Here is a 1,153,433-nt window from a genome sequence, read left to right as displayed (position 1 = left end):
CTTACTTAATTTCTAGCTTCTCCTCCTGTTACTGCATCTCATCAGCAGAAGTTATTGACAAACCTAAACACCTAGAAAAAACTTTAAAAAATATCTTTTTCAATAATCATAATAGTCATAATAATAATAGCAATAGTAATAATAATAGTAATAATTATAATAACGGAATTCACGAACCTGGAAATTCAATCACCTACGCTGCCACCATCACACCATGTGCAACCATGTGCGCCATATTTCTTTTGTCTCTTTAAATTTTGAAACAATTGAAAAACGCGGCGACAAATTTCGCGGGAACATGACGTCACGATATCTTTAGTTGTGTGTTAAAATCAGTGATACAAGCTATGCATGTCGAGAAGTGACATCAGCGCCTCCTGGTAGTGAGGCGTAAACCTAAAATTTGCATCAAAATCACAAGAGTGGAGCTTGGAGGGCCTGGGCAAGACAACGCCAGCGGAAGAGCGTTATTCGAGTTATGAATTGGAAGTGCTAGCGATTATTAAGTCCCTAAAGAAATTCCGCGTTTATTTATTGGTTATATCATTTAGGATTGTCACGGATTGTCGAGCGTTCGCGTTAACGATGCGAAAAAAGGATTTGTGTGTTCGGGTCGCCCGATGGGCATTGTTACTAGAAGAATTTGAATATACCACCGAACACCGCCCAGGTAAAAATCTTGTACATGTAGACGCCTTAAGCCGCAACCCTCTACCATTGTGTATGCTAGTGGGTGAAAGTGAAACTAGCATGAACAGGAGGCTATCTCGAAAACTACACGTCTGATCAAAAAACGTCATAGAACATGAATAGTAGGAAATTTAATTTCCTACAAAAAAGGTCTCTTAACATTTTGCCATAGCTCGCACCGTTTCCGAGACATTTGCAGATTTACCTCAAGCAAAGGGGCGTCGCGCACATATTACGAGATATTTCTTCTTCTTCTTGATCTTCTTCTGCACAGTTGCGCTGAAAGTGGCATTTACAGCATAGAATAGTGCAGAGTTACCTCAAAGAAAGGGGCCACGGTGTTTCTTCATCTTTATAATGTTGGTACGGCGTCGAACTTTGAAATATCTCGATATATCTCGAAAACTACGCATCTGGTCAAAAAATCTCATAGAACAGCAATAGTAGGAAAGTTAATTTCATACAAAAAAGGTCTCTTAACATTTTGCCATAGCTCGCACCGTTTCCGAGATATTTGCAGATTTACCTCAAGGAAAGGGGCGTCACGCACATATTCCGAGATATTTCTTCTTCTTCTTGTTCTTCATCCGCACAGCTGCGCTGGAAGTGGGTTTTACAGCTCGGAATAGTGAATACAGCTTAGAGTAGTGCAGAATTACCTCAAAGAAAGGGGCCACGCTGTTTCTGCATCTTTATAACGTGTGTACGTGTACGAATTTCGCACTTCAAACTCGTACGAATATCTCGGTCGGTAACAGGCGTCGATACTCCCGTCGTCACCAAATAAGTAAAAGTAATCGCTGCTGCGCTGTCTAACCACGGATCCGAGCGCTCGCCTATATTAAAACTCCTAAATTCGAACCGTTACGGCATTAATGCGAAAGCAATTCGGAGAGCGATTAACAAGCGACAACAACGACCAAGAGCTTTATCTTTACTCGATTTTAGAGCACTGTTAAATTCAATTCAGTGCCTTGTACCGCGAAGTCTGTGAATCGTGTAATCCCAAATTAAAAGGCAAGTGTGATTTTCACGACTCATTGTGTACAAATTATAAGTTATACACAATTAGTGACCGCTAAGCTGTGTCGTTCATCTTCTCCTCGACGCCCACGTCTTTGAAAAGACAGAATCCACGCCTTTTCCGAAAACTCGTACGAGAACACATTATTTCTAATGTGGATATAGTAATAATGATATTGTTATTAAATGTACATTGATCTGTATGAAGGAATCAATACATTACATTATTTCTAACGTAGATATAGTAATAATGATATTGCTATTAAATGTATATTACAAATCTAATGCAGATATAGTAATAATGATATTGTTACTAAATGTACACTGATCTGTAGGATGGTATCAGTATATTACATTATATCTAATGTAGATATAGTAATAATGATAATGATATTAAATGTACATTGATCTGTAGTAGGGAATCAGTATATTCCATTACATCTAATGTAGATATACTAATAATGATATTGTTATTAAATGTTGATTACATATTTAATTCAGATATGGTAATAATGATATTGTTATTAAATGTATATTACATATCTAATGCAGATATAGTAATAACGATATTTTTATTAAATGTACATTGATCTGTATTAGGGAATCAGTATATTACATTATATCTAATGTAGATATAGTAATAATGATATTGTTATTAAATGTGTATTACATATCTCACGCAGATATAGTAATAATTATATTGTTATTTAATGTACATTGATCTGTAGGAAGGCATCAAGATATTACATTATATCTGATGAAGATATAGTAATAATGATATTGTCATTTAATGTATATTACATATCTAATGCACATATAGTAATAATGCTTGGCTTTCTTAAACGCTCCTGTAAACACTTCACAAATCCACACACTCTACTTTGTCTCTATCTAGCACTTGTTGTGCCTAATCTAGAGTACGCAGCAATTATATGGTCACCTCGAACAGTTCGCCACCGTAACCTCTTAGAGGGTATTCAGCCCAAATTTCTTCGTTTTCTATCAACAAAAGCTGGAAGTCCAATGTGCCTGACCAATCACAATTATAATCCCATTACGTACAGATTTGGAGTTAAAACACTTGAGCACAGACGCACTGTAGCTGAAATTATATACCTGCATAAAATTTTAACAAACAAAATTGATTGTCCTGCCCTTCTCCAACTCATTAAACTTCACGCTCCGTCACGTACAATTAGACAAACAAACCTGTTCTATCCCACTCAGTTCTATTCTAGATATGGACACTTAGACACTATTACGAGAATATGCAACACAGCCAACAAATTACAACTTCATATTGACCTATTCGCGGATCCCATTGACAAAATAAAAACAGACGTCTACAGAGCACTGAATAGTAACGAAATCCAAGCCTAGCAGCGTAGTATGTATTTGCTTAGAATCGGTTTACGCTGATTATATTTGTGTATGTTGATTGTCGAGCGTCCTTCGTTTATGTTCATGTATATACTAGCATAAGTTTTCTTGAACTTTTATATTATACATTATGTACAAAAAGGGTTTTCGCCCGTTTAAAGTTAAATAAATAAATAAATAAATAAATAAATAAATAATGATATTGTTATTAAATGCATTGTTGTGCCCGGCAACGAGCATAAGGGTCATCGTACGACCATCGCCCGGCTAAAGAATGTCCGAATCAGCAGTACATACCGATAGCGAAACTCTGCAAGCTAGCAGAGCACGCGCCGGGCCGCACGACCTTTTTTGGTCATCCACACGCAACGCGATACGATATAAAAGAACGAACAACGGTAAAAGAGGCAGATTGTAAGAAGTTCGTTTTGGCAATAAACACTCGACTGTTACTCGAACACCGGTGAATTCAAATTCTTCAACCGCTCCAGAACCCGAAATCCCTAAAAATCGCCTGAGGGCACAACAAAATTGGTGGCAGCGGTGGGATTTCGTCAATTATATCGGGTTGAAAGTGCAAATCCAGTGAAAATTACGAAGTCGTGGTTCAACACCGTCGTAGACACTGTTTCGTAGCTGGCATCGCCAAACGAAAAGAGACTACCGTTTAGCTACTGAGGTGGCATCAAAGAGCTGACCCAGGACTGACTCTGAGGAGACGTTCATCAGCCCCATAAAGCGGCAAGTCAATATCAGGTCTGGTGTGGACCATACAACTAGGAAGCATTCGAAGACCGATCAAAGGACCGTCGATATCGAAGGAGGCATCCTGGAAAAGACACCCTCGAAGGTTCGAATCCAGACCTTTCTTCTCCATCAACGCCTGGAGCAAACGGGAGTTCGAGTAAAGGCAGCCATCAGCGACCCGAGGGCCATTGGCAGCAAGTTCGAAGGGTTCCACAACGAGCGACCTAGGACAACGAGGATGTGCAAGCGACAAATCCTGTAAGTCCCAATCTCACTTGAAAACGAAATTGTAAACCAGAATCTTGAATGTCGGAGCAAGGTGTCGATATAAATCGTTTCCGGTTACCCAATACTAGAACCTTTTCAAGATCGTTTGAATCAATATTTGACAACTACTTATCCTTTGACCGTAACGTTGTCTCAAATACACCTTTTTCCGACTCAGAATTACCAGTGCGTAGACTTATACGCGCGCCACGCATAGACTTCGACATCGATTCACCGAGCGGTAGTGTAAATTTCGAACAAATAACTGTAGAAAGAGAGTTCCCTATCGTTGAACACAATTTTAGTTTACTCGAAGCACAAAACATGGCAGTTCCCGTAATCAAAGCACATTCCTTAGTGAGGGAATTCGGGGGAGAATCCGCTAGTGAAGTAACTACGTTTTTAAAATCATGCGATATTGCGTCGGAGTTGGTCTCCGGGGCTGAACGACCCCTGTTGCTGCGAACAATTTTAGGTACAAAACTAAAGGGAAGAGCAGCTACAGAATTGAGTTACCGAGACATAGACAACTTTGACTCATTGAAGACGATACTGACTGCGCTATTCACGGAACAACGCTCCCTGTGTGCGGTACAGACAGAATTCAACGCCTGTCGGCAGAGGGACAGCGAAAACGTTAGGTCTTTTGCAACTCGAATAGAAAAACAAACTGTAGAATTGACTAATTAATTCCTAAACCAGGAAACAGTAACGAAATAAACATGGCTTTGGCGGATTCCGTAAACGAACAGGCACTAAATATATTTAGTATAGGATTGAAAGAAAAATTGAGGGTGATCATAAGGTCCACGAAGTTTACCACGCTTAGAGCAGCAATCTCAGCGGCTATAGAAAAGGAGCAGGCAATGGGTTTAAATACGACGCGTAGCTTCGGAAATCAAGGAAATTCCAGTTATTCGAGGGGAAGAATAGGGCAAAACTCCGGCGCGCTACAATGCGAGAGGTGCCACAGGCAAGGGCATCTGGCAAAAAATTGTTATGCACAACTGAGCGTACCACGGCCATCCTTACCACCGTCGAGACACTCGACTAGTGGTCAAGGATTCGGAATTAAACGAGAGGTACATCGAGCTTCTGTGATATGCAATTATTGCAGAAGACCAGGACATGTTCAACGCGACTGTAGAACGTTAAGGAGAGACAACGGAGGTTAACCAAGAAATAGTAATATTAAGCTAGCAGTCGTAAAACAGCGCGTCACGGACAGAAACAGAGAAAGAAACTCGAGAAATGACGAAGCGACAAGACCGCAAGAACCAGAAACGGATCAAGGACCGCCGCTCCGATCCTATGAATTAAATTGCACAGACGGGAATTCAGGTTTAAAAAATATAGTAGAAATAGAGGCAAAGGAATTAAAATTTCCCAAAGTACGAATGTTAGTGGATACTGGAGCAGATATTACCCTCCTAAAGTATAGTAAAATTCGTGGCGAAGTGCGCACCACTCGAGAAGTGGTAACCCTGAGGGGCATCGGTCGCACGGAAACCCCGACAGTTTGCAAGCTAGATTTACATATAAAAATAGGAAATGAATATATTAAACACCCATGTCGCGTAGTTAAAGATGATTTCCCGTTGAGGGCCGACGGAATTTTAGGGTACGACTTCATAACAAAGCATAGGGCCATCATTAGACCGGGGGTGCGAGTAGAAGTATTAGGAACGCACTGGCCTTTAATTCAAGACGACGAAATTCAACTTCAACCGCGTTCAGAAACAATAATACGGGCACTTACGGACAGGAATGGACAAGGGGTAGTTGAAAAACAAACAATAGGTCAAGGGGTATATATTGGATGCTGCCTGATAGATGCTAAAGATGGCATGTGCCCTGTACCCGTAGTAAATTTAACCGACTGTACGATACAGTTACGTCCGCCGACGGTGCAGCTGGACATGACTCCGATAGCGCTAGACACTGACCTACCCGATCCAGGGGACAAGGACCGCGAAGAAACGCTGACTTATGACATTAGAGCTTTAGTCGGAATGGACAGAATGAAATCGTTGCGAGACAGCATAAAAACAGAGCATTTAAATTCAGAAGAAAGGTCGAGTTTATTGGAACTTTGCGAAAAATTTAACGACATATTTTATTTAGAGGGCGACAAATTGGGTTATATGGACAAGGTCAGGCATAACATGCGGCTCATTCTAAACGCGAAATCTGCGAACGTTAAACCATACAGACTTCCGCAAATACATAAAGAAGAAGTAGAAAAACAAGTCACAGAAATGATCAAACAAGGAATAGTGAGCCCTAGCATGAGTGAATGGAACGCCCCATTGTTAGTAGTGCCCAAGAAATCCGATGATTCGGGCAAAAAGAAATATAGGGTAGTGATTGATTTTAGGAAGTTGAACGATTTGACGGTAGGTCACTCCTTCCCCCTACCCAATATAACAGAAATTCTTGACCAACTCGGCGGTGCCAAATATTTTACTACGCTAGATCTAGCCGCCGGATTCCATCAAATCGCCATGGATCCCGACGATCGCAAAAAAAACTGCATTCTCTACACCTTACGGACATTTCGAATTTAACCGGATGCCATTCGGCTTAAAGGGAGCGTCTCAAACCTTCCAAAGAGCAATGGAGGCCTTACTGGGAGGATTACGGGGCATAAAGTGTTTCGTTTACATCGATGACATAGTGATCCATGGACGCTCCCTACAGGAACACCAGGAAAGGCTGACGCAAATTTTTATCAGAATAAGAGATAGCGGGTTAAAATTGCAGCCCTCCAAATGCCAATTTTTACGTAAGGAAACCATTTATTTGGGTCACGTAATTACCGAAGAGGGTATTAAACCAGACCCTGCAAAATTAGAGGCAGTTAAAAAATTCCCAGTCCCGAAGAGCGTAAAGGATGTACAGTCCTTCGTGGGATTGGCAGGCTATTACCGTAAATTCATAGAACATTTTTCTAATCTTGCAAAACCACTAACCCAATTATTAAAGAAGGACACAGAATTCAGATGGACGGACCAGGAGCACGAAGCTTTCGAAATATTAAAAGAAAAACTAACAACAGCACCGATTCTACAGTACCCTGATTTTTCTAAACCTTTCACGTTGACGACTGACGCATCTGGTAAAGCGTTAGGTGCAGTATTATCCCAACAGTACGAAGGTAAGGATTTACCGGTAGCTTATGCAAGTAGGATACTAAACAAGGCGGAAATCAACTACAGTGCAACCGAAAAGGAGCTTTTAGCAATTGTATGGGCAACACAGCATTTCAGACCCTATTTATACGGGACAAAATTCGAAATAGTGACCGATCATAAACCGCTAACTTGGTTGTTCAGTGTTAAGGACCCCGGGTCTAGGTTAATTAGATGGAGGTTAAAATTGGAAGAATATGACTACAGAATTCGTTACAAAGAGGGAAAAAATAACCAAAACGCGGATGCTCTGAGTAGAATGTATTTAGTCAAACGCGGAAGAGGAAGGCCGCGAAAGCTGATAGATCAGCCGGAAGTAGATCAGCAAGTCGCAAAAACAGCAGACGAAGCTTGTGACGACAGCGACGTAGAGATCGGCGACCCGCTCACAGAAACAGACTCTGACGACTCAGCAATGACAACAATTAACACTCTCACGGAGGACGAGAAAAAACGTATACTACACGAATACCACGACGCCCCGTTAGGTGGTCATTTAGGAGTAAAACGAACCTTGAAACGGTTATTATTAAAGCATTCGTGGCCAGGAATGAAGAAAGACGTAGAAGAGTATATCGCGAAGTGCGTAAAATGTCAAAAAAATAAATTATGTAAGTCCTCTAAAGCCCCAATGGTCATTACAGCTACACCTTCAGAACCGTTTGAAAAATGCGCTTTGGACATAGTAGGTCCCCTCCCTGAAACGAACAATCGAAATAAATACATATTAACCTTTCAAGACGCGTTGACAAAATTCAGTAAAGCCTTGCCGATTCCAGATCAAGAGGCAAGCACGGTAGCAAAAGCATTCGTAACCAAGATAGTATGCGAACACGGAATTCCGAAAATACTGCTTACTGACCAAGGAACAAATTTCCTTAGTCAAATCTTTAAGGACACGTGTAAATTGCTAAAAATAGATAAAATTCAAACGACAGCTTATCACCCACAATCAAACGGAGCTCTCGAGAGGAGCCATAGAACCTTGGCAGAATATTTAAAAAATTTTATAAATGACGATCAATCAAACTGGGACGAATGGTTACCCTACGCGATGTTCACTTATAACACCACACCCCATTCTTCCACCGGTTTCACCCCTTACGAATTACTATTTGGAAGACAAGCGGAATTACCCTCATCCTTTTCGCGTGCACCGGAGCCAAACTACGTTTACGATCACTACGCGCATGAATTAAAACAAAGATTAAGATCAACTAACGCAATAGCCCGAGACGCTCTAAAAAACAGTAAATTACAATCTAAACGATGTTACGATAAAAAGACAAGGAGTCACAAATTCAATCTAGGTGACAGAGTGTTACTTCGTGACTATACAGTTAGACGAGGACGAGCGAAGAAATTAACGCCAGTCTGGATTGGTCCTTACACGATAATGCAAACGCACGACAACGAAAACTACACTATAAAAAAGGGTCACCGGACCATGCGTGTCCACACTAACAGACTAAAACATTTTGCGGCTTGAAATGCGACCAAACGAAAAAAAAAAAAACACCACTTAACTTCAAACTAATAATTAAAACCTATTCCTGCCACTGCCTTTCAGGATAGCTCTCCTGTTCCAAATAGCGACGAGCGAGTCACCGGAAGGTAGCCCCCAAGAAATCACGAAATTCTCACACCACCCTGGCATCTATTTTGAAGAATTAGGAAACCTGCACGCGTACAAGGATACTTGGAAGTTGGTACTCCACGTGAACACAACCCCACTGGCCGAGCGCCATGAAAAAATCCAAACAGCACTAACCGACACCCTGAAACAGTGTATTGATAAACACGATCATAGACTTGGTGGCTTTTGCAGAAAGTTTTCCACAATTTCTAACACGCTACTAAAACAAATAAATGCCAACCTAAACATTGTATTCCAAATTATCGGTACATCTAACCGCACACGCCGGGGTCTAATAGACGGAATAGGTTACTTGGGGAAAACACTATTCGGAACAATTGGCGCCGACGACAGGAAAACGATTAACAAACAAAATCAAATTTTGAGACAAGAAGGGAGTACAGTACGGACTTCACTACTGGACCAAATACAGGTGGTAAACGCCAACATCAAACTCTACAACGAGTCAATCTTCAACATAAATTATAACGAACGCACATTACTAGACGCAACAAATACTCTCAGACAATTACTAATATCAGAGACAGGCAATCATAATTTCCAAGCTGCAATAGACGAAAATGCGATAATCATCGAAAACATAATAAGGGATCTCGCAGGAGACGTAAAAAATTTATTAGACTTCGCCATAGAAATAAGAAAGGGAACTCTCAATCCACTAGTTATTTCGCCAACACAGATTATTGAATACCTAAATTCGGCTTTACCTCTATTACCTAAGGGTTTAAATTTTCCATTACCACTCTCCACCGAACACGTACACTCTCTATACGAACTGGTCAATCTAGCGGCCTATTCTGATTCCCAGTCAATCACCACAATAATCGAAATTCCCTTATTACATCCAAAAGTATGTAGATTAAGCAAAGTATATCCCGTTCCGACAAAGATAAACGAATCATTATACGCGTACTTGGACACTTCCGACTCTTACATAGCAGTTGATATATCGAGTCTAGATTTCATACGAATTAGCGACAAAGATTTAGACAAATGTAAAAGGTTAAACAACGATTACTTATGCAAAATGTACCATCCCGTTTTCAAGGCCATCCCGCAAGGCCCATGCGAAGTACAAATGTTCACAAAAGTAGTTCAGCACCCAAAAAATTGCAACATTAGATTCATAACCTTAAATCAAACAATCCTAATCGAACTGCACCACCCCGGCACATGGATTTATGTAACTCCAAAACCGATTCAGTTAGTTATCACATGCGAGCATCACACCACTCAGATAATTCAATTACAAGACTCTGCTTTTATAGCGATCAAAGCAAAATGTACGATTTCCACGACTGAATTTACAATAGAAACAGGAAAAATTTATAAATCAGGAAAAACTATAAGCTATTTACCTACTTATAATCTAACAGTACCCGACCTACCTAAAGTATTAGACATAGCACACCTCCAATACGTCCAACAATATAAACTACGAAAAATTATTAAACACCCCAAACAATTGCGTGCGATTAGTAAAAGTCTATTAAATGTAAAACCCGACCTCAGTGCAAATAATAACATTATACCAGTGGAATACCATAATAGCCTCATTTCATCGCTTTCAATAAGCGGAATAATTGTAATTATCGCAAGTATAGTAATTTTTTATAAATACGTTCCTAAAGTGAAATGTAATGGTAAAAACCAACAAACTAACAATTCGCAAATAAAAACAACAGAACAAACCCCAGATCCATCCCTCAACGAATCACAAATTGTCGTCACAGCGAAACGCAATAAATCGGATCAGAAGCGAACATTATAAATATTAACAACACGTTAAAGCGGCATATTAATAAACACTGTTACCTATTATAGGAGAAACCATATATACGATAAGTGATAAGTAAGTAATTGTAAGTCGAATAAGTGTAAGCGCACTCCTTCCACGGGGGGAGGGATGTTGTGCCCGGCAACGAGCATAAGGGTCATCGTACGACCATCGCCCGGCTATAGAATGTCCGAATCAGCAGTACATACCGATAGCGAAACTCTACAAGCTAGCAGAGCACGCGCCGGGCAGCACGACCTTTTTTGGTCATCCACACGCAACGCGATACGATATAAAAGAACGAACAATTGTAAAAGAGGCAGATTGTAAGAAGTTCGTTTTGGCAATAAACACTCGACTGTTACTCGGACACCGGTGAATTCAAATTCTTCAACCGCTCCAGAACCCGAAATCCCTAAAAATCGCCTGAGGGCACAACAGCATATTACATATCTAATGCTGATATAGTAATAATGATATTGTATTTAAATGTATATTACATATCTAATGCTGATATAGTCATAATGATATTGTATTTAAATGTATATTACATATCTAATGCAGATATAGTAGTAATGATATTGTTACTAAATGTACATAGATCTATAGGAAGGTATCTGTATATTACATTATATCTAATGCACATATAGTAATAATGATATTGATATTAAATGTACATTGATCTGTACGAAGCAATCTGTATATTACAATATTTCTAACGTAGCTATAGTAACAATGATATTGTTATTAAATGTATATTACATATCTAATACAGATATAGTAATAATGATATTGTTACTAAATTGTACGTTGAACTGTAGCAAGGTATCAAGATATTACATTACATCTAATGTAGACATAGTAATAATGATGTTATTTAATGTATATTACATATCTAATGCACATATAGCAATAATGATATTGTTATTAAATGTACATTAATCTGTATGAAGGAATCAGTATATTACATTATTTCTAACGTAGATATAGTAATAATGATATTGTTATTAAATGTACATTACATATCTAATGCAGATATAGTAATAATGATATTGTTATTAAATGTATATTACATATCTGGTTCAGATACGGTAATAATGATATTGTTATTAAATGTATATTACATATCTAATGCACATATGGTAATAATGATATTGTTATTAAATGTACATTGATCTGTATGAAGGAATCAGTATATTACATTATTTCTAACGTAGATATAGTAATAATGATATTGTTATTAAATGTATATTACATATCTAATGCAGATATAGTAGTAATGATATTGTTACTGAATGTACACTGATCTGTAGGAAGGTATCAGTATATTACATTGTATCTGATGTAGATATAGTAATAATGATATTGTTAATAAATGTACATTGATTGTAGGAAGGTATCAATATATTCCATTTCATCTAATGTAGATATACTAATAATGATATTGTTATTAAATGTTTACTACATATCTAATTCAGATATGGTAATAATGATATTGTTATTAAACGTATATTACATATCTAACGCCGATATAGTAATAATTATATTTTTACTAGAAGATACCCGCGACTTCGTCTACGTTGAATTTTTTATTTTATTTTAATATAACTGCAATATTTTGTTTTGATATAACTGCAAGATCTTATGTTAAAACATTTTTGTAAACTACGTTTTTAGTTTTGCCATCTTTTGCTAAAACATGAACATTTTGTGGGCTGGATGCTCGTGAGCACGCCACATACAGTTGCCCATGTGAAAAACAGGTTTTTTCTAAATGTACACCTGCTACTTTAAGTGTTTGTCCTTGAGCTTTGTTAATAGTCATCGCGAATGCTGTTTTGAGAGGGAACTGCACTCTTTTATACTGGAATGGCAACTCCGTCGGAATAATCGGAATACGGGGAATCAAAATATTTTCTCCTTTTGCTGTTCCAGTCATAATTATTGCTCTAATAATATTTCGTCCGAGGTGTGTAATTTGTAACCGTGTACCATTACATAGTCTTGGCGCATCCAGATTACGCATTAACAGGACTGGGCACCAACTTTCAACCTCAGCTTATTGGAAGGCACTCCTGATAATTCTAAAGAGTTAAGAAACTCTACGGGGTACGATGTTACCTGTTCTGTTTCCATGACGTTGTCTACCGAGAGATACTCCACAACGTCACCTTCCACATGTGACATTCCACAGAAAGGACTAAAATTGCCCTTTCACATAACCATTCTCTGTTCCCCATATTAGTTTGCAGATCGGGATAGACATTGTTTTCCAGATCTTCTGTGTTATGAACAACATTACAGAATTCGCAGTTTAATGTAATCAGACCGTTACTGTCTGTTGCTAAACGATCTTCGCCGATTTTTAGAAGAGCACCTGCATATTGTCCCGATTGTGTATCATTGTGCAGTTGTACTCGCATATTTGTAGTCAAACTAAATTTTTGTACATGGACCCATAATGTAGACGCCTTTAGACATGCATTTATTTCATCTGCCGGTGTGCCCCAAGTTATCACCGGCAGAATCTGTCTCAAATCGCCAGCTAACAGTACCACCATCCCTCCCCTGATACTTTGGTTGCCCTTAATATCTTTCATAGTATGATTTACTGCTTCGATTGCTCTTTTGTGGGACATCGTACATTCATCCCAAACCAACAGTTTACATTGCTGCAACATTCGTCCATACTCGCTGTTTTTACTAATATTACAAACTGGCATTTCCTCGTGAGCTAAGTTCAATGGCAGTTTAAGTACTGAATGTGCCGTTCGGCCACCATTGAGCAGCGTGGCGGCTATTCCAGAAGAGGCTACTGCAACAGCAACTCCTTTGTCTTTCCGGATTTGGGCTAAAAGCAGATTTAAAAGAAAAGTTTTACCAGTGCCTCCCGGAGCATCCAAAAAGAACAAACCACCATCACCGCTTTCGATTTTTTGCACAATATCATCAAAAATTAATCTTTGTTCTGAGTTCAAACGTGGAACGAACTCTGTTATTTGTTGTTGTAAAGAAGCGGTATCGTAATCCAGTTCTCGTATTAAATAATTACTAACTTCCCCGGTTCTATGTGGTGTTACTTTTCCAGTAATAGTTATCACTTGATCTTCAATCTTTGTTAGGGCCTCGTTGTAAATGAAATCATTGTGTGTGACATTTGGATTAGTTTCTTGTAACGTATGTAATATATCGTCGGTCATATCATTTTTGTACTTTTCCCACAATTGTTGAGGATTTAAAAGTCCACATGTCGCTATTAATGTAGCAAAAAGGTCTCTCACCTTGGCCGCTGATCTACATTGTGCAGCCTCTTCCAGTGTTACATCCCAGTGATTGTCATTCTCCAACAACCCTTTTGCCTCACATGCCTCTCTAAATGTTGAAAATTCCTGATTATTGTGCTTTTTGAGATCTTTGAATAAGGTTGGTCCTCGCACATGGTGTAGAAGCATTCTCAAACAAAAACATTCCATGTTACTCACATGGACCGTGTAAATTCTACCTAAAGCATGTCCAGATTTAACACCAGGCCAATTCTGAACAGGAGTTCCTTGAACTTGGCGTTTCCAATCTTCTCTTGTTGCGTTCCAGGTGTAATATCTCGGTACCTCAACATACAGAAGAGTCTTTGCAAAATCATCTCTTGTGCAAAGTTCAAAAAAAGCGGTGAGTGTAGTTTTTGGCGGAGCAGATACTCGTTCGCGGAAATTATTTTCAGTAAAATAGACCCGTTCACCATTCTCTAAGTGCACATTGAGGTGTGTAACGGCGGGATGCCTTTCGTGTAACGGAAACCCTAACAGCCGCCACCTGGCTTCGTTGCTACTGACATAACGACCAGACTGATATGTTTGAACTTCATCTACAGGATTTGCGAGCTCTGTGTTTTTGAAATTGAAAATAGCTTGATCGCTACCTTTATTAATATATTTACAGATATATTTTATTGCACGCACTGAACTGCAAGCCTCTACATTGATGTGAGCATTAAACATTTTTGATAAAATAGGCGAATAAGAGACCACCTAACTATTATCAACCGTAACGTAACTGCCATTTCGGAGTTTCACAGATGCTGTGGGACCTCCGTCTGCTGGCGCTCTTCTACGATACAGCGGGTATCCATTTTCATTGTGGACTGTCTCTTTCAGTAGCTTACGTGGAAATTTTTTAGTGCATTTTCCATCTTTCATGCAAGGGCACTGGGGATGCTCAGGTCCGCATGGTTCATGAATCATATTTTTAAGAATAATATCATGTAGTGCCTTGTCACTGCTTAGATTCGGTATTTCAGCGCTGATGATTTTATCAATTTGATCGGGTCTCAACTTGTCTTTAAACCATAACAGAATGTGGACATGTGGTAAACCACGCTTCTGCCACTCTATGGAATACATGAAGCACAGCACTTTCACAAATATTTTGCCTTTGGTAATAACAGTCATTAGTTTTTTAACTTTCAATCTAAAAACTCTTGCAACTATATCATGCCTATCAATCGCGCTTTGTTCCGGCATCAATTCATCGACTATTTCAGGCCATACTGGGTTACATATGAATGTAACAAATAAATCAGGGCGACCGTATGTGCGCACATAAGTGAATGCGTCCTGAGTATATTCGTGTAAGTATCGTGGGCTATTTACAAATGAAGAGGGTAAAATAACCATTCTGCCTAATTTAGTAGCATTCACATTAGCGTCATTTACTACAGCATCTTGAAGATGGATGTAATTTTCTGCTCTTAATTTAGTTTGATTCAATGTTATGTATCGTAGTTGTTCGGGATTAAGAGCGCGACGATTTAAAATAGGCACAGTTATGCCAAACGCCGAAAACCTTTCGGCGTTGTCAGCGCTCTAGTGATTATAAAAACCTCGACGCGGCGACGATGGGGCCTACTCTTTCGCACTTCACGACGAAAGCAAGTCTAATTTGTGTACGCGACGAATTCGCCCACGGTACTTCGATTGAAAGTACATATTCACGCAGTTTTGCCTTTACGAATTAAAGGCAGCATAGTGTAAAGTGACTAAACACTATCCTTTTTGTTCATTAAATTATATTACTTACATTACAAGTAATTCTACAAACTTTATTAAAACTCCTGCACGCTTTTCCCTTACCAAATTAACCGGCAATTTTGCCTAGAGCAAAATTAATACTCTACGCGCAACAGTAGTCGTTCGCTTTCAACCTTAACGTACATATCAACATAAAACTGATTGGCCAGTTGTCTGCATCTTGGTATCATATTAAAATCGTTTTCTCGTATTATCATATTGTAGGCATAAAAATCCATTCACAATACTTTTTTGTTGGGCAAGGGGAGGCCTGTTGCAGGACTGACTTGTGATATATGAAAGTGATACCCTTCTTGTCCCTTGGTAAATATTAGCGGATATTGCAACGCGTCATAAAATTTATGTGTATCAGGCACCCTGGTTAATATGTCATCACGGGTGTGTAAAACTATATCACGGGAAGCAAACTGTTCGCCTGAAACTATGGCTGCGACTTCATTTATTAACGGTCTATCATGTTCCCCACGTGGCGTACGGTCAGGGTGCATCACTAACTTATAATTTTCTCCCAGCATTCTTTCTAAAGCTGTTTTAAAAGTGTTGATGAGGCGGTTATGTTCATGTAATATTCTCTGTATTTTTAGAACAGTATCCTTTTCAACACCTTGAATATTTTGACACCTGCGGTCGACCTCGTTGTTCTCATCCCCCATGAAATAAATCTGTAGAAACTTGTGTTGTTCATTACACTGTCCAACAAATTTAAACATTTTCTCTGTTTTCCAATAGCCACTGGGTGATCGTTGTAGAGCTTCTCGTCCTGAACAAGAATCCGAAAACCGAATTGCTCTATCACCCTCAGTTTTCGAAAAACACGAGTTTTTGTAAAAACATGTATTCTGGGGGGAAAATGACCTATTACGCGGAAACTAAAAACGCTAGAACATTCGCATTAGTCTCATAAGATAGAGGAGAGTTTCCCGAATACATTGATATATATAGCTATTATATTACATGGTTCTAAATAGATGTAAATGTCGATGAAAGTTGAAAAAATAGCCGGCGCACGTATTTCCTACGTAATACTTTTGTATTTTTAAGAAAAGTTTTTTATCTAGCGCGAATTCTCTATACAGTACCGAATTCTGTAGACATTTCCGAAGAAGAAACTATATGGGGTAAGTATTGGAGCAGTATGCAATTCGAGTAAATCGAAAAAATATCTGCCGGTGACGCGTGCACGGCGTTTTGCCGCCAGGCGGCCATAGCTCGCTCTCTTCGCCTAGTCAGTGCCGTAGCTACGCGTAATCAACACTAATGGTGGGGTTTAATATACATTCACCTTTTATATCTATAATGTTTGATTTTTTTTGCTATTATTATTATTTCATAATTATTATTTCTCTTTTGTTGTTATTCATCATTATTGTTAGATACCAACAATAAAATGATAAAATACTTTAATTTAAAATTTAAAAATCGATTGACGAGCATTACGACTTTATCAATCGACACTCGATTGAAGACAATTTTGAAATTTGTTTATGATATAGAAAGAATAAAATGTATAAAATAAAGAATTACCTGCAGTAAACGAATATAAAAACATGGAAGTTTATTTATCATGGAAATATAATTTTCTACGCTATGATTTTCATGAAAATTATAAGAAGGTTTCTTGGAAATTCAGTATACTATTGAAAGCCTTTTCGAAATGATAGTGTAATACGATTTTCTCAGGCCTAGCGATGATGGGGGAGTAAGAGCGCTTGGCGTTAGCGCTCTTTCGAAATATAAACACCACTTGACGTTTCTTTCGAACACTCGATACAATCAAAGAAACAATAAATATCTTGAAATTTTCTGGCTTGCTATGCACTGTTGAAGTCTGAGTTTAGTTTCGTTTTGAAAATTGTCCGAGTCAGTCGTCCTAAGCAATTCAGAAAGTCTTCCGTCGTATAGAGTAAAAACGTGTGTTGGTATAGTGTTTAACATTTTATAAGTTATTATAGTTCATAGTATTTTGACACTTTAGTGCATAACATTTTATAAGTTACTTTAGTACATAGTTTTTTGACACTCTACTGCATATTTTATGACTTATTATAGTATATAGCATATTTTATGTGTTGTTATAGTGTAGGGTTTTGTAATTTATAATAGTGCATAGTACTTAGTGTTGTGTAATATACTTTTTATAATACTTAACAATGTCGCGAATGTGTAGAAATCCACCAGACTCTTTTTGTTATATTTGTGGGGAGGTAGTTTTAAACTCTGAGTGCAGAAGTATAACACCTTTAATAAGGTTTGCATACGAACATTATTTTGGATGTAAAATCAGTGACCAGGATAAACAGTGGGCTCCACATGTTTGTTGCCAACGCTGTGCCACAGTTCTTTTAGCTTGGGTAAGAGGTACACGAAAAGCTATGCCATTTGCGATTCCCATGATATGGAGGGAACCGACAAATCATGCGATAGATTGTTATTTTTGTTTATGCAAAATTTCTGGCATTAACAAGAAAGGGAAAAAAAACGATAGAGTACCCAAATTTACTTACTGCTATTCGTCCCGTTGCACATTCCGAAGAATTACCCATACCAACACCGCCATCAAATAAACCAAATCTATATGAAGACCAAACAGAAATAGAAAACGTTGAAACGGAAGAAAATGACAGAAGAACTCCCTCCCCCTTGGGGCCACATCTTTTATCGCAATCTGATCTTAACGATCTCGTACGAGATTTGCAGTTATCGAAAGAGCAGGCAGAACTTTTAGGATCACGATTGAAACAGTGGAACTTACTCGAGAACGCAACAAAAGTGACACATTTCAGAACTCGAAATCATGCGTTATTAGAATATTTCGCAACACACGAGGAACTTCACGTCTGCACCGATATTAACTCATTATTACGAACTTCGGGTTTTGAGCATGATCCGAAAGAATGGCGACTCTTTATAGATTCGTCAAAACTTAGCTTAAAAGCAGTTTTACTACACATTGGCAATATATATCCTTCCATTCCAATCGCATATACCGCAAAAATGACAGAATCTTATGACACTTTCAAAACACTTTTACTCAAGATTCAATATGATAAATATAATTGGAAAGTATGTGGAGATTTAAAAGTGATTGGCATATTACTCGGACTACAATCAGGCTATACCAAATATTGCTGTTTCCTTTGTGAGTGGGACAGCAGAGCAAGGGAGCAGCATTATATAAAAAAAGACTGGACACCGCGGCAACAATTAATCCCTGGCGAGAAAAATATAAAACATACAAATCTTATCGATCCTCAAAATGTTTATTTACCACCGCTACATATAAAATTAGGGATAATGAAAAATTTTGTTAAAGCAATGGATAAATCAGGACCAGGATTTGAATATTTAAAAACAAAATTTCCATTAATATCCGACGCAAAAATAAAAGAAGGAATATTCGTTGGCCCTCAAATTAGAAATCTGATGAATGATAAAAATTTCACAATAAAACTGAATAATTTGGAAAAATCAGTGTGGCTTGCATTCAAGAAAACAACACATAATTTTCTCGGAAACCACAGAGCAAGAAATTATATTTCCATAGTCAATAAACTCCTGAAAGCATGTAAAGAACTCGGATGCAATATGTCTTTGAAGATTCACTTCCTACATTCTCACTTAGACTTCTTTCCGCCAAATCTCGGTGATGTGAGTGACGAACATGGAGAACGTTTCCACCAAGACATTTTTAGAATGGAAAAACGGTACCAAGGAAAAAAATCATGTGCAATGTTGGCAGATTATTGCTGGACTTTGATGAAGGACAACAAAGATGTAACATACAAACGTCAAGCAAGACGAAAACATTTTTAAGTTCGTTTACTGCAGGTAATTCTTTATTTTATACATTTTATTCTTTCTATATCATAAACAAATTTCAAAACTGTCTTCAATTCAGTGTCGATTGATAAAGTCGTAATGCTCGTCAATCGATTTTTAAATTTTAAATTAAAGTATTTTATCATTTTATTGTTGGTATCTAACAATAATGATGAATAACAACAAAAGAGAAATAATAATTATGAAATAATAATAATAGCAAAAAAAATCAAACATTATAGATATAAAAGGTGAATGTATATTAAACCCCACCATTAGTGTTGATTACGCGTAGCTACGGCACTGACTAGGCGAAGAGAGCGAGCTATGGCCGCCTAGCGGCAAAACGCCGTGCACGCGTCACCGGCAGATATTTTTTCGATTTACTCGAATTGCATACTGCTCCAATACTTACTCCATATAGTTTCTTCTTCGGAAATGTCTACAGAATTCGGTACTGTATAGAGAATTCGCGCTAGATAAAAAACTTTTCTTAAAAATACAAAAGTATTACGTAGGAAATACGTGCGCCGGCTATTTTTTCAACTTTCATCGACATTTACATCTATTTAGAGCCATGTAATATAATAGCTATATATATCAATGTATTCGGGAAACTCTCCTCTATCTTATGAGACTAATGCGAATGTTCTAGCGTTTTTAGTTTCCGCGTAATAGGTCATTTTCCCCCCAGAATACATGTTTTTACAAAAACTCGTGTTTTTCGAAAACTGAGGGTGATAGAGCAATTCGGTTTTCGGATTCTTGTTCAGGACCAGAAGCTCTACAACGATCACCCAGTGGCTATTGGAAAACAAAATTCGTGTTGGACAGTGTTATCTGTAGGAAGCAAAGAGCCAATTCTATGGTAAATTTGACCTTGGATTGTAAAAGTAGGTGAAAATCTAGGCATAACGACTTCATTATCCACACCAAATGACGTCATTTGAAAGCAACAATTGTATTTCCTTATTCTGTTCAAAAAACGCCGCGATTCATTTCCATCTTACAAAAGTAAAGATTTTAGTGGATCCTCTGGCTCACCAAGTGATGGAACTGAAACTTTTCCATCAGAACAACACATACGCGGAGTTTCTTCTTTCCATTTCAATGCTACACAATGTCTACATTTTTTATTCATTCTCCCTATGATAACTAATCGATGGTTAACATAGTAAATCAATGGGTCAGGATGAAAAGCGGCATCGTTAAACGCCTCCCATGTACTAAGTGTAAACGCACGTCTCCTTTCTGACTGCCGTTCAGCAATTAAAACACGCCGTCTTTGTGACGCTTCATGGGTCTCTGCGGCTATCAGAGACGCGGGACGTTCAACATCGAAAATCTGCCGGGCTTGAGTCTGCTGAAAGGTCTCAGCAGCCCTGAGAGACGCGTGACGCTCAGCATCTAAAATCTGACGGGCCTGAGTTTGCTCTGAAGTCTCGGCAGCCCTAAGAGACGCGTGACGCTCCGCATCTAAAATCAGACGGGCCTGAGTTTGCTCTGAGGTCTCGGTAGCTCTAAGAAACGCGTGACGCTCAGCATCTAAAATGTGACGGGCCCGAGTTTCCTGTGAGGTCTCGGTAGCTCTAAGAGACGCGTGACGCTCAGCATCTAAAATCTGACGGGCCTGAGTTTGCTCTGAAGTCTCGGCAGCCCTAAGAGACGCGTGACGCTCCGCATCTAAAATCAGACGGGCCTGAGTTTGCTCTGAGGTCTCGGCAGCCCTAAGAGACGCTTGACGCTCAGCAGCTACAGCCAAATGGGCCTGAGACTGCTCTTCAGATTCTTTGGTTCTAGTAACTTTCGCGGCTCGAGCTCTGCTAGAGCTACGCGCTAGATCAGATTTCGCTTGCGAGGCATATCAAAATCCCTATAAAAAAACGAAACCAAAGGTTCGCGGTTGAATCTTGCTTATCTTGCTAGTTATTCTGTAAAGACACACGCATCAGACAAGGACCGTGCGCGCAGAGAATGTTATGTCACGGCTACAGCGCTCAGACCGTTGGAAAGAGGAACGACGGAGCGCAGCAACGCCGTTTGTTTCCCAAACGGTTAGGATTTAATATGTATATGTACATTGTACCCGAGCCTCGAGAGCGGCCAATGGGGTAAGCGCTGATCACAATATCGTAAGCGCGATATGGCACCACTCAGACCTGTCAATTCGTTAATTTTAACTGCTCGTATCTCCGAAACTAACAAAGACCGAGCGGCGGTAACATGTATAAAGAAAAGTTGCTTAAAATTCGGTCCTCTATAACAGACCTCGGAATTAACTGTAATTTTCTGCCGATTTTCAGATGTCACGCCTCCCTTCCCGCGCCGCGCGTTTTGGCCTCCACGGCGACCGTACTGCTTGGGTAACCTCAGGCGCGTATCATTATAATCGCACGTGACAAAAAACAACGCATCGATAATAGTATTTCATGGGTGATTTGGAAATCTATTATTACGGTTGCCGCCCTAATGCGCCACGCGCGATTCATATGATACGCGCTTGAGGTTATCCAAGCACTAGGGTCGCCGCGGGGGCCAAGACGTGCGGCGCGGGAAAGGAGGCGTGACATCTGACAATCGGCCGAGAAGAGCAGTTAATTCCGAAGCCTGATCTATAACATATTTGAAGCTCACGGAAATCTGTTTTTTTTATTTTTTGGAAAACAATAGGTAGCCTATGTCCTTCCTAAGGATGCAATCTATCTCCTTGCCAAGTTTTATCGAAATCTATTCAGCGGTTTAGGCGTGAAAAGGTAACAAACAGACAGACAGACAGACAGACAGAGTTACTTTCGCATTTATAATATTAGTATGGATTAAATGTACATTGATCTGTAGGAAGGTATCAGTATATCACATTATATCTAATGTAGATATAGTAATAATGATATTGTTATTAAATGTATATTACATATCTAATTCAGATATGGTAATAATGATATTGGTATTAAATGTACTTTGATCTGTATGAAGGAATCAGTATATTACATTATATCTAATGTAGATATAGTAACAATAATATTGTCATTCAATGTATATTACATATCTAATGCACATATAGTAATAATGATATGAATCTTGTATGAAGTTATTAAATGTACATTGATCTGTAGTAACGAATCAGTATATTACATTAAATCTATTGTAGATATACTAAGAATGATATTGTGATTAAATGTATGTTACATATCTAATTCGGATATGGTAATCATGACATTGTTATTAAATGTATATTACATATCTAACGCAGGTATAGTAATAATGATATTGTTATTAAATGTACATTGATCTGTATCAAGGAATAAGTATATTACATTATTTCTAATGTAGATATAGTAATAATGATATTGTTATTAAATGTATATTACATATCTAATGCAGATATAGTAATAATGATATTATTACTAAATGTACATTGATCTGTAGGAAGGTTACAGTATATTACATTATATCTAATGTGGATATAGTAATAATGATATTGTTATTAAATGTACATTGATCTGTAGTAACGAATCAGTATATTACATTAAATCTATTGTAGATACACTAAGAATGATATTGTGATTAAATGTATATTACATATCTAATTCAGATATGGTAATCATGATATTGTTATCAAATGTATATTACATATCTAATGCACATGCAGTAATAATGATATTGTTATTAAATGTATATTAAATATTTAACGCAGATATAGTAATAATGAGATTGTTATTAAATGTACATTGATCTGTATGAAGGAATCAGTATATTACATTATATCTAATGTAGATATGCTAAGAATGATATTGTGATTAAATGTGTATTATATATCTAACGCCGATATAGTAATAATGATATTGTTATTAGATATATACTACATATCTAATGCAAATATACTAATAATGATATTGTTATTAAATGTATATTACATATCTAATACAGATATGGTAATAATGATATTGTTATTAAATGTATATTACATATCTAACGCAGATATAGTAATAATGATATTGTTATTAAATGTGCATTGGTTTGTATCAAGGAATCAGTATATTACATTATTTCTAATGTAGATATAGTTTTTTTTTTTTTTATTGTAACCCCTGATGAAACCCATGCAATTTGTCCTGTAGGACATCAGGCTCGTCGTCATAGCTGTTGATTGTTGAGGGTGGCGTGTGGTTGCTATTCCCAACCGAATGGCACTGGTTCACAGATGTTTTTATCCCGGTTTACATTACTAGATCCTGTCGTTGTTTCTTCTTCAGTCTTCTTAGGGTGCTATCGGTGTATAAGTTGCTGGCCAGCGGGTTAGGGTGGTTCGTTGTTCTTGTTTTGTACCTATTGGATAGTCGGTGTATTTCTTGCAGCTTCTTGGATTGTCTGCGTTAAGTAGTCTACTGCGTTTTCGATGTGGTCCGGGGTTTTTAGTGGTATACTACAATTATACCCCTGGGAGATGATCTGTTGGATCCCCATTGCCAATGTTTGGCGTTATAGTCCCCGGCCGCTATGAATTTGTTTCCTAAGTTATTGAAGTAGTTCTCGTACTGTTCCATAGTGAGCTTGTGCTTTGGAGGCGAGTAGATGGCTGATATTTGTATTTCTCCGTTTGTGGTTTCTACTGTTATCGTTGTAGCTTGCAGGTATTCGTATTCGGTGTTGCTATGGGGATGGTGTTTAATGCTGTTTCTTATAATGATAGCGGTACCTCCGTATGCTTTTCCTGATGGGTGTTCCATACAGCTATTTTGATTGTGCGATTCATTATTTGTTGCTATTGACGATTTTCACTAGTAGTTCTATCATGGTAGTTATTTGCTGAGTTTGTTGCTGCAGCAGTGAAGTTTGTGTTGCTAGCATATTGGTTATGAGTTCTGCATTTTTAATAGATTGGATTAGAAGTTGTTTTATCTCTGAGGATTCTGTTTCGGTGGGGTAGTTTGGGTGAGTGAGGGAAATTTGGTTCTGGGTTTGATGGCCTGCGTTGTGTTCCGCGGTTACTTGCGCGTATGTTCTATTGCTTATGCCCAAGGGTTGGGCATGGTTGGATATGGAAGTTGGTAACGGTTTGTGTGCTTCGCTGATTGGCAAGAAATTATTATTTGTTTCTGTTGGGGTTTGCTCAGTTCTTTTTCTTAGTGTGGGGTATAGTTTTAACTGCAGTTGTTTCCTCACTATGCAGCCTTTGTAGTTTGCAGGATGTTTACCTTGGCAGTTGCTACATTTTACGTTTTCAATTTTACCTTGCTTTGGACACAATGTAGTCAGATGGTTACCTGCACACTTGACACAGACTGGGGATCTGTTGCAGTAGTTTTTCGTGTGTCCGTGAGTTTGACAACGGTGGCATTGCAGAATGTCGCGTTTCGGTCTTGGTGGTTCAAATTTAACCATGGTATTTAATAGTTTTTCTATGTTGTATATATCTTTGTTGTTATTGTTTGGTTCGAGTTCTATTATAAAGAGTGGCAGTGGTTGCTTGATATCGTATTTGACTATATTTTGTATTGTTCTGACAGAGTGGTTGTATTGTTTTAATTCTTCTATGATTTTACTCGTATTTGTTTTTGGGTGAATTCCACGGAGTATTACTTTGTAACTACGATCTGTTTTTGTTTGGTACGTGTAAAAGTTTGCGTTTTTGCTCTTTAAAGCATCCACTATTTTTCTATAGAGTTCAGACGACTTTAGCTGAATTTTTATTTCATTATCTTCTAATTGTTTTAATATATAGTTGTTGTTGCCTGCTTGCTGCTCTAGCAGTTCAGTTAACGGTTCTATGATTTGTGCTTGTATGTATATTGGAGGAGGTTTAGCTGTTTTAGTTCTATTGATGGTGTCGGTTGTGTCGGTTGATGTATTGTCTGTTGTCAATACGCTGTACATGTTATTAGTAGGAATTTCTTCTAGCCACGAGTTAGTTTGTGAGTGTGAGCAAAGGTCTATTATGGGGTCTAGAGTATCGATGTATGGGTGGATTTTCCTTTTTCTGCTATTGTGAGGGTTCTGTGTGGATTTAGCTGACTTACTTGTGGTCGTTTTATCGCGGCTGGTTGTAGGATTTGATTGGTTTTGCAAGGTGTATCTGTCCCCCGATTTTGTGATTTTTAACTGTATCGGTGCCATTTCCGGTTCGGTTTCCGTGCTGGTACACAGACACGGAATCCCACCAAGAAGGCCTAGGCCGTTGCTTTGTGTACACTTAAGTTTGAATTATACTGATGATATCTAACTATGTTTACAACTCGCGAACAGTACGAACAAACGCCTTGCCTGTTCGACCGCTTAACGAAGATTAATGTAGATATAGTAATAATGATATTGTTATTAAATGTATATTACATATCTAATTCAGATATGGTAATAATGATGTTGTTATTAAATGTATATTACATATCTAACGCTGATATAGTAATAATGAAATTGTTACTGAATGTACATTGATCTGTAGGAAGGTATCAGTATATTACATTATATCTAATGTAGATATAGTAATAATGATATTGTTATAAAATGTACATTGATCTGGACGAAGGAATAAGTATATTACATTATTTCTGATGTAGATACAGTAATAATGATATTCTAATTGAATGTATATTACATATCTAATGCAGATATAGTAATAATGAGATTGTTATTAAATGTACATTGATCTGTATGAAGCAATCAGAACATTACATTATTTCTAACGTAAATATCGTAATAATGCCAGATCAATGTACATTTAATAACAATCTCATTATTACTATATCTGCATTAGATATGTAATATACATTCAATTAGAATATCATTATTACTGTATCTACATCAGAAATAATGTAATATACTTATTCCTTCGTCCAGATCAATGTACATTTTATAACAATATAATTATTACTATATCCACATTAGATATAATGTAATATACTGATACGTTCCCTACAGATCAATGTACATTTAATAACAATATCATTGTTACTATATCTGCGTTAGATATGTAATATACGTTTAATAACAATGCCATTATTACTATATCTACGTTAGATATAATGTAATATACTGATCCCTTCCCACAGATCAATGTATATATAATAACAGTATCGTTATTACTATATCTACATTAGATTTTTTCTTTTTTTTTGCGAGGAAAAATTGCGGAAAAATCTTCAGGTCTAAAGATCCCCTGGATGGACCACCGCTCCCGGGGTATGTGGGATTCCTACCCACTAAAAAACCGCGATCCCTATTTGCGACTTCAATCCACCCCGTAACTGTTTATCACATGACTTCAGGGTGGAGTCGCCACTGCGCGCTATTTTGCGCGGTGCCCCTTATTTGTCCTCACTGCAAGAGGTGGTCCGTGAGGGGTCTGTGTGCCTTACCAGCGGATTCCTCTAAGCCAAAGCCTGAGCGTTCCACCGGTCCTCCTCTCTCTTCTTTTGCTGGAGCAGCCGTCGCACGTAGTTTGCGATTGCGTCCCACTGCTCTGGGTTGTCCAATATGATCCCTACGATGTTGTTGGATGTGACCAGGCCAAACTTTTGGAACAGGGCGTCCCGCTCTTCAGTCCAACGCGGGCACACGAAGAAGGTGTGCTCGGCACTGTCCTCGTCTTGGCAGTCATAGCCGCATAACGGCGAACTTGCCTTACCGATCATGTGCAGGTAGGCTTTGAAATAGCCATGTCCGGTCAGGAATTGGGTAAGGTAATACTCTACTTCCCCATGAGGCCGGTTGACCCAGGGGGCGATACTTGGAATCAGCATAGCTGTCCAGCGCCCCCGGGATTCCTCGCTCCATTTCTGCTGCCAACGATGCAGGGTGTCCAGCGCCAGGCGCTGAATCTTCCATCGGGTCGGCCAAAGGCCGGAACCCAGACACGCGTTGAGCATGTCCAGCATCGGTCGTGGGCAATGCTGGACGGCCAACTTCACGATCTCTGCTGGAATGCCGTCCGGGCCCGGGGCTTTCCTGTTGCGGAAGGTCCGGGCTGCATCTTGCAGTTCCTGCAAGGTGAAGAGGGGGAACTCATCCACCTGCTGCCCCGCTGACGGTCGCGCTCTTTCCGGGTGATCCGGGAAGAGAGCGTCCACTATCACCGATGCCTCGTCTGCGGGTAGGACCGTGGGGCCGTTCTGGGTGCCGATCTAACGGCGCACGATTTGGTACGCCAGCCCCCACGGATCTCGGTTGACCTCCTCGCGGAGGTCTTCCCAGAAACGCTGCTGGCTCGTGCTGATAGTGTGGTGGAGCTCCCTGCGCTTCGCCCTGTAGCTTTGCCAGAGAGCCTCCTCGTCGGGGGTTCGCCTCTTACGCTGTGCTGATCGCCGCAGATGCATGCATTCACTACGGAGGTTGGCGATGTCGCTCGACCACCAGTATACAGGCCGTTTGGCACCGCGTGGCTTTCCGCGGCTCGTGGATGCTTCGCACGCTTTTTGGACGGCATCCATGGTTGCGCCTACGAACCGCTCTAACGACAGTCGGGTCCAAGTCTCCCCTGTGAGCTGCGGTATGTTCTGCAGCCCAAGGCGGAGGGTCTCCTCGAACTTTTCCCGCTGGAGCGTCTTAAGGTTCCATCTTCGAAGAGCGGGTGGAACCGTGCCCCTCCGTCTTTTCCCGACTATCTGAAAAGCCACGTATTGGTGGTCACTCCCCGTGTAGTCATCGATGACTTTCCAGCCCTTAATACGGGGGGCGACAAGCTCAGAAGCCATCGTGATATCGATAATGGTCTCCTGGTAGCCAAACCTCCGAAAGGTCGTGGACGACCCTCGGTTGAGGATCACCAGGTTCCGGCGGGTCGCTAGCTCAACGACCAATCTTCCTCTGGTGTTCGGTTTAGACATTCCCCACTCGACAGCCTTCGCATTGAAGTCTCCCGCGATAACCCATGCGCCCTCCAGCTCGTGGATGTTGTCTTCGAGGACTTCAATCTTATTGCAGAATTCCGCAATACGATCGTTAGGGGAGAGGTAGACGCTAGCCAGTATCAAGCCTTCTCCCTTTACCCAGACGAAACCGGCGCCTGCTCCGTGCGACGGGATCCGAAATTTGGAGGGGTTCGGGATCCAGATTGCAGCTGTTCCCAACGTGTCGGCAAACCACGCTGGGCCCACCCGCGATTTGTAGGGTTCACTAAGAAGGAGGATGTCGATCTCCTTCTCGCGTCGCAACTGGTCCAAGAGAGCGTCCGCGACCTTACTCCGGTTAAGATTGTGTTACGTCCGGGCTGGATTTTCATCAACCCGACCTTGCGTTCCTCATCGGGTGTGTAGCACTTGAAAGTATTCCACGTGAAGGATGCAAGGAAGGGCCTGATTTTTCTAAATTTTCCGTTTCTGTTCGCGCTCCTCCGATCTCGTGCTTCTTCGTCGGGTGCGTATGCACGTGAAGGTATTCCACACGAGAACACGAGAAAGGAGTTTGAGATTTAAATTGACCTTTCTTTTCCTTTTACACTTTTATTTCATTCAATAGCTACTTTCCAGCATACCTAATTTGTGTGCCTCGCCGATGCGACGCACTTGGAAGTATCCCAGGAGAGGAACACAAAGAAGGCTATATTTGGCTCTTTCAAATAATATAAACTAATCTTCCTTGGGACGATTGCCGTTGGAACTACGTTTGGAAATGTACAGAAATTCGAAACCGTTGAGGTCAAGGAGAGGTATCATAAACATCCTTCGCCGCGCGGTTAAGCAGTGCGACGCACATGGAGGAATCCCAGCTTAAGTGCGCAGAATAAAGAAAACGCGATTTTCGCCCTATTTTACAAGCGGATACCTCTCATACCTGTAAAGCATGCGTCAGCCGTTCCTTCCACGGGCGAATGAGTGCCTTAAAGAATGAGAGTGATTTGTTTGAAATATTATAAAATGATCTGAATGGAATGAAAAGCGAGGTTTGCGTGACAACCACTGAGAGTTGAAAACGTCGACGAACGTTTAGGAACGTTCGAGACAACGGTCGACGGGATCGTAAACGCGTATTGTCACAAATAGGCAACAAAAACTGCCAAGCAATGTTCTGGAACGAATTCCAAGAACATGTTAACGGATATATGTATATTATTCGATATGCGTGAAATTATGAAAACGCGAATAAAATGTTCACGAAACTAATTGAATTTAAACATCAATCTCTTTGTCACGGAAGCCGGGAAACGCGTGTAATAAACAAACATCGATTATAAAAATACCTCGAATGAATCATACTATTATTACGCGAACATTGTAGTAATTGACATAAATAAAATGTTAATCGACACCAGAGATTCGTTTGTACAGACTTCGTTAATTAATTGAAAGCGAATAAGATAAAATTAAAGCATTTGGAAGATTCTAGAAGGCATAGAAATTGCGACGCACAAAATTCATGAAGCGCTGTAGGGGTAAAAGAGAAAGATGGTCAACTATTAGACAGAGTCAGAGGAAGGTCAGGGAGGGATGAGAACTCGGGAAACGCGCCTAGACGAAACCAATACGCGCGGGCTCTCCCCTTCGACGCGTACCCCGATTTGCCAAATGATGTCCCCACTTTGGGCCCATGATCGCGGGTCGAACCCTGAGATACGATCGCTTGACTGAGGCAAATCACTCTTCGTCGAAAAATCACAAGGTGTGTGTCGGGGAGCCCGTGTTCGCGTGGAGACAGAGTTGTCTCGATATCGCGTAATTAGATTGCTCGGCAAAGTTCCTCCGTGTAACGAGGCAGAGTGTCGAGAGTGTTTCGGTTCGCGATTTTCGTGGCAAGGACTCAAACGGATACGTAAAATCTTTCACACTTTTCAATATCCTATCCTTTTCTCTTTCTATTTTAAATCGTGCGTTAATAATAATATTTCTTCTCGCGTCGTATTTTGAATATCGTATTTGTATTTCGTATCCGTAACGCCGTAACGAAGGCTCAAACGCGAACGCGTAGTGCGTGTGCAATTGGTTCTCATCCTCTCTTCGATTTTCCAGATTTCAGACCATCATCACAGTATTAAAAACCCAAACTTATTGCAAATATTGTATTACATCGAATTGGTGAGTTGCACATTTTATATCTTCGTTAACACAACGAATCTGGTGTCGAGTGAGGGCAAAACGGCAATCTGAGGGACAGTTAGTCGCGGAAGTATCCAACTAGATTGTTCCGTTCAAAATACGAGGTAATCAATAAAATCATTTTTCGTTTACACGAGCGTGAAGACGGCCCACGAGACTGTTAGTCCTGGAAGTATCTTACTGGGACCGTCCTTTTTTTCGGATCGTAGAAAAATATAACAAACAAAACACCGAAGTTCGAATCGCGATCTTTAAAGTCAACAGTTTTGTCAATTTTCTGTTAAAAGTTCATTTCAAGTAACTACATTGATCTAATATTCATTCTAACCTGTTATTTTCTAATACTCTATTCATATATTTCATACAGCTCGTACACATTGTTAAATAACTATTTTTGTTGTAATTATTTTTCTTAGAATTATACACATCTTACCCATATTTAAATTTTTAATCATTTGCATTCAAACACCCTTAACATTTCCTTATTAATACGTCTACCTTCCTGCACGAATTCACACGAGGGGCCCGTATGGGACTAGAGCATTGACGGACTCAATTAATCAATTCAGAATCTTATTATAAATTAACGATTCTTTTAAAATTGTCCCGATCGTTATCGACCTAACATCGTCGAGCGCGATTGGGACTGGTGGCAGCGATAATACCGTCCTGATCCGTATCAATCATCAAATTTTCTAATTTAATATTTTTATTACTTTTGTACGTCGCGCGCCGTATCTCGCTCGCGACGTAACAATTGCCTTGAAGCACTTTAACCATTGTTCTTCTTTTTAGCTTCGGTTAAGGCGTCGCGAAACGCTTTGCAGGCGCCGGACCCTGTCACGTGCTGCGATTCCGCGGCTTTCAAACCGCTGCCGGCGCAGACCACGCATCTTGGGGCCTTCTGACAACCTGCTGCCACATGCCCCTTCTCTCCACAACGATAACAGCAGTGCTGCCTATCTGGCCCTTTGCAGCCGCGTGCCAGGTGCCCGAACGCGAGGCACCCGAAGCACCGCAAGACTGTGGTCCTCCTTCTGGGTCGGCACATTACCATGCCAACCCTTATTCGACCGCGATCCATTAACCTGGCCGCGACTCGCTCCTCGAGCTCGATAATAGCGAGTTTCTGTCCCCTGGTGTTCTCTCTGGTTACGGAGATCCGCACGTCCCCGAGGGGAACGCCCAGTTCCCGCTTAAGAGCCTCTTCCACTTCATTCACAGTGGTGAGGCTGTCTAAATCCCTCAGTTCTATCGTTTCTTTGGGCTCCATCCGCCGAACAGATCCCGCCTTACCAAGCACCCCTTTTATAGCTTCGCTGAATGAGGCCTTTTGCTCTGGCTTCGCCGTTCCAACGAGTTCAAAGAGCACTTCTCCCGATCGCGTCTGACGGATGGTCTTCACTTCCACCCCCGCTTCTTCCGGCTTGACCGCCGTACGCAGCTTTGCTAGCACCGCGGCGTAGCTGCTGCCTTCAGCTGATTTCACTACCACAGCTACCGTACGCGGTTTTCGCCAGGGCTTTCTTTTCTTCTTCTTTGGCTTTGCCTCCGGAGAAGAGGCAGTGATCGGAGGTGTTGAGGCGTCGGGATTTGTTGCACGTATGGGAGCACAGGTCTTCGCAGCTTTTGGTTTCCTTCTTGCCACCGCGATATTCCAGCCATTTTCCTCATCCCTCAGCCTCTTCTCGGCTGGGGAAGACTGGGACGCTGGGCTAGTCCTCTCCTCGCGCGCACGCTTCCGTGCGCCTGCATCCTGAGGACCCTGGTAGGGTTGGCAGCCTCGAGGGCGTCGGTCAGCTCCAGTAGTCGCGGAAGGCCGTTTTTGATGGCCATCGCGACATTACGCTGCTTCGTCGTGGCCGCCGTCATTTCGTTAATGACGTCGCGAATCTGCCGCACAAGGTCGTCGAACGCTCCTACCTCGTCACGTGGTTGAGCAGACTGAGGCGCCTGCGGTTCCGGGACCGCCTTCGCTGCCTCCACTCCTTCACTCACGACAAGTGGATCCTCACTGCCCAGAGTAGGAAACGTCCTGCCTGTTCGCGGAGGGCTCCGCGCCAAACTCTGTCTCAGTGTGAACGCCTGCTCTTCGTCGGTCAAGGTTTCTTCCAGTTCAAGATCACGGTCAAAATCTCTTTCCAGACGAGGACGTAAGATTCTCTCTCCTCCTTTGCTTGTGCTGGTGTTGATTATTTTGCATTCCATAGTTATCCTTCTGCTACTCCAGGGTACCAGGCCGTCTCCGAACGCGGTCGCCTCCGGATGTGGAGGGGTGATCACGACCGCAGCTACCTTCATGACTGCGGTAGCTTGTGGCTTGGGAGCGGGGATGTGGCATCCGTCCCAGCCGTGCACCTTCATCCTTCATCAGCCTCCTGGTACCCCCTTGGGTGCGGCGCGTTGACGCCGGGAACTTCCAGGATGCGCGCGCATTACGGATCACCCACAAATCTCTTTCGGGAAGTGTCACCGTAATCGCTACGCCTCCTGACCCATCAAGAAAAGCGGCCGCCCCTCACACCGGGAACAGACGCCGACCAGAACGCCGCACGATACGAGAACCGACGCGTTCTGGATTTCAAGTTCCTGTTTTGGTCCGCGGTCGGTATTTTACTTCCCGACTACCCTGCATATCTGCCGAGCATTCCCCTATCCGCCACCTGGGGACGCGTCCGATGGAGGACCGGAAACCCCGCACGGATAGATATGTAATATACATTTAATAACAATATCATTATTACCATATCTGAAGTAGATATGTAATATACATTTAATAACAATATCATTATTACTGTATCTACATTAGATATAATGTAATATCTTTATGCCTTCCTGCAGATCAATGCACATTTAATAAGAATATCATTATTACTATATCTGCGTTAGATATGTAATATACATTTAATAACAATATTATTATTACTGTATGTGCATTAGATACGTCATATACATTTGATAACAATATCATTATTACCATAACTACATTAGAAATAATGTAATATACTGATTCCTTCGTGAAGATCAATGTACATTTAATAACAATATCATTATTACTATATCTACGTTAGAAATAATGTGATATACTGATTCCCTCATACAGATCAATGTACATTGAATAACAATATCATTATTACTATATCTGCATTAGATATGTAATATACATTCAATAACAATATCATTATTACTATATCTACATTAGATATAATGTAATATACTGATCCCTTCCCACAGATCAATGTACATATAATAATGTACATATACATTGTTCGGTGGGAGGGAATCAGAATATTACATTATACCCAATGTAGATATAGTAATAATGATATTGTTATTAAGTGTACATTGGTCTGTGGGATTACATCAGTATATTAAATTACATCTGATGTGGATATAGTAATAATGATGTTGTAATTAAATGTATATTACATATCTAATGCAGATATAGTAATAATGATATTGTTATTAAATGTATATTACATATCGAATGCAGATATAGTAATAATGATACTATAGTAATAATGTACTAAATGTACATTAATCTGTAAGATGGTGCCCGTATATTACATTATATCTAGTGTGGATATATTAATAATGATATTGTTATTAAATGTACATTGATCTGTGGTAACGAATCAGTATATTACATTGTACCTAATGTAGATATAGTAATAATGATATTTATATTAAATGTACATTGATCTGTATTATTGAATCAGTATATTACATTATATCTGATGAAGAAATAGTAATAATGATATTATTATTAAATGTATATTACATATCTAATGCAGATACAGTAATAATGATATCGTTATTTAATGAATATTACATATCTAATGCACATATAGTAATAATGATATTGTTATTAAACGTATATTACATATCTAACGCAGATATAGTAATATTTATATTGTTATTAAATGTACATTGATCTGTAGGAAGGTATCAATATATTACATTATATCTAATGTGGGTATAGTAATAATGATATTGTTATTAAATGTACATTGATAGTAACGAATCAGTATATTTATTTATTTATTTGTTGATAAACGGGAATTAACTCTTTAAATACAGAATATATCCAAAGTAATTTAGAACAAAAACCTTCGTGCTTATTAAATAGTATTTGGTACAGGCGGCATACAGAAATCTGGTTGTGACTGCAATAAATTAGGCAGAGCATAATTTCGGAACGATAAAAAACTCTAACGCAATGTACTCTTCATAGCATCTCTTAGTGCGAAAGTGGATCTAGAGAAGATATCAATTTGTGTATGATAAGAGCTAACCGTTTCGCACACCCTATTTATCGTATCTAAGTGGCCAAATCTGGTTTTGTAGTTAACTATAAAAAATGGATTAATGCTTCTAGTGGCACGAGGCGGAACGTTAAAGCGAGCTAGGCTGAGGAGTTCGGAGCAGTCGATTTTAGATGTAAGGATATTATTAAGAAACAGTACCTTAGCAATAGTTCGCCTGCTTTGTAGAGGAAGGAGATGAAAACGTTCCATAATTGCGCTATAATCGTGATCGTCCCATCTCATGGGATTACCAGATTTATACGCCAAAAATCTGAGAAATTTATGTTGCACCTTTTCAAGTTCATTGCACCTTGCAATGCTTTTTTAGGCGCGGCTACCAGATAATTGCTGCATATTCCAGATTTGATAATACCAGAGACGAGTATAGCGTTAAAAGGGTGTGCGAGTTACGTAATTGAGCACAAGTTCGCTTCAGGAATCCAAGAGATTTGGATGCTGAGGCAGCAACATTCGCAATATGTTTGTTAAAAGTTAATGCAGAGTTAAAGAAAACCCCAAGATCCCTCACATTATCACAGACATTGTGTAGTTGACCATGTAGCGTGTAGTCATAGCAAATAGGAGTTTTAGCGCGATGGAAACGAACAATATAGCATTTGTTGAAGTTAAGCGAAAGTTGGTTGCACTCACACCAGTCCTCCAGTCTGCCGATATCTGATTGCAGTACGGCGGCGTCAGCAAGCGATGTTACAGACTTGAATATTTTTAAGTCATCAGCAAACATAAGAAATTTACTGCCTTTAATAGTAAAACGGATGTCGTCAATAAATACCAAAAAGAGAAGAGGCCCTAAGTGCGAGCCTTGTGGCACTCCAGATGATACATATATTAGTTTAGAGAGAGAGTCTCGAAATTTGACACATTGTTTGCGACCAGTGAGGTAGGAATAGAGCCAATTTAGGAGAGGACCGTTAATACCGAAGCATGCTAATTTGTCAATTAATATGAAATGATTAACTCTGTCGAAGGCCTTAGTAAAATCAGTGTAAACTGAATCAACTTGCTGATGTGATTCAAGAGCAGATGCCAAGAAATTAGTGTAGCAAGCCAGATTGGTGACCGTCGACCTCCCCTTGAAAAAGCCGTGTTGATTAGGCGATAACTGGTGCATTAGCATATCAGTGAGCTTTCTAGTTACAATAGCTTCAAATATTTTGGAGGCTACACTAAGAAGCGAAATAGGCCTGTAGTTGGTAATGGAGGCTCTGTCACCGTTTTTATACACTGGTGTGATAAGACCAATTTTCCATTTAGTTGGAAAAACACCAGAGGAAAGTGAGGCGTTATATATCAGCCAGAGTGGTCTGGCAATGATAAAGCTGCAATTCTTGAACAAGGCTGTAGGTAAACCATCCTCCCCTGGACTCTTATTAAGATCAAGAGTGTTAATTTCATTATAGACCTCAGATATATTTATACATAGATTATTTATGTTATGAGTTACCATTGAATAATGCTGACTAGTCGCTTGGTACTGCAGGTTAAAACCTCCGCTGTAATTAGATTCGAAAAAGTCCGCAAACATGTCGGCTATGGATTGCGCATCAGAGGACTCAGATCCATTGATCGACATACAGGAAGGCAGAGCATGTGAGAGTTTATTGGAATTTACGTAGTTCCAAAAGGATTTAATATTGCTGCGGATCTTAGCCTCCGTTTTCTCCATGTATTCTGCGTAGCATTTCTTGGTCAAAGAAACACACTTGGATCTGAGTTCGCTGAAAAATAGATAATCACAGCGATACAAATGCTTTTTGTAGACAAGATGAGCTGCCTTCTTTGCCCTAATGAGTGCGATAAGTTCACCAGTGAACCAAGGTGGGTAAGAATGAGATGCTAAGAGCCTATAAGGAACATATGTTTCAATGGCCTGAGAGAGCTTAGAATAAAAAAAGTCAGTGGCCTCATTTACATTTAGGCTAGAAAGAGAGGCATCCCAATTAATGGAGTTGAGGAAGGATGTAATGCCAGGGAAATCAGCACGGTTGAAGTCACGTCTAGACGAATGAGAGAAAGGGGGTGGAGATGAGTCAGACTGCAAGTCAACGTGAACAGAGAATGGTGGATGATATGGGTCAACAGGGAGAAGTGGATCTGTAGGAGTTAGTTCGGGTACCGATAGGATATTGGAAAGAAATAGGTCAAGGGTAGAGCCAGAACGGTTGCTGGTATGATTAAGTTGAGTAAGGTCGCAGGAATCTATTAACTCAATAAAATTATTATATATAGAGAGATGATTGGAGTTGGAGGTAACAGAAAGATGAGGTGAAGAAGACGGAGATGAAATAAATGGAGACCATGAGATAAATGGAGCATTGAAATCGCCTGCGACTATTAAAGAGGATGATGGAAATCTGGATGCAAGACTGTAGATACTATTGAAGTAGTCAAGGTACAATGAAGGAGATGAAGAAGGAGGGATGTAAACAGCGGAAATGATTAGGGAGAGTCCAGGAAGAGACAGCTTGATGAAGAGGTGCTCAATATGAGAAGAAGGAGGCGATAGTAAGGTACAAGAGAAAGACGAACGGATAGCAATGAGGACGCCACCTCCCCTGCTACATCTACGAGTTAAGTTAGATCGATCTGTACGAAAAACTGAATAACCATTTAGCCCAAGTTCACCAGAGAAAATACCGTCGTTTAGCCAAGTTTCAGTAATAATAATTATATCATAAGTTGTTGAAGACGTTGAAGTAGCGAGATGAAAGTCAGTTAATTTAGTTCTTAAACCACGCACGTTTTGATAATATATGCTAAGGGAAGTTCTCAGTTTTTTGAGGGAGCACTACGCTCCTTGATTTTAAGGTCTACAATTTTAGGAACCCCTCTGATGTAACGGATAGTCTTAGATGCGTACCCTTGAGCCTGGATGGAAGCTAGTTCCGATCTGAGTTCTTCCAAATACTCCTGCTCCATCAGCGTTTTATCCTCCGTGATCCTAAACGGGCTGGGAGTTTTATTCCTGTTGACAAGCAAATGACGAACCAAAGTAGGGTCCTGTAGAGTGACCCTAAGTAACCTAGGACGGGGTCCCTGACGTCCGAGACGGGTTGTCCTGATGCTGGAGTAGTCAGCTGGTGAGATGGCAGAAAGGATCTGCCTGGCGGTGTCCATGTCGTTATATTGCGTCGAAGGTTGGGCTGACGTGTTAGCTTGGAGAGAGGAGCCACTACTGATAGTTTCAGCAACACCATGGATAATAATGTTCCTCGCTCTAGATCCCCTGTCAGCAAGCTCCGTAAGAACAGATTGCGTGATCGCGATAGGAGACCGAGACGAAGCAGAGTTATTTTCAAGCATTTGAACCCTTCCACTTAGATTTGACACAGTACCGCGTAGGGAACGAAAGTCCTCTCTGATAGCAGCAATCTCGGATCTAATTACACCAAGGCACTCATGTCGAAAAGTTTGAAGCTCAGCGCGGATTAATTCGCGAATGTCATCAAGTGTAGATAATGAAGGAGTGCCACCAATTGCCGATAATAAAGGATCATTAGCAGGTGATCCCATAGATGGGGCAATAGGTTGTTTACAACTAAGGAGACGACCGTTACTCCAGGGATGTCCAGTTCGAGCGAGGCAACTGGCACCTGGGTAAAAGATAATGCCACAGTCCAGACAGGTGACCGGATTGACCACATTAGATTTACACACTCTGCACTTATCAGACATTGCGTTGAAGAAAGAAAAAAGCACAAATGCAGTGGAACAAATACAGTAGGCTAAATACAGGTCTAGAATAAAAAATATTATCACAGTAGTCACTTAGTCCAATCACTAGTAGAACAACGTCCAGACAACATGAGGTAAACAAGATGCACTATGAAAACCAGACAACTGAATGCACAAAATTACTGGTATTATAATCGGATTAGTTTTAACCGATTAACCGTTGACAACAGAGAAAGTACGTGTTTATAGCTTGATGATGATTCGAACATTACATTATATCTAATGTAGATATACTAAGAATGATATTGTGATTAAATGTATATTACATATCTGACGCAGATATAGTAATAATGATATTGTTATTAAATATATATTACATATCTAATGCAGATATAGTAATAATGATATAGTTATTCAATGTATATTACATATCTAATGCACATATAGTAATAATGATATTGTTATTAAATGTATATTACATATGTAACGCAGATACAGTAATAATGATATTGTTATTAACTGTTCTTTGATCTGTAGGAAGGTATCAAGATATTACATTACATCTAATGCAGATATAGTATTAATGATATTGTTATTAAATATACATTGATCGGTTGGTAGGTATCAAGATATTGCATTATATCTAATGTGGATATAGTAATAATGATATTGTTATTAAATGTACATCGATCTGTAGTAACGAATCAGTATATTCCATTACATCTAATGTAGATATAATAATAATGATATTGTTATTAAATGTATATAACATATCTAATGCACATATAGTAATAATGATATTGTTACTAAATGTACATTGATCTGTACGAAGGAATAAGTATATTACATTGTTTCTAACGTAGATATAGCAATAATGATATTGTTATTAAACGTGTAACGACCCGATAATCAAAAACCGTATCTTTTTTATTTAATTTCTTTATTGTAACTAATTTTTATATTTCATACAAAGTATTTTATTTAATTTTTATTGTTAATATTTAGTGTATAAAATTTCTATAATAAACAATTTCATTTTCGTCGATAACCGAGTCTGTTAAATACATCGATAAAAGTTTAGTCGATAAGTCGGACGGTAAAACACTTTACCGATAAATTATCGACGTCCGACCGCGTACGCGCGAGCGCAACCCCAGTAACCATACGGTGGGGTAGTATTCTAGAGTGGGGATGCTGGACCACCACGTGATGGGAAAAACCCAGCTACCCCAAGAACTCTATGCGGAAAAAAAGTGCCGACTCAGCAAAATCTGAGTATAAATAGAGGCGTTCCGCACAGTTTCATCGCAGATCTTCTCAGACTTCGGTCTGAAACAGACAACACTCTAATCAGTAGAGAAAAGCTTGCGCTGAACTGTCTAGGCAGCGATAGAGCGCGAGCTACAGCTAATTCCTACTATTCCACTGGTGGCGTGCAGGACTACGGATCAGTGGACCTCCTATTCGCGGTGCGCAACGTGTTACATAGGTGTTACGCTAAGCCAACACTCAAGTATAAAGAGCTAGCGATGAGCGGAGCTCCTTGAACGGCCAGCGTCTAACACGGCTCTGGTATAACCAGAAACCGATTGCGACCTATAGGAAGGGTTAACTTGATTCCAATAGTCTAGCACAAACCTCTGGAGTTTAGTTTCCATAATTATTGTTGAAAACAAACAGAGTGTTGACTGTATAAGAAGACCACGCCGCATTCGCGTTAGCGCTATCGATTATTACGATTAATTACAATTATTAATTTTTACTTACATATATTAATTACTAATTACATATTTTTAATTGTATTCCCAATCTAGGGCGAACTAATTATAATTTCTTATTGTATTCCAATTTCTAGCCGCACTTATTGTAATACTAGCGATTTTCTTTTATATTTCAATTCACTTACCTTTTATTCTTGAATAAACATATTTTCATTCAGTTTCTAGCACATTAGTGTTTGGATTTCACTCCTTAGCCGCACACCACACGAACCTATAATCCCTAACACACAAAATACGAGTCGCCTTCTAAGGGAACCGCTCTCCCTACAAGTCGGTGCAGTAACGTACTCACTCTGGGTCGTTACAAACGTATATTACATATCTAACGCGGATATAGTAATAATAATATTGTTATTAAATGTACACTGATGTGTAGGAAGGTATCAAGGTATTGCATTATATCCAATGTGGATATAGTAATAATGATATTGTTACTAAATGTATATTACATATCTAATGCACATATAGTAATAATCATATTGTTATTAAATGTTCTTTGATCTGCAGGAAGGTATCAAGATATTACATTACATTTAATGCTGATATGGTAATAATGATATTGTTATTAAATGTATATTACATATCTAATCAAGATATAGTACTGATGGTATTGTTATTAAGTGTACATTGATCTGTAGGAAGGCATCAAGATATTACATTATATGTGATGAAGATATAGTAATAATGATATTGTTATTAAATATATATTACATATGTAATGCAGATATAGTAATAATGATATCGTTATTAAATGTATATTACATATGTAATGCAGATATAGTAATAATGATATTGTTATTAAATGTATATTACATATCTAATCAAGATATAGTAATAATAGTACTGTTATTAAATGTACATTGATCTGTAGGAAGGCATCCAGATATTACATTATATCTGATGAAGATATAGTAATAATGATATTGTTCCCAGATAGCAATTTGCTTGCAGATTGGCAGCAGATTGGCAGCAGACTCTGCTAGAATCTGTCTACAAATCCATAGCCATCTGTTTCCGCATTTGGCTGCGTTTCTGCAAACAGAACCTGCGTACAGAATGATATAGCAGATTGGCGTCAGAAACCGAGCAGATCCTGCTGACATAACCTGTTGCCAAATTGGCGACAGAAACAAAACAGAGTCTGCGCGCAGACTGTAATGTCAGATTTGCGGCGGATTGGCAGCAGATCCTGCAACTTCAGCCATTTAAATTTTAAATGAACGTGCATATACTGGCATTTAAATGAGCTCTTTAAATTCTTATTATTACTTATTTTTTAAGGGAAAAAAAGAGATATTACAATATTTTTATTTTATTATTAATATACATATGTGCTAGTTATTATGAATGTAGTATAAGTCAAAATTTATCAGTTCTATTAAACGGCATAATACATAAGAACTGACAAGTTCAATGTTTTTTACATTTCTATTTACACCACTTTCATAATAACCGACATATATATATATATATGTATTTATTACTTTAAGATACATATTTATAATTTCGGTGTTCATTTTTATATTAACAATTTTTGTGAAGTATACTGTCAGTCAAAAATTTGAAATCAGGATTGTAAGTACCGCAAACAAAAAGAAGAAATGTGAAATTATATTACTTGTAATCGAATTCCAAAATTGTGACTGCTAGTATTTTATTTATTTCTTCTTTGTTGTGGTGATTCCTCTTCTCCACTGCATTTGGGCTGAAGCGAGAGTGCTCGTGTATGCACCGCGTATCCAGTTGCTTCTTCTTGAAACCTCTCCGTTACCGTACATGAAAAAAGAAAGTATACAATTCATTAGTATTAATGCAATGAAGAAGTTACTATGAACAATGAAATTTTTGAAAACGACAAAAGTACATATGTTAGTAAATTCATGTGTAGAACTTCTCAAAAAATCTCGTCGTTTGGTCCAATTTTAAATGAGGTGTTTCCAAACTTTTTGACGAGGGTTGGTTAGGTTAGGGTTAGATTAGGATAAAACATTTTAACAAGGGTTGGTTCCTAGGGTTTTTTTTTTGGCGAGGAGGGGGAAAATGCTTTTCATTTTCCCACAAGTCCCACAAGCCCAGTAGTGTGGGACTCCGTATACCCACTAAAAACCCTACTCCTCGTACTTACCTATATATACACCAGAACCGCCTGTGTCAGCATTGCTTTACCCTGATTCGTAGGGTAGGTTGTAGCTTCTGAAAATTGGTCAGAAAAAGTAGTTAATTTTCAAACCTGTCATATAGGATAATGGTAAGAATAATACTATAATAACAAAAACATTTAGTGGGTCATACCTTAAAATTAAAGCCGCTTCATCCTGGATATATTTCTTATTTAAACGCCATCTCCTTCCTGCGTCTTTAGTGTAGCCTGTAAAACCAATAACAATATTGAAAGAGATGCAGAGAGATGAATACATGTTGCATTTATTTATTTATTTAATGATTTCAAATAAATACTGTTCGTGTTTCAAAAGTTGGCAGTACGGCCGAAAATGCGTATGAGCCTAGATGGGGCACGACCGAACAAGCCCGCATTCCTTCCCACTGCCAACACTCGAAACGCTCACAGTAGGAAAATACATATATATACATATCGATCTTACATGTTGTCGGAATGTAGCATCACAGCCACGGCGTATTCTCTTCTTTCTTGTTCGTCCTCTTCATTGTCGTCCATGTTGTCTCCAGGAAACGGCATTCGGAAACACTTTGAACAAACACCGTATGGACTAATATTAAATTCGGGGCTCAAATGTCGACATTTATACAGACCTACCGCAGAGGATTTTATGCCGATATCAAAAATATCATCGACCTCTGTGAATTTCTGGACACCTAAGCGGAATGTATTACTGTGCTCGCCAATGGAGGACAGAATACATATGGCACCGTCGCGCAAGATGCAGCAATTATCGCGTACATCAAGACTGAACGACATGCCATTAAATTGTATCCTACGATACTGGAGGAAATCAGTACCGCAACCAAGAGGCACAGATACTTCAATATCAGAAGACGGAACGACCCTCACCCTATTTGCTCCATGAGCCTGAATCTCCGCCATTCTATTCACAAATTGTTGAAGAGGTAGGCCCGGCTTTCTACAATACTTTCTAAAAATTCGCATGTTGCTTTCAAACGGGAAAGCAGAAAAAGAATCTAAAGGACCAAGACGTCTTACATCATTGGTCAAATGCAGAAGACCATGTACATTATAGGAACAAAAATTTGGGCCATACAACTCTTCACTACGAAGAACAAATTTTTGCAGAGCAAGCTCTGCAAAATTCAAAAAGTGACTCGACGGAGATTGTGACGCTAAAATTTGAATACCGGTGTGAAGGAAAAGGAAATGAGTATATAAATTGTCATTGAGGAGCCCATATGCCACAACCGACACTGTATATAAAAGAAATTGCCTAAACTCTGTTGCTTTATACTTGGCATAATACACCAGAGATCTTGGGCGTCTTCCAAACTCAGAGGGGCAAAATTCTCTGAGTTTGTCCAGTCTTGCAGACATACGAGCAAGATGGCTACCTGACAATTTAGACAAACGTGAAAATTTTCCACTTATCCATGCAGATAATATTTTTTTCGTGACGCCCAAGCATACCAAATGCATATATTCAAATGGAACCTGAGAAACCATTCCAATAGGTAGTAATGATAAGGGACTGCAACCTTCTTTATGATGGTCCTCATCTACACATTGAGAGTATTGGTTGTCAGTCCTAAGCAGATGCTTTATGCCATTGAAGACATATCTACCTTCGCTGTGCGTACCAGACACTTTGCATTTGGAACAGGGCCGGCTGGATGTATGTCCACGGTGGTTAAGGATAAAAGCTCTTGCTGGTGCATCAGCAATAAAGCACCTTAATTTTATTGGTAGCTTAGTACCATTAAGATCTACACCACCGTTGGAAAGCATATGGGTAATGTTCATGATGAACATATTGAAAAGCCTATTAGGATCACTAGGCTTTTGCAATCCTCTATAAATGCCGACAACTATTGGCCTTGCATCAGGTATGTTCCTAATCATACACTGAATCGGCCATAGATGGATTGTTCCTGCTCTATCTAAAGCACATCCATCTGTGCTGAAATCTAATTCCAATTCCCTATCGGGTGAAAAAGAAGCATTCCTGATATATTTAACAATTTCAGCTTCGACATCAAAATGCACATACTCTCCCGGTTCTACAACATATGTTGCAACACAAGTTCGTGGAGTACCCAGGACAGTCCTAATATCCTCGGGTAGATGGCTAAAGCAGCTATGTGTTCGAAGAAGGGTAAGTAAATTGTTACCCTGAACATGATTAATATTGTTATCCACACAATATGAAGCCAAACTTTCCAGAAATGAAGTTTCAGGAACCGCTTCAGAACTACACAACACTGAAGAAGACAAAGAAGAAGAAGAGGAAGAAGAATTGTCATTCACATCTACACCATGGATGGCATCAATACCATCTGCGTAATCTGTTGAGGATGAAGGAACATCCGCCAGATTAACAGGGGCATTGATCTCTTCAATACAAGAAGAAGAAGGAGAAGCCAACGAAGGGACAACACTATTGGATCCTACCTCATTCCTTATGTTGCGTCTCTGTCTGGTCGATGATATTTTAAATATCGGTTTCCTCGACACAGATAACTTAAAATTAAAGGAACTCATAATTAAAATTACTAATTAAATTAAATGTATGTTAGGAATATAAATGTAAATATATGTATATGAAAAAATAAATGTAAGTAAAAATCATTTGTGGTTAATATATGAAAAAAATCAATATAATTCAAAAATGGAAAAAAATGGTTAGTAGATAATAGAAAAATGGTAGTTAGTAGTTATAATAGTAAATAAAATATATGAATAATTTATATTAATTAATATGCGATTCGAATAAGACGCCTGTTGCACTGCACTCTCGTTCGTTCAGCGACACAAAGCGAATGATATAAAACGGTTGAACGCTGTCTCTGGTATAAGTTTTTGCGGGAAACGCGTTTATTGGATGCGAATTTCCGTCACGTTGATTTCTGCAACCAATGTAAATACCTCCCGCGAAAATTGATGGATCGTCGTTTGTTTTATAACGGAACGACCGCACAGATGATTGTTATCCGTTCTGAGGCTCGTCGGAGACGGTACAGACTGCGAAATTCGGATACATTTTACTGCGATTTTTTTTCAATTTCTTTATAGGGACTACAGGAGAGAAGTGCAATTGCCAAGGATGAATTCAAATGTAAGTATGACTTTTATTCATTGCAATTACATGTATCGCGGATTCGAATGTATACATATTTTAAATTTTCTTACAATATTCATTTATTACAGATGGAAATGGAACACCGTCCGAAGAGGATGGCCAACAAGCCGGCCCGGTATCAAACCACGTCCTCCGACGAAGAACCGCGAAAGCGTTTAAAGGTGGCCCCCGGAAGTATCGTCGAGGACATAACAGACCTGAGGGCTACCTTGGAGGGCGTGAACGATGAAGTTCTATCTAATTATAGACAACACGAACACACGAACACATACACATCACTAGACACATACTCGCCATACACAAGCACATACACACCAACAAACATAAACATATACTCGCCACACACACCACCAAACACATACAGGCCACCTCCAACAGTATATGCACCACCAACGCAAAGTTTTCATATTTCAGATGCAGCGGAGAGCAGGCCTGAACCAGGGATGCAGCAAGGTACGGAACCTACAAATTTACAAATAAGGTTGTAACCGATCGATTAGACCGTCGATACGTCACATAGTGTAGGGGCCCATAGAGCCGGCCCCACTATCATGTCATGGTACGAATCGCGCAAGCGTAAGATTCCCCTTCGCTGCCTAGAGCACCGAGCGAGGTGCCTGCCGATCCGCGAAACGAGCACTTGTCGTCGAGGCTCCAATGCGAACAGACGCATCTTCAGCTCTTATAAAATTATCCGACTACACGCACTCACCGCAAGCAGATCAACAGCTATGAAGTATTGTGCTCTAGTCTCGCTTCCGAGATTGCTTCCGCGCCCATGAGCAACCTGTGTCATTTTCTCTAATCAACCGAATTCCTACTAATTCGCAAGAGAAGGGAATTTGAACTAGCGAGCCATGAGACGTGTGAGGGAGTCGGTGCCCGCGTTAGTATACGAATTTTCCATATAAAAAGGGACGGCTCGACGGCAAGTATCCACGCGCCGAGCAAAGCGTTAGACAAAACATACTTCTGCGGGAAGCCGTTAAATTCCGTTTCGCGTGCGAATTATGTTTGTCCCTCGCCTCGAACGTCAAGGACGGTCGCGTCTTTAAACTATTTGTACACAGCGTGCCGCTAACCGACGATCATGACCGTTAGAAAAGCACTTCGATGTAATGGCGCACCGCGATCTTCGTCGTAACAAGGAAAATAAAATGATTGTGATATTTTCCTCTCTTCAATCTGAGTGTTTCGTCCTTATTTTCTCTCCCCGTCTCTATCCTACGAAATCGTGCTCCTAAGGAAGAGCACGGTTACAAGGTAAGTTGCATCTTCATTCTTCTTCTATACAATATTGGGAATAAGAATATATTCCTCAATTTGTTACATGTTTAAGGACATTTTCTTACAAATATTAATGTTTACAGGGATCTATATACAAAAATTGGCAACCTGGAGTCCGTGGTAACGTAAATATTGATTGCATGTTATTAAAGTATATATAATTATCATTTATCTTTATAGGAAAACCCATTCATTATTGGAGAAGGTGGCGAAGCAGCAGCAGCAGCTGCTGCACCAGCATCATGGAATTCCGTCAAAGCCAGCGTTTCTACCAATTTCATCGCTGGCTGGAATGACGGAATTCCAAAATATTGATGAAGACAGCTACACGGAAGTTGTAAGTGAAACAGAAGTCTCATTTTATTTATCTTTATGTAACAAATGTTTGTGTCAGTTGTTACTTACTTTGTTTAGGTACACTATTTGGAGTACGTGGGCGGCTTCAACCTGAAGGAAGCAGTCACCCTCTCTTTTAAAGAATAAGTGAGTGACTGCTTGCTAACATCTTATTCCCGGTTGGGCCGCGAAGATAACAATCTCGCACTTTGCGAGACAAGAATTGTTCGTGCTATACACGGTAAGAATCACTGTTTATATAATTGTGATACTATTACTTCATATGGTATTCAGTATTCATATTATATGCTTACATTTGATTTTTAGATGCCGTGCTCCGGAATAGGCACTTCCTAAGGCCGTCCCGCAAGGATGTAGCGGAACACTTGAAAGCTGCGCTTCGCACTGCTAAGGAAGGAGTGCGAAGCAAAAGAAGAGGCCCCCGAAATCCTCAGCATGAAACAGTGGATAACTTTTGGACTGCTGAGGAAGAATCACGTTGAAACAGGAAGAGGTTAGTTTTGTATTATATTACATATATAATCATAACCTTGAAACACATGTACGTACGTATGTACTCGCAAGTACCTTCATGCCTTTTTTCATTCACTGCCATAAACTCACTTGTTGGATAAATAACTCTAATCCAAACACATCTTTTTGAATCTTTCTCTTCTCTTTCGCTTTCTCATAGCGAGCAATCCATCTATGGCCGATTCAGTGTATGATTAGGAACATACCTCATGCAAGGCCAATAGTTGTACGTTTTTATATGGGATGGCAGAGACCGTGTCAACTGTAAACTGCTCGAAACCGTGCTCCAAATCTTTTTTCTTTCTCTACGGCGCATGGCAGCTCTAACACTGCCCTCTAGCGAGAATGTACATATGTACATAAACATTTATACATATGCATAATATTTATAATTTGCAGCAGGCTGGGGTCAAGCCGTGAAGAGGAACTGAAGAAGAACTGAAGAGGATCTGAAGAGAAACTGAAGAGGACCTGAACATATAATTATTTTGTACACTTTTTTATTTTTATGAATTTATATATTATCTATATCAACATTTATATGTTGATTTGTTATGTATATTGTTGACATTGTAAATGTACATTTTTTGGTTGTGAATACTGATAAGGTTTTGGCAGTTTTCCTTATCCTATCAACAAATGTTGGTATTCTTATATTTATTCTGCCAAATAAAATATTTTATTTTTTGTTACATATTCTGTTTACAGTTCTTTTAGTATCCGTCCCTTTCCTATCCCCCCCCGAAAAGGACAAGTGTGAATGTATTGTATATATCTTATACATTCATTGTTCGGCCCTCGACGTTTTATTTTGTGTCAAGACCGAAGGTAGTTTATGACTTCAAGTGGCTCGGTGCGTAGACCACCATGAACAGCCTATGCCTCGAAATACGAACCGAGGCAGGGTCTTTGTTTAGTTCTCGCTAGGATCAGTCTTAACGTAAGCACGGCCAAGTCGTAAATTATCCAACGGTTTGTCATCGCCATTCCCGATAAATTAGAGAGCAAGCGAGAACGGAAATTAGCTCTTCGTTGACCTTTTTTTAATGCGTAGATTCTCGGGCGATCGACACTTATTAGGCAGTCTAAAAAGAAGCTTGCGACAGTTCAGATCGCGATCGACGACATGGTTCGTCCACGAGTGCAAGTTTAAAGAATTCTAATAATAACGTATATTATGGTCGTGACGACGACCCGTAGAGGTGGTTAAGCATGTATCTCTCTAATTTACATTATCACCTGATATCATGTAAGCTGTCGAGCGTCGACCTGCCGGGTTGGGTACTGCATGTAACCACCCGGACCCGTATTCGCTTACATGGTCAGGTATTATAATCGAACGCAATGACATTTATTGCACGCATTTCCACCGGTCATTAGTATAATCAAACGTAATATTAAGAAAACAAGGGGTTTTTTATGCCGACGGGCTTTTTCCCCATAAGCATGTAGAGCCAATAAACGATTATTAATATTTAGGCTCAAAATCGTCTAAATTCATTTATTAAAATACCCTCCTCCTCACACATATTATTTCCTATTTTTGAAACACGGGATCGCTCCATGTTGGAGAGATTTCGACGATACATTCATTTTTCACAATCTGATCATGACAATTTTTCAGAAGATTATATATAAATGTACATATACTGTATACATGAAAAATGTATAATGGTATCTTTCATTTTTCTTATTGAATAAAGTTAACGCATTATCAATTAATTGCAATTTATTAATTATCAATCATTTTATTTTATAATTTATAATTTTCTTTTTATTTCGTTCGTAGTATTACAATTCATGTTATTGAAAAAAAAAATCCTGTGCTCCTATCAAATTTATAGAGTTCTTATTTCTCAACACTCGTAGTTCGGAAAAAGATTTTAAATACCACTTATATGTATAGTCACTGATCCGTTTAAAATTTAAATGGCTGAAGTTGCAGGATCTGCTGCCAATCTGCCGCAAATCTGCCATCACAGTCTGCGCGCAGACTCTGTTCTGTTTCTGCCTCCAATTTGGTAACAGGTTATGGTAGCAGAATCTGTTCGGTTTATTACGCCAATCTGCTTTTGCAGGGCTTGTTACATTTCTGCCGTCAATCTGCTGCAATAACTGTATTTAACAGATCCTGCATCAAATCTGTAGCCATTCTGCTTACAAAACCTTGTAACAGGAATCTGACAGAATCTGCTATGCGCAGGTTTGGCTATCTGGGTTACTACATGTACATTGATCTGTAGGAAGGTATCTGTATATTACATTATATCTAATGTAGATATACTAAGAATGATATTGTGATTAAGTATATATTATATACCTAACGCAGATATAGTGATAATGATATTGTTATTAAATATACATTACATATCTAATGCAGATATAGTAATAGTGATATTGTTATTAAATGTATATTAGATATCTAATGCAGATATAGTAATAATGATATTGTTATTAAATGTATATTACATATCTAATGCAGATATAGTAGTACAGTAAAACTTGGATATATGCAACAGAAGTTTGTCTGGATATATGCAACATCGCTATCCCCTCCACTTGGGAGGATCCCCCTAAGCCGGACCGAGCCGCTCGGCGAAGAAACCGTGTAATATGATCCGACCGTAATATCGGTGTGACTAATACTAATTGAACGATAAAACTTTTTTATTTTTAACTTTTTCTTAATGAAACTTTTACTAACGCATTGGTGAGATTTTTCTGATTAAAATGATACCAAACACGATATGATTTGGCTACATATGTATAAGGCAGGCCGTACACCAAAGATACATGAAACACGCAACATGCAACATGCAACACGTCGCATGTTATGTACGAACGTAGAATAGGTAACGCGGCACGGTACAAACGATTTGTACGGACGCAGAATCGCCACCTCGCTTGGATATATGCAACATTAAATGCCCAGAATCGACACCTCGCTTGGATATTTGCAACGTTTAAATGCCCAGAATCGACACCTCGCTTGGATATATGCAACGTTTAAATGCCCAGAATCGACACCTTGCTTGGATATATGCAACGTTTGAAACCCGAGTCGACGCCGCAACCGGTTTTCATTTCCAATCCTCCTTTGCTTTTCGCCAACTTTTAACATCAATTTTAGCAAGTAATTATAATTCAAACTATATCGTGTTTGGTATCATTTTAATCAGAAAAATTTCACCAATGCGTTAGTAAAAGTTTCAGTAAAAAAAAGTCAAAAATAAAAAAGTTTTATAGTTAAATTAGTATTAGTCACACCGATACGTTTCGGCTCTTTCCTTTGATCATCGGACCTCTCTCTTTCCACCACTGTCTGTCCTTTTCTACGTTCACGCTTGGCTGCTCGTCGCGTGTAACTCGAGATTCGACACCTCGACTGGATATATGCAACGCCTGGGTCCCAATGTTTGTTGCATATATCCAAGTTTTACTGTAATGATATTGTTAATAAATGTACATAGATCTGTAGCAAGGTATCAGTATATTACATTATACCTAATGTAGATATAGTAATAATGATATTGTTATTCATGTACATTACATATCTAATGCAGATATAGTAATATCTATATTTTTATTAAATGTACATTGATCTGTACGACGGAATAAGTATATTACACTGTTTCTAACGTAGATATAGCAATAATGATATTGTTATGAGACGTATATTACATATCTGACGCAGATATAGTAATAATAATATTGTTATTAAATGTACATTGATCTGTAGGTAGGTATCAAGTTATTGCATTATATCCAATGCGGATATAGTAATAATGATATTGTTAGTAAATGTATATTTCATATCTAACGCAGAAGTAGTAGTAATGATATTGTTACTACATGTACATTGATCTGTAGGAAGGTATCAAGATATTACATTACAGCTATTGTGGATATAGTAATAATGATATTGTTATATAATGTATATTAGAAATCTAATGCAGATATAGTAATACGGATATTGTTACTAAATGTGCATTGATCTGGAGGAAGGTATCAGTATATTACATTATATCTAATGTAGATATAGTAATAATGATATTGTTACTAAATGTACATTGATCTGTTGGAAGGTATCAAGATATTACATTATATCTAATGTAGATATAGTAATAATGATATTGTTGCTAAATGTATATTACATATCATTTCAACGTTCCGACGCCGTACCAACATTATAAAGATGAAGAAACACCGTGGCCCCTTTCCTTGAGATAACTCTGACCTTTTCTAAGCTGTAAATGCCACTTCCAGCGCAGCTGTGCAGAAGAAGAACAAAAAGAAGAGGAAATATCTCGGAATATGTGTGTGACCCCCCTTCCTTGAGATAAATCTGCAAATATCTCGGAAACTGTGCGTGCTATGGCAAAATGTTACGAGACCTTTTTTGTAGGAAATTAAATTTCCTACTATTTATATTCTATGACATTTTTTGATCACATGCGGAGTTTTCGAGATATATCGAGATATTTAAAAGTTCCGAAGCCGTACCAACATTATAAGCAAGAAGAAACACTGTCGCCTCTTTCTTTGAGGTAACTCTGCACCATTCTAAGCTGTATTCACTATTCCCAGATGTAAATGCCACTTCCAGCGCAGCGGAGCAGAAGAAGAACAAGAAGGAGAAGAAATATCTCGGAATATGTGCGTGACGCCCCTTTCCATGTGGTAAATCTGCAAATATCTCAGAAACGGTGCGGGCTATGGCAAAATGTTAAGAGACCTTTTTTGTAGGAAATGAAATTTCCTACTATTTATGTTCTATGACATTTTTTGATCAGTTTTCGAGATATACCGAGATATTTAAAAGTTCGGAAGCCGCCCCAACATTATAAGGAATAAGAAACACTGTGGCCCCTTTCTTTGAGGTAACTCTGCACTATTCTAAGCTGTATTCACTATTCCGAGCTGTAAATGCCACTTCTCGCGCATCTGTGCAGAAGAAGAACAAGATGAAGAAGAAATATCTCTGAATACGTGCGTGACGCCCCTTTCCTTGAGGTAAATCTGCAAATATCTCGGAAGCGGTGCGAGCTATGTCAAAATCGTTAGAGATATTTGCAGATTTACTTCAAGGAAAGGGACGTCACGCACATATTCCGAGATATTTCTTCTTCTTCTTGTTCTTCTTCTGCACAGCTGCGCTGGAAGTGGCACTTACAGCTGGGAATAGTGAATACAGCTTAGAATAGTGCCGAGTTACCTCAAAGAAAGGGGCACAGTGTTTCTTCATCCTTATAATGTTGGTACGGCTTCGGAACTTTTAAATATCTCGATATATCTCGAAAATTACGCATCTGATCTAAAAATGTCATAGAACATAATTAGTAGGGAATTTAATTTCCTACAAAAAAGGTCTCTTAACGTTTTGCCATAGCTCGAACCGTTTCCGATAAATTTGCAGATATACCTCAAGGAAAGGGGCGTCGCGCACATATTCCGAGATATTTCTTCTTCTTGTTGTTCTTCTTCTGCACAGGTGCGCTGCAAGTGGCACTTACAGCTGGGAACAGTGAATACAGCTTAGAATAGTGCAGAGTCACCTCAAAGAAAGGGTTCACAGTGTTTCTTCTTCCTTATAATGTTGGTACGGCTTCGGAACTTTTAAATATCTCGATATATCTCGAAAACTACGCATCTGATCAAAAAATATCGTAGAACACAAATAGTAGGAAATTCAATTTCCAACAAAAACGGTCTCTTAACATTTTGCCATACCTCGCACCGTTTCCGAGATATTTGCAGATTTACCTCAAGGAAAGGGGCGTCACGCACGTATTCCGAGATATTCACACACACGCATTGCTCCAGCTCTCCTGTTTGAATGTAACTGTCAATCGGTAGTTATTGTTCTTGTAATTTTTCTCAGTTTTCCTAAACGTGCATAAGTGAAGACTTTTCTGAGTTACTCTCTGTGTTATACTGTGCAAGTGATTCTATTATTTGGGCATAATTTGGGCATCGTGAGCTGATAACTAGAAATAAACTGAGCATAATATCACGCATTATTTGTCGTATTTATTGAGCATTTCTATAGTCGATTACATAATGTCTGACAAGTGCAAAGGCTGTGCTAAACCCGCTACATCCAATTCTGCTAGATGCATGGGGTGTAGGATGATTTCGCATTCCGGTGCAAGCTGTCTAGCCAGGTCGGGTCACCCATAGCATAACGGGCGACTTTTAAATTGTAAAACCGATCCTCTGTCAACGACATCTGGCAGTTCATCGGTAGTCTCCTCTCCTGGAAGCTCACGTGCCTCAACACCAGGTGGCTCTTCCACGTCCTTTACCCTGGATGACATCAAGGATCTGTTTCGCAGCGAAATTCAAAACCTAAGGCAGGAATACGACAACATCATAAGGAATGAGCTATCTACAATTGTTGGTGAAATCACTGCTCTTCGCAGTGAAATTAACGATAGATTAACTGTACTCGAAAACTGCGGTGAGACCGGCCCTAGTAATACCTTATCCACTCCTGAGCTAACGTTCAATGTTGTGGCTGTATTGGCAGAGAAGGAGACTAGATCCAGGAATGTCCTCATTCATGGGGTTCCTGAATCTTCACCTACGAGTACCGGGTCGCAACAATCTTCACAATCTTCGCGCGACCATGACATTTCTACTGCTAAGCAGATTCTCAACAGTATTAATTCAGCTAATTATTCTTCTATCGTGGTGTCTCGCTTGGGGAGACCAGGGAATACGCCTAGGCTCTTGCGTGTCTCTCTCCAGGATGCAGAGGTTGCCAGACACATCCTAGCAAACAGAAGCAGGTATGGAGGGCCCTTCAAGATAACTGATGACAAATCACCGGCAGAACAGGTGTACCTTCGGGATCTACGGGTCAAACTCCAGGCTCTTCATAATCAGGGTGACACCAGCAAGAAGATCCGTTACATCAAGGGCGTTCCAAGGATTGCTGACTCACATACCAAAACCAGGACTGGCACATCATCATCAAAAAACTAATTAAACCTATTTCTATTTTATATCAGAATGTTCGTGGTCTACGTACTAAGCTTACTGACCTTAGTTCTGCTCTGCTTACTTCTGCAATGCATTAGGATATCATAATTTTTACTGAAACGTGGCTTAATTCTAGCTTCTTTACTGGTGAACTTGGCTTGGATAATTACACGGTATTTCGTAAAGATAGGAGTAATCTTACTAGCTCTTTCGAAAGGGGCGGTGGTGTACTTATAGCTGTCCACTCCAGTTTATTTTGCTCTCTTCTCTCCTCTCCTTTTGACTATCTTGAGCATCTCTTTATTAGAGTTAGCTCTCCTCTTTCATCTCATCAACTTATTGTCTCCACTGTTTACTTTCCACCGGGATCACCACCTTCGATCTATTCTGATCATTTCCATTGCATTTCGGAAATCTCTATTTCACATCCCTCGGCATCCCCCATTGTTACTGGCGATTTCAATATTCCCTTTCTAAACTGGTCACTCTATTCTCTAGATAATTTCTCTCCTCTTACTTCCTCCATTACTAATAGTAGATCTACTCAAATTGCTAACCTTGTGTCTGAACTCTTAGATCAGTGCGATCTCACTCAACTTAACCGCTTCACTAACTCTGTTGGCTCTATTCTTGATCTCATTTTCACAAACCATCCTAACATTCTCATTCAACCTCCCACTGAAACACTTCATCCTATTGACTCCTACCATCCCCCTCTATGACTCTCTACTCAACTATTTGCACCTTCTATCTTTTCTTTTTCTTCGTCTTCCATCACATGCAGACCTGACTATAGCAGAGCCAACTTCACTAACATGCTATCCTTCTTTAACTCTATTAATTGGGATGACTGTATGTCAGTGCTATCCGTTGACGAGGCAGTGGACTTCTATGAACACTTGTACTATGCAATTAATACTTTTGTTCCTACTGAATTCATTCGCCAAAGTAATTATCCGACCTGGTTCACCAGTGAATTGATTTCACTGGTAAAGGCTAAGAAAACAGCTCATAAGCAATATAAAGAGCACTTGCGGTATTTAGACTATTTACACTTCTGTCCACTCAGGAGTAGGTGTAACTTGCTCACCAGGGAATGCCATCGGAAATATATAGCTAGCGCGGAAGATAACATCCGTATCAACATAAAGGCCTTCTGGTCGTTTGTAAATAGGAATCGCCTGTCTCACTCTGTTCCTACGAATATGAGTTACTGTAACCATGAATCGAATGATCCTCTCTTTGTTGCTAACCTATTTGCGGACTCATTTGAATCTAATTTTTCCGCGCTTAATCTAGGCCTTGGAGACGTTCCTGTGTCTGGACAAACTGATCTCTGGATTTCCTCTCTTGATATTAGCATTGGTGATGTTTTTTTACAAATCAGTAAGCTTAATGATCACAAGAGCCCTGGGGAAGACGAGCTCCCCAGCTGCATCTTTAAACATTGTAATTTCATTTTGTCCAGACCTCTTTGGATTATCTTCTGCAAATCCCTTGAACTTGGCAAAGGGTCTAGCCGTATAAGCATAGTGAATAGGCCCCAGCAACACTTTCGGTTAATATTTATACCACATAATGCTTTTTGCCTAAACAACAATTGTATGCAATTTCAACCCCCTACCCCCTCTGATAAGGGAGATATGAGGGTAAAACCGAAAACCTTTATCATTTTTTTTTCTCGCAAACTATTTAAGATATTTGATCACATTAAAGTGCAAATAGTAGGTATTCATTAGCTGTATATCATACTTTTTTTTCAAAATTTTTATTCGATGATTAAGGGTTGAAAATTAATAAATAAATTTTTGAAAATGATTTTTATAAACAATCCCTTAGATGACACCCACCGAAAAAATTACGAATAATCCTTTACTATTTAACTATTATCTGTAAAAATTTCAAGAGTGTCGGATTGGTACATCATAGTTAAAAAAAAATAAAACCAATGCAACGCCCTATCATAAGGCAAAGCCGGCCTGAACGATAGAGGCGCTCAACCTAACCGACCTACAGGGGAATACGTAACGCTGATCCGCCACGTTTCTCGTACCAGAAACAGCTCTCAGAAAAGTATGAGCTCTTCTTTCCCTAAACTGTGTGTTAGTTAACAGTCATTTATTTAAATAATATATTAACAATTTAAATTTTTTAATTAAGTTTTCTGGTCCTAACTTTTAACGTCCGTGTTTTCACGGTGTTTCTCGTTTTAAGTATGTGGGAGCCCTAAATCACAGATTTATATCATGTCTTGAACAATGGCACTGTGTTAGATGCCATTAGTTGTCCTTTTAATAGTCGAAGAAGGTATCACAGGTATAACTGCAATATCATTCTATTCAACGCTGTAAAGAACATAGACTTCTATAACTATTTCCGTCTTTACCTTTTCACGCACGTATTACTTTTAATTAAATTGTAGCTGGTGCCTGTGAATAGTTGTAACTAAGGTTTTCCTCGTTTCAAGTATATGGTCGCCCTGAAAAGGGTTAATTATATTATAGCGTACCAGTACTACCTGGAAATGTACTAACATTATTCCAGTTATTGATGAAAATAGCGACGAAGATTAAAACTTATTTACAAGCGTGTTTTTTTTAAAAAAAGTTTTTGAGTGTTCTGTTTCAAATCATATACTTCAACCTGACAATACATAACACAATCAGCTCTTTTTAGGGCTTAATAATCAGCCCTTTTCAGGGCTCCCACATACTTAAAACGAGGAACACCTTAGTTGCATTTATCAAAGGGTGCCATTTGTAACGTACAACATAATCAGCTCTTGTTAGGGCTCCCACATACTTAAAACGAGAAACACCGTGAAAACACGGACGTTAAAAGTTAGGACCAGAAAACTTAATTAAAAAATTTAAATTGTTAATATATTATTTAAATAAATGACTGTTAAATAACACACAGTTTAGGGAAAGAAGAACTCATACTTTTCTGAGAGCTGTTTCTGGTACGAGAAACGTGGCGGGTCGGCGCTACGTATTCCCCTGTAGGTCGGTTAGGTTGAGCGCCTCTATCGTTCAGGCCGGCTTTGCCTTATGAAAGGGCGTTGCATTGGTTTTATTGTTTTTTAACTATGATGTACCAATCCGACACTCTTGAAATTTTTACAGATACTAGTTAAATAGTAACGGATTATTCTTAATTTTTTCGGTGGGTGTCATCCAAGGGATTGTTTATAAAAATCATTTTCAAAAATTTATTTATTAATTTTCAACCCTTAATCATCGAATAAAAATTTTGAAAAAAACATGATATACAGCTAATGAATATCTACTATTTGCACTTTAATGTGATCAAATATCTTAAATAGTTTGCGAGAAAAAAAATGATAAAGGTTTTCGGTTTTACCCTCATATCTCCCTTATCAGAGGGGGTAGGGGGTTGAAATTGCACACAGTTGTTGTTTAGGCAAAAAGCATTATGTGGTATAAATATCAACCGAAAGTGTTGCTGGGGCCGATTCACTATGCTTATACGGCTAGATCCTTTCCCACACGCTGGAAGAAGAGCATTGTTACACCTGTGTTCAAGGCTGGTGATAAATCTAAGGTTGAAAACTACAGACCTATTTCTTTACTTAATATTGCAGCTAAAATTTTTGAGGCCATAGTTTGTGGTAAACTTTCTGAATTTCTGCACAATTATATCGCACCTGAACAACACGGTTTCATTAATGGGAGGTCAACTACTTCAAACTTGGCATGCTACATTAGCTTTATATCACAAGCCTTAGATGCTCACACGCAGGTAGACGCTGTATACACTGATTTTGATAAGGCTTTTGACAGAGTTGATCACCATTTACTTGTTGATAAACTTTATTCCTTTGGTATTACTGGTAAGCTTTTACAGTGGCTCTACAGCTATCTAACAGGACGCACACAACAAGTCAAGTACGATGGCCAGTTATCGAAACCTATATTAGCAACTTCTGGTGTCTCACAGGGTTCCCATCTTGGTCCATTACTCTTCGTTATATTTATTGATGACATTAGGCATATCTTCGCTTCTTGTAGGTTCCTACTCTTTGCTGACAACCTTAAACTTTTCCGCACTGTCACCTCTATCTATGAAGCGCAGCTACTGCAGCAGGACATTTTGTACTTGGAAGATTGGTGTAATCGTAATCTAATGAGTCTCAATGTATCTAAATGTAAAATCGTTAGGTTTCATAGGGGTAATAATCCTATAATTTTTAATTACAAACTGCATAATACTAACCTAACTAACTCATCTAGCACCAGAGACCTCGGAGTGATTATTGATAATGCATTGTCCTTTGAGTTGCACATCTCTTCAATCACTAACTTAGCATCCAGGATGTTGGGATATCTCAAGCGCACATGTTATTACTTCAATGATCCCAGAACTTTACTGATGCTGTACTACGCACTTCTTCTCCCGCATCTAGACTATGCTAGCATTATCCGAGCTCCTCGGCTAGTTAAACACGCAAAAGCTCTTGAACGCATTCAGCATAGATTCCTACGTTTTCTATCCTTCAAAACCTCCTCTCCTATGGGACATCTTGATCATGAGTATAGCACTATTATGAATGAATTCAAAGTTCTTACACTCAGCGATAGACGTATCATAAATGAAATAATTTTTGTGCAAAAGATCCTCACCAATATCATTGATTGTTCATCTCTACTTGATCTTGTACCGATCCACGTTCCATCTAGAGTTACCAGAACTGCTACTCTTTTTCAAGAAACTATGTATTCTTCTAGATTTGGCCAACTAAGTACTGTCAGAAGATCCTGTGCCACTGTAAATCGCTTCAACTCAACGTGTGACATATTTGTTGACCCTATTAATATAACCAAACATAAGCTGCGTAATCAATTATGTAATACCAACTCAATGTAGCAATTCCTGCACACTGAACGTACACCTTGTCACCTTTTTTGAGCACTTTACACGTTTTTCTAACCTCACTAAATCTCTTTGACTTGCTATGCCTTTTCATTCATAAGAATGATGCACTTACGCTTCGACGCACATGTCAGGCAAGGTTTACGGCGCTTGTATATTACAGGTAGATTACTGCTGACTGGGGTCATGTTTATGTTTTCGCTTATATATATGTTCACCTCTATGCTTTTCTTAGTTTTTATTTATGTAATTATCGTATGTCAACTGACATGATCTGATTGTATTAATTATATTTCCTAGCTATAACTATGTACTACAAAGGGCTTTGCCCGTTTATGATTAATAAATAAATAAATAAATAAATAAATATTTCTTCTTCTTCTTGTTCTTCTTCTGCACAGCTGCGCTGGAAGTGACATTTACAGCTCGGAATAGTGAATACAGCTTAGAATAGTGCAGAGTTACCTCAAAGAAAGGGGCCACAGTGTTTCTTCATCCTTATAATGTTGGTTCGGCTTCGAAACTGTTAAATATCTCGATATATCTCCAAAACTACGCATCTGATCAAAAAATGTCATAGAACATAAATAGTAGGAAATTTAATTTGCTACAAAAAAGGTCTCTTAACATTTTGCCATAGCTCGCACCGTTTCCGAGATATTTGCCGATTTACCACAAGGAACGGGGCGTCACGCACATATTCCGAGATATTTCTTCGTCTTCTTGTTCTTCTTCTGCACAGCTGCGCTGGGAGTGGCATTTACAGTTCGGAATAGTGAATACAGCTTAGAATAGTGCAGAGTTACCTCAAAGAAAGGGGCCACGGTGTTTCTGCATCTTTATAACGTGTGTACGTGTACGAATTTCGCAAATCAGACTCGTAGGAATATCTCGGTCGGTAAGACGGGTCGATAATCCCGTCTTCGCCAAATAAATAAAAGTAATCGCTGCTGCGCTGTCTAACCACCGATCCGAGCGCTCGCCAATATTAAAACTCCTAAATCGAACCGTTACGGCATTAATGCGAAAGCAATTCAGAAAGCGAGTATCAAACGACAATAACGACCAAGATCGTTATCTTTACTCGAGTTTAGAGCATTTTTAAATTCATTTCAGTGCCTTGCACCGCGAAGTCTGTGAATCTTGGAATCCCAAATTCAAACACAAGTGTGATTTTTGTAGTCCTTAATTCACAACTCATTGTGTAAAAATTATAAGTTATGCACAATCAGTGACCGCTAAGATGTGTCGTTCATCTTCTCCTCGACGCCCACGTCTTTGAAAAGATGGAATCCACGCCATTTCCGAAAACTCTAATTCTCGCCGAGAACACATTATTTCTAATGTGGATATAGTAATAATGATATTGTTATTAAATGTACACTGATCTGTAGGAAGGTATCAGTATATTACATTATATGTAGTGTAGGTACAGTAATAATGATATTGTTAATAAATCTACATTGATCTGTAGTAAGGAATCAGTATATTCCATTACATCTAATGTAGATATACTACTAATGATATTGTTATTAAATGTAGATTACAAATCTAATGCAGATATAGTAATAATGATATTGTTATTAAATGTATAGTACATATCTAATGCAGATATAGTAATAACGATATTATTACTAAATGTACATTGATCTGTACGAAGGAATCAGTATACTATATTACAATATTTCTAAGGTAGATATAGTAATAATGATACTGTTATTAAATGTATATTACATATCTAATGCAGAAATAGTAATAATGATATTGTTATTAAATGTACATTGATCGGTATGAAGTAATCAGTATTTTACATTATTTCTAACGTAGATATAGTAATAATGATATTGTTACTAAATGTATATTACATATCAAATTCAGATATCGTAATAATGATATTGTTCTTAAATTATATATCTAACGCAGATATAGTAATAATGATATTGTTACTAAATGTACATTGATCTGTAGGAAGGTATCATGATATTACATTATATCTAATGTAGATATAGTCATAATGATATTGTTGCTAAATGTATATTAGATATCATTTCAAAGTTCCGACGCCGGACCAACATTATAAAGATGAAGAAACACCGTGGCCTCTTTCTTTGAGGTAACTCTGCACTATTCTAAGCTATAAAAGCCACTTCTAGCACAGCTGGGAAGAAGAAGCACAAGAGGAGGAGATATATCTCGGAATATGTGCGTGACGCCCCTTTCATTGAGGTAAATCTGCAAATATCTCAGAAACGCTGCGAGCTATGGCAAAATGTTAAGAGAGCTTTTTTGTAGGAAATTAAATTTCCTACTATTTATGTTCGACGAGATTTTTTGATCAGACGCGTAGTTTTCGATATATATCGAGATATTTCTAAGTTCCGACGCCATACCAACATTATAAAGATGAAGAAACACCGTGGCCCCTTTCTTTGAGGTAACGCTGCACTATTCCAAGCTGTAAATGCCACATCCAGCGCAGCTGTGCAGAAGAAGAACAAGAAGAAAAAGAAATATCTCGGAATATGTGCGTGACGCCCCTTTCCTTGAGGTAAATCTGCAAATATCGTGGAAACAGTGCGAGCTATGGCAAAATGTTAAGAGACCTTTTTTGTAGAAAATTAAATTTCCTAATATTTACGTTCTATAAATGTCCATCGATCTGTACGAAGGTATCAGTATATTACATTGCATCTAATGTAGATATAGTAATAATGATACTGTTATACAATGTATATTACATACCTAATGCACATATAGTAATAATGATATTGTTATTAAATGTACATTGATCTGTAGGAGGGTATTTGTATATTACATTATATCTAATGTAGAAATACTAATAATGATATTGTTACTATATATACATCGATCTGTAGTAACGAATCAGTATATTCCATTACATCTAATGTAGATATACTAATAATGATAATGTGACTAAATGTATATTACATATCTAATGCAGATGTAGTAATAATGATATTGTTATTAAATGTATATTAATTATCTAAGGCAGATATTGCAGTAATGATACTGTTATTAAATGTACATTGATCTGGAAGGTATTGGTAGGAAGGTATCAAGATATTATATTATATCTAATGTAGATATAGTAATAATGACATTGTTGTTAAATGTATATTATATATCTAATGCACATAGAGTAATAATGATATTATTATTAAATGTACATTGACCTGTATTAGGGAATCAGAATATTACATTATATCTAATGCAGATGTAGTAATAATGATATTGTTACTAAATGTACACTGATCTGTAGGAAGGTATCAGTATATTACATTATATGTAGTGTAGGTACAGTAATAATGATATTGTTAATAAATCTACATTGATCTGTAGTAAGGAATCAGTATATTCCATTACATCTAATGTAGATATACTAATAATGATATTGTTATTAAATGTAGATTACAAATCTAATGCAGATATAGTAATAATGATATTGTTATTAAATGTATAGTACATATCTAATGCAGATATAGTAATAACGATATTATTACTAAATGTACATTGATCTGTACGAAGGAATCAGTATATTACAATATTTCTAAGGTAGATATAGTAATAATGATACTGTTATTAAATGTATATTACATATCTAATGCAGAAATAGTAATAATGATATTGTTATTAAATGTACATTGATCTGTATGAAGTAATCAGTATTTTACATTATTTCTAACGTAGATATAGTAATAATGATATTGTTACTAAATGTATATTACATATCAAATTCAGATATCGTAATAATGATATTGTTCTTAAATTACATATCTAACGCAGATATAGTAATAATGATATTGTTACTAAATGTACATTGATCTGTAGGAAGGTATCATGATATTACATTATATCTAATGTAGATATAGTCATAATGATATTGTTGCTAAATGTATATTAGATATCATTTCAAAGTTCCGACGCCGGACCAACATTATAAAGATGAAGAAACACCGTGGCCTCTTTCTTTGAGGTAACTCTGCACTATTCTAAGCTATAAAAGCCACTTCTAGCACAGCTGGGAAGAAGAAGCACAAGAGGAGGAGATATATCTCGGAATATGTGCGTGACGCCCCTTTCATTGAGGTACATCTGCAAATATCTCAGAAACGCTGCGAGCTATGGCAAAATGTTAAGAGAGCTTTTTTGTAGGAAATTAAATTTCCTACTATTTATGTTCGACGAGATTTTTTGATCAGACGCGTAGTTTTCGATATATATCGAGATATTTCTAAGTTCCGACGCCATACCAACATTATAAAGATGAAGAAACACCGTGGCCCCTTTCTTTGAGGTAACGCTGCACTATTCTAAGCTGTAAATGCCACATCCAGCGCAGCTGTGCAGAAGAAGAACAAGAAGAAAAAGAAATATCTCGGAATATGTGCGTGACGCCCCTTTCCTTGAGGTAAATCTGCAAATATCGTGGAAACAGTGCGAGCTATGGCAAAATGTTAAGAGACCTTTTTTGTAGAAAATTAAATTTCCTAATATTTACGTTCTATAAATGTCCATCGATCTGTAGGAAGGTATCAGTATATTACATTGCATCTAATGTAGATATAGTAATAATGATACCGTTATACAATGTATATTACATACCTAATGCACATATAGTAATAATGATATTGTTATTAAATGTACATTGATCTGTAGGAGGGTATTTGTATATTACATTATATCTAATGTAGAAATACTAATAATGATATTGTTACTATATATACATCGATCTGTAGTAACGAATCAGTATATTCCATTACATCTAATGTAGATATACTAATAATGATAATGTTACTAAATGTATATTACATATCTAATGCAGATGTAGTAATAATGATATTGTTATTAAATGTATATTATTTATCTAAGGCAGATATTGCAGTAATGATACTGTTATTAAATGTACATTGATCTGGAAGGTATTGGTAGGAAGGTATCAAGATATTATATTATATCTAATGTAGATATAGTAATAATGATATTGTTGTTAAATGTATATTATATATCTAATGCACATAGAGTAATAATGATATTATTATTAAATGTACATTGACCTGTATTAGGGAATCAGAATATTACATTATATCTAATGCAGATGTAGTAATAATGATATTGTTACTAAATGTACACTGATCTGTAGGAAGGTATCAGTATATTACATTATATGTAGTGTAGGGACAGTAATAATGATATTGTTAATAAATCTACATTGATCTGTAGTAAGGAATCAGTATATTCCATTACATCTAATGTAGATATACTAATAATGATATTGTTATTAAATGTAGATTACATATCTAATGCAGATGTAGTAATAATGATATTGTTATTAAATGTATATTAATTATCTAAGGCAGATATTGCAGTAATGATACTGTTATTAAATGTACATTGATCTGGAAGGTATTGGTAGGAAGGTATCATGATATTATATTATATCTAATGTAGATATAGTAATAATGATATTGTTGTTAAATGTATATTATATATCTAATGCACATAGAGTAATAATGATATTATTATTAAATGTACATTGACCTGTATTAGGGAATCAGAATATTACATTATATCTAATGCAGATGTAGTAATAATGATATTGTTACTAAATGTACACTGATCTGTAGGAAGGTATCACTATATTACATTATATGTAGTGTAGGTACAGTAATAATGATATTGTTAATAAATCTACATTGATCTGTAGTAAGGAATCAGTATATTCCATTACATCTAATGTAGATATACTAATAATGATATTGTTATTAAATGTAGATTACAAATCTAATGCAGATATAGTAATAATGATATTGTTATTAAATGTATAGTACATATCTAATGCAGATATAGTAATAACGATATTATTACTAAATGTACATTGATCTGTACGAAGGAATCAGTATATTACAATATTTCTAAGGTAGATATAGTAATAATGATACTGTTATTAAATGTATATTACATATCTAATGCAGAAATAGTAATAATGATATTGTTATTAAATGTACATTGATCTGTATGAAGTAATCAGTATTTTACATTATTTCTAACGTAGATATAGTAATAATGATATTGTTACTAAATGTATATTACATATCAAATTCAGATATCGTAATAATGATATTGTTCTTAAATTACATATCTAACGCAGATATAGTAATAATGATATTGTTACTAAATGTACATTGATCTGTAGGAAGGTATCATGATATTACATTATATCTAATGTAGATATAGTAATAATGATGTTGTTATTTAATGTATATTACATATCTAATGAACATATAGTAATAATGATATTGTTATTAAATGTACATTGATCTGTATGAAGGAATCAGTATATTACATTATTTCTAAAGTAGATAATTTTTTTTTTTTTTATAATGGAGGGGGGAAAATGCTATTGCGCACCGTAGGGGACAGGTATTGTCGACCCCCGTGTGTGGGACTCTGCCGTTGGCATACCCACTAAAAACCCCAGCCTCCACACATTAGTGTGATCCCTATTGTTTGCACCCCGTATGTGAACCTCGATACTACATGTACTGTAGTACGTCTTCTTCCCTCTTTTTCCTTCGAAGCACCGCGTCTATAAAGAGGGCGGTGTACGTCCATACATCGAGGCTCTCCAGCATCAGCCCAATTATATTATCGGGCGTAATGTGTCCAACGACCTCTTCTAGGGCCTGACGTTCTGTTCTCCACACTTCACACTCGAAAAATGTATGAAGGGCATCATCGCGTCGGCTGTCGCAATGGACGCAACTGGGGTCAGGTGTCTTGCCCCTAGTGTGCAGGTAGCTCCGGAAGAGTCCATGTCCCGACAGGAATTGAGTGACGAAGTAATTTGTCTCTCCGTGTCGGCGGTTATACCACGCTTCAAGTTGTGGTATGAGTCGAGCGGTCCATCTACCCCGTGACTCGTTTGCCCATCGGTCCTGCCAGATTTAGTGCGTCCGTACTCTGGCCGCCTGTTTTGTCGCTGCGTGGTCGAAGGTAGCCTTGCTCCGGTGGACGAAACTTCGCTCCTGGGCGAGGAGGTCAATGGGAAGACACCCGCGATAACCATAATAGCTGGCTCGGAGACCGTGCGGTAGGAGCACGCGATTCGGAGCGCACCTCGTCGTTGCACTGCGGCTATGCAACTGCGATACTTTTCGTACCGCAACGCATCGGCCCACACTTCAGCGCCATACAACAGGATGGCTTCAGCAGTGCGCATTAGTAGTCGCCGCTTTCATGGCCGAGGCCCGCCGATGTTAACCATGACCCTGGTCAAAGATGCCGTTACTGCTGCTGCCTTGTCTGCAGTTTTCTGGATCTGCTCCCAAAAGGTGAGCCGTGTATCCAGAGTCACTCCTAGATACTTAACGGTCGCCTTAGTCTGGATCGCCGTGTCTCCCACCTGCATCGGTAGCAAAGCGGGAATGCGTTTCTTAGTCAAAAGCATAATCTCCGTTTTTGCTTCCGCGAGCTCCAGACCATGGTCGCGCATCCAGGATCGCACGCGCCGCATCACCTGGTCGAGGCGCATCTGAGCCTTTTCTATGTCCCGTGCGATAATGATGGCTGCGATGTCATCTGCGTATCCCACCAGTCGGGTGCTCTCAGGCATCTCCATACGTAGGATACCGTCATAGAAAATATTCCATATGTCCGGTCCCAGTATGGAGCCTTGGGCTGCGCCTGCCGTCAGCTCTCTTTCTCTCGGTCCGTCTTGGGTATCGTACACTAGATGACGGTCATTCATGTAATCGTCAAGTATTTGAAGAGGATACTCCGGTAGCCTGAAGTCGCGCTCCATCGCATCCAGAACGTCTTTCCACCTTACTGTGTTGAAGGCATTTCGCACATCAAGGGTGACCAGCAGACAGACTGGGCGGGAATAGTGGTTACCTCGCTCTGTACTCTTGGCTGCATCCACCACTTCCTGGATAGCATTTATCGTGGATCTTCCTGGCCTGAAGCCATATTGCCTCTCGCTTAAGTCGCCGGCGGCTCTCATTGCGGCATGAAGGCGAGGGCGCACAAGTTTTTCCAGGAGTTTTTCTGCAGTATCCAGCATGCACAGGGGTCTAAAGGAGGACGGAGCATCCGCTGGCCCCTTGCCCTTGCTCACTAGTACAAGTTTCCCGATCTTCCAGCGGGAGTAGAACATGCCCGCCTTCAGGTAGGAGTTGTACATGTTGAGCAGGAGCTGTGGGCGCCCTCTTGCTACAGCTTTTAATACCTCTGCCGGGAGTCCATCCGGTCCTGGTGCCTTACGGTTCTTCAGGGTGCTCACCGCTCCAAGAAGCTCTGGCTCCGTAAACAGTGGGACGTCCAACGGTTCCACCGTTGTCGGGCGGCTTGGCCTCTTTGGATGCATGGGAAAGAGGGCATCGACAATGCGGTCAGTCGTCGCCGCGTCCATGGGTGCGGTTTTTGCAAACATGCCCAATTTCCTGGTGACAGGTTTGTACTCTAACCCCCACGGGTCGTCGTTCAGGTCTTCGCCCAGCTTCTCCCAGCATCGATGCTGGCTAGTCTTAATGGCTCGTCGGAGCTGCTGCCTCGCTGTGTGGTAGGCAGCGGTGTTTTGGGAGTGCGTCGCGAGCTCGTTGTGCCGCTCGTCGAAGCTTAAGGCATCTTCGCCTAAGATCCGCAATCTCCTCCGCCCACCAGTATGCCGGGCGTCGATTATACGGCATTTTCTTCCTCGGTACTGCTTTTTGGCATGCCTGACGGATAAGTTGCATGGTGACGTTAGCCGTCACTTCTGCGCGTCGGTGCTTCGTTAGCCCGTTTGGTATATCGTGGAGGGCGTGCTGGCCGCGCCGTAGGGCCTCAGACAGCACTTCAGTGTTCATTTTCGCAACGTTCCACCTGGGGAGGCTTTGCTTATTTGCACAACAGACTGGCGCCCCGTCACGAACGCAGAACGTGATATACTGGTGATCGCTGGCTGTGTAATCAGCAATCACTTGCCAGTCCCGTATCTGTGCCGCTAGGCGTTCCGTCGCGAAGGAGATATCTATGATTGTCTCGCGATACCCGGGCCTCCTAAAAGTAGACGTGGTGCCAGTGTTTAAGACCGCGAGGCCTAACCTGGACACCATCTCAATGACACACCTGCCTCTACGGTCTGGCCGGGTTTCTTCCCATTCAACCGCTTTAGCATTAAAGTCTCCGGCCATTACCAACTCGCCCCTCATATCGCGTACGGCTTCCTCCATGGCATCGAGCCTGTCCTGGAACTCATCGATTCTCTCATTCGGTGTGAAGTAGCAGCTAATGTATGTAATATCTCTGCTGCTCACCCAAACAAAACCCGAGCCGGAGCCATGCCGATCGACGTGGAATCGGCTTGCGTCTGGCAGCCAGATGGCTGCGGTATCGCAGTTGTCCGAATACCAGCCTGGCTCATCCCTGCTTCGGTATTGTTCGCTAATAAGGACGATGTCAGCGTCCTTTTCCTGGCAGAGCTGTGTCAGAGGTCGTGGGCCAACCTGCTCCGGTGCATATTTCCCTGCAAAACCTTAGCCATTTCTGTTGGCATTGGTCAGGGCTTCCCGCAATACCTCGCAGGCTCTTGAGCCAGCAGCGTGGCTCCACTTTGAAGGATCGAGGCCCTTTTCCGCGCAGAGGAAGCACGTCGGGGCGGCCTGACATGCCGCTGCCTTGTGCCCTTCCTTGCCGCAATTGTAGCAAAGGGTACTGCGGTTTGGCCCTCCGCATTGCCTGCTTTCGTGTCCGAAGCCGAGACAGTTGAAACAGCGGGTCACCTCCTTGCGGCGCCTTATCCTGCAATTGACCCATCTAATCTTAATGCGGGCCGTTTCCAGGAGCTTCGTGGCGGCCGCTTCATCGACGGCTACGATCGCCATACGCTGCTCAGCCTTGTTCGGCTTCGTCAGCCTCACATTGAGGGCCCCATGGTACTCCTGCAGACTGTTAAGGAGGGCCCCTTCCACTTCTTCCATGGTCACGCAGCCATCGAGATCCCTGATCTCAAGGCTCGCCCTGGGAGTCAGTTCCCGGACGCTGGCGCCTGCGCCCACCACCTTCTTCAGGGCCTCATATAGCCCATTTCTACTCTCGGTTGTCGTTTTGGCCGAGAGTTCCAGAAGCACTTCCCCTGTTCGGGCTCGACGGATGGACCGAATGTCTGCACCAGAGTCCTGAGGATTTACGCCACGACGGATGGCGGTAAGCACGTCCGAGTACGACTTACCTTCTGACGGTTTGAGGACAATCGCGTCTGGCTTTAAATGTTTTCTCTTCACCTTTTTCTTTTTCCTCTTCTTCTTTGCGGTATCGCCGCAGGTTTTGGCACGGGTCTCGCCATTGGAGGGAGTCCGAGCTTCCGCGCAGCTCTCCTTTGCCTGGAGCTGAGGCTTCTGCCGGCTCTTTTTCAGTTGCACCGTCGTCCAGTTTGTGGGCTCGCATGCACCGTCAGGCCGCTTCTTGGTGATGCCTTCGGCCAAGGGCGGACTGCACGCCATCCTTTTGATGCCGCCACTCGCAGGTGAAGCCGCCAATCTTCGGAGCTCGGCTACAGTGGTGGCGCTGCACCTCTGTGTCGTCTCTGCCAACCTACGATGAGCGGTGAGACACACCTTACGTGTTTCATCTAGGCTATTCAGCATGTTTTCCAGTCTCGGTAAGCCATTTTTCACGTCATTGTTAATGTTTGGCTGCTTTTTTAGGGTAGCCAACATAGTATGCACAAGGGCACGCATTTGCTCCAACTGTCTCGCCGTCGTCTCCTCCGCCGCCTTTATCTGGGTACGGAGACCGGCGATCTCCTTCGAGTTCGCCTGCATGTCAACTCCGGTAGCGATCCAAGCCGTGTTCGTCGGCATCATAAGGTCGCCCGCTTCAGTGGCGGTAGCATCGGCCGTCGATACTTCACTTGTAGTATTGGATACTACGTCGGCCAAGTGGCAAACCGACGCAGTATGCGGTCACTGGTTAAGACGCACCGGGGCTCGCTTGCCCACCCCTGGCGTGCGCCGGTACTGGAGTATCCCTCCCCTGCACCGTAGACTCGTTTTTATTAATAAAACTCGCCATCTTTAGTTATTAGTTCGGGGTACCTTCCTCTAGCCCATTTGGTCCGCGACTGCTTATTCGTCACCTCGTAGTGAGGTCCTTATTTCGCAGCTAACCAGCATATCTACTGGCCGTTCCCCTATCCGCCACCAGGGGACGCGCCGGGTTGCGGAGGGCAACCGCCCCCGGTCTAAAGTAGATATAGTAATAACGATATTGTTACTAATTGTACACTGATCTGTAGGAAGGTATAAGTATATTACATTATATCAAGTGTAGATATAGTAATAATGATATTGTTATTAAATGTACATTGATCTGTAGGAGGGAATTAGTATATTACATGATATCTAATGAAGATATAGTAGTAATGATATTGCTATAAAATGTATATTACATATCTAATGCAGATATAGTAATAATGATATTGTTATTGAATGTACGTTGATCTGTACGAAGCAATCTGTATATTACAATATTTCTAACTTAGATATAGTAATAATGATATTGTTATTAAATATATATTATACATCTAATGCAGATATAGTCATAATGATATTTTTAGTAAATGTGCATTGATCTGTATTAGGGAATCAGTATATTACATTATATCTAACGTAGATATACTAATAATGATATTGTTATTAAACGTGTATTACATATCTAACGCAGATATAGTAATAATGATATTGTTATTAAATGTATATTACATATCTAATGCAGATATAGTAATAATGACATTACTACTTAATGTCCATTGATCTGTAGGAAGGTATCAGTATATTACATTATATCTAATGTGGGCCTAGTAATAATGATATTGTTCTTAAATGTATATTACATATCTAACGCAGAGATAGTAATAATTATATTGTTATTAAATGTACATTGACCTGTAGGAAGGTATCAAGATATTACAATATATCTGATGAATATATAGTAATAATGATATTGTGACTAAATGTACATTGATCTGTAGGAAGGTATCTGTATATTACATTATATCTAATGCAGATATACTAATAATGATATTGTTATTAAATGTATATTACATATGTAACGCAGATACAGTAATAATAATATTGTTATTACATGTACATTGATCTGTACGAAGCCATCTGTTTATTACATTATTTCTAACGCAGATATAGTAATAATGATATTGTTATTAAATGTATATTCCATATCTAATGCAGATATTGTAATAATGATACTGTTACTAAATGTACATTCATCTGTAGGAAGGTATCAAGATATTACATTACATCTAATGTAGATATAGTAATAGTGATGTTGTTATTTAATGTATATTACATATCTAATGAACATATAGAAATATTGATATTGTTATTAGATGTATATTACATATCTTATGCAGATATAGTAATAATGATATTATTACTAAATGTACATTGATCTGTACGAAGGAATCAGTATATTACATTATATCTAATGTAGATATACTAAGATCGATATTGTGATTAAATGTATATTACATATCTAACGCAGGTATAGTAATAATGATATTCTTATTAAATATACATTACATATCTAATGCAGATATAGTAATAATGATATTGTTATTAAATGTACATAGATCTGTCGGAAGGTATCAGTATATTACATTATATCAAATGTAGATATAGCAATAATGATATTGTTATTAAATGTGTATTATATATCTAATGCAGATATAGTAATAATGATATTGTTACTAAATGTAAACTGACCTGTAGGAAGGTACCAGTATATTATATTGTATATAATGTAGATATAGTAATAATGATATTGTTATTAAATGTACATTGATCTGTAGTAAGGAATCAGTATTTTCCATTACATCTAATGCAGATGTATCAATAATGATAATGTTATTTAATGTATATTTCATATCTAATGCACATACAGTAATAATGATATTGTTATTAAATGTATATTACAAATCTAATGCAGATATAGTAATAATGATATTGTTGCTAAATGTACACTGATCTGTAGGAAGGTATGAGTATATTACACTATATCTAATGCAAATATACTAATAATGATATTGTTATTAAATGTATATTGCATATCTAATGCAGTTATAGTAATAATGATATTGTTATTAAATGTATATTACAAATCTAACGCAGATATAGTAATAATGGTATTGTTATTAAATGTACATAGATCTGTATGAAGGTATCAGTATATTACATTACATCTAATGTAGATATAAAATAATAATGAGGCTGTTATTTAATGTATATTACATATCTAATGTACATATAGTAATAATGATATTGTTACTAAATGTACATTGATCTGCATGAAGGAATCGGTATATTACATTATTTCTACTGTAGATGTAGTAATAATGATATTGCTATTTAATGTATATTACATATCTAATGCAGATGCAGTAATAGTGATATTGTTATTTAATGTATATTACATATCTAATGCAGATATAGTAATAATGATATTGTTGCTAAATGTACACTGATCTGTAGGAAGGTATGAGTATATTACACTATATCTAATGCAAATATACTAATAATGATATTGTTATTAAATGTATATTGCATATCTAATGCAGTTATAGTAATAATGATATTGTTATTAAATGCATATTACAAATCTAACGCAGATATAGTAATATTGGTATTGTTATTAAATGTACATAGATCTGTATGAAGGTATCAGTATATTACATTACATCTAATGTAGATATATAATAATAATGATGCTGTTATTTAATGTATATTACATATCTAATGTACATATAGTAATAATGATATTGTTACTAAATGTACATTGATCTGCATGAAGGAATCGGTATATTACATTATTTCTACTGTAGATGTAGTAATAATGATATTGCTATTTAATGTATATTACATATCTAATGCAGATACAGTAATAGTGATATTGTTATTTAATGTATATTACATATCTAATGCACATATGGTAATAATGGTATTGTTATTAAATGCATATTACATATCTAATTTAGATATAGTAATAATGATATTGTTATTAAATGTATATTACATATCTAATGCTGATATAGTAATAATGCTGTTGTTATTTAATGTGTATTACTTATCTTATGCAGATATAGTAATAATAATATTGTTACTAAATGTACACTGATTTGTAGGAAGGTATCAGTGTATTACATTATATCTAAGAAGATATAGTAATAATGATATTCTTATTAAATGCTCTTTGATCTGTATTAGGGAATCAGGATATTACATTATGAAGGATTTTCGCGGGATCTGCGAGCTAGGGAAAAACGAAAGCGGAAGCGCAACCTAGAGCGCTCCTTATATGTATCTTTTCCCGCGCGTTCTTGTACTGTACAACATGGCAAAGGCATGTGCCTCGATTTGTTACATACTAAGATAATTACTAGATCATTTATTTCTTTATGTTTCTATTATATACGTTTTCATAGTTATATACTTGCATGAATAAACTTCTTCTATTTAACAATGGTTATGGGCCCAGAATGCGCAAAGAAACAGAACATAACCAAAAAGTGAACATGTGCGCAGTATAAATTGGTAAAAGATGTTTAGTGATAGTGCAAGAAGCGAAACCTATATAAATAAACTATCACAGCACAATTATAGAACATGGAAAATCGAAATGAAATGGCTTTTAAAGGGAAAAGGGCTACTAGATTATACTTTAGAAAACGTTGCTCGTCCAGAAAATCCTACTGCAGAGCAGAAGGCCCTGTATGCTGCGAATAACGATAAAGCACTTGCCATAATAGGACTGAACGTAGATGCAGACCAGCAAATACACATAGAGGACTGCAATGATGCACATGAAGCATGGATGTAACTTGAACAAATTTATGAACCCAAGTCTAGGGTACGTATAATGCAGTTAAAGAAGGCATTTTATCACCTCAAGATGAAGGATGAAGAGAACATGTCTGCATATGTGTCAAGAGCCAAGATAGGTGCAAATAACTTGAGAGAAGCTGGAGCGGAAGCTAAGGATGTGGACCTGGCTTACGCGTTATTGGCTGGCTTGCCAGAAAGCTACGAAAGCTGAAATATGTCATTAGCAAGCCTACCAGCTGACCATTTCAATTCTGCAGAAATTATAAAAGTATTACTAGGAGAATATGAGAGGCGACTTTCCAGACATGCAGATGACGTTAATGAACATAAAGAGGCGTTGCACACAACAAAAGGATCCAATAGACGACCAAATAGAGATGTGGAAAGAAACAAAGGTAAGCAATTAACATGCTTCAATTGCAATAAAACAGGTTATTTTGCGAAGGACTGCCGTGTGCGTATAAATAAGGGACGTAAAACGCCCAACACAAGAGATAAAGTGGATGTTGCATTTCTGCTGTCATTGAACACTGTGGCCTTGGATGATACATGGCTTCTTGACAGTGGTTGCACACATCATGTGAGTAATAGAAGAGACTGGTTCAGATCGTTTAAGGAATTGAATGTCGAGATGGTGAATACAGCAGCAGACCCACAAAAGTAAAGTGGAGTAACATTAAATGCTAAAGGTGTTGGTAAGATAATATTGAAAATGTATGTTGGAAATTCAGTACGGAGAATAATCCTAGATAATGTATACTATGTTCCACATATCCGTAAGAATTTGATGTCGGTCTCACAAATAGAAAAGAAGGGATACGAACTATTGATCAAGAATGGAACAATAAAAATAAGAAATGTACATACAAAGAAAGTACTATGTGTAGCGACTAGAAATAATGACTTATATGCCGTTAAAGGTGCAGTAGAAAGGAACGAGAATTGTACTAAAGGATCATATGCGTTAAATACAGAGTGCAAAACATTATGGCATGAAAGATTCTGCCATTTCAATTATAAAACCCATTTGTGACGATCATAAATAATGTGACGATTAAAAGGACCTTTCAGCTTAAGAAAGTTACTGGATACGAGAATACCAAAGTACAAGAAGATGGATGCGACGCATGCTATCTAGGGAAAGCAACCAGAGCAGTCTGCAAGCCAATTTTAAGCAAACAATCGAAGAATATATGCGAACTTATACACTCTGATTTGTGCGGTCCAATGCCGGTAGAGTCGATGTGAGGTAGTAGGTACTTTCTAACATTCACAGATGACTATTCGCGCAGAATAACCGTACGATGTATAAGATCAAAGACTCAAGTGAAAAGTTGTATACAAGAATATATTGCAGAAGTTGAAAGACAAACTGGACAGAAGGTCAGAAGATTCAGAAGTGATAACGGTCTAGAGTTCTGTAATAAAAAAATTATGGTATACTTCAATACATTAGGAATAAAACATGAAAGAAGTAATGCTGAAACGCTACAAATGAATGGCATTGCAGAACGCGCCAATAGAACATTATTAGACCTGGTTAGATCAATGTTACGCTCAGCTAGACTGCCACAAAAGTTCTGGGCAGAAGCGGTCACTGCAGCTGCTTATGTGAGAAATAGAGTCATCAGTACAAAACTTAATGATGTAACACCACTGGAAATGTGGACAGGTAAGGTACCTAGTGTTAAGCATCTGAAAGTATATGGGTGTTTGGCCTATGCAAGACTGCCAATGCAGGGCAGAAGAAAATTAGAAAATAGAAGCATTCCATGTATATTAGTGGGATATGCAACTAAGACGAGAGGGTACAGACTGTGGTCTCCAGAAATGCAGGATGTCATAACCACAAAACATGTCAGATTCTGCGAAACGAAGAAAGGCCATGATTACCTATACAATAATAATAATGTTGCCATTGATTTGGAAAATACGGATCAAGGCATTTGGCCAAATACGGATTATAATTCTGAAGGAGATACCAATGTACAAGATGAAACAAAATCGGATGAACCAGAGGAAACACATGAAGAACCAGAGCCCAAGAAGAAATGTAACCCGATAGTGGGGGTAGTAGAAGACTAAGACCAAGAGTTGGCGGGCGAAAGAAGATCATCCGAAATCCCTATGACCGTAAAGGTAAGCCAAAACCAATGCAAGATGATACAGAAAACCTAATGTCAACAGATGGAGAATCAACAGAAGTCGAAGCAAATCTACTAGAAATCGTTGAGCCAGAAAATGTAAATGAGGCATTGTCCTCACCTCAAGCGCGGCAGTGAAAGCAAGCCATCAAGGAGGAGATGGAAAGTCTTGAGAAAAGAAAAACCTGGACTATCACGAATCTACCTGAAGGCAAAAATTGTATCGGATGTAAGTGGGTGTTCAAGTTGAAGACTGATTCTGATGGAAGGCCAAGTAGATTTAAAGCAAGACTCGTCGCGCAGGGGTTTAGCCAGAAAAGGGGTAAAGATTATACTGATACCTACTCACCGGTAGTAAGTTTTTCGGTGATGAGATTGTTATTAACCATGACTGTAACACTTAAACTAAAAACTAGACATCTGGACATTAATTATGCCTTTCTGTACGGTTCGCTAAAAGAAGAAATATATATGGAATTACCTCCACTATACAAAGGAAAGGATGGATAAGTAGCCAAGCTCTTGCGACCAATTTATGGGTTGAAACAAGCCAGTAGAAGCTGGAACGAAGAATTAGATGGCTTTCTCATAAATTGCGGATTTAAAAGATTAGAAACGTCAAGCTGTATCTACAAACAAGAAGATGAAACGATACTAGTGGTATATGTAGATGACATTCTCATTTTCTCACGTGAAACAATGAAAATCAACAAAGTCGTAGAAGAGATCTCTAAGAGATATGAGACCAAGGACTTAGGAGAGATAAATCATATATTAGGAGTAAAAGTAGAACGAGACAATGAAGGAAAAATGCTACTTACACAAAAACCGTATGTGCAATCAATATTAAGACGATACGGAATGCAAGATTGCTGCGGTGCAAAAACACCATTGGAACCAGGAGTCAGGCTAGTAAAAAAGGCGCATTCAAGGACAACAGAGGAAGAAAAGAATACGTGCGACGCACCGTATAGGGAAGCGATAGGATCACTAATGCATCTAGCATTATACACCAGACCGGATATCCTATTTGCTGTGACAAAGCTATAACAAAGTATAATACTGAACCCAGCGAACAACACTGGTCACAAGTTAAGCATGTGTTAAGATATTTGAGTAAGACGCGGAACTATGGCATATTGTATGAGTGTAAGGAAGGTAAGGACATATCAGTTTTTTGCGATGCAGACTGGGGAAGCGACTTGGACGATAGACATTCTTTTTCTGGAGTGGTTGTAAAAGTAGCAGGTAATCTAGTTAACTGGAGATGCTCCAAACAAAGATGCATTTCAACCTCAACGATGGAATCAGAATATGTGTCAATGTCGTATGGTGCTAAAGAAATAATGTGGCTTAAAATGGGACTTACAGAGCTAAATCTATTACATTATTTTTCAGGGTTCAATATATTTTGTGACAACAGGTCAGCTATAGACTACTCTGAAAACAAGGTAGACAAGACGAGAACTAAGCACATAGACATATAATATCGCCTAGTACGATAAAAGTTAGAGGAGGGATTAATGAAGCTAAGATATATCCCAACAAATGAGAACCCGTCCGATGTTCTCACCAAAGGATTAAAACCACTCAAACACGATGAATGCGCAAAAATGATAGGATTAATAAATGTAAACTAAGAATAAGACTACACATAAGAAATGTGAGGTATATATTGTATATGCCGCGAAAGTGGGGGTTTGAAGGATGTTCGCGGGATCTGCGAGCTAGGGAAAAACGAAAGCGGAAGCGCAACCTAGAGCGCTCTCTATATGTATCTTTTCCCGCGCGTTCTTGTACTGTATAACATGGCAAAGGCATGTGCGTCGATTTCTTACATACTAAGATAATTACTATATCATTTATTTCTTTACGTTTCTATTATATACGTTTTCATAATTATATACTCGTACGAATAAACTTCTTCCATTTAACACATTATATCTAATGAAGATATAGTAATAATGATACGGTTGTTAAATGTATATTACATATGTAACGCAGATAAAGTAAAAATGATATTGTTATTAACTGTTCTTTGATCTGTAGGAAGGTATCAAGATATTACATTACATCTAACGTACATATAGTAATAATGATATTGTTATTAAATGTATATTACACATCTAATGCAGATATAGTAATAATGGTATTGTTATTAAGTGCATATCACATATCTAATGCTGACATAGTAATAATGATATTGTTATTAAATGTATATTACATATCTAATGCAGATATAGTAATAATGATATTTATATTAAATGTACATTGATCTGTATTAGCGAATCAGTGTATTACATTATATCTAATGAAGATATAGTAATAATGATATTGCTATTAAATGTATATCACATATCTCATGCTAACATTGTAATAATGATATTGTTATTAAATGTATATTACATATCTAACGCAGATATTCCGATAATGATTTTGTTACTAAATGTATATTACATATCTAACGCAGATATGCGATAATAATTTTGTTATTAAATGCATATTAATCTGTAGGAAGGTATCAAGATATTACATTATATTTAATGTAGATATAGCAATAATGATATTGTTGTTAAATGTATATTACAGATCTAATGCACATAGAGTAACGATGATATTGTTATTAAATCTATTTTACATGTCTAATGCAGATATGGTAATAATGATATTGTTATTAAATGTACATTGATCTGTACGAAGGAGTCAGTATATTACATTGTTTCTGATGTAGCTATAGTAATAATGATATTGTTATTGAATGTATATTACATATCGAAGCGGATATAGTAATAATGATATTGTTATTAAATGCACATTGATCTGGACGAAGGAATAAGTATATTACATTATTCCTAACGTAGATATAGTAATAATGATATTGTTATTAAACGTGTATTACATATCTAACGAAGATATAGTAATAATGATGTTGTTATTAAATGCACATTGATCTGTAGGAGGGAATGAGTATATTACATAATTTCTAACGTAGATAAAGTAATAATGATATTCTTATTTAATGTATATTACAAAACCTATTCACATATAGTAATAACGATATTGTTATTGAATGTACATTGATCTTTATTAGGGAATCAGTAGATTACATTATATCCTATGAAGATGTAGTAATAATGATATTGTTGTTAAATGTATATTACATATTTAATGCTGATATAGTAATAATGATATTGTTATTAAATGTATATTACATATCTAATGCAGATGTAGTAATAATGATATTGTTAGTAAATGTACATTGATCTGTAGGAAGGTATCTGTATATTACATTATATCTAATGTAGATATACTAATAATGATATTGTTATTAAATGTACATCGATCTGTAGTAACGAATCAGTATATTCCATTACATCTAACGCAGATATAGTAATAATGATATTGTCATTTATTGTATATTACATATCTAATGCACATATAGTAATAATGGTATTGTTATTTAATGTACATTGATCTGTACGAAGGAATCAGTATATTACATTATTTCTAATGCAGATATACTAATAATGATATTGTTATGAAATGTACACTCAGTCCCATCGAAGCTGTCGCAGTGAAGTTGCCGCGCTTACGCATTCAAGCCGCGGCGGCGTTAGCGCGCCAACTTCACTGCGACAACTTCGATGGGACTGAGTGTACATTGATCTGTAGTAACGAATCAGTATATTACATTATACCTAATGCAAATATACTAATTATGATATTGTTATTAAATGTATATTGCATATCTAATTCAGATATGGTAATAATGATATTGTTAATAAATGTATATTACATATCTAATGCAGATATAGTAATAACTATATTTTTATTAAATGTACATTCATCTGTATTAGGGAATCTGTATATTAAATTATATCTAATGAAGGTATAGTAATAATTGTATTGTTCTTAAATGTATATTATATATCTAATGCTGATATAGTAATACTGATATTGTTATTAAATATACATTGATCTGTTGGAGGAAATCAGTATATTACATTATATCTATTGCAAATATAATAATAATTATATTGTTATTAAATGTATATTACATACCTAATTCAGATATGGTAATAATGATATTGTTATTAAATGTATATTACATATCTAACGCAGATATAGTAATAATGATATTGTTAGTAAATGTATATTGCATATCTAATGCACATATAGTAATAATGATATTGTTATTAAATGAATATTACATATCTAATGCACATATAGTAATAATGATATTGTTATTAAATGCACCTTGAGCTGTACGAAGTAATAAGTATATTACATTGTTTCTAACGTACATACAGTAATAATGATATTGTTATTAAATGTATATTACATATCTAACGCAGATATCCCGATAATGATTTTGTTATTAAATGTATATTACATATCTAACGCAAATATGCGATAATGATTTTGTTATTAAATGCATATTAATCTGTAGGAAGGTATCAAGATATTACATTATATTTAATGTAAATATAGCAATAATGATATTGTTGTTAAATGCATATTACATATCTAATGCACATAGAGTAATGATGATACTGTTATTAAATCTATTTTACATGTCTAATGCAGATACGGTAATAATGATATTGTTATTAAATGTACATTGAACTGGACGAAGGAATAAGTATATTACATTATTCCAAACGTAGATATAGTAATAATGATATTGTAATTAAACGTGTATTACACATCTAACGCAGATATAGTAATAATGATGTTGTTATTAAATGCACATTGATCTGTAGGAGGGAATGAGTATATTACATAATTTCTAACGTAGATAAAGTAATAATGATATTGTTCTTTAATGTATATTACAAAACCTATTCACATATAGTAATAATGGTATTGTTATTGAATGTACATTGATCTTTATTAGGGAATCAGTAGATTACATTATATCCTATGAAGATGTAGTAATAATGATATTGTTACGAATTGTACACTGATCTGTAGGAAGGTATCAGTATATTACATTAGATCTAATGTGGATATGGTAATAATCATATTGTTATTGAATGTATATTTCATATCTAAGCACATATAGTAATAATGATATTGTTGTCAAATGTATATTACATATGTAACGCGGTTACAGTAATAGTGATATTGTTATTAAATATTCTTTGATCTGTAGGAAGGAGTCAGTACATTACATTATTTCTAACGTAAATATAGTAATAACGCCTGATCAATGTACATTTAATAACAATATCATTATTACTACATCTACATTAGAAATAATGTAATATACTGATTCCTTCATACAGATCAATGTACATTTAATAACAATATCATTATTACTATATCTGCGTTAGATATGTAGTATACATTTAAGAACAATACAATTATTACTATACCTTCATTAGGTATAATGTAATATACAGATTCCCTAATACAGATGAATGTACATTTAATAAAAATATAGTTATTACTATATCTGAATTAGATATGTAATAGTCATTTAATAACAATATCAGTATTACCCTTCCTTGCATTAGATATGTAATATACATTTAATAACAATATCATTATTAATATATCTACATTAGATATAATGTAATATAATGATTCGTTACTACAGATCAATTTACATTTAATAACAATATCATTATTACTGTATGTGCATTAGATATGTGCATTACATATGTGCATTAGATACTATTAAATAACAATATCATTATTACTGTATCTGCATTAGATGTAATGTAATATCTTGATACCTTCCTACAGATCAAAGAACATTTAGTGATAATATCATTATTACTGTATCTGCATCAGATATGTAGTATACATTTAATAACAATATCATTATTACTATATCTTCATTGGATCTGTTGTAATATACTGATTCCTTCCCACAGATCAATGCGCAGATAGTAACAGTATAGTAATTACCATCCCTACATTAGATATCTAATAAACATTTAATAACAATATCATTATTACTATATCTACATTACATATAATGTAATATACTGATCCCTTCCCACAGACCAATGTACATTTAATAACAATATCATTATTACAATATCCAGATTAGATAAAATGTAATATACTGATCCCTTCCCACAGATTAATGTACATATAGTAACAGTATCGTTATTACTATATGTACATTAGATATAATGTAATATACTGATTTGTTCCCACAGACCAGTGTTCATTTAATGACAATATCATTGTCACTATATCTACATTAGATATAATGTAATATACTGATCCCTTCCCACAGATCAATGTACATTTGATAACAAAATCGTTGATACTATATCTACATTGAATATTTAACATACATTTAATAACAATATCATTATCAATATATCTACATCAGACGTAATTTAATATACTGATTTAATCCCACAGACCAATGTACAATTAATAACAATATCATTAAGACCATATCTACATTGGATATAATGTAAAATTCTGATTCCTGCCCACCAATCAATGTATATGTACAATATTATATGTACATTGATCTGTGGGAAGGGATCAGTATATTACATTATATCTGCTGAAGACATAGTAAGAATGATATTGTTATTTTATGTATATCACATATCTAATGCAGATATAGTGTTGGGTGTATTGTTATTAAATGTACGTTGATCTGTAGGAAGGCATCAGGATATTACATTATATCTGCTAAAGACATAGTAATAATGATATTGTTATTTTATGTATATCACATATCTAATGCACATATAGTGATAACGATATTGATATTAAATACACATTGATCTGTTGGAGCGAATCAGTATATTACATTATAGCTAATGAAGATATAGTAATAAGGATATTGTTATTAAATGAATATTACGTATCGAATGCATATATAGTAATAATGATATTGTTATTAAATTTTTATAACAAATCGATGTAGATATAGTAATAATGATATAGTTATTAAATGTATATTACATATGTAACGCAGATGCAGTAATAATGATATTGTTATTGAATGTTCTTCGATCTGTACGAAGGAATCAGTATATTACATTATTTCTAATGTAGATATAGTAATAATGATAATGTTATTAAATGTATATTACATATCTAATGCAGATATAGTAATAATTGTCTTGTTATTAAATGTACGTTGATCTGTAGGAAGGCATCAGGATATTACATTATATCTGCTAAGGACATAGTAATAATGATATTGTCATTTAATGTATATTACATATCTAATGCACATATAGAAATACCGATATTGTTATTAAATATACATTGATCTGTTGGAGGTAATCAGTATATTACATTATATCTAATGAAGATATAGTAATAATGATATTGTTATTAAGTGTATATTACAGATCTAACGCATATATAGTAATAATTGTATTGTTATTAAATGTACATTGATCTGTAGGAAGGCATCAAGATAGTACATTATATCTGATGAAGCTATAGTAATAATGATATTGTTATTTAATGTATATTACATATCTAATGCAGGTATACTAATAATGATATTGTTATTAAATGTTCATTGATCTGGCATTATTACCATATTTACGTTAGAAATAATGTAATGTACTGATTCCTTCATACAGATCAATGTACATTTAATAACAATCTCATTATTACTATATGTGAATTAGATATGTAATATTCATTCAATTACAATATCATTATTACTATATCTACATCAGAAATAATGTAATATTCTGATTCCTTCGTACAGATTAATGTACATTTAATAACAATATCATTGTTACTATATCTACATTAGATATAATGTAATATACTGATACCTTCCTACAGATCAATGTACATTTAGTAATAATATCATTATTACTATATCCACATTAGAAATAATGTGTTCTCGTACGAGTTTTCGGAAAAGGCGTGGATACCGTCTTTTCAAAGACGTGGGTGTCGAGGAGAAGATGAACGACACAGCTTAGCGGTCACTAATTGTGTATTACTTATAATTTTTACACAATGAGTCGTGAAAATCACACTTGCCTTTTAATTTGGGATTACAGGATTCACAGACTTCGCGGTGCAAGGCATTGAATTGTATTTAACAGTGCTCTAAAATCGAGTAAAGATAAAGCTCTTGGTCGTTGTTGTCGCTTGTTAATCGCTCTCCGAATTGCTTTCGCATTAATGCCGTAACGGTTCGAGTTTAGGAGTTTTGATAAAAGCGAGCGCTAGGATCCGTGGTTAGACAGCGCAGCAGCGATTACTTTTACTTATTTGGTGAAGACGGGAGTATCGGCGCCTGTTACCGACCGAGATATTCGTACGAGTTTGAAGTGCGAAGTTTGTACACGTACACACGTTATAAAGATGCAGAAACACCGTGGCCCCTTTCTTTGAGGTAACTCTGCACTATTCTAAGCTGTGAATGCCACTTCCAGCGCAGCTGTGCAGAAGAAGAACAAGAAGAAGAAGAAATATCTCGGAATATGTGCGTGACGCCCCTTTCCTTGAGATAAACCTGCAAATATCTCAGTAACCGTACTAGCTATGGCAAAATGTTAAGAGACCTTTTCTGTGGGAAATTAAATTTCCTACTATTTATGTTGTATGACATTTTGTGATCAGACGTGTAGTTTTCGAGATAGCCTCCTGTTCATGCTACTTTCACTTTCACCCCCTAGCATACACAATGGTAGAGGGTTGCGGCTTAAGGCGTCTACATGTACAAGATTTTTACCTGGGCGGTGTTCGGTGGTATATTAAAATTATTCTAGTAACAATGCCCATCGGGCGACCCGAACACACAAATCCTTTTTTCGCATCGTTAACGCGAACGCTCGACAATCCGTGACAATCCTAAATGATATACCCAATAAATAAACGCGGAATTTCTTTAGGGACTTAATAATCGCTAGCACTTCCAATTCATAACTCGAATAACGCTCTTCCGCTGGTGTTGTCTTGCCACTCGCAAAATAAATGGGGTGTAACCGGCCATCGTTATCGTCTTTTTGTAACAATATTGCTCCATACCCTAAATTGGACGCATCAGTATGCAGTTCTGTTTCCTCGCCGACTTTATATAATCTTAGAACGGGTTTACTAGCCAGGGCAATTTTCAACTGCTTAAACGCGTGCTCCTGCTCATTACCGAATTGAAATCTCGCTTCTGCCTTCAACAAATTCGAAAGGGGCCGTGCTGTTAAGGAATAATGGGGTATAAATTTTCTAAAATATCCGGTAAGCCCCAAAAAACTTTGTATCTGTTTAAAATTCTAATGTTTCGGAAATCGCGCCACCGCTTCTGTTTTGTGCTCCGAAGAACGAACTGTACCGTCCTTTACTATATGACCCAGGTATTCTACTTGGGGTTGTAAGAATCTACACTTGCTCCAGTCAATTAGTAGCCCTGCCTCGCTTGCAACTTTTAACACGATTTTCAAATTGATTAACCCATTCTCGTAATCCATCGACGGAATAATTATGCCGTCTATATAAATTAGTACCATTTTCCTCGCTATTAATTCTTTGAATACTGAGTTAATAAATCTCTGGAACACTGAGGGGGGGGTTACAAAGACAGAATGGGACCCTCAAAAACTGGTACTGTCCGTCAGGCACGATAAAAGAAGTGTATTTCCTACTATCTTTACTCACTCTTACATGGAAAAACCCGTTTTTGAAATCGAGCGTACTGTGCATTTTCGGGCCCTGCAATAAGTCTAGCTGATCCTCAATGAGAGGAAGTGGGTACCGATCCCTGACGATCTTTCTATTTAGTAACCGATAATGTACGCAAAGCCTCGAAGACCCGTCCTTTTTCTTCACCAGCACTATCGGGCTAGCGTATTCCGAAAGGGAATGTTGGACGATTCCATCGCGCAACCATTCCTGTATTTGCATATTAACCGTATTCCTTTCTGACGCGGACAGTCTCCTCGCGCGCTGAAATACCGGCTCATCATCCTTCAATGTTATTGTCATCTTTACCTCGGTTTCGCGTGTTGCAGTAGGCTTATAATTATCGACCATCTCAGATAACATTTTTCTACGCTGGGTACCTTCGACGCATGAAATATCTATTTCGTTTACTTCGTGTTCTAAATTAATTTCGGAGATATGGGGAATCCCGCTCTTTTCTACTCTGCAAATAATAACCTGCCCCTGCTTAACACTCAATTCGTGCCTAAAAAATCCGTACCTATCAGGAATCCGTGGGTCATTAATCCGTCTGGTATCCCCCGAATTACTATGGGGTAGGAGTCCTCATCTATCCGCGCTTCCGTTCTAAACTCGCCGACTGCTTTATTCGCACTCGACCCGATGCCGCGAAAACAAATATCGCTATCCTGCAACGCAGGTACTCCCGGCCTAAGCCTATTATATTGATCGCATCGCATTAGACATACATCGCTACCGGTGTCGATTAAGGCGCTCACCTCACGCTCGCAAATAAACACCTTCTTAAAATATTTCTCATGTGGTATCCGTCGTAGGGCCAAGCTCTCTTCGGTTGCTGGTGTCTTCCTCGTTGGAGAGTTCGCTGCCATGTGTCCGAATTTCTGACACTCAAAGCACTTTGCTCCTCTGCTTCTCAGCGGGCAATCATAAAAAAAATGATCGCGACCGCCGCAATTGTAACACCTTCTTGGAACTGCATCCCGCGCCTCCCGTTGTTGAGTCTCGCCATTACGTCGCTGAATCTCGTTGCTTCGTCGCTGAACTCCGTCGTCGCGTCGCTGGATCCCTTCGTCCCTCCATCTGGGCACGTTATTCCGTCGCAGGGACTCCTCCCAACGCCGGAGTCCGGATGGCGCTCGCCACCCCGCCACACCATCCTGCTGCACTATGTTGTCGGACCTTTGCATCCTAGTTTCTCTGCGTTGCAACCCCGTATTTCTTCGCCAATCCTGCTCGCGTACATCCACGCCAAATCTTGCACCTCTGTATGCAGCTGGTAGCAAAGTTACTCCTTTAAATGCCTCCAATAGCAACGCTTGCGATTTAAATTTCTGCAGCTTTGCATGATTCCGTAGCGAAGGGTCCAGTATTCCGTCGATTAGATATTCAATCAATTCTTCTTCACCGACCTTGATACGGTTGGCCAAGATCATCTTGCAATGGAAATACTCGGCAAACGTCTCTTCCTTTTTCTAAATTCGACCCACGAATTCTCAGCGAGCCGCTATTCGATCCCGTTTGGCGCCGAAAATATCTTTTAATTTCTTCACCAGATCGTCAACGCACATTCCAACGTGCTCAGGCTTCGAGTGGAACCATTCGAGAGCCTGATTTTTCAGTCGCGAAACTACTAACAACTTTGCTGCATTGTCATCCAGTCGGTACGTCGCTCGTAGCAACGTCAATTGCCCCTCCCACGCGTCGATAGTTTCGCTGTTTCCGTCAAAATAGTGCAGCATCGCTTTCATTGACTCGTTAACCTTCACAGACGCATGTTGGCCTGAATGCACTGCCGTACGCTGTAACGTGGATGTTTCCCCGATGTTTAGTCGCTGCATTTCGCGCATCATTTCTACTTCGCGCCTCAGTAATTGCACTTCGCGCTCAGCCAAATCCCGCTCCTTCCTCAGAATGTCCATGGTCCTGGTATCAATTGCCTCGTCGGTTGCTGTACTTGGTGATCTCGGTAAACTCGCGCCGGGCATCGCGCCTACGTCCACATCTTCGCTCGTTTGCACGTTCATCCACTCACCCGTCGGATCGTCTAACATGAGGCTGTTTATTAGTTCTTGTTTCACACCAACTGCACTTAAACCCTTCGCCTTCAAAATTTCTTTCAATTGCGTCACCGTAAAATCACCCGGGATCTTAGTGATACCCATCGTACGCTACACACACAGTGCACTGAATATCACGACTTTCACAGTCCTCACAATTTAACACTTCTCGGCTTTCAAATGATCCACGCGATCCACACAGTCCGCTCTTACAATTACACGGCTTGATCTTGCTACTCGCTCAATCCCGGACGAGCCCCCAAAAGATTGTGGGATTAGAAGGTTTGGCAAAGTACAAGTGATCGTATAATTGTAATTTATTAATTTAAGCTAAACTAAATTAAACTAAACTAACTATACTACAACTAACTGCTCTATCTACGCTAGTCCACTCGGCTGTTCCGCCTTTCTCAACTCTCGGCCACGTTCTGCCTGCTTTCACCTCGATGCACACCCTCGGCATCGGTCACACTCTTCCACATTCTCTCTCTCTCACTTATACCCTTACGCCTAAACAATAAACTTAAAACTAACTCCGACAACGTCGTCACCGGCCGCCTACAAAACATCTGTTGAGTGGTCCCAGCCATAAACCCGGCGTCGAGTGACTCAGGTACTAGGCTGGGACCGTCGCAACCCACAATAGTAATAATGATATTGTTATCAAATGTACATTGCTCTGTGGGAAGGGATCAGTATATTACATTATATCCAATGTAGATATAGTATAAAGGATATTGTTATTCAATGTACATTGATCTGTGGGATAGAATCAGTATATTTCAGAAGATCTAATGTAGATGTAGTAATAATGATATTGTTATCAAATGATTATTACATATCTAGCGTAGATATAGTAATGACGATAATGTTACAATCCGTGCATTGATCTGTGGGAAGGCATCAGTATATTACATTATATCTAATGTAGATATAGTAATAATGATATTGTTATTAAATGAACATTGGTCCGTGGGAATGAATCAGTATATTACATTATATCTTATGTAGCTATAGTAATAACGATACTGTTATTATATGTACATTGATATGTGGGAAGGTGTTAGTATATTACACTATATCTAATGTAGATATAGTAATAACGATACTGTCAGCGAATTGCGTGGTCAGAGCGGACAGAGAAAATGACACGCCTTAACGTAACACAAACAGTATATTTACGATACAGAATATTTACAGAGTCACAGAGTCACAAACACTTGATGCGCGTGGTCAGCGTGTTCAACAAATGAAAATTATATACAATGAAGAAATTATACAAGTATGAATCCTACACACTAAATGGGATATAGTTATGCAGCGCGGACGATACAAAGAATTAGACAGCGTGGTCTGAAATCCTTCGCGTCGCGTGAACAGAAATACAATCTTGAATCGAACAGAGAGGACTGCGAGGCACGTGCGTACGCGTCGAACGGTCTATCAAGAAGAAGGAAATCAATCATGGCGTCGATCGTGCCGGTTCCGCGTGGAGATGAGACCGCGTGGACAAAGCGGGCCCGAGAGGTGCTGCCGCTATCGGTAACGACGCACCGACGAAATACTTTTGTTGCCAACTTCATGTTCTGCGACAAATTGGGGAATTTCGCCAACATTTCCCCCCGGCCATCAGCGACTGGTCGATGATGTGGTCTGCCTGTCCGCGTTGTCCTGAGAGGGCTGATGAAGAGGAGCCAGCTTGGCAATGGGCCGCGTGAGCGTTGTGGTGGCCGTCTTGAGGGTGACGACCCTGGTCAGTCCATCCTTTCCTGGCATCAGACTGAGAACCCTGGCCATGGGCCATTTCCCTGGGGGCAAGCGTTCATCAGTAATGAGAACAGGAGTGCCTACCTTGATCTCGTTGGACGGCTGATGCCATTTTGAGATGGCCTGGAGTCGCTACAAGTACTGCGTTGACCAGAGTCTCCAAAATTGTTGGGGCCGCGGCTGTAGAAATTGCCACCTTGACAATCTGTTGACTGAGATGTCGAGAAGCGTGGGCTCTGGCACTGCGTTGAGCGGCGATCCGATCAGGAAGTGTCCTGGTGAGAGGGCTGAGACGTCGTCTGGATCATCGCTGAGTGGTTCCAACGGTCTTGAATTGAGGATGGCTTCAATCTGCGCGAGCAATGTTATTGATTCCTCGAACGTCAATAAAGCATTTCCAATAGTCCTCTTCAAATGGAATTTGAGAGACTTGACCACTGCCTCCCATTTTCCACCCATGTGTGGAGCGTCAGGAAGGTTGAAGTGCCACTGCGTACCATCCTTGGCTAGTAGAGCTGCGATGTCTTGGTTTTCGCATGTGCTGTCCTTGAACTGCTTTTTTAACTGCGCGTCCGCTCCTTGGAAGTTGGTGCCGCAATCTGAGTAGAGAGAGGCTGCAGCTCCTCTCCTTGCTGCGAATCTGCGATAGGCTGCGATGAACGCGTCGGCTGAGTAGTCGGTGACAACTTCCAAGTGTACAGCTGATGTTGCGAAGCAGACGAATACACAAATCCACCCTTTCTGCGCCTCGGCTCCTCTGCCTTTCCAAGTCTTCAGCTTGAGCGGTCCTGCGTAGTCCACACCAGTGTGTGTGAACGGGCACGATGGAGTGACCCCACTAAGATGTAGTTGGCCCATCAGTTGATGAGCACGGATCCCCCTCTGCCGAGCGCACTTCACGCACCCCAGGAAATGCGTTTTCACTGGAGCTCGTCCACCGAGAATCCAGTAGCGTTGTCTGAGAAAACCGAGGGTGGATTGCGTACCTCCATGTATGGTCTGACGATGTGCGTGGTCGATGAGAAGCGCTGAGAATCTTGAATCACGAGGCAAGATGATAGGGCGTTTGCCGTCGTGTGAAAGCTCCGAGTGTTGGACGCGCCCGCCTACTCTGGCGATCCCTTGATGGTCAAGGTAAGCGGTGAGCCTCGTAAATGGATGCGTCGAATGAAGCGTTGTTCCATTGGCGAGTGCAGCGAGTTCATCTTTAAAGAATGTAGCCTGCGTGGCCTGAATCCTATAGATTCTGCCCCTTTCCATATCAGCTGCTGAGATGAAATGCGTGGGCCAAGCGTCCTGTCGTTTGGACAGCTTGTCCACCAATTTGAGGCAAAGAACGGTGATTCTGAGTAATCTGTTAACACAAGAATATTTATAGATTAATTCCCATGAATATTCCTTTACTGCGTTTGCCGTGTGGAGTGAGACGACAGCACGAGCTTCAGGGGCGCCCAACTCGTCTTCGTCGACACTGGTCTGCTTGGGCCACGTGTTCTGAGGTTGCGTAAGCCGCGGTGGTCCCCTCCACCAAAGAGAGTGCTGTTGAAGCTGTTCTGTCGTCATGCCTCTTGACGCGCAGTCAGCTGGATTCGATGATCCTGGTACATGCCTCCAGTGAAAGTTCTGCGTGATCTCCTGGATTTGGATTACCCTGTTGCGTACGTAATCCTTCCATTTGAAGGGGTGCGTTTTGATCCATGCCAGCGTAACTTCTGAGTCCGTCCACATAAATGTCTGAGAAACGGGCATGTTCAAAGTAGCGTGAACATGCCGCATCAGTTTTGAAAGTAGCAGCGCTGCTGTGTGTTCCAACCTCGGGATGGTCAGACGTTTGAGTGGTGTCACTCGCGTTTTCGAGCAGATCAGAGATGTGCGGGTACCCGTGGACGGTGAGTGGACAACGAGGTAGACGACGGCTGCCATTGCAAGGACTGAGGCATCAGCGAAGCCATGAAGTTCAACTGTCGACGTGGTCGTGGTGTTGAACCATCGTGGGATGGATAATTTGGCCAAGCTGGTTAGATCTTCCCTGATCCGTAACCATCGTTGAGTAATATGAAGCGGCAGAATGTCGTCCCAACAGAGTTCCTGTAACTAAAGCTCTTGAATAAGAATTTTCGCTCTGATAGATACAGGTGCAACAAAACTGAGTGGATCAAAGAGTTGTGCTACTTCTGAGAGGACGAGGCGTTTCGTAAACTGCGTGCGTTGCGTAGCTGATATGGTCGAGAAGTTAAGTTTGTCCTGATGTGGAATCCATTTAATTCCGAGAATTTTGGTTGCGCAGTCGTCGAATGAAGTCGTCTTCTAGCAACGATTTGCTCGTGGAATGCCATTTTGCCACTGGAAATCCACCAGCTTGACAGAGTTGCGACGTCCTGTAGATGCTCTGCTGTAACTGCACCACCAAAAATGACATCGACATACCTGCCGTTTTTGATGGGTTCAACAGCAAGGGGATATTTCGACCCTTCATACTCAGCGAGTTGCAAGAGTGTTCGGACAGCCAAGTACGATGCAGCTTTCGTCCCGTACGTGACCGTGGTCAGCTGGTACTAACTTCAGAACGCCATGATGCGGAAGAAAGTACTGAAACGGACTGATTATTGAGTCATTGTTCAGTCTTACCATGTGACCAAGCTGCTCATATTCGAGCATGAACTTGGTGTACAGCTGTTTGTACTGAGCGTCCTTGCTGAGTCGTCGAGAATCCATTGAAGACAGTTATGTGCCGTCTAACACGAATTGCCGAGTGCTCTTGGATGAAGTTTGAGCGGCAATCGCACGATGTATCTTCCTGCGGAGTCTCTTGAATGCGTGGACTTGAAATGATCTTCGCACTCCTGCTCGTCTGGCGTGAGCAAGGGTGCCGTGTCCTGCGATGGCTCTTCCTGCGTCCAGAAGCGACTGAGTAACTCACTCAATTGGCGATCAGTATTATTGTCTGCCACTTGATGAGAAGTCCTGCGAATTGTCTGAGTGCCCTCGAGGGGCCCGATTATGAGCCAACCGAAGATCGAAAGTTGAGCGATCAACGGTGATGACGTGTTCCGAATAATATTTGACTTGATGACTTGCCCGTATGCGTCTGCTCCGGGAATGATGTCCACCGGTCTGGAGACGAGAAATTCAGGATCTGCTACCCACAGATGAATGTACATATAATAACAGTGTCGTTATTACCGTACCTACATTAGATATGTAATATACATTTAATAACAATATCATTATTACTATATCCACACTAGATATAATGTAATATACTGATTCCTTCCCACAGATCAATGTACATATGATAACAATATCATTATTACTACATTAGATATAATGTAATATACTGATCCCTTCCCACAGATCAATGTACATATAATCACAGTATCGTTATTACTATATCTACATTAGATATGTAGTATACATTTAATAATAATATCATTATTACTATATCTACAACAGATGTAATGTAATCTGCTGATTTAATCCCACAGACCAATGTACATTTAATTGCAATATCATTATTACTATATCTACATTGGATCTAATGTAATATACTGATTCCTTCCCACAGATCAATGTAAATTTGATAACATTATCGTAATTACTATATCTACATTAGATATGTAATATACATTGTAACCGATCAATGTCCCATCGACCGTCACATAATGTTGGGGCCTAAGGCGCCGCCCTACCACTGTGCTCAGGTGCGAGAGCGCACGCGTAAGATCCCCTTCGCTGCCTAGAACACCGAGCGAGGTGCCTACCGATCCGCGGAACGAGCACTTGTCGTCGAGACACAAATGCGAACAGACGCATCTTCCACTCCTGTAAATTCGTTCGAATACCCGCACTCACCGCTAGCCGATCAGCAGCTACGAAGCATCGTGCGTTGGTCTTGCTTCCGAGATTGCTTCCGCGCCCATGAGCAACCGGTGTTAGCTTCTCCTATCTACCGAACTCTTAGGAATTCGCGAGAAAAGAGAATCTAATCACGCGAGCCATGCGACGTGTGAGGGAGTCGGTGCCCGCGTTCAAATAGATCGTTCCAGATATAGAGAAAGAACTCGACGGCAAGTTTTACATGTCTTGGAAGCGTGCGTGTGTGTATGCGAGGAATGAGCCGTCCGTTTCGCGTTCGGAACATGTACCGGTCGTACGCTCGAACCGAACGTCAACCCAGCCGTTAGATATTTTGCTCTCCGTGCCGGATTAACGATTGTGAACAAGGGAATCCGCGACTACATGTATATGACTCAGGTTATATGAAGACAAGAAGAATAAATTATTGTTAAATTTTCCTCTCTAGCAATCTGAGCGTGTCCTCTTTATTGCCTTCCCGCCTTTCTCCTCTGAGAACGTGCTCTGGAATAGGAGCACGGTTACAACATTTAACAACAATATCATTATTACTATATCTCCATTAGATATAATGTACTATACTGATCCCTTCCCACAGATCAATGTACATATAATAACAATATCGTTATTACTATATCTACATTAGATATAATCTAATATAGTGATCCCTTCCCACAGAACAATGTACATATAATAACAGGATCGTCATTACTATATGTACATTTGATATCTAATAAACATTTAATAACAATATCATTATAACTATATCTACATTAGATATAATGTTATGTACTGATTTATTCCCACAAGCCAATGTACATCCAATAACAATATCATTACTACAATATATCCATCAGATATAGTGTAATATATTGATTCCTTCCCACAGGTCAATGCACATATAATAACAATATCATTATTACTACATCTATATTAGGTATGTAATAAAGATATAATAACAACATCATTATTACTGTATCTACATTAGATATAATGTAATATACTGATCTCGTCCACAGATCAATGCACATTTGATAACAACATCGTTGATACTATATCTACATTGGATATAGTGTAATATACTGATCCCACACCGCAGATCAATCTACATATAATAACAGTATCGTCATTACTATATCTAGATTAGATATGTGATATAGATTTTATAACAATATCATTATCACTAAATGTCCATAGATCTGTAGGAAGGTATAAGTATATTACATTATATCTAATGAAGATATAGTAGTCATAATGATATTCTTATTAAATGTATATTACATATCTAATGCAGATATAGTAATAATGATATTATTACTAAATGTACATTGATCTGTAGGAAGGTATCAGTATATTACGTTATATCTAATGTAGATATACTAAGAATGATATTGTTACTAAATGTATATTACATATCTAATGCAGATATAGTAATAATGGTATTTTTATTAAATGTACATTGATCTGTATTAGGGAATCAGTATATTTCATTATATCTAATGAAGATATAGTAATACTGATATTGTTATTAAATGTATATTACATATCTAATGCAGATATAGTAATAATGATATTGTTATTAAATGTATGTTACATATCTAATGCTGATATAGTAATAGTTATATTGTTATTAAATGTACATTGATCTGTATGAAGTAATCAGTATATTATATTATTTCTAACGCAGATATAGTAATAATGATATTGTTATTAAATGTGTATTACATATCTAATGCTGGTATAGTAATAATGATATTGTTATTAAATGTATATCACATATCTAACGCAGATATAGTAGTAATGATATTGTTACTATATGTCCATAGACCTGTAGGAAGGTATAAGTATATTACATTAAATCTAATGAAGATATCATAGTAATAATGATATTCTTATTAAATATATATTACATATCTAATGCAGATATAGTAATAATGATATTGTTGCTAAATGTACACTGATCTGTAGGAAGGTATGAGTATATTACATTGTATCTAATGTAGATATCGTAACAATGATACTGTTATTAAATGTATATTACATATCGAATGCAGATATAGTAAGAATGATATTATTACTAAATGTACATTGATCTATAGGAAGGTGCCAGTATATTTCATTATATTTAATGTGGATATAGTAATAATGATATTGTTACTAAATGTACACTGATCTGTGGTAACGAATCAGTATATTACATTATATCTAATGTAGATATACTAAGAATGATATTGTGATTAAATGTATATTACATATCAAACGCAGATATAGTAATAATGATAGTGTTATTAAATATATATTACATATCTAATGCAGATATAGTAATAATGATATTGTTATTAAATGTACATAGATCTGTAGGAAGGTATCAGTATATTACATTATATCTAATGTAGATATAGTAATAATGATATTTTTATTTGTTCACGGATGCGTCGTGAAATTATCACAAAAATTTCTAATGCTCTCGGTCGATAACGCACGAGAGCGCCGTTAGCGACTTAACCAAAAGTTTGAAGATTAACAGTCGCTGCGGCGACTAGAGCGCCGCGATTACCGATTCCCATGTGGAACAGCCGCATCGGTTTTTAATAGTGCGAAAGCAATCAAGGCGATAACAGCGACCAAATATCCAAACCAGTTATAACCAGTTCATAATTAGTAAAGTTCAGTATAAGTGAACTGCTTTGTTTCAATTAACAAGTAAATTGACGAATTGTAAATTACACAAACGACGAGTAATATCTTTATTAAAGACACGAATTACAGTGATAGTGTTTTTAAATTTCTCCTGGAAGTTCCAAGTCAGTGATAAGACTTTATCAGTGCCTTTCCACTACCACTTCAAACAAAATTCCCACTGAATCGCCTCCATAAAATTGGTCCTTCGAGCCGGATTGGGATCGAGGAAAATCAACCAGGTACTCGTCCACCTACAATTCGAAAATTGAACCGTTAACGGCCATCAACACTCTCGAAGAGCTACTGCATAAGCAAATGCAAACCATGCGCTCAATTGACCGAGCGCTCACCAATTTCAAGAAGCTGGGGCAAACCAAGATGACCGCAGCAACAACCCAAAACCGGATGACCATGCTGAAAGAAGCATATCAGCAAAGTCAAGATCTGGACTCAAGGATCACCGCCTGTACCGACCAAAAGACGAGGTCCAGCCTACCGTACTTCGTGGAGAATCATTTTATCCAGGCCGAGGAGCGGTATCAGGAAGCAATGGACTTCATGGCGGAGATGCTAGCCCAGGTCACACCTACAACCGAGCCATCAGCTAACGTAAGTTTTTCAAATTCAATGACGTCACGACAAACGGATCACCTACCAAAGATACAATTGCCGTCCTTCGATGAAAAGTTCACGGAGTGAGAAAGTTACCGTGACCGTTTCACCTCCATGGTTATAAACAATGCTTCCTTAACGAACGTTGAGCGTCTCCATTTTTTGTGTTCCTCGCTAGCGGGCGAAGCGAGCGAAGCCGTGAGTCACCTACCTGTAACCGAAAACAATTTTGAAGTCGCGTGGAAAATAATAACAACGCGTTACGATAACAAACGTCGGTTAATCTCAACCTATTTGAATACCTTGTTTTCGTTACCGTCTGTTGCGTCCGAAACACCGAATGATTTGAAAATGTTACGTGACAAAATAAACGTTTCGCCTCAAATGCTCCGAAATTTAAACCGCCCGGTTGATACTTGGAGTGACGTAATCGTTTTTCTGGGAGCTCAATAATTAGATCGCGCGTCGCGAAAAGCATGGGAATTCACTCTCAGCGACAATACCGATTTTCCCACCTACGAAGAATTCGATGCGTTTTTGCTTAAAAGAATTCGTGCTTTAGAAGGTCTACCGGAAACCAAACACGACAAACAAAGCGAAGCGGAAAAATTTAAATCGATCAAACCGAAAAATATATCTGCGCATTCCACGACGTCGATCAAAATAATCTGCCCCGTCTGTAGGCAAAATCATTTAATATATCAATGTCCGTCATTTCTTTCAAAATCAAAATCTGATCGCTTCAATTTTATTAAGCAACAGAAACGGTGCGTAAATTGTTTTTCAATCAAGCATGCTGTCGCACAATGTAAGAGCACTCATCTTTGTAAAGAATGCAACCAACGGCACAACACATTATTACATTTTTCAACCGCCAAGGACGTTGCGCCGCCAGTACCGCAGACGAGCTTTGCTGCTTCCGAAAACGAAATTGAGATAAGTACCAATGTCGCTTCTGGTACACTTACTAATGCAAGTATTCTTCTCTCGACAGCACGCGTCCGAGTACATTCTAGCCAGGGCCGATGCATCAGTGCTCGAGCGTTGCTCGATCAAGGCTCAGCCGCTACACTCATAACGGATCATTTAGCTCAGTCGCTCCGTCTCGATCGCACTAGGCAGCACACACGCATTACCGGAATCGGTGAAAGCCATTCTCATGCTACTCAAGTGGCTGCTATTATTATCACGCCGGCTGAATCGAATGAACCTGCATATTCGACCACCGCTATTATAATGAAATCGTTAACTAGGTATGTACCCGCGCGAAAGCATGCACAAACTAATTGGTCTCACCTTGCAGATTTGAACTTCGCGGACAAGGAACCGATGAGCTCGGACCCAATTGATATCATCATTGGAGCGGATCTTTACGGCCAACTTTTGTTGCAAGGGGTGAGAAAGGGCCCTGCGTGTAATCCTGTTGCTCAAAATACCACGATAGGATGGATACTCTCAGGTCCTATCCAATGCGAATCCTCGCCTTCCTCAGTCGGAATTCACCACCTTTCAATCCTCGAAAACCTCGACCAGGATCTACGCCGGTTCTGGGAACTTGAGGACATTTTCACTCCTACGATCCTGACTCCTGAAAATAAGAATTGCGAATCACACTTCCAATCCACGCATTACCGCGCACCAAATGGACGCTATATCGTTCGACTACCATTTAAAACCAAACCTCCCATTATGTTAGGAGAATCACGATTCGGAGCATTAAAAAGTCTTCATTCATTAGAGAATCGTCTTCGTCGCGACTCATCCAATGCAGATGAGTATAAAAATTTCCTTGCGGAGTACCAATCTCTCGGACACATGAAAAAAATCAATTCTCTTCCACCAAATACTCGAAATTGTTACTATATACCGCATCATGCTGTTGTTCGTGAAAGTAGCGCCACAACTCGCCTTCGCGTCGTTTTTAATGCATCACGCAAAACGTCTAACGGGTCGTCACTTAACGACCATCTTTTCACCGGGCCGAAACTCCAACAAGATCTGGTTTCTATATTAATTCGATGGCGTCAATTCCAATTCGTTTATACGGCGGATGTTGCAAAAATGTATCGCCAGATACTCGTAGATCCTCAAGACCTCGATTACCAAAGGATTCTTTGGCGCGATTCTCCACTTGGGACTGTTGAGGAATATCAACTCCTCACAGTCACTTATGGGACTGCTCCAGCTCTGTATCTTGCCTTGCGAGTTTTGCAACAGCTCGTCGATAATGAGGGATCGAGTTTTCCCGACGCGATCTCAGTAATCCGGGACCAAGCATATGTTGACGATTTTCTTTTTGGTGGCGACAGCCTCGGATCAGTTCGCCAATTGCGAAATCAAATTACAATGCTTCTCGCCAAAGGTGGCTTCTCGTTACGAAAGTGGGCCAGCAATGACCCAGCCTTGCTCACTGATATAAATCCAGAGGATCACGGCCTCGCAACCAGCAAATCCTTGCAAGTTCATGAAACAATTTCGGTCCTTGGAATAATTTGGAATCCCGCTTTGGATCAATTTCGTTTTAAATTTTCAAACCAAATCCTTACAACCAACCCAGCCAACACTAAACGAACAGTCCTGTCAACGATAGCGAAACTGTACGATCCATTAGGGTGGATCTCTCCAGTCATCATTGTAGCAAAAATTTATATCCAGAAACTCTGGTCACTTCGTTGCGATTGGGACGATATTCTTCCAGCTGCCATTCTCACTGAATGGCAGAAATTCTGTATTCAGCTTCCCGAATTGGAAAAACTATCCATACCGCGAAAAATCGCTCCAAAAACTATTCGAACTCAGAGCCTGCATGGGTTCTCAGATGACTCAACCAAAGCTTACGCCGCGACAGTCTATTCACGAAGTATCCTGTCTGATGGTACCGTGACTGTCTCTCTATTAATAGCCAAAACGCGTGTCGCTCCGCTTAAAACGATTAGTGTTCCTCGATTGGAGTTGTGCGCCGCACTTCTTCTCGGCCAACTTTTAAAATTTGTATCCACCGCACTAAAAGAGCAATCGATCGAATGTCATTGTTGGACGGATTCTCGCGTAACTCTCGCATGGCTGAATCAATCAGCCACTCGATGGAAACCGTTCGTGGCAAACCGCGTTGCAAAGGTACAAAATCTTGTGTCACATGCGCAATGGCATTACGTGCCCACCAATGAAAACCCGGCCGATTGCGCTTCGCGGGGAATGCCAATCCAAAAATTAAAAGATTACCTGTTATGGTGGTCTGGTCCGCAAATGCTAAAAACGTCCTCGTGGCCCACCGACAGAAATTTATCGTCTCCAAACACGTCGCTTGAGGAAAAACAGTCGAGCCTCCAGAGCATGGCTACCTGTGTTGATCAATGGGAATTAACATTTCGATATTCTTCATGGTCGAAACTATTGCGAGTAACGGCATACTTATTTCGCTTCATCCAAACCCTTCGCGTGAGAATTAAAAGTCAACCTGACCAAAACCTTCCCACGAGATGCATTAAGGCATCTGCTTCATCAATAATTTTGACTCCAGATTTAGTTTATCAAGCCAAATTGTACTGGTTAAAAAGGCTGCAACAAGAGGCCTTTCCAGAGGAGAGGAGAGCCTTAAGATCATCCAAACCAATCCCAAAAACAAGTCCTCTCCTCTCATTAACTCCGTACTTAGACTCGGAAGGGTTAATCCGAGCACGGGGACGGCTAGCAAACTCCCAACTACAAAAAAATGCAAAAACACCGATCATTCTTCGATCACATCCACTCCTAACCTTATTAATTGAGAGCACGCACCGCAATTTGTTACACGCAGGTCCGAAACTCACGCTTGCATACTTACGCAATGAATACTGGATTATTCGAGCACGCGCTACAATCCGCAGTGTTTTATATAAATGCGTGGCGTGCACCCGGGAAAAAGCTTTAGTGCCGTCCCAGCTCATGGGAAACTTGCCCGTCTCTCGAGTCACCAAGGTAGAACGACCATTTATTAACACCGGGGTCGATTATGCAGGCCCAATTCAAGTCTGAACAACATCCGGTCGCGGTCACAAGGCACACAAGGCTTACATCGCGGTTTTTGTTTGTTTAACAATTAAAGCAATCCATATTGAGCTCGTCAGCGATTATAGCTCCGCAGCGTTCATGGCCGCCTATCAATGATTTGTGTCTCGCCGCGGCCTTCCGAAAGCAATGTATTCTGACAACGGAAGCACATTTCAAGGCGCGAATCGTGAGTTAACCGCTGCTTTTCGCTCGGCAACTAAAAACCCCGATTTTGGCAACCAATTAGCAACCGACGGAGTTGAATGGCACTTCTTGCCCCCGAACGCTCCCCATTTCGGCGGATTATGGGAAGCAGCAGTAAAAAGCGTCAAACACCATCTCAAACGCACTATTGGCTCGCATACTTTAACGTTTGAAGAAATGCTAACCTTATTGTGCCGAGTAGAAGCATGTCTTAACTCACGACCGCTCTGTGCTGAATCCGATTGTCTCGACGATTACAACACGTTGACACCGGGACATTTCTTAATCGGAACCGCGTTACTAGCGTCACCAGAACCGACCGTACTCGATGTCAGGGACAATAGATTATCGCGCTGGCAACTTATACAAAAAATCACCGAAACATTCTGGAAAGCGTGGCGCAACGACTATCTACACACCTTACACCAACGGCCGAAATGGAAAACTACGCAAAATCTTACCAGAGTAGGTCAGCTCGTTCTGCTTCGTAATCAGAACCTTCCACCAAGTCGATGGGAACTCGGACGAATTACTGCGTGTCATCCAGGAGACGATGGCCTTGTTCGAGTCGTCACACTAAAAACAGCGAATTCCGAATATAAACGTCCCATCTCCAAACTATGTTTCCTTCCGATCGCAATCAACGCCGAAGGCACAGAATCTACGACGCCAAATAATAATGCGTAATTACCTTTTCATGAGACGATACTCTATCACCACAATTTAATGCGTAGTTATATTTTCACGATACCACGATTAATACCAGTTAATGTATATCCGAGCGAATTCTTAAATTGTCATCACATAACTATTTAAACTTACCTTTATCGCCGACATCATAATCATCGGCAAAATTCCGCATTCCGATCACTAGTAATTTCCATTCACGTTCACTAAATTGCGTCACTCTTGTTGAATTAATTCATTCAACGGGGGGCGGCGTGTTCACGAATGTGTCGTGAAATTATCACAAAAATTTCTAATGCTCTCGGTCGATAACGCACGAGAGCGCCGTTAGCGACTTAACCAAAAGTTTGAAGATTAACAGTCGCATCGGCGACTAGAGCGCCGCGATTACCGATTCCCATGTGGAACAGCCGCATCCGTTTTTAATAGTGCGAAAGCAATCAAGGCGATAACAGCGACCAAATATCCAAACCAGTTATAACCAGTTCATAATTAGTAAAGTTCAGTATAAGTGAACTGCTTTGTTTCAATTAACAAGTAAATTGACGATTTGTAAATTACACAAACGACGAGTAATATCTTTATTAAAGACACGAATTACAGTGATAGTGTTTTTAAATTCCTCCTCGAAGTTCCAAATCAGTGATAAGAGTTTATCAGTGCCTTTCCACTACCACTTCAAACAAAATTCGAACTGAATCGCCTCCATTATTTAATGTACATTTATCTGTAGTAACGAATCAGTATATTACGTTATATCTAATGTAGATATACTAAGAATGATACTGTTACTAAATGTATATTACATATCTAAAGCAGATATAGTAATAAGGATATTATTATTAAATGTATATTACAAATCTAATACAGATGTAGCAATAATGGTATTTTTATTAAATGTACATTGATCTGTATTAGGGAATCAGTATATTTCATTATATCTAATGAAGATATAGTAATAATGATATTGTTATTAAATGTATATTACATATCTAATGCTGACATAGTAATAATGATATTGTTATTAAATGTACATTACATACCTAATGCAGATATAGTAGTAATGATATTGTTACTAAATGTACATAGATCTGTAGGAAGGTATCACTATATTACATTATATCTAATGTAGATATAGTAATAATGATATTGTTATTAAATGTATATTACATATCTAATGCAGTCATAATAATAATGATATTTTTATTAAATGTACATTGATCTGTATTAGGGAATCAGTATATTACATTATATCTAATGCAGATATAGTAGTAATGATGTTGTTATTAAATGTACGCTGATCTGTACGAAGGTACTAGTATTTTACATTATATCTAAGGAAGATATAGTAATAATGATATTGTTATTAAATGTACATTCATATGTACGAAGCAATCTGTATATCACATTATATCTAATGCAGATATACTAATAACGATATTGTTAATAGATGTACATTGATCTGTAGTAACGGATCAGTATATTACATTATATATAATGTAGATATACCATTAATGATAGAGTTATTAAATGTATATTACATATCTAATGCAGATATAGTAATAATGATATTGTTATTAAATGTATATTACATATCTAATGCAGATACAGTAATAATGATATCGTTATTTAATGAATATTACATACCTAATGCACATATAGTAATAATGATATTGTTATTAAATGTACCTTGAGCTGTACGAAGTAACAAGTATATTACATTGTTTCTAACGTACATATAGTAATAATGATATTGTTATTGAAGGTATATTACATATCTAACGCAGATATAGTAATATTTAAATTGTTATTAAATGTACATAGATCTGTAGGAAGGCATCAAGATATTACATTATATCTGATGAAGATAAAGTAATAATGATATTGTTATTTAATGTATATTACATATCTAATGCAGCTATAGTAATAATGGTATTGTTTCTAAATGTACATTGACCTGTAGGAAGGTGTCAGCGTATTACATTATATCTAATATAGATATAGTAATAATAATATTGTTATTAAATGTACATTGATCTGTAGGAAGGTATCAATATATTACATTATATCTAATGTGGGTATAGTAATAATGATATTGTTATTAAATGTACATTGAACTGTATGAAGGAATCAGTATATTATATTATTTCTAACGTAGATATAGTAATAATGATATCGTTATTACACGTATATTACATATCCAACGCAGATATAGTAATAATAATATTGTTATTAAACGTACATTGATCTGTGTGAAGGAATCATTATATTACATTATTTCTAATGTAGATGTAGTAATAATGATATTGTCATTAAATGTATATTACATGTCGAATGCAGATACAGTAATAATGATATTGTTATTAAATGTACATTGATCTGTATGAAGTAATCAGTATATTATATTAATTCTAACGTAGATATAGTAATAATGATATTGTTATTAAATGTATATTACATATCTAACGCAGATATAGTAATAATGATATTGTTATTAAATGTATATTACATATCTAATGCAGATATAGCAATAATGATATTGTTATTAAATGTATATTACATATCTAACGCAGATATTGCGATAATGTTTTATTATTAAAAATGCATATTAATCTGTAGGAAGGTATCAAGATATTACATTATATCTAATGTAGATATAGTAATAATGATATTGTTGTTAAATGTATATCACATATCTAATTCACATAGAGTAATAATGATATTGTTATTAAATGTACATTGATCTGTACGAAGGAATCAGTATATTACATTATTTCTAATGTAGATATAGTAATAATGATATTGTTGTTAAATGTATATCACATATCTAATGCACATAGAGTAATAATGATATTGTTATTAAATGTACATTGATCTGTACGAAGGAATCAGTATATTACATTATATCTAATGTGGATATAGTGTTACGTCGCGAGCGAGATACGGTGCGCGACGTACAAAAAAAAAATTAAAAATAATAAGAAAAAGGAAATTGATTGATGATTGATATGCGGATGAGAACGGTATTTTTCGCTGCCGCCAGTCCCAATCGCGCTCGACGATGTTAGGTCGATAACGATCAGAACAATTTAAAAAGAATCGTTTTATTTGAAGTAAGATTCTGAATGTAATTATTGAGTTCGTCAATACTCTGGTCCTATACAGGCCCCTCGTGTGAATTCGTGCAAGAAGGTAGCCGTGATATTAAGGAAATGTTAAGGTGTTTGAATGCAAATTATTAGGAAACTGAATATAGGTAAGACATGTATAATTCTGAGAAAGATAATTACAAAAATAGTTTGTTTAACAAAATGTGCGAGCTGTATGAAATATATGAATAAAATATTATAAAATAATATGTTAGAACGGATAATAGATCAATGTAATTAAACGGAAAAGAACCTTTAACAAAAACTGACAGGAAAAAGCAACTTGGTTTTTGATGATCGTGATTCGAACTTCGGTGTTTCGTTTTATTATATTTTTCTTTTACGATCCGAAGGAAGACGGACCCAGCTGGATACTTCCAGGAACTAACGGTCTCATGGGCCGTCTTCGTGCGCGTATAGACGGAAAATTATATTATTGATTACCTCGATTTTTACAATTAGAACGGGTCGATCTAGTTGGATACTTCCAGGACTAGCAGTCTCTTAGATTACCGTTTTGCCCTCACTCGACACCAGATTCGTTGTGTTAACGAAGATATAAAATGTGCAACTCACCAATTCGATGTAATACAAAAAGAAAAATATTTGCAATATGTTCGATATTCTGGATGCTGTGGTGATGGTCTGAAATCTGGAAAATCGAAGAGAGGATGAGAACTATTTGCACACGCACTACGCGTTCGCGTTTGAGCCTTAGATATTCACGGCGTTACGGATACGAAATACAATTAACAATATACGAAATACGACGCGGCGCGAAAAGAAATATAATTATTAACGCACGATTTAAAATAGAAAGAGAAAAAGGATAGAAATTGAAAAGTGTGAAAGATTTTACGTATCCGTTTGATGAGTCCTTGACACAATAATCGCGAATTGACACACTCCCGACACTCTGCCTCGTTACACGGAGCAACTTTGCCGGGCAATCCGATCTCGCGATATCATAGACAACTCTGTCTGTACGCGGACACGGGCTCCTCGTCACGTACCTTGCGATTTTTCGACGAAGAGTGATTTGCTTCAGTCAAGCGATCGTATCTCAGGGTTCGACCCGCGATCATGGGCCCAAAGTGGGGACATCATTTGGCAAATCGGGGTACGTGTCGTAGGGGGAGGCCCGCGCGTATTGGTTTTATCTAGGCGCGTTTTCCGAGTTCTCATCCCTCCGCGACCTTCTTCTGACTCTGTCTAATGGTTGACCGTCTTTCTCTTTTACCCCTACAGCGCTTCGTGAATTTCGTGCGTCGCAATTTCTATGCCTTCTAGAATCTTCGAAATACTTTTATTTGATCTTATTCGGTTCTTAATTAATTAACGAAGTTTTTAGGAACGAACTCTGGTGTCGATTAACGTTTTATTTTATGTTAATTGTTGTAATATTCGCGTAAATAATAGTATTAGGGCTTTGATTCATTCGAGGTATTTTATCATCGATGTTTATTTTATTACACGCATTTTCCGGCTTCCGTGACAAAGAGATTGATGTTTTAATTTCAATTAGTTTCGGGGACATTCTATTCGCGTTTTCGCAAGTTCACGCATATCTAATAATATACATATATCCGTTAACATATTCTTGGAATTTGTTCCAGAACATTACTTGGCAGTTTTTGTTGCCTATTTGTGACAATACGCGTTTACGATCCCCGTCGACCGTTGTCTCGAACGTCGACGTTTTCAAATTCTCAGTGGTTGTCACGCAAACCTCACTTTCAGATCGTTTCACATTATTCAAACAGATCACTTTCATTCTCTGTTGCACTCATTCTCCCGTGGAAGGACCGGCTGACGCATGATGCCTCTCATGCTTTACAGGTATGAGAGGCATCCGCTTATAAAGTAAAGCAAAAATCGCATTCTCTTTATTCTGCGAAGTTAAGCTGGGATACCTCCAAGTGCGTCGCACTGCTTAAGGGCACAGTTTCTTTGTGCCATGACCTGTATGCGTGCACGTACACAATCAACGGAAAGCATGCACGTATACGCCATGCGTGAGAGAGACACTCGATTTCGTAGATTCCATTTTTCGTCTCGATAATTGCATAAATGAAATTTTCGCGGATACACCACACACTGGTAGACCTTGCTAGAGGTCGGTCAGGTCCGCTTTAACGCTAATAAACACCATACGTTGAGAAAAATGGAATTTTCGGAACTGTACGATTGAGACAGACGCTGTTGTAAGCAAACAACATGGCTGCCGAATGCTGCGTTCGGCTACATTTTAGCGAATATTGGACGATTTAATCGTTTTTTTCACTGATAACAGAGCTGACCAACTTTCCTTGAACTAGCACAATATCACTGAAATTCGATTTTTCACAATTAATCACTTCTGGAAGACGTAAAATGGAATCTACGATTTGCATGCATCAGACGTCAAATAGACACAAGAATAGTTCACTGATTCTCCGTCAGAGGCACTGACAGTATATTTGACCACGTTATCATCAGGGTCGATAAACACACAAATCAGTCGATAACTGTAAATTCTAATTTGACACCACAAACGGCTACGCGAATATAGCCACAAGTAAGGCATAGTTGCCGCAACGTATCAAAACTTCTGTCACGCTGTTCACACCTGTTACAATCCTAATCATCAGCACAATGAATCAGCTCGACCCGATAAAGAGGTCTGAGAATGAAACAATACATAATGTGTGGCAAACCACAAAACTGTTTTATTAATATTTATAATCATGGTTTTTTATCAATGAAAAATATAGAGATATGCCAGAGAAATGAATTATAAAACTTGCACATTTCGCAATATTCTTTATGCAAAAAGATATAGAAGGCGATTGTTTGTGTATTTGCGCAATGTTCGCGCCGGTTATTTTTCTTCCCGGTGAGACTCCCGGCAATACATGTACTCACGCACGTCCAATGAGACAACCGTGACTCGTGGTAGGAGAAAGAAAGGACAGGCGTGGTGAACAAAATTAATTTCCCTTTAATGAAATGTCACAGCTCTGTTCAGCTTAATAGCAAGAAGACCACGGCAATAACCCCCACGACTGGTCGAACAATACCACTATACAGTCAACGAATTCCGCATTCGTTGTTGCCCAATTGTGTTCGATAAGAGTTCTCAGCTGCGACTCTCGTTTCCGATCCCCCCGCTTCGAACCTTTTGCTCCGATCGCGGCGCTTGGCTCGGTTCGTCAGGTGCTGTCATCTTTTCAGATCCGCACGCTAATTAGAGCGCGCGCGTTAATTAAATCTAAAAGACGCTTAAATCTTAAATGTAGGAACTAGAATCCCAAACAGCGATATAAATGTGCTGTTTATGTTCCTATTTATGTCTTTATTATTTACTGACAAGATTTTGATTCCTGCCGGACATACAAAAGGACAGCGCGAACGAAAGAGAGGTAGCAAGAACGAAATAATACACATAACGTACGCGACCATAAAACTTGTAGGAATGAAAAGTACAGGACATTAATAATTTCAGGAAAGTGAATCGGGGGGAGTGAGGATGCAACAGTTTTACACTAATTCTAAACGCGTCTATAAATAGAAAACAAATAATCGTCGGCCGATGCTCGTCGGTGACAGCTGATCGCGTGGACGGTGTAATGCGTACGAGTGCAAGTGAGAAAGCAAGATGACGATACCGGTGGCTTTGCGGGACAGACTGTGTTTTGTCGCACGGAACGACAACGATTTTGTCATCTTGCTTTCTCACTCGTACTCGTACGAATTTCTCTTCGCAAATATTCTCGCCCGCGGGTCCGTCGCGATTATTCGCCGGAGATTCGCAACGAAGGGAATAAGAAATAAAGATACATGTACTAATTTATCATATATTCCCCCTTTTATTAATAATTATAGTTTACAATAACGTTGCCCCCTCCTCCTCTGCCGCCGCCCCATCCTCTGCGGCCGCCCCATCCTCTACCGCCGCACCGTCCCCTGCCGCTGCCGCCGCTGCCTCGCCATCCTCGTCCTCCACGGCGGCCACCCCATTTTCTTCGACGGCCACCGCCGCCGCCGTACACTAGCTTTTTCAGCAATTTTTTTATCTGAAATATAATAATGAATTGTACTATAATTGTGACATTATTAAAAAAAAACAAAAGATAATCGTGTAAATTCATTTCCTACTATTGTAGAAATGATTTCTTTTCACGAAACTCTAATTCTGCCACATTCATTACATAGATAAATCAACGTTTTTACTTACTTGCGACGAGGACGGCTGTTCCTCCTTCTTTTCTTCTTTCTCTTCTTTACTTCCTTCCTTTTCTGTTACTTTTCCTCCTTCTCTTTCTTCTTTTCTTGTCTCCGTTACTTCTTCATCTATCTGCATCTATAAAGAAAGTAATTTATACATAAATAACGTAATATTATTGATATAATATTCTCCTGGCCGATTATACGCACCTTGCTTTCTGCCATTTTGGAATTTGATTGTCTTTTGTCGTTGATGCTGAAACCACTCGAATGTTGGTGGGGATCAGGACCGTGTTCACTGTTTTATAAAATAGACCCTTTCCTAATTTCTAATTTCTAATTGTACGGATTGAATTTGTATTTTCATGTTATATATTTTTTAATAATTTAAAATCATAATGTTATAAATGAATACAACTTTAAAGGTTTTTTTTTTAATAAATATTGACGTCATTGTTCTTTATTTTTCGTAGTCCTTAGAAACACTCCCCACCATGGTGCCCTATGTTTCTCCGTACTGCATTTTACGTTTTCGCGACAGTTGCATTCGAAGCAAGAAATAGATAGCATCATTGAATTTATTTCAAAGCTTTGAAAGTGTGAAGTGATTCAAGTGAGAGGTGAATATTGTTGTGTGATAGTGACAATGAGTGATAGTGAAAATGTTCTCATTGAAGTGATTGAAGATAGGAGAAATGAATGTGAATATCAATGTGTGGCGGATAATAGAAGTCGTCGGCCAAAATATACAACCAGTACGAAAAGATATTCGAAAAAAACAGCATGTCGCGAAAGAAGGCGGCGGTTAGCCCTTCAGAAAAGTTCCGTACAATCAACATCCGATGGACAAAGATACACGCCCGAGAAAATTTTTTTGCCTTTTGATGAAGAAACAGAAACGGCAAATTCGACCGAAATTTTTGAAGAAACGACGAATGAATTGTTGGCAATTTAAGAAAGAAACAATGCAGAAGATAGGGAAAATATTGAAGGCACAAATTCAGAAAATGAAGAATTGATGATACAGAAAGTTGTAACGAACGAGCCTGAACAACAATTCTGTATACCAAATGGCTTCAGTATCGTGGACATGCAGCACATTTTTGCTGAATTTCAGAAAATAGGCGACCATGCTAGAAACAGGGAGGACTGTGGAATTAGACACCTAAAAATAACCGGCATGAAGCGGTCGGGCCTGAGGACCACCCTCAGTGTAATATGCGAGATGTGCAAATATAAAGGTGAAATCCACAGTGAACCTGACGATAGCAATAAAATGGAAACAAACCAGTGTGCAGTTGCTGGAACATTTGTGAATGGAGGCAGTTATGCCCAACTGGAGGATTTCCTTGCAGCGATGAACATACCCTCCATGACGAAGAAAGAATTTAGAAAGCATCACGATAAAATCGTGAAAGCACTAATTGTTGCTGCAGAAGAAGAGATGGTAGCAGCGGCAGAGGAAGAAAAACGCTTGGCCATTGAAAGAGGCGATATTGTTCCTGGATTTGGAATCCCTCACATCCCCGTTGTGGCCGATGGAAGCTGGATGAAACGATCATATCGGACTGGAACGTACGATTCCGCGTCTGGAGTCGGCGTTATAATTGGATAGCATGAAGAAAGTTTTACTTATCGGTGTGAGAAACAAGGTGTGCCGGATTTGTCGATGTGCTGCGAAAAAGAAAGAAGAGCCACGGAAACACACCTGTTTCAAAAATTGGAGCGCAAGCCAAGCGTCAACGGCTATGGAAAGTGACGCTATAGTCGAAGGCTTCAAGACCAGCGTAGAAAAACGTGGGCTGATTTATTCAACACTGATTGCTGATGGGGACAGCAGCGTTTATAAAAAAATTATAGATGCGGATCCATATAAAACGCAGATTCGTGTAAAAAAAATTGAATGCACAAATCATTTGTTGAGAAACTTTTGTAGAAAAATGAAAGAAGTTGTAAAGATGACAACACCTGGTCCATTGAGAAGAATCGTTGAAAGCAGCATTCGGCGAATGCGTGCGGACATAGTAAAAGCCGCAGAGTTCCGATACAGTCAGCAAGTAACAACCGCTGAGAAAATTAAGAATTTGTATGCCGACATACACAATGTTCCTAGCCACGTTTTTGGTGAACACGCAGATTGTTCAAAACTACAATACTTCTGCGATGGAACGAGTAAAAAGGATGAAAAGAACATTGTTCCCGAATTGATGAAGATGGGAGTGTACGAACACATCAAAGAAATACTTCGACCTCTGTTGGCGCATGCTGAGAGTTTGCTGTATAACAGCAACAATAATGCCGTCGAAAGTTTCAACGGAATCATCGCAAAATACACAGGAGGAAAAAGATTGAATTTCGGCGAGAGAGGATCTTACACGGGAAGATGTGCTGCTGCTGTCGTACAGTATAACACAAAACAAGTGTTGTCGCGTCTGAATACGGCGATGAACAAGAAACCGCCCGTTATTTTACGCAAAATAGAAAATAGAAGGAAGAAAGAAAATGAGAAATACAGTGAAAAGAGAAAGGAAAAAAAAATTACAAAGCATATGCGGAAACAATTCCGTTCTGAAAAGGATTCCAATTACGGACCAAACGCTGAAAAGCCGGATATGGCTAACAATATTTATGAATTAGAGGAAAAAAAACATATGGAAATGTTACAGAATTGGCAAAATAGAAGAGATGCCATTGAAGAAGAAACCATCGGTCAAGCGAAAAACCCGAGATGGTTGAATTACAAGTCTAAATTATTGACGGCCTCTAATTTTGGAAGAATATGCCGTCGTCGAATTGGTACGCTCTGTGGAAATTCAGTGAAGTCGTTAGTGTATCCACGACTGATTAGTGCACCTGCAGTTCAATATGGACAGGAATGCGAAAAATTCGCACGTGAGGAACTTAGTGTGTGCATTGGTGTGGAAATTAAAGAATGTGGATTATTTATTGATAGTGCCATCCCGTTCTTAGGAGCTTCGCCAGATGGACTTATAGACGAAGAGGGCATTGTGAAAATCAAATGTCCCAAAACGGCGGAGAATTTATTGCCGGAGGAGGCAATCAAAAGTGTTGCAGTTATTCGGCGTATATTTGCAGACGCAGAAGGAAATGCACTGAACAGGAACCATTACTATTACTACCAAATACAAGGACAATTACATGTCACAGGTAGAAAATATTGCTTGTTTTGTATTTGGACCCGAAAAGGGTTAAAGTACATTAGAGTCGATAGAGACGATAACTTTTGGCAAAACAATATGGAGCCAAAATTAATTCAATTTTATTTATTGTGCATGTTACCGGAATTAATAGATAGCCGGTACAATAGGGGAATGCCCATTCGGGAGCCTCAATTTATAACAGAGGAGAGAGCAAGCTTACAAAAGCGCAAAAGGTCCCTCTCGAGCACGAATACTGCTACTGTCCGGCGTCGCACTGCACTGTAAAGTGCAGTAACACTGATTCAGTTAGTGGTTCACAATTGCATGAAATAGCAATTGTACTCGCGGGTCATACGATCTCGCGAGTTGTTCGACGCCGATGTACACATTTCAAAATAGTGACCTTTGAAAAGTGAAAAAAGATCTTATGCGGACAGTAATAAAAAATACTGCAACTGTCCGGCGTCGCACTGCACTGTAAAGTGCAGTAACACTGATTCTGTTAGTGGTTCACAATTGCATGAAATAACAATTGTACTCGCAGGTCATACGATCTCGCGAGTTGTTCGACGCCGATATACACATTTCAAAATAGTGACCTTTGAAAAGTGAAAAAAGGTCTTATGCGGACAGTAATAAAAAATACTGCTACTGTCCGGCGTCACACTGCACTGTAAAGTGCAGTAACACTGATTCTGTTAGTGGTTCACAATTGCATGAAATAACAATTGTACTCGCAGGTCATACGATCTCGCGAGTTGTTCGACGCCGATATACACATTTCAAAATAGTGACCTTTGAAAAGTGAAAAAAGGTCTTATGCGGACAGTAATAAAAAATACTGCTACTGTCCGGCGTCACACTGCACTGTAAAGTGCAGTAACACTGATTCTGTTAGTGGTTCACAATTGCATGAAATAGCAATTGTACTCGCGGGTCATACGATCACGCGAGTTGTTCGACGCCGATATACACATTTCAAAATAGTGACCTTTGAAAAGTGAAAAAAAGGTCTTATGCGGACAGTAATAAAAAATACTGCTACTGTCCGGCGTCGCACTGCACTGTAAAGTGCAGTAACACTGATTCTGTTAGTGGTTCACAATTGCATGAAATAGCAATTGTACTCGCGGATCATACGGTCTCGTGAGTTACGCGATGCCATACTATATTTCTTAATTTGTTACAGATTTTCGAAGAAAGGATTCCCGAGAAGAGGTTTTTTGGAGCTAAGCGGGCGTAGGACTCAAAATTTATTTTTTCAGCTGAAACAATTTTTTTCTTATTCCCTTCATGAAATTATTAATGTCCTATATCATCTATTTCCATTAACTTTTTCTTTTTTCAATATTTATCTTCATTCATCTTCATTCATCTTTGCATGAACATTTTTGTCGTTTAGAAATTAAAAACAGCATTTTCCTCTTCTCGAAATAAATTAAAAAATCATATATAGGTATATTCAAGAAAGCATTACCTACCAGGACAAATGGAATGCAAATATGCTGTATGATCATGTATAATCGGCAACTATAATCTTATATAATTAGTATTACGTTATCTATACATAAATTGCTTTCTTCACAGATGGACGAGGAAGAAGAAGAAGAAAAGAAAGAGGAAATGAAAAAGAAAGAGGATAGAAGAAACAGGAGAAAGAGGTCTAAGGAACGAAGTCGGATAAAAGGAAACAGAAAGGAGAATCCGAGGCCGTCAACGTCGCAAGTAAGTAAAAGCGTTGATTCTTCTATGTAATAAATGTGGCAGAATTAGATTTTTCGTGAAATGGAAATTATATCTACAATAGTAGCCACTGAATTTCCATGATTGCTTTTTCTTCTTATAAAACATTCATTATTACATTTCAGATAAAACAAATTCAATACCACATGACTGGGATGGCTGTCATGGTAATCGACGATGCAGACGCCGCGGAGAAAGAAAAGGCCGAAGCGGGCGGCGGGCGACGGGCGACGGACGACGGGCGGCCAATTATTGTTGATATATATTGATAATATTTCAATAAATAAATACTGTATATATAGATCAATTTACATCTGTTTATTTTCCATTCCTTTTCAGAAATTATTAATGCCATGTAGTTTTTATTCGTATAAGTTTTATAGTCGCGTACATTATGTGTATTACAGTCTCATTGCATCTGTCGTGGCGTGTGACTCGAACATATGTATTTCCGCCGATCGGTACTACGTTGTTTGATTCATGATACTCCTTCTCTTTCTATCGCGCTGTCCTTTTCTATGTCCGCCTGGAATCAAAATCACGCTCGGCTCGAGCGAATTCATTTTGCTAGATGGTCAGAATTGTCACAGATGTAGCAACACCGCGACAGATCTCTCAAATGATGTGATTCGACAACTACGCCACCTCACTTTCGTTTCTTATTCTGCATAATGACGTTAGATGTCGCACCGTCAAATGTCGAATTTGTACCCCTTAAGGGCACAGACTCCTTCAAGGCCTCCTCCGAATCGATGTAAGCGCCATTGGAATGAATCGGGCAATCGTGAAAACACATAATTGAGAAATTCGACGCAAATTGAGCAGTGCGACGCCGGACAGTAGCAGTATTCGTGCTCGAGAGGGACCTTTTGCGCTTTTGTAAGCTTGCTCTCTCCTCTGTTATAAATTGAGGCTCCCGAATGGGCATTCCCCTATTGTACCGGCTATCTATTAATTCCGGTAACATGCACAATAAATAAAATTGAATTAATTTTGGCTCCATATTGTTTTGCCAAAAGTTATCGTCTCTATCGACTCTAATGTACTTTAACCCTTTTCGGGTCCAAATACAAAACAAGCAATATTTTCTACCTGTGACATGTAATTGTCCTTGTATTTGGTAGTAATAGTAATGGTTCCTGTTCAGTGCATTTCCTTCTGCGTCTGCAAATATACGCCGAATAACTGCAACACTTTTGATTGCCTCCTCCGGCAATAAATTCTCCGCCGTTTTGGGACATTTGATTTTCACAATGCCCTCTTCGTCTATAAGTCCATCTGGCGAAGCTCCTAAGAACGGGATGGCACTATCAATAAATAATCCACATTCTTTAATTTCCACACCAATGCACACACTAAGTTCCTCACGTGCGAATTTTTCGCATTCCTGTCCATATTGAACTGCAGGTGCACTAATCAGTCGTGGATACACTAACGACTTCACTGAATTTCCACAGAGCGTACCAATTCGACGACGGCATATTCTTCCAAAATTAGAGGCCGTCAATAATTTAGACTTGTAATTCAACCATCTCGGATTTTTCGCTTGACCGATGGTTTCTTCTTCAATGGCATCTCTTCTATTTTGCCAATTCTGTAACATTTCCATATGTTTTTTTTCCTCTAATTCATAAATATTGTTAGCCATATCCGGCTTTTCAGCGTTTGGTCCGTAATTGGAATCCTTTTCAGAACGGAATTGTTTCCGCATATGCTTTGTAATTTTTTTTTCCTTTCTCTTTTCACTGTATTTCTCATTTTCTTTCTTCCTTCTATTTTCTATTTTGCGTAAAATAACGGGCGGTTTCTTGTTCATCGCCGTATTCAGACGCGACAACACTTGTTTTGTGTTATACTGTACGACAGCAGCAGCACATCTTCCCGTGTAAGATCCTCTCTCGCCGAAATTCAATCTTTTTCCTCCTGTGTATTTTGCGATGATTCCGTTGAAACTTTCGACGGCATTATTGTTGCTGTTATACAGCAAACTCTCAGCATGCGCCAACAGAGGTCGAAGTATTTCTTTGATGTGTTCGTACACTCCCATCTTCATCAATTCGGGAACAATGTTCTTTTCATCCTTTTTACTCGTTCCATCGCAGAAGTATTGTAGTTTTGAACAATCTGCGTGTTCACCAAAAACGTGGCTAGGAACATTGTGTATGTCGGCATACAAATTCTTAATTTTCTCAGCGGTTGTTACTTGCTGACTGTATCGGAACTCTGCGGCTTTTACTATGTCCGCACGCATTCGCCGAATGCTGCTTTCAACGATTCTTCTCAATGGACCAGGTGTTGTCATCTTTACAACTTCTTTCATTTTTCTACAAAAGTTTCTCAACAAATGATTTGTGCATTCAATTTTTTTTACACGAATCTGCGTTTTATATGGATCCGCATCTATAATTTTTTTATAAACGCTGCTGTCCCCATCAGCAATCAGTGTTGAATAAATCAGCCCACGTTTTTCTACGCTGGTCTTGAAGCCTTCGACTATAGCGTCACTTTCCATAGCCGTTGACGCTTGGCTTGCGCTCCAATTTTTGAAACAGGTGTGTTTCCGTGGCTCTTCTTTCTTTTTCGCAGCACATCGACAAATCCGGCACACCTTGTTTCTCACACCGATAAGTAAAACTTTCTTCATGCTATCCAATTATAACGCCGACTCCAGACGCGGAATCGTACGTTCCAGTCCGATATGATCGTTTCATCCAGCTTCCATCGGCCACAACGGGGATGTGAGGGATTCCAAATCCAGGAACAATATCGCCTCTTTCAATGGCCAAGCGTTTTTCTTCCTCTGCCGCTGCTACCATCTCTTCTTCTGCAGCAACAATTAGTGCTTTCACGATTTTATCGTGATGCTTTCTAAATTCTTTCTTCGTCATGGAGGGTATGTTCATCGCTGCAAGAAAATCCTCCAGTTGGGCATAACTGCCTCCATTCACAAATGTTCCAGCAACTGCACACTGGTTTGTTTCCATTTTATTGCTATCGTCAGGTTCACTGTGGATTTCACCTTTATATTTGCACATCTCGCATATTACACTGAGGGTGGTCCTCAGGCCCGACCGCTTCATGCCGGTTATTTTTAGGTGTCTAATTCCACAGTCCTCCCTGTTTCTAGCATGGTCGCCTATTTTCTGAAATTCAGCAAAAATGTGCTGCATGTCCACGATACTGAAGCCATTTGGTATACAGAATTGTTGTTCAGGCTCGTTCGTTACAACTTTCTGTATCATCAATTCTTCATTTTCTGAATTTGTGCCTTCAATATTTTCCCTATCTTCTGCATTGTTTCTTTCTTAAATTGCCAACAATTCATTCGTCGTTTCTTCAAAAATTTCGGTCGAATTTGCCGTTTCTGTTTCTTCATCAAAAGGCAAAAAAATTTTCTCGGGCGTGTATCTTTGTCCATCGGATGTTGATTGTACGGAACTTTTCTGAAGGGCTAACCGCCGCCTTCTTTCGCGACATGCTGTTTTTTTCGAATATCTTTTCGTACTGGTTGTATATTTTGGCCGACGACTTCTATTATCCGCCACACATTGATATTCACATTCATTTCTCCTATCTTCAATCACTTCAATGAGAACATTTTCACTATCACTCATTGTCACTATCACACAACAATATTCACCTCTCACTTGAATCACTTCACACTTTCAAAGCTTTGAAATAAATTCAATGATGCTATCTATTTCTTGCTTCGAATGCAACTGTCGCGAAAACGTAAAATGCAGTACGGAGAAACATAGGGCACCATGGTGGGGAGTGTTTCTAAGGACTACGAAAAATAAAGAACAATGACGTCAATATTTATTAAAAAAAAAACCTTTAAAGTTGTATTCATTTATAACATTATGATTTTAAATTATTAAAAAAATATATAACATGAAAATACAAATTCAATCCGTACAATTAGAAATTAGAAATTAGGAAAGGGTCTATTTTATAAAACAGTGAACACGGTCCTGATCCCCACCAACATTCGAGTGGTTTCAGCATCAACGACAAAAGACAATCAAATTCCAAAATGGCAGAAAGCAAGGTGCGTATAATCGGCCAGGAGAATATTATATCAATAATATTACGTTATTTATGTATAAATTACTTTCTTTATAGATGCAGATAGATGAAGAAGTAACGGAGACAAGAAAAGAAGAAAGAGAAGGAGGAAAAGTAACAGAAAAGGAAGGAAGTAAAGAAGAGAAAGAAGAAAAGAAGGAGGAACAGCCGTCCTCGTCGCAAGTAAGTAAAAACGTTGATTTATCTATGTAATGAATGTGGCAGAATTAGAGTTTCGTGAAAAGAAATCATTTCTACAATAGTAGGAAATGAATTTACACGATTATCTTTTGTTTTTTTTTTAATAATGTCACAATTATAGTACAATTCATTATTATATTTCAGATAAAAAAATTGCTGAAAAAGTTAGTTTACGGCGTTGGCGGTGGCCGTCGAAGAAAATGGGGTGGCCGCCGTGGAGGACGAGGATGGCGAGGCGGCGGCGGCGGCGCACAGTGGCGAGAATCGCCGAAAACGTGGACAAAATTAATATCTTAAAATGTGAGGTAAATTAATCAAATAAATTACAATATTATAATTGCGGAAGGATAATACTATATGTTTCTAATCAAAAATATTTTATTTTTATATAGTGTGTCTTGAAAGTTACATTTAAATTGTTAATTAGAATCGCACATCTTTTTTTATACGTGTAATATTAAAAAAATGAAAAGAAATGCATAATATAATACATATATACATTAATATATACAAAATAGATAATATTTACTCATAAACATACTTATATACATAAATTATTCTAAGTTACTTTCCTGTTCATCTTCTACTTCTTCTACTTCTTCTTCTTATTTTTCTGCTTCTTCTTCTCATCATCATCATCATCTTCTTCTTCTTCTTCTTCAGATTCGTTGATATTAGCAATATCGAAAAATTGAATTACATCTCGCAGATATGTTTTTCCTTTTTTCGGCCATACCATCCTCATACATAGAAAACTTTAAAGTCACACTATATAAACATACAATATTTTTCATTAAAAAAGTATATTATTATCCTTCCACAACTGTAATATTGTAATTTATTTCATTAATTTACCTCACATTTTTAAATATTAATTTTCTCCACGATTTCGGACAAATTCGTCACTGTGTGTAACTAACTTTCCTCCCCTGAAAATTTGAGTGAAAGAAGAAAGGGAGTTTCTGTAAACAGCTGCAAAAAGCAGTGCTAAATACTTTTATAACTTGACTGGTCCGTACGTGTCATGTACACTAATAGGGTGCGCGAGTGCACAAAAATGTGAATAACTCAGAAGACCGCAAATTACCGCAAGATATTTTTACAGATCCTTATTCAGGAACCTTCCAGCTTTAATTTAAGCCTAATTTGAACATGTAGATCCGTGTAGAACACAACTTTTACCATACATAAACATTAAATATATCCATTCTTTCTATTTCGTCCTATTTCACAGTTAAAAATAAACATTTTGTTGTGCAAATTACATAATTATATTCAAAAAGGATCATATAAAGTGGCAATGCTAGCGAAAGAACATAATAGTTGAAAAATAACGAAGAGCATTATGTTAAACTTTGCCTGATGAAACTGACTTCACCAAATCATCAACTTTGAAGGCTCATATCTGCTAAATGGTAATAATAAAATCATTAAAAGTGTCAGAACATTATGCACACATTCCTTATGAACAAGTTCCATTAAACAGATTTCAAGAATTCCGATTTTCATTTTTTGACTTTTGTCCCCGTTTTCGGCGATTCCCGCCACTGTGCGGCGGCAGGGGACGGGGCGGCGGCAGAGGATGGGGCGGCGGCAGAGGAAGGGGCGGCCGCAGAGGATGGGGCGGCGGCAGAGGCGGAGGAGGCAATGTTATTGTCAACTATAATTATTAATAAAAGGAGGAATATATGATAAATTAGTGCATGTCTCTTTATTCCTTATTTACTTTGTTGCGAATCTCCGGCGAATAATCGCGACGGACCCGCGGGCGAGAATATTCGCGACGAGAAATTTGTACGAGTACGAGTGAGAAAGCAAGATGACAAAATCGTTGTCGTTCCGTGCGACAAAACACAGTCTGTCCCGCAAAGCCACCGGTATCGTCATCTTGCTTTCTCACTTGCACTCGTACGCATTACACCGTCCGCGCAATCAGCTGTCACCGACGAGCATCGGCCGCCGAATATTTGTTTTCTATTTATAGACGCGTTTAGAATTAGTGTAAAACTGTTGCATCCTCACTCCCCCCGATTCACCTTCTTGAAATTATTAATGTCCTGTACTTTTCATTCCTACAAGTTTTATGGTCGCGTACGTTATGTGTATTATTTCGTTCTCGCTACCTCTCTTTCGTTCACGCTGTCCTTTTGTATGTCCGGCAGGAATCAAAATCTTGTCAGTAAATAATAAATACATAAATAGGAACATAAACAGCACATTTATATCGCCTTCTATACCTTTTTGCATAAAGAATATTGCGAAATGTGCAAGTTTTATAATTCATTTCTCTGGCATATCTCTATATTTTTCAATGATAAAAAACCATGATTATAAATATTAATAAAACAGTTTTGTGGTTTGCCACACATTATGTATTGTTTCATTTTCAGACCTCTTTATTGGCTCGAGCTGATTCATTGTGCTGATGATTAGAATTGTAACAGGTGTGAACAGCGTGACAGAAGTTTTAATACGTTGCGGCAACTATGCCTTACTTGTGGCTATATTCGCGTAGCCGTTTGAGGTGTCAAATTAGAATTTACAGTTATCGACTGATTTGTGTTTTTATCGACCCTGATGATAACGTGGTCAAATATACTATCAGTGCCTCTGACGGAGAATCAGTGAACTATTCTTATGTCTATTTGACGTCTGATGCATGCAAATCGTAGATTCCATTTTACGTCTTCCAGAAGTGATAAATTGTGAAAAATCGAATTTCAGTGATATTGTGCTAGTTCAAAGAAAGTTGGTCAGCTCTGTTATCAGTGAAAAAACGATTAAATCGTCCAATATTCGCTAAAATGTAGCCGAACGCAGCATTCGGCAGCCATGTTGTTTGCTTACAACAGCGTCTGTCTCAATTGTACAGTTTCGAAAATTCCATTTTTCTCAACGTATAGTATTTATATTCCGACTATTCGGAGTTACAATAAAATGAGGAAGGACATGAGGTGGAATTGGCGTCACCGGTAAATAAATAAAACAACTGATATATAATTAAAACAAAAGAATAACTTTAATAATTCAAAACCCTAACTGACTCTACTCTACGGGTACCGGCTGTAAAAAACCCCAGTCCAAAGTGGGGAAAAAGCCTGGTCCCAGCAAACAAATTATACTAAAAGAATATATACATAAAAGAATACAACAAAATATAATAGTCTAAAACGTGAAATAAAACTAGAAATTAAAACTAACATGCACTTGCATAATCATTCAAGCCGTACTATAACTTCGCACAATCGAGAGCTCTCTTACCAATCGTATCGGATGGTGTCTCGCCGACGTCGCAACAAATCGTCGTGGTCCTTACCAAAAAACTACAAACCCTGATCACAGGTAACGTCCCGGCAAAGAGGACAAAAGTGGCCGTAAAAAACGCACCACTAACTGCACGGCTAGCCAGGTGGGCAGAATCAACCGATCGCAGAACTGTGCGCACAGTTAGCCGTCTGAACCACCCACAAGATCGCCCGGCCGTGCAGATAAAATGACAGCACCTAGTTGCTTCAACAAGAGGACCCTCGCCCGACAGCCACAGCGCACGTCAACGAACACCACCAGTCCAAGATCCAAAACACAATTCACTCTTTAAAAGATTTGGGAAAACTCAGAAAAACTCTGGGAAAACACCCGCACAAATTGACCGATCACGGTTCAATGCGCGGGCCCGGTCCCGGGCCATACCCCGCCACCACCACCGACACGCCGCCCGCGCCTGCGCAGGGTTGCGTGACATCGTCCAACCGCAGACCCTCGCACAGCGCCAAATTTAAAAACAACCGCTCGAGCAAGTATGCAATCGCGCGACGCGAACAGTTTATTAGCGTTAAAGCGGACCTGACCGACCTGTAGCGAGGGCTACCCGTGTGTGGTGTACCCGCGAAAATTTCATTTATGCAATTATCGAGACGGAAAATGGAATCTACGAAATCGAGTGTCTCTCTCACACATGGCGTATACGTGCATGCTTTCCGTTGATTGTGTACGTGCACGCATACAGGTCATGGCACAAGGAGTCTGTGCCCTTAACCGCGCGGCGAAGGATGTTATGATACCTCTCCTTGACCTTAACGGATTCAAATTTCTGTACATTTCTAACGCGTGGTTCCAACGACAATCGTCCCAAGGAAGATTAACTTGTATTATTTGAAAGAGCCAAATATAGCCTTCTTTGTCTTCCTCGCCTGGAATACTTCCAAGTGCGTCGCACCGACGAGGCACACAAATTAGGTATACTGGAAAGAAGCTATTGAAAATAAAGTAAAGAAAAAGGGAAAACAGATCCTAGCCACGGGCGGATTATTAAAAATAATCCGGACGTAACAATAGTAATGATGATATTGTTGTTAAATGTATATTACATATGTAACGCAGATACAGTAATAATGATATTGTTGTTAACTGTTCTTTGATCTGTAGTAAGGTATCAAGATATTACATTACATCTAATGTAGATATAGTAATAATGATATGGTTATTAAATGTATATTACATATCTAACGCAGATATAGTAATAATGATATTGTTATTAAATGTACATTGATCTGTTGGAAGGCATCAAGATATTACATTATATCTGATGAAAATATAGTAATAATGATATTGTTATTAAATGTATATTACATAGCTAATGCTGACATAGTAATAATGATATTGTTATTAAATGTATATTACATATCTAATGCAGATATAGTAGTAATGATATTGTTACTAAATGTACATAGATCTGTAGGAAGGTATCAGTATATTATATTATTTCTAATGTAGATATAGTAATAATGATATTGTTATTAAATATACATTGATCTGGCATTATTACTATATTTACGTTAGAACTAATGTAATGTACTGATTCCTTCATACAGATCAATGTACATTTAATAACAATTTCATTATTACTATATGTGCATTAGATATGTAATATACATTCAATTACAATATCATTATTACTATATTTACATGAGAAATAATGTAATATACCGCTTCCTTCGTACAGATCAATGTACATTTAATAACAATATCTTCATTACTCTATCTACATTAGATATAATGTAATATACTGATACCCTCCTACAGATCAATGCACAATTAGTAACAATATCATTATTACTATATCTGCATTCGATTTGTAATATACATTAAATAACGATATCATTATTACTATATCTACATTAGAAATAATGAAATATACTGATTCCTTGGTACAGATCAATGTACATTTATTAACAATATTATTATTACTATATCTGCATTAGATATGTAATATATATTTAATAACAATATCATTATTACTATATCTGTGTTAGATATGTAATATACATTCAATAACGATATCATTATTACTATATCCACATTAGATATAATACAACATCTTGATACGCTCCTACAGATCAATGTACTTTTAATAACAAGATCATTATTACCATATCTACATTAGATATAATGTAATATCTTGATACCTTCCTACAGATCAATGTGCATTTAGTAACAATATCATTATTACTGTATCTACATTAGATATAATGTAATATACTCATACCTTCCTACAGATCAATGTACATTTAGTAACAATATCATTATTACTATATCTGGATTAGATTTGTAATATACATTAACTAACAATATCATTATTACTATATCTACATTAGATGTAATGGAATATACTGATTCCTTACTACAGATCAATGTACATTTAATAACAATATCATTATTACTATATTTTCATTAGATATAATGTAATATGCTGGTTCCCTCCTTCAGATCAATGTGCATTTAATAACAACATCATTATTACTATATCTGCTTTAGATATGTATTTCACGTTTAATAACAATATCATTATTACTATATCTACGTTAGAAATAACGTAATATACTGATTGCTTATTTCATATCAATGTACATTTAATAACAATATCATTAATACTATATCTACATTAGACATAATGTAATATACTGATACCTTCCTACAGATCAGTGTACATTTAGTAACGATATCATTACTACTATATCTGCATTAGATATGTAATATACATTTAATCACAATATCATTATTACCATATCAGTATTAGATATGTAATATACATTTAATAACAATATCATTATTGATTCTCTCGAGGGACACGGTTGCGTTGAGAAGTGCTAAAGGTTCGCTCAGTAGAATTTTAGAATAAACAGGATAAAGGAGGATTGGAGGGGCAGGAAGCTGCGCCAAGGGAGGCAAAAGACAGGAAAAGATAAGAAAGATAAGTAGTAAGAGAGAGGGGAGAGAAGAAAGAGAAAAGTAAGCAGAAGAAAAGGTGCAGTTGTAGGTTAGGAACAGAGAAGAGGTGACAGGATCGATAGAAATGGCGGGAGAGAGAGATATCTAGATCAAGAAAAGAAGAAGAGAAAAACAGAATAGCAGTCGGTAAGGAAGAGGCAGCGGCTAAGTATAGCAACAGGAGGGAGATGGGTGACAAGAAATAGGGAAAGAAGGCGGGGGAAGGAAAGAGCGAGCAGGGAAACCAAGAGAAAGGGGGAAGGAGAGGGAGACCCTCAATAGTAGAAACTCTGACAAGAGAAAGAACACAGAGTATAGGAAGCATGGAAAACCTAGAAGAAATATGGAAAAGGAAGAGAGAAGAAGAAAAGGAGGAAGAAGCAGAGAAGGAGCAAGGGGGAGGGGTCAACAGCGAAACAAACAACTGGACGTTTAAAGAAAGCATACTAACAGGGAGGTCACCAGAGAAGAAAAAGGAAAGAAAGGAATAGGGGGGAGGGATAGGAGAAGTAAAAGAGCTAATAAGAGAAATGGATAAAAACCTTGGAGGAATGATGGAGAGGATGGACGCAAATATGAAGCTACTAGGGAAGGATATAAGAAGAGAGATGGAGCAACTAAGAGAGGAAATGAGAAGAAGAGAAGAGGAATGGACGGAGCAGAAAAGAGACCTGGAGAGAAAGATGGAAAAGATGATGAAGAAAATGCAGGAGATAGAGAGAAGAGAAGTGGAGGACGCGAGATGGAAAGAAATAGAAGAAAAAATGCTCAAGGCAGCACAAGAGGCAGCAAGAAATAGAAGAGAGGAGTCAGGAGGGGTTAAAATAGAAGAGAAACTGAAGGAGATAGAAAGAAAACTGGAGTGGAAAGAGAAAGAAGAGAGAAGGAAAAACATAATAATCAGAGGAATAAAAACGAAAAGAGAGAAGATGAAAGAAAAAGCAGAAGAGATCTTAAAGGTCACGGGGGTAGAGGACGCAATAGAGGAGATAAAAGCGGTGGGACCAGTAGAGAAGGGAAAGGAAGTATATATGATGCAAGTAAAAGTAAAAACGGCCGAGCTAAGGAGGAAAATAATGGAGAACAAAAGGGCGCTAAAGGGAAGAGAAGAGAGAATAGAAGATGACTTAACTTGAGAAGAAAGGAGAACACAGTGGACATTAAGAAGAATCGCAAGAGAAGAAAGAGTGAAAGGAAAAAATGTATAGGTAGACTACAAGAAAATAAGAATAGAAGGGAAATGGTGGAAATGGGATGAAGACAAGGGAGCACTAACGGATGGGGAGGGGAAAGAATGGAAACTCACCCATGGAGAGGAGCAGAAGAAGGGGGAAGAGGGGAAAGGGACAAGAGGAAAAGAAAGAAAGGAGGATGGAAGCTGGACAGTAGGATTTTGGAACTGCGCAGGAGTATTAAATAAAGACATAGAATTTTGGGAGACAATAAAAGAGTGGGACGTGGTAGTGCTTATAGAAACTTGGCTGGAAGAGAAAGGATGGGACAAGATAAGGGACAGGATACAGGTGGGAAGCACAACTAGCGAAAAGGAAAAACAAAAAAGGAAGAGCAATGGGGGGGATGATAATGGGAATGAAAGAAGGAATAATGGGCGAGGAAGGGGGGATAAGGAAAAACAAAAAAGGAAGAGCAATGGGGGGGATGATAATGGGAGTGAAAGAAGGAATAATGGGCGAGGAAGGGGGGATCAGAGTGGCGGAGGGGAAAGAGGGTATAATAATGGCAGAATGCAAAGGGGGAAAATTGAACTGAAAGATCGTGGGGGTATACGTAAATGGAGACATGGAGACAAAGATAAAGGAACTCAGACCATGGTTAGAAGAAATAGGGGAAGGGGGAAGGACAATAATAGGGGGCGATTTTAATGCGAGAACGGGGGAAGAGGGGGAAAGCAAGACAGAAGAGGAGGACGAAGAAAGAGAAGAAAAGAGAAGGTCCAAAGATAAGAAGAGTAATGCGGAAGAAAACAGGTTACTGGAGACCCTGAGGGAGACAGGATGGTCTATTCTGAATGGAACTATAGAAGGGGATAAGGACGGGTAATTCACATATACAGGGGCCAGAGGAGAAACGGTGATAGACTATGTCATAGTAGAGGAGGAAGGAAGGGAGGAGATCAAAAGGATGCAAATTGGGGATAGGATAGAGTCAGACCACCACCCCCTGATAGTAGAAATAAGGGGAGGAGGAGAACAAACTATAGTAGAAGAAAGGAGAAGGAAGGCAGCACCAAGGGGGGACTGGTCGGAGCAGGGGAGGAAAGAATTTAGAGAAGGGTTAAGCTGGAAAAGATCGAAGAACAAGGAACTGAACGACGATATGAAAATAATACTGGAAGAGTTCAGGAAAGGGCTTGAGAGAGGAAGTAAGAAAGGACGCAAGAGCAAGAAAAAAGGATGGTGGGACGAGGAGTGCAAAGAAAGAAAAAAGGAAGTCAGGAAGATACTAAGAGAGTGGAGAAGTGGGAGCAAAGGGGGAGAAAGCTACAGAAAAGCAAAGAAAGAATACAACAAAATGTGTGAAGAAAAAAAGAAAGAAGAAAATGAAAAGTTCATAAAAGAGGTAGAAGGAGCAAAAGCGGACACGGACGTGTGGAGAATAGTAAATAGGGAAAGGAAAAAGAGAGGGCAGCCACAATCAAGCATAAAAGAAGAAGAATGGAAAGCACACTTTATGGACTTGCTAGGAGGAACGGAGGAAAATGTGGTAATGGGAGGAGAAAGAATAGCAGAAGAGGACGAAGAAGAAGAAATAACTAAAGAGGTGATAAGAAAGGCAGTGGCAAAACTGAAGGACGGAAAAGCAGTGGGGGGAGACGGAATACCAAACGAAGTTTGGAAATATGGGGGGGAGGAAGTATCAGAATGGGTATAGAAGACTTGCAATAGAGTGTGGAAAGGAGAAGGCTGGCCGGAAGAATGGAAGGAGGGGATAATTGCCCCAATTAAAAAGAAAGGAAAGGGAAGACATGCTAGTGACTACAGAGGGATGACACTGATGCCTACACTGTATAAGATATATACAGCGGTATTAACAGAGAGGCTGAGGCAAGAAGCGGAAAATAAGAGGATGATTCCGGACAACCAGACGGGCTTTAGAAAAGGAATGGGAACTATGGATAATATCTATGTATTGAACTACCTGGTGAATAGACAAATAATGAGGGAGAAGGGAAAGGTGATTGCCTGTTTCATCGATCTAAAAGCCGCCTTCGACTCGGTGGATAGAGGGGTGTTGATGGAGGTACTAAAGGAGAAAGGAGTAAGAAGAGGGCTCAGGGGAAGAATAAAGGAAGTGCTGAGGGAGGCTAGAAGCAGAGTAAGAACGGAAGAAGGGCTAACGGAACCTTTCTGGACAGCGAGAGGTCTAAGACAGGGGTGCCCACTGAGTCCGATATTATACAACCTATTGACAGCGGACCTGGAAGAGGTGATGAGGAAAGGAGGGATTGGAGGGATAAAACTAGGGGAGAGGAAAGTGTACACCTTAGCCTACGCAGACGATGTGGCTCTCCTGGCAGAGAAGGAGGAGGACATGGCAGCGATGATAAGAAAATTAGAAGGATATCTGGACAAGAAGAAGCTGGAGTTAAATAGAGAGAAATCAAAGGTAATGAGATTCAGAAAAGGGGGAGGAAGGTGGAAAAAGAGGGACTGGCTCTGGAAAGGAAAGAAAATGGAAGAGGTAAAGTCATTCAAATACCTAGGATTCGTCTTCAGAGGGAATGGAGGAAGTGAACTGCACATAAAAGACAGGGTGAGCAGAGCGAGTGCTGCGACGAGACAAGTCTGAGGGATCGGGAAAAGAAGATTCGGAAAAGACTGGAAGAGGAGGCTATGGCTTTGGGACAGACTGGTGTGGCCGATAATGGCATACGGGGCAGAAATTTGGGGATGGAAGGAGAGAAAAGAAATGGAAGGGGTACAGGAGAGAATCTTAAAACGGACGTTGGGGGTGGACTGGTGCACACCGGGATACATGATAAGAGAAGAAACGCAAAGATCGAAGGTGAGCCTAAAAGCGGGAAGATTAGCATGGGGATTTGAAAGGAGGATGTTGGAGGGGAGAGGAGGGGAATTAGCAAGGAAATGCTTGGAGGAGATCATATTCAGAGAACAAAGAGAGAGACCTAAAAGCAAATGGGAAGAGGAGAGGAAAAAATTCTTCGAAGAAAGAGGGATAGAACAAACAAAGCTGGAAGAGAAAAGGAGAAGGAGGGAAATGGGATTCGAAGAGATAGAAGAGGCAGATATACGGATGCAAGAAAAAGAAAGATGGGATAAAATACTGGAAGCAAGATACAACAAATGGTACAAAGAGATCAAAGAAAAGGGAATGCCTAAGTATTTAGAAAAAGGATGGAAAGAAGAAAGGTGGAAAAGAGTAGCAAGATTCAGGATGGGAAATGAGATTAACGGGGCTAAATACTGGGAAAGTGAAGAGAAAAGGAAATGTAGAATCTGCGAATGGGAACAAGAGTCGTGGGAGCACGTATGGGAAGGGTGCGGAACAAGCAAAGAGAGAAAAGAAGGATGGCAAGAAATAGTCAAGGTGCTGCAAGGAGAAGACGGAGAAGGGGAACGCTGGATGAAAGAAATGGAGAAGGAGAAAGAAACCGGAGAAAGACAGAGACGGTCGGAACGAGAGGGAGCAGCAATACCGACAGAGTAATGCGACTGCAGGAGAGTGAGAGGAAGACCTGGCACATAACGACAATGGGAAAAAATAAAAAGCAGGTGGCAACACTGAAGAAGCACATGGCGAAAAAGAGGGCGCCACAGTAAGAAACAACAGGTACAAGACATACAAGACAATCAGAAGTTAGTAAGAAAGGTGAGGAAGGAGTACAAGAGAGTAAAGAAACAGAGGAAAATATAAGAAGGAAAGGAAAGGATAAAGAGAAACTGTGAAGGTAGGAAAAGTAAAAGAAACGAAAGAAAGGAGAACACACGCGGAATATATAGCAACGGATAATGATAAGCATGCACGCGGTCAAGCGGATGGTAATATCTTACCATCATAATGAAGCACGCGGAAGATGGAAAGCGAATGGAGAAAAGACGTGTTGAAGGAGCTAAGAAAGATAGGAGAGAGCGTAGAAGAAATAAGAAAAGAACTGATGCGAGAAGCGGCAAGAAGAGAACAGGGAAGGAAAAGCACAGAGAAAATAGACAAAAGGGGCAACAGCAAAGGAACAGAGGAAGACGACTCAAAAGAGGGGAAAATAGAGAGGAAAGACAAGAATGAAGACAAGGGTTTCACACTGAGAGGAGAATATAGTGAGAAGTGTGTAGAGGAAGTGAAAGAGGAGGAAGGAGAGGAGTCGCTGCAGAAAAAAAGAAAAAACGAGTCGCAGGCAAAGGAGAAAGAAAAGGAAAGGACGGAGAATGGAACGGAAAAAAGAAGAAGAGAATGTGTGGAGGAGGGCGACGAGGTAAGGCTGGGGAGAAGCCTAGAAAAACAAACGTTGGGCGAAGAGGAGGAGAACGAAAAAGAAGCAGAAGGGAAGAACAGAGAGGACTGGAGGGAAAGTTGGGAAACAAAAATAGAGATGGAGAAGAAAGAAAGAAGAAAAAGAAGCCTGGTGTGGAAAGGAGTGGGAGGAAAAGACGCAGAGGAAAGAAGCAGGAGGGTTAACATAATGTCACAAATAGAATTGGGGAAAAAAGTGATGATAAAGAAGCAAACAGAGTTGACAGGGGAGGGCGGGAGAAAACTAATCCTGATGGAACTAGAAGAGGAGGAGGATAGAAACGTACTGCTAGGAAAAAAGAATGACATCTGGGAAAAATGGAGAGCGGTAATAGAAGAGGACCTATCCAGTGAGGAAAGAAAACAGAAATGGCGAATAAAAGAAAAAGCCAGAGAAGAACGATTCAAAGGAAAGAGAGTAGAATATAACAACAGAAGGATCTGGATTGAAGGAACAGAATGGAGATGGGCAGAAAAAGAAGGGAAGTGGAAGAGTGTGTAGAGACAGTAAGGGGAAAGGGGGGAAGGGTCAAGAAAAAACAAAGAATTCAGAAATAAAAAGGAGTGATAGAGAGAGTGAGAGGGAAATAGGTGGGGATGGGTAACGAGCAGAACTAGGATAAAACAAGAAAGACTGGGAGAGCAACGGGGAGAGGTTAATTAGCAAAAAACAAAGAAGCAGCAATTTAATTTAATTTAATGTAATTTAGAGCGGACGAGCTGAAGAGTAGGGCAGAACTGTGTCAAAGAAGGCCGAAGTTTCATAGTTATAGCATATATTTTGGTTTTGTGTCATTATTATAAGAGCAGGTTTATTTTAGTTTAAGAATGAAGAACATAGAACTACCTTAGGCCATTGACACAGTGTTGGGAACTCAAGCCCTACCAACTTCAGCTCCCGCTAGTAAAGTAAACGCGCCGAGATTATATTTTGTTCTATTACTATTACTATTAATAGGTGCAGTGGACTATCATTAGATTCTAGGTTTAGGTTATTTCTAGTTCTATTCTGCTTTTTTTCTTTTTCTTTTTTTTCTTTTGATTACTCTGTTTCACGAATTGAACTATACCAAAATGCAGGGTGCAATCACAGTTACTTTTAAGTTTAAGTTAGTAGTTAGTTGCAAGTATATTTTTAATTTGACTGTTATGTAGATATGCAACACAGCGGAGTCTTAGAGGATAAAGAAAGTAACTACTTTGTTTTGTTTGAGATATAATAAGAATTAGAGAGGACAGTGTAAGAGAAGCAAGGAAATAAAGAATGAAAGGATAATTGGGAGATGACCGAAGTGTAGTACAAGGGGAGAGCTGAAAATAACGGGGAGGACAAGGAGAAATAGATTAGATAGCGATTTAAGAATTAGGAGATAGCACAAGGTGACAAAGAGGAAAGACTGTAATAGAAATGTAGGTGGGGAACGCTACCGTTAAAGCGCCCCGCGATCCCGATAGGGAAGCGGTTCAAATAAATTAAATAAAAAAAAAACAATATCATTATTACTATATCTACATTAGAAATAATGTAATATGCTGATTCCTTCATACAGATCAATGTACATTTAATAACAATATCACTATTACTATATGTGCATTAGATATGTAATATACATTGAATAATAATGTCATTATTACTATATCTACATTAGAAATAATGTAATATACTGATTCCTTCGTACAGATCAATGTACATTTAATGACAATATCATTATTACTCTATGTGCATTAGATATCTAATATACATTAAATAACAATATTATTATTGCTGTATCTGCGTTAGATATGTAATATACGTTTAATAACAATATCATTATTACTATATCCACGTCAGAAACAATGTAATATACATATTCCTTCGTTCAGATCAATGTACATTTAATAACAATATCATTATTACTATATCTACATTACATATAATGTAATATATTGATACCTTCCTACAGATCAATGTACATTTAATAACAATATCATTACTACTATATCTACATTAGATATAATGTAATATACTGATACCTTCCTACAGATCAATGTACATTTAGTAACAATATCATTATTACTATATCTGCATTAGATGTGTAATATACATTTAATAACAATATCATTATTACCACATCTGAATTAGATATGTAATATACATTTAATAACAATATCATTATTAGTATATTTGCATTAGATATAATGTAATATACTCATACCTTCCGACAGATCAATGTACATTTAGTAACAATATCATTATTACTATATCTGCATTAGATTTTTAATATACATTCAATAACAATATCATTATTACTATATCTGCATTAGATATGTAATATACATTTAAGGTCGAAAACTTTACCGACAGACCCTAGAAAAATCCCTAGACGCGAGTTTTCAAAATACGTCCTCATTTCTAAACAGAATGCAAAGAAATTGCAGGGACATGTCCAGGAGTCCCTAAAGAATGGTAGTCTGGTCCTTATATTATCCAAATCGTCAAAAAATTATAAAATTTTAAAATTTATGTATGTCAACCGTCAAGAAAATGACGGATCGGACTCACCTGCATCAGTTTATTCGTAATATAAACATTTCTGCCAATAGTTTTTCCAAATGGGTACCAGACTTCCATTCTTTGGGTCGGATAAAACAAAACGAGCACCCAAGGGATGATGTACAAGTCTCCAGGAAGAAGTAATTTGAAAACTACGATTTCGTTGACTGTTCATTCGCCAAAGATGTGAACAAGGTAAAACAGACCAGAAATTTAGTTCCTCGTTTATTCTGTAGGGCGCAGTTCGTTCGTTTTCTACGGTCGACCGCGCGCTCATTCGCAGCTCGTATATCTGAATCTGTGTGCGTCGACCGAACCATCGACGACGATATAATGTATCGTGGAGAATGGGACGTTCGAGCCCGAAAGGGGCGATAGACTTTGACGCGTGAATTTCTTTTTCACGCGTCGTTCTATCGACTACGATAGCGATTTTCAACCCATATGTCATGAGATCATTATGTCTATCATTATTTGTTGTAGCTATTATTTTTTTGTTTTGGTAAAACTGCAGAATAAATACGTCCTTCCCAATTTCCGGATATGATATTCTATTCTTTTTTAGAAAAATATGAACGGCCAAGAATGGTTACTAATATAGTTCTCCAGGTATAAATGGGGTCATTACGAGGTCTGCTGGTATTGCTTTGAGACCAGCGGGATAGATAAGCGACCATATTAGCGGACGACTCGCCTACCTGAAACAGGGGTACACCGCGTTCTGTTCCAGCTCATTGTGACGCCAATTTTCATTTCTCGTCACTGATAGTGACGTCAAAAAGTGATCATTATTTGTATCATTATTTTTTGTTGCTATTATTATTATTTTTTTGTAAAACTGCAGAATAAATACGTCCTTCCCGATTTCCGGATATGATATTCTATTCTTTTTTTGAACAATATCAAGGGCCAAGAGTGGTTACTAATATATTGTAGTTCTCCAGGTATAAATGGGGTCATTACGAGGTCTGCTGGTATTGCTTTGAGACCAGCGGGATAGATAAACGACCATATTCGCGGACGACTCGCCTACCTGAAACAGGGGTACACCGCGTTCTTTTCCAGCTCATTGTGACGCCAAATTTCATTTCTCGTCACTAATGGTGACGTCAAAAAGTGATCGATTTAGCATGTAATGACTGAAAATCGATTTTTTCAACAACTTTTTCGTATACATATAAAGAGCGGTCTCATCTAGTTTCCGACATATTCGCAGAAAACTGCCGATACAGATGCATTGAATTCTACCTATAGTTGTTCATTTGTGACAGCATACATACGCGTCAGATTGGTTGCCATTTACCTTCCCTTTAGGAACGAGGGTCGAGCAGGAGTAAAGGTTCCGTTCACAACTACATATGCCAGACTCCAAGAAATGTCTATTCAAATTCAATTACAAGTGAATGTTATTGATGTAATAAGTTAGGTTAGGGTATATATCTACATCCGGCCGCCGCAAGGCGGTCAGCAACGCTTTTATTTAAATAATATATAATACGCATTTTTAATAGCTTTTGTTCATTTCTTAGAATTTCTTTTTATACTTCTTTTGATAATTAATTTATTATTATTTCAGAAAAACATTGCCGGCCGCTTTACGGCAGCCGAATTTAAATATACAGTCTTTCCTAACCCATTAGATCAATAATATTCATTTCTAATTGAATTGGAATACACATTTCTTGAAGTCTGGTATATGCAGTTATGAACGGAGCCTTTACGGTCGCCAACCCTCGTTTCTAAACAGAAGACAAATGGCCAGCGGATGACAACCAACACTTATACATGTGCTGTCGTAGGCCCTCATCTATAGGTAGAATTCAATATGTTATATCGAAAGTTTTTCGTAAATATCTCGGAAAGTAAGCGAGACCGTCGCTTATATGTTCCGGAAAAAATGGTTCAAAATATTGGTTGCTATAAAACATATCTAAAAATATTTTGCATTCAAACCGTTATATAATTTTTTATCTGAAAGCATGTATTTCATATACAGTAAAAGGTGGTATATGCAAGAGGGATTGTATCTTCGAAATACGTGGTTTCCAAATATTACTTTGGTTCTTCAATGATAAATGATAGAATTAAATTTACCTCATATGCATAATTACAGCTATAACTAATTGAATATGTTCAGTTCTGTTGTAATTGACGTTCCAACAACCTATTACACTATGGCTTTACATTTTAAAATAATGCTAAAATATTTTTGACCAGCTTTACGAGGCCAATGCAACAATAAAACCGTTGTACTTTTACCAATGTGTTAGCGACGGCTTATTTTTAAGGGTCGTCGAGGGCAATTAACCCGACTCTAGTTTGCTTTCGTACGCTTTATGATGGACACTTGGACTGCGTGAGGTCTTGAAAGAGGGTGAGTGAGACTAAACAGGCCTGGTGATCGAGGATGGCTGATGACCACGTTGGGTCTCTAGGAATCAAAGAATTGCTTGTTTGAATGGAAACTGTTTACAACAGGCAAGCGGCCCGCAGGAAAGTTCTTTCAGAATCGCCTGCAAAAACTGCTCAAGGCCGCAGGGTGAAATTACGATAGGTCTGGGCGCTGTGCTTTCGGAGTTAGAAAAATTGAAGTAGGCAAACGGTTGAGGGAGGCCATATGTATTTTGTCAGCGCGTTTCCCCTTCAAGGGAAAGTACCCAATCGAGCGGAGTGTTGTAAACAAAAGAGTATACATACTGTCGAAGACGTCCTCACGACCGAGGATTTTTGGGACAGCAGGATATCATTGTGTACGGTTGTCGTGTACGATTGTGCGAATAAAAGTTTAACATTTTATACGCCCACTGTTATTTAGTCACCCGCTCGGTTAGTCTTACAATAATGTACTTTATTATTGTTTGTAAAATACAATAATGTACTTCATATAGTTTGAATTATATTTATTTATTTATTTATTCAGAATATGCTGCGAAACTATTGACTAAAAATTAGGTGCTTTATGATGTTAGGAAAAGCCCGTGATGTACATGAAACCGGACAGTTTGTTCCTATTGAAAATTAAAGTAATTTACAAAGTAACAATAATAATAGAATAAACAACATAGAATCGACTCCTCGGCTGCATGTAAATGATGTGTACGGACGCAGAATCGACAGCTCGGCTGGATAAATGTAACCTTTGAAAACAGAGAGCCGACACCTCGGTTGGTTTTGATTTCGATCTCTCTGGCTTTTCGCCAACTTGTAACATCAATTTTAGCAAGTAACGACAATTCAAACTATATCGTGTTTGCTATCATTTTAATCAGAAAAATCTCTCTAATGCGTTAGTAAAAGTTTCAATGAGAAAAAGTCAAAAATAAAAAAGTTTTATAATTGAATTCGTATTAGTAACACCGATACGTCTCCGCTCCTCGCTTTGAATCCTTGGACCTCTCGCTTCACCACTATCTGTCCCTTTCTACGTTCAGGCTTGGCTTTCGCAGCATGTAAACACAGAATCGACACCTAGGCTGGAATGTAACTACTGTGTCCCAATCTCGGTTGCATTTATTCAGCCAAGATATCGATTCTGTGTTTACATGCGGAGCGACCCAAGCGTGAACGTAGAAAGGGGCAGATAGTGGAGGCGAGAGAGGTCCAAGGATTGAAAGCGAGGAGCCGAAACGTATCGGTGTTACTAATACGAATTCAATTATAAAACTTTTTTATTTTTGACTTTTTCTCATTGAAACTTTTACTAGCGCATTGGAGAGATTTTTCTAATTAAAATGATACCAAACATGATACAAGTTGGACTGTATTTACTTGTATTGACGATAAAAAGTTTCGGACTAAGAGAAGGGTAACGAATGAAAAAGACAGAAACTACGATCGTGATAATCGGCAGTCCCTCTTTCACTTGTTGTCCTTTTCTACGTTTGAAACTGTCAGCAAACTTCTAACAAGGTACGAACTGTGATCACCCGATCGGTGAGCGCCAACGGAGGAAATGCCTGCAATGTGTACAATGCTTTTATTGCAGTCAACTTTTAAAAACGTAGGCGAAACATCGACCGTTTGCTAGACGGTCAAGAGGATTACGACGTCAGGGCTAATCGCTTCCAAATGTTGGGAAAAGTCAAGGCCTGAGGGAAATACAGTGGGTCACAAAATTATTCGCTCACCAACCGAATATCTCATTGGATCAAATGACTTGAGGCTTTTTGAAAAGTTATAAAAATTAATGTACTAACAAGGGAACATTTAAATTTAAGTATCCACCACTTTCCTGCTTTAAATATTGGCAAATCAATGTTTTCTTTTGCTTCTAACGCCCATTTTCGAATATCAATATCATGAACTATGGATCCTCTTTCAAGAGCATCACGAAACATCGAAAGAGCAAAATCCGAATTTTTGAACGTGTTTCGGGAATAACATGTTTACCTTTTTAAAAAATATCATACGCCTACAATAAATGGCTTGTTATTGCGATTAAATCAAAAATTCCATCGGAATAATTAAAACAACTATACACTATAATACATCATTGAATTCATAATAAATAGGCGCTTTTATTGATTGAAAAAAAAGTACAGTTTTTCAAAACGGAGGGGGAGGGGAGTTCAATTTTGCAAAACGGACGATTTAAAAAAAAAACTTACACGCAGCTTTATAGACCTCAAGAAACGGTATAACTTTTATTTCAACTATTTTTTTATATCTTTCGTTGTTTACGATTTATAGACACGTATATAGAAAGGGCGGTTCGGATAAAAGGGTTGATATCTCCCTCAAAGTGAAAAACGGGCACCAACGAATTATAATTATCTTCATAAACAGATTTAATAAATATTTATGCAAAGTTTCATCAAAATCGGAGTGTATCAGTCCCCGATGTTCCCTTGTAAGATATGTACTTGTGCTATTTTAGAAAATTATAGTTTGTCGAAATCTTTGTAAAAAATAACAAAGGGTAATTTTTCAACTTTTTTATGTGAGTCTATAATGAAAATTTAAAATATGTCTTTCGTACATTCAAATAATTCACATTGACTTGACGACCTCGCTAATAAGCCTTATTTTTTTTTTTCTTTTTTTTTTCTTTATGAAAGAGGAAATACGTTTACGTACGCCCAAGACATTCCTTTTCGCACTCGGCTAAGGGAAAGCTCGGGCAGTGTGGGACTCATACCACCCAGAAGGGGTGATATACTACCCACTAAAACCTCTTCCCCTGCACTATCTTATTACTACCTTATTCTATCGGGAAGGGCGACAGTCTATTATTTTCAATAATATTCACGAAGTGACATCCCAGCCGCTGTATGTCATGGGAATAGTTTTCTAAGCAAGGGTTTCCACCCAAAACTATAGTAGTGATGTATGCCGCCGCGTATACACCACAACTGTAACAATCCGGTTGCGCCTGAACTCTTTCAAAAAGTATATCCTTTTTCAAATATGAGGAAATCGTAACGCAATATATTTTTTTTCTTCCTCTACGAGCTTCTCATATGCACAGCCAGGTAAACTATCGTATACATGGAGTTTGCGGCCGTTGAAATAGATACTTCGCCAGTGATCAGAACAGTTACCTCCAATTATTTGTACGCTTTTGTCACTGCGGCAGGGATTGATACATTTTGTAAACTGTAAGTATAGGACACTTTGTATTTTAAAAGGAGTAGTTTCTCTGACCACACGTAAAAATCGATCTAACGATTCATCGTTTAATTTACTTTGCACAGGTAGTACATTTTTCTTTACGTCAGTTACGGAACAAACAGCAGTTTCTAATATATAGTATCGTACAGCATCATCTGTGCAGTTTTCGTCCTGGACTGAATGACTGACAATGACACAGTCGCTATTTACTGCTTCAACGGTCATATTTGATGCTTCAACACTGTTCTGCAATTGAAACCTTCAGCAATAGCATCACTTTCCATGCTACTGGAACTGGCATAACGATCATAGTTTTTATAACATTTATGATGTTTTGGGGATGTAGCTTTTCGTTCCGCTATATCACATATTGTGCAATATTTATTTCGTATGCCGATAAACAGAACTTTTCCTGTGCGGAAACCTACAATGGCACCAACACCGGAAAGTGAATTATAATTCGTACCATACGATCTCTTCATCCAGCTACCATCCGCTATGACAGTTATGTATGGGATACCGTTGACGACTTCATTGTTTTCAAAAGCTAATCGTCTTTCTTCTTCACCTGCTGCCTGCATGGTATGCATTGCGCTTTTCATAAACTCATCTACAAGTTTTTCACGGTACCTGCGGTACGTCAATTTAGCCATGCAGGGCATGTTCAGGGCGGCGCATAATTCTTCTATTTGTGCATAGCCGATTCCGACTGTAACAGTTGCGGTCGTCATGGCCTCATTTACATTCATTATATTTGAATGCATAGGTTCCGACCAAACAGTATCTTCGTAATTGCACATTTGGCACTTGAAGGAAAACTGTGTGAGACAACCAATCTGGCGACTACCGATCATTTTCCAATCGCGAAAATGACATTCAATACCTCGCGCATGGTTGTCGAACGTTCTATGCATTTCATTCCAAAAGAACTGAACGTCAACAATGCGGCGGCCTTCTTGCACATTTTCCGAAACACGTCCCATATCTACGTGTCCGGCCTCTACGACAAGATTGTCGTCGATATCGTTCAGGACGTTTTGTACAGTGGGTTTTACACTTGTGAAATCGCATTGTTCAACGACAGTTTCGTTGTTTTCGCGAAGGACCTTTTTTGATTGTGGAATGGGTCCCGCATCTTTATTTTCGGTAAGGACCTTTTTTGATTGTGGGATGGGTCCCGCATCTTTATTTTCGGTAAGAACCTTTTTTGATTGTGGGATGGGTCCCGCATCTTTATTTTTGGTAAGGACGCTTTTTGATTGTGAGATGCGTCCCGCATCTTTATTTTTGGTAAGGACGCGTTTTGATTGTGAGATGGGTCCCGCATCTTCATTTTTGGTAAGGACGCATTTTGATTGTGAGATGGGTCCCGCATCTTTATTTTCGGTAAGGACCTTTTTTGATTGTGGGATGGATCCCGCATCTTTATTTTCGGTAAGGACCTTTTTTGATTGTGAGATGGGCCCCGCATCTTTATTTTCGGTAAGGACCTTTTTTGATTGTGAGATGGGCCCCGCATCTTTATTTTTGGTAAGGACGCTTTTTGATTGTGAGATGGGTCCCGCATCTTCATTTTTGGTAAGGACGATTTTTGATTGTGAGATGCAACCTATATGTTTATTTTGGGAAAGGACGCCTTTTGATTGTGGAATGGGTCCCGCATCTTTATTTTCGGTAAGGACCTTTTTTGATTGTGAGATGGGCCCCGCATCTTTATTTTCGGTAAGGACCTTTTTTGATTGTGAGATGGGCCCCGCATCTTCATTTTCGGTAAGGACCTTTTTATTATTATATTTACAAATTAGTTGGTGGCCAGACATATATGTCTGACTGACCTCCTTTACGTTGTTTATAAGTTTTCCCAAGAGAGAATTTCTCTCTTTGAAAACTGCAGTTGGTGGAATCATCGATGTCGACGATTGCCATTGTTCCTGTCGCCTGCAAAGTACAATGAATAACATTATAAACATCTGTTGGACAATTCACACAAGTTACTGAAATGTATAAATTGTAAGCACTTACAGTTTTCTATAAACTTTTTTGAGGGAGAACTTTCTCGCACCCGGAAACCTCTTATTTGTACCTTTTTTATTTACCATTTGTGCTTATTTTTTGCACAAATGGTTAAAAATCTTTATACAAATTTAGGTTTATGAGTATGCTTTTGGTGTGTCTTCGCCGATATCACGAAAACGTCTTAGAAAGAAGTGGATGGCAACGCGGGTCATGCATTGGGACCATGGGCCATTCCCCCACCACGCTGCGCACGAAACAAAAATGAAACGCCAACGCTGTGGCGTTTCCCAATTTCACTGGCAGCGACAGTTCACTGAGTGCATCGAACTAGTGAAGATGGATAAAGTTTCAGGCGAGTACCGAATTCCCAGTAAGTGTTGTTTTTCATCTTTACTTCCTAATTGTCATTGACAACTACATTCTATGAGCATTTGTAACAAAAATATTTTTCTCGGCATTTGCTTTTTTCATATATCGGGTCATCGAAATTGTCACATCTTCAAATTGAAATAAAACCGCAAAGTATTTGATTTTTGTGTCGTTACTTCATTTTAATACAAAGTCTATTTTATGACAAATTATGAAAAACAATATCATTGAACGGTCTTTCTTCATCAGTCTCTATTGATGAAATTGAAATCCACTTGTGTGAAAATATAATTAAAAATTGAGTGCAACGCATCCGGCTCGTGACAAAAGCCGAGGAGGACATTATAATATTGTCTTTGATAATATCATAGTTTGGATAATTGTATATATTCGTGCGATAACTTGTGCAGAGAAAATATTTGTCTTCCGGATTATTTTTCCATGATACATTGACTTTTATGTCAACTAATTTATTCGTATTTTGTAATTTAACTCAGTTCAATACATATAATTGTCAATGAACATTCATAATTTGTGGATAAATATATTTGAAATTTCTCTGCAGTATTATTTACGTTTTACAATCTTTTTTTAGAGGTCAAAAGAGGTCCGAAAGAATCGGAGGTTCCGAAAAAACCGGAGGAACCCCGACAACCGGAACCCCGACAAACGGAACCCCGACAACCGGAACCCCGACAACCAGAACCTCAGCGGCTGGAGCCCCAGCGGCTGGAGCCCCAGCGGCTGGAGCCCCAGCGGCTGGAGCCCCAGCGGCCGGAGTCCCAGCGGCCGGAGCCCCAGCAGCCGGAGTCAGAGCTGTTGCAATTGCAACAACAATTGCAGCAGCTCCATTTGCAGCAGCAGAATCCGCTGCTGCTGCAATTCCAGCAGCGTTTGCTGCAGCTGGAGCTGCAACGGCAGCCGCAGCAACCGCAGTATATCGTAAGTCGTTTTTTTACTTTCTTGTTCGTACGTTACTTCTGCTATTCATTTCTGTTATACATAATAACATAATATTTATTTTTCCAGCCTTACCAGCCGCAGCCGGCCCAGCCGCAACCTCACCAGCCGCAGCCGGCCCAGCCAAAACCTTACCAGCCGCAGTCGGACCAGCATCAAGCTGGATATACTGTAAGTCGTATTTTTATCCGACTTCGAAAAGGAGGAGGATACTCAATTCGATCAGTTTATTTATTTATTTTTTTTTTCTGGCTTTGTTCACCGATTACGCCGAGACGGATGGACCGATCGGAACGAAATCTTTTGCATCTTGTAGGATATGTCTTCCGATTGGTCCCGTTATAAAAACATTTCGAATTTTTTTATTCCGAACGGTTTTCATTATTGCAAAATACGTTCTGGTTCAAGGAATGCACCGATTGCGATGAAAGTTTTCACATTTCGTAGATCATTCCGTGATGATCCGACTTCCCAAAATTTATGTAACTTCTTATTGTTAATAACTATTGTTATTTTAATAAAAAGCCTATTCTTTAGGGTTACCCTCCAAGGAATATACCGATCGCGATTTTTCAAACTTGTCCCTGCAAGTAAACTTCGAATACTGCTCGTTCCACTAAAAAGTGTGAAATAAAATAATTTTTAACAAAAAAAAAATCCGACTTCAAAATGCACTAAAATGTATAAAATAATTTCCATTTCATTTATATCTATATTCCACAGCTATTAGCACAATCTACTTAATCATTAAATAGGATACTAAATATATTTCGAAGTTTTCGGAGGCGGCGCAAAATTAAAAATACCCGAACAAACGGTGCTGCCAATAACGATTTGATTGTGGTATGGCAAACTTGGTAATTAATAAGTCGTAAGAGAAAAATTATAGGTCCGGTTGAAAACATTTGTAATTGTAACGATTGTATGAGAAATTGTCAGCACTCCTGATGGACATGCACTATACTGCAGTTTACAAGAGACCATACTTAACTCGCGCCACTCACTAGGTCTAGAGAGATTTTTAATGACGTGTGTTATTCCCCTCTCCAGCTTGCTTCTTATTATACTTTGCGATCATATAAATGGTGGGCAGAAGTATATGACGTACGATAACTGAAAACCGGTGATGATATTGTAAAGTTTCACGATGAAATGAAAATTCTATTATTTTCCGGAAAAAAATGATGTGAACGCAAAGTAAGAAGCAAGCTGTAAAGGGGAATCACCCGCACTATTAAAAATCTCCCTAGACCTCAGTAGGTCACTAGCTGCGCGAGTTAAGTGCGGTCACTCGTGAACTGCAGTATAGTTAATTCGTAATGGGTATATTGATTCCCATTGAATATTGTTTACTTGAAATTATCAAATGGGTCATCTGTCACTGGTTGCCGACACCTGAACTAGGATCTTCCTAGTAGAGGAAAAGTTTTTAATTTTGCGCCGGCTCCGAAAACTTTGAAATATATTTAGTATCCTATTTAATGATTAAGTAGATTGTATTAATAGCTGTGAAATACAGATATAAATGAAATGGAAATTATTTTATACTTTTTAGTGCATTTTGAAGTCGGATTTTTTTTTGTTAAAAATTATTTTATCACAATATCATTCTTAGTATATCTACATTAGATATAATGTAATATACTGATTCGTTACAACAGATCAATGTACATTTAATAACAATATCATTATCACTATATCTGCGTTAGATATAATGTGATATACTGATACCTTCCTACAGATCAATGTACATTTAATCCATACCAATATTATAAATGCGAAAGTAATTCTGTCTGTCTATCTGTCTGTCTGTCTGTTTGTTACCTTTTCGCGCCTAAACCGATGAACAGATTTCGATAAAACTTGGCAAGGAGATAGATTGCATCCTTAGGAAGGACATAGGCTACCTATTGTTTTCCAAAAAATAAAAAAACAGATTTCCGTGAGCTTCAAGTATGTTATAGATCAGGCTTCGGAATTAACTGCTCTTCTCGGCCGATTGTCAGATGTCACGCCTCCTTTCCCGCGACGCACGTCTTGGCCCCCGCGGCGACCGTAGTGCTTGGATAACCTCAAGCGCGTATCATATGAATCGCGCGTGGCGCATTAGGGCGACAACCGTAATAATAGATTTCCAAATCACCCATGAGATACTATTATCGATGCGTTGTTTTTTGTCACGCGCGATTGTAATGATACGCGTCTGAGGTTACCCAAGCACTACGGTCGCCGTGGAGGCCAAGACGCGCGGCGCGGGAAGGGAGGCGTGACATCTGAAAATCGGCAGAAAATTGCAGTTAATTCCGAAGTCTGTTATACAGGACCGAATTTTAAGCAACTTTTCTTTATACATGTTACCACCGCTCGGTCTTTGTTAGTTTCGGAGATACGAGCAGTTAAAATTAACGAATTGACAGGTCTGAGTGGTGCCATATCGCGCTTACGATATTGTGATCAGCGCTTACCCCATTGGCCGCTCTCGAGGCTCGGGTACAATGTACATATACATATTAAATCCTAACCGTTTGGGAAACAAACGGCGTTGCTGCGCTCCGTCGTTCCTCGTTCCAACGGTCCGAGCGCCGTAGCCGTAACATAACATTCTCTGCGCGCACGGTCTTTGTCTGATGCGTGTGTCTTTACGGAATAACTAGCAAGATAAGCAAGATTCAACTGCGAACCTTTGGTTTCGTTTTTTTATAGGGATTTTGATATGCCTCGCAAGCGTAAATCTGATCTAGCGCGTAGCTCTAGCAGAGCTCGAGCCGCGAAAGTTACTAGAACCAAAGAATCTGAAGAGCAGTCTCAGGCCCATATAGCTTTAGCTGCTGAGCGTCAAGCGTCTCTTAGGGCTGCCGAGACCTCAGAGCAAACTCGGGCCCGTCAGATTTTAGATGCTGAGCGTCACGCGTCTCTTAGAGGTACTGAGACCTCAGAGCAAACTCAGGCCCGTCTGATTTTAGATGCTGAGCGCCACGTGTCTCTTAGAGCTACCGAGACCTCAGAGCAAACTCAGGCCCGTCTGATTTTAGATGCGGAGCGTCACGCGTCTCTTCGGACTGCCGAGACTTCAGAGCAAACTCAGGCCCGTCAGATTTTAGATGCTGAGCGTCACGCGTCTCTCAGGGCTGCTGAGACCTTTCAGCAGACTCAAGCCCGGCAGATTTTAGATGTTGAACGTCACGCGTCTCTGATAGCCGCAGAGACCCATGAAGCGTCACAAAAACGGCGTGTTTTAATTGCTGAACGGCAGTCAGAAAGGAGACGTGCGTTTACACTTAGTACATGGGAGGCGTTTAACGATGCCGCTTTTCATTATGACCCATTGATTGACTATGTGAACCATCGATTAGTTATCATAGGGAGAATGAATAAAAAATGTAGACATTGTGTAGCATTGAAATGGAAAGAAGAAACTCCGCGTATGTGTTGTTCTGGTGGAAAAGTTTCAGTTCCATCACTTGGTGAGCCAGAGGAACCACTAAAATCTTTACTTTTGTACGATGGAAATGAATCGCGGCGTTTTTTGAACAGAATAAGGAAATACAATTGTTGCTTTCAAATGACGTCATTTGGTGTGGATACTGAAGTCGTTATGCCTAGATTTTCACCTACTTTTACAATCCAAGGTCAAATTTACCATAAAATTGGCTCTTTGCTTCCTACAGATAATGAACAACACAAGTTTCTACAGATTTATTTCACGGGGGATGAAAACAACGAGGTCGACTGCAGGTGTCAAAATATTCAAGGTGTTGAAAAGGATACTGTTCTAAAAATACAGAGAATGTTACATGAACATAACCGCCTCATCAACACTTTTATGTTGATGACAATCACTGGGATGCAACACTGGAAGAGGCTGCACAATGTAGATCAGCGGCCAAGGTGAGAGACCTTTTTGCTATATTAATAGCGACATGTGGACTTTTAAATCCTCAACAATTGTGGGAAAAGTACAAAAATGATATGACCGACGATATATTACATACATTACAAGAAAATAATCCAAATGTCACACACAATGATTTCATTTACAACGAGGCCCTAACAAAGATTGAAGATCAAGTGATAACTATTACTGGAAAAGATTTATCACATTTTGGGATTACCCGACCACATAGAACCGGGGAAGTTAGTAATTATTTAATACAAGAACTGGATTACGATACCGCTTCTTTACAACAACAAATAACAGAGTTCGTTCCACGTTTGAACTCAGAACAAAGATTAATTTTTGATGATATTGTGCAAAAAATCGAAAGCGGTGAAGGTGGTTTGTTCTTTTTGGATGCTCCGGGAGGCACTCGTAAAACTTTTCTTTTAAATCTGCTTTTAGCCCAAATCCGGAAAGACAAAGGAGTTGCTGTTGCAGTAGCCTCTTCTGGAATAGCCGCCACGCTGCTCAATGGTGGCCGAACGGCACATTCAGTACTTAAACTGCCATTGAACTTAGCTCACGAGAAAATGCCAGTTTGTAATATTAGTAAAAACAACAAATATGGACGAATGTTGCAGCAATGTAAGCTGTTGGTTTGGGATGAATGTACGATGTCCCACAAAAAAGCAATCGAAGCAGTAAATCGTACTATGAAAGATATTAAGAGCAACCAAAGTATCATGGGAGGGATGGTGGTACTGTTAGCTGGCGAGTTTAGACAGATTCTGCCGGTGATAACTAGGGGCACACCGGCAGATGAAATAAATGCATGTCTAAAGGCGTCTACATTATGGGTCCATGTACAAAAATTTAGTTTGACTACAAATATGCGAATACAATTGCACAATGATACACAATCAGGACAATATGCAGGTGCTCTTCTAAAAATCGGCGAAGATCGTTTAGCAACACACAGTAACGGTCTGATTACATTAAACCGCGAATTCTGTAATATTGTTCATAACACAGAAGATCTGGAAAACAATGTCTATCCCGATCTGCAAACTAATATGGTGAACAGAGAATGGTTATGTGAAAGGGCGATTTTAGCACCGACGAATGAAACTGTGGGACAGATCAATGAAAAAATTATGTCACATGTGGAAGGTGACGTTGTAGAGTATCTCTCGGTAGACAATGTCATGGAAACAGAACAGGTAACATCGTACCCCGTAGAGTTTCTTAACTCTTTAGAATTATCAGGAGAGCCTTCCCATAAGCTGAGGTTAAAAGTTGGTGTTCCGGTCCTGTTAATGCGTAAATTAGCGGTTAATGCACAGCTTAGCGGTCACTAATTGTGTATAATTTATAATTTTTACACAATAAGTCGTGAATTAAGCACTACAAAAATCACACTTGTGTTTTAATTTGGGATTAAACGATTCACAGACTTCGCGGTGCAAGGCACTGAATTGAATTTAACAGTGTTCTAAAATCGAGTAAAGATAAAGCTCTTGGTCGTTGTTGTCGCTTGTTAATCGCTCTCCGAATTGCTTTCGCATTAATGCCGTAACGGTTCGAATTTAAGAGTTTTAATATAGGCGAGCGCTCGGATCCATGGTTAGACAGCGCAGCAGCGATTACTTTTACTTATTTGGTGAAGACGGCAGTATCGACGCCTGTTACCGACCGAGATATTCGTACGAGTTTGAAGTGCGAAATTCGTACACGTACACACGTTATAAAGATGCAGAAACACCGTGGCCCCTTTCTTTAAGGTAACTCTGCACTATTCTAAGCTGTATTCACTATTCTAAGCTGTGAATGCCACTTCCAGCGCAGCTGTGCAGAAGAAGAACAAGAAGAAGAAGAAATATCTCGGAATATGTGCGTGACGCCCCTTTCCTTGAGGTAAATCTGCAAATATCTCGGAAACGTAGCGCGCTATGCCAAAATGTTTAGAGACCATTTTTGTAGGAAATTAAATTTCCTACTATTTATGTTGTATGACATTTTTTGATCAGATGCGTAGTTTTCGAGATTGCCTCCTGTTCATGCTACTTTGACTTTCACCCACTAGCATACACAATGGTAGAGGGTTGCGGCTTAAGGCGTCTACATGTACAAGATTTTTACCTGGGCGGTGTTCGGTGGTATATTCAAATTCTTCTAGTAACAATGCCCATCGGGCGACCCGAACACACAAATCCTTTTTTCGCATCGTTAACGCGAACGCTCGACAATCCGTGACAATCCTAAATGATATACCCAATAAATAAACGCGGAATTTCTTTGGAGACTTAATAATCGCTAGCACTTCCAATTCATAACTCGAATAACGCTCTTCCGCTGGCGTTGTCTTGCCACTCGCAAAATAAATGGGGTGTAACTCGCCATCGTTATCGTCTTTTTGTAACAATATTGCTCCATACGCTAATTTGGACGCATCAGTATGCAGTTATGTTTCCGCGCCGACTTTATATAATCTTAGAACGGGTTTACTAGCCAGGGCAATTTTCAACTGCTCGAGCGCGTGCTCCTGCTCATTACCGAATTGAAATCTCGCTTCTGCCTTCAACAAATTCAAAAGGGGCCGTGCTGTTAAGGAATAATGGGGTATAAATTTTCTAAAATATCCGGTAAGCCCCAAAAAACTTTGTATCTGCTTAAAATTCTTAGGTTTCGGAAATCGCGCCACCGCTTCTGTTTTGTGCTCCGAAGGACGAACTGTACCGTCCTTTACCATATGACCCAGGTATTCTACTTGGGGTTGTAAGAATCTCCACTTGCTCCAGTCAATTAGTAGCCCTGCCTCGCTCGCAACTTTTAACACGATTTTCAAATTGTTTAACCCACTCTCGTAATCCATCGACGGAATAATTATGCCGTCTATATAAATTAGTACCATTTTCCTCGCTATTAATTCTTTGAATACTGAGTTAATAAATCGCTGGAACACTGAGGGGGAGTTGCAAAGACCGAATGGGACCCTCAAAAACTCGTACTGTCCGTCAGGCACGATAAAAGAAGTGTATTTCCTACTATCTTTACTCACTCTTACATGGAAAAACCCGTTTTTGAGATCGAGCGTACTGTACATTTTCGCGCCCTGCAATAAGTCTAGCTGATCCTCAATCAGAGGAAGTGGGTACCGATCCCTGACGATCTTTCTATTTAGTAACCGATAATGTACGCAAAGCCTCGAAGTCTCGTCCTTTTTCTTCACCAGCACTATCGGGCTAGCGTATTCCGAAAGGGAATGTTGGACGATTCCATCGCGCAACCATTCCTGTATTTGCATATTAACCGTATCCCTTTCTGACGCGGGTAGTCTCCTCGCGCGCTGAAATACCGGCTCATCATCCTTCAATATTATTGTCATCTTTACCTCGGTTTCGCGTGTTGCAGTAGGCTTATAATTATCGACCATCTCAGATAACATTTTTCTACGCTGGGTATCTTCGACGCATGAAATATCTATTTCGTTTACTTCGTGTTCTAAATTAATTTCGGAGATATGGGGAATCGCGGTCTTTTCTACTCTGCGAATAATAACCTGCCCCTGCTTAGCAATCAAGTCGTGCCTAAAAAATCCGTACCTATCAGGAATCCGTCTGGTGTCACCCGAATTACAATGGGATAGGAGTCCCCATCTATCCGCGCTTCCGTTCTAAACTCGCCGACTGCTTTGTTCGCACTCGACCCGATGCCGCGAAAACAAATATCGCTATCCTGCAACGCAGGTACGCCCGGCCTAAGCCTATTATATTGATCGCATCGCATTAGACATACATCGCTACCGGTGTCGATTAAGGCGCTCACCTCACGCTCGCAAATAAACACCTTCTTAAAATATTTCTCATGTGGTATCCGTCGTAGGGCCAAGCTCTCTTCGGTTGCTGGTGTCTTCCTCGTTGGAGAGTTCGCTGCCATGTGTCCGAATTTCTGACACTCAAAGCACTTTGCTCCTCTGCTTCTCAGCGGGCAATCATAAAAAAAATGATCGCGACCGCCGCAATTGTAACACCTTCTTGGAACTGCATCCCGCGCCTCCCGTTGTTGAGTCTCGCCATTACGTCGCTGAATCTCGTTGCTTCGTCGCTGAACTCCGTCGTCGCGTCGCTGGATCCCTTCGTCCCTTCATCGGGGCACGTTATCCCGTCGCAGGGACTCCTCCCAACGCCGGAGTCTGGATGGCGCTCACCACCCTGCCACACCATCCTGCGGCACCATGTTGTCGGACCTTTGCATCCTAGTTTTTCTGCGTTGCAACCCCGTATTTCTTCGCCAATCCTGCTCGCGTACATCCACGCCAAATCTTGCACCTCTGTATACAGCTGGTGGCAAAGTTACTCCTTTAAATGCCTCCAATAGCAACGCTTGCGATTTAAATTTCTGCAGCTTTGCATGATTCCGTAGCGAATGGTCCGGTATTCCGTCGATTAGATATTCAATCAATTCTTCTTCACCGACCTTGATACGGTTGGCCAAGATCATCTTGCAATGGAAATACACGGCAAACGTCTCTTCCTTTATCTAAATTCGACCCTCGAATTCTCTGCGAGCCGCTATTCGATCCCGTTTGGCGCCGAAAATATCTTTTAATTTCTTCACCTGATCGTCAACGCACATTCCAACGTGCTCAGGCTTCGAGTAGAACCATTCGAGAGCCTGATTTTTCAGTCGCGAAACTACTAATAACTTTGCTGCATTGTCGTCCAGTCGGTACGTCGCTCGTAGCAGCGTCAATTGCCCCTCCCACGCGTCGATAGTTTCGCAGTTTCCGTCAAAATAGTGCAGGATCGCTTTCATTGACTCGTTAACCTTCACAGACGCATGTTGGCCTGAATGCACTGCCGTACTCTGTAACGTGGATGTTTTCCCGATGTTTAGTCGCTGCATTTCGCGCATCATTTCTACTTCGCGCCTCAGTAATTGCACTTCGCGCTCAGCCAAATCCCGCTCCTTCCTCAGAATGTCCATGGTCCTGGTATCAATTGCCTCATCGGTTGCTGAACTTGGTGATCTCGGTAAACTCGCGCCGGGCATCGCGCCTACGCCCACATCTTCGCTCGTTTGCACGTTCATCCACTCACCCGTCGGATCGTCTAACATGAGTCTGTTTATTAGTTCTTGTTTCACACCAACTGCACTTAAACCCTTCGCCTTCAAAATTTCTTTCAATTGCGTTACCGTAAAATCACCCGGGCTCTTAGTGATACCCATCGTACGCTACACACACAGTGCACTGAATATCACGACTTTCACAGTCCTCACAATTTAACAATTCTTGGCTTTCAAATGATCCACGCAGTCTGCTCTTACAATTATGCGGCTTGATCTTGCTACTCACTCAATCCCGGACGAGCCCCCAAAAGATTGTGGGATTGGAATGTTTGGCAAAGTACAAGTGATCGTGTAATTGTAATTTATTAATTTAAACTAAACTAAATTAAACTAAACTAACTCTGCTACAACTAACTGCTCTATCTACGCTAGTCCACTCGGCTGTTCCGCCTTTCTCAACTCTCTGCCACGTTCTGCCTGCTTTCACCTCGATGCACACCCTCGGCATCGGTCACACTCTTCATCATTCTCTCTCTCTCACTCATACCCTTACGCCTAAACAATAAACTTAAAACTAACTCCGACAACGTCGTCACCGGCCGCCTGCAAAACATCTGTTGAGTGGTCCCAACCATAAACCCGGCCTCGAGTGCCTCAGGTACTAGGCTGGGACCGTCGCAACCCACAATAGTAATAATGATATTGTTATTAAATGTATATTACATATCTAATGTAGATACAGTAATAACGATACTGTTATTATAGGTACATTGAGCTATGGGAAGGGATCAGTATATTATAGCAGATCCAATGTAGATATAGTAATAATGATATTGTTATTAAATATACATATTTCTGTGGGATTACATCAGTATATTAAATTACATCTGATATAGATATAGTTGTAATGATGTTGTTATTAAATGTATATTACATATATAATGTTGATACAGTAATAACGATACTGTTATTATATGTACATTCATCTGTGGGTAGCAGATCCTCAATTTCTCGTCTCCAGACCGGTGGACATCATTCTCGGAGCAGACGCATACGGACAAGTCACCAAGTCAAATATTATTCGGAACACGTCATCACCGTTGATCGCTCAACTTTCGATCTTCGGTTGGCTCATAATCGGGCCCCTCGAGGGCACTCAAACAATTCGCAGGACTTCTCATCAAGTGACAGTCAATAATACTGATCGCCAATTGAGTGAGTTCGCTTCTAGACGCAGGAAGAGCCATCGGAGGACACGGCACCCTTGCTCACGCCAGACGAGCAGGAGTGCGAAGATCATTTCAAGATCACGCATTCAAGAGACTCCGCAGGAAGATGCATCGTGCAATTGCCGCTCAAACTTCATCCAAGAGCACTCGGCAATTCGTATCAGACGGCGCATAACTGTCTTCAGCGGATTCTCAGACGACTCAGCAAGGTCGCTCAGTACAAACAGCTGTACACCAAGTTCATGCTCGAATATGAGCAGCTTGGTCACATGGTAAGACTGAACAATGACTCAATAATCAGTCCGTTTCAGTACTTTCTTCCGCATCATGGCGTTCTGAAGTTGGGCAGCACGTGTGCGTGTGGTGTTCAACGGCTCCAGTCCAACTTCATTAGGATACTCGCTGAACGATCTTCTACATACTGGTCTAAATCTGATGCTGAATATCGCAGATCTGCTCATTTGGATACGCAGATACAAACATCTGTTTGCAACTGACGTCACGAAGATGTACCGACAAATCAAGGTGCATTCAGAAGACTGGAGCTTGCAGCAGATACTCTGGCTTGATGACACGCAGAAGGAAACGCAGCACCAGCTGACCACGGTCACGTACGGGACGAAAGCTGCACCGTACTTGGCTGCCCGAACACTCTTGCAACTCGCTGAGGATGAAGGGTCGAAATATCCCCTTGCTTCTGAATCCATCAAAAACGGCAGGCATGTCGATGACATTTTTGGTGGTGCAGATCTACAGGACGTTGCAAATCAGCTGACGCAACTCTGTCAAGCTGATGGATTTCCATTGGCAAAATGGCATTCCACGAGCAAATCGTTGCTAGAAGACCTCGCACCAGATCAGAACAACGCAGCAATTTCATTCGACGACTGCGCAACCAAAATTCTCGGAATTAAATGGATTCCACATCAGGACAAACTTAACTTCTCCACCATATCAGCTACGCAACGCACGCAGTTTACGAAACGCCTCGTCCTCTCAGAAGTAGCACAACTCTTTGATCCAATCGGTTTTGTTGCACCTGTAATTATCAGAACGAAAATTCTTATTCAAGAGCTTTGGTTACAGGAACTCGGTTGGGACGACATTCCGCCGCTTCATATTGCCGGAAAATCTAACCAGCTTGGCCAACCTATCCATCCCACGATGGTTCAACACCACGACCACGTCGACAGTTGAACTTCATGGCTTCGCTGATGCCTCAGTCCTTGCAATGGCAGCCGTCGTCTACCTCGTTGTCCACTCACCGTCCACGGGTACCCGCACATCTCTGATCTTCTCGAAAACGCGAGTGACACCACTCAAACGTCTGACCATCCCGAGGTTGGAACTCACAGCAGCGCTGCCACTTCCAAAACTGATGCGGCATGTTCACGCTACTCTGAACATGCCCGTTTCTCAGACATTTATGTGGACGGACTCAGAAGTTACGCTGGCATGGATCAAAACGCACCCCTCCAAATGGAAGGATTACGTACGCAACAGGGTAATCCAAATCCAGGAGATCACGCAGAACTTTCACTGGAGGCATGTACCAGGATCATCGAATCCAGCTGACTGCGCATCAGGAGGCATGACGACAGAACAGTTTCAACAGCACTCTCTTTGGTGGACGGGACCACCGTGGCTTACGCAATCTCAGAACACGTGGCCCAAGCAGACCAGTGTCGACGCAGACGAGTTGGGCGCCCCTGAATCTCCTGCTGTCGTCTCACTCCACACGGCAAACGCAGTAAAGGAATATTCATGGGAATTAATCTATAAATATTCTTGTGTTAACAGATTACTCAGAATCACCGCTCTTTGCCTCAAATTGGTGGACAAGCTGTCCAAACGACAGGACGCTTCGCCCACGCATTTCATATCAGCAGCTGATATGGAAAGGGCCAGAATCTATTGGATTCAGGCCACGCAGGCCACATTCTTTAAAGATGAACTCGCTGCACTCGCCAAGGGAACAACGCTTCCTTCGACGCATCCATTTACGAGGCTCACCGCTTACCTTGACCATCAAGGGATCGCCAGAGTAGGCAGGCGCCTCCAACACTCGGAGCTTTCACACGACGGCAAACACCCTATCATCTTGCCTCGTGATTCAAGATTCTCAGCGCTTCTCATCGACCACGCACATCGTCAGACCATGCATGGAGGTACGCAATCCACCCTCGCTTTTCTCAGACAACGCTACTGGATTCTCGGTGGACGAGCTCCAGTGAAAACACATATCGGGCGGTGCGTGAAGTACGCTCGGCAGAGGGGATCCATGCTCATCAACTGATGGGCCAACTACCTCTTTGTCGGGTCACTCCATCGCGCCCGTTCACACACACTGGTGTGGACTACGCAGGACCGCTCACGCTGAAGACTTAGAAAGGCAGAGGAGCCAAGACACAGAAAGGGTGGATTTGTGTATTCGTCTGCTTCGCAACATCAGCTGTACACTTGGAAGTTGTCACCGACTACGCAGCCGACGCGTTCATCGCAGCCTAACGCAGATTCGCAGCAAGCAGAGGAACTGCAGCCTCTCTCTACTCAGATTGCGGCACCAACTTCCAAGGAGCGGACGCACAATTAAAAAAGCAGTTCAAGGACAGCACACGCGAAAACCAAGACATCGCAGCTCTACTCGCCAAGGATGGTACGCAGTGGCACCTCAACCCTCCTGCCGCTCCACACATGGGTGGAAAATGGGAGGCAGTGGTCAAGTCTCTCAAATTCCATCTGAAGAGGACGCTTGGAGATGCTTTATTGACGTTCCAGGAATCAATAACATTGCTTGCGCAGATTGAAGCCATCCTCATTTCAAGACCGTTGGAACCACTCAGCGATGATCCAGACGACATCTCAGCCCTCTCAGCAGGACACTTCCTGATCGGATCGCCGCTCAACGCAGTGCCAGAGCCCACGCTTCTCAACATCTCAGTCAACAGATTGTCAAGGTGGCAATTTCTACAGCAGCGCCTCCAGAATTTTGGAGACTCTGGTCAACGCAATACTTGCAGCGACTCCAGGCCATCTCAAAGTGGCATCATCCGTCCAACGAGATCAAGGTGGGCTCTCTTGTTCTCATTACTGATGAACGCTTGCCCCCAGGGAAATGGCCCATGGCCAGGGTTCTCAGTCTGATGCCAGGAAAGGATGGACTGACCAGGGTCGTCACCCTCAAGACGGCCACCACAACGCTCACGCGGCCCATCGGCAAGCTGGCTCCTCTTCATCAGCCCTCTCAGGACAACGCGGACACGCAGACCACATCTTCGACCAGTCGCTCATGGCCGGGGGGAAATATTGGCGAAATTCCCCAAATTGTCGCAGAACATGAAGTTGGCAACGAAAGTATTTCGTCGGTGCGTCGTTACCGATAGCGGCAGCACCTCTCGGGCCCACTTTGTCCACGCGGTCCCCACTCCACGCGGAACCGGCACGATCGACGCCATGATTGATTTCCTTCTTCTTGGTAGATCGTTCGACGCGTACGCACGTGCCTCGCAGTCCTCTCTGTTCGATTCAAGATTGTATTTCTGGTCACGCGACGCGAAAGATTTCAGACCACGCTGTCTAATTCTTTGTATCGTCCACGATGCATAACTATATGCCATTTAGTGTGTAGGATTCATACTTGTATAATTTCTTCATTGTATATAATTTTCATTTGTTGAACACGCTGACCACGCGCATCAAGTGTTTGTAACTCTGTGACTCTGTAAATATTCTGTGTCGTAAATATACTGTTTGTGTTACGTTAAGGCGTGTCATTTTCCCTGTCCGCTCTGACCACGCAATTCGCTGACAGTATCGTTATTACTATATCTGCATTAGATATAATGTAATATACTGATTTGTTCCCACAGACCAATGTTCATTTAATAACAATATCATTGTTACTATATCTACATTAGATATAATGTGATATACTGATCCCTTCCCACTGATCAATGTACATATAATAACAGTATCGTTATTACTATATCTACATTAGATATGTAATATACATTTAATAACAATATCATTATTAATATCAGATTTACTTTAATATAATGATTTATTCCCACAGGCCAATGTATATTTAATAACAATATCATTCCTACTATATATGCATTGTAGTGAAGAGAAGAGAAGGAATAGTGGAAAAGAGAAAGTAAGAAGAAAGGAAAGGAAATGTTTAGGGGAGGTTGCGGGGTTGACGGATTTTGAGGGCCATTAATGGTGGAGGAGGGATCTTTAGGGGCATTAGGGGTGGGATCTCTGGAGTTTGGGGTCGTGAGGCGGGGGAGTATTTCGGGAATAGGGGTTCTGAGGGGGGATAGCGGGCTAGGGTCCGACGGAGGAATTTTAGGGATGGAGTTTTGGGTGGTGTCGTGGGGGTTGAGGAAAGGTTGCGGCCCTCCTGGGTTCTCAGGCGGGCTACTGCCGCCTGCCGTGTGGCCAGGTGAGGGTCGACGGGTGAGGTTGGGTGTGGGGAAGGGGTTGGGTATTGGGTCGAGTTGGGGATTGGGGTACTGGATGTCGGGCGTTGTAGTTTGTGGATTGCCGCTTTTATTAGTTGGATTTTGATGGTAGGAGTAGGGGTAGGGGTGTTAGTTAGGGAAGTTGGGGTTTGGGGAGGGGTTGAGGGTGCGGGTGTTTGGGGGAATTCGGGGATGGATGGGGTAGGGGGACGAGTAGGGGTTGCGGGAGGGATTTGGTACGCGGACTCCACCGAGTCAGTCTGGACCGCTGTCGCGGCGGTCTGTACTGGCGGCCGGCCTCTACACAGCCGCGGCCGCCGCGGCGCCGGCTTCCACCTCCGGGCCCTGCTCCCCCTGCCCCTACCGCCTCGCCTTGATGCAAACATCTGTTGGGGTATAAGTTTGTTAGTGGGATTTACCGGTGGTCATTTTGCTGGGGGTGGCTTTAGTGGTGGTGGGTGATTGTTATTTTTGGTTTCTGGTATCGCCGCTTACCGCTTACGCAAAAAAAATTTGTTCATGTTCGTTTTCCGGTTTTCCCGGAGGTTGAGCGCCAAACTTTATTTAATTATTGTTGATACTTAGGAGTGTTCTAGGTCGGAGAATAGGCAAGGACATGAGGGGTGGTATGGAGGGTTGGTCAGTTCTTATTACGTTTGCTGAAGGGTTTAGGGGGTATTTTCCGGGTCGTCCTCGTCCTCGACGAGGGGGTGGAACAGGAGCTTGTTGGGAGGGTATGATTTGCGTAGGGTTTGGAAGTATTTGGACCTTCCTTAGCCTCCCTCGTACTCTACGAGGGGATGGAGTAGGAGTGGGTGTTGGTATCGTGACTTGAGTATTATGTAGGGTTATCGGAGTTTTCCTCGGTCTCCCTCGCCCTCGACGTGGGGGTGGAACAGGAGTGGGTGTTTTGTTTATTATTTGTGGAGTATTTTGGGAGACTGGGGTCTTTCGGGGTCTCCCTCGTCCTCGACGTGGAGGCGGTGTGGGGATAGGCGAGGAAAGGGGGATTTGCGTGGGTGTCTGTTGTGGTATTTGTTGGGTGCAAATGTTGGGGTTTTGTAAAGAAGGTCTTGGTTGGGGAACATCATTAATATCTTGGCTTGAGGAAGGGTTTTCGGAAATTGAATCGTCAAAATTTGGAGGGGTTCTGAAGGGTTTAAGACTTTTTATGTGGACTTTGGGAATAATATTTCCAACGGAATCTTTTAATTCATAAACAACGGGAGAAAGGATTTTTGAAATGGTATATGGACCTGAAAATTTAGGGGCAAGTTTGAATGCGAAGTTGTGGGCAGCGGAGGAAACGATTCGTTGGCGTATCATGACGAGGTCACCGATTTGGTAACGCTCGTCACGGCGCCTACGATTATAGTAGGAGGCTTTCTCTAAATTCCGGTGGGCAATGTGATATAAAAGGGTTAGACGGGAAATGCGGTTGGACCATTCTTGGGGATTTCGAGGAGTTATTAAGGAATCTGATTTAATATCGTGGCGGAGGGTTTGGATGGAACGGGGGTTTCGACCAAAATTGAGGAATGCGGGAGAAACGAGGGAAGAGGAATGTACGGCGGTATTATAGGCAAAACAAAATTCGGAAAGGTGTTTATCCCAATTTCGGTGGTCTTCTCCAACAAACGTCGTGATCATGGTTTTAAGAGTTCGATTAACTCTTTCTACAAGATTTGCTTGGGTATGATAGGGAGGAATTGTCGTCTGTTCGTTACGTTTCTGTTGCAGAATTCTATACCGTTACCTGTAAGGAGGAATTTGGGGCATCCCCATCGGTGGAGGGCAAGGGACTCAAAGGCAGAAAGGATTGGTTTGGCGGAAGCTTTATGGAGGGGTTTTAATTCGATATATTTTGTGAAAATGTCTTGAAAAACGAGGAGATATTTGTTTTGGGATTTACTAGGAGGGAAGGGACCCATAATGTCAGCAGCCACGACGGTCCAGGGCGCCTCCACCGGGCGCTCCCGCATCAACCCCGCCGGTGGCCGCTGCAAAACTTTACTTTGTTGGCATTGAAGACACCGTCTGACAAATTGGACTACGTCCTGGAACATTCGAGCCCAGTAGAAGTCCTGCGTCAGACGGTAATAGGTCTTATCAATGCCAAGGTGACCGGATTGGGGAGGATCGTGGGCGTCAGAAAGGGCTTTTTGGCGTAAGGAAAGGGGAAGGACTAATTTTCAACCGTCAAGGTCGGAGACGGTGGGATCTGGGAGGGAGTTAGGACGGTGGTAATACAGTCTATTGTCTTCAATGGTCCAGTCGGGATATTTGGAGGGAGAATCACTTACATCACGAAGTTTATTGGAGTACCATGGAGCAGGATCGTTACCGACGGCCGCCACGCCGTCTATTGGGTCGCCGTACATTCGGGAGAGAGCGTCTGGCACGACGTTGTGGGTTCCCCTTCGGTGGACGATTTTCATGGGTTGACCCTGAAGGGCAAGGCCCGCCGGGCTAATCGTCCAGTAGGGTCCTTACGGTGGTGAAGCCACCGGAGACTATTGTGGTCCGTCACCACGGTAATTTCGGATCCTCCGATATAGGGGCGGAATTTTTGGGTCGCCCACACGACGGCCAGACACTCCCTTTCCGTTACGGAGTAGTTTCTCTCCGCGCGGGTGAGAGAACGGCTAGCGTAGGCTATCGGGTGTTCTTCGTCGTCTACGGTCTGTACGAGAACTGCCCCGATAGCCGTATCGCTAGCGTCGGTTTGGAAGGAAAAGGGAAGGGTAAAATCAGGACGAGCTAGGACGGGGGTTTTGGTGAGGGCAATTTTCAAGGTTTCAAAGGCGGATGCTTGCTCGGGACCCCATTCCCAAGCAATATCTTTTTGTAGGAAACGGGTAAGGGGAGTTTGGTCTTTGGAAACATCTTTTAAGAATCGGGAGTACCATTTTACCATTCCAAGGAAGTGTCGGAGTTGTTTAAGGGTGGTGGGTGGACGGTAGGAAAGGATGGGTTCTTTTTTTTCTGGATCGGCAATCATGCCGTCTTTATTTATTAGAAAGCCGAGGTATTGGACCCCGGAACAACAAAATTCGCTTTTTTCGCGATTGATTTCTAAATTCGCTTCTTTTAACCGAGTCAAAACTTTCGTAAGCCATTCTAAATGTTCCTCGTACGTGTCGGTCGCGATTACCACGTCGTCTAAGTACGCGAAAATGTGTGGCTCCCAATCGGGGGTGATTAGCTTGTCCATGATGCGTTGGAAGGTTGCGGGGGCGTTAGTGAGGCCATAGGGCATGCGGGTAAATTGGAAAAGGCCTCTACCGAGAACTGCGAAAACGGTGATTTCTTTGCTGGAGGGATCGAGGGGAACTTGGAAATAGGCTTGGCTGAGCTCTAATTTTGAAATATAATGGGCGGTTCGGAGGCTATCGAGGATACGGTCCATACCAGGGAGGGGACTTTTTTAGTGACTTTATTAACGTCACGGTAATCTATGCAAAATCTGTAGGAGCCGTTGGGTATGGGAATTAGGACGGGACGAGTGCACCAGGCACTAGAGGAGGGTTGAATTATACCTGATTGGAGCATGGAATCTACTTCTTTCTGTGCGGCTTCTAAGACGCGGGGAGCCATACGACAGGGACGTTGCTTGATAGGAGGGTGACCTTGAACATCAATGAAATGGGTTACGAGGGGAGTGGTTCCTAAGGTGGAGGATGGGGGTGGAATGAGGCGATCGAGAAGGGTTTGAATTCCCGAGATTTCCTCGGGAGTAGCTTCGGAAAGTCCGGCGCAAGCGGGGTTCATGGGAAAAGGGTTGGGTGAGGATTCAGGGTAGAAGGGGTGAAGAGGTCCGTTCGGAGTCCGCCACGACCTTAGATCTCCGTCTATGGTAATTCCAAATCGGGCGATAAAATCCATCCCTAGGACTACCTCATACACCAATGACTCGCTTGTGCGGAGGGGGAGGTTGTGGATTTCGTCATCGACCTGGATCGCGACGGTGACCTCTCCGAGGATTCTCTCTTTTATGTTGTTGGCTAGGATCATGCAGGCTTGGGACGGGGTTAGTTGGGGTCTAAATAATTCAGCGATTTTGGGACCTGCATAGGAATGGGTTGCGCCGGTGTCGAGGAGGGCTTGAAAAATGTATTTACCATGCTGTAAGCGGAGGAAAATGCGGTTATCACCGGGATAGGGTTCTGTACGGGATTCTACTAAGAGGGATTTCCTTGGAGTGGAGATAGGGGCGGTTTGAGGGGTGCTTGGGGGTTTCTGGACGCAGGATCCGGGGTGTTGGATCGGTTTTTTCGGGGAGGTTGCGTCGACCCTTACCGCCGACCTCCGTAAGCGTTTCCCGACAAACAGTTCGGGCATTCCGGTGCGATAACGTCGAACTTGCCGCACCGGAAGCAGAACTTCCTTCTCGGCTGCTGGCAAGCGCTGAACCAATGCCCCGTTTGACCGCAATTCCAGCATTGGCCGGGAAGGGAGGATTGGGTAGACGTAGCCGCAGAACGTGGAGGTAGTTGTCGGGAACCGGAGGTTGGTTGGGAGTAGGAAGTAGGGCGGTTGGGGATTGACTCATTCGTAGATTTTGGGACACAGTATCCGGCAGGGGGTGGTACCATGGGAAGGGACATTAAACTGGGGATTTCGGTAATGGTGAGAGGAGGAGGAGGCGTTACGGGATGGTAGGAGGTCGAGGTTTGGGGTCTGTTAGATGTTGGTGTATTTCGTGGGGTTTTCGGGATGGATTGGGACACTGAGGAAGGTCGGGAGTACTCAGCGGCTGCCGCGAGTTTTGGTCGCGGTCCTCCTGGCGGGGGCACGTACGCCGTTCTCGGGATCGTGAGGCTCTCCGCCGTCGGAGGGCCGCGATACTCCTCGCTGCTCCGCTGGGTCTCTTCCACCCACCTTCCCAGACGGATCAAATCATTAAAGGAATGGGGAGGGTGGGAGTCGACTACTAACTTGTGGCGAGTGTGGAGGTTGCGGATGGCTATCTCGAGTTGTTCTGACACGGGTAAAGGAGGTTCTAGGCGTCGGAATATCAGCTGTAGCTTGTAAAGGTATGTGGAAAGGGGTTCCCGCTCCCCTTGGGTGCGGGTAATCAGGTCTCTTTTTAGGCGATTTTGGTAGTTGCTAGGAGTATAACATAAACGGAAGTCGCGCAAGAATTCGCCATAATTGGCCCAAGTTTGGACCTGCGCCCCGCGCCCACGCTCGCGCCTCATCAGTTAGGCCAAAGGGAATCGCTCGCAGCATTTCGGATTCGGAGAGGTTCTGGGCCATGGCAAAGTCGGCCAATATTTCGAGGAATTCCTCCTCGTCTTCTCCGGGAGCTCCTGAGAAGGAATTTTTCCACTTTCGGAAAAGTTCCGCAGCGCGTCCCTCGCCTGCGGCAGGAAAGTGGGGGGGGGTTGGGAGAGATTTACTAGGGGATAATAAGGGTTTGTTCGGGAGAGGGATGGTTCGGCAAAGCGCGGGGGCAGCTGGGGAAAAGAGGGGAAAGATGGAGGACAGTAGGGGCGTTGGAATGGGTGTGGAAGGGGGTAAGTGTATTCCAGGGGATTTGGAACTTGAGCCGGTACAGGAATCGGTTGTGGCGAGAGGAAGGGATACTGGGTTTCGGGTACTCGTTGCGGGATATGGATGCTACTCAAGGGAGGCGGAGCTACTGCTGGGTTATTTCTGTACGGGTTGTAGATACTTGAAAGACGGGGGAGAGGGTTAAGGGGTGGACATTGGGATACTGGTATTATTGAAGGATTGTCAAAACGATTAAAGGGAGTTGTAGGTAAGGGAGTGGATTGTTCGCCGGGACTTGGATCGGGCGCGAAAGTAACCCGTTCGGGCCGTTCCCCGACAGGAGGGGACTGATTGAGATCAATCAATAGGGGTGGAGCGGGAGTTGGACGGGAAACAGAAGTTACCGTGACGGTTGTGGTGGTTGGGGTGGCGGTTGAGGTCAGGGTAGCGGGATTGGGGAAATAAGGTTGGGGTCGTATTTCGGAAAAGGATCGGTGGGAGGTTTCAGGAGCTGGTGGATCGGCCGTTTCGGGCTCAGGATCGTCCGATCGGCGGGAAGGAGGATCGGCGGTGGGATGTGGAGGGGACTCGTCGACAGTCGGGGTCGCCTACGCCGTGAAAAGAGTAAACGGAAGGCGATCCCCGGCTGTATCGTGTGTCACGTCCCACGGCGCGGCATCCGGGCCGTATATGCGCCGCACTTCCGAGCAAACGTACCGGTCCCGGAGATCCTCTAATTTTCCCCTTATATTCAATCGTGCGTGATCCATGAGCTGTATCAGCTCTACCACGTCGAGATCACAAATGTGCTCTCTCATTACCCGTGCCTCCTCAGAATCCATTTTCGCGGTGTTTTAAACGTGTTTCCGGAAGCAACGATACCAAAAAAACACGGGAAAAAAAACAAAAGGATTTTAAAGGATCCTGAAAGAAAAGAGGGATACAATAGCAAAAAAAAATAAAGCAATTCGACACAACAATATCCGGCTTTATTTGCAACGTTTTTGGTAAACCCAAAATTCGGTCTTCGGTGATTGGATCTGAAAAAAACGGGGCTGAAAAAAAGAAATATTTGAAATCGAAAAAGGCTCGATAGTGTGCTCACGGTCGGCAAAAGCACGGCCGGGCCCTCAATATCGGCAAATCGCGAACAACCTTTAAATTTGGAGGGGGGGGGGGACACACAATAGAAATATATTTCGGTTCAGATAATAATACCGTTTCACTAATTTCAATAGTAAGGACGGTTCGGTCGAAAACGGCGCACATGTCAGTTGCGAAGTGTTTATCGTCCTCTAGGACGTTGAGGATCCGATTTCAAACACTACGCCGCGTTCGACCGGCGACACTTGAAAAAAAAGACAACAATAGGCTCTCGGCAACGGGATTCGAATTTTAACGGTGGAATCACAAAAATGTTTCCTCTACGCGAGAGTTTTTTGAACTGAAAATTTTCCAGGCCCCACGTTGGGCTCCAAATTTGTGACTCTTTCGGGGGTTCACTCTATACACGCTTCCTTTACACAATTCTCTCTTATAATTGTTGGGCGCCAGCCACTCGCGGTGGCAATCGAAAATTTGGAAAAAGGGGAAGAATGGGGGTCGTTACAGGGGATGGGACTGGAGGCACTTACGTCCTTACAATCTCGCGGAGGAGTACGCAGGGAGGATTGTCTAGCGCTAGGCGAGATCTCAGGGCAGGGAAGGGTTCCAGGAAGTTCGTACACGTTACGCGTAGGAGGATTCTTGTGGACGGGATTAATAGGGGGCTGGACAAAAGGGTTTCGCAAAATATAACGCGGGATAACCGGCGCGATACGCGGACACGAAAGTTCGCAATCGAAGGTCGCCGTTGCCGAAACTCACACTTTTCTACAATGGTACGAAATGGGCTTACTTCAACTTCACGCTCACTCTATCGCTTGCTAGCTCCTCTCTTCGCACTCCGCTGTCTATATTGCTCTCTATATTATTCTCTATACGACTCTCTATATTACTCTCTCAAACTCGGTACTCAACGTTCTTTATTGGATAGCCCAGGCTCAATGCCGGCTCGTCGTCGCCGCCGCGACGACGGGACCGTCGCGGGATGATTTTTGGGGAGGGGGTGGGGAATAGGAAGGGGGCCTCTTCTGGCAACGGGATAGATGGGTTATCGATTGTCGATCTGCCGGTGTTCGGGGTCGATGGGGCTGGCGGATCTCCTGAAGTGGCGGGTGGGCTGAAGTCTTCGGGCTCGGCGACAGATGGCTCTGGGTGGACGTTTAAATCGTCTTCTGGGCCGCTTCGTCTATTTTCCGAAGTCCCGCGTTGCTTTTCCCTCTGGAAGGGTTGAAGGTCTGTCGCCGGCCTCGGAGCTCCTTTTTGGGGGTGGTCCTTGTTGCCTTCTGTCCGTCGCCTCCATCGGCCCGACTCCGGTGGGCAGGGGAAAGGGGTACGGTGTTGGAAGGGTTAAGGGTCATTTTTAGGTGGAGTGTGGGGTGGGAGAAGCGCAGCGATTGTAACGGGGGGGGGGGGGGGGGGGCACAGGTGCCACCACGTTACAACATTTAATAACAATATCATTATCACAATATCTATATCAGATGTAATTTTATATACTGATCTAATCCCACAGACCAATGTACATTTAATAACAATATCATTATTACTATATCTACATTGGACCTAATGTAATATCCTGATTCCTTCCCACAGATCAATGAACATTTAATAATAATATTCTTATTACTATATCTACATTAGATATAATGTAATGTACTGATTTGTTCCCACAAACCAATGTTTATTTAAGAACAATATCATTATCACTACATCTACATTAGATATAATGTAATATACTGATTCCTTCCCACAGATCAATGTACATATAATAACAGTATCGCTATTACTATATCTACATTAGATATGTAATATACATTTAATAACGATATCATTCTTAATATATCTGCATCAGATGTAATTTGATATACTGATTTATTCCCACAGGCCAATGTATATTTAATAACAATATCATTCCTACTATATATCCATTAGATATAGTGTAATATACTGATTCCTTCCCACAGATCAATGTACATTTGATAACAATACCATTATTGCTATATCTACATTAGATATAATGTAATATACTGATTTATTCCCAGGGGCCAATGTTCATTTAACAACAGTGTCATTATTACTATATCTACATTGGATATAGTGTAATACACTAATGCATTCCCACAGATCAATGCACATATAATAACAGTATCGTAATTACTATATCTATATCTGATATGTAACATACATTTACTAACAATATCATTATTACTATATCTACATTGGATCTATTGTAATATACTGATTCCTTCCCACAGATCAATGCACAGATTGTAACAATATATCGATATGTAACATACGTTTAATAACAATATAATTATTACTATATCTGCATTAGATGAAATACAATATACTGATTTAATCCCACAGACCGATGTACATTCAATAACAATATCATTATTACTATATCAACATTGGATCTGATGTAATATACTGATTCGTCACCACAGACCAATGTACATCTGATAACAATATCATTATTACTATATCTACATTAGATCTAATGTAATATACTGATTCCTACCCACATATCAACATACATTAGCTATCAATATCATTATTATATCTACATTAAATATAACGTAATATACTGATCCCTTCCCAAATATCAATGTACATTTAACAACATCATCGTTGATACTATATCTACATTGGATATAATGCAATATACTAATCCCTTCCCACAGATCAATGTACATATAATGACAGTATCGTCATTACTATATGTACATTAGATATCTAATAAACACTTAATAACAATATCATTATTACTATATCTACATTAGATCTATTGCAATATACCGATTCATTCCAACAGATCAATGTACATTTCATAACAACATCATTATTACTATATCTACATTAGTTATAATGTAATATACTGATCCCTTCCCACAGATCAATGTACATTTGATAACAACATCGTTGATACTATATCTACATTAGATATGTAATATAGATTTAATAACAATATCATTATTAATATATCTACATCAGATATAATTTAATATACTGATTTAATCCCACAGACCAATGTACATTTAATAACAATATCATTATTACTATATCTTCATTAGATATAATGTAATATACTGATCCCTTCCCACAGATCAGTGTACATATAATAATGTACATATACATTGATCGGTGGGAAGGAATCAGTATATTACGTTTTATCTAATGTAGGTATAGTAGTAATGATATTGTTATCAAATGTACATTGATCTGTGGGAAGCAATCAGTATATTAAATTACATCTGATGTAGATATGTTAATAATGATATTATTATTAAATGTATATTACATATCTAATGTAGATGTTGTAATAACGATACTGTTATTATCTGCACGTTGATCTGTGGGAAGGAATCAGTATATTACAGTAGATCTAATGTAGATATAGTAATAATGATATTGTCATTAAGTATTTATTACATATCTAATGTAGATATTGTAATGACGATAATGTTACATTCTGTGCATTGATCTGTGGCAACGGATCAGTATATTACATTATATCTAATGTAGATATAGTAATAACGATATTGTTATCAAATGTACATTGATCTGTGGGAAGCATTCAGTATATTGCATTAGATCCAATGTAGATAAAGTAATAATGATATTGTTATTAAATGTACATTGGTCTGTGGGAAGGGATCAGTATATTACATTATATCTAATGTAGATATAGTGACAATGATATTGTTATTAAATGAACATTGGTCTGTGGGAACAAATCAGTATATTACATTATATCTAATGTAGATATAGTAATAACGATACTGTTATAATATGTACATTAATCTGTGGGAAGGGATCAGTATATTACATTTTATCTAATGTAGATATTGTAATAATGATATTGTTATTAAATGTACATGGGTCTGTGGGATTAAATCAGTATATTAATTTACATCTGATGTAGATATATTAATAATGATATTGTTATTAAATGTATATTACATATCTATTGTAGATATAGTAATAGCGATACTGTTATTATATGAACATTGATCTGTGGGAAGGGATCAGTAGATTTCATTATATCTATTGTAGATATAGTAATAATGATATTGTTATCAATTGTACTGTTACGTTGCGCGTGCGACGGCGCAATGTAAAAAGGATAGAAAGAATAGTTGTTAAGAATTAATTTCAATTGGATGGTTGAAATACAATTCCCCACTCTTTCTCCCCTATTCTGAGCGCGATGGTTGGTATCGCTGCCACCAGTCTCGAGCGGGTTACCGCTCTTGGCTATTAAAAGACGAAGGACAAGTTTATTAAGATGTTAAAATTAGAATTTATAGTATTAGTCCTTCGTTGGGTTCTTTCAACGCTTTAGGTCCCGTACGGGTCCCTCCTTGAATCTGTATTTGATGGTAGGCGTGTATAACCGAAAGGTGTGAGGTGTGTTTGAAATGATATTTGAAACTGTTTAAGTACTGAAACTGGTTTAATTAAGAATAAAAATCGAGTAAATAGCAAAATATGAAATGCCAAAAATTGAGATCTAGTTGATTTGAAAACTCGTTACTGAAAATACCAGTTCATGCGTATTATTTAACAAGGGTAAAGATGCTTAGTATAATTTAAGAATATATATATATAAACGCTCTGATATCACACTTGAAGTTTTACGAATTATATAACAGTCGCGGGAAATGATTGTTACTATTTCGCTTTCCTTCGAATTAAGGTGAAATCGGCGTATTTTCGCCGTGAGGGTACACCCCAGCCGGAGATACTCTCGGCACCCTCGAAAGGGCTGGACTAAGGTGTCCCTTTTATATGATAGAAAATAGAAAACGAAACCGCAACACAATAATAGTCGAAAATATTACTTGATACCTCGTATGATGGAACGATCTGACCGGAGAAATTCTCGGAACCGCGAAGGGCTGGACCAGATCGCCCGTTTTGCCAATAGATAGACGTCGTGTTCAAAAATGTGATAAGATTGACTTACCGAAACGCTGTATAATTAATACAAGATAATATATTCGCTTGTGGTTTGCTATGTATTCGCTTGATGATCTGGAACACCAAGGTACGGTAAATTTTCGATCACTGCACTTGTCGCTGCGGTAATGAATTATTCGGACGAGGACGTCGACGAGAGACAGACGAATACGAAACGAATTACAAGAATCGAGAAAAATACATAATTACGCGAAATGAAGTTTAGTCGAAAAATACGCGAGCAAACGATTTAAAATCAGAAAGAAAGATAGAAATTTAGGTAGAAGGTTTTACGTGCGCGTCTATGAGTCCTTATTCAGAATTCCGATTATTTTAACCCGCACGGCACTCTGCCTCGCTACGCGGAGGGCTTTACCGCAGAGAAAATATCGCAAAACTTCCAAATAACTCTGTCTCTCGAACACACGGGCTCCCGATCACGTACCTCGACGATTGATCGATCAAGAGTGCCAAATTTTGCGCGAGATCGACGGTCGAAGGGCCCGTCGCGCGATCATCGTCCTTGGAGGGGACGGTTCGACGGATCGTGACACGTGTTCGGTAGTGTCGCGTGCCCGGTGATTGGCTAAGACGCGCGAGCTAGACGAAGATCCTTCATCCCCTTTCTTTGGTGTTCCTTTTTCTTTCTATTTCGTCGCCATGATAGTTCAACGGTTTTCCAGAAACTACGCAGTATTTCCTTTATATGTATAACTTCTAAATGCGGCTATTGATTTAGTTGATTATTAAATGATGAACTATTATTATTAAATGATACTATTGCTGCGATTGAAATACAAAATGAGTTTGAAATTAAAATATATAATTTAATAGATGAAGCCGTCATCCGTATATTTTCCCTTAACAGGATCAGAATTATTTACTTTCCTGATTTATAACAAAGATCTTATCAGCGTAAAAGCGGACAATGCATTTACGATAATCGCAATGCCGATTATGCATTCATTTACAATCTATTCGCATAATTACTTCGGTGGATTCGGCATTTCGTTTCCATGAATTTAGACATTCCTTCGAGAAGGTTCTTTTGTTCAAAATTTACCGTTGTCGCTAGGCAGTTCTTAGAATTTCTGATACAATAGTGTTTATTGCTTTGAACGACCCTTGATTTTCGAACGGCGGTCAAACGTTCGCGACGTTAGACTTTATAAGGGTTCTCATTCATCTTAGTTTTATCGTTTAAATACATATTCTTCCATTCATTCTTTTCACACTATCATTCGATCAGGTAATAATGATCCTAGTTGGAGCGGCAGACGCTTTGTGCAAATGAGAGAGAAAGAGTTTTCTTAGCAAAGAAGTTATTACGGTTTTCCCGTTTCTACGCAGTTACCAAGGGAAATTCCCGGAATGCGAAGCACTGGCTAACTGCGTAGCGCTGGTGTTATGCTAACGGCTCTCTCTCTCTTACGAGCTAAACGCGAGCTTTTGTGCGCTATATGATATTAAACTGTATTGTATTACTATGGTTGGCGACGATATGGTTCCTCGTGTACCTCGCATGAGAAATTCTCGGAACCCAAAGGGCTTAACAAGATACACGATTCCAGGGTAGAGTAGAATAAAGAAAAGAAAGCGATAGAATAAGTCAAAAATAGAAAAGAATTAAACTCAAACTCTTCCCTGTACACCCCTGCATGAGAAATCCCCGGAACCTCGAAAGGCTTGACAAGAATGTACAAGGTAGAGGAGGAATGAAAAGATTGGCGGAAAAGTGAAACACCCACCTCACGACCCTAACATGAGAAATCCTCGGAACCTCGAAAGGCTTGATAAGGGACGCAACCCGGATAAATTTCAAATTTTCCGCCGGGGCGTAACAGTAAATTGATCTGTGGGAAGGAATCAGTATATGACAATGGATCTAATGTTGATATAGTAATAATGATAATGTTATTAAATGTTTTTAACATATCTAAGGTAGCTATAGTAATGACGATAATGTTACAATCTGTGCATTGATATGTGGGAAGGGATCAGTATATTACATTATATCTATTGAAGATATAGTAATAATGATATTGTTATTAAATGTGTAACGTCCCGGAATTATTCGCGAGCACGCTACTGCACCGACGCGTAGGGAGAGCGGTTCCCTATGAGAAGGCGACTCGTATTTTATGATATATATATATTATGTATTAATTATAGGAAGGGATTATAGGTTCGGGTGGCACGCGGTAAAGGAGTAAAATCCAACGCTAGATTCTTTTCTCAAAATGATAATATGTGAATGTTTATTCAAAAAATTAAATGTGGTGTCTTGTGTATAATATAAAAATAAAAAAAGAAAGAAGGTAAGTAATATAAAAGAATATTGAACGTAATTAAATAATGTGATTAAATATTGAATTTAAATAATGTATTGAAGTAATTAAATATTGAATTGAATTAATGTAGTTAATTAACAAATGTTGCGCCCTGTGTTTGAAATACAAAAGAAAGTAATACGTATGAGTAATGTACAATGAGTACGCCCTGGATTGAAAAATACAAAGAAACTAACAATCGTGTTTGTGCCTAAATTGGAATACAATAAAAGAAAATTAGATTATTACAAAAATAATTCAACCTAAAATAAAAATACAGAGGAAAATAAATTGATTAGTAAATGCGGTTCTAGATACGATTATTAAACTTGAATTTATAATTTAATATAATTTAATATAATTTAATATAATATAAATGATTTGAATGAATTGTCGGGAAATTGGCCAAGATCCGTTCCGACGCTGTAGGAGTTGGCTCGTTCGGCCGCAGTTCGGTTTCTGGGCAACTTAGCCGTCAGTGAACAGGCCGCATCCAAGGAGCTTCTGCTTTCGCTCGCTCGTTAAGCTTGGTAGCGAACTCTGCAAAACGGTATCGTCGCTCTAGAGCCAGTGTACTGATAGGCCGCATCCAAGGAGCTTCGGCTTTCGCTCGCTCGTTAAGCTTGGGTGCGAACCTGACACGTAGGAGAACCGCTGCGAACCGATAGTTGAGCGCCCCGGGTCTGACGCGGAACCTTTGCCGCTTTGCCGACAAAAGAGTCTAAGATTACTGAATTCTATATAAATCGTATCATAGACCCGTCTCGGACTACGATCAGAATCGAAGTGAAAATTCTTTGCGCGTCACGCTCGTATTTATACCGGAGAACTGCTGACGCAGCAGTTTTTTTCTACCTGTGTTTTTGATACCGGAAGTGTTCGGACTTTGACCTGCGCGTACGTGACTCCGTGCGTCTCGTTATCTCTGTCTACGCGCTATTGCCGTCTCTTTCTACTCTGCGCTTGTTCCTATCTTTTTCTATTCGCTATTGCTGTCTTTCTCTATTTATTTCGCGCACTGTGTCGATCTTTTATCGACGCGGTAGAATTATCGACGCGGTAGAATTATCGACGTATATTTTAAAGTATATAAAATTTTTGTAAATATTAATAAATATAGAATTCTTTTTAGTTATTAAGTATGAATATAATTATTTGAAGCAATATAGTACAATAATAAAACGAACTGTTACACTTTGTAATTATATAAAAACGAAAAAAAAAAAAAATAAATATTTTAATAAATACTAATTATTAATTGTTGTTGTTCATTCTTCTTCTTGCTGGATGTTACAAATGTACATTGGTCTGTGGGATTAAATCAGTATATAAAATTACATCTGATGTAGATATAGTAATAATGATATTGTTATTAAATGTACATTGGTCTGTGGGATTAAATCAGTATATTCAATTACATCTGATGCAGATATATTAATAATGATATTGTTATTAAATCTATATTACATTTCTAATGTAGATATAGCAATAACGATACTGTTATTCTATACACATTGATCTGTGGGAAGGGATCAGTATATTACACTATATCTAATGGATATATAATAGGAATGATATTTTTATTAAATGTACATTGGCCTGTGGGAATAAATCAGTATATTACACTATGTCTAATGGATATATAGTAGGAATGATATTTTTATTAAATGTACATTGGCCTGTGGGAATAAATCAGTATATTAAATTACATCTGATGCAGATATATTAATAATGATATTGTTATTAAAAGTATATTACATATCTAATGTAGATATAGTAATAACGATATTGTTCTTAAATAAACATTGGACTGTGGGAACAAATCAGTATATTACATTATATCTAATCTAGATATAGTAATAACGATACTGTTATTATATGTACATTGATCTGTGGGAAGGGATCAGTATATTACATTGTATCTAGTGCAGCTAGAGGAATAATGATATTGTTATTAAATGTATATTACATATCTAATGTGGATATAGTAATAACGATACTGTTATTATATGTACACTGATGTGTGGGAAGGGTTCAGTATATTGCATTATATCTAATGTAGATATCGTAGCGATGATATTGTTCTTAAATAAACATTGGTCTGTGGGAACAAATCAGTATATTGCATTATATCTAATGTAGATAAAGTAATAACATTACTGTTATTAAATGAACATTGGTCCGTGGGAAGAAATCAGTATATTACATTATATCTAATGTAGATATAGTAATAACGATACTGTCAGCGAATTGCGTGGTCAGAGCGGACAGAGAAAATGACACGCCTTAATGTAACACAAACAGTATATTTACGACACAGAATATTTACAGAGTCACAGAGTTACAAACACTTGATGCGCGTGGTCAGCGTGTTCAATAAATGAAAATTATATACAATGAAGACATTATACAAGTATGCATCTTACACACTAAATGGCATATAGTTATGCAGCGCGGACGATACAAAGAATTAGACAGCGTGGTCTGAAATCCTTCGCGTCGCGTGAACAGAAATACAATCTTGAATCGAACAGAGAGGACTGCGAGGCACGTGCGTACGCGTCGAACGATCTATCAAGAGTAAGGAAATCAATCATGGCGTCGATCGTGCCGGTTCCGCGTGGAGAGGGGACCGCGTGGACAAAGTGGGCCCGACAGGTGCTGCCGCTATCGGTAACGACGCACCGACGAAATACTTTCGTTGCCAACTTCATGTTCTGCGACAATTTGTGGAATTTCGCCAACATTTCCTCCCGGCCATCAGCGACTGGTCGATGATGTGGTCTGCGTGTTCGCGTTGTCCTGAGAGGGCTGATGAAGAGGCGCCAGCTTGGCGATGGGCCGCGTGAGCGTTGTGGTGGCCGTCTTGAGGGTGACGACCCTGGTCAGTCCATCCTTTCCTGGCATCAGACTGAGAACCCTGGCCATGGGCCACTTCCCTGGGGGTAAGCGCTCATCAGTAATGAGAACAAGAGAGCCTACCTTGATCTCGTTGGACGGATGATGCCATTTTGAGATGGCCTGGAGTCGCTGCAAGTACTGCGTTGACCAGAGTCTCCAAAATTGTTGGAGGCGCTGCTGTAGAAATTGCCACCTTGACAATCTGTTGACTGAGATGTCGAGAAGCGTGGTCTCTGGCACTGCATTGAGCGGTGATCCGATCAGGAAGTGTCCTGGTGAGAGGGCTGAGATGTCGTCTGGATCATCGCTGAGTGGTTCCAACGGTCTTGAATTGAGGATGGCTTCAATCTGCGTGAGCAATGTTATTGATTCCTCGAACGTCAATAAAGCATCTCCAATCGTCCTCTTCAGATGGAATTTGAGAGACTTGACCACCGCCTCCCATTTTCCACCCATGTGTGAAGCGGCAGGAGGGTTGAAGTGCCACTGCGTACCATCCCTGGCTAGTAGAGCTGCGATGTCTTGGTTTTCGCGTGTGCTGTCCTTGAACTGCTTTTTTAACTGCGCGTCCGCTCCTTGGAAGTTGGTGCCGCAATCTAGGTAGAGAGAGGCTGCAGTTCCTCTCCTTGCTGCGAATCTGCGATAGGCTGCGATGAACGCGTCGGCTGAGTAGTCGGTGACAACTTCCAAGTGTACAGCTGATGTTGCGAAGCAGATGAATACACAAATCCACCCTTTCTGCGTCTTGGCTCCTCTGCCTTTCCAAGTCTTCAGCGTGAGCGGTCCTGCGTAGTCCACACCGGTGTGTGTGAACGGGCGCGATGGAGTGACCCTACAAAGAGGTAGTTGGCCCATCAGTTGATGAGCACGGATCCCCTCTGCCGAGCGCACTTCACGCACCGCAGGATATGTGTTTTCACTGGAGCTCGTCCACCGAGAATCCAGTAGCGTTGTCTGAGAAAAGCGAGGGTGGATTGTGTACCTCCATGCATGGTCTGACGATGTGCGTGGTCGATGAGAAGCGCTGAGAATCTTGAATCACGAGGCAGGATGATAGGGTGTTTGCCGTCGTGTGAAAGGTCCGAGCGTTGGAGGCGCCCGCCTACTCTAGCGATCCCATGATGGTCAAGGTAAGCGGTGAGCCTCGTAAATGGATGCGTCGAAGGAAGCGTTGTTCCCTTGGCGAGTGCAGCGAGTTCATCTTTAAGGAATGTGGCCTGCGTGGCCTGAATCCAATAGATTCTGGCCCTTTCCATATCAGCTGCTGTGACGAAATGCGTGGGCGAAGCGTCCTGCCGTTTGGACAGCTTGTCCACCAATTTGAGGCAAAGAGCGGTGTTTCTGAGTAACCTGTTAACACAAGAATATTTATAGATTAATTCCCATGAATATTCCTTTACTGCGTTTGCCGTGTGGAGTGAGACGTCAGCACGAGATTCAGGGGCGCCCAACTCGTCTGCGTCGACACTGGTCTGCTTGGTCCACGTGTTCTGAGGTTGCGTAAGCCACGGTGGTCCCGTCCACCAAAGAGAGTGCTGTTGAAGCTGTTCTGCGGTCATGCCTCCTGACGCGCATTCAGCTGGATTCGATGAACCTGGTACATGCCTCCAGTGAAAGTTCTGCGTGATCACCTGGATTTGGATTACCCTGTTGAGTACGTAATCCTTCCATTTGGAGGGGTGCGTTTTGATCCATGCCAGCGTAACTTCTGAGTCCGTCCACATAAATGTCTGAGAAACGGGCATGTTGAAAGTAGCGTGAACATGCCGCATCAGTTTTGAAAGTAGAAGCGCTGCTGTGGGTTCCAACCTCGGGATGGTCAAACGTTTGAGTGGTGTCACTCGCGTTTTCGAGCGGATCAGAGATGTGTGGATGCCCGTGGACGGTGAGTGGACAACGAGGTAGGCGACGGCTGCCATTGCGAGGACTGAGGCATCAGCGAAGCCATGAAGTTCAACCGTCGACGTGGTCGTGGTGTTGAACCATCGTGGGATGGATAGCTTGGCGAAGCTGGTTAGATCTTCCCTGATGCGTAACCATCGTTGAGTAATATGAAGCGGCAGAATATGGTCGAGAAGTTAAGTTTGTCCTGATGTGGAATCCATTTAATTCCGAGAATTTTGGGTGCGCAGTCGTCGAATGAAGTTGCTGCGTTGTTTTGATCTGGTGCGAGGTCTTCTAGCAACGATTTGCTCGTGGAATGCCATTTTGCCAATGGAAATCCACCAGCTTGACAGAGTTGCGTCAGGTGATTTGCAGCGTCCTGTAGATGCTCTGCAGTATCTGCACCACCAAAAATATCATCGACATACCTGCCGGTTTTGATGGATTCAACAGCAAGGGGATATTTCGACCCTTCATCCTCAGCGAGTTGCAAGAGTGTTCGGACAGCCAAGTACGGTGCAGCTTTCGTCCCGTACGTGACCGTGGTCAGCTGGTACTAACTTCAGAACGCCATGATGCGGAAGAAAGTACTGAAACGGACTGATTATTGAGTCATTGTTCAGTCTTACCATGTGACCAAGCTGTTCATATTCGAGCATGAACTTGGTGTATAGCTACTTGTACTGAGCGTCCTTGCTGAGTAGTCTGAGAATCTTCTGAAGACAGTTATGCGCCGTCTGATACGAATTGCCGAGTGCTCTTGGATGAAGTTTGAGTGGCAATCGCACGATGTATCTTCCTGCGGAGTCTCTTGAATGAGTGGTCTTGAAATGATCTTCGCACTCCTGCTCGTCTGGCGTGAGCAAGGGTGCCGTGTCCTGCGATGTCTCTTCTTGCGTCCAGAAGCGACTGAGTGACTCACTCAATTGGCGATCAGTATTATTGTCTGTCACTTGATGAGAAGTCCTGCGAACTGTCTGAGTGCCCACGAGGGGACCGATTATGAGCCAACCGAATGCTCATGAGCCGAAACCGTGATGACGTATTCCGAATAATATTTGACTTGATGACTGGCCCGTATAGGTCTGCTCCGAGAATGATGTCCACCGGTCTGGAGACGAGAAATTGCGGATCTGCTACCCACAGATGAATATACATATAATAACAGTATCGTTATTACTGTATCTACATTATACATATATGTAATATACATTTAATAACAATATCATTACTACTATATCTATATCAGATGTAATTTAATAAACTGATTTAATCCCACCGAAATATGTATATTTAATAACAATATCATTATTACTATATCTACATTAGATATGATTTAATATACTGATCCGTTCCCACAGATCAATGTACGTTTAATAACAACATCGTTGATACTATATCTACATTGGATATAATGTTATATCCTAATCCCTTCCCACAGATCAATGTACATATAATAACAGTATCGTTATTACTATATCTACATTAGATATGTAATATACATTTAATACCAATATCATTATTACACTATGTGCAATTAGATATGTAATATACATTTAATAACAATACCATTATTACTATATGTGCATTAGATATGAAATATACATTCAATAACAATATCATTATTACCATTACCACATTAGATATAATGCAATATCTTGATACCTTCTTACAGATCAATGTACATTTCATAACAATACCATTATTGCAATATATGCGTTAGATATGTAATATACATTTAGTAACAATATCATTATTACTGTAGCTCCATTAGATATGTAATATACATTTAATAACAATATTATTATTAGTATATCTACATTAGAAATAATGTAATATACTGATTCCTTCGTACAGACCAATGTACATTTAATACCAATATCATTATTACACTATGTGCAATTAGATATGTAATATACATTTAATAACAATACCATTATTACTATATGTGCATTAGATATGAAATATACATTCAATAACAATATCATTATTACCATTACCACATTAGATATAATGCAATATCTTGATACCTTCTTACAGATCAATGTACATTTAATAACAATACCATTATTGCAATATATGCGTTAGATATGTAATATACATTTAGTAACAATATCATTATTACTGTAGCACCATTAGATATGTAATATACATTTAATAACAATATTATTATTAGTATATCTACATTAGATATAATGTAATACACTGATCCCCTCCTACAAATCAATGTACGTTTAGTAACAATATCATTATTACTATATCTACACTGGATCTAATGTAATATACTGATTCCTCCCCACAGATCAATGTGCATTTGATAACAGTATGATTATTATGATATCCACACCAGATATAATGTAATATACTGTTCCCTTCCCACAGATCAATGTACATTTGATAACAACATCCTTGATACTATATCTACATTGGATATAAAGTAATATACTAATCCCTCCCAACAGTTCAATGTACAGATACAAACAGTATCGCTATTACTATATCTACATTAGATATAATGTAATGTACTGATTTGTTCCCACAGACCAATGTTCATTTAATAACAATATCATTATTACTATATCTACATTAGATATAATGCAATATAAAATAATGTAATATACAGATCAATGTACATTTGATAACAATCATTATTACTATATCTACATTAGATAAGATGTAATACACTGATCCCTTCCCGCAGATCCATCTACATATAATAACAGTATCTTTATTACTATATCTACATTAGATATGTTATATACATTTCATAACAATGTTATTATTAATATATCTACATCAGATGTCATTTAATATACTGATTTAATCCCACAGAACTATGTACATTTAATAACAATATCATTATTACTTATCTACATTGGATCGAATGTAATATACTGATTCCGTCCCACAGATCAATGTACATTTGATAACAATATCATTATTACTATATCTACATTTGATATAATGTAGTATACTGATCCCTTCCGACAGATCAATGTACATTTGATAACAACATCGTTGATACTATATCTACATTGGATATAATGTAATATACTAATCCCTTCCCACAGATCAATGTACATATAATAACAGTATCGTTATTACTATATCTACATTAGATATAATGTAATATACTGATTCGTTCCCACAGACCAATGTTCATTTAATAACAATATGATTATTACTATATCTACATTGGATATGTATTACACATTTAATAACAATCTCGTTATTAATATATCTACATCAGATTTAAATTAATATACTGACCTAATCCCCCAGACCAATGTACATTTAATAACAGTATCGTTATTACTATATCCACATTAGATATGTAATATAGATTTAATAACTATATCATTATTACTATATCTACATTAGATATAATGTAATATACTGATCCCTTCCCACAGATCAATATACATTTAATAACAATGTCATTATTACTACACCTACATTGCATCAAATGTAATATACTGATTCCTTCCCACAGATCAATGTACATTTGATAACAAGATCATTATTACTATACCTACATTAGATATAATGTAATGTAGTGATCCCTTCCCACAGATCAATGTACATGTAACAACATTATCGTTATTACTATATCTACATTAGATATAATGTAATATACTGCTTTGGTCCTACAGACCAATGTTCAGTTAATGAGAATATCATTATTACTATATCTACATTAGATATAATGTAATATACTGATTCCTTCCCACAGATCAATGCACATTTGATAACAGTATCATTATTACAATATCTACTTTAGATATAATGTAATATACTGATCCCTTCCCACAGATCAGTGCACAACGATGTTGATAACATCATCGTTGATACTATATCTACATTGGATATAATGTAATATACTAATCCCTACCCACAGATGAATGTACATATAATAACAGTATCGTTATTACTATATCTACATTAGATATGTAATATGTTCAATATAGGAAACCGACACACGGTTTTTATTTTTATTAAATGAACAAAACGAGCATGCACGTAGGTGCAAAAATCTTTCTTTATTTTAAACTTCTGTATCATAAACACGTGCTCTTATCGTTAGAAAACATTCACTCACATACAGGAAATAGGAAGTAAAAGATAGATAGCAACTAGGAGGCACGCATGCGCATCTCACTCTTTTTCACTAGTGCGTCATAGTATGCATTGGTTTATGCATGTTTGTCTCAATACTCCCCCTTCAATGCATACTAGATGCATATTTTATTATACAAATACTTTAATCACACTTTTGCATTCCCATATTCTCAATACAAAGATAATGTTTCATTCTACTAAGCGGCTTTGTCATTACATCAGCAATCATTAGCTCAGACGGTAGATATCTTAAATCAGACATTTGTTTATTTATGGTATCCCTAATAAAGTGGTGTTTTAAATCTATGTGCTTTGGCCTTTGATGGAAGACACTGTCACTCGCAAAGAATCTAGCACTTTGATTATCATTGTATAAGATAATATCTGGTTTGATCCCTAATTCCAACAATAAATTTCTTAGAAATAAGATCTCTGTCTCGACTTTTCCTTCAAGTTATGATAAATTTAAATAAATAAAAGTTGGCTGTGCCGAGCCCGCAGTTACCTTCAAGGCGAGGCAGCTCGGCGTCGATTTGCCGAGCGTACGTCCACAGCAGGCCTGGGTCACCACCACGTCTGTTAAGGTGAATTCTAAATTGATGTAGGAATGTGAATTTGGGAGAGGAATAAGAAAGGCACAATTGGAAGGAAAGAAAAGGATTTTAATGGGCATAAAAAACCTCCACTCAGTGAGTGGAGGAAAAAGCCGTCAAGGAGGAAAATTACAAATCTACAGTTAATACAATTTAGGTTTGGTGGTACTCGAATTCGGAAGCATACATGTTGTGTTAACGGAGCGCTCTTAATAACTACTCGGGTTCCAGAACACCACCAGCTCGGTGGGAAATACTGCACGGCTTGTAATAAGTGGGAGATGCCCCATGAAATCGTACCTGTGCAGACAACGCGACCCTGACGTCTCAGGAACGGGTACAGCCCTCGTCGCGTGTTGCTGTTTGGGCAATGAGATGCCGCCTGATTGGGTGCATCCCAGAGAGAGATTGGCAGGGCAGATCTCCTCTACGAAGGCAGCCAGTGCCTCGTCCAGCTGTGTTTCTGTCAAAGCCGCGGCCGCGAGCAGGAACCCGAACTTCGCCCTCATCCCGTCAGAAACGTTCTCGTCTTCTTTTAAATCGCCGCACACCTGCCGCCGCTCAGCGCATCGCCACGAACTATTTTTTTCCCATGACGAACGCGCTCGTCCCTACATGCAGGCCTCAGTCGATTGCTACTGATATCACACGCCTCCTAAACTCCCCGCGTGTTACAAATATATATCGAACTGTCTCGAGAGCGCGAAACGCGCGAACAATCTCTTTGGCAGACTCAGATATGGCAATGTATTCTGCTTCTGCAGATGACTGGGCTACTGTTCTCTGTTTTTGGCTCCTCCATAAAATGGTTGAAGTACCAATTTGAAACACATAGCCAGTGAAAGATTTTCTATCAAGGTCATTGGACCCCCAATCTGCATGCACATATCCTGCAACATTAAGGTCGCTCTTTTCATACGTTAAAGCAAGATTCTTAGTGTATTTCAAATATCTAATTGCTCTCCTAGCTGCATTCCAATGTACTTTTGAAAAACATGTATTAAATTGCGACAAGAATGTTACAGCGTGCATTATGTCTGGCCTAGTTGCTATTGATAAATACATGAGACTACCTATTAGTTCTCTGTATGGCAGCCGTTCATCAATTTCACCTTTATTTAATGTATATATTACATTTTCATTAGCAGGAGTCTCATGTATTTTCGCATCAACCAGCTTGTATCTTTCTATGATATCATTTATATGTTTTCTTTGATGGAGAAAAATCTTATTGTGTTTTCTAACTATTTCTATGCCTACGCAGTACTTAACTTCTCCTAAATCTTTGATTTCGACTTCACTTTTTATCTTATTTTTGATTTCATTAAGTCTTCTTATATCATTATATGCTATTAATATGTCGTCTACATACAGAACAATGATAATGGTATAAACATTGTTAATATCACAATACAGGCACGGTTCTGCTTTTGAAACTTTCAGATTTAGTTCTTTTAAAATGCTATCAATTTTTACATTCCAAACACGGCTAGCTTGTTTTAGTTCATATAAGGCCTTTTTTAGTAAACAGACTTTACTACCCTCTCTAATTTTATTAATCATATCTTGTATTTTGTATTTGACATCTTTATCTTCTTCATTTTCATTCGCATAGGAACTGTTCTAGAAAATCTGGAACTTTCATGTACACTTTTTCGTTTAGTTGGCCATTTAGAGACGCGCTTTTTATACCAATTTGGTTAATTTTTAAGTCTAGTTGCACTGAGAGTGCTATCAAAATTCGCAGTGACTCCAATCTTACCACTGGAGCAAATGTTGAAGAATAGTCAAGTCCATATATCTGTCCAAACCCTCTAGCTACTAATCTAGCTTTTCTAGTGATTGTTTGTCCTATAGAATCCCTTTTTTTCGTCAATACTAGTTTTGAATCTATAATATTACTTTCTTCAGGCTTCTCGACTACATCCCATGTATCAGTTTTCACTATTTGTTTAACTTCTTCACATATGGCGTTTTTCCATTCTTTACTAAATTTACCTGTTAAAGCTTCGTTCAGATCCACATCTGCATAATTGGCTTCTGCATCTTCAAACACATCATCTTGTACATCTTGACCATCTTCAACATTTTCATCTTCATCTAAAGTCTCTGTTCCTACTCTTGATCTGTATACTTTCCTTGGTCTTCCTGGCCTGCCAGTCCTAGCCAACGCTGGTCTGCCAGGTAAGCGCCTCTCGGTCAGCCTTCTTTCAGTCCCTCTTTTATTTTCTTTAGTTGGTTCTGCTATATCAATCTCAACTTCTTTAAAAATTTCCTTATTTGGATTATCATTTTGGGTTGGCCTTTTTAAATCTAAGTTTTCGTTGATAAATTTTACGTCTCTGGATATGACTACCTTTTTAAACACAGGTACCCAGACCCTGTAAGCCTTTGCCTCTTCTGCATATCCAACTAGTCTTCCTTCAATGGCACGTTCTGAAAGCTTAGATTTTTGTGTTTTGTTTAATACATAAACTTCAGAACCAAACGTTCTTATGTAGTTGAGATTTGGCACTCGACCATGCCACATTTGATAAGGAGTTTTTCCATTAAGGGCCACGGTTGGGCACATGTTACGAATATGATTCGCTGTCATTAAAGCTTCTCCCCAAAAGGATGATGCCATATTTGATTGAATTAACATACACCTCACTGCTTCCACTAACGTTCTGTTTTTTCTCTCAGCCAATCCATTTTGTTGTGGGGTGTAGGGTGCAGCTAGTCTCCTTGAGATCCCAGATTCCTTTAAAATTTGGTCGAATCTGTTGTTGCAATACTCCCCACCATTATCAGTCTGTAGGTATTTTATCCTTTTTCCTGTGATGTTTTCCACCATATTCTTAAACTGTAGGAATTTTTCAATGACTTCATCTTTACCTTTTAATAAATATACAATGCACCAGCGAGAATAATTGTCTATGAACGTCACAAAATATCTTGCTGCACTCAAGGTTGGTGTATTGAATGGTCGACATACATCAGAGTGAACTATTTCCAACAACATTTTACTTCTTTCACTTGACTGAAGAAATGGTTTCACAGTTTGTTTACCCATGGCGCATACCTCACAGTTTAAGATTGTTGCGTTTGTTTCAAAACTTATATCACTAGCTTCTTTCATTATTTGTCGCAAACTCTTCTCATTTAGGTGTCCCATTCTATTATGCCATAGCACTAATCTCGCTTTATCACTCATGTCTTTTGCATGCTGCACAATTTCAGTTTTCGATTTTTTCAGATAATATAGATTCCCAATTCTGTCAGCAAGCATCTTTATTTTTTTTGTTTCCTTGTTTCTCACGATTGCTGCATTATCATAGAATGTTACAAAATTGCCTTTATCAACAATCTTTGCTATAGACATGAGGTTTGTTCTTAAATCTGGTACATACAATGCGTTTTCAAGTTTAATAAGCTTCTCTTCTCCATTTTTATCTATTTGTAATTCTACTGTACCTTTTCCTTTGACACTTGTTGATTGATTGTTAGCTAGGTTTACTGTTTCATTTAATCTTAATATGTCTTTAAAGACTGAGTTATTATTACACAAGTGCGCTGTGCATCCACTGTCTAGAATCCATTTTTCATCATCATGATCTCTTTCAATTTTATCATTGTTGTTATTATTTCCTATAAAAGCAAAGTATGCATCATCTTCATCTATTTCTTGAACATTTTGTGTTTCATTCTGCTTTTCATATTTAGTTTCCCTTTTTGTGAAAGGATATTTTATTCTACATTTTGGTGCAGTGTGACCTCTTTTTTGACACCAATAGCATTTCATATTAGCATATTTGTTGGCTTTATTAAAATTTGTTTTATTATCTTGCTTTAAGTCTGAATGCTCATTTTGATTTTTAAAAAAACCCTTTATTTTTCTTTTCAAAGGATTTGTTGCTAGTAGAGGCCACCATGGCATTTGACGTACTACCTTTTTATCCGACTTCGAAAAGGAGGAGGATACGCAATTCGATCAGTATATATATTTTTTTTTATTTTTTTTTTATTATTTTTTTTTTCCTGGCTTTGTTCACCGATTACTCCGAGATGGATGGACCAATCGGAATGAAATCTTTTGCATCTTATCGGATATGTCTTTCGATTGGTCCCGTTATAAAAACATTTTGCATTTTTTTATTGCGAACGGTTTTTATTGCAAAAAAAACGTACTATTTCATGTACGTGCGGTGTATGTTCACCGATTATTCTGAGACGGATGGACCAATCGGAATGAAACTTTTTGCGTCTTGTAGGATATGTCTTCCGATTGGTCCCGTTATAAAAACATTTCGCATTTTTTTATTCCGAACGGTTTTCATTATTGCAAAATACGTTCTGGTTCAAGGAATGCACAGATTGCGATGAAAGTTTTCATATTTCGTAGATCATTCCACGATGATTCCATTTCCCAAATCTATGTAACTTCTTATTGTTAATAACTATTGTTATTATAATAAAAAGCCTATTCTTTAGGGTTACCCTCCAAGGAATATACCGATCGCGATTTTTCAAAGTTGTCCCTGCAAGTAAACTTCGTCAGTTTCTTTACCAATTGGTTGCTAATAAATATAAAAAATAATAAAAAGGCTTAGCTTCCTTCTTCACGTATCGGAAGCTGGCAGCCGATTTGGACTGTTTCTTTGCAAAAGTAACTGTCGTAATCTTTGCATTTCTGCGAGTGCTCTCTCGTCATGAGGTTTAACAAGGACTTTGTTTGGTGCTAAATCAAATAAAACTAGACCAGCTAAGCTTTTAACACGACTAAGTGCAACATAAATTTGACCTTTTGCAAAATTCTTTTTGCCAAGATCAATTACTGTTTTGTTTAATGTAGTTCCTTGTAATTTGTGCACCGTTACTGCCCAACTTAGAATAAGTGGTAACATTCTGCGCTCGACGTCTCCATAACCTTTCGTCGCTTGAAACGTTGCTACAACTGGAAATATTGGACTGTAACCGTCAATATCTTTGAATCTATTTCCAATTGACTCGTCGTCAAATTTTATAAGTACTGAGTCTGGCAACTCTCACTGTTCTAGTTGATCTCTTCGAAGTGCCGGCCATGTAAATTTCTTTACTATTCCCATTGCGCCGTTTATCAAACCATCAGAAATTGATATATTTCGTCGCAACATGATTCGTGATCCTTCAGTTAACGTTATTGTATGTAATAGTCCGCCACAATTATTTACATTTACAGGTATGACATTTGCTGGCGGCCTTTTTCCATATGTAGCTGCCTCACGGGACTCATCTATTGAATCAATGATGTACATTCGATGTGATTTTGCTAATTCATCAGTCATTTTTGAATTATATTCATCCACTAATTTTATCGTTGGGAATATTTTTACTGCTGCACCATCCTCGAACTCTCCGGTTAGGGGAATTCTTCTTCGTTCGCATAGTATTTCCAGTTGAGAAGTTGCCACTTCTCCAAACCGAAGGTTATTCAATAAATCGATAAACTCAACGTCATCTCTTTGTCGCATATTAATGGTGAGTTCGCAGAATGAAAATTGGTGCCATAAATTAATTTCTGCAGTACACCAATGTGGCTGTACAAAACACCAGTGTCCTTTTACTGGGGGCAACTGCATGATATCGCCAAGGAGAAGTATATTTACGCCACCAAATAGTTTATCATTTGTTTTGAATTCTTGCAACCTTAAATGAATTATTCGCAAATTCTCATAAGACACCATTGATATCTCGTCGATAATCAACCATTTTGTATGGCGCCACTTTCGTCTCTCCTGTTTGAGCCTTTGTCCTGTCAGTCGTCGATAGGTCATTGCAGTACCTTTTTCAATAGGTAACGAGAACAAGGAATGCAAAGTTTTTCCGAATATTTGACGGGCGGCGACGCCAGTCAAAGAAGCTACTTCAATGAAAGATGGTTTTATCATCGTATCAATTGTAGGATTATAGCAGCGTGTAACATGTTCAACAAGTAATTTTAAAATAAAGACTTACCGCTACCAGCTCCTCCGGTAATAAAAAGCAACATTTGTTCCCTATTTTCATCATTTTGTTTAATATCTTTCTCAATTACTGCGGAAACTGATTTCAATAAGTCTTTCTGTTGAATATTCAGACTTCGAATGCTATTAAGGAATACGTCTTCGGGCATTGCACGTGTTTCTTCTTGCTATTGATCTTCATATAAATCACCTTGATCATAAAATACTGTTTCGTCAGCATGAATTCTGACTGGTTCTCCTACATGTTCATTATTAGTTTCTTCTTCGTGTGCAACATTCAAAGCAACAGCCTGGGCGAGCGCCGCTTCGATAATGTGCTCTGCGTGAGTAAATTGTTCGACGGTTGCGTTACCCAACATAGGTTTCAACTCGCGTTGCCGTCGAAGAAAACATTGTTCCGAGGATTCGTTTTCAGACATAAGTGTACTTTCATCACGAAATGGAATGTGACACACTATTAAGTTATAGAAATATCCTTCCCTATCACTGTTTAAGGTATAATATCGGTGGCGAAGTACAGCTGGTTTTTTTCTTATTAGCATTCGGGTATTGTCCTTTAATTTTATAAACCTCGACCTCGATATTTCTTCATCGTCATTTCTAAGTTCTGCGTCTCCATCCTCTTCTGTCCAGAATCCACTTGAAACTGTTTCATATCGGACAGCAAAATCAGCTAAGCTTAAATCCTCTAGATTGTCTGGTCTCTTTACGTAACGATCGAATATGTTATTGAAAAATGATGTTTCATTTTCTTCGAATCGGAGAATTCTATATCTCTGTTCAGGCTGACAGCTGTTTATAAATACAGCTTTTCTCGAGCTCATTTTAAGGGGCAGATGGCATAACCGATGTGCACATTCTATAGCACAAACCACACGTTGAGATAGAATTGCCATAGATACCAAAAATAGTTGATCGCGGACGGTACCGCTCCGGCGTTTCGCTCGTAAAATGGCTTCTTTAATAATATTTTCTGTGTCCTGCGGCTCGCATTTACTTGCGTATTTAGCAATATAATATGCGACAGCTGTAACATTTCCGCATGGTTGAATATCCATGTTTGCTTCCCAAAGCTTTAAAAGAGTTGGGTTGTAATTGTTCACCATGATTTCGTTTCTTGTTCTCTTAAGTACGCAGAAACGTCCATTGTTCGCAAGTGTGTCATCTGGACCTAAGCACATCGTTCTTTCACTTATCGGTCTGGGGAATCCAAAACGACAACAACGATTATTACGATCTTTGTAACATGTAGCAGAATGTTTATGAATTTGGACTTTTTGAACTATGTCCCTCATATCTTGATTTTCTGCTTCCAATGAACAAGATACAACTTTCTCAATAACGTTGCGGCCCTCGTTGGTAAGGAAATCAGGTACATTTGCACACCAAAGAAGCATGTGCAAATGTGGACTTCCCCTGTTTTGAAATTCTAATCTATGCCAAAAATCGATAACAACGCCACCTAGGCAATCTGAGTTTCTCAAATATTGCATTAACGCGTTTACACGTAACGTAAATTGTCTTGCAATAACTACAGGGTATCTCTGAACCAACTTTAGTCGATCTCCAAAAGTTAGGTTTTCGAATTCGGTAATGGGGCGACCATCGGCTAGTAGTAATGCTTTCAACATATCTGGCCAGTTCAGATCATTGCAAGAGAACGTAGCAAACCATGTGGGCGGTCCAAGACTTCGGACCATGGCGATTAATTCCAAACAGCAGCGTTTCCAGTATGATGCTGATCCTCTTATGTTTCTCATCGTGAGGTGTATATATATTATCTACTAATCCCTGTGGACTATGTTCCCCTTGACGCATTTTACATGATACTGAAATGCTAGCTTTTGCTCGGTAGCATTCAACAACAGATAATGCGAAGAATAAGTAATCTGTTCGCTGGAATCGTTTGTCATTGCTCAGAATACGAGCTTGGAAGTAATCCAGTGGTGTTATTGAGATGTCTCTATGCTCTCCAAATCCATTTTTTCCATCCGGAAACATGAAGAACCAACACAGTTCTTCCATCCTTCTCTCCCTCTCTAGGTTCAAAGGAGGCGCTATTTTTCTATGTATATTCGCCAGTTCTATCCGGTCATTGTCTGCGTTATTATTAGTATTACTGACTGAGACGACACTATCGATGTTGGGAACACCTTCGTTAACCGAATGTAACATGCTTGTTTCGAATATAATTCGAAATGTCCCAAGTGACAGATGTTGCATTCTTTCTACCAGTGGAGATCTATTTCTTCCAGATACAATTGTTATAGGTGTTAATGAGTAGATATTTAATACATTGCTGTTGCCATCTTTCGCATACAAATTACGACGCAAGGTGGCCTGTAAAGCATCAATAGTAGTAAATTTCATAAAGCATGAGGCGCCCCGTAATGGTGCTTTATATTCTTTTGGACCTCGTGCATGGGAATCAAACAACCAATAGTAGGTGGTCTCCAACTGGTTGTTGCATGATACGGCTACTGATGTATAATTTGCTGTAAGAATTCCATACATATACTGTTGAAAAAACCTAATCAAACCATTTTTTAAATTTGGAAATCCTTCATCATCAAATCCTTCATTATCAACATCAATATGACCATTTACAGCCATTTCATACCCAATGTTAATATTGACTCTGTTGTTATTAAATGATATGTGTGGCAATAATTCGGTAACGGCTAAATAGTCGACATTGATTTCTCTGGGGTCAGGATTACTTTGCGCTTCAATGCAATCACGGTAATATTTATCTCCTACTAAAAGTACATAATCGACATCACTAGTACACCACGTACTAGGGTCGAGCAAATGAAACGCAACATATGCAACTGCAGCTATGCCAGTACATTGCTTACCGCGAGATTCAATACTGAAGCGATCGCTAGCTTGATGGCACGAGCCTCGTAAAATAGCTCCATTCTGTCCAACATTCACAAATCTACTGTTTGATTCAGTATTTCTTTCTGCAACTTCCATTTCGTTTCTTACAATACAAGGCTGTTCAACGACTTCAGCTATTTCCAAAATGTTATTGGTAATATTAGAAAAACATGGTCGCACATCTTTGTATAAAGCATTATTTTGTAATAGCCATTGTAAAGCTACACGATGTTTGCCAACGTCTATTTGAAATTGTCTTTGCCGCTCCAAATTTTCGAGGCTTTCCACTACAATCATTATACCGGTTTCGTTTAATCTAAGAGGAAGTTGCTCGGCTACTTCGAACACATCGCAGGCAAATAGGACTACCTGACCTTTGCACCAATCCTAACTGAAGCGATTCTGAATTTTCATGATTTTAAGAAACGGTACTATTCTGCACAACATTTGTTTTTCGATTTCCGATAAATCTGTTATCTCCAGAGGTACAGACATGAGTTCCATTTTATTCCAGAATGCCTGTAATGGAACTTTATGTTTTTTAAGATGATTTAGGCAACGAGAACATGTTGTTATCTTGTCTGATTCTAATAGATTTGCAGGAATTAGACTAGACAAAGGCTGCGTGTGTAAAGCGTAACGTTGCTGCGGATATAAAGTCTTGTAACACACTGCACACGGTACATTAGCAAAAATATTAATAGCCGATTTAAAGTAGTCTTCCTGAAGGAGAAGTTCTTTTCTCCGTTTTTTAGCTAGTTCACGCATATTTCTTAAACGAGTATTCCTTGATTCGACACGTTCATTTAGTAGTACTTTCCGCATACGATTTCTCACAACCATTAAACGTTGCGAACGTTCCTCAGTAGATTCGTTCGCTAAACGCCTGCGGATTAATCGGAAACGGGGTGACCTTTCCTCCGCAGATTCGTTCGCTAAACGCCTGCGGATTAATCGGAAACGGCGTAACCTTTCCTCCGCAGTTTCGTTCGCTAAACGCCTGCGGATTAATCGGAAGCGGCGTGATCGTTCCGTGGCAGATTCGTTCGCTAAACGCCTCCGCATTAATGCTAAACGACATGATCGTTCCGCGGCAGATTCGTTCGCTAAACGCCTGCGCATTAACGCCAAACGGCGTGACCTTTCTTCCGCAGATTCGTTCGCTAAACGCTTGCGGATTAATCGGAAACGGCGTGACCTTTCCTCCGCAGATTCATTCGCTAAACGGCTTCGGATTAATTCGATACGACGTGAACGTTTCTCGGTAGATTCGTTCTTTAAACGATTACAAATTCTGCTTAGTCGACGTTTTCTTTCGTCAATCGTTTCGCGGGATTCTTTCGAACTAGCGTATTTTCGCTTTGCAGACAATCTCGAACTGCGATCGTCAATAGTTTCTTCACGCCGTGCCTTTGCGTTCCTTTCACGTTCTTTAGAAACACGTAATTGCTTCACATCGTCCGATTCATTCGCACGATTCTTTCTCATACAGGATGCACCTTTTGTAGGTCTACCCATAGTTATATATATCGCAACTTTTTTATTTTATTTTATTAATTAGCCGCTTAATGTAGAATTGAACCCTCTTTATCCTTGTTTATATTTTCAGAAACAATGATTCGCTTGCAGTAGAAATTGTCCGTTTCTTTATATTTACTCAAAGCAGAAATGTTCTGTTTGTTTTCACAAACAATGATTCGCTCAAAGCAGAAATTGTCCGTTTCTTTAGATTTGTTCAAAGGAGAATTGTTCTGTTTGTTTTCGCAAACAATGATTCGCTTAAAGCAGAATTGAACCCTTTTCCTTATTTATATTAAATTAAATTTAAAAAAAAAGTAGTTAGAATTATGATAATATATTTGAATATATACCTATCGCTATCTTCAACGGAATGTATCATGAATTCAATTAATGACAGCGTCGCAATTCTAACTGATTGCTGATCGTCGTTCGTAACTTGTTCGAGGGAAAGAGTGTGCGTCTGATTGGTCGTGCCCCACCTGGGCTCACACGGTTTGTATGTGTCATAATCGGCGGGGTGTGCGAAGGATACCTCGTTTCCCCTGCGCCGGCTAATAACATTGTACGACATTGCCCTACTACATACTAATTTTCTCGAGTTCAGCGGAGCTTCGAATCCGTAAACACGGAAAAAGAATACGTATTACGCGAAAATTCGAGATAGATGTATTACAAAGGGATGCCGCGAGGAAAACAAATCAACATTCAGTAAGGAATATTACATTTGGACCATTTTTCGTTTTACCTTGGAAAAGATAGTACCGTTAGATTGTTGAGGTTCTTCTGATTAAAATGAATCTAAACACAACATAGATCGGTTTAATTACTTTACTTTAATTAGTTATTAATGATGGACTGAATCAATTTAAATTGATTAATAATAACAAAACTTGTCCGATTTACATCGTGTTTGGTCTTGTTTTAATTAGAATAAAATAATTTTTAACAAAAAATACAACCGACTTCGAAATGCACTAAAAAGTATGAAATAATTTCTACTTCATTTATACAAATACCCAACAGCTATTAATAAAACCTATTTACTCGTTAAATAGTATACTAAATACATTTCAACCTTTTCGGAGGCGGCGCAAAATTAAAAACTTTTCTTATACTAGGAAGATTCAGGCGTCGACAACCTATCAAATCATTATTGACAGCATCGTATATTCGGGTATTTTTAACTTTGCGCCGCCTCCGAAAAGGTTGAAATGTATTTAGTATACTATTTAACGAGTAAATAGGTTTTATTAATAGCTGTTGGGTATTTGCATAAATGAAGTAGAAATTATTTCATACTTTTTAGTGCATTTCGAAGTCGGTTGTATTTTTTGTTAAAAATTATTTTATTTCACACTTTTTAGTGGAACGAGCAGTATTTGTAGGATGCCGTAAGGTGGTTTACCGTTCTTATTGGTTAATTGCAACAACGATAGTTTTTAGCAATAACAAGTTCCATACAAGTTATAACAATAGTTATTAACAATAACAAATTGCATAAATTTTTGCAAGTGAGATATCGCGGAAATGTGAAAGGTTTCATCGCAATCGGTTCATGCCTTGGAGAGTATACATGTACACAAGAAACAGTAGAGAATCGGCGACTGCATGCTGACTCATATACCGGTAAAGACACGTAGGCATACGTAGAATTCAATGTAGTAGTAACAATAGGTTTTTACGAATATCTCGGAAACTAAAGCTTTCCGTTAATTATGCATAATGAAAAAGTTGTTCAGAATCATATTCCCGACAACATATTAAAAGGTCATTGAAATCGTCCAATTTTGACATTAAAAACTTCCTGTATTTTGCAATAACAATGAAAAAATGAAAAATTTTTTTTCAATGGGACCAACTGGAAGACATACCCTACAAGATGTAAAAGGTTTCGTTCCGATTGGTACATCCATCTCGAAGTAATCGGTGAACACACACAAAAAAAACAAAAAAAAAACATACATACTGATCAAATTGAGTAACCTCCTTCTTTTCGAAGTCGGTTAAAAATATGACAAATTTGTTCATAAAAGTTTCATAGCAAAAAATTAGAAATAAGCACGTTTCATCGTTGCATTAATACGGTTTTGCAGATATAGACTGGATTGTTTTCGCTTCGTACTCTTTTCACTCGCTGTCCTTATTTATTATTTACTAAACAATGTAAGAACTACACGATATTCGTGAATTCATACGACGCAAATATGTGCGATCCTGGAATGTGCCCCACCAATTCTGTTCCTCTCTTCCTTTAGAAGTCACAGATATTTGTTCAGTTATAATCGAAACGTTGTACAGTGAATATCGGTAAGTACCAAATTACAAGTACAAATTATTTATATTTTATAAAAAATATATTACTTTAGTCCTCATTGGTTGGTGGTTTGGTTGGGTATAATTCTGAAAATCACTTGCCCCGGATTTTCTTTTTTTAAAACAGTATTCTTGCGTGTTTTCTATACGTTGATTAGGAATATCATAGTGAATAAAAATTGCCGACTATTTGGCTATTGTAAGTCGGCCGGCAGCGCTTTGCCAAAATAATAACAAATTCTTTATCAAACAATATTATTATTTGTAAATTCTTGTGAGAGCGACGTGTGATGAAATTAAACGTAGATCCATTTATTCGATTACTTCCGGATATTAGGATTTGCTATTTTGTGGCAGTGCGGCTTCCGTTTGTGAGATGCAGTTGTATTTATTTCGATAAACGTAAAAAATTATAATTTTTATTTTACCATGAAAATCAAGTAGTAGCCAAATTTTAGTATATTTGTTGAATATCGTATATTCAAAGCCTCGATGTAACCGTTATCAGCTCGTCAACACAGTTCGACGTCCTTGTCCTTACGCGATTCGTCTCACGTCCCGCAGGTCTTTTTTTCATAATTCAATCCGAGTCAGGTCGTCATCGAAACATTCATTGTTCAGAAAAATCGTTCATCGAACTATCCCAAGTCCCGCGGGCTAGTTTATCCTTCTGTTTCAATCGGATCGGTTCAACAAAATATTAAATAAATTAGACCAAGACGAAACATAATGATGATATTCATAATCAGCGTATAAACCACGTAAGATTACTGAGTTTCAAAATAATAATAAAATAAAAACAAATAGGCGTGATTGCTTTTCAAATTTTTATCCACAAATGCGGATTGTTTTATTTTAATTTATTAATTAAACTTTTTTTTCACAGAAAAATGGAATCAACCTCTACTGATCGTAAGTATAACTCAAACTTTAATGGAAGATTAGCGAATATGCTGCATGATTTAAAAATATGCATGTAACACATATATTTCTTCTTTTTATTATTCTTTCAGATGAAGCGCAGACAAACGCCTTGTTGCAGCTGCAGCAGCAGTGGTGCTGGAGCAGCAGGCGGCGCTGCACCAACAGTTTATCCTGCACCTGCAGCCGCAGCCGCAGCAGCAGCAGCAACAGCAGCCTCAGCCGCAGCCGCAACAACAGCAGCAACAGCAGACGCAGCCGCATGACCTAGATAAACCTAAGCGCAGTATGTATCACAGATTTTATTATCGAACATATAATTTTCATTTGCGTCGTAAGTAATAAAAGAAATTAATTCTCAAATGGATGATTTATGTTAATATGTCGAATTTTACTTTACAGAAAGAGGAACAGCGGCGGGTACGCGTTGCCGGTACCCTCCCAAATGGCCACGTGGCGGGAGGGGCGGCGGCCCAAATAAATATATCATATGTTTTCAGTAAATAAAAATATTCCTTAAATTCTGAATTTGATTAATATATTTTTTTTTGGTTGACGGTTATTAGGTATCTAATAAAAATACAAAACATCCTTACGGTATCCTTCAAATACTCGTTCAACTGCTCGTTCCACTAAAAATTGTGAAATAAAATAATTTTTAACAAAAAAAAAAAATCCGACTTGGAAATGCACTAAAAAGTATAAAATAATTTCTATTTCATTTATATCTGTATTCCATAGCTATTAATAATATCTACTTAATCGTTAACCAGGATACCAAATACATTTCAAAGTTTTCGGAGGCGGCGCAAAATTAAAAATACCCGAACAAACGATGCTGCCAATAACGATTTGATTGCGGTATGGCAAACTAGGTAATTAATAAGTCGTAAGAGAAAAATTATAGATCCGGCTGAAAACATTTGTAATTGTAACGATTGTATGAGAAATTGGAAGCACTCCTGATGTACATGCACTATACTGCAGTTCACAAGAGACCATACTTAACTCGCGCCACTCACTAGGTCTAGAGAGATTTTTAAAACGTGTGTTATTCCCCTCTACAGCTTGCTTCTTATTATACTTTGCGATCATATAAATGGTGGGCAAAGATATATGACGTACGATAACTGATAACCGGTGATGATATTGTAAAGTTTCACGATACCATGAAATTCCTATTATCTGTCGCAAAAAAAAACGATGTGACCGCAAAGTAAGAAGCAAGCTGAAAAGGGGAATCACACGCACTACTAAAAATCTCCCTAGACCTCAGTAGGTTACTAGCTGCGCAAGTTAAGTGCGGTCACTCGTGAACTGCAGTATAGTTAATTCGCAATGGGTTTGTTGATTCCCGTTGAATATTGTTTACTTGAAACTATCAAATGGGTGATTTGTCATAGGTTGCCGACACCCGAGTTAGGATCTTCTTAGTAGAGGAAAAGTTTTTAATTTTGCGCCGCCTCAGAAAACTTTGAAATGTATTTGGTATTCTATTTAACGATTAAGTAGTGTAACGTGTTGACACCTGTGCCCCCCCCCCCCCCGTTACAATCGCAGCGCTTCCCCCACTCAGACACCCACCTAGCGATAACCTCTAATCCTCCCCTCACCTTACCCCTTTTTCCCTGCCCACCGCTGTCGGACCGATGGAGGCGACGGACTGACACACACCGAGGACCACCCTCACCAGGAGCTTCGAGGCCGGCAACAGACCCACCCCTCCAAAAATCGGAGCAACGTGGGACTCCCAAGGAATCTCCCAGAAGCATGAGATGATGCGGCCCAAATTGACGCAAACGTCCACCCGGAGCCATCTGTCGCCGAGCCCGAAGACCTCAGCCCACCCGTCACCGAAGGAAGTCCGTCAGCCCCATCGATCCCGATCACCGGTGTATCGAAAATCGATAATCGATCCATCCCGGGCCGGAAGAGGCCCCCTTCCAAAACCCCAACCCCTCCCAAAAAGATCCCGCGACGGTCTCGTCGTCGCAGCGGCGACGACGAGCCGTTAGTGAGCCTTTGGCTACGAGTCAGAGTGTTGTGTATTGAGATTTATAGAAGCGAATTTGAGATAGCGATTTTGAGCGAGAGATAGCGAGCCAGCGTGAAAGTTATAGAGTGAGTTTGGTGTGCAGTTTGGTGAGCCCTTTGATTATATTGATCGCATTCGATTACTGTTTGAGTGTTGGCAACGTACCCCTTCTCGTTTTGACCCCGTTCAATTATATAAGCTACGCGTAACGTAGAGACCCCCGCGAGAACCATCCCGACCCTGTACCTTCCCACCCCCAGCTATTTCCTCCTGGCGCATTCCCCCGCGAAAATTGTACGGACGTAAGTGCCCGAATCTCCGCTACTGTGAATTCCCCCAATATCCCTTTCTCTCTCTCTTTTTTGATTTCGATTGCCACATTACGTGGCTGGCGCCCAACCACTTTGTATTTTGCGACGTTCCCCCCTTTTATAGAGTGAACCCCCGAAAGGGTCACAAATTTTGGCGCCCAACGTGGGGCCACGGAAAATAAAAGGTCTAAAACTCTCGCGTAGTCTCCCGTTATATTTGAAAATTTTCAAAATCAGCCGAGAAGGTGCCCGTTGCCGAGCCTCTTGTTGCCAATTTTTTTTTGCTGAGTATCGCCGGTCGAACGCGGCGTGGTGTGCGGAATTTGTTTCTCGAGAGTCCCAGAGGACAAATAAACATAGCCGACCCGACACGTACGCCGTTTTCGACCGAGCCGTTACCGGTATTGATATTTGTGAATTTGAAGTACAATCTGTGCCAAAAATGTTATTTTCTTTTGTGTGTGCCCTCCAAATTCCAAAGTTTGTTCGCGGTTTGCCGATATCGAGGGCCCAGGCCGTGCCGTTTGCCGACCGTGGGCACTCTATCGAGCCTCTTTCGGTTCAAATCTTTTTTCCAGCTCCCCCCTTTCTTTCAGATTGCGATTGCAGGATACAGTATTTTGATTTTTCTATCATTATTGCATTTGATTTTGAAATTGTTGTGCCTGAATTTAAATTGTTTCTTTTTCCCTTGTATCCCCTTTTCCTTTCCAGGACCCTTTAAGCCTCTTTTCCGCCCCCTTTCAAGTTTTGAAATACCGCGAAAATGGAGTCCGCCGAAGCCCGCGAGATGCGAAAGCACATCGGTGATTTAGAGATCGTGGAGCTAATTAGACTAATGGCCCACGCGCAGTTGAATTTGCACGGTACCCCAGACGAGCTACGCGACCGCTATTTAAGGGCGGAAGTACGTCGCGTCCTTGGCCCGGAAGCCGCGCCATGGGACACGGCAAACGATAATACCAGTGACCGAATCCCATTTACCCTTTCCGCGGCGTGGGTAGCACCCTCCGCCGACGATACCCCTCCCGAAGATCCCAGTAATCCTCCCCCGAGTCAAGGCAACGAACCTGCTGACGAAACCGATCCACCCGCTCAGGAAACCACCCCTGAATCTTTCCCCGAACTCCCGCACACGTCCTATGTCCCCAATCCCACCACTATGGTTTCCACCGCGACCATGACAACCACCACCACCACGGTCACTTCCGTCTCCCGTCCGACCCCCGCACAATCTAGGTTAATCAACCCTGACCAGTCACCAAACGACCCACGGCGCGAAAGGGTAACGTTCGCGCCGGATCCGGTCGAGGAAAGATCCAACTTTACCGTAAATTCCCCTCCCAACCTCCCGGAAAATCCTTTCGATAACCTTCCCGTAATACCGACCCCTCCACGTCAACCCCATAACCCCTTTTCCCGCTTTTCCGACTTTTCCCACCTGTATCGCGACGACCAAGAAATCATTCCACCCTCCTTGAGTAGCACGCGTATCCCCGTACGGATCCAGGAGCCCCCAATACCCCTTTCGACCCGATGGTCCAACCCTATCCCAGCCCCACGCGGACAATACCAGAATTTCACGTACTCATTGCCGAATCCACCGGACCACCAGCCCGACCCGGCTCCTCTCCCTTACCCGTCAATTCCGCCCCCATCACGTCCTGAAGTTTCCCTGTCCCGTACCAACCCTTTCCACCCTTCGACCGGCGAACCCCGGGGCCCCACGCGCGGGTCAGGAGGAGACCGCGCTGCCGAACTTTTCCGCAAGTGGCGAATCTCCTTCGCGGGGGCCCCCGGGGAGAACGGAGAAGGGTTCCTAGAAACCCTAGCCGAATACGCGACTGGACACCGACTAACGGAGGGAGAAATGTTGCTGGCGATCCCCTTTGTCCTCACCGGTTCCGCGCGGGCCTGGGCCCGGGGCCAGACGAACAATTGGTCCACCTATGAGGAGTTCCTGGAGGGATTCCGCCTCCAATTCATCCCGACGAACTACCAGGACCGGTTATGGTGGCACGTAATCACGCGAACCCAGGGAGAGCGGGAGACCCTGGCGGAATATTTACGCAAACTGCAGGTGATGTTTGCCCGCGTCGACCCCCCCCGTCCCCAAGCGCGAGCGACTGGCCATCGCGAAAAGAAACCTCCACCCACGATATAAATATGTCGTTGACTTCCATCCTCCCCGTTCGTTTAACGACCTCCTTAAATTAGGAGCATGGGTAGACGAGGCCCAAAGATACACCCGCGATTATCGCGAACCCCCACCAGCGGAAACGACCTTTATTTCCGAATGCGGGTATATACCCCCGCGAAGTTCCCGACCCAGACTGGCGGCGGCGGCCGAAACCGCCCCGCCATCCTCACACCGCCCTAAGCCTCGTAATCTTCTTCCCAGACCCTCTACCCCTCCTAACTCACCCCCAAGAACCCGTAGAGCACTCCCTGGGCCACGTACTCCTCCCCCGTCACCGCCACAGCCCCGAAGAAACCCTTATGCATCCCAGTACTCCAATACAGCCCGATCCTCCACCCCCGATCGCCCTGCTACACCTCCTCCTCCCCTAACGATTACCGAAATCCCTAGTCTAATGTCTCTCCACATGACACCACCTCCTGCCGGTAGTAATGTCCCGAAATCCCCTAATGCATCGACTACCAACCGCCATACTTCATACGCCCAAGCGACTTCCGGTTCCCGACAACAACCTCCCCGTTCCGCGGCCCCAACCTCCCAATCTCCCCTGCCCAGCCAGTGCTGGAATTGCGGCCAGCAGGGACACTGGTTCGGTGCTTGCACCGGAATGCCCGAGATGTCTGTCGGGAAACGCACCCGGAGGTCGGCGGTAAGGGTCGACGCAACCTCCCCGAAAACACCGATCCAACACCCCGGATCCCGTGTCCTACGCTCCCCACAAATTCCTCCAACCGCCCCCATTCCAACGCCAAGGAAATCCCTTTCGGAAGAGCCCAGTACAGAACCCTATCCCGGCGATAACCGCATTTTCCTCCCTTTACAGCATGGTAAATACATTTTCCAAGCCCTCCTCGACACCGGCACAACCCATTCTTATGCAGGTCCCAAAATTGCACAATTATTTCGACCCCACTTAACCCCCTCCCATGCCTGCATGATCCTAGCCAATAATATAAAAGAGAGAATCCTCGGGGAAGTCACCGTCGCGATCCAGGTCGATGACGAAATCCACAACCTCCCCCTCTGCGCAAGCGAGTCATTGGGGTATGAGGTAGTCCTAGGGATGGACTTTATCGCCCGATTTGGAGTGACCATAGACGGAGATCTAAGGTCGTGGCGGACCCCGAACGGACCTCTTCACCCCTTTTACCCTGAATCCTATCCCCACCCTTTTCCCATGAACCCCGTGTGCGCCGGACTCTCCGAAGCAACTCCCGAGGAAATCTCGGGAATTCAAACCCTCCTGGACCACCTCATTCCACCCCCATCCTCCACTCTAGGAACCACTCCTCTCGTAACCCACTCCATTGATGTGCATGGTCACCCTCCAATTAAACAATGTCCCCGTCGTATGGCCCCCCGCGTTTTAGAAGCTGCCCAAAAAGAAGTAGATTCCATGCTCCAAGCAGGTATAATTGAACCCTTCTCTAGCGCTTGGTGCAGTCGTCCTGTCCTAATTCCCAAACCCAGTGGCTCCTATCGATTTTGTATTGATTACCGTGACGTTAATAAAGTCACTAAAAAAGACGCCTATCCCCTCCCTAGCATGGACCGTATTCTTGATAGCCTCCGAACAGCCCGTTATATTTCTAAATTAGACCTCAGCCAAGCGTACTTCCAAGTCCCCCTTGATCCCTCCAGTAAAGAAATTACCGCGTTTGCAGTCCCGGGTAGAAGCCTTCTCCAATTCACCCACATGCCCTACGGCCCTACCAACGCCCCCGCAACCTTCCAACGAATAATGGATAAATTGATTACCCCCGATTGGGAACCCCACATTTTCGCATAATTAGACGACGTGGTAATCGCGACCGACAGGTACGAGGAACATCTAGAATGGCTCACAAAAGTCCTCACCCGCTTAAAAGAAGCAAATTTAGAGATCAATCGCGAAAAAAGCGAATTTTGTTGTTCCGAGGTCCGAAATCTCGGCTTTCTAATAAATAAAGACGGCATGATAGCCGACCCCGAAAAAATAGAACCCATCCTTTCATACCCTCCTCCTACAACCCTTAAACAACTCCGACGTTTCCTGGGAATGGTTAAATGGTATTCCCGATTCCTAAAAGATGTTTCCAAAGATCAAACTCCCCTTACCCGCCTCCTACAGAAAGATGTTGCTTGGGAATGGGGTCCCGAACAAGAAACCGCTTTTGAAACTTTAAAAATTGCCCTCACCAAAACCCCCGTCTTGGCTCGTCCCGATTTCACCCTCCCCTTTTCCCTCCAAACCGACGCTAGCGATACGCTATCGGGGCAGTTCTCGTACAAACCGTGGACGGTGAAGAGCACCCGATAGCATACGCTAGCCGTTCCCTTACCCGCGCGGAGAGAAATTACTCCGTAACCGAAAGAGAGTGTCTGGCCGTCGTGTGGGCGACCCAGCAATTCCGCCCCTACATTGAAGGTTCCGAAGTCACCGTGGTGACGGACCATAACAGCCTCCGGTGGCTTCACCACCTTAAGGACCCCACAGGACGATTAGCCCGTTGGGCCTTGACCCTTCAAGGCCAACCTATGAAAATTGTCCACCGTAGGGGAACCCACAACGTCGTGCCAGACGCTCTCTCCCGAATGTACGGCGACCCCATAGACGGCATAGCCGCCGTTGGTAATGACCCTGACCCGTGGTACTCCAATAAACTCCGTGATGTTAGTGATTTTCCCTCCAAATATCCCGACTGGACAATCGAAGATAACCGATTGTATTACCACCGACCTAATTCCCTCCTAGACCCCATTGTCCCCGACCTAGACGGTTGGAAATTAGTCCTTCCCCTTTCCTTACGCCAAAAAACCCTTTCTGACGCCCACGATCCTCCCCAATCCGGTCACCTTGGCATTGATAAAACCTATTACCGCCTGACGCAGGACTTCTACTGGCCTGGAATGTTCCAGGACGTAGTCCAATTTGTCAGACGGTGTCTCCAATGCCAACAAAGTAAAGTTTTGCAGCGGCCACCGGCGGGGTTGATGCGGGAGCGCCCGGTGGAGGCGCCCTGGACCGTCGTGGCTGCTGACATCATGGGTCCCTTCCCTCCCAGTAAATCCCAAAATAAATATCTCCTCGTTTTTCAAGACCTTTTCACAAAATATATCGAAATAAAACCCCTCCATAAAGCTTCCGCCAAACCAATCCTTTCTGCCTTTGAGTCCCTTGTCCTCCACCGATGGGGATGCCCCAAATTCCTCCTTACGGATAACGGTACAGAATTTTGCAACAGAGACGTAACGAACAGACTGACGACGTACGGAATCAAACAGTCGACAATTCCTCCCTATCATGCCCAGGCAAATCCTGTAGAAAGAGTTAATCGAACTGTCAAAACCATGATCACGACGTTTATTGGAGAAGACCATCGAAATTGGGACAAACACCTTCCTGAATTTTGTTTTGCCTATAATACCGCCGTACATTCCTCTTCCCTCGTTTCTCCCGCGTTCCTTAATTTTGGTCGAAACCCCCGCCCCATCCAAAACCTTCGCCACGAAATTAAATCCGATTCTTTAATAATTCCCCGAAATCCCCAAGACTGGTCCAACCGCATCTCCCGTCTAACCCTTTTATACGATATAGTCCACCGGAATTTAGAAAAAGCCTCTTATCGGCAAGCCTCCTATTACAATCGTGGGCGTCGTGACGAGCGATACCAAATCGGTGACCTCGTCATGAGACGCCAACGAATTCTTTCCTCCGCTGCCCATAACTTTGCATCCAAACTAGCCCCTAAATTTTCAGGCCCTTATACATTTCCAAAATCCTTCCCCTGTTGTTTATGAATTAAAAGATTCAGTTGGAAATATCATTCCAAAAGTTCATATAAAAGATCTCAAACCCTTTAGACCTCCTCCAAATTTTGACGATTCAGTTCCCGATAACCCTTTCTCGAATCAAGATATTGATGATATTTCCCAACCAGGACCTTCTTCACAAACCCATGACATTCCCACCCAACAAACACCACAACAGACACCCACGCCAATGTCCCGTTCCTCGCCTATCCCTACTCCAGCGCCTCGTCGAGGACGAGGGAGACCCCGAAAAATCCATACACCCCAAAACATTCCACCGATAATAAACACACCACCCACTCCTATCCCACTCCCTCGTCGAGGGCGAGGGAGACCCAGAAAAATGCAAATACCTCTAAATAATACCCCAGTCACGATGCCTATACCCGTTCCTACTCCACCCCCTCGTCGCGGACGAGGAATACCCTCCCAACCAGTTCCTTCTCAACCCCCTCGTCGAGGACGAGGACGACCCCGAAAATACCCCCTAAACCCTTCAGTGAACGTAATTAGAACCGAACACCCTTCCATACTTCCCCTCATTTCCTTACATATTCCCCGGCCCAGGACACTCCTAACAAATAAAGGAAAATTTAACAAATTTGGCGCTCGACCCATGAATGAAATCTGTAGAGAATAAAGAATTTAAACAAAAATTTGGCGCGGTAACACTCAGCACGGTTAAAGTACCCAGAAATGCGATAAGCCACCCACAATAATAACCCTCCACCGCTATGTCGCCCTAATAAGTCGCCCCCGAATAAGAACCCCCCCCCCCCCTTATTCCTCACGAAATAAATTATGACACAACAATCATCACAAATCAAAAGGCAGGTAAAATTATATAATCTTCCTCCATCCACCATTTCTCTTCTCCCCCTTTTCTTTCGTTTGGCCAGATACTAATTCATTTTCATTGCAGGTCCATCAATCAATAGTAAATTATATTCCAAACGGCAACAAGAGGGTCGCTCAGACCCGCGACCCCCCCTGGATGAGAGCGCAGCATGGACGAATGAGTGACCGTGAATAGCCCGCCAATTATTGTATCTCTTTTCTCTCAAAAATTTCATCGTTGACCCCCTTTTTGTAGTATTCCTCGTTTCCGGTCAAGGCGGGGGGGTGTTGTAACGTGGTGACACCCGTGCCCTCCCGTAACAATCGCTGCGCTTCCCCCACTCAGACACCCACCTAGCGATAACCTCTAACCCTCCCCTCACCTTACCCCTTTTTCCCTGCCCACCGCTGTCGGACCGATGGAGACGACGGACTGACACACACCGAGGACCACCCTCACCAGGAGCTTCGAGGCCGGCGACAGACCCACCCCTCCAAAAATCGGAGCAACGTGGGACTCCCAAGGAATCTCCCAGAAGCATGAGATGATGCGGCCCAAATTGGCGCAAACGTCCACCCGGAGCCATCTGTCGCCGAGCCCGAAGACCTCAGCCCACCCGTCACCGAAGGAAGTCCGTCAGCTTCATCGATCCCGATCACCGGTGTATCGAAAATCGATAATCGATCCATCCCGGGCCGGAAGAGGCCCCCTTCCAAAACCCCATCCCCTCCCAAAAAGATGCGGCGACGACGAGCCGTTAGTGAGCCTTAGGCTACGAGTCAGAGTGTTGTGTATTGAGATTTATAGAAGCGAATTTGAGATAGCGATTTTGAGCGAGAGATAGCGAGCCAGCGTGAAAGTTATAGAGTGAGTTTGGTGTGCAGTTTGGTGAGCCCTTTGATTATATTGATCGCATTCGATTACTGTTTGAGTGTTGGCAACGTACCCCTTCTCGTTTTGACCCCGTTCAATTATATAAGCTACGCGTAACGTAGAGAGCCCCGCGAGAACCATCCCGACCCTGTACCTTCCCACCTCCAGCTATTTCCTCCTGGCGCATTCCCCCGCGAAAATTGTACGGACGTAAGTGCCCGAATCCCCGCTACTGTGAATTCCCCCAATACCCCTTTCTCTCTCTCTTTTTTGATTTCGATTGCCACATTACGTGGCTGGCGCCCAACCACTTTGTATTTTGCGACGTTCCCCCCTTTTATAGAGTGAACCCCCGAAAGGGTCACAGTAGATATTATTAATAGCTATGGAATACAGATATAAATGAAATAGAAATTATTTTATACTTTTTAGTGCATTTCGCAGTCGGATTTTTTTTTGTTAAAAATTGTTTTATTGCATTCTGGCATCGTACTCTTCTAAAATTTTTACCTTTAAATCTTCAGCTTTTGGTAACTTGTCTCTCGACTCTATGGCGCATCTAAAATTTTCAAAAGCTGCTGGCAGGCTGTATAACAACATGATAGATAGTAGATCTTCGTTTATATCTACATTCATATCTGATAGCTTATCCACCACATCAAAAAATTTATTTATGTGGCTTTTCACATCCTCGTTTTCAGACATCCGTTGTAACGTGAGTTGTTTAAGTAACGTTGCCTTTTGAGCAGGTCCTTTTGAAGCATAAATGTTTTCCAATTTTAACCATACCTCTCTAGAGGTATTGCACCCTTTCAATTGTGTTAACTCAGATGAGCTTATGCATAGTGTCAAATCGGACTTGGCCTTTTTATCGTTTTTGATCCAGTCAGCATCTGCATTGGGAGCTACTTGTGTAATTTCCGGTTTAACCATTTCGCCACTTACATACTGCCACAGGTCATTTTTTACAAGCACTGCTTCCATCTGCATCTTCTACGTATCATAGTTGTCCTTATGCAGTGCTTCAATTTTTGTAATTTGACTCATAATTAATGGTTCCAATCTTGCACGTGTCTTAACCTCAAAGAAGAATGGACTCTCAAAAATATTCACTTATACTTCACTAATGCCGAATCTGGGCCCATAACCTGATCAATATAGGAAACCGACACACGGTTTTTATTTTTATTAAATCAACAAAACGAGCATGCACATAGGTGCAAAAATCTTCCTTTATTTTAAACTTCAGTATCATAAACACGTGTTCTTATCGTTAGAAAACCATTCACACACATACAGGAAATAGGAAGTAAAAGATAGATAGCAACTAGGAGGCACGCATGCGCATCCCACTCTTTTTCACCAGTGCATCACAGTATGCATTGGTTTATATATGTTTGTCTCAACATAATATACATTTAATAACAATATCATTATTAATACATCTACATCAGATGTAAGTTAATATACTGACTTAATTCCACAGACCAATGTACATTTGATAACAATATCATTATTACTGTATCTACATTGGATCTAATGTAATATACTGATCCCTTCCCACAGATCAATGCACAGATTGCAACACTATCGTCATTACTATATCTACATTAGATATGAAATATACATTTAATAACAATATCATTATTACTATATCTATATCCAGATAGAATTTAATATACTGATTTAATCCCACAGACCAATGTACATTTAATAACAGTATCGTTATTACTATATCTACATCTGATATGTTATATACATTTGATAACAATGTCATTATGACATATTTAATGTAGATATACTACTAACGATATTGTTATCAAATGTTCATTGATCTGTCGGAAGGAATCAGTATATTACATTAGATCCAATGTCGATATGGTAATAATGATATTGTTATTAAATGTACATTGGTCTGTGGGATTAAATCAGTATATTAAATTACATCTGATGCAGATATATTAATAATGATATCGTTATTAAATGAACATTGGTCTGTGGGAACAAATCAGTATATTAAATTACATCTGATGTAGATATAGTAACAATGATATCGTTATTAAATGAACATTGGTCTGTGGGAACAAATCAGTATATTACATTATATCTAATGTAGATATAGTAATAACGATACTGTTATTATATGTACATTGATCTGTGGGAAGGGATTAGTATATTACATTATATCCAATGTAGATAGAGTATCAACGATGCTGTTATCAATTGTACATTGATCTGTGGGAACGGATCAGTATATTACATTATATCTAATGTAGATATAGTAATAATGATACTGTTATTATATGCACATTGATCTGTGGGAAGGGATTAGTATATTACATTATACCCAATGTAGTTATAGGATCAACGATGTTGTTATAAAATGTACATTGATCTGTGGGAAGGGATTAGTATATTACATTATATCTAATGTAGATATAGTAATAATGATATTGTTATCAAATGTACATTGATCTGTGGGAAGGAATCAGTATGTTACAGTTGATCCAATGTAGATATAGAAATAATGATATTGTTATTAAATGAACATTGGTCTGTGGGATTAAATCAGTATATTAAATTACATCTGATGTAGATATAGTAATAATGATATTGTTATTAAATGTTTATTACATATCTAATGTAGATATAGTAATAATGATATTGTAATTAAATGAACATTGGTCTGTGGTATGAAATCAGCATATTACATTACATCTGATGTAGATATATTATTAATGATATTGTTTTAAATGTATATTACATACCTAATGATAATATAGTAATATAGATCCTGTGTTTTATGAACATTGATCTGTGGGAAGGGATTACTATATTACATTATATCTAATGTAGATATATTTATAATGATATTCTTATCAAATGTACATTGGTCTGTGGGATTAAATCAATGTATTAAATTACATCTGATGTAGATATAGTAATAATGATATTGTTATTAAATGTATATTACATATCTAATGTACATATGTTAATACCGATACTGTTATTATATGTACATTGGTCTGTGGGAAGGAATCTGTTCAGGACTGATGGAAATCCTGGAAGGATTGCGCTGGGAAATAATTTAACATTTGCCGTGTCGGTTTCACAAATCGATTTATTTGAGTCACGAAATAAAATGATTAAACTTTGAGCAGGCTAACGTGATTTTGACATGAATCGGCTGAATGATTTAGCAATACAATGATCCGTCGTTGTTTGATACACACAAGTAAAGGAAGTGGATTTTGTTGTAATGAACGATGCAATGATTTGACATAAAATTATACATGGATTATTATTTCGATCTGTCACCTGGTCGGTGGTGATTGAGCAATGCTTTTACAATTTTGAAAGGCGAGCTTCTCAGCGCCGTTAATTATATTAATTCGGCCCGCGGCCTTGATGGTGCCCGTGATCTCGTGCTTGATCGACACGTGGTTGGCGGCTCACGCTTCAATGAACTATTTGTAGATGAACATTACCTGGTGATCCTGGTCGCTTGCACAATTGCGATGGATCCTGAGTTGACAGTGAACGTTTCGGTGATCTTGATCTGGTGTGTTATCTGCACTTTGAAAAACTACTGAACAAAACGGGTGAGCACTTATTGCTTGCGGTGATCGATGATCAATAAAGGCGTCGTTGCGCGCGAGCCGGCGAGAAGACCCCTGCTCACGCATTACCTAGATGGGCGACTCCCGATCGATAAATCGACCGACCGTGAGCGCCATCATGGCTGAGCGGATTCTCAAACAGAATCAGTATATTACATTATATCTAATCTAGATATAGTAATAATGATATTGTTATTAAACGAACATTGGTCTGTGTGAACAAATCTGAATATTACATTATATCTAATGTAGATATAGTAATAATGATATTGTTATTAAGTGTTTATTACATGTCTAATGTAGATATAGTAATGACGATAATGTTACAATTTGTGCATTGATCTCTGGGAAGGGATCAGTATATTACATTATATCCAATATAGATATAGTAATAATGATATTATTATTAAATGAACATTGGTTTGTGGGAACAAACCAATATCTTACATTATATCTAATCTAGATATAGTAATAATGATATTGTTGTTAAACGAACATTGGTCTGTGGGAACAAATCAGTACATTACATTATATCTAATGTAGAGATAGTAATAACGATACTGCCATTATATGTACATTGATCTGTGCGAAGGGATTAGAATATTACATTATATCTAATATAGATATAGTAACAATGATATTGTTATCAAATGTACATTGGTCTGTGGGAAGGAATCGGTATATTACATTAGATCCAATGTAGATATAGTAATAATGATATTGTTATTAAATGTACATTGGTCTGTGGGATTAAATCAGTGTATTAAATTACATCTGATGTAGATATAGTAATAATGATATTGTTATTAAATGTATATTACATATCTAATGTAGATATGGTAATACCGATACTGTTATTATATGTACATTGGTCTGTGGGAAGGGATCAGTATATTACATTATATCCAATCTAGATATAGTAATAATGATATTGTTATTAAACGAACATTGGTCTGTGTGAACAAATCAGAATATTACATTATATCTAATGTAGATATAGGAATAATGATATTGTTATTAAATCTATATTACATATCTAATGTAAATATAGTGTAACCGATCAATGCCCCATCGATCACCACATAACGCAGGGGCCTAAGGCGCCGCCCTTCCACCGCGCCGAGGTACGAGTGCGCACGCGCAAGGTTCCCCTTCGCTGCTGGGAACAACGAGCGAGGTGCCTGCCGATCCTCGGGTCGGGCACTTGTCGTCGAGACTCAAATGCGAACGGACGTATTATCAGTTCTTGCAAATTCACTGGAATCTCCGCACTCAACGCAAGCGGATCAGCCGCTACGAAACATCGTGCGTTGGTCTGGCTTTCGAGATCGCTTCCGCGTCCATGAGCAACCGTTGTTGGCCGCTCCTATCTTCCGAACTCTTACGAATTCGCAAGAGCAGAGCCGAACCACGCAAGCCATGCGACGTGTGAGGGAGTCGGTGCTCACGTTTAAATAATTCATTCAATATATAAAGAGAAAGAACTCGACGGCAGGTCTTACGTGATTGATAGCGTGCGAGTGTATGTGTGTGAGGAGAGAGAGCCGCGTTCCGCCTTACGATTATGCACGGGTCGCACGCCCGAATCAAAAGGTCAACCGTGCCGTTGAATATTTGTGCTATTTGTCAAACTAGCGATTTCGAACGAAGGGAATCCGGGATACATGTACATGACTTCGATCGCATGCAAAGTTTAGAATAAACCAGTGTGAATTCTCCTCTATTACAATCTGAGCGGGTCCTCTTTATTTCTCTCCCTTTCCTTCTCTCTCGATAGCGTGCTCCCAAAAGGAGAACGGTAATAATAGTAATAAGAATACTGTTATTATATGTACATTGATCTGTGGGAAAGGATCAGTATATTACATTATATCTCATGAAGATATAGTAATAATGATATTGTTATTAAATCTACATTGTTCTGTGGGATTAAATCAGTATATTAAATTACATCTGATGTAGATATAGTAATAATGATATTGTTATCAAATGTACAATTAGCTATGGGAAGGGATCAGTATATTTCATTATATCTAATGTAGATATAGTAATAATGATATTGTTATTAAATCTACGTTACATATCTAATGTAGATATAGTAATAACGATACAGTTATTATATGTACATTGATCTGTTTGAGGGGATCAGTACTATATATCAGGAGACTCGATAGAGTCTCCACCTCAAGTAGTTTAGGCGGATGGCTGGTCTGCCGGCGACAGCAGGACTCCCCCGCGTATATTATCCCGAAGCCGAGCGCTTTGTGCGTTATGCAAAAAATAATTTGGTATTACAGGAAAAGTACGCAATTGAACTTCATTCTAATAACACAATCTGCGTCCGCTTGTCTTTCTCTTTCTTTTGAGCCTAATAACATCTCAATCGGTGCATTTATTTATGAGATATTAATTATTTTTTTATCGATGAATTTCGATCAGTTTCATTAGCACCTACGTCATGCCTACGTCAGCGTGGATTACACATTTTTGCTGCTAGAGGCGCTGTTAGCGCTGTGGGTTACGTTACGCACATGCGCCGTTACTGATGTTCGCGTTTGTTTAACATCATGGCGTGCGATACTCTAACACATTAAGATCGTATTGCGACGGCGCGCGGCATCAGACGCGTCAAGGCGGCGCGTACAAAATTCCAAACGGTAGTACATCGGTCGCTTATGCATCTACATATGTGTTTAACGATGCTGGGTAATCATCACAACTGCGACAGAAATGACAACACTTTTTCAAATTATTTTGAATAAAATATTTTCTTCACTTACTTAGAAAGTATAATCTTTATAAGTAATCTTCTTTATTTCATGGGAACAGAAGAGCAGTAACAATTAATTTTACTTTAAATAATGTAAATGTTAATTTACACCACAAATTATCACAAGATTATTTGAAACAATATCCAACTCTGATCATACCTTATGAAAATAATGAACAGTCCGTCTATTTACTTTACACGTGTATCATGACGCAAGATCAGCTTACTATTACACATGTAAAATACTTTTTGTAACCACGACCTCTTTTCGTTGCTTGCCATAACTTTAGGAGTATTGCTGAGAAATTACATATACAGTGTAAAAATATTTTTTAACATAAATCGGTTTAATGTTACTTTAATTGTCTAGTAATGATTGATTTCATCAATAAATTGATTAATAACAAAAGTAGTCCGATTTACTTCCTGTTTGGTCTTATTTTCATCAGGAAAATATTACAAATCTATTGATAAAAGTTTTAAAGCAAAAAAATTATAAACAAAAAAGTTTCATCGTTGCATTAGTATTGTTTTACAGACATATAGTCGATTGTTTTCGCTCCGTCTTCTTCTTCACTCTCTGTCCTTTTTTACGTTCGAAGCAGTATGGAAACTTCAAATAATGTCGGAATTAGACAATATTCGTGCACCTGTACGACGCAACGGTGCAAATTGTTTCTGTGTGCATTCATAGACTGTGCCCCACCAACTCTCTTCTTTTAGAAGACACAGATTTTGTTCATTTTCAATCCGAACGAGCTACTGTTCAGACGTAAGTACCAAACAAGCAATATTTCATTTTATACTATACATTAATTTCATTTTTAATGGTTGGTGGTTTAGTTGGGTGTAGTTCTGAAAACTAATCACTCCACATTTTTTTTATTTTTTAAAACACAATATTCTTACGTTTCCGGATACACTGATTACGAATATCATAGCAAAAAATGTGCGACTATTAGGCCATCGTAAGGCGGCCGGAACTGCTTACGCGAAAGTATAACAAATTCTTTCAACAACATTATTATTTCCAAATTCTTATGGCGGCGACGCGACAAGATAAACGTAGATAGATCCGTTTATTCAATTACTTCAGGATATTCGGATTTGCTATTTTCCGGTAGTACTGCTTACTTTTATGAGAAGCAGTTGTATTCACTGAGAAAAACGTAACAAAATTTAATTTCGGTATTTACCATGAAAATGAAGTAGTCGCCAAATTTAACTATCATATTTATTCAATATCATATATTCAAAGCTTCGATGTAACCGTTCACAGCTCGTAACACAGTTCGATAGCATTGTCTACGATATTCGTAATCAGCGTATAAAAGACGTAACTAGACTGCATTTTAAAGAAATAGGGGGTGATTACTTTTCGGAACTTCATCCAGAAATGCGAACGGGTTATTTTCTTTTCATTCATGAAACTTCTTTTTTTCTCACAGAAATATGAAAGACATTGCGGAAGAAACAAATGATCGTATGTATAATTGCAACTCCTGTGAAAAATTAATATACTGCATGATTAAAAAACATGCATGTTACATATCCCCTTTTTCTTTCAGAACAGCAAATAATGAATGCATTGCTGGATCTGCAGCGACAGCTGCAGCACATGCAATCCCAGCAGCAACAGCGCGATCAACAAGTAGAGCTGCTGCAGCAACAGCTCCGCAGCGACCGGAGCAAGGAGCGCTGCAAACAGAGGCGGATGTGAGGCCGCCGCGAAGTGAGTTGTACACATGTAATCCAGAAAAAGCACGTACCCCGTTCCCGGGATCGTGAGGCTCCCCGCCGTCGGCGGCCCGCGATACTCTTCGCTGCTCCGCTGGGTCTCCTCCACCCACCTTCCCAGACGGAGCAAATCACTGAAGGAATTGGGAGGGTGGAAGTCTACTACTAATTTGTAGCGAGGGTGGAGGTTTCGGAGGACTATTTCTAACTGTTCCGAAACTGGTAAGGGGGGTTCTAGACGGCGGAATATCACCTGTAGTTTGGAAAGGTAAGTGGAAAGGGGTTCCCGTTCCCCTTGGGTGCGGGTGGTCAAATCTTTCTTTAGACGGCTTTGGTCATTACTGGGGGTGTAACACAGACGGAAGGCGCGCAAGAACTCGCCATAGTTGGTCCAGGTTTGGGCCTGCCCCCGCGCCCACGCTCGCGCCTCGCCTGTTAAGGCGTAGGGGATGGCTCGGAGGATTTCGGGTTCGGTTAAGTTCTGGGTTATGACTGACTCTGCTAATGCTTCAAGGAATTCCTCCCCGTCTTCCCCGGGAACTCCTGAGAAGGAAATCTTCCATTTCCGGAATAGTTCCGCAGCGCGACCCTCGCCTGCGGCAGGAAAATGGCAGGGTTGGGAGAGATTCCCCAGGGGATGAAAAGGGTTTGTTCGGGAAAGGGATGGTTCGGCGAAGCGCGGGGGCAACTGCGGGAACGAGGGAGAAAATGAAGGACAGGGTGGCCGTTGGGAGGGGTATGGAACGGGGTAAGTATAATCCAGGGGGTTTGGAGCTTGTGTTGGTACCGGTATCGGTTGTGGCGGGAGGAAAGGGGGTTGGATGTCGGATATTCGTTGTGGGAGGTGGGTGTTACTTAGGGGGGGGGGGGGGGGGCGGAGCCATTACTAAGTTATTACGGTACGGGTTGGAGGTACTAAAAGGACGGGTGAGAGGGTTAAGGGGTGGATTTTGGGGTGCTGGTATCGTTGGGGGATCGACGAATGGATTTAAGGGGGGTGTAGATAAGGGGGTGGAGTGCTCGCCGGGACTCGGATCGGGCGCGAAGGTAACCCTTTCGCGCCGCTCCTCGACTGGAGAGGACTGATTTGGATCTATTAATGAGCGTGGAGTGGGAGTTGGACGGGAAACTGACGTTACGGTAACAGTAGTGGTGGTCGGGGTGGTGGTCGAGGTCATGGTAGCGGGACTGGGGATGTAAGGTTGGGGTCGTATTTCGGAAAAGGATCGGCGGGAGGTCTCAGGAGCAGGTGGATCTGCCGAGGTGGAGGCCGTTTCGGACTCGGGATCGTCCGGTTGGCGGGAGGTAGGATCGGCCGTGGGACGTGGAGGGGAATCGTCGACAGCCGGGGTCTCCCATGCCGTAAAAACGGTGAACGGAAGGCGATCCCCGGCTGTATCGAGCGTCACATCCCATGGCGCGGCATCCGGGCCGAAAACGCGACGTACTTCTGCGCGAAGGTATCGGCCCTGGAGGTCCTTTAATTTCCCGCGAATATTTAACCGGGCGTGATCCATTAACTGTATCAGCTCTACCACGTCGAGGTCGCAAATATGCTCTCGCATTACGCGGGCCTTCTCGGAATCCATCTTCGTGGGTTTTCAAAATTGGAGGGGCGGAAGGGGTTTCAAAAGGGGGGTACAAAGGAAAAAGGGAACAGTTTAAATTCAGGCACAACAATTTCAAAATCAAATGCAATGATAATAGTAAAATCAAAATACCGTATTCTGGAATCACAATCTGAAAGAAAGGGAGGAGCTGAAAAGAAGATTTGAATCGAAAGAGGCTCGATCGAGTGCCCACGGTCGGCAAAAGACACGGCCTGGCCCCTCGATATCGGCAAACCGCGAACAAACTTTTGAATTTGGAGGGCACACACAGAAGAAATATAAACTTTTGGCACAGATAGTACTTCAAATTCAATATCAACAACCGTAACGGCTCGGTCGAAAACGGCGTATGTGTCGGGTCGGCTATGTTTATTTGTCCTCTGGGACTCTTGAGAAACAAATTCCGAACACCACGCCGCGTTCGACCGGCGATACTTAGCAAAAAAAAACTGGCAACAAGAGGCTCGGCAACGGGCACCTTCTCGGCTGATTTTGAAAAATTTTTAAATATAACGGGGAACTACGCGAGAGTTTTAGACCTTTTATTTTCCGTGGCCCCACGTTGGGCGCCAAAATTTGTGACCCTTTCGGGGTTCACTCTATACAAAAAGGGATATCGCAAAATACACAATCTTCGTTGGGCGCCAGCCACTTATCGTGGCAACCGAAAGCATACAAAAGGAAAGGGGTATGGGGCGTTACACTGGAGGGTTCGCGGGCACTTACGTCCGTACAACTTCGCGGGGGAGTGCGCGAGGAGGAAATAGCTGGGGGTGGGAAGGTACAGGGACGGGATGGGTTCTCGCGGGGGTCTCTACGTTACGCGTAGTTTAAAAAAAAGGGGGTTCAAACGGGAAGGGGGTAACCGTTGCCAGGACTCAAACTTTATAATAATGGTAACAATATTAAGGGCTCACCGCTGCTGCACACTACACACACAAACTCACTTCGCCAAATCTCAATATCGTTCTGTAAATCTTTATCTAAATCTCTCTAATCGCTATCGTAGCCTTAGGCTCATTAACGGCTCGTCGTCGCCGCTGCGACGACGAGACCGTCGCGGGATATTTTTGGGAGGGAATGGGGTTTTGGAAGGGGGCCTTTTCGGCACGGGCCTGATCGATTATCGATACTCGATACACCGGTGATCGGGGTTGATGGGGCTGACGGACTTCCTGCTGCGACGGGTGGGCTGTGGTCTTCGGGCTCGGCGACAGATGGCTCTAGGTGGACGTTTTTGTCAATTTGGGCCGCTTCATCATCATTTCTGGAAACTCCACGTTGCTCCTTATTTGCTGGAGGGGTGGATCTGTCGCCGGCCTCGAAGCTCCTGTTGAGGGTGGTCCTCGTTGTGCCAGTCCGTCGCCTCCATCTGTCCAACACAGGTGGGTGGGAGGAAAAGGGGTGAGGTGAGGGAAGGGTTATGGGTTAGTGTTAGGTGGGCGCATGGGTGGGGGAAGTGCAGCGATTGTAACGGGGGGGGCACAGGTGTCACCACGTTACAATTTATATATTTATATTTTATTTTCATTTGTATGTCTTATTTATAGTTCCATTTCATTTTAGTTTTTTATGTATTGTTACGTATCCGTCTTGGAAATTCCCTTATATGGTGTTACAAACCCTTCTCAAGAAATTTCCTTATATGGAGTCGGATGTGTGCACCCGACACCAACCGTCTTCTAGAAAATTCGAGACCAACGCAAAGCAAGGGCGCGGTCCTACGGGTCACGTAGAGTCAGTCCCCACCACCCTTTTTACTCTAGTTTTTGAGTATAAAAAGGGTGGCGACAAGGGCACCTCGGGTCTAGTTGAAGTCTAGAATCAGTTCGATACACGTCAGTACGTTCTTTTTCGGATAATCTCTGCAACGAGGAAACTCTGCGAGATCGGGTATTCAAGTCCCTTTCAAGCACTCACAGTAACTATACAGTACGTTGTCGGCTGTTAAGCATTATTATAATCGTTGTAGTCCGCCCCCATTTGCTCGTGTTCGTGAAAACCGAGAAGGATTAGATTCTTGCTTCGCGGAATCGAAACTAAACTTTATTTATTCAACTCATTTCAAACGTGCAACCTAGAGTTCAATTCATTGAATACCGCGACAATTACACACAACAATTGTAAGGTCCGGAATAGAGAATAAACTCATACTAGTTTAATTTACGTACTATTGTACAATTATATTTACTGTCCAGAAACCCACTAAGGTGTACCTTTACCGCTCGAGGTACATCAATCAAGTTACGAGACCTAATACTAACGCCTCCTGCGGCTCCCTACGTTAGCCATACGTAGGTTCGTCCGCATATCACTCTCCTGAGGCTCCCTACGTTAGCCATACGTAGGTTCGTCCTCCACTCTACACCTTTCCTGTGGCTCCCTACGTTAGCCATACGTAGGTTCGTCCACCATAGCCAACCTCCTGGAGCTCCCTACGTTAGCCATACGTAGGTTCGTCTCCACGTCTACTTCCTTAGGCTCCCAGTGTTAATAACAACACTGGTCAAGCCATTAACAATTACCATTTACCTAAATTAAGCCCCGGCTACGCAGCCACCCCTCCGGCTCGTAACAAAACTGGTGACAGCGGTGGGATTCACTGAATAAATATCCGTAAGGATACCGTGGATACAACTGGACTTGTATTATAATTGTTCTATAGGATTTTCGCGTTAAAATGCCAGAAACCAGGCTTTCGGCTGACGAAGTCGCGAATCTTACCTTAACAATGGCTAATTCTATGGCCTTGTTAACACAGCGTAATTGTATTCAATTCGCTACCGCGCCGATACCCACTTTCGATGGCGAGAATCCAGCTTTGTCGGTTTTCGCTCAGAGTGTAGAAAACGGGCTCGCGTTAATACCAGATACGTCGGAAACAGAGTATCTGAGTATCGTGTTGACTAAACTCACCGGTCCGGCGCGGATTAGTATCCAAGATAAACAATTCAACAATGTAACTCAATTGTTACAACATTTGAAAAAAACGATACGCTCCTGGGAAGAACTTGGCGTATTTCCAAGCTGAGGTTTCGCGCCTTAAAATCCGTGAGGACGAATCACTAAGGAAGTACATCGACAGAGCCAGCAAACTTGCCCATGGATCTCGTATCGCGATCCGCGAGAGGTACACGACCAACGTGGATCAGCTCATCAAGGAGATGGAAATGGACATCTTGGAGAATTTCCTTGAGGGTTTACCGGAGCGTGTGGCCTGGAGAATCGCCGCTCTGGACAAAAAGATTAAAACTTTAGAAGAGGCGTATGAAGCTGTGTTACAAATTGAACGTCGCCTCAAGAACCGACGACAGATTCAGGAGAAGGCATCACCTAGTCGTCGTAGGGAAGAGGATTTTCTCAGCTGGAGACGTCCTCGAGAGAAGGAACACAGGCGTGTGTACCCTCAGTCACCGTCACCCTATCGGCAAAGACCAAGGGATCGAAGCACATCTGGTTCCGAACCGGAGTTCGAAGAACGAGCTTCACGTGCAACGGCGTTGACTTTACGTAAGCATGATTATTCACGCTCTCCAAACCACTCACCGGAGGCGCCAAAATATGACGAGCCGTTCAACACCAAACACGATGTTTACGACTTTTATTGCGCAAACTGCAGTACGGTCGGACACGGTTGGAAGGATTGTGAAAAATCACCTCGCCGCGAAAGACCCCGATTCCAGTATCGAAGAGAGTCACGAGGGAATTTCTCACCTTTGAGGAAACCTTTAAACTCCAACAACGCTCACCCAAACGGTGAGGCGGTGAGCGTACGCAACGAAGATCGCCGGAAAATGGTCCGATTTGCAGACCAGAAGCAGGAAGACGAATCAAGGAAGCACCAACCCCACGCATCAGGATCAAGGTTCCAGAACTGGAAAAAGGAACGGGAGAATTTCTAATTGATGGAGGAGCTTCTGTAAATCTGGTAGTTCTTCATGCTCTAGGAGAAAAGGCCGGAATCACATCGAAGGAAGGTCTTAAAATCGCTGGGCTCGCATCATCTACGATCCGAACCTTGGGAACTACCAGTTTGCAAATTAATGGATCTGCTACAGAATTTTACGTAGTAGAGGACTTGCCTATTTCCGCTGATGGACTCATAGGAAGCCCTTTTTTATTACAGGAAGGGGCTGAAATTTCCTATTACCATAAAACCTTGGTAACTCGTAACCAACCTATTAAACCTATATTCTTCAGTAACGCTGAGGAGATGGAACTGCATCCAGTATTGCCAATTAAACATAGATTACCAGGACGCACAGCTCTCCAAATTGCAGTTCCAGTCGCAAATCCGGAGGTTATGGAAGGGTACCTAGCACGAATCAAGACTCCTGAACAGGTCTACATTGGAGAAGCAGCAGTCTGCAATCATGATGGAATTTGCTATGTCCTAGCCACAAACACCGGAGAAGACGAAATCGAAATCGACATTGAACCACAACGCATACATCCGTATGAGATTTTTGACTCATCAGATGACGATCCTATTCCTTTGTATCTAGCAAAGGAAACAAAGGAAGACAGAATTACACGTATCCAAGATCTTTTAAGGACCGATCATCTAAACTCTGAAGAACGACAACATGTGTTCCAAATTGTCAGGGAATTTTCTGATAGATTTTTCCTACCTGGAGATAACCTGGGCAAGGTTCCAAATTTTCATCACTCCATTTACACATCAGACGACATTCCGATTAATACTAGACAGTATCGGTACCCACCAGTACATCAGGAGGAGATACAACGACAGGTTGGAGCTCTGCTATCGCAGGGTATTATTAGACCATCCACCTCACCATACAATTCTCCTTTATGGATTGTACCGAAGAAACCGGACGCCGATGGTAACAAACGTTGGCGAATGGTAATCGACTTTCGTGCATTAAACGAAAAAACAACAGGCGACAAGTTTCCATTACCTAATATTCCAGAAATACTAGACAAGGTAGGCGGAGCAAAATACTTCTCAATATTTGATTTGGCAAATGGATTTCATCAGATTGAAATGAACCCAAAGGACAGACAGAAGACCGCGTTTACAACCCCACATGGACATTTCGAGTTTGTGCGTATGCCTTTTGGTTTGAAGAACGCACCACCGACATTCCAACGCGTCATGAACCGGGTAACATCAGGCCTGGAAAACGTACTTGTGTTCATAGATGATATGATTGTTTTTTCTTCATCGCTGCGTGAACACGAAATTAAAGTTAAAAAACTATTCGATCGTCTCAGGGAATATGGACTTACTCTACAGACTAATAAATGCGAATTCCTACGCAAAGAGGTTGCCTATCTGGGACACATTTTGTCTGCTGACGGGGTTAAACCAGATCCTAGGAAACTTCACGCCGTAAAAAACTTTCCGATTCCAAAAACACAGAAGAATGTGCAACAGTTTCTGGGACTGACGGGATACTATCGCCGATTCATCAAGGATTACTCTCTAAAGGCAAAACCACTAGTTCAGCTGTTGGGAAAAGGAACCCCTTTCCAATGGACTGAAGAACAACAAGGGAGTTTTGAACTATTGTGTAAAGAACTCTGTACACAACCAATATTACAATATCCAGATTTTGAACGACCATTTGTTATCACGACGGATGCTTCGGATCATGCGATTGGGGCAGTTTTAAGCCAAGGGGAAATTGGACGAGACTTACCAATTGCATACGCTTCTCGAAGTTTGAATCCAGCCGAAAGAAATTATTCAGCAACGGAAAAGGAGTGTCTAGCCATGGTATACGCAGTACAGTATTTCCGACCATATGTCTTCGGACGAAGATTTACACTTGTCACGGATCATCGACCGCTGGTTTGGTTACATTCAGTTAAAGACCCCACTTCACGGCTAGTAAAATGGAAATTAAGACTCTTAGAGTACGAGTACGATGTTATTCACAAGCCTGGGAAAATAAACAAAAACGCAGACGCTTTATCCCGGAACCCTCCTACAGTCTGTCTCCCTTTGATTCCACGAGAAGACAAGGAGTTCAAAGTGCCAATACCAAACCCGGACCCTCAGCCGGATACCATTGGTCGACGCATCCATGAATTGCGACGAGATCGGGAGAAAAGACCAACATACACGGAAGATACCAGCAGTTCTGATGAAGCGACAATCACGCCTCAACCCCGATCAATTAGAAGAAGGAAAATACATCAAGATCCAACCGACAGGATCACACCAATCATAAAATCACCATTACCTACCCCTTCACAAAATCTGTTGGAACTACGGGATGATATCAACCTAACCTCTCCATTTATGCCAATAGCGCATTCCACTCAAACCGCTGGTCATTTCATACCAAGTCCAACCACTTCCGAGACTCCACAAAATACTGAAGATTTAATATCTTTCGACGAAGAGGAAAACAGTCAGACTACCATAAGGCCTGCGTCTACTGTCGTGGAACTACCTGACCCTCCTACACCACCAACAGACGGACCAGATGTCCAAGGTTTACAACCACCCCTACAACCTGCCAGACCGCAGACTCCACCGGGTACACAAATTCAAGAAAGCACTCCAATGCACTTTAGTAATACTCTGCCCATCTGCTATGAATCAGCAGCGGACTCATTATCATCACACCCAGAAGACTCATCATCGGAAGAAGAACAAGATGATCACGGCCGCTGTAAAATAATAAATTGCGAAGAAACGCTCATCACCACAAAGGGAAACTACACACACTTGACATCCGCAGATTGCCAACTAATTGATCCTGGAGGAAGAATGCTTGTCGATGTTGGCTATCTCGGAAAGGAGGACCTCTGCAACAATAATCCAAAGAAAGGACAATTCATTACCACATCCAGGCAAGAATTTCAAATCTTTACCGTTTTTGTTATACGGAATTTTTGGGAAGAAATCAAAGAAGAAGACGTCGTTTCGGCACTGCAAAACTTGAGAACCGCTCTCAGAGAAACCAGGACAACAAATATTCGACTGACTATAACCAGGAAGCAGGATCGACCTACCATTCAGAGATATCAAGCCCTGATTAATAAATATTTAAAGATACCAGCATAGAGATTACCCTATGCCTGGGAACAATAAGGTTACCATCTGAAAACATCCGAAAACAAATAATAGAGGAAGCCCATAGCAGTTTATTAGGAGGACATAAAGGAGTAACAAAAACCTACAAACGTATAAGAGCAAAATATTCATGGCCAGGAATGAGAAATGATATTCAAGAGTTCATCAGGAAATGCAAAAGCTGTCAGGAACAGAAGTTAGTAAGAGCGAAAACTCGACAACCGATGCTAATCACAGACACACCATTGGAAGCGTTTGATAAAATCGCTCTAGACACTGTTGGACCACTCCCTGAGACTTCTAGGGCAAACCGCCACATCTTAACCATGCAGGATAACTTGACCAAATATTGCATAGCCGTTGCACTACCAAACATCAAAGCTACAACCATAGCTGATGCGTTCGCGAGACATTTCATTTCAATTTTCGGAACACCTCGTGAAATTTTAACGGATAGAGGAACAAGCTTTATGGGAAAAGTCATGACGCACTTGGCAGAAATTTTCAAAATTAAACAAGTTACTACTTCAGGTTACAGACCACAAACCAATGGTTCTCTGGAGAGAAGTCATATCGTACTTATAGAATACTTAAAACATTACATGGATTCATACGAGGACTGGGACCTGTACCTACCTTTCGCAACGCTATCCTACAACACGTCAGTTCACGAAGCTACCAATTTCACCCCGCACGAGCTGATCTTTGGAAAACCAGCCCGACAACCAAGTTCTTTTCCAGAAGGAGAAGAATTGGATACTTATGGAACTTACCTCACTCATCTAATCACAAGACTGACTGAAACCCGCAACATAGCAGCAGATAATTTAAACACCGCAAAGGACGATCGCAATACAAACCGGACAAATGGGTAGTTGGCTCAAGGAGTACCGCACCGGGTCCATTATAAGATCACAGGGACCTTTCCAGCCAGGCAGCGGCAAGTTCAACCTTGGACGTGCCAGCCAGACACGAGACCCAAAGGCAATCGACCAGGGAACCTCAATGGCATCGCAACGAGGAAAGGAGAACCGACAACCTGCGGTGTCCTACATCTGGGAGAATGGGTTGCTCCTGGCCCAGATCACCGATGACAACATCACAACCTGGACGCCGGGTGACAGCCTGAGGAAACGCAGGAAACTGCGCCCAGGCACCCCTGCACCAACATGGGACCAGCCACTCCAAGGACCAGCATCCAACCGATCAACCAGCAACGGTGGCCATCAATCAAAGACTCCCTAAGCTAAGTCCCCACATATACACAATTACATACACGCACACCACACATCGCAATAGTTCAGTTCAAAAGTAATAGAATCATTTGGCAATTTTGGTGTACTCATCCGACTCCGAATGGTGAAAGCATCGTAACAAACGATGTTTCATCTTAGAGGGGAGATGTTACGTATCCGTCTTGGAAATTTCCTTATATGGTGTTACAAACCCTTCTCAAGAAATTTCCTTATATGGAGTCGGATGTGTGCACCCGACACCAACCGTCTTCTAGAAAATTCGAGACCAACGCAAAGCAAGGGCGCGGTCCTACCGGTCACGTAGAGTCAGTCCCCACCACCCTTTTTACTCTAGTTTTTGAGTATAAAAAGGGTGGCGACAAGGGCACCTCGGGTCTAGTTGAAGTCTAGAATCAGTTCGATACACGTCAGTACGTTCTTTTCGGATAATCTCTGCAACGAGGAAACTCTGCGAGATCGGGTATTCAAGTCCCTTTCAAGCACTCACAGTAACTATACAGTACGTTGTCGGCTGTTAAGCATTATTATAATCGTTGTAGTCCGCCCCCATTTGCTCGTGTTCGTGAAAACCGAGAAGGATTAGATTCTTGCTTCGCGGAATCGAAACTAAACTTTATTTATTCAACTCATTTCAAACGTGCAACCTAGAGTTCAATTCATTGAATACCGCGACAATTACACACAACAATTGTAAGGTCCGGAATAGAGAATAAACTCATACTAGTTTAATTTACATACTATTGTACAATTATATTTACTGTCCAGAAACCCACTAAGGTGTACCTTTACCGCTCGAGGTACATCAATCAAGTTACGAGACCTAATACTAACGCTTCCTGCGGCTCCCTACGTTAGCCATACGTAGGTTCGTCCGCATATCACTCTCCTGAGGCTCCCTACGTTAGCCATACGTAGGTTCGTCCTCCACTCTACACCTTTCCTGTGGCTCCCTACGTTAGCCATACGTAGGTTCGTCCACCATAGCCAACCTCCTGGAGCTCCCTACGTTAGCCATACGTAGGTTCGTCTCCACGTCTACTTCCTTAGGCTCCCAGTGTTAATAACAACACTGGTCAAGCCATTAACAATTACCATTTACCTAAATTAAGCCCCGGCTACGCAGCCGCCCCCTCCGGCTCTTTAACTTTAACAAGGCTCTTAAGCTTTAACAAACAATAAAACTAAGAAACATTATTCACATTGTTTTCTTTTATTTCCGTACGACATCCTACAAATATTAAACATACCACTAAAAACTGTTAAATACAATATTTTTCAACTAAAAAAAACCGAATTCGAAATGCACTAACAAGTGTAAAATAATTTCCATTTCATTTATACCAGTATTCCACACCTATTACTACAATCTACTTCATCGTTAAATTGGTTTACTAAATACATTTCAACCTATTCGGAGGCATCGCAAAATGAAACATAGCAGAATATACGATCCTCCCAATAACGATTTCATTGCGATATGGCAAACTTCGTAATTAATAAGTCGTAAGAAATAAAATTCGAAACGTTATAGATACGGCAGAAAACATTTGTAATTGTAACGATTGTATCAGAAGTTGGTAGCACTTCTGATGTACATTCATCCATGTATACTGCACTTCACGAGGGACCAGAATTAACTCACGTAGCTCACTAGGTGTAGGGAGATTTTTTATAACGTGTGTGATTTCCCTCTACAGTTTGTTTCCTATTTTACGATCATTGTCATATAAATGGTGGACGGAAATATATGACGTACGACAACTGATAACCGATGATGATATGGTAAAGATACACGATACATACAAGATACGATAAAAAATCTCCCTAGACCTAGTGAGCTACGCGAGTTAATTCTGGTCCCTCGTGAAGTGCAGTATACATGGATGAATGTACATCACAAGTGCTACCAACTTCTGATACAATCGTTACAATTACAAATGTTTTCTGCCGTATCTATAACGTTTCGAATTTTATTTCTTACGACTTATTATTTACCAAGTTTGCCATATCGCAATGAAATCGTTATTGGGAGGATCGTATATTCTGCTATGTTTCATTTTGCGATGCCTCCGCATAGGTTGAAATGTATTTAGTAAACCAATTTAACGATGAAGTAGATTGTAGTAATAGGTGTGGAACACTGGTATAAATGAAATGTAAATTATTTTACACTTGTTAGTGCATTTCGAAGTCGGTTTCTTTTGGTTGAAAAATATTGTATTTAACAGTTTTTAGTGGTACGTTTAATATTTGTAGGATGTCGTACGGAAATAAAAGAAAACAATGTGAATAATGTTTCTTAGTTTTATTGTAAGTTAAATATGATAGGAAATTTAAAAAATGATAATATAAAAATGAAAAAAAATAAACAAAATTAGAATATACATAAAAAACTAAAATGAAATGGAACTATAAATAAGACATACAAATGAAAATAAAATATAAATATATAAATACAAAAAGTAAAACGAAAAGAAAGTATAAATAATGTATGAAAATGAAAATAAAACAATGAAAATAAAATAGATATGTTAAATTAAAATAAAATACAAAGTATAAAATTAAAATAAGGTAAAAAATATTTGTTTTGATCGCCCCTACCGCCCCTCCCGCCCCGCGGCCATCTTCCGCCGGGGGTGCGGCGCTTCAGGCCAGCAGCCGTTCCTCTCTCTGTAACGTAAAGTTGTACATGATAATATATCTCACTCATTTTATAATCAATTTTGTTTATTACTTAAGACGCAAATGTATTAATTTTTTTCTGGATTACATGTGTACAACTCACTTCGCGGCGGCCTCACATCCGCCTCTGTTTGCAGCGCTCCTTGCTCCGGTCGGCGGTTGCTGCTGCTGCTGCAGCGTGTGTTGTTGCTGCAGCTGTTGCTGCAGCAGCTCTACTTGTTGATCGCGCTGTTGCTGCTGGGATTGCATGTGCTGCAGCAATGCATTCATTATTTGCTGTTCTGAAAGAAAAAGGAGATATGTAACATCCATGTTTTTTAATCATGCAATATGTTAATTTTTCACAGGAGTTGCAATTATACTTACGATCATTTGTTGCTTCCGCAATGTCTTTCATATTTCTGTGAGAAAAAAAGAAGTTTCATGAATGAAAAGAAAATAATCCGTTCGCATTTCTGGATGAAGTTCCGAAAAGTAATCACCCCCTATTTCTTTAAAATGCAGTCTAGTTTCGTCTTTTATACGCTGATTACGAATATCGTAGACAATGCTATCGAACTGTGTTTACGAGCTGTGAACGGTTACATCGAAGCTTTGAATATATGCTATTGAATAAATATGATAGTGAAATTTGGCGACTACTTCATTTTCATGGTAAATACAGAAATTAAATTTTGTTACGTTTTTCTCAGTGAATACAACTGCTTCTCATAAACGTAAGCAGTACTACCGGAAAATAGCAAATCCTAATATCCTGAAGTAATTGAATAAACGGATCTATCTACGTTTGTCTTGTCGCGTCGCCGCCACAAGAATTTGGAAATAATAATGTTGTTGAAAGAATTTGTTATATTTTCGCGTAAGCAGTTCCGGCCGCCTTACGATGGCCCAATAGTCGCACATTTTTCGCTATGATATTCGTAATCAGTGTATCCAGAAACGTAAGAATACTGTGTTTTAAAAAATAAAAAAAATGTGGAGTGATTGGTTTTCAGAACTACACCCAACCAAACCACGAACCATTAAAAATGAAATTAATGTATATTATAAAATGAAATATTGCTTGTTTGGTACTTACATCTGAACAGTAGCTCTGTAGCGTCGAAACTCAAACCGTTTGCCTGAGTTTCGTGATTCATGAAAATAAAATAAGGAATTATAGTAGATGAATTAACACAAAAAAAAAACAACTCAATATTTGGGGTTGGACCCCGAGGTAAAAAAGACCTTGCGGCCAAAAAACCTCGATAAACTGTTTATTTATCAATACAAATGTATATAGATGTGAGGTGTGTATGATGTATGTATGTGTGTGTCTGTTTTTGCTGATTATTCTTAACGTAACCAGTCCGGATCATGCATGATCGCGTATTAAGTTGTATGGAGACGCGGAGTCTCCATAGGCTGGACCGACGTGCGGCAGCTAAATTATTGATAACTCTATGTAATCGTCATGGGCTGGACCGATAGACGGCAGCCTTTTATTATTGATGACGATATGGAATCGTCATGGGCTAAACCGTTAAACGGCAGCTTTTATTATTGAATGTTTGAATTGGAATGGTGTGGTTTTGATCACGTACCTTGGTGTGTGGAGTAATCTGCGTGTTTTTGCGATAATCTTTGAAATCAATGTAAAATGGCCGAAGAAAATGCACTGTTTGCTCAATACTGGTTTCCAAAGAACTGAACGAGGCCCGCCAGCGTCTCGCTTGACCTGGCTGGGCCTCCTACCCCTACTGACACCACGTCGGCGACGCATAACGAAGTTAATTTTTCCCTTGACGCGCATTCGTCTGAAGGGTGTTGGCCAACGGCTGAACTGACCGCGCAATATTCAAAAAATACCTTGGATCCGTTTCGATCCAACAAGCTCGTTTGGATTGAAAATGAACAAAATCTGTCTTCTGAAGGAAGAGAGTTGGTGGGGCACAGTCTATGATCGCACACAGAAACAATTTTCGCCGTTGTGTCGTATAGATGCACGAATATCGTCTAATTCCGACATTATTTGAAGTTTCCCGACTGCTTCGAACGTAAAAAAGGACGGGGAGTGAAAAAGAAGACGGAGCGAAAACAATCGACTATATGTCTGTAAAACAATACTAATGCAACGATGAAACTTTTTTATTTATAATTTTTTTGCTTTAAAACTTTTATCAATAGATTTGTGATATTTTTCTGATGAAAATAAGACCAAACAGGAAATAAATCGGACTACTTTTGTTATTAATCAATTTAAATTGATGAAATCAATCATTACTAGACAATTAAAGTAACATTAAACCGATTTATGTCGTGTTTCGACTCATTTTAATTGGAAAATTCGGAGCAATCTGTTGGTGCAATTTTCATTGAGGGTGGATGAAAATTATTACAAATGAAATTTTCTTTACTGGATGCTCATTTGTTTTACTCGTGGCATCCCTTTGAAGTGCCGTAGCTCGACCGTGGTTGCTCGACGTATATCTATACCGTCTATCTCGCTTCCTCTCGTTATTACATCTATTCTCTTACGGTCGCATTTATCCGAGTATTACTGTGCTTCCTTTCTTTATGCCAACGAACGACACTCTCTTGTTGCCGTAAATTTCACTAATGCGCATATGTAATCCAGGGCATGGTAGCAGTTTGTTCGCGAACATCTATCCGAACACTTCTAGAGCGATTGGTTTCTTTTGCCATTTTTCATAACTTAGTAAGTGTTTCACATAATATTTATTTTAATTATTTTCTACTTCTTTTATTCTGTTTCTTTTCTTACTTATTATTTCCTTCTTATCTTTTTTTATTCTTTTCATTATTTCTTTTACTTTTCCTTCAATTACTTACATTGAATAAAATAATATAAGAAAGCTCTTACGATTATACACATTACGAGTACATTTACTGAATGCCTAATATGCCACAGTTAACAGATCGTTTGCAGAATATTATCAGGCGAGGTGAATGGTTAGAAGACACGCATATGGACATCTTTCATTATCTTGTGCAGAAGTATAGTGATTTCCGTCCACAGGAAACATGGAAGTTACAGTGTCCCGAGAGAATAAATCCTAGATCAGAAGGATTAAAGCATATCCAAATTTTATTTAGTGGTACATCAAATATTGATGGACATTGGGTATGTTCATATTACGATAAGGAAACAGTATTTATATTCGATTCTTTAAATAAGGAAAGATTACATCCAGATCACAAAATTTTTCTTCAAAAATTATTTCCCTTTTATAATATTAATAATGAAACAGTACAATTTCTACCAGTTCAACAACAGCCGAATGGCAGTGATTGTGATGTATTCGCCATATCATTTGCAACGTCATTACTTTTTAATATTTTACCAAATAAGGTACGGTATAATTTTGCAGATATGCGTCCACATTTATTACAAATGCTTATTACAGGGAGAATTACACATTTTCCCCAAGTACAGGGTAATGAAGTGCAAATACTGCCTTTACAACTTATACAAGCCAGAAGATATAAATCGCAGGAAACTCAGTTATGGCGTCACTCAATATCACGATCGGCATCATATGCAACAACGAAACTTTCACCTGATATTGTAATTACTGATGCAAGTAAACATAACTTTAACAAGAATATACAACCGTTTGCATCGAATGGTAGTCAGGAATCAACCGATGTCGGTTAGTAGTAACAATTTGGTAAGTGTTCGGCCACTGTCTGCTTTTAGCGACAATTTCGAAATAAAAAGGTCAATGTCTGCTTGTAGCGACAATTATGAAAGAAAAAGGCCAATGTCTGCTTGTAGCGACAATGCTGAAAGAAAAAGGCCAATGTCTGCTTGTAGCGACAATTATGAAAGAAAAAGGCCAATGTCTGCTTGTAGCGACAATTCTGAAAGAAAAAGGCCAATGTCTGCTTGTAGCGACAATTCTGACAGAAAAAGGCCAATGTCTGCTTGTAGCGACAATGCTGAAAGAAAAAAGCCGATGTCTGCTTGTAGCGACAGTTTTAAGATGAAACGGCCCTTGTCTGCTTATATAGCGACAATTTTACAACAAACATTCCACCGCTGTTTCCTTCTACGGAGAATGGTGTAAAAATTCAGCCGTTCTCGCCGAATACTATTATAGTTACAAACATTCAGCCTCTTTGCCGCAAACGTTTGGTAACAATGAAACGACATATCTCTGAGTTCAACAATCAGGAAGACGACAAAGACGTTCTTCCCGCACTTGATCAGAAAGTGAGAATTCTTGAAAAACGTAACTACTGTACGCTACATACAAATTTCTATAATTCATTTCATAATATGAGTAACGACACGTTTCATCATAAAATAAGGATAGATGAAACTATTTCTACTATTTCTCAATCTCAAACACGATGTAATTTTTCTCTACCACCTCTACTCGTAATCCTGTTGTACAAATAAACAAGAACTTTAAAACTGTACTTATTAAGAATATGACAAGTCTTTCACAGCCCGCTGACAACACTTATGACAAAGGACAAAAAATGTTACATTGCGTTCGTACAAATTGCATTCGGAAATGTTGTAGCGAACATAAAAGTACATTACAAGCTAAGTTGAAGGCATATTATCAAAAGCGAAAAAATAACGTTAACCAGAATAGTAACAATATGTATTGTAACGTGGTGACACCTGTGCCTCCCCGTTACAATCGCTGCGCTTCTCCCACCTCACATCCCACCTAAAAATGACCCTTAACCCTTCCAACACCTTACCCCTTTCCCCTGCCAGGGGACCCTTCAACCCTTCCAGAAAGGAAAAGCAACGCGGGACTTCGGAAGAATAGACGAAGCGGCCCAGAAGCTGATACAAACGTCCACACGGAGCCATCAATCGCCGAGCCCGAAGACCTCAGCCCACCCGCCACTGCAGGAGATCCGCCAGCCCCATCGACCCCGAACACCGGCAGAGCGACAATTGATAACCGATCTATCCCGTTGCCAGAAGAGGCCCCCTTCCTATTCCCCATCCCCTCCCCAAAAATCATCCCGCGACGGTCCCGTCGTCGCGGCAGCGACGACGAGCCGTCATTGAGCCTAGGCTACCTAATAGAAACACATAGAGAGTGATTTATAGAAAAGCGTTAGCGAAATATTTGAAAAGGAGAGATTTATAGAGTGAGGAGTGTGTGAGAGTGACGATGAGTCCCTTGGATTATAAAAATTGTATATCGATCGTGTGAGTTTCGGCAACGGCAACCTTCGACTTCGAAATTGCGTGTCCGCGTATCGCGCCGGTTATCCGACGTTATATTCTGCGAACCCTTTTGTCCAGCCCCCTATTAATCCCGTCCACAAAAATCCTCCTACGCGTAACGTGTACGAACTTCCAGAGAACCTTCCCTACCCTGAGATCTCTCCTAGCCCTCGACAAATCCTCCTTGCGTACTCCCCCACGATATTGTAAGGACGAAAGTGTCTCGAGTCCCATCCCTTGTAACGACCCCCATTCTGCCCCCTTTTTCTAATTTTCGACTGCCACTGCGGGTGGCTGGCGCCCAACGAGTATAATACAGAATTGTGATAGACGAATTGTATAGAGTGAGCCCCCGAAAGGGTCACAGTATATAGCAAATAGAAGCACAGTTGTCGGTATGGAAAATACGTTTTCCAACTATAATACGAACGAGTTCAGTTCAATTGATCATAAGGATAAAATACTTAAAAAGTATCGCAGATTTCGCATTTGCGGCAATAGTGTTGTTTTACAGAAAACAGCAGAAACTTATATTGTTAATATAAGCAAGCATTTCGTAAGCGCAACACCTGTAACTCCAAGGATAAGATCTGAACGCATATTTAAATGGTGTTTGGCCATTAGACAGAATTATATAAGTCACATACGTACAGTTTTGAATTCTGTACGAAAAAAGGCAGAATTGCATTTGTCACAGCTATCTACACTGCCTTGTGAGAGCATACATGATAAACGAAGTGTGTTATGTGGCGCTTCTAGACATACTTCTACAACGGAAGCATATTTTGCGGACACAGCATATGATTTCCATGTTCTGTCTAACATTTTAAAACAGACAAGTTTAGTAATAAACGAATATGGACAAATTACTAACGTTTTATCGTTAACTAAGTCTACATTCAAAAAGAAGCGTAAAATATGTTGGGAATGTGCAGAATTCTGCAAAATCAACGACTACGCGATACTCGATCGGTATCAGCAATTGCTGTAAGCCATATTTCAATGTGCGGAAATCAAAACTATACCATACTTAATTCAACAGTTTGGATCATGCAGAGCAAAGTATTACGCAAATATTCAAGGCGGACATTCGCATGCTTGTTACTTGAATCCTAAAACTTGTGGATCTTTATTGCTTGCGGTTCATATTTTGTTTCCGCACTTTCCTAAAGTTCGAAGTGTCAAGAGGTTGATTAATACCTTATGTCACAGTTATCAAAAACTAAGAAAGTTAGATAGAGCTCTCGAAACAGGAAACGTGCCACTACTTCAACAAATTACTGAAACTGCCGAAGCAAAAGCAAGTGAATATCACATGTTAAACAGTACACAAATAGATTTAAATGAAGATAAAATACTGTCTCAGTACGCCAATGCATTTCATCTATTAACGAAAAGATCAATAGATACTCCTCGGATTGTCTGTATATGTTGTGAGAAGCTGCATTGTCGAAAAGATGTCGTTGATGTTGGTAAGATGAATAAACCTTTGTGTGGAAAATATTGGGAGCAGTTACTCACATATTTAAAAACACGCGCTATTGCAGTAGACTACGTGTGTTCTTATTGTGTACGATATTTTCGTACAGATGCTATGCCTCCGATATGTGTATTGAATAATCTTTACGTTGACGAAGTACCTGATATGCTAACGACATTAAACAGTTACGAAAAAATTTTGATTCAGCGAGCTAAAGCATTTCAATGTGTTCAACGAATGGGTACGATAGCAAATAAAAAGGTACCTCAAAGGCAAATGATTCAGAAAATAAAGGGAACAGTATTTCATTTGCCTTTACCATTGGAAGAAACTGTAAAAAAAGTATGTCCACCACCTGCAGCAATAAACTGGGATCACGAGGTGTATATTCTAATTCGTGGCATTCCAACCAAATCGAAAATTGTGTGGGAGAATTTTGTAGATGTTAGAAAACTTCTACGCATTTTAACATGGATGAAAAATAACAATCCTCTTTACTCCAAAATTATTTTGCCACATTCTCCACACACATTACTTTCCGATGAATTAAAACAAACAGAATTTACAGTAAATAATATTGATACAGAGAATGATGAAACAGACAAGCATAACGCTATGCTAACGCAGATTACTGATCCAGACTCATATTACGAACATTATACTGTATATCCTATGTATGGGAAAAGAGTAAACAGTACGTCTACTGATTTGTATCAGATGCTGAAAGTCGAAACGCATGCTCTTGATAATCGTTTCAAGAACTTGGATGTTTTGTGCTTCCCGGATTTATATCCTAATGGAAGAAATGGAGTAAATCAGGATAGATTAATTCCTATACGAAACTTTGACTTCGTTAAATCCAGATTAATGTCGAAACAACTATTCGCAGTTTAGATTGAACATTCAACATGTGTTCTTTTTATTAAACGATAAGAATATGCGCTGCATTCAGAGTGGTATTTATCATAAGCTGAACACACCTACCTGAACCTGGCACCCGACTTTGAAAAAATCAATTTTTTCCAATTGCATTGTATTCTCCTTCGTTTGTACCCGTTTGTACCACTTTTCTTTTCGTTTGTACCCTAAGGGGTGAAAAGATATGAGGGGGTGAAAATAGCCTAGCACCCCACTTTAACATTTTTCAAATCTTTTTACGGGTGCTGTTTCTTAATCGTTTGTACCCGTTTGTACCACCTTCAGTTTCGTTTGTACCCCAAGGGGTTCGTTTGTACCGACTTTTGAAAAAACTCGCAAGGGGTAACTTCGCCATTTTTGAAGATTTTTCAAATCTTTTTACGGGTGCTGTTTCCTAATCGTTTGTACCCGTTTGTACCACCTTCACTTTCGTTTGTACCCCAAGGGGTTCGTTTGTACCGTCTATTGAAAAAACCTGCAAGGGGTAACTTCGTCATTTTTTAAGATATTCGAAATCTGAAAGCGGGTGCTGTTTCCTAATCGTTTGTACCCGTTTGTACCACCTTTACTTTCGTTTGTACCCCAAGGGGTTCGTTTGTACCGACTTTTGAAAAAAGCACCAAGGGGCAACTGCGCCATTTTTGTATATTATTTATATTAATGACATAAAGACTATAAATATTGCGTAACTAGTATTACTAACTTCACATCTACGACCTACTGTATTTCATCGTCTATGCGTTGGTCGGAAACTCTATAGTGGCTCGTTAAAAGAAACGAACTATTTGTAATGATTGAGATCTCTTATGTGCTGAATAACAGAAAACAACGCAAAACTGTTTCCACCCCCATAACATGGACGATGGCAGATAAAAGAAAATACGTGTTGAATATTTTTATCAAACCTATATTTCCCCAAAGTTTCATCAAAATAGGCGTGTTACACTTCGCTACGTTGCATTGTATGTGCTGTTGAGTCGCGAAAATAATTCTTTGTTGGAAACAGTAATGTTTTTCTCGGTAATTATTTAGATTATGGACGGCGGAATCAAATTTGATGATGAGTGAACAAGTCTTCTCAGATATACAGGGTGTTACCTGTAATGTTACTCACGATTTTTAACCCACTTGCAGCCATCTGATTAAAAAAATTTTACAGCAAGAGTTGCAGGGTATGAAGTGCACAATAGATATCAGTAACAAAAACTTTGAAAATAGTTTGCTTTTATGGCGACGTCGGGGTCACCTTGGGTTTTATAAATAGGACCATATATTTTTCTTGTTTACTATATTTAGAGGACATCGAGACGAATTCAAAACACATATTACATAATATTTTTACTAACGTATTACTTGATTTATAGAACTGTAAATGTGAAATCGTGAGTAACATTACAGGTAACACCCTGTATAGTGATCGATATTATCGACAACCTTGATCATTCATTATCGACAATCTTGAACAGGTAGTCATTAGAAAATATTTGAAGGTACTTAATATGTAGCACAAATATACGCGTTAATGCATAAACAATTAGAAAACAGCACCCACAAGGAGATTTGAAAAATCTTAAAAAATGGCGCAGTTGCCCCTTGCGAGTTTTTTCAAAAGTCGGTACAAACGAACCCCTTGGGATACAAACGAAAGTAAAGGTGGTACAAACGGGTACAAACGATTAGGAAACAGCACCCGCTTTCAGATTTCGAATATCTTAAAAAATGACGAAGTTACCCCTTGCAGGTTTTTTCAAAAGACGGTACAAACGAACCCCTTGGGGTACAAACGAAAGTAAAGGTGGTACAAACGGGTACGAACGATTAGGAAACAGCACCCGCTTTCAGATTTCGAATATCTTAAAAAATGACGAAGTTACCCCTTGCAGGTTTTTTCAAAAGACGGTACAAACGAACCCCTTGGGGTACAAACAAAAGTGAAGGTGGTACAAACGGGTACAAACGATTAGGACACAGCACCCGTAAAAAGATTTGAAAAATCTTCAAAAATGGCGAAGTTACCCCTTGCGAGTTTTTTCAAAAGTCGGTACAAACGAACCCCTTGGGGTACAAACGAAACTGAAGGTGGTACAAACGGGTACAAACGATTAAGAAACAGCACCCGTAAAAAGATTTGAAAAATGTTAAAGTGGGGTGCTAGGCTATTTTCACCCCCTGATATCTTTTCACCCCTTTGGGTACAAACGAAAAGAAAAGTGGTACAAACGGGTACAAACGAAGGAGAATACAATGCAATTGGAAAAAATTGATTTTTTCAAAGTCGGGTGCCAGGTTCAGGTAGGTGCTTAACACTGTCAATCCGAAGATAAGATATACTGCTTCCGAATTTTTACAATTAATGTCTGCTAATAAATTAGAAGGAAATCTAGATACAATTTTCGGAAAATCGCCAAACACCAGACAGTATTGGCAAAAAGTACGGAACGATGTTAATGTTATGACTCGTGAATATGAATGAGAAACATGGTTTGTAACACTAAATCCGGCTGAATGGCTATGGTCCGATTTAGCTGATTACATTAGAGAAGTTAGTCCTACTCTTCGTTCAATAAAATCGACAAGTGAATTAATCGCATTAGATCCCATTTCGGCAGCGAGATTTATGGAAAACAAGTTTCAGGCAATATTACAGTTTATTTGTTCAGCCGATAATCCAATCGGTAAAATAAAACATTACTTCGTAAGGCGTGAATATCAAAATAGAGGAACACCGCATTGGCACATACTATTGTGGGTAGAAGGTGCACCAATATTGGGACAGTCTCCGAATGAGGATGTAATTAAATTTATTTTGAAATACGTGACTTGTAAGATACCCGACAAAGAAGTATCACCTCAATTACATCGACGGGTCAATACGCATCAACGGCATTATCACAGTATTATCACGGCATTATCACAACGACAGTATAGCAAATAGGAAGCAACTGAGGAGCAAAAATCGATTATACGATCTTCCACGTAATGATCGTGAAAGAAGTATCAATGATTATAATCCGGTTATCCTAACAGCGTGGGAAGGAAATATGGATATTCAGTTTATCGGTGAAAAATCTACTCTGTTAAATTGGTATTGCACAAAGTACACTACCAAAACTGAATGCAGTGATGGTGTTAATACTTTTGATGTAATTAATAGTACGAAATCAATTCGTGCTTGTTTATGGAATATCGCGTTACATACTTTGAACAATAGAGAATGCGGCGCCATTCCATTGCATATTACTGATCCTCACACGACATTTCGATGGTTAGATGTAAACCAAATAAGAAATCGAAAACTAAAAACTCAAAGAGAAATTGGACGACTCGATTCTGATTCTACAGATATTTTTTGCCCTTCAATAATTGACAATTATTACCCTAATAGGCCTACAGAGTTAGAAACATGGAATTTGTATGATTTTGCTAGGTGGTATGATATTTCTAAAATTAAAACGACTCGATGTACACTTCAATTTTATGACTCAAATACCTGTTTGTATTTAAAGAAACGTGATCGTCCTTATTTAATTAATCATTATACGTACAAAAGAAGTATTAATCCAGAAAAGTACTACTATTCCCTGTTATTACTATTTAAGCCGTGGAGACAGTTGGAGGAGTTGCGAGGGCGTTACGATACTTATGCAGAAGCACTTGCATCAAGTAAGACATATATTATGAATGGTGTTCAATATCATGAACGTTTGGAAGAACTTCAAGAGGCTTTCAATCATACCACAGAATTAATTACTAAATATATTAAACAACAACAGGATAATGAGATTAAAGATTCCATTTCTTCGAATCAGATGGATCATCGTATACAGTATGAACCGCTTGAGGCCGCAGGAGCGATGCAAGATTTCCGAGAGGTAGACAATAAAGTTACCGATTGTCATCTTACGCAGTACATACACGACTTGAATATAGACCAAAAAAGAATTTTTGATAACGTAACAAAAATGATTATTAACAAGTCGGATGGTTCGAGTCAACAAGTACTGCGTCTTTATGTCAGTGGAGAAGGAGGAACTGGAAAAAGCTTTTTGATTAAGACAATTCGTTGTTGGACAAAGGTACGGTTACAGAAAGATACAGCAGTAATAGCCCCTACTGGAATAGCAGCGTTTAACATCGACGGTTTAACGGTGCATAGATTATTTCAGCTTCCCGTGGAACATGGTCATACAGCACCATACAGACCTTTGTCTGGCATGGCTCTGAAAACATTACGGGATGAGTTGAAAAATACTGTGCTATTTATAATAGATGAAGTGTCCATGATTTCCAACATCACATTAATGTATATAAATATGAGACTAATGGAGGTATTTAATACCTTGGAAGACCAGGACGGATGGTTTGGTGGTAAACATATTCTGTTATTTGGCGATTTGTTACAGTTGCCACCAGTTCGCGAAGAACCAGCGATTGTTAAGATTACAAATGTTAAAAATGAGAAATACTTGGGATCATTGGCAATATCGAATTTGTGGGTAGATTTATTTCACTATGACGAACTATGCATAAATATGCGGCAAAGAGAAGACAATGTTTACCGCGAGCTTCTATCGAGAGTTCGTTTTGGTGTTTTTACGGAACAAGATATTGCCACACTACAATCGAGGACAATTCCTTTTTACTCTGAACGTAGTGAAGACAGATTAAATGAATTATGCAATTATGTCCAAAATTTGCCGTTTGACGCAATTTGTATATTTTCTACGTTAGACAGACACGCACAAATTAGACAGGCACAAACTGTTAGATAAATACGAGGAGGATAATTCGCAAACAGCTGGTTTACATAGAATTATCACTGTCAAACTTGGTGCCAAGGTGATGTTAAGGCGTAATATAGATGTTACATTGGGCCTCGTAAACGGTACTATTGGAGAAATTGTTGGATTCTTACGAGCACCGGATAGCGAAGACATCAACACAGTGCAGTTTCGATTATCAACAGGTACTGTGCATTCTTTACAAAGAATTACTTCCAAGTTTGAAATAATGGATAAAGCCTATGTCCTGCGATATCAATTTCTAATATCTCTCAGTTATGGAATCACCATTCACAAATGCCAGGGATTAAGCGTAAAGACAGCTGTAGTCGATATAGGTAATAGTATTTTCAGTTGCGGTCAGGCTTACGTGGCTTTATCTCGAGTAACGACTTTAAACGGCTTGCATATAATTAATTTCGATCCATGCATGGTGAAGGCAAATACATTGGTTATACAAGAATATAACAGATTGCGAAGTGTTTATAGGCCAGATTTAACTGAAATGTAAGCCGGTACGAAGACAGAAAATTCATGATATACAATGGACTTCAATTTCCAAAACTCGTCCATTCTTTGACCCAGTACATACAGATAATGCGACAACAATCCGTGCAGATGTCTCGGTTAAAGGATTCATTAATGCTGACCACGTCTCTGGATATGCTAATGTTATATTGCAATGTATAGTTTGCTGTGATAGTATGCGCCGAAAGTTATTGACACGTACAAGTTCAGATGCTATGACAGCTGTAGCCCAAGCTTACGTAGCCACTGATGTACAGATACTTAACTCTTTTGCTGTTAGACAACATGCGGGTGGTACTTTCGTACAAGAAATTCCACAGGACGCATCTGAATTTTTCTTGCATATTATAAATAGTTATACTGATATCCAAGCGATTGTGAAACATGAGTTAACTCACATAATACGTTGTAAATGTTGCCATCAAACATCTGTTAACACAGAGGACAATGTAATTTTAACACTACCCTTATCTGAGGTGGAAGGAAAAAAAATAACATTCCAGGATATCATTAACACCTATTCGGAATGGAACACAGTGGATGATGCTGTATGTACTCATTGTGGGCAGAAGGGTATACTTTCAAAAAGTGATATTACGACAGCTGAAAATGTTTTCATAATACAATTACCGCTATTTCACAATAAAAATGGTAAAATTGTGGACATTAAAAGACCTAACATCGTAGCCGCGCATACAGAAAGCATACACATTGCCCAAAATACATCTAGGGCAACAAGCGCTCTATTGTATATTGATAGTAATAGTAAAGGCAAGAAAGATTACACATGCTATATAAAGCATTCAAAAAAGACGTTCGTATACATTGATGATGACACAATTCAATATAAGAAACAGTGGCCAAGAGGTGCAAAAGATGTATACATGATGTTCTTTGAAAGAAGTAACTTAGGAAACCATCCCATCGCTACAAAAATACATGACACTCAATGCCCCAGAGATTAATTCTAAATTCATTTCACACATATAAAGTAATTGAAAAAATAAATATTAACCCACAAAAATTTCATTACATGTACAAAAAAGGTTAGGCCAAGTATTATAGTTTAGGCATTATGAGCGCAGCACCTCTTTGCACTAATACACAATGCATTTCAGTGTGGCCCCGAAAACGTCGTGATATCCCACAAAAAGGACATTACATGTAAAAAAAAGGTAACGCCAAGTAGTTTAGGCACTATATGGTACATATTTTGTGAATTTTCTAAAAAAGTAATGGATATCATGCAAAACCAGCCAAGTATTGAGTTATATATATTTTTCTAATTATTTATACTTGGCGTTTGGCTGCCTCCTTGCCATTCAACAAAATTTGTTGTACGTTATTCCAAACCTGTGAATACATTATCGACTTTATTGGAGCGAACCTCCTCTATTAAACGACTGATAGTCATTTTTTGTGACTTTTTAACTCAAAAACTGGATTATCAGTTCTGACCATTGTTTGCAAGCTGATCACAGTGGTCACTATGAGTGTTTATATAGAATAAAATCAGAGATCGGTGGTGTCCTTCAGGAATGGTCACAAAAACCGATACCCAGGTTAAGGGGGTAAACGCAGGTAATGCAGGCATGTGACATTACCGGCAAATGGGCCTAAAAAGGGGTTTACGGGAATACACTTTTCGTCCTTATATGAGAAGATTTGGGACTGGGTGAGGGTTCGTTCGAAAGAGGAAGGTCCAATTCAGGGCGCTGTGGTCATGGTTCAACAAATTTTGTTGAATCGCAACGAGGCAGCCAAACCCCAAGTTTAAATAATTAGAAAAATATATATAACTCAATATTTGGCTGGTTTTGCATGATATCCATTACTTTTTTAGAAAATTCACAAAATATGTACCATATAGTGCCTAAACTACTTGGCGTTACCTTTTTTTACATGTAATGTACTTTTTGTGGGATTACATTATATCTAATGAAGATATAGTAATATTGATATTGTTATTAAATGTACATTGGTCTGTGGGATTAAATCAGTATATTAGATTACATCTGATGCAGATACAGTAATAATGATACTGTTATTAAATCTATATTACATATTTAATGTATATATAGCAATAACGATACTGTTATTATATGTACATTGATCTGTGGGAAGGGATCAGTATATTACATTATATCTAATGTAGATATAGTAATAATGATATTGCTATCAAATGTACATTGATCTGTGGGAAGGAATCAGTATATTACATTAGATCCAATGTAGAAATAGTACTTATGATATTGTTATTAAATGTACATTGGTCTGTGGGATTAAATCAGTATATTAAATTACATCTGATGTAGATATAGTAACAATGATATTGTTATTAAATGTATATTACATATCTAATGTAGGTATGGTAATAACGATACTGTTATTGACAGTGGGAAGGGATCAGTTGTAACCGTGCTCTTCCTTAGGAGTACGATTTCGTAGGATAGAGACGGGGAGAGAAAATAAGGACAAAACACTCAGATTGAAGAGAGGAAAATATCACAATCATTTTATTTTCCTTGTTACGACGAAGATCGCGGAGCCCCATTGCATCGAAGTGTTCTTCTAACGGTCACGATGGTCGGTTAGCGGCACGCTGTGTACAAATAGTTTTAAGACGCGACCGTGGTTGACGTTCGAGGCCAGGGACAAACATAATTCGCACGCGAAACGGAATTTAACGGCTTCCCGCAGAAGTATGCTTTGTCTAACGCTTTGCTCGGCGCGTGGATACCTGCCGTCGAGCCGTCCCTTTCTATATGGAAAATTCGTATACTAACGCGGGCACCGACTTCTTCTCACGTCTCATGGCTCGCTAGTTCAAATTCCCTTCTCTTGCGAATTAGCAGGAATTCGGTTGATTAGAGAAAATGACATAGGTTGCTCATGGGCGCGGAAGCAATCTCGGAAGCGAGACCAGAGCACGATACTTCGTAGCTGCTGATCTGCTTGCGGTGAGTGCGTGTAGTCGGATAATTTTATAAGAGCTGAAGATGCGTCTGTTCGCATTGGAGCCTCGACGACAACTGCTCGTTTCGCGGATCGGCAGGCACATCGCTGGGTGCTCTAGGCAGCGAAGGGGAATCTTACGCTTGCGCGATTCGTACCATGACATGACAGTGGGGCCGGCTCTATGGGCCCCTACACTATGTGACGTATCGACGGTCTAATCGATCGGTTACACAGTATATTACATTATATCTAATGTTGATATAGCAATAATGATATTGTTATCAAAGGTACATTGATCTGTGGCAAGGGATCAGTATATTACATTAGATCCAATGTAGATATAGTACTTATGATATTGTTATTAAATGTACATTGGTCTGTGGGATTAAATCAATATATTAAATTACATCTGAAGTAGATTTAGTAACAATGATATTGTTATTAAATGTATATTACATATCGAATGTAGCTATGGTAATAACGATACTGTTATTATATGTACATTGACCTGTGGGAAGGGATCAGTATATTACGATATATATCTGGTATGTAGATATAGTAATAATGATATTGTTATCAAATGTACATTGATCTATGGGAAGGAATTAGTATATTACATTCGATCCACTGTAGATATAGTAACAATGATATTGTTATTAAATGTACAATGGTCTGTGGGATTAAATCAGTATATTAAATTACATCTGATGTAGATATATTAATAATGATATTGTTATTAAATGTACATTGATCTGTGGGAAGGAATCAGTATATTGCAGTAGATCTAATGTAGATATAGTAATAACGATACTGATATTAAGTGTTTATTACATATCTAATGTAGATATAGTAATGACGATAATGTTACAATCTGTGCATTGATCTGTGGGAAGGAATCAGTATATTACATTGTATCCAATGTAGATATAGTAATAATGATATTGTTATTAAATGTACATTGGTCTGTGGGATTAAGTCAGTATATTAATTTAAATCTGATGTAGATATAATAATAATGATATTGTTATTAAATGTATATTACATATCTAATGTAGATATAGTAATAATGATACTGTTATTATATGTACATTGATCTGTGGGAAGGGATCAGTATATTATATTATATCTAATGTAGATGTAGTAATAATGATATAGTTATTAAATGTACATTACATATCTAATGTAGATGTAGTAATAATGATATAGTTATTAAATGTATATTACATATCTAATGTAGATGTAGTAATGTATGGGAAAGGATTTGTGTCGAGAAACTTTTACTTGGTTTCACTTGTTTTTTCTTTGCTGGAGTCCAGCCACATTTAATGTCACAGTTACAAATTTACACAGCCGAATTACGCTCACAGACAAACACGAACACACAATTACGACGATACGCGACGAAAAACAAGAAACGGGTTACACGCAACGAAAACGACTAATTTTAGTTCGGTGCCCTTGGTGCTCGGGAAAACTCTTAGGGTTTGGAATTGCGTCTATCGTCTTCTCGGTTCGGATGATTAGTAATCGCGAGAGCGAGCGATCCTCGAAGCCGTGGGAGCGGTAACCGGCGCCGTGACGTCACGAGACAATTAGCGCTTGACATTTGGTAGGTGCGTCAACAAAACCCAATAATCGGCTCTCGTTAATCCAATTTGGATTAACGGGCCCGATGCCTCTCGATCCTTCCAGAACGCGAAGAAAAGGAGTTTCCGATTCTCGCACGTTCTGAAAGGAGAGCGAGAGACGGAGAATCATAACAACCGTTGGCTTCGAGGATCGCTCGCTCTCGCTTGCACCAATACTGAACAGATACTGGTATTATATGTACATTGATCTGTGGGACGGGATTAGTACATTACATTACATCCAACGTAGATATAGTATCAACGATGTTGTTATTAAATGAACATTGGTCTGTGGGACCATATCAGTATATTACATTATATCTAATGTAGATATTGTAATATTGATATTGTTATCAAATGAACATTGGTCTGTGGTAATAAATCAGTATTTTACATTATATCTAATGTGGATATAGTAATAAGTATACTGTTATTATATGTACGTTGATCTGTGGGAAGGGATCAGTATATTACATTATATCCAATGTAGATATAGTATCAACGATGTTGTTATCAAATGTACATGGATCTGTGGGAAGGGATCAGTATATTACGTTATATCTAATATAGATATAGTAATAATGACAACGCTCCGGCGGTGACCTCCTTCATCCTGATGGCCTGTGCTGTCACATACGACAGCCGGCGGTCCCTCAGGTAATCTCTCATCATCGTTGCGAGATACGGGAGATATCCTGAAGGACCGCTCGAGCGCATAGAGCATGTCGCTCCACCTAGTCGAATTAAACGCGTTCCTCACGTCGAGGGTCACGAGGAGTTCTATGGGCCTAGCCTTATGACAGGCGGTTTCGGCCTGGCGTATTGCCCCGGTCACCTTGGCGATCGCATCAATCGTGGAGTGCCCTTTTCTGAAGCCGTGCTGCCGGTGGGAGAGGCCCCCGGCTTGCTCAACAGCGACCGCCAATCGCGGCTTGAGCGATCGCTCCATCATCTTCCCCGCTATGTCTAACATACACAAGGGGCGATAAAATGATGGAGAATCGGGGTCGCCTTTGCCCTTGGAGATCAAGGCAAGGCGTGCCAGCTTCCACCGGGCTGGGAAGACTCTTGCTCTCAGGCACCCGTTGTACATACCGAGCAAGAGGCCAGGGCAGCTGCCTTAATCGCCTCTGCCGGTATGCCGTCGGGGCCTGGGGCCTTACCGGACTTCATGCTGCGTTCTGCGAGCATGAGCTCCTCGGCGCTGAACAGCGGGATATTCTCCTCCTCCCCGCCAGTCGGTCGGATCCCCACAGTGACTGGATGGGTCGGAAACAGAGCATCCACGACATTCTGAGCCTTCCTTTGGTCCATGACCTGTGTGGGTGGGGCCTCTCCCCCAAGGATCCTGGTCCACTTCGTCGCAGAGCTGCTTCCAGCTGCATTCCTTGCTCGTCTGGATGGCTTTGCCCAAGGCCTTTTTGGCGGCTTTGTAAGCCGCAGCCTTTTCCGCCACCTCAGGTCGGCCGGCGGCATGTTGCGCCAACCTGCGCAATCGATGGCAACGCCACCGGAGCTCGGCGATCTGGTCATTCCACCAGTACGCCTGCGTCCTGCCTTTCCAAGGCCTCTTGCGAGGCATGGACGCATCGCATGCGCGGTGGATGAGCCCCATGGTTGCGTCCACTGGAGCGTCCACCGCGCCGACATCATTGGCGTCCTCGGGCACTGGTGGAATGTGCCGAGCGCCGTCGAGCAAGGTTGCGACGAATTTTTCACCGTCCATCTTGGCTGCGTTCCAGCCAGATGGTCGACGCGCGCTAGCAGCTGGCTGCTTTCGTGTCGCGTCGATGAGCTGGAAGGTGATGTACTGATGATCACTACCGGTGAAGTCATCCATCACCCTCCAACCAACGGCTTTGCGGACCAGATCCTCTGACACCAGCGTGATATCAGGGATCGAATACCCGAAGCCCGGTCGCCGGTACGTTGGTGTTGTACCGACGTTGAGGACGACAAGGCCGAGTCGGGCAGCCATCTCCAACACCAGTTTACCTCTGGTGTTGGGTTGCGGCATGCCCCACTCTATGGCCCGCGCGTTAAAGTCCCCGGCGACAACAAGTCCGCCGGGGATATCGCGGAGATCGTCCTCAAGGGCCTCGAGCTTGTCCCTGAATCTCTGACTACTGTCGTTGGGGGAGAGGTAACAGCTCACGAATGTGGGTGGCTCCGTCGTCACCCACGCGTAGCAGCATCCAGCTCCACGATTCGCGATCCTTACAAGGGAGTCGACGACCCAAATCGCCGCGGAGCCGGAGCTGTCTACGTGCCAATTAGCTCTGGTTCGGTAGGGTTCGCTGATGATCGCCACGCTAGCACGGTGCTCGTGAACGAGCTGCGTCAGCAGATCATCGGCGACCCTACTCCTGTTTAGGTTGCCCTGGAGGACGAAGAAGGTCCTTTCCGACCCTTCGCCTTGTCCAGGGCAACCCGGAACGCCTTGCATGCCCCGGAGCCTGGAACGTGCTGAGGGGCTGTTCACCCTCTGCTCCATCGGAGCAGAGGAAGCAGCACGGTTTGGCGGTGCAGGCGGTCGCCTTGTGCCCCTGTTGGCCGCACTTCCAACAGAGGCCGCTGCGGTCCGGCCCCTTGCACTCCTGCTTGCGGTGCCCGAATCCAAGACATCGGAAGCAGCGCTGCACGTCCGTCCGCTGCCGTAGACGGCAACGGATCCAACCGACGCACAACTTCCCCTTTTCCAGGAGCTTTCGGGCCGGCTTTTCGTCGAGTTCGACGAGCGCCATTCGAAGCTCACGCGCGTTCGGCGCAAAAACGGCGACCTTGAGCTGACCGCACATGTCGTCGCCGAGTTCGCGCCGCACCGCTTCCTCCACTTCCGCGGAAGTGGTGAGGCAGTCCATGTCCAGGACTTCTAGCCGAACACGGCTGGTGAGGATCCCGGCCTCGCCGGACTGCCCCACGGCCTCTTGAATCGTCCGCTGGAGAGCAATCTGGTTACCGCAGCGGTCCAACTCAAGGAGGAAGGCGCCCTCCTTCGTTTTGCGAGCCGTACGGATAACCGTCTCGGTATCCTCGGGGCGCACTTTCTTAAGTATTGCCCCGAGGACTTCCGCATAAGTCTTGCCCTCCACTGGCTTGACAACCATAGTGCTCCGGTTCGAGCGCTGGCGAGGTTTCGTCATCTTCTTCTTCTTCTTCGTCTTCGTCGCCTTCGAAGCCTGAGTCCCATCAGGTTTCTTGTTTTCACCCGGATTCTTTGCAGGCTCCTTATTCTTATTCCCGCCCTTTTTTAAGTTGGGCGGGGTGTCGGCATTTTTCCCCTTTTGGGGTGCCCCAAAGCTGTCGGAGGAGTTCTTCTTCTTTGCCCACTTCTTTGTAGCAGTGGTCCAGGTTTCCATTTCCTGGACCACCGTTTTCCTCCTTTTCTCCTCCTCCTGATCATCCGGGCTGGAGACCGCTGCCCTGCCCCTCTTTTGAGGAGGACAAATCGGAGCCGGAGTGCGGGGAGGTGTGGCCGGGGACATAGGCGCTACCTGTAACGCCCTTATCGCTTTACAACGCGTTACTCTGCTGAAGGTCATAATGTCGACCAGTTCGCCCAAACGTGGAATGCCCTCCTTAATGGCGTTTGAAACGTTGCGTTGCTTCTCCGTCGCAACTTTCATTGTATCAAGTACCTGACGCATCTGTGTCAGTTGAGCGCATTCTACTGCATCAACTTCCTTCAGCTTACCCCAGATATCGTCCGGCTGGGATTAAATCAGTATATTACAGTAGATCCAATGTAGATATAGTAATAATGATATTGTTATTAAATGTATAATACATATCTAATGTAGATATAGTAATAACGATACTGTTATCAAATGCGCATTGATCTGTGGGAAGGGATCAGTATATTACATTATATGTCATGTAGCTACAGTAATAATGATGTTGTTATCAAATGTACATTGATCTGCGGGAAAGAATCAGTATATTACATTAGATCCAATGCAGATATAGTAATAATGATATTGCTATCAAATGTACATTGATCTGTGGGAAGGAATCAGTATATTACATTAGATCCAATGTAGAAATAGTACTTATGATATTGTTATTAAATGTACATTGGTCTGTGGGATTAAATCAGTATATTAAATTACATCTGATGTAGATATAGTAACAATGATATTGTTATTAAATGTATATTACATATCTAATGTAGGTATGGTAATAACGATACTGTTATTGACAGTGGGAAGGGATCAGTTGTAACCGTGCTCTTCCTTAGGAGTACGATTTCGTAGGATAGAGACGGGGAGAGAAAATAAGGACAAAACACTCAGATTGAAGAGAGGAAAATATCACAATCATTTTATTTTCCTTGTTACGACGAAGATCGCGGAGCCCCATTGCATCGAAGTGTTCTTCTAACGGTCACGATGGTCGGTTAGCGGCACGCTGTGTACAAATAGTTTTAAGACGCGACCGTGGTTGACGTTCGAGGCCAGGGACAAACATAATTCGCACGCGAAACGGAATTTAACGGCTTCCCGCAGAAGTATGCTTTGTCTAACGCTTTGCTCGGCGCGTGGATACCTGCCGTCGAGCCGTCCCTTTCTATATGGAAAATTCGTATACTAACGCGGGCACCGACTCCCTCACACGTCTCATGGCTCGCTAGTTCAAATTCCCTTCTCTTGCGAATTAGCAGGAATTCGGTTGATTAGAGAAAATGACATAGGTTGCTCATGAGCGCGGAAGCAATCTCGGAAGCGAGACCAGAGCACGATACTTCGTAGCTGCTGATCTGCTTGCGGTGAGTGCGTGTAGTCGGATAATTTTATAAGAGCTGAAGATGCGTCTGTTCGCATTGGAGCCTCGACGACAACTGCTCGTTTCGCGGATCGGCAGGCACATCGCTGGGTGCTCTAGGCAGCGAAGGGGAATCTTACGCTTGCGCGATTCGTACCATGACATGACAGTGGGGCCGGCTCTATGGGCCCCTACACTATGTGACGTATCGACGGTCTAATCGATCGGTTACACAGTATATTACATTATATCTAATGTTGATATAGCAATAATGATATTGTTATCAAAGGTACATTGATCTGTGGCAAGGGATCAGTATATTACATTAGATCCAATGTAGATATAGTACTTATGATATTGTTATTAAATGTACATTGGTCTGTGGGATTAAATCAATATATTAAATTACATCTGAAGTAGATTTAGTAACAATGATATTGTTATTAAATGTATATTACATATCGAATGTAGCTATGGTAATAACGATACTGTTATTATATGTACATTGACCTGTGGGAAGGGATCAGTATATTACGATATATATCTGGTATGTAGATATAGTAATAATGATATTGTTATCAAATGTACATTGATCTAGGGGAAGGAATTAGTATATTACATTCGATCCACTGTAGATATAGTAACAATGATATTGTTATTAAATGTACAATGGTCTGTGGGATTAAATCAGTATATTAAATTACATCTGATGTAGATATATTAATAATGATATTGTTATGTAGCGTACATTGATCTGTGGGAAGGAATCAGTATATTACAGTAGATCTAATGTAGATATAGTAATAATGATATTGTTATTAAGTGTTTATTACATATCTAATGTAGATATAGTAATGACGATAATGTTACAATCTGTGCATTGATCTGTGGGAAGGAATCAGTATATTACATTAGATCCAATGTAGATATAGTAATGATGATATTGTTATTAAATGTACATTGGTCTGTGGGATTAAGTCAGTATATTAATTTAAATCTGATGTAGATATAATAATAATGATATTGTTATTAAATGTATATTACATATCTAATGTAGATATAGTAATAATGATACTGTTACTATATATGCATTGATCTGTGGGAAGGGATAATCATATTACATTATATCTAATGTAGATATAGTAATAATGATATAGTTATTAAATGTATATTACATATCTAATGTAGATATAGTAATAATGATATAGTTATTAAATGTATATTACATATCTAATGTAGATATAGTAATGTATGGGAAAGGATTTGTGTCGAGAAACTTTTACTTGGTTTCACTTGTTTTTTCTTTGCTGGAGTCCAGCCACATTTAATGTCACAGTTACAAATTTACACAGCCGAATTACGCTCACAGACAAACACGAACACACAATTACGACGAGACGCGACGAAAAACAAGAAACGGGTTACACGCAACGAAAACGACTAATTTTAGTTCGGTGCACTTGGTGCTCGGGAAAACTCTTAGGGTTTGGAATTGCGTCTATCGTCTTCTCGGTTCGGATGATTAGTAATCGCGAGAGCGAGCGATCCTCGAAGCCGTGGGAGCGGTAACCGGCGCCGTGACGTCACGAGACAATTAGCGCTTGACATTTGGTAGGTGCGTCAACAAAACCCAATAATCGGCTCTCGTTAATCCAATTTGGATTAACGGGCCCGATGCCTCTCGATCCTTCCAGAACGCGAAGAAAAGGAGTTTCCGATTCTCGCACGTTCTGAAAGGAGAGCGAGAGACGGAGAATCATAACAACCGTTGGCTTCGAGGATCGCTCGCTCTCGCTTGCACCAATACTGAACAGATATTGTTATTATATGTACATTGATCTGTGCGAAGGGATTAGTAGATTACATTATATCCAATGTAGATATAGTATCAACGATGTTGTTATTAAATGTACATTGATCTGTGGAAGGGATCAGTATATTACATTATATCTTATGTAGATATAGTAATATTGATATTGTTATCAAATGAACATTGGTCTGTGGTAATAAATCAGTATTTTACATTATATCTAATGTGGATATAGTAATAAGTATACTGTTATTATATGTACATTGATCTGTGGGATGGGATCAGTATATTACATTATATCCAATGTAGATATAGTATCAACGATGTTGTTATCAAATGTACATTGTTCTGTGGGAAGGGATCGGTATATTACATTATATCTAATGTAGGTATAGTAATAATGACAACGCTCCGGCGGTGACCTCCTTCATCCTGATGGCCTGTGCTGTCACATACGACAGCCGGCGGTCCCTCAGGTAATCTCTCATCATCGTTGCGAGATACGGGAGATATCCTGAAGGACCGCTCGAGCGCATAGAGCATGTCGCTCCACCTAGTCGAATTAAACGCGTTCCTCACGTCGAGGGTCACGAGGAGTTCTATGGGCCTAGCCTTATGACAGGCGGTTTCGGCCTGGCGTATTGCCCCGGTCACCTTGGCGATCGCATCAATCGTGGAGTGCCCTTTTCTGAAGCCGTGCTGCCGGTGGGAGAGGCCCCCGGCTTGCTCAACAGCGACCGCCAATCGCGGCTTGAGCGATCGCTCCATCATCTTCCCCGCTATGTCTAACATACACAAGGGGCGATAAAATGATGGAGAATCGGGGTCGCCTTTGCCCTTGGAGATCAAGGCAAGGCGTGCCAGCTTCCACCGGGCTGGGAAGACTCTTGCTCTCAGGCACCCGTTGTACATACCGAGCAAGAGGCCAGGGCAGCTGCCTTAATCGCCTCTGCCGGTATGCCGTCGGGGCCTGGGGCCTTACCGGACTTCATGCTGCGTTCTGCGAGCATGAGCTCCTCGGCGCTGAACAGCGGGATATTCTCCTCCTCCCCGCCAGTCGGTCGGATCCCCACAGTGACTGGATGGGTCGGAAACAGAGCATCCACGACATTCTGAGCCTTCCTTTGGTCCATGACCTGTGTGGGTGGGGCCTCTCCCCCAAGGATCCTGGTCCACTTCGTCGCAGAGCTGCTTCCAGCTGCATTCCTTGCTCGTCTGGATGGCTTTGCCCAAGGCCTTTTTGGCGGCTTTGTAAGCCGCAGCCTTTTCCGCCACCTCAGGTCGGCCGGCGGCATGTTGCGCCAACCTGCGCAATCGATGGCAACGCCACCGGAGCTCGGCGATCTGGTCATTCCACCAGTACGCCTGCGTCCTGCCTTTCCAAGGCCTCTTGCGAGGCATGGACGCATCGCATGCGCGGTGGATGAGCCCCATGGTTGCGTCCACTGGAGCGTCCACCGCGCCGACATCATTGGCGTCCTCGGGCACTGGTGGAATGTGCCGAGCGCCGTCGAGCAAGGTTGCGACGAACTTTTCACCGTCCATCTTGGCTGCGTTCCAGCCAGATGGTCGACGCGCGCTAGCAGCTGGCTGCTTTCGCGTCGCGTCGATGAGCTGGAAGGTGATGTACTGATGATCACTACCGGTGAAGTCATCCATCACCCTCCAACCAACGGCTTTGCGGACCAGATCCTCTGACACCAGCGTGATATCAGGGATCGAATACCCGAAGCCCGGTCGCCGGTACGTTGGTGTTGTACCGACGTTGAGGACGACAAGGCCGAGTCGGGCAGCCATCTCCAACACCAGTTTACCTCTGGTGTTGGGTTGCGGCATGCCCCACTCTATGGCCCGCGCGTTAAAGTCCCCGGCGACAACAAGTCCGCCGGGGATATCGCGGAGATCGTCCTCAAGGGCCTCGAGCTTGTCCCTGAATCTCTGACTACTGTCGTTGGGGGAGAGGTAACAGCTCACGAATGTGGGTGGCTCCGTCGTCACCCACGCGTAGCAGCATCCAGCTCCACGATTCGCGATCCTTACAAGGGAGTCGACGACCCAAATCGCCGCGGAGCCGGAGCTGTCTACGTGCCAATTAGCTCTGGTTCGGTAGGGTTCGCTGATGATCGCCACGCTAGCACGGTGCTCGTGAACGAGCTGCGTCAGCAGATCATCGGCGACCCTACTCCTGTTTAGGTTGCCCTGGAGGACGAAGAAGGTCCTTTCCGACCCTTCGCCTTGTCCAGGGCAACCCGGAACGCCTTGCATGCCCCGGAGCCTGGAACGTGCTGAGGGGCTGTTCACCCTCTGCTCCATCGGAGCAGAGGAAGCAGCACGGTTTGGCGGTGCAGGCGGTCGCCTTGTGCCCCTGTTGGCCGCACTTCCAACAGAGGCCGCTGCGGTCCGGCCCCTTGCACTCCTGCTTGCGGTGCCCGAATCCAAGACATCGGAAGCAGCGCTGCACGTCCGTCCGCTGCCGTAGACGGCAACGGATCCAACCGACGCACAACTTCCCCTTTTCCAGGAGCTTTCGGGCCGGCTTTTCGTCGAGTTCGACGAGCGCCATTCGAAGCTCACGCGCGTTCGGCGCAAAAACGGCGACCTTGAGCTGACCGCACATGTCGTCGCCGAGTTCGCGCCGCACCGCTTCCTCCACTTCCGCGGAAGTGGTGAGGCAGTCCATGTCCAGGACTTCTAGCCGAACACGGCTGGTGAGGATCCCGGCCTCGCCGGACTGCCCCACGGCCTCTTGAATCGTCCGCTGGAGAGCAATCTGGTTACCGCAGCGGTCCAACTCAAGGAGGAAGGCGCCCTCCTTCGTTTTGCGAGCCGTACGGATAACCGTCTCGGTATCCTCGGGGCGCACTTTCTTAAGTATTGCCCCGAGGACTTCCGCATAAGTCTTGCCCTCCACTGGCTTGACAACCATAGTGCTCCGGTTCGAGCGCTGGCGAGGTTTCGTCATCTTCTTCTTCTTCTTCGTCTTCGTCGCCTTCGAAGCCTGAGTCCCATCAGGTTTCTTGTTTTCACCCGGATTCTTTGCAGGCTCCTTATTCTTATTCCCGCCCTTTTTTAAGTTGGGCGGGGTGTCGGCATTTTTCCCCTTTTGGGGTGCCCCAAAGCTGTCGGAGGAGTTCTTCTTCTTTGCCCACTTCTTTGTAGCAGTGGTCCAGGTTTCCATTTCCTGGACCACCGTTTTCCTCCTTTTCTCCTCCTCCTGATCATCCGGGCTGGAGACCGCTGCCCTGCCCCTCTTTTGAGGAGGACAAATCGGAGCCGGAGTGCGGGGAGGTGTGGCCGGGGACATAGGCGCTACCTGTAACGCCCTTATCGCTTTACAACGCGTTACTCTGCTGAAGGTCATAATGTCGACCAGTTCGCCCAAACGTGGAATGCCCTCCTTAATGGCGTTTGAAACGTTGCGTTGCTTCTCCGTCGCAACTTTCATTGTATCAAGTACCTGACGCATCTGTGTCAGTTGAGCGCATTCTACTGCATCAACTTCCTTCAGCTTACCCCAGATATCGTCCGGCTGGGATTAAATCAGTATATTACAGTAGATCCAATGTAGATATAGTAATAATGATATTGTTATTAAATGTATAATACATATCTAATGTAGATATAGTAATAACGATACTGTTATGATATGTGCATTGATCTGTGGGAAGGGATCAGTATATTACATTATATCTAATCTAGATATAGTAATAATGATGTTGTTATCAAATGTACACTGATCTGCGGGAAAGAATCAGTATATTACATTAGATCCAATGCAGATATAGTAATAATGATATTGTTATTAAATGTACATTGGTCTGTGGGATTAAATCAGTATATTACAGTAGATCCAATGTAGATATAGTAATAATGATATTGTTATTAAATGTATAATACATATCTAATGTAGATATAGTAATAACGATACTGTTATGATATGTGCATTGATCTGTGGGAAGGGATCAGTATATTACATTATATCTAATGTAGATATAGTGATAACAATATTGTTATTAAATGTATAATACATATCTAATGTAGATATAGTAATAACGATACTGTTATGATATGTACATTGATCTGTGGGAAGGGATCAGTATATTACATTATATCTAATGTAGATATAGTAATAATGATACTGTTATCAAATGTACATTGATCTGTGGGAAGGAATCAGTATATTACATAAGATCCAATGTAGATATAGTAATAATGATATTGTTATTAAATGTACGTTGGTCTGTGGAATTAAATCAGTATATTAAATTACATCTGATGTAGATATATTAATAATGATATTGTTATTAAATGCATATTACATATCTATTGTAGATATAGTAATAATGATATTGTTATCAAATGTACATTGATCTGTGGGAAGGGATCAGTATATTACATTATATCTAATGTAGATATAGCAATAACGAAACTGTCATTATATGTACATTGATCTGTGGGAAGGTATTAGTACATTACATTATATCCAATGTAGATATAGTATCAACGATGTTGTTATCAAATGTACATTGATCTGTGGGAAGGGATCAGTATATTACATTATATCTAATGTAGATATAGTAATAACGATATTGTTATTAAATCTATATTACATATCTAATGTAGATGTAGTAATAACGATACGGTTATTATATGTACATTGATCTGTGGGAAGGGATTAGTATTCAACATTATATCCAATGTAGATATAGTATCAACGATGTTGTTATTAAATGTACATTGATCTGTGGTACCTTAATGTCCTTAAGGTAAATCTGCAAATATCTCGGAAACGTTGCGAGCTATGGCAAAATGTTTACAGACCTTTTTTGTAGGAAATTAAATTTCCTACTATTTATGTTCTAGCACATTTTTTGGTCAGATGCGTAGTTTTCGAGATTGTTGCGTGAACGCGCGTATAAAGGGTCTCCTCATCACGCGGGGCCCGTCCGAGAGCTGCTGCCGCCACGCGTTCTTTTTCGAGAACCAAATTCTTCGTGCGAACGACGCGTACCACGTAGCCATATTGTGTTTTGTAAACGGCGACGTATACATCGCACTCCACTTAGTATTTGAATATTCTGAGTTTTCAAAGTGTTTGAAAGATTAAAAACCGGATACCTCGACACCTCTTATCTAGTCGTACCTCAACGAATCGTGGGTAACCTCGTAAACCGTTCCCAGCGGGAGTTTCGGGAGAAAATCGGTCTTCCGATTTCCTCAACCGCGCCACGTGTCGACGCGAGCCCAGCGTCTTCGACGACCTCGCGTTTGGAACGTGCACGGGTGATATTCACGCCTCATAACCTCATCGGTCTCCTCTGCGGAACTTCACGAGTTTTGTAAGCGAGTTTTTCGGGTAACCTCGAGTGACGTGCCGAGAACAACCATTGTGTTATTTTCCGTGCGACACGCTCGCAAGGTGTAACGGACGTCCTCCTCGTTGTGTTGGGACTACATATTTTAATAAACTGACCATCTAGTTGACAACCTCGAACAGTGTTTCACGGAGTTTTTTTGTGATAAACGGCTCCCCTCTAAACAGAGATATATCGAGATATTTCAAAGTTCCGACGCCGTACCAACATTATAAAGATGAAGAAACACCGTGGCCCCTTTCTTTGAGGTAACTCTGCAATATTCTAAGCTGTAAATGCCACTTTCAGCGCAGCTGTACAGAAGAAGAACAAGAAGAAGAAGAAATATCTCGGAATATGTGCGTGACGCCCCTTTCCTTGAGGTAAATCTGCAAATATCTCGGAAACGGTGCGAGCTATGGCAAAATGATAAGAGACCTTTTTTGTAGGAAATTAAATTTCCTCCTATTTATCGTGTATGACATTCTTTGATCAGATGCGTAGTTTTCGAGATATATCGAGATATTTAAAAGTTCCGAAGGCGCACCAACATTATAAAGGCAAATATCTCGGAAACCGTGCGAGCTGTGGCAAAATATTAATAGACATTTTTTGTACGAAATTAAATTTCCTACTATTTATGTACTATGACATTTGTTGATCAGATGCGTAGTTTTCGAGATATATCGAGATATTTCAAAGTTCCGACGCCGTACCAACATTATAAAGATGAAGAAACACCGTGGCCCCTTTCTTTGAGGTAACTCTGCACTATTCTAAGCTGTGTTACGTCCCACCTTACGGGTGGTTATTTTTCTGTTTCTACGTTCTTTGGGTTCTGCCGATTTAAACGCTAAAGCGTACCTTGACCTTCCTTGCGGGTAACGTAGGATGCAGGTTGGGGCGTTCAATAATTGTTTATACACGTATATGGGTCTACAATAATTATATATTCTCTTTCTGTGGTTACATACCCTTTTGCTGACTTCGGGTATTGTGCGTCACTCGTTCGTTCTCGTATTCGTTCACTGTTCATTCACACTAGAGGTCTCGTTTTACACTTGCTTCGCGGTTCAGACGATACACTAGAATCGCGGCGCGTGGCTACGACTCGATCTTGGAGATACAAGCGGTTGGTGGTGGACCTGCACAGCACACGGGTGCACTCCTGGACTTGGTCCAATTATGGGTCTGTTATCTCAGAACACGGCGATATACTCGTTTTGAACCGTCGGGCAAGCACGTCGTTGATGATCTTCCTGGTTTCGAGTAGCCTTGCACGCGGATCTACTGCGGGTCGCGAACGGACAGAACTTCGGTCTTTGCTTTACGCTATCACGGAACTGGCGTACCTGGGTTGCGCCGATAACTTATACTCTCAAAAGGGCAGTAGGTCACGTTCCTTGCGTGCAAAAACCTGCAAGCAAAGGGTTTTCGCCATCGCATTCCGCAAGTTCCCTGATTTCGTATCGCGGGCGTCGCTAAGTGAGAAAACGCTGATGTTTCGCGGATTGCAGAGCAAGACCTCTTTGGAATGGCGAAAGACGAAAATGGGTAATAACTAAGGACGTAACAGCTGTAAATGCCATTTCCAGCGCAGCTGTGCAGAGGAAGAACAAGAAGAAGAAGAAATATCTCGGAAGACGTGCGTGACGCCCCTCTCCTTGAGGTAAATCTGCAAATATCTCGGAAACGGTGCCAGTTATGGCAAAATATTAACAGAGCTTTTTCATAGGAAATCAAATTTCCTACTATTTATGTTCCATGTCATTTTTTGATCAGATGCGTAGTTTTCGAGATATATCGAGATATCTCAAAGTTCCGAAGCCGCACCAACATTATAAACACAGCTGCGCTGGACGTGGCATTTACAACTCGGAATAGTGAATACAGCTTAGAATAGTGCAGAGTTACCTCAAAGAAAGGGGCCACAGTGTTTCTTATAGTATCATCGATGCTGTTATCAAATGTACATTGATCTGTGCGAAGGGATTAGTATATTACATTACATCTAATGTAGATATAGTAATAATGATATTGTTATTAAATGTACGAGTATATTACATATCTAATGTAGATATAGTAATAATGATATTGTTATCAAATGTACATTGATCTGTGGGAAGGGGTCAGTATACTAAATTTTATCTAATGTAGATATATTAATAATGATATTGTTATTAAATCTACATTACATGTCTAATGTAGATATAGTAATAACAATAATGTTATTATATGTACATTGATCTGCGGGAAGGGATCAGTATATTACATTATATCTAATCTAGATATAGTAATAACGATACTGTTATTATATGTACATTGATCTGTGGGAAGGGATCAGTATATTACATTATATATAATGTAGATATAGTAATAATGATATTGTTATCAAATGTATTTTGTTCTGTGAGAAGGCTCCAGTATATTACATTAGATCCAATGTAGATATAGTAATAATGATATGGTTATTAAATGTACATTGGTCTGTGGGATTAAACAAATTTATTAAATTAGATCTGATGTAATTATAGTAATAATGATATTGTTATTAAATGTATATTACATATCTAATTTAGATATAGTAATAATGATATTGTTATTAAATGAACATTGGTCCGTGGGAATGAATCAGTATATCACATTATATCTAATGTAGGTATAGTAATAACGATACTGTTATTATATGTACATTTATCTGTGGGAAGGGATTAGTATATTGCTGTACTAATAACAATATCATTATTACTATATCTACATCAGATGTAATCCAATATACTGATTTAATCCCACAAACCAATGTACATTTGATAACAACATCATTGATACTATATCTACATTAGATATAATGTAATATACTGATCCCTTCCGACAGATCAATGTACATATAATAACAGTATCGTTATTACTATATCTACAATAGATATGTAATATACATGTAATACAATATCATTATTACTATATCTACATCAGATGTAATTTAATATACTGATTTAATCCCTTAGACCAATGTACATTTAATAAGAATATCATTATTATTTTATCTACATTAGATATAATGTAATATACTGATCCCTTCCCACAGATCAATGTACATTTGATAACAATATCATTATTATCATATCTACATTAGATATAATGTAATATACTGATCCCTTCCCACAGATCAATGTACATATAATAACAGTATAGTTATTACTATATCTACATTAGATATGTAATATACATTTAATAACAATATCATTATTACTATATCTAGATCAGATGCAATTTAATATACTGATTTAATCCCACAGACCACTGCACATTTGATAACAATATCATTATTACTATATCTACATTGGATCTAATGTAATATACTGATTCCTTCCCACAGATCAATGTACATTTGATATCAATGTCATTATTATTATACCTACATTAGATATAATGTAATATACTGATCCCTTCCCACAGATCAATGCACATATAATAACAGTATCGTTATTACTATATGTACATTAGATATGTAAAATACATTTAATAACAATATCATTATTAGTATATCTACATCAGATGTAATTTAATATACTGATTTAGTCCCACAGACCAATGTACATTTAATAACAAAATCATTATTACTATATCTACATTGGATCTAATGTAATATACTGATTCCTTCCCACAGATCAATGTACATTTGATAACAATATCATTACTACTATATCTACATTAGATATAATGTTGTTTGATCGTTTTCGCCCCTTAACCGGGAAAGGGGTTAGAAAACGGATTCGGAAGCGATTTTTTCCCGGTGCGCGACCTTATCGAAGCGATAGACTTCCAGTTTACGAAGCTCGTATAGAGAAAGGCGCGATTTGTGAAGAAGAAAAGTTTAGACTCTGTAGTTGTATGTTAATAAAGTTTAATCAGAAAGAAATGTTAAACAGTTCTTGCGTTCCGAAGCAACGCGTACGAAATTCAGAAGAACTAGTACGCGAAGACGTATAAGAAGAAGCAGAGTATTCGCAAGTATGCGGCGGCATATTTATATTATGTTTCCGCCCCCCCCCCCCCCCCGTCTCCGCCGTCGCCCGCCGGCCTACCAGCTCAGTCGGCTCGCTACGTCGGCCAACGGAGCGAGCGAGATCGCTGGAGGTCGACGGAACGAACAGCTGAGACGACGGAAGCGATCTAGCTTCTAGAAATTTTTAGCTTTAACGTTCGACGCTCGAACAAATGTAATGCACTGATCCCTTCCCACAGATCAATGTACATATAATAACAGTATCGTTATTACCATACCTACATTAGATATGTAATATACATTTAATAACAATATCATTGTTACTATATCTACATCAGATGTAATTTAATATACTGATTTAAACCCACAGACCAATGTACATTTAATAACAATATAATTATTACTATATCTACATTGGATCTAATGTAATATACTGATTGCTTCCCACAGATAAATGTACATTTGGTAACAATATCATTATTACCATATCTTCATTAGATATAATGTAATCAGGAGACTAGGCAGAGTCTATGTGCCAAGATGTTTAGGCCGAAGTCTGGTCCGCCGGCGACAGCAAGACTCTCCCGAGTATATTATCCCGAAGCAGAGCGTTTTGAGCGTTATGCAAAAAATAATTTGGTATTACAGGAAAAGTACGCAATTGAACTTCATTCTAATAACACAATCTGCGTCGGCTTGTCTTTCTCTTTCTTTTGATCCTAATAACACCTCATTCGGTGCATTTATTTATGAGATATTAATTACTTTTTTATCGATAAATTTCGATCAGTTCCATTAGCACCTACGTCATGCCTACATCAGCGTGGATTACACATTCTTGCTGCTAGAGGCGCTGTTAGCGCTGTGGGTTACGTTACGCACATGCGCCGTTACTGATCTTCGCGTTTGTTTAACATCATGGCGTGCGATACTCTAACACATTAAAATCGTGTTGCGACGGCGCGCGGTATCAGCCGCGTCAAGGCGGCGCGTCCAAAATTCAAAACGGTAGTACATCGGTCGCTTATGCATCTACATATGTGTTTAACGATGCTGGGTAATCATCACAACTGCAACAGAAATGACAACACTTTTTCAAATTATTTTGAATAAAATATTTTCTTCACTTACTTAGAAAGTATAATCTTTATAAGTAATCTTCTTTATTTCATGGGAACAGAAGAGCAGTAACAATTGATTTTACTTTAAATAATGTAAATGTTAATTTACACCACAAATTATCACAAGATTATTTCTAACAATATCCAACTCTGATCATACCTTATGAAAATAATGAACAGTCCGTCTATTTACTTTACACGTGTATCATGACGCAAGATCATCTTACTATTACACATGTAAAATACTTTTTGTAACCACGACCTCTTTTCGTTGCTTGCCATAACTTTAGGAGTATTGCTGAGAAATTACATATACAGTGTAAAAATATTTTTTAACATAAATCGGTTTAATGTTACTTTAATTGTCTAGTAATGATTGATTTCATCAATAAATTGATTAATAACAAAAGTAGTCCGATTTACTTCCTGTTTGGTCTTATTTTCATCAGAAAAATATCACAAATCTATTGATAAAAGTTTTAAAGCAAAAAAATGATAAATAAAAAAGTTTCATCGTTGCATTAGTATTGTTTTACAGACATATAGTCGATTGTTTTCGCTCCGTCTTCTTTTTCACTCTCTGTCCTTTTTTACGTTCGAAGCAGTCGGGAAATTTCAAATAATGTCGGAATTAGACGATATTCGTGCATCTGTACGACGCAACGGCGAAAATTGTTTCTGTGTGCATTCATAGACTGTGCCCCACCAACTCTCTTCTTTTAGAAGACACAGATTTTGTTCATTTTCAATCCGAACGAGCTACTGTTCAGACGTAAGTACCAAACAAGCAATATTTCATTTTATAACATACATTAATTTCATTTTTAATGGTTGGTGGTTTAGTTGGGTGTAGTTCTGAAAACTAATCACTCCACATTTTTTTTATTTTTTAAAACACAGTATTCTTACATTTCTGGATACACTGATTACGAATATCATAGCAAAAAATGTGCGACTGTTAGGCCATCGTAAGGCGGCCGGAACTGCTTACGCGAAAATATAACAAATTCTTTCAACAACATTATTATTTCCAAATTCTTGTGGCGGCGACGCGACAAGATAAACGTAGTTAAATCCGTTTATTCAATTACTTCAGGATATTAGGATTTGCTATTTTCCGGTAGTACTGCTTACGTTCCTGAGAAGCAGTTGTATTCACTGAGAAAAACGTAACAAAATTTCATTTCGGTATTTACCATGAAAATGAAGTAGTCGCCAAATTTAACTATCATATTTATTCAGTATCATATATTCAAAGCTTCGATGTAACCGTTCACAGCTCGAAAACACAGTTCGATAGCATTGTCTACGATATTCGTAATCAGCGTATAAAAGACGTAACTAGACTGCATTTTAAAGAAATAGGGGGTGATTACTTTTCGGAACTTCATCCAGAAATGCGAACGGGTTATTTTCTTTTCATTCATGAAACTTCTTTTTTTCTCACAGAAATATGAAAGACTGCGGAAGAAACAAATGATCGTATGTATAATTGCAACTCCTGTGAAAAATTAATATACTGCATGATTAAAAAACATGCATGTTACATATCCCCTTTTTCTTTCAGAACAGCAAATAATGAATGCATTGCTGGATCTGTAGCGACAGCTGCAGCACATGCAATCCCAGCAGCAACAGCGCGATCAACAAGTAGAGCTGCTGCAGCAACAGCTGCAGCAACAACACACGCTGCAGCAGCAGCAGCAACCGCCGCAGCAAGAAACGCCGCAGCAGCAGCAACAGCTGCCGCAGCGACCGGAGCAAGGAGCGCTGCAAACAGAGGCGGATGTGAGGCCGCCGCGAAGTGAGTTGTACACATGTAATCCAGAAAATAATTAACACATTTGCGTCCTAAGTAATAAACAAAATTGATTATAAAATGAGTGAGATATATTAACATGTACAATTTTACGTTACAGAGAGAGGAACGGCTGCTGGCCTGAAGCGCCGCACCTACCGCGGAAAATGGCCGCGGGGCGGGAGGGGCGGGAGGGGCGGGAGGGGCGGGAGGGGCGGGAGGGGCGGGAGGGGCGGCCAAAACAAATATTTTTTTACCTTATTTTAATTTTATACTTTGTATTTTATTTTAATTTAACATATCTATTTTATTTTCATTTTTTTTATTTTCATTTTCATACATTATTTATACTTTCTTTCCGTTTTACTTTTTGTATTTATATATTTATATTTTATTTTCATTTGTATGTCTTATTTATAGTTCCATTTCATTTTAGTTTTTTATGTATATTCTAATTTTGTTTATTTTTTTTCATTTTTATATTATCATTTTTTAAATTTCCTATCATACTTACAATAAAACTAAGAAACATTATTCACATTGTTTTCTTTTATTTCCGTACGACATCCTACAAATATTAAACGTACCACTAAAAACTGTTAAATACAATATTTTTCAACCAAAAGAAACCGACTTCGAAATGCACTAACAAGTGTAAAATAATTTACATTTCATTTATACCAGTGTTCCACACCTATTACTACAATCTACTTCATCGTTAAATTGGTTTACTAAATACATTTCAACCTATTCGGAGGCATCGCAAAATGAAACATAGCAGAATATACGATCCTCCCAATAACGATTTCATTGCGGTATGGCAAACTTGGTAATTAATAAGTCGTAAGAAATAAAATTCGAAACGTTATAGATACGGCAGAAAACATTTGTGATTGTAACGATTGTATCAGAAGTTGGTAGCACTTCTGATGTACATTCATCCATGTATACTGCAGTTCACGAGGGACCAGAATTAACTCGCGTAGCTCACTAGGTCTAGGGAGATTTTTTATAACCTGTGTGATTCCCCTCTACAGCTTGTTTCTTACTTTCTCTCTTACCTATGTGAAGCCGACTCGTATTATTTAATAATATAAGAAAGGGATTATAGGTTCGGGTGGCACGCGGTAGATGAGTAAAATCCAACGCTAATTCCTTTCTCAAAAAATATGTGTTGTAACGTGGTGACACCCGTGCCCCCCGTTACAATCGCTGCGCTTCCCCCACCCATGCGCCCACCTAACACTAACCCTTCCCTCACCTCACCCTTTTTCCTCCCACCCACCGGTGTCGGACAGATGGAGGCGACGGACTGGCACAACGAGGACCACCCTCAACAGGAGCTTCGAGGCCGGCGACAGATCCACCCCTCCAGCAAATAAGGAGCAACGTGGAGTTTCCAGAAATGATGATAAAGCGGCCCAAATTGACGAAAACGTCCACCCAGAGCCATCTGTCGCCGAGCCCGAAGACCTCAGCCCACCCGTCACAGCAGGAAGTCCGTCAGCCCCATCGACTCCGATCACCGGTGTATCGAAGATCGATAATCGATCAGTCCCGTGCCGAAAAAGGCCCCCTTCCAAAACCCCATCCCCTCCCAAAAATATCCCGCGACAGTCTCGTCGTCGCTGCGGCGACGACGAGCCATTATTGAGCCTAAGGCTACCGTATTAAGCGTTACAGAAAGTATTGAGTTGAGTAATTAAAGCGATTAGAGAGTGCGGATTGAGAGTTTGTGAGTGAGGTGTGTGAAGCGTGTTGGTAAGCCCTTTGATTACCATTCTTTCGATAAACTGTCCGAGTATTGGCAACGAACCCCTTCTCGCTTCGACCCCCCCTTTTGTCAACCCCCCTTTTTCAGTAGACTACGCGTAACGTAGAGACCCCCGCGAGAACCCATCCCGACCCTGTACCTTTCCACCCCTAGCTATTTCCACCTTGCGTACTCCCCCGCGAAACTGTGCGGACGTAAGTGCCCGAGACCCCTCTGTTGTGAATCCCCCAATACCCCTTTCCCTTTTTGATTTCGGTTGCCACAAGAAGTGGCTGGCGCCCAACAACGAATTTTGTATTTTGCGACGTTCCCTTTCTTTTTGTTGTATAGAGTGAACCCCTGAAAGGGTCACAGTGTTTATTCAAGAAAATGATGTGTTGTTGTTGTTTATAATATAATAATAAAAAGGTAAGTAATGTAAAAAGAATATTGAATGTAATCAAATAATATTAATGAATTAATGTAATTAATTAACGAATTGAATTAATGTAGTTAAATAACAAATGTTGCGCCCTGTTTTAAAATACAAAAAGAAAATAATTGTATTAGTCGAGTACAGTGAGTACGCCCTGGATTAGAAAATACAAAGAAAATAAACTGATTAAATTGACAATCGAGTTTGTGCTAAATTTGAAATACAATTGAAGAAAATCAGATTATTAATTACAAAATAATTCAACCTAAAATAAAAATATAGAGAAAAATAAATTGATTAGTGAACGCGGCTCTAGATAGGATTATCAAATTTTAAATCTATAACTTGAATTTATAATTTAATATAATTTAAATAAGATGATTGATTTGTCGGAAAATTGGCCAGGATCCGTTCTGACGCTGTAGGAGCTAGCTCGTTCGGCCGCAGTTCGGTTTCTGGGCAACTTAGCCGTCACTGAACAGGCCGCATCCAAGGAGCTTCTGCTTTCGCTCGCTCGTTAAGCTTGGTAGCGAACACTGCAAAACGGTATCGTCGCTCTAGAGCCAGTGTACTGATAGGCCGCATCCAAGGAGCTTCGGCTTTCGCTCGCTCGTTAAGCTTGGTTGCGAACCTGACACGTAGGAGAACCGCTGCGAACCGATAGTTGAGCGCTCCGGGTCTGACGCGGAACCTTTGCCGCCTCGCCGACAAAAGAATCTAAGGTTACTGAATTCTATATAGAAATCGTACCATAGACCCGTGTCGGACTACGATCAGAATCGAAGTGAAAAATCTTTGCACGGCACGCTCGTATTTATACCGGAGAACTGCTGACGTAGCAGTTTTTTCTACCTGCACTTTTGATACCGGAAGTGTTTGGACTTTGACCTGCGCGTACGTGACTCCGTGCATATCGCTATCTCTGTCTACGCGCTGTTGCTGTCTCTTTCTACTCTGCGCTTGTTCCTATCTCTTTCTAAGCGCTATTGCTGTCCCTGTCTATTTATTTCGCGCGCTGTGTCGATCTGTTCTCGACGCGGTAGAATTATGGACGCGACAATTATCGACGTATATTTTGAAGTATATAAAATTTTCTTGTTAAATATAAATATTAATAAATATAAGATTCTTTTCAGTTATTAAGTATGAATATAATTATGTAAATCAAAATAGTACAATAATAAAAAATGAACTGCTAAAAATCTTAATTATAAAAAAAACGAAAAAATGAATAAATATTTTAATAAATACTAATTTTGAAATTTCTTCTTATTTATCATTCTTCCTGCTGGATGTTGCAAATGTATATTACATATCTAATGTCGATACAGTAATAACGATACTGTTATTATATGTACATTGATCTGTGGGAAGGGTTTAGTATATTACATTATATCTAATGTAGATATAGTATAAAGGATATTGTTATTTGATGTACATTGACTTGTGGGAAGGAATCAGTATATTGCAGTAGATCTAATGTAGATATAGTAATAATGATATTGTTATTATGTGTTCATTACATATCTAAAGTAGATATAGTAGTGACGATAATGTTACAATCTGTGCATAGATCTGTGGGAAGGGATCAGTATATTACATTATATCTAATGTAGATATAGTAATAATGATATTGTTATCAAATGTACATTGATCTGTGGGAAGGAATCAGTATATTACATTAGATCCAATGCAGATATAGTAATAGTGATATTGTTATTAAATGTACATTGGTCTGTGGGATTAAATTAGTATATTAAATTACATCTGATGTAGATATAGTAATAATGGTATTGTTATTAAATGTACATTGATCTGTGGGATTAAATTGGTATATTAAATTATATTTAATGTAGATATAGTAATAATGATATTGTTATCAGAGGTACATTTATCAGTGGGAGGGAATCAGTATATTACATTAGATCCAATGTAGATATAGTAATAATGATATTGTTATTAAATATACATTGCTCTGTGGGATTAAGTCAGTATATTAAATTACATCCGATGTAGATATGGTAATAATGATATGGATATTAAATGTATATTACATATCTAATATTGATATAGTAATAACGATACTGTTATTATATGTACTTTGATCTGTGGGATGAGATCAGTATATTACAATAGATCTAATGTAGATATAGTAATAATGATATTGTATGCGATTTTATGGCTGGCTGTTGCCGCAATGTTATGCCGCTAGTGAATCGGGTTTTAAATAAGTGCGATGCACTTTGAAAAGGAAACAGTTTATTTAATATAAGAACCGCTTACCGCGGAGGTCGGTTTATTACACTTTTCCGTTCGCGCAACACGGTCAATCTTCGAAAATTACTGTACTCGCTCGCCAAGGTTCGTTTCTATAATTGCTCTAATCGCCTTTGTTGTTCCGGCTGTTTTACAGATTCCGGTTGGCACACGGATTTGTTTCACGGAGCTCCCGAGCGCCAATTAGGGGGCTCCGTGACCTTTTTATTACCTTATTTGGTAATATGCTTTGCGGTCTGTCTATGTGTGAGGGCCTGACACTCTTCCTTGCCGGGCCGGAGAGCGGGGCTAGGAGGCTGGGGTCAGGCCTTTTCTCGTCTCCGCGTTCGACAGTTTTTTGCGGTTTAGCGCGCGACTATTCTGGAACGGTTTTTATTTCTTCCGATTTGTTGAAACGTGTTTTTCGGCTCTGTATTTTCTTTTTGTTATTATAAACGTTAAATTTAAGTATTAATAATTTGTTTGCAACGCATTCTTTCGCGAACATTTCCGCCCGCCTCGATCACTCGTGATCGACCGTGACGCTCGGTCGCTTCGGTTATATGAAAACATACCACGCATACTCATTCGTTCTCACTCTGTGTTTACAAACAGTCTCATTCATTCTTCATTCATAGGCAGTCTGCATACTTGAGTGATCGGTCTAGTGTACTCGGTCGTCGCCGTTCTTACTCGAATCACTCGCACGAGATTATCCCCGCCCGTGAAAATCTTCGTTACCCTTCCCAAATTCCACTGAGTTGGAGGGAGATTGCTGTTCCGCAATAGAACTAAGTCGCCGACACGCAACGACTCGCTCGCGATTCGCCATTTCGTTTTAGTTTGTAGCGTTGTCAAGTAATCCGCGGACCACAGCTTCCAAAATCGTTCGTGGACTTTTTGTATTGCCTGCCATCTCGAAAGTCGCGAGTCAGCCACGTCTAACAATGAGACGTCGGGTACGGACATTAAGTGAGAGCCTGTGAGAAAGTGACCCGGGGTTAATACATCGAGACTTTCCGGATCGTTACGAAGCGGACATAATAGACGCGAATTGAGGCAGCATTCTATTTTACAAAGCAACGTCGGAAATTCCTCGAAAGTGGCGTTAAAGGAGCCTAGTATTCGTTTTAAATGATGCTTAACGCTCTTGACGCCTGCTTCCCATAGACCGCCGAAGTGAGGCGCACCGGGCGGGATAAACTTCCACTCCACTCCCCGTGTGGCCACGTCATTACAAAATTCGTTATCCGAACTAAGGTTTCGTATTCGCGATCTAATTTCGTTACACGCGCCTTTAAAATTTGTGCCGTTGTCGGAAAAAACTTTCGCGGGCAGGCCTCTTCGTGACGTAAATCGCTCGAACGCGGCTAAGAATGTGGCTGTGGTATAGTCGCAGACTAATTCTAAGTGTACAGCCCGAACGCACAAACAAACAAACAGCGCTAGGTAACATTTTCGTGTCTTTTGCCCGCGGTCTTGTGAGACGCGGCATGCAAATGGGCCTGCATAATCGACCCCTACAATACTAAACGGGCGACTTGGCGTCACGCGTTCTCGTGGCAAGTCTCCCATTTGCTGCTGTAAGGTTTGTGCGCGCTGTCGAACGCAAATTATGCATTTCGCTATTAATCCCTTTACTTGGGTTCGCGCGTGAATAACCCAATACTGCTGGCGCAAGGTTCGCAGTGCCAGTTGCAGCCCTCCATGCTGCGTCATGATGTGCACGTGCCTCAAAATTAGTGAAGTGATGTGGCATCGCGGAAGTATTATCGGATACTTCTCCGATTCCGACAGAGGTGAGTACTTTAAGCGCCCACCAACGCGAATTATGTGATCTTTATCTAAATACGGAGAAAGAGCCAAAATTGAACTTTTAGTTAGCACTCCTTTTGGTTTAGCAAGTTCTCTCAATTCTACCGGGAAGTGATTCGCTTGAATCAGTTGAAAGCATTTAGTTTTTGCGAACTGTATTTCTGTCTTCGAGACGACTGTGCCCTTCTCTATGTTTGGATTTTTTCTACACGCGTTGTAGAATTTGTACACGTATACAAGTACTCTCAATAATTTAGGCCACGAAGAGAAACGAGAGAAGATCTCCAACGGTTCTAGTTTGCGATCTACGTTTGAAATCAGCTGTACCGAACATTCCTCGCCAACCTGCTCGTCTCTTGGAGTGACCCCTTGCTGTGGCCAGCTCTCAGAGGGATCTGACAGCCAGCTCGGTCCACTCCACCAGAGATCATGTTCCTTGAGATCCCTGGCTGAGCATCCTCGCGACGCGCAATCGGCGGGTTTTGAGTCCCTGGGACGTGACGCCACAGAGCGGAGGGTAAGCTCGTTTGCACTTCCGATACTCGATTTGCTACGAAAGTCTCCCAGTTTCCTGGAGGCGCATTTAGCCAATCTAATACGACTTTTGAATCTGACCAACAGACGATGGCATCGTGTTTGACTCGCAACGCCCCAAGAACAAAATTGATCGCCTGACTCAACAGCTCAGCCGCGCAGAGTTCAAGCCGAGGAATGCTCTGCACTTTCAACGGGGCCACCTCAGTTTTTGCATACAGCAGTGAAACCTTTGTTGACGAAGACTCTACTCGGATATACACCGCTGCTGCATACGCTAGATGAGAGGCATCACAGAAGCCGTGTAGTTGCACCGTTTTTATCTCCCCTCTTGCGCCTACCCATCTAGGAATCGAAATATTTCTAGTATAGAAGAGCATTGAGTGAAACTTCTCACAATCACGTGCTAAATCTGACGGTAAATTGTCGTCCCAATCAACTTTTGTCAACTACAACTTTTGTAAGATTATTTTTCCTTGAACAATAAAGGGTGCTATCCAACCTAACGGATCGTATGTTTTTGCCAATAGCGATAAGAATGCCCGCTTCGTGTATTTCTTGAATTCGGGAGTATTTGTGTGAAAATGAAAGACATCGGAGGAAGGGTTCCACTGAATTCCTAACACCTTTACCCTTTCGTCATCCTGCAAGGTTCTGTTAACCACTAACCCATGATCCTCTGATGGGATATCTTGGAGAAGAGACGAAGAGTTGCTTATCCATTTTCTCAATTTAAACCCGCCCGCCATGAGCAATCGGTTCAGCTCATCGCGCATGTGCACTAAGAGCGACGGATCGTCTGCACCGAACATAGCATCGTCTACGTAGAATTCGTCTAACAAGATGGCTGCTCCTAACGGATACTTTTCGCCTTCGTCTTTCGCGAGTTGTTTTAAGACGCGATTGGCATGAAAGGGTGCACATGCCGTGCCGTATGTGACGGTTTCCAAACGATAAGCTGCTAGCGGGGAGTTTTCTGAAGAACGCCAGAAGATACACTGATATTTAGTGTCTTCGGGTGCTACGCGTATTTGGCGGAACATTTGCGCAATGTCCGCCGTGTATACGAAGCGGTGCCAACGCCACCTAATCAGTATCGCAAACAGATTTGCTTGCAAATTGAGCCCTACGTGGAGGCAGTCATTCAATGATTTGCCGTTAGAGGAGCTCATTGAAGCATTGAAGACTACGCACAATTTCGTGGTCTGGCTTTCCTGACGCAATACAGATAAGTGCGAAATAAAAACTTTATCGTTTAAAGATTCGGTTTCCCTGATTCGACTCATGTGACCTAAATCAAGATATTCTTGCAAAAAGGTTTGATATTCCCTATACACCTCGGGATTCTTCCTTACTCGCAATTCGGTTGACTGAAAAATTTTCCTTGCAATATTTGCAGTGTCCCCAACCGTGAGCTTGGGGTTTTTTGCGAACGGCAACCTAACCTCATAACGTCCATCGGTACGGCGGCGGTGAGTTTCTTTGAAATGGTTTTCACAGTCTAATTGATCGCGAGATAATCCTAACCCCTTTGGAGTCTCCTCTAATTCCCAGAATTTTTTCAGATTTTTATGCAGATCGTCGAGTAACTCGACGTGATGGACTTGCAGCCCCGATCGCACGCTTCCGTGTGTTGGCCCACACGATCCTGACAGGACCCAGCCAAACACGGTACGCTGCGCGATCGGGGTACCGGGTGGTCCTTTTACCACCCCATCCAGCATGATTTTGCCGTATTCGTTAGCCCCGATTAGTAAGTCAAACCCTTGGAAGTTACTGGGCTGTGGATCAGCAAGAGGTAAGTCGACTAAGTGCTTCCATTTTGAATCGAAATTGAAAGAACTCGGGGTGTAAGAGGTTAGACTCTTTAATACCAGAGCCGAGAATCTAATTTTGGCTTCTTCCCTATTTTTTAGGTTACAAGAGGACATCTTTAGTTCGACCGCATGCTTTACCCTTCCCGTGCGGACCCCCCCTATTCCGGAGAGATTTACCGCGACAGGTAATTTTTTGGCTTTGAGGTGATCTGCTATGCGTTCGGTGACGCACGTGACCTGCGAACCCTGATCCAGCAGTGCGCGCACGAGAATAGTTCTGCCGTTATCCGCGATAATTTTAACACACGCGGAAGGCAGCAGTGCTTTATTAATGCAAGAGTAAGCTATATGACACGTGGATGATTGCTCCTTCTCATCCTGTTGAGCAGTGGAGGGTAAATCAATCTCTGCTGCCTTCTGCTGAGTTTCAGCAGCTCGACTGCTGCTGACATTGAAGTCGACGTTTTTAAAGTGCACCAACGTGTGATGTTTACCGTGACAGGCGACGCAGGCTGATTTCGAGAGGCATTTTGCCGTACCATGCCCCGGTTTGAGACAGCGAATACATAAATGATTCTCGAAAAGAAAAGCCCGCCGTTCATTGACGTGCTTCTGCTTAAATTTATTACAAGTTGCTAAGGCGTGGCTTGCTTTGCAGAATGCACACTTAATAGCACTAGAGTCAGTCTGATGTGACACTATAGACGTGCGTTTGTCTGAACTTCGCCTTTTAATCTTTGACTCGTCAACCTGCGCCGACTGTTTGCTCGACTCGACCGCATCAGCCGCGCGTATCCGACAGGTTATGAATTCGTCCAATTCTGCGAACGATGGCAGCGCGGTGCTGCCCCCTAATTTAAGCTCCCAATCATTCAAGGATGCGCGGTCCAGTTTTAAGATTATCAGAAAATTGAAAAGATCATCCCAGCTTGCTACCGGTCTCCCCAAATTAATTAATACTTGACGAACATCGTTCGCCTTGTCTCGCAGGTTGCACAATTCCTTGGCAGATGGGCGGTTTATATTGGGTATTTCTGTAAGCGTTCGCAGATGTGAGTAGACTATTAGACGCGTGTTATCGTACCTTTTTCTCAGGAGCTCCCATGCTATGGTGTAATTTGACTCTGTTACCGCGATATTCTTCAGAATTAAGGCGGCTTCGCCCGAAAGACTGGATTTTAGATAATGAAGTCTCTGCACCCCTGTTAGTGCACCGTTCTGATCTACCAATGCCAGAAATAAGTCGCGATAATTCTCCCACTCATGAAAGTCTCCTGTGAAGGTTGGCATTGTAATTTGCGGTAATTTAATTGAGTTCACGACGTTTTGCGAATTAGCAATATGACTTTCGTCAAACGACGACTGCGCGACCGGCGGAGGCTTTAATTTCGTTAAAGTAATCGCACGCTTCTTCAAATATACAAGATGTTTCGACAAATAAATCTTTGACAAAGTACTCATCCTTTGCAGTTGCTTCCTTGTCTGCCAGCGCGAGGATCTGCATGTGCTGCTAGACGAAATTCTCCCAGTATCCCCGTAGGTTGTTGAGTCTGCTACTGGTGACGGTTGAGGTTCGCTGCGCCTTTCTCAGCTTGCTGAAGCTCCCCACTGCTCGGCTAATGAGACCCATGGAAGCGGATTGAGCTACGTACAGCTCCTTCATGGACAGATTCTTGGAGGCCATGTCGGTTGATTGACTCCGTGTAGTGTGTTGGAGGGTGTCGCTGCTTCAGTGAAGCCCAGGCACCTTTTGCTGGCAAATTTGTGCGTCCCGGTATAATCCGGTAAAGGGTGTCGCTGCTTTTGAAGCCCAGGCACCGTGTTTTAAGCACAAACTGCACTCCCGATCACTAAATCCGGCTCGAAGGACCACTTTTACTGTATGCGATTTTATGACTGGCAGTTGCCGCAATATTATGCCGCTAATGAATCGGATTTTAAATAAATGCGATGCACGTTGACTAGGACACAGTTTATTTAATATAAGAACCGCTTACCGCGAAGGTCGGTTTATTACAAGTTTCCGTTCGCGCAACACGGTCAATCTTCGAAAATTACTGTACTCGCTCGCCAAGGTTCGCTTCTATAATTGTTTCAATCGCCTTTGTTGTTCCGGCTGTTTTATACATTCCGGTTGGCACACGGATTTGATTCACGGAACTCCCGAGCGCCAATTAGGGGGCTCCGTGACCTTTTTATTACCTTATTTGGTAATATGCTTCGCGGTCGGTCTATGTGTGAGGGCCTGACACTCTTCCGTGCCGGGCCGGAGAGCGGGGCGCGGAGGCTAGGGTCACGCCTTTTTTCGTCTCCACGTTCGACAGTTTTTTGCGGTTTAGCGCGCGACTATTCTGGAACGGTTTTTATTTCTTCCGATTTGTTGAAACGTGTTTTTCGGCACTGTATCTTCTTTTTGTTATAATAAATGTTAAATTTAAATATTAATAATTTGTTTGCAACGTATTCTTTCGTAAACATATATTGTTATTAAATGTTTATTACATATCTAATGTAGATATGGTAATGACGATAATGTTATAATCTGTGCATTGATCTGTGGGGAGGGATCAGTATATTACATTATATCTAATGTAGATATAGTAATAATGATATTGTTATCAAATGTCCATTGATCTGTGGGAAGGAATCAGTATATTACAGTAGATCCAGTGTAGCTATAGTATCAACGATGTTGTTATTAAATGTACATTGATCTGTGGGAAGGGATCAGTATATTACATTGAATCTAATGTAGATACAGTAATAACGATATTGTTATCAAATGAACATTGGTCCGCGGGAATAAATCAGTATATTACATTATATCTAATGTAGATATAGTAATAACGATACTGTTCTTATATGTACATTGATCTGTGGGAAAGGATCAGTATATTACATTATATCTAATGTAGATATAGTAATAATGATATTGTTATTCTATGTATATTACATATCTAATGTAGATATAGTAATAACGATACTATTACTATATGTACATTGATCTGTGGGAAGGGATTAGTATATTACATTATATCCAATGTAGATATAGTATCAACGATGTTGTTATTAAATGTACATTGATCTGTGGGAAGGGATCAGTATATTACATTATACCTAATGTAGATATAGTAATAATGATATTGTTATCAAATGTCCATTGATCTGTGGGAAGGAATCAGTATATTACAATAGATCCAATGTAGATATAGTATCAACGATGTTGTTATTAAATGTACATTGGTCCGTGGGAATAAATCAGTATATTACATTATATCTAATGTAGATATAGTAATAATGATATTGTTATCAAATGTCCATTGCTCCGCGGGAATAAATCAGTATATTACATTATACCTAATGTAGATACAGTAATAATGATATTGTTATTAATTGAACATTGGTCTGTGGGAATAAATCAGTATATTACATTATATCTATTGCACATATAGTATCACCGATGTTGTTATTAAGGGGGTAGACACGGCACGTGACCTGTCCGATTTGGCCGGTCGGTATTACAGCAGATTTTTCTGCACAAAAATGGTAATACCATAGACATAAGGGTGGCCGATGAAAACGGGCGGGCGCTTTTTACTAATTCTGTATTCTATTCTGAATGTAAAAGAAATAGTCAGCTGTCGCATTGTACTTGACAAAATTTTAACGCAAATTTGGTTGATAGTGCAAGTGTAGAAAATTTAGTATACTTTTAATTAATTAAAATATGCTTATGCTGCAATATGTTACGTTGGAGTGAGGAACTATAATTGAGAATGAAAAATAAATGATGGGAAATCCCAGAAAAGTAAAGTTTCTTAGGTTACATCTTTTTTTATATAAAAATACTAAACGGTTAGGTTGTGTTAAGATTAGTAAATAAATAACGAATGAATATTTAAACAAAAAGGGATTAAAATACTACCCATTAAAGAACAAGCCTTTTTTATTAATAAAATAATACAGTAGAACATGAACTCTATACACTTATAAGATAATTGAAAGCAATTATTGAACAAACATTATGTATACAATTTGGTTGAGACGATTCCGGATCGCTTATGCTATCATGCTGTACACCCTTGATCTGTAAAAATAAATAAGTTAATAACAATTTCCTTTTGATTTTATACTATTTGAATGTAAAAACTGTTACTTACACTTCCTGATGAATCCACTATTAGGAAAGTAAAAATTAATAGGAGAGTGTGAAGAGACCCACCACCACCCCCGTCAAAGACGGTCCTCTTCACTCCCCACATCTGTACTTTTGTGCATTTGTATACTTACGCCTTTGAACATTATTGGACAGCTCTTCATATGCGCTGTGTGCACTCGCAGGTGCAATTGCGATTTTCAATTGTAATCCTTTACTGTTAATAAATAAATATATATTGCGGACCTCCTAAATAAAGAAATAAATACAACATGATAATGATTATAAATGAATTCACGTACAGGTAATAACAATAGAAGCTTTGTACTTACCTTTTTATACACGTGTGTTCCCGTTTTCTCCCAGATTATAAATTGTTTTCCCTTCCGATAAAAGAAACAAGTAGCTGAAAGTAAAAATTAATAGGAGAGTGTGAAGAGATCCACCACCACCCGCATCAAAGATATTATTATACACCTCATCGTGTGTGGTGTGTGCACCGCCGAGTGTAGTAGTCAATAGACTGTAGAACAGCTCATCATATGAGCTGTGGGTACTCGACGGTACAGTCGCAATAGACTATAGAACAGCTCATCATATGAGCTGTGTGCACTCGCAGGTGCATTGCGACCTTAGATTGCAATCGTTTAATATACATTTCATCATATGAACTGTATGCACTCGTCGATGCAATTCTGATTTTTATGTACATCGTCACATGTCCTTTCTTGTGTACTGCTACATGTATTGTTGCTCTGTTTTATGTATGCAGGCTCTCCAATCGGTTGCTGCCGATTAAATCTTCTATCTATAATTTCTGGCAACATGGAGTCTTCATAAAACCTTTTCAGTTTTTGCTCCATTTCTGTTGCCCAGAATCTGTCTTCTCTTTGTACTTTTGTAATTTTGATTCCTTTTTTTGTCCATAAACAGAATAAAGCAGTTTGCCTATTCGCTATGTGCAATTGTCCTTGGATTTGATAATAATACTGATGAATTTTATTCATCTCATCACCTCGAAATATACGCCGCATCGCAAGTAAATGCTGTATTGCTTCAGCAGGCGATAAATCCTTCGCCGATTCAGGGCATTTCATTTCGACGATAGTATCATCGTCCACGAGGCCGTCAGGAGTTGCACCTAAATAAGGCACAACGGCATCGATGAATAAACCACACGGTAGAATATGGATTCCCAGTTCCGTTTCCAGTTGTCTCAAGGCATTTGCCTCGTTCTCTCTTCCGTATTCAAGGGAACGCAAATATTGAATTTGCGGATACATTATACTCCTTACCGTATTTCCTCTTGGCGTATTCTTTCTCAATCGGCATACCTTGCCGAAATGTGATGCAGTTAATAATTTTTTACGGTAAGCTATCCATTTTTCACTCTTTGCCTGATCGCGAGTTTCTGCTTCAATGTTATCTCGTATCGTTTGCCACTGAAGGAGTGTAAGCATGTGCCTCTCACACTCAGAAGAGAATACTGCTTCTTCCATATCTGGTTTTTCTGCCGTGGGACCGTAATCTTTGTCGCACGATTGCTTTTCGTATCAAGAAGAACATGCTTTGGCTTTTTGCTTATATTTCGCTGCCATTTCCGATGCATGCTTACGTCGTTGTTCCATATTTTGTACAATTGTTGTCGGTTCCTTCTTCATAGCAGTACTCAATCGGCTGAACGACTTTCTTGAATTGAAATGAAGGACAGCAGCAGAGACTCTACCCTGATACGAGGGTGTGAAGAGATCCACGTAATTTCGCAATTACGTTATTGAAACTTTCCACTGCATTATTATTTAAACCATATAACAAGCTTTCAGCTTGTGGAAAGAACGGTTGCATCGCTTCTTCAATGTTTTGATAAATGCCGCATTCTTTCAATTGTGGAACATAGTTCACTCTGTTCGGGTCAGAGTATTTCTTGCAGAAGTATGCTAATCTTTGACACTCCTGATGTTCACCAAAAACATGGCTCGCTACATTTTTCATGTCTGTTTTTAAATTTTTTATTTGATCAGCGAGTGTTACTTTCTCTTTGAATCGGTATTCTGCTGCTTTTTTCACACCAGTGCGTAGACGAAGGGCATTCTCTTTTACAATAGCTCGTAGTTCCTTGAAGCGACCTTTTGTGGCGATCTCATTTATTTTTCTACTAAAGTTGCGTAGCAGGTGATTGGTGCATTCAATTTTGCGTACATGCACCATATACTCTTTGTATGGATCATTGTCCAATATCTTTTTATACACACTGCTGTTACGTCCCTAGCTATAACCCTTTTTCGTCTTTCGCCATTCCAAAGAGGTCTTGCTCTGGAATCCGCGAACCATCAGCGTTTTCTCGCTTAGCGACGACCGCGATACGAAATCAGGGAACTCGCGGAATGCGATGGCGAAAACCCTTTGCTTGCAGGTCTTCGCAAGCAAGGAGCGTGACCTACTCCCCTTTTGGGAGTATAAGTTATCGGTGCAACGCAGGTACGCCAGTTCCATGATAGCGTAAAGCAGAGACCGAAGTTCTGTCCGTTCGTGACCCGCAGTAGATCCGCGCTCAAGGCTACTCGAAACCAGGAAGATCATCGACGACGTGCTCGGCCGACGGTTCAACACGAGTGTATCGCCGCAATCTGAGATAGCAGATTCATAATTGGACCAAGTCCAGGAGTGCACCCGTGTGCTGTGCAGGACCACCACCAACCGCTTGTATCTCCAAGGTCGAGTCATAGCCACGCGCCGCGAGTCTAGTGTAACGTCCGAACCGCGAACATAGTGTAAAACGAGACCTCTCGAGTGAATGAACTGTGAGTGAATACGAGAACGAACGAGTGACGTACAACACCTGAAGTCAGCGAAGGGTATGTAACGACAAACGAGAATATATATAATATTGAAAACCCATACACATATCAACAATTACTAAACGCCCTATCCTGCATCCTTTATTACCCGCAAGGAAGGTCAAGGTACGCTTTAGCGTTTAAATCGGCAGAACCCAAAGATCAGAGTAACAGAGTAAGAACCACCCGTAAGGTGGAACGTAACACTGCTATCTCCATTGGCAACTAATATTGAATATATCAGACCGTGCATTTCTATGCTGGATTTAAATCCGTCTACAATAGCAGCACTTTCCATATCAGTTGAATTCTGGTTACGACCCCAATTTTTGAAGCAACGATGCTGCCGTGCCTGTTCCTTCTTCTTGGCTGCGGTTTGGCAAATTATACAGAATTTATTCTTGACATTGATGTAGAGCACCTTTTTAGTGTGGTATCCCACGATGGCTCCTACACCAGAAAGGGAGTTGTAATCACCTCCACGGTATGATCTCTTCATCCAGCTGCCATCTGCGACAACTGGAATCCATGGTATATTACAACCAGGTAGTATATCGCCTCTTGCTATGGCTAGCTCTTTTTCTAATTTCCCTGCGTCTTCTATTTCCCGTTGCGCAGCCAATTCGAACGCATCGATTATTTCATCTTGGCATTTTTCGTAAATTCTCTTGCTCATGCACGACACGTTCATGCCAGAAAGTATTTCCTCTAGTTGATTGTGTCCGCCGCCTGTCATCATTGTATCGAAAAGAGCGCCGCGGTTAATGTCCATTGTGTTATCACTGTTCTGAAGGCACGATACGCACTCGACGTGATTACACATTTGGCATTTTACTTTATACTTTTTTTCCAGTCCGTTTTGTTGACATCCAATTATTTGGAAGTGTTCGACGCCACAGCCGATACTTGAATGTTTTCCAAGCTGTATTATTTGCTTGAAAACATGTTGAAAATCGACGAAATCTATCCCGTTAGCAACTGGTTTTTCTTTTAACTGCGGTGGTTCTGCTGTTTCTATCCATGCGTAATCTTCTAAATCAGATTCAATTTCTTCCATGTTTTCTTCATACGCTTCAATTTCTTCCACATTTTGTTCATACGCTTCAATTTCTTCCACATTTTCTTCATACGCTTCAATTTCTTCCACGTTTTCTTCATACGTTTCAATTACTTCTACGTTTTCTTCATACGCTTCCACGGTAGAAAAATCATTCGCAGCAGGCGAGTGTGGCAGCATCTCATAAGAGGTGGAAGGTTCTTCAATCACAGAAAAATCGTCCGCAGCAGGTGAGTGTGACAGCATTTCGGAAGAGCTGGTACCTGCATCGTCTACGGTACAGGTGCTCTGACCTACCGCGAGGTACGCTGCCTTCTTGAAACGTCTCCTAAGTAGAAATAACACACACACACATGCAGGTACCAAATGCAAACAATTATCCAGTCATACAGGATTGCCTCGAAATAAGCAATTGGCTCGGGACAGAACAGTTGCTTATTTCGAAGCAGGTATGCTATTCGGCTTGACTTTGTTCTCGAAACGGGACGATAGAGAACGCGAGAAACGAGTGAAAGATCCGAGGTAGCGGCAAATCATAAAGTGATCGGCCTAGCAGCGATGTTCTTTTTTTAACAAGGATAGAATATAGCATGCCCTCTCATTCTCGCACTATGCGTTTCCGAAGGCATGTAGAAGCACATGAACGAATCATGCTCCAATTTACTAATTGCGTGTTACACTCCCTCTTATTTCTTGTGACGATTATTAGTGCACATCTGTGTACGAATGTTATATAATTATTGCTAGGTTTTAAATAATACACAGGACATGTAATTACAAATATTCAAAATGTTCTCCACATTATTGATATACATAAATGGATATATAATATACGCAAAGATGTTTTAAATGCCACTCTTGAAGAAATAAAGAAAATGTAATTGTAAAACTGTTTTTCACTGGCGCATCGACAAGGAGTTTTGTATATTTTGTATATTGTTGTTACTCGCAGTATAGTAATTCCTCCGAGATTGCGACTGACTGTGGTCGGAATCGAAATGTTGCAATGACAGTAGAGGAGACTCGAAATTCTATAACTGGGCGGCAAGTCTCTGTCGTCGCGGCTCGCCTTTGTAGTAAAAGAGAGTCGTAAAACAGAAGGATAGCATGCGAGGCTCGGAACACATCAGAATAGCTAATAATAGAATGAGAAAGCATATTCCATCGTTCTTCTACTAATTGCCATCACCCAAACAAAACATCGGCTTCTCGCTTTCACAGACCTCTCACTCATTTTCCGGACCTCTTTTCTAAAGGAGAAGGATGGAGTTTTGAGCCGGAGCAGCGTAAAATTGCCAATGTTTCAATGGATCAAGGCCGTGCTGTTGAAATTTTTCACGTGACAATTCAGTCGAAACACGATATACGTCGGATTACTTATAACAGAGCTCGGTATGATTTGCACTTTTCAGCTGATTTTCAGCTGGCTCCGCGTACCGCTATTCCCCTTGCCGCGACGTTCAGCACGCAACCCACGATCCGTTCGAGGTTCAGGAGCGTATCACTCATAAACGTACGCTGGCAATAGCTTTCCACCTCACCTACGAGGTACTATTGTCGATGCGTTTTTTTTTTAGTGGTTGCCAGCATACGTTTACGAGTGATACGCTCTTGAGCCTGGAATGATTCGTAGGCTGCGCGCTGAACGTCGCGACAAGGGGAATAGCGGTTGGCGGAGCAAGCTGAAAATAGGCTGAAAAGTGGAAATCTTGCTCAGCTCTGATTTATAACAATCCGAGTTTGTAAGAAACGATAATTTATAACTGACATTGTAACCGTAACAATGATAAAAAAGCGTGGGCATCGCGCGACGGCCGATTTGAGCGAAGCTCAAGTCATAATGCGTAAATTTACAGTTTACAATTGATTTAGTAAATTCATGGTATAATATTGAAAATGAAAATAAAATGGTCAATATTAGAGAAATGATATTTATTACTATAAATAAATACGGCGAGATCGTCTTTTGTCGCGAACGTTCTCGTACGCACGATCGACGCGAAATTTCGCTGGATATCCGCTTTCAAAACATGTGAATGGGAGGCAAATAGCGGAGAGGGGCCGGAGAATTGGAGTCGATGGTACGCGCCATCATGGTAGGCGCCGAACGCGCAAAGGAGAGCTCTAATATAAAAAATGAAAGAAGGGAGAGAAGGGAATATGTAATATTGTATTACATATTATAAAATACCATGATATTACTGCATCGAAAAATAATGACTTCATGCAAATCTATAATATAAAACATAACTTACCTTTCTTGCCATTTTTTATTTTTAGATACACGCTTTGCAAATATGGTATAACTCCGATTTTTCTTATTCCCTTTCAAATGCATTCTGCTTCTTGCATTTTCACTTTCTTCTTTTCGTTCCATATTCACACAATTAGCACAATAATGTATACAAATGAAATAGTTCAAAAGTTATAAATAATACACAACAAATGAAAACTCTATTGAAAACTCTATTGCTTTCTTGCGCGTGTTCACCGTTGTGCGGAAAAAAAAGAAAATCAGAGAGAGCATCAGAAATCCAAGATGGTAAGTACCTTCCAGATGCACATACATTCGTGTCTTCCTTATTTTATGAAATAAGAAGTTTTTATTATTTACTGTGTTCATTTTTAGGACAAAATGGATTGCACTCCACCAACAACGGATGGGCCAAAAAATACGACGGATGGGTCGAATGTAAGTACCTTTACGCTCAATATCTCTATCACTTTTATTTTTCTATGTGTTGTGTGAACTGCGATTACTTATGTTCTCATTTCAGTAAATTATTTATCATGTTTACTTACAGATAAATCAGGGGAACACCGAACAAAAATTACAAAAAAATGCAGAAAAACCTGAGGAAAACAATGATTATGATAAAATAATTGCAACATATAAGAAAGAAGTAAGCATATACATATGTGCCCATAATTATGAAAGTGGTCTAACTTGGAAGGTTAGGGAACCCGGAAATTCCACAAATTATGAAACTTCGCATACAAGTACAGTAAGTCATCCGTAATACGACCCTGTTTTCCGTTGGCGCCATAATTCGGTTTTAAAGGGTGAAATTACCCCTTGAAAAAAATTCGGAACTTTCTTTGTTGTGGAATATCTTAGAAACGGTGAGAGATATGAAAAAAAGTTTAAACAAAAGTTGCACAGTTCTGTTGTGTTTACAAAATGGCGTCAAGAAAATGTTGGGGGGGAGGGGTAACTAAAAAATTATGCACTTTTCAAAAATTTTCTTGACGCCATTTTGTAAACACAACCGAACTGTGCAACTTTTGTTTAAACTTTTTTTCATATCTCTCACCGTTTTTAAGATATTCCACAAAAAAGAAAGTCTCCAATTTTTTTCAAGGGGTAATTTCACCCTTTAAAACCGAATTATGGCACCAACGGAAAACAGGGTCGTATTACGGTAAACTTACTGTACTTGTATGCGAAGTTTCATAATTTTTGGAATTTCCGGGTTCCCTAACCTTCCTTGTAAGTCAAAATTTAAAAAAAAATGAATTTATCACTTATTTCACACGACATGATTTTAAACTAAATTTATTCAATGTAATTTTTACAACAAGAAATATATGACTTAGACCACTTTCATAATTATGGGCACATATAATTGCGATTTCTCAGCGTGGAATCAACACCCATATGATTATACTACAATAACTATGTTTATGTCTTACAGATAGCAGATCTAAAAAAACAAGTTAAAAAATTTAAATATAGCAGAGGCAAAAGAGGAGGGAGAGGCAGAGGAGTAGGTAGAGGAGGAAGAGGCAGAGGAGAAAGTAGAGGAGGAAGAGGCAGAGGAGAAGGTAGAGGAGGAGGAAGAGGCAAATGGGGAGGATTTGGAAAAAATCAAACAACGATAATTTTTAAATGAAAGAAATAAAAATATTAATTAAATAAAAAAATACTATGGTTTGTTTATTGTACATTATACCCATTATTATTATTATTATTATTATTATTATTATTATTAGTTGTTGTGAGGCTAGCCGGGCACTCAGTCCTTGTGGACCATTGTACCCGGGCCGCTAGGCGGCCTCCTTACTGACTGTGCCTTGGCAGCTGGGCTTCTGTTGCGAAATTTAGATGCACCGGCACCAGGCCAGCCGAAGTGCTTAAAGATGCGGGTTCCGAGGTCCCCAGGATTAATCCTCTCAGGGCCCTCAGCTCCCTGCATCTTAGAAGTACGTGGAGAGGTGTTTCGTCCTCCTCCTCGCACCTCGGGCATTTCGACTCCTCTATGAGTCCCATGCGCGCGAGGTGTTTCCTCGTGTACCAGTGTCCTGTCACTAGTCCCACGAGCATGCGCAGTTGCGCCCTGTCTAGGTGGGTTAAGGTGTCCCCCAGCTTTTGTGACGGTCCCTCAAGTAGGGCCCTCGTGTATCTCATGCCGTTAGCGTTATGCCAGAGCCTGGTAAATTCCTGGTTCAACCGGTCCTTAGCCAGGCCTTTCAACGCGTGGGTTGAGACTCCAATGGGGTACTCTTGGCATGGCTGGGAGCTTATCGCCCCCTGTCGTGCCAGTTCGTTAGCCCTCTCATTTCCTGGGATTCCAGCATGACCTGGTACCCATATCAGCTTAACTCTGTTGTTCAGAGATAGCTGTCTCAGTGTCAGTGCACAGTCCCTGACTAGCTTCGACCTAACTTCCACTTTGTGGAGGGCTCTTAGCGCGGCCAGGCTGTCACTGCAAATATAGATGTGTTTTCCTGAGTGGGCCCTATCCAAGTTGTATTTGGCGCAGGCCCAGATGGCAAACACTTCTGCTTGGAAGACCGTAACGTGGTGGCCCAGCTTGTGGGTCATTTCGACCCTTTCCCCCGCTACCCCGGCTCCGGTGCCAGATCCGGTCTTGGAACCGTCTGTGAACCAGACTAGTCCCCCCGGAGTCAGGATGCCGTTAGGGTCTTCCAGCCATTTCTCCTTCTCTGGGATGATTAGGTCGTATTCCCGTCTGAAGAGGTACTCCGTCTTGCAGCGGTCTCCCCCGTGTGTCAGAATTAATTCCGATCCCTGATCCCTTAAGATCTCGGTGTGCCCACCGCTCGACGGGTACCATTCTTCAGCTTGATACAGGCGGATGGCCGCTCTCCAAGCCGTTGCCATCACTACTATACTCCGTTCAACGAGACGAGTCACCAAGTCAAAACAAACAACTCCATCGGTTTTCACGTGATCGGCTCTACTACTGCGGTCATTGGCTACCACATGCTACAACTCAGGGCCAAGTTATGGTGGCTGCTTGCCGAGTGCCTTTGCATGCAGGGTCAGGCAGAACCAAAGAATTTTACGATGCTATTTGGGGATCCGGAACCCGTAAGACGGCCCTGCCCTGTTCACGTGCACGTGTTTATACTTGGTGACTCGTCTCGCTGAACAGAGTGTAGATGGGGTGGCTTGATATCGAGCAGTGCACCCATTGCCATAGTGGGCGTGGTGGGGATCGCACCTGTTATCCCCAGCAACGCTATTCGGTATACTTTTTCTATTGTCCTTTTGTGTACTCCCCTCTTCATGGAGGTCCACCACACAATCGAGGCATATGTTATAATAGGTTCAAGGATGGCCTGGTATATCCACCTGACCATCCTTGGTTTGAATCCCCATGTGGGGCCAAACATTCTGCGGCAGGCCCAGTAGGTGCTAATTGCTTTCTGGGTCTGCTTATTCACATGGTCCTTCCAGGTGAGTTTTTTATCTAGTGTTACTCCAAGATATTTTACATCATCTGTGAGTTGTAGTTGCGTTCCAAAAAGATGAGGAGCCTTAAAATAAAAGCGTCTTCTTCTTGTAAATAGGACCAACTCCGTTTTGCTCGGGTTAACCGAGAGCGAGTGTGATCGACACCAGGATTCCACAAGTGTGATTGCCTTTTGCAACCTCCTCGCTAAATCTAGTGGATATCTGCCTCTGACCGTGATCGTAAGGTCGTCGGCGTAACCCTGAACCTCAAAGCCTTCTGTGGTGAGTATACGTATGAGTTCGTCAACCACGAGGGTCCACAGCAGGGGGGACAGGACTCCTCCCTGCGGGTAGCCCCTCACGACGTCGGCCCTCACCGTCTCCTCTCCCAGGCTTGCTGTGACTGTTCTATTCGTCAGCATATTGTGGATCCATCTTACGACGGAGTCCTTAATATTGTATCTCATCGCGGCTTCCTGTATAGCATCGTGAGGGGTATTGTCAAACGCCCCCTCGATGTCGAGGAATATGCAGAGAGCAGTTTCACCGTTGGACAGTGCACCTTCGATAAGACCTACCAGGTTGTGAAGTGCCGTCTCGGTGGATTTGCCGTTTTGGTAGGCGTGTTGGGAGGGGTGCAGCGGTTTGCTGGCCAATACCTCGTCTCTGATGTACCTATCAACCAGCCTCTCCAGCGTTTTGAGCAAGAAAGAGGTAAGGCTGATGGGTCTGTATGACATGGCAAGGTCATAGTTATTCTTCCCTGGTTTCGGGATGAACACCACCTTGGAGTATCTCCAGGCTTTGGGTACACAGCCCTGCGTTAGGCAAGATTTGAAAATTTGGCCCAGGCGCCTGTGCAGGTCCTCTCCACCCTCTTGAAGGAGTGCTGGGAAGATCCCGTCAGTGCCTAGGCTCTTGAACCTTTTGAAGGAGCCGATGGCCCACTTCACCCTGTCCGTATTTATCACCTTTTCAGCTATTTCCCAGTCCGCTGGAACAGGATCGGTGCGTGCGGTAACGCTACGGCGCCGCTCCCGATCCTCTGTTACTGAGCCTGGGAAATGTGTTTGAATAAGTTGCTCTAGTGTTTCTTTGTGGTTGTTCGTTAGACTTCCGTTGGGAAGTCTAAGGCGATCCAACCTCGGTGAGGGGCCTATCGTGAAGACCTTCCTTAACCTGGCAACTACATGTAGTGCCTCGGTTTCTTTGCAGAAGGTCTTCCAGGCCGTCCTCTTGCTGGTTCTTATTAACTTTTTGTAAGCTTGCTGAGATTTCCTGTAGTTGTCCCAAGCTAGCTCCGAGTTGGCCTTCATGGCTTTGTTCAGTAGTTTGCGGGTGTCCTTCCTGGCTTGGTCCAATTTCTTATTCCACCAGGGGACCCTTTTGCTACTGTTTCTGATTTTGGCCGGGCAGGCAGCCTCGTAGGCTTGAGTGATGGCGGAGCTCAGATGCTCCACCGCTTGCTCAATTTCGCCTACATTCCTGGGACGCTGACAGTTCCCCTTTAGCCTCCCTTCCAGGCCCTCTTTATAGAGTGCCCAGTTGGTGGCCTTTGGGTTCCTGTAGGCCTCTCCAGTGCCGCCCTCCTTGTCGTCTTTTAATTCAAAAGTGATAAGGCGGTGGTCCGAGAGTGTGCTCTCGTCCCGTACCTTCCAGTGTTTGATGACCTGTGTCACCTTGGCAGAGCCTAGGGTCAGATCAAACACCTCCTGTCTACGGGAATGTCTCCTGTCTATGTTAAGGATCTCCAGGCCCGTGGTGGCGAGGTATTCCAGCAGTGCTGTGCCTCTGCCGTTGGTGTTTGTGCTGCCCCATACGATGCGGTGCGAGTTGGCGTCGCAGCCGATCACCAGGTGCAGACCATTGACCGCACAGTGATCTATCAGGGCTCTGAGTTCCCTCGTAGGTGGAGGGTCCTCCGAGTCGTACGGCAGGTACGCCGAGCATACCACCAGCTCTGACGTATTCCCCCCGAGGTTAAGTTTAACCTTAACCGCTGAAAAATCAGTTGTACAGAATTCATTGAGTTTCAGGGCCGTTATCTCCTTTTTAACGAAGATGCAGGCCCTGGGCCTTGTGGATGTGGTATCATAGTAGAGTGAGCCACACCCCGTGTTTAGCCCTCCTACACGTTCCTTGTGGATCCAAGGTTCCTGTATGAGGGCTATGTCTGTCTGCCCCATCGTTAGGCGGTACAGGAGGATGTCTGTTGCCGCCTTGCAATGTTGCAAATTGATTTACGAGAATCTGGTACCTTCTGGCACCTTGTTGGTGTCAGATGTGGTCCAGTCTCGCTTGGTTAAAGCAGGTGCGTTATGTTCCCCGCCGGAGCCCATTACGCCTACTTGTGAGGGGGGCCCTTGCCGGGGCCCGTCCCTCTTCTACCTCTGGTACCGGCCTTCAAGGTGTGTGTCAGGGTGCGTTGGCTCCCCTTTTGCACACCCATTAGCCCGGTCCTTCTCGTCGCCTCCGCCGTGGTCGGCCTTCCCCTTGGCATTGCTGCCTTGGGGATGCTCCCGCTTGACGGAGGTTGCGTTTCGGCGGCCTTCGGTTCCTGGGAGGATCCGGCGGACGCCGTCTGTGTATTGCAGTCCCTGGATGGGGTGGGTGGGAGGGTGTCGGCGCAGGGGGCGAGGGTCTCCGTGGGCACCGTTGCCAGCGCCCTAGGCTCCCCTTCACCTCCATCCACGCCACTCACCCCTGCCTTCCCTTCCTCCATCACCGGGGCTGTTGGTCCTGGTTTATTCTCTGGGACCGTGTTGGGGTTCTTCTTATCCTCCGTGGTCCCGGCAGGTCCCTCTCTGAAGAGTGCCCTGCGCAGTCCCACGTGGACCTCAGAACCCTGCCTCTTGATGAGGCTGTGTGACACAGGGTCAACCCCCAGGACGAGAGTTACCGAATTCGGTCCCTCTCTCCTGCTCCACACTCTCCAAAGGTTTGTGCGGAGCCCTGGGTTTTGACCCTCCATCAGTCTTAGTAGGGCCTCCGTCGCCACTGGAGGTCCGGGGATGACTGTCACCATCCTCTTTAGCCTTGGGAGGTGCCGACCATCCAACACCTGGAGGTCCGCTCCCTCCCAAGGCCTGATTTTGGTGGCAGTGGCCCTCAGCCACTCCACCGCTCCGGTGTCCGAACAGGTCATGAGAAGCAGGCCTCCCTCGAACCGGCACTCGTCGAAACGCGGTATGGTGCTCCCTTTTTGGAGCCCACACAGCATCCCGACGATCGCCTGCTCGACAGCGGAAGCCTGCGCCTCAGTGAGGGTCGACTCCGGGTAGTTGGCCGGCGCGATAGCCAGCCTCCTCTCCGTCGTCAGCGCCTCCCTGAAGCTTATCGGCGAAGGGAAAATTCTTTGCCTTTTCTTGGCGCAAGGCTGGGTATTTGGGGATATGGATGGTCGGGTCCTTTTGAGCCCCTTGCCCTCCATAGCTCCCTTACCGCTCGCCCGCGACGTTTCTGCGCGGGGTTTCCCGGTTACCGGGCCTCCTCTCACAGCGGCCGTCCCCGCCTTGCTTGTGTTCACAGCGGTGGCCGACCCGCCTGAGGTCCCTGGTTGCGCTGAGCGCGCCCTACGGGCCCTCTTCTTGGCGGCCCCGCTGAGCCTTACCTTCTTCCATGCTCACGGGTCCTTTTCCGGGATTTCTCCCTGGTCGGCCCCGGTCGCACCAGAGGAAGGTTGTGACCTCGCCTGCCACGGACATGCTCTCCCCAGAACCGCCCGTCAGTGGTGTATCGGAGGCGGTCCCCAAGATTGGGTCCCTTCCCTCCTCAACCAGCCCGCTTTCGGGTGGGTTCGTGTATGTGTCTGTGTCTGTTGTTTTGTCCGTGTCCATGTTCGTTTCCGTGTTCGTGTCCATGTTTGTCTGCGTGTTGTTATTGTTTTGTTTTTTTAAGTTTTTGTCCATGTTAGTCCCACGAGTAGTCGGGAAGTATGGGTCCACCCCTGCAGAGCCCGCTTACAGGGGTAAGGCTAGATACAATGGGGGGACGCCTGGTACCCCAAGGGCATCGTTCGTGACACCTTTACCCCGGTGCCATCCAGCTTTCGGCACGATTGCTTACACCTTAGCTTGGGGAGCTGGTCCGCGACGGGGCTTTAGTTCTCCTCTGAGGGTTTTTGGGCCCTCAGGGGTCCCTTATAGCTCCCGTTGGCCGGGGCACTCCGTAGGCGCACCTTTTCCGTATCCCGGTCACCGGAGGCGTCCCGTTCTACGGTACTCGGGGCCCACTTCACGCACCCGGTCGTCCTCCTATCCGCCACCCGGAGACGCGCTCGGTTGGGGCTCAGCCTGGATCGACCGAAGGTCGTCCTGGTTCCCCGCATCCCTTTCGGGGGTTGGGGAACTCCGAGACATTATACCCATACCCTAATTATAAGTAAATATAATATTATTAGTACATTATTTTTTAATATATAGGTGTATTTAATAAAAAACATAAAGCGAAATAAGTACAATAAGTAAAATAAATACATATTCCAAACAAATCTTTTTTTTAAATTGGCAAGCAGTATTATATCGCCTTTTTAACAGAAGAACAATATTTCTATTTCATTATATTTGTGCATATCTAAGTTTGGGCATCTATTTTCTATTAACTTTTTACAAATTTACTGTAAAGATATTGTCTTTTGCCATCATTCCACGTTAGCAGACGTTCTCCTTATACGCCATCTTCTAACCACTAGCAGAATTAAATTTGTCACGTGGCCTGCTCTGTATTATCCACAAAATGGCGGAACTGATATGTGAGAATGCTTTTACGGGCATCCGATATTCGTCCTTATTTCGCAACAAATGAAGACAAAATAGATCTTAAATTACAGGTAAGGGTTGTGGCTAGGCCGGTCAACACATGATTTCAATCACAGCACTCTTTTAGTGGCCTAAAAATGCTTCGATTCCGCGAATGCATTTTGTCGATTTTTTACCTCGACTTTAGACGCTTATATTACTAAACATCAACATAATCCCACTGAAACATGAGTTGAGCGTTGTGCATTGGACCTTCCTCTTTCGAATAAGCCCTCACCCAGCCCTAAATGTTTTCATACAAGGACAAATAACGTAAGCGCGTAAACCCATGTTTATGCCCATTTTTGCCGGTAATGTCAACGCGCTACTATTACCCGTGTCTACCCCCTTAAATGTACATTGTTCTGTCGGAAGGGATCAGTATATTACATTATATCTAATGTGGATATAGTCATAATGATATTGTTATCAAATGTACATTGATTTGTGGGAAGGAATCAGTATATTACATTAGATCCGATGTGGATACAGTAATAATGACATTTTTATTAAATGAACATTGGTCTGTGTGAATCAATTAGTATATTACATTATATCTAATGTAGATATAGTAATAATGGTATTGTTATAAAATGTACATTGATCTGTGGGAAGGAATCAGTATATTACAATAGATATAATGTAGATATAGTAATAATGATATTGTTATTAAACGTATATTACATATCTAATGTAGATATAGTAATGACGATAATGTTACAATCTGTGCATTGATCTGTGGGAATAAATCAGTATATTACATTATATCTAATGTAGATATAGGATCAGCGATATTGTTATCAAACTTACATGGGTCGGTGCGAAAGAATTATTAAATGAACATTGGTACGTGGGAAGAAATCTGTATATTACATTATATCTAATGTAGATATAGTTATAATGATATTGTTATTAAATGAGCATTGGTCCGTGGGAATAAATCAGTATATTCCATTATATCTAATGTAGATATAGTAATAACGATACTGTTATTATTTGCACATTAATTTGTGCGAAGGGATTAGTATATAGCATTATATCGAATGTAGAGATAGTATCAACGATGTTGTTATTAAATATACATTGATTTGTGAGAAGGGATCAGTATATTACATTATATCTAATGTAGATATAGTATCAGCGATATTGTTAGTAAATGTACATTGATCTGTGGGAAGGGATCATTTTATTACATTATATCTACTGTAGATATAGTAATAATGATATTGTTATCAAATGTCGAATGATCTGTGGAAACGAATCAGTATATTACAATAGATCCAATGTAGATATAGTATCAGCGATATTGTTATTAAATGTACATTGATCTGTGGGAAGGGATCAGTATATTACATTATATCTAATGTAGATATAGTAATAATGATATTGTTATAAAATGTACATTGATCTGTTGGATTAAAGCAGTACATTAAATTACATCTGATGTAGATATAGTAATAATGATACTGTTATTAAATGTGTATTACATATCTAATGTAGATATAGTAATACCGATACTGTGATTATATGTACATTGATCCGTAGGAAGGGAGTAGTATATTACACTATATCCAATGTAGATATAGTTTCAATGATGTTGTTATTAAATGTACATTGATCTGTGGGAAGGGATCAGTATATTACATTATATCTAATGTAGATATAGTAATAATGATATTGTTATAAAATGTACATTGATCTGTGGGATTAAATCAGCATATTAAATTACATCTGATGTAGATATAGTAATAATGATACTGTTATTAAATGTATATTACGTATCTAATGTAGATATAGTAATACCGATACTGTGATTATATGTACATTGATCTGTGGGAAGGGATTAGTATATTACCTCATATCCAATGTAGATATAGTATCAGCGATGTTGTTATAAAATGTACATTGATCTGTGGGAATGGACCAGTATATTACATTGTATCTAATGTAGATGTAGCAATAATGATATTGTTATTAAATGTACATTGATCTGTGGGAATGGATCAGTATATTACGTTACATCCTATGTAGATATAGTAATAACGATATTGCTATTAAATGTATAGTACATATCTGATATAGACATAGTAGTATTGATATTGTTATTAACTGTACATTGATCTGTGTTAAGGGATCAGTATATTGCATTTATATCCGTTTTCGAAAAGGAGGAATATACTGAATTCGATCAGTATATATTTTTTTTCCTGGCTTTGTTCGCCAATTACTCCGAGATGAATGGACCAATCGGAATGAAATCTTCTGCATCTTGTAGGATATGTCTTCCGATTGGTCCTGTTATAAAGTATTTCGCATTTTTTCGTTCCGAACAGTTTTTATTGCAAATAAAATTACAGTAATGCTCGGCTAAATTTCACTACGTTCGGGAGTCAGCAGTTAAATTATCGCAAGCAGGGTAGCGTTGTTATTCCGGGAATTGCCTCGAGCAGAACCTGACAGAGCAACAGAATAGATACGATAGGAGGAAGCGAGATAGACGTACTATGTCTAGCAGTGGCGGTCGAGGCACGGCACTTCAAAGAGATGCCGCAAGTGAAAAAAGTGAACGTGCAATAACGACAATTTCACTATCAGTAATTTTCAACTTATTTTTATGAAAATTATACCATTGGATCTTTGGGGTCCTTCTGATTAAAATGAGTCCAAACCCGACGTAAAACGGATCATATTTATGTTATCTAATAAATACATAATGAATCACGTAGTGTAAATCATAATGAATCATGTAGAGTAAATATGGTTCAAATTATATCGTGTTTGTACTTATTTTAATCGGGAGAATGTCAACTATCCAGCGGTGCTACAATTATAAACGTAAGACGAAAATGACTGAAAATAAAATTTTCTAACTGCATATTTACTTTTTCCAGTCGCGGCATCCATTTGATGTGCATCTGTTCTCTTTCTTTTCATTGTATTCATTTTCTGTCCTTCTCTACTGAGATCAGACTTCGCCTAGCTCGATGTGCCAAGTGGTGGAAGAAGATTGGGGCTGGGTCGTGAAAATTTAACGGAGCAAATTTTAGTGAAATTTAGCCGAGCATTACTGTACTATTTCATGTACGTTCGATGTATGTTCACCGATTATTCTGAGAAGGATGGACCAATCGGAATGAAACCTTCTGTATCTTCTAAAGTATATCTCCCGATTGGTCTCATTAAAAAATATTTTGCATCTTTTCATTGCCAACGATTATTATTGCAAAAAACAGAAAGTTTCTAATCGGAACATAGGTTGATTTGAATGACTCTTTAATATGTTGTCGGGGGCATGATACTGAAGAACTTTTTTATTATGCATAATCAATTGAAAGCTTTAATTTCTGAGATATTCGTGAAAAACTATTGTTACTACTACATTGAATTCTACATATGCCTACGTGTATTCTACCGCCTACTCTGGCGGTGTATGGGTCAGAATGCAATCGCCTGTCTCTACTGTTTCGATACACATATCGCGTCGACCAAAAACAAGTATACAGGTAAGTCTCGATTAATGCTAGTTCACATAGTGCGATATTCGGTTTAGTGCGAATTTTAAAATGATACCAGGTCGCATTTAATGCGAACAAAAATTCAGTTAATGCAAGGTTTTGCGAGGCATTTTTCGATCCAGACGTGGATCGAAACATGCAACTTAACAGAGACTTGGATAAAATACTGCGGGTTTATCATCACATATATGGAGATATGAAAAAGCAGAAGAAAGTGCAATCAACACTGTTAAAATACTTTAAAAAATAATAAACATGTTTATACTATTATAATTTGTAACGTGGTGACAGCCGTGCCCCCCGTTACAATCGCTGCGCTTACCAAATCTGTGACCTCGTCATGAGACACCAACGAATTCTTTCGTCCGCTGCCCACAATTTTGCATCCAAACTCGCCCCTAAATTTTCAGGTCCCTACACCATTTCCAAAATCCTTTCCCCTGTTGTTTATGAACTAAAAGATTCCGTCGGAAATATCATCCCAATAGTCCACATAAAAGATCTTAAACCCTTCAGACCCCCTCCAAATTTTGACGATTCAGTTTCCAATAACCCTTTTTCGAGTCAAGATACCAATGATATTTCCCAACCAGGACCTTCCTCGCAAACCCCTGACATTTCCACCCACCAAATACCGCAACCGACACCCACGCAAATTTCACATTCCCCACCTATCCCTACTCTACCCCCTTGTCGAGGACGAGGGAGACCCCGAAAAATCCCAACACCCCAAAACATTCCACAGATAATAAATACACCACCCACTCCTATCCCACTCCCTCGTCCAGGGCGAGGGAGACCGAGGGAAATTCAAATACCTCCAAATAATACTCAAGTCACGATTCCCGTACCCAGTCCTACTCCACCTCCTCGTAGAGGACCAGGGAGGCCCCGGAAAGTCCAAATACTCCCAAATCCCACGCAAATCATGCCCTCCCAACCAGTTCCTTCTCAACCCCCTCGTCGAGGACGAGGTCGACCCCGAGGATACCCCCTAAACCCTTCAGTGAACGTAATCAGAAATGATCAACCCTCTATACCTCCCCTCATGTCCTTACACATTCCCCGACCTAGAAAACTCCCTGACAATTAATGAAAATTAAACAATTTGGCGCCCAAACCCCCAAATAAGACCCACAAAGAAAATTTTAAACCAAATTTGGCGCTCGAACCCCGAATAAAATCTATAGAGAATCAAATTCAAACCAAAAATTTGGCGCGGTACCACTTAGTACGATAAAAGTGCCCAGATACGCGATAACAATAAAATTTACCCTTCCAAACAGTCTAACCAAAGTAATTGCACCCATTTCCCTCCCCTTAATCCTCATAAAAATTCTAGATACAACAATCATCAAAATACAAAGGCAGGTAAAATTATGTAAAAAGGGTCTAGCCGTATAAGCATAGTGAATCGGCCCCAGCAACACTTTCGGTTGATATTTATACCACATAATGCTTTTTGCCTAAACAACAATTGTGTGCAATTTCAACCCCCTACCCCCTCTGATAAGGGAGATATGAGGGTAAAACTCAAAACCTTTATCATTTTTTTTCTCGGAAACTATTTAAGATATTTGACAACATTAAAGTGCAAATAGTAGGTATTCATTAGCTGTATATCATTTTTTTTTTCAAAATTTTTATTCGATGATTAAGGGTTGAAAATTAATAAATAAATTTTTGAAAATGATTTTTATAAACAATCCCTTGGATGACACCCACCGAAAAAATTAAGAATAATCCTTTACTATTTAACTATTATCTGTAAAAATTTCAAGAGTGTTGGATTGGTACATCATAGTTAAAAAAAAATAAAACCAATGCAACGCCCTTTCAGAAGGCAAAACCGGCCTGAACGTTAGAGGCGCTCAACCTAACCGACCTACAGGGGAATACGTAGCGCCGACCCGCCACGTTTCTCGTACCAGAAACAGCTCTGAGAAAAGTATGAGTTCTTCTTTTCCTAAACTGTGTGTTATTTAACAGTCATTTATTTAAATAATATATTAACAATTTAAATTTTTTAATTAAGTTTTCTGGTCCTAACTTTTAACGTCCGTGTTTTTACGGTGTTTTTCGTTTTAAGTATGTGGGAGCCCTAAGTCACAGATTTATATCATGTCTTGAACAATGGCACTGTGTTAGATGCCATTAGTTGTCCTTTTAATAGTCGAAGAAGGTATCACAGGTATAACTACAATATCATTCTATTCAACGCTGTAAAGAACATAGACTTCTATAAATATTTCCGTCTTTATCTTTTCATGTACGTATTACTTTTAATTAAATTATAGCTGGTACCCGTGAATAGTTGTAACTAAGGTTTTCCTCGTTTTAAGTATATGGTCGCTCTGAAAAGGGTTAATTATATTGTAGCGTACCAGTACTACCTGGAAATGGCTGCAATTAAGGTGACCCTCGTGTTAAGTATATGGAGGTCCAGAAAAGAGTTAAGCGCGTTTTATGGTACAAATGGTGTATTTTCCATTGCGGTTTATATGCCTCGATACTTTTCTACGCAGTCACGGATTGGCGTGTAAATAGACGCATCATAAAGGGTAAAGCGTACGAACCTGAGTCCATGATTTTAGTGTCCACTGTCTTGTTCCCTCTTGTTGCCAAATATAGAGGACTCGTTAATTGGATAGAATTTGCAAACTTTAAAATCTCGTCCTCCCATTGGTTCGCCCTTGGTATACAATTTTCCTATTTAAGGAAGTTCCTCTCTTTAATACTTCACATTTTTGACGAACGCGCCGAGTACTGAACACTTCCTCGCATATATTCATTTTCGTACTGAAGAACATGTCAGGAATTGGAAGTACTGACAATTGCGTCAACTGTAATGTACCAAGAAATAAACTGAGCAGAAAGCGGAAGCGCATTACAACCGAAGAGGATGTCTCGAAGTACCAGGCCCACTGCAGCAGCGTCGTGACAATCGGTTCTATACTGTGCAACAGATGCCGATTAAATATCTACAGGACATCAGTTACTACTGGCGAGACTGACGGCACCGACAATGTTGCAACGGACCCAGACTTCGCGGTAAGTAGCCGGAGTACGATATCAGACAATAATAAAATGGAATTACAATTTAAAAGAGTTGCGTCTACGCACCGGTATTGCACACTTTGTCATTCAAACGGGAAACTTATTATAATACCCCTAGAAGCACGCCTTCAAACATTCGCACTTGAAAGAATTTATATACCAAAAGGTAATCGATGCTGCGGGTCGCACATTCTTAATAAATTATTTTTCACAGACGAATTCAAACTTCTTCGCGTACATTCTAACTTTAGTTCTATAGAAGCATCCGATGTAGAATTATTTTTAAATCAATTAGCAATTAACGTAGATTCTTCGTTGCACGATAAGATCGGGGATTTTTCATTGTCAAATGAACAGTTATATGCTTTCACCGGGCTTAATTGGGAAAATATTAAAGAAATTCAGGAGATGTTTATTAGTATGAGATGTAGCGAATCTCGTTCCATAACGCAAGCTTTAGTAGTGTTTTTATTTAAACTTAGAACTGGCAGCTCAAATAATATTATAAAAAATATACTTGGTTTAGAACGGGAACAACAAGTATCAGATTATTACCATCAGATAATCGGTGCTTTTGAAAAAGATGTTTTGCCAACCCGGTTTGGCTTACATACTAAATCCCGACAGTACTTTATTGAAAATGAAACCGCACCCGTAGCACGAAACCTTTTTAATTTTGACCAAACCCAATTAGCAATAATATTTGACGGTACATACATCAGACACGAAAAAAGCAAAAACAACGAATATCAAAGAAAATCGTACTCCGGACAAAAAAAGGTACCATTGTGTAAGCCATTCACTATTTGCACCACTAATGGCTACATACTAGATATTGCAGGGCCTTTTAACGCCACCGTAAATGATGCCACAATTATGAAAATATTATTAGAAGATCCGATAGGAATAAAATCAGTATTAAGACCGGGTGATTTTTGTATTGTTGATCGCGGTTTTCGGGATGCCCTACAACATCTACAAGATGAAGGGTATAATGTTTTAATGCCAGCATTTAAAGGGAATCGGGCCCAATTAACTTCAGAAGAAGCAAATTCATCGCGATTTGTAACAAAAGTACGTTGGGTAGTCGAAGCCGTTCATGGAGCCATAGGACAAAAATATCGCTTATTACACCATATCATTGACAATAAAATGTTACCGTCTATAAGGTCCGTGTGCCGAATAGCGGGATTTTTGCATAACACTTTCGGGAAACGATTAAATTCTGACGCGGATCTCACCGAAAACATAGTTTCATATATGAAAGAACGACAACGGGAACAAAATTCATTACAACCATTTATAGAAGTAGAAAGATTAAATCGCCGTAAAAAACCATTTGTTACAGTATCTAATACATGTTTAATAAATTTTCCCAAATTAGACGAAAATAATTTAAAAATATTATTCACGGGTTCATACCAATTATCTCAAGCGGTGTGTTATCTTGCGGAATTAATGGATGAACATGACGCGTTAAATGTACAATATTTAGAGCAAAACAATAACATTATAAAAATGAAAGTTCGGTCGCGACATATAAACGCTAAAACTTACAATTGTTACATAGAATACAAATCAAACGTAAATAGTTACGCGGGTATAAACCAATATGCATGCGATTGTCCGAATGGTAACAGAACGGTAGGTTGTTGCTCCCACGTCGCCGCGATCATTTATTATTTATCCCATGCGCGTTATAAATCCAGAATAGTTAAACCGTCCGAAATTTTAACTCACTTATTCGATAAAACTAACATTATTCCAGTTATTGATGAAAATAGCGACGAACATTAAACCTTATTTACAAGCGTGTTTTTTAAAAAAAAGTTTTTGAGTGTTCTGTTTCAAATCATATACTTCAACCTGACAATACATAACACAATCAGCTCTTTTTAGGGCTTAATAATCAGCCCTTTTCAGGGCTCCCACATACTTAAAACGAGGAACACCTTAGTTGCATTTATAAAAGGGTGCCATTTGTAACGTACAACATAATCAGCTCTTTTTAGGGCTCCCACATACTTAAAACGAGAAACACCGTAAAAACACGGACGTTAAAAGTTAGGACCAGAAAACTTAATTAAAAAATTTAAATTGTTAATATATTATTTAAATAAATGACTGTTAAGTAACACACAGTTTAGGGAAAGAAGAACTCATACTTTTCTCAGAGCTGTTTCTGGTACGAGAAACGTGGCAGGTCGGCGCTACGTATTCCCCTGTAGGTCGGTTAGGTTGAGCGCCTCTAACGTTCAGGCCGGCTTTGCCTTCTGAAAGGGCGTTGCATTGGTTTTATTTTTTTTTAACTATGATGTACCAATCCAACACTCTTGAAATTTTTACAGATAATAGTTAAATAGTAAAGGATTATTCTTAATTTTTTCGGTGGGTGTCATCCAAGGGATTGTTTATAAAAATTATTTTCAAAAATTTATTTATTAATTTTCAACCCTTAATCATCGAATAAAAATTTTGAAAAAAAATATGATATACAGCTAATGAATACCTACTATTTGCACTTTAATGTGGTCAAATATCTTAAATAGTTTCCGAGAACAAAAATGATAAAGGTTTTGAGTTTTACCCTCATATCTCCCTTATCAGAGGGGGTAGGGGGTTGAAATTGCACACAATTGTTGTTTAGGCAAAAAGCATTATGTGGTATAAATATCAACCGAAAGTGTTGCTGGGGCCGATTCACTATGCTTATACGGCTAGACCCTTTCTCCACCCAACATTTAGATTCTCCCCCTTTCTTTTATAGTTTTGGCCAGATACTAATTCATTTTCATTACAGGTCCATCAATCAATATTAATTTCTACTCCACAAACGGCAACAGGAGGGTCGCTCAGATCCGCGACTCCCCCCCCCCCCCTGAATGAGAGCGCAGCATGGACGAATGTGTGACCGCGACAGCCCGCCGATGATTATATTTCTTTTCTCTCATCTCTCGCCGTTCGCTTGCTTTTTGTTATATTCCCCATTTCCAGTCAAGGTGTTGTAAGGTGGTGACACCCGTGCCCCCGTTACAATCGCTGCGCTTCTCCCACCTCACACGCCCACATCAAGATAACCCCTAACCTTTCCCTCACCTTACTCCTTTCTCCCTGCCCACCGGTGTCGGGCCGATGGAGGCGACGGACAGGATCGACGAGGACTACCCCAGAAGGAGCTTCGAGGCCGACGACAGACCCCAATCCCTCCCAAGGAAAGGGAGCAACGCGGTACTTCGAAAATTAGACGAAGCTGCCCAAAAGGAGTGCAAAACGCCCACCCGGAGCCATCTGTCGCCGAGCCCGAAGACTTCAACCCACACCCGTCGTCACAGGATATCCGTCAGCCCCATCGACTCCGATCATCGGTATATCGAAGATCGATAATCGATTCATCCCATTGCCGGAAGAGGCCCCTTCCTAGACCCATCCCCTCCCCAAAATATCCCGCGACGGTCTCGTCGTTGCAGCGGCGACGCTGAGCCGTCATTGAGCCATAGGCTATCATTATATACGAAGCGATTAGAGTTATTGAGAAAGCGATTAGTGATTTTGGTGAAGATTTGCGGAGTGAGAGTGCGAGTGTGCTACGGGTGTGGTAAGCCCTTATCTTACTATTGTATTGTTCTGAGTTTCGGCAACGACCACCTTTTCCGACCCCATTTTAAGATCCCCCTTTTTTGTCAATTCCATTCTACGCGTAACGTAAAGAACTCCGTGAGAACCCTTCCAAACCTGAGACCTCCCTTCCCGCGATACTCCTCCCAGCGTACTCCCCCGCGAGATTGTAAAGTTACGTAAGTGCCCGACACCCCCTCCACTGTAATCGCCCTAATACTTATTTCCCCCTTTTTTTGATTGTGATCGCCACAGCGAGTGGCTGGCGCCCAACGAAAGTTATATTGTGAAAAGCTCCCCAGTATAGAGTGCACCCACGTAAACGGGTCACAAATCTCATAATATACGTATGAAAGGTATGTTTCAAAATTTTTATCGTATATTTACTTTAACTAAGAAACAATTCCTATATTTCAAATATTCGAATAGTACGAATTCAAATAATGCGAACAATTTCTGGGATTTATTACTCGCACTAATCGAGACCTACCTGTACATATATAATAACTATTGTTATTGCAAACTCCTATTCTTTAGCGCTACTCTGCAAGGAATGTACCGATCGCTATGAAACTTTTCACATCTAATCGGAGATATGTTCGCGATGATCGCAATTGTAAAAATTTGTGGAATTTGTTATTGTTAATAACTATTGTTATAGCAAGAAACCTATTCGCTGGTGTTACTCTGTAAGGAATGTACCGATCGCAATGAAAGCTTTCCAATCTAATAGGAGATATTACCGCGATGAGCTCGCTTCCAAAAATGTATGGAATTTATTATTGTTAATAACTATTATTATAGCAAAAAGCTTATTTCTTGGTGTTGCTCTGTAAGGAATGAACCAATCGCGATGAAATCGTTTGTAACGGGCAATGTGTTTAACGTGGGGATTTTGTAAAATGACCGGACATTGTGTAAAATGCCCGTTCGAAAAGACATTGTACAAAATGTCCGTAACAAGTTTCAGTCAATCTATAAAATGTCCGATCATTATACAAAATACATGCCGCGGCGCGCCGTAAGGCGGCCGGCAACACTTTCCTAAGACAATAGTGTTGTTTAAATAATAACGAAAGCGATGCCGGCCGCTTCACGGCGGCGGCCCTATTTAAGTGTGTGGCCCATCCTAACCTATCACATCTATGTATGGTTTCAATAATAATAATAATAATAATAATAAGTTTAATGTCAACGAACCGTGGGTATTATATAAAATGTCCGGGCCATTTGTGAAATACCTGCTCATTATATACATTGCCCCAAAAAATGTGCAATCTACACAATGTGCGGTCATTTTACAAAATGCCCACGGTGAACACATTGCCCGTAACAACTTTCACATCTAATAGGAGTGTCACGTCTGGAAAATTTTACAAATTTGTCCACCTCACGTTCCCTTATCAAGCCTTCGGGTTGTAGGAGTCTCCTCATGTAAGGAGCGTGAGGGGGATAAATCACTTCTACACAATTTTGATTTTCTCCTCGACTCGGTGCTTTCCCATCAAGCCTTCGGGTTGTGAGAGTCTTCTTCATGTAGGAAATGCACAGGGAAGAGTTTGAGCTTATAATTATTCTATTCTTGTCTTTTCTTTCCTTTAGCTTCTCTTTCATTTCTCTATTCTTTTCTTTAGTTTATTACCCCTCCTTGAAACTATCGTCGTGCTCAACTGCGTAGTAACAGATTTCAAGATAGAAAAACTCGGTTCGACCGAGGAGAGGTATCATAAACAGCGTTCGCTGCGCAGTTAGCCAGTGCTTCGCATTGTAGGGGTCTCCTCAAGTTAACTGCGCAAAAGCGTAAAGATCAGTTTAACTCTTAAATTACAACCGATACTCTCCTCTTTTTCACGCGTGGGCTCCAGTCGGTCCCTAACCCGATCGTATGCAAGAATTGAATGCTGGAATGGAAACGCGAGATAAATTAGCGATTTGAATATTTGTTTGAAAGAAAGGGCAAGGAATGAGAACCCTCACCAGCGAACGTTAGCAACATTCGAGAACTGTTTAGAGACGAAGGGTCACATAGGGTAATGAAAGTCATTGTATCGAATCCCAAGAATTACCTGAAACTAAGACCCAACGGTACGATTTTGAACAGAAAGAACGTTCTCGAACAAAGTTCGCTGCAAATACAAGAATCAATCTTCGAATATCGAACAATTGAATACTGCTGAAATTATCAGTTAAATCATCGTATGCTATTAGGATTTTTAACGAACAGCTTGCGCTACCACCGCAATTCGTATTGTTGATCGAACAAAATAATTATGGATAGAGCCGATTATTAATCAGAAACTCCTTGATTGTTAATCCGTTAATTACATATAATAGTTTGATATTCATACTTCATGTTCAGATTTAACTCATTAAATTATTAGTTATATCATTCTTATAGAATATTCTGGAAAACGTACAGCGTAGAATCACCGAAAACCGCTAAACAGAGATGAAACACTAAGAGAGAGAGAAAGCATGATCTAGAGGATTTCGTCTGGCACGCGCCCTTAACCAATAGCGACGCACTTGACGCTACCGTCACACGCTATGATTTGTTGGAATGTCCCCACACAAGACATCGTCCTCGCGACGGGCCCTTCCGGCCAGGATCGCGATCGATTCTGATTACTCTTCGTCGAACAATCGAGTAAGTCGTGACGGGAGCCCGTGCGTCTAGAGATAGAGTTGCCGATATGTACTTCGTGTAATTTAGCTGCGCGGCAAGTCCTACATATTAAGCAGAGTGTCGCGAGGGCGCAAAGACTCAGAGACGCGCACGTTAAGCTTTCATACTATTAAATTTCTATCTTTCCTCTTTCTTTTAATCCGTTTGATCGCGTAATTTTCGTATTAAACTCATTCGCGTTAATTATTCTATTTTTCCGAAAATTGTAATCGTCTTGTGTATCGTCTTATTTAATTTCTTATTTGCAATAAACGGCGAACGGGTGCGCGACAAGTACTAGTGTGACACAATTCTCTCAACTCTCTTGGTGTTCCAGACTACCAGCGAACATCCGCCAACTCTTTCATTTTTCTATAATATTCGGTCGAGCCGATCGTCTAATATTAAAGATTTCAACCACGATCCGTTTAATATTATATTGGAAAGTCTCATTGTGAATCAAAGGAAAAATACCTTTTCGGATCAAATCACGTTTATAAAATAGGTTAAGCATCTTTACCCTTGTAAACCAGTATTGTTCTAATTTGAATTCATCTAATAGTAATTATCAGTATTTACCAGAAATTAACAGTATTAAATTCAATAGTCATTTTCAGTTCTGTATTAGCTTCAATAGTTTGAATTATATTATTTTCTTGCACACTAAACAGTATTAACATTTCTTTCAATTTCAATTCCTGTATCATTATCCGACTTCGAAAAGGAGGAGGATACTCAATTCGATGTGTATATTTTTTTAAATTTCTTTTTTATGTATGTTCACCGATTACGCCGAGACGGATGGACCAATCGGAACGAAACCTTTTACATCTGGTAGAGTATGTCTCCCGATTGGCCCCATTAGAAAAATATTTTGTATTTTTTCATTCCTGACGATTTTTATTGCAAAAAACGTAATACTTCATTTATATCTTCCGGCGTTTATGCTGCAAGGAATGTACCGATTGTGATGAAACCTTTCACATTTAGTAGGAGGTATATCCGCGATGATCCCACTTGCACAAATTTATGTAATAACTACTGTTATAGCAAAAAATCTATTCCTTCATGTTACTCTATAGCGCGCAGTCCCAGGGACTGCAATGTCGGGTACGAAAACCGGGCCTGACGTAGGTCGCGGACGAACGCTTGGCACCCCGTTGACATAGCACAATAAAAAAACTGAACTGGTAGAACATTTTTAGTCGTTGTTGAATACGGAACCTAATCTCTCGTCGCCTGTCATAATGTAAAAAAGGAAATTGTAAGGATTCTAAACAACAAATAAAAATGTTTGAAGTGGAATAATTAATGAACGTTTGAATTGGAGGCTACGTTAATGATGAAAAGTTTGATACCAATTTAAATGAAACTTACCCATTCGTTTCTGAATTAACCTACTACGCTGAAAACAAATAATTCCCACTAGGTCACTGTGTCGATTCTGAACATTCGACGAGGAAACACCTCGCCTATTATTCATACCTAAGTCCAATAAGTGAGGGAAATTCACTGGCCCGATCATGAAAACAGCTGTTCTACCGAACGTGTTTCCTCGTTTCCCAGTGGCAATTATCTGCTTTTGGCGTAGCAGGTTAATTTAGGAACGAATGCAAAAGTTTCATTTAAACTGTTTTCAAATGTTTCGTCATTAACGTAGCCTCCAATTTAAACGTTTATTAATTATACCATTTCAATCATTTTTATTTGTTGTTTAGAATGCTTTGAATTTCCTTTTTTAGATTATGACAGACGACAAGAGATTAGATTCCGTATTCATTTTAAACAACAACTAAAACTGTTCAACCAGTTCAATTTTTTTATTGTGCTATGCCAACGGGGTGCCGAGCCGTTCGTTCGCGACCTGCATCAAGCCCCGCTTTCGTAGCCGACGCGGCCGTCCCTGAGCCCGCGCGCTATACGCACTCCGATTGGTCAGTGTTTTCACTTAATAATTCAAAAAGGAAGCTTCGAACCACTTTTTTGCAAAGGAAAAAGTTGTTTCATCACCTTAGAGGGTGAAATTACGTTACGGGACACCCTGTATATTCATTTCTTGTTCCTTCACACAGGTATTGGAATTTTAGCTTTACAATATCCGTCGACTCAGATTTTGAATTTTGCAGAGCTTGTTCTGCAAAAATTTGTTCTTCGTACTGAAGAGTTATACGGTCCAAATTTTTGTACGTATAATGTACATGGCCTTCTCCATTTGACCAATGATGTCAGACGTCTTGGTCCCTTAGATTCCTTTTCAGCTTTCCCTTATGAAAGCAACATGAGGATATTTAGGAAGTATTGTAGAAAGCGGGGCCTACCTCTTCAACAACTCGTCGATAGAATGGCGGAGATTCAGGCACACAGAGAAAATAGGGCGAGGGTCGTTCTTTACTATTGATGTACGCGATAATTGCTGCATCTTGCGCGACGGTGCCATATGCATTCTGTACTCCATTGCCGAGCATAGAAATACATTCCGTTTAGTGTTCAAAAATTCACTGAGGTCGGTGATATTTTTGATATCGGAATAAAATCCTCTGCTGTAGGTTTGTAGGTATTTGAACCCCGAATTTAATATTGGTCCATATGATATTTGTTCGAAGTGTTTCCGAATGCCGTTTCCTGGTGACAACATGGACGACAATGAAGAGGAAGGACAAGAAAGAAGAGAATACGCCGTGGCTGTGATTCCGATGTGGCATTCCAACAACATGTAAGATCGATATGTATATATACGTATTTACCTACTGTTAGTGTTTCGAGTGTTGGCAGTGAGAAGCAATGCGGGCTTGATTGATCGTGCCCCATCTCGGCTCATATGCATTTCCGACCGTACTGCAAACTTTTCAAACACGAACAGTAATTATTTAAAGTCATTAAATAAATAAATAAATACAACATAAATGAATACATGTATTCATCTCTCTGCATCTCTTTCAATATTGCTATTTGTTTTACAGCCTACACTAAAGACGCAAGAAGGAGATGGCGTTTAAACAACAAATATATCCAGGATGAAGCGGCTTTAATTTTAAGGTATGACCCACTAACTGTTTTTCTTATTATAGTATTATTCTTACCATTATCCTATATGACAGGCTTGAAAATTAACTACTTTTTCTGACCAATTTTCGGAAGCTACAACCTACCCTACGAACCAGGGTAAAGCAATGCCGAAAAAGGCGGTTCCGGCCTTACATGGTTCCGGTATTTACAGTAAAAGCTGGATATATACAACGAAAGATTGGCTGGATATATGCAACATCGCTATCCCCTCCACTTGGGGGGATCCCCTAAGCGAACCGAGACGCTCGACGAGGAAGCCATGTAATACGATCCGAACCGTTATATCGGTGTGACTAATACTAATTCAACGATAAAACTTTTTTATTTTTAACTTTTTCTTAATGAAACTTTTACTAACGCATTTGTGAGATTTTTCTGATTAAAATGATATCAAACACGATATAGTTTGAATTATATTCATTTATTCTGAATATGCTGCTGAACTATTGACTGCAATGTTACGCGGCATAGTAGACCGCTCGCGGAACTATAGTAGCAGTTTTTATCCGACTTCGAAAAGGAGGAGGATACTCAATTCGATGAGTATATATATTTTTTTTTTTTTTTTTTTCTGGCTTTGTTCACCGATTACGCCGACACAGATGAACCAATCGGAACGAAACCTTTTGCATCTGGTAGAGTATGTCTTCCGATTGGTCCCGTTAAAAAAACATTTTGCATTTTTTCATTCCGAACACTTTTTATTGCAAAAAAACGTGCTATTTCATGTACGTGCGGTGTACGTTCGCAGATTACTCCGAGGCGGATGGACCAATCGGAATGAAACTTTTTGCGTCTTGTACAGTACAACTCCCCATTGGTCCCGTAAAAAAAATATTTTGCATTTTTTTATTCCCAACGACTTTTTTTCTAAATGTACGTTCACTGATTACTCCGAGACGGATGGACCAATCGGAATGAAATCTTTTGCGTCTTGTAGGATATGTTTTCCCATTGGTCCCGTTGTAAAAACATTTCGCATTTTTTTATTCCGAACGGTTTTCATTATTGCAAAATAAAAACGGGAAGTTTGTAATCTCAACATAAAATGACTTCAATGATTCTTTAATATATTGTCGGGGGCATGATTCTGAACAACTTTTTCATTATGCATAATTAACGGAAACCTTTAGTTTTCGAGATATTCGTGAAAAACTATTGTTATTTTTTCTGCCTTTGTTCGCCGATTATTCCGAGACGGATGGACCAATTGGAACGAAACCTTTTGCATCTTCTAAAGTATGTCCCCCGATTGGTCCCGTTAAAAAAACATTCTATATTTTTTCATTCCGAACGGTTTTTATTGCAAAAAACGTACTATTTCATGTACGTGCGGTGTATGTTCACCGATTATTCTGATACGGATGAACCAATCGGAATGAAACTTTTTGCATCTTGTACAGTACAATTCCCCATTGGTTCCGTAAAAAAAATATTTTGCATTTTTTTATTTCTAACGACCTTTTTTTCTAAATGTGCGTTCGCTGATTACTCCGAGACGGATGGACCAATCGGAATGAAATCTTTTGCGTCTTGTGGGATATGTCTTCCGATTGGTCCCATTATAAAAACATTTCGCATTTTTTTATTTCGAACGGTTTTCATTATTGCAAAATACGTTCTGGTTCAAGGAATGCACCGATTGCGATGAAAGATTTCACATTTCGTAGATCATTCCGCGATGATTCGATTTCCCAAAATTTATGTAACTTCTTATTATTAATAACTATTGTTATTATAATAAAAAGCCTATTCTTTAGGGTTACCCTCCAAGGAATATACCGATCGTGATTTTTCAAACTTGTCCCTGCAAGTAAACTTCGAATACTGCTCGTTCCACTAAAAAGTGTGAAATAAAATAGTTTTTAACAAAAAAAAAAATCCGACTTCAAAATGCACTAAAAAGTATAAAATAATTTCCATTTCATTTATATCTGTATTCCACAGCTATTAATACAATCTACTTAATCATTAAATAAGATACTAAATATATTTCAAAGTTTTCGGAGGCGGCGCAAAATTAAAAATACCCGAACAAACGGTGCTGCCAATAACGATTTGATTGTGGCATGGCAAACTTGGTAATTAATAAGTCGTAAGAGCAAAATTATAGGTCCGGTTGAAAACATTTGTAATTGTAACGATTGTATGAGAAATTGTCAGCACTCCTGATGGACATGCACTATACTGCAGTTTACAAGAGACCATACTTAACTCGTGCCGCTCACTAGGTCTAGAGAGATTTTTAATGACGTGTGTTATTCCCCTCTCCAGCTTGCTTCTTATTATACTTTGCGATCATATAAATGGTGGGCAGAAATATATGACGTACGATAATTGAAAACCGGTGATGATATTGTAAAGTTTCACGATGCAATGAAAATTCTATTATTTTCCGGAAAAAAATGATGTGAACGCAAAGTAAGAAGCAAGCTGTAAAGGGGAATCACACGCACTATTAAAAATTTCCCTAGACCTCAGTAGGTCACTAGCTGCGAGAGTTAAGTGCGGTCACTCGTGAACTGCAGTATAGTTAATTCGTAATGGGTATATTGATTCCCATTGAATCTTGTTTACTTGAAATTATCAAATGGGTCATTTGTCACTGGTTGCCGACACCTGAACTAGGATCTTCCCAGTAGAGGAAAAGTTTTTAATTTCGCGCCGCCTCCGAAAACTTTGAAATATATTTAGTATCCTATTTAATGATTAAGTAGATTGTATTAATAGCTGTGGAATACAGATATAAATGAAATGGAAATTATTTTATACTTTTTAGTGCATTTTGAAGACGGATTTTTTTTTGTTAAAAATTATTTTATATACTTTTAACAATCTTACGGTTTTAACTATCGAGAGCAATAAACTCACCGTAAGACATTGTCCGTTTTGCCTTCTATATACCTGGTAAAAATGGTAACAACGGTAAATTCATGAACCGATGAATTTACTACATCAATTTAAAAGCACGGTCAGTCATATTCGATAGCACATTGCCAAATTGCTAGAAAGTTCTTAAGCTGGTCGGGGTGGTATTTTGTCACGTATCGAAGCAATTACCATGAAGCTTCAAAAGGTCCAACATTAAACAGACCTTCTACAGAACAAGGCCCGTAAGGTCAGAACGTTCATTTAGGACACTCTTATTGTCCACAAGCTCTTATTGTAACAAGCGATTTACAATCCTTTACGAGCTCTTCTTACATTTCTACACGAGTCTTTAGCCGGGCTACACAAAGGCCAAGACCTTCCTGTTGGGTCGGCTTCGCGTACCTTCTTGACTTTCTCCTCTTTGTCCCAGGCGAACCCCATGCCGTGCATGTGTCTTGTGAGTTCTACCAACTCCGACAGGGTTCGAACCGTTTTCTGTGCTCTGTTCCAGGCACCATCGGTCACCAAGACCATATATCAAACCCCGCGTAGGGGTTTCTGGGCCTACAGTCGCCCTTGCCTGGAAGATATCACCGGTTCTGTGCAAACACGCACCTTAAGACTCCCACATGCACTGCAGCTGCTGGGTCTTTGACGGGCTTACATGGGAAGTGTCCAGCGAGCTGATTTGCTGAACCATCAGCCTATTGCCATTAGTTAAACCCCAAACTTTTACTAATTGGTCACTTTTGGTATACGCCTCCCTCGCTGGACTATCTCTCTGCGGCTTCTAGCAAACTGCCTTGGGGACTTAGAGGGGACTGAATTGTGCAGTCTCTTACAAACCTTGAACGAGAACAGTCTCGGACAGAACTTCCTTACGAACAGTCAGCTTACACGATCTCATCGATACGCTCCAACATAGCTTCTGAATATCTGTTTTGAGATAGCTCTGAGGTATTAATTCTGTTCGAAAATGTAATTTCTACCGCCTTCACGCGGACCGCGGCAGCACTATGCAGCGCGACCGGCAGCCACCTTGGATGCCGGTCAGGCCGACCAATCAGCACGCGCTACGTCAGCGAGAAGAAAGCCAACGGTTCTCGCTGCGACGAAGCCGGTTAAGCGGCCATTATCGTTCTGTTTTCGCATACGAAGCACACGTGCAAATTTCAGTTCAGAAACTAAGTACCTTCTCAAGCTCGAATTTATCTAAAATCGACTCTCGCAACGCGGACTAGAGTGCCAACGGCCAACGCGAACTCGCGAATAGATTAGTTCGTGCAAATCCACGAAATTGATAAAATTTCGTGGTGACCACGTGTTGAACCAACACGTGGTTTGTCTACAGCTCAATCTCTTCTCCACCGTGACGCGTGTGCGAGCATAATCTCGATCAACTGTAACGTCCCGAAATTATTCGCGAGCACGCTACTGCACCGACGCGTAGGGAGAGCGGTTCCCTATGAGAAGGCGACTCGTATATATATATATATTATGTATTATTAATTATAGGAAGGGATTATAGGTTCGGGTGGCACGCGGTAAAGGAGTAAAATCCAACGCTAGATTCCTTTCTCAAAATGATAATATGAGTGAGGATTTATTCAAGAAATTTAAATGTGGTGTCTTGTGTATAATATAAAAAAGAAGGTAAGTAATATTAAAGAATATTGAACGTAATAACGTGATTAAATATTGAATTTAAATAATGAATTTAAGTAATTAAATATTGAATTGAATTAATGTAACAAATGTTGCGCCCTGTGTTTGAAATACAAAAGAAAATAATGGTATTAGTAATGTACAATGAGTACGCCCTGGATTGAAAAATACAAAGAAATTAACAATCGTGTTTGTGCCTAAATTGGAATACAATAAAAGAAAATTTGATTATTACAAAAAAAATAATTCAACCTAAAATAAAATACAGAGTAAATAAATTGATTAGTAAATGCGGTTCTAGATACGATTATAAAACTTGAATTTATAATTTAATATAATTTAATTTAATTTAATATAATATAAATGATTCGAAAGAATTGTCGGGAAATCGGCCAAGATCCGTTCCGACGCTGTAGGAGTTGGCTCGTTCGGCCGCAGTTCGGTTTCTGGGCAACTTAGCCGTCAATGAACAGGCCGCATCCAAGGAGCTTCTGCTTTCGCTCGCTCGTTATACTTGGTAGCGAACTCTGCAAAACGATATCGTCGCTCTAGAGCCAGTGTACTGATAGGCCGCATCCAAGGAGCTTCGGCTTTCGCTCGCTCGTTAAGCTTGGGTGCGAACCTGACACGTAGGAGAACCGCTGCGAACCGATAGTTGAGCGCCCCGGGTCTGACGCGGTACCTTTGCCGCTTTGCCGACAAAAGAGTCTAAGATTACTGAATTCTATATAAATCGTATCATAGACCCGTCTTGGACTACGATCAGAATCGAAGTGAAAATTCTTTGCGCGGCACTCTCGTATTTATACCGGAGAACTGCTGACGTAGCAGTTTTTTCTACCTGTGTTTTCGATACCGGAAGTGTTCGGACTTTGATCGGTGCGTACGTGACTCCGTGCGTATCGCTATCTCTGTCTACGCGCTATTGCCGTCTCTTTCTACTCTGCGCTTGTTCCTATCTCTTTCTATTCGCTATTGCTATCTCTCTCTATTTATTTCGCGCGCTGTGTCGATCTTTTATCGACGCGGTAGAATTATCGACATGGTAGAATTTATCGACGTGGTAGAATTATCGTAGTATATAAAATTTTTGTTAAAATGTAAATATTAATAAATATAAGATTCTGTTCGGTTATTAAGCATGAATATAATTATTTAAATCAATGTAATACAAAAATAAATAAACGAACTGTTACACTTTGTAATTATATAAAAACGAAAAAAAAAATTGAATAAATATTTTAATAAATACTAATTATTAATTGTTGTTGTTCATTCTTCTTGTTTATTCTTCTTGTAGGATGTTACACAACGATCAATACACTGTAAATACTGTAAATAGCTGCATACTGTACATAACATTCTCGCTCTTGTGTTCGAAATACACGTTTGTGTCTGTGAATTCACTTGTGCATTTCTTTAACCGTCTCACTGCCAATTCCGTTAACCGAACCGGTCGTCTCGAGTAACATCGTGGACGGTTTTCATTTCAATTTCAAACAAATTCACACAAACACCAGGGACATTTGTACAACATCTACGAATTAAACATATCTATAATTCAGTGTTCAAACAATTTATTCTCCTTACAACGGTAAAAGGATGTAAGGAAGTACGCACCTTCCGGTGGTGGGATCCGCGTTACTTAACGGTATCCTCTTCCGCGAACGCGTACTAAACATGCAAATTAGGTGCTTTATAATGTTAGGAACAGCCCGTGATTTCCATGAAACCGGACAGTTTCTTCCTATTGAAAATTAAAGTAATTTACAAGCTAACAGTAATAACAGAATGATAATAGAATAAATAAACAATAATAATAGAATAAACAACATAGAATTGACACCTCGGCTACATATGTATAAGGCAGACCGTACACCAAAGATGCATCAAACATGCAACATGCAACATGCGACGTGTAAATAATGTGTACGAACGTAGAATTGGTATCGCAGCTGAATACAAACGATGTGTACGGACGCAGAATCGACACTTCGACTGGATATATGCAACGTTAAATGCCCAGACTCAACACCTCGGCTGGATATATGCAGCATTAAATGCCCAGAATCGACACCTCAGCTGGATATGCAACATCTGGGACCCAATGTTTGTTGCATATATCCAGCTTTTACTGTATATAGGTAAGTACGAGGAGTGGGGTTTTTAGTGGGTATACGGAGTCCCACACTACCGGGCTTGCAGTCCCCGCCCGGTGTGCATAAAGCATTTCCCCCTCCTCACCAAACAAGAAAGAAAAACCTATGAACCAACCCTCGTCAAAAGGTTTAGAAACACCTCATTTAAAATTGGACCAAACGACAAGATTTCTTGAGAAGTTCTACAAATGAATTTACTAATATATGTACTTTTGTCGTTTTAAAAAATTTCACTGTTCATAGTAACTTGTTTATTTGATTATATAGTATATGATTCTGCCGGCAGGTTCTATTTGCAGAAACGCAGCCAAATGCGGAAACAGATGGCTATGGATTTGTAGACATATTCTAGTAGAGTTTGCTGCCAATCTGCATACAGATTACTTACTGGGTACTTCACTATTCACTTTCATTTATTTTGTATCATTTGTATTGTGTTTACAAACCTCAAATGCATTTCATCCGACTACAACAGCCCAACTGAAATATTCCACTGTTCAGACCAATCAGGAAAAGTATTAAAATATTTAGAAACGACCTTGTTCAAAGAAGATTTATGAAAAAAAGATAGAAAAGGATATTCAATTCCTATGAATTAGTTTTATTTCACCATAGGCAAATATAACCTAAAATCTTACAAAACGGAATTCACTAAAGTTCTTAACAATTGTACTAGATAATATTAGTTACACGTAGTCCGACAATATATTGTGCCAATTACATTTCGTTTTCTTGATAATTTCCAGTACTTCACCATTGGACGCGTTTCTTTTGGACACCGTGCCGATTGGATGCGTTCTAAAGCCGGGTATCCACCGATATCAAACGCCCGTATCGTATCACCGTTCCGAACCCTTCTGAATAGGCAGACGTTGCCTCGTTGCATGCAACGGCATGCTGCGGCACGGACAACATTTCTTCGTTTCTTGATATAAACGGTTAGGCAATAGGACTAGGCTACTACAGGCGAGGAGTTTCGTTTTGCTGCGTGGTGTTCCAAAGGAACGGAGGCAACGGATCCATCCGAAAAATTTGTCGATTCTTTGCTGTTGCATCGAAGGAAAGGTTCATGCGTTGGCACTTGACATAGCGTTTCGTGCCGTCACTTGGGTTTCAATTTATTTGAAATCTTGCGGTATTATTGGATTCATTTCAAAATCGATAAAATTATTTATGAACTTAATCTAATTTAATTTAGACAAATTTTATCGTCTAAATATATTGAAACAGATCAATTATCTTCGGTGATACGCTGTACATAAAACAGCAATGTTAATAATCACCTGTGTCATTATTGAAAAAGGACAATGTTAATTTTGCACACATTTTTCCGTTGCCGAGTATCGAAAGTTCTATTCAGCTGTGATACGAAGGTGAAAGAACGGGCCGATCCACAAATTGTCGGTTTTTTCCCGTTCAAAGGATAGGTTCGGAGACCACTTGAAACGTAAAAACAACATACCCAGGCGAAGGCCCGAAATGCTATGTCAAGTGTAAACATGACACTTGAGGCACGAGATAATATGATCTGGAATCGGATATATCAGTGAGATAATACTAATGCAACGACTGAACTTTGTTATTTTTCATTTTTTTCTTATAAAAATGTTACCAAAATATTTCTGACGTTTTTCTGATTAAAATGATACCAAGTACGATATGGTTTGGACAATTCTTATTTATAATAGTATTTCCTACAGTGTGATTCTCTTGCTACGCAAGACAAAAGCCGTGCCGCACAATGGAACCCCTGCTGTTTGGAAAATTGGAAATGATTTTTATTACATCTGAAAGTTACAGGAGGAATTTGAGGAATCGGTTTATAACTTAGGAACATAAAATAGGGAAAAAATATGTTATTATGCCAGGGTTGCGAGTTTACTTAATCCGTTTATTACTGGAAGAGGTCATCGTTTATTACCCTTGTTGCTTTCATCGGACTGGTACTACCTGTGTACCCCTAGTCCACGCGGACTAGGAGGTATCTTCGCGTTTGCAAAACGCAACCAATCAGAAAAATTACAAATTTACCCCCGACGACGAATTTCAACCAATACAGGAACTGGAAGTTGCTACACCAAAACACCCACCACGATTAGGAACTTATATATTTCTCATCAATACGGAAAAAGATTACTTGTCGTTTAGACTGCGCTGATCATGGATTTTACGAAAGCAGAAATTCTCACGTTAATTGAAATATATCGATCCAAGAGTGTGTTGTGGGACCCTACAAATTGCGATTATTTTAATAAATTAAAAAAAGAAGATGCGTGGGAGGAATTAAGCGGAGAAATAAACAAATCGAAAGCAGCTTGTAAAAAAAAAGTAGAATACCTCCTCGCAGGTTTGAGGAGGGAAAAATTAAAAATGAAAAGAAGTGTTGGCACCGGAAAGGGTAAGTACTTTTTATTATACATTCATGAATTGAAAGTTAGAAATATTTGGTACTTTATACAGTATTACATATCAGAAAACAGTGCGGCTCAATTTAACTTTCTATCCTTATTTTGTTTGTAGGAACACAGGAAGTATACAAAAGCCAATGGTTTGCATTCGAAAGTATGCAATTCCTATGGGACAAAAATAAATGTAGGAGAACATTAAGTACGGTACGCAAACCTTCAATTATTTTTTTATTTTTTCCACAATTCATAAAAGCATACTAAGCATAGTTTATTAGCAACAAATTAGAAACAATACTTGTTTTCAGATGGAAGATGAAGTAGTAATTGTAAGCCCAGAGGCGGTAGAGGGTGAGGTGGAAGAACAATTACACATTGGACAAAATTCCGAAATGCTTGAGGGAGAACCTGGCCCCAGTACGAGCACCCCATTGCGCCCAACAAGAACGGTTGCCGCGAAAAGGCGGCATACAGATAAAGACGATCGTTTGGAGAGGGCATTCGACATTTTGGAAAGTGCGTCTGATCCACCACCTGATGAATCGCAACATTTTGCGAATTTCGTTGCAGCGAAATTAAGAAAGCTCAACAATTATGACAGGGTTCATATTGAAGCACGCATAATGCAATTATTTTTAGAAATTGAACCTACATGTATAGATAATATATAAAATATATATATATATAATATTAAATAGCATTCATTCCTTTCTCTTCCCTCTGTCTGTGACCTAACACTTTATTTACACTCTTGTAACATCCTACAAGAAGAATAAACAAGAAGAATGAACAACAACAATTAATAATTAGTATTTATTAAAATATTTATTCAATTTTTTTTTTTCGTTTTTATATAATTACAAAGTGTAACAGTTCGTTTATTTATTTTTGTATTACATTGATTTAAACAATTATATTCATGCTTAATAACCGAACAGAATCTTATATTTATTAATATTTACATTTTAACAAAAATTTTATATACTACGATAATTCTACCACGTCGATAAATTCTACCATGTCGATAATTCTACCGCGTCGATAAAAGATCGACACAGCGCGCGAAATAAATAGAGAGAGATAGCAATAGCGAATAGAAAGAGATAGGAACAAGCGCAGAGTAGAAAGAGACGGCAATAGCGCGTAGACAGAGATAGCGATACGCACGGAGTCACGTACGCACCGGTCAAAGTCCGAACACTTCCGGTATCGAAAACACAGGTAGAAAAAACTGCTACGTCAGCAGTTCTCCGGTATAAATACGAGAGTGCCGCGCAAAGAATTTTCACTTCGATTCTGATCGTAGTCCGAGACGGGTCTATGATACGATTTATATAGAATTCAGTAATCTTAGACTCTTTTGTCGGCAAAGCGGCAAAGGTACCGCGTCAGACCCGGGGCGCTCAACTATCGGTTCGCAGCGGTTCTCCTACGTGTCAGGTTCGCACCCAAGCTTAACGAGCGAGCGAAAGCCGAAGCTCCTTGGATGCGGCCTATCAGTACACTGGCTCTAGAGCGACGATACCGTTTTGCAGAGTTCGCTACCAAGTATAACGAGCGAGCGAAAGCAGAAGCTCCTTGGATGCGGCCTGTTCATTGACGGCTAAGTTGCCCAGAAACCGAACTGCGGCCGAACGAGCCAACTCCTATAGCGTCGGAACGGATCTTGGCCAATTTCCCGACAATTCTTTCGAATCATTTATATTATATTAAATTAAATTAAATTATATTAAATTATAAATTCAAGTTTTATAATCGTATCTAGAACCGCATTTACTAATCAATTTATTTACTCTGTATTTTATTTTAGGTTGAATTATTTTTTTTTTTGTAATAATCAAATTTTCTTTTATTGTATTCCAATTTAGGCACAAACACGATTGTTAATTTCTTTGTATTTTTTTCAATCCAGGGCGTACTCATTGTACATTACTAATACCATTATTTTCTTTTGTATTTCAAACACAGGGCGCAACATTTGTTACATTAATTCAATTCAATATTTAATTACTTAAATTCATTATTTAAATTCAATATTTAATTACGTTCAATATTCTTTTATATTACTTACCTACTTTCTTTTTTCTTATTTTTATATTATACACAAGACACCACATTTAAATTTCTTGAATAAACACTACTTATTATCATTTTGAGAAAGGAATCTAGCGTTGGATTTTACTCCTTTACCGCGTGCCACCCGAACCTATAATCCCTTCTTATAATTAATATATATAAATACGAGTCGCCTTCTCATAGGTGCAGTAGCGTGCTCGCGAATAATTCCGGGACGTTACACTCTATACGGAAAATGAAAACATACAGTAGGTGATCAAATTATTGTATTCATTTTCAGTTACATAATTAAATGTAAAATAAAATAAAAACAACTTTAACTTACACACTAGTTTATTTGAGTGAACCTTACGCAGTAAAGAAATATAAAATTATAAAGAATTAAATGTTTAAAATATAATTGGAGAACTGCGTGAATGCAGCAGCAAACTGCGCGAACCGGCGTCCCCCGTCAGGGCGGGAAACGCAAATCTCTTCATTCAATGTAATATTTGAAAAAGATATTTCTGCCCATTCACTTCCGCATCACTTCAGGGTTAAATGTAAGTTAAGTAAAAAAGTGTCGTTGGTCAAGAGTGGTTACTAATATAGTTCTCGAGGTAGAAATGGGGTCATTTAGTCGTATACGAGGTGTGTTGGTATAGACAACCGACCATAATAGCGGAGCGTCCTTTTCCAGCTGATTGTAACGCCAATTTTCAATTCATCATCCTTCTAAAGGGGAAACCTCGATGACCGATATACAGTGCGTAAAAGTAAACACGAACATAGATTGAGAAAATGTTAGTAAAAATGTTTATTTCATTTCTTTTTCATTGTACAAAAGGAATACTTTGTAAACACAATTAATTTTTGTTAGGTTGTATTTACTGATGAAAATAAATTACACAAATAAGACAATTACATAAATATGTTAGAAAATTAAATTTTAATATACTGAAACATCGATAGAACGCCAAATCCAATTTTGGATATAAAGGTGGAAAACCAATAAATTATAAAGTTTTATTTACGAACGCACTAAAACAATTTGTTATTTACAATTTATTTACACACTACGAATTACTATTCTAAAAAACAGGGGGTTATATATTTATTATATTACATTACATTATAATATTTAAATAAAAACTATGCGCAGTCTTCCTGCCAAGGTACCCTTCCTTCCGCCAAAAAATAATGGGCCAGTTCCTCTCGTACTTGTAACAACGCGGAAGTTGTTCTCCGCGGAACTCCTCGCAAGGGCAAAAGCGCTCCCATTTCGTTGCCCTGTTCCCTCCAGTTACCTCCTCTCAAAACGCCTTCATCTTCGTTATCCATCGTTCCAGGAGGAGTATAAAGTCGAGAAGAATCTGGCCTTTGCCGTAAAAAATTGTGCAATACTGTTGTTGTTAAAACAACAACAGAAGCTTTTTCCGGCGATAAAAGCATTGGTTTCCTTAATACGCGGAAGACTGCGGCCAATATGCCGAAGGCGTTTTCAACAACCCTTCGGGCCCGACATACTCGATAATTAAATATACGCTGCTGCGATCCTTTCGTAAAATATCCAGAGTAACATTTCAGGTGTTCCGAAATGGGGAAGGCTTCGTCTCCTAAGAAAAAGAAAGGAATTGGTATTTCCCTTCCTTCTAATCGAATAGCCGCTGGGATATTTAATTTCTTCTCCTCCATGGCCCGATATAGAGAAGAATTATTAAATACACCTCCGTCTGAAATTCTTCCTTGGCAGCCAACGTCTACAAATAAAAAATTATAATTTGCATCTACAACACTCAAAAGGACAACACTAAAAAATCCCTTATAATTGATATAGTCACTTCCGCTGTGTTTTGGCGATTGAATACTTATGTGTTTCCCATCAATGCTGCCGATGCAGTGGGGGAAATTCCAGGTGTCATTGTATTCCTGTGCGATTTTTAGCCATTCCGTTCCAGTTTTTGGCATCTGTAAAAAAAAACAACTTTTGTTTTCTATTTTCACGTTTGTGCTGTTCGGAAAAATGAATTATAGTTCACTTACCTGAATATACAATTTCAGTGCCTTCGTAATGGCTTCACAGACCTCCGGAACAATTTTACCAATACTTTACTTAGATATTTTAAACAAGTATTGTAAACTTGTAAACGAATCGCCTGTTGCCAAAAACCGGAGCGTCACAGCTAATCGTTCCTGAGCCGTAATGGCTTTTCTATAATTGATATCCTGCCGCATAATTTCTGGTCCAATTCTGTTTAAAAGAAATTCAAAATCTGTCGGGTGCATCCGCATGAAATTCTTATATAAGCCACTGACACTTTGAAATTTAAGATCTAACAACAACGCGGATGCACTATATTTTTCTCTACGTCGAAGAAAGTTAGAAACCCACCAACGGGGTGGATTTCTTTCAGGTTTCTCCAACGCATAATGCAATGTAATGTACGCAAGAGCTTTCCTTTTACGCGAATTCATTCTCGTATACTGACAAGGGACATTACCCAATCGACACACGCCGATTTTGATGCCCTTTGAGTATGATATAAAACTCAAAAAAATATTTGACACGTATTTTTTTTATCGGCAATCGTCCATGCTAAAGGAGTGAAAAAAATGACAAAAATAGATTATTTTTCAATATATTTTTTAAACAAATAAATTTATCAAAAAAGTGGCTACATAGAAAAATTTGCTGTTCAAAAACACACAAATTCCATTTTGAATTTTTCGCCTACGCTTAATAGTTCCTGAGATATTGAAGAAAATATGTTTTGCAACCCCAATTTTGGGGGCTATTTTCACCCCTTCAGCATGGACGATTGCCGATAAAAAGAAATACGTGTCAAATATTTTTTTGAGTTCTATATCATACTCAAAGGGCATCGAAATCGGCGTGTGTCGATTGGGTAATGTCCCTTGTGAGTAAAATAGAATAAATGAGGTGAAACTAGGAAATGCTTCTACTGCTGTTTTTGAAACAACATTGATCTTTTTCCGTATTGATGAGAAATATATAAGTTCCTAATCGTGGTGGGGGTTTCGGTGTAGAAACTTCCAGTTCCTGTATTGGTTGAAATTCGTCGTCGGGGGTAAATGTGTAATTATTCTGATTGGTTGCGTTTTGCAAACGCGAAGGTACCTCCTAGTCCGCGTGGACTAGGGGTACACAGGTAGTACCAGTCCGATGAAAGCAACAAGGGTAATAAACGATGACCTCTTCGAGTAATAAACGGATTAAGTGAATTCGAACCCCTGGTATAATAACATATTTTTCCTCTATTTTATTTCTATAAGTTATAAACCGATTCCCAAAATTCCTCTTTTAACTTGCAGATGTAATAAAAGTTGTACAGTACTAATTGTAAGCGACGGACTCCTACAATAAAGAAACAGCATGCAGCAAATCGAACCTTCTTGCCTATACGAGTTTATTTCAAGACACGAAGAACTATTGTCCGAGCCGTAGCACGCCGTGGCATGCAACGAGGCAACGTCTGCCTATTCAAAAGGGTTCGGAACGGTGATACGATACGGGCGTTTGATACTGGTGGATACCCGGCTTAACGCGTTCCTTTTGGACGCCGTGCCGTTTCGATGCCGTGTCATTTGGACGCCATATATTTTAATATCATTGTTTTTCGAAGTCTGTAGATAGTGGTATTGTTCGTCGATTCAAATTCCTATGCTATTTGAATGCGTATGCATGTTGAAGTATGTGATTACATATTAAATTCGGAAGTGAATTTAATATGTATGTGGAGTTTTTATCGACGCTTGTGTGCAACATTCTAATATGTTTTGACAAAATGGTGTAAGAAACGAGTTGTCCAGTTTTTGACAATCCGACATTGCTGTGAATTCTTGTGGGTTTTCCATTTCCGCAGTCTCTAATTGATTTAAGCTGCTATCGTCACATTAATTGAGGGAAGTGAATCGCCGATGCGCTTGTTCCATAAAACAACTACGGTCAGTAAATTGTGCATACCGTTTGACAAACGTTATGTGTAACGTTTGACAGGTATAGGTTAGAGTGTAAAACTTTACAGAAAGAATTGAATATTTGACACAATAGGTTATTTATATTAATATTATATATCATATATTTTAATTATTAATTTGAATGTAAGTACGTATATAGTAAGGAAATGCGTCATAAACATGAAGAAGATTTTTTATCTCATAAGGAAGAATAAGGAGATTTGAAGAGAAATCAATGAACATAGAATGGGTCTTTTTTTAATGGAATTTAATGTTTGAAGTTCCCATAAATTGAGTCCTGCGACATGTCATTGATGATCATCCACAATCTAATCGTGATTTAAAAAGGAAATAAATTCCTACTTTGATCCACGTTTATAACATGCATTTAATGAATTTTTTTAGTCATTTTATGCCTCAATTAGCATTATGCTTCCTCGTTTAGAATCATAGTTTTGACCACAATTCAATCTATTTGTTGAAAGTGTTTTGTAAAATCTAACAATGTATGTATAATACTTACTTTTGATGTTGACCACTAAAGTAACTGTGGAATTAAATTCCTTGAAGTGAGTACTCTTATTTCTATGTAATTATATGTTTTATAGGGATAATCATGATTTAAGGAAACTAGAATCAAAGAAGATAGAGAGAACGTACAGAGTTTCAAATAAAATACCAGGACAAATAACAGAAGTATGGTCTCAAAACAGAAATGTAATTACTTTCAGGGTTGTATTCACTATTCCGAGCTATAAATGGCCTTTCCAGCGTAGCTGTGCACTATTCTGGGCTGTATTCAGTATTCCGAGGTATAAATGCTCTTTTCAGCCCAGTTCTGCAAGATGCGCTGTTAAATTGCCCTACGCCGAATTATAAATGCACTTTACAGCTCAGTGCTGCACTCTGCTGGTCTGTTTTGCACTATTCTGAGCTATAAAGACCCTTTGCAGCCCAGTTCTGCACTATTCTGCACTGTGCGACGACAGCCACGCATTGGCCTCGCGCATCGCGGACCCCCAGCGGCGGCATCCCTACTCCCGTGCGCTAGACTATGTGTATAAGTCGAACTGATCGATGCGACAATCGATGAGCTGCCTCAGGACTTCGGCCCCGAGAGGACCTCCTGGTAGGTCCGGACGGGAGCACCGAAACTCGACACCATGACTGACCAGAAAATAAGACGAAAATCAAGAATAACGAAATAGCGTTTACGGCTTTGCTTTCCTGTTATTAACGTTTTAAAATTCGAGTAAAATGCGCCAGAAACCTGCAATCCGCTCAGCACCGACGACCGAACGTCAGATCAGTAGGGGTCGGTACAGTCATAACCAAGAATCGTTGAATAGTAGAAACTTACCTTGTGATATTCTGTTTCTCGGTACTGCAGCATTCGGCTTCGATTCTTGGTTATAACTGTACCGACCCCTGCTGACCTGACGTTCAGTCGTCGCTGCTGAGCGGATTGCAGGTTTCTGGCGCTTTTTACTCGAATTTTTAAACGTTAATAACTGGAAAACAAAGCCATAAACGCTATTTCGTTATTCTTGATTTTCGTCTTATGTTGATCCCTAGAATCACCACTTAAAATATTGCCCATCTGTTGTCGAACACCCTGTATATATATATGTATGTACGTACTGTAATGTGGTGTCACGTGTGCTCCCCCGTTACAATCGCTGCGCTTTCCCACCTCCTACTCTAACACCGTAACCCACCGAAAAACCCTTCCCTCACCGTACCCCTTTTCCCTGCCCGCCGGTAACGGGCCGATGGAGGCGACGGAAAGGACCCCAAGAAGTGGACAACCCCAAGAGGAGCTTCGAGGCCGGCGACAGACCCCCAACCCCTCCCAGGGAAGGGAGCAACGATGGACCCCAAGACGAAACGTCCACCCAGCTCAAACAACAGCAGCAAAAGAGAGCCCAGCTAGAGCCATCTGTCGCCGAGCCCGAAGACCTCAGCCCACAGCCGTCACCGTCAAGGATCCGTCAGCCCCATCAATCCCGATTACCGGCCGATCAATAATAGATCAACCCCAAGCCCGGGAGATGTCCCAAATCCCTATCCATCCCCCCCTCAAAATATAGAAAGCGATTCAAAGATTTTCCAAAAGCGATATAGAAAGCGATTCAAAGATTTTCAAAAGCGACTGCAAAACGTGGCTGGCGCCCAACGAATCATGGTCATACAACGAAATTAAAGAAGTTGTAAAGCTCAAAGATTAGACTATAGAGTGAACCCCCGAAAGGATCACAGTACATATGATAAAAGTACGTGATAAAAGTGATTTCTTCAATTAGATATTACTATTATTCCGTTTATTACAATACGTAAATGCGAAGACATACGAGGAAAATTGGTTAGGATAGAATGTAAGGATATAAAGAAATTTCAATCTTTTACGATTTGTTAGTTTCATTTTTTATTCATTACAACTATTATCATTTTATTCTGTGTATAGTCATTAAAATAAAAGACAGAAAACTACAGCTTGATTTTTTAGTTAATTTGTACTACATATTTCATTAGGTTTCCGCCAACTGTTGCAACTGGTCCACACTTATACAATGCTGAATATTTTACCTTTCTATAATATAGGAATCAAATAAAAATATAGTTTAGTAATTGTTATAGTACAGTATCAACTGTTAAGCTTGTTAAAAACTTATCTTATTCTGCATAATTATTCTGCATTTTCGCTTCCTTACTTTGAATGACTGATTTTTTTTTCAATGAAACTTTAGTGTATTTGTAAGATTTTTCGATTAAAACAAGATCAAACATGACATAATTGGAATTATAATAATTTATTTACTTATTTATATCTAAATAAGTAAAAATAATGCAAATTATATGATGTTTGGTCTTATTTTAATCAGAAGAACCTTACAATTACATTAGTAAAAGTTTCATTTAGCAAAAATGAAAAATAAAAAAGTTATTGTTGAATTAACATTGCCTCACTCAAATGTTTTTTCTCGGGCCCTTTAATTCTCGGACCTCTTTCTCTTTCGCTACTTGTCTTTTTCTACGTTCGCCAGCATTGAAGAACTCGTTCCAGCTGGGCCGTTCTGCCAGCGTCACACACTTTCAGGGGAATCGGGAAAATCCAGCAACATAACGCATTCTATGCTGAAAGAATATACTGACTTATCTGTCTAAAAAAATTTTAATGAATCTGGCAACAGATTTATTTTCGGACTGCTTTTCTTAAGCAATCAAAATTTCAACATTTTTCTGTACAGATCGTGTGTAGCAGCTTGTAGCAAATTCAACATATTTTCGATATTATGTAGAATACACAATCGATCGAAAAATATTAAAAATCCAGCATATTTTGTATCATTTTTTATATGCTAAAGGCGATTGAAATGAAATAAATGACGGGTATACTTCCGAAAGGCCCCCCCACCCTAGGACAACCACACTTCGGATTTATAGTAATTGAGGGACGAGAAAGCGAATGAGACCATTTTCAGAATTGGCAAATAAACCGTTCTTGAGATATACAGGCTATTCTAAAAGTGTGGGACCCCCCTATTATCTCGATAAGAACGCATTTCCACGGAAAATAACTAACCTCTTTTTTCGCGGGAGAAATCTTCCAAAGACGCCCCCAGCCCCCCTGGGGTGGGGCCGGGGGTTGTGCCGAATTTTTACCGGCTAAAACCTCCACGGTGATCCGCACTAGGCGTTAGGGAGGGCCCCGGGACCTCTTGCAAACACACCGGTTCACTCCCACCCTTGGCGCATTAGCGCCCCATCTCATGGGAGGGTCTAACCTTTGACCCTCCCCCTGAGTGCCGACTCCGCCGACGCCGGGGGCCACACCCGACGCCGGACACTTCTCGGACCGCGTGCAATGGCGACCGGGGCGTCAGCCCCGGCCACCTGCAACCCAGCGACTCCACGAAGAAGCCGCCGATCTGCGATGCTGGAGAGGGGCAGGCTCCCCCCACCCCCACCACCCCCCCTCCCGATCCTATCCCCGAAGCCTCCCCCACTATATCTAACTTGGGGGGGAAGCCGAAGCTCCCCCCCATCCCATCACCATGGGGGAGGCCTGACTACATCTACTTTGTAGGGGGGAAGCCGAAGCTGCCCCCCCCTCATCCTGTTGGAGACGGTGGGTAGGATTATCATCGCCCCATCCTCCTCAGCTTACTGTGCCGTCGGGGGGCTTCCTCCAGTTTCGGTCGGTAGCAAACACGTACGCGTCGTCTGCAAAGCACATAATGCTTACACCGTCCGGGACCACGACCCGCAAAACTGGGTTGTACCCCACAATGGGGGCCCCAAACGGGACCCCTGGAGTACACCCTCATCGACGTCCCTCCGATAGACACGTCCGTCCCGGCCCATATACATGATGTACCTACCCCGTAGGTAGGCCCCGATCATCCGTCTCAATACTAGGGGCACTTCGTGTTCATCGAGTGCCCCCATTATCGCCCCATGGGGCAGGATGTTAAAGGCGTTCACGATGTCCAGCGAAACGCTCATCGCCACCCCGCCCCGGGACGTGGCCGAGTCGCATTGGGAACGCAGCGAATCGATCGCATCAATGGTGCTGCACTCCCGTCTGAAACCACACTGCGACTCGGCCAGATCAGGGCCCACCCGGGATAGGTGCTCAGCGAGGCGGTCAGCTATCACGCTTTCTAAAAACTTCCCGATCTCGTCGAGCAAAACTATGAGCCGGTACGCGGAGGGACTCTCCGCGGGCCGTCCTTCCTTTCTAAGTAGGACCAGTCGTCCAACCTTCCATTCTGGGACCAGTCGTCCAACCTCCTCCTTAAGACAGGCGCTGAAGAGGCGCCTCAATCGCGGTCCAAGGAGACGCGCAGGGCCAATACCTAGGCTCGGCCAGAGACACCGTCGGGGCCCGGAGCGATGTTCCGAGCCCCCATGCGTCTAATGGCCTCGGCCAGCTCCCCCTCCGTAACCCCCATGTCGTCGGTCCATTCGACTTGGACCGGCGGGGGCCAGGGGTGGCCACCGTCGTCACGAGGGAACAGCGTGTCCACCACCTGACCCAAGAATTGGGAGTCGAAGCTCTCTGATGGCTAGCTGCAGGGCTACCGCAAACACTCTATAGCACCCGTACAACTCTTCTTCTCCCGCTGGGTCGCGGATCCTTCTCCGACAGGCCCTTTGCCACTGGCGTCGGGCGACATTACAGTTTTGCCGAATGTCGGCGATTTCGCCCGACCACCAGTAAGCGGCCCGTCTGGGGAGGCATTTGGCCCGGGGCATGGCGACGTCACAGATCGCCTTCATCGTGCCCCGGAACGGGGGTGTCCCACTTGGACGCGTCCCGATTGGACGCGTGTCTTTTGGACGGTGCACAGTGGCGAGAATCGCCGAAAACGTGGACAAAAGTCAATAAATGAAATTCGGAATTCTTGAAATCTGTTTAATGGAACTTGTTCATAAGGAATGTGTGCATAATGTTCTGACACTTTTAATGATTTTATTATTACCATTTAGCAGATATGAGCCTTCAAAGTTGATGTTTTTTTGAAGTCAATTTCATCGGGCAAAGTTTAACATAATGCTGTTCATTATTTTTTAACTATTATGTTCTTTCGCTAATATTACCACTTTATATGATCCTTTTTGAATATAATTATGTAAGTTGCACAACAAAATGATTATTTTTAACTGTGATACGCTAATAGGGTGCACGTGTGCACAGAAATGTGAATAACTCAGAAGACCGCAAATTACCGCAAGATATTTTTACAGATCCTTATTCAGGAAACTTCCAGCTTTAATTTAAGCCTAATTTGAACGTGTAGATCCGTGTAGAACACAACTTTTACCTTACGTAAACATTAAATATGACCATTCTTTCTATTTCGTCCTATATCACAGTTAAAAATAAACATTTTGTTGTGCAACTTACATAAATATATTCAAAAAGGATCATATAAAGTAGCAATATTAGTGAAAGAACATAATAGTTAAAAAATAATGAACAGCATTATGTTAAACTTTGCCCGATGAAATTGACTTCACAAAATCATCAACTTTGAAGGCTCATATCTGCTAAATAATAATAAAATCATTAAAAGTGTCAGAACATTATGCACACATTCCTTATGAACAAGTTCCATTAAACTGATTTCAAGAATTCCGATTTTCATTTTTTGACTTTTGTCCACGTTTTCAGTGATTCTCGCCACTGTGCGCCGTGCCGATTGGACGCGTTCCTTTTGGACGCCGGACCGATTGGACGCCGTGCCGTTTGGACGCGGTGCCGTTTGGACGTCGTCCCATTTGGATTCGTACCATTTGGACGCCGCATGTTTTAAAATCGCTGCTTTTAAGAGTCGGCAGATGGTGGTATTGTTCGTCGATTCAAATTCCTATGCTATTTCAATGCGTATACATGCTGAAGTATGTGATTGCATACATGGTCAAAAATATTAAATTTGGAAGTGATTTAATATGTATGTGGCGTTTTTATCGAAAGTATGTGATTACACATGTGATCAAAGATATTAAATTTGGAATTGAATTTAATGTATATGTGGAATTTTTATTGAGTCTTGTGCGCAACATTTTTATATTTTTTAACAAAATAGTGTAAGAAACGAGATGTGCAGTTGTTAACAATCTGACTTAGCACAGCGTGTAGCAAAGCTTGTTTCATTAAACAACTAATTGTAAGATTAGTAAATTATGTATATCGTTTGACAGGTATAAGTTTGAGTAGAAGAATATTTACAAGGTGGTCATTAAGATACCAGGGGATCATTCATCCACGTATTGCATGTAATAGGACAAAAGATACAATAATATTGCCTAATTATACAAATGTACTAGTTTGTTTTGTTTCATTAGTAGTGCATAAGTGCTTGACAATACGGCATGACATGGTGCGTAGCATTCTCATTGCAAAGTAATATCTATCTATTTACCGCAGTAAGAGGAGTATATAATACAGTTTTATTAATAAATAATTAAGTTGCAGCCAAAATCAAATGTTGGATATATTTAACATTATTTGGTAAGTAGTTTTGTGTATTAGAAGTATATTACTATCGCTGTGAAATCTATTCACATCTACCATTTCCACAGCCTCTAATTGATTTCAGCGGCTCTCATCACCTTAATTGAATGAAACAGAACAACAATATGCTTGTCTCATAACTAAGGTCAAATAGTTATTTGTAACATTTGACAGCTATAGGTTAGAGTGAAAAATATTTGGAAATTGAATGCAGTTACATTCTTACAAGATACATCTGGAAGTATGTTTAAGGTAAAGAAATATTAAACCTTATTATCTTCAGTACATTCTTTATTCCAAATTAAGGCTGAACTTTAACTCAGGGGCCCAAAAATTATGGCCTTTTTTTACCTTCTTGAAGTATTTTACGAGTAAAATCTAAAAATCCTAGTTTTAAGGCGCGGAATCCATCGGTTCAGACATTATACATATGTAAAAGTGAACGTTTTTAGCGTTATTTCACGGGTTATTTCAACGCCATATTGACTTGTAGCCTGTTGCCGTCCAATCACGTCCAATGAGTGGAGTCACCGTCGGTAAAACAGAATTACATGAGTGGCGGTCGTTTAGACGAACTTTTGAATGAAATGTCTTTTGTCACATTTTAATAAAATGTCTTTTGTTACATTTTTCACGTGTTTTGTTTTACTACCTGTAGCTTGCATTGTTTCTCCGCCTGTACGTCGCAATTCTCATCTTTTCCTAAAGTTTTTCTTTATCATGCAAACTATTAAATGGACTTTTTACAATTTGCCTCAGTCGACAGAAGCCGCTGTTGTGTGGGCTCGCGACCATAAATTATTGTGGGTGACTAAAATGTGCCGTGTTCATCGGAAGGCGATGAAATTGTTTGCATCAGACCACGGAATTGGTCGCTTTCGATGTATCGTTGGTCGCGACAAATGCAAACAATTTGCAGCGACCATAGATTCCTTTTTTGAAGATGTTCACCTGCCGTTAGACAAAGCGATAAGGTAACATTGAACTGATTTTTGTAATTTCGACGATGAATTAATGCATTCTTCAAACTGTTTCTAATGTTACTTATTTTTTTAAGATTGATTTATTGCTTTTCACGAGATTTTTCGTACGAGTATACAATACACGAGTTATACGATATTGAAAACGACTCCACTTTGTTATCGTCTGCAACAATTGCGGCATGGTTTCAATACTGCCGGGAAATGGTAGTGAACCATTTCTCCAGTATTCAAAATGGAAAACCAAAATTAGACGGAGTTACGGAATCGGGGTCTCCTATTATAGTTCAAGTACTTTATGTTACAATTCGATATTCTTATATTTTTGTATGGTTTCTTATTCCGTTTGATTACTGCAATTTTTATGTTATTTCAAAGATTGACGAAGCAAAATTTGATAAGAGAAAGTATAACCGTGGCCGGAGAGTTGAGGGCCATTGGGTCTTAGGCATGGTGGATACTTATACTAAAGATTGCCGAATGATGCTCGTTGAAAATCGTGAAGCGGCAACTTTAATTTCCATAATTAAAGAAAATGTTATCGCCGGTAGTGAAATTCACACCGACTGCTTCAGAAGCTACATAGGACTTGTTGAAGAAGGCTTTATTCACAAATCAGTAAACCATAGCGTGGAATTTGTAGGTAAATTAGTCTAAACTTGGCTTTCATTCGATTTCTATTATAATTGGAATGTTGTACTATTTCTAGGGTCAGGGTTAGGGTTAGGGTTAGGGTTAGAGTTAGGGTTATCACCGGAGTACAGCACACCCGGTATACCTAAGGTTAGTTTTTTTTATAAATAATATCCCCTCGAATTTGATAGGAACTGACGGTACTCACACCCAAGAAATAGAGTCCAATTGGCGGCCAGCAAAGGATTGGATGAGGGGAAGAGCCAAAATTTTCCGCGCCGTCTTTGCGAATACCTGTGGCGTAAGTTCTGCCGTCGAAATCAACTGATTTGATGGAATCAATGATGGATGCCATCAGAAGGCAATATACCTTTTAACCGTTTGAATTGAATAAGGTAAGCGGAAGTCGCGGGTATTTTTAATACTCATTTCTACGGACCAATCACATTACAGATGGAAGTCCATGTGGCGTCGAAATAACCTGTGAAATACGCTAAAAACGCTCACTTTTACACACGTATAACTTCTGAACCAATGAATTCCGCGCCTTAAAACTAGGATTTTTAGATTCTACACGTAAAATACTTCAAGAAGATAAAAAAAAGGCCATATTTTTATTTTCAGCGTTTAATCGGACACGGAGGGGAAAATTGCAACAGAGATATTATGGAGTAGAAGTATTAAATAGATACAGTGGAGAAATTATTCAAGCAAGAGCAGTATTAAATTAGATAAGTTTGTCTTGCACGTCACAGACTTTGAAAACAATGTAATACCAGCATATTTCAAATAAATAGTTTAATAGAAATAGATGAATCCCTTAAACTTTAATTTCCTATTCTAATTTCCTTAATATACAGTTTAAGTTACAATTCACATTGTTTTCTTCTACTTTCAAATAAATAGTTTTACCAAGTAACAATTTATTTAAAAAAATACTTTGTAACAGAGTTTCTATCTCACTATTCACTTGTATCTATTTTATAGCGCTTGTATTGTGTTTATAAATCTTGAATTTGTCTCAAACGAGTAGAACAGTTATATTGAAATATTCCATTGCTAAGTCGAATCTAAAATGATATTAAAACGTTTGGAAAGAATCTTGTCAAAAAAGACTTATGGACAGAACGTTGGAAATGAGAGTCAATGATATCGTTATTGGTAAATATAATCTGAGATCTTCTACAATGTCATTCACGAAATTATCTTGAACAATTATACTAGATAATATTAATTAATGGTAGTCCGACAATGTAGTATGTTAACAACATTTTATTTTACTGATAATCTGGAGTACTTTCCATTTATTGAACGAGGAGAGGTGCTTATCATGGTATATAGATAAGTTGCTACACAGATGACATAATAGAATAATAAAAACTGAAAAAAAACACGCATTTTCAAAAATGTTCCTTTTTCATATTGGACACCTTATTATTATTGTAATAACATTATTGACATTATAGACATAACAAATCAGGCACCTTTGACGAGTATTGGTTGAACTTCATTTTAAGAGACGTTAAATTCTTAACCTTTTTTGACACTTCAGTAGTATCTGATGTGTAGAATCCAAAAGTATCGATTTGTTATGTCTCTGGCCTGGGGTTGTAAATAAATTCGCTTTTCCTCTTTTCTTAAATGTATTTATTGCACCAATGCTTCGCTTGCTAACCGTATCATTTCCTTTCTCTTTTTCTCTCTGCTCACTTCACACATTCCTTCAGACATACCACACATACCATTCATTCTTTCTTTCTGCCATCCTCATCAGTCGTACCACTACTCACTATTTTAGGCACTATTCGCGCTTCGCTACATCACTCCCCTTCCAGTAACTCAGTTACGATATAAGTTTCTTTACAATTACAAGGTTTTTCTTGTCATTACATTACTTATTTCGCATATGTTTTACAGTCTTTTTCGTGTTTGTTCAAGCGTCGAACGTTAACGCTTGAAATTTCTAGAAGCTAGATCGCTTCCTTCGTCTCAGCTGTTCGTTCCGTCGACCTCCAGCGATCTCACTCGCTCCGTTGGCCGACGTAGCGAGCCGACTGAGCTGGTAGGCCGGCGGGCGACGGCGGAGACGGGGGGGGAAACATAATATAAATATGCCGCCGCATACTTGCGAACGCTGCTGCTTCTTCTTATACGTCTTCGCGTACTAGTTCTTCTGAATTTCGAACGCGTTGCTTCGGAACGCAAGAACTGTTTAACATTTCTTTCTGATTAAACTTTATTAACATACAACTACAGAGTCTAAACTTTTCTTATTCATAAATTGCGCCTTTTTCTATACGAGTTTCGTAAACTGGAAGTCTATCGCTTCGGTAAGGTCGCGCACCGGCAAAAAATCGCTTCCGAATCCGTTTTCTAACCCCTTTCCCGGTTAAGGGGCGAAAACGATCAAACATTGGTCCTTCGAGCCGGATTGTGCGGTCAACGAACGTTCTTCCACGTCGCGAGTGAGTGGTGCTAGTGACCCCCTGGAAAATTGTGGCTGGACTCCCACGCCGGAGAACTGACCTGCCGCTTCAAAATAGGATTCCACTAACCAGGCAATCAGGCATCGGAAAAAGGAGTCAAACAAGAGAAAGATAAGTCTTATTCTTTATCTAAATCATTTCTCTTGCCGTAACGGTTTCTCCGTGACGTCATCCGCTTGGGCGTTGTCTTCTGAGGTCGAGCCTGTGTTTGTAAACGCTTCGGAACGTCTCGAACTTCGAATCAACACTCGTTACTTCTAACGGCTTCGGAAACGCCCAGTTCTGAAAAATAAAAGGATTACGATGCCTGCGACGGAATACGCGGATATTTTACGGGAACAGGAGGAGCTCGGACGTTGGATCCAACGGTTTTGGACCAACCTTTGTAAATTGGGCAGGGAAAAAATTACGCGGGCAGTTTTAGAACAGCGTAGAGGTCTCCTTGAGCGATATTGGGATGCGTTTTTAAATGGTCACCGTCAACTGTTGCGATTCAAGGAAGCCCAGGACAGTGCTTACGTGGACCAACACCGCTTTTCTACGATAGAAGAAGCTTATCTTCAGGTCGCGGCTCAGATGGCTCAGTACCAAGAGGACCTCGCGCAGGCGGGCCCCTCGCGTGGAGTACAACCCCCTCCAGAAACACCGGAAAAGCCGCAATTGCCAAAAATACAATTACCCACTTTCTCAGGAGACCCCTTAAAATGGGAGAGTTTTCGAGATCTTTTTAAGAGTCTCGTTCACAGCGTTCCCAACCTTCAGGATGTACGGAAATTGCTGTACCTTAAGTCGGCCTTGACCGGAGAAGCAGCGGAGGTCATCCAAAATACGCCAATCACCGATGCTGGATACCAAGGAGCCTGGGAGGACCTGGAGCAGCGGTACGGGAACTTGCGTCTTCTGTCTTTCGCGCACCACAGGGCCCTTCTTTCCTGCCCTCCCGCGCAACAACAGTCTGCCTCTATTCCCTACAACGAGAGGCACCCTTACATCATCGGGAAGAAGAATGCTTTGGCTACTCTTTTGGTTCGAGATGCCCATCTTCGCACCTTGCACGGAGGACCGCAACTCACCAGAAGCATGCTGGCGCGACGCTACTGGATAATCCATGGCCGTTCGTTGGTGAGAGACGTCATTAAAGGGTGCGTAAAATGTGCTCGCTACAGTGGTAGGCCGACCACGCAGCTGATGGCCCCCTTACCGCTCGAGCGCATCACTCCTCGGCGACCCTTTCTTTCCACCGGGGTGGACTATGCCGGACCGGTGAAGCTGCGGACATCACCAGGAAGAGGACACAAATCCTACAAGGGATATATAGCGCTGTTCATTTGCCTTACTACACGCGCAATTCATCTTGAAGCTGTCTCAGATCTTACCTCTGCCTCATTCCTAGCCGCTTTTCGCAGATTCGTCAGTCGCAGAGGTCGCTGCGCCACCATGTTGAGCGATAATGGGACCGTTTTCCACGGAGCGGACCGGGAGTTGCGCAACATGTTCCGCGGCGCCTCCGCCTTTTACTTAGACGCCGCAGCTTCGTTGGCAGCCGATGGCACGAACTGGAGCTTCATCCCTCCGTATGCTCCGCACTTCGGGGGCCTATGGGAGGCAGGAGTTAGAACGGTTAAGCACCACCTACGGAGAATCGTCGAAAACGCTACGCTTACCTTCGAGGAGATGACAACGCTCTTGTGCCAGGTGGAAGCATGCGTAAATTCACGGCCGCTACATCCACTTTCCGACGACCCCTCGGACCTGTCGGCATTAACACCCGGACACTTTTTAATCGGTGAACCCACTTGTATCGTTCCGGATCCAGAATCCGAATCGCATAATATTTCTCTTATTTCACGTTGGCGACAAATTTCTATATTACGTTCTCACTTTTGGCACAGGTGGAGGCGGGAATATCTGCAAAGCCTTCAGCAGCTTCCCAAATGGCGTCAGCAGAAGGAGAACCTGGAGCTGGGGACACTAGTGTTACTACGCGACGAATTGCAACCTCCGGCAAAATGGCCGCTGGGCCGAGTCGAAGCCCTTCATCCAGGGCCAGATGGACGAGTGAGAGTAGCCACCTTGAGAACTATTAGCGGTTCTGTCACCAGACCAATAGTCAAGTTGTGCCCCCTCCCGGTGTCTTCTGCTGACATCACTTCATCTGCTTCGACATAATTTTCCGTTTGGAATTTTTCCATGCGTTTAAAAATTTATATAGTTTATGGCGGGCGGTTTGCTGCCATAGTCGATTCAATCGTATATTTCTTTTCTTTATACTTTATATTTTAAGGTTACTTATAACGTTCTTTTTTTATATAATTACTTACCTTTGTATTATATTAGTTGTAAGTCTTTTCACCTTTATACACTTAAAACTACACACTTGTTCAACGGTCTGATGCGCGTAACTATACTGGACGCTTTAAGGTTATATATGGGCCAGGTTTCTTTGAAGCAGTGCGTGCTTCTTTGCCGTCCAAAGAAGGCGGGCGGTATGTTCAAGCGTCGAACGTTAACGCTTGAAATTTCTAGAAGCTAGATCGCTTCCTTCGTCTCAGCTGTTCGTTCCGTCGACCTCCAGCGATCTCACTCGCTCCGTTGGCCGACGTAGCGAGCCGACTGAGCTGGTAGGCCGGCGGGCGACGGCGGAGACGGGGGGGAAACATAATATAAATATGCCGCCGCATACTTGCGAACGCTGCTGCTTCTTCTTATACGTCTTCGCGTATTAGTTCTTCTGAATTTCGAACGCGTTGCTTCGGAACGCAAGAACTGTTTAACATTTCTTTCTGATTAAACTTTATTAACATACAACTACAGAGTCTAAACTTTTCTTATTCATAAATTGCGCCTTTCTTCTGAATTTCGAACGCGTTGCTTCGGAACGCAAGAACTGTTTAACATTTCTTTCTGATTAAACTTTATTAACATACAACTACAGAGTCTAAACTTTTCTTATTCATAAATTGCGCCTTTTTCTATACGAGTTTCGTAAACTGGAAGTCTATCGCTTCGGTAAGGTCGCGCACCGGCAAAAAATCGCTTCCGAATCCGTTTTCTAACCCCTTTCCCGGTTAAGGGGCGAAAACGATCAAACAGTGTTACTTTACCTTATAAATAATTACGACGACTAAGTATAAAAATATAGGAACTTGGAACAACTTATATTACTTATATTTACATTTTTGTTATTGCGCTATACTCAGTCTCGGAATCTTACCGGAAGTTTAATTGTTCTTTTTACGCGCGTTGATGCAGTGGGTTGTGCGCTATCATTTGTACTGCTTGGCGTTTTATCGTTACAGTTTTCTTCTGACTTCAAAATATATGCTGGTTTGAGTCGATCTATTGAAATATTTACTTCCTTTCCTTTAATTATTATTGTGAAGTACTTGTCATGCCTCTGTGATACTAGGAACGGTCCATCATATGCTGGCTCCAGTGGTTTCTTAATCCTGTCCACCCTTAGAAAAACATGAGAGCAGAGTTTTAAATCTTTATGTATAAATATCTTTTGTTTTGTAGCTCTCTGTGATTTGGTGGGTTTTAGCAGGTCCATGTGGCTTTGGAGTTTGCTCACAAAGGGCTCGGGTTCTACCTCGTGCCACAATTGGTCGAAAAATTCTCCTGGAAGTCGTATATTTGTTCCATACACCATTTGCGCCACCGAATGATTGGTATCCTCCCTCAGCGCTGCTCTCAATCCTAGCAGTACTGTCGGTAGGGTTTCCGTCCATTTATTATTGCCATGTGCTTTTATAGCGGTTTTTAAAGTCCTATGAAAACGTTCGATTTTCCCATTACATTGTGGGTGATACGGAGTCGTATGCAAGACTTTCGCTCCACATATTGCCATCAAGCTTTTGAACAACCGTGATTCGAATTGTCTTCCTTGGTCTGTTATTATGCTACTTGGTACGCCAAATCTGCTTATCCAGTTTTCGTAAAAGGCTTTGCTTACAGTTTCGACTGTAATATCCTATAGTGGGACTACTTCCATCCAGCATGTAAATCGATCAATGCACGTTAGACAGTATACGTTTCCCTCTGAAGGTAGTAAAGGGCCAACGATATCTATGTGTACTACTCTAAAGCGTGCATCTGGTTCCTGAAACTCGGCGAATTTAGATTTTGTGTGCTTATTTATTTTCACTTTTTGACAGTTTATGCACGTTCGTGTCCACTCCTGCACGTTTTTCCTTATTCCTGGCCAAATGAATCGGTTGGTCATTTCCTTCACTGTAGTTTTTGTTCCTTGGTGTGCTAATCCGTGGATTTGATTAAATAACTCTTTTCGAAATACTTTCGGTATGTATGGCCTTACTGTATTTTGTGATGTATCGCACCATAGGGATTTCCCTGTTGGTAGTACGTACTGCTTAAATGTTAATGATGTAGAGTTTTCCTTTAGTTCCTTCAATTCGTCGTCTTTTTCCTGCTCTTCAGCTATTTGATGGTAGTCGACTTGGGCGACTTCTTCAATTCTTGATAATGTATCCGCTACTATGTTGTTTTTTCCGCTTATGTGACGAATGTCCGTAGTAAACTGCGAAATGTATTGGAGCTGGCGCTGTTGCCTAGGAGATGCTTTTTCGTTTTTTTGTTTGAATGCGAATGTTATTGGTTTGTGGTCTGTGAATACCACAAATTTCCTCCCTTCCAACATGTGCTTAAACTGTTTGATGGACAAATAAATACCTAATAACTCACGGTCATACGTGCTGTACGCCTTTTGCGTGTCGCTTAGTTTCTTCGAATAAAATGCTATTGGTTTCCAGCTTCCTTTCTCATATTGTTGGAGCACCGCTCCTACGGCCCAGTCTGAGGCATCCGTGCACACAGATAGTGGTAATTCTGATCTTGGGAAGCATAGAAGGGCGGCATTAGCTAAATCCGATTTACACTTTTCGAATTTCCTTATCGCTTCCTCCGTCCACGGTACTTTCCTCCGGTCTTTCTTCTTCGCGCCTCGCAGCATTTCATGCAGTACTGCTTGTGTTTGTGCTGCGTCTTTTAAATACCTTCTATAGAAGTTGATCATACCTAAAAAGGTGCGTAAATCCTAGATGGTATTAGGTAATTTATAGTTCAATATTACATGTACTTTTCCGGGGAGAGGACGTGAACCCTCGGCGGTTATTAGATATCCTAAGAACTCTATTTGTTCCACTCCGAACACCGACTTTGACAGGTTAATACGAAGACCGAATTTTTGTAATCTGTCGAAAATTAGTCTTAAATGCTCTCGATGTTCTTTTTCTGACGCCGAAGCTATGAGTACGTCATCTATATAAGGGAATGCCACATCTATGCCTCGAAATACTTCGTTTATGAATCGTTGGAAGGTCGAGGGGGCATTCCTTAATCCGAAACTCATAACGTTAAATTCATATAATCCAAACGGCGTGATAACAGCTGTTTTACATTTGTCGTTTTCCGCTATTGGTATTTGGTAATATGCTTTGACTAAATCTATTTTTGAGAATATTGTTTTGTCCTGCAAAATCGTGTGGAAATCTTCGATTCGCGGTATCGGATAACGGTCTGGAATCGTCAATGCATTTAACCGTCTATAGTCGCCGCAGGGCCTTAATGTACCGTCCTTTTTCCTTACTAGGTGCAGTGGGCTCGCCCATTCTGATTTCGAGGGTCTTATTATACCGTTATCAAGCATATATTTGAATTCCTGTTTCGCCAGTTCCATCCTTTTAGGGTCCAATGGTCGTGCCTTTGAATACACTGGTTGGCCCTGTGTGATAATATGGTGGTTGACTTCATGCTCGCTTGTCTTCGTTACTATCCCTGGTTTCGTGATCCCTGGGTATAAGTACAGAAGATCTGAAAATTTGGACGAGTTTTTTATTGTGCTAATTTTGTTGTCCTCGTCTATTGACGTTATTTCACTTGTTATTGACAATTTAGTAGTGTCGTCAATCAATTGTTTCTTATGATTATCCACCAATAACTGGAACTGGTTCAAGAAATCGGCACCCAGTATTCCTTTACCAATTCTGGCCACCACGAACGGCCACTGAAATGAGCGTCTCAGTCCCAAGTCCACCGTGAGGATTTTTATACCGTATGTCGGGATCTCCGTTCCGTTTGCTGCGTATAATTTGCAGTCAGACGGAGTCCTTGCCTCAGAGTTAGCAGGAATTAACGATATATCCGCTCCGCTGTCCACCAGGAATCGCATCCCTGTTTTTCTATCCTTTACGAATAGTCGGTATTTGCGGCAATCCTCTTTTGGAAATGCAGCAGACCTTGCCGCGCCATCTACTGCAAGCTGGGGTTTTCCCGATTGCTCCAGCTGCACGGCTGTTTACATTTTTCGGGGTTGCATCTTTTCCCAAATCTAAAATGATAATAGCAGAGTTTACCGTTCGGATCAAATGCTCTCCTTGATCCACTCTTGCTCCTAGCTCGATTCCGGTCGAAACTCCTGCCTCTTGGTCGTGGTCTTCGTGACACATTTATCGCAACGATCTGCTGCTCTAGAGCAGAAATTTTTGAAATGATGTCACTCCACGGTGCATCCTTACCAACGTTAGCTATTTCTGCATTGGTCGTCGTTTCCACCATTTTATCCGCCATTTCTGCTACTTTTTCTAAGGTCTCGTCACTAACTACAAGTACGTTTCTTACATGATTTGGCATTTTTTCGAGCCACAGAGTTCTCAGAACTTTTTCCGATATATCATCTGTGCCCTGTAACGTTTTCATTTTACGCAGCAACTGCGTAGGCTTTAGGTCCCCCAATTCCATACCTGTAATCAACCTTTTAATACGTTTGTTCTCGCTTTCCTTAAAAGTACTTAATAGCCTTTGTTTCGCTAACGTGTATTTATCATTTCCTTTATCTTTAATAATATCCCATAGATTCTCGATAAATCTCGGTTCTAGCTGAGCCACCAAGTAGTTGAATTTAGTATCTTCTTGCGTAATGTTACAGATTCGGAATTGGGCTTCTACTTGGTAAAACCATATTTCCGGTTTATCTGTCCAAAATGGCGGAATTTTGATACTGACCTTGTTGACTTCATATTCATTACCGATCGATTCGTCTTTCGTTTTGCTTGACCCAGGCTCCGTTTCCAGTCCCATCACGTCGGGGTCACCAATTGTTATGTCTCTGGCCTGGGGTTGTAAATAAATTCGCTTTTCCTCTTTTCTTAAATGTATTTATTGCACCAATGCTTCGCTTGCTAACCGTACCATTTCCTTTCTCTTTTTCTCTCTGCTCACTTCACACATTCCTTCAGACATACCACACATACCATTCATTCTTTCTTTCTGCCATCCTCATCAGTCGTACCACTACTCACTGTTTTAGGCACTATTCGCGCTCCGCTACAGATTGTATGTTATTATGATATTAAATCTATTAATCTAAATACACATCCATATACATATATTTATACCGCGACCCGATCTCATCAACAGTATTTAACACGTAAATTCCGAAAACACTAATTTTATGCTTTGGAATCCACTGCTTCTTTTGACACTTTGATAATATTCGGTTGGAAAATTCGTAATTTATATACATACATATAACCTAACATGTGTCAAACTATAAAACACAACCAGCATTTTGTAATGTGACATCTCTGTAATATTTACAGATTCCAGTTACTAGATGTTTTAAAGTTCTCGAAATTCGACTCTTGAAAATTGTCGTTACTAAGTTGTCGATTACCTGGCGAGGTTGTTGTCCCGATGACGTCGCCTGTCTATGACTGACAGAGACATCATCGGGTCGTTGGCCTGACAGTGCCTGACAGCTGACAGTTTGAGAAAGTAAACACTCTCGGTTTCGGCAGGAGCATGACAAAACATATCTCCGTGTTTCGCCAGAAAATTTTGAAGTACTGGAGATTACCAAGAAAAACAAATGTAACTGACACAATATATTGTCGGACTACATATAATTAATATTATCTAGTACAATTGTCAAGAAATTTAGTGAATTCCGTTTTGTAAGATTTGAGGTTATTTTTGCCTATGGTGAAATAAAACTAATTGATAGTAATTAAATATCCTTTTCTATCTTTTCTCTATAAGTCTTCTCTGAACAAGATTGTTTCTATATAAATGTTTTAATAGTTTTTCTAATTAGTCTGAACAATGGAATATTTCAGTTGGACTGTTGTAGTCGAATGAGATGAATTTGAAATTTGTAAACACAAGTGATGCAAAATAGATGAAAGTGATTAGTGAAGTAACAACTCTGATATTACAACTTTTTTTTTATTTATGAATTTTTACATGACAAAAGTATCTATTTGTAAATAGAAAAAGACAATGTAAACCATAAATTAAACTGTATATTACGGAAATTGGAACAGGAAATTACAAATTAAGTCTCATTTTCGGCTGAACTTCGTCTTGGGGGACCAAAAATTTCTGGATGAAAAGTATCAAATCTTATAGTTTTTGACCTGAAACATTCGAAAATGCAAGTTAAATGTCCAGGAAACCAATAGTTCAAAAGATACGAGTACATGAAAATGTGTATACTTGGCGTACTTTGACAGGTCAATACGACGCCATATTGTCCAATGAGTGGAGTCGCCGTCGGTAAAACAGAATTATATAAGTGGTGGCCTAAACCCGGTATACCTAAGGTTAAGTTTTTTTTTTATAAACAATAGTAACAATAGGATTTGATAGGAACTGATGGTACTCACACCCAACAAATAGAGTCCAAACAAAGGATTGGACGCGGGGAAGAGTCAATATCGCATCGTACTGATCTGTCAAAGTACGCCAAGTACACACATTTTTATATACTCGTATCTTTTGAACTATTGGTTTCCTGGACATTTAATTTGCATTTTCGGACTTTTCAGATCAAAAACTACAAGAACACATATTTTGGACCCGTTAATTTTTGGTCCCCTAAGACGAAGTTTAACCGTTGTATTCCTTAGATATAATTTCTTTTTTTTATTAATTCTTCTGTTTAAAAAACTTCTTCTTCATTCGGCTTTCTTGCTTCCGAAGTATGTAGACGTGTTTTTTCTGATTTCTGATTATTCATATATATCCATTTGAATCGTGTTGAATATTGTTAAAATAAATAAAACAAACTTCAGATACATTGGACTAAACAACATTAATTTGAAATAAAGAATGTATTGAAAAAAATAAGATTTAATATTTCTTTTACCTTAAACATATTTCCAGATATATCCTGTGAGAAAGTAATTGCATTTATTTTCAGAGTACGTTGTTGTTATTTGTTCTACTATTTCATTTCACACTGTTTAATTTCTTTAATGGATCTATTCAACTTTTCTACTCCATAATTTTTTGCTTGTAATTTCCTCATGAATGTCTGAATGAATGCTGAAGATAAAAAAAAGAAATCATATTATTTTATATTGATACATTGCACTCAACAACATTAATTTGAAATAAAGAATGTATTGAAGAAAATATGGTTTAATATTTTTTTTACCTTAAACATACTTCCAGATATATCTTGTAAGAAAGTAACTGCATTCAATTTCCAAATATTTTTCACTCTAACCTATAACTGTCAAATGTTACAAATAACTATTTGACCTTAATTATGAGACAAGCGTATTGTTGTTCGGTTTCATTCAATTAAGGTGATGAGAGCCGCTGAAATCAATTAGAGGCTGTGGAAATGGTAGATGTGAATAGATTTCACAGTGATAGTAATATACCTCTAATACACAAAACTACTTACCAAATAATGTTAAATATATCCAACATTTGATTTTGGCTGCAACTTAATTATTTATTAATAAAACTGTATTATATGCTCCTCTTACTGCGGTAAATAGATAGATATTACTTTGCAATGAGAATGCTACGCACCGTGTTATGCCGCATTGTCAAGCACTTATGCACTACTAATGAAACAAAATAAACTAGTACATTTGCATACAATTAGGCAATATTATTGTATCTTGATGGGATTTTATTAAGTAAAGTAAACGACAGAACAGTGGTGTAAGGATCATTAATATAGATATGAATATTTATTTATGCTTGAAATTTAATATATAATAGTAAAAACCTGAGGTCACACATTTTTACATGTTCTCAATCATTCGCACATTCTACCAACCAACTGTTCCTTTCTAAGCATCGTTACCAGCCTCCACTACGCCAGAACAACGTACATCAAATCACATTCTAAGATATCTTTTGTCCTATTACATGCAATACGTGGATGAATCATCCTCTGGTATCTTAATAACCACCTTGTAAATATTCCTCTACACTAACCAATACCTGTCAAACGATTCACATAATTTACTAACCTTAGTTGTTTTATGAAGCAAGCATTGCTACACACCGTGCTTAGTCGGATTGTCAAGAAACTGAACATCTCATTTCATACACTATTTTGCTAAAAAATATAAGAATGTTTCGCACAAGCCTCAACATAAAATCCACATACAAATTAAATACACTTCCAAATTTAATATCTTTGGCCGGTATTCAGAGTCGCAGCTTATTTCTAAGCTGGGCTTAAGCACATGCTTAAGGGGGTAGACACGGGTAATGCAGCGAGGTGACATTACCGGCAAAAATGGGCCTATTAATGGGTTTACGGGAATCGGTTATTTGTCCTTATAAGAGAACACATAGGGCTGAGTGAGGGCTCATTCGAAAGAGGAAGGTCCAATTCAGGGGGCTCAACCGATGGTTTAACTAGATTGTGTTGATATCTAATAATATGAGTGTCCAAAGTAGAGGAAAAATCGAGAAAATACGCCCGCTGAATCCAAGTACATTTTAAGTAACTATAACAGTTTTGTGACTAAAATGATTTGTTGAGCCCCCTTCATTGAACCTTCCTCATTCGAATGAGCCCTTATTCAGCTCAAGATCTTCTCATATAAGGACGAAAAGTGTATTCCCGTAAAAGCATTCCCAAAGACGAGTTCCGCCATTATCTGGATACTACAGAGCAAGTTATGTAACAAATTTAGTTCAGCTAGTAGTTATAAGGTGGCGTCTAAGTAGAAAGGCTGCCGATCTGGAATCGTAGCCAGAATCAAGCGTCAGCTTGAGTACGTCACTCGAAGTATGCTGCGAAGGCAAGCGAAAGAGGCAACATCGCCCGAACGCTGAGTGAGACGCACTACAGTCATGCTGTTTTTCTCTCATTCTGAATGTTGAGATTGTCCCTTTTCGCTAAGATTTGACTGCCGCCCGCCTGGATTTTTTACAGCGCCCCATAACAAACCTCGCCCCATTCAAACTATATCGTGTTTGGTATCATTTTAATCAGAAAAATTTCACCAATGCGCTAGTAAAAGTTTCAGTAAAAAAAAGTCAAAAATAAAAAAGTTTTATAATTGAATTAGTATTAGTCACACCGATACATTTCGGGTCTTTCCTTTGAACATTGGACTTCTCTCTCTCCTCCACTGTCTGTCCCTTTCTACGTTCACGCTTGGCTGGCGTCGAGGTGTAACCCGAGATTCGATACCTCGCTTGGATATAATACCCACAATGAAATATTCATTCACCAATAGTTAATTCGATCCATGTGCCATGATTTACTGTGATTTTTTTTTATCATTTGTCGATTTTTGAGACGACTACGTGGTTTTGAAAAATTACTTTGTTTCTTCAAGTTAAATGATAAGTGATAAAATTAAATTTACCTCATATGCATTTAGATTACACCAAAGTATACTTTTATGTCTCTGGTATTTTTTAAGCTATAACTAATTCAATATGTTCAGTTTTAATTCTATTTTTCACTACTACATATTGTTGTAATTGACGTTAAAACGAATCCAACGACCTATAACATTATGGCTTTAGATTTTAAAATAATGCTAAAATATTTTTGACCAGATTTTCCAGGCCAGTGTCCCACTGTGCAGCGTGATAAATGCTAATGCAACAATAAAACTTTTGTACTTTTATTTTTACGACGGCGACGGCTTATTTTTAAGGGTCGTCGAGGGCAATTAAGGGGGTAGACACAGTACGTGACGTCACCGATTCGGGACGTCGGTATTACAGTAGTTTTTTCGTTGGGCCTGGTGGAGCCACTTACGTGTTTAGTTACGAACTTGAAAGGTTTAATTCTCAGCTAGCGTGCGCGCAACACGATCTAGGAAGGCAACAGCGCCTCAAGTATTTTTACAAACACATTCAAACGCTCATCTCGCCAGAGGCATCGCCACGATACGCCTGAAGAACGAAAGCGAAACATTGGCGCGCGTTTAGAGTGAGATGTATGGTGATCATGCTATCCTTCTTTCAACCCAAACGATAGAATTGTCCCGCTCCGATAAATTCTGACTGACCAAACGCGTGGATTTTATATAGCGCACCGTAGCACTCCTCGCTGCTGAAAAATATATGCCTACTCTAAAGAAGCGAAGGAACGTGCAATCTGAGAATTATTTTTAGAAAAAGTTATTACCTTTTTTAAATAAATGTTTCTTAATTAATAAAAGTATACAGGATATGTCATGCAATTGGGACGGGTTATATCTTGAATTTGGTAAGAGATAGGAAAAAGCTGTTTATGTAAAAGTTCAATGGGATGATAATGTCTATTTTTCTGTGATTTCATTTTCTTCATGAATGCAACGATGCACTCAAAAAATGCAAATCCACTTTTTATTTAAATGGAATTGCATTTTTTTTTTACTTGTCAACTCCTTGAAACATTATGCATAAAAAAGTACTATGGTACTATTAGAACTAATAAATGGAGGGACCTCGCGACTATACAGTAAAAGTTGAATATGTGCAACAATTCATATATTCAGCCGAGGTGTCGAATCTCGGATTATATGCGATGGCCAGCCAAGCGTGAACGTAGAAAGGGACAGACAGTGGAGGAGAGAGCGAGAGGTCCAATGATCAAAGGAAAGAGCCGAAACATATCGGTGTGACTAATACTAATTCAATTATAAAACTTTTTTATTTTTGACTTTTTTTAAATGAAATTTTTACTAGCGCATTGGTGAAATTTTTCTGATTAAAATGATACCACACACGATATAGTTTGAATGGGGCGAGGTTTGTTATGGGACGCTGTGAAAAATCCAGGCGGGCGGCAGTCAAATCTTAGAGAAAAGGGACAATCTCAACATGCAGAATGAGAGAAGGACAGCATGACTGTAGTGCGTCTCACTCAGCGTTCGGGCGTTGTTGCCTTTTCGCGAATCAAGCTGACGCTTGATTCTGGCTACGATTCCAGATCGGCAGCCTTTCTACTTAGACGCCACCTTATAACTATTAGCTGAACTAAATTTGTCACGTAACTTGCTCTGTAGTATCCAGATAATGGCGGAACTCGTCTTTGGGAATGCTTTTACGGGAATCGGTTATTCGTCCTTATATGAAAAGGTCTTGAGCTGAATAAGGGCTCATTCGAAAGAGGAAGGTTCAATGAAGGGGGCTCAACAAATCGTTTTAGTCACATAACTGTTATAGTTACTTAAAATGTACTTGGATTCAGCGGGCGTATTTTCTCGATTTTTCCTCTACTTTGGACACTCATATTATTAGATATCAACACAATCTCGTTAAACCATCGGTTGAGCCCCCTGCATTGGACCTTCCTCTTTCGAATGAGCTCTCACCCAGCCCTATGTGTTCTCTTATAAGGACAAATAACCGATTCCCGTAAACCCATTAATAGGCCCATTTTTGCCGGTAATGTCAACGCGCTGCATTACCCTAGTCTACCCCCTTAACCTGACTCTAGTTTGCTTTCGTACGCTTTATGATGGGGACTTGGACTGCGTGAGGTCTTGAAAGAGGGTAGACTAAACAGGCCTGATGATCGAGAACGGCTGATGACCACGTTGGGTCTCTCAGCTATCAGGAATCGAAGGATTGCGTGTTTGAATGGAAAGTGTTTGGAGAAGGCAAGCGACCCGAGGAATGTCCTTTCTGAATCGTCTTCAAAAACTGCTCAAGGCTGCAGGGTGAAATTACGATAGGTCTGGGCGCTGTGCTTTCGGAGTTATAAAAATCGAAATAGGGAAAAGGTTGAGGTAGGCCATGTGTATTTTGTCAGCGCGTTTCCCCTTCAAAGGACAGCAGGGTATTCTGACTGTCATCGTGTACGATTGTGCGAATAAAAAGTTGAACATTTGATTGAATACGCCAATTATTATTTAATCATTCGCTCGATTCGTATTGTAATAATGTACTTTATTATTTTACATTATCCTTTTGTGGCAATTTATTCAGATTTTTACATTTACGCCTCGCATATAGTCCAAAAACTTTTACTATACACAGCTAATGTAACATACTAATAAATTTTTTCGCAGCACGTGTCGCCTATGTTACGTTGCGCGGCGCGAGGCGAGCGCGCAACGTAAAGTGATATGGAAATTTACTAGGAAGGAAAATTGGAAAAGATCGATTGTTAATTTTCCTTGATTTGATTGATCTTTGCGATGAGAAAGGTCTCGCTGCCACCAGCTCTGACCGCGTATGACGCGTTAACGTCCTCTACGATCAGAACAATTTTTAAAAGACGGAAATTTAGATAGAATTTATTTCCGTTGGGTTCGTCAGTGTTCTAGGTCCCATACGGGTCCCTCCTTGAAACGTTGTGTTGGCGTGCGTGGATTTGATGTAAAAATAGGCGTTGTAACTCAAAGAAATAAAGTAGACTGGATAGTGAGCAACAAATAAAAATGTAATTCAAAAACTATTGAATGTAGTACAACTGAAAATGACTATTGAGTTTAATGCTATTAATGCTTGATAATATTAATGATTACTATTAGATAAATTCAATTCAAAACAATACTGGTTTGACAAGGGTAAAGATGCTTAACCTATTTCATATAATAATGACTATTGTTTGTCTGAAAATCGTGTAAAGATATGGACAGCCTTTGATTCGCAGTTGGACTTCGTATAAATTATGATTTTAGACGTGTTATCGAATCTAGGTGTAAGACGACTTCCTCAACCAATTAATATATTAATTGAATGGAAAATTAGCGGTGTTTGGCCGCGAGGGAACGACCTGAATGGAGAAGGCCCTCACAACCCCCGAAAGGGCTTTACAGGTCGCCCCTGACAAAATATCGTAGTCTAGAAATCGTCATACACACAAAGTCGCGATAAATCAAAATTCAGAATTTTAGAATAGCGTATTATTTATAAACGGTACCTGAACGTAAAAATCGAGACGATCTAAAATGGAGGGACTCTCATAACCCGAAGGCTTAATAGATCGCCCGTTTTGCCTTGTTGAAAGTTCAATGATAATGCCGTGCTCGAAAAATTAGTAATTGACAGGCTTACCGTGAAAATGTAGTTTATAATATATGATAATAAATCGCTCGGAAATCGGTGGTAGCTCGTTGAATAATCGCTGGTTAGTCTGGAACACCAAGAGAGAGATGATGAGGAAGCTGTCGCACTAACACTTGTCGCGCGCCCGATTGCCCTTTATTGCGTATCAAAATTTAATCAAAACGAACACAAGACGATTACGATTTTGTAGAAGGATGACTATTAACGCGATTGAATTTAATACGAAGATTACGCGATCGAACGGAATAAAAATGAAAGAGAAAAGATAGAAATATTAATAGTGTGAAAAGGCTTTACGTGCGCGTCACTGAGTCTTTGCAACGTATTTCCGAATTTCACCCTCGCGACACTCTGCCTACGGATAGGACTTGCCGCGCAGCTAAATCACGTGAAAGTACTAATTACAACTCTATCTCTAGACGCACGGGCTCCCGTCACGACTTACTCGATTGTTCGACGAAGAGTGATCGGAATCGATCGCGATCCTGGCCGGAAGGGCCCGTCGCGAGGATGATGTCCTGCGTGGGGACATTCCGACAAATCATAGCGCGTGACGACAGCGTCGCGTGCGTCGCTATTGGTCGAAGACGCGTGCTAGCTAAATTCCTCTAGACTATGTTCTTTCTCTCTCTTGGTGTTCCATCTCTGTCTAACGGCTTTTCGGTGTTCCTACGCCGTAGATTTTTCTGGAATATTCCATTTCTCGCTTTCGATAATCAGATATAACGAATATCAGCAATTATTTAAATCTGAATTAATGTTTAAACCAGAACCATTCAACAATGAAGCGAATAATTATGAATAAAATTTATATCCATCATACCATTATGTATTAATAATTTGATCGATTGGCAATCGCACGATTTAGACTAGCAGTCGGCGTAATTAATTAACATTATTAGTAGTCGTTTGTTCATAATCGCAACGCGAGTTTCGCCGGCGCGCATGTTGTAAAACATTCCATGTTTGGATGAAATTCTCGATTAGCTAACATATTCCTTGATTATTAAATTGAATATAAGTTATTTCATTAGCAGCGTAGCTAGTTCTAGAACGTTCTTGCTATTTGAAAATTACCGTTGGGTCTTGGTTTCAGGCAAATTCTCGGAATTCGATACAAAGACTTTTATTGCCCCGTTCGACCCCTCGCCCCCAAACAGTCGTCGAACGCTTGCTAACGCTTAACTGCGAGGGTTCTCATTCCTTGTTCATTCTATCAACCAAATGTTCAAATAGATAGATTAATCCGCGCTTCCATTCCAGCACTCATCTCACGCATACGATCGAATTAGGGGCCGACTGGCGCCCACGTGTGGAAAAGAGGAGAGATTCGGTTGAAATTCAAATGATAAATTGATCTCTACGCTTTTGCGCAGTTAACCTGAGGAGACCCCTATAATGCGAAGCACTGGCTAACTGCGCAGCGTACGCTGTTTATGATACCTCTCCTCTGTCGAACCCGAGTTTTTGTATAGTTCGAAATCTGTTACTACGCAGTTGAGCACGACGATAGTCTCAAGGAGGGGTAATAACTAAAGAAAAGAATTGAGAGATGTAAGGAGAATAAAGAATAGAAAAGACAAAATAGAATGATTATAGACTCAAACTCTTCCCTGTGCCTTTCCCACATGAAGAAGACTCTCATAACCCGAAGGCTTGATGAGAAAACACAGAGTCGAGGAGAAAATTGGAAAAGATGAAGTAGTAATTCGCCCTCCCCACGTCCCTTACATGAGGAGACTCCTATAACCCGAAGGCTTGATAAGGGAACGTGAGGCGGACAAATTTGCAAAATTTTCCAGACGTAACACCTATTTCGCTAATCGCTCAAAAAGAAGAGCCCATCCGCTCGTCACCGAACATTCACACTTCGTTCTTCCTCTCTCTCTCGCACACATCCTCTCTCTTTCTCTCTCTCTCGCATCTGCCAATCACCATTTTCCTCGTTCGCAGGCACTTTGTGGTACGTATTTAATCAGTATCAACAAGTAAATATAATTCAAACTATATCGTGTTTAGTCTCATTTTAATCAGAAAAACCTCACAAATATGTTAGTAAAATTTTCATTAAAAAAAAATCAGAAATAAAAAAGTTTTAATCTTAAATTTTAATTACGTTAGCATTGTCTCACACGTATACGGGTATTTAAACTTGCTTTTTTCCCCGTACGCTGCTTCGATTCTCGGCTGTCACCACATCAAAGGCGAGCCGAACTCACTCGAGAAACGTGTTCTGTACTCGATTGGAGTTCCCATTCGGTCCCGATTGAAATGCACTAACCGAGATTTTACTGTATTTAGAAATTTTTATGCTGCTGATGGCCATGAATAAAAAGAGCATTTTACAGGAAATGATAGGTAACCGAGGCATTTCGTTACAATTTTCAGCGATGTTGCCCCTGTTGATATATGCGCCAGAATTAATACGATCTTGTATCAATATCACTTTTTCAATCAAAGAAAATGCCAAGAGTGAAATAGTTTATTAGTCATACTTCCTGGACCCAAAAGGCATTGGTAACATATCCTAAATACAAAGTGTTGAAGCATAGATAAGGGCTATAAGAGCCGGCCTGTCTGGCACGAGGACTTCTCCGTTGCCAGTGTTGCGTATATCTGGTATCCTCGCCCAGCAATGCTCGCCGGATACATAAATTCGTCCCTTTCCTGTCGATCTCTTGATTCCTATTACATCCTTTCCGAACAGGGCACATAACTTTGAGAACATTCCCTTTTCTTAAAAAGCATCCGAGATTTCCCAAGAAGATATTAATCCCTTCTAAACCAAAACACTCCCTTTCCATTTAGAAGACTTTTCCTTTGTCTACTCCTAACGCAGGATACTCAACGCTACCCCACCAAAGACGCTTTTCAGCCCCTTGAATACAGGCTCCAAGCGCGGAGCCAATTCATTCAAAAAGCGAACTTTGTAAAGTGCGGAACTATCGACGTAGTTATTTTAAATAAAAGTATTGACAATAAACACTTGGTGTAGTCTTTCGACATAATTTGGTGGCAGCGGTAGGGATATTACCTGTGCGTTCATCTGGAAGAAAATCTACTAGTTGCTCTAGTTATCTTGCAAGCAAGAATTTCCAGAAATATCCTGAAAAACGAACCGAAAGACTCCGTCAACCTGGACTTCAAGTGGACCCAGTGGCGAGAAAGCAAAAGCAACGTAAGTCTATCTACAACATCTGACGACCTGCTCCAACAAGAATTCGTAACTGCTTTCGATTACAAAATGTCTCGCGCTCAATCTCCAACGCGACCAATCCTTGGTGACATTAATCTAACTGTTAACGCGATAGCCGAAAAGTTAATAACGATAGCGGACCAGTTGCAAACGGTAGAAGGTAGATTAGACGGGAAAGGAAAATCTCAGGAAGGATCAAATCCACACGCCAACACACTCTCTTGCCATATTCCGGAAACACTATCTGGAGTAATTAACAAGTACTGCCGAATTTTTTATTAGCAGTCTAATGCGCATATCAGCCATGCTGGTACCGCAACAACACCCATTCCTGGTAATGGCAATAATTTCGCAGAAATTAAAAGGTAGAGTTGCAACTTCCATACGACCGGATGCGGTAGACACAATTCCAAAACTCATCGAAAAAATTCGATTCTTGTATGGCCGAACAATGGACGCGGCATCATTGAAAACAAAACGCGACACGTGTAGGCACGGGAGTTGTCCATCGATGATTTCCTACGTAGATTCTCGGGAATACGGGACGAAATTATCACAGCCATCAATTCAGAACAGAAATTGAAGTTATACATCGATATTAAAGAAGTAATAGCTAATGAAGAAGCTATCCAATGTTTTCGACGTAACGTAAAGGCGGAAATATCGCAATACCTGTTCTCTCAACAATTGGAAACGCTCAACCAGGCGTTTGAGGCTGCGAGAATGTTTGACGTCGAATTGTCATACATGAGGTCCCAGAGGCCAAACTGGACTAGACCGCTAGAGAGACCAAGGAACCGATCTATGGAGCCGAATCGCTTCAATCAATGAACACCAATGAACCGGCCAATGGAACCAAGACGGAACTATGACCCGAACTACCACAATAAGGAGTGCACCTACTACAAAAGGAAAGGTCATCTGGAAGAGGAGTGCAGGACAAAAAGGTGGAAGCAACAACAACAACCAACCCAACCGGGACAGCAGAGAAATTTTCTCCAGGTAGAGTCTCACAACCATCCACCAGAACAACAGTCGACATCCTCAACTCTAGAACTACCCTGTCAGGACGAGTGGACAACTCCCCGTTCGTACAACTAGATTTGCCAGGTATCAGCCCCACAAAATTCCTAATAGACACCGGCAGCGAGATTTCATTAATAAAAGAAAAACAAGTTAGGGATAACACGTTGTTACAGGGCGAGTCAATTGCTCTTAGGGGAATTAAGAACAACACGACAGAAACCCTTTACTCTGTATTTATTCCTTTCAACAACAAATGTCACAAATTCCATGTAATCAGTAACGACTCCCCAATATTTCAAGATGGTATTATAGGCGCGGATTTCCTCTATGAAAATGATTTCTCGTTAACCGCGAACGAATTTAAAATAGGAAGTATTGTAAAACGTAGGGAAAACGCGAACTGTAATAAACCAAACACAATTTGCAAAAACAAAACCGTATTAGTTAATTTTCTTTCATGTAGTGGAGCAATTACTAAACTCGATGGAAATGGTCGTCCAATTATTCCGGAATCACTAAAGAATCAAGTTGAGTCAGTCGAAGATTTTGATGAGAAACTGATTTACCGAATGCAATCAATTCCCAAAGACAAAAATAGAATTAACATATTAAGAGAAAATACACGTTTAAGCCATTTAAGGGAAGGTAAAGAACAAATCTGGGAAATCATCTCGAGCTTCCACGATATCTTTGTATTGCCAGGAGACCCGTTACCTAAATCCGCAGTATTAGAACACGAAATTAGAACAACTGACGAAGTTCCTATTCATACAAAACAGTATCGGTATCCACCTATTCACCAGGAAAAAATTAAAAGACAGGTCGCGGACATGCTCGAGAAAGGAATAATTCAAGACTCAGATAGCCCATATAATAGTCCTCTGTGGATCGTACCCAAGAAAATAGACGCTAGCGGAAAACAAAAATGGAGGTTAGTCATCGACTATCGAAAACTTAACGAAAAGACGATTCAGGACGCGTATCCCATACCTAACATCGACGAGATACTAGATAAATTAGGTAATGCTAAATACTTTTCTGCGTTCGACCTAGCTTCGGGATTCCATCAAATAGGAGTAAAGGACTCAGACATTCAAAAAACGGTAAATATTTAGAATAAGGGAGCCACCTTCGATTTCGATCACCTTGAAATATGTTGTCAAGGTCGTCATTCTGAACAACTTTTTCCTATACATATAATAGTCGGACTCTTTTAGTTTTCGAGATATTTGAAAGAATAACGCGCTTTACTATCAATATTTCCAAGAGCGAATAAATTGCAACTAGAATCCTCTCTATTGTTTTGGGGGGCGAAGCCCCCCAAACACTCCCGCCCCCGCGACGACAATAATCCTAAACCCCTTTGGGACGAACTTAATTACTTCGAAAACACATGTGGGGATTAATGAACGGATAGTATACAGGGTGAAGAAAAAGTCCGGGACCGGTGAAATATCTCGAAAACAAGCCATTTTAGGAAAAAATATTTACTACATAAATTGTAGGGTGTCAATAGATGCATCAAACGGTGGTACGTACTTGACCTTAAGCGTAAGTATGGAGGAGCTATCCAGGCCAAGTTAAAAATTTTAAATGGAAACACCCACTTTTTATTTAATATTCTTATAGCTGACATCGAGAGCTTTTCAAAACACTTCCATGAGCTTCTTTCGGTTGAGTACTTTTCGAGATATGAGTCGATAAAGTTCAAGTACCGTCGGCATTAGTAGTACAGTCTAATGCTAAATGTCAAGTTCACTGACTACTTTGGACATTGAGTCAACGACTTTAGTAAAAATCATAAAGAAGATATATGTATATATACACACAAGGCACTCTATTGAACGTAAAATGCTGTCGAAAATTTATGTAGCCTTAAGATAACTATTTTCTCAAATATCTCGAAAACTAAAAGAGTCCGACTAATATATATGTAGGAAAAAGTTGTTCAGAATAACGCCCTTGGCAACATATTTCAAGGTGATTGAAATTGGAGGTGGCTCCCTTATTCTAAATATTTACCCAAAAAACCGCTTTCTCTACTAACGACGGTCATTTCGAGTATGTCAGGATGCCATTCGGATTAAAAAACGCTCCTCCGACTTTCCAAAGAATGATGAACCGAGGACTACGAGGTTTAATAGGAAATAATTGTTTTGTATATATTGACGACATAATCGTGTTTGGACGTATTCTAGAGGAACACACTAAAAATTTAAAGTTAGTACTTGAAAGACTTAGGCAATGCGGGTTAAAGCTTCAGCCTGATAAGTGCGAATACCTAAAACCAGAATTGGAATATTTAGGTCACGTCATATCAGCTGATGGAGTATCTCTTAACCCGAAACGAATAGACAAAATAAAAACATACCCAGTGCCCAAAAATACAAAAGAAATCAAACAATTCTTGGGTCTTTGTGGGTATTACAGGAAATTCATTAAAGATTTCTCAAAGATAGCCAAGCCACTTAACGGCCTATTGACAAAAAATAAAGAATTCGATTGGACCAGGGAACAACAGACAAGTTTCGAAAATTTACGTGACTCATTGACGACACAACCGGTATTACAATACCCCAACTGGACGCAACCCTTCGTGTTGACAACCGACGCAAGTAATTACACGATAGGCGCCGTCCTTTCACGAGGAAAGATCGGCAAAGATAGACCAATCGTTTACGCATCTCGCACCCTAAACTCAGCCGAAACTCGTTATTCGACCACCGAAAAGGAACTACTGGCAATAGTTTGGGCAACCACCCATATCTTTACGGCAGAAAATTTACGATAGTAACGAATCACCGTCCATTAGTCTGGCTTATGAACGTGAAAGACTCCAATTCGCGGTTGATGCGATGGCGACTAAAACTGTTAGAGTACGATTACGAAATAGTCTACAGTCTACAGACAGGGAAAAATTAACACTAATGCGGACGCCTTGTCACGCGTTAAAGTCCGCGCGATCGAAGACGATTTGAAACGTGAATTAGATCGGTACATCACATTTTACTCGTCGGGCAATTATGAAACCAATACCGAAGATGAAGAATTCATTAAAGTTCTAACTAGACCACGCGATCTCGGAGACAATAATCCTCATACTCTGCCCGTACAATTTACCTCCCTCAAACATCATCTTGGACCATGTACATCCGGAGAACTCCAAGTACCTTCGATACGATCCGAAGTAAAGATCACCCAAGGTTTCCTGAAAGGATTTCCAACCATAATCTATACAGAAACCCCACCTGAAGTAGCTAATAGGGACACAATTTACTTATCTCCGCACGAGACAGATAAATTCAAGCTAGAAGCAATAAACAGAATCTTAGAACAGAAAGGTAAGATTAATATAATTCAAGATAGGGATAACAACACGGAACTAATATTACTATTCTCTCGATTAGGTAAAAACGTAGAAATATTCGTAACAAGGACCACACCAATAAACAAACGCGAAATAATACAGCTAGTACACGATTCAATCATCGGTGAGCACTACGCATTCGACAAGATTTTACAGAAAATACGAAAACAATACGAATGGCCAAATATCACACGCGACGTAAAAAGTTACATAGACAAATGCGAGACTTGTCAACAAAGAGAAACAAAGACACCAAACGACAAACATACGTGCAACAAGCGACTGACGTACCCTTCAAACCGACGGATAAAATATTTTTAGACCTAATAGGACCCTTGGACGAAACCACCCGGGGAAATAAATATATCCTTGTAATTCAAGATTATCTGACCCGATACATTCTATGTGAACCTTTAATCGACAAATCCACGGCAGCAATCATACAGGCAGTTTGGGCTTTGTCAGGATTACGCGTGGGATGATTGAAATCACGGTATTACATAGAAAAATAACAAAACTTTATTAGCAGCAATTCTTACAGCGCGAAGGCACTACACGCGACTGATACCTTCGGGTCGCTCGTTGTTCGTGACGTCACAGCATCGCGGGATCATATATTTAATGCGTACGCGTACTCGAGAGATGGCACGGTATGTGATAATTTACATCGATTTATCCTAACACCCCCTCTATCGATGTGAATCTTTAGTGTGATCGAAACAACATTTAATTTATTCAATAATGTGACGTTGATCTCATCTAATATAATAATGAGTAAACCATTTTTCTATAAACCTTCAAACATAAAACGTACGTAAGTCTTTTATTTAGAAAAAATTCATTCATTTTCTATTGTGAATGTTCCGCCTTTTTTCACTTTAAGTTTAACATATTCATTGCTCTATCGTGTTTAATTTTTGGTAACGCTTTTGTAAAAATGTCCGCAAGCATCGAGTCAGTTCTTAAGTAAACGATTTTAATCTCATTTTTCTCGACTAGATCTCGTGTAAAATGGTATTTAATGTCTATGTGTTTGCTTCTTTTATGAAACACTGCGTTTTTTGCTAACTCTATTGCACTTTGATTATCGCAGAATACGCGCACTGGATTTTCCACGAGATCGAAAAACTGCATATGGTTTAACAGTCTTTTCAAATATACAATCTCTTTCGATACTTCGGAGAGGGCCACGTACTCCGCTTCCATCGTCGAAAGTGACACTATTGGTTGTTTCCTGGATTTCCAGCTGATCGCTCCTCCAGCCAAGGTTAAGACGTTTCCTGAGCACGATCGCCTGTCTTCTACGTCGCCAGCCCAATCGGAGTCTGTATACGCGTTCATCTTCTGTTTGTTTTTCTCGTACTTGATACCGTAGCTCGTCGTTCCTTTGAGGTATCGTAGTACTCGTTTCGCCAAGAACCAATGTTCTTCTCCGGGGTCAGAGCAAAATCTGCTCAGCGCATTAGTAGCGTAAGTAATATCCGGTCTGGTCGCGTTTGCTAGATGAATCAGACTCCCGATGAGTTCTCGGTATGGTCGATTTTTCATTCGCTCTCTTTCTTCGTCGTCTTTCGGTCCTAAATCTTTCGTGATTTTTGTGTTCGATTCAATCGGCGTAGATACGCTTTTGGCTGAGATCATATTGAATTTCTCCAAGAGATCGTTTACGTATTTTTCTTGAGAGAGTTTGATGCAGCCGGTTGCTCCCTCCCTTTCAATGTGAATTCCCAAAATGTCAGTGATTTGGCCTAGATCCTGGATTTCGAATTCTGATTTTAGTTTCCGCTTCACGATGTTTAGTTCTTCCAAGTCTTTCGAGGCCAGAACGACGTCATCCACGTATATTATCAATATGACGCGTTTTTCCTGTTTACCAAATATATATACGCAGGGGTCCGCTTCGTTTCGACGACCTCCTTGCTGAGTGACGAATTCATCCATTCGTCTGTACCACTCACGTGCCGATTGTTTGAGTCCATAAAGTGGTTTATGCAACCTGCATACTTTTTCGAGGTTGTCTTGTAGAAACAATTCCGGCTGTTCCATGAAGACTTCATCAGACAGATTTCCCTGTACGTAAGCTGACACCACGTCCATGTGATGTACGTGCATTTCCTCCTCAGCTGCTGCTGCGAGGAGAGTTCGAATAATTTCGTAACGGGCAACTGGAGCAAATATTTCTTCGTAGTCGATTCCGGCTTTTTGAACGTGTCCTCGAGCTACCAGTCGAGCTTTGTATTTGACGACTTGTCCGTGTGAATCTCTTTTTGTTTTAAAAACCCATCTATTTGTAAGGATCTTTTTATTTTTCGGTCGAGGGACCAAAGACCACGTTCCGTTTCTTATTAGGGTTTCATATTCTTTTTCCATTGCTTCTAGTCACAAGTTTTCTTCGTCGCGTTTAAGTGCTTCGTCAACCGTTGTTGGATCTTCCCGTTCTATGTTACTGTCTGACATAGGACTTCGTATTGCGAAGACCTTTTTTGGTCGTCCAGGGGTTCCAGTTCGAATAATTTTTGGTCTGCCTGGTCCACGTTTGACGGTATTTTCGTTCGAGTCCTGTCCTTTGTTCTCTTGTTCATTTTTTTGTTCGTTTTGTTCGTCATCGTCGTCGTCGTTTGTATTTTCATTTTCATCCGTCTCATTGTCGCTTCTTTGGTCGAGGTTTAGGAAAACATCACCGATCGTGTTCCCTTCGTTGATTTCTTCGAAAAATCTAACGTCTCTTGCTTTGATGACTGTCTTCGTGCCTCGACGCCACAGACGATAGGCTTTTGACTCTTGAGAATAACCCACGAGAACATATTCGAGACCCTTCGAATCGAACTTTTTATTTCGTCCGTTTTTATTCAACGCAATTACCTTGCTTCCGATAACGCGTAAAAATCCAACGTATGGTTTTTCGTCAAACCATGCCTCGTACGGCGTTTTATTTTCGAGCGATTTAGTAGGACACTTATTCCTCAAGAATGTAGCAGCATTAACTGCTTCTGCCAATAGTGATTTTGGTAATTTCGCCTGGAGCATGAGACATCGTGCCATCTCTACTAGGGTACGATTTGCACGCTCAGCCACGCCATTTTGCTGAGGCGTATATTCGACGGTGAGTTGCCTCGCGATACCTTCGTCTTCGAGAAAGTTCTTGAATTGTTTCGAAGTGTATTCTTTCGCGTTATCCGTCCTCAACCGTTTTATAACACATCCGGTTTCTTTCTCGACACGCTTTTTGAAATTTTTAAATGCCGCTAAAACGTCCGATCGTTGCCGAAGCATCGTTGTTTCCGTGTAACGCGAATGATCGTCTATAAATGTGGCGAAATATCTTGCTCCGCCGAGTGATTCCGTATTCATCGGACCGCAAATGTCCGAGTGTATTAGTCCGAGTTTCTCATTTTGACGATGTTCAGAACTTTTGTAAGGAAGTTGCTGAATCTTACCTTTCGCGCAAACCACACAGTCCGCATTTGCATTTTTTTCGTCCAAATTTAAGCCTTTAACCATGTCTTTCGTCTGTAAACTTTTTAGGTCCGTGAAATTGAGGTGGCCGAAACGTTTGTGCCATCTCTCTAAATTTCCGGGGTTTACACTTGTTTGCAACGCGTGATCTTCATTGATGTCCACGATGTATATCTCGTTCCGTTTCTCAGCTACCATCGCAGTTGATCCGTCACTACGTTTAATTACTGCGCGATTCTTATCAAAAATCACTTTGAAACCGTTTTTCGTTATCTGCGGAATCGATATTAGATTACTTTTTAGTTCAGGCACAAAAATCGCATTTGTTAACTTCACCCGATTCGTACTTTTATCGCTTAGTTTCACGTTTAGCTCAATTTCACCGACACCGCACGATTTTATCCACTGACCAGATGCAGTGAAGACTTTTGATTCCACGTTCTCGTCGAGCACACCGAATTTCTGTCTTTCATTAGACATGTGTTTCGTAGCCGCACTATCTAAGCACCAGATGTTCGGTTTTCTTACTTCGACGTTACAAGCTATTGCCGTCATCGCGTCATCCGTTTTCTTCGCTTCGCGTCTCTTCCTCACATAACAATCTGAGCCCCTGTGTCCAATCTTTCCGCACTCGTAACACTTTCCACTGAAGTTCTGTCGTTGCTTTGAACTGTTCTTACTTTTACTCGCACTCGCACGTACAAGATTCGTTGGTTTTGTCACTTTCGTGAGCAGGGCTTCGTTGTTAGTCTCACTCTTCTTTTCTTTGTCGGGACGTCCGTCTCTCTCCAATTGACGGGCTTCTTCTTCGAGTAGTTTGACTTTCAGATTGCTGACGCTAGGAATTTCATCACGTGACTCGATTGCCACTGTGAAGTTTTCGAATTCCTTGGGTAATGATCCGAGTAACATGATCGATAATAAATCGTCGGGGATATTAATTCCTGCCTCTGTCAGTTGTTCTGCCTTTGTTGTGAAGTCGTTGAGGTATTTCGTCATCGATGTGTCTGGATCCTTTTTCATTCTATACAATTGTTTGTACAGCGTAGCTTTTCGTACAGGGCCTTTTGACTCGTAGATCCGTTCGAGTTCTATCCACGCTGCATACGACGTATCAGCCTTCTTGATATAATTTAGCTGACCACGTGATATGCTAAGCATGATCATCGCCAGAGCCTTCTGATCCTTTTTCGTCCATTCCATGCGGTTTGCTTCGGTTTTCACTTCAGCTCCGCTTGCATACGCCCACAATTCGTAGCAAATAAGGACGCTTCTCATCTGCAGTTTCCATGATTCGTAGTTCTCATCGTTGAGTTTTTCGATACTGTGTGAGCTGCTCATCGCCGCCATTATTCCTTGTACGCGAACCACGCGGCCACGTTTCACGCACTTACTTTTGTTTCGATCAGATTTCTTAACTCCTGTTACCGATTATTCTCCCTAATGACGAATGCGTATCCTGGGCCCATAACCTGTCAGGATTACGCGTGGGATGATTGAAATCACGGTATTACATAGAAAAATAACAAAACTTTATTAGCAGCGATTCTTACAGCGCGAAGGCACTACACGCGACTGATACCTTCGGGTCGCTCGTTGTTCGTGACGTCACAGCATCGCGGGATCATATATTTAATGCGTACGCGTACTCGAGAGATGGCACGGTATGTGATAATTTACATCGATTTATCCTAACAGGCTTCTTGGTTAAGAATATTCGGAAAGCCACGGGAAATACTAACGGACAACACTGAAGAATTCGTATCTAAGGAATTTTCCGACTTTTGCGATATTATGAGGACTAGACACACGCTAACTTCCATATATCATCCGCAGTCCAACGGAAAAAATGAGAGATCCCATACCATATTAAAAGAATATATATGACATTACCAAACTGAGACTGACCCATGGAATCTAATATTACCAAAAGCTATGCTAAATTACAACTGTACCACTAATCGCACCACAGGATATACACCCTTCGAATTACAACTAGGTTACGAACCGAACAGCATATTTGACGAACCAAATGAATACCTGACAATACGAGAACGGACAGAAAACTTAAGAATCGAACACGAAAATAAAATACTAGAAGCTCGTGACAACCTATTATCCGCGTAACCCAACACGTCCTATTCAAACCTAGAAGCAATCGAGAAAGGAAACAAAGTATTAGTTAGAAACTACACTGCGAAACCCTTCGACGCGAAATGGAAAGGCCCATTCGAGGTATTAGAAAATATTAACAATCATTCAATACGCATTGATGAAAAGTGTAACGTTCCGGAGTTATTCGCGAGCACGCTACTGCACCGACGCGTAGGGAGAGCGGTTCCCTAAGAGAAGGCGACTCGTATTTTTATATAATAAAATAAAGGAGGGATTATAGGTTCGGGTGGCACGCGGTAAAGGAGTAAAATCCAACGTTAATTCCTTTCTCAACAATATGTGTAGATTTATTCAAGAAATGTGTCTTGTGTTTGTTTATAATACAAAAATAAAAAGGTAAGTAATGTGAAAAGAATACTGAATGTAATTAAATAATATAATAAATTAATGTAATTATTTAACAAAAGTTGCGCCTTGTTTTTGAAACACAAAAAGAAAATAATTGTATTAGTTGAGTACAATGAGTACGCCTTGGATTAGAAAATACAAAGAAAATAACAATCGCGTTTGTGCTAAATTTGAAATACAATGGAAGAAAATCAGATTATTAGTTACAAAATAATTCAACCTAAAATAAAAATACAGAGAAAAATAAATTGATTAGTAAACGCGGCTCTAGATACGATTATTAAACTTTAAATCTATAACTTGAATTTATAATTTAAATATAATTAAATGAATCGATCATTTGTCGGAAAATTGGCTAGGATCCGTTCTGACGCTGTAGGAGCTAGCTCGTTCGGCCGCAGTTCGGTTTCTGGGCAACTTAGCCGTCATTGAATAGGCCGATTCCAAGGAGCTTCTGCTTTCGCTCGCTCGCTAAGCTTGGTAGCGAACACTGCAAGACGGTATCGTCGCTCTAGAGCCAGTGTACTGATAGGCCGCATCCAAGGAGCTTCGGCTTTCGCTCGCTCGTTAAGCTTGGTTGCGAACCTGACACGTAGGAGAACCGCTGCGAACCGGTAGTTGAGCGCTCCGGGTCCGACGCGGAACCTTTGCCGCCTTGCCGACAAAAGAATCTATGCGACTTGAATTCTAAATAAAAATTGTACCATAGACCCGTGTCGGACTACGGTCAGAATCGAAGTGTAAAATCTCTGCGCAGCACGCTCGTATTTATACCGGAGAACTGCTGACGTAGCAGTTTTTTTCTACCTGTACTTTTGATACCGGAAGTGTTTGGACTTTGACCTGCGCGTACGTGACTCCGCGCGTATCGCTATCTCTGTCTACGCACTGTTGCTGTCTCTTTCTATTCTGCGCTTGTTCCTATCTCTTTCTACGCGCTATTGCTGTCTCTATCTATTTATTCCGCGCGCTGCGTCGATCTTTTATCGACGCAGTAGTTTTATCGACGCGACAATTATCGACGTATATTTTTGGAATATAAAATTTTTTTATAAATATAAATATTAATAAATTGTAACGTGGTGACACCTGTGCCCCTCCCCCCCCCCCCCCCCCCCCGTTACAATCGCTGCGCTTCTCCCACCTCACATCCCACCTAAAAATGACCCTTAACCCTTCCAACACCTTACCCCTTTCCCCTGCCCACCGGGGTCGGGCCGATGGAGGCGACGGAAAGAAGGCAACAAGGACCACCCTCAAAAAGGAGCTCCGAGGCCGGCGACAGATCTTCAACCCTTCCAGAAAGAAAAAGCAACGCGGGACTTCGGAAAAATAGACGAAGCGGCCCAGAAGCTGATACACACGTCCACCCGGAGCCATCTGTCGCCGAGCCCGAAGACCTCAGCCCACCCGCCACTGCAGGAGATCCGCCAGCCCCATCGACCCCGAACACCGGCGGATCGTCAATCGATAACCGATCTATTCCGTTGCCAGAAGAGGCCCTCCTTCCTATTCCCCATCCCCTCCCCAAAAATCATCCCGCGACATTGAGTCGTCATTAAGCCCTAGGCTATCGTTGAGCAAATATAGAAAATAGAGAAGCGTTTAAAGAAGTTTATAGAGAGAGAGAGTACGAAGTGCGAGCGAGTGAGAGAGTTTGGGGTGAGTCCCTTGGGATATATAAATTGTGTATCGGATTGTTTGAGTTTCGGCAACGGCAACCTTCGATCGCGAACTTTCGCGTCCGCGTGTCGCGCCGGTTATACGACGTTATATTTTGCGAACCCTATTGTCCAGCCCCCTATTAATCCCGTCCACAAAAATCCTCTTACGCGTAACGTGTACGAACTTCCAGAGAACCTTCCCGACCTGAGATCTCCCCTCCCACAATAGTCCTCTCTGCGTACTCCCCCGCGATATTGTAAGGACGTAAGTGCCTCGCGTCCCATCCTCTGTAACAACCCCCATTCAGCCCTTTTTCCTAATTTTCGATTGCCACCGCGAGTGGCTGGCGCCCAACGTTTATAAGAAAGAGTACGTAAAGAATTGTATAGAGTGAACCCCCGAAAGGGTCACAAAATATAAGATTCTTTTTAGTTATTAAATATGAATATAATTATTTACATCAAAGTAGTACAATAATAAATAAAAATGAACTGTTACAAATTTCTAATTGTATAAAAACGAAAAATGTATAAATTAATGTTTTAATAAATGCTAATTATGAAATTTCTTTTTGTTTATTCTTCCTGCTGGATGTTACAAAAGGGTAAATCAGTGACTCATCACAAAACCAACGTTAAATTGTTCAAACAAAATTTTAACGATCTTGCAGATGATGAGTATCAGTTCTAGCCTCCTGCTCGTTCTGGCCATTCTGATACTACCGCAGTCAACGAGCAGCAACAGCGAGAATAAATATAATATAACACCACTTAGCGACCAGGAAACCATATTTCTAGAATATATTAATAAAGTCAGATTGTATCACGAACAATGGAAAATTGTAGTAGGATATGACTTCACTCATGTACAGGACGACCTGTCCAGTATCGAGGAATTGTATAAGAGTATTCTTACAGACCTGTGTGTAAGAACCGTAAACGCACACAGATTCGATTGCTCCTCTCGTAAAATAATTGTCAAAAGATTAGAGGATTTCGACATCATTCGTGGAGAGCTTCGGAACGCGTTTTACACGGCCGGAATAAAAAGCAGCTCCTCGCGTGGTCGTCGCGGAATCTTTGACTTTGTTGGAAAAATTAGTAAAACTCTTTTCGGTACGCTAGACAAATCTGACGCCCAGTATTATAATAACGAATTAGATAGATTGTACGCGGACCAAAAGTCTATAATACATCTCGTGCGTAACCAAACGAGTGTTATATTAAATGCTATGAAAACTAACGCGGTATTTTTAAACAAGACCCACGAACAAATCACTCAAATCAACGAACAGTTTAATAAACTAGTAGATCTCTCAAAACGTAACGAAATGGATATCCAAATAGATGCACTGATATTAGATTTAGAACTAAATATAAACGAATTAAGAAACTAGATCAGGAAAATAGAAGATCTGGTATTCGACGCGAAACGCGGTATCGTTAAACCGTACATTTTAACACCTGAACAATTATTCAGGATTCTGAGAGAGCATGAACATGTAAACAATTTTCCGGTTCCTTTATATGAAACTAATTATATCTCGTTGATCGATATTTGCGAAATAAATATAGCCCTGAATGGTAAACGCGCGCTACTAGAAGTCAAAATTCCTCTCCTCGAACAACAAATATTTAATGAAGTTAGAGTCATTTCATTGCCGACCCATGGATGGATTTTCCATTTAATCCTTTACACTCAACAAAATCTTGTATTATTAGACCCTATGAGAATGCAGTTCGTTCCGACGAATGAAAACGAGATGGGAAAGGCAAAGAAACTTGGTACAACGCTGATTATCAAAAGAAACGCCCCCGATTGCTCTACTAGTATTAAAGATGGTTGTTTAAGCTCATTGCTCACGAAACATGCAACTGAAAATTGTGAAACAAGGTATATGTAAATTCAGGATACTGTGTGGATTCAGTTATACACAGGAAACCAATGGATAGGGATCACTCCTAAACCTGAGGTGTTGCACATACTTTGTTCGGATAAAAAGCCTAGACACTTAGAAATTAAGTACAATTTTATACTAACATTGGCTCTAGATTGTAATGGTATATCACTCTCTGCTACTTTAAAGCCCAATAATATCATATCCGAAGATAAAACGGATCTTCATCAAATAGTCTTTGCCAGGATTCAAAACCCAGCTATTAACATCTCAGAGACTGACATACCAAGGAACCTAATTCAGGAAACAAACATTAATCCAGAGCAAATCCAAAACATGGGAAAAACGTTGAATGAACTACAAGATATCTGAAATAAAATAATGCACCATCATAGGTTACGAACATGGAAGGAAAAGTTCTACGAGTATGTAGGTTATGCCGGACACGTAGCATTAGGAGCGCTTTTATTTGTATTTTTGGCGAAAATAGGATTTTTCAAGTCATTTGTAAACTTCATCAAGTAACTACATAGTATGTAACCGTTTTAACAAAAGGGTTCCTACAGCAACCGTAGGCTTCATGGCAACCCCTACAACACGTACCACCCGCGAAAAATCCGTAATAAGAGAACGTTTGCTAAGATTGTAAGCAAACTTCTCAAATAAGGGGGGAGGTGTTGCGTATACCTGGTATCCTCGCCCAGCAATACTCGCCGGATACATAAATTCGTCCCTTTCCTGTCGATCTCTTAATTCCTATCACATCCTTTCCGAACAGGACACATAACTTTGAGAAGATTCCCTTTTCTTAAAAAGCATCCGAGATTTCCCAAAAAGATATTAATCCCTTCTAAACCAAAACACGTCCTTTCCATTTAGAAGTCTTTTCCTTTGTCTACTCCTAACGCAGGATACACAACCCTACCCCACCAAAGGCACCTTTCAGCCCCTTGAATACAGGCTCCAAGCGAGGAGCCAATTCATTCAAAAAGCGAACTTTGTAAAGTGCGGAACTATCGACGTAGTTATTGTAAATAAAATATTGACAATAAACACTTGGTGTACTCTTTCGACACCAGTCACTCGATTTTCAACAGGCAAAGAAAAAATGTATAGTGGTGTCGATTCTGTGTTTACATGCGACGCGAGCCAAGCGTGAGCGTAGAAAGGGACAGACAGTGGAGGAGAGAGAGGTCCAAAGATTCAAAGCGAAAAGCCAAAACGTATCGGTGTGACTAATACTAATTCAGCGATAAAACTTTTTTATCTTTGACTTTTTCTCAATGAAACTTTTACTAGCGCATTGGTGAGATTTTTCTGATTAAAATGATACTAAACATGATACAATGTGGACTGTATTTACTTGTCAAATTGACGATAAAAAGTTCCTGACTAAGGGAAGGGTAGCGAATGAAAAAGACAGAGAAGCCACCATCGTAATAATCGGCAGTCCCTCTTTTACTCGTTGTCCTTTTTCACGTTTGAAGCTGTCAGCAAACTTCTAACAAGGTAGGAACTATGATCACCCGATCGGCCAACGCCAGCGGAGGAAACATAGTGTACATACAATACTTTTATTGCAGTCAACTTTTAAAAACGTATGCCGTTTGCTAGACTGTCAAGAGGATTACGACGTCAGGGCTAATCGCTTCCAAATGTTGGGAATGTCTCTTATTCTGTCGGGAAGGACAAGAGTATATTATTTTCAATAATATTCACAAAGTGACGTCTCAGGCACTGTACGTCATGGGAATAGTTTTCTGAGCAAGGGTTTCCACCCAAAAATATGGTAGTGATGTATGCCGCCGCGTATACACCACAACTGTAACAATCCGGTTGCGCCTGAACTCTTTCAAAAAGTATATCCTTTTTGCGGATATGAGGAAATCGTAACGCAATATATTTTTTTTCTTTCTCTACGAGCTTCTCATATGCACTGCCAGGTAAACTATCGTATACATGGAGTTTGCGGCCGTTGAAATAGATACTTCGCCAGTGATCAGAACAGTTGCCTCCAATTATTTGTACGCTTTTGTCACTACGGCAGGGATTGACACATTTTGTAAACTGTAAGTATACGACACTTTGCGTTTCAAAAGGAGTAGTTTCCCTGACGACAGGCAAAAATCGATCTAACGATTCATCGTTTAATTTATTTTGCACAGGTAGTACAGGATGTAAAAAAATTAAATGTCACGACCTATATGGGGTGATTCTACACCTCTGGATCGGTGGAGATCTGTCAAAGAAAGCGACCGCAAAATTGACCTTGACCCCTAATTTCAAGGTCAAATCTTTTTATTGGCTTATCGTATAGTGCTCATCGAGGGGATAAAAAGTCTGAAAGGAACCATGTGCCGGAAATCAACCCTTCTCCTAGAAAACGTTGAGTTGCCCGGTACCCCTCTCCAGTGATCTTGGCGCGTCAGTCTCGCGTATCGCTCGAATTTCATGGTATAGGACAATTCTTGAATTTCAATCACAATGCCAGCATATAGGAAGGGTAAATTCTAAGAGAGCATATTTAAAAAGACAAAATAACTACTGCGTTTAAATGAAAAGAAAAATGAATCACCCCATATAGGTCGTGACATTTAATTTATTTACACTCTGGACATTTTTCTGTACGTTAGTTACGGAACAAACAACAGTCTCTAATATATAGTATCCGACATCATCATCTGTACAGTTTTCTTCCTGGACTGATTGACTGACAATGACACAGTCGCTAGTTACTGCTTCAACGGTCATATTTAACGCTTCAACACTGTTCTGTGTCATATTTTCATATTTATGCATTTTTGCGATTTTTCTGTTAGATTTTTGAATAGATACGTCTTCTTTTGCCCGTAGTATGTACATATTCTGGATTTCTAATAGGCATGTGTTTATTGTGGCGGCTGTCCAATATTTCCGGAAGCATGCATTCTTCGTAGAAACGCGTTAGGAAAGGTTCCATATGATTTGTCCAAAACGCGTCGTCCCTATTTACGCGGATCATATGTATGCTTTTAGGTGTACAGATAGTGAAAATACAGTACTTCTGTTGCCAACTGACCTTGTACTTGGTAGAAATACTGGTGCTTGCTATTCATTTCTTGTATATCTCTCTTATCGAAGATGTTTCGTAAGTGACGTATTGTTTCTGTTGCGTCTATCGCTGTCAAATTCTCAGCAGATTGTGGGCATTTCAGTTCCAGTAAACCGTCATCGTCGATAAGTCCATCGAGAGAGGCACCCAAGTATGGAATGTCGCGATCAATGAACAATCCACAAGTTCGAATTCTTGTTTTCATTGCGTTCGCTACATCTTTTCTTGCAATGTGTTCTTTATCGCGGCCGTATTTCATAGCAGCGGTATCGACAGGTGGAGGATATAAAATGTTTTTTACCATTGCTGCGCAGGACGTTGTTTGTCTCATGCGACACACTGCTCCAAAATTCGAAGCAGTTAGCACTTCCTCCTTTAAAGCTCTCCATAAATCTGAATCGTTTTGCTTTCTTGTGTTCGTTTCTATTATTGTACGATTTTTTGCATTGTCAGCAAGCTTTTCAAAATGTTACTTGCGAAGTTGAAGCAGCATATCACTCGGAAGATTTGGTCTTTGCGAGTTTGGACCATAATATTTATCCGTTCCTTCCATTGGCTTAAATTTCCTTCTCTTGCCGTAGGTCATTCGAAATTCTTTCGTTTTCGCAACTTTTTTCTGCCGCCGTTCCTCCAGTCTCTTTACTAGTGGTGGAACGGTTTTACACATGTGCTTATGCATTTCTGTAAGTACTTGTTGCGTATTGTATTGCGTAACAGCTCCTGCAACTCTAGCATTGTAGGAACCTATTGCACCAAAATTAATACGTTTTGCACCAATCTCTTTGCAGATAATTGAATTAAATGTTTCTGCGGGATTGTTTGTAACATTTATTAACAAACTATCCGAATAGCAGCTGAGGAATCGTATGGCTTTCTCGACTTCGCTGTACAGACCGTATAATTTCAAAGATGGAACGTAATTTCTCTCAGCTCTGTTGTCGTCCCGCATACACATATGGCTGCGGCTTTTGCACTCCTTGTGCTCACCAAATATATGGCTAGAAATACTTTAAATGTCCTTCTGAAGTTCGCTAGCTTTGATATGCTGAGGCCCTTTTTCTTGTTTTCGCGCATTGACTGCTAAAACAACAGCTCTGCGAATATTTAAAATATTTTTTTTAATGATATTTCGGTGCGCAACAAAGCCACGATCTCTGTGACCCTTCGTTTGCGTTTTCTCCGCAACGTGTCTCAACTTTTTACATAAATGGCGAAGTAAGTGATTGATACACTCAATTTTTCTAACGCTTACTTTTTGCTCGCGGTAAGGTCTGTTATTCACAATAGTATGATAGACGTTGCTATCACCATCGGCAACAACCGTTCTATATATCAAGCCATGCATTTGAAACCTGCATTTGAAACCTTCAGCAATAGCATCACTCTCCATGCTACTAGAATTGGCATAACGATCATAGTTTTTATAACATTTATGATGTTATGGGGATGTAGCTTTTCGTTCCGCTATATCACATATTGTGCAATATTTATTGCGTATGCCGATAAACAGAACTTTTCCTGTGCGGAAACCTACAACTGCATCGACACCGGAAAGTGAATTATAATTTGTTCCATACGATCTCTTCATCTAGCTACCATCCGCCTTGACAGTTATGTATGGGATATCGTCGACGACCTCATTGTTTCCAAAAGCTAATCGTCTTTCTTCTTCACCTGCTGTCTGCATGGTATGCATTACGCTTTTCATAAATTCATCTACAAGTTCTTCACAGTACCTCAGGCACGTTGCTTCAGCCATGCAGGGCATGTTCAGCACGGCGCATAATTCCTCTAATTGTGGATAGCCGATTCCGACTGTAACAGTCCCGGTCGCCATGGCCTCATTTACATTGATTGTAGCTGAACGCATAGGTTCCGACCAAACAGTAGCTTCGTAATTGCACATTTGGCACTTGAAACAAAACTGTGTGAGGCACCCACGCTGGTATTTACCGATGATTTTCTAATCTTAAAAATGACATTCAATACCTCGCGCATGGTTGTCAAACGTTCTATGTATTTCATTTCAAAAGAACTGAACGTCAACAATGCGGCGGCCTTCTGGCACATTTTCCGAAATACGTCCCACATCTACGACGAGATTGTCGTCGCTATTGTCCAGGACGTTTTGTACAATGGGTGTCTCACTTGTACAATCGCATTGTACGACAGTTTCATCGTTCTTGCGAAGGGCGTTTTCTGATGAGATGCGTCCCACATCTTTATTTTCGCGAAGGGCGTTTTCTGATGAGATGCGTCCCACATCTTTATTTTCGCGAAGGGCGTTTTCTGATCAGATGCGCCCCGGATCTTTAGCATCGTTTGAGATAAACGAAGGATTTTTATTATGATATTTATAAACTAGTAGGGGGTCAGACATATCTGTCTGACCAACCTACTTCACATTTTTCGATACACAACGTTTTCCCGGCAGAGAATTTGTCTCTTTGAAAACTGCAGTAGGTTCAATCGTCGATGTCGACGATTGCCATTGTTTCTGTCGCCTGCAAAGTAGAACGAATGAGGTTAGAAATATTTGTAAATATTTGCACACAAATTACTAAAATGTATTTTGTAAGCACTTACAGTTTTCTATAAGTTCTCTTGTGGGAGAGCCTTCTCCTAACCGGAAGCATCTGATTTGTACGTTATTTATTTGCCATTTGTGCTTATTTTTTGCACAAATATTGATACAAATTCAGTTTTTCAATACGTCTTCTACGTCTAATTGTAAGAAAGAAGTAGTAGATGGCAACGCGGGCCTTTCCCCCCACCACGCTACGCAAGTGAAACAAAAACGAAACGCCAACGCTGTGGCGTTTTCCAATTTCACTGGCAGCGACAGTTCGAAACCAGGCCCTCCAAGCTCCACTCTTGTGAACTTGATGCAAATTTTAACTCGGCGCAGAAAATCCAGGCAGCGCTGATGTCGCTTCTCTACATGCATACCTTGTATCACTGATTTTAACATACACAACTAAAGATATCGTGACGTCATGTTCCCGCGAAATTTGTCGCCGCGGTTTTCAATTGTTTCAAAATTTAAAGAGACTAAAGAAATATGGCGATTATCTATGATAACCGTCATTAATAGCGACAGCGTGACAGACGATTTTCATTATTTCTATTATTTCTATTATTTCTATTATTGTTATTATTATTATTATCATTATTACTATTATTATTATTATTACAATTATTATTTTTTTATTATTAGTAGTTTTTTTAATTATTACTATTACTATTATTATCTCTATTACTATTTTTTTAAAAGATATTTTATAAGGTTTTTTTTAAGTTTTCTTTAGAATTTTTCAGATTTGTCGAATATTTGTGATTAAATGCAGCAACAGCAGAAGGAGATAGAAATTAAGTAAGTACAGAATTTTTTAAAATTGTTATTGAAAACAATAACTGTTTACATTGGTGTTATAATAATATATTGTTTGCTTTAATTTAAGCAGTTTCTAAGATAAGATAGTAATTATTAATATGTATCTTTAAAGAAGGAAGAAGAAAAAATGCAGTGTCCGAGGATGCAGAAGTGAACTTCTGAAGACGTTCAACTTTCCCTCTGTGGACATGAAGAGGATGGTGCAGTGGGTGGAAGCATGTGACAACCCTAATTTGTCACTGCTTTCACCTGAACAGCTGAAATCCCGGGTGATCTGCAGCAGCCACTTCGAACAGAAGTATATAATGATGAAGAAGCTGACAACGTCAGCAGTTCCAACACTGAACTTACCAGGTAATACTCTTACATAATTTCTGTTGCGTTTGCAGATAATTGTTAATGAAAATATTTATTACACAGTGTCAGAGGCTGCCTCTATTAAAATAGAGCAGCAAGACACCCGGATGGAAGTACCAGAAGAAGAAGAAGAATGTAAGTTTTCACTTATACCTGTATAATGAAAATACATAATAATACTTCTAGCATGAAATGTATGTATAATGTTATTTAATTTTGTTCTGACAGGCAAACCTGACTGCACCGGGGGAGTGGACGATAAGAGTGGCATCGTGGGACATGTGGAATACACAGCAGTTCCTGGACCATCCAGAGGTTAGTCTGTTACCATAAACGAATATTACTTTTGGTTTTACTATCTTTGTTAGTTGTACACTGGTATCTTTAACAAATATTGTTCTGTTGTTTGTAGAAATCCAATGCAACGACTTAGACAGACTAAATCTAAAAGAAGAGAAGCCATTGCATAATGCAGGTATGAGTTCCTATATTACTGGATATTAGTATTAAATATGCATGAGTCATTTGAAGGGAACTTTTATTTAGTCTTTTATACAATTACAGATTGTGCTGTCCCTGGAAGAGAGCATCAGCGATCACAAGCCCAGAAAGGCCAGAAAGGTATGAAATAATTATTCAAATATTAGGTTAAGTAATCATAAGTGCAGGACAACACTGCAAACAATATAGAATAAATAAAAAAATATTTGAAGTTATTAACTCAAAGCGGTACAATTTAATTAATTCCATGAAACATTCCTTGTTGCATCCATATGATTAAATTGGAGAAATGTATACAATTTTATTTCTTACCGAAAGGAAATTGTTGATATTCTACTCCTTTTTTTTTATCATTTGTACATGTTACTGGCCATGTATCAAAAGCAAACACTGTACAGAATGCCTAGGCAATATGAATCCAAAGTTGATATAATATTAAAATAATTGGGATATTTTATACTTTGCTCAAAAACGCCAGGCATTCTATACAATGCTTGCTTTTCATACAATGCTGGTAACATATACAACTTAAATTTTTATTTTATGTATTTCTTACGTGCATTATTTGACGTATTTTTTCTTTGCAAGTACAAGGAAATAATATACCCCAGATTGATGTACTCCAAATCGGATAAACTTCCTCGTAACTGGAGGTACTCTCAGAGTTATACTGAGTTATACATCCTCCATTTAAGGTCTCGCTCAGTGCGCCACCCTAGTTTGTACATACCTTCAGTCGATATTATGCGTTTGCATGTGTAAATTACACTGTGTATACGGTATACATGGCAGTAATACACATGTAAACTGTATTGTACTTTATATAACTTTGTATATCCTTTACAGAGTAATTTTATTGTATGTTTCCTTCTGCAGGTAATATACTGAAGATGCTCAGGGACAACATCGTGGAGAAGCCCCTGCAGCAACGAGTCTACAGCGCCGTGGCAGCGGTACTGAAGACGGCGCGGCAATGCAAGCGGCGGCAGATGGCAACGAAGGACCGCATCAAGAAGATAGAGCGTCTCGTGCAGGTAGGTGTATGCCAAGTTTTGGAAAACTTGCCAACACCCCTGCACGCGATGATTTCCGCCCAGATGCGCAACGAGGGAAGACCCATCTACGGACGACGCTTCACGGAAGAGGAGAAGGTACTAGCACTAAGTATTTATAAGCAAAGTCCAAAAGCGTTTCGATATTTGTCAAAATTATTTCTTTTGCCAAGTATCGAAACGCTTCGGAAATTATTGTCGCACATTCCACTAAGAGCTGGAATTTGCGACAACGTATTCCGTGAACTCGAAGAGCGGTCCGAGTCCTTTCAAGACGAGAAAAGCAGATACGCTATTCTGCTTTTCGACGAAATTAAATTATCGCCGTCACTGGTCTACAATCCTTCAATGGACATAGTTGAAGGATTTGTAGACTCCGGTTTTTCGCGTTCACTAGATATCGCGGATCATGCCATGGTGTGGATGTTGAAAGGCATACACGGAGTGCGACCTTGGAAGCAACCTGTGGCATATACTTTTTGTAGGGGTACATCTTCCGCGGAGAGCATCGTTAGGATGTTTAAAGAATTAGTTCGCCGTGCATGTCAGGCCGGCATTGTAGTTGTAGCCTCAGTTTGTGACCAAGGCAGCACGAATTGTAAGGCAATACAATGCCTAATAGATTATTCGAAAAGAAATGCCTTTCAGCAGTCCAATCCATTGCGGCATGATATAATTGTTATTGATGAAAATCGTGCCGCTCTTCGATCCTCCGCACCTATTAAAGTGCATGCGGAACAATCTTTTGACTAAAGATTTGCAGTTCCATTTAGCGGATAATGTTCCACGTGTGGCTAAATGGTCACACGTGGAAGATTTATATTTTATTGATAGCAGTAATGCTTCTTCTCAGGACCGAGTTCTGAAGAAGCTTACTGCAAAGCATGTAGTAGTAGATAAAATTAGGAAAATGAAGGTTAAGTATTGCGCGCAGGTGTTTAGTCAATCGGTTGGGTCCGTCATGACACTCATGAGTCGCAATAAAGTTAAGAGTGTGTGCGGTACGCGTGAAATGTCTTTAGAAGGTGTTGACACTGCTCGATTCATTCATTTTATGAATGATATTTTCGACAGTGTCAACAGTAGTCGTCCTCTTCCGGTAGTAGATACGAACTGTGATAGACCCAATATCTGGGATGTAGGAATTAATGTTTTTCGAAGCATGACGTTTATCAAAAGAAAGTTTGCGGATAAAGAGCGTCCACTGGTAGTACACAATTGGATTAAAACGCTACAAAATTTTAAAGTTTTAACAACACTTCTAGGCAATCTTGGATTTTCCCACTTTATTGGTCGTAATTTTAACCAAGATGCCTTAGAGAACTTTTTCGGACAGATTAGACAGTATGGTACGCGAAATACTAATCCAACGTGTACTGCCTTTCACGGGTATTATAGGACATTGCTGTTAAATTCCTATTCGCAGTTGGTAAGTGCGGATACTAACTGCGAATCTGAAGAATCCGCAAACTTTTTAATTAGTCTAAAAAAATATTTGTCACCTGCTCCAGCTGCATCGATGATCGACAATTCCAATATTTTTCTAAATTACAACGTTTCGGCAGCTGCTGAATCCACTGTATTGACAGTGGTTCAGTATGTTTCACGGGGTGTTCTGAAGAAGAACACCACCTGCAAATTTTGTTCGGCATTAGTTTTTGAAATGAATGTTTCTGAAGGTTCATCGATGCGTGCTGCGTGCAGATCCTTAATAACGCAGGTAGTGTCTATTTGCCTCGGGAATATGCCACAGATAGCGCACACTCCTAACCTTATTGCGACTCTTACATTATGCATTTCGGAGCATGTGGATTTTAAATTGACATGCTCCGAACATGGCAATTCTTTGACAACATATGTGATACATCAATGTATCATATATGTTGTCAAGAATTATATAGGAAGAGTAAATCGTGTTATAAATGGATCTGAGGAGCCTGCGTCTTCGGATCCACTTATAACACGAGCTCTTCATATAAGTAGGAAGTAAGTTATGTATGGAATGTGTGCAATGTATGGAATGTATGTAATGTATACAGTATTTTGTAATGTATACAGCGCGTGGAATGAATGCAATGTATACAGTGTTTTGTAATGTATACAGTGTGTGTAATGAGTGCAATGTATACAGAATTTTGTAATGTATACAGTTTGTGTGATGAGTGCAATGTATACAGAATTTTGTAATGTATACAGTGTGTGTGAAGAATGCAATGTATGTATGTATGTAAAATGTCATGAAAATCACGATACGAGCAGGATGGAGACGAATTTTCGTGCAGAAGTGAGTGAGAAGTGTGGAATGACAATCCCTCATTCTTGACTGCACTCTCAGGTAAATTGACTACGAAGTTTCGTCAACCGCGTGTGCCCCTGAACGGGAAAGGGAGTCGGGTGAACAGTTTTCCTCGCATTTGTAAACAATGTCATAACTTGCAGCATTAATTGTGACCAACTTATTGTCGATATTTTAAGCTTTTTTTTTGTCTGCTACAAGCCATTTTTTCTGCGATGTTTTCAAATTGAAGAGGTAACACCACTTTGACCGCTTCAAAATTTAAGGCTATTTCGAGAATTTTTTTTAACCCTTTCGGTACGAGTGCCGGATATATCCGGCATCCATTTGATGACCTGTGTGTACCTGCGCCGGATATATCCGGCATTCATGTGATAGCCTGTAACTATATATAACAATACTTGTTAGAAGAAACATTGTTTTATGTTGAAAATCTTGATGTATGAAAATCTTCATACAAAATGGGACTGATCGCGGACAGAGCGCTCGTACCGAAAGGGTTAAGAAATGCAATATTGAAATAGAAAGTTTTTTTTTGTTATATAAGAAATGGCGGCTCATAAAGTAATCCTTCTGCATTAACACGTTCGCGACGGGGCCTGAATTTCGTGTCCCTGCCGTGGGGCGAGATGTAAATAAATTTGTTAATTACAGTAATCAGTTATTTCAATGCTATGACGCGACAATAGTTAATGTACCACCGGTGGCTCATCTGATCCCATGGGATAGACAAGAATGTACCACCGGTGGATCATCCCATCCCATGGGACAAACAAGATTGTACCACCGGCAGATCATCCCGTCGCGAACGTGTTAATTGAAGCGATCAAAGCGGTGTTACCCCTTAAGGGGTTATACATAGTCAGGAAGCTGAAAAAAAAGCGATTACATTGAATTAAGTGAATCGTCACGTATACACTTTTTTTTTGTGAAATATTGATTTGTCGAGCTGCTAGGGCCGATCTCCAAGAGCACCTCTAAAAAAAGGCGTCTTGTGGTGAACAATATATCTCTGGAGTGGATCATCTGAAATCAACAAGCAATGAAGATTTAGATAATATAAGGTAAAATCTTATCTTTAATAAAAAGAATCAGAAAAAGATCACGTTTGAACAAAATGGCGGCTGTTCAAAACAAAATGTCATTTTTGAAAAAAAAAATGTTTTAAATTGCTTATAAACCTTCCATTAAAGACAAGATTTCACCTTATATAAACTAAATCTTAATTGCTTTGTGATTTCAGATTGAGTGTATACGTGAAGATCAACTTAATTGAATATAAAAAGATTCATTAAAATAAATGCAAACGTCTTTCCAAAAAAAATATTTGAAAAATCGCTTTTTTTCAGCTTCCTGACTATGTATAACCCATTAACTCGTTCGCTACCAGAGTCTAATGGGAAATATGTCCCATGACGTTTAGAAGAACAGACTTTATATAAATAGTATTTATATTAACAACATTCTAAAAAAGTAAAAGAAAGATTCTTCGAAACTGGCGCACATGTGTCGTTGGGCTATATAAAAACTATCCCTTGTAGCCCATGCGTCACATATGTATGTGTGACATATCAAATTAGAAGGAAATGAATAGAGTTGGAATACAAAAAGTAAATAAATACAATTTTGTAAAGTGAAGTACATTTATATATTATATATATTATTTTGTATGATAAATTTTACAACATATGTGACGGCTGGTAGCGAACGAGTTAAAAATAGAAATGTCGCTACAGACATACAAAAATTTATTTCAACATTAACACGTTGAGTGCCACATATGTCATCGGTGACTGACAGTGTAAAATACGATATAAAATTAAAAAAAGGACATTGTTTTAACACTTAAATGACCGACATCTCAGCATTGAAACACGAGAAATCTCGTGAGCGGTCGTTTAAGTGTTAATTCTTGCACATTGTAAGTTTCAATTTTAGAAGTGCGCTTGGCATTGCTATACCACAATACCAGCACACTTCTAAGCAGCGCGTGTGGCCTGACGAGGATTTCCTTATAAATTCGCGTGGCACTCAACGTGTTAAATTTGCCATGAATTTGAGGATTGGATATCCCTCTTGAGATGATCCTTGAAACGTTACTATTTTATACTGTTTTATACCATTTCTTACAATTGACATTACAATAACCAAGAATTACAATAACGAGAATACAGTCCTCGTTTAGCATGGTCGGATACCATATATTTACCACCCATCAGTAAATCCCGTATGGGATACTCTAGGCCGCTAGGCCGTACATTGAGGAGTGTCAAAAGAACTCTCACAAGCCTATAAGTAATAAGGCAGCAGGGTGGTAATACACGTTTTTAAAAACGCACAACACACACCAGGTATAAGACTGCCATGCAATTTCTTCCTGATGTACTTAGGATTATTGTAATGTTGACGACACATTGTTCATTCAATCTGAAGTAAAAAACGTACAGTAATTTTGTATGGATCATTTCAAGGGGGACACCCCAATTTTCAAATTTATGAAAGAAATTTTTGTATATCTGTAACAACATTTCTATTTGTAAACATAAAAAGAAATATGGCTTGTAGCAGACAACAGTACAGGGTGATCCTCTCGCTACGCTACCTGAAAAGAAGTGCCGCCACAACAGAATGTAGAAGTCGACATCCCATTTCTGTCATCGTTTAGTTGACCCCTACAGCGAAGTGTCCCACTTAAACGGTGCGGAAAACAGAATATTTCCTTAAAGCCTCGTACTCAGTTGAGCATTTTTGCCCGAACGAATGCTTGCGGAGCACGAATGCTGTAGTGAGTACGAGGCTGAACACATTTTCACGCACACAGCCGTCTTCGCTGCAGGGACCACCTCCGACAAGTAAGCGATGACAGAAATGGAATGTAGACTTCTACAGGGTGATCCGCTCGCAGCCAGATACAAAGGAACACTGGCGACAATGAACCCCTTGACCGCACCATAAAGAGGTCCGCATTATCACGTACCAGTGGAGACTCACCCGGTCCGAGACGACTCTGTGTGTCTTCATGGTGAGGTCAAGGGGTTCATTGTCGTCAATTTCTTTGTGTCCGGCTGCGAGAGGATCACCCTGTACATTCTATTGTGGCAGCACTTCATTTCGGGTAGCGTAGCGAGAGAACCACCCTGTAGAAGCTTCAAATATCGGCAATTTTTTGGTCACAATTCAGTGCTGCAAGTCATGACATTGAATGCGAGGAACGCCGTTCAACCGACTCCCCTTTTACCTGTTCAGATGCACACGTGCTTGACGGAGCTTCGTAGTCAGTTTCCCTGAGAGCGCACTCTTGAATGAGAGATTGTCATCCTACACTTCGAACTCACTTTTGCACGAGAAATTGCCTCCTTCCTGTTTCTATCGTGATTTTCGAGACATTCGGTATGCGTGTGATGTACATACACCTCCGTCTATGAGTATGCAGATACTCTCTAAAACATAATGCTCTTCTTAAAATTGTACTAAACAACTTGAGATTTTTTGAGGAGCTGTAACAATTAATCTACTAGATGATGTGCTTTTTTCGTTTTAATAAAACGAAACGTTTGTCACAGTCGCGATAAAAATACTGAAGGACACTTCTTATAATTGCTTCTTTTGGGCCTGTAATGCAAATTAAAAACATACATGTTGTACATGTAAGTAAGGTATATGCATGTTGAAAATGTCAACGCGTCTAACAGTTATAAGCAATTGAAATTAGTGAAAATTATCCACGACTAGTCACGATTGTCACTAATTTCAATTGCTTATAACTTTTATACACGTTGACGGATCTCGATTAAATTTTCAGTATGCATATGCATGCATATGACTCACAAAACTGATCAAATAGTTTCCATTGTTCTACTTTTTATTTAATGAAAATGTAATGACAAATTATAGATCTTTGGAAATGTATTTAATCAATAATTTAAATTACTAAATTTTAAATTTCTAAGAAAGTTGTATTTCAAGAAAACTAGGAACATTGGTACGATGTGATCAATTTCGTGAGTCACTGTAGCTTTCATCTACAAAATCTATGTTTGTAATTTTCATTATAGGCTTGCATATAAAAGTTCAAAAATTATCCTTCACTATTTTTTTTAACGATTTCAACAAATTGTAATTTTTTAAAACGACCAGGCACATCATCTAGTACATTCATTTTGTACAACTCCTCAAGAAATCTCATTTGGTTCATGTTTTAAAAGAACATTCTGTTTTCAAGGGTGTCCGCATACTTGTAGACGGAGATGTATGTATGTTTTGTATGAAATGTATGTTTTATATTGAATGTATGTTTTGTATGAAATGTATGTTTTGTATGAAATGTATGTTTTATATTGAATGTATGTTTTGTATGAAATGTATGTTTTATATTGAATGTATGTTTTGTATGAAATGTATGTTTTATATTGAATGTATGTTTTGTATGAAATGTATGTTTTATATTGAATGTATGTTTTGTATGAAATGTATGTTTTATATTGAATGTATGTTTTGTATGAAATGTATGTTTTATATTGAATGTATGTTTTGTATGAAATGTATGTTTTATATTGAATGTATGTTTTGTATGAAATGTATGTTTTATATTGAATGTATGTTTTGTATGAAATGTATGTTTTATATTGAATGTATGTTTTGTATGAAATGTATGTTTTATATTGAATGTATGTTTTGTATTAAATGTATGTTTTATATTGAATGTATGTTTTGTATTAAATGTATGTTTTATATTGAATGTATGTTTGGTATGAAATGTATGTTTTGTATGAAATGTATGTAAATTAATGTATAATAATGTAATCTGCGAGTAGAATGTATGATTTATTGTATACTTCTACTTTTTATATTATTTATAATTACAATTATAATTATATTACTTTATATTACTTTATGAGTTATAATTCTATTTTTTATAATACTTTTATATTATATACATATATATATATTGTACTACAAACTTAATATATTACCATTTCCCTTTATATATTGTTGTAATTTTTTCCCTATCATTATTTTTATTTTTCACCGTTTTGAATAAGACTGAATAAGACCATCCACACGTATATAGGGACCATGTGCTTGTGTGCGTGTACCTCACCGATATCATTTATATGTGTTTGTATCGACACCAGAGCCGCCTGGATTTTCTGCGCCAAACTAATTTTAGTTACAGCATTAAATACGGGAGTTTGGAGGGCCTGTTCGAAACGTGCTACGAAGTAGTAACCATCGAAGTAAAGAAATGAATTCGCAAAGCCGCAGTAAGTGTTTCTTTTCATCTTTACTTCCCGAGTGTCATTGACAATTACATTCCCTGAACATTTGTAATAAAAATATTTGTTTCGAAATTTGCTTTGTCTCATATACAGTGGGTCACAAAATTGAACCGAATGACGTGAGGTTTCTTGAAAAGCCATACAAATTAATTTACTAAGATATGTGCTTTTGTGGTCTTACAAAATGACAATTTGTTGAAACCGTGAGAAAAAAAAGTGAAGGGTAATTTTTCAACTTTTTTATGTAAACGTATAATGAAAATTTTTAATTGTGACCCTTTTCGGGGTTCACTCTATACAATTCTACAATTCTCTCTTACAAACGTTGGGCGTCAGCCACTGACGGTGGCAATCGATAATTGGGAAAAAGGGGCAGAATGGGGGTCGTTACAGGGGATGGGACTCGAGGCACTTACGTCCTTACAATATCGCGGGGGAGTACGCAAGGAGGATTGTCGAGGGCTAGGAGAAATCTCAGGGTAGGGAAGGTTCTCTGGAAGTTCGTACATGTTACGCGTGAGGAAGATTCGGGTAGACGGGAATATTAGGGGGTTAGACAAAAAGGGTCTGTGGAAAATGTGACGGGGGATAACTGGCGCGATACGCGGATACGCGAGTTCGCAATTGAAGGTCGCCGTTGCCTTGCACTCACAACTTGTATAATGATATCGGAAGGGCTTACCGCAATGCTTCACACTCGCACACTCTCTAAAAATCTCGTTACAAAATCTCTATGAATCTCACAATTGCTTTATTAGATAGCCCAGGGCTCAATGTCGGCTCGTCGTCGCGGCCGCGACGGTTTTTGGGGTGGGGATGGGGAATAGGAAGGGGGGCCTTTTCTGGCAAAGGAATAGATTGGTTATCGATTGTCGATCGGCCGGTGTTCGGGGTCGATGGGGCCGGCTGATCTCCTGCTGTGGCGGGCGGACTGAAGTCTTCGGGCTCGGCGACAGATGGCTCCGGGTGGGCATTGTATCTGCTTCTGGGAAACTTCGTCTATCTTCCGAAGTCCCGCATTGCTTTTCCTCTCCGGGAGGGTGGAAGGTCTGTCGCCGGCCTCGTAGCTCCTTTTTGCGGGTGATCCTTGTTGTCTCTTTTCCGTCGCCTCCATCGGCCCGACACCGGCAGGCGGGGGAAAGGGGTAAGGTGTTAGAAGGGTTAAGGGTCATTTTTAGGCGGGATGTGAGGTGGGAGGAGCGCAGCGATTGTAACGGGGGGGCACAGGTGTCACCACGTTACAAAATATACCTTTCGTAGATTCAAATGAGTTATGTGTATGCTGAAAATTTCATCGAAATCGGTCAATGCACTTAGAAGTTACAAGTAATTAAAATTACTTGTACAGAATTGTATTGAATAATTTACAAGCTAATAATAATAATAGAATAATAAACAATAGAATAAATAAACAATAGAATAAATAAACAATAATAATAGAATAAACAACATAGAATCGACCCCTCGGCTGCATATACACGATGTGTACGGACGCAGAATCGACACCTCGCTTGGATATATGCAATGTTTACAAACACAGAATCGACACCTCGCTTGGATATTTGGTGCAATCTTTGGGTTCCAATTCCTGTTGCATATATCCAGGTTTTAATGTATACAGAGATGTATAGATGAACAGTCGCGATTTTCGGAAATTGTAATTACTTGTAATTTCTAAGTGCATTGACCGATCCCGATGATATTTTCAGTATACATATAACATACTTAAATTTACAAATGTCATATTTTAAATTTTCATTGCAAGCTCAGATAAAAAAGTTAAAAAATTACCCTTTACTATTTTTTTCCCGATTTCGATAAATTGTAATTTTTTAAAACGACAAAAGCACATATTTTAGTAAACTAATTTGTATAGTTTTTCCAGAAACCTCACGTTATTTAGTCCAATTTTAAATGAGCTATTCTGTTTTAAACGGTGAGCGAATAATTTTGTGACCCCCTATATATTTGTGCGCTAATTTGTGTGGAGAAAATTTTTGTCTTCCGGAATATTCTTCCATGATACATTGGTTTTCTGTGAACTGGTTTATTCGTATTTTTTTATTCAATACAGTTCAATACATGTAATTGTCAATGAATATTCGTAAATTTCTGAATAAATACATTTGAAATTTCTCTGCAGTACATATTATCCATGTTTTTCAATTTTCTTTTAGAACATACCAAGGGAAAACCAGTGGAAGTAAAACAACAACCAGAGCCGCAGTTGCAACTCTAGCCCCAGCCGGAACTGCAACTAGAACTCCCGCCGCAGCAGCCACAGCTGCAATATAACCAAGTGCAACAGCCACAGAGATCGCTGCGTCTGTAGCAACCACCGCAGCTGCTGTTGTTGTTTCAGTTGCAACAACAAATGCATCATCTGCACTTGCAGCAAGCTCCGAGACAACCTCAACGGACGCCGTTGTTGCGACTGCAGTAGCAACTTCAGCAGCAGCACTCACGAGGATACAAGAGCTGCGGTCGCAAGTGCAGATGATGCAGCTGCAGATACAACAGCAACACCAACACCAACACCAACAGCAACAGCAAGACCAACAGCTGCTCCAGCAGCAGCAACAGCAACAGCTACACCAACAGTGTTGAGGGGTGTCTTCCCATTTAATGCGGCCCTGGGCCAGCCGAGTTCGTCCGAGCGTTACCGAGCGGGATCCTTCGGGTCGCGTGATACCGGCAATAATTGTGCGAACTAGTCGCGATCTGTCTGTCGCTCAAGAGAAAACGTCGTGTCAATTTATACGTTGAATAAATAGTAGTGCATAGAACAATCCAGAATAATCATTTATTCGTCTCTAGAACTGTCCTCTCCCTGTCCGGCCAATATATACAGGCTGCGTTTACAGGTTATGGGCCTAGTTACGAGGTGTATTGTTTAGCCGGAAGAGAGGTGAGAGAGACAAGGAGATTCGTGGTCGCGAAACGGTAATTGGCGAAGGCGTGCGGAACGGCAGTTTACGGTCTTCGAGCGGCCATCTTGCATATCGAGCGAGGCACGTGGCGCAAGTCACAGGTTCCGAGAAAGTCGGGGCAAAGTGCGAGCACCGAGTGCAGAACAATACGTAAAGACAATTACTTGGTGATTTCGCGATTATCGAGGCGGACGTTAGCCTGTGTTATATCGGTTTTCGCGGCTCGGTTTGTCGGCACGGTGAAGATGCCGGATGACGGGTTAATAAAGTCAGTCAAGCGTTTTGACGGCACAAATTTCCAAGTATGGAAATTGCAGCTCACTGCTGTGTTGCTGGCAAATGAAATTTTCGACGTCGTAGACGGTTCAAGAACGAGACCGCCCGACGAGCAGGGAGCCAACGCGGGAAGAATGAAGACATGGATCAAGGACAACACAAGGGCAATGGCGATCATAGCGTCGGCGATGGAGGACGAACAAGTAAACAGCATCATAGTCTGCGGTACCATGACGTATCCTGTATACTTTTATTAATTAAAAAACATTTATTTAAAAAAGTTAATAACTTCTTCTAAAAATAATTCTCAGATTGCCCGTTCCTTCGGAGCAGGCATATATTTTTCAGCAGCGAGGAGTGCTACGGTGCGCTATATAAAATCCACGCGTTTGGTCAGTCAGAATTTATCGGAGCGGCACAATTCTATCATTTGGGTTGAAAGAAGGATAGCATGATCACCATACATCTCACTCTAAACGCGCGCCAATGTTTCGCTTTCGTTCTTCAGGCGTATCGTGGCGATGCCTCTGGCGAGATGAGCGTTTGAATGGGTTTGTAAAAATGCTTGAGGCGCTGTTGCCTTCCTAGATCGTGTTGCGCACACGCTAGCTGAGAATTAAACCTTTCAAGTTCGTAACAAAACACGCAAGTGGCTCCACCAGGCCCAACGAAAAAACTACTGTAATACCGACGTTCCGAATCGGTGACGTCACGTACTGTGTCTACCCCCTTAAGAATTAGGGATTATGGATTCACGTGGTATGTGGTTGAGGAGTAAAATCCAAACCTTAATGTGCTAGACTAAAGATTTATTAAAGTAGGTAAGTGAATGTCTGATAACTGGATGTGATAGATCTGAGTATAATATAAAATAATAATGGTAACGTTTGTTGAGTTGTGAGTAAATTTAGCTGTATTCGCAGTATAAGTGTATTTTTGTTAATTGAGCGTCACTGCATGTTGTTGGGAGAGTGTTGCGTATGTGAGCGCCGCGTAGCGTGAGCGGCGTGAGGTGTTATAAAGCCGGGTATCCACCAGTATCAAACGCCCGTATCGTATCACCGTTCCGAATCCTTTTGAATAGGCAGGCGTTGCCACGTTGCATGCAACGGCATGCTGCGGCGCGGACAACATTTCTTCGTTTCTTGATATAAACGGTTAGGCAATAGGACTGGGCCACTACAGGCGAGGAGTTTCGTTTTGCTGCGTGCCGTTCCAAAGGAACGGAGGCAACGGGCTGATCCGAAAAATTTGTCGATTCTTTGCTGTTCCATCGAAGGAAAAGTTCATGCGTTTGCACTTGACATAGCGTTTCGTGCCGTCACTTGGGTTTCAATTTATTTGAAATCTTGCAGTATTATTGGATTCAATTCAAAATCGATGAAATTATTTATGAACTAAATCTGATTTAATGTAGATAAATTTTATCGTGTAAATATATTGAAACAGATCAATTATCTTCGGTGATACGCTGTACATAAAAGAGCAATGTTAATAATCACCTGTATGATTATTAAAAAAGGACAATGTTAATTTTCCAGAGATGTTTCCGTTGTCGAGTATCGAAAGTTCTATTGGGCTGTGATACGGAGGTGAAGGAACGGGCCGATCCGAAAATTGTCGGTTTCTTGCTGTTCAAAGCATAGGTTCGGAGACCACTTGAAACGTAAAAACAACATACCCAGGCGAAGGCCCGAAATGCTATGTCAAGTGGAAACATGACACTTGGAAACGGACCACAGTGTTTCTTCATCCGTATAATGTTGGTGCGGCTTCAGAACTTTTAAATATCTCGATATATCTCGAAAACTACGCATCTGATCAAAAAATGTCATAGAACGTAAATAGTCGGAAATTGAATTTCCTACAAAAAAGGTCTTTTAACATTTTGCCATAGCTCGCACCGTTTCCGAGACATTTTCAGCATTAGATATGTAATATACATTTAATAACAATATCATTATCACTATATCTTCATTAGATATACTGTAATATACTGATTCCCTACGAGATAATATGATTTGGAATCGGATATATCAGTGAGATAATACTAATGCAACGACTGAACTTTGTTATTTTTCATTTTTTTCTTATAAAACTGTTACCAAGATATTTGTGACGTTTTTCTGATTAAAATGATACCAAACACGATATGGTTTGGATAATTACACTAAAGAAACAGCATGCAGCAAATCGAAACTTCTCGCCTATAGGAGTTTATTTCAAGACACGAAGAACTATTGTCCGAGCCGTAGCACGCCGTTGCATGCAACGAGGCAACGTCTGCCTATTCAAAAGGGTTCGGAACGGTGATACGATACGGGCGTTTGATACTGATGGATACCCGGCTTAAGAGTTTGTGCTCCTGCGTGAAACGGCACGTTTTTCTTGTGTATAAAATTAACAATAATAAAATACGTTTCTTCATATAAAATTAACATGGTAGCAGAGCGTGGTTTGGCTGGACAGTTCACGCGGAGATTGAGCACGAGTACGGTTATGTAAGATTCTCGAAAATACTCGAGACTTAGTAACAAAAGGAAAGGTTCGAGAGGTTATGGGAACACGTGCAAGTGACTCGAAAATTAGAGTGGAAAAAGTAAAAATAAAAAACGAACAAAGTGAAGAAAATTCAGAATTAGTAAATAAGAGTAAAGTTATAGTGGAAGAAGGAAAACTTGGAAAACGTTTTGTAGAAGTTGCCAGAAAAATAATAAATTTGAAAAACGTGATTAGAGTAATCGAAGAGACAAAACGAGAAAACAGACAAGTCAACATGGCGGACGAGTGTAAAATAACGCTACCAATTTTCGATGGGAAAGACTATAGTATCTGGAAGAAGAGAATTACGATTTTTCTGAAAATGAAAAAATGCGAAACAGTTATACAGCGTGAGAGAGCCGGGACGGAAACTGAAGCCACGTGGAACGAAAAGGATTTAAAGGCGATGAATTACATCTACAGTGCCTTGTCAAATAAACAAATGGAATTGGTGGATGAAGAAACGACAAGTTTTGAAATTTTCAAGAAACTAGATAGAATATATTTGCGGGAGTCAACCGCACTACAAATTTGTGTGAGAAATAAATTGGATACAATAAAATTGAAAGACTACAGTGAAACGAGTGAATTCTATAGTGACTTCGAGAAACTAATCATTGAATTGAAAAATGCTGGAGCTACAGTGACTGAAAGAGAAAAATTAAATTATATGTTAAGAACCTTACCAAGTTCGTTAAGTCACATTGGAGACCTAGTCGACGTATTACCCGAAGGACAGAGAACAATCGAATACGTAATTAATAAGATCAAGATGAACGAAGAGAGAGAAAAGGAAGACAATAAAAACTCAAGAAACCCTGGTGAAAACATGAACGTTTTTAAAGCTGAAAAGAAAAGAGACAGAACGTGCTTCCAATGCGGAAAACCCGGCCATTACCAGTACGAGTGTACAAGTCAGAACAGAGCTGGAAATTCGTGAAGAGGTTCGCGAGGACAACAGCGGCAGGCGCGAGGAGGCGCACGTTATCAGCCCCAACAACAGCGAGACGTTAGCAGCTACAGCAGAGGAAACAGCGCTTACCGAGGACGAGGCGCAGGCCAACGAGGACGAGTTGGTCAACAACGACAAGATCGACAGACTACAAGCCACGACTCAATGACCTTATCAACCGAGGTAGAAGATAGAGTAGGTTATAGTGTCGAGGTGAATAATTGCGAAAATAAATTAGAATGGGTTTTAGATAGCGGATGTTCCGATCATATTATTAATGACGATAAATATTTTGTAAAATGTAATAAATTAGATAATCCGGTAAATGTTAAAGTGGGAGATGGTCGAACATTGAAGGCAACTAGTGTAGGAGATATTAAAGCAAAATTTGTAACGAATTATAATGAAACGGAAATTGAATTAAAGGATGTATTTTTTGTTAAAGAAATGGACAGGAATTTGATGAGTTATGGAAAAATCGCGAATAAAGCTAAGATCGTGTCAATTGGAAATACGTCAAAGATTTATACGAAAGAAAATAATTTAATAGCAGTTGCGAATAAGGTAAACAATTTGTATAAGATAAATACCATTTTCGAGAGCAAACAAAACTATGTAACAGAAAACGTAGATAATGGTATGACTCTGAAAGAAAAATATCACAGGATGCTAGGACACGTAAATTTTAAATACTTGGATATATTAAGTCGAAATAATCTAGTCGAAGGACTACCAAGTAATTTAGAGAGCGAGTATTTGAAATGTGGTATTTGCGTACAAAATAAAATGACTAATACTAGTTTTGAAAATAATAGACATAGGGCGAGGGATATAGGAGAGATTATCCATGCTGACGTAAATGGACCGCATAAGACAGTAGGAAATAAAGGAGAAAAATATTTCTTAGTTTTAATCGATGATTTTAGTAAAGCGGGAAAAGTGTACCCTATTAAAGAGAAAAGTGAAGTTCATGATTGTATTGTAACCTACGTTAATCAATTAGAAAATTTTACTGGCTATCTAAGAGAATTAGATGTGATAACGGGAGAGAATTTTTGAATAGGGATATGTATAACTTTGCCAGAGAAAAAGGAATTTACATCGAGCCATGCCCTCCGTATGTTCACGAACTGAACGGAACTGCCGAGCGCTACAATAGATCGGTAATGGAAACCGCGAGATGTTTGTTAGCAGATGCAAAAATACACAATAGATTTTGGCCAGAGATAGTAAAAACAGCAGTGTATCTTAAAAATAGAACGTTAGCTAATACATTGGATAAAAGGACTCCATATGAAATTATGATGGGAAGAAAGCCCAACATCAGCAACTTGAAATTATATGGAAGCAGAGTTTTTGTAAGAGTCCCTGAGACTAAGAGGAATAGTAAATGGGATAGAAAGGCGGATTTGGGAGTATTAGTCGGCTACGAAGAAATAGGATATAGGGTTTTGGTAAATAATAAAGTAATTGTAGCAAAACATGTCGAAATCGTAGAGGAAAATGTAAGGTTAGTGGAATTTAAAGACAACGATGAAACTAGTGGACACGATATAATAGAAAATGAAATTGAACAGAATGAAGTTAACCAAAAGGAGACTATTGGAAATATCGAACAGGAGTTTAATCAAAATGAAACTATACCTAGACAATCAGAGAGGAAAAGAGGTCTGGTTAATAGATACGGAGATCCAATAACCAACTGTATTTATGTAAATTATGTAAGCATAGATAGCCCGGAAAGTTATAATGAAGCGATAAGTAGTAGGGACAGTGAAAATTGGATGGATGCAATGAATAAAGAGATTGAATGTTTAAATAAAAATAATACGTGGAAGTTTGTAGAAAAGCCAAAAGATAAAAAAGTATTAGACTTAAAGTGGGTATATACAAAAAAACCGGATGGGAAATTTAAGACTAGGATAGTAGTAAGAGGATTCCAACAAGAGGAATTAATTAAGGATATATATTCTCCAGTAGCTAGAACCCAAACATTAAAGATTTTATTAAATTATTGTGTTCAAAGGGGGTTAACTCTAGACCAAATGGATGTGGAATCTGCATTTCTAAATGGAAAGATAAAATCCGAGATATATGTAAAACAACCTCAAGGGTATGACGATAATACTGGAAGAGTTTATAAATTGGAAAAGGCGTTGTACGGGCTACGCGAAAGTCCACGAACATGGTACGAGTGTTTAGATGCGTATTTGAGAGAATTAGGATTTAAGCGAAGCAAAATAGATTATTGCTTATATTTCCTGCAAAATAATAACGAGAAGGTTTATTTGATTATTTTTGTTGATGATCTATTAATATGTAGTAAAGACAGAGAATTATTAGAATCTATTAAAAGGAAGTTAGCGGTAAGATTTCGAATGAAAGATATGGGCAAAATAACAACATATTTGGACATAAATATTAGTTATGAATATGGAAAAGGAAACATGACACTAGATCAGGAAAGTTATATTAAAACGTTGGCTAAAAAGTATGGAATTGAAGATGCAAAATTATGTGCGACTCCAATGGAGCAAAATCTTAAATGTGAACCTGCCTTGTCAGCATCAAGTGATATAAAGTATAGAAATTTAATAGGAGCACTTTTATATATAAGTTCGAGTACCAGGCCGGATATTTGCTATGGTGTCAATTACCTTAGTAGGTTCCAAAACTGCTTACGACCAAAGCCATTATGGATATGCCTTAAGAATATTAAAGTATTTGTATTACACTAGAGAATTTAAATTAACGTATGTAAGGAATTTAAATGCTAATGTTATAGATTGTTGTGTGGATGCTGACTGGGCAGGAGATATTGTTGACAGAAAATCTACGACAGGATATATTATAAGAATGTATGGTAATACCATATTTTGGAAGTCAAAGAAACAAGATATTGTAACAAAATCGTCCACAGAGGCAGAGTATGTTGCGTTGTCTGCATGTGTGAGTGAGGTAAAATTGATTAAAGAATTATTAAAAGATTTTGAAATAGAGATTAAAGATCCGATACAAATTCGTGAGGATAATGCAGGTGCAATTAGCATAAGTAAATTTGGTAATTTAACTAAAAGATCCAAATATATAGAAACCCGCCACCATTTTATAAATGAAAGTTATTTAAATGGAGAAATTGAAGTGATTAAAATTGATTCAGAGGAAAATCCTGCAGATATCCTTACAAAGTCGTTAGGACGCATTAAGTTCGAGAAGTTTAGAGAAGCCTTAAATCTGTATTTGATTTAATAGGGTGATTATGTCTGAATTAAAGAAACCAAATTAAGGATGTAAACAGTGAAAAGCTAAATTTAAGGAGGCGTGTTGAGTTGTGAGTAAATTTAGCTGTATTCGCAGTATAAGTGTATTTTTGTTAATTGAGCGTCACTGCATGTTGTTGGGAGAGTGTTGCGTATGTGAGCGCCGCGTAGCGTGAGCGGCGTGAGATGTTATAAGAGTTTGTGCTCCCGCGTGAAACGGCACGTTTTTCTTGTGTATAAAATTAACAATAATAAAATACGTTTCTTCATATAAAATTAACAACGTTGATAGTACAATAAGTGCGGGCTAGAATATGGAATACAGTAAGAAATTATAATAAGTACGCCCTAGATAATGAAATACAGTGAAAAATATATGATTAGTATTTAATATTTGAAATTAGAATTAGTAATTAATATATGAAATAATTAATATCGCGGCTTAATCTTCGGATACAGCCAACACTCTGTACAATTGCCAACTACGCTAAGTACTGGAAACTATACTCCAGTGGCTTGTACGGTACCCTCAGACACGAGCGGACTTTGCCTACAGGTCGCAATCGGTTTCTGGACTGGCCAGAGCTGTGTTAAATACAGGCCGTTTCAAGGAGCTCCGCTCCTCGCTAGCTCTTTATACTTGAGTATGGCTTAGTAGAAACACCTGATTAACACGTTGCGTACCATGAGTAGGGTGCCCACAGATCCGAAGTCTCGTACGTCACCACCGGAAAAGAAGGATCAAGCTATTCTCGCACTCTATAGTTGCCTAAGCAATTCAGCGCAAGCTTTCCTCTACTTCCAGAGTGTTGTCTGTACTTTGACCGAAGTCAGAGAAGATCTGCTCTGATATCGTGTGGAACGCCTCTATAGTCAGATTTTGCTGACTTGGCGCTTTTTTCATTATAGAACTCCTTCAGGTATCTGGAATTCCCCATTACGTGACGGCCGAGTACACCTGCTCCTTAATCTACGCGGCCTCCCTACTCTAGGTTCTCACCCCACCGCGAGATCATCGGGGTTGCGCTGGCGCACATGTAGTCACACGTCGATAATTTATCGATATCCTGTTTTATCGGCCTACTTACGACTATACGCTTATCGACTTATTTATCAAACTCAGTTATCGATAAATGAAAATTATTTATTACAAAAATTATTATACAATACAAATTAAATTAAATACTGGATATGAATAATGAAAATTAAATAAAACATTTTTGTACAAAACTTAAAATATAAAAATTTGATTATAATTATAAAAATGAAACGAAAAAAAGGTGCTGTGGTTCTTATCGGGTCGTTACAGAAGGATAAACTAACATTAGGCATTCGATTTATAGGAATTCGGAGTACAATATCGGGACATATTATGTAAAAAAAACCTAACTTTAGACATTCAATTTGTAGGAATATTCTTCCATTGATTATTTTATATTACAAAAAATGTATATATAACATTTGCCTAGAGGAATTAGGTCGTTCATATATTTCCTAGGTCATGTGTGCAATATCGTATTTTATACTTTGGCGGGGACATACATAATATAGCTATCGTAGCATCCGTGTGTCATTTAGGTGTATCCGAAAAGTGACGTAGCATAGTATGCCGTGAGTTGGATGCGATAATCCAGGTGGCGTTGAAATCAGTTTCTGTTCCGCCTAACTTTCGATGAAACGTTGACTGTTTTACCGATGCAGAATTCGAAGTTCGACTTCCACGCTAGCATCACCTTAAGGGGGTAGACACGAGTAATGCAGCGAGGTGACATTACCGGCAAAAATGGGCCTATTAATGGGTTTACGGGAATCGGTTATTTGTCCTTATATGAGAACACTTAGTGCTGAGTGAGGGCTCATTCGAAAGAGGAAGGTCCAATTCAGGGGGCTCAACCGATGGTTTAACGAGATTGTGTTGATATCTAATAATATGAGTGTCCAAAGTCGAGGAAAAATCGAGAAAATACGCCCACTGAATCCAAGTATATTTTAGGTAATTAAAATTTTTTGTGACTAAACCGATTTGTTGAGCCCCCTTTATTGAACCTTCCTCTTTCGAATGAGCCCTTATTCAGCTCAAGATTTTCTCATATAAGGACGAATAACCGATTCCCGTAAAAGCATTCCCAAAGACGAGTTCCGCCATTATCTGGATATTACAGAGCAAGTCACGTGACAAATTTAGTTCGGCTAGTAGTTATAGGGTGGCGTCTAAGTAGAAGGGCTGCCGATTTGGAATCGTAGTCTGAATCAAGCGTCAGCTTGATTACGTCACTCGAAGTGTGCTGCGAAGGCAAGCGAAAAAGGCAACATCGCCCAAACGCTGAGCGAGACGCACTACAGTCATGCTGTCCTTCCCTCATTCTGAATGTTGAGTTTGTCTCTTTTCGCTAAGTTTTGACTGCGCCCACCTGGATTTTTCACAGCGCCCCATAACCTCGACCTATTCAAACTATATCGTGTTTGGTATTATTTTTATCCGACTTCGAAAAGGAGGAATTTTTTTTTTTTTTTTTATGTATGTTCACCGATTACGCCGAGACGGATTGACCAATCGGAACGAAACCTTTTGCATCTGGTAGAGTATGTCTCCCGATTGGTCCCGTTAAAAAAACATTTTATATTTTTTCACTCCGAACGCTTTTTATTGCAAAAAAACGTACTATTTCATGTACATGCGGCGAACGGTCGCCGATTACTGCGAGACGGATGGACCAATCGGAATGAAACTTTTTCCGTCTTATAGAGTATAACCCCCTATTGGTCCCATAAAAAAATATTTTGCATTTTTTCACTCCTAACGCTTTTTATTGCAAAAAAACGTACTATTTCATGTACATGCGGCGTACGGTCGCCGATTACTCCGAGGCGGATGGACCAATCAGAATGAAACTTTTCGCGTCTTATAGAGTATAACTCCCTATTGGTCCCATAAAAAAAATATTTTGCATTTTTTCATTCCTAATGACTTTTTTTTCTAAATGTTTGTTCGCCGATTACTCCCTGACGGATGGACCAATTGGAACGAAACCTTTTGTATCTTCTAAAGTATGTCTCCCGATTGGTCTTGTTAAGAAAGCATTTTTCATTTTTTCATTTCTGTCAATTTTTGTTGCAAAAAAATTGTACTGCTTCATTTATATTTTTTTCGGCGTTTATTCTACAGGGAATATACCGATTGTGACTTTTCAACATTTTCCGTGAAATGAAAAAAAAAATAGACTTCGTCATTTTCTCTATCAGTTGGTCGCTAAAAGAAGGGTTAGCTTCCTTCTTCACGTATCAGTCGCTGGAAGCTGATTTGGACTGTTTCTTTGCAAAAGTAACCGTCGTAATCTTTGCATTTCTGCGAGTGCTCTTTCGTCATGCGGTTTAACGAAGACTTTGTTTGGTGCTAAATCAGATAGAGCAAAACCATCTAAACTTTTGACACGACTAAGAGCGACGTAAATTTGGCCTTTTGCAAAATTCTTTTTGCCAAGATCAATTACAGCTTTGTTTAATGTTGTCCCTTGTAATTTATGCACCGTTACTGCCCAACTTAGAATAAGTGGTAACATTCTGCGCTCGACGTCCCCATAACCTTTCGTCGCCTGAAACGTTGCTACAACTGGAGATATTGGGATGTAACCGTCGATATCTTTAAATCTATTTCCAATGGACTCGTCGTCAAATTTTATAAGTACCGCGTCCGGCAACTCTCCTTGTTCTAGTTGATCTCTTCGAAGTGCCGGCCATGTAAATTTCTTCACTATTCCCATTGCACCGTTTATCAAACCATCAGAAATTGATATATTTCGTCGCAGCATGATTCGCGATCCTTCAGTTAACGTTATTGTATGTAACAGTCCGCCACAATTATTTACATTTGCAGGTATGACATTTTCTGGTGGCCTTTTTCCATATGTAGCTGCCTCACGGGATTCGTCTATTGCATCAATGACGTACATTCGATGTGATTTTGCTAATTCATCAGTCATTTTTGAATTATATTCATCCACTAATTTTATCGTTGGGAATATTCTTACTGCTGCACCATCCTCGAACTCTCCGGTTAGAGGAACCCTTCTTCGTTCGCATAATATTTCCAGTTGAGAAGTTGTCACTTCCCCAAACCGAAGGTTATTCAATAAATCGATAAACTCAACGTCATCTCTTTGTCGCATATTAATGGTGAGTTCGCAGAATGAAAATTGATGCCATAAATTAATTTCTGCACTACACCAATGTGGCTGTACAAAACACCAGTGTCCTTTTACTGGGGGCAACTGCATGATATCGCCAAAGAGAAGTACATTTACGCCACCAAATAGTTTATCATTTGTTTTGAATTCTTGCAATCTTAAATGAATTATTCGCAAATTCTCATAAGATACCATTGATATCTCGTCGATAATCAACCACCTTGTATGACGCCACTTTCGTCTCTCCTGTTCGAGCCTCTGTCCTGTCAGTCGTCGATAGGTCATGGCAGTACCTTTTTCAATAGGCAACGAGAACAAGGAATGCAGAGTTTTTCCGAATATTTGACGGGCAGCGACGCCAGTCAAAGAAGCTACTTCGATGAAAGATGGTTTTATCATCATATCAACTGTAGGATTATAGCAGCGTTTAACGTGTTCAACAAGTAATTTTAAAATAAACGATTTGCCACTGCCAGCTCCTCCGGTAATAAAAAGCAACATTTGTTCCGGATTTTCAACAGCGTTTTTTTTAATATCTTTCTCAATTACTGCGGAAACTGATTTTAATAAGTCTTTCTGTTGAATATTAAGACTTCGAATACTATTAAGGAACACGTCTTCTGGCATTGCAATTGTTTCTTGCTGTTGATCTTCATATAAATCACCTTGATCATAATATATTGTTTCGTCGGCATGAATTCCGACTGGATCTCTTAAATGTTCATTAGTTTCTTCTTCATGTACAACATTCAAATCAACAGCTTGGGCGAGCGCCGCTTCAATAATTTGCTCTGCGTGAGTAAATTGTTCGACGGTTGCGTTACCCAACATAGGTTTCAACTCGTGTTGCCGTCGAAGAAAACATTGTTCCGAAGATTCGTTTTCGGACATAAGTGTACTTTCATCCCGAAATGGAATGTGACACACTATTAAGTTGTAGAAGTATCCTTCTCTATCACTGTTCAGGGTATAATATCGGTGGCGGAGTACAGCTGGTTTATTTCTTATTCGCATTCGGGTATTGTCCTTCAATTTTATAAACTTCGATCTCGAAATTTCTTCATCGTCAGTTCTAAGTTCTGCGTCGCCATCCTCTTCTGTCCATATATTACTTGAAACTGTTTCATATCGGACAGCAAATTCGGCTAAACTCAAGTTCTCTAGGTTGTCTGGCCTCTTTACGTAACGATCGAATATGTTATTGAAAAATGATGTTCCATTTTCTTCAAATCGCAGAATTCTATATCTCTGCTCAGGCCGACAGCTGTTTATAAATACAGCTTTTCGCGAGCTCATTTTAAGAGGCAGATGGCATAATCGATAAGCACATTCTATAGCATTGACCATACGTTGAGATAGAATTGCCATAGATACCGAAAATAATTGATTTCGGATGGTATCGTTTCGGCATTTCGCTCGTAAAACGGCTTCTTTAATAATATTTCCTGTGTCCTGCGGCTCGCATTTACTTGCGTATTTAGCAATATAATATGCGACGGCTGTAACATTTCCGCATGGTTGAATATCCATGTTTGCTTTCCAAAGCTTTAAAAGAGTTGGGTTGTAATTATTCACCATAACTTCATTTGCGGTTCTTTTAAGTACGCAGAAACGCCCGTTGTTGGCAAGTGTGTCATCTGGGCCTAAGCACATCGTTCTTTCACTTATCGGTCTGGGGAATCCAAATCGACAAGAACGATTATTACGATCTTTGTAACATGTATGAGAATGTTTATGAATTTGGACTTTTTGAACTATATCGTTCATATCGTGATTTTCGATGTCCAATAATGAACAAGATACAGTTTTCTCAATAACATTTTGGCCTTCGTTGGTAAGGAAATCAGGTACGTTTGCGCACCAAATAAGCATGTGCAAATGTGGACTTCCCCGATTTTGAAATTCAATTCTATACCAAAAATCGGTAACAACGCCGCCTAAGCATTGCGAGTTTTTTATATACTGCATTAACGCGTTTACGCGTAACGTAAATTGTCTTGCGATAACTACCGGGTGTCTCTGAACCAATTGTAGTCGATCTGCAAACGTTAGGTTTTCAAGGTCGGTCGTTGATTGACCTTCGGATAGTAGTAATGCCTTCAACATATCTGGCCAATTCAGATCATTACAAGAGAACGTAGCAAACCATGTGGGCGGTCCAAGACTTCGGACCATGGCGATTAATTCCGAACAGCATCGTTTCCAGTATGATGCCGATCCTCTTATGTTTCTCATTGTGAGATTGTTGTGTACGTCGGTGGGTGTAAGGATTCGGGTGCCTCGGATTGAATATGTACAGTTCCTTAAACAGGCTTACTTTATTAAATGGTAGTTACACAAAAGAATGCGATGTGCATCGTGCGTGCACGTGAACGAGACTGGTTCGATTCTCCGGTCTCTTCAAAAAACAAAAAAGAAACGTGGACAATTGAAATGACGCGACGTCATAACGCCCGCGCTGTTTGAACGCGTGACACTCTAACACCCCCTCCCCTTGAGAGGAAAAATTCTAATGTACATAAACGTCGCCGTATCGCTGGGGCGGTCTTCGATTTTGCATGTGTCGTTCTAGCGTTCCCGTATCCCTCATCTGTTCTGGGGGATCTTGAGGACCGTTCTGCTCCTCACTCTGCGGTTGCGCGGTTTCCGGATCTTCCGGTGGTTTGTAGTCGAAGTTCCAGTCATCATTGGCTTGAACTTGCGTACCCCGGCCGATTTTTCGTATCTGGTTTATGTGGCGCCTCCACGTTCGCCCGTCGTCCAATGCGATTTCGTAATTCAGCTTTCGTATACGCTGTTTGACTGCTCCGAAACACCATTTCTTTGATCCAAAATAATTCCTACACTGCACTCTCTCTCCCCTCTCAAGCTCACGCACTCGCTTATCTGTATTTACATCTGAACGCGGTTGCTGCTTGGCCGACAAAACTAAATCTAAACGCGTTCTTATTTTCCTTGAAAACATTACTTCCGCTGGGGATACATTTGTATTCGCATGTACAGTCGTTCGGTAATGGAGTAACAATTGTTGTAACGCAGTGTGAATATTTTCTTCTGTTGCTTGTTTTTGTTCTAGGTTCTTTTTAATACCAATTTTTAACATTTGGACGAAACGCTCCGCCTGTCCATTTGTCGACGGGTTAAGCCGGGTATCCACCAGTATCAAACGCCCGTATCGTATCACCGTTCCGAACCCTTTTGAATAGGCAGACGTTGCCTCGTTGCATGCCACGGCGTGCTACGGCTCGGACAATAGTTCTTCGTGTCTTGAAATAAACTCCTATAGGCGAGAAGTTTCGATTTGCTGCATGCTGTTTCTTTAGTGTAATTATCCAAACCATATCGTGTTTGGTATCATTTTAATCAGAAAAACGTCACAAATATCTTGGTAACAGTTTTTTAAGAAAAAAATGAAAAATAACAAAGTTCAGTCGTTGCATTAGTATTATCTCACTGATGTATCGAATTCCAAATCATATTATCTCGTGCCTCAAGTGTCATGTTTCCACTTGACATAGCATTTCGGGCCTTCGCCTGGGTATGTTGTTTTTACGTTTCAAGTGGTTTCCGAACCAATCCTTTGAACGACAAGAAACCGACAATTTTCGGATCGGCCCGTTCCTTCGCCTCCGTACCACAGACCAATAGAACTTTCGATACTCGGCAACGGAAAAATCTCTGGAAAATTAACATTGTCCTTTTTCAATAATCACACAGGTGATTATTAACATTGCTCTTTTATGTACAGCGTAGCACCGAAGATAATTGATCTGTTTAAATATATTTAGACGATAAAATTTGTCTAAATTAAATTAGATTAAATTCGTAAATAATTTCATCGCTTTTGAAATGAATCCAATAATACCGCAAGATTTCAAATAAATTGAAACCCAAGTGACGGCACGAAACGCTATGTCAAGTGCCAACGCATGAACCTTTCCTTCGATGCAACAGCAAAGAATCGACAAATTTTTCGGATGGATCCGTTGCCTCCGTTCCTTTGGAACGCCACGCAGCAAAACGAAACTCCTCGTCTGTAGTGGCCCAGTCCTATTGCCTAACCGTTTATATCAACAAACGAAGAAATGTTGTCCGCGCCGCAGCATGCCGTTGCATGCAACGAGGCAACGTCTGCCTATTCAAAAGGGTTCGGAACGGTGATACGATACGGGCGTTTGATACTGGTGGATACCCGGCTTTATACGGTGCCGTAAATTTCGGAGTAATTCCGTTCGTTTTCAAGAAAGACATGAATTCCTGGGAGCGAAAACTAGTACCATTATCCATCACCATAATTCGCGGGATACCGAATGTACTGAAAATTTCCCTACATTTTTCTATTGTAGTTCTTGATGATGTATTTTTAGCTATTCGAACCTCTGGCCACTTTGAAAATGAGTCGACCAGCACGAAGAAGTAATGGTTTAAGAAAGGACCGGCGTAATCAACATGTACACGATGGAAAACAGTATTCGTAGGCTCCCAACAATGTGTGTCCACTTTTGCCGGATTGTTTCTATTATTATTACAGTGTACGCAATTTTTAGTGACGTTTTCTATATCTCGATCTATCCCCGGCCACCAACATATTCCTCGAGCTAAATGTTTCATTCTAATTACGCCAAAATGCCCTGAATGTAATTCTTGTAGTATTCTGTTTCGTAATTTTCCGGGAATAAACACCTTATCGTTGACCATAATGATATCTTGTTGTAAACTATACGCTGTTTGGTTAACATTGAATCGGTCGCGGGCGAATAGCAGCTTCCCGCTTTGTAATGCTACTTTAATTTTGTGTAATTTATCGTCTGTTTCTATTTCTTTCACTATTTCCTCGGCTGTAACCGGTAAAGTATTTATGCTATTTAACTCGTGAGCATCCACCACGTCATACTCGAAATCAGTTTCGTTTCGTACGGGTAAACGCGATAAACCGTCCGCGTTACTGTGTAATTTCGTATTTTTGTATTTAATATTAAAAGAAAACCCTTGTAAGAATAATGCATAATGTTGCATTCTCATGGCACTGTAAGCGGGCAGTGCTTTAGTTGGCGAAAATATTTGTACTAACGGTTGGTGGTTGGTGTACAGAGTGAAATGATTCCCGTAAAGATATTGGTGGAATTTTTTAATTGCAAAGATGATTGCGTAGGCTTCCTTGTCGATTTGTGAATATCGACGTTAGGTTTTCGACAACGTTTGTGACGCGTATTGCAGAACCCGTTCCGATCCATCTGGGTATTTATGCGAGAGTATTGCTCCGACACCGTATGAACTAGCGTCGGTAGCTACAATTAACGGTAGTTGCGGATTGAAATGCGCCAGGACTTTGTTACTTTTGAATTGACATTTAGCATCTAAGAACGCTTTTTCGCATTCCTTCGTCCATTTAAATGGCACGCGGTCGCTCAATAATTCGTACAGGGGGGAAAGTAACGAGCTTAAGTTTTCTATAAACCTGCCGTAATAGTTTACAAATCCAATGAACGCTCGTAGTTCCGTTATATTTCGCGGTCGCGGCATCTTATCAATCGCGTCCATTTTTGTTTTTGTTTTGTGAATACCCTGTTTATCAATTCTGTACCCGCAGTATTCGATTGAATTCTTGAAAAATTCGGATTTTTCCGTATTGATTCGGATATTTGCTTCGCCTAATCTAGTTAATACCTGTTCTAGGCGTTGCAAGTGAACTTTATCATTTGGAGCGGTAATTCGAATATCATCGATGAACACTGAGACTCCCGGAATGTCTCGTAGCAAATTTTCCATTTGTCTTTGCCAAATTGCGGGTGCGCTTGCAATGCCGTACAGTAATCTGGTGCATCTATATAATCCTTTGTGTGTATTTAACGTTACCAGTTCGCGGTCCTCGGGACGAATTTCTAATTGTAAATACGCGTGTTGTAAATCGATTTTCGAAAATTTATCTCCGCCGGCCATGGTTGCAAACAATTCGTCGATTGTTGGGAGCGGATGCTCGTCTACGACTAAATGCTTATTTAAAGTTACGCTGAAATCGCCGCACATTCTAATTGTATTATTCTTTTTTAGAACTGGGACAATGGGTGTAGCCCACTCGGACGCGTTTACCTTCTCGAGTATTCCCTCTTTTTCTAACGTATCGATTTCTTTCGTTACCAACTCAGCCAGACGGAACGGTACGGTACGCGCTTTGACAAAAACCGGGTTCGCATTTTCCTTTAATGTAAGCCGCGCTTGGATTCCACGAATCTTTGAACTGGTCGGATCCAGTTTTCCCTGGTAATTCTTTAAAATTGTGTCTACTTCATTATGCGAGATCGCGGTCGCGTGTGCAATTTCTTCCGTTAACGAAATCTTGAGCTGCCGGATCCATTCTCGACCTAATAGCGGTTTCCGGTCTACATTCGCGACGTATACATTTAATCTTTTCACAATACTTCGATATCGGACTTGCACGCTGTACATCCCTACGATATCCACGATCGTTTTGCAAAATGTTTGTAATTTAAGTGCAGTACACCTTAGAACTTTATTCGGAAACTCATTCGCTTACTGATGATGGTTACTGCGGCTCCGCTGTCTACTTCGAACTTCACCGGTGTATTCTCGACTGTTAGGGTGACGTAGTATCCCTGCCGATGTTGTAGGTGCTCGACCAGCAGAATTTCCTCCAGTTGCTTCGTATTGGCTTTTGCTTTTTTGCATACTTTGGCTAAATGTCCTGCAATACCACAGTTTCTGCACCGGATGCCCCGATCCAGGCTGCAATGGGTGGCCAAATGATTTGCGCCGCACCGGAAACAAACAACGTTTGTTGCCGCTCGTGCGTTTGTATGTGGGGTCTTCGACGACGCGGGGCGCGATTGAACATCTGACTTCATCGGTGCCGGTTTCTTCGCTGGCGTATTGTATCTTTTGTCTCTAGCCGGTTTCCTGATCTGCACCGAACCGGTGTAATCCACTTTAGCCACCCCTGATTGCAGCTGCGTAGCGTCTTTTTCGGACAATTCCATCGAGGTAGCGATCTGAACGGCTCTATCGAAATCCAAGTCTTTTGTTTCTAACAGGCGTGCTTATGCCCGTTTGCTGGCTAAGCCGAACACAAATTGGTTTCTCAAAGCCGTCTTTTGGTAGGCCCCGAAATTGCAATTAACACTCAATTTATGTAGTGCCGCCACGAAGGATTGTATCGTTTCTCCTTCCGTTTGCTTTCGCAAATGAAAACGGTAATTTTCCGCAATCTCTAGTGGGGTTGGTGCGTAGAAGTCTTCCAATTTAGCCGTGATATTTGCATACGTTTGTTTGTACGGGTCGGCCGGCGATAGCTTATCGCAGATCATATCGAAAGCCACAGGTCCTATGAAATGTAAAAGGTAGGCCACCTTTTGGTCGTCAGGTACCTTGAAGACTGTTACGGCGCCCTCAAATCGCTGCAACCATCTTTTCCAGTTTGTAACCGCTGGATCGAACGTATCGATGCTGAAAGTGCCTTGTAATACCACTTCCGTCATCGTTTGTTGTAATTGTACCCACTGTTTCAGTATTGGTCCACCAAAAAAAACTATACACTGTATTCGTTCTGCACCTTGAAACACTACGTAAATTGTACTTAACACTTAGAGACACTACGTAAATTGTACTTTTCACTTAAAATAAAAAATATATATATACATGTAAATTGTCCTTTGTACTAGATCACTGTACTACGCATTCCCGGCGTACTTCTACGGACACCCGAATCCCATCCTCGTCGCCAAAACTGTTGTGCACGTCGGTGGGTGTAAGGATTCGGGTGCCTCGGATTGAATATGTACAGTTCCTTAAACAGGCTTACTTTATTAAATGGTAGTTACACAAAAAAATGCGGTGTGCATCGTGCGTGCACGTGAACGAGACTGGTTCAATTCTCCGGTCTCTTCAAAAAACAAAAAAGAAACGTGGACAATTGAAATGACGCGACGTCATAACGCCCGCGCTGTTTGAACGCGTGACACTCTAACAGAGATGTATGTTGTCTACTAATCCCTCTGGAGTATATTCACCTTGGCGCATTCTACATGACACTGAAATGCTAGCTTTTGCGCGGTAATATTCAACCACAGATAATGCGAAGAACAGATAATCTGTTCGTTGGAACCGTTTGTCATTGCTCAGAATACGTGCTTGGAAGTAATCTAATGGTGTTATTGGGATGTCACGATGCTCTCTGAATCCATTTTTTCCATCTGGAAACAGGAAGTACCAACACAGTTCTTCAATTCTTCTCTCCCTCTCTAGGTTCAAAGGAGGCGCTGTTTTTCTATGTATATTAGCCAGTTGTATCGGGTCATTTTCGGCGTTATTATTATTATTATTGTTGTTGATACAGACGATATTATCGATGTTGGGAACACCTTCGTCAATCGAACGTAGCATGCTTGTTTCGAAAATAATTCGTGTTCCGTTGGATTCATTTCGTGGGGTCGCAACCGATAGATGTTGCATTCTTTCTACCAGTGAAGATCTATTTCTCTCGGATGCAATTGTTACAGGTGTTAATGAGTAGATATTTAATACATTACTGTTGCCATCTTTCGCATACAAATTACGACGCAAGGTGGCGTGTAAAGCATCAATAGTAGTAAATTTCATACAGCATGAGGCGCCCCGTAACGGTGCTTTATATCCTTTTGGGCCTCTTGCATGGGAATCAAACAACCAATAGCAGGTGGTCTCCGATTGGTTGCTACATGATACAGCTATTGATGTAAGATTCGCGGTAAGAATTCCGTACATATACCGTTGAAAAAATGTAATCAAACCATTTTTTAAATTTGGAAATCCCTCAACACCGTTATCAATATCAATGTGACCATTTACCAACATTTCATAGTCAACGTTGATATTGACTCGCCTATTATTATATGTTACGTGTGGCAATAATTCAGTTGCAGCTAAATAGTCTACATTGATTTCGTTGGGGTTAGGAATACTTCGCGCTTCAATGCAATCACGATAATATTTATCTCCTATTATAACCACATAATCGACATCACTAGTACACCACGTACTAGGATCTAGGGAATGAAACGCAACACATGCAACTGCAGCTATGCCAGTACATTGCTTACCACGAGATTCGATACCGAAGCGATCGCTAGCTTGATGAAACGTGCCTCGTAAAATAGCTACATTTCGACCAACGTCTACAAATCTACTGTTTAGTTCAGTATTTCTTTGTGCAACTTCAATTTCCTCTGTTACAATAGCCGGCTGTTCAATGACATGAGCTATTTCGAAAATATTACTGGTAATGTTTGAAAAACATGGTTGTACGTCTTTGTACAAAGCATTATTTTGTAATAGCCATTGTAAGGCTACCCGAAGCTTTCCGACATCAATTTTTAATTGTCGCTGTCGCTCCAAATTTTCGTAACTTTCAACTACAATCATTATACCGGTTTGGTTTAATTGGACTGGAAGTTGCTCGGCTACTTCGAACACATCGCGAGCAAATAGGACTACCTGACCTTTGCACCAATCCTGACTGAAGCGATTCTGAATTTTCATAATTTTTAGAAACGGCACTATTCTGCACAACATTCGTTTCTCGATTTCCGATAAATCTGCTATTTCCTGAGGTACAGACATTAGTTCCATTTTATTCCAAAATGCCTGTGATGGAACTTTGTGTTTTTTAAGATGATTTAGACAACGAGAACATGTTGTTATCTTCTCTGATTCGATTAGATTTGCAGGAATTAGACCAGACAAAGGCTGCGTGTGTAAAGTGTAACGTTGCTGCGGATATAAAGTCTTGCAACACACTGCACACGGTACATCAGCAAAAATATTAATAGCCGATTGAAAGTAGTCTTCCTGGAGAAAACGTTCTTTCCGTCGGTTTTTAGCTACTTCGCGCATATTTCTTAAACGTGTATTTTTTGTTTCGGTATTTTCCCTTAACAATACTTCACGATTACGATTTTTAATGAGCATTAGACGATGTGAACGTTCTTCAATACATTGATTGCATAAACGCCTGTGGATTAATCTCAGCCTACGCGATCGTTTCTCAGCAGATTCGTTTGCTAAACGCCTGTGGATTAATCTCAATCTACGTGATCGTTCCTCAGCAGATTCGTTCGCTAAGCGTCTATGGATTAATCTCATTCTACGTGATCGTTCCTCAGCAGTTTCGTTCGCTAAGCGTCTGTGGATTAATCTCAGCCTAGTGATCGTTTCTCAGCAGATTCGTTCGCTAAGCGTCTGTGGATTAATCTCAATCTACGTGATCGTTCCTCAGCAGATTCGTTCGCTAAGCGTCTATGGATTAATCTCAATCTACGTGATCGTTCCTCAGCAGTTTCGTTCGCTAAGCGTCTGTGGATTAATCTCAGCCTACGTGATTGTTTCTCAGCAGATTCGTTCGCTAAGCGTCTATGGATTAATCGCAATCTACGTGATCGTTCTTCGACAGATTCGTTCTTTAAACGATTATAAATTATGGTTAGGCGACGTATCTTCTCCTCTATCGTTTCACGCAATAATTTTGAACGCATATATTTTCGCATTGCAGATAATCTCAAATGGCGTTCGTTAATAGTTTCATGACATCGTTTCTCTGTATTTCTTTTGCAATTTTTGTACCGACGTAATTGCGTGGCGTCGTTTGATTCATTCGCACGATACTTCCTCATACGGGATGCATGTTTTGTAGGTCTACCCATCGCTTCAAGCAAACGTGGTTGGTTTGTTTCTTTTTTGGAAAGAATTGGTCGCTCCAAGCAGACGCGGTTGTTTTATTTTTATATTACAAACAATTATTGGTCGCTCCAAGCAGACGCGGTTGTTTTATATTTTTACAAACAATTATTGGTCGCTCCAAGCAGACGCGGTTGGTTTGTTTTTACAAACAATTATTGGTCGCTCCAAGCAGACGCGGTTGTTTTATATTTTTACAAACAATTATTGGTCGCTCCAAGCAGACGCGGTTGGTTTGTTTTATAAAAACAATTATTGGTCGCTCCACGCAGACGCGGTTGGTTTGTTTTTTATTATTATTGTAGTGTCTCGGGTAACAAAAGAGAACACAATTGTTTGAACGGGTTTAATAATATATCGTATAATGAATCGTAACATAAAGCGCGCACAAAAACGCGTCTGGCATCATCTTGCCCCTAACAGAAGACTGTCGCCGCATGGTGGCTCGTGCGTCTTCGGGAAACCTCGTGCCGATCGTGCACCGATCCACCACAGTTCGGCCATCCTGACGGATGATTGACCTCAATCATAACAGTATTAAACGAAATTGTACATAAAGTATTATAGGTAACATAATGAACAAATAATTTGTACGTAAGGTATCATAAGTAACATAATGGGTATAAGTAACATAAGTATCATAAGTAACGTAACATAATAGGTAACATAAGATATACATATACTAAAAAACAATATATTAAACTAAACAATATTCTAAAAATAATAATATCATCCAAAATTAATAATATATGTCTAATTATATTCTCCATGAAACCAACGTTTCATGTTTTCGGTTGCGCAAACTCCTTCAAAAGGTATCTGTGTTAGTTGATCATTTTCAGGATCACAAACAACATATCTATCATTGTCTAAAACTCGTTTTACAATGTACGGTCCTCGAAACTTAGGTAAAAGTTTCTTATTTACACCAGGTGTAACATCTACATTTTTAATGACTACATAATCGCCTAACTCATATTTAGTAGGAACCTTATGTTTTTTATCATAATATTGTTTATTATACGCACTACTAGCTTGCGTTCGCGTAACAGCTTTTGCTCTTATTGCGTTTAAGTCTCTATCTACTCTGTATTGTTCTTCTAAAATGACTCTTAACTCATCATTAACACGTCCTGTTTGATTGGTACCAAAAAGTAATCGCGCAGGAGTATCTCCGGTAGAACGATTTACCGTATTATTAAGTGCAAATTCAACATCGACTAAGACGTTATTCCAGTTACCCTGAGTTTGGGTTAGTTTCGCTAGCATAGGTGTCAACGATCTATTTATACGTTCGATTTGCCCATTCGCATGAGGCGTAGCTGTTGCTATTAAAATATGTCGAATTCCATATTGCGATAAAAACTCTTTAAACTTTAATGAGGTAAACGCACTGCCTCTATCACTTACAATTTTCTTTGATACGCTATATACAGTAAAGTAATTTTTCAAATGTTTGACCACTTCGTCTGCACGCGTAGACGTAACAGGGTAAAATTTAACAAATTTTGTAAAGGCATCTATTATTTCGAAAATATATTTTTGACGATGTCCTGTTCGCTCTAAGGGACCGTAATGATCGAGATGAATGCAATCAAATGGGAGATCACCTTTATCTGGACAATGTAGATTGCCCTCGATACGAGTTGGAATAGAATAAGTTATGCACTTAATACAATTTTCAATAAAATGTTGCACTTTCTGTTTCATACGTGGAAACCAATATACGCGACTCAAATATTCGCAGGTCTTATTTATGCCTTGATGGCCAACTTGCTCGTGACTAGCTCGAATTACATTGTTCTCCATGGAAGATGGAACATAAAATAATAATTTGCCTTGCATTTTTCTGTAAACTAATCCATTGCTAAGTTCAAAAAATTTATCCTCAGTCTGTTCTAACTTAGTTCTAATACTAACGATTTCTGGGTCTAAATTTTGTAAAATGGATAGATTTCTTTCGAAACTGTTTTCCGTAATTATGAGTACAGAGTAATTTCGGCTTAAAGCATCCGCATGCTGCATACGCTCGCCTGGACGATGTTCCAATGTGTAGTCAAAATTTCGTAGTACTAAAGACCATCTCAATATACGAGGATTGACTTCTTTGCGTTCTAGTGTCAATTTTAGACTGTTACAATCGGTCACTATCTTGAATTTAATCCCCTGCAGATAAATTCTAAACCTTTCGAGCGAGTACACAATGGCTAATGCTTCAAGCTCAAAGCTGTGATAGCGCGATTCAGCTTGAGATGTTCGTTTACTAAAATATGAAATAGGGTGAAATTTCCCATCCGATTGTTTTTGTAGCAACACAGATCCATATCCGTGTATGCTAGCATCACAATGCAGTTCAGTTTCGGCTGAAACCGAATAAATAGATAAGGTAGGTTCACATGTGAGTAAACGTTTCAACTTTTCAAAAGCACTTAATGATTCGTCATTCCACTTAAAATCTGTCTTTGCCTTTAACAAATCATACAGAGGCTTAGCTATAGTAGCAAAATTGCGAATAAATTTGCGGAAATATGAAGTCAAACCTAAGAAGCTCTGTACCTCTCTACAACTTCTCGGAATAGGATAATCCGATATCGCGCTAATATTATCAGTACTTGGTCGTATACCCTGCTCACTTATTCTATATCCCAAATAGGTTATCTCGGTCAGCAAGAACGCGCATTTCGAAAATTTTAATTCTAAGCAATTATCAACCATAATTTGTAAGACTTTATCTAAAATTTCTAAATTGTCACTTATAGTTTCAGTGGCTATTAGTATATCGTCCAAATAAATAAGTATTTCCCCGCGATCAATAAGCGGACGAAAAACTGTATTAATATAGCGCATAAAAAATGATGGTCCGTTGGACAATCCGAAAGGCATATGTGTATACTCATACTGGCCCATAAACGTTACAAAAGAGGTATATTCAATAGACAATTCTTTTAATTTAATATGATGAAAAGCATCTTTTAAGTCAAGCTGAGTGAAAAATTTCTTACCGCGTAAACAATCTATTTGGTCTTCTATACGAGGAATTGGAAAATTATCCCGTAGCGTAATTTTATTCAACTCTCTATAGTCTATCGCCATTCTAATTTGTCCATTTTTCTTTCTGACCAATACAATTGGACTACTATATTGTGAGTTGCTCGGTCGAATAATTTTCCTATTTAATAGATCTTGTATAATTTCCGTTACCGCTAGTTTTTCAGTGTAAGAAAGACGTCGCGGATTAAAGTAAAACGGACGATGGTTAGGCTTAAGTATCAGTTCCATTTCTAACTTAACAATAGGCGAGTCTGGACGTGACGAATTTTCATACCGATCCCGAATAACAGTCTTCACTTTAACCTGAGTTTCCCAATCTAATTGTTCATTTATCTTAAGGTCAATAGAATTATTTGTCGATTCATTATCGCTTACGTTTATCTGTAATATCTCAAATATAGCAGAATCGGTTTCTGCACTATTTTTATTTTTACTAATTTTAACTGTTTTCCCAAATTGAACTTCAATACTGTCGTGCGCAATAAAATCTCGTCCTAACAGACATTCGCAAGACATAGTCATTCGAGGTACTATAAGAAAATCGATAAAAACTTCGCAATCCTGTACCCTAACCTTTTGCTTTAACCGTCCCAAAATATTAATCGGACTTTTATTGATTCCTTCAAATGTCGAATTACCTAGATAAGGATCTATAGTCATATTAGTCGGTATTTGCGCTTCGGCTAATAAGGAAACAGGACTGCCAGTATCCAACACCGCTATCATGTCGCCAATGTCTAAATTCACGGATACAGTATAGGAAGGAATTAACGCGTCATTTGTTTCGACTAAACGAGTCGTCTTGTCTTCGACTGTTGACGTAGGTCGTGGTTGCGCTGCAATCTTCCGGCGAGGACAAGACCGTTTCTGATGATCCGCCGCCCCATAGGTGTAACACGAACCTCTTTCGCGTTTCGGCTTCGGGCACGCTGACATCATATGGCCCGTCTCGTTACAGTTGTAGCAACGCAAAACACCACTGCGCACTGCGTCTCCTTTTGTTTCACCGATCGACGATGACGCTCGATTCGTGGATACTGCCTTACCCGCCATTTCCGTACGACTCGATGGGCATCCTCCGGGTTGAGAACCCCCCACTCTAACTTTATCAAAGATTACCAATTTGTCCCTTAATTCTTTTAGGTTACGAGCTTCGTACAAAAAAGCCTTTCGACTCGGGTCATCCGTAACGCCGTCAACCACATACTGTATGAGAGCTGCTGTTTCAATTTTACCGCGAGAAGCCAACTCTTTCATCGCTAAAAAGTATTCCTGTACGGATTCGTGACGTTTAATTTTACGTTTATAAAGTTTTTGATGCAACTCGGCACTGGTTATTTTCCGCGAAAACTCGCCCAGCAAACGCGATTTAAATTTCCTCCATGAGGTGAGATCCCGTTCACCCTGTATGAATAACTTCGCAAGACCTGACAAAGATTTTTTGGCAAATAATAGTTTTTGTATTTCAGTCCAGCCAAATAATGTAGCATTGTCCTCAAAATCTGATAACCATGTTTCCACGGGATACTCATTATCACCACTGAACGACCGTATGGTATCTTCTATATCGCGAAAACTTAGCGTAAATTTGGGCATCACTGGCACTTCCGATCGTTCCACGCTTTGTTCCGACTCACTTCCTTCGTCTTCCTCTGTTTCATCCTCTTCCTCTGTCTCATCTCCTCTCAGCACTTCATTTAGTAGTTCTAAATTCGTTAAATGTTTACAAATTCTGTGTGCCACAGTATCTACATCACCGTTATAGTCTAATCTTAATATATTGCAAATCGCCGTTAAATCTCCAGCGGTAAATGTACTTTTCACCCACGTAACCTTTTCTTTATATTCATTAGAATCCACCGCGAATTCAAATCCCGAAAATTCTCTGAGGCGACTTCTGTTTTTTCGATCGCCTTCATTTCCGAAGACGAGGTTATGGAAAACTTTGATCGCTTTCGTCGATGCCGCGGAAATATTTTCGTGCATTCCCGGAATTTCCCGTAAACTACTCATTTTGCCGTGTTAATATTTCAATAAATGTCAAAATACGAATCACGATAAATTTATATATCACCATCGACCTGAACGGGCACAATGCACAAAACGAACTTTCGCGAATATTGCGTAATAGACTGTCCACGCTTCTCGAACAATCGAAATCTCTTTCATTAAATTTTCCAATATCATTAGTCCGTGCGAATTCAGTAATCCCACTTCTGAAAACTGTAGTGTCTCGGGTAACAAAAGGGAACACAATTGTTTGAACGGGTTTAATAATATATCGTATAATGAATCGTAACAAAAACGCGTCTGGCATCATCTTGCCCCTAACAGAAGACTGTCGCCGCATGGTGGCTCGTGCGTCTTCGGGAAACCTCATGCCGATCGTGCACCGATCCACCACATTATTACAAACAGTTATTTGGTCGCTCCAAGCAGACGCGATTGGTTTTGGATTTTATAAAAAATATAATAAAATAATAGAAATTAAAACGACTACCTTTGCAGCACTTTTCAAAATATTCAATTAATTATTACAACAGGTATCAATCAATTGAACACCTAACGTTGCCAGGTTTTCGTTTCAACTGACTACGCGATCTGTCTATGGGCTGTAGCTATGTTTGTTTGTATTGTGAGGACGATCGCAATAATAGGCAAACTTATAGTAGAATTCCGTTACATTGTGCGATAAGTGGAAAATAAAGCAATGCGATATTCGTACAAAACTCACGGCAATGTTAAATGGATCTAATATAACATAAATTTACAAATACTTGCAATTTAATTAAAATTTGCATTACTTAATATTGAATTACATTTCCACGCGTCGTTTTATGTATCTTGGCACTGATTCGTATATTCATATCGTTATGATTTTATATCTCACGTTCTCTTATTTGCTTCACGAAGCTCATTTTTTTGTTTACAGGTTTTTGTTTTTATGTACATTACATTTTTCAATATTGCCAATAAATTCTTCATTGGGTTCAAATGAAGATTGTTTAATGCCCAGTGTATAATTTTATAATTATTACATTATTCTTCGAACTGATTAATATTCAACTTTTTTACCACAGTCAGATTGTAAAAGTACATTGCAACAGATTGCGTTGGATCGAAAAATTCGTATTTCGACAGGTTGTATACTGAGTGTAATAAAACAGTGTTCGGTTACCGTTTGAAACAGATTACCTCATTCAAAATTCGACCAAATGACTTGTGGTTTTTTGTAAAGTTATACACATTCATTTACTAAGATATGTGCTTTTGTCGTTTTAAAAAATTGGAATTTGTTGAAATCGTGAAAGAAAATAGTAGAAATCAATTTTTTCACAATTTCAACAAATTATAATTTTTTTAAACGACAAAAGCACGTATCAGAATAAATAAATTTGTACCTTCTCATTAAAAAAAACCTCCAGTTATTTGGTCCAATTTTAAATGAGGTATGTATTCTGTTTTAAACGTTCACTAGACACTTTTTATTTATTACACTTACTGTACTTATACTTTCTACATTTCATGGCTACATTAAGAGGGTATGAATATTTCTATCATTGACTATACGCCGTTTGGTTTTTGCGCATTTGTGGCGAATAGAATATTTATGAATATTTACGTTCAATATAAACTACTACGCACATACCAACAGGAATGTAAACATAGAGAATAATTTGTGCGATCCTGGAATGTGCCCCACCAATTCTCTCCCTTTGGAAGTCAGAGATTCCTGCTCAGTTTCATACGAACAGCGATTCGAACAAGTGGTAAGTACGAAACGTGCAATGTTTCATTTCTGTCTACGTTGTATATAATAATATATATTAATAGTTCTTAATGGCTGGTGGTACGGTTCATTTAGTTGGTGTATTATTATATTTCCTTTGAACAAAACTATTTTTATTACATCAAAGAATAACTTATTATTTTCATTATTTAACTTTAGATTTTGAATTGTTAACAAATTTTTATTATTACAATTATTATAATAAATAAAAAAGTATTACAAATATGTTAACAAATATGAATAGATATTTCCTTTTTTTTATTATCATTATCAATAAAACCCTTCATTTCTATTTAACATGTCCATATTCAGTATTGCTTTCTAACGGTTGAATTTGCGCTAAATACGCATGTAGGAACCATTTATTGCTATTAGAAACGTTGTTCGGGTGTTAAACAACGAACGAAATTAATTGGGGGAACAAACGAATAATTTTATTAAATTATACTAGTCGACAGTAAACTTGGTATGAAATCGCACATGCATATAATTAGAATTTCTTCTACAACTGGAATTTAAAAATAATTAGAATTTCTTCAACAACTTTAATTTAAAAAAAAAAATTATTTGAGTACTGCTACATTTCGAATGTCATTTTTATCACTTGTATCGATGTTTAAACATACGTAGTTGATAATATTTTATTATATATTTCGCAATTAAAATAATTAAAAATTTTAGTCACTGGTGAAAAATAGTTTCCGGATTCGTATTCAGTGAATATAATAATAAAAGTATACAAGAAGTACATATTGAATGTTAGTTATCCTGATACACTTTAAAAAGTATAGATGTGTTTCGATATACACGGTCTTGTCGCCGTTCCTGTGACTTTCGTTCTATACAATATAAACACTATGTCACTGCAATCGATAACATTCCACCGCTAGTCATTAATTAATATTAATGTAACTGTTATTACTTATGCCTTTTTTTTATTATTGCAAATATCACATCTATATATTTCTGTTTCAGAATAACCCCGAAAGAATAAAAAAATTAAAAACAATTAAAAGATGGCCGAATCAGAGAACAATTGTAAGTATTATTTCAACTATAATAAAGGCAAATAAAGAGTACAAGAAATAAAAATTAAAAGAAGCTGTGCAAAATGTATATAGTGCATAATTCAGAAACATGCCTGCAGTATATATATATATATATATTTCTTTTTTTTTTTCTCTATCAGATCAACAAATAGTCAGAGACATTCAGCTGATGCTGCAGCAGCAGGAAGAAAACCATCTGCGTCAGATGCAGCTGCTGCAGCAGCAGCTACAGCAACAACAGCAGCAACAGTTGCAGCAACTGAGGGAGGAGCTCCTCCCTCAGCAACGAGAAGGTCCTCGATCGAGTGAGGAGCCCCTCCCTCAGGTGCAAGGGATGGATGCTAAGCAGGAGGAGGCGAAGCCACTGCGAAGTACTGTACGCGTCCACTAAGTTGAGACTCCTAAGGATTGGTCGAAGCCAAATGGGCCAGGCTAAGACACCCACACTTATACAGTTGACCCACACGCATTCTCGCTATTCGCTCTCTAGGTTACAGCTACTAGTAGAAACTACTACTACTACTACTAGACGAGGGTTCGAGGTGAGGAGTAGGAGAAGCGTTTCACACCTCGAGTCTCAACTTAGTAGACGCATACAATATGTATTACAGATTCTTTTTTATACTATGAATTATTGCCTCGTACAGAGGAATACAATATTGCCCTTATCAGAACAACTTTGTTGTTCTATGTAAGGGCAAATATTTACAATAATAATATTTCAATTACAAAAAAAATACATATCTACTTATTTCAATTTTTATACATTGCAGAAAGAGGAGTAGCGGCAGGAAGATCCCGGCGTATGCGGGGCTACCGGGGAGGTCAAGGAAGGGGGGGGAGGGGAATAGGAGGTAGGGGCGGAAGGGGAAGGGGAAGGGGCAATTTCGTAAATTTATGTTTCTATTAAGTAAGAATAAATAATTACTGAGTTAAACTGATTTAAAAACATGCTATTCGTTATTCTGTTTTTTTTATTTTTATCAACTACCAGTACTTGATCTTTACTTAACCATTAAGAACGAAATATAACCTTAAGGCATCCTACAAATATTGCTCGTTTCTCTAATTCCACTAAAAAGTGTGAGATAAAAAAATTTTTAACAAAAAAAAAATCCGACTTCGAAATGCACTAAAAAGTATAAAATAATTTCTATTTCATTTATATCTGTATTCCACAGCTATTAATACAATCTACTTAATCGTTAAATAGGTTTCTAAAAATATTTCAAAGTTTTCGGAGGCGGCGCAAAATTAAAAACTTTTCCTCTACTAGGATGATCCTAGTTCAGGTGTCGGCAACCAGTGACAAATGACCCATTTGATAATTTCAAGTAAACAATATTCAACGGGAATCAATATACCCATTGCGAATTAACTATACTGCAGTTAACGAGTGACCGCACTAACTAGTGCAGCTCAGTAGGTCTAGGGGAATTTTGAATAGTGCGTGTGATTCCCCTTTACAGCTTGCTTCTTACTTTGCGTTCACATCATGTTTTTCCGGAAAATAATAGAATTTTCATTGCATCGTGAAACTTTACAATATCATCACCGGTTTTCAGTTATCGTACGTCATATATTTCTGCCCACCATTTATATGATCGCAAAGTATAATAAGAAGCAAATTGGAGAAGGAAATAACACACGTTATTAAAAATCACTTTAGATCTAGTGAGCTACGCGAGTTAAGGGGGTAGACACGGGTAATGCAGCGAGGTGACATTACCGGCAAAAATGGGCCTATTAATGGGTTTACGGGAATCGGTTATTTGTCCTTATATGAGACCACATAGGGCTGGGTGAGGGCTCATTCGAAAGAGGAAGGTCCAATGCAGGGCGGTCAACTCATGGTTTAACGAGATTGTGTCCATATTTAATAATATCAGTGTCCAAAGTAGAAGAAAAAATCGACAAAATGCAGTTGCGGAATCGAAGCATTTTTAGGCCACTAAAAGAGATTTGTGCCTCAAACGGTGAGTTGACCGCCCTGCATTGAACCTTCCTCTTTCGAATAAGCCCTTATTCAGCTCAAGACCTTCTCATATAAGGACGAATAACCGATTCCCGTAAAAGCATTCCCAAAGACGAGTTCCGCCATTATCTGGATACTACAGAGCAAGTTACGTGACAAATTTAGTTCAGCTAGTAGTTATAAGGTGGCGTCTAAGTAGAAAGGCTGCCGATCTGGAATCGTAGCCAGAATCAAGCGTCAGCTTGATTACGTCCCTCGAACTGTGCTGCGAAGGCAACCGAAAAAGGCAACAACGCACGAACGCTGAGTGAGACGCACTACAGTCATGCTGTCCTTCTCTCATTCTGCATGTTGAGATTGTCCCTTTTCTCTATGATTTGACTGCCGTCCGCCTGGATTTTTCACAGCGCCCCATAGCAAACCTCGCCTTATTCAAACTATATCGTGTTTGGTATCATTTTAATTAGAGAAATTTCACCAATGCGCTAGTAAAAATTTCGATCAAAAATAGTCAAAAATAAAAAAGTTTCATAATTGATTTAGTATTAGTCACACCGATATGTTTCGGCTCTTTCCTTTGATCATTGGACCTCTCGCTCTCTCCTCCACTGTCTGTCCCTTTCTACGTTCACGCATGGCTGGCCATCGCATATATGTAATCCGAGATTCGACACCTCTGCTGAATATATGAATTGTTGCACATATTCAACTTTTACTGTATAGACGCGAGGTCCCTCCATTTATTAGTTCTAATAGTACCATAGTACTTTTTTATGCAGAATGTTTCAAGGAGTTGACACAAGTAAAAAAAAAATGCAATCTACTTACATAAAAAATGGATTTTCATTTTTTGAGTGCATCGTTGCATTCACGAAGAAAATGAAATCACAGAAAAATATATATTATCATACCATTGAACTTTTACATAAACAGCTTTTTCCTATCTCTTGCCAAATTCAAGATATAACCCGTCCCAATTGCATGACGTATCCTGTATACTTTTATTAATTAAAAAACATTTATTTAAAAAAGTTAATAACTTCTTCTAAAAATAATTCTCAGATTGCCCGTTCCTTCGGAGCAGGCATATATTTTTCAGCAGCGAGGAGTGCTACGGTGTGCTCTGTACAACCCACGCGTTTGGTCAGTCACAATTTATCGGAGCGGGACAATTCTATCATTTGGGTTGAAAGAAGGATAGCATGATCACCGTACATCTCACTCTAAACGCGCGCCAATGTTTCGCTTTCGTTCTTCAGGCGTTTCGTGGCGATGTCTCTGGCGAGATGAGCGTTTGAATGTGTTTGTAAAAATACTTGAGGCGCTGTTGCCTTCCTAGATCGTGTTGCGCGCACGCTAGCTGAGAATTAAACCTTTCAAGTTCGTAACAAAACACGCAAGTGGCTCCACCAGGCCTTACGAAAAAACTACTGTAATACCGACGTCCCGAATCGGTGACGTCACGTACTGTGTCTACCCCCTTAAGTATGGTCTCTCGTGAACTACAGTATACTGCATGTACATCAGGAGTGCTGCCAATTTCTGATACAGTCGTTACAATTGCAAATGTTTTCAGCCGGACCTATAATTTTTCTCTTACGACTTATTAATTACCAAGTTTGCCATACCACAATCAAATCGTTATTGGCAGCACCGTTTGTTCGGGTATTTTTAATTTTGCGCCGCCTCCGAAAACTTTGAAATATTTTTAGAAACCTATTTAACGATTAAGTAGATTGTATTAATAGCTGTGGAATACAGATATAAATGAAATAGAAATTATTTTATACTTTTTAGTGCATTTCGAAGTCGGATTTTTTTTTGTTAAAAATTATTTTATAATCAGAAAATATTCACCAATGAGCTAGTAAAAGTTTCAGTAAAAAAAATCAAAAATAAATAGTTTTAGAATTGAATTAGTATTAGTCACACCGATACGTTTCGGTTCTTTCCTTTGATCATTGGACCTCTCTCTCTCTCTCCTCCACCGTCTGTCCCTTTCTACGTTCACACTTGGTTGGTCGTCGCATGTAATCCGAGATTCGACACCTCGGCTGATATATGCAACGTCTGAGTCCCAATCTTTGTTGCACATATTCAACTTTTACTGTATAGACGGGAGGTCCCTCCATTTATTAGTTCCAATAGTACCATAGTACTTTTTTATGCAGAATGTTTCAAGGAGTTGACACAAGTATAAAAAAAATGCAATTCCATTTAAATAAAAAGTTAATTTACATTTTTTGAGTGCATCGTTGCATTCACGAAGAAAATGAAATCACAAAAAAATAGACATTATCATACCATTGAACTTTTACATAAACAGCTTTTTCCTATCTCTTACCAAACTCAAGATATAACCCGTCCCAATTGCATGACGTATCCTGTATACTTTTATTAATTAAAAAACATTTATTTAAAAAAGTTAATAACTTTTTCTAAAAATAATTCTCAGGTTGCACGTTCCTTCGGTTCTTCAGAGTAGGCATATATTTTTCAGCAGCAAGGAGTACTACGGTGCGCTATGTAAAATCCACGCGTTTGGTCATTCAGAATTTATCGGAGCGGGACAATTCTATCATTTGGGTTGAAAGAAGGATAGTATGATTACCGTACATCTCACTCTAAACACGCGCCAATGTTTCGCTTTCATTCTTCAGGGATTCAGAATTCTTCTTAAGGGGGTAGACACGGCACGTGATTTCTCCGATTCGGGACGTCGGTATTACAACAGTTTTTTCGTTGAGCCTGGTGGAGCCACTTGCGTGTTTTGTTCCGAACTTCAAAGGTTTAATTCTCAGCTATCGTGCGCGCAACACAATCTAGGAAGGCATGAGCGCCTCAAGTATGTTTACAAACACATTCAAACGCTCATCTCGCTAGAGGCATCGCCACGATACGCCTGAAGAACGAAAGCGAAACATTGACGCGTGTTTAGAGTGAGATGTACGGTGATCATGCTATCCTTCTTTGAACCTAAATGAGAGAATTGTCCCGCTCCGATAAATTCTGACTGACCTTATATACCGCACCGTAGCACGCTTCGCTGCTGAAAAATATATGCCTACTCTGAAGAACCGAAGGAACGTGCAATCTTGGAATTTTTTTAGAAAAAGTTATTAGCGTCTTTAATTTTTTAATTCATAAAAGCATACAGGGCGCGTCACGCAATTGGGATGGGTTATATCTTGAATTTGGTAAGAGATAGGAAAAAGCTGTTCATGTAAAAGTTCAATGGTATGATAATGTTTATTTTTCTATGACTGTATTTTCTTCGTGAATGCAACGATGCACTAAAAAAATGCAAATGCACTTTTTATTTAAATAAAACTGCATTTTTTTCTTTATTCGTATCAACTCCTTGGAACATTCTGCATAAAAAAGTACTATTAGAACGAATAAATGGGGGGCCTCGGCTCCTTCTCTCCTTCTCACCTTCTCTCCCCTCGCTACTATTCCCTCTCACTATTTCGCTGACGCGCCTATATCGAACAGTACAATGTTTAAAAAACTAATATTTCGTGAGATATCTCATACTTTTTATATATCTTACCATTCAACTTTTACATCAATAGCTTTTTCCTATCTTTTACCAAATTTAAGATATAACTCGTCCCAATTGCGTGACGCTTGTATTTCGAGATACCTATAGTAACATTGTTTTTCGAAACTAATAAAAAATACGAAGGAGTCAATATTCTGAATGAATGCAAATAATTTAAATAAATAAATATCTCATATACAACTTACGTAAACGTTTGCAGAATTATTGCAAAGAGGAGGTATATTCTTCTCTTGTTATACCTCCTCTTTGAGCAAGGTTTGTTATGGGGCGCTGTGAAAAATCCAGGCGGGCGTCAGTCAAAACCTATCGAAAAGGGACAATCTCAACATTCAGAATGAGAGAAAGACAGCATGACTGTAGTGCGTCTCACTCAGCGTTCGGCCGTTGTTGCCTTTTTCGCTTGCTTTCGCTTGCCTTCGGTCGAGTGACGTAACCAAGCTAACGCCTGATTTTGGCTACGATTCCAAATCGGCAGCCTTCTTAGTTAAATGCTACCTTATAACTACTAGCTGAACTGAATTTGTCACATGATTTGCTCTGTATTATCCACAAAATGACGGAACTGGTCTGTGAGAATGCTTTTACGGGCATCCGTTATTCGTCCTTATTTCGCAACAAATAAAGACAAAATAGATCTTAATTTACAGGTAAGGGTTGTGGCTAGACCGCTCAACTCATGATTTCAATCACAGCACTCTTTTAGTGGCCTAAAAATGCTTCGATTCCGCGAATGTATTTTGTCGATTTTTTACCTCTACTTTGGACGCTTATATTACTAAACATCAACATAATCCCACTGAAACATGAGTTAAGCGGTGTGCATTGGACCTTCCTCTTTCGAATAAGCCCTTACCCAGCCCCAAATGTTCTCATACAAGGACGAATAACGGAAGCGCGTAAACCCATGTTTAGGCCCATTTTTGCCGGTAAGTCAACGCGCTACTATTACCCGTGAAGCAGTATAATTAGTTGTCCCTGACAATTTAGAATTTGAATTTGCCTCTTAATATACAATCATTGATTTAACGAAGATACGCAACGGCCACACTTACAATGGTTTTATGGCGTTTCAAATTATTTACATTTACATTTTTCTCCGCTGTGTGGCGTTGTTTCGCAATGCAAAAGTTGTCGACACGTAACTGTTGCGCGTGGATTTCAGGTGTCTAGGGATTTTTGTATAAATGTTACGTGGGTAAGGTGCCCGTGGAGTGCTAAAGCACTCTGCTCGCGGCGCGAGTTTTAATAAAGTACACTTTATTTTTAAAGGTAAAATAATAGTTTTTATTCCTTTATTATTCAGACTTTATCTTTTTATGAAGAATGTATGCAAACGGGTTGAAGCTTTGAATCGTTCTGAGCTTGGCGGTGAAGATCCTCGATCGATGTTGGCTGCCATCCCCTCCTCGCTGGATCCTGAATCCTCCCTCAGGATCATCCCTGGTCCAATGGTGGTGGGGCCCATCCCTGTCCGGAGGCGGTCCCTCTCCCTGGCTTCGGTCCACCCTTGGGCGAGCGGAAGATGGTGGTGCTCCGCCAAGACTCGAGAACGATTCTGTGCACACGTGCTAAGAGAAAGCGTGGGATCCAGAGAAAACGTAAGACAACAAAAGGTCTCGCGCTAACGAGCCAAGGCAACCCTTAAGAGAATTTACGACCCTCTGTAAATAAACAGGATGTCGAAGAGACTTCGACAGTTTCAAGAACCAACATGATTTTTGTTACGATTAACGAATTAGATACAGCCCGCAATAAATTAGCTCTTTAGAAATTTCAAGTGTGATAGTCTTATTTCTCCGGATTTCCAACTCTCTCCCAGCACGATCACCCGTGTTGAGAGTTTTACAGTATCTTATCTTTTGTCTGTACATTCCTTTGAATTTTGGCTCCTAATTTATGAGCATTGATATAACATTATGCAGACATGCTGCAGTCATACTCTTATGGCATCGTCGCCATATTACATTTCATTCAGTGCTAGTGATTACAAGCTTGTGGCTAAATTCACACGATATCACACACATACATACAAGCGAGGTTCGCAACATAACAGTATAAATGTATTGTAACGTGAAACGTTTATCACGTGAATATGTCTAGAATGGTATGGCGACATTGACATGGGAATATTTATCGAATAGACTATTGTATCGATATGTCTCGAATGTTCTTCGAGGATCTTTTGTATCGATGGCTATAAATTAAGAGCGGAGTTTAAACCATCTGCGTGTACGCTCGTATTATAAAATAAACAAAGCCTAAAGTTGTAAACCCCTCGACATGGGTGATCGAGCTGAGAGAAGGCCGGAAATCCAGAGAATGGAATAGTTTCACTTAGTAAATTCCTAAAAGACAAATTTATGATAGACCATAGCTAATTCGTTGTTTTCGACCAAGTCACGAACGGTCCTTAAAAGTAACGAAGTCTTTTCGATATCCTGTCTTTTCATGCACTCTAAGAGGGTCGTAAATTTCCTCAAGAGTTGCCTTTGGCAAGTACAAGGTCTTGTCTTTTCCTATTTTCTCTGGGTCCCACGCTTTCTCGTAGCACATGTGCGCTGCAACGTTCTAGCGTCTTGGCGGAGCGCCTCCACTTCCACGCGCCTGAGGGTGGACCACAGCCAGGAGAAGGGGCCCACGCGAGACGGGGTGGACTCCTCCACCATTGGACGAGGGATGATCCTGAGGGAGGATCCAGGATCTATCAAGGAAGGGGAATCGACCGACGACGCGCGAAGATCTCCTCCGCCAAGCGTTGAACGTTCAGAATGATTTTGTCGCTTGACTCTGCAAAGTTGTTCTCACGCCGAAAATCAATATCATACTTGATTGAAACAGTTTGATAAAATTCTTAAGATTAAACTATAATCAACAGTGAACATAGTTTATTTGTTTTATTTTCGCGCCTTGCGAGCGGAGCGCCTTCGCGCTCCACGAATCACCTTACCTGCGCCTAATTCCCCAGAAATCCCTATACACCGTGAACGGACACGCAACAGTATGTATGGTTTTACTTCTTCAAAATATATGTAGTTTAAATTTAGTGAAAAGTAAAACTTTGAATAAAATAATCTATTAAATAATGTCTGGTAAACAAGGCAAAGATTTAGCACTGTCAATGTTACGCACATTGCCAAGAGTGTGTTTAGGTAATATCCGAGATAATCCTGGTTCAAAGAAACCTGTAAGTATTACGTTAATAATATTTTATATCTGTATGTAATTAAAATATTTATTTACAACAAAGAATTTTAAAGAAATTGCAAATAAAATATATTGTTTACATTTTGTTATGTATTCTTTTTGTTAAACTTTAACAAATAGCTAGTATAACATAATTTATTATTTTTAATGATTTTGTGGTATATAATTTATAATGGAATATGTTCCTAATAGTCAAAGCGAGGTAGAGGACAACATGGTGGAAACAAACATGGATGTGGTAATAAAGGTTCAGGTCAAAGACAAAATTTTATGCGTCTTGGATACGAAACTGGAAACACTCCATTTTACCTTAGATTTAGTCGTGAACCATATTACAAAGGGCATCAGTAAGTATTTTATATGATTTTGAATTAGTTTAAATCTTTTTCATTGATATGATTGATATTAAAAAAATATAACTACAGTTTAAGAAGAGAATATCCTCCACTTTCTTTACAACAACTGCAACTATATATAGACACAAACAGATTAGATTCATCTAAACCTATTGATTTTGTATCAATAATCAACACAGGATTGTATGATTTTAAAATGGAATGGAAACATGCAGGTGTTCATCTTACGGATGAGGTATATAATTTTACGTTACATGAATACCTTAACCCTAGAATAGATATATAGTGTATTTAATAAATATAGGGTGCATTGGTCTAAAAGATTAACTAAAGTTTAAAGTGCATTATAAATTTTTAAATTTCAGTAAAAGCAGTTAATATTATATAAAACATAACTCATATTTATATTGAATGCTGTAATAATCTTTTATCAAATGTTTGCAATACAGTATCTTATTATAAAGTTTGGAAACAAAAAAGCAGTTGAAAGTCTCACATGATTAGATGCATAAATCATACACATCAGAAACACCCGTAAACCAATGAAAAAAGTCATTTTTAGGTCAAAATGTTTATCTAAAATGTATAACATTAATAACTATATGAATCTATAAAACTGTATGCACCCACTCCAAAGACAAATACTATCTTTTATGTAAAAAATAATTCATAGCCCCTTTAAAATTGTTTTTAAGGGAGCTGATAATTTTAAAACAAAAGTGAATATAGAAGTTCAGTGGGCCAGTGAACATGTAATTGCAGCGATAGAAAAAAATGGTGGCACTATTACCACTGCATATTATGACACTAGGTGCTTATTCGCATTAAGCGATGTAGACAGATTTTTCACTACTGGTAAATTGTTTGATTGTATTATAACCAAATGGTATCTTGTAACGTTATAATTGAAGCATTTTCAACTATTTAGGAGAACCAATACCTCGCAGACTGTTTCCACCAACAGACTGCTTAGAATATTATATGAGTGCAGCAACACGAGGATATTTAGCAGATCCTGAAGAGATTTCTAAAGAACGATTAGTTTTAGCTCAGAAATATGGTTATGAGTTACCAAAAATTGAAGACAATCCAGATTATGAAATGCTTATGCAGCGTAAAGATCCTAGACAATTGTTTTATGGCCTTGAACCTGGTTGGGTGATTAGTCTTAAAGATAAAGCGATTCTTAAACCGAAAGCAGAATATCTAAAGGAATTTTACACAAGTTGAATTATTTGTACGATATTAATTAATAAATAAATAAGTTAGTGTGAAAATAGTGTATAAAATCAAACGGGTTAAAATTTTTCTTTAGTACTAAGATTATAAACAAACAAAGAAGAAAGTTAAAAAGTAGATTGCGACAAACGAGAAACGAAAAGTGAAAATAAACTACATATATAATACCGTTGTAGAACTTTGGAAATAAAAAATCAAGCGCGATCATAATTATACATCGTTTTAAATATTGAAATTCAATAAATGCATATTTACTAAAGTATAATATTTAGGTACTGCTCTTTTTTTTAAGAATACAAAAACTATCCATGTGTAATTTATTAATCACTGAAAGATAATTACTGATTCATATGCAAATAACACAGACATTGAATATGAACCAACATCTACGTATATTTTACGTTATTACATTTTATTTATCAATGCAGGCGTTTCGTAACATGGTGTTAAAGTCCATATTTAAAGCATAAAAACATAACCTAAACATCTGGTATTTCTAACATGAATAAGAAAAGTAAGTAAAAAACAGTGATCTCGTTATCGTCGGCTACGAGATGAAACAATGTCAACACAATAATTATTTGTAACGAATACTTCGGTTTCCTTCTTAAATTTCATTTCTGTCGTCTATATGTATGCGGCAACAATTTAACAATGTCATATCAAGTCAGATCCGAGGATTATGTATTTTTAATAAAAAGTTTATTCGCTGGTGGTAAGTTTTTTTTTTATATTCATTAGAATAATTTTCATTTATTTACTATTTAGTTAAAAATAAGTGGTATATTTTTTAATTATATTTAAACTATTAGGGTGTGAACATTTTTATTAATGTTACAAATATACAGTAATAGTAATTTATTACGAAATTATAAAATAACTGTTTAATAGGTATAGCTGGAATGTGTTCAAAAACAACAGTGGCCCCATTAGACAGAATAAAAATATTATTACAAGCACATAATAGACACTATAAGCATTTAGGTAAGAATAAATGAGTAATGCTATCATAACAAAAACATTTAAAGACTATGACATTATTTTGGTATAGGTGTTATTTCTGGACTAAAAGAAATAATCCAGCGTGAAAAATTTTTTGCTTTGTATAAAGGAAATTTTGCTCAAATGATAAGAATCTTTCCATATGCTGCAACACAATTTACTACATTTGAGCTGTACAAAAAGGTAATTATTAATTGATATTCAATTATTATGTTAAAATAGTTAAAAAATAATATGAAATTTGTTCTGGGTAAAGTGATTCCACAGAGAGAAGTAACCATTATTAGTATGCTCATAATTTAAAGGTGAGCCTTAATCATATAGATTCAGTCTTAAATTCAAATTAAGCGAGTATAAGAATATGTGTAATAGTTTGTTAGAAAAAGTACATAATTTGTAATCAAAGGGGAGAAAAAAATACTTTTGTATTATAAAGATATTAAATTACATGTAAAATTGCAAGTTCATTAAATTATCTTTCATTCTTATTAGTATCTAGGAGGTATATTTGGGAAGCACACGCACATAGATAACTTTTTGGCTGGAGCTGCTGCTGGTGTCACTGCAGTTACATTAACATATCCGTTAGATGTCATTAGAGCTAGGCTCGCTTTCCAAGTCACCGGAGAACATATTTATGGAGGAATTATACATGCGGGTGTCACAATTTTTAAAAAGGTAATTTATAAGTAAAAGATATAATTTATAAGAAGAAATAACTTGTATTTTGTGGAAAATTTTATGATTAAGTATGTATTATTATATGAAAGGTCAGTGGCACAACCATAATTATCCGACTGGAGAATTAAAAACATATTTTTCATACTTTATTAGCATTATGACAATATTTAGTCTAATTTTCTTCATTTTTGTTTATTTTCGGAAATATTTCAGTATTTATTTTTTAAAAAGTTTATAATTTCATAATATGAAAACAGCTGACTCTTCTGACCCCCCATAATTGCGCTACTGTGAAAAGTAATACAATTTTTTCTGTATATTAAGTATATTCATTGGCGTAACTAGAATTTATTTTTTAGGGTAGCCCAGGTCCCTTAGCTTTACTAACAATATCATATGTTTAACATTATTTAATTCTAACTTGTTGTGCCTTCAGATGATTTTTGGAATTTCGGGTTCCGGAGCGGTTGAAGAATTAGAATTCACCAGTGTCCGAGTAACAGTCAACAGTTTATTTCCAAAACCAGCGTCTTACAATCTGCCTCTTTTACAATTGTTCGCTCTTTTTATAATCTATCGCGTTGCGTGGGGATAACCAAAAAAGGTCGTACTGCCCGGCGCGTGTTCTGCTAGCTTGCAGAGTTTCGCTATGGGTATCTGCTGCTGATTCGGACATTCCTTAGCCGGGTGATGGTCGTACGATGATCCTTATGCTAGTTGCCGAGCACAACAAACTTAATTCTAATATTGTTTAATTTTTTTATTCATAATTTCATGTAATAAGATTATCATTGTGTATTTTCAAGTTGCATTACATATTGCAGTTTGGCCAAAATATTTATTTCTATTAGGATAAGATTTTATTAGAGGATTTTAGAGGTTTAGAATTTTAGAATCTTAAAATTTTTGAATTCTGGAATTCCGGAATGTTGGAATTTTAAAATCTTATAATTTTAGAAGTTTGGAAGTTTAAAATTTTAGAACGATGAGGAGAACTTTAACCTCTTCTTAGTTATGCCCAGTTATGCCAATGAATGTATAATGTACATACAAAGTTTACAGTTCTATTGAATTTTAAATGTTGTGCGAAAGCTTAGAAATGATAGATAAATTGTAAGTACATTAATGATATTTTAAGCTTTCGTTTTACTTTTAAAACAGTACATGTTAAATATTATTTTAAAAAGTAAATTTAAAGAATTATTATTAGTATTAATATTATTATATTTTTAGGAAGGTGGTATCCGAGCGCTGTACAGGGGATTTTGGCCAACTATTTTTGGCATGATTCCATATGCAGGATTTTCCTTTTATTCATTCGAACAACTTAAATATTTATGTATGAAATATGCACCAGATTATTTTTGTGACAAGTGTGATAGAAATACTGGTATGATAAACTCCAAGTTTTAATAATAACGTTAAAAATTTATTTTACAAAATGAATATATTTTTATTAAAGCGGTTTAAACGTTTAATTTTAGATTATATTTTTATTATTATTGGCAATTTTAATTATTTAAAAATTTTTAAAAAATTTTTCTTTTGTGAAATGCAATAATAATTATATGCTCAACATGTTAAGCATTGTTTAAGATTAATAAAACTATGAACATGGTTACAGGTGGTTTAGTTTTAACTACATCTGCTAGATTATTATGCGGAGGTGTTGCAGGTGCTATTGCTCAAAGTTTCTCTTACCCATTGGATGTTACTAGAAGACGTATGCAGTTAGCTATGATGAATCATGCTACGCACAAATATAGGTATATATATATATATATATATATCTTCAAATTTACAATATGAATAAAGAACATGTATTAAGAATAACTCAATTAAATGGATAATTATCACTTTTTTTTAGTACTAGTATGTTACAAACTATGAAAATGATATATAAAGAAAATGGCATTGCAAAAGGTTTGTATCGTGGAATGAGTATTAATTATTTAAGAGCAATTCCTATGGTATCAGTCAGTTTCACCACATACGAAATTATGAAACAAGTACTGAATTTAGATACAGGAATAAAATTATAATTTATTTTGCAAAGATCTGTAACTTGTAAAATAATTAATGTTGATTCATTTTGATTTTCTCATAATTATATTGTTCCAATTTTATTTTATGAAATAAGGATATTTTAATGAATTTTTGAACCTAATTAGATATATTAATGAAAATTAAAATGTATATTTAATTATTTTATAAGCATAAAAAGACATTTTTTTTTGTTTTCATACAAAATTTGATTTTTATACCTCTTATTTATTTATTTTATTTAGTAATAAATGGATATGTATATAATTAACAGAATTTTCAATATTTTTTATAAAAAGTGTATCAAAACGTTATCAAATGTAAAAACTGACAATTATAATATAATTGTATATTTTTATTAGCAGGATGTTAAGTAATTTTATCCGACATAGACGTGTTGTATGTGATAAATAATCAATTTAATAATAAGTTAGAAATTAAGGCACTCGAAATTTAAGTTTATAAAAGATTTATTAATAAACTAGGTACATATAGGCCGCTCGTCCGACGCGTATCTAGAGCCCGTATCAAAGAATCAAAGCAACCGAAAACAGCATATCGGTGAAACAATACTAATTCAACAATAAAACTTTTTTATTTTTGTTAGATGAAACCTTTACCAATGAAATTGTCAGGTTTTACTGATCAAAATAAGACCAGACATGATACTATTTGAAGCGTATTTGGTTATTTAATAAGTGATTTTCGTTCGCCTATTGAATACATAAGTAAATGTGATCTGTGCGAATGAATAAGAAATAGAAGCCGCGATCTTGACAATCGACAAAGATCAAACCTTGATTGCTTCTTCTTTTCCACTCGCTGTTCTTTTTTACTTCTCCAGGGTTTAGTGCCCACATCGTTGAGGGAATGCGCGCGCAGCTAAAATGTGCGACCCATAGACTTTTTGTAGAAAAATTGAAACCTCTGTAACTTTTGACTCCGACCACTGACAAGGAAGGTTTTTCAGGTGTCCGCCTCCGAATGTTTTGATTTCTGGATATGTTTTAAAGGACCGAAAAATAAGATATACGTATTTTTTTATTTTGACCCGTTTTAATATTTAGGGGGTACAGTAGTGCTTCGAAATAAGCAAGTGGTCTCTGCTTCGAAATAAGCAACTCGCTATCCCCTCTTCTTTGTTTGAAGTCGCCCGCAAAGTGAGAGGTACGAGAAATGAGTGAGAGGTCCATGAAAGCGCGAAGCCTATGTTTAGGGTAATAAATTTCACGCTCGACTGAGAAGTGACATCGGTTAGTAGAAGAAGGATGGAATATATACAGTGTGATTCTCTCGGCGCGCAACACAATAACCGCCCCGCACAATGGAACCCTGCTGTGTTTGCGGGTAAAAAGACCCAGGGGCCATATCGCCGGACCCAAAACTGCTTTGTGTGTGTTTATAGCTGAGACGAAGACAAGAAACGGAACAGCAGGGGTTCCATTGTGCGGCACGGCTTTTGTGTTGCGTTGCGAGAGAATCACCCTGTATAATGCTTTCTCAGTCTGGTATATTTGGTTCGAAATAAAGCATAGTGCGAGAATGAGAGGGCATGCTATATTCTATCTTTGTCCAAAAAATAACATCGCTGCTCGGCCGATCACTTTATGATTTGCTGCTACCTCGGATCTCTCGCTCGTTTCTCGCGTTCTCTATCGTCCCGTTTCGAGAACAAAGTCAAGCCGAATAGCATACCTGCTTCGAAATAAGCAACTGCTCGGTCCCGAGCCACTTGCTTATTTCGAAGCATTACTGTACAACGACTCCCTAACGCAGTGCTCGGAATTACTTGCACATTTCGGGCCGATTTCTGACCTACATGAAGCTAGCCGGAAGGAATAATAAAATATGATTATTTAAAATTTTTTTTAGCGTATTTCGTTTGTAAATCGTTTGTGATTGATTGTAAGTCTATTTTTAACGTTTGTGACAAATTAGTTCTTTTGTAATTAGCAATTTTATTTCAGTCATGATGTGAGCCGGAACTTTTTAGTAATTTCTTATAATAACAGATTTTGTGATAACTGATAACTGTAATTGATTGGAAATCGTTTGTGATTTACAAATATATCATTGTAACGTGAAACGTTATCACGTGAATATGTCTAGAGTGGTATGGCGACATTGCATGGGAATATTTATCGAATAGACTATTGTATCGATATGTCTCGAATGTTCTTCGAGGACTTTTGTATCGATGGCTATAAATTAAGAGCGGAGTTTAAACCATCTGCGTGTACGCTCGTATTATAAAATAAACAAAGCCTAAAGTTGTAAACCCCTCGACATGGGTGATCGAGCTGAGAGAAGGCCGGAAATCCAGAGAATGAAATAGTTTCACTTAGTAAATTCCTAAAAGACTAATTTATGATAGACCATAGCCAATTCGTTGTTTTCGACCAAGTCACGAACGGTCCTTAAAAGTAACGAAGTGTTTTCCGATATCCTGTCTTTTCATGCACTCTAAGAGGGTCGTAAATTTTCCTCAAGAGTTGCCTTTGGCAAGTACAAGGTCTTGTCTTTTCCTATTTTCTCTGGATCCGAAGGATGCCCACGAAGGAAGGGGCATCGACGGACAACGCGCGAAGATCTCCTCCGCCAAGCGTAGAACGGGCAGAATGATTTTGTCGCTTGACTTGGACAAGTTGTTCTCACACTAAATTCTGAGGCATCTTAAAACATTAACTTGAAACAGTTTAAATAAAATAGTAGAAATTCAAATCATAAACTGTTGTGAATCAGAGTTATTTTGTTTTATTTCTCGCGCCTTGCGAGCGGAGCGCCTCCGCGCTCCACGAATCACTTACCTGCGCCTAAATCCCCTTTGAATTCCCTATATGCCGCGGACGGACACGCAACATCATTTTCATTGTTTGTGAGTGAATAATTTCTTAATTATCTACAAGTTTGTTTTATAATAAATAATTGTAGTGCGCATGCGTAAAATATACTCAGGACTCTTGCCAACAGAGAGCGTATCGGCGCGTTACGCTGTAGGAATAAGTGATTCCTTAGGAGTTAGGGTTCCTACTTTATCACTTGATGGAAAACAGGCTCACCCCCGGTTTTGCATGTAGGATTTTATTAATTGTCAATTATTATAAATTTGTAACTACGCTGTACATTTAACTGGTCCTAATGCACTTGACACAGCTTAGAACGCCCAACAACGCATTTCAATTCTCTGATGAGAACACCCACGCACGGAATACAAAGTTTCTCAAACACAAAGCTACCGCTTCAAACGTCCCCACGAGAATGGAAAAACTTCCATCCGGAACGGGAAAACGACGCTTTTCCCGGAAGTAGATGTCGCGGTACATTTATCGGAAGTGTACGCTTCAGCGAGACGGTCGACCATCAGCAGAGGTCGCCCACAACGCATGTGGAGACACGGGTAATGCAGCGAGGTGACATTACCGGCAAAAATGGGCCTAAAAAAGAGTCCGGGATTTTTCGTTTTTTCTCCTTATATGAGAATATTTGAGGCTGGGTGAGGACCCATTCGAAAGAGAAAGGTTCTATGCAGCGCGCTCTGGTCATGATTGAACGAGATTTTGTTAATATCTAATAATATGAGTGTCCAAAGTCGAGGAAAAATCGAGAAAATACATCCGCAGAATCCAAGGTATTTTTAGGTCACTAAAAGAGTTTTGTGACTCAAACGATGACAAGAGCGCGCTGCATTGAACCATTCTCTTTCGAATCAGCCCTCACCCAGCCTCAAATATTCTCATATAAGGACGAAAAGCGAAAAATCGCGATTGCATTCTCACAGACGAGTTCCGCCATTATCTGGATACTACAGAACAAGTCACGTGACAAATTTAGTTCAGCTAGTAGTTATAAGGTGGCATCTAAGTAGAAAGGCTGCCGATTTGGAATCGTAGTCAGAATCAAGCGTCAGCTTGATTACGTCACTCGAAGTGTGCTGCGAAGGCAAGCGAAAAAGGCAACATCGCCCGAACGCTGAGTGAGACGCACTACAGTCATGCTGTCCTTCTCTTATTCTGAATGTTGAGATTGTCCCTTTTCGCGAATATCTGTGACTATTCGGTCTGTCATCTGAGCAGTTTCTAGGGTTTTTTACATTTTACAGTGTAACGTGAAATGTTATCACGTGAATATGTCTAGAGTGGTATGGCGACATTGACATGGAAATATTTATCGATAGTCTATTGTATCGATATGTCTCGAATGTTCTTCGAGGACCTTTTGTATCGATGGCTATAAATTAAGAGCGGAGTTTAAACCATCTGCGTGTACGCCCATATATAAAATAAACAAAGCCTAAATTGTAAACCCCTCGACGTGGGTGATCGAGCTGAGAGAAGGCCGGAAATCCAGAGAATGGAATAGTTTCACTTAGTAAATTCCTAAAAGACTAATTTATGATAGACCATAGCTAATTCGTTGTTTTCGACCAAGTCACGAACGGTCCTTAAAAGTAACGAAGTCTTTTCCGATATCCTGTCTTTTCATGCACTCTAACAGGGTCGTAAATTTCCTCAAGAGTTGCCTTTGGCAAGTACAAGGTCTTGTCTTTTCCTATTTTCTCTGGGTCCCACGCTTTCTCGTAGCACATGTGCGCTGCAACGTTCTAGCGTCTTGGCGGAGCGCCTCCACTTCCACGCGCCTGAGGGTGGACCACAGCCAGGAGAAGGGGCCCACGCGAGACGGGGTGGACTCCTCCACCATGGGACGAGGGATGATCCTGAGGGAGGATCCAGGATCTATCAAGGAAGGGGAATCGACCGACGACGCGCGAAGATCTCCTCCGCCAAGCGTTGAACGTTCAGAATGATTTTGTCGCTTGACTCTGCAAAGTTGTTCTCACGCCGAAAATCAATATCATACTTGATTGAAACAGTTTGATAAAATTCTTAAGATTAAACTATAATCAACAGTGAACATAGTTTATTTGTTTTATTTTAACTCGTTTTTGTACCCCCAAATCCCCTCTTAAAATCGTTCCCTGCACCTCTTCTCCCTCTTCACATCCTTTGTCCAACAAAAATTTATTTAAAACTTGTCTATGGGTGTAAAATCTATCACACTCCCATATTGCATGCTCCAAGCTCTCCAGATCCGCCCCGCAAATACACTTTTTATCCTGCGTTAAATTTTTTCTAAACAAAGATTCCCCCAAGTTAAAATGATTTGCTCTAATTCTACTCAATCTAACCAGGTCACCTCGGTCCATGCCTTTGATACTATCAAACCATGGTTTTTTTGCCCCACAATTATTATTCTCTGCCGCAAAGTATTTTATTCCCTTAAATTCCTCTATTCTTCTAGATCTCTCATGGCTTCTAATCCAAGCCTCCTCCATAATATAATTAACTATATCTCTTTCTGGGATCCCATATTCGAAACCCTCCTCTCCCAAAGTTGCCTCACCCGCTTGAAAATCTGCACGTTCATTACCCTCAATTCCAACGTGGCTCGGTATCCATGCCAAGGCCAACCTTGGAAGATTTATCTCATTTCCCCACCCCTTATCTCTATCCCTATCCTCCCTCTCCATGGCTATTATTTCTCTTATTATTTCGATTATCCATGGGTTATCCCCCTCTTTTTTTTTAAATTTGCTACCTTTTTTAAGACACTAGCAGAATCCGATAAAATCAGTAAGTTCGTATTTACATTCCTCCCTAAAACCCTCGCTCTTTTTACCGCCTGCCAAATTGCAAAGGCCTCAGCCGAGAACACAGAGCAAGCCGCATTTAAAGACCACCCTTCCTCACTCCACTGATTATCATCTATGCACACTGCCATCCCCGCCCCGCAAAATTTCTTTTAGATCCATCTGTATATAAGCAGATAGTCCTCGCCTTGTTACCCTTACCCCAAATACTCTCTTTGATTTTCTTTATTAATATGTTGTCCTCCATAGGGAGATCTACTCTCTTTTTACCCGCATCCCACTCTACTTTTATAAGTCCCTTATCCAGAAAGCCTCCTATTTCCCTCCTCTCAGATTTTTGTAAATTTACGCCCTGTGCTCTAGACACGAACCTTTCTGTTCGACACCATGCTCTACTCCATGGGTACTCTATAACTGCTCTAATCAACCCCTTAAAAAACAATAACATTGTGCCTGGCTTCACACCCTTTTTTATTCCTGCAATGAACCTTAAAATATTCAGCCGTTTTTTGACTTTATCTACAACCATCTCTATGTGTTTTCCAAAGTTTAAATTGTGGTCGAGGATCACTCCTAAAAAACGGGTCTGACTTTCCCCTTCTATTACTCTCTCCCCTACCCTGACTTTTACTGCATCTCTTCTCTTATTCTTAAGCCTTGAGAAATTAACCACACTCGACTTTTCCTCCACCAAGAATAGGCCTATTTGTTTCAAATTTTTTATTAGAATGTCCAACGCCTTTTCTATCCTAACTCTATTCTCAACAAGCAGATCGCCAATAGCATATACTAAAATATCGTCCGCATACAATAATACTTTAACCCCACATTCCTCAACTTCCTCTATAATATCAGTTGTGTAACAGGTGTACAAAATTGGACTCAGCACAGATCCCTGGGGGAGACCCATCTTAATACTACCTTTAACCTCCCCCGAGAAGCTTCTAAAAACCGTTGCTTCCCTACTGGATACCCAGTTCTGTACAAATCTCCACAGCCTATTCAGGCAATCCTTCCTATTCAGTAAACTCAGTAATTTCGAATAGATAACGTGATCATAAGCTGCTTTCACGTCAACGAAAGCCGCTAAGACCTCCTGCCTATTCTTAAAAGCAGTCTTGATATCCAAGACCACGGTAGTCAAATTATCCATTGTTGACCTTCCTTTTCTAAACCCACTCTGTCTTTCATCTATTAAGCCTATTTTATCAGTCCAATCGCTCAATCTATTCTTTACCAGTTTTTCTAAAAGTTTTCCCAAACAATTAATTAAAGATATGGGGCGCAAGGCCTTTTTTCCAGGCTTGTCTAGAAAGGGTATAGCAGGATAAGATGGTCAAAAGTGCCCTTGAGCCGATTTTACTTCGCAATGCACCGTTCGATAGCTTATCCCAAAAAACCATGGCACACCAAGTTTCAACCCTGTACCTCAACCGGGAGGGTAGTTACAGGGTAAGAAAGAAAAAGTAGTTTTTGCCATATTTCTCCTATTTAACATTATGCAAAAAATCTGCAAAAATTCTACAATATTCTAGACGTGTTTCTTTATGATTGTGAATTTTTTCAGATTTTTCGGTTGCAAATCCTAGGCGTGAAAAATCAAAAACGCAAAAAAAAGTCGAAAAATTGAGATTTCGGGTAGAAGCTTTCGAGCGACTAGATTTTTACTTTCACAGTAGTTAAATATTAGCATGACTATTATCTCCAATTTTTTTCAGATTTTTAGGTGTGGTGCAACGTACTTACAAAAATCAAAAACCGTCATTTGCAGCATATTTTGTGCGATAACTTGAGAAATACCTTCAATTTTGACATTTCCTTTATCTAATTAGTGAATTGTGAGATTTTTAAGATTTCTGTGTTGGATGGAGCAAGATCTAAATGGAATGACTGAAGTTATTGTAAATAATTGAAAATTACGCACCTTATCTTCTGAAATATTAGAAAGTTTTTCAACAAAGCCGATGGGTGAGTGGTTAAGGTCTCCAACTGCGGAGTCGCTGGAAACTTTTTTGTCGCAGGTTCGCGTCCCATGAAGATCCAATTGTTTTTTATCATAAAATCATTTTTTTTTTAAATTATTAATTACATAAAAATACACAATAATCATTTAGTAATGCATGAAAAATGGTTTTAAAATATTTTATCAATAAGTATACATAAAAATAAGTTGTGCACTACCGATTTTCTGATTATGTATTGTTCTAAATACGGGTAGGTCCCAATATTTTCTTACTTGAAAGGCGACGTGGTTATAGGTTTATGATGGATATGGAAAGCAATGTATATTTTACCTTAATTGTAATGCTGTTATCAGTAGTGCACAACTTATTTTTATGTATACTTATTGATAAAATATTTTAAAACCATTTTTCATACATTACTAAATGATTATTGTGTATTTTTATGTAATTAATAATTAAAAAAAAAATGATTTTATGATAAAAAACAATTGGATCTTCATGGGACGTGAACCTGCGACAAAAAAGTTTCCAGCGACTCCGCAGTTGGAGACCTTAACCACTCACCCATCGTCTTCGTTGAAAAACTTTTTAATATTTCAGAAGATAAGGTGCGTAATTTTCAATTATTTACAGTAACTTCAGTCATTCCATTTAGATCTTGCTCCATCCAACACAAAAATATTAAAAATCTCACAATCCACTAATTATATAAAGGAAATGTCAAAATTGAAGGTATTTCTTAAGTTATCGCACAAAATATGCTGCAAATGACGGTTTTTGATTTTTGTAAGTACGTTGCACCACACCTAAAAATCTGAAAAAAATTGGAGATAATAGTCATGCTAATATCTAACTACTGTGAAAGTAAAAATCTAGTCGCTCGAAAGCTTCTACCCGAAATCTCAATTTTTCGCCGTTTTTTTTGCGTTTTTGATTTTTCACGCCTAGGATTTGCAACCGAAAAATCTGAAAAAATTCACAATCATAAAGAAACATGTCTAGAATATTGTAGAATTTTTGCAGATTTTTTGCATAATGTTAAATAGGAGAAATATGGCAAAAACTACTTTTTCTTTCTTACCCTGTAACTACCCTCCCGGTTGAGGTACAGGGTTGAAACTTGGTGTACCATGGTTTTTTGGGATAAGCTATCGAATGGTGCATTGCGAAGTAAAATCGGCTCAAGGGCACTTTTGACCATCTTATCCTGCTATACCCTTTGATAAGTACCTGTTTCCATTTTTTTGGAGTAAGGCCCCTTATCCATATCCAATTGTAAAACTCCAGAATACAATGTTTCATTGTCCCATCTAAATTCTTAATAAAAACATATGATATACCATCTTCACCGGGGGCCGAATTTTTTTTTGCCTCGTCAAGTACATTTCCAAGCTCCCAGTCCTCAAAGGGAGCTTCCTCCTCCTGGCATCCTTCTTCACAGTACCTTCTATCTACGTTACGACACAAAGGCTCAGAAATACTATTAAACTTTTCCCTATCTTGTCTACTTTCTTCTGAATTACCAAAAATTTTTTTGATTTCCAGTTCTTCTAGATCTGTTATTTCATCAGATGATAATAAACTACACCCCGCTTTCTCCACCCCACGCCTGATTTGTTTAATCTTCTGCCATGCTTCCTTGGAGCTGGTGAAGCAATCTATTGATTTCGCAAAACTATCCCAAGCCTTGGCTTTTTTTTCTTCTACTATTTTCTTCATTTTCTTTTCCGCCTCCCTGAGAACCACCCAGCTCCCTTGTGTGGGCCTCCTAACAAAATTTCTAACAGCTAACCTCCTATCCTGCTTTGCACCAAAATGTTGCGTGTTTAGCGTGGTCAGCGCGGTCAGAAATAACACACACCTGCGTAACGATAACAATAAATTGTAGGGAAAAAGGCCTGGGTCGTCAGCAAAGAAATAAAAATGTCTGGATGAACGTTCTATTTCCTCGTTCGCTCGTCGACTGGTCGCGACCCGCAACCGCTCGTAACGGTTTAACATCGCGATAGTGTTTTGTTCTCTGATGCTCTCAAAACGGGGATCCTCGAGCGAGGTCCGACATCCTATCGCCTACAGCTCGGCCATTCCTGACCCTCGTGACCGACCGCGGGCACGGCACAGCGACAAAATCTTAGTTTTAATGTTTAACTCTAAATATAACATATTCCTTACTACCTATTATAATGACTTACAAATACATTATCGTAACATTACCAACTAATACTTAATTCTAAATACAATAATTTGTTAATAATTTTAAGTTGTATCGCAAGACCAACGTTTGATTTGGTCAGGACCAGTAATTCCAGTGAATGGTACGCGTGTCCTTTGAAACCCTTCGATATCGCTGACAACATAGCGATCATTATCGAGTACTTTTGTTACAACGTAGGGTCCTTTAAACTTCGGTAATAATTTTTTATTTACTCCTGGTGCAACAACATGATTTGAAATGACGACGTAATCTCCGACCTGATATTCTGTTGCCGGTTTGTGTTTCCGATCATATAACTTCTCGTTTACCTCTTGGCATTTTTCAATCCTTTTAGACGCAGCATCGCTAAACGCAGACAAATCTCTTTCTATTTCGATATTCGCGTCTAATTCTAAACGCAGCTTATCATTGACAACACCCAATTGGTTCATCCCGAACAATAAACGACTAGGTGTTTCACCCGTCGATCGGCAAATCGAATTGTTTAAAGCGAATTCTACTCTATCTAAAATTTTGAACCATTTGTCTGGATGTTCCGACAATTTTGCTAGCATAGGTGTGATAACTCGATTAAAACGCTCCACCTGTCCATTTGCGTGGGGTGTTGCAGTCGCTATTAAGACGTGTTGAATTGACTCTTCCCTTAAAAAATCTTTAAAGACACCAGACGTAAAACAAGTTCCGCGATCACTGACGATACGGCGAGGTTTGCTATAATTTCGGAAATATTCTTTCAAGTGCTTAATTACTTCGTTTGTGGTCGTCGATTTACACGGATAAAGTTTAATAAATTTTGTAAAACCGTCCACTACTGATAATATATATTTCATACCGTTGCTTTTCTCAAGGGGGCCAAAATGATCAATGTGTATCGTTTGGAACGGAATACTGTCTTTTTTAATACTATGCAGAAACCCTTCGCTTTTCCCACTAAGAGGTGAAAATTGTATACATTTCAAACAATTGCTAATATACATTTTCACTTTTCTACGCATGCTCGGAAACCAATAAGTCCTAGAAATGTTTTCAACTACCTTATCGGCTCCCAAGTGGCCTAAATCATCATGGCACGTTCTAATTACGTTGTTTTCCATTGACTGTGGAACGTAAAACAGAAGCTTATCATCATCGAATTTTTTGTACACTAACCCGTCTCGCAACTCGTAATATTTTTGTTCAGACTGCTCTAACTGTTCTCTAATCTTCTTAATTTCTTCGTCTTCGGTTTGTTTAAGCGACAGTACATATTCGAAAGTATTTGGTTCCAGGACAAGGATACTATTACAACGACTCAATGCGTCAACGTGTGACATTTTCGTTCCGGCACGGTGTTCGATCTCGTAATCATAATTTTGTAAGAAGATCGCCCATCGCGCGATGCGTGGATTAACCGTCTGTTTACTTAACGTAAGCCGAAAACTATCACAGTCAGTGACGATCTTAAAATGAATCCCATAAAGATAAATATGAAACCTTTTGATGGCATGAATGACGGCTAAACATTCCAGTTCAAAACTCGCATATTTCGATTCCGCGACAGTGGTTCGCTTACTAAAATAAAATACAGGTTGAAAGAAACCGTTTGTTTGTTTTTGTATTAACACCGCACCAAACCTGCTTGCACTGGCGTCGCAATGCAACTCCGTTTTAAAATCGGGACAATAAATAGCCAAAACTGGTTCGTTAGCTAATTTTTCTTTTAAACACGTAAAGGCTTTATCTTCTTCTGCACCAAAGCGGAAAGATACACCCTTTCTCAACAAATCGTATAGGGGTTTCGCCAAAATAGAAAAATTCGGTATGAAACGCCTAAAATAGCTTGCAAGGCCCACGAAACGCTGTACGTCTTTGGCTGTTCGTGGTATTGGATAGTCTAAGACAGATTCAATGCCCTCTCGACTGGGACGAATACTAGATTCGTCAATCAAATAACCGAGATATGTAACTTCGCGGTACAAAAAAGAACATTTATCTAAACGGAATTGTAAATCGTGTTGTGCAGCTAAACGAAAAATTTCTTGTAAAATCAAAATGTGTTCTTCGATTGTTTCTGTAGCAACTAAAATATCATCCAAATATAGTACGATTTTATTCTCTTTAACAAGATTGGCGAATATGGAATTAACATATCTTTGAAAAACACGCGGAGCGTTGGTAAGCCCAAAAGGCATTTTCAAGTACTCAAATTGCCCCAAGGGAGTTACAAAAGATGTATATCTGATAGATGATTGTGAAACCCTCACGTGGTGAAAACCATTTTTTAAATCCAGCTTAGTGAAATATTTTCTACCTCGCAGCTGATCCAAGCAGTCGTCAACGAGAGGCGCCGGAAAATTGTCTTTAACGGTAATCTTGTTTAATTCTCTGTAGTCGACACAAAGACGTATTTCCCCATTCTTTTTTCGCACTAAGACAATGGGGCTCGCATATGGTGAATTGCTTGGTCTAATAATTTCCTTCTCGCATAAGTCGTCTAAAATTTTGCGCAGCTGTTGTTTTTCGGCAAAAGCTAATCGTCGCGGACGAAAACATACCGGCTGATCACCTTTAAGCGTTATAACAAGTTCGGTATCGCTCGGCGAAGAAGGACTCGAATTACGAGGTGCAGACATTTCGTCGTGGAAAATTCTTTCGAGCATTGACGACGTCTTAACATCCATTTCAGGATTGATATTTAAATCTGTGGCTACGCCTTCGGGTTTCTCAACGTGCTCGATTTGCATAATTTCATTAACAGCAAAATCCAAACTAGCCTTCTCAATTTTAAATTTACGACCCAACGTAATATTTACCAGCGGTGATAAAATATAATCTCGCCCTAAAATAGCAGTATACGTCATTGTTTCATCCGGAACTACAAGAAACTTTATTTTCATCGCAACGTCATTGATGGTAACCATTTCTTCAAAAATACCCAAAACTTCTACCGGAGAATGATTCAACCCTTGATATGAATGTTCCTCGGACGCATTCGCAGAGTACGAACCAGCGGGCAATAAACTAGACTTAATCAAACTTACGGGAGATCCTGAATCTATCATAGCGTTAATAACAAACTTCGTTTTTTCTCCATTATCATCGCAAATTGTAAACGATATTGGCGCCGTGAACGGGATCTCGGGAGAAGTCGGTTGAACCAGATGCGTTGACGTCTCTCCCGCTGAAGATTTCCCTGGTTTCTGTACGTTCCCCGTTGTTGTTTTTTGTGTGCAATTCTTCGCACGATGCTCCATACTGCCACAATGGAAGCAGGAACCCCACTCTCGTCGAGGTCGTGTACAGTCTTTCCTCGTATGGCCCAATTCGTTACAGTTATAGCAACGAGCTTCCCTCGTGCGTTCCGATGTATCCCCTGCACGTCCAAGCGTTTCCCTCGTGCGCATAGATGTTTTTTTCCTTTTGTAAAGTCTTTGCACTCCACGGCTTCCTCACCTCCTTGCGATCTCGATCGTTTCTTGGCGACTCGGTAAGCGAAATGTTTCTATACGAATCTAATAAATCTTCAGGCTTTCGGAAACGATGCGTTCTCGCCTGATCTCCTAACCGGATATCTGGGATTCCATCAATTATAAAATCAACAAGTTCTTCTTGATCGATGGTGACTTTATTCGCCAGCGTAACTTTGTCAAAATAATACTCGCAAAAAGATTCTTCTTTGCGCCACGATCGTCTCTCGAATTCTTTGCGCAACGCTGCTTTACTCGGTCGGTTATCAAAAACGCGTTGCAACTCGTCGAGGAGATCGGTGATCATCATTCTCAAATGGTCAGGCTTCGAATGAAACCATTTCGCCGCTTTTCCACGCAAACGTAAACTCATTAATATTCTGGCACTGTTGTCGCAGTAATTCCAATTGTTGCCTCCAATTACAAAAATTATCTTCAGGTCCCCCAGAAAACTCGACCAAAAGATCAGCGATCGTCTTGATTCCGATCGTCGGGTGCATGGAAAGAGAAGCCGCACTCCCCACCGGTTGCGTGAATTGCAACTCTTGTCCGTGTGGTAAATCTCGCTCTTGCCGTGGCTCTCGCTCTTGTGCTCGTTGAGCATGCTCGCGTTGCATGGCTCTCATTTCCGCCCGCATCATTTCCATCATTTGCAACAAAATTTGTGTATCCGAACCACTTACAGAACGTTCGGCTGATGTACCTTCCGAAGGCCCTACATCGATCCCCCCTGCACCCGTCGGAAGGGACTGTTCAACATCCGGGTCAGCTTGCAACAAACGAGCGATCAATTCGGCTTTACTACCGGTCACCAGCAAATCACGTTCGCGTAACAGTTCTTTTAATTGGTGAATCGTTAATTCCTGTAATTTGCCCTTCGACATCTTGATACGATAACACTTACGTCTACAAAACGCTTAACGAAAAGTCCAACACAAAACTTGCACCTTAAGTGAGTCACGAGGTTAACTATACAGATCTGCGGACACACAAATCATTACCAACTAATCACAAATTCCCTCAAACAAAATTCGCAGGTGGCAATCGATGGCACGTAAACGGCAGCCGCGGTTAAAACAAAAGTCGCGCACTGCACCAAATTTCGATCAATCCCACTTCTGAATTGTAGGGAAAAAGGCCTGGGTCGTCAGCAAAGAAATAAAAATGTCTGGATGAACGTTCTATTTCCTCGTTCGCTCGTCGACTGGTCGCGACCCGCAACCGCTCGTAACGGTTTAACATCGCGATAGTGTTTTGTTCTCCGATGCTCTCAAAACGGGGATCCTCGAGCGAGGTCCGACATCCTATCGCCTACAAAATATATTTAACAAAAAGGAAAAGTATATACAAGAGTAAAGCGTGGTCTGAACAATGCAACTATTTTCACTTACAACTACGAAATTGCGTGGGCTGAATGTTAATAGCAAACTTACTAATCAATGATGATTAGCGCGAACTGCGTGGACTGCATACAATGCAAAATAAAGCGCGGGCTGAAAAGATCTGCGTCGCGTGTTCGAAAACTATAGACTTGTACAGAATTAGCGTGGACAGAAAAGCACGTGTTCTCACACCAAGCGATCGTACAAAAAGAACAAGAATCGATCATGGCGTCGATCGTGCCGGTTCCGCGTGGAGAGGGGACCGGGTGGACAAAGTGGGCCCGAGAGGTGCTGCCGCTATCGGTAACGACGCACCAACGAAGTATTTTCGTTGCCAACTTCGCCGTTCGGCGTAGACTTGGGGAATTTCGCCAACATTTCCCCCCGGCCATCAGCGACTGGTCGATGATGTGGTCTGCGTGTCCGAGCTATTCTGCGAGGGCTGATGAAGAATGGCCAGCTTGGCGATGGGCCGCGTGAGCGTCGTGGTGGCCGTCTTGAGTTCGACGACTCTGGTCAATCCGTCCTTGCCTGGTAGGAGTTTGAGAACCCGTACCATGGGCCATTTCCCTGGGGGCAAGCGTTCATCAGTGATAAGAACAAGAGTGCCTACCTTGATCTCATTTGATGGATGGTGCCACTTCGAGATTGCCTGGAGTCGTTGAAGGTACTGCGTGGACCAGAGTCTCCAAAATTGTTGGAGGCGCTGTTGTAGAAATTGCCATCTTGACAAGCGATTGACTGCAACTTCTAGAAGCGTGGGCTCTGGCACTACGTTGATCTGCGTTCCAATCAGGAAATGTCCTGGTGAGAGGGCTGCGATGTCGTCTGGATCGTCGCTGAGTGGTTCCAGTGGCCGCGAGTTGAGGATCGCTTCTATCTGCGTGAGCAATGTTACTGATTCCTCGTACGTCAGTAGAGCGTCCCCAATCGTCCTCTTGAGGTGAAACTTGAGAGATTTCACAACCGCTTCCCACTTTCCACCCATGTGAGGGCGGCAGGAGGGTTGAAATGCCACTGAGTTCCGTCCTCAGCGAGCAGTGCTGCGATGTCCTGATTTTCCTGCGTGCTCTGCGTGAACTGCTTCTTTAATTGCGTGTCTGCTCCTTGGAAGTTGGTGCCGCAGTCTGAATAGAGAGCGGCTGCGATGCCTCGTCTTGAGGTAAATCTGCGATATGCTGCGATGAAGGCGTCTGTCGAGTAGTCAGAAACAACTTCCAAGTGCACGGCGGATGTTGCGAAGCACACAAATACGCAAATCCACCCTTTCTGCGTCTTGGCTCCTCTTCCCTTCCAAGTTTTCAGCGTGAGCGGTCCTGCGTAGTCCACCCCTGTGTGGGTGAACGGGCGTGATGGAGTGACTCGACAAAGAGGTAGTTAGCCCATCAGTTGATGGGCACGGATCCCCCTCTGCCGAGCACACTTCACACACCGCAGGATATGCGTTTTTACTGGAGCTCGTCCACCGATGATCCAGTAGCGTTGTCTGAGAAAGGCAAGAGTGGATTGCGTACCTCCGTGCATGGTCTGATGATGAGCGTGGTCGATGAGAAGCGTTGACAGTCTCGAATCACGAGGCAAAATTACCGGGTGTTTACCCTCGTGCGAAAGTTCTGAATGTTGGAGGCGCCCGCCTACCCTGGCGATTCCCTGATGGTCGAGGTAAGCCGTGAGCCTCGTGAAAGGATGCGTAGACGGAAGCGTTGTTCCCTTTGCGAGTGCAGCGGGTTCGTCTTTGAAGAACGTAGACTGCGTGGCCTGAATCCAGTAAATTCTGGCCCTTTCCATATCAGCTGCGGTGATGAGAAGCGTGGGCGAAGCATCTTGTCGTTTGAACAGCTTGTCCACGAATTTGAGGCAGAGAGCGGTGATTCTGCGTAATCTGTTAAAGGAAGAATATTTATAGATTAACTCCCATGAATATTCTTTTACTGCGTTTGCCGTGTGGAGTGCGACGACAGCACGAGCTTCTGGGGCGCCCAACTCGTCTGCATCGGCACTGGTCTGCTTGGGCCACGCGTTCTGCGTTTGCGTGAGCCACGGTGGTCCCGTCCACCAAAGCGAGTGCTGCTGTAGCTGATCTGTCGTCATGCCTCTTGACACGCAGTCAGCCGGATTCGATGATCCTGGTACATGCCTCCAGTGAAAGTTCTGCGTGATCTCCTGGATTTGGATTACCCTGTTGCGTACGTAATCCTTCCATTTGGAGGGGTGCGTCTTGATCCAAGCCAGCGTAACTTCTGAGTCCGCCCACATAAATGTCTGAGAAACGGGCATGTTCAAAGTAGCGTGAACATGCCGCATCAGTTTAGAGAGTAGCAGCGCTGCTGTGAGTTCCAACCTCGGGATGGTCAGACGTTTGAGTGGTGTCACTCGCGTTTTCGAGCAGATGAGAGAAGTGTGGGTACCCGTGGACGGTGCGTGGACAACGAGATAGACGACGGCTGCCATTGCGAGGACAGAAGCATCTGAGAAACCATGTAGCTCAACTGTTGACGTGGTCAATGTGTTGAACCATCGTGGAATGGATAGCCTGGCCAGGCGCGTTAAATCTTCTCTGATGCTGAGCCAGCGATTTGTAATTGAAAGAGGCAGCAGGTCGTCCCAGCCGAGTTCCTGTAACTAGAGCTCTTGAATGAGAATTTTGGCTCTAATAACTACAGGTGCAACAAAACCGAGAGGATTAAATAGTTGTGCTACTTCTGAGAGGACGAGGCGTTTCGTGAACTGCGTGCGTTGAGTAGCTGATATGGTTGCGAAATTGAATGCGTCTTCATGCGGTGTCCATTTGATTCCGAGAATCTTGGTTTCGCAGTCGTCAAACGAAATTGATGCGTTGTTCTGATTATCTGCGAGGACGTCAAGCAACGACTTGCTGGTAGAGTGCCATTTTGCCAACGGAAATCCACCCGCTTGGCAAAGTTGCGTCAGCTGACTTGCAACATCCTGTAGATGGTCTGCGGTATCTGCGCCACCAAAAATGTCATCGACGTACCTGCCATTTTTGATGGGTTCGACGGCAAGGGGATATTTCCACCCTTCATCGTCAGCGAGTTGCAAGAGTGTTCTCACGGCTAGGTACGGTGCAGCTTTCGTTCCGTATGTGACCGTGGTCAGCTGGTACTGCGTTTCCTGTTGAGTTTCATCAAGCCAGAGTATCTGCTGCAAGCTCCAGTCCTCCGGATGCACCTTGATTTGGCGATACATCTTCGTGATGTCGGTTGCAAACAGATGTTTGAATCTGCGTATCCAGATGAGCAGATCTGCGATGTTCAGCATAAGGTTCGGACCGGTGTGGAGAAGATCATTTAATGCGTGTCCGGAAGAAGTTGGGCTGGAGCCATTGAACACCACTCGCAAGGCGGTGGTCGTGCTGCCCAACTTGAGAACGCCATGGTGCGGAAGAAAGTACTGAAACGGACTGATTATTGAGTCATTGTTCAGTCTTACCATGTGACCAAGCTGCTCATATTCGAGCATGAACTTGGTGTACAGCTGTTTGTACTGAGCGTCCTTGCTGAATCGTCGGAGTGTCCTCTGAAGACAATGGTGCGCCGTCTGGTATGAATTGCCAAGTGCTCGTGGATGGAGTTTGAGCGGCAATCGCACGATGCTTCCTGAGGAGTCTCGCGAATGCGTGGTCTGAAAATGATCTTCGCACTCTTGCTCTTCTGGTGTGAGCAAGGGTGCCGTGTCCTGCGGTGGCTCTTCCTGCGTCCAGAAACGGCTGAGTAACTCACCCAACTGGCAATCGGTGTTACTGACCGTCACCTGATGAGAGGTCCTGCGAATGGTCTGAATGCCCTCGAGGGGCCCGATTACGAGCCAACCGAAGATCGAAAGTTGAGCGATCAACGGTGTTGAAGCGTTCCGGATGATGTTTGGCTTGATGACTTGCCCGTATGCGTCGGCTCCGAGAATAATGTCCACCGGTCTGGAGACGAGAAATTGCGGATCTGCTAGATTCAATTTCTCCAGATGCGATGGCAGCGTTGGACGAGCTGGTGGTTCGGATGGTAAGCAAGTGGTCACCTTCGTCAGCACATGTGCTTGAATGGTGACTGAGAGTGGTCTGTAATTTGAATGGAGGGTAATATTGACCACTCCATTCGTCTGCGAGGTCCTTGCTCCACCAACTCCGTGGACATCCAATGAGGAGCGTTGTCTTCTGAGTCTGAGCTGCGTTACTAATGACTCTGAAATCAACGAGACTTCAGAGCCTGAATCAATGAGTATTCTTACTTGCTGCACTGCGAGGTCAGTGTGCACTCTTGCGAGTGCCGTTGCTAAAAGCGTGGTCCGTGGTCTGCGTGTACTGGTTGCGTGGGCTGAACGATTTCTGTGTGCGTGGGCTGCTTGATGGCCGCTATGATAACAAGCGGCTAAACGTGCAGTCGCACATGGATCGGCTTGCCAACCTCAAGCCGATGAAAATGCGCAAGGCGGCCTCGCTCCTGAAGATGGTGAATATCATCCAGGAGACGCAGCAAGCGCTCCGCTCGTTCGGACTGGAGGACGTCCATAATTGCTTCCTCCTCACCATCCTCGTCCGACTGCTCGACGCGGACACGCGCGAGCATTGGGAGTCCTCGCTGGCCACGACGAAGGATTATGCATAATCTTCTACTATTTTCTTCATTTTCTTTTCCGCCTCCCTGAGAACCACCCAGCTCCCTTGTGTGGGCCTCCTAACAAAATTTCTAACAGCTAACCTCCTATCCTGCTTTGCATTGTTACAATCTTGATCCCACCATACTTGTCTATTAGTTTTATTTTTCTTTTTCCCACTACTACTTCGGTCCTTTGTCTTTTTACTATCTTGAGACCTCCTGTCACCACTAATCCCTGCGCCCTTTATAATCCTTTTAATCGCATCAGTGATTTCTTCACATCTTAAATCTACGTCGCAACCCTCCCAACCTTCTAATTCCCATTTATTTTTTAATCTCAATCCTTGTTCTAATGACAACATAGAATATATATTCCAATTTATTTTGTCTTCTTTGTATTTTCTCGTAGTTTTCTATATGCCTTTCCCATAATTCATTATTACACCTAAGGCCTACTACTTGGTGATCCGATCCCATTGTTTCTCCTTCTTCAAAAACCTGTGAAATGTCCATAATATTGTGTGTACCTAAAAACAGGTCTAAGTTTGACTTTTATTAGATTTCACTTCTAATAATGTTGTATCCTGGGATAACAAACCTGTCCTTTTTTGTCAACCAGGTCTCCGTTATTCCAAAGATATCAAAATTCTTAATATGTTCTTTAATTTCCCCTATTTTCCCCTTTACGCTCCTCGCGTTCCAGATTCCTATACAGGACTTACCTATATCAAACGTCCCTGCCATTTTTGATATATTAAACAATTCCATTTCATGACCCTCCAGGGACTGTCGAAAGTATCTCTACGCCTTCCTCTCATCACAGGGAACAGGTTGCCATATGATAAGACTCCCCTATAATAATCACATATTTTATTACTAAGACGGTCCATTTTTTTCCCAAAAAACATGTAATAGCAAAAAACTGACACGCTCTCCCACCACCATAATACTATTATCAAAAACGGTCTCACATGAATATAACCGTAACAAAATATAAAAAATATGCAACACTTACAGTTCGATACCTGTAAGGTCGGGGTACTTTTTTTTCCCCAGATCTTACTTCCATACAAAAGTATATTCCACAGGGTCGAAACTCTTTTACATCTCACCTCAAGACTCCCTCTGCTTGTGCGATACCATACAATCATACTGAAAAAATAAACTAAATCTCCATATAAAACAGTAGCCTCCAACCTGGGCCTTCGATTTCTCTCAATATAACTAAAGATAGACACACAAAACACACTTCTTTTTATATCAGCTCTTAGACTTATTACTACAACATCCATACCCCACTCCGAAAAACCCTCACTTGTCAATATTAAATATAAATCCTTAAAGATCATTTTTTGCCACATTCTGCCTGACATTTATCGTTATATTTTCTAACTCCTCCTTTTGCGCCTCCCTGGCGGCTACTACTTCTTCAGCCCTTTTCTTTTTCCTCATAATCTTTTCTCTTGTTTTTTCTGGAATCGGAACCGACCAAGGCGGCCTATGTTGTATAAGATTCCAGTTTGCATATTCCTCTTCTTCGATAAGTTCGCTCTTCTTTTTATTATTGAGTAACATGGATTCCACCTCTTTTTCATAGCCTTTGTCAGTAATCAAATTAAATAGGTCACTTAGAAACTCATCCTCTCTTTTTTCCTAAGTTTTTCTATTAACTCCCTATTCGCTCTCTCCTCCATTTTACTTCATTTCTTTATTGCCCTTTCCATGGGTAGGCCATTGCCAAAAACGTACTCCACCTCACCTCCCTTATCGTCACCCTCACACTGCAACTCTTCATATCGATTACGAGAAATACTTATGCCTGTACTCGTTGATGGTTCTGGTTCTAGAGGAGTGTATGGACTTGTTGGCACATACCCCTGTATCTTCTCCGACTCCCTCAGTCTTCCTCTTCCTCTTCCTCTTCCTTTTGCTCCCTCATCCGGAAAAGCGCTTCTCAATTTTGTGAAGACTGACTCCCACCTTCTCGCTTCTGTCTTCGACGGATTTTCCTGTTCTCTAATATTGCTTATATCTTCCAGGTCTTCACCCAGTGGTACCTCCTTACCTTCCCAGAATTCCGTTTTCTTAGGTTGGAGTGCTGGGAAGTCTCTACTTCCCTTATCTCTTCCTAAATCCTCGTCCTCCCAGACCTCTCCCATCTGGCCCGCCACGTAATTCTTAGCAGTGGCATACGCAACGTTCTTATAGGCCATAACCTTTTTTATGGCCCTCTCCCTCTTGTAAACCCAACATTGCTTAGAAAGACTAGTGTGTTTTCCTCCACAATTGAGGCACTTTGGGGGCCTCTCACACTTTCCGTGCTCCCTTTCTGAGCACACTAAACACCTTTTATACGACAACTTACAATGCTTGAACACATGCTCGAAGGCGTAACAATTATGACATTGCCTAACAGTCTCTATGTACGGTTTAATATTTAAACTCATATGACCTGCACCAACCCACAGTTCTGTAGGCAGTCTATCACCCTTAAATGTGATTAAAATCGCTGAACCTTCTTCCCACTCCACAATCCCTTCCCTTATAACTTTCTTCTTCAGTTTTTCCAGAGTATAGTTTCCCTGGCCCGGCATCACAAAGTCTTTCAACTCTTCCACTGAGTCCTCCCACTCTAGTATGACTCCTTTTCTCTCGAGCTTGCGATCCGGAAGGAATGCGTAGAATCTTGCGTCCGCTTTATCCGCCATTCTCAACACGGCGTTCGCCGCCGCCATCTCACTAAAAGTAAGTTCCGCTCTATTGTAACCGACCATTTTGATACCCTTTACAAATCTAGGTGTATTACCCAGCAATTTATATATTCTTATGGAATTAGCTTTTTTTGACCGGCTCGAGAAATTGTTTTTCAAGATAATCGTCACCATATTCTCTGGGTCCCACGCTTTCTCGTAGCACATGTGCGCTGCAACGTTCTAGCGTCTTGGCGGAGCGCCTCCACTTCCACGCGCCTGAGGGTGGACCACAACCAGGAGAAGGGGCCCACACAAGACGGGGTGGACTCCTCCACCATTGGACGAGGGATGATCCTGAGGGAGGATCCAGGATCCACGAAGGAAGGGGCATCAACGAACAACGCGCGAAGATCTCCTCCGCCAAGCGCAGAACCGGTAGAATGATTTTGTCGCTCAATTAGCAAAGTTTTTCTCATGCTGCAAATCATAACGCATATTTTGAAACGGTTTGAATAAATAGTTAAAACTACAATCGTAAACAACTGTAAAAGATAATTTATTTGTTTCATTTTCGCGCCTTGCGATCGGACCGCCTCCGCACTCTACGAATCACCTTACCTGCGCCTTGAATCCCGAAAATCCCTATTTCCGCGAAATGGCACAGCCGACTCTAGTACTAGCCATGCTGAACAACGTGGCAACACCGCTCACGTGACAATCGGGAGTCCTATTTTCAAAAACAGAGTCCTGTGCTCGGAATTGTAATTACCGTCTTTTTTAATTAAAAGCTGTAGTAATATACGCTATTTTGTATTAATTATGTATAAACAATACATAAACGTTGCAACTATGGCAAGTAGAAGTGTTGTGGTAGTATAAAATTGTTATAAATGTGATATAAATTTTATGTACTCTCGAAGTAGTTTGGTGTTGTGAAGCATGATATTTGAAATATTTACAGTGGTTTCAAAAAAATTTAGGTATTGTTACGTCGCAAGCGAGTGATACGGCGCGCGACGTACAAAAATAAAAAGAATAAGATAATTAATTTATTAGGTGTTAATACGCGGATGAGAACGGTATTTTCGCTGCCACCAGTCCCGATCGCGTTCGACGATGTTAGGTCGTTAACAATCGGAACAATTAAAAAAAAAAGAATCGTTTAATTTTCCTAATAAGATTCTGAAAATTGTGTTGTTAGATTGAGTTCGTCAATGCTCTAGTCCCATACGGGCCCCTCGTGCGAATTTGTGCCAAGAATGGTTAGCGTGAATGTTAGGAAGGAAGTGTGTTAAACTAAAATGAATCTGAAACTAGTTATGTGTAACAAAAAGAAATATAATTTCAAAAAGAAAAGCATAACAGTAATTAAATTGGTTACAAAGAATTCGAGCTGTTGGGAATATAGAAAGAAAAATTGCAATTTAGATATATGTTTAACAAGATCGGCGAAATTAGGTTATATTGAAAACTGTTGAATCGTAGAACAGAATTTAAAGTTGATTCGAGCGGCGATTTCAATGAGCAATTAAATTACGATGAGAGGAAAACGGTCCCAAGGGGAAAAGCTTCCAAAACCAACGGTTTCATGGGCCGCCTCTCATTACTGCGAACGGAATTATTGTTAAGATTGCGAGATGTTCTTCGATACCTTCAATAAACGTTGAAACAGAACGATCTCGGGGGAAAACTTCCAGAACACGCGGTTTCAAGATCGCCCGTTTTGCCTCACTAAATCCAGATTCGTCGTATTGGACAAAATGAAATAGATAAACTTACCAAGCTCGATGTTAGATAATATATGACAAGATATTAGTAAATTTGCTTAGTAGTCGCTGGTGTTGTCTGGAAATCTGGAAGGCGAAGAAAAGATGAGAAACTTGTCACACGCACTACGCGTTCGCGACCGGCCTTTCGATGGTGTTACGGTTACGAGACGATACGAAAACTAATTTCAAAACGACGCGACGTGGAAAAAGGAAAAATATTAATTAACGGCGATTTAAAAAAACGAAAGAGAAAAGATAGAATATTGAAAAGTGTGAAGTTTTACGTATTCGTAAAAGTCTTTTACGCGGAAACGTGAACCGCAATCTCCCGGCACTCTGCCTTTTGTAAGGACTTTACCGGTCAACTAATTACAACGATTTTCACGCGTAAACTACTGCTTAACGCGAACACGGGCTCCCCGTCACGTACCTCACGATTTTTCGACGAAGAGTGATTTGCCTGAGTCAAGCGATCGTATCTCAGGGTTCGACCCGCGATCATGGGCCCAAAGTGGGGACATCATTTGGCAAATCAGGGTACGTGTCGAAGGGGAAGGCCCGCGCGTATTGGTTTTGTATAAGCGCGTTTCCCGAGTTCTCATCCCTTCTTGACCTTTCTTCCAACTCTGTCTTTCCGTAAGCTATCTCTTTCTTTTACCCCTCTAACGCCTAGTGAATTTAATGCGTCGCAGTTTCTATACTTCTGGAATATTCTATTACGCCCTTTGTCTGAATTTATTTTCGAAGAGGCTTTTATAATGATATTTGCAAATAGTATTTCGGTAACGAAGAGCATCTAGCCCCCTTTTTAATAGATGTTTAACTTACTATTGAATGGCTAATGATAAATAATGTAAAATCATTCCGTTATTATTTGTACTTTGACGGTTTACGAAAAAGGCAATCGATATTTATAATTACTATCAAATCGCGGATATATGCAAATACGTTACTGCATTTAATCGTTATTAGTTCCGCGTGCATTGATTTTTAATGGTTTCGAATTTTCTAAACGCTCTACGTTTAACGTTTAGTCCATTGTCGATGTTTATTGCCTTAGTCGACCTTCGCTTGGAACGTTCTTGAACGTTGGTCGACAATTTCAAACCTCAGTGGTTGTCACGCAAACCCTCGCATTCCATAGTCATACAATAGTTTCATTCCGTTTCATTCTAATTGCTTTCGATTTCAATTGCATTCATCCCGCGTGGAAGAGTCGGCCGACGCATGCTTCGCAGGTAGGAGAGGTATTTCGCTAGCAGGATAGAACAAGAGTCTTCTTTGTACGGTACTGTTAGCTGGGAAATTTCCAAGTGCGTCGCACTGCTTAACCGCACGGCGAAAGATGTTGATAATATTTCTCCTTAACCTTAGCGGGTTCGAATTTCTATATGTTTATTGCTACGCGGTTTCGACGAGGCAATCGTCCTAAGGAAGGTTGACTTCTTATTATTTGAATCGAACTAATTATAGCCTCCTTCGTGTGCCTCGCCTGGAATTATTTCCAAGTGGTACGCACTGACGAGGTACACAAATTCGGTATGTTAACGGTCAAACTATTCAAAACTATCAGAAAGAAAATGGAAATAGCTCTTAGCTACGGTCGAATTATTGAAAATAATTCGGACGTAACAGTATGAAGCAAAAGGAAACCATCTTTGGATCAAATTGAAACATTTAAGAATTGATAAACGTGTATATAAGCGAATAAAAACCTTGAAACAAGCGAAATTATTGGAACGAAACCAAAGAGGTTATGTGAAGTCCAGAGAGTAGCCGAAAGTCTGACGACGTTGATTGGCTGGGAGTCTGGGAGTCCGGGAGGCAGATAGAGTAGGGTAGATGTTGATATATTCGGACCGGACTCCCGCGGTGTTGCCATTTTTACTTCAGCACGGCTAGTACTAGAGTCGGCTGTGAAAACGTATAAAACGTATAATACCCTATGATCAACTTAAGGCGATGCGAGCGTCGAAAACTTTACCGACAGTCCCTAGAAAAATCCCTAGACGCGAGTTTTCGGTTTTCGTCGTCATTTCCAAACAGAATGCAAAAAAATTTGAGGGACTTGTCCAGGAGGCCCTACAGAATGGCGCTCTGGTCCTTATTTTACCCAAATCGTCAAAAAGTTATAAAATATTGAAATTTGTGTCTGTCCACAGTCAAGAAAATGGCGGATCGGACTCACCTGCATTAGTTTATTTGTAATATAAACATTTTTGCGAAACGAATGTCCAAATAGAGACCAGAGCGCCATTCTTTGGGTCGGATAGAGCAAAACGAGCACTCAGGGGATGGTGTACAACCTTTCGTTTAGACGAAAACCGAAAACTACGATTTCGTTGATTTTTCACTCGCGAAAGACGTCAAGAAGGTAAAACAGACCACAAATTTAGTTCCTCGTTTTTACTGTAGGGCGTAGTTCGTTAGTTTTCTTTGCTCGACCGCACGCTTATTCGCAGCTCGTATATGTGAATATGTGTGCGTCGACCGAACCGTCTACGACGATACAATGTATCGTGGAGAATGGGACGTTCAAGCCTTGTATAGGCGATGAACTCCGACGCGTAAATTTTTTTTCACGCATCGTTCTATCGACTAGGATAGCGATTTTCAACCCATGTGTCACAAGACGTACTGTCATTATTTTTTGTTGCTATTATTATTCTTTTTTTTAGTGGAACTGAAGAACAAATACGTCTTTCCCGATTTTAATGATTTTTTGATATGTTATAAAAATTGATATTCTGAACAATTTGGTGAAATACTGATTACTTATGAAAAGTACCCCGAAAATAAATCTGTTGCCAGAGTTATTAAAATTTTTTTAGACAGATAAGCTAGTATGTTTTTTCAGCATAGAATGTGATATTATGCTGGACTCTCCTGATTTTGCGTTACGCCCAAATATTAGATGAATAGGTAACGAAAATGTGATGTTGGAAGAACAACACGGCTGGAGCGAGTTCTTCAATGCTAGCGAACGTAGAAAAGGACAAATAGCGAAAGAGAAACAGGTCCGAGAATTAAAGGGCCTGAGAAAAAACATTTGAGTGATACAATATTAATTCAACAATAACTTTTTTATTTTTCATTTTTGCTAAATGAAACTTTTACCAATGTAATTGTAAGGTTCGTCTGATTAAAATAAGACTAAACACCATATAATTTACACTATTTTTACTTATTTAGGTATAAATAAGTAAATAAATAATTATAATTCAAATTATGTCATGTTTGATCTTGTTTTAATCAGAAAAATCTCACAAATACGTTAGTAACATTTTCATTTAAAAAAATTCAAAAATAAGAAGGTTTTAATCTTAAATTTTTATTGCGTTAGTATTGTCTCACACGTACACGGGTATTTAAACTTGCTTTTCTCCCTGGACGCTGCTTCGATTCTCGGCTGTCACCACATCAAAGGCGAGCCGAACTCGCTCGAGAAACTGTGGTTTCTTCGGCGACACGCAAAAATTGGTCTGATTCATCGTACATAATACATATAGCTATCGTAGCATCCGTGTGTCATTTAGGTGTATGCGAAGAGTGACGTAGAATAGCATGCCGTTAGTTGGATGCAATAACTGAGGTAGCGCTGAAATCAGTTTCTGTTCAGCCTAATTTTCGATGAAACGTTGACTGTTTTACCGACGCGGAATTCGTAGTTCGGCCTCGACGCTCGCATCGCCTTAACCAAACATCTGTGTTTACCAGATTTGCGCCATTTGCGGTTAAATTCAGGTTAAAGTGACTGGTAAGTTCGATTGTTTTAAAAATATATAATTGAAAAATAAAGAAATAATCACAGGATAGCCTTAATTTATCTAAAAAGATGTATTTATGTTACAGAATACAGAATATAGTCCCCAAAAAATGAACTCCTCTACTAATAAAAATACTTGCGTAAGTAATCGTTGTTCATTATTGGAAAAATGATTTTTTGAGAATATTTACTGACAGTATGTTAAATAAAATATACTTAGATTATATTTAGATATAATGAAATTTGTTAATAATAAGAGAAAATATGAAATATGTTTTATTATTATTATTATTATTAATTCTGAATCAAGACATGTTCGTAAAAACAACAATACACAACTGTTTTCCCTTCCTCTTGTATTGGTAGAAAATGTTCATTTTCCCAACATTTATAGCGAGGCCTGCCGCCAAAACTTCGTTTCATGGCTTTATTTTAACTAGAGGGTGAGATATAACTGCGGAACTCCCTGATTTTAATAATAAATATCGTAAATAAAGATCTATGGATAACTACGTCTGTTTGGTATCTATAGTACATAACGTTATGTAGAGATGGCACCAGCTGGAGTATAATTGTGGCGACCTCTGCTGATGGTCGACCGTCTCGCCGAACGGTACACTTCCGATAAATTTACCGCGACATCTACTTCCGGGAAAAGCGTCGTTTTCCCGTTCCGGATGGAAGTTTTTCCATTCTCGTGGGGACGTTTGAAGCGGTAGCTTTGTGTTTTGAGAAACTTTGTATTCCGTTCGTGGGTGTTCGCATCAGAGAATTTAAATGCGTTGTTGAGCGTTCTAAGCTGTGTCAAGTGCATTAGGACCAGTTAAATATACATCGTAATTACAAATTTATAATAATTGACAATTAATAAAACTCTATATGAAAAGCGGTAGTGAGCTTGTTTTCCATCAATTGATAAAGTAGGAATCCTAACTCCTAAGGAATCACTTATTCCTACAATTGGTGACCCCGACGTGATCGCCGTAGTGCAACCGTTATTAAGCGCGTGAAATCAAAGCAAAAAAAAAAACAGTAAATGCCGCTGGAACATTCACCCACGCGAGAGGACGGACAACAAGACAAGATGGCGGACCGAAAGGAAACGGTAAATGAGCCCGCTCCTGAGGCATCCATCAATTCAGCTACCTTACGACGGCTACCGCCGTTTTGGAAGGAGAATCCGGCTGCATGGTTCATCACAGTGGAGATGACCTTTGATCTGGCGCGAATAACCAGCGACGATACGAAGTACCGTTACGTGGTGACGAATTTGGACCACACCGTACTGCCCTTCGTCATGGACGTATTGGCCTCTCCACCGGCGCGTGGTAAATACGAGGAGATAAAGAAACGGATCATCGAAGCATTTGATGAGTCCCACGAAACCAAATTGAGGAAGCTGCTGCGAGGAAGTGAAGTGGTGGACGAGAAACCCTCGCATTGTTTGCAGAGACTTAGAAATCTGGCTGGTGGGCAAGTCGGAGAAAACGTTCTGCGTACGCTCTTTTTGGAGCAATTACCGGAGAGCATGAGAACTGTTCTCGCTATTAGCGATACGGCGGATCTGCAACGGCTAGCGCTCCTAGCTGATAAGATTGCAGAGATGTCTGTGCCGAGGGTGGCGGCCATTGAAGCATCAACCCCTGTGATTCCACCACCGTCCACCAGGATAGAGGCGCTGGAGGCTAAGGTGGAGAAGCTAGTCTCGATGGTGGAGACGCTCACTACGCGACAGTCCCGCCAACCCTATAGGTCCCAGCCAAGATGGCGGCCACGCGGTAGCCCTGGAAGGGGGCGATCTGGAAGTCGGTCAACTTCACGCGAAGGGAACAACTACTGTTTCTACCACCGGAGGTTCGCTGAGAGGGCCCATCGATGCGTCATTCCTTGTGGATGGCCAGGTCCACCACCTACTGGAGCTTCGGCTAACTTCGGAAACTGATTGCGCAACCCCGGATCGAGATGGCGTCGGATGGTCGCGACGAGAACTGCCGTCTCACTATTAAGGATAGGAATAGTAATTTATATTTTTTAATTGATACAGGGGCGGATATCTCCGTATTGCCGCACAGATCGGTAAGAGGAGAACCCGCCATTACTGACTCTAAGATTTACGCGGCGAATGGCACTCCGATAAGTACATTCGGATCGCGGAGGTTGACTCTGAACCTCGGATTGCGTCGTCCGTACACGTGAGAGTTCATTGTCGCGAAGGTTCAACAGCCTATTATCGGTGCTGATTTTCTCAAGCGTTTCGGTCTTCTGGTTGATTTACGAAATAAGAGACTGATCGACGAATTAACTAAAATACAAACCACTGGTTTTTTACAGACGGCGACTCAAACTTCATTGACGACTGTTGACATAAACAACCCGTACAGACGACTGTTACAGGAATTTATTGCTATTACTCGGACAGTACAAAAACAGGAAGTTCCCGCCCATCAGGTACGTCACCACATAGTAACCAGGGGCTCACCGGTCGCGGAAAGGGCGCGAAGGTTGCCCCCGGAAAAATTAAAGGCAGCAAAAGCCGAAGTTGACCACCTTATTGCAGCAGGGATTTGCCAGCCTTCTAGTAGTCAGTGGGCAAGTCCATTACATATGGTCCAAAAAAAGAATGGTGGCTGGAGACTATGTGGTGACTACCGGCGTCTAAACAGCATTACAGTCCCTGACAAATATCCAATTCCTCACGTGCAGGATTTCGCACATAGACTTGACGGAACGACAGTTTTTACTACTCTAGATTTAACGTGGGCTTATCACCAGATACCAATCAATCCAGAGGATCGAGCGAAAACCGCCATCATCACGCCATTCGGGCTATACGAGTTTAATGTGATGACGTTTGGGTTAAAGAACGCAGCACAGAGTTTTCAAAGATTCATGGACGATGTACTCAGAGGTTTGAACTTCGTTTTCTGTTTTGTGGACGATATTTTGATCGCCTCTGCCAATGAGCTTGAACACGAGGAGCATCTGAGGTGTGTTTTTGAAAGGCTAAAGGCTTACGGGTTATCGATTAATTTGTCGAAGTGCGTTTTTGGGGCACATTCCGTACAGTACCTGGGGTACCTGATAGACTCCATGGGAGCCAGGCCTGTACCGGAAAAAGTTGAAGCCATTAAAAATTATAATAAGCCAAAGACAATAGCCGATTTGCGCAGATTTTTGGGCATTCTAAATTTTTATCGAAGGTTCATTAAGGATGCAGCTGCGATACAGGCTCCACTTCATAAATATTTAGAAGGAGCAAGGAAACGCGATAAGCGAGTTATTCAATGGACGCCTGAGGCTGAGGAAGCCTTCGATAAGTGTAAAGGCTCATTGGCGGATGCAGCACTGCTGGTACATCCACGCGATAACGCACCTTTAATGTTAGCTACAGACGCTTCCGATATTGCTATGGGAGCGGTTTTGCAACAGGAAGTTAAAGGAATGTGGGAACCACTAGGTTTTTTTTCAAAGAAGTTTACACCCCAAGAGTCAAGGTACAGTACGTATGACAGAGAATTAACAGCAATTTTTAAGGCAACCAAATATTTTAGACACATGTTAGAAGGACGTGACTTTACCATACAGACGGACCATAAACCACTGACTTACGTTTTTGCACAGAAATCTGATAAAGCCTCACCTAGACAATTACGTCAACTTGATTATATAGGACAGTTCACTACTAGGATAGTTCACATTTCGGGAGTAAATAATTCAGTGGCTGATGCTCTATCACGGCTGGACGTTGTCAGTGTGCCAGTCGTGGTGAGTACACAAGAAATAGCCCAACAGCAGGAATTAGATACAGAGCTCACACGTATTCTGCAGGGTGGTTCTTCATTAGACCTGAAACAGCTTAAATTAGATAGTTCTGAAACTATCGTTTATTGTGACATATCCACCGACAACATCAGGCCTTATATACCAGCAGTGTTAAGAAGGCGCATCTTTGATACCGTCCACAATCTTGCGCATCCGAGTGGTAGAGCTACGAAGAGGATGATTGGCAGTAGATTTGTTTGGCCAAAAATGAATAGAGATGTAGTTCGGTGGGCCAGAACTTGTATTAATTGCCAAAGAAGTAAGGTTGCCAGACATACTGTTAATGTTCCTCAAAAGATGGTTGTTCCAGAGGGTAGATTCGACCATGTACATTTAGACATTATAGGACCTCTGCCCATAGCGAAGGGTTATAAATACTGTGTAACGATGATAGACAGGTTTTCCCGGTGGCCTGAGGCTGTGCCAGTCAAGGATATTTCTGCGGAAATCGTCGCCTCAGAATTCTACGCCGCATGGGTGGCGAGGTTTGGAGCCCCGGCCACTATCACAACCGACAGGGGAGCTCAATTTGAAGCTCAACTATTTTCTGCGTTAACAGTTCTTGTAGGGTGTAAAAGAATCCGCACCACTGCTTACCATCCAGCGTCGAATGGCATGGTAGAGCGGTGGCATAGGTCCCTAAAAGCGGCAATAATGTGTCACGAGTCACAGGACTGGGTCGCGGTGCTTCCCACGGTGTTATTGGGACTGCGATGTAGTTTTAAAGAGGACATAGGTGCATCGGCAGCTGAATTATTGTATGGTGCACCCCTTAGATTACCTGGCGAATTTTTTATGGACGTTCAACCTCTTGACAGTTTTAATATTAGTAAATTCCGTGACGCCATGAGACAAGTACGACCAAAACCCACGGTGCATCACGCACGCAAATCGCACTTTGTATCTAAAGATTTATATTCGTGCAGTCATGTTTTTGTGCGCGTTGACGCTGTTAGAAGGCCCCTGGAACAGCCATACGAGGGCCCATGTCGCGTATTGCGGAGAATATCCGATCGCACCTTCCTTATCGAGTTACGAGGAAAGGACCAGGTCGTTTCGGTGGAACGGTTGAAACCGGCATTTATAGAAATATTAGAAGTTTCAACGCAACCCTTAACACGTTAAGCGCCACGTCAGCCATCGGTGGCTGACACTAGACTTTCCGTTCAGGCCGCGTCAGCCATCGGTGGCTGACACTAGATTACCAGCGCGTAGAAGCGGCACGCGTGGCCTGAACGGGATTGTCTTACAAATACGCGTGGCGCTTAACGTGTTAAGGACCTATTCGAGGGTGTTGTCTGCTCTCCCTAACGGGTCGAGAGACTCGGAAGGGGGTAGTGTGGCGACCTCTGTTGATGGTCGACCGTCTCGCCGAAGCGTACACTTCCGATAAATTTACCGCGACATCTACTTCCGGGAAAAGCGTCGTTTTCCTGTTCCGGATGGAAGTTTTTCCATTCTCGTGGGGACGTTTGAAGCGGTAGCTTTGTGTTTTGAGAAACTTTGTATTCCGTTCGTGGGTGTTCTCATCAGAGAATTTAAAACCGTTAATACATAATTGTAGGAATAAGTGATTCCTTAGGAGTTAGGATTCCTACTTTATCAATTGATGGAAAACAAGCTCACTACCGCTTTTCATATAGAGTTTTATTAATTGTCAATTATTATAAATTTGTAATTACGATGTATATTTAACTGGTCCTAATGCACTTGACACAGCTTAGAACGCTCAACAACGCATTTAAATTCTCTGATGCGAACACCCACGAACGGAATACAAAGTTTCTCAAAACACAAAGCTACCGCTTCAAACGTCCCCACGAGAATGGAAAAACTTCCATCCGGAACGGGAAAACGACGCTTTTCCCGGAAGTAGATGTCGCGGTAAATTTATCGGAAATGTACGCTTCGGCGAGACGGTCGACCATCAGCAGAGGTCGCCACATAATTGTGGGGACCTGAGTTGGGAGTGAATAATTAGACGGTCGTACTGTTCAGAACTATCCAGTCTTTATTGCGCGTGTTAGAGGCAATGGCGTTTCCATGAACGCGGTCTTGATCGTTGGACGGTCGGTAACGAACTCCCAGGCCCTCCAAGCTCCACTCTTGTGAACTTGATGCAAATTTTAACTCGGCGCAGAAAATCCAGGCAGCGCTGATGTCGCTTCTCTACATGCATACCTTGTATCACTGATTTTAACATACACAACTAAAGATATCGTGACGTCATGTTCCCGCGAAATTTGTCGCCGCGTTTTTCAATTGTTTCAAAATTTAAAGAGACTGAAGAAATATGGCGCACAGTGGGTGACAGTGGCGACAGAATTTCCAGGTTAGTGAATTCCATTATTATAATTATTACTATTATTATTACTATTGCTATTATTATTATGACTATTATTATTATTTAAAAAGATAATTTTTAAAATTTTTTCTACGTTGTTAGGTTTATCAATAACTTCTGCTGATGAGATGCAGCAACAGAAGGAGAAGATAGAAATTAAGTAAGTACAGAATTTTTAAAAATTGTTACTGAAAGCATTAACTGTTTATATTGCTGTTTTAGTAATATATTTAATTTTAATTATTAAAATGTATCTTAAAAGAAGGAGGAAGAAAATATGCAGCATCAGAGGGTGTATTAACGAAAACAGCAGGATGTTCTTCTTCCCCCAAGAGAGAAAGGATAAGAAGAGGATGGCACAGTGGGTGGAAGTATGTGACAACCCAAAGTTGGTGCTTCCACCTGAAAACTGAAGTTCCAGGTGATCTGTAGCAGCTACTTTAAAGAAAAATACTTCATGAGGAAAAGATTAACAACATCAGCAGTTCCAACACTGAACTTATTTGGTAATAACTCTTATATACTTTTTATAGCATATGTAAATAATTGTTAATGAAAACTATTATTGCAGAGGCTGTAATAAATATTGCATGTCAGAGGCAGCCTCTATTAAAATAGAGCAACAGGACACCTGGATGCAAATGAAAAGAAGAAGAAGATTGTAAGTATTCAGTTTACATATACAATATATAAAACCATTAATATGGTATTAATATATTAAGTATAATCTGTGAGCAGAGTGTGTGTTTTATTGTATGTATGATTGTGATTAATTGTATATTATTATTGATATATATATGTATTTATTATATTTTTGTAAAAATTTAATATATTTTCTTTATTATACATATATTGTTGTCATTTTTCCCCTTTCATTATTTTTATTTTTGAAAGTTTTGAATAAGTAAGACCATGCAAACGTATATAGGGACCATGTGCTTGTGTGTGTGTACCTCACCGATATCATTTATATGTGTTTGTATCGCCACCAGCGCCGCCTGGATTTTCTGCGCCAAACTAATTTTAGTTACAGCATTAAATACGGGAGTTTGGAGGGCCTGCGAACTCCCGTCACTTTCGCCATGCTCGTCGATCTCCCCACTCCGCCGACTGCGGAAAGTGGGAGACGACTCTCTGCATAATACATATAAAACTAAGTAGCGTAATATACTGTAGAATACCATGTAGAATACCATGTAGAATACCATGTATAATACATTGTATAATATCTCACGTATAATACGTGCCCAACTCTGATTATAATTCCGAGCACAGGACTCTGTTTTTGAAAATAGGACTCCCGGTTGTTACGTGAGCGGTGTTGCCACGTTGTTCAGCATGGCTAGTACTAGAGTCGGCTGTGATGCGCACGCAGCCTCCTAGTGAGAAAAAATTTCACGACTCTTCCTTTCCCGCCAATAACGATAAATTTGTCTCCTTCACCCATATTGAGACTTTCGCTGCGTTCATATAGTATATATATGTACATACATACATACATATATACGTCCATATCGTCGTTCATATGTGCAATTTTATTTTTGTGAGCGCTTCAAATTACTGGTTTATGATTCCTGTAATTCTTCATATAGTGAATGATTGAAAATATAAAAATTACACGAATCAAATCTGATAATAAAATTCGAAGCCTTCAATTTAATTCTCATTCGAATATTATTTAACATATTTGTGTATGAACACGTATAAAATTATTTTCTCAAAAAACCCGCTTCTTGATCACATAACGCAACAGGCAATCCGCCGGTATCCGCCGGCAAAGAGGAAGATTATACCTATTCTTTGCCGCATGTTTCCATCCTCTAATTCATGTTTAAAATTGAAAAATATAAGTACTTCTATTGTAAAGTATAACCTATAATATACAAAAATGGAAAAAAATGATCAAAGAGACATTTGTGTAGAATTGTTGCTACAAATAGAAGGTGATTAAACATAAAAGTTTTATATTAAGCTCTTTATTAATTCTGTTTTGTTAATTTTTTATTTATTTTGCCACAGAAAACAAAACTTCATCCGTATTTGAAACAGCAATTAGTACATTACAACGTTATGCAGCTACACAAGGATTCGAAAAAGAAGACTTTGAGTTATTAGCTGGTATTATTGTGAAAATTAATACGAGTTAGTATATTTTCAATAATATTATAAATTAATACATTTGTGTAAGTAGTGTAGGCTAGATGCCTTAGGATTACTAAAAGCATCAAGTGTGTAATATCGCTTAATTTTAACTTAATTTTAATATTGCTTAATTTCTTTTATTCATAATTTTATGTAATAAGAATATTATTGTGTGTTTGGTTCCTAATTGCTTTACTTAGTATATTTTGGTCAAAATATGCATTTCTATTGAAATAAGATTTTACAGGAAAATTTCAATTTTAGAGTTTTAAAATCTTAGAATCCTAGAATTTTAGAATTTTAAGATTTTAGTTTGGTAAGGCCAGCTCCTCCCGACCCTTACCCAGTTACTCCAAAGTATTAATAAGCTTTCAGAAAACATATTTATAGAATTATGAGTTAAAATTAATTTGTTTACAGGTGCTACTAGAATGGTGTCTTTGACAAAATGTTTAGTTCCAAAATTTAAAGTTTCTAATAAGGCATTTAAAAAAATTACTTCTTGGTTCTTATCGTCAGTGGATAAATTGCCTATTACTGTATCCATTAGCATTACACAGTGGATAATTGGTAATATTACACTTTATTATGATATTGATTACATAAAAAAGGTATGTATTAATTGTGTATGTTTTTAGGTTTATGGGACCATCACTTAGTAGATAAAAGAGTTGTAAATATATATTATAGTGTATTTTTTTGTGTGATGTTAAAAAAAGAAAAATTGGTAAGTGTATCTTCTAAATTCTAAATATTCTGACTGATAAATGAAATTATAATTACACTGTTATTATCATTGTAGGAAAAGCATCTAGCACGTTTGGTGTATGTATTATCAAAACCTGAAGATGTAACACGTAAAAATGTATGTCGCTTATTAGCTCTGCGTAAAACACATTCAAAACCTAGAACACACATTATTGTTATACTGTCGTAAGTACTGTATGATTATAAAATAAAATATTTAAATGAAAATCTAACAGGAAACATATTTTAGATTATTCAAGGCTTACAAACCTGAATTGGTTCCTGAAAGTATTCATTCTGTAAATGTAGAAAGTGTATGGAAACCACTACCCGAAGTTTTACAAGAAATATTTCAAAATGCAAAAACGCGAGTAGATCTCAGATATCAGCAAACATCTGATATAGATGAGAAATGTTTTAATTGGAATACGTTTGAGGTGAAAACAAAAAGACAGAAAACTACACAAGTTCTGTTACCATCTGTGGGATATTTTCAAATTGGTTCTAGTATCTTCAAAGAAAAAGAAACGACATCCATTTTTGATATTTCCAAGTAAATATAAATAAATGATCACATTGATGTACTAAGTAAGAATCTTTACTGAATAATATATTTCAGCACAGAGGAATTGGGAAAATCACATTTAAACATAGAATTGCCATGTAATGCTGTATCTCTATTAGCTAATACAGCTGGACACCATCTTCTTACATATGCTGATTTCCACTATCAAAGTAGATTCTCTTATAATCTTTATAATACTTTAATAAGAGGTATGCACTAACATTCTAAATAACTCCTGATGTATTTTAACTAAATATTAAATTCATTCTTTTTTAGCATTTATATTGGAAAATGAGAAATTTTCTGAAGAAGAAATTAATAAATTACTTGACATGACTATAGAATTTTCACGATACATGCAACAAGGTATACTTGTTGTTAATCGTTTCCTTGATGAATACCTTTATTTCAACACTGGAGAGTATCAATCAAAGTTATTGGCTCTAATGGAATGGATGACTACAGTATCTATTAGTGGTATATATTATTGATAATCCACTAATCATGAACGTTTCCTTTACTAAAGTAATTGATATTATAAAGACTAATACTTTCAGATTTACAGGATAAGGTATTAATACATGTACAAAATATGTTTTATGAATCAACAATAGAAATAAAGTGTGAAATTATCAGAATGTTAAAAAAGTTGATCACAAACTTGGTATGTAACTTTCAACGTATAAGCATTAATAATATTCAAAATAAGATTAATTTATACTAAAAAATCCTAAAATTTCAAAATTCCAAATAATGTACTGTTTTTTGCAGTTTGTTGCTCAAGGATTTGAAGAATGTGATCGCACAATACCTGCACCATTTTTAGGTCAACGTCCAGTAGACAAGTTAGAAGATATTCTTCCTATTCTTACAAAATTCACTCAAAATCTTATTGTATCTGGTTTAAATATACATAATTACAACGGTATATTACTTGTAGAAGCATTGTCATTTTATAACGAGGTATGTAATAAAATACAAAGTAATATAAATTAACATAATGAAATATTATTAATTAAATTTTTTATTAGATTTGTACACTGGAAATGCGAAGTTACTTGCTTTGTTTTACAGTAGCACCTGCTGCAGTAATTTATGGAGGTTTCCTTACCAAAAATTGTACAATTTTATCAAAGACATGCCAGTTACTATTAAAGTATGTGTTTATGCTACAAATTTATTTTTATAGATTCTGTTCTTTACTTTCAGTATTTTATTATAGGTATCGTAGTATGACTTTAAAATTTGAACATCGTAAATTATCAAGTTCTTTAAGAAAAAAAATTCAAAATATATCTATTTATGCTCAATCTATTATTGAAGCTCTATGGTTTGATGAGGTACGTAAACACAGTAGTAAATATTACCTATAAATAGTGAATTATTTATAAATGTCTTGCGTTATAAAAAATTGAAAATCAATAAGGATTTTTTAATGTGAAATTTTCACTATAGTTAAAAAAATTAACAAATTTACGTCGGTTTTAAAATAATTAATTCAAAGTTCATAATTTTTCTGACTTTCTTTTTAAGGATCATATTTTTATTCAAATATTTTATTTTATTTTCAGTCGATTACAGAAAGAGATAAATTATATTTTTTTCAAAATATACCAGATAATGTGATAAAATATATCAGCTATGATGACTTTAAGAGTCTTTTAAATATTAGTAATCACTATAGCATTTTACCTTACAAGTGTACACTAAAAAAAACAGGACTTAACATAAATACAAAACAGGTAAGAAATAATACATCTATGTAATAACATTTTAAAAATTAGATATAAAATTATTTTCTAATTTTCAATAGTAAATTTCAAATGATAAAAATTATGTTCTAATGATAATTACATCTTTTTCAGGATGCTAAATGTATAGCTATCTATTACTACCCATTTGTGAATGAATTTCTTGATATATTTCAGAGTTAACTCCTATGACAATAAATGAGTTTTAACCGTTTTAGGTTCTATTTTATTCTAATAGGTCCAATGTCCAGTCGGCTTTGACAACAATTCTATTTTTATTTTTACTTAAAAAAAACAAACAGTTTTATTTTTCTTTAATTTCTTTGATTTAGGCGTGGACCTACCAGAGTACAATATAAACATAATTGTGGAGCACAAAGAGTTAAATGTAATAAATAATTTTAAATATTTCTGATGCGGAACAGATACCTTTAGGAAGGAATGAATAGGTCATTATTTTATTATTTCAAAAAAATTGTTTATTTGCTTATACCTCTTTTATATCGAAAGATTTGAATCAGATAATTCGAAGAAATGAGTCATTTAATTTTTGTATTATTTTACTTCCCATATCTAAATGTTTATAATAATGTACCTGTATTACTCAACCCGCGTTTAAAGTAAGAACGTATGATACATATGTAACTACTGTTTATAGTTTTATAATTTTGTATTTTTTATTTTAGTGACTGGTTGCTAATTTAGTTTATGTTTACCGTGAAATCTTACTTATGCTTATGTATTTTAACAAACTTCGCCTTTAGCATTACGCCTTCTTAATTAATATTTTAAATTTAAATATTACAGTTACTTTGACTTTCAATAAGAGATCTTATTTAAAAAAAAGCTGAATCAATTTGTACGCCCAATTTATATATGACGAAGGAAATACACCAGCTGATCCAAAGGGTATAGCAGGATAAGATAGTCAAAAGTGTCCTTGAGACGACTTTTTTCAGCAATGCACCATTCTACAGCTTATAATAAAAAACCATTGTACACCAAGTTTCAACCCTGTATCTCAACTGGGAGGGTAGTTACAGGGTGAGAAAGAAAAAGTGGTTTTTGCCATATTTTCCCTATTTAATGGCATTCAAAAAATTTAAAAAAATTCTAGAATATTTTAGCCATGTTTCTTTATGATTGTGAATTTTTTCAGATTTTTCGGTTGCAAATACTAGGCGTGAAAAATCTGAAAAGAATTGAGGACACCAGTCATGCTAATATCTAACTACTGTGAAAGTAAAAATCTACTGTTTTGAAAGCTTCTTCCCGGAAATCTCAATTTTTCGACTTTTTTTTGCGTTTTTGATTTTTCACGCCTAGGATTTGCAACCGAAAAATCTGAAAAAATTCTCAATCATAAAGAAACATGGCTAGAATATTCTAGAATTTTTTTAAATTTTTTGAATGCCATTAAATAGGGAAAATATGGCAAAAACCACTTTTTTTTCTCGCCCTGTAACTACCCTCCCAGTTGAGATACAGGGTTGAAACTTGGTGTACAATGGTTTTTTATTATAAGCTATAAAATGGTGCATTACTGAAAAAAATCGGCTCAAGGGCACTTTTGACCATCTTATCCTGCTATACCCTTTGTTTTATTTACTTTTAAATTTAATATACCGATGAATAATCGTTAAAAATGTATAAAATTGTTATGTATGCAATGTTTTGAAAATGTATAAAGTAAAGTTATAATAAAATAAGTAGAAAATAAACTTATTTAAATTAATTGATTATGTTTTATTTTCTCTGATTTACATACAAATTTTCATTTACAGTTTATGTAACAGTCTTTAGTACGTATCTGTCTAATGAAAAGTTACATATAAATTATTATGAGCGCCTATCATGAAGTGAACTCATAACTTACAAACTATATACTTCCTTTTTTTATACATTTTTAAACTTGTCTTACTTAATTCATGCATTAATATTTAGTGTATACATTGCAATAGATTGAAAAATTTTTATTTTCGTTTAAAAATAGTCGTTCAATAATACACCATACTGTACTATCTTATTTGCAAAAACTATGAGTGTGAACATCTCTTAAATTTATTTATCATTTGTAATATTCCATTGAACGTATCTAAATTCATATTGCTTCTAGAAGAGGCCATGCTATTAATGTAATATTTTTCTACGAACAGATACACTTTTATAGCTGTTATATTATAATATACGTTATTACTATTAATATTCCATGAAATTTGTAATAAATGATTTTAAAATAAAGCACTAAAATAAATTGTGGATGATTTTGAAAAAACATGCAATGAGTATATTTTTAATAATTATTAATGTAATTCAGTAACTCGCTACTATGACACTGAATTAAATTAAATGTTTATTATATAAATATTAACATAAACGGTACAATACCATTACTAAATTAATATAATACTATTATTTTTCTACAATGTCCTTTTCACTCTAAAATGATACTGCTATATGATACTGTACTATCATACTAATAAAAACGATTTCAATATTTTGATGCATAATTATAACACCGAGAAATTAGTATCTCTAGCAATTATAGTCTGTTGTAAGTTATCTATAATTTTAGTGTGTCGTTCGAATTCTCTAAAGCGTTTTACTTAATATCATAACATTTGTACTTCTTAATAATTTGTCACATTAAATAAAAAATTAACCATGTTCACATAATTTTTAAATAACCAGATGTGCAAGTGTATGCATGTCAAAATCAAAATTTACTGTTGACACATTCTTTGTTTATCTTAGGCGTAGAAATTAATTCGGTGCTTGCCTTTGTTTAAGTGAAGATTTATTTTTAGAAAGTCATTGTAATTATTGACATAATCATTATCATTAACATATTCTCGCGCCCCTTTTCAAATCCATAGAAGCACAGGAAAATATTCAAATTTAAAATAGTAATTAAAATGGCGTAATTTTTAAAGAATCGAATTAATTTGTACACCTAATAATAATAATTATTATTATTATTATATATATATATATATATAGTATACACAAAAGAATTGACAGAGAATGTTCACCTCTACCAAAATTTCTAAGGCATTTATTTTCATGTAATTTCACTTGCGAATATTTTGAAAAATTGAATAGTGTAATTAAATTTAATCAATCTTGAGCAATGTATTTATATTACTTATGCTATTTTAAGTTTTAATATGCTTTTATGAACTGTCTTTGGTGTACATAAGTTTTTAGACTAGAAGATAGAAGTATCGAAAAGCCTGGAATATGAAATTCTATTTAGAAACAATAATGTACATTGAATTTAGCAAATTTGGTAAAAGTGCACATTATTTTACACATGTATTTCAGTTCTCTATTACAATAATTACAGCAGTATAACAGTTACAATAATTCGTTTCAGGTAAATAGAATGTGCAACACAAAACAAGAATTTGATATTAAAAATATACACATCAAAGGTTCAATAAAAAATCTAAACATTTACATTTATAGCAATAAATGTTTGATATTTATACTGCATCTGTTACCCTTAAATACGGAGCCGAACAGTACAGTATAAAGATAGCAGTTAAATTATAAATTATTGTTAAGAAAAATTTATTGTAGATATATAATGTTACATTAATAAACCATAATAATATCTTATTGTCATGAATTCGATAAAATCATTGAAGTTATTATGTCCCTTTTAATAAAACTATTCAAACAGCATTACTTAGAGTTTGCGATTGGCAGTTATGCATTTAACAGTAATAAACAGTGATTTATTTGGAACTTAATTTAAATTATATTTAATACTAATAAAATCACTGCAGTTCCATATTGACATTAAGTTGAATTTGAATGCAAATTCTGTACAAAACTTTTAATGAGTAACTTAAAGAAAAGAAATAATGTATCGTATCAAAAAGGAAATAGTTTTCTTATTAATATCACTGATTGTATCTCAGAAAAAATCTAACTGGCAGTTATACGATTGAAGAAAATGTGTAAAGAACCGTGTAAAAATAATGATCGTTTATTTGAAATATAGCAAATAAGGTCTTTCATTTGAAAATGATATGATTATATTAGCTTTTATTTCATATAAAACATAAATACTTCTGTACTCCATGCATACAATCGTACATCAATGGTATTATAAGGAATTTTCTGCACTTAAAGTTATTATCACAATATTCAGTTTTCATGATATAATAACATAAGAAAATATCTTTTGCAGTATTTCAAGTTTATAATGTGCGTTACGATTGGTTAACTACAAATGTTTGTTTAGAAAAAGTGTTATGTCACTGAATTTGTTCAATAATTTCATCAAACAAATTTAAAGTTTATGGAACAATGCCAGAAACTTGTACGATGCTACTCATGAAAAAATCTTACATTAACAAATTTGATTCTAATTTGAAAAAATAGTAGACCATGTAGTTTATGTACAAAATGAATTGATAACTTAATTTTTTATCAGACTTTAATTGTAGGTTTTAAATGCAGCTTTCTAAAAAAAAGATTTACATAAGCTAAAATGAGAACTTCAAATAAAAATTAAACAATGATTGTACTTTATGGAAAAAGAGAAATCATTACATTTATAAATGCTAAGAATAAATACTTTTTTAAATACTTTATTCATCTGAATAATATTTCTTTGAAACTCTTGAAACCAATTAAATCAATTACTATCAATACAAATGTATTGAATTTTACATACTGAATGCATTTAAAACTGATTGAAAAAATGATGAATAAATAATAGTAATTGATAATGTGGCGGTTCTGACATTATTACCATCGTTTAAAATAATAATTTTCATCCGTTTAGTAATATTTACTGTATAATAATTAACCAAATTCAAATCCTGAATTTTTGCATTGAATACATTAAAGGCAGTGACTATAGCTTTTTCGTAAAAAATTTGTTTAATGTACAAGTAATAAACCATAAGAGAATTAAACCAAGTTTAGTGCACGAATAATATTTTGTATGGCACGAGGTACAGATTAATATTTATTATGATATCAAAAGATATTGCCAATATCTTTTCTATGTACACACTGTTGTGATAGGAAAAAAGATCATTTTAATAATATTTACGATTAGTAACAATGATAAAGTACGCATTTTACTTAGTGATCTTTGAGAAGTATATAACTGATTGCATACTGAGTCATCTGATCAACTCGGTTTATTTACAAATGACTTACGAAAAATTCACTCTATTATATTTAAACGATATACTTAAATGATTAGAAAATAGTCGAAAAACGTTGCTCTTACATTACACCGTTTGTATAAAATTTTGTTTGATATATAATATTAGCAAGTTTTTATTATAGAACAGAATTTAAAAATAACTATGTGTCAGTATAGCTTCTCATATTTAATTGTTGATAAATTATTTTTCAAACTACAATGTGTACCAATAAGAAAAATGACATGATTCAAATGCACTTATCATCACGAGGATACTGCAAGTGATAAATAAATAAGTGAATAAGATCTTATATGTGTTGATGATTAAAGTAAAAAATGATAAGTAATGCGTTACCGAAATCTACTCTATTTCCTAAACCTTTGTTGTTACACCCAAAACATAAAGTGTAATGTTTCGTTTAATTACAATTTATGATTTGTATCAAGCATACTTTATACTAACATACTAATATACTATAACAAAAAACAAGAGATTTAACTGACCAACTGTAATAATTAAAATTCAATTTTGAAGCTAATCTGTACAGAGCTATGATTATAAATAATAAAACCACATCTTAGGACACTAGCGATCAGGCCTGTGTAATTTTCCCATAATTATTAATTAAATTGAATATTACATCTTATGTTGACAATGTAAATAGACATGAAACATAATACTATTTTGAAGGAACATTCAATGTTGAATTACATTGATAACTTTCAAATAAATACAATTTTTTCAGTTTATTGTTAGCATAACAGGTCCTAACTTATAATTTTGAAATTAATATATCAAATGAGAACTCTTTCGTATTTAGCATAGATCACAAAAGATTATAAAATGTTTCATGTCCACTCTAACATGTCACTATGAAACAAAAATTAATTGTTATAATAAAGAAAGTTTTCAGTTTCTTAGATGTCACTTTGATTTCTTTATCTCAAATTTTGAACATCCATCTTTGGCACAGTATGTTAATTAAGCAATAATAGGTTATACCTATGAGTAAGAAGTAAAAGAAAGGACAGCAAGAACATACATGATGCTTTCGTTACTGCCAAAATACTTCAGGACATAATCTATCAATTGTACATAACATAACAAAAAACTTAAGAAGCATGTATCACTTCGTTACCTACATTATAAAGGAGTATAATTACAAACAGGTTCTGTTTAAAACTGTTTTTAATTATTTAAATAATCTAAGTTCCGACAAAAGAATAATATGAAATGAAAAAATGACAAAAGTTGAAAAAAGAATTGCTTCCTAAACAAAATGATTACGTGTTTAACATTGTTTTTTACATCTAACATTTATACGTACATAGATACATGCATGCACATATATGAATATATCTATGTACTGATGTATGTATTATCATTAACGAAAGTAAATTATAACAAAATTGTGTTACGATAATGAAATTCAGTTCAGTTGATTTAATGTTAGCGCAACTATAATTAAAGTACTTATGCATACTTATTTGTCTCTAGCACTCACACATTGTTTTTTCACAAAGAGAAAACGAACCTTTCACTTCACTCTTTATAATAACACTTTTGTACACAAAGCAGTATCTATTTTTTCAAGAACAAGACATAACAGTTTCACAATTAACAGAAGAGCAGCAACAAAGTAAGCAGCTCAGTCCCAACTGGCATCACTCTCAACCTCTTCTTCTTCCTCGTCTTCTTCATCCGAAAACATCGTATCATATATATACTCTGGATCATTTAGGAACTTATCACGATTTCTTTTATTTAGTCCCGATTTTCGCTTTTTTGTAGTTAAGGCAAGTTCGTCTTCTGCTGTTCTTTCCTTACGAAATTCATAGACTAGTGGATAAATATATTCGATTGCTGCTTGAACAGCAGCAACATTAGGAGCTGTAACATTTAATGAAATAAAATGACTAACGATGAAAATAATTTTAATTTTTTCAAGAAAATTAGAATGAATCATGTTACAAACCTGTTACAGTGACGCTACCTGTAGAAAATATCTTCAGTGTAGCTTTTGGTTCTTTTAACTTATATGTAACACCAGGATGTAATTCTGGTTCGTAACTAAATAAAATATAGATTAAGTATTAATAAATACAAGCGTAGCATAGTACACAAAAATATATTACTTACTCTGCATTTTCTTTATGGTACAATGAAAATGATGTTATCTTGATTGCAAATGGCATGCAACATGTACCTAATACATTAACTACTCTATAATTATTAAATCGCACTTTAAATCCAAGTTTCTGAAGTGAACGAGCAAATCGACGAGCTGCTATCTTTGCTTGAACTTCACTAGTCGCACCAGTACATGTCACTTTACCAGAAGACCATATAGAAGCAGTGGTATAAGGTCTCCTCAGTTTCATAGTTATCATCTATAACAGGTATAAATGTACAAAAAACACAGACTATAATTATTTATTGAAAATAAAATATTTTTCTTGATGCAAAATAAAATAAACATTACAGATATTTTTAGACCTTTAGAACAAAATTACATTTTTAATATATTTAATACTTTTTAATGTTTCTATTTTAATATGGAAAAAATTTATTTTATATCAAGATAAATACAGTACATTGAATTGTTATACAATACATTAATAAATCTTAAATAATATAAAAATGAAGTTACAATTAGAAATTGTTTTCATTTATTGCTAAATTATTACAATTTGAAGTTGACGAAAAAATTCAGAATATATGTATCATAAGTGTATTTGAATCATTTTTAATAAAGAATTTTACATTTCTTTTTCTCTTTAATTGTCCTTTTCTTGTTTATTATAATTTTATGCTGAATTATTAAAACAATATAAAATGATCCTAGTAACTTGGCCAGACTCTATTGTAAGTGGAGAAGAAACAAGTTGCATAGTTGAATATGGTCTAAATTCAATTGCGGTGCCTTTTAAAATGAAATTATATAATTTCTTTTACAATAAATAAATCTCTTAATATATTACATATAGTCATTAAAACTCATTAGTTGTTTTATTTAAGTGAATAATTTAAAACAGAAAACTATTGCTTTTTAAGTATATAACAATTAAGCAGTGTAATAAAAGACATAAATGTTTAAAATGTAACAATGGGACATTTGAGTATTTATTGCAACAATAATCTTTTAAGGTGCACTTTACAAATATACAGATAAACCTGTGAAAAGATGCCATACAGAAACAGAACTCATCAAATTATGCAAATTTTCATCTTCAGTTACAACAGAAATATAATCTAACCCAGTTAGTAGAATCACCATATAAATGCAAAGTGGTGATGTGTTTATTTGCAATTATATTACAAAAAACCATTGTATATAATAGTTGTATTATGTAACTTAATAATTTTATTATATTATATAACTAAAAGTTATATTATATATTCGAAGGAAAATGTAATATGATGAATAGGTAGAGGAATAAAGCAAATTTAAAATCAATATAATTTTTTTACTAATATTTCATCAGGTAAAATCATAAGTCCTTAAAAAACGCATTTTTCATGAGATACTTTATGTTCTTTGAGTTCTGACAGAATAAGGACAAAATCACAATACCTACTTTTGCGTTTCTCATATTCAAAAATTAAATTATTAGAATAAGATTGACCTTGAAATCTTCTATGTACCTCCAATGATACCAAAATTGCTATCATGACGGTAAATAACATTTTCCTGCATTATATTTATTGATAAATTAAATACACACAAACATCTATATTTAATATATTAATAAAAAGAAATTGCCAAGTTATTGCTAAACATACCCCATTTTCTCTTCTGTATTCCACGTTCGATCCATTGAGTGCAATTTCTCGTAAATTTAAATGACACCTAACACTAAAGCTGCAAACTACATTATTGATAACAATATCCAATTCACGAGGTTCTTGTTCAGGGGTATCCATGTATGGCTGAATCTGTCTATCAAATAGTCTTCCATCTTGTTCATCTTTGCATATGTCTGTATTGTCTAAATTATTTACATCTTCTACATGATTTATTGATGAATTTGTTAAAGGTTTCACGCCATTCTTCTGAATAGCAGTTGCCATAATATATATCTGAAAATATTAAAAATTATCCTCGTAATTTTATACACAATTTAATTTATATATGAAACTTTATAGAATTATATTATTAAACATAATACATTTCATTATCATTCAAAAATATGAATAATCAAAAGCTTATTTAAATACTTAATTTGAAACAATAAATCCCAATTAATAAGGTTGTAACTTAATTTTGGATGTCGTTTTGAGTTAAAATTTTCTTTTTTAATTATCAACTCTTTGTTTATATCGTTTATTCAGAACTGAAAAATTTGTTAATGTGGATAAAAATGATCACTGAAAAATGTCAACATTTAGGAAAAGAATGATAATTTGTATAACAGAAAATAAGTTTTGTATTTTTCCATGTCAAAATTAAACTAATATATAATAGTTTGTATAAAATATTCAGAAAATGATTTAAGATATTACATGACATTACTATAACATGAATAATGTACATTAAACGTATAATTACATTTTTAACTGTGCGTCCATATTTATGTAATGAAACAATAATTTTTAGAGTTAATTTAAATAAAAATTTTCTTCGAAGTAATTTTTAAATTATTAATATCGAAAAATTGTGAAAGTGCGCAAACATTTAAGACATCACGTTAGCTGAAGCTTATCAACATAAAACCAAAATTACGATAAAATATATTTTTAATGCATTGAGAAACATTCGACTGAAAAAGCATCTACTTAATGTGAGATGAAATGACAGCGAAGAAAGATGAAAAGCACAATTTCTATTTCTTAAGAGCACTAAATCATCCATAGTATTAAATTATGAGGTTACAATTTTTAATAAAAATAATAAATTGAATTGGAATTGTACTCACGTATGACTATGTTGTGTGCTTCAGTTACTTTTTAATTAAAGATAACTTCTTTGTTGACAAGTAGCAAGAGAATGCAAAGTTAGCTCAATAACCACTGCCATTGTTTTCGGCCATCTTCACTAGACTGGTTACTGATCAAAATTACGGACGCGGCAATGATACATTTAAGGTCGATACTCATTGATAAAACATCGATCAAAAGTGTAAATTTTCTAATACTTTGTTTTTAATTTTTTTCTAGGCGTACATGTTTTTTATATATCTACGTAGTATATTTCAATCGATATTAATATAAATAGAAATGCTATTTTTTAATTTCTGGAATTTTTAAAATATCACTAACGTTACTTAGAAATTCCTTAGATTTCTATTAACATTGAGATATCAACCTTGCGCGAATTATCTTGTCTTGTCTTATAATTTGTTTGGCAGGCGTATAGAAACTAAAGTAATTCTACACGTATCAACGATAAATCTTTGGGCCGTGTCATAGGGATAATGGCTCCCTTCTCTATATTGGTATGCGTGTCTGTATTGGTGTGAATGTCTAGATTGGTATGAGTGTCGATGTTGGTACGCGTGGATAATTGTAGAAAAAGCGAGGAAAGAAAGAACCGGTATGTAATGCCGGCAGTACACGCTCGCCGAGGCGATTCGAACGCGAGATCTCCCGAGACGAGAGTCCCGAGACCCGAGATCCGAGAGCACCGTGTATGTACACTCTCGCGAGGGCTACCCGTGTATGTACAATCACAGCCGACTCTAGTACTAGCCATGCTGAACAACGTGGCAACACCGCTCACGTGACAATCGGGAGTCCTATTTTCAAAAACAGAGTCCTGTGCTCGGAATTGTAATTACTGTCTTTTTTAATTAAAAGCTGTAGTAATATACGCTATTTTGTATTAATTATGTATAAACAATACATAAACGTTGCAACTATGGCAAGTAGAAGTGATGTGGTAGTATAAAATTGTTATAAATGTAATATAAATTTTGTGTACTCTCGAAGTAGTTTGGTGTTGTGAAGCATGATATTTGAAATATTTACAGTGGTTTCAAGAAAATTTAGGTATGAAGCAAAATGAGACCATCTTTGGATCAAATTGAAACATTTAAGAATTGATAAACGTGTATATAAGTGAATAAAAACCTTGAAACAAGCGAAATTATTGGAACGAAACCAAAGAGGTTATGTGAAGTCCAGAGAGTAGCCGAGAGTCCGACGACGTTGATTGGCTGGGAGTCTGGGAGTCCGGGAGGCAGATAGAGTAGGGTTAGATGTTGATATATTCAGACCGGACTCCCGCGGTGTTGCCATTTTTACTTCAGCACGGCTAGTACTAGAGTCGGCTGTGGTACAATGAGTCCCATCGAAGTTGTCGCAGTGAAGTTGGCGCGCTAACGCCGCCGCGGCGTGATTGCGTTAGCGCGCCAACCTCACTGCGACAACTTCGATGGGACTGAGTGTACACCTAGTGTCGGCTTCGCTTCCTTTGACTCGTCCTGAAAGCTCGCCTCTAGGCCGAGCGCTCCGAGCACGAGGCGAGAGGGCACGAGGCGAGGTGAGACCATCAAGTACATGCTCGTGCTCGCCTGGTCTCGGGTCGCCTCGGCGAGCGTGTACTGCGGGCATAAGGTGAAAGAGAATGTTTGTAACATCCATTAAGATTATAATATACATAATAAATGTAGGAAATAAAATGTTTTATGTATTTATTTCTTTATTATAAGACAACGAGACGAGGTAAACGATGCAAAGTTCAGACAGTTCACACGTAATCGTAATCCGTGTTCACAAGCCGTTATCGTAATCGTGGTCGTACCGTACCGTATCGTATTCGTAATCGTAATCCGTTAGCGTAATCGTGGTCGTATAATATCGTATTGTAATCCGTAATCGTATCGTGTTATAATCGCGTCGTGGTTTCGTAGGATCTGCCGGCCGCGCCGCGGACGCGTCCTTATATCCCCGCAGCGGTCGAACATTCTCGGTGTTTTTGCTTTAAACTTTGTTCGTTGGCGCAAACGGATTTCGGCGCCCGCTACGCGTTTTTGTGAGCGCCGACGGTTATCTATTTCGTAGCGGTGCGCGTGTACCTTTCCGCGATCATAACATTACCTCTCACGCACGCACGCACACCATCATCCGCACGGGCGGGAAAGAGGTCACGGACACCGATCAGCTGTTTGAAATCGGGTTTAACGAATTCGTGGCCTCTTTTCCCGCCTGTCTCCTACATAAATAAGTGTCCAAGCACATAAACAAAAGAGCAACAAGTTATTTACGATCACGGCCATAAAATTAAATAAAGTCACGACAGGCCGTATTCACAGTCGCAACTTAAGCAAAGACTTAAGACATTCTTGACTAAAATCGTCTTATTCGAATAACCAATTCTTAAGTCGCTATGTATTCACAGTCGGCGAATAAGACCGACTTAGTTAAGGAAGCGATGCTTAAGCTTTGCTTAGTGAAGTCCATGCTTAAGTAATGCTTATTTAACGTTCGGCTATTTCCGTCGAGTCTCTACTGTAACAACGAATCAAAATAATTTTTGAAAATATAGCATTATTTGTGAGTGACGCGCTTTTTGAATTGAAAAAATCAATTCAATTGAAAAAGTAACAACTTTACTATTAATGTTATCACATACGTTATAAAAATCTGAAATATGAACACAAAATAACACAAAATTAAACTTACGACTGAAATTATTTTAAAAAAATATTTAACTGTAATTCTTTGTATTGATTATGAATCCTAAATAATATTAAATATAAAATTAAAGTTTTAAATATTTATAATAAAACTGAGAATTCTAAATCATTAAAAATGAATTAAAAATAGTTGTAGCAAACTTATCGATTATTGAAGATCATTAATAAATCAGCAGTATATGTATATATGTATAAAAGATATTGTAAAAATCCTGTGGTTCAAGGTTAGGTTGTGATATGACTGACGATGAGGGTATTTTAATCAATAAATTAAATCAATTTGAGCCGAAAGAATAATGATTATTTATTGGCTCGATAGACACAATAAGGAGAAAAAGCCTTGCAGCATAAAAAACCCCTTATTACATTTCGTTTGACACAATTATTCAATGAAACATACGGACAATGAGTGCTTCACGTGTAGCAAATCCATCAATGCCATTAACATTTTCCACGTTTCCTAATAATTCTTCTCCATCTTCATTTTGGTTTTCAATTGCATCTTCTTCTACAAGAATGTCATTGAAAATTAAGGCTAAATTATGCAACACAGCACATGCAACTACCGTTGTTGTGGAACATAAGAACTTGGTTGTTAAACCCCTTGTAAGACATGGAAAACGGTGCTTCCAAACACCGAACGCTCTTTCTACTATCTGTCGGGTCCTGATCTGGATTTCCTTGTACCTGTGTCGATCTAATATTTCAATGTTAATTTGTGCATCAATCAATCGACTAAACAGTATCAGTATTACCTTATTTCTTCTTCAGACTATGGATTCCGCAGAGGTGTCATGAGAAAAGGCAGACAAAACAATCAAACAGGTCACTCCCGTCTCGATATTCGTGGATATATCTATTCTGTATCCACACGATCAGATCACAAATTTTGGGAAATCTATATTGATCACAACAAATATTTTGCAATATTAGAATGAATTTTGATCTATTCTGTATCCACTATCTACAAATTATGATCAATGTCCTCGATATCATCGATATCCTCGATATCCGCAAAGTCCAACTCCATTTTGGACTTTTTTAAAAATAATTTATCACAATTAATCAAAATAAATTGTTCAACACTGCACAATAACACCTTCAAACGCGTGCTTAAGTCCTCAGTATCGTCGACTTAAAAATATAACCTCAATGAAGCCAAATAAGAACTCGTTTTCTACAAATAAGGCGGACTTATTCGACTATGAATTCATAAGAGCTTAAGACTTTTTTAAGCATCGACTGTGAATCTACACCGATAAGCATTTATTTTCCTAAGCAAATAAGCTGATGCTTAAGGGGGTAGACACGGGTAATGCAGCGAGGTGACATTACCGGCAAAAATGGGCCTAAAAAGGGGTTTACGGGAATACACTTTTCGTCCTTATATGAGAAGATTTGGGGCTGGGTGAGGACTCATTCGAAAGAGGAAGGTCCAATGCAGCGCGGTCTGGTCATGGTTCAACGAGATTGTGTCGATATTTAATAATATGAGTGTCTAAAGTAGAGGAAAAATCGACAAAATACATCCGCAGATTCCAAGTATGTTTTAGGTCACTAAAACAGTTCTGTGACTCAAACGGTGACCAGACCGCGCTGCATTGAACCTTCCTCTTTCGAATGAACCCTTATTTAGATCAAAATCTTCTCATATAAGGACGAAAAGTGTATTCCCGTAAAAGCATTCCCAAAGACGAATTCCGCCATTATCTGGATACTACAGAGCAAGTTACGTGACAAATTTAGTTCAGCTAGTAGTTATAAGGTGGCGTCTAAGTAGAAAGGCTGCCGATCTGGAATCGTAGCCAGAATCAAGCGTCAGCTTGATTACGTCACTCAAACTGTGCTGCGAAGGCAAGCGAAAAAGGCAACATCGCCCGAACGCTGAGTGAGACGCACTACAGTCATGCTGTCCTTCTCTCATTCTGCATGTTGAGATTGTCCCTTTTCTCTAAGATTTGACTGCCGTCCGCCTGGATTTTTCACAGCGCCCCATAACAAACCTCGCCTCATTCAAACTATATCGTGTTTGGTATCATTTTAATCAGAGAAATTTCACCAATGCGCTAGGAAAAATTTCGGTTAAAAAAAGTCAAAAATAAAAAAGTTTTATAATTGAATTAGTATTAGTCACACCGATATGTTTCGGCTCTTTCCTTTGATCATTGGACCTCTCGCTCTCTCCTCCACTGTCTGTCCCTTTCTACGTTCACGCTTGGCTGGCTATCGCATATAATCCGAGATTCGACACCTCTGCTGAATATATGAATTGTTGCACATATTCAACTTTTACTGTATAGACGCGAGGTCCCTCCATTTATTAGTACTAATAGTACCATAGTACTTTTTTATGCAGAATATTTCAAGGAGTTGACACAAGTAAAAAAAAATGCAATCCATTTAAATAAAAAGTGGATTTGCATTTTTTGAGTGCATCGTTGCATTCACGAAGAAAATGAAATCACAGAAAAATATACATTATCATACCATTGAACTTTTACATAAACAGCTTTTTCCTATCTCTTACCAAATTCAAGATATAACCCGTCCCAATGGCATGACGTATCCTGTATACTTTTATTAATTAAAAAACATTTATTTAAAAAAGTTAATAACTTCTTCTAAAAATAATTCTCAGATTGCAAGTTCCTTCGGAGCAGGCATATATTTTTCAGCAGCGAGGAGTGCTACGGTGTGCTATGTAAAATCCACGCGTTTGGTCAGTCAGAATTTATCGGAGCGTGACAATTCTATCATTTGGGTTGAAAGAAAGATAGCATGATCATCGTACATCTCACTCTAAACGCGCGCCAATGTTTCGCTTTCGTTCTTCAGGTGTATCGTGGCGATGCCTCTGGCGAGATGAGCGTTTGAATGTGTTTGTAAAAATACTTGAGGCGCTGTTGCCTTCCTAGATCGTGTTGCGCGCACGCTAGCTGAGAATTAAACCTTTCAAGTTCGTAACAAAACACGCAAGTGGCTCCACCAGGCCCAACGAAAAAAACTACTGTAATACCGACGTCCCGAATCGGTGACGTCACGTACTGGGCCTACCCCCTTAAGGGGGTAGACACGGGTAATGCAGCGAGGTGACATTACCGGCAAAAATGGGCCTAAAAAGGGGTCCGGGACTTTTCGCATTTCGGCCTTATATGAGAGTATTTGAGGCTGGGTGAGGGCTCATTCGAAAGAGGAAGGTTCAATGCAGCACGCTCTGGTCATGATTCAACGATATTTTGTTAATATCTAATAATATGAGTGTCCAAAGTAGAGGAAAAATCGAGAAAATACATCCGCAGAATCAAAGGTATTTTTAGGTCACTAAAACAGTTTTGTGACTAAAACGATGACCAGAGCATGCTGCATTGAACCTTTCTTTTTCGAATGAGCCCTCACCCAGCCTCAAATATTCTCATATAAGGACGAAAAGCGAAAAGTCGCGATTGCATTCTCACAGACGAGTTTCGCCATTATCTGGATACTACAGAGCAAGTCACGTGACAAATTTAGTTCAGCTAGTAGTTATAAGGTGGCGTCTAAGTAGAAAGGCTGCCGATATGGAATCGTAGTCAGAATCAAGCGTTAGCTTGATTACGTCACTCGAACTGTGCTGCGAAGGCAAGCGAAAAAGGCAACATCGCCCGAACGCTGAGTGAGACGCACTACAGTCATGCTGTCCTTCTCTCATTCTGAATGTTGAGATTGTCACTTTTCGCTAAGATTTGACTGCCGCCCGCCTGGATTTTTCACAGCGCCCCATAAACCTCGCCCCATTCAAACTATATCGTATTTGGTATCATTTTAATGAGAAAAATTTCACCAATGCGCTAGTAAAAGTTTCACTAAAAAAAGTCAAAAATAAAAAAGTTGTTAGATTCAATTAGTATTAGTCACACCGATACGTTTCGGCTCTTTCCTTTGATCATCGGACTTCTCTCTTTCCGCCACTGTCTCTCCCTTTCTACGTTCACGCTTGGCTGGTCGTCGCGTGTAACCCGAGATTCGACACCTCGCTTAGGTAAATGCAACCACTGGGTCCCAATGTTGGTTGAATTTATCCAGGTTTTACTGTATAGACGCGAGGTCCTTCCATTTATTAGTTCTAATAGTACCATATTACTTTTTTATGCAGAATGTTTCAAGGAGTTGACACAAATAAAAGAAAATGAAATCACAGAAAAATAGACATTATCATACCATTGAACTTTTACATAAACAGCTTTTTTCCTATCTCTTACCAAATTCAAGATATAACCCGTCCCAATTGCATGACGTATCCTGTATACTTTTATTAATTAAAAAACATTTATTTAAAAAAGTTAATAACTTCTTCTAAAAATAATTCTCAGATTGCCCATTCCTTCGGTTCTTCAGAGTATGCAAATATTTTTCAGCAGCGAGGGGTGCTACGGTGCGCTATATAAAATCCACGCGTTTGGTCAGTCAGAATTTACCGGAGCGGGACAATTCTATCATTTAGGTTGAAAGAAGGATAGCATGATCACCCTACATCTCACTCTAACCACGCGCCAATGTTTCGCTTTCGTTCTTTAGGCGGACCGTCGCTATGCCTCTGGCGAGATGAGCGTTTGAATGTGTTTGTAAAAATACTTGAGGCGCTGTTGCCTTCCTAGATCGTGTTGCGCGCACGCTAGCTGAGAATTAAACCTTTCAAGTTCGTAAAGGACCACGCAAGTGGCTCCACCAGGCCCAACGAAAAAACTACTATAATACCGACGTCCCGAATCGGTGACGTCACGTACTGGGCCAACGACGGTCGATGAGTGCGGTTGGTTTCGAGGCGGGTTCTATTGAGTGACGAAATATAAGGGTTCTTTTTTCCCTATTAGTTGGTGCATCTGCTTTTTACGTTGGTTGGGAAGCATAAAGCCGGGTATCCACCAGTATCAAACGCCCGTATCGTATCACCGTTCCGAATCCTTTTGAATAGGCAGGCGTTGCCACGTTGCATGCAACGGCATGCTGCGGCGCGGACAACATTTCTTCGTTTCTTGATATAAACGGTTAGGCAATAGGACTGGGCCACCACAGGCGAGGAGTTTCGTTTTGCTGCGTGGCGTTCCAAAGGAACGGAGGCAACGGATCCATCCGAAAAATTTGTCGATTCTTTGCTGTTGCATCGAAGGAAAGGTTCATGCGTTGGCACTTGACATAGCGTTTCGTGCCGTCACTTGGGTTTCAATTTATTTGAAATCTTGCGGTATTATTGGATTCATTTCAAAAGCGATGAAATTATTTATGAATTTAATCTAATTTAATTTAGACAAATTTTATCGTCTAAATATATTTAAACAGATCAATTATCTTCGGTGCTACGCTGTACATAAAAGAGCAATGTTAATAATCACCTGTGTGATTATTGAAAAAGGACAATGTTAATTTTCCAGAGATTTTTCCGTTGCCGAGTATCGAAAGTTCTACTGGTCTGTGATACGGAGGCGAAGGAACGGGCCGATCCGAAAATTGTCGGTTTCTTGTCGTTCAAAGGATTGGTTCGGAAACCACTTGAAACGTAAAAACAACATACCCAGGCGGAGGCCCGAAATGCTATGTCAAGTGGAAACATGACACTTGAGGCACGAGATAATATGATTTGGAATTGGATACATCAGTGAGATAATACTAATGCAACGACTGAACTTTGTTATTTTTCATTTTTTTCTTAAAAAACTGTTACCAAGATATTTGTGACGTTTTTCTGATTAAAATGATACCAAACACGATATGGTTTGGATAATTACACTAAAGAAACAGCATGCAGCAAATCGAAACTTCTCGCCTATAGGAGTTTATTTCAAGACACGAAGAACTATTGTCCGAGCCGTAGCACGCCGTTGCATGCAACGAGGCAACGTCTGCCTATTCAAAAGGGTTCGGAACGGTGATACGATACGGGCGTTTGATACTGGTGGATACCCGGCTTAAGACGGTTTTTTGTACCGAGTGAAGTGGGCCGGTGAAGGTCCGTGCTTTTCCTGGGCTGAGTTTTCTTCAGCCCAGGGTTAGAGGGGCAAGGGGAGGCTCCTGTCCCGGGCGGCCGGGCCATGCCGCCCGGGATCATTCGCCGTAAGGCGAAAGATAAGAAGAAAAGAGACTCTTTAAGAAGTCGCAGTGAGAGTGAGGTGGCTAAGGCCCCGAAAAAAAAGAATGTGGATGTGATTGGAAGTGATACGGAGTGGGAAACTGAGTTTTTAGAAGACGATAGCGAAGCTAGGGAATTTTTTTGCGGGTACGCCCGTTAGAAGTCAACGTACGGTTAATAAAGTAACGAATCTGATAGCAGAGTTTGAAAACCGAAAAGGACGCTTGAGCTCCGCCAATCAGGACGAGCCGTGCGAGGTCAGCCTGGATACGGTGGCAAGCCGGTGGAAGACAAAGAAATCGAACTGGCAAGGGAACCGTTAGAGTCGGTTACAAACAGAACAAAGGACAAAGGCGAACAACAGGAATGGAAGCGTGTGGAAAACAGTAGGAAGAGATCCCGTCGAAAAAGCGAAGAAGAACCTGCAGATGAAATAAAAGGTAAAAAAAAGACGATAAAAGCTCTGACGAAGAGGTGGGAATCGCTAATTGTGATATTAACATAAACATAGATAAGAAGATTGGAAACGTAGAAGGAAACATTTTGGAAACGACTGAGCACGTGGAAAGTTCTGGAAGCGGTAAGGAATGTGATATTGGAAACGCAAATAGTGGGACCTCTCCAACGGAAAGGTGAGAGGCGAAAACAGAGAAATTTTTATGAAGAAGAACTAGTGAGTAAGGAATATATGATTATCGTGGCCCTGAAAAAGGAAGCCATGAGTAAACTGAAACGGAGAAACCTAATTAAGATTTATCGATTGATAAGAAATAAGGGTAGATTTTTACGGGGATTAAAAATGGTTGCTTTCAACAGGGCGGAGCTCACCTTTAGCGACATGGCAACAGTTAATGAAATCCTACACCGTGCGGAAAAGGAAGGTGCGAACTTCGAAGCGTACCTTCCTGACCGGAAAAGAGAAAGGAAGGGCGTGATAACTGATTGGGAGGAACCGGTGGATGCATTGGAAGAGGCTCTTGTTCCAGGACAGCCGGAGTGTACCTTCGAAAGGCTTAAGAAAAAGATTATTAAGGATGGGAAAGCTGAATGGGTGGGGGGTTTGGCGATACTTGCTACCTTCAAAGGGGACCAGCTCCCCAAGGAGCTTTGGATTGGTCAGGGGCACGTTAGAGTGAGAGTGTTCCCCTATGTCGAGTCAGTCAAGCAACGTTATAACTGCTTCGCTTTTGGACATATTCAAAAGCAGTGCCGGAACAGATATAGACGGTACATAAGGGGGTAGACACAGTACGTGACGTCACCGATTCGGGACGTCGGTATTACAGTAGTTTTTTCGTTGGGCCTGGTGGAGCCACTTGCGTGTTTTGTTACGAACTTGAAAGGTTTAATTCTCAGCTAGCGTGCGCGCAACACGATCTAGGAAGGCAACAGCGCCTCAAGTATTTTTACAAACACATTCAAACGCTCATCTCGCCGGAGGCATTGCCACGATACGCTTGAAGAACGAAAGCGAAACATTGGCGCGCGTTTAGAGTGAGATGTATGGTGATCATGCTATCCTTCTTTCAACCCAAATGATAGAATTGTCCCGCTCCGGTAAATTCTGACTGACCAAACGCGTGGATTTTATATAGCGCACCGTAGCACCCCTCGCTGCTGAAAAATATTTGCATACTCTGAAGAACCGAAGGAATGGGCAATCTGAGAATTATTTTTAGAAGAAGTTATTAACTTTTTTAAATAAATGTTTTTTAATTAATAAAAGTATACAGGATACGTCATGGTATGATAATGTATATTTTTCTGTGATTTCATTTTCTTCGTGAATGCAACGATGCACTCAAAAAATGCAAATCCACTTTTTATTTAAATGGATTGCATTTTTTTTTTTACTTGTGTCAACTCCTTGAAATATTTTGCATAAAAAAGTACTATGGTACTATTAGAACTAATAAATGGAGGGACCTCGCGTCTATACAGTAAAAGTTGAATATGTGCAACAATTCATATATGTATTCAGCCGAGGTGTCGAATGTCGGATTATATGCGATGGCCAGCCAAGTGTGAACGTAGAAAGGGACAGACAGTGGAGGAGAGAGCGAGAGGTCCAATGATCAAAGGAAAGAGCCGAAACATATTGGTGTGACTAATACTAATTCAATTATAAAACTTTTTTATTTTTGACTTTTTTTAAATGAAATTTTTACTAGCGCATTGGTGAAATTTTTCTGATTAAAATGATACCAAACACGATATAGTTTGAATGAGGCGAGGTTTGTTATGGGGCGCTGTGAAAAATCCAGGCGGACGGCAGTCAAATCTTACAATTAGAGAAAAGGGACAATCTCAACATGCAGAATGAGAGAAGGACAGCATGACTGTAGTGCGTCTCACTCAGCGTTCGGGCGATGTTGCCTTTTTCGCTTGCCTTCGCAGCACAGTTCGAGTGACGTAATCAAGCTGACGCTTGATTCTGGCTACGATTCCAGATCGGCAGCCTTTCTACTTAGACGCCACCTTATAACTACTAGCTGAACTAAATTTGTCACGTAACTTGCTCTGTAGTATCCAGATAATGGCGGAACTCGTCTTTGGGAATGCTTTTACGGGAATACACTTTTCGTCCTTATATGAGAAGATTTGGGGCTGGGTGAGGGCTCATTCGAAAGAGGAAGGTCCAATGCAGCGCGGTCTGGTCATGGTTCAACGAGATTGTGTCGATATTTAATAATATGAGTGTCTAAAGTAGAGGAAAAATCGACAAAATACATCCGCAGATTCCAAGTATTTTTTAGGTCACTAAAACAGTTCTGTGACTCAAACGGTGACCAGACCGCCCTGCATTGGACCTTCCTCTTTCGAATGAGCCCTCACCCAGCCCCAAATCTTCTCATATAAGGACGAAAAGTGTATTCCCGTAAACCCTTTTTTAGGCCCATTTTTGCCGGTAATGTCACCTCGCTGCATTACCCGTGTCTACCCCCTTAACATGCTGACTGGGAAGTACATACTGGGAAAAATAGGAAATAGAAAGGGGGATTTCCTAGAATGGTTTAACCATACGTGGGAGGGATTTAAAGATAAACCAGATAGCAGTCTGACTTACTTGTTGAAAATTTTTAGAAAAAACGAAGGACTGATGAACCTGGCCAAGGCTGGAGCGGAGAGTCCGAGGGTCGAGATGTTGGGGTGCCCTGAACCCTGGATAGAATGGCGCGCAGGAGAAATGATGTCACTACCCAATATTGCACTGGAAAGCGTCCCGGCTGAAACGAAACAACGCTACGGGACGATTAATGAAAATTTCGTCGAAATGTACACTGATGGATCGAAAATGCAAGACGCCGCATCGGTGGGAGCCGCGATAGTAACCAAACAAGACAACACCTGGGAAGAAAGAATAGTCAGCATGTACCCGGGAGCGTCGATATTCACAGCTGAGGCAACAGCAGTGGCAGAGGCGCTCAAAGTATACAACTGATCGGGGAATGAAAGGAGACTAATGTTGTACACGGACTCCGCGAGTGTTCTAAAAGTGATCGAAGCTACGAAAGACAAAAATACGAGTGACATTAAAAATATCAAAAGAACTGAGGTAATTATAAGAATTTTGAAAGAACTATACGAAATATACGTAAGTAAGGGCATACCGTGTGATGAAAAAATAAGTTGTAAAAGAACGCCTGTGGTGTTTGTGTGGGTTCCAGCCCATAGAGGCATCGTGGGCAATGAGAGAGCAGATGTGGCGGCCAAAAGAGCAACTCAGCTACCGCCGAATCCTGAATATGTTATTCCGTATGAGGACATTGTTGTTGAACTAGTGGAAAATGAATGGAAGGAATTTACAGCTTCGATGAGGAAAGAAGCGTGCCACAAGGGCGCGCGATACTTTAACGAAATCGATACCAATGAAAAACGCAGAAAACCATGGTTCGATAACTTTGCGACGCAAAGCAGGAAAATTATATCAGTGTTAAGTAGGATAAGATCGAATCAATTCAATATTGGTGAATCACTCGCGAGAAAACACTTGATAGAAGACCCCGGGTGTGACTGTGGTGAACCGATGGAGGACATAAGCCATGTATTATGGGAGTGCGAAAAATATGACCATTTCAGAGACAAACTGTTACAAAAATTGCGCGAAAAGGGGTTCAGTGGAAGGCCCCAATATCAGGACCTGGTTAGAAGAGATGCGAAATTCTTTGTTGAAACGGGTATAGTGATATAGCGCGCGTGCGCGAGACGAATGTAACGGACAAAGCAAGAAAACCGGTTTTGAGAGAGTATGTGAGGGAGGAGAGAGAGTGAGAGAGATGCGAGAGGGAAAGGGAAGGGTTGCCGACTCGGGAAGCCTGATGAGAATGGGGAAAACGCGGAGGCAAATAAACGCTAGACGAAGGTAGGGTGATATACAAAAATTTATTTTATTCCATAAAGTAAAATGCAAAATACAAAGTAAAAATCTTGAAAGCAAACACGCTGCCCTACTCGGAAAAGCGTTCCCGAAGCGTGGGGCTCCCCGGGTTGGTAGATCACTCCTGAAGAGAGGATGGAAAATTGTAAACCTAGAACAGAAAAGGCGAAATGTTAAAGATAAAGAAAAAGAGAAAGTGAGAGTAGAGTATGTAAGCGGAACTAGACTTCGAGCTTAAAGGAAATACCAGGGAAAAGGAAGGGGCCAAGTGTCCGAATAGAGTCAAGAAGAACAAGGATACAAAATAAAACTCGAAGAATGGTTACCGAGCGCTCTACTGAGTGAAAGAGGAGGAAAATGAACGCATGAGAATGAATGGATGAGAGAAAGGGAAGTAAGAATGCAAGTGTGTAAATAAATTGTTAAAATATTTTATATATACATTACTATCACATTATATATTATATATTATAAATACAAGCACCACTATGTTTAATCTTAATCTCAAGAACAAAATATGTAAAAGTAGAATAAGGAAAATGTATTATAAATATACACGCCCGCACTACAGACGACGAAAAATATGAAAAACAAGAAAAATCCGACGGAAAAGAATAGATTAAAATAGAATGAAAATGTACCGAAATATTAATAGAATGAATATGTAAGACTATGTATAAAGAAATAGAAAAAGAACAAATTTTAAAAAGGCGCGGGAGTTTGGGGTTGGAGGCAATGCTACCAACCCATCTCCCTAGGCGCGTGGTCGCTAGCTTTCGCTGGGCAAAAGGGGACGGATAAGTCCCCAAAGTACGCCAGCCCTTTATGGGTAAAATCCAAGATAGATGGATAGACAGGATAGGATAGGATAGGAGTTCATCGCCTATACAAGGCTCGAATGTCCCATTCTCCACGATACATTGAATAAGCGCGCGGTCGAGCGCAGAAAACGACCGAACTGCGCCCTACCGAAAAAACGAGGAACGAAATTTGTGGTCTGTTTTACCTTTTTGACGACGAGTGAAAAATCAACAAAATCGTAGTTTTCGGTTTTTGTCTAAACGAAAGGTTGTACACCATCCCCTGAGTGCTCGTTTTGCTCTATCCGACCCAAAGAATGGCGCTCTGGTCTCTATTTGGACATTCGTTTCGCAAAAATGTTTATATTACAAATAAATTAATGCAGGTGAGTCCGATCCGCCATTTTCTTGACTGTGGACAGACACAAATTTCAATATTTTATAACTTTTTGACGATTTGGGTAAAATAAGGACCAGAGCGCCATTCTGTAAGGCATCCTGGACACGTCCCTCAAATTTTTTTGCATTCTGTTTAGAAATGACGACGAAAATCGAAAACTCGCGTCTAGGGATTTTTCTAGGGACTGTGGGTAAAGTTTTCGACGCTCGCATCAACTTGAGGCGATGCGAGCGACGAAAACATTACCGGCAATCCCTAGAAAAATCCCTAGACGCGAGTTCTCAAAATACGTCCTCATTTCTAAACAAAATGCAAAAAAGTTTGAGGGACGTGTTCAAGAGACTCTAAAGAATATTAGTCTGGTCCTTATATTCATTATCATGGTCCTTATATAATTATCCAAATCGTCAAAAAGTTATAAAATATTGAAATTGCTGTCTGTCAACGGTCAAGAAAATGGCGAATCGGACTCACCTATACATTGATATATTCGTAATATAAACATTTCTGCCAATAGTTTGTCCAAATAGGCACCAGACTAATATTCTTTGGGTCGGATAGAATAAAACGAGCACCCAAGGGACGATGTACAAGTCTCCAGGAAGACGTAATTTGAGAACTACGATTTCGTTCACTGTTCATTCGCGAAAAACGTCAACAAGGTAAAACAGACCAGAAATTTAGTTCCTCGTTTATTCTGTAGGGCGCAGTTCGTTCGTTTTCTACGCTCGACCGCGCGCTCATTCGCAGCTCGTATATCTGAATCTGTGTGCGTCGACCGAACCGTCGACGACGATATAATGTATCGTGGAGAATGGGACGTTCGAGCCTGGATGAGGCGATAGACTTTGATGCGTGAATTTCTTTTTCACGCGACGTTCTGTCGACTACGATAGCGATTTTCAACCCATATGTCATGAGATCATTATTTCTATCATTATTTTTCGTTGCTATTATTTTTTTGTTTTGGTAAAACTGCAGAATAAATACGTCCTTCCCGATTTCCAGATATGATATTCTATTCTTTTTTTGAACAATATCAACGGTCAAGAGTGGTTACTAATATAGTTCTCCAGGTATAAATGGGGTCATTACGATGTCTGCTGGTATTGCTTTGAGACCAGCGGGATAGATAAGCGACCATATTAAGCCGGGCATCCACCGGTATCAAACGCCCGTATCGTATCACCGTTCCGAACCCTTTTGAATAGGCAGGCGTTGCCTCGTTGCATGCCACGGCGTGATACGGCTCGGACAATAGTTCTTCGTGTCTTGAAATAAACTCCTATAGGCGAGAAGTTTCGATTTGCTGCATGCTGTTTCTTTTGTGTAATTATCCAAACCATATCGTGTTTGGTATGATTTTAATCAGAAAAACGTCACAAATATCTTGGTAACAGTTTTTTAAGAAAAAAATGAAAAATAACAAAGTTCAGTCGTTGCATTAGTATTATCTCACTGATGTATCCAATTCCAAATCATATTATCTCGTGCCTCAAGTGTCATGTTTCCACTTGACATAGCATTTCGGGCCTCCGCCTGGGTATGTTGTTTTTACGTTTCAAGTGGTTTCCGAACCAATCCTTTGAACGACAAGAAACCGACAATTTTCGGATCGGCCCGTTCCTTCGCCTCCGTATCACAGACCAGTAGAACTTTCGATACTCGGCAACGGAAAAATCTCTGGAAAATTAACATTGTCCTTTTTCAATAATCACACAGGTGATTATTAACATTGCTCTTTTATGTACAGCGTAGCACCGAAGATAATTGATCTGTTTAAATATATTTAGACGATAAAATTTGTCTAAATTAAATTAGATTAAATTCATAAATAATTTCATCGCTTTTGAAATGAATCCAATAATACCGCAAGATTTCAAATAAATTGAAACCCAAGTGACGGCACGAAACGCTATGTCAAGTGCCAACGCATGAACCTTTCCTTCGATGCAACAGCAAAGAATCGACAAATTTTTCGGATGGATCCGTTGCCTCCGTTCCTTTGGAACGCCACGCAGCAAAACGAAACTCCTCGCCTGTAGTGGCCCAGTCCTATTGCCTAACCGTTTATATCAAGAAACGAAGAAATGTTGTCCGCGCCGCAGCATGCCGTTGCATGCAACGAGGCAACGTCTGCCTATTCAAAAGGGTTCGGAACGGTGATACGATACGGGTGTTTGATACTGGTGGATACCCGGCTTTAGCGGACGACTCGCCTACCTGAAACAGGGGCACACCGCGTCCTTTTCCAGCTCATTGTGACGCCAATTTTCATTTCTCGTCACTGATGGTAACATCAAAAAGTGATCGATTTAGCATGTAATGACTGAAAATCGATTTTTTCAACAACTTTTTCGTATAAATATAAAGAGCGGTCTCATTTAATTTCCGAGATATTTGCAGAAAGCTGCCGATACAGATGCATTGAATTCTACCTATAGTTGTTCATTTGTGATAGCATACATACGCGTCAGATTGGTTGCCACTTGCCTTCGCTTTAGAAACGAGGATCGAGCAGGAATAAAGGTTCCGTTCACAACTACATATACCAGACTCCAAGAAATGTCTATTCAAATTCAATTACAAGTGAATGTTATTGATGTAATAAGTTAGGTTAGGATATACATCTACATCCGGCCGCCGTAAGGCGGTCGGCAATGCTTTTATTTAAATAATATATAATACGCATTTTTAATAGCTTTTGTTCATTTCTTAGAATTTCTTTTTATACTTCTTTTGATAATTAATTTTGATGGATAGGGCAGTGGAAAAATGCAGGGAAACGTATCTGACGCCAGATATTTGTGAGAAAAATAGAAATATTATATTTAGTGGTTTTACATTAAGGAAAGAAACAAAAGTATATTCTCGCGGCAAGGAAATGACCGACTGTTACCTAGAGCTTGGCTCGATTGACCTAGATCTAGTCGTCAGCTGTAATTCAAAATAAAGTCGTCCTTGTTGCTCACACAGGCACCAACACGTAAACAGACGCACAGCATAAACACGCGGATTGTAAAGTAAACGGTCGATTCTAACACGCCCTCTCAAGCCGCATGTTAATCGCCGACCCCTTTATTAAACGAATCCGAGTTCAGCAAGACATCTTTCGTGGCTACTCCTCGCCAACGGCTTCGTTAAGATATCAGCCACCATGTTTTCTGTAGGAACATGTTCCAACTTCAATTTCCCAGCACTTATTGCCTGGCGAACGAAGTGATACTTAATGTCAATGTGCTTGGTTCTCGCGTGAAAAGCTGGATTATTGGCCAGACACTGCGCGCCTCTATTGTCAATATAAACCGTGACTTCGCTGCAATTACACAGGTTTAGTTCGTGCAAAAGACTTCGCAAGTACAATGCCTCCTTAGCACCCTCCGCCAAACTCACATATTCCGCCTCTGTGGATGATAAGGCAACCGTCTTCTGTTTTTGCGATTTCCATGTGATAGCAGCACCGCTTAGCAAAAACACGTACCCTGCATACGACCTACGGTCCACTGCGCTGCCACCCCAATCAGCATCGACATATCGAAATAGAGGCTTACCAGTCCTTTTAAACAACAACCCAATATTGGCAGTTCCAGCCAGATACCGCACGACTCTCTTTGCTGCCAACCAATGGCGTTTACCTGGCTTGCTTGTAAATTGCGCTAACCGCGAGACAGTGTTCGCGATGTACGGACGCGTTGCTACAGTTAGATACATACATAAGAGAACCGATCAACTCACGGTAAGCACATTCTACGCCCTCCTCATCATTACTCGCATCATCCAAGCGCACATTCACATCCGACGGAGTTACAATAGAATTACACTCATTCATTCCGTACTGTCTAAGTAGACCACGAAGATAATCCGTTTGTTTAAGCTCAGTCTCATTCTCATTTCGTTCAATCTCTAAGCCTAAACAGTATCTCGCTTCTCCAAGGTCTTTAACCTCGAAATCTTCGAACAGTTTCTGCCTTAAATCAACGATGCTCCTCTCGTTTGCCGCGGCCACTAGTATGTCGTCAACATACACCAACACTAGCAACACACCGTCACCAGCATCACCAGAGAACAAACAGGGTTCGTTCTTCGCAGCCTTCAATCCAAAACTCAACAATTTTGCACTCAGTCTCGAATGCCACTGCCGGCCGGCTTGCTTCAGACCATACAACGTTTTCTTGAGCTTGCATACGTTACCTCCAATATGCAGGTCATCTAGCATCTTCTTGGCTTTGGTTCCAACCTCTGAGGTAGCACCTTGTCTGTGGATGATCCTCTCCAGCATCTCACCCATCATATCGGGCATCTTCATATGTACTTCATCGCTAAGAATGCCATTTAAATACGCCGACACTATATCGAACTGCCAAATGTTGAGCTTATATTCTACTGCGATTGCTAGCATAAGTCTCAATGTCTCCAGTCTGGCAACTGGGGCATATGTCTGATGGTAATTGACACCATATTGCTGACTATAACCCTTGGCAATCAATCTAGCCTTGCGTCTTACCACTTTACCATCAGGACCATATTTATTTGTGAGCACAAAGCGACATCCAACGACATTCATCTTTTCATCCTTCTGCATGATATCCCACGTATCCTTTTTCAGTAAGTTCGCTATCTCTGATTCTATGGCGTCTTTCCATTCTTCGCGCTCTTCACCATCCAGGGCCGTTTTGATGTTGATTTCGGCAACTCCAGCAAACACGTCATCCTCGGTATTGTTTTCTATACAATCATCAGGAACCACTTCTTCACCTGGCATAGGCGTCGAATGAAATAGTTTCCTAGGTCGCCCTCTTAATCCAATGCGTACGATACGTGGTCAGCCACGAGCTCTAGCTGGTTCAACATCCTCTACTCTAACTTCTAGAACGACTTGCCGATTCATTTCGTCATTGACTTGTTTCTGAGGGGAAAACTCAACATGAATTCGAGTATTGTCCTAATTTTCCTCAACCTCGTCAATCGATAGCATCTTGTCGATGTCACAAATGCCTCCTGTGCTTTTCGGATCGCCTTCTATAAATTTAACATCTCGGGCTGCCACGACTTGCTTCGAAGTCGGTATCCACACGCGAAATCCTTTCCTCTCTCGAGGATAGCCAACAAACACGCCGTTCATTGATCTTGGCGCAAGTTTGTCCTTGCTAGGGTTCTTATCCAGAACGAGCACCCTTGACCCGAATGCCCTCAAATGATCAACCTTGACCCCACTTCCAGTCCATTTTTCGAATGGAATTCCACCATTCAAACTACTCGTGGGACATCTGTTGCGAGTATAGCACGCCGTTGCAACAGCTTCAGCCCAGAAAGATGCTGTCAATCCAGCTTGAAATAACAAACACCTGGTCATATCCAGTAGCGTGCGGTTCATCCGCTCAGCCACTCCATTCTGCTCAGGAGTGTGAGGAACGGTCAACCGGCGCTCAACGACTAGCTAGATATTCGTCAAACTCCGCGTTGCAGTACTCTCTGCCATTGTCTGACTGCAGATGTTTTATACTCTCGCCCGTTTGTTTCTCGACCATCTTCTGGTACATCTTAAAGGCTTCAAACACACCATTTTTCTGCCTCATAAAGTATACTTGACACCATCTCGTACTATCGTCGATGAAAGTGACAAAGTATCGTGCTCGTCCCAGAGACTCCGTTCTAAATGGACCAACAACGTCGGAGTGGACTATTCCTAAAATTTGAGAACAAGGCACTTGACCTCTTGGAAAAGGGAAAGCGGTCATTTCTCCCTTCGCACAAATTTCACAATTTGCCAATTGTTCAATATCCGGTGTTTCGCCGCGAAGATTCAACACTCCACTCTGAATTAACCTTGCCATGTCCTTACCGTTCAAATAACCCAACCTTTCGTGCCACTTCAATAGTTCGGAGCACCTAGGTTGCACAACCGCGCATTCAACGTTCTCTCGAACGTAGTACAAGTCAGCTTTGCGCTCAGCAATTACGAACCCTTTCCCTTGCGGGTTGCGCACATACGCATCATCTCGACGAAATGTTACTTTATGGCCTTTATCCGTAATTTTCGCCACTGACACTAAATTGGTTCGCAAATCTGGCACATACAAGGTGTCAGGAAACTCGATCGTTCAAGAACCACTGTCACTCAACACCGACACGTGAACAGTACCCTTGCCTTTCACATCAGCAGACGCGTCACTCGCTAGGTTTAGCCTAATCTTCGAACACTCATTAAGAGAGAAAAACTGTTTTTTCACTACAACACAAGTGAGCAGTACAACCGCTGTCTAATAGCCACGCTTTGTTCGGTGACGTCGTAGCACAACACACTTTGTTTACTTCCGTGACCATATGGCTGACTGCATACGACTCATCGATTTTGTTTGCCACTTGCTTGGATTTGTTTTTACTGTCTCCAGTCGTCTTCATGGGACACTCACTCGCCTTATGACCAACAACATTGCACTTGAAACACCTGAAACTCTTGAGTTTCTTTCCACGATCTTTTCCTTGCTTAGACCGATCTTCGCGCAGTTTCCCATTGTTTCCAGCTACCATGGCCGTGACGACAGCTTCGGACGATCTTTGGCGCGCTTCATATTCTTCGAGGATTTTTACTTTCAGCGATTCCAAATCAGGCAAATTATCCCGACTGTTAATGGCACATCGGAAGTTCTCAAAGGTCGAAGGGAGGCTATACAACAGCAATATTACCAACCAATCGTTGTCCATATGGACGTCCATACTCTCGAGCTTGTCCACCGTATCGGAGAAATTCATCATATGTGTCTTGATATCGCAATCATCCTCCATCTTTTGAAGCATCAGCCCCTTCATAAGCGTCGCTTTCCTAGCCGGCCCTTTCGACGCGTATATCGACTCCAACTTTAACCAGACGTCTTGTGACGTCTTACATCCCCGAACTTGCTTAAGTTCCGAGGATTGGATCGAGAGGATCAGGTCCGCCCTGGCTTTCTGATCCTGGTCTCCCAATCTTCTCTCCTCTGCACGTCCTCCGGCTTTACGACCTTGCCGCAAACGTATTCCCACAGCTCATTCTTTCTTAACACTGCTTCAACCTGCATGCACCACGTATCGTAGTTGTCCTTGGACAACAGCTCCAAACGCATAGCGCTGGTTGACAAACTCGCAGCCATCTCGAACGAACACCCAACCCTGGGATACGTTAATTTTGAACACTAACGACTAACTTTTAAATTAACCGACGCGTAACCAAGCGTTTCTGCACTCCTTAAACCTCTGGGCCCATAACCTGATGGATAGGGCAGTAGAAAAATGCAGGGAAACGTATCTGACGCCAGATATTTGTGAGAGAAATAGAAAGATTATATTTAGTGGTTTTACATTAAGAAAAGAAACAAAAGTATATTCTCGCGGCAAGGAAACGACCGACTGTTACCTAGAGCTTGGCTCGACTGACCCAGATCTAGTCGTCAGTTGTAATTCAAAATAAAGTCGTCCTTGTTGCTCACACAGGCGCCAACACGTAAAGCCGGGTATCCATCAGTATCAAACGCCCGTATCGTATCACCGTTCCGAACCCTTTTGAATAGGCAGATGTTGCCTCGTTGCATGCAACGGCATGCTGCGGCGCGCACAACATTTCTTCGTTTCTTGATATAAACGGTTAGGCAATAGGGCTGGGCCACTACAGGCGAGGAGTTTCGTTTTGCTGCGTGGCGTTCCAAAGGAACGGAGGCAACGGATCCATCCGAAAAATTTGTCAATTCTTTGCTGTTGCATCGAAGGAAAGGTTCATGCGTTGGCACTTGACATAGCGTTTCGTGCCGTCACTTGGGTTTCAATTTATTTGAAATCTTGCGGTATTATTGGATTCATTTCAAAAGCGATGAAATTATTTATGAATTTAATCTAATTTAATTTAGACAAATTTTATCGTCTAAATATATTTAAACAGATCAATTATCTTCGGTGCTACGCTGTACATAAAAGAGCAATGTTAATAATCACCTGTGTGATTATTGAAAAAGGACAATGTTAATTTTCCAGAGATTTTTCCGTTGCCGAGTATCGAAAGTTCTATTGGTCTGTGATACGGAGGCGAAGGAACGGGCCGATCCGAAAATTGTCGGTTTCTTGTCGTTCAAAGGATTGGTTCGGAAACCACTTGAAACGTAAAAATAACATACCCAGGCGAAGGCCCGAAATGCTATGTCAAGTGGAAACATGACACTTGAGGCACGAGATAATATGATTTGGAATTGGATACATCAGTGAGATAATACTAATGCAACGACTGAACTTTGTTATTTTTCATTTTTTTCTTAAAAAACTGTTACCAAGATATTTGTGACGTTTTTCTGATTAAAATGATACCAAACACGATATGGTTTGGATAATTACACTAAAGAAACAGCATGCAGCAAATCGAAACTTCTCGCCTATAGGAGTTTATTTCAAGACACGAAGAACTATTGTCCAAGCCGTAGCACGCCGTGGCATGCAACGAGGCAACGTCTGCCTATTCAAAAGGGTTCGGAACGGTGATACGATACGGGCGTTTGATACTGGTGGATACCCGGCTTAAACAGACGCACAGCATAAACAAGCGGATTGTAAAGTAAACGGTCGATTCTAACAAGTTTATTATTATTTCAGAAAAACATTGCCAGCCGCTTTACGGCAGCCGAATTTAAATATATAGCCTTTCCTAACCCATCACATCAATGATATTCATTTTTAATTGAATTGGAATACACATTTCTTGAAGTCTGTTATATGCAGTTATGAACGGAGCCTTTACATTCGCCGACCCTCGTTTCTAAACAGAAGGCCAGCAGATGACAACCAACACTTATGCATGTGCTGTCGTAGGCCCACATCTATAGGCAGAATTCAATATGTTATATCGAAAGTTTATCGTAAATATCTCGGAAAGTAAACGAGACCGTCGTTTATATGTTCCCGAAAAAATGGTTCAAAATATTGGTTGCTATAAAATATCCAAAAATCATCAAAGTCAGCGAGGAGGTAGTTGTTCTACACTTATACCGAAGTTATGAATAAAAATAAAAATAACAATATCTTGCATTCAAACCGTTATATAATTTTTTATCTGAAAGCATGTATTTCATATACAGTAAAAGGTGGTATATGCAAGAGGTATTGTATCTTCGAAATACATGGTTTCCAAATATTGCTTTGGTTCTTCAATGATAAGTGATAGAATTAAATTTACCTCATATGCATAATTACAGCAAAGTACACTTTTATATCTCTGCTATTTTTTAAGCTATAACTAATTGAATATATTGAGCTCTGTTGTAATTATCGTTCCAAAAACCTATTACACTATGGCTTTACATTTTAAAATGATGCTAAAATATTTTTTACCAGCTTTTCGAGGCCAATGCAACAATAAAACTGTTGTACTTTTACCAATGTGTTAGCGACGGCTTATTTTTAAGGGTCGTCGAGGGCAATTAACCTGACTCTAGTTTGCTTTCCTACGCTTTATGATGGAGACTTGGACTCCGTGAGGTCTTGAAAGAGGGTGAGTGAGACTAAACAGGCCTGGTGATCGAGGATGGCTGATGACCACGTTGGGTTTCTCAGCTATTAGGAATCGAAGGATTGCTTGTTTGAATGGAAACTGTTTACAACAGGCAAGCGGCCCGCAGGAAAGTTCTTTCAGAAACGCCTGCAAAAACTGCTCAAGGCCGCAGGGTGAAATTACGATAGGTCTGGGCGCTGTGCTTTCGGAGTTAGAAAAATCGAAGTAGGCAAACGGTTGAGGGAGGCCATATGTATTTTGTCAGCACGTTTTCCCTTCAAGGGAAAGTACCCAATCGAGCGGAGTGTCGTATACAAAAGAGTATACATACTGTCGAAGACGTCCTCATGACCGTCGATTTTTGGGACAGCAGGATATCATTGTGTACGGTCGTCGTGTACGATTGTGCGAATAAAAGTTGAACATTTTATAAGCCCACTATTATTTAGTCACCCGCTCGGTTAGTCTTACAATAATGTACTTTATTATTGTTTGTAAAGTACAATAATGTACTTCATATAGTTTGAATTATATTAATTTATTTATTCAGAATATACTGTGAAACTATTGACTGGAGATTCGGTGCTTTATGATGTTAGGAAAAGCCCGTGATTTACATGAAACCGGACAGTTTCTTCCTATTGAAAATTAAAGTAATTTACAAACTAACAATAATAATAGAATAAACAACATAGAATCGACTCTTCGGCTGCATGTAAATGATGTGTACGGACGCAGAATCGACACCTCGGCTGATTTTGATTTCGATCAATTTTAGCAAGTAATTACAATTCAAATTATATCGTGTTTACTATCATTTTAATCAGAAAAATCTCTCCAATGCGCCAGTAAAAGTTTCAATGAGAAAAAGTCAAAAATAAAAAAGTTTTATAATTGAATTCGTATTAGTAACACCGATACGTTTCCGCTCCTCGCTTTGAATCCTTGGACCTCTCGCTCCTCCACTATCTGTCCCTTTCTACGTTCACGCTTGGCTTGCGCCGCATGTAAACACAGAATCGACACCTAGGCTGGAATGCAACCACTGTATCCCAATTTCGGTTGCATTTATTCAGCCGAGGTATCGATTCTGTATTTACATGCGGAGCGAGCCAAGCGTGAACGTAGAAAGGGACAGATAGTGGAGGAAAGAGAGGTCCAAGGATTCAAAGCGAGGAGCGGAAACGTATCGGTGTTACTAATATACGAATTCAATTATAAAACTTTTTTATTTTTGACTCTTTCTCATTGAAACTTTTACTAGCGCATTAGAGAGATTTTTCTAATTAAAATGATACCAAACATAATACAAGTTGGACTGTATTTACTTGTTAAATTGACGATAAAAAGTTTCGGACTAAGAGAAGGGTAACGAATGAAAAAGACAGAAGCTACGATCGTGATAATCGGCAGTTCCTCTTTCACTTGTTGTCCTTTTCTACGTTTGAAACTGTCAGCAAACTTCTAACAAGGTAGGAACTGTGATCACCCGATCGGTGAGCGCCAACGGAGAAAATGCCTGCAATGTGTACAATGCTTTTATTGCAGTCAACTTTTAAAAACGTAGGCGAAACATCGACCGTTTGCTAGACGGTCAAGAGGATTATGACGTCAAGGCTAATCGCTTCCAAATGTTGGGAAAAGTCTTGGCCTAAGGGAAATACAGTGGGTCACAAAATTATTCGCTCACCAACGGAATACCTCATTGGATCAAATGACTTGAGGCTTTTTGAAAAGCTATAAAAATTAATTTACTAAGATATGTACTGGTGCTGTTTTAAAAAATTATAGTTTGTCGAAATCGTGGGAAAAAATAACAAAGGGCAATTTTTCAACTTTTTTATGTGAGTCTATAATGAAAATTTAAAATATGTACATTCAAATAATTCACATGGCCTTGACGACCTCGCTAATAAGCCTGATTTTTTTTTTTTTTTTATGGAAGAGGAAATACGTTTACGTACACCCAAGGCATTCCCTTTCGCACTCGTCTAAGGGAAAGCTCGGGCAGTGTGGGACTCATACCACCCAGAAGGGGTGATATACTACCCACTAAAACCTCTTCCCCTGCACTATCTTATTACTACCTTATTCTATCGGGAAGGGCAATAGTCTATTATTTTCAATAATATTCACGAAGTGACATCTCAGCCGCTGTAAGTCATGGGAATAGTTTTCTAAACAAGGGTTTCCACCCAAAACTACAGTAGTGATGTATGCCGCCGCGTATACACCACAACTGTAACAACCCGTTGCGCCTGAACTCTTTCAAAAAGTATATCCTTTTTGCGAATATGAGGAAATCGTAACGCAATATATTTTATTTCTTCCTCTACGAGCTTCTCATATGCACTACCAGGTAAACTATCGTATACATGGAGTTTGCGGCCGTTGTAATAGATACTTCGCCAGTGATCAGAACAATTGCCTCCAATTATTTGTACGCTTTTGTCACTACGGCAGGGATTGATACATTTTGGAAACTGTAAGTATAGGAAACTTTGCGTTTCAAAAGGAGTAGTTTCTCTGACGACACGTAAAAATCGATCTAACGATTCATCGTTTAATTTACTTTGTACAGGTAGTACATTTCTCTTTACGTCAGTTACGGAACAAACAGCACTCTCTAATATGTAGTATCGTACAGCATCATCTGTGCAGTTTTCTTCCTGGACTGAATGACTGACAATGACACAGTCGCTATTTACTGCTTCAACGATCATATTTGATGGTTCAACACTGTTCTGTGTCATGTTTTCATATTTATGCTTTTTTGCGACTTTACTGTTAGATTTTTGAATAGATGCGTCTTCTTTTACCCGTCGTATGTATTTTGGATTTCTAATAGGCATGTGTCTATTGTGTCGGCTGTCCAGTATTTCCGGAAGCATGCATTCTTCGTAGAAACGCGTTAGGAAAGGTTCCATATGATTTGTCCAAAACGCGTCGTCCCTATTTACGCGGATCATATGTATGCTTTTAGGTGTCCAGATAGCGAAAATACAGTACTTCCGTTGCGTTACATGCAACTGACCTTGTACTTGGTAGAAATACTGGTGCTTCCTATTCATTTCTTTTATATCTCTCTTATCGAAGATGTTTCGTAAGTGACGTATTGTTTCTATTGCGTCTATCGCTGTCAAATTCTCAGCAGATTGTGGACATTTCAGTTCCACTAAACCGTCATCTTCGATAAGTACATCAGGAGATGCACCCAAGTATGGGATGTCGCGATCAATGAACAATCCACAAGTTCGAATTCTTGTTTTCATTGCGTTCGCTACGACTTTTCTTGCAATGTGTTCTTTATCGCGGCCGTATTTCATAGCAGCGGTATCGATAGATGGAGGATATATAATATTTTTTACCATTGCTGCGCAGGACGTTGTTTGTCTCATGCGACACACTGCTCCAAAATTCGAAGCAGTTAGCATTTCCTCCTTCAAAGTTCTCCATAAATCTGAATCGTTTTGCTCTCTTGTGTTCGTTTCTATTATTGTACGATTTTTTGCATTATCAGCAAGCTTTTCAAAATGTTCCTTGCGAAGTTGAAGCAGCATATCACTCGGAAGATCTGGTCTTTGCGAGTTTGGACCATAATATTTATCCGTTCCTTGCACTGGCTTTAATTTCCTTGTCTTACCATAGATCATTCGAAATTGTTTCGTTTTCGCAACTTTTTTCTGCCGCCGTTCCTCCAATCTCTTTACTAGTGGCGGAACGGATTAACACCTGTTCTTATGCATTTCTATAAGTACTTGTTGCGTATTGTATTGCGTAACAGCTCCTGCAACTCTAGCATTGTAGGAACCTCTTGCACCAAAATTAATACGTTTTCCACCAATCTCTTTGCACATAATTGAATTAAATGTTTCTGCTGGATTGTTTGTAACATTCATTAACAAACTATCCGAATAGCAGCTGAGGAATCATATGGCTTTCTCGACTTCGCTATATAGACCGAACAATTTCAAAGATGGAACGTAATTTTTCTCAGCTCTGTTTTCGTCCAGCATACACGTATGGCTGAGGCTATTGCATTCCTTGTGCTCGCCAAATATATGGCTAGGAATACTTAAAATGTCTTTCTGAAACTCTCTAGCTTTGATATGCTGAGGCCCTTTTTCTTGCTTTCGCGCATTGACTGCAAAAACAACAGCTCTACGAATATTTAAAATATCTTTTTTAATGATATTTCGGTGCGCAACATAGCCACGAGCTCTGTGACCCTTCGTTTGCGTTTTCTCCGCAACGTGTCTCAACTTTTTACATAAATTACGAAGTAAGTGATTGGTACACTCTACTTTTCTAACGGTTATTTTTTGTTCTCGGTAAGGTCAGTTATTCACAATAGTATGATAGACGTTGCTATCACCATCGGCAACAACCGGTCTATATATCAAGCCTTGCATTTCAATGCTGCAATTGAAACCTTCAGCAATAGTATCACTTTCCATGCTAGTAGAACTGGCATAACGATCATAGTTTTTATAACATTTATGATGGTTTGGGGATATAGCTTTTCGTTCCGCTATATCACATATTGTGCAGTATTTATTTCGTATGCCGATAAACAGAACTTTTCCTGTGCGGAAACCTACAATGGCACCAACACCGGAAAGTGAATTATAATTCGTACCATACGATCTCTTCATCCAGCTACCATCCGCTATGACAGTTATGTACGGGATACCGTCGACGACTTCATTGTTTTCAGAAGCTAATCGTCTTTCTTCTTCACCTGCTGCCTGCATGGTATGCATTGCGCTTTTCATAAACTCATCTACAAGTTTTTCACGGTACCTGCGGTACGTCGATTCAGCCATGCAGGGCATGTGCAGGGCGGCGCATAATTCTTCTAATTGTGCATAACCGATTCCGACTGTAACAGTCGCGGTCGTCAGGGCCTCATTTACATTCATTATATTTGAATGCATAGGTTCCGACCAAACAGTATCTTCGTAATTGCACATTTGGCACTTGAAGGAAAACTGTGTGAGACAACCAATCTGGCGACTACCGATCATTTTCCAATCGCGAAAATGACATTCAATACCTCGTGCATGATTGTCGAACGTTCTATGTACAGTATTGCCTCGTAATAAGCAAGTGGTCTCGACTTCGAAATAAGCAAGTCGCTATCCCCTCTTCTTTGTTTGAAGTCGCCCGCAAAGTGAGAGGTACGAGAAATGAGTGAGAGGCCCATGAAAGCGCGAAGCCGATGTTTAGGGTAATAAATTTCACGCTCGACTGAGCAGTGACATCGGTTAGTAGAAGAAGGATGGAATATATGTATATAATGCTTTCTATCCTTGTTCAAAAAATAACATCGCTGTTCGGCCGATCACTATATGATTTGCCGCTACCTCGGATCTCTCACTCGTTTCTCGCGTTCTCTATCGTCCCGATTCGAGAACAAAGTCAAGCCGAATAGCTACTTCCCTCGAAATAAGCAACGGTTCGGACCCGAGCCACTTGCTTATTTCGAGGCAATACTGTATTTCATTCCAAAAGAACTGAACGTCAACAATGCGGCGGCCTTCTGGCACATTTTCCGAAATACGTCCCACATCTACGTGTCCGACGTCTGCAACGAGATTGTTGTTGCTATTGTCCAGGACGTTTTGTACAGTGGGTCTCTCACTTGTACATTCGCATTGTACAACGACAGTTTCATCGTTTTTGCGAAGGGCGTTTTCTGATAAGATGCGTCCCACATCGTTATTTTCGCGAAGGGCGTTTTCTGATAAGATGCGTCCCACATCGTTATTTTCGCGAAGGGCGTTTTCTGATGAGATGCGTCCCACATCGTTATTTTCGCGAAGGGCGTTTTCTGATGAGATGCGTCCCACATCGTTGTTTGCGCGAAGGGCGTTTTCTGATAAGATGCGTCCCACATCGTTATTTTCGCGAAGGGCGTTTTCTGATGACATGCGCCCCCCATCTTGAGGATCCTTTGGGATAAATGAAGGATCTTTATTATAATATTTGGGTATACAAGCTTTTCCGGGGAGAGAATTTTTCTCTTTGAAAACTGCAGCAGGTTCACTCGTCGATGTCGACGATTGCCATTGTTTCTGTCGCCTGCAAAGTAGACCGAATAAGGTCAGAAATATATGTAAATATTTGCAGATAAATTACTGAAATGTATTTTGTAAGCACTTACAGTTTTCTATAAACTCTTTTGAGGGAGAGCTTTCTCCTACCCGGAAACCTCTGACTTGTACCTTTTTTATTTGCCATTTGTGCTTATTTGTTGCACAAATAATTGAAAATATCGATAGAAATTTAGTTTTTCAAGATCTTCTACGTCTAAGAAAGAAGTAGTACAGGATTGCCTCGAAATGACCAAGTGGTCTCTGCTTCGAAATACGCAACACGGTATCCCCTCTTCTTTGCTTGAAGTCGCTCGCAACGTGAGAGGTCCGAGAAATGAGTGAGAGGTCCGTTTCTACGAGTCCCGAGCGAGTTCCTTATTTGGAGGCAATCCTGTAGATGGCAACGCGGTCCTTTCCCCCCACCACGCCAACGCTGTCGCGTTTTCAAATTCCAGTGGCATCGACAGTTCAATTAGTGCAACGAACGGGAAAAGAGCACAGTAAACATGAGTTCAAAAAACGACAGTAAGTGTTTCTTTTGATCTTTACTTCGCGAGTGTCATTGACAATTACATTACGTGACCATTTGTAACAAAAATATATTTTGTTTTTTCTCATATACAGTAGGTTTATGTAAGCCTATAATGAAAATTTAACATATGTCTTCCGTAGGTTTAAATAAGTTTTGTGCATTGTTAAAATTTCATCGAGATCGGTCAATGCATTTAGAAGTTACAAGTAATTTCCGAGAAACGCAATCTAAGAACATCACTAGTCACGTTCTTAGATGAAAAGCCACAATTTTCAGAAATTGTAACTTCTCAGTGCATTCACCGATCTCAATGACATTTTCAGCATACAAATAACATATTTTTTACACATGTCATATTTTACATTTTCATCACAGGCTCAAATAAAAAAGTTAAAAAATTGCCTTTTCTAGACGCGTGTCCACAAGACAGGAAAAACGGCGATGTACAAGAACCGCAGACGGAGCCGCTGTTGCAGATATTACAAACGCAGCAGCAGTAAATGCTGCAAATGAATCATTTACTGCAAAAAATACAGCAGCGGCAGGAGGAGCAGCAATATGCTCAGTATATCGTAAGTCCTTTTTTTGCGTTCCTGTTTCGACGTTGTTTCTGTTATTCTTTGTTTACACATAATAACATAATATTTATTTTTGCAGCCGCACCCAGTACCACAGCCGCAGCCGTATCAGCCGCAGCCGTATCAGCCGCAGCCGCACCAGTCCCAGCTGAGTGACTTATACGAGACTGAGGAGCAAAACGTAAGTAGTTTTTTTACTTTCCTCTTCGTACGATTTTTCTGGTATTCATTGTTTATGAATAATAACATAATATTTATTTTTCCAGTCATACAGAGCAAAACAGGTGCTGATTCGGCAATACAGGAGAAAAATGAAACGGCTGCAGCGGGAAACAGCGCCATGGTCCAGCCGCGGCCGCGGTCGCGGAATGGCAATGGAGGCGGTCGTGGTCGCGGCTGTGATGGCCGCAACATATCGTTTTATTTTTAATTTTATTTTGCTTCGTATTATTATTTTTAATTTTATTTTTATTCGTATTATTATTTTTAATATTATTTTTATTCGTATTATTATTTTTAATTTTATTTTTATTCGTATTATTTGTAACGTGATGACACCTGTGCCCCCCCCCCCGGTACAATCGCTGCGCTTCTCCCACCTTACAGTCCCACCTAAAAATGACCCCTAACCCTTCCCTAACCTAACCCCGACCCACCGGTGTCGGGCCGATGGAGGCGGCGGGCGGGAAAACAACGAGGACCACCCTCAACAGGAGCTTCGAGGCCGGCGACAGACCCACCCCTCCAGCGAACAAGGAGCAACGTGGGACTCCCAAGAAATTCCGACGAAGCAACTCAAAAGCTGATACAAACGTCCACCCGGAGCCATCTGTCGCCGAGCCCGAAGACCTCAGCCCACCCGTCACCGAAGGATATCCGCCAGCCCCATCGACCCCGAACACCGGCAGATCGACCATCGATAATCGATCTATCCCGTAGCCGGAAGAGGCCCCTTCCCACTCCCTATCCCCTCCCCAAATTATCCCGCGACGGTCCCGTCGTCGCAGCGGCGACGACGAGCCGTCATTGAGCCCTAGGCTATCGTTGTAATAGAAGCGTATAGAGATTTTTGGAAAGGAATAGAAGCGTAGAGAGATTTAGAGAAGCGTTTGCGAAGAGTGAGTGTGAAGCGTTTGGGGTGAGTCCCTTGGGATATATAAATTGTGTATCGGATTGTTTGAGTTTCGGCAACGGCAACCTTCGATCGCGAACCTTCGCGTCCGCGTATTGTTCCGGCTTTTCAAAGATTTCTGTATTTTTCGAAACCCCCTTTGCCCAGCCCCTATCAGTCCCGTCTACAATAATCCTCCTACGCGTAACGTAACAAACTTTCAGTGAACCTTCCCGACCTGAGATCTCCCCGCCCATAATAGTCCTCCCTGCGTACTCCCCCGCGGTATTGTGAGGACGTAAGTGCCACGAGTCCCATCCCTTGTAAAATACCCCCATTCACCCCTTTTCCTTTTTTTTTCGATTGCCACAGCGAGTGGCTGGCGCCCAACAAAATTTTGTATTCAAACTCGTGTTATAGAAAGCCGATATAGTACACCCACGAAAGCGGGTCACATATTATTTTTAATTTTATTTTTCTTCGTATTATTATTATTATTATTATTATTATTATTATTATTATTATTATCGTTGTCGTTGTCGTTGTCGCTGTCGTTGTCGTTGTCGTTGTCGTTGTCGTTGTCGTTGTCGTTGTCGTTGTCGTTGTCGTTGTCGTTGTCGTTGTCGTTGTCGTTGTCGTTGTCGTTGTCGTTGTCGTTGTCGTTGTCGTTGTCGTTGTCGTTGTCGTTGTCGTTGTCGTTGTCGTTGTCGTTGTCGTTGTCGTTGTCGTTATTTTTATTATTTTGTTGTATTTTTTTTAATTACATTTCTTTATATATATTTTTCAATTTTATAATTACATAATATTTTCCGCTACTTATGTTGTAGTCATTTACTCCCCTATTCCTTATCCTGTGTACTGCCGTCAGTCAAATAAAATATTTTATTTTTTATTATATATTTTGTTTACAGTTATTTTAGTACAGGGGGGAGCCCCCCTATATTGCCCAACGAAAACAGCGGCCTTTACAAAGCTCATAGCGCTCACTCAATTCCAATACAATTTCCACATACTACTCGTATACACGCCTTTCCGCTCGAACATTCTGTTTATTGCTAAAGAGAAAAGAGAGGAAAAGCTAGAATATAATAAAATTAAATTTTTTCTTACCACCCCGCTCGTGATTCCACGAGAGACGGTCCCTTGGAACAGAGCAACAGGCATCATATTATCTTGCCCAATTTGTCCAAAAATTTATAAATTTTCTTACATATACCCAAATTACCACTCATCAAGATTTCCAAAACATCCATTCCATGAGAAAAACCTTTCTCTACTAAAAATTCTGCCAAACGTTACCTATCAACTAAAAATCTATCACATTCCCAAATAACATGATTCAAAGATTCCTCAAAATTTCCACACACACATACCTTACTTTCCACCAAGTTCTTTCTGAATAGGGACTCACCCAGATTAAAGTGATTAGCCCGGAGCCTGTTCAACCTGGTCAGAAACTCCCTATTCATTTCCTTGATCTTAAAAAACCAAGGTCTCTTATTACCCAGATTATTATTTCGATTGTTAAAATACTTCACGCCCTTAAACATTTCAATTCTAACCATTTTGTTCGAAAAACTCCATCACGCCCCCTCCACAAGGAACAACCTAATATCCCGTTCCGACACCCCCGGAGACACCTCGTCCTCTACAAAGGTTGCAGAGCCCGCAAGGGCATCTGCTCTATCATTACCCTCTATACCTACGTGACTCGGAACCCAGGCGAAAGCCACGTTCATTGCTGTTTCGTCCACAACTCCATCCATCAGTGCGTTGGTTCTAAGTTCCCTTAAGATCTCATGGGAACCAATGATCTCCCCCCAGCTCCGAGCCAATATGGGCAATCTTTTCCAGCACACTCGCCGAATCCGTAATAATCAGAAAGCGAGAGGATTTAGGTTTCTCATTAACGTACTTTAGTGCTTGCAAAATTGCGAATGCTTCAGCCGAGAACACAGAGGAGGCCCTGTGAAGGGACCACGACGACTCCTCCCAAGTACCATCCAATTGTCGAATAGCTAATCCCGCGCCTACAGACAGGCCCTCCTTTTTTTTGAACCATCTGTAAACATTTCAACAACACTGTCCTCCTCACCCCTATTCCAGAGTCCCCTTTTAATTTCACTAAAAAGGGCTTGGTCACCCATCACGATATTCTTCCTTAATTAGCCCATATCCAAATTTACTCTAAAACCTACATCACTAATAAATTTTCCAAAATCCAACCATTCTTTTCTATTCACATCCAATTTCTTAAATACATCAACCCATGATTCCAGCTTCATCTAGAATCTGGACCATGGCTCCATTTCCTCCCAGTTTAACTCATCTCTAATAATCACGAAGTTTAGAAGACAATTCTTTACGAAACTAAGTTCGTTGAACCTATGTATAAATACGAACCTCTCCGTCAGAACCTCCACCCTTGTTTCCAAATCCATCACCCCAGTTTCAGTGTTCATGACATTGATGGGAGTAGTAATTCTATACCCCATCGCAATTCTCAGACCCGTATTTTGTATCTTGGCCAGTTTTTCCCTCCCCTTCCTATTGTCCCAAAAATACACAAAGATACCATATTCCAAAACCGACCGGACCAGTCCCTTAAAGAAGACCAATATCGTACAAGGATTAACGCCCTTTCTGATGCCCGCCACGAAGCGTAAGATATCCAATCGCTTCTTTGCTTTATTGCAAACATAGTTTACTTGGCTGTTAAAGGACAGGCTTTCGTTCAGTATCACTCCCAAAAATTTCACTTCCCTACTACTTTCTATGTCCTTATCCTCAATAGTCAAACTACTCACCATCCCTAACCTAGACCTATTCCTCGTGAAGTTAATCCATTGTGTCTTTTCCATCGCCAGATCTAAGTCGATCGACCTTAAGTTGTGGGTGATTAATTCCACAGCATCGACCAACAGACGCTCCCTCTCAGCCCTATTTCTACCCCACACATACACCACGATATCATCCGCATACATCAATACTCTCCTATTCTCTAACTCAACACCGGAGCAAATATCCGAAGAGTAAATATTATACAACAGGGGGCTAAGAACTGATCCCTGTGGTAAGCCCTTAAAGATTCGCGCTGATACTTCTGGATCAAATTTTCTCTTACATGTTGCCATCCTATTTTCCACCCAGCTAGACAAGTATCTACTAATTGACCGAGGGCACCCTTTGTTTCTTAGGATCTCCAACAGTTTACGATGATTTATTCCATCGTTCGCAGACTTAACATCGACAAAGATTGCCGACACGTCCTCTTTGCGGCGGAAAGCCTCCTTGACATCCAAGGTCAGAGCCACAAGGTTGTCCAGAGTAGCCCTACCTCTCATAAATCCACTCTGTCTATGATCGACAATGTTAGCTTGCTCTACCCACTCCTGCAGACATCCCTTAACCAATTTTTCCAAAAGTTTCCCTAAACAATCAATTAAAGAAATGGGTCGTACCGCCCTCTTTCCAGGTTTGTCCAAAAATCTAACTACAACTCCTTTCCAGCGCCCCGGGATACACCCCGAGCTCCACACAAAATTATACATTTGTAACAGCAAATTCTTCAAATCACAGTGCATGCCCTTGAGGAAGGCATACGAAATGCCATCCTCCCCGGGGGCAGAGGTACTTTTAACCCCTTTCAGAGTCCCGTTAAACTCCTGGGTAGTGAAAGGTTCGTCAATATTCCAATTTCCTTCCAGGTATTCAACATCCGAAAAATCGTCAACCATGGCCCCCGTTGGAGGTCCTACCCCATCCTGTCCACGATCTAGAATCTTCGCGGTCTCCCTATTCTCTAACAATCTTTTCTCATCTTGAGAGAGAACATCCACCTCTTTTGACAGTCCGTTCGTAATATTCTTAATCTTACGCCAGGCCTCCTTAGAGCTCGTAAAGCAATCAATAGAGTTCGCAAAACCATCCCACGCCTTACTTTTTTTATCCGACTTCGAAAAGGAGGAGGATACTCAATTCGATGTGTATATTTTTTTTTTTTTTTTATGTATGTTCACCGATTACTCCGAGACGGATGGACCAATCGGAACGAAAGCTTTTGCCTTCCAGTATGTCTCCCGATTGGTCCCGTCAGAAAAACATTTTGCATTTTTTCATCCCTAACGACTTTTTTTTCTAAATGTATGTTCGCCGATTATTCCGAGACGGATGAACTAATCGGAACGAAACCTTTTGAATCTTCTAAAGTATGTGTCCCGATTGGTCGCGTTCAAAAAACATTTTATATTTTTTCATTCCGAACGCTTTTTATTGCAGAAAAACGTACTATTTCATGTACGTGCGCCGTAAGTTCGCCAATTACTCCGAGACGGATAGACCAATCGGAACGAAACTTCTTGCATCTTGTAGAGTATATCTCCCACTTGGTCCCGTCAGATTGGCATTTTGTATTTTTTCATTCCTAACGACTTTTATCGCAAAATACGTAACACTTCATTTATATCTTCCGGCGTTTATGCTGCAGGGAATGTACCGATAGCGATGAAACCTTTCACATGTAGTAGGAGGTATATCCGCGATGATCCCACTTACAAAAATTTATGAAATTTGTTGTTTATTAACAACTTAAATTCGGTCAATTTTTTTTCGGTTTATGGTTATTAGCTAAGCAACAGAAATCTAAAATCACCTTATCTATCCTACAAATACTACAAGTTTCACTAAAAAGTGTGAAATAAAATAATTTTTAACAAAAAACAAATCCGACTTCGAAATGCACTAAAAAGTGTCAAATAATTTCTATTTCATTTATACCAATATTCCATAACTATTCAATAATATCTACTTAATCGTTAAATAGGATACCAAATACATTTCAAAGTTTTCGGAGGCGGCGCAAAATTAAAAATACCCGAACAAACGATGCTGCTGTTACGTTGCGCGGCGCGAGGCGAGCGCGCAACGTAAAGTGAAATGGAAATTTACTAGGAAAGAAAATTGGAAAAGATCGATTGTTAATTTTCCTTGATTTGATTGATCTTTGCGATGAGAAAGGTCTTGCTGCCACCAGCTCTGACCGCGTATGACGCGTTAACGTCCTCTACGATCAGAACAATTTTTAAAAGACGGAAATTTAGATAGAATTTATTTCCGTTGGGTTCGTCAGTGTTCTAGGTCCCATACGGGTCCCTCCTTGAAACGTTGTGTTGGCGTGCGTGGATTTGATGTAAAAATAGGCGTTGTAACTCAAAGAAATAAAGTAGACTGGATAGTGTGCAACAAATAAAAATGTAATTCAAAAACTATTGAATGTAGTACAACTGAAAATGACTATTGAGTTTAATGCTATTAATGCTTGATAATATTAATGATTACTATTAGATAAATTCAATTCAAAAACAATACTGGTTTGACAAGGGTAAAGATGCTTAACCTATTTCATATAATAATGACTATTGTTTGTCTGAAAATCGTGTAAAAATATGGACAGCCTTTGATTCGCAGTTGGACTTCGTATAATTTATGATTTTAGACGTGTTATCGAATCTAGGTGTAAGACGACTTCCTCAACCAATTAATATATTAATTGAATGGAAAATTAGCGGTGTTTGGCCGCGAGGGAACGACCTGAATGGAGAAGGCCCTCACAACCCCCGAAAGGGCTTTACAGGTCGCCCCTGACAAAATATCGTAGTCTAGAAATCGTCATACACACAAAGTCGCGATAAATCAAAATTCAGAATTTTAGAATAGCGTATTATTTATAAACGGTACCTGAACGTAAAAATCGAGACGATCTAAAATGGAGGGACTCTCATAACCCGAAGGCTTAATAGATCGCCCGTTTTGCCTTGTTGAAAGTTCAATGATAATGCCGTGCTCGAAAAATTAGTAATTGACAGGCTTACCGTGAAAATGTAGTTTATAATATATGATAATAAATCGCTTGGAAATCGGTGGTAGCTCGTTGAATAATCGCTGGTTAGTCTGGAACACCAAGAGAGAGATGATGAGGAAGCTGTCGCACCAACACTTGTCGCGCGCCCGATTGCCCTTTATTGCGTATCAAAATTTAATCAAAACGAACACAAGACGATTACGATTTTGTAGAAGGATGACTATTAACGCGATTGAATTTAATACGAAGATTACGCGATCGAACGGAATAAAAATGAAAGAGAAAAGATAGAGGTTTAATAGTATGAAAGCTTAACGTGCGCGTCTCTGAGTCTTTGCCGCGTATTCGCGAAATTCACCCTCACGACACTCTGCCTAACGGGTAGGACTTGCCGCGCAGCTAATTTACACAAAGTACAAATCGGCAACTCTATCTCTAGACGCACGGGCTCCCGTCACGACTTACTCGATTGTTCGACGAAGAGTGATCTGAATCGATCGCGATCCTGGCCGGAAGGGCCCGTCGCGAGGATGATGTCCTGCGTGGGGACATTCCGACAAATCATAGCGCGTGACGACAGCGTCGCGCGCGTCGCTATTGGTCGAAGACGCGTGCTAGCTAAATTCCTCTAGACTATGTTCTTTCTCTCTCTTGGTGTTCCATCTCTGTCTAACGGCTTTTCGGTGTTCCTACGCCGTAGATTTTTCTGGAATATTCCATTTCTCGCTTTCGATAATCAGATATAACGAATATCAGCAATTATTTAAATCTGACTCAATGTTTAAACCAGAACCATTCAACAATGAAGCGAATAATTATGAATAAAATTTATATCCATCATACCATTATGTATTAATAATTTGATCGATTGGCAATCGCACGATTTAGACTAGCAGTCGGCGTAATTAATTAACATTATCAGTAGTCGTTTGTTCATAATCGCAACGCGAGTTTCGCCGGCGCGCATGTTGTAAAACATTCCATGTTTGGATGAAATTCTCGATTAGCTAACATATTCCTTGATTATTAAATTGAATATAAGTTATTTCATTAGCAGCGTAGCTAGTTCTAGAACGTTCTTGCTATTTGAAAATTACCGTTGGGTCTTGGTTTCAGGCAAATTCTCGGAATTCGATACAAAGACTTTTATTGCCCCGTTCGACCCTTCGCCCCTAAACAGTCGTCGAACGCTTGCTAACGCTTGACTGCGAGGGTTCTCATTCCTTGTTCATTCTATCAACCAAATGTTCAAATAGATAGAGTAATCCGCGCTTCCATTCCAGCACTCATCTCACGCATACGATCGAATTAGGGGCCGACTGGCGCCCACGTGTGGAAAAGAGGAGAGATTCGGTTGAAATTCGAATGATAAATTGATCTTTACGCTTTTGCGCAGTTAACCTGAGGAGACCCCTATAATGCGAAGCACTGGCTAACTGCGCAGCGAACGCTGTTTATGATACCTCTCCTCTGTCGAACCCGAGTTTTTGTATAGTTCGAAATCTGTTACTACGCAGTTGAGCACGACGATAGTCTCAAGGAGGGGTAATAACTAAAGAAAAGAATTGAGAGATGTAAGGAGAATAAAGAACAGAAAAGACAAAATAGAATAATTATAGACTCAAACTCTTCCCTGTGCCTTTCCCACATGAAGAAGACTCTCATAACCCGAAGGCTTGATGAGAAAACACAGAGTCGAGGAGAAAATTGAAAAAGATGAAGTAGTAATTCGCCCTCCCCACGTCCCTTACATGAGGAGACTCCTATAACCCGAAGGCTTGATAAGGGAACGTGAGGCGGACAAATTTGCAAAATTTTCCAGACGTAACACTGCCAATAACGATTTGATTGCGGTATGGCAAGCTTGGTAATTAATAAGTCGTAAGAGGAAGAGCGGAACGTTATAGGTCCGGCTGAAAACATTTGTAATTGTAACGATTATGTCAGAAATTGGCAGCACTCCTGATGTACATGCACTATACTGCAGTTCACGAGAGACCATACTTAACTCGCGTAGCTCACTAGGTCTAAAGAGATTTTTAGTAACGTGTGTTATTCCCCTCTACAGCTTGCTTCTTGTTATGCTTTACATATAAATGGTGGGCAGAAATATATGACGTACGATAACTGATAACCGGTGATGATATTGTAAAGTTTCACGATACAATGAAATTCCTATTATTTTTCGAAAAAAAATGATGTGAACGCAAAGTAAAGAAGCAAGCTGTAAAGGGGAATCACACGCGCTATTAAAAATCTCCCTAGACCTAGTGAGCTGCGCGAGTTAAGTGCGGTCACTCGTGAACTGCAGTATAGTTAATTCGCAATGGGTATGTTGATTCCCGTTGAATATGGTTTACTTGAAATTATCAAATGGGTCATGTATCATAGGTTGTCGACGCCCAAGTTAGGATCTTCCTAGTAGAGGAAAAGTTTTTAATTTTGCGCCGCCTCCGAAAACTTTGAAATGTATTTGGTATCCTATTTAACGATTAAGTAGATATTATTAATAGTTATGGAATATTGGTATAAATGAAATAGAAATTATTTGACACTTTTTAGTGCATTTCGAAGTCGGATTTGTTTTTTGTTAAAAATTATTCCTACACACCAGAGAGCGCATTTTCTTTTCCGCCTCTCGTAATAACAACCAAGAGTCTTGGGACGGCCTACGAATATAATTCCTTACAGCAACCCTTCTAGCCCTCTTGGCCTCTTTGCACTCATCATCCCACCAAACTTGCTTCCTCATTCCATTATTTGTTTTATCCCTCGACGCCGAGCCGTTAGAGGCTTTCGACCCCCCACCAGCTTTGAGGATGGCCCTATCCAGGGCCCCTACCAACTGGGAGCATCTGAGATTAACATTGTCCTGACTCCAAGGTTCCCCTTCCCATAGGGATCGAAGACAGCTGGCTTCCTTCCCCGTATACGCCCCGAACAAGGGCCAGTTCACCCCCTTCTCTCGATATTTTCGCGTTCCGTACGTGTACTCCAGCTCCCCCTCTTCAGGGTCCGATTCAGGTTGTAAGGTGGCATACCTATTGTTCCACCTCTCTCTCTCTCTCTCTAGAGAGATGAGATTTCTTCTAATAAGCCGTTCCCTAGTTTTGACTGGGTCATCTTTTACTTCCAACGTCAACCTTCCTCTGCCTCTCCCCCTACCTACAGGAAGGGTGTTATCATCCTTATTGAGGCCCTGAACTACATTATTCCAGCCTCTGCCCTGCTCGGGTGGAGGGGGGAGCGTGCCCCGAGCCTCCCGAATAGCTTGAAGCTCACTATCCAATGGAACTTCCAATTTTTCCCAGTATTCGGGCACGCGTTTTCTACTTCTTAAGGATAGGGCTGGGAAGTCCCTTGAAATATCGACAAGGTCTTCATCGTCCTCAAACAACCCTTTATCACCCAGCTGTCTAGTAACAATGTCTCTAGCAGTGGCGTAGGCCACGTAACGATAGGCCATTACTTTTTTGACCGCCTTCTCCTTTTGAAATTTCCAGCACGATTTGGATAAACTCGTGTGGGGGCCTCCACAATTAATACACTTCACATCCCTTTCACAGACACCATGTTCGTTTTCCAGACACCTTATGGGGGTAGACACGGGTAATGCAGCGAGGTGACATTACCGGCAAAAATGGGCCTAAAAAGGGGTTTACGGGAATACACTTTACGTCCTTATATGAGAAGATTTGGGGCTGGGTGAGGGCTCATTCGAAAGAGGAAGGTCCAATGCAGCGCGGTCTGGTCATGGTTCAACGAGATTGTGTTGATATTTAATAATATGAGTGTCTAAAGTAGAGGAAAAATCGACAAAATACATCCGCAGATTCCAAGTATTTTTTAGGTCACTAAAACAGTTCTGTGACTCAAACGGTGACCAGACCGCGCTGCATTGAACCTTCCTCTTTCGAATGAACCCTTATTTAGATCAAAATCTTCTCATATAAGGACGAAAAGTGTATTCCCGTAAAAGCATTCCCAAAGACGAATTCCGCCATTATCTGGATACTACAGAGCAAGTTACGTGACAAATTTAGTTCAGCTAGTAGTTATAAGGTGGCGTCTAAGTAGAAAGGCTGCCGATCTGGAATCGTAGCCAGAATCAAGCGTCAGCTTGATTACGTCACTCGAACTGTGCTGCGAAGGCAAGCGAAAAAGGCAACATCGCCCGAACGCTGAGTGAGACGCACTACAGTCATGCTGTCCTTCTCTCATTCTGCATGTTGAGATTGTCCCTTTTCTCTAATTGTAAGATTTGACTGCCGTCCGCCTGGATTTTTCACAGCGCCCCATAACAAACCTCGCCTCATTCAAACTATATCGTGTTTGGTATCATTTTAATCAGAAAAATTTCACCAATGCGCTAGTAAAAATTTCATTTAAAAAAAGTCAAAAATAAAAAAGTTTTATAATTGAATTAGTATTAGTCACACCGATATGTTTCGGCTCTTTCCTTTGATCATTGGACCTCTCGCTCTCTCCTCCACTGTCTGTCCCTTTCTACGTTCACGCTTGGCTGGCCATCGCATATAATCCGACATTCGTCACCTCGGCTGAATACATATATGAATTGTTGCACATATTCAACTTTTACTGTATAGACGCGAGGTCCCTCCATTTATTAGTTCTAATAGTACCATAGTACTTTTTTATGCAAAATATTTCAAGGAGTTGACACAAGTAAAAAAAAATGCAATCCATTTAAATAAAAAGTGGATTTGCATTTTTTGAGTGCATCGTTGCATTCACGAAGAAAATGAAATCACAGAAAAATATACATTATCATACCATGACGTATCCTGTATACTTTTATTAATTAAAAAACATTTATTTAAAAAAGTTAATAACTTCTTCTAAAATAATTCTCAGATTGCCCGTTCCTTCGGAGCAGGCATATATTTTTCAGCAGCGAGGAGTGCTACGGTGCGCTATATAAAATCCACGCGTTTGGTCAGTCACTATTTATCGGAGCGGGACAATTCTATCATTTGGGTTGAAAGAAGGATAGCATGATCACCATACATCTCACTCTAAACGCGCGCCAATGTTTCGCTTTCGTTCTTCAAGCGTATCGTGGCAATGCCTCTGGCGAGATGAGCGTTTGAATGTGTTTGTAAAAATACTTGAGGCGCTGTTGCCTTCCTAGATCGTGTTGCGCGCACGCTAGCTGAGAATTAAACCTTTCAAGTTCGTAACAAAACACGCAAGTGGCTCCACCAGGCCCAACGAAAAAACTACTGTAATACCGACGTCCCGAATCGGTGACGTCACGTACTGCTAATCGATAGTATCGCTGCTTCTACGTGCATCACGTTCGTTGGCGTGGAAATCTTGTATCCTATCGCTATTCTGATTCCCGCGTTCTGTGTCTTATTTGCCCTGTCTATGTTGTTAATGCTCCCATCTATATATACTACTGCTCCATATTCGATCACTGATCTCACCAGCGCCTTGTACAACATTAACATGATCCCTTGATCGACCCCTCTCGCGATATGCGCTATATATCTAAGCATATTTAGTCTGTCTTTAGCGACTTTCTCCATATGTTTTGTATGCTCTTTAAAATAACATTTTTTGTCGAAAATTATTCCTAGGAATTTCGCCTCGTTAGATTCAATTACATTCACATTTCCTACCCTGACCGAGACAGCCCCATTCGCTCCGTGTCCGGAGCTTCTGGTTCGTCTCCATCTGTTAAAGTTAACTATTACAGTTTTTTCAATTGAGAGCGTCAAACCTATTTTACCCAAATTTTCTATTATATTATCCAAAGCTATTTCAATTTTACTTACATTGCTTGTTCTGTAATCGTTTGTTGATATGTATATACCTATGTCATCCGCAAACTGGAGTTTAACCAATTCATCCTCATCCGTTCCTTCCATTACGTCGCTCGTGTAAATGTTGTACAGTATGGGGCTCAATACTGACCCCTGGGGCAGGCCCCGTCTTACCGTACCCTCGGCTTCTTCATCAAATCTTCGGGCCACTGTGGCAGTTCTGTTATCCAGCCATCCCTTTATGTATCTGAATATTTTTTTTTGGACATTTCTTCTTCATTAATATGGTTAGCAGCATACCATGATCCACTCTATCATATGCTGACTTAACATCCAGGAACGCGGCTAGTGTGGCTTTGCCATTGTTGAATCCGTCTTGTATGTCTGTTCTGAGTCTGACAAGATTGTCTATCGTGGATCTGCCTTTTCTAAACCCATTCTGCCAGTTATTCATTATATTATTCTTCTCCGCCCAGTTTACCAGCCTTGCATTTACTATTCTTTCCATAGTTTTCCCCAAGCAGTTCGTCAGTGCTATCGGTCTCAACGCCTTCTTCCCAGGCTTGTCTAGCAGGATCACTGCTGCGTTTTTCCAATTAGGCGGGACTTTAGCCGACTGCCATACCCTGTTGAATAATTTTAACAGAACATTTAGCATTGAGATAGGTAGCATACTTATCGTCTTGTTGTCTATCCCATCTTTCCCTGGAGCGGATTTCTTATTCATTTTTGGGACCGATGAGAGCAGTTCCTTTATACTAAGGGGTTCTTCTTGTTGTTCCCCTTCTTCGTTGGCGTATACTAATCTGTCTTCTTCCGTTGCCACACCACTCACTGTGCCGACTGGCAGTACATCATCGTCAAAGATTTTCTTTATCTCCTGGTTTTCCACCGCCCTTCTTTCTTCATTGGTCATAAGGTTCCGCGGGAGGTTCCTTCCTTTTTGGATGCCCTTAATCTTCTCCCATAACGTTTTACAATCTGAACTATGATTTACACTTTCGGCAAATTTTTCCCACGCTTCTTTTCTTTTCTTTTTGATTGTGGCTTTTATTCTTTTAATGCTTATTTTATATGTGTTCCACGTGTCCTCATTCGGTTGCCTATTGAAGGCCATCAGGGCTCTCCTTTTCTCCTCCCTGGCCTTATCGCAGTCGTCATCCCACCATCTTTGTTTATTACGTTTGTTTTTGTTGTTGCTATTTGTTCCCCCTCTTCTGTTTCGCGCTTTTTTGGTTTTAGTAGCTCCCGCAGCCTCTAGGCTCTCGTATATCGCCTCTCTTATTTGTGTCTCTTCCTCTGCTTCTGTCACTGTGTTTGCTTCTGTAGTATTAAAGCTTTCCGCTATCTCGTCAACTTTTACCTGAAATATATTCCACTTAATTTTTTTATAATTGTATTTTCTCGTAGAGAATCTATTTCCTGCGTCCACAGGTGGCACGCTTACTTCTATATTAATGTTAATAATTTGGTGGTCCGAGCCCAAGGTAAGGCCCGAATTCTCGGCATTCAGTAACTGCAGCATTTCATATTTGACTATTATGAGGTCAATATTTGACGCTCTATGGGAGCCCGAGGCTGGTTTGCTATGAACACATCTCTCTCCTCTACCACGTTAGACAGCCTTATTCCCTGTGTATCATTTTCTGCACAGTTCCATTCGGTATTCCTGGCATTCATGTCCCCCATGATGATTGTTTTTACATTTGATTCCAGGTTATCTACCAGGCTATTCCACTGCTCAGTTGATGTATTTTTGGACGGACTTCTGTATGTCAAGACGAGGTCTGTGTCACCTTCCACCGACTCGACTGTGATAGCCAGCGCTTCTATATTCATGTTGTTTATTATATTCTTTTCTTTTACTTTTATTTCTTCTCTCACGATGAAGCATAGTCCACCGTCTGTCGTTCCTTTTCTTGTAGCTCTGTTCGTAATGTCCAGAGCATCTTTTCTAATTACCTTGTATCCTTTAAATGTTAACTCAAACTCCGGGTATAACCACGTTTCCATGACTGCCAATATGTCATAGTCATCTATTATTGACTTGATTTCCGTGATTTTGCCTCTTACGCTTCTGGCGTTCCACAACCCTACTAACATTTCTTATTTTTATTAGTTTGAGTGTATTAATATTGTGGGTAACCTTTGATATATAGTATGACTTTTTATTAGTAATCTTAAAGTTTATATCTATACAAGGTATTGGTCTGTAGAAAGTAACTGATATCGAATTGATAAAATTGATTTAATTTGATCAGTATAGATTCTGTATTATTCAATAGATGTATTGTACTACTTACGACTATAGTATTTAGTACCTTACTTAATTACTTACTATAATGGTTATATAATATTATCAGAGTGTTCTTGACTTATTACTAACTGTACAATGTTTTGTCTAACGTTTTGCTTATTCTTTATCATCTTTTGCTTCAACTTGCATGCTCTTTGACATTTCTTCTATGCTTTTATTTTCCGTGGTAGCTGATGGTTCAGTTTCAATTTCTATTTCTTGTAGTCCCACTTCTTCGGCTGCTTCATTGTAGTCAACCGGGGGGGTGGGGGATCTTAGTTTTTCCTCTTCTTCGACGTTTCTGCGTTCCATTTCTTTTTGGACATCTATTCTGTTTTGTTCGCGCAATCTCTCCATTTCTTCCTTCCTTTCCTTTTGCATCGCAAATCTTCTAGCCTGTCTTTCGGGAATGATTGTCTGAAAGTGGGGTCCTTCGCCCCACCAATCTTCCTCTGGGTCCACTGGGACTTCTCTTTCCTTTTGTCTCCTGGTATGTTTGATCCTTTCCTCAAAATTATTCAGCAAGTTCCTTTCTTTTATTAAAAATATTATTTGGTCCAAGATCTCTTCATCCGTCTTATTTTTGATCTCATCAAGGATTTTGTAATTTTCTCCCCTTATTTTGCTCGTCATTTTCTTCCTCTGAGTTTCTTTTCCGTGATCATACTCTTCATAGACATCTATGGTGGGTAGGTCTTTGACCCATGGTCTTTGTCTCGCCCATGGCACCCTGTTCATTACCTTCAGTCTATCTTGCCTTTCTGCCATACGGAGCTCTCTTTCCTGGTTTCTGTCTGTGTAGTTGAACGAGCTATATTGTTCTCTTCTTATATGATTTCTTCCATTATCGCTTTCGTCACTGGATTCTCTGTTTCTATTCTTGAATGGGCCCCCTTTGTTTCTCCATTCGTTATACGGTTCTCTTTTTTCTGGTACTTCTAGTTTTTCCCAGTTTTCCCTCCTATATTTTCTATCATTTCCCAACTTTGGGAATTCTTTTATGCTTTCGATATCTAAGTCGAATTTCCTTCCAACATACTTGTCACATAGTATTTCTCTGGCTTGTGTATATGACACATTCCTATAGGCCATCGTCCTCTTAATTTCGTTTTCTCGTTGAAAGATTAGGCACTCCCTCGCATTAGATCTGTGGGCTTCCCCACAGTTAACGCACTTCAGCTCGTTTCTGCACTCACCATGATAGTCATTAGAGCATATCATGCACCTTTTGTTCTTCGCTTTGCGTACTTTTTGTAAGTGACCATACTTGAAGCATCGGAAACATTGCTTAACTCCCTCCACAAAGGGCTCTATTCTGAGCCATACATGCCCTTGCCCTATATATAAATTTGTAGGTAACGAGTCCCCCTTAAAGGTTAGGAGAACCGCTTCACTATCTTTCCAGGTTGCTTTACCGTCTCTTAATCTTCTTTTCTTGAGTCTTTGGGCCTGAAACTCCCCTTGTCCTGCCATCACACATTCGTTTAGTTCTTCAATTGACCCTTCCCATTCTTTAGTGACGCCTCTTCTTGTTTGTTTCCTCCTCGGAATGTACGCCTCGTAACCTGATTCCTTGCGCCTTTCATATTCAATGACTTTATTAGCCTCTTTTCTGTTGTACATCTTTATACTTAAAAGGTTAATTACATTATAGATTTTTACCAAATTATATTTTCTTTTGGTTGATAGTTCCCTGATAGCCAAACCTGCGCATAGCAGATTCTGTCGGATTCCTGTTACATGGTTTTGTAAGCAGAATGGCTACAGATTTGATGCAGGATCTGTTAAATACAGTTATTGCAGCAGATTGGCGGCAGAAATGTAACAAACCCTGCTAAAGCAGATTGGCGTCAGAAACCGAGCAGATCCTGCTAACATAATCTGTTGCCAAATTGGAGGCAGAAACAGAACAGAGTCAGCGCGCAGATTGTGATGGCAGATTTGCGGCAGATTGGCAGCAGATCCTGCAACGTCGGCCATTTAAATTTGAAAGGGAACAATGAAGTTGCAGGATCTGCTGCCAATCTGCATGCAGATGGCTATCAGGGTTTACTTTTATTCAGACTTACGCTCAGTGTATATTCACCACTCTCTAGATCGTTTTGATATAAGTCCTCTGTTTCATTAAGTTTATTGTACGTATCCTCACTTACCTTTGTTTGTTCTATATTTTGCGTTATCAGTTTTTCTTTATCCTTTTCGTATTCCTTACTCGTTAGTCCTTTATTAATACCTTTGTCGTCTACTATTTTGTACTTTTGTCTTATGCCCGTGCTTTCGATTATTCTTACTTTATTTGCTACCACGCTGTTAGTATGCTCTTTATCCTTTATCTCCTTTTTGAAATTTTTACCGTTGGACTCGTTGGTGCCAACCTTATCATCACTTACCTTCTCATTTTTTCTGGCCTCTTTCCATTGGCTGACTTGTTGGATTTCCATGGTTATATTTTGTTCCTCCATATTGGTTCCACTTGATTCTCTAGTTTCGTTTGGCGCCTCTTCTTCGGAAGATTCCTCTTTATATTTTCTTTTGTTTTTTATTTCACTATTATTTTCTTGCATTTTTCTATTTTTTAACAATATTTTTGCGTCATCCTCATCTTCTCTATGTTTTTCCTTGTTCATTCCTCCTATTTCCTCTTCATCGTACCGGGTTGGGGGGGGGGGGGGGGGGGGGGGGGGGGGGGGGGACCCCCATAACCCCTTTCCTCTTCCTTAAGGGGGGTGACCTCTCCGATTCGGGACGTCGGTATTACAGCAGTTTTTTCGTTGGGCCTGGTGGAGCCACTTGCGTAGTCCTTTACGAACTTGAAAGGTTTAATTCTCAGCTAGCGTGCGCGCAACACGATCTAGGAAGGCAACAGCGCCTCAAGTATTTTTACAAACACATTCAAACGCTCATCTCGCCAGAGGCACAGCGACGGTCCGCCTAAAGAACGAAAGCGAAACATTGGCGCGTGGTTAGAGTGAGATGTAGGGTGATCATGCTATCCTTCTTTCAACCTAAATGATAGAATTGTCCCGCTCCCGTAAATTTTGACTGACCAAACGCGTGGATTTTACATAGCGCACCGTAGCACCCCTCACTGCTGAAAAATATATGCCTACTCTGAAGAACCGAAGGAACGTGCTATCTGAGAATACTTTTTAGAAAAAGTTATTAATATTTTTAAATAAATGTTTTTTAATTAATACAAGTATATAGGATACATCATGCAATTGGGACAGGTTATATCTTGAATTTGGTAAGAGATAGGAAAAAGCTGTTTATGTAAAAGTACAATGGTATGATAATGTTTATTTTTCTCTTTACTCGTATCAACTCCTTGGAAAATTCTGGATAAAAAAGTAGTATTAGAACTAATAAATGGAGGGACCTCGGCTCCTTCTCCCCTTCTCTCCCCTCGCTACTATTCCCTCTCACTATTACCTATCACCTATATCTAACAGTACAATGTTTAAAAAACTAATATTTCGTGAGATATCTCATATTTTTCATAAGTCATACCATTCAACTTTTACATCAACAGCTTTTTCCTATCTCTTACCAAAAAGATATACTTCGTCCCAATTGCGTGACGCTTGTATTTCCAAAAACCTATAGTAACTTTGTTTTTCGAAACTAATAAAAAATACAAAGGAGTGTTAGTAAATATTCTGAATGAATGCAAATAATTTAAATAAATAAATATCTCATATACAACTTATGTATGTAAACATTTGCTGAATTATTGCAAAGAGAAAGTATATTCTTCTCTTGTTATACGAGGTTATATATGAGGTTTGTTATGGGCCGCTGTGAAAAATCCAGGCGGGCGTCAGTCAAAACTTAGCGAAAAGGGACGATCTCAACATTCAGAATGAGAGAAGGACAGCATGACTGTAGTTCGTCTCACTCAGCGTTCGGGCGTTGTTGCCTTTTTCGCTTGCCTTCGCTGACACAGTCGTGTGACGTAACCAAGCTAACGCCTGATTTTGGCTACGATTCCAAATTGACAGCCTTCTTAGTTAGACGCTACCTTATAACTACTAGCTGAACTGAATTTGTCACGTGACTTGCTCTGTATTATCCACAAAATGGCGGAACTACATAGTCTGTTGGAATGCTTTTACGAGACTACACTTTTCGTCCTTATTTCGCAACAAATGAAGACAAAATAGATCTTAATTTGCAGGTAAGGGTTGTGGCTAGAGCACTGCACTCATGATTTTAATCACAGCACTCTTTTAATGGCCTAAAAATGCTTCGATTCCGCGACTGCATTTTGTCGATTTTTTCCTCCACTTTGGACGCTTATATTACTAAACATGAGTGCAGCGCCCTGCATTGGACCTTCCTCTTTCGAATAAGCCCTCACTCAGCCCCAAATGTTCTCATATAAGGACGAAAAGTGTAGTTCCGTAAACCCATGTTTAGGCCCATTTTTGCCGGTAAAGTCAACGCGCTACTATTACTCGCGTCTACCCCCTTAAGGGCACAGACTCCTTCGAGGCCTCCTCCGAATCGATGTAAGCGCCATTGGAAAGAATCGGGCAATCGTGAAAACACATAATTGAGAAATTCGACATTTGACGGTGTGACATCTAACGTCATTATGCAGAATAAGAAACGAAATTGAGGTGGCATAGTTGCCAAATCACATCATTTGAGAGTTCTATCGCGGTGTTGCCGCATCTGTGACCCTCTACCAAAATGAATTTGCTCGTGCCGAGCAAGATTTTGATTCCGGGCGGACATAGAAAAGGACAGCGCGAGAGAAAGAGAAGGAGTATAATGAAACAACGTAGGGTCGATCGGCGTAAATATAGTCACACGCTACGACAGATTCGATGAGACTCTGTAATACACATAACGTACGCGACTATAAAACTTATAGGAATAAAAACTATATGGCATTAATAATTTCAGGAAAGGAATGAAAAATAAAGACATGTAAATTGATCTGTAATATACAATATTTAATGATTGTGTTAGACATAGAATGTAAGTTGGCAACATTTTTTTTCCGTTATCCCCTAGAGATTATCGATAGTTTTGTAATTTTTCATGATCGTTTCCGTTTTCCGGTTCAGTGGATTAGAGGCGTTTTGTCCATGCGTTCTACAAGAAATGTTCGTTCGTTATACTTAATTAATCCTATTATAATAAAACACTATTCTCAACATTACACGTCACGCTTTGTTTATTAAAAGATCCCAACAGATTGAAATATAATCAATAAATATAAACAATGCCTCTTCTTTCTCCGCGACGCGCGACGTCTACATCGTCGATTACCATGACAGCTACTCCAGCCACGTGTTATTGAAATTTTTTTCATCTGAAATATAATAATGAATTTTAATATAATTGTACCTGCATATACTGGGTGTCCCAGTCTAAGTGTGACAGAATTATATTAAAATTCATTATTCATTTCTTTATTTCTTATTCCCTTCTTAAAATTATTATGTCAGGTAGTTTTCATTCCTATAAGTCTTATGGTCGCGTACTTACGTTATGTGTATTATTTCATTCAACTACCCCTACCAGCACCACGAATCCGTCGTTCTTTGATGTTTCCTAACTTAGAAAAGGATACCGCAAGAAGGATAAACAAAGAGAGAAAGACTCGCAAGCACAACATTTAACCCAATATTACGCTACTAAATGTTGACCGATTTATATTGTGTTTAGCTTCATTTTAATGAGAAAAATCTTCTCCACATGATAGTGAAATTTTTATTAACAAAAAGTACCAAATAAAAAACTTTATTCTGTGCATTAGTATGGTCACATTGACACGGGACATTTAAATGAAGGCAATAAATCCCGGTTTCAGTCCCTCTTTCGTCTTTAGCTACTGACTCTTTCTAATCAGTGTTTACTGACTAGGCAATCAAATTTGAAAAATGATTCTCCTATTCCATAACAATTGCGGAGTGGACCGGCAATAGTTATGTACATTTATCGAGTTTTTAACCGACTTCGAAAAGGAGGAGGTTACTCAATTCGATCAGTATGTATGTTTTTTTTTTGTTATTTTTTTTTTTGGGGTGTTCACCGATTGCTCCGAGATGGATGTACCAATCGGAACGAAACCTTTTACATCTTGTAGGGTATGTCTTCCGGTTGGTCCCATTGAAAAAAAATTTTTCATTTTTTCATTGTTATTGCAAAATACAGGAAGTTTTTAATGTCAAAATTGGAAGATTTCAATGACCTTTTAATATGTTGTCGGGGATATGATTCTGAACAACTTTTTTATTATGCATAATTAACGGAAAGCTTTAGTTTCCGAGATATTCGTAAAAAACTATTGTTACTACTACATTGAATTCTACGTATGCCTACGTGTCTCTACCGGTGTATGAGTCAGCATACAGTCGTCGATTCTCTACTGTTTCTTGTATACATGTATACTCTCCAAGGCATGAACCGATTGCGATGAAACCTTTCACATTTCCGCGATACCTCACTTGCAAAAATTTATGCAATTTGTTATTGTTAATAACTATTGTTATAACTTGTATGGAACTTGTTATTGCTAAAAACTATCATTATTGCAATTAACTAATAAGAACGGTAAACCACTTTACGGCATCCTACAAATACTGCTCGTTCCACTAAAAAGTGTGAAATAAAATAATTTTTAACAAAAAATACAACCGACTTCGAAATGCACTAAAAAGTATGAAATAATTTCTACTTCATTTATACAAATACTCAACAGCTATTAATCAAACCTATTTACTCGTTAAATAGTATACTAAATACATTTCAACCTTTTCGGAGGCGGCGCAATATTAAAAATACCCGAATATACGATGCTGCCAATAATGATTTGATAGGTTGTCGACGCCTGAATCTTCCTAGTAGAAGAAAAGTTTTTAATTTTGCGCCGCCTCCGAAAAGGTTGAAATGTATTTAGTATACTATTTAACGAGTAAATAGGTTTGATTAATAGCTGTTGGGTATTTGTATAAATGAAGTAGAAATTATTTCATACTTTTTAGTGCATTTCGAAGTCGGTTGTATTTTTTGTTAAAAATTATTTTATCACTGTATATGGTGCAAGTTTTATAATTCATTTTTCTGGCATACCATTTCAAGTATTCTATCTGTCATTTAATTAATAAAAAAACATGATTATAAATATGAATAAAAAAGTTTGATGGTTGTACACATTAGTACATGTATTGTTTCATTCTCGGACCTCTTTCTCTCTCGAGCCCCCTATTCTTTTCTATGTCTGGCAGGAATCAAAATCGGCTCGAGCCTGTTGCAATTGTAACAGATGTGGCAACAGCGTGACAGAAGTCTTAATACGTTGCGGCAACTATGCCATACTTGTGGCTATATTCGCGTAGCCGTTTGTGGTGTCAAATTAGAATTTACATTTATCGACTGATTTGTGTTTTTATCGACCCCGATGATAACGTGGTCAAATATACCATCAATGCCTCTGAATCAGTGAACTACTCTTCCGTCTATTTGACGTCTGATGCGTGCAAATCGTAAATTTCGTTTTACGTCTTCCAGAAGTGATAAATTGTGAAAAATCGAATTTCAGTGACATTGTGCTAGTTCAAGGAAGGGTGGTCTGGTGTGCTATGGGTGAAAAAACCATTAAATCATTAATCACCGGAAGTACGTACGCGCGAGACTATCTTCACTATATATATTGGCGCTATTATTTGAATTTCGATTGTCTTATACTAACATTCCCTCTCAATCTAAATTCGCTCTTGCGCGGCCACTGTACTAACTTATTTCTAAATTTTATAAATTTGGTAGCACTCAGCGGTTTTGTGAAAATGTCCGCTATTTGTTCTTGTGTATTACAATAGATAATCTTAGGACGGTATTCACAGTCGCAACTTATTTCTAAGCTGGGCTTAAACACATGCTTAAGACGTCGGCTAGATTCACAGTCGCCGAATAAGCAACGTCTTAAGTCTGAGCTTAAACATTTGCTTAGAAAAGTAAATGCTTATTGGTGTAGATTCACAGTCGATGCTTAATAAAGTCTTAAGATCTTATGAATTCATAGTCGAATAAGTCCGCCTTATTTGTAGAAAACGAGTTCTTATTTGGCTTTATTGAGGTTAGATTTTTAAGTCGACGATATTGAGGACTTAAGCAAACGTTTGAAGTTGTTATTGTGCAGTGATGGGACGAGAGAGAGTAGGTTAGGGTACACGAATACGGTAAAAGAGATTGTGTTTGCGGTATTATGCTACTGCAAGCTTTTAAGTAAGTCATAAATATATATCAGTATCACTACTCTTAAAAGAAGTAGAAAAAAATAAAAATTATCTATATATATATATGTACTGTAATTGTAGCTTATTCTGGTGGACATAATGAATGTTTCTCAGCCCACAGTCTCCCGTATAGTATTTAGGGTGAGTTTACTAATAGGCAGTCTGATGACGGAGTATATCAAGTTTCCCAGGGATCCGGACAATTCCACTCAAAATCGCAGATTATTCAATAATCTGGGACAGGGAAACGGAGCTATTGGTTTACCAGGTGTGGATTTTATATCATTATAACTTTTTCTATATACACATATACATACATACATACATACATATACAATGTAATTGATTTACCAGGTGTGGATGGCGCTATTGATTGCACCCACATTAGATTAACAGTATTCAACAACATGGAAGAAATGTACAGAAATAGAAAAGGATATTTTTCATGACACCCCTGCGGAATCCACAGACTGAAGAAGAAATAAGGTAATACTGATACTGTTTTACTTGTTTATTTACTTGTTTACTCGACTGATTGATGCACAAATTAACATTAAATTATTTGATCGACACAGGTACAATGAAATCCAGATCAGGACCCGACAGATAGTAGAAAGAACGTTCGGTGTTTGGCATTCTTGTAGAAGAAGATGAAATTGAAAACCAAAATGAAGATGGAGAAGAATTATTAGGAAACGTGGAAAATGTTAATGGCATTGATGGATTTGCTACACGTGAAGCACTGATTGCCCGTATGTTTCATTGTGTAATTGTGTCAAACGAAATGTAATAAGGGGTTTTTCATGCCGCAAGGCTTTTTCACCTTATTGTGTCTATCGATCGAATAAATAATCATTATTCTTTCAGCTCAAATTGGTTTAATTTATTGATTAAAATACCCTCATCCTCAGTTATATCACAACCTATACCTTAAACCACAGGATTTTTGCAATATCTTTTGCAATCACATACTGCTGATTTATTAATGATCTTCAATAATCGATAAGTTTGCTACAACTACTTTTATTTCATTTTTTAGGATTCATAATCAATACAAAGAATTACATATAAATTTTTCTTTTAAATAATTTCAGTCGTAAGTTTAATTTTGTGTTATTTTGTGTTCGTATTTCACAATGAAACTTTAAATATAAGAGATTTTTATAACGTATGTGATAACAGTAATAATAAAATTGTTACTTTCTCAATTGAATTGATTTTGACTTAATAAATTTGGCTCTGTCTATTGCACGCTCAATTATTTGAATTAATTCAAGCGATAGCGTTAAAGTTCAATTCAAAAAGCGCCGCTCTAACAAATAATGCTACAGTTTCAAAAATCATTTTCATTGGTTGTTACAGTAGAAAATCGACGGAAATAGCCGAACGTCAAATAAGCATTGCTTAACCACGGACTTTACTAAGCAAAGCTTATTCATCGTTTTCTTAACTAAGTCGGTCTTATTCTCCGACTCTGAATACATAGCGACTTAAGCATTGCTTATTCGAATAAGACGATCTTTGTAAAGAACGTCTTAAGTCCTCAATTAAGTTGCGACTCTGAATACGGCCCTTAATATTATTTTCTTTGACTTGTTCCTCTATGAATCTGTATCTTACATCTATGTGCTTTGATCTCCTATTTAGAATGCCTGTATTAATCAGTTTGATCGCGCTTTGATTGTCTATGTATATTTCCACTGGTACCTTTCTGCCCAATAGTTCCTCAATTACACCTTTTAAATACAATAATTCTTTACAGCATTCCGCTGCCGATATGAATTCGGCCTCTGTGCTCGATAAAACTACAATTGGTTGTTTGCGCGCTGCCCAACTAATAATATTGCCATTTAATTCTATTACATATCCTGACGTGCTTTTTCTAGTATCTACATCCCCTGCGTAATCCGCGTCGCAGTACGCTCTAACGATGAGAAAGCATTATATATATTCCATCCTTCTTATACTAACCGATGTCACTGCTCAGTCGAGCGTGACAATTTATTACCCACACCATCGGTTTCTCGCTTTCACGGACCTCTCACTCATTTCTCGGACCTTTCACTTTGCGGGCGACATTAAACGAAAAGTTGGGGATAGAGATTTGCTTATTTCGAGACAGAAAACTGTTGCTTATTACGGATCAATACTGTATTCATAGTCGAGACCATAGACATATGAAAATATAGACGGAGCATAAACTGCTACTTTAGGTAAGGGGGGCTCTGAATATCGGGGCGAGGAGGAGACTCGTCTGACATCGACTTACTCCGGCAAGACTTGGTAGTATGCGGCTCACATTTCACATGCATGTATGTATGTACACTGAGTTGCATTGAACTTGTCGCAGTGAAGTTGGCTACAAATTCACTAACACATTCACGCCGCAGCGTCGGTGAACCGATCTCGCCATTGGCTCACCGACGCGGCCTGAATGTGTTAGTGAAGTTGGCTACAAATCGGCTCGCCAACGCTGCGTGAATGCGTTAGTGAAGTTGGCGACGCATTCACTCATCGACCCGGCGTGAATGCGTAGTGAATTTGTAGCCAACTTCACTGCGACAAGTTCAATGCAACTCATCGTACGGATGCGAAAAGCCGAACATATCCGAGTCTGCGCTTACGAAAATAGTCGAAGTCAGATGAGTTTCCCCCTTACCGCGATTATCAGTTACCCCTCGTAGAAAGGCTCCGTCTATATTTCATATGTCTATGGTCGAGACTTATGCTTAAGCAAATGCTTAAAACGCCCTCTAGATGCATAGTCGCGACTTAAGACAAACTTGGGAGCGCATCCCATCCTATAAGGCGGAAGGACCCACCTTCGCTGTCCCAGGCTCGACGCAATTATTTATTTTGACAACCGAGTTTTTAATGGTGCTGGTTATATATTTTACTCATTGAGGAATGAACCGCCTCACTTCTCCGATTAAGCATTTATTTGAAAAAATTTTGTTTGTCTTAAAATACAAAGGTATTTCTCATGCGAACGAAGCATAATGGCTGTGCGTTCGCGCGTGACCCAGTGGTAAGGCTAGTTCAGACACGGCTAGTAATTTAGTCGAGTGAGGAGTAGCTACTTACTACTAAACCGTTTAGTGCATAGAAAAGTGTCCGGACTAGTACAGTTGAGCTTTGAAAATCAAGAGTTCAAGATATATCCCTTGACTGAAGAAATGCGTCCGGACAGGTCTGTCCCGAAGGCTAGTTAGTGGTGGGGCAAGCCTAGTTAGTGGTGGGGGAAGCCTACTCGACCAGCAAAATCCAATGAAACGGATCGACTCGACTAAACCGTTTTACTAAACTACTCGACTAAACTCTAGTGTCCATACACTAAACTACTCGCCACTCGACTAAACTACTAGCCGTGTCTGAACCAGCCTGTAGAGGCATCTTCCTCTTTAGTGCTTTTTCGCTAGACGAACGGACACTATGTGCCGTATTCAGAGTCGCAACTTAAGCAAGGACTTAAGACGTTCTTGATTAAGATCGTCTTATTCGAATAAGCAATGCTTAAGTCGCTATGTATTCAGAGTCGGCGAATAAGACCGACTTATTGTTAGTTAAGGAAGCGATGCTTAGTGAAGTCCATGCTTAAGCAATGCTTATTTGATGTTCGGCTATTTCCGTCGATTTTCTGCTGTAACAACCAATCAAAATGATTTTTGAAACTGTAGCATTATTTGTTAGTGCCGCGCTTTTTGAATTGAATTCAAAATTTTTATGTAATTCTTTGTATTGATTATGAATCCTAAACAAAATTAAATATAAAATTAAGTTTTTAAATATTTATAATAAAACTGAGAATTCTAAATCATTAAAAATGAATTAAAAGTAGTTATAGCAAACTTATCGATTATTGAAGATCATTAATAAATCAGCATGTATATATGTATAGAAGATATTGCAAAAATCCTGTGGTTTAAGGTATAGGTTGTGATGTGACTGAGGATGAGGATATTTTAATCAATAAATTAAACCAATTTGAGCTGAAAGAATAATAATTATTTATTGGCTCGATAGACACAATAAGGGGAAAAAGTATTGCGTCATGAAAAACCCCTTATTACATTTCGTTTGACACAATTACACAATGAAACATACGGGCAATCAGTGCTTCACATGTAGCAAATCCATCAATGCCATTCACATTTTCCATGTTTCCTAATAATTCTTCTCTATCTTCATTTTGGTTTTCAATTTCATCTTCTTCTACAAGAATGCCAAACACCGAACGTTCTTTCTACTATCTGTTGGGTCCTGATTTGGATTTCATTGTACCTGTGTCGATCAAATAATTTAATGTTAATTTGTGCATCAATCAGTCGAGTAAACAAGTAAATAAACAAGTAAAACAGTATCAGTATTACCTTATTCCTTCTTCAGTCTGTGGATTCTGCAGGGGTGTCATGAGAAAAAGCAGACATGGATATCCACCATCCCCGACAAGGATTCCATCTAATTCTCCCGTCACATATCGCATGTGTAATCGGGATGTACGGAAAATTCCATACGACAACCCACGACAACTTGCATTTATATTAATATGGTTCATTCCAATGAATATTGGTTAAAATAAATAACTTAATGACATACCTGAACATTCAATGAAAAATATCCTTTTCTATTTCTGTACATTTCTTCCATGTTGTTGAACCTGGATGCTGTTAATCTAATGTGGGTGCAATCAATAGCGCCATCCACACCTGGTAAATCAATTACATTGTACAGTATTGATCCGTAATAAGCAACAGTTTGCTGGCTCGAAATAAGCAAATCTCTATCCCCACCTTTTCGTTCATGTCGCCCGCAAAGTGAGAGGTCCGAAAAATGAGTAAGAGGTCCGTGAAAGCGAGAAGCCGATGTTTTGGGTAATAAATTGTCACGCTCGACTGAGCAGTGACATCGGTTAGTAGAAGAAGGATAGAATACAGTATTGCCTCGAAATAAGCAAGTGGCGCGGGACCGAACAGTTGCTTATTTCGAAGCAGGTTGCTATTCGGCTTGACTTTGTTCTCAAAACGGGTCGATAGAGAACGCGAGAAACGAGTGAGAGATCCGAGGTAGCGGCAAATCATAAAGTGATCGGCCGAGCAGCGATGTTATTTTTTGAACAAGGATAGAAAGCAATGTTTCAATTTGATCCAAAGATGGTTTCATTTTGCTTCATACCTAAATTTTCTTGAAACCACTGTAAATATTTCAAATATCATGCTTCACAACACCAAACTACTTCGAGAGTACACAAAATATATATCACATTAATAACAATTTTATACTACCACATCACTTCTACTTGCCATAGTTGCAACGTTTGTGTGTTGTTTATACATAATTAATACAAAATAGCGTATATTACTACAGCTTTTAATTAAAAAAGACGTTAATTACAATTCCGAGCACAGGACTCTGTTTTTGAAAATAGGACTCCCGATTGTCACGTGAGCGGTGTTGCCACGTTGTTCAGCATGGCTAGTATGTACTAGAGTCGGCTGTGTAAAATATATTATACAGGGAGGACCAGGATGGTCTCCCCACACGTTTTTCTCACTTATCATTGGCGATAGCGAAAAAAATGATAATGGGGGGTATTAAGGGTATTTATGCCGACCGACGGAAAATGTTATATTTTCAAGATGGCCGCCGGTTTTGGCGCCACATTCAAATTTATATTTTTTTCTTATGGAATGCGCGTATTTCGTATTTTGTAATGGACTGTCCTTATTTTTGTGTGTATAAATGAAGAAAAAGTTTATAATAAAAAGTTGACACTTTTCGAGATATTGACACTCAAAGTCGAAAATGGTTTTTAATTCATAGCTCAAGAACCGTGGGTCCTATCGACATGGAACTTTTTGCAATCGGTGACGCCAATGTTGACCAATAATACCATGGAAAAATTATTTCGATCAAGTTTATTTTTGTGGTCGAAAATCGATTTTTTAGTTTTCAACCCCCATTTTCTCGAAAAATTCAAATGGCACCCCCCGTATGTTGATACATGTTTTCATTGCTCCTTTTATGAGGTTTCATAAAAGGTATTGGTTGATACACTTTTTCCTATTGTTTTTCAAGTTATTTGCAAAAAAACCGGGTTTTTGGGCAAATTTCAGCTAGTCATTGTTTTAAGTGCTTGTATGAATGCTCATCACAGTCATTAACAGCCTTATACTCATTCCCATCCCCTTATACCCGTATAAGAGTTTGTTCCCTACCTGCTAGTAACCTTTCGAGCTAAGTCTCGGATGGTAATTCAGATGTGATTTTTGTGTAACAGAAAACTCAATATTCTTATTCTAAAATTTTATTTGGAACTTTAGTTTACAACCTATTTACAAGTGTTCGACTATAACAGGTGTTTGAAGTGACCGTCTTGCTCTTGTAGGCAAAGTTCTGCCCTCCGTAACACTGCCGACCTCACAACTTCTCGAATCATCTTCTCGTCGATTTGCCGACAAGCCTCTTTAATTCGGTGCCGCAGTTCGGCAACATTGCGAGGTGGGTGATGGCAGTCGTACACCTTGTTCTTGAGATATTCCCACAAAAAAAGTCAAGATGCGTCAAGTCTGGTGACCGCGGGGGCCACGCAACACTACCTCTTGTTCCAATCCAAAAGAAATGGTTATCAAGGTAGTTTGTCACTATTCTGGCGTTGTGGCACGGTGCCCCATCTTGTTGGAAAATAAGGTCCCCCCTTATGTTCAGTGGGACATTTTGCAGGAGATTCGGCAACACATTTTGTAGAAAATCTAAGTAACGCTGCCCGGTAAGTGATCCATCAAAAAAGTAATCCCGGTATCAAAAATAAAGTATGATCCTGGATCGGCCGAATTTTTCTTCTAGGAATAGGAGCTCGCAATGCACCATGAGTGTTTAAATTTTTATTTACTAATGCAATCGTTTTGCGATCGGGATGGCGTCGATTTGGCCAATCAGCAGCATACATACGTGCGGCTCATCTTGCCACCCCTTGGCATTTCACCCACACATCGTATATGTCTTTTTTTTCAACGTCTGAGTACATTTTATTTGTTTAAAGTTTTCTCACTACAGCAATAGTACACACCCACGCAACCGCAAAGAGAGACTAACAATTTTGTAGGAAATTGCCGATCGGTCAACGATTCTCGAATATTCTAGAAATGTACGGCCAAATGCAGGGGGGTCGCGAGGGGTCCGCGACTCGTCGAAATCGGAGTACTAAAAAACAAAAGTTCAGTTGACAACAACGAGGAATATTTCTAGAATATTCGAGAATCGTTGACCGATCGGCAATTTCCTACAAAATTGTTAGTCTCCTTTTGCGGTTGCGTGGGTGTGTACTATTGCTGTAGTGAGATAACTTTAAACGAATAAAATGTACTCAGACGTTGAAAAAAAAGACATGTACGATGTGTGGGTGAAATGCCAAGGGGTGGCAAGACGAGCCGCACGTATGTATGCTGCTGATTGGCCAAATCGACGCCATCCCGATCGCAAAACGATTGCATTAGTAAATAAAAATTTAAACACTCATGGTGCATTGCGAGCTCCTATTCCTAGAAGAAAAATTCGGCCGATCCGGGATGATACTGATAAAAGATTGACGTTTTGTTATGTACCCAATTGCCAGATAGTCGTGTTGCAACAAAGGCTATTTCAGCTATGACTGAGGTATCAAGGAGTTCAGTTAAAAGAATTTTAAAAGAAGAAGGTTATCGGGCATACCATCCCTGCTTTGTGCAGGGCTTGCGCCCCAGAGATGATATGCGTCGTCTTGATTTTATTGCGTGGCTTCAGTCTGCATTAGCGGTTGACCCTAATGTTGTAGGCAACATCTCTGGACTGACGAGTCAAAATTTAGCAACAATGAAGTGCTCAACCGGCGGAATTCCATAAAATGGGCAGCGGAAAATCCGCGCGAAAAATTTGAACGTGGCCACCAAACTGTAATTTCCACAAATGTTTGGTGCGGTATTGTCAATGACCAAATAATTGGCCCTTACTTTTTTGATGGATCACTTACCGGGCAGCGTTACTTGGATTTTCTACAAAATGTGTTGCCGAATCTCCTGCAAAATGTCCCACTGGACATAAGGGGGGACCTTATTTTCCAACAAGATGGGGCACCGTGCCACAACGCCAGAATAGTAACAAACTACCTTGATAACCACTTCTTTTGGATTGGAACAAGAGGTAGTGTTGCGTGGCCCCCGCGGTCACCGGACTTGACGCCTCTTGACTTTTTTTTGTGGGGATATCTGAAGAACAAGGTGTACGACTGCCATCACCCACCTCGCAATGTTGCCGAACTGCGGCACCGAATTAAAGAGGCTTGTCGGCAAATCGACGAGGAGATGATTCGAAAAGTTGTGAGGTCGGCAGTGTTACGGAGGGCAGAACTTTGCCTACAAGAGCAAGGCGGTCACTTCGAACACCAGTTATAATCGAACACTTGTAAATAGGTTGTAAACTAAAGTTCCACATAAAATTTTTGAATAAGAATATTGAGTTTTCTGTTACACAAAAAACACATCTGAATTACCATCCGAGACTTAGCTCGAAAGGTTACTACCAGGTAGGGAACAAACCCTTATACGGGTATAAGGGGATGGGAATGAGTATAAGGCTGTTAATGACTGTGATGAGCATTCATACAAGCACTTAAAACAATGACTAGCTGAAATTTGCCCGAAAACCCGGTTTTTTGCAAATAACTTGAAAAACAATAGGAAAATGTGTATCAACCAATACCTTTTATGAAACCTCATAAAAGGAGCAATGAAAACATGCATCAACATACGGGGGGTGCCATTTGAATTTTTCGAGAAAATGGGGGTTGAAAACTAAAAAATCGATTTTCGACCACAAAAATAAACTTGATCGAAATAATTTTTCCATGGTATTATTGGTCAACATTGGCGTCACCGATTGCAAAAAGTTCCATGTCGATAGGACCCACGGTTCTTGAGCTATGAATTAAAAACCATTTTCGACTTTGAGTGTCAATATCTCGAAAAGTGTCAACTTTTTATTATAAACTTTTTCTTCATTTATACACACAAAAATAAGGGCAGTCCATAACAAAATACGAAATACGCGCATTCCATAAGAAAAAAATATAAATTTGAATGTGGCGCCAAAACCGGCGGCCATCTTGAAAATATAACATTTTCCGTCGGTCGGCATAAATACCCTTAATACCCCCCATTATCATTTTTTTCGCTATCGCCTATGATAAGTGAGAAAAACGTGTGGGGAGACCATCCTGGTCCTCCCTGTATAGTAAGTTTTTACTAACCATATTTTAATTATTTTAGTATTTTTAGTAGAATTTCTATAAAATGATTTTATGCAAATTGTTTTATTATTAATAATGATAATAAAACGAATAATAGAGAATATTTATTGTTGATACAACAATTTATATATTTATGTATGCTCACAGTTCACACATCGTACACGCGCGTGCTCATGCATCGGAATACATATGTATGTACATACATATAGGACAATGTAAAATTCATCAAAGTTGTATGTATATATATACACGTAATGCAATTTGAAACTGTCGCACCAATCCAACAATACATACGTAACTCGTTCAGTATTTATTGCTCTGTTCGTAGGAGCTGATACAATTAATTAAACTGTTCTACACAGTTTTAAACTAAAAAAAATTTAATTTTTCAAGTTATTATCAAGCTTATGAAAATGGCAAACAAGGGTATAACTTTTATTGTATTGTAATGGTCAATGAACATCAAAATCATGGTTATACTTGAAAATATATCTGTTTTAGAAGACAATAAGACTGAAAGCTCAGCTGAAGTTGAAGAAGAAAATGAAAATGAAGATGCAGAAAAGATTCTTATCATAGATCCTGATAGCGAAGTTTGTTTTCATTATTCCTTTAATATTAATTTTTAATGTCACTAATTTAAAAATATTGATACTTTTTTTTTAGTATATACTTGTTTTTATTACTGTTTTAGGAACTGGATTTCAATCATTCAAGATTAACGAAGCTGGAAAATTTGGAACCTTTAAGAAAAATACATAGATTATGTTTCACATGGAATTTAATTAAGAAAATTGAGAACCTAGATACTCTTACAACTTTGGTTGAACTAGAGCTGAGGGATAATCAGATTATTGTTATAGAAAATCTAGATGCCCTTACAAATTTAGAGTGCGTAATTTGAACAATTAATTTTTTTACAGTAATTAATTTGTACAAATATTAAATGGAATTATTATCTTTTCAGACTCCTAGACTTATCTTTTAATCGTATTAAAAAAATAGAAGGATTAGAAAACTTATTAAATTTAGAAAAATTGTTTTTGTCCTCAAATAAAATCCAGTGCATTGAAAATCTGTCACATTTGAAGAAGCTTGAAACTCTTGAGTTGGGTGACAACAAAATACGAGAAATTGTTAATCTTGAAGGTCTTGATAGTTTGACAAGTCTGTTCCTTGGTAAAAACAAAGTAACAAAGATTGATAATTTAGAATATTTACCACGTCTTCAATTATTGAGTCTTCAAAGTAATCGTATTACAAAAATAGAGAATTTAGATGAATTAAAGAAATTGGATCAGCTATACTTGTCTGAAAATGGAATAACATGTATTGAAGGATTATCTGACTGTTCCGAACTAACAACATTGGACTTAGCTAATAATAAAATTAAAAAAATTCAAAATATTGATCATCTTGAAGATTTGAAGGAATTTTGGGTAAGAATGGTATCTTATTTTACAATAAAAAGTTATACTTTTTGTTATTATATTTTATAGATAAATAATAATGAAATCGAAGAATGGACCACTGTAGAAAATTTAACAGCTAATAAGAAATTACAAACTGTTTATCTAGAACATAATCCAATTGCCAAAGATCCAAATTACAGAAGAAAAATAAAATTGCTATTGCCATGGCTCATGCAGTTAGATGCAACACTTTGCAGATAAATATTATAATAATACAAAGCAATCATTATTCGGATTATATTTATTAATACTATCACTTATTTCGTTTTAATATTGTTTTAAGATTAGATTATTTTCAGAAAAAGTGGAAAGTTAAAAATGTAGCCTTAACCTTATAGATAAAAGATGTGAAAGGTTTCTCAACAAGGCAATGCTCTTTCTTATACTTTACATTTTATTAAGCCTTGTGAATGTATTGTGAAATGGTGGAGATAAATCACAATTTTAATAGTTAAAAATATAAATTTATAAAGAAATCATATATCTGTCTTATAAAACAATTATTTTAATATTTAACCAGAACTTTAAAATACTTACTGTAAAATGGGCAATTCTTTTTATGATCATCATATTTAAGGTTTATCTTACAATATTTGAATATTTGATATTTCCTATATACTTACATTTTAAGTATATTAACAAAAATACTCATTAAGTAATAATAATCAAACATTAATAATTGGGCAAAGATATTTAAACTTTATCTTTCAGTGATATTGTTTAATTTTCAATGCTGTATTTATTATGGAATACTCAATGTGTTTGCAATGTTGTTACAAATTTCTTAATTTGTACAAAACGTTTATTATATAAATAACGTTTTCAGTTAACTTCAAATGCTATATATTCTCCCATTAAGTAATCTTACATGTTAGAATGTAATTTTGCGCTCATCAATGTACATGCTAAAAATTTTAAAATTACATAAATACATATTTGATAAATTTCTTAATTTACAAATTACATTTGTCAACTATTACGAATTTCTTTTTTTTATAGTAGAATGAATTATATTACTATATTACTAGTTAAAAACTATTTTGCTAATTAATGAAGAATAAAACTGTAATTTTCTTTTAACAATGCAAAATATTTTTTGTATTTAGTTATCAATCCCTATTAATATAATGTATATTTTAGAAACATAGTAGAATTATTGCTTAACATTTTTATTCCTGTATCTATCATGGGTGAACAAAAGAGTATAAATCAAATTTTGGTCAAAACAGTATGAATGATTCTAAATCAGCAGGATGAGACATAAGTTATCAACTTTCAGGCCAAAAACTAATACCAGATTTTACATTGCATTTTAAATACATATGTATGTATTATACAAAACTGATAATTCCAACTTATACTCTTTTGCCTGTCCATCATAAATAGAAAATATTCTTTTGTAGAAAGGACACTGTTTGTTCTCTCTTGATTTTAATAGACCTCTGTATATGTATATATTGCATATATATTCGTTTTATCAACAAGAATTTAAGAAGTGAAGTCATTTCTAAAAATTGACAGTCTAAAAGATTCTCAAACTATTTTGGAAATTAATTTAATCATGAAAGATATTGTTTACAATTATTGTTTAGCAGTCTCTAGCTATTGAGATCCCCTATAATTCTTAAACTGTCACAGCCGACTCTAGTACTGTACGCGTCTGCTAAGTTGAGACTCCTTAAGTAGAGTCTCCCTTGGCAAGCTCCAGGGAGGAATCAAAGAAGGAGAATGGCAAAACCAAAATGCCCGAAGAAAAAAGGGACGAATAAAGCCTAGAACGCCAGGCGAAGTAGCGCGGCAGCGACCATTCCGCCACGTTACAAAATATAAGTGGCAGAAAGTAAAATTCGTAAGTGTATACTTAGACAGTAATGGGTCATTCTCTAAAAAAGGGGTCAGAGATAGAAATATAAAATTATATTTCAATATTTACAAAGTTACTTGTTTTATCTCGCACTTTTAAAAAATTTATTTTTAACCGAAAAGTTAAATTATTTATTCAGTCTTATATAATCACAAAAATATTTTTTTATGAATGAAGTGCTTTGATCAAATAATTATATTTATTACATAATTGTATTTAAAATGAAAAGTCTGATATATCCTAAGAATTATATTTAAAATCATATATTTAGTGTTCGCAGAATTGTATCTCATCGATTCAATTTCGCGGGCTTTTATGTCGTATAGTAACAAACAAATGCGCAACATGTATGATACGATATGAATTAAATTAGCGGTAAAGTTTCGTAAATGGTTTTATATTTAAATATTCCTTTACGTTTATACGTTTGTGGTTAAAGAATTCTTTTATTTATATCGAATCTTATCTCACTCTAATACATCACTAAAAAATTAATGTTTCTGAAAAAGACGTATGTCACTAATCACCGTCGTTAAAATGGTATTACAGTAGGTATACAATGGTATACATACGACAATAGTAAAATTAAATTGTGATTGGTTGAAATAGGATAACCGCGTATTGTAATTGGTCGATGTGATAATCCAGGTTATAGATAGTGAAGCACGCATGAATTGAATGTGACGTCACCGTCAGTACTCGCATCGGCCATTTTGTGAGTGTGTGCTGGATCAGGATATTTGTGTTAAGAAGCTTTTTCAGTAAAACCGAATGAATTAGTTTACGAGACGAGACTCGCATCACTTTTATTACATGTGCTAAGAGTGTGGAATATTCGTAGACTCGACATAGAATCGTACGATGGAGGAGAAAGCATCGTTGAAGGAACTCGACCAGTGGATAGAACAATTAAATGACTGCCGACAACTAACAGAAAGCCAAGTAAAAACTCTCTGCGAGAAGGTATTATATTCATTATCTTTATTGATTTCTATGTGTCTTCTTAAATTAGTATCTTTTTCGCTTTGTTTCACGATTCATTCTGTTTCGCTGTTTTATGTTCATTTAATCGTATTTTACAAGACCAGTAAGCATGCTTTGATGTGTTATTACAAATTTCATTGCTATACGTTTGGATATTGTCTAGGAGAAAAAAAACTATCGATATTTGTTTACAAATTGCGATTTTACAAAATTTTCAATTTTCGTGAAAATCTGATTTGATCATGATCGAACGCCGAAACGACCATCTTCGTTGTTATTCAGGTTTCTACTACTTACAACTTGTTCGTATTTGAAAAATTAGTTGATTTGTCAAATGAACCAACGATTTTATTTTTACTTTACTCAGATTTTTTTTCCAGTATATAAGATGCACTTTGATTTTTATGTTTCAATGCCTAGCATACCTGTGATTTAACACCGAAATTTCTTATGTTGCTTTCTTATTTAATAAGTTTGTGTATATTTTACTTGTATAATTAAGACATGAAATGAAAAATTTTGTTCTATGAAAGGAGAAATAAATGATCAACATATAATTTTATAATTTTTCATTAAATTCAAATAAACTGTATAAATTTATTTTATTATTTAAAAATTTTCGATAAATGTATTATACAATTATACATATTGAGAGAATTAACATATCTTTTTAGGCAAAGGAAATCTTAGCTAAAGAGTCCAATGTACAAGAAGTAAAATGTCCTGTAACAGTGTGCGGAGATGTACACGGGCAATTCCATGATTTAATGGAATTGTTTAGAATAGGAGGCAAGTCTCCAGATACAAATTATCTTTTTATGGGTGACTATGTGGATCGTGGCTATTATTCTGTTGAAACTGTTACCTTGCTTGTTGCGCTCAAGGTAAGTTGTACGATAGGAATTATCTATTATTTGAAAATTTATTCGCTTCGATTAACGAATCAGTTTTATTTCTATAGGTCAGATATCGAGAGAGAATAACTATTTTACGAGGAAATCATGAATCCAGACAAATAACACAAGTATATGGATTTTACGATGAATGTTTACGTAAATATGGCAATGCGAATGTGTGGAAATTCTTTACGGATCTGTTCGATTATTTACCATTAACTGCATTAGTGGATGGTCAAATATTTTGTTTACACGGCGGTTTATCACCTTCTATTGATACTTTAGATCACATACGTGCCCTAGATCGTCTTCAAGAAGTACCACACGAGGTTGGTGTTTATATTCATTCTCTTAAGATTGAAAAGAATGAGTAAAAAATATAGTTATTTGTATTTTTAGGGTCCAATGTGTGATCTTCTGTGGTCAGATCCAGATGATAGAGGAGGGTGGGGTATTTCTCCTCGTGGGGCAGGGTATACTTTTGGACAAGATATCTCAGAAACTTTTAATCATTCTAATGGGTTGACATTAGTGTCACGAGCACATCAGTTAGTTATGGAGGGCTACAATTGGTATATTTATTGAAATTATTCACTTATTATTTAGTTTGTATTATATAATGTATTCTATGATATATTATACATATATTGTTACAAAATGTTGTATCTCATGAATATATTTGTCATTACAGGTGTCATGATCGTAATGTTGTAACTATATTCTCAGCACCTAACTATTGCTATCGTTGTGGAAATCAAGCTGCAATCATGGAATTAGATGATGCTTTAAAATATTCATTGTAAGTTTTAAATAACAGCCTTTAAAATCAGTTATTTCGAAATAACCTTTGCCATTTTTTTCTTTTAGCCTTCAATTTGATCCAGCTCCAAGACGCGGAGAACCACATGTTACTAGGCGGACACCAGATTATTTCTTATAAAGAACCAAACCCCAGAGTTAACTATTAAGGTAGGGGTATGGAAATGATTCAGGCTTTATAGCAATGCCACTGAACATAATTTATGATCAATAAAAGTGTGAGGTTCCAGCTATCCTTACACATTACATTATAGTCTCAAGTATTATGTCATGACTCACTTCGTGGTGTCTTGTTGAGAGACGGAACACACATCCACATACTTTGCGTGTGTCCCACACCGTACATGTAGACACAACATTAATTGTATACAAATAGAAAAAAAAAACAAACAAATTAACATACAATAATGTACACACGTACCAATTAAAATTCGCGTATAGCATTGAGTTCTACAACCTTCATTATACTGCTTGTATTTTTATTATCGGAAAGAAAAATGAAATGAACATACTACACCGATTGAATATAATAAGTAGTGTGAACAAGAAATGTGCATGTTATTGTTGTTTTGAAACCTTGAACAAATATTAATTTATTGGTAACTGTTTATACAAGCAAAATTATTTGTTGCTTATATTGAATAGAAATAATGTTGTTTGAGGTTTCAAAAAGCATACCAAAATGATTATAATTTATATTTAAGAGTGTCACATAATTATTAGTGTGAATGGAGCATGAAATGTTCCACTTAAAGGAAATACAAAGAGGGTTGATGCAACTGTAAATTGGGCATGTTTCAGTTGTGCCGTATAAGTAATTTAATAAATTCTTTAATAGATTTCTTTGATAATTGTAATATAGCATTACACATAATAATTCATCAGAATCATAGCACTCAATAATTTTGCTGTTATTTTATCGAATAGATCAAAATATAATTTGTATATATCATATTTTTATAGCAATAATGAAAATATAACTTACATTAGCAAAAAGGCTTATCGATTAAGTTCATTTTCTAGTTTAATTTTTCAAACTTATTTGTTCAAATACATATAATTTTTAAATGTTTATACAAATATAATCCTCTTGGGTCATCTTAATTTATATAATTAATTAGAACACTTGCATCAATCCTGTCAAGATTTCCTAAGTGAAACACACACTTTATACTGAATAAATTCATGCATTCATGATCATTAAATTGAAAGTTAATTGCTTGTGAACCTACCAATGACTTTTTTACTAATTAATAGATATAAAATGATGCTTCTGATAAATAAACATGTGTAATGCAAGTTAAATGAACTTAATGTGTTGTGTCAGATCATTCGTATTTATCGATACAAATATTGTATGAACATTGGATGTATTCGCAGAATACATGCTTTCACAACAATAATTTGACATATGCATAATGAAACGATATAGTAGTAGCAATAAAGTGAGAAAAAAATAAAATGAAATGTATAGATGTACATGGTAGCAGTTTATGAAGACTGTAAATCTAAAACGAAACAAAGAAAACAGTACAGAAACCATAATATCGTGGATACATCAATTATTTCTGCATGATGCAGAGCTAAGCATTTTTCTTTTTCATTTTTGTTTTATATATTATATATTAAATGTATTTTTGATTTATGAAAAGTAATAAAATTATAAATAGTATTATAACAAAAAAGCAAAGGAGGAACATGTCTTAGAGAAAAAAAATCAGTACTAGCTTTTAGAATTTATATTATTAATTTTATACTTGCTCTATTTATTATTTCCCTCAAATATTTTATTTAATAGATACGTTTCAATACTAGAATCAAACATATTAGCTATTAGATTCAATACAATACGAATACTTGCTAAGAGTAATAACTTTTGTTTATAAAGTTTTATTTATAATAATGCAACATTTTAATTGTAAAGACCAAGTATCAATATTTTCTTCTGTTCCACTTAAAATTTTGTACTAAATATTCAACTTTATGTATCTACATGCAGATTTTTACAACAAATAATTATATAGATTCGAATTAATGTAAATTGGAAAGTATGTTTTTATTTAAAGTTGACTGATTGATCACCAATGCACATGCATAAATTCAATTTCAAAGTTAATTCACTTTTGTAAATAAATTCAGGAGAATTTAATTAGTTCATGCCTGTATATAATTATTATATACTGCATACATATTACATTGTATATATCAATTTCAGATAACATTTTTTACTGTATTTTTTTGCAATACTTTATATGTATCAATCAAAAGAAATGCTACAAATATTTGCGTTTTACATAAGTGCACTTGGTTTTTAACATTTAGTATCTTTCCCTTTTTTAGACTTGGTGTATTAAAATCTGTATTTACACAGATGTTGCAGAAGCAAAAACAGTATGCCATGAACTGATATTATGTCGTCTCATTATAAACAAAGCTAGAGAAATAAAAAAATGTTATCAAATTTAGGGAGTCTTATATCATTTTTACACATTAAACTACTGTAATGCAGAACATACAATATGAGCAAGACTTATTGTCAGATTACTAACAATGAGTAAATAATTATTCACATGTATTCTAATATAAAGACTTTAAAAATAAGTTTCTATAGAAATAGATAAATTTTTATGGATTAAAATCATATTTATAAATTACATAATTTTAGTAATACCCAGATATGTACAAAAATAAACATTTATTAAGAAATAGTTAAAAATGAAAAATAAATATTTCAAATTTAATAATTAACGAAAAAACATTATTATTTGAATTGCCCCGGGGGAGGGGGAAGACTCCAAATTTAAAACGGTATCCACATCAGCCCAGTAGTTTTGGAGATATTAATTAAAAACTTTCGCAGAATACATAGAATTCTACCGATACCGACATGACTAATACAACCATCCCCGCTGTAGAAACCGTGGTCATCAACAGTGACTACAGATATCGTTTAAGTAATAAATACTTATCCAATATTTATCTTGTGTTATTTTTGTTATTACATAATTCCTTCAAATACTTTTTGCATGGTAACTTATTTTATTATTGTATTGTATTTAGGTTTTCTTGGGCTTGGCCCAAGATGGCGTTTCAGGGGAACACGCCCCCTATATAGCCTAATAACAAAAGCGCCAAAATATAAATTTACAACTTTTACATCATATTTCTTATCCTTGCTTACAAATGCTTTACCTACCCCTTATTTCTAACTTCTTTCTTTTTGACAATATAATACCATTCCTCCAAACTTTTTAGTCTCTCATTCCTACACAACCTGTTACATATGCTTTCATATTTCACAGTTGCATGACTTCTTTCATACTTTATATAACTTTTCCCAGTTTGTTTAGGAACCTGGAAATACGCTTTATTACTCCCAAGTCACCCCCCATTAACATTTCTATAATATCAGCCCCCTCCGGGAAACCTTTTGAAATTAGGAACCTATTTAGTTCCTCTCTATTTTCCAAAAACCTATCACATTCCCAAATTACGTGTTCAATAGACTCCAACTCCGCACCACATACACACCCCTTTACATTTGAAAGGTTTTTCCTAAATAGCGATTCTCCCAAATTAAAATGATTAGCCCTAATCCTACTCAATTTAACCATGTCTCCCCTTCCCAACCCATTTATCCCATCAAACCATGGTTTTTTTGAGCCTACATTATTGTTTTCCATGTTGAAGTACTTTATTCCCTTCGATTCACCCTTTATTTTTGCTCTGTCAAAATTTCTGACCCACGCGCTATTCATTATATAATTCATTACGTCCTTTTCTACTAAACCATGCTCGTACATTTCCTCCCCATACGTTGCCCCACCCGCTACTAAATCGACCCTCTCATTCCCTTCAATGCCCTCATGGCTGGGGATCCATGCAAAACCTAGCCTTATTTTATTATAAATATTTTATAAATATTTTATTATAAAAGATCTTCAGCACAATGACAGTTGCTCCAAAAAATTAAAAGAACTTTGCCCATAGAATATGAAACAGAAAATTTAAACGATTTCCGCTATGCGTATGTTGCGTGTGGATTAGTTATCTAGGGATTTTGGGATGTTATAACGTCACAGCCGACTCTAGTACTAGCCATGCTGAACAACGTGGCAACACCGCTCACGTGACAATCGGGAGTCCTATTTTCAAAAACAGAGTCCTGTGCTCGGAATTGTAATTACTGTCTTTTTTAATTAAAAGCTGTAGTAATATACGCTATTTTGTATTAATTATGTATAAACAATACATAAACGTTGCAACTATGGCAAGTAGAAGTGATGTGGTAGTATAAAATTGTTATAAATGTAATATAAATTTTGTGTACTCTCGAAGTAGTTTGGTGTTGTGAAGCATGATATTTGAAATATTTACAGTGGTTTCAAGAAAATTTAGGTATGAAGCAAAATGAGACCATCTTTGGATCAAATTGAAACATTTAAGAATTGATAAACGTGTATATAAGTGAATAAAAACCTTGAAACAAGCGAAATTATTGGAACGAAACCAAAGAGGTTATGTGAAGTCCAGAGAGTAGCCGAGAGTCCGACGACGTTGATTGGCTGGGAGTCTGGGAGTCCGGGAGGCAGATAGAGTAGGGTTAGATGTTGATATATTCAGACCGGACTCCCGCGGTGTTGCCATTTTTACTTCAGCACGGCTAGTACTAGAGTCGGCTGTGATAACGTGGGCACAGAGTAAGTTGTTGCGTGTGGATTTAGTTATCCATGGATTTTTGGATATTGTTGGGAATATCCAAATATTGTTGCGAACCTCACCTGTATGTATCTGTGCAATATCGTGTGAATTTAGGTGCAAACTTGTAATCGCAAATGTTGAATGAAATGTAATATGGCGACGATGCCATAAGAGTATGACTGCAGCATGTCTGCATTATGTTATATCAATGCCCATAAATTAGGAGCCAAAATTCAAAGGAATAAACAAACAATAGATAAGACATTGTAAAACTTTCATGTAATTGTGCTGGAAGACAGTTGGAAATCCGAAAAAATAAGACTGTCACACTTGAAATTTCTAAGAAACTAATTTATTGCGGGCCGTATCTAATTCGTTACTCTTAAGCCGGGTATCCACCAGTATCAAACGCCCGTATCGTATCACCGTTCCGAACCCTTTTGAATAGGCAGACGTTGCCTCGTTGCATGCAACGGCATGCTGCGGCGCGGACAACATTTCTTCGTTTCTTGATATAAACGGTTAGGCAATAGGACTGGGCCACTACAGGCGAGGAGTTTCGTTTTGCTGCGTGGCGTTCCAAAGGTACGGAGGCAACGGATCCATCCGAAAAATTTGTCGATTCTTTGCTGTTGCATCGAAGGAAAGGTTCATGCGTTGGCACTTGACATAGCGTTTCGTGCCGTCACTTGGGTTTCAATTTATTTGAAATCTTGCGGTATTATTGGATTCATTTCAAAAGCGATTAAATTATTTATGAATTTAATCTAATTTAATTTAGACAAATTTTATCGTCTAAATATATTTAAACAGATCAATTATCTTCGGTGCTACGCTGTACATAAAAGAGCAATGTTAATAATCACCTGTGTGATTATTGAAAAAGGACAATGTTAATTTTCCAGAGATTTTTCCGTTGCCGAGTATCGAAAGTTCTATTGGTCTGTGATACGGAGGCGAAGGAACGGGCCGATCCGAAAATTGTCGGTTTCTTGTCGTTCAAAGGATTGGTTCGGAAACCACTTGAAACGTAAAAACAACATACCCAGGCGAAGGCCCTGAATGCAATGTCAAGTGGAAACATGACACTTGAGGCACGAGATAATATGATTTGGAATTGGATACATCAGTGAGATAATACTAATGCAACGACTGAACTTTGTTATTTTTCATTTTTTTCTTAAAAAACTGTTACCAAGATATTTGTGACGTTTTTCTGATTAAAATCATACCAAACACGATATGGTTTGGATAATTACACTAAAGAAACAGCATGCAGCAAATCGAAACTTCTCGCCTATAGGAGTTTATTTCAAGACACGAAGAACTATTGTCCGAGCCGTAGCACGCCGTGGCATGCAACGAGGCAACGTCTGCCTATTCAAAGGGGTTCGGAACGGTGATACGATACGGGCGTTTGATACTGGTGGATACCCGGCTTTAACGAATATCATGTTGGTTCTTGAAACTGTCGAAGTCTCTTTGACATCCTGCTTATTTACAGAAGGTCGTAAATTTTCTTAAGGGTTGCCTTGGCTCGCTAGCGCGAGACCTTTTTATCTTCCGTTCTCTCTGGATCCCACGCTTTCTCTTAGCACGTGTGCACAGAATCGTTCTCGAGTCTTGGCGGAGCACCACCATCTTCCGCTCGCCCAAGGGTGGACCGAAGCCAGGGAGAGGAACCGCCTCCGGACAGGGATGGGCCCCTCCACCATTGGACCAGGGATGATCCTGAGGGAGGATTCAGGATCCAGCGAGGAGGGGATGGCAGCCAACATCGATCGAGGATCTTCACCGCCAAGCTCAGAACGATTCGAAGCTTCAACCCGACTTGAGTCAAATTGTTGGAAAGAATAAAGAAATACAAACTATTATTTTTTCTTAAATTCAAAGTGTATTTTATTAAAACCCGCGCCGCGAGCAGAGTGCTTTAGCGCTCCACGGGCACCTTACCCACGTTGTAAATATCAAAAAATCCCGAGACACCTGAAATCCACTCGCAACACACTCAACACGTGTCTAATAGTGTCTATTCTGTACATATCAATCATAGTGTCCGTTCGTCTAGTGAAAAAGCACTAAAGGGGAAGGTGCCCCTACCACCGGGTCACGCGTGAGCGCGCAGCCATTATGCCTCGTTCGCATGAGAAATACCTTTCTATTTTAGGAGAAAAGAAATTTTTTCAAATAAATGCTTAGTCGGAGAAGTGAGGCAGTTCTTTCCTCAACGAGTAAAATATATAACCAGCACCATTAAAAACTCGGTTGTCAAAATAATTAATTGCGTTGAGCCTCGGACGGCGAAGGTGGCTCCCTCTGCCCTGTAGGATGGTGCACGAAACTGCGAACGCAGACCGTGATTCCATACCAAACCGGAAGCTGCATAAGAGCCTCTCTCTCGCACTGTAATTTCTGTCCTTGTTTAGCCCCATTTCACTCCGACTCCAGGCTCGTCGAATGCCATCCTTGTCGCTTCGCTTACGCCGACATAGCGCGAAACCGCCCCTCGTTCGAATGCCTCGATTACTTCTTAGCCACTTAAAAATTGTTTAAACTATTACAGAAAGTTGTATACGAAAAAGTTTAAACACTTGAAAATGAAAATAGTAAATGGTCTGTTGTTTAAGACACTACAACGTGTTACGAAATATAACGGTACGGTCTGTTTTTATTCTGTTATTTGCAGACGGTAACTGATATAAAAAGGTTTTTGGGACAATTATTGTTGTTGTTAATCCCATTTATCGTTTTTTTTAATCAAAAGCTCTTATTTATTAACCCGATTAAATATTATTATAAACAATTACTCTTTACATTATATTCTTTTAACATTTGTATCTAAAATAATAATTCACGTTAATTAAGATTGATTACTATTGAATACAAATGATTTTAAAAATTATCTGTTACCTACATGTAGAGAAAGTGGAGAGGAACGAGGGGAACTGGATATTTAATTGAAGATTTTTATTATAGAGCTGCATCCACGTTCAAGATTCTGGTGGCTCTGAAAAGAGCCGTTTGTTTGCTAGTTTCGTGACTCGCGAATCAGCAATATTTCGCGAGGGAGAGTTGTGCGAGTAAACGAGCGAGCATTCATAACAACCTGTTGCTCAGGCCTACGCTACGATTTCATTCACTTTTATCAGATCGGTGTAACAACAAATTATCCGACGGATAACGTTTTTCATCTGTCACGAATGATTTACATACACTCCTTTCCTTTTTGTTTTTATGCTTGTGTATCTAATAAAAGAGTTCCTACGTTTGAAACCTTCAATTAATGTATACTGTAAAAAATTAATAACTTCCAAAACACAATTAGTATGCGATAGAAGGACTGGAACCTAGAAGAACAGTGTCAAACAAACAAAACATGATACCGGAAGCAAATTCGTTCGAGATGCCTGGTGTTTGCACGTGTGGCTCGTTCGATGACCAGTAAATGTGTAACTGCGTTGCATAAAAAAAATAAAACGCAGACAATACGCTGTTTCTTGGAAAGAACCTCCCCCCCCCCCCCGGAAATAGAAGCTATATTAACGGGAGATTACACAGCAATCAATCAGTCGACCTGTTGAATATGGATCAGAGAACATCTCTTGCACAGCGCATAAGAATAGTTACATTATACTCGGACGCGGGGTGGACTATTCAGCAAATAGCTGAGAGGGTAGGATGTAGCTCCACAACTGTGCGTCGGTGGATTAGGAGATGGCAGGAAGGAGGAGAAGAAGGGCTTGGAAGTCGCTATGGACCACGACAGGTGTCGAAGAGGACTACCGTCGAACAGGACACGGCACTCGTCGGCGAAATTGCTGAAGATCCCTTTCTTCCGGCGACACAAGCCAGTAATTATCTTGGTTTGCCAATTTCCGCGTCGACCGCTAGACGCCGCCTCTACGAAGCAGGTTTAAGGTGCTATCGGTCGGCGCGGAAATTGGCTTTGACGCAACAACACCGCGAAGCCCGTGTGGGCTTCGCTTTGCAAGAGCTAACGACGTCGCCGGAAGAATGGGATCGCACAATTTGGACTGACGAGAAGGTGTTCTCCTCGGCACCTGATCGTCGAGTCCACGTATGGCGACCGCCAAACCAGCGGCTTGATCCGGAGTATGTCGTCCACAGCGATCGACAAGGTCGAGTCAACTGCGCGATGTGAGGGTGGATCACCTCAAATTCACTTGGAGAATTGATCGAGGTGTCGTCCAAAATGAACTCTGAGGAATACATTGAAATTTTGGAAGACTTTTTCCTCCCGAGTCTTCGCGCGATGTATTCCGAGGAGGACATGCCCACCTTTCGATTCGTCCAAGACAAGAGTGCGGTGCACACCTCCCGCATCGTGCAACACTGGTTCGACCAACATCCGGAGATCATCGTCCTCGATTGGCCGGCCAAGTCACCGGACCTCAATCTCATTGAAAATGTTTGGAGTGAGATTGAGAGAAGGTGGCTTTCTGGCCATGAGAGGACACGGATCTCTTTGGTCAGTCACGCTGTGCGCATCTGGGAGGAACTCCGGATCAACCCGCACTTCTTCTCCAATTTGTTTAAGTCCATCCCTGATCGACTGACGCAAGTTGTGGAGAACAAAGGATACTGGACCAAATATGAGATATAGAGATCGTTCAGACTCGGCGGGAGTGGAACTGGCAAAAGGAAGAATATTCCCTTTGCCAATTATACTCCCACCGAATCTGAACGATCCTTATCGATCACGTGAAGGTTCAACAGGTCACCGAGCATGATTTCACTGGATACAGGCGAGGCAGTGACCTCAGAAATGGTAAGACGGCTATAAATACTTGGAATTCGCACTCTTAATTTTTGTCACGTTTTGTGCTTAATAAATTCTGTTTCTGTCTGTTTCAGCAATGACGATATTATTTTGATGGGCGAAGTACACTCAGCGTAGTGTAGCACAGAGGTCCACCCCGCGTCCTCGTGACGAATTCGTGATACGAAATCATCAAACTGGATTTCCAGTCACGAGAGAGTCACGAAACTAGCAAACAAACGGCTCTTTTCAGAGCCACTAGAATCTTGAACGTGGATGCAGCTCTATAATAAAAATCTTCAATTAAATATCCAGTTCCCCTCGTTCCTCTCCACTTTCTCTACATGTAGGTAACAGATAATTTTTAAAATCATTTGTATTCAATAGTAATCAATCTTAATTAACGTGAATTATTATTTTAGATACAAATGTTAAAAGAATATAATGTAAAGAGTAATTGTTTATAATAATATTTAATCGGGTTAATAAATAAGAGCTTTTGATTAAAGAAAACGATAAATGGGATTAACAACAACAATAATTGTCCCAAAAACCTTTTTATATCAGTTACCGTCTGCAAATAACAGAATAAAAACAGACCGTACCGTTATATTTCGTAACACGTTGTAGTGTCTTAAACAACAGACCATTTACTATTTTCATTTTCAAGTGTTTAAACTTTTTCGTATACAACTTTCTGTAATAGTTTAAACAATTTTTAAGTGGCTAAGAAGTAATCGAGGCATTCGAACGAGGGGCGGTTTCGCGCTATGTCGGCGTAAGCGAAGCGACAAGGATGGCATTCGACGAGCCTGGAGTCGGAGTGAAATGGGGCTAAACAAGGACAGAAATTACAGTGCGAGAGAGAGGCTCTTATGCAGCTTCCGGTTTGGTATGGAATCACGGTCTGCGTTCGCAGTTTCGTGCACCATCCTACAGGGCGGAGGGAGCCACCTTCGCCGTCCGAGGCTCAATGCAATTAATTATTTTGACAACCGAGTTTTTAATGGTGCTGGTTATATATTTTACTCGTTGAGGAATGAACTGCCTCACTTCTCCGACTAAGCATTTATTTGAAAAAATTTCTTTTCTCCTAAAATAGAAAGGTATTTCTCATGCGAACGAGGCATAATGGCTGCGCGCTCACGCGTGACCCGGTGGTAGGGGCACCTTCCCCTTTAGTGCTTTTTCACTAGACGAACGGACACTATGATTGATATTGTACATACATTTACACCTTCAGTCGAAACCACCTGTCTCATCGATTGCGCTTGCATATGTATAGTTGCATACGAATGAAAGTTGAAGAGGTTATCTTAGAAGAAAAGTAAATTTTATTGACAAGGAGGGAAGGAGAAAATGCATCTAAAAAGCATTCAATGACAGGCATAATTTTTTTGATATTTTTTAAGTACGCATTAATAAATGTTGGACAACGGAAAGAAAGTTAATCCAACAAGTAAAGTAATGGTTAACTAGAAAAATGATTGATCGAACAAACATTCCTTAAAAAGACAATGTACCTTCTCCTACCAGGAGGGTAATGTATTAATCTGGTGTCTAAATGAACGTATGTTGTCTTTAATAATCATACTTTGAGTACGTTTATTTATAAACATGGCGCAAATACAAAATTCGGGCGCTGATGGATTGCCAAAACATTTTGTTAGCGCTATGCGTACTCTTTTTGATATAATGGATGATCAAAATACAGGCTTTGTCAAATTTTCGGATATAGAAGGCAGATGGCAAGACGATGGAACTCAAGGGCTTCCTAAAGGTGTTTTAGATAGCCTTAAAAAAGTTACACCGCCTAATGGTTTATTATCTTTCGAAAGGTTTTGCACAGGACTCAAGATATGTTTATTGCAAATACAAGCTGAATCTGATTCTAAGAAACACGATAGTCAACCGAATAGACCACCATCTGCTCCAATTCTTATACCTGATAGTCAAAACAAGACAACATGGACATCTCCAAACACTGCAACTATTAGACCAAATAATGCTATATCTCAGCAACGTACTTTAAGTATGCCACAGTTATTAGCAGGTCGAAAGGAAACTAATCATGCGCAATTAGAGTTAATGGAATCAAAACTGAACAAAGCGTATGGACCACCGAAACCTCCTAGAACAGGTGCTGCGTTAGAAGCTAGGACTACCAATTCGGATAGAAATTTTGACAAATCCGAAATTCGAACTGTGCTACAAAATTGGCAAATGGGTTTGTTGATGAACGATGATAAGGCTTTAGATAAAAGACAATTGCCAGCGGTAAACTATAGATCAGATGCTAGAACATTGTTGAGACCAACCCGAATATTGGGAGATGGTAAAGCGGTTGATTTACAAAATAATCAAGTTGGTTTGCAACCTAAGAAACCATTAAATCGACGCAGAGAACCTAGACGCCATACGTTGCAGAATGGTATTGATTACAATATGGTAAAGATGTTCTCCTCTAGGATTCCCAACTAATAATCGGTTGTGGGTATGCTTGAAATTAAGTGACTATTAACACGTAGATAGCAATAAAATTTATGCTTAATATATTCATCATACGCTGAGCTTCTATGATACTTGGACAAATTATACCAGTTGGGAAGCCTGTTTTCTCGTTTTCAGTAGATGAAATTATTTGATAATATTTTTATTTTTAGATGAAGAGAATGAAACAAATTGAACAAGAAAAAGATGTATTGCTCCAAGGTCTAGCTGCGGTAGATAAAGCCAGAGAATGGTATTTGAAACAAATCTCTGCTACTCAGGAAAAAATCAAACATCTCGGGCGTATGGGATCTCACGTGGTATCGAATCTGTTCCAGATTCTATAAAATTGCTTTAATTATTTTCCACTAACATACGTTTTATGTTTTAGGAACAGTGGACAGAAGCGCAGCAGGAACGTTTAGAGTTACAACGTGCGCGGGTATTGGAAGTTAATAGACATTTAGCTGCATTAATAAGCAGTTGGGAACGTGGTGGACTTCCCCTCCACATGAATCTTGCCTTTCTTAGTACTCCAACGTCAACACAACTTCAGCAAGATATGCTATCTAGGCTGAAGCAGCAAAATCACAGACTAACCGAAGTAAGTGTACGCAGATAAGTATTACATAGCAATCACGTTTATAGTTAACTTGTGATAATTGAAAATTAGGAAGTTAGTAAAAAAAGCCAACGAATAGCAATACTTGAACAAGAAAAGGACAATTTGGTAAGAGAATTGTACAATAGGCAGAGTGGTATGATTCAATCTCGACGGGCAACAATGATTCATGAACAACATGATCAAACATTCATGTAAGGTACTAACAGTTATTATTTTAATATCATTATATCTAGCATTAAGTTATATTTTATATAAATATTATTTTTTAGAATATAAAAATATTCAATTATCATCAAGAGGATATGCCATTGAAGATACCAATTTTTATGTAAACATAGGTATATTAAAAAAAAAATTAAAATAATCGTTACATTCGAATTTCAGGTTATGTTTGTAAAATATTCGCAATGCTAGTACTCAAATTTAGGTATACAATGGGAACTGAGTGCCTTAAAACTTGTATAATCCGTCCAAGAATCAAAAGACTATGTTTTCTTCAATAAATTATTATTCTTATTAATAAACCGCCTTGACCCAATTTTTAATTTTATTATGGTATTATAATCTTTGTTTGCTAGTACAATTTAATGTTTCTCTATTACATATTTAACATTGATCAGACGTATCTTACAAATAACAATTTTTAGAAGGAAATCGCACGAATTGTTCACATTCCTCGATGTTAGCAACATCTACTTCCGGAATTATGACCGTTCATGTCAAATGTTATCGAACTTTAAAACGCGATAATATACATGTTTCCCTAATCGTCCAACGCTACTATTTACATCAAATTTCCTTGAAAAGAAAAGAATAAGAGATACGTTACACGCGATAAACATAAAAATATAATATACATTTACAAAATGTTTAATACACTTATATTTAATAATTTTAGGTATTAGGAAACAAAAAATTCCAGTTATTTCCAAGCCTTAATGCTGATAATATTTCCTATCCACCATGTGGTTTATTCAAGAAAACCCTGTAGAGGGTCTTGTTACAAATTGTGTAGGTCTAAACTCAGGTAATAAAACATCAGATTTGGTCAATTTCAAATGAACACCATTTCAATTTCATGAAACAATTATATTCCTTTTTTTTTTATCTAAGACAGTATATAAATACACAGAGAAGTGATAAAGTAATCACGGTCAATCATGCAGGACAGAGGAAACTGTAATTTTAGACAAGCTGCTAAATATATTGGCGTCGTATAACGAACGGACGATTTTACACCCCACGCATGGTTTCAGTAGAGTCCGATGGGCATCCTAGGCGCGTTAGTCCGTACAAACATTTAGTTAATAGTCGTGAAGAGGCAGTTGCCTCCAGCTGCCTGGAGTCGGCGGTTCAGTTACGTTGCCGCTCTCAACGAGGAGAGTTGTTCGTTGTCACGAAGAACATATTCTACCGAACAACGAATTTTTATCCTGACGATAGTGAATGCGTAAAGAACCCCTTTCGAACGGTCGACCTTTGACCTTAAAGAGAGTCGAGGGAAAAGCCAAACTGCAGGCGCCGGTCGTCGATCTCTGTCTTCCAACTTCTCTGCGATTATCTGGATTATCGTTATCGGAACGCTTCTCCCCCAGACTGCGTATAAGGTTTTAAACCCATCATGCTACCTCGATTGGTATCACCAATAATTCTGCTACTCGTAATTATAGGTATGAACATGTTTCTTCTTTTTTTTTTTTTCCATTTCATATATTTCATCCAGATTTGGGTGTTATCGAATAACTTAGTATTTAATTAACAGTTAATATTCTATGGAAATCCATTAGTTTCAAAATTAACTCGCATAAACATTTATACCCTCGGACTGAAGAGATATATTCTTTTAAATTCGGTAAACAGATTAATCCAAACGCTTCGTGCGTTTTTATATCCGTTTCTTGTTTTATCCTTATTCATATCTTTTTATTCCTGTGTAAATAACAAGTTAAGTTACTTCTTTACTTATAACTTCCGTAATGAAATTAATTGTAAATAAATTGAGTATTTAATTGATATGTAACTTTGTATGTTAACATTTTTTAATTTATTTCTATTTATTTTTTTTCGTTATAAGAAGAAATTAAAAATTACAAGATCCATCGATTCCGTAAAATACGAAGTCCTCGATGTATTAAGCTTAATTACAGAAAATTGAATTCACCGTTGTTAAAAGAATATCTTGAAGAAATACGGTTATTATGGTTTCTTTAATTCGCGATGGTAATTCATTCAGAGTAAAATAAATGATTCTCATTTATTTGAAAGAAACATGTCTCGGTTCATTCACCGAGTGGTCAGATAACGTGTCTTGATAACGGAGTGTACTTTCGATGATGCACAACGTTTCGCGTCTCTTCTAACTGATTCTACTTAGCGAAATATATCATTTATAGTGAATGACTAGTGGTGTTGATAAGAAGAAAAAATAATGAGAATATTTCAGACCGAACTACGCTAGAAGAAAGAGAGATTTTATACCCAAAATTCAATTAACCCACACAATCATTCTCTATCTCGTTAAACATTTATCAATTTGGACAAGTGGGAAGTGCAATGAACATATCCGGTACAAATACTTGCCTCCGGTATGTTTCATTATCTCTTCAGGGTAAATAAGCTGCAGATACGTTCACTAGATATACATTTATGTATATAGAACGTTCACTGAAATATATAAATATAATTTTTTTTAAGAAATTCAAATTTTATTTTACCCCTTTATTATTCTCATCATTTTTCTTCTTTTCAATGAAAGAACGCGTGAAATAAGAACAAAATTAATTGATTTTTCAGACATTTATTAAAATAAAGTAAGAAAAAACTTAAAACATAAAACATTCTTACTTAATAATTAATTACAGCTCGATTATCGTAAGTTGTATATATTATTATGTTCGTTAAAATATTTGAATTATTTTATATGATAACAGGTACATTATCACAAGCTTGTGATTTGGATCAAATGCAATATGGGTGTCGTATTTATAACGCGCAATGCAGGTGCGGTTACGGATGTTCCGCTGAATACAGATACAATAATAACGAAGACTGTAAAGAAGCGTTAAGAGGTATTGACTTACCTGTTAATTTAATTTGCGATGTTAAAATTAAAAATGTTTCAGCAAATGTAAATTGCTAGCTTTTATTATAGGAAGAATGCTTAATTTTTATTATGATTAAACAATTTTACAGGTAGGCGTGGAGATATATGCTACAGGTCAAAACCTTGCATGAACGGGGGATCATGCTTGCAAATATCTTCCGAACCTGGGTTTAAATGTCGCTGCGAAGGTACTGGTTACTACGGATCACATTGTGATAAACGTAAGCAATTAGTAATTTCACAGCTTCGTGTTAAGAATAAACTACTGGAATAGCATTAAAAAAAAAAAAAAAAAAATTCATCCAATAAAATAATCATTATGTTTTACAGCTTGTCCGGGACCAAATAATAATCAACGCTTTCGAGGACCATTCCCTTATGAGTGTGTTATAATTTGATCTGCAATGTTTTGCCTTCTCATCTATTCGAAATCGAATACATTCAGTATGTTAAGTACAAAAAAAATAAACATATTTTGGGAAAATTTACACATCTTTGTACATACATAGTAGACATATTGTACATATAATAATCCTCTTGTTAGTAAAAAGAAGAAATAATTGTTGATGTATGTTGGCTGCTTATGATTTCGTTGCAATAATGAAAATAATATTTATTTAAAAAGAAAAGAAGAGAAAAAAATGTTGATACACTTTATGTCTAAAAATTCATGGAAAAAAAAACGTTTAATAGTTTCACTGTTTATTTCATCAATAATTTTACAATATGTATGCACATGATGTGTTGGATTCACGAATTATTTTCTGACAGACATTTAGTTTGTATCGTGCTTGTGTTAATGCCCGTTATCATTTTACTCCTTTCATCTATTTCTACATAATTCTTATGTACCTTGCTTGACGTTTTTCATGGCAAAACTTATAAAATGCGATCCCTTTACTTTTCACGTATGTAAGTACTTTTCATGATCATCTTTTTTATGTATAGTATATATCGAGTTGAATCTGTAATACTCTAGTTTGATTTTTAGAACGCGAGACTGCATCAGGAACTTAACGACATGTATATATATATATTTATATATTATATATCATCTAGGACAAACAATTGGCCAGGTTATAACTTTTTTACAAATTCAGGCATTATTTTTTTTTCGTTTCAACATAGTGACATATTACAATGATTTATATAGTAAAATACATGTCTGCTTTTTCGATTATAAAATTATGTAAATTCACAAGTTTTAACAAGTTTGATTACTTGACCAATTACAACAAAATTATAAATTTCATTATCTATTATACAATTATTAACTGATCGTCGTGTACATTACAGGTAAAACAAATATTCTAAAGAAAATAATATAAATAAAAAATTGTATCAACATTTACGTATATTTTTATAAACACAGATGGGACATTTAAACATTACAAACAGGCAGGTTGTCAACGGTATTATAGTAAATTCTTTTCTTTCAATCCGTAACTGCATTTATAATAAACCGAATGACGGAAATGTGTGTAAAATTTTTATTGAAAAAAAAAAAAGAAATATAATAATTAGAAGTTTTAATATTTTGCAACTATTGTTAATAATTATAAAAGTTTGTTACACTTCTTTTCAGAAAAGGAACAAGATGTTTGGTAAATTTTTAAAGAAATTAAGTTAATTCAGACAAACTGCCTTCTTGATTATTTTCATATTGTATAAGATGATAAAATGACTCGTTGTTTTTTTGTTGTTTATTTTATATTCTTCTGTTTCTCAACAAGATCATGATCCAATCGACTGATTATTATTGCTGTCATATTAGTTTCAATTTGGCAAATGTTTACGATGCTTATAATAATAATAATCTCGGTACCGAAGTGTATGGACTAAAAACAAGTAATGTAGATTACAATTTGGATAAGCAGTAACCATTTCAATACGACATTACTCTTGGATGGCACCAGAGGTATGCTGGGATCTTTCCTGACTAAATCCACGCGTCCCGTCTGGACCTCTTGGTTGTCTAACTATGGTTAATTTAGGACCTGTATCTTCCAAAGACGTAGTACGTAGTCGACTGATTAAGCGTTCGGGTCGTTGTTGGCCTGCATCGCTGTATAAAGAATAAAATTTAAAAAATTTAAAAATTATTCAAAGTAATGATGAAAATACAAAAAGAAAATACATAACAGAAATATGCAGATCATATGAAAATTTACCTTAAACGTGTTACATTGCATGCAGATGATTTACCAGTACGTTGATTTGTAATCAGAACGAATTCAACCTGATCCCCTGGTTGAAGTATGGCATGATCTTTAACCTCGCTCATGTGGAAGAATAATTTCTTACCCTCATCAATTTCATAAGCAAGAAAACCAAAAGGACCTTTTACTGCGTCCACAGTTGCTCTCCTCTTTTTTCTAACTGCTACAATGTTACAAGCATGACCTGCAGAGTCAACTTGTAATTGTACAGGATCACCAGCTTGTAGCAGCTCGCGTTTGTTAACAAGCCCCATGATTCTGAATTCATATTCCGGAGTCTCATCGTCTTCATTAGTTGGATTTACTTTAATTAAACCAGCATACTCTGCCTGGTCAGGATTCGCACTTCGCAAAGGTCTAATAACCATTCCATCAAGTACTTCGCTAACCGGTGTTGGCCTAGGAATGCTTCCACGAGGTACCAATTTAACATAATCTGCGGCTACGCAACCACCATTACCTCTACCATTTCCGGAACTGATCGTACATTCAATATCAGCTCCTACTTCCAAAGTACTAGCATCTCCTTCAAAATTACTAAACAATTAAAAAAAAAAGAAAACATGTGTTATAAATTCATTGTGAGTGAGAAATCGTTGTGAGTAATTTCAATCAATTACCTGAAGTGAAAAAATATTTCTTTATCATGATTTACAGTCTCAATAAAACCAAATCCGTCTTTAAGTGCAGCAATGAAGCCCTGACAAACTTGACCATTTAATTTTTTGTTGCCATTTTGAGTTTTCTCGCCAGAAGAACTCACTAGAGATATGTCGACAGCAACAAGTTCTTTATTTCGTTTTACCTGACAGATACTGAATTGAACCTAAAATATCGATACTTTAAACAGACATATCTATAAATTTACAATACGAACAAATATTAATATACCTTGTCACCTAATCTTGGAATATTCTTAGGATCGCAATCTTTGCTAAAGAAAATAACACTTTTCTGCACGTTATCCTTCGTGTATCCAATGAGACCGGGTTCAATGCCATTTATACCCTGAATAATAGTACCCAATAAATCTTTCTCTATAATCGTTTCAAATTGGACTGTACCAGCTGGTAGATGTTTCAACCTAATTGCACTTTGTCGATTGTTTGAAAACGATGAGGAAGGATCCTATTATATAAATATTTCATTGAAATATATATTTTTTTTTAAATGAATGATTTCGAAAAAGAAAAAGATATTATTCTTACTTGAATTACTGTAAATTCAACTTCATCCCCTACACTAATTTCTCTATCAACATCCAGAACCTCGTTAAAATGAAAGAAAAGTCGTGCATCTCTGTCTACGCAACGAATAAAACCAAACCCATCTTTTAGTGCAGTTATAACGCCTTGTTCACGTCTTTCGCCAGATACAGTAAAAGATTCAGGTAGTAATAATATTTCGGTGGCTCTCTTCAATTGATCTCTAGTATCTGTAGCAATACGAAATTGGACCCAGTCCCCGTGTCTACGAAATACATCAATTTATAACTAATTTGATGAAAAAAAATTAATGAAAATGATTGATAAATATAACTACCTGAGAGTAAAATCTCCTTTTTGATCTTTGTCGCCAAACGGAATTTCAACCTCAGAATGATCTGTATCTCTATATCGAATTCTTCCAGGTAACGGATCATTTTGATGACGAGCTGCAGTACCCCTTTCTAAAGGCTTCAGTACTTGTCCCTTTACTACCTCGTTACTGACCTCTTCAAAAACTATTGAACCAGGTGGCAGTTTAGTTATATTACAAGCTACCTCCTTTCCCTGAAGATATTAAAGGTAATTAAATTTACATTTATACTAAATAAGAATTATTTTTTTTTTTCATCTAAAATAAATGTATCTTTACATTTCGTGTTTGTATTATGAATTCAACATCATCGCCTAGTTTAAGTTCTTCTTTCATAGATTTAGCTTCGCTAAAGTGGAAGAAAATCTCTTTAACTACATCAGCGCGTTCAATGAAGCCGAAATTTTCTTTCATCGAGCATACCACTCCACAATAGCGAACCGGATGTGCGGGATTTTCCAATCTTACATGACACGCACCCAAATTTCCACTGCAAATGAATTGCAGAACTGTATTAATTCTGTACAGTTCGTTGTTTTCTAGCGAATTACGTACCGCTGATTGGTAGCAATTTGAAATGACACTCTGTCACCAGCGCGCAAAGTAACATTTCCTTCGACATCATCCTTCGTATATGGCAGAAAAAAACATTCTCCTCGATTTTCATAACTGATACGACCCAGTGAGTCACCACTTGCTTGTAATTCTGTTGTTACATTTCCAGTAACTCTTTCTTCGCTTAGCACCTACATTATAAGGTTTTTGTTCAGTTTCAGTACTGTTACCTCAAAATGATTATAGAATCTTCGGATGGCAGAACGCGGTGACAGGGGCAATTTCATTTCTAGTTTCTAGATGTTGGACTATTACAATAATTATTATGCGAGTGTATTTCAAGAAATTAATATTATATTAATGATACTTGGAATTTTCTTGAATTTTTTTCAATTATTGGATTATATTAAGTTTGTGGCGCCGATTACCGGTGGCCCCCGCGGCATTCGAATTGTTAAAAATTTGTCTAAATCGCGATTGACCTGGCTCCGTCGTTCGAGGGTTAATAATATACTAACCACTTCTGGAGCAATTTTGCTAACTGTACTAGCAATAGGTTTTCCTGTTCTTCGATCATAAGTCATTTCAAATTCAACGGGATCTCCAATTTTCAAATGTTCTATATTACCACTAAATTGGCTAAAATGAAAGAATAACCTTGCTTGTCTTTCACAGCATTGTATAAATCCATAAGAATGCTAGAATAAAAGAAAAATGTTACAATTGTCATAAGTAAAGACGTGGTAAGATTTGAAAGGCAACAAAATTCTTACTAGTAATTTTTCAATTATTCCTGTTTCTCGAGGTCCTTGATTTGATGATTGATCTTGATAAGTAGAGTTATTTGTTGCTGGCTCCTCTGTATAGCCAGTGTTTCCTTCCATTCCTGTAAATGTTCCAAAGGGAAATCTAGTAACTCCATTTCGTGACGTTTTTGTATTAGGATAACCGGCATAATTTATGGTACTTTTTCCATTTCTTGGAGGTGAATCCATCATATAATGATCACCACTGTAGTTGGTACCATTTCGATAAATATTAGTTGTCGATTGATGTGATCCCGTTATAACTTTGGGACTTGGTATAGCCATGGACTTGTAATCAAGTATTGCAGGGTCAGAGTTCATGATTGGCGGCTGGAACGTTTTCCACTGAGGATTGTTGGACATTGTCTCAAATTTGCACAATTTTAAATGTAATCTTTACTTATAAGATTTCCTTTATCTTTTCTTTTTTTTGTTGAAACAATTACTTAATTTTCTTTTATGTTCACTTCCGTTTCACCACAATATATATATGTATATATATATATATACTTATATTTAGAAATTTTTAGTCTTTTCAATTATTTAAGTGTTAACATAGATATCACAGAACGGTTCTTGGTACCTTATATCTTCATTCACTATTATAATGTTACAAGAACTTAATACAGAGGAAGAGAGGCTCTTTAAAATGTTGCAGAAATGCAGACTCCTTTGTGACCAAGAAGTGGAAGGAAGGTTTTGCAAGTATTTTGACCTTTTTTCATAAATTATTTGTAAGAGAGTACCTGGGCAACTCTGCACAAAATTGGCACTCTTTATACAGATACAAGTGTTTTATTAGTCAAGAGCAGCACAATCTCAGCCGCAATCACAATCACGGTCACTTTATGGCTCACCTAACTCTTTCTCACAAAGCTTGTGTACATAATATACAAATGAACAATATAGTTAATATTGATTTACGAATTAATACAAGTACAAAATTCTTAGCACATCATAGACCATTGATACTTTCCACATATGTATGCACGAGTGTTATAACAACTGTTTGATATATACTCAATTCAGCATACTCTAGAACAACCGTGTTCCTTTTAAACAACAGTCATCCTTTATAAAAGGAGTAAATCAAAAAACATAGAAGATTTAAAAGATAAATGTTGACTTGAAAATCCTCAGATGTCTTCAATGCGTGCTGAGTGTGATTGTGTTGTTCCAATATTTCTATGTTAGCGTTTCTTTCTTCAGCATTTAATTGTGGAATTTACAGTGAGCCTTGGTTTCAAAAATGTCCTAAACTAACAATTACACAAGCTGAAATAAAAAAGAAAATATATTGATTAAATTGATATCTTTCATAATTAACACATGTGCATTAATGATTACGAGCTTCATTTATAAGAGATTTAAAAAAAGAGAATTAACATAGATAAATATTATCTTTTCTTAAATTAAAAAAATCCATAATTATTTAATAAATTATTCTTATAACTATTCCTTATTTAAAAGAAAAGAAAGAAACATATTTCTGAATGAAATTTCTACATTTTAAACAAAATATTAGAAGAAGATGTCAAAACAATTAAGCTCAGATAATTTTTTCAAAAATGATTATATTTAAAAATAGTTATTGAGGTTTTAAAAGTTATATAAAATTTAATAAAATATCAGAGATAATATATAAGTATTACTGTTAGTATGTCCTATGCATTTATATAATAAATTTTACCTGAAATAAATAAAATAGAAAATAAACTTTTACCAGAGGTAATATTTCATTTGTACATATAGGTTATTATATACTTTTCACTCCACATTATAGAAATATTCAAGTATATATGGCAATTCTTAATATATTTGATGTACTCTATTTGTGGTTGAATGTAAGATAAATTAGAAATTCACAGTAATAGACTGCCAGTTTGACATTGACTTTTTATGCTTCAACTGGTATTATTTTTTCAATGTTTTCTACTTGTTTGTCAAAATTTTACTTGTGTTCTAAATTTCGTTTATTGATGTTACACAAGTAATCAAAACATCATTATTATTAATTTTCTATTTAAATCATAATTCTCGAACTCTGCTTCAAATGGGATACAATACTTGGACACCCACATGAAAATGTTTAAATATATGTAATGATGTATTCATTGTAAGTTGTTTTTAAAGTAAATAAGTGCGCGTATCATGCATGGAATTTCGTACGGTTAACTTTGAATTCAAAATGACAACGACTATAATGAAAGGACGAGTTCAAAACAAAAATCCGAAATATTGTACGTGCTCGCCAGTTACGAGATTCTAATTTTTTATGAGGTCACTCATTTCTTTCGGTATCGTAAAGATTTATAGAGCTTCCGCGGACTTATAGACTATGAATACGATTGTCGGAAAGCGAATAATTCAGTAGATTGTATATGTTTCGTCATAAAGCTCGCAACCAAATAGCTTTAGAAAGATTTATAAAACTCACCACGACACAGCACAGCACTGACGACATGCCGCCATGTTGAATGTCAACATTCCAGCATTCACATACAAAACAGGAGCAACTGCGGAGTGATTACAGTTAACAATTTCAATTCATAGCCATCTGGTAATATCGCAATAGAAACGATTATTCACTTGTTCTACTACATATAAAAATAGTCAAAAATCAATATTTAATAACTAATGAAATTAATAATGAATAAGCAACTTTCTGATTACAATGTTCTAAATGTAAGATTAGAACATAGGTGAAAACAAATATATCACAAATATAACGTTTTTATATGATGATTATAAAGAGATGTTGCTTATAATATCAATGAATATTCCAAAAATAATTGCATTCAATTTTGTTTGAACTATACAAAGATGACTTTACTTAAAAGTATAATAAAGGTACATGTTTTCTAAGGATAAGCAAAGGTACAAATAAAATACTTTTAAGTTCAAAATAAATGAATAACTTAATAATAAAGTAAAAACTTTAATGTATACAGATCTTTTATTTATACATTTATTTTTCAAATACTTATTGATACTACACAAAGTAACTAATTATTTATAATTTACAAATAAAATTTATATTAATAATATTAAAAATATTTTTGCATATGTTATTAAATATTCAGTTTTTGAGAAGTCTCTCCACTTGATGTCCTTGAGTATGTACCAAAATGATTTAGTTGACGCCAATGCACATCTTCAGATTCTGGTGTTGGCGGAGCAGTAGCACATTCTAAACTTAATTGAAGAGCTCTTCTCAAATCATCATCTTCCTCTGTATCATCGTTTGCACACGCTTTTTTATTATAATCATGAAAATCCAAACTCAGTTTCAGGTACTTATCAATATCATTCTTTTTATTTTCTTCAAAACTTAATTGAAGCGCTCTTTGCAGTTCTGCATTTTCATCGTCTTCTTCTTCTTCGCCTTTTTCAACTTTTATAGAAATTATCTTTTCTTGCGACTTACTTGTCGTTGTTTTCTCCTTACTTGACAATCTTCTGGCAAATGTATTTGACATTGTGTAATTAGCTAAACCTGTAAAAACAGAGATCCTAAGTGTATTGGATGTAAATATACTACAGTAAGTATATGAAGTACTGCAACTTCTCCTATAATGAGGATAGCATTTAGGAGGTCATCTTCTTGTTTAGCACTCAGACAATAACCTTTTACTTCTGGTTTTAACGATGATTGTCCTTTTGATACAGGTTCTATTGGATTTCTCATAAGAATGTCATCTGCAGGACATTGAGGAAGCGTTCCAATAACAATAAAAATAGAATAACCTATAAAGAAATATACAATTTTGTACTTATAGCTTTCCTTTGAACGGATTTCACTAAAATGTTTACCTTCTTGTAATAATTGGGCTAAATACATTGAAAGGTAAGTATCTGATATAAGTTCTGGCCCGCTTAATACTGAATTTAAATTAAACCACTGCTTTCCAATTTTCCTTATAGTAAACCAATGACCTTTATAATTACAAATATATGCTTTCATCTGTCTGAAAATGATATATCTCTTTTAAAATTATACATACTATAATACATAGTAAATGTTTATTATCTCAATAATGATTGTGAATATAATTTGCAACATTTATTTAAATAATTTAATTTTTTTTTTGCTTATACATAGTATATTAGGAAGAATTTAAAGAAGAATAAACATACATAGGATCATTTTGTGCCATTATAGCTGCTGGTTCTGTACTATTATATGGAATTAGTTCTAATCCCCAAACTTTTAATGCACTGCTAATAACTTGAACAGAGAAGTATCCACTGTCGTCCATGTTTCCTGATGGTTGCTAAGCAAAATAATTAATGCCCTTTATCACATATAATATTATTAGTTAATATTAGTATTCCAGAGAAATTTTTTAGGTATACATTATACATATATATATATATAGAAAACAAAGCTTTCAAAGTTTATAACTTATCCTGATACAAATGCATCATTATGCTTATACAGAAAAAGCTACAACGCAATGATTCACCTCTAAAAAAAGTTTGTAATCTTCACTGTCAACTCCAGACTCTGCCATTCTTATCCTTTCCTCCTCATCCATTTGGTGGCCAAAATTGGCAAGGTCTACTGCATTGAAATACGGTCCTTGTAAAAGAGCATTTAAACAATGTTGTGCGCACAAAAAGCCTTCTTGCTGCAATAATTTACTCCGTTAATAATTTGCGCGCAAAAAAAACATTAGAAACTTCGTATGTATTATTAGTTACCTTTTCGTGAAATATGGTATCCATTTTCGTAGTACTATTTTAAGGTAATGCGGAAAGCACATAAATATTAAGTAACAACCAAATCATATGTCGAATAATCTTAAAAAGATTCTATAATCAAACGTCACCCACAAAAATATTTTTTGGTTATAACTAGAAATATGTCACATCCAGTTGGCGGTACTTTTGGATTTTATAACTCATGCGCGTAGTATTGCCATCTCGTAACAAATTTTGTAATTGTTATATATCCATGTTGACGAAGTATTTTTAGTTCAAAATATATTAATAGTGCTCAATAATTAGTATTTTCGTGAGAACTATGTAATATTAAATTCGTGTTTATAACGTTTTTTGAAAATATTAATATGTAGTAGAATGAAATAGAAAATCCCCAGTTTTGTCATAAATATATCCAAAAACATGATACAAGGATACTAATGTAAAACAAATGATTAAATTAATTGTGTAATAGATAATATATGTGAAAAATTATTGTGCTTCCTTTACACATTTAATTATATGGATCTAACACTGATTGGTTGAAATGAAATTAGTAGATATCAAGTTAGTTATCAAGATATTTTAAGTTCTATCGAAGCAAACCTTAAGCCACATACAAAATATTCTCCAAATTCCATCGAAGAACTATATCTGGACTTGAAGTTACAAGAAGTATCGAAAACTATAAAATTATTATTTAAAGGTTTTAACCGAATTTGAGCCTCGTCTGCTACCACGGCATAGAAAAGGACATCAAACTATTGAGTATCAAGTACCAACGGAGGTAGAAGAAGGAAATCGTGAGTGTACCGGAAAGGAAGGACTTTTGTATTGGCAAGTGCACTGTTGACGTAAATACGTAACTTAAGCAAAAGGTTGAAGTGTACGAGGAAACACGACGGCGTCGACGACCTGTAGCAAAACACCTGCTTTACTTAAAACGAGAGACGGGGACACGGTGACGGCGGGGGCGGCCATACTCAAACAACCGCCGAGCGAAGTGCGCGGCACAGCGCAGAAATGAGACGATAATAAATCGTATTATATTGTTCATAAACCTGGGGAAGAGGTAACGGGTGTAAGTATCACCATTGATACGTTGGATAAAGAATTACGAGTAAAAGTGAAAACAGAAGTGTGGAAAGTATAGAAGAAAGAGAGGAAAGCGGCCCGTCGAATCGAGGCGCAGGGGACGGTATGAGTACAAAGACGGACGTGAACAGGCGGGTCCTAGCGATTCAAGCTAAAAAAAAGAGGCACAAGCCAAGCAAGCGAAAAGGGAAGGGAAATTCTCAGGGCGAATCAGATACATCAGGTGCTCAGTGCTCAAAAGCACCGGCTGCTCGACAAGGACAAGGATCGGGTTTCTATCAGGATGCTTCGGCACAGAGACCATATTCCAGCGATAATGGAAACAGGTATCTGGCTATCTGTAACATGTGATTCTATTCCCTTACGTCGACGTTTTATTTGCTAACAATTTCCAGTTTAAACAGATCCCTTTTATGCGATACGCTTCGATATCGGACTTTCTATCAAGCTCCATTTATATGTGTTGCCGTATAGTTTAGCGAACATTAAGAAATATTTGATAAATATGTATTCCCAATTAATGTTATTTTTTGCGAAAATTTAAAAACTAGCGTACTGTTTTCTATTTCTTAATTCGCGTTTTCCCCCTTTCCCCTACTTTTCGTTTTTGAAACTGTAACTTATTGACTGAAACTGTGTCATAGCTCAAGTAATGAAACAATAGAGGACGATGATGAAGTATATAGTAGCGAAGACGAGGAGCAGGAAGATAGCAGCGATTATTGTAAAGGAGGATACCATCCTGTCAAAATAGGAGATTTATTCTTAAATCGTTACCATGTAACTCGTAAACTTGGTTGGGGTCACTTTTCAACAGTATGGCTCTGCTGGGACTTACAGGTATGTATTCGACTGAAGGCGATAGTTATTTTTCTGCTTATTAAGTTTAGAAACGGGAATGTTTTGAAATATTTTGTACAGGATAAACGATTTGTGGCACTTAAAGTGGTCAAATCTGCATCTCATTTTACTGAAACTGCATTGGATGAAATTAAATTATTAAAAGATGTGCGCGATACAGATCCTAGCGATCCTAAGCGCAATAAAACCGTCCAGTTGCTCAATGACTTCAAGATCAGCGGTATTAATGGTCTGCATGTTTGCATGGTATTTGAAGTGCTTGGACATAATCTTCTTAAATTGATCATCAAATCCAACTATAGAGGAATTCCAAGAAACAATGTTAAACGTATCATCAGACAAGTTCTTGAAGGTCTTGATTATCTTCATAATAAATGTAAGATATCAATAAACTTATTCAGTATTGAATGTTGCTTTAATTGCACACGATTCACATGAATAAATTAAAAGTACTGAAATTAACTTTTAGAAATTATAAGTTACAATGTTGAAAATATATTAAAATTAGTTTTCGCTACATAATAACTTATTTTCAGGTAAAATTATTCATACAGATATTAAACCCGAAAATGTTCTTATTTGTGTCGATGAAGCTTATATAAGAAAGTTGGCTTGCGAAGCTACCGAATTGCATTCTCTTGGAATGAAATTACCGGTATCTTTAATTTCGACTGCACCAAAGGAATTTCAAGAGCCCACTCCAAATTCTAAGATGTCAAAGAATAAGAAGAAGAAGCTCAAAAAGAAAGCTAAACGACAAAACGAATTGTTGAAAAAACAAATGGAACAAATTGAAGAACTTGAGGAGCAAAATAAACTAGCGAATAGCACAAGAGAAAACGGTGAATTAGAAACAAATAGTCCGGATCAAGATATAAATACAGAAAGTATAGAAGATAATACTGAAAGCAAAGGTTCACCGGATATTTCAGAACCGTCTGCACCTTCATTGCATATAAATGGTGTAGATAGTTTAGCAGGTGGAGAGAAAGTAGAAAATCAATTACCTCAACAATCTGAAAAGATGGATAATGCAAACTTATGTGATGTAGAAAAGAGTTGTGGAGAAGGAGCATTATCACCCGATCATGAAGATGCAGACGAATGTAGTGAGGGTAAAATTAATAGAAAATAGTTGATTATGCGTTCAAATTAATTTGTCTTTATTTCATATTCATTATTTACAGGTCGTAATTTACATCCACCTGAAAGTAAACAATTAAAACGAGCATCCGTAGCTCCTTTAGATCCTGCCTTAGTGGAATGTGATGTCGAAGTAAAAATAGCAGACCTTGGTAACGCGTGTTGGGTGAACAAAAAATTTACAGACGATATTCAGACACGTCAATACAGATCGTTAGAAGTGTTACTAGGATCTGGATACGATACATCTGCGGATATATGGTCCACTGCCTGTATGGCATTCGAATTAGCAACTGGTGATTATCTCTTTGAACCACATAGTGGCAATTATTATTGCAGGTAAGATTACCAATTTAGTCTATCATCTTTTTTGTAAACTATCTTCTTTATGATAAATAATATAACATATGCCTTATTATTGCAGAGACGAAGATCACTTAGCTCATATTATAGAATTACTTGGAGAAATACCTAGGCACATTGCTCTTTCTGGTAAAAACTCGAAAGCGTATTTCAATAAGAAAGGAGAATTGAAACGTATTACTGGATTGAAACCTTGGGGACTGTACGATGTGCTTACGGAAAAATATGATTGGTCACCAAGAGAAGCACGTGAGTTTGAAGAGTTCCTAACTCCGATGCTCGAGTTTGACCCGAGTATGCGAGCTACAGCAGCAGAGTGCCTGAAGCATCCGTGGCTGCAAATCAAAAAGTGATCGTATTTTTTATCATTTTATCTTTAAATTTTTCAACTCCAAACTCTACCATCTTGATGTAATCATAAGTCGAGAGTGTAACAAAAAGCAACGACCGATAATAGTCGGATTCATTCAAACTCTATATACGATATTTTATTTTCGCGTAACAAGTGTATTATTATTCAAAAACGCACACTATAAGGTTATTTAATATTTAATATATTATATATATACATGCATATATATATATATATATTGTTATACAATACAAAATTATTATGAATACATCTTGTAAATTATAATTTAGAAAGGTTTTACAATTTTTAACTATTAATAATTTTACAGTCATTGACATCCACTCACTTCTGAGTAGTTTCAAATAACAAAGGAAACGATTAAAATATTCGAACAATTGGGAAAGAAAACTTGCAACATTCCACCAAATTCCAATATCTGTAACAGTTGGGTGTGCTTTTTCATTGTAACACTCTCGACAGTGGCTGCCTACTTGTGTATTTATAAATTTGTTAAATCATGTTTTTCATTTAGTAATGATATCTTAAATTAAAATTTCGTAGTACTTTATTACTTTACACGGTTATCGTTATACTATCCTTTATACTTGTCACTTAATTTATCAAATATCCCAAGAGTCATGGGACCTACTCATAATGTATTTTAGTAAAGGGCAGGCCCATTGTTGTGCTATAATGAATATTAAAATCTTCATTATCATATTTTTCTTTTTTTTTTTGCATTACATTTATTATTCGAAATTTTTCGATAGTAGATTTTTTTTACTGTGATCTCTCCTTGTGCTTAATTAATATTCTGAAAGATATAATAATCATTATTGTAGTTTCGATACTGCTTTAGAAATGAAAAATACTCATTACACATACGCCGGAACGTGTGTTTAAGGAACTGAACCTTTGTACAAATTCAATGAATGCAGAAATACGTGTATCATTAATATAATTAAGAGTTGGTCGCCAGATTCTTGGTACGGTGGTCGAAATAGGACAGTGAATACTTTATTAAATTGTAGAAAAGTAAATCTAAAGGGAATATAATCTTGTTGGAATTGTGTAAATTGTAACCACATTACAGGATATGTTTGTGATTCTAAAAGAGAACAAGAGATTTGTAATAAACTTGTAGTGACATATACACTGTCGGATTTCGAACAATTACGGAATAGATTCAATAGTTGTGGCACATATTTTTGTTCGATTCATTATAAATTTCTTTAATGTAGGGTGAGTCAGTCGACTTGATCATTTTAAATTACTTGTAAACTGTTTATTGATTGAAGAATATGTTTCAGACAAATATCGTATGGCAGTAAAGAAGAATGTACAGTTCAATAATTAATTTTTATTAATTAACATCCAACATCCTACTGTGAAATATTTTTTCATGCAACAAATAATTTATGAATAATTTAAAGCAGTTAAATTAGCTGACTTACTCTACGTACTGTTAAGATGTATATCATATATATGTATATATATATATGTGTATGTATATATATATATATATATATAATGTACAATACTGAAGAAAGAAGACGAGTTTCTGCATCATGACTGACATTTTGGTGAAATAATTGTGGCAATGGATATACAATGTTAAGTTCTGTGCGACCTTCTTTACTTTGAGCTATTGACTGATTATTAAGCTCTCTGCCCATAAGTTGTCTTCTATTTTATAACAAAGAAAGCGAAACAGTACAACTCAACTGGATATTCAACATCATCACGAACGTATTTTGTATCGTTGAATTCTGTTTATGCTTCCAAACGAATGTTCTGTTTCGCTTAATCTGCCAATATTAAGATCATTCGATTAACAGAAGAAAGCAAAGAGAACAAGTGTGATTAATTAAAAGCATTTTGTACAACACAGGTGGAGACGCATACGAAAAGGATATTTACGAATTAAGTTATATATATTAAATGGGAACTGCATACGTTTCTTCTTGATGAAGGAGAGGCAATGATGATTTGAAAATCGTTTTACAATTTTTAATTAAATTATATTGATTGTCGTTGAACGAATTTCGTAAGTAAATATGATTTTGATACAATTTAGTGGTCCATCGCATCATTTGATAGAAATTCATTTTAAATGTTTAAAAGAAAGTGTATCGAAGGGGGAAACGTTAGCTTTCACGATGTGTAGAGAACACACAACGACCAAAATCATAAAGAGACGTTTGATCTTATTTCATCTATATCTGTATCCTTAACTAGAGAAACCTCTCTTCTACCCTTGCTGTGATTCATGAGAATCTTCAAGTATGTGACACTATGTCGTCTTATGAATTTAAAACAAATTCTCTTCGTTTCGAAGTAATACTCGTCTTAACGTGTGTGTTTCTTTTTTTTTTCCTTACAAATCATGCGATCCCACTATAGTTACAACCTTGGGACTGATATGATAGCAATCCTGTTGAATTTGTACAGTATAACAACTGAAGTTAATTAATAGATATGTATGTATATTATGTATAACCGGTATTATCCAGTGAAATGCGGCCAATGAAATGCGAATGATACGAGTGCATCAATTAAGGCATAAAAGGGAATGTATTCTTCAAGTTAAACACATCTCTAGTTTCTACCGTCCTTAACGCTGATTGATCACCGATCGCCATGCGATTGTACGTTAACAATAAAAATCAATGTTTTAACGAGAGAGTGTATAATAAGATGTTGACATTGCTGGACGAAGAGCATCACTGTGTAAAACTTTTAACGGTACAAGTATTCTCTTCTATAACAAAATGGATGGATCGGTTTCTTTAACAGCGGTTTAACGAATTCAAAGGACGTGTGATTTTTCATCGTGTAGCCGCACATGTATAAATATACCGAAAAACACACAAACATATACATATTATACATAGAAATAAATTGAATGACAGTTTACGTAGGTGTGATTCGCTGCTTGGCGCTAGGATAGTTAGGATGAAATTAACAAACATTAATAGTAAAAAACAACAAATGTGTATAGCTTGATGTACGAGAATCTCCCATTTCCCTCTGAAGTTCGAGCAAGTCATTGTATTCATATTAAAAACGTTTTAAGGCTCGACGCGTATTGTTTCTCTCTGAATAATAAGAGGGTGATATCTATGCGTATAGAATTTAAAAACCAGTGGAGAGTTGAGCGAAGTCGAGAATACTGTATCGACAGGGACCCAAATTTGAAACTTCTTCAGAGATCTATATTCCAATTGATAGGTCTGAACAATGAACGGTGTAATTGGGATCATCAACAATGGAGGAGGTTCATTTTAATTTCTCCAATAGAATTGGGTCTTTGAGAAAGCTTCGTTGCCGTTTCTTCTCTGTCAGTCTACTCTCGTTCAAGCGAAACATTGAAAGATAGCGTGCTACAAATTTAATGAGAGAAATTGTTAACGCACCGAGGAAGAACAAGTGATAATCAGTACCAAGGAAGCGCGCGTAGAGATACTGGAATCACTAGAAAATACAATGTGTGTGATTTTTGTAATATTACAACGTTAAAAAAAAAAATAAACGAGGGTTTTGTCGAACGGATGAAACGAAGAAGATAAAAATCAGACGTTTCATAAGAGGAAAAATAATAATAATAATAAAAAAGAAGAGAACAAATGGTTTCAAGTGAACCCCAAATTGTATTATGTAAATTGTGACGTGTATGACACGCATCTATGCGATATAATGTAAATATTGAAATGTAATTGGGGGTTTTACACATTTTTAGACCGAACGCGTCTGCATTATAAACCGATAACGTTAGGAAGTGCTGAGAAAACCCAGTCCCAATGGATTATATTGTGACCTGTAAACGACTACTTTAACCGAATTATAATCCCTTGGAACTTTTTCTGTAATAAATGGGTGAAAAATCGAGGTACGACGTATTGTAATCTTACGGATCGGTATGTATAGTCATACTGGTCATAGCGTTTGTAGAATCATTTAACTCTGCATGCTTAGCCGATTGCTCGATGTTGTACATACACACGTGTACCGTACTGAGCAACATTAATAAGAATATAAACTGTATCGATAAAAATTGCATATAGAGATGCTCGTGATATACGATCATTTTTAGAAATTTATTGGATGATCATCCAGTGCGTGAATAATATTTGAGCAGATAATACGTATAATTTACATTGACTGGAGCATCGACATAAAAAAACAAACAAACAAACGGGAGGCAAGTGTGGATTTCCATGCTATTAGACAATACTTTAATGTTATAGCGAGGATAATATCCTTTATTAAAGTTGACTTCAAATAAAATGTGCCCCATGTATAAGGAAATAATCTTGCGCGTTTATTAGATTTCAATCGCACCGAAGAAAAAAAAAAAAAAAGAAAGAAACATTTCACATTTGGTTCAAACTTAACGTGAAATTCATTACGGTGTTTCCTGTATTTAATATATTTTTGCATCGAACAAGAAACAACTTATCATAGAATCAAAACGCGTACGTTTTTTCTATGTACGTCCATGTCGTACCATTGCACTTGGCGATTGGAAAGGAAATACCGTAAAAGAAGGATCAACCGTAGCAAGTGCATTTAAAAGGAAATTTACATAATCTTTCAGAAACATGCCTCATGCTCCAGTCACTCGATGTACGACCAGATGAGGCATAAAAAAATCGTAGAACATAATAAAGTAGCGATAACGAATCGAATAAATAAACGGATTTGATGTTTAGACGCTGCCTCCGTTATGTGCCCTGCCTCAAAAGAATAAGATAATGTACCCACCTCCCGAGATCGGTATATGATATTAAAAATAAATTCACATTAAAATAATATTTTCTGTACATGTTGTTATGCCCCCCTGCATGATACTTAAACCTAATAAACAAACCATTTGTTTTTCGATAACAGTGATTTATTGTACAGTACCGAGCACGGTAGGCTTCGTTTCAAATAAACTATCATTTAAAAAATAAACTAAGTGATAGAACATTGTTTTAGTAACAATGATATATATTTAAATGAAAATACATCTGCTGTATTGCAGAAAACAAAGTATCACCCAATGAACATATAATACACACAATATATGACAATTTTATATAACAATAATTTAATAATGCAATACAATATTCATAAATATAGCCAATACTAAAAAACAAATAACAAGAATAACAACAAAGATTTGTATGTTTAGATTTATCAAAAAACATCAATCTCGTCAAATTACTATTTTTGAATACTGAAATTAAATTCTGTGCAACGTGTTCTTCCTTCAATAAAATTTATATAATTAATTATTTGGAAAAATATTATTAGACGTATTCTGATATATAATTATTTGAGTGTAGATATCCACGAATATATAGTACAATAAGTACATCTTTAGTGCCATATGAAATTTATGGTATCGTATAAATACTTAACGCAACATTACTATTTTGTGACTTTTTTTGTGCAGAAACTAAATGTTTTTCAAAGTATCACATGCCCCTTCGCTTCATTATATCACTATGTCTTGTTAAATACTATAACGTTTTATGGTCAATTACGTATTAACTTATTATTTGTAAACAAGTCCGATATTAAGAATATTATGCCAATTTCTGTAATACAATATTCGTATATAATACATATGTTTTAACTGATGAAATAATCCATAATTATAGCTATATAAACCGATCATTAATCAGACCAATCCTCGCTGATTCTGTAAATTAATTTCAAATGTATTAATACTTTAAAATTTTAATGAACATCAAGTATAACCCTTCACCACCGACAAGCTTTGAGAGCAAAGCAAATGTTTGGACATCATCTTCGTAAAAACATTTTCATAGCTAAATCACAATTATAAGCTATTTGCTGAAGCTAACAAATAATTATTTTGTATTAATATTTCAATTTCTTTAATAATACCTTATTGTCATATGAAATATTATTTCATTTTAGTACAAATTAATATAATTTTGAACATTAAAACTATATATTGTATACATTGCACAATGAAAATTAAAACTATATTTCATATAGCAATCACAGAAAATATTTTTTTTTTTTTTTAATTCTCATTCACGTATTTACAAAAGTTTGTATACATTCACTGATAAGCATAGCATTAACAGCAAATTTAGCACAGCACACAAAAATACGTTATATACTTAATATAGACCCGTGACTTGGACGTCCTTTGCTTTGCTTTCCATTTACTTGACTCTGGTTTTCTGCTGATAAATTTATAGTTAATTGTGCCGTTGACGCCGTAGTAACTTCATCGTCTGATTCCATAGGGCTAATTCGAATAGCTTGATACCATTGATTTGTTAAATCTGTCATTTGAGATTTACAATCTTTTAATTCTTGTTGAGTAAATCTTCTTGTAAAGAAAGGAATAAAGAATTTTAGATCCCATCTTGCAAAACCACGAATTCGAGACTGAAGAAAAGATACTTCAATTTCTTCTTCCGTAAGTTCTGACAGGTGTTCTGAATCTATTGTTTGTCCCTAAAATAAAAATACAATATACAAGATACATGTACTATTTTTATATACATGCATGTGTGCGTATAAACATACCCATTCTCTAGTTTTACTTAATGAAATTTCTTTATCTTTCCTTTTTCTTCTACTATTACTTTTCTGTTTCTTTTCTGCTCTTAAGAATTTTAATAATGGCATTGTGGAGCCACCAAATATTAATGTTGTAAATAATACAATAATTAATGTGGTGGTAATAATCACATGCCGTGTTTCATCACTGAAATCCAAATGCAGTGACAAAGCATAAGAAATGGCACCTCTTAGGCCACTAAACCACATTATAAACATCATTTTTCGAGTAATTTGATGTTCTCGAAAACGATTAACAAGGAAAGCTAAAGGAAAGATGTTTGCAGCTCTACCAATTAGACACAGAATTATAGACCATATAATGAGTGCTGGTTCCACCTGTGATTGAAATAAATAATATTATTTATAAATGTAAAATATCATTGCAGCAAATAATTTTTAGTATTTTACCCGATGCCTAAAGCTGAACAAAGCTAATCCTAAGTATGCGAATACACAAGTTTCAGCAATAAATGCTAAAGTCCTCATTGTTTGTTGCATTGTAATTTGAGTTACAGTTGATAAGTTAAAATGTGTGTAATGCGACATTACAATTCCATTAAACAATATTGCCATAATACCTGGAATAATATATTTAAATGTTAAGTAATTTTATTATGATACTAAAATACTACTAAATGTGAACATTGGTATTCATACCAGATAGCTGTATGCCTTCTGCCAAAACGTATGGTGCATACGTAAATACCAACATAAGTCCAAATTCAAGAGAAGGATTTTTTCTGAGATCTACATGTTTCAGTAATAATGCACTTATAAGGGCAAAAACAACTCCAATGCCAGCAGAAGCAAAGAACATAAGACAAAATCTGTTTAAGCCAAGAATAATGGCTTCGCTAGTAGTTGTTGCATTATTGGACTCTAATACTGACGTAGTTAGTACAATAGAAATAGCATCGTTTAAAATAGATTCCCCAAAAACTAACATATTCAATACTGGATCTACATCTAAGGCATGAAATATAGCTACCGTAGCAACAGGATCTACTGCAGATATTAACGACCCAAACGCAAAACTTTCAACAAAACTAAGTTTATATGCTACCTGAGCCAATCCCAATAAATAAATACCAGCTCCTATAACAAATGCCGATATCGCTGTACCAAATATGGCAAAAACTAAAATACTACCAATGTTTTGAAAGAAATTTCCTTTATGTAAATTATAGCCAGATTCAAATATAATAGGTGGGAGGAGCACAAGAAAAAAGGCTGTCGGAGAGAAGGCTTCTTCTTTCCTCCAATTAGCTATATTTTGATTTGACATTAAATTTATGATCATGCCAATAGCTCCTCCCAAAAATACAATGACTACAGATTCTGGTAAGTATTGAAAATTTGTTTCTAACATAAGATGTATAAGTAAGATGCCTAAAGCTAGAACGCAAAGAACAAAAAATATAGACATAGAACTATTATGTTCTTCTTCTGCAGATCCTTTGTCAGGTAATACTGGTTCTGCTGGCATAATTGTTGTTGTACTTGCATTTGTTGAATTACTGATATCTGAGCTCTGAGATGGAATCGTGAAATCCGACATATTACTTCCATTTTTATCGTTGACAGTATTTGTGGATATTGTTGTAATTTTCTCAGTAGTTTGATTATAACTGTCATGTTCAGGTCGAACTGTAGTTATGGTTACATTGTGAGGTATTATATTAGCTACGCTTGAAGTACTGACATTTAATTTCAAGTTACTGGTGTTGTAACTATTTGATGCGTATGACTCTGTTGAAGCATCGGTACTTGAATTTGTTTGCGTGAGAATTTGTAACGTGATATTCTTATTGCCCACCGTGACAGTTTCATTTTTGAGGTTAGAAATTTTTTGTGCATATGAAGTTGTCGTCAATAAACCAAGAGTAAAGAATATTACACTGATAACAATATTTCTGTGTAAAAGTTTATTACTACCTGAATACAAATTCATTTTTAAATTATTTTCACATTATCACGTAACAATTAAATATACGTTCCTTCAATTATCAAAAAACAGTATGGTAAAATAGACACAGCTGATCGTTCGTAATATTTCGATATGTCATGTCACTGTATGTTTACGTCAGCAACAGTGCACGTGCTCTAACCAAAAAGAAATAACTTAAATCCTGCAATGATAAACAAATTAGAATTTTTATCTTTAAAACCTAAAATAAAGAAACAAATGAAATTGTTGCATCAACATATTTATGAAAATATTTTAATTAAATTTTATATGAAAAACTAAATACCACACAATAGAAATTTTTATATTTATTTTTTATTTTTTTTCTACAGAGATAGGTTCATTTTCATAACTACTTGGTAAACCACAACGACCGACTTCTGCTGAATGCACTGCATCTTTTCCCAATCTCTGTTCAACACCTTTCCAAGATCTATTATACAAATATTCTGCTCCTGCTTTACCAATTGCAACAATACCTAATTCAATTAAGATAATAAGATTAGATGAAGTGTAATTCAATATTATTTCATAATTCATGTTGTAACACATGCATACCTGTCGAGTTATTAATTGCTAAAGCGCTCATTTTATCTGTACACGGTACACTTCCATCACAATTTCTAAGCTCACCAGTTATTAAAGAAATATCTGAATTTGTTGATGGTTTAAAATCAACATAATTCAATCCACTAGGAAGTATTTGTCTAAAATCCATACAATATTGTGCGTAACATTCCCTTGAACTATTAAATGCCAATTCTACTTCATAAGGCATAAGTATTGGTTTTAAAAATTCTCTAGAATCAAAAACTTCATTTTCAGGACATGTTATAGCAACAAAAGCATCAATCTGTAAACATACACGTTACAGTTATTAGCATTTGCAATTAATTTTAAGTAAAAATTTTAGTAATACCATTTTAAACATACTTCTGGAAAATTAGCAAGTTTTACTGGATTAATTTTACCAACACTTAAGATGTAAGACTTTTTATTTTTCTGTTTTAAGATATCTTTCATCATTGTTATTATTTTAAGATAATCTTTAATACCAAGCGTTGCTACAACTATGCCAACAACTTTAGCATCTTTTAATTTTTCAATTAAGAACCTTCTTCTTTTTAACCATGGTGTATTCAAAGCTTCATATTCAATAATATTACTGTCTTCAAAATAATACCACTTTTTTGCAGGAATTGTCACTGCTAATGCGGTAAATGTTTTTCCATCATTTCCCAAGAAAAATGCTATATAATCTTGTATTTTATAATTTTCTTCTAATTTAAAAGATCTGCCCAAGATACTTATAGCTGAACTATCTTTTGTTTGTGTAAATTCCACATTAGAGGTGCAATTTAAAGAAGTGAAAATTAAGTTTTTGTAAATAGGGCTTAAAATTTTATATATATCTTCTATAATTAAAACGTTTGTAAATTAAATGAATAAATTAAACTTCATCGTATCATGATTGAAAAAAACTTACCCATTTTATGCGCATAAACAACATCATAGAAAAACAAAATTCTTTCAGATTTATTTTCAAAATTGGATTTAAATCTGTTAATTAATTCTTCTATATCAATCTCTTTCTTAGGTAAAACATGAAACACGGGTAAACGAATGCTAGGACTTAAACAACTATGACCAAAATGTATTATGCTATCAGCATGAATATGTTCAGCTGTAATTTCATCAACACAGCAGCTGCCACAAGTAGTATCTCCCAAAATATATACTTTCTTATTGATATGATTTTCTAAATGTAATGCAATTTCTACTGAATCTGGCAAAAGGTTATCAGGAAATTGCAGACATACCTAAAAATATTGAATACTTATAAACTTTATCCTTCTTTACATGTCATATATAACTCTTAAGGATTGTTTATGAAATTGTAATGAATGAAAGTAGATTTATGAATTATACATTTAATCTCTATAATACATCCAAATAAAATAATAGAAGAATAGGTATAAAGATTAAATTTTTGATAAAAAATTTCATTATATTCATTGAATTATAATTCATAAAATACCTATCACATAAATAAAGTATTCAAACCTTATTTAAATTACACTCGTTGATCCATTTACTACATTTGTTTAGTTCGTAAAGGTTATCTACAGAATCATTCATTTTATAATTTATAATTGCTTCAGAGAAGACACTTTTGAAATCATACGCGTTGAAAACTAAAGCCAGGTGGCTACAAATCCAACAAGACTAGACATGCCATTCTTTCGACGTGAACATTTTAGTTAAAATTTTTGCCGCGAGGGGGGCCGGTGATTTTGTACAAATTTAGTTCCTTTTTTACCGCAAGAGGGCGCTGTTTCGACGTTTGAAATTTAGTTGAAATTTTGCTGCTAAACGGCCAGCGAAATATATTTTTTTTTTTAACGTGGGGAAATCTTGCATAAGACCCCCTACTGACCCCTGGGGGAGGGCGGTGGGGGAGTGTCAGATTCCTACTGACTAAAACCCCACGGCGACCGATATATGTATCGCGGAGCCCTCCACGCCAAGCACACTGGTGCCCATCTCGGGTGCTTAGCATGTAGCCGACGGGATCCGGAAAATTCATCACCCGCAATTCACCGCCGCGTCAATTCATCGCCAGCAATTCACCACCGCGTCAATTCATCGCATCCGGAGTTCACTGCCGAGATGTGTTTGGTCAAATCATAAAAAGTTATTTTTTATTTAAGCATATTTTTGGAGTTCTATGAATGGCTATAGTTCCGAATGTCCCTGATCACTGATCTACATGAAATTTAGAAATCGGGTTTCCGTATGTATAGGGTGTCCCTTATAAAATTCATTTTCAAGAAATTTTGTTTAACTTCTTTAATTAAACAAATTTGATTTATATTTAAGATTTCTAGTTAGGTTAGGTTAGGTAATCTACCTATTAAATTACATATTTCCATACATGTATTTTTTCATTTCCATACTATGTATTTTTTCATAGTTCATAGAATTTCAAGAAAATGGTAATCATAATTTAAGGCAAAAACTTAAGTAAAAAATGACTTTTTATGATTTGAACAAACACATCTCATTGCTTATAGACGGTAAGATATGCTAGCGATCATTTTTAGGCTATAAATTGCTTATACAATAAAATAACGCGGCGGTGAATTGCGGACGCGATGAATTGAGGTGGCGGTGAATTGCTGACGTTGAATTGCTGACGGTGAATTGCGGGCGGTGAATTGCGGGCGGTGAATTTTCCTAGAGTCGTAACCAACACCGGGGGTCGCATCCGGTGCCGGCTTTTATTTGAGCCATGTGCAAAAGCATCTGGGAGCCCCCACTCCTGACGCCATTGGCAAATTAATATTTCGCGCCAACTTTTCTTGGATGTAGTTAGTGACTTTAGAATAGTCGATAACACAGAAAATGTAGAAAGAAACCCTGAAGAAATCTGTATTATTCGATGTCGGTTAGGAAGCAACCTTACAAATCTACAGCGAATGTTATAGTTATTAACCTTCTTAAGGTAATACATTTTTTTTATTTTTATTGCTACCACTAGGAGCGTTGTGATAGAATAGCAATAGTGGAAGCAGAAATCTCTATTACATCATAAGTCTATATTATATTTCACCTATGTCTCAGATCATGTAACATGAACTCATGAAGTGGTCATTGAATGAAGCCGGTAGTGTAGTTCAACATTGGAACACATTGGAATACTACCCTTATATTGCCTGATATTGCCTTATACTTTGTCCATGGTGTCACACATGTGTTAAAGATATCTCTTATTATTTTTGTGTATTTAATTGTATCGCGTTAACTAAAAAGAGTAACCATGGCGGAATTTGTGGAGAAACGATGCGAGGATATGATTCCTGAATTAGAACAAATGGAAAGAATCAAACTTTTTGATAGAAACGAAATTCGGTAGGTTAAACACATTATGTTTTGTAGCTGCATTGTTCAACTTTGTTGTTTACGCTCTTATAATTTATACAGAGGTATCGCAAAAAAGCTGAAAGAATATGAATATAAAATTCAACGGAAATCAAAAACTAAAGAAGATTATTTGCGATATATTCAATATGAAATGGATCTTCTTAAATTGATTAAGCAACGCAGGGATGTATGTTATTACATATTAATAAATTTTTGTCTAATTATAACTGTGAACACATTAATGCATAAATGCGTTTTTCTTTAATTCAACAGAAATTTGGTATTAATCAGAAAAAGTCAGATATTGATCATACTATCACAAACAAAATGAATCGCTTATACACAGATGCAATATATAAATTTCAAGATGATATTCGTTTTTGGATTGCTTATATAAAATTTTGTAAGCATGTTGTAAGTATTTAAATCACACATATTGATTAAAATTGTTAATTCATTAAGTTACGAGTATCAATGTAAAATTTTATAGCATTTTCACAACAATGTTAGTCACATATTAGGCAGAATGTTACAAGTACATCAGGACAAACCTAAATGTTGGCACATCGCTGCACGTTGGGAACTGGAAGAAAATAAAAATAAACACACTGCACGTCAGTTCTTTCTTAGAGGTTTACATATACATCCAACTTCTCAGTTATTATTTACCGATGCTTTCAAGTAAACCCAAAAACATACATTTTCTAATTTCTTAACATTTCCAATTATGTTGTTAATAATTCATTTTACAATTCAGATTAGAATTAGATGATGCATCAGGTAACGATCAGAAGAACGAAAATAACAGTGACAGTACATCAGTGAATACCGATGATGATATGTCTATTGGACTAAAGAGAGCTTATATCATATATCAACAAGCATCAAAGCGTATTAAAGATGTGAAGTTTATAATAGAACTATTGAACATTACAAAGGAACATAGTAATACAGAAAAGTTACAAAATAAAATTGTTAGGTAAAAGCAATAAACATGCTAGTTGTTTTAGCTCTTAGTTACTTTTCTGAACTAATTTTGCTTTTAGCGACATGATACAAGAATATCCCCATGAACCTTTAATGTGGGATACGATGGCGCGAAGAGAATTGGAAGGACTTATTCAACCTTCCCTTAGCGATACAGCAATTAAAACTGACAATTCAGAACAGACCTCGTTAAGAGATCGTATAACATCTTGTAATAAGGTGTACCAAACAGCAGTTAAGAAGATAAAAACAGAAGAAATGTGGTCCTTATATATAGAATGCTTAATAGAACTAAATCAGAAAACTGGAACTTTGCCAAATTTTAAAAGAAAATTATTAAAAACTGCTTTAATGCAGGCTCATCAAGCTAAAAAATTAAAGGAAAAATATTATTTGTATTGGGTAAGTTATATATTTATTATGCGGTATTGCAAAACGAAAAATAAACAATGTTAATATTTAATGATACTGTCATAGATTAATATGTTTGATATTGATAAAAAAGATGAAGCAGCTGACAAAAAGTTGAAAGAAATCCTTTGCGTGGCAACTGAAACTATACCCAGTAGTGTGAGTCTTTGGCACGCGAGATTAAGGTATTTATTGGTTTCTGAAGAAGAAGAAGCTGAAAGGGTCTTTCCAAATGTAAGTCGAACTTGGTCGAAGTCACATTTACTATGCGGCCATTTGTTCCACGGCTAAATCCGCGCGCTATGGGTGCTCTGATTAGTCGGTGTTTTTCATTAATAATTCAAAAATTGAGCCTTAATGAGCATTTTGGTAAAAGAAAAAGTTGTTCAAAATCACCCCAGCTATCACTCCCTTAAAGAATGCTCAGCCATAACCAACCACCCTGTTTGTAAAATAAAAAACATGTTTCAGGCGATACAAGCCCTCGGAGAAAAATCATTACCATTGTGGAAGATGAGAATATTACACGTGCAAGCAAAATGTCCCGAAAGAACTGACGAAATCTTCCAAGCAGCACTGCAAGGACATTCAAACGTTGCTCAAGAATTAAAACCTGTTTACTTGGAATGGCTCGTTCTGAGCAAAAGTATGTAATCGCGAATTATAAAACTACAGTTAATGTTATTTTCATTACAAAATCTGTTTCAGGTATACAATCAACACGGAAAGTATACGATAGTTTATGTCTGCAACCTCCTTTCTGTCTTGAACTGCACAAGAAGATGATTGAATTAGAACTTATGCAACCGAATATATTGTTAAAAAATATAAGAAAATGCCATGAAATGTCAACGTTACAATTTGGCAAAAATGACACTAGCGTTTGGATAAATTATATAACATTCGAAATGAAGCACGGTGACCCGAAGAAAGTTGGAGAAATTCATGTTAGAGCAGTAAAAAGTTTAGAAGCAAGTTTAACAGATTCCTTCATTGCAGAATACAGTTTAATTAAAGCTAATCCAGATTCGTTGCGAACAAATACGTAAGCAATGGATTTAAATACTATAATACGTGTACAATGAAAACATTGCTAATATAAGTGGACTTTTTATATACTTAAATGGCGTTTTCCCCAACAGAATTACATATAGCCATTGCAATTATTTACGATTCCAGTGGTATTTCTTTTTCCATACGTGTAAGAACAATATTACGATCTGTTTCATTAGGTAATCTTGTTCTGTCTCCCGTTTTCAATGTTGCTCTCATGTCTAAGCACATCACATCTGTCGCTAAGGAATGTTGCTTGTCATCTAAATTCCTATCGATCAACGTAAGTAGACTTTCCAAATTATTATACGCCGCTCTGCAAAACAACAACATAAAATAACAAATTCTAATTTCTATTGCAATAGGAATAGTAAGGAAACTTCCATTATTACTTAGAATTTTCTAAAGTTTTCTTTAGAGTTTGCTCAGTTTCTCGTAAATGTAAAGCTTCGTTTCGCAAACCATGATCAGCCTCATCGCGACAGAGTTCGAAACCAGGACGATAAGTACGATTTTCTAATCTTGTCTGTGCGCATTTTATAGAATCAATCTTATGCAACAGTGCATCTTCTAGACGTACTATCTCTTTTTGTAAAATCTCCATTTCTTTTTGTATCTGAAAATTATGATTAAATTATTGTTCAATTCATGTTTCATTTCAAGTAACGATCACCTTAAGCTTCTGCCATTCTAACTCGTTACGAGCTTTCTGCGTCTGATAAATTCTTTTGCGCAAACTGAAATCTGTCACATCCTGTTGTGCCTTGATATCGTTTCTAGCGCGTTCCCTCATTACGTTCATAGATTCACGAAAATCGTACACATCGCTCAATTCGTTATCAGCTAAAGTTTTAGTAGATTGGCAGTGTTCCAACCAAGCGTCGTAAGTTATAGAGCTATAACAGCGAACCATGTAAATTATGCTTATTTTCCGGATGCTGTACCCAAATATCTTACTCTTTTGGAATTTTCAATGCATTCGGTTTGTAACTGATATTCGCACACGTGCGATCCAAGCCAAGATTTTCTTTATCAATCTTAATGGTGTCATCTTTATCTTCAACCTCTAATTGTATTTGAAATCTAACTTCTTCCAAACGGTTTAACTTTTCCCATGCAGCTTGTACTCTGTGTATAAGATGTAAGAACTTTTAGATATCTGTTCAAATTTATCACATTAAAATTGTACCTGTCGGTCAGCAATTTCTTCACATTTTCAATGACACAAAGTTCCTTCTTTAATTCTGTGTCAGCTTCGTCGTAAGTAAGTTCTGTTCCTCGACGACAATCTCTCATTGAAATACATTCTGCGGTCACGTGTAGTGGATCATTTAGAATTTCTAATTCTTTTTCTGCATCAGATTTTTCATCTTTTAAAGAATGTATTTCGGAGACTAATTGATGTAATAAAAGGCCAAATACTTCTCCCCATCGTGATAATTCCGTTACTCTATGATAATTGTGTTATTTAATTGATTTTATTGTAAGTTAAAAGTCGATTTTTTTAGCAGGCTTTAAGTCCTCGTTACCTGTCGGCGAGACGAACATTATTCATGTACGTGTCCCATATTGTTTTTACCATTGTTTCCGCACGAACAATTTGCCCTGCATTTCTTAATTCAAACGCCTCTGTACTCCTAGCAGCTGCATTTTGTTGAAGTTCCCATTGCTTAGCATACCAGTCTGCTAATCCTACAATATAAAATTTGATCGTTCATATGTAAGCTAAATCTGACAAAATTACGAATTTCGCTTACCTATGTGCGGTAAAGGTTTTTCATATATACTTGCTGACTTGGCCATAATTTGATAAAATTTATTAATAAAAAAGGTCAATAATGGTAAAAAGAGTGAATAAAAAATGTTGCCTTGACAAGAGCAGTGATGAGAATGTTAGTACTAGTTACCAAAGCAACGAAACGTCAAACATAAAGTTAAATATTGATTTATGTAATTATTTGCTTTATTTAGCGATACTGTGACAATGATGGAACTTAAAAATTACGCATAATGTTTGAATATGTTTAAACATTTATTAAAGACGGAGAGACATCGATCTTTCAGCAGTTTTTTGAAATACCTTTATCTCGAGAAATAAGAATCTAGCTAGCGTGAATTCGAGTAATATTTTTTTTTTTTGAAACGCTCAATAGGAGTTGTAACACGTATTTTTTCAAAGCAGGACGTAAAATAGCATTGCTTGCGATGAAATGCCAACAATGGAACTTCATAGCATCGTGGTTGGTCATTGTTTCGTTTAACACGATGCAGGCGCTTTATGGCGTTAAGTACCACTCTTGGCACGTTACCACGCGTGAAGCTATTTTGCTTTCTGATTGGGAAAAAAGAACATGTACCGGAATCTTTCTCGAGCATTTCCTTAAGTCTGCTCTATCGTTCAGTAAGATTCCATTGTTAACTGAACCCTTACGTTTTGAGGTAAATTAAAAAATATGCCAAAAAATCAATATAAAATCGGAGTCCTATATTAAAAATTATCTATGATAGATTCAGGAAAGCATACAAAATCTTTTTATCCAAATAAACATGGAATAGGCGCATAATTACGTACCCCCTATATGTATATGAATATTCGGAAGTGAATGTTACGCCATATGTTGAATTCCTGCAACAATCACGTAAACAGCATTAAATATAAAACCGTTTCTTAAATATATAAAAAAATAAAAATATAAATCGGCAATATTTAAATAATTTACATTATTTTATATTTCATATGTATATATATATATATATATATATATACATATAAAATAATACTTTCGTATCAAACTAAGCGCCGCGTTAACTTACGAATGGTCCAATTGGTACGAACGAGGGTTTAATGCGCACACTCGTACAGCTTACTATGCATCGCGCCAAGTTGATGCCATATTGTTTACGGGACGCGGGCTAGAATCTGTGAAACAAGTCTAGAGGGATAAACGTAAGTACTTACACAAGAGAGAACAATATAACGTGTCATTTTCACCGGCTTATTTACAAGGTATAATTCATAAAATTATTTAAAAAATATACAATTTCTGTAATTTTCTACTGTATGTGAGATTAGTATGCGAAGATTGAGTAGCAAAAACAAGCATAAGAAATCGGAAATGTGGAGTGAGAGTAGTTCGGATGAAAATGGCGTCGCGCGTACAAATATAACCGATAGCGACGATAAAATGAAGGCTGGAAAGGATAACGAAAACGCGGAAATGCCAAAAAGAGGTGCTGCGAAGAAGCGTGCATCTCGTAGTCGTCATAGTCAGAAGGAAGCACTCGAAAATGTTGACGTAGAAGCGGAAGAAGAAGATACTCAATCCGCGGACGCCGAAGAAGAGAAGAATGTGGAAAAGGGTGGAGCGAGTAAAAAACTTAAGAAAGAAGATCAAAAGAGTAATCCTATAAAAGACGGAAATAATAAAAATGAATATGAGGTATAATATAACATATATGCATATATATATATATATATATCGTGCTTGTTGTGTTCGTTCTACAGTGGTAGTCATTTACATGACGCTAAGTAGCCGCGTTTAGGGACGCATTTGGGACTGGTGTCATATCATTGAAAAATGCGGGAACTGTTTTTGATACATAGTTATATAAATATTAAACTTGTTCTTTCTTCTGCAAGAAAGTTTTTGTAATATAGATTCAATTGATTAATGGTGCGTAATATATTGTTCGTAAATTCTATACGACGCGCTTCGCTGGGGAGGGGGGACGGAGGGAGTCGTTGGGTACGTATGCATATGTATGCATGCGCGCGTACTTATGTATGATGTGTATTTACATACAGGCATTTATATATATATAAATGCATTTGATGACCATGTAAGACGACATAAGTAAACAATTTAAAACAATAATTAGAAATGAGTATTCGTTTATAGTTTATAATATGTATTAAATATATATTGTTCAATATTAAATCGCCCCCTTCCCCTTTTCTTAAATATCGCAATGTGCGCTAAACATAAATGTTTCTTTAATATTAACAACAATTGTACTAACCAGGTGGAGAAAATTGTAGGTCAACGTACTATTAAGGGTCGACGCCAATTTTTGATTAGATGGAAAGGATATGGAGAGGATTCTGATACTTGGGAACAAGAAGAAGATCTTAATTGTTCACAATTGATTGAGGAATTTCTAGCTGAAGATGAAGAAAATCAAGAAGAGATTAAGCCTAAAAAGTCTGAAAATTCTGCAAAATCACCAAAGAAAGTTGCAGAAGTGGACAGAAAATCCAAAAAACTTAAAAATAATACAAAAAGAAAAACAGAGAATGGTAGAAAATTTTTTAGATTGATGATAAAGCTGTTACTTGTTTGTATAAAATTGCACTGTAACTGTTTTTTACTTTAAGATAAACAGATAACTGCAGATGATGGAAAAAATGATAAAGACGATCAAAAGGAATTTGAAGTAGAGAAGATCATAGAAGTACAGTACAAGAAAAATAAAACCAGGGAATTTTTAATTCGTTGGAAAGGTTTTACATCAGCAGATGATACATGGGAACCGGAAGAAAATTTAAATTGTCCTGAACTGATCGCAAAATTCATGCAAAAAGTAGAAAAAGCCAGAACCATGGAAGCACGCGAACTTAGAGCAAATCGTCCCCATACAAAACGATACACACTGACAACACATGAACATGGAAGAAGATTGTCGCGAAGAAATATGGATAAACAAAGGTAACTTTCAAAATAATTGGAATTTCTCTTCGTGTTAGTACTAATTTATATATCTTTTTGCAGAGCTACGTATCATGAATGTGATGAATAAATGAACATAAAGTAATAAGGTCACTTAAAAGTTTATATACATATGTGTGTATACATGTATGTATATACTTAAAATACATACGTGTTTTGTAGTGTTACAGAAAAAAAATGACACATGATTAAAAATGGAACTACGAATCAGTTATTTTGAACATAAATTTTGCATATATATATATAGTGGTTGAGCATTAACTTTGTGATTATTGAATAATTGAATCATTTTCTCATTTTATCATATCTTATAATATTGAATGATCTTATATTATACATCATTAAAATTGTGTAACCAGACTTTATTACATTAAAACAAGCCTGTTCACAAGATGTCCGGAATGTCACCATCTGCTTTAAACATGACTCTCTGGGCAAGAATGACAGAAGTGGTAGCATTAGTAGAGGGAGCCATTTTCGCCTGCCTCCATTTCTTGATCTCTCTTTTACATTCTCTGTTAAATGATTTGGTTTTGTTTTTGTACGATATTCTTCTCAGCGATGTTAACAGTTTTCGGAGGAAAATTTTTGGACAGATTTACATTTAAGACAAAAACATATAGCATCCCATTTAAAAAAAATATAATCATTTTACATAGGCAAAGTTAATGTGTCATCCTCTGTATATATGTTGTATATGTGTTTAATTTTACAATGGACAAAATAAGAAATTCAATTATGTAGTAATTTTTAAGTTCATTAATAAACATAATTCGACTTAAATAATCCGTAATCTGTAATATTTTTATACTTCTTTTCATGCATTTAAATATAACAGTAGATCAACAGATAAACGTTTAAAAATTCTGTTCTAAAATGTCTGAAAAATGTGGAAGATCTTAAAACGTAATCTTAATTAATACTTTTTAATGCATACAATTTATAAATGAATTATAAAAATATTAAAATGCTTCATTTGTTCGAAATACATTCTTTTGACTTACTTAAAATGGAATTCATTATTCTATTACTCTTAAATAATTACGTTAAGATGTATTTACTACAAATTTAATAAAAATTTATCCCTATTATGATCCTTATATAAATAATTCTAAAAAATGTAATTTTTTATATGAAAGAAATTTGTATTAAATGATTATTAAGCATTTTTATGAAGGAAATCTAATAAAGTTTAAAAATTAGTTTTTGTAAAGAATTTGTTAACAAAACAAGAAACAGAAGCATATAATGCTTGCAACTGTTTTATTCTGCAATTCAGATATTTTACCAATAAAGAATGAAGAATTTTTCTTTAGATAATGTGTATAACTTATACTCGATATCAAAACACTAACATTATATGTAAGTTTCATAAAATTCTCTATTTCGAAGTACCTATCCTATTAAAATTAAACGTATGGAAGTGAAACGGACTGAGATGGAAATATTTAGGACCAAAAAAACGTATTACGACGATCTCAATGAAACTAAAAATGGTTCAGATAGTTTTTGGGAAATATTTATCGCATTATGTGTCGTTTTGATTTTAATTATTGTATTTATAACCTGCTATCATTATATCCATGGAAAGATCATTTACATTATTTGCAAAAGGTCTATTGAATTTTTTATACTATATTATAAATATATGTATTATTTTCATTGTATTCATACTTGTATACATATATTTAGTTGGCAAAATACTAAAATTACATTAATAAAGATGTTTCACATGGCTAAATAAGAAAAACGACACCGATGACAACGTTACAATAAAAAACGAAAGCAACCGGGGTACGACACAGCGGAGGTCTATGATTTTAAAACCCCATAAAAAATTTAACGATCAAAAAGAAAAATTATATAAAACTAAATCTTATGCGTTCAGGACTCCCTTACAGGTATTAAAAAAAAAAATGCATCAGAAGTTGTATATAACTAATCTTGATTATTTAATTTTTATAAATACAATGACAATTAGGAAAAGAAAAAATTACTTTCTTCTCATACGGATAAAACTATAACTTCTAATAGCAATATTGCTCTGACAAAACGATTATTTTTAAAACTATCTGTTTTATCGTCTGATACTTCTAATAAAAATGGCCATGATCAAACATTAAATAATTGGAACACATGCAATGAACAATGTACTCAAAGAAAAGAAAAGTTTTATCAAAATTCCCATAAGGTACCATCTAAATACTAACATTATTATTTCACACATATTTCAAATTACTTTTCCTTTTCTCCTTAGGGCGAAAAAAGTATTTGCTTTTCAGACACGGACGTGAAATTTCTAGTGATACCTGTATCTTCGAAAAAGTCGAATGAAAATAGAAATAAGGAAATATGTAAATGGAATTCGAAAGATAACAATTATGATATACGAAACAATACCAGTTCCAAACTGATAGAACTTCGATACGAAAATAGAGATTCATTCAGTAATAATGTGCAAAAATATGAAGTATTTACTTCTAAATTAAATTTACCGAATTCTTTTGTATCAAAAAATGTAGCTACCGATTCGTTATCAGATTCTGTAGTAAATGAATTGGATATTTTACCAAACTTATCTCTTAACAAATTGAAAAGGTTCTTAGCTGTTCACAATAATACCAAATTTAGTTTAAATGTAATAATTATTTGAAATATTCATATAGGTCAACGAATTCTCACATTGGTTCTACGGTATCAGGTGTGTCTAATGCAACTCATTTAAAGTCAGAAGGAAATAGTTTCATGGATGTTGCGGATAGTGCTACTATATCAGAAATAGATAAATTACAAAGAAAAAAGTCAGATGAATATAACGTATATTCGAAGAAAATGAAGATGAAAATGAAATCGTCGATGGATATGTTAAGAAGTCAAATAAAAGAGATAAATTCTGAAAGAAAAATTAAATCAGAAGAAAATCTTATGGTTCTCTCAATTAAAAATGAAAATACTAAAAATGATTTTATGTTTAAAAAGGATATTACTTCCATACATGAACAGTATATTGAGAGCCCTTTAACCTCATTGAATCATAGTTCAGAAACGAACGAAATTTATGATGAATTAGGAATATTATTTTCACAATACATGAAACTTCAAATAAAATCATGTAGAAGAAAATATTGTATTAGATCGCGACATTTAAAAAAAATACAACACAGCACAAGAAAATGTCAAGCAAGATTTAATTATCATCAAATATATCCTTATGATCAAAGGCCAACATGTAACTGTGGAAATATATGCAAAGACACATATGATGAATTAAAGTTAATGTCTAAATTACCATTAGAAAGGAAGAATATTTATTACGAAATGTTCACAAGAAGAAAGCAATTCTTGAATCAACCATGCATATTAATTAACCAAGAGTTTATATCTAACTAGCGTTACGAAACATATCAAATAAATCTTTAAGATTTAGATTTAAGTTGATATGAATATCATTTTGTATATCATTTTCTTTCAGAATATATGCTTTAATTTTCTTAGCAAATATTTCTATTGTAATGGTATTGAAAATAAATATACATACATTTAAGAAATTGTTTTATTGGTTAATTACATACGTTCACTTCTTTTTACTTCTTTTACTTGAAGACCTGAAAAATGTAAATACATTGACAAGTTATTTAATACAAATGTTATTAGAAATAAGAATTAAAGGAAAGTTGTTTTAAATATCAATGATCATGGTAAATCATTTTTAATTTATTTGTTAATATATTGATAAAAATACCTGGAGGTAAAGATTGCTTCAATTTTTCTGCTTTTTCCTTGTCTGTAATTACAAGGGTATACAAAAATCTTGAACACCTGACTTTGAATTTAACATTTTCAGCATTCTTCTTAATTTTTACAGCTAGGAAAGTTACGACAAAAGCCATTATTATAACACAGTATTATTTATTATAACATACAGTATTTAAGAAAATACTCACATTTTGCATCCTTCCTCCTGGCTTTCAAAAGGAAGTCTTTGATTTCTTTAATTTCTCGTGGCTAAAAGATTTAAATTATTATAAATTTACTAATTATCATTTGGGTTTAGCACTCTATTCAGGTTATGTCGCACACAATTTAGTAAAACTTCAGATACTTCTAATACATTCTAATATAAACGTTATTTCAAGTAACAGAATGAGTTTAATGAATTTTAATTACAAGCTACAATAAATACAAAATAATAATGAATATTGAACACATACCATTGTGATTCTGAGAAGAAAATGGACACAACCAGAACCAGCTGGAACGATCGAGAAAAATGGTTACTACACAATTCGATTCTAGTAATTTCTATAGAAAAAACGTGACATATATTCTCTTACAAAATCTAGAAATAATCGGCACTAGAAAAAAGGAAAGGATTCCTATTTAAAATATGGATTTCCAAAACTGATTTGGAAAAATAGTACGTACCGTTTTAAGTTATTACCGGAAAAAGAACAAGTATCGGTGCGAAGTTGCGTCAAATCAGCAACGAAATGTCATTGGAATATTCAATATTGTGTAATTTAGGACAAATATATAAGAATCATTATTAACCAAAATAACTTGTCAATTTTATAATTAAAAAAACCATTTTTAATATAAAATATAATAATCTGATTTTTGTAATCCCATTCACATATGTATTTTATAAATTTTCAAATACATTTGATGGAAAACAAGAAAAGCATCAGAAAACAAGCCGGCAAAAGAATGGCGATAATTTGAGATCCGAACGATTCAAGAAGACCCTTACTAACAATAAGCTAAAACAAAAGGCTGAAAATCTTGGCTATCATGGATCTGACGTTTCAACATTTTCAAAGTGAAAAGAAACGTGCTTATGAAAAATATATAATATAATAAAAAGCTTTAAATAAAGGAGTTGAAATTAGCCTTTAATAAAGAAGAAATTTTATAAAATACAGAGTTAAAAAACCGAAAAATGATAAGACGTTAAAAGAAAAGCAGTCCGAGATAGTTTTAGAAAGCGTCGAAGAAGATGGACGCTATGCAAAATCTTTATTACATGTATCTATACAATAATCAATTAATTACAGTAATAAAGTGTGTCAATTGTATCGACTGGAAACCAATAATTTCAAATAAAAACCCACAGATTTTTTGTTAAACTGTTTTTGAAAATATTTTTTATAGTTGGCGCTAGTTATGTTACGATTCAGTTGTTACTTATATCTGTGTGAACATATACTCGTCAGTCAGCTTTTCGCATTGCTATTGTGAGTGCGATACATGCGACGAGGTGTCCGACGGTAAAAGTTTAAACGCGATTAACACGATTGTATTTTATGTTACGTAGGAACGTAATTTTTTACTTTATAAATACATAATTACGTAGCTAATTCATTAAAGAATAAAATCGAAAATTGTATAAAAATGGATAGCCCATTACCGCATATTATAGAAAGTGCGGATTGTGATGGTACTTCCAAACCGAAAGACAGGTTAGTTAATCTTCTGGATCAGATTGAAGTGCACGTAGAACAACTGAGAAAAGATGCCTGGAGACTTGAAGAAGAAAGAGATACTCTGTTGACTACTTTGGACACGCTCAGAAATAATGAAATCTTGAGTGGATTAGAAGAAAGTAAGTGTTTATTTTTTTTATTTTGAAAATGCAAGGTCAGCTGCAACATATCTAGAAACGTTCTTAACAAGAATTTCGGCATTTATATGTAGAAACTTTTCTTTTTGTAAAATTACTCATGGTGATATCAAATGATTGTTCTTCTTATATCTATATGTAAACAAGTGTTAAACAGAGATAATACAATTTACTGCAATAAGTTTTTATCTCTAATAGCTGATAAGGATGATGTACTAAGGTATGCTGAGAGATTGTCCTTAAGATGTCTGACAGTCGATGTTTTAGTCAAAATACAACGTGATCAAATTCAGCAAGAAGCACTACATCAGGTAATTTTTAAGTCATTTTTATACATTGTGTACTTTTGTTGAGGAACAAAATTCATTAAAAGTTCTATTCTTTAATATAGGTAAACGGTTTGATCGATAGTTTAATCATTAGTCTACGCGATGATCCAGTTGGAACTAGACAGCGTTGTGCATCTTTCATGAATGCTTGTACTTCGCAAAGTTTGGGACATTCTGATAAAACTTTTGAAACTGCTATTCTTGGATGTACTATGGACGATCAAAAACGGATAAAGAAAAGACTACAGGGGTTATTGGATTACATTGATAAAATGCATACCATCCAGTTACTATGAACCTTCGTGTGGACTCTGTAATTTTGAAAAAGAAGCAGAAAAATTACTCTTTGAATGAACAGTTAGAGCATTTAGTTGTTCCAAGGGAGATGAGAAAAATAAAAGCTAATTAAATCTGAGTACTTGATTCAGTGGTGATATTTATGATAAATGTAAAAAAAACATCACTTACATGTGATTTATCTTCTCCACATATGCTGTGAGTTACTACATCTTGCTACTTAAACGAATAAGCTGCTGTACACTTTATATTTGCAACTGAGCATTGGATATAGTAGGAAGTGATTATGCAATTATTACAGTAATTACTGTATGTCTATATTTGTTAAACAATTTTTAGTAATTAAGTTTGTACGTGTTAGAAATGAAGGAATAGTAGCATTGATAAAGCTAATATTCAAAGAGAAGCAAAGTAACTAAATGAGTATGAAGCATATTTTATTTATGCCTAATGATCTGAATAATTTGGTATTAGTAATTTAAATTTAACCTTTCCATGAACATAACTACTCTGCTGTGCCTACAGTATAAATCATTGTTAAATAAAATAACTCATTATTATTTTGATCATTTCAAATTAATAAATTAATAGTCCTTCCTACTATCTAAAAAGTATATTATAACATGTTAAAAGAAATGGAATACAAATTCTAATTACGTGAAAAAATATGGCTTTGAGGTCTTTGTATTTTAAATACTATTGGGACTTGTAATATAATACTGTAGATGAAGTTATATTTAGTGCGGAATTGACAATTTATCGCGTACTACGTTTATAATAAAATGAATAAGGATATTATGTATAGTCTGGCAGAGTCTTTAAATTTTCTTAGGTTTATATAATTTTTTTTTACTTTACATTATTTATGGACCATTCATGATGCAATAGTTTATCACCAGGCTATTTTAATCATATAATCTTTATTCATATTTTTTTTATAGCAATTTAATTGCAATTTTTTTAATATAACCTACAGACCTGAACCAATGTACATTACGGAATAAAAATAATTGCGTTAAAAGTTACTTTCCTGTATCTAAAATTCACTTTCTATGCGATACAAGTAAACAATAAAACATCATGAATAATTCAAAGTGACATTTATCAAAATTCGTAGAATGGTCTTTCGTGTTTTTTCGGCATTTATTTGTAAAATACCGTTTGAAATAGATTATTTAAAAATCGTAACATTTTATTTTTATTCATATTTTATCATTATCATTTACAAAAAAAAGGGTATTTTTTGTCAACATAATATTTTCTTTCTTACAAACTAGAATATTTGGTTAGCCGTTATATCGATACACATAAATTAATATCTATTTCTTCTAATAATTTGAAACTTTTTAAAATAATTTTTCAATTAGATGAAAAATAATTATTGTTACCATTACTGATCACTTGTTACAGCTGTTTAATTCAGTCTGTAACTCAACATATAAAAAGACATTATATTGATTTTTAACGTTCATTAACATATACAAATCATATATTTACAAAAACTTGGCATAGGTAAAAAAGTATTCTATTGGAAAGTAAAAAATTGTACGCATAACAATTTAAAACTGTAATGTGCTTTAAAATGACTTTACGCGTATGTACACAATGTTGCAAAATTCTGAGAAGATTAAAAATATTGAATAATAATAAAATACAACGTATAAAAATGCTCTAATGTTTCAGTATGAAATGTGCTGCTTGTAACATTATCAAAACGTCCTTTTTTGCTTTGTACTTATACATATGTACTTTAAGAATTCTATAATATATAATTTACTTTTCCCTTTTCAATGAAAGAATTTCTGCTAACATATTTTTAATTGATCGCGTTTCTTCTATCAAAGAAAATGTGTATCACAAATTAACTGACATAGCAATACTGTTTGAAGATAAATCATGCGGCTTATTCATCTTCCTATTATAATTTCAATACTGTATGCTGTGCTTGTTTGATAACAATAAATGTTTAAACCAATTAGTGTACGCTGTCGCAATGACCATTAAAAAGAGAGCCTTACATCATTATAAATAGTATGAATATCAGTCTGTACATGGTTTAAAGTACTCGTTACAATTGTTCACGTATGTACTTATCTACGAAAAAGACTAAAGTAGTATACAAGCGTTTTTTACGAAATTCCTTTTTTTGTGATTCTTTGTCTTGGCACCCGGCCGTAAAACTATGGTACCATTCCCTGTATTCCGGCCACACGTGGATCCGTTCGGACTAAAAGCACCTGCAACAAAATATAAATAAAATGTACATACACATACATACATATATTTTTCCATCAGTCGAGATACTGCAGTCTGTATTAAAAAAAAATAATTAGCCGTTTCCTTTATAGTACAATATTTTACACTCCAATTTTATCTTCATAATAGTATAAGGTAGCTGTATGCTATAATTAGTGTATTCTATTATCTGTACATGCTGTAATCGTTTAGACTATTAATTGTATAATTTATGTTAATAAAAACAAACTGTTACGCCTAATAAAACACTTTATCGTAAGTTTTTATGATTCTTCATCTTTTATCCAGTATCAACACTTTTTCTAAATCAGAATTAATAGGAAGTCTGAGTTCATCAGATCCGCTTGATAGGAGTTAATATATTTCAAAATATTCTCTTTGAAATCCTTCTCTTCCTCTACAACTATTAATACACAAAGCGAACAGTCCATCCTTTGGGCAACGTCCGACAGCACTTGAAAAATATTATCCAGCCTCTGTGTGTGTGTATAGGCACACATACACTGGTAGCGTTATTCAAGAATCAAGATCGATGGTTACGGTCACGCGATCGGAAGATGTATTTACACATTACCGGAACGTATAGTAGACAAAGGGTTTTACTTCTAAAGGAAGATTTCTTATTGACCAATGAAGAAAAGAATTCTGATTATTTAAAAAAATATTCTGGTACTTAAGAAATTTTAATTCTATTAACAATTTCAATTTTCTTCATTTCTACTCTATGCTAGATTGTCCATTGCGTGCCTCTCTGCACAGGAAGTTATAATCGTTGATCAAATACCGAACCAAGGTAGATCACCTGCTAAATCTGAGCCAACATTCATCCATTCCCCAGTCCAAAAATTTCTTCTAACCTTCAAAATGCTCAGCGAATATTTCACTGGTGAAAGAAAGGACAGATTTAGTCAGAAAGAGTGACAGAAGAAAAATAATCATAAATTAGTGTTGATAATAAAGAAAAGCATAAGCCAATATTTAGAGCCGCCGGGTTAGAAGGGTTAAAGACGAAGAAAGGCATCAGGATTAACTGAACCTGTAAGCAAAAGCGTGCGTATCCGGTGCAGTTAATACATTATGCATCTTCTTGAAGAGTTTCCAAGAAAGACCACTGTTCTTTTTCTACGGCTATTACAAGGTTAAACAACTGGTCAGTCGTCTGTATATCTAATCTACCATGTGTAAAATTAAGTATACAGGGTGTCTCATAATTCTTGTAACACCCGGAAATGGGGGGTTGCTGACGTGATTCTGAACAACTTTTTCCTTTACCAAAATGTTGGTCGAAGCTTCGTTTTTGAATTATTCACGAAAAACACTATAGCCAATGAGAGGGCACGTAGAGCGCGCGCTCAACCACGAAAGTGTTGGCTCTGAACCGCGCTCGATCGTAGTTGTGAACAAACGCATTGGTACAGCGTGGGTATCGAGGGAAGCATGCGTCTTAAATTAACACGTTGGATGCCATGGAAGTTACCGAATAATTAAAAATGAAAAAGAAATAGAAAAACATTATTTTAAGTAATATTGCTATGGTATAAATAATTTGAAATGGCAAATAGAAAGCTTGAAATTTGAAAATTAATTATTGCTATCCTTAAATAATAATTAGAGTTTTAATACGTCCCATAAAAAATGCCCAATTTCACTGTGGCATTCAACGTGTTAAGGGGATCGTCTGGCGTGACTGGTTGTTTTCGGCGGTTTTTTCATGAATTTGAAATAAAAAAACTATAACACATAGTTTTGTGATTGTTGTAAATTTTTTTAAATTTGTAAATTTTTTTAAACACACATATGTAAAAATGGCGGCTCTATTCTCCGCGAACTGCACTCATGCGCAAAGAGCATACTCAAATGGTTTACTAAAATGGTGACTACGTCACTTCCGGTGGTCCGAAATAAAAAATTCAAAATTCTTACTAATTGTTATATATTTCGCTATTGTAGGAACTAGTATCAAGTTGAAAAATAGAAAATTGCATAAACGGCGGGTTTGTAAAGATTTTGTTACACTTTTGCAGTACTTGCTGATTGCTTGTAAGGTTCTAAAAATCAAATGAAAAATTTGTTAAGGATAATTCTAGTTCCAACGATAACAACAGGTGCGCTGAAGCTGCACCTTCAGTATAGACTCCATACTCGACCTAAAACTGGAGTTATCGCGTAAACCAGGTAGAAAAACACGAATCTGAGAGAAACGCGTTCAAAGTTTTGAAACCCCGGTTTGACGCGCTGTGTATCGCCTTCTTTCAGATTTCATATCTTTGTTAAGTCAACGAATTTCGAAAAATTCGTTCGTAGGCATATTTTCTACAGTATGATTATAAAAATATTTTTTAAAAAACCCCAATTTTTTAGAATTATTCGTTATTCATGGATAACGAACGCGTTTGTTCACGGCTACGACCGAGCGCGGTTCAGAGCCAACACTCTCGTGGTTGAGCGCGCGTTCTCATTGGCCAGTGTCTTTCGTTAATAATTCAAAAACGAAGCTTCAACCAACATTTTGGTAAAGGAAAAAGTTGTTCAGAATCGCCTTAGCAACCCCTCATTTCCGGGTGTTACGGGATTTATGAGACACCGTGTATGTATTGTTCTCATTCGGTACGGATCAATGAAAGTACAATTTTTTTTTTTTTATCACTTACTTATTACAGAAGGAGATCTAGGCCCGGTAGAGTATAATCTCAGGTCGTCTTGATAATCGTCGTCGCAGCGGCGCATCTCGTGGAGACATCGCGACGCCAGATGCCGGAAGACGCTCATAACACCGACATCCTCTTTCACGGATGTTCTTAGGAGCTTACAACCTAGGGCACGACCGAGCCTCTCAGCCTCGTCCCTGGAACAATGGTATTTCGCTCGAGATTTCGCGAAATCGCGAATCGCTAATTAAAGAAGCTAGGCTAGTTACGCTTACGGATCAATGACGCACTGATCAACCAGGTCCATCTTGTTTTGTACAAGAACCGTGGGAATTTCACCGCACTCGTTTTCCACCTGCAAATTAGAAAGAAAATGCTCCTTTATCAGTATGCGAAACCGGATTCGATGTTTTTCTAATTAATGTTAACAAACTAGACGATCTTTGTGAACATTTCGCGTACGCGTAACAATCTTTCTATTCTATACTGAATTGCAGCTGCAACTTCTTTCAAACGGGTATGACAATTAGCATCAAATTGCATTCTCAGCAATTGCAAGGGGTGCAAGCAGAATTAGGAATTAAATGACCCTCTTGAATCTCTCCTTTTTTTTTATAAAATAAAAAATAAAAAGATTTCATTTTGATTCATTATTGTAGATAATGTATCTTCTCCTTTGAAAGAAACAAACGAGAATGTTTTTCGAAACGCGAAGAAGAAAACGAGCGATTGCGTTGACAAATGAAAAAATTATTATTTTTACACCGCTTAACCGTCCTAAGTTATTAAAATTAATCTCTGGGCATCGGAGAAATAACAGTGTCGAAGCAGATCAATCACGACAACTCTGTTCGCGACGATTTGTACTCGTTCCAGCCGCAGTTACACACCTTTCTCGTCTGTTTCTCCGGAGTTTAATAAAAAAGAAACAAGCGAACATACAAGTTTCTACGAAAGGAATTCGAGAGCGTGTTCGATGATCTCGAACGACGATCAGAATCGCATCTACGGGTAACATTGAATTATTGATAAAAATACACCTTCGACGTGTACACGGTTTTACATCGATGAAATTTCGATCATTCGCCTCATTAGAATATCACGTTATTTTGCCTAACGTGCGCCGCGCAAGAAAGAAATCGTAAACGAAACACCATATAAAACTACCATCCTGTGAGAGAGAGTATACATTTAAGGTATCACAGTTGCCAGCTATTACAACAATCGCGTGCATTCTCTACTTTAAACTCGTTTTACACGATCGTAAAGGAAAGACAGATAGATTCTATACACTTATCATCAGAATTGCTACCAAAATGCAATAAAAAGATGTTCAATAGTAGGGTAAATCACCTGGTAACTCGTCAAATAGAATATTCTATACAGGATGTTGATATACTAACTGATAGAATATATTAAGAAAAAGAAAATAATTCAAGGAAGATATACGATTGAAAATTTGAAAACAAAAGATAATAAATCCTTTGTGACATACATGGAATTGAAAAGAGACACCCTGTATATGTTACCGGCTATGTATGAAAAACAGGCATTATATAGAATGCCTGGCGTTTTTGGGCAAAGTATAAAATATCCGAATTTTAATATTATATTAATTTTTCCTAGCCAGTTATATACATAGAATGAGAAATGCTATTTAGGCAAAGTATTAAAATAGAAATAAAGTATAGGACTTTCTTATTGAGGAAAACAAGAGAAAATAAAATATGAACCTACTTGCTGCAACAAGAAAGGAAAGAATTCAATTTAGAATTACACTTAATCGTCTTTCTTAAAAAAAAAAAGTAAAACTTGAAAAGGCTTTCATTAAAAATACATAGATGAAAAAAAGAAAATATCACGTGACATTAGAAACACTATTAGCGGGAGTATTTTATACTTTGCCCGTTTGTCGTTTGATATTTCATAGAATGCCTAAGATATGTTTTGCCCAAAAATGCCATTCATTCTATACAATGCTTTCCATGCGTTAAAAAGACAAATATCGTTATTACAAATTGTTGGTATAACAATAAACTACATCGTCAGGAATATCTCAGAGGAACATAACGAGTGTCCCTAATTGGTCGATGGACGGACGACTGAAAGACGTATGTACATTAGTTGGCAAAAATGATGTAAGGCTGCGGCGACGGTATCCGTGGTAAACGTACAACCGTGGAACGACTTAAAATCAGCCCTTGCTTTAATGGCACCTTCACTTTCACATTCCACCATCCGTCGTGGCTACCTACGGAAACGTGCTTGCACCGGTTCACGACTGTGTGTATGTCTCTCAAAGTCGTACCTTCAGCTTCCACGAAGGAATGGCGTCGAAGGAATCTCTGTCGGTGGCTGAATAAGCGAGCACGCAGGCATGGGCGCCGCGATAATAAGCAGCGGTGATTGCGTCGAATTCCTCTTGACCCGCGGTATCCCATAGCATCAGTCTCACGTCCTCGCCGTCCACCCTGTGGAAAGAGAGACAAACGTTAGTTAGGGAATTCTTGATAAGTGACCTTGAGAGGTCATCGATAACCTCTTCCAGGGCATTCGACGCCTGGATACGTTGATTTATACTCCGTCCAACGTAAGAATAACCTCAGTTCTCGACCAGTTTTCGACCGATCTGCGCACCCCCCACCATTACCTACCGATCTGTGCCGATCTGGTGCATACGATTAGTCGCGAATCGAACCCTATCGGCAGGGCCGATTTTAGCAATATTGGCGCCCTGGGCAAGATTATCGTGGCGTCTATTCAGGAGCTCAAAATTTTTAAGAAAAAAAGACAAGGTAATAATATGAAACGATGAATCTGTAGTTAGATTGTAAAAACTGTTAAACTACATAGCAGATTTACTAATCTAAACGGATATAAATGAATAAATATTAGGGACACCGGGCTGCGGCGCCCCCAAATTGGGGGCGATATCGGTGTAAAAGGAATTAATTGTCACCGCGTATGAAAAAAGAGAAGAACGTGTGCGGTTAGGTGGGGGCTTCGGACGTCGCGTCGTTGCGCCTCCTGTCATTCAACCCATGCGCGAAACGAGGTTATTCTTACGTTGGACAGAGTATAAATGAAATTTTTCCGAACCTTTTCACCTGAATAGGGACGGAGTCTAGGATAGGGAATTCTCAGGGATAAGGAATCGTCTATCCGGTAATTTTTGACCGAAAAAGATCAAATAAGCCTTGTTACGATATTAAGGTAAATCTTGCGGGTTATGGAAACATCTGATATTCGGAGAAGGTGAAAAACAGTAGCCGTAGTCGTTTACGCGTACCAGCTGTTTGGAAACGCGCTAGCCTCCTGCTTCGCGAACGGGAACTTACTGACATGAATTACGGCACGTCTGGGCTTCTGAAAACATGATAGCCTCCTGTTTCGTAAACGGGGAACTCATTCGGATGATTTACGCGCTGTAACTTACGAAACTGTGCCGGCCTTCTGGTCTTTCCACCTGTGATTCCTGTGTATGTACATACGCGTAATTTTCATTTCTGCCAATCAGGCTGATTTTTTCATTTTATTTTTAATCGAAGATCTTAGAGCAAGAGAGATTTAGCTTTATTTTCGACAACTGTTTGGTTATGTATAAAATTATTCTACATCGTTTGGTGCAAGTTTTTATTAAATCTGATAAAGAATGAACGATTTATTGGAAATTTTGAACCCATTTCTACAGATAACGACGACAAGCAGATTCAAGAGTAGGATAAAATTTTTAAAATTTATAATTCTAAAAAATAAATTCAATTCTATTCTAATATTAAAGTAATTATTACGAATATAAATTCTCTTAATATTGATTTCACATATGTACTCTTAACATTCCTCGACCTATAAATTAATTAAAATCGGCGAAAAGTATGGCGTGACGAAGGTTACCGTGATATAGGTATAGAAATATTCTTGTTACGGTTGTTGCATATGCATGAACCGTTTACATTACCTTTTTATTATCGTTTCCCTGGAATAAATTCGTGGAGGTTGAATTTCACGAAAGCCACCGGTCGTATCGATATTCGTATATAACTAACAAACCGTACGATGCACCGTTTAATTTAAATCAACGATCTACTTAAGAAGCGTGAAAAGGAAAAAGAGAAAGACTCGACCGCATTTCTTCCAAATGAACCCGTAACTCGATTCGCGATCATCCATTATCGCATTCCATAACCGCGATTCAACGAAACTGCTCCAATATCCACTCATTATTCGCTTTTATTGTTCGACATTAATAATTTATGAACACCATACACCGTACAAAATGCCTCAATGATTTTCTGTTTATTCATTAAACGTGCATACATGATTCGTTTCGAATGTCCTTGCTGAAACTTGAAACGATTCATACGATCTGATCGACAGCCTTCTATTTTCTTTTCTCTTTTTTCAAAATGAGAGGAGAAAGGCCAGTACATTTCTCAAGGACCTAGAAATTGTAGAGAAGGTACGAGTATGAGATAGGGTAGAAATATGAAATACCAAGGTTTTAACCCCTTCGCCTATGATTTTTTTGATGGATGCGTCAAACAGAGCTATTTATTGCTTGAATTTTAAAACAAATAAATAAAATATCATGCATACATAGCATGATCTTTGGCTGAGCAAATTATAATTAGAATTAAACTAAAAACTCAAATTTAACACATTTTAACTGTAAATTGCCTCACGAATATGACAGGATGTTGTAGGGCAAGGAGTTAACCCGTAGTATTGATACTTTTAACCTTTAGACAGGGTTGGGAAGTAACTCGTTATTTTTAAGTTACTTATTTTCGGTAACTCTAACTTAACTTCGTTCTTTTTTTCCTTAGTTACATATTTTTGGTAACTAGTAACTATTTTAGTAGTTAGTTTAAAAGTTACTTTATATATATTTCGATCTTCATAATAAAACGAAAAATGTCCCTATTTAGAAGATTTATTAGGAATACGTTCTACTGAGAGTTCCCCAATTCTTGAACAAAACCTCGACTTTTTTGCTTTTAACAAGCAAACTAAAGAAATTGAGTCCGTACAAGAAGAATTGTATCGGTTCTTAAAATCGAGTAACTGCAATATCAGTATGTATGTTAAACGATTACAGTGCAATCAAGAAACATTTTATAAAATATAACACGGCACTACATAAGAGGACACCTCCTTGATGACATAATTGAATACCAAATACTGTTAAAATGCAATAAAAACTTTTATTAAAATTTTGAGTAAAATATTGGGTATTATTGAGTATTATGCGTTACTTTATAGAATTATAATTGTAGCAAGAAAATAAATTTATCAGTGATCCAGGGTCCTTTGACACGTTTTTATTTTTTATTTTTATTCCAAAAAAGTAACTGTCAAGTAACTTGTTACTTTTCTTCAATAACTGTAACTGTAACGAGTTACTTTTTAGAATTGGTAACTTGTAACTGTAACTAGTTACACTTTTAGTGAAAAAACTGTAACTATGACTAGATACTTTGATAAAGTAACTTTCCCAACCCTGCCTTTAGACTGCCGGAAAATCTAAATTGGAGCAGCACATTCAAACATTCATAATCATTCATAGAAAGAAAGAAATTAAAAAAATAGAAAGAAATAAATAAAAAAAAAAAATTTTTTTAAATAAAAAATAGGGATGAGAGTCGACTGTACAATATCAATCATAGTGTCCGTTCGTCTAGTGTATTTTATAATTTCAAATAAATTATTCGAATTTTAAATTATTGAATATTCGAAAGCTTTTATCAGATGATTATGTTAATTACTTTAACGCTTTTATTAAATAATTAGATTTATGATATTTGCTGCGGTTAAACTTGGACTCCAAAGTCAGTGCTTTTTCACTAGACGAACGGACACTATGATTGATATTGTACTAAAAAACTAACTTCACCATCGTTTTCCGGAACCCCAAAACTCTATAAAAACAGACTTTTAGGGAAAATAGAGAATTTTTCATTTTTCCTACCCGTTAGCTGCCGGAAAGTCTAAATATAAATAGTCTCTACCTGTGATCGGAACTTCACAATATGTTATATATAAAATTTTAAAACTTACTAAAGGGAATAAAGCTCTTAAAATCCTGGCAGTCTAAAGGTTAACGATGATTGTATATCAAGTATTACGACGAGTGAAATACTCACCTATGAGAACCATTCTTGATTAGGTATCATTGTTTTGTTTAACAAACGTTTTAACTTCTGGTCGTGATAGAAAGTTCCTACGTGTGCTTCTTAAAGTGAAATTTATTTTGATTTACTTTGCGAGTTTTAGAAAAGCAGAACGATTAAGTTACACTATAATGATCATAGTATTAGTATATCAAAGAATATTTGAAGTATTTGTATTTTGATTATGATAAATAATAATAGTGAAATGATAAATTGGTAGAAATATGAGATACTTGATTTACAACAAGTCTTATTTATTACTAAATAATAAAATAAACATACGAACATATAAAATGTGCATATCTTGCGATAAAAGTTTCTCTGAAGATTGTAAATGCGAATTATGAATTTAGTGCCTATCATGCCATTTATGAGGAAAATAAAATAAACGGTTTAATCGCGGTTGTTTTATTATATTCAAAGTTCTGTTATGTTTCATTTATCATTATCAATGATCTTAATTTTATAACTTGATTTTTATCAAAAGTAACATTCTCTCGTATTACTAGCCGAATTTACTATCAATTAGAAAAATTGGAAAAAGCAGAAGTTTTGAAAATATTTATAGAGCTCATTCTGCAAATTTCTATGTTCGATCTTTTTATTTACGAGTATTCTGAAACTCTGTACATCTAAAAAATGAACTGGGTATTCCATATTCGTACGCTCTTTATAATTTTACATGAATGGAATTTTCTTTACAGGATAAAGTTTCTGTTAAATTAGCGATCAGAGGAATAATGGGCACTCGCTAACGAATTTAATAACAGGATTATAATTATTTGTACAGCTTTACGATCGGAACGAAACGAAAAGGGTATTGTCGGCCTCTCGAAAATAAATGAAAAATGATAAAACGATGACTAAAGGCAACGCGTCGTCCCGTGGAAAGTAATTAACTGGAAGGTACGTATACGTACGAATAGAATGCACTTATTATGCATTCTTCTTTAACTATATAGTCTTTAATTATCGTCCGACATCACAGCTTCTTATCTTACTATGTATATACTTTTAACAGCACGAAAAGAGAGACTTATTTCATTCCGGATATTAATATTCCCACCATTCGTGAGATATTTTCTACCTGGATGAACAGGGAAATTTGTTGCCAACAAAATGGACGATTAATTAGTCGATACGGCTTGTTCGCGCAGAAACAATCATACTTCATCATGGAACAACTTGATAAATATTAAATCGTTCATTTCAAAGGATAGAAAGTTTAGCGCGATTCGATTACATAAAAGTATGATAAAATGGTTTCTCTTTATTTATATTTTCCAACTTACTCGATCTCCCGTTCCAAAAAATCCACGCCGATCGTTTTCTTGTAGTCTCTCGTGTATGTACCCTTGCAAAACCTTTGGATCATCGATGATTTCCCTACAGCACCGTTACCGACTATCACCACCTGTAAATAAACATTTCCAGATAATTAGAATGGTGGAAAAAAACTCGAAGAACATAAAACGTAATGATCAAGGGAAAAACTACGTGATTTCTTGATCGTACTAAACTGTCGTTACTGTCGGCTGCAATAAATCATTTCGTCGCAAATGATGTATCTGGTACTGTCTGTTATTACAAGCAATTTCGAATTAGAGACAGCCGCGCGCACACGCACGATCATCTGGAAGGTTGACTTTCTATGCCTGCAGGTCAACATCGGGAAGAAAAAGTGTACGGGTTCTGCAGTTAATATCTCTTGCAACTTTCATGTCAGACAATTGGCTAAAAATCACTTCTGTCGATTTCATTTTATTTTCATTTCCTGTTTCAATTGTTATGGAGATATGGTTTAAATTTTATTTGGAGAGGACCAAAACGTCGGTACATTTAAATAGATACCTCAAAATAGCGTTTTAATTCTTGAATACAAAGAGTTTCATATATTAAGGAACAGTGTGAAATTTAGAAAATGAAAATAATAACGCCATGGGGGTCAATGGTGACCGGCCCCGGAACTTACACACGCTTGAATAATTAAAAGAAAACAATAGAAAACCATGATTTTAAGTAATATTGCTATGGTACAAATAATGTGAAATGTCAAATAGAAAGCTTGAAATTTGAAAATTAATTATTACTATCCTTAATCATAATTAGAGTTTTAATACGTCCCATAAAAAATACCCCATTTCACTGTGGCGTTCAACGCGTTGAAGTAAAATTGGGCCTCTCTCCATGGTCCGCCATCCGAGGGTTAATCCTTAAATATAATGAATCTAGACTTAGACCAATACTAATTTTGAAAGGAAAATAATATGAAATACGAGATTAAAGTAAAATTGAGCCTCTCTCCATGGTCCGCCATCCGAGGGTTAATCTTTAAATATAATGAAACTAGACTTAGACCAATACTGTAATAGATAAGACACCCAATACCTGTATTATTTAATTTACCTTCTTACAATAAAAAAACATGATATTATCTATAATTTCATATTTGACCTAATTTCTTCCTGCATCCTTCATAAAGATCTTTCTAAACTTTCCCTCATTCTTCATATCTCCATTTGCCACAGCATTTCTAATTGAACCGTCGTCTGTTCGTCGCTCGAATCATTAGAAAATCTTCTTTATTCAATTCCAGCAATAAATCATAATTCCCATTAAACATATTCGATACGTGTTTTCATTCTTCGATTCCAACATAGATGCAGAAAAGAAAATGTGTTCGAGGAGGTACATACCTGGTAAAGTAATCGATGAAGCGTCGTAAGAAAGCATTGAATATCAATAGAAGATTGTAAAATACGTATCGACGATATTGTCGAACATTAAAGTTTATTGTACAGCGTATAAAATCGTTTTGCTGTTGACAGTAATGGATCTCAGCGATTTAGGACACGATTCGATGCTATTTTCCCTGTCGATGATTTACGATCTAACACTTTACACGGTGGATAATATTAACCCTCAAAAGAGGTTACCAAATAAATTTTCATTATTAAACTGTAACATCTCCTCGACGCTAAATGAGTATTAAAAAGTAAAGAAGGTTATGAAAGATTTTGTTAACCATAAAAATCCTAGCAAAATGATTATTTTATTTAATACAAAGACACGGGGAACGTAGAACCTCGCACGAATGCCGTTTATGATTTCAGGTGGATTAACAGTTTTTCAGGTACAGTTACTGGTCGACTATAATTTCAGGCGAAGAAACCGAGGAAGTGCTTAATTATGAAGACACTCTCACCAATATCATAGGTATGCCATCAATGTCCCCGATTATATTAAATATATTACTGTTGAACGTCTATGTAGCCCGTCGAGGAAACAAACATTCGCAAAGTATTGGTTTAATTAAAATGCAGATTTTATCTGATTCCACTTTTCTTTCTATCTCGTAGCGCCAGTCAACCGACTTATACGAAGCTACAAATTCTTACGTCTACGGGAAGTTTTCATGTATATCATTGCGCGAAGAAATCTGTTAAAAAGTCCGAAGTCATGTCCGTTACGTTAGGGTGTCGTACATTTAAATAATTCTGCCAAAATCGAGATAACGGTGCGCCTAAAGCAAGAACTAGGTTAAGTCGATAAGGGCACCGAGTCCACGTGAACCGGTCGTCAAGATCGAGCTCCTGTTAAGAGCTATATTATAACAGTGAATCGCAAACGTATTCTTTCCCCCTTTTCAAAATTTATACTGTCCACGAATTACACGAAGTCCCACGAGAATAACGCAATCTGATTGGTCCTGCTTCACCTCAACTCACACGTGACAGCGACCGTGACGTGTGATTGGTCGGAGCGGTTACATCTACCAATTAGGCTTATATAAAACTAGGGAATCAATCGATGACAGTATTTTCATTAAAAAAGTATCGATAATTTATATCATCCGTCGGTAATAATACAAAATGAAATCCTTTTAAACACCATCATCACCCAATATTAAATAGCATTGCTAATTAAGTGGATAATTAGTTTGAATAAAATCATGAAAGCCTGCGATAATTAAAATCACGATTTAATTTATTTCGAGTGCTCTTGATATTGATACGATACAATTATCATAGATATCATCTCACGTGAAGTGTGGGTCAATAACTCTCCCGTTATTCTTAAAAATACGAAAAGAAATTTTATTCATAAAAATTGTATGGTATCGAGGGAGCTATAATGTAACAGTAATTATTTTTTTATTTCTAGGTCGAGCATCTTCAGAAATTCCAAGGCCAACTGAAGAAGTGAAAAATTATAAGAGATTCGAATATTGTAGCAACTCGAAAGGCTGCTTAAGTATACAACATTCTTGAGAATTTTTATAGCATCGTAAAATAAGAGCTTTCACAGAAAACATTTCAACTGAAAGCAGTACCGTTTCTTCGTATCAAGGTTGTCGAAATAAATAGAATTCATCATTATTAAACGAACCTTTCGTTAATAATAATTGAAAAAGTAATAGGATGTTATATCTCGTTATACTTTTCTATATTCAAATCCAGTCAATTACAATTTTCAGCTAGGAAAACAAGCGGTACGCTAATTAAACCGGCGTATGCTAATCGTGTGAATTTCTGAAACAAGCGAATTTCCCCTTCTTTCCAATTTTATCCGCGACCTGTAGCGCATTCTTTCGATTTTACAATCGAATCGAACATTCTACATTGCATAATCGATTTTTAGCATCGAGAAAGTACCTGCGTTGATTTATTTAACGATTATATATCCTTCTAAGCGCAGTCTTTACTCAAAAGAAAAGTAACTGCTGTACGCACTGGTTCTTTCAACTATCGACAATAAGAACAGTAAAAGTAATAGGTGATTTTACATGAGCACATGCCTATGAAAATGTTAGTACCGTTATAGCAATCGAAAGATATATCGCAGTTCTCGATACATGATCGTACGATATTGTACAAATTTTCATTATATTATTATTCTCTACGAATAGAAGTGTATTTCTTTGTAACTAGTATTATTAGAATAATATGATTTGAAAAAAAATTAACTTTCATTTCATATTACCTATCTGTATTGATATTTGAAACAACTTAAAATTATTAAATATATTCTTGTTAAGTTTTTCAAATACTATAAGTTATTCTATAATTATTATAATTAATACGATATTATTATCTGTAGCAATTAAATACTATAAATAATATGTATATTATACTGTTTTCTTTGAGTATCTGTAATTATTAATTATCAGTTATTTAAAAAAAAAGGGACGAATATTCCTAACCTATATTATATTTGCCGGTTCGATTGTGTATACATTTAATGTAGATCTGTCACTGCGCATACGCATTTCTGAAACTTGATTTGAAACGCAAACTTCGATGAAATAGATTCATTGATTGGAAAATACTCAATGTTTAGTATTTTCTAATAGTGTAATTCGATCATTTTCCATTTCAAAATAAAAAGCGAACGCTCAATTAAGAGTGGTTACGCTTCACATAAACAAGTAATCCATTTCCCTTTTATGAAGGCTACTTTAACGTATCCGAATACCTGTTTCAAGATGCGCTAACAAACGTTTTGTTTAGCACAACTATAAATAAGGAACAACTATTTTCTGTTCGATAATGTCAAAGGGAAATTGAAAATTAGACTTTTTGATCACCTTGAGTGATATCTCGAGTTCTTCCTCTCGCATTCTGACCGTAACGTGATTAGCATAATATCCAACTACAATATATCCCGCGATGTCTGCCGCTGATCTTTCGTGTGAAAATTTTTACTCTTAGCAACGATCACCTCTCACGATGTTTTAAATTGATCACCTTACACCAGGACCGAAGCATTTTTACGAATTTCAAATAAAACTCGCACACGTTTTTTTCACTTACGCGATTAACATTAAGCAAATATCCTGTCGCGACGATAAGACTACGAATTACACGGGACACGCGAATACGCGCCACTAACTGACTGAACACCTGTACGAAACACCTGCCGAGACTAACTTTTTAGTAACTTTTCTAGTAACTTTCCTATTTAACACTTAGATGGATTGCCAACCGCTTGACAAAATTTAAAACTACAATGTATAAATTATGAATATTTAACTTATGATTTGATGACTTACATAGAAAAAATGGAAATCTTCAGATTGAAGTCCCCTAAAATCAATTTTTCTAACATCTAAACTAAACAAATATTACAAAACTTTTAAAGTTTGATGTATATAAGTGTTTCTTTCCTTTATTTATAAAATATTTACACTGTAGAATATACTACTACTACCAGAAACAAAACATACAGTTTAAATTTATTAAAAGCCATGTTATAAGTAAAAAATAATTTAATCTATAAAACATGTGTGTTAGAAACATGTTTGGAAAGTGAATAAAGAATATAAAAAATAAAAAGGAAAGTAGTAAGGAATGTAAAAAATTACAAAGAAAATTAGAATCGCTTTCTGTAATATTTCTGAACATGCGATGTATGAATATGTATAGTATGTATGTATAAGTAATTACACAAGTAATGTTCATATATACTGTATGTATGCATACGTATAAAATTATAAAGTTGTATATAATAGTTATTACATAATACACTCATATACGAACAATTTTAATGATAATGCTATTTCAGTAACGATGTTACAGCAGTTACATTTATTTTCAAAAACTATTTTTGACACAGAGGATTATTACAATACTTCACACAATTAATACTTATACATCAGTATATCCTCTGATTTTTAAATTAAAAAATTTGTTAATAAACAAATTAGTTTCTTTTATATAAAAATTATGTAAATATTTTATGTATTAATGAAACCTATATATAAAAGAGCATTTGATTACATCCAAATAAAACTGTACAAAATATAAATATATGCTTATATAAAACTTTGTTTTTGTACAAAATCACCTGACATATTCTACAAAAACGACTTTTAAAGTTCTTATTACCATCAATTTCAATATTATTTGCTGTAATATAATTGTTTAGAACAATAATATAAAATAGTTTTTTTAATTAATTATCAGACGACCACAACGTCAGAGTTTTTAATTTAATTTTAGGAAATATGTGTATTGTTTTTTATTACGTTTGAACTTCTACTATTTTTTTTTTTTCATGTTGTAAGGATAAAATAATAAGTTAAATAATTTTTATAAGAAACAATGCATTCAAACTATTTTTGTCTAATTGTAAGTTTAATATTTATTTGGCAGTATACGTTTTAGATTTTCAATGTATTTAAAGTCATGAAAATATTCGCAATAGAATAGTGGTCTCTGACTAGACAAATTGTTTGATAATGATAATTTTATCTTTTATAAATATTGTAATGTCTTTTTATAAATGAGATAGACGTTTGTTTGCATAATATTGCATGAGTACACGATACGTTAAAATAATGAATTCCTTCCGAAAACAAATAAATGTCAATGAAGATAACATGACATTATATGTATAAACTTTAACGTAAGGCATATAAAACAAACCGTTTATACTTTTTGACTCTACAAAATTTCTTTTTAAAACTGAGAAATTATAAATCTAATATTTTTCTATACATTATTGCATAATTTCGTATTATTTAACTGTAAAATTTTAATTTTTTAACATAAAAAAAAGGAAAATTTATCATTTTGTTAAATTAATGATATCTAGTACAAATATATAAAATTGAAAAATTTAGGAATTTTAAAATAGTAAATTCGCTGAAAACATACTCAAGTAAATATAATAATTAATACTAATTTTGTAACCCTAATATATTCTACATGATTAAATAAAAAAAATTTGACCGTTAATAGTTTACATACTTATTATTATTAATACCCTTGTATACTTTCTTATGTTATTTTACACATTTACTATATTTTTATGAACAATTAAGGATAATTTTTAGATTAGATGCATTGCTTCTAGTTAATATGCATGTATTTTTTTTTAAGGATAATTGAGTGTTAACATATCCAAAAGAGTTATAAAATGAATGTATTTAATGATAAATATTTAAAAAATTTGCCTTATATTTATATTGACTTAAACAGGCCACTCATAAATTTTATCATAGTATAATTATAATATTTCATAAATTCTGAACATGTGTATTATATTTTCAGATGTTTAACAACAATAAATTGCTTTGATGTTAATAAAATTAAAAAAAAAAAAAAAAAAAAATGAAATTGAAGAAGGAATGATAAGTCAAGACAGATGATAATCCGTCTTATAAATGTATAATTCAAATTCTAATAAAATGTCCATTCAAGAAGATGGAAAGTTTACATAAATTGGCTGTGCAGTGTCTGTGACTTCCTTACCTATGTCAAATATTTATAGTACTTCTGACAATTGCATTTATCTCGTCAAGATTTATAACCAACAAATTCCTACTTTAAAAATATTAACTTCCATGGCTATTGTCTAGGGATAATATTAATATCAACATTTACACGTTTAGAATATACTTTCTTAAAATAAAATTTGAATTGTATCACCTTTTTTCGTTTAAATCATCGACGTTCCAATATTCAATTTGTTATAATAACTTGTAAATTGACAAACTTGCTCTACAATTTTATGGCAGCCAGAATATGTAACAAAAACAATTATTATAATCGTATTACTAAAAAAATAAATGGTATTATTTAAACCTGTAAAAAGAAGACTACTCTTTAATATAAGTATACTGTTAAATATCACAAACTCCGGATTTTGAATAAACTATTAATTGTAATAATCTGCATTTTTCTCGTTGTAGATCATATAGAATATTTTGCGTACCTTAACGATATTTTACTGAAACATTATAACCAAGAACTATAAATTATTTTAGTACTTCAATATGCAGATGCTTCCTTATACTCCGAGCCTTCCATAGTAAAGAAATCCTCGAGTTTCCATTGCAGTGTTTCGAAGGTTGGCCTCTTCATTGGATCCTTATTCCAACATTCTAACATAATATCATACAATGCGGTTGGACATCCAGGTGGGCATGGCATTCGATAACCATGTTCTACTTGATGAAGAACTTCAGCATTTGTCATACCTATAAACCAAACAATTGTGTATTTTATTTCTATATATTTTATAAATAATATATATTATACAATTTTGATTAAAACATTTACCCGGATATGGTATTCTACCATAAGTAACCAATTCAGTAAGGAGAATACCAAATGACCATACATCAGATTTAATACTGAATTTACTATAATTTGCAGCTTCAGGCGCAGTCCACTTGATAGGAAAACGTGCTCCTACCCGAGCTTCATATTCATCTTCTTTGATCAACCTAGCTAAACCAAAATCTGCTATCTTGACAACATTTAATTCAGCTACCAAAACATTACGGGCAGCTAAATCTCTATGAATGTAATTCTGCGATTCGAGGTATGCCATACCAGCTGCAATCTGTGCAGCCATGTCAATTAATCGTTGTAGATTTAAACTTTCCCTTTTCCTACAAGAAAAACGATTACATTAATATATAATAACATTTAACCAAATATGCGCAATGTAGTTTAGTGTAATTCAATACTACCTTGTAAATATTCTAACAAACTACCATTCCTCATTAGTTCTGTGATAATATAAATAGGCTCTTCTAAAGTACAAACAGCGTACAACTGAATTAATTTTGCATGACGAAGCTTCTTCATAATTTGTGCTTCTGCTAAGAAATCTTTCGGATCCATTGTTCCTGGTTTAAGCGTTTTTATTGCTACCGCAGTCGTATTATTCCATGATCCTTCCCATACTTCTCCAAATTGCCCTTGTCCTAATTTTCTTACAAATTTGAGCGATGAGCGATCTATCTCCCATTGATCCCGTGTGCGATGGCTAAGACCCTCGGTTACAGGTTTCTCAACCTATCAACAAAATCAAGTATGTGCCAATCAATGACTATTAAATACTATAATTTCTATTTTTTTTTCTTTAATAAGTACTTTATTGTAGCATTAATAGCAAACGCTCCTTTGAAATGTTGTACATTAATCAATAAGACATATAAACTTATATGTATACTAATCAAAGTTTTAAAAATTCCTTGAAAAAACTTGGAGCATTGATCTTACTTCATAATAATACAAACCTATTCAGAAGCCATTTAAAGATGTTGTTTAGGCTGCACAACTGCTCGTTAACTTTATAATGTTTTCATTATATGAAATAATAAACAGCAAGTTTATTTAAATGAAAATATCTAATCTAACAATTATGCCACAAAAACTAACATAAATAGTGGCTGTTATGCAAGATGCAAGTGATGAAAAGCAAATTGTAAATTATTTAGTTTCATGCCTCTTGACATTCACGTGGTTTTAAAAATAACTAATTTCAATTTCAAAAAATACAGTAGTTAGTGTGTAGAAAGTGTATGAAAACTTCATGTACAGAAATCTGCATGTTTCTGATGGTAGATGATTTTTATTCCTGACATATAATACTTTTTAAAAGTTAATAATACTTATTTCTATAGACAAGAATATAAAAATTACATATAATTTCAGGAACTTAGTAATTGAACACTTATACACAGTCCCAAGACATAAACTTATATGCTAATAATTCTTCTGTTGTAGAATATATACATTATTAACAAGAATGTAGCACCATATTTCAAGTACTTTTGTAACATAAGATGTCAGTATCTTAAAGTTACTGTATTTTAAATAAGTAGGATATAAAGAACCTTATTGTAAAATAGTTAGTATAATTTTTAAGATAAAAAAAAAAACTTCAAACACTGAGATAATTATAATTTGACAAGACAAAAGTACTATGAATTTCTTGTGCACTAGTTCATTAAAAATTGTTCAGAAAATATATAAAGTTTATTAGATTGGAAGAAAATTCGTTTTAAAATTCTTTAATGTGCATACAAACACAAGAAAGAAATCTAAAACACATATTTTAAAAAACGGATCTATTAAATTTCATATACAAGATACCTCAAACCCTTGTAAAAAATATATTACTTATCATTTATATTACTGTATAATATAGCATAATGTAATAACAGTCTTTCTTAATACTTCATATCCTTACCATTTGTATAATCTATACAAAATGTACTAAAAGATATGATTAATTTTGCATTAAAAGTTAAGAGTATGTTTGAGATATCTTGTACACCAAATAGATTTTAAGCACACAATTATTAATGATAGAATTTTGCAATTTGTTACAAATTGTGCGGAAAGAATTTATGATAAATATTGTCATTATGAACGATATATAAAAATAAAATATACAGACAAAAGACAATAAATTTATTTTGTTCTTAAATGTGTGCTTTCAATTCTATTTCTAAGATGAAGCTATGAAATTTTAAAAGAATTTAATTTTCTAAATAAAGGATGAACTAATGTCTTTGAAACATAATTCCATATAGGACAGGCTTGTGCTATATGTACAGGCCAAAGACATAACAGGAAGCATTTATGTTAAAAAGAAAATTAACATGTTATGTCATATTGGGACATTCATTTACCAAGAAAATCCAGCGGGAGGTAAGGTAAGCAATAACAGAGAAACAAACATAGTCTATTCAGAGATCAAACTTCGCAAGATTATTTATCAAACTAAAAGCTGTTTTCAAACCTTAATGTCTTTGAAAATAAATGGTAACAATGTACGGTACAATATATATATAAGTGTGTGTATGTGTATGTATGAGTGTGCATATATAATTTTTCATTTAAAAATTAATTATATTTTCTTAAGAAATCTTTATTTACATATGTTTAAGTATATAAGTCTTTTCTTGAAATCATCGTAATGTAAAGATTATTTTCCTCTTTTTTAATATTTTTAAATATATTCCCTATTGTAAAAAGGACAAAATATAATATAAAACTCTTTAAAATACTATTCTGTATTAATTGCAATTTCATTTAATGTTATCAAGCAATCTTCAACAACAATTTGTTAAAAATATGTGTAAATTACTATACAGTTGTTAAATATATCACTTCATTTTGACCAGCAAAGTCTAACTGGAGTTTAGACAGTGCCATAATATGTTAATACTTGTAATGTATAAATATTATGTAACAGTTTAACTAATTGTCCATATTATTTTATTCTATGCACAAAGTTATTCATATTGTAGATCTGTGTACAATAAAAATTGATAATATCATGCATTCATTTCTTGCTTTCAGTTTTAGGTTCACATTATATGTCAACGTATATTATGTTCAATATCAAGGGATTTCTGCATAGTAATGAAATATAAAATTTTAGCTTAAAAAAAAAAACATAAAATTGTATTAATAGAGATGTAGAAATTCCTTGATAAATACTTTTAATAAAAATTAAGTAATTAAGCAATACACCATATTCTTCAATAAAATAATCATATATTATTAAAAACCACTTTTATACATGCAGCAAGCTGTCTAAACTCCATTTATATGACATAAGATTACGTGGAATAATAATTTAACTTTAAACTTTCTTACCTGTACACAGGGTTTGCAGAGATTTACACATAATCCATCAGCATCTTTACTATAATGTTCAACAAGATGCTGAAGATTTCTAATGTGGTTCTTCTAGCAATGAAGAAACCTCCTTCGTCCAACTGTCTAATTCGATAATGTTTAACTGTATCACCATCCCCGTACTACAAGATAATATAATAAATTATAACAATTATTATTATGGATTGCATTATATACTATTTGTGAAATGTATTTAACTTTGTTCTAGCTTACCTGAAAGAGAATAATCATTATGTCTACTTTCAGAATCTCTGATTAAAAATGCACCATGATCATTTTCAGGCAGTAATAATTTTTTTTCTGCTTCAATTCGTTTAATTTTTCTAAGTACCATCTAAAATAATAACAATAATAATAAATTAAGTATAAGAAATTAGAGAGTGCATAAAAATTTAATGTCAAACTGATTAATGAAAAAATTAATTGAACAGAAAGTAATATAATACCTATCTCATACGTATGTTTAAAAGGAAGCATTGCTTATCTAAACTGATTAATAGTCAAAGGCAACTGTCCATGTTAATAAAGAATACAAGTACTGTTAGTGAGAAAGCAAGGTCACACTGCATAGTTCAGTACATAGAAAGAAATTTATTAAGTGACAATATAACAAAGACCACTAAATAAATTTTATTGAATTGCTTTAATTAATATATCACAGTCATAGTGTTATTTCTATATCTATCATGTATGTATGACATTACATGTAACTCATGTAATTTCTAACTGAATACATAACTGTAAATTTTTCATGACTAGTATTTTAAATACACACCATTTAAATTTACACATTCAATTCATTTCCTATTAATGTGTACATAATGCAATGAAATATTGAAAATGTTATTAAAAATAATTACTATTTAAAATTATATCTTTCTGTTATCATAAAATATATCAATACTCTTGAATGCATATTTAATTATAAAGAAATACACATATAACTTACGGTTCAGCTTCAATAGATTTCAATTTTGCGACATAATTACTAGGAATATATCCTTCTTGCCGGGTTCTTTTTACTTCTGGCTAACCACCAATCTCCTTGAGTATCATTTAAAATTTCCAGATGTTCACCTTTTCTAAAACTTAAATCTTCATCTGTACGTGCATCATAGTCATAGAGTGCAACAAAAATTTTTGCTGTTGGCACATCCGCATCTGGAATTTGTGGCATAGGCCTAATAGGATCCGGAGGCGGCGTTGGCACTGGACTAGCTTGAGACGCAACTGCCTCTATATTAGGATTGCCTATTCTATCAGGCTTTTCTTTTTCTGTGTCTGTCGGACTACTGAAACAATTACCCATTTTTTTTGTATATAATTTCAAATTTGTCCAATATACAAATTCACCGTCACTGTATCATAAAATATAAAAATTCTTGTTGTAAGTTTCTTTCAATTATTTTCACGTTTGATCCTTCTGCATGAATACTGAGGAATGGTTATGTAAATATAAAATTTTCATAATACACATGTCTTGCTACAACTTTTTAATTAATTAAAAAATTTCTTGTGAATCTATAGAGTCCACTTATTCAGTACAGCACAAATGTACAAGGTAAACACTAAAGTACACTTTGGTTTTTAAAATGTTTGCATAGAAATCACTTTAAAAAAATGAAGAAATGCAGAGAAGTCTTTAAAATACGATATAATTCGTAAAATTGGCAACTTTTTTCTCGAGCTTCTCCTCTTCTTCTCAAGAAACTGCATCTCTTTCATCGGCATCTAACATAGTAAATGTTCACTAGGAATTATTTAAAAGTTTTAGTAGAGAACATAATAAACAGAAGAGTCCATTTAAATAGTCATTCACGACAATGACACCTTATCTCATCTGTGCCTAACATTACTAACATAAAAAAACAGAAGTATGCTCGATTGGTGTACGCATTTTCGTCAGATTCGCGCTGATCCAAGCTTGACGTCATAATATGGCCCTTCTGTATTTCAAGTTAGGTTGTAGATCACCAATTTAGTATTAGTCTTACAATTGAACACTACTTACAGGAACAGTAAAGCTATTTCGGACAATTGTAACATTATATATTGAGATATTCAATCATTATCAAAATGCTGTTATACAAATAATAACTTTATATTATATAATAAGGATAATATAAGAAAGAAATAATAAATTTACACTTCGAAACCCTTGATTGTAAGTACGGAAAAATAAGAAAAAATATATTTTATTATCGTATCACTTTGCAATTTACTGATTTTTATTTAGTTAACTATAAATTGCTTAAACAACATAAAGAATACTAATTTATACATTTTCACTTGGAATGATACGCTCGGATCATTTTTGGATCATGCGAACATATGCACATACATATAAGCATACCCTGTTCTTGTATCAAGAATAAAATACTGTATAAACACATAAAGAATAAAGCATAAGAACATATTTCTAAAGATATACCGAAATAAAATCTAAATTAAGTTTTAAATCAGTGCTTCTACATCTTCTTCGATAAGTTTAAAAAAAGATGATGATAATATAGATAAAAAATAAGTTATTGTATAAATGCAGTATGTTCTAAGAAATAGAGAAAAGAGAAAATAGTATTGCTTTAGGAATAATAGAGCCCGCCCGATTTGAACTTGCTTCACCGGTCCATCATAATATTTTAACAATGTAAGTTCTCTTACACGGAGAATAATATTTTCTTTATCGTCGCTATTTTAGCACTGGCACCGCGTAATCACGAGAGTCTTTAGAAGCACAATAATAAAAAATCATTAAAAGAAACGTAGATAGCATAATAGAAAGTAACAAACGTCGCCATTGCATTAATCAGATCCGTCAAAATCCTAATTTTCACATGTGCGATGTCAAGAACTATGAACTACAAGACACACCCACCATTTATCATCAAAAATATAATTAAGAAATGAACGTATTCCGCAGAATTATTTTAAAAGCTTCTATAATTATATTTTCTGGAAAATAAACACAAAAGACGAACAAACTTCTCATGAGAAACCGACGGAGAGGTGAAAACACCCCATGGTGAAGTATCCAGCGGAATACAGCTTTCGGTCGAGATCGGCGTTTATAGCGAACTCGACCGAACCTTACCATCCCCAACAAAAGATGCAAATCGCTTGTTTACTATATATATGCATAATTTTTTTATTCATACATTATGTCCTGTTTTAATAAATGGGATCTAAACATATTCTTTTCATCATGATTTTTAAAATAAATATTTTAAATTCTTCGATAATTTAAAAATTCAAGGTGTTGAGAAAGTTTAGGTAACATAATTGATTAATGTATTAGAACTTCCTTGTCAAAGTTCTTAACATATTTAATTTGTATTAAACAAAAAACGAATCATACTTCCAATATATTAAAAAAAATTAAATGATAATAACGAAATAACAAACGCATGTATTCCTTTCAAAGTACAATTTCTTAGTTTTAAAAAAGATATAAGATTATAATTTAAATTTTAATTCCTGACGTAAATAAAATTGAGAAATAGTGTATTATAAAACTTATTTAGTAATTTCAATGAAAAATTCAACAAAAAATACTAGAATTTTGTACAAGAACAATGCTATCGTATTGTTCTAATTTTATTATACCAATTACCGAACCGTTTCATTGAATTTGTATAGCACTTACAGATAAGCATTTCACTGTCAGATACTAATGTATATCTCAATACAACGTTTGAACACTCAACGCGTTGAAATAGGACCTACACCGCGATAGGTAATGTACATCAAATAATGTACATTATCGATCAGTTAAATAATAGGAGATATATTGTTGCTATATGTAACTATTTACCTGAAAAATCTACTAAAGAAACGTTGGAGGATTCCATTGCGAAATGTTTTAGAATGCATTGCAAATAATTAAGCTTGTACATTCACGTGAAAATAATTTAACGTACACCCGTTATTTTTTTGTGATTACGCGATAAATGTAATACTGAGAACCGTAACTATTGGTATCTGAGACTGTACTGCTTACCTATTTCGAATTATCTACTTTACTTTTTTCACACACATACATATATTTATAGGCGCATGTGTGTAGCAACGTATAAGAATATATCGATCTTACTTTTATACATGTGTATATATAATATATTCATTTATCACATTATCAGCGTACCTTATATCCAATTGTTTATATACAAATACATCATTGTTGATTCAAAATATTTTTATCAAGTTTAATGTTTCTTCACTATTCCAATTTAATATTAATATATTGAAAATAATAAAATATATATTGCAAATTATTGATATAACATATGGAAAATGATTCTTAATAACACTAAACAACAACATTGTATATGTAACTTCTGAATGACTTCTTTTCCAAAAAGTAGTAGACCTAACACAAGAGATAAACTATCTTGATGATTTAAATCTTTTAATAATTTACACCTGAAATGAGGTAAAAAAGGACAAAATTATCTTATTTTTATATTGTAGTTTGAAATTTTCCTAATATTTTTACATTGGACAAATTTTTATTACTATATTCTGTAAATAAAAGCAATATAAATATCTAGAATGGTTCTAATTGCAGTTGTAATTTTATTGTATTATTATAAAAAAAAAAAACATTTTAATGGTTTACAATACTCTATCATTTGTATTTCTACAGACTTCATATACCATTTTTGTTTTTTTTTTGTTTAAGCGTATAGAATCAATGAATGCATAGTTCTGCAATTGCATATCAGCCGATTATGTATGTAATGTATGTACATCTTTATGATTCGGTAGGTAGTAAATAACTGACACCAATTTTGCAAATAGTATAATATTATAACATTAAAATTATATTAGGATGTTCAACGGTATAAAAAAAAAGGAAATGCATTTTTTGCTAATAGATGCAGAGTAGAAATTTGTTTCAGTTACTTTAGTCTTTTAAATCGAGTTACTTGGTACTGAATCCTCATTGTTATCTGTATCAGGTACTTCTAAAATTTTTGGACCATATAAAAGAACGTATGCGCATGCCAGTCACCACCACCGCTAAGTTTATACTTCTCACTAGTTAACAGCGCTAACAGTTTCATCATCACACTTTAACCAAGTATCACTGTTTTGACGAACCCAAGCAACATAAAAAAAAAAAGGAAAAACCACTGCTGCTTCTTGATCGTCATCTATGTGTTAGTACCAGCTTGTAATGTAATACCCACTGTTATTTGACCCTATATCTGAAATTACAATAATCTAATATAAGGTATATACATATTAAAAGAAAATATCTTAGTATATAACTGGTATCTAATTTGAGTACAGGCATTACCATTTGCAAACAAAAAGCTTCTTGTTTATATTTCTCTTATCATTATCTACCTTGTCCTTTTTATCTTTCATAGAGTGTGATTCTTTCAGTAAACTATCTTCATATACCTTAAACTTCTCGCGCATTGGAGTAAGTTTACTTTGAAGTTCACTGCCACACAATTCAAAAGCATCAAATTCAATGGGAAATTTCACATCTTGAGAATTTTCGCATTAATCGCTCTTTTTATTTGATAATAAAAACGTACAAATTGAATTGTTAAATATGCCGGTAATCTGCTAATTTTTCGACTGTAAAAATATTTTTAATAATACAGAAAGGATAGGTTTGTTTAAACGTAGATTTATCTTGCATTAAATAAAATCTGTTACCGTTTTTGTATACATTGCATCTCTACCTAGAGTCGGTGACATTTTTGTAAGTTGTTCTTGCATTTTATTCCTAAGTCCAGAATGCATGTATCTAACTTCTGTTGAAATGAAACAACTCAATTGCAAAAATTCTTCCTTCCTTTAGGTAGGGGTTCATCTTCACATTCTATACATTTTATTCTGTATCAAATGTTCCTCCAAAATACTGTTCAATTAATGATCGAGGTTTATAAGTCTGTCCATTATCTTCTGAAGTACTGGATTTTCCTATAATTATTTTACATTTATAATTTGTTTTAATTTAAAAAGATTGCAATATATTAACCTAAACAAACATCAGGTTTTATTTTTTCTGAAATAAATATATGTAATAATACACTATAAATAATCATTTAATCAAACATGCATAGACTAAATATTCAACTACCTTTGCTGGTAATTTTTGTTGCAACATCCTAATGAGCTCAGTCCAACACTCGTTAGCATCTTGCTGTTGAAATCTACCATGATCAGATTTCTCAGCAAATCTTGGAAATGCTGAATGCATCATTTGGAGAAGAACAACAGGTGGCAAAGATGATCCTTTATCCATGCTATTGTAAAGATCTCTTAATGCAGCAGTTATACTTTGCGCAGGTACAGCGATGAAATAACGAGACTGCAAGCCCTCCTGAAAAGTTCTTTAGAGCATCCCGCACTCAGGGACAGTTTTTAGGCATTGCACAGTTGCATTAAGATAAACACGTATTTCCTAATTTGTCAACCAGCTGGTAAATCTAAAAGCAGTGGCTAATTCAGAATTCATTCATATCTCCAAAAATAATGGTTTTCAGTAGGTTCTACTGGTACATCCTCTTCTTTGGAACCCATCATTAATACAGTGATACCCTTAAAGAGATAAAAATTTAATAATTAAATTAAAAAGATTTTTATGTTTCAATTCCAATGATGATATATGTTCATTATTAATAGAAATATTAACACTGATAACCGAAATCTTTTTCTTACATCTTTTAACTTAATGTTTCCCCAATCATCATCCTTTAATGTCATTCCTTTTAACATAACTTTTTGCCTTTCTGGTTGCACTCCTGTCAGTGCAAAAAGTTGTGCTTTGAACAACATTGGTTTCTTCATCTGTATTAACTTCTACATTGGGAAAAAGTTCTTTTCCCCACTTTACTTTACCTGAATGAAATATTTTAAATTTCAGATAACTGAAAACGTTCGATAAATCAAGGATAGAATAAAAAATTTAAGTTAGATCTTTCGAAATTTGCGATTATTACAGACGTACTCGGTATTGAGGCATACTTCTATCTTTTTAATATATTTATGAGTTATAAATTTGTATTACTTAACGAACTTAATTTATAAAATGTTTTTTCACTAGTAACTACAAACGTGCATAAAGTGCACTGTCAGACATTCATGTATATTATATATATATACACACACATATATATGTATATACCATGTGTAAATTGGTGTGAATGATCTATACATACCACAGACAAGGTATAGAATAGAACTACCATCTCATAAGAATTTGTGTTACATGTTCTGTAATACCGACACAGCATAAAACCCCAACTTTGGCAGCCATTTTGTGGCGCACTCTACGATTTAGGACGGTGTTTGTAGGAACTACATCGGGGCTGAATGATCGATGGATCTTTTCAAAAAAAAGAATGAAATAAACAAAAAGAGCTCAATAAATAAGAAAATATTTGAAAATATTTAAAATCAAAATACGAGATATGATTTACTGCAAGATCAATAAGAAAAGAATAATTCCCCAAAATAAAATAATAAATTAAAGAAAAAAGGGAAAATAAAATCGTGATTCGGTGAAACTTAACAAAAGCTTGGTATTAAACTCGTAAAATTTCGAGTTTAATATTTGATGGTATTACCATTCAAGAAAAACACCTGCAAAAGATACACAAGGAAAAGAACAAAAAGCAAATTAACGAGCATAATGACATTAGAATGACTGTCCATCCGAAGATGGAGAGCCATTAGTAGTTCTCCTCTTTTGGGCTAATTTTGCCGGGGCTCTTCGGTATATAGCCTCTTCTTTTTTCGACAATAGCCTCACAAAGATCACTCGCGAAAATTTTACGCTTGCCAGACATTCGTAAAAATGAAGCACATAAACGAGCAACAATCCATTGAATCGCTACTCGCATACGTGCACAGTTTTTGCAATGTCCAAGGATAAAATATTTTTCATTTCATTTCACTTCACTACACTTTCATTTTAATACTTCATTTTTGTAATCGGGTCTAGTACCACGATTACGACTTACAAACTAAGGCTTGGCCTCAAGAAAAATCGCATTTTTCGCAATTGCATTTTCATTTTCCTTCTTGATTTCTGGTTTCTCAACCCCAGATACAAGCTTCTCACGTATTAGAGGAGAATACGATGAAGAACATGAAAGCTTGCTCTGGCCCTGCCTACTTATAAACTAAACTCAATCACACCAGAAGTAAACTACTTGCCTGCCTGTTGCTATATTTAAAAAAGGAGAAAAATCATTCTCACAAAAATTCACTCCACGGATCTCATTCAACCACCCGGGTGCAAAAAAGCCTACACCTAGGGAGAACGTCCCGGGACGCCTCCGACACTCGAGTTCAATTCAACATTCACACTCTAATAAAAACATACCTTTTTGCTGACAACTGACAAATAATAGTGAACATTGTGCTAAAGTAACATGTTTCATTTTCGTATTCTTTCAAATATTTAACGTAACATGTATGCATTGTAATAACTTTTCAATTTATTCTTGGTAATTATCTTCTAATTGCTTTGTAATAATATAGTAAGTTAAGATTGTTAATAAACGATACAAATCCCACATCCTAACTACACACACACGTGTGAAACTTATATCGTGATTCACTATATTGGTTCACTATTTTTGTCAGTCGCCGAAATATACTTAAAACTAAACCTTGTCCACCGCCCTCCACCCACGCGGGTACATCTAAGTACCCGAATGAGCTTTGGGCATAGAAATGAATGAGGCCAATGGTGATTTTCACCTACCAGTTTTCTTTATGTGTGCTGAAATGCCTGAGCTAAAATGTATGATTAATACAAGCTAATACACCGATATTCTAACTTTCTTACAAGAAAGAATATCATTGAAATAACATGAATAAAATTTAAGAACATTTCAATATCAAAGTAAATGATCTAAATAATAAAAGATATTCATAATTATTACTTTGATATTGAAATCTACTCGTCGCGAAATAATTTCTTGTACATATAAGAAAGAAAATGTATTCTGAAACGTAGTCATCCGACTTCTCTATATTTTTAAACTCGAAATCTGTATATGTTGGAAATATTAAATTTGACGATGCGAAATCGATCACGGTTCTGGGGTAAGTGCCATACCGTTCCTCATAGTCGTCCTACCAGAATATGCAAGATCTTCCCCACTCCGTGGCCAGATCCTTCTGAAACATCCTTATCGTTCTACACGTGCCATAGGCGAAGCCGACACGAGGTTCCCTCGCGAGAGTATACATACATACATACATGGTGCTCTCGGATCTCGGGTCTCGGGACGTCTCGCCTCGGAAGATTTCGCGTTCGAATCGCCTCAGCGACCCGAGACCAGGCGAGCACGAGAATGTACTTGATGGTCTTGCTTCGCCTCGTGCTCGGAGCGCTCGGCCTAGACGCGAGCTTTCAGGACGAGTCAAAGGAAGCGAAGCCGACACTAGGTGTAACTGAGTTGCATTGAACTTGTCGCAGTGAAGTTGGCTACAAATTCACTAACGCATTCACGCCGCAGCGTCGGTGAACCGATCTCGCCATTGGCTCACCGACGCGGCGTGAATATGTAGTGAATTTGTAGCCAACTTCACTGCGACAAGTTCAATGCAACTCAGTGTACACTGACATACACGGGTAGCCCTCGCGAGAATGTACACTGAGTCCCATCGAAGTTGTCGCAGTGAAGTTGACGCACAAACACATTTACGCCGCGTCGGTGAGCCGATAGGTGAGGTGCCGACGACGAAACGTGAATGTGTAGCCAACTTCACTGCGACAACTTCGATGGGACTGAGTGTACACTGTACTCTCGGATCTCGAGTCTCGGGACTCTTGTCTCGGGAGATCTCGGGTCTTGGGACTCTCGTCTCGGGAGATCTCGCGTTCGAATCGCCTCGGCGAGCGTGTACTGCCGGCATCAGAATTCGTCACACCTCAAGTATCAACTACCGCCGGCCTAAGTCCGATGACAGACATATGGCTCAGGGTATCGATTCCCTAAAGAATCCTGAGAAATCCTTGAAAAGCAGGTCAAAGCCTCAAATGCATTGACCCTGCCACGTGTCAACCCTTGCTTGCACGCGTGCTGACGCTAACATATGTATATGTAAATATGTACAAGAAAACCCTATCCTAAGCTAAGACATAAAATACAGAATTATTTTTGCACAAATCTCATTGTATAAATCATATAATGATATTTGTGCAGCACTATGCTCGCTCAAAAAATAAAAATTACAACCAATTCCCGTGTCGCTTCGGACCGTTATGCCGGCAGTACACGCTCGCCGAGGCGATTCGAACGCGAGATCTCCCGAGGCGAGAGTCCCGAGACCCGAGATCCGAGAGCACCGTGTACACTCTCGCGAGGGCTACCCGTGTACACCTAGTGTCGGCTTCGCTTCCTTTGACTCGTCCTGAAAGCTCGCGTCTAGGCCGAGCGCTCCGAGCACGAGGCGAGAGGGCACGAGGCGAGGCGAGACCACCAAGTACATGCTCGTGCTCGCCTGGTCTCGGGTTGCCTCGGCGAGCGTGTACTGCCGGCATTAGAATCATAAAGCATGCGACTCACCGATCGTTGACTTGCACTACTGCGCTCACAACGTCTCTTGCTGTCAGAGTTTGACGCATGGTTGATCCACGTGTGGCCCACGCCTGATCGGTAGCTCGCCATAGAAATACAACATAGTATCATCAGCGGTCAAGCACCCTTCTGAAAACAAAAACAATCACGATTCTTCAACGATATACAATTTTTTTTTTTAAATTTATTGCAGTTATTGTACTCAAATTTATTCATGCAAACGTGCATAACATTGCAAATATTCTGGTATAAGCTGATTTTAAAATTATACATGGGAATGACCACAATATAAAACTCTACATTTACGAACGCATGTCAAAACACAGGGGATACCATAAGATAAAACACAGTAATAAATTCATAAATAAATGTTAATACACATAGGGACCAACACCATAAAACATTTGCAAAAGTATGCCCAAGCACCATAAATAATCACATCATAAAACACAATAATATATCCGTATACGTATGCCCAATTACATTAGAGAACACATTAGTACACGTGTAGACATGAGGAACCACACCGTAAAACGTGTTAAACAAATCCCATAAGTATCCATAATCTCATGGTAAAACACGCCATGCACACACACTACCATAATAGATAACACACAGATGAATACATGCTCCAATAATCCAATCATTGAATCGTACCGGTATACGTTTGGCACTCAAATCCACACTCCTCGGCGGTCGCGACAAGACTGATTTGGACTGATTAGGTTTGATCTTGCTGTAGGCCGAGCGGTTGGCGACGTTGGCGTTTGACAACAATGGCGCCTAGTCAACCGTCACGTTCCGCTTCACCGCTTTTCTGACAATTTTATTATAATTTTTAATTTTACAGCAATTTGTTAATTAATTTATTGTTATAACCATTGAAATTAATTTTTTTTATTACTTTTACATGTGGATATCCTGTATAATTTTGTTTAATTATTATTGTTATAATATATTTCAGTATAATTCCTAATTTCACAATTATTTATTAATTAAATTAGTACTACATCTATTGAAATTTATCATTTTTATAACTTTTATGTTGTAAATACTCTGCAAATTTGTATTAATTATTTATCTTTTATATGATATTGCGAAGTAATTATTGTGCTTTAATAAGTATAAGTTAAGTTTGATTTTTATGTACATTATTTTTATAATTTGCCAAAAATTAAACAATTATTAAATATTATACTTACAGTAATATATAATTTACAGTTTTTACTGTTTATTCTTCGATTTTTAAGTTAATTTGATGCTTTTTCAAAATTATTTATTTACGAAGCCACAAGAAGTGAATATAAGCTTGTCAAATAATTATTTTAATAACTCTTCGGTCTTATGTTCATTCTACCTGATTTCTAAAAAATAGAATCAAAGGAAATCAAAACTGTATTTCTTAAATTGTGTAAATAAAGTGTAGTTGATATAGCAGGATGTGACATAAAGATGATATGGGGTTTCTAAAGCCCCTGAACACAAGACACAAAAGCGCATTGGATGATAGGTCTATTCTATATTTTGTTTGCGGTTAGACTGTTGCAGTGGGAATGTGTTTTATATATACAATATCAATCATAGTGTCCGTTCATCTAGTGAAAAAGCACTAAAGGGGAAGGTGCCCCTACCACCGGGTCACGCGTGAGCGCGCAGCCATTATGCCTCGTTCGCATGAGAAATACCTTTCTATTTTAGGAGAAAAGAAATTTTATCAAATAAATGCTTAGTCGGAGAAGTGAGGCAGTTCATTCCTCAACGAGCAAAATATATAACCAGCACCATTAAAAACTCGGTTGTCAAAATAATTAATTGCGTTGTTGCGCGTGGATTTCAGGTGTCTAGGGATTTTTGTATAAATGTTACGTGGGTAAGGTGCCCGTGGAGCGCTAAAGCACTCTGCTCGCGGCGCGAGTTTTAATAAAGTACACTTTATTTTTAAAGGTAAAATAATAGTTTTTATTCCTTTATTATTCAGACTTTATCTTTTTATGAAGAATGTATGCAAACGGGTTGAAGCTTTGAATCGTTCTGAGCTTGGCGGTGAAGATCCTCGATCGATGTTGGCTGCCATCCCCTCCTCGCTGGATCCTGAATCCTCCCTCAGGATCATCCCTGGTCCAATGGTGGTGGGGCCCATCCCTGTCCGGAGGCGGTCCCTCTCCCTGGCTTCGGTCCACCCTTGGGCGAGCGGAAGATGGTGGTGCTCCGCCAAGACTCGAGAACGATTCCGTGCACACGTGTTAAGAGAAAGCGTGGGATCCAGAGAAAACGTAAGATAACAAAAGGTCTCGCGCTAGCGAGCCAAGGCAACCCTTAAGAGAATTTACGACCCTCTGTAAATAAACAGGATGTCGAAGAGACTTCGACAGTTTCAAGAACCAACATGATTTTTGTTACGAGTAACGAATTAGATACAGCCCGCAATAAATTAGCTCTTTAGAAATTTCAAGTGTGATAGTCTTATTTCTCCGGATTTCCAACTCTCTCCCAGCACGATCACCCGTGTTGAGAGTTTTACAATATCTTATCTATTGTTTGTACATTCCTTTGAATTTTGGCTCCTAATTTATGAGCATTGATATAACATAATGCAGACATGCTGCAGTCATACTCTTATGGCATCGTCGCCATATTACATTTCATTCAGCGCTAGTGATTACAAGCTTGCGGCTAAATTCACATGATATCACACACAACATACAAGCGAGGTTCGCAACAGCGTTGAGCCTCGGACGGCGAAGGTGGCTCCCTCCGCCCTATAGGATGGTGCACGAAACTGCGAACGCAGACCGTGATTCCATACCAAACCGGAAGCTGCATAAGAGCCTCTCTCTCGCACTGTAACTTCTGTCCTTGTTAGCCCCATTTCACACCACTCCAGGCTCGTCGAATGCCATCCTTGTCGTTCGCTTACGTCGAGATAGCGCGAAACCGCCCTCGTTCGAATGCCTCGATTACTTCTTAGCACCGTGCGATACTTCTAGTGTTTCCAAATTTCATAATAACTCAGAGTTTGGGAAACAAGGTAATAGAGGCTTTGGGAACAACTCCTCTTTACAAAATGCAAATACGAGTAACTTAATGGAAGAATCTCTTTCTTATATCACTTTCATTAACACAGGAGTAAATGCAAGCATTGAATAACGCGAATGAAATGAAACAGTTTCATCTCATCGTTTTTTCGTTTTTTCCTTTTTCTCCGAAACCGTTAAAGGTATCAACAAACTTTATAAGCAACAGTTATTTACCTTAAAGTATAGTATCTTTTTATGTCTTGACAAAAAATTGTTTAAACGATTACAAAAAGTTATAAACGAAAAAGTTTAAAGCCTGGAAAATGAAAATAGAAAATGATCTGTTGTTGCACGTGGCTAAGAAGTAATAGAGGCATTCGAACTAGGGGCGGTTTCGCGCTATCCCGACGTAAGCGAAACGACAAGGATGGCATTCGACGAGCCTGGAGTTGGAGTGAAATGGGGCTAAACAAGGACAGAAGTTACAGTGCGAGAGAGAGGCTCTTATGCAGCTGCCGGTTTGGTATGGAATCACGGTCTGCGTTCGCAGTTTCGTGCACCATCCTACAGGGCGGAGGGAGCCACCTTCGCCGTCCGAGGCTCAACGCAATTAATTATTTTGACAACCGAGTTTTTAATGGTGCTGGTTATATATTTTACTCGTTGAGGAATGAACTGCCTCACTTCTCCGACTAAGCATTTATTTGAAAAAATTTCTTTTCTCCTAAAATAGAAAGGTATTTCTCATGCGAACGAGGCATAATGGGTGCGCGCTCGCGCGTGACCCGGTGGTAGGGGCACCTTCCCCTTTAGTGCTTTTTCACTAGACGAACGGACACTATGATTGATATTGTACATACATCTATATAGTCTATGAAAATACGTTAACTTGCTATTGGTAACCGTGTATAGTACTGTATAGCAAAAGTTTAATGTGTAATCGAAGCTAACTGACTTTAAAAATTTGTATCAACAGAATTATATTCTTCTTTAGATTGTGTTAGTAATAATATTGTTGTAATCATAATGGATGTTATATTATCCTTAAAAGATAAGCATGTAAAAGTTTCCACTTCACAGATTAAAGATTTATTACAAAAACAAAAAAAATTTATTGATGAAGTGAAACAAAAACAAAAGAGATTGCAACGGTAATTCATCGCAACGGTAGTGTGTATCTCTCTTTACTAATAGAAAATATAGACTTTTTGATTTTTAGAAAATGAAATAAAGATCCAGGAACTACAATAAAAGTAACTTCAATGAAGGAAAATCTTAAATGTGAGCAACAGGCATTGGAGTATAGATCATGATTTATCTAAACATTTAGACTATATAGTAATTATTTATATATATTCAATATAATTGTTTATTTCTTCATAATCAGAAATTAAGATTATTATTTCAAAGGCAAAGCGAAGGCAGAAAAAATAAAACTTTTGGGTGAACTTTACTTTACCGGACCCAAAATTTGGACTTTTTTTTTTTTCAATCTATAGGTTTTTGATGCGGAGAATCCAAAAATGCAAGTCTCAACTTTAGGAATCCAATGGTTCAAAAGTTATAAGCATCTAAGATTTGATATTTTTAGCGCATTTGCTACGGTACTGTAACGCCATATTGACTTCTTGTCCAATGAACGGTGTCGTAGCTGCAGGCAGATTCATGTGGGTGCCGACTACTTTGGCGGGTACAGTCAAACCGTACATTTGATACTATCTCAGTTAGTTAAGTTTATATTTATTTACAAACAGACTGTACTGCCCATGTGAGAACCAATCAGTTATACATATAGGCAATATGGCGTCACAGTAACGTAGCAAATCCGCTAAAAAATGTAAAAGTTACACGCTTATAACTTTTTAACCACTGAATTCCTAAAGTTGAGACTTGCATTTTCAGATTCTACACAAAAAAAACCTATCAATCAAAAAAAAAAAAAGGTCCCAAAATTTTGGGTCCGGTAAAGTAAAGTTTACCCAAACTTTTAGAAGAAAATCAGTTATTAGAATTACAGAGGAATAAATTAAAAAAACTGTAAGCCAAATTTGAAAGATCAAAAATTATTAGATCAGGAAAGGTTTGTAATTTAACATAATTAGTTAATGATACATCATTGTTTTACATTTCTGTTATTGTAACAATTACAGAAGAAAATATACCTGTACAAGAATTAAGTGGAATACGGTGGGATTTGAAACATTTAAACGAAAATGGTAGAGGTTGTATCCTTTTGGTATTATAAGACTAGTTTGTGTTTTTTAGTATGGATAACTTCAGTGTAAATAAAATTTATCACGATATATCCTTAATTGTAATATCAGATGTGAAAAATAAAGAAAAGTACATTCATCATTTTTCTTATAAAATGAAGATGTACAAAATTTAAATAAGCTGTTATGGCAAGAAATATATCAATCTACAATTGAAGCAGAAAATAAAGAACATGATAAAGAAAAGTGTATAAATAAATGCTATATAAGTGTAGTTTACATTTATATGAATATTGAACCTTTGAAAATTTTAAAATAAAAATATTTTAAAGTAAAATGTATTTTTCATTTCAATTCCCACCGCTAATAGTGCTGCGATGCAATGCCAATCGTAGTCGACATAGTAGCATGTGACATAAAAAATGGTAATGATTTACAAGAGATGAAAATATTTACACATTTTTTTAATTTATGATAAATTACTAGGAACAATAAAAATTAAATTGCAACTCAATACTAACTTCACACATGGCACTGACATAATATATTTAATGTGGATCAGATTTCAAATATAAATTATATGATTCTTCATTCATAAGATCCTTAATTTCATCTGGGTTTTTTAACTCTATTTTAAACAACCATCCTTTTCATAACAAGAACTGTTAATTAAACTGGGGTGTTTTTCAACTGCTTCATTTTTTTCTAGTACTTTTTCCACTGACAGGACTATATAACTTCAGAAGCAGCTTTTACTGACTCTAATGCCCCACACTCAGCTGTAAAATTAAATTCAATTAAATAAAAAGTTAGCAAACTTTCTTTCCTGATTATACGAAATACGTATGCATATACAGGGTGTTCGACAACAGGTGGGCAAAATTTTAAGGGTGATTCTAGGGATCAAATAAGACGAAAAATCAAGAATATCGAAATAGTATTTGCGGCTTTGTTTTCCAGTAATTAACATCTAAAATACGAGTAAAAAGCACTTGAAACCTGCAATCCGCTCAGCACCGATGACTGAACGTCAGGTCAGCAAGGGAAGGTACAGTCATAACCAAGAAGAGAAAGCCGAATGCTGCAGTGCCGAGAAACAGAATAGCACGAGGGATGTAGTTTATTATCAGCTGATGAAATATCAGATTTGGAAGAATTGGAAATAAAAAAAAACGAGGTAAGTTTCTACTATTCAAGGATTCTTGGTTATAAGACGTTCAGTCGTCGGTGCTGGGCGGATTGCAGGTTTCAAGTGCTTTTTACTCGAATTTTTAAACGTTTATTACTGGAAAACAAAGCCGCAATGCTATTTCGATATTCTTGATTTTCGTCTTATTTTGATCCCTAGAATTACCCCTTAAAATTTTGCCTACCTGTTGTCGAACACCCTGTATATATATATATATAATATAAGTATTCTGACCTTCTTTTTCTATTTCATTTTCAGCATCTGGAAGTTGAGCATAAACACATCACCTAAAGATTCCTGTGCATAATTGGATATTCCAACTGTACCTATTTTACCATCAATTATTATCCATTCGTGTCTTTTTGTGAACAGTCTATCTAAAAATTAAAATATTTCCTTTATAAATATGTTAATGAAGCTTCTGTATAAAAAATTTAACTTGCAAACTAAGTATTTAAACATTAGTTCAGATAAATGTATGATGTAATCTTTTTGTAATAATAATAACATATTAGTAAATGTATTATTAAAATTAATATCTTATTTGTAAGCACATTGTTAACGATATCCAAATTTGTTTTAAATTTCTAAACCAAATAATTTTTTCAAACTTACCCGCTCTCAAACATCGAGTAGTAGCGATGGAACGTGAAACATTAAACGAAACTTTGTAGAGGGTTAATGTGAATAAATTTTCTCTTGAAACAGATGGAAATGTCCCTGGCCGTGTATTTTGTCATTCGTGCAATTACTTTTGCCATTTTAGTTTAATTTATTGTGTCTTAAAATAATTAAATGTTTAACCTCACTGTATCTGTGATGTCCGCAAATATTTCGTCTTTAACCAAGTTCATCAATTTTCCGTATGCTGCTAGTAAGTACTTAATATGAACGAAAAGGCGCGATTCGAATGAATGTTAAGAAATTTCTGTATGTTTCTTGTACAATCGATTATCGTTATCTCGCAAAATATATTTCATCATGGGCAATTCAAATACGGAACAAATATATGTATATCTGTATATATATCTGTGGAATAATTGCTTAATAGGCAATCACGTGTGGCAACGTGCTCGATATTTAATAATTGTATCATTTATTATTTGACTAAAAAATTGTTAATACATACGAAAACTTTATACGAAAAATATAAAAAATTCCTACATAATATACGATTAAATAGTACATATTCAATTTATCCATTGCTTCAATTTGTATAACATAAATGAAATTACTATTTTCTTTTATTTTTAATAATTTTTAGAGAACACATAATGTTATTGAAATTTTAGATCAGATCACGTGAGGTTAAAAGGGTGGCAGACACACACTTGATAGATAACTTGTAATTTATGTTATCAAAGTTGTACAGTCTCGGTGACCTCGGCGTTCATACGATTAATACACAAACAAAAACATGAGATTCTATTCTAAGAACATTTATTGAACTATCTCCATAATGCATCTTGACAAATTCATACTGGTGTGTGACATTAGATTTTGATGATATTTTAATTACAATTTAACATTTTTATATTAATTAAAAATGATATTCCTAACAAATATTTAAATTACAAAATACTATAATTATCTCCTGCAAAAAAATTCTTCAAAAGAATTTTCGTCACAGCAACGTCACGAAGATACCTTAACATTATATTTTTTTTTCGAGACAATTCAATTATAAAAATACTAAACTATAAACCTATTGTATAAGAACGACCGTTTGGATTATGAACAGGTACTGCGATAGGTTTGCTAATACACCATTCATACCAAACATTTTTAGAGCTACATTGACGCCAAAAATGAACAATTATTTGGTCCCCTGCTTTTAATTGTACTGGTTCCTTTAGTAATAAATCATACGTATTAGTGATTTTCAATTTTTATCAGAAAAATTTGTCTTACCTTAATTGGAAAAAAGATAGGGAACCAACTAAACATTCCAGGACTACGCGTGCTGGGCTGTATGCTTAGCGTAACATCTTTGAATAAAACTGTATCAAAATACCCGGAAAAACCATGTAATACAGAATTTTGTTGGACCTCGAACGTTTTTATCTCATATCGGGAATTATCGATAACACTGTCTAGAATAAAAAATAGTGGTAACTTACATTTTACAATCATAAATGTATAAATATTATTCACTTACTAACCTTTGTTTGGATGTCTAAATGTAAATAAAGGTTGTGGTTTAGCTATATCGTACTTATTTTGAAGATGGACTACATAAGATGTTTCAAAATGAGCCAAAGGATGTTTATCTTTATCTTTACATTGTTTTACTTCATTGAATAATTTCGAAGATTGCACAGGGGCAATATACGAAGTATATGAACACGGTATACTTATACCATCGTCTAATATGATGTCAAGGTGTTTAATAATTAATAGCAAAAAAAAGTAACATTTTCAATATAATTAAACGTATACCTTTTAGAAATCGTTGTACCCCATCCAAACATTCTGGGGAGAGTTCATTATCACCAAAAGAACCAAGTAATTCAGAGACTAAAATATCAGCCTCTTCAGGAGCTTTCCAGTCCCTCATATCACAAGAGACTACTGTTACTTTGTCCTCCCAGACATCCCTTTCGAGTGCCTGCAAGCTATATATAAAATGAATTACTGCAAGCAATGAATGAAAACATTTTAAACAATCGAAGTCTTACGTTAATACTGCATTAGGATTTTTTTCTACAGCATATACTTTGATTTGTTGGTTCGCCATTTCTGCGGCGTTTAGAGATGCGTGAACAAGTGGTCCTCTTCAGCACCAACTACCATTATTATTCTAGAATCAAAATATGATTTTGTATTTTTTTATGGTTAATTTTACATAATTTACATTGTATATATTACATTTTTCTACTTTTATCTTCCTCTGTGGACATAATCTTAAGAATCGCTTGATGTATAGCTGTTTGATACTGTGTGTACTTAACAGGGTCTTTTTCAAATATTTCATACGTTTGAGATTCAAGATTATCCATAAGTGGTTGCAAAGGGCATTGTAAATAATCTTCGTAACCACGCGCGAATCTTTCTACTCGGTCCGCCCATCTGACATCCCTCCATAAAATCATTATTAAGATGATTTGTTTAAAATAAATCTTTGTCGCTTAACATTTTATGAAAATAAATGCAACTTTAACCTTCCATAAGTATTCCAAATAATCATGATAGTAACTAATATTTTGATGCCTATTTGCTCCTGTGAGTACAAACTGTACTTCTAGCATAGAAAATTTTTTCACCAATGCTTGGTGCGCCTTACTCAAAACAGGAAATCTTTTTTATTTGTAATAATGATGTTGTTGGAAAGATCAAACATTTAACTGGTTCTCCTAGCCACTTGTCAATCTTATAATTGAGTAAGCTTCATTAGATCTGAGTTTCTATGTTCTTAATAATATATATACAAAATATTTAAATTACCTCTTCTTGTTCTGGAAGATCATGGCTTACAATTAATGCAACACCTAACTTCCTATCATAATCACAAATTGCTCTAAAATCATTCCACCACTCCCATGGACTTTCTACCGAATCATATTCTTCTTCTCTGTAGGAATGAGCTTGTTTAATTGGATTTTCCATGGGTACTTGTATCCAAACCTACAAAAACATAAAAAAGATACATATGTTAGAACTTTGTGGTGAATAAAATGTTATTTATGTGTATACCTGTAAGCCACAAGGGCTTGATACTTTATCACAGATAATTCTAGCAAGATTTGCGTTGTGTTCTATTCCTCTTGTCAATTTAAAAGTAACTCCAACCAGACCTAAATGGCTTGCCAAAGTTAGTTCCTGAATTAATGTTTCTTCACTGTTTTTTCTTAAGACAGGATTTTTGGAATCAACCTTAATATGCGCTGATAATTTACCAATGATTAAATTATTCCAATCTGTAAAATAAAGAGTAATTATATTATTCCAAAACTACTGTACATTAATTAACTTACTTACCAGAGCTGCACAATACTAAGTCTGGTCTGGTAAATGGACCCGAACGGTTCTTTGCAACACCAGACACAAATTCTCTTTTGTATAATGGATGAACAAGTGGAGCGCATATAAATTCATATCTGGAAATATCATTCCTTGGTTAATAAAGCGAAGAAACAGTATTTGTTAACCATTTCTACAACTTACTTAGATGAATTTGCTGTAAAGAGGCACTGACTTAAATCTGGTACAGCACAGAAGTCAAGACCACAAGAAACTGGTCTTTGATTTGTCATTATGTTTCACCATCAAATAAACAAATTAATTCCTAAAAATATTACATACATAAGGCAATGTATAAAAAGCTTGTTGTTAGTTTATTTTACAAACACCGGGTATTGCTAATAGATTATTTACTACAAGAAGATTACTATATAATGTATTTTAGTTTTCTTAAATGTTGGTCAGTTCTGCTTAAACAAACATATTTAAGTGAAATTGTTGAAAAATTTAGCAATAAAGTTTAAACATTTCTAATATTTGATTACCGGAAAAATAAGACAGTTAACAATGTCCCCAGACGCGTTTATAATTTATGATTTGCACGTGGAGTAGCACCGTTACCTGTATACAGTGTTACCACGTTTAACTTACAAAGTCCGTAGGTAAGAGTTAAAAATTCCGTAGAATTCCGTGAAACCCCTGATGGAAAGTCCATAGATCTACGAATTCCTCTTTATTTAAGCGTAAATCATTGCTAATTACAATTTTCGCGTGCAGTCATTACATATAGTATATGAATGCATGTATTTAGAACAAGGGATTCAATTTATTAGCTTAATGCAAATTAGAAACAAAGGGGGTTAACGCTTCAAATAATCGTTACATAGAAATTATTTATTGCATAGTATTGCAAAGATTCAAAGTAGTATGTAATATATTTTCTTTTTTAATGATACTATGAAACAATCCATGGGTAACAATAGCAGTACTACTTCTGATACTTTGAATAATATTATTTCTTTATGAAGGATTATATATATTAAGAGCTAATTCATATGTATGCAGTTAAATCAACAGAAATTCAACCAATTAAAAAACAGGAATTGGTTTCACAGTGTCGATCATTCAGAACTCTGCTTTTCTCGTTCTAATTTATGGAAGACGCTTGGTGACTCCATTTCCTTGTGCGTTCCGTTTTGTCTCATTTTTGTGTGGTATTGTCGAGAATACCGTTTTCCGGTACGTAATTCCTTACCTTTTTGTCTAATTTAAAGTAAAGATTTCATACTAAACATTATAAAACATTATATGTATAATTGTAACTTAACAATGGATAGAAATTCATGCGATAATAAACGTTTTGAAACTTAGCACTTAGTCACATTGTACGGCGTCGTTTGGTATGTAAAACATTCGGTTGAAAAAATAAGGAATAATTTCTTTTATCGTATATTATATTTATTTTTATGATTATGTAAAATTGATTTACTTAATTGCTTATTTTTTTTTACTAAGTAGAAACATTGAGATATTAGAAATCTCTAGCTTTCATATCGGAATCGACGCCCTTTCGTGTTCCACTTACATATTACAGATTTGCAATGTAAAAATTCAATTCTGTATAATAAAATAATGTAATTTTAATATGGATTAAATACTAATAAAATATTATAACTGAACTGCTATTTTGAAAATGATCTACTAAAGTAATATCGATAACAATAGGAAACATTATTGCATAACATCGTACAATATTTAAGACTATATTTAATTCTAGGTCAAAATGTCTTTCAACCGAGGAATGAAGCGTGATCCCTTTGGGAATCGAAGCTTTAGTAATCGAGGAGGTGGCGGAGGAGGTGGTGGTGGCAGTGGAGGCAGAGTTGGTAACATGGGCGGCGGTGGAGGGTGGTATGGGTGGCAATATGGGTGGTGGAATGGGCGGAGGAGGAGGAGGAGGTGGTGGTGGAGGCAGCGGAAGCGGTGGAATGAACCCTTGGGAAGGTGGGATGATGCCTGGTAGAGGAATTTTACCAACACCTAACAATAATTTGTCTTTAGCGTCACCACAAGCACAGTTAGCCATAGCTAGCAATCTTCTTACCAATTTGTTACGTACCCAACAAGAAGTACAGCCACAGGTAAAAAGATTTTTCTTAAAACTGTTACTTGCGATTGTTACAAATTTTATTAATGGAATTTTGTACTTTTAGCAAGTACCATCGCTTCTCAGCCTTGGCAATAATTTTTCTGGGCCAGGTCCAAACTTTCCAAATCAACAAAACTTTTCTTCTGGACGTTTTAATGATCGTCCCATTAGGCATCCAATGAAGAATCAACGACCGCAACCATATAACAAGGTATGACTATTATAATCTTTATTTAAAACGTGGATCTTTTCAAATGGAAATTTTAGAGGCAATCTTTGATCCACACATATTTTTTTTTTTACATCAACAACATCAATCCTTATCGTGAAAGTTAGAAATTTTCTTTCTTATGTTCATTGATTGACTCACTAATAGGTTTTCAGTCAATGGATGACAATACTATATAGCTATCCTCTGAAGTTATTAAACATAACAATTCTTATTGTTGGAGTAGTTTTGTTGCACACGATTTTCGTCGATGAATTAAGTACGATCGCAAAGTTATTTCATTTGAAAACACCATAACAAGACGTATGATTGATTTCAATATACAATTTCACGTTTTTAATAGTGGAAGTTAATGTTGGCTTTGTGTAGAAAATTTCAGTACAGACTTGCAGATATATTTCTCCTCTGGCTTGGTCCACTTCTGGTGAACCCAAGTCTTCTATTCATCATTGCAGCTAAAATTGATGGAAGAATATTATTCAAAAATATTGATTGCAAATTGCATTTTTCATTGATTTAGCTTCTTCTTCTTGTTGATTATTTTTCATTGAACTTTATTGAACTGTGTTCAAAGGAAGAAGTATGCGTTTTATAAATATCATATATACTATGATCAACAAGATCATTATTGCCTATACAAAGTTAGACGATGCGATGATTGAATGCATCTTCAACGGTCTACTACTATTTTCCTTTCCCTTTTCCACTTTAATGTGGAAATACTGACCTTTGGTGTTCATTGTAACACTGTATAAATACGTCCTGCTTCCGAATTGTGTAGAATATTTTTCTCCCTCAAATATCCCAATGGGTTTTTAAAACCAGATTCGATTCGAGAAGAATCGCAATTATATCAGATACTTCTCATGACGGTTTGGTCATTGACCTACATGACTAGATGGGCAATCGCGCCCGTGATGGCCCTGCTGGGCGACGTGGTCCATCTGCACAACAATCTCGTGCACCCCAGTCTGGCAATCAACGTATGAATGGAAACCAAAATCAACATCGCAACGATAAATCTTCTAAACCAATTCCTGCCTCTAAACAAAATCAGACTGCCAAAAAGGAACAGCAGGACGTTAAGACCTCTGATAATGAAAAAGCAGAAGCACCTGTTTTAAAAAGGTAAGCTCCTGGTGATTGTGAATAGTTTCTTCAAACTTCAGTAAGTCTCATTCTCTCACCTATCTCTGTATGTATGGTGTTTCTTACATACATACGGTATAATTGCTAAAAAATTAGCATTGTGCCCTTTCTTGTCTGATTAAAAAGAAATATATACACACATATATATATTTTATATACGATACGTCTGCATAGTAACATTTGATATATTCATTCCCCATTGTTGGTTAAACTCAACTCACATTTCAAATTTAAATTAAATTATCTACAAATCTATAACACTATTACTTCATGATCGCATACAATATGTCCCATATGCTGTTCTTTTGATACACATTATTCAATGTATTTGTTCACAATTATAAATGGAAAATTTTTGTGCAGTTGTTAGAAGTGTGAGTTATCTTCTTTTGACTTTTAATATTATTCGTAATCTCTTAGTTATTGATGTTAAAGATGTTTGTACTAAAAATATTAAATGAATATTTGAATTATCTTAACAAAATCAACGATAGATTTAATATCAGTAAGCGTGACACAATTTTTGTGTTGTTTTCTATATTAGCGACGAGGACTGAAGATCGGAAGACACGAACGTGATTGGAAAGACGAGAAAAAAGAGATTGAAGATACCGACGTTGATAAAATGAGGAAGGAGACGAAAAGCCTGAAGAAGATTCAGAACAAAAAGGAAATAAATCTGTGACAGATGAATCAGGGAAAGCCACGGGTATGACTGAAAAGGATACAAAAATGAACGGCAAGAATCAGAAGCTAGACACGCCCGAAAGTCGTTATGCAGAAGTCTCTCCTATGAATCACATGTTCTGTCAATCTGCAATAAACATATGTGGGATGGATATGTACGTATTTATCTTCGCTTACTTACATACTTCTGATTACAATAGACATCTGACTATTGACCTTTTTTCTAGTCCTTTGAAAATCATTTACGAGGACGAGCACATCAGTTGATGATGGAAAAATTAGACGAATCATATAAATTAAAGGTTGACTTAATGAGACACGAATTAAGAGTAGCGGAAGAACAACGTGAACTTAGTTTGACTAATTCAAAACGTCGTGGAAAGAAAGTAAGTATAAAGGATATTTCCTAATTTCATATCAAATGAACACGTTACATTTATTTTTATTCTTATAAGGTTTCGGTGGATCTTAACGTGCGAGAGTATTGTACGACTGTGCGATTTGAACTTTTACGGAACTTTATCAACGCATAGGAAAAGTGAAAAACATCAGCAACTAAAAACATTTTTACACCCAAGATGTTTCCCTTGCTTGAAAGAATTCCCGTCGCGTATCGAGTATGATGAACATTGTTTAACTCCCGCGCACATGAAGAACGCTGTACAATGTGAAGAACCAGCGAAAAAATAAAAAGAAAGGTACGTAAGATGTAACTATTGTTAAGAAATATCTCGTTTTTCCTTCCAATAATATTGTCTTGTTTTGTAGAAAAACTTGCCAAAGGAGAAGCTGAAGTGCGCACTGCTGAAGACGAGGAAAAAGACGTGGGTCCTGATCTTAAAATGAAAAGGAAGAAGATGCCGAAGGGGAACAAGAATATATTACAGATATTACTGAGAATTTAAGTGAAAGAAGTTCAAGATACCTTCTTACAAATATTGTCGACAGAATCAAGTTTCTATCGGTAAATAATCGTACCTCGCTTATTTTTCTTTATACGTTTGACTTGTACGTAATTTTATTTCTTTGTATGTAGGAAATCCTTAGTAAAAGACTGTACAAGGATTCTACTGTGAAAAATGTAGGAGGTTTATGCTTCTACCCGAAGATATGAATGCTCATTTACGTAGTATTACTCACTACAGAAATTTCGTACAGGAAGTGAAAGCTTTAACTACAACTGCGGAAACTACCGAACCAAAAACCATCAGAAAAATCTGAGGTATAATCACGAGAAAAAAGAAACTTTTCTTAGTGTTGCAATGAATGTTGAAACTTCTAATATACTTTTTCTTTGTTTTTAGCTTAATGAAAGCGGCCAGGAAAACAACGAAGAGTACGACGGAAATTGGAAACGTCGTAAAGTTACTAATTCTGAAGAAGAAGATAGCATGGAAATAAAACAAGAAACAGACACTAGTATGGACGATTCAAATGCGCAGAAGAAAGCTGATGGTGATGAGAAATACGATCCGCTCGAAGCTGACGCAGAATCTGAAGAGGAAGAACCTCGTGAAATTGAGAGCGCCAGTGAACAATCCTCGCAAACATTACTGATACTCCAGAAAAGAAGACACCGGTTGATAAAGTGTGGGCTGATATCGATAACGATAATGACGCAGAAATAGGTAATTTAATTGATGACGGAGAAGAAAAAGAACACAGTACTGACATTGAAAAATCTGTGCAAAAAGTAGATAGGGAACAAAATCCACCAATAAAACCTGCGCGTGGTAGAGGTTTTGTACGTGGACGCGGTAGTCCTCGAGCCCGAAGAGCACGACGATAAAGTGATATCTATTCCAGAATAAAGAGTAAGCTTGGGTGTAGTATATAATCATTGTATCTCTTAATCTTGCATCTATTGTTAGGTTTCATTAGATTTATCTCTTTAAGTCATCGATGTTTAAGTAATTTAACTTTTTATTATACTTTTTGACAAGATGTATGAAAAAAAAAAAAAAAAATGTGTCATAACTCAATATGTATGGCTATCTTTTTACATATAGAAACGGGAGATACTGGATACTATTCATGTACAAAGATAAATGTGAAGAAACTTACTATGAATTTTTATCCAAGCTTATTCAAAGTTTTTTTTAATGAAAAATTACTCGCGGTGAATTGTAGCGTGTACAGTTTGCTGGAAAAGGAAAATGATCAAGAAAGGGAAATAGAAAGGTACGCTGCGCGTATTATCGTTAAAATTGTCTTGAAATTATCTATAATCAGGAAATATTAATGATGAAGTAATTAAAATGTGTCAATGGTTTTTTAAATAATACCATGCTATAAAACTAGTGTAAGATTCATTCCTGTTAGGCATATATTATTGACAATTTAAAAAGTATCTTGCGATAAAATTAAGATATTACGTATTTCATCGAGTTTAAAAAACGTTGTAATTTCTTTCTTTTGTAATAAGGTAGTAAGTTGTCTTTACATGATCTTTTATCTGACAAATAAGACATTTTAAATATTAAACCTTATGAAAATTGCAACTTGTCTTTGTATCTAACATAATTCCTGTGAAATCATTTAATTTACCAAAAACATATTTGCGTCCATGAAAGAGTCGGCTGTAACAGCCATGCAATATATCTCAATGATACGTTATATAATTTTCACTATTTCTTTGTATTACTTATTTGTGTAAGAAACATAAAGGACAATGATTGTTTACTAAAATACTTAAAAAAAATGATATTGTATTGTAAATCACTCAATATGTTTTCATTCCAACATTGGATTATTCTGTAATAATATTGTAGAATGTATAAAATAAACAACATAAACAGTACAAAGCAAAGTATTTTGTATTGAGACATATTGTTTTATTTCAGACATTTAAACAAATTTTTCAAATAAAAAGAATCAATGTAAATAAATGGGCTAATGTACAAATATAAATTACCTAGAAAAATATGAATATTTACATTTAAGTTTACCAGGATTATCAGTCCATAGAAAGATGAGTTGCTAAGAATTCATCAACAGAATCTGTATCCCACTTGTGTATGTCCAGAATGTCTTCAACTTTATTATCTGCGTCTAGTAACTTAATTATTGGATCCAAGCCTCTGACATATTTTATTTGTAAATTTTTATATTTGCTTGGTCGATTGCTTTTTATGAAAGCTAAAAACAATATAATTAGTAGAGAAAGTTTTTTTATTTTTCACCAATTTAAATTTACCTTGAATCTGTGGATATGCACCGAACTTGCATGTGCAAACTTCGAGAATAGCGCGTGGATAACGTTTTAATCCGGATGTATCATAATCATCATCTTTTAAACAACATTCCTTACAGTTGTTCCTATAAACATTATGGAAATTTTTTGCACTTCTATAAATAGTCATCTTTATTTAAATTCATATTCCTTTACCATATTTCAGTTAATTCTCGTTTGTTGAATTCTTCGCAGGTGGAACAAAGTAAATTAGCCTTATTAAAACCTAAACTTTTACAGTCATCAGCAGAAAATTCTGTTGACACAATATTCATCTGAAAACACATTATTAATTATTAGTAAAAATTCATTCAATAAAGAAAGCTTTAAAATCAGCATAAAAAATTTGCATTTTTTATAAACATTTCAATTTATTTATGTGTATGTAATAAATTTGATTACAAGTTGTCATATATTTAATAGGTTATATACCAACACTATTATCACTCACCATTATACTAAATGCAATATGTGCAATAGTACTAAGAAATCCATTATCTTATTATATTAAATAAATTAAATGACTTATGTATTAATTATGAAAAATACAAACGACCTATATAAACACGTCTATACCGCACGTGATTTGGGTGATATCAGGTGATATGAATGAACAGATCAAACAGATATCAATGATTACAGACTACAGATCCAACAAACCAACAAAACTAGATATGCCTTTGTTTTCGGGTTGCAAATACCCCAAAATCATGACTCCTCGAGGATAAAAAGCATGTCTTTTGATTGACGTGTAATCACCAGTTTTCCCTAGGGTCTTCTTCATCAAAGGCAAATGGTGGGCGACTCTTCCCCTTACGTTTACTTTTAGCCAAAGAAAACCTGAATTCAGTTAATTTTTGATATATTGTTATTCAAACATGATGAACTGCTTTCTTATTAATTGTAAAAATATATATTTAAAATGAAGAATAGAATTTAAGGTGGGTTCCTGACTTTTAACATATTTGTTTTATTTTGCACTGTATATTTATAAACATCTTTGTTAAGAATTAACCTAAAAGTATTTAAATTGAAATTTGTCTTCATTAAAAAGTAACGTTAATAAAATTGAAATATATCCAACAAACATTTATATAATAAATCATAAATCCGTCATATGAGTTCGGAAATAGCAGGTGTGTCTATAGAGAATAAGCGGGAAAAGTAGCGTTACCGAGCCCTAGGGTTTTTCGTTAACGTGCATGTATCGAGCTGCGAATTGGACTTTACCACCGACATTATAGATAGAAAATGAATCCGATTGGGCAGCGTGGCACGAAGGCCACATCCGGCAGCAGCACTGCAGTATTGGTCGATCCCGCTTCAGCAACAGCGAAGTTGGTCGAATTTCCTATATATTATTGATAAATAGCTCGCGTTGCTCGTGTGACTTTTAGCAAAATCGACGTCGGTATTAGTCTCTGAAGAGGGAAAGTCTAGACTGTCGAGATCGCGGACGTACCAACACTACTACGAAAAGACGCAAAACGGTTAGAAGTACGCGCGTTCCTTGTAACGAGAAATCCAGCCAAAGGGATTATCGTACATTGGGTGTGACGGACATTTATATCTGTGCGAGTTGCATGAAAGTCGTTTCGTGTTGCGTAGTGGATAAGAAACGACCGATTATTTGTGGATCCTACGGGTGTATGTGTGATTATGTCGAGCGCCCCTGAAGCGAGGTGAGCGCTATAGAAGGGGGGAAACTGCCGAAAAGAAGCTGTCTTCGAATCTGTTTTTTGCTCCGCCATTGTACGCTACAAGAGTACCGCGAAGGAAGCCGCTTCTCTTGTTTTCTCGTGTGTTCTCAATTTCACCAGAATTTTTATCGAACCGATCGGTTGTTCAGCCGTGTAAACGCGCCTACGCCTGTGTGTGTTAACGCACTCGTCTCGGGGTTACGCTATTCACGAGGCAAAACACGTTAGTGGTCTTCTCTCTCTCTTGTTGCGTGTTCTTTCTCACTTTTACTTACACAATTTCGTATTTTCTTTCTCTCTCTCTTATTTCCCTTTCTCTCTGTGCTACTCTCTCAATGCCCTCGACATCTCTGCGGAAGTCGCGTGTGTGAAGGCTTTTTCGCGTACGTGGACATCAACGACAACGCGAAGTGATTCGTATAAGAGTGCTGACTTTCCTGGGACGCAAATCTTGCGCGTCATTATGCAATAGACTTTTGCAGCCGACGAGAAAGAACTGCCACCTCTGTTGAAGACGAGGACGGCGGTGGTGCTGTGCGGCATGTTTTTATCTTTGTTTTTCGATCTCGTGCCACGACGAGGAAACGCTGCCGCTGCTAACGCTGCTGCTGCTGCCGCCGCCACCGCCGCCGCCGCTGCCGCTGTTTTCTGTATTTCCCGTCGAGTAATCACGTGGGAATGCGTCAAACGATGCGAGCATACCTGTTATTAATCTCTACAACAACATGTATATTTGATAGTGATATCTAGTGCAGTGCGGAACACGAATTCGTATACCTTCGAATACGCTTTCTTCGTATCTTCAATATTTTTCCTCTACTTTTAACACTACTTTTCCCCCTTCGCTGTTCTCTCAATTTTTCTCTCTCAGTGTTCAATAGTTTTTTTTTTTCTCTTGCGTACTACACCGCTTTGTATCATCGCATTCCAATTCCTTAATAACGCGTTGTTATCGTTCACCGGCAGTCGCTTACCACATCGGCTTAGTCTACTTTTGAAGTTCACCGATCCAGAGTACTAATTCGATACTGGAAAGAAATCTTCATGGGATGATCAAGTCTCGTTTTTATTCATGTTCATTTTGGGTTACTTTGTGTGTTTAAATGTTACAAGCAAGTTTGAACATGTTTCCCTTCTGCAGCCCAAGAAATAAGGTCAGTAAACTCTTTTCATTTAATCTCCCCCTTCCCCCCTTTTTATTGTATTTTGTATATTGTAAATAGATAATGTCTTTATATAATGTTTGATATTCAAGAATTAATCATTTCTCAAATCCATTAACGAATTAGTGCATTAAGTAATGTATTTTTTATCTCACTTAGCGATAGCTTAATAATTTTTTATATTAAACATTAAATTACATACGTTTGAAATAATTAAAAATTGTATGAAATTCATGTTATATAGTTGAAAATTTCCATTGCGAAATAAAATGAAAATCATATGTAATTTAATGTAATGCGTTTAAATTTATTGTAATTTAATTTCATTATTATATCAAGCTATATTTCTTTTTATTTTCTACACAGGATATTGAATTATAATTAATTTTCATTATTATACGAATAAATTCATTTTTCATAATTACACGAAGATTAATTTTTATATAATTTGTTTACAGGTTAAATGATACGAATCAGTCCTAAGGATACAAATGAAGAGTCAAACATGGCGGACATAGAGAAGCTATTGAAACTACATAATGCGTAATATGAAATAATTAAAGAATAAGAATACACAACACGAAGCAAGAAGAAAATAAAAGAGAAGAAGCCAAGTCGGAGGATAAGAATAAATAATATAAAAGTAGAGGACATTAAAGTAGTAATGGATGAATGGGAGTGAGCACAGCACGTGTGAAGTGCAGGTGTGGGTGCGTACGCACGTGGGAGCCTCTGGATGTCGAGGCCGCAGCACTGGCAGTGTCAGTGGCAGTGATGGCCCCTGCTCTGACGGAAGGCGGTCCTCAAAAGCCTGAAAATTTGCTCCCTCCCCTTCCAGCTAGCGGATTTCTTTCCCCAGAGCAGGCTACCGAAGTGTGCCAGAATCGCGAAATTCTGGCTAAATTTGTTGTCTCTGCAAACGTTCAACCGTCAAAGATTGATGATCAGTGTTTACGTGGTATATCAAAGGATCTCATTCGTGATGTCATCAATTCGAAATATGCCAATGATCTTGATAGTTTGTCTCCATTTACGCACGGATCTGACTTGATTACAAAGAAAGGATTATTAAACCAGGACTGTGAAGAACCGGATATTCCGGGCAGTCCAGAGAAAAAGGCGACTGACATTATAATGAACGACCCATCTATGGGTGATCAAGCGGACAATATGGGTTTCTTAAAATCAAGCGCAGATTTGCCTATGGTGGGCTCAGAAACTGCAGGAGACAATAAAAATCTGGATGTGGATCAAATAATGGCATTTGGTACTGATATAACTACAGATAACGAGCAATGTAATATGGGGAATGTCGGCGATATTGGACAGAATGTCGAGGAGATTTTGCAAGTTATCAAATCGATCGAAGGGGTTGAAAATGCAGAAAATATATCTGCCGGGGGCGGCGAACCGGTGCAAAGCACCGTCGACGGTGTGGAAATGTTTTCAATGCCAGAGGAAGGATTTTCATCCTTTGAACGGGATTTACTTAACGACGTTGATGTTATGAGTATTTGCAACAATATGAACATCGGCGAGACAGTGGACCAACAGAAAATTAACACGTTAAAACTGCAGCAAGATATTGTTGCACAAAAACAATACGAAAGTGAGAGGAGATGTGCATTTTTATTAAGAAGACTGAGGAAGCTTCAAGCGAGAATAGTTGGCAGGCATGTCGCGGAAGAAAATACCGGAGTTCTTGAACTTGCTCATCACGGAGTGAAGAAATATCTTTTCCAAGAATTGGTTAATATCAGTTCTAAGTCAAACGTTAGAAACTTTCCTGAAATTAGCAGTAGTTTGAGTTCATTTTTGCAAAAGATTGAGAAAATGTGCGTTGCCCAGAGCAACAGTGTGAATCGTCAGCGATTATGTTGCCGATACTTTGGTGGTGGATCGCGCGACAGTTTAGGTAGTACTTCTGGTAATAATAGTAATCGTCAACCAGTGTTTGGTACTCCTCAAGTTAAAATAAAAGGTGACGAAGTGGAGAGTGTGGCTGGACCTTTAGCTACGCAATTACATATTGTGGAATCTAATCTTGACTCTGATTGTACTGCGTCTAGTAGTGGTGGAGAAAGTTGTGATGAAATGCAGTCATTTAACAATCCTCATCAGCAACATTTATCAATGTAAGTTTCACTATTTATTATAGAACAATTATTGGCCCATTCTGTTTTTCCTCAGTTCTAAGAATGGAAATATATGCGTTGAATTGATTTCTCATTACATGTGCTCTTTACTGTTTTTAATTAAATGTTTTTTCAGTAACATTTCAATTTATCATGTTAATGAAAGAATTCGAAACCGAATATTGTTTTGGGCCGGTTTCTTTAGAACGAATTTCATTTAACATTTCTCAATCCAAAATATTTATGTGTACATATATATATATATATATATATCAAATGATAAGGATTATCAGAATCATATAGATTCAAACAACTAATAATATTCAATATGAATTTACTTTTTGTTCTGCATTTGTACTTTTTGAAAATTAAGTAATCTTCAATTGAAGTATAATTTTTAATATAATACATTTTTTAAGTATATATGTACTTAATGTGTCTCTCTGTAAATGTTGTTTATAGATCAAAAAGAGCAGCATGGAGGTATGCTCAAGATCGTGCAGGTGTAGCAGCTAGATGGACATGGTTACAAGCACAAATATCAGATTTGGAATATAGAATTAGACAGCATAACGAATTGCAACGACACGTTAGAGCTAATAAAGGCTTAGTGATTCTTGATAACGCAGAAACAGTTAATGGGTATAGTGGTGTATTGCCAGGTTCTACAGGACGTTATAATTCACCAGAAGGTGAATTACCAGCCAGTAGGACACGGCCGTTTGTATGGAGTTTTTATAGGAAGAGAAAATTGTTACAACTAGACAGGTTACACGAATTTTCAAAACGGGCAGCAAAAGCGTCAACAGTAAGATGCAATTGTGACCATGTATTACCTCCATGTGCTTTATGTACTGGAAGATCGGATCCAATGCAAATGCAAGAACCAATTGAACAGATGTCTGTGCAAGAACGAATTGCACTTGTTGATCCTAGTTTTCATCCTGTTTTGTCATTTCCTGATGGTAAATAAAATATTACCATCACATATATATGTATATATTCATATACGCTATTTCTATAATTAAAGAAACAAAGAAATATTTGAACTTGTTGTGATATAAGAAAATATATACAAAAATCTTTTCGATTTATAGATGTTACACAAGGAAATCATGTTGATGCTATTATGAAATCAGTGGAATGGCAACAGAAAATGTTACGGGGAAATTTACGAATTACACGCTTAAAAGATAAAGAAACTAATGATAGAAGGAATAAAAAACTTCCAGGGCATAGAGCAAAGTATGCAGCTCGATTGAAAAAATCATCATCAAGTATTCTTACTGCAAGTATGTAACACGTTTAGTTTTTTGTTATTTTCCCTGTGTTTAATATTTATGCATTCTTCATTGGTTATATAATTCTTTTTTGTAGGAATTAAAAGAAAAATGTTAAAAGGAAAGAGGAACAGACTAGGTCACGATAGAAGCGTACACGGTTTAAGCAGAAAGAGGGTACAGAAATTAACTACTGAGGATGATGATGATATTAGTGCCCTTTCCAGCTCTAGTAAACATTCATCTCCAGTGCCTTCACCGCTACACCATACCGCTGCTTCTACGGAGAAAAATACAATTAAAGAAAAAAGTTCTATCTCTCATGGGTTAGTATCGTTAAGTATTCCTATCAAAGGAACCGTTTATCATGTACTGTGTTGTAACTAAAATTTATTTATACGTTTATTTTCAGGCGTCTGAGGCAAAATTCATATGATATTGATAATATTGTTATACCATATAGCGTAGCTGCTTCAACTAGGCTTGAAAAATTACAATATAAAGAAATATTAACACCAAAGTAAGTATTCGTTTAATGAATTTTATGTTTTTAAATGAATAGCTAAATTATATCTTTTTTTCTTTTATTGTAAAATATAGGTGGAGGTTATGCGAAGAACCTTTGAAATTAGATATTAAAAATGGTGTTATGCACAGGCCTAGTCAAGACAGTGATGTGAGTTTCGTTGATTTTATAAAAATGAAGTTATAAATAATCTTTCATTGATTTTAATTCGATAATTATATTTTCACAGTTCGAAGATATGTCAGATGAAACCATTGCTTTGAGGCATGAACGAAGCGAACGAGAAGAAAATAAACGTTTTATGACATACATGACTTTGCCACATCAGTCGCGTATTCGACACAATCGTAGAACGGATAGTCGAGCGGACAGTGGTGCAAATACACCAGGTAATTAATTGTCTAGCATAATAATGATTAGAACCCTCATTTCAAAAGTGAAAGTTTGTATTTGAATTCGATCTATTAACCTGATCAAGGTGTTGATCTTATTGAAAGAAATTTAATTTGTTTTTTTAGATCCTATGTCTCCTCATGCTAGTGATTTTGGTGGGGATATGATGTCTCCTATTACATCACCTCCTCCAACTCCACAAGTTCAAGACGCGGAACATCAACAGAATTTGGATACACATCGATCATCTGCTTTGCAAAATGCTTTGCGACGTCGTACTACGCCTACGCTAAGATTAGGGAAAGACGATAGTACTTTAATGAACGAGGACGAAAATGAGGTATTATTTTTTAATCTTATTTCACTATATACAAGATAGACCATTTAAATAGGAAAACCATAAATAATGAAGATATTTAACACGTTGGCTGTCACGAGATGTATTAAAGCTCTAATTATTAAGAATAGGAATAATTAATTTTCAAATTTCAAATGTCAAGCTTTTAATTTGGTACTTTACATTATTAGTATAATAACAACTACTATTGAAAATAATATTTTTCTATCGTTTTCTTTTAATTATTGGAGTGCGTGTAATTTGCGGCATTCAACGTGTTAAGCGTTCCTATTTAAATGGTCCTCCCTATATAATTTATCAAATGATGGAAATATGAAAAAACAGTAATATTTGTACATTTCGACTTAGATTTTTCCGTATGAACCAAGGGTATTTCCATTATCCGAGGAAGTTTACGATAAAATGCTCGAAGTGATGCCAGATGGACATTGGCAAGCTTCATCAGCGTCTCTCTGTTCTCGCGAAGAAGAAAAGGCAGATGATGTACGTACATTGTGTTTGTATTAAATGTTTCATTGTTAACTATCTAAGTCAGAACTTTTTATTACAAACAAAATGTCCGAGTGCTCGTACTGACTATTAATATAAACTTTGAGCCAACTTTCATGGCTCCTCGAGGCTATTTCTGGTAAGCAGTGCCATATGATGCTTTTTTATATTTTAACACGATTCAGTTTATTTTGATCGCATATTACAGAATTTTAGCAATATTTAAAAGAGACTGCATTGCATTTACATAAAAATTATACTATCCTTTTATATAAGCATTTAGAATAAAATTGTTTCATCAGTTAGCTCGCTGATTGTTTTTTTCAGCCGTTACAAAGCTTGTCAATTTACACATAGTTTTTTGTAATATATAATATATATGCAGAATAATCGTGGGAAAGATACATCTTTATAGCCATTTAGGTAGACGTTAATGTTTCGTTTCTAGGATGGGGAAATGGATTCTCCAGAATCAGATTCAACTGAATCAGCTTGTTGTGACATAGAAGGTGAGGATCCCAATGATCCTGAATGGACAGTAGCTGACGATAGGGATACTGAAAAGGAACGAATACGTCCGACGGCTAAAAGATAGGAAAAAGTCTCTTATACGTACAGTATGTCTACGTCGTCGTTACTATATGCAGAAGCTACCTGTCAATTGTTATATATACCTGTCGGTCATGTAACATGCACCTTAAGTTAATGGTATTACGAAACTGTAAAGTGTATTATAAATATAAATTTTATAACTTCATTCTGCTTAAATTAATGGAAAACCTCTTAATAATTGCTTTTTAAGTATTGCTATTTCGGCCAAAGCATTAGAATTGTACGAGTATCATCCTTTTATTTAGGATAAGGATATTGTTATATTTTTTTCTTTCATTGTTATTGTCGATAAATAGGACGTAGTCCTGCAAAAGTTGGAATCTCATACAAACAGAATTAGACAGTTTTTATAAAAAAAAAAAAAAGGAATAAAAGAAAAACCAATAAAAATGTATTTATATTATAATCAAACTCTTATGTTAAATAAAAGTGCCAACCGAAAATATTCTGGAGAATCACTCTTCGATGTTGCATATTTTTTCTATCAACGACGAGCGATATTCATTGTAAAATATGTGAAAATATCCAACAAAAAATCCAATTATTATGAACGCTTATATAATAATTTATTGTATATATTCCCTGTAATGTGTCAACCGTTATATTTCTATAATTGACTTCTCTTATGTTGTTCATTATTATGATTTCTTCAAATGATTTCATAATTTTCGCATCTTGTATAACAGTCAAAAACAGTTTACTTGTAAAACTTAAAAAAAGAATGTATGTAATAATCCCCATTCACTTTAGATTAAAATAGGCAGGTAAGAATAATACATTATAGAAAGATCATACAATTAATGCTTTTTGCTTTTTACAAAGAACATAAATTTAAAGTGAATTTTAATATTAAAAAGAAAATTACCGTAATCTTGTATTTTGACTGTTATGTTCTATTTATAATTTATGAAGCATGATTTCATGTTTATTTAAGTAACAAGTTACACGTTTAAAATCTCATATCACTGTGATTTCGTGATTTTCTAACAATCTGTGATACTACATGTAATTTCTTTCGTATTGCATATTTTATATTTAGTCAAGCATATCTATATTTAAAAGTCGTGCGCTTAGATTTTGTACATCACATTTTGAATGAAAATAAACAAGCAGCAATGGAACATGTTCTTTTCTTCATATTACTTTGTGCTAAAAATGTGAATCTTCGGTATTTTATAAATTTAAATAAAACTTCATATCAAATATAGCAATAAAAGGGAAATGTAAAGTAAATACAGTTAAATTGAATTCATTATTGTTTAAAAATATTTTCTTTATTTATAAACATTACAAAAAAATTTATATAAATTGAAATGAAAAACCTGATATTGTATAAAAATATTACCCGAAACAGATATATTTTGTATCTAAATTTTGTAAATTTACTATCACAGCAGTATGAGTAGTACTAAAACACGGAATAGATATTAGTCTCATCATTTGGTTTTCATCACCTGCAAATTATATTAAGGATTTTTTATCTTATAAAGCATGTAACATTTTAGCACATACCTTTCAAAAGTTTCGTTTCAAACTTGTCTGTGTTACCAACAAAATACACATCTGGGCATTCTTTCATAATAAACAAATCTTCCTTATAATACGGGCAGGCTAATAATGTGTCCGGTGCAGTTGGACACATGTGCCTCCATAATAATGTTCTCTCCAACCATTCGATAGGTGAAATACCAGTTTCACCTGTTGCTTTGATAATATCCTTGATTGATTGACCACTGGTACCCATTACTATACGTTCCTCAATTTTACCAATCCATGGGTTTGTGCTACTTGTAAAACTTTCAAGTCTACAACATTTATACATAAGTATCTATAAAGCCTATGATCGAAAATTAATATGTAAACACACACCTAGATGATTTAGGTAACAGACAAGGATGTAACGGTTTTTGAGGTAACATGGCATTAGTAGGATCATACTCTCCCGGCATTAAAGTTATATGACAACACATTGCCAAAGTGTTCAAAAATGCATCTGTAGTTTTTATTGCTTCTCCAATTTCTTTAGCTAGCGTATTTGTTGCTGAATTTACTGTATCATTTCTTTTTATGGTGTTACCTATCGACGAAATTAAAGCATCAATGATATGAAATTTTGTTGATGTTTCTGTACATACTTTATCCAGAGATAGTTTACCTGCTATAATGAGACGTACAATAGAAGCGTTATCTTTTTGTACTACTCTATTACCTGCCATTCCGCACAACCATTCAGTAAAAAGATTTATTTCTAAGCTTTTACTATTTGCAGATAGATCTAATCCAGATACAATTATTAGTTTGCCTTCTGATGTATAGGTTTTTAAAGATTTTTTTGGAGCACAGCCAGGAGGACACCAATCCTTCACCTAAACAACATAGTTCTTACATGTAATGAAAGCATAATTGTAACGCTCATATCCATTTAGATTCAAATTACCGTAAATGTTCCGTCATTGTTTTCATTACCCAATATAGCACAAACAACTCCAGTAACAATTTCTTTTAAGTCAACGTTTGGGCCTATAAGTCTAATACGCAACATTTCATCTTCTAGGAAGGGTTGATCTTTGTCTGAACAATAATCTGATTTAGAACAAGGGTTGGTAAGTTGATGATTTTCGCTAAGTTCACGTAAAATTGATGGTTTTCCTTGTTGGTGTTTATAAAGTGTACCAATTATTATACATTTTTGACCTTCTACATTTCCTAAGTCAGCCAATCTTACAATAGGAATATTTCCTATGAAGACAAAAGTTATAATTATTGTTACAAAACGAATACAAATACGAATACAAGAAAATTAAATAACAAAACATACCCCATTTTGCTTTAACACGTGGAATTAAAATATTCCTCAACTCAGCAAGTCTAATAGAATATATGTGTGCGAATTGTTTAGAATAATCGTTTACTGTATTCACAAATTTCTTGGAAAGATCTTTGTACTGAGCTTGCTTTCTTTCAAATACTTGTGGTTTTTCGTTTTCTGACTCCTCAATCACGGACTTGCCATCCTTATGAACCATTTTCGATCAAAATATGTATAAAATTTATTTAAACTGTATTTTTACTTATGTTTAGTCAGTTACAATTTGCCGGAGAATTCGTACACAGGTTTTGCCTCCAATTTTATTCGTAACTATCTCAACTTTACAACCGCCATCTGGAACTATCTACAGATCCAACAAGATTGGACATGCCTTTGTTTTCGAGAAGTCTTTTTATGCCTTGAAAACGAAGATCATCTGTTCCATCCTAAATCAGTACAAGACCGAAAAATTATTAAAATAATTGTTTGACAAACTCGTATTTTAAAAATACCGCCATAAATTAAATATTTTTAAAATTTGATTCTTGCGCCATCTATACAAAAACCGCTGAAACTACTTACCGTTATAGTTTCCGCTACCTTCCGGTAGATGGCGCGAGTGTTCCACTGACGAATGTAAACCTAGTCTACGGGGTCCCTAATACCCCGGATGCCATAATGTCGGTATGCAGAGTATCATCGGTGCTCGGGGTCCCTGACACCCCGAAAGCCGTAATATCGATATGCAGAGCATTACCGGTGCTTCGGGGTCCCTGATACCCCAAAATGATAGCTCGAGAGCGTCACCGGCGCATGCTACCAATATGTAGGCACTATCTATAGTCACTGATGTAGGTCCGAAGCTTCTTTTTTACTTTAATAAAAAAAAAGGCCATAAAAGCGAATAGGGTCGAATGCTTGAATTAAAATACAAGTTGAAATTACGTATTTTGTTCATTTTATTATTTCCAAATCTTGCTTAGAACCTGAAGAAATTCTTTCACAATCTAATAATTAATTAATGATAATTAAGTTTAACATTAACGCCTGACAACGACGAAGTAAAGATTATATATATGTATACATTATACATGTATATGTATAAGCTAATTCTTGCCCAGACACACATGTTGATATGGAGTTGTTCGCTTTATCATTTAATTGTTTTTTTTTTCTTCTTTCTACGGGCATATAAATAAAATCTTATTGCTTAATATTTTTTAAATATATATATATATATATATATATGTATGGATGTATGTATGCGAACATGTGTACGTATACATAAATATATACACATACAGACGTACACATACATACACGGTATCATTATCATTACATACGATGATATGTTTTTGTAGTCCCAATGATTAATATGCACGCATTTGTGCAAATGCCTCAGTGTGAGACACGTTATGGACGGATTGACCCAGATGCAAAGTGGACGTTCCGAATTCCTTTATGTCACGAACAAATTTTTCCCACAACTGATCCTCATATTTTTTCTTTTATTCTTCCTCTTGAACTTTGTTGCAATAGAAAAGAAGAAAAAAAAAAAATAAGACAAAATGGTATAAATCAGTTGATCGTTTCACAATAGATTTTCGGAACGTCCTCACGTATCCGGCAGTATTCTGACGAGGCCTAAGATTGTCGTTTGAACCTCGTCCGTGAATAAAATAAAAAATGAAAAATAAAAAAAGAGAGAGAGACGCGGTCGGTTCACGGGTCGAAATTCTGTTTCATTTTTTTTTTTCTTTTCCCTTTTTCTTATACGTTCTATGACCGTGTGATCGCGGAGAGGCATCACTCAAAAGCCCCGTCGACATACTGATTGATTTCTTATTAATTGCTCACTAAATATCGATTCTTATATTCTGAATTAATTTCATATCGCTACGGTAAAGTTATTATTTTTTCTTTCCATTTTTTTTTTTTAGATATCACAATAACCTTACACAGAAAGCTGCAACTAATATTATAATTATAGTTATATTAATATTAATCATTATTACTTCATTATTATTATTAAATATTATTATTTATCGTTATTAATTATTATTATTATTGTTGTGTTTATCATCTACCTTGTAAATACGTTGGGATTCATTAATCGTTTAACGAAAACACCAAAGTAATTTTCACGCGCAAACTTTTTTTTTCATCCTTTCGGGGTAATTGCTTATTTTTTTTTTTCGCATTTTTTTCTCTTTAAATACCTATGTATGTATGACTCGCTTGCGTACGCAGCTCTGAATTAAGCATTTTATCCGTTGGCGAAAGATGGAGGAGTTTTACTATCAGTGATCAATGAAATTTTCAAAAAGAAATACATATGAATATTTCGTCTGTTTGCATGGTTCTTAGCTTTCGGCATGTCCCCCTTCTTTCATCGAACTTCACTTTTTCTTTTCATTTAACGTTCCTCTTTCGTAGCTTCCTCGATTCTTCGAAGCTTCTTGTAACATCAGCATTTATACATTATACTACTAAGAAGATTTTGTCGAAATTATAAAATATTCATCTTTTCAAATTTAAAAATGATTAATTTTTTAATCCTCCTACCAGAGACAATTTTATTATCCCACATTATTATCCCACTGGTCTGCAATAATTTTATATTAAAAAATAAAACGATACAGAAGTTCCAATTTTGTATATCTAGCTCCATTAAATAATAAATGAAAAAAAGAAATTATCACCCATGGTTGGAGGATTAAAAATCATTTGACAATTGAACCTGTCGAATTTTCTATACGTAAAAAATTTCAGTTAAGAGAATTCTGTATTTTTTCACATATAGAAAATTCGACGGGTTTAATTGTTAAATGATTTTTAATCCTCCAACCGTGGGTGATTATTTTTTTTTTAAATTCATTATTAAGGATTAAAAATCATTTGACAATTGAACCTGTTGAATTTTCTATATGTGAAAAATTTCAGTTAAAAGAATTCTGTATTTTCCGAACAGACGGGAAACAGTTATCTCTGTTCGAGGAAACAATCAGATCGATACATATTGATAGAAACTATTGGCGTTCGTCAAGGATCGTTCGCGCGGCTAACGAGTGTACACGTGCGATAACCAGGTGTAAAGAACAAGAAATGATCGATGTAGACAGAGTTGGGCATATTAACGAATAACGAATAATATGTTATTTTCATTTCAAGTGTCGCAATCGTTTAGTGGAGGGGGTTTCGTCTCCCCGGACGCCTTGAGTTCGGGCCGGGGATCGCTAGGTGGCGGCGAGGTGAACGGTCTCTCGCAAGCGCTCGCCCGGCATGCGGTTCGAATAAATACAAGTTTCGAACCACGGTATGATAGGTGTCTGGGGTAGGGGTCGTCTGTTGTCAGCCCCACTGGACGAGCCTGACAGAAGACGATCCCGAGGCGAAAAACACACACACCCGGTTTGTTTTCTCGACTGCTACACAAGAAAATCTTATTTGATATTCGCGAATATAAATGTTATTCGAATGATGCCCAATTCTGAAATGTAGATCGTTGCAGTTTATAAACGACATTGCTGGGCGCGAATAGATCATCGAAGGAACACCAATTCGAACAGTTTTTTTCATTTTTTTTCTTTTTCTTTTTTTACCTTGAACAGACGCTGGCTTACAAACGTTACAAAGTGTATCACAATTCGGGCGTTTTCTGTTACAGAATGTTACGCGATATGTATACGTCGCTATATTTCCTTCTTTTTTTCTTCTTCTAAATCACAACGTTACACATATGATAGGTATTCGCATTGATTAATAATAATGCTGGCCGAACTATGCTTTCATCGTGGTAACTTGATCAATTTTGTATTTTAAGTTTGTAATCCTTTTTCGAAATTATAATAAAAAAAGTTTTTTAATTATTCAATATTTCTGCCTCATCGTTTTATGAAATAAGATTAATGATCAATGGAGCTTGCACGTGTCAAATATCGTACAATATCAATCATAGTGTCCGTTCGTCTAGGGTATTTTGTAATTTCAAATAAATTATTGAAATTCTAAATTATTGAATATTCTAAAGTTTTTGTCAGATGATTATGTTAATTATTTTAACACTTTTATTATAATTAGATTTATGATATTTGCTGTGGTTAAACTTGCACTCCAAAGTCAGTGCTTTTTCACTAGACGAGTGAAGCATTTTCACTAGTGTATTTTGTAATTTCAAATAAATTATTGAAAATTCTAAACCTTTTATCAGATGATTATGTTAATTATTTGAACGCTTTTATTAAATTATAATTAGATTTATAATATTTGCTGCGGTTAAACTTGGACTCCGAAGTCAGTGCTTTTTCACTAGACGAATGGACACTATGATTGATATTGTACAATTGTCGCGTAAGCGTTCAAGCACTTGTATCGTTCTTCTGTTCGACTTTCGATTTTCTTTTCATTTCGATGTTTAATTCGACTATTCATTTTTCATTACGTCATAGTGTACTTTTATACTGTGTGAAAAGTGTAAGCATTCGAAACACAATTCGATCGCTCGAAGTAGAGTAAAATTCGTTCTATCGAATACTCGATTATGCGAGTATTCGAAATTCATTTTATAGATTCGCTTTATCAAATTCACTAAAATTTTCATTATCAAATTGTATCGATAATATCCTATAATTCGACTAATATATATATCGAGAGACTCGATTATTCGATTAAGTCGAAGAAAATTCAATTCTCTGCAATTTTAAATTTTCAACTTTTTAATATTAAAATTGATAAAGTTATTTTTTCTGAGAAAAATTCATCGTACAATTTTTCCATTCGACGTAATCAAATTACTCGAGTGCTCGATTTATCTACATCTATGCATCGTATTAAGCTTGCGTGACAGAAATAATCAGACCTTAGCATTTTCTTCGAACCTATTTGCGTTCTCCATGTGTCCACCTCTCTGTTTCTCTATTTTTAAAAAGGAAAATAATATTCAAAGAACGACTACGTAGCGTGTTGTTTAAATACGTGAACAAATACTGCAATACGAGATGCTGAAGCAAATTTTTCATACGCTATCAATATTAATAAAGTTCATTTGTAGATGTCTGCACGCGACGAACGACGTTTCATCAATTCTGATAACGAGATTCTGAATACATGATATATTTCAATGAGATTTTCATTTTGTATTTTCAATATAAATTATTTTCGTTTAAATACACGATTATTAATGCAGGTATCCTCTCTTTGGCTCGGAATATAAATAAATTAAAAGTTACATTATTTACAACATTGATTAATTAATTAAACCTGTTCAATTCTCTCTCTTTCGATTTCCAAGTAAAAATATTATTAAAATTAAGAACGTTAATTAATTAAAATAATACGAAATTCAAGCATAAATAGATTGAATAAATTAAGGGGAAAAATATTGATTTAATTACAGGAATATATATCTTTAAATTATACAAAATTATCTTTGGATAAATCACCGAACGAAAACGCTATGAGGAAGTGAAAATATAAAAAATAAATTCATTTCATAAACGTCGTTCGTCATACACGCATCTGTCTCGTTAATTTCGTTAGTTTTTTCTTCTACCACTTTTTCTATAAATATTTGAACAAGCATCTAAGTCCAGAATCCGTGCATCCATTGTCCTCATGCATTCTCGAGTGCGCTGTTAAATAAGTGTAAACTTTCATTCCAATTTGTATTTTCTCATTTTTGTCTTGTTCTTTGTTTTTCGTAGTGCAATTTTTACAAATTTTATCTCAATACGTGGTCATCGATGGGAAATTCGAATGATTCCAGTCGATTGTTTCTTATTAACACTTTGAATTAAAATTGAAAATTGTTGAAGATTAAAATTTACTTGTCGCAAAGTAAATTGCTTTAAAATTTTTTAAAAATTTCCTACCGAATTATTATTAATTAATTTCTATCGATGACAACGGATTAATCGTCTTTCCCAATTGCACGATTCAAAGACGTCAATGAGACCCTCCAACCCTTACGAACACGTAAAATAGCATCTTTCACTCTTTGGGATTGTTTACGCAATCTTGAGAAATTAATAAATAGTCGAACCATTCAGGTACCTATGTGTAAAGATCCGATAGCGAGAACGAAATTGCAATTATGAATTTCCTAATTGTTTAACAACGAAGCAAAGAATGCTACGATTCATCGAAAGCAGGAATTTCGTTTCAGCATCTTATCCTGCGAATCATCGATGAATTGACTATCGTGATCGTTTAATGGGAATGAATTGATGGGACGAAACATTCCCAGTATTAATTATATATGAGATTACTTCAAATCCCCTTCTGAGGATAAAGTACACTGCTCGTATGTTCTGTACAAATCAGAAGAATAAATCATTAAAAATTGGGACGGCTTAATGATTTATAACTATCTGTTAAGAAATTTCAAAATTTCTTATTCCATCTCTTTTTTTTTCAATCAAATAATATTCTATAAAAAAGAGTATCATACACGTGAAATATAAAACGTTAGAGGATCGGTATCGTAGAACTGTAACGAGGTCGAATAAAACGTTTAGTGGATTTTTATTATGTTCGTGCGCTGAATCGGCCAACTAAATTGCACGTCTACTCTACACGTGCACTATGCTCAAGTTTTCTTGCTGAATTGTGCACTTTGTTGCGCGATAAAATCGCTCGGGTAGGTATACTGTTTATTACGAGCAGCGTACTTAATACCTGGTAGAATGGTATCAATATGACCCAAATAAAAAAGTATGACCAGAGCATGTATGGTTCCATGTAAATAGAATCTTTACAGCGAAGGCTATCAAGATACAAACTCCACTTTGAACAGTTTTCTTTTTAGATAAAATCTTCAGGAAAATTTGTATCTTTAAAAATATCATAAATAAATTGATTCGACGAATGAAACGAATATGGGTCGTTTTGGTCTCATCCCACCAGCAAAAATCTATATTACTTTCAGACAACGTTACATCCTCTTATCTACAACCAGTAACGTTATACATTACGCAAATAAAATAAATACGTACGACAAAAAGCTCACGTGACACTAATCCCTTCGTAACAACTATGTAGAACAAACCTACGATCATTTCATTTTTTTTTTTTTTAAATCACGAGAAAAACATCACGACGTCGATACGTACGCTAGGATGATAAGTTTAACACCTTAAGATTTCGTATAATAAATAGCGTTTAAATTATAGCCGAGTCTAATCTCTGCGAATAATATATATATATATATATATATATATATATGTATGTATATATATAATAATAATAATAATAATAATAATAATAACTACGGTCCCTAGGTAATCATATACTTTCGGAATGTATGGACTCCACGATTTCCGCCTTAATTGTAACACTTTCATTACGAAAGGTCTGTAAGGGTCCGTGATGATCGATTGAGGACTATACGTTTTTTTTTTTTATCTTCATGCCCTTTATCGAACATGAATATCCGTGTCGTGCATTAGAAAAATGATATGTCTTATTGTACGTGGTCGCGAGTTATCTCGCGTTCCTATCACTTTCGTTTTGACGTTCGTTTTTCGAATTATAAGGACACGGTAGCGCTCGAATTTAAGGCGTGAATTCTGTTCGTTTTTATAATTACGAGATTGACATAATTGAACTACGGAGATCAGCGCGATGAAAATGATACCAAACACGACTATATTTGTGTTGAAATAATTTTTAATCAGCTGTGGCGTCGTAAGACTCCATCCGGTCCCAAGTGTGCGCCTTACAATTCGACCGCTACTGTATCTATCGCTGTTCCAATTCGGAACTCTGAGAACACGCGCGATCGTGATCAGTCTCCTTCGAATTCATCAGAATCTTAGTTATTAACCCTTTCGCTATTCTCGTAAGTCTGTACAACTCAATATGCCCACATAAATAAGATAGTATTGTTTATAAAATTTCACTTGCAAGCAGACATTTCTTAACGCAGGTATTTCTGTTTTTAATTGTTACAGAAAATTGTTGAAATGTTGCGGTGATCATTTCACAGGGAACCACTGTAATTGGTCGGTGGTAACGAAAGGGTTAATCGCGTTTCCTTCTAGGAAACTTACAAAGCGCGTAAGTTTAGCAATGTATCGAACGAAACGCTTGAAACTCGCTACATCTGGACAGTTCGTTATTCTTCTATGGACATGTTTGCTTCATCAGCCTAACCGGCGCGGCGTTTCGGTGAAAACATCGTGGACAGACAGCTAGCTAAAGGCTACACACGATCAAAAATAAATTTCTCGTCAAACCTGGAAAAATACCGTTCTTTTTTTTTTTTTTTTTCTTTTTTCGAGACTGGCCTACTTTAGTGAACCCGAGGTCAATTGGTAACCACGAGCGTTCGTGGATTCAGCATCATCTCGCGAGGACGGATTTGGGATCTATTTTAATTACTTTCTGTGGCAGGTTCTTCTTCTTTCGTTAATAGTGTACCATTCAGAGCATCCTGGTGTTTCTTAGACTGATCACGATTATCACGGTTCTTCAGGGTTCTGAAGTTGCCTATCACGTTTCCTTAACACGTTAAATACCGCGATCGTTTTTTAATTACAATTTTACAAAATTAATATTGTATTTCAATCCTTCATTGGATGATGGGGTCCTAAAGCGTTAAATTTGCAATTTGAAAATTTATCTAATATCCTATTGTTTTATTAAATTTGTAAATCTTGTAAATCAAATTAATTTTGCAAAATTAATATTGTATTTCAACCCTTCTTTGGATGACGGGGTCGTAAAACGTTAAATTTGAAATTTTTGCAATTTTGCAATTTGAAAATTTGCTTTATTAAATTTGTAAATCTTGTAAATCAAATTAATATTATATTTCAACCCTTGTTTGGATGAAGGGGTCGTAAAGCGTTAAATTTGAAATTTTTGCAATTTTGCAATTAGAAAATTGATCCAATATTCTATTGCTTTATTAAATTTGTAAATCTTGTAAATGAAATTTTATTATTGCCATTTAGAATTGTAAGGCTGATCAACGATCACCTGTACGGTATTCAACGTGTTAACGCTGCGAATCATTCGTTCGTTATCTTTGGATAGCTGTACGTGGTATCTTTGCTGACATCTTTGGCGTTCATAAACCGCATCCCAAAGAGATATTCTTCTGTTCCCTTTATCTTCGGTATAAAATATTGTTTCGTATTGTGCAGTATCGTATGCAAAATGGTGTTCTTTTCGTCTTCGTAGTATTCGTATTCTCTTCTTGTCAAAGTTGATCTTAATTAACCCTCGGATGATCAATATACATCCTCAGTATCAACGTGCATCGTTATTATATAAAATATTTCCGAGATGTTTTAATGAAAATTAAAATCATTAAGTAATGATAAAATATTGATAATTAATATAATAACGTCTGCACCAGATTTCTTTAATTAGACATTGTTGAATTATAATTCTAATTGAATGTATTGTCAATAAATTGACAGTATTGATAATGTATATTGATTATCTGAGAGATTATGTTAGATTTCAATCATCAGCTTCGATCAATGTGTCCTCGTAATGAAATATTTATTGCATTTCTTAAATACTTATTAAATATAAAATCGCAAGAATTTATAATATGAACCACTATATCAATTATTACATCATTATGAAAATTATATGTAATTCATATATAAATTTTGATGCCATAAATATTTCCAGTACTCTACATATTAAAAAAAAAGAAAAGAAAAATCGACTCGTTAGAATAACTCTCTAGTCACGGTACAAAATATCTGATTCACGTGTACATTCACATTTCTGTCCTTTTTTTCACGACGCACTTTTCCCCGATATACATATATCTATATCTTTCTCCTCTTTTATATATATATAACTATATATACTTTCCATATTTATATCAATTTCTACTAATGTAAACTGTGTACAACGTACTGTCTACTGATATGAATTAGTTCACATGTAAAGCACTTTTAAATTCAATCTAAACGAACCATCGATCGCGAGCGAATTCATCTCCTAATTATCATTTTCAATGCAAATCAACTGCGTCGATCGATGCTTGAAGTCCAAGTTCCTATCGTTCCCTATTTTTTATTCACTGTACGATCGTCTGATCGTTCTCGAGCTCGTGAATCTTTGAGAATCGATCGACTATCGTTTGTCTCAAGTCGTACAGTGAAGAAACGAACGAACATTTCGCTCAGCACACTTTCGCTTTCCCTAATTTTCTCTCGTTGTCTTCGATAGCGAACACGATCCTTCGAGCTCGTTTCGGATTTCTAATTTTCATTGTAGACTTTTGCTGAGAAAATTCATCTTCATCGATATGAATTTTCATCATTTTCGAGAGGTGCCAAGCGTATCTTGCCAGAGGAATCGTATTTTCGCGATTAGCTGATTCGGAATCTATAATTTGATGAAAAATATCCGAAACGAGCCGGTTGAATACGACGGAGCGTTTGAGTAATAGATAATGAAAGAAGCGATAGATCGGATAATTGAAAAATTGTGTCGTTCAATTTCGAACAACCGTCTTCGGCTCCTTTGGTCTCTCGTAGACATATTTCGTCTCGTTGGAGTATCTCCTCGTTTTCGTACAAAAGTAGCAAAAGCTTGGCCACGAATGGCGAAGAATTGTTTGTTAATTACACAGGTAACAACGTCATATACGTCGTTTTCTTTAAAATTCTGAGCTTCGAACGAGAATCGTGGACAAAGGTGGACGATACGCACCACCCGTTCACGTCGCTATCACTCCGTTAGATGTGTTAATTAATTTTTCTTTTTTTCACGCGTCCTTGTACAATTTTTGGGACCGAATCTCATCGGTCTAATTAACTACGAAAACTCTCTCTCCTTTTTCTCTCTCTCTCTCTCTCTCTCTCACACCCGTAAAACCTACATGCACACGTATCTCTTTTGCTCTATCTTGGGCAGTATAACTATTGTTTTAAATTGTAAAATGATATGTTTACGTTAAGGTCAAGCGAATACGTTGCCCCGTGAAAGGCATTCGAGAGCCTTCATTTTTTCATTCATGCTGTTAATTACGGTTCGATTCCCGTACGGTTTCAATTACATTAGTCGATTTCTATACAGGGACTTGAAACTGTCGAAAGAAGGATCGGTGACGAGTGATTTCCTTTGGGATAGAGATTCGGGAACTGGGAGTACACGTGAAACAATGATTCTCTTTTTTTTTTATCCTCTTTTAACCCTTTGACTATGAAAGCTTTGATAAGTAATTTAAAATATTGACGAATTGTATTATTGCGAGTATTAAAAATATGAGATTCTAATTTTCCTTTCGATTTTTAGCCAATTTTAATCGCTATAAATTTAATATAGTACACCATAGTCAAAGGGTTGACTATTCTGTATTTTATGGTGGAACATAAAACGAAAGGGGTAAAATCGAGCCGCTTAATCGCTGCTCTCTCCGAATTCGCAAATGTAAGGCCTCGCTTGGGTTAAAACTTAGGCTATACTTTCCGTCGTTTTCAATGATCACATTATCTAAAATCGTTCACCGTGAACGTTCACATTCTTTCGGACACGAATTGACTACGATTCCATCGAAACCTTTACCTTTTCTCCTATCAATTGTAAAACAAGCCCTCTAACGAATATAGTGGACACACCGATAAAAGGATCCAGAGTTCTTCTAATTAACTATCAGGAGAAAAACAAAGAATTATTCAGTCACGTACTATATAATGCGTGTATATATATATATATATTTATATGAATATATGTATATCGACGATTCTCTAACGAGTCAGAAATTCGGTGATATGTTCGGGGATCGACGTGATTGCGGATTCAAGCGATTAAACACGTTCGTTTACGCTAAAAATCTGATGGAAAGCGTTTTTTTCGAGTCGTCAAGAACTTTCAAGCGTAAAAAGAAAACTCTTTTCATTTTCTAATCGTTCATTTAGATCGTTTTGGGGACGATCGCGATTTATAAATTGAATCATCTTACTTTGTAGTGGTTTGCTTTCTTACGAAAATATTTAAGTGGAATATTCTCATATTTTATTTTACAATTTCGATAGAAAAGTATTGCAATATGTATGGATGAAAATTAAGGATCGTTCTTGCGATATTAATTTTTAATTTTTTAAAGGACGACCCTAATACGCTTTCCAGGACAATTATGTATCTTAAACGACCTGTTCGACAAGCCCTTAACGATCTAACGATATGTATCAGAAGAGTGACAACCCTGAAACTTCATATTTTTTTTCTCTCTCTTTTTCTATCCGTGTTTCGTCTGCGAATTCAGCGGCATATTTTCGAAACGTGAAGCATCGCGAGCGTGGATTCGGAGCACAAAGACATTCGGTTAATTTTCAACCAGTTTCTTAACCGATTACGGTTCCGTTGGGCGGTCTCGTTGTTCGACAAGCTGCGTTTACCGTTTCCAGCGTGTCAAGAAAAGGGACACTTGGTCTCGCTCTGAATTTCGTGACGGTCCAGTTCCCCGGAAACGGAGAGGAGCGAAAAGCATGTTCTTTCAGACAGCTGGATTTTCGCTTCACGCTAGGAAGATGGTTTCGTTCCGCCTACACTTCTAAGTGACACCGATCTTCTCTAGAGAACAAAGAGAATAAAATACTCCAGCTGCGATGAAACTTTCTAATCATCATTTAATTAGACTATTTCTTTAATTGGTAAAAAGCATCACAAACTAGGACATACAAAGTATACGAAGAAACGTATCTAACTCTAAGGCATGGGAAAAATGCCTTCAAGCTACTATTTCAACTCGACATACCGATTTGCCGAATGTTCTTACGAACAAATTGTAAATCATTCTCGAAGAAAATAAAAAAAAAAATTTTAATTCTTCTATAAAAAGAAGTAACACGAATGATTTATGATTAATTTTGAAATAGATTGTTCCCCAATAGGGGTGGATTCATATCTCTTATTTAATTACACATTTTTCTAATAATTTATGCGAATTCAATTTAATCTACCGTTAGATAAAACTGATAGTAAATAAATATGAAATAGAGTTCTGGATCCGTTCTTGTTAAACAACCGAGTGTTTCGGAAAGGAAAACCGAGCAATCAGTTCGTCGAACAACGAGACGAGACGATTTCATGCTTCATTGCACGAGTTTCATATCGCGACGGGGTCGAAATAGTCCAAGTGCCGGTTCGAAATTCGATTCTCCCTATTTTCCGCGTACACTCGGTGGAAATAGAAAAATAAAGGAGCGTGCTCGTGGCTCGAGTGCAATTACACGACGGCCGCTGCATGTCGCCGACGAGTGCACGTCTTTTGTAACGACGCGAAATTAGACGTCCGCGTCGGTGAGTTACGACGATGGATTTAATTTCGACTACGCGCGCATACGCGGTTCACTTAACACCCTACCACTATTACCCTTAATCATTTAATCACCACTCGCCACTATTAATTGCGGACGCGTCCTAATAAATGCCCAGTGGTTGTTCGACGAGGATAGCACGAGGATTGGCTTTTTGAACTCTGAGAAGAAGCTGCCGATCGACCGAAGCCGATACGTAGAAATTTACCAGACGAATCTACGAGAAAAATATGCGATTCTTTCTGAGAGAGTACTTATACGAAAAAACAGTTTCGATCACCGTTGAAGAATTCATTTTTTTTTTTTTTTTTACGTTTTCCTTTTTCTTTTCTCTTCCTTTTAGTTACAACGAAAAACCTTTCGTTCCGTGAGAAGTTCGAAGATTCTTTATAGTATCGTAGAGTAAGAATGGACATTTGGGCAAGTTTTCAATCCGACGCATTGTGTATCTAAATAAATCAGAGCAGTAACATGCCATTTTAATCGAAAACCTTAGTTCAAGAAAGATACTTTGGAAAATGGTAATTCAGCGACTGTTAAATATAAAGTCTCGAATTAGATTTAGAACAGCGTAGCGTGGCATGTCTCATTATCTCTTCAATTTTATAGATCACAACGCATCGTATCGCTCTCTGGGATTGTCCATAATGTCTATCCTTGTCATAGAACAACTATGAGTTATCGAGATAGCAACACGACAACTTGGAACCGAAATAAAGCAGTGCGAAAGGTGACATGCCGCGTTAAGCCATCGCCAGGCGGATCGTTCTTAACGCGGCATATCACGCATCGCGCTACTTTGTTCGATTTACGTGTCACCTTATTACCCTACTCTGCTCCCCTTAGTTAAAGTGTCCTTATTTACCATTTTTCCATTTGTCGAAACACTCGGAATTCCGTATATTTTCTACCCAGGACAATTAACCTAAGGAGACCACTGTCCACGCTGAGGCAGCGCTCTGTGTCCTTTGTGAATCGGCTACAAAGTAGAAAACCATCAGACGATAGAAAACTATCAGGCAGGCTCGAACAGCTTTTTGGATAATTAGTTTAGAAGAAGCGTCTCCTGGTTATATACATATATATGTAGTGTTAAAAAATTCCCTGAAGACCTCTACACCGTTGGATAGATCGCGAAAAATCGAAGCGAAAAGTTCTGTAGCATTTTTCGATGGGATCAGTAGTTTAGCGACATTTTGTTGTTGAAAATTGACCTATCAGCGCGCGGCTTGAGTGGCAAGACCCGCGGAGTAGGGGACTGGCCCCTTCTGCCGTCGCCGAGCCACGCCCAGAGTCGAGGTGCGAGGGCGGAGCAAGCAAACGGAGACTCCGATTCCGTGTAGTCTCCCACTCCGCGTGTCTTACCACTGGAGCTGCGCGGTGATTGGTCAATTTAGGAGATTCTCGGCGACAGCAGAGGAGGCTAGTCCCCTACTCCGCGGGACTTGCCACTCAAGCTGCGCGCTGATTGGTCAATTTAGGAGACTCTAGGCGGCGGCAGAGGAGGCTAGTCCCCTACTCCGCGGGTCTTGCCACTCGAGCTGCGCGCTGATTGGTCAATTTTTCATTTTTCAACAACGAAATGTGGCTAAACTACTGATCCCATCGAAAAATGCTACAGAACTTTTCGCTCCGATTTCTCGCGATCTATCCAACGGTGCAGAGGTCATCAGGGAATTTTTCAACACCCTGTATATTCAGGATTGCGGCTAATATGTAATCCATGTTGTCTGGAGAGGAGCAGAGGTGTGGGAAGTTTAAGAGGGATCGGACTATGGGAGAGTTCGACGATTTGAAATCGGGACGAGACTTAATGCACGGTACGATTACAGCATGACTCGACCAACGGGAAGGCACTTGGGCAAATTACGTGCCGAGTTGGCCGTCGTATCTAGCACGCAGGGCACACACCACCTTCGTATCCCTCTGTCTGTATCTGCGCCACTACAAAGACAGATCGTTTAAAAGTATTTTCTTAAAGAAACTTTAACTTCTTTTTTTTTCCCTCTACTGTCTTAATCCTATGATATGTTCGCATTCGTTATGTATATATAATATATATATATATATGTATGTATAAGATTATTACGTAAATACACAATTTCTCTTCTTTCTTTCTGCCTCATTTACTCACACTTTCGCGCATCTTCCTATCACTCTTCCAACACGTATTCGTTCATTCGACCATCACACTCGTCTAGGATATTAGACTCTCCTTAACAAGATACATAATTAAATGTATATAATGCTCGCCTTTCGCGACGCGCCAATGATAAAACATAAATACACGCTTCTTAGGGCACCTTTGGTATTAAGCTTGATGTACTCGTCTTCGTCTCTTTTTTTTTCTTCTTCTTCCTCTTTCAACTTTTGTTATCTATATCGCGCAATTTTGTCAACGAGCCACCGCGGTTGTCTCCAAAATATCCGTTTTCTTCATACCGAGTTATATCGTTTCCAACGCGTGATTCCCGGTACCGACACGCCTTCGTCCAATTAGTACTTCCGGAAACTAGTTAACGCGCTTCAGGTTCGCTCGCAATTTCTCTGTGAAACACCGGCCGTAACAAGTGTGTTATTGGTATCGAATCGAGTTGCACATCTTTCTTTTCTTTCGAATAAATTCCTATTCGAAGGAGTCCTGTTGCTTTCCTTCTAACGCGTAAATTTTTTTCTCTCCGTTGGTGTTCAATGTTTTACGTTCACGTACACCCCTGTCTAGAAGGGGTTAATAATTTCTTCGAAGACAGCGCGGGGCTCGGTCCTTCGAAAATAATCTTCCGCGATTATGGACTGTGTGTTTGTATGTAACTTCGAGAGTGTCTTCCTGCTTTTACACAGATATCTGATGTGTATATGGATGTACATCATCGGTGAAAAATTTCAAATCATTTATTTTCATAATGAAAATGCATTGACCCAGAATGGTCACTGGTAATTCCAAGGACAGTCGATTAAAATTATTTGTTGAATTTTAACGCGTTGACTGACACGGTGAAAATGGCCATGTGTATTAAGGCACGCCATAACTGCAATTATTTTGTGTAATTATTGTTACCTAAAATTTTCTTTAATTATTTTTCTTTCAGTCATTCGATTATATTAAATGATTGATGCCAAATCCTGTCAGTGGTGATCACAGAAATAGCCCAGTGTGCTATGAAAGAATACGGTTATGGTATTAATTGGAAATTTCTCACCGGATGTCGTACGAGTGTAGGTGTTATGAATGTGGAGCGGTACGAAACGAAATCGTGTGACGGTTGTCGAAATCGCGGCGTGTGTAAATTCGTAGGAGCGTCGCGACGCCCCTCCGACTCGGCCCTCCCTGTAATCCGCGTTTTCTTTTATCCTCGTGTCTGTCGTCGTCTCTCGCTTCTTCGTCGTCGTCGTCGAATCGCAATCGCAACACTCGGTGGAAAATAAATAGACAAGGTAGTACACGGCTAAATCGAATCGATAAGTTAAGTCGTTAAAAAATATATATACCTAGGAATATCATTATATACGCGATTATTTTGGGCCCCCCGCGAGTCGCGAATCTCTTAATAACGCCATTGTTGTTATCCGCAACAATTTACAAGAATTTGCCTACTTAGCTGCTTCGCGAGAAACAAGGGTAGAAACACATCCCCCTCGTTTCATCTTATTAATTTTCTCCTTCTCCCTTTTCTTTTTTATCTCTGTGTGTACGGGTGGTTAGATTATCCTTTCTCTGCGTGCTTCTTTTCTTCCTTTCGCACCCATCTCACACCGCCCCCATCCCTTCGAGGTCTTCTCCTATCGTGCCATCGATTTTTCTTTTTTTCTTTTTCTTTGCTCACCAAATGACATAAATCTTGCCATCTGATAACGAAATTTCTCGTAGTCGTGGATGGTTTCTTAGTCGTTGTAAAAGGGTGGAATTCTCGGTCGAACATGGATGGGGGGTGTGCGCGCGTGTGTGTGTGTAAGCACGTCAGCTCTTCCCTCGTTCCTTTTACATGCCGTTGATGTCGATCTTAAGGTTGCCCGTTTTCTTCTCTCTTTGATCCCTGGAAAAGCGAACAGATCGATTAGACTGGCTCGAAATAAATGGAAGAAGACGGATACACCTATCGGTCGTTCGATTCGATGACTCCTTTAATCAAAAGGAGCATTGTTACGAATCTCGGAACGGTTATCGATCGCTATTTTCATTTGTCCTCGGAGAAGGAAAGAAAAATAAAAAGATAAACAGCCACGTATTTTTCTTCTTGAAAATTCGTCCGGGGTACTTTGACTTTTCGACAACGGACTATCCCAAGGAAACAAAATAAAAGGATGTCTCGTCGAGGAAATGATCGAAAGCGTTCAAGCTGACAAGAGACAACAAAATCAAGCGCCAAAGGAAATTCTTTTTTGGCCCTGTCGCAGATTGTTCGTCAAAAGGAACAGGAACTTCCGTCGACGTTCATCGAATTCCCTTTGTTTTACAGTTTCTCTCTACGATTATTCGAAGAAATAATTCCTAACAGTTTCTATCGACCAGTCTAATGAGCCGTGAACGCAGCAATGAAACCAAATGGACGTCGAATATCATCGACGCAATGTAAACAAGGCTTAAGGTCCATTTATATTATCCATTCCGTGACCAAATGTTTCCGTAACGTGCCGTGTACAATTATTATTCATATTGCATCAGGCAAAAAGATTTGCGAATTGAATATTAATTAGTTTTCTGCTACACTGTACGGCAGGTGCGGTGAAAAACTAGGCACTATCAGAAATTAGGTCATCGTAGGAAAATAAACTTTTATTAATGTATTAATTAGGAATCACTTGGTGCTCAATTGTATCAGATTTCCAATGGCACCCTTTGTTCTATTTAAACGATTTTAGGAATTTACAGGAAGCTATGTATCTGAATGGATAATATAAATCAGCCTTTATCAGTGCCCGTTCACGGTGAATACTGTGTTAACACGTTGAATACCATAGTAGACGCACCTTATCTATTAATTTACTGCTTCGAACTAATAGCATAAATATTGTGAACGTTCAGAGTTTTCTTTAGTTTTTTAATTCTTAGCTATGATTATTGATGACTTCTATTACAATGGACGGTAAATGTTCGGAAGTGTCACTCCTGTCAGAATCGAGCTGATTTTTTTTTCTGTGGTTTCTTACAGTTAAAGAACATCATATTTAATATTATTATGGCAGCGCATCAATAAAAATAATGCCAATAAATATTTTTTTAAAGATTTTCTTTTTATCCCCCACGAGTTGAACAGTAACATATGTAATTCGTTTTACTGACTGGGGGGCAGAGCCCCCCAGATCCCCCCTAAGTACTACACTAACTAATACCGATACCCATTTTTAATATAAGAAAGTAATAAACACAATTTACGAAGTAACATATTTATCGGTATTAATTAGTGTAGTTATTAGGGTGGATCTGGGGTGCACGGCCCCTCAGTGAGCAAAACGAATTTAATATGTTACTGTTCAACTTGTGGGGGATGTTTTGTTTTTTGTTTACATTTGGAATTGTCGTGGTAATATCCCAAAATTCGGACGACGTGATTACCACATGGCTGATTATATTGCCGATTTTCTATTTCGTCGAGTGCCATCTTCGATGCTATTCAGCAATTTTATAATGAAGAATTGTCAAAGAACAGAATATTTCTTTTAGAAATCTTGGAAAAAAGATCGACGAATAAAAATCTTTAAAAAAATATTTATCGACATTGTTTTTGTTGATGCGCTGCCATAACAATATTAAATATGATGTTTTTTAACTGTAAGAAACGTCACAAAAAACAATCAGCTCGATTCTGACAGGAGTGACACTTCCGCATATTTACCCAATGGGCATAATAATAAAAAAAAAATTCGAAGTTACAAAATTTTAGCCAAAGACATTAACCCATTAACCTGAATTAGATTTGAATGGTAATTATTTTAATCTCATAAATTTTTCATATCCCGAAATTATTTTTTTTTTCTTTCCTGTTCCACTCTAATTCCTATGGCAGTCAACGTGTTAACGAATCCGATCATTTTCGGATGAACGACGAAACAGACAACCCAGATTTCGTCCCGTTTCCGCGGACCGACGTAGAAGAGACGCCTCGCCATTGAGTAATTTACGTACCTCATTAGACTGTGACTGCGTCCGGACTGAAAAGCTCTTTTTCAAAGCTTTCGGGATGATCCTTAGTCGCGAAGAAGGAACGAAAGAAAGGTACAGGGTGGTCACGACGCTTTATTCACCGACGTGGAATAAAAAAAAGAAAAAAAAAAAAAGAAAAAAGTATTCTAATACATCGGATATTCCTTCAGCAGCCACGTCCTTTTTTACGTCGCGATGCCAAAGCGTCTCCGTCGGTTAAGCGAAATGAATTAGTGACGATGCGTTTTATTCCCCGGTCACCCAGCCCCAAGCAGCTTCTATCAATTTTTCTAATTTCAATTTTAGAGGAAAGTCGGATAATTTGATCTGTTTATTTTTTCTTTTTTTAATTACAAACTTCGTAAGATCTCAATGTTGGAGCGTCGATCATAGCAATGATAATAGCTGCGAAAAAATATCTCTGGTTTGTTTATAGTAGAGCTCCGATAATCAGACAAGCAACGATAAACAAATACCTATCCTCCTCCCATGATTTATCTAATTGTAAGTAAGATAAATCTGTTGTGATGATCACTGCTTCTCTGATCCCATAATGGGGATCTAATAAACACTTCGCTGATTAATTTTTCAATATTCATTGTCAATTTGGTTATGAATAATAGCAAAAATTATGGATAGGTATTTGTTTATTGTCGCTTCTATCGTTATGAAGTTGTCTTATTATCAGAGCTCTACTATAAACAAACCAGAGATATTTTTTCGCAGCTATTATCATTGCTATGATCGACGCTCCAACATAAACGTACCCTTAGACGTAACATTAGATTAGGATTGCAGAAGAGAAAACAGAAAGGAGATCGGTGCAATCCCATGGATATGGTTCTTGCGCAATGGTACAAGAACTTATCGTCGGATTTGCGATGATCTACGCTATTCTTCTCGCGATACGTTACTGTAGAAATATCGCTGGAAGTCTAAGCTATTGGCTAATCCTTACTTCCGTTTTGCAGCTCGATTTTTCTCTTCAATTTTCCGTCATTACCCGACCTTCCCCTAAATAATAACGCCGATAAGAACAATAAAGATTTCTACCAGATGCGCGAAAGGTTTGTGCAGGTTTTTGTGCTATAATACAGAAAACAGAATCACGTTCAGGGAAGAGAAAGAATACGCGAGTGGACAGGGCGGAAGTGAACGGTATATACAAGATCAAGTACTATGCGGCACAGGCAACATCGAAGAAATTCAATGAAAGATAATGTCGAAGGAGTACAATATCGTCCATAAGTATTAGGACAATTTTCATATTATTAGGAAAATATAAATTTATTCCTTTGATTAAGAATAAATATAGGAAGGAGAAAGAAAAATATTTACATTATAAAATTTTCATTATAGTGAGACAAAAGTGACTTATTATTCATTTTATATTGATAGCAATTCAAAAAGCAAAAAAATGGAGAAAACAATAAAAAACCATAACGTGCACACTTGTGGTCCCTGAGTTAATAGTAATTTATAAGTGAAATGATAAGTGGCCAAGGGCTTCAAGAGATTAAAATAAAAATATCTCCCTTTCAGTGAAATTCTATTAAATATCCAAATACCTATGAACGAAATTGTAGGTAACAAGTGGATCTCGAAAATTGCCAGCTGTAAACTGTCGTTTAAAAAGAACCAAGAAGAAGGTAAAAATAAAACTAACGAGAAAAGAAGAAACAGATGACCGTAGCGAAAAATCGAATTATTTCGAATGGCCAGATTAATCCTGGCCCGGGTTCACCTTTGAAAGAGGAAGAAAAAGAAAAAATAAGAAGAGAAAGAATGACAGATGGACAGAGAGATAGGAAGAAGGAGGTAGAAGATCGGCAGTTCGTGCACGATCCATAGGCGATTAGCGGCAGATAATTGACAATTGGCACCGCTGATACCGGTGGATTCCCAGCTTCCGTGTAACCTGGTGTGATTACCATCGATCGCGATCCAAGATCGATCGGCAGACGAGCGAATTTCTGCGGTTTCGATACGTCAAGCTGTGTCTTTGCCAGCCGAGGACGAAAATGTGCTACGCGATCGATTGAAATCGGACAGCCAGGTAATCGAGTCCTGCTGAGACCACTGAACCGTAGGGAGCCAGGAAAAATACCCTCAGAGGGTCGTAAATAAGAGAATCTTCGAAAATATGATTGTTTTCTTAAAATAGATACTATTATTCAGTGAGAGAGAATCAGGCTGATTTTGGAACAGTAAATAAATGAAAATAATGTAGTAAATTAATTTCACAGGTACTTCAGCTCCCTACGATAGTTCTGCGGTGTCTGACGACGAAAACGCAGTCCCATCCCTCGAAATCGATACGTTTCTCCATAGATCGATTATAAGAAAGATTGAAAAAAATTCAAATTCCATCGATGATATAGAAATAGAATTTCTATTGTTTTCCTTCGAGTGATCGAAGTGAAATAACGAACGAAAGAGAATGGAAAATGAATGGAGACGACGGCGGGAAGGAAAGGGGTTGTGAAAAATGGGGGTGCTGCGTTTTCGTCGACGAATAATCACGGATTGATAGCAGCTAGCGTAGCATAAAATGAAACCTACTTCGATCCAGAGATTTGTAAAGCCCACCTCGGCCATTTTTGACTTTGCATATTCGATTCGTATTGCTCCCCGGTCGGAGGAGAGGAGAAAGGATCCTTGGAGAGTGGCCATCGCCTGGGCCGCGTAGCGAACGTCTTGGTATTCGACAAAGGCCACTGGCGACCCTCCCTTCGTGTGCATACGAAGCCGGGAGAAACCAGGAAAACTGTGCATAAATAAGAGAAGCGTACAATACGTGCTCTAGTTAGTTACGACAGATGGTACTCTAGTCAAAGAGAAAGGGCTCTGTGTGTGTCTGTGTAGGTGTCGGTGTTATCGCTTGCCGATGGTGAACGCTGAATCGAACAGCAACGAGACGAAACACTTCGTGATGATACTATAAATACATTTATAGAAAATCACATTTTTTTCCAAAAGTTATTTCCTTTCGAAATCTTCGGTGTGCTGAAAAATTTCTATACCTACGAAAATCGATTACCAAAGAATTTAATATCCAACTCGAAGTATCAATTGGATCGTTACAACGCCGTTAACCCTATGAGGGGCAGTGGGACCTATTTGTACCACCATTTTGTTTTTAGTTTCGGTTGGATTCTGGTTTACGGGGTAACCTCAGATCGACCTGATTTTTTTACCATAAATAGCCCTTGAGATGGTGATTCCAACGGAGGTCCCCGGTAGAGGTCAAAAACTAAAATCGTCCAAAGAGTGGTTTCTGCACTGGTCTCTGTGAGCACATTAAGAAAAAAAAAAGTGAAAAAATTTATATATAAAAAATTTTTTTAAAAGTGAAAAAATATAGTTAAAAAATGAAAAAAAACCTAACCTGACCTGACCTAATGTAACTCCTCGCCTCTTTTCGCTTATATGCGGTGGTTTCGGCGCCTTTGCTCCGTTGACTGCTTAGGTTAGGTTAGGTTAGGTTAGGTTAGGTTAGGTTAGGTTAGGTTTTTTTATTTTTTTTTACATTTCTTTTCAATTTTTTTTCTTATTGTGCTCACTGAGATCAGTGCAGAAACCACTTTTTGGACGATTTTAGTTTTTGACCTCTACCGGGGCGGCGGGTGGGAGTTAAGAGATGGGATGACCACTGTTGGAATCGCATCTCAGGGGCTATCTATGGTAAAAAAATCAGGTCGATCTGAGGTTACCCCGTAAACCATAACTCAACCTTAGTTTCTTCTTTAATTCGAAATTAATTTAGATTCTTGGGGTTCCAAATTATATAATTTTCATGGAAATCTGTATAAATGTGTTTACTTATAATTGGTTGTAAACAATTAAAACACAAAAAACTCGTTTTTCTTCAGAATAAATTCGGTTATTCTTGAACGAAAAGTCCTACAGCTCTGAAAATTTTTGTGCATGTATTCTATACCTAGTTCTGTAACAAAATTTTTCGCACGCCAGTTTTCTCGAAAAGTTGTTTGAATTTTCCAAAAATTGAATTTTGCAATTCTAACGTCAGAATCGTAATCAGCGACCCCGAGAACCCCTTAAATAACCTTTGATTTCAATAATTTGTTCGGAAGAAAAATGTGCCCCTCAAATGGTTAAAGGAAATGTCCATATCAATTATGATTTATGACGACTCTACCAGGCACCGCGCGTAATTATGGAAAATTCGACTTCCACTAGCTACGTGCCCATCAGAGTAGAATCATTCGTACTTTCACTTCTTTCCTTTTTTCCTTCCCGGTTTCTCCGGTTTAATGGGAAGAAACTCGTGTATTATCCCATAATTTACCCTTCTTTCGTTCAACATGTCCGTGTTACTCGTCGGCTGTTCCTTTTTAGGCGGCACCTTGTGCGAGCCAGCGTGTGTCAGGGTGTTAATAATGCCACTATGGGTCTATTTACATGTACCACTGACGTATACGTTTCAATTTTATAAAACAGAAATATAGTTGCTATTTTCATTACGAAAATTAAGACTTTTGTATATTGGAAAGGAGATGGCCATCTCCATACCTTAGTCGACCCCCATTGTCCCGGCAAATTTTTACCCCATGGAATCTATAGAATAGGCCGCTAAGATGATCTGTACCAAGTTTTATCCAAATCGATTAATGGGAACATGGTCAAAATGGCGCCCAAAGTTGACCATTTTAACACGAGGCTTTATGGGAAGTGGTCGAAATCGTGCTTTCGGCATCCTAGTTTCCGGATATGTTAAACTAGACGATAATACCTTTCAAATGAGCCCATGGGCATCAAAATCGTCAAACGGGAACTTGGTCAAAACCCGTTGTGAAAAAATGAAGAAAATCTTGAAAATCGATTTCTGACCAAACTACTCAGCGAATTTTAACCAAGTTCCCGTTTGACGATTTTGATGCTCATGGGCTCATTTGAAAGGTATTATCGTCTAGTTTAACATATCCGGAAACTAGGATGCCGAAAGCACGATTTCGACCACTTCCCATAAAGCCTCGTGTTAAAATGGTCAACTTTGGGCGCCATTTTGACGATGTTCCTATTATTCAATTTGGATAAAACTTGGCACAGATCATCTTGGCGGCCTATTCTATGGATTCCATGGGGTAAAAATTTGTCGGGACAATGGGGGTCGACTAAGGTATGGAGATAGTCATCTCCTTACCATTTACCATTTTCCCATTTTCCTTAAAATATTTCAATAATTCATTCGGTCACGACATCGATACGTCACTGATAAGATGTAGATAGATGATAAAAGTTCTCCATATCGATACTGATGATTACGGGCACTAGCACAGGTGCGTCTTACGACTACTCGCTACAAATTGGTGGCAAATGATCAGCGGATGTCGGTGATTACTTTTGGAGGCGGTGCTGTTAGTACGAAGCTCCCGATATCTCGATATATGACAAGGTTTCCTGGAATCATTTATTCGGATCGACCGCGTTCTTAACGCGAATTCCACGTGAATGGAGACGCGTTCGGATTGTGAATGTTAAGGACACGTTAGAACGTACAAAGAGACAGAGGAAATGTGGCTGATTCGGCGTCGACCTATATTGTTCTCTTAAATTTCTAGCTGCGTAATTGTTTCCAGAGTAGCTTGCTACTCGCTAGGAAATTCGTCGTTTCCAGTTCATTGCACTGTGACACAGATACGCTCGAAAACAGTGGACAACGTTCAATCGGTTCGATAACAATTCGTCGTGATAAATTTTTTTTTAATTTCATCATTTATCACCCGAATGCAAAGTTAACCCGTCGACGGATAAAAATATCGTGAAAAAAAAACACGACTTTTCTACCATTCAGAGAAAAAGCGAAGTTATCAATATTGGAAAAGTTCCAGAGGTACGCATGGTTGGGAAATCGAATTAATTGTAGGACGGGTCGATGGAAATATAGTTGAGGAAGGGTTAACGGGTCAAATCACAGCAATAGGACCGCGAACGAGATCTTTGTATGCTATTCAATTCGCGAACCTGCATCTCGCATTGCAATGAATGAACTGGATATGACGTCAGTGGTCTGTATCTGACGCAACCCGCTGCTATCGATTCCTTTTTTTGCACAGGTGTCGAAATAGCTTGCGAGAATGAACCGTCGAAATTATACGATCACCTTAAAATACCCCAATGATATCATATTCATGATTTTAGAATAATTAGCTCTTAGACGGTGTGTTTTATTCATAGGACATCGTAGATCAAATGGGAGATACTAAAATCATAATATCATGATAGAAAAGTATGTCAGAATAGCACTGGTGGCGCATTAATTTAATATTTATGCTTTTCTCAAAATTTCTACATAAATCTTTTGCTAATATTCTTACTATGGAAGAATTAAATTAGCAAGGGAACGAGGGATTCGTTTAATTTAATTTTTCAATTATTTAATTGAAGTAAATATCCATGGCAGTCAACGTGTATCTTCAGGATAATTTGATTTTTGTTGAAATATCAAGGCAGGAATATAAAATTTCTCTAGCTACGGATGTTCACGATTCGAAGATCGTTAGGGAAGGTAGAAGAAGGTGAAATCGGCCAGGTTTGCGAGTGTCACGCTAATTTGGATAGTGAGAGCGGCTAGAGTCCTTCTTTTCCCTTCGTGCAATTATACCGCGGAACCTCATTACATGGCCAAGTTCTGCGTATGAATTCCCGAGTAGCTGCCCGAGTTAATTACACACGTTTACACGTACGAGACTATATACAATTTTCGGTGCTTCTCTCGTTTCCTGTTCGAAGGAAATTCTGTATTTCCGGTCACAGTTCTGCCTGACCGAAACTACACATCCTATCCGGCCAATGAACTCGTACTTTAATCGAAAATTATTCCTAAATTAATATTTTATTTCTAAATTATTCCAAAATTTGTCTAAATTTATACCTCTATTATTTCAAACCTCAAGTTCGAAAGGAAACGTCTTATCTTTCAAGGATCAGGCAGATTAAGCCTCCGTGGATTTACAGAAACGGATTTGTCGGAAGTAATCAACAATCATTTCGATTAAAGACCGCTCGTAAAAGGTAATTGAAAGAATGTTCCAGCGTTTCGAAGCTCTAACAAATCACTGTTTAAACACGAGCGTAGATCTACCCAGAGTCGTGGGAAGGTTCTGCATGGCGGAGCATTGAAAATAATTTACTATCCGAATACATATTTCAATGCGACTATTTGCTCCGTTGCATTTTACCCGAGAAATACCAATGAAAAAGCAAAACGCATTTTCTGACCCGTTTTAATTATCCATTGACCAATTTCGACCTCTCCTCCTGAATGAAACGTTATGAAAATTCAAACAATGATTATTGAAATTTTCGGCAATTCTAGTGAAAATTAATTATTTCTGTGGCCGGTTTATTTGTATAATAAAATATGCAAGAGTCGCTGATTTTATTTATTGCATCAATATATCATCTGTCTCTTTCTTTCCTGGTACCTTTTCGTTCCACACCTTTGTGTCTTTCATAATTGGCCATTTCGTATGTAATAACATCGTACGATAGATCGCACGATAACACGAGAATAGGTGTTGCATGTGTATATAGTTTCTATTTTGAAGAGAACGACTTTGAGAAGCAATAGAGCGTGTTTAACTGATTTGACTCGGTCTAATAAATCTTGCTGCACGCTTTCATCGAGATCTCGATGTAAGGAAAGCTTAGTGAATCGTGTCGGATCGAAGACGCGTGAATTCTTATCGATATTGTCCGAGTCGTTTGATTACTTCATGCCTGGATGGTTCGATGTATCAATCGAGGAAGATTAGTTCCAGACATTATTAGATGGTAAACTAAAATTTACACGTTGACTACCACAGCGTTATAGAAAGTGGCATTTCGTTTTTTTATTTTATTCCTTCCCTCCAACAGCAAAGTGTACGAGAAACTCTTCTATCGTTAAAAATTATTTAAAAATCAAATCATAATTAGTATATAAATGATACCCTGGTATATCAAACTTGGTCAATGGAACGTGGAAGAAGGTAAACTCGGTTCGAATTACGGTGAATTCCGTTTTACACGGTGCTAAGTATTCGTAAAATGAATAATTTACGAGCGTACTAACGACGATAACAGTCATACACGTCAATTAACCGCACACGCGCACGATGTTTGTAAAGTCAATTTTAGCCGGCTCGTCTCTGATTTCATTTCCGACCAAGGAACTTGTTCGGGAAGTCATTATTTTGTCCTACCGGGCCAGATGTTGCGGACACTTTCCAACCGTTAGTTACGTGTCTTCCTTTCCCATTCATTATCACGATAAGTTGCTACGCTGTATCAAACTCGAACGACCATTCGTATAAACACGAACTTTGCTGTTACAGGGAAACGTGAATTAATCGCGACAGAAGCTTAGGGATCGTTTAACGCGAACGATAACAGAATTAATACACGATTTCCTATTCGAATCTTTTCCGGGGGTGGTTTTAGTAGAGGGAGTTCCCCTGGTACCAGGCGGCACCTAGTATCGGACATTATTTTATCCTCTCCTTTGTTTTCACGGTTGAAACAATAAATTCTTTGAAACTTTTAAAATTTCAATTTTAATATTTTTCAATTATATAATAAATTCAAATCTTTATTGTTAAATCGATATTTTGTACTAGGGGAACACCCCCTATGATAAATTTCAATAGGGCACTGGTATCATTTTTCCTTTCTTAAATCTCATTACTCCTCATTCTCGTCTCCCAAAAAATATCACGAGAACCCACGTATAGAAAAACTGACCAGAAACTGGAAAGCACTGGCCACTGCACAAATGCATAGGATGCATCGTAATGGTAGAGAATTTCTGTAATATTCTGCAAACGATAAATCAATATTTCAAATTGCTTTCTAACCTGCTGAAGATGTCCTTGAGCTCGTGTTCAGACACGAACTGACCAAGGTTCGCCACGAACAGGGTGGAACAGGGTGCGTTGCTCACTGCTATGTTCGGCTGAGACGAGGGTGAACCCACCGGCGATGCCAATGCCGGGGAGGGTAGGAAATGGGGCAGCGACGCGTGTATCGACGTCAGCGTCGTTGGATGCGGCAGAGACATGGGTGCCTAGAAAAGAAACAACATTTTTCATCGTTATTTGAAATTTTCAGTTCAATAGAAACGCGAATGGGGATAGTTGAAAGGGAAATGTGAACGTCTATGTTGCTTGAAAAGATAGAAAATAGAAATTAATCTAACGACTGTTTATAGCATACACCTTTAATTATTAAGTTAATTATTTTCAATTAAATTTGATTTACGATGAAATTGTACTTGGTATTGATTTACAAAACTGCTAATTGATTTAATCGTAATAAATAGAAGCTTGATTAATTATATTTAATTAACCTTTCACTGAAACAGAGACGTTCGTGTAATGACCGACACGGTAGACGAATGTATCATTAATTATTTAAGAGAATCTCAAATCTAAGAAAAAGAAAACGCCCACTTTAATGACATTAATATCGCCTAATATTCCGGTTGCATTCGCTTTAAGTAATTGTTTAAATAACACGAATGCGCACCATTGAAACCGCAGTCCATGACCGAGTTACGGAGCGTGGTTTAATTAACGCAGGAACCGTGTTAAATACAACTGCAGCATAATTTTCAGCAGCGTTAAAAAATATACCGTACGATGGAATACGAAGAAATGTCTGTTTACACAAATTCGTTAAGACAGATTTTAATGAAAATTTCCGGTTAAAACGTGTCACTGTTGCGACGTCTGATTAACTACGCGTTGTACTACTTGTTTCGGAAATCCTATATCACTGCACTCCCGCCTTTTAATTCACCGATCTCAAAATTGGATTCTTCCTTTAATCTTAAGATGTATATATTTAAGACGGTCTTGTATCAAAAGAATTTGTTAAAAAGTCAAGTTATTTTAAACCGCAAACGGCGAACTGTTTCACGGCTCAAAAGATGTTTTCCACAGAAATTTTTCTGACCGTATTTCTTCCATTATAATCGCCAACAAAATTAGGAGAATCTCGACTGTACAGGAATCGCCATGTAAACGCTTATGAAAGCAGATTGCAAACTTCCCAACTGAATATATTCTCTATTTAACCGAGCTTTTGCCTCGTTATCCCGTCGAGTGGACGGTGCAGAATATTTTCATTTCTGTTCAGAAAATAGTGGTATTTACCAGCGGTTCAGTTCAAATGGTTGTTTAAAAACAGACAAGGATGACTCGGTTTTGCAATTAAAAAATTAAATGAACGCTCCTCGGTATTCCTCCGTTTGAGTAGCATTTCATTAGCATTGATAATAATCAATGTCGAAGATGAAAAAAATTTTTGAATTATTTAAACGAGAAGAGGTAATAATTTCATTTATTCTAATTAGGAGAATAATTTCAATTTTATTTTAAATAAAATTTCAAAAGAAAATTGCAAAGAATAAATTTTTCCTCGAATCGAACAAGAAATGATACTTCCTTCGTGTTGTCACGTTACTGTAATAAAAAAGAATTCGATATCGTTCATACGCGTGATAGGTACCCTCCCGAACCTGGCACAGGACTAGGCGATATTAAAAATCAATAGTTCCTGGTTGTTTGGCCAATTCGTACCCGGCTGTACCACACCGTTCTTACCTTGTTCCGGAGAACGAGGTATGGTACGATGGCACGCCAGAAAATTTTGCGACACGTCGAGAAAAAGCACTATTTTATTAGTAATTAATTCATGATCTTAATTAAGTTTTGTAAGTTGTGAAAATTTTTTTAATCAAAATGCAGTATATTTCTTTTATTCGCGGAAAAACTTTTATACTTTCGACTGTGATTTTTGGAGTTTCTCGATTTATAGCTTGTTAATCGTGATTTGATCGGAACTGGTTGAATTATTTTCGTTGTTTCATGATCATCCTAGCTCACGAGGTAATTTGTTCGAATATTTTTCACTTTGATTCAATTAAAAAAAAAATTGCAAAAAGGAAAATAACTGTTTTTCAAAAATATGAAAAGCTGATTTAAGAAAATCTGAGGAAAATGAAGAAGAACCCCTTAATTTTTCAAATAAATTTTGAAATAGTGAAAAGCACGTTTATCTAAAAATTTAGCTCAAATATTTTTTACTTTGATTCAACCCTATATAAAACTCTATTATACCTTTTCAAAAAAAATTTCAAAAAGAAAGATAATTATGTTTAAAAAATATGAAAATCCTTGAAGAAAATCTGAAGAAAACGAAGAAGAAGCTGTTAATTTTTCAAATAGATTTTGAAACATTGAAAAACACGTTTGTCTAAAGATTTATGTGTCGCATTCGAACATATCAGCCTGTCTTGGAAGCAGGTCGAGCCGTGAACTCGTTGGTCTCGCAATGTCTACGTGCGTGTCTACCTGCTAGATGTATCGTATGCTAGGTAATCGAGTATAACGATCATGTATCACTAACGTGCATCGGGGCGCTCGTCGGCGGCTCCAGAGCTTTGTCTGCAGATAGTCAAAGATAGGAACGTACGGGGACCTGAGGATGTAACGCCGGATGCACCAGCGTCGCGTGTTGCAGGGTGCCGGGTAATTCGCCAGCGGTCGAGTACGCCAATGGATGGTGCCACAATTCAGGACCACCAGGGAAGAATGGGCTCCCTAAGTCTGCAATAGAATAGAGAGTTAATGGTGAACACTTACATAGCTACGCGAGAGTCTTCAGGGTATTACCGATCGATTTCCTTACACTTGACACCGTTTCACGTTGCAAAAATTTTTCATAATTTTTTTAATGAAATTTCCTTTCAAATCCGAATTTACATCCGAAAGTATCAAACGGTGTTAAGTATAATGATATTAAGTATGATTTATAATTATGATTGTACCGATGAAACGATTAATCACGATCAAATCTGATTTTCCTATTGAAATGACAATTTTGTTACATTTCACAGATTCTGCAATGCAGGAACTTACATACTTCTATTTTATTCCAACGAATTTATCTTGGAATTAAATAACATCGATCAGAGTCAATTAAAATGAAATTATGAATGATTATTGATTGATGTTGAATAGGTTTCTTTATGCCGCAGGTCTGCTTTACATCCGATGGAATGGATGATTTATTTGGCATATCGTGACTGGAGCGGTTTTCTCTCCCTATCGATCTGTTTTTCTGCTTTTGATAAAGACTGATTCTATTTGATTGATGGTGAAACGTGTATTTGCGTGTTTCAGATCTACTAGAATTCAGTTCAAAGTATCTTCTTAACCATCTCTTGAAACAGTTAAGTAAATACGTATGTAGAATGTTAATCGATAGAGAAATAAAGATGTAACGTCCTATCATTACTAAAAGAGACATTTTTATCTATCTAAAACGTTAATATTTATCCGCACGATTCTAAGAAAAATAGAAAACCTATGGAATGCAAGATAATTGCATTTAAACAAGATATTCTTGCCAACATGCATACCCACTCGACACAATCACGTTACTAAGAATAGGTAATAATCATTCATAATTCTATTTTAATTAAGAAAAAAACGATTTGAAGAAATATCTCGAGCCATTGTATCGGGTCCTTCTATCATTACACACATTTCATCGTAAGTTTCTACATCAAGATTATTTACAACGAAACTACATAATAGCAAGATGTGGCCATCGAACACGTAATCATTGACTTCTTAGAAGTTGGAAAACACTTATGATTAACCACACTGAATGCCACTCCTCGAATGCCACATTTCCTACCGAACGTTCGAGGATGCCTTTAATCTTGTTCGAGCGATTTTTTGGTAACAACGTGTTGTTACAATTTTTTCCTGGAATGCGATGCAACAATTACGATAAAAGTTGGCATTAATTTTTAAATTCTAACATTTAAAAAATAATCTTTTTCAAGATCAAATGTTTTCCTATAATTTCTATAAATCCTTTAAAAAAAAGGTGCGAAAGGAAAATTCTCCAACGCCGCGCCGTACTGATTTGTACCGCGAGTTCATCGTTTGTCGTTTGCAACCATTCGTTACCTTTGAGCCTTTTTTTCCGCTGGCGAACCGGAAGTGCTTGACGCTTGCACACGTATCACATTCACCAGCCGGTGCTACGAGAAGCGTCGTCGTCTCCCGTCCCAGTAAAATCAATGCAAATCGGCTTCCACGAAACCGTTTGTTTCTCGTGACCGACGATACGTCACGAACCGGCAATTATTCCAGAAAGATTGACCAAAGTGGCCATGGTTGCGCAACAAGACGATCCTTTCATAGAACGATGCAACGGAATCAGGTGAGGCGAGATCTGACTCGACCTGGTTCCATCGAGCTTTATAATTGATGATCGCAAATGAGTCGGGTACGGTTAATTGAGAAAAGAAGAAAAAAGTAAATCTGAGCGTAACTTTTTCAGCTAGCGAAATGATTGATACCACAATTTTCTGAAACACGATTTTACTCGGCTGATTTATGGGCATTGATGCTATAATATTTTCACGATGCATGCATTTTAAATTCACGATAATTTAAATAATTTCTAATAAAAACATACGTATCGTGTAAAATTCTCTGATTATTAACACTTTGGCAGCTACACTACGGTCGTTGCACTTTGGTGGATGGTCTTTGGGGGATGCACTTCGATGGCTGCAGTTGTTATATAAAATTCCATTCGTCTTCAATTTTCATCGTGATTTTAGTATAAAAAATTCAAATAGAAAAATCAGGAATTCATGACATAACATCCATTAAAGTGTTAAGATTCATTAACCCTGGCGCATCAATCTGAACGATTCGTATAATCTTCTAATTAAGTGTCGTTAGGGAAGTGAGACCAGTTAATGAGCTTTGGTTATGAATTTTTAAGTCTTTCCGTCTCGCCACGTTTCAAGAAAGATAAGGTATCTTAGATGACCATAGTCGTGTAAAAACCTCGCCTTTTGTAGCATGTTACATCGAGATCGGTAGAGGTAGATCCGAGTCAGTTCGAGTTGGCTGCATCGAGCTTGGTAATTAGCGATTTTCCTGCCAGCTGGGAATATCTAATTTACCGTGGAAATTCTTTTTTTTTTTTCTTCCACGTACCGTGTTAATACGTGCTCTCGAAACGACTACGTGAAAGTTTAAAGCGTTTCGAGAACACGGTTCGGATACTTCGAACTTTGACCCCGGTTCTTTGAAACTTTTTCATCCACTTTCATTTAACACATCTCGTTCTTAGTCTGATTCATTGTAAAATGTATAATTCTTAATTGAGGGATGGTTTATAAGTTAATCTAAGTACAGGTATTCGTACAGTTTCATATAAAACGTAAATAAATAATTAATTTTTTGCAATCGATTCAAAGGTTATTCATTTGAATGCACTTGAAATTAACAATATATGCAATAAAAAGAGGATGATCTAACAATAAGAAACTATTTTCTTTGTAATTAATTTCTAACATTCGAACTGTGTTAATTATTCTTTGATTGGTAATTATAATCAACTTCTGATACGTTTTTAATTAGTCAAAAACCGGTTAGAAAAAGCAAATTAATAATTAAAAGGCATATATCATGCAAATAAAAACCTGTCTCAAAGTTCGATGAATGTATAATAAAACTATTATTTTGTAGCTTTCCTTTCAGATTAAAGTAATCACAATATTGACAAATAAAAGATCGATATGCTTTCTACTGCACATGAATAAACAGAAATAAACTTCCTGAAAAATTGAAAAAAAAAAAAATCAATATTTCTTTCTCGTCTGCAAAAATAACAATTCAAAAGTGGGTTACACTCTAAACTAGTATTGAAAAGTTAATTTTTCCTGCAATTTTTCAAAGATATTACTTTTCATCATAACATCATCGAATGAAGTTATAATTCTTACAGTTATCTTTAATGAGCTGTGTAATTGCTATATAAAAATAATTTTTTCAACTTCTTTTCAACTGTTGCGAGGGGAAAAAACAGCAACTTGAAACAGCAAATAATTTAGTGATACGTTGCACGTACAGACCGTATGCACTTTTTACCATCATACGGGTTTTTGTACGTGGCAGGACCTTGCACTTTATTGATCTTAGGCTGACCTGCGATTCCCACAGTGAATTGCAACTTCCACAGTGCACGAGCTTCCTCCATACTCTTTTTCTTACATGTTTCATCAATTTTCACCAAATTCATTCATCAATGTTTTCTATCTTTAAAAGGCAAAATTAACAATTTATTTCAGGACGAAGCATCGCGGTACTCGACGTGTTAATGCAATTAATATTAATATTTAACTATTTAATATTAATAGCACAATACCAAATTCCCGGTATCGGTCACTGGCGACAGAAAATGCGTTAACATAATTCCGAATGTTCAATGATAACAGAACAGAACGAACGATAAAACTTCGAACGGATCGAAATTTACAGGATAAAAATCTATTTTCCATGGTTGTTTTTTCATCGCGATCTGGGGAACCGACCAGCGACGTTAAATAAAATGTTTATTTTAACGTGAAGCGTATCGAGCGGATCTGGAGTGGAAGAAGCGTGGACGCGAGTACAGGTGAATAGCGGTTACGGGACACCTTTGTTTCATCAAAACCAGTGAATCTAATATTCTCGCGGTTACAAAGGACAAACGTATGAAACGCGGACGAGCGCTGTTTGAAAAACATTAGCACCGTGAAACGCGAATTTCACTATCACTCTATCTACAAAATCAAGTCCTCTGCTTTGCACATCCAACATTATTTCAAGAACCGACTGTCCAATTTCTAAGTGGAATTTTTTTTTTGTATTTGAAAATCACTTTCATCATCAAAATGTAAATGTAAATGTTTCGATGTTTAGGTTTCCTCGGACGCGTACACGTCATTCATTAAGAATTTATTATAGTGAACTGATTGTAAATGCAAATGCAGTAACGGCGAGTATGCACGAGTCTGGAGATTATAATGAAAGGCTTTGTTTCAATTCATAGCGTAGGATGAAGAATATTTTTGTACGCGTGAAGTTTCGAAAAGTATCGAAAGGAAATGCCTCGTATTCGTGTAATCGATTTCAATTATTATGATTATCCTGCCATGGTTGGTCGTCGCGCAGAGGCTGCACTAGGTTGCATTACTTACGCGTCGAGGAATGCACGTATGCAAGAAAATTGCACGGATCGCTGAGTTTTCGCACGGTACAAGGTGAACTGTTTCCACCTCGACGCTTGTCCACGGTGTATCCTTCGACACACACAGACCTGGATTCTTATAAATTTTGCGCAGCAATTTTAACACTTTAATAGCAACGTTGAATTCGACGAAAATTTTTTAAAAATTCTAATTTAATTTCATTCATTTTTATTATATACATGAAAGCTCTTTATAAATAATAATGATTTTTAAAAATTTCTTAATAATATTCTATATGAGAAAAGTACTTAAAAGTACAAGAGCTCCTAACTTCTTATCTACAGAATTTTCAGAAATCTTTAAAGTAGATGAAATAAGGCAATTTCATTCTTTTAGTCGCTGTTTCTGTGGTATTAGAACGTATTAGCCTGAGATAGTTCTAGGTGCCTTCTTTTCCCGGGTTAAACTTCGTATCTTAACCGATTAATATCTCAGTTTCGCTAGAAATATTGTCTGACTTAATTTTCATCCTTCCTAAGCTTTACATATTCCCCGGTGGCTACGTAAGGTTTGAAATTATATCTCAGCTTTGTTCTACTTTTTTTTTTCTAAAAATAATACTTCGTCTTTTATTTCTATTGAAATCTCCGTCTGATATGCAAGAACTTAATAACTCGAATTGACATTGCAAATTTCTACAAATAGTAACATTGCATCGAGGTATCAGATTACTTATTTTAATTAACAACCGCACCAAATGTAATTTCTATTGAACGTAGAGATCAGATTTCTCCGATGTCGGTCAATATCAGTATTTCCTGACGCTGAGCTGAACTAATTTATTCCATTTTCATTTATATTTCAAGACACGAACGTCGTCGTTTCGTAACATCGATCGTTAAAGATTAATCAATCCGTTCCTCGTTAAAAATATCTTCCTCCTTTCGACAGATATACATATGTGATCATCTTAAATAATTACGAATCACATTAAACTCCTTTTGTATGCGCTTGGATTTTTTTACAAGTAACGTAACTTCCTTTAGAAATTCGATTGAAAAACTTCTACCAGAATAAATTATGCGACTCGTCACCCTACCTGTAATCTTTCTTTTACGTCACCTGCTTTTGTAAAATTCATTTATGTATGTTAATGGGATTTGACCCGTCTATTAAAATAAAATATTAGGTGTACAAATTAATTTGGTGCCTTTAGTATTACGCCTTCTTAATTAATGTATTTAATTTGAATATTCTCCCGCAGTTTTGAATGTTTGAAAAGTGACAAGACAAAATAATAATAATAACGATTAATTCAATAATTTCAATAATTGGAATTACTATGGCTTTTTAAGCCATTAATTAAAGATTAAAATGAAGAAAAGGTACCGAATTAATTTGTACACCTAATATTATTATTAACATCATCTAATAGAATAAATCCTCAACAATAAGTCCTGGTCTTCAATTTACAACGAATAATTTTTCCAGCATCCCCCTTGTTGCTTTCCAATACGATATTTCATAAAAGTAAGAACGTGTCAAAGAATTGAGTCCTTTCAAAGTTTCCCAAACGTACGTTACAGCAATTGACGTTTTAATTACAGGCTGTCAATACTTCTCCGAAAGGACACGGACTTTTGTCAATCACCTTTGCTGTTCCCTCTGAACTTCGATGCCAGCCAAAAATCATATTTTCTGTGCAAAAAAATCCGATCCAGATCTATCAACGTAACACGGCTGCCACTTTTCACGCGAAAATCTCGCTATTTTTATCGAAGGACTTTCAATAATTCAACACATTCCGTCGAGGTATTCCGACGACTGCTACCAAGTTTACCTGATTTTCTTTTTCCAATCGTTTTTCACGTTTGAACTTTATGTAACGATCGAGCGGGTATGTTTTATTCATACGATTTAAGGAGTAGCTGGTACTTTGACGTTTCTTTAGTAATTATGCAAGAGGAGTCAGAAATGAAACAAGTTACGTTTCTTGCAATTTGAAGTGGAGTAGAGTATAATAATTAAACTTTATAAGAAACTGATATTTATAATAAATATTTTCATATGCAATCATTTGATTATTAATTGGAAACTTAAAAATTAATTCCAACTTTTTATTTGAAGAACCCTCATCATCGTGCTGAACGTATATTTATCGTAGTCATAAAATAAACATTCAATTTCCCTTTTCCAGTCAGATTGATCGCATCGCATTCCACTAAATTTTATTCAAATATTCCATTTCATCTCCAAAGGACGAACGAAAATGAACCGAACCGAAATGGTTCTTGCTAATTTCTATTTTAACGACCTAATGATTAAAACGACTCTCTTAACAATACAGATGCAGACGAACATAACTTTTCATAATCTGTTTTCAGAGAATTCGATTTATCGCTGAATTATATTCGACTGCATCGTGGATGTTCGTTGTATGAATGATCGATAGAGTTGCCGTTGTTTCGGAAGGTATCCCAACAGAACGCGAGGGAGATGCATGCCCACACGAATTAAACGGATCGAGCAGTGATAGAAGTACAATAATTGATTTGGTGAAGCTTCGACGATGAAATATTTCATTACCGTCGTTTTATAAAGTTCTATCGATATTAATGGTTTGTAGAAATGTTCCTGATTTTGAATGAAAAATTGATACCCAATTTGCAGTCCACGTTTTGATAAATAATAATCACAATTTGTACTTCGATGCACCGTTCCTCTCGGTAATCAAACTAGTTCGGAAAGGGTTAACTCTAGGACCGTGTGGGGTGCAGGGGAGGGACGATAAAAAAAATTGAAAAAAAAAAAATTTTTGAGAGATTCAAGAAAGATAGAAAGAGAAACAACAGGAAGGAGAATACTTGTAGTCAGTGCAGTGGGTGAGAATAGTGGTGAGATGTATTCAGCGAGTGAACGAGTGGCAGTGCATACTTACGTCCAGTTAGAGGGTGCATCAGAGCAGGGTGCGAGGTGGCTGCTGCAGCGGCTGGTTGCTTGGGTTTGCTAACCTTTGTGTTACTTTTTGCAAATTCCAAACGTATGGTTTGTGGCATATCAGGATCGAATCTAACCCCCTGCTGCAAATAGATTCCCTAAATTAGTAAACCGGGAGCACACGTGGATGCTGGATTTTGGTATTAGGAGAAACAGAAAATAGATAACAGAAAGAATGATAATTTTCATCTAAGCGTATCGAGTTTTAAACGAACCTTAATGTAAACGTCGCCAGCTATTGATTACTCTTTAAAAAAAAAAAAGAATTGATGACAAAAATTGATTAGAACGCAAAACAGAAATGATTATTCATTTTTAATTACATTCGTATTAAAAATACTAATTTTATTAAAGCTGAGACTTCAAATTGATTTTGCAATACTTTTATGTTATCAAATCATAATAGAACTGCGACATCCAAACTCTATAATAATGAAAGTGTTAATTAAAGGTCTGATTAGTCGTCTTGTTAATTTCATGAATTTTTTACCCGAATGTATCTACATGATATATACATAAATATTGACAAAAAGGAATTTGATCTTGAAAATAAGGAATCAACAGCTGGCGACGAAAGTTTCGTCAAAACGAGCCATAGTAATGGCGCAATAGTGACGACAAAGGATGAAGGGGGCTGCTGGTGACTGAATTACAGGAAAATTAGCGCAAGGTCAGGTGTGTGTATATATGTGTCTGTGTAAGTGTATATATATCCGTGTACCAGTTGGTAGGTAGGCTATCGGTATAAGTGGGTCGTTCGTTAGTCTGTTTCAGGGTGTTCTCAGCGAACGTGTCCATCCGACAAGAGGATGTTTCGAGTCTCTCTCGTATATAACCGGTTACACATGGTTATTAAAGACATTGCGATTTGCGTGAGGTCAGTTGCAGTGGTGTGATAAAGAAACATCCTACGTCATGTAAATATGTATATAAACAGTACGTATGTATACGTATGTACACTGGGTTAGATTCTGATAAACGTGTTATACTCTGACGAATCGTTTCTCGATTATCCTTATTTGAAACTGGTTAGAGAATTGCCTAGTTACAAGTACAGGATGTCTCAAAAATAATGAAAATTTTGATTAATTTTTCATTTTTCTTTTTTCAAACATTCTGTATAAATTTTGCAAAATTTTCTGTCTCTACGAGGGGGTGTAAAATAGAGAAGATAGAAAGAGGGGGATTTGCAGGGGTGACACGCTTATCAGGAGGCAAAACAACACCATATATCGATAGATAATTTCACACAGTGCAACCAGCGTTATTACAATACGGTCTTGGTACGTATACAGAGAAGGTATTACTACGTTTTGTCCCAAGTAAAAAACAGGAAGAAGCTAATCGTAGAAATAGAGATAGGAAGAGATAAACAGAAAAAGGACAGGAGAATATGTGTACTCGTGTATAGTAATTGATAGGTAAAGAGCTACGTAGCATTAACCCGTGCCAGCTGGAATCTAAGGCAGGGTGAACTTTCAAATGTATATATGTATATTTATTTATAATAAAAAAAAAAAAGAAATAATTGAGGGAGAGAGGAAAGAAAACGGCGGGCCCTGTATGTACGTATGTGTGTGTACATAAGGTGTCTTTACTAATTCGTTCATTATTATTTCTTTAATTATTGAACATACAAGAAGATACGAAACGAAAGGAAAAATATAATTTTGTTTAAGAAAATAATGAGATCGTCAGAAATCAGCATGGACACCCTATATATAAATAAAATGTCTAATTATAAGGGAGCTCGGCCCATTTTTTCTCTCTCTATACCTACGAGAAACGGGCTATTACCTGTAGGTCCTGTTTCGCCGCCTCTGCACCTGCTCTTGTGTGAAAAGTCACGAACCCCACCGGCTGTAATCAAATAAAACAGAATCGTAAGTCGCGTTGTTCTCGATGATTTGCGTCTTTCTTCTTAAATTACGATTTTTTATACGGAATAAGTAAGGTAATCGAGAATAACCTTTCGAAGGAAAGGGATAGTAATTTTTAGAACCCTAATATCTGTTGCAAATCCTATAAAATTTCCAACCAGCGTAATGTCATCAAATAAATGGAGAAAAAGAAATATCTTACGAATCCATCATTCCTTCTTTCCACCGTAAGGATTCCCATGTTTTTATTTTTCGTATACGACACCCAATCTCGAGAGAAGAGTATATTCGAAAGGTCATCGATATTTTACGGGGAGGAATCAGCCGACAAAGCTTAAACATAAATCGAACAGGCTTTCTGCTTCGACGATGCTCTCAAGTTTACCCTCGGTTTTCTAAGACGGGATTCGAGAAGCCTGTAATTCACCGAGGAACGAATCGCTCGTTCAACGGACTTTCCACGGTGTAATTTTCCCGCAGAGTTTCCAACGAATTTCCACGCGTTTACCGCGAGAATCGATACGGGTCTTTCGAATTGGCCAACGTTTGCGGGAAACCGTGATCTGATTTTATCCGGCGAGAGAATGGAATTAAGAACAGCAGCACGAGCGGATCCAGAGTTTCAATCGAACTGCGATGTTTTAACTCCTTATCCTGTATCATCTGCCATATGTGCCGCGAACCAGAGTTGAATTTATTTTTCGTCTGACGAAAAACAAGTCAATTTTCAATTTTCAATTTTCAATTTTCAATTTTCAATTCTTAATTTTCAATTTTCGAAACTGATTTAAGTCCAAGAGAAACATGATTCAAATTTGAACAATTACAATTAGTACGATCTTATCATTTATTTCTCACGAATAACAATAAAGATTTGTCTATTTCGATAAGGTCGTTGATGTCATGATTTATTCCGATTCCGTGACACCGTTTACATTCTATGGATTCTTATCGAAACACAGAATTTCCGAACGTAATATCAGCATTTCGACGAACCCATTTTTATCAATACATCAATCTTAGTGGTCGCATGTAGGTTAATAGTTAATAGTCGCGTGTTGTTTGAACGACAGCCATCAATTTTCAACTACAACTTTTTTTTGCGTTTCAATTATTGCCAGTTATATCGTGCAATTTTTATTGATCCAGAAACAAAGTAAAATAGTTTCACGATTGTGCTAAGAAAATGACAATGAATTTCTTTCGTCTTATGCAACAAAGTCTAATAAGATACGCGACTCACTTAAAGGATTATAAACGTGTCAAAACACAGCACTTCTATACATATAAAACAGTGAACGGAATGATTTATCTAACGCAAGCTTAGCCAGAGAAAACTGCAAGGCGATTATGCATGTACCACTTGTCGCGAAGCTATTGCTCAGCAGGATTTTGTATAATCGAAGGGTCGCGAGATTAAAATGTCGATGACTATGCATTTTCCAGTGGGAGTTGTTCATAGAAAACAGGAACAATCAAATGAAAGTTTCATTGTTCCAGCTTCTGATCTATTTTCTCGATGAGATGCTTTATTAACGAAAAATCCAGGGATAACTTGTTTCCTAAACGTATTCGGTAAAGTTTTCGAAAAATATTTTTGACGTTGCTTTTAAAAGGAATGAATCTCGTAATATAGTAAAATAAATTCCTTCGTTTTTCTTTCATTTCAAGTTTCCTTGCCTCGATTTCAATCATCCTCGAACGAGCTAAGGATGTCTTGAAAAAACAGAAAGTTGAAGAGGCAGATAAAGAATCGCGTTCGGTTGCAGAGTCGCGGAAACTTTGAAATAAGATTTATTGTTTCAATTCGAGTTTCATTGTCGCGTTTGTCATGTTACCTGCACACAGGGATCAACGAGAGATTTCATTAAAGGAACAGACCGAGGCAAAATCATTTTTCTAAATGAATTTTGTCTCTTCTGACGTTGTTTCTTTTTTTAACTAAACTTGTGAGTCGTCAAGTTTAAATACCTTATATGTATGATTAAAATTGTTTAAAATTATTAAAAATTATAAGTTAAAAGTTATAAACTTGACGACTCACAAATTTAGTTAAAAGAAGAAACGACGTCAGAAAAGGCAGAGTTCATTTAGAGAAATGATTTTGCCTCGTTCTATTTCCTTAATTTAAAATTGTTTAAAATTATTAATTCTAACTGTTTTCGCGATATTCTGAACAAAATTAGGTCGATCAAATTCGTGACGCAGCAAGCCTAGTTGAAGCAAAAAAATTCATTCGTTTTTCGATCGATTGGATCCCTCTCTGGTGTTATTTTAGAATTCTCGAGTAAAGGCCTTCATTATTGCAACCACATAGAGCGAGCACCGGGACAGAAAACGTTTAATGCTCGAACGACCAGGAGATTTTCCAACATTAAAGCGACAACGTTGTGTGTCGCGTGCAGGCCACCAGTGTTTCACTGGCGGACGCATAAATTAATGTTATCTCGACCAGGTATTATACAGGGTGTTGCAGAAATAGATGACCAAACGTAAACGTACGGTGATCAAATTATGTATTAAAGCCAAGAAATGTAAAAAAAGGAGGAAAACTTTTCCTATTTTTGTGTAGAAATAAAAATGAGGGTAACTAAAAGTACGTAAAAGAATGGAATAAATAAAATCAAAGAAAGGAATATAGAAAATATATTTATTGTTTCAAATTCAATTCAGGGAATGGAATTTGGTGGGGGAAAAAGAGTGACTAAACCTAAAAATTACGGTGATCAAATTAGGTATATATTAAAGCCAAGATATGTAAAAAAAAATAAAAAAGAAAAGTTTTCCTATTTTTGTGATTTTGTGATTTAGAAATAAAAATAAGGATGAGTTTCAATTAACGGCTGTCCACAAAAAGCACATAAAAGAATGAAATAAATAAAAAAAAACTTGAATAAAACCAAAGAAAAGAATATAGAAAATATATTCATTGTTTCAAATTCAGTTCAGGGAATGGAATTCGGCGGGAAAGAAAAAGAAAGAGAAATGCGAAAGAGGCATTCTCGAAATCAGACGAAGCACTCTCAATCGACAGAGGATTCGATTGAAACTTCCTGTTCCCGCAAGTTTTCTCATCTGTTTCCGCAAGAAAATCTCGACACTTTGTCGACCTGTTCGCCGATTGATGGAAAAATCTTGGGAATCGTAAAAGGGAATCGGTATATATTCGAGAAGGATCCCTCCATACACGATTTTACTCCTTTCTTTTACCTCTTCCCTTCATTCCCTCCCGATAAACGCGTATATGGAAAATAGCGTATCCGAGCTATGGCTTTCACGATTGAAAATCTAGGACAGATTTTCATCGTTCCGTTAAAACCAAGCGATACAATTTTTATCTTTATTCGCGTAGCCGAAGATACCAGCGGGAGATACGAGCGGTAATTTGTTGAAACAATCACTCACCGACGCTGTTTTCCCATTTTTGCTTGTGACTTTCAGCAGAGACCCCTCGTAGCCCTGAAACAGAAAGAAAAATTCAACATATATTATTAAGGATGAAGGTGAAATTAAAGTTGCAAATAAAGAAGAAATCTCGAAACGGATTTTGGATTTTTTCCTTCGAATAACTTTAATTTTAATCTTCGGAAAAAATATTAAGGATACTTTTTATAATATCATCTTATCTCGGGTTAATTTAACCAAGGTTTATTGCACCGTCTTTCAGGTTCTACGCAATTCTTTACCGCTAATACCGACGTTAATGAAGTTATAAATTTATAAGCAGACGGTATTCACAATCTTCCAAGTGTTAAGAGTAAACTGAAGTTATAAGGCTGAATCTTGGAAATTTGCATATCTCCTGTGCAATTAACCGTGGTGTTACTGATGAAACGTGCTACCCAGTGGCGGTGGTTTTAAACAGACTTTTTTTGAAAATAAACATTTTTCACTCTTATTCGGTTCTTTTCGAAAGCACAGCTTGAATACTAGATAGTAAAAAATAGCTGTATCGCGTTCTTTTCATTTTCATTTCTTACACGATTAAACGTTATATTATCAGGTAATTCAAGATTCGGTGTTTCTTTTAACCTGTAGCAACGTGAATTAAACAAGAGAAGAACCTCGACCCTCGAAGCTATAGGACGGATTAAAAAGTTTGAAAAACTTTCCGCCCCGGCAGAGATGTGTGCAGCAGCCTCTTTAACCGCATCCAATTTGTCACGGAAGAATTCTTCTTCCTTGTGAAACTTTATTTATTTTTTCCTTTTTATGGAGGATAGTCCACCATCGTTTCATTAACGAATACTTCAATCCATGCTACTCGAACCTGAATTAATTAGGATTATTAATGCCAATTTAATCCTCGAATCCAGATATTCATCGACTATCTTTGAAGATAAATAAGATATTTTTAATAAATTTGAATGCATACCGTTATTCGACGCTTAGATTTTTAGGATGTGACGTGAGTGCATAATGATTGAAACAATGGGTAAGAAATAAAAATGTTCATTATGAAAGAGCTGATGGTGCGGTACCTTCTGCCGTTTTTCTCGAAAATCAAACCGTTGCGTTGGTCCAAAGGAAAATTAGAAGGGGGAGAAATAACCCTCCACCTTCAAGGACCGCTTTCGTTACCCTGGTACAATTGAGAGATGGAAAGAACATCAGCGGGACGGGAGAGGGGCAGAGGGAGCACTTCGCACGCCCCGCCCTGTCCCCACGTTTGATCCTCGCGTTCAAAGTTTGCCGCAACGCTGACCTCGTACCATCCCATTTTGTCGCAAAGTCTCATTTTTCTTCTTTGTCAAGCGACGCGATTAGTGCACGATCGCATCGGCCAATAGCGCGCGATAATCTAGAATGCGTGTGCGGGAGGCGTGGCTTATCGACGATGACCAATCGTACCCGCATTCCTTTTCCTAATGTGCTTTCCATCTCTCGACAGTTAGCTATTCCTCCTACCGAGCCGAGGTTCTGGCAATGGCCACTTTTATTGCCAGCCCTCGAGTTCGCACACGATATATAGCCCTTCAAAATATAAAGGCCCGGAAAAGCTTTTCCCAAAACATGACAGTCCGCCCCAGATTAATTATAATTTGAAAATTACCGATTTATTTGATCGAAGCTTTTAAATTTCATTCCATTAGCAGATCACATAGAATCCACGATACGTGTGTAACCATCAAAGTGTTAAATATTACAAGTTGCAAAAGGTATGTTAGTTAAATTGTACACGTTTCGTTGATTCGATCGACCCGATCGTTCGACGATTCGCTCGGTCGCGATCAAATACTGAATTTTTCCCCATTTCCATCACTCGACGAATTTGTTTAACGGCTTTCCGAATTTAACGCCCGTCGAATTGTCAACGTGCACCCGTTCGATTCATTAAAACACGGTCACACGTGTTGGCGGTGAATTTTTTTCGCGGTCCGCAGTCATCGAAAAATTGGGAAGCGATGTTTCTCCCAACATCCGTTTGTCGTGAATTTTATACCGTTGTTACAGATTAAAAAACTGCAATGGTTCGTGTTTAGTCGCGCACCGGGAAACGCAGATAACCGAGCTATCAATCGTTTAATAAACAAATAAATAAATTTTGCTGGCCACCGATGATAACGTGCGCATAGAGCTTCTATTAACGATCATTTCTACGAATGAATTTGCTCGTGCCTAAAAATAAATTGATTAATAAATAAAATTACATTTTTAATCCGCACGCAATCAAATCAGGCTTACACAGGGAAAATAACACGTTCGAATAAAACACGGTTGGTTTTACAAATGAAGTAATTAAAGTATCGCAATGAACAGATTTTTTCTGGTCGTTCCATAAAGGATTTTCAGAGGGTTCGCGATTAATTTCGAGTAACTCGATTCGAATTAACTAAAATTGGTTTAAACATTCAAATAAAAATATTTCATTTATAATTTAAATTGAAACATGTTTGATTGAAATTCGGTTACATCTGCCTGTATTTTACTCTTCTATAATTGCATTCTATTGTTCGAATGGACATTGATAGGGCTGGAATCGATGAAAAGCAGCCATTTGCCAGGTAAAATCAATACGAACCCAGGGAAATCTGTTAGCAATCTCAGGTTGGTTAGCTGTTTCACGGATACGTGTATGCAACGCGAGCCTAAATAGCGTGATTTACGGTTATTTATAGGGGACCTTAATATCCCCTTGGTAAAACCTTAGAGCTTGCTTTCGTTCGATCCGGCCAGATTTATCATTCCAAGTTGAAGTGTCACCCAGAAGAGACAATATCAAGATCCGTCGAGTTCCTGATGGATGGAAGATCTCACGATTGACACGTCGATGGAAAAATTACGGTGTATAGGTCAAGAGCCGATCATGCAGTGGGAAATGACTTTTAACCTTTCCTAGACCGGATATTTGAACACATGGAAGTTTTTGATACGGGTCAAAATCGACTTCGTTATCGTCTCGGATGAACCGTGACGATGAACTCTTAAAAGAATACCGCCGACACTGGTCCCCTCGAGTTTTCGTTCAAAGGATGCTACTTCGCTATTATATACATATAAATATTCCGGTTGAACCTGTCGACGGATATTGAAATATCGAAGCCAGCTAGGAAAACTGGAGCAAGAATATTTTTAAACCCTCCGCACGACGACGGAAGTATTCCTTTCACGAGCAGGCGATGGCTAGCAAAGGTCTCCAGAAACTTAATGCAGCATGCAAAATGCAAATTTCAGCTATGCAAGAAAATATCGATACTGTTATTCGTTGGAGAGTTTCGAATTCATTTCCTTCCCTATCTTTTCTCATTTCGATACAGCTTGAAGTGTAATAAAATTTTCTAATCGCAACAACCTTATAGAATCACTATGCACGAGTGATAAATACATATGTATACTCGTTATGCGTGTATGGTGTAGCGAACGTAAAGCGCATTAAACTATCAAACTGTTAATTGTACGTACACGATGGTACTACTAATTAGCGGAGTCGTAATTAGAGAGCCATGGCTGTTGGGACAGTTATCTCTGGATGCAACCCGTTCTTTAACGTCTGCGTAAAATTTGCACAAAACGGATGTACGATGCATCATAAAAGATATTCGTTCATTTTGAATCCTTTTCATGCAACCGATGCATTTGTGTTCCACGGATGCGACTATAAATTTATTACTATTCCTCTCGGTTGTAAGGAACATAAATGTATCTAGTTTGAATACTTCTTTTTGGTCCGCTGAGGTTACTCTGTGCGAGACTAATTTGCAGGAAAATAACCTGAATAAATTAATTAGATAATCGCTCGAGTGGATCGCTTCTTTGCTTAATTCTTTGAAGCATACGATTTTAAAGAAAAATAAAAATCCTAGTTGCACAGAATTTTGTTTTTCAACTGAATGAAAAAATTTAAATAAAATATTAATTTCAACTTTTCGAGGTGGGTTAAAATATATCCCACCATGCATAAAAAGCTAAGCAAAAGGTGGGACAGTTTTTAACCCATCTAACCCTAAAGGGTTAAGCGGATATTCAGTGTCAGAGCTTAATATTTTAAGGAGAAATATAATTTAATAAAAAATTACAAAAATTATTTCAATAATCAAAAGATAAATTCGTGGCTATATTAATGAAAATTTTCAGAATTTTCGGAGAATTTTCCGCGATGATCGAGAGCTCGTCGTAAATACGAGACGAACGAAACACCGGAAGTCAGCGAGTTTCAGCAAATCGCTTGGATGGTAAAACAAGCAGCTGGTACATCGTCGTAAAGCATCTGAATATTTCAGTTTTCATTAACACGGGTTTTCTTCGACGGAAACATCAGGTGTACACGCAAATATATCACGAATACTAATCATTTTATTATGCCAGTGAAATCATGCTCCATGCCAACCGACCGTTGCGTTACGATTACGCGACCGATGCCAAGGAGCAGTGTTTTCCTGATGCAAGTCGCAAGGAATATCGCACTTCCCATATATCATTTGTCCGTTTTGTTACAACAGAGAAAATTATGCGACGACGTGGAAACTTGCATAGAACAATAGAAACAATGATAGTTTTAATTATCGTCGAACGATTTCGACCTATTAAACTTTCGCTCTAAATTCGACGGTGCATTTTGTGCAAGCTAGTTTTAGCTTGAAATTAGGTCGAAAGTGAGATTAACCCTTTCAGTGGTTAGCTCCATTTTGCTCGTTTCTATAAACTTTGATAATTATTCCGTGGTATAATATTTTTCTAATGCAAAACTGACGAATCGATAGATCGCCTAAAAGTAGCGACAGATCAGCACAAATCCGTCGGTAACGCTTCGACTAAATATTATTCCTTCTAAAACGCCAGATTTACTCTGTAAATATTGTCAGAAAACACAAGTGTGCATCGGTTAAAGGTTAAAGGTTAAAGGAATCGGTGTCAACTGGTGTCGCTGGAAAATGTAATGTCACCGATCAAGCCAGGATCGATAGAGGTCATTAATATTCTCAGCTCATTCGCGTTTAAATCAGAGCTCTGTAGGCGTTTAGTGGAAGGGGAAGGCGCGAGTCTCCCCGGATGCTCTTAGTTCGGATTGGCGACCGCCAGGTGGCGGCGGGATTGGATCTGTTCTCGCTGGCGGTCCGTCGGCATGCGATTCGGATATATAGGAGTTCCGAAAAGCGGGGTTATAACAAAGAAACGCCTTTTTCTGTTCCTACAGCTCCGTTTTCCTGTCTATACGGTCATCGCTAGCTTAATTTTTATTTCATCCCGAGTTTTCTTTATATTTCCAGAAATTGTTAGCGAACCTGTTACATTAGGTTCGTATTCAAGTTTCGCTTATTTGGTCGAATTTAACAGTCACAGTGTGCAATAGAAGTCAAACAGAAGAGCTTAGTAAACAAAAGTGAGCGATAACACGACCAGTATTGACCGCCAGCGAAAACTCGAGAGTCCGAGAACTCGGTAATGTACAATTTAATTGAAAGCTGAGGGTGTTTATGTTTCGAAGACAATTTCGTATGTATTCCATCCATTATATTGCTTTGATTGTATTATCTAAGCGTTTAAAACAAAAGAATGATAGAAATTTAAGCGACAAAAAAAAGAAATACACGAAAGAAGATAGTATTTCCCAACCATACCTCGTTATGAGGTCGAATATACTACTGCCAGAATGTTTCATTGTAGCTCGGGCATTGTGCCCGGCTAGAGAAATCGACTTTTCACGTTTCTGGCTCGCTCTGGAGTCTCTTGACAATTTCGTAATTCATGCTTGATATCCGATACAGACTCCTCCAAAGCATTTTTCTTATACGACCAACTGTTTTCTATCAATTTCTGTCCCCAAATCATTCTTACTTAACCCTTTCGCTACTAGCGGTGACGCTCGCTATGCACTGACGGTGACTTTAGTTACTCGTTAAATTTTACATTCATTTTTAACTTTGGTAGAGCAGAATATTATTACATTGTTATCTCTATGGTTGCCGATTTCTTGTATTTAACTTCTATTTTATTTTATATTACGAGTTTATTATTTTGCTATTTTTATTTTTTATATGTGCTATGTTAACGCTTTGACGATCGTTGTCATATATTTAACCCGTTCGTTAAATGATAAAATTCACTTAACACCTAAGATGGATATCTGTAAGTTCTATAGACTTTCGTAGAATTAATTGTACTAAAATGGTTGATAAAGCCATTAAACAAATAAATAGATGACGAGATAACGAGTTCATCTCGTTACGTGGTTTAATATTTTTAAAAGCATGGAAGAAGTAAAGTGAACGTATTGTGCATCAAGGATGCTCGTAACTTCCCCATCGCAGCCGACCTCAATATCGTAAAATTCTTTTCGGTAATACCCACTCGCGTGAACTTCTCTTTCCATCAATTTGTCCCACAAGTCAAGAAGTAACAGCCTAATCGATAACTCGAGCCAGAAGGGAAATCGATGTTCCACGCTGAGGCTACCATCTGGAAAAGAATCCTCGAGGATGATAATAGAGAGAATTACGATCGATCGATCTTTTTCAAGATCGTCCGAAGTGGTCCTTATTTCATCCGAGAATCCGATTCATCAACAACTTCAACCGTGAATGAGTTTTATATTTCCGTTCATTTAACAATTCACTTTATTGCGTTTCCATGTAAAACAAACGATCGCATAAATTTATGTTTGTAGGTAATAAATATTTGTATTATTTTGACACCTGTGCTGTAATAATTTCTCGACACCATTTCGTGTAATCTATCGTGCTGCAATTACATTAAATTTAAACAAAAGTTGAATGCAATTTGAGTTATCGATTATTTGTCGAATAAAAGAAAGGATTCTTTTTAATGGATATATTAATTGCATAAAAAACAATCGTTATTAGAAAATTTCGTTTATTTTCAACTTTTATTAAATTGATTGAAATGCATCAAATAAATACATTCTCAGCCAAGTTAATTGATTCCCGGTTCCATTAACGCGTCAGCATTTTAATTAGTTAATTTAATCGATCGGAAAAATGGAAACGAGAATACGTTATTGTGACATTCATCCGATGGAAGAATAACTACATATTCTTTCATCAATTTTATCATAATTTCATTTCCATTTGTTTCGATCTGTATCCATTAGATTTGACAAATTTCGAATCATTCAATATCATTCGATATTAAAAGTTATTAATTTACACAGTCTTACTTAATGTAATCTAAATTACCATCAAATAAACCATCAAAGAACAATGGTACTTGATAGAAAAAGAAATTCGTACGAGTTAAATAAAAATACATTTTAAACGTATGCAAAAATTGAAGGTTCTTGTCTGTTTGAAAAAGAATTTTACAGGATGCAGGATTCCACGAGAGTACAGAATAATGACGTGTCAGCCGCAGACAAGAAGCTCCAAACGACTGCGACAGTTTAAACGATAAAAAAAAAAAAAGAAGCCGCGGAGAATCGTTGGAACAGCGATAAAACTGTTCTCGCTCCATTTCAAGATTTCCCTCGAAAGTTAAAATCCATCGTATCCCCTCGAGCGTGGCGTGGAATCGACGAGAAAAAGTTACACGAAGCCTTTCTCCTCGCCACGATTATCCGTCTGGTATTTAGAATACGTGCAATTCAAGCTTTCTATGTTTCTCAACTACTTTTCAGACAATTTCAAACACTTTGCTCGCTGAAAGTTTGTCGATTTACTACTTTTCGACGCTCGTGATTAAATAATAATAATAATAATAATTCAAATTTTCCCGCGTAAACGTTTATACGCAAGTGGTGGGAGGTGACAGACCTATATACAGGGTGATTCTCTTGCTAGTGTATTCAAAGAAAATACCGTCAACGACTTTAGCCACTTAGGACACACCGGTACCCGTAAGATCACCGAAGTCAAGCTAAATGGGCACGGTTTCACCACAAGATGGGTTACCGTGTGCTGTTGGCAACAAATAAGCGGATAGCGAATATGAATAAAATGAATAAAGCGAAAATCTATATGAATGGAAAAATAAGAGTATAAAAAGAAGTAAAAGAAATGAGAAATGGAAAAATTATGGATGATTTGATATAATTGTAGTACTAGACTATGTAGAGAGAATGAATTAGAGAAGAATTTAAAAAAAAGGCCGCTGATTTTCGTTGGGCAATATAGCGGGGGAAGAACCTCCCTTACTGAACGCCATCTTGGGCTACGCCCAAATAAAGTCTATTTGTAATGTAATTAATGTAAAGGAAATGCCGCCACATTAGTATGAATGGACCCAAGCCCTTTTCTGTCATAATGCATAATGCAGCTGTGTGCACCCCCGTCGAGGTATCGAAATGTCGAGATGACAGAAAAGGGTTTGGGCTCATCGGGCCCTCATTTCCTTTGATTACACTAGAGAGAGAGAATCAACCTGTATATGGGTCCTCTTTCTCTACACTGTCACTTCTCCTAGGGAAGTCTAGGGGGAAAAGTGGAAAAGTGGAATATCATCATCATTTCCCCAGGGAAACTTAATTTAATAGCGAATGATACGTATGATTTAGAATTTAGAAACTGAAATAAATTAATTTACAAATTCAATTCATCATTTCATTTTAAAACAAAGTTTAAGAAGCTGCTTCAATTATTTCAGGAGCTTACTCGAGACCCCATAATGCAACAATGAATAATGATAGGGTAAAGAATTCTTCTGTATCTCGAGCATAATGCGTAATAATATAATATCGTGTCATACGTTTCAAATGGGTTAAGGTTGATTTATATTAGCGACGATGCGGTCTAGCCAAGTATCGCTCAAAACTCCACTCGAAAGCAACAGGATTTTCACGCTGATCTCGCGTTCCAAAGAATCAAGGTGAACGTTAAATAAATTTACCGAAAGCGCGTCGTAATTCTTCCGGAAATTATTTATTTGTTTCTTGAGAAAAAAAAAATATCGCGCTTTGTTTATTTTAGACAGTACCGAATGTTACAAATTACGAAGTGATTATTCCTGTTATTATTCTTGCACATAATATGAATGCGTTCTGATCGAACGCGATCGTAGCGGAAGGGTTAAGGATGATTAATCGGCACGCGAGAGAATTTTGATCGAGTTTATCAAAGTCGCATCGCTCAGTCTCCCCCGAGATGTAAGCTCGATGGTATTACCGCGACGAAGATGATTAAATCATAATCGGATGTCGAATAATCCGTTTATCAGAAAATTCGAGAGTAAAAGAGGAAAAGTTGCGTTCCCTTCTTCAACCCTTATATGCTTCCCTTTGTAATTCGATTTTGATTCCTCGTATAAAATCGCAGTGAATATAATTTTTCTTTGAATTACGAGGAATATCTGCGCATAAAACTCTTTATACTTTTATATTTGAAAGAGAGATTCGTACGAGATGATTCAACCTCGATCGTTTCGTCCAAAAATATACTTCTACTAAGAATTCTTCGCGTTTATCTTAATTATTCCGTTACGTTACTGAGCCCACGGTAATCAACGAATCAAGTAATTATTCAACGCCTCGGACTCGCGTCCTTTGTCGCTAATTTTTGAAGACGCCGTTCAAAAACCTTTTGTCCCGTCTTAACGTTCGAAACTGTAGCCGACTACCGTGAAAAGAATAAACCCCGCTTGCTTCTTAAACGACACCGCGAGCTACCATTTCACGAAACTTCCTCGAAGAACAATGTTCACGTAACGTCCATTCGCTTCTCGTTCAATGAACAAAGGAACAGGGAGAAAGAAAGAAAACGACACGGTGTTCGTACTTTCTTAATGACTAGCCATGCATGATAGCGTTTGGACAAAGTATTAGAGATTCAATTTTTATAAATAATACTATGAACAAAATACAGTGGTTATTTGTATGTTTTATATTTCGTCTAATCGACTATTTGCAGCAAGATAATGATTCTAAATCGTATGACCTACATTGTAAAATAACACAGTTACTATGCTGAATGTCGCATATTTTATTTTTTTTAATAAAATTTTAAAAGGAAGAATTCCTTGAATTCATCTCACTGTTAGTTCAAATAATCAGCATTTTACGGTACTTATGTAACTCGCGGTAAGTTAAGGTTAAAGATAGATGATTATCAGGACTCACCTCGTATGCTCTGAACAGGAGATACAGCTCCCTCGGCTTGGCGTCCATCGGCAAGCCGCTCACGAACAAGGTGCGTACCTGTAACAAGAGAAAGAAAGCGATAATTCAGTTAATTAAGCTAATTGTCGAGGCTGGAGAAGGAAAGAAACAAAGAAGTATTCGAGTTGAACGGAAGGACGGATGGAGATAACCGGGAATTAGTCTACTCTGTTTGACTGGTGCCCTCGAAGGGACCAAGCGATAGCTGATTGTCGAATTAATGAGAGACGGTAATGCTACGATGAACTCCCTTTTCTCTCTCCTCTGTATCCCTCTACCTTTTCTTCTTAATTTAACCATCGATTTTCTCTCCGTCCTTTAACTCTTCTCGTCGAAATTCCGCTTCGCGATCGGAATATTATAAAATTTTAATTCCGACGATTCAACTCAATCTTAGATCCTATTCGATATATGTATATAAACAAAAGAAATTTTATTTAAGCGCAAACGGACCCAGGCATCGTCGTTCGAGCGTTAATAAAGTCTATCTATATTGCAAATGATAATATTCGTTATTACTGCTATTCTTGACCCAGTTTCCCTTCAAAGGCGTCCACGGAAATAAGCAAAACAGTGATAGTAAATTACACAGTGATTTGGCAGGAAGCCAGTAAAGACGTACTGTCCCGTGCCATGCTTTCGACAGACTTTCCTCAGCGAAAACCGAATTGCCGTTCGAGTCCAAGTCGCACGAGCGGTGCTTGCAATTTCATAGAAACAATGTCATTCTTGATGCAGATATACATATATATGTATACCGATACAATAGATATGCGCATAGTCCCGTGAGAACCACGGGCAACGCATCGATCTACATCTTCTCACGTATTGTCTGCCCGCAAGAGACGGGCAGAGTCACGATTTCCCAAAGGAATAAAGCTTCCGAAACAATACTGCGAACAGGTGGATACGGGAAACGAGAACAATGCAGTATGCAGCTTTCACTGGTTGCATTTATTTTCTTCTAAGATCTTGGTACAGGGTAATTTTAAAGAATTTACAACTCAACTCTATCCATATGGAAGATCGTTGAACTACACGACCCATTTTATTTTATATAAATAACATTTATAATTCTAGTATAATTTTGCTTTTATTTTTGATACTTTCACTCTGGATTTTTTCTCTTTTTCTTTTTTCTTAAAAAAATGGATGGTAGATGAGTTCGATATCCTTAAGGCTTGCAGTATATAATAAAAAGAAAATGAAAGAGGGAAGGGAGAAAGTACGGGAAGCATCGAAAAGGGAACGTTTCTCCCGTCAGATATGCCAACGGAATCGTAAAATTGCAAAAAGGAAGGTAAAGGTTCGCGTTCTTAGCCGCGCGTCGCGACGCCATGCTCACTTCGGCATGTGCCGGAAGAAGGAGGCTCAACTCTTCCTGCTCGTATAACGCGATGACGTTGATATTCACGAGTGCCTATTCAATTTAACCTTGCACCTGTAAGCACCTGATGCTTCGCTAAGGCTTTCCGGATGAGTGAAATCAAGCACGTTGCCGCGAGAGACGACGAAATTTGGCGCGAACGTTTCAGCCACCGATTCGAGCTAAATTAATTTCTCTACCAGCACCATTTCTTCGATTGTACTAGAATTCTATTATATCAATTTGGAATTTAACCTATGTCAATTTGGAACATAAGCTTCTATACAAATCACTGTTCCATATTATTTTAAGGAAAAAGCAGAGAAAGGATTGTGAGAATCATGGCTTCTGAATATCAGCTAAACATTTCAAGAGAAGCCAGAAAAAAAGACATTCACATTTTTATTCACATCGCGTGTTCTCTGTTATAATCCTTTCTCATATTAAATACTGGTTCCAGTGGCGGGAAACGACGGTTCGTCGACCGAGCAGCACTTCCGGCTTGACTGGCTTTTGTGAAACATTAAAAAACTTCGCTGGTCCTGGTGAAATGATGAGAAAAAAAAAAAAAGCGTAACCAACACTTTTGTCATCAGGACACCGTGACTAAAGATGCGTTCACACCCGTTTCATCAATTTCACCATTTGCTACGAAATGATTTAATTAAACATTATATGTAATTGTAAGAATAGCAAAATTTAAGTTGATTATAAATATCATGGTTTTATGTAATTTTTCTATCATATTTTTTATTCTCATCTGGGTAAACTTGATTAGCATATTTTAGAAATATTTTGATTAAAAAATGTGGTAAACACAAACGTAGTAGATAATATTGTAAGTTATTTGAAACTGTTTTGAAATAGAAAAAGAAACACAGAGAAAGTTGCTTAATATCTGCACATTATTTTCACACATTACTTGCTTTCCCACATTACCCACCTACAGTAACATCACGTAAATCTATTGATAATAAAAATACTAGATGTACGTAATCATAGTGAGAAACTACTTTCTCCCAGATGGAAGACAACGATAAATCATTTGAAAAATTTGAAAAGAGAAAAGACGGTTATGTAATTTTCGGTTGTGTAATTAGATCTAATTATCACTTTGCTGTAGCACTGGATTAAGTGAAATTCTTCGCGCATCAATTTAATTACCACACTTTTTAATGAAAATATATCTAGAATATGCTAATCAAGATTACCCAGATGGAAATAAAAAATATGTTAGAAAAATTACATAAAACCATGATATAATCTAGTGCATCATGCCGAGTTTTCCTATCGCGATGGTTCGCTGGAACGTGACTAAATCGGTCTGATAATTATGAATCAAGCTTAATGGACTCGGACCAAGGGAGCGAGTTTCGTCGTGGAGGATAAACGAGCGCCTTACGTGAACCTGCCTTAAGTAATTGCACTGTACTAGCTCACCTGTACCACGCGTACAAGCTAGCAACACAGGTGGGCTGGTTAACTTGTAATGATCTAGCTGCATCAAATTGCCACAACGAAACGATGGCAATTAATAAAGTTAAGAAACGCCATCGGCTGAAAGTATGGCCCGGAACCGGGCCGAGTAAAGATAATTACGGATACCGACCGTCCCTCCTCCCTCCGCGTTTGGAACAATTAATTTTCAGTAAAGCTCATTACGACTCCTGTTGTTCCCTTTTCTTTTTTTAAACTCTATTTCTACGATATTGTTTTCCTTCGATTTCATGAAAATAGAATTTTCAAAGACGATTTCGATTGAAATTCACCTTTTATGAATAACTGTTTACCGTTTCCAAGAAGCAGACACTCGTGAAACGATCACGATAATGACATTCTTTTAAACGTTATTACTGTTATTCCCGAATGTCCTTCGGGCTGTCCCAAGAAGGAAATGCAATTTGCGCGGAACAATCGATCACGGACGATTGGATCCACCTCGAATGCCCGTGAATGGCCATTTCGTTGATGGCATTATTTCCTCTTCAAATCGAGATACAATTGGTGCGTGTTTCACAGGTGTCTTTTTATTTTAGATATCATTTTCATTCAACTCTCCGCAATTGTACTTGTATTTTCACATCGAAGATCGAATTGTACATTTTCCTAATATGTAGAAATTTCAGTTACATTTAATAAAAAAATGGGGTACCCCCCGATCGAGCTGATTTTTTTTATCATAGATAGCCCTTGACCTGGCGATTCCAATGATGGTCATCGCATCCCTTAACTTCACCATCTCTGGGGTGAAAAAAACTGAAATGGTCCAAAAAGTGGTTCTTCGCACCGATCTCAGCGAGTACATCATTAAAAAAAAAAAAAACCCCTAACCTAATTTAACCTAAAATGATCCTGCGAGTAATTCAAATTCAGTAATTGTTAGGTTAGTTTTTTTCTGGAAATTCGCTGAGGTCGGTGCAAAAAAACACTTTTTGGACCATTTCAGTTTTTGACCTCGAAGGAGGGGAGTTAAGGGATAGGATGACCACCATTGGAATTGCCAGGTCAAGGACTATCTATGGTAAAAAAGGGGGGTCAATCGGGGGGTACCGTATTTTCTTAAATCCAACCAAAATTTGCCCCCCAGCTTTGTAAATTTAAAAAGTAATTATAAATGGATTATTTTAACAGAAACTAAGACAAAAGAAATTGAACGAACTTGAAAGCTACCCTTGCCAGAAACTAATTCCAGTTAAAAGCAACCGGAATATTCGATCGATTTTCGGTCGAAATTTCGATCGACCGGAAGAAACGGCGAGGCGTAGTTTTTGGAGAACAATTCATCACGCACGATCGACTCCACTCCCAGTTCCTGCAACTGACCGTGTCTACGATTCTCATTGTGTTTCGTCTTCGAAACTCCTCTGTTCTAGTTACACATCCGGTGGTGATATTCCCCTACGAGTTGACTATATATTTTACTTTACGAATTTTAGTTTTCACCAGTTACTCTCGTGAACTGTATTTTAATTGAATTATTTACATACGCCCTCCCGAATCGTGCGCATTCTATTTCGGTTTATTCTTCTCGCGTTTCCAATTATCTTTCGTTTCGAACAACGCGCGATTTATCTTATTCTATTTTTCCACTGTTTCAAACTACGCGTGCTTTATTGTATTTCTCTTTTTTACACGTGTTTCGAATTACTCGCGCTTTATTTTCTTTCATACGTGTTTCGAATTACCCGTTGTTTTAATTTGTTGTACCCACGTTTTGTTTTTATTGCTCGTGTAGATCGAATTGCTCGCATTTCATTCTATTTTTCACTCGTTTCGAACTACCAGGAATTTTCCTGAAAATTTCATTGAATTCTGACTTCACGATACGTATTTATACAGAGAAAAATTTTCTAAATTTCGAAATTTTTGTTATAAACACAGGTAATAAAGTATAATTAACAGAAAAGTTAGTTTCTTTATGAATAACTGGTAACTTATTATCTCCTCAGAGGAAAATGTTTCGCAAAAAGGATTCTTACAACCAAGAGATTTTCAAATTGCATACATCCTTTCATTCGAAAAGGGGAAAAAAGGTAAGGATATAAAAGCGAGCGTAAAACATCGCAGGAACGTCCAGAATTTAAGAGAATTAAAATGTAAAAGGGTTACTTTTTGATGCGTTTCTTTTCCAAAAAGCTCTGCTCTCGAGTTATTAAGCGACGTTATAAACGTTAATTCGTGGAGAAAAAACCTAATGGCGTAAAATAATTAACATAAAAAACAAAACGTTCGAAAACGTTTGACGAAAGAAAGATAATAACCGGTGCCACAGATATTTATCGTCTGAAATTTACTGTCCGCGATAACCCGCGAAAAGAAACGCGCAAATAAGTACTTCCGGTGGAGTAGCAGGTGTCGTAAAAACCTGGAATTTGTGAGAAAATGTAACAAAGAAGCTGATACGAGTGATTAGCAATTACGTACCGAACAACGTTTCATTCTTTTTTTATCTGCAAAATTATCGCGTGGGTAATTATGCAAATACGGATAATTAAAAAATGATCGTTTTTTGGTAATTTTGTTCGAAACAAAATCGTTTCTTCTTTTCCGGATAAATCAGGAAAATGCAATGAAATATTAGTGAAAAAATAATTCCCTGGTTTATTTCAGAAATAAACTGTCGCAGAGAGCTGAGCATATAATAAAAGAGAAATTTTCATGAGCCCTGAAACAGAATTTCTGAGAAATAAATCGCAACAAAGCTTTTAAAGTTCGCCTGGAAAAGCTGGGTATCCCTGGAAATTCTAGAAATACCGTTGGCAAAATGAAGTAGAAGAAAATTTCATAAACTCGTCAGAAAAAAGGGCAACAGAGTTTTCGAAACGCGTTGGACAGAAAAATCTGTGCTCGGTTCGTAGCGAAACGAAACTCAGTTGCCATTTTTTTCCGGATGCCACGAGAAAACTTCCTAAACTCGTGGGAACAGTTTCCACTGCGGGGAAATTACTAAAACCTTGTAAAGCTTTCAAAACATTTGTCAAACAACGTTGGTGCTTTCTTTTTCTCCCTGACGTTTCACAGTTTCCGGGCGTACCCACTTTTCAAACACGAGTGACACCCGTTAATAATCAGAAAAACAAGAAGGAAATACGGGAAACAAGCTGGATAGTATAGGGTTATCCAAATTGAGCGTCTCATTTTCAAATTGAAATAAAACGCAAAGTATTTCATTTTTGTATGGTTGCTTTATTTTAATAGAAAGTCTATTTTATGAATTAATTATGAAAAACCGTCCCTCTCTGCTTTTTTTTTCACGAGGAGGAGATACCAATTGTCACCAAGATCGGATGATTTAACACCATTAGATACTTTTTATGGGGTTTTAATAATCCAAAGACTATCGACGAGCTGAGTAACAAATTGAATTCCACTTGTGTGAAAATATAACGAAAAATTGGATGAAACGCATCATGAGGAGATTTAAATAATATTTGTGTTAAAATAAAGAAAGCATAAAAAAATCACATATTTTTCTTTTCATTTCAATTTGAAGACGTGACAGTCAATTTGGATAACCGTATAGTTTTAACCGCGGAGCTCGTAAGAGAAGGAAATCGCGCATCGAACGGGTAAATGTTCGGTAAATCCGTAATCACGTGCCGCGATAATGTAATCCATCGGTGGATGGTAGTAACGGGTAAAGCAGCCGTTTACGTTTCTGCGGGTTCGATGAATCCCGAGTCAAGGTTTACAGGTAATTCGAGAACATCGAAAAGCGGCTCGTGAAATCGATGTCGAAGCTTCGCCCTCTAATCCGTAGCGTTTGTGTGCTGCGGCCGTGTTCCTGCGTTTGCTTACAAACCTTCCTATTCACCGCGACGAAACAATGCGACACTGTGTGCGGTTTATCTGATTTGATGAAGCCAACAACAGCATTCGACCAGCCTAGCCGTGTACGTTTAACCATACGTCTTTCGCGTACGAGTATGTACACCCTAGAGTAATGTTCAATTATTTTCCTTCGGTGTTAAGAATCACCAGTTAATTGATTTCAATTTTAGAAAAATTTATGAAAAACCCACGGAGAGGATAATTTAGAACTACTACTTTTACACTCGAAGGATATTTTTCTCTGCATTCTACGCTTCCTTTTATTTATTAACCAATCTTGATAAGGAGGCATTTAGACTTTTTGTAAGAGTTATTAGTGTTTAGTGGGTCAAAATCTCAACGAAAGGGTGAATTATTTATTTTTTTTGCCACTTCCGGTCTGACCGGAAATGGCCGAAAAAGGGTTGGCTCTGGAGCGAATCTCGCTCTAGTTCACTTTACCTTGTTTTCCTTCGGAGTTAAGAATCACCCGTTAATTGCCTCGAATTTTGGAAAAATTTATGAAAAATCCACGGAGCGGATAATTTAGGCCACGAGGGATATTTTTCTCTACATTCTACGCTTCCTTTCATTTATTCTCAAATAAGAGAAGCCTACGTTGCCCAGGAGTGTACGATCTTCACGACTACATTACACCCTGAAGAAACATCTGAATGATACCGGGGCTTCGTAGCGTCCGTGACATGATTTGCCAAGAAGAATGACAATATTTTTCAAACGAATGAAAACACTATGAGATCCGAGTAATTATATCGAGTGTAGGTGCGAGACTGACTGGATAGAGTTCACTGACACCTGGTACACTCTATGTACATCATAGTGAACTCAAAATATCCTCACCCTGACAATAAGATATAATAATCAAAAAAAATATACCGATCGAATTGAGTAACCTCCTTTTTCGAAGTCGGTTAATAAGATAAAATAACATTTTATGCTCTAAGCCCTTCCTCACCGCCTAACTAATGCTTGTTTACTAGCTTGTTATATTTCTAGCTCATTGATTTGCATAATGTGCTTTTCCTTTTACTATATATTTTATCTACCTTGTATTATTGCTTATCAATTTTTGTATTGCGTGTACGTTCTCACGATGATCAATGTTTAAATTCTGTATTAAAGGGTGAATCTCGTTTAGAAATAAATATATAAATAAATAAATGGTATTAATATATGTGAACAAGTGAACAAATCTACATATACTGTTTTGTATTTGAAAGAAATTAACGAGGTCAGAGACAGACATATCGGTTCGGAACGGCTGTTCAACGTTTAAAAGGGCTACGCATGAATAACCGTGTTGCCTTAAATACGTATAAATAATGGCGAAAGGAGCTTACGACGGTAGAATTATTAATAGCGATAAAGGAGCAACCGGTCGGTCTTAAATTCATGCCGATTCCCTTAAAATCCCATTTCAACGGGAATAACAGTCGGCTCCTGTGTTCGCTTTGTAATTTATCTCCACTATGTTACTTCGCGCTACTAAGACGCACTCGAACACATCTTCTGAAAATAATAGCACGCGATGCGTTCAAACACGCGTCTAGTACCGGCAATTGATATTCCACTTAAACGACCCGTGAAATCTGTGTATTCGTTTGACGGCATTGCCCGATAACAATTCGAGCATTGTTCAAAATTACAAAGAAGCTTTCCCGAGCCATTATTTTCATATATCTTCTGGAATTTCATTGTATACCTTTAATATGTTTAAATCAGAATTTCTACCAGATTTGTCACACGGATTTTCGAAATATTATTAAATAAAATTAAAAAATTGATCGTCGCTATAAAATTTGAAAAGAAAAATCTTCGAGTTGAATTTTTGGATGAAGAAATAAAAAAGTTACATAACCTTTTCTGAGCCTAACCTAACCTAAACAGTTGAAAATGATCGATACACCGATGCCTAATGGTAACAGTAAACTAATCGTGTTTCTTAGCATTGAAGATTAGCTAGAGAAACGACATTGCTCGGTGTCGTCGCAATTACCAGGTAAGCACGTGTGTACACACGTGTAAACAACAGTCTTTGTTGCAACGAAGGCTCGCGTATCAGGTACGGACGCGTTGGAAACCGAGTCCGGTGTTCATCGAAGCCGAGCTCCGGTATTTTATTTCGTCTCGCAACCGGAAGCACGCTTCTTGCTCTCCGGCTTCCACCGGCCCTTTTTAACATTTCCTTCGGCCGTGCACGTACGATTAATTTAGAGATTCGCACGTAGCTGACGTAACCGTGATATTACGTCAGAATATATAAATACAACGCGGTGGCCGTACGCGTTGTTGCAATGAAAAATGAAAAATTTTGCCCGATAGACGCTAATCGAGCCGGTGAAACACAAAAAACCTAAGCGAAAACGATACCCGTGTATCCGCGTGAAAAATGGATCATAAATTTCGGCCAGGTGACGGTGAAAAATTGCTTCACAAAGAAATACGTGCCTCGAGATTTCACGGAAGTGCTTCTCAAGATTCTCATCGTTTCATCCGGAGCCATCTTTTAAAACTTCTTTGATTTTATGAATTTTTATATCAACCGTGGTAATCGTTATTGTTATTACATTCTCGCGCCACATTTCGAACACAACGAAGCGCGGGAGAATATTCAAATTTAAAATAATAATTAAGAAGAAGGCATATTGCTACAGGCATCGAATTTATTCTTTTGTTGCTCGGTGTTCAAGTTATATCAAGTCTTTCCTTCTCACTTTCCCTTAGAATTCTCGCAACGAGAACAAAGAGTAAAGTGGTTAGTCGATGGTGAAGCAAAGGATAACAATCGAATGCTCGCCGATCGTAAAGATTAACGAGCTGAGAAAGACGAAGCTTTCGCGGAGAGATTCTTTCCTTCGTGGTCAAATTGTTCTTCCATAAGAACCGCGAGTGCGAAATCGGGAACGCGTGAAGTTTGAAGAAAAAAATGAGAGAGATAATAGTTCGTGACTGATTGTGAGTGTCAACCTAGTCAAGCGACCGACTCGTGAAATCGCACCGACATGCTCCAAATGTAGCGGCTAGCGATGGAAGTAAACGAACGCGAGCAAAATTTGTTCTTTCATTAATTGTACTCTCTAAATATTATGTAAAATCGTCAGTAGCTTTCGCTGTGAAATATCTTAATTAGAATTCAAAGAAATTTTGAGGAACAGGTGATATTTCATTTCAGAAGTAACTTTCCATTCGCTATGCACTTGAGGCTGACATTCACGCAATAATAAATAAATAAATAAATATTATTAGGTTTAGAAAAATTCTTATGTATCTTTACAATTGAAAAATAATAATATGTTCGAAGTAATTCTTGAATCTTATCTGTATTATTCCCATCCGTAACGCGACGCGTTTTCTCTTCGGCGCACAGTGGACCGAAGCATAGGAGGAGCCGGACATAGCATGTATCGCTCTTTGGAAATTATATTATAGTACTAAGAACTAAATGATTATTCACATAAAATCAAAATACATGTATTTAATAATTTATTAACTTCTGTTTTTATTTATTTTTATAAACTTTTATTTATGTTTATTTTTATTGATTTTTTTTTAATCTTTAAATTTTTATTAATTCATATATTATACATATATTATTAAATTACATTTAGAATGTTACGTCGCGAGCGAGTGATACGGCGCGCGACGTACAAAAATAAAAAAAAATTCTAATTCTGGGAAAAAAAAATTTTCTTGACGCCATTTTGTAAACACCACAGAACTGTGCAACTTTTGTTTAAACTTTTTTTTCATATCTCTCACCGTTTTTAAGATATTCCACAAAAAGAAAGTTCCGAATTTTTTTCAAGGGGTAATTTCACCCTTTAAAACCGAATGATGGCACCAACGGAAAACAGGGTCGTATTACGGATGACTTACTGTACTTGTATGCGAAGTTTCATAATGTTTGGAATTTCCGGGTTCCCTAACCTTCCTTGTCAGTCAAGCGATCGTATCTCAGGGTTCGACCCGCGATCATGGGCCCAAAGCGAGGACATCATTTGGCAAATCAGGATACGTGTCGAAGGGGAAGGCCCGCGCGTATTGGTTTCGTCTAGGCGCGTTTCCCGAGTTCTCATCCCTTCTTGACCTTTCTTCCGACTCTATCTTCCGTAAGCTATCTCTTTCTTTTACCCCTCTAACGCTACGCGGATTTCATGCGTCGCAATTCTAAAGTTTCTAGAATGTTCGAAATCTGTTACGACTTTACTTGTTTGAATTTACTAAATAAGGAGAGGCTTTTATAGATGATATTTATAAATGATATTTCGGTAACGAAGAACATTTGCCCTTTAATAGAAGATTAACTTACTATATTGAATAACTAGTAATGAATAACGCGAAATTTTTCCGTTCTTATTTGTATTCCGGCGGTTTACGGAGAAAGGCAATCGATATTCATAATTATTATCAAAGCGCGGATATATGCAAAGATGTTACTGCATTTAATCGTTATTTGTTCCGCATACATCAATTTTTAATGGTTTTCGTATTTTCTAAACGCTCTACGTTTAACGTTTAGTTCATTGTCGATGTTTATTGCCTTAGTCGACCTTCGCTTGGAACGTTCTTGAACGTCGGTTGACAATTTCAAACCTCAGTGGTTGTCACGCAAACCCTCGCATTCTATAGTCATTCAAACAGTTTCATTCCGTTTCATGCTAGCTATTTCGATCTTAATTGCATTCATTCTTTGTGGAAGAGTCGGCTGACGCATGCTTCGCAGGTAGGAGAGGTAACTCGCTCGCGAGGTAAAACAAAATCGTATTTCCCTCGTTCTGCGCGGTTAAGCGGGGAAACTTCCAAATGCGTCGCACTGCTTAACCGCACGGCGAAAGATGTTGATAATATTTCTCCTTAACCTTAGCGGGTTCGAATTTCTATATGTTTATTGCTACGCGGTTTCGACGAGGCAATCGTCCTAAGGAAGGTTGACTTCTTATTATTTGAATCGAACTAATTATAGCCTCCTTTGTGTACCTCGTCAGGGATTATTTTCAAGTTCTACGCACTGACGAGGTACACAAATTCGGTATGTTAACGGTCAAACTATTCAAAACTATCAGAAAAAAAATGGAAATAGCTCTTAGCTACGGTCGAATTATTGAAAATAATTCGGACGTAACAAGAATATTTCATGTACGCAACAATCTGTCGTTTTCACAAGTATTAACACTTTGAACATCTGTCTTATATAATATATACTTTTGCGCGCGTTTGTATTAGAGTAAAAGCTCTAAAGTTTCGGGCAGTAATTCTTGTTTTTTTGGATTAGTTACTTTTGGTCTTAAATTCGAAATAACGGGGTCAGATGTAATTAACAAATGATGTAGAACATCTTCATTTGTAGCTCTTCTGTTTATTTTCCGCGAATGACTCTTTCTATACTCTCTAAATTCTTTATTTCGTGCTTCACTCGCCTTTTCTGACAGATGACCAATCGGAATCGAAAAATGAGAAATTATTGCTTCTCCATGAATTAACAATTTATGTACGGTGGCAGACACGTGATACCACCCGTAGGTGTTAACAAATTGTTTGGCTGTTTCTAAAGCAAATATACTAAATTTTTTAGTATTTAGCATCTCTGCAGTCAAATCGTACGAAATAGGAACCCCCATACAGAGCGTACCGCACCGCGCATGTACGCGCTCGCGTTTGTTTGCGTATGCTACTGCTGCCAAAGTGGCAGATGGTGGCAGCTGAAATAAGTTGTTTTGTGGAAAGAAATGTCCAATTGATAATTTAGAACAAGAAAAAATGTAACAACTCTCAAACATTCTCTTAAATGTTAATAAAAAGTTAAGATATTACTATGACTTTTAAGAAATTATGAAAATAATTGTTAAACATTGAACGTTATTGTTATCTATTTAAAACACATATTTTTCATAAATTAAACAAAGTGTTACAAAATGAAAAAAGTTTGATTGTATCATACATAAATTTAGAAGAAATATATCGCCTTGAAGTTTCATCAAAAAATCGATGAAAATACATAACTGTCACAATACGATAATTATGATTATTTTAGATATAAATAGTAAGGGTATTTTAAAAATTACAATTGTTTGTTCTTAAAGTAATGTATTAAGTAACGAAATTAGCAATTAGAAACTTAATTAAAGAAAAAAAGTTTTTGTTCCTATGTCCACATTTTAATACAGTTCGATCCACTGTGCGGCGTCCAAGTGCACGTGGGAGTTTGGACGCTGCACATTCGGGCGGCGCGACGCGACGCAACGCGCCGGAACGCATTGGAACCGACACTAAAATCAACTCCAGCCGTGCGATTACGGCCAGCAGAAATGCGGGTCACTAGTGACACGCTCATCTAGGACGCGTTGCAGCTTCCGGTGCCAAGTAGTTTCTTCCCTACAATGTTTTTTCGAGACACGTTTATATCGGAAGCGAATCGCGGAAAAGTCTGAATGAAGCGCGAAGAGAAGCGTGAATGGAAACGAGTATTTATGAATAAACGAATATAGATAATATTCTTAGAAAGAAACTACTTTTCATTCGATCTGTAATCCGATCGATCAATTACGATCCTTCTGTGGTTTTCATCCCACACGAACCGGAAGATAATTATGGTATAGAAAGTAAAACTCGTGGTTGATATCGTGAAAGTATTCTACTCGGCTATAAAATAACTCTATTTCACACGCGACACTTTTTAACACTTTACCTACCGGAAGCTTATTAATAAGCTTTTCGACAGTATCGGCTGTCGAAGAAAGCACCAATTAATTATCTTTCGATTATTATAAATTCATGTATAATTCAATTGAAATAGTGAAAGTTAGATATACTTTAACACTAGATTGCCGGAGCGAGTCAATTTGACTGATATAGGTATAGAAAAACGTAAATAATTTTTTTTAAAACACATGTTGCTTTTTAACTCTTTGAGGCACAGGATTTCAGATCAAAAATAGAGCCATGTTGCATAGGAATTTTATCGGGTTTTAAATGAAACAAAATTGGTATATTTTTATTAATAAAGGTATAACTGCAAGATTTCGAGGTGAGACTAAAAATGTCCCACCATGCCGTGAAATACATCAAAAAGGAGGGACATTTTTAATCCCACCGTGCCTCAAAGAGTTAACACTAGAACAACCGACGATTGACGTATACCTACTTCTACCGCAGGGGTCAAAATGACTTGTTTTTCAAATTAATAAGTCATTATGTCTCTTATAGTAATTTTTTACAATGTAGATGAACGAAAATATTCTTAGTTTTCTAAAAATGTATTTGAACTATATAAAAATAATATGAGAAACTTCAAAAATCACAAATTTACCTACGTTCCGTGGGGGGTCAAATTGACTCATCTCGGTATATGGAGGTATACTGCATAAAATTTTACATAAAAGAAAAAAAAGAAAACTGTTTTACAGAATTATTTATTTGCATATTTTAGAAAAAGTCATACAAAATTTTAGAAAACAAAATGTATTGAAAATGTATAATGATTATAAGAAATGCCAAACAAGTCATTTTGACCCTCCTTGGTAGATCTAGTGTTAATAGAATTATGAAATATATACAAATACTAATTCCTTCCCCTCCCCACTTCTTAGTTCCAAAAATCCATATGTGCTATACCTATTTTGACGAATGTGAATTCGGCAATTTAGTGTTAATTAAGAGGAAATGGAAAAGAAAGGTTACACCTTTGAATCTTTCTATTTCTAGAGTATCTATTTCATTTAAGATCGCTGGATAATGTGTTAATATAAATGCGATTATTAAACCTTTGCACCAGTCGTTTCTATCGTGCCTTATAATTTTATCCAGCAACGTACCTGTGTGTATATAGATCGGAAATGAATGTGAGGATCGAGCACATGGCACGAAACATCACTGCGTACCAGTATGTTACAATTAGTTTGACCTCGTGCACTTTTATTATTCATGCTGATCGCCAACGGTCTGATGTTTTTTCCACTGCGAAACGTGGCCCTATCGCGAGAGTACGTTCTATGCTGGCCTATAACGTTCTAACGAAACTTTTCAATCGCGCGAAATAATGGAAAGCGTTCTTATACCCGCTGGAAAAAGGGAATAGAATATTCTGTGAAGAGACACGTCGCGTTTGATTTCTAATAACACGGCTGGAACTGTTACCGAGAATCGTAATTGTCGAAGAATAGAAAGTTTATTTATTTCTCTTTTCTTTTCTTTATGGTTATTTGAAAAAAATGTCAGAAATGTTGGTAGATGGACGTTGACTTGGCATGCAATAATGCCAGACTTTGCACTGCTTTGCAGACGCGGTCAACCCCTTCAACCGCATAAAACGCCGTAGTTTTACGTTCATTAATATTAATTTCGCGGCTTCTGGTGGAAAAAAAGCGACCCTAGATATCCAGGTAAAGACGAGGACGGGTCTGCATGCATCGACGATGTCCGTGCATCGTCATAAAGAAACAGGGCCGACCCTAGTCATGCTTCTCTATAGACTAGGCGCTCTTTCGCTTCTTTTCCCTCGTTTTCCATCCTAGGAACTGTAACAGTTGCTTCCGACAGCTTTTCACGAGCATAGTTGAGTGTTAAGTTTCAACTACGCCTCTTGGAAAAAGGATTTCCAACAGAAATTGTTAAAATTTCAAAAGATTCCCATGATACCACAATATATATTAAAGATATTATTTCATTCTTCAATTTGATACTCTATATTACTTATGTAACAGTATAGGAAATTTTCCTTTTATTTTTACCATTTCCTTTGACTTATGGGGCAGGTTATTAATAACAATCTGTTACATAAGCTACTGATTTACCCAGCAGGCTGACTGTCACAGTAGAAACAGTCATTCGTGGTCAGACACTAATGATTAAAATTTCAAAACCATCTATTCGATGTAACATAAAAGGTAGCAATTTTTCGAAAGGAAAGGAAATTTCCAATTTTCATCGTGCTCTCCAGGTGACATTTACGAAGCTAGATGAATATTTACACCGCGCCATCAATGCCATTTTATTATTTAATAACCGAAGGAAGCCTCGTTCCAGCGCGTGTATCCAATTTCGGAATAAAATGGGCCCCATCTCGAACTCGAGGGAAAAGTATAAGGTGCTTATACGGTATTTCTGAGTGCACCGTGCCGTTCTGGTCAACCGTGCTCATAAAGAATGCAATATACGTCCAACGTTCTATTCCGTCGCTGGAAAGTTGAACAATTTCACGAGGAGACTTATATACCCGTAAATTCTACATACGAGAAGAGTTCACTGGAAATATCGGAAAACGATCCTATACCATCGAATCAGACCTCGATATAATTCCTTTTAATTGCGAATTTCATATTATTTCCTCTCAACAAACGTTTATATTTTAAACACACCGACCAGATGGGTATTAATAATTCATGGAAATTTATATAAAATCACCGATTATCAACATTGAATTTTTCAAAAACCCTAAGAGTCACCGAATAGCCATTTCATTTCCATCATCGTCCCATCAAGAGTTAATACAAAAATCCTCGTTATCTTGACCCGGTTTTAACAATACGCCGTTTATCGACGTCGAATCAACCGTATGTAAGATCTCGACGTAGCGGAGTCGATATAAATTTATATAAAATATTTTCCCCCATTCGGGGAACACCGATTATTATCAACATTGAATTTTTCAAAAACCCTAAGAGTCACCGAATCGCCATTTCATTTCCATCATCGTCCCATCAAGAGTTAATACAAAAATCCTCGTTATCTTGACCCGGTTTTAACAATACGCCGTTTATCGACGTCGAATCAACCGTATCTAAGATCTGGACTTCGCTACGTCGCGTCGATATAAAAACGGAGTCGCCGAGGGAGATAGAAAGGCCGGCGAAGAGAAAAACGTTCCTAGGCAAGAGATATTCTAAAGGAAAGTTGCGGGTGAGCGAGTCATAAAGACTCCGTCCCTGGCCCGAAGCCACTGTGTGTACCGAACACACGCCAGGGGAGCGAACCAACAAGAGGGAACGGAATGGATGGAAAGAGGAGCAACAACGTTGCCGAAGGGACACCGGATGATACGGAAGAGACACGAGGTAACCGCACGAGCAACGAGGAAACTCCGAGGAAGAGCACGTGAGAAAAGAAGATCGACGAGAGAGAGAAAGGGAGACGAAGCTAACGAAACAGGTAGAAGAGGAACAGAGAAGATAGGAGGATGTACAGGGGACTTGTATAAATAACGTGTCATGGAGAAAAGAGAAAGAGGATATGAAGAAGAGTTAAAAAGAGAAAGCAAAGACATACAGGGTGGATCGTATAAACTGTTACGAGATGTTTTCTTGAGAATCTAATAAGGTTAGGGATGATATTATTTCTTTTCTTTTTTTATGTTTCAGGTTAAATGGGAGACTTTTATCTTATGGAAAATAAAAAATTATATTGTTACCCTTATCCTCGCACCAATGTTGGTAAAATTTGAAAAGAAAAAAAAATTAATATGGTCCAACCTCTATCGTCGAAGAAGAGGAAAGGAGTAAACGGAGAAGGAGGATGCCAGGGTGAAATTATTATTTTTTTTTTATGTTTCAGGTTAAATGGGAGGATAAATTACCCTTATCCTCGCACCAATGTTGGTAAAATTTGAAAAAAAAAAATTAATATGGTCCAACCTCTATCGTCGAAGAAGAGGAAAGGAGGATGCCAGGGTGAAAACGGGCAGCAAAGGGTGAGAAAGGTAGAGGTCGCTGGAGGGGGGATGAAGTGGCAAGGGTGCAGAAGTAAAGAGGAAAGGAGAGTGAGGTCACACTGGCGACGTCGAGTCTGTCCCGACGACGTTAGGAACGAGGGAACCGAGTACACCGGCTCGATCACTTATTCATACGCTCCGAAATGATTCCAAGCTTCTGTGCTGTTAGCCCCGCGCGAGACCGTGTCCGTGTGTTGCACGCCGTTGAATTAAAACGTCCGACCGTCTGCCAATGGGACGCGATACGACTGAAAATACACCCAACCAGCGGACGGCGCGTTACTTTTTAACGAGGCACGCTTTTCAATCCGACTTTAAGCTTATCTAATCGAAAGAGGAAAGCATCTTTCTTAGGAAAATTTTTACTTACGAGGAAAATCCTCTTTCGCTCGAATGGAGGGATGTTTCGACTTGGTGATTTCAGGGGGCCACCTCATGTAAAATGAAATTTTTTCGCTGAAATCGATTGAAAATTTCCTCCGGAATGCGATAAAAAAAGTTAGAAAGTGATCCGAGATGTCCTTGTATGTTATTTTCAAAATCAAGTGAACGGCTGCACTGGCCGGAGCGGCTGTTACTCAACTTTCAAACGCGTTTTTCTCGAAACGCAACATTTTTCGCGCCGTGCAACGTAGCTCAAAAACTAATTACTCGATCTTTATGAAACTTGGCATATATATTCTATAAACAATTGGCTTCAGCATGACATTGTGCGATTTTTTTTTTTTTAATTTAAATTACTGTTATTACTAATTTTTCATGGCCGAAACTCCCGTTTTTTCTTCAAAACCTTGCCATTTTAGCAATTTTGAAAATTTAAAAAAAATTCAAATGTCATGCTGACCATTTTGATTTTTTTGTGCCACATCATTTTTGTGCGATTTTCCAAGATGCCACCTTCAAGCCGCCATTGCATTTATCAAAAATATTTCTGTTTAGATCATAACGTGAATAAATGACACTCCAAATTTGAAATCAATCGGCGCATTACATTTTCCACAAAAAATTCTTGAAAAACAGGCCATTTACATGAGGTGGCCCCCTTCAACTCCGTATCGGGGTACGAGATAATGGATTGTAATTGAATTATGCTAGAATAATAGTTAATTAAAACGAAGAATAATAACTTGACGATAGCCTGAACATTGGGTCATAAAAAGTGCAATCGTAGCAATCGTGAAAATTGATACCTCATTTGATTTTCAACAACATAATCCTTCCTTTATGTTTAATATTACGAGCAGGGAATTTGCGCTCTCACGAATATTGCAATCAAGACCAGCGAGTAATTACCGTTTTAAAGGAAGCCACAATGGAGGGATTCTTTGATTTAATACCGTCCATTATCTATCAACTAGTTTCGAGGAAACGGTAATTATCGGTGTTAATAATAATTACCGTTCTACCTTCATCCATGATATGCCCATAAAAATGCAAATGTTTATTATATTACTATTAATTGCTATCCGTGCTAGCAGCTGTTATAATTTCCTTTCGTAATTAAGTGGAAAAACGAAATTAGAATTCTAATGGTTCCACCTACAATATAACATAAATCTGTTGTCAACAGATTTCCTGGAACCCACTCGAAGCGATTCTTCTTGAAATTAACACCGGTTTAACTTCTCTAGCCTCATCGATCACGAGGACGACGCGTGTCGGAAAAATAAACGGAATTTTCAAATGAATAAGAAATCGGAAAGAGACCAGTCGATTGGCAGGCCGGTCATTAAACACTTAATCGACGATGTGGCTCAAAGGCTTCGGGACTATTTCCGGTGTCGTCGAAACGAGAAAATAGGATAAGGCGGAGTACCGCCGATCCAACGTCGCCGACTATCTCTACGAGACGTTCAGCTCGACAGAGCAGAGAGATGATTAATTATCACGTCGTCTGTAATTACGGATCGTGTGCTTGCATCGAATAATAACGCCCCTTGAAATCTCGTAATACCAGCTCGGTTAATACACGACGGATCCTTCGATTGCTCGTCGATTCGCCATCTGATTTTTATGAGACGGAGAACGTTCGATCTACTGCTCCGTTATTCCGGTAAAAGTACCTTCTCTTGACCCTTTTCCCATTACGTGACACGATTTTCTTCGAACCCTTGAATAAATCGGTTAATAAAATACTTGCACCCTCGCTTAACATTTCGAGCCAGCCTTTTTTTCGGTATTTTTGCGTATTTCGCATAATTAACACGTTGAACACCGTGGAGGTCACCGGTGACCGAATCCGCAATTTACACAATTTACACAATTTACACACGCCTGAATAATTAAAAGAAAATAATAGAAAAATATTATAGGTAATATTGCTATGGTACAAATAATGTGAAATGGCAAATAGAAAGCTTGAAATTTGAAAATTAATTATTATTATTATTAGTAATTAGAGCTTTAATACGTCCCACAAAAAATTCCTAATTTCACTGTGGTGTTCAACGCGTTAACGGTTCACTTAACCCTTTTTCCTCGGGTGACACGATTTTCTTGGAATTATTGAGTTCATAAATCGGTTAACACAATACTCAGGGGAATAAGAGACATTTTTTATATCATTCGAATGAATTATTTCGAAAAGAAACTATGTAAGAAAACGAGAACGATAAACGATTATCATTTTTCCGATACGCAGAGATGTTTATCGCGTCAATGAAAATTGCTCGTTTCCAGAACAATTTAATCTTCCTCCAGCTGTCAAGGCCAGAGTAATCATACTCGTTCAGTCTAACATTGAATTGCAAGTAAGAACATACAGAAATTCATTGTAAACGTTTCTATGACCGATCCGGTAGAATAAAAATTAGACGACGCGACGGTGGCTAAAAACCTAGCGACATTTTTTATAACTTTTCTGTCGTTTCCAAGAAAAATGACTGAAAAGTGGTGAAAAAAGTTGGAGAACAATTCAGAATGTCTTTCGAGGAATCTTTCAGGAAATTATAAAAGTTTCCATTATCCAGCGATTTGTATCCCCTTGTTAGTTCGAACAATGAACGTTCTATCATATTCATCTCTTACCACCTTTGTCGTCGGAAACAACGCGTTTTGTCGAGCTTTCACCCAGCCACGAATTTATTCCTTATCCGAGGCTTCCGTGACACTCGAAACGCGCAAAAGCCATCGAATATCTCGGCAAAGTCAATGAACGTGGCCATCGATCGAATTCGACATGCGCATAAGCACGCATCATAGAAATACCGGTGGTTGTCATAGAAATGCCTTGGCTCTTTCTTTACCTCCACAATCTCTTAGGTCTATTCAAATGAAATCGTGTTCGGTAAACGCTCCGTTTTATTAATCGTACCGGATACCTTGAATCCTACACGATCGCAAATGATAAAATATAATAATATCATTGAAATAATAGTAAATTTACAAGATAAATCTTTGTCTAGATGTAGAAAATAATTCAGATTGTTTTATTCGCGAAAACAAAGCACGGACCGCTAACATTAATTTACAAAGGAACGAGCTTTTCCAGAGAATTATACGTGTTATGGATAAAACGAGAGCCGTCTGTTCACTTAATTTCCTTTCCCTCTGCTTTAACGTTCAAAGTAGAACTACTTTCAAGAATTCAACTAGAAATTTTATGAATTAGATTTCTTGTACAGAATCGAGCAAAGTAGGCTTCCCTAGAACTCTACCTTACTCGGTACTGTAATTGCAATAAAATTACAATATTGAAACAATATAGAGCGAAATTTCTTCTCATACGAGATTCGACTTGTCCACGCGATCAAATAATTCTCATTAATTAAGAAAAAAAACCAACAATTTTATGAATTAAATTTCTTGTACAGTATCGAGCAAATTAGGCTTCCCTAGAACTCTACCTTACTCGGTACTGTAATTGCAATAAAATTACAATATTGAAACAATATAGAGCGAAATTTCTTCTTGTCATGACCTAGTTTAGAATGTGAGATTCGACTTGTCCACGCGATCAAATAATTCTCATTAATTAAGAAAGAAAAAACGAAAGAAAAATCGTGACACGAAACAGTTCTGTCCCCAAACATTTGTCACTCTCCGTTGAACCACTGACATTTGTCCAAAAGATTCGATCGTTCTTTCGTCGTCGAAAACTTTATTGATCACCGAGGGTGGCACTTTCTAGATTTAGGTCTAACGATTCCCCCCCTTTCAGCAATTAAACCGACGACAAACGAAACGAGACAATGAAAAGCTCTGACGAGAAGCTTATCCAGACCTGGCCCGATTAATTATCCTGGCCATGGACTCCTGCTGCGATTTACTTATTTAGATATCCTTGTACCCCTCGACCTCATACCGTGACCCCTCAGACAGTTCGATTCTTCGTGTCACGCAAAATCGAGACACACTTCACGGGTTAATTAACCTTCTACGTTTTTGTCGGAGTTAGTTTTTCAGGAAATTAACGCGTCGACTGGCATGGAAGTGTTAACAAACCGTACTATAGGGTGATGAAGAAAAAAATCTTGGCTATTTCTATTGCGACGATTCGAGGCTACATAAAATAGTAAATTCTTCTTCGTGATTCGATTCCATTCTACGGAAAGTCGGTGTATCTTAGCCTGAATAAACCGTGTTCCTAAATTTGATCGCCTATTTCCATCGGGCGTCGTTTATTTAACTGAATTTCAGTAACGGTCGACAGGCCTTTCAGAAAATTTGATCGTGCGAATTTCAAAAATAAAAACGACCGAAAACCGTGTCACTTCCAGCCTAGAATACATTCGCAAACTGTTTGTACAAATAGCTGTTGACCCGATTAATGCGACCTGATTGGAGGCCACGAATTAATACGTATCGATCGATCTCGATTTACTACCATCACAAGTACATGGGAATTTATTTTATCTATAAATCTTGAATATTAAAAGCGCCCGGGAATGAACTGATTTTGATTTATTTTTTAAATTTCCCCGTCGATATTCGAATTTAGAGATAAATTAAAATAAATTTTGTTGGTAAAATCTGATAAACTAATTTGTAAAGGACAAAAGTGTATTTTCAAGTGACAGATTTATAATATGAAGGATTATAAATAGTGTCGGTGACGTAGAAATTTATTATTTGCAGCTGAAGAAAATCTGTGTATTTTTATTATTTACAGTAAAATCGTGCGAGAAATATGCATAAATGAAAATATGCTGAAATATTAAACCTTGCATCTTGTATTTAACACCTTGACTGACGTGTCACCTAGATCCAAGTGACGTATGAATTTTTACAGGAATATTCAACTTTTAATTAATTAATTAGGTGTACCGAAATTTCTTGGCTGAATTATACATTGAATCATATTCCTTTAATTCTGAGTCGATCGACTGGCAAACAAAAGAAATCCTTCAACTTTAATGAATGTGTACTAAAAATCCAGGTGACAGAGGCAGTCGATTATTTGGACTGAATAAATATAAGAAGACCAAGATTCAACGCAGCGTTCCCCTGTTGTACGACACCTTCGTTAGAGAAGGGCGAAGGAAATCTGCATGAAAATGCAAACAATATTTGCATAGCGCATCGAGCAAAAAAAAATGTTGACCCCGGGGTTAACTGAATACCCGTATGAAAGAGAAAAGGATCCGACAGGACCCTTCAAGTTAAGTGGACCGCCTGCATTTCAAGATATCGCTGCGTGCGCATATGTTGCACTTGCAGGTGCGGATGCACCGTCTCTACCCGCTGGTTCTCAATCGATACGTTTCACTTCCTACCTACATTTACGATGTCGTTCATCGAGTATAGTCCGTCCAACGAGACGAGTCAGTAAATTTATAGAAATTCTCGGGATACTAAAAAATAAGAAGCTACTTCTTTTGGAACAATAATAATAATCTTTTGGACAAATAATTTTTGTGCATCCTATACAGTGTGTCCCACGTAACTGGAAACACTCCAATATTTCCTAAACTATTAAAGATACAGGAAATTGCTTTGGTGGTCATTGCATGGTAAAATGGAGCAACATCTTGACGTAGACAAATTTTTTTTTGCACCATTATTTTCAAAAATATAATGGCAAAGTTTGGTTTTTTAAATGGAACTATATATTTTTCTTTCGATCATTTGATAGTGCTTTTGAAATCGAATCCATTAAGCTTGCATGTATACACTTGATTTTCATTTGTTTACGAGATATTGCGCTAACAAATTTGGAGATTTTTCATGGGAGAAATTCCCGTCAGTGGCAAATATCAGTGTATATGGGATTTCGCTATGATCACGGTGTTCGTATTTGAAAAACAAAAAAGGGATGGCTCTAGAGCGAATCTCGCTCTAGTTCACTTGTTTAAAATAGCAATTAAATTTTACGAAAATGCAACGCAACTGCACTTCAAACGTACTGCTACCGCTGCGCATCGATGAAATCGTTTTTTTCTATCGTACATTAATCAACGGCAACCGGAAGTACATCGAAAGACGAATCTCTAGGTAATGAAACAGCCCGAAGGAAATGAAAATATAATCATTAGACATGGATCTATCTATGGTTACGGTTACGAGGCACGTTTATGGTACCAACGATAGACCACCGTGTTGCCCGTATGTAGACACGTGTTGCGAGATATGCAATCAGTGGTTCTCAACTTGTGCCTGCAAACGCCATCTTGGACAAAGACCCAAGTAAACCTTCTAATCAATCGATCAAAAATAGTAATAATAATAATAATCAGGGGTGAACTGATGTAGAATACGGGCTCTAATTTTAATTAATTAGGTTGTAGCTATCAGCGAGGTTCTTGGCGGAGGTAAAGGCAAAAGGTCGTAAGAACTTTTTGGGACGTTCGAGCCGTCGGGTCAAGGGGTTATAAAACAATCATTCACACCGTTTTGCCAACTCGACGGCCACCCTTTCCCCCTCCGCCAAGAACACGTCGAATTCCTTTTTTGGGGAAAGCGTTTTCTGTAAATTTTGTCATTTTCACGCAGTATCGGCTATTTTCATCCCTACTAATTTCCATAAATTCCCAAGGCCCTAAACTCTTATCAATTCACCGATGGATAATCCGTCTATTCTGATTCTGATTCTTTTATTTATTATACTTAAGTCTGATCTGAAATCTATGACGATTTTGGAACGAACGCGTAGACTTTCGTTTGAAATTTCAGAATCTCTTCGGGAGAGCGAGAAAACGAACTACACGATCTGTAGTTGGCAATAAAATACGGCGAAGAATTTCCGTGGACGTGTAACATAAACGCGAAACGATTGTATACGACGATTACGTTGGACGGGTTAATTTAAAATAGAATATATGAATTCTGACAGCCGAGGGGATCAAGTATTTACGAATTATATCGCGTTCGAAATGAAAGACCGGGAGTGCCAAGAATCTCGGACTGTTCATAATTTCTGGCTGAAGTGCCACAGACGTGTCGTCACTTCTCTCACCGTATTCCGAGAAATTGTTTTCTGTCAATTTTCCCCTGACAGATTATTTATGGGGAATAAAGGATTCTGGAAAAATCTGTTATCCGTGAAACGTTTTAATTTTTACGTAAGACGCGATTAATCTTGTTTAACTTCATTATGTTTGCAGGTTTTTCGAGAGAAACAAGAGAGACCTTAATATTCGGCTATATTTCATTTGGAAGGGTTTGGAAATAGAGAAGAGGCTACTTTGTAGCCCGAGTATTATAAAATTTATAGTATTTGAAAATAGAAAGAGGTGATTTATAATTTCATGAAAATGTATAGAAATGTTTTGTAATTATTTATTATTATTTATTATTATCCATCGCGTGATAATATATAATAATTATTTATTATTATATGTTATTCCTAGTCTGAATAAGAATTGAAGGAAATGTAAAGAGAAAATTAGGAAAGTGGTCGAGTCATAAAGGCGAATAATAAATAATGCGAAGAATGAAGAAGCAATTCTCTGCCAACTCGGTTAACTCCCTCGCACGATTTAATTTCTCCAGATTTATTCCTACGAGGATGCTTGAAAACATTTATAAAGATATACGAACGACACCGAAGAACGCGAAGCGTCTGTTAAAATGGAACCGGAAATGACAAAGCATACTTTCCTTACAACCAATAATTTTAACCTCCAACTTGTTAGTAGCCATAACGGAAACAACCAACTGACACTTTTATGGAATAACAGTTGTTAATATTCGACTTCTGTAAGCCCGAACGGTGTTTCAACGCTAGGAAGAAAATTCTTATTTTAAATTATAGAAATTCGTAAGGTGCCTCTGTTAAAATATTCAATGTTGATCGTTCAGTGAATAATACTTTTTAATTAAACTGCTTATCTTGATCAAATTACAATAATATTATTGTGATAAATTATCCGATGAAATATAATGATAAATCAATTAGATGCGAATAAATTCGATATTATATCTGAAAATATATTATTCGAAGCAAAGTTCTAAAGAAACACAACTGTTAGAACTAATTGGTTCTTATTGTCGGATGCAACAGTTTGAAACAACAACGCAGATCGTTTTATCTCCATCCTACTAATTGAGACTTAAATTGGACAGTGTTACGACTTCGTTCTGCACACTAGCAATCTGATTTGCACTGAATGCATCGTGCAGAAAATTATTTCAAATGAACGAGAAGGAAAATTTTTAATATAAAATGTTCGTTTCAAAAGAAACTTCTGTGCATCCTGTGCGAATTTGATTTAGTATCAGCAATTTAATACTAAAAGAAAGAAACGAAGAACGGTGCTGAATTGAAAAAAAAAATTTCTCATTAATACTTTTAATAAGCCGTCGATTATTTTATTTCGTTTTGCACAAGTAACCGATTCGAATTCGACGTTTGGCTGCTCGCGTACCGATGTTTAATTAAAACAAATGAATAATTCATTTACCATACGCGTGCTAATTAGCGTCATATTCAGTGATCCTAAATATTGAACAACGAGGCCGAGCTATAGCATAATTATTTTCAAAGTTAATTAAAGTGGATCCGCGTAACTCGCGCACTTAATTGCACGAAAGCACCAGGACAAAAGGATGAGTCTGCGAACTGTCCTGAGTCACGCGAAAAATATTCTATTTCCGAGCGATGCATTCATAGAGAATGTCACCTAGGAAGCCGATATCGCGCGAACAGGTGAGAAATATGTCATTTTCACCAGCCAGATTTTCTTATCGCGGTAATATTTCCAATTCAGAGGGAAAAAATTGAAACGCAACAATATGGAAATTTTGAAAATTTTGAAAGCTTCTTAATTTTTTGAAAGTCTAGGTACAAAGCGAATAATCTCAAAATTTGCCAAGATACTAAAAATTATTTTACACCATAAACTAGACGAATGTTCATTTAAATTTGATCTTTGAACACGTGTTAAATTCAGTAGCAATTTTGTTTTTCCGAGTCATTCAAATACCTGTTCCATTGTTATCATTTTATTATTACGTGACTCCGCCGTCTCTGTTTAAAGCAAAGCACGGTACTATTCGAAATACTATAATCTTACATGTGTAATACACAAGCGGCAAGCTGTGTGCCAAGTGATCATTTCACGGTGCTGGTGCTACGTGGACAGTAAACACGCCACTTCCTCTTTCCCTTTTGTTATACTTAAATAAGAAGAAGAAGAAAAAAAGAAAGAAGGGGAAGGTGTTGAACGGTTTATCCAGAGCGAGAAATAGAAAAAAGGACAAGAAGATGGTAATTTTCATCGCCAATTACAAGCATAACGGCCCTGTATACCGTTTACCGTGTCACGGAGAATTAACAATGAATTATTTCTGCCTTTTATAACGCGTTTATTAATAGAAGAAGAAAAAAAAAACATCTGAGGTGACGATCAATCGCCTCTCCTCTCTCCTAGGCGTTATTATCATGGAACAACGATGCCAGTGCAACAGCAATTTTTTTTTCTTTCTTTCTCTTTCAGTAACTAATAAAAGTTGCTCCCGTTTCTCGTCGTTCGAGAGAAAAAGGCGGGAAAAAATGAGCCCTAATTAAGCACGATCGAGCCGATAAATCTGAGCAAATAGCACGTCGATACTCCGCGCCGGTGAGTAAATATCCAGAGGGTGTACGTTGAAAATTTTGTTAACTGATACAAGAACACCTGGCAGGTGCGACAACAAATACCATCCTTGACTTGGAGGTTTGATGCTACGTTTGGAATCTGGTGACTAGTGTCAGGCACGTATGAAGACACAAAAGTATTTACAAAGTAAAAATATTTTCAAATTTGCCATCCACGAACAGCAGGAAATAAAATTGCAAAAATTTATATAAAAAAAACAGAAATGTTTATGGAGATAAGAAAGAAAATGATAGCATCGAGCGAGAAAGATAGTGTCAGAAGAAACAAAGAAGAATATTAGAGAAGGGGCAAAGGTGAAGAGAAAGAGAAAAGACAGGTTAAAAAAAAAAAAGAAAAAGAAAAAGAAAAAGGATAGAGAGGATGAAACGCTGGTGGCGTTTACGGCTTGCTGCTCCCGTCTCGTTCCTCTTCGCTGGCTAACCGTTATACAACATCCGCTCTACCATAATGCCCTCCCGCTAGAATCCCAGGTCCTATTGTTCATCGTTATACAATCATTCCCCGAGCTGTACGAAATTCAATGCGTTAGGTACACACACGCGATATTACCGGCGAGAAAGAGAACCGACGCACCGCACAACCGCGTATGACTGAATTTATCGATCCCTCCTCCCCCTCGCACCAAACCCAAAGCAACTGTGCGAGTATTTTATACCTGTACACACCTGACCCGTGCCACGACGACGTTATATGTGTAACACACCTTTCATCTACGTTTCTCTAACCGCGATTATTTGTTTTCTACATTATTTATCCTTGACCGATATGTACATGTCAACCTTGCAACGTGGAATTTTGATTGGTACGACGATAGAGACAGGTGTGTTGATAGTATTGTATACAGTCTGGAGGATTCTCTGATCGATTGGAAGAAAAATAATTTCAAAATTATTATGCGACATCAATTGGAGGATTTTAAATATGTACCACTTTTTTCGGTTCAATTTTATTCCTATCGCTCCGTTTTCTTCGGTAGCAAATAAAAATTGCAGGATATCGTTATCCGAAGGTATATACGGTTTACGTGACGCAGAAACCTTGCGACACGTACGTACATAACACGCTTTGAAATTTTAAAGCAGTCGTTAGAAAATTCAGGGCATCAAACCCATATCTAATCGTGTACATATACTATGTACCCTTGTACATTATTACAGCAAGAAAACAACTAACCTACCACAACCGCCTGCGACTGGATATATTGATCGTTGCTATATACAAACTGTGTATACAGGGTGTTCCGTGCAACCGGGACAAACTGAGCTTTGAAAAGAGTATGAAATAGAAAACAATTGTATGGGATATTAACCCTTTGCACTCGAAGATTTTTTTTCATTCATATTACCAGCAACTCGAAGCAATTTTAGTGAAAAGATCATATTTACATGTAAGTTAATGATATACGCATTAAAAGAAAAGTCATCGTTGTATGTTATTGATTTGTTTTTGTCCTTATGTTAAAAACTGAAAATTATTTGCATCGTCTCCGTAGCGGAGCCCTCGAGTTTAAAGACAAATTTTAAATCGCTCCGCTCCGGAGCCCTCGAGTGCAAAGGGTTAATGATACAAAAAATTGTTGATATGGAAATTCCACGGTAAAATGGGAACTATGTTTTGGCCGAAGTGACAAATCTTCTGCATTATTGTTGCGGTAAGTGCCACAGCGGGGGTCTATGCTAGGAACGGCAACAATAGGGCCGGCTTTTACGACTTGCTACTCAAACCGAGACGTATCCACTGATAACCGGGAAATTTGAAAAAACGTTATATCTTGAAAATTAATTAAAATCGAGTGTATACATTAAAGCTTAATTAATTCGTCTTGAGAAGCGCTATCACATGATCTGAAAAAAAAATATATGGTTCCATTTAAAAAACTAAACTTGATTCAAGATTTTTCACTTCGACCAAAGCACCAAGTTCCCATTTTACCATGCAATTTCCATATCAGCAATTTTTGTATCGTTAATAGTTATGTACAAGGGACATTACCCAATCGACACACGCCGATTTTGATGCCCTTTGAGTATGATATAGAACTCAAAAAAATATTTGACACGTATTTTTTTTTATTGGCAATCGTCCATGCTGAAGGGCTGAAAAAAATTACAAAAATAGATTATTTTTCAATATACTTTTTAAACAAATAAATTTATCAAAAGGTGGCTACATAGAAAAATTTGCTGTTCAAAAACACACAAATTTCATTTTGAATTTTTCGTCTACACCTAATAGTTCCTGAGATATTCAAGAAAATATATTTTGCAACCCCAACTTTGAGGGCTATTTTCATCCCTTCAGCATGGACGATTGCCGATATAAAAAAATACGTGTCAAATATTTTTTTGAGTTCTATATCATATTCAAAAGGCATCAAAATCGGCGTGTGTGGATTGCGTAATGTCCCTTGTTAGGCTGGAACACCCTGTATATGCAACCTGTCTAGTCGAGCACTGGAAATCGCGATTGTTCGTGTCGATATCCTCGAATTATGCACATAAAAATTTACTAATTTACAGATTATGGTATAATAATTCGTGTAATACTTTTACCTTGTTCAATTTATATTTCAATAAACGAGATATTGATTAAATGAAAATCTAAGAATCGCAGAATGGAAAAATGTTACTTCGCACTTCGAGACACTCGATAGACAAAGGATTAATACAACTGTAGATTGATCGAATGAAAACCATTAATATTCCTGAACGTCACTTCGAAATATCGAAAATGAAGGATCCGTTTCAACGTACATGCATCTACGTTATCCATCAAATTGAAATACGACATACGCTGTGAATCAAACACGCCAATAATTTTCCTTCATTCATGAATATTCATGCATTCCTCGCAAGAAGTAATGAAATTCTACTAATATACAAAGAAAGACTGTCAATTAAATTTATCAAATTGTAAATTTGACCGATTTCTTTTATGGCAGGTATTATTAGAGGCATGGGAAACAGTGGCCATAAATCTACTTCAATTTCAGGGGAAGAAAACTTTCTTAACTTTATACGCAGAAGGATCTCAGAATGCAAAATGATCCAAACCGAAAACTTTTCAAACTTTCTATCCAGTGCGGTATTCCCGGATGCATACTGTCTCAAAATTCAATTCATAAACGTCGGTTCGTCTGGTTATTAATTCAATAAGAGGAACGATATAAAAATCCTTTCTATTCACTTGGATTCGTGAATAATTACATTGGAAACAATGTTTAATAGAACAGAAAATTACAACGAATAAAATTGTCGCAATTAGAAGGAACAATGGATAATAGAGTATCAGAATTTTCACTGTTAACCCATACTGGACGTAATGAAGTGCTTATCGATTGACTAATAAATCACCGGTCAATGTTGTCCAATTTTCTATTCCATCGAGATTTACGATCGGCTTTACCGAGCAGCCGATCGAATATTATAGGGTTATAAATCCTAATTTGCAGTTTCAATGCAAGAAGGAACGCGTGTCGACTAATCGCTGGTGGAAATGATACCACGGATGCATTTGGCGACTCTCTTATCAGAAACGTAGAAAATCGTTTCGGTGTATGATTTCATGACGATTATCATTCTTCAAAACTTTGAAGAATCAACTTTGAGGCGATTGAAAAATTGCGCTAAAATTTTTAACATAGAGTATCGAGAATCGAATATCCATCATTATCCGGAATTCAATCACGGATATAAACGCAAGTACCGATAATTGCGGTACAAAGCGTTTAACCTTCTTTCTTCTATCGGTTAAACGAAGCCTGCAATGCCGCCCTGACGACACCGGAGATCCTCATTGTTCCGCAACAAATCGTCGTGACCTCTTTGTTCAACGGGAGAAAATACTTTCTCGATGGGAGAGTATTTTTCACGCTTCCCGAGGGGAAACGATACTTATATACTCGATATCCGATGACTAAGTAACCAAGCATTTCGCCATCCACTATGAAACATTCCACGATCGCGTGCAATTCTCTCGGCTATTACTAATTCGATGGTAAACGTTATTCAACTTCACGAGAGAAAGAAATAAAAGGGAGAAATAATAAACCTTTCGTGAAACGAATTGAAATTGGATAATTTAATTATCTTGTATCCACGCCGGCCCTGAGATTTCGGGGGTCCGAGGCGAGCTCCGAAAAAAGTAGCTCAAATGAAATTTATAAAATTAACATTAAAGCTTGTCGATTTGCATTTATATCGATTAACATTCGTCTTATGGGGGCCCTAGTCTGCCTAGGCCCAGTGCCGCCCTGAGATTTCAGGGATCCGAAACAAGCTTCGAAAAAGGGACCCTCCATATAAAAATAGTAGCTCAAATAAAATTTATAAAATTAATATTAAAGCTTGTATAACTAATTTAGATTTGCATTTATATCGATTAATATTCAAGTAAACATTATTCTTGCATTCTTAGATGCAAATTCGTCTTATTGGGGCCCTGGACCTTGGGGGGCCCTGAGATTTCGGGGGTCCGAGGCGAGCCCCTTCACATAAAAGAAGTAGCTCAAATAAAATTTATAAAATTGACATTAAAGCTAGTATAACTAATTTAGATTTCCATTTACATCGATTGATATTCAAGTAAACATTACTCTTCTTGCATTCTTAGACGCAAAATCGTCTTATGGGGGCCCTAGTCTGCCTAGGTACAGGGCCGGCCCTGTTTGTATCAATTTATGCAACTCGTTTTCGCTTCATTTGCAATTCGAAATTTAATTGCGATTGTTAATACTCTTGGTAAATGTGTCAATGAATAAATAAAAAATTTTTAAAAAAGTTGAAACGCTAATTAGCAGTAATTCCCATGACAATTAACGGGTTAATTTTGCTCGTAGTTTCTAATTTAATTGAAACACGGAAAAGTTACAATGGTATTGATTAAGAAAGTAGATGTTCACGGTGATCAGGAAGGGAAAAAAGGATCCTATCGATTCGTATCGATCAACTTTCTCTAGCGCATCGAATCGTCAATAGTGTAAAGGGACTTTGCGCTTTTGTCGCACGATCTGTGCGGTGACTTGGAGGATCGATCGGTGGTCGACAGGATACCTTTTGATACGAGAGACCATCCTACAAATCGATTCAACACGGTTCCTTATGCGCTGAAACGTACGAGAGAAGAAATCCAATTATCGGGAAGAAGAACGGTCGAGAAAAGAGGATTATTCTTCTACGTGCAACGACTTCTCTTTGCGTTAGTTCAAACGCAATTGTAAATCTCGATTGCATGCCTCTACCGCACTAAAACCCTGTCCACAATCTACCTTCTCCGTTTTCCTCACGGATTAGAATCCAAGTAAAACAAACTTTCGAACAACTTGTCTCGTTTCGAACAATCGACGTGACATTAGTTGATTACCAGTGAACTATTGCCTTCTATGATTTCGAGAGAAACAGTTGCAGTAGAGAAACTATGGAGTCCGAGGTTGATTTCTAAATCGTAAAGAATTTATCTAATAAACACCGGGATATTACTGAAAATTTCAGAAAGAAATGTAAAAAAAGAAAGTAGCAAGAAAAATTGGAGCATTTGTAATTTCGATGCAAATGTTCGAATGTTTTGTCGGAAAGTTGCAAGACGAGTTGTGTCTGTCCGCGTTCGATTTAGAAAGTAGAACCCGATCTGCTAGCCCTTGCCGGAGAAACCGATACAAGAAGTAGAACGGTTACAGGAAAAATGTCCAGTCCAAATTGAAACCGTGATTGGCAGGCTTCGATTGGCCGGTTCTGTCCCCTCGGACCGTAACTTCCGAGCCTGACTTTTCGATCGGACCGTATTTTTCGTCTTCCTCGTAAATCCCATTTCGGGAATATTATTTGGTGGCCGGCTAGTTTAATTGAGTTTCATCGTCGAAGAAGCTCGCGTCGAGCCGTCCGCGGGGCAGACAAGTGGCCTCGGCTTATTATTTTCGATATTGCGCAACGAACCGCAGATATCCGGTATTTTAAATATTGACGATTACCGAAACGGACACGTGTGTTTGTACTGGCGAGCAATTGCGATACAAATGGGGTCCCATATCAAATAGCTGCTCTACAAATGGAGCTGAATAATTTTAGAAAGGGTATAGCAGGATGAGATGGTCAAAAGTGCCCTTGAAACCGATTTTATCGAACTTTGCACCATTTAATAGCTTATGATAAAAAATCATTTACACCAAGTTTCAACCTGTATCTCAACCGGGAGGGTAGTTAGAGGATAAAATCGAATAAATGGTTTTTGCCATATTTTTCCTATTTATTGGTATTAAAAAAATCTGAAAAAATTCTAGATTTTTCGGTTGCAAATTTCCAGGCGTGAAAAATCAAAAACGCAAATAAAAGTCGAAAAATTGAGATTTCGGCACTGCTTTTTTAATACTGTCAGTAATTAGATATTAGCAAGGCAATTTTTTTCAGATTTTTAATTCTGGTGCGTCAAAACAGTAGCTATTTTGAAAATTTCTTTATCCTAAATCATTTTGCACTATCGTGTTCTAGTTATCCATAAATGGAGAGTAATTCCAAGAAACGAACGACTACGTCACGTGCAATTAAGCGTTGAAAAGGAATTTAATGTCTTCTTAATATCAAAGACATCGGTTTTTTCTATTTTCCTAACAACGTTTGCGCTCGTGTGAAATGCACGTTTATCCTGACAATATTATGGCACAACAAAAGCGTGTTGCGTAAGATTATTACACGAAGAGCAACGAGTTTCTTGCGCAAAACGCTCTCGCGTGTTGGTGGCTCGGAAAAATTGTACGCCGCGGTTTAACCGAGATACCCGGGCAAATTTTATTGTCGAAATAACTTGACTGCAATCCAGTTTTATCGCCTGGATCGCGGGGCAAAAATAAAAAAAAATAAAAATATCTACCCTTTCTCTCTTTCGAGCAGATACCACGAAGAAGCGTCTTCCTTTAAACGAAAATTCTTCCAAAGCTTCTCGTTTCGGAGAAACGCGTTACCTACTCTTGTTTTATCCTCGACATTCGAACATACGCTCGTGTACCGCTAGAACGTAAGCCGTGCCACTATATACCTCTCCACCTGGAACGTTTCTCCAGACAAAAATCCACCTCCAACCTCGTAATATCCTCGCTCTGAATCACCGTTTTACTCTATCAACGGACTTACCTCAGTTAGAGGACTGCTTTTCTCGCCGAAAGAAGCTCACTTTATTTTCACTGTTATCTTGACTGCGGCTTTCGCAGCTATAGAACACTGTAACCATTTAAAGCGTTTTGCTATATTTCAAAATGGCAACACGCGCGGTGCTAATCATCGATGGGCCCCAAAATGTTTGGCATAAATTTTCTATATTAAATTTTCAATAAAAGATTTGAACAAATTTCAGTTAAGTTTCTTAAGAGAAATCGTAGAATCGTCGACGGAACTAACGCAAGAGGATTATAATCGTCGAGGAACCATTCAAAGCGTTTTGCTACATTTCAAAATGGCAAGCACGTGGTGCTAATCATTGATGGGTCCCCAAATGTTCGGCATAAACTTTCTATATTAAATTTTCAATAAAAGATTTGTCAAATTTCAGTTAAGTTTCTTGAAAGAAATCGCATATTCGTCGACGGAACTAACGCAAGAGGATTATAATCGTCGAGGAACCATTCAAAGCGTTTTGGTATATTTCAAAATGGCAAACGCGCGGTGCTAATTACCGATAGGCCCCCGAATGTTTGGTATAAATTTTCTATTTCGTCCAATAAAATGAAAATTTTCTCAAATTTCAATTAAGTTTCTTAAGAGAAATCTCATGTTCGTCGACGAAACTAACGCAAGAGGATTATAATCGTCGAGGAACCATTCAAAGCGTTTTGCTATATTTCAAAATGGCAAACGCGCGGTGCTAATCATTGATGGGTCCCCAAATGTTCGGCATAAACTTTCTATATTAAATTTTCAATAAAAGATTTGAACAAATTTCAGTTAAGTTTCTTAAGAGAAACCGCATATTCGTCGACGGAACTAACGCAAGAGGATTATAATCGTCGAGGAACCATTCAAAGCGTTTTGCTATATTTCAAAATGGCAAACGCGCGGTGCTAATCATCGATAGGCCCCAAAATGTTTGGCATAAATTATCTATATCGTCCGATGAAATGAAAATTTGAGAGAAACCTCATATTCGTCGACGGAACTAACGCAAGAGGATATTAATCGTCGGGGATTGAACGCGCAAGTGCCGTACCTCCGGCGAGTGCGAGACTCCGTGAAAAGTTGCATCGATCCGTGAAAAAATCGACAAAGATATTTCGAATTCACTGGGCAAATGACTATCGAACACGAGGTATATAACGGCATTATCCTCTTAGCCGTAGGTTCAACGCGGTATCATGTTATGCGTTAACTTTCATTGATGTGTGCAGGTGCGTGCATAAAGAGAACCGCTCACCGATTCCACGGATCTCTACCCTTCTCTCTATCCTTTCCCTCTTTCCACAACAACGTTCTCCTATCTCACTCTCTGTTTACATCCCTTGTGTATTAATTTACATATATTTTATTTATTACAGAGGGTTGCGACGTCCCTAAGTAAACACCGATATGTTTACATTAACCCATTTTTTTATTTTATTATTAATTTACAATCTGTCGTAAAGTGACAATAATTAAATTGATTAAATTATTACAATATCATGTGAGTACTTCCCCAGTGGTAAATTCTCTTACATACAAAATGGATGCTCTCGAATAAAATAAGAATCTGATAAGTTTTAAACTAGATAAAATTTTATATTTCTTTAACCTGGTGACAGAGATGGTTATAAAGTGAAATTTTTATTAGGTTTGCAAGAAAGTAATGTAGAGGTGATTTGGATTTTTTTTTTGTAAGCAAAAGCAAGATTCTGAGATTATAAAATAATTTTAGATGGCTGACTGTCGGTACGGATAGAAAACTGCAACGTCCACGATTTCGCGCTATTTAATGAAATTTCTTGGCCCCAGCAATGAAATTGGAGCGAAGTTTGTATTTCGAAACGATCGAGTTCGCTTCCGTGGAAAAGTCTAACGCGGTTGTTTTCGAAAGTTCCGTGTAATTGAAGAACGAACAAGGAAGGGAAATATTAACCCTTGACTGACAGAACGAAGTTGGAATCATTCGAACAGACTGACTTTTTCCATCGTAATATCTGCCTGATTGATTATAAAATGAATTTCTGAAACTTTCTATGTTTCATTTGCCAAGAATAACAAATTGAATTAATTAAAACTGTACTGTGGACTGCTCGACCTAGCTTATTCGATAAAGTAACCTATTTAAAATTTTAAATAAATTAGTAATATCTTCTTTAAAGAAAATTTAAGCTAATTTAAAAATTTTACGCAAATTACAAACTATAATTTGAATGGTATTATGTACTTATTCATCGATCTAACGTTATTTCAAACGCGGTTTAATATTTAATTAGAATTTGAATTGTTTAAAATTAAAAGTCAATCAACCGTAAATATCTGAATAAATCAGTGATACAGTATCTTATCTAAGCTATTGCATACTCTCAAATGGCACGAAAGTTAAAACATGTTTGAAAGTTGAACAGGAATTAAAATAATTAAAACGGTACGGCTGACTGGTCGCTTTCTTTACTTATTCGATGATGTATAAATTCCAAAGTAATTGGTTTAATGTTCGATGTTTAATTAAGTAACGTAGGAACTCTCAAAAGTGAAAATTTAATCAACCGCAAATATTCAAGTAAATTAAAGATGTGCATATTATCTTATCTAACATGATGCGTATTTTTAAACCGTACAAAGTTCAAAAATGTAATTGAAAAGTCATTATTGTACAAGCACGAACCGTTGTAAAATAATTTTCATTCGATATCGTCCCATTGAAAAGAGTAAAAAAATTAATTCTCAGTCTAAAGGTAGTTTTGCATGGAATCGTAAGGAAAGGAGAGAAAAAAGAAAAAAAACAAAGAAAGAACGAATCAGAGCGTTGAAAAGCTGGAAAGCGTTTCCGATAGTTGTACAATTGGTCACGGTTTCGTTCCAGCGATTTTGCGATTTACGCAACCGACGGTTTATAGAAATTCTGCGTTTCGAAAGAACTGCTTCACCGGCTCTTCTCGATTTCCCCGCGTGCAATTTTCAGCTAAGTTCATCGAACTTCGCCGTGGCAACTATGCTTTCCAGCCGTATACAAATGTTTGACGGAAAATCAGTCTCGGTATGCAAACACCGTAGAGTTCAACAAAGAAAGCTCGACCGTGGAGGCATTAAAATAATTCTCGAACAACCCTTTAACTTCTCTTCCACGATCTGCTGGACTTTTTATTTCACCGGGAAAATTAAACCGAAATTCGCGGCTCGAACAGTTTTTCCCCGGGAAACGTTAATAATTCCTACCAGTTCAACCTGGCTAATCGACCGCAAACAGACTGCTGAAATTTCACGGAAGATCTTAATTCGAATTACTGGAATTAACCCTTTACATACCGCGGGATATCATCAGGATTCCCTTTCCGAATATCTCGTTATCCGACTGTAATTTTATGTTAGTTTTTTTTTGCGATTAGGTTGGCAATTAGATATTTATAAATTGATATTAAATTAAATTTTGAAATTAATAATATAAATTGATATTAAATTAAATTTTTAAATTAATAAAATAAATTTATATTAAAATATAATAAACCTTCCCTCGTATTTCGCTTCGAAATTCTTCGAACTGTACCGTGGAAAAAAAGAATAAAATGAAAAATAGTTTAAAAGCGCAGTTCGATCCTCCTAAGCCGAAAAGCAAAGAAAGCTATCCGACCGCGATAATTGACTTTCCCTCTTCATGGTTGTTTGATCAAAAGTTGACCCGAAATCCGGCGCTAGTCTGGTATTGTTTGAAATAAACTAAAGGAGGGGAAGAAATGGGTAGAAGCAAAGCCCATTTGCGGGTCTCGCGATGAAACAGTCGTGGGAAATGTAAAAAGCGTTTCCTCGTTACATCCGCGCGCATCCACTCATCGCGCAACAAATACGTTTTTATACAGTGCATAGCGAGAATTAAATTTGCCCATCGTGCTTTCCTCGAAACGGACAGAAATGGAGGGACAAATAGTCGAGGGAACAAGGTGGAGCACCGAAAAGTGAGAGAAACGAACACGGTCGAGAGGGGAATCGTTCAAAAAAAAAAAAAGAGGAAAACTCTGGCTGGTACGCGCTTTTTATCTCAAGATTACCGGCAAAATTTTAATTACGAAACCTCCGTGTTAACGATGAGAGCGTATAATTTTTATTACACGGCTTATTTTTGCGATTCGGTCGAACGCGAACGGGAATTTTCTGCTGAAATCGAAACATCGAAAAAACGTGGATTTTTGTTTTCAAATGTCGATCATTAATCGTGAAATATCCGAAAATTCTTTAATAATTACAATAATCACTGCTTACATTATCGATAATACCGTTAATCCTCTTTATTGAATCCGAAGAATCGTTGATGTTATTAAGGATTCTATTACTAATGCGAATCTCTGAGCATACATTCGTAAATAAATTAAAATGTCCTATCGTTTATCAATCACTGTCAAATAACCCTGCTAATTCACCTACTCCAATTTCAATCACATACCGATCCTTTTGTTTTCAAGGATAATACCATTTATCCTATCCGATACCTTTCATTAACACCGATTCATTATTTAATGGCTGTACAATGCGAATAACCCAAAGCGTAATAGGAACTATGATACCTTTCCAAAAATAATTAAAAAGTGTTACAATCGATTTGGGTCAAAACGACGGGAAAATTGGAATTTTACCTGAGAAACCTTAATGGAACCTTGATATTCCTGTTAGCTAGCAATGCGGAAGAAGACCGTAAGAAAAGGACACGTTAAAGGAAATCGAGCAAAACGACGGCAAAGTTTCCTGCTCAAGCCGTTCCCGTTCGATCACTCTTCCTGATCCGGACGGCAAAACCGCGAGTAGAGCCGGTCGAGCGAGAAAATTGCGATTTTCACCGTCGTGGAATCGTGCGCCGTGATCCAGTCGGATGGAAGGAGGAACGCGTGACCAAATCGAGATCATCGGAAGAAGAGGGCGGGAAATAAATTATCAACGGGTTTTACGAGAGACAGCGGCCTGGACCTGGCGTGAAGAAACAAACCCACCAGGAATAATTCTCAGAGTGTTATTCTTGGACGAAAATAAGTATCATGATATTTCTCGGTATTGTGCAACTTCAACGGGACTAATAGCCCGTGAAAAATACGTGACTAGACGCGATTGTATTTTCTTCCCAAAATCCTCGATTCGTGATTCAGAGCTGAGAAGAATCTTCCCATCATTGAGATGAATATAAATAAATGATAAAATATTAGCTGAGAAACGGTGTTCATATCGCTTTGATTCGAAGCCGAAGTTTAATAAAAATTTCTGTATAAACAAATCATCGATATTTGGAGCACTTTGATAGCCGCACGTTTCGCGGAATCTGTAACATTTCCGATTTTACGTTCGTTTTTATATCGAGCAGAAGATTATTAATAGAATTATATTTGACAATTTTATTGAATGCCTGAATTTACGAGCTCCTATTTATTTCCTGATACCGTATCGCTTCGTATCCCTTGTACGAATTGCTTTAACGTAAAAATATGCGGGTCGTAGATCAACATCAATTGGAAACTGAATTTCGAAATTGTGAAAATGTATATTTGCGTAAACATCCGCAGCTCGTTATGTTTTCCGAGTAGAAAACATAAAGAAACGCGTGAGTATTCGATTGGTACACCCCAAGCCAAATTGAGAAACCGATAGAAACTGGAAAGCTCAAAGCTGGTACGAGTAAAACGTAAACTTTTAAACAGTATTTGTAAACACACAGAGAGAGAGAGAGAAGCAAAAACGAATATGTACGCAAATTTGACGAAACAAGTTGATTTAATATTTATCACCTGTTTATAATAACCATAATCACCCCCTTGGTGGTAATACTGGCGCAACAGTTATACATGAGAAATTTTCCAAACGGTAGAATCACCCCCTTGATAGCACTGTACAAAGCTTGACACTCTGTATAATCGCATTAATAGGATACTAGTCGTCAGTATGCTGGCCCGCAGCAGCGTCTGATCAAAGGAGCCGATCTACTTGAGCAAGTGTCACGTTAGACAAGGTATAGCCTAGTAAAAGGCACAGAATGGAACGAGTCTCGTGAAAGTTAATGGAGAATTTGCGAGACAGGTGGAAGGTAATAATCAACGGGTTGAACGATCGAGGAAGGGGATTACGGGAGAACGCGATTAACCTATCGTATCACTAGTAGCGTACGCACAAATAATTCCAACGTATGTCAGCTACGGAATCAAGTAGTCTGACCGTTCGTACGTTCGTACGGTCGCCCTACCGTATATGTATACATATACCTATATACGTATATGTATACCTATGCATATATCTGTAAACGCGTGTGTCGTGTGACGAAGCGTAATCCATTACCATATGATGTGACACACAGCGTATAGCGAGGGCCTCGCGAGCTCTCGTGTTGCGGAAAAATCAATAACAAGCGTGGTCTGGCGTGGCGCGTCACTCTCTCAGGTGCCTCGGCTACGAGGAAGGAAGCCCGCCTGTTAACCAGCCTAGCCAGCCAACCGTCCGATCGAGCGGACGATGGAAACGAGTCACCTGCCGTACACTGTGTGTTGTGGCGCACGATCGAATTCCCGCCTTCTCTACTTGTATACGCATACCTACTCAACGTGTTACCGCTTTTCCTATACGTGTTCGAAACACGCGCGTCCATGTGTATGCATCGGCAGCACGTAAAGTTCGCGCGTAGAATGCGCATGCGCGTCTCGTGACGTGCAACCCGTAAAACAGAGAAAGAGAACCCGTAGACGGAAGAGGTGAACAGAACGACGAGAGAGAGAGAGAGAGAAAGGAGGAAGAAAGAGGAAGAAGGAGTGAGAAGTAGACGGTAAGCGCGCGAGAGTAAACTAGCAATATGGCGAACGTGGAAGTGGGATAGAGGGTAACCCGCGGTAAGTTGACGGGAGGGAGGGAAGGAAGGAAGGAAGGAAGGAAGTATGTCGGATACTCGGTACAAATGTGTGGAGGCGCGATCGTGGCGCGCGGCGAGAGTCGAGAGAAAGGGAGCAGGGTGAAAACGAGGAAGCGATCGGCGCGATTATACCGAGGATCACGCGTAATGCACACGCGTGTTTGTTAACGATAGAATTGTATGCAGTTGTTGGTGAACGTACCTCGTCTTCACCGGTGGCCACCGTGTTGACGGAGTCCATACTCTGGGAGAGCGGTGCGTCCATGATGCAAGCGAGTTTGCTGGATGGTCCGGGGTTTCCGGGGGCTGCGGTTCGAGCGGGTGGCGGCGATGAATCCACCGTATCCCGTCTCGGGCGTTTTAAAGCGGGCGGCGTTATGGTTGTACCGGCGAAGACGACAGGCGCCTCCAGGACGTATCACTGGATATAACCTTTTTATCGCGAGAAACCCAGGCGTTTCGCCTCCTTCCTCCTTCTCCACCTTTACCTCTTCTTCCACTTCCTTCAACTTTCTTCCGTTACCCTCTCTCTCTCTCTCTCTCTCTGTCTACTCCTTTTCGTCGTTATACTTCTTCCGCTTCCTGTTACGTTTCTTCCTTGACGCTTGCACCTCCGCCTCCACCGCCACCACCACCTCCTCCAGCCTTATGACAGCGCGGTGCTGCTACCGTTCTCCCTGCACCTGTCACGCGCTGCAAGGGCGTCAGGAAAGACCAATGCAGAGAGAAAGTAAGAGAGAGAGAGGGGGACAGAGGGAATGAGACAGTCCGAACTCTAGGTAGAATGTGTATGTAGCCTGCAGGTGTTCCCACGCGTCTATTTTAGAGCAATCGATACACCGTGCCCGTGGAGAAGGGCCGAACCCACAGAACGTGTTCTTCGACGGTAGCTTGTCGACGGCACTTGTTTATCAACCGACAGGTAGCCCATACAGCAGACTTGGAGCGATCTTCTCTCTTGACGTATCACGTTCGGCGATTTTGATTAATCGTGGTATCAATCGATAACGCAGAGAACAACGACGGGGACGATGATGACGGCGACGTGGACGACGTTGACCGACGGTTCAAATGTATCCGCACGACGTGCGCAGACAGGCGGGTAACAGCGATTCGCGGGAGACGTTAAGCGCGTTTTTCGCGATCGCGGCGCGTGATTTTGTCGTGTGTAATTGCGTTTACTTGATGTTTATAGAGAGACGAGATAATACGTGTATATATGTATATATATATTAATGTAGATCGATTTTGTTTCGTATAGAATTATATACCGATTAAAAACTGAGAGACCGAGCGAAAGGCGAATAATCGATCGAGACGAACGTAAACTGTTGGACCGCGATTTTAAATGAACAACACACCGGCCAGGCAAGTAAGAATAATAATAATATTGTTACGTAAGCACTGCGACACGACTGGTACGCAGGTTGCCGATAGACTGACGGACTGCGAAGGAGCGCGACGCTCGAGACGGTGCGCGCGCGGGGTCGAATCGCCGTCGGCGCAGGGGTGGGGCGCGGTGGGGTGGCCCGCGGGCCACTAGGTCGGGGTAGCTGAGTGGGTGGTATAGGGGTGGGGGTCACGCTCAGCCATCAGGAGGGGGTCAAGGGGCAAAGCACGCGCCTGGAGGGGAATTCGCCCTCCCTATTTTTCTACATTTTCCTCTGACGGAAACTCGAAACGAGGAAACTGAGAGCTCTATGACCGAAAGCATGACCGAGTTCGTCGGAGGGAAAGAAAAAAAAAATGAAGGATTGTCCAGCTTTCGTGGTATACCTCTTTCGATTCCAGAAAGCACACAACTCGGTGGAAATTGTGTTGACAATGACGTTGCTATGGATAGCTGACGGAGCGCGCGTTTCACCGTGACTCGTTCAACAATATACTAAGGCTAATCGATCGTTTGTAAATTGATGCCTAACAAGAAACGTAAATTTCATTTTCTTGCAATATTTCCACCTAAATGGTACGTTCTATTTTTGTTTGACATTTAAAAAGATACTCTTTTGTTTCAATACATATTTCATTCTTTTTAATTACTAATTTAAATAATTCTTCATTTTTATTTATGCAACTCAATGTTATATTATTCTACAAAATCAAACGTACCATTTAAGGAAAAATTTGAGAAATATGAAAGATACTGATATTGTCATATAACTAACTTTGAAACTAAAATGTGATCGTGTTTATCCTTATACGAACATCTGCATTTTCCACGGGGTGCAGCTGGTATCGAATTCTCAACGAAACGAGAAAAAAAAGAGAGAGCTGTTGCGACTTACCTTGTTCTACTCGAAAAACTTCGTAACCATACGCTTTCCCCATGACTAACAGGTGGAAGCCGTTTGGAACGTGCAGCTTTCTTCAAGATTAGCAGGTGGAGGATGCTACTGGTGCTCGTAGTCGCGGATTATTTAGAAGCAGATCCTGAGGACCGTAGAAAGCAGATGGACAGCTTGTTTAAAGCGCGTTTCCGTAGGACCGTTTCTTCTCTTTCTTCTTCTCTGTTCATCAACGATTTCAAGAACAATGGCATCTTTAAATGAAACGTTTTCCACGGAATTTTCCTCTGTCTCGTTTTAAAAGGGATTTTTCGCTGGAAAGCAATTGAAAACTCAACCAGTAATCCTCTCCGTCTCTGTAAGGGAGAAAACGTTTAGTAATTCATTTTAATAACGAATATACCAACCAATACAAGTTTGCCTACCTGATATCTGATGGAAACGTTTCTTGAAAATTATATATTAAAGAGGAAACGATTTTCTTAGGCGAAAGAAATTTTCACTGGGAGACGAGTTATGGACTCTTAGGAATAGAAAGTAATACGATTGCGTGTTGTACGTTCAATAGACAGTAAGGTGTAGAGGTGAAAATGTTTTATTGATGGCTTATTGCTCGAATCGATCGACGCTTCTACGGCAGTAAGTAATGTAACAGTTCACATACGCTCCCCGGTCACTGGAAATTATAAAATTATTATTTACGAATCTTGCTGCATAAATGCTATCAAATTAAATATAAAAATTGATCTAAGTTTCGTACCACTAACAATTAAACATCTCTTTTAATTTGTCCATACTGTCAAATTATAATTTTTTACCATTCCACGTTTTGTAATTCCTGAAACAAAAACGATGTAAGTATACTTTGTACAAGTTCCATGGTATAAGCACGAAGTAATGGCAATTAAATACAACTACTCTTGCAGACGTACGCTTACGTAAAGAATATGAAATGACTTGCACGCTATGATTACTGCAGCGCAAATTTAAAGCGAACATGCATACCGTGCTATTTATTTCGCTCGATAATGGCTTGTACATGTAAAAATACACATGTTTAAAATAAATTGCCTTTATGAGAAAAAAAAGTCTGTTTGGCTTTAATGGAGTAAAATTATAAAAAAAAAGCAAAAATGATATAAAGCAAAAATATAACCATGTTCTATAAATCTATGACAATCTGATCGTTTGCGCCTAATGTATGATATTATTATGATAAATAAGATTAAGAGGTTAACAAATAAGTTTTATGTACCATATGCATAAATCAAAGAATGAATAATAAATGCGTTGCAAATCCATGTACGCGAAAGTTTTGGTGCTCTTTGCCCTCTGCAGAAGTCATTCCGGTATCCGTTAGCTCGACTGTAACATCCAAAGTAAATATTTTATAAGACTGGTCGATTTCATGCTACGGATTGGTGGACAGACAACCTTCACGCTACAAAAATCGTTAACCGACATAAATAAACTTTTTTAAGACGTGTATTTATTTTACAAGTATGTAATTGTCATGACAACATTTTACTCTTACGTATTATTATGATTCATACTTCAACGTTGCCTATACTTTGAGTAAAGCACTCAATTCTCTATTAAATGGTTCAATTAATTTAAAATAATACTTTTAAAATCAAACTCACCACGTTTCGCTCTTCATACGTTTCACCACCGACAATACAAAATGGTAGAACGTAGTTCCGGTAAAATCAACTAAGCGGGAATCATAAAGTATTCGAATCTTAAATGATACACAATATTTTTTATTTAATAAATACTAAATCAACAATTTTTTTTAATTTTTATATCGACTTAAATATAATTTAAATTATTTTCAGCAGTTTTATGTTTTATGATTTATATTTTTTTATTTTACGTTATTTGGCAACCATTGAATACTTAATTCTAGTGGGTGTACTTACATATTGTTCAGTTTTCATCGTATTAACGAAATTGTATTTATTCAAAGAAAACGAAATATTTATCATTTATAACGAAAGCTAAATATATATCGAGATGTATATTATATAGAAATTTAAAAAATGTAATAAATAAGAAATAAAAATTAACTACATCAATGAAAACAGGACTTGTTTCTTCGTTCAGAAATGGCGGGAAGAATTGTTAAAATGGCTAAGCTGCACAAAGCGCGCACATACCAAGTTCTTACTTATAAATTGAATGTAATGTCCAGTTGACAGATAAAAATTTTTCTAAAAGTATGATTTTGTTCAGTAATTAACGTGATAAGCTTATCTATTTATCAAGTATGCGTAATTTCTGTTTTCATTGTAATTAAAAGAAAAGTATTAATTATATTTATATAGGTATTATACAAAACTTAAAAAGTTAGGTTTAAACAATTTTAAAATGAATAATGACAGTGATTCTGACGTAGACGACGTTTTAAATGATCTTCTAGCTATTGGCGAAGAAAACACACAGGACTCATCGCCTAAGGAAACTTTAAAAGAATTAGATTTTAATTTTCTAGATAGTGTGCCTAAAACAAACGGTGAAGAAAATAAATCGAATAAACAGGATAAAAGTGAAGTTTATGATGATACACTCGATTCTTCCGACGATGAAGATAGACGTTATTTTGAAGAACAGAAATATTCTAACTATGGACGTGATATAAAATCATTATTAAAGAAAGAAGGATCTAACCAAAATGAGAATAGACCTCGTGCAATAAGTTTAAAAGCATTTGATTTTAGTGCTACAAAAAAAAGCACAGATATAAGTACAACAACCAATAACAATAATACTAAATCAAAAGATGTTTATAGCGATCCATTTTTTGGATTAAGAATTATTAATCCAATGGTGTCTTCAGCAGAATTAACATCACGTATGAATGGTAAAATACCAGTAACGGTATCAAAAATGAAGTATCATCTTAATTCAGAGAATATAGAAAAAGACTGGGTAATTGCTGGTGTGATAATAAGTAAATCACCTCCAAAAACTTCTAAAAACGGAAGCTCATATTCTATATGGAAGATAAGTGATTTGTCTGATACTATAAATACTGTGAGCCTTTTCATGTTTAGTACCGCATATAAATCATTTTGGAAAACTACAGTTGGAACTGTTATAGGTGTTCTGAATCCTAATATTCTAGAATCTAAAGATAATATAGATCTAGCTACATTGTCCATCGATAATCCACAAAAAGTCATGATTTTAGGTACATCCAAAGACCTGGGAAAATGTAGATCAAGAAAAAAGAATGGAGATCCGTGCAGTTCTATTGTAAACTTAAGCCGTTGTGAATTTTGTTTGTATCATATTAAACAGGAATATAAGAAATGCTCCACTAGAGCAGAACTACAAGCATATAGTAACACACAGAAATTCTCTGTAGATATGTTAAAGAAAGACAAACCAAAGAAATCCCTTAATTGCAACATGCCAGAATTTAATGCTATTGTTGCTGTAAAAAGTAAAAAGTTACAGGAAAAAGATGCTAAACGTTTAGCATTATTGTCAGGAATTAATAAACCTGAAAATTCAGCTAGTACAAAATTAGCATATGATATGAAGGGTAACATTCTAAAAGAATCATCGGCACAACAAATACAAAAGAACTTGGAACAAATAAAAGAGTCAAGGGGATGGAGAGCTACAGTATTGTCCCAAGCACCTAATGATACATCATCATCATCATCATCATCATCACCTACATTGTCACAGTTGAATAAATCAAAGAAACAAGATTTAAGTATGCTATCGTCGTCTTCACGGCCCCGTTTAGGTCTCGGTTGTCAAGGAGGAACGATAGATCTCTCAGAACCTATAACTAAAAAACAAATGAATGTAGCGAAAAATAATGCAATTAAATGGGTTCAAAAAAATGGAAAAATTAAACCTAGTGATCCTAATAAAATACGACTAAACAAAGAAGATAAATTAGAGAAAGGGAAGAAACGATCAAGAGAATCGGAAAATGATGAAACCCAAGAAGCAAAGAAACCAAACGTGATATCGGATAAATTTAAAGAATTGATGCAGACCAAGTCTGCCCATACTGATCTTATTGAAAAATCTTACCAAGAGGAAGAAGAAAAATATTTCAACAAATTAGAAATGAAAGAAAGAATGGAAGAAAAAATGTTGAATACCTATAAGGTTTCTTGTAAAGCTGTTAAATGTTTACTATGTAAATATACATCGTTCTCCGCTTCCGACATGTGTAAAGAGCAGAAACATCCATTGCGTGTTACAGATGCAACTAAAAGATTTTTCAAATGTACAGATTGTGGAAATAGAACAGTAAGTTTAGATAGAATACCTTCGCATAGTTGTATAAAATGCAGTAGTTCGAATTGGTCAAGAGCTGCAATGATGGATGAGAGAAGAACAAATGTTGCTGTTACCGCGTTATCTATACGAGGCGATGAAGAAACTTTTATGGGATCGATGACTAAAGATGCCAATCTTAATCTTTTAGTACCAGAAAAGGATGACAAATAACGTCATGTATGCTCAATAAATTAAAATTTATAAAATGCATACATATAAAGAGTGACATCTTTTTTCTACAGTTTTGTACCCAGTCGTCTTTTATACTGTATCTCATAAATACAAGTAACTACATTTGTGTGGTTTTATTGTCCTTAACACAGTATTCTTTGATTTTATAAAATATACAAATATAAAAAAACTCTAAATGATGTAACTGTTATATGTATACAACAATTACAGAAATAATAAAAGGAAATAAATACATTCAATTGTGTCCATCGAAATATACATATTAAGCAAGAATATTTCAATACAAATAGGTGTTAAAATGATATCAAATATGTCCCATTGTATAATTCTTTTTTTTATTATATTATACCAATTCCTTTTTCAACCAATATGAATCTAATAATGCACTAAATAAGATAATTTTCTTCTATTCAATAGCACCTCATGGCATAGGCGAATATATCTTACAGATAATTTAAAACCGTTCTTTCTTTGTAATTTCATACGATTGAAATTTATCTATAAATATAAAAAGGGAGAGTATTAACAAAATTGTAAAGACGTTCTAATCGGAACCCGGAAATATCTCTCATCATTGATTAGAGCAAATACAGTGAATGCTATTTGTCTATTTTACTAATCTATTTTTAACTATAATTTCAGTTGCATGAAATCCATGAAAGTTATGGTGATATTTCCGGGTTCTAATAGCAACTTGTTTGCATGAGAAACATAGACTGTATTTTCCACTTCTTCTTTTTCATATTCTATTCTACTTAGATTTTCATTCAATTTTGATATTAACGATACGTCAATCTTTTTCCATCCATAAATTTTGAATAATTGCGTACGTGAAAAAAGAGAGATTAGAAATAATGAATAAAGAATCTTTACTTTTGTACTAGCAAGCAGGATAAGAGTACATACAATTGTAATTATATTATAAATAATAATTAGATAGATTAGATGTATAATAAAAGGAAATATGAATTTTGAATGTTTGTAAATTAATAATTTGAGGACACAAATATGGCGTATTTGATAAAAATTACTTATATGTTGTAGACTACATTATTTCTATATCCCTCTTTATCACCTCACAAAACATTCTGAATAGAATGTGTATCATAATACGACTAATATTTGTGATGTAATCTTCGAACTCATACCTTCATCGTAAACCTCATGCTCGCTTCAACGAAGACGAGTTAAAATCTTTAGAACGCAGCATAAATGTATTTTACGCGTATAATACATACAAAATATGAGGTATTAAATCCGTAGTTTGAGAAGTTTGATTAAGCAAAAGCTTACAATGATTACATCTTTGTATTGCCTTGCTAAATCAAAAGTATCCCTTTAATAAACGAAAGTGTTTACCTAGAGCAATATCGAAGAATAAAATTGCCAAAATATTAGAAATCTGTTAGCAGATTATACAACTATGCTTATGGAAGAGATCATAGGCAAGCCATAATCTAAGTACGTCATCGATTTACTTAAATGAGATGTATAAACGACGTCTTTTTCTCTTTATGTATTCCGACTTACAAACCCACTTTCTTCGTTTTCACTCTTACCTTACAAATAAACAAAAAAGAAACAAAAATTGTTTAAAAAAAAAAAGAAGAAAAAACAAAGATTACACGGCTTTTCCTAATCTCTTTCAAAGTTGTTATCAAGTTCTTATAGAACTGGAAACTTGCATACTTAAAATAAGCTTTTTACTAAGCAGAAGAAATAATCGCACCGACGTTGTAATAAATAATCTAGATTCCTATTGAAAGAATGTTTACATGTAAAAATGTAAAGAAATATTAAACTAACATTTAACATTTCACTGTTTGAAGACAATACACAGATACAATACTTTCAAACCACCATGTTTTGGAATTCGTTGTGCACATATCAAGAGTCAGATATTTTTTCTTTTTTTTTTTTAAGAACGTTCTACTTTGATGAAGTTTTTTTTTTTTTTTTAAATAAAGCTTTATCCCTGGATCGCATACAGTGTAATAGTATAAATAATCTAATTATACTATTAATTAATAACACATTATTTCCACCAACGATTCACAATATCCGCGAACCTTCCTTTATTATACATTGATATTCCATAAAAGATACTTCACCAAAATTGCACGTTTCATACTTTTCACATTTATACATACATATTATTGTTTATTACAAAGGCATCATATGAGTAAGCAAATTAAATTAACAATGTTAAAATAAATTTTGTAATATTTTCAAATAACTGCCACTTAAATATTGCAGAAGATACTTCTTTACTAATAGTGTGCACCGTTTTCATAACAATCGAAAAGATACATTTCGATACATTTGCGGAGCATTTGTTATATACAATTGTGAATGTACAAAATATAAGAGTCGATAGCCAGCGAAGTTAATGTAGTTTTACGAAAGAATTCTCTTATGTTTACATGTGTATCACTCGGTGAGTCGGAAAGATGGTAGTTTTCCGGGACATTACGCAATTCTTAACTTATGTCTAAGGCAACAGTGCCATTAAAAATTTAAGTCTATGTACAGAACTCTTTATTATTCATATGAATTTAGTAATCGGTATAGAATGCACGATAAGCAACTTTTTTATGTTTATAATAATCAGTTTATTACAGCTTCTCCATGATTGTGTGTCTGAACAAAGATATCGCTACATTTATCCTCGTGCTGCCAAGTATTATTGTTTCTGTTTCTTTTAATCATAAAATCAATGATGGAAGATGATGAACATCAATTTGATACAAAATTATTATATCCCAAACCATGTAATTCAGCATTGTAGCGCGTGTAATTATTGAAATAAATCCATTTGAATAATTAAAGAATGTAATTTGCAATAGAAGGTAATGTTGCGTGAAATAGGCAGGTATCAAGCTGGCTTAATTAAGTGTCACAGTCGAGTTGCCTTTTCTTTCTTCATGGACATGGATTATCGGCGCGCCACGTGTTATGCCTTTCTTTTTTTTTTTTTTTTTACTTTTACGTATCAATTGCGAATTGTTTGAATGAATTGTCAATTGTTTGAATAATTTTATGACGTATGTACTGCATCATATGAATTTGATAAACATGTCCTTCTATGTGCTTTCCTTTGAAGTATGATGCAAGAGAGAACATGTACTTATGTTTCTCTCTGAAGCTAAAAGAACTGTCTGTTGTGTCACGGATTTAATAGTCATCCAGATCAAAACTGTCAACTTCAACATCTTCCAACTGCATACTCTGAAAGTCCACTTTGTACCGCAATATACCTGTAAAATACACATATGGAAATACTATTTTAGTAGATAAAATCCATGTAATGGATATAAATTTCTATGCTGTATTTATGAAATTAAATGAAAGTATCTTAATAATATAGTACGAATAATGCTAGAAAAACTTTAATGAGCAAATTAATAAAATAGAACTTGCAATGAATTATTTTGTAGAAATATGATCACAAATAACATTAATATGATATAATTATTATTAGTCATGCATAACACCTATTTTGCTCAGTGTTATTCTATTTTTCAATACTTCATTAAAAGCTAACAAAATAAAATTTAATAATTAATACTTGTGAAAAACTCAGTTGTTTTAATACAGTTTAAGAAACGAAAGAATTTCTATGATAATATAAGAAAAATATTTAGTACATCAATAACATTACCGCAAAAAATAATAAATATTACAAATATTTTGAATAACAAGCAGTACATACTAATAAAGATATAGAAGTGATGCTACAATAAAAAAAGTTAGTATGTGAATCCTAATAAAATAAAATATGATTATAAATATAAATGTCCAAATGTTGAAGAGTTTAAAACAACAAAGGAATAAATTGAATAATTTAATTGATATTACTAATAAAAAAGAAAGAGAGAAAATTGTATATTAGCACATAAAATCATTTTTTATACAATGAATAACAACCTAAAGCAAAACAATACATTTAATGACAAAAAGTATGATAAGGCTTCATAAGATATTAATTTCACTGCTTTCTTTTCATTTGCTAAATTAGTAAAAAGCAATTACTATACCTTTCCCAATATGCAAGCTAATAGAAACAGACAATCAATTAGTACTTATGCTTGATCAAATATACTATTCAACAAAGCCTAACTATGTATTACATCGCACACAATTATTTGCTTTTTGCATCCATCACCAAAGAGTGAAGCGTAATGAATTTTATGTTACACTTATTTTCTTCCGGCAATAAATATGTGCTTCTAAAGTGATGTATGTATGTCCATGGTGATCAAATTAACATCTGCCTATTGCATATCATGCAGTAAGCATTCGTATTTATTCATTTAAGCAGAAAACTGCATTTGTGTTCAAATGTATGTTAAATATAATCTCGGAAAAAAAAGTTAAAAAAAGAATTTCTTTACATAGAAAATGTTAAAAAATTGAATGAATACATACTTATCAAATACCTACTGAAATTCTAGACACAGAGTAAAAAATTAAGTGAACAGTAAGTTAATATACACAGATGCTAGAAAGAAGAAAAGAAAAAATAAATTAATGTTTATACACGAAAAGAAGAAGAAAAACTACATTCAAAATACATTATTTAGCCTTGTTACATTAAAACACCAAGAAGCTTAACATGCAAAACAAATTTCCAATGCATGTCTACTGCACAAAAACATAAAAAAATAGTGGTTTCAATGTTATTTTGAAAATCACATATATATATACACATGTGCATATATATACATATATCTATCATCTATAATTTTTCAAACTATTATTTTAAAATTTGTGAGTTTATAAAGCAGCCTTGTCAGAAGTTAGTTTACATTTTTTTTTTTTTTTTTATATCAAGTAGATTTATAATAGCTTGTACCAAATAATTGTCTAACTATAAGTATTCATTATCATATTAATACGTCATACATCTATACAAATTTTAAAAATACAAAATATGTATATATTTTGATTAACAGTCTCCTTTATATTTTGGAAGGATTCTATACTATATTAAGAAGTTATTAACTACTGTTGCGCCTGACTTTTACATATATAAATATGCAACAAAGGTGAAGAATTATAAGACAAAAATATCTGTGTGTCATGAAAGTAAGTAATACTATTCTCCCATTAAACCAATCATTGTGTATTGTGCCTATAACTGGATTTTTATTACTAATAATGTAATTTATAATTGCTAATCGTAAAAATAAATCTAACGATGTTCAAGACAGAAAAATTAGACGTTTTGGATACATTGACTCACCTCCTTCAAATACAATTATCCATAATTCATATATATACAAGATTTTCTTAATTTTTGTACCACCAAGAAAAAAAGAAGACAGCAAAATTTCCAGGCGTTTTATTTTGTAAAAGTAAACATTATATCTCGAAATTCACAACTAAAAATATCTATATTCACATTCAAACTCATCAGAAGAGACATACATATACTACAGATTTGCACAGATGTATCGAACTATACTATTCAGTGAGAAATTCAACAGAAGAAACTGCAAATTTTTTGGACAAATTTATCGTTAATACTTAATCGTCTACTGAATATAAAAGTCCGTGAATATATCATAAAGAATTATACTACAATTCATAGAAAAAACATAACTTTGATGATAATAATCTCTTCATGATGAGTATAGAAACACTATGAGTATATTATTTATATTATGAAATGATATACATATGGTTTGCCTACACTTAATATTCAGACCAGGCGAATAAGATTTATTGTACAATCAAATTATTAATGATTACCGTATTTTCTTTATACGAAGGTTTATTATTGTTGAGTTTCATTAAATAATTAAATGCCGATAGTATGTAATTGTTCTATTATTTCTTTATATACACTAATAAAAGGGTTTTAAATATTTTGATAAATTTGTCCAGTTCTGAAAGTAATATGTTCTATAATACACGAAATGTAAACGAATGCACTCAAGACAGAGAAAGAGCTACCTGGTCAACTTTGAGTATTTCACAGATGAAATTAGTAATCATCGAGGTCAACATCATCAAGAGGCTCATCAGCCTGCAGTGACTGGAAATCAACTTTGTAGCGGAGGATTCCTATACATCAAGATATACTCCATAATTAATAATAATATTCCTACCCTTTCTTTTAATACCATTTACTTTTCAAACATATATGAATTTTCGTAACGTCTTGACAAAAACCTTTCTTTTTAATGGTTTTATACCATTTTTCATTTGGCGAACAAAGTAATATGCAATAAATATATTTTATAAACGTGAACAAATGATCTGATGAAGATGAAGGAAGACAAAAATTTTCTTCACATAATACACGGACATTAAATTTACACATTTCTCACTTAGTAAATTAGCTAGTCAAGGTGGAATCAGCCGCTTTTTCTGTTAGTATGTATGTTAAGTGGACAGATACGAATTACTGTTTCACAAAAATATTACTTTCAGCCGAATCAAAGTTAGTAATAACAAGAAGCAAATAGAAATTAAACTTACCTCCAATTCCGCCGAAACCTCTTACAAACTGAGAACCTTCCTGAGATTTGTCAGTAATGATTTCCAAAGTGGCGCCAAAACTTTTGTAGTTGTTTGCAAGCCATTCGAGTAGCGGTTGACATTCTACAAGCTCCAATTCTACTCCGCTCTAGATATAATAAATAATATCCAATGTCATTTAAGTATATTTACATGTTTATTAATAGAAATAATTGAAATTATTTTCGACTCACTTCCTTATCAGTGAAATGAGTTTTGTCTTTTTCCTGTTCCGGCGTTAAATGCAAAACCTTTTCTTCTGCATTTGTATGATTCTTTAAAACGTATCTCTGTATATCTAAATTTTCCCAACAAATAAGAGTTTCCACGCTACCTAATTCTAATGCTCTTAGAGTATCTTCTACACCAAAACAATATTTTCCCGTGTCTTGTGAAATTTCATCGAAGTAACGACCTAAACAACGTGGAATGTTCAAATTAATTGTTAAATTCTTTATAAAGTAACTACAATGTACAAATACTAACCAATTAATTTCTTCTCTTGAATGAATTTTACATTCTGTAAAGATTCAGCAGCTAATTCGATAGCTTGATTAAAACCATTCTCTCCACCGTACGAGACATCTACTAATTTTATGACCTTCGCTTGTAATCTCTGGAAATATAATCATTAGGTTATTCAAATCATCAGTGAATATTATTCTCTTAACTCTTAAGATAGAGCTGATTAGCGCCCGCAATTAACATCCATAAACTCACCGGATCAAACATATCGGACTGACTAAGTTCCGTTTTAAAGTCAGCACTACCCGCTAAAATCAATCCAGCGATATTAGGTTTATCATTAGTAATATACAGTTGAGTAGCAACTTCGGCAACTTTTCGAACATAATTGTGTCGCTTTTCCATACGTAATCGAGCGAAACGGAGAGCCGACTGTCCTCCTCTGCCTGAAATTCAATTTAACTTACCATACTTTAAAATACAACTCAAATGATCTGCTAATCAACAACATACCATGCTTCTTTGGAAGATCTACAGTAAATTTGTGTAGAACCTCGCGGGTATTTCCTTGTAGCGTACCAAACAATGCTCCATTACCATCCATTACTATAAAACCAAACTTATTATCATCGGCAAGCAATGCTGTAAGTGCCTCGGTGTGAAACTGAAAAACATCAATGTACACGTTAAAATTAATTTCAGTAAGTTTGATTCGCATTCAAAGATATTGCATAAGGTTATACACAATAAAGTACCTTGTTATCGCAAAGATAAAGAGAAGTATTAATAGGTTTAAAAGGTTCAAAATCAATGTTAACTTTCTTTTCTTTTCCTTCTTCCGTTACAATGGTACCACAGTATATTACCAGGCCATTTGGAGGTACTAAAACAATAATATAATTATTGTACAATTTTTATAATTTTATAAGATAAACAACATAATTGTAACAAAATTATCATGACGAGGTAATAAAAATTACCTTTAGTATATAATTTTAGCCTATGTTGGACTGATGTGATTGCACCCAAAACGGAGAGTCTATTTACACGAGACTTAATATTTGATGCAGTACCAAACTCGTCTGCTAACATTTTGCTTACTCTCGATATTTGATCTTTTGGAGGAATGATTAATGAAATCATGCTAGTCCCATTCCTACAAAGAAGGATTAATACCTGTTAATTATATATCATAAAAAGTATTAATTCGAGGAACAATTTGTATCAGCATTATACCAATAAAACACATGTCTTTTTACACCATAATATGAAATTCAATGATGAGACATTAAATTACCACACATGTTTATGAAAATTTCCAAAGTTCATAAGGAAATTTTCGTAAGATTTGATGAAATTCATTTTCGCAAGCGAAACGAAAGTCGGTTAGTACCTGCTTACCACATGTTCTTTAAAGCATATGTGCTGATAGAAAATCGAACAGCTGATAGGAAAAGGCGCGGCAACGTTAATTTCGGCCTACTTACCCTCTGGCCATTTCAAGGCTTTTTATGAGTTTCTTAATTTTCCAGATCTCAACATTGCGGTCAGCGGAAGTCTCCTCGTTGGACATTGCTGCGCGTTGTGTCGCGTGGTCGCGGCTTACGATATTCTAGTAAATTAATCTTTTAACACCAACGGGACGAAGCCTGGAAAGGTGGTCCACGTCGTCGTGAAAGCCGGATCTACAAATTTTTCTCTGAAATAAGCGATCAATGTATTTATCGATGAATCTGCTCCAATCCAGTTTATACCGGATTATGTCAGAAAGAACGTGTTCGATAGAGAACTGCTATTCTGTCTCAGTGAAACGAAACTATCGTTTCTTACACTTTTCACTCACTTTGAGATCAGTATGTTGATGTTTGCCACAAGTATTACGTTTTAAAAGCGGTACTTGTGACACAGCGGGTACCACGCGAAAGCGAATCTCGGAATGCACACGTCGGCCATGCGATGGCACAGCGAAACGTCAGTACTTCGGTGGATGGATGTACTGCAAGGTACAAAATGGGAAGCAAAAAGACTGAAGGGTTTATGCGCAAGCAGCGCCTCGAGGCCGTTTCTGGTGGTATGGGCGCAGCCGCATTCGTATTGGGTATTCGTGATACTGCATACGTTAATCCTTTATTTGTAATAATTTAGAAATTCACTCAATCTTTTACTATTTTTCAAAATTTTCATTAGAACTTTGTAAGAACATATATAACAATTGATATAACAATTGGGAATTTATGCACTTTAATGTAGAAGCCTAAAGACCAGTGCACATCAAAACCACAAGACTATTATTTAGGAACACCATATTTTAATTAGTTTAAATCTATAATATATATATTTGATTTTATTTATTGTGTACTAGTCTTTGGCAGCCTCATGCGTTAATTATTAATTAATCGCAAAATTAAATCGCTCATAAAAAGGTATCTCAAATTCGATTCCAGCGCCATCTATTTAAAAATGGAGGAAACTATTCCGCATTTAGTTTCCGCCAGTTTCGGATAGATGGCGCTATTGTTCCCCCCCGAAAACCGATCGGTAAGTTTTTGAGTAGTTTCCGCCATTTTTATATAGATGGCGCTAGAGTCGAATTTAGAAAAATTTGATTTATGGCGGTCTTTTTAAAATACAAGTTTGTCAAACAATTATTTAACTAATTTTGTTTATGAGGTGTTTTCAGTTATGAGGTGGGGCATTCAGAGGTGAAGTAGAAGAGAAATTGATAAAATAGGCACGACTGTCGTACCAATTATGCTCTATACATGCATGGGGTATCTGGGACCCCCAAAAACATGACCCCCCGAGACATATAAAAGTATGTTTAGTCTATTTTGTATCTGTAATCACTGCTATCTGTATTTAGTTTTAACGTAATTATACATACTCTTAAATGTTATTTGTAATATTACCATAATGCACATATCATCATTTCCTCTGTAAAATAGAATTTTCTTCTACCTCTTATAATGGGAATACAAACTTATAGAAAATACATATACTATTTGAAATCAACAGGAATATGTATTGTTATGATGGGGTTAGTTAATATATTTGCAAATATATTATCGAAATCGTTTAATTGATTCATGATAATGATCTATGTTTTTCATGTAGCGGTTGTTGGGTTTTGTACCAATTGAGACAAATAACTCAAATTTTACAGTCTACTGTGCCCACCAATGTTTTGAATCTAGAGCATGCTCATGCACAATACATATATGTTGATGATCCTAGATTTAAAGGTATTTGTTAATTTTTTGTTATGTATATGAGTTTATGATAGTCCTTTTAACATTTCTTTAACATCCTATTATAATTTTAGATATACTTAATAAGACTGAAAGTTTACAATCATCTGTGCCAAAGCAACATGTTGCTTTCAGTGATGCTATAATGAAGTGGTGGAAAGCAGTGAACCATAACATGACATACAAGTTATTGCATATGGCTCAACATGGAAATGAATCAGAACGCTTAAGAGCTCTGTATACTCTGAATTCTACGAAACATTTAAAAGGTACCTTTGTACTTATCGTGTAATAATCCTTTGCATACATGTCACTAATCTCAAATTAATTATAGATTGGCATTATCAACACATTGCACAAATGTTAGATGCAAGAACTGCAGTATCTATTGCAAGACTACCAAATGTTGATTTAAGATTCTTTTTAAAACCACCATATTCTCATACGAAGCATAAGTTACATGTATGTGCAATAATATTTTACAATAAAATTATGTTTATAAGACAACGTTTAAAGAGCATATTTCTTTCAGGATGTAATAGAAAGGATACATCAATTACTACTTGAATTGAGTAGATTATGTGAACATACACATCCGTGTCTTATTCAATTTCTTAATAAAAAGTTTAAAGATACATACTCTGTAAGTATATAGTATTACAGCTTACAATTTCATTAATTATTTTTTGTACATTTTAATTATCTGTAAAGTATAAAACAAACAGGATAGTATGATACTTGATCACGATTTAACAAGCTTAGGATTGGTTGTTGCACCAGATGTAGTATGGGATCAAGAACTATTACAGAATTGTGTTCAAGCATTATGTCATCATTCTTGTCTTGAAGAATACAGTAAAGGTAATTATAAAAACATTCCTTGTATGAAGTATTTCAATCTAATACTCTTTCTTTCCAGATATCGCTGATGTTGGTGGTCTTCCAGTATTAATGATAATAAAAAAATTTTTTCAAAACAACATTAATATATGTATATTACTTGCAAAAATAATTTCCAATATTTCACTTCATTCGGAATATTTAGAACAGTTTTTTCAAGCAGGTATATGTAGATTTCGATTTATAATTTTTGAAGTACTGTGCTTCACATGTATGTAACATACTCTTTTTTTATTGGAAGGCTGGATTGGTACATTAGTAGAATGGTCTCAAAATTCTGATATACGATTATCCGCTCCTGCGAGTCGGGCACTAGCAAATTTAGACATGGACGAAAATAAGGATGTCAAGTATCCAAGACGAATTTATCTTCTTCATCCTTTAAACAAAATTAGAGGAAAAATAAAGATGGATGTTGTTTTTCTACATGGACTTCTTGGTGGTGTATTTGTAACATGGAGACAGAGGGATATAGATACATCTACACTAGGAGTTGTAGGTTTGTTAGTATACAAATAGTAGACTACATTTTCTTTGATTTGAACAAATTAAATTGCAATTAATGTCAGTATTTTAATTTACTCGAAATAAATTTACATTGGTGATAATTTATTGCAGATTCTTATACCATACCAGATGGTATTGAGACTGTTGCAAGTTTGATGGATGATCAGTCACCGGAATTTCTAAAAGATTTGGCTTATGACTTCAGAAAACACGAGTGGGATAAAATAGGACAAGATTTTGAAATAATTTTAGATGATTGTCCTCAAAATTCTAATGCCAAATCATCTGGACCATTTTTTCATAAAGGGTACAATGTTTTGAATGATTTATATCATTAAATAATTCTTATACGTTTAAAAAATCTATTGTTTTAGGAATGATATTTGCACAAAGAAATATGAATATGATAAACAGCACAGAACTCAGTGTTGGCCTAAGGATTGGTTACCAAAGGATATTCCATCTCTTCGAGTTATCGGAATAAATTATGATACAAACTTATCAATGTGGACTCCGTCGTGTCCGATAGACGGAATACAGTATGTTCCTCAAGTATTCTGTTTTGTAAAGATTTGTATATTATAACTTCAAATGTAATTTTACATTTAGAACCACTATGAATGAAAGAAGCGCAGAATATGTGAAGAAACTGTTGACTGCAGGCATTGGGAAACGACCTATGATTTGGGTATGCCATTCAATGGGTGGCTTATTAGTTAAACAAATGCTTATTAATGGTTAGCCTTTTAAGTTTTATGACATGTACATTAATTATTTTATAAGGTTATATATTTGTATGATAATATTTCTCTTTATAGAATGGAAAAATGGCGACAAAAATAATATATGTAAAAATACTCGGGGTATAGTGTTTTATAGTACTCCACACCGAGGTTCTCGCGTAGCAGCTTTAAAACAGACAGTACAAATGCTAGTGTGGCCATCAGTAGAAGTGCAAGAACTTCGTGAAGGTATATGAACACCAGGATAGTATTACTCCTTAGTTTCTTACCAATGTATTTTAAGAAAGATTATTCTATTTAGAGTCACCACATTTATTAGAATTACATCAAGAATTCCTTGATATGTTGAAGCAATTTCCTATGGAGGTTGTAAGTTTCAGTGAAACTAAATCTACATTAATAACTGCGTTAAAAGTTCCGTTTCAGTTTGTTACTTCCAATTCGGCAGGTACGCTATTAATGAGAATTATTAATATAGTAAATAGTTTTTCAGTATAAGCAAACATTTAAATGTTTTTATAGATCCTGGAATAGGAGAGTTTTATGAAATTGCACAAGATCACTTATCGATATGTAAACCAGCTAGCAGGTAACTATTTATTTTTATCATATACTTGTTTAGAATTTGAAGGGTTAAAATCTAATAATTATTTTTTGTAGATATTCCTTTCTGTACCAAAAGCTTTTAAGTATGATAAAACATCATGTAACTCCTCACGAGGAAAACAAATTTTCTTCAATTATGGAACTGGTCTCATTATCAAAAAGATTATTTTAATTCTGGGCATATTTGCATATTTTTCTACATGATCACAGAAAGGTACACGGAGATTATGTATCTATTTATGAAAAGATTTATTTTTATATAATTAATTACTAATTAATACTCTGCAACAGAAACAGTTAAATAAACATGGAAGAAGTATATTTTTCTTTTTTTTTTTGTTTAATAACAATAGTTCCAATTTAGAGTGAACATGTTTATATTACAAAAATATTAAGTATTTTCAAGTACTCCATTTACGTTATTGATTTATTTCTTTGACTAGAATAAATAATATAATTTCTCAGTAAAAAATAATAATTTTTTTTTAAACGAACCATGAAATGTTTGCTCAACATAGGGTAACGATAATATAGAATACTATACATTAAAGTGTATGAAATCCTACATGTACAAGTATAATTATTTCATGATGTGATACTTTCTTTGTTGTTTAAATAAAATACACATGCCACTGCGAAATAATTGTATGTCGTATTTACTTAGGGCACTGAATAAATTAAATGAAAATAAAACTGATAAAAATTTTATTTTATTACCGAATTCAGAAATTTGTGTCGTAATCAGGATGATGACGACTCGATAAATTAGTCGTACTATCATAACCGCCGTATTTACTACTAGTATGAGACCCATTATAATAATAACCGTTCCATTCTGATCTCCAGCTATCGTACATATTATATCTTTTATTGTCTTGAAATGATTTTTCAACAAGTACCTTAAATGCAAATTTATGATTTCAGTACTATGTATATATAATTGTAAAAAAATCATTTTTAGGGATCTTACCTTATTGGAAGTTGACTCAAATGATTTGTCGTTCCAGGAAACATCTGGATCAGTCCAAATTGTATGTACGGGTTTTGAGTAATCGCTAGATCTGTGAGAAGTGATATTCTTCGCCACTTCTTCCTCATAAATGGTAGATATAGATGGTTTCAATTTTGAAGCATTATGACGATTGATTAACTAAAAATTAAGAATCATTTTTCTGAAATTAATGTTACCTTCCTCTTTTACTAACACTTACAACAGAGACACCAAATATGATGATAAAGAGTAATCCACCAACACCAATTACAATTACAGCAATTGTCCATTGTGGAATTAATTTGTCATCTTTTTCAGAGTATTGAGGACCAGAGAGTTTAGGTATTACTATAAAGGAATGAAAATTGTTAAACCAAATATTGATATTCACTTTATAGAGTTAATGAGAGGACTTACCCACAAAGTCTGTATATTTTGGATCAATTGTAAATGACCCAAGTTTTATCGAACCCTTCGTTTGGGTCTCGTTCCATCTGTTTGTGTTGTAGGTACGTAAAGAATCATGGAAAATAACTTTTAATTCTTGCGTGTTGACTTTTTGCTCTAAGTCAGTTAATTCGACAAAATAGTCCACTAAAATGCTACCCTCGCTAAAACCCCAACGTATCACAATAGCATTACTCATGATTCTCTTATTTACTATTTAATAATTTATTGCTTATCGAATATTTTAAGTTATTACCTGAAAGAATCAATTCTTACTTTCTTGTACCATTTTGCCAGGACTGCAGATTTGGAGAATATGAAGTTCATCTATGAAGAAGCAAAAGGATAACATTGAAGCGAAAGGATTATTAATTCTTTCAATGGACTCATAGATCTACCTCTTTTTCAATTTCATTAGCAAGATTCTGCCATTCCTGAGTATTTCTATCGAGCAACTCCGGTACCCAGGTTGCGTTGCCGATTATCTTTATAGTACCAGCGACCTCGCATTCTTGTTCGCAAACTCCTGGAGTCGTTGGTCTAGACGTAGTAGTCGTTGTCGACGTTGTGGAAGTGCTCGATGTCGCTTCGGTTGTCGTAACGAGCGACGCGTTCACGGATGAAATCGTTGCAGTTCTTGCGGCTTCCAGCAATTTTTCGATAGATATTGGCGTGGTCGATGGGGTTGGCCATCCGGTAAATTCAGTGGTAGCTCTATAATTTAAATTATACAGAAAATATCAAACTTTTCGAGCAACGTAACCGTGTCGATGAAAAAAATCAAACTATGCTTCACCTGGTTGGCCATCCCTTTTGAATCTTCGGTGTAACAGCACCAGGTGCCTCGCTACGAGGACTCTGTGGGGTGGTAATTTTATATATAGGTTTTCGCCCTCCCGGTCTGCTCGGAAACACGATCTTCAACCCACCAGCTTTCTGTGTCGTGGAAGTTTCTTCGGTTCCAATAGAAACGTTACTTTCGGTAGAACTCTCTTTGGGTACTTGAACATTTTTCGTCTCCGAAGTCTGATTCTTCTTCTTTTGATCATAATCACGCGGTAATAAAGAAGAGATATCAAATGTGGACTTAGAAAACAGATCTTGAATGCTTTTTACAGGTGGCGATTTTTCTGGTGTAACATTTATGCTCTTCGCTGTTGTTGATGTAGTTGTTGTTGTTGTTGTTGTAACATCATTTTTCACACTTGAATTTTCATCATTATTTTTCTTACTATAATCCGGTGGCAGTAGGGACGAAATATCCACCTTGGATTTTGAAAGAATATCGCGTAGTAAAGTGTTCTCAGTTGTAACGTCCTCCTTCTTCAACTTATACCCAGGTGGCAAGAAGGCACTGATGTCTTGAACCACCACGTTGCTTTTGGGTTTCTTCGTGGTGGAAACGAAAGCAGTAGAGGCGACTTGGGTTGTGCTGGTTGCTTCTGTCGAAGTTGTGCTCTTGGTGGGCCATCTAAAAGAAGTTGCTCAGTCTTATCGTTAACTACCCAAGTGTAACGCTCATTTATTAATGAAACTTTGCCACCTTGTAGAGCTCGTTTATAAATAAATGCGTTTAAATTTCGAATGCAGTCAGGATGCAAATGTACGTACTCGATAGAAAACATAACTTAAATTCTATAAAGATTGCAACGTATCTAATTAATTATTAATAAATGCAATGATTATTGATTACACAACTGTAATAGTTACTTAAAAAGAGACAAATTATAATTGAAAAAAAAAAGTTGGGAACCAGGGATTTGAACCGTGGACTTTTATATTACGAGTCAAGCGTTTTACCACGGAGCTAACCGTTTGTATGTATAAGTTTGTCACACTTCTCAACATAAGTAATAATTAACTTTAATTGTTAATATCTTTTAAACAATTAGCCGTCTGCCCCCAAAAGGGGGTATAGGCGTGTTCAGCTCGACGAGCTCTACAAGGTGGCAAAGTTTCATTAATAAGTGAGCGTTACACTTGGGTAGTTCCCCTCGTAAGAGAAACAGATCTATTGAAAAAAAGGAAAGCAAATTACCTGAAACCAGTCTTGGAAGGAGTAGAGGTCGTCGACCCTTTAACGAGATAATCCCTTGGTAACAACCCTTCCAAGCTATCCAACGTAGTCTCTATCCTCGGTTTGGGTGTACCGTTTCCATAATCAGTCCTTTTATCGTTGTATCTCCTTGGTACGAACTTGCTGATGACCGGTGTCTTAGCAGTGGTAGTGTACCTTCTTCGTGTACCACGATCCCTGTCTCCCAGGACATCCAGCTGGAGAGAATTACCAGCAGTTCGGAATCCTCCGGCAAGAAAACCGCTGGACAATTCAGACTGAACCCTGTCCAACTTGTCGATGATACTTTCGGTAGATTCGGGTGCGGGCGAGGTTTTCTTCTCGCTTATGGGTTCGATGCGATCGATTACAGGAAAGGGCAGGAATCGTGCACCGGATATGCTGCGACTGGTCTGAACGGACGCTAACAATTTGGACGTGTCCTCGGTGGTCACGGTTGTCACTGGTTGTTCCGTCGTTCCCGTGAAAGAGGGTGGTGCTGCGACCTGCTCGGTGGTGGTCGGCGCGGAGGTCGTCGGGATTGATATCGTTCCGTTGACCACGCTCTTCGTGGTAACCACCGATACCACAGCTTCTCCGATCAAAATCGAGCTATCGGACAACGAGGAGTTCAATTTCGCGTTCGGTGATCCGACGAAAGCGAACGTCTGGTCGCTGCCCTCCATCGACGAACCTTCTTCAGCGTTCGTCGAAGAGATCGGTGTGTCTGTATCCTTTTCCTCGAGGAGATCCGACGAAGAATCATTCGCAATCACTTTACGAAGTGAATCAACGTTTTCCTCCTTTTCCGAGGAATTTTCTTCGCGTTCCTCCGGCTCGTTTACGTGTTCTTTTTTGGGAGATGATTCCTCCTCCTCTTCTTTCTCTTCCTCCTCGGCGTCAGGGTAGTCGAGAGTATCCGCGTTCGCTGTGGAATTTATGCACGATTATAATGATGATCTTGAGAATAATAAACGAATTAATGGTAAAAAGGCGGAAGAAACGATGCTCCTTGCGTATGCGACTTTCCACGGCGTCGCTGACGAAACGGACTTACATAACGTTTGGAACACGTTTACAGAGGTCATCATTATTTGATATTGTCCCGTTCGCGTTGACGATTTTACACTATCGTTCGGTGTAATTGCTTTCGATGGTCTTTTATACAGCAGTACCTCGGTATACGACCTTAATCCGTTCCTGATGTTTGGACTTATACCGAATAGGATGTATACCAAACCAACCTTTCTCATAAGAAGTAATGTAAAAATGATGAATCCGTTCTCGTGTAAAAGAAAAACTCCTATTGATATTATACCTACATTAATGGGGTTGTAAAATAATTTAAGCACCGTTTATGTCATGAGCAGCATTTAACACGTTCGCGACAGGGCCTGAATCTAGTGTCCCCGCCATGGGGCGGGGTTTACAAAAATTTGTTAATTACAATAATCAGTTATTTAAATGCTATGACGCGATAATAGTTCATGTACCATCGGTGGCTCATCCTATCCCATAGAACAGACAAGAATGCACCCCGTCGCGAACGTGTTAAACGATTTCCTAAAAGTTCATAAAAAATATTCACTGATTTATTTAACATAATTAATTTAACAAACCAAATGGAATAAATTTTATTGCCTCCTGTTATGGTTTCTTATATGATATCCTTACTTGTATGATCAGTCAGTTAATAATAAATACATCAACTCCGAATATAATTGATTATTAATTTAATGTTTCCTCTGTGAGATAATTATTTAAAAATGAGGATAAGTTTCCGAATGGCCCCGTTAGAATTGCGACCTCGGGTTTGGCATATAACTTAAATTGACTACCAGAAACCAATTAAAATTGGTTTCAGAGCTGGATGTCTTACCGTTTTTGAAATATCGTAGTAAGAAGTTTTGTAAAATTCCGGGATTACGTATGCGCTATTCGATACTGACCATGCGCAATTCATTAGTGGGCATGTGCTATTCGATACTGCGCATACACGGAACCTAACCTAACCTCGTTGTTTTGTGAGCCTCGTGAGGTTCATAATCCGCTCTACCGTTCCCAAGTTTACACTTACATATACCAGCGCAATTAAAGGGCGCATTGCGCTATTAAATCCACTCCCCAGCAGCCACCACCCTTGAAGTGTCACCGGAAATGGAAAAACTATCAACTCATGGATACCACTCATTGTATTCAGATACGGAAGATCCAACGGTATAAGTTCCGAAGCCGTACCCAGATTATAGTATAACGTTAACATGCCAACACGTCATTATTCCATCATATTGTTGAACAAATGGGCGGGGGAGGGGCGGGGCCCATCCCCCTGCACCCCCGCCCCATAAACAGTAGGATAACCTAACCTATTCACTATTCTTATAATGTAGGTACGGCTTCAGAACTTGTTCCGCTTTTTCAGACAAAACCGCCGAATTGGGAGAAGCCCCACACGTTGGCACCAATGTATCAATGTTTCTCGATCTGGAATTATCTCGCGAAAAATACGAGACATATTCCACTGACCATTCAATGGATTGTCGTTCATTTTGTAACCTATGTTAATAAATCTACAATCAATCTACAATCTATATAGATAAACCTGTATTCATTTTTAACCTACCTATATTAATAAACGTAAAAGCTATATTAATAAACCTACAATGGAGTTATAAAAAAAATTTAAGATATTACGGAAAGATAATTGAAGCTTTGAAATTCACTTCAAAGTTTGAAGTGTAATGATCAGAAAATGCGCGAGAATCGTCTATATGGTTTTATTAGCCTCAATACGCATGCGCCTAACGTTACCCAAATGCGCAGTAGTGAATCGCGCATGGTCAGTATCGAATAGCGCATAATTAGTCCCAGAATTTTACAAAACTTCTTACCACGATATCTCAAAAACGATAAGACATCCAGTTCTGAAACCAATTTTAATCGGTTTCTGGTAGTCAATTTAGGTTATATGCCGAACCCGAGTTCTCAATTCTAACGGGGTCATTCGGAAACACATCCAAAAATGACGCAAAATTCAGAGAAAAAATTGATGTCGTATACCGAGCAAAATTTGTCAGGTTCAAACAGGACGTATACCAAGGTACCACTGTACTTTATCTCTCATTTCTATCGCTAATTCGTGTGCCGTCATCCTCGATGACGCTGCAAACGTAACAAAATTCGCAAATTTAAATTTATCATTTATCTTACCTACAGCCTGGTACCGGGAACGATTATTACTCTCATAATCGTCGTAATAATAATACGCATCGTATTGACTGGTGGAAGGGTCCTCGACGTAATCTTCGTCTCTGGACGCGTCATCCAGTTTGTCGCTCTTCGATGCACCATCGGTGATTCTAGAGAGCTTCGAGTTCTCGGAGTGCTCTATTTTCCCATTCTCTTCAACTTCGTACTCGTCCTCGTAAACCTCCTCGTCCGTTTCCTCCTCGCGTTCGTCGTTCTTCGAATTCGTTCTCCATCCCCCCATCACATTGTTCTCGTCCAAAGAGCGCGACAACGTTTCCGCCTGATTCCCGGCTACGGGAGACGCATTTTGATCTTGTTGCTCGTACACGGAATTCGTCGGTATCAAACGCGAGAATTTGTCCCAAGAATCGGCTGTTCCTTCGGAGGAAAAGAAGATCACTTAAAAAATATTTTACAACCCGTATCTAACAAGGGACATTACCCAATCGACACACGCCGATTTCGATGCCCTTTGAGTATGATATAGAACTCAAAAAAATATTTGACACGTATTTCTTTTTATCGGCAATCGTCCATGCTGAAGGGGTGAAAATAGCCCCCAAAATTGGGGTTGCAAAACATATTTTCTTCAATATCTCAGAAACTATTAAGCGTAGGCGAAAAATTCAAAATGGAATTTGTGTGTTTTTGAACAGCAAATTTTTCTATATAGCCACCTTTTTGATAAATTTATTTGTTTAAAAAATATATTGAAAAATAATCTATTTCTGTCATTTTTTTCACTCCTTTAGCATGGACGATTGCCGATAAAAAAAATACGTGTCAAATATTTTTTTGAGTTTTATATCATACTCAAAGGGCATCAAAATCGGCGTGTGTCGATTGGGTAATGTCCCTTGTAAGATTGAAAGTTTTGAGAAGGGGGCATTAGACTTTCTGTCAATTTTGTGCAGGCCAAACGGTAAGAGTTATCGAAAAAATTCTTGCGCCATTGTGTTTAGTGGGTCAAAATCTCAACGAATGGCCTAAAAATTTTTTTCTTTTTGCCACTTCCGGTCTGACCGGTAATGGCCGCAAAAGGGTTGACTCTAGAGCGAATCTCGCTGTAGTTCACTTTAGCTTATTACAGTAATTTCTCTGTTCTAGGTGGTCACAGGACTACTCGATTGTTGGTGGAGGGTCCCGGAACCCTCCTCTAGTCCTAGTGCAGGCCACCATGGACGTTTTAGTAGGTGAAAATTCCATATTACTTGCGGCCCCTCCCCAGGTGGGCTGGAGGTGTCTTGTTGAAGATTTCTTCCACGTAAAAAAAAAGACTACTCGATTGTTGGCAATCGCTATTTCCACTTCGAAATAGTTTCCATTCGATTGATGTTTTCTTCCTTTCTCAACGCCAGTGGCCAAATTATTGCCAACTTAATTAACAAATTAAGGCCAATGATTATTGGCACTTCGCAGTCCCGAGAGAGATTGCTGTATTTGGTGTTTAAAATCACGTTTTCCCGAATCCGCCGCGAAGCTATGCAAATTGCCCCGTTCGCAAGAAAGTTTTACGTAGCTGAATACGAAAGCGGAGCGTGTTTTTCTATTTTTTTCAAATCGAGAGCCAGGAAAATCAGGACTCGATGATTTCGAGCGTGACACATGGAAAAGACTGTCGTTCGTCACGGTTGCTCTGGCATTTTCGCGTAATCAAATATCGCGATGCACTTGCGCTATATTTTTCCCCGGTGCCTTCTCCGCATTCCCTGGAAATGAATCGACGAGCGTGGAAAGAATGATTATTCAATCACGCGTCTGAGAAACATAGCGTTTGTTTACATAGCCAGTTTTTCAGCCTGCGTTGGGAAAACGAAATGAACTAGCCTCTGGCAGAGACTGCGTTACAAAACACGAGGAAAACAATGTTGGAAAGCGTCGTCTTCGCTTTCTTTCGGAACCGATTCAGCAGAGTTTCTCACGGAACGCGCTGGTTTAGGTCTGCGAAAGAGACACCTGTGCGAGATTATTCTACTATTGGAGAATTTAAAAATTTCCAAGTTTCCCTTATAACATTTTATCTGCGACATAAAATTCACCGGGTATCTACTCTGAAAGCGGCCGTAATCTCTCCGTTAGCGATACGTATATCCAGGAGAGAGAAATATTTTCTGCAAAGCACGAGGGAGATTCTTTAAATTGTAAGCGAAGGAGATACCGTATTCTTGAAAGGGTTTATATCGGTACTGAATGTTGCAACTGGAATAGTTCCGTGGGTGTGTCTCGCGATGAAATCGACAAGGCTCGGGGGGATTCGAAATCCGAGAGCGAATATAAATTAAGGCGGGGTTACGCTGCTCGAATGCGTTAATCGCACGGCTTTTCTTGCAACTCGCTTTTTCATATGCTCGTTAAAATACAGGGCCGAATCTGGGCCTAGGCAGACTAGGGCCCCCATAAGACGAATTTGCGTCTAAAAATGCAAGACTGTTTATTTGAATATTAATCGATGTAAATGCAAATATAAATTAGTTATAGAAGCTTTAATATTAATTTTATAAATTTTATTTGAGCTACTTTTTTTATGTGAACGGGCTCGCCTCGGACCCTCGAAATCTTAGAGCCGGCCCTGAGCCTAGGCAGACTAGGGCCCCAATAAGACGATTTTGCGTCTAAAAATGCAAGAATGTTTATTTGAATATTAATCGATATAAATGCAAATCTAAATTAATTACACAAGCTTTAGTGTTAATTTTATAAATTTTATTTAAGCTATTTTTTTTATGTGGAGGGGCCAGTTTTCGGAGCTCGCTTTGGACCCCCGAAATCTCAGGGCCGGCCCTGGGCCTAGGCAGACTAGGGCCCCCCAAGGGCCAGGGCCCCCATAAGACGATTTTGCGTCTAAAAATGCAAGACTGTTTATTTGAATATTAATCGATGTAAATGCAAATATAAATTAGTTATACAAGCTTTAATGTTAATTTTATAAATTTTATTTGAGCTACTTTTTTATGTGAAGGGGCTCGTCTCGGACCCCCGAAATCTCAGGACCGGTCGTGGATACAAGATAATTAACTTATCCAATTTCAATTCGTTTCACGAAAAATTCGATCCCCTGTTCTTATTAATTTTCCAAAATTTTATGATAAGAATAATTTAGTTGATCATCTTGAGCAATAAACTTGCTCACCTCTAAGTGAACGTATTATCAAGAAACTATATAGTTCACTGATCGCATTCTATGTCTCTCGTAATATATTATCGCGCTATTATAACTGTAACGTGCGAATACTTGCGGTAAGTAGGTATCACGTGATTAGGGTGTCGACGGAAATGAAGGTGATCTTATATCAAGTATCCTATTGCACGTTACTTCAATTTTCTTTCCAATCCATTTTTCTTCCTCGCAATCGTTTTTCTCAATCTTTATCGCGATTAGAAATCGTTTTCAGTGAAATCAAAACTTTCTTAAACGTCGAATCGTTACGTTTCTTCCTGATCCGTTAAAAACAATCAACGAATTCGAAATCAGGTTCGTATCTTTACAGGAAGCGATCCAAGTTTCGCGTTTCCTTCGACATTTTTTAAGACCGATTACCGATCAATTTTCATCCATCGATCGACGTAATACGAAATCGTTTATTCGGCTGATATTTTCAGTAGAACTCGTTCGCTACTTTCACGATCGGGACAGCAGGAAGTGTCTGGTTGAATTGTAACGGGTGTACGAACACGAAAGGAGCGAGAAATCGCGCATGCCGGACTTAGGCAACGAACTTGTAAATAATGGTCCCAGCGCAGCCGTTCTCCTTTCGATATTGTCCTTCGACTTGATCGCTCCTACACTCAGCACGTACGTTCACACGAGTTTTTCACTTGGGCCACTTGCCGATACAGCACGCTGGTAACCTGATCTAAAAAAGAATTCATCGCTGTTTTAATTTCATCCTTGGATAACCGATCGCCGAGTGAACGACCATTTACATTCGTGTTATTTTGCAATTTTGAAACGTTAGATATTATTTTTCTAACATATCAAAGTTTATTATTAATCGAAGCATCATTGTCTAGATCATCGTTGATCCTTAAAAAAACCTACCATTCTCGCTACTTTACCTATGTTACAAAATGGTACTTATGGTAAAAAGTGAGCCGAGCGCAGAAAGATTTTGAAACTCGCAGAGAAAGTTCGAATAGCAGACACGAGTGATCGAATACCAATAAAGGAAAACTACTCGTGCCAATTCACGTATGAAGTTTACCGCGCTGTGATCACAGACGACTCGATGGAATCGTGTGTATTATTATGGCGGGTGTAATAACAGCGTGCCTCGACGATGGAAAGTGCGTATTCGAGGATCGAATCTTTGAAGAGGCGCGTTTCGTATTTGGGCTTCGTTTTCGCTAGGATTGTAGGCCAGAAAATGGCACGGTCGTGCCGTTTCGTTGCGTTTAAACGCGAATCTTTCACCTTTTACATTCGCGTCGGATAAGGCAAGTCACGGTATAATTAGCACGGAACTTGTTATTTCAAAATATCCTCGTAATACGTGCACGGACAGATTCAGTTGCAGAGTTCGCGCGGGTAATACGCATATTCATGAAGCGAGAAAGGGCGCGAGCGATTTTAATCGATTGGAAAATCTGTCCGAGGTCGCGCCGTTCGATTATAAATATTTAACGGAGAGACGAAAGGAACGAGGCTCGATAAACGTGGCGAAGTTATGCATCTATAACAGACAGGATAGATAGATAGGAAATAAATGCAACTATTCATTTTCATGCCTAGATATTTAAATATCAGGGCCGGCCCTGAGATTTCGGGGGTCCGAGTTGAGCTCCGAAAAAGGGCCCCTTTACATAAAAAATAGTAGCTCAAATAAAATTTATAAAATTAACATCAAAGCTTGTATAACTAATTTAGATTTGCATTTTCATCGATTAATATTCAAGTAAACATTTTTGCATTCTTAGACGCAAAATCGTCTTATGGGGGCCCTGAGATTTCGGGGATCCGAGACGAGCTCCGAAAAAGGGACCCTCCATATTAAAAAAAGTAGCTGAAATAAAATTTATAAAATTAACATTAAAGCTTGTATAACTAATTTAGATTTGCATTTCTATCGATTAATATTCAAGTAAACATTATTCTTCTTGCATTTTTAGACGCTAAGTCGTATTATGGGGGCCCTGAGATTTCGGGGGTCCGAGGCGAGCTCCAAAAAAGAGCACCTTACATAAAACAAAGTAGCTCAAATAAAATTTATAAAATTAACATTAAAGCTTGTATAATTAATTTAGATTTGCATTTCCATCGATTAATATTCAAGTAAACATTATTCTTCTTGCATTCTTAGACGCAAAATCGTCTTACGGGGGCCCTGAGATTTGGGGGGTCCGAGGCGAGCTCCGAAAAAGGGCACCTCCACATAAAAAAAAAGTTGCTTAAATAAAATTTATAAAATTAACATTAAAGCTTGTATAACTAATTTAGATTTGCATTTACATTGATTAATATTCAAGTAAACATTCTTGCATTCCTAGACGCAAAATCGTCTTATGGGGGCCCTGGACCTTGGGGGCCCTAGTCTGCCTAGGTCCAGGGCCGGACCTGAGATTTCGGGGGTCCGAGGTGAGCTCCAAAAAAGGGCTCCTTCATATAAAAAAGGGTATCTCAAATAAAATTTATAAAATTAACATTAAAGCTTATATAACTAACTTAAATTTGCATTCTTGCATTCTTAGACGCAAAATCGTCTTATGGGGGCCCTGAACCTTGCGGGGACCTAGGCGGCCGCCTAGTCTGCCTAGGCCCAGGGCCGGTCCTGTTAAATATCTAAATAGGATTGATGATTTTCGAAATCTCGAAAATACAAAATTGTTCCAAATTTCGAAATTCATATCGACCTCGATGATATCCATCCTAAATGATATTCTTTGTCTATGATGCCTCTCTAATGGCAGAAACACTAACAAAATCTAATGGGATTTAGATGAACGCGATGGTAAATAGAACAAGGTGAAAGAAATACGCAATCGTAGTATCTATGAAACGTTGACATAAACTTTCTTTCAAGAAGTTTCTTTTCCAAGGTTACAGAAGGAAGCTACATCATTTGTCTTACTAATCTAATACCACTATTTATAGCGTTCATGGAATCTGTGTTTCTATGATTCTAATATCACGAACCTCTTTGCGGTATATGTAATTTGAAAATATTCGGATGGACTTCCCAATGATGATTAATTTCGTGAATCCCACTAAAAAATCACATCATCTATTACGAGATTCATGCAACAGATGTTACTAAATCTTGAAGAGTCATAGAGGCTGTTCGAAATGTACAAGGAAATTGTGTCACATCTCACGGAACTTAAGCGAGGATTATTTATTCCTCTACGCCTACAACTCGAGTGACGACATTCTGGAATTTACATTTACTGTTATCTACTAATTGATCGATTGGTATTCGCATCTCTAATTGATCGTGAACGGTGTAAATATAACGGGTTATTTGTATCATAATTTTTTCTTTTTTACAAATAGATGTAGATAAAAATTGAAATTGCTATGACTTTTGAAAAATAAATCTCGATTTAATTTGCGCAACTGATATTTATATTTCTGCTTCCAGTGGTCATTGTTCTGTGTGGTATGCATCGCGAATCAACTTAAAAAAAAAAAGAAAAGAAACACGAAAAAAACATACCCGTTCCAGCCAGAACGCATTCTACAGGTAACCCGAAACACTATTTTTGGAAGGAGAGTTTGAATAACAAATTCCCGGTGTTCCTTTCACATTGCGGTTCGGGAAAATTCTGTTATTAGAGAAAATGTTTAGGTGGGGCAGCGAAGGAAGTGCATGGAATTTCACTATCATTATTCAGCATTACAAATTACTCGAAGCTCTTACTTTTCTTACTCTGATTATTTCAGTTTGCAATTGTATGAAATATGGAGTAACAACGATTTAACGAGCGAAACGAAATTTACTTAAATTGCAATGTTACTGAAACCTCGGAGAAAGAGGGTGGTTCGATTGAAAGCAAGTCTATTTATAATATTCTAAAATTTAAAAAAATATGGCCCTTAATAAACGTTGAAACGATCCAGAGATTGGATGTCAATAAATAACCCTATTCTTGTTACACAATGCACAATGGAGATAATCTTATCTACTTGTAACGTTGACAAGAATTTTGAATGAGAGATATCCGTTTTAGGGAATCGGGATAATCATTCATCTCGGAGCTGTTATTACAAGCAACAATGGAGATCCAATTGCGTTATCGTGGCTGTACGTAACTCTCGTATGAAATTGCGGTTCTATTGTATTGCGTATTGTATCGCAATATAACGGGTCACGAATTCAAACAATCGAGTATCGTACGACGATCGCCAATTTATTCCGTTTGCAGGTTTAAGGACATCAGCTATGGAGCAGAAAATCATAAATCGAACTTCGACGTAATCAACAACACCGAAAACGATATCCTTGATTTTCGATTGGAATATTTCACAGCAACGACTCGTGGTTAATTCGTCGAAGAAACAACAAAGAATACGAATTAAGCCAGAAAGGCTGTGCTTGGTGAATCGTGACAGTCATACACCGACGACTCGCCGGGTTACATAAATACCACCTACGCGATCCGGTGCTATTACGTTGTCAAAATCAAACGGTACCTTTCGCGGTTGAACAAACTTGGAGACTCAAACGTCGCTCCGTAAATCAACCTACGGTGACTATGTTCTCCAAGGAAGCCGAGAAAATCTTAAAGGGATACTAAAAGGAAAATTCGACATGTAAGTCCACGAAAGACGTTCGCGTTTGCTCCGAGCGTACCCATGAAAGGATTGCGCGGTTGTCGATCGTCGCGCGGCTCGACGGTCGGCACGCGAACTATACTGATACACTCGTTTTCGAATTCACCGTTCGAGAAGGGCTCGAATTGATTTTTGAAAAAGAAAAAGGAGAAGAAACCATCGTACCTTGTTGACAGTTCGTTGGGAGGAGGTAAGAAGCGAAAAGCAGTAACGCGACGATCACGTTGACATGCCAGGTACCATTCTCGTTGCACTTCGACATGTTTCCTTTAGCACTGGTTCTCACGCCTCGCACTTTTCCTAGGTAACTGTCAGTGCAACACTGTCATCGTAACGGACACGTAGGACCCGTCAGGTGATTTCGTTCGTCCACAAAGTGGTTGGTTATCGACCGACGACGGACAAACGCATCTTCGCAGGGAAAATAAAAAAGAACGAGAGACGTTCGCGAGAACGTGGCGCGGTTGTCACTGGCCACGGGTAGAAAGCAAAATCCCACTTTCACTTGGTGGCTGCGCGCCTCGTGAGGCGGAGCTGCTGGCATGCCGAGGCCATCGAGATCTTTCCCTCTCCTTTTTCTGTAACGCCACTTCTACGCTGGCTCTCTTCGCGCCTCTTTGTGACCGTCAACGCACAACGGCCACTTTATACATAGAAAAACCGTAGGGGGACGGGTTTTAGGAAAAATTTGAGAACGTCCGGGTACGACCTTTCTTCTGCCTTCGCGAAGGTCGACGCCGAGGATCAACGATCCTTCGCGATGGCTTTAGAACCGGGTGCCAGTCCCGTCGACGGGCACACTTTGGAATCCTGGAACCGAGGTGTTCTTTTAACCCTTGGCTAACATTCGAATTTTTATTACCTCGATACCATCGGGCACGCGTATGTCGGCACACCCAGTTTCGTTCAACATTGAAATATTATTAATAAAATGTCAATACACAGTAAGAAACAGGGTGTTCCAAGAGGAAATTGAATTTTACTTCGATGTTTGGTAGGTCATTCTGAATCGAAAAGGTCACGAGGTTCACTAATCTTTAGATAGCATGAAATTAAGGCACCTGAACTTATTAACTCAATTACTAGTATATTTAATTCAATTTTAGACTCATAGTCAATATCTTTGATATTGACGTAGAAGTTGTTAAACTCGATACAGTTTTAAAAATTCAGTACATATTTCATATGACGCACGATCATATATCCTGCCTTTCACAAACCAAGCTTTGCATTTTAGTTGCATACAGGGTGTCCAGTGTAACGTAGAATATACGACCTTCCTCCAAACCAACTAAAATGGTTCTTACGTACTTTTCCCTACCGTTGAAAACAGGCGAATTATTTAGATGACCTACCCTATGTATTTTGGATTTTTATCGAGGTAAATTCTATTTTTTTTCCAGGATCCAAAGAATGCAACCGAAGAATGTCATAACACGAGCGCGTCCTTCGCCAGGACCTTCGCAAATATTTTTTCCCCAAGTCTATTTTATCCTGTTGCTGGACGTTCGTTAACCCTTCCGGACGACCTTTACCAATCGATGTATCGTCGATAACCAACTGATTCACATCCGGCTGAGAAACCAGACGGAGCCGAAAGGAAAAAGATGAGCAAGGTCGGGATAGCTAGGGAAAGTAATATCGTGACGCAATAAGGTTGACGATGACGTTCTATAATAGCTTCTAGATTATTACTGCAACCTTATCAGCCTGAATTAGTAATCCCTTGCTCGCATGCCATACGTCACGTATGGTTGTTCGAACGTTGTACTTTTATAGCAGAGCCTCGTTTACGTGAAAGAAGTTTCGTTAATTTACCGTAATTTATCTTATTTTAACCAAACTTTAGTAGCCAATTTAGTTTGATCTCTTAGGAAATAAATTCTAACCTGTACATTCAATTCTCGCGTCGTGGGAGAATATTCAGTTACCAACCAGCCGCGGCGTCAAGTTGCCAATTTGTATTCGTACCGAGTTAGCAGGAAGTGCAACGTGCCGTCCTGATTCTAACGGTAAGAACGACAAATATGTACAACATAAAATCAGGTACGGTATTTTGTATCGTGACGGTGCTACGAATTTACGGAATAACGTGGCTATGTCCGAGAATTTCCTAGTCATTCCTGATATTTTAAAAGTTGCGTGCATCACTTTGCAGCAAAGAATATGTATGTCCTTTGCAGGCAAGGCATTGAAGTTACCGACCAGTGCAAGCATTGAAATCACCGTATCACTGGATCGGTAAAACAGAGCAACACTTTACCTCCGCGCCATCTAATATTAAACAGCGAAGTTACGAATCAGAAAATTTTGTTTTTCCATAAAATAGATTTTGATATTCTTTTGGCATTTTCAGAGCATTCTACCATAGACAGGGAGAATAGATCAACCATCCAATACTTTTGGGCTCATGCTTGAAGTGCTTTACAATCTTTTTACCATTTTCGTGTCACATGCTGCTATACCGACTGGAATTGATATTTTTATTATAGCGCTCTTGGTGGTAAGAACTAAAATTAAAAATGTTCATTATTTCAAATTTAAATAACGGGTAAGATAAAATTTTTACTTCTATTAATTCTACTCACTCTACTCTACAATTTATTACAATTTGTTTGTTTAAAAAAAGACATGATCTTCTTCATTTTTATAATGTTACAACTTGCACAAATTTTATTGGATTTATTCTATGTACATTATTTATATATAATTGTAACATTAAAATATTACATGATTGCATTAATTAAAATTCTATCTTCAAATAAAAATAATCTTGTGGTCATTAAAGAAAGACCTCGGTATTGTTTATACGAATAATAAAAGATACAAATTACTGCAGTAAGTTTTTGCGATCTTCGATTGTATTATAATGAGATCACGTTTATATTAAACTCTTCATTGCTTACACGATATTCTGCAATGAAATATTATCAAATATTAGAAATAAAATGCAAGTGATCGTAGATCGCTGGTAATTGTATGTAAACGTTGTCTGTCGCAATTTTTACGAACAATTTATTTCATAAAATATATTGTCCTATCTAATTATTTCTTCATACTCGATTAAGAAATTTGTACCGTAAAAATGCCACATAGGTAAATGACAAACGATGATTAAACAAATCCAGACGAGAATATTTTGTAAGATACTTACGGTTTTATCATCCGACTCAGCTGCGCGAGTAACATAATTCAAAAATTTTTTTTTTTCTGAATATTCTACTCCGTGACAAATGATCATGCATGATTGTCATACGTTATGCTCTTTTGTTTTTTTTTTTAATACAATAATTATATTTTTGAATTATTAAATTTAACATCAGTTTAGAGAAATTCATTCACATGCTTTTAAATTATTTGAGCGTAACAAACACTCGATGTGGTAATTCTCGTGTAATTTTCATACAAAATATTCGGAATGAGGTGGTTATGCAACAAACCTGGATAAAATATGTATAAAATTCGTACTTTACGAATCTACTATTCAAACATTACTAATTAATTTGTCTCTTAACTAGTATCTAGTTTTTAATGTAATTTAACAAATAATGATATGCTTACACTATGGCATCTTTACAGTATGACACACATTTTTAGCTGTGTGGAATTGGCGTTAAATTTATTGAATCCTATAATTACAGGCGATAATTCATCTCATGTGTAAAGTACTTCAATTCAACTACAGCTATAAATTCATTCACTGATTTGTTATTTGGACACCGTATGTATACCATGCTTTGTTGCGGGCCTCGTTTAGCTAAAACAAAAATAGATTCCCCAAATTGATACACGACGTATAGATAATCTCTCTGGGTTCGTCGAAGACGATAATTACTTTGTGGTTGGTCTTCTCGAAGGTTCGGAGGCAGTAGGTGGTGGAGGCGGACCCCTACGTGCCAATTCCTCCAAATATCCCATTAATAAACGAGTTCTTTCAGCAGCTGCTGCTTCAAGTACAAGAAATCTTCGATCCTTCCTTAAGATTTCTTCAATTTCTACTAAATGTGCACTATTCTCTTGCACTTTTTTGTATGTTTTATCCGTAATAAGTTTTGTTTCCTAAAATTACATTTGAGTTATCCAAAAACAGAGAAATACCTCGATAAAACTTATAATACAATTTCAACATACTTGTAAAAGTTCCCTAAAATCAGCCTTTGCCGCAACAAGTTTATCTTTAATGTACTCCTTGAATTCTTTTTCACATTTCTGCAAAAAGAAACATAAATTTGATATATTAACAATCGGTACGTTTATCATTCTTATTTACGAATTGTTAAAAGTATCGCATACCCGATCGCTGGAAGAAAATTTAAGATATCTAGGGTCATCTTTCAACAACTTTTTAATATCTCTCCACGACGCAGTAAGTTCAGTCGAAGCTCCAACTTCGTCGAGTAGTTCACGGAATTTGTCACGTTTCTTACGACTGAGCTGTTCTATGTGTTCGTTAAACAATCTCTCTTTTTCCTCACGGTCTAAACTCTCCGCTAGTTCCCACCTATGGTCTTTTCTCAGCTGTCGTTTCGCTTCACGCCAAGCCAGGTCACCGTTCCTTACCTGTTCGCACATTCAAGTTACAGTAAATCTAACGAGCATACTTTCATAATTAATTATCCAAGTAATAAGATACATACTAAATCTGCAAGAAGAGCACTGAAATGCTGTACCGCTTCTGTGTGACGATGATGTTGCCTCTCCTTATCCCTATCGCGAAGATGCGTGGCTAAAGTCCTTTGAACTTCCCTTTCTCTTTCGCGAAGACTCGCTTCCGCTCTTCTTTCGCGCTCTCGTTTCTGTTTCTCACGATCCTCTTCTGAATCGGACTGATCCTCTGCATCCTCCTTCTAGGCAAATGAACGTTATGTAAATTACCATTAAATTGTCATCTTTTAATTAACTTAACACTTAACATTAAGAAACGATGGTGAAGACATACGTCATTTTCTTTTTTGGATGTCTTTTCATCGTTATCTTCAATTTCTCCACTTTCTTTTTCCACAACCGGTTCCTTCTTTTCTTTGCCATTCTCTTCAGCTGGTGCCTCGCTTCTGCGTTGCTTCTTGTCCTTTGAACTATCCTTTTCAACCCGATCCTTGGACGATTTCTCCTTGTACTTATCAACATCCTTTCTGTCCCTATCTTTCTTGTCTGACTTGTGATGATCTTTGTCCCTGTGCCGGTGATCTTTGTCTTTCTCCTTCTCCTTTTTCCTCTCCTCCTTTAGCATACGAATGTAATCCCTAAACCAATCTTCACGCGTGCTTGCCGACTCTACCACTCTGTACCTCCAATCAGATTCCAATTTTTTCTTACAATCACTCCAATGCGAATGCCTGTCGATGTCTTTGTGTTCACGTAGCATCGCAAAGAATTCCTTTTTCACCTGAAACGCATTTACAATCCGAGTTTTCATCATTGAAAAATAATCAACTCTTGCTTACACTCTATTTTATACAATTCTGTCTTTTAAGATTGAACTTTCTTATTGATATGTATATGTATATTTGTATTTATTTATTTTATCTTTTTTGTTTTTTTTTCTTTGCTTGTCTCAGTTTTATCATGCACGCTTAAGAATTTTCAACCAATAATTATTACACGTTCAACCACATTACAATCACTTTGATAACAATATTATATATGTATATATAGAGAGAGAGTGAAAGTAATGACTTGTAATGTGGATCAAACTATTTCAACTTGCAAACCTTTTTATTGGTTTTCAAACTACATTTCGTTAGGGGTAGAAGAAATAGTCATTCATGTCATTCGTTCGTGTCAGGAGATATCACAACGTTAAGGGCTCTACTTGTTGGAATTTTTTAATGAAATAAGCTGGTCGGTTTTGCTGGAAAAAAATTATACTCATTATAGCTGCAAAAATGATTATTTATTTGACCGAGTCATCATTAAATATTTTGCATATCAATATAGAAGAAATACGTATACATACATAGAAATTTATGGTGGAAAGAAAAATAGAATGGTATGCTATCATTTAATGATGAGACGGATTATAAAATGAATAAATTTTTTTATCTGCTGCCCTTGCTGAAAAGAAAAATATCGTTAGTATTATATTTCATCACGAGATTTTGAGAAATATTCAAAGCTGTCAGTCGTTCAAATTACGAAACGAGGTTTTATTTTTCCTAAGCATTGTATGATACTTTTGCAAAGTATATAAATATATGGTATCATTATTATTTACAGAAGTACAATATGAATATAGCGCAAAGAAAAAAATACATTAAAAAAATTGAAATATCATGAAAGAACTTGAATGAAATCATTAAATCTTTAATGTTAGAGCTCTAAATTATTTTATGATTTCTATGTCATTATATTATTTTATTTCAATATTTCATATGTTTTTGGTTCCTTTATTTTATGCTGAACAAATAAATATTAAGAAAAATATTTCATGTACGTATAAGTTCCCATTACGTAATTTTTGAACGACCTAGGATTTCAATATAACAAAGATAATTTATTACCATGTTTAAATAAACTTAATACACGTATATTTCGCAATGAAAGATGACTAGAGTTCAGAGTTGCTGGCATATTTCGGTCTTGAATTTTCAATTATTACTCGGATCCTGATCCTACACAATTTTTTTTTTTTTTAAGTAGTAACAAACTTGTACCACCGTGGTCTAACTTTCATCTAAACACAATCATTCCAATGTCCACTTCTATTATTTTTAAGACAAAAGCAGTCAAGGTTCTCTGATGTATATAGACCAAATTTCACAAAAGCACGCTCATTCTATTATCTTAATATACTCATCTTGTTGCTTCAAATATATTAATTTCCTTAAAAAAAAGAAAAAAAAATTGCTTGCATTATATTTCATATGACAAGTCAAATGTTTATATCATAATGCAATTAAAAAAAAAAAGGCAACCATAAACGAAGAGATATCTATACACCAATTGAAATGCATTTTCTGATATAAGTGGCAATTTTTTATTTTGAAATTTTAATATACTATGTATGGACATAAGAACAGTTGCTGGAATAATGTCTTGAACAATTACCAAAACTGTTTTTGCAAATAGAATTATATAAAGGATTTTCTCTCTTTGTTCTTATGTTGATACATTGCATGTAAGACAAATTGGTAGCTCATGTTTCTCAGAATAAATAACGATTCTTTATCTCCAGAAAACAGAATAAAAAATTGCAAAATATGTATTTATGAATTGATGCTACCATTGGGGCTAATATCCCAGTTTAACTTGCATTGAATTCTTTTTGAAATTGGTTTTGATTTTTTTGGGGAAAAGTTAATCTTTTGAAGTAACGAGGATTACGAGTAATATACAAATACCGAGTTCGTTCATTCTCATGACTCTGCTTTGGAGTAAAGAATGCGGCGCGCGAGGGTGTGCCAACTGTGCCACGCAGTGTAGGTGGGGATGGTAGATGACATCATCCATGCCACCAACCAGCTTCAGAACCAAGCCACTCCACATACGGAACCTGTCCTGCCTGCCTCCTGACTGAAGTGGAGAGTTCAGAACACATAAGTATATAAGGAACCGTCACATACTAAGATTTTATTCTCTACATCTCCCATCTTACAGCTACAAAACTTTTGTCTATCGAGAAAATCTACTGGAGTAGAGAATTATTTAGAGAAACTTCTCCTGGTATGTGTTCTTCAGCCGTTAATTTAGGAATTCATATTAGATAAATCTTACAAGTGGAACAAAATAGTAACATACCTATAGAACCTGAAAGAATGATTAATTATTGCTGAAAATATAAATTTATTAGATATTATATCATCTTCTATTTAAGATTAGAACATTTTTCTTTGTCTACTTATTACTCATTTTCTTATATCATTAATCTGTAATCATCTTTTCTATTTTTGAAACATTAAAATAATATAAATTTTGTTTCCATGTAAATAATGATGCTGAACTTATCCAGCTTTATCGCGTTATATCTATTATTTTTATTTGATATTTCCATAATAATCTTTCCTTAAACGAAATGAAGGGTGTGAAGAATGAAAAACCTGAATTAGGTCCGGTATGGAAGAGGGAACGGTTTGATGGAAGTATTTAAAAAAAAATCTTTTGATTCATATCTCGATATATGTAGAGAATTGAGGTACTAAATAATAGATAAAAAATTAACTAAGTTTAAATAACAGAAAAAACATAAAAGAGTAAACGTAATATAAAAAAATGTAAATTGATCTCAATAAGTATTATTTTTTTTATAAAATTACAGTTCAAAAATTAAAAGAAAAAAAATTAAAGAGTACCTTAATTCTCGAGTATTTTTAAAAACTTTATCGCGCAACTGGAAACTTTTCTTACTTACAATACCGAATATAGTAATAATTTTAATATTATCGCATAAATCCTGAAAAATAACGTTTGCATTGCAATAAAATCAATAGCGCCAATAGAATAAAAATACCTGTTCTCGTTTTGCTGTTTTTTCCTCTTTTTCCTTCTTTCGCACTTCCAGTAGATATTCGTTGAATAGGCTCTCCCGTTCACGCATCTTTTCTACATTCTTAAACCGTTCATCACGCCCATGTTTTTGAGCAAAATCGCTAAATGAAGATCTAAACAAAATACATTAAGTCATTATAACCTCAAATTTACAGCTGAAACAGTTTTATTCTAAATCATTACATACTTTCCATGAAGACCCGCTTCTTCCAGCAATTTCTGAAACTGTTCTTTCCGTTCCTTCATTTTGTTCCTCTTTTCCCGCCTCTCCTCTTCGGCTCTCTCCTTTACATACTTCTCGAAAACTTGTTTCCTTTCCTTCGACGTCAAAAGCAGGTAACGGGGGTCAAATACAATTTTATGAAGTTCCTTCTCCCATGTACTAAACGCGGATACCTATTGATAAATAAATACAAATAAATTTTACGTGTCATACTGATATATCATGAATTATAATCATGTACCTCTTTCTCTGCAAGCATATCTCTAAATGATTTAATTCGTGTCTCCAAAGGAACGATAGCTCTTTCCCTAGCTGCTCGTACTTCCGCCTCTATTGCAGCCTCCTTTCCGATATCTATAGTCTTTTTGCTTTCCTTCTCCTCTTCTTCCTTAGGCGTTACACCTTAAAACAACACGCGTGTTTATTTTGAAATGATTAACAAGAATATACAAGCATCATTGATGTGATTTACTTTTAGTATCCTCCTGTTTCATTTTTTTCGCTGGTGTAGGTTGATCATCATCGCTGCTTTCGCTCGTGTCCGATTGACGCGGAGTTTTGGTAGCAACCACCGCATCCGGTGGAGTGGATACCATTTTATCGACATCCTGACGACCGATAAGGTCGTCTGGTCTTTCCCAAACAGAAATACGCGAAGAGGGATTATAAAAAAATACGCGTCCATCTCCCGTCCAAACGACGCACCTAATGAACAAAGTTTAAATTTATATCTCGCATAAACAAGAGTACTGAATGAACGTTAGAAGATGTACCAAGGGGTTCCAGGCACTGGAGTACTAGAAATTGGTCTAGATTTATCTTGAGGTTTAGCAGCCTCCTTAGGTGCCACTTCCTCTTTTTTCGGTTTATTAGTATCTGTTTCCTTTGCACTATCTTTGGTTTCATGATTACTTTCTTGCGGCTTATCTTGCTTTATAGGTTCGGTGGTAACATTATTATTAGGGACAGTAGAACTAGTTACAGCGGTATTTGTAGAGTTGACAGCTGCTTCTTCTGCCTTTTGTCGTAACGCTAATTTTGCATCTAAGGAAATATCAAATTATAAATATCTTATATTATAATATTCAACTCGAGGATCTTCATCCCAAACAACATACTTTCCAGATCTTTTAGAGCTTGTGGTTTTTCCCAAACAGATTCTCCAGCTTTACTATTATAATAATATAATCTGCCATCTGGAGCACGGTGCTCTGTCCATACCATAGCAGATGCTACTAATTCTTGATCAAGTTGTGCTAATATAGCGGGGTCTTCCGCTGGAGCTTGTGGGGTCATTACACCATGTGGCATTTGTGGTATACCTAACGTATAGTTTTATCAGTAAAGGATTAAATTGATAAAAAGATTAATTTCTACATAATGTATAATTTATGTTACCCCAATTTGCTTGCGGTGGACCGTAGCCTCCGAATGGTTGGAAACCTGGTGGTGGCATACCAAAAGGTGCTGCTCCAAACTGTGTTGCAATTGGTCCACCAAATTGATTTGGTATTCTGTGTTGCATAGGTATCATATTAGGAGGAGGTTGCATCATATTTGTATTAACTGCTGGGGTATTCATAGTCGGGGTGTTAGTAACGGTAGCCGGTGCCGTACCTGTATATCAAAAATAATGTTATCTAATATTTCTGCTACATTTTAAAACAATGCAGATACGTCATAAGTATATTGTACCATTTGCCTGTGTTGAGTCAGTAGGCTGCACGTTGACATTTGGTGTTTCACCAAGCGTAGGAGGTGGACCTGTACCAGGAGGGGCTGTACTAAGTTGATTAATAGCATCTGCATTATTCGCAGGGGGTTGTTCACTACTTTGAGAAACTCTATTTTCACTAATTTGACTGGGGGTGGTGGCTGTAGAAGTAGGTGTACTAGACGGAACCGTTTGTTTAGACGCTCCATGCACCAATTGTTCTAACTGTAACAGAAATTAATATCATTTCATGGAAATATTAACTGAATTTATGCGTGTAATTAACCCTTCAGGGACGACGAAAGATCTCCCGGTTTTTTCTAATATGGCCGAGTTATTATAAACTATCAATGAATCAAATTCTTGGATATTGTTTATTTAAGAAATTAGTTTAAAAAGAAATGCTAAAATGCTTTATTCCTTAATCTGATATTGGGTGATAACGCGAGGCTTTTAAATGGCCGCGAATAGGTCCGTACCATGTGCCGATGTCGGCCGCTAGAGACGCCACTAGACTCCGTCTTCGACGGATTAAAATTTACTACAAAAATGATACTTAATGATAAAACAGACCTGGTCCTGCACCATGACCTTAACATTTGGTCCCTCTGGTTTTGTCCATGTAGTTTCCCTTGTACGAATGTTATAATAATACGACTTGCCATCCGGTGTTTTTGTTTCTACCCACACTTCCCCGTTGAGGTCTAAGCCTGGAATGTTTGCTTGTTGTTGCGCCTGTTGCTGCTGGGGTTGCTGCTGACCTGGAATCTATAACAAAATGTCTTTGGTTATAAAGTAATATTTATATATCCCACTATGGTTCTGTAAATCAAAATTTACGTTATTCATATTTGGTGGTCCCATTCCAGGAGGTGGTCCGTAAGGTCCCGGACCTGTCCCAATTGGGCCATTCATCATGTGTGGCGGTGGCTAATCGCACATAAAGTTAAATTATACTTAATCAATTTATTGAAGTATAATTTAAAAGAGGTAATTAAACCTCTGCCAATAATTACCATTCCTGGAGGTCCCATGAGATTCGGCGGTCCCATCAGGTTAGGTGGCCCCATCGGTCCCCAACTAGGATCAAACGGTGGAGGTCCCCGGAAGCGTGGTCCTGCTGGGCCTGGCGGACAGTTGGGCCTAGGAGGTCCCTCGAATGGAAATCCGTTATTTGCTCCTCGAAACATTGGTCCTCTGGGTCCAAATCCTCTTCCTCTAAATCTGGGAGGCCCACCTCTCATGGGGAAATCAAACCCACCTCTGCCACGACCCCTTAAATTATTGTTATTTTGTCTTGACCATGTACTTTACGTACCATACGTCTGAATCATTTACCCAAGAGCACAGATCATCTTCTTGTTGGCTCTTATTTTGTATTTACAAGAGAAAATGGAACATCAATGCAACAATTTTCCATTCAAATTATTTATTTATCATGTACAAATTAATCTTACTACTGTTGAAAAAAAGTATCATAAACATTTATGAAAATATCATTACCTTTTCGCATTTTATATTTCACAACGTAAAAAACAATATACAATCACAAATGAAACTTGGTTATTATAGAAAATGTATTATACAATTGATAAAACACAATATTAAACAATTATGGGCAAATAATTTCATCGTATCGGAGCGTAAGTATAGAGAATAGTCGCGTTACCATAGAGTATTTATTAAGGTGTAAGGAGTTCGTAGCAATGCGAAGTTTGATCGTTTTCGTCAAGCATACATTAAGAGGTCAGTCAGAAGTATCATGAGGGGACAACCTAACCTTACTATTTGCTTTCGTATTTTGGACAACGAGTGAAAGTGGGGATGTATGGGGTGTTAAGAAAAACTATAACGCACCTAAAGCCTCCTCGACCCCGTGGTACGAAATGCCTATAATCTTCTCCATCGAAACTGTAATCCTCAGTTTCTTCCATACCCTCCTCATTGTGCTCCTGTTCATTATTAGGAACGGTTTCGGTAGACACGGGGGTTTGTTCGGTACTCGTTTCCATTTTATTTAATAATACAGAAATAAAAGTTCTTTTCCTACACGCCCATTTATTTCTTTGCTCAGCTTGCACAAAAACGCCGCAAACAAATCACTATTTTATTCAATCCAGTGACTACAGATACAAAAAGGCTTGACATATCTTTGTTCTCGATGGGTCATGATCTTGGGGTATCAAATACCCCGAGGTGAAGTTAGATCTCCATGTACAGAGCACGGTCGGTATGACAATTATGTTTATCAATCCCTGTTTTACCATACGTCGAACTGACAACTGAAAGTGCGAAGTGTTTCACGAGGCAAATGGCGGTCGTTTTTGAAGCACACATTCATGACTTGTTGGATCTGTAGTGTTCGCGTCTGCTATGTTGATAATTGGAAGGAATGCGGATCTGATTGGTCGTTCATGGTCGTGCCCCACCTCAACTCAATTTAATAATTAGTCTTTGCTACGTGACACTTCTGAGATAAATAGGTTATACACCTCGATGTATTTCACGACAAAAAAATAATTTATCTAAAATGAGTGAAAAAAATCCTAACACTGCTTTAGTTCGAAGGGTTAACAAATTACTCGAATCAAGAGTAGAGCATGACAAAGTATTTAAATTCTATTATAGAACCTATGCAAATCGAAATAACAATAACGTTATTGTTTAAAATGTCTTTTTTCTCCCTTTAGGATACATTAGAAGCTTTAAAAGAGTTATCTACATTCTTTACGGAAAATACTTTAAATTCCCGCAGAAATTTACGTAGTAAAATAGAGAGGAGAAGTCTTGCAATAAATGAAGAATTTTTATCTGCATTTCGAGAAGTAAAATCTTCTTTGGATGATCTGTATCATGATGTATTAGCTATGAATACAACAGTTCAATGTATGACGAATCGTTTACAAGTTACAAAAGCTCAAACATCACAGCTCATCGATCAAACAACTAAACTTCAGAGCAAAAGGTAATCAGTAAATGATTCTGTACAAAGAAACGTGCGTGTAATGTTTTGTTAACATTTGCAGTCAAACATTATCTATGCAGCACGAAGTTGCAAATGCGTTCATTAAAAATTTTCAACTGACCTCATCGGAGCTAAATATTTTACATGGATCTACCAGAGAATCGCCTATTACAGAAGAATTCTTTTCTGTAGTCAATCGAGTTCAGGTATGATAAAGTTAAAGAATAATATTAAAGAAATATATCATAAATATATTGAATCATAGGAAATTCATAGCAACTGCAGAGTATTAATGCAATCAGGATATCAAACTCTAGCTTTAGATATTATGCAAAGAATGACATTGTTACAAGAAGCAGCTCTTGAGAGGTTGTACAGATGGACACAAAATCAGTGTAAAAATATTGAGAACGAGCATTTGGCTGTATTGCTAATTAAAGCAATGAGTAAATTACAAGATAGGCCAGTCTTATTTAAGTATGTATTTGGAATCTCCTTAGCTTAATTTCACAGTTTGTATCAAGGCTTAATTTTTTTTGTATCTTTTAGGTATATTTTAGATGAATATTGTGCAGCTAGAAGAACTGCTCTGGTAGGATCTTTTATCGATGCATTGACCTTAGGAGAAGGATACGGTACAACACCTAATCCTATTGAAATGCACGCAAATGATCCCAAGAGATATATTGGCGACATGCTTGCTTGGCTTCATCAGGCTATTCCTGTTGAAAAGGAGAATATTCTAACTTTAGTGAAAGGCTGTGATAAAACAGGTAGGAAGCGAATGATTATTTCTCTCATTTGCTTTCTTTTCTGATTTCTATTATGTATTTTAGATTTATCAGATCAGATTAAGCAATGTTTAAGTAATATCACAGAAGGACTTTGTCATCCTTTGAAATCAAGAATAGAGCATGTTATATCTATGGATGCACCAGCAACAGTGTTATACTCTATTACAACCCTTCTTCGATTTTATCGTGCGATAATTCAACAAGTAATACCAGATAGTACATTAGATTTAACGCTGGCAGATTTATTAATATTAAGCGAAAGAAGTTTTCTTAGTAGACTTCAAAAGGAAACGCGTGCTTTGCTTGGTGAACGTGCAGAACCGCCAGGAAACGATTTAGTACCAGCTCCATCTGTTTCCAGATTAATGGCGCTTCTTAATGAAATTCTTTCTGTAGCAAGTATTGCAGAAGATAGGGAAAAGGACATGCAACAAGTTTGTATTACAAAAAGAAATAGTTATTTTATAAAATCAATATAATTTGAGATAAATTATGCACTAAATTATTTGTAGATAGTATCGTGCATTATTGATCCACTTTTGCAAGAAATTAATGAAACAGCATCAAGATTACCTACTGTGGACATGGCTGTATATCTTTTAAATTGTATGCATCAAATACAGTCTACTCTAGCATTGTATGAATACATGGATCAACGACTAGAAAGGCTGCAGGTACTTGATTTGTTTCATTATAAAATGTTTTTAACGCGTCTTATTAATTATTATTATTATTTAGGCTCAATCTGATGCACAAATTGATACCCTTACATCGGAACAAGCCAGTTCATTAGTTGCCCACCTTAATCTCGGATCAATTTACACAATTTTACAAGGGCACGAACAAGGTCCATTGTCTTCTGTTCCAGGGATGGATTCTCTAAGTGTAAAAGAATTTACAGTAAGTACATTTCATTATGGAATGAAAAATAAGAAAGTGTAAATATTTCATTGTCTTTTTTAAATATTTTACAGAACAAATTGGAGGCTTTCCTGGTAATGCCAGATGTATTGCTACTGCCACAAATAAACCTATTACAAAGTAATAATTTTCGTTCGATAACGCAGAAACGCTCCTTCGAGGTAATTGGAGCAATTTACAAACAATTATACGAGGCATGCCACGATCCTAAAAATTTATATCAAAATCCAACTAGTTTATTTTCAAGAACTCCCGAGGATCTTTTAAAAACATTGATCTCCATTTAAATATACATGGGAGTATAAAAAGAATTAAAAAATGTGATCATACAAACATTTAGATATTTGTAAATAATACATAATTGTAAAATAATTTTTAATAAATTTAATAATTTATAGAAAATTGCTACCTCACGATTTTTCCAAGGATTTCCTGTGAAGACATTACCGACGGGAAACGAGAATTCTCGTTTTATTGAAATATACGTTAAAAATGCCCCGTCGGTAATGTGTTAATTATGAAACAAAAGGTACAATGAAAAGTCTCTTTATTAATAATGACGTTGTAAATTTTCATAACAGCTGCTTATTTCCCGGTTCCATTGGAATTGGCCAATGAATAATGCTTGTTTTAGCAAGGTATCGTAAAATCGACATCGTGAACGCACCTTTAACGGTTAGCGGTGGAGGAAGTACATACAACAGTGCGCGCGCCTTTCGGCCACGATTGGCCCGGCACTTTCCGTCAGTCTTCAGTCTGATGCGGTGGAATGTGTTCGTGTCTGGGTTTTGTTCGCGAGCCGCGCGTCTTTCATTCATACTCGTTTGTGGTAGTAACTTCGGTGTCGCTTCCAATCCGACGAGAGTTACTTGGAAATATTTTCGTGGACGGTACTGAACGGTGCGCGGTAAACGTATTAAATATGCAAACAGTTCCGACCAGCTCGATGGTGTAACGTACATTAATCGTGTTAACACAATGGACATCGCCGTTTCATGCACAAAGGACGGATAGAAAGCAGTGAGTGAGTGAGTGGAGTATAGTGTCCAAGATGGCGGAATCAAGCTATTATCAGGTGAGTCGCAGGTCCATCCACGCTCTCTTTACGAACTGGTGCGCGTTGGTCGCCGCCCGACCGATGATTCCCAGCCGCCATAATAAAATATCGCTTTAGGCGTTATTCGATCACTTTACAAATACTGTTTCTTTATTTCTTTCCTACCTATATTTCGCCTGCAACGCGACACTACTCGTCCCTCTAAACTTTAAGAAACGGTTTTCCCCGAAGACAATGATGATCGCTGATTTCTTTGTGAATTATGACTATCAACGATTCGAACCCGGTCTACGTTAAACGAGCCGTGACGAACCGTACACACCTGATATCTGTTCAATTCGTTTCGTATACTTCCAAGAACTTTCCAAACAGTTCCTGGTAGCACCTGTTCCGTCGACAAGTGGTATTTCCTGACATTACGAGCCTATAGAGGCGCACAGTTTGTCAAAGCGTAGCTGAGTAACGGCTGAGAATCATTCTGACAGGAGCGTGATTGTATCGTAACTCCATTGCAACCGGAGATAACGTTGCCTTAGCGGATTTTTCCGATCAGATCTTTGTCTCGACAATTACCGGTTCGAAACTTTTAGGTATTCAACTTACATTTTTCTTCTTCTCAAATTTTATAACATATTCGAATTTACATAAATATTTCGATTAGGCGTTAAATAAAGCGTCGATGCTTTATCACCTCGCCGTTCCTGATTTTTGACATGTTTACGACCGAACGATAACGATATACACGAAATCTGTTTTATACGAATCAGAATACTTTCCAAATCGAATTTATTTTATTTACGATTGAATTGTCCAATCGCGCTAGATTATTTGCGTTACTTTCGCAATTCGCTAACAGATGCTTTGCGTTGTGCGTAACCCAAAAATAAAATGGTACACGTTGGTCAGCCTTGCGCGGCGCTGTACTAATCCCGAGTTCTATTTTCTGATAGCGATTAATCATAACCGCATAGACGCCTATGATTAGAATTCTTGAAAGATGGCATTTTTTAATAATATTGTCAGGGCCGGCCTAGGGCCCCCATTCGACTTTTTTATGTGAGTCTATAATGAAAATTTAAAATATGTACTTCGTAGATTCAGATATGTTATTTGTATGCTGAAAATTTCATCGAGATCGATCAACGTATTTAAAAGTTATAAGCAATTAAAATTTCCAAAAATTTGACTTTTCACGTTTTTAGATGAAAAGTTGAAAAATTACCATTCACTATTTTTTTTTTTTCACGATTTCAACAAATTATAATTTTTTAAAACGATGAAAATACATACTTATGTATGTGAAGGTGCCCTTTTTCGGATCTCGCCTCGGAGCCCCGAAATCTCAGGGCCGCCCCTGAATATTGTCACTTCGACGCTTGCAAGCAAATCTCTGTATCGAACATCTTGTGCGATACGTACGATGGATATTACGAAATGAAATAATTTTTTCTTTTTTATAGCAATAACATCCGGCAGCCATTGGTTTATTGATTACGTTCATGAACAGCTTCGATCTCAAAGATTTTTTTTTTTTCATGTTATAGCGATTCTCGGTAGGACTGTTGACCTCTTGGGATTATTATGCATGGCACACATATTACGGAATGCATGAAAATAGCTCATGCGTCAGTGTGTCAAACGCACACCAGCCGACTCATGTACATATATATTTGCTTCGGGGGTTCGTTGCTTCTTTAAATCGTTCCACCCGATTTTGCATCGTTCGCGAACATTTTACGGCCTGTTGCGAGAAACCTTCGTCGCAAACCGACTGCAAATAAAGTTTCTACCCGTTGCGAACAGGAAATCTCGGAGGCGTCGTCGATAGGAGTGGATTTTGGATTGAGAAACGGCATCGAGATTCGCTTTGCCAACAGAGATGATATTAATTATGTCGACTACAGAGAATCGGAAAGAATGATTCAGAATACTGCAAATAGTACAGCAAATATTTGGTTTAAGTGTATACACAGGAAAGTTTAAACGTTTCTTAATTTAAAAAAAAAATAGAATTCTTTATTTTTATTACTAGCATTTCATTACACATTTCCAGACGAATTCAACTATGTACTGCATATGTATAAGGAGAATAGTTATGAGCTGCAACTGGATAAAGAAAAGCCTGAGTACATAGGGAAGCATAGCGAAAGAAGAAAGTTGACGAGGGAAAGAATTTCCAAGTCCTTATTTCGTCAGTTCGATAGAAGAAGAATTGAGAACGTTAAAGTCGAGAGCTTAATTGAAGACTCCTAGAAGACATTAATTAGTAATACCGTGTATACACTTAAATAACGAATATTGAAACTACTGTACACTCGATTAGCTATACAATTAGATTCGAATCACGATAAGCGTTAAATTTCACGCGCGAAGGAAGTTATCGCAACACTTTCGCTATTTACAATCGTTGTTATCGCGTTACCTGATAAGAGATAAGACATCGCCAGTCTCTACAGTCCGAACCGATGAATCGGCGCGAGTGTACAAAGATACTGTTGTTCCATCGTGAGTCGTTGATTTCTATAAAAGTTGAACAAGTAGCGATGCCGTGAAGCGGTGAATTCTTGCAAACCGTACTCGCGAACATCGTAAGTCGTGAAGTTAAAAAAAAAGAGTAAAGAATTTTGTAAAATCGTTGCATTCTGCAACAGGTGGTCGAAGAGCGTTTGTCCGTTTCGATTCGTCGATTACACGGCACGAATCGAACGTTTTGTATTCGGTGTAACGTTAACAAGCATCGCTTCACGGCCTCGCGACGGAAACGGCGAATCCGCACGTTCGTGGACCGTAAAAAGATGAAGAGAAAATCTTAGCTCGTTTATTGTTCACGTGGAATAGAAAAGTTGAACAATGTCGTGTGTCTCGGCGGGCAAGAAGGGAAAGAAGCCGCATATGTGTCGATGTTTGTCGACGACGAAGGCTTGCAAATCTAAATATTTCTGGACCTGCATCCTGCCGTGCCCGGTATGATTTTCACGTTACAATTAAGCTTTCTTCGAGCCTTACGAGTAGACATTTAAATCGTTAGATTCTAATCCTTACTTTGTACACAATTATCTCGAAACCTGGCGATGATCGTGTAAAATGTACGAACGATTACACACGTATCCGAGATAACACGGACGTTGCTGTTAAATTGAACGTTTTTATCGGCTTTGCCGTGTAGCGAATCGTTTAAATATAGATCGATCGTAAGCAGTATCGGAGATCTGTTATTACGAAGCGCATACAGTACCGATACCGGCAACGGGAAGTTTAATATTTTCTCCCCGCTTCTAACCGCGGACGAATAAAAGCAGAGAAGGACGAACGTGTGTGGGTGAGCATCCGCGGCAGACAATTTCCAATCGTGTGTTCAGTGACGTTCTCTTCAAATTTACAAACTATTATTTTTCTTGGCTATTCCCGGTGGGAAAAAATGCGAATCTGTCACTGCCAGGATTAACCGGTATAGAAATAGATCGAACACGTAGGATATGTAAATGAATTGATTTTTAACCATTTGCGGGCGAGGCACTTCGGTGATCGCTTATTATCGTTTCCGTTTGATAAAATGTTATCGCGACGAACGATTAATTTCTGTCAAAATTGATACATTTGCGATAAGGCGGTGAAAAGGTAGAAAGGAAACGGCATCGAATAATCGAATTCTGAAATCTGTTTCAGGGCGATTACATCAAGCACCCGGTTCTTTACGAACTGTCGAGCAAGTATGGAGTGGCTGGCAGTGACCAGGTGCCCTTGCCGGTTCGTCTCGACGAGCTCCGGGAGCACATACGCCGAGAAATACGCAAGGTATGCCGAGTTTCGCGCGTATCCTTCTCGTCTGTACACCTCTTCTCCGAAGCTCTCCTTTTCACCGGTCGCACCGCGTACACGCGGTAGCCACCGGTCGCACGAGCAACGGATTCCCTTCTCTTCTCTTCTCTTCCTTTATTCGCTTCTGTCTCCTCCGAGCGGCTCTCTCCTTTTCCTTTCTTTCCAGGTGAGAAACAGAGAGAATTGATATGCGTCAGGCCACCGTCGATGGGACTCTCGTTGAAAACCGGCACCCTCCGCCTGACTAATGGATCCAGCGCGGAATTTATCGTTATATTTCGAAGAGAAAAAAAAAGAGAAGGAATCTCTCTTTTAATAGGGAGAAAGAATCTCGCCGTAATAATGAAAAAGTTGTTACAAATCGATGAGTCAAAGGGTGCAGCGGTAACGACCCTCTAAATTTCTTTTCTACGTTAATCTTCTAAATGAGATAATCGTCTCGAAATGGTACTTGAACGAAGTAATAGTTCCAGACTTGAATGGATACAAACGGAAAGCTCGAGGGTGGTCGGAAAGCATAGGTTTCAGTGACCTATGGAGAACATTATTCTCCTCCCATTCACCCAGAATTTTTCTCTATTCATACTTCCATAAGTAACCTTTACAGTATCTTGATTTAATAATTAGTTTCAACCGATCGTATTCCGTTAACCCTTTCGCTACTAACGGTGACTTTAGTCCTATGTTAAATTTCACATTCATTTTTAACTTTGGTAGAGCAGAATATTATTACATTGTTATCTCTATGGTTGCCGATTTCTTGTATTTAACTTCTATTTTATTTTATATTACGAGATTATTATTTCGCTAATTTTATTTTTTAAGCGCGTCTGCGTTTATTTTTTAAGTCCGCCGTAGCGAGAAGGTTAAAAATACAATTACAAGTTAACAATCTTATATTGAATTATCCTCTGTTTACATAATCTCTTAGACTTACCTACGCGATGATAGTTCGCGCGTCTAGTATCGGTGATAGTAAATCATGCTGGAACTAGGTGAAACAACAAACTTGCCTTGCACGATATACAGGTCGTTGTTTCGTTAAATACCACTGGCAAATATTATTCGCACGCCGGTCGCGATTAGTCAGGTGCGTTCACCGAGGAAAAACTCGTAGCGAATATAATAATAAGAGGTAATGGAACGAAAGGATAGCACCGAGTATAATTTCACGTCTCATTTGCCTCGGTATAGGAGTGGTTTCGAACGACGGGACACGCTTTATCGATCGACGATGATAATCGATCGTACGCATCCGTACTTCGTCAAGCGAAATTCCGTTCCTTCCACCTTCCCCGGTGCTTTCGAACGAGGTGGAAAAGATACACCACCACAAGTTGGTTTTTCAAATGAAAAGGGTATAGCCGAGTAAGGTAGGCAAAATGGCCCTAGTCATTCGATAGCATAACAAAAGAAAATACTGTACACCAATTTTCAACCCTTTATCTTAACCAGGGGGGGGGCAAAAGAGACGCCAGATCGTGCCCCATTTCTCCCATTTAAGAACATCCAAAAATTCTGAAAAAATTCTGATACACTGCAAACACGGTAGCGCATATTAGAGAATTTTCTCAGATTTTTTAATTGCAAATCCTTGTTGTAAAAAATGAAAAACGGAACAAAAAATCTGAAGAAACGCGATTAGTTATTAAAAATGTAAGAGCACTACTTTTATATTACTGTGCTAATAACATATTAGTATAACTATTACTCTTGAATTTTTTCAGATTTTTTGTTGTGGTACAACGTAGTTAAAAAAATCAAAAACCAATTATTTCGCATGAAAAAGTAAGGAATTTATTTCCATATTCCTTTAGAAGATGAATGTGAATCCATTTAAAAGTACTTAATACATATTCTGAAAAAACAGGAAATAAAAATTCAAAGTAGAAGTTTTTGTTTTTTTTAACTACGTTGCACCACAACAAAAGATCTGAAAAAATTCAATGTAGTGCTCTTACATTTTTAATAACAAATCGCGTTTCTTCAGATTTTTGTTCGGTTTTTCATTTTTTACAACTAGGCTTTGCACTAAAAAAATCTAAAAAAATTCCCTAAATTACGCTACCGTGTTTGTAGTGTATCAGAATTTGTTCAGAATTTTCTGGCGTCTCTTTTGCCCCTCCTCACTGCCCTCCTTGTTAAGATAAAGGGTTGAAAATTGGTGTACAGTATTTTCTTTTGATATGCTCCCGAATGACGCATTCTGAATTTAATTTGGTTCAATGGCCATTTTACCTACCTTACCCGGCTATACCCTTTACACTTTTATCAGAGTTTCTCCGCTAATCGTCTCGATATGCTGAGGAACGATCGGATTTTCGTAGATCATCTGAGAAGGAACGTTCACTGTTTCGTTGCAGGAGTTGAAGATAAAGGCAGGCGCTGAGAAGCTGAGGGAAGTGGCGACCGATCGTAAAGCGTTGTCGGACGTGGCGTCGATCGTGAAAAAGTCGAACAGTAAGCTGAACGAGCTCCAGGCCGAGCTTCAACAGCTCGAGAGTCAAATTATATTGACGCAGGGCCAGCCGCAGTCGCCCCAACAAAATCACTCGAACGGTCAAGGTAAGGCAAAAGTCGTTGCACGCTCGACAACGGGCTGAGATACCATCTTTCTGTTCACCTTAACGTTGCATGGCATTGACCGAGAGGATAAGGCAGGACTCGTGCGAGGCCTAAACGGGTTTTATGTAATGCCCGGTGCGTTAGACTTCGTGCCGATCAATTACTGCTTCGGCTTGCCGCGTACCGTACCGCGCGAGAACGCTCCAACCATCGATACCGTCGAACGAGTTCAAGGATTTTTCCTGATAATCGCGTGAAATCGGTATTCGAACCGGGACAAATCAACCGCTACCGCCGTTTGCGAAAATCTTGATCAATTTTCAACCAGAGGTCCCCAAACATGTGACGATTTTTCCTAATATTGATTTTTTATAAATTCATCAACTTAAACTCATTGACTGCCACGTCGTCCATGTATGGGTGATACTTGAATTTCAATAGAAATCCTTTGACTTACTTAATTGGAAATACTCGTAGTAGATACTTGAAATTATGGGTAAAAATATAATGAAGTATACATAAGATTTGTGAAGATAAAAGTGATATTTAATGGAATTTTCAACAGCTTTAGCGTGGCAGTCAAAGTGTTAAATGTGTTTTTGAAGCTGACACAGAGCTATACTCACTTTGATAGGGTTTACTGAAGAGTGGAAAATTTGAAAATAAAAAATATATTAAGGTTTATAGTTATACATTTATTAACACTTTGACTACCACGCCTAAAACCGTTGAAAGTATTACTTTCATTATTACTTTTATCATTAAGTTTGTCTTCACAAATCTTATGTATATTACCTTTAACACTAGAAAGACTGAAACTTAGTATACATATACCTATATTGCCCCAAAACAGTCAAAATGACTGCATTGTGAAAGAATAACTAATGTGTAAAGAAATTTGTTTAAAATTAATTTTTAATATTTCTTATACTATTTACAGTCATATAGCAAGTTATTAGTAAGTATTAACAATCAATGATCCTCCTTCCCCCCTGAAATACGTTATCGCGCATTCAAGGGGAATGAGGTACGTGGGCAGGCCTGGCATAAAGATTCGAATAACAAGTCACGTTACAAGTGACGGTTATCAAAAAATATATAAACTGTTATGCGAATTGGGAGCCGATTTGGTCATATAAGAAATTTACTCAATGCAATAATAAAAGTCATTTGATTATTATTTAAAATTTTCCAAGTAGTCAAAATGACTGCCTTAGGCGATACAGGTATAACACATATATATACCGGAAATGAAAGAGGGGGGGGGGAGGCAACTACAATGATTAATAAACGCATTTATATGTTGTACAAAAAGTCACAAAATTCTAAGAAGCTGTGTCATTCTATACACAATTGTTTTTCTAATTGAAATTGAAAAGCAGTCAAAATGACTGCCTTAGGCAATCTAGTGTTAAAATACTTCATAATTTCAAGTATCTAATACGAGTATTTCCAATTAAGTAAGTCAAAGAATTCCTAATAATATGAGTGATGGATTCCTATTGAAATTCAAACGTCACCCATATATGGCGATCAAGGTGTTAATTAAAACGACACAAAATGCAAATCTAGTAACATTTTTACATAACATAAATACACAAAAAAATCAATCCTTTTAATGGGAGGGAAATATACATACAATTAGGAAATGTATATGTCTATTATAAGAAAGTATTACCGAAGTACCTACACAGGTACTATCTGTGTTAGGTGGATTTTTACCTTTACAGGAAGCCAAAATTTTAATGACGGCCTGCCGTCATTTCAATTATTTTTTTTCACTGACGCGGGCCTCTTGCAGGTCGGAGTTGATCCCTGGGGTCGATATAGACCACTTTGAGAATGACCGATCTAAAGGATAATGGATTTATCATTTCTTCGGTCACTCGCGAAACCGTGCTACGCTATCTATCTTTTCGACGTATCAATTAATGTTTCCGCTTATTCATCGGCCAACTTATCGATACATCGAGGTAATGGGTAACGTTACGGTACGTTCCCTGCTACCAGGCTAACGAGTGCTCAGCGTGTCGTTAACGAGCAGCCACTTAATAACTCCACCCGCTAACGAGCCGTCGAGACGACGTCTTCGGTTTTATAAAGGCTGAAACGGCGTACGAGTAGCAGCCGGCTACTCGCTTTGCTCTCGCTTGCAAATCGACCGTGTCCAACTCCTAGAACCCATAACCGTTGCTCGCCAATCTTTTCATCGATGGATTCAACGATGCGCGCTTCGATAAACTGCCATGAAAATCCTCCTTTTTCTGCTTTTATCCTCGAATCGAATATTTCATCGTCTACGAGAGTCATCTCGGAACGTGAGAAACTTCGATAAGAGTTAATTAGTCATGTCTGTATTTTCTACTCGATGAAAACAGTGCTTTCGATGAGACTTCCAGTCGGAGCGCGGCTGGTCATTTCCCTCGTTTATAGAACGCTGTCGCGCACCGTGCACCCATTCGTCGGGCATGAATTAGAAACGATTAACCGCGATTCTCGTAATCGGGGGGTCATGGTACTCTGAATAGTCACCGGCGTAGAATCGCAGACACGTCGTGTCCATCGTACCGTTTTATCTGATACCAGTGTCCAATGGATCAATTCGGTACCTACGAATATTGCGGGTTACACATTGTACACCCACGCCTACGCGTTCTACCGTTTAGAGTAGGCTTCTTGGTTCTTGAGTAGGATTTAAACTATTCGCTCGTTTATTAGGAAGATCGTAAAATGCGAAAAGATCATCGGAATAAGTTGGATAAAACTCTAAACTGTCGGATTTTGGGTATACTTCCGAAAGGCCCCATCACCCTAGGACAACCAAACTTCGGATTTATAGTAATTGAGAGACGAGAAATCGAATGAGACCATTTTCAGAACTGGCAAATAAACCGTTCCCGAGATATACAGGATATTCTAAAAGTGTGGAAACCCTCTATTACCTCGATAAGAACGCATTTTCACGGAAAATGACTAACCTAACCTAGGTTAGGGTTAGGGTTAGTCATTTTGCGTGGAAATGCGTTCTTACCTAACCTAGGTTAGGGTTAGGTTAGTCATTTTCCCTGAAAATGCGTTCTTACCTAACCTAGGTTAGGGTTAGGGTTAGGTTAGTCATTTTGCGTGGAAATGCATTCTTATCAAGATAATAGGGGGTTTCCGCACTTTTAGAGTACCCTCTATATCTCGAGAACGGTTTATTTGCGAGTTCTGAAAATGGTCTCATTCGATTTCTCGTCCCTCAATTATAATAAATCCGAAGTTTGGTTGTCCTGGGGTAATGGGGCCTTTCGGAAGTTTCCCCGGGATTTTAAAGCCGTTATAGTCGATATTAAGGAAGCAATATACAGTGGGTCACAAAATTATTCGCTCACCGTTTAAAACAGAAATGGTACAGTACCTATTACCTCGAAATAAGCAACTTCCTCGGGACTGAACAATTGCTTCTTACGAAGCAGGTATGCTATTCGGCTCGACGAATGAGAGATCGTCAAGATACGTCACTCGTAGAAACGAGTGAGAGATCCGAGGTAGCGGCAAACGGACCTCTTATTTTGCGGGCCACTTCAAACAAAGAAGAGGGGATAGCGAGTTGCTTATTTCGAGGCAATACTGTACCTCATTTAAAATTAGATCAAATGACTTGAAGTTTCTCGAGAAGCTATACAAGTTAATTTGCTAAAAGATCTGTACTTTTGTCGTTTTAAAAAATTACAATTTGTCGAAATCGGGAAAGTAATAGTAAAAGGCAATTTTTTAACTTTTTTATCTGAGCCTGTAACGAAAATTTAAAATATGGCATTTGTAAATTAAAATTTCCGAAAATCGCGACTTTTCATCTAAGAACGTGGCTAGTTCCGTTCCGCTAATTACGACCGTTAAGGGTTAAGTTGACTAAATAAAGACTTACTTCTTTGGTAATAAAAAGGGAGGCGCGTCCTCTCCTCGAAAGACTCTATCAACGAAAATACTATTTTCACCGTTGCAGATCATAAAAGATTTCAAGGTGCCGTTGCGAGATAAAGGTGGAGTGGCTGGTGCCGATTTCAGTAGCAAAAGGACGTCTGGCGAGCTAGCCCCCCCACCTTGCAAAAATAAGAAAACACATACATGGAAATTATGAGCTATTTATGAGCTTTCATATTCCGCAAATTAAAAATTTTGAGCTTGTCAAACTAAACAGGAATTCAAATATTTCAGTGGGGGCGTACCCCCCACTGAAATGTTTATTTATTTATTTATTTATTTCACATAAACGGGCATAGCCCTTTACAACAGCAAGCTTAACTAGGAGTGTAGTAAGTACAATACGTCAGTCGCAGTGTTATGATTTGAGAATACCGGATAATGAACTGATAAAAACCGGTTTAAATTCCTGTTTAGTTTGACGAGCTCAAAATTTTTAATTTGCGGAATATGAAAGCTCATAAATAGCTCATAATTTCCATGTATGTGTTTTTTTATTTTTGCAAGGTGGGGGGGCTAGCTCGACAGACGTAGCAAAAGGGCCCACCCGTCGCAGAAGACTGTGAGCAAAGACTGCTATTCGAAAATTAGTACGCCCCGCGAAATCCAGGATCGCTGGTGTTTGTATGCGAAACATATGTATTTGTTTGTAGCGCTGATCTATGTAACTGGATACGGCATGATGCTCTACGCCTGTGATTTTTCAAATTCGCCATCTTTGAGAATTGACCACTTCTCCCCCTGGCGAAGGGCACCAAACTAAGCTGTTCCACACACTACAGTGTCTACTGCATTATATTATATACAATATATATTTTTTATTAATTAATTAGTTCAGTTTACAAATACAAACTTGCATGTAGGGGAAAGGCGGGTGGCCCCGGACATTTTTATATCTTTATTGTTACGTCATATAGAAATACAAATGACATATGACAACATGGCTTCTGTGCTTAAAAAACAATTGCAAACCAGTAATTGTATGCACACCAAGCAAATTAGGTCATTATATAAATTTTAGTTTCGCTGAAGGTATCCGGGGCTACTCGCCTTTTTTCGAATGAGTAAAAACAGAGGTTCCAGTTTATTGCTTGTTGTCTTAAAGTTATTTAAGAAATATGTTTTTCTTTAAGATATAATGAATCAAAAAGACCTTATATTTATTACCTGAAAGAGAAATTTGATTAAAATTGATTGTTTCTATGTTTTTTTTTGCATTTTATTCAAGTGTCCGGGGCTACCCGCCCTTCCCCTATCTAAAGAATATGCACAAAACATACAAAGAAATACAACTAAAAGTATATGTAGATAAAATAATACACAAATACAATGTGTAAGTTACTTATTAACTGGTTTCGGTCAAAAATTAAATTTTACATTCAGTTACGTAAGGTTAATATTCGGACACCGCAGATACACGACAATCGAAAATCCTTAAGGGAGCCTATACCAGTGTGACCGCTCTAAAATTAGGTGATTTTCGGGAATTTTTTTTTTAAAGAAATATTACATCCAATGTTTTTAAACTTCAGGGATATATTTAGTTACAAATCATATATCTATAATAATTTTTTGGTACAAAAATAATAAAGAACAAGCAACTTATGCGCTATCTCCCAGGGCTAAAAAAAAAGGAAGTTGCTCCACTGCTGCAGTGATTGCCGCCGCCTGAGTGCTTAAAATGAAAAATAACAAAAACGCTGTTAAACTAAAAAGTATTCTCCATACCATGAATTAGGATTTTTGAAAAATATCAAACTCTGAAAAAATGGCGAAGTTTTGACGAAAAGTTTGGAATTTAGCCTAAAGAAATAGTAGTTTTTTTCATGCCAAATTGACATTTTTCATCCAATCAAAAAAATTCTAGTTCATGGTATGATAAAACATGTACTGAGCACGCTGAAAAAAGTTTCGAGTCGATGCAATAATTTGTATTCGAGTTAGAGCTGCAGCAAATTTGAGAAAAACTCGACCCATCGGCGGTAAGCGCGTTTCTGACATGGCAGCAGTTACTCTTTAGAACGCTGCCATTCTTAAACTATTTGAGATTCGACCTTAAAATTTTAATAAGATATTCTAGAGAGTATAGACTTTCAAAAAACGTAAAATAAAAATCGATGTTTCAAAAGTGTTACACTGGAATAGCCCCTTAATGTCGGTGCCCTTTGCCAGGGGGCGAAGCGGTTAGTTCTCAAACATGGCGATTTTGAAAAATCGCAGAGTACGGCTATGCTGAGACGTCGTGTACTGTATCCAGTTATATAGATCAGTGGTTTGTAGGGATACCAGCGATCCTGAAATTCGCAGGGCGTACTAATTTTCGAATAGCAGTCTTTGCTCTTACAAGTAAACCTACGGAAGTGTCGGACTCCGATTTTCCTGAAATTTGGATATGTTATAATACATGAAAAACTAAGGGACACGTATTTTTTTTTATCGGCGGAAAAAACACATTTAGTGGGTGAAACGACCCTTCGAAAATGGGGGGTAAAATGGAAAAATTGCGATATCTTTGAGACCAGTGAAGCGATTTTGATGATTTTTGGTATGAAAGTATCTTTCGATAGAAGACGAAAATCGACCTAGGTATGTTGGAAGAGGAGTGAAAATTAGGGGGTGAACTACCCCTAAACTGACCAATTTCTTGCTGCAAAAAATCAGTTTTGATCTGATCGAAATAAAATCTGTTAAAACTTCAAGAGGAAAGCAAATTATGGAACACATATTTTTTTAGTTTAGGTATACGTCAAAAGTTTAGATATACGGTCAAAAAGCAGTGTATCACAATTGGACGTAAGAGTAGCAACAATGAAGTCGACGTCAACATGGGCGAATCCACTTTTATCCACTTCGAAACGGCACCTTGAGATCTTTTATGATCACCCGTATTTCTTTGATATGCAACGATAAAAATGGTATTTTTGTTAATGGAGTCTTTCGAGAAGAGCCTCCCTTTTTATTACCACGGAAGTAAGATATATTCCGAATTCTCTATCTAGTCAACTTAATTCTTAACGGTCGTAAGTCACCTCTGACGTGATAACAGTACATCATGTATACAAAGCTAGTTTCGGTTGAATCGAAACAATACAGGATACAGTTTGTCGTTGCTTTCTCGGCGATGATGATTTGTTTTTCTTTCTTTTTATTTTTTCATAACTTCAATTGCAAAAATTTACACAGTAATGGTAAAGTTTGTTTTCAACAGTAAAAACTTTGAAACTTTTTTATTTCGCGTCGTAGTGCTACGAGTGTTAATAATTATCGATAGAACTCTTCGGGGGCTGCCAGAACTGTCAACAGAATTGTCAGTTATCGAGAAGTATTTTCACCCTTGTGGACAAGAAATTTTCGATCCTGCAACTTCGAGCAGCGAGAACTTTTTTATTTCGCATCGTAACGCTTCGAGTGTTAATAATTATCGATAGAACTCTTCCCGGGGGACTGCCTGTTACCAAGAAAAATTTTCACCCCTAAAATTAACCAAAAACAATTTTTTTTTGTAATCGACAATTTTGTTGAGAGTTCTGCTAGCCCCCTAAAGAGTTTTATCAATTATCCTTAACAACCAAAGTGCTAAAGTTATAGCTCTTGAAAATTGTGAAAATGAGAAGCTGGCCCCCCCTATACCTTCAAATGCTATTTTCGGTACTTTAATCGACGGAACTATTTTTAAAACTGATAGAGAACTCTAGAACTCTTATCAATTTTTCAAATTTTTGATAATGAGGGGCCAACTTCGCAGAGGTCCTATTTCTTTCGTTAATTGATGAACAGATTCAACAGTTTGAAAGTGAAAAGTGTTGAAGGATGAAATAAAGACTAGCGTAGAGTAGAGTGTGAAGCGGTGAAAAGAAAACTCTGTTCTTTAATAAACCTATGTCTGCTTATGTATCAAAACTAACAATGACCTGACGTGTCTTGATAATAATCTACAGCGAACTGAGTGATCGCGGTGGGAGGCTATAATACGTTGCCATGGGTTATCAGTACATTTCTATTGTTTAGTTTCTTTTTAATAACAATCGTGACAACCATATCCGATCTCCCTTATCTTTAGAATTTAGGGGTGTTTTTAACACTTCGATTTTTATGCTTATTCCTCGTTTCCATCTATTTTGCAAATTCCTTAACTCTCATCGAGGATCAGAGAAAGTGGTACCGAATGGTACCAGAATGATCGATGGTCTTCTAGTTCGATCGTACTTGATATATTAACTACGCCAATGGATAGCAGTAGCAGTCAAGAATCAGCGGTGTTTCGTGACGAGCCCCGAGGCTTGCTACGTACTCGTTCGCGAACCAGAACCGTAGTCTTGTGTTCTGTTTGAATTGACGGTAAGTGGTAGCATCTATTTATACCGTGGACCCAGACGCGCTCTATCCACTCCAGTTAAGTCAGTCATCATACATTCTGGGGACTAGCAACAACCTGCCTTCGAGCTACCTCATTCAGCCTCCTCTTTGACGGTTATGCCATTCAGAACAGGCCTTAACAATGCAACTGAAACGCACCACCTCCGTAGTTACCCTCTCGCGAATAACTGGTTTACTTTCTGAAACTTCTAGTTAAACAGAGTCCTCGTTAAACGGTCAGTTACACGGATGCTCGATCCGTGGCGAGAATATTTCATTCGATTCACTTCTGGTTAACGTTGAAACGGTTTTTCTTCTACATAGAGCAGGATCAGATTTATCGGTAGAAACTCGAGCGTTTATTTTACGGCGATGAAGGGTTAGAAGCTTGGTATTAGTTCTCATAACCATCTAGTAAACTGGTGGAATTCATTCTGGACACTTTGAATGAAAATATTCTTTATTTCATATTTGCGCAGAAAATTTATATTCTCCTATGCTAAATTGATACCGTAATATTTTTATTGTAATCTACAATGTTTATATTTAATATTTTCACAACGATTTGGTTTGTAAATGTTTTAAAATTTTAATTTAAAAAAATCTAAACTGTTATTTTCGTTTTCACGCCTGGCAACACGAGACGTCACAGAAATATTAATTTTTTTCTACCTTTTTTGATGTACTGAAATTATAATTTTTATTGTATATTGAAAGTATGGCTAAATTGTTTTTTTACTGATTTTTTTATATAAGCGACGCCATAAAATTAGAAAACAATGATTAGAATATAAAATATAAATGACTATATATTAAATAATTTCTGTGAGTGAGGCTCACAATATACAATATTAATGATTTTATATTTCATACAGCATGGAAAAGCGAAAGTGGAGAAACTATAAACAATACAAAGCATAACTGTAAAAGATAAGTATTTTTAAAAGAACTTTTATACACTTAGTGTATTATGTGATTTTTAATGTTTCTGCACTGAACGAAACCGAAAAACATGTATTTTACAAAAATAAAAATATCACCATGAGCGGACTCGAACCTACGAAAACCCTAGCAGCGGTTTAGCATTCAGACGCCTTAACCACTGGACCACCAACACCGTTGGAAACCATTTCAATTTTTTTATACATATATATCGCACATAAAGTACTTTCAATAATTCTGGTTTATTTAGTTTTTTAAATTCTTATTGCGTTTCACTGTACGTAAAAACATTGTATAACGCACAGACGAAGAAACAGACGAAAATTCGCAGTACAAGTAACTCTGACACGCAAAAAACAGCGAAAAACTCGGTTTTTAATTTTTTTAACTATGGCGCACCTGACCAAAAATTCTCAAAAAAATTGAAAATAATAGTATCGATAATATACACTTATAAAAAAAATATGAATGTAGATCCGCGACTCCTTCCATACCAAATCGCCATTTTTCAGCATTTTTTGACGTTTTTGATTTTTCACGGCTTCAGTTTTCAATCTAAAAATTTGAAAAAATTTTGTAATATGTGCCTCACTAATAGAAATGTCTCTGATTTTTTTCAGAATTTTCGAATGTCATTAAATAGGAGAAATTCGCCAAAAACCTCGTAATTACATTTTTACCCGTAACTACCCTCCCAGATGAGATACAGGGTTGAAATTTGGCACAGACTAGTTTTTTTTTACCACCCATCGAATGGTTCATAGCAAGTCGAATTTGGTTTGGGGGCACTTTTGACCATCTTATCCGGCTATACCCTTTTCTAACAAATCAAATTGATGCATTTTTGAAAGTGACGGACACTTTTTAAGGGATACATAAAAACTAATTACGTCATCATTTAAAATGATCTGTCGCGCTCTTCTTGGTTAACTTTTTTTGTAAAAATTTACTACGCACGTCTATCTCTTACGATTTAAAATTTTCCATATATGTACATTGAGTTGCATTGAACTTGTCGCAGTGAAGTTGGCTACAAATCGGCTCACCAACGCTGCGTGAATGCGTTAGTGAATTTGTAGCCAACTTCACTGCGACAAGTTCAATGCAACTCATCGTACGTGTAAAGTAGCAAGCAAAGTACAAATAAGCTGACGGATACAAAAACAGTAGTAGTACAGTAAAACCTCTACATAAACTCAGTTGAATACAGTAACACCCTATTTAATACCTATCATGGAATTGAAGTTTTGGGGTGGACGGTGGGCAAAGTCAAATTTATATTTCAACTGATTAATTCCCCGTGCATAGCACGGAGCGTTCCACTAGTTTAAGTAAAAATTTAAAAGTGTCCAGAATTAATTCCACTAGTGTACGATGAGTTGCATTGAACTTGTCGCAGTGAAGTTGGCTACAAATTCACTAACACATTCACGCCGCAGCGTCGGTGAACCGATCTCGCCATTGGCTCACCAACGCTGCGTGAATGCGTTACTGAATTTGTAGCCAACTTCACTAACACATTCACGCCGCAGCGTCGGTGAACCGATCTCGCCATTGGCTCACCGACGCTGCGTGAATGCGTTAGTGAATTTGTAGCCAACTTCACTGCGACAAGTTCAATGCAACTCAGTGTACTATTAATAAAGTTAAAATTGAATATCCAAAATTAAAAAAAATAATTACTATAATTAATCTTATAAATAAAATTATTATATATTCAGCCATAAAAATTAAAGAAAATCTTCTTCTATAATATTCTACACTGAGTTGCATTGAACTTGTCGCAGTGAAGTTGGCTACAAATTCACTAACACATTCAGGCCGCATCGGTGAGCCAATGGCGAGATCGGTTCACCGACGCTGCGGCGTGAATGTGTTAGTGAATTTGGAGCCAACTTCACTGCGACAAGTTCAATGCAACTCGGTGTACATACACTCATTGTCAGTCCCATCGAAGTTGTCGCAGTGAAGTTGGCGCGCTAACGCCGCGGCGTGAATGCGTTAGCGCGCCAACTTCACTGCGACAACTTCGATGGGACTGACAAGGAGACCACACAGCAGTTGGGTCATCGAGTTTGATATAACTTTTTCTGGTGAATCTTGATGAAAAATAAGTTGACTCGTGTTTGGCCGTTTTCGTCAGTACTCAGTATTTAAAGAGATATTTAATATTTTAATTCTCTGATATCCTTAAGTATTAAATTGATAAGATGCTTATCGACAGCTGTGTTAGGGAAACGGATAAAGTAGTAGGCTTGTTGAACTACGCCGTCGTGAGTTCCAAATCCTTTGAGGCTAACTCATTTTTTTTCTACATTTTTTTAGTTTCTGCTTTTTTTGTCCTGTTTTCTTGTTTTTTGTTTATAATTTATTATAATTTTGTCATATGTATTATTTACAATTTATGGGGCGGTACACATCGTAAAACTTCAGTCAAATTTTATAACTTTAATATCCGATAGATCGGTTTTTTTTGAATGTTAACCAAGTATGTTTTCCGGATAGTGTAAGAAAAGCAAACTGCTCTTGCAATGCATCAGCTTTTATTAAATGTTCATATTGTCGAAAACACTTATGTTTTTCGTGTTTCTACGATATGTATCATCCCATAAATTGTAAATAATACATATGACAAAATTATAATAAATTAAAAACAAGAAAACAGAACAAAAAAAAAAAGGCAAAAAGAACAAAAAAATGGAGAGAAAAAATGAACTAGCCCCTACCGGGATTTGAACTCGCAACGGCATAGTTCAACGAGCCTACTACTTACTTTACCCGTTTCCCTAACACAGCTGTTGATACCCGCTTTACCAATTTAATATTTAAGGATATCAGAGAATTAAAATATTAAATATCTCTTTAAATATATACGGGTCAACTTATTTTTCATCAAGACTCATCAGAAAAAGTTATATCAAAATCGATGACCCAACTGCTGTGAGGTCTCCTTGTGAGTGTACGTAGGTAGACCCATAGAAATTATCCACTTGTTACAATTCTGCTTAAAAAAGCAGAGTGCCTTGTTAGGTGTCCTTTTCTACGGTAGCAAAAAAAAGCAAATCAGCACCAGTTTAGAATAAGATATCGCGGATGAGACGGTGCCACGGATTCAGGAGAAAGTAAGTACCCTGGTTCTCTTCTTTCCTCCGGCGAGTAGAACGCCGCGAGGGGACGAATAACGAGTACACCGGTGTACGCGAGGGTTCTCTCCTTCACTTTCCAGTTCTTCGAGTTCTGGCTTCGTTGCGTGTAACACACCTTCTCCGCGAGGGACAGTGAAAACGCGCTCGCACGCTCGATAGGTCCGCGCCTGCACGCATACACACGCGTAATACGATCAAGAGCGCAATTACGAGAGTCGATCGGGTCGGCGCGATACCGCGCGCGCGGGGCCGAGTACCGTTGCGCGTTTAGCCCGCGGGGCATTTCTGCCCGCCCGTCTATCGAGATCGCGTTTCAACCGAACCCGAACCCACGCTTTCGCATTCCAACGTGTCCAGTACCCAAGGAGACCCTCGGGGCGCCCTACCTTCTCCTTTAGGGACTACCTGCTCACGAGCGGATGTGAAATCACGCGACGATTCAACCGGCTTAGAAACTTAACCATTCCACGCTAGATAATAGACACATCTGTGCTTCGAAATTCGCATAGTTTTCGAAATGTTGGCAAATACTTCTGAATCCCCGTTCTCGCCGGCTCTGTTATCCTTTCACTGGGTGGCCCGTAAGCCCAGAACAGGACGGTTTTACGCGAGTTCGTTCTTCGACGCTTTGCGCGTTTACCGCCGTTTAACATCGCGTCCTATTTTCGTCTCGCGCACTTGATGTTACGCAATTTTTCTCTTTTTTCGAAATACACAGCGAAACGGTGGCCGACTAAAGAGGACAGTATATAATTATAGACGTTTGAACATCGCACGGTGTTTCGTACAATGGACAAAAGTCAAATATCCATAATAATTTAAATTATGGGTATGAAAGATACGTGGATTTCAAAAATATCTCTATTTTTAATAAATAGACTGGTTGATTTTGGTGAATTTCATTTCATCTTTATAAGTTTCCTTAAATATTAAATACCTTTAAAATAGACGAAGCAATTAATTTTCTTAATTTTTAATTTGAAGGTTTATCAACTTTGCGGAGGCTTTTCAAAAAAAGCCCCAAAAGTACCTCCTTCTTGTTTTGTACATTAATTCTGATAATTTTAGATCATGTTACTGTTTTCTAGACACGATGAGAAATTGGGATTTCGAGGGCTAACAGAATGATTGAAAGTATGACTAAATTGTTTTTTAGACGCCCAAAAATTAGAAAACAATGATTAGAATATAAAATATAAATGACTATATATTACAACAATATAAAATTAACCCTTTGATTACTGTTGGCGCTTTAAACGAGTCCGAACTCTTATATTAATTTAACGTAGTAAAATTCAGTGTTTCGATTATTTCAATCTACTTTTTCAAAAATTTTCGCCGTTCTCAGTGTAGGCTGCGACTGAATTCCTATCGTACGGTACATCTGGTACGTCTCAAAGCCCGCCGTGGTCAAAGGGTTAAATAGAAAAAAGAATTTTGAGAAAATTCCATATACGCGAAGCAGTGTGCGCCGATGGAATTGGCGCGGGAATAAAGAATTTCGATTCGAATTTACGCGATTTACGCATTCACGGTATGCTTGCACAGGATTTCGATATCAGCCAATGGAAAAACCGTCGATCGATCAAGTCTCGCGTGAGTCACGAATTACAAAAGTCCTCTCGTAACACGTTGACGTGTATCTGCTCGTACGAGCGTGAACAAATCGCTTCTGCGCGATTACAGACCGCGGCTCGACGCCCACGTTCCTCCGAATGAGAGAAAACGGCCTATAGATTTGACTGATACCGACCTGTTCTTCCATCAACGTTATCAACTGCCTTTGGTGAAAATGTTTTACCACGCTTTCCACGGTTCTCTCGTACGGCGCGTAGTAATTTACAAAAGCGTGCCGGGTATCTAGGTGCACGGTAGTGCACCAGTCAAGTTCTCGCACTACCTCCTTTTACACGAAACAACTTATTGTTAGCCGTTTTTAAGGGGCTTATACCTCGGCATTGGAGGCAGATGGAGAGATGTAATTTCGTATGCTTGTTAAATGCTATCATGTCTCAATATTGACAAAACATTAATCTTCCAACATTAGTAAGTTCCGAGATATAGGACCTCAAAAATTGCTTTTGTCACTGACTGACTGACTGACTGACTGACCTCATCAAAACCTTTTGGGTACTTCCCATTGAAATTTGGGGTATACTTCCGAAAGGCCCCAACACCCCAGGACAACCAAACTTTGGATTTATAGTAATTGAGGGACGAGAAATCGAATGAGACCATTTTCAGAACTGGCAAATAAACCGTTCTCGAGATATACAGGGTAATCTAAAAGTGCGGAAACCCCCTATTATCTTGATAAGAACGCATTTTCACGGAAAATAACAACCCTAACCCTAACCTAGGTTAGAACGCATTTTCACGGAAAATGACTAACCCAACCCTAACCCTAACCTAGGTTAGGTTAGTCATTTTCCGTGAAAATGCGTTCTAACCTAGGTTAGGTTAGGTTAGGTTAGGGTTAGGTTTGTCATTTTGCGTGGAAATGCGTTCTTATCAAGATAAGAGGGGGTTTCCGCACTTTTAGAATACCCTGTATATCTGGAGAACGGTTTATTTGCCAGTTCTGAAAATGGTCTCATTCGATTTCTCGTCCCTCAATTACTATAAATCCGAAGTTTGGTTGTCCTGGGGTGATGGGGCCTTTCGGAAGTTTCCCCGAAATTTGGTACATAGGTCCACCATAACAAACAATCAAAGGAATAATTATCAAAGTTTGAAATTTTACACGTTAAAGGGGTTGTATTGGAAAAAACATTACGAAATAGGTACGTAGGATGGAACATAGTAGCATAACATACATAACAGAAAAAATTCAAGGGAAATTTGGAGATTCAATTTTCGACTCTTATGCTCAAAATGGAATGAAAAAATAGTAAAGAAAAAAAATTTACCCCATATTTTCACATTATTTTGCAAAAATAATTATAATTAGCATAGGTACTTGATAATTGATGAAATCTCAACAAAAATTGATGAAATCCCAACAAAAACATCCTGTAAACAGGAGCCAATTTCTTATGGCCGTAAAAAATTGCGAGATCAGACTAAATACGACCAAGTTCGTTAGCTTAGAAATACTTCTTGCAATACTGAAAAAAGCTTTTGTGAAAATCAGGTCAAAAGAACGCTATTTAATTTTTGAAGAGTTACATGGAGGGATAAATTATTCAAACTTGGCCGTTACCTAACGCCTTTTATGGCCATTGGTTTAAAAAGTAACGGCCAAGTTTGAATAATTTATCCCTCCATGTAACTCTTCAAAAATTAAATAGCGTTCTTTTATCCTAATTTTCACAAAAGCTTTTTACAGTATTGCAAGAGGTATTTCTAAATTAACGAACTTGGCCGTATTTAGTCTGATCTCACAACTTTTTACGGCCATAAGAACTTGGCTCCTGTTTACAGGATGTTTTTGTTGGGATAAGGTAGACACGATACGAGACCGCGCTTTTCCGTGCGATCGTAAAACCAGCGAAGAAATCACTCGTGCTCGCAAATCAACGACTAATGACGGCTTGTACACTAATGGAATTGATTCTGGACACTTTTAAATGTTTGCGTTAATAACTTTTAAACGATAACAATTAAACGTCCGTGATTATTAAATACCAAAATTTTCACCTCTCACCTTACCAACTTCCCCCTTTCGATCGAACACCGTTCTAACGTTAGCCTTTAGCAATCAACGCCTGTACATTCTCGGAACTGAGAATTCTTTTCCATCGATACAACGGGATACAATGGTTGAGCAATATTTAAGCTAATTAATAAAATATTCCATCGCAAGAGTTGACGCAACTGATTCTCGCTTTATCTCGCGCACCGAGTTTTTAACTTTATAGTCGGTCTAATTATTTTCCTCGTTCCCGTAACGAGAATGTTGCGGAGCACGCCAATTCCATCCCCCCTTTTCGCGATTAGAGAATAATTGCTTCTTTCGTGCGTTTAATATATGTATGCGGTAGGAAGTGTAGCAGCCCTCGGGTTCACGGTTTGTGATCTCTCGTCTGTGTGAATCGCAGCTACATAGAAAATTGTACGAGCGAAATCGTGAATGAACGAAGAGAGTCAGTCGAGCGCACCTCGAGAGGAAATCGCGTTACAGACATCGGCCAATTAACATTTTTAATTTCCTTTAAACGCGAATCATTTTTCTCTTTCTTTTTTCATTTTTCACGCAAGTCTATCGTTCTAGAAAATTACACACGCTTCGAAAAACTTTGCATACACCGGTGTACGAAGGGGTTGCAACCCCGAGGTCGTCAACTCGTTGAAGATAGCAACGGTTCATCGAGCTGGAAGAACAAAAAAAAAAAGAAACGAGCGTTCATCTCGCGTGCGTTTCTTTTCCAAAAGCGCGGCTGTGTCAATAATTCCATTCATTGTTTTGCGCTAGGGAATCGGAGAGAAAGAAGGTGCAGGGAAGAGTCGTGTGCAGTTTTGTAGCAAGGAAACAAGGAAGGCCTTTGTCGTCTCCCCTAGCTCGCAGAAACGGAATATAATGGGGCACGTGTTCTGTTATTGCGCTAATGACATGGTTTCACGGACTCCTCGATGCTCGTATTGTCCCATGACCTCCTCCATCTTTTTTCACTGTTTTCTTTCACGAATTTTCTATTATTTTATCTTCTTATTCAATTCCCTTTTCCCCTTTGAAAGCAATGTATGTACAGTGGATGATGAAATTATTAGAGCCATGGTATGAAAAATGAATTTTTCGTGTTTACGTAGAAATAGAGCCACAATTTTAAAATTTTTATATTGTGTAACTTTTAATCAATATATTAACAAATACATTTAAAATACTTTTCATTTAAGAATTAATGATATTTATCATTCGTCCACCTTTTAAAACAGAATACCTCGCTTAAAATTGGACCAAATGACTTCAGGTTTCTCGAGAAGCTATAAAAATTAATTTCCTAAGATATGTGCCTTTGTCATTTTAAAAAATTCAAATTTGCCGAAATCGGGAAAGAAATTAAAAGGCAATTTTTTAACTTTTTTATCTGAACCTGTAACGACAAATTTAAAATACGATATTTGTAAATTTAAATATGTTATGTGTATCCTGCAAAATTCATCGAGATCGGTCAATGCATTTAAAAGTTATAAGTAATTGAAATCTCCGAATGTCATATTTTAAATTTTCGTTACAGGTTCACAATCAGATAAAAAAGTTAAAAAATTGCCTTTTACTATTTCTTTCCCGATTTCGGCAAATTTGAATTTTGTAAAACGACAAAGGCACATATCTCAGTTTCATAATTTTTATAGCTTCTCGAGAAACCTGAAGTCATTTGATCCAATTTTAAGCGAGGTATTCTGTTTTAAAAGGTGGACGAATACTTTTGCGGTCCACTGTATATAAAATCATCAATTCATGCGAGTGCTTCTAATAATTTCACCACCCACTGTACGTCTCTTTATTATCTCTTTTCGCAATGTTCATCGGAGAACATTGAGTTTCCGGATGAGTTCGTCGAATCGAATCGATATTTTCCTTAATGTCCGATAATTGTTGCAAAAGAATTGGCAACTTCTCGTCTTCCTTCGTTCCCGTCCCTTATAATGGTCACCGAATGGAATTGGCCAGGTCTCGGTTGTCCGATTCCGGCGTAGCTGTTGCTCGCATGCATTCCCATGGCCGATATCCTCCTTATTCTCCTCTCTTTCCGTCTCGTTCGCCTTATTCGGACATGTCAGGCTAACCGTGTGCACCGACGGTGCAACGCAAGTGCAGTTGCCCGTGCATACGCGTCTCTTTGTCGGCGGTGCACGTTTGCACGTCGTTACCATTGCTTTCCGTACGGCTGGCTAAATCCGCACTGTCGCTTATATTTACGATAAATCATTCGGAGGGACCTTCACGCTTCCTTCGCTCCCAAAGAAATCTCCTCCAAGTTTTTTTCTTCTTTTTTTTCCGTGAACCTCTTGTCCGTTAATAACCCTTCCAGCACCCTGGCGCTTAACGCGAAATCGCGCGATCAGCCGTTTAGGAAGAGAATTCCGACCACGCCGATTCATTTTCACCCTTGCCGGTGTTAACAGCGTTCGAGGCACGCGATTCATGGGATTCGGGGTGAAAAAAAAAAAAATACAGGATCAATATTTTTGTCGTTGTTTGACTCGCGTTTTACGCTCGATATACAGGAAATCTGTATCCCTCGGTGCAGGACGTGTAAAAAGAAAAATACGAGTATCAGGGCGTGCCCGGCGGTATTAAAACGGGAGTCGCGTACGTTTCGCAAACACCGGCGATATAATTACGTAAGTGGAATTGATTACTGTAATTGTTCCAAGTTCCGGCCCGCCCGGAAGTGATACTTATAATTCTGACACCACGTTTTTCAGAACGTTTCCGCGCACTTATCCTGCGATCTACCTTTCTGATCTAGGAATTCTGCAACGTGGTCGGTTTTTTCTATCCTCGCAACACGATAACCTTGCCGAAGATCGATGCAAATCAATAATATTGCCGATAAATTCTGTTTAATTTATTCCTGGCAGACGACCATAAACGAGAAAGCTTTGGAATAAACGCGTCGATCGGCGCAGTGAAAATGTACATTTATAGTCGGACCTATCGAAACTCTAATTCGGAGGATACGAATACAGTGGTACCTTGGATGATTAATCTGTTCTCATGTAAAAAGAACCCCTATTAATGGAGTTGTAAAATAATTTAAGCACTGTTTATGTCATCAGCAGCATTTAAACGATTTTCTTAAAGTTTATAAAAAATATCCACTAGTTTATTTAACGTAATTAATTTGTAAATTAACCCTTTGCACTCGAAGTTTTTTTTCATTCATATTACCAGCAACTCGAAGCATTTTAGTGAAAAGAACTTTTAGTTTTAGTGAAAAGTATTTTAGCATAATAATCCGCTAGCCGCGACCGTTATTTGTCACCAAAAGCGAAATATCCTATAAATAGTTTTTAAGATTTGTTTTTGTCCTTATGTTAAAAACTGAAAATTATTTGCATTGTCTCCGTAGCGGAGCCCTCGAGTTTGAAGACAAATTTTAAATGGCTCCGCTCCGGAGCCCTCGAGTTCAAATGGAATAAATTGTATTGCTTCCTGTTTTGCGGTTACAGTTTATTATATGATATCCTTTCCTGTATGATCAATCAGTTAATAATACATCAACTCCAAATATAATTGATTATTAATTTTTCATCTGAGATAATTATTTAAAAATGACGCAAAATTCAGAGAAAAAACTGTATGTCGTATACCGAGTAAAATTTGGACGTATTCCGAATTGGACGTATTCCAAAACAGACGTATACCGAGGTACCGCTGTAGTTCAATTTCCGGATTCGTGCTTTCGGTTTGTTACCTTACGCTCATTCGCTGCTATCGCCTGGTAGCGCGAGATGGGTTTAGTGAAAACGAGCGATGGGAAAATTCCGAGTTAACGGTGTACTCTGGTGAAACAAAGAAGAGCAACGTTTTTTTTCTTTTCTCTTACTTCCACGCTCGCATTGTACTTGGAAGTGCATTAAACACGTGGGAGTCTTTAGACTACCTTCGAGATATCCCCAGTGGGTTACAGGAAGTAGGATTCGAGTTCTCCAAGATTTCACTACATATTGAGACTCTCGTAGGCACGAAACGAGACGCGTTTGCAAGAATTACCACGCGTTTAATTGTAATTTTCAACGTCAGACTCGTCGATATCGAACGTACGCTAATTTAAAGAGAGAATCTTCGACACAGATGTTTGATTTTTACAAAAGCGATCGCGGTTTTTGAACAATTTCAACGATCTCAGATCGGATCAAGGGTCAGCTTTTTATTTTCAACGCCTATTTTCGTTTCAGACACGCCTCTGTCACCAATGGGGCCGTCGTCGCCGAGTCAGGAGGGTCTATTCACGGATCTTCGTCTTTTGTCCTTGGAGAAGCAGCTCAATATCGAACTCAAGGTAGACTTCGTTCGCGAAGAGAGAAAAGAAAAGAGGAAAATCACCGATCGGTTAAGAAATTACTTGAATCCTCTTTGAACGAAACGAGATTCAAGCTAATTATCATTGTGTAATGAAACATATATATCGCGTTTCTGTAACGCTACCAATTTTATAGTAATCAGTCAGTGATTCGTTGTCGTTGTATGAATCACCGACGAATCGTCGTCACTTATTCTCCGTTCAAGATATCTTTGCACTTCGTCATACGGTGATTTAACACGTTGAACACCACGGTGAAAATGGTCATTTGTTGTAGGATATATCGAAGCTCTAATTATTAACACGTTGAACGCCAGCCCCGCAACTTACACATGCTTGAATAACTAAAAGAAAACAATACAAAACCATGATTTTAAGTAATTATTGCTATGGTACAAATAATATAAAATGGCAAATAGAAAGGTTGAAATTTGAAATTTGAAAATTAATTATTACTGTTCTTAGTAATTAGAGCTACGCCCCAGGAAAAATGCCCCATTTCACTGTGGCGTTCAATGTGTTAAGAATTTTAAGCTCTCTATTTACCATTTTACATTACGTGTACCATAACGATATTACTTAAAATAATATTTTTCTATTGTTTCCTTTTAATTATTCAGGCATATGTAATTTGCGGTGTCGGTAATTTTACTGATCACCGTGTTAATCAGTAATCAGAGTAGCAAATTACTGCACGCGAAAGTGCAATTCATCAAGAGGCAATATTGCAATGTTATCGTTAGAGAAAATGATTGAAAATGATTGAAAAACTATTGGTAGCTTCACAGAAAAGATAAAAAGAAAACTGCGAATTATTGATTCTGGCCATTTGCCAGCCTACAAATGTCAACAAAATTTTCAATGTCTACCGTGATCTATCTAGCATGAAAATCGTATTCCTACGTCGTATTACGCGATCGGTTTCAGAGTATAATAGGTTTAGCCAGCAAGCTGGGTGAATACTTACAATGTTTAGGAAACGCGTAGTCGCTTATCAGAGTTTGCCAAGAGTACATTCGACGATGCCGAAATTTTCTTTTAAAAAGGTGATCCACCGTTGACGTGAAAATTTAGAAATTACGTATACAAAATCTCAGGCAAAGTTTAAAGACAAATTTGATACTATCGTTCTATTCGTTAACGTTACAGGTGAAACAAGGGGCGGAGAATATGATACAGAGTTTAACTAGCGGCAGGGACAAGAAACTGCTACAGGAGGCTCAACAAATGCTGGACGATTCTCGGGCGAAAATTGAGTTCCTAAGGATGAGAATAATGAAGGTGCGACAAGCACGTCAGCAGCAACACGCACGAGGCGATGCACCACCGCCGAATGGCGAGGCGACTAGCAATAAAGGTAGAAGTAATGCTGCCGTTAGAACAACCTGGCTCTTAGAATAGTGAAAGATGACTCGGATTATTCGCTACCTTACGTGGTTGGATCGTATTAAAACATTACACTCAATGGACGTCGATGAAACGCTTCCAGTTTCATAATAAATGTAGAAATTGTAAATGATTAGTTAATTAGAGTTTCGAAGCTTGAGAAATGTTTATTCGCACCGCGGCAATATAACGAGAGTCTACTGAAATATTGATATTATTTCTGATTTTGGAGAGGGTGTGCGACTTCCAGTGTAATAATAATAGTAGAAATTGGAAATGATTAGTTAATTAGAGTTTCGAAGCTTGAGAAATGTTTATTCGCACCGCGGCAATATAACGAGAGTCTACTGAAATATTGATATTATTTCTGATTTTGGAGAGGGTGTGCGACTTCCAGTGTAATAATAATAATAGAAATTGTAAATGATTAGTTAATTAGAGTTTCGAAGCTTGAGAAATGTTTATTCGCACCGCGGCAATATAACGAGAGTCTACTGAAATATTGATATTATTTCTGATTTTGGAGAGGGTGTGCGACTTCCAGTGTAATAATAATAGTAGAAATTGGAAATGATTAGTTAATTAGAGTTTCGAAGCTTGAGAAATGTTTATTCGCACCGCGGCAATATAACGAGAGTCTACTGAAATATTGATATTATTTCTGATTTTGGAGAGGGTGTGCGACTTCCAGTGTAATAATAATAGTAGAAATTGGAAATGATTAGTTAATTAGAGTTTCGAAGCTTGAGAAATTTTTAGCCCTACCACGGCAATATAACGAGAGTCTACTCTAATATTAATTCAAGTCCCCCGTCCGCTTCGTGGCTGACATACTGGAGCGAAGCGATTGATTTGCAGTAAAAGTAACCTTAACAGAGTTTGGACACAATATAGCAATTAAAAGTAGGGATTAAACCCGAGTTTTAATTTACGGAACACGAATTCAAAGCTCGCGCGATATCGTAATTCCGATTTCTCTCATAGACCTGACCATTCCTCAAGGACACCACCGATCTCTGATTTTATTCTATATAAACACTCACAATGACCATTGTGATCGGTTTGCAAAGAATGGTCAAAATTGATAATCTAGATTTTCAGTTAAAAAGTCGGAAAAATCCCGATCAGTCGTTTAATATCTCTTGCTTCGCTCCAATAATAATTTCTGTAAAGTTACGAGAGACGGAGGTTGTGAAAGAGAATTTTTATTCGTTACCAAATATTTCAACGAATCTTACAACTGTACAAGTTAATAATTTGTCGCTCGACGCGTGATATTTAACATTTCTCGGCTTTGTACCCGACGATGTACCGTGTATAAGCGTCGTTACCTCGAGGTACTGTTGTAAGTAAAGGCAATGTGACGTTTATTGTTCACGATTTTATATATACATACAACGTGCGTAATCGTGAATTTTTAGATGCTCTATTCTTTCGAGCCTCTCAACACACATACAACACATTGCTTTTACCTAACGATCGTCCGTTTGATTAAAAAAATGTCCATTCGTTATCGGCCTTTCATTCGTCGGCGAAAAGAATCGAATGCACGATGTATATATATATATATATATATATATATATATGACCGTTATTCGGAGGACGCTGGCAGTCTTGCGTGACGTAAAAACAATCTTGCTTACGTTTATAGATATGAAACGATCACAGTTGCATTTTAGTTACGACCGATGTGCTTTCGGTTCTTTTTTCCCTCGAAGGAAACGCGTACGTTCGAGCAGGATGAAAGAACATTGGAATCGTGTAAGGATTCTATCGGCGGATTAAATGTAACACAGTTGGAGGAGGATCGATAACACGGTTCGACTATGATTACAGACAGGTACGAGCCAAGCTTGGAGCTCGCGTTGGAGGAGCGGGTGGAGGAGCTACGGCATCGTTTGCGAATCGAGGCAGCTGTCGTGGAGGGAGCTAAAAACGTGATACGTCTTCTGCAAAGTGCCAAAGTCGCTGATAAGAAGGCCTTAACGGAGGTGCGTATCTATATTTCTTGTTGAATAACCAACTGAACATGGAAATCAACGTAGCCGATAATTGAAAAGCATCTGCTTATTCACGCGAATCGTCCTTTCGAAAGCTTTTCCATTATCGAACAAAACGCGTCCAAAGAGATCTATCGTCGTTCGTTTCCTTTTCGATCTCGTTTTGGTCTCGGAAGATCGCTGTCGTCGTTCTGACGTAAGCGAGACGAGACATCCGATCGACGATTCGGGCTCGTGCAACACGATTTTCCGTGTACGTATAACGCTAAGAGAGAATCGCGTACGACGTAGACGACTACGTCGAGAATCGAGCAGCAGTGGCGTATAACGCGGTGCTCTCGAAATAGCACCGCCTTAATTCCCCGCTACCCCGTCCGTCTTTCTATGACGCCTTTTCGGGTCGCGCTTAGTTACCACCTCTCGAGGGGAGAGCTGGCACGACCCAGTCGTAAGCAACGCGATAAAGCAACGACATGTGCGCCGATCAACCGCGGATCGTCTGCTCGATATACGACGCGTGTGCCCGTCCGCGGGACATTCCTCGATAATTTTCATACCTGTCCAACACCGGAAACCAGAGGACTATGACCTGAATCATCAAGACTGACTCCCCTATCCGGCCAGTCGTGATCACCGATTTCGAATCGGACGCAACTTTTACTACGAATCCTTACCGAGAAGACTGACCGACGCGACGTCTGTGTTCCATGAAGAATAAAAGAAGATTACCTGCGAATTTTGAGAGGCTCGAAAGAATAGAGAACTTGAAAGTTGAAACAGACCGACGGAAATAGAAAATACTTTGCACGTTCGTTAATTCTTCGAAGAAACGTGCATTTATTTTAGACTGGCTAGTATTAATTTTTATTTCGACCAAGATCGTGGATGACGTATTCGTCAGCTGAACCGACTGATCGTACCGGAGAGAATCGTCTGCTTCCAGGTATATTTGCTCCGCCACGTTGCTCTACGTTGCTCCATATTTATATCGTGCTAATTATACCTTGCTCCTACTGGCCTATGGTTTTGTCACCTTTACGAGTTAGCAGCTGCTTGCGTGATTCGATGGTTCAAAGTTCGTCTTTCCTGCTGTGTAACCGTCCTAGAGAGACCGATCTGTTGATCGCGACGTTGATATCGTATCGATCCGATACGAAGGGACTCGATCGAAGGTGAAACCATCACGGTGTACAACGACCGACTGTCGTACAGTTCTTTCTTTATACGAAACGCAGAAACGATACAAGAGTTTCCGAAATCGTTTCGAATGCAGTAAGACACGGCTGTTCTGAAAATAGACCCGGGGTAGAGACGCAGTATCGCAGAATCGCCGTCTGTTCCGCGAACAACTATGCGATATATACGTACGGATTTGTGAAATCCCGCTCTGAAAATATACTCTCGATAAAGTTGCGTTTTAATCACTTTTCTGAAACAGTTGCGTAACCTGTTCGCTTGAATTCAGAAAAGAAAAAGAATCTGTGAGAAGGAACGAAGAGGAATTTGTCGAGGCGCTTTCCATCTCTCGCGAAGTAACCCTATTCGCTTAAATTCGGAAGAGAAAAAGAAGAAAAGCAAACGGATTATAATCGGTGAGAAGGAACGAAGAGGAATTTGTCGAGGCGCTTTCCATCTCTCGCGAAGTAACCCTATTCGCTTAAATTCGGAAGAGAAAAAGAAGAAAAGCAGACGGATTATAATCGGTGAGAAGGAACGAAGAGGAATTCACCGAGGAGCTTTCCATCTCTCGCGAAGAGATCGAAGGATTTGAATCCGATGAGCCGGGGAACGATAGCCGGGAAAGAAGGTCGGATTCTCTTCGCCACGGAGGGAAGAAACAATTGGCCGAATGCTTTTTTGCTACGGTATCGTTTGAACGAGCGGAGCGACGATGTTTTGCGCTGGATCACAGCGTGGAGAAGGCTGAGGAAAAAGTTACGACATGTATGGCCGGCAAGGCAACTCGATTAACTCGCAACCACCGCCATGGCTGGTGCGCGCAGAAGTCACGATTCATCACGGTGCACCGGTTACCTCGGAATCCGGTCAGGTACCAGTAAGTATGTCCTCGACCGTCACGGATTCGAACGGCGTTCGTATGATATACCGATGGAACACCGACCAATCGTCACCGTCTACGGTTCCAGCCACCGCGTCGATCCCGTCCGCTTCGTCGTCGAGTTCGTTCGGTTTCCAACGAGGGAACATACTCTTCACCTCGACCCCGCCACCCAGACCGACGCCCAGATCGTTCACGATCCCGAGATCGTCGGGTCTGTCGGAGAACGAGTCGTCGTCCCGAGGACGAGGAGCGAACGTGTCCGATTCCGGCTACAACAGCGAGCAATTCTCCTCGCAGTCTTACTCGAGCCTGCCTTCCCGTCGACCATCGCAACAGTACAATCGTCGATGCCGAAGCACCTGCAGCATCGTACTGTCCGCCGTGAACACGGAGGACACCGTTTCGAGGAAAGAGAGCAGCAGCGAATCCATCAGACACTCCTACGACAATTCCTGGCGACATCGTTCCTCGTCGCATCAACACGTGTTCACTCGCCACCAGTTCAGTACGGTACCGGAAGTCTGCGAGGAGTGCACCGACGGTAACAATACTTCGAGCGCGTACAGCACTCATTTCTGCGGTCGGTTGAAGGATAAACTGAGCAGCGAATCGACGACCGTTAGCAAAGACGCTTCTTCGCAAACCACCGACATCGAATCGCAGGAATCAACGTCGACGATCGTCAGCAAGAGTACAACGAGAAGGAAGACGACCGGTGGTCTCCGAAGTTCCGACGAGCAGAAAACGAAACAGGTAAATATGATTTGTTATTTGTAAGGAAGAATTATGAGATTATATCGTATAATATGTATTTCTTTTTAGCAAGAGAGTCGATCGCCAACCACAGGTTCCGAGACCACCGGTGCCTTTCCTTCAGCCGATTCGGAGAAGTCCGATTCCTCCGCCAAGGATGACAGCTCGAAACGTAAATCGCGAACGGTGCACATCGACGTCTATTGTACCGGATCGGACGACGATGAAAACTCTGATACCTCCAGCGAGAACGACCGCGAAACGCCGATGACCGTTTTCGAGAATCCAGACGTGAAGGTCGTTCACACTCAAGCCCCGGATAATGTATTACCCCGAGGATTTCAGGATGAGAAAGCCTTCCTGAAACGCGCCACCGAACGACGCTGCGACAGTTTCAAAAACGCCCCCATGAGGATGCCTTCCATAGCTAGCTCGAAGGGATACGACAGCGACGATGTTCTCAGCTCTCTCTATCCCTCGCAGTTCAGCTCGTACAGCGCTCTCCGTGACTTGGATTCGGCACCTTGGTCCGCCGCGTCCTCCAACGCTGGCATTCCGTTCGACTACGACTCGACCGTCGCTACTTCACCGAAGGATACATTCTCCGATATAGACTCTCTGATAAACAGTAGGGTAGCTTTAACGCCGTGCGACAGCTTCGAATACGCCAGCTCCACCGACCGCGAGAGGATACGAAGGATGGAGGAGATCTGGTCGAAATCCGAAGGGCCGATCGAACGGGAACACCTGTTGCGGAATCGAAGGACGAGGGACCATCCGGGGACACGCGAGGCGGAATGGTCGTCCGCGGACAGCGGCGAAGATTCCGACGAGAGCGGTACGGTCGGTTGGAGTTTCGTGTCCAGCGAGGAAAGCCAGAGAATTACTAAGAAAACCTCGACCATTCGACGAACAAGCAAAAGCGGCGAGTGTACAGAGAAGAACGTACCAGTGGAAAAGGAAACTGTACAGAGAGGTTTGCAGCCAGACCAGTCTGATTCCACGACTCGTAGCGACAGTATTCCTCATCCGTATACTTTTCGCGAGCAATTTGGACCGTTCGTTTCGAACAGTCCGTCCCCGCTTCCGTCTAAAGTACCTTCGCGAGTTACCTCGCCGTTTATGACGCCGCAGGGCGAGAGAACTGATCATATATTGAAAGCGTCGATATTTGGCTCGGTGGTGAACGCGTTTCGAAAACCGGGACATCATATCGGACCATCGAAAAATCCCTCCTGTGCCTGCGAGCATTGTAGGAGACATTTCGAGGAACTGAATTCCCGGGAACGTTCCGGTTCTGTAAGCGATTTCGAACGACAAACGGGATTTCGTTTACAGAGCGAGAAAAATATCGTTCGTCCGATACCAAAAAAATAGAGATTCTTCAGATTTCAAAGTTCTCTTTTTTAAATACATATATATTATAGTATTTCTTGGTTTCGCAACGAGACTATTAAAAATATTGTGAGATTGTGTTATGTTATTAATTAAACGCGTGTGTTTAAGTTATATATTTATTAATTAAAACATCGTATTCCATGTCGGTCACTTTTTTTTTAAATTCATAAAGAGATCTGTTAAAAAAAAACATTCTGCTAAGTATCGAGCATTTATGTAAGCTAACAGATACATATGATATTCATGCTGTTCACGTTAATAAATATTGATTATGTTAGTAATATACATTCGTGCTTTCCGACCCCTTGCGGATGATTATTTAAGTCCCGGTTTTATCGTATTCCTTTTTGAAACGCTTCAGGCTCAAGCAAGTCTTGCAGAATCGAGTAGAAAATTGGACCTATTGAGATTATCCCTCGAGCTTAGACGGCAAGAATTGCCACCAGACAGTGGCACAGCAGCACAGTTGAAGAGGGAACTAGCTAGTGTTCAATCAGCCAGTCCAGTACCGGTGACTTACACTTCCTTGCAACCGTTTCGTGGTCCTCTGGAGGGTAGAGCGACTGTGCCTGCTTCGGTCTCAAGATGTGCAGCTGTTACTGGACAATTAGAGGTACAGAAAGTTTCCATATAAAAGATAGCATATAAATATTCCCTAAGTGTTTCTAACAAAACATACGATTATTATTTTAGGTACGATTAATGGGATGCCAAGACCTGGCGGAAGAAGTACCTGGACGTACGAGAAGGGAACATCCGGCGAGTCCAGATTTACGTAGTTTTGTTAAAGGAGTTACAGGGCGCAGTTCGAGCAAATCGTACAGTGTTAAAGATGAGACTAGTAGTAAGTTTGAATTAGAAATGTTTCTGTACTAATCCTTTTAACTCCCATTGGAGTATTATTAATTAAATAATTAAAACATTTTTAATTATTTTAGAAATTGCGTTATACAGGGTGTTCGACAACAGGTGGGCAATATTTTAAGAGGTGATTCTAGGGATCAAAATAAGACGAAAATCAAGAATAACGAAATAGCGTTTACGGCTTTGTTTTTCAGTTATTAACGTTTAAAAATTCGAGTAAAAAGCGCCAGAAACCTGCAATCCGCTCAGCACCGACGACCGAACGTCAGGTCAGCAGGGGTCGGTACAGTCATAACCAAGAATCGTTGAATAGTAGAAACTTACCTCGTGCTATTCTGTTTCTCGGTAATGCAGCATTCGGCTTCGATTCTTGGTTATGACTGTACCGACCACTGCTGACCTGACGTTCGGTCGTCGGTGCTGAGCGGATTGCAGGTTTCTGGCGCTATTTACTCGAATTTTTAAACGTTAATAACTGGAAAACAAAGCCGTAAACGCTATTTCATTAGTCTTGATTTTCGTCTTATTTTGATCCCTAGAATCACCCCTTAAAATATTGCCCAACTGTTGTTGAACACCCTGTATAATATATAATTATAATAATTAAAAATTGTTTTAATGTTTTAATATTGCAACACAACATTTTATTGAGACCCCCTTTTTTTATCTATTTTGTAAATGAATGAAAGAAGTTGTTGGTAGGTAAAAAAAAAGAAAAAAAGAAAAGAGTACAAAGGGTTAACATGATACTAACATACTTGTATATGTTGCAGATGATATTATGGCGGTTATTAAACTGGACAACCAAACAGTAGCGCAAACTAGTTGGCGACCATGTTCCCAGCAGGCATGGGATCAAAGGTACATTATTTTTTTTCTTTTTTTTTTTTTATTATTATATACGTATTTGTGTAAGAGATACACGTGTATGCGTAATATCACAAGACAAATAATACCGCAAGTGTGTCAGTCTATACAGGTAGAATGTTTTCATAGGTTTTCCATCGAACTAGACAAGTCGAGGGAACTCGAGATAGGCATTTATTGGAAAGATTGGAGATCTCTTTGTGCTATAAAGTTTTTACGTTTAGAAGAATTCATCGATGATGTGAGACACGGGATGGCCCTGCAGTTGGAGCCACAGGGCCTTCTGTTTGCCGAAATAAAGTTCTTGAATCCTATGATCTCGAGGAAGCCCAAGTTGCAAAGGCAACGAAAAATCTTTAAGCAGCAAGTGAAAAATTTCCCGAGAGCTAATCAAATGAATATTAACGTTGCCACTTGGGGTAGACTTTTAAAACGATCCGCGCCCTCGTTACACAATACAAGAAACTCTGAAAGTCCACCATCAGGTAGCACTGTATATTATTCTTTTGTATTTATTCGTAAATCAACGGATGACCAACTTTATATATTTTCCATAGGAGCGCAACCTCTCCAGCTTGTTTTCGACACCTCGTTGGAAGACAAACCCGAGACACCTGGAGAATTGCCCGATCCAGAGAAAGGAGGTTTGGGAGGAGCTAGACCTTTGGGACTATCAACCTCTAGTAGTAGTCCCACACTGCCACGTCCTCCGGAACATCCTCCACCTCCACCACCCACCGTTACAAAGAAACCCTCGTTGCCAGCACCTCCACCCCCACCGAAACTAGATCAAGAGGTAAGTGATGCGAAATTCGTGTTATCTCTCACTGTATTTTTTATACAAAATTTATTATACATAGATAAACGTACTTTTAAACGAAAACCTGTTGTACTTTTTCTTTTTTTTTTTTTTTTTGGTCATTTAGTAATTGTCCCTCTTGTTACAAAGTATTTTGATGTTTCTTAGTATCTTCTGTTAAAGGTTTAGGGTTTGGTACACTGGTTATGGGTTTAAAAAACCATGTAGAACACATGCATATAATATATTTATATCCAGTTGAATCTATATACTCTCTAACGTTTGTATATAGTAATACATATTTTGTTAAGGCATGTTAGTACATATTATATATACATATATTTTGCGCAAAATGCCAGTAATTACAATGTACTCTTACTGCTTTGAAGATACTTATAAGAACAACATTCTTATAAGCATCAAAGCAATTTAAGAATGCAATTTATTTTAAATGCTTAATTCTTTCTCATTTAATTTGCATATTTTTTTCCATTCTTATTGTTAGCTTTATTTTATGCATAGCTATTTTCACAATGTTCAGCATCAATGCAAAAAGGATACACTAGAAAGTTACAATGTGCAGTGTTCTTTCTTCAGCAAATCTTCCTTCGAATAATAAAGTTAATCTATTTCTTTTAATTGTACGGAAAATTTTGGTGCTCCCTTCAGTTTAAGATATATAGCAACGGTAAAGTAGCTTTTAGAGCTAAGCAGATAGTAATGTAGTTACAGAGTGCATTAAGGGAGTTTGATTTTCTGCACAACGAGGAAAAGGGGGGGCCTCAGGGCGCAATTTTGAGGCCTCTTGTAACAGAGCCTCGTCCCGTGCTGATCGCACCACCCTCTCCACGCACACCCTCGCCCCAACCTGTCGTCGAGTTTCCTGAAGATGAGGTACATACCTCCAGATACACGCAGCTTTATTTCTTCTTGCGTTTTATTCCTGTACTAACATACGTTAAGTATTATCTATTCTTTTAATTTTTTTTCTTTCTTTTCAATTAAAATCTTTACTGTTTATCATTTTAATAAGTTTTTTTTCTTCTTTTTTATCAAACGCATGTGTCACCAAGTTTTTGCATGTACATACTTGGGTGTCTACTATGTATCAAAGCTTTCATTATTCTACCTGTATAAGTACTTGTAATTACAGACTTATCCTGCTTGTAAATACTTAACGTTCCAACAGCCTATAGGTATTTCTTTAACAATTATTAGGAACAATCTTTAAGTATGTACAATTTAAACAAGTGAATCTTTCCAATTAAGTACACTAAATTAGAACTTAAATTTCAATACTTTATATTTTGTGATCTATATAAAGTTACGATTAACAATTCATCTGCGACAAACTGAGTATAATAACTTTTAATATTTTCGATTAATCTGTAAATAATTCATGTTGATTGTAATTAATACCTTGTGATAAACGTGTTACTTTGAACTAAGAATGGTTTGAACAATTATAGGTTGTGTACGAAATGCCGAGCAAGCCTTCTCAGTACAGGGATAGTGCCTACGAATCCAGAAGACACTCGCAACTGACTGGAATGACTATTGACAACTTTAGGCTACTCTCTGTTCTTGGACGTGGTCATTTTGGGAAAGTGATACTTTCGCAATACAGAAATACAGGGGAATATTTTGCAATAAAAGCTCTGAAAAAGGGTGATATAATAGCAAGGGACGAAGTAGAGTCGTTGCTTTCAGAGAAAAGAATATTCGAGGTGGCCAATGCTACCCGTCATCCTTTCCTTGTAAATCTGTTTGCTTGTTTCCAAACCGAGGTAAAAATTATATTTTAATTACGTTTCTACCATCGCGTTTTATTTTAAATATTAAAAGTATTTTTTCTCCATAGGCACATGTTTGTTTTGTGATGGAATATGCAGCTGGAGGAGATCTTATGATGCACATACACGCGGATGTGTTTGGGGAACCAAGAGCTGTATTTTATTCGGCCTGCGTAGTGTTAGGTTTACAATATTTACATGAAAGTCGAATCATTTACAGGTAAATGTTAAATAGGTACATGATTTTTATGGATATGATTCTTGTACCAAACAGTAAAGTGTTCAATGATGGTGTTAAAATTTTAGAGATTTGAAATTAGATAATTTACTATTGGATACAGAAGGATATGTAAAAATTGCTGATTTCGGTTTGTGTAAAGAAGGAATGGGCTATGGTGATAGAACGGGAACATTTTGTGGTACACCAGAATTCTTAGCACCCGAGGTTCTTACCGAAACCTCGTACACACGAGCTGTTGATTGGTGGGGTCTTGGTGTATTAATATTTGAGATGCTTGTTGGTGAGGTAAGTTTTGTGTAATTTAATAAACGTACACTGTAGTTGCTTGCATTAATTGATACCTGGTCCTTGCTCAGTCACCGTTCCCTGGTGATGACGAAGAAGAAGTATTTGATTCTATTGTGAACGATGAAGTTCGGTATCCGCGATTTCTTTCTTTAGAAGCGATAGCAATAATGAGAAGGGTAAATATATTTTATCTGTTGTTTAATTGACTGCGGGATAAATACGATTTGTATAATGCTAACTGGTTATATTTAATTGTAGTTACTGAGAAAAAATCCTGATAGAAGATTGGGTAGTAGTGAAAGAGATGCTGAAGATGTTAAGAAACAAGCATTCTTTAGGCACATAGCTTGGGATGATTTACTTCTGAGACGTGTAAAACCACCGTTTGTTCCAGTAATTGTAAGTATTAATCTATGATATTCATTTTAAATAGATTCATTATTTGGTTTACATTTGTATTTCAGCATTCGGTGGAGGATGTTAGTAATTTTGATGAAGAATTTACATCGGAAAAGCCTCAGTTAACTCCGCCTAAAGATCCTAGGCCGCTTAATGATTTAGAACAAATGCTATTTAAAGATTTTACGTACATGGCTGACTGGTGCTAGCCATAATGACGGTAATCGTCTTTTTTGTTAAATTTGATACACGAAACGATTAGCGTTCTATTACTTTTTCAGACATCATTTTAGGGGCAATCAAATCGCAATTAACAACATCGATAGTTACAGATGTATTTGTTTAACTTTCAAAATAATATGTTCCACATTTGATATTTGATAGTGTTATGGATTGTACAGATGTTTTATTTTTTAGTGCTTAAAAATATCAGGCATAAAGGATTTAAAAAAGATACGTTTAAATGTCGAATCTCAGGTTTTTAATTAATGTGTATGAATTTCAGACTTTTAACTCGTAGTTATATAATTCAGGTTTACATTTATCGCAATTAATTTTCAATATGCAATGTAATAATTACTTAGAGTTATTTGAAGTATTTTAATATTGAGATTTAATTAATTGAAATCCCGGAAAAGATACATAAATTGTACATGTACTTTTGTAACGTTGTTCGTACTTTGATACAAAGATACTATTTGCAATCAAACTTTATATCGTTCGATTAAATATTCATCAGATTTCTTAATCATGATTCTAGATATTAACTAAATGTCTAAAATGATATCTGTTTAAAGTATTATTTTACAATTTTCACTTATGCACATTTATTTTTATGTATAGTGAACATTTTTCCAGCCACTCAACAATTGTATCCTTAACATAAAAAAAAAAACATTCATTGTATAAACATATTATGATTTATAAAATGCAAAAAATAAATCAAAAAGTAGTTGTATTTGCTCATGCTCATGTGATAGGGAATTAAATGAAAAGATGGTACGATCTATAAGTGTTAAGCAATATAAACATAGTTAACACTGGGCGCTCTAATTACATTAATCACGTTTACATAATTATTAACAAAATCAGAAAATTGAAATCTGTTATTTACAATAACATGTAACAATCTAACTATATCAGTTCATTTTTTAAATGAACAAATTTCTACCGGTTTGATTCCTACACAATCTTCTTATTCATTTGAATACATTAATTAGTTACATATTTTCATATTTCTAGTATGTGATAGAATATTTCTGCTCTAGATATATTTTGTAAATATGTAACCAAATCCTGAAAAGTAAAAAAAAAAAAACATTACAAAAAAAACGTAACATTAATGAGTACAATGTTTCAGCTTGATACACTGTATAACTATAACACAAGGGCAATACAAATTCACAATAGCACGTTATTAGTACTCATATTCACTATAAACATCACTCTACAATTTCTTTGTTTTATTTTTTGTTTTTTTTTCGTACTCTGATATCATTTCGTATGAGTATCTTATACAATCATTAAAAATATATGCATTATGCTTTTGTTATTGAGAAAGTTTTATGCTAACATTGTTTTAGTGCCTTTTTAAAATTCTTGTTTTCTGTATCCTATATGTATATACAGGGTGGCCCACATAACTCTTAACAGCTCAATATCTCGAAAACTATCACATCGATTTTAAAGTTCTTGGCCTCAAATTGCATGGATCTGAAGGGCCTTTCTAACTACATAAACATGATGTGGCCCACCCTTCTTCTTTAATGGGGGGGGGGGTACCTTTATAATTTTAAATGGAACCCCCTATAAAACGTTACATATTTAGATTCTACAGGAAAAAACAAGTAAATTTTGTCTGAAACATTTTTTTGTCAGATATTTCCATGATGAGATTATAACAGTTTGAAGTTTCGACTTGTAGGTACTTACTTGAAGCGGTCGGAAATAGCGTTATTGAATTATTATTGAGTCCTTTGCTTACTCGTGAATAAATAAAATGTTCCTTAAATTAAATGTTCAAAATGTCTACCACGGGCTTGTAAACATTTATTCACTCGAAACATCAAAGTTGTTCTAACATTTATTAATATTTCGGGAGTCACTGAAGCGCAAGCGTCACGTATTCTTTGTTTCATATTCTCTTTTGTCGTCGGCGGTTCAAACATAACTTTCTCCTTTACATATCCCCATAAGAAAAAATCTAATGGTGTTAGATCGGGGGATCGAGGAGGCCATTGATGAGGTCCCCCGCGAGCGATCCATTTGTTCCCAAATTTTTCATTCAAAAATTGTCTGATGATGATTGCAAAATGTGGAGGAGCGCCGTCTTGTTGGAACCACATTTCTCTTCTGATGTGTAGTGGCACAGCTTCCAAAAGCGCAGGCAAATGATTTTTTAATAAATCACAATAACTTTCAGATTTTACAGTTTCTTCAAAAAAATAAGGCCCAATCACAAAATCTCCTATTATGCTACACCAAACATTTAAAGAGCATCGATGTTGAAAGGGAACAGATCGCATCCAATGTGGGTTTTCAACGGCCCAATAATGCAGATTATGTTTATTTACATGTCCTGAATTCATAAAAGTAGCCTCATCGGAAAAAAGTATTTTGCACAAAAAGTCATTATCCATAACACCCTGCAGCCACTCAGAAAATGTTACGCGGTGACCGTAGTCAGCCATCGAAAGTTCTTGTGTTAAAATCAAGTGATATGGATGATATTTCTGCCTATTCAAAATTCGTTGAATTGAAGAACGACTGATATCTGATGTTTGTGCAAGTTTACGTTGACTAATATGAGGATTTAATGTAATTGCAGCAAGAATATTGACACTATTATTTTCATTAGTGACAGGTTTAGGTTTATTGCGATATTTTGTACACAATCCACCGTGCTCACGAAGCCGCTTTTCTAAATTATAAAATGTTACATGAGATTTTTCGATCCTATAACGTTCAAAAAACAGCACCACTGCACGCCGATAATGTTTTTGGCATTCACCTAACACTAATAACATATTCACTTCTGTATCAAAAATAGCCATAATCGCAATGTTACTGCTTGAATAACAGCACCACCCCGAGAACGTTTTCATAGATAACTGAGTCAAACTCAAGAATTGTTTTGTTTCTTATTGCTTTTGTTTCTTAAGGGCACAGACTCCTTGTGCCATGACCTGTATGCGTTAGCTATGTAATATGCATTTAATAACAATATCATTATTACTATATTTTCATCAGATATAATGTAATATCTTGATGCCTTCCAACAGATCAATGTACATTTAATAACAATATCATTATTACTATATCTACATTAGATGTAATGTAATATCTTGATACCTTACTACAGATCAAAGAACAGTTAACAACAATATCATTATTACTGTATCTGCGTTACATATGTAATATACATTTAACAACAATATCATCATTACTATTGTTACGTCCGGATTATTTTTAATAATCCGCCCGTGGCTAGGATCTGTTTTCCCTTTTTCTTTACTTTATTTTCAATAGCTACTTTCCAGTATACCTAATTTGTGTGCCTCGTCGGTGCGACGCACTTGGAAGTATCCCAGGCGAGGAAGACAGAGGAGGCTATATTTGGCTCTTTCAAATAATACAAGTTAATCTTCCTTGGGACGATTGTCGTTGGAACCACGCGTTAGAAATGTACAGAAATTTGAATCCGTTAAGGTCAAGTAGAGGTATCATAAAAAGGACTCAAGCGCTATGTCCGACCGCTTCAAGTAAGTACCTACAAGTCGAAACTTCAAACTGTTATAATCTCATCATGGAAATATCTGACAAAAAAATGTTTCAGACAAAATTTACTTGTTTTTTCCTGTAGAATCTAAATATGTAACGTTTTATAGGGGGTTCCATTTAAAATTATAAAAGTACCCCCCCCCCCATTAAAGAAGAAGGGTGGGCCACATCATGTTTATGTAGTTAGAAAGACCCTTCAGATCCATGCAATTTGAGGCCAAGAACTTTAAAATCGATGTGATAGTTTTCGAGATATTGAGCTGTTAAGAGTTATGTGGGCCACCCTGTATATAATATATATACATATATACATATATACATATATATAACAACATTAAAAATATAGTGTAATATATTAGTTAATATTAAAAATCATAATCTTTAAGATCATTACTCATTTTCTTAAGAACAGTATTTGAAATAACAAAACAGAAAGCTAATTGCATCACTTGTGATACTTTCGGGTACACCTCGAATTATAGTTGCCTTAATGCATTAATAAATTAATAACCATTTAATAACTATTTTTACCAAGACCTTGTATATCAAAATGAAAACCTATTTATACAGAGGGTGCTCGTATATCACATTACTCCTAATGTGCCTGTTTTTATAAAATTCTCATATATAAGTTTTAAAGTCTAGTTGAATAATTATAATACAATTTTAGTTAAGACATACACAATGGTTAAAAACTATATACATATATCTTTTAATTGTATAATGGACAAGAAAATATGGGAACATTGGAAACACGTTTTTATTAAAATTTTACTTTCTGAATCTTTCGAACTGCCAAACATATAGTTTTCAAAGGATCATCTATATTGAAACAATATTTTCTTGTCAATGTATTAATTGTATGTGCTATATACTTAAGACTTATGTATACATATACATAAATATTACACATATATAATAAGAACATGATCGAAAAATATTGTAATAAGATCCGAAACATACATAGTTTTTACGAGCGTGAAATTCTCAATGTATGCAGCAATTTTAAGAACGAAATATCGTTCGAAGAATAGTGATTGAAAGATGTATATAATACAAGTGTCTTCATTCTTTTGTAGATAGATCTATTTTAAACACTGAAAGTAGAAACCTTGTCTGAATAGACCTTTGTTACTTATTTTTATATGTACAAAACAACATTACATTTATTCTCTGACATTAATGCCCTCGTTAATGTCAACTGATATTAATGAAACAGCATGTGCTTCATATTTGCAGTGTTTACTAAATCACTTAATAATACATAGTTAATACACCAATATAGATAATACTTATAAAATAATTTATTCAATATTTTCATTTACAGTAGCAGCTTAATACATATCATTTTAGTCAATTATATCATTTTTGGTAATATGAAATATACAATATTTCAAGTATATAAAAGGTAACTCCTTTCAGTAATAAATATCTTGAAAGAAATGCAGCATGATTTTATATTTAATTCCTTGCAATTTTTGAAGGGGAGAAATTTATCCATTTATCCCTGTGTTATTGCTATTGCTTGTACTAGGACTAGTGTCTTTTTTGTTTTCTGTATTGTCTGTGTTCTCTGTATTTAAAGATTTTGCTAACTCATACAAGTATGAAGTATTTTTTCTAATTTCCTTCTCCAAGTCTGATTTCTTTTCTTCTTTTTCTTTCATTAATTTAGTTGTTTCTGGAGCCACAGGTTTTACAAGACCTTTGCTTGCTTTGTAAATAATACTGGTACTGTCTGCAGACTTGAAAACAAATGTTACCCTATTAAGAAATAAAGACATTAATTTATAAAATACAAAATTACATACTTTCAACTGTTATAAACTATTATTCTTACTGGTCAGTGTTTAAACCTTCTTGTATCTTTTCAATCTTATCAAGAGAAATATTATGCGATGCTGGCCAAGGCATATATATTTCTGTCTGAGAATTTTTGTTTCTTTTTACTTCCAAATATAGTAAATCCAAGACTTCGTTGAATTTGTAGTTGACTTCCCAATATCGCTTTGCTGATAGAAAATAATGATTATTGAATAACAGTACCATCAAATTATATTATTTTAACATGGCATTGTTACCTTCACATAGTTCAATATAAGCATAAAAGGTTGTACTTATTTTTACAGGATCAGTACAACCCAACTTTTCAATACAATAGTACTAACAACAGTAAAATGGGTTAAAAATTATAATTTTTTATTTCTATATACTTGAAAGTTAGAAATACTTATCCACTTACACTAGGGTGACATATATCGTACATTTTTATGAAAAAATACTTATTTCTTTACATAATAAATTTGTATTATGTGTCTAATATAAATAAACATTAAAGTTAGGTTAAGAACTTCGGTTCACATGGTTCACAGAAGACAGAAGCAAGACGGCCAGCACCTTTTTTGGGTCTTCCAGCTGTATGTAAAATAAAGCAATCAATAAAACAAGAACACATATTTTGGACCCGTTAATTTTTGGTCCCCTAAGACGAAGTTTAACCCACAAGAATATTTACATAAATAGATAATTTAATATTTAATTAAATCAATGACTACAAATCCTATAGTCTTGAATGTGTGCCTCGAGAATAAGCGACATGTACTCTATCTTAGTATAAAAATGTGAAACTCTTCTATTTTTAATAAACCAGAAAATTATTAAAATAATTATTTGCAAAACTTGTATTTTAAAAAGACCGCCATAAATTAAATTTTTTTTAAATTCGATCCTAGCGCCATCTATACAAACATGGCTAAATCTACTCAACGACTTACCAATCGATTGTTCTAAACAGCAAGTAGCGGAAACTAGTTACCGACATAGCTTCCACTGTATACCGATAGGTGACGATGGTGTTCCCTGTTTTATGGGATCTTATCCCATATTAAAATTGAATTGAAATTGATAATATAAAGGTTTACACGTCTTTTGGCTTTGAGGATTTTGGGAGGAATGAATGTTCATAAAATTAATTCCAATTTGTTTTAAACATGACAAATGAATAATAAATATAGTTATAAAAAGGTGGCGGTGAGAATAATCTTGACAGCGTAATCTTCTTTATCGACATTGACGTCGGCCGCCACAGTTTCGGAAAATCGATTGGCAACTCGTTGAGTAGTTTCAGCCATTTTTGTATAGATGGCGCTGGTGTCGAATTAAAAAAATTTTAATTTATAGCGGTCTTTTTAAACTACAAGTTTGTCAAACAATTATTTTAATAATTTCTCGCTCTTGTGTTGATTTTGACTGATTCATAATAATAGAATCAAAAGGAGTCAAAATTGTGTCTTTTCAGTTGCGACTGCGCGATGTTGTAAAAAAGGGATTGGTAAGCAGGCACAACTGTCACGCTAACTATGCTCTGTACATACAGACCTAACCTCACTTGGGGGTGTCTGAGACCCTCAAAACCATAATTCCTCGAGAAGAAAAGCATGCCTAGTCTTGTTGGATCTGTAGTCAGTGATTAAATATTTCAAACCGAATGAACACAGTTCCACTACCCCCTCCATTCGTGGCTCGGTATTCCAAGCGGTGCAGTGTTTGACGCGCAGTCGAAGGAGGATAGTCAAAGGGAGTAGTGGAGGCATACGGTGAGTCGCGCGACGTTGGTGAATTAAACGATATAATGTGAGTAGTGATAAATTAGTATAATATGGTGCATAATAACCGAATTATAATCGGAATCGTAAACGCGCGCGGTAATGTGAGCAAAAAGTAAAAGGCGAGAAGAAAAAAGTGCAGTGACTCGACATTTGATTGGTGGTGCACACAGAGCGGGGCCCTTCGTGTACACATCCATGTACTTACGTATATACACATGCTCATACACAAAAGGCTCACACGACACCCTTTCTCTTTGTTTCTCTTTCGCTCTCTCCTCTCCGTCTGACGTTCTTTCTGCATTCCTGCAGTAGCTTGCACGTAGCTGCATTTTTTTTTTCTTTTTCCCTCGTTTTACTTGCAATTTACGACCGCGCCCCCTTCGATTCGGTATCCGCCACGTTCTGTATTTTCCTAGTTTATTTAGAAACGGTAGTTGTTTTATCATTTACCCGGCTTGTTTACTGGAATTCGATCGCGTACTGCACAATCGTAATTTGTACAATCTCTTTCCATGCGTACAGAGAAAAAACAAAGAGAATCAACTTTTGTGATCCGTTCGGTATTCTAAATGAACGTACAAAAAATTAATCATAATCCGTAGTCTCTATGTTTTACTTTCTATAACTTGCAAAACGTTCGATCAATTCCAAATGTTTGCGTTTGTAGGATCGAATTGGTATCTTTCTTTGTTTACTTTCGCAGTGCCGCGACCGGAGGGTACGTACGCGATGCATTATTAAACAACATAACTTGATCGTGTTTGCAATACGTAGGAGTAGACACATAACTACGCAATGAAACTAGCCGCATTATCGTAGGTGTTTTAGGTTACGATAAATATCAGTACGGAACGGGAATCTTGTAATCGCTTATCTGTCAGCTGACGACGAGTCAGCCATGTCGGGTTACCTCGCGATCATTTCCGTGTGCATCTGTCATGGAAGTTTTGAATCATCTTTTCACGTACGATCTCTCTAACGCCGATTGCTAAAGATCAAGAACAGATTCCGCTTCCGGAAACCGCATTGTAAGTAAAATACGTTACGTTACAAATTATTAATGTATTTTTAAATCATTATTACGATACGAAGGAAGATACGTAATGTTTGAGTTAGGTAATTTTCAGAAACGATTAAATCGATTTGAAAAAAAAAAAAGGTAACCATTAAATCCGATTCAGTCTTCTTATATAACGAGCATGTTATTCATGACTGAAAAAAGGCTTCTTTGTCGGTCGAGATGTTCTTCCTGCTTAGGTTAATTCAATTCAAATTCTTGCGATTTTGTAATAACGTTTGCGGATGATTGATCGATTCGATTCGATTATTCGTCCGGAGCCGTATTTATTTTTACGCGGAACGTACGTAAGTGCATTCACACGTCTTGCGCACAATGATCGAGACACTCGATCTATGAATATTGACTGTCCGCGAAGGACAGAGGCGAGAGTGAAAGAACTTGTTGTTTAGCAACTAAACAAGAATCGGTTTTATCTTTCATCCCGGGAACACGATGTTAGGTACCATTTCTCTTTAAATCACGATTCAAACATTCGGTTTATTAAAACCGAACCTTAGGACAGAATAATTCTTCGTATTATTAGAATAATATTAATTTGTATTACAACATGCTGCACATTAATGTAATACAAATTTATTAAAATTCTTAAAATTTGTACATTTATTATAATAAAAGGATATTTCCACACTATCGGTTAAGGTGTTAATTACGATTTTCGTTACTATTGACAAACGATTCTCACGAAATTGTTTGCATAGGAGCGTTACGAATTGCACATGTATAGAAGAAAATTCGCAAACAATTTTTTATCGTGTAACGTAGGTAGCTGAAGAAGTAACGTGTGCGTGGGCCGTGTGTACCGCTTAACCTCGGATAGAGGTCCGGTCTTTGTCCTTTTTCGCGTGGTCGACAAAATTCAAGCCTCGTCCTCGATGCGCGAAAACCACCACTGGATTCTCCTCTTTAGGGAACAGAGTGAAACCTGCAGTTGGTACTTTCGATTCGGTTATTATCGACATCTTTTCTGCGACGAATTACTTGGAAAGTAGATTTACCAAAGCTGGATGAAAGTATAATAGGATTCATTGGGGTGGAAAATGTTTCAGGACAGATAATACAAAATTTAGGATGACACTGAATGAAATATAAAAATAATCTCAGGGATTGTCAGAGAACAGTTATCGAAGGGTTAGTCATTGTTTAAATTCGCAAGCAAACAGCTAAGCTGCTGCAAACGGATACGTAGAAAAGTTTTATTAACCATCGGTGACGCGATCTGAGTATCAAATCGTCCTTCGATAAGTGATTCATTGGCACCGACTAGACTGGTTTTAAATAGCAACAGAAAGAAACAACAAGTCTGATTAAGTAATCGAATCTCTGCTCTATATTATTTATAAAGGTCCATTTGAAGCGTTATTTTGAGGTTAAACGTGAAATCGCGTTAAAAGGCATAGTTAAATATAAATCGATTCTCGAAGATCGATAATCGTTATTACCATCGATCGATTATCATTAACCCTTTGTCATAATAATTTATAATTCTGTACCGATTGCGTTATATTCTTGATACAAAGCACAGCTATAAGTGCAGACACTGAAAAGGATGGAATTATTATTATTTTTTATTCAGGGCCGTCCTAAGAAATACACGGTAGGGGGGTGACCGGTGAAGTTTTACAAAAGTTTCAAAATTAGGAAAAGTCAATGTATTACTAATAAACAAATAAAAATATAAAAAACAAAAGTAACTTATTATATGTACAATTTAAAGAAAATTGGCGCCCCAAAAGGCTGGCGCCCGGGGTTATAGCCCATTTAGCCCTGTGCTCAGGGTGGCCCTGCTTTTACTTTAAATTAACAATACTCTGTACGAGCTTAGGAATGCTCCGCCCTGAAAGGGTGAAATATTTGCTGCGGATTTAATGTACCCCTTTGAATCCGTTGAAAATCGATTCCAGAGATTGGAATCCGCGTTCGAGTAGCTTCCGCTATTCTTAGCTCCAAAGAAACACTCGTTTCAATCGTGGTTGCAGCTGCCGTTGCATTTCGCTCCTGAAACGGAATTTATGGGTTTATCGATCCGCCTAAATCCATGTACAAGAACGGCTGCGATGCTGAATGAATTTCGTTTCGTTCGAAATCCTTAGTTTCAAGAGAATCAGACACGGTACACCTTGATACACACGTTATCGTCTTCTACTTTCGAAGAAGGAAACTTAATAACAGCTCGGTTAGATAATCGCGATCGTTCGTCTTGAAAATGACTAGAAAGCAAGAGACATTTTCATGGGAAACTTGGATGCCGTGGCTGGCGACGATAATCGAAGCCACGATCCAATTGTTTCATTGAACTTGTCTTTCTTTCAACGTCTCGAATTCCACGAAAGCTTTTTACGCTTTCTACACCGTGGAAAAATAGTTCGATACAGAGACGGCTCGATATTCCCTCCTTGAAATCGAAATAATTATATGCGTAATAGAAAGTCACCGAATGGGTGAAAACGAAAGTACGATCTATGAAATTAGAAAGAAATCCATTGAAAAGCGGACAATCTCTGAAAACGCCCCTCAGTATCGTTAGAAAGTAAATCAAAACAGTTTTCAATGTCTATATGAAAGTTTATCTTTTTTCCCCAATTATTCTATACAGTGGGCGATGAAATTATTAGAGCTATGGTAGAAAAAATAGATTTTTCGTGTTTACGTAGAAATAGGATCATAATTTTAAGATTTTTACATTGAGTAAATAATTAATTTAATTAATAATAATTAAATTGAGTAATTCAATAATATGTATACAAGAAAATACTTATAAGAATAAAGAAATACATTTACAAGATTATAGTTACATATGTATGTTAGTATTTTTGATTATTTTTTTTTTTAAGACAGGATCAACCTCTAAATAGTTCATTTTGATTGCTTTATTACTGGCCCATATTTCTGTCAAACGTTTAATCAATTATTATTTATTACTAATAATAAATGTTCCCACAAATTTTCGATGAGATTGAATTTCCAGGCCAGTCAAGAACTTTCACTCTTTTCAACTGCGTATCATAACTTTACAAGCATCGATAAATCATAGAAAAATAACAGAAACTCTGTTTAAGATTTTCATTTAAGAATTAATCGTTTTTATGTAAAATCGTCAATTAATGCGAGTGGCTTTAATAATTTGATTACCCACTGTAAATACTAATTCTGATTTTTCTTTCAAAAATCTTTCGTTCGAAAATTAGAATCCTTCATTCTATTCGTTGCATCGTCGACGATGCATAATTTGCCAGCGGTGCAATAAATGAATGCTGATGCATTGTTCGAATCTCACAATTAGCTGATTTGCATACGGCTAGACGAGCAATTATTTGCCGAGGAAAAACTTGATATCGACGACGAGGACGAATCGAGAGGTTTTGCGTGGTTATTTTTTTTTTTTTTTTTTTCATTTCTGATCGCGGACGCGAGTAGGCGGAATGCGTGCAAGAATCGCGAGCCTCGCGTTCCTCTCGTCATCGTTGCAATTATTATCGCGATGATCGTGAACACCATCGGTCTCGTAACCGGCTCGTAGGTTCTCGCGTCGGTGTACACTGAGTCCCATCGAAGTTGTCGCAGTGAAGTTGGCTACAAATTCACTAACGCATTCATGCCGCGTCGGTGAGTGAATGCGTGGCCAACTTCACTGCGACAACTTCGATGGGACTCAGTGTACAAGCTGCGAGGCGTGGAACAGCGAAATAAGAAGAAAAAAAAGAAGAAGGAAATAGTAATAATTAGGGTCATGTCGTATAATTTCGCGGTACGCGATACCTTCCTGCAATTGGATGCGATAAATTTATGCACGCTTCGCGGGTTATCGGCGGCAACGAGTGATCGTTCCGCGGCTATCATGAAACTGGAGGTTTAACAATAGAACTACCGTCGTTTGGTGCACACTTATTTTTAAATTGAAAAAATGTAGATTAAATAGATAAAAGATGAAACATAATTTAATATATACATTTATTCTTTGGCTCGATAACAGTCAACATACATTTCAACAAAAATACCTCCATAAAATTTGTAATTTAAAATAAGAAACTAGAAACCAGTGATTTTGACCCCTTTGGTAGTTCTAGTGTTAACACTAGATTTGATGCATAGTTATTTTTAAGTTGAAAGTAATGTAGAAAATTAAATAGGTAATTGCTGAAACATAATTTAATATATACATTTATTCTTTAGGTTGATAACAGTCAATATACATTTCAACAAAAATACCTCGATAAAATTTGTAATTTAAAATAAGAAACTAGAAACCAGTGATTTTGACCCCTTTGGTAGTTCTAGTATTAACACTAGATTTGATGCATAGTTATTTTTAAGTTGAAAGTAATGTAGAAAATTAAATAGATAATTGATGAAACATAATTTAATATATACATTTATTCTTTAGATCGATAACAGTCAATATACATTTCAACAAAAATACCTCGATAAAATTTGTAATTTAAAATAAGAAACTAGAAACCAGTGATTTTTACCCCTTTGGTAGTTCTAGTGTTAACACTAGATTTGATGCATAGTTATTTTTAAGTTGAAAGTAATGTAGAAAATTAAATAGATCCATCCAGTATTTATCTCGGCAGTAGCCAATATAGATTTGAACAAAAATACTTTGATAAAATTTGTAATTTAAAATAAGAAATTGGAAACCAGTCATTTTGACTCCTTTAGAACGGTACTTTATAATTATATTGTTGAATGCAAAGGATCCTAATTTCAAAGTACCTACATTTAATTACTAGAGAGTTAAATATTTTTCTTTTTCAAGTATTAGTTAACCCTTCTTGGACCATCGCATCGGTCCATTTTTGGATTGTCATTGAAACGTGACCAGCAGAACCGATCACTGATAATCGATATTCGTCTGTGCGGTTGACTCACGAGACGATTATGTTCCATCGCGGTATAATGATCATGCACGACAGGGATGACGAGTTTCCTTCGGTTTCCATACACCAACCGTAACGAAGTAATCGCGAATTGCAATTAATCGCTTTGATCTGCACCGACGCTTTCCTCAAATTTTTATCAATCTCCAATTCTCTATAATCGATTCGCGATTTGAATACTTAATATCATCGATAATCGCGATTAATCAGGCAGCTTTCATTGAGTCGAAAAATGAAGTATCACGAGTACGGTATAGTTAAACGGTAATTAAACAGCATTGTTATACTTTTTTGTCACACTTTACTTTTTAAGTAAGACAATAATATAAAATTTGAAAGTTGGAAAGCGGTTGCAAAATCCTTAAAATTGTACTGACCGGGGTAATAAATAGAGCATGATATATATACACTACCGCCAAGCAGTTTGGAAACGTTTGAATTGTTTTAAAAAATAATTAAAAATGTAAGATAAGTGATTCTACATTGCATTCTTTTGCTTAATTCTATTACTATTCTCTTCTATATTTTACTATATATGTAGGTGAAGTATATATTTTATACTTCTCCAAACTTTTTAACGGTAGTCTATTGTATATGAGAAATCATTGATCACAGCGAAGAACGAGAATGTTACAAATTATCGTATCTGTGGCGTCACTTGGAACACTAAAATACCGTTCTAATCTCTATTCTGGGTATATACGCCTCCCACGTAGCCGGACAAAAATGTAACTTCTAGAATAGCCAATTTTCAAGTAGGTATACTTCTCTGCTGCCTTCTAAAACTCCCTGGCTCGTTATTATCATTTTTATCAACTATCGCAAATAATAATAGTGAAGATAATTTCGCTAATATTATATTCGCTGACTTATCAGACCTTGTGTCGATAATATAGATCGATGAAAAATATTAAATTTCTAGCTACGCGTATCGATAGATTTATAATATTTATTTAATTAATTGACCTCGTTTGATAATCTCAGCAAACTTTTCGAAGATTCCATCTTGAACAAAGGCTTAAACTTAAACGAATATGCAAGTAGACGGTTAATGACTAATGTCTTCCAAGTCCGAGCACATTATCTTTACCTTGAGTCACGGAATCTTTTTGTCTTACTCGTTGCCAGTCTCTCAAGAAGCTAAATAGTTAATAATTGCCGAGAATGAGCCGAGGAGTTGGCATTGAAAAATGTACTAGGCATGGTAAAAAAAGATTATATACTTCCAATCGAATCGCGTATCATCGAAGAATAAGAATTTTCTATTCAACTCCTTTGCAATCTTGATTTTCAAGAATAATTCGTTTATTTTTGGAAGAGGAGTAAAGGGTAGGGATGGGATCGAGTTCAATATTTATTCACGAGACAATCAATAACCATAAGTTTCATTTTATATAGGTTTCGATTATTATTCAAAAACAAAAGAATTTCAACGGGATCGAATGTAACGCTTAAAAACGCTTAACGAATGAAAAAGTTTGAGTAGAAAATTAAGAAAAACAGAGAAAAGAAGCAAACAAGAAGGCGTATAATTCGAATAGTAATTGTATCGTCTCCGAAGACAAAATAAATTAATCAGCTAATAATAAATTAACTAGCTATTCATTTATTTTGTCTTTGGGGACGTTACATAATTATAAATTACTTTTCATAAAGCGAAACTGTTTGTACACTGACAATGAGTCCCATCGAAGTTGTCGCAGTGAAGTTGGCGCGCTAACGCCGCCGCGGCGTGATTGCGTTAGCGCGCCAACTTCACTGCGATAACTTCGATGGGACTGTGTCTACATACATACATAGTTCAATAATGTCAGATACCTGTGTAAGATTTTCGAACAAACCATTTTGCAGTAAATGTTATAGATTTTGCGTAATCGTTGTTCAAAGTGAAATTGTTACTTTTGACCTCGATCTCCCCCACTTGATCCCTAATTAAGGGATCATTTCCGAGGAGGAGGAGATTCATTTGCCTTCCTATTCGAAAGCAAGAGTGCTTATAGAATGACCCGATACGTATATTTCCTATTTTCTACAAAGACCTCTCTCAGTAGGAGATGTTGGTATAGAAAGGATCGTTGCATCACGATCTCGTAGATCGTCCCGTGAATCATGTTCCGCATTTAATTGCCACCAGTGCGAGCGGCTGTGCTACGTTTAGAAGTAACTTTAACCGCACTCAGAGTCCGGAAAAGACGGAAAGAAGACGAACGTGTTTCGGTTCTATTTTTGCTACCCGAAAGGTCTCGTATTTCTGACTGGCTGCTGAAGTGTAGTTAGTTCAATTCGATACCATCTCCTCGTTAAAATCGAACCGTAGCCACTATCGATTGGACCTGAATTATTTCGTTGATAGAGAGATTTTAGATTTAGAATGAATTGCGACGTACGATAGATAACGCTACTTGAAATATTTGTTTTTCATTGATTATGTACACGAGTTATCTATTGACTTCAGAATCGCCTGTGTCACAACAAAGTCGTTATCAAACGTGGAATTATGAATCGATATCGCGTGGAAAAATGAAATTTCTCAATAATCAAAGATAAATGGTAATTGGTTTTGAAAATAGGGCCGGCCCTGATATTTCGGGGGTCCAAGGCTAGCCCCTTCATATAAAAAAAGTACCTCAAATAAAATTTATAAAATTTTGTCTAACTAATTTAGATTTGCATTTCCATCGATTAATATTCAAGTAAACATTACAGACGCAAAATCGTCTTATGGGAGCCCTAGGCGGCCTAGACCCAGGGCCGGCCCTGAGATTTCGGGGGTCTGAGGCGAGCTCCGAAAAAGGGCCCGTTCATGTAAAAAAAGTACCTGAAATGAAATTTATAAAATTAACATTAAAGCTTGTATAACTAATTTAGATTTGCATTTACATTGATTAAATATTCAAGTAAATACTCTTCTTGCATTCTTAGACGCAAAATCGTCTTACGGGAGCCCTGGACCTTAGGCGGCCTTGTTTGAAAAGTTATTTATTTAATTTCGGTAAACAGTATTCTCAAGTATAACAAATAGTTAGAGAAATATTGAACTCACGACAGAGACACGTGGCACACATATTTCCCTAGAATATTAAACAAACATCAAAATTTTCGAGTAAATACACCGTATCGTGGCAATTTTCCAAACGCTTATCTTCTACGCTTTTCACAATATCAACATCTTTATTATTCTAAACAGATATATTTCATTTAGGAAAATGTAAGTTTCTGTTATTCAAATCTTATAGGATTTCTAACGTTTCAAAATGAACGATTCGATTCGCAAGGATCTAGTAATTAGACATCGAGCTAATTGTTTCTGGATTAGATGGGATTCTAAGTTTTAGAGGTTCATCGACTTATTTAAGGAAATTTATATTTCTATCAAGTATAACGTTTGCCCCCTCCACTGCGACGGTCTCGTTGCGGACGATCTAATTAACGGAGCAACAAACCCTGAAAAGTCGGTGCAACGGACGCGGGAGAGGCCTTGCTCTCCTCTTCTTTTCCTCTCGCGATGCGTATGCGTTTAACGAGGACGGAGAAACGAGGAGAAGAGGGCACCAAGAAGTGCGAAGAGAAAGTCTCTGAAAAAGCCGTGCGACTCGCGGAAAAACTCGCGGGAAATTCCTTTTCCGTCGAGGAAAATCACGTTTCAAACGATCCTCGACCGGTAAACGTTGTAACTTTTTCCGCTTCGCAATTAGAACAAAGTGTTTCAGGAAAAATTCGAAATTTCTTCGGGAGAACCTTTTTCTTTATACAAATGCAACGACGCGAATTCTTATTTCTTTCAAAACGAGTGAAAAATAATAAAGAATTTAAATAATGTATTAAACAATCTGAATGTAATTATTATACAAACTATATTCAATTATATTGAAAATCTCTCTAATGACCGGTTTCCAGCTATGATTTCTAATTAAATTAATTGAGAGTTAATTAAGCAGCTTTGTAATTGCTCTTTTAATCAGAAACGGTTCGTAAGAGAAGAAAAAGATTATTCCAAATCTTAACAATCTTTTTGAATTTTAGATAGAAAATCTGGTAGCGAGGGTGTTGAATTAAATAATTATACGAATTAATTTTTACTCTTATATAATGTGCAATAAAATTGATTTAAAATCTCAATTACCGTAGCTTACACCATAATTCTGCATTAAATGGTGTTTTCATGTAAATACAGAGATTCTAGGGAACGGTAGTATTAGATAGGGGTTGTTGGACGTTTTATTACAACAGTCTGAAAAGCGTCTCGACGCTCGGCATCGTCATTTCGCTTCCCCCTCTGTTGCTAGGATAAAAAACGCACCCTCCTTCGTCGATCGAATGTTTTCGGATTTTCTCGATGAATTTCTATCCTTATTGAAAAAGTATCTCTTTGATTGTGAAAGGGTTATATACATAGATCCACGTACATTCGCGATTAAAATAGATTTTCCAAGGAAAAATGGCGATGTCCCAGGCTCCCAAATTTTATTATAATATTAATTAATCAAAATTAATATTCGAAACAAAGAGCAATGGAATTGAAATAGAAGAAAGATAGAAGGATCTGCTAAAAATAATGGAGGAAATAGGATAGGTAGCTTAAAAAGGGGAAGCAGAATCGAAAAAGGAGAAAACGGAAAGGAGGGCTGACGAACGTTTTGTTGCGAGAGTTTGAGAAGCGTCTCGACGCCTGGCGCCGTCCAACGGCCCCATCCGTGTCCCGGGATATATAAACGCACCCTCGCTGCTAGGAGCTTTGTCCTGCGAAAGTAATGACGTCAGCGACAGAGATCGCACCACCCCTCTATAAGCACACGATCATCAGTTGCACCCGTGGAGAAGAAACTCGAGGGAGACGTCGTCAAGCAAGGACAACAGTGTCTCTCGTGTTTAATTAAACGTATGCATACGGTTGATTAAAATTCAACGAATTTTCGAAGTTCGTCTTATAAATCAATGATCGCGTTACGTGGATGTTGCGGCATGGAATTTTTTCAATCATAGAAGAGACCAATTTCTGGGGTTGAAATTTAACCCTTTGTGGTACAACATCGTGTCACACTCGTTACGCAATTTACAGTTCAAATGTATTAAAATTGGCTGGTATTTTTAGTACTCAGTCAAGGATTGTTGGATGCTGTACTTTATTTGTTTTAAAATTAAAACATATTTTGCAAGCATTAACAAGTACACGAGAGTCGGGTCGCGGGCCGCTCATCCGAATCTGCCCGACTGTACCCGACCGAATCCGAAACAGTCGGGCTACCCGACTGCACGCATGTATCGGTCGCCCACCCGAGCTCACCCGATTTTTTCCGAGGCCGGCCGAACCCGTAATATAGAGTTGTCGAGTACTCGTAATTTACAAGCCGAGCTGAACTCGCTTCGATTGTTCGGTTCGAAATTCGAGTACTGAAATACACGAGAGTCGGGTCGGGTCGCGGGCCGCGGCCCGCGGGAGCTCGTCCGAATCTGCCCGACTGTACCCGACCGAATCCGAAACAGTCCGGCTACCCGACTGCACGCATGTATCGGTCGCCCACCCGAGCTCACCCGATTTTTTCCGAGGCCGGCCGAACCCGTAATATCAGGTACCCGCACATCCCTATAGCAGACACATTAGTTAAACCTAGACGCGATACATACATATATGCTTTGGGAACACGTTTAATCTAGATAGTAGAAACACGATGAATCAGACTGTGGTGGGTTCGCAGATTTCGCCCCGATGAGTACATAATCCAATGTTCCAAGAATCCTGTTCACCACCCACGACTCTGTTTTTCCATCTTCTTTCTACCGATAGTCTGGGTTAAATTAATTTTCAAAAGATTTCGAACAAACCAACCTGTCATTATTAGGATTTGGTTATTAAATAAATAACAGGCCGTATCTTTTACTTTAATTGAAAAATGAACTTTATTTAATATCAAGGAAGGTACGTCTGAATACTTTGAAAGATTCAACCGAACTGAACCTTGGTAAGAAAACCGTTGGGCAGTCCGACGGTTTTATCTGCTCTTATAAACATTTCGGAAATCCGAGAGCTTATTTGAAAGAGAATTATTAGAAGGGTGACGATCGAGAGGTTCTTATAATCAAATTAATTTAACAGATTCTCTTTTTGTTTTGCTTCAAGTTGTTTAATAAACTCAACAGTCATTGTCAGAATCTTGTTAGCCTACAGAAAATAGCTTCGTTACAATGAACGCGTTAAACAACTTTGTGGAAAGGAAAGGAAAGGAAAAAAAAAAATTCCCATCTAATTAACAAGTCGGACGTTTGCAATTTTTATCATTGTATGTTAATCGGCTTAGTTTCTCGCGTCCTTGCTCTCTTACCAGTTAATTCGACGCTATATTTCGCATTATCCCGGCTTGTCCTAATTATGATAAACTCGTTAAGCCATGGGCGATATCTCTGCGTGTACCTTCCCTCCGTACGATATCGCGTGAAATTTTCACCGGGCCAATTATCCGCAATTACCTGCTCATTTTCATGCGTGTACCTTCTATTTTAGTCTTTCGAGGTTTCCATAAAATCGTGGGATAGAGTTTGCTTTTCTTCGCTGTCTTCTTTACATATATGTTAAATCCTGCCGTATTGATCGTAATCGCGGTTACAGACGTCACTCCACGAGGAAAATTGCGATGCAGGGAAAACAGGAATGTTAATTATTTATTATTTATTATTTAGATGGCGATTCGATCGATATCTTACACGATTCTATTACCAAATAAGGACACGTATTTCATTGATTCGAAGTAAGATTGATTAGAAACGATTAACAGAGATGGTTTCTGAATCATCGAACGATTATCTCGGCTGACAATAATTGAACCTGTCGTATTCGAACAAGAAAGATAAAGAATAGTCTTGCGATAAAAGTGTTATCACGGTTACCGGTTAATCTATCTCTCTCGGTTACTCGAGCCAAGCTTCTTATCGTCCTCTTTGAATTAGCCCTTCGTAGGTTCTGCTTGCGCTAACATTATCTCTGATAAGGAAGTGCCGGTACCTCGGCTTCTTTTTATCACCAACCCTCGGTTTTTCCTTCTGGTCCGAGGGAAAAGATTCTCCGGTAGCAGAGTGCATTCTAATTCGGTGTATCTACCGGTTCGTTCTAAACAAGCGTCATAAGTGATTGTCAAGAATGTCAGAATTGAAAATAGTAGATCCTAAATTTAAATTTATCTTCCATTGACCTGAAGAATTTGCCTTGATCGTTTATTTTTTTTATTGCGATGAACTTTGTCGGATTAATCTCCCTGCCTGGCGTGATTATTAGAATAAACAAGCAATTTGTTACACGAAACGTGTTATCAGTGTGATTAAAGTAATCTTTCTTTTAATTTATTTGCAAAAGATGGAACATTTATCGGAAAAAGAAAGAACGAAGGGGTCATTGGTATCATTTTGCAGGATTTATAATTAATTACTTCAACTTGGTGAGAAGTTATCAGATGTGTATTATCATTTTTAAATATTTTGCTCATTTTTAGAAAGAGAAATTATGAAATTTTCAAACAATTTATTTCCCATTATTTTGTCCAATTTTTTTATATGTAATGATATTGGATTGCTGCATATTAAATAGCCTGTTTTTTAAATAATATTATTCTACTCGTGTCGAGATCATTGAATTGAACATCATTGTGATGCACGAACATTTTTTCGTCGAGGTCAATTGTAGTGAAAGGATTAATAATTCTATATTAGGCATTACGATTTTCGTTTCAATGACCGTCAAATATAGTCGAGGAAAAGAATATGCAAATTTTTATTCAAATATACCCATCATTAATGTAATTTTTCTTTTCTATGTTTCAGATCCTGTAATCATTTCTCCTCTTAATTTTTCAACGCGCAAACAAAAATCGAGAGGTAGCCAAGGTATTCTTTTCATTACTAATTTTTCTCATAGCGTGACCGCTAACGATGGTACACTCTTCCGATTAATAATCGAGTTAGAAGAATGTACTATACGAATTTGCGTTTAGAACAGGCTGGTAGAGTTTCGAAGGCGTCCTTAAAACGTCATCGGGTGCCTCTTTCCTTCGTGCATTCGTTATTGAACGTGGTTCCGTGGGATGGTACGAGGTCAGAGCGGTGCCATGTTTGCCCTAGTTCCTAGTCGATTTATCCAAAGAGTTTTATTCGGTTTCTTTTTTTAACGCGTGTAACCGGTGACCCGTGGCTGTAACTCGTCGAGATGCGGGTGGTTTTATTTTATTTTTATTTTTATTTTCACGTTGTGCAACGCCAACCTCTTCGAATTCGTACGAGGATTCCGCGAAGGCAAATAGAGCATCAGCTTTGCGTCAGCGTTTGGCTTCGAAATCCAACGCGAGTAAATATACACGTTGCGGAATGAACAATTTTTAAAAACACCGTTACCGCTATGCCATTAGAATTTTTAACAGTTTTTGTTTAACACAATAGATAAATCTCTTAAATACGGTTTGCAACAGTACACTAATTAAGACAACAGATTACACGAATGATAAATAATGCAATACCGATTTTCTAACAGAAGTGTACCACAAAAGTGTAACGCACGATGCACTTTCTTCCGTCTAACGAATCTACACGTGTACAGAATGAGCTTGTACAAGTTAATAAACTCGCAACAACACTCTATGTTTACTTCGTCTGAGGGTTGTCTGTCGTCGTTGACGAACGTGCTAATTGTCGAGGGAATTTAAGGAGCCTCTCTAATTACCAGTCTGACGAATTCTTTCACGCCTTGCTTCTTAACACTTCGACTATTATACGCCATTTTATATAGTAGCTTTGGAAAACTACATTTTTCTAATATTCTAAATTCGAATGGCAATATAAAGGTAACGAAGTCTTTATTTGGAAAAATTTTATTTAATATCTATTTTCAAAAGAAAATAGAATTTCAAGATTTTTAAGAACGAAGGGTACTAGATCCTCCTCTATCTATATTACCATTTTCCTTAAGAAAGATTTAAGTGTCCTCTATCTATATTGCCATTTTCCTTAAGAAAGATTTGAGTGTCCTCTTCTATCTATATCGCCATTTTCCTTAAGAAAGATTTGAGTGTCCTCTATCTATATTGCCATTTTCCTTAAGTAAGATTTGAGTGTCCTCTATCTATATCGCCATTTTCCTTAAGAAAGATTTGAGTGTCTTTTATCTATATTGCCATTTTCCTTAAGAAAGATTTGAGTGTCCTCTATCTATATCGCCATTTTCCTCAAGAAAGATTTGTCCTTCTCTATCTATATCGCCGTCTTCCTTAAAAAAGATTCGAGTGTTCTCCTCTATCTATATCGCCATCTTCCTCAAGAAAGATTCGAGTGTTCCTTGTATATTTACATCACTGAGATTTATCTAGAACCATATCTATGAGTTTAAATCCCCTGTTCAGGTAGCCAAGAAAAAGGATGATCCACTAAGCCCGTCTTGAATTTCATTGTTCTAAAACGATCTCCTTTCTTATCTCCGCTAACAATAGAAACGTACCGTTGGCGTTGCGCTTCTTTTCTCTGCTCGCCAAGTTATAAATTTATAGCAATTAACAGTGTATCAGAGCCGGTAGACGATAGACAGACAAGCAGGTTGTGGACCTCGCTTTATTGCCAGCCGTGCAACGACACTTAGACCGTTCACCATGTGCACAATAATGTGCATATCGTTGCTGAAGCATGTAGGCGCACTTGTTCGATCAACCACGTACCATACTATTCTCGTCCCATTGATTTTATTGGACGAACGCGTGTCCATGTACCCGCCGATATTACCGACAACCCATTCGTCCATTATTAACACCCTTGTCTTTGAAAAATTTCCGGTTAATAGTCCGATGACCGGCGCTTTTATAAAACTCAATGTATACTTACGGAACCTCATAGAGAGCTGCGACGATCAGTAGGAAATATTTTATCGTAGATTCAAGGTGTTTTCCAACCTTTTTTGTGCCATGCCCCACCTAAGCGTTTGTAAAATTCTTATGCCCCCTATGTAACACATACATAATTTTTAATATTCAAAAATTGAATTGTTCACTGAAGAAACTTAGAAACGATAGGTTTTAGGAAAAAATCGCTAGGAAATTCAAGAACTGAAATTCAAGTAGGAAATAATTTTAATGAAAGATTCTTCTATATTATTTGAACTTAATTTTTAACTAATTTTTCTATATTATAAGGTTAACTTAAACTTTGGACGAGTCGATTTTTGAATTGCCATCCTTAACAATCACATTGCCCCCCTGTCGTGCGTGGGCCCCACGTTGGGGAACGCTGCTTTATACTGACGGTGTACCTACGTGTATCTTTATCTTTTCTTTTTCGTCGAAATAGGGATACTACAATACGCATTGTAATACACAGAGTCTTATATCGCGAGGAGTTTAGTTGTTCGTTTCTCTCCTTTTTCCTTCTTCTAGGTATTGCTTTTATTCATTGTAAGATGCGGTCTTTCAATACCTTTTCCTCACACTTTTCTTCCTCTCGATTGTACCCATTTCTTTATCTACATTTTACACCCCAGGGGCGTATACAGTCCCCTTTCAAGAACGATAAAATCTTGAAATTCTTAATTGAATTTTACATTTCCTTTCAACACTTTGTTCTCCGATGATTGATTTTTTAATTAACACGTACAGAGAACTATTCACCGGGTATCTCGCGTGGTCAGCAATTTATATTTTCGCCGTTTTATCGGCAAGTTGCTCCGTTCGGAATTCTTATCAAAGAAGGGTCATCGAGGTGCACCATTCGTCATCCACCGTCTTTCTTCCCTTTCGTACATTACGCGATAGAAACCGGGACTAATTACGAGACAACGAGGTTATTCGAATAAAATTTCTCCGGTAAATTGGTTGTGGAATTGAAAGGGAATTGGAAACGCAGATAGATTGATATTCTTCATTTATTTTTTTATTTTCTCTTTTTATAAATGTAGAAATTATTTTATAAGATATCGCACGCCTCCAGAAATACATAAAGTAGATTTAGTGTCACTAACAGCTTCTTCATCGACGCCCACGATGGTTCGTAAAATTCGTCAGCTTGCTCGCTCTAGTTGAGCGGAATTGCATCCCTCGTTCGCCCACCTCGGTCGTTATATTTATAGAGGCACACTCACCTTCTCTTCTTCTGTTTCCTTGCACCCGTTGTTTGTTATTTCCCGGCGAACTGTTCGTTTAACTATATACCTCGCAAAAATCCTGGAAAACTGGATTGTCGAACCATGAATAGAGAAAAATTTAAGATTTTTCCATTTTTCATGCAGTTACTGGAACTGGGGTGCATCCTAATCCCCTTTGAATAGCCAGGTAGATCTACCTGTAAATGAATCATTCCAATACCTTGCAGTTTCCGATTTGGTGTACTTTGAAGTACACCTGGTGTCATAAAATTCTATTGCCTAGAATTTCTTTTAAAATTATTTTTTCGATAAACATCGGGGTAAGAACATTGAATACCTTATTTAAGATCACTCCAACGAATTAAAAACGATTCTTTGCTTTTCATTGTAATTAAAAGTAGCGCTGGTGTAATTAGGGATAGAGAAGATGGTTACATCAGAGCACTGTATGAAACAGTAAATTAAAATGTGTCACAACGTTCCATTATCTGTGATCCCTGAACTGTTACACTGCTCGTTATTTATGCATCTACATTCCCATCGTCCCACATATTTAGAAGTATTACATGCAAAGAGATTCTGGGTCAGAGAAAAACCGTGTAAAAGTCAACAGAGAGAGAGCGCGCCTGCTGAAAATGGTTATTGATTTTGAGGCGGTGTCTGCACGGTTCCCTTACATTTAAAAAAAAAGAAAAAGAAATAAACCCTACTTTTACTTTTAGCAGGTGCATCTTCGTCGAGCAACTTGACGGATCATCGAGGATGCAGTGAAACCTCGATTTAACTAATTAGCAAGTTGATGATCGGATAATTATGTTTCCTTAACGATCGAGAAATTCGTTCTTACCATTACTTTTAACATGGAAAGTATAATTTATTAACAGAGTAATTTTCTTTTAATTTACCCTTTCACTCTTTATGACAGTAAATTATATAATAGAGTTAATTTGAATTTAAAGTTATTTACATTATAGAGGTAATTTATTAAGAATTATTAAGAATAGAAAAAATAATTAGAATAGAGATTAATATAGGCTCGTTATGACCCACATAGGATTTGATTATTTTCTAATTAACTTAAAAAATTATTTTCCGAGAAATTATTAGGCTAACAATTAAAGAGGTTAATTGGGCAATTAATGATACTAATTGGTGTCCGATACTGTTACGTACCAAAAGAATGCAATCATCATAATTTTCAAAAATGGCCCATCCGTGTGCGATATTAGAAACAAAGTGCTCCAAAAATTATCTCTAGAGTAAAGAATACTAATATCGAAATTTCAATTCCCACTCAGAGTCGGAAGAAACTCTTAACTAGGTTTTATGCTAAAATCTGTGTCAATCACATTTCATAGACACGTGTATAAGAATGAGTATAGAATCATGAACGAACAACGTTCTACCTTGTAGCGTGTAACATTGTCCGAATAATCATTCGAATGATCATTCATTGATATTCATTCAGGCTTCGTTTCATCGCCACTCCTATTGAACGGTACAGTTCAGCTGCTTTCTTTTTTATTCAAACAAATAACATATACTCATTTTCCAGTTAATTGAAATATATTTTCTTTTCTTTCAAAGACACTCGAAAACATCCAATTAAATTTCGACGATATAACAATTTTTGGAAAAGAAAATTTATCTTAACCGTGGATGTTTCATTTAACCCTTTGAGAGGCACTTTTTTCTTCCGAACAAATTATTGCAAAATTGCAAAATTGCAAAATTCATGTTTTGGGAAATTCAAAAATAGAATTGCAAAAATAGAATGGCAAATATTCATTTCAATGTATAATGTTGAAGAAATCTGCAAATTAATTTCGAATTTAAAGAAATACTGAAAACAAAAAGATGGTAGAAATACGTATCACTGGCCCTGAAAGAGTTAAGAGCTCATCGAGATTCTAAGGTGGAAATATGTCGTCCCATTTCGACGACGAACTTTTTACCAGAGCAGCAGCTGAAACCGTCTCGTTTGTTGTATTTATAGACTGCTGCCCTCGCCTCTGATCATTTATGTATAAAGGCCGTTGTTACTTTGTTCCACGGGAAACAGGTATTCTGCCAATGATATCGCTGGTTTTGGTGTGCGCGTGATACCTGGAGATAAAGAGAAAGAGCCAGGACGAATCTGGCACCGCTGAAAGTTTCTTTTCCACCGGTCTACAGGCTTCTTGTTCCCTTTTACCTTTTTCTTCCCGGACTGACTGGGTCATTTTGGCGTAGGTCGTTCCGTGTCTCATTCATTTTTTTCTCACTAAAGCCCACTCGTACCTATGTACTTTTGTGAAAGGAGCCTGGATCGTACATCGTATACTTTTCCCTACGACACTTCTTTTTATAATCGTGTTAATTCTTCGTAGGAAATTAAAAAAAAAAGAAAAAAAATATATAAAATATATACTGATCGAATTGAGGGGTATACTTCCGAAAGGCCCCATCACCCCAGGACAACCAAACTTCGGATTTATAGTAATTGAGGGACGAGAAATCGAATGAGACCATTTTCAGAACTGGCAAATAAACCGTTCTCGAGATCTACAGGGTATTCTAAAAGTGCGGAAACCCCCTATTATCTTGATAACAACGCATTTTCACGGAAAATGACTAACCTAACCCTAACCCTAACCTAGGTTAGTTAGTCATTTTGCGTGGAAATGCGTTCTTATCACGATAATAGGGGGTTTCCGCACTTTTAGAATACCCTGTATATCTGGAGAACGGTTTATTTGCCAGTTCTGAAAATGGTCTGATTCGATTTCTCGTCCCTCAATTACTATAAATCCGAAGTTTGGTTGGCCTGGGGTGATGGGGCCTTTCGGAAGTTTCCCCGAATTGAGTAACCTCCTCATTTTTCGAAATCGGTTAAAAATGAAGGATTCGGAAATTCGTTGAATCTGGAGCAGAAGATCGTTCTCTCGATCCTTCGAAGAAAGCCGAGTGAACGATAATGGCTCGGTTCCAAGTTCTTCCAAAACATGGCCACGACACCTTGCGCACGGTGTAAGCTCATCCTACGTTGCTCAATAACGTTTCAAGACTTCTAATAGATAACCCAGTGAACCGTTTGCCCGGTTGAGCTCGTTCTTTAAACCGCGCGCGACGTTTTAACATTCGGGTCGCTTGCTCGATCAAGCGTCGCAGGTGGCTCAAAGCTTACGGTAAATTTCTGTACGCCGTTTTCAATAGGTCATTGATACGATGGTTTTTGTACAAACTAATTTACCGGAATGTTCATCCTAGAACCGCTACTCGACAAGTTAACTAAAATATAAAAACCAATGAAGGAAGAAGAATCTCGAAGAAAATATTACATCTGCTCTTAATTATTTTTAGATTATCATTAAAGAAAGTATGTTTGAAAACAACGCATCACTCGTGCGATGTGGAACGTGCGACTGGTGTACCGTGTAAATTTTTCAACCTTAATGACATTAATAGAACTAATTTATAAGGTACGTGACCACCAGAGAAATTTGATCTATATTTGTTTGTTGAAGTAGATAAATGTCTAAGTTTTAATAGAGATAACGGTTGACGGTGAAATTGTGTTACAGGTGTGAATCCGAATGTAATTGGAATTTACAGACGGCAGAAATTGAGATACGTACATACACTAGTGGAATTAATTAATGGACAGTTAAATTTTTACTTAAATTATTTAATATATAATCATTTATATTTTATATTCTAATCATTGTTTTCTAATTTTAAGGCGTTGCTTATATAAAAAAATCAGTAAAAAGACCATTTACAGGCATGCTTTTAATATACAATAAAAACTACAATTTCAATATATCAAAGGAGGTAGAAACAAAAATAATAACACAGTTTACATCTTTTTAATTAAAATTTTAAAAACATATACAAACGAAATCGTGTGAAAATATGAAGTATAAATATTACAGATTACAATTAGCATAGCAGAATATACATATTCTGCAGAAATATGAAATAAAAGAATATTTTTATTATGCAAAGTGTCCAGAACGAATTCCACTAGTGTAGTTTCGCACCGTCATGTCAGCAGAGGAATCGTTTCTCATAGCGCGCACACGATCAGCTGTTCCGGCCATTATCACAAATTGTCCCTGCAAACGAGCATCATCCGACGACCACCGCGTTATACCTACGCTCATGCTTTCCTCTTCTCCTACTTTTCTTCTTCCAAGAGGCTCTTAGCCTTTTTAAGAAACGACCGAACATTCCGAAGTGAAAAGTCAAAATCATTTCCCCGATGAAAATTAGAATTTTCATTAGAATTCATGCTTACTCTATGCATCGTTATTTTCCCTGGAGAGGTTTAATCTGATCGCGAGTGTATTCGCAGTTTATCAGCTCTTACGTTAATTATATCCTACCCGGAAGCAGAATTCTGCTTAGAATAAATAACTCGGATAATTATTTTTATCCTCGAAGAAAAATATATAGGGTGTCTCGTAACTTCTGTAACACGGGGGGAATGAGGGGTTGCTGGGATAATTTTGAACAACTTTTTCCTTTATCAAAATCTTGGTCGAAGCTTCGTTTTTGAATTATTCACGAAAAACACTGGCGCGCTCGATCACGATAGCGTTGGCTCTCAACCGCACCCGATCGTGGTCGTGAACAAACGCATAGACACAGCGTGGGTGTCAAGGGAATCGTGCGACTAATTTCACATTGTTCTTAATTTAAGACGATGTAACATTTGGGGTATACTTCCGAAAGGCCCCATCACCCCAGGACAACCAAACTTCGGATTTATAGTAATTGAGGGACGAGAAATCGAATGAGACCATTTTCAGAACTGGCAACTGAACTGTTCTCGAGATATACAGGGTATTCTAAAAGTGCGGAAACCCCCTATTATCTTGATAAGAACGCATTTTCACGGAAAACGACTAACCTAACCCTAACCTAACCTAACCCTAACCTAACCTAACCCTAACCTGGGTTAGGTTAGTCATTTTCCGTGAAAATGCGTTCTAACCTAGGTTAGGGTTAGGGTTAGGGTTAGGTTACTCATTTTCCGTGAAAATGCGTTCTTATCAAGATAATAGGGGGTTTCCGCACTTTTAGAATACCCTGTATATCTCGAGAACAGTTCAGTTGCCAGTTCTGAAAATGGTCTCATTCGATTTCTCGTCCCTCAATTACTATAAATCCGAAGTTTGGTTGTCCTGGGGTGATGGGGCCTTTCGGAAGTTTCCCCAACATTTGTCGGACGCTTCCTTCGATACCCACGGTGTTTTAATGCGTTTGTTCACGACGACGATCGAGCACGGTTGAAAGCCATCACTTTCGTATTTGAGCGTGCACACGTTGACCAGTGTTTTTCGTTAATAATTCAAAAACGAAGCTTCGGCCAACATTTTGGTAAAGGAGATAGTTGTTCAGAATCACCTGAGCAACCCCTGATTTCAGGAGGAGTTACGGGACACCCTGTAGAAGCATCCGATATCACAGCGGGCGTGCTTTGATCTTGGTAAGGACGTCTATCGGGGAAAGTTCCCCTGTTTCCATTTTCCCGGTGCAATGAGCATCTCTCGCAAAGGCATCTGCAGGAGGAGCGACTAGTTATCAGGTCGTAAGTTCAAAGAACCGTGTAGAAGAGCATCGGGTGTATCGAGTGGTGTTCGACTACCGTGATATTACGATCGCTCGCGAAATATGTACTTCGCTCTGCATAACAAGTCATTGTACTTAAGTGAAATTAGCATTCGCTAGATAAAATTGCGCGCATCGAGCTCATTATCACGCGCGGTGCAAACTGTGACGGAAAGATTCGAACGAGACGAAAGACTTTCCTTTTCGTTCGAAAGCGTTCAACTCTACGAATTACTTTATTAATTTGAGTTTGTTTTTTTTTAAGAATCTAAATCGAGATTCGAACGGGACGAAAGACTCCTTTTCGTTCGAAAGCGTTGAATTCAACGAATTAGTTTATTAATTAAAATTTTTTTTTTTAAAGAATCTAAATCGAAATTCGAACGAGACGAAAGACTCCTTTTCGTTCAAAAGCGTTGAACTCTACGAATTATTAGCCGAATTATTATTATTGAGAAGGCGGCTAAAGTATTTAAACTTTTTTAAACGATAAGAGTTATCGAAATAATTCTTGCGGCATTGTGTTTAGTGAGTGAAAATCTCAACGAATGGCCGAAAAATATTTTTTTTTTTGCCACTTCAAAATAAGTTGATGAAGAGTTTTAGTCTAGTTCGAAGGGTTGGCTTTAGAACGAATCTCGCTCTACTTTTACCTAGTTTTATTAATTTGAGTTTTTTATTTTTGAAGAATCTAAATCGATACCGAAACGCTATTAAATATCGATATTATTTTTAACCGACTTCGAAAAAGAAAAAGATTACTCAATTCGATCAGTATATATCTTTCTTTTTCTTAGTTTTCATCTGGAAAAAAAAATGTTACAAGGAGTAAACGACTCCCGGTGGCCTCGATGGCGGAGCGTTAGAAATTGCCCAGAGCAGAGTCGGTTAATTCGCCTCCCATGAATTATGTGACTCGGATCGCGGAAGTCGTTTCTAAATTGATTCGTAAATCAATAGCGGAGCGTGACCGAATCTCTCTCTTCCGCCGTGCGTCTGCGATACGGCGATACGGTGCATCGCCACGGTTCTCGGATTCTTTGCATTTATCTGCAATCGTAAGACGAGCACCGATGATCCGCGTGAAACGTTCGAATGTAAATACGTAACTTTAAGTATCCCTTTCGTACATCGAAACGATTAAATCGACCTCGAGATTCGTTGAATCGTCTTAAAATTAAAGCGGTTGCATTGTCGTGGAATTAAAGGTGGCCGGATCATCCTCGAGCCATTTGAAATGTCAGGAGATGCTGGCCGACATGCTTTCTGCATGCCTTTCGCGATTTCACTCTATTATGTACGTGGGATGTTGAGAAAAATACGAGGAATTACATCCCCCACGCTTTGTTCCTCTGCATTTATAGAATAGAATTCCGTCGAGGGGGTGTGCAGAATTTCTTAATAGACTGATGTCATTCGAGAATCTACAATTTTATCACACGTCGCTATTCTTCGATTCTTCCTTATTATTTCTCTCATCTGGAGCCGCCGCTTTACGAAGCTATTTCACCGACTCGTTTCTAAGCGCTCGCCGATAGGGTTGCCCTATCTGAGATAATGGAAAATCAATAGGAGCAATTGGTTTGCAGTTTCGCAAGACGGATGGAAGCAATGTCACGCGTGTCGATGGAATATCACGGGAACTGTATTTGATTTTTAAGATCACGGAATGGTCGAAACGCCTCCGCTTCTGGTGTTGACGCGTGCGTCGGGTGATGCTCCGTTCGTTGCCATTTAATTTTCCTGGATCGAATTTTTGAATTTAGAAACGATTCGAGCGTTTCGATACGGTATTCTTAGCTCCAGAAGAAAGCGATGCTGTTGTTCTCTGTAAACGGTGACGTTTTACTCGTCCTCCGTTGTGCTTCTGCCAAGAGGCAGAGATATTCGACGGAAATAAAACGTGGTTGGAAAATTCCAGGGTAAATCTGGTGTCGCGTTCGAGGCAGAAAAAGCAGCCGTCACGCGACCCAACCAGAAGAAACCGCAAACAGGCTGCTGATGGCAGTAAATACTTATCGATTGGTGCGATACCATTTAAACGAATAGGAAATATTTTAAATAAAAATTAGATACTATCGATTGTTAACCCTTTTGCTGTCTCGCGAATTTTTCAACTTGCACCAGTTGGCCACAATACAAATTTCATATAAAAAATTTTATAATGGCAAAGAACTGCGAAATATATTAAAATAACGGTACAATCTTGCCAATAACATTTTTCTTATCGTTAGTGGTGGCCCCGTGACGCAGTTTAACCAAATTCATGGTGGTCATCGGTGACCACTATGGTACAAATGAAAAGACAAGCGTCGTTCCCATGGGACCGTCGTGGCAGAGAAAGGGTTAACGAAATGCCAGATTTTAGCAGATGAAATGGTAAATTTTGGAAACACGAAAAGTCCGACGCGATTTCATGACAGAAAAATGAAAAGACAAGCGCCGTTCCCATGGGACCACCGTGGCAGAGAAAGGGTTAACGAAACGCCAGATTTTAGCAGATGAAATGGTAAATTTTGGAAACACGAAAAGTCCGACGCGATTTCATGACAGAAAAATGAAAAGACAAGCGCCGTTTGATCCCATGGGACCACCGTGGCAGAGAAAGGGTTAACGAAACGCTAGATCTTAGCAGATGAAACGGTGTTTGCGAAAGAAAGCGTTACAAAAAATCATTAATATTTAAATTTAACGTTTATTATAACAACAAGAAAATACAGAGCCGGAAAACACGTTTCAACAAATCGGAAGAAATAAAAACCGTCCTAGAATAGTCTCGCGCTAAACCGCAAAAAACTGTCGAATGCGGAGACGAAAAAAGGCCTGACCCCGGCCTCCGCGCCCCGCACGGAGTGTCAGGCCCTCACACACAGACAGCCGCGAAAGCATACAGTAAAACTTGGATATATGCAACAAACATTGGGACCCAGGCGTTGCATATATCCAGTCGAGGTGTCGAATCTCGGGTTACACGCGACGAGCAGCCAAGCGTGAACGTAGAAAAGGACAGACAGTGGTGGAAAGAGAGAGGTCCGATGATCAAAAGAAAGAGCCGAAACGTATCGGTGTGACTAATACTAATTCAACTATAAAACTTTTTTATTTTTGACTTTTTTTTACTGAAACTTTTACTAACGCATTGGTGACATTTTTCTGATTAAAATGATACCAAACACGATATAGTTTGAATTATAATTACTTGCTAAAATTGATGTTAAAAGTTGGCGAAAAGCAAAGGAGGATTGGAAATGAAAACCGGTTGCGGCGTCGACTCGGGTTTCAAACGTTGCATATATCCAAGCGAGGTGTCGATTCTGGGCATTTAAACGTTGCATATATCCAAGCGAGGTGTCGATTCTGGGCATTTAAACGTTGCAAATATCCAAGCGAGGTGTCGATTCTGGGCATTTAATGTTGCATATATCCAAGCGAGGTGTCGATTCTCCGTCCGTACAAATCGTTTGTACCGTGCCGCGTTACCTATTCTACGTTCGTACACAACATGCGACGTGTTGCATGTTGCATGTTGCGTGTTTCATGTATCTTTGGTGTACGGCCTGCCTTATACATATGTAGCCAAATCATATCGTGTTTGGTACCATTTTAATCAGAAAAATCTCACAAATGCATTAGTAAAAGTTTCATTAAGAAAAAGTTAAAAATAAAAAAGTTTTATCGTTCAATTAGTATTAGTCACATCGATATTACGGTCGGATCATATTACACGGTTTCCTCGCCGAGCGGCTCGGTTCGGCTTAGGGGGATCCCCCCAAGTGGAGGGGATAGCGATGTTGCATATATCCAGACAAACTTCTGTTGCATATATCCAAGTTTTACTGTATTACCAAATATGGTCATAAAAAGGTCACGGAGCCCCCTAATTGGCGCACGGGAGCTCCGTGAAACAAATCCGTGTGTCAACCGGAATCTATAAAACAGCCGGAACAACAAAGGCGTTTAGAACAATTATAGACGAACCGTGGCAAGCAATAAGAGTGATTTTTTGAAGTTTGTTCGTGTGGCACGACAGTAATCTGCAATAACCCGACCTCCGCGGTAAGCAGTTCTTATATTTATTAAACTGTGTCCTACGCAAAAGTGCAGCACATTTATTTAAAAACCCGACTCACTAGCGGCATAATATTGCGGCAACAGCCAGTCATAAAATCGTAAACAAACGGTAAATTTTGGAAACATGAAAAGTCCGACACGATTTCATGACAGAAAATTATTGCAAAATAATACTCGTGGTATATCGAATTTGTAGCTTAATTCTCGATGAAAATGTCTGCACAAACCCTTTATTAATATTCTAAATATAAGATGGCCGGTCGCCAGTCGCAGCTAACAATGACCCATTTTGAAACGTACGAAGTCTGACACGATTTCATGACAGAAAAGTATTACAAAATAACACTTATGATCCATCAATTTAAAGCTTAAAGTTTGAGAAATCAGATAAGCATACACTTGGCTAACTCTATTATATTTCCAAGTTATTAAATTAAGAAAAAAATGAATTTTTTAATAATCAAAATATTTCTGTTACAGGTGATGACAGACTGTGGTGATTCATAAAAAAAAAAAAAAAAATATGGATCACCAACAACCAGGACGAAAACAAACGATGAACCTGTCGGAGATGGCGATAGCCAATGACATATTTGACCAATTTTGCAGTGCGACCACCTTAAAATCGATATTAGGACACTTCAGGGACCTCTGCGAGGTTCTTAAAGTCAGGCCAAACACTATCGCTCAATTTTACCCAAAATTGAAAGCGAAGCTTCGCACATGGAAGGCTCAAGCTCTGTGGAAAAAGTTCGATCAAAGGGCCAACCATAAATGTTATAACCGAGGAAAGGCATGTCCCAATACAAGGGTAAATAATTTATTTTCTAATTAAAAAAAAAGAAAGAATTATAAGAATGATAGGTATGCCAGATTTATTAGGAGCGAAGATATTAATTGAAAGGAAGTGGTTATGATTATGAATTGATAAACAACGTTGGGTCACGAGTAACCTGATTAACGCACAATGCACGTTAAATATAAAGGAAGTTCATCGACCCATCGCGCAAAGTCATTGTCGTCAACTTGACAAAGACACGATCGAGTGATCTGAATACGCTTATATCTAGTTACGTCATCATTTTCCACGATAGACACTCAATCTACGGACCTTGAACTTGAAAGAGATCGCTTTATACGTTCATAATTTTATTATAAATACAATAGTTCGTTAAACTCGAAGAAGGCTCCTTTTATTTTCAAAAGCAGACCGATAATTTCTTATCGTAGATCGTGATTTTAATCGACAAAGTATCGTTTAGGTATTGATCATCGGTGGAGGACCTTGCGGGCTTCGTTCGGCGATAGAAGCGCAATTGTTAGGAGCGAAAGTCGTGGTGGTTGAGAAACGAGATCGAATGTCCAGAAACAACGTTCTTCATCTTTGGCCGTTCGTTATTCAAGACCTCCGTGGATTGGGAGCGAAGAAATTCTTTGGAAAGTTTTGCGCTGGCTCCATCGATCACATCAGCATCCGGCAACTTCAGTGCATCTTGCTCAAAGTCGCTTTGATCCTTGGCGTTGAGTTCCATGAAAGTGTAAGCTTCGATTCTTTGATACCACCGCCGGAGAACCAGGAAGAAGGCAGTGAGTAGTATTAATATAATGATATAGAGTCTTGTAAATACGCGGTACACGGAGCGAGTGATCAGATTTTTCTTAAAATCTCCGCAATGACGAAAGATTTTTAAGTTCTTTAAACGGAATATTATAGTATTATATTGATATTTTAATAGTACGAAAGCAAAAAGAATTCGATGAATGAATAATTTTGATACGAATCATTTCAGAAATTGGCTGGAGAGCAAAAACGACACCGTCCGATCATCCAGTCTCTCAGTACGAATTCGACGTGTTAATCGGTGCTGACGGTAAAAGGAACACCCTGGAAGGTTTCAAGCGCAAAGAATTTCGAGGTAAACTGGCTATCGCTATAACGGCGAATTTCATAAACAAGCGAACCGAGGCAGAGGCACGGGTGGAAGAGATCAGCGGAGTGGCCTTTATCTTCAATCAGAAGTTCTTCAAAGAATTGTACCTGGAGACTGGTATCGATCTGGAAAACATTGTGTACTACAAGGATGATACTCATTATTTTGTCATGACTGCCAAGAAACACAGTCTCATAGATAAAGGAGTGATTATGCAGGTACATAATTCCAAAATCAACGTTCGAATTGATTGATTCTGTGAAATAAGATTAATGACTTCCTAAACTTGTTTTTTCTTCTTTTTTCTTTTTTTTTTTTTTTTTAATTTGACTGAAATATAAAGACACAAAAATATTGTACAGTGATTATATATCAGAAATTCGAAAATGTATTGCTTATATTTAATTGAGAGAAAGTAGAGTTGATCAATTAAGCTCGTGAAAGGCTAGATTGTAAATGATAATAATGTAATTACATGAATTTTTAATGTGAACCCAGGATCACGCAGACACGGCAAAATTGCTCGCAAAAGAGAATGTAGATCGCGAGGCATTGATGCATTATGCTCGAGAGGCGGCTGAATTCTCCACCGAATACCAAATGATGGATATGGAATTCGCAGTGAACCATTATGGCCAACCGGACGTAGCTATGTTCGATTTCACGTCAATGTACGCGGCGGAGAATGCTAGCCGAGTTTTGGAACGACGGGGTCACAGATTACTTATGATCCTGGTTGGCGACAGCTTGCTCGAGGTACCATTCGACGTATTTGTTAAAAACGTGCCCCCGTTAATTTCGTTATTAATTGCATTAATTATTAATGAAATAACTCTTGTTACCAAAGTGATAGAGAACAAAGTAAAAATCATTTTCAGCCGTTTTGGCCAACAGGATCTGGTTGCGCGAGGGGATTCTTAAGCTCTTTGGATGCTTGTTGGGCGATTAAAGGATGGGGCGCTTCTGTATCACCATTGGAAGTGATTGCAGAACGAGAATCCATTTATAGGCTACTCGGGCAAACCACTCCTGAGAATCTGAATAGAGATTACGCAGCATACACTTTAGATCCTCATACGAGGTATCAGAAATTACTTTCATTTTCTTACAGTATCATTACAGTATAAAATACATTTGGTTATTAACTAGCAAAGCTACCCATTCTAAGGATGGTATTTGTTTTGTTTGGAAATTTAGTTTTTATGTTAAGGGTTTATCACACATGTGTTCATTCTAAATAATTACAAATAACTTTTTTATATTGTCTCTACTTCATCTATCATTTATATCTAAAAAAGAGTAATATATATATATACGGATGAATAAGAAATCCTCTATAAAACACAATTATTTGATTATTTTTCATTTTTAACCTCTAACTCAACACTTGTATTTTTCTCTCTAATTTTTTTTTTTTTTTTATAAAGAGGGGTTTAAAAATAATTAAAATTCTTATATATATATATGATTTTAAGGTATCCTAATTTAAACGTATCTTCCGTGACGCCGATACAAGTACGAAGTCTCCTGGACACAGATGACCCGGACAGCATTAAACAGCCTCCTGTGCAATCCGACATCGACATACCTAAAAAACGACGTCGTCGTGGTGAATGTCAATGCTCTCTTCTAATTATTCTATCCCGTTCGATGCATATTTATATATTTTAATATAACGAATACAGATCTCCGTGGAGATACACAAGTGCATCCGGACACGCTGCTTCGTTGGTTGCAAAAACAAGTCGCGCTTTACGACTCGGTTCAAATCGAAGACATGGGTGCCTCCTTTAAGAGCGGTCTGGCTATTTGTGCGATCATTCACAGATACTGCCCAGATTTAATAGATTTTCACAGTTTAAACCCAAACGATCCTGTAACGAACAACCAGCTGGCCTTTGATATTTTAGAGAAAGAACTGGGCATACCTCCGGTAAGTTTAAGTAAATTATAAAAAAAATAACGATCGTTTATTTATTGGTAAATTGTGTAACGTTGAAACTGATGCACGATAATTATTGTAGATAATGACAGGAGAGGAAATGGCTCAATGCGACGTTCCCGATAAACTCGCCATGTTTTCCTACCTCACACAGATATACGAAGTTTTCCGCGGTGAAATACCGTACATAAAACATCCGAAATTAGTAAGTAGAACCGCACGATGACAGAAGGAAATCGGAAGATTTTTAACTGGCTTCCGTGTTTTATAGTATTCGCTAACGCGGGTGTACACTTTACAGTCGTCGAAACATTCTTTAACAAACAAGAACAATCCTCGTCCAAAAACCGATCCTATGTCCCATCGGAAACGTAGCACGACGTACGTCGTTAATGACCGAAGAACAGAATCATTCTCACACCTTAATCCTCGAACGTTGTCACAAGAAACCGTCATCAATTCGCTAGACCATAATAACAACAGATTATCGTTAAGCGCAAACGTAACAAATATGGATGACAGATTAGAAATAAGCTGGATAAGAAATAAACTTCAGAACAATATAATCGCATCGTTATTGAAGAGAATACATAAGTCACCGCATAATATCGATCAGAATCACGAATGTTATCGTTTGGATGATAGTAAAGTTAACGAGACTGTTGTAATTTTTATTTAAACATTCTTACCGCCTTCGTAAACCATGCGCGGCACCTATTCTCGCGTGATCTTATAACAATACGTTTGATCGTGGTTTTTTTTTATAAAGGAACCTGAAAACGAAGAAAGGCCGACGCATAGTAAGCAATTAAGCCAATTAACACCTGACCAAAAGGTTCTGTTAATTGACCGTATCGTCAGGCAGGATAGCGGAACAAGAACGAGACACTCACGATCGCGACATAACGAAAATATGAACCCTGCGGATAAAAAGAGCGACACGATTAGCCGACGTTCTCGAAAAAGAAGAAGCACGGAGAAGATGGGCGCGACGGTGGTAAGTATCTCATCGAAAGTGATTATTAAAATCTCATCGATCAAGGAATAACATCATGAGATACGCACCAGACATTTTTTTTTTTTAATTCAATAGATCATTCAAGGTTTAATATTTTCATTTGATCATTTATACAGGGTGTCATGTAAGGAATAAAAAGGATATAGTTTTTAATAAATTTTCAATTTCTACTACCAGTTACATGATATCCTGTATATTTTAATTTCAACTCTTTTCAATCTGTTAATTAAAAGGTTGTTAAGATTAGCTTCAATAGAAAGGGTTGAATGACATCTTTAACACTTTATGGAACGAAGAATGATAGGATTCTCTAAGGTGTTAAGAATTTGACACTAACATTCCACACACGAAACTTACAATGCTTATATCCTATAGTCACGGTGGCAGAAGATCGAAGCACTTATATATCGTGGGATAATCGTATCATTGTTAATCGTAATTATTGGAGTAACCATTGCCAAGGTGCAGAAGGAAGTCATTGAGTTCTAATCGCTTCGTATAGTCGGCCAATGTATCAGCGGGACGTTACAAAAGCTCTCGGTTATGTTTTCAACTTTTTTCTATATATTATCCATGTTTATGTTATAATATATTTTCTACGTCAGCTTTTGTGTTTGTCTTATTTTGAAATAAAAAGAAAAAATGATTTTCGTTTAGAACGAATGGATTGCAATAGAATCCTGTCCCGATTATTATAATAGTCTCCTGTTAGAAGAAAGAGCAAATATGAATAAACAATGATCTACCTCAATAAATAAAAGTAACAATTCGTATGTTGAAAGAAAGAAAAAAAAAAGAGAGAAATTTGTTAGCATAGTTTCAACTGGAGTTGAAGAATCCCAAAAAATTGCTTTATCCTGTTTTCTGTAACAGTACCCTGTCGTCCGTTGTGATTGTATAAATTTAATAGACAGAGACCGTGTAACAAGGAATATACATATTGTGTAAATAATTTGCGAATGAACGTTTAAATCGAAAAGAAAAAAAATTAGAGATTTAATGTATGAGATTTTTGTATTAATATCGCTTAATATTTTACGGTGTACGTAAAGGAGGAAAGACAGAAGAGACTCGCGGACATAGAGAAAAATCGTGCTGAACGTATGAGAAGACGGCAATATTTGCGATACATGGCGACGCAGCAATTCTACAAAAGTATGCAGATGCTTCAAGCAAATGCTAAACGCGAGAAAGACGAGCCGTTCGAAGATTATTCGATATTCTTATACCGGCAGACAGCACCGGATTTCAAGGATAGAGTGAAATACCTTGAACAGAAAATATTGTACCCAGTAAGCTGGAAAGTGAATGATTTTGGAGTGCACATTGGTTTTTCTATTCTTTTCTTCTTTTTTTTTTTTAGTGCAAAATTTAACAAATATCACAGGGATTATACTCCTTCGATAACTAATTGGATATTGACATTGATTTTGTATGCAAATAACTTAAACAAGAACTGTACATTCACATTACTAATTCATTATAGCGTGCTGTGAATTATTCATTCAATTGTTTGGCTGTAATATAAAATAAAAAGCAAAGGAATATGCAAAAAAAGGGAAAGATCAAATTCACAATCACGTGCATGATGTATGTGCCAATAACATTGAAGAGTGAAAATACTCCAAAATTACATCACTAACTGTTCTCACAAAGATATGAGTTTTATAGTAACACAAGTAAAATACACTTACATATCTTTCAACGACTATGACACTAACAAGACACGTTGTGAAGAAAAAGAAGCAAATGATTAATTATTAATATGTATATAAATTAATGAATTGAAAACTTTCAGTATCTTTTGTACATGTGCTGTGATTATAAATGGTGGCGCATTCTTGCTTCTTTACAAGTTTTATCAAATTTGTGATTGTCTTCAGTACGCCTCAGATATATTTCAATATATTTCACACTCTATTCTTTCCTTCTAGGATAGAGAACCCAAGATACATGCTGGTCATCATAGAAACAGTATAGATGAAGAATTCTCTGGCAGAATAAAAAGCATCGAGGATAAGCTGAAAGGATCTAACCCGTCTGAAAAGAAGCCTAGAGATCTTCTACGTGCCATTGGTTTGTATCGTATTCCTTCTATTTTCTATTTCAAGATCAACAAGATTTTTGGGTATTCTATAACTAACCCTAAATTATTTTCATATATTGTAACGTAATTGAACTATTAACCTGTAAAGGTAAAATTGAGAAGACCGACTGGAATGTGAAGGAGATCGAGAAGAAAATTGAAGAGAATAAAATGGGTCGTTCGGTTCGACACGAAAAAATGGAAAGGGTGCCGAAGTGGAGTCGAGAGCAGGTTGGACATTTAAAAAATTCAACGCTAGCTGGTAATCCAAGGTTTTTCAGATGTCTATATGCTTCATTCAGTTTTTAGCTCGACAAATCAAGATGGAGAAGAAGGGACGGGATCAGAAGGAGTCAGATAGTAAGTACGCTGATATTGACAGTACCCTGAAGAATATTGACAGGAAGATCAAAGAGGGTAATGTCCTTGGTCACAATAAAGTCTCGGCTATGGCCGAGCAGTTTTCGAATAAAAGTCAGGACGCGGAGCCCAAGTTGCAGAAATCGGTAAATACGATGTTACAGAATTTCAGTACTCGAAGATATAGTCAGCAGGAATTTGTCGAAGTTTTTGTAACCGTTTATTACTGTACTTCGCATCATTTGTTTCGTGTAAATTGTAAATTCCTTTGCTATATTCCTACATATATTGATATATTGATATATTCCTATATTGAATAGAATTGCTATATTCCTTAGAATATAAGAAATATTCGTTTCCGTGTAACATATGTAGCAAGTAGCATTAGATAGGCTTTGTGCACTTACAATTTTCCCTATTTGATTATTTAACTAAACTAAAATGTCAATGACCGAATTCGAATTTTTACATCTTCTAACTGTACATCATAAGGTATAATTACGTTCCCTTAAAAGTATTCTAATTCTGTTTAAAACTTGTATGTGCTGACTAAGATTCTTTTGTACTAAAATATAAAGTTAACAGTTACAACTCAACTGTTGAATTTTTCTTACAGAATACTAAACCCACGATAACATTACCCGCGCAAGGAGGTTCAGAGACGTGTCATTTCTGCAACAAGAGGGTTTATTTGATGGAGAGACTTAGCGCTGAAGGGAAATTTTTCCATCGTGGTTGTTTCCGTTGTGAATATTGTTCTACCTCATTAAGAATAGGTTCGACTACTGTTTTTTAATCTCAGACTGTGTATAATTTTTAATCATACTTGTATTTAATAAGCTTTTAACTTTAGGAAATCATACGTTTGATCGGGAGAAGAATGGCGGAAGATTTTACTGTACGCAACACTTTGGTTTCTCAGGAACATTGAAAGCTCGTGCTGAGAAGAAGAGAATTGCATCAGTGAACAAAGAGAACATACCTAATTCCCCTGTAAATATAAAAACACCTGAAAAAGTATGATTCAATCTTTTTAAATCGTTGGTACAAACTAAAATTATAATTATAGATATTAATAAAATTAATATCCGCTTTTAGGCGAAAGCACCTCTGGAAGGCGTTGTCGGTTTAGATTTACTTGATCGCGGTCAGACACCTGAAAGAATAGAATTTGAAAACTTGGCAGAAATGTCAGATGCTGAAGAACCTCAAAGTCAAATAGACGAAGATGTATGGACAGATAGAAATTTCGGTGCTTCTACTGCTGAGATGGGCTCTAGTGATGATATCTCAGACATGAGGTAAATTATCGTTAACTTAAAATTTATAAGAACATTTTAAAATGATTTATTATTTTACAGTGACTCGGATGACGATAATGAAGTATACGAAGAAGCAATAGACCAACCACTGACAACTGAAGGGACTCTTGAACTTGCTAAAAATTGGACGTTAAGATATTCTCATCCTCATGCTACTTTGGGTCAGTCTGATACTGGAAGCAACGAGTATGAAGATTCCAGTGACGAATATACTAACGAAGGTATAATTAATATAAATACATTTGTTCGTTGTATTCTTTTTAATTACGGTATGATATTTTTCTGTTTAGACGACGAAAGTACGACTGCCACAGAAGATGAAGATGACATACGTGCTCGGGAGCTGAGAAAGCAAGAAGTCTGGCTGAAGAATCCTACGCGCAGCTCCGACACGGACAGCGGTTCGGAAACGGAGGTGAAAATTTCTCAAGATTCTGTACATAATGTAACTCAAGAGTCACTCGTACCTCCTGTGCAAACTTCTAATTTAATGTTACCCCAAGTGACAAATATGAATAACAGTGAAACAGTAAGTGATCACAACAACAGCACCAACAGTAAGGATGTTAAAAATGTGTCAAATACAGAAACATTATCGACTGATTCATCAATAAGTATCACAGATCAACAGGCATGTGGAAGCATAATTCCTATAACCAAGCCCTCTTTCTGTGTGATTTCAAATAACATTATAAATTCAGATTCTTCCTTAATTTGCTCAGACCCTTTAAATGTTCAGAATAATTTGAATGGGAATGATAACCCGGATAAGTGTATCTCAAAGAATGAAAATATAGTAAAGGAAAATATCCCTTCTGACGTAAATAAAACCCAAGAACTCTTAAATGAATCACCAACTCCAGTTCCAAATATTGTGGATGACAAACTAACCAAAGAAATAATTCTAAATAATATTGAAGTAAATGATAAAGTAACTCCTGACCTAGGTATTACGTCTCCAGAAACAAGTGTTACATTAAATACTGAACTGCAAACAGTGTTTGCAGGAATTATGCTTCCAGATGCTATTCCATTTAGACAGATTAGTTGCAATAATACAATGCAGCCTAATACCGAAGAAAGTACAACATACAGGGAGAAACTACCAGATCTTGTAACCTCTTCTCCAAACCAGAGTAGGGAATCATCACCATCTTCATCTGAAATTTACAAATCAACGGAAACGTTATACGATGAATTATACACGCTCCCTCTTCAAGATAAAATAAGTACAGAAGGATCAGAAACTGGTGAATCGGATAATATTAAAAAGTGTGACACAACAGGGAATGATAATTTAAGCCAGAAAGAGAATAAATTCAAACTCCACATAAAAGACATTGAACGGATTCCAATTCTAACTATTACTTCACCGTCTCCTACAAGTGAAAAATCATTGGACGAACCATCCGTTGAAGTTAGTAAATTAACAATACCCAAAGAAGTTTCTAATCAAGCCGTTCAATCTGACGAGAATAGTTCATTCGACAAATTGAAACGTGATTTAAGACAAAGAAAAGCAAGGAATAAAATTCCAGTAGGTGAACTTCGACCACTGTCCACAGAAAATGCTCGACAAAAGATGAACAAGTACTTCATAGAGGGGAAAAAGCAGAAAACAGAGAAACATTGCGTACCTTCTCAAGATGAAAAATCTCCGGATATTCAAGTTGTTGAATTAGACATTAAACCAAAGGTATCTGCCAAGGTTGAAACTAAAGATATAATGAAATATTTTAATAAAACAAAACATGGGTCTCCTAAAAAAGTGGAAAACGAACAGTTGAAGAATGAACCTAGTGTAAATACTAATATTGATGAATTAAATAAAATTAACGTTAGCGATATTGATAGTATCGATAAAGAATTTGAACAGATAGAATTACTGAATGAAAAAATATGTTATATCGATACTGAGGATATTGAATCTAAATTGCATTTGAATACTTCATCACCGAGACTACATTTAGAAAACATATATGAAGAAAATTCAAATTCAAATAATAATAATTCACAAGTTTTGAATGAAGATAAAATAGATATGTTTAGTTTTTCTAAAAAAGTAAACATAGAAGAAGCAATAGTTCCACAACTCAATGAAAGCAATTTAGAAAATAAATTACACAAAGAAAGACAGAATACTTCTAACAATGAAAATAATGACCGACAAGCAACATTAAGTTCCCAGATCAACGGAAATCATTCAAAAACCCAATTACACGAAAAGAAAACAGGTATCATAGTTTGTTCCCCTGAAAATTCACCCAGCATAAACCGAATAGCGTTGGCTGCGCAGTCCCAAAATAATAACTTGGAAACTAAACTCCATGAACAAAAAGCAAACGTGCTAACTCGTTCTCGTGAGGATATTAAAAATGATGTCACTGAAACAATGCTAATGCCACAGCTTAACAAAATTAAAATAACAGACAGCAGAAGCAATGCTTTGCACGCAAGTGATAGTACTTTAAACGTAAGAAAAGGAATTATTTATGGAACTGATTTATCGCATAAAAATTCCAGATCATCTTCTGAATTAACAAGCTCCCCAACTGAATACGAGAAGATTACCAAAGTTAATGTTCTTGAAAAAAATATTGAAGTACCAAGGCAAATAAACAATAGTTTAATTGCATCAGATACATTAAATGATGCTCCGATAAGACCAGAAAGAAAACATGGACAACAGAATTTAAGTTCTTCGAGACCTAATGTTTCCAGTACACAATTTGTTCCTGAAGTTCCTGTAAGGACAAAGTGTACAAAGAGAAAGCCTAATACTGCGTCTTTAGAATCTACCAATGTGCAATCAAGTTCCATTACAAGTAATGAAAGATTAATTGCGCAGGACACTGTTAGTGATAAACATAATAACGCTACAAGCACAGGAATTGGTGATTTAGAACATTCACATAAAATAATAACCAACGACAGTGAAATAAGTAAAGCACCTGATAATACTTCTGTTGAACAAAAATACCCTCATCCTATAAAGTCTCATTCATTAACAAAATCTGACCAGCGTGGATCTTCAACCACCATAGCTTCTAAGAACGATAAAAGCAAGAAAGATAAATGTATAATATCTTAACATAGAAATTAATTTTTAATTTATACATTGTATAGAAGCGCATTAAGTATGATGAACACATCTCTGAACATTATTATATTTATTTGAATATATGTGTTTTTATGACTTACATTTAGGGAAATTGTGTGAGATATATTAATAAAGTAAGAAACAAAAGAATATTATTTAGAGTTGGCTGATGGTGGTATATCTTTTTAAAGTACCCAAGACTACTGAGGAAAAGGTAAAGAATTTTTATGTACGAATGGAGTGAAACAATTGAACTAATTATAAATTAACAGTGACTGAAACCAATTAATTGTTTGTGTTTGGTTTAGTGTTCATGCTAAAACTGGCAGCATAACTTACAAATTTTTAATTAATTTCGAAATTACCACCAGCCAATACTTTATTAAAAAATCTCACTCTCATTTTAGATAAATTCAAAAAATTATCATCATGATTAGTTTCATGGTAAAAAGTGAACAATTAGCAGTGACTAATAAATGAGAAACATTATACATATAATAATAATATTATTCAAAATTTATCATAATAACAATTTTTCTTATCAATCTTGTAGATTGAATTCTAGAAAATTATTTCAATCATATGCATCATGTTCCTTACACTAATTGTTTCACTAATACACTAAACAATACTTTCTGTTCTTTTCTTTATAACATTCTATGTTACATTAAGCATTTTTCTTCATTTATTAATATAATATTTGTGTTTCTACAGGTTGCCTCCAACGAAGGTACATCAGATGAGAGCGAGGAGAACTCAGCCACGGAGATATCAACCGATTCTGAATTCGAACACGATGGTGCCACTCCTACTCTCCATAAGATCCCAGAAATCACAATCAACGACTCGTACGTTCGAAAAACCAGGGGTAATTACGTAGAGCCAAAGAAAGTTCAAGTGAAGAGTAAAGTTATATCGTCGGTTAATGGAAACCTTAAGCAAGATAAGGATCCCGATGAGAAATTACAGATGAAAGCGGATCATAGCAAACACCCTCCTCGCGCAGGGAAAGAAAGTACCTTGAACGAACAAGAAAGCAATAATACAAATAGAGTTCCTTTAATGAATCCACGTAAAGGAGATTATCTATTGAATCGCACTCATTCGACGGAAGGTATCGCGTCCAAGTTATCTTTAGAATTAAAGAAGAAGTATTTACTGGGTGGCTCTGCTTTCGGTGGTTCCGTTATGAAATCAGGATCAGCTTCAAATGTAGATACTCAACTGAGGAATCTAACCGATGCCATTTCTCAGCATCAGAAACTTTTGAATCCTGCGCCAGAACCAAGTCCTACGATGCAAGCATTTCTGCAAGGAACCAGTAAACTGCGATCAAGCAATGCCCAATTGTCCCCGATATCACCCACGGCGATCTTCTCTTCTTCTTCTGTAAAGTCTTACTCCGCGAATCGTTCATCCCAGAATTTATTGAACAATGATAATCCAATGTACAAAGCAACGATTCTGCCTGAAATGTCGAAAACCCAGTTGCCGGATTTAGTCAAAGAGTCGAGTATTCTAAAGTCAAAGACTGCGCCCAACATTGTCTGCGGCGAATCGAAAAGCACGGCGAGCAAAGAAGAATTAACAAAGGAACAGGTGTCGTCTAGTCAAACGGCCACGATGGTCAACAGCTCTCAAACGATGGAAAATGTAAAGAACTCTCAGAACGTGGATACTAATGAAAGCAATGGTTTTCGGCCAAGAAGTCCTCTGCACGAGACCTCCATCATTGTGCCACAGGTTGATTGGAACAAAAGGAAGGAAGAATCCAAGGAGACGGTTAGCACCGAAGACTCGGAGATAGACAGCGATTCCTTGTCTTCCACCGATGGCGAAGCTGAAGAAGGTGTACAGAATCAACAGTTGTCTGCTGTAAATTTGTCCCCGCCACGATTACAGATTCACAGTACAGATGGGGATCTATTATTGGACGAACAGGCTGACAGGTATAAGGACTTTGACGATGCCCAATCCTTCGAACCAGACTCCATAGAATGTCCGTTTCTCCGAGACGAAGAGACGAACGATAATATAATCAGGTCTGGCGATCCGGTGAGCAGTATGAACAAAACATCAATGGAACTGGAAATAGTGAAAAATGAAATCGAGCACTTGGAATTGCAGGACGATAATAAGAAGAGTATCAGCAACTGCAGCACCCCAACGTCTGTAGCTTCTACTGTATCGAATAAACAGGATGATTCCGAAGAGAACGACGTGACCACTGCTGCTTTCACTGAAACTGAATTCTCAGAATGGGCTCGCGACGGAGAGGTACTTGTCTCGGACGACTTGCGAGACGTCGAATTTAATATAAATCCGGAATTCATAACCACCAGAAGAAACGGTACGTCGTTAGGGAAAACGAGAAATTCAAGCATCACCATTGCGAAAGAGGAAGACCTAACGGACATGGAGCTAGATTCTATGAAATATAACAGGAAGCTGGAGATTCCTGTTAACGACACCTCGAAGCTTCTAGCTAACGGTGAGAATATTGATTTCATGGATACAGACAATGAATCTTTGTTAGACGATAGCCTGCAAGACGCTTCTAACATGGTTATGCTTAAGAATAGAGGATACGTGGAGTTTGTGAACATCAAGAGCGCTCCGACGTCTTCGAGTTCCCAAGAGAGATTGATTACCGACGCTCCGATAGCACAATTGGACGCGGAGAACGATTCGTGTTCCGAGGAAGAAGCTTACAACGATAGGAACGTAATAGAAATTAATCCTGTTACTATGGACGACGTTATGAATAAATTAAATGGTACTGTAACGAAGACGGAAAATGAAATTGAGGAAAAGGCAGATGCGAAAGAGGATTCTGTTCAACATGATCAACCTCCTGTGGAAGCTGTAAATAAAGAACTGTTCCAGTCGATGGAGGAGGATAGTTTGCTGATCGTTGAACCGGCTGAAGATACAACCACCAGTGAAGTAATCACGATCCTTGCCAGTCCGGTGAATCCACAAGTTTCTATTGTTCCAACTCAGATTCAAGAGGCCAGTCAGGAAGAAGAACCGAAAACTGCGGCCGATTCAAGCAACCCGGACTATCTGGAATATGTTAAACGATTGCAGTCTAGAATCGCAGAATTTAGTAATGCCAAAGACTCCATTGATGTGAGGAAATCGAAGAGGAAGAACTCGAAGAGTTCTATACAAACGCGTACTGCTGAAATGATAGCAGAAGAAATCAAGAGTCAAGATGCCATCATAAACAACAGCTTCAATTCACCAGCTACCTCGAGAAAATTGGAAGAAATCACGAGAGAAAGGTCTAAACAAAAGAACGTTATACAAGACTTATTGATGGATAAAGTAGAAGCTCATAAGCAGAAGTCTGCGGAGAAGAAAGCAAGAAGGGCTGCCAGAGCGTCTTCATTTACCTCTACCCCTGTTTTATCACCGATAAGGCCACCTGTTTCTAATACTTCGTTGGTTAGCAAATTCACACCTACGTCCATAGTAACACCTGAAAACAGTCCTCTGCGAACTACTTTTGCAGATGCCAAAAAGTGTCTGGAAACTGAAGAGACACAGCGAAGAGAAGAAGAAGTAAACGAAGAGAGCAAGAAGAATGAAATTCAATCTTCTGAGAATGCTTCGTTGACCGAGGCAAATAACGAGGCAGAAAACAATTTCAAGACACCAGTTGCTCCGCCAAGATTGAAACATGAAGAGGTAAGGAGGACAGCAGAAAAGGCGAGACAAGATGCCAGAGAAAGAGCCAGGTTGAAAAGCGACGAGGACCTGGGTCTCAGCCCTGAGGACAAGATAAAAGAATTGAGGATGAAAGTTGCACGAAGGCAGCTTTCAATGGAAGAGAGGAAAAGCAAAGAGGAAACACAGCTTGAACCTCGTATGAGACTTTATAGCTCTGGGGAAAATAAGACTGGATTAAAGTTGCAGACAAGTAAAAGTACAGATAACATGAAGGCTGTAGCGGAGGCAATAAACTTCAGTGGTCTATCTACGGCTAACACAAAGTCAATGGATGAACTTCTACGTACCAGTGGTTCTCCAAAATCCAATACCTCTGTCACCGTTGTGAAAAGAGATAAGAAGCAGAAAACAAAGGATCCGGAAAGAAGAAAGAGCATTATTCAAGCAGTTTCAGACTTCTTCTTTAAGAAGGAATCATCACCTTCACCGTCCAATCAGAAAGACAAGTTATCTATGTTCCGTCTGTCATCAAAATCAAAAGGCAAAGTACGTTTATTAATGTTACCACTTCTTAATCTTTACATCTCTTCTGCTGTACAGTGTAGATATACTCTTGACTATTTCTAAACTAATTGGATTCTAAAATGTTTCAGTTATATAAATCGTATTCGGAAGGGTCAGATGTAAGCAACTCATAAGTCATTGATACTAATTTTTCCAGTATTAGCTTTCTTATGCCACTATTTGTATTCGTTATTGTATATTGTGCAGGTACTATAATTTTATTTTCGTTTGCTGCATTTTCTCGTCTGCTTTAAAACGGTAACATATTGATTGGCATAAGCTATTCTACTTTATTTTTGCAATATAGAATTTTCAATCCTTTCTATAATAACCACCGTTAAAAAACAAGCATGTTAAATTGTATCATATGTATATATTGCCATTTCAGTATGTTCTTTTTTTGTAGTGTGCTTTGATTATTTTTATTCTGTTTCTAATATAAATAGAAAGATAAAATGTAAATAGTAGTTTATTATGAGTTATTTAAAAATTGCTATTTTAATTTCTTTTCTTCTATACAAATTCATGACATTACTTTATCAAACAGAAATTTATATAACTTAGAGTATTATATTATTTGCTGTAATTGAGTAGTATCAGAGTGTATATACGTGTGTATTCTATAACTGCATTAATTTTATGTGAGCTTCAATATCTTTTATTGCAGTTTTCGTTTTCAGTGTTAAAATAATGTGTTAATTTCCAGAATCAAACTAATTTTTCTATGTCTATAACGAACAGTACAAGGAATCAATATTATAATGAATCCATTTTTTTCAGCTTGATAAAATTGTACCACCAAAGACTAACACGAGATCAAAAAGTGTCTGCGAGGGTATGCTCACTAGAAACTTCCTGAACGAAAATGCACCTCCAATTCCACCGCCGCCCCTTAATTATACTATTCCCACTACACATGTATCAGGTATGAATAACATATAACACTTGTTTTACAAGTGATAAATATACATTTTATATATTTAATACACATTTTCATTTAACAGATGACAGTTTATCAGAAGATGATACAAAAACAACTGCAGTGTCAACATCTTGCATGCATAAAGCTACAGTAACTGAAGGTTCATGCAATAGCATTTCACGTAAAACAAAAACTACAAAACGGATAGCTAGACAAGCACAATTAAAAAGGTATACAAGAAAAATATTTCATGTTCTAAATAGATCAGTATTTCAGAATATAACAAGTTCTTTATTTTCAACTAAAATATATATAACAAGTAATTAACATTTATAAATATTTTGAAGATTACGTATGGCTCAAGAGATACAAAGAAAACTAGAAGAAACAGAAGTTAAGCAAAGAGAATTAGAAAGCAGAGGTGTTAGCGTTGAAAAGGCTCTCCGTGGAGAAGGCGGTAAGAACAAATATTATTGTTATCATCAAAGATTTTAATACAGATTTGTAGGATTAGGGCGGGAACGGGTAGTTTAAATGACACTTATTATAATTAATTGATTAATTTATTGAAAAAGAATAGAGTAAAGCAAAAAAACGAAAATGACGAAAAGAACAAAAAAACGATTTGGGTTTGAATTGACACGCAATCGGCAGCACAGCTTTCCGCCGAGATCTCACAGCACACTGAACTCGAGCTTGTCGCTGTGCAAAGCGTAACGGGAAAAAACAAAAGACGAACAGCTTCTAGAAATCGACGTTTCCAGAATTCGCTGTTTCCACGCAATACTCCCACAACTCGGCCATCCTACCCTTCATCCGCCCCGGATGATAAACTATTTAGCACCCATGGCTTTACATATTCTGCACAGGTGGTCGTTGTCTTTGGGTCATCGCAATACCCCTCTTTAGTTACGTCATAGGTGTTACTATCTTTTACTTTGATGATTCGATAGGGTCCCAAATATTTCGGTTTCAATTTACTATCTGGTTGGTTGAATCTGTGTACGCTTAATAGCAACTAAATCACCTATTTTATACGCATTCGCTGATTTTCTACGCAGATTATATGTCTTTTTGTTTTCGTTTTGCACTTTAAGAATTTCCTTTTTCGCTTCTTGCCGTAGTTTTTCTCTGTCGCTATTAAAATTATTAACAAGTTCAATTTCGATTAATTCCTTTAACATAATATCTGTTTTCCCGTTCATTTTTGTTCCTAAGAGGAGTTCGAATGGTGTCGTGTTTATACTTCTTTGGTAGGTATTGTTTATTATTTTTTGGATGTCGTTTATAAATTTATACCACTTAGTAGGATCATCTAGAGCTAATTTGGACAAAACAGAGATAATTGTGCGATTTAATCTTTCTACCTGTCCATTAGCGCGTGGTAACCCTGTAGTAATAGTTGACAGTTTGATATTTTCTGTATCGCAATAGTCTGTAAACTCCTTGGAGGTGAACGCTGTACCTTTATCTGTAATGATATGCGCCGGGCTTCCGAAAGTAGTTTTTTGAATTTCTAGCTTAACAATTACTTCCGCGGATGTTGTCGACTTAGTAGGATATAACCATACAAATTTCGTAAAACTATCGATAACAGCTAGAATATAAGAATATTTCTTGCTCGTAGACTGTAACGGTCCTAAATGATCAAGATGGTACGTTTGCAACGGAACTTCTCCTTTAAACAAAGGGTGCAAATATCCTTCTTGTTTGCCAGCTTTCTTATTTACTAAAATACATGGAATACAACTCGAAATATAATCTTTAATCTTTTGTTGAAGTTTCGGAATATAGTAATTTTGTTTTATTGATTCTTCTGTTCTTTTAACTGCAAAATGGCCTTTATCATGCGCCTGTTTAATTAATTCCGTTTGCATATTTTCAGGTATGACTAATAACTCACGACCTTCCGAGAATTTATATAAAATATCGTTTTTAACAAAATAGTCTTCGTATGGTTTTTTTTTTAACAAGTCTTTGATTACTTTAATAGATTCGTCTTTATCCTGCGCTCGTTTAATATGTATCGCAATACCGGATACCTCGGTAAACATAATCGGATGTCTACTTAAAGCATCTACGTGTTTCATTCTGACGCCAGGCCTATGCTCGATTGTATAGTCATATTCTTGGAGTAATAAGGCCCACCTCGCTATCTTTGTTGCAATGTCTCTTTTACTCATTGTTTTCTCGAATGCTTGACAATCAGTTACGATTTTAAATTTAATTCCTAGAAGATAAACACGCAGTCTTTTTAACGCTTCTATTACGGCTAATACTTCTAATTCATAACTAGAATATTTCTTTTCTGCTTCGCTTGTCTTTTTACTGAAATAATACACCGGATGTAATTGATTGTCATCTAAAGATTTTTGTAATAAAATGGCACCGTAACCTTCGCTACTTGCATCAGTGTGTAACTCCGTTTCATATTTCGGATTATAAATATTTAAAACTGGGCCTCGCGACAAACAAGCTTTAAGCGTTTCAACGGCAAATAGTCTCTTTTTTAAGCATATCACTTAAGGGTTTAGCTATTATTGCAAAATTAAAAATAAACTTGCGAAAATATTCAGCAAGTCCGAGAAAGCTTCGCACCTCTTTTACGGTTTTTGGTTCTGGGAATTTAATTACCGCTTGTGTTTTGGATAATGAAGGATATATACGGCCACTTTTTATTACGTGCCCTAAAAATTCTACTTCTAGTTTCAAAAAGGCACACTTTTTAAGATTTAATTCTAATCCGAATTCTTTAGCTGCATCCAGTACTAATTTTAATCTTGAAAACGCTATGTCTTCGTTTTCAGCAGGAATGATAAAATCGTCAATATATGGCACTACGATTCCGTCGTTTATTAATTTCCTAAAAACATGATTAACGAAACGTTGGAAAACCGCGGGAGAATTACATAGGCCAAAAGGAACTTTTTTGAATTGAAACTGACCTTTATGTGTGACAAAAGATGTGTATTTTCTGCTACCTTCCTCTACATTTTTAACCGTTAACATTCTTAAACCGTTTTTCATATCGAGCGTCGTGAAAATTTTGGCATCATGCAATTTATCAAGCTGGTCCTCTATTAGTGGTAGCGGGTATCTATCCTTCACTATTACCTTGTTGATCTTTCTATAATCTATGCACACTCTTGGCGAACCATCTTTTTTCTTTTTACTACAACTACTTGGCTACAAAAGTCGGATGCGCAGGGTTCAACAATATCTTCCTCGATCCATTCCTCTACCTGTTTATCTACGGTTTCGCGTTCTGGTACCGGCAAACGTCTAGGTCTCTCGAAAATTGGCGTTTCGTCTTTCAACACGATTTTCATTTCCACATCTGTACTTTTAGTTTTTTTCGGGTTTATAATCGGTGATTAATTTTTCAATGCTTTGACGATGTTCAACGCTCGCGCTTTCTTCAATATTTAAATTAGTATCGTTTTGTACATTGATTTCAGCAAGAAAGATATTTTGCGATATTTTTTGAATAGAGATACCGTTTGGATCGATTTTTACCTCCGCTTGACTTAAGATATCTCTGCCTACTATTACATCTAAATATATCGCATTATCCGGGACAACATAAATATTACATGGAAAATCAGAATTATCAGTGTTCACGACAGAAGAAAAATAACCTAACGTGGAAACCGTATGTTTTCCTAGTCCCGATAAAGTAACATCTACTTTGTTTAAAACTGGCGCGTTCAATTTATCAGCCGAGCTTGCCCGAATTATGGTGAGTTGACTTCCCGTATCAATTAATGCATTTAAAGTAATGTTGTTAATTTTAATTTCTTTTGTCATATTATTTGAAGGAAGAACAGAAATGTTATTTATTTTCGGAGAAGTAACTAAATTTTCTTTTTTAATACTCGGACAATCGGACGCAATATGACCATGAGACTGACATTTGAAACATTTTCTCCCTAAAGACTTATCTTTACAATCGTTCGCATGGTGTCCTTTCTTACCGCATATGAAACAACGAATTTCACTTATGGTTGTCTTACTGTTGACGGCGGGTTGTCCTGGTGATTTCGAAGCTGCAGCAGGAGATTCTTTGTTTGTTTGCGTCGGCTTTTTATAAAAATAACTTTTCTCTCGGCGTTTCCTACGCAATTCCTCATAGGTTCCCAGACGCTTCTTCAGCTCCTCCAGGGTGGTAGCAGCAAATAGGATGAACTTGTTGGGTGTATCATCTGTTACACCATGCACGATGTACTGAATCAGCGCTTCCTCTTCCACCGAGCCCCTCGACGCTAATTCCTTCATAGTTAGATAGTATTCTTGAACACTTTCATGTACTGCCAGCTTCCGTTCTGATAACATTTTATGAATTTGTGCACTGTTTGACTTGGAAATGAATTCCTTTTTTAGCGCATCCTTTAGTTTATTCCACGAATTTACGGCGCGCTCGCTTTGAATGAACAATTTCGCTAATCCAGATAGGGATCTTTTGGCGAAGACTAATTTTTGTAAGTCTGTCCAGCGGAATATTTCGGCCGCTTCTTCGAAATCTTCTATCCATTTCTCCACAGGATATGCATTGCTGCCATCGAAAGTACGTAATGTATCTTCTACGTCTTTGTAGTTGAAAGCAAAGTTAATGTCTTTTCCTTGCGGTCGCACAGAAACAGTTTGGATATCGTGTTCACTACCACTGTCATTTTTTACTTTGTCAGCAGTTTCCTCGTTGTCTTCTTCTTCATCGCCTGGTTTTGCTAATAGGTTCAAATCTATTAACAAACTGCACATTCGGGTTATTATCTCTTCTTTGCTTCCTGTGAAATCGATTCCCAAAACACATTACAGCTAGAAATGAGATCGCCGGTAGTCAGACGTCTTGCATATTCTAATTGCGCTGTGTATTCTTCCGAATTAGCGGAAAACGGAAAACCTTTAAAATTTCGTAACCTTTTACGATTCTTCCGGTCTCCCTCTTCGCGATAAATAAATTTGTGCAAGGCTTTTATTGCAGGCACAGAGGCTGATTTTATTTTTTTCTCAATCGCTTCGATTTGCCCTAGACACTCCATGGCGTACAAATAACGATGGTAAACCACACGTCACACGGTTTGTTTTTTTTTTTTTTTAAAAAAAGGATAAGCAGAATGTTTAGTGCTTAACAACCAGTTTTTTTTTTTTTTTTTTTTTTTTTTTTTTTAACACACTGTTCTTGTTTTAATCCCACTGTTTCTCAATGTTCACACAAAAGCTTACAGCAAAGTTCACACAAGTTTTTTTTTTGACGAGCCCCCAAATTTGTAGGATTAGGGCGGGAACGGGTAGTTTAAATGACACTTATTATAATTAATTGATTAATTTATTGAAAAATAAATTATACTTTTAATATTCAGAATGCTCCGATCGAGAAGAAGCAGATTTGCTTAGAGAGTGGTTTGATCTTATGAAAGAACGCACAGAACTGCGTAGATATGAAAAGGAACTTTTAGTTAGAGCTCAGGAAGTTCAACTTGAAGATCGTCATGAAAGATTGCAGCAGGAATTGAGAGAACGCTTAGCTGATGATGGTTAATACTTTATTATTATAACTACAAGTATATCTCTTTAAATATTTCCTAAAGGAATGTCAAAGCTGAAGATATATTTAAACATTACAGATAACAAAAAGACCAGTGATGACGTGAAAAAGGAAGGGGAAATTTTAACTGAAATGCTGGAAATAGTCGCGAAGCGAGATTCACTCATTGCCCTTTTAGAAGAAGAGCGACAAAGGTGGTGTAAATCTACATGCCAAACATTAACTTCTTTTCCTAAATATACAGTTGCCTGCTCCTCGCACGTACCTAATTTTTTTACTCATAATTTCAACAACTCGTCATTTGTGTTCACTCTGACAGTCATTTTAATCGCGTATGTGTTTTTTACTAACTTAATAGAATTATTTGTTAACTTTTACAGGGAGCATTTAACGCTTTTCAAATCGTGATATTTTTTTTTTATTTCATAAGCAATATTAAACAAACGCATTAGCTTTTATAGCGTTGTTATTTAATTATTTGCAATATAATTACAGGATGTCCCAGAACTGGGGTAGGAGCCAAAGAGGAATGATTGCTGAGATCATTCTAAACAACTTTTTTCTTTGTCAAAATGTTATTTAAGGCTTCGTTTTCGAGTTATTAACGAAAAACACTGGCCAATCAGAGCGCGCCCTTAGCGCGGGCCGAACCACGAGAGTGTTGGGTATGCTCTGCGTTCAAACCGTGGTCGTGATCAAGTGCATCGGCACTACATCGGTGTAATAGGATTCGCTGTTCATGAGCAATCAATAATTCGATATTATTATTCCTTTCTTTTTTTAATTCATTATTCGATACAACTTTTGCCCAACGAATCCTATTATGTATATCGACGTAGTGCCGATGCACTTGATCACGACCGCGCGGAGCATACCCAACACTCTCGTGATTCGGCCCGCACTAACGGCGCGCTCTGATTGGCCAGTGTTTTTCGTTAATAACTCGAAAACGAAGCCTTTACCAACATTTTGGCAAAGGAAAAAGTTGTTCAGAATGACCTTACCAATCATCCCTCTTCGGCTCCTACCCCAGTTCTGGGACACCCTGTATACATACATATCAAAGAATCTATTTTTAAATCTTTTTTATTACATTTCTCTGTATTTTGTTTGCTTTTTTTTTGTTATGGTAGTTAATGTTCGTCTTGTTACAGCTACCAAATTATAATGCATGCTATAAAAGCATGTCATAAGAGAATTATATTTTAAACTTCTTTTTTCCAGTCATTTTAAAATTTTTGTCACAATCTAATTGTGCATGTTATTCGTGTATACACAATTCTTTTTCTGTTATATTCTAAGCATTTTTTGCATTGTGATAAAGTGATGTATTATATACATAACTATATTGTAGTATTGTTGTATGAATGAAAATATTTTTATTGTACTTAAAATTATCTTTACTCATGTACAAGATTAAAAATATAACATCATTAGAATTATAGTAATATAACCATTGTTCAATTTAAAACTATCCTTTAGTAGTTATTTTGATGAAAAAAATAAAATAACACCTTTTTATGTGTTTATGATAATTATTTCCTAAACACATATCTATACCGCAGAAGGCTGTAGAAATGAGGATTTATATAAAGTTGCTGTTTAAAAATATAAGAACTATTACTTGTTTAAATTTTTAAACAGGAATAAGAGTATATAGCACACTTCTTAATGTGCTTTTGAATCATAAAAAGCAATATTTAAATTAACAATCATACACATTTGTGATATTAATTGATCTTCATATTAATTTCAATGATGTTTTGTCTGCACAAGGTACAGAAGTTATTATATTCATATTCTAGTTATAACATTTAGCAGTTAATGGAAACATACTTTTCTTTTAGGTATCAAGATGAAGATCGTGACCTTGAAGCTCAAATGTTGGCTAAAGGCCTCAGATTAACACCAATTAAAAAATGTGGTCCTAAGTATTCGGTTTAATAGGAATCCACAGCCTTTGTACATATGCTCCATCCTATATTTTCATTAATGAATTTTAATATACCATTAAATTAATTATACTGTAAATAAGAAACAGATCTTATACGAAATCAAGTTACATAAATCAAATTTTATGTTTCATATAATTTTTACAATATGCTAAATCATGAATTGAATTATAGGTCATTCACTACTTGATTTTTTGTGAACAAGATCAACTGCTTAATTTTACACCTGTGACTTTTATAAATCGTATTTATTTAAATCTATAAACGTTATTTATATATGGTTTTAATATTTGTTTATTTACAGTATAACATCTTTATGTATCATATATCGTGAACTTTTTTTAAATAGTCAAATTGCAAGGAATTGTAATATAAATGACCTCAGTCCTCGATGCTTAATGTTTAAGATAAATTAAATCATGAATAATATCACGATTAATAATATTTATATAATTATATAGATTCTTGCACATATATTGTGCATTCTGTACAGAAATACAATGTGACATATGGATTTGAAAAAAAAATTTATGAATACGTATATATTTTGTCACTGCAAATATAAACCATAATTATGAAATAAGTTATCACAAAGAACATTCTGCCTTTATATATAAACCAATCAAACTGTAATACATACGAGGACTTATTGCAAACATAAAATGTTGTATTTTGTAAATTTAGTAGAGTATCAGACAAAAAATAATATCTTTTTCATTACAATATTGCAGTGTTTCCTCATTGCAATAATAAATGATGTTAGAATAGATATACATGATATGTATATTCTCTCATTAAATAAAATGTATAAATCTATTTTTATGTTTACAAAGAGACTGGTAAACAAACTGTATGAAGAATTATAACATTTTAATAAGTCATAACAATGTAAAATTTTATATGAAATACAAGGAAAATTAGAAAACGATATTACATTTGAAATTAGAAAATTTGAAATTATTCCCTTGCTACATGTTCAATACATAACATTTTACAGTAACAGTTGTGTACATCGAAACAAGCTGCCAATTTTTAGGCTTAAATGTTAGCTACATAAACAGTTAATTAAATGTAAAAATACAAAAACAATTACATGAATAGCAACGTAATATACTTCTCTGTAAATCTTCATATATGTAATTATAAAACATAAGTAGGTAATATAATATTTTAATCATCATTGCCATTTAAATAAGGACATGAATGAATGTTAATAAATTATTTTTATGCTTTATTTAAATTAATATGCTACCATACAAGAATATTTTTGTGTATTACTGAATATTAAAATGCAATTATATAGATAGTAGTAAGATGTATGTCACAAAAACGTTTTAAACATTTCAAATACAATATAATTAAAGCCTCAATTAAAAAGCATAGAAAATAAATGTTTTCTCAAAAGTGAATTCATTATAACAATTTATTTTGAGGATTAGGATTTATTAAATAAATGAACATATTTAATATCTTCAATACTAGTCTTTTCAACTTTATTTGAAAAAGTACCGTAATGATTTTTACAATCATGTGTGCCTAACAAATGGAATTGTACAACATATGTAATTAAAAGCAAACTGTACAACATTAAACTAAAAGCATATGTTCAGTTTAACATTTTGTAGAAATCCTTATAAACCTGTATAACTCTATTGCAAATAAAGTTAATCTTTTATAAGGCTATAATATACAATCAATGATATAATTTATATATGTAGAAGTTTAGTAGATGTATTTTGAAAGTGATTCAAAATCATTTAATTAAAAAGTCAACTGTATAGCGTCTAAATGATTTATAATTAGATATTTATTTATTTATAAAATATATAAGTAATATCTTAATTTAACATTTAAATATAACACGTGATTTTTATATTTTTAGCGAGCGTCATTTGTATTACAAAGGTATAGTTCCCGCCAGGAGAGAATGTGCTCGTTCCGCGCATCTCAGCTAAGTTCAGAAGATGCCACCACCAATGAAATGCTTCTTTACCGCTTGTTTCTCATCTAGTAATCATATACATACATAGCGAACAAAAATACACGAGCAGCTAAAAGAAGAAAGAAATAAGGATATACTATGTAGAAGAGTATACTAAATAAAAAAGTCACTGGATATACACGCTCGACGCTCGGCAGAAGAGCGCTTACGCCATCATGTGTAAAATGAACGAAAGACGATTGTATACGACCGACCAATAGGAATCAGCATGAAGATATTCGTTAATCGAGCAGTGGGGAAAGGGAGTGACGAGTGACTACGAATTACAATTAGCGACACAACAAATGAAAGCGTGACGTGAATAGGCTGCTTTGCCATACCGCGTCAGGATAATGTCGTTCGAGAAGAAAAACGTTGTCCGATTGTAAATCAGGGTCCATAAAAGTCCCGTAATTGAATCCCGGCACTGTTTAATCGCGCAGTTGCCAGAAAATGGAAGCAGACTATCAACCGACGCTAAGCCCGACACGAACTTTGACAGGTGAGCCTTGTCGCGATTGTTGACGCTACCTTAGGTGTCAAATAAACGTCACGTCAAGTATAAATATCGTTGAAAACATCGTGATTGTAAATGTTCACCTGGCATGGACATATTTTTTTTTTGTTCGTTCTAGCGAGAAAAACATTTCACGATGGATCTCAGTCTGCTATGTGGAAATGCACATCGATAAGTGACGAATAATTCGCGTATTGACACGATAGTGCGTATTAATAATATTTCAAGTTCTGATCGTAACTTGATATAGTTATCTTACTTAGCTGAAATGCATACTGTAATAACGGTAGAAAATCTGTTGTTTTCTTGAGTTTTATTACTGTATATAGCGGTTTGTAAACACGGTTTAAAATGCTACGAAATATTTATTTGAAATAATACACCGTGTAATGCGATCGGAAAAAAATAAGAAACCGCGAGGTGTATTCGAGTCATCAATTTATTATGATATTTCTTATGCAAACTTATCTTTTAATTCTTACTTTAGTTACTTTTACGTATCTATTTATAAAAGCCAAAATCATTGATCAAGTAAAGAATTCCTTATGATCAGTGTAGTGTTCTGTGATTCATTGAAACATATTTGGTATAGTAAAATAATGCGCATACTTCTGTTTGTACGATAGCAATAGCTAATGACGTCGAAGACCCATACCCAAGTTTGTCAGATTATCATGATTATGAGCCCAACTTGGAGTTCGATGATACCGAGTTACAATCCACCTCAAATAATGGTAAGATACAAAAGCAAATTATTAGCTACAAACTATACAAAATAATTCATTATTTTCATCGTTACTGTTTCATTTATGAACACTGTGAATTCAAATCAATTACTTGTATTGCTATTATTTTTATTGTATTTACGTATAAATCCTTATTTTAAATTCAAATCTTAATAGTTTTCCATAATTATTGTAGAATATAATTAAAATAATCCATTTTGTAGCTGTACAGCTTTTAGAAGAAAAGTTGGATTTGATTAGCAGTGGTGCAGGTACTGGCATAGATTATTTGGAGAGTCCAGTAAGCGATGGGACAATTGAAGAAAACTTTGAAGAAGCTTTAGTAGATGCTCCAGTTATCGAATCTGGTGTGTGACCTTTTATCTTCTGTTAGTAGCCACTAAATGTCATGGCATTTGGGGCTTAGCAGGTGAATTATGTAGATCATTGTACAGTTTATTATTGCATGGTATAACAGCACACAGAAGCGAGGGTTACATGATTTTTCATTTATTCTTATTGAATTATTTTGTATGTATATTTTGTAAAAAAAATTTAAAAGAGCAAGAAAGAAAATGTTTAATAAGAAATTATTATGAAAACCATCTTTTGCAATGAGCAGCAGAGGATCTTGCTGCACTGGACGGTGAACTTGCGGATGAAGAAGATTATCTTGATATTGCAAGACATGGCATTGTAGAGGTGGTTGGTGATGATAGTGCTGGTCGTAAAATAATAGTAGTATCTGCGTGTAAATTACCTCCCGTAGGAAAAGAAACATTTAATCATGCTAAACTCTTAAGGTTTGTTCATATAAATAGATCTATTGGAGTTAAGTATTCTGATAATAAATTTTGTAATATTACAATTATTCAATAGGTATCTCACGCATACTTTAGACACCTTTGTAGAACAAGACTATAGTTTAATTTACTTTCACTATGGTCTTACCTCGAAAAACAAACCACCATTATCTTGGTTATGGCAAGCATATAAAGCTTTTGACAGAAAGTATAAAAAGAATTTAAAAGCTTTGTATTTAGTTCATCCAACCAACTTTATTAGAATTGTATGGCAAATATTTAAGCCAGCCATTAGGTAACTGATTTTCCGTTACTTTTAATTAAGGAATGCTTAGCTGAGACCATTATACTAAATATTATTTTATTTTAATTTAGTGCAAAGTTTGGTCGGAAGATGATGTATGTCAATTATTTAGAAGAATTAGCACAATACATTAATCTTGATCAGCTTATTATACCTCCTCAAGTAATAGAGTAAGCATTTTCTTTATAATTTTAATAATGATGATACACTTGTACTATTAATGAATTAATTATATTTTTTCTTAGACATAATGAACAGCTAATGTTAAAGAACAAAAAAAATTTACCAACAAGTCCACCTCAGAGTACGGTAACAACACCAGTTGGTACCACTCAATTTGGAGCAAGTCTCCCTTTTATTAAAGAAAATAATAATGGTGACCCTATACCAGCCATAGTGCGGCAATGTGTAGAATTTCTTGATACACCTGATGGTATGTGCAATCATTTTATAACTTATATGTATATCGCATTATAAAAACAATGATTAATACTTTTAATACCGTTTAAAGCATTAGAAACAGAAGGAATATTTAGAAGATCAGCTAATGTAGCAGTAATTAAAGAACTTCAGAGTCGTTGTAATCAAGGGTTACCTGTTGATTTCCAAGGAGATCCACATATAGCGGCAGTTCTTCTTAAAACGTTTCTTCGCGAATTAGATGAACCCCTTATGACATATGAATTATATGACGAAATAACACAATTTCAAGGTAAATATTAAACTTATAATTTATGTATGTATAATTTATGGATGTAAAAATATTTAAGTACTAATATTTTAGCTCTATCAAAAGATGAACGTCCAAGAAGGGTAAAAATATTAGTACTCGAAAAACTTCCGGAAGATAATTATCAGCTCTTAAAATATATTGTACAATTTTTATCTAGGGTAAGATATCATTATTTTAATAATTATTTTTTACCTTGAACAAATTATCATGTTACGATATAATACGTTATTTACAATAGGTAATGGATAGATGTGACTTAAACAAAATGACATCAAGTAATCTCGCTGTTGTATTTGGTCCAAATCTTGTCAGAGCTCCGCCATCACGTGGAATGTCGCTTTCCGCAATAGGTCCCATTAATCAATTCATAGATTTTTTATTTATTCATCAAGATAAAATATTTATTATTTAAAGAAAAAATATGCGTAGAACCGAATACTAAAGGCCTAATTTAAAACAGAATTAGTACTTTCTAATATATGTTTTAGATCAGAAGTCCTATAAATTTGGCTGCCGAGTTTGATATTGTATAAATTTACATAAAGCAACTTCGAAGAAAATTTTATAGGATTTTTAATGAAAAGTTCGACAAGTTTCTTGCGACTTTCATCTTATTGTTAGTGTACAAAACTAAGAAATTTCATTTATCAGTTTTACCCGAGACCTTTCATCTTAATATATACATAAAAAATGTTAAATCTCATTTATTAATTCTACATCTTCGGAGTCATATCAAACTTGTTGGAACTTAAATAACGAACGTAACAATTCGTGTGTAATATTAATATTTCATTATAACATCCGTACTTTGTTGATTAAAATATTTTTATATTCAAATATACAGATAGAGAAATATTTGCATACCTAAATAATGTCACAAATAGCACTTAGTTATACAGCTTGCACAAGATTTTAGTAAATTGATACGATAATTTCAGAATGAAAATATTAGGCACTGAAATAACTCTGGATACTTTATAATTTAAAAATGTATAAAGTTACGTGAAAATTAATGGTATACCAAAGATATGTGAAATTGTCATACAATTATTATAAAACGTAGGATTATTTAGGAATAAATATTACATAATAACTTATACTGGTAGAAGTATGATGTACAGGATGCCTTGCTCGCATAATTTTAACTTAAAGAGAAATGAACATGACAAGATTTATAGAAAGTCATAATGATTATATCTTGTTATAGTTGATTAGTATAGCCAAAGCGATATACGGTAATGAATTAGTAATTATTAATAGTATGTGGCATCCTTTGTATCGAAGTTGTGTATAATATACATACAGAAAAATTAATGCTAATGTATACAACTTTAGCCTTATTAAATGAAATTGTTCTTTTAACTATATAAATATTTAGAATCTTAACGAATTTTTTAAACTATCGCAATACACTACAAAATTAAATTTCAATTTATAATAAAATTTGTTGCTTTTACGGTAATCTCATATAACAAAATCTCTGTATGGTTAGCATGCTTATGTAATGTTTCGTCTATAATTTTAAAAGTTAACGGCAAACTATAAATTAACAAATTCATACAGAAAAAGATAATGATTATTTTTTAATTTAAGATAATAATGAAAAATTATTAAAGCTGTTATGTATTACTACGATAATTTAATAATTAGACTAAAATCAGTCAGGGTATTGTGTAATGTAATATTTAGCATATAATATCTGGTCTTACTTCAAAGGTGAAAGACTTACACTTATCTTTCTATCATCAAATTGTATCTCTGTACATTCTTTTAAATAGTCCTGCCATTATGGGTTTCTGGGATAAAATAGAGGCTAACTGCCTGATACATTATTTGTTCTAAAACAAGACTAACCCAGACCTATATAGAACTGATACAGTCCAATTACATTCCTTGTTATTATTGATATAGTTAAAGTACTGTAATAAAGAATAATTATTTATACAAAAACTAGGAATAATTAATGTGTCATAATATGTACGTTACACTATACTGATTTTTAATCATTCTTTTCGATATTTAAAATTTTTTATTTTCGAACATTCGTCGATAATTCATTCATAGATTTTTCGCTAGGATTGAAATAATGTTATAAAAAAATAGTGAATCATTCGGTGAAACATACTTATGTTGTTATCATAAATAGATGTGTGGATGTTTATAATCCATATATGTACCTGTGATAGAATAGAGATTATATTTTAGTCTTACAAATCTTATGCATGTAATTAGTAAATCATTTAAGTTGTAACTAATTATAAACTAATCTAAATTGTGAACTATCAAACAAAACATCTCCAAGAATAACATTATATTAAATATGTGTATATGTTAATTAACTTTTTATTAAAACACAATAGTATTTGAATATACATACGTTTATATGACAGAAATACATACATCTGTTAATTGTAATAAATCTTCTAGCTATATGACATATATGAATAACAAGATATTTGGTTTATGAGTCGACTGAGGCTCTATCAATGTAATGAAATATTAAAATACATAAAAATCAATTCCCAAAATATAATTAGTATTTCTTATCGCGCGCTAAGTTAAATTACTTAGGCTTTGTATTTATTCCTAGATCATCGTATTTTTCCGTTTAAGAAAAAAAATGAAATAGTAAAAATTTAATGACATAATGTGTAGCACGTCAGTCATTTCCTTTATAGTCTTTGTACAGTAAAATCACTAATATTAATATTTACATTGTTACATTGTTGGTTGATGCTGGTATATGAAATTACATTATTGGGAATTTTTTAGATGTTATAAGAATAATATTCGATTAAATCTTTTCGCGTGTATAAAATTTTCGCATTGTGGAAAATGTTCAGTAATTATAATTATAAAAGAATCAAGGTTTGTTGATGCTCATACTCCTATAAGAATGTTGCTTCTTTTTAGTACTGCAATATCATTCAACACTTATCAATTATTAATTTATTTAATACAACAAAATGTTATTTAAAAAAGAAAACAACCGTAATATATAAATATTTTATAAATATGAAATAACAATAGATAGTGGTCACTTAAACCATAAAGCTTAAATGGAGAACATATTTGGTTCAGTACTAAAATGTGGTAGTATTATTTTTTACATTGTACCAATGCAGCTGAAAGAAATTTCTTTATGCTATTTCATGATTATTAATCCAATCATTTGATGATTTTATCGAAAAAATCAATTTAAAAAAAATATAGTAGCCTATGAGATAGGCAATATACATATATATTATATATACATATTTAAAATTAGAACCAAGTTTAGAACAAGTATCTGAAAATTAAGATGCTTGTGAAGAACCACCGCAACAGGAACTTTTAGCATATTGTCTTTCTTCAGCCTCATCTTCAACTACAACAACATTACGGCGTGTACTATTTGTTCTAGTTAATGTAGACTTCTGTTCTGCTTCATCTGCATGTTGTATCATACGTTGTGTCAAGTCCAAAAACATTTCTTCAATATTTTGACTTAACTTGGCAGAAGTATGATAATGCATGGCTCCAACTTGTTTAGCATATCTGGTAATAAGATTTCATGTTACAAGAATTCTTATAACATCAAAGTAATAAAAAATACTTACTCTTCTGCTTCTTGAATGGAAACACTTCTGTTCTTTTCAAGATCTACTTTATTTCCTGCTATTGCTAAACAAATTTCACTGCCTAACATTTTCTTGAGTTCTTTAACCCAATTTTTTACCTACAAAATCAATATTAATGCGAATGATAAATGGATAAAGGAACAATTTAAAAAAAAAATGTAATTATTTACCTTTTGAAATGTATCTTCATCTGTGATATCGTAAACTAAAATGGCACCATTAGACATTCTATAATAGATTGGTCCTAATGCATGAAATTTTTCTTGACCAGCCGTGTCCCATATCGCTAAATTTACTTTTTTACCATTGACAGTTAGTTTCTTATTTAAAAATGAAGCCTAAGGAATAAAACTTTCAATGTAATTTGATAAAAGTTACAACCATAATAGAAATAAGCTAAATTTCTGATATAAAGCAGAAAGATAAAAGCATAAACAGGAAAAATGTAAACATATCTTACCTGTAGCGTGCTGATATGTTTATCATTAAATTTTCCATCAACATAACGCAATGCAACTGAAGTTTTTCCAACGCATCCTTCACCAAGTAAAACTACTTTAAAATTATAACCATTACCAGTGCTACTAACTGAACTGGCCATAATTTAAGTAACTACTGTATATACTTAGATGATAATATTATTTTTAATTGTGTAGAATACTTGGTGATAATAGAATTTATAAGGTATATTGGCAAGTATCAATCATAACGACTTAAAACTGTCATAAACGTATTGCGATATCTACTTGCACTTTTATGTTCACCGAACAACGTCAAAATGAAACAATCAGCTGTTTTCATTTCAATGACCACCTAACAAACAAAAAAGTAAAAACATCTATTCTTGTTTCAAAGATATTGCCGATAGATGGCAAATCATGAGTATTTGTTAAGTATTCGTTCTCGTGAACCGAAGTTTAAAAGATGTTATTAAACTTCTAACATAAATTTCTGCTAACTAAAAATGCGACAAATAATTTACGTTTAGTCTACTCGACGTAACATTATAAAAGGAAAATTCTTTGTAGCGAACATCCATAGAACTTATCTTCCATCTATAAAATTTAAAAAATGTATATCTATTACGCATAATTTCTTTTTCATTGTGTACGTTAATCACGAAGGTGGCGCTACCTTCACTGTTACTAAGCTACCGCAATTTTATTCGAATTACTCTGACAGAAAGCATTTTCCTGTTGGGATCAGTAATTTTATCATACACATACGGATTTATAAGTTAATCTTTAATAAAAATACATGTTTTAGTTGTATTTCTATCTTAAGACATCAGTATTTTTACTATTTCAGAACTCTAGTGGTACTTGATCGAACTGATGTCCAGCAAAAATCAAATCCTTCGCCGGAAGTCAAACTTGTACAAGTAAGAGGAAATATATATTTCAAATTTCTTATATCATTAAAGCAGGATCAAATACAACGTATATTAATATTTTAATTAAAAATGTATTTATTTGGAATTAAAAATCAATAATGATACATAATAATAATAATTTCTTATCCGGTGCTTACAGATGCTCGTTTGATTAGTGTAAGCAACAGAGCCAGCGCTGTGAGCCTGCGCAAAGGAGTTCTCAAATCTGGCCGTCACCTGTATTGAAAAGGTAAGTGACTCGCTGTCATTAATCTCATCATCTTCATATAAATATCGTAAGCACGTGTCACAAAAATACGACGTATTAATAACGCGACATGTTGTCAGCAGCATGGTAGATTGTCACGTGAAATTACTCACGTGTTTCGCATAAATATGTTCCGAGATGTCAGCGTCTTCGGCTCCGGGGTCAGAATCTACCAGGCTGCTGTATCATTGCCCGATACGTTTACTTTTCATTCCGACCTATTCGTTCGTTGTTCTCTTAATCTGTCCTCATCGTACGTTATTATAATCGTTGATATTTCATTGGTTTATGTCAAGTGTAGTGAGAAACTTTCACCAGATCGTAAGGTACCGCGTACCTTCATGGATTTTTCATTGTCGGCACTCGTCGTTGCATTGACAGAACATGGAATAACGCACAGAAAAGGTGTTAATTTATGATCGTGTATAAATCTAGCGGTTGTTACGTGTTATTCATTTTTCGGATCAACAATGATTCCCGCGTTTTACCTGCGCGGTGCTCCACTTGGCAAGTAGACTTGTTTGTTTGTGCGTGCCGTATCATCTGTCATGGCGTGCCCGCTTGTGGCGGGTATCATATCGCTGACTTTTCTCGTTGTTGTTCTCGCTAGACACATGTCAGTTAGTGTTGTCACATGGGTTGTTTGAGAGGAATCGTTTGAATATTTTCTGAAATATACGTCGGAAAGAATATTATGATCAATCGATATTTCGTGTGGACATACTGTGCATTTATCGGGACGGGGTTGGTTAGAATAGTGGGAAGGGAAGGAATCAACGATGGCGGCGGCTGTATTGTGCCACGCGCCATGTCGATCTCTTGCTCGCGCACGTCCTTCGTTCGGTGCACCACGTTTGTCTGTAGATTTCTTTTTTTGTCTTCGTGAAAATGGCACACGACCTGTCGTGAGTGATCTTCGGTAGGGGCCCAACATGTTTGAAAAGGGAATCCCACGTTGAATCTTATGTATGCTCTGAAAATTGATAGGTTCTCTTACCTCCGATTAAATTAAAAAAATGGACATAAGACATTTTTTAAATTAAACCATAATCTTTAAGCTGATATACAATTACATTTTTTTGTATTAAAAAACATGATTTTCTGATTCCTTTTTATCTTTTAACTGACAGTATAGTATTTTTTTATATATTTTCAATAATATAATTTTCATCCACATGAAATGGTAATGACGTAATAATAAAACTTTGATAATTTAGAAATATTCAAGTAAATGTAAACATATTTTAACATACGCGATACTCTATTTAACGTTTTGATGCATATGTTACGTGACATGTTTTATATCGGTTAGGATATAATTTTTAATAATCAATTTTGGTAACTATAAGAAGTAATAATTTGGCAAGGTTATAATCCGAGACGTTCAACGTTTAGAAAATCTGGTCGGATATACAGTTAATTGTAGCAGTTTTTATATTTCTAAGCTAACGTGTCTCAAAGGTAAAGAAACGTGTCTTGATATTTTTATTGTGACCAAAATACCGGAACCTGTTTTATCATAATGTAGGTCATCTCGATCAGATACTTGCGACATCGTTAAGCATCGCCTTAACAAAATTAAAGTCTCTCAGGTTCGAGTAATTGTATTGTTAGGTGCAATCTTATTCGTTGTTTACTTATTGCATGTCGAATCCAATACTATCTGTACGATAATTTATATAGAAATGTATATAATCTCGTGACATGCATTTACATGGAGGGATGGTACCTTCTATTTTTAAAACTGAAGCCACTGTAAAAGTGAGAACGAAAGTTGAACTACTAAGTTAGCGTGTCAGGGACACGTTGTTTGAATATCGTGCATTTTGTTTGTCATTTTTATTCCTTTAGGAGTATCTAATATGAATTAATTCAAAATCATTTTTTTTTTTTTTTTTTTTAATTAGTATTAATAATGTCAGTTTTTTATTATTGTAAATTTGGAAACATTGATATATTCATTCCAATTGCCATAAATACATAATTTATGATGTAATGAAAAATTATGATACATTTTCATTGATTGATGTTAATTAAATTTCGACTGAATATTGATATTTAATTTACAAACATACGCAAAATGTTTTGAGTACCATTTAACATGCGTGCAGTGGGGGTCAGAGATCTGAGTCGTATCGGGATGAAGAGGCAACCGATCAACAAACCACGTGGCAACATCGCTATACCCTCCTCTTTTTCCCCTCCCCTCCTATCCTGTTGTCTGATGTCCCTTACATCGTCCCCCACTATAATCATCGACTGCAACGAGGCGAAAGCGCATTTACATTTTTTTGCGTACAGTACGTTGCAACATTCTTGCTTTGTGGTTTGAACTACCGATGGCGCCACTCCCAGAACGAGTAAAAAATATGTCGTGCATTGAGCCTAAGTAAGAAAGATGTTAGTATGCAGGACTGGGGATCACACGTCGCGAGGGTTTCATTATATTTATACTTACTTAATAACAAATTAAATTTATTGTATTTCTTAAATGGATCTTTTTTTTTATAAGTTCTACTTTACTAGTAAGATTTGATTTTAATCAAATGATTTTGTATCTTTTTTAATTAATATTTTAAATGCAAGGGAACTTATACAGAGTAGATAATATTATGTCAGGGGTGGATGATGCTAGGTCAACGGTACTTCGATTGTAATCCTTGAAAACGTATTACACTTCTGAGTAAAATCATCCTTGAGAAAGACAAGGACGAATAAGTAGTATACAGAGCAAATTCGGCGTATTGAAGGAAAACTGGTTTACTTCCACGCGTTGCACTTACTATGTACTATGTCGATTTTATATGTACTAAAACGATATCGCTGAAATAAAACACATCTCCGTGTTGAAAATTTTCATTGAATGTTCTGTATAATATGTTTTATCGGGGCTGAAGATACTGATAATAAATTACAGAAATGAAAAGCACACAAAATAATCATATTTTGGGCTATTTTAATCTTCATCATATTAGGAGCGCATTGCACTTTGTTGTGGTTTCACGCTTCCTATTTTTAGACCTATGTTTTGTCGACACGCCGTAGCTTTTTATTCCTCCGTCTACTTCTTTAAGATTGCTATCAATCTCGTCTTTTTTTTTTAACATCAGAATTCCCTTAAATATAATAGTTAATTATTGTTAAATTTACAAGTTGTAATTGATGTAAACAATTGTTCAATCAATTACACTTGACACTTAAAAAGTTTATATCACGCGTGTACAAAGACGTAAATCATTAATATTGATCTTTTATTTATATACTTAATAATATTGTAAATATGTTTACATTGTAATAATCATATAATTTATTTGATAATAATGAACGCATATAGTACAAGAGAACTATTAACTTGCTGGAGACTATATCTTTCAATTACACTGATAAATTTGGTGCAGATATTAAGCATTCGTGATATGTATCATAAGTGACAACGATATTTTGTGATTTTCTATATGTAGAAAGAAGCATTTGTAAAGTGTCGATTTCCTTTAGCACGTTGTTTTTCTTTGCAGTTTTATCGTGTAATATAAAGTGGGGATTCGTGAGATTATGGACGCCCCCTAGTAGCGTGCGTGCGTCACAGCGCGTAGCGTCTTGCACGTATACAGTGTCAAGTTGAAATCGCGGTGTTAGTTACAGAAAGTGGCAACGAATCGATGTAAACAAGTATACATAATAAAGATGGTGACGATCAGTGATTTTTTCGTCATGACATATTATCGCGATTAAACTTTTTAATATGATTTTTACATACTATACGGACAGAACGGAGATAATTTCGACTACTGTCACGATCATCGAAACATGCTGTTTTCAGTGAAGGTACATTACACCCAGGACGTGTTTTAAAACATACGGTTGACGAACATTTTATTTCTGTCGCTATATGGAATTCTTCTTTGTAGGTGCTTACTTACAATTGTAAACGTAAAGATATAATAAATTCTGATAAAAAATATTGGAATGAATTTGGTTGGAATAAACTTTTATTGGTTTATTTATGAATTTCTTATCATGTGATATGATTTCTTTATGTAAGGTTTTTTGAGATTTTAATGTGGTACATAATCTTTATTTAAAAAATGTTATTTCATTGTTTTCTTCCTTTACAGAAGCAGTGTCAAAATAACGCGCAAAATGTTTAGTTTTCATAAGCCAAAGGTGTATCGATCTAGCACTGGATGCTGCATTTGTAAAGCAAAATCTAGCAGGTTGGTCATTTAGCAATTGTAGTAGATAGAAAATATTATTTTATGAATTAAATGTTTTATAACACGATTGTTTTATCCGTGCAGCTCGAGATTTACAGACAGTAAAAAATATGAGGATGATTTTATAGAATGTTTCCAACTTGAAGAAAGAAGAACTGGAGAAATTTGTAATGCATGTGTACTCCTTGTAAAAAGATGGAAAAAATTGCCTGCAGGAAGTAATCGCAATTGGAGACATGTAAATAACTATACTTGCATTAAAATTTTGTATGAATTAACTAAACAATAATTGTGAGTAAATACATATTTTATATTCTTCAGGTTGTTGATGCACGTGCAGGACCTGGTATCAAGTCGCTAACAAAATTTAAATCAAAAAATAAAAAGAAGATAAAAGACTTACCAGAAAAGTTTGAGAAGATTATGAAAAAGAAACACATGTATTTGAAAACAGATAGGGATAGGGAACAGAGTCCTGCAATGAGTGATGATTTAACAGGTTAGCGTATAATCTTTAAGTTAAAAATTGTAAAAATATTAAAACATTAATTTTCTTTTTTTCTTTTTCATGTAGAGGACTATTTGCATGGGGATGGCAGTAAAGGTTCAAGTCGAGCTGGTAGTCCTGTAGGTAGTGATGATATTCCAGTCACTGAAAAACCTATGGATATGCAGGATGATACGGAATCAAAGGATGACTTAACTGTTAATGGTTTTATTGATTTAACATACTTTAAAAGGTTAGCTGTTTGTATGAGTTATTATAAGATCAATGATTTACAAGGCACACCTATTACTTCAGTATAAACATTATTTTACTTTTGTAGGGAGATTATTTGTTGTGGAACAATATTTAAAGGTCCATATGGAGAAGTTATAGTGGACCCATCATTAATAAAGCCTTGTATTGGTTGTATAGCAAGGCAACAACGACAACAACAAACAAATGCATTAGGTTGTAGCCCTGTGCATAGTTCTGCATCAGCCAGTCCTGTTCATAGTTCTGCGTCTGCTAGTCCTGCCCATAGCGTAGAGTCTGGTACAGAGGCAACAGTCTCTAAACAAACAAGTAAGACGTTTAGTGACTCATCTTCAGATTCTGGCTACGATGAATCCTCCAACCAAGGAGTTGGCGAGAGTAAGATAACCAAAATCATTCAAAATACAAGTGCTACTGTAAAGCCAGCAGTTAAGATACAACCATTAAAAAGTGTTCAATTAAAAGCTATACCAGTATCGGAAGCTGTCAGGTTAAAAACGGATGTGCCAATTAAATTGGTACCTATTAAACAAATTGATCAACTGTCTTGTAAGCCATTATCTTTAGTTTCTTCTGCTAATGTTACTTTAGGCAGTAGTACTTCACACTCCATTGTTACCGTCCCGACTAATCCGCTCGTCGATTTTGCCATGCACGCAGCCTCCTCCAGGCAATCAGTCTCTAATTAATGTCAGTCTCTCATAGAATTTTAATTTATTTTTTTCTTATGTAGTTAGATGTATAATGCGATGCAAAATTGTGTGTTATGTATGCTACTATTACCGTCCCAGATAAGAAAGGCTCTGGATAAGAGTGTTTAAGTTTTATCATATCGAGTACAGAGAGTTTATAATGTTATGAATGGTAAAAGAAATGAAATCTTGTAATTAGAATAACTGTTATAAGGTGTAAGTAGAGAGATGGTGCTCTGAGGGAAGGTTACATAGGATTCATGTCCTCAATCGTTGATTGTTGGAAGGAATATATATATAATTATATACCATATATTGTCTTTATGGACGTGAATTCTAAAAGCGTACTCCAATATCTGTTAGGTAATTTAAAAAAAAGATAAACGATGAAAGAGCACAGTTTTTCTACTGAATAACCGTTTGTAGCATATATAGAATACTTATAAACTGCCATGAACATCATAATTATTAACTCTCCACAGACAATTCCAACATGTGGACAGTTTCCAATTATTTTTTAAGTATAATAATTAGCTATGTACATCAAAATACTGTGATGACATTTTAATGTAACATGAGATATAAGATTATTATTCAACGAATGGCAGTTTATAGGATTTTCGTCCTAAACATTAGTTAATGTACCTTTATGGTATAAAAAGATTTCTTATCCATAGCTTTTCGTTTTCTGGACTATTTACTATTGCAATTGTATATGTGAATATTTGTATAGAAGTTCCAAGATGCCAATCACTTTCTTCAAACATTTGGGTCCAAAAATTAAAAAGAAAAAAAATTCATTTAGGGTCATGATAGCTACATTGTACCAGAGGCATTTGATATGATCTATGCAATGGTCCATGACGTTAAAATTAAGTAATTCAACTTAAGAGACGAATGTGTTCAGGTACTGTAAATCCTGGCCCCGTTAATAGCAATAATATGAAAAGTAATTTTACGATTAAAATAAATGAAGTCTGTTGAATAGCATCATATCACTATGATGATATATTTAGACAGTATTATTAGAGAGAGAAATTGAATGAGAATGTGGCAATCAGATTGGCAAACTGGACCAGCAAACTTTGTTATAATATTTCAGGGTGACTGCAGCATTAATGTAAAAAACAGATAAATAGCGGTTTATTGACATACATATAACATAAGTGTAATTCTAAATAAGTGAAAACTGTTAGTTCCTAGTTTTCAGAGATGGGCACATGACAGAACAAAAGCACACAAAAGTACCTGTTGGAAGCAGATTACTGTGATGATTGGATTATTCGCTTCAACTTTTATTTTCTGTCCACATATAATTTAACACGCACAAAACATTGTCCAAATTTTAACTACATTATATACGTATTTATGTGTTTGCAACAAGCCCAGGAGTGATCCACAACATTTTAGGACCATATTCTATGAGATGCATTTCAAGTAACATTTAAAAAATAATATCAATTCTGCATGTACCATTCAAATAATTTTAATGATAAAGCCAAAGAGGTGTGAAAGATATGCATTTATTTTATATATTAGGGTCAGACAATTTGGTCAATAATACAGATTTTTTTATTAAAATATAATATCTAACTGTGAAATTGAAATTTAAAAAGTTATGAGCGTGCAATACATTGTATTTTATATAATATTGTGCATGATACAAAGTTTTTAATCTTAATTAGCGAAAATAGAGATTTTTGACGATAAATTTAATATAGATAATGTACTGAACTTCAAGATTTCTTTACTTCTGGGATATTGGCAATTCTTCTAGTAAATTTTCACTCGCACAGGCATTTAATTTGAAATGCCATAATTGTTGCCCATCTGGCTTAAGCTCATTGACAATCGTTATGTAACAAGGAAACTATAACAGTTTTTCATACGGAATCAAACATCGAAATAACAATTTGTCTAAGGACAACGTTAACCACCTTGTCCTTCTACAAATTTCAATTGTATATTTCTTTGGTCTAGGAGACTTCATGATCTCTTTACTGTGAATATTAATAACTACGTTTTTGTTGTAACTCACACGTTATGATTTATATATAATAATTAATATATGTCAAGGATAAAGGTTGGATCATAGTGTCATAACTTAGCATTATACCGTGTAAGGATTGCATTTCTTCTTTTTTTTTTTTTTTGTTTCTTGGAACGTTGAGAATTTTTCAACTTGAAAGGCTCAAATTACAATTAAGATTTCTAGAGTATACTAGTTCAGCGCATAGCTAATATATACAATTTTTTAAACAACATTTATAACTTTCTATGATCCTTCCTTAGATAAAAAAGAATATAAGAAATATTTGTTTAACTTATTTATTTTGTAAGTTTATTTACTTGCAATATATGCTATTCCTTTTCTACATAAATTTATATATATATATTTTTATACAAATTAATCTTTGCTTTTTATGAAATAAACTTTTCTGTAACACTTCTAGAAAAGAAGGACACTGTTAGGAACATTTATGATTCCATGTCAATCTGCTGGTAATATTCAATGAATTATTTATTTTCAATTAGTTTATATATACGTGTATATATATATATATATTTATATATATATATATATATATAAACTAACAAAAGTGTGTGAATATTAGTCTATTGAGTTTCTTTACATTTTAAAAAAGAAAAAAAATTATAAATGGTGCCCACAGATTGATTAGGCACTGTATATGTATTGAGATAAGCTTACATAAGGAAATTTTGTAATGAATACAAAAGTAGTCTCAATATTCAAAGTAACATGATTGCGTGATACATAAGGAATACAAAACAATTTCGTGTGTTTTTAAATGAAGAGAGAAAAGAGGATAATAGATTAAAAACTTTATTAATGAAAGAAGGATATATATATATATATATATATATTGTACGTGCAGCTATCAAAAGTAACGTTACATAGGAATATTGTAAACGGCTGCGAAGTAACATCAAATTATATTACATAAATATGGAGACATTATGTTAGAATTAAGAAGCGTATGTCGTTTATAGTATATACAACATATTAGAACGTCCTTTAGGAGAACGAAGTTGAATAAAAACGTAATTGCAATTCCCGTGCATATTGCATTCATGTAACTTGAATTTGATATTTTTTTGTAAGAAAAAAGAGAAGGTACAATACAATTGAGATACATTTCTCATCTACTGATGAATCTTGAAGAGATACAAATTTTAGATAAAGTACAATTTGTAAGATTTATTGAAATGTTTAGAACGAATTGAGACAGACAGAGAATGGTATACTTGAAAATGTATTCATCAGTCTTCCAAAAGACTTTTATTATGGGAAACTAAACACCAATTTAATCTTTCAAATATTCATTCTGATGTTCAAGTCTCAATCAAAATTATTGTAAACGTTTAACAGGCTGAATTGTGAGACTGAAAATTATTGATGAACATTTTTCTTTCATTTCAGTGAATCTTGCAAAACTTTTGTACAATTATTTTAAGGAAATGGAAGCATCACATAAGATTTTATCGATAGAAGGATTTAAGGAGGAAAGTTTTTATAAAAAGGAAGGAAAAATTAAAGCGCCGGTGGTAGACATTGATGATTTTTTATGTAACAAAGTTTTATTACTTGTATATATATATATATATATACCATACACACACACACACACACATACGTCAAAATCAATGACATACAATGCATCGTTTGAATACGTCAAAAGTGTTGAAAAAATATTGTTGTAAGGTACACTGAATGTGGGTGCAAAGAAGATGGAAGATTTTTTGAAAAGACGCGTGAATTTGGCGAATCGTATCGGCTGTCGAATAGCATTTTCTCAATTTCATCATCACGAGATGTCCCTTGGTAATGAAAATTATTGACTGACTGAGAGAGAGAGCGAGAGAGATAGAAAAAGAGTTAAGAAAATGGTGCAAGTATTTTACTACAGTGACCTGGCAGATTCCGATATTTAAATATTTTGCGATGAAGAAAAGAGAATATTCTCTGCAAGCTTTTTGTTCTTTTTTAATAACCGAAAAAGAATTCAAACGATTCTTCGAATGCGTCTGACAAGAAATGTATAATTGTTGTTTTTTTTTAACGATGATTCTGTAACATTTGAAACAGTTCATCGTTGCATTTAATATATAGTATGTATGCGAAATACTGGTGCGATAATTCAAACTCGGAGAAATACGCAGAATACTTTTATTCCTTTTCTTCTGTTTTATTTTTTGTGTTTTGTTTTTTTAATTTAATAAGTTTCGTTGTACGATACCTGTATCACGTTAGATTCGTTTGAATTCATGTTAAAGTAAATTTAAAAAAAAAAAGAGACAGATTAAGAAAGGGAGTGGCACGATTTTGTAAAATGATATGACACGAATAGTGATTCATGTAAAATATGTAACACCTTACCTTGTAGATGAAATGAATTTAATTTTATAATTTAATAATGATGAAAAATTGAAAGGAGTAATCCACATGATTATGGATCTCTTGTAACATACTACGAATTGTATTATTTCAAATTGTAAAGACTTATTAAACGGTCTTGATTGACTTAGGTAAGGTGTTAATTTTGTATGATGAATGATTTAACGAATTGCGATTTGTATCGGACAGTAAACAAAGGGAAAGATTTTTTACATCAATTAATTAAAGATATAAACGATTGTGAGACTGATTGATGTATTTAGCGGATAACTTTTGTTTACATACAACTATTAGAGATAGGCGAGGATATATTGTATCATTCGTGCATATACTAATGAAATTCTAACTTGATAATGATAAGGAACGATGACTGCCGCAACAAATATATCTCGTTATCGCAATGATTATATATTATATATAAATATCATATGAAATATTTGTATATACATATTGTATGTTAAATTTAGGCTTAACACACAGCAATTCCAATCATTTGTACAATGATCGTGAAAACTATTATGTTGATCAATTGCCCCATGGCTCGTTTTTCATTCGAACGAATCGCAATCGACGGGGCAATAGATTTTACTATTTGAAAGGAACAAATATACCATTTTTCTTCGCTATGTACAACTTTGTAATAAAACAGTTTACTCATAAGCAATCTGTCAGTCACGATAAAATTCGTACGATCAACGCGAGATAATCATCAACCCTTTCGTTACTGAAAGATGACAATAGTCACCTGTTATTTAGTGCTTACTATCCACTAAGGATGACTATAGTCATTTTTCTATGAAAAAAGTAATTGAATACGATAGAATGGAACGATTAAAGTAGGATAAAATTAATAGACTAGAATTTGTACTGATATAAGTCACGCAATTCTACGTGATAAGTCAAAAGAATTTTAATCAAGTTCTTTGATGTAGCGAAGGGGTTCACACGTTGACTGCCACGGACGGGGTCACCAGTGTCTAATACCACGGACTTAATTCGAGTACTGTTTAACATAATGTAGCAAATAGAAAGTTTAAATTCTAAAATTGAGTTATTGTATTCTTAATACCTGTCTGGCTGGTAAGGTGTTAATGATTCTTATAATAATATGTCGTACTACGTATGGTTATTTTCATTGTGGCAGTCAGCGTGTTAATATTATCCATCAGATCGCTTTTCCTTTCTTTTTCTATAGGAAATTGTACATTAAACATAGTATCCTAGAAAGATTGTATAATTTCAAAAATGTTTAATTCTCTATGCTAAAAAAAAATGCCAATTCCTTTTTATTTATTTTAGCATAGAGAATTTATAGTTTTCAGATTATAACTTTCTTGAGACTCGTCGTATATTTTCTTTTCCTTCTTTTTATAAATGCACATATAAAATACGAATTTTACAAAATATAAAAAAAAAAATCGACAAATCAACACCAATCGTGAATTAGATTTTGTACTGTATATTATAGAGAAGGAAGAAAAAAGAATATGTACATCTAATATATTATATATATATATACACACATACACGTATAAAAAAAGTCTGTGAGATACCAAATTTTGATAGATAAATAACGTAAACCGTATATATGTATACATAGACATATTTAAGGGGGTGCGCGCAATGTCTTTTTAGAAAATGTATTTCTGATCTTTTATGTTTTTTTTTTCTGCTTTTTACGGATTTACGAGAAACGAATCTACTATTATTAATTATTATTACGTCTTTGCTGTTCTGCTGTGATGATTAGTCAGTACGACGTATTTAAACTGTTTTTAAGAAAAAGGCTTCATCAAGTTCGCTCGAAGCTGAAGAGAATTCGCTATTGCGGGGATTCTCAAAGTTAATTTAACGAGTAATCAAGTAGGATGTATATTATTTAATTAGAGGTCGCGAAAGATAGCGAGAGGATTATTTAAAAAACATTGCGTCGAAGCATTTTGCATTTGTACTTTGGACACGTTTTATTGTCGTTAATCTTTTAAGACTAAATTGAGCAGCTCTTTTTTTTTCCTTCAATCTTCCAATATGGAAACTTCTTTTTTTTCTTATAGGTAATAAGCGTGTAAAATTAAACGATGTTCGTGGTTGAAGAAAAAATTATAAAAGTGCAATTAAAACACTGTGGTAAAAATGTATTTCCTTAAGATCGAGACGTGAACAATTGAATAGTGAACGAAAGTGCAAAATGCTTAACTCGAAATATTAGATATAAATCCATACTGAAAGCTTTTTTTGTAGACATTATTTGTATTCAGACTTACTTAATCTTAATAAAGAAAAAAGAACAGAAGAAACCGTGAAAACTTATAATTAAACAAAAAGCAAAATTTGAATAATTGAAAAAATTATTCTGGTTAGGAAAACGGTAACAGGTAGTTTGAGAAACCCTGCTCTACCGAATGAAGTGTTTACAATATATTTTCCTTTCAGTCATTAATTTTATATTATTCATACAGATCAGACGGCAATGGACGTCTTCGTAACGTGTAAGTCTTCACAAAGTGGAATCAAAGCCAAACGCGATTTTATAATAAAACGATGAGATACAATATACATACACGCAATAATTAAGTACACTGGCGTAACATTGTCAAATGGCCAAACTTTCACTCAATATATTTCTTTTCCTGATACAGTAACTATAAGTAAACGCAATAAGATCTATACGTACCAATAGCGATATAAGAAGCACATGTTACTATTATTACTTTAAAAACAATAGCAATGTTTTGTAATTGATATCTTTACGCGTATATAAATACATTTATATATACATATAAGTACAATTGTACATAGAGATAATGGAAATTCTTTTTTACATTATATTTACGATCTGGTACATATACATATATATATATATTTACACGTATTTTACAAAATAATGCTTGTGTACATTGCATACTGTATGAACATTTTTATCTATTGCGCGGGAAACGAACCGCAAGAAGTATTATGTACTTATTCCAATTGTTAAAAATATTGATTAAAATATTGTATATAAAGTTGGTATAAATTCTCTTGAATCATTGTGTAGAATAAGATTTACATATGGTTCACGAGTGAATTTTAAGTAATTTTAATATTTCTACAAAGTTTCTTTAGGTTTATGAATATTTTGAATAATTTAAAACTTTCTTTGTTTTTTTATTAAACATATATTTGTTTTCCGTCATTATGAACGCTCGAAATGTAATGTATTATTTTAAGTATTTAATATACATATATTACTATATACAATTGTATTAATGTACAATGTCTATTTTAATATTCAGCTGATCTGGTAAAAACATGAATTGCCCGTGTTTAAAGGTAAGTAACCTATACTTTATTAAGTATTATTCAAAAATAATTATATCTATTTTATAATGTTCAGAAAATTAACATTACGAAGTAATGAAATTTCATTATCAAAAAAAATTCAGATTCTGTATAGACTATCTTATTAATTGAACTTTTTTTTACAGGAGTATTAATTACGGGAAAGTGTCATGTTTAATGTCGTTCACATGCTTCCCACACGTAAATGTCACGTGCCGACGGCGTGAGAATAGTCGTTATATTTTTATTCTGCACACCGAAGTGCACAAATTTACCCTCAGCGCGGCGCCTGTTCATTTTTATCTATCTCTTTGCGTGGTTGTTACGTTTTTTAGAGGTAAATCTTTTTTATACATTTTCTAAAGTACTTTTAATCTTAATAAAATCATTTTATAAGATATTCAAGATTGTTATAAACGAATTTTTTGTTATAAATCATTATGCTCCAAACCGAGCGTTAACACTGTGTTAATCCTGTACATAATTTTATTCGATTGAATAAACCTTAATGAAAATAGATAATGTTCGTTTTAAAATCTGGTATATAGGATAAAAAAATCAAGTTATATTCGAAATAAACAAGTAATTATAAAAGCTAATATAAAACCAATATTTGCAGACAGGAAAATTTGAACTTTCATCGTTATCTTCTGGCGGCGCTAGAGATGTTGAAAAGCTCTTGTTTGTGAAGTCGATTGGTAGTGCTGTTCGTGACGCGAAACGTGGGTAATTTTTTGTTCGTGTATGTACATTACGTACCGTTCAACAAGATCAATGGGTTAGATATTGGTTATTTGTTTTTGTAGACAAGATTCAATGATGATCAAGTTCATTCGACCACGGTTGATAACGTTCGATGTTACCGGTACGTTACTCATGACAAAGTTAGAAGAACATTACGTCGACATTGGATCTCAACACGGACTGTCAGTCGATGCTGGTAAATTGGCGCGTAGCTTCAAAAACAGCTTTCACAAACTCAGCGTTGAGCATCCTATTTACGGGAAACATACAGGCATTGGATGGGAAAATTGGTGGCGGAAAATAGTTCATCATGTCTTCAAGGATCAGCATAGTTACGTTTCAGATGCAACTTTAGATAAGGTGAAAAAAAGCAAAATTTTAAAAATATCTTTTTCTATTCTATGCAATTTAAATGAGCTGTTTAATGTAAATAAGATTAATAGGATAGGTTAATTACGCAAGTTGAAGAAAATAAGTAAAATGAATAAATTATAAGTTTTTTTTTTATTAGTTATACGGAATAGAATTTATAAATGAACAGGTATGATTATATAGAAAGGAAAATGGTAACAAAAAAATGAGAAACTCTGAATTAACCAAACTCATACCTATATATTTACTATCGATTACCCTATTTATCATTATGACCCATAGGTTGCTAACAGTTTGATAAGATGTTACGGTACGAGTATGTGTTGGCACAAGTATCCGGGCACGATTGAATTACTGGAGTATCTTCGCAAAAAGGGCCTGATCATGGGGGTGATATCGAATTTCGATGAGAGACTGGAAGCGATACTTGAAGACACGAGAATACGTTTTTATTTCTCCTTCGTTTTAACGTCCTATGATTTTGGCATGGAGAAACCGCACACCTCGATATTCGATGAAGCGCTTAGGTTAACAAAAGAACGGCATAGTATCGACGTTGCCCCCCAGGAGGCGATACATATCGGCGATTCTGTCAGTAACGACTACAATGGCGCGAAAAACGCTAATTGGAATGCGTTACTCATTAAACGCGATAACGATGTTACTGGCGATAAAGAAATTCCTGCAGAGTATATATTTAGAAATCTTGAAGATTTGAGAATATACTTTTCTACGCTTCTTAATTCGGACGCGAAGCGTATATAATTTATTGCCACGAATCAAAACATAGTATTTGAAATGTAATAACCACGTACGATTTTTAACGAGGAATACATTTATTAATAGAGAATAGATTTTATTACATAAATGAATACTAATTATATTTGTCGCTGTTGAAAACAGATGATAAATATATATAAAAATTCAGACTGTGATATTAATCATTGTTAGGTTTACTAAAATTTGATGATGCTTATACGGAAGAATTAATGCAGAATATTTTTTATTTCTGGACATGATTATCAAATAATAATTATAATAATTATAAATATTAATTCAAATAATGGAGATATAATGTAAGCGACTATATTAATATATTTTTATATAAGTGCAATTTTTATGTATCGCCTCGTAATTTTTAATAATTTTACAATTGCAATCAAGTTATAGTAGTAATAGTTAAACTAATGAAAGAAGCGTGAACGCGTGGGTGAACTTATGATATCGCTTCTCATTTCCTGGTAAAGAGATAACTAAGATCCCAACGGTTACCACGTGACAAACAGTGAATCGAGAGCACCATGAAATTTTCTAAGAAAAAAAAGTCTCACATTGCACATCGATCTTATTACCAATTTAATACTGCTTATTTAATTTTTATGTTTAATATATTCATTGTTTGAACACGCTACTTATCTCATATTTTTATAATCTAATTTTTAACGAAACATATTCTCGTATCTTTTATTTAGCAGAGAATACAATCAATAATACATTACAATAAATAAAAATACAATTTGAAATAAACTAATACACTACAAACGTTCGTAGTAGTAGGAAAAAGATGTCATCGTTTCCCGAGTAATCTTCTTACTTCCGTTCCAACGAGATATGAAATGTTATTCAGAAGCGCTAATGAAAGTTTTCTATAATTTTCAAAACAGAATTTCATTTTTATACTTATGCAAATTTTAATACTAGATTGCCGGACAAATAAATCTGTTTAAGTTTTTCTATATGTATATGTATATATATATACAGCAATAAAATCGTAAATAAGTCAAATTGACTCGCTTCGGCAATTTAGTGTTAATCCATTAATTCCTAAAGATTGAAAATATATTATTTTCAGCTGTTCGTTGGGTCCGGTAATAAATGTGGCAAAATAAATAAGTATTTACTTATGATGTTTAAATGATTGAATAATTTATTATAAGTGTACTGCTATTAATAATAATGTATGGCATGTAATCCTAACAATTCCCCATTTCTCTTGGTTTGTTCTTGGCCTGCACTTTCTTTCTACTACGAGTGGCGGGCGTATTACCACCACAAATGCTTGAACATTGGCGTACTCGACTTCCCCACAGCCTCACTCTCACGACTCCTCGTTCCTCCACCTCCACTCCTTCAGTTTCTCAGTGAGCTGTCGTATGGAGAGTGTCTTTCTTCACGGTTTGCTAGTCTTCCGTCGGTCGAAGAGGTTAGAATAATTTGTTTCTCAATTTTAAAAACCGGCGATACTCGTGTGATAAACCTGTGAATGATTCGTGATCCGTTTGTGTTCCATGCAACTGTGAATCCCATTGTTCCATTTACGAAACACGCGAGATCGTTCTTTTTTTCTTTTTACAAACTTACGCTTCTGATTTTTATTTTTATTGTGAATTTAAAACTTAACGTACAGCTTTTTTGTTTAAATTGCGATTCGTGATTTGTGTGTCATGTGATCCTACGTGATTCGATGTAGGCGGCAAGAAATAGATGTTAAAAGCAAACGTGGTGTTTGAAATGTTATATACACAAGCGTTCAAGTATCTTTATCTGAACGCATTCCTGAAATAAGGATAAAAAAATCGTATTTTAAACAAAATTTATTGAATTTGCTGACAGATTTATCGCTTCGTTTAAAAATGTTGAATATAATTTTAATTATGATTTTTCTTTGTTATACATAATTCTTCAGAAATTTAATTTTTTAAGAAATAACGTCAATTCGTTTAATTCAGTGCAATGACTAATGTTTAAATTAATGAACATTAGGCAGATAAGGCGGGAACCATTTGCGGAATGCAGTCTCAGCAATAAAAAGTAAAAACTATTGTCGAGGGATCTCGTTGCCGATGGACCCGATCGAGAATCAGTTCTCACCCTAACCTTTAAAGAAATTCGGAAAAAGTGAAAGTTTTTCATTTGGCGAATTTACGCGTGAAATTACAAGAAAGAGGACTTATCTAATAAAATTCAAACATGACAAGAGGGAAACACAAGAAGATACTGATATTAGCGGTGATCTGCTTGATAGCAGTATTTGCGGAACCCGAGCCCTCCGATGATCTCCCGGATCGATTCGAAAAGAAATCACGAGACGAAGACAAATGCTATGATGACAATGGAAGGCCACGGGTTTGTACTAAATTTTTTTAATAATACATTTATCTATTAGTTATTAAATTAATTGCAAATAATTTAAAATAAGCAATAATATCTTTCACATTAGAATGTGTGCCTCTATCACGTCATGAGATAATACGAATCTTCAATGTACGATCTGTACAGTATGCACTATATTTAATTACTAAACCGGTTAGGCATAATTAAAAAATACAAACTAACGATCCAATTTGAAAATATAAATACGTTCTGTTTATTCTTAGTCATTAAAATTCGTTTTTTTTTTTTTGTGTGTGTAGGATATTACTACATTAGGTTATCAACGTAAAGTTCGAAGTTACAGTAACTTTCGACGATAGCTAGGGAAAGATAAAGCTAGACGATACAGTAAGCGTAGAAGAATTCTGAAAACGTAAAAAATTGTTCAGCTTTTGAATTTATTAAAAAAATCACTGATAATTGTATATAATTTTATTTAAAAAAAAATTACGTTCGTGTTTTTGTACGCCCCGTATAATAAATATACCGGAAGTAAAATTTCTTGCGTGGGTGGAACAGTTCTATTGTGAAAGGTTCTCAGAAGTTACAGAAAATTTCGAATGGAATATTCTGGGAATTACCTGGGAAGGAAACTACCTGCGATTATTCAAGTTTTAGGTGATTCTGAACACCTTTTATTATAGTACGGATACTTGGCAGAAATATTTTAAACTTACCGCGCATTTTAAAATCAGTGTATAATCTTCTAAATCTACCAACTTAAAAAAAGAACAAAAGCAATGTAAAGATTACGAAATTCTATTTATTAAAAATTTATATTTACACGTATCATAAGAACGGGTATCAATGAATTTGAATTCCAAGTTACATAATACTCCGTCCGAAATAAAACGACTTTCTAATTGTAGTAACGCAGATTTTTATTTAAATAAAGAAAAAATATTTTTGAACGCGTTTGTTGTAGAGGTGTATACCACCTTTCGAGAATGCAGCTTTCGATGTTCTTATGGAAGCAACGAACACGTGCGGTCAGGATCGTCCAACCGAATTTTGCAAACAAACCGGCGTTCAAAATAAATCATGCGAGATATGTCGGTATGAAGATCATTCAGCCAGGTATCTTACCGATCGTGATAATAACGACAATTCGACCTGGTGGCAGTCGGAAACAATGTTCGAGGGTATCGAATACCCGAATCAAGTTAATCTTACGCTTCATTTAGGTATGATATAACAAACGTTGAATTATATTTATACATAATTATTCATCTAACATACATGATACGGTACTGATAATTTCACGAATTTTGTGCCGTTTAATTCAGAATGAATGTACAGTTAATTGAGATCGTTCCTCACAGACGGATAAAATTGACGAAACTTATAGCGTAGATAAAAGAAGGAGTTCATTCATCGGTATCCGCGATGAACTCTTAACACGTCCTCAATGTTTGTCGCCCTCTTTCTCCCGCCTCCTCAGCTCTTCTTTTTCCATTCTACACCCTTATCTATCAGGATGCGTATGTGATGAGATAATTCTCGGAACATGGACGATAAAGTAACATAGGCGGGTAATGCTTTGAAAAATTGATTTACGTTACCGTTATTACAAATATTATAACCTATTTTCATCGTGAAATAATTTCGTTATTACATCGCGTTCATGTAAACTGATTTGAACGGCGACTTTAAGAATTTTAAAAATAGAAAGAACATACACGTAAAATCTCTGTCTGTGCGCCACATGTTCGTTTACAAAAGAATCAGCCACTTGCACCCCGCTTGCTTTACAGTGTGGAGAACTGCAATGGCGTAGAATTCGTTTATTTCTCAAATAGCTTTCACAAACTGGGTCGGCCCTGAGATTTCGGGGGTCCGAGGCGAACTCCGAAAAAGGGCCCCTTCACATAAAAAAAGTACCTGAAATAAAATTTATAAAATTTTGTATAACTAATTTAGATTCGCATCTCCATCGATCAATATTCAAGTAAACATTACTCTTCTTGCATTCTTAGATGCAAAATCGTCTTATGGGGGCCCTGGACCTCGGGGGTCTTAGGCGGCCGCCTAGTCTGCCTAGGTCCAGGGTCGGCCCTGAGATTTCGGGGGTTCGAGGCGAGCTCCGAAAAAGGGCCCTTCACATAAAAAAAAGTTTCTCAAATAAAATTTATAAAATTGACATTAAAGCTCGTATAACTAATTTAGATTTGCATTTGCATCGATTAATATTCAATTAAACACTCTTCTTGCATTCTTAGACGCAAAATCGTCTCATGGGGTCCCTAGGCGGCCGTCTAGTTAGCCTAGGCCCAGGGCCGGCTCTGTTCACAATAGAAATACTTTCGTTTATCGTCACATTGAAACGTAGTAAATTTAATTTACATCACCCTTATTTTATTTAACTATTTTTTAAAATGATTGTAGGCAAGACGTTCGATATAACTTACGTTAGAGTGCTGTTCGAATCACCGCGTCCGGAAAGTTGGGGCATCTACAAGAGGAAAAATGAGAAATCACCATGGGAACCTTATCAATTCTATTCCGCGACTTGTAGAGATACTTATGATTTACCGGATTCGAAAGAAACGGTACAAGGTGACGATACCAGAGTGCTATGTACTTCGGACTATTCGGACATATCGCCTTTGACAAAGGGCACCGTCGCATTCTCTACTCTGGAAGGTAGACCCTCGGCGTACTACTTTGAAACAAATCCAGCTCTGCAGGTATAATTTTCACCGTAATCGGGTAAAGGGAAACGGACACATTATTATTTGTGCGTTACATTCGTGTATTAATTCAAGGAATGGGTACAAGCAACAGGTTTAAGGATCACACTGGACAGATTAAATACATTCGGCGATGAAGTTTTTGGCGATGACCATGTATTAAAATCCTACTACTATGCGATCGCAGACGTCGCCGTTGGAGCACGTTGTGCCTGCAATGGCCATGCTGGTGAATGTGTAAATAGTACCAGCGTAGATGGAAGAACTCGCAGAGTATGCAGGTAAGATAATTTAGGTATACATGTATTTAATATACAGTGACTAATTACAGGTGATTCTATATTTGTATTCTTCATCTAGAATATTTGATATATAGTACGATGCGCAAGAGGAACTTTTTCTATGTTATTACTTAGGTATATAATATTTCAGTTAAAAATTATTTACAGATGCGAGCACAACACCGCGGGTCCAGACTGCAACGAGTGTTTACCTTTTTACAATGATGCACCTTGGGGGCGAGCTACCACCACTGATGCACACGAATGCAAACGTGAGAATAAATTCAATAGATTTATTACGAGGAGAAAATGAAATCAGTCTTACTGAAATTTCTAGTATTTATTTTATACGACAAAATTGTACTCGTGAAGAACTCACACATATTTCGTCGATCTTACGAGATGATATCTTTGATGGGCCGGTATCCTGGTCGCTGTGTAGGTGGACCTTGGCAAACCTGCTCTTCAAATGGCTGTTTTTCGCGTTCTATATCTGGTGGCCAGGGCATATGGTTCGCCGCTATCATAAATCATATTTTCGTTCATCCGTTATTCACTACTGTTAGCACCAATGACCTTAGTATATGAATCTATAAAAAATTCAGCAATCTATTAACTTATTTAAGACTGAGTTATTATTACATATTCCCAAGAGTCACAAATCTGTTTAAATTTCAAACCAATTGAATTTTTATACACTTTTTTATCCTTTATTTTTCATTCTTATAGGATCTTATCTATCCAATAACTACAACTTCAGTACCGATCATTTTTTATTTTATAAGAAGCTCTCTGTGCGTCGAGCAATTATTGCTAATTTCAATAAGGAGGAAAGATTCCTTAGCGCAGCATCACCTTTCCAACCGGCCGAAGAGAGTTTGCGTTCACGATCACGTTGGCATTACCTAACCAGCTTTACCTTTTACGTTCCTTGCCTGTCCCGAAGTGGGGATTGTTGGCAATACAGGGGCACACAATGCAGCTTTTCTGTACACCGCAAGCGAGCTCAGTGCTTAAGAAACCGCGATACAAACGAACATTCATGTATCACGACAATCGTCCCTTACCGTTACACAATTTTTTTATTAATTATAAAAATACTTTCATCGTCGTTTACCAATCAGCGGTATTGATCATTCATGGAACGTCAATTTTATTTACTTTCTGATCAAACGTCACCTGTCAATGCGAATAAACGATCAAGATATTGTTTAGAAAAAATCGTGAAGATGAGTAAGAATACTGTTAAAAAGTGGAATTAATAAAAGGACTTTCTCTTCTTCGTTCACTTGTAACATTTCCGCGATGGAATTGAAAGGGAGATTAATTGCGTGTTTAATGCTTGTAAACATGGTGATCTGTGAATCATCACGGTGGGATGGAATTCTTCCATGGTACTCAGGATCCAGTAAATATCTAAATGATGTTAATGATATTTTATTATGAACTTTTTTTAAATTATATTCGTATTCCTATGGATTTATGGAATGTCGTTGCTAACGTGGCTGAATTTTTCAGCTTGTAACTGCAATGGTTACTCGGAGAGATGCTATTTCGATAAGGAACTGTATAAGGCGACGGGGCACGGTGGTCACTGCCTGGATTGCAAAGCTAATCGCGACGGCGCGAATTGTGAACGTTGCCGAGAGAACTACTACCAGCGTCCGCAAGACAATTATTGTGTCGCTTGTAACTGCAACGAAATTGGTAGATTGATTCGTTTATCGTTAACATTAATATTAACATTATGAATCGAGGTAAATGAAATATCGTGTTACAGGTTCTAGGAACTTGCAGTGTAATAGTGAAGGCAAATGTCAATGCAAGCCTGGCGTAACAGGTGACAAATGTGATCGTTGCGCGGCAAATTATTATAATTTTGGCTCGTACGGTTGCACTTCTTGCGAGTGTAACGTAGCTGGTTCCTTGGAAAATACGCCAAACTGTGACCCAGTCAGTGGAGTTTGTACCTGTAAAGAAAATGTTGAAGGAAAACGATGTCGAGTGTTAGTATAGCCTTTTCAAGATCATTTAGATGCACTGTATTTTTCTATTTTCTATTCTTCTGTTGAAGTCAAGATCATATAATTTCTAATTATCATAATGAACAGGTGTAAGCCAGGATTTTTCAATCTGGCAACCCAAAACGAATTCGGCTGTACACCGTGTTTCTGTTACGGCCACTCGTCGGTATGCCGACCAGCAACTGGATATTCAAAAATTGTAATTGAGAGTATGTTCGTGAGAGGAGCTGAACGGTGGACAGCTACCGTGGCTGGTAATCCGATACCTCTTCATTACGATCCTCATACTCAAACGATATCTGCCACAGCACTGGATCGTGACAATGTATACTTCGTTGCACCTGGTAAATATAAGTACACGATGCTTCTATTGTAACGCGTTACTTTTTATTATTGACGTAATTAGTAGGGACCAAGGCAGGGGCGGCGCGCGCACAGGCACTGTGGAACTGCATCACCCCCTATTTCCACTTGATATTATCAATAACATTTAATATAATGAATCCATTTTTCTTTAATTCTTTCTTTATACTTGTACAATATATAATCCTTAAGCTTAATGTCAGTAGCCATCCCCCAGTTTATGAAAAAGATAGAAAAATCTTTGTATGGAACTGTGCGCTTCACAGTTCCAGCGACGTGGTGTATGACGAGCCGCCACTGGACTAAGGTCAAATAGTAAAAATATGATGAATTTTTGAATACTGGTAATAAAGATATTATATTTTGTTACATGCAGATAGATTTCTTGGTGACCAACGAGCATCTTACAATCAAGACTTATCTTTTACGCTGAGAATTGGTGAAGCTGGTCCTACGCCTACAGCTCGTGACGTAATTCTTGAAGGAGGAAATGGAGAACAAATTACACAACCGATTTTCGGGCAACAAAATCGTATACCTACTGTGACTGTAAGTAAATAAATTAATTAATGAAGTTTCTATATTTATTGATTTGTAAATAATTATTTCAGCCACAAGAATATCGCTTTAAATTACACGAACATCCAAGTTATGGCTGGGAACCACGGTTATCTTCCCGTGCATTTATGTCCATTTTATCAAACCTGACAGCTATTAAAATTCGCGGAACCTATACGCATCAAGGTATAGTAATTGAAGAGAAATATTTGAAGTTATTATTAAAACAAATTTTTCTTTCTCTTCTATAGGTAGAGGGTTCTTAGACGACGTTAAACTAGAGACAGCTCATCGTGGAGCTGCTGGTGAACCAGCTGATTGGGTAGAACATTGTCAGTGTCCCCATGGGTACGTAGGTCAATTCTGCGAATCGTGTGCACCTGGGTTTCATCATGATCCACCGAACGGAGGTCCATTCGCTCTTTGTGTTCCTTGTAATTGCAATGGTCATGCAGACATTTGCGAAGCTGAAACTGGTATTTACATACTTATGATTCGTCTTTATAATAATGATTCGTCTTCACATTTTGTTATTTATCCTTTCAATTTAATTCTCTTTAGGACAGTGTATTTGTCAGCATAATACAGCTGGTAGTAATTGCGAATTGTGTAAGCGTGGATACTATGGTCACCCATTAAAGGGTACACCCGATGACTGTAAACCGTGTCCCTGCCCAGATAATGGACCTTGTATATTACTTGGAAACAATCCAGATCCTATTTGTTCTGAATGCCCATCGGGTAGAACAGGTATAAAAATATAAAAGAAAGAAAATCAAGAGTAAGACTAAGAACTTGTCGAATTCTTATGTCTATATATTCTATATTTTTTTTTAAATTTAGGACCCAGATGTGAAACATGTTCAGATGGATATTTCGGAAATCCTGAAAAGGGTATCGCTTGCAAATCGTGCGACTGTAATAACAATATTGATCTAAATGCTGTTCGAAATTGTAATCATGAGACTGGAGAATGTTTAAAATGTGTGAACAATACAGCAGGTTTTCATTGCGAAGAGTGTCTTCCAGGTCGGTAACGTGTAAACGATTGTATAATCTTTGAATGAAAACGCTATAATACATGATATTTATAATGTTAATATAGGATATTATGGAGACGCTCTGTCTGAACTTAAAGAAGACGGATGTAAGCTGTGTCAGTGTTATCCGCCAGGTACAGTTGAACTTGACGATGGTAGAGTAGCACCTTGTGAACAATTGACAGGACACTGTACATGCAAGCCCCATGTAATCGGTCGAAATTGTGACAAATGTGAAGAGGGGTATTATCACATATTAAGCGGAGAGGTAGTTAAGATTTTTCTTAGCCTTTCTTAAGTATAAGCATGTGATAATTATGAATATATATTTTAGGGATGCGCACCCTGCAATTGTGATTCTGAAGGATCTTACAATCGTACTTGCAATCCTGTTACCGGCCAGTGTGAATGTAGACCTGGTGTTACCGGTCAACATTGCGACGCATGTGTTCCTTACCAATACGGATTCGGTCGAGAAGGTTGCAAACCTTGTGACTGTGATAGTATTGGTTCACAGGACTTGCAGTGTGACGCCAGCGGACAGTGTCCGGTAAGTATAAAAAGTAATACAATTACGAGCTTTGCAATCTTTAACAAATTTATTTCCATATTTTAGTGCCTCCAAAATGTGGAAGGAAGACGATGCGATCGTTGCAAAGAAAACAAGCATAACAGACAAAATGGATGCGTAGATTGTCCTGATTGTTATAATCTTGTCCAATCAGCGGCTAATAGTCACAGAGAACGTTTGGCTGAATTAGAGAACACGTTAAAGAAAATTAATAGCAGTCCAACGGTTATTAAAGATTCGGACTTTGAGAAAGAATTAAAGAATGTTCAGGACAGAGTGAAGAATGTCTTGCACACCGCTAAACAAGGATCTGGTAGTAAGTATAATTTCTTGAGTTTATTTGTATTTACTTCAAATAAGATTCTAAGTGATAATATTTCAGATGAAAACAAGACACTGGTGGAACAACTTGATGAATTGCGCGATCAGTTAAATGAGATTGGTGAGATCTCGCTAACTGTTAACCTTACTGCTGCTGATGCATATAAAACTGCCTCTGAAGGATTGATGAGCATTGATGAAGCAGAAAAAGTGCTTGACAAAATACATGGTCAATTAACTGTAAGAATGATACTATATATTATATTATTATATACGTAGACATAGAAGTATGAAATAATTGCCTAGGTTTAAACTCTTTATCATTAGGATGCGGAGGATTATTTAGCCACCAGTGGGGCCACTGCATTAGCAGAAGCAAAATCGCGTGCGGAACAAGTCGGTCAACAGAATAAACAAATGACTACAATTGCACAAGAAGCGCGTGTATTAGCTGACTTGTAAGCAACATCTATTTATACGAAAGATTTATAATAATTTATTATCCTTTGTATTATTTCTCATTTACAGTAACGTCAACGAAGCCAAGAAGATTCATACACTAGCGGAGCAAGCTCGAAATACAACAATTGAAGCTTATAGCCTTGCAAAGAAAGCTATAGCAAAATATTCTAATATGACGTTCGTATTTATTTATTACTATAGTACAACAATTTGTAAACTGGTGCTTTGTGATATTCAAATAAATTATGTACTGCATCTTTTTTAATTAAAAATCGACTTTATTTTTAGAGACGATATTAGAGGACTGGAAAATAAATTAGAATTACTGGAGCACCGTATGAACGAGGTGAAAAATCTTACCAGCATAGCAGCTAATAAATCGTCCGCTGTTTCGCAAGAAGCAATAGATTTATTGATTCTCGATTTGGCTCTTCCACCTGTTGACATTGATCGGTTACAAAGTCAAGTTGAAGAAGTGAATAACGAGGTAAACTTAAACCATAATAATTATAATTAATACGACCAACATTAACACAACAAATCATTGCAGGGATTACGGTTGAAAGAACAAGCGCAACTGTTGTTAGATCAAAATGAGCATCTTATAAATGAAATGACAGAGAAAGTAAGAAAAAGTGAAGAGCTTATAGAACGAGCACAAGATCAACAGGCAGCCACTGCTGAACTTGTTGCTGAATTAGATGGAGCTAATGAGAAAGCAAACGATGCTGTAAAACGTGGCGATCAAACTTTAAAAGAAGCTCAAGAAACATTGAAGAAACTGGGAGGTATGTCGTTTTAATTAATTCTAATGAAACATTTTTTATAAAAAGGAACGTAGGATGTTTTTTATTTTATTTACAATATTTCAGAATTTCATGCCGAGGTTGAACGTGAACGTATTAAAGCTCAAGATGCTTTGAAGGATATAGGAGACATTGAAGATTTAATTATAAACGCAATCAATCAAGCTGCGCAAGCTAATGAAATATTAACTGGTTCGGAAGATAATGCTAAGCTTGCTCGTGAAAGAGCACAAAATGCTCAGGTGAACTGATTTTTCTTTGAATACAAAGCACAATGTATAATTTATTACATTAAAAATATTTCTATATTAGTCATACGCAGAAGAAGCTAGCGCAAAGGCAAATGCTATCAGAATTGAAGCAAATAAAACTAAAATAGAAGCGCTTCGGGTAGGAAACGAAGCTGAGAAATTACATTCACGAGTCGACACCACTGATTCCATGATGAAAGGATATGAAATTCAAATTAGTCAAGATACAAATATTACTACAGAAGTAAGATATCAGGTGTAGATAATAAAATCGATATTGAGATTAAATAATAATATCGTTACTGTGTTATTTTAGGCGAATCATAAAGTTGGTCAAGCTAAGATTAATGTAAGTTTAGCATCCCAACAAGTTGATAAAGCTTTAGCTGAAGTGGCTGAAATAATGAATGAGCTTGAAAATGTACCAGAAATAGGTAAATTGCTTTTTCCTCAATTTATATTTGAATTGACTGTTTTAATCTATAAATTTAAACTTCTGTAACTTAGATGATGCTGACTTAAATCGCCTGGAAGAGCGTTTAGTTGCAGCTGAAAAAGAAATCGCGGCTGCAAACTTAGATCAAAGAATTCGAGCATTAACAGATGCAAAGAATTTGCAAACGCAATGGGTAAAAAATTACGAGGATGAGGTCAGTAGACTAAGAATGGAAGTTGAAAATATTGGTGATATAAGAAAAGTTTTGCCTGTCGACTGCCATAAACGTGTACGATTGGAACCATAAATACTGAAATCGTTATCTGCCAATACTTAAACGTACGAGCGTTCCATTTTTTTTTTTCATATCACTAGAGGTGCCTTACATACAATGAAGGGATGAAAACCAAGAAAAATGTTAAAAGGTATATAAGTACATATCTTTACTATTAATAACTAGAGAATCAATCGTATTTCCTTCTAAAAGCAGAATATATATATATTGCACATTATAGCTGTATGTTTAACAATGGTAAAAAATACTTTTAATTAAATCATATAATTATGATAGAATTGAGAATAGGATATAAAATAACAAATCATTCAGTAGATAAAATATTAATTTCATGTGTTTACATATACAAATGACTGCAATAATGAACACAATACCAAAGATTTAATATAGTAGACATATTTTCCTTTTTGTTATCATTACTAGACCATTTACATTAATCAATTCGTCTAACATTTTTATAATACAGCTTATTTGTACGTGTGTACAAACATGTATATAGTATCTATATACAATTATTTTATAATTTTTATGTCTTTTAAGTACTTTTCTAAGTTCTAAGAAAGCTTCGAAAGTTCCTCCGAGAAAAAGGCAAGTGTTTTAATCCCCAATGTACAAAATCGACTATAATACATTATTGTGACTTATTTATGCGTTTGTACAAGCTGAACAGTGAACAACTACTTTCATATTGTATAAATATTAAAAGTTGAAGGAAACATTTGTATAATCAAAAGGAGAACAGCAGAAGCCTAAATATATTTTACAACATGTATCATGATGAATCATGTTTTTTTTTTTTTACATATAATATAATATTTCAATAAAATATTAAACTATATTTAGTATGAATAAAAAAAATACACGATCATCGACTGACTGACTTCTTAACTGACTGTAAAACATTAAAACTAGTAAAACTTTTAACGAATTAATTTAGTTACTTTTTGAATTTGGGGGAAGGAGTTTATAAAGACCCTGTCAAAAATATAACAACCGTGAGTATTTATTAATATCGCTATCGATAATTTATTATTGAAACAAAATTTAACATACTTGACTAAATGCTATGAAGAAGAACCAATAATTCTTAGGGAGGCTAAGGAATTAAATGATTCACTTAATTATAAATAAAATTATTAGAAACACCAATATAGCGGTCAACACTCCAATGGCTACCCATTGTCTCCGATCTAAAACAAACGGAAAGTAACATCGCATGCGTCACTTATAAAAAAGGTCAGAATCAAATAATTTTATCGTCGTTCATTGAACGACAATAAAATTAAATAAATAACATATATTTATTATAAGGAAAATCAATACTATATATTTGGCCCTTCTTCAAACAATAAACATTGTACATTATATTCAACATGCACTTTTCAACAAGCAATTTATAATAACATTGAACATTTTTTATTTGATACCTTGCACTCAGATAATGAATTATAAGTATGTCACTGCCAGATAATCGAGTAAACTTGCTGTTTATAAAATTTCATGATACGATACAGATATTCAATCCTTTTTATAAAAAATATTCTATTAATGTGAATTTCTTTAAGCAATTTGAGTACAAAGAATCAATATTGCAAACTAATTTAGTATTTTAAATGATTTATAAAAATCACATATTAAAGTTATTTAGAAATAACAAGCAGTAATTGTAACATTCATTAAAATATGGAAGCTCTAAAACAATGATTCTTATTTGTATTAATCTTTCTGAAATTGCATTAATACATATATATAAAAATTATTTTCACACAAACATATATAAGCAAAAAATAAGAAAAATGACATAATGTTTAAAATACACATCCATGAACATATATTTCAAAAATTATATTATATTCCATGATTGAGAGATTTTATATCATATGTTCATATACCTAAATGTTTAAGAAATTAAACATAATTGTTAAAGCAATATATTAGAAAACTATTATTATTTGAAATTCAATTGTATCATATACATATATGTTGAATCTTCTCAAACATAGAATCTAATTTGCAACAAGTTCTTATATATATATATATATATATAATCTTACTAGTATAATGGTTGTCTGAATCATTTAAATAGGTCAGGAATTTGTGGTACCTTACAGTAACATGTACAGTATAAATAAAGTCGCAAGTTTTATTTATCAGTGCATCTTCACAATTGGTCATTAATGAGAAATAATAAAGTATACTTTTTTTCCCTTTAGATTTTTAAATACATACTAGAATAGACGATTTCTGTTTTATGTATGAATTCACAACGTTATATTATTAACACTCTTTCAACAATAAAATGAACGTTTCATTTTCTAATTTTCAATTCTCTCTATTATGCCTAATTTTTCCTAAAAATAGAACTTTAGATTACCTGCAGTCTCTAATTTTCATAATACTTATGAACATTTTTTTATACGCATTGGAAAAACAATAATCGATCAGTAACCATCGTACGTACAAATAATTGTTTTTACATTTTTCTTATCTCCTTTTTAACACTTTTCTTTCGAACTCTATAGTTTCATTTACATTCATTACACACATAAACTAAATGGCACTTTCACAATGCCATGCGAATGTTCCATAATAATGTGTACTATACTATGTTTATCTACACCTGAATCAATATGATAATATCACATGTTGGTATATATTGGAAGTAGAAGTATCAGAGATTTTAAAACATACTGGAAATATTTGTATATATATGTATCTGTCTATAAATCTATTACATTAAAATTTTCTTAGGCACAAATTAATCGTGCTACTTCCTGTTACTTTAACATTTAATTCCTGATATTTTGGCATAATTTTTCAAAATTTACATGTAAATGAGGTACTTAAATACAGTTTATTATTTATCTAAATATCTTTAATATACATTTTATTCAACGATATACTTTTACTGATTCCATAACTGATTTATACTACACTTTTTTAGTGCCTATCATACTAGGTACATAATAAATACTTTGACTAAATGCAGTTAAACATTAATATTTTTCTTTCATAATTACAACTGGTCCATTTTAACGCTACATCTCTGATATTTATTAAATTTAAATATATGTTGGCTCTTTGCAAATTATTAACTTTAATTATTGTGTACACATAGGTTTTCAACCATTCTTTGCTTTGTTTACTCTCATTACAATAAAAATATAAGTAATATAATGCTTATAAAATATGAACATGTAGAAATGAAGAACAAAAACGAAAGGAAACATTTCTTTAATACCAATAATCAATTAAAGGAAAAAAGAACACGAATAATTTAAGAACCCTTTAAAATTCAAATAATGATTGGTACTAGATCTTTTATTTTAATTTAATGAGACTTCTACCCTCCAACAGCTCTTTGGCTTAATCACATTTTAGTACAGTTTGTTTAGAAAAAAGTAAAGAATTGAAGCGCAACAATGCTAAATGTAAGTTATAATTAGTTTAAAAAGTGTAAAAGGAATGTATGTAGTGATCATGATATGCAATATTATTTTGAAAGCAAAATGAATGGTTAATATCATACTTGTCAGAAAGTTCCATAATTTTCCACTAGGTTTTGTAAATTATGTCATTAGTTTATGTTACACAAAAATTAGGTGCATATAATCAAGCTAAATTAATAAAATAAAATAAAATAAAGCAAATAATGAAGCAAAAGAAAATGTGTTTCACGTATGTTACTAAATAATTATAATTAAATTATAATAACAATATTTATTTAATCTCCAGAACATAAGAAACAGTTAGTTATTGTATTCGATAAGAATGATAAAGAAGAAGGTTTAGAGGCAAGATCAGAAACACTAGATGTTGCAGTAGTAGGAGCAGGAATGTAATTATTATAGTTACCATTACTCATATGAAGAACTTTGGCCATTTTTTTCATTGTAGCATCCAACTTAGAATCTGTTACTTCTAACTCATTTCCAAATTCATCGAGCATACTGAAATAATTAAAATCGTTTAAGTAAGAAAATTAATTTCATTAAATAACAGACGAATGATTGGTTAAACTTACACTGCTTGTTCGTCTAATTCGGTATTGATTTGCCTAGATACCGTTTTGAGAGTTCCAATACTTTCACCTATCATATCCAATTGTTCGTCTTGTTGTCTCATCATATCATTTTGTTGTTGTAACGTGTCTCCCAAAAATTGCCTATTCGGACTATCAATTTCATTTTCCAATTTACTGTATTTAGTTGTACCATGGTTGACAGGAACTCTGGCTGGACTATTGTCCAAAAGCGGCTGTAATATTAATATACAAATAGATGTAAGAAATGTACATAAATTATTAAATTCATGGAGCTTCCAGACAAACAAAAATTATTCAATACAGAAAATTCTAAGCAACGACAAATAATTTAATAATAATATTTATTTACATGCTAATAATATTAAGACTTATTGATTTACCGTGTAAACCATTTCCTTCTTTTTATAATTCCGATCAACAATATATTACTTGTAAATGCATAAAGAACGTACCGTAAAGAAAGAGAACGGAATTTACAAATTACATTTTAACTCTTTTACTGCGAGCAGACGTTCTCAGCTGATTAAGATCATTAGCAATTTGACAGTTCTTCATAGATGTCGCATAGTACACGTATTGTAATTTACGAGCGAAGTTTAAAAATGTAAAGAATACATCACAGATTTTTGCTTTTAATTTTACTATTTTGATTAATATTTCGTTATATATACAATAGTTAATTATTACAAACCTGCCTTGCTGTACTATCGCGGTCCCGGCCTCTACTTAAATTCATTTTATCCTTCATGATCTATAACAAAACAATTGTGTAAATTATATTAGAATTTCATTATTTATTAACAATTAACTTTATCAGAATTACCTTAACTTCTTCCCTTGTTTCTTCGATGAAACGTCGTTGAACTGTTAATTCCTTATTATCTATTTTAAATTTTGTCGGATTCTTTTCTACGATACGTATATACATATATACATACGTTATTTGTTAAAGTAATATAGAATATAAATAAAAAGTTACATTAATTTTAAATGATGCATAGAACTACCGAATTTGTAAGCATTTAAAAGAGAATTTTTAATTTCTTAATAGGGGGACAGCTGACATTTCTGACCCCCCACCCCTAATTGCGCTAACGATACAGTGGGCTAATGGTATTGAATTAACAAAAATGTGAATATCTGTTTTGCAAAAAATATATACGATTATACATATATTTGAAGTTTAGTATTATTACATGCATTAAAGGATATGGATCGTGTCTTCTAGATCATCAAGATCCCATTCGATTGAACGTAAGGCTTTCCGTAATTCGGTTGTTGTCCACTCTAATTCGTCCCTTGAAATTGGGATTCCCCCGCTCACATTTGGACTTGTGACAACAACATCTTGCAGTTCCGTCCACCGTTTGTATAAACCGCGATTTTTATTTAAGGCCTTACAAACTTCGCTAAAAGATAAAAAAAGGAATACGTTAATATCTTTTGAAAACAAATTTCTGACAAATATTAAAGGTATCGTTGCTGTCCATAAATTGAATATCGTAAGATTAGAAAATAAGTAAAAGCAATCGATCTTATTTTGATAAGAAATATCAATCGATTAGTTTCCACTTTGCAATCGAAATATGTATTCATTTTGACGACGTATCAAAATAATGGAATGCTGACTGGTAAAAAATCGAGCGCATTATGCAGAATCTTAAGAACGTTTCTTAACAATATGTTAAAATACTCAAATAAAAATAGACGTTGTATCTAATCTAAAGCATTAAGAAAGGAAGTTCAATGGTATATTTTATAAATACAATGAACGAAAGAATACGTAAACAATTAAGATTATGTGCCTACGGTTGTATGCGTATTAAGATAAGATTTGGAATAAAGGATTACCGTGAAACGTGTACACTGACGTTACAGTATGTTAGTGTTACTTGAAAACATCAGAAGCAAGGGTTTCTTTTATCTGTTGTATAGCTACCGACGGTTCTTTAAAGGGTTGATATATACATATGTATCTATACGTGTATGCAACATTTATGTCACGAAACGAATAACAAAATTTCAAACACAAAGTTACATATCGATATAATTCGCGATATCGATAAGTAATTGATTAGTGACGATTTGTATAGTCAGGAAGAATTGATCAAACATTTATAATAGTATATCATTTTTACTTACTCCTTGACGACAAAGAACGGATTCTCCAGCGTCATTCCTTCTTTTAATTTAAAGAGGTGGCCTTTCTCGCCGCCTCACGGCACCCACAGGAAAACGTATGCGCGATTTGCCGATCATCGGTAGAAATTCCGAACAGTCTTGACGGAAGCACCGATATTCACGAGAACCGATGACAATAATCAAATTGACACTTGCTCGCGCCCCACTATTATTCGACCACGACGTCGTGGTGTATTGTGACGTCTGCTTCAAGCCTTTCTGCAGACGACTATTTATTCGATTTTAACGTTCGTGCGCAAACACGCCTCTTTAAGAGCCACTATAATATTGATTTCGTGTTGAAACACTTAAAGTGGAGTTCACAGCCATATGACAATAGCATACCAAATAATCGAAATAATAACAGAGTATAGACAAAGAATATTACTATTTAATATTTACTAGCACTCTCTATTAGACTTTTAACAATACATAACGTTCTAATATTTCCTATTAGGGCGGTAAAGATATTTAAATAGTCAGTAGTATTTATCCATCTATAGTCACTAGTTCAAACTTCGACAACAGAGGAATTTCTATTTCGCGCCAATTTTATAAATACTTTACAACGAATAGTGCAGAAAATTTTTAAGTTATTATAAAATTGGATTTATTTTATTTTATACATGCGTAAACGATGAATTATTTGAACTAAATGAAAAAATTTAGTTTCAAATTTGTTAGTCAAATGTGTGTATAGTTAATTATCAATGTTCCCAAAGTAACTTTTAACTCGTTTAACAAACAGAAGAAGAAATCATAATTTTTATTATAAATTAAAAGCAATATAATTATAGATATAAATATAATATAAACATAATTTTTTAAATATATAAATTCGATACTTTTCAATTCGATTATTACATTCGATTTCCGTTTTGGTATATTATACATGTCATTTCGCGGCAAACTTTCAAAGACGCCGGGTGAAAGGACGTTCGTATTTTACAAATTGTGCCCGGAATGTGAGAATATTTTGTTAAATATAATTTTATAATTTCTTGAAGATTTGCTGTGAAAGAAAATAATGCATGCAACTTTGAAATGCAGAATTTGTAAGTAAAACATGTGATGTTACATTTTCGTTTGATATTCATAACCTCTTTATTGACGTACACATACAAATGAGTCTATACATATGTGTGTTTATGTTTTTACAATAACAGTTTATTTTGCTACATATGTTTGTACAGCTGTAAAGTAAAATTATAGTATTAAAATATTTGTTTTGTACATGCTTCGCATTAACAAAACATTTTGCAATTATACGTACACACAGATATTCACTAAGGATATTTTGAGTACATACTAGAATTTACAAAACTGATATTAATATGTGAACAAATTATATTTTAAATGCTGTTTTCTTGTACTGCATGGAACATAAGTGCATATATGTTACACATTTATTTCCTGTTGTAGGATTCCTTTATATAAAGAACTATATTTAACATATTTTATGTAACTGTAAATTTCATATAAATGAAAATTTGTCATAAATATCATATTTCTAAGCATAAAGTATTAACTATATATGTATAAATATAATTTTCATTGAAAGTATTTTTACTAAGTCAATAATAAATGTTTCAACAAGATTTACAGTTATATATGTATGTATATATAAGCATGCCCACAAAAAATATTTTTCAGGCATTAAATATATATCTCTGCGTTAACACGATATAGAGTACCTTTTACAAAATAAAATTTGTTTATAATTTAAGACATGAGTTACGTTGGTTTTAATAAATATGATCAATCAACATAAACCACCTTCGTAATCGTCTTCGTCCTCTTTTTCTACATCTTGTGAAGGTGCTTCTGGTGTTTCTTCTTTTGTCACTGTATCTTTAGATGATGTAGCAGTATTTTCAGACAATGTTTCAGTAGTATCTTCAGATGATGTTTTAGTAATATCTTCAGATGATGTTGCAGCATTATCCTCAGATGGTATTTTAGCAGCAACTTCAGAAGTTTTAACACTCATATTCTGAAAAATTATTTAATCGGTTGTATTGTCAAGAATAGATGTGAATTGATAGGAACTCATTACTTACTTGAATTTCACTTGTAGTTTCTTCAATTAATTTTGATGCATTAGGAGATGTATATGACTCTGCTGCATTTGCTCGTACTCCTGGTGGAGGCATTGTATATTCTTGTTGAGGTAAAGGTAAACCTCTAGCAAGTTTAGCATATTCTACATCCATATGTTTGATAAAGGGACTATTTAAAGCTGCTCTTGCAGCATCCGCATCTTCATTGTCATAAGCTTGTAGTAACATTTCTAATGTATTGACCTAAAGATGAATGGGTTAAATTTTCAATTAGATAGTTTCAATTGAAAGAATTGAAAATACATTTTATACCTCAGGAGCTTCACAATAATTTCCCCATTCCTTGAAAGCTTTCTCAGCTGCTACTTGATCACCTCTAGCTAGCTGTACTAATACTAATGCTACTGTTAATCTACCAACAGAAGGCGCATGATCTATCTGTTGATGCATTCCAATCTCTCTGCGAACTGCGTCTGCTGCTTCATCGTACATTTGTAATTTTACTAACAATCTTGCTACTTTACTCATGTATTCCGCTGCTTGGCGCGGACTGTCCTCGCCCTTTATTAACAAATATATTGCATATCACTTCTAATTACATTTTTATTGACTATGAGAAAAAGAAATATCTTACCATAACAATATTAGCAGCACGTTTAAACAGTTCTAATGCTTCTTGCGGTTGAGTAGCTTCCATCATCTTTCCTGCTTTATCAAGCACAGTTGCACCTGATTCAGGTGATCCATGCATCTGATATAAAGAACAAGCGCTGTGTGCTAGTTTTGGTACTTCTGAAAGATTTCCCATTTCCTTGCAGATTAAGAGAGCCTGTTCAATACTCCTAAAACATTTGTATATGATAATAATATATCTTATAAAATATAAGTTGGAATTTTAAAGCACTTACTTTGCAGCATGAAACCATCTTTTATATAATTAATGTTAAGGAACAATTGCATTAGTAAAAAAACATTAAAATAGTAAAATGTCTAAAATATTTCATTGGACAAGTATTTATTTTAAAAAGGATACGCTCTGTTCTCCTTATAACAATCAGAAGCTTTCATCAAACAATCCTTACATTGTTTATAAGATTTTGCTATTCTGAAGCAAGTTGCTAAAACAATTAATAATACATATTATATTGGTATGACATCATGTTATGATTTATTTATATGCATTATACCTGCAGTAGTATATTCGTCGGCCGCAACTTCGAAATCGGGTCTCCATTTTAATAGTGATGTTTTTAAGCTATAATACAGATTTGTCTTACTTCGTTTATCAGGTGGATCAATAAAAATTAAATTATTTTTACACTACGACGAGTATATATTATGAATTTTGTATAAAAAAATTGAGGAAATTCAAATTGATTGTTGACAGAATTTTCCATAATTTATCATTTCACAGTACCTTTTTTCAGCTTGTCGTATGTGAGCATTTCCTTCTTCGATTTTTGACATTTTTCTCCGAATGGTGCTTTCGTTTGATTTTCTTTAAGTTCAATAAATGTAACAATCAAACTGTCAAAGTACAGATCAGTGTAATGTTAAACGTATCTTGTCAAATCAGACTGCAGACGACAAATCCTTCGTGCTATACGAACTAAATGTTAGTCCAGTTTAGTGGAATATATCTATACATTATATTGTATATAGTATACAACAGTTCTGAGGGCTCTGGAGTCTTACCATTTTCTTATCGTTTCCTACTTTACCGATATAATATGTATGCACCACATTAGCGGAAATGTCAATCGTTATTTGAAAGAATTAAAATACTTATTCTTATTCTTAGATTATTGTTTAATACTAAAATATCTTTTACTTCAATAATAATTATGTCTTATATCCTATATATAAGATATAAGTAACAATTAGAAACAATATAATATAAGTGAAACCTACTACTGTACCTGAAGCTGCAATTAATGAACTATTTCAAACAATGAATTTTGTACATAGTACACGCAAGACTTATTTATAATTATTTACATATTTCATAATACAAAAAATAGTTAGCTATTTATACATATAGTTAAAACTATTTACATAGATGGTGCTGAAAGTGATGTTTGTTGATCATAACAATGTTGTATCGGTACTTGGAAAAACAGAAGCATTATTGTTAATATCATTGAAATTTAACATTAATAACTACTGCAATCAATTTTATGATATTTTGATATTGCAGTGAGTCTTATAAATTGAATGGATATTCGTTTGCATTGTTTTCTGTTTGTTTCGCGTGTATGAGCAATTGGACGCATTGGCGGGAAATAAGAAGAAACAGCTTATAAAAATTTATTGTTTTTACTTTGATTTCAGTTTAATTTAGTACGATTAAGTCATTATAAGAACACGACATCGATTTTACGACAGGGTAATTCTGATTTTCTACCACTTTTATCGTTTTCCAAATATATCGAAACATAACCTCAAGTGGTGTATAGTAAATAACCAATTCATTATGTGATCAACAATATTATTTCTGTAGAATAAATAAATAATATCGTCCGATGGCAGAACGACTCGAAGATCTTAATTTACCAAATGCGGTTGTAACAAGAATTATAAAAGAAGCATTACCAGAAGGAGTTACAGTAGCTAAAGATGCCAGAACGGCGGTAGCCAAAGCATCTTCAATATTTATATTGTACTTAACATCATCAGCAAATATAATTGCCAAAAAGGGAAATCGTAAAACGATAAGTGGCTCGGATGTTATTCAAGCAATGACCGATATAGAATTTGATCAATTTATTGAACCACTCCAGGAGTCATTAGAAAATTTCCGTAAAGCTCAGAAAGAAAAGAAAGATGCAACATCTAAAAAAAAAGCAACAGAAAAAAGATGAAGATGATGTAATAGAGGAGGAAGATGGAGGAAGGGAAGTTATGGTTTATTGATATGTATTATACATATAAGAATCATACTATTTTATATGGTTATTATATAAGTTTTCCAAGTTTGCCACATTCTATTTATTACTCCTAAATAAAAGGTAAAATATATTGATATAAAAAACTATTTAAAAGTATATAATTCTGTTCCATTTCATCAATGCTTTTTAAAAAAAATTAAACATCTAAAAGTTCTTCATTTGAAACTTTTTATTGATACTTCTTTTTATTTCAACAATTTCCGTTTTATTAATACACATAAATGAATAAAATTTCAATATCTTGTTGATGGATACTTTTAAGATACTATATTTAAGAAGTGAATTTTTATAAAAAAATGATCTTATATAAACTATTGTTTACAAAAAGCTTGCACTATCTTCAGTATTTGCATTATTAACTCTTAACCACCATAATAGATTAAAATGTCATCATTTTTATCATATAAGGCTATCGTATGTACAGATATGTCAGAAATTATTTTATATAAAAATTGATATTTGTAGTCGAGTGTTAATAAATGCAATTTGCTAATTTTTATTTTCAGACGTTTAATATTTTCTTATTTGCATTGTAGATAATATTTTAAAAAAGGTTCGTAATTTTACGTACAATTATTATAAACTATTTTGTTCTCTTAAAACACTATTATGGCACTGAAAAATAACATTAGAATTTGAAACTCTATGCACCTAATACAGACCTTACTTTTTCAAATCGTGTTCCAACAAGAATTATATTTTAATGTATATTTAAAAGATCATACTATAGGTAAATTATAAAATGTAACAGATATATAATTAAAAAACAATTTTTATGGGACAACTATAAATATGATGTTTTATGAACTACCAGTTCTGTAAACGGGAATATCCAAAATATATAAATATATGCTATAACTTAGCTCCTTTTGTATAAACTTTCAAATAATAAACGCATATAATTAAAATAATTAAAAATATAATAAAAACATAATTAAAATAATAGAACATTAAAGATAATTAATCTAGATGGTACTATATATAAAAAATTGAGTTGATACTTTAAGGCTTTATAACGTGAATTTTGTGTTCTATAGTACTTCTACACATTGGACAATCTGAAGAAACCATATTTGCACAACCTGAACAGCAACAAAGGTGTCCACATGGTAGAAAAATTACTTCACACTATAACAAACATAAAATCATATATAAATTATGTAACATTTAATATACTATAGTTACGTTTAAATAGTATGAAAGTTATGCTTACTTGTAAATCAAGACAAATCACACATTCGGCAGTATTAATACTTTGAATAGGATTCGATTCTTCGTAATTAGAACTTGTACATGCTTCTTCGGGCGGTGCAGAAGGTGTTACAGGTGTTCTATGTTCGTTAAGTTTTATTTCTGCCAAATAATTTTCAACCGCAAGTCTTATAGCAGCGCGATCTGCTTCACAGTGTATTCCGATCTATTGAAAATACACACTTCAATTCAGAATATCAAGTATCTATCGTATATATTAAATACACGTACAGTTTCTAATTGCTCATCAGTAAGATCCGGAAGTAATGATGGTAGGGAAGCTAAAAATGGCAAATAATGTAGCGCTCCTGCTATCGCAACATGTCGCACTAGCATAGGATCTAGCATTTCTAATAAACCCTGAGGTCGTGCTTCCATTAAAGACTGGTACTGCATCAACCAAAATTGACTGTTTCTTCTAGAATTCTTTGAACATAAAATATAATTTCGAAAAATGTTACCATCATAGAAGTCGAAAAGAAATTTACATTGGTACATACATTGATGGTGCGTTGGTGCTCAATATTATTAATCGTTTCTAAAAGTTGATTTCTTCTGCTTTTCTGTTGTTCCAACAGATTCATCAGAATAGCGCTTAAAGCGACCCTTTTCTCAGCTATTTCATTCTGTTGTGTGAAATAATAAAATATTTTTAAAATAAAATAAAAACTTTCATGAATCATTGAAAGTACATACCAACTGTTGGTTCATTTCTAGTTTTCTTTTCTCCAATTCAATGTTTGTAAGAGCAGCTAATTGCAATTGTACCAAGTTTACTTGTTGCACAATACTCCACGAACGTGCGTCGCTACGTTCCAATAATGCAGCAACAGCAGCTTTTTGTAAAACTTCATCTTGTTTTAATGTATCGACTAAATCTTGTCTGTTCCTCTCTTGACTCTGCACTATTTGTGCTAAATGATCATTGTTTCTAACTTCTCTGAAATATATATGTACATTAACTTTGTACTTTTATTTATAATATTATTCGTTAATGTTCTACTAACAGTGTGAGCAAAGATTGTGCAGCATAATCTCTGTGTTTACTATATTCTTCTAATTTTCTGGTTCTATGGAGTTCTTCTTCCAATAATTTCTCCATTGAAACTGTAAAAATTATAGGAACATACAATTACAATAGCAAAGGAAATAATGTACATTACGACTACTTACGAAGAGTATCTTTTGTACGAAACATGAACTGTTCTGAATGACAAGATAATAATAATTGAATTTCTTCTTGTTTTTCGCGTTTTAGTAATTCCGCTTGACTTTGTCTTTCCTGTTCGCTATTTCTCAGAAATTCCTTAATTACGTTATTTGCTTCTTTTTCAGCTAAAAGTAAAGTTAATATTTTTTATCTTTTGGATAGACAAATGTGTTCAAGGAATACATTAATTATACCATTATAAATATAAGATAGTAAACGTGCACTGTTAGAATTTCTTTCTTGTTGTACTTTTTGTAATTCGTCTAGTAACTGTGATTGTTCTAAAGCAAGGTCTTCCAAAAGCTAAAAACCGAAATGTTTTAGTGCAAAAAATGATAATTTCATTCTACTCAGTTATTAATTAACTAATTAATCTCAATACCTTTTTTCTGTGTTCTTTCAACATGGAATGAATTCCAATTTCATATTCCTGTTGCTGTTTCATATTTTTTTCAACTTCTAATAACGCGTTTTGACGATGTTCCTGCGAAAGTAAACTTAACTTTTAAATCGTAATCTTCTAATTATGAACTACGTTTTTAATAAATTAAAATATTACACAAACAATTATTTTGAAATAACGCAAGCAAAAAATTAAACATTGCTTAAACTTGTTATAATGATACGAATACGTAAATGAATTAGTTGTATTTTAAAACATATAACAAATACTTAATAAATCAAAATTGAGTCTCACAATGACTAATAGTAAATGTGCAATGAGACATATTTGAAAGCGTAATAAAATAAAATAAGCATCCACATGCCTTCATTTTTGCTAGCTTCTGTAATGCTGCCTAAAAATAAAAAAATGAAAATGTTTAAGACACACTATGCAAGTGCAACATCAATATGTAGACTCCTTTATTATATGATACCTGTACATCATGATTCTTATTATATGTTCCTTGGGTATCATCTGAACTTGTATTTTTTGACAATTCCACATCTGAAACAGATTCTTCTGGCAAATACTCAATGCCACTTTCATTAGCCAAAAATGCTATGATCACTACTGTGCCTCCGTATAAAATATCTTGAGGTGGATACGACAAATTTAATTCATCGATATTTAATTGTGCCAATTGTTGCGCATAGCCAAGGGACTTAGGAAGTTTATGAAGGGATTTATTTTGACTAATGTCCAATGTAATGAGCTGTTTTAACGTTCCTATCGCTTCTGGCAATTGTTTCAAGTTATTCCTTGAAACATTTAGAATGTTTAATTTACTTAAGTGCACTATTTCATTTGGCAGTTTTCTTATATTGTTGTCTTGCAAGTAAAGTTCCTATGATGCATATTATAATTAAAAATATATATATAACAATGACAATACGTTTAATTGGAATTACGTATACCTTAAGAGAGACAAGACACATTATGTCTGGTGGTAAATTGGTAAATTCGTTTCCATGAATATCTAATACAACAAGTAATGACAAATCACTTAAGGCACCTCCACCAGAGAGTGAAGTTAATTTATTACTGTACATCCATAGCACCTTCTTCCTGAATACTTTACATAGCGAATAAATACCAGATGGCACATGCTTTAAAGCACATTCGGATACATCAAATATTGGTTCTGGATTTTCTCTAGCCTATTGTAATAATAATAAATTACATTCATGTATGTATCATTGACAATAAGTATAGTAGTTTATATCCTTTATATCGGTATGTATTAAAACTGTGTTTTTAATATAAATGTTACTAATATTAAAAAGAAAAGGCAATGCATGATTATAATATTAAAAAGGTATTATTCAAAGATTATTATATGAAAAATTGAATAATCAAAATTGATGAAGTCACAAGGAAAGAGATTGATTAACCTCTACTCATTAAAAAACATATACCAGATATAACTTGTGTTCCAGTCGTGCTTTGTAGTCGACGTTAACCTTGTTCCCATGCTTTCTTGGTAGAGACATTATTAATAGTACATGTCATAACAATAAAAGAATATTACGATTTAAGATCATCCTGTCAGATTAGTATCTATCGAATCAGGAGCACGTGATTTCGTGTACTTTGCAAATTTATAATGAGTACTTGTCAAATTGACAGGCAATTGATAAAACGCGTGAAACAGTAGCGTATCATGTTTAAAGTTTTCGTGGAAAATTGTTTTGAAAAATATATTGCATCATCCCATAAGTAATGCGGTTTTTCTTTATTGGTCCAAATGAATGATGCAATATATTGCAGTTACTGTAGAATGTTTTCAGTAATTTTCTGTCGGCTTAACTGCCCCCCAGACGTGAATATAAGCGTGAAAAAATAAATTTTATCATGGAAGTATCAAAAGAGCATTTAAGGCAGATTTTGCTTTGGGAATTTCGCCAGGGCAATACTGCTGCAACAACAGTAGATAAAATGTGCAAAATTTATGGTGCAGGCATTATGAGTGTAAGCCAAGGTCAAAGATGGTTCCAACGTTTCGTTCTGGAAATTATAGCCAAACTCACTCTCAAAAAACCGCATTACTTACGGGATGACCCAATATTTCTTACAGTCTTAAATTTTAAATAAAAATTTAAATTATTTTAAATTAGTTATTATATAATATAAATGTCTGGCAAAATTAGGATAATAGAAGTCTTGTTTGTGTAAGGTAGGGTTCTAAGTGAGAAACATTATTAACAACAATTCAAGTATTTTATTGAATTATACATTACAAAGGAATAAGTTATAAACATCGTATATTACATTAAATACATGAAAATAGAAGTTGATTCTATTTTCAAGTATTTAAAATGTTGATCAATTCTCGTGTATTTTAATATCTGCAGTAATTAACAGCGGTTTCTTTTCACAAATTATTGGTTTCATAGTTTCAGATGATTTGAAATTCTACGATATGGTTACATATTAACAATAAATATTCCGAAAAATAGGCAGTTGGCATGTATGTATGTACAATATCGAGCACAGTCGGTTTCATTAATAATAAATATCAATTCAAATTCTCCCATGTAAAGGATTAAACGGAAGCGGTGTAAGAACCACATCGTAGCCTTTAAACGCTCTAAAACAGAATGCTCTTTTTAAAATTGGATAATATACTAGATGATGTGCTTTTGTCGTTTTATATATTATAAAAATACTGAAAGGCACTTTTTATAATTGTTTCTTTTGGGCCTGTAATGAAAATTAAAAACATACATTATATATGTATGCTGAAAATGTCAACGCGTCTAAAAGTTATAAGACAATGCTGTCGAACTTCGTTGACGAGCTGCTAACGGTTACATCGAAGCTTTGAATATGATATTGAACAGGCCGAAAAGAAACAATTATACAAAGTGCCTTTCAGTATTTGGACTTCTTATGTTGTAAACATCCTAAATGGTTTACATTTCTTATGCTTCTGGTAAATTCATTTTGGTAAAGGAAAAAATTGTTCAGAATCACCCCAGCAACCCCCCATTTCCGGGTGTTACGCGAGTTCTGGGACACCCTGTATATATATTTTGTAAAAATTTTAGTTTATTTCCTTTATTGTGCATATATTGTTGTAATTTTTTCCATTCCATTATTTTTATTTTTCTAAGTTTTGAATAAGTAAGACCATGCATACGTACATATATAGGGATCAAGTGCTTGTGTATCTTACCGATATCATTTATATGTGTTTGTAGCGACACCAGCGATCGCGTGGCGTATTAATTAACAGACTTCGAAAAGGAGGAGGTTACTCAATTCGATCAATATAGGTTTTTTTTTTTCTGTGTATGTTCACCGATTACTCCGAGATGGATGGACCAATCGGAACAAAACCTTATGCATCTTGTAGGGTATGCCTTCCGATTGGTACCATTAAAAAAAAATTTTTCATTTTTTCATTTTTTCATTGTTGTTGTGGTGATACGGTAAGGATTCGGGTAGTGATCTTGTTTTATTAGTAATGTACGCAGTTAATCGTATGCCGTTGCGTGCCACGCGGCCGATCATCTGCTACCAGATGTCGCCCGGCGCGCCATCACACAACATTGTTATTGCAAAATACAGGAAGTTTATAATCTCAAGATTAGACGATTTCAATAACCTTTTAATATGTTGTCGAGGGCATGATTCTGAACAACTTTTTCATTATGCATAATTAACGGAAAGTTTTAGTTTCTGAGATATTCGTGAAAAACTATTGTTACTACTACATTGAATTCTACGTATGCCTACGTGTCTCTACCGGTGGATGAGTTAGCATGCAGTCGCCGATTCTCTACTGTTTCTTGTATATGTGTATACTCTTCAAGGCATGTACCGATTGCGATGAAACCTTTCACATTTAATAAGAGATATTTCCGCGATGATCCCACTTGCAAAAATGTATGGAACTTGTTATCGTTAAAAACTATCGTTATTGCAATTAACCAACAAGAACGGTAAACCACCGGGTATACTTCCGAAAGGCCCCATCACCCCAGGACATCCAAACTTCGGATTTATAGTAATTGAGGGACGAGAAATCGAATGAGACCATTTTCAGAACTGGCAAACACACCGTTCTCAAGATATACAGTATTGCCACGAAATAAGCAAGTGGCTCGGGACCGAACCGTTGCTTATTTCGAGGGAGGTAGCTATTCGGCTTGACTTTGTTCTCGAAACGGGACGATAGAGAACGCGAGGTAGCGGCAAATCATAAAGTGATCGGCCGAGCAGCGATGTTATTTTTTGAACAAGGATAGAAAGCATTATATACATATATTCCATCCTTCTTCTACTAACCGATGTCACTGCTCAGTCGAGCGTGAAAATTACCCTAAACATCGGCTTCGCGCTTTCATGGACCTCTCACTCATTTCTCGTACCTCTCACTTTGCGGGCGACTTCAAACAAAGAAGAGGGGATAGCGACTTGTTTATTTCGAAGTCGAGACCACTTGCTTATTTCGAGGCAATACTGTACAGGGTATTCTAAAAGTGCGGAAACCCCCTATTACCTCGATAAGAACGCATTTTCACGGAAAATGACTAACCTAACCTAGGTTAGGGTTAGGGTTAGGGTTAGGGTTTGGTTAGTCATTTTGCGTGGAAATGCGTTCTTATCAAGATAATAGGGGGTTTCCGCACTTTTGGAACATCCTGTATATTTCGAGAACGGTTTATTTGCCAGTTCTGAAAATGGTCTCATTCGATTTCTCGTCCCTCAATTACTATAAATCCGAAGTTTGGTTGTCCTGGGGTGGTGGGGCCTTTCGGAAGTTTCCCCAAACCACCTTACGACATCCTACAAATACTGCTTGTTCCATTAAAAAGTGTGAAATAAAGTAATTTTTAACAAAAAGTGCAACCGACTTCGAAATGCACTAAAAAATATGAAATAATTTCTACTTTATTTATACAAATACCCAACAGCTATTAATAAAACCTATTTACTCGTTAAATAGTATACTAAATACATTTCAACCTTTTCGGAGGCGGCGCAAAATTAAAAACTTTTCTTCTACCAGGAAGATCCTAGTTTAGGCGTCGGCAACCTATCAAATCGTTATTGGCAGCATCGTATATTCGGGTATTTTTAATTTTGCGCCGCCTCCGAAATGGTTGAAATGTATTTAGTATATGTACTATTTAACGAGTAAATAGGTATTATTAATAACTGTTGGGTATTTGTATAAATGAAGTAGAAATTATTTCATATTTTTTAATGCATTTCGAAGTCGATTGTATTTTTTGTTAAAAATTATTTTATTTTCGTTACAGCATTACTACGGGAATTTGAAGGGCCTGGATCGTAGTTGACCGGGGAAGCCGATAATAAGGTAGAACTAATTCGGATATTTTATTTGCTAACTCTATTTCATGATAATCCAATATTGGCTACGGGCTTAGATTATTGTTTGATTTTAAGCTTTCCTTTCCCTTTCTATGTAAGGTTCTTCTTAACAGTGTTTGTCCGTATTATTCAAAGTAGCCAGCAGATTCCTTACAAAAGTATCAACAATTTATTGAATATTACGCTTAGTCATAAATCCTGAGAAAGTTCTTTCTGTCTTAGTCGGTATTCCGTTGGCGTAAGCATACCCCTGAAACATGACTTTATAAATGTAAAGCTACAAATTGATGTTATGATACATTATAAACACATTGTGGTCAAAATTTCAAACCTTAAGACCGTGTCAAAGGACACGCAGATCCCTTTGTCGCACATTTTCCTATAAAGATGCCAACATTCTTTTTCCTTATTCGTTTGGAATCGTGGTTCTGTGGATGTAGATTGTACAGGTTGAACAGTTTCTTTGGAATGTGATACAAAAATAGATTTTACCTAGGAAAAAATTTGTGATAAATTCATATATTGAGAAGCGAGAATTAATATAATTAATAATTACATTGGCGGTGATATTGTTCGTGGGGGTTTTAATTTGTTGCCTTGGAATCTCCATTTTCTGTTGAACAATTCTTGGCGATTCTTGGATTTTCGTTTTCGATAATAACGTTTGTTTTTCTATTTCTCTGAAATACATTTAAACAAAATTCAAGCGAAATTTTTGAAAATTGAAAAAATTACGAATAACATTTATTTTTTTTATACTCACAATCGTGACGAGGTGCTACGAGTTTTCAATAATTTTCTTTTTTTGTCACGTAAATCACCAATAGGCACGGCCAGACATCTTTTCTCGCGATCGGTCAACGGAACGTCGAGTGTCTCCTCGGCATCGTGGATCAGCGTCAGAACAGGTACGGTCACATCAGATATTTCCGTTCTCCAAGAGACTGTTTCTTCGTTCGAGGACAGGGTACCGCCGTTTCCACGGTGGCTAACGATCGCTAGTCGTGGTTGCGTTGTTTTCTTCTCCTCCTTTACCTGAGGTTGTTGCTCTTTCGACGAGTCCTCGTCGAAGGAATCTTTCTGGAACGAAACTGTACAAAGAGTAATATGTATCTCGATCTTTTAATTGAAATCCACCGAATTCGTAATTCAAATGATATTCGAATAAATCACTCGATTGCGTTTTTATTCCATATTCTTGGACGTCCTATACCTGATCCAATTGAATCGAGGCAATATCGACTGTAGAATTTTATAGTCACGAATAAATGTGTTTACCGAGTAACCTAATTTAATGGCCCTGCATTCGCAACACTTGCCCGTTTACAGAAAACTGGGCCAAACGATATCTCCTTGTCATCGATTTAATTTCACGGGTCTAAACGAACATATTTTTATTACCAGTTTATACATATGTATTCTGAAAGAATAAAACAAATGATGAAAGTTTCAAAATTATAAAACGGATGATTCTTAATTCTAGCATGATTAATGGCAATTCTGTCGAGATCACTTAAGATATCTCATCGGATCATCTTCAAACGTTTATGATCTCTTGTGTTTCGTATACAATCGTGTTGATGATTTACAAGGATCGAACAGCTAACCTCCAAGGGTGTAATTATTACAAGTCAATTTGCATAAGAAGTTTCAATGAAATACTTTGCTTCAGGGTCAGTGGCGTAATACCAAGAGAAGAAGTTTGGTCGATTTAACGTGTTCGATACCCTTTATTATCTTTACGGGTTTCGTGTCGTTGCACGATAGAAGTTCCATTTAATTAGCGATGGTATTAAAAGGAACAAAGTTGCGGACACTGGGAGAATTTACAGATTCTAGTCATAGTTGGAATTTCCTATGAGAAGTATGAGAACAATTCGGGAGAACAGCAAGGGAGATTCGTTGAATTCACCTAAAGTGACGATAAGAAAGATTATTATATTTTCTGAAGTCGAAACGATTTGTTTTTTTTTAACACTTTACCGACCGGTAGCGGTTGCAAATACTTCCCTGACACCGGCTCTGTTTCGGCAAAGGGTAGGATTAAAAAAATTATATAAATAAAAAATGTGGGAGCTTACAGTACAATCTAACAATCGTAACTCAATAATAGATAACAAATTATTGGTTGTCGTGGCAACCGATTAATAGGTTACCAGTCGATAAACTCCGGGGACAAAGAACCGATTAATAGGTTACCGGTCGATAAGTGTCGCGCACGACCGGTCGATAAAGTGTTAAAATTGGAACAACCAAATTTATTAAATTATTCGAAGTGTATATTTTAGAATAAATGAGTAGAAAATATATCTTCGTATTGAATAACTCTCAAGTATGATAATCATATTAGTATCTGATTTCTCCAAGTAAAAGCAAAGTTCTTTGTTTAGAGGTTAAACAAGTTTCAAGTACTTGAAACTGTTCACTTGTAACACATCGGTAAAAAAAATTAGCAATCTAAACGATCGGTAAAAGTTGGCCGAGAAATTCGTGCGGATAATGATGAAAAAGTAACGCCGACGATCGTATGTATTCTTTTTATTGCGTTTAGAGACACCAACGAAAGGTGGATATTTGGAAATTATTTGCGGCATGTGCAGCTCGCGTGTCTCGCGTCGCTTCTAATTAACTCGTTCAATTATCATTCCACGGTCGTCTTTGCACGCTCCGTGTGTACGTGTGTGTGTTATTAAATTCCTGCACGATATTCGAGTGTCGTTACTTGCAATTTCTCTCAACAGCTTTATCCAATTGTACGATATTTTTTTATGAACTGTTAAATCCCTTATCAATAACAGAGGGCGGTATGAAAGAAGAAAAAAAGAAGAAAAGGATTTATAATAAGATAGTTTTAATTCAAGAAAAGGTAATTATTTAGAAGTTGGTCCTCCTCACAGATTTTCATGACCTTGAAATATGTTGTCAAGGTCATCATTCTGAACAACTTTTCCCTATACATATTACCGCCGCTCGGCCTTAGTTTCCGAGATATTCGTAAAAAACTGCAGTTATATTTATGTCACCAGTAATACACTGTATTCCGGGAAAAATGGAGATTGAATGGTGATTGAAAGAGTGAATGAAGTGGTTTGAGGTTAGGGTTAGGGTTAGGGTTAGGGTTAGGGTTAGGGTTAGGGTTAGGTTTGGTTTAGGTTAGGTTTAGGTTTAGAGCGTACATGGCGTGATACGAGAGCTAATATTCCTCGTTATGGAACTCGTACGTCTCATTACGTGGGATATATAGCTGAGTTTTTATTCCGACGTCAACATGATGTTAATGACCGTATAATGGCATTTTTCGACATTATGGGCGAAATGTTTCCGATTTCTGACAAAACACAAAATGAATAGTAAGTATACAATATATAAAAAGTGAAAGAAAGAGTAATTATAACGTGAAAAAATCAAAAACAAAAACAAAACCCTAACCCTAACCCTAACCTCAAACCACTTCAATCACTCTTTCAATCACCATTCAGTCTCCATTTTTCCCGGAATACAGTGTACATACACTCAGTCCCATCGAAGTTGTCGCAGTGAAGTTGGCGCGCTAACGCCGCCGCGGCTAAGGCCGAGCGGCGATAACATGTACGATGAGTCCCATCGAAGTTGTCGCAGTGAAGTTGGCGCACTAACCCATTCACGCCATGTAGGTGACAACTTCACTGCGACAACTTCGATCGGACTCATCGTACACCGAGTTGCATTGAACTTGTCGCAGTGAAGTTGGCTCCAGATTTACTGACACATTCACGCCGCGTCGGTGAGCCGATGGGCGAGATCGACTCACCGACGCGGCGTGAATGTGTTAGTGAATGTGTAGCCAACTTCGCTGCGACAAGTTCAATGCAACTCAGTGTACATAGGGAAAAGTTGTTTAGAATGATGACCTTGACAACATATTTCAAGGTCACGAAAATTGGTGAGGAGGGCAAACTTTTAACTAATTACCAAAGATTTTTGCAAATATCTCGGAAACTAAGGCCGAGCGGCGTTAACATGTATAGGGAAAAGTTGTTCAGAATGATGACCTTGACAATATGTTTCAAGGTCACGAAAATCGGTGAGGAGGGCAAACTTCTAAATAATTACCCAAGAAAATTCTTATCATATTATTATCGCTATATTATTATTATAAATTATTCTATATATACCTGATTTGATCGGTTTCCTGGCACTGCACAGCGGATTCATCGACGTTTTAATGATCGACGTGGTGGGAAGTTTGCTGCGTAATTCGTTGATTAATTTGTCGTCCCTCGGTGAATTTTCAATGTCACTGTCACTGTCAGCCGAACTGACAAGAGATACCATTGTGACGATATCAATAGTCCTGGAATCGATCGAATTTCTTCCACGACCGGACGATCGGTGCCGTGATTTTCCTTCTTCGTCGGTTTTACCAGAACCCCAGTATCGCCTTCTCGCGCTCCTCGAGCGCCTCTTCAACGGCGCGGACCTCACTGATCGTCCTGCAATCTAAACGAAAAATATTAATGAAAATATTTCTTTTATAAAATAATTAAAATTATTATACCTTCGTTGTATCTCTCCTTTCGATCCCACTGTTTCTACGATCTATCTCTAATTTATCTTCCTCTCTACCCTTTCCCGAAGCTCCATTAACGGCTGTATCAATCACAATATTAATTTGAACACGATTGGACGAATTCGTTTCTACGTGTCTCTGTGGCGGTGCAGAGCTAGTTCTCCTAGGTCTTTGATCTATTCTCTGAATTTCTATCTTCTTCGAAGGTGGGTTTCTCTCGTTCACCGAACTACATCTAACTTCCATGCTATTATTCGTAGTTAAAACTTTATCGATCATTGAATTATCATCCACCGTGGAACTAATAGTTCTTTTAATCGTTAAATTACACTTGTTAACATCGTTCGTCTTCTGAGTCATCATTTTATTATACGCCGAGGAATCTTTGCTTTCGAGAATATTTTCTTTCGCTTTGCAATCTCCAGTCGTTTTTATTACAATTTTGTCGGAAACGCTTTTCGTAATTACTGGTTTATTCGTCACGTTTTCTTTCGATTCTGTTCTATTTTTTTCTAATTCGCTCGTCGGCGATTTAATTGGGCCGAGGAAGGCTCTGTTGGTACAGCTACGAAAACTCGCACGCTTCTGTTTGGCCGATGAAAAATCCTCCTTCGACACTTTCTCAACTTCCAAGGGCGAGTTTTCGATTTTAATTAACGGCGACGCTTTCGATGGAACACGAAAAGTCGAACAGTCGATACTCGTCGAGGTCTTCTTCTTGGAATTTTCAAGATACCCCTCCGTGTTCGCGTTTCGTAATATTTCCTTAAACGAATGAAGAACACGGTTATTGAAAAAAAGAAATCATAAAACGACGGATTAAATAGTTTCAGAAAAATTATACTTTATCTATTTGTTCCTTTTCCACTTCACAATTTTCCTTCCCCATTTTCTTTTCGTTTTCAGCAATTTTATTTACATTCAACATTGCGATTTCTCCCACATTGGATCGTTCAAAACTTAACAATAAATCGTTCCGAGTTTCTTTCTTCATAGATTGACCTGCGGATCGGGTCTTTGATATCCGAATCACTTCGTCTGGTATCCTTCTAGAATTTTCAGAAAATGAAATTTTGTATTTCGACTCTGGAGACGATGGAGCAGTGACGGTCGCGTGACTCGACATCTCAGAATCGCATCTGTCTTCCAAGGTTTTGTGCGCTAAGAATATGTTTATATTGGCTTTGTTCTCCTCCCGGTGTTTCCAGGCGAGTCTCAGCCTCTCCGCGAGTTCTTGTCTGGAGCAAAGGATCGACGGCTTGTCGATCGCGATGAACCCTCTGGATCTCCCGGTGGCCGGCCTGGATCGTCCAGGAATTTGACGAGCCACCACTTCAACTTGCTCCACTTCTCTCTCATTTTGATTACGATTCTCCTTCCAGGCGATTCGAACCTGAAATTCATATCGCATCACCATATTCCAGGGTGAAAGGTATTAATAATTCCTTCAGAAGTTAAACAATTAAATTACTTGTTCTTCTCTACTATGATTTAAAATATCATTATTTATTAAGTTGTATAATAAATTCCCGCCTTGTTTTTTGTATTTTGTTTTTTTCCCGCAATTTTGTGTTTTCTACTTCAATTTTTCGAATTAATTAATTGGAAAAAAAATTCATTTTCAAATGTCGCGAGCTGCTTTCATAGTTTTTTGACCACGACGGAAGGCGAAATAGAGCAGATTTCGAAAATGAATTTTTTTGCCTTCTGGAACTTCCATTTCAAAAGTCTGAAAATTGACTCAAATTAATTAATTCGAAAAATTGAAGCAGATAGGTTTATAGAGCAAGAATGCGTATAGGTATATATTTCACCTAACAAAACAACAAAATTGCGGGAAAAAAATAAAATACAAAAAAACATGGGAATTTATTACACAACCTAATATCATTATACCTTAGGTCTTTCCAAATTGGGTTTCGCGTTCGTTCCACGTTTGCCTCGAGCCAGTGGGCTGACACAAATCTGCAAGGATTTCTCTTCCTCCGCTGATCGTTGTCTCCTGATGAATTGTCTTCTCGGCGCGGCTGGTTGCAAAGACAATTGTCTGACTGGTCTCACCGATTTCCCAGACTCTGACATTCCGACCCTCTGAAGCTACATTCTGTAATATTTATTATTTAAAAAAAAAAAAAAAAAAAAAAAAAATGATATAATAATTATCGTTCGAGGTACTCACTCGACGCGTTTGTTGTTTAATAGGAAGATGGAGGACGAACGAAGTTCCATCCTGATGGTGGCGCGAGCAAACGCCGACTGACTAACTTCATCCATTGCCCTCTGACACGATCGTTCACCACCACTGCCATTTCACCTTCGTGTTACCCTCCTGCTACGTGCAGTTGCTGCTTCCACCTACTCCCAGGCTACTAACACCACGTCACCTTCACCCTCTTCCAGCGTGGGGTGGTTGAACGATGTATTGCTCCCTTTAATTCGAACGACGCCCGATACTGCCGCCGTTTTACGAGTAGGCATGGGATCGAGTATACACGAAATAATATTAATTTTTCAGATTTGATTAAGATTCTTAGTAGTAATTGATTGATTTATTCGCTGGAACGGAGGATGAATCAATCAATTTGAAGCTTGGCGCTTTTCAGGTGATTCATTGTTTCTTCCAACGAAGACTAAGAGTATCGATGAAACGTTTATGCAGTCATTTTCGTCAGGCTTTAAGCTTCAATTTAGTCATCAAATTGATGTCATCAAATCGTGGAAGATTGTATACATATTTTGAAATCAGAGCAGCAACCCAATAACATTCGAATTTTATTTAACTGGAATTTGGGCTTTGAAATTGAATTAGAGTAAATATAAAACATGATCCTATGTCTATTGATGATTTTTCTCTGTTTTCACTAATTTATAGTGCATCGAGGATTGATAGAGCTTCGAGCACCCTGTGCTCGATAGGTTATGGGTGCTTCTCAATTTCCTTTTCCGTTTCGATGAAGTTTTTCAAAAACCTGTCATCCAAGCAGAGAATTCGAATTCGACCAGCAGTCACATGGTATTATTGATCAAAACTTTACCTATCATCTGACAGGTTGTTGTCTTTAGTTACCATGGCATCGCCGATCATTCGAATCCGTTCTTCTCTTTCTTCCTCGTTCCTTCGTCCGCCAAGTAACTCTCTATCGGAGGATTTAAACGAGAAACTTTCGCCCCGGGAACTCGGCCACGTCGAATAGCCGAAAATTAAGAGAGCCCGCCCATTAGCGTTTGCAGGCTTAATTGCACCTCTTATCAGCGACTTCGATGTTCAGGGATGGACAAACCGATGAACGACTTCTCGGTTTCCATTTACCAATCTATCCTATTCTTTCTTCTGCTAAACTTCTAGTAGATTAATTTTTTTATTAATAGTATTTATTGAAAATATTTGTAAGTAATCGCGAGAGGTGTACGATTAATTAGAACGACTGCCGGCTTTGATTCATTAATATTTCAGTAATTATTCAAAAGGGCCACTTTTATTGTAACAATCAATCTATTGATTTAAATTCAATTTTCATCATTGATTTCATCATTGATTAATATTATTTATTGAAATTATTTGTAAGTAATCGCGAGAAGTGTATGATTAATTAGAATGACTGCTGGCTTTGATTCATTAATATTTCAGTAATTATTCAAAAGGACCACTTTTATTGTAACAGTCAATCTATTGATTTTAATTTAAATTTAATTTTCATCATTGATTTCTTTTGTTCGTTAGAAAAATTGTTTTAATAGTTTTTATGGAAAAGTTTATCCATCCCTGTTCCGGTTCCTGGAGAAACTGCTGTCTATCGTGCTTGATCGGCACCGGATAGTTCGGCTTGGAAAGCTTGCCAAGAAATTTTCGAGGCCTCGTTTCGCGATCGAGCCGTTTCATCGCGATTGATAGACACGTTGATTTGCCTACGACACGAGAAACAGCATTATAAATTATATCGCTAACCGTTTTAGAAAGAATCATCTCTTCGGTAGAAATCTAAACGATTTATTTAAATAGAATTTCGATGCAAGTATCAGCTCGTATATCGGCTTCTAACGCGAACCAACTATCGTAAAAATAAAAATAATTATTCCAAATATGAATTGATTAATTTACAGAAAATGGCAGACGAGAATTCATTCAATTCGCTGTTAGAAGATTCGTTCACCGATTTGGATATATCTCACGAAGATCATTTCTCGAAATTAAAAATATCCTTTTTATATTTTCAAGATACTTGTATTTATTTTAAAATACCATGATTATTTGTGCAAATTTTTCTTAATTAAAATAATATCCACGATGCCGTGGAGAAACTCAGAGAAAGGAACGGTGTGGAATCCTTCCAGTTGGCTCTGCAAGGATATTTATCCGATGATTCAGATAATTATTCGAATCTATTAACTTTCAATAAAATTCTTCCTCCGGTTCATCACTTTTTATCCGAGGTAAATTAATTAATTGGACACAGTTAAATATTTCTATTTTTTTTTTTTTTAAATACCTATATTATACATCTTCGTTTGAAGACTTTGAAGGAGATCCCTGGTATAATACACGGAAATGCTGAAGACAAAATGGAAAATGTAAAACGAAAATTACTTATGTGCCACGAATTGCTGAAGATCGAAGAAATATCCATGCATCGTATGGCGCAGTTTCAGGAAAGATCCGCTAGCAGTTTTAAATCCATATCAAAGAATCTACTTCTTTCGATTAAATTAGTCTTCGAGCATTGTCGAGAGAGGTGAGACAAATACTTAATTACTTTTGCTAATGATGCTGAAAAATCTTCCTATTCTTTTCTTCTAATTAGCAACCGTTTAAGACGACGATTAATTATTTTAAGTACAATTATTATATTCGAAATAGAAATATTTAATTTCGTAGTTGATCATCTTCTTTCTCAAGAAATAGCGTAAAACTTAATCAGCCTGCAAATCTTACGAAGTAATTTTGTTTTTAAGCGAGTCGACGTGTTTCTTCTCTGATAATAGGGTGAGCTTTTTCTTTGCAGTAAGAAGTTGTACGAAACTTTATTCGAGGCTGTAGAGAAAGAATTAGCGAGCCTCTTTCGCAAGGCGAAAACGAACTTGACTCTATTCACAGTCATTTTGAACTCTATAATGGTTTTCGACACGGACAAGGAATCGGAAACGGAACTGTTGATAAAAGGTGAGCGATCCTATTACGTCTTAACGATTCTTTAACCCGAACGATTCTTATTCTTTATCGAGTACGTCAAACAGGATAAAAAAGACACTGTTGCTCTGTTAATTTTCTCTTCTTCATTTATTATCATTCTTTTATATTCTTCTTCTTTTTTTTTGCAGTGATTGATTCTATTGGGTCATTAATCACTATATCGCATGATTTGAATCCACATACGTTCGTAGAAACATCCAAAAGTTTTTGTGATATGGCAATCAAGCATCAACTTGTGGTGAAGAGAGTTAATGTGGAAAGTGTAACTTCTCATCTAGTAGAAATGACGGAAGATGTAATTAGAACGCTTTCATTATTTCAGGTACATTTTAATTAATATTATATGTGCTTATTAATTGAAGAAAGGATAATTATTCAAGAAATAAAATAAACCTTAAGTTTAATATAATTCATGTTTGATTTAGGATTCTTCCAATCCAATCGAGGAGAGAAGCATCAAAGTTGTTGGTCGCATATTAAAAATATTGGACAAATTATTTGCAACATATTCATCCGATATAAACAACGAAATTCTTCTCCATGTAATTGAACTTCTTTTACAAATGCACAGGTATTCAGTTGCAGTCAATTCCATTTTTAATTTTTAAATATTAAATTATCCAAAAAATTATTATGATTATCAAACTTTGGGAATGGCTTAATATATATATATATGTTAACTGGCTTATTTTTTATTATTCTCCACAATCAGGTGTTATCCTTCGTGTGAGAAAGAAACGCAGACTGATAGCAGAACAATTAATTTGCTGAATTTACACATTTCAAGGAGTGTTGAATCGTTTCTAAATACTGTCTTTAAAATACCCCATTTCAAACAGGTTCGTTTTTTTACTTTTATTCAATCACTAGTTCAAAGATTCACTTTTTAATAATATTTCAGGCATTCTTCGAGTATGGCAATCAAACAAAAATCGATAGATTAGGCTATCATTTATTAACAATCAGCATCATGAAGAAATTAATTAGTATGCCATATAAACAACACTGTAATTGGACGTTGGGCTCTGAATCAATAATTGATATCGCTTTTACAAACATTAATGATAGTAAATATTTCTGAATTCTTTTTAACATGAAAACAATTCGTCTGGTCTATAATTTATTTATACTTCTCATTAAATTTTAATATCTGAATCTTACCATGTTGCACTTGCAATCATTTCTTTCATATATTCTAATTATTTGATTACATTTGTCATGATGCTTATATTTAATTCCCTTACAAAGTACAGGAAGAGATCTGCATGGGTCAAATAAAAATACAAGGTGCTCATGAAATTGGAGAAAGACCAGGAAAAGCTTCTCTGTACGAAGCCACCTTGGTACCAATCTGCAGTCTTATCAGTCAGATTCCAGCAGATGGGTTTCATGCTATGGAATTAATTTTGTTGAAGCATTTGCTAAGCAATAGGCTTTGGAGCTCTTTGCTCAGCTCAGATGTTTGGTGTTTTATTGGCCGGTTTGTAAATCATTTATTTCTCTGTTTGAGACCAGTGGTTACGTTTCAGTTCTTTAATTCTTTAATCTCTTCCTTTTAATAGAAATTAATTATAGATCTTGTTTTTTAATTTCAGTTTTGTTTTTCAGCATTGGTTCATCAGATCTCTGTGCCAGCCACGTGAAATATTTATTAAGAGTCTATGCCGCTTTGATGAAACGCAATAACAGCCTTGAAGTAATCATATTGGAGAACCTAATCGGAAGACTGTACAGTTTATTGGCTGAAGAAACAAGACACAACATTCTGATGGAATTAGAGGATCTTGAGAATCCTTCGTGGATACCTCTCGCGCGATTTTTACCTTCGAAAACGAAATTGTTTTTGCAAAATCAGTTGGCTTGCGTGCTTAATGAGATTCCTAGCACGTTCATAGAATTGCAGCGACAACCGACTGTGCAAAATTGGAATCGTATTGTAAGTTACGGTTAATTAAGGTAGTATTCAAATTCGTGCAATTTGAATTTCAAATATAGAAAATTCTAATGATTTCAATCTTTCTTCTCTTCGCAAGATGACACTGACGTCCATGATTGGAAAACTGAATTACGCGGGCGAGAAGAGTACAATTGACATTCTGTCTCAGATATGGAACTCAGTTGCAAACACCATTGAAAATTGTGAAGGAAGGCAACTGGATATATTGTCAGAGTTCGTGTCGAAATTATTCAACGCCATGGAATCTGAAACAATTCAAGACGATATGTTCGTTGCAGTAAGTATATTTCTTCTTTCATTTACACTGAAGAAATTAAAATCAACTTTTTCGTATCTCGGGATTTTACATTCAAATAAATCAATGACCTGGGTAATTTCATGTATATATTTGAGTGTCTAATTTTTCTTAATTGTAATACTGTTGTGTACGTTCCTTGAGTTTGAACCACAATTGACCGAAGTCTACTATTGAAAGATTAATGTTAAATCTGAGGGACGAATACATGAAATACTAAGGTTATGAAAATTGTCTATCCTATTCTATATAAGCAATCATATCTTTATCGATTTCACTTAACCAACATTATCGACTAATAGAATTTTATGATTTCAGATTCTAGAAGCAGTATTAACATCCTTCCCATGCCTTCCACCGCACGTGAAGGTGATCGCGTCGCATTATTTAAGAAATAGTATTAATTTTTTCGGCAATTGCATGGTTAGGAGCTCGTACGCGTTAGCAGAGCTAAATTGTCGGCTACTAGAAGATGAGAATCCATGGGTGCGACAAGAGGCTCTGGAGTCTTTCGATCATGTAGCCCACATGTGTCCGAACGAGGACCTCGTTACGACAATGGCTGCTGCTGTAACGAAAAAACCGTCCTTAAATGATACTTTGCCGGCTTATCTTTCCGGTACAACTTATCTCGAGCTACAAGATTTCTCGGATGTTAAACATTATCTGCAACACGTGGCCAGAAATTCTCTGAACATTTGTCACGTTTGCTGCAACTACGAGGATTCCCAGAAAGAAGAGAAGCTCGCAAAGCTGGAAACTCAATCAGTGGGAAACCCATCCGTGAATGATCTCGATAAACATGTAAATAAAATATGCGATGAGTTAAATGGCATCATAAAAAAGCAGGATGAGATTAGTAATGATGCTTTACAAAAGCTACTATCCACTTGTATAGAAATAGCAAATCTGATCAAATCGACTAAATGACTCTAGACTGTTTAATGCCAATTATTACTACTTGTCCATCATACTAAATTTTAATGAGATAGAGGTCTATTGTTTGTATTATCTAACTATCTTAAAGTGCTATTTTATGGGTCTATTCTGTGAGATTAACCATTCTCTCAATTGATTTAAAAATAAATAGTAGTTGTTTGTTATATTATATAAACGGTGTATAAACGTTAATTATAATTTAATTGCGAAATGAAATACCTTTATTCTGAGGAAGGCCTTCTTTTACCACACCATACATTCACAACTAAAGACACAATTTTGACTCCCATTGATTCTATTTCTTTTTAGAAATCAGTCAAAATCATATATTCATAAATTAAATTTTTTTAATTCGTTCGCAGCGCCATCTATACAAAAACAACTGAAACTACTCAAAGACTTACCGACATCGCTTCTCCGGTACACCATTAGATGGCGCGGTGTTCTTCTGTTTTATGGGAAAAGTTAAAACATTCGGTTGTACAAATTAAAAGATTTATTGAAAGGTTAATATGTCTTAATTGTAGGCGTTTAGTGGAGGGGAGAGAGTTTTGTCTCCCCGGACGCCTTGAGTTCGGGCCGGGGAGCACTAGGTGGCGACGAGATCGCGGGTGTTCTCTCGCAAGTGCTCTCCCGGCATGCCGTTCGGATATATAGAAGTTCCGAATATCGGTACGATAGGTGTCTGGGGTAGGGATCGTCTGTTGTCAGCCCCACTGATGAGTCTGACAGACGATCCCGAGACGAGAAACGCCTTTCTCTCTCCTACATAATGGTTTGAGGATTTAGTGAAGAATGACTGTTCATAAAAGCAATTCCAATTTGTTTTAAACATGACAAATGAACGGATAAATATGGTTCGACAAAGGTGGTGGTGAGAATAATCTTGACGGCGTAATCTTCCTTATCGACATTGACGTCGGCCGCCACAGTTTTGGAAAATCAATCGGTAAGTCGTTGAGTAGTTTCAGCCGTTTCTGTATAGATGGCGCGAGGATCGAATTTTTAAAAATCTAATTTATGGCGGTATTTTTAAAGTACAAATTTGAGAATATATGATTTTGACTAATTTCTAAAAAGAAATAGAATCAAAGGGAGCCAAAATTGTGTCTATAATTATGAATCCATGGTGTGGGAAATGAGGGACTGATAAAACAGGCACTACTGTCATAGCAATCTAACATTACTCAGAGGTGTCTGGGACCCCTCGAGACTAAAGGTATGTCCAGTGTTTTTGTATTTGTAGTCACAGGTTACAGCACGAAACATGTTCCTAATCTATAAAGGAGGCTGCTGTTACTACACGTAGAACATATATACGAGTGTTTAATTTTAGTTTCCACGATTTTTGCAATATTAACTAGCAAAAATCAGTAAAAACATATTAACGTTTATACATATATTTGAAAGAAAGCTGCAAACATTCAATGGACAATATGTCAATATTATTGCGACTTGTTTGTTCTCAAGGAATTAGAAACAGAGTGTATAATATAACACATCGCAATAGCTCTTCGGCATTTAAACAGGAGGAAGTGGATAAAGAAGAGCCATATAAAGTAAAACGTACATGGAGGAGTTACGGATTTGACGTCGAAGATGAAAAACTAGATCGTTATTTTATCACAGCCGACTCTAGTACTAGCCGTGCTGAAGTAAAAATGGCAACACCGCGGGAGTCCGGTCTGAATATATCAACATCTAACCCTACTCTATCTGCCTCCCGGACTCCCAGACTCCCAGCCAATCAACATCGTCAGACTCTCGGCTACTGTCTGGACTTCACTTAACCTCTTTGGTTTCGTTCCAATAATTTCGCTTGTTTCAAGGTTTTTATTCATTTATATACACGTTTATCAATTCTTAAATGTTTCAATTTGATTCAAAGATGGTTTCATTTTGCTTCATACCTAAATTTTCTTGAAACCACTGTAAATATTTCAAATATCATGCTTCACAACACCAAACTACTTCGAGAGTACACAAAATTTATATCACATTTATAACAATTTTATACTACCACATCACTTCTATTTGCCATAGTTGCAACGTTTATGTATTGTTTATACATAATTGATATAAAATAGCGTATATTACTACAGCTTTTAATTAAAAAAGACGTTAATTACAATTCCGAGCACAGGACTCTGTTTTTGAAAATAGGACTCCCGATTGTCACGTGAGCGGTGTTGCCACGTTGTTCAGCATGGCTAGTACTAGAGTCGGCTGTGATTTTATGCATCAGACACTTTTTGTTGTTATTAGTATATGTTTCGCTGCAGCAGCAAATACAGGATCTGCAGAACAAATTAGAAGAAATGAAACGCGATGGATATATCGTAAGTCGTTTGTTTTACGTTCATGTTTGTACCATTTTTGATATTATTTATTTATATATAATAACATAATTTTTTTTCCACAACAGACGGCACAGGCACAGCGATCGCCGCTGGAGAACTTGTATGAGCCTGATGAGCTGCAGCAGCATGTAGTAAGTCGTTTTTTTACGTTCTTGTTTCTATGTTACTTCCTTCTTCTATCCAATGTTTATGAATAATAACGTAATATTTATTTTTACAGTCAATCAGGTCCATAGACAGGTTGCAGATTCGCCACAGGCGGAGGAGATTGAATAGGCTGCGGCGGCAAAACATTCAAATAGAAGCTCGCGGTCGCGGCCGCGGCCAAGGTCGTAACAGGTCAGGACCGACCATTCATTTTAACTACTTTTGATTTTGATTTTTTTAAATATATAACATTTCACACAAATTACGTTATTATCATTTATTACCATATTCCTTTTCCTTGTGTACAGTATCGTATTTTAAATTTTAATATAATTATCGTAGCATCCGTGTGTCATTTAGATGTTTGCGAAAAGTGATGTAGAATAGCATGCCGTTAGTTGGATGCAATAACTGAGGTGGCGCTGAAATCAGTTTCTGTTCGGTCTAATTTTCAATGCAACGTTGACTGTTTTACCGACGCGGAATTCGAAGTTCGGCCTCGACGCTCGCATCACCTTAAATCCATCAAAGTTCACTCTTCCATCTGAAGAAGAGCTTGATGATATGGAAATAGTTATTTAAACACTACAAAAAGCATTGTATATAACAATAAAAATAAACTTTAGCATTTTTAGGTATTAACATCATTGTTCTAATAATATTTAGTTACTTTAAAATGCTGTATCTTTGCAAAAAAAAATGGCAGCGACTTTTCTCTTTTTTAGAAATTAAAGAGTAAGGTTTGTACTTTATGTTTCTGCAAACAGTATCCCTGAAAAAAAATGTGGCACGTCCATGCATTCCGTCAAACTTTGTAATTTTCAACATAATAAACATGCCCTCACATTTAAGGTGTTACAGTGGTAGGGATGCATCACACCTAAAATCGAACTATAGTATCTTAAAGTAGAGATTTCAAGCTTTAATTAAAAAAAAAGAATATGATTTTACTATGATTTTTAGCGGAGTTACTGTCAATAAAGTTGGCCAATTTTTGCCTAAAATTTTTCTATGACATATTTCTTTTGAGCAGTGTAGTTTAAAAAGTTATCTAACCTTCTGTAACTTTGTAACAGTTGGAGCAAAAAAAATACTTTTCAATGTAAAATATAACAAAAAATAGCAAAAAATGTATGTGTTATTGATTTTTTGTTTTATTTTATTATATGCGATATTTCACAATGGCTAGATGGCTTAATATTAAGCTATCTAGCCCTTTGTAACTTTTTAATGACTGGAGCAAAAAGATTATTTTTTACGGCAAAACATAGCAAGTAATTAGCAAAAAATTTTCATGTTCGTTTATATTCTGATGATTTGGCTCCGATAGCTTCCTTTTGTACTTCAAGAGAAATAATAACTAGTTGTTGTTTACTCGGTCTTGATTTATTAAAGGATTCAACAATATTATGAATTTATTAATAGAAGTAAAAAGTTATCCTAAATAGTATTGTTGTAGCGTCGAAACCTCTCCAACATGGAGAAGTCCCGTATTTCAGATTAAGATAAGGAATGAGGTAGGTTAATAAATAAATTTAATAATAATTGAGCGAGAAATGTTTGATTTTATTGGCTCTCAAAAACGAAGGGGAAAAGCCATACGGCATGAAAACCCCTGATTCTTGAAATGTATTTAAGAAAAAACGAATTGAAGCGAGGTGCGAGCGATCGCATGTAATATTATCTTATGTTGTATTTAAATCAGAATAGTCACATGTGAAGCCATTGCTCTCCGGATCATAAGTACGATTGCGTGTATCTTGTATTGTGTAATCAGGGTGGTTACATGGAGTAACCAACCCTACCGGGTCGTCGTCACGACCTCGGGTGTTTTGCATTGCGCCAATGTAATATATAATCAGGATGGTTACGTGGAGTAACCAACCCTACCGGGTCGTCGTCACGACCACGGGTCGTTCCGTATTGAACAATAATATCGAGTCAGAGTGATTACATGGAGTAACCACTCTACCGGGTCGTCGTCACGACCACGGGTGTCTTGTAAGTGATTGTAATATGTGTAGTCAGGGTGGTTACGTGATGTAATCAACCCTACGGGTCGTCGGTGTGACTGTATTAGTCACATCCGAACGACATCCGATTATTCTAAATTCGAAAGAGATTCGGCTCTTGCACTCGCGAACTTACCATGTCACGACCGTGATCCGAACTGTACGAAGTCTTTTAGTCGACTAAAAAGGCAAGCAAAAAATACCCGGAAATCGCCTGAAAACTCTAGCATAAGAGGGGTGGCATTTGAAAATGTCCTTTCTTTCTTTCTTTCTTCTATCGATGACGCACAAGGGACAGCGGAACCGTTAGATCGTTTATGATTTGCACGTGTCTTCGTGGGACCGAACCGAGCGAAAACCGATAGACAAAGGCCCTGCCTTGACTCGTCCTTCGAATCAAAGGGCTATTCCCGGCGACGAACACGCTGGGCCTCTTGAGATCATAAACCTCCCTCGATCAACAAAGGTTCTCAACCGCGTCCGAACATTGTGCTATGGTAAAAATACAATAAACTTTATTACTTTTTTCGGTAATTATATTGAGATTAGGTTACACCTCACCGATTTTCATGAAATTTAAATATATTATAAAATTAGACATTTTGAACAACTTTTTCTTATACATATCTATAACCGCCGCTCGACCTTAGTTTTCGAGATATTTTCGAAAAACTGTTGAAACTAACACATTGAATTCTGGCCATCCGTGTGTGTCCGTGACAACGTACGCATTAGTATGGGATCCCCGCTTTCCTACTATTTTTGGAGGCAACAGCACGGCGACCGACATCAATATATACAGGGTGGCCCACATAACTCTTAACAGCTCAATATCTCGAAAACTATGACATCGATTTTAAAGTTCTTGGTCTCAAATTGCATGAATCTGAAGGGCCTTTCTAACTACATAACCATGAAGTGGCCCACCCTTTTTCTTTAATGGGGGGCGGGGGTACCTTTATAATTTTAAATGGAACCCCCTATAAAACGTTACATATTTAGATTCTACAGGAAAAAACAAGTATATTTTGTCTGAAACATTTTTTGGTCAGATATTTCCATGGTGAGATTATAACAGTTTGAAGTTTCGATTTGTAGGTACTTCCTTGTAGGTACAATTCTTGAATTTGACTCAGTTATCCATGAAAACGTTCTCATCGTCAGTACGATGATTTAAATAACATTTTTCGCATGATGCGGTGCCATGCGAAGTTGGCACCTCATATTTTCAAAATGCTATTTTTTCAGGTATTTCGCCGGAACTACATATTTCTGAAACCTTTCAGGAACTGTAGAACTATTGCGGGTGCAAATAGAACTGTTACTAAAAGTTTTGTTTTTTGAAAATGAGGTGCTAATGTCAAATGAGCGCTTCAAGTAGGTACCTACAAGTCGAAACTTTAAACTGTTATAATCTCATCATGGAAATATCTGACAAAAAAATGTTTCAGACAAAATTTACTTGCTTTTTCCTATAGAATCTAAATATGTATCGTTTTCTAAGGGGTTCCGTTTAAAATTATAAAGGTACCCCCGCCCCCCATTAAAGAAGAAGGGGGGCCACTTCATGTTTATGTAGTTAGAAAGGCCCTTCAGATCCATGCAATTTAAGACTAAGAACTTTAAAATCGATGTCATAGTTTTCGAGATATTGAGCTGTTAAGAGTTATGTGGGCCACCCTGTATATACATATACTACGGGTGGGCTTAAAAATCAAATTTAATTAATTTTCATGATTTTGAATCTCAGTATGTGTGTCTGGTCGCCGTGAGGCGACCAGAATATCACTTTACCCTAACCTAACTTAATTCACTGATTAGCTAGAGTAGATTGGGTTAGGTTAGGCTATATTAAATTCCCAGCTGCCATCATAGCTACGATACATTGAAATCATGAATGCAGAAGTACACACGATATATATTGGTCATCGGTCGCCGCGCTGTTGCCTGCAGAAACAGTAGAAAAGCGGCGATCTCATCCTAATGCGTACGTTGTCACGGACGCACACGGATGGCCAGAATTCAATGTGTTAGTTTCGACAGTTTATCGAAAATATCTCGAAAACTATGGCCGAGCGGCGGTTATATGTATAGGAAAAAGTTGTTCAAAATGTTGAGTTTTACAATATATTTAAATTTCATCAAAATCTGTGAGGTGTAACCTAATCTCAATAATTACCCTTTTTTCTTAACGTGCGTACGTGAAAGCGTTAAGGTACTTCGTTACTTTACTGCATTGAAAAGTATAACACAAAATGAACTAGCAAGCAGAAATTCCTTCGCGTTAAAATATTTTGTGGCCCTGAAAAGGGCCATTTGTATGTTTGAATCATGACAGATTTACGCTTTCTTGTCAGTTTTTTTTGGCAATAGAACTGCCTGAATGTTCGGTAATACACCGCCTTGAGCGATAGTAACACCAGACAGCAATTTATTCAATTCTTCATCGTTACGGACGGCCAGTTGGAAATGACGAGGAATAATCCTGCTCTTCTTGTTGTCACGAGCAGCGTTGCCAGCCAATTCCAATACTTCAGCTGATAGATATTCAATAACTGCAGCCAGATATACTGGTGCTCCTGAACCAACACGTTCGGCGTAATTTCCTTTTCTCAGAAGTCTGAGCATACGAGCAACAGGAAATTGGAGTCCAGCACGACTTGAACGGGACTTCGCCTTTCCTTTAGCTTTTCCACCTTTGCCACGGCCAGACATTTTCTCGATAACTTTGAAAACAACAAGCGAATTAAACTTCAAGAGATTCAGAAGTAATGTGAGGTTTCAGAGCGAGAGCTCCGCTTATATAGCTGTTCGTTGAGGTTCGGACCGACCAATGAAGCGGCAGCTCGCACGTGATTGGTGCGCCGTCGGCTGTCCTTTCACACTATATATACAGAGCCTCCCTTGCGTTCCAACATTCAGTTGTGAATTTTCGCTGCTGTAGAGTTTGTCTCGAGTTTATAAAATCGTTAGGAAAATGCCTCCTAAAGCGAGTGGAAAGGCTGTGAAGAAAGCTGGCAAAGCTCAGAAGAACATCAGCAAGACTGATAAGAAAAAGAGGAGAAGGAGGAAGGAAAGCTATGCAATCTACATCTACAAAGTGCTGAAGCAAGTCCATCCTGACACTGGTATTTCCAGCAAGGCGATGAGCATCATGAACAGTTTCGTGAATGATGTCTTTGAGCGGATTGCTGCTGAAGCCTCACGTCTAGCTCATTACAATAAGAGATCGACCATCACATCTCGGGAGATCCAAACTGCCGTCAGACTTTTGTTGCCTGGTGAATTAGCGAAGCACGCTGTTTCTGAAGGCACTAAAGCTGTTACCAAGTACACCAGTTCAAAGTAAATGCTGCAGCATATTCTAATCGGCTCTTTTAAGGGCCAACAATTTTTATTACGTAGACCACTCTCCTTTCTAACATTTTCCTAATTTTTATTCCGCGATATTATACAGGGTGTCGGCGAAGGCAAGCCACCTGGATAACTTCTACATTTTTGGAGATAGAAACAAATGTTTCAGACAAAAGTTGTTTGGTTTCGATGAGCCCATTACATAACTTGGTGTACGTAACTCTATGGTGTACATAACTTGTCTTCAGATGGAGGCGCTTAGGAGATTTGAAGGTCAATTTAGTTTTTTTAAATGGAATGGGGTACTTTTTTATGCATCAAACGATGCAGCTAAACATTCTTTATAAAAAAGTACTGACCTATGTAAGTCAAAAAGCTGGTAGTTTAGGAGATATTTCAGTTTAAATAATTCTCAAATTCGTACTGACATTAGCGTTTATTTACAAGTATGGTCGAACATAATGATCATTTGCATCACAACGTTTTTGAAATTGATGAAGTAAGGACTGGCTATTTAAAGGATAAAGTTTACGCGAAAGATTCAACTACAGTGACTGATATGTAGCAGCGTATTATAGACGAATGTGGCAAAATGTCAGCCGTTACATTAAATAACGTAGGCCAGTCCTTCATCGATTTAAAAAATGCTGTAACGCAAATGGTCGTGATGTTGAACCATACTTGTAAATAAACGCTAATGTCAGTAGGAATTTTAGAATTATTTAAATTGAAATATCTGCTAAACTACCAGCTTTTCGACATACATACATAGGTCAGTACTTTTTTATAAAGAATGTCTAGCTGCATCGTTTGATGCATAAAAAAGTAGCCCATTCCATTTAAAAAAACTAAATTGACCTTCAAATCTTCTAAGCGCCTACATCTGAAGAAAAGTTATGTACACCACATAATGAACTCATCGAAACCAAACAACTTTTGTCTGAAATATTTGTTTCCATCTCCAAAAATGTAGAAGTTATTCAGGTGGCTTGCCTTAGGTGACTCACCCTGTATAACGTTAATAAAATTTCTCACACACTTCACATTGTTATATTAAACATTGCAATTACTTAAAATTACAATACTAATTGTCATAACATTTGCTAATCTAATTGATTATTTTATTTCAATTTAAGATCTAAATTTTTAATGCTTTTTTGCGATTTCTGTTTGACTTTCGGAGTATGTATGGTAGGGATGTTCAATTCACCAGAAAGAATCGATTCCTTTCAAAAATCGAAACCAAAGAATCGGTTTGAACAGAATTGACTTTTTTTGTTTCCTTTTTTATTTTCATTTTTGTAAACAGACTATCCCATACGATTCTTCTATGCGGCATCGATTATTGTAAAAAATCGATCTTGTATTTTTTTATATTCCGTGGTCTTACATCAAAAGCAGGCCACCTACATTGTTTATATTTTAATCGCTATTCTTATACTTTTTTTAGGAGTGAATGTGTTTTTATGGATAAGAAAAATCGATTCTTCTAAAAATTCCATCTAAACCAAAAAGTCGATATAAAAAGTGAGAATTAATTCCCTAGAGATCTTCAATTCTTACATGAAAGAATCGATTCTGGGGAAAATAGAATACCAAAGAATCGATTCAAAAGATCGATATTTGTACCGAAAGAATCGATTTTCTAAAGAATCGAATCGGAATCGAATATCCCTAATGTATGGTATAGTATCCAATATTCCAATAGAACGATCAATGAGGTAGTTTCTTTCTTTTAATATATAAAATTGTGTCCATTTTATTTCGTAGTACAGAACAATCATCGAAATAAATCAACAATTTCAGCATCAATAATATTGAAGAAAGTATTATACTTGTTATAAGTGACATAATCCAAAATGCAATTGTTTGAACCTAAATTTATATCAGTGAAAAATTTTGTATATTTAGTATATTTTTCTGTTTAATTAGTTAATATTGAAATTTATTTTCAAGTTACGAAAATACTAACGTTAGTCTTAAAACAAATAAAAGTTCATATAATATATAAAACTACCACCTAGACTTATTTCAGCAATATATATTATTTGCTACTTTTCTCATGCATCGATGCAGAAATGTGTATAAACTTCGTCCCAGAATATCCATCACTCAACGCCACTTCATTTTGTCCATTTTTAAACTTGTACAATTTAAATGTAGACCTTGTCCCTAATTTAAATGTAAAAACTTAAGGGAAACAGTTGTTTTGACGAATACACGTTCGCGGTGCAACTATGGGTAGCTTGTTCCGAGTTAATAAGGGAAATAAATTGTAGGTGTATTGTCACTTAACTAAATGTCTATTTTGAAAGAAAACTATTGACAGAAATTACAAGAGGTTTCGGTATATGTAAAATGTGAATGATTTGTAAGCGGTGAATAACGGAGTCGCGAGTGGGCTAGGATGTTTCACTTTGACTTGAATGCAGAGAGTGAGTCCCTGTTGATACGCTGTCAACGAAGAAGACACTCTAAGGGTGTATCCTGATTTGCTCGTCGGCTAAGGAACCAATCAGAGGTGTTTTTAAGTTTCACTCCATTCCGACTGGCCCCCCAGTTCGACGAGTCAGCAGTCGTGGGTGGTGGGGCATTTTGCAATGGCCAAACTGACTTGCCCATGGATATGCGATTTTTTGGCCTCTTGGCCAAGAATCGCATCGCGGCTGGAAAAGTCCCAAGTCTGCGCGGCACATGCCAACGCCCGCCAATGATATATGACACGCTGCTCCTCCAAAACTCCAAGCCTAAAAATGGTTTTAGGGCTGGTCGTTTCCGTTACCGGACCAGGAGAAATTGAAGGGCAGCGGCAGACAATGGCAATGCATGTACCGCGCCGTGAACGGACTTGAGACTTTCCAGATAGGTATAGACAACGGTGAAACTTTTACTTGGTTCATGACGGTGAACAGATGTTAAAGAATCTCAGCGAGGAATGAATTACTGCCCATGGGATGTAACAACAATCTTTTGCAAGCTTGTTCGTTTTTGCTTCGTTTTAAAAAGAGTGTCGCAATCTCACGATTTGCGATTAAGGTAGGTAAAATGAAACTCCTAAGTTGATAACCACGTCTGTTTATTCTTTTATAATCTTCGCGTTCACGTTCGCACTCTCTCTCATTCTCCTCTGCTTTCGCCCTTTTGCATTCGTACATATATGCTCTCATCTCACTCGCTCTCCTTTCGCTCCTGTTTCGCACATCATTCAACCAATCACCCATACCTTATACCTGTCGTTCGGCTCTCATTTGCTCTCACTCATTCGGCGCGCATTCCATTCCTATTCAAACATCCTTTCTCTCACTACAAGAGTCACACAAAAAGAAACAAAAAGGTTTTCGTTTCTTTATTTATTTATGTACCATTCCACCCAAAGTGGTCATACTTTTAAATGCATGGTGTTAGATTTTTATTAAACTTTCTAGGTTTGTAGAACCCGATATATGAACTAACAATCGATGCTCTGTTCCCCAATATTGTGTAAGCTATGAGGACTGAAAGTTTAGGGTTACCTCTTTTTCAAAAAATCGTAAGTTGAAAAATATTACAGATATACATATACAGGATGTCCCGTAAAGAGTGTTAGTCCTTTGAGTGAGTGGTAGCTGAGGTGATTCTGAACAACATTTTCCTTTGCAAAAATGTTGTTTGAAGCATCTTTTTTGAATTATTAAGGAAAAACACTGGCGAATCAGAGCGCGCATAGCGTACGGGCACAGGGATGGCAGCATGACTACGAAAGCCGGGCTTGACGTATGTAGGTCGCGAATAAACAGCTCGGCACACCGTTGGCATTAGTGATGGGCACATTTCTGAATTTTATCGATATTTGGTATCGATACGTATCGATAATCAGAATATTGATATACATCAATTGGGAATAAAGTATCGATATTATTGATATCTGTTGGATTATCTGGAAATAATCAGGTAACAAAAACAAGTCCAGTGTCGAAGGATACGGACAGAGTCATGGTTTACCTCAACGGTCTTTAGGTTAGGGACCGATGGGTGTATAGAATTTTCCAGGAATGGCCTGAGCAATAAAACTCCGGGCATTTCTATATTTAGTTTTTCTAAGTGGACCCAATAGGGGTTTTTCCGCTGACGACTCTTCACTTCAGCTTTAGTTTTCAAACTGTGCAGACGTATTCAGAGTGTTCTTTAAGAAATAAATTCATTTTTATCCGACTTCGAAAAGGGGGAGGATACTCAATTCGATGTATATGTTTGTTTTTTTTTTTTTCTTTTATGTAGGTATGTTCACCGATTACGCCGAGTCGGATGGACCAATCGGAACGAAACCTTTTGGATCTTCTAAAGTATGTGTCCCGATTGGTCCCGTTAAAAAAACATTTTATATTTTTTCACTCCGAACGCTTTTTATTGCAAAAAAACGTACTATTTCATGTACGTGCGGCGTACGGTCGCTGAATACTCCGAGACGGATGGACCAATCGGAACGAAACCTTTTGCATCTTCTAAAGTATGTGTCCCGATTGGTCCCGTTAAAAAAACATTTTATATTTTTTCATTCCTAACGACCTTTTTTTCTAAATGTATATTCGCCGATTATTCCGAGACGGATGAACCAATCGGAACGAAACCTTTTGCATCTTCTAAAGTATGTGTCCTGATTGGTCCCGTTAAAAAAACATTTTATATTTTTTCATCCCGAACGCTTTTTATTGCAGAAAAACGTACTATTTCACGTACGTGCGCCGTACGTTCGCCGATTACTCCGAGACGGATGGACCAATCGGAACGAAACTTTTTGCATCTTGTAGAGTATACGTCCCACTTGGTCCCGTCAGAAAGGTATTTTGCATTTTTTCATTGCTAACGATTTTTTTGCAAGAACGTAATATGCTTGATTTACATTTTTCACCGATTACCGCGAGACGGATGGACCAGTCGGATCGAAAATATTGCATCTTGTAGAGTATATCTTCCAATTGGTCCTGCAAAAAAATTGTTGTATTTTTTCATTCCTAACGACTTTTATCGCAAAATACGTAATACTTCATTTATATCTTCCTGCATTTATGCTGCAGAGAATGTACCGATAGCGATGAAACCTTTCACATTCAGTAGAAGGTATATCCGCGATGATCCCACTTGCAAAAATTTATGGAATTTGTTAATAACTACTGTTATAGCAAAAAATCCATTCCTTCTTGTTACTCTGCAAGGAATCTATCGTTCGCGGTGAAATCTTTCATATTTAGTAGGATATACAGGGTGTTAATAGGAGTTAATAACAAAAAACACCGACCAATCCGAGCGCGTATAGCTCGCAGTTCCAGGGACTGCACTGACTGGTACGAAAACCGGGCCTGACGTAGGTCGCGAACAAACGGCTTGGCACCTCGTTGACATAGCACAATAAAAAAACTGAACTGGTAGAACATCTTTAGTCGTTTAAAATGAATACGGAACCTAATCTCTTTCTGCCTTTCATAATGTAAAAAAGGAAATTCTAAGCATTCTAAATAACAAATAGAAATGATTGAAATGGAATAATTAATAAACGTTTGAATTGGAGGCTACGTTAATGATGAAAAATTTGAAAACAATTTAAATGAAACTTACCCATTCGTTTCTAACTTAACCTGCTACGCTGAAAGCAAATAATTCCCATTAGGTCACTGTGTCAATTCTGAACATTCAACGAGGAAACACCTCGTCTATTATTCATACCTAAGTGCAATAAATGAGGGGAGTTCACTGGGCCGATCATGAAAACAGCTGTTCTACCGAATGTGTTTCCTCGTTTCCCAGTGACAATTATCTGCTTTCAGCGTAGCAGGTTAATTTAGGAACGAATGCGAAAGTTTCATTTAAATTGTTTTTAAATTTTTCATCATTAACGTAGTCTACAATTCAAACGTTTATTAATTATTCCATTTCAATCATTTTTATTTGTTGTTTAGAATGCTTCGAATTTCCGCTTTTACATTATGACAGGCGACAAGAGATTAAGTTCCGTATTCATTTTAAACGACTAAAAATGTTCTACCAGTTCAGTTTTTTTATTGTGTTATGCCAACAGGGTGCCGAGCCGTTCGTTCGCGACATACATCAGGCCCGGTTTTCGTAGCCGACATTGCAGTCCCTGAGCCCGCGCGCTGTACGCGCTCGGATTGGTCGGTGTTTTTTGTTGATAACTCGAAAACGAATCGACATCTTGGCAAAGGAAAAATTTGTTTAGAATCACCTCAGCAATCATCCCTCTTCGGCTGTCGAGATAGTCGCGTGACACCCTGTATATCCGCTATGATCTCACTCGTAAAAATTTATGAGAGTTGTTTATTAACAACTTAAATTCGGTCAATTTTTTTTCGGTTTATGGTTATTAGCTAAGCAACAGAAATCTAAAATCACCTTACACTATCCTACAAATACTACTGGTTCCACTAAAAAGTGTGAAATAAAATAATTTTTAACAAAAAAAACATCCGACTTCGAAATGCACTAAAAAGTGTAAAATAATTTCTATTTCATTTATACCAATATTCCATAGCTATTAATAATATCTATTTAATCGTTAAATGGGATACCAAATATATTTCAAACTTTTCGGAGGCGGCGCAAAATTAAAAATACCCGAACAAACGGTGCTGCCAATAACGATTTGATTGTGGTATGGCTAACTTGGTAATTAATAAGTCGTAAGAGAAAAATTATAGGTCCGGTTGAAAACATTTGTAATTGTAACGATTGTATGAGAAATTGGCAGCACTCCTGATGGACATGCACTATACTGCAGTTCACAAGAGACCATACTTAACACGCGCCGCTCACTAGGTCTAGAGAGATTATTAATAACGTGTGTTATTTCCCTCTTCAGCTTGCTTCTTATTATACTTTGCGATCATATTCCTATTATTTGTCGCAAAAAAAAAATGATGTGAACGCAAAGTAAGAAGCAAGCTGTAAAGGGGAATCACACGCACTATTAAAAATCTCCCCAGACCTCAGTAAATCACTAGCTGCGCCTCGTGAACTGCAGTATAGTTAATTCGCAATGGGTTTGTTGATTCCCGTTGAATATTGTTTACTTGAAATTATCAAATGGGTCATTTATCATAGGTTGCCGACGCCCGAGTTAGGATCTTCCTAGTAGAGGAAAAGTTTTTAATTTTGTGCCGCCTCCGAAAAGTTTGAAATATATTTGGTATCCTATTTAACGATTAAATAGATATTATTAATAACTATGGAATATTGGTATAAATGAAATAGAAATTATTTTACACTTTTTAGTGCATTTCGAAGTCGGATGTTTTTTTTTGTTAAAAATTATTTTATGTGTTTCTAGAAATTGTGCCATTATTTTTAGTTTAATACCCATTTCCAATAATATCAATACGTACAATTAAATTAGAAGTGAAGTTCAGTAAAAAATAGGCTATTTATTCAAATATTTGTTTTATATATGATAAACATATTATTATATTTAATACTAGCTGCGTTACCCGGCTCTGCCCGGGAATTTTAATCAACTATTATTATCCCTACTTCCTTATTTCTATCCCTATTTCCCTGTCCCTGTCCCTACTAATATATAACAGTGAAAATGTCGGATCGTTTGTTCCTCTTCACGTTTAAATGGCTAAACGGATTTTAATGAAATTTGCACTATTGGACTGCTTATTCTTTCAAGATGGATATAGGCTATGTCATATTGCGATTTGTTATGTTTTTGTCACCGTGATCGCAGCGCTGTCTGCAGGATCCAATGCAAAACATTCCAAGATCAACAACAACTTATAAGTAAAAAATTAATTAAAAAACATTTTGTAGTGGACCGAATTGTGAATCTAAACCATTCTCGAATCCACTTGAACACACACAACAAATTTCATCAAAATCGGTCCAGCCGTTTAGGAGGAGTTCAGTCACATACACACGCACAGAAGAATTATATACATATATAGAGATTTTAATTTTTTTGGACGTGCATCCATTATGTTTACATAATTATTTATTAACTTATGCATTACTATACATTGAGATCAATATTGCATACATTCTATACATATATTGTGACGTGTGCCACGTATGCCCTCGCGTTACAATCGCCAGGCGCCTTCTCCCGCCTCACTCCCACGCACCCGTCACCGGAATACACCCTATCTTGACCCTATTCCCTCTTTTCCCATCCGCCGGTATCGGGCCGGTGGGGGCGACGGAGGGCCACCAACAACGCTACCACCCCGTCAACAAGGGAAACACGCCTCGAGGCCGACGACTATTACACTAGGTCCATTAAGCTATTTGAGCCAAATCATCAGAATATACAAAAACATATGAAAATTTTTTGCTAATTACTTGCGATTTTTTGCCGTAAAATGTAATTTTTCTGCTCCAGCCATTAAAAAGTTACAAAGGGTTAGATAGCTTAATATTAAGCCATCTAGCCATTGTAAAAAATAGCATACAATAAAATAAAACAAACTTACTTCATCGTTTAAAAAATGCTGTGATGCAAATGGTCGTTATGTTCAACCATACTTGTAAATAAACGCTAATATCAATACGAATTTTAGAATTATTTAAACTGAAATATCTCCAAAACTACCAGCTTTTCGACATACATTCATAGGTCAGTACTTTTTTGTAAAGAATGTCTAGCTGTATCGTTTGATGCATAAAAAAGTACCCCATTCCATTTAAAAAAATTAAATTGACCTTCAAATCTTCTAAATACCTACATCTGAAGAAAAGTTATGTACACCACATAATGAGCTCACCGAAATCAAACAACTTTTATCTGAAACATTTGTTTCTATCTCCAAAAATGTAGAAGTTATCCAGGTGGATTGCCTTAAGCGATTCACCCTGGATAATATCGCGGAATAAAAATTAGGAAAATATTAGAAAGGAGAGTGGTCTACGTAATAAAAATTGTTGGCCCTTAAAAGAGCCGATTACAGTATACTGCAGCATTTACTTCGAACTGGTGTACTTGGTAACAGCTTTGGTGCCTTCAGAAACAGCGTGCTTCGCTAATTCACCAGGCAACAAAAGTCTGACGGCAGTTTGGATTTCCCGAGATGTGATGGTCGATCTCTTATTGTAATGAGCTAGACGTGAGGATTCAGCAGCAATCCGCTCAAAGACATCATTCACGAAACTGTTCATGATGCTCATCGCCTTGCTGGAAATACCAGTGTCAGGATGGACTTGCTTCAGCACTTTGTAAATGTAGATTGCATAGCTTTCCTTCCTCCTTCTCTTCTTTTTCTTATCAGTCTTGCTGATGTTCTTCTGAGCTTTGCCAGCTTTCTTCACAGCCTTTCCACTCGCTTTAGGAGGCATTTTCCTAACGATTTTATAAACTCGAGACAAACTCTACAGCAGCGAAAATTCACAACTGAATGTTGGAACGCAAGGGAGGCTCTGTATATATAGTGTGAAAGGACAGCCGACGGCGCACCAATCACGTGCGAGCTGCCGCCTCATTGGTCGGTCCGAACCTCAACGAACAGCTATATAAGCGGAGCTCTCGCTCTGAAACCGCGCATTACTTCTGAATCTCTTCAAGTTTAATTCGCTTGTTGTTTTCAAAGTTATCGAGAAAATGTCTGGCCGTGGCAAAGGTAGAAAAGCTAAAGGAAAGGCGCAGTCCCGTTCAAGTCGTGCTGGACTTCAATTTCCTGTTGCTCGTATGCTCAGACTTCTGAGAAAAGGAAATTACGCCGAACGTGTTGGTTCAGGAGCACCAGTATATCTGGCTGCAGTTATTGAATATCTATCAGCTGAAGTATTGGAATTGGCTGGCAACGCTGCTCGTGACAACAAGAAGAGCAGGATTATTCCTCGTCATTTCCAACTGGCCATCCGTAACGATGAAGAATTGAATAAATTGCTGTCTGGCGTTACTATCGCTCAAGGCGGTGTATTACCGAACATTCAGGCAGTTCTATTGCCAAAGAAAACTGACAAGAAAGCGTAAATGTGTCAAGATTCAAGCATACAAATGGCCCTTTTCAGGGCCACAAAATATTTTAACGCGAAGGAACTTCTGCTTGTTAGTTCATTTTGTGTTATGTTAAAAAAAAAGTAATAAAGTTTATTGTATTTTTACCATAGCACAATACTATTTAGGATAACTTTTTACTTCTATTAATAAATTCATAATATTTTTGAATCCTTTAATAAATCAAGACCGAGTAAAGAACTAGTTATTATTTCTCTTGGAGTACAAAAGGAAGGTCTATTAAGCTATCTGAACCAAATCATCAGAATATAAACAAACATGAAAATTTTTTGCTAATTACTTCCTATGTTTTGCCGCAAAAAGTAATCTTAAAGTTACAAAGGGCTATATAGCTTAATATTAAGCCATCTAGCTATTGTAAAAAATAGCATATAATAAAATAAAACGAAAAATCAATAACAAATTTTTTGCTATTTTTTTGTTATATTTTACATTGAAAAGTATTTTTTTTGCTCCAACTGTTACAAAGTTACAGTAGGTTAGATAACTTTTTAGACTATTTTTAATTTATTTCACAAACAAAAAATTTAGAACTCGAATATTTTAATAGCAAATAATTCAGGGAACATTTTGATGTGATAATGTACAAGTAAATAATTTTTTAAAGCACTTTACTCTTGTACATAGTTTGGGTGGTGCTCTTATCAATTTTTAGTCTTTTATTTTTTATTTATTTAACTTCTAAACGGGTGAAACCCTTTTTACCACAGAATATGAAATAAGTTCGGAATAGGTTTGAAAAAAATTATATTTATTTTTTATATATGTACATACATATATCCTTTTTGTATAAAATAGATTTTGTATTGCTCCGCAGCATAATAGGCCGCGGAAAACCATTAACTGATCACGAAAAGAGATATGTAGATCTAAAATCGTCAGAAATAAAATCGCAATCTAGATATTTTGAGAACAAATAATTCGCGAACAATTCTAATGTCATAACTATGCTCGCAATTAATTATTTTTTATCCGACTTCGAAAAGGAGGACACTCAATTCGATGTGTATATTTTTAAAAATTTTTTTATGTATGTTCACCGATTACGCCGAAATGGATAGTCCAATCGGAACAAAACCTTTTGCATCTGGTAGAGTATGTCTCCCGATTGGTCCTGCATAAAAATATTTCGCATTTTTTCATTCCTAACGATTTTGATTGGAAAACACGTAATGCTCCATTTATATCTTTCGGCGTTTATTCTGCAAGGAATATACCGATCGTGATGAAACCCTTCACATTTAGTAGAAAATATATCCGCAATGATCTCACTTGCATAAATTAATGGAATTTGTTGTTAACCATCTAAATTCGATCAATATATTTTTTCTGGTTTATAGTTATTAGCTAAGCAATAAAAACACTAAATCACCTCACGCTCTCGTGAGATTACCTTTTCTTAAAGTGCATTTAGAGTTCCCTTGAACTTTAGTGTTACATTTGTATAGTACCAAGTTAGTTGTGTTTCGCGTTTGTACGCCTTCGTCTTATTGATTGATTTATATTTTTTGATTCTTGTTATTGTTAAACATTTTGTGTTATTAAAACTCTTAAAGTTTGGTTTAAATTAGTTTATTTGTTCAGAGTTAATTGTGAATAGATCGAGACCAATTTTATATATGAAGTGAGGTGAAGGTAAGAAGAGCACGCCATTACCGACGGAGGTTTCTTACTGAGCACTCGAACTACATTACCATCACCCCACACGACATTTGACGGTGTGACATCTAACGCCATTATGCAGAATTAAAGTGAGGTGGCGTATTTGTCGAATCACATAATTTGAGAGTTCTGTCGCAGTGTTGCCACGTCTGTGACAATCCTTACCCTCTAGCAAATTGAATTTGCTCGCGCCGAACGAGATTTTGATTCCAGGCGGACATAGAAAAGGACAGCGCGATAGAAAGAGAAGGAGTACCATGAATGGAACAACGTAGTACCGATCGGCGAAAATACATATGTTCGAGTCACACGCCACGACAGATTCGATGAGACTCTGTAATACACATAACGTACGCGACTATAAAACTTATACGAATAAAAACTACATGGCATTAATAATTTCAGAAAAGGAATGGAAAATAAACAGATGTAAATTGATCTATATATACAATTGTAAGATCAGATTAAACGGAGCGGATTATTATTTGGTGTGGAAATGAATATCAAACAAAACACTGTGGGCGTTTGCTAAAATTGACTCTGCTCTGTATTTTCGAATGCTCAGTACAAGTCAACGGTCAGAGCAAGAATGCCCTGCCGTCCCAAAAATCCTCCGTCGTGAGAACGCCTTCGACAGTATGCCCTTTTTGTTTATGACACCCCCAAGTTAAAGGACTTCCCCTTAAGGAGGAGAAACGCGCTGACAGAACGCACATGGCCTATCTCAACCGTTCGTTTATTTCAAATTTTCTAACACAATATTTATTCATTGAAATATTATCAATATATATAAACAATAATTGGCCGCCCGCCGCCCGCCGCCCGCCGTCCGCTTCGGCCACTTCTTTCTCCACGGCGCGGCGTCTGCATCGTCGATTACTATGACAGCCATCCCAGTCATGTGGCATTTAATTTTTCTTTATCTGAAATATAATAATGAATGTTTTATAAGAAGAAAAAGCAATCACGGAAATTCAGTGGCTACTGTTGTAGACATCATTTCCATTTCACGAAAAATCTAATTCTGCCACATTTATTACATAGAATAATCAACGCTTTTACTTACTTGCGACGTCGACGGCGTCGGATCTCCTTTCTCTTCTCTTTTATCCGACTTCATTCCTTAGACCTCTTTCTCCTGCTTCTTCTATCCTCTTTCTTTTTCATTTCCTCTTTCTTTTTTTCCTCTTCTTCCTCATCCATCTGTGAAGAAAGTAATTTATGTATAGATAACGTAATATTAATTATGTAAGATTATACGTGATCAGACAGCATATTTGCAATCCATGCTCGCTTCGCTCCAAAAAACCTCTTAGAAAATCTGTAACAAACTTTAAGGGGGTAGACACGGCACGTGACGTCACCGATTCGGGACGTCGGTATTACAGTAGTTTTTTCGATGGGCCTGGTGGAGCCACTTGCGTGTTTTGTTACGAACTTGAAAGGTTTAATTCTCAGCTAGCGTACGCGCAACACGATCTAGGAAGGCAACAGCGCCTCAAGTATTTTTACAAACACATTCAAACGCTCATCTCGTCAGAGGCATCGCGGCGATACACTAGCGGAACTAGTGATGCGCACGAGACGAGATAAATCGAGACGAGATTCGAGATCGAGATTACTTGTAAGATTCGAGATCGATATCGAGATTCAGCACATGTATCGAGATCTCGACGAGATCAAGATTATTTAAAATTCTCGTCGAGATCTTGACGAGATCTCAACAAAATATTTTATTATTTAACCGATCGACAATACATATAACGTCGTGACTGCTGCGCTAAGAATTATAAAATACAAATATGCAAACATATACAGGGTGGTTTATGTAACATAGGAGAGCTACAAGACATCCAGTAAAATTATTATTAACTTCTGAAGATGTGTAAATAATTGACAATAACTTTTGTAACTAATTTTTTGTCGACAGTAAAGACCTTACAACTTTCAAGTCTTTTAAAAAAAGGTTAAGGTAGGAACACCAAGTACAGGGTGTCCGCGCTAAAGTGTGACAGACGTTTTATTTCGTTACTATTGATGGTATGAAAAATTGTTTATATGGAAATTGCACGGTACAAGGGGGCCCATGTTTTGGCGTGAACGAAAATTTATTTACATTATTAGTTTAAAAGATATGATGGTCAAGTTTCGTTTTTTAAATGGAACTATATATATTTTTTCAGATCATGTGATAGTGCTTTTGAAGACGAATTCATTAAGCTTTAATGTATACACCCGATTTTAATTAGTTTTCAAGATATAACGTTTACAAATTTCCCGATTTTCAGTAGATACGTTTCGGTTTGAGTGGCAAGTCGTAAAAGTGGCCCTATTGTAGCGGTCAGTGCCTCAGCGGGGGTCTACGCTAGGAACAGCAGACCCAAAGAATAAGAAACCGCAACAATAGGGCCGCTTTTACGACTTGCCACTCAAACCGAAACGTATCTACTGAAAATCGGGAAATTTGTAAACGTTATATCTTGAAAACTAATTAAAATCGGGTGTATACATTAAAGCTTAATGAATTCGTCTCCAAAAGCACTATCACATGATCTGAAAAAATATATGTAGTTCCATTTAAAAAACGAAACTTGACCATCATATCTTTTAAACTAATAATGTAAATAAATTTTCGTTCACGCCAAAACATGGGCCCCCTTGTACCGTGCAGTTTCCATATAAACAATTTTTCATACCATCAATAGTAACGAAATAAAACGTCTGTCACACTTTAGCGCGGACACCCTGTATATATGTATAGTATACAGTATACATACTTTTCTGCTAAAATTTTAACAGATCTTGGCATATTTTGAACTATATTTTGTATCGCCAATCTCGTCAAGATCTCGCCAAGATCTTGTCGAGATCGAGATCGAGATCGAGATCGCAGAAATCTCGTCTCGTCTCGTCTCGTGCGCATCACTAGGCGGAACTCGTCTTTGGGAATGCTTTTACGGGAATCGGTTATTCGTCCTTATATGAAAAGGTCTTGAGCTGAATAAGGGCTCATTCGAAAGAGGAAGGTTCAATGAAGGGGGCTCAACAAATCGTTTTAGTCACATAACTGTTATAGTTACTTAAAATGTACTTGGATTCAGCGGGCGTATTTTCTCGATTTTTCCTCTACTTTGGACACTCATATTATTAGATATCAACACAATCTCGTTAAACCATCGGTTGAGCCCCCTGCATTGGACCTTCCTCTTTCGAATGAGCTCTCACCCAGCCCTATGTGTTCTCTTATAAGGACAAATAACCGATTCCCGTAAACCCATTAATAGGCCCATTTTTGCCGGTAATGTCAACGCGCTGCATTACCCTAGTCTACCCCCTTAATAGGCCCATTTTTGCCGGTAAAGTCAACGCGCTACTATTACCCGTGTCTACAGGGCGATTCTCTCGCTACGCAAGACAAAAGCCGAACCGCACAATGGAATCTCTGCTGTTCCGTTTCTTGTCTTCTTCTCAGCCATAAACATACACAGATCAGTTTTGGTTCGATTGTGCGGCACGGCTTTTGTTTTGCGTAGCGGGAGAATCACACTGCATTAACTGAACTATGAGGATGAAGTGGTCGTCCAGGTAAACGGTCCTATAATCATGGGACCATTCCAAGTAAATGAATATATTTAAAGAATAAATCAATTTTTGTGTTAAATTCATTTTCAACATTCATAAAACATGAAATAATTATAAATAATAAAATTAAAAGCAGTGAAAAAAAATTTTTAAATACGTGGGATAGATTCCGGGGGACTGCAACATTACGAGGAACGATGCTAACCAGAGGGGCTATGCTGTGCTGTTGAAAGTAAGTATTCAGTTAAGATAGACATCAAGTAATATGAAATGGTATAAACTTTAAAGACTAATATCTCTGTTATTAGGGCCTATTCGATAGAACGCTCGGACACGTTCGCTTATTTTCGATATAGATTCATTATGCCCAAGCTTGTCGAAATCCATCATTTTCTAACCGTGTTCTCCCCTTGTAAGAGTACAGAACGGAGTTGATCGAGTCAATTTTATTATACACTACCCTTCCCACAATATAAAAATTAAATAGAAATTATTTTACACTTTTTAGGGCATTTTGAAGTCGGTTGTATTTTTTGTTAAAAATGATTTTTTTCGCTTATCACCGAATCACCAAGGTCGATCGACCAAATAACATATTCAAATGTATCCGATAACGGACCACTTCTCAATTATCTGGTCAACATGTAAACAGATAAACAAGATATTGTAGAGCACTTACCTAATCATGTTATTGTTCCAAACAATCTGATCAATCGTACTTTCTTGTTAACCGACTTCGAAAAGGAGGAGGTTACTCAATTCGATCAGTATGTATGTTTTTTTTTTTTTTTTTTTTTTTTTGTGTGTTCACCGATTACTCCGAGATGAGTGTACCAAACCTTTTACATCTTGTAGGGTATGTCTTCCGGTTGGTCCCATTGAAAAAAAATTTTTCATTTTTTCATTGTTATTGTAAAATACAGGAAGTTTTTAATGTCAAAATTGGACGATTTCAATGAACTTTTAATATGTTGTCGGGGAAATGATTCTGAACAACTTTTTCATTATGCATAATTAACGGAAAGCTTTAGTTTCCGAGATATTCGTAAAAAACTATTGTTACTACTACATTGAATTCTACGTATGCCTACGTGTCTTTACCGGTGTATGAGTCAGCATGCAGTCGCCGATTCTCTACTGTTTCTTGTATACATGTATACTTTCCAAGGCATGAACCGATTGCGATGAAACCTTTCACATTTCCGCGATATCTCACTTGCAAAAATTTATGCAATTTTTTATTGTTAATAACTATTGTTATAACTTGTATGAAACTTGTTATCACTAAAAACTATCGTTGTTGCAATTAACCAATAAGAACGGTAAACCACCTTACGGCATCCTACAAATACTGCTCGTTCCACTAAAAAGTGTGAAATAAAATAATTTTTAACAAAAAATACAACCGACTTCGAAATGCACTAAAAAGTATGAAATAATTTCTACTTCATTTATACAAATACCCAACAGCTATTAGTAAAACCTATTTACTCGTTAAATAGTATACTAAATACATTTCAACCTTTTCGGAGGCGGCGCAAAATTAAAAATACCCGAATATACGATGCTGTCAATAATGATTTGATAGGTTATCGACGCTTGAATCTTTCTAGTATAAGAAAAGTTTTTAATTTTGCGCCGCCTCCGAAAAGGTTGAAATGTATTTAGTATACTATTTAACGAGTAAATAGGTTTTACTAATAGCTGTTGGGTATTTGTATAAATGAAGTAGAAATTATTTCATACTTTTTAGTGCATTTCGAAGTCGGTTGTATTTTTTGTTAAAAATTATTTTATTTCACACTTTTTTTGTATACTTTGTATACTTTCTAGCTATTTCTTGTTTTGTCGTGAAAATCCTCAAGGTCGTTACGTCAACAACGATGAGTCGAAAGGGCAGGCTGTTACCATCATGTGCTGCCATAATATTGGGCTAAAGTTTGTCTGGCTAGCGGGAGAAAATAATTTTGAACAAGTTGAACGTCGAAGAAGCAATTGTTGTCCCTTCGAAGGACAATTACGGTCCCTTTGAGAGCCACTATTAAATATCTCTTACTGTCTTTCAAAATATTAGCTTATTGTTTGTTAATATCGACTTCTACTACGCGATCGATTAACCTTTATCCGAGGTTCTGGGGCAAGTACATACCATGCCGTTTCTCATGGTCCTCTTACCAGAAGATCTAAAATCTTCCCCACTTCGTGGCCAGATCCTTCTAGAAAATCCTTATCTTTTCCACGTGCCATGTGGCACCATGACTTCGGGTCCCTATCGCCTTTCCATAAACAAAACATCCGCGACTCTCAGAATTCGTCGCACCTCGAGTACCAACTACCGCCGGCCCAAGTCCGATGACAGACATATGGCTCGGGGTATCGATAGCCTAAAGAATCCTGAGAAATCTTTGAAAAGCAGGTCAAAGCCCCAAATGCATCGACCCTGCCACGTGTCAACCCTTGCACACGTGCTGACGCTAACATGTTATCTATTGAAAACAAGAGACAACGATACCAATGAATTTCTTTGTAAAGAGTTTAATTGAAAGGGTGGATTTTTGATAGAAGGTTACAAATTAGTGCTATCGTATCATTCAATCTTACATAATATGCTTATAAGCTTATTTCAAAGAAAGTAGAGATGAAGAAGCAAAACATTTCATTAAGCTATCTCTAGAAGTGGTCTTAAAAAACAACAACATGAGAATATCAGCATTTAAAATCTTAATAACCTTCTTAATCCTCTTAACCTTTATTCAAGTAAAAATCAGTTATCTAACAATTAAATTTCCGAATATTTTATTTGCACGTTCGTCAAGATATAATCTTATCGAAGATTCATTAACAGAAGGGGTATTTAAAGGACGGAAACGATTCAGTGTCATGTATTCAGTGAAATCCACTAGCAGAAGCAACATGGTGAGTAAACCAGAACAATTGAAAATATTCTTAAATATTATAAAATCTGACTATTTACTGCTGGCCTAGCTAGCTGGTCTAACTTAATAGCTAGAGCACATTTACTACTTCTAACATTCTTTTGCACTGTTACCTGAATATTCGAGATTAAAATTTCTTCGTTCTTTTCGTCCGTAGATGAAATTCGCATTCGCCCTCGTCGCAGTCCTGGCTTTGGCCAGCCCCCTGCAAGCTTACAATGTTCCACGTACAGGAACCGGTGTCCTGGCTGACGACGTGCAGGAGTTTGTCGATCTCCTGCCAATGGACGAAGTAATCAAAATCATCCATCGTTACGTTACCACTGACAGTGATGTCCAAGCTGTGATAAAATTCATGCACTCCAACGAATTCAAACAATTGGTCACCGAAATCGAAACCATGCCCGAAATCCAGCACATCATGAACTACATGCAGAAAAATGGACTGGACATCTACCAGGTGGTGAACCACATTAACAAGTACCTCGATCTCGAACCATTGACACCACCAACCAACGTCCGAATGGTGAGGGCCGCCGGTGGTATCCGCGGAATGCTCGACGAGGTTAAGGCCCTTGTACCCAAGGAGAAGATCCGGGAACTGTACAAACAGAAATTGGCTACATCCAAAGTGTTTGCCGAGTTAGTCGCTCAAGTGAAATCACCGGAATTCCAGAACGTCGCCAATAAACTATGCGATAACGCTACCTTCAAACACATGTTGAGCGAAGCCAAAAAGGCCCAAGTCGATGTCGAAGGTGTGATCAGTTTAATCGAGAACAGATTGGGCGTTAAGATCCCCTGCAGAGTATGAAGTGACATACCTTTGATTCTTACTGACAACGCTTGATTTACTCATTGATTTAATTTTATGCAATCAATAAGTGAAATTATAATACTTTGTTTACCATCTTTTTACCCTTTTCTTATCCTTCTTTCTATTTCACTGATAGTATTTTTACTGATTGATTCTAAATAAATTATGTGAAATAAATAAGTAAAATTATAACATTTTGTTTATCATATATTTGTCCTCTTCTTATCCTCACCTTCGTTAGAAATAAATTTGAAAGCGTAGCATTTAGTGTTCAGATGATGTAACCTGAAAAGATTAAAAAATGTGAGCGATTATAATTAGAATATGAGCAATTAGAAACATATTATCCAATTTCTTATATATTTTGTACTCTAAATAGTTTTCAATATTTCCTTATAGAGCGACTTAAGAAATTTCATCTTGTACAACTAAATAAACAATAATAATAGAATAAACAACACAGAGTCGACTCCCCGGCTGAATACAAATGATGTGTACGAACGCAGAATTGACACCGCGGCTGGAATATTTGGATCTCAATCTCTCTTGCACTTATCCAGTTTTTAAACGCATGCAAATTCCTAACATCTGATTCCTAATTGTGTCAGTGCTGCGAAATCTGGCGATCTGACGAAATTTTGTCATTAGAAAAAGTTGTTGTGCTAGTCTAGCACAATCCGGCACAATCAAAGAAAATTCGAAAATCTCAAATTTATTAATCACCCCACCCTTTTTTGTTAATTTTTATTGACACTTAAGCTAATATCAACTTTTAATCTCGCAGATTGTAAGTAGCACAATTCAGCACAACTTGCAGAATTCGATTATCTGTCGCCGTTCGTAAGTTATACGAATATTAAATTTTGTATTCTTAAAAATTCAACATTTTTTATCTTCAAAATGAATAGAGATATCGAGTTTCTATCGACGGCACAACGTAGCACAAGTTATCATAAATTATTTTAAAAAAAAAGTTTGTTTCGGCAAAAGTGCGAGGCTAGTATAATTTTGTTCTTATTTATTTTCTCAATTGTTATTGATGTTATCGATCTCTCGTTTACGGCACAATACGGCACAAACGTAGCACAATGCAGCACAATTTCAAAAATGAGCAAAATTCGAAAAGTGCGGTTTCGTACACGTGAGTTTCTTCATACACGTGAGTTTCACCAAAAAAAAAGAATAATAATAGCAACAAAAAATAATGGTAGTACAGTATAGACTCGTTATAAGCTAAAAAGATCTCTACGTTAATTGCAAAGAAACTATCCCCACCACTGGGGGGTATACCCCTCGAGACGCCAAGAAGCTCGCTCGCCGAGTACCGTAACATGATCTGGGATCAGATATCGGTGAGGCAACACTAATGCAAGTACCTAACTTTGTTATTTTTCATTTTTTTTTTTATAAAACTTTTTCCATCATATTTCTGACATTTTTTTCATTGAAATGATACCAAACACGATATAATTCGGACCATATTTACTTGAAACAACTTATTATGTATGATTATCATTTCTATTAAATTAGAAAAAAGTTTTATCTCAAGTATCTGTTCAATCAGCTACAGTATCACAATAACCAGTTTTTATTAGATTATATAAATATTTACATTTCATTATAAAATGATAGTTTAATTTTATTGGTAGTCTTATTAATAAAATGAAACTATCATTTTCACCAAGTAAATATGGTCCGAATTATATCGTGTTTGGTATCATTTTAATGAGAAAAATGTCAGAAATATCATGGAAAAAGTTTTATAAAAAAGAAATGAAAAATAACAAAGTTACGTTGTTGCATTAGGGTTGCCTCACTGATATAGAACGGTTTGTTTTCGCTCCGTCCTCTTTTTCACTCGCTGTCCTTTTCTACGTTCGAAGCAGTCGGCAAATATCAAACAATGGTGGAACTACACGTTATAAGCAAAAGTCCGGTCCCGAGAGTTTTGCTTATAACGAGTCTATACTGTACATACTTGTCGTGACACATGGGTTGAAAATCGCTATCCTAGTCGATAGAACAATGTGTGAAAAAAAAATTCACGCGTCGGAGTTCATCGCCTCTTCCAGGCTCGAATTTCTCATTCTCCACGACACCACTGTATAGGAAAGAACAGTAGGCTCACTCCGTGTCGGCACCTTTGATCTCATGACCAATAGATCGCCATATTGCTGGTTGTGCGCGGGCTCTAATTTGACAAGCACTCGGTACAATCAAAAAGAGATTTCGTAATAAAATACATACTATAAAAAGACTATTAAATATCTACATTTAATTAAAATACACATTTTATTGAAATCTCTGTACAATACAATTATTATATACAACAATTATTCATTTAATAAAGTCCTAATAAATTATATACAAATGTATAATGTGTATAGCATATCTTAGAAATTACTAAACAACCCATAAAGTGGTAATATTTTAATAACACAATGATGATGATGATGATGTTACGCCCCGGCGGAAAAGGAATTTATCCGCCTTGCGTCCCTTATCAAGCCCTTTTGGGTTACGAGAGTATCTCATGTAAGGGTCGTGAGGTGGGTGTTTCACTTTTCGGCCAATCTTTTCTTTCCTCTTCGACCTTGTACATTCTTGTCAAGCCTTTCGAGGATACGAGGATTTCTCATGCGAGGTACACGAGGAAAGGTCGTTTCTATTTCTTTCTTTATAATAGTTTACGTGAACCTCCTTGAAACTATCGTCGCCAACCATAGTAACACAATACAGTTTAATATCATATAGCGCACAAAAACGCGGGTTTAGCTCGAGAGAATGAGAGAGAGCCGTAGCATAACACTACCGCTACGCAGTTAGCCAGTGTTTCGCATTTCGGGAATTCCCCTGCTAACTGAGTAGAAACGTGAAAACCGTAATAACTTCTTTGTTAAGAAAACTCTTTCTCACTCTATTACACAAAGCATCAGCCGGTCCAATAAGGATCATTATTACCTGATCGGAATAATAGTGTGAAAGAGTGGATGAATGAATATGTATTTAAACGATAGAAGTAAGGAATGAGAACCCTTATAAAAGCGAACGTCGCGTCGCAAACGTTCGACCGCCGCACAGTAGGACAAAACGGCTTTTGGCGATCAAAATTCGATTTTCGTGAATTCGAAAATTGAAAAACTAATTACATACATCGATAGAGAATAAACTGTAGTTTAACGTAGTGTAATCCGTTTTTTCATATTTGCTTCCGTTTTGCCGTGGTTCGCACTCAAAGTCAGTAGAAATTCGTTAAGGCGAAACGCTGATAATATTACCCATAACTTCAATGTACGATTCTAATAAATTTTACTCGGAAAGATAAAATTCAAATGAATTACAAAGTTGACTAGATTAGTATAGATTCTATTTAGTGCACAAAATAAGTTAAAATGTTAACAACTTTTTAAATAATAGGATCTGATTGAAACGAAGTACATTTAACTAAAATCTCAACTTTGCGTTTGATTTTAAAAAAATGTGCACACTTGTGCGGGGTGTGATTATTACTGTAGTAAAGAGTGAACCTTCCTCTATCAGAATCAGAAAAAAAACGGCTGCCCCAACCTGTCACTGCTCAAAAAAATGGCGATTGAAATAAATTACACCAATCTTGGCCGCAGCGCACGATGATGGAAAAGCAGTACCAGATACGATTATTAACTAGTTAACTGCATTGGACGTGTATATTCGTCATTCAAAACTTTATTTCGGCCTTGCAATATGCCATAATAAATTTTTATAATTGTCGAAACTATTTTCACGAATGATTTGGTATAGATCATAATAAATAAAAATAAATATATTATAATAACACATGTCTTGTCATTTTTTAATTATTAAATCCGTTTTTATTATAGTTATTAACAGTTTTGAGTCAAATTTTTGTTAAATGACATAAAATATGTCTAACAAGTGAAGGATATTGAACGCGTTATACTTTATACGCGAATATTTTGACACCCTGTAGTTCAATATGATTCATATTGATCCAACTTATGTATGTACCATAATGTAGGCAAAATCTTCCCAAAATTTCATTAAAATATTTCCAATAGAACCAAAGTTACAGAATTTTGATCGCCGAAAGCCGTTTCGTCCCACTGCGCGCCGTTCGAAAATCAAAGGTCGTTCGAAGCAATAAACACTATTGTATTGAAAATCTTAAGAACTGCCTAGCGACAACGGCAAAGAACAAAGGAACGTTCTCGAAAGAATGTTCGCCAGATTGAAATTGTTTAAATTCATAGAAAGCGAAGTGCCGAATTCATCGAAACAAATATGCGATAGATCGTTTAATAAATGCATAATTTGCCACGGCATTGCGATCACCGTAAGCGCATCGTCCGCTGTTTTCTTTCTGAACTATTATTAATTGACAATCTTTGTTGCAAATCAGGAAAACGAATAATCTTGATCTTTGTTAAAGTAAATCATGCGGATGACGGCCTCATCCTTTTAAAAAGATTACATTTTGTCCGCATTCCATTTTATATTTCAACCAAATCAATAGTCGCATTTAATAATTATACATATAAAGAGAAATACTGCATAGTTTCTGAAAACCGTTGAAACTATCATGGCGACGAAATAGAAAAGAAAAGGAACACCAAAGAAAGGGGATGAAAGATCTTCGTCTAGCTCGCGCGTCTTAGCCAATCACCGGGCACGCGACACTACCGAAAACGTACCACGATTCGTCAAACCGTCCCCTCCAAGGACGATGATCGCGCGACGGGCCCTTCGACCGTCGATCTCGCGTAAAATTCCTCACTCTTGATCGATCAATCGTTTAGGTACGTGATTGGGAGCCCGTGTGTCCGAGAGACAGAGTTGTTCGGAATTCGTGATAGTTTTCCTCTGCGGTAAAGACCTCCGCGTAGCGAGGCAGAGTGCCGTGGTAGTTGAAGTCATCCGTTTCTTAACAAGGATTTATAGACGCGCACGTAAAACCTTCCCTCCACATAAATTTTCTATCTTTTCTTTCTGTTTTTAAATCGTTGCTCGCGTAATTTTTCCGTATTAACTTCACTTCGTGTAATTAAATATTAATTATTTTCGTAATTCGTTGTCTCTCGTCGACGTCCTCGTCCGATAATTCGTTTCCGCCGCGACAAGTGCAGTGATCGAAAATCTTACAGTTCTTTGGTGTTTCAGATCATCAAGCGAATACACAAAGCGAAACAACAACCGAATTTATAAATCTTGGATTTTAGTATACAGCGTATCGGTAAGTCGATCTTATTACATTTTTCGAACACGACGTTTATACATTGGCAAAACGGGCGATCTGGTCCAGCCCTTCAGGGTACGAGAGTATCTCAGGTCAGATCGTTCCATCAAACGAGGTATCGACTAAAAATCTATTTATTTTCCGATTATTGCGATTTCGTTTTCCAATTTCTTGTATTAAAAAGGGGGCACCTTAGTCCAGCCGTTTCGAGGGTTACGAGAGTACCTCAGGCTGGGGTGTACCCTCACGGGCGAAATACCGCCAATTTCACGTTAATTCAAATTTATATTGAAGGAAAACGAGGTAGTAATAATCATTCACGTGACCGGTAGAACACTCATATAGTTTCAATTGTGATATCAGAGCGTTTGCATATTATCATATTTTTGTTAATTAATATTAAGCATCTTTACCTTTGTTAAAAACTTGCATGAACTGGTATTTTCAATATTAACGAGTTTTCCAAATTTATTCAGATCCCAATTTTGGCATCTTTGTATTTTGTTATTTACTTGACTTTTATTCAAAATTAAACCAGTTTCATTTACTTAAACAGTTTCAAAATTCATTTCAAACAGACCTAACACCTTTCAGTTAAAACACGCCTACCAACATATACAGATTCAAGGAGGCACCCGTACGGGACCTAAAGCGTTGTACGAACCCAACAGAAGGCTAATAATTTAATTTCTCTAACCTAACATCTTAATAATTTGTCTTTCGTATTTTAATCGACGAGAGCTAACCCGCTCAAGACTGGTTGGTGGCAGCGATTACCAACCATCGCGTCAGAATAGGGGAGAAGGAATAGGAAATTGTATTTCAACTATCTAATTGAAATTCATTCTTTACACTCTTCTTTTTCTTTCCTTTTTACGTTGCGCCGTCGCACGCACAACGTAACAATGATAATAATAATAATAATAATAATAATAATAAGAATAATAATAATAATAATAATAATAATAATAATATTTTTTTATTCAGACAATATACAAGTATATACAAATAATGTTATTAATTTTATATATCTAAAATGTACAAGAAACGATAGAAAAATATCATTTGACAGATATAAAATATACGGTGTCCCAGAACGCCTGTTAGTCCTGCAAATGGTGGGTAGCTGCTGTGATTCTGAACAGCATTTTCCTTGGCCAAAATTTTTCTTTTTTAGTTTGAATTTATTGTTGCACGTTGTGGAAAACCTAAAAAGATATTTAAGAATGATTATTAATTAGCATAATAAATTAATCGAGTATAATCGAGGGAAGTTCTGAGAATTGTTTCTATGAAGTGTGAGAACATGTTAATTATAGATTACACCAAAGATTACTTTTTCACCTAAATTTTTATTAATATTATATATATATATATTAATGTTCTTGTGTTTTTTGGTAATAATCATCATCATATTATAACGCAGAAACATGTCCGTGAGTGACGCTGAGACGTTGTATGCATGCTCCAAAACAAGGCAGAAAAATATTATATGTGTACTCTTACAATGATAGTATAGTAAAACCCTTATTAAGGGACACTTTTTACGGGATACATAAAAACTAATTACGTCATCATTGAAAGTGCTGCACCTGCTTTTTCTTTGATTACTTTCTCTGTAAAAATTTACTGCGCATGTCAATCTCTTACGGTTTAGGACTGCGGAGGGGGTCAAGGGTTTCATGAGATAATCGCGGATCGTGCGCAACAAATTTTTCAACAAATCAAATTGATGCATCTTTACAACACATTGTAGTTTACAACGAAGTTTTTAATTAAAAGTTTCATTTGGTTTAATATCATGGAATTGGAGCTTGTGGTGGATGGTGGGCAAAGTCAAATTTATATTTTAACTGGTTTATATTTTTAACCGACTTCGAAAAGGAGGAGGTTACTCAATTCGATCAGTATGTATTTTTTTTTTTTTTTTTTGTGTGTCCACCGATTACTCCGAGATGGATATACCAATCGGAACGAAACCTTTTACATCTTGTAGGGTATGTCTTCCGGTTGGTCCCATTGAAAAAAAATTTTTCAGTTTTTCATTGTTATTGTAAAATACAGGCAGTTTTTAATGTCAAGATTGGACGATTTCAATGACCTTTCAATATGTTGTCGGGGACATGATTCTGAACAACTTTTTCATTATACATAATTAACGGAAAGTTTTACTTTCCGAGATATTTGTGAAAAACTATTGTTACTACTACATTGAATTCTACGTATGTATGCCTACGTGTCTCTACTGGTGTATGAGTCAGCATGCAGTCGCCGATTCTCTACTGTTTCTATACACATATCGCGTCGATCGAAATCCAGTATGCATAGACATATAATAATAATAACTATTGTTATTGCAATATCCGATTCTATACCGCTACTCTATAAGGAATACACCGATTGCGATGAAACTTTTCACATCTCGTACATCTTTCCACCATAATTTCATTTACAAAAATGTATGTAACTTCTTATTGTTAATAACTATCGTTATTGAAAAAAAAACATATTCTTTACGGTTATTCTGCAAGGAATGTAGCGAGCGTGATTTTTCAAACTTGTCCCTGCAAGTAAACCTCGTCAGTTTCTTTACTAATTGGTCGCTAATAATAAAACAAATAAAAAAAAAGGCTTCGCTTGCTTTTTCACATAACAGGAAAAGTGGGCCTGATCAGCTTTTAGGGAAATTCAGAAGACCATTCCTGCGTCAGTAGTCGCAGAAACTTGTGAAGTGTCAGAATAGAATTTTACCGTAAGTGAAAATTTTATTTTATCCGAAATATGTGTACTTATGGAAACCACTCACCCTCGATTTTTTTTAAAACATACAATTCTTACGTTTGTTTTATACGCTGATTACGAATATCATAGTGAAAAGTTGGGGACTATTTGGGCATCGTAAGGCGGCCAGCAACGCTTTTCCGAAATAATAACTAATTCTTTCAACAACATTATTATTTGTTAATTCTTATGGCGGCGACGCGTTACAAAATTAAACGTACAGTGAGTCCAACAAGTGTGCGCACACAGTTTACACGTTGACTGCCGAGGGGGTTACCGGTGACCGGCATCGCAAATTACACGCACTCCAATAACTAAATGAAAAAGATAGAAAAATATTATTTACAATAGTATTGTTATTATACTAATAATGTAAAGTATAAAATTAAAAGCTTGACATTTGAAATTTGAAAATTAATTATTCCTATTCTTAATAATTACAACTTCGTAACAAATGCCCATTTTCACTGCGGCAGTCAACGTGTTAAAACCGAATACCTAATTTACAGTTGGACTAAATAACTTGACGTTTTTCGAGAAGCTGTATGTGCTTATGTCGTTTTAAAAAATTACAATTTGTTGAAATCGTGAAAGAAAATAGTGAAGGGTAATATTTCAACTTTTTTATGTGAGCCTATAATGAAAATTTAAAATATGTCTTTCGTTTGTTGCAATTTTCGGGAATTTTAATTTTTTCGACCTTCTAACTGCATTTACCGATCTCGATGAAATTTTCAGCATACACATAACTTATTAGAATCTACGAAAGAAATATTTTAAATTTTCATTATAGGCTCACATAAAAAAATTGAAATATTAAAAATTTTTCTTTCACGATTTCAACAAATTGTCATTTTTTAAAACGACAAAAGCAAATATTTCAGAAAATTAATTTTTATAGCTTGTCAATAAACCTCAAGTCATTTCGTCAAATTGTAAATGAGGTATTCTCTTTTAAATGCTGTACGCAGACTTTTGGGAGCCACTTTATCTTTAATTTGATGACACGTCGCCGTCACAAGAATTTGCAAATAATAATGTTGTTTAAAGAATTTGTTATTATTTCGCGAAAGCGTTGCCGGCCGCCTTACGATGGTTAAATAGTCACCAATTTTTTACTATGATATTCGTAATTAGCGTATTAAAAAAACGTAACAATACTAACTTTCAAAAAAATAGACGGTCAGTGCTTTTCGGAACTTCACCCACAAATTCCGATTATTTTTCTTTAATTAATAATATTTTCTTTTTCTTCTTTTTTTCATAAACAGATGGATGAGGAACAACAAAATAACCGTAAGTATAATGTCAACTTTAATTGACAATGAATATACTGCATGATTCAAAAATATGGATGTAAGGTATATATTTCCCCTTTTTTTTCAGAACAAACAATGATGAATATGATGCTGCAACTGCAGCAGCAACTGCAGGAGCAGCGGGAGCAGCGGGAGAGAGAACGCGCAGAGCAGGAGAGAAAACGCGTAGAGCAGGAGAGGCAGCAGCAGGTACTGCACCACCAAATAACGGTGCTGCACCAGCAGCTGCAGCAAATTTCTACGTCAACTGCGGCAACAACCTCCAAGAAGAACGGAAAGGAGCAGGAGCAGGAGCAGGAGGAGGAGGAGGAGGAAAAGGCGCCACGTAGTAAGTATCAGAGTTCCCATCAAACAAATAATTGAGCCGTTTATATTGAAAGTGGCCTAAGTCCATTTATCTTCAAATCGAGATATTTAAGGGTTTGCGTTTCAATGAATTTAAAAATACACGTATAGGACACTAATGAATCATACTGCCTAAGTGTATCTAAGGGTGTTAAATTTATAGTTCCTATTAAAATAGTGGCAATTATTAAGTGAATAATATGCGTTTTCTTATCAAGAATGGAGTTAGGCCACTTTCAAAATAAACGGCTCAATTAACCAATTTGCGTCATAAATAAAACTTTAATTCTAAAATACATAATTGTTCAAACTTTACATTACAGAACGAGGAACGGCTGCGGGAACAAGAAGAAAACCCTATCGCGGGAGATTCCCGAGGGGAGGAGGACGAGGCGGCAGAGGCGGCAGGGGGGGGCCGCCAAATAAATATTATATTTCATTTGCCTAAATAAATAATTCTTTTAAAAACAATCATTGTTAGTATGTATTATAATTTCATTTAGTTATGTAAGTTACCTTTTCATATATACATACAGTGGACCGTAAAAGTATTCGTCCAACTTTTAAAACACAATACCTCCCTTAAAACTGCACTAAATAACTTAAGGATTCTCGAGAAGCTACAAAAATTAATTTACTAAGATCTATGCCTTTGTCGTTTTAAAAAATTAAAATTTGCTGAAATCGAGAAAGAAATAATAAAAGACAATTTATTATTTTTTTATTTCAACTTGTAACGAAAATTTAAAATATGACATTTGTAAATTTAAATGTTATGTGTATCCTGAAAAATTCATCGAGATCGTTCAACGCATTTAAAAGTTATAAGTAATTGAAATCTCTGAAAATCGCGACTTTTCAGCTAAGATCGTGATTAAGTCAGTTCTTACATGAAAAGTCGCGATTTTCGGAGATTTCAATTACATATAACTTTTAAATGCGTTGACCGATCTTAATCGATTTTTCAGGATACACATAACATATTTAAATTTACAAATGTCATATTTCAAATTTTCGTTACAGGTTCAGATTAACAAGTTAAAAAGTTGCCTTTTACTATTTCTTTCCCCATTGCGGCACATTTTTATTTTTAAAAACGACAAAGGTACATATCTTAGTAAATTAATTTTTATAGCTTATCGAGAAACCTTCAGTCATTTGCTACACTTTTAAGCGAGGTATTCTGTTTTCAAAGGTGGACGAATACTTTGGCAGTGCACTGTACATAAATAATCCACATTTTATTTCAACCCTGCATCTTATCAAACTTAAACAAAAAATAAAAATATTAAAAACAATATTATTCACATTGTTCTCTTTTATCAATTAACCAATAATAACAATAAACCACCTTACGATATCCGACCAATTCCGTACATTCCTCTAAAAAGTGTGAAATAAAATAATTTCTATCAACAAACTACAACAAACTTCGAGATGCACTAAAAAGTATAAAATAACTTCTATTTCGTTTCCACAATTACGTGACAATTACTAATAAAACCTCGTTCTACATTAACAAAATGCACTAAAAAGTACAAAATAAAATAAAATATAAAATAATTATTAATTACCAAGTTCGCCATACCGCGATCAAATCGTTATTGACAGCATCATTTATTCGATAATGTTTAATTTTGCACCGCCTCCGAAAAGATTGAAATGTATTTAGTATACTATTTAACGATTAAATAGCTTTTATTATTACCAGTTATGGAATGTTGGTATAAATGTAATAGAAATTATTACAATAAGAAAATAGAAAGTATTTCATATTATTCAGTGTATTTAGAACTAGGTTGTATTTTCGTTACAAATTATTTTATGTCAGTTTATATATTATTCCAGTACCCACACCTATGGGGTACCCACGAAACTTTTTTCACTACAAACAACTACAAACGATTCCCTATCAGATGGAAAAGAAAGATTTGAAAAATATTAAAAATTGACGAAGTTGGCTGATGGGTATAAACAATGACCTATAACTTTTAAACTATGCAACTACAAACGAAACTCTTTTCACTACAAACAACTACGAATGATTCCCTATCACATGGAAAAAACGGATTTGAAAAATATTAAAAATTAACGGGGTTGGCTGATGGGTATAAACAATCACCTATAACTTTTAAACTATTCAACTACAAACGAAACTTTTTTCACTACAATCAACTACAAACGATTCCCTATCAGATGGAAAAGAAAGATTTGAAAAATATTAAAAATTGACGAAGTTGGCTGATGGGTATAAACAATGACCTATAACTTTTAAACTATGCAACTACAAACGAAACTCTTTTCACTACAAACAACTACGAACGATTCCCTATCACATGGAAAAAACGGATTTGAAAAATATTAAAAATTAACGGGGTTGGCTGATGGGTATAAACAATCACCTATAACTTTTAAACTATTCAACTACAAACGAAACTTTTTTCACTACAAACAACTACAAACGATTCCCTATCAGATGGAAAAGGAAGATTTGAAAAATATTAAAAATTGAGAAAGTTACCTCTTCGGAGTATAAACAATCGGCTGTAACTTTTAAACTATTCAACTACAAACGAAACTCTTTTCACTACAAACAACTACAAACGACTCTGAATCACATGGAAAAGACCGATTTCAAAAATCTTCAAAATTGACGAAGTTACCTCTTGTGCGGATAAACAATTGCTCATAACTTTTAAACTATTCAACTACAAACGAAACTTTTTTCACTACAATCAACTACAAACGATTCCCTATCATATGCAAAAAACCGATTTGAAATATCTCAATGTCGGGTGCTGGTCAATTTTTCAATTTTGTTTATTTATTAATTGATCCAACTACAAACGAAAATATTTTTACTGCAATCAACTACAAACGATATACTACCGTTTTATGAAAAAAAAAGTTAATTTTTTAAAAGTCGGGTGCCAGGTTCACATAGCCGCCTCACGGGACTCGTCTATTGAATCAATGACGTACATTCGACGTGATTTTGCTAATTCATCTGTCATTTTTGTGTTATATTCATCCACTAATTTTATCGTTGGGAATATTCTTACTGCTGCACCATCCTCGAACTCTCCGGTTAGGGGAACTCTTCTTCGTTCGCATAGTATTTGTAGTTGAGAAGTTGTCACTTCTCCAAACCGAAGGTTATTCAGTAAGTCGATAAACTCAACGTCATCTCTTTGTCGCATATTAATGGTGAGTTCGCAGAATGAAAATTGGTGCCATAAATTAATTTCTGCAGTACACCAATGTGGCTGTTCAAAACACCAGTGTCCTTTTACTGGGGGCAACTGCATTATATCGCCGAAGAGAAGTACATTTACGCCGCCAAATAGTTTATCACTGCTTTTCAATTCTTGCAATCTTAAATGAATTATTCGCAAATTCTCATAAGATACCATTGATATCTCGTCAATAATCAACCACGTTGTATGACGCCACTTTCGTCTCTCCTGTTCCAGTCTTTGTCCTGTCAGTCGCCGATACGTCATTGCAGTACCTTTTTTAATAGGCAAGGAGAACATGGAATGCAGAGTTTTCCCTAATATTTGACGGGCGGCGACGCCAGTCAAAGAAGCTACTTCAATGAAAGATGGTTTTATCATCGTATCAACTGTAGGATTATAGCAGCGTTTAACATGTTCAGCAAGTAATTTTAAAATAAACGACTTACCGCTACCAGCTCCTCCGGTAATAAAAAGCAACATTTGTTCCCTATTTTCATTATCATTTTCTTTTATATCTTTCTCAATTACTGCGGAAACTGATTTCAATAAGTCTTTCTGTTGAATATTAAGACATCGAATACTATTAAGTGTAGGATGATAATGAGCGGATGAGGGATTCGGAGGTAACAGAAATCACTCTGAGTACGCAGTTGTAGATCTTTATTAATATTCCCTGATCGTTCCCGATCCGGTTCTCTTCGAATCTTAGTCAAAACATGCCATTTTCCGTTCGCGTACAAGGTTTTAAGCCTAGCCGATAATAGGCGTTTCTTGCCTCCGCCAATTAGGTGTTCCCTAAGGCCCATGACATTTCCCTCCCAATCCAGCCGTTTGAGGGGAAATTCGCTAGGCGCGTTGATCCAAGCGTTTCGCCACGGAGACCAGGTTTATGGTGCGGCTATTTCGGATCTTACTGCCCTATTGTGGCCGAAAATTCGTTTCCGTACTTGCGAAGAAAAAAATAGCCGACATCATGTCCGAGTCATAATCCCGGTCGGTTCGGCTGTCGGACATCTGGCCGCCAGTACTAACAATACTTTATTGCCTACAGTTCGGCCATACCTGAAATTTTAGCCGTCCCGGCTAACCTAATATAATAGATATGTTTAATCACGACACCTTTTTTTTTTTACATCGATCGTACACTTATACAAAATACTTATACATGCCTCCTACCAGACTTATTCTTAAGTTTATGACGCTACCTGGTAAATATAATATAAAATTACACGAAATTACAGATAATTTACTAAGCTATATACGGTTTCATATTATCTACGGCTACAACTCCTTTATACGGCATTTGGGTTATCTGGAAGCCATCAATGTCTTCGATAACGTATCGATCACAATCAAGAGCCTTCTTCACTTGGTACGGCCCTTTGAATTTCGGTAACAGCTTCTTATTAATGCCTGCGGACGTATCAATGTTACGGATCATTACGTAATCACCCTCCTTATATACTAAAGCGTCCTTTCTTTTACTATTGTAATAATTTTCATTCGCTTCCTGATTTTTAGTGATCTTATCTACCGCGTTTTCCCGTATTGTTTCCAAGTCCCTTTCCTTATCCGAAATTTGCTCTAATACAAGTCGAACATGATCTTTTACTTCCCCGGTCTGATTGATTCCGAATAATAATCTACTCGGGGTTTCTCCTGTAGTCCGGCAGACAGTGTTATTGAGGGCAAACTCTACCTGATCTAATACCCGGTCCCATTTTTCTGGCACTTCGCATAGTTTGGCTAGCATTGGCGTTATTGTTCTATTGTATCGCTCAATTTGCCCATTTGCGCGCGGAGTCTCGACCGCAATTAAAACGTGCTCAATTCTCTCGTTCTCTAAATACTCCTTAAATATCTTAGAGGTGAAAGCCGTTCCCCTGTCCGAAATTACCCGTCTGGTTTTACTATATGCCTTAAAATATTCTCGAAGGTGCTTCATTACTTCTTCCGATTTTGTAGTTTTACACGGATACAATTTAATATACTTCGTGAAAGCATCAATTACCGTAAATAAATGTCTATATCCCTTCCCGGTCTTTTCCAACGGTCCCATGTGATCGAGATGAATAGTTTGGAACGGTATATTGCCTTTTCTTATGCTATGTAAGTAACCCTCTTTCTTTCCACTAAGTGGTGAAAATTCAATACAACGAAGACAATTATCTATGTGTTCCCTAACCTTAGCATGTAGTTTCGGAAACCAGTATAGTTTCGTTATATTATTGATAACCTTATCGAATCCTACATGTCCTAAATCGTCGTGACATGTGCGTATCACATTATTTTCCATTCGACGCGGTACATAAAAAAGTAGCTTCTTCATCTTATTTTTCCTGTATACTAATCCGTCGCGCAATTCAAAGTCTTTCAATTCCGTTTTTTCTAATTTCTCTCGTATTTTACTGATTTCTTCATCCCGGTCCTGACATATCGCTAACGTTTGCTCGAATGTGTTTCCCATAATTACCAGTACGCTGTGACATCTACTTAATGCATCCACGTGTTGCATTCTTTCTCCCGGCCGATGTTGTATCTCGTAATCGTAATCTTGCAAAAACATGGCCCAGCGAGAGATACGAGGGTTTATATTTTGCTTACTCAAGGTTAGACGAAAACTATCACAATCTGTCATTATTTTGAAACGCATTCCGCTTAAATATACGTGGAATCGCTTGACTGCCTTTACAACTGCGAGACATTCCAACTCAAAGCTATGATATTTCGATTCTGTGGTTGTCGTTCGCTGGCTAAAATATGAAATTGGCCTAAAAGCCCCATCAGTTTGTTTCTGTAAAAGAATCGCGCCGAAACCTGAAGCGCTTGCGTCACAATGCAATTCTGTTTCTGCTTTTGGGGAGTATATGGTTAGAATCGGCTTGCTTGATAAATGAGTTTTCAGCGTCTCGAAAGCTTCGTTTTCCGCGGTCCCGAACTTGAACTGTGCCCCTTTCCTTACTAGATCGTATAACGGTTTCGCGATAATCGAGAATCCCTGAATGAAGCGTCGAAAATAACTCGCCAACGATACAAATTGCAGTACTTGCTTCGCGTTCCGTGGTACCGGGTAGTTGATCACGGACGCAATATTGTTATCACTCGGTCGAATTCCACTAGCGCATCCCAAATAATCTATTGGATTATGGGATTAGTTTAATAAAAGTCAGTAATTCAATTTTCACTATGATATTTATTTTAAAAGCTTAGAAGGACGTCTATACTGTGCTAAGCTCAAGCAAGGAATGAAACCTCCTGAAAATGCACGCAGGAAACTAGCGCCCACTTATAACTAGGAACGTGATCCTTATAAATCTCGATTTTCAAATAATTCAATCACGTGGATACGTCGCTGTTGCCCAGGCTATTCAAGATTATATAACTCATAATCATAAAAAATGTAAAGAATGTGGCGAAAACGTAGATATAAGGAAAAACTATCATTCGCACTTACTTATTGAATGCATTGGAGACGAAGACAGCAAAGTAGCGTTAAAAATTTTTCCGAAAATGCTCATGCTTCATAATTCAACATTTTCTTTGACTGGTGTTATACATTATAACGGAGGACGCAATAAAAATTCCGCTGGACATTACACGGCTTATGCTCTGTATACTGACAAATGGATGCTTTTCGATGATTTATTGAAAAAATGTAGATCTGTTAATGAAGACACCATCATAAATCCAGCAGTTTGTTTATATACAAAAATAAATTAAAAACTAAAATTGTAAAACTTTTAAAAATTACAAGTTTGTAGGCGAGAGAAAAATAAAATAAATGCTCTCACCGTAATGTTCGTTAACTGGGCGTTTTAATAATATAATTAACTTTATTATATCACAGTCGCGAAACCACGCCGTTTATCTAAATCGGTTGTCTCGGTCTAATCTCGTTTTAATCTGCGACTAATCTCTGTCTCTAGTCCGCGGACCGTTACCTATATATGCCTATTGCCTATTTCGGTGGTGGGGATATCCCCGAATCTTCGAGAAGATTCCATATCGCGGTTTCTACGCTTACAAGTTATATAATGTAAATAATATATATAATAACCTTATTTCATTTGACATTATACATTAATTTCACCTTCATTTACATAATTTATACTTTTAAAGTAATGTAAATAAATAGATACAAAAAGACCAAAAAAGTAAAAAAAATAAAAAGTAAAGAAAAACAAGAAACCGATTCAATGACTTCCAGCACGTCGCAGTGGAACAGCGCATATGCACAAAACAAGCACATAAAGAAGAAATATCTTCTAAATGATTAATATCAGGTAAGTCAATTGATTACATATATTACAAATTATACAATATTATGTCTCTCAGATGATTGCAAATGCATATTTTGGATGGAAAACTGTAGCGCGACGCATCGCGAACAAGAGTAAAGTGCCATTCATATCGATGTTCCGGAGGAATTGAAAGTTGTGCTAGGTTGTGCTAATCTAGCACAACTCAAATATACAATATTATGTCCCTCAGATGATTGCAAATGCATATTTTGGATGGAAAACTGTAGCGCGACGCATCGCGAACAAGAGTAAAGTGCCATTCATATCGATGTTCCGGAGGAATTGAAAGTTGTGCTAGGTTGTGCTAATCTAGCACAACTCAAATATACAATATTATGTCCCTCAGATGATTGCAAATGCATATTTTGGATGGAAAACTGTAGCGCGACGCATCGCGAACAAGAGTAAAGTGCCATTTATATCGATGTTCCGGAGGAATTGAAAGTTGTGCTAGGTTGTGCTAATCTAGCACAACTCAAATATACAATATTGTATTTATCAGACAAAGCATACGGATAATAATATTAAATATGTTCCAACTTACTAGAAATGTCTTTTTTATCGTAAGATTTTTTTAAATCATTTTTTGAGAGCGGTGTTTTAGCACAATGTTAGCACAACTTAGCACAACTTAGCACAATTGGAAAAATTGAAATACATGGAAAGTGGGGGGCTGGCCTAAAAAATGTTTTTTTTCATTTTTCCATCGTATTTTTCATATTACGATTTTAATATTCGAGCACAATGTAGCACAAACCTAGCACAAGTCAGCACAATTGTCAAATTTTAATTATTTTACAAGTGGGGGGCTAACTTTTAATAGGCCAATATTAGTGCATTTCAGAAAGCATGAGACGCCCCGTGACGATGCTTTATATCCTTTTGGACCTCTTGCATGGGAATCAAACAACCAATAGTACGTACTTTCCGACTGGTTACCGCATGATACAGCGACTGATGTAAAATTGGCAGTAAGAATTCCGTACGTATACTGTTGGAAAAACGTAATCAAAGCGTTCTTTAAATTTGGAAATCCTTTATCGCTATTATCAATATCAATATGACCATTTACAGCCATTTCATAACCAATGTTAATATTGACTCTGTTGTTATTAAATGATATGTGTGGCAATAATTCGGTAACGGCTAAATAGTCGACATTGACTTCTCTGGGGTCAGGATTACTTCGCGCTTCAATGCAATCACGGTAATATTTATCTCCTATTAAAAGTACATAATCGACATCACTAGTACACCACGTACTAGGGTCGAGCAAATGAAACGCAACACAAGCAACTGCAGCTATGCCAGTACATTGCTTACCGCGAGATTCAATACTGAAGCGATCGCTAGCTTGATGGCACGACCCTCGTAAAATAGCTACATTCGGTCCAACATTCACAAATCTACTGTTTGAATCAGTATTTCTTTCTGCAACTTCCATTTCGTTTCTTACAATACAAGGCTCTTCAACGACATCAGCTATTTCCAAAATGTTATTGGTAATATTAGAAAAACATGGTCGCACATCTTTGTACAAAGCATTATTTTGTAATAGCCATTGTAAAGCTACTCGAAGTTTCCCAACGTCTATTTCAAATTGTCTTTGTCGCTCCAAATTTTCGAGCCTTTCCACTACAATCATTATACCGGTTTCGTTTAATCTAAGTGGAAGTTGCTCGGCTACTTCAAACACATCGCGGGCAAATAGGACTACCTGACCTTTGCACCAATCCTGACTGAACCGATTTTGAATTTTCATGATTTTCAGAAACGGTACTATTCTGCACAACATTGTTTCTCGATTTCCGATAAATCTGCTATCTCCTGAGGTACAGACATTAGTTCCATTTTATTCCAGAATGCCTTAGATGGAACTTTTTTTTTTTAAGATTATGTAGGCAACGAGAACATGTTGTTATCTTCTCCGATTGTATTAGATTTGCAGGAATTAGACCAGACAAAGGCTGCGTGTGCAAAGCGTAACGTTGCTGCGGATATAAAGTCTTGTAACACACTGCACATGGTACATCAGCAAAAATATTAATAGTAGATTTAAAGTTGTCTACCTGAAGGAGAAGTTCTTTTCTTCGATTTTTCGCTACTTCACGCATATTCCTTAAACGCGTATTTCAGGATTCGGTACGTTCATTTCGTAGTATTTCTCGCGTACGATTTCTCATAACCATTAGACGTTGAGAACGTTCCTCAGTAGATTCGTTCGCTAAACGTCTGCGGATTAATCGTAAACGGCGTGATCGTTCCTCGGCAGATTCGTTAGCTAAACGCCTACGGATTAATCGGAATCGGCGTGATCGTGCCTCGGCAGATTCGTTCGCTAAACGTTTGCGGATTAATCGCAATCGGCGTGATCGTGCCTCGGCAGATTCGTTCGCTAAACGTCTGCGGATTAATCGCAATCGGCGTGATCGTGCCTCAGCAGATTCCTTCGCTACACGTCTGCGGATGATTCGGAATCGGCGTGATCGTGCCTCAGCAGATTCGTTCGCTAAACGTCTGCGGATTAATCGTAAACGGCGTGATCGTTCCTCGGCAGATTCGTTAGCTAAACGCCTACGGATTAATCGGAATCGGCGTGATCGTTCCTCGGCAGATTCGTTAGCTAAACGCCTACGGATTAATCGGAATCGGCGTGATCGTTCCTCGGCAGATTCGTTAGCTAAACGCCTACGGATTAATCGGAATCGGCGTGATCGTGCCTTGGCAGATTCGTTCGCTAAACGTCTGCGGATTAATCGCAATCGGCGTGATCGTGCCTCGGCAGATTCGTTCGCTACACGCCGGCGGATTAATCCGATACGACGTGACCGTTGCTCGGCAGATTCGTTCTTTAAACGATGAGACATTTGGCTTAGCCGACGTTTTTTTTCAATGACCGTTTCCCGCGATAATTTCGAAACAGCATATTTCTGCTGTGCAGACAATCTCGCACGGCGTTCATCAATACTTTCTTGACGCCGTGCCTCTGCGGTTCTTTTAGGTTTTTTAGAAAGACGTAATTGTTTGGCATCATCTGATTCATTTGCACGGCTCTGTCTCATACGGGATGCACTTTTTGTACGTCTACCCATACTTTCATATATCAGACGTACCTAGTTTCAGTGAAGATGAAGGATTAAAAAAAGGATTTCCCGCGCTTTTTTTATTATTTTCACAATCAGTCGCTTAAGCAGACCTGTTTTATCAATCAGTCGTGTACAGCAGATTTGTTTTATCGATCAGCCGCGTACAGCAGACTTGTTTTATCGATCTTAAAGCTGACTTGTTTTAACAATCAGTCGCTGAAAGCAGACTTGTTTTAACAATCAGTCGCTGAAAGCAGACTTCTTTTATAAATAAGTCGCTTATAGCAGACTTGTTTTAACAATCAGTCGCTTAAAGCAGACTTCTTTTATAAATAAGTCGCTTCCAGCAGACTTCTTTTATAAATAAGTCGCTTCCAGCAGACTTCTTTTATAAATAAGTCGCTTATAGCAGACTTGTTTTAACAATCAGTCGCTTAAAGCAGACTTGTTTTATAAATAAGTCGCTTCAAGCTGACTTCTTTTATCAATCAGTCGCTTATAGCAGACTTCTTTTAACAATCAGTCGCTTAAAACAGACTTCTTTTATGCTCGCTTATAGCAGACTTCTTGTAACAATTAGTCGCTTCAAGCAAACTTCTTATACAAATAAGTCGCTTAAAGCAGAAGTCCTTTTGTTTTCAAATACAATTACTTACTGAAAGCAAAACCTCTTCTTTATTTATCAAGTATTACAAAAAAATTCAAAAAAAAAAAAAAATTATAATTTTCACAATTTACCTCACAACACAATATATTGAAAAAAAATTCAATGGATAGCAGCGTTGCAAGGTGTTAATTGAAACTGACTGCTGTTCGCCGTTCGTAACTTGGCCGTCGCCAAAAGTTTGGGTAGGATTGGTCGTGCCCCGCCTTTGCTCACACGACTTGCAGCCGTAATATATTATTGGTCGAAACACCTACATCTACTGACTTGGCTTGTGTAAACAATTAAGAAAACGGCGGTGTGTGCAACGGATCCCTCATTTCCCCTACGCTGGCCGATAAAATTGCGTGACATTCCCCTACTGACAATTTCCTGGAACCCAGCAGAGCTTCGAATCCGTCATAAAAAAGGAAAGAGAATACGTATTACGAGAGAAAACGAGATAGAGGCATTCCAAAGGGACGCCGCGGGTAAAACAAATCACCATCCAGTAAAAAACATTACATTTATAATAATTTCTGTCTTATCTTCCAAAAAATAGTATCAATGGATTGTTCAGCTTATTCCGATTAAAATGAGTACCAACACGAAAGAAATCGGTTTTATTTGACTTTCATTGGCTAGTAATGATTGACCTCATCAATTTAAAGTTATTAATAAAAAAAATAGTCCGATTTACTTCCGGTTTGGTCTTATTTTCATCAGAAAAATATCACAAATCTGTTGATAACACTTTGAAACCAAAAAAATTATTAATAAAAAATTTTCGTCGTTGCATTAGTATTGTTCGACAGACATACAGTCGATTGTTTTCGCTCCGTCCTCTTTTTCAATCGCTGTCCTTCTTTACGTTCGAAGCAGTCGGCAAACTTCTAATAATGTAGGAACTAGATGATATTTGTGCATCTATACGACGCACAGCGAAAATTGTTTCTGTATGCGATCGTGAAATGTGCCCCACCAACTGTCTTCCTTTAGAAGACACAGATTTTGTTCATTTTCTATCCGAACGAGCTGCTGTTCAGACGTAAGTACCAAATAACAAGCAATATTTCATTTCTTTATATAATATACATTATACATATAACATATATTAATTTCATCGTCAATGGTTCGTGGTTTACTTGGGTGTAGTTCGAAAAACCACTCAGCCCCCCTTTTTTTGGATTAAAAAAGAAAAGTATTCTTACGTTTGTTCATACACTGATTACGAATACCATAACGACAAATTGGCGACTATTGCGCGAAAAAATAAGAAATTATTTCAACAACATTGTTACTTCCAAATTCTTGTGGCGGCGACGCGACAAGATAAACGTACATCCGTTTATTCTATTACTTCAGGATATTCGGATTTTCTATTTTGCGGAATGCAAATCAAGTTGTCGCGAAATTTCACTACGATATTCATTCAATATGATATATCCAAAACTTCCATGTAACCGTTAACAGCTGGTAAAGACAGTTGGATAGCATTGTCAACGATATTCGTAATCAGCGTATAAAACACATAACATTACTGACTTTTAAAGAAATAGGGAGTGATTATTTTTCCGAACTTCATCCACAAATGCGAACGGATTATTTCCTTTTTTATTCATGAAACTTCTTTTTTTCTCACAGAAATATGAAAGATATAACGGTTCAAACAAATGAACGTAAGTATAATTCCAACTTCAGTGAAAAAGTAATATACTGCATGATTCAAAAACATGCATGTTACATACCTCCTTTTTCTTTCAAAAACCGAAATTATGAACACGTTGCTGCAGCTGCAGCAACAGCTGCAGCACATGCAGACGTAGCAACAGGAGAGGGACCGCGAGGTTGCGTTGCTGCAGCAACAGCAAATGCAGCAGCAACAACCGCCGCAGCAAGAAACGCCACACCACCGCAGCGAACAACAACCTCATCAAACTGAGGCCGATGTGAAGCCGCAGCGAAGTGAGTTTCACAGATATCATCGAAAAAATAATTTACACATTTCCGTCTCAAGTAATAAACCAAATTAATTGTACAATGGGTGAACGATATTAACATTGAACATTTTACGTTACAGAAAGAGGAACGGCTGTTGGCAAGAAACGCCGTGCCTACCGCGGCAGATGGCCGCGGGTGGCGGTATGGGTGGCGGTATGGGCGCCCCCAATAAATACTATTTTAGCTTATTTTAATTGTTTTATAGTCAACTTTAATTTATACTATTATTTTTAATTTTCATTTTTTATTTATTTATACTATTCTTTTTAATTTTCATTTTTTATTTACATTTGTATTTTTGTTTATTTTCATTTAATTTCTATTAGTATTTTTAATTTTAATTTTTTTTATTTCTATTTCTTTTTATTTTAACATATTGTAAATATACAAAAATACAACCAATATTATTCCGATTGTTTTCCTTTATTTTTTCCTTACGACATCCTACAAATACTAAACGTACCACTAAAAACTGTGAAATAAAATATTTTTCAACAAAAAAAAAAACCGACTTCGAAATGCACTAAAAACTGTAAAATAATTTCTATATCATTTATACCAGTATTCCACAGCTATTAATAAAATCTACTTAATCATTAAATAGGATACTAAATACATTTCAACCTTTTCGGAGGCGGCGCAAAATTAAAAACTTTTCTTCTATTAGGAAGATCATTCTTCATGCATCGGCAACCGGTGACAAATGACCCGTTTGATAATTGAAAGTAAACAATATTGAAGGGGAATCAACATACCCATTGCAGATTAACTATACTGCATTTGAGTGTAGACCATACTGAACTCGCGCAGGTTACTAGGTGTAGGGACATTTGTAATAACTTGTGTGTTTCTCCTGTATGTACACTGAGTTGCATTGAACTTGTCGCAGTGAAGTTGGCTACAAATCGGCTCACCAACGCTGCGTGAATGCGTTAGTGAATTTGTAGCCAACTTCACTGCGACAAGTTCAATGCAACTCATCGTACACCTTGCTTCTTACTTTACGATCATATAATTGTTTCTTTGAAAAAAAATAATAGTAATTTCATTGTATCGTGTATCTGTACCATCTCATCATCGGTTATCACCTATCGTACGTCATATATTTCTGTCCGGCATTTATATGATCGCAAAGTAAGAAGCAAGCTGTAGAGGGTAATCACACACGTTATTAAAAATCTCCCTAGACCCAGTGAGCGAGTTAAGTGTGGTCTGTCGTGAATTGCAGTAGACATGTACATCAGAAGTGGTAGCAACTTCTGATACAATCGCAGTGACTATAGATAGTAGAAGACTGGACATGCCTTTGTTCTCAAAGGCTCGTGAAATTGTGCCTCGAGAACGAGCGCCATCTGCTCTATCCTAATATAAAAATGTGAAACACTTCGCACTGCAACCATCTAATACGCGTTGACGGTAACAGAAGATTGCTTCGGTACCCAGGATTGTACTCCTTTGCTTACAGCCTTCAGCTCAGCGTTGCCATATCTCAGTAGACAAAGAAAGAGAATACACGCAACGAGATAAAATAAGATAGATACATGTGAAAGGTATGCCGCAAGATATCTTACTTTGTCGAGCTATGCTCGAGTTAATTCCTAGAAAAAAAACGTTATCCTGCAAACGAGAATTCAATTGCTGGCTCCTAATAAAGTATTACGATTGAGCATATGCTATAGTGTGTTCACTTGCCAATACTGAAATATTACGGCATAGTAATGAATTAAAGTGAAACACCGTACATGTCATATAAAAAAATGTTATAATGTGATCATCTGATATACTATCATCAAATGGTTTCAACAATTTTTTAATATGTTCTGAATCACTTTTTCCTTATACATAATTTACGGACAGTTCTAGAAATTGAATAAAAATATTATCAATGTAAAAAAATGAATGTCTACAGAGGGGTTTGAACCTGGTACAAAACCGTTAAACTGCCTTAGCACTCTGATACATTGCCTCAGGACTACTAACACTATCGAAAATATGTACTTACTTTAATTTCCTTAATTTCTATGCTCGTTTGTTGCATTTACAAATATTAAAGATTGCATAAAACACTTATTTGATAAAGAATGAAATTTTTGTATATACAGGGTGTCATGTAACGCATTTTCACGCTCCTAGATGGTGGTAGGGGGGGTAATTCTGAACAACTTTTTCCTTTGCGAAAAAGTGGTCCGAAGCTTCCTTTTTGAATTATTAAGCAAAAACTCTGACCAATCCAAGCGCGTATAACGCGCGGGCTCAGGGACGGCAGCGTTGGCTACGAAGCGGGGCTTAACGTAGGTCGCGAACGAACGGCTCGGCACCCCGTTAGCATACTAAAGGACATAAGAACGTAGGAACATTAGGAGCATCTAACCAGTATAAAATATAATATAATATAAAATATAGGAAATGTAATCTAAAATAAAGCAAATAATAAAATATTGTGTTACATAAATAGAAAATAAACTTAATTATAAACTTAAATTATTACTTACTAGCACCCCCGTTGCGGCTTCGCCCGCTCTCCTACATAGAAAATTCGAGAATTTGAAGTAATAATTGTTGTATTATTTTTTGGTGATCAATCTCTAGTATTTCAGAAAAGTAGGTACAGTATTGCCTCGAAATAAGCAAGTGGCTCGGGACCGAACCGTTGCTTATTTCGAGGGAGGTAGCTACAGTATTGCCTCGAAATAAGCAAGTGGCTCGGGACCGAACCGTTGCTTATTTCGAGGGAGGTAGCTATTCGGCTTGACTTTGTTCTCGAAACGGGAAGATAGAGAACGCGAGGTAGCGGCAAATCATAAAGTGATCGGCCGAACAGCGATGTTATTTTTTGAACAAGGATAGAAAGCATTATATACATATATTCCATCCTTCTTCTACTAACCGATGTCACTGCTCAGTCAAGCGTGAAATTTATTACCCTAAACATCGGCTTCGCGCTTTCATGGACCTCTCACTCATTTCTCGTACCTCTCACTTTGCGGGCGACTTCAAACAAAGAAGAGGGGATAGCGACTTGCTTATTTCGAAGTCGAGACCACTTGCTTATTACGAGGCAATACTGTATTCGGCTTGACTTTGTTCTCGAAACGGGACGATAGAGAACGCGAGGTAGCGGCAAATCATAAAGTGATCGGCCGAGCAGCGATGTTATTTTTTGAACAAGGATAGAAAGCATTATATACATATATTCCATCCTTCTTCTACTAACCGATGTCACTGCTCAGTCAAGCGTGAAATTTATTACCCTAAACATCGGCTTCGCGCTTTCATGGACCTCTCACTCATTTCTCGTACCTCTCACTTTGCGGGTGACTTCAAACAAAGAAGAGGGGATAGCGACTTGCTTATTTCGAAGTCGAGACCACTTGCTTATTACGAGGCAATACTGTAATAGGATCCGACCGTAATATCGGTGTGACTAATACTAATTGAATGATAAAACTTTTTTATTTTTAACTTTTTCTTAATGAAACTTTTACTAATGCATTTGTGAGATTTTTCTGATTAAAATGGTACCAAACACGATATGATTTGGCTACATATGTATAAGGCAGGCCGTACACCAAAGATACATGAAACACGCAACATGCAACATGCAACACGTCGCATGTTGTGTACGAACGTAGAATAGGTAACGCGGCACGGTACAAACGATTTGTACGGACGCAGAATCGACACCACGCTTGGATATATGCAACATTAAATGCCCAGAATCGACACCTCGCTTGGATATTTGCAACGTTTAAATGCCCAGAATCGACACCTCGCTTGGATATATGCAACGTTTAAATGCCCAGAATCGACACCTCGCTTGGATATATGCAACGTTTGAAATCCGAGTCGACGCCGCAACCGGTTTTCATTTCCAATCCTCCTTTGCTTTTCGCCAACTTTTAACATCAATTTTAGCAAGTAATTATAATTCAAACTATATCGTGTTTGGTATCATTTTAATCAGAAAAATTTCACCAATGCGTTAGTAATAGTTTCAGTAAAAAAAAGTCAAAAATAAAAAAGTTTTATAGTTGAATTAGTATTAGTCACACCGATACGTTTCGGCTCTTTCCTTTGATCATCGGACCTCTCTCTTTCCACCACTGTCTGTCCTTTTCTACGTTCACGCTTGGCTGCTCGTCGCGTGTAACCCGAGATTCGACACCTCGACTGGATATATGCAACGCCTGGGTCCCAATGTTTGTTGCATATATCCAAGTTTTACTGTAGTTTTTTCGTTGGGTGTTTGTTTTACCGAGGTCTCGCGTTGACGATGATACGCAATCTTGAAATTCTTCGAGCAATGCCCTGCACAGTTTTCGGTTTCTCTTCCCGATGTTGCCCAAATTCATGTCAACGCCCGTGTCGATAACGCATACGTCCATTGCAGCGGTAATCTTCGGCCTTTTGTAATCGCACGCGTTATTAAATATGAGCTGGTTCCGTCGCTTCAGCATAACAACGTGCTCCTGCTGAAGGAAATCTCTACCTAAGATCGCGTCGTATGCTGAATATTCGTCTGGGATCACGAGGGAGTTTACATCCGCTCCTACCTGTTGGACTTTAATTGTGACCGGCGCGATCTAATTTATTAGTACCGGTCGTCCGGCGTATCCCCGAAATACAGTGCTTTCTACCGTCTCGGTTTCGATTGCTAATCGTTTAACACTATTTCTACCAGGACCGGTCAAATGACCGTTTTTAAATTTTCAATTGGAATTTCCTACATTCAACGTAAGTGAATCGCTTTTAAACTTTACGACTTTTCCTCATATATATGTATGATACATTTTTCATTATTCACTTATTTTTTTATTGTTTATTTTCTGAGAAAAATTTGTAGTCTGTCTTACCTACCACGACCGGTCATTTGACCGGTAGTACGATTTATACATTTTTGTAATAGTTTCTCTCTAAGACTCAATGCCAAAACTATAAAGTCGTTACGAACGAAAGGTAATGTAGTTGTGGCACGATTTTATCCGAGAAGTGCCTTCCAGAAAATGGTTTACGGCACTTCCAAGTGTTTACAGTTCTCGCTCGACTATCGGGTTAGCGGTGTTTATTTGCTTGATTGATATCCGATACGGTCTAGATCCTCGAATGATTTTACGCCGTCTTATCTACTATGTATAGACGTCTTCTCACGAATTCAAATCAGTATAGTCTTGCGACACGAACAGAGTGCATCGAAACGTGAAAGTCACAAAGAGCATACTTGGCAGTCTTTTATTATTACTTTGTAATATTTTATATCGTATTACGTGTTATAAGTGCAATTTTCAAAATAGTGAACAAGACTAACAATACGTCGCAGTAAGTTTCACATTTTATCTTTTTTTCATTTTTTTTATCTATTTTGATTTACATTTTCATATTTTAGTTTTTATTTTCTCCGTTGAATATTTACCCCAAAATGTCAAGACGTTTTAGGAGTGCGAATGTATTATTAGAGAGAATAAATGATATCGATGCAGAATGTTCTGAAGATGATCAGGAAATTCTGGATATGGAAAATGACAATACGGAAAATTATGATCCATTTGAAACCGACTCGAACACCGATGAGAACGAAGAGAATATTTCGAACGTACGTAGACGACGAAAGAGAAGGAGATTTTTAGTTAGTTCCGATAGTGAGAATGAGGAAGAGGCAAGCGAAATTGCGATGGACGGAACTGTTTGGCAGGAAGTAAAAATAGGGTCTAATCCTGGAAGAGCACCTGGTCATAATATTTTTAGGGAAACATCAGGCCCGACTGGATACAGTAAACGTAATATTATGAAAGGCGAAGTTAGGACGGCATTTTCTGTGATAATTGATCAGAATATAATCGAACTTATAAGAAAGTGCACAGAGGCAGAGGCATTTAGAGTGTTGGGATATAAATGGGAACTGTCTACTGCAAAGTTATATGCATTTTTTGCAATTCTGTATGCACGCGGCGCATATGAGGCTAAGAATATAGATATAGCACTTCTATGGAATAAAAAGTGGGGCCCGCCTTTTTTCTCAAATACTATGAGTAGACATGACTTTACGCAGATTATGAGATTTATTCGATTTGACGACAGAAATCAACGAAGCCAACGGTTACAAACCGATAAATTCGCTATGATTTCCGAAGTTTGGTACAAGTTTATTGACAACAGTCAAAATTGTTATAAACCAGGACCATATATTACTATTGACGAACAATTGTTTCCAACGAAAGCAAGGTGTAGATTCACTCAATACATGCCCAATAAACCGGACAAATTTGGTATAAAATTTTGGTTAGCATCCGATGGACGTAGCAAATATATCATAAACGGCTTTCCATATTTGGGAAAAGATGAAAGTAGAGAACCCTCAGTTCCTCTTGGAGAGTTTGTCACTATGAAATTAGCAGAACCGTATGTAGGATGTGGAAGAAATATAACCACGGACAACTTTTTTACAAGCCTACCTTTAGCAACAAAACTTTTAGCAAAAAAAACTACGATTGTTGGGACAATTAGAGCAAATAGAAAAGAGCTACCAAGACTGGCAAAACTGAAAAACGACGACATGGCACGTTTCTCAACCAAACTTTATCGCTCAAATAATTGTATGTTGACAACTTACAAAGCCAAACCAAGAAAGAAAGTTCTAATTCTCAGTTCAATGCACAACTCCGTACAAGTTGAAGAAAATGACACCCGAACACCGGAGACAATTCAATTGTATAATAGCACCAAATTTGGCGTAGATGTAACCGACCAAATGGCCAGAAATTATTCGGTAAAATCTAAATCTCGAAGATGGCCTTTGCAAGTATTTTTTAATATCTTGGATTTAGCCGGGATAAATGCATGGGTGTTATATAAAGAAACTACGGGAGGAGAAATTACAAGACAGGAATTTCTATTCCAATTGGCAGAAGAACTTATCATCGAATACCAACAAGAGCTCGGCAAAGAAAATCAACCAATACCCATCGCAAATACAAGTACAGGTTCCCGTGCACGGAAAACATGTCAGATAAGGTATTGTAAAGATAATAAGACGAACAAAATATGTCTAAAATGTAAAAAGTACGTATGCGGAAAATGTACAGTTGAGAAGCCCATTTGTAAAAAATGCGACGAAAAAGAATAAAATGTAGATTATGTATTTGTTACGAGCCGGAGGGGGCGGCTGCGTAGCCGGGGCTTAATTTAGGTAAATGGTAATTGTTAATGGCTTGACCAGTGTTGTTATTAACACTGGGAGCCTAAGGAAGTAGACGTGGAGACGAACCTACGTATGGCTAACGTAGGGAGCTCCAGGAGGTTGGCTATGGTGGACGAACCTACGTATGGCTAACGTAGGGAGCCACAGGAAAGGTGTAGAGTGGAGGACGAACCTACGTATGGCTAACGTAGGGAGCCTCAGGAGAGTGATATGCGGACGAACCTACGTATGGCTAACGTAGGGAGCCGCAGGAAGCGTTAGTATTAGGTCTCGTAACTTGATTGATGTACCTCGAGCGGTAAAGGTACACCTTAGTGGGTTTCTGGACAGTAAATATAATTGTACAATAGTATGTAAATTAAACTAGTATGAGTTTATTCTCTATTCCGGACCTTACAATTGTTGTGTGTAATTGTCGCGGTATTCAATGAATTGAACTCTAGGTTGCACGTTTGAAATGAGTTGAATAAATAAAGTTTAGTTTCGATTCCGCGAAGCAAGAATCTAATCCTTCTCGGTTTTCACGAACACGAGCAAACGGGGGCGGATTACAACGATTATAATAATGCTTAACAGCCGACAACGTACTGTATAGTTACTGTGAGTGCTTGAAAGGGACTTGAATACCCGATCTCGCAGAGTTTTCTCGTTGCAGAGATTATCCGAAAAAGAACGTACTGACGTGTATCGAACTGATTCTAGACTTCAACTAGACCAGAGGTGCCCTTGTCGCCACCCTTTTTATACTCAAAAACTAGAGTAAAAAGGGTGGTGGGGACTGACTCTACGTGACCCGTAGGACCGCGCCCTTGCTTTGCGTTGGTCTCGAATTTTCTAGAAGACGGTTGGTGTCGGGTGCACACATCCGATTCCATATAAGGAAATTTCTTGAGAAGGGTTTGTAACACCATATAAGGAAATTTCCAAGACGGATACGTAACATATTCTTGAATAAAAGAAAATATATTTTTATACTGGTAAGCTGTCTATTGGTCTGCATTCAATATTGAAAAATATAAGTTGTGAAAGACCGGTCATATGACCGGCCGCGGTAGGAATAGGTTTACGTGAAGTGTCGGTAGGAATAGTGTTAATAATAGAGGAATGGATCACTGTACAGGTACTTCCAGTGTCCACCAAAGTCTCTATTTTATGACCATTGACGCGAACATTGATCTGAAACATGTTAACGATATTTCGCATACTTTTTACTATACACACCTCTTTCTGTGGGCAGTGCTCCCGTTTATGTCCAAGCCGCTTGCACAGTCTGCATTCTATTTTTGGCTTCCTGCACTCTTTCGCCATGTGGCCCGCTCCTCTGCAGTTGAAGCACGCGATCGGTGCCTTTGCTTGTACCGCTGTCTTCGACCCAGATGGTCGCTCCGTTTTCTGCCGTTTTTCCTCCTTGCCCGGCATTTTCCCCATCGTCGACATGAATGCGTACAAGTCGTTGGGATTGCTGTGTTTAGCCGACCTGATAGTCCTGGCGATGGCCTCGTCAGGAATTCCACAAATGATCATATCTACGATTTGCTCATCAGACAAACTAATGTCCAGTCGTCTGATGAGGTCCAGTTTTTTAAAACAATAGTCGCCTAAAGATTGACCCGGCTTCGCCTCATATAAATCTGCGTCGCGTAATAATCGTGAAAATGACATCACACGGCGAAATTGCGCAACTATATATACTTTTGATTCCGCCCATGTTGTTGCGCTGCGCATCCGGGTCTCGTACCAACATTGCGCGTGCCCTCGTAACCTGGTGGCGATGAGACGCATGATGCTCAGGTCGTCCCATGAAAATCTGGCCGCTAGCTCATCCACGAGGCGGACCCAGTTCTCGATCGAGATGTCTTCCTTTGCGGGGTCATATATCGGTATTAAATTTTCATCACCAGGACGCGCGTAGCCGGGTGATTTCGTTCGCGACACGGAGCCATGGGTGTTTATACTCCCTGCATCCCGTTCCGAACTATTACCTACATTATCACGCGCCTTGTGCGATCACGATTGTGAATCGCGTCTGTGCGGACTACGCGATCGTACGCGTGATACACGAGAACGCGAGCGTGAACGCGAACGCGAATGTGAACGTGAGCTTGCCCGCCGATGAGACCGCGCACGGGACCGCGATTGGCGTACAAGCTCCTCCAATAAAGCCTCCACTTTGTTGAGCCGAGATTCGGTGGACTTCTGGTTATCACCAGCAATTTCCTCAACCTCGCGGCTATTTGATCTACGAACCATATTGCACTTCACTCACGACCGTTGAAAATGACTCTTTTCACTTTTTTTTTACAAAATGTACGTGTCTAATAGTCTCTTAAAATCTACTTAATAATACAATTGTTCACACAGTTTATTTACAGTAATGGTGACACTATGGCACAGTTTATAATCCAACAACTCGAATGTCTGCACACGGCACTTATCACTTTGCACGTTATGCGCGAGTATAATCGTTCCGACGTGGACTCGATTTACACACCTCAATCACACACGAAATTCCAGTACGGTTATCCCACTTCTGATATGTAAGAAAATTACGAGAATGCGAGGGATAGGATCGTATTGCAAGATGTGGGCGTATTAAATCAACACTGGAACTCGGATTTCGTTCTAATACTTGTACTTTAATATTAATCAGCGATGTGGGCACGTCCACCATCAAGACAAGAGTGTCCTGCAGACAAAACGTTAGCCGTGAGGACGCCTACGTCACCATGGCCCTTTTCCTACCGAGTTTATGACGCTTTGACCTTACGGGGAAAACCCGTGACGTAGTAACCGTGAAATACCGTTGCCGAGGTGCGCACGGTCCTCTCTAACAGCTGTATTTTAAAAATTTCTAACAGAAAGCACAGAGTTGAGGAGAAAATTGAAACGATGAAGTAGTAATTCGCCCTCCTCACGCCCCTTACATGAGGAGACCCCTACAACCCGAAGGCTTGATAAGGGAACGTGAGAAATAAGTCTTCGAGAGAAATAAATAGCTTGGGTTTTTCCGGGATTGACTGTTAGTTTCCAGTCTGAGAAGAAGTTATTTATGGCTATCAGAGCTTTCTGCAGCCTGATATACGGGAGTTGGAGGCTCCATGAGGCAGCGAGTATTGCTGTATCGTCAGCGTATAGGGAAAGGATAGTGTTATCAGGTTGAGGGATGTCTGAGATATAAAGTATGAAGAGAAGGGGTCCCAGGATGGAGCCTTGGGGTACCCCGGCTATTATGGGCGTTAGTTGAGATTTGGAGGAGCCAATTTTAACAAAGATTTTCCTATCTTGGAGGTAGCATTGGAGTATTTTGACTATCCATAAGGGAAAGTGAAATTGTAAGAGTTTGAAGAAGAGGCCCTCGTGCCAGACAGAGTCGAAAGCCTTTTCAAGATCAAGCAGGATTATGGCCGAGAAGCGCTTAACATTGAGTTAGTGTGTGATGAACTGAGATACCCTGACGAGCTGGTGAATTGTGGAATGGGAGGGTCTGAAACCAAATTGGAAATTTGGTATGAGGTTGAGTGAATTGGCATGGTGTGTGATAATTTTAGCTAGAACTTTTTCGAATACTTTCGAGAGGACGGACAATAGACTGATTGGTCGGTAATTTTGGATGAGTGTTTTATCTTTGCCTGGTTTAGGGATGGGGATTACTTTCGCGGTTTTCCAATCCGTGGGGAAGTAGCAAAAAGCGATGCAGGATCTGAATATATAATAAATTTGAGTCGAGATTTTAGTGGAGGCTCTCTTTAGAAGATCAGGGGACAGACCATCAGCTCCTACGGCTTTTTTAGAATTCAATTCCTTGATTGTGAGGCTGATACTTGCCGGTGAAAGAAAGTCGTTGAGATTAGGAGGAAGTTGAACTTGCTGAGCTTGTATGTCATTTGGTGTGAGAGATGAGGTTAGTTGATGAATAACTGTGTTGTGTAGTTTGGAGTAAGCAGTGGCTGCTTTGTTATGAACAGCCTGGAATTGGGAGGCTAGGGCGTGACATTTTTCAGTTTCAGTAATAAAGGTGTTGCCTGAGGTGCCTTTTAGGGGGGGTATCAGCGTTTTGGAATTGGTTATTTTCCTGTAAATTGGCCAGAAGGTGTGATTATGGGCAGAGGCGTTTTTTATTTTGGAATCTATTTCCGCTGCTTTGAGGGCGAGAATTTTCTTGTTAACCTGTTTGGCGAGTGATTTGTAAAACTGTTGGTATATGTGGTTCCCGGTGCGATACCAAGAGCGACGTGCCGAGTTTCGCATAGCCTTCAATTTTCCGAATTCGCGGTCTGGAGTGAAGTCTAGTGCAGTGACTTGAACCGGGGAGGAGGTGATACGTTTACAGTTATTGAGAAAACTACCCAGTTTACGTATGGAGTCATCAATTTCATCAGCGGAATTGTGTGAAGCGATAATGGTGAGTGTGCAGGTTTGTTTTTTATAGGCCTCCCAATCGGTGATTAAATGCTGAGTGATTGATGGGGTGACCGAGTTAATTGGTTGGGTGAGTAGGACTGGTTGGTGATGCGAACCGAGGTCGTCCACAGAGCTGCATTGGAAACGACGCTGACTGTTGGTTAGGAAGATGTCTATTGTGGAAGGATTACAGTGGGGTAGGCAGTGTGTGTAAGAAGGTGGATACAGCATGACGTATGGTGAGCTGTCCAGGTGCTTTTTCAGGGTGCGTCCGTTCTGGTTTTGGTTGGCGTTATTCCAGGAGGGGTGTTTAGCATTTAGATCAGAGCCAATTACAAATGGTATACGGAATGTAGTGAGAGAATCTAGGCTATTTTCTGTAAGTTTGACTGAGGGAGGACAATAGGCGGAAATGAAAATGAGGTTAGGGTTTCTGATTTTGATGGCCACCGCTTCCACATCCCCAGTGTTAGGAAGTGTGTAAGGGCTGAAGGATATGTTTTTGTGGACAAGAATAGCAACGCCACCGAAACCCGAGTTGTTGGGTCTGTCGGCGCGCACTACTACATAATCTCTGATGTAGATCGTATCGATCGGTTTGAGCCAGATTTCTTGTATGGCAGCTAAGGCAATGTGGTTATCTAGAAGGAATGTTTCAAGTTCGGGGATTTTAGGAGAGATGGAGCAGGCATTCCATGACATGATGTTGAGCGATGGGGAGGGGAAATTAGCCATCTAAAGCAAGAGCAAATTCTTGTAGGACAAGTAACTTTTCCATGTTTGACTGGGAGGTGGATAGTTTGTGAGTGAGGGAAGTGATCAGCCTAGTCATCTTTTTAATGTTGATGACTTGATCAAGTTGCATTACCGCTCGATTTAGATTTTTTAGGTCGTTCATGAGATTTGGAGTAGAGCTTGAAGGAGAGAAAGTTGAGACATTGACTGGGTTTGTGAAAGGCTGCTTGAGTGCATCAGCGAAGTGATTTTGCTAGCGGGTGCGCTGTATAGAATCGATGGTGCAATGGTGACTTGTTGCGGGGGTGCGTAGGGGGTGGTAGGACGAGATGGAGCAGGAGTATTGAATAGCGATCCGTTTGGTAGCGTGGGTTTGACTTTACTTAGGAATTGAATGAGAGCGGGGCAACCGGAAAAGTTGGCGGTGTGTTCGCCACCGCAGTTGGCGCAATTCGGAGGAGTATTAAAAGTTTTCTTACACTCTTTAGTGGCGTGCGAGTCACCGCATTTGACGCACTTTGCTGGGCGGTTGCAGTTGAGAGATGCGTGCCCGAATGATTGGCAACGGAAACATTGAGTATATTTTCTGGAGTTGTTGAATTTTTCCCAATAGATCCTCAGGTGGAATAGATGATTGATTTTAGATACTTCGCCGAAAGTGGTGCCGGGTTGGAAGGTTAATTTGTATATGGCAAAACTTGAGGTGGGTTTACCACAGATTTGTTGGCAATTTAGGATGTTAAGGCCAGATGATTTTAACTCTTCGACTACGTCTTGGCAAGAAATTGAGGGTAAATCTTTTAATATCATGGTGAGGGGTTTTTCAGATTTCAGAGAGTAAGTGTGGAAATGTAATCCCTTCTCGAAGAGGGATTTTTTAAAGTCAATGAAGTCATCGATGACATGAAAGTTAAGACGAACTTGGTTACCAAGGTATTTCAAGTTAAATTTGTCCCCAACGGATGATTTAAGTTGGCGGGCCAAGGCGATAACGCTGTGGGCACCGGCGTCAATGAAGAGGGGAGGAGGGCGCTCTTGTGTGGAAGGTTTATTCGAGGAGACGGGAGTGGATTTGGGAGGAATTGCGGCTTTGGCCGTTCCTGACGTCACTGCATTTTCTCTTATACGGAAGAAATCGGAGTTTAAGAAGTCAAACCTGTTACTTGTCGGTATATTGGCGGATACCAAGGTTGTTGTATTAAACTCGGGAGCGATATCCATGTGGTTATTAATGGAGTGCTGTTGTTAGTTAATTATTAATTGTTTCACATGCTTTGTTAGTTAACTGTTAGTTAATTGTTAATTGCTTAAAATTGTTAATCGTTTCACATGCTTTGTACATTTATTAATTTTTGTACAGGTTTATGGTGATAATCATTTCTTCTGACTTTATTTCCTAACCTAATTACATCTTTATGAATTTTAACTTTCATCATATAATATGCAAGATCTTTCCGGTGGGAACTACAAGTTTCATGCTGAAACCAACCTGGATATTTCATATCCACAGCTTCCACCATTAATGGAAACAAGGTATCTTGTATTCCATATTTTTCTCTAATGTTAGGATAACAATTATCAAATATTGCGTTCATTATTTTAAATACAAATGAAAATTCTGGAGATGGAGTACATAAATGCCCCATTAGTTCGCCATCACTTGTTTCATAGGCTCGGAAAAATGTTAATATTTGCCTATCATGTACAGTTTCATGATGTTCACTAATTAACGAGATCGCACATTGTTCACAACCAGATCTAGTAACGCATTTCATGGCTATAAATCCTCCAAAATATTCAACGGCAAAGGCTTCTAATGTTTCGTCATTACTATATGATGCGTCAATAGTAATTTGTTGAACGTTAATAGATGTTTCCTGCTCGTTCTCTCTTGCAACACATGACGTACTTGTTGGCATTAATTGAACATTAGATGCTACACCGTGTTCAGAATGCGCAAGTAAACTGTCATTTTCATCGTCCAAACAATTTGCAGATTGAGCAGGTTTTGATAAATTAATTACAATATTTTTTTGCAATGACAAACGAAATGTCACGTTGCGCGACGCGAGGCGAGCGCGCAACGTAAAATTGATTAAGGAGGGAAGAAAATTGAAATAATCGATTGTTAATTTTCTTGATTTAATTAATCTTTGCGATGAGAAAGGTCTCGCTGCCACCAGTTCTGACCGCGTATGACGCGTTAACGTCCTCTACGATCAGAACAATTTTAAAAGACGGAAATTTTTAGATAGAATTTATTTCCGTTGGGTTCGTCAGTGTTCTAGGTCCCGTACGGGTCCCTCCTTGAAACGTTGTGTTGGCGTGCGTGGATTTGATACGAGAAAAGGTGTTATAATTCAAAGAAATAAATAAACTGGTCAGTGTGCAAAAACGAGATGTAATTCAAAAAAACTATTGAATCTAATACAAAACTGGAAACTATTGAATTGAACTATTGAATGACTATTGAATTTCTGATAATACTGATAGATATGATCTGATAAATAGTTGAATTTGAAAATAAGCGGTTGTAATTCACAAGGGTAAAGATGCTTAACCTATTGTATAATTATGACTATTGTTGAACCGAAAATCGTGTTATATGTATATTTACAGCCTTTGATTAGAATTGAGATCGCTTTCATAAGTGGTAACGTGTATAAAAATCTGTATCTTTCACTATCAAACGGTTATCTCGACAATTTAGAAATTAGGAAAAATAGCGGGTTCAATTCGCGAGGGTGCGACCTGAATGAAGACACTCTTATAACCCGAAGGCTTTACAGGTCGTCCCTCGTTTATACATCGTCGTCGAGAGAATCGTTTCAAGAAAAACGGCGATTCGGTAAATACGGAAAATTATATATTTTTATCGGTACCTGAGTATGGGAAACGAGACGATCTAAAATGAAGAGACTCTTATAACCCGTAGGCTTAATAGATCGCCCGTTTTGCCTTGTCGAAAATGAATCACAATGCCGTGCTCGACGAATTAGTAATTGACAGGCTTACCGTGAAAATGTAGAATATATATATATGATAGATAAATCGCTTGAAATATCGCTATGAGGTCGCTGAATAATCGCTGTTAAATCTGGAACACCAAGAGAGATGATGAGGAAGCTGTCGCACTAACACCTGTCGCGCGCCCGATTGCCCTTTATTGCGTATCAAAATTTAATTAAGACGAACACAAGACGGTTACGATTTTGAAAAAAAATAATAGAATAATTAAACGCGATTGAATTTAATACGAAGATTACGCGATCAACGAATTAAAAGAAAGAGAAAAAGATAGAGGTTTAATAGTATGAAAGCTTAACGTGCGCGTCTCTGAGTCCTTGCAATGTATTCGGAATTTGCACCCTCGCGACACTCTGCCTACGGATAGGACTTGCCGCGCAGTTAAATTACGCGAAGTACAAATACAACTCTATCTCTTAACGCACGGGCTCCCGTCACGACTTACTCGATTGTTCGACGAAGAGTGGTCGGAATCGACCGCGATCCTGGCCGGAAGGGCCCGTCGCGTGGATGATGTCCTGCGTGGGGACATTCCAACAAATCATAGCGCGTGACGACAGCGTCGCGCGCGTCGCTATTGGTCGAAGACGCGTGCTAGCTAAATTCCTCTAGACTATGTTCTTTCTCTCTCTCTTGGTGTTCCATCTCTGTCTAACGGCTTTTCGGTGTTTGTTCGCCGTAGATTTTTCTGGAATATTCCATTTCTCGCTTTCGATATCAGATATAGCGAATATTAGCAATTATTTAAATCTGAATTAATGTTTAAACCAGAACCAATCAACAATGAAACAAAGAATTTTGAATAAAATTTATATCCATCATACCATTATGTATTAATAGTTTGATCGATAGGCAATCGCACGATTTAGACTAGCAGTCGACGTAGATGATTAACATTATCGGCAGTTGTTTGTTCATAAATCGCAACGCGAGTTTCGCCGGCGCGCATGTTGTAAACATTCGAAGCTTGGATGAAATTCTCGATTAGCTAACATATTCCTTGATTATTAAATCGAATATAAGTTATTTCATTAGCAGCGTAGCTAGTTCTAGAACGTTCTCGCTATTTGAAAATTACCGTTGGGTCTTGGTTTCAGGCAAATTCTCGGAATTCGATACAAAGACTTTTATTGCCCCGTTCGACCCTTCGCCCCTAAACAGTCGTCGAACGCTTGCTAACGCTTGACTGCGAGGGTTCTCATTCCTCGTTCATTTTATCAACCAAATATTCAAATAGATAGACTAATCCGCGCTTCCATTCCAGCACTCATCTCACGCATACGATCGAATTAGGGGCCGACTGGCGCCCACGCGTGGAAAAGAGAAAAGATTCGGTTGAAATTCGAATGATAAATTGATCTTTACGCTTTTGCGCAGTTAACCTGAGGAGACCCCTATAATGCGAAGCACTGGCTAACTGCACAGCGAACGCTGTTTATGATACCTCTCCTCTGTCGAACCCGAGTTTTTGTGTAGTTCGAAATCTGTTACTACGCAGTTGAGCACGACGATAGTTTCAAGGAGGGGTAATAATTAGGGAAAAGAATTGAGAAATATAAAGAGAATAAAGGATAGAAAAGACAAAATAGAATAATTATACACTCAAACTCTTCCCTGTGCCTTTCCCACATGAAGAAGTCTCTTATAACCCGAAGGCTTGATGGGAAAACACAGAGTCGAGGAGAAAATTGAAAGAGATGAAGTAGTAATTCGCCCTCCCCACGTCCCTTACATGAGGAGACTCCTATAACCCGAAGGCTTGATAAGGAAACGTGAGGCGGACAAATTTGTAAAATTTTCCAGACGTAACAGACGGATTTTGATTGTACGTTCCACCATATGTACGGATCATTGAAAATAAATTTTCAACTGGATCTTGATTCACCCTGGATGTCATAAAAAATTTAGTTCCCTCGCATTTCAGATCTGTCCATAATTGCAAGATTGATTTAATAGAAATTTCCAAGCCTTTAAAACATGGTGATATTTTCAGACCATTACTTGTAATAGTACGCCACTTGGAACAATCTGTTAATAATTTTTTTAAATTATTTTCCGCAGTTAATCGAATTTCTGATAATGCGCAACTATTTGGATTAGGATTATTGCAACTTCTACTGTTTAAAGAATCAAAAGTAAAAAATTCAGCAGTATGCATCACCGTTTGAGTTTTAATTCCTTTTACTGTTCCTGCGGTTAAACGAGCTGCCGAGACTCTGCGACTAAATACTTGCAAAGCTAAACGGCATTTCATTTTTTCAAAATTATTTGAATTGACATGTTTTTCTGATAATTTACAAGCAGCTCTCGTTGCTTTACCATCTTCTAACTGCCATAATAAACGTACGTCATTCCACGATGCAATTCTATTACTATCATAAAGAATATCATATTTTAAAAGTTGATTCCTAATGGATTTATAAATATGCGGTATATCAAAAATAGTATATATTTTTTGATTTCCATGTATGAAATAAGGACGATCAACAGAAATTCTATTTTTAATTGTACTTTGATTATTACTGCCTTGATCACAAACAACAGCACGTATTTTTAATCCTGTGCTCAAAACTGCTTGTATAACTTCATCCAAAATAAACGATAAATTTATATTTTTTACGGCATTACTGGTCAAGAAGTAAGCTATAGGTTGTTTCCAATTATGTAACAAACCTCTGACCATAAAAACTAATACATTAGTCACTACTTTGTTACTACATCCTAGCGACCCTAAATCTTCAAAACCTTCAACTTTCTGTTGACGCACATGAAAATCAAAACATTTCTTTATTCGCATTTCATTAAATAGCAAAACACAGTTGCGTTCACTATTACCCATGCAATCAACTTTCGTTTGCAATTTCCGAAACAAAATATTACAAATTCCCGGCCATAAATCTATACTGCTAAACCATTTGCTGATAATACTCCTACTAGGTAATATAAAATTAAATTCTTCACGCATTTTTGCGTACAAACTTGGTGAAGTATAATGCATTTTTTTAACTAATTGCTGCGCTTCTTCGGTATAAGAAGATCGCGGCGAGTGAAATAATTGCATCGTTATAAATGTAAGTAGAAAGCCTTGTACTCGACGTTGTATGGCATTTAGAAGAGTTTTATCAGATAAACAACCTCCCGTCATTATTTTTAGCTTATTTTGTAAACGTACAATCGTCTTATTCTTTATTTTATTCGTCCGCTTTAGCATCTTATTTTCGTTTGTCAAAGCTTGAATTGCAACATCTTGACGTCCTAACTTTTGTTTTAAAATATATATTTCCTGACCGACGGAATCCGAGGTATCATCATTGGATTCCACATCATATATTATTGGTTCCGCACTCGCTTTTAATCTACCACTTGGACAAATTGCAGTTTCCGGAAAATGTCGGCTACATATTCGGAATTTCTTTAATTCTGCATCTGATTCCTCTGCCAGATGATCGCAACCACTATTTACTAACCACGTTATTAATTTATCTCTCTTAGTGACAGGAAAACGATAAAATTTGACATTTAATATATTGTCCCTACTTCTCATACCACAATTTTTATAAATACAAGTCGAGCTATGAGTCAATTTCATCGTCATTTTCCTGTCAATTTTAAATAATGAAATGAAATTATTTTCTACTCCACTGTCACTACGCTCTACACTTCTACTGCACACTCGAAAAAAAGTTAATGCAATAAAATTATTTCCTTATTTGTTAAGGATTCGTACTGCTCTACTATCAGTACACTCTATACTTCCCACTTCTCTACACTTCTACACTTTGTTTTCAAAAAGGCGTTCTTGTTTCGACGATGTCGCGAAATACACTAAGCGCTTAATGTGCCATTCTCTATTAAAAATACGTACTTCTACTACCTGTGAAAAAGGTAAAAATGCCCCCACCTGTTAACAGTACGCTAAGGGACGAAACTCTGTTAACAGTTAAATGATATTTTTGGTTTAAGAATCATTATTTCATAAATATAACAGTAATTTTCGAATTATTTTTTATTCAGTTGTCTTTTTTCAGAATGTTACATATAAAATATTCTTATTTTTCATATATTTATTTAATATCCATTATTACAATAATTGTATTATTATATTATAATAAGAATGTAATACAATTATAAGGTAAAATATAATTGTTTTCCAAGCAGCACCGACGAGATAATTATTGTACTGTGGCAAAGCTAAATCATCTCGTTGGTGGTATAAGTTTTTTTCGGTGGTACAATGGGTAATATCACTATTCTACATTATCCATCATTCCTATTTACCGATCGTACCCCAGGCCCACTGGGCCCACTTGGCGGGCCGAACTTTAACACAGGGGCTGGCAGTCTTTAACAGTATCTCGTCGGTGACTGGGCCCACTTGGCGAGCCAAACTTTAACACAGGGGTTGGCAGTCTTTAAGGGGGTAGACACGGCACGTGACCTCTCCGATTCGGGACGTCGGTATTACAGTACAGTAAAACCTGGATATATGCAACAAAAGTTTGTCTGGATATATGCAACATCGCTATCCCCTCCACTTGGGGGGATCCCCCTAAGCCGAACCGAGCCGCTCGGCGAGGAAACCGTGTAATATGATCCGACCGTAATATCGGTGTGACTAATACTAATTGAATGATAAAACTTTTTTATTTTTAACTTTTTCTTAATGAAACTTTTACTAATGCATTTGTGAGATTTTTCTGATTAAAATGGTACCAAACACGATATGATTTGGCTACATATGTATAAGGCAGGCCGTACACCAAAGATACATGAAACACGCAACATGCAACATGCAACACGTCGCATGTTGTGTACGAACGTAGAATAGGTAACGCGGCACGGTACAAACGATTTGTACGGACGCGAATCGACACCTCGCTTGGATATATGCAACATTAAATGCCCAGAATCGACACCTCGCTTGGATATTTGCAACGTTTAAATGCCCAGAATCGACACCTCGCTTGGATATATGCAACGTTTAAATGCCCAGAATCGACACCTCGCTTGGATATATGCAACGTTTGAAATCCGAGTCGACGCCGCAACCGGTTTTCATTTCCAATCCTCCTTTGCTTTTCGCGAACTTTTAACATCAATTTTAGCAAGTAATTATAATTCAAACTATATCGTGTTTGGTATCATTTTAATCAGAAAAATTTCACCAATGCGTTAGTAATAGTTTCAGTAAAAAAAAGTCAAAAATAAAAAAGTTTTATAGTTGAATTAGTATTAGTCACACCGATACGTTTCGGCTCTTTCCTTTGATCATCGGACCTCTCTCTTTCCACCACTGTCTGTCCTTTTCTACGTTCACGCTTGGCTGCTCGTCGCGTGTAACCCGAGATTCGACACCTCGACTGGATATATGCAACGCCTGGGTCCCAATGTTTGTTGCATATATCCAAGTTTTACTGTAGTTTTTTCGTTGGGTGTTTGTTTTACCGAGGTCTCGCGTTGACGATGATACGCAATCTTGAAATTCTTCGAGCAATGCCCTGCACAGTTTTCGGTTTCTCTTCCCGATGTTGCCCAAATTCATGTCAACGCCCGTGTCGATAACGCACACGTCCATTGCAGCGGTAATCTTCGGCCTTTTGTAATCGCACGCGTTATTAAATATGAGCTGGTTCCGTCGCTTCAGCATAACAACGTGCTCCTGCTGAAGGAAATCTCTACCTAAGATCGCGTCGTATGCTGAATATTCGTCTGGGATCACGAAGGAGTTTACATCCGCTGCTACCTGTTGGACTTTAATTGTGACCGGCGCGATCTGATTTATTAGTACCGGTCGTCCGGCGTATCCCCGAAATACAGTGCTTTCTACCGTCTCGGTTTCGATTGCTAATCGTTTAACACTATTTCTACCAGGACCGGTCAAATGACCGTTTTTAAATTTTCAATTGGAATTTCCTACATTCAACGTAAGTGAATCGCTTTTAAACTTTACGACTTTTCCTCATATATATGTATGATACATTTTTCATTATTCACTTATTTTTTTATTGTTTATTTTCTGAGAAAAATTTGTAGTCTGTCTTACCTACCACGACCGGTCATTTGACCGGTAGTACGATTTATACATTTTTGTAATAGTTTCTCTCTAAGACTCAATGCCAAAACTATAAAGTCGTTACAAACGAAAGGTAATGTAGTTGTGGCACGATTTTATCCGAGAAGTGCCTTCCAGAAAATGGTTTACGGCACTTCCAAGTGTTTACAGTTCTCGCTCGACTATCGGGTTAGCGGTGTTTATTTGCTTGATTGATATCCGATACGGTCTAGATCCTCGAATGTTTTTACGCCGTCTTATCTACTATGTATAGACGTCTTCTCACGAATTCAAATCAGTATAGTCTTGCGACACGAACAGAGTGCATCGAAACGTGAAAGTCACAAAGAGCATACTTGGCAGTCTTTTATTATTACTTTGTAATATTTTATATCGTATTACGTGTTATAAGTGCAATTTTCAAAATAGTGAACAAGACTAACAATACGTCGCAGTAAGTTTCACATTTTATCTTTTATTCATTTTTTTTTATCTATTTTGATTTACATTTTCATATTTTAGTTTTTATTTTCTCCGTTGAATATTTACCCCAAAATGTCAAGACGTTTGAGGAGTGCGAATGTATTATTAGAGAGAATAAATGATATCGATGCAGAATGTTCTGAAGATGATCAGGAAATTCTGGATATGGAAAATGACAATACGGAAAATTATGATCCATTTGAAACCGACTCGAACACCGATGAGAACGAAGAGAATATTTCGAACGTACGTAGACGATGAAAGAGAAGGAGATTTTTAGTTAGTTCCGATAGTGAGAATGAGGAAGAGGCAAGCGAAATTGCGATGGACGGAACTGTTTGGCAGGAAGTAAAAATAGGGTCTAATCCTGGAAGAGCACCTGGTCATAATATTTTTAGGGAAACATCAGGCCCGACTGGATACAGTAAACGTAATATTATGAAAGGCGAAGTTAGGACGGCATTTTCTGTGATAATTGATCAGAATATAATCGAACTTATAAGAAAGTGCACAGAGGCAGAGGCATTTAGAGTGTTGGGATATAAATGGGAACTGTTTACTGCAAAGTTATATGCATTTTTTGCAATTCTGTATGCACATATGAGGCTAAGAATATAGATATAGCACTTCTATGGAATAAAAAGTGGGGCCCGCCTTTTTTCTCAAGTACTATGAGTAGACATGACTTTACGGAGATTATGAGATTTATTCGATTTGACGACAGAAATCAACGAAGCCAACGGTTACAAACCGATAAATTCGCTATGATTTCCGAAGTTTGGTACAAGTTTATTGACAACAGTCAAAATTGTTATAAACCAGGACCATATATTACTATTGACGAACAATTGTTTCCAACGAAAGCAAGGTGTAGATTCACTCAATACATGCCCAATAAACCGGACAAATTTGGTATAAAATTTTGGTTAGCATCCGATGTACGTAGCAAATATATCATAAACGGCTTTCCATATTTGGGAAAAGATGAAAGTAGAGAACCCTCAGTTCCTCTTGGAGAGTTTGTCACTATGAAATTAGCAGAACCGTATGTAGGATGTGGAAGAAATATAACCACGGACAACTTTTTTACAAGCCTACCTTTAGCAACAAAACTTTTAGTAAAAAAAACTACGTTTGTTGGGACAATTAGAGCAAATAGAAAAGAGCTACCAAGACTGGCAAAACTGAAAAACGACGACATGGCACGTTTCTCAACCAAACTTTATCGCTCAAATAATTGTATGTTGACAATTTACAAAGCCAAACCAAGAAAGAAAGTTCTAATTCTCAGTTCAATGCACAACTCCGTACAAGTTGAAGAAAATGACACCCGAACACCGGAGACAATTCAATTGTATAATAGCACCAAATTTGGCGTAGACGTGACCGACCAAATGGCCAGAAATTATTCGGTAAAATCTAAATCTCGAAGATGGCCTTTGCAAGTATTTTTTAATATCTTGGATTTAGCCGGGATAAATGCATGGGTGTTATATAAAGAAACTACGGGAGGAGAAATTACAAGACAGGAATTTCTATTCCAATTGGCAGAAGAACTTATCATCGAATACCAACAAGAGCTCGGCAAAGAAAATCAACCAATACCCATCGCAAATACAAGTACAGGTTCCCGTGCACGGAAAACATGTCAGATAAGGTATTGTAAAGATAATAAGACGAACAAAATATGTCTAAAATGTAAAAAGTACGTATGCGGAAAATGTACAGTTGAGAAGCCCATTTGTAAAAAATGCGACGAAAAAGAATAAAATGTAGATTATGTACTCTTGAATAAAAGAAAATATATTTTTATACTGGTAAGCTGGCTATTGGTCTGCATTCAATATTGAAAAATATAAGTTGTGAAAGACCGGTCATATGACCGGCCGCGGTAGGAATAGGTATACATGAAGTGTCGGTAGAAATAGTGTTAATAATAGAGGAATGGATCACTGTACAGGTACTTCCAGTGTCCACCAAAGTCTCTATTTTATGACCATTGACGCGAACATTGATCTGAAACATGTTAACGATATTTCGCATACTTTTTACTATACACACCTCTTTCTGTGGGCAGTGCTCCCGTTTATGTCCAAGCCGCTTGCACAGTCTGCATTCTATTTTTGGCTTCCTGCACTCTTTCGCCATGTGGCCCGCTCCTCCGCAGTTGAAGCACGCGATCGGTGCCTTTGCTTGTACCGCTGTCTTCGACCCAGATGGTCGCTCCGTTTTCTGCCGTTTTTCCTCCTTGCCCGGCATTTTCCCCATCGTCGACATGAATGCGTACAAGTCGTTGGGATTGCTGTGTTTAGCCGACCTGATAGTCCTGGCGATGGCCTCGTCAGGAATTCCACAAATAATCATATCTACGATTTGCTCATCAGACAAACTAATGTCCAGTCGTCTGATGAGGTCCAGTTTTTTAAACTTTTAATAAGTGATTCTTATAAATTTTTATCTGGTCCTTTTTCCGCGTAATAATTCTGTGGACTCTACCGAGCAAAATGATCTAAATTGTTATTACATTATAGACATGTAAATATATTTACATAATAATGGAAGGGGAAGAGGCGCATAAATCCCACGAACGTCTGCTGATATGTGTATATCGTTAGTACTGTGACCCTCTCGGGGGTTCACTCTATACAAAACGGATGTCTCTAAATACAGAATTCACGTTGGGCGCCAGCCACTGATTGTGGCAACCGAAAGCATACAAAAGGAAAGGGGTATGGGGCGTTACACTGGAGGGTTCGCGGGCACTTACGTCCGTACAATTTCGCGGGGGAGTGCGCGAGGAGGAAATAGCTGGGGGTGGGAAGGTACAGGGTCGGGATGGGTTCTCGCGGGGGTCTCTACGTTACGCGTAGTTTTACAAGAAACCGGGGTCGAAACGAGAAGGGGTTCGTTGCCAAACTCACAATACAATATAATCTTAAAATCGGGGAAGCGAAGGGCTTACCAAAACGCCTTCTACTCCAAGCTCCTCACTCACACGCTCACAATATTCTCTATCTCGCAAAATGCTTCACAACTCTCAATACTCTCGATACTTCTGACACGGTAGCCTCAGGCTCATTAACGGCTCGTCGTCGCTGGATATTTTTGGGAGGGGATGGGGTTTTGGAAGGGGGCCTTTTCGGCACGGGCCTGATCGATTATCGATACTCGATACACCGGTGATTGGGGTCGATGGGGCTGACGGACTTCCTGCTGTGACGGGTGGGCTGAGGTCTTCGGGCTCGGCGACAGATGGCTCTGGGTGGACGTTTTCGTCAATTTGGGCCGCTTCATCATCATTTCTGGAAACTCCACGTTGCTCCTTATTTGCTGGAGGGGTGGATCTGTCGCCGGCCTCGAAGCTCCTGTTGAGGGTGGTTCTCGTTGTGCCAGTCCGTCGCCTCCATCTGTCCGACACCGGTGGGTGGGAGGAAAAGGGGTGAGGTGAGGGAAGGGTTATGGGTTAGTGTTAGGTGGGCGCATGGGTGGGGGAAGCGCAGCGATTGTAACGGGGGGGCACGGGTGTCACCACGTTACAGTACACATGATGGAATAGGAAAATAAATGAGAAGAACGTAACTAGTGGAAAATATTATAATATAATACAAATACATAATAATAATAATAATAGTAATTTAAAAAAAAGTGTAATTAAAATAAAATAATAATATGAAAAAAAATTTTAATAATTAAAATAAAAGAATAATAATTAAGTTAAGTAAATAAAATAGTAATTAGAAAAAATTGTAATTAAAATAAAATAATAATATGAAAAAAAAAATTATAATATTTACAATAGAATAATAATAATGATAATAAACTAGGTCTGTAATAATAGTTCCTGAAATCAAACAAATCATATTTTTATATTATCTTTGTCGTTACAAGTTGTTACCTTGTCATATACAGATATTATCGTCATACTCACTTCAAGTGTGCCGCCCGCAATAGGGACCACAGGTACTGTGGTCCGCGCCGCAGTCGTGCCTATACCCGCAGTGGCCGCTGCAGTGACTGCGGCTGCCGCAGTGACGGTGCATGGTTTGCCGCCACATCCGCTTTGCCTCTCGGCGGCGTTGCCGGATCAGCCGCTGCTGTTCTCCGCCGTATGCCTGGAAAAATAAATATAATGTTATTGTTCATAAACAATGAATAACAGAAATAACGTAAAAAAGCGACTTACGCTGGGCTGTTCCGGCGCGTAGAGCCCGGCTAATTGTGACTGGTGCGGCTGATATTCATACGGCTGCGGCTGCGTAGCCTGAGGCTGCGGCAGTACGTACGGTTGCGGCGGCTGGTGCTGCGGCTGCGGCTGCGGCGGCTGGTGCTGTGGCTGCAATAATAAATATTATGATATCATGTATAAACAATAAATAGCTGAAATAACGTATACACATGAACGCAAAAAAACTACTTACCATAAGCCCAGCATGTTGCCCCTTCATGTCTCGCACTTGCTGCCGCAGGGCTGTGATTTCCGCCATGTTACGCTGCATTTGCAGCGATTGCTGCTGTATCAGCTGTTACAGCTGCAACAGCTGTTCAGACTGCGGTTGCTGTTGCGGTTGCAACCGCAGGTGCTGCACTTGCTGTTGCAGCTGCAACAGCGGCTCTGGCTGTTCCTTTTTGTCATCTTCATTATCTGAAAAGAAATTGCAAAACATGGGTAATATGTACCTCAAATTGAATCAAATGACTTTCGGTTTCTCGATAAGCTATACCAAAGCTCGACAAAATTTCCACTTTTCAGCCGATTTTCAGCTGTCTCCGCCTACCGCTATTCCCCTTGCCGCGACGTTCATCACGCAGCCAACGAACCGTTTGAGGCTCAGTAGCGGGCACTCGCTTGACTTTCTTGTTTGATAAAACATTTTCACCAGAAAGAATAACCTGTCGCAATTTGTAATCAAACGCTGCCTCGCTAGCTTCTCTACCACGGAGGCGATCTAGTCGATGCAGCGTTGCCAAGTAGGCGACAAAGTATTCACTTTTCGACGCGAGCATCGGGACGGGGGGGGGGGGGGGGCAAACGCAGACAATGAATATTTGTGTATCTCACAAGTATATTATAAATGTTATTATATTCTTCAGAAAAGCTAGAAGCTGCTCTACACTGTACCACCAAAATCTCTTAAATGTGTGCAATTTTGACTTCTACGAGAGCACTGTTGCATATTTGATAAGAGTGTCAAACCTTTCCATCACCGGAGTACACTTCTAAATGACCAAAAAAAGTCACTTTCACTTACCTAACGTCTCGAGTTTGCATAGGAAAGACCTGTCGCGCGGGTTGCCTATTCCAGCGGTTTTTCGAATTTTCAATCGAATTCTGGAGGCACAGGAAATTAAAATTTTCGAAATATCTTTTTTGCATCGTAACCAGCACTCTAAAAGGCATTGGATGCGATATGTCGTCAAGTCCATTTCAAAAATTTTTGAAAGATGAACACCCCTACTGTACAAAACGTCCTGGACAATAGCGACGACAATCTCGTCGTAAGCGTCGGACACTGTGATGTGGGACGTATTTCGGAAAATGTGCCAGAAGGCCGCCGCATTGTTGACGTTCAGTTCTATTGGAATGAAATACATAGAACGTTCGACAATCATGCACAAGGTATTGAATGTCATTTTCGCGATTGGAAAATGATCGGTAGTCGCCAGCATGGGTGTCTGACACAGTTTTTCTTCAAGTGCCAAATGTGCAATTATGAAGATACTGTTTGGTCGGAACCTATGCATTCAGATATAATGAATGTAAATGAGGCCATGACGACCGCAACTGTTACAGTCGGAATCGGCTATGCACAATTAGAAGAATTATGCGCCGCCCTGAACATGTCCTGCATGGCTGAAACGACGTACCGCAGGTACCGTGAAAAACTTGTCGATGAGTTTATGAAAAGCGCAATGCATACCATGCAGGCAGCAAGTGAAGAAGAAAGACGATTAGCTTCTGAAAACAATGAAGTCGTTGACGGTATCCCGTACATAACTGTCATAGCGGATGGTAGCTGGATGAAGAGATCGTATGGTACGAATTATAACTCACTTTCCGGTGTTGGTGCCATTGTAGGTTTCCGCACAGGAAAAGTTCTGTTTATTGGCATACGAAATAAATACTGCACAATATGTGATATAGCGGAACGAGAAGCTAAATCCCCAAAACAGCATAAATGTTATAAAAACTATGATCGTTATGCCAGTTCTAGTAGCATGGAAAGTGATGCTATTGCTGAAGGTTTCAATTGCAGCATTGAAATGCATGGCTTGATATATAGAACGGTTGTTGCCGATGGTGATAGCAACGTCTATCATACTATTGTGAACAACAGACCTTACCGAGAACAAAAAGTAACCGTTAGAAAAGTAGAGTGCACCAATCACTTACTTCGTAATTTATGTACAAAGTTGAGACACGTTGCAGAGAAAACGCAACCGAAGGGTCTCAGAGCTCGTGGCTATGTTGCATACCGAAATATCATTAAAAAAAATATTTTAAATATTCGTAGAGCTGTTGTTTTAGCAGTCAATGCGCGAAAACAAATAATACTAAATATTTATAGTAATGTATGTTTTTATTTTTTCTTGCTCCTTTTTAGAGCAACTTCTTTCACTTCTTTTTGTTTAGCTTTTTCTTCTTTCTCTTTCTTCATTCTAGCCTTTTCTTCTTCTTTCTCTTTCTTTATTCTAGCTTTTTCTTCATTTTGAAGCCTTTTTAATTTAGCTCTCTCTTCATCTTGTTCTTTTTTTATTTTTATGTTCTCTAATTTTAATCGCTTTCTTTCTTCTTTTTGTTGCTCTTTTTCTTTTTTTATTTCAATCTTTCGTTTTTGATATTCCCTCCATTTATCGGAGGTTGCAACCGCTGGAATCTTTTCTTTGTTTATTTTCCTTTTACGAGACAAATTTTCTTCTGGCCAGAACAGCACTTCTTGAAAAAGTGTAGGAATAGATGTATTATTATTATCTGTAATTAGTTAACGATTTATTTATAAATAATTGTTTTACTTATTTTTTCTTCAAAAATATTTATTTTAAATACTTACCATGTTTATTTGGACATGCAATTTCATCGGTTACTTCACTATTATAATAAACTATCACGTCGTGTGATAAAATGTCTGGCTGCTCTGCTATATCTGAATTATTTTTAGATTTTATTTGGTTTAATTGTGTAATTTGTGCGGATGTGTAAATCTTAGTTGAGTCATATGAAACTATTTCATATTTGCTTATGTCTAAATTATTTTCTAATATATCCTCACTAATAGAACTTAAATCTAAGTGTTCTAAATTATTATCTATGATGTTTCCATCACACTTGCTACTACCTGCCTGTTTATCGTTAATAAATTCAATATTAACTATTTCATGATTAGAAATTGTATCTGCCTATAAGAGAAAACAATCAAACAAAAGTTTTTAGAAATCTATTTGTTGTAATGTAGTCATTTATCAATATTACTTTCATCATAAAATTATATATAATCATGTGTTTTCAATTATTTAAATAAATTACTAAATAAATAAAAATAAATAATTGAAATAAATCAGAATAAAAAATTAAACTAATTCAGAAATTATAATAGAAATCTTAAACAGTTAGTACCGAAGACATTTCAATGCTTCTCTTCTCTATCATTCCCGCACTCTTATTTAACATAAGTTTTCTGCATTCCAGCCAGATTGAAAATAGTACTTCATATTTTTCTTCTCCATACCATTTTCCATCTCTGCCTTCAGCTACTTTAAAAAGTTGCACTGTTTTATCATCTATGTAATCTTCTATAAATGTTAAAGTGCATTCATAGTTATTGTGGGAGCTTGTGGAACTGTTCATATTTGTAAGATTTTTCTGCTGCAAGAGTTGATCGTGATTCAATAATTTTTCATAGTTGACAGCATCTGCAGAAAGCGGTGCAAGTCCACAAGCAATAAAGCCCTGTGTTAGAATATTTTTAACATTAAGAGAATGCAAAGCAGTTTGTAGAACAGGTGCAAAGTTTTGTTTTTCTACAGCTTTGCCACCATTTTGCATTCTCCAGTCTGTGACGGTTCTTTTCCAGGCTTCCTTCAATGGACGGAATAACGCAACATCCATTGGTTGGGTAATGTGGGTGGAATTAGGATATAATGAAATAATTTCTATTTCATGTTCTACACAAAAGTCACTTAGTGCCATTGTAGCATGTGATGAGTGTCCATCTAGGTACATGATTATAGGAAATTTAATTTCATTTTTAATGCACCATGGGTAGAATACATTGGTCATGTATTCATAAAATGACTCTCCAGTCATCCAGCCATTGTCAGATTTTCCTACACTCCAATCTGGAGGCACTTTATCAATGATGCTTGATGGTAGCCTTTGGTATGAAAACATAATCATTGGTGGTAATAGCTCACCTGCTGCATTACCTATAAGTTTAATAGGGTTACTAAATTTACTAGAAACAGTTATATATTTTTAAACTAAAGATACTATTTTATTTGTCACCTGTAATCAATGTTGTTATACACTCCTTATCATTTGCACCAACTAAATTATAAATCCCTTTAGATTTTTTATTTGTGATAACTTTATTGCCTTTTGGGTTTAAAAAAAAAGCTGATTCATCACAATTAAAAATCCTAGATGAGTCAATATCAAGCAGATTGTTTGATTTAAGATAATCTTCAATTTGTTTAAACCACTCCCGTATTTTTCCCTCAGACACCTGACCACGTCTTTCACATAAATTCTGGGGTGTTCTTAATGAAAGCTGGGGGTGGCGTTTCATAAAGGCTTCAAACCAATGCCTGCCTGGCCTTCCATTAGTGAATGGATTCTGTCTATTCATTTTTTTTATTAACAGTTGTACACTATCCAACAAGACATCTTTAGTAAAAGGGAAACCTTTGTTAGCAATTGAAAGGATCCAATCCACAAGCATACTTTCTTCCTCTTTACTTAAAATTGTTGGAGGGCCACTTCTCTTTCCAATAACATATATGCCCTTGTGTTTAGCTCTGACTGTAGAGTAAGGCACTTTGAACTGCTTACTCGCAACTCTTATGGGCATTCCATTCTTTACAGCTTGTAATGCATTTATTAAATCGTTTTCGGTAAATCGTAAGTATTTATTTTTACATTTTTCCCTCTTCACTGTCTCCGTTTTTTCTTTTTTCTTTGTAAATGTAGTTTTTTTATTTGTTCGGGGCATATTTATCAACTAAGAAACGATAAAATAAATAAATTTAACCTTAAATATAATAATTAAATTCGTCCAAAGAAAGTATTAATTTTTTAATGACAGTTATATATTTATATTCGAGGGTCATCTCATTGAAATTATCCGATTAGAAATAGGAACTTATTGGTTATGTGAGTGACTGTATTACTACTCACCTATTTTTTCTGCAAATAGAAAGTAAAACTTGAAAAAAAATAACACTCTGCACTTCAAGTTTATACTGCACGTTTCTGCCAAATTTTGGCAAAAAAATATGAACAATTAAACACGTTTTTTTAACAAAAATCGGATGTCCACGTGTTACTCGCGATCGTAACCAAATCGTTCAAGTCCGGTATCGTTATGGCGGAGGCACTTATTAAATTTATTTCTATTAAATGCTGCCATCTATTGAACAGCGGATTGTAGCATTTTGTACGGGAATACTGAACTAATTTGTAATAATTTTTGTAAAACTAATTTCTTATTTCACTCTTCATATTAAATAAAGATATGCGCACTGAGCAGAAATCGGGACGTGATTCGGAATAGGGACATTCACCTTATACAAGAAATGAATAGGAAGCACCAGTATTTCTACCAAGTACAAGGTCAGTTGCATATAACGCAGCGGACGACGCGTTTTGGACGAATCATATGGAACCTTTCCTAACGCGTTTCTACGAAGAATGCATGCTTCCGGAAATATTGGACAGCCGCCACAATAGACACATGCCTATTAGAAATCCCGAATACATACTGCGGGCAAAAGAAGACGCATCAATTCAAAAATTAAGTAGAAAAATCGCAAAAAAGCGTACATATGAAAACATGATACAGAACAGTGTTGAAGCATCAAATATGACCGTTGAAGCAGTAACTAGCGAGTGTGTCATTGTCAGTCATTCCGACCAAGAAGAAAACTTCATAGATGATGATGTAGGATACTATATATTGGAGACTGCTGTTTCTTCCGTAACTGACGTACAGAAAAATGTACTACCTGTGGAAAGTAAATTAAACGATGAATCGTTAGATCGATTTTTGCGTATCGTCAGAGAAACTACTCCTTTTGAAACGCAAAGTGTCCTATACTTACAGTTTACAAAATTTATCAAGCCCTGTTGTACCGACAGAAGCGTGCAAATAATTGGAGGCAACTGTTCTGATCACTGGCGAAGTATCTATTTCGACGGTCGCAAACTCCATGTATACGACAGTTTACCTGGCAGTGGGTAAAAAAAATATATTGCATTACGATTTCCTCATATTCGCAAAAAGGATATACTTTTTGAAAGGGTTCAGGCGCAACCAGATTGTTACAGTTGTGGTGTATACGCGGCGGCATACATCACTACCATAGTTTTGGGTGGTAACCCTTGCTCAGAAAAGTATTCCCATGACGTACAACGTCTGAGACGTCACTTTGTGAATATTATTCAAAGTAATATACTCTTGCCCTTCCCGACAGAATAAGGGAATAGTTATATATTATGCACTGTTGGAGCATAGGCTTATTAGCGAGGTCGTCAAGGCAATTAGTCCGACAATGCGTTAGTAAAACTTTCATTCAGAGAAAATAAAAAATAAAAAAGCATCAGTCACACCGATACGTTTCGGCTCCTAGCTTAGAATCCTTGGACCTCTCTCTTCTCCAGTGTCTGTCCCTTTCTACGTTCACGCTTGGCTCGCGCCGCATGTACAGTCCGCGACACTTGATTAAACGCAACGATATTTTCGCTGTATTTTCGTTTAATGATGTTTAAATTAATATATTTTATTTTTCCAGGATAATAGGTCCAATTTAATGAAAGTTTACACATTTCCTTTGAACGGTTATTTATTTAGTATGAAAATATTCGCTATGTTAAGAAAAAGTAAGAATACTCTTGCAACATTTGAATAAACGCACTGTAATTAAAACATAAAAACATACGATGTTTTGGCAACTATTATATTTTATTAATATTTTGTATATCCACAATTGTTATTTATAATTTGGAATATACGACTGGGTAAGGATTTATACAAATTTTCTATATAATTAAGCGGTATGCTGTTCCATTCCTTTTCAATAGCGTTTATGAGCTCTTCTTGAGTAGCATATTGCCTATTATTTATATATACTTTTCTTGATAAATATGCCGAAACATTTTCGATTATATTTATATCGGGTGATAGTGCTGGCCATTGTAAACAGGTTATTTCCTGTTCTTCAAACCAGCTTTTAATTAGCTTCGCAGTATGTATTGCGGCGTTATCCTGTTGAAAAATCCATTCGTCGTCTCTTACAACGTCAAAAATTCGAATTTTTGCTATTTTTAATATCTCTAAGTATTTTTTTGAATCTTGTCGTCCTTTCATGACTTTTAAATTACGACGCCTTTGGAGCTTATTGCTCCCCAAATCATTACTGAGCCTCCTCCGTGTTGTCTACGCGAAAAAATCTTTTCTTCTTTCCTTAAATCGTGATAATAGTATGAGTACCCATCTGGACCATCTAAGTTAAATTTCTTTTCGTCAGAGAAAATTACTTTTTGCCATTGTGTCGTCCAATTCATATGTATTCTAGCAAACTCGAGCCTATTCTTTTTATGGTGGTCCTTCAAACATGGTTTTTTCTTCAAACATTTTCTTTGAATAGTAGGTACCTTTTTCAAATACCGTTGTACAGTTCGTATACTAGCTGAAACATTAGCTTTTTCAGCAATCTGCCTAGCACTAGAAGTGGAATTTGATGCATTACGCAAAATCGACCTTTTGTCTCTTGGCGATAAAGCTTCTTTAGTTCTGCCTTTGTACAATTTACCGTAATTTTCACTATTTTTTAAGTATGATCGTATAACAAATTCACTTCTATTCAATCTTCTTGCAATCTCTCTGTTGGAATACCCTTCTACTTTTAACGCCTGAACTTTTCCAATTTCTGTACAGTTTAATTGTTTTGCACGACCCATTGTTACATCTTTTCACAATTCTTTAACTTGTTTTAACAATATAATCTTGTATCCAATATATCGGTTACTAAGTAAACAAACTAAAACAAAAGAAACTCAAAAAACAGTACCGATATAATGAAGAAACGAAGCGCGTTTATTCAAATGTCGCAAGAGTATTCTTACTTTTTCTTAACATAGCGAATATTTTCATACTAAATAAATAACCGTTCAAAGGAAATGTGTAAACTTTTATTAAATTGGACCTATTATCCTGGAAAAATAAAATATATTAATTTAAACATCATTAAACGAAAATACAGCGAAAATATCGTTGCGTTTAATCAAGTGTCGCGGACTGTAAACACAGAGTTGACGCCACTGTACATTTTTTCTTTGCCTCTTCAAAATCGAGTGACATAGCCCTTATCTATGCTTCAACACTTTGTATTCATGTATATTATTTCCTGTAAAATGCTCTTTTTATTCACGGACACCAGCAGCATAAAAATGTGTAAATACAGTAAAATCTCGATTAGTGCATTTCAATCGGAACCGAATGCGAACTCGAATCGTGTACAGAACACGTTTCTCGAGTGAGTTCGGCTCGCATTTGATGTGGTGACAGCCGAGAATCTAGGTGTACATACAGGAAAAAAGCAAAATACCCGGATACGTGTGAGACAATCCTAACGCAATCAAAATTTTTTAATTTTTATAACGAAAATGTAATAATGTATTTGTTAGATTTTTTTGATTAAAACAAGATCAAATATGACATAATTTGAATTATAATTATTTATTTACTTATTTATATCTAAATAAGTAAAAATAATGCAAATTACATGGTGTTTGGTCTTATTACTCTGTTTTGTCCTGATTAACAACCAGCTTCCATGAACAGAAGTAGTCTAGAACGGAGTTCAAGTAAGCCTGGAGACGAGGAAATAAAAGTGATGGGGTTTTTGAAAAGGAAAGAAGTGCGGTGTCATCAGCGAACAGTGCTAAAAGGCAGTTAAACGCCGCAGGTATGTCGTTAATGTATAAATTGAAGAGGAAGGGACTCAGGATTGAACCCTGAGGAACTCCAGCCAACACAACATATTCCCTAAAGCAGGAGCCGCGAAGATATACAAACATTTTCCTGATCTCCAGGTAGGAACGAATCAGTCGAATGAAGCCAGGGTCCAGACCGATCTGATTCAGTTTGTACAGCAAGGCACCGTGCCAAACTGTATCGAAGGCCTTTGACAAGTCCAGGAGGACCATAGCAGCACAACGTCTGGTACTGAATTGCTGGGTGACCATTTGAATAATTCTAATAATCTAGATCAGATCGGATAATAGTGTAACCCGGTATAGAAAAAGAGTAGTTTGGATCTAGCCAGGTTTCAGTTATTAGTATTATTTCTGCCTGTAAATCGGCAATACCAAGGAGTAGTTCGTTGCGCTTAGGGATCAACGACTGAGCATTCCAGAGCAAAATCCTCGGAAACATTTTTAATCCAGGTTTTGGAATGTCGACCAGAAGGCCTGGAATTTTTCGGCCTGAGTCCGACAAGCGCGGAGTTTAACAATTAAGGAGCGGGTCAGCTCCAACATAAGATCTATGTCGACTAAGGAGTTTAATTCTTTCATAGCACTCATTAGCTCAATCATGGGTCCAGCGCCTCCGCCGATTGAAGGGCTAAAGGTAGGAATATCAGGGATATCCGTGGAAAATCCCTGCGGTCGTTTACCTGCCACAACACTGGCGTATGTAACACGAGAAGAGTCCGGGAGCAAGGATCTGGGAGTAGGCCCCCCCGTGTTTTCAGTCCTGTTTTTCAGAATAATACCCCGGGGAGGATTGGCATTGGATTGTCGAGCTTGTAAATACGATGCCAAGGAGGGGCATCCTGAAAAATTGGCTGTGAGGGCACTGCCACAATTAATACATTTAGGCGGAGTGTCAAATGGTTTAGTGCACTCCGAAGAGTGATGACTGCCCGCACATTTAACACATTGGGAGGGAAAGTTGCAATTAGTGGCCGAGTGTCCGAAGGATTGACATCTAAAACACTGTGTGTGTTTTTTGTTAGATAGGAATTTATCCCAATACACTCTGGTACTGAAAAGATAATTTAATTTACTAACTTGGTTTACGGTGGTACCAGGCTGAAAGTTAACTCGGTAAAGTGCAAAATTGCTGTTGGTTTTTGAAATGCAAGAGGATGGATTCAAGCCTTGAGACTTGATTTCAGCTATAATATCATCCGTCGGAGTGTCTGGCAAACCCTTGAGGACCATGCTCAGGGCTTTCTCAGAGTTGAGCGTAAAGGTGAAAAAAGGAATGCTTTTTTCACGTAAGGCGGACTGGAACTGCTTGAAGGAGTCAATTTTATCGAACTGTAAACGTATTTTATGCCCAAGATTGAAAACTTGATTTTAAAAGTTTTACCAAAGGATTCTGCCAATTCAGGTTCGAATTTTGCGATGGTATAATTAAAATTAGAAATATAAAGTGGGGGAGGCTTGACAGTAATTTTATTGTAACGGGGCGGTCTGGTCGCTTGGGAACAGGTTCGGTGAAATAAGGAGTCGGTGTTAATATCAAAACTAGAAATATTTATTTAAAAAAAATAATTAAGATGGTTATAATGAGGTCGGTGGGCCGCCGGCCGCGGCCCCGGGTGTAGCCGTCGGTGGTTGCGGCGGTATCTCCTGCCGTGTTCGCTATAACAGAAGAAGCTAACCGTGAGCTGGCGATGGAGCCGTGTCGCACTTAAACCTAGGTGTACATTGGCTTATGAACTACGATCGGGACCCGGCCCGTCACATGAGTCACGCGGTCTTACGAACTAGCGCAGGTCGTAGCTGTCGCTACGCGGTCTTAAAGCTAACGCAGGTCGTAGCTGTCGCTACGCGGTCTTACAGGCTACGGCGCGGAGTGAGAGCGCGGCGCGGCGCGCGAGCGCGTACGAGAGTGACGCGGTGTTCTCGTGTACGCGTGAAACGCGGAGTCGTCGGAGACTAGGGAAGGGATGGCCCATTCGAGCCGTCGGTCTTTTATTCAAAAGTCGCGCTGCGGTGTTTCGCGCTGCGGTGGAGTTGCTGCCCGCTTGCCTAACGCGGCTGTCTTCTCGTACACCGTGGTCAAACCTAGCAGTGAACGAGGTGTCGACCAATCCTGGCTCGCCCTGGGTCAAGCCTCGGGACGGGACGGAATCGGTTGCCATAGGCCGGATGCGGTGCCGTGTAAGCTAGCGCCTGGAACCCCGCGGTCAAACCGGCGGCTGTTACGGGCGCACACTAGTTTGGTCATCCTGGGTCAAACCTCGGGGCTGACGAAGCTAGGCGCCTACGGCTGCTGGACCGATTGGGAGCTGCCAGTCCGTGACGTACGTCACGGTCCGACTGCCGGTGAACTCGTCGCCTGGACAAACCGCGACGCCGAGTCTGCCGGTGCTCCGGTCCGACCTCCTGGGAGGTCTGCTCGGGGCCGAGGCCCCGAGGCAACTCATCGATCCGCGTTTTTTTTTTTTTTTTTAAAGCGGGGAGCCTGTGTTAATCCTGATCCTTCATGGGAGAGTCTCCTGGATATATCTCCTTATACTCTCGGATAGATGTTCGAGTTGGTGGGTTGATCCTGGATATGGGTTGTACTACAGGTGGTTGTTTTGCAGGGAAAATTTTCAAAAAACCCTGCGACATAAAAGAGGTAGAGCAATTTTTTGCTCTAAACAGCATAATTTCTTAAGTAGGGGGGGAGGATTTGGGTTAGGTTTTGGGGAGTGATGCTTTCGCCATTGAGAGAGGGAATCGTATTTTAGGTGAGTAGGGGATTGTGTTTTCATTATATGTAGAGGTTAAAGCGACTAGGGGGTTGCTGTGGTCTTCTGTATTATAGTTGTCGAGGAGATGTTGAATGATAGTAGTAATTAACGGTATTTTAGCTATTTGGTGAAGTTCTTTAGTAGGATAGTCTGAGGAGAGGTTGAAGATGATTTTTAATGCTTTATTTTGAAGTCGTTGTAGAGTTTTTATGTAGGAGAGGGCCGCTGGAGACCAAACCTGAGCGCCGTAGAGAAGGACTGGTCTGATGCAGGTTTTGTACATGTGAAGCTTAAGGTCGGTAGGGAATTTTGATGTTTTTCCTATAAGGGTTCGCGATGCTCCGATTACGGCTAGTGCTTTCTGGTGTCTATTGAGGATAGCTGGTTGCCAGGTGAGTTTCGAGTCAAGAGTAATGCCTAGGTATGTAAGTGAGGATTTCCATGGGATGTTGGTATCATTCAGCTTGAGATTAGGTATTCCATTTTTTAATTTCTTTGTCTTCCTGTGGAAGAGGGTGGCCTGGGACTTGGTGGTGTTTAAGGAAAGTTTCATGTCGATTGAACATCCCATTGTTTGTGAATGTCGCCTCATCTGTCCAGAGAATTTGCAATTCAAAATTTTCATTTTCCTGCATACGCCGTAAAAAATATCGGCAACAGTTCATTCTTCGGACATCGTCCCCAGGTCGCAATGTTTGCCCAATGGAAAACCGATAGGGATAAAAGTTCTGTGTTCTCAGAATGCATTGAACCGAGGATTTGGAAATTCCACATTCTCTAGCCAGATTTCTCACAGACGCATGCGGATTTAATTCTACGTTCGCCAGCACTGCTATCACACTATTTTCATCTTCAACGATTGGTTTCGACACGTCTCGTTTTGGTTTGTGGAAGGAGCCGTACTGGCGTAAATTGGACTCCAGTTTGTAAAAATAAGAACGCGAGGGCTGTTGCCGATTGGGATATGTCTCTCGATACAGCTTTACAGCGTCAGTACCATTTTGATTGCATTTGCTAAACAAAATGAACATATCAACTAATTCACTATTTGCAAATGCCATGATTTACTGCGTCTGCAAACGATCGCGCTCGGGTAGTGAATTGTTACTGATGGAAGTCTTAATCTTACAGTGACTAGTATTAGCAGCCGCTTCATGTTTACAAACATTATAATGGAACATAACGTAAATACTCCTGTTACGTCGCGAGCGAGTGATACGGCGCGCGACGTACAAAAATAAAAAAAAAGAAATAATAAGAAGATAATTAATTTATTAGGCGTTAATACGCGGATGAGAACGGTATTTTCGCTGCCACCAGTCCCGATCGCGCTCGACGATGTTAGGTCGTTAACGATCGGAACAATTAAAAAGAATCGTTTAATTTTTATAGTAAGATTCTGAAGTTGTTATATTGAGTTCGTCAATGCTCTAGTCCCATACGGGCCCCTCGTGCGAATTTGTGCAAAGATGGTTAGCGTGAATGTTAGGAAGGAAGTGTGTTAAACTAAAATGAATCTGAAATTAGTTATGTGTAACAAAAAGAAATATAATTTCAAAAAAAGAAAAAAAAAGCATAACAGTAATTAAATTGGTTACAAAGAATTCGAGCTGTTAGGAATATAGAAAGAAAAATTGCAATTTAGATATATGTTTAACAAGATCGGCGAAATTCGGTTATATTGAAAACTGTTGAGTCGTAGAACAGAATTTAAAGTTGATTCGAGCGGCGATTTCAATGAGCAATTAAATTACGATGAGAGGAAAACGGTCCCAAGGGGAAAGACTTCCAAAACCAAACGGTTTCATGGGCCGCCTCTCATTTCTGCGAACGGAATTATTATTACGATTGCGAAATGTTCTTCGATACCTTCGATAAACGTTGAACAGAACGATCTCGGGGGAAACTTCCAGAACACGCGGTTTCAAGATCGCCCGTTTTGCCTCACTAAATCCAGATTCGTCGTATTGGACAAAATGAAATAGATAAACTTACCAAGCTCGATGTTAGATAATATAAAATATTAGTAAATTTGCTCAGTGGTCGTTGGTGTTGTCTAGAAATCTGGAAAGGCGAAGAAAAGATGAGAAACCTGTCACACGCACTACGCGTTCGCGACCGGCCTTTCTACGGTGTTACGGTTACGAGACGATACGAAAACGAATTTCAAAACGACGCGACGCGGAAAAAGATCCATATTAATTAACGGCGATTTTAAAAACGAAAGAGAAAAGATAGAATGTTGAAAAGTGTGAAGTTTTACGTATTCGTAAAAGTCTTTTACGCGGAAACGTGAACCGCAATCTCCCGGCACTCTGCCTTTTGTAAGGACTTTACCGGTCAGCTAATTACAACGATTTTCACGCGTAAACTACTGCTTAACGCGAACACGGGCTCCCCGTCACGTACCTCACGATTTTTCGACGAAGAGTGATTTGCCTCAGTCAAGCGATCGTATCTCAGGGTTCGACCCGCGATCATGGGCCCAAAGTGGGGACATCATTTGGCAAATCAGGGTACGTGTCGAAGGGGAAGGCCCGCGCGTATTGGTTTTGTATAAGCGCGTTTCCCGAGTTCTCATCCCTTCTTGACCTTTCTTCCGACTCTGTCTTTCCGTAAGCTATCTCTTTCCTTTACCCCTCTAACGCCTAGTGAATTTAATGCGTCGCAGTTTCTATACTTCTGGAATATTCTACTACGCCCTTTGTCTGAATTTATTATCGAAGAGGCTTTTATAATGATATTTGCAAATAGTATTTCGGCAACGAAGAGCATCTAGCCCCCTTTTTAATAGATGTTTAACTTACTATTGAATGGCTAATGATAAATAATGCAAAATCATTCCGTTATTATTTGTACCTGACGGTTTACGAAAAAGGCAATCGATATTTATAATTACTATCAAATCGCGGATATATGCAAATACGTTACTGCATTTAATCGTTGTTAGCTCCGCGTGCATTGATTGTTAATGGTTTTGAATTTTCTAAACGCTCCACGTTTAACGTTTAGTTCATTGTCGATGTTTATTGCCTTGATCGACCTTCGTTTGGAACATTCTTGAACGTTGGTCGACAATTTCAAACCTCAGTGGTTGTCACGCAAACCCTCGCATTCCATAGTCACTCAAACAGTTTCATTCCGTTTCATACCAATTATTTCGAACTTAATTGCATTCATTCCTTGTGGAAAGGTCGGCTGACGCATGCTTCGCAGGTAGGAGAGGTATCTCCCTAGCAGGGGAGAGCGATAGTTTTCTTTGTACGGTACGGTCAAGCTGGGAATTTTCCAAGTGCGTCGCACTGCTTAACCGCGCGGCGGAGGATGTTTACGATACCTCTCCCTTAACGGTTTCGACTTTCTAAATTTTCGAACTACGCAGTTTCGGGTAGGCAATCATCTCAAGGAAAGGTTAACTTTGTATTATTTGAAAGAGCTAAATATAGCCTCCTTTGTGTGCCTCGTCTGGGATTATTTCCAAGTGCTTCGCACTGGCGAGGTACGCAAACTTGGTATACTAACGGTTGAACTATTGAAGCTAATAAGAGAAAAGAAAAAGAAGAATTATTATTTTAAACCTCAAACCCCTTTCTTTGTGCTCTTCGTGTGGAATATTTTCAAGTGCAGCGCACTCAACGAAGAGACACAAGTTAGGGGGAGCGCGGACAGGATACGAAGATGAGAAAATCAAGTCAATACCCTTCCTTGCGCCTCCCGCAGGGGAATTTCTTCCAAGTGCAGCGCACAAAACGGGAAACGCAAGGTCGGGTTATGTAAAATACACCCGGACGTAACAATACCCCCCCCTTAAAATCATTGCCGTCCCCGGCGATGTGGGGTGCGGACGCGTGGTGGTGCTCGCGCCGCGACGCGATTCGCCCTCCCGCGTTCACTGCAAAAACGGTTGGTATGCCCGGTCGTGGAAGACTCTAAGTAACAGAGACTGCCGTGCTCTCGCCCATCTCTGTACATTTGTTTCGCCAACCCAAAGACTAAGTACCGCGTCGCGTCCTTCCCGTCGTACTATGTCGGTCACTCCGGTAATTGTCTGCTGGGTGATGCCCTGGCATCCTTCCACATTGAACTTTGTTAGGGCCGGACATCCGCGGACTACTTGGCAGACCTCCTCGTCCGTCACTCCTGCGGAATCCCGACATTGTACCTCCTCCAAGGTTCTTATCGCGGCCAGGGGTTGTATTCCTACGCTGGGATGCATATTGACCAGGTGTACTTGGCGGAGTTTTGGGAGCGCCTCCAAGGGCTCCAGTCCAAACTGCCCTCGTATATTTGAGCATCCGGATAAGTCCAAATGTTCCAATTTTCCTAAGTGTTGACCAATGTGGAGGACCAATGAATTAGATACCCATCCGCAGAATCGTAAATCCAGTATGCGCAAGTTGCGGAATACCGAGGCCAATGTCGCTCCCTCGTCTGCCGGTCCCATGTTCAACTCGATGAAGGGCAGCTGCAGGTCTTCCGGAACAGGCAGGTCTTCCAATTCTGGATCGAGATATACGGGATCGAAACTTACCCCCTGTATGCGGAGTTCCTCCAGAGTGTCATGTATGGCCTGATTTTCCATCAAGGCCTTGAGTGGTTCTATTGTGGTTAGGGTACGGCACCCCGACAATTCCAAGTCAACGAGGCAACGCATTGCTGTGAGCGTAGCGGCAACAGCTTCTGAGAGAAGCGACGGACAGTCTTTAAGCCGCAATGTCTGTAACGATCTATGTATCCACGGCATGGATTTGCCCTGAAATTCCGTGCCAGTGGCCGCGAAAACATTTAAACCGGACGCTACCGCGAAAAGCTTTTCCAACTCTGTGTCTAAATGTCCTATGCATCTTCCTACTCGAAATTCACGCAAAGCGGCTGCAGAAGGCGTTAAATCGCGAATCGCGGGAGGACGAATCGTCGCGCCAGTTAGATCTACATTCGCTAGAAACGGGCATCCCCGGACGGCGATTGAGAGGACCTGAGGTCGGAGTCTCCCGGACACGTTGCGGTCATTCAGTAGCAGGCTCGTGACGTAAGGCCCCAATCGTTGTACTGCCCAGTAGAAACCCTCCGTGGAAATCCTCTTCCCCTCCCATCCGTCTGGCCAGCGCCAATCGTCGGAGTTGAGCTCCCGAATGGTAGAGTATGAGGCAAGGACACCTTGCCTCCAAGCACGGCTGACGCCCTCCATCCGTGCACGGTCACTAAATCTGAGGAGCCTTGCTACCTTAGCAATTACCTCAATTGGAAGCGGAGGCGAGTAAACCCGCTGCAATCCCGGAAACGGGTCGACACGAGGCCTTGGCCGAATCAAGTTAGTTTCGTGCCAAGGATCAGCCTTCTTAACTGAGATCTTCCTTTTGTGAAGGGTTGGGCCCGTTCGGTTGGCCCAAGCGAGGGCTTCGCTTGCCTGAGTCGCCGTTGGGAAGGTGATGAACCCAATTGTCCCTGACGGTTTCTGGATAATGGCCGCATGTTGAGGCTGGAACTCGCTGAACACCTTCAGCAGCGCCTTGTTTCTGGTAAACGGGGCCAGATTGGCCACGAATACCCTCCGTCCCTCATTATCTTCCTTTCGAGTGTAGCAAGTAGCCATCGTTATAGCAGGTCTAAGGGGATGCAAAATTCATAGATACATTTGCGAAATTAACATAGAATTTTTCAATAAGTGCTGGAAAGTTAGTTGTTCAATCCGCTCCTGCAAAGAGAAATATACAAAGAACGCAATGCGCCAGTCGACCCTTCCACAGAATTTCGGTTGCCTCTTCGTCGAATCATCTGGTTTTAATTCGCGAATAAAAAGGCCGACTGTGCATTGTAATCAAACTTTTCCTGTCTTCCAGAATTTTAATTTGTCTATATGCCTAGAAAAGAGGTTACCCATTTCATCTTTCAATACGACGTTATGTTTCGGCGTAATTTCCGTTATTTCGTAAGGACCGTGATACCGTTTGCCAAACTTCCCTACCCTTGGCTCAACCAGGACGTATGCCATGTCTCCTACTTTACCCTTAAATGGACGCGATCTCGTGTCATAATACGACTTCGACTTAATTTTTGCTCGATTTAAATTGTTTCCCGCAATTTCCTGCATTTCGTTTAATCGGTCATTTAAGTCACGTATATATCCGTCGTAAGTCGGAAGATCGTCATTTGCAGAAAACGCTGTAGGACATCGTGCACGTTTTCCATAAATTAGCTCGAAGGGGGTAAACTTCGTACCCTCGTGCACGGAGGTGTTATATGCAAACATTGCGAAAGGGACTAATCTATCCCAGTCGTCGAAATCACCAAGATAGTGGGTAATATAATCTACTAGTACCGCATGGCTACGTTCTAGGGCACCATTAGTTTGAGGTCGATAACCGGAAGTGGTTATGTGTTGAATGCCAAACATTCTCGCCATGGTAGAAAATACTTTGTTCAGGAAACTGGTACCTCTGTCAGATAAAATGACTTTTGGTGTACCGAATTGTAAAATAAGATGAGTTACTAATGCGTGAGCTATGGTATCTGCCCTAATATTAGGCACCGGAACTGCTATACAGAATTTCGTAAGGCTATCTTGCAACGTAAGGATGTGCCTGTTTCCATCAGGTGTAGTCGGAAGAGGCCCGACAGTGTCTATTGCTACCTTCGCGAACGGTTCTACGGGTGTATCAGTAATAACCATAGGTTCGCGCGTTTTGTTCCTCGAAATCTTTTGCGTTTGACAACTCGTGCATTGTCGTATGTACTCTTCTATTTGAGCACGCATATTCGGCCAGTAGAATCTTTCGCGTACTCGTTGATAGGTTTTCGTTACCCCCTTATGACCGCCTACGAGGCTCCCGTGCATTTCCGCGATGATTTCATTTCGGATCTCGCTAGGTGGTAATTGCACGCGCCCGTAGCAAAGGGTAATTTTTACGTCGGAATCTTTAAAAATTTTCCTTAGTATTCCGGGTAATACGTCCTGCGGTAACGCATCGGTAAGGTCGTCGAATCGCGAAATCCTGAAAGTATTCAAGTTCAAATCGGATAACTTTAACTTGAGCTTCCGTATGACTGATTCCAATGTCGCGACCGAAGGATTGTCACTAGAGTTCTTCTGTAATACGATGCTAAAAATTTTATTTTTACCGCGGTCTGTTACTATTATACTGCCCGGTTTCAATTCCGATTTTCTTAGCGTTTCGAGGTCTATTACGCCGATATCAACGAGCAATTCGCCTACTGGTGCGAGTCGTAAATCACTACTAAGAAAATGCACGTAATTGTCCCTGTAATAGGTCATGTTTTCTGAAGCAAAAGTTACTGTTTTTGGAACTTCTATTTTTCGTGGCGGATCCAAGTATAGATCCTCTGAATCCATAAGTATATTCGCGGAGGAAGCGTGTGGTAACACGTCGGTTTGCACTAGAGTGTTTTCATCCTGAGTCGGTGGATTTGGTTTTGAGATTGTTTTATTTCGTGGTGTTGATACGGCTATTGGCGGTAAGGATGGAGGAGTAGCAGGTAATCGTGATTGGTGTTGAGGTCTGTATATTATAGTGTCCTGTGTAACGTCCTGCGTCCGTTGCGTTAAGTCGTCTAGGTGTTTACGTAAGTCGTCAACGTCAGTCTCTGCGTCTGAATTTTTAGCGACTTGCGTAGATAGATTTTCTTTGTCGGGTGAAAAGTCAAAGAATTCATGATCGCTATCTGAGTAAGGTGTTTTAAAAAGTTCTTTATCAGAGTCGACATTGGCAAGGTCCGGCTCGAGTCCTGAGGTCGGGGGTACTCCCAGTGCTCTCGGGCATGACCCCAAGCTCGGTAGGACGCTCCTACGACGAACGAAAATCGGTGGTTCGGACGCATTTGAATCGACGTCGGATGTATCACTGTCTGAAGCTACGTCTGTTGAAGTATCTGAAGTAATTGTAATGGCAGGTTTCGGTAATGAAAGAGGTGTAGTGGATGAAGGTTGAGCGATTGGTTTATCTGAAGATCTGAGCCGAGTTCGAGTGGAGATGGCTTCCGGATCATGAGTAGGTGGAAGTCTCGGTTTTGTTTTTGATCCTAGCGGTCTTCCTACCCTTCGTTTGACAATCGCAGGCTCTAATTCGGAACCGGATGTTTCAGGTGAATCCGTAACCGGTAAAACGACTTTGGGGTTCGTAGCACGACGCGCGTTGTTTGATTTGACAAGCGCATTCGTACGTAAGAATCTCTTAATCGTCTTGATAACCGAAAGCGGTTCACGCTTTCCTATACGAGGAACAACCTGAGGGGATTTTTCCAAGCCAACCGGGCTCACAGGCTGCTCCTCATCTGAAGAGGAATCTAGCGAGAAATCGTCTGAAGTGTTTAGTTCATCTGCGACAACGGGGTTTCGCGACAGGGCATCAGCGTTAGTATTGAATTTCCCTGGTTTGTGCGCGAAGTCATATTCGTAATCCCGTAATTTCAATCTCCAACGTACTAAACGTTGACCGGGATCCTTAATTGAATTTATCCACCTCAACGGCTCGTGGTCACTCACTAATTTAAATTTCCTACCGTAAAGATACGGTCGAAAATGTAATACCGCGTATAAAACGGCTAAACATTCCTTTTCGGTAGTAAAATAATTCCGTTCCGGTTTAGTTAAAGTGCGAGAAAGGTATGCTACCGGTAAATCATGGCCACCTTTCTCTTGACTCAAAACGGCTCCTATTGCAAAATCTGAAGCGTCTGTGGTTAATGTGAATGGTTTATCAAAATTCGGATATTGTAAAATCGGCGCGCGACACAGTGCTTTCCTTAACGCGGCGAAACTCTTTTTCTGTTCCTTTCCCCAAATAAAAGGTACGTTCTTCTTCAACAGATCGGAAAGAGGTTTTGACCTTTCCGCAAAATTCTCGATGAAGCGTCTATAATAACCCGCCAAGCCTAGGAATTGTCTAATATTTTTCGCGTTCTTTGGCCGCGGAAAATTTTTAACGGCAACGATCTTTTTAGGATCAGGTCGGACTCCACGTTTACTAATAACATGTCCTAAGTACGCGACTTCGGTCTTAAGAAATTCGCACTTATCGGGTTGCAAAGTTAATCCGGCTTCGGCTAGACGTGTGAATAAACGTCGAACTTTCTTTCCGTGTTGTTCTAAATTTCTCGCATAAACGACTATATCGTCCAAGTATACGAAAACCTCGATACCTTGTAACCCGCGCAAAACCTGGTCCATAAGCCGTTGGAATGTGGCTGGCGCGTTTTTCAAACCTTCGGGCATACGAATGTATTCGTAATGCCCATTTGGTGTACTGAAGGCTGTTTTATGGCGATCCTTGGGATCCATTTCGATCTGCTGAAACCCGCTAGCTAAATCAAAAACAGAAAAGTACTGTGCGTCTCCGATGTGATCTAATATTTCTGTAATGTTCGGTAAAGGATATGCGTCACCTATTGTCTTCTCATTTAGTTTACGAAAATCTATTACCATTCTCCAACGTGGGTTTCCCTTCGAATCTGGTTTCTTGGGTACTATCCACAGAGGAGAGTTGTAGGGTGAATTTGAAGGAGTAATAATGTCGTTTGATAATTTAGTCAGGATCTGTCGTTCTATTTCTTGTTTGTGTATAGGCGGGAATCTGTATTGTCGAGTGTTTAGTGGTATGTCGTCTATTGTCGGTATATTATGTTTTATGTAGTTAGTAGCCTGTAATTTATCGGATGGAAGATGAAAACGTTCAGGAAATTCCTCAACTAGCATTTCTACATGCTCGCGCTCTTCATCGTTTAAATGGTTCAAACGTAATCTATTCAGAATTTCTGTAACTCTATCTGTTGTTACGTTAGATTTATCATCGGTATCGGAATCGTCTTGTTCTTCCGGAAAGCAATGATAATCGAAAGGTATCAGTTCCTGTGCAGGTATCGTTAATTCGAGATCTTCGTGAAGCGAATTTATCGCCAAAACATGACATACGCCCTGGTTATTTACCGAAACAGCAGCTTCGCCGACATACAGGCCGTCAATTGTCGTTAAACGCGGCAAATAACCTTCTTTTAATTTATCATTAACGACATCGATCGCGATAGGTTGTCTTGTACGAGCCTTTATAAGATATGTACGCGGTTCTAGTTTACGCCTTTCGCGATAATCTAGTGAACGTTGATCGACGAATCTAATTGGACGAACCGGGTCTGTGCTCGTGACTAATGTATTGTTCGCGAACGAAATTTCGGCTTGCTCCTGGCGAAGATATTCCTGCCCTAAGATTCCGTTAGTGTTTAGTGGAAAATCTGAGCGTATAACGTGAAAACGAACTGGTTTCCCCTGTAAATGGATTGTCGCGGTCCCGATTGTTCTGTCTTTTTGTGGGGTAATTCCCGTTATTATCGTAGCCTCATGCGTAGCTATTGGAACGTTGATAAGCAACGTATCTAATTTTATCAGATTGATTTCTGCACCGGTATCTATCAAGAAATGCGCCTCTTTCGTTCGAAAATCTTTAGATGACAATTTTACTATCGGAGTGTCGCGTTTCGTTTCTATTGCGAGTACGGTCTCTACTGGAATTTCACCTGTGGACGACGCTCCGGAGATTGACGGCTCGTCGTCGCGTCGGTACGACGAGTCGTGTTCAAGTTTAAAGACCCTCTTACTTCCGGTGACGGTGACCTTCGGCCCGATGGTCCGGCCGTCGGCTCGCGCGGAGGTGGTGTACGCGGTCTCGAATCACGCATTCCTACAGGTGAATTTTCTCGTCTATCGTCTGCTTGCATGTTCGATCTCGTATGCATGCGCTGAGGATGCGCGCAACACGGGCACGTTCGTTCCTCTGCGGTCAACTCTCTCCTGTGCAATATCCGAACAGGACTCGGTGTTCTATCTCGCGAATACGAGATGTTACGCGACGTTTCCGGCGCTCGTATCGGCGAGCTGTATCTAGGATACGCGTAGCTTCGATTCCTATCCGGGCCGTCATAGTAACGAGATCGGTAATCATAATCATCACTACGTTCATGGGATGGACGGTAGTAATCATACAATGTGGACGGTCCATCTTTTAAGCGCGTTTCTTCTCTTAAAGCGATATCTAGCGCGTCTACTAACCTTTTCGGGTCTCGCGCTCGCGCGGCTCGGCCTATTTCGTCCGGTAATCCGCGAAGAAATGCGTTAAGTGCGGTAGCCGTTACGGGTTCCATAATATCAGCTGCTCGGCCTTTATATTCGATCTTAATAAAATCTTCTATCCCGACCAATAAAGCTCGAATACGGTCGTAGAACGCGTAGACGGATTCGTCTCGATACATACGAACGGTGGCGATTTTAAAGTAGTAATCGTTGTACGTTCTATCCGATGTAAAACGACGTTTTAAGTGTTTCACCAGTTCTGAAACGGTCTCGAATTTTAATCCGTGGACGCTATCGCGAGCTTCTCCTCTTAATTTAGAGACTACAAGTCGTACAAAACCGCGCATTGCTGATATCGGGAGACTTTCCGCGTTAAATTCTACTTCAGCAAGAAAATCCCTTAATCGGATATTTTTCCCGTCAAAAACCGGCACATGTTGAACGGCCTGCTGAACGGCGAAACTTTCTATTACCGAGGCTGTGAAAATTGACTCGTTACCCTCCCCGGTATTAGTTCCTTCTAATAAACTAGAAATACCCGTACTTCTACTAGGACCTGCAATAGCCGTGCTTTTGGCAGGGCCTACCTCTTTAGAATTCGGCATTTTTGTAAAAATATATCAGAAAAATATACAAAAGAAATATACACAAAATATATATATAAAAATAACACAGAAATCAATATGAGATATAATATTCAATTTACGTGATAACTGCTCACTAATCAAACGAATATATAGTTAATAAATATAATTAATGATAAATCGACAAAAATTGTGTTGATAAATCCAAAAATCAGTAATTTTGAAAATGAATCTCTAACAGAAAACACCAAGTAGAAAAACAGAAACAGAAAAATAGATAAATAAGTAAATAAATAAATATAAATAAATATAAATAAATAGATAAATGTGACAAAATACGGTTAATCAGAAATATTAGTATCGGATCAGATTCAATTATAAATTCAATAATGAGCAATTATCACACATAACACACATAAATGAAATACACAATATATAAATTGTAACACACAAAATATAACACCGTAAATATATAAATTTATAGGCTCAATGCGTAGTGAAGTGTGGCAAAAGGAGGTATCTTTGTTCGAAACTTTTCCGTATTCACCGCACTCGTGGCTCGAATCAATTAGACTAATAACTTTGAAATTGACACTGAAAAACTTATACACTTCCTAACTGCACAAATTCAACGAACGAGCATTGAAAAGTATCCCACCGCTGCCACCAAAAATTTTGTTACGTCGCGAGCGAGTGATACGGCGCGCGACGTACAAAAATAAAAAAAAAAGAAATAATAAGAAGATAATTAATTTATTAGGCGTTAATACGCGGATGAGAACGGTATTTTCGCTGCCACCAGTCCCGATCGCGCTCGACGATGTTAGGTCGTTAACGATCGGAACAATTAAAAAGAATCGTTTAATTTTTATAGTAAGATTCTGAAGTTGTTATATTGAGTTCGTCAATGCTCTAGTCCCATACGGGCCCCTCGTGCGAATTTGTGCAAAGATGGTTAGCGTGAATGTTAGGAAGGAAGTGTGTTAAACTAAAATGAATCTGAAATTAGTTATGTGTAACAAAAGAAATATAATTTCAAAAAAAGGAAAAAAAAAAGGCATAACAGTAATTAAATTGGTTACAAAGAATTCGAGCTGTTAGGAATATAGAAAGAAAAATTGCAATTTAGATATATGTTTAACAAGATCGGCGAAATTCGGTTATATTGAAAACTGTTGAGTCGTAGAACAGAATTTAAAGTTGATTCGAGCGGCGATTTCAATGAGCAATTAAATTACGATGAGAGGAAAACGGTCCCAAGGGGAAAGACTTCCAAAACCAAACGGTTTCATGGGCCGCCTCTCATTTCTGCGAACGGAATTATTATTACGATTGCGAAATGTTCTTCGATACCTTCGATAAACGTTGAACAGAACGATCTCGGGGGAAACTTCCAGAACACGCGGTTTCAAGATCGCCCGTTTTGCCTCACTAAATCCAGATTCGTCGTATTGGACAAAATGAAATAGATAAACTTACCAAGCTCGATGTTAGATAATATAAAATATTAGTAAATTTGCTCAGTGGTCGTTGGTGTTGTCTAGAAATCTGGAAAGGCGAAGAAAAGATGAGAAACCTGTCACACGCACTACGCGTTCGCGACCGGCCTTTCTACGGTGTTACGGTTACGAGACGATACGAAAACGAATTTCAAAACGACGCGACGCGGAAAAAGATAAATATTAATTAACGGCGATTTTAAAAACGAAAGAGAAAAGATAGAATATTGAAAAGTGTGAAGTTTTACGTATTCGTAAAAGTCTTTTACGCGGAAACGTGAACCGCAATCTCCCGGCACTCTGCCTTTTGTAAGGACTTTACCGGTCAGCTAATTACAACGATTTTCACGCGTAAACTACTGCTTAACGCGAACACGGGCTCCCCGTCACGTACCTCACGATTTTTCGACGAAGAGTGATTTGCCTCAGTCAAGCGATCGTATCTCAGGGTTCGACCCGCGATCATGGGCCCAAAGTGGGGACATCATTTGGCAAATCAGGGTACGTGTCGAAGGGGAAGGCCCGCGCGTATTGGTTTTGTATAAGCGCGTTTCCCGAGTTCTCATCCCTTCTTGACCTTTCTTCCGACTCTGTCTTTCCGTAAGCTATCTCTTTCCTTTACCCCTCTAACGCCTAGTGAATTTAATGCGTCTCAGTTTCTATACTTCTGGAATATTCTACTACGCCCTTTGTCTGAATTTATTATCGAAGAGGCTTTTATAATGATATTTGCAAATAGTATTTCGGCAACGAAGAGCATCTAGCCCCCTTTTTAATAGATGTTTAACTTACTATTGAATGGCTAATGATAAATAATGCAAAATCATTCCGTTATTATTTGTACCTGACGGTTTACGAAAAAGGCAATCGATATTTATAATTACTATCAAATCGCGGATATATGCAAATACGTTACTGCATTTAATCGTTGTTAGCTCCGCGTGCATTGATTGTTAATGGTTTTGAATTTTCTAAACGCTCCACGTTTAACGTTTAGTTCATTGTCGATGTTTATTGCCTTGATCGACCTTCGTTTGGAACGTTCTTGAACGTTGGTCGACAATTTCAAACCTCAGTGGTTGTCACGCAAACCCTCGCATTCCATAGTCACTCAAACAGTTTCATTCCGTTTCATACCAATTATTTCGAACTTAATTGCATTCATTCCTTGTGGAAAGGTCGGCTGACGCATGCTTCGCAGGTAGGAGAGGTATCTCCCTAGCAGGGGAGAGCGATAGTTTTCTTTGTACGGCACGGTCAAGCTGGGAATTTTCCAAGTGCGTCGCACTGCTTAACCGCGCGGCGGAGGATGTTTACGATACCTCTCCCTTAACGGTTTCGACTTTCTAAATTTTCGAACTACGCAGTTTCGGGTAGGCAATCATCTCAAGGAAAGGTTAACTTTGTATTATTTGAAAGAGCTAAATATAGCCTCCTTTGTGTGCCTCGTCTGGGATTATTTCCAAGTGCTTCGCACTGGCGAGGTACGCAAACTTGGTATACTAACGGTTGAACTATTGAAGCTAATAAGAGAAAAGAAAAAGAAGAATTATTATTTTAAATCTCAAACCCCTTTCTTTGTGCTCTTCGTGTGGAATATTTTCAAGTGCAGCGCACTCAACGAAGAGACACAAGTTAAGGTAAATGTCCCCATTACCGGACATTTAAGAATGTGGCTGTTTAGAAATAGTAATTTCTTACTAATATTCAACAATATTTAAGTAAGACATAAATTATTATATTCATTGAAGTCTTTAGTTTCCCAATTGAATCGGTTTTGAAGTGTTATTTGACTATTTATACGAAAGTTATAGTAAAAATTATTTTCGATCTGAGTCCCCTCTATTGACCGACTTGTACCATCTATCGACCATCTTATGTCCCCATTATTGACCAGCAAGTTCACTTATTGTATAAATTTATATTCATCAACCTAAAGCAATTTTTATTAACATGTTATCAAAACTATAATACATTTATTAAGTTCTTTATAATAATTTTTTATTTTTTGATTCTTTTAATTTCTTCTAATTTTCGACTTTTTTCTTCAATTTTTGTCTTTTTCTGTTCCGCAGCTAGATTTCTTATTCTCTTTCTCTCTTCTTTTTCATTTCTCTTTTGCAAAGATATTTCTGCTCTTTTTCTTTTTCTTTCTTCAACTGCAGCTTGTTTCTTTTTTTTCTCCTCTTCTTTCGATTTGTGGAATATTTGCCACTGCTCAGAGGATACAACCGACGGCACCTTTTCCTTTAAATTTCTTTTCTTTTTGTTTACTGAAATTCCTGGCCAAAATAATATTTTTTGAAATGGTGTCGGTACATTTTGCACAGAAGAGGGAGGAGATACTAACTCTTCTTCTGGAAAGGAAGATTGGACATCTTCTGGATAGGAGGGATCTTCTGGAGGAATTTGATCATGATTAACAATTTGCATTTCTTCGGTTAATTCCTCAGCAAATATGACGGGGATGGATTCAATATTATTATTTGTAATGGCAGTACCCTCATTCAAATCGTCAATCAAAATTGTTTGGTTTCTCTGGTCATTTGGAGTATTATGTAAGTCTACATTTCACAATAAGAAAAATATAAAAAGTTAAGCAATAACAAAATGAAAAAAAGTAATATTTATATTAAAATCAATATAATGACAGAGTTACGAAAAAAATATGTAAATATATATCTAAATTAATTGCAAAAACAAATTTATTAAATAATTGAATAAAATTACGGTGAATAGTTATAAATAAATACCTTGTTGGATTTTTCTCCAAACAACGAACAAATTTCTATCTTCTATATTTCCATTCCACTCTCCAAAACAACCAATTTCTTTAAATTTGGTTAAAGTGGATGGTTCAATACATTTTTCAAATGACTGCAAAAACTGATTTTCTATAGGTGGTTCATTTATTAGTGAAACACGGTTTTCTGATATAACATTTAAATTTTTTACTTTCTCATATTTAAGGGCATCTGCTGAAAATGGGTATAAACCAGTGGTTCTAAAACCATTTGTAATAATTTCTTTAATGTTTAAGGTATCAAGAGCCTGCGTTAACAATTTTTTCTTATTTTGTGTCCACTTTTTAGTCGCCATTCGGAAATGATTTTACGCCATGCATGTTTTAGCGGATGGAAAAATGCCACATCTAGTGGTTGTAAAATATGCGTTGCATTAGGATACAATGCAATTAAATGTATTCCATGTTTGCTACAAAAGTTACTTAACGACATGGTTAAATGTGAAGAATGACCATCCACATATAAAACGATTGGAAATTGTATATTATTGGCAACTAACCAAGGATGAAAAACATTTGCAATATATTCATAAAAACTTTCTCCAGTCATCCATCCATTATCAGTTTTTCCAATTCCCCACGACTCAGGTATACTTGCACAAATGCTATATGGTATTCTTTCGTATGAAAATAAAATGAGAGGTGGCCCTAACATACCCTCAGCATTAACCATAAATAAAGTGGTTAAGCACTCTTTTTCATCATTTTGGACAAAATTATATACACATTTTTCGCCTTTTTTAACAAAAACTTTTTCTCCTTTCGGACATAAGAAAAAAGCACTTTCGTCACAATTAAAAATTCTGGATGGATCAATATTGCAGAGCCCATTTTTATTAAAATAGCTATTAATTTCAGCAAACCATTCACGAAGAGCTTTTTCTGTAACGGATGCTCTTGCATTCGTTAAATTTTGTGCAATTCTTTGCGTCAATTCCGGATGTCGTTTTTGAAAACTCTCAAGCCAACTGCGTCCAGGTCGGCCGTTTTTAAAAGGATTATCCCGTTTTAGTTCTTTAACTAACATTGTAACGCTATTTATAATTTGGGCTTTTGTAATTGGATATCCAGCTTTATGCATATGAAATATCCACTCAACCAACTGGTTTTCTTCTTCATCAGTTAAAACTGTGGGCGGTCCACTTCGTCTTATTGATGGTACCAACTCGTTTTTCTTATATAATAATGTCGTTTTCGGAATTCCAAAATCACGGCTGACTTTACGTATAGGTTCTCCAGATTTTATTTTATAAACTGCTTCTTTTAATTCATTTGCCGTGTATTTTACACGTTTCTGTTCTTTTCTCTTTGTTTTCACCATTGTTATTTTCTAAAGAGAATATACTTCTTATGTTACTACTTTTTATAAAATTGATAATAATACGCGTATTTAAAGTTTAATAAGTAATTACTTAAGCCTAACAATAACACTTGCTAAATGTCCGAAAATTAGCACAGATCTGTTCTCAACGTATCTATTTCTGACCACGATTTATTGCTATTATAATGATAGAAAATGAATGTTTTCTTTTCACATTATGATTCCACACATATTTCTAGTTAATTCGAGTAAATTACTATATGAATCCATATATTTTTGTAGTAACATTAATGATTTGAATAGTATCTCTAATTCAACTTTACCTTCTTAGAATCTGTCCACTTTCGTATTAATGAACAGGTCCAAATATATACCTTACTGTACTTAAGTATAAATAATAAAAATTTAAAGAATATTAACTGAAATAATAAATAAAATACTTTAATTACAATATACAAACGTTTTGGTTAATTATATCGCTTTATATGTTGCTATAAACAAAAACAAAATCATCTGGTCGCTAATGGGGGAGCGGTCGGTAATGGGGACATTTACCTTAGGGGGAGCGCGGACAGGATACGAAGATGAGAAAATCAAGTCAATACCCTTCCTTGCGCCTCCCGCAGGGGAATTTCTTCCAAGTGCAGCGCACAAAACGGGAAACGCAAGGTCGGGTTATGTAAAATACACCCGGACGTAACAACACTATATCGTTGATAATAAAATGTTACCGTCTATAAGGTCCGTGTGCCGAAGAGCGGGATTTTTGCATAACACTTTCGGGAAACGATTAAATTCTGACGCAGAACTCACCGAAAACATAGTTTCATATATGAAAGAACGACAACGGGAACAAAATTCATTACAAACATTTATAGAAGTAGAAAGATTAAATCGACGTAAAAAACCATTTGTTACAATATCTAATGCGTGTTTAATAAATTTTCCCAAATTAGACGAAAATAATTTAAAAATATTATTCACGGGTTCATACCAATTATCTCAAGCGGTGTGTTATCTTGCGGAATTAATGGACGAACATGACGCGTTAAATGTACAATATTTACAGCAAAACAATAACATTATAAAAATGAAAGTTCGGTCGCGACATATAAACGCTAAAACTTACAATTGTTACATAGAATACAAATCAAACGTAAATAGTTACGCGAGTATAAACCAATATGCATGCGATTGTCCGAATGGTAACAGAACGGTAGGTTGTTGCTCCCACGTCGCCGCGATCATTTATTATTTATCCCATGCGCGTTATAAATCCAGAATAGTTAAACCGTCCGAAATTTTAACTCACTTATTCGATAAAACTAACATTATTCCAGTTATTGATGAAAATAGCGACGAAGATTAAAACTTATTTACAAGCGTGTTTTTTTAAAAAAAGTTTTTGAGTGTTCTGTTTCAAATCATATACTTCAACCTGACAATACATAACACAATCAGCTCTTTTTAGGGCTTAATAATCAGCCCTTTTCAGGGCTCCCACATACTTAAAACGAGGAACACCTTAGTTGCATTTATAAAAGGGTGCCATTTCTAACGTACAACATAATCAGCTCTTTTTAGGACTCCCACATACTTAAAACGAGAAACACCGTGAAAACACGGACGTTAAAAATTAGGACCAGAAAACTTAATTAAAAAATTTAAATTGTTAATATATTATTTAAATAAATGACTGTTAAGTAACACACAGTTTAGGGAAAGAAGAACTCATACTTTTCTGAGAGCTGTTTCTGGTACGAGAAACGTGGCGGGTCGGCGCTACATACATTTTTAGTTTTCCTGGGCAAGCCCAAGATGGCGTTTCAGGGGAAATATTAGCGTTAAAGTCGTCCATAAAAATGGTTTCGACACCTATTCGTTTGTTTTTAAATAAGTCCACCCAGTCCATTCTATCCCACTTACCCCCCGGCCTTCTATAAACCAAAATCAAATCCCACCTAGTTTGGTTAATCTCAATCGAGATGCCCATGATCTCCCTACCCTCCCCTTTCCAAGAGATATCTTCCCTAATTGAAAACCTAATACCTTCCTCAATTACAAAAGCCAAACCTCCCCCTTGTCTATTCTCATTCAAATCGAGTCTAATGACGTTAAAGCCCGGAATTACAAATCTATCTTTTTTCTTAAGCCATGTTTCTGTGATACCCATGATATTAAAATTACCAATATATTCTTTGATTTCGCTTAGTTTACCTCTAACACTCCTCGCATTCCAGGTTCCTAGACAGAGCCTGCCATTAATATCAGGAGTTGCCATTTCTTCTTTTAAGAAGGAGAGCCATATCACCCCGCCCTTCTACCAGCCAATTTATATGCTCCTTACCCTCATGAAGCAAGTTCTTTTTTTCTTTCCTCCATGCATCCAAGTAGGAGGGGCAATAATAAAATTCAATCCTACAAAATATAGCAAAATTATGAACTGTATTTATATAAACGACACAATAATATCTTACTGAATGGCTCATTGAGGCCCAACCCTTCACCGTCTCACAAACAGATATCAAAAATAGGACAAACACAATAATTGAAGTAGATAATAGATTCGAAATACCTACAATCTTATGCTTTTTAATACACAATCCCACTTTAATGAGTATAAGGTGGTTTGACCTAGTCACTGGAAGACTAAGAAATAATTCCAGGACCCAACGCAGTTTTTTCTTTAAACTATAAATAAACTCAAATTGTATTAATATCAAGAAAATTTTAAACAGACTAAATAATATAGAAAAAATAAAAACGCCTAATAAGCCAACGGTAGGTTTTGCACTTAGAAAATAAAACAGAAATAAGGTATTATTCACTTTTTCCCTGATTAATTGATGTAAAAGAAAAAACCACAAACGCATCAATACAAACGACCACACCACACTCAACCTAAAACTCGCATATCCCTTATTGTCCATACATCTAATTTTCATTAGTGACTTCCTTATTAGAGGTAAATCTTCCTTCTATCCTCTTCATTAATTCTTCGATTCTACCCTTCTTATATTCATCCTCCTGCCTAATATTCTCTCGCGTCCATCCATATTGCTGGTGGGCATTCCGAGCAATGTTTTCCAGTTCTTCCTGTTGCGCCTCCTTCGCCGCCTTTTGGGCTTCATATCGTTCTCTTCTTCTTCTAAATTTCTCCTGAGTCTTTTCTGGGATTGGAACTGACCAATTGGGTCTATGCCTTATGGTATTCCAGTAGTCGTAGTCCTCGTCCTCTATTGAGGCGCTATTCCCCTTTTTGTTTTCACATAGCATCTTTTCTACCTCCTGTTCGTAACCTTTGTCTACTATTAGTTTCATCAAATCCGCTAAAAAATTCTCCTCCCTTTGTTTTTTAAGCTGCTCAATCAACTTATTATGCGCACGCTGCTCCACCAAACTGATCTTTTTTATTGCCTTCTGCATTGGGTAACCTCTTCCAAATTGGTATTCCCCTTCTTCAATGGTAGGGGTTTCCTGAGACGAGGCACCTTCCTCCTCTTGAAGGCCCTCAAACCTATTCTCTAAGGTAATATTGATTGGATGCGCCCCCAGTTGGGAAATCTCCCTCTTTTTTTCTTCTTCACGAAGTCTCCCTCTTCCTCTTCCTCTTCCAAGACTTTGTAGATTACTGTTCCTAGCGTTTCCCAATGCATTTTCCCATCTTCTTACTGCCATATTGGCAGCATCAGATTTGTTCTTTGCCTCTCTTAACACGAACAGTTCATCGTCCAGGGGAACCTCTTTTAGTTCCCAAAAATCCGTTTTTTTCAGAGGGAGCGTTGGGTAGTCCCTACTACTACCTTCTCTTCCCAGATCTTCAAATTCCCAATTTACACCAAGCTGTTTAGCCACAATACTTTTTGCAGTGGCATAGGCCACATTTTTATAGGCCATAACTTTTCTAATTGCCCTTTCCCTCTGGTGCATCCAGCAGGTTTTCGACAGCGAGGTATGATTCCCTCCACAATTTAGGCAAATAGGCGATTTTTCACATCTCCCGTGTTCATTTCCCAGGCAAACAAGGCATTTCCTTACCGCTTTACACGAGTCTTGAATGTGACCGTATGCAAAGCATCTATAGCATTGCTTTACAGGGTCAATATATGGTACCACATTTAGGGCTACATGACCTTCTCCAATTTTAATTGAAGTAGGGAGTCGGTCGCCCTTCACAGTGACCATTATGGCAATTCCGTCAGTCCAAACTTTTTTACCGTCCTTAGTTATTTTCTTCCTCATCCTCTCAAATTTAAATTCCCCCTGTCCTGGCGTTACGAAATCAATTAGATCCTCGATTGAGTCCTCCCATTCCGTGATGACCCCTCTGCGCGTTTTTTTGCGATCCGGGAGGAAGGCATCATAACCAACGCCTTGCCTATCCGCCATCTTGATAATTTCATTAGCTGCCGCCATGTCACTGAAAGTAATTTCCGCTTTATTGAGACCTATCATTTTAACGCCTCTAATGAAGCGTGATTTCCCACTTAGAATCTTATAAATTTTAACTATATTGTTCCTTCTAAATTTGCTGGTATTTTCCCTTCCCAAGACCATTGTAACGAGGTATTCTCTGCTTCTCAATTCTTCAATATAAATATCTTTGTTCTCACCTCGATTCCTATTTTTCCTCACTTTCAATACGTCTTTGTCCACTTCTCTATTCACAGGGGTCTTTGAAGCTGCACTCGTTGAAGCCACGTTTTCGCAAGCTTCTTCACCTTGTTGGTTGTTTAACACTGGGTCCTTACTACCTAGATTTAAACTGTTAGAGTCCTTCCTACTTCCATCATCTCTCTTGTCCCTTTTATTACCTTCTTCAAGATTTTCCACGTCCTCTTCAGCAGCTCTCTTCCTTACTTTTCTATTCTCGTCCAACACCTTATTGCTTGTAGCGACGTCCTTTGAAGACTGGGACGCCATCGGGCCCTTCTCCTCACAAACTTGCGCGTCATCAATGCCAACCTTTGCAGGGGGCTCAACCATCTCTCTAGTAGGGATTGGCGACCCTACTTTGAGAACCTCTAGGAAAACTAGCTGCTCTATGCTTTTACTAGAAACCTCCTTATTCTTCGTGTTGGTAATATCCAACGGTACGATGCTACGGTTATACTTTTCAAAAAACTCCCTAGCCTCCGCATCTTCTTCTAGGTACTCCGCTTCACAATCAACATCTAAAACTTTATCTTCAACTGCCTTATTTTTCTTCCAAGACCCATTTCCTTCACTTACACTTCTATTCTTCTTTTTTTTGTATTTCTTCTTTATTTCTTTCCATTGGAACTCTCCTCCCTGTGGCACAGAGGCGTCACAGGGGGGCACGCCGGCCTCACCTCTTTCAATTTTCCTTTACAGGCTTTTCGTAAAAAAGAAAACCCCGAGAAAACTTCACACCTATTCACAAACCCCCCTACGTAGACTTAAAACTCAAACCCAGAACCAACTGCAGTACTACTCCTTAAAGTCCAAAAAAATCACACCACTCTCAGTTACGTCCGCTCCCTAGGGTTGCCACCGTGGAACTCGGTCGGCGCTACGTATTGTATTGTATTTAGGTTTTCTTGGGCTTAGCCTAAGATGGCGTTTCAGGGGAACACGCCCCCTATATAGCCTAATATCAAAAGCGCCAATTATAAATTAACAACTTTTACATCCTATTTCTTATCCTTGCTTACAAATGCTTTGCCTACCTCTTATTTCTAACTTCTTTCTTTTGAACAATATAGTATCATTCCTCCAGACTTTTTAGTCTATCATTCCTCCATAACCTGTTACATATGCTTTCATATTTCACAATTGCGTGACTTCTTTCTTACTTTATATAACTTTTCCCAGTTTGTTTAGGAACCTGGAAATACGCTTTATTACTCCCAAATCACCCACCATCAACATTTCTATAACATCAGACCCCTCCGGAAAACCTTTTGAAATTAGGAACTTATTTAGTTCCTCTCTATTTTCCCAAAACCTATCACATTCCCAGATTACGTGTTCAATAGACTCCAACTCCGCACCACATACACACCCCTTTACATTGGAAAGGTTTTTCCTAAAAAGCGATTCTCCCAAATTAAAATGATTAGCCCTAATCCTACTCAACTTAACCATATCTCCCCTTCCCAGGCCATTTATCCCATCAAACCATGGTTTTTTTGAGCCTACATTATTGTTTTCCATGTTGAAGTACTTTATTCCCTTCGATTCACCCTTTATTTTTGCTCTGTCAAAGTTTCTGACCCACGCGCTATTCATTATATAATTCATCACGTCTTTTTCTACTAAACCATGTTCATACATTTCCTCCCCATAAGTTGCCCCACCCGCTACTAAATCAGCCCTCTCATTCCCTTCAATGCCCTCATGGCTGGGGATCCATGCAAAACCTAGCCTGTTGCCCGTGGAAAAATATTCCGGGTGGTTTTCTACTAAACTTTTATGTTCCAATTCCAAGTTCATTATTTCATTGACTATTTTTCTTATCCACGGATTATTACCCATCCTTCTAGTGTATCCCATTATTTTCTTTAAAACGCTAGCCGAGTCCGTAAGGATTAATACCCTGTTCCTATGCCAATTTGTCCTTGCTTTTTTCACAGCCTGTAAAATTGCAAAAGCCTCCGCTGAGAAAACCGAAGTAACTTTATTTAGAGACCATGATTCCTCCTGCCATTCCCCATCCCCACCACGATATACTAATCCAGCCCCTACGGGTTCGTCAAAACCTTTTTTAGAACCGTCAGTAAAAATTTCAATTACCTCTTCATTATTTCCCCCCGGCCACAATCTTTCTTTAATCTTACCAACTAGGAGGGAGTCGTGGAACGTGGATATTTTCCTCTCTTTTCCTGATTCCCAATCCACTGACATACCCCCTTTTTCTAGGAAGTACCGTTCCCTATTACATTCAAACCTATCTACCCTTCCATTTAAAATTCTTCCCGCTACTCCTTCTGCTTTACCCCACGCTCTTGTCCACGGGTCCCATTCTTCAGTCCCTACCTCGTCCCTTACCACCAAGGAGCTCATAAGTGCATCATACACTACCCCTTTTCCCTTTACTCTCTGTTTCATCACAAATCTCTCTAGTAGAGCCTCAGCTCGAGACTCTAGGTCCATAATACCTGCCTCAATATTCATGACGTTTATTGGTGTTGTTATTCTATACCCCATGGCTATTCGGATTCCCGCGTTATGTAATCTCATTATTTTTTTTAGAGACTTAATGTTATCCCAAAAATACACAAATAGCCCATATTCAATTACCGATCTTATAAGCCCTTTAAAAAATATCAGCATTGTACCCGGTTTAACCCCTTTCTTTATACCCGCTATAAACCTTAATATGTCCAGCCTCTTTCTGACTCTATCTTTAACTAACTCTATGTGTTTTCTGTAGCTTAGCGTCCTATCCAAAATCATTCCCAAAAAAATAACCAGCTCCTCGCTTTTAATGACCTTCCGTCCTACCTTACAATCTACTTCCATATTCTTTCTATCCCTTAGCCTTGAAAAAATCACCGCTTTTGACTTGTCCTCTGCCAAACTCAGCCCCAATTCTTTAAGATTTTTTACTAGAACATCTACTGCCCCTTCAATTTTTTCTTTCATATATTTCAAATTTTTACCTGTTATATACAACACAATATCATCGGCGTAGAGTAATACTTTGACCCTGTCCTGCTCCATGCCCCTACATATTTCGGAGGTATAAATATTGTACAATAATGGGCTAAGAACCGAACCCTGAGGGATTCCTCTCTTAACCCAACCGTATATCGGTTCTCTATACTTCCTACTGCACATCGCAGTCCTATCCTTTAGCCAGTTGGCTATGAAATTGACTAGCATTACAGGACACCTTCTTCTCTTCAGAATTTCTATCAATTTGTTATGGTTTACATTATCATAGGCTGATTTAATGTCAACAAAAACTCCACATGTGACTTTTTTATCCCTAAATCCTCTTTTGATATCAATAGTTAACGCCACTAAATTGTCCATTGTGGACCTACCCTTTGTGAAACCACTCTGTCTGCAATCCACAATTTCTGCAACATCCGCCCATTCCCCCAATCTATTCTTAATAAGTCTTTCTAGGATTTTTGCTAAACAACTAATCAAAGATATCGGTTTCAGGGCCTTTTTCCCCGGTTTTTCTAAAAATTTCACTACCACCCTTTTCCAATCTTTAGGGATATACCCGCTTTCCCAGATCAAATTATATAAACTTACTAAACACTCCTTCAAACCCTTTCCCATTTTTTTAATGAATACATATGATATCCCATCCTCGCCCGGTACCGAGGAAACCCTTATTGAGTCCAAAATTTCCTGTATATCCCTTTGAACAAATGGCTCGAAAGCCACCAGATTTCTATCTTCCATTCCTTCTTCTGTGGTGGGGGCAGATGTCCTCACCGCCATACTCTCATCCATATCGCACCCTAAATCTTCGCCCCAATCCATCACTAGGATTTTTTCTATTTCTTGATCCTCTAGCTTACTCATCTCTATCTCATCCATATTTCTACAACCCGTTTTGCCAATGCCGTTCTTGATTTGTTTAATTTTCTGCCATGCCTCTTTAGGGCTTGTGTGGCAATCGATGGACGCTGCAAATTCATCCCATGCATTGGCCTTCTTTTCCTCTATTAGTTTTTTCATTTGCTTTCCAACCTCCCTCATCTTGATCCAGTTGTCTTGATTCGGTATCTTGACAAAGGCTTGAACCGCTTTTCTTCTAGTTCTTTTTGCAATATTACATTCCTCATCCCACCCCAGTTGCTTTTTTTTCCTATCCCTATCAGATCTGGTCCTATTATTTCTTCTACCATTAATGTCCTCCTCCGATTTCTTATCACCCCCTGCTTTTCGGATGGCGTTGCTCATAGCCTCGGTGAGATCCTTGCATCTATCCTCAATAATTTCAGCAACATCCTTTTGTGCCTCTTCTATCCACCTTTTTCTTAGCCCTTCAGCTTCCGCCTCTGTAGCGATAGAATAAAGGTCCCAGTTTATTTTATCTTCTCTAAACTTTCTGGTGGAGTTTCTCACTTCTTTAATTCTTTGCAGCTCTTCATTTCCTAATATCAGAGTTAGAATCTGATGGTCTGATCCCATGGTTTCGTTTTCTTCTATTATTGTTGCGTTGTCCGTTACATAATGAGATCCAATAAACAAATCTATATTTGAGGGAGGTCTACCCCCCGTCCCAATTCTCGAGTTCGTGAAAATATTAACAACAAACAGGTCATTTTCCCTGACGACCTCCTCCAGTAATAACCCCTCCCTACTATCCACCATACAGTTCCAAACCTTGTTTCTAGCATTAAAATCCCCCATAAATATTGTTTCTACCCCCTGTCTCTTGTTCTTAAATAGCCCTGTCCAATCCTCTTTGCTCCATCTCCCCCCCGGTCTTCTATAAACCAGAATAATATCCCATGTGCTTTTGTTGGAGTTTACTGTTAATCCAAGAATTTCCCTGCCAATGCCCTTCCACTTTAAATCATTTCTTAATGTATATTTTAGTCCTTTATCAATTATAAAGGCTAAGCCCCCCCCCCCCTGTTTATCCTCTACCAGATCCTTTCTAGCTACATCAAAGCCCGGGATCACGAATCTGTCTTTTTTCTTAAGCCAGGTTTCCGTGACCCCCACAATGTCGAATTCTTTTATAACTTCCTTAAGTTCTCCTAGTTTCCCTTTAACACTTCTAGCGTTCCAGGTCCCCAAAACAAACTTACCCTTAGCTGTTGGAGTAGCCATTTCGCCGCTTGAAATTTTCCTCTCCCTCTTCTTTACTCTCTTTACCCCTTCTACATTCACCCTCTATCCTCCTCTTTAAAAACCTCCGAGCTTTGTAACAGGTTATGTAGTAATGATTCACACGCCTACAAAAAAGTATAAATTTAATAAATGTTTTAATTATACATTTGATACTCCATCTCAAACAACCTTTTCTTATTTTAACATAACTTTTAGGTACACTTAGATCTATACCAAAAACCATCCAGGACAGACATAACGAATTTTTTTGAACATAAACTACAATACCCATACCTTCGTTTCCTATTTTACTGTTGTTAAACCAGATCTTATTTTTATCCGATTTTTCGATTCTCCCGTTCCAAACCTTACACATCCTCTGCTTAACCTTTCCTTTTATCAACACACTCTGATCAGAAGCCTTTTTAATCCTAGAAACTTTCCCAAGCATTTGGGCCCCTATAAGCAAGATAAGTCCAGTTTGTTGGAAAAACCTTTTGGGTATCCCGTTTTCCTTTTTAACGAAACAAAAAATTATACATCTATTACAAAACATATCGAAAATATAACTAACAAAAAATTTTTTTTGCTCACGGTATCCTTTCATTTCCAAAATATCGCCAACTAACAAACAACTAAAATATATGTATCTCCTGTACAAAAGGGATAAACTTAATTGGTAAATCGTTTTTATCTTAAACTTTAACTTAAGCACACTATCCATACCTACACGCCATACGCACCACATTTTAGTCCAAAAACAAACCAACACTTTATTGTCCTGCTTCTTCATCCTCATATTCTAGTCCTTTTTTGTCGCACATTCTGTTTTCTATTTTTTTCATCAACTCCTCCAATCTTCCTCTTCTATAGTCTTCTTCCTGATTGGCTCTTTCCCTAGTCCAGCCGAAGTCCTGGTGGGCCCGGGTCGCCATTTCCTCATATTCTCTTTCTTTTGCCTCCTTCTCCTCCTTTTGTTTTTCGTACCTCTCTTGTCTCCTTCTCAATTTCTCCTTCGTTTTCTCTGGGATCGGGACGTGCCAATCCGGTCTGTGCTTAGTGACGTTCCAGTAGATGTACTCCTCTTCTTCAGACCTCTGGTTTGTAGACTTCTTGTCATTTAACAGCTTCTCAACTTCTTGCTCGTACCCCTTATCGGCTATCAATCTCATGAGGTCCGACAAAAACTCCTCTTCTTTTTTCTTTTCCAACTGCTCAATCATTCTTTTTTGCGCTCTTAGCTCAATATTACTGATCCTTTTTATTGCCCTTTCCACAGGTAGTCCATTTCCGAATTCATATTCGACTTCTTCCTGATTAATCTCCTCTTCATCCGTTTCGAGAGTTTCATACACATTAGAGATACGAATAGCTGGGCTCTGAGTACCCCTACTCCCTGACAATCTCAATTTTTCTTCCTCTCCTAGTCTGCCTCTACCTCTTCCTCTTCCTCGTCCTTGGGTGGGGAGGCTTTTTGATCCGTCCTGTTCCCTTTCCCATCTTCTCGCTCCTCTCATATTTACGCCTGCTTTGCTCTTTGCCTCTCTAATTTCTTCCAGTTCCCCACTCAAGGGAACTTCTTTTGATTCCCAATATTCAATCCTCCTCTTTGGTAAAGATGGGAGGGAAGGGAAGTCCCTGCTTCCCCCATCCCTGCCGGTCATTTCATTATCCCATTCTTCGCCAATTTGACTGGCCACAATACCTTTCGCCGTTATGTACGCCACATTCTTATACGCCATAACCTTACGTATCGCTCTCTCACGTTGATATCTCCAACATGTCTTAGACAACGATGTGTGGTTTCCACTACAATTCATACATACCGCGGTTTTATCACATCTTCCATGCTCTCGTTCCAGACATACCAAACACTTCTTTGGCGCTTTGCAAAACTTTTGTATGTGACCAAATTCAAAACAGTTGTAACACTGTTTCACTGGTTCCACGTATGGGAACACTCTAAGCCCCACATGTCCCTCCCCGATTTTTATTTCAGTTGGTAATCGGTCCCCCTTGACCGTAACCAAAATTGCCACTCCGTCAGTCCATTCACTTACACCATTTTTAAAAGTTTTTTTCCTAAGTATGCTGAATTCAAATTCTCCTTGTCCAGGCATGATGAAGTCTATTAACTCCTCAATCGGGTCTTCCCATTCGGTAATAACTCCCTTCCTGAATTTTTTCCTTTCAGGTAAATACGCCTCGAACGGAGCATCCTCTTGTTCCGCCATTTTAAGAATTGCATTCGCGGCCGCCATGTCGCTAAAAGTAAGTTCCGCTTTGTTGAAACCCACCATTTTTAAACCTCGTAGATAACGTGCCATTGTCCCCATGATTTTATAAATCTTAACTATATTGTTTCTTTTAAATTTACTAGACTTTACTTTTTTAAGAACCATCGTTATCAAATATTCTCGACTCCTCAATTCTTCCATGTACATTTGATTATTCTCACCTTGTCTTCTAGATCTTTTTTCCTGTCTATTTCCTATTTTAGTCCCTTTTCTTTGTTCTTTCTCGTCCTTACTTTTTTCTTCAATTTCTGCAATGGCCTTGGTCGTTTCTTCTTTCTTCCCGTATCTGTCTTTCTCCTTTTCTGCTATTAGAGAAGACAAGAAGCTTGTAGATTCTTCTTCATTTTTACTTTCTTTTTTATCTCTTTTATTACCTTCCAACACAACTATGGTTCCTTCTTCCGCTCCTCTCTTCCTAGTTTTCCTGTTTTCTTCACCTACGTCTTTCTCGTCCAATGGATTCCTTAGAGAATGCGTCGCAGATTCTTCTTCATCCTTCCCCTTATTCCGATCAGGGGTACCAACACTTATACGTGCTGCCCCCTCTGGGCTAACAACTTTCTCCCTAGTCTTTTCCGTTGACTTCTCTTTGTATCCTGACTCCTTACTTTCTTCAACGGTATTTACCTCCTCACTGTTGGCACTACATGACGGTTTCTTATTCTTCTTAAGAAATTCAAAAAATTCCCTAGCCTCAACGTCTTCATCCAGATACTCCGCTTCGAAGTCTTCGGAGCCGCCTTTATTTTCAACATCTTTATCCTTACTTTTTTTAAGTCTTTCTCCTTCACTTTTGCTTCTCTCTTTTAATCTGCCCTCCTTTTTCTTCTTTCCCTTCTTTGGGTTTGAAACTAGAAGCCCTCCCTGCGGCAGGGTGTTGCCGCAGGGAGATAGCACGTTCTCACTTCCTTCTATTTTACTGGGGCCCACTTATTTAAGCAAACCCCAATACCCGATTTCACTGATAAAACTACCCCCCAAAAAATTTTGATTTCACGCACCACTCCCCAAAAGACTCTGGGAAACAAACTCCCTAAAAACTCTCCTCGTTCTTAAACACGTCCGATCCCAACGGTTGCCACCGTGGAACTCCGCAAACGGGGTTCGTTCGCGACCTACGTCAAGCCCCGCTTTCGTAGCCGATGCTGCCGTCCCTGAGCCCGCGCGCTATACGCGCTCGGATTGGTCAGTGTTTTTGCTTAATAATTCAAAAACGAAGCTTCAAACAACTTTTTCACAAAGGAAAAAATTGTTCAGAATCACCCCAGCTACCACCCCTTCACAGGGTGAAAATGAGTTCTGGGACATCCCGTATGCAATGTTTGGGTCACAATTTCTCTTGCATATATTCAGGATTTACTGTACACGCCCAGAATCCTTCGCGGGCGTTCGCAAAACAACTCACCAAAGCTTCATCGCAATCGGACGAATGGTGTAGGAACGCATACGGGATAAACAAAGAAACATTCATTTTTATATATATAGAAGAAGACAGAAGATAGATGATAGAAGATAGAGGAAGATTTCATTAAAATCCGTTTAGTTGTTTAAACGTGAAAGAGCAACAAACGATCAACATTTTCACTTTTATATATTAGTAGGGAGTAGGAATATCATGCAAACTTTGCGAGTTCTCTTTTGGGTAGCCACGAATGTGCAGTCACCTAACGGTTGGGAGCGGCAGTTAGGGAGTAGCGGGCATAGGCTCAGAGCGCTGAGCGCTCAACATATTTTTACGTACTTTTACGCGGATGTAATATCATCTTTATTGAAATAATATAGCCTATGACACTCCAAAGAAGGCAAGGAAGCTACTGTTAAAATTTAGTATCAATCGGGTAAGTAGTTTTTGAAATTTTTCTGTACATACAAACAAACGCTGTCTCTTTATATAATAGTATGATAGTATGATGATAAATATTGGTTAGGGTATGTTAAATAAAATATACTCAGATATTTTAATATAATATTCTTTATTACAACGGCTCAGAAAGGATGTCTTTACTAAGCGAAGAACGGTTACGGACTGACTAAGAGACCCCCAAAAGGAAATCGGGGTCCGTTTTCCTCTGACAGAGTTTACAACATTACCTCTAACTGAAGGACCTCTTAACTTGAGAAAACCCAGATACATCTGGCAGCTTTCTCTTCCCTTTGTTATGAACAGAGGTTCTCCATGCAGTGAGGCATTTTTGTATTAAATTATAATTATATAATAATTAAATAATAGCTTTTCTATTACTTCCTTTTTTTGTCTTTAAATCTCTATTAATAAATTTTAGTATGTAATATAATCTCATTCTAATAAATAATTTTAGTAAATAAGTATTTGGAAAATTACAGCAGGGTTTACAAAATTGCACACCTGATAAAATTTGCATGAGCTTTTGCATAACATTTCTTTCAATAATAATATTAATATTTTCGAAAAATTTTGCATGCAATTCTGTCACGTAATTACCCATACAGCACAGATCATTGCAATAACATTGCAGTAGCATTGCAATGTTGCAAATTGCAATGCAGCATTACAAAGACATTGCATAAATATAGAGCTACAAGATACCAGCACACTTGTAGCAACATAACATCAATATTTCTGAAAGATTACAAAATTAAAATTTAATATTTAATATAATACATAAAATATAATAATTTTTTGCAATACTTATATACAGGAAAGACGTTAACGATAAACAATACTATAAATGATTAATTTTATTAAAACATTATTTTCTTAAATTTTATATTGCTAAGCAGTAAGATTTGCGCAGCACATGTATACATACATGTCGCGCTTATTACCTGTGTAGAATTGTTTGATATATGAATTAAAATTTTAATCTATTATTAAGCCGAAATTAATTGTAATAATTTATTTATATATTTATTTAATTGAAGCCAAATATATAGTTGGCATTGGTTTTGTGGTGAAAGTGAGCTGCAACCTCACAGCAATGGTGCAGCAACATTTTGCACAGCATTTGCAATGTTCCAATATTGCGGTGAAAGATTGTTGCAATGTGTATGCAATCTTTGTGTGCTGTATGGGTAATAAATACATCACTTGATACAAATAAACCACCAAACATGTTACCATCTATGCTATCGTACGTTTTAAAGTAAATGTATAAACGTGCTTGATCTAAATTAGTTCTTTTCGGCTAGTAATGCACATTTATCACAAAAATGTTTGGTAAAAATGCAGGGTAACAAATAGCCACAAATGTAAGTAAAAACATTTTCTTCGGTTACTGGCAAATTATGAAAATCATATTTATCTATGTCTACTGTTGTTGCTTGTGAAGATGTTTGAAATATTACATTTTGGGTTTCTTTAATATCCTGATACCGAATTAAGGGGGGCAATACAATTTGGTTTTGCGGAATTTTTTTGAACAGGAAGAAATAGTCGTACATTTTTGAAACTTTTGCATTTATTAACATGTATATTAAGGAAGAAAATCATATTTTTTTTAATCTTTAATTTTTCAAAATGGCCGTCTTATTGATATGATAGTCGAACAGGTCCGTGCGGAAGTTGGAGATCGGCGTGACGTGTAGCGCCCGTTCTATCCTTCTCAAACATTGGAAACAGAAATAACTTGTTACTCATACCCATAGTTTCTAATTGAACCTAAATACAAATTGAAAAATTGAGAATTGGAAGATTTACATGCGTTTGGATAAAATGTTCATTTTTTAAAGGTTTTCTTGTGTAGTTTTTCAATATTTTTTGCAATAAAAAAGTACTTTTTACACAAACAATTAGGTTTAGCGACAAGGTAATAGTGTTCTGAAGCTGTGATAAAAATTTCAGAAAGATCGGTTGAATAGTTTTTGAGTTACATTTCCCACCAATTCTAAAAATCATGTTTCGAGAGAAACGCGTTTAAAGTTTTGCTTGGCCACAGCAATGCTCAAGAGGCGTGTTACGCTCGGAGGCTATAGCTTCAAAAATACTTCGAATTTCTTTTTCAAATTTTAGGATGATATTCTTGACATATTGAACTAACAATTTATGCAAAAAAAAAAATTTGCATTTTTTGAAAGTTCTAATTGTATTGCCCCCCTTAATATTGATTCTTCATCAGTTGCACAATTTCCGGTATCTATATTAATTTCGATTTAATCAATTTAGTTACACCCTTCCCATCTTTTTTAATAACTTTTAACGATTGCAAAAACTGAATTATTTCATTAAGAAATGTAATTTGCTCATTTGAATTTGTGTATGCTTGTTTGTTAGAATTGCTACTGCACAATTTCGAAGAATTTAAAATATCGAATAGTTTATCAAATGTTTCTACGAATTTTGCTGTAAAAATAGCCGCTGCAGACAAGGAATTTGTACTAATAAATGTGTTTATACCAGCCGACACAGAATGGCTTAGTACTTGTGCTGCATATTTCACTCTCATTTTTTCGAAATTGTTTGGATTGATATGACTATCTGTCAATCTAGGAGCCGCTCTAACTTGGGCTTTCTTATCTATGATATAAAAATCTTTAATATGCTTCCATGAAGCAATTTTATCTCCGTCATATAAGTAATTGTGTCGATACAAATTGTTCCTAGTTGCTTTTAACAGATGAGGTACATCAAAAAAGTAAAATATTTTTTCTTCCTCTACTGTAAAATATGTTTTTTTATTACTGATATCCAATAATTGGGTTAATTGATAAAAATTGGAACCCATATCCGTTGTCAGATCAACAACTTTCAAACCTATGCCCTTTAGTTTCTTCACTGCTTCTGGTATAATTGTTATTATATCAAATGCCTTCAATGTGGAATTTGAAAAGAAATAACTAAATGGTTGTTTCCATGATTGGTAGATGCCTTTAAGCATAATTACTGCTACATTACATGCAGGCAATTGTGAACATTTATCTACATCTCCTATGTCTTCGAAACCTATAACTTTGTCTGTCGTAATATTGTAAAATAAATGCGCTTTTAACGACATTTCATCTATGCAAAGTATACAATATTTCGAAATTTCTGGCAAATTATCAATTTTAACTTTTAATATTTCAAATACGTTAGCTTGCAACCCTGGACATATATGTATAACAATTTCGTGTAGGTAAATCTTTTCAGAGTTGCTCAACTAAGCAAACAAAATATTTTCGACTTATTTGCCATATCTTTATATATTTTTGAACTTAAAAAATATATAGACAAACAACACTGTATAAATGAAGTCTCATATCGTCTACCTTTTGCATCCTTTTGAAACAGACGTACTGTGCACCGATGACAAGATGTCCCATGAGAAGATGTCCCAAATCTGATTGGTCAGAATGGAAAGAAGACATCTCATTTCACACGCATTTTCAATTCTAGCGAGCTATTGGCTAAAACGATCACGCACGCTAATTCAGACCGTGTGACGAAGAAAGTCGATGAGACGTATCGAAACTGAGTGAGATAGTGCGAGGCGAGCATTGGCGTAGGCATACAGTGGATGCGAAAAGTAGTGGCATATGCTTTAAAACAGAATAATTTTTTCGAAATCGAACTAAACCACTTAAGGTTTTTTTTTAAGTACGAAATTATATATTAAATATATTAAATGAAGTACGAAATGATTATAACGGTAGGTCAGAAAACTCGATCCTCGTAAATACAGAAATCCTACGCCTATGTAACGTGCGTCGTCAAAAACCCAAACGTTGGCGTTACGAAAGCGTCAAACGGTGGTGAACTGGCGGAGCGAACGATGGTCCCCCTTTGCCCCTGTGCCGTCCCGCGGGGCATCTTGTCATCGGTGGACAGTACTTGGGTTTTCAAAAAGTTCGATGTGTGTTGTGGGAAATATTTATCTAGGAGTGCATCTAAGGAATTAATGTCTTGCTTTGGTTTTTTTGCTTCATGCAATTGCAATTATTGGTACGCTTTTTGGCAGAGTGATCCTACTGTTCTTTCCTATACCGTGACGATACATTGTATCATCGCGACGGTTCGGTCGACGCACACATATTCACATATACGAGCTGCGAATGAGCGCGCGGTCGAGTGCAGAAAACGTACGAACTGCGCCCTATAGAAAAAACGAGGAACTAAATTTGTGGTCTGTTTTACCTTTTTGACGTCTTTCACGAGTGAAAAATCAACGAAATCGTAGTTTTCACTTTTTGTCTAAACGAAAGATTGTACATACACCATCCATACCATGAGTGCTCGTTTTGCTCTATCCGACCCAAAGAATGGCGCTCTGGTTTCTATTTGGAAGTGGCTGGTCTCCAGTTGGATATTCGTTTCGCAATGTTTATATTACGAATAAATTAATGCAGGTGAGTCCGATCCGCCATTTTCTTGATTGTGGACAGACACCAAATTCAATATTTTATAACTTTTTGACGATTTGGGTAAAATAAGGACCAGAGCGCCATTCTTTAGAGCTTCTTGAATACGTCCCTCAAATTTTTTTGCATTCTGTTTAGAAATGATGACGTAATTCGAAAACTCGCGTCTAGCGATTTATTGGAGATACTTTTTATGACGTAAAATATTTGAAAGAAGGTAACTTAATAACTCTCTTTAGTTCATTGGAAATTATTTTTTTAATAAATGACGAACTCTAGTTCTAAGTTTAAGGTATATGTTTTTAGGGTAAAAGAATATTCATTTAGAAAAAATGATGAATAAAATAAATATTACATAGGTTCTGTAGGATATAGTCATAATAATAATAATAATATAATCAGTAACAGGTGTCGAAAAGAAAAGAAATGTATTGTAATAAAATTTTTCATTTAATAGTACTGATAATAGTACTGTTGGCGGATATACATTGCGGGTGGCAGGGGGACATACAGGGTGATCCTCTCGCTAGGGGACACGAAGGAACACTGGCGACAATGGACCCCTTGACCGCACCATAAAGAGGTCGGTATTGTTACGTGCCAGCGGGGACCTACCCGGGCCGAGACGACTCAGTGTGTCTTCATGGTGTGGTCAAGTGATACATTGTCGCCAGTTCCTTTGTATTCCCTAGCGAGAGGATCACCCTGTACATCATTGGCGGCGGAGCTGCGTGGATCGCGGGCCGCGGTGGCGCCACAGTGGTCCCGTTTGAGTATTTTAGTGACAAATGCATGTAACTTTTGAACCGTAAAAGATATTGGCATGAAACTTGGACTGGATAATATATGTCGAGTTACAGATAGGATAAAGAAAGGATTATATCAATATTATTATTATTATTGTTGTTGTTGTTGTTATAATAATTATTATTATTTCATATTATATAATGATTATTTCTGCGGCTTCTATATCTAATTCTTTAATTCTTTCAGCATTTAATGTGCTGGTAGATGGCATAACTGCTAATATTACAGACGGATAAGTAAAATCTCGCTGCAACCAGTCCTCGGCAGTTTCCGATCAGTTAGATTCCGACAAATATTGTTCTGTGTTATTGAATACGAGTGTTTATATATACCGTGATGGATCGGTTCAGACGCGTTCCGTTTCAGACATAAGACGACCGACATTCTCGAAAAGAATAATTTGATTGAAGCGATACGTGACTGAAACAATCGAAATGCGACCGAACGGACGCTGTCGTATGATATGCATTTGGTTCGGACAAAATCTGACGATAGAACAGACGTGGTGTGAGCAATATATTATAATAATGCAGAACGAAAAGTTAATAGAGTTAGTGAGGCATTATACTTTTTTGTATAATCAAGAAGATAAAAATTATAGTGACAATTATAAAAAGAATGTCCATTAATTGTTTAAATAACGTCCAATATTCTCCACTAATCTTTCTTATTTTTAACACTTTATGGGTGCCAAAACGTCGCTTTCTTTTCTTATTTTCTTCCTCTTCATCTAATAGTAAGGCCATGCAGCACAAATCTTTTAAAGATAGATGCGAAAATATTTTCGAACGATGGCGATTAACGTTCGCTGCCTGTCGTTGTCGGACGTGAACTGATGATATAAATACTACATCGTTTTTGTCGGAACCTAACTGATCGGAAACGGCCCGTGTTTGAACGGATAATATAAATCGACCTTTACGTTTCAAAAATTTCGATTCAATGTACCGAGATTGTACCCATCTCTGTTTTAATTTAAAAACAAACTTTTTTAAACTCAATTTTAGTAAATCAGATATATCGGGCGAAATATCAATTTTTTTACATATTAAATCATGCAAAAATAAATAGTCACTCATGTCTTTCGATGCATTTTTAAGAGCGAAGAATAAATCTTTATTTTTGCGAAGAGTTTTCATTATTGCTGAATAATAAAAAAAGAAAGTTGAAATGCAAAAATAGCTCAAACGTAACAAATATACAAGCGTCTTTTTACTTACCAGGTATAAGTAAAATAGAATGTAGAATAAATGTAAAAGAAATATAATCACAACAATTGTTTAATAATACTTCACTACACACACGAAATATATACTAATAATACTAGTGAAACTTAATTCCTAAATGCACGAAATATATACTATTAATACTAGTAAAATATAGCACTACATACACAAAATATAAATATACTAATGAAATACAAAGTATTAAAAATAAGATGTACGTAACTGAAACACTAGAATACAATATTTTAATATATCAAAATGTTCAAAAAGTTTAACTGTTCGCTCTGCTGTGGTTCTGTACTAACTGAATGCAGTCTAACAGAGGAAAACTCTTTCAATTCTTATCTGCAATATAGTGTAAACATTTCAAGTGTTTAGAATCTCAATATCCTCTGAGGAGAGATTCCTAGAACGTCACGCAGTCCTAACGCTGGACACGAACGTACATATGTACCGTAACCAAAGAGTAAGTATAATAAGAGGCGACACTCTGAGAGAGAAACTACTTGTAGAGTGAGACAAAGTGATCCTACCCATTTAAAGGGCCATTCGGCAATCTTCGGTTTTGACCGTGAACAGTCGTAAGCGCGCGACAAGTTTGTACTGTGGATTCGCGTACATAGTCTATATTGTGGAAAGTTCTTTGTCAGAATGCTCCAAAAAGCAAGAGTTTATGGCATTTCAGACCGTCATAAACCGGGAATTTCCGTACTTACCTGGCAGGTACCAGGTAACGCGAATATTGCGTACGAGATAACGTTGGTTCCTCTTGATCGTGCGCGTTTTTTTTTATGGGTCTTAGCGTGTTACCGGAAGTGTACGTCATTTGAGGTGAATTTCTGATATCACGAGTTTACGTTGAAAGTCATTGACTCCTTTGTTGTGAAAGATTCGAACGTGAAACTATTGGAGGAGGCAGAGTAGAATGATAGAAAATAGCAAAGTTTATGGACCTTTCAAAATTTATAATTCTTTGAAGCTTGAGAAATAGTTAAGAATTTTCATTTCTTCAAACATAATATGAAATATTATTAAATATTTTTTTATAAGTCTTTTTGCATTGTTATTATTTCTCAAGAATCATAGAATTATGTATGATTACACTGTTAAATGTAGGATTATAAATTTGGCCATTTTTACCATCGTCTTAAATTATCTGTTAACACTTTGACGGCCTATGGATTCAATTCTTCGCGTTATCATTATTTATACTACTTACATCAACAGCCCTAAGTAAATATAAAAATGTCCATAAAATGGTAAAAGTCATAAATCATGCTACTCATAGTCCTCAAAGTGTTAAAGTCTCATTGAAATGAAGATCAAAATATTGATTTAAAAATGAATATTTAAAGTGCAATCTATCGATACTTGGAGCATTCCTAGAGGAAAAAAAATGGACACGTTTTCATCGAGCATTTCTGAAGAACCAATTAATATCATTAATCATTCCATGGAAGGATAAACGTATTCTAAGTTGCATTTCCATGTCAAAATAAAGAAAATCACATTCCTCGTGTCCAGAATCGAATTCGAATGGTAAAATGGTACTCGAAAGCGTCGATTTAAAAGAAAAAAGAAAAATGTTTCAAAGGGCCGTTTGCAATTTTGCGCACTTAGATTTAAGATTTAGTCACGAGAATAGAGTATGCTTTGTTTTGTAAAGCAGAGAGCAACATGAGAAAGAAAAATAGGATAAGCACGTGAGAAAGATTACTATTGCTAAGAGTATGATTCTTGTTTATTATTATTTTTTTTTTAAATCGATTCGTCAATCAATTTGAACTTATACAATGATCACTAAAATAAAAAAAAGAAGAAAAAGAAAAAAATGCGTACGTTCAGATACACAGAATAATTCTGTGCCTGTGTAGGTCACCGTAGATATAATTTAATGTATCCGTAATTTAAATAAAAAGAAATTTATCTATAAAAAAAAAAAAAAAAAAAAAAAACTCCAGGATGCAGAGGTTGCCAGACACATCCTAGCTAACAGAAGCAGGTATGGAGGGCCCTTCAAGATTACTGACGACAAATCACCAGCAGAACAGGCGTACCTTCGGGAACTACGGGTCAAACTCCAGGCTCTTCATAACCAGGGCGACACCAACAAGACGATCCGTTACATCAAGGGCGTCCCAAGGATAGCTGACTCACATACCAAAACTAGGACTGGCACTTCATCATCAAAAAACTAATTAAACCTATTTCTATTTTATATCAGAATGTTCGTGGACTGCGTACCAAGCTTACTGACCTTAGTTCTGCTCTGCTTACTTCTGCAATGCTTTACGATATCATAATTTTTGCTGAAACGTGGCTTAATTCTAGCTTTTTTACTGCTGAACTTGGTTTGATAATTACACTGTATTTCGTAAAGATAGGAGCGATCTTACTAGCTCTTTCGAAAGGGGCGGTGGTGTACTTATAGCTGTCCACTCCAGTTTATTTTGCTCTCTTCTCTACTCACCTTTTGACTATCTTGAGCATCTCTTTATTAGAGTTAGCTCTCCTCTTTCTTCTCATCAACTTATTCTCTCCACTGTTTACTTTCCACCGGGTTCTCCACCCTCGTTCTATTCTGATCATTTCCATTGCATTTCGGAAATCTCTATTTCACATCCCTCGGCATCACTCATTGTTACTGGCGATTTCAATATTCCCTTTCTAAACTGGTCACTCTATTCTCTAGATAATTTCTCCCCTCTTACTTCCCCCATTACTAATAGTAGATCTACTCAAATTTCTAACCTTGTGTCCGAACTCGCAGATCAGTGCGATCTCACTCAACTTAACCGCTTCACTAACTCTGCTGGCTCTATTCTAGATCTCATTTTCACAAACCATCCTAACATTCACATTCAAACTCCCACTGAAGCACTTCTTCCTATTGACTCCTACCATCCTCCTCTATGTCTCTCTACTCAACTATTTGCACCTTCTATCTCTTCTTTTTCTTCGTCTTCTACCACTTGCAGACCGGACTATAGCAGAGCCAATTTCACGAACATGCTAGCCTACTTTAACTCTATTAATTGGGATGACTGTATGTCAGTGCTATCTGTTGACGAGGCAGTGGACTTCTTCTATGTACACTTGTACTATGCAATTAATACTTTTGTTCCTACTAAATTTATTCGCCATAGTAATTATCCGACCTGGTTCACCAGTGAATTGATATCACTGGTAAAGGCTAAGAAAACAGCTCATAAGCAATATAAGGAGCACTTACGGTATTTAGACTATCTACACTTCTGTTCACTCAGGAGTAGGTGTAACTTGCTCACTAGGGAATGCCATCGGAAATATATAGCTAGCGCGGAAGATAACATCCGGATCAACATAAAGGCCTTCTGGTCGTTTGTAAATAGGAATCGCCTGTCTCACTCTGTTCCTACGAATATGAGTTACTGTAACCAGGAATCCAATGATCCCCTCTTTGTCGCTAACCTATTTGCGGACTCATTTGAATCTAATTTTTCCGCTCTTAATCCTGGCCTTGCAGACGTTCCTGTGTCTGGACAAACTGATCTCTGCATTTCCTCTCTGGATATTAGCATTGGTGATGTTTTTTTACAAATCAGTAAGCTTAATGATCACAAAAGCCCTGGGGAAGATGAGCTCCCCAGTTGCATCTTTAAACACTGTAATTTCATTTTGTCCAGACCTCTCTGGATTATCTTCTGCAAATCCCTTGAACTTGGCAAGTTTCCCTCACGATGGAAGAAAAGCATTGTCACACCTGTGTTCAAGGCAGGCGATAAATCTAAGGTAGAAAACTACAGACCTATTTCTTTGCTTAACATTGCAGCTAAAATTTTTGAGGCCATAGTTTGTGGTAAACTTTCCAAACTTCTGCACATTTATATCGCACCTGAACAACACGGTTTCATTAGTGGGAGGTCAGCTACCTCAAACTTGGCATGTTACATTAGCTTTATATCTCAGGCCTTAGATGCTCACAAGCAGGTAGACGCTGTATACACTGATTTTGCTAAGGCTTTTGACAGAGTTGATCACCATTTACTTGTTGATAAACTTTATTCCTTTGGTATTAATGGTAAGCTTTTACAGTGGCTCTACAGCTATCTAACAGGACGCACACAACAAGTCAAGTACCATGGCCAGTTATCGAAACCTATATTAGCAACTTCTGGCGTCCCACAGGGTTCCCATCTTGGTCCTTTGCTCTTCCTTATTTTTATTGATGACATTAGGCATATCTTTGCTTCTTGTAAGTTCCTACTCTTTGCTGACGACCTTAAACTTTTCCGCACTGTTACCTCTTTCTATGAAGCGCAGCTACTGCAGCAGGACATTGTGTACTTAGAAGATTGGTGTAATCGTAATCTAATGAGTCTCAATGTATCTAAATGTAAAATTGTTAGGTTTCATAGGGGAAATAATCCTATAATTTTTAATTACCAACTGTATAATACTAACCTAACTATCTCTTCTAACACCAGAGACCTCGGAGTGATTATTGATAGTGCATTGTCCTTTGAGTTGCACATCTCTTCAATCACTAACTTAGCATCCAGGATGTTGGGATACCTTAAGCGCACATGTTATCATTTCAAGAATCCCAGAACTTTACTGATGTTATATTATGCACTTGTTCTCCCGCATCTAGACTATGCTAGCATTATCTGGGCTTCTCGGCTAGTTAAACATGCAAAAGCTCTTGAACGCATTCAGCATAGATTCCTACGTTTTCTATCCTTCAAAACTTCCTCTCCTATGGGTCATTTTGATCATGAGTATAGTACTATTATGAACGAATTCAAAGTTCTTACACTCAGTGATAGGCGTATCATAAATGAAATAATTTTTGTGCAAAAGATCCTCACCAATATCATTGATTGTCCATCTCTACTTGATCTTGTACCTTTCCATGTTCCATCTAGAGTTACCAGAACTGCTACTCTTTTTCAAGAAACTATGTATTCTTCTAGATTTGGCCAATTAAATACTGTTAGAAGATCTTGTGCCACTGTAAATCGCTTCAACTCAACGTGCGACATATTTGTTGACTCTATTAATACAACCAAACATAAGCTGCGCAATCAATTATGTCAATTATGTAATACTACCTCAATGTAACACTTCCCGCACACTGATCGTACACCTTGTCTCTTTTTCACTTTTCACTTTTTTCTTACTTTTTCTTTTTGAGCACTTTAAACGTCTATCTAACCTCACTTAATCTCTTTGAATTCCTATGCCAATCATTCATAAGAATGACGCACTTACGCTTCGACGCACATGTCAGGTCAGGTTTACGGCGCATGTATATTACCGGGAGAGTACTGCTAACTAGGTCATGTTTATGTTTTCGCTTATACATATGTTCATCTCTATGCTTTTCTTAGTTTTCATTTATGTAATTGTCGTATGTCAACTGACACGATTTGATTGTTTTGATTATACTTACTAGCTATAACTATGTACTACAAAGGGCTTTGCCCGTTTATTATTAATAAATAAATAAATAAATAAATCTTGGAACAATAACATGCTTCAAGTATATATATTTATATCATTATGTTCTTTAGATGCAAGCTCTGGCTTCAGGCATGTGGTAGAGAAGATCTTCCGTCTTCGGAATATCAACACTACCACAAGACCCGCAGAGTATGTAGTAACCATTTCGAAAATAGAATGTACATGGGTCCTTCCAAGTCCAGGTTATTACCAACAGCAATTCCAAAGCAGATTGAGTCTGGTATGAATATTATAGAAGTATTAATTGTATTAACCATTTAATTGTAGTAATTGAGTAATATATTGATCTCCTATTTTCATATCAGATACAAATATTCAAGAAGAGAGCGGTAATAATCCTGAGTTTCAGCCTCCAGCAAAAATTCGTGTCGTAGACATAGCAGGTAAAAATACATTTAAGTACATAATAAGTGTTTAATATATAAATACATAATAACAAATAATTTAGATAAATGAGAATAAATATTTTTGATCTTATATGTTTGTTCTTTAGCAATTTCAGGTCCATCTCATCAGGGAAACATTACACCAATCGGCTTTGATGCAAGTGTTCAGACGCCAGCATCGATATCTGCAGGGACACCGAGGAAGCGTAAGCTTGAAAATGAAATGTGTAATTTAGAACGCGAGAATTTAGAGCTAAAAGCGGAAGTGTTAGAACTTCGTGATAATCAGTCTAGTTTAAGTACGTTTCAGGGTTTGTGTAAAAAATTTTTATCGCCAAAAATAGTTAATTTGGTTAATATGCAAGTTCTTCAAAATAATAGAAATGTTCACGGTAGGCTCTTCCGTCGACGAGGATGTTACAGAGGTATTTAGAAAAAGTGCAATTTTCTGCAGGTTTTAATAATAACTTATTTGCTATTCTAAAATTAAAAATAGAGAACATGCATGAATCAGACAAATATTGTTCAATATGCGTTGATGAAATGTCACTTTAGTGTAACGTATATTACGATTACGGTTACGATTTAGTTGTCGGATTTGAGGACGACGGCATTTTGCGAAGTAGTAGTCCGGCAAACTATGTTACTGTCATAATGGCTAGAGGCATGAAAGAAAGTTGGAAGCAACCGTTAGGGTACATATTTACCTCATCTTGTATAAATGCACAGAATTTAAAGATACATTTAGACAATTTTATTCACAAATTAAATGAAATTGGGTTACAAGTAATTAGCCTGGTAACAGATATGGGATCGAATTTTGTAGAACTTAGTCACATTTTAGGCGTCACCGAAAATAATAGTAAAATTTTATTAGGGGGTTTGGAATTATTTTATATTTTTGATCCTCCACATTTAATGAAGTCTATCCGAAACAATATGTTAAAGTACGAATTTCACTGGGCAAACAAAAAGACCTCATGGTCTTATATATAGAACAATTTTATAATAAAGATAAATTATTAAATAACAGATTAGCTCCTAAATTAACAAACAGTCACATATATCCAACTAATTTTGAAAAGATGAGGGTTAAATATGCAACTCAGGTTTTGAGTTCGACTGTTGCAGCTGGATTAGAAACATATTTAACACTGGGTTGTTTACCCACGGAAGCAGTTAGGACGATTGAATTTATATCTTTTTTTGACAAATTGTTTGATATGTTTAATTCTTCTAATTTAACATCAACAAAAATATTTCGTAGAGCATTCAGTGGCCAAGTAGATTATATAGATTTTTTAAATAATGCTTTACAATTTTTAACAGATTTAACAGTGATCGGGAAAAACAATAGAAATATAATAGCATATATAAAATGCATTAAAGGTTTGAAAATTACAATAAACTCTTTGATGAATATTTGGACGCGGTTGCAGAATGCAAATTTTAATTTTATACTAACCAGACGATTGAATCAGGATTGCTTAGAAAACTTTTTTGGTAGTATTAGACAACAAAATGGGAATGCCGTAAATCCCACAGCAATACAATTTGGAAGGGCCTTTAAAAAACTATTTTTAGCAGATTATTTTCATTCAAATTTTATGAATTGTAACAATGATTTCGACAGCATACTTAGTAACTCTACAAAATTATCGGAACAGACAGTTGCACTATCAATTACACCAGCTACTCGTGAGTCGTTCCGTGTTGAATATTGTGACTACCAGCAGCAAACATTGCCTGAGCAGAATGCCTTTAAGTACATTGCCGGCTACTTATTGAACAAATGCTTAAAAATTCACAGTTGTCCAATATGCACCACCTTTGCCAATAGTAATGAATTAGATGAGAGCAATTTATTTACACATTTTAAAGCTTATAATACGGAACATAATTTTTATGGTGCACTAAGAAATCCAGAAGAATCTTTTTACAATTATTTATTCACTTTAGAGAACATCTTTTTTTCAAACGCACTTTCTATTTTACCTCGCACCCATGTAGGGAAAAATATGTATGATTTATGTAGAAGTGTTAGTGGTTTTATTCACCCTTGCGACAATTTTCCTTTACAGTATTTATTAAAGTTATTTATTAGATTAAGAATTTATTATACTCTTAAATATAGCAATAGGGATTTTAAAACTTGCATAAGAAAAGATAGAAAACTTCATATTGTATTAAATTTGTAAATTTATGTTGAAATATATTATCCGAAACCTTCCCTCCTACTATTGTATAATTGTATAATTTATGTTGAAATATATTATCCGAAACCTTCCCTCCTACTATTGTATAATTGTATAATTTATGTTGAAATATATTATCCGAAAATCTTCCCTCATACCGTTGTATAATTGTGTAATGTATGTTCAAATATATTTTTAAGAACCTTCCCAAATCTTATTGTATAATTGTGTTATTTATGTTCAAATATATTTTCTAATACTATCATTTTATTATATTTTTTACTTCCCCACTTTTCAATTATGTAAAATTAATGTAAATACTTCGATTAATAATATACAGAAAAATTGACTACACAAAAAAATTTCTAGTTATAAAGAGTATTACATCCAACTCATTCAAACTTCCCGCTCGTTGATACTACCCATTTAAAGGGACAGCAAAACCTCGACATCAAAGGTGCCGCCGGGAGTGTCGCCTCTTGTTATACCTCCTCTTTGCCTAGGCATTACTCTTGACTCGAAACTCACCTGGCAACCAGCTATCCTCAGTAGACACCAGAAAGCACTAGCCGTAATCGGAGCATCGCGACCCCTTATAGGAAAAACATCAAAACTCCCTACCGACCTTAAGCTTCACATGTACAAAACCTGCATCAGACCAGTCCTTCTCTATGGCGCTCAGGTTTGGTCTCCAGCTGCCTTCTCCTACATTAAAACACTACAACGACTTCAGAATAAAGCATTAAAAATCATCTTCAACCTCCCCTCAGACTATCCTACTAAAGAACTTCACTTAATAGCTAAAATACCGTTAATTACTACTATCATTCAACATCTCCTCCACAACTATAACACAGAAGACTACAGTAACCCCCTAGTCGCCTTAACCTCTACATATAATGAAAACACAATCCCCTACTCACCTAAAATACGATTCCCTCTCTCAATGGCGAAAGCATCACTCCCCAAAACCTAACCCAAATCCTCCCTCCCTACTTGTGAAATTATGCTGTTTAGAGCAACAAACTGCTCTACCTCTTTTATGTCGCAGGGTTTTTTGAAAATTTCCCCTGCAAGAACAACCACCTGTAGGACAACTCACATCCAGGATCAACCCACCAACTCTAACATCCATCCGAGAGTATAAGGAGCTATATCCAGGAGACTCTCCCATTAAGGATCAGGATTAACACAGGCTCCCCACCCTCAAAAAAAAAAAAAAAAAAAAACAAACAAACAAACAAACAAACAAGGAAAAGTCAGTCAACGGAGAATAAGCACACTGGAACTTTCTAAGAAGACGACTTTCGTTCGGCACTCAGCAAAATACAGTCAACCTTACCCCGTGATACCGAAGGGCTTGTGGCAACCGAGAATCACCCGACGACCGGTACCTCAACGCCTTAATCCTGACCTTGAGAGGAAGACGTGCATACGGCACCTCTCTGTTAACCATCACCAAAGAAATCCTTCTATCCACGAACTTCCTCCCTAGCCGATTCCTACCCTACGCGTGAAAACTCCGACTCCGCGCCGTGACAATATATTTTTTTGTGCGAACACCTAAAATAAAGTCTTCTTTGAATTATAAAACCTTTACAATTTTATATATATAGGAAAAATTCTGTTTCAATTAAATGGTTGAAATACAATTCCCTATTCTTTCTCCCCTATTCTGACGCGATGGTTGGTATCGCTACCACCAGTCTTGAGCGGGTTAACGCTCACGACAATTAAAAGACGAAAGACAAAGTTATTAAGATGTTAGAATTAGAATTTAGATTATTAGTCCTTCGTTGGGTTCGTTCAATGCTTTAGGTTCCGTACGGCTCCCTCCTTGAATCTGTATGTGACGGTAGGCGTGTTTTAACTGAAAAGTGTTAGGTGTGTTCGAAATAAATTTTGAAACTGTTTAAATAATGAAACTGGTTTAATTTTGAATGGAAAAAATCAAGTAAATAACAGAATACAAATTGCCAAAAATTGAGATCTAAATTAAATTGGAAAAACTCGTTATTATTGAAAATACCAGTCCATGCAAATTTTTAACAAGTGTAAAGATGCTTAGTTCTAATTAACAAAAATATACTATTATGCTCTGATATCGCAGTTGAAACTCTCTGAATGATATATCGGTCGCGGGAGATGATTATTGCTATTTCGCTTCTCTTTCTATTTTCGTGAAATTGGCGGTTTCCGCCTGTGAGGGTGCACCCCAGCCAGAGGTACTCTCGTAACCCTCGAAAGGGCTGGACTAAGGTGCCCCTTTTGATAATACAAGACGTGAAAACGAAATCGCAATAACCGAAGTAATAATAATCGACAATAATAATTGATACCTCGTATGATGGAACGACCTGACCGGAGATACTCTCGTAACCCCGAAGGGCTGGACCAGATCGCCCGTTTTGCCAATAGATAGACGTCGTGTTCAAAAATATAATAAGATCGACTTACCGAAACGCTGTTTAATATAATAGAAGATAATATGTTTGCTTGTAGTACGCTAGGTGATTTCGCTTGTTGATCTGGAACACCAAAGAACGGTAAGATTTTCGATCACTGCACTTGTCGCGGCGGAAAACGGATTATTCGCACGAGTACGTCGACGAGAGACAAACGAATAACGAATCGAAGAAAAACATATATATTTACGCGAAATGAAGCTAATGCGGAATTATTACGCGAGCAAACAATTAAAATCAGAAAGAAAAAGATAGTAAATTTAGGTAGAAAGATGATTTTACGTGCGCGTCTGTGAGTCCTTGTTAAGAAACGGATGAATTCAACTGCCACGGCACTCTGTCTCCCTACGCGGAGGTCTTTACCGCAGAGGAAAACTATCGCGATTTCCGAACAACTCTGTCTCTCGGACACACGGGCTCCCGATCACGTACCTAAACGATTGATCGATCAAGAGTGAGGAATTTTTCGCGAGATCGACGGTCGAAGGGGCCGTCGCGCGATCATCGTCTTTGGAGGGGACGGTTTGACGAATCGTGGTACGTTTTCGGTAGTGTCGCGTGTCCGGTGATTGGCTAAGACGCGCGAGCTAGACGAAGATCTTTCATCCCCTTTCTTTGGTGTTCCTTTTTCTTTCTATTTCGTCGCCTTGATAGTTTCAACGGTTTTCAGAAACTACGCAGTATTTTTCTTTATATATAATTATTAAATGATTGATTTGGTTGATTGTTAAATGATTAGTTATTAAATACTATTGATTTGGTTGAAATGCAGAATGAATTTGAGATTAAAATATATAGTTTAATAGATGAAACCGTTATCCGTATATTCTCTCTTAACAGGATCAAAATTATTTACTTTCCTGATTTGCAACGAAGATTATTTTTGCGCTTAAGGTGGTTGTAATGCCGTGGCAATACGCATTTATCAAACAATTCATCGCATATTTGGCTCGATGGATTCGGCATTTCGCTATCTATGAATTTAAACAATTTCAATCTGGCGAACATTCCTTCGAGAACGTTCCTTTGTTCAAAATTTGCCGTTGTCGCTAGGCAGTACTTAGAATTTTCAGTACAATAGTGTTTATTGCTTCGAACGACCCTTGATTTTCGAACGGTCGGTCGAACGTTCGCGACGTTTGACGTTATAAGGGTTCTCATTCCTTAGTTTCATCGTTTAAATACATATTCATCCATTCACTCTTTCACACTATCATTCCGATCAGGTAATAATGATCCTGGTTGGACCGGCTGACGCTTTGTGCTAATAGAGAGAGAAAGAGTTTCTTAACAAAGAAGTTATTACGGTTTTCCCGTTTCTACGCAGCAAGGGAAATTCCCGAAATGCGAAGCACTGGCTAACTGCGTAGCGCTGGGGTTATGCTACGGTCTCTCTTTCTCTCTCTCTTTCGAGCTAAACCCGAGTTTTTGTGCGCTATATGATATTGACCTGTATTGTGTTACTATGGTTGGCGACGATAGTTTCAAGGAGGGTCACGTAAACTGTTGTAAAGAAGGAAATAGAAACGACCTTTCTTCGTGTACCTCGCATGAGAAATCCTCGGAACCCCAAAGGGCTTGACAAGATACACGATTCCAAGGTAGAGCAGATAAAGAAAAGAAAGCGATAGAAGAAGTCAAAAATAGAAAAGAATTAAACTCAAACTCTTCCTTGTACACCCCTGCATGAGAAATTCTCGTAACCTCGAAAGACTTGTCAAGAATGTACAAGGTCGAGGAGAAATGAAAAGATTGGCGGAAAAATGAAACACCCACCTCACGACCCTTACATGAGATACTCTCGTAACCCAAAAGGGCTTGATAAGGGACGCAAGGCGGATAAATTCCAAATTTTCCACCGGGGCGTAACAATATAGGACATTAATAATTTCATGAAGGGAATAAGAACAAAATTGTTTCAGCTGAAAAAATAAATGTAGAGTCCTACGCTCGCTTCCCTCCAAAAAACCTCTTCTCGGGAATCCTTTCTTCGAAAATCTGTAACAAATTTTAAGAAATATAGTATGGCATCGCGTAACTCACGAGATCGTATGATCCGCGAGTATAATTGCTATTTCATGCAATTGTGAACCACTAACAGAGTCTGTGTTACTGCACTTTACAGTGCAGTGCGACGCCGGACAGTAGCAGTATTCGTGCTACTTTCTGAGAGAGACCTTTTCCCCTTCTCTAAGCTTGCTCTCTCTTCTGTTATAAATTGAGGCTCCCGAATGGGCATTCCCCTATTGTTCCGGCTATCTATTAATTCCGGTAACATGCACAATAAATAAAATTGAATTAATTTTGGCTCCATATTGTTTTGCCAAAAGTTATCGTCTCTAGCGACTCTAATGTACTTTAACCCTTTTCGGGTCCAAATACAAAATAAGCAATATTTTCTTCCTGTGACATGTAATTGTCCTTGTACTTGGTAGTAATAGTAGTGGTTCCTGTTCAATGCATTTCCTTCTGCGTCTGCAAATATACGCCGAATAACTGCAACACTTTTGATTGCCTCCTCCGGCAATAAATTCTCCGCCGTTTTCGGACATTTGATTTCCACAATGCCCTCTTCGTCTATAAGTCCATCTGGCGAAGCTCCTAAGAACGGGATGGCACTATCAATAAATAAACCACATTCTTTAATTTCAGCACCAATGCACACACTTACAAGTAAACCTACCCAAGTGTTACACTCCGATTTTGATGAGCTTTGAATATTTTGTAGTCTAGATCAAAATAAGAAACACGCATTTTTTTATACGTGCCCATACGGCCATTAAAGGGGTGAAACACCCTCTCGAAAAAAATCAGGTTTTATATTTCTAAGCTAATACCACCGAAATGGTAAAAAATATAAAAAAAGGTCTCAAACAAAAGATTTATGATATTTAATGTACTTTATAACAGTGTACTCCAATATTTTGAAAATATCATTTTTTTCAAAATTCTCAGCCCCTCCCTCAATTTAAAAAATGTTAATTTGTCTTATAGCAAAACGGATAGTAGGTATATTTAATAACAAATTCAAACATATGTATATGATAGAGTTGTATTCCAGAAACAAATTTTTCAGAAATAAGCTAAATATACCTCTATATCACTAAATGTGCGTTCCATTCGTATCCGTATCTTATTGTCAGTACCTATTGCTACGTTTATTTTTTAAATGTCTTTTTCTTACATAGACCGCGGCCAGACCGACCGCATGAATGGAACGCACGCATAGTGATATAGAGGTATATTTAGCTTATTTCTGAAAAATATGTTTTCAGAATACAACTCTATCATATATGTTTGAATTTGTCATTAAATATACTACCCGTTTTGCTATAAGACAAATTAAAACAATTTTTTAAATTGAGGGAGGGGGTGAGAATTTTGGAAAAAATTATATTTTCAAAAAATCGGAGTATACCTTGTTTCTCACACCGATAAATAAAACTTTCTTTGTATGGTATCCAATTATAACGCCGACTTCAGACGCGGAATCATACGTTCCAGTCCGATATGATCGTTTCATCCAGCTTCCATCGGCCACAACGGGGATGTGAGGGATTCCAAATCCAGGAACAATATCGCCTCTTTCAATGGCCAAGCGTTTTTCTTCCTCTGCCGCTGCTACCATCTCTTCTTCTGCAGCAACAATTAGTGCTTTCACGATTTTATCGTGATGCTTTCTAAATTCTTTCTTCGACATGGAGGGTATGTTCATCGCTGCTAGGAACTCCTCCATTTGGGCATAACTGCCTCCATTCACAAATGTTCCAGCAACTGCACACTGGTTTGTTTCCATTTTATTGCTATCGTCAGGTTCACTGTGGATTTCACCTTTATATTTGCACATCTCGCATATTACACTGAGGGTGGTCCTCAGGCCCGACCGTTTCATGCCGGTTATTTTTAGGTGTCTAATTCCACAGTCCTCCCTGTTTCTAGCATGGTCGCCTATTCTCTGAAATTCAGCAAAAATGTGCTGCATGTCCACGATACTGAAGCCATTTGGTATACAGAATTGTTCTTCAGGCTCGTTCGTTACAACTTTCTGTATCATTAATTCTTCATTTTCTGAATTTGTGCCTTCAATATTTTTCCCATCTTCTGCATTGTTTCTTTCTTCAATTGCAAACAATTCATTCGTCGTTTCTTCAAAAATTTCTTTACAATTTGCCGTATTCTGAAGAGCTAACCGCCGCCTTCTTTCGCGGCATGCTCTTTTTTTCGAGTATCTTCTCGTATGAACTGTTAATTTTGGCCGCCGACTTGTATTTCCCATCACACATTGATGTTCGCATTCATTTCTCCTATCTTCAATCACTTCAATCGTGAGAACATTTTCACTATCACTCATTGTCACTATCACACAACAATATTCACCTATCACTTTGATCACTTCACACTTTCAAGGCTTTGAAATAAATTCAATGATGTTATCTATTTCTTGCTTCGAATGCAACTGTCGCGAAAACGTAAAATGCAGTACGGAGAAACATAGGGCACCGTGGTGGGGAGTGTTTATGAGGACTACGAAAAATAAACAACAATGACGTCAATATTTATTAAAAAAGAACTTCTCAAGTAGTATTCATTTATAATATTATGATTTTAAATTATTAAAAAAATATATACAGTAAAACCTGGATAAATGCAACCAACATTGGGACCCAGTGGTTGCATTTATCCAAGCGAGGTGTCGAATCTCGGGTTACACGCGACGACCAGCCAAGCGTGAACGTAGAAAGGGACAGACAGTGGCTGAAAGAGAGAGGTCCGATGATCAAAGGAAAGAGCCGAAACGTATCGGTGTGACTAATACTAATTGAAGTATATAACTTTTTTATTTTTTACTTTTTTTTATTGAAACTTTTACTAACACATTGGTGAAATTTTTCTGATTAAAATGGTACCAAACACGATATAGTTTCAATTATAATTACTTGCTAAAATTGATGTTAAAGGTTGGCGAAAAGCAATAGAGATCGAAATCAAAACCAGTCGCGGTGTCGGCTCTGGTTTCAAAGGTTTCATTTATCCAGGCACGGTGGCGATTCTGGGCATTTAATATTGCATTTATCCAAGCGAGGTGTCGATTCTGGGCATTTAATGTTGCATTTATCCAAGCGAGGTGTCGATTCTGGGCATTTAATGTTTCATTTATCCAAGCGAGGTGTCGATTCTGCGTCTGTACACATGTTTTCTATTCAGCCGACATGCCGACTCTGTGTCCGTACACATCTTTTGTATTCAGCCAACATCATTTATATTCAGTCGTGGTGTCAATTCTATGTTGTTTATTCTATTACTATTGTTTATAAATATAATTCAAACTATATCGTGTTTGGTGTCATTTTAATCAGAAAAGTCTCACAAATGCGTTAGTAAAAGTTTCATCAAGAAAAAGTTAAAAATAAAAATGTTTTATCGTTCAATTAGTATTAGTCACACCGATATTACGGTCGGATCATATTACACGGTTTCCTCGTCGAGCGGCTCGGTTCGCCTAGGGGGATCCCCCCAAGTGGAGGGGATAGCGATGTTGCACTTATCCAAGCATTCTTTCGTTGCATTTATCCAGGTTTTACTGTAACACGAAAATAAAAATTCAATCCGTAAAATTAGAAATTACAAATTAGGAAAGGGTCTATTTTATAAAACAGTGAACACGCTCCTGATCCCTACCAACATTCGAGTGGTTTCAGCGTCAACGACAAAAGACAATCAAAAGGCAAAATGTCAGACCAGGAGGTGCGTATAATCGGCCAGTAAAATATTATATCATTATATTACGTTATTTATATATTAAATACTGTATTTACAGATGGAAATTGTGAAAAAAGATGAGGAGGAGAGGACAGAAAGCAAAACTGAAAAGAAAGAAGAACAAAAGGAGGAAAAAGGAGGAGAGGAAAAAAAACAGGACAAGGAGAATGCGTCAACGTCAAATGTACACCGCAGTTCACCAGAGTCCATAACTGCAGAAAGACCAGTTTTCGTTCTTTCTTGCGCATCTTCGCCCTGATTGGTGAAATTCTCACTTCCATACGCTTGCGCACAGCGTCGCTGTGGCGCCTCCACGCGATGAATCTACGCGAAAGCGCATTATTTGGAGCGTCTATCGGGTAGCTAAAGAGTGTTTTGTTCAAGTGTATTGTATTTGTTTTGTGGAGTGTATTTGTTTCTGTATTGCATTATTGGTGGGTAAGTATTTCTTTTATATTTTATATTTTATTTTATATGTTATATTTTATTCCTTTTTTTATATTGTATATTTCATATTTTTTATTTTATAGGTAGTCGGAGCGTGTTTTGTCGTTGTTTTTCTTTTCTTGTGGAGTGTATTTGTTTTTGTATTATATTATTTGTTGTAAGTATTTCTTTTATATTTTATATTTCATATTTTATTTTATATTTTTTATTTTATAGGTAGTCGGGGCGTGTTTTATCGTTGTTTTTCTTTTCTTGTGGAGTGTATTGTTTCTGTATTATATTATTTGTTGTAAGTATTTCTTTTATATTTTATATTTTATATTTTTTGTTTCATATTTTTTATTTTATAGGTAGTCGGAGCGTGTTTTGTCGTTGTTTTTCTTTTCTTGTGGAGTGTATTTGTTTTTGTATTATATTATTTGTTGTAAGTATTTCTTTTATATTTTATATTTCATATTTTATTTTATATTTTTTATTTTTTATGTCATTGTATTTATTTTTCGTATAAAAAGTGTGTGAAATGGAGGAAGGAGTACCGGGACCGTCTGGTCAGTCTCCAATGAAAAGAAATCCATCGGGAAAGGTAAGCTCGCGTTATGAAGATATATAATGTTAATAAATTTTTTAAATTTTCGACATTGCGATACCATAAGTGCGAAACATTTCTTTTTTCTTTACATAAAATATGTATATTTGAAATCATACTTTGTTCTCTTTGTAGTTCGTTGGATCTGCACAAAAGATGATGATCGTAAATCTCTACGAAAGTCTGAAGGTGGAGCATCCGAATATGAGGTACAGACCTCTTATGCAATTGATATCGAAACAGACTGGAATCGGGCAACTCACAGTTTCTAGGGCTGTTTCTGAATACAAGGCAACGGGAACCGTTACGTCCCCATACAAAAAGAGACTGCGAATGAATGTGTTGGAAAAGACGTCCGACCATGACATACTGGCCATAAGGAGAAAAGTACACGAATTTTGGTTGCGGCGGGAAATTCCGAATGGTCCTAAAATTTTGCTAGCCGTGAACCAGGATCCGGAGCTTCCGACTTTTACCCGATCATCGCTATACCGGCTATTAAAACGAATGGAATTCAAGTACATCGTTCGCGCGCGCAATAACGCGCTCATAGAAAAGGAAAACATTATCGCGTGGAGGCAGCAGTACATAGAGCACATCCAAAGATATCGTGCTGAAGGACGGCCAATATACTACCCGGACGAATCATGGGTTAACGCAGGAGATGTTAGGAGGAAACTTTGGGTGAACACTTCTGTAACCTGCCCCGCGAATGCAGAAAAAAGGAACCTGTCCACGGGCATACCGTCCCCCGCAAATAGAGGAAAACGTTTGATCATAGGACATGTCGGGTCATCCGATGAATTCGTACCTGGAGCCTTACTCTGCTTCGAATCAAAAAAAAATGTGGAAGACTACCACGCCGAAATGAACGGCGACACATTTTTCGCCAGGTTTCAGAGGTTTTTGCCCATGCTAAAAGATGGGGCAGTGATTGTCATGGACAATGCTCCATATCACAGTACTAAAGTGGAGAAATTTTCAACCATGGGGTGGAAACAAAATGACATCATTGCATGGCTAGTCGGTAAGGGGGAACAGGTTGAACCACAGTATGTCAAAGCACAGCTGTTACAATTATCGTATAAGTATCGACGATATGAATACGTCATCGATGAATACGCAAAGTAGCATGGGCATACTGTGGTACGCCTTCCCCCTTATCATTGTGAGCTGAACCCCATCGAATTAGTATGGGCAAAGATCAAAGATTATGTAAGGGCGCGGAATACGACCTACAAACTTTCTGATGTGCAAAAATTGGTGCACGAAGCCGTGGAAAATGTGACCGCCGAATCGTGGAAAAATTTTATTCGCCATACAACCACCGAAGAAAATAGATTTGTAGAAATCGACCATATCACTGATACCATTCTGGACGAAGGTGCTGGTGAGTGGGTGGATCAACCCGATTACTCCGATGATGACAGCGATATTTAAATTTCTTTTTTTCGGAGTACATATCTTTTAAACATGTACTTTTCATTGTAAATATATAAATAGCGTATCAATGTATATACGGATATTTTTTTATAAATATTAAACACCTACTGAACGTGTGCAGACGCGCACGGCTTTTTACTCACGTGTATCATTCTGTATTCTTTCTATTCAACCGTACTATTGTTTCACCCTGTATATTAAACTCGCGATTGAAGCGCCTACGGCAGTAGGAGTTCGAAGCTCGTTAAGTTCCCCCACTATCTTCCAACCTGCGCGTCGCAATTATGGACTCTGGTGAACTGCGGTGTAAGTAAAAATTTTTCTATGTAATAAATGTGCAAGAATTAGATTTTCGTGAAACGGAAATCATTTTTACAGTAGTAACAAATGAATTTATACGATTACTTTTTGTTTTTTAATAATGTCAGAATCCTACATAATCGAATATATAAATTCATCATTATATTTCAGATCAAAAAAATGTTGAAGAAGCTGATATACGCCGGCAATCGAGGCGGCCATCGCGGCGGAAGGGGCCACGGAGGACGAGGGGGCCGCCGTGAAGGAGGGTCTTATGTATTCAATTTCATAAATTAAAAATAAAAATTATAGAATATTACACATCTGTTTATTTATTATTCCCTTCGTAGCGGATCTCCGGCGAATAATCGCGACGGACGGACCCGCGGGCGAGAAAGACAAAACCGATGCCGTTCCGTGCGACAAAACACGGTCCCTCTCGCCACGCCATCGGTATCGTCATCTTGCTTTCTCACTCGCACTCGTACGCATTACGCCGTCCGCGCGATCAGCTGTCACCGGCGAGCATTGACCGCCGATTATTTATTTTCTATTTATAGACGCGTTTAGAATTACTGTAAGAGTTAGTCATCACCTTCTTGAAATTATTAATGACCTGTAGTTTTCATTCCTATAAGTTTGATGGTCGCGTACGTTATGTGTATTATTTCGTAAAATATTGCGAAATATGCAAATTTTATAATTCATTTCTGTGGCGTATCTCTAATTGCATTGTTAAAAAAACATGATTATAAATATGAATAAAAAAGTTTTATGGTTGCACACATTAATATATGTATTGTTTATTCTCGGACCTCTTTCTCGGCTAGAGCTGATTCATTGTGCTGATGATTAGAATTGTAACAGATGTGAACATTGCGTTGTGTACGTTGCGGCAACTATGCCTTACTTGTGGCTATATTCGCTTGGCCGTTGGTGGTGTCAAATTAGAATTTATATTTATCGACTGATTTGTGTTTTTATCGACCCTGATGATAACGTGGTCAAATATACCATCAATGCCTCTGACGGAAAATCATTGAACTATTCTTATGTCTATTTTACGTCTGATGCGTGCAAATCGTAGAATCGATTTTACGTCTTCCAGAAGTGATAAATTGTGAAAAATCGAATTTCAGTGATATTGTGCTAGTTTAAGGAAAGTCGGTCTGGTGTGCTATCGGTGAAAAAACCATTAAATCGTCCAATATTGGCTAAAATGAAGCCGAACGCACCATTCGACAGCCATGTTGTTTGCTTACAACAGCGTCTGTCTCAATCTTACAATTTCGAAAATACGATTTTTCTCAACGTATGGTGTTTATTAGCGTTCAAGCGGACCAGACCGACCTGTACCGAAGTCTACCCGTGTGTGCTGTACTCGCCAAAATTTTATTTATGCAATTATCAAGACGAAAAATCGATTCTACGAAATTGAATGTCTCTCTCGCCCATGGCGTATACGTGCATGCTTTCCGTTGATTGTGTGAGTGCACGCATACAGGTCATGGCACAAGGAGTCTGTGCCCTTAAAATGAAAGACAGAAAAGTACAGTTTAATTTTTTAGTTAATTTGTGCTACATACAATTTCATCAGGTTTGCGGCAACTGTTGCAGCTGGTCCACGCTTATACGATGCTGGATATTTTACCTTTCTATAATATATAGTATCAACTGTTATCCTCATTAAAAACTTAGGTAAGTATTGAGATTAGGTTACACCTCACCGATTTTGATGAAATTTAAATATATTGTAAAACTCCACATTTTGAACAACTTTTTCCTATACATATAATCGCCGCTCGGTCTTAGTTTTCGAGATATTTTCGAAAAACTGTTGAAACTAACACATTGAATTCTGGCCATCCGTGTGTGTCCGTGACAACGTACGCATTAGTATGGGATCGCCGCTTTTCTACTGTTTCTGCAGGCAACGGCACGGCGACCAATGACCAATATATACCTTGTGTACTTCTGCATTCATGATTTCAATGTATCGTAGCTATGATGGCACCTGGGGATTTAATATAGCCTAACCTAACCCAATCTACTCTTCCTAATCAGTGAATTAAGTTAGGTTAGGGTAAAGTGATATTCTGGTCGCCGTCAGGCGACCAGACACACATACTGATTGTGAGATTCAAAATCATGAAAATTAGTTAAATTTAATTTTTAAGCCCACCCGTAATATATGTATATATATATTGATGTCGGTCGCCGTGCTGCTGCCTGCAAAAACAGTAGAAAAGCGGCGATCCCATACTGATGCGTACGTTGTCACGGACACACACGGATGGCCAGAATTCAATATGTTAGTTTCAACAGTTTTTCGAAAATGTCTCGAAAACTAAGGCCGAGCGGCGGTTATATGTATAGGAAAAAGTTGTTCAAAATGTTGAGTTTTACAATATATTTAAATTTCATCAAAATCGGTGAGGTGTAACCTAATCTCAATAATTACCAAAACTTACTTACGTAATTATTTTGAATTTTCGGTTCCTTGCTTTGTAATGACGAATGACTAATTTTTTTTTCAATGAAACTTTTTACTAGTGTATTTGTGAGATTTTTCGATTAAAACAAGATCAAACATGGTATAATTTGAATTATAATTTTATTTACTTATTTATATCTAAATAAGTAAAAATAATGCAAATTATATGGTGTTTGGTCTTATTTTATTTAGAAAAAATGAAAAATACGAATGTTATGGTTGAATTAATATTGTCTCACTCAAATGTTTTTTTTCGGGCTCTTTAATTCTCGGTCCTCTTTCTCTTTCGCTATTTGTCCTTTTCTACGTTCGCCAGCATTCAAGAACTCGCTCGAGCTGTGTCGTTCTGCCAGCGTCACACACTATCAGGAGAATCGGAAAAATCCAGCAGAATAACACATTCTAAGCTGAAAGAATATACTATCTTATCTGTCTAAAGAAATGTTAATAAATCTGGCAACAGATTTATTTTCGAACTGCTTTTTTTAAGGGGTATACTTCCGAAAGGCCCCATCACCCCAGGACAACCAAACTTCGGATTTATAGTAATTGAGGGACGAGAAATCGAATGAGACCATTTTCAGAACTGGCAAATAAACCGTTCTCGAGATATATAGGGTATTCTAAAAGTGCGGAAACCCCCTATTATCTTGATAAGAACGCATTTTCACGGAAAATGACTAACCTAACCTAGGTTAGGGTTAGGGTTAAGGTTAGGGTTAGTCATTTTGCGTGGAAATGCGTTCTTATCAAGATAATAGGGGGTTTCCGCACTTTTAGAATACCCTGTATATCTCGAGGACGGTTTATTTGCCAGTTCTGAAAATGGTCTCATTCGATTTCTCGTCCCTCAATTACTATAAATCCGAAGTTTGGTTGTCCTGGGGTGATGGGGCCTTTCGGAAGTTTCCCCAATAAAAGTATACAGGATACGTCATGCAATTGGGACAGGTTATATGTATCTTGAATTTGGTAAGAGATAGGAAAATGCAGTTTATGTAAAAGTTCAATGGTATGATAATGTCTATTTTTCTGTGATTTCATTTTCTTCGTGAATGCAACGATGCACTCAAAAAATGCAAATCCATTTTTCATTTAACTGGAATTGCATTTTTTTTTTTACTTGTGTCAACTCCTTGAAACATTCTGCATAAAAAAGTACTATGGTACTATTAGAACTAATAAATGGAGGGACTTCGCGTCTATACAGTAAAAGCTGAATACAGTAAAACTTGGATAAATTCAACCAACATTGGGACCCAGTGGTTGCATTTACCTAAGCGAGGTGTCGAATCTCGGGTTACACGCGACGACCAGCCAAGCGTGAACGTAGAAAGGGATAGACAGTGGCGGAAAGAGAGAGGTCTGATGATCAAAGGAAAGAGCCGAAACGTATCGGTGTGACTAATACTAATTGAATCAAAAAACTTTTTTATTTTTGACTTTTTTTTACTGAAACTTTTACTAGCGCATTGGTGAAATTTTTCTGATTAAAATGATACCAAATACGATATAGTTTGAATGGGCGAGGCTTGTTATGGGGCGCTGTGAAAAATCCAGGCGGGCGGCAGTCAAATCTTAGCGAAAAGGGACAATCTCAACATTCAGAATGAGAGGACAGCATGACTGCAGGGCGTCTCACTCAGCGTTCGGGCGATGTTGCCTTTTTCGCTTGCCTTCGCAGCACAGTTCGAGTGACGTAATCAAGCTAAAGGCTGGTTCAGACGGCTAGTAATTTAGTCGAATGGGGAGTAGCTACTTACTAATAAACCGTTTAGTGCATAGAAAAGTGTTATTTTAGGTTGTTAGACAATGCAATCCACACAGCATATGTGCTTGAAGTAATTATTTATTATTATAATTAGGCAGTTACACTGAAACTTTAATACACGCAACACCTCCTTGCTCTCATCTCGCATGGCTTCCAAAATCTGCGTCATGCGCGTAACAAAACGGAAACCAGATTCGCACTTGTCTCACAATAGACATATACTATATATATAGACAAAGGTATTACACTCAACAAAAAATGTTCGGACTAGTACAGTTGAGCTTTGAAAATCAAGAGTTCAAGATATATCCCTTGACTAAAGAAATGCATCCGGACAGGTCCGTCCCGTAGGCTAGTTAGTGGTGGGGCAAGCCTAGTTAGTGGTGGGAGAAGCCTACTCGACCAGCAAAATCCAATGAAACGGATCGACCCGACTAAACCGTTTTACTAAACTACTCGACTAAACTCTAGTGTCCATACACTAAACTACTCGCCACTCGACTAAACTTCTAGCCATGTTTGAACCAGCCTTAACGCTTGATTCTGACTACGATTCCATATCGGCAGCCTTTCTACTTAGACGCCACCTTATAACTACTAGTTGAACTAAATTTGTCACGTGACTTGCTCTGTAGTACCCAGATAATGGCGCAACTCGTCTGTGAGAATGCAATCGCGATTTTTCGCTTTTCGTCCTGATATGAGAATATTTGAGGCTGGGTGAGGGCTCATTCGAAAGAGGAAGGTTCAATGCAGCACGCTCTGGTCACCGTTTGAGTCACAAAACTGTTTTAGTGACCTAAAAATACCTTGGATTCTGCGGATGTATTTTCTCGATTTTTCCTCTATTTTGGACACTCATATTATTAGATATTAACAAAATATCGTTCAATCATAACCAGAGCGTGCTGCATTGAACCTTCCTCTTTCGAATGAGCCCTCATCCAGCCTCAAATATTCTCATATAAGGACGAAAAGCGAAAAATCCCGGACCCCTTTTTAGGCCCATTTTTGCCGGTAAGGTCACCTCGCTGCATTACCCGTGTCTACCCCCTTAAATCTGGTGAACGCTGAGGCCAAGCTACAGGTCCGGTACGACCGATCCATTTTCCAGGAAAATGAACATTAAGGTATTGTCGAGGACCTTTGCCATAATGAGCCGGACATCCATCCAATTGAAAACAGAAGTTTCTTCTCAAATTCAAAGGAATATTTTCCAAAATGTCGTACATTTTAGTGTTCAAAAATTCGAGAAAATTAGTCATCCACTCGTTCTGTGATCGATAGGTGCAATGCTTGTCTTTGAGCTGGAGGCTATCATTTTGAACAAAATATTTAATAATTATTTTGTTACTGTAAAACAATAAAGGAAGCAATAAAAGAGATAAACCTAGATTATTTCGGTATTATTCATTTCTATGATTCTGTAACTTAACAAGTCGATATCTCTTGAACGAAGCTTTAGTACTTTAGTATTGGTATTGTAATTGAACACCGTTAAATCTAAATAGTCGTCCCAATCATTCTGTTCATTGTTCACATATATTTTTAGGTAGTCTTTCAACACCTGATGGCTTCTCCCGAGTGAACCGTTACTTTCAGGGTGTACTGCGGTTGTGGTACCGTGCTGAATTCCAATAATGTTTTCAAAGGTCTTCATAACCTCAGATACAAAATTACGCCCGTTATCTGTTTATATCGTTTTTGGTGCTCCATATTTACAAATATAGCGCTTCAAAAAAACGTTAGCACAACTTTCCGTGGTATAATTGCTTAAAGGCCACGCCCAACTGTATTTTGTCACTAAACATTGTGCAGTTAATATGTATTTGTGCCCTCTTTGTGTTTCCTTGAGTGGCCCGACAATATCCATGGCAATCTTATCATTGAATCGTTTTGGTGTATCCGTAAGTTCCAATGGCGTTATGCACGGTTTCCTATTCGCTTTAACCCGTTAACATTCCAAACAATTCCTAACAAAGTCCTTTATGTCCTTGATCATGTGCTTCCAATAATAATTATTCATAATCCGCGTATATGTTTTCTTCTCACCTTTATGTCCTCCAATTGTTGAACAGTGATGTTCCTTTAATATTTGTGGAATGTCTTCTGATGTTGGGAAAACTATTTCTTCATCATGAAATGTAATGTGAGTATCCGAATTCTGTTTGGCATGATCCTTAATAAGTTGCATCCCGCGTTGTCGTGATATGTTAACAAACAACAACCACTCGTTTAAGTTTAGGTGTATTCGGTGTCCAGGTGTATTACGTACTTTAGGAAATACTGGTTCTCTGTTGGGAGTATACATAATAACTTTTATCACTCTTCCCTCTTAATCCATAATTTTTTCACTGTGTTCCGGTCCTTCCTGTAAACACATTGGTGTGTCGTTTTCTGTTCGATGTTGTGGTATTGGTTCGTCGGAGATCTGTATGTTTCCTTTCAGCTGCTGAACTAATAACACCGGATTTCGAGAAAGTGCATCAACATTTTGATTGCATGCACCCTTTTTATACCTTATTTCGTATTCAAATTCTTCTAATGCGATTCGCCATCGCATCAAGCGCGAAGAGGGGTCCTTATTTTTGTATAACCATTCTAGGGGTTTGTGATCTGTGATTATTTTAAATTTTCTACCATACACATAAGATCGATAATGTTTAACGGCCCAGACTATTGCGAGGAGTTCCTTTTCTGTTGTAGAGTAATTAAGTTCGGCAGAGTTTAAACTGCAGCTGGCGTAAGATACAGGTTTATCGTCCTGTGACAAAATTGCACCTATTGCTCCGTTTGAGGCATCCGTTGCCAGCGTAAATTGTTTTTCGAAATTTGGGAACTGCAGTAAAACGGGTTCATTACATAATGATTCTTTTAGTTTTTGGAAGGATTCGCGTTGATTAGGACCAAATTCAAATGGTGTGTTCTTTACCAAAAGTGAACTAAGTGGTCGCGCTATTGTAGAAAATCCCTTTACAAATTTGCGATAATACCCAGCTAGTCCCAGAAATTGTTTTATTTGTTTGGGTGTTTTCGGTTCTGGAAAATCTTGAACAGCCTTAATCTTTTCCGGATTGGGTTTTACTCCGTCCTCGGTGATAACATGTCCTAAATATTGAAGCTCCGGTTTCAAATACTCGCATTTATCTGGCTCTAATTTTAAATTGTATTGCCGAAGTCTATCAAGAACTTCTATGAGGTTTTCGTTATGTTCTTCCAAGGTTTGACCAAAAATTATAATGTCGTCTACAAACACGAAACATATCCGTCCTATTAACCCTCGTAACGCCCTGTTCATTAGCCTTTGGAAAGTAGCAGGCGCATTCTTGAGTCCAAAAGGCATGCGCAAGAATTCATAATGACCGTTATTCGTTGAGAATGCTGTTTTTTCGCGTGACGATTTTTCTAAAGGAACTTGATGAAATCCGGAAGCTAGATCGAACGCCGAAAAATACCTTGCCTTTCCTAATTGGTCTAGTATTTCCTCGATATTAGGAAGTGGGTATGCATCCTGTCTTGTTAACTCGTTTAACTTCCTGAAGTCGATGACAATTCTCCATTTCTTCTTTCCTGAGGCGTCTTCCTTTTTGGGAACTACCCACAATAGGGAATTGTAAGGCGAACTCGATGACTGTATAATTCCTTTTTCAAGCACTTCCCCGATCTGGCGTGTTATTTCCTCCTGGTGTATTGGTGGATGTCGGTATTGCTGTTGGTTGATGATTTTATTTTCAGTCAGCTCAATTTTGTGCGAATCTAAATTGGTTTCCGGTTGAGGATCTCCATGTAAATAATAGCAGTCATTATATCTAGAAATGACTGACCACAGCGATTGACGATCGTTTTCTGATAAAATGTGTTCCAATCGTGTTCTTTCCTTTAATAATCTTACTCGTCCGTAATCGTGGTTAAAATTAAGAATTTTATCATTGATCGTCTTACCTCGAAAGATTATTGTCCTCCGTCTTACGTCTACCAAAGCATTTTCATCACAAAGAAAGGGTTGTCCTATTATGCCATCCTGTTCTATCGGAAAATCATCTTCCACTATGGCGAATACATGAGTTTGTGTACCGCAATCTATTTCGCAATCCTCGGTGGTTGTTAAGGTTAAGTGGTTTATTCCTATGAGTTTTCTGATATTGTGGATAATTCTATATCCTGTAGTGCATCGTCTTTTGATGACGTTGACTCCGGCTCCAGTGTCTGCCAAAAACCTGACGGGTTTATTGCATACGCGGATGACGAGTTCGGCTGCTGTTGCTCCGTTGATCCGATATATTTTATGTGATGGTTGTTTCCCGGCGGTCGTGTCGTATTCGGAACCCCGTGAAAATTTTGGCAATCACGTGCAAAGTGATTTACTCCATTGCATCGATAACACCTTACGGGTTGTGGTGCTGATATTGTAGGTTGACTGGGCCTAGTTACGGTCCCGTAAATAGATCCGTTACCTGTTCTCGGTACCTGATTCCTGGCAGGTGTGACGGACATGGGTCTGGGTTGTATAAACCTTGTTTGCATAGGCCTCGATTGCATAGGTCTAAACGTTGGAACGCGGTTCATACCAAAGGTTTGTTGTCTAGCGAGTTGTGCAGCGTATGCGGTTCTTTCCTCATTCAGTGCGAGATCCTGAGCTTCTTTAAGGGTTGCTGGACGATTTGCCGTAACCATTATCCTAAATGATTCTTTAATCCCTGTAAATACAAATTCAACCCCGTTTGTCTCTCATTTATGAGTGTGTAACGTTTGTGTTCCGGTGTTAAGTTAGGTGTGTTACTGATTGCCCGTTCGACGGCAATTTGGCAGGTCATAAACCGTTTATTATATTCCAATATATTTTCATTGAATTTCTGAAGACAAAAATTCCTCTCAGTCTGTACGACGTCTAAAGTTTTAAAGTCACCGAATTGCGTGCGTAGTACTTGTACTAATTCTTCTATATGCGTGGTAATGTAACCTTCGAGCAGTCGTTTTTCATTTGGACGAATCTTGTGTGCCCTAATCAGCCTGGAGAACCGCGAATGATATTGCCTAGGTATTCGACTAATACTTTCCTCTATTTGCGATATGAAGGACTCTACTGTAATAGACCAATTATCAAATTCCGGTAAGGCCTTGACCTTACTCCATAAAAATCTTGAGATCTTCTCCTCTTCGTCAAAATTAATATTTGGTAACTCAAGTCTTACTGCTGACTGTGGTACATCTTCATTTTCTAATTCTATCCTATTAGCTCCGTGACGGTCCTCCGTCATCATCGAGCTACTTTCCGCAGAATCTTTATTAGCCTCTAAAGAAGTTATTTTTGTAGCAAGCGTTAGGACAATTTCTTTTAATTCTTGCATATCTTTTATCATCTTATTGGAATCCATTGCAATCGTGCTAATGTATTCTTCACTCGAGCTTACAGACTGAGTTGAAATTGAGCTACTACTGTCGTCAAAGAATTCTTGTGGATTACGATAATTAGTGAATGACATCAACTTACAATAGAACAATCATTGTTATGATCATCATGTAACTTCCTTTCCTTTGTTCCTTCCCTTAACACAATGTTGTATGGTCTTAATGTTCAATGCACTTATCACTAACAATAACAGAATATTAACTTCTTTCCGATACTTTCCACGAACGCGATCCAACTTCTGACACCAAAATTTTGTATGTGATGCCCGGTTTGATCCAATACCTCGATGTTGGATGCAGGAAATAGGGTATCACTTGAAAGTATTTAATTAGAGATCGACGTTACATGGAAATTAGAAACTTTATTACAAACTCGGCGTTCTTACAGAATGCTGTGCGCGTGACAAAACTAAGACTGACTCGAGAGCTGAGAAATAGGGCTATTTAAGGATTTCGGAAGGTGAACTTTGGGCTTTTGCAGTATAAGGGAGAGTTGGAAGGTGAAGGGTCGAAAGTGAGTAATGGTGAAAGTTGGTGACTAGTGAAAGATAAAGTTTTGGATGAGACAGGAGGAGTAAAAGGAAATATTTGTTATGAGTGTATAACAGAAAGATCAAAAGCGCGATCTTCAAGAAAGATATCCAACAATCGGTAATTGTCCTCTAACTAGAGCGCCAAAACTTAACTCCGAAATCAAGACTGCCTTTTCGGCGCTGGCGGTAAATAAGGACCACTACCAGTACCTGGCCCAAAATCAGCTGGGAGCGGGAATTAATGCTATCGGCGACAATAACGGAGGTGTTAAAGGCGGAGACAAGCACTGAATTGGCGGTCGATTCTACAAAATTTATTGAACGCCTTGCCGATGCAGATAGAATCCTAGCGGACTTGCACCATGACATGTCGAAAACAAGAAAATCCTTTATTGTACCAGGATTAAATTCTATTGTAAAACATATTGCGGATGAAAGTTCGATCGATGGTCTATTATTCGGAGAAAAATTCTCCGAAAATCTCAAAGCCGCAAAAGTCATGGAAAAAGCTTCCAAGGATGTGATAAAGCGGCTACCGGAAGAGTATTGGTACCACGTCTCGAGATGTACCAGTCATCGCGTTGGAAAAAACAAGGTGGATATTCCAGCCATCATCAGGGCGAGAAGTTAAACTGGCGTCGTCCCTTCGGTATGAGTTACCGAGGCACTCGGCGGAAGGGACAGAAATCGAAAGAGCCCCGGCCAAGGACAATCGTCAGCACAAGGAGTAGACTTTCTTCTGCACTGGCAAAAACTGACTGATGATCCCTTTATTTTACAATGTGTAAAAAGTTATATTATTCCGTTTGAGAGCCTACCGCAGCCATAATTAAAATATACGGAACCGAAATTAACAGTACAAGAAAATATTGCTTGTGAGTCAGAGATTCGTGAATTGCTTAGAAAGGGGGCAATATCTAAGTGCGACCCTAGCAGAAACCAGTTCATTTCGCCATATTTTTTGATTTCTAAGCCCAATGGCGATATGCGGTTTATTCTTAACTTAAAAGAATTGAATAAGTTTATCTCAGCCCCCCATTTCAAAATGGAAGATAAAAAGACAGCGATGCGTTTAATGCGTAAAGATATGTTCATGGCATCGATAGATCTCAAAGACTCTTATTTTTTTATTCTAATGGAGAAGTCGTATAGAAAATATCTTAGATTTTGCTATAGATCCAGATTGTACGAATTCAATTGCGTCCCATTTGGTTTATGTACGGCCCCGTTCGTTTTCACAAAGTTAATGAAACCGATAGCCCACTACTTAAGATCAAAAGGTTTTTTGTCGGTATTTTACCTGGACGATATACTGTTGTTTGGACAATCGGCACAAGAATGTTACGAAAATCTCAGGCAAACGAGAATGTTACTGGAAGCTGTAGGTTTGACACTAAATTTACACAAGTGTAAGCTAATACCTTCGAATGAATTAAAGTTCCTTGGGTTTCTGTTTAATTCGAAAGAATTTTGTATAAAATTAACAAGGGAAAAAAGGGCACAGATAAGTAACTTAGCAATGAAATTCCGAAATACCCATTGTTGTAAAATGAGGAAATTGGCAGAATTTATTGATATCCTAGGTAGTTCTTTACCGCACAGATATGTGCGTATAAAGATACATATGTTAAGTACATGATAATAATTTTGTTATCGTAATGTCTGCATGTCTCAATGCCAGCCTTTGTTAGACAGACATGACGCGAAACGCAGCGAAAATAAGATCTGATTATGATTAATAAATGCGTATCTCACAGAAATAGCCGCCCGTATGCCTATACATGTATATCTCGTGTGGCTGTATTCTGGCGGATTTGACCGTTCTGCGTATTATATGAAAATTTACAAAACTGTAAGAGGCAAATCTATCATATTATATTGTAACGTGGTGCCATGCGTGCCCCCCCCCCGTTACAATCGCTGCGCTTCTCCCACCTCACACTGCCACATCACGACAAACCCTAACCCTTCCCTCACCTTACCCCTTTCTCCCTGCCCAACGGTGTCGGGCCGATGGAGGCGACGGACAGGATCGACGAGGACTACCCCAGCAGGAGCTTCGAGGCCGGCGACAGAACCGCAAACCCCTCCCAAGGAAAAGGAGCAACGTGGGACTTCAAAAAACCAGACGAAGCTGCCCAGACGAGTGTAAAATGCCCACCCGGAGTCATCTGTTGCCGAGCCCGAAGACTTCAGCCCACACCCGTCTGTGGCGGCACTCTCCCATCTATGTAGAGTTGTAAGGTTGGCAGCAGCTCAAGACGCTATACACGCGGTTGCTGATCTCAGTTATATGTATTCCAAGAAAAATACAGAAAAACATCCTAACGGCTAGACGAGAAACGTGTGTCAGCCAGTCACAGTACAAATAAAATATATTTGTTATACTACATGCAAAGACTAGTTTTCTTACCAGAACCACAAAGGCTAACGAATCCGCTACACGTCGTCACAGTGTGGCGACCTCTGCTGATGGTCGACCGTCTCGCCGAGGCGTACACTTCCGATAAATTTACCGCGACATCTACTTCCGGGAAAAGCGTTGCTTTCCCGTTCCGGATGGAAGTTTTTCCATTCTCGTGGGGACGTTTGTAGCGGTAGCTTGTGTTTGAGAAACCTTGTATTCTGTGCCTGGGTGTTCTCATTAGAGAATGTAAATTCTTTGAAATGTACATCGTAGTTACAAATTTGTAACAATTGATAATTAATAAAATTCCATATGAAAATTGTGGTGAGCTAGTTATCCAGCAAGTGGTTAAGTAGGAACCCTAACTTCTAAGGTATCATTTATTCCTACAACAGGACATCCGCCAGCCCCATCGACCCCGACACCGACGAGATACTGTTAAAGACTGCCAGCCCCTGTGTTAAAGTTCGACACGCCAAGTGGGCCCAGTGGGCCTGGGGTACGAGCGGTAAATAGGAATGATGGATAATGTAGAATAGTGATATTACCCATTGTACCCCCGAAAAAAACTGTTATACCACCAACGAGATGATTTAGCTTTGCGACAGTACAATAATTATCTCGTCGGTGTTGCTTGGGAAACAATTATATTTTACCTTATAATTGTATTATTTGATATGTGACATTCTGAAAAAATACAAGAACTGAATAAAAATAATTCGAAAATTACTGTTATATTTATAAAATAATGATTCTTAAACGAAAAATATCATTTAACTGTTAACAGAGACTCGTCTCTTAGCAGACTGTTAACAGGTGGGTATTTTTACCTTTTTCACAGGTAGCGGAAGTAGGCATTTTTAACAGAGAATGACATACTAAGCGCTTAGTATATTCCCTTATTCTGCCATGTGGTGAACAGAGTCGAACGTCCCAAACGTTTGAAAGTTCGCGTCCTTGCATACCCCGCGCTGACACTGGCGTACTCAAGAGGGGGCTAAGGGGCTCTAGCATCCCCCAAAGAAAAAGGAAGGGGAACAACAGAAAATTTTCCAAAATCTGTTCCTAATTAAATTAGTGTTACTGTTTATGTCACATATTAATAACTCTGTTTTTTGTATTAAAAATATTTTTATTCGTTCAACTTAGCTACTTCCAAGAACAAATTCTGAGTGCGTCATTGCCCGCACATACCCCATCATGACCCATCATTCACTGTCCTTTCTTTTTATCCGACTTCGAAAAGGAGGAGGATACTCAATTCGATGAGTATATATCTTTTTTTTTTTTTCTGGCTTTGTTCACCGATTACGCCGAGACGGATGGACCAATCGGAACGAAACCTTTTGCATCTTGTAGGATATGTCTTCCGATTGGTCCCGCTAAAAAAACATTTTGCATTTTTTCATTCCGAACGCTTTTTATTGCAAAAAAACGTGCTATTTCATGTACGTGCGGTGTACGTTCGCCGATTACTCCGAGGCGAATGAACCAATCGGAATGAAACTTTTTGCGTCTTGTACAGTACAACTCCCCATTGGTCCCGTAAAAAAATATTTTGCATTTTTTTATTCCTAACGACTTTTTTTTCTAAATGTACGTTCGCTGATTACTCCGAGACGGCTGGACCAATCGGAACGAAATCTTTTGCGTCTTGTAGGATATGTTTTCCCATTGGTCCCGTTATAAAAACATTTCGCATTTTTTTATTCCGAACGGTTTTCATTATTGCAAAATAAAAATGGGAAGTTTCTAATCTCAACATAGAATGACTTCAATGATCCTTTAATATATTGTCGGGGGCATGATTCTGAACATCTTTTTCATTATGCATAATTAGCGGAAACCTTTCGTTTTCGAGATATTCGTGAAAAACTATTGTTATTTTTTCTGCCTTTGTTCGCCGATTATTCCGAAACGGATGGACCAATTGGAACGAAACCTTTTGCATTTTCTAAAGTATGTCTCCCGATTGGTCCCGTTAAAAAAACATTCTATATTTTTTCATTCCGAACGGTTTTTATGTCAAAAAAACGTACTATTTCATGTGCGTGCGGTGTATGTTCACCGATTATTCTGAGACGGATGGACCTATCGGAATGAAAGTTTTTGCATCTTATACAGTACAACTCCCCACTGGTCCCGTAAAAAAATATTTTGCATCATATAAATGGTGGACAGAAATATATTACGTACGATAATTAATAAGGGATGATGATATGGTAAAGATACACGATATAATAAAATTCCTATTATTTTTCAAAGAAAAAATTATGTTTAATTTTGCGCCGCCTCCGAAAAGGTTGAACTATATTTAGTATCCTATTTAACGATTAAGTAGATTGTATTAATAGCTGTGGAATACAGATATAAATGAAATAGAAATTATTTTATACTTTTTAGTGCATTTCGAAGTCGGATTTCTTTTTGTTAAAAATTATTTTATCTTTTTTGTTTTAAAGGTTTTTTTCGCCAATGCAACCAGCCTTTTATATTCAATGAGATCTTCAAGAGTTTTTGAACGCTCCCATTTTTTGAATGCCTTGTTCCTGAGTTACTTTATTTCATGGCACTCCTTATCCCACCATGCAACAGGATTTCTATGCGTTTGCGGACCCACAATTTTTTTCTTGGGTGTATTATTAACTATTGCTTCTCTCAAAACCTTTACAAAGGAGTCATATTTTTGACTAGGTGGGAGAAGTTCATATTCGGCGCAAAAACATTGTGGGAATGCTGAGTTGAGGTGCAACGCGAAATTTGCCCAGTCCGTCCGTTTCGAGCTGAGTTTATGGGATTTTTTACAGTAGAGGAATTTTTGTGCGTTTACGCTAATATACATATATGGGATAGTGATCGGATCCCCAGGTATCATCATTCATGTGGATATTAATTTGATCGGCTACATTGTTACTTGAAAGAACCAGATCAATGTTAGATTTGGAATATTTATCAATATGAGAATACGAATCGTGACTGTGTATAAACAAGTTGTGTTTTTCAACCATTTCTAACAGGTTTTCTCCGTTTCTGTCACTTCTATTGCAATTCCAGTTAACATGATGGGCGTTAAAGTCGCCCACCAGAATATTGCATTGATCTGTTTCGAGATTGGAAAAAATTTTATCCCATTGATCAAGAGTGAGAGTAAGACCAGGAGCTCTATGACAGACTATGAGGTTAAAGGCTGGATTAGTATTGGTGATTCTAATACCACAGATTTCAACAGATTCGTGGGGGGACGTAATACCTGGTATTTCCTTGTATGCCAAATTTTTCCGAATCAGTAATAAAATCCCGTCTCCGGGTGCGTGGGTTCTGTCTAACCTGAAACTAATAAATCCGGGGTATTGTAAGTTCACAATGGACGGACTGAGCCAAGTTTCAATGCAGGCAAAAATGTCTACAGTGTACAAAATTTGTTGAATTTCTTCTTTACGCTTCAAGATGCTCCTTGCATTCCAGTAGAGAATTTTTAAAACGTCTTCTTTATTAGGACCCATTTTTGGATAGATTAAGTGCAAATGATTATGCCTCCTGGTCATTTATTGAGCTTGGGTCTTCGGAATCGGGACTTGTCAAACGTTTAATCATTTTGGTGATGCGACTTTTTAGAATTCGCTCCGTAATATGGGAACGAGCGTCCATGAGCATAGCAATAAGAGCTGGAGTGACGGAAGTGAAGTTTCTAGCTATACCAGGAATATCGGGGTTTCCAAAAGTGTCTTTCAAAAACAGGGAAAATTCCTTAAAGTTAAGCGGATACACCTGAGCATTACTGATAAGGTGATTTTTAGCAGGGAGTAGCTGAGCGTCTATTTCGTTTTGTGTGCACTGTTTTTTATGTGGATTTCTTTTGATTTTCTCATGAAAGAGTTGTTTAGGCTGTTTCGGAGCGGGGTCACCCTCGTTTGACGAAGAATTTTTCCCGTCGACTTTATCGGGGTCAGAGCTGCTACTCGTGGTGGTGCTGAGGGGCCTTTTGATCCTTCCGGCAGTAGTGGTGAGCAAAGGTGGTGGTATCTGGAAGTCTGTAGCGCTAGTCTGCTTGGTTCCATTTGTATTAACAACCGAAATTTCTGTGTATTGAGAATCTTCTGATTGTTCTACTATTGACACTTTTTCGTTGTTGATAATTTCTGGCTGTGGGATAGCCGACTCTTCCTCCCTGTCAGGAGTATTATCGTTTGAAGACACAATGGTTGGGCACAGACGAGCGATGTGTCCTTCTTGTTTGCATACGAAGCACGTTGTTGTATCTGTAGTAAGATAAACCCAATACGATGTGTCTTCATACGTGATTTGCAGTGCGTCCGGAAGGTTTCCTTTACATTCAGGTTTAATGTAAAACTGCCTTCGAAAACTAAGAATGTGGGAGTACCCAGGATCAGTCATTCCAGCTCGTAAAAATGTTATATTCGATGTGATGTCGACACCTCTTTTCCTTAGGGTCTCTTTTATTATGTCATGAGGTATAATGGGGCACACATTGGATATTATAACCCTTTTGTTGCTTCTTATTAGGGGACGTATTTCGAGGTCATACTCCTTTATTTTAAGTCGTTTATTACACACATATTCAACTGCTGACTTATTTGACAAAAAAATACATACTCTTCCATTAGAGATTCTTGAAATGAACCGTATGAAGTTTGAATCGATTAACTTCGCCAGCGCATTTGCATATTCCTTAATAGAAACGCCTTCCTTGGAATCGACAATAATGGCTTGATCCTTTTTTAGAAATACATCATTAGCAATAACTTTGGCATATGTCTTCTGATTACTCGCGTTTATCTTGGTGGCTTCGTTTTCTTCATTACACTGTTGCTGAACACTTGTTAGGAGTTGTTAAAGTCAACAACCCCCATTTTGGGGTTGTTGCTGCTCATGCAGCTTTCGATTAGAACTTTAATTTAACTATATAGGGCTTTATACAATATCTCACTGTCGAAAATCAGAAATCACACAGAACACCAACACGCGGCCTATGTTTACACCGGTAGAGACAGAAACACGTCTGCTCGCTTCGGGATCTAGAACCGAACTCCAAAAACTATTCGGTTGAACAGTAACATATTAAATTCGTTTTGCTGACTGGAGGACTGAGCCCCCCAGATCCCCCCTAATAACTATACTAACTAATACCAATAAATATGTTACTTTGTAAATTGTGTTTATTATTTCCTTATATTAAAAATGGGTATTGGTATTAGTTAGTGTAGTTATTAGGGGGGTCTGGGGGGCAGTCAGCAAAACGAATTTAATATGTTAGCAGATTCGTTAGATGTAGGTAAAATGCAAACATGCAAATACAATGTGCGAATAGGTCACCAATATACTGTATACACCTGTATACACCAAATACACACAATTTCGAAAATATTCAGTTTATATTTCACAATGGAGTGTACTGGTTGTACAATAAGTCTTGTAGGGTATGTCTTCCGGTTGGTCCCATTGAAAAAAAATTTTTCATTTTTTCGTTTTTATTGCAAAATACAGGAAGTTTTTAATGTCAAGATTGGACGATATAAATGACCTTTTAATATGTTGTCGGGGACATGATTCTGAACAACTTTTTAATTATGCATAATTAACGGAAAGTTTTAGTTTGCGAGATATTCGTGAAAAACTATTGTTACTACATTGAATTCTATGTATGCCTACGTGTCTCTACTGGTGTATGAGTCAACATGCAGTCGCTGATTCTCTACTGTTTCTTATACAGGGTGTTCGACAACAAGTGGGCAATATTTTAAGGGGTGATTCTAGGGATCAAAATAAGACGAAAATCAAGAATAACGAAATAGCGTTTACGGCTTTGTTTTCCAGTTATTAACGTTTAAAAATTCGAGTAAAAATAATTTTTAACAAAAAATACAACCGACTTCGAAATGCACTATAAAGTATGAAATAATTTCTACTTCATTTATACAAATACCCAACAGCTATTAATAAAACCTATTTACTCGTTAAATAGTATACTAAATACATTTCAACCTTTTCGGAGGCGGCGCAATATTAAAAATACCCGAATATACGATGCTGCCAATAATGATTTGATAGGTTGTCGACGCCTGAATCTTCTTAGTAGAAGAAAAGTTTTTAATTTTGCGCCGCCTCCGAAAAGGTTGAAATGTATTTAGTATACTATTTAACGAGTAAATACGTTTTATTAATAGCTGTTGGGTATTTGTATAAATGAAGTAGAAATTATTTCATACTTTTTAGTGCATTTCGAAGTCGGTTGTATTTTTTGTTAAAAATTGTTTAACTGTAAGAAACCACACAAAAAAAATCAGCTCGATTCTGACAAGAGTTACACTTCCGAATATTTACCGTATGTGTGAATTGAGTGTTGGAATGGAAGCATGAATTAGCATGAAAGTTCAAATATTCGAATGGGTGTAAAGAGTGAGGAATGAGAACCCTCACAAGCGAACGTTAGCAAACGTTCGAGAACTGTTTAGAGACGAAGGGTCGTACATGGTAATGAAAGTGATTGTATCGAATTCCGAGAACTTGCCTGAAACTAAGACTCAACGGTAAAATTTTGAACAGAAAGAATGTTCGCGAACGAATTTTGCTACGAGTATAAGAACGGATATTCGAATTAATACCGCCGAAAATATTAACTAAATAACATCGTATGCTATTATACTTCTACAATGAACAACCTGCATTACACCTGCAATTCGCATTGCTGACTGGTTTACTTTTCGAACGAATAATTATTGATAAAGCTGATTGTCAAGCCAGTTACCGGTTAAACAATATAGCTTCGTATTTCTCATTTAAATCTATACAATAATTGTCAATGTTCATAATTCATGTTCGCATTCAACCCGTTGACATTTTTACATGAAATTGTATGTAGTACAAATTAACTAAAAAATTAATCTGCACTTTTCTGTCTTTCATTTTAATGACTATTCACAGAATAAAATGATAATAGTTGTTACGAATAAAAAATAAAACTAACAAACCGTAAAAGATTGCTTTATATCCTTACATTCCATCCTAACCAATTTTCCTCGTATGTATGTCTTCGTATTTACGTAGTGGGCTGGACTTCGTTTTGGGGGACCACAAATTTCTCGATGGAAAGTATCAAATCTTATAGTTTTTGACCTGAAACATTCGAAAATGCAAGTTAAATGTCCAGGAAACCAATAGTTTAAGAAATACAAGTGTATAAAAATGTACGTTTTTAGTGACGTTTGACAGGTTACAATGACGCCATGTTGCTTCTACCCATCTTCTGATTGGTCCGCACGAAGGTTCGCGCATAAATTTGAAATCTGTTCATTTATTTCAGGTATCATTTGTTAACTCTATCAATTTTTTTATTCAACTGTTATATTCTTGGTAGCATTATTTTCACAATCAGTACCGTGTTTTATTGTTGCTGTGTTTTTTGTATGTTTTATTGATTTTTTGTGTGTTTTTTCTATTTTTTATATTTTTTGTGTTTTATCTTCTATTTATTTTTTGTGTGTTTTTTCTATTTTTTATTTATTTTTTATATTTTTTGTGTTTTTTTCGTTATTTATATATAACAATGAGTACGAGAAAGTATAACTTATGCAGGTATTTGAATTTTATGTGTTATTTTCTTTATACATTTTAATGTTCTGCATATTTTGTATGTATTATCTGGGTTTTTGTGAATTTTATTTAATATGATTTATGCAGCTTGCCCGCTTCGAAGGAATCGGCGGTTTCATGGGCCAGGGAGAAGGGACTTCTTCGTACTACAAAGAATTGTAGTACCCATCGACGGCCCATGAGGCTTTATGCAGGCGGGGAACACGGACTTGGCCGTTTCCGATGCCCTGCTGGCCGCGGTAACTGCAAGCAGTACGCGGCCACAGTCGATTCCTTCTTTCAGGATGTCCGTCTGCCGTTGCATAAGGCAATAAAGTAAATTTTCATTTGAAATCATTGATTATTAATTTCAATTAAATTTATAATCGTTTCTTATATATATATATTTTTTTTAAGGCTTATGTATTGCTTCACATCTGACTTCTCCTACGAGGTTACCGCAACGGAGGTATCCGACGTAGGAGAAGATCAGGAAGTTTTATCAACGGACACGATTGCAGCGTGGTTCCGCTATTGTCGGGAGATGATAGTGGACCACGTTTGCAAAATGCAAGCGGGCAAGCCGAAATTAGGCGGGATCGATGAAGGAGGTTCTGCAATCGTTGTACAGGTAATTTTGATACTGTTTTTTAATTAATTTTGTTATTATTCCTGTCTTCTACTACTGCACTTTAAATATTATTTCAGATCGATGAGGGCAAATTCGGCAAGCGCAAGTACAACCGTGGCCGTATCATCGACGGCCACTGGGTACTTGGCATGGTCGACACATCGACCAACGATTGCAGAATGGTTGTCGTTGAAAACCGGGAAGCGGCAAACTTGATCCCCCTAATCAAAGAAAATGTTGCTGCAGGCAGTGAGATCCATACGGACTCATTTAGGAGTTACATGGGTCTCGCTGCTGAAGGATTCACCCATAAGATGGTGAATCATAGCGTCGAATTTGTTGGTAATTATTTCAGTTTGGTTAGGCTATATCAGAATTTCCGGCCGCCGTAAGGCGGCCGGTCACATCGGTGTGATATTAAATAAATGTTTTGTGTATCTTTTAATTACAGCGCCTGATGGAACTCATACGCAACAAATCGAAGCTAACTGGCGACCGGCAAAGGATTGGATGCGTGGAAGAAGCCGCTTCCACGACGAAGGCTTTGCCGATCGCCTGTGTGAGTATTTGTGGAGGAAATTCTGCAAATCTCACACAATTCATCTTATGGATTCCTTGATTGCTGCGATCAAGGAACAATACGTTTTCGAATAAGGTAAGTTGAACTTAGTCACTTAAACGAACCAATCAGATGATGGGTAGAAACAATATGGCGTCATTCTAACCTCTGAAATGTCACTAAATACGTACATTTTTAAACACTTGTATTTCTTAAACTATTGGTTTCCTGGACTTGTAACTTGGATTTTCTAAAATTTCAGGTCAAAAACTACAAAAAAAAGGACCCCTTAATTTGTGGTCCCCCAAAACGAAGTTTTACCTCTATTTCATTTATACCAATATTCCATAACTATTAATAATATCTACTTAATCGTTAAATAGGATACCAAATACATTTCAAAGTTTTCGGAGGCGGCGCAAAATTAAAAATACCCGAACAAACGATGCTGCCAATAACGATTTGATTGCGGTATGGCAAGCTTGGTAATTAATAAGTCGTAAGAGGAAGAGCGGAATGTTATAGGTCCGGCTGAAAACATTTGTAATTGTAACGATTATGTCAGAAATTGGCAGCACTCCTGATGTATATGCACTACACTGCAGTTCACGAGAGACCATACTTAACTCGCGTAGCTCACTAGGTCTAAAGAGATTTTTAGTAACGTGTGTTATTCCCCTCTACAGCTTGCTTCTTGTTATGCTTTACATATAAATGGTGAGCAGAAACATATAACGAACGATAACTGATAATCGGTGATGATATTGTAAAGTTTCACGATACAATGAAATTCCTATTATTTTTTGGAAAAAAAATGATGTGAACGCAAAGTAAAGAAAGGGGAATTACACGAGCTATTAAAAATCTCCCTAGACCTAGTGAGCTGCGCGAGTTAACTGCGGTCACTCGTGAACTGCAGTATAGTTAATTCGCAATGGGTATGTTGATTCCCGTTGAATATGGTTTACTTGAAATTATCAAATGGGTCATTTATCATAGATTGCCGACGCCCGAGTTAGGATCTTCCTAGTAGAGGATAAGTTTTTAATTTTGCGCCGCCTCCGAAAACTTTGAAATGTATTTGGTATCCTATTTAACGATTAAGTAGATATTATTAATAGTTATGGAATGTTGGTATAAATGAAATAGAAATTATTTGGCACTTTTTAGTGCATTTCGAAGTCGGATTTGTTTTTTTCAAGATATAACGTTTACAAATTTCCAGATTTTCAGTGGATACGTCTCGGTTGAGTAGCAAGTCGTAAAAGCGACCTTATTGTTGCGGTTTCTTATTCTTTGGGTCTGCCGTTCCTAGCGTAGACCCCCGCTGTGACACTTACCGCTACAATAGGGCCATTTCTCTGAAAGTTGAGAGATTTTATTGTACGCGTTTCTTTCGTAATGATTTTCTGAAGCATTGTTCGGTTATTAGTGATTTTTACACATTTTAAATAAACAATGCAAAGCTTTTCACTATGAAGGCTTTTCAGATAAGTATATACTACACTCCCAAACAATAGTTTTTTCTTTGTGATATATATTTATGCATTTAATTAATATTTGAGAATAATCAATAATTCGACAGTTTTTCTTATGATTGCAAGACTTCATTAATGATTTTGTTATACTTCCCCGTGAATCCCCGCGTTCTATTCGATGTCATTATATTCGGTAAAGATTCGTGAACACAGTAAAAGTGAACAAGTAAAATGAGACAGATATTTTCTTTAGATATGAATTATTTAACAGTAATATATTGTTGTATTCCGCTCGTGATATTTATTTTAATTACAAAATGGAATACAAACGAAGTATTTTTGATACAACATTCGTCGTGCTGGTAGTAGATTCTAGTTCTTAATACGGTTCGGACAAATCTGACTCGGAGGGAAAAGTGCTGGGTAATTTATAGAGTCGGAAAAATAGGAGAGTGGGAGTTATTGCGAGTCCAGTGATCAGTAAGGGATGAGGTCGTGAGCGCAAAGTTTGAAGATGACTGGTTCGGCTGAGTCATGAGGAGTAGAAGGAAAGACTTGGGATGTTTGTCGTTAAAGGTTGACTTATAATACAGTGAGAAGGCCGGACTATCTAAATACAATAATGAATAATTCGGTATACAACAATATGTACGATTAGGTATCAAAATGTCGGTGAACTCTTCAGTACAAACTCCGGACCCATCTGGAATCAAATTAATTACATAACAAGAATTATTCGAATTATTCGCCATTAGTCAAAAATTGGAATGTCTTGAACAGTTTTTATTAACCCTTTGAGTGCTATGGATGCATATATGCGTTCGGCGAAAGCTATTGGTGTGGACTATGGGCGCATATATGCGCCTGGTAAAAATTATCAGCATAAACTAAAGGCGCATATATGCGTTTGTCAATTTTTTCGTGGTAATATTACAATTAGCTTTATGTGAGATGAATACGTGTGTGTTCCTTAGTAACGGCAATAAACAGAAACAAATTATGATGCGTTATAACAATTATCTGTTTATTTCGCGAAGAGCCGTAATTCTTGTCAGTCAAGAAAGCTGTGATTGTAGCAGTTGCAAACGCGGTACAATAGCGCAGTGTATAATTTATTATATTGCATTTGGTTTGTGACATCCCCCAAAATGTCGAGTAATCCTGAAGAATATATTACAAGGGACGACAGTGAAATAGAAAAAGATTATGATTCAAGCGAATCAATGAATAATGTGTACCGATTTGCACCGGTATCTTTATCTTTGGACTCTGAGAAAGGTACAGACAACATTCTAAATAATGGATTAGCTGGACGAAAAAGTATAAATAGAAAACGGCCCAGATTATTGAGTACCTCTTCAGAAGAAGAAGATTCAAATCTATCTCAAAATATCGAGAACTGTGACCAGACGGAAAGATTATTGTAGTCAGAAAATAATTTGTAGTCTACATTACATATTTTTGATGAACAAAATTCAGGAGTAAAAGCATATCTGAATGCACAGTCAACACCCTTAGATGCCTTTCAAATGTTCTTTCCGGAAGAATTAGTCTCACAAATTACCAAGCAGACAAACAATTATTGCAAATATGTATGTACAAGAACATACAACATATAAAATGAATTCCCATGGTAAGAATTGGAGAAATGCTTCAATCTCTGAAATGTACCAATTTTTATGTGTTACAATGCTAATGCCGCATATGAAGAAACTGTCTTTGAGAGAATATTGGTCTACAGATGAAATGTTGAAAACCAATATTTTTCGCAAGATAATGGCACGAGATAGGTACATGTTATTATTACAAATTTAATGTTGCCCTTCAATGACAATACCCAGATAGCACCGTACATCCCAGGGACGTCCGTTTCATGTCCAGATTATGTCCGAACGTCCAACGTCCATTTTGAACATCCTTGGGATGTCCACAAAACGTATATTTCGTATGTCCTAGGAACGTCCGTCTTGAAAGTCCTACGTACGTCCGTACGACGTATATTTCGTATGTCTTAGGAACGTCCGTCTTGAAAGTCCTACGGACGTCCGTGGGGCGACCATTTCGTATGTCCTAGGAACGTCCGTCTTGAAAATCCTACGGACGTCCGTAGGACGAACGTTTCGTATGTCCTAGGAACGTCCGTCTTGAAAATCCTACGGACATAGATGAGACGTATGTTTCGTATGTCCTAAGAACGCCCTTTTCTTAAGTTTTACGAATGTTCTTAGGACTTTGTGCGAATCTCCAGTTTATGGCGCGTACCCTTTATTACTATGGTCGTCGGTAGAACTCAACGGGGAAAAAAACGTGGTGCTGAAATTTAATGGGATACGGCTTTTGAAATTAATTTTGCTGATCTGCTTACCACAAACCCTGCTAGCCATTTCCACACCAAACTTTCTTTTTATCCGACTTGGAAAAGGAGGAGGATACTCAATTCGATGTGTATATATTTTTTTTTTTTTTTTTTGTACATGCGATTCACCCATGCTAAGGAGATGAAAACAGGACCCAAAATTGGCGTCACAATGAGATGGAAAAGGACGTGATGTACCTCCGTTTCAGGTAAGTAGGTAAGGATCGTGCGTTCCGTTATTATGGTCAATTGTCTATACCGGAGATTTCAAAGCAATACCAGCAGACCTCGTATACGACTAACTGACCCCATTTATGCCTGGAAAACTATATTAGTAACCATTCTTGGCCAACGACACCTTTTTAATCATTATTTCGGAGCGCACAACTCGCCTACCTGAAACGGGGGTACATCGCGTACTTTTCCAGCTCATTGTGACGCCAATTTTCAATTTGTTGACATTTTTCGACATTATTAAGTTAATTATCGAGGTTGAAAAAATAGCTCAATCAGACAAAGAGTTCCTGAAATAATAATTCGTAAGTGAAGCCTGTTTTCGTCAAAATGGGCAAAAATTGCAAACTTGGAAGGTCAGTAACTTCTAAACAAATTCGAAACCGGCAGAATGATGATTTGAACGATATATAGATAATCGACCAAAGGATTTCGAAGATCAAGTAGTTTTTCGTTTTACAAAATTAAATGCAATAATATGTTTCCCTTCCTCCCGATGGGCCGCGCGGCCAGTAATTGACCAGTTGTCCAAAATAGGGTAAAATGACCCGTACGTCACCCGCTCGGCGAGAAAGACCGACGTTTGGGGCCTGCTGTTTTATGACAAGGCCTAAACAGAAAACAGATCCCGGAAAACTGGGGAATATGACGAGCCACCATCGACACTTTTTCGTGAAACGTTGTTGCGAGAAGACGTGCAGTGAGTCTCCGTACAGTTTCAGTGTGAATTCCTGACTGGTGTTTATAATGTTTGACAAGTTTTTCTGCCGTCTCAGGTAAGTGTAGCTTTTTTCTTAATTAACTTAATTCCTTAATTTCTTAATTTCTGAATTTATTAAATCATGACCGGCAAGAGGAAATTACACAAGTATTATATGCGTGCTAAAAGATCTTTACCATTTTACGGGGAAGCTTCTACCTCATCGATAATTAACAACAATACAAGTACACAACACAACAGTACAAGTAACAGCAATACAAGTACACAACAAAACATTACAAGTACAAATGAAATTCTTGTGGAAAATGTTCAGACTAATCTTCCTTCAATCGAAGAAAGAACAGAAAGGCTAAATTCTACAAATTCAATAGACGAGTTATTAACAGAACAAAATAATGAAAATTTTCATGTCGTTTTAGCAGAATGGGCTATAAAATATAATATTTCGCATGTCGCTATCAATGATTTACTTTCTATATTACAAAAGCCCATACCAGATAATTTGCCAACAGACGCCAGAAGTCTTTTAAAAACATGTAGGGAGGTAGTTACTAAAGAGATTGAACCAGGGCATTACTATCATTTTGGTTTAAAAAATGCTATTTCAAAACTCATTCAATTTATAGATTTTTCTTTCATTAAGGACAATAAAATTGAAATTAACATTAATATTGACGGTCTTCCATTGTCGAAAAGTTCCAGTAGCCAAGTGCATCCAATTCTTTGTAGTATTAGAGGACATAAAAATGTTGAAATGGTTGGCATTTATCATGGTTATCAAAAACCAAAAAATATTAATAGCTTCTTAAGTAATTTTGTTGAAGAGGCAATAAGCCTAGTTAACGACGGATTTTTAATTCATGAACATTTATATTTTTTACACATAAACTCATTCATTTGTAATGCTCCTGCAAAATCTTCAATTAAATGTATAAAAGGTCATACGGGTTATTATTCTTGTACAAAATGTCATATTGAAGGGGATTTTATTGATAATAGGTATGTTTTCCGACTTTAAATAATATTCGATTAAGAACTGATATAGGATTCAGATCGAAAGTTGATGATGACCATCATATGGGTACATCTATTTTAGAAAATATTCCGGGTATTAACATGATCGATTCTTTTCCATTAGATTACATGCACTTAATTTGTTTGGGTGTCATGAAAAAGTTACTTTTAAACTTATGGTGCTGCGGCAAACCATCCACAAAAATTTCAAACTTGCAGTTTACAAACATCTCTAATTCCTTAGTATCTTTAGCAAAGTACATACCACTAGAATTTAATAGAAAACCGCGAACATTAATTGAATTAAAACGATGGAAAGCAACAGAATTTAGACAATTTTTACTTTACACTGGCCCTGTAGTTTTGTTGAATAATTTAAGTAAAGATAAATATTCGAATTTTCTTTCATTACATGTAGCAATCACTATTTTATCAAATTCAAAGTATTTCGATTTTATTGACTTTGCATCGCAATTATTACAGTATTTTATCACGACTTTTAAACTATTATATGGACCTCAGAATATATCTCATAATATACATAATCTTATACACATTACAGATGATGTTAAGAAATATGGACCTCTTGACAATTTCAGTGATTTCCAATTTGAAAATTTTTTACAGACAATTTTAAAATCTATTCGAAAAAACGATAAAATATTGCAACAAATAGTAAAACGGTATATAGAAAAATGTAATGTTTCTATGAAGGGATCAGTGGCTAATAATACATTTCCTATTTTTGGAAATGAACATTTTAAGGGGCCATTAACAAATAATAATATTAGTGTTACGAAACAATTTAGTCGCGTTGATTTCCATAACTTCAGCTTGAAAACTACTGAACCTAACAATTGTTGTTCTCTTATAAATGGGGACATTATTGTTGTGGAAAATTTAATATTATCAGATGAATCGCATAAAATAGTTGGTAGGAAATTTTTACATCTACAAGATTTTTATGAGAGTCCGTGCAAATCGTCAGACATTGGAATTTTTTTGATACAATCTTCTTCTTTGGGTCCTTTAGAAATTTTCAATATTACAGATGTTTCGAATAAATATGTTAAATTAGAAATGGAAAGAAAAATTATTGTTTTCTCGCTGCTACATTGTACCTCATAAGGACGTGTGTATATATACATATTGCAGTTGTGTTATACATAAGATTAGTATAATCGTGGGACGATAGGGCTATTGGCGAACTACCCACGTACAAAAAAACCGTAACGTGCCAGGGGTAATACCTCACTAGGGTGGTACGGAAATTTACCTACTTTGTTTAAATACGATAAAGTGATTAATATATGAATTTTTCAGAACGAATTATGAACCGGTGGAGCATTGTGCAATTTTTGGAAGATGGCACGGTAGAAGCGGTACCGTCAGTGTAGGTGGTAGATGGCTATTGCCATTGGCCATCTTTACCGCACGGCAGGCTCACAAATGCTATAAAAAAATGTGAGCCGGTGAACGACAGCTGGGAGAAGCATAAGATAAAACTTTTCTCGAATGGCACATTTGGTAAGTTATAGATTTTATTATAAAATGAGATTTTATTATAAAATGAGATTAAAATAATTACATGATATTTAAAAATCCTTTCAGATGATTATGCAAGAGCCAGGGCTAAAGCTATAACCGCGGAAGATACTTCCGACTTGCAGTCAGAAATAGAAGGGAGAAAGAGGAAAAGAAATGAAGAACGGGAGCAATTACTATTAAGTAGCGATGACGAAGAGTCGGAGTCGACATTACCTTCGCCTCCGATATTGAAGAAGAAAGGAAAGTTTGGTATGTAAATAACAAATTTAATGCTATGGTATAGTGTCGTATTTGTAGTTGCGTAACTTTTTTCCTTTTGTGCTTGTTATATCTCTGTTGCAAAAATGATTATTCTTTTTAGTTACATGCACGAAGGAGAACGATGAACAAAATGCAGCGGTATCAAAAAATTCTGTAATTATTGATAAGTTTATAGATCTGTTTAGAATCTAACGTATATACGGAAATATTTGTAAACATGGTGCTCAAAAAATCTAATTTTCCAGAAAACCAAGAAACGGCAACTAGAGCGGTAACTTCTCCAAGTGGGAGCACAATTGAAACATACTTAAAACCGTTAATAGAACAGCTGCACCTTCAACGAACTTTGCTATGCGATATATTAACACGAGTTGAAGCGATAGAGAATCATTTAAAGGAAAAACCAACAAAAGATCAGGACATAAAATCTATATTCAAATTAAATATTTCTTACCCACTCCGGACTGAAGAGGACTTGGAAAAACTGGAGACGCATCTTCAATATGAAGAGAATTACAGAGATGCAGTAATTACATAAAATATATTGACTATAACAATATATGTTCACACTTGATTCTAAAAACATATTTAATTTGCAGGTGAACGAATTAGGTTCCGTAGGAGGTGCCAATAATTACGATTTTGTTAAGCGAGTATTAACAACAGTACTCAGTAATGATTTAGCAATGACGTACAGTTGGTTTGGGAAAAAAGGGAAGAAGAAATTTTATGCCACGAAAGTGGCCAAAGCAATAATAGGTAATTATGCCTTCTTTAAGACGACAACACATGTTATTCGTATACGATGCATACCGATTTTTTATTCTTCTTTATGAAATGGTTGTGCGTACAATTCTATGTATATATATATGTATGAAAAATGTATAGTCGGTATCCATCATATGTTATTTTTTATATTTATTTGTATCGAATTGAATATATTATTCAACTGAATTTCTGTTGTTTAGACGCAGCAGAAACATCAAGAATATGCAAAAATAAAAAAGAAACCGAAGTATCCATACAATCTTGGTTAAGGAGAGCTGCTGAACGAAACAAAACCATTGTAAAAGATTTGTAGCATAAACATTAAAATGAAAATGTAATGAAAATAAAAATTATAAAAAAAAGTACAGAAAACGTTTTGTAATTTTAAATGTTCAAAAAACATTCCTTGTACGCATTTCAAGACGTTAGTATAGCGTTCTGCAACGTTTTGTAAACGTTCACACAACGTACAGAGAATGTTACTTTAGGACGTTCAGAAAACATCCTGAGAATGTACGCACAGGACGTCCCCTGGACGTTCCACTTTTTAACAGGCACCTTCCTAGGATCTTTAAAGGACATAACCAGGACTTACGTCCAGCATGGACGTTCGATGGACATACATGAAATGTTTCTGTGCTATCTGGGTAATATAACAAACGACGATCCATTAGCAAAAATACGACTAGTAGTTGATAAACTGAAGATATCCTTTTCACAATCGTTCACGCCATACGAAAATCTGTGCATTGACGAAAGTCTTTTACTATACAAAGGTAGATGTTATTTTAAACAGTTTATACCTTCTAAGAGAAGTAGGTTCGGCATCAAGACATTTCTCCTTTGTGACTGTAAAACTAATTATATATTGGATTTTATAATTTATATTGGAAGAAAAACAGATATTAATCAAAATAATACAGCCATTGAGATTTCTGGAAATGTTGTAATGACACTTCTTCAATCATATCTGGGAAAGGGCCATACACTAATTACGGATAATTGGTATACGAGTCCACGTTTATACAGGGTGTCCCAGAACTGGGGTAGGACCCGTTGAGGGATGATTGCTGAGGTCATTTTAAACAACTTTTTCCTTTGCGAAAATATTGGTTAAGGCTTCGTTTTCGAGTTATTAACGAAAAACACTGGCCAATCAGAGCACGCCTTTAGCGCGGGCCGAGCCGCGAGAGTGGTGGGTATGCTCTACGTTCAAACTGTGGTCGTGATCAAGTGCATCGGCACCACGTCGATGTAATAGGATTCATTGCTCATGAGCAACCAATAATTCGATACTATTATTCCTTTCGTTTTTTAATTCATTATTCGATACAACTTTTACCCAACGAATCCTATTATACCGACGCGACGTGGTGCTGATGCACTTGATTGCGACTACGGTTTATACGCAGAGCATACCCAACACTCTCGCGGTTCAGCCCGTGCAAAAGGCGCGCTCTGATTGGCCAGTGTTTTTCGTTAATAACTCGAAAACAAAACCTTAACCAACATTTTGGCAAAGGAGAAAGTTGTTTAGAATGACCTCACCAATCATCACTCTTCGGCTCCTACTCCAGTTCTGGGACACCCTGTATAGTTTACTACATCAACACAAAACCAACGCATTTGGAACTGTTCGTAACAATAGAAGTAAAATGCCTAGTATGGAAGAAAACCTGAAGAGAGGAGAAATTTGCTACCGGTCAACCAATGCTTTATTGGCAATGAAATGGACGTCTGGATATTGTCTTCTGTACACGCAGCAAGGTTGATTGAAACTCCGAAAAAAGATTATCGTATAGGGTTAAATAAGATAAAACCATCGTGTATCGTAATTCTAACATGGGCGCTATAGATAGAGTTGATATGATTTTAAGTACACTTAATCCTGTAAGTAAAACTATAAAATGGTATAAAAAGTTTTTGTTTTACTTATTAGATTTAGCCATATACAGTGTGTCCCACCTTAAGCGTTATAATTTCGTTATTCCGTA

At 37.6% G+C, this 1,153,433-nt stretch overlaps 82 protein-coding genes, 9 long non-coding RNA genes and 1 pseudogene across 171 annotated transcripts in view; 47 read left to right on the top strand and 45 right to left on the bottom strand.

The window, feature by feature from the left end:
- The window catches only part of LOC123987776, a 755-nt gene extending 424 nt beyond the window's left edge, over positions 1-331 (bottom strand). For both annotated transcript variants that reach the window (XR_006829383.1, XR_006829382.1), the window contains exons 1-2: positions 178-331; positions 6-81 (exon numbers count right to left, since the gene is read on the bottom strand). This is a non-coding gene — a long non-coding RNA (uncharacterized LOC123987776). The remainder of the gene's footprint in view (positions 1-5; positions 82-177) is intronic.
- A 12,545-nt stretch (positions 332-12,876) lies between these two features.
- On the bottom strand, positions 12,877-24,362 carry LOC114882103. Its single transcript, XM_046285656.1, has 4 exons — positions 24,071-24,362; positions 20,878-21,486; positions 14,892-15,275; positions 12,877-14,612 (listed from the first exon to the last, which is right to left on the bottom strand). The coding sequence occupies exons 1-4, from the start codon at positions 24,360-24,362 to the stop codon at positions 12,877-12,879; spliced, it is 3,021 nt and encodes a 1,006-aa protein (XP_046141612.1).
- An 18,680-nt stretch (positions 24,363-43,042) lies between these two features.
- Positions 43,043-45,130, bottom strand: LOC114882185. Its single transcript, XM_046285655.1, has one exon. It carries the CDS (start codon positions 45,128-45,130, stop codon positions 43,043-43,045), a length of 2,088 nt encoding a protein of 695 aa, XP_046141611.1.
- Positions 45,131-90,392: 45,262 nt separating this feature from the next.
- Positions 90,393-91,823, bottom strand: LOC114881295. The gene has a single exon (XM_029198036.2). It carries the CDS (start codon positions 91,821-91,823, stop codon positions 90,393-90,395), a length of 1,431 nt encoding a protein of 476 aa, XP_029053869.2.
- A 5,485-nt stretch (positions 91,824-97,308) lies between these two features.
- Positions 97,309-98,832, bottom strand: LOC123987810. Its single transcript, XR_006829427.1, has 3 exons — positions 98,706-98,832; positions 97,453-97,620; positions 97,309-97,383 (listed from the first exon to the last, which is right to left on the bottom strand). It is a non-coding gene; the product is annotated as an uncharacterized LOC123987810 (long non-coding RNA).
- A 30,177-nt stretch (positions 98,833-129,009) lies between these two features.
- On the top strand, positions 129,010-129,813 carry LOC123987770 (protein MNN4-like). Its single transcript, XM_046285653.1, has one exon. It carries the CDS (start codon positions 129,010-129,012, stop codon positions 129,811-129,813), a length of 804 nt encoding a protein of 267 aa, XP_046141609.1.
- A 367-nt stretch (positions 129,814-130,180) lies between these two features.
- On the top strand, positions 130,181-131,116 carry LOC114882017 (vicilin-like seed storage protein At2g18540). The gene has a single exon (XM_029198902.2). It carries the CDS (start codon positions 130,181-130,183, stop codon positions 131,114-131,116), a length of 936 nt encoding a protein of 311 aa, XP_029054735.2.
- A 9,993-nt stretch (positions 131,117-141,109) lies between these two features.
- LOC114882179 (gamma-gliadin-like) lies at positions 141,110-144,814 on the top strand. Its single transcript, XM_046285652.1, has 4 exons — positions 141,110-141,143; positions 141,738-142,084; positions 142,172-142,273; positions 144,806-144,814. The coding sequence occupies exons 1-4, from the start codon at positions 141,110-141,112 to the stop codon at positions 144,812-144,814; spliced, it is 492 nt and encodes a 163-aa protein (XP_046141608.1).
- A 48,905-nt stretch (positions 144,815-193,719) lies between these two features.
- On the top strand, positions 193,720-194,238 carry LOC123987814. Its single transcript, XR_006829430.1, has 3 exons — positions 193,720-193,746; positions 193,848-194,041; positions 194,158-194,238. It is a non-coding gene; the product is annotated as an uncharacterized LOC123987814 (long non-coding RNA).
- A 48,944-nt stretch (positions 194,239-243,182) lies between these two features.
- Positions 243,183-249,365, bottom strand: LOC114881189. The gene is made up of 3 exons (XM_029197893.2): positions 249,051-249,365; positions 244,709-245,733; positions 243,183-244,620 (listed from the first exon to the last, which is right to left on the bottom strand). Exons 1-3 carry the CDS (start codon positions 249,363-249,365, stop codon positions 243,183-243,185), a joined length of 2,778 nt encoding a protein of 925 aa, XP_029053726.2.
- An 18,751-nt stretch (positions 249,366-268,116) lies between these two features.
- LOC114881188 lies at positions 268,117-270,945 on the bottom strand. Its single transcript, XM_029197891.2, has one exon. It carries the CDS (start codon positions 270,943-270,945, stop codon positions 268,117-268,119), a length of 2,829 nt encoding a protein of 942 aa, XP_029053724.2.
- A 10,649-nt stretch (positions 270,946-281,594) lies between these two features.
- On the bottom strand, positions 281,595-282,659 carry LOC123987768. Its single transcript, XM_046285651.1, has one exon. The coding sequence runs from the start codon at positions 282,657-282,659 to the stop codon at positions 281,595-281,597; it is 1,065 nt and encodes a 354-aa protein (XP_046141607.1).
- Positions 282,660-316,256: 33,597 nt separating this feature from the next.
- Positions 316,257-317,147, bottom strand: LOC123987767. Its single transcript, XM_046285650.1, has 2 exons — positions 316,946-317,147; positions 316,257-316,864 (listed from the first exon to the last, which is right to left on the bottom strand). The coding sequence occupies exons 1-2, from the start codon at positions 317,070-317,072 to the stop codon at positions 316,257-316,259; spliced, it is 735 nt and encodes a 244-aa protein (XP_046141606.1). The 5' UTR covers positions 317,073-317,147.
- A 13,754-nt stretch (positions 317,148-330,901) lies between these two features.
- LOC123987766 lies at positions 330,902-331,559 on the bottom strand. Its single transcript, XM_046285649.1, has 2 exons — positions 331,276-331,559; positions 330,902-331,170 (listed from the first exon to the last, which is right to left on the bottom strand). Exons 1-2 carry the CDS (start codon positions 331,310-331,312, stop codon positions 330,902-330,904), a joined length of 306 nt encoding a protein of 101 aa, XP_046141605.1. The 5' UTR covers positions 331,313-331,559.
- Positions 331,560-331,639: 80 nt separating this feature from the next.
- On the top strand, positions 331,640-332,371 carry LOC123987765. Its single transcript, XM_046285648.1, has one exon. It carries the CDS (start codon positions 331,640-331,642, stop codon positions 332,369-332,371), a length of 732 nt encoding a protein of 243 aa, XP_046141604.1.
- Positions 332,372-369,309: 36,938 nt separating this feature from the next.
- LOC123987771 lies at positions 369,310-369,754 on the bottom strand. The gene is made up of 3 exons (XR_006829375.1): positions 369,703-369,754; positions 369,463-369,621; positions 369,310-369,397 (listed from the first exon to the last, which is right to left on the bottom strand). It is a non-coding gene; the product is annotated as an uncharacterized LOC123987771 (long non-coding RNA).
- Positions 369,755-369,923: 169 nt separating this feature from the next.
- LOC123987764 lies at positions 369,924-371,774 on the top strand. The gene is made up of 3 exons (XM_046285646.1): positions 369,924-369,943; positions 370,033-370,089; positions 370,846-371,774. Exon 3 carries the CDS (start codon positions 370,860-370,862, stop codon positions 371,772-371,774), a length of 915 nt encoding a protein of 304 aa, XP_046141602.1. The 5' UTR covers positions 369,924-369,943; positions 370,033-370,089; positions 370,846-370,859.
- Positions 371,775-371,931: 157 nt separating this feature from the next.
- On the top strand, positions 371,932-381,203 carry LOC123987762 (ras guanine nucleotide exchange factor B-like). Its single transcript, XM_046285639.1, has 3 exons — positions 371,932-372,370; positions 372,448-372,450; positions 380,959-381,203. The coding sequence occupies exons 1-3, from the start codon at positions 371,932-371,934 to the stop codon at positions 381,201-381,203; spliced, it is 687 nt and encodes a 228-aa protein (XP_046141595.1).
- Positions 381,204-395,248: 14,045 nt separating this feature from the next.
- Positions 395,249-395,842, bottom strand: LOC114882578. Its single transcript, XM_029199450.1, has one exon. It carries the CDS (start codon positions 395,840-395,842, stop codon positions 395,249-395,251), a length of 594 nt encoding a protein of 197 aa, XP_029055283.1.
- A 14,408-nt stretch (positions 395,843-410,250) lies between these two features.
- On the top strand, positions 410,251-412,189 carry LOC114882278 (uncharacterized protein DDB_G0274935-like). 2 transcript variants are annotated; one of them, XR_006829388.1, is made up of 4 exons: positions 410,251-410,285; positions 411,281-411,343; positions 411,495-411,896; positions 412,128-412,189. XR_006829388.1 is itself a non-coding variant. In XM_046285716.1 (3 exons), exons 2-3 carry the CDS (start codon positions 411,322-411,324, stop codon positions 411,743-411,745), a joined length of 273 nt encoding a protein of 90 aa, XP_046141672.1. In that variant the 5' UTR covers positions 410,251-410,285; positions 411,281-411,321; the 3' UTR covers positions 411,746-412,172. The 2 variants fall into 2 exon arrangements, 1 of the variants encoding a protein (XP_046141672.1); XM_046285716.1 differs by having other exon boundaries at positions 411,495-412,172.
- Positions 412,190-419,855: 7,666 nt separating this feature from the next.
- LOC114882014 (39S ribosomal protein L15, mitochondrial) lies at positions 419,856-421,958 on the top strand. Its single transcript, XM_029198898.2, has 5 exons — positions 419,856-420,078; positions 420,291-420,445; positions 420,524-420,689; positions 421,150-421,309; positions 421,383-421,958. The coding sequence occupies exons 1-5, from the start codon at positions 419,977-419,979 to the stop codon at positions 421,682-421,684; spliced, it is 885 nt and encodes a 294-aa protein (XP_029054731.2). The 5' UTR covers positions 419,856-419,976; the 3' UTR covers positions 421,685-421,958.
- A 94-nt stretch (positions 421,959-422,052) lies between these two features.
- LOC114882013 (graves disease carrier protein homolog) lies at positions 422,053-425,477 on the top strand. The gene is made up of 7 exons (XM_029198897.2): positions 422,053-422,408; positions 422,585-422,677; positions 422,745-422,878; positions 423,188-423,373; positions 424,610-424,766; positions 425,001-425,142; positions 425,244-425,477. The coding sequence occupies exons 1-7, from the start codon at positions 422,348-422,350 to the stop codon at positions 425,416-425,418; spliced, it is 948 nt and encodes a 315-aa protein (XP_029054730.1). The 5' UTR covers positions 422,053-422,347; the 3' UTR covers positions 425,419-425,477.
- Positions 425,478-442,695: 17,218 nt separating this feature from the next.
- LOC123987759 lies at positions 442,696-445,427 on the bottom strand. Its single transcript, XM_046285630.1, has 3 exons — positions 445,406-445,427; positions 443,972-444,269; positions 442,696-443,857 (listed from the first exon to the last, which is right to left on the bottom strand). The coding sequence occupies exons 1-3, from the start codon at positions 445,425-445,427 to the stop codon at positions 442,696-442,698; spliced, it is 1,482 nt and encodes a 493-aa protein (XP_046141586.1).
- An 8,568-nt stretch (positions 445,428-453,995) lies between these two features.
- On the top strand, positions 453,996-454,853 carry LOC123987757. Its single transcript, XM_046285629.1, has one exon. It carries the CDS (start codon positions 453,996-453,998, stop codon positions 454,851-454,853), a length of 858 nt encoding a protein of 285 aa, XP_046141585.1.
- Positions 454,854-458,824: 3,971 nt separating this feature from the next.
- On the top strand, positions 458,825-459,682 carry LOC114881574. Its single transcript, XR_003790299.2, has 4 exons — positions 458,825-459,065; positions 459,180-459,237; positions 459,340-459,583; positions 459,649-459,682. It is a non-coding gene; the product is annotated as an uncharacterized LOC114881574 (long non-coding RNA).
- A 900-nt stretch (positions 459,683-460,582) lies between these two features.
- On the top strand, positions 460,583-467,913 carry LOC114881639 (centromere protein I-like). 2 transcript variants are annotated; one of them, XM_029198474.2, is made up of 14 exons: positions 460,583-461,020; positions 461,097-461,219; positions 461,640-461,789; positions 461,858-461,946; positions 462,022-462,152; positions 462,217-462,519; positions 462,586-462,740; positions 462,808-463,008; positions 463,089-463,195; positions 463,303-463,494; positions 463,563-463,687; positions 463,754-463,871; positions 464,103-464,273; positions 467,659-467,913. In XM_029198474.2, the coding sequence occupies exons 1-14, from the start codon at positions 460,966-460,968 to the stop codon at positions 467,815-467,817; spliced, it is 2,079 nt and encodes a 692-aa protein (XP_029054307.1). In that variant the 5' UTR covers positions 460,583-460,965; the 3' UTR covers positions 467,818-467,913. The 2 variants fall into 2 exon arrangements, with proteins under 2 accessions (XP_029054307.1, XP_029054308.1); XM_029198475.2 differs by lacking the exon at positions 467,659-467,913 and adding an exon at positions 464,397-464,496 and having other exon boundaries at positions 460,584-461,020.
- Positions 467,914-470,720: 2,807 nt separating this feature from the next.
- LOC114881640 (TATA box-binding protein-like 1) lies at positions 470,721-474,542 on the bottom strand. The gene is made up of 5 exons (XM_029198476.2): positions 474,370-474,542; positions 473,237-473,533; positions 471,593-471,843; positions 471,429-471,523; positions 470,721-471,343 (listed from the first exon to the last, which is right to left on the bottom strand). The coding sequence occupies exons 2-5, from the start codon at positions 473,522-473,524 to the stop codon at positions 471,102-471,104; spliced, it is 876 nt and encodes a 291-aa protein (XP_029054309.1). The 5' UTR covers positions 473,525-473,533; positions 474,370-474,542; the 3' UTR covers positions 470,721-471,101.
- A 2,934-nt stretch (positions 474,543-477,476) lies between these two features.
- LOC114881735 (putative nuclease HARBI1) lies at positions 477,477-533,739 on the bottom strand. The gene is made up of 3 exons (XM_046285626.1): positions 533,389-533,739; positions 533,163-533,321; positions 477,477-477,777 (listed from the first exon to the last, which is right to left on the bottom strand). The coding sequence occupies exons 1-3, from the start codon at positions 533,394-533,396 to the stop codon at positions 477,477-477,479; spliced, it is 468 nt and encodes a 155-aa protein (XP_046141582.1). The 5' UTR covers positions 533,397-533,739.
- On the top strand, positions 528,128-529,665 carry LOC114882033. Of its 2 annotated transcripts, none has more exons than XR_006829385.1 (4): positions 528,128-528,781; positions 528,907-529,060; positions 529,147-529,278; positions 529,368-529,665. It is a non-coding gene; the product is annotated as an uncharacterized LOC114882033 (long non-coding RNA). The 2 variants fall into 2 exon arrangements; XR_003790369.2 differs by having other exon boundaries at positions 528,132-528,781; positions 528,874-529,060.
- Positions 533,740-538,235: 4,496 nt separating the features above from the next.
- Positions 538,236-540,025, top strand: LOC114881736 (protein phosphatase 1 regulatory subunit 7). 2 transcript variants are annotated; one of them, XM_029198589.2, is made up of 5 exons: positions 538,236-538,498; positions 538,577-538,665; positions 538,767-538,963; positions 539,040-539,511; positions 539,572-540,025. In XM_029198589.2, the coding sequence occupies exons 1-5, from the start codon at positions 538,480-538,482 to the stop codon at positions 539,743-539,745; spliced, it is 951 nt and encodes a 316-aa protein (XP_029054422.1). In that variant the 5' UTR covers positions 538,236-538,479; the 3' UTR covers positions 539,746-540,025. The 2 variants fall into 2 exon arrangements, with proteins under 2 accessions (XP_029054422.1, XP_029054421.1); XM_029198588.2 differs by having other exon boundaries at positions 538,239-538,498; positions 538,574-538,665.
- Positions 540,026-542,094: 2,069 nt separating this feature from the next.
- Positions 542,095-545,416, top strand: LOC114881738 (serine/threonine-protein phosphatase 2A catalytic subunit alpha isoform). The gene is made up of 6 exons (XM_029198590.2): positions 542,095-542,371; positions 543,067-543,276; positions 543,354-543,617; positions 543,688-543,860; positions 543,980-544,087; positions 544,156-545,416. The coding sequence occupies exons 1-6, from the start codon at positions 542,270-542,272 to the stop codon at positions 544,226-544,228; spliced, it is 930 nt and encodes a 309-aa protein (XP_029054423.1). The 5' UTR covers positions 542,095-542,269; the 3' UTR covers positions 544,229-545,416.
- Positions 545,417-554,790: 9,374 nt separating this feature from the next.
- LOC114880822 (suppressor APC domain-containing protein 2) lies at positions 554,791-557,223 on the top strand. Of its 2 annotated transcripts, none has more exons than XM_029197251.2 (5): positions 554,791-556,036; positions 556,252-556,398; positions 556,470-556,682; positions 556,752-556,894; positions 556,973-557,223. In XM_029197251.2, the coding sequence occupies exons 1-5, from the start codon at positions 555,206-555,208 to the stop codon at positions 556,977-556,979; spliced, it is 1,341 nt and encodes a 446-aa protein (XP_029053084.2). In that variant the 5' UTR covers positions 554,791-555,205; the 3' UTR covers positions 556,980-557,223. The 2 variants fall into 2 exon arrangements, with proteins under 2 accessions (XP_029053084.2, XP_029053085.2); XM_029197252.2 differs by having other exon boundaries at positions 556,752-556,899.
- Positions 557,224-557,832: 609 nt separating this feature from the next.
- On the top strand, positions 557,833-560,294 carry LOC114880832 (multiple epidermal growth factor-like domains protein 10). Its single transcript, XM_029197270.2, has 4 exons — positions 557,833-558,373; positions 559,634-559,771; positions 559,896-560,027; positions 560,137-560,294. The coding sequence occupies exons 1-4, from the start codon at positions 558,325-558,327 to the stop codon at positions 560,202-560,204; spliced, it is 387 nt and encodes a 128-aa protein (XP_029053103.1). The 5' UTR covers positions 557,833-558,324; the 3' UTR covers positions 560,205-560,294.
- A 592-nt stretch (positions 560,295-560,886) lies between these two features.
- Positions 560,887-567,784, bottom strand: LOC114880831 (cold shock domain-containing protein E1). Of its 4 annotated transcripts, XM_029197269.2 has the most exons (12): positions 567,402-567,784; positions 565,126-566,239; positions 564,932-565,044; positions 564,677-564,856; positions 564,159-564,349; positions 563,883-564,093; positions 563,568-563,797; positions 563,234-563,495; positions 562,917-563,153; positions 562,646-562,851; positions 561,978-562,562; positions 560,887-561,871 (listed from the first exon to the last, which is right to left on the bottom strand). In XM_029197269.2, exons 2-12 carry the CDS (start codon positions 565,325-565,327, stop codon positions 561,703-561,705), a joined length of 2,586 nt encoding a protein of 861 aa, XP_029053102.1. In that variant the 5' UTR covers positions 565,328-566,239; positions 567,402-567,784; the 3' UTR covers positions 560,887-561,702. The 4 variants fall into 4 exon arrangements, with proteins under 4 accessions (XP_029053102.1, XP_029053101.1, XP_046141721.1 ...); XM_029197268.2 differs by having other exon boundaries at positions 564,932-566,239; XM_046285765.1 differs by lacking the exon at positions 567,402-567,784 and adding an exon at positions 566,655-567,378 and having other exon boundaries at positions 564,932-566,239.
- Positions 567,785-567,886: 102 nt separating this feature from the next.
- LOC114880830 (ataxin-3-like) lies at positions 567,887-569,850 on the bottom strand. Its single transcript, XM_029197267.2, has 6 exons — positions 569,669-569,850; positions 569,431-569,595; positions 569,102-569,238; positions 568,778-568,932; positions 568,592-568,711; positions 567,887-568,460 (listed from the first exon to the last, which is right to left on the bottom strand). The coding sequence occupies exons 1-6, from the start codon at positions 569,690-569,692 to the stop codon at positions 568,036-568,038; spliced, it is 1,026 nt and encodes a 341-aa protein (XP_029053100.2). The 5' UTR covers positions 569,693-569,850; the 3' UTR covers positions 567,887-568,035.
- A 450-nt stretch (positions 569,851-570,300) lies between these two features.
- LOC114880827 (SRSF protein kinase 3) lies at positions 570,301-578,296 on the top strand. Of its 4 annotated transcripts, none has more exons than XR_003790172.2 (8): positions 570,305-571,089; positions 571,408-571,603; positions 571,685-572,000; positions 572,161-572,739; positions 572,812-573,106; positions 573,192-573,479; positions 575,374-575,529; positions 575,607-578,296. XR_003790172.2 is itself a non-coding variant. In XM_029197262.2 (8 exons), the coding sequence occupies exons 2-8, from the start codon at positions 570,869-570,871 to the stop codon at positions 575,465-575,467; spliced, it is 1,989 nt and encodes a 662-aa protein (XP_029053095.1). In that variant the 5' UTR covers positions 570,305-570,749; positions 570,822-570,868; the 3' UTR covers positions 575,468-578,296. The 4 variants fall into 4 exon arrangements, 3 of the variants coding, with proteins under 3 accessions (XP_029053096.1, XP_029053095.1, XP_029053097.1); XM_029197262.2 differs by having other exon boundaries at positions 570,305-570,749; positions 570,822-571,089; positions 575,374-578,296; XM_029197263.2 differs by having other exon boundaries at positions 570,301-571,089; positions 572,161-572,733; positions 575,374-578,296.
- A 255-nt stretch (positions 578,297-578,551) lies between these two features.
- LOC114880826 (sodium/hydrogen exchanger 8) lies at positions 578,552-582,024 on the bottom strand. The gene is made up of 5 exons (XM_029197260.2): positions 580,731-582,024; positions 580,482-580,651; positions 580,038-580,409; positions 579,634-579,965; positions 578,552-579,171 (listed from the first exon to the last, which is right to left on the bottom strand). Exons 1-5 carry the CDS (start codon positions 582,022-582,024, stop codon positions 579,147-579,149), a joined length of 2,193 nt encoding a protein of 730 aa, XP_029053093.1. The 3' UTR covers positions 578,552-579,146.
- An 86-nt stretch (positions 582,025-582,110) lies between these two features.
- LOC114880829 (2-(3-amino-3-carboxypropyl)histidine synthase subunit 2) lies at positions 582,111-584,279 on the bottom strand. The gene is made up of 6 exons (XM_029197265.2): positions 584,104-584,279; positions 583,526-583,859; positions 582,973-583,454; positions 582,598-582,892; positions 582,326-582,518; positions 582,111-582,202 (listed from the first exon to the last, which is right to left on the bottom strand). Exons 1-5 carry the CDS (start codon positions 584,176-584,178, stop codon positions 582,355-582,357), a joined length of 1,350 nt encoding a protein of 449 aa, XP_029053098.2. The 5' UTR covers positions 584,179-584,279; the 3' UTR covers positions 582,111-582,202; positions 582,326-582,354.
- Positions 584,280-585,237: 958 nt separating this feature from the next.
- LOC114880833 (U3 small nucleolar RNA-associated protein 6 homolog) lies at positions 585,238-588,485 on the top strand. Its single transcript, XM_029197271.2, has 10 exons — positions 585,238-585,544; positions 585,664-585,951; positions 586,024-586,150; positions 586,237-586,377; positions 586,454-586,644; positions 586,721-586,942; positions 587,010-587,352; positions 587,428-587,595; positions 587,833-588,007; positions 588,070-588,485. The coding sequence occupies exons 2-10, from the start codon at positions 585,860-585,862 to the stop codon at positions 588,408-588,410; spliced, it is 1,800 nt and encodes a 599-aa protein (XP_029053104.2). The 5' UTR covers positions 585,238-585,544; positions 585,664-585,859; the 3' UTR covers positions 588,411-588,485.
- LOC114880835 (tektin-2) lies at positions 588,334-591,321 on the bottom strand. 2 transcript variants are annotated; one of them, XM_029197274.2, is made up of 8 exons: positions 591,229-591,321; positions 590,987-591,040; positions 589,944-590,106; positions 589,604-589,864; positions 589,372-589,542; positions 589,088-589,310; positions 588,807-589,030; positions 588,334-588,730 (listed from the first exon to the last, which is right to left on the bottom strand). In XM_029197274.2, the coding sequence occupies exons 3-8, from the start codon at positions 589,994-589,996 to the stop codon at positions 588,529-588,531; spliced, it is 1,134 nt and encodes a 377-aa protein (XP_029053107.1). In that variant the 5' UTR covers positions 589,997-590,106; positions 590,987-591,040; positions 591,229-591,321; the 3' UTR covers positions 588,334-588,528. The 2 variants fall into 2 exon arrangements, with proteins under 2 accessions (XP_029053107.1, XP_029053106.1); XM_029197273.2 differs by lacking the exons at positions 590,987-591,040; positions 591,229-591,321 and adding an exon at positions 590,172-590,980.
- Positions 591,276-593,927, top strand: LOC114880837 (chromobox protein homolog 5-like). 2 transcript variants are annotated; one of them, XM_029197275.2, is made up of 5 exons: positions 591,276-591,361; positions 591,488-591,854; positions 592,438-592,711; positions 592,790-593,120; positions 593,184-593,927. In XM_029197275.2, the coding sequence occupies exons 2-5, from the start codon at positions 591,489-591,491 to the stop codon at positions 593,209-593,211; spliced, it is 999 nt and encodes a 332-aa protein (XP_029053108.1). In that variant the 5' UTR covers positions 591,276-591,361; position 591,488; the 3' UTR covers positions 593,212-593,927. The 2 variants fall into 2 exon arrangements, with proteins under 2 accessions (XP_029053108.1, XP_029053109.1); XM_029197276.2 differs by having other exon boundaries at positions 591,329-591,421.
- A 97-nt stretch (positions 593,928-594,024) lies between these two features.
- Positions 594,025-596,666, top strand: LOC114880834. 2 transcript variants are annotated; one of them, XM_029197272.2, is made up of 5 exons: positions 594,025-594,755; positions 594,834-595,042; positions 595,123-595,332; positions 595,399-595,739; positions 595,808-596,666. In XM_029197272.2, the coding sequence occupies exons 2-5, from the start codon at positions 594,956-594,958 to the stop codon at positions 596,529-596,531; spliced, it is 1,362 nt and encodes a 453-aa protein (XP_029053105.2). In that variant the 5' UTR covers positions 594,025-594,755; positions 594,834-594,955; the 3' UTR covers positions 596,532-596,666. The 2 variants fall into 2 exon arrangements, with proteins under 2 accessions (XP_029053105.2, XP_046141723.1); XM_046285767.1 differs by having other exon boundaries at positions 594,025-595,042.
- A 10-nt stretch (positions 596,667-596,676) lies between these two features.
- LOC114880840 (60S ribosomal protein L38) lies at positions 596,677-597,635 on the bottom strand. 3 transcript variants are annotated; one of them, XM_029197287.1, is made up of 5 exons: positions 597,567-597,635; positions 597,353-597,393; positions 597,086-597,146; positions 596,884-597,006; positions 596,677-596,746 (listed from the first exon to the last, which is right to left on the bottom strand). In XM_029197287.1, exons 2-5 carry the CDS (start codon positions 597,353-597,355, stop codon positions 596,706-596,708), a joined length of 228 nt encoding a protein of 75 aa, XP_029053120.1. In that variant the 5' UTR covers positions 597,356-597,393; positions 597,567-597,635; the 3' UTR covers positions 596,677-596,705. The 3 variants fall into 3 exon arrangements, with proteins under 3 accessions (XP_029053120.1, XP_029053119.1, XP_029053121.1); XM_029197286.2 differs by having other exon boundaries at positions 597,353-597,443; positions 597,567-597,617; XM_029197288.1 differs by having other exon boundaries at positions 597,476-597,568.
- A 711-nt stretch (positions 597,636-598,346) lies between these two features.
- On the top strand, positions 598,347-600,412 carry LOC114880839 (BAG family molecular chaperone regulator 2). The gene is made up of 3 exons (XM_029197285.2): positions 598,347-598,743; positions 598,960-599,072; positions 599,153-600,412. Exons 1-3 carry the CDS (start codon positions 598,533-598,535, stop codon positions 599,384-599,386), a joined length of 558 nt encoding a protein of 185 aa, XP_029053118.1. The 5' UTR covers positions 598,347-598,532; the 3' UTR covers positions 599,387-600,412.
- A 90-nt stretch (positions 600,413-600,502) lies between these two features.
- On the bottom strand, positions 600,503-616,375 carry LOC114880838 (ras-related protein Rab-23). 5 transcript variants are annotated; one of them, XM_029197277.2, is made up of 6 exons: positions 616,049-616,375; positions 611,754-611,875; positions 606,600-606,762; positions 604,567-604,646; positions 604,295-604,488; positions 600,503-601,624 (listed from the first exon to the last, which is right to left on the bottom strand). In XM_029197277.2, the coding sequence occupies exons 1-6, from the start codon at positions 616,079-616,081 to the stop codon at positions 601,494-601,496; spliced, it is 723 nt and encodes a 240-aa protein (XP_029053110.1). In that variant the 5' UTR covers positions 616,082-616,375; the 3' UTR covers positions 600,503-601,493. The 5 variants fall into 5 exon arrangements, with proteins under 5 accessions (XP_029053110.1, XP_029053112.1, XP_029053115.1 ...); XM_029197279.2 differs by lacking the exon at positions 616,049-616,375 and adding an exon at positions 613,667-614,031; XM_029197282.2 differs by lacking the exon at positions 616,049-616,375 and adding an exon at positions 613,158-613,648.
- On the top strand, positions 604,398-611,744 carry LOC114880842. 2 transcript variants are annotated; one of them, XR_003790174.2, is made up of 3 exons: positions 604,398-604,499; positions 611,166-611,367; positions 611,483-611,744. It is a non-coding gene; the product is annotated as an uncharacterized LOC114880842 (long non-coding RNA). The 2 variants fall into 2 exon arrangements; XR_003790173.2 differs by lacking the exon at positions 604,398-604,499 and adding an exon at positions 607,589-607,770.
- A 1,997-nt stretch (positions 616,376-618,372) lies between the features above and the next one.
- Positions 618,373-627,295, bottom strand: LOC114880823 (tyrosine-protein kinase Src42A). Its single transcript, XM_046285715.1, is given in 10 exon segments — positions 618,373-619,444; positions 619,527-619,862; positions 619,943-620,270; positions 622,869-622,951; positions 622,954-623,028; positions 623,121-623,237; positions 623,240-623,244; positions 623,860-623,930; positions 623,932-624,202; positions 626,722-627,295. Coding segments are annotated over 10 exon segments (1,554 nt in total). The 5' UTR covers positions 626,781-627,295; the 3' UTR covers positions 618,373-619,235.
- Positions 627,296-627,471: 176 nt separating this feature from the next.
- LOC123987756 (ubiquitin carboxyl-terminal hydrolase 14-like) lies at positions 627,472-628,206 on the bottom strand. Its single transcript, XM_046285625.1, is given in 4 exon segments — positions 627,472-627,913; positions 627,916-627,953; positions 627,955-628,063; positions 628,182-628,206. Coding segments are annotated over 4 exon segments (264 nt in total). The 3' UTR covers positions 627,472-627,821.
- A 232-nt stretch (positions 628,207-628,438) lies between these two features.
- Positions 628,439-631,315, bottom strand: LOC114880825 (ubiquitin carboxyl-terminal hydrolase 14). The gene is given in 12 exon segments (XM_046285624.1): positions 628,439-628,499; positions 628,581-628,717; positions 628,720-628,758; positions 628,761-628,838; positions 628,841-628,847; positions 629,008-629,233; positions 629,235-629,277; positions 629,280-629,411; positions 629,414-629,468; positions 629,589-629,708; positions 629,710-629,768; positions 631,258-631,315. Coding segments are annotated over 12 exon segments (966 nt in total). The 3' UTR covers positions 628,439-628,487.
- Positions 631,316-639,017: 7,702 nt separating this feature from the next.
- LOC114878653 (glycine cleavage system H protein, mitochondrial) lies at positions 639,018-641,221 on the bottom strand. The gene is given in 8 exon segments (XM_029192701.2): positions 639,018-639,348; positions 639,351-639,411; positions 639,413-639,433; positions 639,435-639,475; positions 640,120-640,167; positions 640,170-640,262; positions 640,501-640,603; positions 640,605-641,221. Coding segments are annotated over 8 exon segments (513 nt in total). The 5' UTR covers positions 640,647-641,221; the 3' UTR covers positions 639,018-639,244.
- An 87-nt stretch (positions 641,222-641,308) lies between these two features.
- On the bottom strand, positions 641,309-644,480 carry LOC114878652 (protein arginine N-methyltransferase 5). The gene is given in 15 exon segments (XM_029192698.2): positions 641,309-641,735; positions 641,797-641,978; positions 642,048-642,251; positions 642,325-642,500; positions 642,564-642,663; positions 642,666-642,685; positions 642,754-642,941; positions 642,943-642,963; positions 643,047-643,182; positions 643,184-643,254; positions 643,330-643,509; positions 643,579-643,802; positions 643,864-643,982; positions 644,050-644,170; positions 644,391-644,480. Coding segments are annotated over 14 exon segments (1,863 nt in total). The 5' UTR covers positions 644,139-644,170; positions 644,391-644,480; the 3' UTR covers positions 641,309-641,582.
- Positions 644,481-644,983: 503 nt separating this feature from the next.
- Positions 644,984-650,063, top strand: LOC114878629 (zinc finger protein on ecdysone puffs). The gene is given in 20 exon segments (XM_046285628.1): positions 644,984-645,086; positions 645,626-645,750; positions 645,752-645,986; positions 646,059-646,205; positions 647,122-647,351; positions 647,917-647,945; positions 647,948-647,995; positions 647,998-648,180; positions 648,183-648,214; positions 648,287-648,445; positions 648,515-648,550; positions 648,552-648,734; positions 648,736-648,757; positions 648,828-648,896; positions 648,899-648,964; positions 648,967-649,023; positions 649,096-649,256; positions 649,258-649,281; positions 649,364-649,601; positions 649,604-650,063. Coding segments are annotated over 19 exon segments (2,286 nt in total). The 5' UTR covers positions 644,984-645,086; positions 645,626-645,628; the 3' UTR covers positions 649,849-650,063.
- LOC114878631 (selenoprotein F) lies at positions 649,991-651,991 on the bottom strand. The gene is made up of 5 exons (XM_029192660.2): positions 651,743-651,991; positions 651,448-651,566; positions 651,256-651,377; positions 650,996-651,197; positions 649,991-650,813 (listed from the first exon to the last, which is right to left on the bottom strand). Exons 1-4 carry the CDS (start codon positions 651,743-651,745, stop codon positions 651,016-651,018), a joined length of 426 nt encoding a protein of 141 aa, XP_029048493.2. The 5' UTR covers positions 651,746-651,991; the 3' UTR covers positions 649,991-650,813; positions 650,996-651,015.
- A 425-nt stretch (positions 651,992-652,416) lies between these two features.
- LOC114878628 (KAT8 regulatory NSL complex subunit 1) lies at positions 652,417-661,068 on the top strand. Of its 5 annotated transcripts, none has more exons than XM_029192654.2 (12): positions 652,419-652,973; positions 653,958-654,145; positions 654,613-656,289; positions 656,752-657,254; positions 657,387-657,581; positions 657,667-657,895; positions 657,982-658,089; positions 658,170-658,245; positions 658,325-658,484; positions 658,614-658,828; positions 659,195-659,329; positions 659,784-661,068. In XM_029192654.2, exons 3-12 carry the CDS (start codon positions 654,827-654,829, stop codon positions 659,928-659,930), a joined length of 3,231 nt encoding a protein of 1,076 aa, XP_029048487.1. In that variant the 5' UTR covers positions 652,419-652,973; positions 653,958-654,145; positions 654,613-654,826; the 3' UTR covers positions 659,931-661,068. The 5 variants fall into 5 exon arrangements, with proteins under 5 accessions (XP_029048489.1, XP_029048487.1, XP_029048486.1 ...); XM_029192653.2 differs by having other exon boundaries at positions 652,419-653,214; XM_029192656.2 differs by lacking the exon at positions 659,784-661,068 and having other exon boundaries at positions 652,417-653,214; positions 659,171-659,262.
- A 180-nt stretch (positions 661,069-661,248) lies between these two features.
- On the bottom strand, positions 661,249-663,162 carry LOC114878630 (DNA polymerase delta subunit 2-like). Of its 2 annotated transcripts, XM_029192659.2 has the most exons (6): positions 662,766-663,157; positions 662,385-662,686; positions 662,103-662,313; positions 661,817-662,024; positions 661,460-661,752; positions 661,250-661,401 (listed from the first exon to the last, which is right to left on the bottom strand). In XM_029192659.2, the coding sequence occupies exons 1-6, from the start codon at positions 662,971-662,973 to the stop codon at positions 661,289-661,291; spliced, it is 1,335 nt and encodes a 444-aa protein (XP_029048492.2). In that variant the 5' UTR covers positions 662,974-663,157; the 3' UTR covers positions 661,250-661,288. The 2 variants fall into 2 exon arrangements, with proteins under 2 accessions (XP_029048491.2, XP_029048492.2); XM_029192658.2 differs by having other exon boundaries at positions 661,249-661,401; positions 661,817-662,313; positions 662,766-663,162.
- A 6,097-nt stretch (positions 663,163-669,259) lies between these two features.
- LOC114878656 (protein couch potato) lies at positions 669,260-759,531 on the bottom strand. 4 transcript variants are annotated; one of them, XM_029192702.2, is made up of 9 exons: positions 758,307-759,531; positions 716,620-716,697; positions 706,521-706,574; positions 703,033-703,095; positions 701,177-701,318; positions 693,666-693,799; positions 691,046-691,254; positions 684,750-684,954; positions 669,260-680,079 (listed from the first exon to the last, which is right to left on the bottom strand). In XM_029192702.2, the coding sequence occupies exons 1-9, from the start codon at positions 758,367-758,369 to the stop codon at positions 680,047-680,049; spliced, it is 981 nt and encodes a 326-aa protein (XP_029048535.1). In that variant the 5' UTR covers positions 758,370-759,531; the 3' UTR covers positions 669,260-680,046. The 4 variants fall into 4 exon arrangements, with proteins under 4 accessions (XP_029048535.1, XP_029048537.1, XP_029048536.1 ...); XM_029192704.2 differs by having other exon boundaries at positions 693,672-693,799; XM_029192703.2 differs by having other exon boundaries at positions 701,177-701,315.
- A 2,979-nt stretch (positions 759,532-762,510) lies between these two features.
- Positions 762,511-765,123, top strand: LOC114878647 (protein MCM10 homolog). The gene is made up of 2 exons (XM_046285819.1): positions 762,511-762,656; positions 762,717-765,123. Exon 2 carries the CDS (start codon positions 762,760-762,762, stop codon positions 764,866-764,868), a length of 2,109 nt encoding a protein of 702 aa, XP_046141775.1. The 5' UTR covers positions 762,511-762,656; positions 762,717-762,759; the 3' UTR covers positions 764,869-765,123.
- Positions 765,124-766,821: 1,698 nt separating this feature from the next.
- LOC114878650 (eukaryotic peptide chain release factor subunit 1) lies at positions 766,822-773,871 on the bottom strand. 4 transcript variants are annotated; one of them, XM_029192697.2, is made up of 12 exons: positions 773,723-773,871; positions 773,367-773,578; positions 772,860-773,035; positions 772,635-772,762; positions 772,393-772,543; positions 772,135-772,325; positions 771,901-772,030; positions 771,609-771,829; positions 771,376-771,523; positions 770,848-770,958; positions 768,927-768,943; positions 768,103-768,146 (listed from the first exon to the last, which is right to left on the bottom strand). In XM_029192697.2, the coding sequence occupies exons 2-10, from the start codon at positions 773,450-773,452 to the stop codon at positions 770,879-770,881; spliced, it is 1,311 nt and encodes a 436-aa protein (XP_029048530.1). In that variant the 5' UTR covers positions 773,453-773,578; positions 773,723-773,871; the 3' UTR covers positions 768,103-768,146; positions 768,927-768,943; positions 770,848-770,878. The 4 variants fall into 4 exon arrangements, with proteins under 4 accessions (XP_029048527.1, XP_029048528.1, XP_029048530.1 ...); XM_029192695.2 differs by lacking the exon at positions 768,927-768,943 and having other exon boundaries at positions 768,060-768,146; XM_046285820.1 differs by lacking the exons at positions 768,103-768,146; positions 768,927-768,943 and adding an exon at positions 770,219-770,780.
- An 851-nt stretch (positions 773,872-774,722) lies between these two features.
- Positions 774,723-778,526, top strand: LOC114878646 (protein SERAC1). Its single transcript, XM_029192691.2, has 15 exons — positions 774,723-774,916; positions 774,994-775,121; positions 775,202-775,396; positions 775,462-775,589; positions 775,660-775,770; positions 775,853-775,988; positions 776,047-776,190; positions 776,269-776,526; positions 776,646-776,841; positions 776,909-777,073; positions 777,144-777,271; positions 777,353-777,505; positions 777,579-777,725; positions 777,800-777,866; positions 777,938-778,526. Exons 1-15 carry the CDS (start codon positions 774,846-774,848, stop codon positions 778,053-778,055), a joined length of 2,145 nt encoding a protein of 714 aa, XP_029048524.1. The 5' UTR covers positions 774,723-774,845; the 3' UTR covers positions 778,056-778,526.
- Positions 778,527-778,571: 45 nt separating this feature from the next.
- Positions 778,572-792,925, bottom strand: LOC114878644 (mucin-5AC). Of its 3 annotated transcripts, none has more exons than XM_029192687.2 (10): positions 792,560-792,925; positions 784,588-785,004; positions 781,360-782,305; positions 780,118-780,792; positions 779,720-780,035; positions 779,578-779,648; positions 779,292-779,485; positions 779,095-779,222; positions 778,854-779,033; positions 778,572-778,782 (listed from the first exon to the last, which is right to left on the bottom strand). In XM_029192687.2, the coding sequence occupies exons 1-10, from the start codon at positions 792,654-792,656 to the stop codon at positions 778,606-778,608; spliced, it is 3,201 nt and encodes a 1,066-aa protein (XP_029048520.2). In that variant the 5' UTR covers positions 792,657-792,925; the 3' UTR covers positions 778,572-778,605. The 3 variants fall into 3 exon arrangements, with proteins under 3 accessions (XP_029048520.2, XP_029048521.2, XP_029048522.2); XM_029192688.2 differs by having other exon boundaries at positions 784,588-784,998; XM_029192689.2 differs by lacking the exons at positions 784,588-785,004; positions 792,560-792,925 and adding an exon at positions 782,435-782,630.
- LOC114878651 lies at positions 783,640-783,968 on the top strand. Its single transcript, XR_006829406.1, has 2 exons — positions 783,640-783,728; positions 783,800-783,968. It is a non-coding gene; the product is annotated as an uncharacterized LOC114878651 (long non-coding RNA).
- A 2,467-nt stretch (positions 792,926-795,392) lies between the features above and the next one.
- LOC114878641 (transcription elongation regulator 1) lies at positions 795,393-804,919 on the bottom strand. 8 transcript variants are annotated; one of them, XR_003789771.2, is made up of 19 exons: positions 804,673-804,919; positions 803,832-804,090; positions 803,656-803,745; positions 803,389-803,583; positions 802,797-803,040; positions 802,500-802,718; positions 802,220-802,423; positions 801,875-802,145; positions 801,574-801,806; positions 801,343-801,503; positions 801,066-801,274; positions 800,841-800,991; positions 797,334-797,780; positions 797,032-797,241; positions 796,688-796,954; positions 796,526-796,603; positions 796,230-796,453; positions 795,956-796,151; positions 795,393-795,834 (listed from the first exon to the last, which is right to left on the bottom strand). XR_003789771.2 is itself a non-coding variant. In XM_029192673.2 (18 exons), exons 1-18 carry the CDS (start codon positions 804,825-804,827, stop codon positions 796,148-796,150), a joined length of 3,621 nt encoding a protein of 1,206 aa, XP_029048506.1. In that variant the 5' UTR covers positions 804,828-804,919; the 3' UTR covers positions 795,393-796,147. The 8 variants fall into 8 exon arrangements, 7 of the variants coding, with proteins under 7 accessions (XP_029048506.1, XP_029048507.1, XP_029048508.1 ...); XM_029192673.2 differs by having other exon boundaries at positions 795,393-796,151; XM_029192674.2 differs by having other exon boundaries at positions 795,393-796,151; positions 797,032-797,238.
- Positions 804,920-805,255: 336 nt separating this feature from the next.
- Positions 805,256-807,897, top strand: LOC114878649 (conserved oligomeric Golgi complex subunit 6). Of its 2 annotated transcripts, XM_029192693.2 has the most exons (9): positions 805,256-805,423; positions 805,506-805,780; positions 805,842-805,986; positions 806,046-806,257; positions 806,330-806,553; positions 806,617-807,008; positions 807,087-807,248; positions 807,313-807,474; positions 807,549-807,897. In XM_029192693.2, the coding sequence occupies exons 1-9, from the start codon at positions 805,346-805,348 to the stop codon at positions 807,780-807,782; spliced, it is 1,884 nt and encodes a 627-aa protein (XP_029048526.2). In that variant the 5' UTR covers positions 805,256-805,345; the 3' UTR covers positions 807,783-807,897. The 2 variants fall into 2 exon arrangements, 1 of the variants encoding a protein (XP_029048526.2); XR_003789772.2 differs by lacking the exon at positions 807,549-807,897 and having other exon boundaries at positions 807,091-807,248.
- A 311-nt stretch (positions 807,898-808,208) lies between these two features.
- Positions 808,209-849,937, top strand: LOC114878643 (serine/threonine-protein kinase N). 6 transcript variants are annotated; one of them, XM_029192682.2, is made up of 18 exons: positions 808,209-808,570; positions 812,219-812,347; positions 814,735-814,936; positions 835,195-835,298; positions 836,469-836,676; positions 838,542-838,696; positions 843,280-843,531; positions 843,612-843,762; positions 844,556-844,643; positions 844,779-845,134; positions 845,207-845,445; positions 846,175-846,342; positions 846,918-847,235; positions 847,310-847,461; positions 847,548-847,767; positions 847,839-847,946; positions 848,029-848,169; positions 848,235-849,936. In XM_029192682.2, exons 1-18 carry the CDS (start codon positions 808,547-808,549, stop codon positions 848,376-848,378), a joined length of 3,159 nt encoding a protein of 1,052 aa, XP_029048515.1. In that variant the 5' UTR covers positions 808,209-808,546; the 3' UTR covers positions 848,379-849,936. The 6 variants fall into 6 exon arrangements, with proteins under 6 accessions (XP_029048515.1, XP_029048514.1, XP_029048513.1 ...); XM_029192681.2 differs by lacking the exon at positions 808,209-808,570 and adding an exon at positions 811,047-811,516 and having other exon boundaries at positions 846,181-846,342; positions 848,235-849,937; XM_029192680.2 differs by lacking the exon at positions 808,209-808,570 and adding an exon at positions 811,048-811,516.
- Positions 838,741-843,199, top strand: LOC114878645 (flocculation protein FLO11). Its single transcript, XM_029192690.2, has 2 exons — positions 838,741-841,520; positions 841,590-843,199. Exons 1-2 carry the CDS (start codon positions 840,648-840,650, stop codon positions 842,895-842,897), a joined length of 2,181 nt encoding a protein of 726 aa, XP_029048523.1. The 5' UTR covers positions 838,741-840,647; the 3' UTR covers positions 842,898-843,199.
- Positions 849,938-853,231: 3,294 nt separating the features above from the next.
- LOC114878636 lies at positions 853,232-854,548 on the bottom strand. The gene is made up of 5 exons (XM_029192667.2): positions 854,465-854,548; positions 854,192-854,364; positions 854,031-854,112; positions 853,790-853,961; positions 853,232-853,713 (listed from the first exon to the last, which is right to left on the bottom strand). The coding sequence occupies exons 2-5, from the start codon at positions 854,213-854,215 to the stop codon at positions 853,443-853,445; spliced, it is 549 nt and encodes a 182-aa protein (XP_029048500.2). The 5' UTR covers positions 854,216-854,364; positions 854,465-854,548; the 3' UTR covers positions 853,232-853,442.
- Positions 854,549-855,467: 919 nt separating this feature from the next.
- Positions 855,468-908,395, top strand: LOC114878658 (F-actin-monooxygenase Mical). Of its 20 annotated transcripts, none has more exons than XM_029192711.2 (28): positions 855,488-855,582; positions 856,377-856,585; positions 869,328-869,332; positions 882,766-883,096; positions 883,548-883,872; positions 884,076-884,434; positions 884,715-884,972; positions 885,095-885,297; positions 885,692-885,825; positions 885,902-886,149; positions 886,241-886,363; positions 886,928-887,155; positions 888,229-888,468; positions 889,111-889,252; positions 889,372-889,493; positions 889,544-889,768; positions 890,239-890,398; positions 890,476-890,639; positions 890,721-890,923; positions 890,984-891,165; positions 891,235-891,359; positions 894,759-898,265; positions 898,373-898,402; positions 899,064-899,208; positions 899,288-899,435; positions 899,553-899,662; positions 904,566-904,739; positions 904,830-905,275. In XM_029192711.2, exons 4-28 carry the CDS (start codon positions 882,809-882,811, stop codon positions 905,156-905,158), a joined length of 8,172 nt encoding a protein of 2,723 aa, XP_029048544.2. In that variant the 5' UTR covers positions 855,488-855,582; positions 856,377-856,585; positions 869,328-869,332; positions 882,766-882,808; the 3' UTR covers positions 905,159-905,275. The 20 variants fall into 20 exon arrangements, 19 of the variants coding, with proteins under 19 accessions (XP_029048553.2, XP_029048544.2, XP_029048549.2 ...); XM_029192723.2 differs by adding an exon at positions 906,598-908,395 and having other exon boundaries at positions 855,503-856,585; positions 889,565-889,768; positions 904,830-904,944; XM_029192721.2 differs by adding an exon at positions 906,598-908,395 and having other exon boundaries at positions 855,503-856,585; positions 904,830-904,944.
- A 447-nt stretch (positions 908,396-908,842) lies between these two features.
- LOC114878639 (rho GTPase-activating protein 1) lies at positions 908,843-913,085 on the top strand. Of its 2 annotated transcripts, XM_029192669.2 has the most exons (10): positions 908,844-909,185; positions 909,827-909,934; positions 910,150-910,293; positions 910,548-910,728; positions 910,805-911,023; positions 911,104-911,202; positions 911,278-911,465; positions 911,544-911,744; positions 911,817-911,923; positions 912,004-913,085. In XM_029192669.2, the coding sequence occupies exons 1-10, from the start codon at positions 909,137-909,139 to the stop codon at positions 912,175-912,177; spliced, it is 1,470 nt and encodes a 489-aa protein (XP_029048502.1). In that variant the 5' UTR covers positions 908,844-909,136; the 3' UTR covers positions 912,178-913,085. The 2 variants fall into 2 exon arrangements, with proteins under 2 accessions (XP_029048504.1, XP_029048502.1); XM_029192671.2 differs by lacking the exon at positions 910,150-910,293 and having other exon boundaries at positions 908,843-909,185.
- Positions 913,086-914,090: 1,005 nt separating this feature from the next.
- LOC114878640 (ras-related protein Rab-21) lies at positions 914,091-916,442 on the bottom strand. Its single transcript, XM_029192672.2, has 4 exons — positions 915,846-916,442; positions 915,556-915,723; positions 915,365-915,483; positions 914,091-915,302 (listed from the first exon to the last, which is right to left on the bottom strand). The coding sequence occupies exons 1-4, from the start codon at positions 915,984-915,986 to the stop codon at positions 915,062-915,064; spliced, it is 669 nt and encodes a 222-aa protein (XP_029048505.1). The 5' UTR covers positions 915,987-916,442; the 3' UTR covers positions 914,091-915,061.
- Positions 916,443-916,696: 254 nt separating this feature from the next.
- LOC114878633 (SIN3-HDAC complex-associated factor) lies at positions 916,697-929,405 on the top strand. Of its 4 annotated transcripts, XM_029192661.2 has the most exons (9): positions 916,697-916,766; positions 916,918-917,007; positions 920,541-920,850; positions 920,934-921,062; positions 921,141-921,239; positions 921,324-921,477; positions 921,561-921,738; positions 921,814-921,979; positions 922,067-929,405. In XM_029192661.2, exons 5-9 carry the CDS (start codon positions 921,166-921,168, stop codon positions 922,686-922,688), a joined length of 1,194 nt encoding a protein of 397 aa, XP_029048494.1. In that variant the 5' UTR covers positions 916,697-916,766; positions 916,918-917,007; positions 920,541-920,850; positions 920,934-921,062; positions 921,141-921,165; the 3' UTR covers positions 922,689-929,405. The 4 variants fall into 4 exon arrangements, with proteins under 4 accessions (XP_029048494.1, XP_029048498.1, XP_029048495.1 ...); XM_029192662.2 differs by lacking the exons at positions 916,697-916,766; positions 916,918-917,007 and adding an exon at positions 917,197-917,430; XM_029192665.2 differs by lacking the exons at positions 920,541-920,850; positions 920,934-921,062.
- Positions 929,406-930,399: 994 nt separating this feature from the next.
- On the top strand, positions 930,400-932,310 carry LOC114878634 (rhythmically expressed gene 2 protein-like). Its single transcript, XM_046285623.1, has 5 exons — positions 930,400-930,420; positions 931,049-931,155; positions 931,236-931,533; positions 931,685-931,714; positions 931,828-932,310. Exons 1-5 carry the CDS (start codon positions 930,400-930,402, stop codon positions 932,308-932,310), a joined length of 939 nt encoding a protein of 312 aa, XP_046141579.1.
- A 1,314-nt stretch (positions 932,311-933,624) lies between these two features.
- LOC114878660 (laminin subunit gamma-1) lies at positions 933,625-945,578 on the top strand. 2 transcript variants are annotated; one of them, XM_029192727.2, is made up of 26 exons: positions 933,625-933,748; positions 934,309-934,671; positions 935,624-935,882; positions 937,084-937,385; positions 937,464-937,669; positions 937,838-937,941; positions 939,188-939,376; positions 939,450-939,675; positions 939,781-940,037; positions 940,433-940,605; positions 940,668-940,800; positions 940,866-941,090; positions 941,176-941,364; positions 941,458-941,643; positions 941,720-941,922; positions 941,989-942,204; positions 942,271-942,541; positions 942,608-942,786; positions 942,874-943,004; positions 943,075-943,185; positions 943,297-943,495; positions 943,559-943,796; positions 943,881-944,056; positions 944,127-944,309; positions 944,382-944,499; positions 944,573-945,578. In XM_029192727.2, the coding sequence occupies exons 2-26, from the start codon at positions 934,516-934,518 to the stop codon at positions 944,806-944,808; spliced, it is 4,866 nt and encodes a 1,621-aa protein (XP_029048560.1). In that variant the 5' UTR covers positions 933,625-933,748; positions 934,309-934,515; the 3' UTR covers positions 944,809-945,578. The 2 variants fall into 2 exon arrangements, with proteins under 2 accessions (XP_029048560.1, XP_029048561.1); XM_029192728.2 differs by lacking the exons at positions 933,625-933,748; positions 934,309-934,671; positions 935,624-935,882; ... (1 more) ...; positions 937,464-937,669; positions 937,838-937,941 and adding an exon at positions 938,695-939,077.
- Positions 937,995-938,546, bottom strand: LOC114878667. Its single transcript, XR_003789778.2, has 2 exons — positions 938,433-938,546; positions 937,995-938,259 (listed from the first exon to the last, which is right to left on the bottom strand). It is a non-coding gene; the product is annotated as an uncharacterized LOC114878667 (long non-coding RNA).
- Positions 940,999-951,282, bottom strand: LOC114878665 (syntaxin-6). 3 transcript variants are annotated; one of them, XM_029192739.2, is made up of 7 exons: positions 950,984-951,280; positions 950,054-950,250; positions 949,665-949,759; positions 949,533-949,592; positions 948,821-949,053; positions 948,652-948,746; positions 940,999-941,087 (listed from the first exon to the last, which is right to left on the bottom strand). In XM_029192739.2, exons 1-7 carry the CDS (start codon positions 951,016-951,018, stop codon positions 941,062-941,064), a joined length of 741 nt encoding a protein of 246 aa, XP_029048572.1. In that variant the 5' UTR covers positions 951,019-951,280; the 3' UTR covers positions 940,999-941,061. The 3 variants fall into 3 exon arrangements, with proteins under 3 accessions (XP_029048572.1, XP_029048571.1, XP_029048570.1); XM_029192738.2 differs by lacking the exon at positions 940,999-941,087 and adding an exon at positions 945,797-945,986 and having other exon boundaries at positions 950,984-951,278; XM_029192737.2 differs by lacking the exon at positions 940,999-941,087 and having other exon boundaries at positions 946,101-948,746; positions 950,984-951,282.
- A 652-nt stretch (positions 951,283-951,934) lies between these two features.
- LOC114878661 (uncharacterized protein C1orf112-like) lies at positions 951,935-977,434 on the top strand. 4 transcript variants are annotated; one of them, XM_046285679.1, is made up of 14 exons: positions 951,935-952,077; positions 964,204-964,262; positions 972,927-973,019; positions 973,110-973,256; positions 973,338-973,555; positions 973,826-973,983; positions 974,142-974,335; positions 974,439-974,584; positions 974,726-974,852; positions 974,915-975,080; positions 975,262-975,493; positions 975,622-975,949; positions 976,047-976,247; positions 976,584-977,434. In XM_046285679.1, the coding sequence occupies exons 3-14, from the start codon at positions 972,930-972,932 to the stop codon at positions 977,193-977,195; spliced, it is 2,619 nt and encodes an 872-aa protein (XP_046141635.1). In that variant the 5' UTR covers positions 951,935-952,077; positions 964,204-964,262; positions 972,927-972,929; the 3' UTR covers positions 977,196-977,434. The 4 variants fall into 4 exon arrangements, with proteins under 4 accessions (XP_046141635.1, XP_029048562.2, XP_046141636.1 ...); XM_029192729.2 differs by lacking the exon at positions 964,204-964,262; XM_046285680.1 differs by lacking the exons at positions 951,935-952,077; positions 964,204-964,262 and adding an exon at positions 965,140-965,184.
- On the bottom strand, positions 952,168-955,002 carry LOC114878664 (gamma-soluble NSF attachment protein-like). The gene is made up of 9 exons (XM_029192736.2): positions 954,778-955,002; positions 954,500-954,691; positions 954,270-954,337; positions 954,116-954,200; positions 953,991-954,008; positions 953,717-953,924; positions 953,395-953,643; positions 953,083-953,325; positions 952,168-953,015 (listed from the first exon to the last, which is right to left on the bottom strand). The coding sequence occupies exons 2-9, from the start codon at positions 954,547-954,549 to the stop codon at positions 952,785-952,787; spliced, it is 1,152 nt and encodes a 383-aa protein (XP_029048569.1). The 5' UTR covers positions 954,550-954,691; positions 954,778-955,002; the 3' UTR covers positions 952,168-952,784.
- LOC114878666 (DNA polymerase epsilon subunit 3) lies at positions 955,118-956,535 on the top strand. Its single transcript, XM_029192741.2, has 2 exons — positions 955,118-955,468; positions 955,583-956,535. Exon 2 carries the CDS (start codon positions 955,605-955,607, stop codon positions 955,941-955,943), a length of 339 nt encoding a protein of 112 aa, XP_029048574.2. The 5' UTR covers positions 955,118-955,468; positions 955,583-955,604; the 3' UTR covers positions 955,944-956,535.
- On the bottom strand, positions 956,538-960,737 carry LOC114878663 (E3 ubiquitin-protein ligase LRSAM1-like). Of its 2 annotated transcripts, XM_029192734.2 has the most exons (13): positions 960,352-960,737; positions 959,851-960,093; positions 959,370-959,780; positions 959,259-959,288; positions 958,874-958,975; positions 958,686-958,794; positions 958,455-958,616; positions 958,289-958,388; positions 957,978-958,221; positions 957,782-957,907; positions 957,513-957,707; positions 957,244-957,447; positions 956,538-957,158 (listed from the first exon to the last, which is right to left on the bottom strand). In XM_029192734.2, the coding sequence occupies exons 1-13, from the start codon at positions 960,424-960,426 to the stop codon at positions 957,033-957,035; spliced, it is 2,127 nt and encodes a 708-aa protein (XP_029048567.2). In that variant the 5' UTR covers positions 960,427-960,737; the 3' UTR covers positions 956,538-957,032. The 2 variants fall into 2 exon arrangements, with proteins under 2 accessions (XP_029048567.2, XP_029048568.2); XM_029192735.2 differs by lacking the exon at positions 959,259-959,288.
- On the bottom strand, positions 964,272-971,066 carry LOC114878662. The gene is made up of 9 exons (XM_029192733.2): positions 971,005-971,066; positions 970,722-970,929; positions 969,670-970,218; positions 968,814-969,590; positions 968,431-968,755; positions 965,040-965,367; positions 964,833-964,956; positions 964,608-964,768; positions 964,272-964,526 (listed from the first exon to the last, which is right to left on the bottom strand). The coding sequence occupies exons 2-9, from the start codon at positions 970,905-970,907 to the stop codon at positions 964,466-964,468; spliced, it is 2,511 nt and encodes an 836-aa protein (XP_029048566.2). The 5' UTR covers positions 970,908-970,929; positions 971,005-971,066; the 3' UTR covers positions 964,272-964,465.
- A 6,617-nt stretch (positions 977,435-984,051) lies between the features above and the next one.
- Positions 984,052-984,474, bottom strand: LOC114882476 (histone H2A-like). The gene has a single exon (XM_029199365.2). The coding sequence runs from the start codon at positions 984,436-984,438 to the stop codon at positions 984,064-984,066; it is 375 nt and encodes a 124-aa protein (XP_029055198.1). The 5' UTR covers positions 984,439-984,474; the 3' UTR covers positions 984,052-984,063.
- Positions 984,475-984,659: 185 nt separating this feature from the next.
- LOC114881857 (histone H2B-like) lies at positions 984,660-985,090 on the top strand. Its single transcript, XM_029198742.2, has one exon. It carries the CDS (start codon positions 984,701-984,703, stop codon positions 985,070-985,072), a length of 372 nt encoding a protein of 123 aa, XP_029054575.2. The 5' UTR covers positions 984,660-984,700; the 3' UTR covers positions 985,073-985,090.
- An 8,936-nt stretch (positions 985,091-994,026) lies between these two features.
- Positions 994,027-994,439, bottom strand: LOC114881856 (histone H2B-like). Its single transcript, XM_029198741.2, has one exon. It carries the CDS (start codon positions 994,396-994,398, stop codon positions 994,027-994,029), a length of 372 nt encoding a protein of 123 aa, XP_029054574.1. The 5' UTR covers positions 994,399-994,439.
- A 180-nt stretch (positions 994,440-994,619) lies between these two features.
- Positions 994,620-995,058, top strand: LOC114882108 (histone H2A-like). The gene has a single exon (XM_029198985.2). It carries the CDS (start codon positions 994,661-994,663, stop codon positions 995,033-995,035), a length of 375 nt encoding a protein of 124 aa, XP_029054818.2. The 5' UTR covers positions 994,620-994,660; the 3' UTR covers positions 995,036-995,058.
- Positions 995,059-1,003,229: 8,171 nt separating this feature from the next.
- Positions 1,003,230-1,004,160, top strand: LOC114882298 (protein G12-like). Its single transcript, XM_029199191.2, has 2 exons — positions 1,003,230-1,003,240; positions 1,003,418-1,004,160. The coding sequence occupies exons 1-2, from the start codon at positions 1,003,238-1,003,240 to the stop codon at positions 1,004,072-1,004,074; spliced, it is 660 nt and encodes a 219-aa protein (XP_029055024.2). The 5' UTR covers positions 1,003,230-1,003,237; the 3' UTR covers positions 1,004,075-1,004,160.
- A 4,745-nt stretch (positions 1,004,161-1,008,905) lies between these two features.
- Positions 1,008,906-1,014,226, top strand: LOC114882250 (ataxin-8-like). Of its 3 annotated transcripts, none has more exons than XM_046285622.1 (4): positions 1,008,906-1,009,307; positions 1,013,363-1,013,387; positions 1,013,478-1,013,738; positions 1,014,079-1,014,226. In XM_046285622.1, exons 2-4 carry the CDS (start codon positions 1,013,363-1,013,365, stop codon positions 1,014,201-1,014,203), a joined length of 411 nt encoding a protein of 136 aa, XP_046141578.1. In that variant the 5' UTR covers positions 1,008,906-1,009,307; the 3' UTR covers positions 1,014,204-1,014,226. The 3 variants fall into 3 exon arrangements, with proteins under 3 accessions (XP_046141578.1, XP_046141577.1, XP_046141576.1); XM_046285621.1 differs by lacking the exon at positions 1,008,906-1,009,307 and adding an exon at positions 1,011,872-1,012,062; XM_046285620.1 differs by lacking the exon at positions 1,008,906-1,009,307 and having other exon boundaries at positions 1,012,976-1,013,387.
- An 18,215-nt stretch (positions 1,014,227-1,032,441) lies between these two features.
- LOC123987755 (piggyBac transposable element-derived protein 4-like) lies at positions 1,032,442-1,034,145 on the top strand. Its single transcript, XM_046285619.1, has one exon. The coding sequence runs from the start codon at positions 1,032,442-1,032,444 to the stop codon at positions 1,034,143-1,034,145; it is 1,704 nt and encodes a 567-aa protein (XP_046141575.1).
- Positions 1,034,146-1,048,769: 14,624 nt separating this feature from the next.
- LOC114882177 lies at positions 1,048,770-1,050,687 on the top strand (annotated as a pseudogene).
- A 2,160-nt stretch (positions 1,050,688-1,052,847) lies between these two features.
- On the bottom strand, positions 1,052,848-1,053,402 carry LOC114882388 (DNA translocase FtsK-like). Its single transcript, XM_046285618.1, has 3 exons — positions 1,053,337-1,053,402; positions 1,053,102-1,053,251; positions 1,052,848-1,053,030 (listed from the first exon to the last, which is right to left on the bottom strand). The coding sequence occupies exons 1-3, from the start codon at positions 1,053,400-1,053,402 to the stop codon at positions 1,052,848-1,052,850; spliced, it is 399 nt and encodes a 132-aa protein (XP_046141574.1).
- A 2,548-nt stretch (positions 1,053,403-1,055,950) lies between these two features.
- On the bottom strand, positions 1,055,951-1,061,090 carry LOC114882589. Its single transcript, XM_046285617.1, has 5 exons — positions 1,061,026-1,061,090; positions 1,060,668-1,060,953; positions 1,057,419-1,058,133; positions 1,056,531-1,057,339; positions 1,055,951-1,056,313 (listed from the first exon to the last, which is right to left on the bottom strand). The coding sequence occupies exons 1-5, from the start codon at positions 1,061,088-1,061,090 to the stop codon at positions 1,055,951-1,055,953; spliced, it is 2,238 nt and encodes a 745-aa protein (XP_046141573.1).
- Positions 1,061,091-1,081,100: 20,010 nt separating this feature from the next.
- On the bottom strand, positions 1,081,101-1,082,168 carry LOC114882491 (MFS-type transporter clz9-like). The gene has a single exon (XM_046285614.1). It carries the CDS (start codon positions 1,082,166-1,082,168, stop codon positions 1,081,101-1,081,103), a length of 1,068 nt encoding a protein of 355 aa, XP_046141570.1.
- Positions 1,082,169-1,108,093: 25,925 nt separating this feature from the next.
- On the top strand, positions 1,108,094-1,108,902 carry LOC123987754. Its single transcript, XM_046285612.1, has 3 exons — positions 1,108,094-1,108,303; positions 1,108,389-1,108,466; positions 1,108,577-1,108,902. The coding sequence occupies exons 1-3, from the start codon at positions 1,108,123-1,108,125 to the stop codon at positions 1,108,900-1,108,902; spliced, it is 585 nt and encodes a 194-aa protein (XP_046141568.1). The 5' UTR covers positions 1,108,094-1,108,122.
- A 32,941-nt stretch (positions 1,108,903-1,141,843) lies between these two features.
- Positions 1,141,844-1,142,716, top strand: LOC123987753. Its single transcript, XM_046285610.1, has 5 exons — positions 1,141,844-1,141,872; positions 1,141,978-1,142,205; positions 1,142,287-1,142,500; positions 1,142,578-1,142,640; positions 1,142,705-1,142,716. The coding sequence occupies exons 1-5, from the start codon at positions 1,141,844-1,141,846 to the stop codon at positions 1,142,714-1,142,716; spliced, it is 546 nt and encodes a 181-aa protein (XP_046141566.1).
- Positions 1,142,717-1,153,433: the final 10,717 nt, after the last annotated feature.

The sequence above is a fragment of the Osmia bicornis genome, chromosome 5 (genome assembly GCF_907164935.1).
Source record: "Osmia bicornis bicornis chromosome 5, iOsmBic2.1, whole genome shotgun sequence".
Taxonomy (NCBI): Eukaryota; Metazoa; Arthropoda; class Insecta; order Hymenoptera; family Megachilidae; genus Osmia; species Osmia bicornis.
Note: the sequence above shows the minus strand (reverse complement) of the source record. Positions and strands in the feature narration are given on the sequence as shown.

Excerpts from the sequence above, each read along its gene's own strand:
- LOC114882103 (XM_046285656.1), bottom strand. The coding sequence starts at position 24,362 with ATGGAACACCCATCAGGAAAAGCATACGGAGGTACCGCTATCATTATA. Across the intron at positions 21,487-24,070 it reads CAACAGATCATCTCCCAGGG|CGAAATCTGATCTAGCGCGT; the intron begins GTATAATTGTAG and ends ATGCCTCGCAAG. Across the intron at positions 14,613-14,891 it reads ATGCACTAAAAAATTTCCAC|AGCTCGCAAATCCTGTAGAT; the intron begins GTAAGCTACTGA and ends TCAAAAACACAG.
- LOC114882185 (XM_046285655.1), bottom strand. The coding sequence starts at position 45,130 with ATGAGTTCCTTTAATTTTAAGTTATCTGTGTCGAGGAAACCGATATTT.
- LOC114881295 (XM_029198036.2), bottom strand. The coding sequence starts at position 91,823 with ATGACGACAGAACAGCTTCAACAGCACTCTCTTTGGTGGAGGGGACCA.
- LOC123987770 (XM_046285653.1), top strand. The coding sequence starts at position 129,010 with ATGGCATACGGGGCAGAAATTTGGGGATGGAAGGAGAGAAAAGAAATG.
- LOC114882017 (XM_029198902.2), top strand. The coding sequence starts at position 130,181 with ATGGAAAGCGAATGGAGAAAAGACGTGTTGAAGGAGCTAAGAAAGATA.
- LOC114882179 (XM_046285652.1), top strand. The coding sequence starts at position 141,110 with ATGGATAAAGTTTCAGGCGAGTACCGAATTCCCA. Across the intron at positions 141,144-141,737 it reads AGGCGAGTACCGAATTCCCA|AGGTCAAAAGAGGTCCGAAA; the intron begins GTAAGTGTTGTT and ends ATCTTTTTTTAG. Across the intron at positions 142,085-142,171 it reads CGCAGCAACCGCAGTATATC|CCTTACCAGCCGCAGCCGGC; the intron begins GTAAGTCGTTTT and ends TTATTTTTCCAG.
- LOC114881189 (XM_029197893.2), bottom strand. The coding sequence starts at position 249,365 with ATGATGGAGCGATCGCTCAAGCCGCGATTGGCGGTCGCTGTTGAGCAA. Across the intron at positions 245,734-249,050 it reads CTGAGGGACCGCCGGCTGTC|CCGGACGATATCTGGGGTAA; the intron begins GTATGTGACAGC and ends ATTTAATCCCAG. Across the intron at positions 244,621-244,708 it reads CTCCTGGAAAAGGGGAAGTT|GAGTGCAAGGGGCCGGACCG; the intron begins GTGCGTCGGTTG and ends CACCGCAAGCAG.
- LOC114881188 (XM_029197891.2), bottom strand. The coding sequence starts at position 270,945 with ATGAGTACTTTGTCAAAGATTTATTTGTCGAAACATCTTGTATATTTG.
- LOC123987768 (XM_046285651.1), bottom strand. The coding sequence starts at position 282,659 with ATGGCAACGGCTTGGAGAGCGGCCATCCGCCTGTATCAAGCTGAAGAA.
- LOC123987767 (XM_046285650.1), bottom strand. The coding sequence starts at position 317,072 with ATGCCAAAAACTGGAACGGAATGGCTAAAAATCGCACAGGAATACAAT. Across the intron at positions 316,865-316,945 it reads ATCGCCAAAACACAGCGGAA|ACGTTGGCTGCCAAGGAAGA; the intron begins GTGACTATATCA and ends TTTTATTTGTAG.
- LOC123987766 (XM_046285649.1), bottom strand. The coding sequence starts at position 331,312 with ATGGATTATCCAGTAGCGTCGCGCCAGCATGCTTCTG. Across the intron at positions 331,171-331,275 it reads GTCGCGCCAGCATGCTTCTG|GGAATAGAGGCAGACTGTTG; the intron begins GTGAGTTGCGGT and ends CTCTCGTTGTAG.
- LOC123987765 (XM_046285648.1), top strand. The coding sequence starts at position 331,640 with ATGTTGAGCGATAATGGGACCGTTTTCCACGGAGCGGACCGGGAGTTG.
- LOC123987764 (XM_046285646.1), top strand. The coding sequence starts at position 370,860 with ATGCTCAGGGACAACATCGTGGAGAAGCCCCTGCAGCAACGAGTCTAC.
- LOC123987762 (XM_046285639.1), top strand. The coding sequence starts at position 371,932 with ATGAAGGTTAAGTATTGCGCGCAGGTGTTTAGTCAATCGGTTGGGTCC.
- LOC114882578 (XM_029199450.1), bottom strand. The coding sequence starts at position 395,842 with ATGTTAAAAATTGGTATTAAAAAGAACCTAGAACAAAAACAAGCAACA.
- LOC114882278 (XM_046285716.1), top strand. The coding sequence starts at position 411,322 with ATGGCCGAATCAGAGAACAATT. Across the intron at positions 411,344-411,494 it reads GGCCGAATCAGAGAACAATT|ATCAACAAATAGTCAGAGAC; the intron begins GTAAGTATTATT and ends TTTCTCTATCAG.
- LOC114882014 (XM_029198898.2), top strand. The coding sequence starts at position 419,977 with ATGTCTGGTAAACAAGGCAAAGATTTAGCACTGTCAATGTTACGCACA. Across the intron at positions 420,446-420,523 it reads CCATATTACAAAGGGCATCA|TTTAAGAAGAGAATATCCTC; the intron begins GTAAGTATTTTA and ends ATATAACTACAG. Across the intron at positions 420,690-421,149 it reads GTGTTCATCTTACGGATGAG|GGAGCTGATAATTTTAAAAC; the intron begins GTATATAATTTT and ends ATTGTTTTTAAG.
- LOC114882013 (XM_029198897.2), top strand. The coding sequence starts at position 422,348 with ATGTCATATCAAGTCAGATCCGAGGATTATGTATTTTTAATAAAAAGT. Across the intron at positions 422,409-422,584 it reads AAAAAGTTTATTCGCTGGTG|GTATAGCTGGAATGTGTTCA; the intron begins GTAAGTTTTTTT and ends ACTGTTTAATAG. Across the intron at positions 424,767-425,000 it reads CAAGTGTGATAGAAATACTG|GTGGTTTAGTTTTAACTACA; the intron begins GTATGATAAACT and ends ACATGGTTACAG.
- LOC123987759 (XM_046285630.1), bottom strand. The coding sequence starts at position 445,427 with ATGGCAGGGACGTTTGATATAG. Across the intron at positions 444,270-445,405 it reads GGCAGGGACGTTTGATATAG|AGTCATTAGTAACGCAGCTC; the intron begins GTAAGTCCTGTA and ends CGTTGATTTCAG. Across the intron at positions 443,858-443,971 it reads CTCGGAGCCGACGCATACGG|GACCTCTCATCAGGTGACGG; the intron begins GCAAGTCATCAA and ends GACCATTCGCAG.
- LOC123987757 (XM_046285629.1), top strand. The coding sequence starts at position 453,996 with ATGGCGGACCGAAAGGAAACGGTAAATGAGCCCGCTCCTGAGGCATCC.
- LOC114881639 (XM_029198474.2), top strand. The coding sequence starts at position 460,966 with ATGGAAAAAAATGATCAAAGAGACATTTGTGTAGAATTGTTGCTACAA. Across the intron at positions 463,009-463,088 it reads GACTACAGTATCTATTAGTG|ATTTACAGGATAAGGTATTA; the intron begins GTATATATTATT and ends TAATACTTTCAG. Across the intron at positions 463,688-463,753 it reads ACATGCCAGTTACTATTAAA|GTATCGTAGTATGACTTTAA; the intron begins GTATGTGTTTAT and ends ATTTTATTATAG.
- LOC114881640 (XM_029198476.2), bottom strand. The coding sequence starts at position 473,524 with ATGGCAACTGCTATTCAGAAGAATGGCGTGAAACCTTTAACAAATTCA. Across the intron at positions 471,844-473,236 it reads AATACAGAAGAGAAAATGGG|ATGATAACTATGAAACTGAG; the intron begins GTATGTTTAGCA and ends TACCTGTTATAG. Across the intron at positions 471,344-471,428 it reads AGGTAGCGTCACTGTAACAG|CTCCTAATGTTGCTGCTGTT; the intron begins GTTTGTAACATG and ends TAAATGTTACAG.
- LOC114881735 (XM_046285626.1), bottom strand. Across the intron at positions 477,778-533,162 it reads CAGACTGAAGAAGGAATAAG|GTACAAGGAAATCCAGATCA; the intron begins GTAATACTGATA and ends AGATCGACACAG.
- LOC114881736 (XM_029198588.2), top strand. Across the intron at positions 538,666-538,766 it reads TCATAGATCCTGATAGCGAA|GAACTGGATTTCAATCATTC; the intron begins GTTTGTTTTCAT and ends TTACTGTTTTAG. Across the intron at positions 538,964-539,039 it reads GATGCCCTTACAAATTTAGA|ACTCCTAGACTTATCTTTTA; the intron begins GTGCGTAATTTG and ends TTATCTTTTCAG.
- LOC114881738 (XM_029198590.2), top strand. The coding sequence starts at position 542,270 with ATGGAGGAGAAAGCATCGTTGAAGGAACTCGACCAGTGGATAGAACAA. Across the intron at positions 543,277-543,353 it reads CCTTGCTTGTTGCGCTCAAG|GTCAGATATCGAGAGAGAAT; the intron begins GTAAGTTGTACG and ends TTATTTCTATAG. Across the intron at positions 543,618-543,687 it reads TTCAAGAAGTACCACACGAG|GGTCCAATGTGTGATCTTCT; the intron begins GTTGGTGTTTAT and ends TTGTATTTTTAG.
- LOC114880822 (XM_029197251.2), top strand. The coding sequence starts at position 555,206 with ATGGCGCAAATACAAAATTCGGGCGCTGATGGATTGCCAAAACATTTT. Across the intron at positions 556,037-556,251 it reads ATGGTATTGATTACAATATG|ATGAAGAGAATGAAACAAAT; the intron begins GTAAAGATGTTC and ends TTTTATTTTTAG. Across the intron at positions 556,683-556,751 it reads AAAATCACAGACTAACCGAA|GAAGTTAGTAAAAAAAGCCA; the intron begins GTAAGTGTACGC and ends ATTGAAAATTAG.
- LOC114880832 (XM_029197270.2), top strand. The coding sequence starts at position 558,325 with ATGCTACCTCGATTGGTATCACCAATAATTCTGCTACTCGTAATTATA. Across the intron at positions 558,374-559,633 it reads TCTGCTACTCGTAATTATAG|GTACATTATCACAAGCTTGT; the intron begins GTATGAACATGT and ends ATATGATAACAG. Across the intron at positions 559,772-559,895 it reads CTGTAAAGAAGCGTTAAGAG|GTAGGCGTGGAGATATATGC; the intron begins GTATTGACTTAC and ends ACAATTTTACAG.
- LOC114880831 (XM_029197268.2), bottom strand. The coding sequence starts at position 565,327 with ATGTCCAACAATCCTCAGTGGAAAACGTTCCAGCCGCCAATCATGAAC. Across the intron at positions 563,154-563,233 it reads TTGAATTTACAGTAATTCAA|GATCCTTCCTCATCGTTTTC; the intron begins GTAAGAATAATA and ends TTTATATAATAG. Across the intron at positions 562,852-562,916 it reads TTCCAAGATTAGGTGACAAG|GTTCAATTCAGTATCTGTCA; the intron begins GTATATTAATAT and ends TCGATATTTTAG.
- LOC114880830 (XM_029197267.2), bottom strand. The coding sequence starts at position 569,692 with ATGGATACCATATTTCACGAAAAG. Across the intron at positions 569,239-569,430 it reads ATTACAAACTTTTTTTAGAG|CAACCATCAGGAAACATGGA; the intron begins GTGAATCATTGC and ends TATTTTGCTTAG. Across the intron at positions 568,461-568,591 it reads GTTAAAACCAGAAGTAAAAG|GTTTAGCTAATTACACAATG; the intron begins GTTATTGTCTGA and ends CTGTTTTTACAG.
- LOC114880827 (XM_029197262.2), top strand. The coding sequence starts at position 570,869 with ATGAGTACAAAGACGGACGTGAACAGGCGGGTCCTAGCGATTCAAGCT. Across the intron at positions 572,740-572,811 it reads TGCAGACGAATGTAGTGAGG|GTCGTAATTTACATCCACCT; the intron begins GTAAAATTAATA and ends CATTATTTACAG. Across the intron at positions 573,480-575,373 it reads CCGTGGCTGCAAATCAAAAA|GTGGAGACGCATACGAAAAG; the intron begins GTGATCGTATTT and ends TGTACAACACAG.
- LOC114880826 (XM_029197260.2), bottom strand. The coding sequence starts at position 582,024 with ATGAATTTGTATTCAGGTAGTAATAAACTTTTACACAGAAATATTGTT. Across the intron at positions 580,652-580,730 it reads AGAAGGCATACAGCTATCTG|GTATTATGGCAATATTGTTT; the intron begins GTATGAATACCA and ends ATATTATTCCAG. Across the intron at positions 579,172-579,633 it reads AAAGGACGTCCAAGTCACGG|AATCAGCGAGGATTGGTCTG; the intron begins GTCTATATTAAG and ends ATTAATTTACAG.
- LOC114880829 (XM_029197265.2), bottom strand. The coding sequence starts at position 584,178 with ATGAATGATTCTGTAGATAACCTTTACGAACTAAACAAATGTAGTAAA. Across the intron at positions 582,893-582,972 it reads AACTTGCTAATTTTCCAGAA|ATTGATGCTTTTGTTGCTAT; the intron begins GTATGTTTAAAA and ends GTATGTTTACAG. Across the intron at positions 582,519-582,597 it reads AGCAATTAATAACTCGACAG|GTATTGTTGCAATTGGTAAA; the intron begins GTATGCATGTGT and ends TAATTGAATTAG.
- LOC114880833 (XM_029197271.2), top strand. The coding sequence starts at position 585,860 with ATGGCGGAATTTGTGGAGAAACGATGCGAGGATATGATTCCTGAATTA. Across the intron at positions 586,378-586,453 it reads TAAAATTTTGTAAGCATGTT|CATTTTCACAACAATGTTAG; the intron begins GTAAGTATTTAA and ends AAAATTTTATAG. Across the intron at positions 588,008-588,069 it reads ATGGCTCGTTCTGAGCAAAA|GTATACAATCAACACGGAAA; the intron begins GTATGTAATCGC and ends AATCTGTTTCAG.
- LOC114880835 (XM_029197273.2), bottom strand. The coding sequence starts at position 590,217 with ATGGCCAAGTCAGCAAGTATATATGAAAAACCTTTACCGCACATAG. Across the intron at positions 589,865-589,943 it reads AATGTTCGTCTCGCCGACAG|AGTAACGGAATTATCACGAT; the intron begins GTAACGAGGACT and ends CAATTATCATAG. Across the intron at positions 589,543-589,603 it reads AAGAAATTGCTGACCGACAG|AGTACAAGCTGCATGGGAAA; the intron begins GTACAATTTTAA and ends TCTTATACACAG.
- LOC114880837 (XM_029197275.2), top strand. The coding sequence starts at position 591,489 with ATGCGAAGATTGAGTAGCAAAAACAAGCATAAGAAATCGGAAATGTGG. Across the intron at positions 591,855-592,437 it reads ATAATAAAAATGAATATGAG|GTGGAGAAAATTGTAGGTCA; the intron begins GTATAATATAAC and ends TGTACTAACCAG. Across the intron at positions 592,712-592,789 it reads AAAAAGAAAAACAGAGAATG|ATAAACAGATAACTGCAGAT; the intron begins GTAGAAAATTTT and ends TTTTACTTTAAG.
- LOC114880834 (XM_029197272.2), top strand. The coding sequence starts at position 594,956 with ATGATTTTAAAACCCCATAAAAAATTTAACGATCAAAAAGAAAAATTA. Across the intron at positions 595,043-595,122 it reads CGTTCAGGACTCCCTTACAG|GAAAAGAAAAAATTACTTTC; the intron begins GTATTAAAAAAA and ends AATGACAATTAG. Across the intron at positions 595,740-595,807 it reads TCTCTTAACAAATTGAAAAG|GTCAACGAATTCTCACATTG; the intron begins GTTCTTAGCTGT and ends ATATTCATATAG.
- LOC114880840 (XM_029197287.1), bottom strand. Across the intron at positions 597,007-597,085 it reads CAGGAGGAAGGATGCAAAAT|CTGTAAAAATTAAGAAGAAT; the intron begins GTGAGTATTTTC and ends TAACTTTCCTAG. Across the intron at positions 596,747-596,883 it reads GAAGCAATCTTTACCTCCAG|GTCTTCAAGTAAAAGAAGTA; the intron begins GTATTTTTATCA and ends TACATTTTTCAG.
- LOC114880839 (XM_029197285.2), top strand. The coding sequence starts at position 598,533 with ATGGATAGCCCATTACCGCATATTATAGAAAGTGCGGATTGTGATGGT. Across the intron at positions 598,744-598,959 it reads CTTGAGTGGATTAGAAGAAA|CTGATAAGGATGATGTACTA; the intron begins GTAAGTGTTTAT and ends TATCTCTAATAG. Across the intron at positions 599,073-599,152 it reads AGCAAGAAGCACTACATCAG|GTAAACGGTTTGATCGATAG; the intron begins GTAATTTTTAAG and ends TCTTTAATATAG.
- LOC114880838 (XM_029197277.2), bottom strand. The coding sequence starts at position 616,081 with ATGCGAGAGGAAGAACTCGAGATATCACTCAAG. Across the intron at positions 604,647-606,599 it reads TTCCTTCGTGGAAGCTGAAG|GTGGAAAACGAGTGCGGTGA; the intron begins GTACGACTTTGA and ends TCTAATTTGCAG. Across the intron at positions 604,489-604,566 it reads GATCAGTGCGTCATTGATCC|GGACGAGGCTGAGAGGCTCG; the intron begins GTAAGCGTAACT and ends CCATTGTTCCAG.
- LOC114878631 (XM_029192660.2), bottom strand. Across the intron at positions 651,378-651,447 it reads CGAGAATTAACTGAAATATG|GAACAACTGTAAGGAATGTT; the intron begins GTAAAGGAATAT and ends TAATGTTTATAG. Across the intron at positions 651,198-651,255 it reads TGCATATCCACAGATTCAAG|CTTTCATAAAAAGCAATCGA; the intron begins GTAAATTTAAAT and ends TATTGTTTTTAG.
- LOC114878628 (XM_029192655.2), top strand. The coding sequence starts at position 654,827 with ATGGGAGTGAGCACAGCACGTGTGAAGTGCAGGTGTGGGTGCGTACGC. Across the intron at positions 658,090-658,169 it reads AAAGAAATATTAACACCAAA|GTGGAGGTTATGCGAAGAAC; the intron begins GTAAGTATTCGT and ends TGTAAAATATAG. Across the intron at positions 659,330-659,783 it reads AAGAAGAAAAGGCAGATGAT|GATGGGGAAATGGATTCTCC; the intron begins GTACGTACATTG and ends TTTCGTTTCTAG.
- LOC114878630 (XM_029192658.2), bottom strand. The coding sequence starts at position 662,973 with ATGGTTCATAAGGATGGCAAGTCCGTGATTGAGGAGTCAGAAAACGAA. Across the intron at positions 662,687-662,765 it reads ACGTGTTAAAGCAAAATGGG|GAAATATTCCTATTGTAAGA; the intron begins GTATGTTTTGTT and ends TTGTCTTCATAG. Across the intron at positions 662,314-662,384 it reads ACAATGACGGAACATTTACG|GTGAAGGATTGGTGTCCTCC; the intron begins GTAATTTGAATC and ends TATGTTGTTTAG.
- LOC114878656 (XM_029192702.2), bottom strand. The coding sequence starts at position 758,369 with ATGGACGCACCGCTCTCCCAGAGTATGGACTCCGTCAACACGGTGGCC. Across the intron at positions 703,096-706,520 it reads AAAATGGGAAAACAGCGTCG|CCGGTGGGGTTCGTGACTTT; the intron begins GTGAGTGATTGT and ends ATTTGATTACAG. Across the intron at positions 684,955-691,045 it reads CTCAAGGACATCTTCAGCAG|TTTTCCTGGTTTCTCCCGGC; the intron begins GTTAGAAAGCAA and ends ATTTATGCACAG.
- LOC114878647 (XM_046285819.1), top strand. The coding sequence starts at position 762,760 with ATGAATAATGACAGTGATTCTGACGTAGACGACGTTTTAAATGATCTT.
- LOC114878650 (XM_029192694.2), bottom strand. The coding sequence starts at position 773,452 with ATGTCCAACGAGGAGACTTCCGCTGACCGCAATGTTGAGATCTGGAAA. Across the intron at positions 773,036-773,366 it reads AGCCTTGAAATGGCCAGAGG|GAATGGGACTAGCATGATTT; the intron begins GTAAGTAGGCCG and ends CCTTCTTTGTAG. Across the intron at positions 768,147-771,375 it reads AGGTTTCGGCGGAATTGGAG|GTATATTGCGGTACAAAGTG; the intron begins GTAAGTTTAATT and ends TGTATTTTACAG.
- LOC114878646 (XM_029192691.2), top strand. The coding sequence starts at position 774,846 with ATGGGAATACAAACTTATAGAAAATACATATACTATTTGAAATCAACA. Across the intron at positions 776,527-776,645 it reads ATCTACACTAGGAGTTGTAG|ATTCTTATACCATACCAGAT; the intron begins GTTTGTTAGTAT and ends AATTTATTGCAG. Across the intron at positions 777,506-777,578 it reads AGTGCAAGAACTTCGTGAAG|AGTCACCACATTTATTAGAA; the intron begins GTATATGAACAC and ends TATTCTATTTAG.
- LOC114878644 (XM_029192687.2), bottom strand. The coding sequence starts at position 792,656 with ATGTCGAAGTGCAACGAGAATGGTACCTGGCATGTCAACGTGATCGTC. Across the intron at positions 780,036-780,117 it reads CAAAAGGGATGGCCAACCAG|AGCTACCACTGAATTTACCG; the intron begins GTGAAGCATAGT and ends TTTAAATTATAG. Across the intron at positions 779,223-779,291 it reads AAAATATACAGACTTTGTGG|TAATACCTAAACTCTCTGGT; the intron begins GTAAGTCCTCTC and ends ATTCCTTTATAG.
- LOC114878641 (XM_029192673.2), bottom strand. The coding sequence starts at position 804,827 with ATGGAAACGAGTACCGAACAAACCCCCGTGTCTACCGAAACCGTTCCT. Across the intron at positions 803,041-803,388 it reads AGGTCATGGTGCAGGACCAG|TTAGAACAATTGGTGCATGG; the intron begins GTCTGTTTTATC and ends TTTCTGTTACAG. Across the intron at positions 796,454-796,525 it reads ATTTTAGGGAACTTTTACAA|GAAACAAAACTTATTACGGA; the intron begins GTATGTTGAAAT and ends ATGTAATTTTAG.
- LOC114878649 (XM_029192693.2), top strand. The coding sequence starts at position 805,346 with ATGAGTGAAAAAAATCCTAACACTGCTTTAGTTCGAAGGGTTAACAAA. Across the intron at positions 805,424-805,505 it reads CAAGAGTAGAGCATGACAAA|GATACATTAGAAGCTTTAAA; the intron begins GTATTTAAATTC and ends TTCTCCCTTTAG. Across the intron at positions 805,781-805,841 it reads ACTAAACTTCAGAGCAAAAG|TCAAACATTATCTATGCAGC; the intron begins GTAATCAGTAAA and ends TAACATTTGCAG.
- LOC114878643 (XM_029192680.2), top strand. The coding sequence starts at position 811,403 with ATGTCGTGTGTCTCGGCGGGCAAGAAGGGAAAGAAGCCGCATATGTGT. Across the intron at positions 844,644-844,778 it reads CAGCAGGCATGGGATCAAAG|GTTTTCCATCGAACTAGACA; the intron begins GTACATTATTTT and ends ATGTTTTCATAG. Across the intron at positions 847,947-848,028 it reads CGATAGCAATAATGAGAAGG|TTACTGAGAAAAAATCCTGA; the intron begins GTAAATATATTT and ends ATTTAATTGTAG.
- LOC114878645 (XM_029192690.2), top strand. The coding sequence starts at position 840,648 with ATGTATGGCCGGCAAGGCAACTCGATTAACTCGCAACCACCGCCATGG. Across the intron at positions 841,521-841,589 it reads ACGAGCAGAAAACGAAACAG|CAAGAGAGTCGATCGCCAAC; the intron begins GTAAATATGATT and ends ATTTCTTTTTAG.
- LOC114878636 (XM_029192667.2), bottom strand. The coding sequence starts at position 854,215 with ATGTACGATATATGTCACCCTAGT. Across the intron at positions 854,113-854,191 it reads ACGATATATGTCACCCTAGT|TACTATTGTATTGAAAAGTT; the intron begins GTAAGTGGATAA and ends TACTGTTGTTAG. Across the intron at positions 853,714-853,789 it reads GAAGGTTTAAACACTGACCA|GGTAACATTTGTTTTCAAGT; the intron begins GTAAGAATAATA and ends ATTTCTTAATAG.
- LOC114878658 (XM_029192720.2), top strand. The coding sequence starts at position 882,809 with ATGGATCACCAACAACCAGGACGAAAACAAACGATGAACCTGTCGGAG. Across the intron at positions 890,399-890,475 it reads TTCTACCTCATTAAGAATAG|GAAATCATACGTTTGATCGG; the intron begins GTTCGACTACTG and ends TTTTAACTTTAG. Across the intron at positions 891,360-894,758 it reads ACAGCGGTTCGGAAACGGAG|GTTGCCTCCAACGAAGGTAC; the intron begins GTGAAAATTTCT and ends GTGTTTCTACAG.
- LOC114878639 (XM_029192669.2), top strand. The coding sequence starts at position 909,137 with ATGGAAGCAGACTATCAACCGACGCTAAGCCCGACACGAACTTTGACA. Across the intron at positions 911,024-911,103 it reads ATATTTAAGCCAGCCATTAG|TGCAAAGTTTGGTCGGAAGA; the intron begins GTAACTGATTTT and ends ATTTTAATTTAG. Across the intron at positions 911,466-911,543 it reads ATTTCTTGATACACCTGATG|CATTAGAAACAGAAGGAATA; the intron begins GTATGTGCAATC and ends TACCGTTTAAAG.
- LOC114878640 (XM_029192672.2), bottom strand. The coding sequence starts at position 915,986 with ATGGCCAGTTCAGTTAGTAGCACTGGTAATGGTTATAATTTTAAAGTA. Across the intron at positions 915,724-915,845 it reads AACATATCAGCACGCTACAG|GCTTCATTTTTAAATAAGAA; the intron begins GTAAGATATGTT and ends TTTATTCCTTAG. Across the intron at positions 915,484-915,555 it reads ATGAAGATACATTTCAAAAG|GTAAAAAATTGGGTTAAAGA; the intron begins GTAAATAATTAC and ends TTGATTTTGTAG.
- LOC114878633 (XM_029192665.2), top strand. The coding sequence starts at position 921,166 with ATGTTTAGTTTTCATAAGCCAAAGGTGTATCGATCTAGCACTGGATGC. Across the intron at positions 921,240-921,323 it reads TGTAAAGCAAAATCTAGCAG|CTCGAGATTTACAGACAGTA; the intron begins GTTGGTCATTTA and ends TTATCCGTGCAG. Across the intron at positions 921,739-921,813 it reads AATGAGTGATGATTTAACAG|AGGACTATTTGCATGGGGAT; the intron begins GTTAGCGTATAA and ends TTTTTCATGTAG.
- LOC114878634 (XM_046285623.1), top strand. The coding sequence starts at position 930,400 with ATGAATTGCCCGTGTTTAAAG. Across the intron at positions 930,421-931,048 it reads TGAATTGCCCGTGTTTAAAG|ACAGGAAAATTTGAACTTTC; the intron begins GTAAGTAACCTA and ends CAATATTTGCAG. Across the intron at positions 931,715-931,827 it reads TAGAATTTATAAATGAACAG|GTTGCTAACAGTTTGATAAG; the intron begins GTATGATTATAT and ends TATGACCCATAG.
- LOC114878660 (XM_029192727.2), top strand. The coding sequence starts at position 934,516 with ATGACAAGAGGGAAACACAAGAAGATACTGATATTAGCGGTGATCTGC. Across the intron at positions 937,670-937,837 it reads AGAACTCGCAGAGTATGCAG|ATGCGAGCACAACACCGCGG; the intron begins GTAAGATAATTT and ends AATTATTTACAG. Across the intron at positions 940,606-940,667 it reads ATCGTATACCTACTGTGACT|CCACAAGAATATCGCTTTAA; the intron begins GTAAGTAAATAA and ends TAATTATTTCAG.
- LOC114878665 (XM_029192737.2), bottom strand. The coding sequence starts at position 951,018 with ATGACGCTGGAGAATCCGTTCTTTGTCGTCAAGGA. Across the intron at positions 949,054-949,532 it reads GCGATAGTACAGCAAGGCAG|CCGCTTTTGGACAATAGTCC; the intron begins GTTTGTAATAAT and ends TTAATATTACAG. Across the intron at positions 948,747-948,820 it reads GAATTAGACGAACAAGCAGT|TATGCTCGATGAATTTGGAA; the intron begins GTAAGTTTAACC and ends TAATTATTTCAG.
- LOC114878664 (XM_029192736.2), bottom strand. The coding sequence starts at position 954,549 with ATGTCAAAAATCGAAGAAGGAAATGCTCACATACGACAAGCTGAAAAA. Across the intron at positions 954,338-954,499 it reads ATACGACAAGCTGAAAAAAG|CTTAAAAACATCACTATTAA; the intron begins GTACTGTGAAAT and ends TCTGTATTATAG. Across the intron at positions 953,016-953,082 it reads AAACTACAAGTGAAATTCAA|AATATGAGTGTTAAAACTTC; the intron begins GTAAGTAATGAG and ends ATAATTTTTCAG.
- LOC114878666 (XM_029192741.2), top strand. The coding sequence starts at position 955,605 with ATGGCAGAACGACTCGAAGATCTTAATTTACCAAATGCGGTTGTAACA.
- LOC114878663 (XM_029192734.2), bottom strand. The coding sequence starts at position 960,426 with ATGTCTCTACCAAGAAAGCATGGGAACAAGGTTAACGTCGACTACAAA. Across the intron at positions 958,222-958,288 it reads GCACAATCTTTGCTCACACT|AGAAGTTAGAAACAATGATC; the intron begins GTTAGTAGAACA and ends TATATATTTCAG. Across the intron at positions 957,448-957,512 it reads CTGATGAGCAATTAGAAACT|ATCGGAATACACTGTGAAGC; the intron begins GTACGTGTATTT and ends TATTTTCAATAG.
- LOC114878662 (XM_029192733.2), bottom strand. The coding sequence starts at position 970,907 with ATGTCAGAGTCTGGGAAATCGGTGAGACCAGTCAGACAATTGTCTTTG. Across the intron at positions 970,219-970,721 it reads CCAATTTGGAAAGACCTAAG|GTTCGAATCGCCTGGAAGGA; the intron begins GTATAATGATAT and ends TATGAATTTCAG. Across the intron at positions 964,527-964,607 it reads TCCTTTGACACGGTCTTAAG|GGGTATGCTTACGCCAACGG; the intron begins GTTTGAAATTTT and ends GTCATGTTTCAG.
- LOC114878661 (XM_029192729.2), top strand. The coding sequence starts at position 972,930 with ATGGCAGACGAGAATTCATTCAATTCGCTGTTAGAAGATTCGTTCACC. Across the intron at positions 974,585-974,725 it reads CTTCTTTTACAAATGCACAG|GTGTTATCCTTCGTGTGAGA; the intron begins GTATTCAGTTGC and ends CTCCACAATCAG. Across the intron at positions 975,950-976,046 it reads TGCAAAATTGGAATCGTATT|ATGACACTGACGTCCATGAT; the intron begins GTAAGTTACGGT and ends TCTCTTCGCAAG.
- LOC114882476 (XM_029199365.2), bottom strand. The coding sequence starts at position 984,438 with ATGTCTGGCCGTGGCAAAGGTGGAAAAGCTAAAGGAAAGGCGAAGTCC.
- LOC114881857 (XM_029198742.2), top strand. The coding sequence starts at position 984,701 with ATGCCTCCTAAAGCGAGTGGAAAGGCTGTGAAGAAAGCTGGCAAAGCT.
- LOC114881856 (XM_029198741.2), bottom strand. The coding sequence starts at position 994,398 with ATGCCTCCTAAAGCGAGTGGAAAGGCTGTGAAGAAAGCTGGCAAAGCT.
- LOC114882108 (XM_029198985.2), top strand. The coding sequence starts at position 994,661 with ATGTCTGGCCGTGGCAAAGGTAGAAAAGCTAAAGGAAAGGCGCAGTCC.
- LOC114882250 (XM_046285622.1), top strand. The coding sequence starts at position 1,013,363 with ATGGATGAGGAACAACAAAATAACC. Across the intron at positions 1,013,388-1,013,477 it reads TGAGGAACAACAAAATAACC|AACAAACAATGATGAATATG; the intron begins GTAAGTATAATG and ends CTTTTTTTTCAG. Across the intron at positions 1,013,739-1,014,078 it reads GGAGGAAAAGGCGCCACGTA|AACGAGGAACGGCTGCGGGA; the intron begins GTAAGTATCAGA and ends TTTACATTACAG.
- LOC123987755 (XM_046285619.1), top strand. The coding sequence starts at position 1,032,442 with ATGTCAAGACGTTTTAGGAGTGCGAATGTATTATTAGAGAGAATAAAT.
- LOC114882388 (XM_046285618.1), bottom strand. The coding sequence starts at position 1,053,402 with ATGGCGGAAATCACAGCCCTGCGGCAGCAAGTGCGAGACATGAAGGGG. Across the intron at positions 1,053,252-1,053,336 it reads GGCAACATGCTGGGCTTATG|CCACAGCACCAGCCGCCGCA; the intron begins GTAAGTAGTTTT and ends TTATTATTGCAG. Across the intron at positions 1,053,031-1,053,101 it reads ACGCGCCGGAACAGCCCAGC|GCATACGGCGGAGAACAGCA; the intron begins GTAAGTCGCTTT and ends TTATTTTTCCAG.
- LOC114882589 (XM_046285617.1), bottom strand. The coding sequence starts at position 1,061,090 with ATGGGTCGTGCAAAACAATTAAACTGTACAGAAATTGGAAAAGTTCAG. Across the intron at positions 1,058,134-1,060,667 it reads GGACGACACAATGGCAAAAA|TTGATAAATATGCCCCGAAC; the intron begins GTAATTTTCTCT and ends ATCGTTTCTTAG. Across the intron at positions 1,056,314-1,056,530 it reads GAAGCATTGAAATGTCTTCG|GCAGATACAATTTCTAATCA; the intron begins GTACTAACTGTT and ends TTTCTCTTATAG.
- LOC114882491 (XM_046285614.1), bottom strand. The coding sequence starts at position 1,082,168 with ATGGTGAAAACAAAGAGAAAAGAACAGAAACGTGTAAAATACACGGCA.
- LOC123987754 (XM_046285612.1), top strand. The coding sequence starts at position 1,108,123 with ATGTTCTTTAGATGCAAGCTCTGGCTTCAGGCATGTGGTAGAGAAGAT. Across the intron at positions 1,108,304-1,108,388 it reads TCCAAAGCAGATTGAGTCTG|ATACAAATATTCAAGAAGAG; the intron begins GTATGAATATTA and ends TTTTCATATCAG. Across the intron at positions 1,108,467-1,108,576 it reads TCGTGTCGTAGACATAGCAG|CAATTTCAGGTCCATCTCAT; the intron begins GTAAAAATACAT and ends TTTGTTCTTTAG.
- LOC123987753 (XM_046285610.1), top strand. The coding sequence starts at position 1,141,844 with ATGAGTACGAGAAAGTATAACTTATGCAG. Across the intron at positions 1,141,873-1,141,977 it reads AGAAAGTATAACTTATGCAG|CTTGCCCGCTTCGAAGGAAT; the intron begins GTATTTGAATTT and ends TGATTTATGCAG. Across the intron at positions 1,142,501-1,142,577 it reads GTTCTGCAATCGTTGTACAG|ATCGATGAGGGCAAATTCGG; the intron begins GTAATTTTGATA and ends ATATTATTTCAG.